This window comes from Carcharhinus amblyrhynchos, chromosome 10, assembly GCF_965287045.1.
Source record: "Carcharhinus amblyrhynchos chromosome 10, sCarAmb.v2.hapA, whole genome shotgun sequence".
NCBI classification, from domain to species: Eukaryota; Metazoa; Chordata; class Chondrichthyes; order Carcharhiniformes; family Carcharhinidae; genus Carcharhinus; species Carcharhinus amblyrhynchos.
The window spans coordinates 72,389,001-73,531,387 of record NC_137333.1 but is presented as its reverse complement, the minus strand read 5'-3'; the positions used below and the strand labels follow the sequence as shown (position 1 = coordinate 73,531,387).

Below are 1,142,387 nucleotides of genomic sequence, written 5' to 3'. Positions count from 1 at the left end.
CTGTTTGATGAGTACGAGGGAGATCATCGAGCACTGCAGGCAATGTGGTCAAAATAGAAACGTGTAACCCTTGGTGTCACGGCCAGGGTCTATGACATGAGGAATGACTGGAGAAACTAGGACTGTTCACCATGAAGAGGGGGCATGATAGAGGTAATTTTATAGAGATATTTGAGATAGAACTTCTAGGCGTTCAGAGCACCGCTACAAGAACACCTAGAAATAAGATATGAAGATAGCAGATATTAACAATTGGGAGATAGTTGTGTATGGCTCTGATCTCTGGAGGCTGACTGTTTGATGGGCATTGGAAAAGGTAAGGAGAAAGAAAAGGCTCAGCTGGGCCAAGAAGAGACCAGAGAATTGTGCACCTTCTCAGCCTAAGATCCTCCTCTACATCAAATGCAGCAGAGACTGCCATGCAGAGTGTGGCTTCAGAGTCGTATGAGATCAGATTTAACACAGAATTGACCACCACAGTGGCTGCCACAGGATGTAAGATAGTAAATTATATGGATATAGTAAACTTAGGCCAGAATTTTATTGTCTGGGGGACTAGCTAGGATAAAAAATGTTTAATTCATTTGTGGGACATGGGCGTCGCTGGCTGGCCAGCATTTATTTCCCATCTCTAGTTGCCCTTGAGAAGGTAGTGAGCTACCTTTTCAAATTGCTGCAGTCTATGTTCTGTGGGTTGACCCACGATGCAGTTAGGAAGGGAATTCCAGGATTTTGACCCAGCAACTGCAGAGGAACGTCAATATGTTTCCAAGGCAGAATGGTGAGTGGCTTGAAGGGGTACCTGCAGATGGTGGTGTTCCCATTTATCTGCTCCCTTGCCCTTCTAGATGGAAGTGGTCATGGATTTGGAAAGTGTTGTTTAAGGATCTTTGGTGAATTGCTGCAGTGCATCTTGTAGAAAGTACACATTGCTGCTACTGAGCGTCAGTGTTGGAGGGATTTAACGTCTGTAGATGAGGTGTCAACCAAGTAGGCTGCTTTGTCCTGGATGGCGTCAAGCTTCTTGAGTTTTGTTGGAGCTGCACTCATCCAGGCCAGTGGGGAGTCACACTCCTGACTTGTGCCCTGTAGATGGTGGGCAGGCTTTGGGAAGTCATGAGGTGAGTTACTTGCCACAGTATTCCTAGCCTCTAACCTGCCATTGTAGCCATTGTGTTTATGTTTAACACTTGGAATGGACTTCTGAGCAAAATAGTAAAAAGCAAAACAGCTAGATACAATTAAGAAATTACTCTATCATCTAGGCTGACATTTTCAAGGGAGTGCTGCATTGTTGAAGGTTCCGATTTACAGATGATACGTTCATCCCTCGTCTCTGTTTATTGTCTCATGACAATTTACGATCCCATGACAGTATTCAAAGATGAGGAGAGGTGTTTTCCCAAGTGCCCTGGCCAATATTTAGCCTTCACCCTGAAGTCATGAAAGGTGCTATTTAAATAAAAGCCTTTCTTTCTTTAGGGATCACAATTGTGGTGATGGATGGCTTTTCTAGACGAATGTATTAATATGAGAAGAATGGTCTTCTCCTTTTAAACTTTTGTCCTGCTATTAAAGATTAGTGTGGATGTTTTCAGGTTCTCCCAGTGTCTGCATGGGTTTCCTCTGGATGCTCTGGTTTCCTCCCACAGTCCAAAGAGGTGCAGACTGGGTTGATTAGCTATGCCAAATTGTCCCTTAGTCTCCAAAGATAGCTATGGTAAATGCATGGGGTTATGGTGTTTGGGAAAGTTGGGGGGGGAGGGGAGCTAAGTGAGATGCTGTGTTGGAGAGTTGGTGCAGACTCAATGGGCTGAATGGCCTCCATCTGCACTGTAGGGATTCAATTGTTCTTTGATTCTATGATGCTGTATGACGTGCAGAGTTGCTTTGATGCAAAAATTAGTGCCAGGCCCAAATAATAGGTAACTCATTTCTGCTAACTTGGCGTTGAGTTATATTAAAGTAGGCAGGAGTACAAAAAGCAACAATATTGGAGAGAAGTCAAGCAAGGGTGGAAGGAGATTAAATCCCATCATGGATTGGGGCCCTTAACATTAATTCAATGGAAGTCTGAGTGCCAAGCTTTAATGGTGCAAAATTAAATAAAAACTATCCTCCATTTGCTGTATTAAAATAAATAGTTTATCAAAAGGTAAATATTTGGGGTACTTCTCAGCAAAGAGCCAAATCTTCATAAACCTGAACTGAAGTGGGGGAGAATAAACAATCCATTTGGAGTGAGAACTTTTAAGACTGTCCTTAACAAACTGATTTATTTCTTTATTGCTATTTCTGATGCTGAGCACCACTTGAGAAGACCACCAATATAAATTGGAGAATAAATTCAATGCTACCTCACTAATTGTACTCATTCAGCTGTGGAAATGTAGTTACTCTTTTAATTGACCAGTAAGGAGACACAGAGTTATTGCCTCAATTCATCAACCCAATTAATAAGTATTCTAATAAAAGGGAACCCCTTTTAAAAAGGCATGACCAGTAGAATTAAACCTTAAACTTATCTGGCAGGGGAGAGTCAATAATCAGGCCTCTTAGCCCTTTGGCTAAGATGAAGCATTAGATCAAGCCCAAGATGGGGTACCAAAGTCTTTTCTTGTCTGCTTGGATTTTGTTTTTCTCTCTTGTGGGGACCATGAGTCGAATTCAATTTGAATTGGTTTTTGGAGCAAGCAAGGAGATGAATTAAGGGCTTACCAAGTCCACCCTATGTACTAGCTTTATAACTTTAAGAAAGGAATAAAATTAATTTTAAAAACAAAAGAAAACTTGTCAAATTAAGTAAGCTAATATGTCAACAATACAACACAGTCCCTCCAGTACCCACTAATTATGGAAGGCCCCAAGCCTGCTGACAGATTCTGCATTCACTTTCCCCAGGTGCAACATAGTGTCGATGTAGCCACTGATAAGACGAAGAAAGCCAAAATAACCACTTCCAAGAGCTGAGTCCAACTTGGATCTATGGATAAAAGCCTTGGCCAAGTCTGGAACAGTCTCTCTTCAATAGGTTCTCCAGTTGGCATATGCCACCGATTCCCATAGCAGGTGAAGAAAGATCAGGATATTAAATACACACTCTGAGTCTGTGAAATGTCTTAATACTTGATTTGTTAGCACTGTGCCCTGCAAAACTGTCCAGCACAGATTTCCCAGTAATACAGAGAGCCCTCAATTGGAGGTATATGTGTCTGGAGTGCAAGATCATGAAAAACGTACAGGAGTAGCACACACAGGAAACCCTTTTGCACTGAGTGGAATGGGGCAGGTGGAATTTCCGAGAGACAGCTCAAACTGTGAAGCACAGGCCTCATATTGCAGTTGAGGATCTCAAACCAATGGGAAAGTCCATCTGAGTAAACCCCTGTTTAGATAGGGGAGTTTCATATGTTTGAGACTCAATACACAAGTGTACTGAGAGCTCCGAATAGCTTTTGGCACTTGGATGATTTTGGCCCTTGGCCAGATGAAGCACCAGGATGTTTCTCTGGCAGTGTCACAGGCACCCAGTCTACCCTTTTGCCATGTAGAATATCCATAACTCCAGTTCCCTGGTATTCCTCTCCACACACCATGTATTGCCCATCAAAAGTCAACCAGATGGAGGTGTAGGTTCCTAAATAACATATCCTGTAGGATAGACACCAACCCCGACAGAAGAGAGTGCCAGATGGAGACAAACATTTTCCAGCCCCAAATCAGTAAAGTACAAGACAGGTAGCTCAATCAAGGACACATGGATGCTGAGCAGCTTAGTGAACAGTAAATTCTACCATGCAGTTGGTGGAAGAAATAGGGCACCATTGCATATCACCTTGGAGAACTTTTGATACCTGCAGTACTGAAAGTGAAATGTTGTAACCTGCCTGTAAACACCCTCCAGTGACTAACTGGAGTCCCTAAGTTGGAGATTCAGAATAGCACGAGTGGAACAGAGCTAGGAAATTTGATCTATTCTTCTTAATGGCCAATCATAATGGGAGTGGGTTGCCCCAGAAGTCATCAACCAAAATAAAATTAATCGAACATTTGTGCTGCTTTATTAAAGAAGCACAATACAAGAACCCAAATTAAAAATAGAAGAAACTTATCAAATAAAGATATTCTCTTTGTCAACAATGCACCCCAGTCCCCCCTGTGCCCATGAACCACGGAAGGCCTAATGTGTGCCTGCAGACATCACCGCCCTCTCCCCTGGATACACCCAGGTGCAGACATAGCCATGTTGAGAGGCAGTACCCAGAGCGACCAATCCCATGGACAATGCCTAACCTGGACTTGTTGATGGCTACCTTGGCAAGGCTCAAGAACAGACTCACATGGTGTTGCTCACGCAGGAATGTGGGACTATAAATTTAGAAACAGCCACTTCAAGTAATGGAACAGGAGTTGCATCCTCTCACACCCTGTGTGAATGTGGGACATAGAATCTTCCAAGTCACGGAGTCCATGAATCAATTTAAAAATCTATTGGATTCTATGCAACTTTCTGCAAGATGATCTATATAGGCAATAGGGTGAGGAACAACCCATACAGGAAACACTTCCATGCAACATCAATAACTTGTACTTATATGGGGCTTATAACTTAGTAAAACATCTTAACGAATTCCTCGGCAACAGGGTTGTAGGGCTGGAAGAGGTTACAGAGAGACTGTGGAGGATTTTGAAAACACAGCTGAAGTTTTAAAATTGAAATATTGCTGGACTGGAAGCCAATGTAGGTTACCAAGCACAGAGCTGATGGGTTAATGAAATTTGTTGCAAGTCGGATTGGAGGCAACAGACTTAGCATTAGCTCAAGTTTATGAAGAGTGGCAAGTGAAAGGCTGGCCAGGAGAGTGTTGGAATAGTCAGGTTTAGAGATAACAAAGACATGGCTGAAGCTTTCAGTAGTAGCTGAACTGAGGTTGGGCAGAGTCAGATAATGCTATAAAGGTGTCTTGATGTCTTGGTGATTGCATAGATATGTGTTTGGAAACTCATCTCAGGGTCAAGTAGGATACCAAGGTTGCAAACAGTTGCCAGGGAGACGGATGAAGTCAGTGATTAGGGAAGACTTTGTCTTCAATCTTCATAATATTTAACTGGGGGAAACTTCTGCTCATCCAGTACAGGATATTGGCCAAACAGTGTGACAAATTGAAGACAACAGAAGTCAAGAAATATGGTGGTGGAATAAAGCTGGGTCATCAGTGCATATGTGGAATCTAATGTACTTTCAGATTTGGCAGTGGACATTTTAGTCTTCCACTGAGGCGGAAGTCTAATTGGAGGAATTCAAGCACAGAGTTCTGGAAAAGATAAAGATCTGGATTTGAGATGTGTGCGCACAGGATGGTTGGGTCATGGATTATTCGATTGGATCTTTAAGGCTTTTATTTTGCTACTATTACTGTTACTTGGGATAGGAGTGCTTGGTTGCTTGTGTAAATGCATTATTAATCGAGTCATGGATATACCTACTTAGTTAGTTGTCGTGATATGACAAAAGGAGGGAATGTGATGTTGTACAAATGAAGTAATGGCATGATGGGAAAATTGGTCAAGTATTTGATACAAAGGAAAACTGATTCTGCATAACCCAAGACATGAATAAAACCAGGGGAGGCCAAATGCCTGACCTCAGTCTGTCTTGATAAGGTTGACTGGGACTACATACACAAAATAAGATAAAATCAGAGTCACAGAACCTTCTATTACATCAGAAAACAAGATATGGTCAGAGATCACGAAACCTTTCTGTTCCTTCAAAGGACAAGATAATGATATCATTGATGAGACCGAGGGGTCTCGGAGGTCACCAGATTATAATACAATTAATGATGTATTACTGCTTGGATTATTATTTGAATTCCTGAAGTCATGTAAGCTGATAAGAAAAAGGTATAACTATTGAATTGATACTTGTAGTTGGCATGGTCTTGGGATAGAATCAACAGTTTGTATGGACGGCTCTCTGTTTCCAAGATTCTGCCATATACTGCATGCAGTCTTTCGGAAATAAAGATGTTGTTTTGTTAGAACGAACCTTATTGAGTCTCCCTATCACAGTCAAGAAGCGGGAAAAATTTCCACTTCAACATCATCTCAGTCCTAAAAGGTTTACTCTTTGTCCTCAAATTATGACCCTTAGTTTTGTCTCCCTGCAATTGGGACATTCTTTCTGAATCTACCCTGTCTAATCCTGTTAGAATTTTTATCAATTTCAATGAGATTCCCTCTCATTCTTTTAAACTCCAATGAATATAATTCTAACCAATTTAGTCTCTCTTCATATGGCAGATCTGCTACCCAAGAATCAGCTTGGTAAACCTTCGCTGCAATCCTTCCATGGCAAGAATATCTTCCCTCAGATAAGGACACCAAAACTGTGCACAATACTCCAGGTGTGGCCTCACCAATGCCCTATACAGTTGCAGCAAAACATCCCTATACTCAAATATCTGACTTGATGCGGTGAATCCTGTGATTGAGTAGATTGCTTCATTGACATGTGCATTGCTGCCTGCCCCAGTGAAATTATATCCTCACTTAATTCACAATTGTCATGGAAGGCAGGGAAAATCTGGGAACAGAAATGGAAAAGCAAAATATCGTGGCTGCTGGAAATTCAAAATAAGTTGCAAATGCTGAATAGGAATGGCAGCATCTCTACAGAAACAGCATTCATAATTCAGGTCTGTGACTTTACATCAGCCCAACAAGAATTTTTTGTTTATTTCAGATTTCCACTATCGCAGTATTTTGATTTTGTAATAAGTGTTTAATTCACCAGCACCCCTCTTCCAGAAATTGGAGAAGTTCTGCTGTGCTCACGAATGGAATTTTTATTTGCCTGTTACATCTTGTTCTGCTTTATTGCCTTCTATTTGTCTTCTCCTGTTTGATTTTATATCTATGAAAACTTGCTTCCAAAGCCTTAATGACTGTTTCTGTCTCCAACTGCTGCCATGTGTAATCCAACCAACATTCCATCACCAAGTTTCAGATCTACTTCAAATTAGAAATATTTCCTAGACATGAACTGTTGTTCTTGCTGCATCCTGAGAGCCACACTCAATGGGCGGCACAGTGGCACAGTGGTTAGACCTGCTGCCTCATAGTACCAGGGACCTGGGTTCAATTCCCAGCTTGGGTCTCTGTCTGTGTGGAGTCTGCATGTTTTCCCCCTGTCTGCGTGTGTTTCCTCTGGGTGCTCCAGTTTCTCCCTGCAGTCTGAAAGATATGCTGGTTAGGTGCATTGGCCATGTTAAATCCTCTCTCAGTGTACCCAAACACATGCTGGAGTGTGCCGACTAGGGGATTTTCACAGTGACTTTATTGCTAATAAGTAGACCTAAACTTACTGTGCACTTCCACACCCAGCCCTTTCTTCAGCAGCACTCACTCACTCTATCGCAAATCTGTCCTAGTCCACATTTTCATTTCATCTTATCTGATGCTTGAACAAAAAACTTTGGGCCCTATTCTCCTCTGGCAACCCACAACCTTTCTGGCGGGCCCTGTTGGGAGAATTGCGCGTCGGCCTTTTTCTGGGATTTGTGCGTGTGTGGGGGATGCATGTGCATCTCCCAGAGCCAGAGAACAGTCAGAGACCAGACCATGCTGGAAACTGGCATAAGGTAAGTAATTTGAATTTTTTTTAATATGTTTTGCATGTGATTATCGGGAACTTACTGGACCTGATTGAATCTCCCACCCCACCAGGAGTACTTCATTCCAGCAGGGTTTAGAGTAACTCCCCATGTTTGGGGAACTAGCGGGAGACCCCAACGGAATGAGGGGGGGGGCAATCGGGGGCCCCCCCAAACGGCAGGTTGGTGGGGGTTGGTTCCCCCTGGGCATGGGCACCCTGGTAGTGCCAGCCCCTGCCCTCTGGCACTGCCCAAGGAGCAAAGTGCCCATGCCCAGGGAGCACCTTGGCCCTGCCCATCAGGTATTGGGCAGTGCGAAGGGGCAGGGGCAATCGCTGGAGGTGAGAGGTCTCCTCTGCCACTCTCCATGGGGATTGGTCAGGGCTGGAGAGAAGCCCAGCAATCGATGCGGGCTGTGGTTGGCGGGGGGGGAAGAGGGGGGAAGGTGATGATCTGCCAGGGAGTGGTTTGCTTCCCTGGGGGGAGGGGGGGTTCTGATCCCAGGGGGTTCTGCTGGGGTGAGGGGATTGTGGGGGGGGGGTCGCCATTGCTGGGGGATGGGCTGGACATTGGGGAACTCTGGGGCAGAGGAGGGTCAGGGCTGGCCCAGGAATTGTCATTAGGGCCGTGATTGGGCTGGGGGGGGAGATGGAGAGACAGCACTGCGGGGGTCCTGGGCTGGCCAGAGGTTGAGCTGGCCAGCAAACGGGGAGACTGACAGACCTGGACCACTGCGCATGGGCAGAGTTCCGGAGCTGTCAGACTCTGGTGCGATTAGGCCTCGTCCCCCTGGGTTTTTAAAGAGGTTCACAATTGTGACCTCTGCAGTGCACAGAGTGCGGAGATTCAGGTCTGAAACTGCACTGAAAACAATTGTGATCGAGAACAGTTTTATCACAAGTTCAGCACTTTTGGGAGAACCGCCCCCTTTATTTCTTCCTTTCAGAGGGGGTAGCACAGGGGTTAGTACTGCTGCCTCACAGCGCCAGGGACCTGAGTTCAATTCCAGTCTGGTCGGGGGTCACTGTCCATGTGGAGTTTGCACGTTCTCCCTGTGTCTACATGTGTTTCACCCAATTGATCCGGTTTCCTCCCACAGTCCAAAGCTGTGCTGGTTAGGTTGATTGACCGTGCTAAGTTGACCCTACTGTCAGGGGGATTAGCAGGGTAAATATGTGGGGGTATGGGAATAGGGCCTGAGTGGGATTGTGGTCAGTGCAGGCTCAAAGGGCTGAATGGCCTCCTTCTGCAATGAGGGGATCCTGGATGCCAGGATTTTCTGCTTGAATACCAATGCTCCACCAGATCCTTCTGCCCCTTCATCTCCCTGATCCCATCCTTTCTTCCAATCTCACTCCATGCTACATATTCATGATACACTCTGACCTTAAACTCTCTGATGCCGAATGAGCATAGGCCTCAGCTTCACCCTCTTATGCCCCATTCAGAATGTAAACTAGCTGTGATACATGTGGATTAGAAGCAGGAATCGGGCATTCAACCCTTTGAACATGCTCCGCCATTAAATATGATGATGGCTGATCTGATGGTAACTACCCCCATTAACCTTTCACCCCCTTGTTAATTAAGAATTTATCTAGCTCTGCCTTGAAAATATTCAAAAATGCTGCCTCCACTGCCTCTGTGAAAGAGAGTTCCAGAGACTCATGATCTTCTGAAAGAAAACCTTTCTCCACATCTTTGTCTTAAATGAGCGACTCCTTATTTGTACACAGGAACCCCAAGTTCTGGATTCTCCACCAAGAGGAAAGATCCTTCCATATCCACCCTGTCAATACTTCTCAGGCTCTTAAAGGTTTCGTTCACATCACTTCTTACTCTTGTAAACTCTCGTGGATACAAACCTAACGGGCAGATCTTTTATGAGATTTAGTCTAAGTGTCCAGCTGGCATGAAAATGGGAGAATTCCAGATTCAATTTTTTTTGGGCCAGTCTTCATTTCCAATCTTATGCACTTTGTCACTCAAAATATGGGCTTGACTGTTTCTAGCTGCTGCAGGCAGTGGGCTGGGCTTAATTCGCCAGCCAGCCTATAGAGGGAGCGAAATGCATATGTAGACCTCTGATGCTGCACATGCGCAATTGCAGGAATAGGACTCTAACAGAGAAAGAGTTGTCAGGCTCCAGCTGCTGGAGCCAGCCTGAACACAGTTCCTCACCACAATCGCGTGGGCCTATTGCGAGCTGTACAACACATGGGCATCTAGCACTTGCTACCGCCCTGCCACCCAGACCTATCATACCCTCCCCGATCCAATCCCATTGCAGAGTGGCAGTAGGTTCCCCTCCCCCCGATCTGATTTTGTTACAGAGTGGCAGTGGGCTGCCCCTCCCCACCCAATCAGGCTGCCCCCTTCAGCCCCTACCTCTTCAGATTCTTACCCCTTCAGGCCCATCCCCTGGGCCCTTACTCTATAGATCCTGCCCCCTGGCACTGTTCATGTGTGTGCAGGGCAGAGCCAAGATGCCATGCTGGTATTGCCAGGCTGGCACTGCCCAAGGGCGCCCCCACGCCCTCACCCTCAGCCTTCCTGGGGGCCTCAGTGGCCTCCAGTTCTGCCAGCGAGGCCAACATGACTGTTCCCTGCCAGTGGTGAGCAGATGTTTTCCTCACCGGAGAGAACCTGTGCCAGCGAAGCCCATAAAGGCAAGTGAACCCAGCCAACTGAGCACTGGGTTCACTAAAGACATGTAAATTGTAATTTAAATATATTTAAACAAATTAATCAGCCTCTCGCCCATTTTGATGGGCGGGGTGAGGCAGTAAAATTCCACCCAACCTTTCTTCGTAAGACGATGAGCTCATCCCTGGTATTAATCTGGTGAATTTTTTCTGAACTGTTTCTAAAGCATTGACATCTTTGCTTAGATAAAGGAACCAGTATTGTCCATAATATTTCAGATGTGGTCTCACCACTGCACTTTGCAACTGAAGCGTAACCTCCCTACTTTGGTAATCAATTCTCTTCATAATAAACGATAATATTCTATTGGTTTTCCTAATTATTTGCAGTGCCTGTATTCTAGCCTTTTGTGATTCATGCGCTAGATAGATGATTAGAATACAGGGCAAAATTATACCACTCTGCTAGTACAAAATGCTGCTATGTCCTAATATGTGGTGTTTAAGGGTATGTAACTGACTAACAAATTAGAATTCTCTAAGGACAATTACATAATATAATATATAGGTTTTTGATCTCTCAAAGAAACAAGAGATATGGGGAGCAGATGAAAAGTGAAGATGAGACTGAAGATCACTATGAATGTATCCTTGGTGGAGTAGACTTGAGAGACCACATTGTTCATTCCTGTTCCAATTACTTATGCTTTTATGTTCTGAAAAAGGAGAGGGAGAAAGACCCACTCTGAAAAGTTTAACTAACAATTAGCTGAACCCAACATAAGAGGAAGGTTCTATGTTTGACATTTGGGTATCAATTTTCATCAAGATCTGTTTTTCAGTCTGAGAAATAGCACTGCACACCTGAAGCAAGAAACCTGAGGATCAATTCTTGTCAATATTATATCTCGTTTATATATATATATATGTGCGAATGTATATATGATGTGGAGATGCCGGCGTTGGATGTGGAAGGCACGGTGAGAAGTCTCACAACATCAGGTTAAAGTCCAACAGGTTTATTTGGAATCACAAGCTTTCAGAGTGCCGCTCCTTCATCAGGTAAGTGCATTTGAGTCCCCATTGAGTCCCCATTCACCTGATGAAGGAGCGGCGCTCCAAAAGCTTGTGATACCAAATAAACCTGTTGGACTTCAACCTGGTGTTGTGAGACTTCTTGCATCTATATATATCTAATCTATATATGTGTGTGCTGCTGGTGCTGTTCACACATCTGCAGCTAACTTGCTCAATGGGAAATATCAATTTCAGTTTTTGTGCCCCGCTGTCAACAACCAACACTCTGCTGAGACAAGCCTTGTGGGATGGAGGGCTGATGGTGATGACTATGAGTCAGGAAGCACTTCTGCTCACAGAAATATTTTATAAAAATCTTATCTTTTGCTCGCAGTTTCAAGAGTCGCTGAGGAATTCGGAGCAGGGCAGGTCCAAGATCTGTTTTACTCATTTAGTATTGGGTCCTTCAACAGAGGTTATGCCCCTCATTTATATATGCAAGAAATCCACCGCATGTTTACATACCATCAGGGATGTCTAAAAAATGGGCCTGATTAGTTGAGCAGTTGGCCTTCTGATAAATTGGTATATGTTGTGTGCAATTTAAACCCAAAGAAAGATGAAGTTTCCCTGAGGACCAAGTTGATCACTCATTTGTCCTATGCCATATGATCACCACCTGGAAGTTCCCCTCAAAGCTGCATTCACCATCCTGACTTGGATCTATATCGCCATTCCTTCACAGTTGCTGGTCAATATCCTAGAACTTTCTCACAGCACTGTGGGTGTACGTACACCACACTGACTGCAGCAGTTCATAAAGGCTACCACCTACTCCAGGGCAGTTAGGGAAGGGTAGTAAATGCTGACCATGCCAGTGCCACCCACATTTCATGAATGAAAAATAAATAAATAAATAAAACAATACACATTAATTCTTTATTCTTGACTTGCACAAACGACCACATTGTTAAATAAATCCAAGTAAGATTTGCTTCACTTTGACAGTCAATTTTATAGGCACAACGAAATAAACACATAACTACAATGAAATGTTATCATTAGTTCATTATTTATGTTCTGGCATCAAAATTGGTCAAAGATGACAATTGAATGAAATGTGAGCTTCTTGTGAATGATTTTATGTATTGTATGTGGATGTTGTAGTAAGGTAAGATTAACTTGTTGTGAAATAAAAGAATAGAGAATCAAGTCTCCAGAAGGCGAGGTTCAGAAGAACCAATTGCAAGAAAAAATTGTCTCTGGGGATAATGATCTGAAGTGAAGGAATGGCAAAAATAATGAGGATCAGCCAACTTGCAAAGCTTCTGCACAGTTTGCTGGTGATCTATAGGCTAGGATACAACGTTCTTACAGCTGCAGCATGGATTTGTTTATGTGTCACTGGCTAGGAAATAATGACTTATTGCTCTTGTGCAAATTGTCTAAAGTAACACAAATTATTTACTGATTGTCATTTAGAATCATACACTGCAGAAGAGGCTCTTTAGCTCATCAAGTCTGCACCGACATGTGAAAAACACCTGATCTAACTTGGTAGCACTAAACTTGATATTACTAAAAAGAAATATGTTGCTGAAGCTTTTTTCTTGCACTCATCAGGACAACTGCAAGAATACCAAATTTCCAATGACAACAATTTATGCTACAGGAGAACTAAGCGCTAATTTGTTGTCAAGTCAACTTTGATTGACCGAGGCATTGTCAGAGCTGACGAAGAGTCATCCAGACTTGAAACATTGGCTCTGTTTCTTTCCGCAGATGCTGTCAGACCTGCTGAGATTTTCCAGCACTTTTCTGTTTTCATTTCAGATTACAGCACCTGCAATATTTTGCCTTTACATTAAAGAATCCTAGAATCATACAGTTCAGAAGAGGCCTTTCGGCCCATCGAGTCCGAATTGACATATTAGAAGCCCCTGATACTGGAATCTGAAACAAAAACAGAAAAATAATTTTGTACACCTCAATCAGGTCACCCCTCAGTTTTCTCATGTTTGGAAACAATGAAGATAAATCTTTCACGCTTCTAAACTCCTCAGCCTTTCCTTATAAGACAACTCCTTCAACACAGCCAAGTGAACTTCCTTCAGATTGCTTCAAACACTTACAACATAATTATTCCCTCCTTAAATAAGGAGACCAGAGCCATATACAGTACTCCAGATGCAGTCTCAATAAGGGCTTGTAAGGCAGCTGTTTTATTTTAGCTCATTTTATTACAAGCCATATAAGTGGCATGTATCAATTCAATAGTAAGACTTAATTAGATCATTGTAAATTCATGAAAATGGTATAAATATTGCTGAAAATTTAAAACAAAGTAATCATAGTTTATACAAATGAATAATTATTCAATTTTGCATCAAAGATGTACAATTGATGGAATGTGCACTGGAGTTCAGAAGAGTGAGAGATGATCTTATTGAAACATGTAAGATTCAGAGGGGAGTTAACAAGCCTAATGCAGGGGGAATGTTTCCCTTTCTGGGGGAGTCTGGGACTAAGGGGCATAGTTTAAAAATAAGGAGTCTCATATTAAAGACAGGAATGAAGAGGATATTTTAGAACTCTCTGCTCCTGAGAGCAATGGAGGCTGCATGGGTCTTTAACTATATTCAACACCGAATTAGATTTTTGATCAACAAGAGAGTCAAGGGTTAGGGGGAGCAGGCAGGAAAGTGAAGACCGCAATCAGATCAGTCACAATCCTATTAAATGGTGGAGCAACCTCAAGAGGTTGAATGGCCTACTTCTGCTCATATTTCTTATGATCTGTAAAAATTTATCTTCATTGTTTCCGTAACACAAGAGCTGCTTTACTTTAGCTCATTTTATTACAAACCATATAAATGGTATGTAAGAATTCAATAATAAGACTTAATTAAATCAATGTAAATTCATGAAGGCGGTATCAATATTGGTGAAAATTTAGAACAAAATAATCATAGTTTTTACAAATGAATGGCTATTCAATTTGCATCAAAGATGTACAATTGATGTGGTGTGCATAGGTAATTAAATTAATCACAAACAAATTAAATGGTATGTCACGTTCACTGTAAAGCATGCAGGTGACCTTTCAAATTATGTGAAAAACAAAGAAAAAAGTATAGGAAGACTTGCATTTATATAAAACCTTCATGACCACCCAACATCCCAGAAAGCTTTACCGCCAACAAAGTACCTTTTAAAGTGTAGTTACATGTTGAAAACACAACAACCAATTTGCACACACAAATGCCTACTAACAACAATGTGATAATGACCATAAGAACACAAGAACATAAGAACATAAGAGATAGGAGCAGGAGTAGGCCATATAGCCCTTCGAGCCTGCCCCGCCATTCAATAAGATCATGGCTGATCTGTCGTGGCTCAGTTCCACATTCCCGCCCTCTCCCCATAACCCTTAATCCCCACTCTTATCAAAAACCCATCAACCCGTGTCTTAAAAATATTTAGCGAGGTAGCCTCCACCACTTCAACGGGCAGAGAATTCCAGAGATTCACCACCCTTTGAGTGAAGAAGTTCCTCCTCAACTCCGTTCTAAACCGCCCCCCCTTTATCTTGAGGCTGTGCCCCCTAGTCCTACTATCCTTTCTGAGTGGGAAGAGTCTCTCCACCTCTATCCTATCCATCCCATTCATCATCTTATACGTCTCAATGAGATCTCCCCTCATTCTTCTAAACTCTAACGAGTACAAGCCTAGTTTATTCAGCCTCTCCTCATAGCTCAACCCCCTCAACTCCGGCATCAGCCTAGTAAACCTCCTCTGCACTCCCTCCAAGGCCAAAATATCCTTGCATAAATATAATTTGTTTCTGTGATGTTGATTGAGGGATAAATGTTGGGCAAAACAATGCGAATAACTCTTCTGTTCTTTGTTGAAATAGTGTCATGGGATCTTTCTTGTCCACCTAAAAAAATAAGAAGTCTCACAACCCCAGGTTAAAGTCCAACAAGTTCTTTTGGCAGCACAAGCTTTCAGAGTCTCGCTCCTTCTTCAGGTGAGTGACAAGTTGTGTTCACAAACAGGGCATATACAGACACAAACTCAATTTACAAGATAATGGTTGGAATGCAAGTCTTTACAGGTAATCAATTCTTAAAGATAAGATAATGTGAATGGAGAGAGGGCCAAGCACAGATTAAAGAGGTGTGTATTGTCTCCAGCCAGGATAGTTAGTGAGATTTTGCAAGCCCAGGCAAGTTGTGGGGGTTACAGATAGTGTGACAAGAACCCAAGATCCTCGTTGAGGCCGTCCTCATGTGTTTGGAACTTGGCTATCAGTTTCTGCTCAACGATTCTGTGTTGTCGTGTGTTGTGAAGGCTGCCTTGGAGAACGTTAACCCAAAGATCAGAGGCTGAATGCCCGTGATTGCTGAAATGTTTGCCAACAGGAAGAGAACACTCCTGCCTGGTGATTGTTGAGTGGTGTTCATTCATCCATTGTCATAGCATCTGCATGGTCTCCTCAATGTACCATGCTGGGGGATATCCTTTCCTGCAGCATATGCAAAACATGGACAGGTGCAACATTGGTTAAAGTCTCATCCGAAAGATTGTCTTTAATAATGCAATTCTGCCTGAGGACCACAATGGACTGTTTGCCTAGATTGCCTTATTGGTCTTGAACTCACAACCTTGTGACTCAGAGGCAAGAGTGTTATGAATCAAACCACAGCTGATACAAAATTGGTACAATAAGCAAATACTTGATTTCAGTGAAGTACAGTATGATAAATCATGCTCAAATTCAATGGTTAGGATGTGATTCATTTAGCTGAGGCACCTATACCTAATGTTTCCATTGGAGAAACTATTGAACACTTTTATAAGAGAATGCAACTCATAAGAGTTGTGCAAACTAATAGTGATGCATTTTTACATACAAACCTAGGTGCCTAACTGCTCATTCCAGCTAGAAAGACAGAGTGCCTGGGCTTGAGGTTGGTTTGCCCGGTCCTGCTGCCAAAACCAGATTTCCATCATTTTTCAATCCTGCTGGTGTCCCACTGAATTCTAATGAGAAATCTGTAGAACCTGTGAAGAATTTTAACAGTGAGTTCTTTTGAAGTGATGTTAAATCTAATAAGGCCAACTGTTTAATGGGAATGTTAACTAATATTGTTACAACTAAAGTTACATGCAGTAACTGAAAGAATATATTCACGCTAAACTCAACTAAAATAGCTAATATGAATTCATGAAAATTCAGAATTTTTGATTCAGCGTTGACAGTGCAATTAAATATTTCAATGTTGATAACATTAAGAAGTAATTTGGGGCTTTGCAAACTACAATCCTGGCAAATACTCAAGAATGCATCCAGATTCAGTTGTCACAAACTTTATTTGTTCTTTGTTTTTCAAAGTCTTCGCCCCTTCTCGTGACTGTTGTGACACCTTGGTGATGTTTGTGAGAATCCATTGCAAATTCACTTAGGAGAAAAGCAAACACAAAAACAAAACACAAAACCTGCTGCAGTCAGTTCCCTGGAGTTCTTTGTCACACAAACAGATGCAATCTCAGAGGATTTGGCCAATTGAAAGGCTGCATCACTGTCTAGAAATGATGTTTTGGGATGGTGGAAAGGTATTCCACCATTGCAGATGTGGTTTTGCTGAGAAAGATGTTGAGTAACAGATTTAGAGAAGAGGACTGGTGAATCTTCTTTACCAGGCTTCTTACTGTGTTTACCCCAGTCCAATGCCGGCATCTCCACATCATGAACCTTCTTTACACAGAGAGCTACGGGTATTGGTTGTTAAAACAGAAACTATGTCAATGGATAGGCGGATGAGGGAAAAAGGGGAAAAAGGGTTGAAGGGATGTGGGAAAATGGGATTAGAATTATTTGCTCATATGGGATGTAAATGATGACAGGTTGTGCAGAATGGCCTGTTACTATGTTGTAACAGTATTTTTATGTTTTTTTTCCCCTTACGTGCTTTCTTCACAAAAGTCTGGTAAACTACTGTGTTGAATATTGCTTTGGTAATAATATACTACTCTAAGTCAAAATTTAAAATGACTAATTTCTCCACCCTTCTCAGCAGAATAACAATGCCTGCAAATTATAATAAACTAAAGAAAACCTCAGGATTGTTAATTGTGCATTTCACTGGGTGGAAATTTAGGCTCATTAGTGCCCCTTTATGGGTACTATAGTACCCTTAGAACTCCAAAATGGCATCTGTACATATGCGCACATTGTGCGCTGAATGATGCCAAGTGTTACATTGGTAATGCCATTAGGATAAGAACATAAGAACATAAGAAATAGGAGCAGGACTAGGCCATCTAGCCCTTCGAGCCTGCCCCGCCATTCAATAAGATCATGGCTGATCTGAAGTGGATCAGTTCCACTTTCCCGCTTTCTCCCCATAACCCTTAATTCCTCTGTCTATCAGAAACCTATCTACCCGTGACTTAAATATATTTAGCGAAGTAGACTCCACCACTTCAATGGGCAGAGAATTCCAGAGATTCACCACCCTTTGAGTGAAGAAGTTCCTCCTCAACTCCGATCTAAACTGCTCCCCCCCCACTTATCTTGAGGGATATATGCAGTGAACATCAATCGGAAGTAAGCAGAGCGCATAGATCATGACCATTGGCATATATTGCTGACTTGATGCCAGCAGTTCCATTTTGGAGCTCAGCGCTCCAGTTAATATCCTTTCTTAACCTCGCATAGCTGAATGCATGTTCAGCAGCAGGAAAGACCCACTATCTCCACAAGCTTCACTTAAGGGGAGCATCAACTGCTTACAAGTTAATTGCTACTGTTCTGGAAGTGGTTTGCATTTTCTATAGTTTCTTAAAGCTGCAAAAGCCTACTAAAGGGAGTAGTGAGGCAGGTGAAGAATGTTTTGCCAAATTCAAGGTTTCTACACTAAGAGGTTGCTCCCTGACATGGGTTTGTCAGTAAAGATTTCCTCTGAAATGCAACAGGACTTAGAGAATGAATGGAGGCCAAGGAGAACAGGATAAGCTGCTTGAAGAGGGAAAAGGTGGAAAAGGAGAAGTGCTCTCAGCAGAAGACCATGATGTACAGGGAGTATAATTCTCCTACCTGATGCTCAGCAAGGGACAATGTACTTCAGTATGGATATCTTCATTGAAGGCTGCCATCTGCTGGACTGATTACTACAATGTCAGAGCACAGCAAGGGCCAAAGTATGAGTGGCTATGAAGGTGGCTGTGGCTATCAACCTTTATGTGTCTGGTTCCTTCCAGGCTGGAATTGGAGACATGCTCTTGCCAGAGAGAAGCAGATGAAGCAAGCATGCAGATTTGCAAGGATTGCAAGTTTCCCCATGGTGCTTGCACACGTGCTGCATGCATATCGATTTGTTGGTATAGCCCATCAACTCTACCCCTTATTAAAGGATTTCAGACCCTCACTATCTGCAGCAAATCATATCAGTCAATGCACGGTATTCTGGCAGCTCTCACTGTGTCTTCATTTTGCAGCAGTTACTGTGCCACCTGCATCTGAGCCACCATGGCAAACCAATAGATGCCTATTGGGCAACAATGACTTTTGTTGACAACGTCTCTGGAAAACAAATTCTCCACTGCTACCAAAGACTTTAGTTTTCAATCTGTGTGCCAAGATCAAGGCTATATTTCAACCAGCACCAGGCATGGGCAATAGGCCATTGTCCTAACAATGGTGCTGGCTATAGGTACCATTTCAAAGCTTTTTCATCTTCACCAAAGACAATCAAGATCCATTTTTTTTGTGAAAAATCACAAACAGTGAGGTCCTTCATTGCGTTAGGGTTAACAGCATAGAGATCACCTTCCAGAAATTTCAACATAGATGGGTAGGTCATGTCTCCCTCTACAGAATCCCCAAGCTGATTTTCTATAGACAATTATCTCAGGACAACCAACAAGAAGGTAGTCAATACAAATTATATAAGGACGCCCTAAAAAAAAACTTGCAAACATTTGCACAGCACATCACTTTTTTGGGGGGAAAGAACTGCAGCCAAATGGAAGCAAGCACTTAAATTTGGTTCATTATATATAACCATCCTTGCCAAATTTGCAACATCTGATGTGTCCAGAGGAAGATCAGAGGTAGTGCTGCTGCAGATGTTCTTCCAAGTAGCAACAATGATAACATGAACTATTAGTTCTCTGGGTGTCCAGGCTGATCCGAAATTGGACTCTTTAGTCATAACAGGACCACAGAAAACAATGACATCATTTACAGTTTGGACATTTTAATGAGGTGTCTCCCGTGATGCTGAAGTTATGGCTGATGATTCCAGTCTGCAATTCCTGCACACATGTATAGCGTACATACAATTAAAATGACATTGCGACAATGAAGTGTGAAAGAGCAAACCATTGGTATACTGCAACAATGCTTCTTGCCTGGACTGCCCTGGAAGAGCCCTGCAGTACTCGGCAGAATAATTATCAAAATTTAGATGGTCTACTGCATGCTGCAACAACTCATCATGATAGGAATGCCCTTACCACCAGCAAAGCGACCAGTGGCTGAAGAGCAGGCATGTGAGGAGGAGGAGGAGAAAGGAGGGTGGAAACCAAGACAACCTCTTTCTGACCTTCAGGCTACCCATGAAGAATTCAACCAACTGCATTTTGAGAAACCAAAATCACAATTCTCCTTTCAGAAAAGGCTGACAGTCCTTCTACCACTGTCCATTACAGGATTGGCTTACTGTTACAATCACAGCTCTAGTTACTACTGGACAAATCAAATTCTAGAATGAAACCTTGCTTGATATATCCTAATTTTTCTTCAAAAATTGTAGAGAATAGTTACTGAATGCATGGCATGGCACGATGGGTTAGCATTGCTGCTTTACAGTGCCAGGGACCCTGATTCAGTTCCATCCTTGGGTGACTGTCTGTGTTGAGTTTGCATTTCCCTCTGTGCCTGTCTGAGTTTCCTCCAGATGCTCCGGTTTCCTCCCACAGTCCAAAGATGTGCAGGTTAGATGGATTGACCATGCTAAGTTGCTCCTCAGTATCCCAAGTTATGTAGGTTAGGAGGATTAATGGGGTATATACCATGAAATTACAGGGATAGGACCTGGGTAAGATGCTCTGCTGGAGAGGAGACTTGACGGGCCAAATGGTTTCTTCTGCACTGTAGGGATTCTATGAAACAAACTCTCAGGAGTTTGCTTATAAACTTATAACATAAAAAGTAAAACATTTATTAAACAAGAGAAATAAACTATATCATATCAGACAAAAGTTTGGAACAACAAGAAAGTGATGCAAACTCACACAATATGCCTAAGTAAATGACTGATGTGACCAAAGCAGATTCAATGGATTTCTCAACAACCCATCCAAACACTGAGCTAACCAGTCCCACTTAAACTTTGGCTGTGTTTCTCCCATCCCACTGCACTAATTTTTTAGTGCAGCAAGCCAGGAGATTCTCATGTTGGGTGATATGTGGAATTCACGCGTTCATGCACTGCTAGTGTCTCCCAGTGCTGGATTTCCAGTGGTGTCAGATCCATGCCGGAAATCAGCGAGGAGGTGCAAAGACTATTTAAATTATTTGCATAAAATTTAAATATGATTAGCAGGCCTGGGATTGAAAACTTCAAGCTTGCTAGTATTTTTCCCCTACTACCCTCCACCACCCTGTACCCCTTCCCCCAACCCCCGCCAGAGAGGTTTACTCCAGCAGGGTTAAGAGTAGCTCCACACTAACGGGGAATTAGTGGCCCAACCCTGCTGGAGTGAAGGGGCAGGGGCAATTGGGGACCCCAGAGGGTCAGGTGACAAGGGATAGTGCCCCCTGGGCATTGGCACCCTGGCAGTACTAGCCTGTGCCTCCTAGCACTGTAAAAAGTCTGACAACACCAGGTTTTAGTCCAACCGATTTATTTGATAGTAAACTCACAAGCTTTCAAGGTTCCCCTCTTCGTCAGGTGAATGGAGAGTTCTGGCCTCGTACAGAGCATATAAAGCACAGACAGTTTAGAGATTACTGATTAGAATGCGAATCTTTACACCTAACCTGCTGTTCAAGTCCTAAAGTGGCTGACAATGTGTGTGGAAGGAGCACTGATCACAGGTTAAAGAGATGTGTATTGTCTCCAGACAGCACAGTGAGTGAGGTTTTGCAAACCCAGGCAAGTCACGGGGATCCTCCTAGCACTGCCCAAGGGATAAAGTGCCCTTGCCTGGGGGCATGTTGGCACTGCCATTAGGCATAGGAAGTGCCAAAAGGGCAGGGCAAATGGGGGCAAGACCTGGGGCGGTGCCTGATGGGTCAGGGCTTAGGGGTGATTTGTGGGGGTTGGGGAATCCTGCTGCCACTCTGCATAGGGATCAGTGGAGAAAGAAGGGAGAGCAATGACTGGAGTGGGTGGGGGGTGTTGGGGCTGGCCCAGGAATGGTCGATCAGGCCATGGGGGGATGGAGAGCTGGTGGTGTGGGTGTTGTGGGGCTGGCCAGCAATTGAGCTGGTTAGCAATCGGGAGGCCATCAGTGCAGGCCCACTGTGCACACACATGCAGTAACACGTTGGCGCATGCATGATAGCCTGCTTGGTGCACTGATTTCAGCCTCTCCAGCTGGGATTGGCCCTATCCCCTAGGTTTTAATGATATTCACGTGGGTGGCCTCTGCAGTGCACAGAGTGCAGGAGATTCTTCTCTGAGTTCCCACTGAGAAAAACAGCATGAATTATTTGTTTTCACGCGAATTCAACACTTATAATTTTTTGGGGAGAATTCTGCACTTTGTCTTTCTCATGAGAGTTTCTTATCTCCACAGTTGAAGATTGCTCCATGAAATCCTTTCCAAATGTCACACCTATTTGGACAGCTTCAGCAAAGATCCATCTCGAGGGTTTCACTCTCATTTTCCGATTATACCGAAGTTTCACCTTCCAAACAGTTTTTCAGATCTTCGTCCGTGTCAAGCAGAACACCACTGCCCCAAACTGATATCTGTGCCCTTATTGCCTGCAGCACTGAGTGCTGAAGGACAAAGCTGCTAGACTGAGTCTGCAGCACCTGGTGAGGGAACCAAAAGTTGTACGGATATGCACTCCAACTGCCATAGTCTACTGGGTTATAGACTGAATGCCAGAAAGTTGGATTAGGCTGGGTGGCTTATTTTTCAGCTGGTGCAGACATGATGGGCCAAGTGGCCTCTTTCTGTGCCAGAAACTTTCTATGATTCCATTACCATTGCTGAATTTCCACTATCAAAATCCTGGGAGGGCTGCTATTGACCAGAAATTAAATGGGGCAAGGATTCACAACACCACAGGCCTGGGTTCGATTCCAGCCTTGGGTGATTGACAGCGTGGAGTTTGCACATGCTCCCTATGCCTGTGTAGGTGCTCTGGTTTCCCCCCACAGTCCAAAGATACACAGGTTAGGTGGATTGACCGTGCTAAATTGCCCCTTAGTATGTAAAGACGTGTAGCTAAGGGAGAGAGTAACTCACCTCATACAATCATAGAATCCCTATAGTGCAGAAGAAACCATTAGGCCCATTGAGTCCTGACTCCTGATTCCCAAAAACTATCCACTATCTACGAGGCACAAGTCAGGAATATAATGTATTACTTGCCTGGATGAGCGCAGCTCCAACAACTCAAGAGCTTCCTATCTCAAGAAGGCTAATGGAATATTATTTTTTAACTACAAGAGGAATTAAACTTTAAAGTGAGGATGTTATGCTTTAGTTACACAGGGCATTGGTGGGGCTACATCTCGAATACTGCGTGCAGTTTTGGTTTTCTCACTTACAGAAGGATGTAAATATTTTATAGGTGGTTCAGAGGAGGTTTACTAGATTGGTAGCTGAAATGAGCGGATTGTCTTATGAGGAAAGATCAGGCTGGGCTTGTTTGCACTGGAGTTTGGAAGAGTGAGGAGTGACTTGACTGAAGCAAATAAGATCCTGAATGGTTTTGACAAGGTGGACCTGGAAAGAATATTTCCTCTTGCGGGTGAGTCCAGAACTAGGGGGCATGGTTTTAAAATGAGCACTTACCCTTTTAGGACAGAGACGAGGATTTTTTTTTCTCCTATGGGGTTGTGCAATTTGAGGGGATGGTCATGCCCATTTGCAATGGAAGCAATGAAAATTGAGAGGAAGAAGGAGGAAGGCAGACGCAAGAGGATACAAATGACTTTGTCCAGGAAAACTAGAGATCAGTGAAGATAATGAGCAGGCAGAAAAAATTAGGTACACGATGAAATTTACTGAGAATAGTGAGGGAGTTAGAAGTAAAAGAGATTATAAAGAGGCTGTAAACCTTCAATTCCCAAAGGCAAAGCGGAAGAAATTCATTTGTGAAGTGGTGATAGAAGATTTAGCTTGATTCATGGGAACAGGCTGCACTCTGTATGGTCCCCGCTGCCCTTCAATTACAGCAATGAAGGGAGCCGTGTGAGACACAGATAGGGGCTTCTCTGCTGCCAGGGAACTGATGGTTATTGGGCATGAATTTCTCCTCCCATGTGTTACAGATTTCCATTATGCTTTGTGAGAAAATATCTTCCTGATTTCACCTCCTTGTTCAGGATTCCCCCAGCAGGGGCAGGAAACTTGTTTCTTAGTGTCTTTACTTATTAAAACAAAACCCTTCATCATTACAAACAGCTTAGTTAGATAGATCAGCAATGAACTATTTGAATGCAAAGGAACCACAACCAATGTTTTGCAATCTGTCTTTAAAGGCTAGTATCATACTGATGAATCTGTACTGGCAATTTGTTTAACCCAGAAGCTGGCGGAGATCCAGAACCTGCTAAGTGAACGGCAGAAATCCTTAGACATGTACTTGAATGTTGTAACCTAGAGGACCTAAAAAGTAGGATTAAGCTGCATAACTCTTTTTCCGACGACAGACATGATGGGCTGAATGGTTCCTTCTGTTCCATAAATTTTCGATATTTTTATTTCCCCAGATCCAGTTATATTCTTCCTTTTAAAATATTTATTCCCGATCCCTTTTAAATGGCAGTCTGTTTGAAGTTCTATTTTTCAAAACTTCTAAACTGCCTTAGTTCTTCTGGTAATCAGTTTCTGAGCGTATTTACCCCCAAGTTTACTTCACCTCTTCTTTACTGGCTGCTCCTCTCTGGGTTTTGTTCCTACTGACCAATTTGCTGGGATTCACGACTCTACAGAAAACAGATCCTCAGATCGAACTCATTCCACATCCTCTCTGGCCATTATTTCCATCTCACTCTGCCTTTGGCTTCTCCTTTTCGCTGCTCCTTAAATCTTGGTCTTTCTCAAGTCCTAATCTCCCTCTCTTCCCTAGAAACCCTACCCATTTAGATTGTTGCTTTTAGCCCAAAACTAAAACCTAGCAGCCAGAAGTAATGCTTTCTTCCCCCTGTAGTACTCATTACGAAATAAAGCTAACTTCCTAGCATCTTGGGAAGTTAAATGTTCACAGCTTAGAAACCAACAGCCTCCCACCCATTCAGCCTGAAGTAATTACGCAGCTCGTACCGTTGGAAAACATCACTGTGCTGATGAATCACATACACTAGCTAGTGAATGGATCATTCTTCATTCAACCATTCACAAACACTTCAGCCAGTTCCTTTTCTTGTCCTTCATTTTCCCTGACCTCACCTCCCCAGGGGAAAAATACACAACAGCACAGAAATTGACCTTTCCATGCGGACTATTTTATGAGCTCCCAGACTCACCATTTTCATAGAATCCCTATAGTGCAGAAAGAGATCATTTGGTCCATTGACACTAACCCACCCAAGTTTTATCCCCCTAATCACACGTTTACCATGCTAAATGAATGTTGGACCCTTGGAGGATGAGAGGGAGGATTTAGCGGTGGGTGATGAGGAAATGGCTGAGGCTTTAAATAAGTTTTTTGCCTCGGTCTTCATGGAGGAGGACACGAATAGTTTGCCAGATATTAAAGATAGAAGGATGGTAGGAGATGAGGGCCTAAATGCGATTACTATCACTAGAGAGGTAGTGCTTGATAGACTAATGGGACTGAAGGTGGGCAAGTCCCCAGGACCGGATGGAATGCATCCCAGGGTTCTGAAAGAAATGGCACAGGTGATAATGGATGCCTTAGTAATTATTTATCAAAATTCGCTGGACTCCGGGGAAGTACCGGAAGATTGGAAAACGGCTAATGTTACGCCGCTGTTTAAAAAAGGTAGCAGACAAAAGGCAGGGAATTATAGGCCGGTTAGTTTAACGTCTGTAGTTGGAAAAATGCTAGAATCCGTCATCAAAGAAGAAATAGCGAGGCATCTAGAAAAGAATGGTTTGATCGAGCAGGCGCAGCACGGATTCATTAAGGGGAAGTCGTGTTTGACGAATTTATTGGATTTCTATGAGGATGTGACTAATGCGGTAGACAGAAGGGAACCAGTGGATGTGGTGTTTTTAGATTTCCAAAAGGCATTTGATAAGGTGCCTCACAAAAGGTTGCTACAGCAGGTTAGGGTGCACGGAGTTAGGGGTAAGGTGTTAATATGGATAAGAGGATTGGCTGTCTAATAGGAAGCAAAGAGTTGGTATAATGGGCGCTATTCTGGTTGGCAGTTGGTGACTAGTGGAGTGCCGCAGGGATCGGTGCTGGGGCCTCAACTGTTTACCATTTACATAGATGATCTGGAGGAGGGGGCTGAGTGTAAGGTGACGAAATTTGCTGATGACACAAAGATGAGTGGAAAAGCAAATTGCGTGGAGGGTGTGGAAAGTCTGCAGAGAGATCTGGATAGGCTGAGCGATTGGGCGAGGACCTGGCAGATGGAGTAAAATGTTAGCAAGTAAAAGGTTATCCACTTTGGCAGAAATAATAGTAGGAGGGATTATTATTTAAAAGGCGAAAAGCTGCAACATACTACGGTGCAGAGGGACCTGGGGGTCCTTGTGCACGAGTCGCAAAAACCCAGTCTGCAGGTGCAGCAGGTTGTCAAGAAGGCGAATGGAATATTGGCCTTTATAGCGAGGGGGATAGAGTATAAAAGTAGGGAGGTCTTGCTGCAACTGTGCAGGGTAATGGTGAGGCTGCAGCTAGAGTACTGTGTGCAGTTTTGGTCGCCGTACTTGCGGAAGGATATATTGGCCTTGGAGGGAGTGCAGAGGAGGTTCACTAGGCTGATACCAGAGATGAGGGGGTTGGCCTATGAAGAGACTGAATAGACTGGGTCTGTACTCGTTGGAGTTTAGAAGGCTGAGGGGGATGTTATAGAGACGTATAAGATAATGAAGGGGATAGATAGGGTAGAGATTCTTCCTGCTTAGAAAGGATAGCAGGACTAGAGGACACAGCCTCAAGATAAGGGGGGGGGGCAGTTTAGATCAGAGTTGAGGAGGAACTTCTTCACTCAAAGGGTGGTGAATCTCAGGAATTCTCTGCCCATTGAAGTGGTGGAGGCTACCTCGCTAAATATATTTAAGTCACGGGTAGATAGGTTTCTGATAGACAGGGGAATTAAGAGTTATGGGAAGAAAGCAGGAAAATGGAACTGATCCACTTCAGATCAGCCACAATCTTATTGAATGGCGGGGTAGGCTCAAAGGGCTAGATGGCCTACTCCTGCTCCTATTTCTTATGTTTTAATCCCTCTGACATTAAGATCAATCAACCATGGCCAATCAACCTAACCCCCCCATCTTTGGACACGAACGGGCAATTTACCATGACCAATCCACCTAATATGCATATCTTTGTGACCTCACTCTCTTCCTCACCCGGCCTCCCAATCCCCAGTCCGTCAGCTTCACACACCCTATAGCATCTCCTCCAGGTACAGAATCACAGAAACCCTACAGTCCAGAAAGAGGCCATTTGGCCCATGAAGATTGCACCAACTACAATCCCACCTAGGCTGTACCCCCTATCCCTACATATTTACCCACTAATCCCTCTAACCTATACATCGCAGGACTCTAAGGGGCAACTTCAGCATTGCCAATCAACCTAACCTGCACATCTTTGGACTGTGGGAGGAAACTGGAGTACCCAGAGGAAACCCATCCAGACACGAGGAGAACATGCAAACTCCACACAGACAGTGGCCCAAGCTGGGAATCGAACCCAGGTCCCTGGAGCTGGGAAGCAGCAGTGCTAACCACGGTGCCGCCTCCACTGTAGCACCGTTGCCCCTTCACTTTTGTGCCTGGCTGCGTTACAAATGTATCACACCCACGTGGCCTGCTGAACAACTTGTCGATGTCAATGTTCGCGCGCCACCTCTTCCGTTGCTTGGTGACGGCTCAGGCGTTCGATTCTGCGCATGCCCCTTTTCGAAAAAAAAGCGAAGAAAAAACACCAACTCCCAGAATGCTGCTGGCCCATACGCAGGCGTAGTAGCTGGGCCGCGGGCGGAAGTAGCCGGCGTGCGGAGGTCGCGAGCGTCCTGGCCATGTTGAACAGGCGGCTGCTGAACCTCTTCAAATGTATTCGAGGCCGGCGCTTAAAAACGTTCAGCAATTTCTCCACTTCATGGTCTCCGGTGGGGGCGGCCTTCAATGTCAGACCGAGGAGGAAGGCGGATTTATTTGGGAAGAACGTGGTTAGTGAAGCTTTGGGTGAAATGGGCTCGTGAGGCTGGTGCCGGTTAGACGGTTAACGCTCAGACTGGCCGGGACAAACAACAGCCATGTGCTTCACGGCAAGCTCCCAAAGACCAACGGCCAGCTAGTCACTTTGAGACGCTGTGTTGGCCAGTTTACCACCCCACAATAGCAAAGCAAAATACTGCGAAAGCTTGAATCTGAAACAAAATGCTGGAAAATCACAGCAGGTCCGACTCATCCATAATGGAAATGTTAGCCCTATTCGCTCTTCACAGATGCTGTCGGACCTGCTGAAGTTTTTCCAACATTTTCTCTTTGTGTGCTATTTAACAGTACCACTGGTACTCCTGAACCCTTAGACTATGCTTTAACTTCTTCAGGATGTGAAGATGCTGGCATTGGACTAATAAACACAGTAAGAAGTCTCACAACACCAGGTTAAACACCAGACCTGCCTGACGAAGGAACACCCAGTTCCGAAAGGCAGTGGCGTTTGCTACAAATAAACCTGTTGGTCTTTAACCTGGTGTTGTAAGACTTCTTACTATGTTAACTTCTTCAGCCAGTCTTTCAACTCAAAAGCTAATCTTTCACTAACTCTTCCAAGAACAGGCATTTTTATTGACTGTTGTTACCCTCATTGTTTGTGGTTTGCAATGCAATGAGCCAAGCTAGCAAACTATAGTTAGCTTAAAATTATGTTCATAAACATTTCAAATTTGTGCAGTTCAACATAACTGCCTCTTTTATTGTGCTAATTTACATACAATCTTGGCTGATATTTCTGTGCAGTACTGAGAAGGTGCCACATTGTGACCAAGGAATGGCTATAGCACATCTGGCCTTTACGTGCTGGCTTGCTGCAAGAGCATTTTAGTGAGCCCCACACTCCCCTGCCATTTACCTGCAATGTTTTTCTCTTCAGATAATCCAATATCCTTTTCAAAGCCACAATTGACCCTGTCGTCACTGCGTTTACAGGCAATATTCACTGGTGTCTCACTGCAAGTTTTAGAAAAAGTTTCTCCTCCTGTTACTCTTTTCTCCTTTGCCATTCACTTTAATTTGATGTCTTCCTGTTCTCGGCTGTTCTTCCAATGGGATCAGTTTCTCTGTATCAGTTCTGTCCAGATCTCCCTCAATTTTGAACACCTATCCATAGAATCATCAAATCAGACAGTGCCAAAGGAGGCCATTTGGCCCATTGAGTCTGCTCTGAAAGAGCATTTTACCCACACCCTGCCTCATATGCGTAACTTGGAGCATTTACTATGGCTAATCCACCTAGTTTAGAAACAGGAATAGGCCATTTCAGCGAAACTGATTCTGGGATGAAGGGGTTGTCTTGGGAGGAAAGATTGAGTAGCTTGGGTCTGGATCCAAAGGCGTTCAGAAGAATGAAAGATGATCTTATTGACGCACACAAGATTCTGAGGGGACTTGACAGGGTATTTTCTGAAAGAATGTTCCCCCTTGCAGGGGAATCTAGAACTAGGGAGCACAGTTTCAAACTAGAGTCTCTGATTTGAAATAGAGATGGTTTCCTCCCACAATCCGAAGATGTGCCGATTATGTCTAATGGCCATGCAGAGTAACCCCTTAGTGTCATGGGGTTATGGGATAGGGGCTGGGTGGGATTATTGTTGGTGCAAGCACGATGCACTGAATGGCCTCTTTCTGCACTATAGGGTTTCTATGATTCTTTGATCTTTAGACACGAAGGGGCAATTTAGCATGGCCAGTCCAACTAACCTGCACATATTTGGACTGTGGGAAGAAACCAGAGCACCTGGAGGAAATCTAGGTGGACATGAGGATAACATGTAAACCACACCCACCCACCCAGTCACTGAAGGCTGGAATTGAGTCCAAATCCCAGGCATTGAGATAGCAGTACCAGGTGCTGTGCCACTGTGCTGCCCATCAAATCCCCTTTTCACTATCTCTTGAGGATACTCAGCTTCCCAAATTCTACTCTTTATTCAAAATTGCAACATATTTGTATATAGCAAAAAAAAAACAAGGTCTGAACACTGATCCTTGGGAAGCCCCACAGTTTACCTTCTTTAATTTGAAAACAACCATTTACTGTTTCCTCTTAAGCTGACCTTTTATCCAACCAGGCGTAGGCCCTCCTATTCTAAGAGCCACAATTCAACCAGACACAGGCTGTCCTATTCCATGAGCCTCCATCCAACAGAACTCAGGCCTCCTATTCCAACAGCCTCAATCAGCTTATTAAGTGGTATTTTCATAGCATTCCTACAGTGCAGGAGGAGGCCATTCAGCTCATTCATAACAACCCCAGCCAGGTCCTATCCCTGCAACCCCATATATTTACTCTGCTAATTTCCTTGACACTAATGGACAATCTATCATGACCAATCTACCTAACCTGCACAAATCTGGACTGTGGGAGGAAACTGGAGCACCCGGCAGAAATCCACACAGACACGTGGAGAATGTGGAAACTCCACACAGTGACCCAAGCCCGGAATCAAACCCGGGTCCCTGGCGTTCTGAGGCAGCAATGCTAGCCACTGTGTCACCCTTAATTTGTTGAAAACTTTTCTAAAATCCATATATACAACATCCACTGCATTCCGCTTATCAGCCTTCTCTGTTACTTAAATCAATTAGCTTAGTCAAGCATGATTTGCCTTTTACAAGTCCATGCTGGATCTCAATTTATTCAAACCTTTTACCGATTGTTATTTCTAAGACCTTACCTACCATTGATCTGTAGATGCTAGGATTGTCCTTGTGTCATTTTTTTAGAAAAGTAGTATGTACAAAGGAGGGGATTGTACAACAAGACTTGGGTGTCCTTGTACACCAGTTGCTGAAGTTAAGCATGCAGGTGCAGCAGGCAATAAAAAAGGTAAATGGTATATGTTGGCCTTCATGGCAAGAGAATTTGAGTGCAGCAGCAGGAATGTCTTGCTTTAAATTTGCAGGTCCATGGCATGGCCACACGTGGAATATTGTGTTCAGTTTTAGTCTCCGTAGCTGAAGAAGGGTGTTATTGCTGTAGAGGGAGTGTAGTGAAGGTTTACCAGATTGATTTCTGGGATGGTAGGACTGACAAATAAGGAGAGATTGAATCAGTTAGGATTATACTCACTGGAGTTTAGAAGCTTGAGAAGGGATCGCATTAAAACTTATAAAATTCTAACAGGGCTAGACAGGGTAGATGCCAGAAGGATGTTCCTGTTGGTGGGAGAGCCCAGAACCAGGGGTCATGGTCAAAGGCTACAGAATGCATCTTTTAAGATTGGTTGAAGAAATTTCTCCTCATCTCAGAGTGGTGAGACTGTGTAATTCGTTACCACAAAAAGCAGTTGAGGCCAAAATGTTGTATGCTTTCAAGAAGGACTTGAATATAACTCTTAGGGGATCAAAGAATATGGAGGGGAAAGTTGGATGAGGCTATTGAGTGGATGATCAGCCATGATCATAATGAATGGTGAAATAGGCTTAAAGGGGCCAAACTGCCTACTCCTATTTTCTATGTTTCTCTTTGCAACTCCAATCCTCTGGCACCACCCTGTATCGAGGGAAGCTTGGAAGATTATCTCCTGCCCCTATCTTAATCCTCCAGCAACGTAGAAAGCAAGCCACCCAGACCAGGTGACTTACCTACCCTAAATATAGCCAGCCTTTCCAGTACCATCTCCTTCTCAATTCTCACTCAATTGCTCTATCCTGGATCATAGGTAAACAGTCAGTTTGGACACTATTTGAATTACTCAACCTTCCATAGTTGTGGCCAAAATGCTGTGTGATGCCAGGAAGAAATTGGATGTAGCTCTTGGGGCTAACATGATCAAGGAGGAAGGGGGGGGGTGGGACGCGGCATCAGGATATTGAATTTGGTGATCAGCCATGATCGAAATGAATGCTGGAGCAGGCTCAAATGGGCCAAATGACTTACTCCTGCTTCTATTTCCAATGTTTCTAACTTAATTCATTATTCATGAAGTGCTTTTGACATGTTTCTAAGGTGCTTGAAATATAACTTATAAATGCAAGCTTTCATTGTTACATCTCCTGAATGTTAATTTTTCCAACTTTTTAACATGCAATGAAAGTTTAGTCCAAAGGTTTTGTAGTCTGTGTGCTTTAACATCAATTTCCCAGTTAAACGTCAATGTACGCTAGGCTAAATTTTATGTGCCAATGTAGTCACTTTCTTTTCATAGAATCAAACAGCGCAGAAGAGACCCTTTGGCCCATTGAGTCTGCACCGACACGTTAGAAACACCTGAACTCCCACCTAATCCCATCTGTCAGCACTTGACCTATAGCCCTGAATGTTATGTTGTGAGGAGTGCACACATCCAGGTACTTTTTAAAGGATGTGAGGCAACCCGCCTCCACCTTCCCAGGCAGCACATTCCAGACCATCACCACCCTCACCTACCCTAAGTATAGCCAGCTTTTCCAGTACCATCTCCTTCTCAATTCTCTCTCTATCGCTTCATCCTGGATCATAGTGTTCAAACTGACTGTTTACCTATTTGAATTACTCAACTTTCCATAGTTGAGGCCAAAATACTGTATCATGTCAAGAAGAAATTGGATGTAGCTCTTGGGGCCAAAGTGATCAGGGGTGGGGGAGGGGAAGGTTTGGAATCAGGATATCCCTTGAACCTGTGTCCCCTTGTGACTGATCCTTCAACCAAGGGGAACAGCCGCTCTTTATTCACTCTGTCCATGTCTCTCATGATCTTGTACACCTCGATCAGGTCGCATCTCAGTCTTCTCAGCTCCAATGCAAACAACCCAAGCGGATGCAACCTCTCTTCATAACTCAAATGTTCCATCCCAAGCAGCATCCTGGTGAATCTCCTCTGTACCCCCTCCAACGCAGTCACATCCTTCCGATAATGCGATGATCAGAACTGCACACAGTACTCTAGCTGTGGCCTCATCAAAGTTTTATACAACTCCAACATGACTTCCCTGCTTTTGTAATCTATGCCTCAACTAATAAAGGCAAGTGTCCCATGTGCCTTTTTTACCATTCTACTAACCCTGCTTTCAGAGATCTGTGGACAAATGTGCCAAGGTCTTTTTGTTCCAGAGAACTTTCTAGAGTCCTACTATTCATTGAATACTTCCTTGTCAAATTACTCCTTCCAAAATGTATCACCTCACATTTTTCAGGATTAACTTCCATCTGCCACTTATATGCCCATTTGACCATTCCATCTATACCTTGTTGTAGCCCAAGACACTTTGCCTCACTGTTAACCACCCGTTCAATCTTTGTGTCATCTGCAAACTTATAAATCTTGCCCCCCACGTAGTCATCAATGTCATTTATATAAATAACGGATAAAGGCGGCCCAACACAGATCCCTGTGGCACCACACTGGCTTCCAGTTGCTAAAGCAGCCTTCTGGCATCAATCTCTGATTCTGATTACTGAGTCAATTTTGAATCCACTTACGAAGTTATTCTGTATCCCATGTGAATTTACCTCCTTTACAAGTCTCCCGTTTGGGGTCTTGTCAAAGGCTTAGCTGAGATACATATAAGCTATTTTTGGATAGTAAATATTGTAAACTTCCATTGTATGTTGCAAAATTTTAATTTTGCACACAAGAGGTACCTGTGGTTCAGTTCTTGACACTCACCTCTTGAGTTGGGTTCTAATCTCATTCCTGAGACTTGAGCACAAAACAGGTGGATGTAAAAGGTTCCATTGCACTATTTTGAAGAGGAGCAGGGGAGTTACACTGTCTCCTGTCAATGCAAGGTGGCCACCAATACCTGACACTGCAAGTGCACTGTTCATGTACGCACAGGAAAGGAGTTGAATCCTACCTTAAAACATGTGCATGTTCTCTAATCTCTTCCGTTTAAAAAAGAATCAAATGAATTAGTCTTGTTGCAGAATTAAATATGATTTTGCAAAGTATAGACAACTACTTTGCTTTGATGCACAGCTGATGATTCTTGAAAGCTTATTCTTGAATAAGCTGGATTCTTGACATCTTCTGCTGCCTATAAAGTAGGAGGCAACATATGCGCAATGCTGCCTATTGTCCCTATACAAATGGTGGCTGTGCATGCATGACCTTGGCAGCAAATGCAGCTGGGGTGTTAACCTGGTCAATCTTAATCTGTTTTTATCACATTGAAGAATAATCTGGTTAACAAATTGTGAGAACTAGCTGTGTCCAAATTGCTGCATTTCCTATATATTACAACAATTTATTTGCTCTAAAGTCCTTTGTGATGTCCTGTGATCATGAACAACATTATATAAATGCGTGCTGTGAACTGAAGTTTCCTACTTTTTCATTAAGGGTCTTTTTGGTGTACATGAACTAAGTTCCCCAGCAGGATTTCAGGTGGCTCAAGAAAATGCATTGAAAGAAACTGAGGAGTTAGTGGAGCAAGCCTGTAAAACACCACCGGGTCCTCAGATTGTGCAAATCTTTGACAGACTTTCAGACTGTCTTTGTAGAGTTGCTGATTTGGTAAGTAAACATAGTTTTTTTTAAACTCATAATATAACTTCCAACTTTGGCAACCACCAATTTTCAAGTTAAATTGGTTTTGTTTTGTTTTTGATCAAAAATGTGCTCGCATTACAATTAAAGTGAAAATTTGTTTGTAGGAGGCAAGCAAATCTGGCATTCGGGATGAGCCACTTTAGGGTTATCGATTTTGTTCTCAAGTGTGGAGGTATTACTGGTTAAGCTCATAAAACTTCAGGAGACATTGCAGCCGTCTCCTCTGATCCTGCCGACTTTGCACTTAAGCTGTTTTGCAAAATTGTATTGTCTCCTGATAAGCCATTTTGATTCTTAATTGAAATTTTGACCATATTACAATATTACTACAGCAGTGACTGCACCTTAATGGCTCTAAAGTGCTTTGAGTCATCCTGAGCTTGTGAAATGCACTTTATACAAGTACATTTTTTTTTGTATAGTCAATTCAGTTGAAAGTGGAATGATAGTGTGATTGATGGCTGCAGTCTACAGTTGTTTTATGCATATCTATGCAGTATTTGGCCTCGTTTATAGCCTTGATCCAAATTTAAACAAAACAACTGATCTGGAGGGGAAGTGAGAATGATTGCTATTGACATCAAGGTAGCATTTGACTTGCTGTGGCATCAAGAAACCCTGGTAAAGTGAGCTCTGGTAAACTTAGCACCAAAGAAGATGACAGTAATTGTTCGAAGTCAACTATCCCAGCCCTAGGGCATTGCTGCAAGTGTCCCTCAGGATTATTGACCCAACCATCCTTGGCTGCCTCATCACGATCTTTCCTCCATCGTAAGATCAGGCATGGGGATGTTTGCTGATGATTGCACAATGCGAGGTTTCATTTTTAACTCTTCACAATGTGAAGCAGTTTTTTTTATTCATTCAAGGGATGTGGGCCTACTGACTAAGTCACTGTTCATTGCATTTCCCTAATTGCCCTTGAGAAGGTGGTGGTGGTGCCTTTTTGAACTGTCACAGTGAAGTTTTAGTTCTGAGTCAGGATGGTTTGTGAGTTGGAGGGGAATTTGCAGATGATGGTGTTCCCATGGGTGGTATAGTACAAGTGTTACTTTATCAATTTTCCTCTATATTCTGTACTTGTTTAAAATGATTTTTTTATTAGCGACCACACAAGCCATTAGCTGCTGTTGGTATTGTGTTGTATTTTGTCTTGAACTGTTTGGAATAGGGATTTTGCCTGGAATTGGGACAAAGAATCTTGTATTGTCCTTTAAGTGCCCGAGTAATGCTTGTTTAATCATCATTAAGTTTCACTATTTAGATTTAGTATTTTTTATATTTTCATTGGTTTTATTGTGAGGTTAAAACGTTGATTTTATTGTTATCACATACTGGTACACAGTGAAAAATATTGTTTCTCGCATGCTGTATAGGTAAAGCATACTGTTCATAAAGAAGGAAAGGAGAGAGTGCAGAATGTAGTGTTACTGTCATAGCTAAGGTGTAGAGAAAGATCAACTTAATGCGAGGTAAGCCATTCCAAAGTCTGGCAGCAGGGAAGATGCTGTTCTTGAGTCAGTTGGTACGTGTCCTTTTTCTGATGGAAAAGAGTATGTCTGAGGTGCGTGGAATTCTTGAATGTGCTGGCTGCTTTTCTGAGGCTGTGGGAAGCGTAGACAGAAACAGTGGATGGGAGGCTGGTTTGCGTGATGGACTGGATTTCGTTCATGATCCTTTATAGTTTCTTGTGGTATTGGACAGAGCAGGAGCCATACCAAGATGTGATACAACAAGAAAGAATGCTTTCTATGGTGCATCTGTAAAAGTTGGTAGGAATTGTAGTGGACAAGCCAAATTTCCTTAGCCTCCTGAGAAAGTAAAGGCGGTGGTGGGCTTTCTTAACGGTAACATTGCCATAGAGGGTCCAGGACAGGTTGTTGGTGACCTGGACATCTAAAAACTTGAAGGTCTTGACCATTCCTCCTTCCTCCCCATTGATGTATACAGGGGTGTATCCTTCACTACGCTTCCTAAAATTGATGACTATCTCCTTCATTTTGTTGACATTGAGGGTGAGATTATTGTCATTGCATCAGTTCATCAGATTCTCTCTTTCCTATACTCTGTCCCATCATTGTTTGAGATCCAACCCACTACGGCGGTGTTATCAGCAAATTTGAAAATTAAGTTGGAGGGGAATTTTGCCAGTCATAGGTGTATGAGAAATATAGTAAGGAGCTGAGGACACAGCCTTGTGGGGCACCAGTGTTGAAGATGATCATGGAGGTATTGTTGCCTACTCTTGCTGGTTGTGGTCTGTGGGTTAGAAAGTCTAGGATCCAGTCACAGAGGGCGGAGCCGAACCCCAGGCCACAGAGTTTTGGAGGTGAGTTTCGTAGGAATGAAGACTGAGCTATAGTCAAATAGGAATCTGACATTCCTGACAGTGTCTTTGTTGTCTAAGTATTCCAGGGTTGGATGTAGGGCCAGGGGAAATGGCATCTGCTGGGACCTGTTGCGGAGATAGGCTAACTGTAGTGGATCCAGGCAATCCGGGAAATCGGAATTGATTTGCGTCATGACTGACCTTTTCGAAGCACACCATAATGATGGACGTCAGATCCCCTAGACGATAGTCATTAAGGCACGCTGCTTGGCTTTTTGTTGGTACTGGGATGGTAGTCATCTTCTTGAAGCAGATAAAAACAAAGGTTAAAGATTTTGACGAATACCCACGGCAGCTGGTCCGTGCAGGATCTGAGTGCTCGTCTGGGTATATTTTTGGTTTCTTTGTCTTCCTGTGGCAGCTTCATTTTTTTGTTTGCATAATGTTTCCCAACTAAATTCTAAATTATGGTCTACGTTTGATTTTACAATATATTGGTAGATTTTATCAGGAGTATGCAAAGGATACCTGCAAACTGGTGCAAAGGGTTGATGTTTTGTGATATGTTATTTTTGGAAATTGAACTCTCTTGCTGTGGTCTGTATACAATATGCCTTCTGTACACAGGCAGTTTGTTTTGATAATGATATTTGTTAATGCCTTACTGCAGCAGCCTGTATGTATGCGAAATTTAAACTTGCATGTTTATTGGACGTGCAAAATTATGAGCCTAATGTCTTAAGGATTAAATATTTCTAGAAAATAAGTTTTGTGACAAATTGAAATGTATCATGATCTTGTCACTTATTCCTGTATTTTTCTTATCAGGCAGATTTTATTAAGGTGGCGCATCCAGACCCTTCATTTCGAGAAGCTGCAGAGATCACATGTATGACCATAGGCACAGCGGTGGAAAAGTATGTTTTCAGAATTGACAGTGCAAGAACTATTGTGCAAATTAAATGCTACTTCATTGTAATTGCAGAAAATCAAAAGATAAACAAAGCCATTACTCCTCTCCTGAAGGCAGCACCTAAAGCTGGCCTATGTTTGGTGTGACCCTTCAATCATGTAGCTATTCTTAATAACAGAAAATGTTGGGTTATTCAATGACATGGGGCATTCAGAAATGAACGCCACTTTGTCCTTCCCTGTTGTCTGAATGTGTATTGGTGATCATTGGAACCTTCTGAGCTGCGACTCAGTCCCACACATTGATTTGACCTGTGCTCCAGGGAAAACCCAATTAATTTTTGAATGTTTATTCTTGACCAGAGATTCCTAAATTTTTTGTTGCGCTTTGGGGATTCGGCTTCTCTTTTTATATCCGAATCACCCCTTTGTCCCCCACTGTTATTCTAAGACCTATGATCCCCAAGGCAATGTGAGACAATATGACCCCATTGGCTTCAAAAACCAGGACAAATTGAGAATGTTTATCCTCCTTTCAGTGATGTAAGGATTGGATACCTTACGCAACTAACAGCTTAAATGTTCTCTACTTTCAAGTGGAAATCAGGTGCCACAGGAATGTCTTTCATAATAGCCCAAACAAGAAGAGGTGCATTGTGAGATTTAGGAAAGCTTTAGCTTATCAAAAGCAGCTCTAACACCAACTAGAAATTTGCAGAACTTCAAACACTGAAAAATAAATTAATATTGTTGTTTGTGGGACCTTGCCACCTGCAATTTAGCTACTACATTCTTCTACAAAATAGATGACAGTATTTCAAAAGCAATTTATTTGGAAGTGAAATCTTTTGAGAGATCTGAAGAGAATAAATTGGACTGTACAAATACAAAAAATACTTCCTGTTCTGAGTACCAATAGTGGAAGGCATTAGTGAAGGGGGTGTAAAGCAAAGGCCCACTAGCGGATTGGTGAGGTTATTGGGATGGGATCAGGAGGTGAAAATGTTAGCAAAATGCAAAAGCTACTGACACAGCTGCACATATCTGCCTCTGGCTTTAAGAAGGTGAACCTGTGGCTCTCTACTTTGGATAGCCTGTTCTCCTTCCACCACTGGAAAGGCTTAAATATGCTAAAAGCTTCAATTAAGTATTAAAGGACAAGTGACAGTCCAATGGATAGGTTTTATCATGGTAATGTGGATTTGTTCTTGTGCACTTATTTTGGACATCAGAAATTAAATACGGTGAGAAGAATGCAAGTGGAAATGACCTGGGAACAAAGTGGCTGTATTGTGTAATCATGTGATGAGGTACCTACCCGATCAAGTAGCAGCTATTTTATGTGTCACAAGCTGAAGCAGGAAATTGACACCAGAGACATTGAAATACCTATCATGTTGTCACCTACAGGAGTGGCAAGTACTGTAGCCTCTTGTGAGTTCAAGCAAATGCATGCCTTACGTACTAAATGTATATGTTACAGCAATCTAAATAATTTTAAAGCTATTCAAATCCTATTCTTTCCCACTGACATTTTCAAAACTTGAATATGCCATTTATTTAGTGTGTTTGCAACTGAAGCTGTTTTTAAATGCATGCAAATTACTGATGCAGTATACATTTCTTTAGATTTTGGGTGCAAGATGCGTACTTTTACTGGGACAAATCTATTACATCAGCCCTGCTTAGCTGAGCAAATTAAATATTGCTTGCTTTTTGTAAATGCTCACAAAAAGTGCCATCTTTACCAACCTTGACAGACCCATACTCGTGAGGTGTGTTTCTTCTGCAGAAATTGATTTTTGTGCCATTTGCAGAATATTTTAAGGAATTAGTTTGTTAATTCTTAATTCTGGTGCCACCTCTGTGGGATATCTACATTGATAGGCAAAGTGGGATTCACCACATATGAATCCTTTGGTTGGAAAACCTGGGCTGGAATCTTCTAGTCCTGCCGATGGCACACCCCCATCGCAGGTTTCCTGGCGACATGGGGTGCATTCAGTGGAAAATCCCATTGACACTGGTGGGAGACAGTGTGTCTCCCTACTGCGAGAAACATGCCATGGGGAGATCAGAAAATTCCCCTCATGGAGAACAATTTGCAAAATAACAGTATTTTTCCAGAGAACAGTGCTTGGAGACGTCTGAGAGCAGCAGTTTGTGTTCAAACAACTGAAGAGTTCGTATTCTTAGAGCAGTTGAAGTACTGAGTCTATTACTTCATGGAAGACCTACTAGTGAGAATATCAGATTTTAGTAGGATGTTCTCCCAGATGATGACTTCGGCAGGAACTGGTGTTATGTGAATCTGTCATCAAAAGTATCTGTGTATTAGCACAGTCGGACCTTCATAGAGAACATAGGAACTGATCTTGAAGGAGTGGCAACAACTGGTTGAGCAGTGATTGAAGCAATAGTGTCTTAATGGAAGCCTGAACCAACAATACATTGAATGCAACATACACATCTGAAATATGGCAAGTCAGTGAAGCAATCAGTAGTCTGTGTTCAAAGTTAGCCCATTGGGTGGCACTAATGTTGAATATACTTTGCATTTTTTTCTACTTTTTTTAATTACAATGTACAATATAATGTAACACTCACAGTGAGAGTCTTTTTCCTTTTTAGGCTGAACACGAATATTGAACTTTGTAATAGTTTGAAAAATTTATTGAATGATAAAGAAGCCTTGGATTCCCTGGATCCAGATACAAGGTATTTTTATAGTTTGTTCCCTGTACCCTTTCTCTGATGATCTCTGAGAAAATAAAGTAAGCTAGGGAGTTGAAAATCAATGTACTGAACAATCTATGTTATGGAAACATTACAACTTGACAGTAGACAATCTGTGGACATCTCTGGGTTATCTCAGTAGTTGCTCATTCATTCAGTCACTGGACACTCCTGTAAGTGGATCTTGCATCCCCTTGATTTAGAGTATGGCCTTTCCTGCCCAACATCTGGTTAAAAATTAGAATGGCCTAGCAATTCTAGCAGTACACTGGCTATTGGAATGCAAAGCCTTGTTCTTTGGACATGGCGTAAACTTTGAATCAATAAGTGGTCTTATTCACATGAGATTGGTTGAACAAAAAAAAAGTTTAAATAGTGAGATTTTTATTTCCCTACCTTCCTTGATGTATCAGACATCAATGCTGACAACTTTCTTTCTTAAAACTTGGATTTTTAACAAAAACGTAACCTGTCAACTCCACTCGATCACCCTCTAGCTAATTGCTATGAATTTTAGAGAATTGGCCTTAAGTAATGACTAAGTTTGAAACAGTCTGTAATCGATCCTGTTTATTTGAATAAACGGCCGCCCCCCCCCCCCCCCCCCCCCTTCCTTTTTGGGGGGCTAACCCTTTTAATTTGTCCTTAAGTTAATTTGAGTTTGTTTACTTGTTTAGCATGCAAAAGAGCAGCTCTCTGGTTAACAAGTGTGTTTGGCCACCATTAGTGATGTCATTTCCTGTTTGATACAATTGCTTTGTGGTCCTGGAGTATAAATCTGAGTCCTTTGGCTGGGAGCTTTTAGGTGTTGGTGTTTGTCCTCAGTTTGGGAACAGAAGCTCGCAGTCACAAAATGGCCTCCCAGATTTCCCAGAACTATCACCAGGATTGTGAAGCTGGCGTCAACAAGCAGATTAACCTGGAGCTCACGGCCGCCTATCTCTATCTTTCTCTGAAGTCTTTCTTTGACTGGGATGATGTCGCCCTTCACAATTTCTCCCACTTCTTCAAACATCAGTCCCAGGGGAAGCAGGAACATTTGGAGAAACTGATTAAATTCCAGAATAAATGTGGAGGCCAGATCCTCCTCCAGGATATGAAGAAACCAGAGAGGGATGAGTGGGGCAATGGTCTACAGGCAATGCAAGTTGCCCTGGATCTGGAGAAGAATGTAATCACTATTGATATTGGTGGATTGAGCCTATTAGAATTTTTCAGTATTTCAGTAAGCATAATGGCAGAGTAAATGAAAAGTCCTAAGAAACTTAGCATGGTGGAAGTATATGTGCATATTGCCATTACAATAATGCCAGTTTTCAGTAAAATGTGGGCCAATTCCTCTGCGCATTAGGATGTTAATCAGAGAGCTTGGGAAATGAAGGATTCTATCTTCCTTTTGAAGGTCTCAAACAGCTGTCTTTTGCTACCTCAAGTTGTGTGTACCATCTTAACTTTCACCATCCCACACAACATCTGTAACTGGGTACTTTGTCATATAGTTTTGCATTTATTGCATACTGATAATTTCTTAAACATTGTAATGTTAAAATTTATCCAATTGGGAAATAATGCCCTAATATTTAGCTTTTTAAAGCTGTCACTTGATAATTGAGTTACATCAAATTTATTTCGCTTTTCATATTACAGGAGAGTTGCAGAACTGTTCATGTTTGACTTTGAGATCAGTGGAATTCATCTGAATGAGGAAAAGGTACTTCTTAAAAAATAGTTATGAATGAAGCAAGCAGAGAACTTGCATCAATCAAACCACTTTCACTAGCTCAGGATGTCTGAAAAACCCTATGTAGTTGATTAAGCAATGTTTGAAATGTAGCTTGGCATCCAGTTTAGGGATACTAATGTCCTACAGGTGTCATTGATATAATGACAGTGATCTATCGCTTTTATGATGTTGACTGAGGGTCTTGATAATGGGCGAACTTTTTTGTTAGGTTATGAAGTGTTTTACTTAATGTACTTTTGTTTTATTTTTCTTTAAAGCCTTTGGCCAGTTTCCTTTTGAAAGCCACTATTGAGTCTGCTTCCGTTACAACATTATGCAGTGCACTCCAAATCCTAACCACCCATTATGTTTAAAAAAAGAAGTGTTCCTCATGTAACCTTTGGTTCTTTTGACAGTTACTTTAAATGTGTGTTTTCAGTTTATCAAACTCAGTCATTGGAAGCAGTTTAACCTTATTTACTCTATATAAACTCTATGATTTTAAACACTTGTGTGAAATCTCATCTTTGCTCTCTTTGCAGTTAGAAGAACACCACCAATGCAAACCTGTCCACTTAACCAATTCTCATCTCTGGAACCATGCTAGTCAATTTCGCCTGCACCCTCTCCACAGCCTTTATATTCTTCTTAAAATATAATGTCCAAATTGGACGCAGTACTACATTTATCATGCAAAATGCACTGCAGCTAATTTATGCAGAACAAGATCCTAGAAATACCAATAAGATAAAGAACCAACTGATCTGTCTTAGTAGTATGATCTAAGAGTGCTGTCTTGGGAATGCCCCTGCCGTCATTAAACGTGCCATTGGACTTTTACATCCACTGAGAGGGCAGGTGGGGCCTAGTTAATGTCTTGTGCTAACAATTCAGAAATATGCTGAGTGCAAGTCTTGATGTCCTCTTTTCGTTGAGTGGAGCTTGAGTCCGTGACTTGCGTCTTGGCGACAGAATTGCTATATGTGAGCCAAGACTGGCACTGTACTTTGCATAGGCAAAAAGCAGCTGTCATCCTATACCTGTGGTACCCTGGAAAAGCACCAAGATGAATGGTCACTTGATCTGTATTTGGTAGAATTGGGTGAGGAGAAATACTGGCTAAGATAACAGGAGAACTTAGTGTACAGTAATGTCAGCCTAAATATGAGCTTGGGTTGTGGTGTAATATTCAAACTTACAACATTTTGACCCAGAGGCTATCAACTGAGCAAGCAACTCGAGAGGGGCAGTGCAATGAAATGATTTTATAAGGGAGGTTGACAGAATATTGACATAATAACTGAAAGATAGACTGATGCTGGAATGAAGCTAGAAGAATGAAGGTGCATACCAGGGCATATGTTAGAAGATCCTTTTATCAAAAGAGGCCTGACCTTAATGGAGCTGCAAGAGAATTGCCTTGTGGCTTTGCTTGGGAAGGAACTTGGGCCACACTTTATAAATAAGCAAAAATTAATGCAAATCTGTTGGGAACATTTGAGTAGAGATTGTGAGGCAGCCTTGTGCAAGGTACCTTCTGATGCTGTCGTGGGACTAATCACGTGGCGATGAACAATCATCCTTTTCTGTTTCTATGGAAAAATATCTGGCTGACTTGTTTCTCTCCTGAATAACATAGTTGATGAAGATGAGGGCTGATCTGCTTTCAGGAAGTATGATGTGTTTACAGGCAGTGAGTTCCTACTCATTAAGTTTAATAAATGCTGTATCATGGAAATTTAGCTGTGATTTTCTGCAGTGTGCACCTGTGAAATCAGTTGTAATATTCTAAAATATGGCTTAAATTGTGCGGTTCTATCCCTTCCCACAATATTTACTTTCCACTCCTCCCACGTATATCTGAGAATATGTTGTGTTTTTTGTCTTTATAGCGTAGAAAGGTTGTAAACCTCAACGTTCAAATGCTGGACTTGAATAATAGTTTTCTACTGGGCACTCAACTCCCTAACAGAATTGACCGAAGTGCTATCCCAGAACACATTCATAATTATTTCTCAATACAAAACGATCATATTCGTATTAATGGCCTTCATGCAGACGCACCTGATGATTTGGTAAGTTTGGGGTGAATTGTTCCTTTTTGTGTATGTATACACTGTGTAGAGCCTCTGCTTCTTATACTTAATATATTGTTCTAGCCATTCATTGTGATTCAATTACAATAGACTTGCAGCACCCGAGTTGCATTTGTAGTAAATGGTATTTAAATAGTTTGTATATGAAAATGTCGTAAGAACTGCAGGGAAAGGAGCATGCTTGATGGACTACTGGATTATAGTTTTGGATTGTAGACCAGACTGATTATAGTCCAGTACTGTACTGGATTATAGTACTACTAATGTGCCATAGTTGAAATGTTTTATATCATTTGATGGGGCAAAAAAAGGAACAAATTGTAATAAGCAAAATGTTGCGGTTTCTGGAACCTGAAACAAGAACATTGGATGCTGGAAAAACTCAGCAGGTCTGGCAGCATCTGTAAGAGGAGAAAACAGAGTTAACGTTTTGAGTCCTTTGATTCTTCATCGGAATTGAAGAGAGGAAGAATGTGTTAGATTTTAAAGTGTGGCTGTGAGAGATTGCAACAAAATGTAGCAACTTTAAGAACGAAATTCAGGTGGCCTGGTGTGGGAGGGGGCAGGAGAGGCTGTATTGAGGTAATTCACGTCTGAGATTATTAAAAAGGAGTTTGAAGAGAAAGGACATTTCTGACGCAGAGTCAAAGGACTTGAAACACTGCTTTCTCTCCTAGTAAATGCTGCCAGATATACTGAGTTTTTCCAGCATCTTCTGCTCTTGGTACAAGTTGGACTCTTTTTAAACAAAACAGGAAGAGCTAAATGAAGGAATGACAAGAATAAGGGAAAGAATTCCATCAGAGCGTGATGTGATGCCCACCTGCTGCTCAGGAAGTGGGAACTGAATTTAATCGGGAACTGAAACTGAGCAGTAGGAAGTTGAAGAAGCTCCAAGCCGGGAGAGGAAGCAACATTTTTTAACTCCATTTGTGGGATGTGCCTATCACTGGCTAGGCCAGCATTTATTACCCAGCCCTAATTGCCCTTGAAGCTGGTGGTGAGCTGCCTCCTTCAATTGATACCCAGTGATGTAGGTAAGTGCTGTTAGGCAGTTTCAGGATTTTGACCTAGTGAAGGAGCAGCAATACTCCTTAAATTGGGATGATGTATGGCTTGGAGGGAAACTTTAGAATCATAGACCCTACAATGCAGAAAAAGGCCCTTCAGCCCATCGAGTCTGCACTGAACACAATCCCACACAGGCCCTACCCCCATATCCCTACGTATTATACCCACTAATCCCTCTAACCTACGTATCCTAAGTGGCGATTTCTTAGCATGGCCAATCAACCTAATGCGCACATCTTTGGACTGTGGGAGGAAACCGGAGTACCCGGAGGAAACCCACACAGACATGAGGAGAATGTGTAAACTCCACACAGACAGTGACCTGAGCCAGGAATCGAGCCCAGGACCCTGGAACTATGAAGCAGCAGTGCTAACCACTGTGCTACTGTGCCACCCCAACTTCCCAATGTTGGTGTTCCCATGTATTTGTTGCCCTTGTCCTTCTAGTAAGTAATGGTTGTGTATTTGGAAAGAGTCATCTAAGAAGCCTTAGTGAATTCCTGCACTGCATCTTGTGGATAGTAAACACTTGCCATTGTGTGTCAGTAGTGGAGGGTATGAATGGCACTGCATCTACAAACAATCAAATGGGCTGCTTTGTCCTGGATGGTGTTAAGGTTCTTGAATGGAGCTGCACTCATCCAGGCAAATGGAAAGTATTCCATCACACTCCTGACTTGTGCCTCATAGATGGTGGCCAGGCTTGGGAATTCAAGAGATGTGTTACTCACTGTGATTCCTAGCTTCTGGCCTGCTCTTGTAGCCTGGCTACTCCAGTTCAGTTTCTGGTCCATAGTAACACCAGGATGTTGATAGTGGGGGTGTTGGTGATGGTAATGCCATTGAATGTTAACGAATGATGCCAGACACAGAATTACATAATTTTTATAATGCTGAAAGAAGCCATTGAGCACATCAGGTCTGCACTGGCTCTCTGGAGAAGCATTTTACCTAGTCCCACTCCCCTGCCTTATCCACCTTGTCCATTCTTTGTTTTCAGATAGTAATCAAATTCCCTGTTGAATACCTCGATTGAACCTGCCTCCACCACCCTCTCAAGAAATGTGTTCCAGCCTCCAACCACCCTCTGGGTGAAAACATTTTTCAGATCACCCGTACTACTTTTGCCCATTATTTTGCATCTGTGCCCTCTAGTTCTTGATGAACCCTTGACGGGGTTTCTTCCTATTTATCCTGTCTATACCAGTCAGGGTCTTAAATATTTCAAGCAAATCTGCTCTCCATCTTCTTTTCTCCAAGGAAAACAGATCCGGCCTCCCTAATTTATCCTCATAGCTACAGTTTGTCCCTGGAATCATTCTTGTGAATTTCCCCTGTACACTCTCTCCATTGCCTTCATCATTCCTCAGGTCTTGTGCCCAGAGCGTTATACCTGAGGAATGATGAAGACAATGGAGGCCTAACATTCTGCAACTATCAGTGAAACTTCCCACTTCTGACCTTATGATGGAAGGGAGGTCATTGATGAAACAACTGAAGATAATTGGGCCTAGGATACTACCCTGATGAAATCTGGTGATGCTTTGAAACTGGGTTGATTGACCTCCCACAACAAACTTCCTTTGTGCTTGTTATGACTCCAACAAGTGAAGAGTTCTTCCCCTGATTCCCATTGATTTAAGTTATGCTTGGGCTCCTTGCTGTCACATTTGGTCAAATGCTACCATGATGTCAAGGCATTCACTCTCACCTCCAGTTCAGCGCTTTGTACATGATTGAATCGAGGTCAGGTGCTGTGTGGTCCTGGCCAAACCTAAGCTGAGTGTCAGTGAATAGTTCGTTATTAAGTGTCACTTGATAGCACTGTTTCTCATAGCTTACATCACTTTACTGCTGAATTGAATTTGTCTTGCTTTTTGTGCACAGGACATACCTGGGCAATTTTCCACATTAAGGATCATCTGGACTTGAAATGTCAGCTCTTTTCTCTTCTTGCAGAAGGTGCCAGACCTGCTGAGATTTTCCAGCATTTTCTCTTTGGTTTCATATTCCAGCATCTGCAGTAATTAGCTTTTTTCCACATTATAGCTTGGGTTGAAACAGCTTGGCCAGAGTTGCGAAAAGTCCTGGAGCACAAGTCTTCAGTACTACTGCTGGAACATTGTCAGGGCCCATAGTCTTTGCAACATCCAATACCTTCAGCTATTTCTTGGTATCACATGGAATAAATTGAGTAGGCTAAAATTGGACATCAGTGATGATGGGTACCTCTGGAGAAGGCTGAGATGAATCATCTACTTGGACATTCTGGCTGCAAATCTTTTGAAATGCTTTAGTCTTCATTTGCACTGATGCTGTGGGCTCCCCACCATTGAGGAAGGGATATTTGTAGGACACCCTCCTTCAGTGAGAGATTTAATTTTCCACCACCATTCACAGCTGGGTGTGGCAAGACTGCAGAGCTTAGATTTGATCTGTTGGTTGTGTAATTGCTTATTTTGTCTATCGCTTGCTATGTTTGCTCTTTGGCACACAATAATCCTGTATTGTAGTTTCAGGAGGTTGATGCTTCATTTTTAGATATGTCTGTTTCTGCTCTGGGCATGCCCTCCTGAACCCTTGACTGAACCAGGATTGATCCCTGGCTTGATAGTAATGGTAGAGTGGGGGGATATGCCAGGCCATGAAGTTACAGATTGTGTTGAATGCACAGTCTTGAGTTGCTAGATCTGTTTGAAGTCTCTCCCATTTAGCATGGTTATCATACCACACAACACTGGAGGTGATCTGAACCCATGGAGCTAGGTGCAGAAAGAGAGTAAGAGATCCAGATCCATACATCTAGGTGAAGAGAGAATAATCAAGACATGTATTATGATACTGTGTTGGTGTAGAGTTTTTATTTAAGTAGGGTCAGGCAGTGTGGCGAGCCAATGGGGAAGCCAGCTAAGAACATTACAAAGTGCAGGTGTAGGTCATATAGCTTGTCACATTTGCTCCACCTTTCAATATGACCATGGCTCATCTGCTTGAAGTCCCACTTTCCCACCACCACTTCCCATATTCCTTGATTCCCTGAGATTTCAAAAATTTATCTCAACCTTAAATGTGTTACATGGTGAAGCATCCACAATCCTCTGGGCTAGAGAATTTCCAAGCTTCATAGCCCTTTAAAGAACAAACAAAATTGCAGCACAGGAACAGGCCCTTCGATCCTCCAACCCTGCACCAATCATGCTGCCCAACTGAACTGAAACCCCTGTCCTTCCAGGGACCATATCCCATTATTCCCATCCTATTCATGTATTTGTCCTGACGCCCCTTAAAACTCACTATTGTATCTGCTTCCATTACCTCCCCTGCAGCGAGTTCTAAGCACCCACCAGTCTCTATGTTAAAAAATCTTGTATATCTCCTTTAAAACTTGCCCCTTGCATCTTAAACCTATGCCCCCTAGTAATTGACTCTTCCACCCTGGGGAAAAAGCTTCTGACTATCCACTCTGTCCATACTTCTCATAATCTTGTAGACTTCTATCAGGTCACCCCTCAACCTCAGTCGTTCCAGTGAGAACAAACCAAATTTCTCCAACCTCTCCTCATAGCTAAGGCCTTACATAGCTAATGCCCTCCATCTTGGTAAATCTTTTCTGTACCCTCTCCAAAGCCTCCACATCTAGTGTTATTGGGGAGTGTTTAAACTAGATTTGCAGGGGGATGGGAACCGAAGTGCCAGTGCAGATAGTGGAGCGGGGGTAAAAAGACAGGTTAGTTCAAGCAAAATCACAAATGAAAGGGTTGAGTGTGGTGGTAATAATCTTTTGAGGTGTGTCTACTTCAGTGCCAGGAGTATTGTGGGGAAGACAGATGAGCTGAAGGCGTGGATTGACATGTGGAAATATGACATTATAGCCATTAATGAAACTTGGCTACAGGAGGCACAGGACTGGCAGCTCAATGTTCCAGGGTTCCAATGTTTCAGGTGTGATAGAGGCAGAGGGATAAAAGGTGGGGGGGTGGCATTGTTGGTCAGGGAAAATGTTACAGTGGTACTCAGGCAGGATAGATGAGGGAGCTTGTCTACAGAGGCCCTATGGGTGGAGGTGAGAAACAGGAAAGGTATGACCACATTAATGGGGTTGTATTATAGGGTACCCAATCAACAGCAAGAATTGGAGGAGCAAATCAGCAGAGAGATAGCTGATAACTGCAAGAATCACAAAGTTGTGATAGGGGATTTTAATTTCCCACATAGATTGGGACTCGCATACTGTTAAAGGTTTAGACAGGGTAGAGTTTGTAAAATGTGTTCAGCAGAATTTTCTACATCAGTATATAGAGGTGCCGACTAGAGAGGATGCGACATTGGATCTCCTATTGGGAAATGAGTTAGGGCAGCTGGTGGATGTGAGTGTGAGGGAACACTTTGGATCCGGTGATCATAATGCCATTAGTTTTAACCTGATCATGGATAAGGATAGATCTGGTCCTCGGGTTGAAGTTCTGAACTGGAAAAAGGCCAAATTTGATGAAATGAGAAGGACTCTGGGAAGTGTGGATTAGCACAGGCTGTTCTCTGGTAAGGATGTAAATGGAAACTGGGAGGCCTTCAAAGGAGAAATTTTGAGAGTGCAGAGTTTGTATGTTCCTGTCAGGATTAAAGGCAAAGTAAATAGGAATAAGAAACGTTAGTTCTCGAGGGAGATTGTAACACTGCTTAAGAGGAAGAGAGAGTTGTATGTAATGTACAGGCAGCAAGGAACAGATCAGATGCTCGGAGTATAAAAAGTGCAAAAAGCTACTTGAAGAAAATCAGGAGGGCTAAAAAAAAGACATGAGGTTGCTTTGGCAGACAGAGTGAAGGAAAATCCAAAGAGCTTCTATAGGTATTTAAGGAGCAAAAGGATAGTGAGGGATAAAATTGGTCCTCTTGAAGACCAGAGTGGTAGACTATGTATGGAACCAAAAGAGGTGGGGGAGGTACTAAATGGGTTTTTTGCATCTGTACTTACTGAGGAAACGAACATGGAGCCTACAGAAATAGGGCGACAGGTAGGGAGGTCATGGAACCTTTACAGATCACAGGGGAGGAGGTGCTGGCTGTCTTGAGGCAAATTAGAGTGGGTAAATCCCCAGGACCGGACATGGTATTCCCATGGACCTTGAGGGAGGCTAATGTTGAACTTGCATGTGCCCTGGCAGACACATTTAAAATGTCAGTATTCACGGGGGAGGTGCTGGAAGATTGGAGGGTGGCTCATGTTGTTTAAAAAAGTTTCCAAAAGAAATCTGGGAAATTGTAGGCCAGTAAGTTTGATGTCAGTGGTGGGCAAGTTATTGGAAGGTGTGTTAAGAGATAGGATCTACAAATATTTGGATAGACAGGGACTTATTAGGGAGAGTCAACATGGATTTGTGTGTGGTAGGTCATGTTTGACCAATCTATTAGAGTTTTTCGAGGAGGTTACCAGGAAAGTGGATGAAGGGAAGGCGATGGATGTTGTCTACCTGGATTTCAGCAAGGCCTTTGATAAGGTCCCTCATGGGAGGTTAGTTAGGAAGGTTCAGCCACTAGGTATACATGGGGAGGTAGTAAATTGGATTAGACGCTGGTTCAGTGGAAGAAGCCAGAGAGTGGTTGTGGAGGATTGCTTCTCTGAGTGGAGGCCTGTGACTAGAGGTGTGCCGCAGTGATTGGTGTTGGGTCCATTGTTGTTTGTCATCTATATCAATGATCTGGATGATAATGTGGTAAATTTAGATCAGCAAATTTACTGATGATACAAAGATTTGGAGGTGTAGTGGACAGTGAGAAGGTTTTCAAAGCTTGCAGAGGGATTTGGACCAACTAGAAAAATGGGCTGAAAAATGGCAAATGGAATTTAACGCAGACAAATGTGAGGTATTGCACTTTGGAAGGACAAACCAAAGTAGAACGTACAGGCTAAATAGTAGGACTCTGAAGAGTGCAGCTGAACAGAGGGAACTGGGAATACAGGTACAGAATTCGCTAAAAGTGATGTCACAGGTGAATAGGGTCGTAAAGAGTGCTTGTGGTACACTGGCCTTTATAAATTGGAGTATCGAGTATAAAAGTTGGAGTGTTATGGTTAGGTTATATGAAGCATTGGTGAGGCCGAATTTAGAATATTGTGTACAGTTTTGGTCACCTTGTTAACAGGAAGGATGTAAATAAGGTTGAAACAGTGTAGAGAAGGTTTACGAGGATGTTGCTGGGACTTGAGAAGCTGAGTTACAGAGATTGAAAAGGTTAGGACTTTATTCCCTGGAGCGTAGAAGAATGAGGGGAGATTTGATAGCGGTGTGTAAGATTTTGATGGGCATAGATAGCGTGAATGCAAGCAGGCTTTTTCCACTGAGGCTAGGGGAGAAAAAAAACCAGAGGGCATGGGTTAAGGGTGAAAGGAGAAAAGTTTAAAGGGAATATTATGGGGGGCTTATTCGCGCAGAGTGGTGGGAGTGTAGAATGAGCTGCCGGATAAAGTGGTAAATGCAGGGTCACTTTTACCATTTAAGAAAAACTTGGACGGGCTCATGGATGAGAGGGGTGTGGAGGGATATGGTCCAAGTGCAGGTCAGTGGGACTAGGCAAAAAATGGTTCGGCACGGAGAAGAAGGGCCAAAGGGCCTGTTTCTGAGCTGTAATTTTCTATGGTTCTGTCTGGTAGTGTGGTGACCAGAATTGAACACTATATTCCAAGTGCAGTCTCGCTAAGGTTCTATAAAGCTGCAACATGGTTTGCCAATTTTTAAACTCAATGCCTGGCTGATGAAGGCAAGCATGCTGTATGTCTTCTTGACTACCTTCTCCACCTGCATTGTCACTTTCACCTGCACACCCAATCCCTTTGCCTATCAATCCTCTTAAGGGCTCTGCCATTTTCTGTACACTTCCTATCTGTACTAGACCTTCCAAAATGCATTATCTCACATTTGTCCAGATTAAACTCCATCTGCCATCTCTCCGCCCAAGCCTCCAACTGGTCTATATCCTGCTGTATCCTCTGATGGTTCTCACTATCTGCAAATTCATCAACCGTTGTGTTGTCCGCAAACTTATTAACCAAACCAGTTGCATTTTCCTCCGAATCATTTATATATATTGTAAACAGTGAGGAACACCACTTGTCACCACCCTCCATTCAGAAACATACCTTCCCACTGCTACTCTGTCTTCTGTGACTGAGCCAGTTCTGTATCCACCTTGCCAGCTCACCTCTGATTCCATACAACTTCGCCTTCTGCACCAGTCTGTACTTTGTCAAAGACCTTACTGAAATCTGTGTAGACAGCATCCATTGCTCCATCCTCATCAATCATCTTCATCGCTTCCTCGAAAAACTCGATCTAGTGAGACATGACCTCTACTTCACAAAACCATGCTGCCTCTCGCTAATACTTCTTTTGAAGTGGGAGTAAATCCTGTCTTGAAGAATCCTCTTCAATAATTTCCCTACTACTGACGTAATGCTCAACCAGCCTGTAATTACCTGGGTTATTCTTGCTGCCCTTCTTAAACAAAGAAACATTGGCTATTCTCCAATCCTCTGGGAACTTCCCTGTAAGAACTCTCACAATACCAGGTTAAAGTTCAACCAGTTTATTTGATGGTAAACCCACAAGCTTTTCGGGGTTTGCCCCTTCGTCAGGTGAGTGGAAAATTCTGGTCTCAAACAGAGCAAACCCTGAAAGCTTGTGGGTTTACTATCAAATAAACTGGTTGGATTTTAACCTGGTGTTGTAAGATTTCTTACTGTGTTTACCCCAGCCTAAGGCTGGCATCTCCACGTTATAACTCCCCTGTAGCCAGTGGGGATTTCTCTTGAGGCCTCAGCAGTTTCCCCCCCTTGCCTCTCAATATTTTGGGGGTATATTCCATGAGTCCCTGGGAACTTGTCTACCTTAATGTTTCTCAAGAACCCTAATGCCACCTCCTTTTTGATCTCAACATGATTCAAACTGTCTACACACCCTTTCCCAGACTCATCATCCACCAAATCCTTCTCTTTGGTGAATACTGCTGCAAAGTACTCATTTTTTACCTCACTCATTTCCTTTGGCTCCATGCATAGATTTCCTCCCCTGTCCTTCAGTGGGCCAACCCTCTCCCTGGCTACTCTCTTGCTCTTTTATATACAATATATAAAAAGCCTTCAGATTTTCATTAATCCTGCTGGCTAATGATTTTTTGCGACCCCCCCTTTTTAGCCCTCCTTACTCCTTGCTTAAGTTTCTTTCTACTTTCCTTGTATTGCACACTTGCTTTGTGTGTTCCCAGCCTCCTAGTCTTGACAAATGCTTCCTTTTTCTCTTTGACTAGGCTCACAATTACTCTCATTATCCAAGATTCCCAAAATTTGCCATACTTATCCTTCATCCTTACAGGAATGTGCTGGTCCTGAATCACTATCAACTTACACTTGAAAGCCTCCCACAGGCCAGATGTTGATTTACCCTCAAGCATCTGCCCCCAATCTACATTCTTCAGTTCCTGCCTAATATTGTTATAGTAGCCTTAACCCAGTTTAGTACCTTAACTTGGGGACTACACTTCTCTTTACCCATTAATAGCTTAAAGCTTACTAAATTGTGGTCACTGTTCCTAAACTGCTTCCCTACTGAAACGTCAACCACCTGGCTGGGCTCATTTCCCAATACCAGGTCCAGTATGGCCCCTTCCCTAGTTGGACTATCTAAATACTGTTTCAAGAAGCCCTCCTGGTTGCTCCTTACAAACTCTACCCTATCCACGCCCCAGCGCTAAGTGAGTCCCAGTTAATATAGCGGAAATTAAAATCGCCCACCACAACAACCTGTTATTGTTACACCTTGCCAAAATCTGCCTACATGCCTATTCCTCTATCTCCCATTGGCTGTTAGGCAGCCTATAATAAACCCCCAACAATGTAACTACACCCTTCCTATTCCTGAGCTTTACCCATATTACCTTGCTGTATGAGCCCTCTGAGGTATCCTCCCACAATACAGCTGTGATATTCTTCTTAACCAGTAGTGCAACTCCCCTACCTCTTTTACGTACCCCTCTATCCTGCCTGAAACATCTGTTTCCTGAAATGTTAAGCTGCCGATCCTGTCCTTCCTTAACCAAATCTCTGTAATAGTAACAACATCATAGTTCCAACTACTAATCCAAGCTCTAAGTTCATCTGCCTTACCTGGTATACTTTTTGCATTGAAACAAATGCACTTCAGGTCACCAGACCCTGTTTGCCTGCCCTTCCCCTGAGTCTTACTGGCCCTAATCTTTGGTTCCCCTTCAGTTAATTTTGAGTGAAGAAATTTCTTATCTCAATCCTAAATGATCAGTTTCTTCTGCGGTTGTGACACATGGTTCTATGTTCTTCAATTAGAGGAGTCAGCCAACCTGTTCGTTCAAACCCCTTCAGAATTTTGCATGGTTCAATGAGATCACCTCTCGTTCATCTAACATTCAGGGAACATAGATCCAATTTACTCAGTATCATCTCAGGACAACCCAGGAACCTAGTGGCCTTCCCTGTACCACCTCTTCAATGCCAGTATATCTTTCTTAAATATGAAGACCAAAACTGCCACGGTACACTAGGTACGGTCTTGCCAAATCCCTGCACAACGTAGTATGAATTCCTTATTGTCCAATCCCCTTGTAACAAAGGTCAAGGTGCATTTGCCTTCCAAAATGTTTGCTGTGCCTGCATGCCAACTCGTGTTCCTTTTAAGGGTCCACTCAAATCTCTCTAAATGTCAACATCTTGAAACTTCACACTTTTTAAAAACACATTCTTTGTTTCTGTTCTTTCTAGCAAAGTGAGTAACCTCCTAATTCCTCAAATTATACTCCACCTTCCACCTTGTTGCCCATTTGCTAGATTTATCTATGTCTTTGTAGCCTCTTATTGTTCTTATAGCTTACATTTCCGCCTAGCTTTGTATCATAAACAAACCTGGATACATTAGTCTATCTGCCCATTTATCTTTACATCCTGCTTCCTACCTGTTCATAATTCCTCTGTTCATGCTAATCTATGACACTTGCCCCTAACTTTGTGAACCCTGACTTACTTATCTGAGAGTGATGAAAATTAAGTTCACATTTCCTCTATAATTTTAAAAGTTGCTTTACAGAGCCATCCAGTGATCAGAGTCTGTATCTGCAAGCTGCTCAATTTTTTTAATAATATCTTATGAAGTTTAAAGCAGATCATTCATCCGATTAGTCTCTGCTGCCATTTATGCTCCACCAAACCCTTCTTTTGTCTAAGTGTGCTAGTGTAGCCTTCTATTTCTTTCTCCCTAATTTGTTTATCTAGCTTCCCCTTAAAGATACCTCCGCTATTAGTGGCTTAGAATGAGGGGTCAGTCATTTAGAAGTCTGATGAAAAGAATTTTCTGCACTTAAAGCTTTTATGGATCTTTGGAATTTTCTGCGCCTGACTGCTGTGGGTGCTTAGTCATCTCCACGTATGGCATCTCACAACTTGGATTAAAATTGTAAATCCTATTCAAATGCCACCTGCCACGTCATGGCCAAAATGGTTACATATAAATGCAGCTAGTATGCATGGATATTCCATAGTAGTTGTTGAGCCGGAAACTTTCAAATGGAAGAGGTTTACCAGTTTTAATATATTGATTGTTTTGAGAAAAGTATAACATTTCAGTTGGTGCATGTGTACCAAAGACAATTCTATCTGAATAAATGTACAATGGTTTCCAGGAGTCAACAAGATTGGATGTTTTAATTAGCATAGAGCCATTGAGATTTGTAGCACAAGAAGTGGCAATTCTGTAAGTAGATCTGTGCTGGATAGCACTAGTTGGATCTGTTGCCTCTCCTCCTGCATCTATCTTTCTTTCATATAGTTATTACTCTATCCTTGAAACATGCAATGGCTGCTGCCTCTGTTACTCTCTATATAAAGTATCCTGCATTCTAACAATTTTCTAGTTGATTTATTATTGTCACATGTATTAATATACAGTGAAAAGTATTGTTTCTTGCACGCTATACAGACAAAGCATACCATACATAGAAAAGAAAGAAGAGTGCAGAATGTGGTGTTACAGTCATAGCGAGGGTGTAGAAATAGATCAATTTATTACAAGGTAGGTCCATTCAAAAATCTGATAGCAGGAGAGAGGTTCTTCTCGAGTCAGTCGGTACATAACCTCAGACTTGTGTATTTCAGTAGAAATTTCTGCTAACCTCACTCCTGTAAATGCAAGTTTGTTCTTTCTTTTCTTCATTCGGTACTGATCCTGTCAAAGCCCTGCATAATTTTCATTTAGAATATTTTAACTAAAGGTTTTAATATTACATCTGCTGAGAAATGCAGCAAATCCCCAAAATCTAGTACAGTACAGAGCAATCCTTATTCCACAAAAACATACTGAAAAGACCAGTGAATAATCATACAAATGATTCCAATTATCTATCATTGCAGTTGTTATAATTAGCATCTCTTGTATGGATAAGGTGGGAGTCCTCAGGATAACAGGATAAAATCAGGAGTATAGCATCTCATGGTGCACACCACCTCTACTGGATCACATAACAGAGCATATGCAGGGCTAGAAAAGTATGGGATACCTTGTGAGATAATAGACGTGAGCCTGATCCAGCATCCCATGACCTCTAGACAATGAAAGAATAATCCATGAAAGGAGGCATATCAGGCTACCACCATTGGTACAGGCTGTGGCATAGCAGATTATGTTCTCATGTATAGGAACTAGCGAGTCAACAGGTTCACAGCACTACAAACCTCCCTCCTCTCCAACTAAATCAGCAGCACTGATCAGACTCCCCAACACTGGAAAATTTAAGCCATTTTCCTTCAAGGAAATCCTACCAACAAGAAGAATTGTCAAGACCTCCATCAACGGGGCATCTCGGGGAGAGATACAACCCTCCTACTCCTGACAAGATAAGGGAATCCCACTAAGACAGATGAAAACAAATCAATCTATCAAAAACCCATCTACTTGAATAGAAAGAGGAGGCCCCAAAAAGAGAGGAGCGTCAGGATTCTCCAGTAAATGCCAGATGTATTCATTCAGCATACGCTTTCAGAAGAAGGATACCAAGAACAGAGCAGCATAACCTTAGTATGAACTGGACAATCTCTCTCCCTCCCTCTCCCTCCCTCTCCCTCTCTCTCTCTCTCTCTCTCTCTCTCTCTCACACACACCCACGCACGCACGCACGCTATCTGCTCGACCATACTCTACAATAAGGGCCAATAAACTAAGAATACTTGCATCACTCTTGCATGTCAATTATCCCCCCCAGGTACCACAAAAGCACTATCTAGGGCCTGCTATTAACCAGTTTCAACCCATTACCCCTCATCAAAGAAACTGTAATAATTGGATAACAGGTCCACCATGCATTCCAGGGGCCAAATTATCAAATAATCTCTGCCTGCACAGCCAAATCAAAATAGAAGACCATCTTAACAAAGTTAGATATTCAAGGATTTGTTAGCTTCATCTGGACGTGCACCAAAACATAATTCTCCCACTCCAGCATCATGGGAGATGCCAATGACAGAGAGAAGAAAGGCCCAGTCTTTTCCAGGATACGTAATCTGTCTGTATGTTCTCAGGAAATAAGCAAGTATTCCTCAGTCCCATAAAAACCAAAATACAGAAGAAAAACACAACTGCAATAGTTCTGACGGGACTTTCCTCACCTACTATGAGGCTCATAAGGTCATATCAACCATCTCCATATCAAACCACCTACCCACCACTGTGGAGCTACACATCTTTAAAAAACAAAGTGAAGGGTATTAAAGTTGTACTCCCCCAGTGTAAATTTAGGGATTACAGCACATAAAAAAGGCAAACCAGATAAATACCACACAGCCCTTATGGTGGGCAATCAACTGAGCACACTCCCCAATGGAAAGAAGGAGACCCACAAAGAACTAAACCTTGACTTCCCATGTTCCATCATCAGAGCACACTGGTGGATGAACACCATCAAAAAATAAATAATCCTGGTTTTCATAGGTTGGCAGGTGACAAACACTTGTGTTCTTTTATCCTGTCAAGGATGTATGATAGAAGACAGTATTAGAAAATCAGGATTAAAATCTCAAGGGTTCAGGATTAATAACAAACTGAAGGATAATACACCATCCACAGAGCATGAAAAGGCCAAAGCTTCGACAGGAATGTCAAGCAATGCCCATAATCCATCCAGAGTTTCACTGGAGCCTCTACACTTCCACAATGCCATCGCCTCAAAGCCCCAGCAAAGGAAATTGTAGGCATTGGCTGGTGATGAAGATTTGAGAGGTCCAGCTGCTTCCAGCCCTTCTCGACGAACGCCAAGGACAAGATGATGAAAAATCAGTGGTCAGAGTCTTCGACTGACTCGAAGACCAGGCACAATGTGCTTCATCGATCTTGAGATGCCCAGTCCTCAAATTGAGATTGTGAAAACATGGCAACCAATTCTCAAATATGACCATGAATTCCCCTGGCACCCATTCAGAGACTGGGCTCACTGACGCTCCTCCTCCTTTCCCATCATCCTGAATCAGCCAAGATTTATGACAAACCATACAACGGGATTTCTAAGAACTGAAGATGAGCCGCCTTTGATTTATTATGGTCACATGTATTCACATACAGTGAAAAGTATTGTTTCTTGCGTGCTATATGCACAAAACATACCGTTTATAGAGAAGGAAACGAGAGAGTGCAGAATGTGGTGTTACAGTCATAGCTAAGGTGTAGAGGAAGATCAACTTATTGCAGGTAAATCCATTCAAAAGTCTGACAGCAGTAGAGAAGAAGCTGTTCTTGAATCGGCAGGTATGTGACCATAGACCTTTACCTTTTCCCTTAAGGAAGAAAGTGGAAGAGAGAACGTCTGGAGTGTATAGGGTCCTTAATTATGCTGGCAGCTTAGAGAAGGGAAGTGTAGGCAGAGTCAGTGGATGGGAGGTTGTTTTGCATGATGGATTGGGCTACATTCATGACCTTTTTGAAGGTCTTGAGTGAGGGAGCCATACCAAGTTATGATACAATCAAAAAGAATGCTTTCTATGGTACATCTTCACCCATAATGGCCATTGTCTTGACGTCAGCAGCATCACTGAAGCATAAGGTCTGTTCACTGAGGAAACTACTTTTCCCATTGACAGGATTCTCTTCTCCACTTCATATATTCTTTTAAGGATATCTTGCAGTTTCTCAAAATAAGCATTAAAATTTGTGCCGGGGAGCTGAGATCATTGTCCACAACTTCACCCATAATGGTGGCCATCGTCTTGACGCCAATAGCATCACTGAAGCATAGGCCCATTCACCAGCACCTACAAACTGGGCCTCACTTTGGCTGTCTCCAACAAATCAAACAAAAATTTTCCTGACTTAACTCTGCTTTCCTTTGCCAAAATCTAGCCAGGGTCTTCCAGGGTGATGGCACGGATTATATACATTAGGATTGGATAATCATGGGTTATGCATCAGGATAAAAAAACATATTAACAAATGAGTAGCACCAGAGCTTGCGAAAATGCAGTGACTTCTGCGCTTATCTTGTGAAAGCTGCTATTAAATGTCTTTATCAACTATCTCATCAGTGAATCACCTAACTAAATGCTGTATATTCCATTGTTTAAATGCTGCTTTTAATAACTACGTGCCTAGAACTGCATTCTGCATCTTAATCAATTTATCATTGCTTCCTTGCTTTGTACTCTGTCTCCATTTATAAAGCAATGTGCTATCGGTCTTTTATGCTTTAAGCTCAATTTCATCAGATTTTTTGCAACAAAATAAATAGAAAGCAGTTGAACATTTACAATACAAGAAACATTGTTAGCAAGAAATATTAATACGACTAAATTTTTGTCACAATTTTACCATTTATAACTGATGAAAGTAGAATATAATTTATATTATCACAAAAATGGCTAAACCTGTACTGTAATCCTGTGATAACACTTTTTAAAAAAACTGACACATTTACTCAGACTAAACTTGCCTACGACAGTAATTTATTGTACTGGTGAGAAGTGGAAGCAATGTCCTGTAAGCATCTTGTACTGGGATTATTGTTGTTTGCTGTATCCATCAGTGATTTGCACTAATAAATTGAAGATATGCTGTTTAAATTTGCAAATGATGCAAAATTTGAGGGTGTAGTGGAGTATTGCACTAAAATACAGGAGGATATCTGTCCAAAGATGTGCTGGTTAGGTTGATTGGCCACGTTAAATTGACCCTCCTATCAGTGATTAGTAGGATGAATATGTGGGGTTACAGGAATAGGGCCTAGGTGGGATTGTGGTTGGTGCAGACTTGATGGGCTGAATGGTCTCCTTCTGCACTGTTGGGATTCTATGAACACAAAAAATTTTGCAGAGCGACGGATAGATGGCAACTGAAATTCAATGTAGCGGTATATCTTGTCAGGCGGATCAAGGGAGAAAATTACCCTGTATTTGTTATTGCGACAAGTTCTTTTTGTTGCTCTTGGTGATTCGTTTTTTTTCCCCATATGTCTAAAGTGTTCCTGTATGTGACCTCTAGGTGCGAGAAGCTGCCTACAAGATCTTTCTGTACCCCAACCCTGAAATGTTACAGTGTTTGGACCAGCTATTGGCTTGTAGGAACCAATTGGCACATCTAGTTGGTTATGAGAGCTTTGCACACCGAGCATTAAAAGGCACAATGGCCAAGGACCCAGGTAATGCACACCATGGTTGTGGTGTTTTTATATGTAATATCAATGCTTATTATTAGTTGTAATTTTATTCTTCTTTCAGAAACCGTGATGCATTTCCTCACAAAATTGTCGGAAAAATTATCTAAAAGGTAGGCTTTGTTGGCCCCTTCGTTACTATCAACTTCAGATTTTATCTTTCCCTTTATTAGTGTTGAGCATTTTTTAACTGCATCTTTTTCAGTTTGTCCATCGTATTTTCTCAAAACCAGATATCTTGGGTAATTTGCTGATGTGCAAATTTGAAATGTAAATTTCTTGGGGGAATGTGAACACATTCAGGAAAATAACCTGTTTACAGATTAAAATATATTTGTTTACAAAATGCATTGTATGGAAAGCAGCGAATACTCTGTATACACCACACAGTGTAGGTGGACACCATCCTAAAGAGTTAAAATAACTCTTTCTGAACCTGTTTCTTTCACAGTTTGATTCAATGTGTATTGTGTTTGCATTTAGGTAATTAGACATTTTTATACAGTTTAAACCTTTTGTTAATTTTTGTATCTACCTGAGTAAATCTTAGCGATATTTAGCAAACTCTTTAGCTAACTTAAGGAACCTAGCTGCCTTATTTTTGAACTGAGTTATGCACAGGTAAATACATATATTAAATCAACACCACCACCTCATTTTTACATCCAAACTCTGTTATAACCAACTGTTCATGGTGGCTTCATCTAAAAAGATATCAGGTTTCACATGTACATTAATGATGCCCAGCTCTTAATCACCAACATCTCACTCAACTCCTCCACTGCTTCACTGATTTGTCAAGCTGCTTTTCTAATGTCCACTTTTGCTGAGAAGTGATTTCTTCCGATTTAAATATTGGGTAGACCAAAACCACTGTCTTTAATCCTCAAACTCCTGTCGATAGCCACACACACTCTGTTCTTGCTGGTACTGAACCACCTTGTCCTATTTGACTTTGACTTTGAGTTGAGTTTCTGATCCTAAATCCTTTAGATCTCTAAGATTGCATATTCCATCTCTTTAACGTTTCCTATCTCTGCCTTGTGCTTCAGTTCACCCTCTGCTAAACTCCTCATCTATGCCTTTATCTCCAGATTCTACTATTGCAATGCTCTGCTGATTGGCTTCCAAGCTTTGTAGACTTGAATTTACCCAAAACTCTCCTGTCTATATCCTAACGTATACTAAGTTCCAGTCGCTCATCATCCTTGTTTTCACTAACCTACATTGATTCTTGGTCTGATAATAGCTTGATTTTAAAATTTTTATTGCTTTCAAATCCCTTCATGATCTCTCCCAGTCCGATAATTCTGAGAGATGGGAAGCAATTTAAGGAAGCAATTCATAACAAAAATACATTTCATTGAAAAACAAATGTCTGTTGAGAAAGATCCATCCGTGACTTACTGTGGACTTGAAGTAAAACAGTATAATAGATTTAAAAAAGAGTCTTACTACCAACCTTTGCAATATTGTAAGACTGAGGATTGGGACTAATTCAGGATCCAGTGAAGGAACACAAAAAAGTTGATAAATAAAGGAGAAAAATAGAATGAGTAGAGTAGCCAGGAATATGAAAACAGATTGCCAAGCCTTTTACAAATACATGAGAAGTATGAGAAAAGCTAATGTAAATGTTGGTCCCTTTGAGGCAGAGACAAGATAGTTATCACAGGGAATGAGGAAATGGCAAAGACACTGAAAAAATACCTTGTATAGTAAGAGTGAGGACATTTTAAGGTAATCAGTCTTCATTCGTTCATGGGATGTGGGTGTCACTGGCACCAATTTGTTTCCCATTCCTAATTACTCTTGAATTGAGTGACTTAAGTTATTTCAGAGAGCATTTGAGAGTCAACCACATTGCTGTGGGTCTGGAGTCATATGTAAGCTAGATCAGATGAGGATGGTAGATTTCCAAACCCTAGAGGACATTAGTGAACCTGATGGATTTTTAGAACAATCGATGATAGTTTCATGGCCCCATACTGACACTAGTTTTATATTCCAGCTTTATTAACTGAACTCAAATTGAACCAGTTGCCATTTGGACTCGTGCTGCAGTGCAATTGCCTGGGTCTCTGGATTAATAGTCTAGTGACATTACCACTACACTGCCATCTACCTATATAATTTCGGCAGGGAAAAAGTACTGGAAAAACTGAAGAGACTAAAATCTGAAAAATTCTTGTGCCCTGATGGCCTACATCCTTGGGTTGCTGAAGAAATAGCTGCAGAGATTGTGGATGCGCTAGTTATGATATTTTAAAACTACCTAGATTCTAGAATGGGCCAGAACTTCCAATCCCCTGGGACCAATGTATCTAAGTTTATTGATGATGCAAAGCTAGATGGGAATGCAAGCTATCAGGGGAGTAAAAAGAGGCTGCAAAGAGGTTAGGTGAATGGACAACAAGATGGCAGATGGCATTTATTGTGGGGAAGGGTGAGATTTTTAGAAGGTGTGAAACTTGTAACTGTTGATGTTCAGAGGGACTTGGATGCGCTCGTACAAGGAACATAAAGCTGATAATCAGGGAGGGCAAATTGCATGTTAATCATTATTGCAAGGTGATTGGAAGTTGCGAATAAAGATGGAATGCTGCAATTATGTAAGGCTTTATGTTCTCTTACTGGGCCTTTACTGTGACATTTAGAAGAATGAGAAGTGATCTCATTCAAAATTCTTACAGGGTTCAACAGGGTAGATGCAAGAAGGGTGTTTCCCCTGGCCAGGGTATCTAGGACAAGGAACACAGTCTCAGAATAAGGGGTATCTCATTTAGGACTGAGATGAGGAGGAATTTCTTCACTCAGAGGATGTTGAATCTTTGGAATTCTGTGGCAGCTCAGTCATTGAGCATGTTCAAGACGGAGGTTGAAAAGGTTTCACGTATTTAAAAACATCAGGGATATGGGTATAGTGCAGAAAAATTGTGTTGAAGTAGAAGATCGGCCATGATCTCATTGAATGGTGGAGCAGACTTGAAGGGCTCTCATCTTATATGCTTTGGTGAGACCACACCTGGAATACTGTATATAATTTTGGCTTCACATTGGGTGGCAGTACAGTCAAGGTTCACTAGATTGTCCTGGGGCGAGAGAGGATGATCAACATACAAGATTCTGAAGGGTCTCGTGTTTTCCCTGTCTGGGGAATTTCGAACATGGTGACAGTCACAGGATAAGGGTTGGTTAGTGCAAATTGTTACGCTAACATTGACTTGTGTTCCCATGTTGTTTTGTGTGTATTTGCATTATCGTTTGGATCCACTGGTGTTTATATCAGATACCTTTTATTTTCCAGAACTGAGAGTGATTTTTGTATGATGCAAGAAATGAAGAAAAAATTAAATCCAAAATGTAGTGTAAGTATTTTTCTCATTATTCAAATCAGTTGACCTACACGATGGTGTTCCTTATTTATTCTTTTGATTGGGGAAAAGTAATAGTATAATATGCCTATAGAAGATTTTGTAATGCCAAGATACTTTTGGAACATAGGAGCTAAGTGGTTGAGAAACTGCTGGAAAACAGGTGCTTGAAGAGACTCTCAGCAGTAGTTTTTGGTGTTGCCTCACCAGCACACAGGTCAGACTGATAATTTTGTGAGGCTATTCCTAACCAGGAAACATTTCATACTAAAATCTCTTGTAATGTTGTTCATGGTGAGTTCCGTTATTCACTGTAGTTTTCTATTCTGTGAAATCTAAACAAGTAGTGCTTATTATTTCACACATGCATTTATGCCTCCAACTTTTGCATTTAGTTTTCAATCCTATTCCAATTTTAAAGCTGAAAATAGATGGAATGTTTTACTAATTGAGTAACTAAATGCCCGAATTCAGAATTTCATGCTTCGGTGGCATAACTTCAATTGATAATTATGGCAGAAATTATTTATTGACAGCTAACTGAGGTGGAAGCTGCTAACACCATTTTTCTGTTGAAAATGTATTCTTCCTCTCCCTGTATTTCTTTGTGCTTTTTGGGCTGTAGTTTGTTCCAGTGTTACTGTTTTCCACATGACAGATATTTTTGGAAGGATTACTGCCACTGGCATCCAGCATCTGTCTCTTTTATGCTCAATTTCATGCAAGAGGGTTTTTAGGTCAGTTTTTGGGAAGTTGTGGCAGGATTTTCTGTCTTTGCCATCCCTGATACCTTGTTTGCATGCACTTAACACAAAAACAAGCATGCAACATCTAATCAATCTAGCTGACAGTCAACTGAGCCAAGCTGTAGTCCTCAATTGGCTGTTGATTTTATTGATACAATCTTCAGCCAGCACTTTTTAAAGGCTGCACTCTTTAACTTTCAAGCACTCTATCATGCCACCCCCGTTTTACAGATGCTTTTGACAGTCGCTAGCCTAATTGTTATGCAAGTGAGCTCACTGGGATATTTTGCTGTTTTTAAAAAAAAAGTCAATTGACAACCATTATCATTGATGTGGAAATTCAGCACCCTGATATTTAAAAGTAGCGTGTAGATGGGGTAGGGCTTATTATGATGCGCGTTATCGTGAGTGAAAGGCCCTTTGAATTGGTTTAACTGAGATGGGGACTCTGGATTTTGGCAGCATTATGGTGAAACTTTATCAACATGAGACGATTATTTGGTCTGCCAACACTGAAACCTGAGATTTGGCAAAAGGGAATAAAATGTGGAGTTTGATTTACTGGTGATTTCCACCTTTCCTCAATATTGAGGAGACCTTATGGGTCTGACTGCATTGGGTGCAGCACATCCCAGGTCTGACAGCATTTGTAACTTAACAAGAGATTTTTATAAATGCAAGATTTGGTGATTGGTTGTTGGAATTGAGCAGTAGCCCTTGTCACTACAGGACACCACAGGACTGAGAGCTTTATGGACAGCATCTTTGTGGAGGTGGTCACTACACAGTTTAGAAGTGTGCAGGCAGAGAGGGAATGGATGATGGTCAGAAGGACAATGAGGATCAGGCAGGCAGAGCAGGAATCCCATGCATGCACCTTGCTGCCCAGCCAGTATTCCATTTTGACAACTGGTAAGACTGGTGGTTCATCTGAAATGTGCAGGTAAATCCAAGTACCATGACACCATAGGTTGCTCAACAGCACAGGAGGAGGGAAATGAAAGAACAGTTATGATGGAGAATCAGATAGGGAACAGAGAGGCATCTCTGTGGCTGTAATCATGATTCCAGGATGTGTCTCTGGTGTCATGGTCAAAGATATTTCTGGCTGCAGGACATTGAGGGGGTGGGGAAGTAAACATCAGAGGACCTGGTTCATGTTGGCAGTAGGAGGGATGAGACCCAGAAGGCAGAGTTTAGTGAGTTGAAAGAGAGATTGGAAAATGCACTTCAGAGATAAATTTCCCTGATTATTCCCAGTGATGCATGCTGGTGAATACCAAAATGGGAAGATAGCTGGAAAACTGGTGTAGAAAGGCTGGAGACACTTAGATTCCGGAGGCCATGAGATTGTTTCTGACAGAAGTGGAATCTGTACAAACTGAATGATTTGTACTTCAACAGAACTGGGACAAATGTTCTCTTGGAATTCTGCTAAGTGTTGTTAAGAAGGATTTGAATTATCTTGGCATGGGCATGAGAGCCCCAGAGTGCTTTTGAAGGGAGAGAAGTTGGAAATGAGTGCTTGGAAGGGAGAGGAAACAAAAGTTAGAAAGCAGACAATAAGGATGTTTGGCATTTTTGTTTCAATGTAAGAAATATGGGGAATGAGATAAGAGGACAAATTGAAAAGTGGAAGCATGATATTATAGTTATTACTGAGCTATGGCTGAAAGCAGAGCAAGAATAGCATCTTACAGTTGCTGGTTACAGGATTTTCAATTGAAATGGAGAAAGGATAAAAAAAACAATATTGATTGAATCAACAGTTACAGTTGGTAGGAGGGACGATCTGACAGAAGGTTTATTAAATGAAGCTGTACGGGTGGAAATGAAGAACAAAGATTAAGCAATCGTTACTAGGAATGTACTATAAAAAAAGTCAGGAAATGAGAAGAACATGTATGTAAGCTAAGCTCTAAGAGGTGCAAAAGCAATAGGGCAGCAATTGGGTGATATCTAGGATGGAATAAGTGTGAAGGGCACAGATGCAGCAACATTTTAGAAACGCATTCAGGTGAAATGTTTTTAGCCAGAATGTAGCAAGCCCAATAGAAATAGTTTTGACGAAGCTGGGCAATTGGAAAGGGAGCACATTGTCCTTACTCATTCTGTGCAGTCTGCTGTTTTGCATTGGACTTCTGTGTAAGCATCAAGGACGTGTGTTAGCAGCATGTAAAAGGCTTGCTATAATTAATAATGGCCTTGTTGTAGGATTCTTTTTGTAAAATAAATCTGTCCCAGTACAGGATAAAAGCAATGCATAATGCCAAAGGGAGCAAGGAAACTGAAATGTTATTTGAAGAATTTATCTTCAACGCAGTTTAGTTGCTGATTTGCCAATTTTGCTATTTAACTTCTGGAATGTTTTGTTCAAACCTTCTTTCAGCCTTCTACAGGTGAATTTTAACTTCTGACAAGGTGGCAGCCTGCTTTTGTCTACCTTCAGTTTTATTGCAATCTTGGGTGATATGTTAGCACCCTCTTTCTTTTTAGAGGAGAAAAGAGACTGGGAAAGAAAACGAGAGCAGAAGTGGGAAGGGGAGGGTATGCATACAGGCTGCAATAACAACATATCTTCAGGGAGCATTTCTAACTCGGTTTCACTGAGCTGCAATGTGTCAACTGCAACACTCAATCTACAATTTCAATTTTATATGGACGAAAACTTGCATTTTCACTCCAAAGAATCTAGTGTCAGAAGTTATTTTAAGGAATAGAGGATAGAAGTCATCCATCCTTTTCTTGTTACAGAGTAAAAAGCTTTCATGGATGCTGTACCACTCACTTCCTGAGTTGTGCAAATTTCTCTTGATAGAGATAAGTAAAATTTTTTTAAAAAATTATCAAAATTTTCCTGAGCCCAAAGAACTGTTCTCTTGAATACGACAAACAACATGGTGAAATTTTCATGGAAGGGTGAGCTTCTCTGAAGTGTGCAGAAAGCAAGACTAAATATGCAATTTCAAATCAGTTATATTTTTGGGGTTAGATTACAAACCTTAGGTTTTTAGCTCAATCTATTAATCACAAAGTTATTGCATCTTTATGGAGGATCTGCTTGTTCGTGTCCAGAAGCCTCCTGAAATGTTCTTAGTCTCTAATGGATTTTTATCACAATTGTAGATTTCATATTGTGTATATCGGAAAATCACTGAATATATGATAGGTGAAATACTAAGAGTCATTTCAGATTGTTTGGAGAGTTTTGAATCAATTGAATTTGAAACAATGTAGCAATCTACAAAGGAGGTAGGAAGTAGAATCCTAGAAAAAATTCAGAAAAGATGGAAATAGATGCCTAAACTAAAGGCATCAAAGAGTATGGGGAAAGCACAGGAATATGGCATTGAGATACAGGATGAGTCCTGATCATATTGAATTGTGAAACAGGCTCAAAAGACCGAAAATCCGCCTTATTCTATTTTCTAGATTTCTATGCTCAATAATGGATATATTGAGTCGTAAACTACAAACAGGATCAGAAGTTGCTTCACTCTCAAGTATGACTACTCAAGTAAACCAATTGAATCAACAAATAGTCAGTTTTTTAGGACCAACAAAGAAGGGTGAATACCATGGCTGAGGCTTGTAGCTGTAGGCCAAATTAAAAACTGAACTTGAGTTAAAGCTGCCATGTTAGATGCCTATGTTGAGCTTGCCACTTCAAATGTTACTGTTTCTCTAGTTTGTAAATGATGTACAATCATGTGCGTAGCCCATGGTTGATTAAGGCAAAAATAATAACTTCAGAGTATTCTGATGAAAGACAACTCACTGAAATGTTAACTTTATTTCTCTCTAGTTGCCTGAGCTGTTGAGAATTTCCAATATTTTCAGTTTTAATTTCAGATTTCCAGCATCTGCAGTATTTCACGATTGCAACTTTTATTTTGGTGTATTATCTAGAAACAACACAGTAAATAGGAGCAGGAGTAAGCCATTCGACCCTTCGAGGTTGCTGTGCCATCCACTATGGTCATGGCTATTCCTCCATCTCAAAACCAAGCTCCTGCACTTTCCTCTTGCCCCTTGACTCAATTAGAGTCTGAAAATCTATCAGATTCCTTCTTAAATAAACTCTGATGTGACCTTCACAGTCTTCTATGATAGAAAGCTCCGCAGGCTCACCACCCTTTGAAGAAATATTTCTTTATCTCTGCCCTATATGGCCAACCCTATATCCCAAGACTTGTCAGCTCTTGTTCTAGACCTCCCAGTCAGAGGAAACAACATCCATTCTGTCCAACCCTGTCAGAGTTTTATATGTTTTAATTAGATCCTTCTCATTCTTCTAAATTCCACTGAATGCAGGCCTAGTTGATCAATCTATCCTGGTGTGACAATCCTACCATCCCAGGAATCAGTCTGGTGAACCTTGGCTGCATCGTATGGCAAGTTTGTCCTTTCTTAGATAAAGAGACCAAAATTGCAATCAGTACTTGAGGTGTGGTCTCACCAAGGCCCTGTACAGCTGCAGTAAGTCATGCTTGCTCTTGTACTTAAATTCTCTTGCAATGAAGTCCAACATACCATTTGCCTTCCTAACTGCTTGTTGTACTTTATTGTTTTCAGTGACTGGGGTACCAAGACACCCAGATCACTTTGTACATCAACATTTTCCAATCTATCACCACTTAAATAATACTCTGCTATTCTGGTTCTCCGTCTGAAATGGATAACTTCATGTCTACCCGGCAATGTGGAAAATTGCCTAGATTCGTCCTATACGCAAGAAACAGGACAAATTCAACCCAGTCAATTACCACCACATCAGTCTACTCTCGATCGTCAGTGAAATGTTGGAAGTGGCCATTTTCAGTGCAATCAAGTGGCTGTTACTCAGCAATAACCTGCTCACGGATGCTCAGTTTGGGTTCTGCCAGGGTCACTCAGCTCTTGACCTCATTATAGTCTTCGTTCAATAATGGACAAAAGAGCTGAATGCCAGAGATGAGTGGAGGTGAAAGTGACTGCCCTTGACATGGAGGCAGCATTTGACCAAGTATGACATCAGAGTCCTAGCAAAACTGGAATCACTGCGAATTGGGGGGGAAACTCTCTGCTAGTTAGAGTTGTACCTGGCAGAAAGGAAGATGGTTGTGGTGTTTGGAAGTCAATTATTTCAGCTCCAAGATACAGAATCATAGAAACCTTACGGAGCAGAAAGAGGCCATTGGGCCCATCGAATCTGCACTGACCACAATCCCACCCAGGCCCTACCTTCATATCCCTACGTATTTACCCTCTAACTTACACATCTCAGGACACTATAAGGGGCAATTTTAGCATGGCCAATCAACCTAACCTACACATCGCTGCAGAAGTTTTTACATTTAGTGTTTGAATCCCAAGCATCTTCAGTTGCTTCATTAATGATCTTTCTTTCATCATAAGATCAAAAATAGGGCTGTTCACCGATGATTGCTCAATGATCAGTATCACTCATGATACTGAAGCAGTACATATCCAAATGCAGGAAGAATTGGACAATATCCAGGCTTGGGCTGATAAGTGGCAAGTAACATTCATACCACACAAGTGCAGGCAATGACCCCTTGACATTCAACAGCATTATCATTACTGAATCCTCTACTATCAACATCCAGGAGGTTATCATTGCCAAAAAACTGAGCCTGAACTAGCCATAGTTCAGGCTGTCAGAGCAGGACAAGGGTAGGAATCCTACTGCGAGTGACTCCCCAAAGGTGGTCCACCATATATAAAGGCACAAGTCAGGATTGTATTGGAGTACTCGCCACTTGCCTGGACGAGTGCAGCTCCAACAACACTCAAGGAGCTTGACCCCATCCAGGACAATGCCGCCCACTTGATTGTTACCCCTTCCACAATCGTTCAATCCCTCCATCACCGACACACAGTGGCAGGCATGTGTACCATCTACTAGATGCACTGCAGAAGCAGCAGATACTGGGGAACATCACCTGGAGATTCCCCTCCAAGCTTCTGACCATCCTGATTTGGAAATATATTGTTGTTCCTTCACTGTTGCTGGATCAAAATCCTGGAACTCTCTCCCTAACAGCAGCGTGGGTGTTCCTACACTTCATAACCTGTAGCAGTTCAAGAAGGTAGCTCACCATTACCTACACTAGAGCGTCTACGGGTGGGCAATAAACGCTGGTCTAGCCAGTGATGTCCACATCCTATAAGTGAGTAAAAAAGAAAATTATCCACATTATACTGCATCTGTTATGTATTTGCCTACTCATTCAATTTGTCTAAATCACACTTTGAAACCTCTTTATATCCTCCTCACCACTCTCATTCCACCAAGTTTCATGTCAGCAAACTTGGAAGTATTACTTTTGTTTCCTTATCCAAATTATTGATGTATGTTGTGATTTGCTGGGGCCTGAGCGCTGATCCTTGCGGGACCCCAATAGTCACTGCCTACAATATTGAAGAAGATCCATTTATTGCTACTGTGTTTCCTATTTGCTAACCAATTCTCAATTTGTGCCAATATATTACCCAAAGCCCCATGTGTTCCCCACCCACAAGGTTCATGATACAAGAACCTGGCTATTGTTGCATTCAGCTGAGAAACCACCTCCCCAGCAGTGCCTAATGCAGAAAACCTGCTGGATAGGGAAATGAGCCCACTGAACTCCTGTACCATCTATCTAGAGCCTTTGCTTTTTCTGGCAGTCACCAATTCACTTTCTGCAAGTGCGCTCTTTATTTGTGACGTGATCGCCTCACTGTATGTGCTATCCACGAAGATCTCTGCCTTGCAGATGCTCCACAGTGACTCCAGTCTCAACTCCAGTTCCGCAACATGGATTTCATGTAGCTGCAGCTAGGGAGACACTCCCTGCACATGTGGTCACCTTGGATATTGGAAGAATCCCTGACTTCCTCCATCGCACAAGGAGTATTCCACAAACTTGAGCTGCTCTGCCATGACTTGCACTTAAATTTACTCTTTACTTTTAGGGTACATTAAGGACAGCAGAAATACTCACCAGACCCTACTTACCATGGCTGCCACCCTTTTTTTTTCCTGAGGACGGGGAGAAAAGGAAAGCAACAGCTTGCTCCCTCTTCATCCCAGTCACCGAACTCCAACTTTTGCACTCCACTGTAGTCAAAAGGCGCACTCTGGTGCAGACAAACTACCTTATCTGTTGTCGTTGATGCAACTGAATCATCCTAACCTGATATGCATATGTTAGTCATGTTGGCTGCATTCACAAATATGAAGACCACTTTCAGTAAGATGATGTCTGTCAAGCAAACCCACCTTTTATTAAAGGATGACTTGCTATTGCTTTAAATATGCTTAACAAGTCTTGGCAACTAAAGACGAGTGCAGTATTTTCTGAAACACTAAGAAAGAAAGCAAAAGATACAGCTGCTTTACTAAGTTGGTATTGATCCATAGGATGGAGGGAATTTTAAAGCTTGTTTTGGGCTTCTATCAAAATGAGATGTTACAAAGAAAAATTATTGCCTAAATGGTTTGACATGATCGAGGTGAAGTGGAAATGAGTCAACAGCTTCAAATCTATTCTTGTTTTGCAATCAGCTTGTGTCATGGATGGTTTTCTTTTGGTGCAGACGCCACAATAAGGTACTATTGCTGACATCGGGTAAAATAAACTGTGGGAGGAGGTTTCCAGACTGAGGCTTTTAAGCATCATGGAAAGAGGAGAACACTAGACAAAAAATTGAAAATTCCTGAAAGGACAAATTTGGTGATTCTAATGAGTAAGATGGAAATCTTGATATTTGGGAGAGAAATGATGAAGAAGCAATGAGTACTTTTAACCTTGTTTTTCTATGATAAAGTATAATTGCCAGGTGTGTTGTCACACATTTTAATCTAAATAATGGTATACAATAACATACATTGTACATTGTAACAATTTGAATGATAACTTTTTAACATTGCAGGAGTTGATGCCTTGGGATCACCCTTATTATAGTGGTGTCCTCCGTGCAGAGAGGTAAGATCTGTTATTGCATCACCTCTTTATTGGCAGATATGATTTCTTATAAGTTTCGTTGCTAATTTCATTTAAATAATTTGGATTTGGGCCAGCAATGTGCTGAAATGCAAAGACACTGAAACCTTGCATGATCCTAGTGGTATGACTTGATTCTTAAATCGAAAATAGTTTATTCATTCAGTACTTATTTAATTCTGTGGGGATTAATGCAGAACTGGAGATAATTTGGTGACAAGTGTGTGGTTAATTCATGCACTTCGTGCTTGTTTGGGAGCAATAGAAATGGCTGCAGTTGTCAGGAATCTACAAGGAAAATTGAGAAAATTCTAGACACTCCAGGGGTGACTCTCCCATCCTACTGTGCTGCATTGTTGGCAAGTGTGAGGTGGTCCACTTTGGTAGGAAGAATGGTAGGAAGGACTATTACTTACGGGGCGAAAAACTGCAGCAGGCGACGGTGCAGAGGGACCTCGGGGTCCTTGTGCATGAGTCGCAAAAACCCAGCTTGCAGGTGCAGCAGGTGGTCAGGAAGGCGAATGGGATGCTGGCCTTCATAGCGAGGGGGATTGAATATAAAAGTAGGGAGGTCTTGCTGCAGCTGTATAGGGCATTGGTGAGGCCGCAGCTGGAGTACTGTGTGCAGTTTTGGGCGCCGCACCTGCGCAAGGATATTTTGGCCCTGGAGGGAGTGCAGAGGAGGTTTACTAGGCTGATACCGGAGTTGAGGGGATTGAGCTATGAGGAGAGGCTGAATAAACTAGGCTTGTACTCGTTAGAGTTTAGAAGAATGAGGGGAGATCTCATTGAGACGTATATGATGATGAATGGGATGGATAGGATAGAGGTGGAGAGACTCTTCCCGCTCAAAAAAGATAGTAGGACTAGGGGGCACAGCCTCAAGATAAAGGGGAGGCGGTTTAGAACGGAGTTGAGGAGGAACTTCTTCACTCAAAGGGTGGTGAATCTCTGGAATTCTCTGCCCATTGAAGTGGTGGAGGCTGCCTCGCTAAATATTTTTAAGACGCGGGTTGATGGGTTCTTGATAAGAGAGGGGATTAAGGGTTATGGGGAGAGGGCGGGAAAGTGGAACTGAGCCACAACAGATCAGCCATGATCTTATTGAATGGCGGGGCAGGCTCGAAGGGCTAGATGGCCTACTCCTGCTCCTATTTCTTATGTTCTTATGTTCTTATTTGTAGTGCAGCGGGCCGGGAAACTCGAGCAGAGGCCGTTTTGCGGGCTCGCAGTTGGTTGCTATGGCCTTCGCGCATCTTCCAGCGTTGGATTTCTGGTGCTGTCAGCTGCCTAATGTGTTCAGCATCTAATTTCAATATGCTTTAAATGCCATTCACGGGCCTGGGACTGAAATCTCCAGGCCCGCAACCCCCCTCTCCCCTCCCAGGACAATTTCAGTCCAGGGTTTACAGTGGCTCCCTGCTTGTAGGGAGCTAGTGGGCTAACCTTGCTGGAGTGAAGGAGGGCTATAATGGTCCCCCCAGAAGGTTGGGTGGTGGTGCCCCCTGGGCATTGCCAGCCTGGGCCCCTGGCACTGCCCATTGGGCATCAGGCAGTGCCAGGGAGATGATACCTAATGGGGGTTGGGGCCTATGGGGAGGGGGGAATCTGTTTGGATTGGAGGTCCCACTGCCACTCTGTATTTGGGCTGAGTGACAGAGGGAGGAAGACCAGTGATTGAGGCTGGCCATTGGCCACGGGAAGGTAGTGAGCCTTCTGGAGGGTTTGGCGCCAGGGGTGGGGGTGGTCAGGTCAGGGCTGGGCCTGTACCTGGACAGAGGTCATGGGGCTGGCCATCAGTCAGGAGGCCAGCAGTGTGGGGCTGCTGGTGTATGCACCAATCTGACAGATCGGCACATGCGCAGTGGCCTGCTCAGCGCTGTGCTGCCATCCTCTCCAGTGGGAATAGGCCTCACCCACTGCTTTTTGAACTGATTCACACTAGTGCACTCTGCAGTGCACAGAATGTGGGAGTTCATTTCGAAAGTCCCTCTGGGAAAACCAGAGTGATTTACTCCAGTTTTTACATGAATTCGACACTTGGAATTTGTTTAGAATTTTTTATGGGAGAATCGCCGCCTCCTTTCATTGCTTTTGGTAATTTATTCCTTTCATTCTAATTTTAAATGAAAATGTGCTTTTATTTAATCTCATTCTGCCAATCTCCAAAGTATGCGTCTTGGACAACCAGAAATATCTGAAACTCAAATGGACTGGATTTTCTTTTAGCCAGATGACTTGTTTTAAATGGCATTTTCCCAAATGTTACTGAGTTTCCACTGGCAATGGCCATTGACAGTGACATCATGGAGTAAATTTTAATTGCGGATGGGTTTCAGATAGGAAAGTTACTTTCCCAGATATGCTGACCTTTGCAGGATGCAGTTTAAGATGAGAAAAATTCATACAACAAAAAATAGTACAATGCAGAAGGAAGCCATTGATTCTATGCCAGCTTCATTAGAAACCAGGCCAGTTTGTCACATTCCCAAGTTCTTTTCCCATATGCCTGCAGTTTTTCTTTTTGTTTATTAAAGCTACTTTTGAATTTGTGTCCATCTGCCAGGCAACATATTCCAAATCTTAGTCAGAATTGCATAAAGTTTTTCCTCCTGTTGACTCTAGTTTCTTGCCAAGCACCTTTAAATCTGTGCCCTCTGGTATTTGACTCTGCAGTCATTGGAAACAGTTTTTCCTTATTAATTCTATCTTAACTTTCATGATTTTAAACATTCCCATCAAATCTCCTTTAGCTTTCAGTGCTGTAAGGAGAATACCTCCCACTTTCCCACTTTATCCATCCATGAAATCATTCCAGTTGATCACTTTCTGTACACTGTTCTCATCCTCCTTAAAGTATGGTGCCCAGAATTGGAAACTGTGCTAATTGTTGGAGTTGGACTAGTGTGTTATATAAAATCAGTATAACTTTAGTACTCTGCCTCTCTTTATAGACCCAGGATCCCATATGCTTTATTAACTGTTGAATTAACTTATCCTGGCAATTGCAAAGTTGCCTATTTTTGCAGCCTTTTTAAAATTAGTACTATTTAGATTATATTGGCTTTCTTAATTTTACTTCTCAAAATGTATCACCCCAAACATTCTCTGCATTGAATTTATTTGTACATTCCACCAGTCATCTGCACTCTGTACAGGTCTACCAGTATCTTTCAGTGTCAGCCTTGATTGATTGGCAGAGCAGACTCGATGGGCCAAATAGCCTAATTCTGTTCCTATGTCTTATGGTCTTATGGTTGCCTTGCAAGTTGTGTTGCCTGCAAATTTGAAATTGTATCCTGTGCCCCAAGTCTAAGTCATTTAATGTATATTCAAAACAGCAGTCCTACTTCTGAACCATGGGGAGCCATCACTGTGTGCCTCACTACAGTCTGAAAAATAACCATTCACCACAGCTGTTTTCTATCCTTCAGTTAATTTTGTACCAACACTGTTTCTGTACCTTTTATCCCATGAGCTTCAATTTTGTTAACAAGCTTTCAGTGTGGTACTTTATAAAACACTTCTTGAAAGCACATATACACAAAACCAACTGCACAACCTTCATCCCCATTTGTTATCCCATCACAAAGTCACATTGGTCAAATATGATTTAAATCTGTGGTAGCTCTCCATCATTAGTCCATACTTGTTCCAGAAGCTATTAGTTTCTTCACAAGTCTGTCCTACACTGATCTGGCTTGTAATTGCCAGATTTATCACTTCCCCCATTGAGTTAGAGTGTAATGTTTCCTGGCATCACTCCTGCATCTAAGGAGGATTGGGAAGATTGAAGCTAATACCTCCACAGTTGGTACCTACTTCCCTCAGCAGGCTAATTGCATCTCATTTGGGCTGGGTGATTTATCCAATTTAGTTATTGATTGCCTTTCTAGTACCTCTTCATTTTTCTCATCACGTATAAGAACTTTGCAGCAAGAGAAGAGATGTAGGGCAGATGGACACAAAGAGGAGAGATGTATGGCCTCCCCAGTTGTATAAGTTCACTGCTGAACTTTATCCTCAATTCCATTTTCCCAATGATCTCCATCTCTCATTTCCTCCATCCATTTCAAATATCTATTTATCTTAATCTTGCGTATACTCAGTGACTTAAGCATCCACAATCCATTGGGGAAGGAAATTCCACAGATTCACATCTCTCTGACCACCTGTCCTGAGACCATGCCCCTAGTTCTAGACTGTAGCTAGGGGTAACAACCTCTTAGCATTTGTCCTGTCAGTGAGATTACTTTTCAGTCTTCTGAAGTCCAGAGTGTAGTATAATTTGTGTAATCTGAGAACTTCCTAAATGGCTATATTGTTAGTAATATCTCCCTTCTTGATAAACATCATGCAAAGTACTCAGAGTACTCCAGCCATGACTTCTGCCTCAATTATTAAATCTCTGTTTTGGTCCATTGCGTCTCTGACAGCACGCTCTATTAATATTCTTGTGGAAGACGTGCAGATGCATGGAATCCTTGCAAGTTAGCTGCCATTTATTCTTGTGCTATCTCTTTGCCCATCTTATCTTTTCTTCATTTCTGTGTATCCTCTGTTTACAATCTGATTCTGTCTGTATTATCAAACTGACATCTATCATATGCCCTTTACTAATTTGAATTCATGGCCATTAGCACCATTACACTAAAAGTGTGCACTTGGAATCACAGGATCGATACAATGCAGAAGGAGCCACATGTCCTATTGTGTCTGTACTGGTTCTTTAAATGAATATTATGACTTGGTGTCAATTTCCTGCCTTTTTCCCAAACCCCTGCACATTTGTTTCTTTTCAAATAATCATCTAATGACCTCTCGAATGTCTCGATTGAACTTGCCTCAGCCACACTTCCAGGCAGTACGTTCCAGACTCCAACTACTCGCAGTGTGAAAATGCTTTTTTTTTGCATCATGTTTGCTTCTTTTGAAAATCACTTTAAATCTGTGCCCTCTTGTGCTGCATCTTTTTGAGTTGGAATGGTATCTCCCTATCTACTCTGTCCAGCCCCCTCATGAGACTGAGATGAAAGGTGTCAATGACCCCAGAAAGGTATCTATGACTGTTAAATTTGGAATACCAACTCTGGTTAAATACTGTATAAGCTCATATGAAAGTCATGTTTTTTAAATGTAGACTGAATAATTAGGGAAAAAGTAGGAGTTAATTTGTACACTAGATGAACTATTGCTTTAGTATACATAATAGTGGGAATATAAATTGCAATGAGTTGTAAGTGTACATACACCAAAAAAACCACAGAGGCAGTGATGAGTGAAACCAGATTCATAAATGCAGAAAAGAAACAACATTTAAATGAAGAGGCACAAAGTCACCACTTGTTTTCCATGCAAATATCCCTCGAGTTTGAGGTGCCATTAAATTTGCATTGCATTGATATGTTTTTTTCTGTGTATATATATATATATATATATATATATAATGTTTGACAAAAAAAACTTCTTACTATAACTTGCAGAACTGCACAACAAAACTACCACTATTTGTTTAGCAGTTGTTAACGTATTTTCCATTCTTTTCTTGATGTAAGAATATCACGATATGAAGAAATGTTTTCAATACTCTTGTTTTTCCCCCTCTTGTAGTTAGCATTAAAGACATGTCTCACAAGTGAACTCTTACTTCCTTTGTGTTAGGGTAAGGTGATTTGGGAAGGGGATTGAGAATGGCTAGAAGCTGTGCTTCATTTTGGAAGCAATTAAATTGAGTTCCTGAAAATGGAGTTATAGCAATTAAGAGAGCTGACAAGTTAGGATTAGTTTTGGAACAGGGATTCACCTGAATAATACTGTCACTTTTGCCCTCAGTGGGAGAGTTAAATACAGTACATAAAGTACATAATGATTTATGCTAACGTGATAGTACATTTATACCATCAGGTCTATGCTGGCTCCATTTAAAGCAGTCCAGTCGGTCCCATTCATCCCACTGTATTCCTCTGGTCCAACAAATTTATTTGCCTCAAGTGGTTTATCCAGTTTCCTTTTGAAATAATTGATTGTCTCCTCTTCCACCACCCTCATGGGCAGTGTGTTCCCGGTCTTTGCCAGTTGCGTTTTTAGAAAAAAATAGTTCTTCCTCTTATTTTGTCTGTTTCTCCTGCTCAAAAACTTACATCTGTGTATCCCAACCTTTGAGCTATCAGCTAATGGGAATGGCTTTTCCTTGCTTTCACTTTCTAAACTTGTAATAATAATGTACACAGCGATCAAATCTCCCCTCAATCTCCTGTGCTCCAAGGAGAACAGCTACAGTTTTTGCAAATTAACTTTGTACTAAATTCCCTCAACCCTGAACCATGCTGATAGATCACTGCATGTTTTTGAGGAACTTGAGGTAGAAGTTTGGATACGTTAACTGCAGTTAGTGCTAGATCAGTTGCTATCTTTAAATCATATATGGGCCAAAGTCTTGTGAAGTTAGGCCATAGATCAGCCATGATCTCATTGAATGGCAGCACAGGCTTGATGGGCTGAATGGCCTACTCCTGTTCCTGTCATCCATTGTTTGGTTGGTTTCTTCTTGTCAAACTTTGGTTCCATTTTACTCTGGCTAGATCCTCTATCAACCAATTTGAGGTCCAATTTAGATATTACACATAGGATTGTTCCTTACTCTTCTCCATTACTAAGCTAAACTTTATGATGCAATGAGCGCTTTTACCCAAATGTTCTCCATAGGCATCCACCTGGTCCACTTGATTCTCAGCGGTAGCTCCTTCCAAGTTAGAGATCAAATTTGTCAAAAGTTCTGCTGAACACATTTATGAAATTTCCCTCCCTTTTTTCATTTTACTCTTAACATTATCCCAGTTGATGTTTGAGTAGTTTTCTTCCCCTAACATCATCACTGTGATTTTCCTACAGATCCCTTCCCCCCTCGCTCTTTTTCTCTTATTTAGAAACCTATGGAATACACCCAGTAGTACGATCACCTGTAAGACATGAGAAATAAGAACAGGAATAGGTTATTTGGCCCCTTGACTCTGCGTCACCATACAAAAAGATCATGGCTGATCTGATATGGTCTGAGCTGCACTTTGCTTGAGACTCCCTTGTCGATCAAAAATCTGTCTACCTCAACCTCGAATGTATTCAATGGTCCAGCCTCCACTGCTTACTGGGGTATAGACCAAAGACCAGTGTTCCTCTGAGAAAAGTAAGAAGTCTGACTGCACCAGGTTAAAGTCCAACAGGCTTATTTGGAATCATGAACTTTTAGAGAGCTGCTCCCTCGTGAGGTGATCATATTCAAAGCTGCTAATTCTCGCATTAGGTGGACACCTTGGCCATATGGCTGCCATTTTGATAGATGGTGCATTTCCAACGGGGTATTGGAAGATTACTCCTGAAATTTGGCTCCCCTAGCTGCTGTTTTCTGCTCTTAAAATGCAATGCAGTAGGGACTGGTTTCTCTTTAATAATGTTATCTGCAGCATGTAGAGCTTTTAACGCCATTAAATTTACTTATCCTTCATCATGATGACTTCAACTTGTGTGCAGTTGCAGACTTGTTTTAAGAGTATTCATATACTACATATTTTGTGATGGTTTCAGACCCTCGAGGGACAACATAATCGTATGTTATTCAAAGAATGAAGAGACAAATAATAAAGCTCTCGCTCACTCATCACTTCACAAATTTAAGTTAACTTCTAAATGTTTAGAAATCTTGCACATCAAATAAATTACAGATTGTAGGTCAAATCAAATTGTTTTGTAATTATCACTTCATCTTGTAAATGTTGGAGCAATTATTTTGTTAAAACATGTTTTAAATATTCTGAAAATTTGTAAGAAAAAATATTATGGATAATTTTGAAGTAATGTTTAGTTTCAAATGAAGCGTAGTATGCGTAGTGTATTATCAACTGAACTGACTACCTTGAAGCCATTTATAAATCTAGTTTTTGTGACTAAACAATGATCCTTTGTTAAAGTCATATGAAAATTGTAATTTCACAAAAAGATAATTTGTGACCTTAAAATAAACTATCCCACCCTATGGAAAGGAAATTCTGTTTAGTGCTTACCTTGGGTATCAGAGGTGTTAACGTTGGGCAAATTCTGGGTGTGAATTGTATATCTGACACACAGACCTGATTAAAAGTAGGCATATTGGAAAGTGATGTGAATATAGCCGACCCATCTCTTATCCACATTGTTATTTTCTTTTTGCTATAAAAGGAGACATGCTGTAGAAGCTTTTCATCTTATGCTATTCAGGATAGTTACAGGAATACAAAATTTCAAAGGGAACAACAGTTTACGCATCATGAGGAAAGGGGGCTGAGACAAGTAGACTGATCAAGGCATTATCACTCACTTGCGCAAAGATTTGACCAACAGGTGAAACTGGTCATTTCATGCTGCTGTTATGTATTAGCAATTATTGTATTCTCCACAAAAATCAATAATATGGCATATGGATTTGTGCTGATATGATGCTGGATATGCAGTCTATGTTCAAAGATGGTGGATCATTTCAAACAGCATGTTCCTTTGGCTGTTTGTAACAGGCAGAGTACTGACTGTACTCAACCAGTTTGTGCTGCAAAATTCAGAACATTGTGTCCAACATTAGACATGATTTTGTGATTGACAAAAACTTGTTGAACAATCCCGAATGTGCTAAGAATTACACTAATGGCCAATTTAAAATTATCATTTGAACTCACAATCTGACTTACCAGAAGCTACATATATACAAAGCCCTGCCTCTTCAAGAATATGTCTAGATATTGTGCCTTTTTCAATTAATCAAAAGATTAGGGAGTAACTGTCCTTTGTGCGTTTTCCAAGGCAATACTTCAGATAACCGGAGTCCATTTGCCACCCAATCAGCACCCTTTTGTGATGCAGTATAAATTGATAATCTCCCTTGAAATCTGGTATTCTAGTACCTGTCCTGATGAGTGCAAGGTCTTTGACAGCATGTCTCTTTTTTTAGCAACACTCAAATTTTGTACTACCAAGCAACGATTTATTTATTGTAATCGTGCAAAATTCAGTAATATTTTGTAATCTTTCCCTTTTTCTTTACACAGCCATCCTGCTGTGGCAGTTGTAAAGAGAGTATGACATTGCTTTGATGCTGGCCACCCAGCACTCAGAGTTTCATTTAAAGTTCTTCAGTTTGGTCTTGAGCTTTAATACCGGATTTTTATGATGCTGTATGCCTAAATCTCCACACTATTTCTTGCTTTCTTTACATTCCAGCAAATGCAGAGAGGTGCTGGGCACTACTTCCATTTCGCGCACTATTGCTAGGCTCACCTGTTAGATGCCATTCATATAGTCTTCAGCTTATGAATTTGGGTACTATCATGTGGTAAAACTAATCCAAACCCCAAACCAAAAGAGAAAATGCTGGAAAATTTCAGTTGGTCTGGCAGCATTTGTAAGGAGAGAAAAGAGCTGATGTTTTGAGTCCAGATGCCCCTTTGTCAAAGCTAAAGGGCATAGAAAGTGAGAGATATTTTACTGCAAGGAAAGGTAATGAAAGATGAATCATAGCCATAGAAATCAGAGAAAAAGACTGTTAATATCTGTCCACAGAGAGAATAAAGGGCATGAATGGCCAAATGGCAGAGCAGCTGCAAGCTGTGACAGATGAAGATGTTGGGGGAGTGGGGGAAAGTTAGGAGAGGTAGAATGTAGAGAAGAGGAAGCGGTGGGTGGAGAAAAGGTAAGGGAAGGGAGAAGGAGTTGGAGGTGGGAAAGAAGAATGAAAAAAGACAATAAAGAAATAAAGGGTACAGAACAGTAAAACAAATGAAATAAAATAGAATGAAAAGAAAGGGGGCCGAGGTGGGATAGAGCAAATCATCTGAAGTTTTTGAATTCCATGTTGAGACTGGAAGGCTGTAAAGTACCTGGTCGTAAGATGAGATGCTGTTCCTCCAGTTTGCATTAAGCTTCACTGGATCATTGTTCACTGGAACATTGAGCTTCATTGCAACAACTTGGAACAATATAAATCTAATATGAAAACTTAAAAGAAATTTGGTCAATTACCAATTTATGGGTGACATGGTGGCACAGTGGTTAACACTGCTGCCTCATAGCACCAGAGATCTAGGTTCAATTCCGGCCTCAGGTTACTGTCTGTGTGTGGTTTGCACGTTCTGCCTGTGTTTGCATGGGTTTCCTACAGGTGCTTCGGTTTTCTTCCACAGTCCAAAGATGTGCAGGTTAGGTAGACTGGCCATGCTAAATTAGGCCTGGTGTCAGGGGGATTAGCAGGGTAAATATGAGGGGTTACAGGAATAGGGCCTGGGTGGGATTGTGATCGGTGCAGATTTGATGGGCTGAATGGTCTCCTTTTGCACTCTAGGGATTCTATGATTCTATTGGAACATAGAATAAAATAATTACTAATTCTCACTTTTTTGTCAATAAAATGAGAGATTGATGTGTTTTCAAGAATACTCAAAAAGCAAAAGAAATTGTGAAATATTAGAATGATATGATACAGAAGGAGGCCATTTGACCCATTGTGCCATTCAATTAGCCCCACTCTCTTGCCCTTTCCTCAGCCCTGCAAATGCTTCTGCTCCCAAATAGCTATCTAATTCCCTTTACAAAGTTATTATTGACTTTGCTTCCACCACCCTTTCAAGCAATGCATTCCAGATCATCATAACTCGCGTCATTGCTGACTCTTTTACTGATGCTCATCAATCTATGTCCTCTGGTTACTGACCTTTCTGCCGCTGGAAACAGTTCCTCCTTTTTACTTAACGTGCTCAAAAAAAACCTCATGGTTTTGAACATCCATATCAAAATGTTCCTGAACTTTCCTATGCTAAGGAGAACATTTTCTCTGGTTTCCCCGTGTATTTGATGTCCGTCACTCTGCCACCATTCTAGTAACTATCCTTTGCACCCACTGTAAGGTCTTGACATCCTTCCCAAAGTATAGTGCTCCAAATTGGGCAGGATTTTCCCAATCAAGTTCAACGTTGTCGATTCTGAGGCAGGAGAGTTCTGGTGCCAGATGAAGCCTTATTGGTGTTTTATAAAAGATTAGAATAACCTCTTTCCTTTTGTACTCCAGGGATCATGCATCACTTTCTAACAGTCTTCTCAACTGTATTATTTTTTATATTTAAGTTATTCAAGCATGAACAATATGTAGAACAATGCTCCTTCCCCCAGGAGATATATAATGGAAAAATCTGAACTGGCCTGAAATTCTGAAACCTTTGTTTCAGAAGTTGTTTGAAGGCTTGAAAAACCAATTTTTTTGTTAGAACTGCAAGGTGACTTGATTGAGGTGTTTCAATTATGAATGGATGGAACAAGAACTATTTCTAGAGGTTGTGGGTCTAAAACAATGGGGCATAGACATGAGATTAAGTCAAGAAATTCAGAACAGAGAGCGAGTATTTTATTAGACACAGCAGAGTTGTGAGGCTGTTAAATACCCCACTGAGGTTAACAGTTGAAGCAGACACTATGGGAGGAATCTTAACCTTCAAAACAGGCAGGTTTAGTTTAGATGAAATGTTAAAAATAGGAATCCCAAGTCCAACCTCCCTACTTCCAGTTTTGACAGAAGGAATGAGTGGGTTAGACCTACCCATTCTCTCTTCCTGCTGAGTTAATATCCATTTCTACGTTAGCATTTAAAAAATTAGATAGGCTAAAGGAAAATCGATAAGGGATACAGAAACAGAGGGGTCACATGGGAGTAAGGTTACTGCTCCTGGGTGATGAACATTTAAAAAGTCTCACAACATTATGTTGAAGTCCAACAGGTTTATTTGGTAGTAAATGTCACTAGCTTTCAGGGTTTGCCCCTTCGTCGGATGAACTCCCACTCACCTGACGAAGGGCAAACCCCGAAAGCTAGTTGCGTTTACTACCAAATAAACTTGTTGGACTTTAACTTGGTGTTGTGAGACTTCTTACTGTGTTTACCCCAGTCCAATGCCGGCATCTCCACATCATGGTGAACATTTAGGTTGGTTTTATTGAATGGAATGTTTTCTTGTAATTTCTGTACAATTACATGAATTCTACTTGGTCTAACTGCTACAAAACTAACATTAGAACTCAGATTATCTTCACATTTCATTGTATCTCTTGAGCACAGTCCAAATTGTTTTTGTCCACCTCAAGCAAGCAAATCTAATCCTAGGGATGGGAAAAATAAACCATTGCTTAGCCCAAAATAATCTTGCTTACCCTCGACATGTAATTACTTCGATCCTGCATATCTGTTCTCAACATGCAGAGCTCGAGGCAAAGTTTTGAATTTCATGTGGGTTAATAACAAAAAGGTGAATTATGAGAGGGATTTCTCTGATTCCCAGTCCTTTTGCCCTGTAGTATCCAGTGACACACATCTCTTGAGGTTTTAATATTCTTCTCTTTCAAGTTTTCATGCAACTATTGAAGTACTATCTTCTCTGCTGGCTGACAGGTAAAATGGGATGCAGATTTTTCTTGACAGTTGAAAAGAATAGGTTTTTTGATAGAAGATCAAGAGGTGCAGATGTCAGGTGTGTGAAAGCCATGGATTTCACGAGCAACAGTAACTAAAGTTTGCACACTCTAGGTTTTTAAAAAGACACTTCCTTTTGTTTGGTTACATAGTTTTTTAAGTGTTGGGGCTTACACGGCATCTTTGGGGGTCTTAAAATGAAAAAATGGTATATTTTTAAGCTTTTTGTGTATGTGTCTCACAGATACAACACCACTTGAATGTTAATACTACCTTGACTACTCTTTTTATGTAAAATGTATCAAAAGAATAATATTTCTTCAAAAATAGGAATGTATATATAGCTTGCAATCCGCAGTATTGTCTCTTACAGTTTGTCTTAACAAATGGTTAAGAACATAAGAACATAAGAAATAGGAGCAGGAGTAGGCCATCTGGCCCTTCGAGCCTGCCCCGCCATTCAATAAGATCATGGCTGATCTGTCGTGGCTCAGTTCCACTTTCCCGCCCTCTCCCCATAACCCTTAATCCCCTCTCTTATCAAAAACCCATCAACCCGCTTCTTAAAAATATTTAGCGAGGCAGCCTCCACCACTTCAACGGGCAGAGAATTCCAGAGATTCACCACCCTTTGAGTGAAGAAGTTCCTCCTCAACTCCGTTCTGAACTGCCCCCCCTTTATCTTGAGGCTGTGCCCCCTAGTCCTACTGTCTTTTTTGAGCGGGAAGAGTCTTTCCACCTCTATCCTATCCATCCCATTCATCATCTTATACGTCTCAATGAGATCTCCCCTCATTCTTCTAAACTCTAACGAGTACAAGCCTAGTTTATTCAGCCTCTCCTCATAGCTCAACCCCCTCAACTCCGGTATCAGCCTAGTAAACCTCCTCTGCACTCCCTCCAAGGCCAAAATATCCTTGCATAAGTACGGCGACCAAAACTGCACACAGTACTCCAGCTGCGGCCTCACCAATGCCCTATACAGCTGCAGCAAGACCTCCCTACTTTTATATTCAATCCCCCTCGCTATGAAGGCCAGCATCCCATTCGCCTTCCTGACCACCTGCTGCACCTGCAGGCTGGGTTTTTGCGACTCATGCACAAGGACCCCGAGGTCCCTCTGCACTGTCGCCTGCTGCAGTTTTTCGCCACGTAAGTAATAGTCCTTCCTACCATTCTTCCTACCAAAGTGGACCACCTCACACTTGCCAACATTAAATTCCATTTGCCATTTCCTGGCCCATTCGCCCAGCCTATCTAGATCCTTCTGCAGACTCTCCACACCCTCCGCACAATTTGCCTTTCCCCCAATCTTGGTGTCATCAGCAAATTTCGACACCCTACACTCGGTTCCCTCCTCCAGATCATCTATATAAATGGTAAATAGCTGAGGCCCCAGCACCGACCCCTGGGGCACTCCACTAGTCACCAACCGCCAATCCGAATAGCACCCATTGACCCCCACTCTCTGCCTCCTATTTGACAACCAATCCTCTATCCACGCTAACACCCTACCCCGAACTCCATGTCCTCTGACCTTCTGCAGTAACCTCTTGTGAGGTACCTTATCAAACGCCTTCTGAAAATCCAGAAAGACCACATCCACCGGCTCTCCTCTATCCACCGCCCTAGACACATCCTCATAGAACTCCAGTAAATTTGTCAGACACGACTTCCCTTTAATGAAACCGTGTTGCGTCTGCTCTATCAAGCAATTCCCTTCAAGATGCCTCGCAATTTCCTCCTTAATGACGGATTCTAACATTTTACCTACCACAGACGTTAAACTAACCGGCCTGTAATTCCCCGCCTTTTGCCTGGCACCCTTCTTAAACAACGGCGTAACATTAGCCGTTTTCCAATCCTCCGGCACTTCCCCGGAATCCAGCGATGTCTGGAAAATAACCACCAAGGCATCCACTATCACCTCCGCCATTTCTTTCAGAACCCTCGGATGCATTCCATCCGGTCCTGGGGACTTGTCCACAATCAGCCCCTCCAGTCTGTCGCGCACCACCTCTCAATGAGAGATAAAGATTGTCTAGCTCCTTTGAAACTATTAATTAAATCAAAGAATATTGGAATATGGGGGCTGTTTTTGAATCAGCGAATATTTTATAAGCTGCCAAGACAAATTCGCAGTTTTGTTTGCTAGTTTTGGGTAAATAGATGGAGTTGTCCAATTTTAAGATTTCTTAAGTGGTGCCATGCAAGTAAAATCTTGAGTTTTATTTTTGTCTAGAAGGCATGACTGAATGACTCCCTTGTCATAGTTAAGAGTGTAATTTGCAGAAAAAATAAATCCATAACAGAAAATGCTTTAAAAGGCTCTGTGTGATCTGGTTGGTCTTTAATGAAATGTTCATGATAGGAATTAGGCAAGTCACCTTAAATAGAGCTCTGAAGGGCCATCCAGACGTGAAACGTTGACTCTATTCTCTCTCCACAGATGCTGTCAGACCTGCTGAGATTTTCCAGCGTTTTCTGTTCTTTTTTGTTTGATTCCAACATTGCTATATTTTGCCTTAAATAGAGACTGTGTTTGTATGTTTTAACCCATGTGCACGTTTGGCAGTGCATCATAGAATCCTGTAGGACCAGTTTTACTGCACCCATTAATTAGGCATCCTTCCTAGAGCTAATACTGGTGAAAATCTCTAAGCTGCTTGATGTAATTTTACTAAACTTCTACTTAACAAAACTTCTCAGATTTCTTATCTGGTGGTACTTAATGATCTTTTCTACTCCTTACTGCTAAGGAGAAGAACTAAATAAATTTTATAATGGATAACTTTATTTTATATAGGTAAAGTGTCCATGTTTTTTCCTACAGTCAATTCAGTCTTTTTATAAGCAACATGGTGATGGAATTGCATGATTTTTAAGAACTTATGCCACTTAACTTACATTGTGAAAGTTAGAATAACAGAATTAAAATGGCAATGTTGACATAATATGCCACGTCGTTTGTTATACTCATGAAAGCATCCCAACATTAATCTCAACACAATGCAAGGTTAGTTGAAAACAAGTGTTAGGATCTTTGTAAAGACCTATAACTTTAAAAATAAATTTGAATTCCCAATTGTTAGCTCAAAGAATGACAACACAATTTCAAGTTTTAAAACTTTGTCTATAATAAGTGACTAAATAACACCACAGATTGAACACTCTTTTTTGGCAGCTTATACTTCAATTACAGAAAGTGACTTTCTCTTGCGTACTCATTACCCATCACTCTCCACGGAATTATAATCTGTTTAGTAAGTACTCCATTGTTGTTTCTAGCTCCCAATGGGTTTCCATATTGCTGTTTCACCAAGTGGAAACTATGACCATCTCCAAAACGTTTCCTTAATCTACCACCAATAGTTCCAATGATTCTTCTTCCCCCACATAAACACAAGACAAATCTCCCAAAATCTTTAGATGGCTGCAGAATTTGTCTCTCTGACTACAGACTCTCTCCGTCCTGCATCTGGCTGCTGTGATTCATAAAGTCAAGCAGCCTTTTCTCTTTGCTAAGCATAATAGTGTAGAGGCAATCTTACCAAAAAATTTGAGGGGCCGAACGAGCATGAAAATGGAAGAGAATCATTTTTTTAAAAACCCAAATCTTACTCCCTGTGGAAAACAAAATGCAAAACCTGTTTCTTGCCAGCAAGGGTAAGGGAGCAGGGCCTAGGCTTGCTGAAACATAGAAAATAGGAACCGGAGGAGGACATTCGGTCTTGAGCCTGCTCTGCCCGTCATTATGATCATGGCCTATCATCTAACTCAGTAACTTGATCCTGCCTTCCCACATAGCCTTTGCAATAGCACAGAATACAGATTTGTCTGTCACTGCATCCCCTAGCTACTGCTGTCTCCCTGATCCATGCATTGGCACTACCTGGCAATGCCCATCAACCAGCCAGTGGGGTGAGATAGTGGGATCACCCCCTGTGTGTCTGAGATGTCATTGAATGTAGGAAAGCCTGATCTCAAAAAAAAATGGAGTTGAGGAGGAACTTCTTCACTCAAAGGGTGGTGAATCTCTGGAATTCTCCACCCGTTGAAGTGGTGGAGGCTGCCTTGCTAAATATATTTAAGACGCGGGTTGATAGGTTTTTGATAGGCAGGGGGATTAAGGGTTATGGGGAGAAGGTGGGAAAGTGGAACTGAGCCACTTCAGATCAGCCATGATCTTATTGAATGGCGGGGCAGGCTCGAAGGGCTAGATGGCCTACTCCTGCTCCTATTTATGTTCTTATGTCTTCCTCTGCTGCCTTCTCCATGTCATCATGAAACATGTAATCTTGTAAATAAACTTGTATTTGGGTAGAAATGTTAATTAGCGATCCTTGATCTCAACTCTTTTTCATCTTCGAAGTAAATGGATTGTTTTACAACACAACTGTTTAGTCTAATACTAAAAAACACCTTTCTGGGACATTGGGAAACTCGAGTCTACTTGTTGCAAACCCAGAGATTGCTGCCATTGTCTCCAAATGCACCACCTTCTCAGTAAAACAATGCAAGTCCCCCTTTGATCTTCAACAATCAAATCATCCAGGGTTACTGGTAAATGTCTCTTCCAAAGTAAGATGGGTGCAAGAATGGCTGGTGACACATGCCTACTTATATGCTGCACCTGAATAAAAACTTTGTCGTGCATAATTCATCATTAAAAGTTTGGGAGAGAAGTAGGATCAGGATTCATCTTATCCTCAGGATATTGAATGCAGTATGTCCTTGATTGAAAATGCAAATCACTGAAGCGGATCTGAGGTTATGGTATGGTACCTGAATGGGAAAATCACCCAAGTACTCATGTTTTATGCAGAGATAAGCTAGATAAAGTCATTCAAAACTAAATCGAAAATATCAAGCCACCTTAATTCAAGTATCATGGGGATGTGGTAAATATGATGATTCAAATTATCTTTTGAATCATCTTTGCAAACATCTTTCTAAGAAAGACATTTTGTAGCTATACTGATAAGTGTGATTAAATTCACCGTAGCTTCACAATGATGTCATGGAGTTAACTCCATGAACAACTGTGCATGCACTGCGTTGACAGGAAATGCAGCTTGTTTGCTGTCAGGCAGATTGGGCACAAGTGAGGGTTTCATGTTGTGTGATCTCCACCATTTGGCTTAGACTTGCAAAATCCTACTAACTGTCCTGGCTTGAGACAATTCACACCTTTTTAACCTGTGAATATCCTTCTCTCCACTTGCACTGTCTGTACCTGTAAAGACTTGCATTCCAACCATTATCTTGCTATTGTGTCTCTTTATATATGCCATGTTTGTGAACCCACCTCTCCACACCTGATGAAGCGACAGTATTCCAAAAACTCATGATTCAAAATAAACCTGTTGGACTTTAACCTGGTGTTGTGAGACTTCTTATTGTGCCCTGTCCAAGTCGGTAGTGCCACATCATAAAATGTAATGGCTCTGAAAATTCGAGCTCAGGGGCAACATTATGTCCCCAGAAAGTTCCCAGGTGACAGGTGTAAGGATTGCCAAACTTTTGGCAGACAATTGCCCTATGCAGGGAGACATATAATGTGATTTAAATCAAACTTTGGATGGTTCTGACTGTATTATAGTGATGGTTGCAGAACAATTTTGAAAAATTAAAACCAACTTTTCTGGGTTACTATGGAACTGACTCATCTCAAGCCTCCCACAGGACTCGCCATCGGGCCTCCCAACTGTCCTCTTCAAACCCCCTCTGTGCATTATACATCCAACACCCTTGACTGCCATCCCCATTGATTAACTTCCTCTGGCCTCCCACTCCTGCCCCCCCAATTGTGCCCACTTAGTATATAAACATAGCTTCTCCCTGGCTGCTCAAAGCAGTTGGAACTTTAAATTTACCTGTGTTATGATAGCTGGTGCCATTTAAAAAAAGGGGGCACATCCTACAACTCTGGACAGTAGGTCATGAGAAACCCCTGCATCAAACAGATTTTACCTGGCCTCAGGTCAAGCAAAATAGGAGCAGCCTGATTTCCAGGTAAAGCAGTGGCAGTACAACCCAATTGCCACCCACTGAAAGTTACAGCCCATCTTGTAAACCTTATAATTGTACCACAGGTATATGTCCTACACACTTTAATATCTGGATATCTGATTTTGATTTTAAAAAATAATGATTTTAAAGTCATTAATTTTGAGAATGGATTTCACTAAACCCAGATATTTCTATAAAACTCCAATGTGCCATTCCTTTGGTTTGTCATATTTAGAACAACACTTTTATGGAAAAATCTCCGGACAGCTTTTCAACAGATCTTGTCTTGTACATCTATACAAATGAGAATGTGAAATGTAGGTTTGACATCTTAATGTAAGAATGCAGATTCTACTCAGCCATGTAAAAGACAATGTAAGTGATTGACAAGCAGTGGAGTTAGGTTAAATGCCTTCTTAATTTGAAGATGGGTTAGACGAGCAATAATCTATGAATCTGCGCTGGGTTCATTTTTGCCCTTGATGCGCATAATCAATTAGAACTCGGGCTTGGGGAGCACAATTTAAAGTTTGCTGATGACATGTAGAAATGAGGTTTTGCAGCAGTGAGGAGAACTGTGAAAAAAGCAAAAGGTCTAAGCAGATGAGCAGAATGAGTAATAAGAAATAGGAAGGCACACTTAATTTTTAAAAAGTGGTAGTTTGCATGAAGAGGTTGAAAACAAAATCCCTTGAAAGTAGGAGTGAAGGCAGATAAAGCCATAAGATGGTCAATAATATTTTAAGATTTCTAATTAGCGGACAGCACCATGGCACAGTAGTTAGCACTGCTAGCTCACGGTGCCAGGGACCCGGGTTCGATTTCAGGTTTAGGTCATTGTTTGTGTGGAGCTCGCATGTCCTCCCTGAGTCTACGTGGGTTTCCTACGGGTGCTCCCGTTTCCTCCCAGAGTTTGAGAGATGTGTTGGTTAGGTGTATTAACCCAATCAGGTGCCGGAATGTGGCGACTATGGAAATTTCACAGTAACTTCTTTGCAATGTTAATGTAAGCCTACTTGTGACTAATAAATTTTAACTTTAAATTTAGCATAGGAGTAAGAAATAGTGATAGATTTACGCAAAACAGTAAAGGACGTTAAAGGTATGCATTGCAAACGTAGCAAATCATCCAGAGTTGTATCAACAATCGGAAATGATGGCTAAGGTGAGAATCTTATAATGCTGGAGCAATTTCTAGTGCATCAGAGAGCTCAAGAAAAGCTTTCATCGAAATTTTTAAAAGTCATGATGTTTTGTTAGGATGAAGAGAGAATGGCCATTTCGTGGGATAATAAAACACAGAAGGAGGCAATTAGACCAAGGGTATTACATTTGATTTTATTTGGTGAATCTAGGCTGTAGGAGGGGAAGCAAAATTAACCAAAACTGAGGAAGAAAATAAACACAAGCGGTTGGAAAGAGATTAAAAGTTCTTAATACACAAAGGTGGTCTGAATTATGTAATCCAGAGGTGAATAAAATGGCTGCAGAGTTGGAGAGAATACAGTGAAAGTCAGTGAGAGAATTGACCAAAGAGAACCATGAAAGTTAATATTATGAGCACAGATTACCAGGACAAAATTGTTTTCACTTAGTATTAAACTTGATATGTAGTAAAGCAGGAGATCAGATATTGAAATATTAAGGGTGTAAGGTTCCTGGAAGTGTGTTAATGGAAGATAAATGGAAATGAAAATAGATACTTAAATTCATGGAAGAGAAGATATTGAAGAGATAGATCCTGAAATGGTTAATGGTAACATGAATAACGCTGAAATAAATAAAAGGAAAGTGTTAAAGATGTTAGGCTGACTCCAGGACCTGACTCGAAACATCCAAGGATCCAAAGGCAAATTGAGAAAGTGGTTGAATAAGGCCCAGAAATTATATTTCAGGGTTCAGTTCAGAGTTGATATATGCTAGAGGAGGGAGTTTAATGTATTACCCATTCTCAGAAAAAAGACTTGCTATAATTATAGACCAGTTATTTGACATCTGTAGTAGGGAGAATTTTGGAATCTTTAACTATACATGACATGACTAACTGAATGAAAGCATAATATCTAAAAAGCAGCCTGCAAGGATTTCTGAAGGGAGAATTAATTATGTTTCACAAACCTGAGGGTTCTTCTGGGAGATTATTGGTTTAGTGGGAAATCATAGCAGATTTAAAGATTGGAAATTCATTAAGATAAAAGAGCTAATGCCCCAAGGGAAGGTAACAGTGTGGCTGATATCTACAAGGTCCATAAGGGTTTCTTAATTGATATCATTAAAGAAACACGTTCAGGCTACACCAGTAGCCGCCTGTGGCACTATCTGCCGCTGTGGAATAAATGCGGTCCACATATCACTGCCTGAAGTGACTCTATAAGAACAACATTTTAGCCCATTGACTTACAAAGAACCATTGACCTCATGCTACATGGAACGCTAATGGAAAATGGTAAGGGCTTGTGAAATTAGGGTAAGGGTAGCAAATTGGATTAAAAACTATTTAAGAGGGAGGAAACCAGAGGGGAACAAATATCCTGGGGGGTAAATTTGTGAAGGTTATGCGGAGTGGTTTAAACTGATTCAGAGGGGGGGGTGGGATCCTGAGTAGAGGGGGTGAAAGTGAGGGGGGCATAGATGGGGACTGCAATGCACGGCATTGTGGGGGTGGGGCGGAGCAGGGTTTGAAATGCGTATACTTTAATGCGAGGAGTATTCGCAATAAAGTGGATGAACTTGCAGCGTGGACCAGTACCTGGGACTTTGATGTTGTGGCCATTTCAGAGACTTGGATAGAGCAGGGTCAGGAATGGATGTTGCAGGTCCCGGGGTACAAATGCTTTAGCCGGAGTAGAGAAGGAGGTAGAAGGGGGGGGGTGGGGTAGCATTATTGGTCAAGGACTGTATCACAGTGTCAGAGAGGAACTTTGATGATGACTTGTCTGTTGAGGTAGTATGGGCGGAGATTAGAAATAGGAGAGGAGAGGTCACCCTGTTGGGAGTCTTTTATAGACCTCCAAAAAGTTCTAGAGAGGTTGAGGAAAGGATTGCGGAGACGATCCTTGTTAGGAGTGAAAGTAATAGGGTAATTGTTATGGGGGACTTTAACTTTACTCATGTTGATTGGAATTGCTATAGCTCTAGCTCGTTAGAGGGGTCAGTTTTTGTTCAAAGTGTGCAGGAAGGTTTTTTGACTCAGTATGTAGATAGGCCGACTAGAGGTGAGGCTATATTGGATTTGGTGCTGGGTAATGAGCCAGACCAGGTGCTAGACTTGGAAGTTGGTGTGCATTTTGGGGATAGTGACCACAATTCGATTACGTTCACCTTAGTGATGGAAAGGGATAGGCATGAACCTCGGGTCAGTAGTTTCAGCTGGGGGAAGGGTAATTATGAGGCTATTAGGAGAGAATTAGGAAGCATTGGTTGGACTAGGAGATTACAGGGACTGGGAACGTCTGAGATGTGGAGATTTTTCAAGGAGCAGCTACTGCGGGTCTGTGATAGGTATATCCCTGTCAGGCAAGGAGGATTTGGTAGGCCCAGGGAACCGTGGTGCACTAAAAAAGTTGATTCGTTGGTTAGGAAGAAAAAGGAGGCTTATGTTCGGATGAGGCTTGAGGGCTCAGGTAGTGCATTAGAAAGTTTTAGATTGGCTAGGAGGGAGTTGAAGAGGGAGTTAAGAAGGGCTAAAAGAGGACATGAGATGACTTTGGCTGATAGGATTAAGGAGAACCCTAAGGCATTTTACAGGTATGTCAAGAACAGAAGGTTGGTTAGGGCAAGATTAGGGCCAGTTACAGACAGTAGAGGGAAGTTGTGTGTGGAACTGGAGGAGATTGGAGAGGCGTTGAACCAATATTTCTCTTCGGTGTTCACACAAGGGGACATGAATGTAGCTGAGGAGGACACTGGGGTGCAGGGGTGTAAAATAGATAGTATTGCAATTGATACGGGGGATGTGCTGGATATTCTAGAGGGTTTGAAAATAGATAAGTCCCCCTGGTCCGGATGGGATTTACCCTAGGATTCCCTGGGAGGCAAGAGAGGTGATTGCGGAGCCTCTGGCTCTGATCTTCAGGTCGTCATTGGTCTCTGGTATAGTACCGGAAGATTGGAGGACAGCAAATGTTGTCCCATTGTTTAAGAAGGGGAGCAGAGACTTCCCTGGGAATTATAGACCGGTGAGTCTTACTTCTGTGGTAGGTAAGGTTTTGGAAAGGATTATTAGAGACAGGATTTATAGTTATTTGGAGAGTAATGAATTGATTAGAGACAGTCAGCATGGTTTTGTAGCGGGTAGGTCGTGCCTTACTAACCTTATCGAGTTCTTTGAGAAAGTGACCAAAGAGGTGGATAGGGGTAAGGCAGTTGACGTGGTGTATATGGATTTTAGTAAGGCGTTTGATAAGGTTCACCATGGTAGGCTTCTGCAGAAAATGCAGATGTATGGGATTGGGGGTGATCTAGGTAATTGGATCAGGAATTGGCTAGCAGATAGGAGACAGAGGGTGGTGGTTGATGGTAAATATTCATCATGGAGTTCGGTTACGAGTGGTGTGCCTCAGGGATCTGTTTTGGGGCCACTGCTGTTTGTAATTTTTATTAATGATCTGGATGAGGGTATAGTTGGGTGGATTAGTAAGTTTGCTGATGACACCAAAGTCGGAGGTGTGGTAGAGTGTGAGGAAGGGTGTCATAGTTTGCAGGGTGACTTAGAAAGGTTGCAGAGCTGGGCCGCGAGGTGGCGGATGGAGTTTAATGTGGAGAAGTGTGAGGTAATTCATTTCGGTAGGAATAACAGATGTGTTGAGTATAGGGCTAACGGGAGGACTTTGAATAGTGTGGAGGAGCAGAGGGACCTAGGTGTATGTGTACATAGATCCCTGAAAGTTGGGAATCAAGTAGATAAGGTTGTTAAGAAGGCATACGGTGTCTTGGCGTTTATTGGTAGGGGGATTGAATTTAGGAGTCGCAGCGTCATGATGCAACTGTACACAACTCTGGTGCGGCCACACTTGGAGTATTGTGTGCAGTTCTGGTCCCCACATTACAGGAAGGATGTAGAGGCTTTGGAGAGGGTGCAGAGGAGGTTTACCAGGATGTTGCCTGGTATGGAGGGGAGATCCTATGAGGAGAGACTGAGAGATTTGGGGTTGTTTTCGCTGGAAAGAAGGCGGCTAAGAGGGGACCTTATTGAAACATATAAGATGATTAGAGGTTTAGACAGGGTGGATAGTGATAGCCTTTTTCCTAGGATGGAGAAAGCTAGCACGAGGGGGCACGGCTTTAAATTAAGGGGGGGTAGTTATAGGACTGATGTCAGGGGTAGGTTCTTTACCCAGAGGGTGGTGAGGGACTGGAATGCCCTGCCAGCTGCAGTTGTAAATGCGCCTAGTTTGGGGGCGTTTAAGAGATCTGTGGATAGGTTTATGGACGAAATGGGATTGGTTTAGATTAGTGGGTTAGTGTTGTTTTTTTTTAAAAAGCTGGTCGGCGCAACATCGTGGGCCGAAGGGCCTGTTCTGCGCTGTAATGTTCTATGAAACAAAAGTTAGGTGTTGAGGGTAATTTCTTAATGAGTAGAAGTGCATATCGTTGTCTGGCAGAGTTTTGCTCTGGGGCAGCATCACTAAGTCAGTGATTTGGATATAGGGGTAGAAAAGATCGTGTCCAAATATATGGACAATTTTGAAATACAAGGTATAGTAAACAATTATGAAGACCAAAGGAAGCTGCAAGGGAATGTTAATAAATAGAATGGATGTAAAGTGACAGAATTCAACAATGCTAGGTATAAGGTAGTGCATTTTGGTTAAAAAAAATTGAAGTAATTGTACAGTGAACAGAGGAATATTTGTCGATCTGGAACAGTGAGATTTGGAGCTTTTGCTTCAGAGCTTTAAAAGGCAGTACCTCAGTGCTCCTTCGTCTCAGGAATCAGGGGAGTGAATCTTCTCTGAACTGCTTCGCAAGTAAGGAAACCAAAATGTACACAGTACAGGGATGTGCTCTTACCAGCAACTTATCCAATTAAAGCAAAATTCCCCACCTTTATATTCCATTTTCCTTGACAATATTCCATTCACCTTCCTAGTCACTTGCCGTGCCTGCATATTAATCTTTTGTGATTTATTACCAGGACAGCCAGATCCTTCTATACCACAGAGTTTTGCAAGCTCTCTCCATTTAAATAGTGTACTATTTTAATGTTCTTCCTGCCAAAGTGGACAAGTTCACATTTTCCCACATTATACTCCATCTGCCAATTTTCATCCACTGACTTAACCTGTCTAAGTCCCTTTGTAGACACTGTCTTCCTCACAATTTGCTTTCCTACCTCCTCACAATTTGCAACCTGTGTGTTATCAGCAAACTTAGCAACTATACGTTTAGTACCTGTATCAAGTCGTTGACGTAGATTGGAAATAATTGAGGCCTCAGCCCTGATCCCTATGGCAGTCCACTGATTATTGCTTGCCAACCTTAGAATTACCCATATATCCCTATTCTCTGCTTCCTGTTAGCCAACCAATCCACTACCATGATGATAACTTTTCCCTCACCATAAGCTCTTATTGTATGGTAACCTTTGATAAGGCATCTTATCAAATGCCTTCTGGAAATCCGAATACATCCTTATCCACATTACTTGTCACTTCCACAAAGAACTCTAAGGATTTCAGAAACCATGTTGACTCTGCCTAATTGTGTTCAGATTTTCTAAGCGTCTTACCATAACCTCCTTATTAATCAATTTCAGCAATTTCTCTGTTAGTCCAACCATAGTTTCCTAGTTTATGCCTTCTTCCTTTCTGAATAGAGGAGTTATGTTTGCAATTTTCCAACCTGAATAGGATCGTTCCAGAATCAAGGGAGATTTGGAAAATTAAAATCAATGCATCTATTACCTCAGCAGCCACTTTTTTTAAGATCCTAGATTGAAGTCCATTAGGTCCTGATGACTTGTCTGCCTTTAGTTCAGTAATTTTCTCAGTATGCTTCCCCTGTTGATTGTAAAGTTTCTCTCTTTCACTGTTTTGCAGATATTTGTGGAATGTTATTTGTGTCTTCCACAGTGAAGACACACAAAACATCTGTTCAATGCTTTCATGTTTTCTTATTTCGCATTATTAATTCACCATATTCTCCCTAGAGGACCCACCTTTTTTGTATTTCTAGCCAACTTCCTCTCATGCACTAATTTCTCCCTTTTTTTTTATCCCCCCTTATTACCTTTCTAGTTTTTGTTTTGCTGCTTTTAAAATTCTATCTGATCTACTAACCTACCCTTTGCAGATTATTTTCTTTCACCCTGATGGTCTCTTTAATTTTCTTCGTTAGTCCTATATGAACCATCCTTTCACTAGAGTCTTTCTTCCTCACTGGAGTGCATCTTTGCTGAATGTTATGAAATATCTCCTTTTAGAATCAAGTCCATTATAATTCTCAATGGGGTTCTGGCATGAAACTGTGGAAACCAGGTACCTTCTCACCTTGCTATGACAACCCAGTGGGTTATTGGCCTATCACTGACTTGTGGTGCAAATTGTCTGCAGGTCTGTGGAGTCTCAATTCTTCCTCCCCCTCTCACACCAGACCCTATCTGGGTCTTTTCTTAAATTTGCTGCATTTTGTTACAATCTCTCGTAGCTGCACATTAAAATTTAATACGGTCAGTTCTGCTGAAGAGCCAGAAGGACTCGATGTTAACTCTGCTTTTTTTTCCTTACAGACCTGCTGAGTTTTTTCCAGCATCCTCTGTCCTTGTTATGTGTTTAATCTCTATAGTAGTTCTGTCTAAATCGTACAAAATTTTGCACTTATGCCTTGTTACTTGAAAGCTCGCAAAGATGGAATATAAAAGGATGGGTGTTAAAGTAAACAAAAAAAAACAGGGCAATGATAATTGTTATATCACCCATTTTCAAGATTCCTTGCGTACTTTAATTGTAGCCAGTAATGGATTCATTTCAGCAGTTTGGTCCTCATGTTGAATTTCCATTCTATGGAAAGTGAATTATGGTTACTTGTATCATATTTGGTGTATAGGAACAGTATGTGCAAGAGGTCTTATAATAGATACAAATACAATGTGAGGAAAGTGAGTAGGCTCAATGTTTTTAAAAATCAGGTTTCCTAATGCTTCCTTTTTGGTCTAATTTTCAGGTTTAACATAGAGCCTTGTCTGTATAGCCCATTTTTCTCTTTGGGGGCCTGTATGGACGGTTTGAATCTGCTTTTCACCCAGTTATTGGGTGTCTCACTATATGTAGAAGAGCCAGAGAAAGGGGAAGTTTGGTCTGATGATGTCCGAAAACTGGTGAGTTAATGTTGAAGTACTTTAACTGTAGTAAAACTCCTATTATAAATACAGGAACAGAAAATGCTGTAAAACTCAGCAGGTGTAACTTCATCTGTGAAGAGAGAATAGAGGCAACGTTTCAAGTCAGGGACGAAGGACCATCTTGATTTAGCGTTCTTTCTCCAGATGCTGTCAGATCTGCTGAGTCTTAAGCATTTTCTGTTTTTATTTCAGATTTCAGCATCCACAGTATTTCGCCTTTATCCTATTATAAATAGTTGTGGACCACCTTATTAAGATTTGAGCTCCTGTAACGATCACAAGATTTTAATGTTGGCAGACTTGTAATATGTTTATTCCTTTGAGGCCTCATGTTTAAACTTGAAGAACTTTGAAAATTAGCATTCTTAATTTTGGTTTCTTCTGTTTTATGTTATTGAGTCTCATAAATTGTACGGGCCTACGCAGACTACTGGGGAGAGTAGAGGATTATGGGCTCAGAACTAAAGGGCAGTTGAAAATAGTAGATCCTCCTTTAGAATTCAATAAAGGGATAAGTGAGTTAAGTTTGACAGGTGGTTCTTGTGCCAGCTGTCTTTATTCATGATTAGTTCCACCAAAATGAATAGATTGCCTGATCAAGTTTATGATTTAATGCTTGGTGAAACTGTTCTAATTTTAAAATACTTCAGTTTAAAAGTTTTAGTATATTTAAATTAGATACTGCAAAAAATAACCTTTGAATAGTTTGTATGTCATTAATGTCTGATGCAAAGTGATTCTTTAACATAAATTGTTTTGAAGTTGTGCTGGAATGATCAGTGTTATTCTTATTTGCTAGGCTGTGGTTGATGAAACAGATGGACTTGTTGGATACATTTACTGTGATTTCTTCCACAGATCTGACAAACCCCATCAGGTATGTTCTCACTAATATTTTGTTTCATGTATTTTATATCAAACTTTTAGATGAATTCCCAAACTGAGCCAGTGTATTTATATGGCTGGTCCAGTTTGGATTCTGGTCAGTGGTAACCCCAGGATATTAATAGTGGGAGATTCAGTGATGACAGTGCCATTGAATGTTGAAGGGCGAATGTTGGATTCTTTCTTTCGTTTGTTATTAGCCACTTATCAGCCCAAAATTGAATGTTGTCCAAGCACAGACTTTTGTATCAGAGGTGTTGTGCATGATATTGAAGACTGTGCCACATCAGTGAACATTTCCACTCCTGAACTTATGACAGTCATTGAAGCAGCTAAAGATGGTTGGGTCTTGGACACTCCCCTAAGGAACTCCTGCAGTGATGTCCAACAACAACAACCATCTTCCTTTGTGCTAGGTATGACACCTACCAGTGGAATCCAAGATAATACTACCCCTTAGGTTGGGGAAGCATTTAGCTTCGCTTTCCCTTATTGGTTCAATGCTCTTATTAACGAGCTGGCTTCAACAGACTGGTCCCAGGTCAAGAGAGCTCTTTTGTATTAGATAATTTTTTGTACAAGCAGAAGTATCTTGAGGTGCAAATTGAAGATGAGCTTGCAGCATCAGATGTGCTCAACTTGCAGTCCATTTTGTGCTTCAGCAGTTGACCAATTAGCATGTAGTTGTTTGATTTTGCTTGAGCTGGATTTAGTATACACTGCTGGTGATGGCTGCCACATCCTGCCAGGCATACTTACCGACATCTAGGAAAAGTGCAATGAAGTGCCTAAGCTAATATTCTCCAGCTATTTCAGCTCTTTTAACTTGGCCACCCATTAAAAAGAAGATTAAAATATTATATTGCACCATCATTTGCCCACAGGCTCTCTTTCATGCCTCCGCATTTGTTTTTGCCAACTAGTGGTGCATGCCTGTTACTTCTACTGGGTTTGGAAAGGATACCAAAAGTTGTGATTCTCAGATTTTTTGAAAGGGTTGCAAAATGTTTTATTCCACAGGTATTAATTTATCTCCCTGTGTAACATCCCTTCGAAACCTTGAAGAGATGTAGTCCTGGCAGATTTTCTGCCCTTCTGCTCACTTCCAATTTTAGTCGGCTCCGCGTAGGACACACAACTGCATAATATCTGACTGCACACTTTATCTGTTTAGACTGAACCCCAGAAGAAAAGTTCAAATTTAACAGTGCGCCTGTTTTCAAACCTTGCTCTACACTCTGATCTCTCTTTCGCGCAATAAAACTAATGAAGTATTTGTACATATGACAACAAATGAGTAGAAAGCTGAAATGCAGTAAAAGTTACCATCGTTTTAATTTCATGTTTTGATGAGTTGTTTGATGCAGTCAGCTAGCGAAAATATTAGCGCGGTGGCACAGTGGTTAGCACTACTCCCTCACAGTGCCAGAGACCCGGGTTTGATTCGCGGCTTGGGTCCCTGTCTGTGTGGAGTTTGCACATTATCCCCATGTCTGCGTGGGTTTCCTCTGGATGCTCTATTTTCCTCCCACAGTCTAAAGATGTGCTAGTTAGGTGCATTGGCCATGTTAAATTCTCCTCCAGTGTACCCGAGCAGGCGCCGGAATGTGGCAACTAGGAGATTTTCACAGTAACTTTATTACAGTGTGAATATAAGCCTACTTGTGACTAATAAATAAACTTAAAATGTTATGCCTTCACCTTTCATAGCAGTTGTGTAATAATTTGCAATTCTGACAGCCTGCTTATATATACGGCTAACCGTAATCATATTCCATTCTTTGTCTGTTAAATGCGGCGCTCAAATATTTCAATCATATAACCTATCAAAAAGAATGCTTTACAATGGGAATCTGAGGGCTGACTGAGCTTGCTTTATATAATGTCTAAACTCCTGCTTAGTATTTCTTTCTTGGTACGAAAGGCATTCTTTTGTTTAAACGCTAGCTATTTGATTAGTGTAAAATTAATGATTGACGTGCCACAGATATTCTGTCCATCTCCATAGAATCATAGAATCCCTATAGAGCAGAAGGAGGTCATTTAGTCCAATGAATCTACACAGACTCTCCAAAAGAACATATTACCCAGGCCAACCCTCCACTTTAACCCCATAACTCAGTGTATTTACCATGGTTAATCCACCTAACCTGCACGTCTTTGGACTGTGAAAGGTAACCGGAGCACCCAGTGGAAAACTCACAGACGTGGGGAGAATGTGCAAACTCGACACAGACAGTCAGCCGAGGCTGAAGTCGAATCTAGGACCCTGGTGCTGTGAGGCAGCAGTGTTCATCACTGTGCCATTGTCCTGTCCTATTGATCATATATTAGACATCTGGAATAGTAACTAATAGCATATTGACTTAATTGTTGGGCATGAGGCAGAGTGCTAAAATTGGCTTTTGCATAGTCGCATAAATATTAAGCCAGATTTCCGATCCTGATTGCTGACCAATGACCATCTGAAATGAGATCTGTATGAGAGTAGATTTCAGGTAAGGACACAATTGTGCTTGTTTATGATGTCCTAGTGTTCAGCCCCAGCAAGTTTTGCATATGTATGAAGGTTGATCAAATGACTGAAGTTCTTGAGTGCTGTCAGGGTACGAGAACTGTATTTCAACATGTTACTACGTTCAGGAGAGAAAGGAGAATTATAGAGGAAATTGATGTATAAAAGAACTAGATAAGTCTTTAAAAAAAAACAATTGAAAGTTAGAATTAACTCTATTGATTTTCAAACACTTGGTTAACATAGAAGACATTCCCATTGACTTACTGTGAAACTGTGATAAGATTGTGGACAGGGCTGAATTATGTAAATTGTATTATGACATTGTTATCCTAACTTTTATGCTTTAATAACTTTAGGAGCAGCAGAAAACTTCCGGTGCTTTTTCTTATTGGTCAACTTAATTCTGGTTATTTATCTCACTCAGGGCAAGCCAAGCCAAATAGAGTGGGCTTGATGACAGAAGTGTTGAAGAATTGGCCCCTATTCATGCAGAATTAACTATTATTCTGTTTTCTGTTGGTTTATCTTGCGTAGCTGTCCTGATAAATGCAAGATGAAAAGCTTTGATAACATGCCTCTCTTTTGCAATGCAATATTCAAACTCTACTACCAAATGACAAGTTAATTAGTTACAGGACATGCTTGTTGAAACTGCTGCAGAATATTGCATTGCAATTATTCAGGATCTTTCTTAGAAGTTTAAAGTGTTGATTTATAGATTCATGAATGTGTGTGATATGTTTATGGTATGGTAGCAGTTGCCATGGGGATTTATTGATGGTTCCAAAAAGCACTTTGTTGAAAAAGAAGCAGTTGTACTTACAGTTGGAAAATATTTTCATTTCAACGCAAAAGTGGAGATGAATCGTATATTTGAACATATAATTAATAATTGTGATGTGATACAAAACTCTTAGCAAATTTACAGCTGGAGTAGATTTGATCAAATTGGGACAATGAGAAAATGTCAGACAACAGAATTGTTACCAAGCGACAGTATAATTATTTGGAAATTAAGTTTATTTATTAGCAGACTCTGCAGTAATTTCCTAACCAGTTCTCAGTTACACTCAAGTAGCCATTTCATAACTTGTATTATGTATTTCAAGTATTTGGTTGCTGAGAAACCACAACACACTGAAACTTTGAAATTCCAATCAATAAACGTAGAGTGCTTTCCTTTCCAGCCAGGTTTCCAGAGACACAGCTAAATTGTCAACACTCACAACGGCTCTGCCGTATCTGATACTGATTTGTAAATTTTGCATTTCTACATGGAAATTCAAGGTCATTGGAATTATTCTAAGCGCACTTTTGTCTAGATTTTAAGTCAATATCTCTTTGTTAACGATTGCCAGAATAATTTGATTTATTATTATCACATGTATTAATTAGTATATAGTGAAAAGTGTTGTTTCACGCTAGACAGACAAAGCATATTGTACATAGAGAAGGACGGGAGAGAGTACAGAATGTAGTGTTAAAATCTTAGCTAGGATGTAGAGAAAGATCAACTTAATGCGAGGTAGGTTCATTCAAAAGTCTGGTGGCAGCAGGAAAGAAGCTGTCCTTAAGTCTGCTGGTATGTGACCTCAGACTTTTGTATCTTTTTTTCCCCATGGAAGAAGGTAGAAGAGAGTATGTCCAGGCGCAAGGGGTTCTTAATTAAAAAAAATTACTGCCAATGCTGGAACCTGAAACCAAAAGGGAAAATACTCAAAATTCTCAGCAGGTCTGGCAGCATCTGTAAGGAGAGAAAAGAGCTATTGTTTTGAGTCCAGTTGACCCTTTGTCAAAGCTGACAAAATCAACTTTGACAAAGGGTCATTTATACTCAGTGTCATTTTCTCTTTTTGGGTCCTTAATTATGCTGGCTGCTTTTCTGAGGCAGTGGGAAGTGTAGACAGTGTCAATGGGTGGAAGGCTGGTTTGAATGATGGATTGGGCTTTCTTTGTTCGTGACCCTTTATAGTTTCTTGTGGTCTTGGACAGAGCAGGAGCCATACCAAGCTGTGATACAACCAGAAAGAAGGCTTTCTGTGGTGCATCTGTAGAAGATTGGTGAGAGTTGTAGTGGAAATGCCAAATTTTGTTCTTATCTCCCATTTCCAGATATTGCTGAACCTCCCGATGATTTATTCACCTGTCTTGCTGCCTCGTATTCAAACATTTTCTATTTCATTTGAGGAATTTATAATTGCTGCATTTAAATTGTGTAAAGCAGCAGAGTTTTAGGATGAGCTAAAATTCTTTCCCTTGAACATAAGAATCAAACAAAGGTACTGTAGCATTACTGGCTGATCATGGACTGACAGCATAGTCATGACTTGAAGATTTCTCCACTCTGAACCTTCACCTTGGCCTATCTTGCTGTCAACATTGTGTATGTGCTTGTGTTGATAGTGTATGGTGTGCTTCCTTATGTTGCTGCCAGTATGCTACACATACTCTTGTAGTTTGATTGTTTCTTGCTGTAACCTCTGGGAACCAGATTTCCTGTATTGGTGGACCCATTGTCCCCTTAGACTGCATGTCTTGCAAAATTCTTGGAAAGCATGACAGCTTTGAGATGGGTGCAGAAGATCACACTTCTCACATGGTTTGCTTGGTTTCTGCATCTTGGATATTGCACGAGTGCTGTTAACTGCATCCAATGCTTGCAGGTATTGTTCAGCCTCAACGGTTTCATACTTTCTTCTGGTTTTTAACAGTGTGTCAATGTCACTGCCTTTCTTTTTCTCCAAAAAGACTTTTTGAAGATTTCGATCAATACTAAGCTGTGACTATCTCCATTATCTGTTCTGACATCTTTTGAAAAATCTCAGTCCCTGCCCTCTGTATTTTCAGTTAGCTTTTGGTCAGTTTTGCAGACGGTCTTCAAATGAATTCGCAGTTCCACCTTTCAGGATGACGAGTCAAAGTGTACTCGTATTCTAAAGCTCGGGTCTGTGGAAGCTGCTCATGTCACATTAGAACTAGAATCCCTACAGTGCAGAAGGAGAACATTTGGCACATCAAGTCTGCACTGACCACAATCCCAACCAGACCGATTCCCATAATCTCTCACATTTACCCTGCTAATCACCCTGACACTGGGTCAATTTAGCATAGCCAGTCCACCTAACCTGCCATCTTTGGACTGTGGGAGGAAACCGGAGCAACCAGAGGAAACGCATGCAAACACAGGGAGAATGTGCAGATTCCATAGACACAGTGATCCGAGGCTGGAATTGAAACCAGCCCCTGGTGCTGTGAGGCAGCAGTGCTAACCACCGTGCCACCTGCACTCCTTATTTAGGCTTGTTGACTTTGACATTTATATCAACTGTTCTCTTGGCCTGCACTTCTACTGTGATTTTAAGGCAGCTGTCAATGGTTTTGTACAGATTTAAGAGTACTGAATATAACTCAGGCCAGCCTGCATCCAGAAGGCTGTCATTTTCACCTTGCTCCTTTCACTGCCCCTGTCATGACACCTGCTGATGAATTGGTCAATTGACTTGTGGCGGTTGTCTGTAAGTCATCGGCTTCAAATGGTGTATTCTGAAGTTCACCTTTGTGCAAAGCTGATTCTGTCCCATGCTCTGCAGCTTAACAGGGTCCTTCTGATGTTCCTCAAACAAGTTGGAAGTGTTGACTCAATGCAACCCTCATTTTCAATGACTAACCTTATTTTCACTGCTTGATTATCTGGTTTTGTAATGGATAAATCTAAAAAATATAATCTACCTTTTGTTTAAACAGCCAAAATTTGGATAGGATATTTGTGGCCTTACAGTGTATGCTGGGGAATTTTCTGGTCCTCTTTTTGATGGTCCCTATCTTTATAGGTGCTCCCAATGTATGGGGCTTTTGTAATCTCGCTACTCTGGGGAGATTCAGCAATGCATTACTCTCTCCTCTCTTTTGGCTGCAGTTCAGGTTTGTGCCACACATCCCAGTTTGTGTGCTTTTTTTATCTTTTGCGTAGGAATGACAACTGAGGATGTCTCGACGACCTTGTAGATTTTCTGCCTATCTTAAAACTGGTCCTGTACAGCACAACCCTGTATCTGCCTGTTCATCATTAGCATAGTTTAAAGTTTATTTAATAGTGTCACAAGTAGGCTTACATTAACACTGCAATGAAGTTACTGTGAAAATCCCCTAGTCGCCACACTCCAAAGCCTCTTCGGGTACACTGAGGGGGAATTTAGGATGACCATTGCACCTAACCAGCAGTCTTTTGGACTGTGGGAGGAAACTGGAGCATCTGGAGGAAACCTACACAGACACGGGGAGAACATGCAAACCCCGCACAGACAGTGACCCAAGATGGGAATCAAACCCAGGTCCCTGGTGCTGTGAGGCAGCAGTGCTAACCATTGTGCTACCGTGACGCCCCAATGCCAACTAAATGTTATAAACAGATGTGGTATTTATGTATGTGAATGGGCTCCAGAGCCGTTTCCGTGCCTGCTGATATTGGCCCTAAATAGATTTGTGTGGAAATCTGTATGACCTGTGGACAGTTACCTCAAATTGTTAAATTACATCTCCCTGCTGCTTTACAGAGCTGCTGGGGGCATTGCAACTTAGGATTTTCAGCACAATTGCCCACATGGAAATTGCAGTGCCCTGCTGGCCCTCAATAGTGGCAAGCGTTGCAAAACCTGAGCCTATTGTTCAGAGGTTGCAGCCTCTTCAACATTACCTGACCCTTTACATTTTAACCAGTCATTCCGAGACTCAACTTTACTAATATCTTTCTCACCAGCCTAACATGCTCCATCGTACAGGAGCTGCAACTCACTCACTGTGCTGTTGCTCACACCCAGTAGATCTCCATTGAAATTTGACTTGCCCATCAATGTTGTCGTTATCCATTTCTGTTTACTCCCTTTCCCTAAAACATTAAATTCAGAATGTTATCCTCATTTCCACATCCCAAACATGCACCATGCTAACTCTTCAAGTCTTGAAGCCCATATTCTATTTTGACTTTTGTTTATCTTGAAGGTTAGGTAACAAAAATTGCATTGATGGTATGCACATCTTTCACTAGACAACTGTATGTACTTGAATTGAATAAATTATAACTGGCTTTTGTTTGTGGAATTGATTCATAACAAATTAATTGACTCAAGTTTGCTTCTACTTTAACTTTTTTCCAGTTGCCTATTATACCACATAGTACCAGTGTTGGAGCTGTGGACAACCTCTGCATTCTAGAACAGAAGTAATCATAAAATGATTTTAAAAACTGATACAATTAGACTGTGCTGTCAATTTTATAAATTATTATCGCCATTGTTATCTGAGTTTTTGCCACATCGACTGCGGTCAGCAACGTGTCCCATATATTGTCTTATTAGGGATAATTTCTTGATGATAGATACTATGAAGCATTCAAACAATATTGAACAAAAATTATTTTGCATTAATTTAAGGACTGTCATTTTACAATCCGGGGTGGCCGATTGCTGGAGACTGGAGAGTATCAGCTTCCTGTTGTTGTGCTGATGCTCAGTCTGCCTCATCCGACAAAGTCCTCCCCAACGCTTCTAACCCCTGGGATGATGGAGAATCTCTTCCACGAAATGGGTCATGCGATGCATTCCATGTTGGGGCGAACCAGATATCAACATATAACAGGTAGATAATTCCCGATTCAATGGAGGATTGCCCTTCTACTTTTATCACTAAAAACAAAATTTATGCAGTAGATTTGAAAATAGTAATACTTAACATCATATTAATAATGTTAGGATTTTCTGATTTTTCAGGAAAGTTTGGAAAAATGAAGCTATCTACTAAGTTCTCTTTCAGTTTTCCAATGGCCTGTTGATTGTGGAACTTCTTCTGTATATTTTTACTTCCTTTGACATATTCATGCAGGATGTTTTTATTGAATTACCTTAAACAGCTGGCCTCCTCCAGTCGTCCCCAGCATCTCAGATATCAGTCTCCAGCCAATTTGATTCACTCCACACGATATCAAGAAATGTTGGCGGCACTGGAAACTGAAAAGGCAGAGGGCCCTGGTAACATTTCAGCAATAATACTGAAGACTTGTGCTCCAGAGCTTGCCACTTCCCTAGCCAAGCTCTTCCAGTATAGTTACAACACTGGCATCTACCCAACAATGTGGAAAATTGGCCAGGTATGTCCTGTACACACAAAGCAGGACACATCCAACCAGCCAGATACTGCCCAATCAATCTACTTTCGATCATCAATAAAGTGATGGAAGGATTCATCAACAGTGCTATAAAGCAGCACCTGCTTAGCAATAACCTGCTCAGTGATGCCCAGTTTGGGTTTTGCCAGGGTCACTCAGCTCCTGACCTTGGTTCAAATAAGGACAAAAGAGCCGAATTTCAGAAGTGAAGTGAGAGTGACAACCCTTGACACCAACACTGCACTTGATTGAGTATGGTGTCAAGGAGCCCTGGCGAAACTGGAATCAATGGCTATCAGGGGGCAAACAGTCCGTTGGTTGGAGTCATACCTGGTACATAGGAAGCTGGTTGTGATTATGGAGGGTCAGACATCTCAGCTTCAGGACATCTCTGCAGGAGTCCCTCAGGGTAATGTCCTAGGCCCAACAATCTTCACCAATGACCTTCTGTCTGTCATAAGGTCAGTTCTGGGAATGTTCGCCGATGATTGCACAGTTTTCAGCACCATTCACGACTCCCCAGATACTGAAGCAGTCCGTGTTCAAATGCAACATGATCTGGACAATATCAGGCTTGGGCTGACAAGTGGCAAGTAACATTCACACCACACAAATGCCAGGCAATGACCATCACCAACAAGAGATACTCTAACCACCCCCACTTGACATTCAATGGTGTAACTATCACTGAATTCCCCCTCTGTCAACATCCTTGGGGTTACCATTGACCAGAAGCTCAACTGGACTCATCACATAAACACTGGCTACAAGGACAGCTCAGAGGCTAGGAATACTGCGGCGAGTAACTCATCTCCTTACTCCCTAAAGCCTATCCATTATCTACAAGACACAAGTCAAGAGTGTGATGGAATACTCCCTATGTGCCTGGGTGCAGCTCCAACAACACTCATGAAGCTTGACACCATCCAGGGCAAAGCAGCCTGTATGATTGGCACCACATTGCAAACATTCAATTCCCCTAGCACTGATGCTCAGTAGCAGCAGTGTGTACTTTCTACAAGATGCGCTGCAGCAATTCACCAAAGATCCTTAGACAACACCTTCCAAACCCATGACCACTTCCATCTAGAAGGGCAAGGGATCAGATAAATGGGAACACCACTATCTGCAGGTACCCCTCCGAGCCACTCGCCATTCTGCCTTGGAAATATATCGATATTCCTTTGCAGTTGCTGGGTCAAAATCCTGGAATTCCATTCCTAACGGCATTGTGGGTGAACGTACAGAACATGGACTGCAACATTTCAAAAAGGCAGCTCACTAACACAAGCTCAAGAGTAACCAGGGATGAGTAGCAAATGCTGGCCAACCAGTGACGCCCATGTCCCATGAATGAATATAAAAAGCTAGTTTATTTACTCTTCAAGCCGTAGCCTTCTCTAAGTAAACCAGAATCACAGTTGGAATTGGAACGAGCGCTCACACATAAGAACATAAGAAATAGGAGCAGGAGTAGGCCATCTAGCCCTTCGAGCCTGCCCCGCCATTCAATAAGATCATGGCTGATCTGTCGTGGCTCAGTTCCACTTTCCCGTCCTCTCCCCATAACCCTTAATCCCCTCGCTTATCAAAAACCCATCAACCCGCGTGTTAAAAATATTTAGCGAGGCAGCCTCCACCACTTCAACGGGCAGAGAATTCCAGAGATTCACCACCCTTTGAGTGAAGAAGTTCCTCCTCAACTCCGTTCTAAACCACCCCCCCTTTATCTTGAGGCTGTGCCCCCTAGTCCTACTGTCCTTTCTGAGCGGGAAGAGTCTCTCCACCTCTATCCTATCCATCCCATTCATCATCTTATATGTCTCAATGAGATCTCCCCTCATTCTTCTAAACTCTAACGAGTACAAGCCTAGTTTATTCAGCCTCTCCTCATAGCTCAACCCCCTCAACTCCGGTATCAGCCTAGTAAACCTCCTCTGCACTCCCTCCAAGGCCAAAATATCCTTGCGTAAGTGCGGCGACCAAAACTGCACACAGTACTCCAGTTGCGGCCTCACCAGTGCCCTATACAGCTGCAGCAAGACCTCCCTACTTTTATATTCAATCCCCCTCACTATGAAGGCCAGCATCCCATTAGCCTTCCTGACCGCCTGCTGCACCTGTAGGCTGGGTTTTTGCGACTCATGCACAAGGACCCTGAGGTCCCTCTGCACCGTCGCCTGCTGCAGTTTTTCGCCCCGTAAGTAATAGTCCTTCCTACCATTATTCCTACCAAAGTGGACCACCTCACACTTGCCAACATTAAATTCCATTTGCCATTTCCTGGCCCATTCGCCCAGCCTATCTAGATCCTTCTGCAGACTCTCCACACCCTCCGCGCAATTTGCCGTTCCACCAATCTTGGTGTCATCAGCAAATTTCGACACCGTACACTCGGTTCTCTCCTCCAGATCATCTGTGTAAATGGTAAATAGCTGAGGCCCCAGCACCGACCCCTGGGGTACTCCACTAGTCACCAACCGCCAATCCGAATAGCACCCATTGACCCCCACTCTCTGCCTCCTATTTGACAACCAGTCCTCTATCCACGCTAACACCCTATCCCCAACTCCATGCCCCCTTACCTTCTGCAATAACCTCTTGTGAGGTACTTTGTCAAACGCCTTCTGAAAATCAAGAAAGACCACATCCACTGGCTCTCCTCTATCCACCGCCCTAGACACATCCTCATAGAACTCCAGTAAATTTGTCAGACACGACTTCCCCTTAACGAAACCGTGCTGCGTCTGCTCTATCAAGCAATTCCCCTCAAGATGCCTCGCTATTTCCTCCTTGATGACGGATTCTAACATTTTACCTACAACAGACGTTAAACTAACCGGCCTATAATTCCCTGCCTTTTGCCTGCCACCCTTCTTAAACAACGGCGTAACATTAGCCGTTTTCCAATCTTCCGGCACTTCCCCGGAATCCAGTGACGTTTGGAAAATAACCACCAAGGCATCCACCATCAACTCCGCCGTTTCTTTCAGAACCCTTGGATGCATTCCATCCGGTCCTGGGGACTTGTCCACAATTAGTCCCTCCAGTCTGTCGAGCACCGCCTCTCTAGTTACAATAATGTCATTGAGACCCTCCTGTCCTACCATTTTTCCATCGCTAACACCCAGCAAATTATTCACGTTCTCCTCTGTGAAGACCGAAACAAAAAAGTTATTCAAGGCCTCAGCCATTTCCCCATCCCCTACCACTAAGTCCCCCCTCTCATCCTCTAAGGGTCCAACGTTCACCCTAGCCAGCCTCTTCCTTTTTATATATTTATAAAAACTCTTGCTATCCTTTTTTATATTAACATCTTTATACAAACATCTTTGCCCAAGAGGAATCTAACTATAGATTTTATCTTTCCAGAACCAAAGTATAACATTGAACCCACTCCAAACTATATCTTATTCCTAATATTTAACCCATACATATATAAATCCCTTAGAACTACCTTTGTTTTTGTAACACTTAATGTGTTCCAATAATCCAGTCATGTAAGATGTGTGTGCTTTCTCTAAGTGGTAATACACTACCTTTGTCAATAATACTTAAATCAGCTTTGTTTATAATTGCAGGCTTCATTCCAGTTGGATTTTTCAGCAATGTTTGATTATTTCATTTATTTTATGTTCTAATCTGAAAACCAAATTTCCCATGGAAGACAGTATTTTTCTTATTTTCAGGTACAAGATGTCCAACTGATTTTGCAGAAGTTCCTTCAATTTTAATGGAATACTTTGCCAGTGACTACCGTGTAGTGAAGCAGTTTGCAAGACATTACCAGACAGGACAGGTAAACACATTATTTAGTGTGACTCCTATTCCAGTGCTTCAATAATATTCCATGGAAAATAACCAAAGGAACACAAAATTGATTATCAGGCAGTGATATAATGTAAAGGTTCAAACAATCATTGTCAATCACAGCCTTGATATTATCTAAAGAAAATCATCATAAATAGCTTTTATTTTGGATGGTGGGTCTATGCATAGCATATTGTGTGGGCCCTTCTTTTCATGCACCACAGCCCCTCTCTCTGGGCCTGTGATAGTTGTTCTTTCTCTAGCCTTGTCCAGGTTGCCTGGCTCATGGAAAACCTAGAAAATCTTGGAATTTATAAAATGACTTTTTCAACACTGGCGAAGTCATGGAAATTTCCAAACAAATTCCAAAGTATTTGAAAAGTCATGGAATTTTTAAAGATGAGGATGAAACTTTCTGACTTGGCAGAACTCCAACGTTTTCTCTAATGTCTACATGTCTAATATACATATCTTCTATCTAATACCAGTACAAAGACTGGTTATGCCATAAGCACTTTTCATGGTATGCAAAATTCTACAAAGCAAGATACTGTCTTGTGAGAAATTGAGGTTATTGGATAACTGGCAGACCGTGCAAGGTTCCCATGTTCATGTAAAGCTACAAATACAAGTGCCTCAATTTGGTTAGGGGAAAGTTGTGGAATTTTATTTTGCTAAAGGTGCAGGAATCTATCTGTCTTTCTCATTCTGTTTCAGATATTAAAAATTATAATCTCTGTCTCACACGTGTACATAATTCACATTGAACTTTTCTGAGATTTTTCTTTATTCATTCATGGGATGTAGGTGTTACTGGTGCCAGTGCCCATCCCTAATTGGCCTTAAACTAAGTGGCTTGCTGACGCATTTCAGAGGCCACTTGCTCTCAGGTAGATGTCAAAAGATCCCATGACACAATTTTGAATAAAATCAGTGGAAGTATCCTTGGTCTGCTGGCCAATATTGCTTCTTCAGTCAACATCACAAAAAAGACAGATTTTCGGATCATTGTCACATTGCTATTTGTGGAATCTGATTATATACAGATTTGTCCCTGCATTTCCAACATTTGAACTGCCAACCCTTCAAACTAACTTAATTGGGCGTAAAGTGCTTTGAGCTGCCCAGTGGCCGTGAATGGTGTTATTTAAATGCCAGTCTTTTATTACATGACTGAGCCAATCTGCCTCACAGCACCAGGGACCTGGGTTTGATTCCTGGCTTGGGTAACTCTGTGCGGAGTATGTACGTTCTCCCTGTGTTTGCTTGGGTTTCCTCCAGGTGCTGCAGTTTCCTCTCACTGTGTACAAAAGACACACTAGTTAGGTGCGCTGGCCATGCTAAATTCTCCCTCGGTGTATCCAAACAGGCGTCAGACTGTGGCGACTAAGGGATTTTCACAGTAACTTCATTGCAGTGTTAATGTAAGCCTACTTATGATACTAATAAATAAACTTTAAAACTTTAAAATAGTTTGAACAATGAAACAAAAATTATGAATCATAGATGCTGTGGAAATACAAGCACTTCGTAATCGCAAAGTTGCCAGCTAGCTCATTGTTTTCTGCAAGGGAATGTTGGTACTTAAGTGGTTAATTGCTGCATGAAGTTCAGTTTGTGGTGACTTGCTTTCTGTTTTTTTTTTGCCTCCAGCCTTATTAATCATTTAATTACTGTGATGTTTCTACATAAATGTGATTCCAGAATTTTTATTGCTGATACTTGTCTTTTTTAGTAATGCTCCTTAAATCCTTTTTATCTTGTGAATGCAGGTGTTCTAGCGTAAATGTTTTTCGCATCATTGTTCTTTTCCCGCCAGTCCCAAATGTATTTTGCTATGCTGAATTTATGGTTATCTGTTTGGAGCTTACTCCCGCTCCCAGTTTTACCTCCACGGGAGGAAAAGGCTGATCATCATTTCCCAACAAAATAACCAAATTCTGTAAATTGCCATGTGGACAAATCTATTGTGTAAATCTGTAACTCACTCTGCAGCTGTGTTGTAAATATGTAAAATTTGTATTTTGCGTAAGCAAAAATTACACAAGTAACTGGCTGTAGATTTTTATTTTCTAACTGTTCAGAAATTAAATAGTTTGGTTTTCTTTTGCTGATAAGTAAACATGGATTAGAGGTTTATAGCTTGGAAACTGGCCCTTCGGCCCAACTTGTCCATGCTGTCCTTGTTTTAAAACTCCTAAGCTAGTCCCACCAGCCTGCATTTGGCCTATATCTCTCTACACGCATTCTACCCATGTAACTCTCTAAACGCTTTTTAAAAGACAGAATTGTACCCGTCTCTACTACTACCTCTGGCAGCTTGTTCCAGACACTCCCCACCCTCTGTGTGAAAAAATTGCCTCTCTGGACACCTTCTCCCATCTCTCTTTAAACCTGTGCCCTCTAGATTTAGACTCTCCTACTTTGGGAAAAGATACTGACTATCTAGCTGATCTGTGCCCCTCGCTATTTTCTAGAGCTTAGGTATAGGTATTGCTTCTTGGATTGGGTATGCACTTAATTCACATTCGTACATGGAATTGTTTTTGTGAAATTGCATTTTATTTCCCATTTTGGAATGTGGTTGTACTTTGGGAAGCCAGGAACATTATCGGTAACTTTTTTTAATGTGCCAGCTATCACAAGGCCTGATGGTGAATTCTTATAATGGCACATATGCCTACAAATTCAGTTGGGTTGTGTCAGATTGTCAGAAGGCAGGAGCGAGATTTTCTCCTGCACCAGCAAATAAATTAACTATTATTGTGGCTATTTTGAATAGCACTGGAAAATGTTTGACTATTTTGATTAGAATAGGGTGATTAGGTGATATGTATGTAGCTTAGGCTGATGATTGCTCTGTTATCTCATTGTATAGAAAATAAATGAGAATTTTCAGCACAGTCAGTTATATTACTCTAATAACTCTCTCTTTTCTGGAATCTTGAAACTGGAATTCCTTATCACTCTCAGCTTTCACTTTCTCGATTCTTAAATCCCAAGTCAGCTGTCTATTTATCCTGTTTTATACAGTTTTCAGTCTTAGGCTGGGATTTTCCAGTCCCCCCGCAGTGGATTTTGTGGCGGCAGAGGTGGTTTGCCAATGATCACTCGCATGATCTCCTAGTCCCACCAATGTCAATCAGTGGCCATTTGCATTGCTCACCGGCCATGTCGCTGGGAACCAACTACTACAGGAGTTCACCTTCAGTGGGCCTGGAATTTCCCACTGGCAGGAAGGACTGGAAAATTCCACCATTGGTATTCTGTACTACACTGCCACTTTCTCCAGGCTTCCCAGGTTTAGAAAGTTAGACATGTATTTAAATTATATCAGTTTCTTAATTTGGAGGTATAAACAACCAAAGGATTAAAATCTACTTCAGGGAAACAGGAAAATATGTTGCTGCAATAGTTTCACATGGTTGAGCAACCAGTCTGAACTATAACCAAGTGAGAATTCATAAACAATGTGGAAAAACAGACTGTACAACAAGTTTGGCTATAAAACTGAGTTGCATTTATAAGTGCCTTTAACACGGAGTTCACCTTCACAGGAAAGTTATCAAACAAAATTTGATATGGAGCCACACAGATCTTGAGTCAGGTGACAAGAAGCTTGGTCAGAGGTAGGTTTTAAGGAGCCTCGTAGAAAGAGGCAGTGTGATTTAGGAAAGGGACTTCAGAGCTTAGGATCTAAGCAACTGAAGGCATGACTGCCATTGTTGGAGAGAAGAAAAAAACTGATTTTGTGGCCAGAGTTTATGGAATGTAGATATCTAGGAAGGTTGTGAGGTGTAAGAAGTTGTAGAGGTATGGAGTGGGTGCGGTCATAGAGGAATTTTAAAGTCAAGGTGTGGCTGGACTGGGAGTCACTGTAGATCAGCAATCATGAGGGGGGTGATAGGTAAGTGGGACTTGTTTTGATTCAGAGCACAGTTGAGCTCAAGCCTATGGAAGATGCAAGGTTGCAAACAGAGGCTGGCCAAGAGCTTTGGAATTGTAAAACTAGAATTAGCAAACATCTGGATGTGGGCTTCAAAAGCAGATAAGCTGAGTCTGAGGAAGATGAGGCAGTTTTATTGAGGTGGAATTAAGCAGCTTTGACAGTGAGGATAGGAGGTCAGAAGCAGATCTGAGTCAAATAGGGGCAGAATTAGCAAGCAGTTTGGTTTTGCCTTGGACAGGAAAAGACCCATTTTATCTCATCAGCACAACAGCAACACTAATGTTACTGGAGTTTGTACTTCATTAACTAGGTTACAACATCATTTTAATTGACTATATATAACCTATCAGCTGTAATGTATAGTTCTTCTAAAGTTCCAAAAATATTTGTATCTCATTCTCTGAATTCTATGCCCTTCAACAAATTTCTATGATGAGCTGAAATAGAATAATACATTTATTTTTAAATTGCGTTCAACAAATGTGATTTTCTTTCATACATTGGTTCACAATTCAACACTAGTTGCCAATGTGTGCATTTTAGAGTTGTTTAGGTGTTGGCTTGGCAATGGCAGTATCCGCACTTTTATATTTGGGAGTCAACCAGGAAAGGTTTTAACCTTCCAGTATATTGTGCAAAGCAATCAAGAGACAGGAGTATGAATTAATAAGATAGCAATATGAATGTTTTATTTAAAAGAAAACAAGGATTAATTCTCCTAGGAGAATTGAGACGAATAAATATCGTGCATTTCTCGAATACTATTTCAGCCATTACCTCAGAATATGGTTTCCCGGCTCTGTGAATCTAAGAAGGTTTGTGCTGCTGCAGATCTGCAACTTCAGGTAGGTAAACATACAGCTGCATTATCTCTGATTAAAGCTTTCATACAAATCCTAACCTGAACTATAATGATTGAATGCCAATATTTGATTAATCAGAAAACAATCAGCACTAGTTCTCTTGGCAGAATTAAAACTTCTGCGCAAGTGTGATGAACCTTGATTTCATAAATGTTCTTTCTTTAATTCCCATGCCCAATGGCACATGAACCAGACAAAGCTCATGGTTACATCTGTTTTTGTAGCTAGCTTTTCCTGGAACAGATCAATGGCCTATTGCTAGGGCTATAGCTTGAGGGGCATTACTGCATATCAAGCAACACTAACCAAGAGACTAACCTGCTTTTACTGTCTGTTGAAGGTATATTGAAAGGATATAATTTGACCACAATTATGAATGCACCTTCTGTGGCCATCAAATCTTCAACTGGGACTTGAGCCTGGAGCTTCAGGCTCAGAGGCAGGGCTGTGAACCACTGTGCCACAAGATCTCCAGTTCTATGGACTAGCACTTCTCAATCTTGATATATTTAGAACTCTCCTTTTTATTTAAAATGATTTGGGATGTGGCTGTATTTGAAAAACCAGAAATGTTATTTATTGCCTCATTGTGCCTGTTATCGCAGTGTTAATAAACCCAATCACAGGAGGGACATTATAATGTGAATGTGATATTACTGGGGAGAGGGATAAACTTTTATTTCTCTCACCCTAGCTTCAATAAACATGATAAAATGAATTGGGGGCAATAAGCTAGTGATCTGGTATGTTGTTATGCTAGCAGACAATTGGCATCAAGTTACATATTTGTGCTTTCAGGAAAGAAATTAAATGGCAATCACGGGAGGAAAAAAAACTGTTCTCCCTGGTGGACCTACACATCACAGTTTAGATTGAAGGGCACTTTTGGAAGATGCTTAAGAGGTTACCATGTATCTACTCTCTCTCTGCAATAATGTACAACAGGGGGCACCTTAGGAACATAAGAACATGAGTAGGTCACTTAGCCCCTCAGCCTCTTCTGTCTTTCAGTGAGATTATGGCCGATCTGTGATCTAATCCTGTACAGTCACCTTTGCCCCAAATTTCTTTATCTTTAGATTGACAAAAAATTGTTGATCTTTGATTTAATATTTACAGTTTATCTACAGCACTTGGTTTGCGGGACATAAGAACATAAGAGAAATAGAAACAGGAATAGACCACATGGCACATGAAGCCTGCTATGCCATTCAATAAGATCATGGCTGATCTGATCTTTCTTTTCTGCTTTCATGCCTGCTGCCCATAACGCTTGACTCCCCTCTAATTCAAGAAAATGTTTATCTTGGCCTTGAAAATATTCAATGACTTAGCCTTCATAGCTTTGTGGGAAAGTGAATTCCAAATATTAATGACCCTTGGAGAAAAGAAATTCCTTCTCTTCTCCGTTCTAAAGAAGTGACGTCTTATGTTAAAATTTCCCCCTAGTTCTAGACTTCTCCAGGAGAGGATACGTTCTCTTACCATCTACCATGTCAAGCCCCTCAGAAACTTAACTCCAATGAGAATAGACCCCACCTGCTCAACCTTTTCCTGGGATGAAGGAACTGTCTTATGAAAATCAGCCTCGTGAACCTTCTTCTGAACTGCTTGCAATGTAAATAAGCAATTCCTTAAACAAGGAGACCAAAGCTGTATGCAGCACTCTGGGTGTGGTCTCACCAACACCATGTACTTTGTAACAAAACTTTGCAATCCTGGAATTCCCTTCCTAACAACATTGTGGGTGTTCCACAGCGGTTGAAGATGGCAGCTCACCCCCACCTTTTCCGGGGCAATTAGGGATGGGTAATAAATGGCTTCACCAGTGACGCCCAAATCCCATGAATGAATACAAAAAAATCCCCTTTGCAATAGATCCCATTGCAGTAAAAACCAAATTCCATTTCTCTTGCTAAATAATTACTTGCTGTATTTGTGTGGAAACAAGTTGTATTTCATGTACAACGATATCCAGATCCCTCTGAGCTGCAGAATTTTGTAGTCCTTCTCTAATTAGATAATATTTACTTTTCAGTTTTTCATACAGTGTGCTAAATCTCACTTTTTCCCACATTTTGCTCCAGCTCTCCAATTTTTGTCCACTCACTTGACCAATCTCTATCCCTTTTTGAACTCTTTGAGCTGGATTTTAAAAGTGGGGCCTAAAACCTGATGTCTGAATAAATCTGGATCCCAACCCCACACCCTCACTGTGCTATTCATGCAATATTTCTTTGAAATAGAAATGCCAGAATTGGGCAGGATACAAATCAAGCACTAAAAGGTTTCCTTTTAAATTAGATCTTCTATTCGGTCTTGGATCAAATCTACCATGGAAAGTACCCTTTACCAAAATCAACAACCGAGATACTGAAAGAAACCCAGGAAAAATTTTATGGCCTGCCCTATGTACCAAACACGGTAAGACTTTGTTAATATTGGATTATCTTTAAATCAGAAATGACGTATTTTGGCATGGTGGCACAGTGGTTAGCACTGTTGCTAAGTTCAATCCCTGGCTTGGGTCACAGTCTGTCTGGAGTCTGCACGTTCTCCCTGTGTCTGCAAGGGTTTCCTCTGGGTGCTCCGGTTTCCTCCCACAGTTCGAAAGACGTGCTGGCTGCATTGGCCATGCTAAGTTCTCTCTGTACTCGAATAGCCTCTGGAGTTTGGCGACTGGGGGATTTTCGCAATAACTTCATTGCAGAGTCAATGTAAGCCTACTTGTAACACTAATAAAATAAACCAAGTCTGCATTAAACTTGTATTGTGATTTTGTATGGATTGCATATAAAAGTTTAAACCTGGCATTTTTTATCTTAGCCCAAATCAGTTTGTTTTCATTTAGTCTGAAATTTGAGCTCTGATGCAGCAAAATATTCTTTTGTCAAAAATAAGCATTTTTAATCTGTTGCCTTTCTGGAGGGAAATCCCCTAAGCATTTGCATAAAGCAATTTATTTCTTAATGAAATAACGAAGTATTTTAGTGACCTTGGATGTACCTATTTATTGAGCGTGCCATTAAAACCAATACTCCTAAGTGGATGCATGCAAACTAAGATTATTTTTGAGTAGAAAAAATTCTGTTTATAGTTTTGGGGACATTTTTGAACCATAAAAGGTGGTCTTAGGTCAAGTGGTAAGTAAAAACCTAAAAAATAACCTGAAACCTAAAATGAACCCACCTTACAACCAACCGCTTCCAGTTTGAATGGAGACAGGATTTTAAGCAGGCCTTGTACCCCATATTTCTTTCTCTATCCCAGCTTTAATGCTGAATTCCTGAGCCTTGCAACATACCCCTCCTCTGCCTTGGCTTCGTAAGTGAAACTGTTAACCAACCCCATTCTTCCGCAATCATTGTCCTCTGTATACAAGGTCACTGTGCCTGTGTGTGATTGCTGACTCCCACTTTTGCATGCATGATTCTCACCACCCTCCCCCCACTCCACATGCACAAAAGCCGCTTTCCCCTGCCCCTGAAGAGGATCCAAAGTCCTGCCCCTAACGTGCATACATTTGCCGCTAATATTTTTGAGTCTGCAGGACTCGAGGTTGCTTAATTTGTTGATGTTCACAATAAATGTCAAAGTAACTAAGTCAAGATCTTCCCAAATACATTGACTTAGTGTGTCCATATGTTAAAACAATATTTTTCCATGTGATTAATTTCAGCACAGTGAAAGGTTTGGAAATTCAGTATTCTGTGACCTTGATGTACTTATTTCATGCAGAGGAAGTAAACCATTGGATATAGAGTTCCTGAATTCTCTGTTTCATATTTTACTCATTGCAGCATATTCAGTCAGCTTTTCTTAGAAACTTTGATCTCCCATTGTGAATTTGAGTTTATTCCAGAGGATGTAAAAACGTAATGGTGTAAAGCACAGACCAAACTGGGCCATCCCCTTCAGTTAGCTAAGTTTAAGTAACCTCCACAACATCTACGAGTTACCTATTTACCATCACTCCTTTCTCGAATCTCTTTTTTCTGTGATTACAGCATTCTTGTACGTATTGGATTATTTTTTGTTATCCACAAAACCACAAAATCCTTCCAGTACAGAAAGAGGCCATTCGGCCAGTCGAGTCTGTAGTGACTCCCCGAAACAGCATCCCACCCAGGCCCTTCGCTCTGCCCATCCCCATAAACCTGTGCATATACCATGATTGATCCATCTAACCTACATACCTTTGGATTCTTAGGGGCAATTTAGCATAAACAAACCACCTAACTTGCACATCTTTGGACTGCGGGAGGAAATGGAACACCCGGAGGAAACCCAAATAGACGCAGAGAACATTCAAACTTCACACTGTGACCCAAGGCCAGAATCAAACTCGGGTCCCTTGCGCTTTGAGGTAGCAGTACTAACCCTTGTTCTACCCTACTGCCCCATTCATTCCAAAAGTTAAGAGTCAACTACATTGCTGTGGATTTGGAGTCACGTAGACCAGATCCGGTAAGGGCAGAAGATTTCTTTCCCTAAAGGGACATTAATGAACTAGATGGCTTTTTACAGAACCTCTGAGCCACCAGCACTGAGACTAGCTTTTCATATTTTCAGATTTTATTAATTGAATTTGAACTCCACTAGCTGCCATGGTGGGATCTGAACCAATGCCTCCAGAGCCTCAGTATTACTAATCCAGTGACAATAAAGTATTCAGAAACTCTGCTTCCACCTACTTCAAGAAGAGAATTCCAGAGAGACTGCTGCCCAGAATATCACCTCTGTGAGTGTACTAGAGGGATGAGGGGGTGACGGGTTTCTCTCCACGACCTCTAGTGTGTGTGAAGTAGACAATAAGAACAACTACCCTTCAGATATTGGGTGCTAAAGGCATGCCTGGGGAACAGTCCTCAGAGATCGGTGATGCAGGAGGTGGCCACGGCCAGCAGGCATTTCATCAGGACCAATGACTGCTTTCTGTGGTGACCTTGCTGGGGAACATGGCTGCACCCATCGCACCCTTCTTGTTATCATTGCACTCATATGACTTCTTCCTAATAATTGATGCACACTTTTGTTCCCCTATTTAAAATACGTTGCTGTTAATTTTAACCTTTTAATAATTGAATTATATTAGGAAGTTCTATCATGTTGTATCATGGTGTGCTTGTTCATTCTATAGAAATCAATAAATAGTTGCATTCTAATGAAACATTTACAAAATGGTAAAATTGTGACAGTAAATTTAAAATACATCTTAAACATTCTGAAATGTTTCTGAAATACTGAAACAGTGATGTGATATTTGTGATACATTCGAAGTATGATAATTAAGTTATTAAATATTTTTCTTAAGATATTCATTCATTAGGTTTAGTCTTCCTTCTCTTCCCTGCTGTAATTTCAATGCATTCGGATTAATTTTTTTTAAAAGTTTATTTATTAGTGTCACAAGTAGGCTTACATTAACACTGCAATGAAGTTACTGTGAAAAATCCCCTAGTCGCCACACTCCGGTGCCTGTTTGGGTACACTGAGGGAGAATTTAGCATGGCCAGTGCACCTAACAAGCATGTCTTTTGGACTGTGGGAGGAAATTGGAGCACCCGGAGGAAACCCACACGGACAGAGACAGACTGTGATCCAAGCTGGGAATTGAACCTTAGCCCCTGGTGCTGTGAGACAGCAGTATAGTTGACAGATTTTGCTTCTGGGTGAGATATATGAAACGAAGGCTTTTACTGAAATTTAATTAGACCTGTTCTCTGTATTCAAACAGCTGTCAACTTTGCAATGTTGAGGAATGTGAATATCTAAGCACCTTTTGCTGCATTCTTTTGTAACTGATGTATTTTACTGCTGTTACATTGAATCTAGTCCACCGCATATCTAAACATTGTTTTCCCTCCAGTGTTTATTTTGGCACTACATATTTTTTCAGCATTTGTATGTGGAAGGTGCACAAGGTTCACAGTCACAAACTTTGTTTAATGCCTGGTACAGCACAGAAGCAAAGGTAATACAAAGATGCATCTGTTGCCAATAACATACAGAATGGGTAAAATATAGTGTAGGCAGATAGGTAGAAGATACCAGGCAATGAGTAGATGTGGAGTGATGAGCACTCAAAGTGACTCACTTAGTTGTATTGTTTGTTCAGTTTCACAGTGGCACAACTATTGAGGAGCCTTTATAAAGACAAAAAATATGATATTTTATAGTGATGTTGGTCCATTATATTCTTGTACCAGCAGGATTTTTTTGCCGACTTTTAAAATACATCTACAAAAACAAATTGTGCATTTCTTACTTATCAGACTGAAAACAGGGATCACAAAATTAAATCCCATAATTACAAATTGTGAATTGAATTACATGTTTAAAAGCCTGGCATGTGAGCTACACTGATAAGGCACGAGGGCATTAAGAGTCACTTGAATAATGTAGGGAATGGAGTCATTTGTAGGCTACATCAAGTAACAGTGGCATATTCCTTCCCTGGATGTCTGTTTCATTAGTTTTATGCAAATTTTATAATCATTTTATTTTGGAGCTTCCCTTAATTCTGGGGAACCACCTTGCCCCTTCTATTGGAATAATTGCATCTGTCAGTTCTCCAGTTCCTTAGCTAAGTAGGACCCACCTGCCGTTTTGATTCTCACTGACTTTATCCTATAAGCAAAAGTTACCTTTTGAATTGTAATAACCTAAGTCTGTACGGTTTGCCAGTCTCGACATGTTTACCAGAGCTTTTCGCACTAAACTGGCATTTAAAATTCAGTTTCTGTATAGAAAGCTAGAACTTTCAATCATATTAACTAAACCATTAGGCAAACTTAGCAAAATTGGTTGGGCTCTTTTCATGTCGCAACTGATATTACTCTTAAATGTGTAGCATAATCCAAACCTTATGTTGTCCAGGTCCTATTTGCACATTGGTAAGGATTGACTTATTATTTGAAGAGTTGTGAATGAAACTGATCAGCAAAAAATTGTGACTGGTCAATTCTGTTTCTGAACATAAAATGGAGAGAATGTTATTGGTGAAGCAGCTGAAGTTATTTGGTCCAAGTACATGGTGTAAGGGACTCTTATGGTTGTGATGCTTGGCTTCCAATAAGCACAACATTTCCCTTTCTGTCAAGTATGGCTCAGTCATTGGATGGTTTCTCATTGACTCCAGTTGACACCAAGTTTTACTAAGGCTTCCTGGTGTCATGCATAGTCAAATGCTGCCTTCAGCACTAGATTTACAAGATTGATGGAGCACATTATCTTTATTGGGTACAGTGCACTGAGCTGCTTCTTACTGTCACTCGGATAATTATTGTCTGTTGAACCAGTGAAATAAACTGGCTGGACACCAGCATTTATGTAAGGTTGAGTGTGAGATACTTTTGGTTGATGACATTTAAAACACTTTAGAAATGTTCAAGAACCCACTTCTTCCCATTAATTAGCTGATTATCCTCCAGGTGCTACTAAAGTGATGCATGCCAAATGTGACTGATCTTCATTGCATCTATAATCCTTTGAATGGGCATGTATGGGGTGTCAAGGAGGGGTAATATCTCTGGTGGGGGAACATGTCGCGTCCTTTCAGGGCGGTTTGTCCATCCTTTGTTCCCACCTGGCACTCAGCTCTCACCTGTGGCTCCCCGCAGCTGTTTGCATGTGACAGCAGCCACACCCCTGGCAACAGCCTCGACAAGCCGGCTAAACCAGGTGGTTTAAGTAGCCGAAGGATCTCAACCCTCAGTGAGATAGGGAGATGCCTGTCCCAGCATGTGAAGACAGAGTCTGGCGGATTGAGCGGATGGTCCAATGGAATGGAAGGTCCAACGTTCAAGAAGGCAGCCTCTGCAAGCATTGTGGAACACGAAGAGCAGGACAAGACACAGAAGACATCCTGGTCATCCACTGTGCCTAGTCCCACCTCCAGCCGTCTTGACTCTTGTCTTGCCACTAGATCTAGATGGGAATTGGGAAGAGAGAGTGAGGCTGACGCTGCGCAAATCTCCCTCACTTTAATCCAAATCAAGTGCTAGTTTCGACACCACCACCACCATCATCATCATCATCAGTGTCCTGTTCAACCCTTGAAGTCTTGTGACGGAGCAGCACGTGTGGATACACTGGGAGCTGTAGTCACGGACGTGCACGCAGGTGGCTCAGGTCTAATGGTCATTTTCCGCTGACCGAAGCAGCAGTGGAACTCGGCGTCTACCTGGAGCAGTCCTCTTCAGGAATGCACTGCTCACCTCCGTAAAATGAGGACGGGGCTAGAAAAGGTGCCCTAAACATTGCCTGCTTCGCTACACACTGGCCAGTTTACCATGACTGGCGGGGATCCCATCTTGAGGTCGAGCAAACAAAATAAAACACAAGGTGACCCTGCTCACCATTGGCACTTGGAACTTGTGCATGCTTTTGGACAACCTTACAGTAGACAGACCAGAAAGAAGAACAGCCTTAGTTGCCAGAGAGCTTGCAAGATACAACATTGACATTGCAGCCCTGAGCAAAACTCGTCTTGCCAACGTAGGTCAGTTGACTGAAACTGGAGGTGGATACACTTTTTTCTGGAGTGGTCGCAGCAGCAATGAGCGTCGTGATGCTGGGGTTGGATTCGCCGTCAGGAGTCACCTTGTTCGGAAACTTGATTGTTCACATCTTTGGGTAGACTATCGGCTTATGACATTACAGCTTCCACTACAGAACAGAAATCAAGCCACCCTAATCAGCGCCTGTGCCCCCCGCAATGAACAACCTGGACAAGATGAAAGACAAGTTCTATGAAGAATTAAAGCCCTACTATCGGCAGTGAGCAGTACCAACAAGCTGATCTTGCTTGGTGACTACAATGCAAGAGTAGAATGTGACTCTGCAACCTGGCAGGGAGTCATTGGGAGGCATGGAGTGGGCAAGTGTAACTGTAATGGCCTACTCTTAATGAAGACCGATGTGGCACACAACCTCCGCCTGCCTACCCGTAACAAGACCTCCTGGATGCACCCCTGCTCTAAGCATTGGCATCTTATCGACTATGTCATTGTCAGGAGAAAAGACCAGCAGGATGTCAGAGTGACCAAGGCCATGAGTGGTGCCGACTGCTGGACAGATCACAGGCTCATTGTCTCCAAAATGAGGCTCCATATCAGACCCAAGAGACAACAACAAGGAAGGAAGGTTATGAAAAGAATCAATGCGGCCAAGCTAAAGAACCCCGGCATAGCTTCAGCACTGGCTGAAGACTTAGAAATCAAACTTGCTGACCTACACCTCGCAGGCAGCGCAGAGGACGACTGGGGACGCTTCAGGGATGCTGAAGATGCTCGGGCTCTCTACCCGCAAGCAACGTGATTGGTTCGATGAGAATGCTGAGATACAGGCTCTACTTGTTGAAAAGCACCGTCTTCATCAGGCCTGTCAGAATGACCCATCTTCAGCTGCCAAGAAAAATGCTTTTACCAGTGCTTGCAGGACAGTCCAGAATAAACTGCGTAAAATGCAGGGTGCCTGGCTGAGCTCCAAGGCAGATGAAATACAGGGATAAGCTGACAGAAACAACTTGAAATGGTTCTATGAAGCTCTCAACACTCTCTACAGACCTCAATCTGTCAGGATATTCCCCCCCCCACCCCTCCTGAGTACAGATGGTACAACCCTCATTATAGAGAAGGCTCAGATCCCGCAGAGCTGGGCAGAACACTTTGAAGCCGTCCTCAACTGACCGTCATCTATTAATGATGAGTCAATAGACAGGATTTTCCAGGTTGATATCAACAGCGACATGGATGACCCACCAGTAGTAGCCGAAGTCACGAAAGCTGTCAGCCAGCAAGCCAGTGGCAAAGCCCCAGGGGCAGATGCCATTCCTGCAGAGATCTGTAAAGGTGCTGGTCCTGCACTTATCAAGAAGCTCACCGAGTTGTTCCAGTCCTTTGGGAAGCAAGGATCCATTCCCCAAGAACTTAAAGATGCTTCCATCGTACACCTCTACAAAAGGAAAGGCAATTGGCAAGTATGTGATAACCACCGAGAAATCTCGCTGCTCTCCATTGCAGGAAAAACCCTCGCAAGAGTCCTGCTAAATCGTCTGGTCACTCATCTGGAGCTGGGTCTGCTTCCAGAGTCACAGTGTAGCTTCCGCAAAGGCCGTGGGACTATTGACCTGATTTTTGCTGCGTGCCAATTTCAGGAGAAGTGTCAGGAGCAGAATCGCGAGCTCTACACAACTTGTTGACCTCGCGAAAGCCTTCGACAGTATAAGCCGACAAAGCCTGTGGAGGATCATGTAAAGTTCAGCTGCCCCCCCAAATTCATTCAGATGTACACCAATTCCATGATGGCCAGAGTACTGGATGGCGGAGAATCCTGTGAGGCATTCCCAGTCACCAATGGCGTCAAACAGGGCTGTGTGCTCGCACCCACTGTTCAACATGATGTTTACTGCTATGCTGAATGATACCTTCCAGGACAGTGTTGCTGGAATCAGTGTCAAGTACAGAGTGGATGAGAAGCGCTTCAACCTGAGGAGACTTCAAGCTATTACCCAAGTGAAAGAGACTGTTCTGAGAGATTTCCTCTTTGACTGCGCCCTGTATACTGGCTCAGAGCCAGAGATGCAAGTCAGTATGGACAAATTTTCCGCGGCTTGTGACAACTTCGGTCTTTTTAATGTTGATGGTGAGTCCAAAGTCATGCACCAGCCTGCTCCTCATGCACTGTACACAGGACCCATAATCACAATCAAAGGGCAGAAACTACAGGCAGTGGACCAGTTCACATATCTTGGCAGCACCCTCTGCTGGTGTCTAGCAGTGACTATTGATACAGAAGTTAACTGCAGAATAGCAAAGGCAAGTTCTGCTTTCGGTAGACTGCATTCCATTGTATAGGAACGTTGAGGAATCAGCCCAGCAACAAAACTGAAGGTCTACAGCGCCGTGGTACTCACTACCCTCCTGTATGCCTGTGAAACGTGGACTGTGTATCGAAGGCATGCAAGACAGCTCAATCATTTCCATATGATTTGTCTTCGCAGAATGTTACGTGTCTGATGGCAAGACAAAGCACCAGACGCTGACGTTCTGTCTAGAGCAAGTCTATCATCAGTCCACACGCTGCTGATGAGAGTGCAGTCCTGGTGGGCAGGTCATGTCATGCGTATGTCAGATGAGCGCATACCTAAGCAGCTCCTTTTGGGGAACACGCTGCTGGAAGATGCTCGCATGGATGGCAGAAGAAACATTTCAAAGACACACTCAAGGCCTCCTTGAAGTCGCTTGACGTTGACACGACCACTTGGCAAACGTTGGCACAAAACCCCCCCTACTTGGCGCTGCCTCATCCACAAGGGCTGTCAAGCTCACAGAGCAAGGTGTATTGCTGAAGCACAACTTAAGCGCAAGCTGCGCAAATCCAGAGCCACCAGCGCAACAACTACAGTGTCTACACAAGTCTGTCCAATATGTGCCAGGATATTCTGTGCCCAGACATTCTGTGCCTGAATTGGCCTGATCAGTCATCTCCGGACACACCACAACCAGCCTCAAAATGACTAATGATGTTGACTATGGACAAATAACAATCGTTTGATATGTAATATGCAGATTATCAAGTACAAATCACAGAATATTTAGATGGCTGTGACTATTTTTTAACTCACTTTGGTCAAAGAATTTTGATTTTCTTCATCCATAAAATCTTGCACAACGAATATCATAGTGCAATGTTCAACCGTGGACTGAGAACATAAGAACATAAGAAATAGGAGCAGGAGTAGGCCACCTAGCCATTCGAGTCTGCCCCGCCATTCAATAAGATCATGGCTGATCTGAAGTGGATCAGTTCCACTTTCCCGCTTTCTCCCCATAACCCTTAATTCCCCTGTCTATCGAAAACCTATCTACCTGGTCCTCTATCCTTTCTAAGCAGGAAGAACCTCTCTACCTCTACCCTATCCACCCCCTTCATTATCTTATACGTCTCTATAAGATCCCCCCTCATCCTTCTAAACTCCAGTGAGTACAGACCTAGTCTATTTAGTCTCTCTTCATAGTCCAACCCCCTCATCTCTGGTATCAGCCTAGTGAACCTCCTCTGCACTCCCTCTAAGGCCAATATATCCTTGCACAAGTGCGGCGACCAAAACTGCACACAGTACTCCAGCTGCGGCCTTACCAGTACCCTGTACGGTTGCAGAAAAACCTCCCTACTTTTATATTCTATCCCCCTCGCTATAAAAGCCAACATTCCATTCGCCTTCTTGATCACCTGCTGCACCTGCAGACTGGGTTTTTGCGACTTGTGCACAAGGACCCCCAGGTCCCTCTGCATCGTAGCATGCTGCAGCTTTTAGCCTTTTAAATAATAATCCCTCCTATTATTTCTGCCAAAGTGGATAACCTTTTACTTGCTAACATTATACTCCATCTGCCAGGTCCTCGCCCACTCACTCAGCCTATCCAGATCTCTCTGCAGACTTTCCACACCCTCCACGCAATTTGCTTTTCCACTCATGTGTCATCAGCAAATTTTGTCACCCTACACTCGGCCCCCTCCACCAGATCATCTATATGAATGGTAAATAGTTGAGGCCCCAGCACCGATCCCTATGGCACTCCACTAGTTGCCAACCAGAATAGCACCCATTATACCAACTCTCTGCTTCCTATTAGACAGCCAATCCTCTATCCACGCTAACACCTTACCCCCAACTCCGTGCACCCTAACCTTATGTAGCAACCTTTTATGAGGCACCTTATCAAATGCCTTTTGGCAATCATAGTAACACCACATCCACCAGTTCCCCTCTGTCTACCGCACTAGTCACATCTTCATAGAAATCCAATAAATTCGTCAAACATGACTTCCCCTTAACGAATCCGTGCTGCGTCTGCTCGATCAAACCATTCTTTTCTAGGTGCCTCGCTATTTCTTCTTTGATGACAGATTCTAGCATTTTTCCAACTACAGACGTTAAACTAACTGGCCTATAATTCCCTGCCTTTTGTCTGCGACCTTTTTTAAACAGCGGCGTGACGTTAGCTGTTTTCCAATCTTCCGGCACTTCCCCGGAGTCCAGCGAATTTTGATAAATAATCACTAAGGCATCCACTATCACCTCTGCCATTCCTTTCAGAACCCTGGGATGCATTCCATCTGGTCCTGGGGACTTGTCCACCTTCAGTCCCATTAGTCTATCAAGCACTACCTCTGTAGTAACAGGAATCACATTTAGGCCCTCAACTCCTACCATCCTTCTATCTTTAATATCCGGCAAACTATTTGTGTCCTCCTCTGTGAAAACCGAGGCAAAAAACTTATTTAAAGCCTCAATCATTTCCTCATTGCCCACTGCTAAATCCCCCCCTCTCATCTTCCAAGGGTCCAACATTCACTCAAGCCAGCCTCCTCCTCTTTATATATTTGTAAAAACTTTTACCGTCCTTTTTTATATTTAGTGCTAGTTTAGCTTCATAGTCTATCTTTCCTTTCTTTATCACCTTCTTAGTCATTCTTTGTTGATTTTTAAATCTTTCCCAATCTTCTAATTGCCCACTATTTTTAGCCACTCTGAACGCATCAGCTTTTAATTTCGATAACCACGGCTGGTTATCCCTTCTCCTACAGTCCTCCTTTACCATCGGAATATATTTCTGCTGAGTGCCGAAAAAGATCTCCTTAAAAATCCTCCACTGTTCCTCAGCCGTCCTACCAACCTATCTGCGCCCCAATCCACATTTGCCAATTCCGCTCTCATCCTATCGTACTCCCCTCTGTTCAAACAGAGGACACAGGTTTGGGACCCTACTTTCTCATCCTCCATCTGCATAAAAAATTCAACCGTACTATGATCACTCGTCCCAAGAGGATCCCTCACAAGAAGATCCCTAATTCTACCTGCCTCATTACACAACACCAGATCTAAGATAGCTCGCTCCCTCGTAGGTCCCGTCACATACCGTTCAAGGAAGCTATCCCGACAGCATTCCAAGAACTCTTCCTTAAGCCCACCACGTCCGACTTGGGTCATCCAATCAATATGCAGCTTAAAATCCCCCATAATTATCGCCATTCTGTTTCTGCACGCATCAATTATTTGCTTGTTTATAGCCCGCCCCACCTCAAAGTTATTGAAGTGGGGCAGGCCCATACACCACACCCACCAGCGTCTTCCTCCCCTTACTATTCCTTATCTCCACCCACAACGATTCCACGTTTTGCTCTTTGGAGCCTATATCTTCCCTTACTACCGCCCTGATATTATCCTTAATTAACAGAGCTACTCCACCCCCTTTTTCCTCCCGTCTATCCTTCCTAAACACCTGATACCCCTGGACATTCAGCTCCCAGTCCCTGTCACCTTGCAACCACGTTTCCGTAATGGCCACTAGATCATATCCATTTGTGCTGATCTCTGCCATCAGCTCATTCACTTTGTTCTGAATGCTTTGTGCATTCAGATAAAGTGTCTTTATTACCAGCCTTTAACTGGACCTTATTTGTAGAAACACTACTAACCTCTCTCATGCCCCCTACTCCTTTTATTACTGGGACCTCCTCAACATTTTCCTGCACCTGTACCCTCTCATTCACTTTAGATTTTGTAATTTCTCCCACCCCTGCACACCATCCCTCCCCTCTCCTGCATGTGGTTCAGGTAGTAATCCAGAGATAACCACCTTGTTGGTTCTGCTTTTTAATTTAATTCCCAGCTTTGCATACTCCCTCTGCAGATCTTTAGTTCCTACTTTGCCTATGTCATTGGCACCCACATGAACCACAATGACCGGATTCTCACCCTCCCACTTCAGGTTCCTCTGCAGCCCAGATGAGACATCCTGGACCTGAGCACCAGGCAGACAACACACCCTTCGGTAATCTTTATCATTGTCACAAAGGACAGTGTCTATGCCCCTAACTACACTATCCCCAATTACCACTACATTCCTCTTTACTTCTTTCTCTTTGACCTGTGTCTGTACCACAGTTTGCTCGTCAATCTTGCAGCCCTCGTTCTTGTCCACACTGGGAGCAAGAATCTCCAAACCAGTTGTGCAGATTCAGGGGCTGAGGCTTTTGGGTCCATCCTCCCTCCCTCCCTCCCACTGCAACCCTCCTTTTATACTTCGCGCGGTAAAAATCCCTTCCCACAAAGCCCCGTGGCCCACTTCCTGTTTAACTTTTAAAGCAGAAATACTGTTAAAAAGCCCACGAAAATCTTTACAAAGGCATTCGCTTACCTTTACTCTGTGCAACTTCCTCTCCGCTCGCTCCAACGAACAGTGAGGCAAGAGTTGAGCAATTCATTTAACTTACCACAAGATCTCTTTGATTCATTTTTCAATCAGTAACACTGAATCTTACTAGTTGACAAGTATTTGCTTAATCCATTTTTAAGCCTCGTCAAAGATTTCTGTTCCGTCTTTGCTAGCTGATAATCTGTTCCACATGTTCATCACTCTTCTTGTCTACCTTATCTAAATCTGGCATAATCTTGTACACTTCTATTAAATCTACCCTCAATCTCCAATGCTCCAAGAGGAACAATCCAGTTTTCCCTCATCCCTGGAGCCATTCAGGAAACTTCCACTGCATCATGTCTAGGACCTTCACAAAGTGTTAGCAGCATTTAATTGCAATACTCTAGCTGTGGCCTAACAAGATCTTAAGAAAGGTTCAGCATAACTTCACAGCTTTGTACTCAATACCTCTATTTATAAAGCCCAAGATCCCGAGTGCTTTGCCAATTACTCTCAGAATGTCCTGCTGCCCTCAAAGATTAATTGACATTAATCCTCAGGTACTCCATCCCTGAAAACTCTTGGGAACCATATTGTTCAGTCTGTATTGCATCTCCTTTTCCCTCTGCAAAAATGCATCGCCTCGTACTTCTTTGTATTAGATTCCATCTGCCACTTGCTTACCCATTCTGCCAGCCTATCACATTCTATTGTAGTCAACTGCTATTCTCAGTTAACCACAGCTTCAAGTTTAGTATCATTGGGAAGTTTTAAAATTTTACTCTATTCCCAATATCCAAGTCACAAATATATACAGTCTCATTTTGAGTATAGAGTCTTTACTATGTTGTTGTTTTACTGGCATCTGTTAAGGATTCTGAGCATGTGCTCACTTTGATGGTTTTACAGTCTGCATTAGGATGCTCTGTAAGCTCCTTTTTTCGTGGTTATTACTGTTCTGCTGAGTTATTGTTAAACTTCATTATTTATATAAAGTATTTTCTCTTTCTAAGTAACACATTCAACTGCCTTATTTGTGGCCTCAAGTTACCACATCTTTTTAGTGACAAGGAGAAAATGGCAAAAGAAAAACAAAGTTTTTTGCCATTCAGCGTGGCAACACGAGCAGCACCATGGCTGTGTTTGGGATGGTTGGTGAGTTCAATGAGAGAAGCAAGGACTGGGCTGAATACATGCAGAGGTAGCAGCATTTTGTTTTTAGCAAATTGATTAGAAGATGCAGTGAAGCAATGCTCTATTCTCTTGAGTGTATGTAGAGTGAAGACTTATCAGTTGATGCCATGCTACAGAAGCCAGGGGAGATTTCATTAGCAAATTTCGTTGCATTGGCCCAGAATCACCATAAAGTCCTTGGTGATTGTTCAAAGATACAAATTTCATAGCCATTTTCAAAAAGCTATGCATCTTCTAATTGGTAACTAACTCTGTGGCAGAATTATGCTAGCTTTCAGAACGAACGGTTTCTGAAGATATGTTCAGAGATTGACTGGTCTTCAACATTAACGAGGCCTGCATTCAGCATTCGTTGTTGGGGAAAGCCGCACTCATTGACTTTAAGAAAGCTATAGAAATTTTGCAGGGCATGGAAATATTTGCCAGTAATGCTAAAGATATTCAGAAAGCTAATGTTGGTGTCCAGACAAGGATGCTGCATCAAATGAAGAAAGGTTGCAAGCAAAAAGGTCAAAAGGACTAATCGCTCCTGTCCTTAAAAATGATGGTATGGTGCACACATGTAGTGACTACAGGCTCACCATTAACTAGGTTTCAAAGTTAGATGCTTATCCATTACCTACATTGGAAGATTTTGTTTTCAGCTTTTGCAGGAAGCAAGACGTTTTCAAAACTGGACATGAGCCAGGCATATCCTACTAGAGGAAGATTCAAATCAGCACGTGAGAGGAGATGACATTAAGCAGCATCGGTAGACAGTCAACTTTCTCCAGCAATATAAATAGTCTGTCTCTGCTAATGTGGTCCAGTACCTTTTTTAGATCAGTGAGGACAATGTATAGTGGTCTCCTTTGAGAGCAGCATTTCTCTTGCTGCTGTCAGATTGGAAGATCGTCTTAATTGTAGCTTTTCCAGTAGTGAAGGCACACTAGGGTTTTGAGTTTGATGCGTTGAGCCAGGATCTGCAACCTGTCAACAGGGGTAAATACTTTTCTCATGATGCTTAGTAGGAAAATGCTTCGATAATTGTTAGTCTCTATGATCACCCTTGTTCTTGGACAGGGCCATAATATTTGCATTGAGCATATCCTAGGGAACTGCCTACTACTTCAGGTAGAAAGAGAAGTTTGGCAGGGGGTGCTGGTTTCCCGAGCTTGATGAGTTCAGGCAGTATATCATCAGCACTTAGAGCTTTGCCCATAGCAAGTGAGTCAATAGCTTTGCTAAGTTCCTCCACTGTGAGTTTGTTATCCAGCTCTTCTGTGACAGTCAGGCTTTCTATTGTGTCTAGAGCTTGCTTGTTCTCCCTAGAGCACAACTCAAGATAATGCTTTAGCTATCTTTCCAACTGTTATTGCAGTCAGTGATGAAATCCTCTTCTTTTATTTTCAATTGAGCTATTCTCTTTGCTGATAGTCCCATTGCCTGGAAGGTTTCTCCATGCAAGCTCCTCGAATTCCCAGTGTCATAGGACGTCTGGATATTCTGACAAAATTGTAACCTGTAGTCATTGTGCACTGAACAGAAGAACATAAGAAATAGGAGCAGGAGTAGGCCATGTAGCCCCTCGAGCCTGCCCCGCCATTCAATAAGATCATGGCTGATCTGTCGTGTCTCAGTTCCACATTCCCGTCCTCTCCCCATAACCCTTAATCCCCTTGCCTATCAAAAACCTATCAACCCGCGTCTTAAAAATATTTAGCGAGGCAGCCTCCACCACTTCATTGGGCAGAGAATTCCAGAGATTCACCACCCTTTGAGTGAAGAAGTTCCTCCTCAACTCCGTTCTAAACCGCCCCCCCTTTATCTTGAGGCTGTGCCCTCTAGTCCTACTGTCCTTTCTGAGCGGGAAGAGTCTCTCCACCTCTATCCTATCCATCCCATTCATCATCATATACGTCTCAATGAGATCTCCCCTCATTCTTCTAAACTCTAACGAGTACAAGCCTAGTTTATCCAGCCTCTCCTCATAGCGCAACCCCCTCAACTCCGGTATCAGCCTAGTAAACCTCCTCTGCACTCCCTCCAAGGCCAAAATATCCTTGGGTAAGTGCGGCAACCAAAACTGTACACAGTACTCCAGCTGCGGCCTCACCAGTGCCCTATACAGCTGCAGCAAGACCTCCCTACTTTTATATTCAATCCCCCTCGCTATGAAGGCCTTCCTGACCACCTGCTGCACCTGTAGGCTGGGTTTTTGTGACTCATGCACAAGGACCCCAAGCTCCCTCTGCACCGTCGCCTGCTGCAGTTTTTCGCCATGTAAGTAATAGTCCTTCCTACCATTATTCCTACCAAAGTGGACCACCTCACATTTGCCTACGTTAAATTCCATTTGCCAGTTCCTGGCCCATTCGCCCAGCCTATCTGGATCCTTCTGCAGACTCTCCACACCCTCCGCACAATTTGTCGTTCCACCAATCTTGGTGTCATCAGCAAATTTCGACACCATACACGGTTCCCTCCTCTAGATCATCTATATAAATGGTAAATAGCTGAGGCCCCAGCACCGATCCCTGGGGCACTCCACTAGTCACCAACCGCCAATCCGAATAGCACCCATTGACCCCCACTCTTTGCCTCCTATTTGACAGCCAATCCTCTATCCACACTAACACCCTACCCCCAACTCCATGCCCCCTGACCTTCTGTAATAACCTCTTGTGAGGCACCTTGCCCATCGCCTTCTGAAAATCAAGAAACACCACATCCACTGGCTCTCCTTTATCCACCGCCCTAGACACATCCTCATAGAACTCCAATAAATTTGTCAGACACGACTTCCCCTTAACGAAACTGTGCTGCGTCTGCTCTATCAAACAATTCTCCTCAAGATGCCTCGCTATTTTCTCCTTGATCACGGATTCTAACATTTTACCTACAACAGACATTAAACTAACCGGCCTATAATTCCCTGCCTTTTGCCTGCCACCCTTCTTAAACAACGGCATAACGTTAGCCGTTTTCCAATTTTCTGGCACTTCCCCGGAATCCAGCGCCGTTTGGAAAATAATCACCAAGGCATCCACTATCCCCTCCGCCATTTCTTTCAGAACCCTTGGATGCATTCCATCCAGTCCTGGGGACTTGTCCACAATCACTCCCTTCAGTCTGTCGAGCACTGCCTCTCTAGTAACAATAATGTCATTCAGACCCTCCACTCCTACCATCTTTCCATCGCTAACACCCAGCAAATTATTCACGTCCTCCTCCGTGAAGACTGAAATAAAAAAGTTATTCAAGGCCTCAGCCATTTTCCCCGTCCCCCCTCTCATCCTCTAAGGGTCCAACATTCACCCTAGCCAGCCTCTTCCTTTTTATATATTTATAAAAACTCTTGCTATCCTTTTTTATATTAAGCGCTAGCCCAGCTTCATAGTTTATCCTACCCTCCTTTATCAACTTCTTTGTCATTCTTTGTTGACATTTAAATCTCTCCCAGTCCTCTTGCCCACTACTCTTAGCTACTCTAAACGCATCCGCTTTTAATTTAACACTTTACCTCCTTCGTTATCCAGGGCTAGCAGTTTGGATCTTACTTCGACTGGTTTGAACATTGAGTCTTCTTGCTCAGCTCTTGTAATTAATGAGAGCGACCTACTTGGCTTCAATGACAGGTTCCATCAGTGGTGTTGGTGTCGAACCAGTCAGCAATTTTCTGTTCTTGCGTCCCGTGTACGTTTCTGTTTTGAATGAAAAGATTTTGAAGTGTTGTATCCTAACCCTGATGCACAGGGAATGATCTACATCACAGTCACCATTGTGGTAGCTGTGTGTGTTGAGAATGTTGTTCAGTGAGTGACACCTAATGATGATCAGATCTAGCTGGTGCTAATGTTATGAACATGGATATCTCCAGGACATCTTAGGCATGATTTGTTCTGTAAGAAGGTGTTAAACAGACTTCATGAAAGCAGCAGAATTCAAGTAGCCCCATCCGCGCTCATTTAACTTTTTTATGACATGATCTTTGAGGCAGGAGGCAAGGCCTCATGGTCCACACCCAGTGTATCTCGTTCACATTCTAGTTCTTTGTTCTTTCGTCTTCCTGGGACTTGCCCCTTTTAGTTTCCCTAGTTTCTGGAACTTTCTATTCTTTAGCTTCTGGGACTTGCTTTCTGCATCTGGTATTATCCTGCTTGAATTGGCAGCTCCTGTAGAAAGCTTCTTGCTTCTCAGTTTCCAGGTTTCAGGCAAAATCACAAATGTTTCTGCTTTTCAATGTGAGCTTCTGGTTTTTAAGTAAGTGTAGTTTTTTTAAAACTAATTGCAATTGCTCTTAAACCCTTGATTACAATGCAGGCAAAATGAAATTAGAACTCAGAGTCTTGTTGGCACATGTGTTTAACGTGAAGCTGAACTTAAGTTTTACGTTTATTGCACAAATAGAGAAACACAAATTAAGCTTAAACTTAAAGTTGTATCTTATTCCTAGCATGCAAAAGACAATTAATTGCTTAAGCTATCTCTGTTTCCAAACAACACTCAATTTAAAAAAGTTTTTATTCTTGTTTAGAATTATATCAGCAATGTTAGTTATAATCAGTAAAATAATCATTACTTTTTGAATGTTAAAATACTGCCTGATATTTAAGGAAGAAAAAGAGGCATCTTGACAAGTGCTCTCTGCTTAGGAACACAGGAATTCCTAGATGAATTAAGACTATGTTTTAATTCACTTTGACGTAAGGAACATCCCTGAAGATTTTGGAAACAGTAGATCTAAAGTCACCTGATATCTCAAGCCTGCTAAACCTGTAATTTTTCGCAAACGTATCCTGTATCCAGAAGTGTTATTTTCTTAAAGAAATGTGTCTAAATTGCATTTGAATTCATCAATGCTATCTGCTTTCCCCATTCCCAAGGGATAATAGACTATTCACTCACAAAAATATTGTTTCCACAGATTAATTTTGAATTTATCCCGTTTCAAGCAAAGGCCATTAGCTCTGGTTCTGTTGCGCTAGATGAAGTGAAAATAACTTGTTAGGGTATCTTGTACTTTTGGAATCCTGCAGCCATCAATCATATCTCCTCTCATTCCTAATAATCCAATCCCTCCATCCCCTCAAATCATTCTTGTAGCTTTCTTCTGTATCTTTTCAGTGGCTACAATATCATTCTTGTACTGTGATGAAAAAGGTTTAATCTCAAATATATTTATTGGTTAGCATCACAAAATATTTTCAAATTCTGGAAATGTGGGCAAAGGCTAACAGTTTTGTTTTATTTTTAGGCATGGCAGCTCCGTTTTAGCCACCTTGTTGGATATGGTGCCAAGTATTATTCCTACCTAATGTCGAGAGCCGTAGCCTCCATGGTTTGGAAGCAATGTTTCATGAAGGATCCACTTAACAGGTTAGAAAATGAGAACGTGAAAATAATTGTGATCAATCACAAAGAAATGGGACTTTGTGTTCTGTATTATGAAGAGAAACTTTAGGAATGCAGTAACAAGGGACGCAGATTGAAAATAATTGACAAAAAGAAATCGAGGGGACATTTGGGATTTTTAAGATAAATTTTATGATCTGGAATGTACTGCCTGAAAAGTTGGTGCAAGCAGATCCAATCGTCACTATCAAAGGGAATTAGAGTTTACATGAAAACATGAAAAATGCAGGGCTATGGGCAAAGAGAAGGGAAGAGAGACGAATTGTATTCCTCTTTCAAAGAGATGACACATTGTCCAAATGGCCTCCTTTTGTGTGACATGACTCTATGCGTTAAAATGGTTTCTTAAAGAATAAATATATAATCTGAAATTTTTTAAATGTTGACTTGGATGGAAAATGTGTTGCATAAGCAGAATTTTTAAAATTTAGACTGAGTGCAGAGTGAGAGAATGCAGAAATTACTACAACAGCAAGAAACTTCCAAATTGATTGATTTAAATGCCTGATGGCATTTTAAGCATACAATAAAGAATATCTGGTGGTGTCTTTTTTAATTTCTTTTTATTCTTACAATTAATTGTCAAGTAAAGGGTAAGCTTAAGCCTGGCTGCCACATTCACAGGCCTGAATTAAACAAATTGGCTGCATTTTAGGGTCTTTGAGCCTCATTTTGCCTGGTGTAGTTGCTTTCATGTGTTTAAGAGCAAAATGTGTTTAAACCTTATAGATCATCCAAAAGTATGTTTTGACTTTGTAGCCCAACTGAGTTTTAATTTATATTATTGCACACTTAGCATTTCAAGGATGTTTTAATAGCTTTGCTTTGCAAGTAACATTATCTCTTGGAGGAGTAGCATCATTGCAATTGGTATATACCACCACCTGCAAGTCTCCCTCCAAGCCTTGCATCATCTTGACTTGGAACTATGTTGTTCTTTCTTCACAGTTGCTGGGTCAAATTCCTGGAATTTCCTTCCCAGTAGCACTATGGAAGTACCTTCACAACATGCACTTCAGTAGTTTACGAAGCGGCACCATCTTCCTAAGGGCATTTGGGACTTGGCAATAAATGTTGGCCTAGCCAATGATGTCACAACTGTGAAAATAATTCTTTAACTTCCAAAAAGCTCTTGTGTATTTATTCTTTCCCTTTTACCAACCTGTTCAATCATCTGGCCCTTTGGTTGTGAGGATAGGCTGGCAATTAATCTATGCTGTGCAAGGATAGCTTAAGAGAGGTCCTGCGATTCCTTCCGAATGCTCCTATCATTGTGGAGTAATGTCTAGCTGTCTTTAATAATTCCTCCACTGCAGGGCTCTTAAGACCGGCAATTCGGTTGAGTGACCACTACCACCAAACCACACGCGCGCATACGCGTGCACACACACACACACACACACACACACACACACACACACACACACACACACAAACAGAGTAAACCCATCTAATCTATTCCATGGTGCTCATTTTTAGACAATAATAGCTTGTATGTGCATATTATGTTTAATGTAGAAATGTCCTGAGGCATTTTACAGAGAGGGAAGAAGAACAGACAGAAATAATTAAATGAATAGATGCCAAGCAATGTGGGAGAGAGTAAAAGTTCTGCTGAATCGAAGGCATTCATAGATCTTTGCTTTATTCCATTTCTATGCTAAGGTAATTATTCCAATTCTTCAGTCAATTTGGTTAAATTGAGTGGCTACATTGGAAAATTCATATTTAAACCGGGTTATGGGTTTTACAATTATTGTTAAACAGCAAATTCTTATGCAATTTCCCAACATTGGCAATGTTTCCTTACTGAAGTGCTGATTGTAACCTATTAAAATAGACTCATTGAAATAGTTGCTTAAGAGTTAAATGGTCTCTTGTGCTGAATGATTTATGACTTTAGTTGTGATTGGAAAACCTAGGCCATTATGTTCAAGCATGCGAACAAAAAAATCTTTTCCTAGGCGATTCCTGGATTGGCGATAGTTCTCGACTTTCTTTGTCCTTCCTGGGTAGTGGAGAAAGGAGATGTTTTGTGGATGAAGGTGAAATCACCCTCTGCATGAGGGTGAACATTTTACTCTGGCATAGAGACATCTACCATAAGCAAAATCTGTAGGTTCATCAATTGGCTAGTTCTTGTTATTTGTTCATAATTTAAGTTTATTTTTCTACGTATTTGAATTACTTATTTAATAAGTTCAAAAGATTTTGTTGGTAGGTGTCTTATTCTTGATAAATGAGTAAACCAATTCTTATCTCATCATTGCATAATCTAGATTTGTTTACACCAAAATTATTTAATGGCAGTTTTGTCATTGCTTGCTGCCTTACCATAAATATTGTTTGGACAACAACATTGCATGTGCTACAAAACTTTGAGATCACGTACCAACCGACTCGAGAACAGCTTCTTCCCTGCTGCCATCAGGTTTTTGAATGGACCTACCACTAGCTGATCATTCTCTACACCCCATCTGTGACTGCAACACTATATTCTGTAACCTCCTTTCTTTCTCCTCTATGTACTCTATAGAGCACAAGAAAAAATACTTTGGGTATTTCACTTCGATTTTTTGAAATGTTATTAAACCAGCATTTGATTTGATTTGATTTATTGTCAAATGTATTGGGATACAGTGAAAAGTATTGTTTCTTGTGCAGAGGAATCAACTGTCGGCTATACTTAGACTTAACTGAGCTGAGCTGGTCGCCGTACTTACGCAAGGATATTTTGGCCTTGGAGGGAGTGCAGAGGACGTTTACTAGGCTGATACCGGAGTTGAGGGGGTTGAGCTATGAGGAGAGGCTGAATAAATTAGGCTTGTACACGTTAGAGTTTAGAAGAATGAGGGGAGATCTCATTGAGACGTATAAGATGATGAATGGGATGGATAGGATAGAGGTGGAGAGACTCTTCCCACTCAGAAAGGATAGTAGGACTAGGGGGCACAGCCTCAAGATAAAGGGGGGGGCGGTTTAGAATGGAGTTGAGGAGGAACTTCTTCACTCAAAGGGTGGTGAATCTCTGGAATTCTCTGCCCGTTGAAGTGGTGGAGGCTACCTCGCTAAATATTTTTAAGATGCGGGTTGATGGGTTTTTGATAAGAGGGGGGTTTAAGGGTTATGGGGAGAGGGCAGGAATGTGGAACTGAGCCATGACTGATCAGCCATGATCTTATTGAATGGCGGGGCAGGCTCGAAGGGCTAGATGGCCTACTCCTGCTCCTATTTCTTATGTTCTTATGTTCTTATCTTGCACGGCAATCTCATTTAAGTATAGCTCCCAGTACGTTGTGCTGTCACATTTAAAGAGTGCTTCGTTAGCAGGGCTTTCAAAACTGGAAGAGCTCCAATGGCTACGAAGAGGCCACATGAATGTTTTGAGATATGGGGGAGAAGGACACGGTCTAGCAGATTACCATTGGTGGCTGTGTTCAGCTATGAATGTCCTAAGCACTGGAATATTTACCTTTTTGTCTCTCTTTCCTCATCTATCCAAATATCACTGTGACCTGGTATTAAATTTTGCTTCATAAAACTGTTGTGAAGAGCTTTAGAATGTTTTATTATCTTAAGGGTGCTATATAAATACAAGTTGGTGTTATTTACAATCCAACAGTCCAGCTGCAAGTTAGCTAAATATTCTTAATGGAAGATCAGGAATACCCAGAGAAAAATATTTAAAATCGCCCTGCTTCCCTCCATTGCAGCTGCCATGTAATGGGTGCTAAGTATCAGTTGTATTATTGGATGGTGATACACATTTCCTGATATACAGGCCCAAGGCCCATAGCTTACTAAACTATGTGACATGGAAGTTATTCCTTTTCCCAGAGAGAGGGGTAAATACATTTTTTTTTGGTGTTTAGATGATACAACAGGCACACTGATGTCATTTGTAAACACAAATTTGACAAGGTAATGCTCACTACTTTCAGGCTAAAAGAAGTGAGCCAAGAACGGCTAATTTGTTTCAGCACTTTCCTATAATATGATAAGTGTATCATTTTAAATCTGTCGCTACAGCATTTTAAATTAGGTCCAACTCTGCTCTGGAATGGCTGATCAAAAGCAAGTTAAAAGTGCATGTGGTTTAACATTACCTCTCTCTCCTCAGAGCTGTGGGAGAACGCTATCGCAGAGAGATGCTGGCACATGGTGGTGGAAAAGTACCAATGTCCATGGTTGAAGGTAAAATAAATTGATTTTTAATTTTGCTTTCACTCCAAAATATATATCCAGGCTGCTCACCTTTGTGTATATTGTAGGGTAGCTTTTGTGAAAGGAAAAAGGAGCATGCACAGTTGTGGAAAGGCCCATTCAGAATTAACTTCCTGGCGGAGGACCTCATCTGATGTCAGAAAAGGTTTCATAAACAATTTGGTAGAGGTAGCTTTGCTGACCTGTACAGGAAGGCTAAACTTGGGTGGATCTTGTTGCCAGCAAAGACTCTGATACTGCTTCAAATGTAATATAGCATTTGAATTTGAAGACTTTGTGTACTGTTTGTGCTTCTGTTTATTGAAAAAAAACAGTTCAGAATGTCTAATGTTCTCTATTTTAACTTCTGTTCAATTTTTTGTGCTGATAACATTTTTATAGCATTGTAACATATTGAAATTTTGGCCTACTTGGTCTGTTAGACTTCATTATGACATATGTTACTGATGTTAGGTCAGGTTCAATTTTAAAAAAATACTAGCTACAAGTCCTCGAAAGGAGAGCCATCAAATTATGGACTGCCAAACAATATGGTTTCATAATAATAGGGAATTGTTATGCACATTCTATGGCAGTTTTTATTAATACAAGAATGGTTTTGATTCACTGTAGAGGTTTTCGCTAAACAAATAACGTATTTCTTCTGAACTCCCACAAAGGCTGGAACAGCGTTCTAATTCATAGCAGTATAGTTTGATTGTTAGCTGTATGAGTTTAAATAAGGACTTAAAAGGGTGAAAGAGGGCCATGAAATGTTCTTGGCAGGTGGTGTTAGGGAAAATCTCAAGACTTTTTTATGTGTATATAAGGAGGAAGAGGGTAGCTAAGGAAAGGGTAGGTCCACTCGAAGACAGTGGAGGGAATTTGTGTGTGGAGCCAGATGAGGTCTTGCTGCGGCTGTATAGGGCATTGGTGAGGCTGCAGCTGGAGTACTGTGTGCAGTTTTGGGCGCCGTACTTACGCAAGGATATTTTGGCCTTGGAGGGAGTGCAGAGGAGGTTTACTAGGCTGATGCCGGAGTTGAGGGGGTTGAGCTATGAGGAGAGGCTGAATAAACTAGGCTTGTACTCGTTAGAGTTTAGAAGAATGAGGGGAGACCTCATTGAGACGTATAAGATGATGAATGGGATGGATAGGATAGAGGTGGAGAGACTCTTCCCGCTCAGAAAGGACAGTAGGACTAGGGGGCACAGCCTCAAGATAAAGGGGGGGCACGGTTTAGAACGGAGTTGAGGAAGAACTTCTTCACTCAAAGGGTGGTGAATCTCTGGAATTCTCTGCCCGTTGAAGTGGTGGAGGCTACCTTGCTAAATATTTTTAAGACGCGGGTTGATGGGTTTTTGATAAGCGAGGGGATTAAGGGTTATGGGGAGAGGGCGGGAAAGTGGAACTGAGCCACGACAGATCAGCCATGATCTTATTGAATGGCGGGGCAGGCTCGAGGGGCCAGATGGCCTACTCCTGCTCCTATTTCTTATGTTCTTATGTTCTCCAAGACACCATCCTGACTTGGAAATATATCAAAATGATGGAACTCTCTCCCTAACAGCATTGTGGATGCATCTACTCTAGATGGACTACAGTAGTTCAAGAAGGTAGCTCACAACCATCTTCTTAAGGGTAATTAGAGAAGGCCAATAAATGCTGGCCTAACTAGTGAAGCCTTGTGTATGTGTATTCTTTCTTTATTGTAATAAATAATCTTTAATAAGAGTAATACTATGAGTTGGCTGGTTCTGTGGCCCCTTAATCTTTCCTTGGAAACTAGTGTTTCCAAACTGGGCCACCCTCATAATTAACATCAGTTGGATTTGTATCACACTGCAGGAACTCATTGAGCTCCTCTGACCACACCTTCCAACTGCTGACATCTAAAAGGACAAGGGCAGCAGAGACGTGGGAATACCACCAGGTGGAAGTTTCTCTTCACGTCACCTGGAAACATGTTGCTGTTCCTTCACTGTCACTGGGTCAGAAACCTGGAACTCCCTCCCTAACAGCATTGTGCCTGGACTTACACCTCAGAAACTGCAATAGTTCAAGAAGGAAGCTTACCACCACCTTCTGAAAGGCAGTTAAGGATGGCCAATAAATACTGGCTTAACCCATGAAGCCCACATCTCTTGAATGAATAGAAGAAATATCATTAGCTCCAAGTTTCCCTCTAGGTCACACACCGGCAAATCTTTAGCGTAAATCACCATTCCTTCAATGCCAATGGGTCAAAATCCTGGAACTCTGTCATGGGAATATCTTCAGAACATGGACTGGAAATGTTCATGAAAATGCCACATCACTATCTAGGTGCAACTAGGTATGGACACTAATAGTTTTTTTTTAGCCATAGCTAGGTCCTGGAAATGATGTACTGAGACGTTGAAGTGCCGTACAGAAAGAGGATCAACAGAGGGAGTAGGATCAAAAGTAGGACAACAAAAAGGAGTTAGGAAGAGCAAAAGTTTCATAAAAGAGGAGGCACCTTCAATATTTTATAAATGTGAGGACAGTGACAAGTTCAATATGCCAAGGGAGTTTGAAAGAATAGGCTATAATCATCAAAGGAATAACTATCAAACTGGTATGAAAGAAGTCTGAAACATGAAGTAGAGTAGAATTTGGAAGACAGAAAGTAGTTGGAGGAGATTGTGAAAGTGAGACTAGGGGTGTTGGGGGAGGCTGGAATGAGGAGGAGATTGTGAAAGTGAGACCAGGGATGCTGGAAGAGCGTAAAATGAGGGGGAAATTGTGAAAGTGAGACTGGGGGTGCTGGGGGAGGGCGGAATGAGGGGAAATTGTGGACATGACAATGGGTGCCAGGAAAAGATGAAATGAGAGAGGTTTAAAGACGAGGATGAGATGTGTGAGGAGCTGTAGGAAATCTGGGAAATTCCTATGTAAAATTTTCTTGCTAATTTGAAGAACGAATGTAAATTCTGTTTCATTCTTTAATTTTGTAATTACAGTTAATCTGAGACTGAACTATGTTACTCCTGCTTGTGACGCCCTCTGGGTAATGGACACTGAGAGATGGCTGGATGGGAAATTGCAGTTCTGGCCTTCATCAGTCAGATGTTTGACCGGCTCGCAAGGTGTAAAATAGGTCAATGGTCAAAAAAAAAGACAAACCTCAGCAATAGTTCACTGAAGTGCAAGAACAGACGGTTTGCTAGTTGGAACTGAAAACTAAATACCTCCTAGAGGCTCAGATGCAGATTGAGACAAAATAAGTCAGGTGCCAACACCATCATTTGCTCAGACATTTGTATTAGAATGTTTACAAGCTGATTGGTGCCAGGTCCTGGGAAGCCTCAAATAAGACCATAAGATATAGGAGCAGACTTAGGCCATTTGGTCCATCGGGTCTGCTCCGCCATTCAATCTTGGCTGATATGATTCTCATCCCATTCTCCTACCTTTGCAATGAGCACAGATGAATCAGCAGCATCTTTTATGATTGGATCAGACCATGTCTAGGTAATGATTGGGTTAATTTGGTCATCCTAGACTCTGCTATGAAAAGAAAAACTCCTGCTCCTATTTCTTATGTTCTTATGTGGGTGAGGTCCTTAACAAGTACTTTGCATCTGTATTCATAGAGGAGAAGGATGTGATGGATGGTGAGTGTAGAAAGGAGGATGTTGACATTCTAGGACATGTTGAGATAAAAAGGGAGGAGGTATTGGAAATTTTGAAAAACATTAGGGTGGATAAGGGTCAGATAGGGTCTATCCCATAATTCTGAAAGAAGAAGAAATTGCTGAGGCTTTGGCCAAAATCTTTGTATCCTCTTTAGCCATGGGTGAGGTAGCAGAGGATTGGAGAATAGCTAACATTGTTCCTCTGTTTAAGAAAGGCAGAAGAGATAATCTGGGAAATTACAGGCATGTGAGCCTTACATCAGTGGTGGAGAAATTATTGGAGAAGATTTTTAGGGACAGGATATACTCACATCTAGAAGGGAATAGGCTTATTAGCGATGGGGAGGTGTTTTTGTTCATGTGTCACAAACTTGATCTAATTCTTTGAGGAAGTGACAAGAAAAATTGACCAGGGCAGGGCAGTGGATGTTGTATGCGTGGACTTTAGTAAAACCTTTGATAAGGTTCCTCATGGCAGGCTGACACAAAAGATGAAGACATATAGCGCCCAAGGTGAGCTGGTAAGATGGATACAAAACTGGCTTGAGCATAGAAAGTGGAGAGCAGCAGTGGAGGGGTATTTTTTTTAACTGGAAGTCTGTGACAAGCAGTGTTCCACAAAGAGGCTGGGGCCTCTGTAATACATATTATATGATTTGGAGGAAAACGTAGGTGGTCTGATTAGTAAATTTGCAGATGATACAAAAATTGGGGGAGTAGCAGATAGGAGGATTGTCAGAGGAAACAGCAGGATATAAATTGGCTGGAGACCTGGGCCAAAAGATGGCAGGTGGAATCTTGTTGGACTTTAACCTGGTGTTGTGAGATTTCTTATTAGGGTGGAATTTAAGCCAGACAAATGGGAAGTGATGCAATTTGGAAGGTCTACTACAGAAGGAAAGTATACAGTAAATGGTAGAGCCCTTAGAAGTATTGTCATATAGAGGGATCTAAGTGTGCAGATTCACAGTTCCCTGAAGGCAACTTGAGTGGACAAAATGGACAAAAAGGCGTATGCCATGCTGGCCTTCATTGTTCGGGGTGTTGAGTATAGGAATTGAAGAATCGTTGTTGTTGCAGAAAACATTAGTTAGGCCGCATTTGAAGTATTGTGTACAATTCTGGTCACCACACTCCGGAAGGATGTAGATGCATTGGAAAGGGTGTCGAAGAGATTTACCAGGATGTTGCCTGGGTTTGTAGGGTATGGACTATGAAGAAAAGTTGAACAAACTTGGATTATTTTCATTGGCACGTCGGAGGATATGGGGGGATCTGATAGAGGTTTACGAGATTATGACAGGCTTGGATAGATTGGATAGTCAGAGTCTTTTTCCCAGGGTCGAAGGGTCAATTACTTGGGGGCGTAGGTTGAAAGTGAGAGGGGGAAGTTCAAAAATATGTAAAGGGCAAGTTTTTCTCACATAGAGGGTCATCAATGCTTGGAATGTGCTGCAGGAGAAGGAGGTGGAAACAGATTATATAACAACATTCAAGGGGCATCTGGATAGAGACATGAATAAAGGGATAGGGACCCCATAGAAGCAAGAAAATATTTGATTAGCAAGGCGTGTGTCAGCACAGACTTGGTGGGCCGAAGGATCTGTTCTTGTGCAGTACTGTTCTTTGCTTTTTGAATGCTATATATTTAAATTGTTGTAGATTGCTTTAATTACATTATTTATTAGTGTGCATTTGGGACATTTTAGTACGGTGTCTTTCCAGAGTTGTTGCACTGGAGTGAAGCATTGAAGAGGAAAATATAGGTGAAGTTAACAATGGAAACAAGGGAATCAGTGGGGTTAGAGAACAGCAACTTGATGGGGAATTGAGCATAACTGGTGTCAGTTGGAAGAGAGGAGCGCCATGGGATGGGGAAGGAATTAGGAATAAAGCAAGCAAGAAAGACTTGCATTTATATATGACTTCATAACCTTGAGACATTCAAAATTACTTCACATCCAAAGAAATACTGTTTGACACTGTTGTAATGTAAGAGACCTGGCAGCCACTTTCCACACTGCAAACCCCATAAGCAGCAATGTGATAGTCAGATCATCTGTTTTTGTGATGTCACTGAAGGAGTAACAATTGGTCAAGACTGCCCTTCTTTCAAATAGTGCCTTGGGAATCTTACATTGACCTTAGATGATATAGGGTCTTGTTTAAATATTCGATCTGTAAGCTAGTGCTTGCAACAGTACACCATTTCCTCAGTTCTGCACTGGTTTAGATTTTTGTGCTCAAGTCTTTGGAGTGGAACTTGAATCCATTGGCTTGTGACACACAATCTGAGGACTGCCAAAGATACAGGATTTTAAAATTCAAACCACTGATCCTCAAGTAAATCCTTACATAACTAACATTGCAAACTGATTTATAAATGCCGTTGCTCTGAGATCTGTTATATCAATAAAACAAGTAGCAAAGACGAAATGTGATTTCTAATTGGTAAGCTGTAATTAAGCCAAAATACTTATTGCCACAGCTTCACATTTATAACGTTTTCCTTCCAGTCCAATGCAATAATATATTTTAATTGCATTTTGGGAGGTGTAGTCTGTCAAAGTGATTTGCATATTGATAATGGTTCCTTCTTGGAATTGACTGCTTGGCTGAACCGTTAGCATACAAGCAAGGCAGTGCCCCAAGCTTCTTCAGGCTCTAAATGAAAACATGTGAGCAATTTCAGACAAAGGCGAGAACTTCATTGTTAGATTTAATGATCTGATGCATTTACTTGGGCGTTTATCATGATGGGAAACCTTTTTATATCTTGTCCTCTGTTTATTAGCAAGGTGATAGCCAAGTAATTTGAAATTATTTTGTGATTTGGTATGTGCTTGTTGCTTTACTGGCAAAGTTTTTCTAACTGATCTTTCTTTATTGGTAGATTTTGTTCTTCTGTGGTGTTATTAATGGGTAGTTTTGTTCCTGTTTGTGAGTTTCTTGTGAGTTTCTGCACATTTTATTTGAGACTATTGGTGCTTTATGTACATGATATTAGAAGCAGTCAGGTGTGTCCCACATTTTCAAATGTGATATATTGAGGTATAATAGACACCTACTAGGTGCAAATTTATTACTTTTGTCCCAGCAGATTTGTCATGTTTCTTGTGAAAAATTGGATCATACGCTGTTTTACTAGGATGCAATTGTTGCAATGTCTGCAATATTAAGGTTGTGTCTCTTTCTGATCACAGTATTCCCTTAAGTAAACACTGGCACTAAAACGTCATTAACTGTTTGTTTGGGGAACTTTAATTTTGAAATTTGCGGACAAATTGTAGCCTTTTGGATATATTCATCTGAATATTTTGGATATATTCATCTGAAAAGCACCTGATCATTTTAAATGATCAAATCTGATCATTTTAAGACTCTCTTGAGGCTGTAACTCAGAATCCAAGGTAAGATGTCTTGGTCTCTTTTTTAAGCTTATTTGCCAAGTCTGACTTGAAACTATTTGTGACTTTTGTGTTAATTGTTTGCTTTGTAGTGATATAAATGCAATTGGCATATAGATTGAAGTTGATCTATTAGATCTTTGCTTCTAATTCATTGGAGCATAGCTATCAACAGTGTCCAATGGTAGCACATTCATCTGAGTTGGGAGGCTGTGGGTTCAAGCCCCACTTCAGAGGCCTGGACAGAATTTTGCTTTTGGCCAGTGAGCAAGTCAACCTCCTAGTCAGCAGGTTATGTCGCTCAGGTTCCTAACCTCATTGTGCCTGAATGGGATATCAGGGAAGACGAGTGGGGGGAAAAGTTGGATGCCAATTATTAGTTTGTTGTGGGAATTTAATGGCCAGTTTGTTGCTATTTTCTCCACCGGTCCAATGTAATAGTGATTGCACAGACAGCCTGGAATCACGACGGAGTGGTCTACAGGGATCTAAAGCAGGTTAGGAGTCAGCATCAAAGGCACAGGCTGCAGCAAAAGAATGCAATGGTAGTAGCCCAAACTGATTAAGGTTTTTCCTGTGAAGGAGTGGGAAGAAGAAGGCTGTTGTCCCAGGGCAGCAGGATCCACCCTGTCAGTTATATGCATTCTATGGTGATGTTGAACGGTTAAAAGACCAGTGAAGGAAACATGTGCTGGTATACCCAAAGAATTGGCACTATGCTATGCAGGCAACATTCCAGTAGAGTGTAAGTGTTTTAGAAGGCTTCATCTCTCCAGGGAGGTGGTGACATCCATTTGCAGTGTTGATTGCTGGGAAGATCAGTCCCAACTGCTTGGAAAGTCATCTAATGCTTATAGCACTGAAGGTCATGGCGGCCCTCAATCTCTATGTCTTGAGATCCTTTCAAGGATCAGCAGGGGATCTCTGCAGCATCTCGCAATCTTCAGCCCATCAGTTATTAAATGAGTGGTGGACACTCGTTTAGGACAGTGGACAATTTCATTAAGTTCACCACTGATGACAAAAGCCAGGCTGTGGGAATGGGAGTTTTGAGGCTATTTTAGATTTTTGTTAACATAAGGGGCCAGCAATTGCACATATGAGGCAGTAAAACACCCACAGACCAGTCAGGGGTTTTCATGAATTGGAGGGGTTTCCACCCCTTGGACATAGAGATTGTATGTGGTGATCATACTGCATCCTGCAGGTGACTGCAAATTCCTCCAGAGAGTAGCCATGACGCCATTGTTGTTTGCATCCTCTCCTCAATGAGATGGCTGGTTTACAGGAGACTAGGATATCCCTTAAGGAAGTAACCATTGACTCCCATCGGATACTCCCCTCTGAGTTAGTAGAAAGATGCAATTGAGCCATGCCCTTCCAAAGACACCACGGAATGAAGCCTGGGTCTGCTCAAAGTGAGATTTTGCTGTGGTCGACTGATCAGATAATGCCTTTAAAGTCACACAGACTTGTGTATCTTAATCATTGTCGTTCACTGTGCGGCAGAATGCAAAGGGGAGAGGAACTTACAGGGGAGCACAAAGAGGAGTGCAAGGCATTCTCAACTGATGAGTCCAGCAGTGATTTGGAGGAGAAACATCAGGGTGGGTGTACGTGATGAGCCACATGAGGATCAGCAGTGAATGGGTGCTAGGGAGGCCCTGATAATGAGGCCTTGCAAGCTTTTCCCAGCCAGGAGAATGGAAGTGGCCTCTGTCCAGCTAATAAGGCAAATATGTAATTTATTCAAAATGCTCACATCTCGAGTCCAAGCTGCACCAACCACAAAAAGTGTCAGCATTTGCTAGATGTATGAACAGCACAGCACTCTGGCTTCTACATCTAGTAATCATCGCTGAGGGCTCTTCGGTATCTACAGTGACTTGTTTTTCATTTGGGTGCTTTACTGTGGTGCTTCCCCATCACTGCCGGTTCTGCTGGAGGCAAGTTGCTGACATTTATATATCAGATTGGCAGAGTGATAGAAAACAAGAGTAGTGGCTAATAAACTGGAGGAATGTTTGTAATGAGGTTCCCTAGAGATTGATGTTCAGAGTCTTGCTTTTCCTGATGCATATTACTGACTTAGACATTGTTGAGAGGGCACAATTTCAAAATTTGTAGATAATACAAAACACAGAGGAATTATGAGCTGTAAGGAGGATAGTGTAGAACTTCAAAAAGACTTAAAAGGGTGGAATAGCAGATGAGATTTTATGCAAAGAAGTGTGAAGTGATTCATTTTGGATAGAAGAAGGTAGACAAACTAAAATAACAGGTACAATTTTAAAGCGGGTGCAGAAACAGAGGGACCTGTGCATAAATCATTGAGGGTGGCTCGATAGGTTGAGAGAGCAATTCATAAAGGCTACAGCAATCAAAGCTTTATTAGAAAGGGCATAGAGTATAAAAGCAAGGACGTTGCATTTAACTTGAATAGAATACTGGTTTGGCCTTAGTAGGGTTATTATGTCCAGTGCTGTGAGCCATACTTCAGGAAAGACATATTCACAAGAATCATCCTAGGATGAGAAATTTCAGTTACATACATTGGAGAAGTTGGACTGTTTCCCATAACAAAGGGAAGGTTGAGAGGAAATTTGATAGAGCTTTTCAAAGTCATGAGAGTTCTGAATAGAGTGGAGGCGATCCCTAATGATATTACTATTAGACTCCTAATCCAGAAATTCGGCTAATGTTCTGGAGACCTGGATTTGAAACCTGCCACGGCAGCTATGGAATTTGAATTCAATTAAGTAAATCTGAAATTAAAAATCTACTGATGACCATGAAAACATTGTCGATTGTTGGAAGAACCCATCAGGTTCACTAATACTCTTTAATGAAGGAAGTCTGCCGTCCTTACCTAGACTGGCCTACAAGGGACTCCAGGGCCACAGCAATGTGGTTGATTCTTGACTGCCCTCGGGTGACTAGGGGTGGGCAGTCAATGCTGGCCAGCTTGGGGACAGAAGCACCCTTGATAGCTTGCACTGTTGGAGTTGATACAGACACAAGCAGAGAGGCCTCTGAACAGCTGCATGCACTTGGGTTGTCCCAAGTGCAGGCTGCCCTCCCTGTGGGTGATAAAGAACCCCAGCATGACTCCTGAGGAGTTGGGACATCTGGAAGGAGGTCAAAGTGCTTTGTCCCTATGTGGCCTACATCCTGATACTGCTCTCTAGAGTGTGTGGCCATGGGGGGCATGACCAAGCACAAATCAGGTAGGACCTGCTGGAATAAGGTGGTTACCAACCTTCCCATGGTGGCATCGAGGTACTCAAATGTTGGAGCATGACAGCAGAGAGAATACAGAGGAACTCCTCCATCATGTCCTCGTCTCTGACAAGTGACTGTCAAAGCTCTGCCTGATGATCCTCTGCCTTGTTTTGCATCTCCACCAGCAAGTCTACAACTGCTTCCAGAGGCTTATCATATGCCTGGGACCGAGCAAGTGACAGTTCTCCAGCAGTCTTCTGAGTGCCAGAGACCTGGGTTGTCCCTGCCTCTGACTGTTACAGGGATATGTCTGTTAGGTGTTCTTCAGAAAGTGATGCCAAATCGAACCTAGAACTACATCCCACCGATATGCGTGTCTCTGAACTGGTTGACGGTGCAGGTGAACTCTGTCTCTTCCTCCAACTTGGCTTCCGAAGATCAGAGAGCTGCTGGGCTTGCTAGCTGGCTATGATCTGCTGCTACCTGCAAGAGACAAAAGGACAGTTTTGAGCTGAAGCTAATTCAGAGTATGTTCTATTCACTTGAATTGCGGAATTAGGTGAAGTGATGGAGCTGATTTCTGCACTTGGTTGTTGCAGGAGACCAAGCTCTGCGTTACCACAGGAGCAATCATTATCCTTGCTAGCAAGCTCTGCAGCAGCCTATGTCAACCTGGTGAGGCCGATAACATCAGCCGTCCCTCCCTCCAACTGGATTTGCTCATACTTGTTCACAAGTTTAGTCTGTATGGAGACGAAGGTAAGATGTGATGAGGGGGGATGGAACAGCAGTTGGATGAGACGCATATTCTCTGTGTGTTGTGTGCCTTATCCAGAAGGAGATTGATTGGACCAACAAGACAGATGGGATGGTGATATGACAAAGTTGTTGAGAGAGAGTGTGAGTGTTGATAGATATGTGAGATCCGTGAAGAGATTAGCCATTTAAGTGCATGATTCCATGCTGAGAATTTGATGGTGGACAGAACTGAGAGAGGACTTATCCTGGCAAAGTGGATGAGATCATTCATCTGCTTCCTGCACTGGATGACACTTCATGGGTGGGTGACAGTTTCACTGACCTCCTGGGAAGTGGCCTTCCAGGCCAGAGTGGTGAGGTTGTGTGCTTCTTTGAGCTATCCCTTGGGGAGAGGACGTGCTGGTGGGCCCGCACTCCCCAAAACATGCTGAAAACCGATGCTGCTGCTGCCTTGAAGCTGCTAATCTTTTAGCATTGGCTTCTGGACATGTTGAAGGGCCTGGTGAAGACAGGTGGGTTGCAGAGCTTGATATGATGTTCTGCACTAGTGTTTAAATACGGTGCCGGGACCTTCAAACCCATCAGTTGAGGGTGGGTGGATGAATCAGTGATTGGCCCATCAGGAGGATCTGACCTCTGCATAATCAATGAATTCCAGGCACTGAACTTGGCACAGGATCCTGCTGTTCTGGTCAGCAGGATAGGCACTGCCAGAGCCACCTGCCACTGCACAATTTCAATGGGGAAAATTCCACCCAATGAGCTAGTTATTTTGTAATGCACAATGTATTATCAGAGTCATTTAATTATTGTGACTGGACAATATTTACACCTTTAGCATAATTCAGAGAAATGGTTATTTTCAAATATTAGATGGAGATAAGTTAGTTACATTGAATTAGAGGGAAATTATATAGTTATAGGGAGAGAGCAGAGCAACAGATTACTTCAAAATTGCTGTTAACAAAGAGCCAACATGGATACAATGGACCAACTACCACTTCCTGTGCTATAACACTTGTGTGGTTCTAATTCCTCTCTGATGTCTATTGTAAATTGGCCCTGAACAATCCTGAATCTTTGGCCTCTAGTTGAACTGCCCTTATGCATGAGGAAATATTGATACAAATTCTATCCATTAAATTCTCCCAGAGATTTCTTTTTTCGAGAAGTAATAGCCCTAGTTTGTCAAGTTGTATTTCTCAGTTCTTTATGTTTAGCCTCATTATTATTCACAGCAGTGCTTCTGGGGTTGTGGATGGCCTCAATATTTTGTAGCCTCAAAGCTATATGCAGTGCTGCAGGTGGCCTCACTGGGGCATAGTATGCATTCAATATAACCTGGGATTTGAGTTCTACTGATTTGGCAAAAAAAAGCATTATATTTGTTTGTAATTACGTTCCAGTTTTTAGACATGCTGAGTGACAGATGAATTAACACACAAGATGTAACTTATTTTATGGTTCAAATTGAAACATATTGTTTGCAATCCATTTTCCTAAGACATCGCTTTGGGTGCAAATTTGGACACCTATTGGGAGCACATTATTGCTGGAAGTGGAAAAATTGAAACAAGTCATATTTTAAAGGATAGTGTCAATTAAAGGGGAAGAGAAAAGAAAATATTTGCCAGCCTTTGGAAAGCTTCACATGATATTATGATCCGTTACTTTCCCCTGTCGCTATCTCTCCACTGAACCCCAGTTGTTGTCACTAATTCCCACCCATTGATATCTACTCTCTAGGCAACTTTGAGCCCCCCATCCTACAACTTCCTTTTTCCAGTTTTCCCCTTGTTCCTGGGGCACCTGACCCTATGCCCCAACTCTCTCCCTTGTACCCAAGTCACCTGTCTCATTCTCCTCTGATCCTTGGTTTCTTGCCACTCTCTTTTACCATTATCTCTTTCCCACCCATTGCTTGCATCTTGTTTCCTTCCCTCAATCTCCTATTTACTGTCCATTCTCTTGTTCGTTCCCCATTTTTTCACCAATTGGCCTAGTTCCCAGTCATGGCTAAGCAGGAATAAGTAGTGCTGTGGTGACATCATGAAGGTAAGATTTTCTCTTGAGTTGGTAATGGAGCAGTGGGCCTGCACTCAGGTGGGAGATTTACAACATAAAAGATCTTCCAGACACTACATCAGTGTACCATTTCTGGATACTCTTGGACAACCTGAGGGGGTTGGCATTTCTACCGGTACTTCCTCCCCCCATAAAGGCAACATGCCTGAGAGGAGTTTCTGGTCTACCTCACGAATTGCACCATTGCAACCTCAGGCCACAACAAAATGTTTTCTTAAATTCTTTAATGGGAGAAGTGGACTTCATGGCTGGACCAGCATTTATTGCCCATTCCTAATTGTCCTTGAGGGACACGTAAGAGTCCGCAACGTTGAGGGCTTTTGTGAGTCATGTGAAGGACCCAGAGAAGCATCTCCCTCCTCCACCTTACGCACCCTTAGCACCTTAAAAGGTAGTTTTAGCAAGTAATTATTATCTATAGGTTTGCTTAATTTTTGAAGATTTTCTGGAAGTTTTAGTTTGCACTTCAGAAATCACTTCAGTGAAGTGATTTTGAGCTGCTGTGTTTTCTTTTGGTGGTTTGGACTGGCCTGTTCACATTATCATCACCACAATTTGGGACAGGACCTGAGTTGCTTGAGATTTGCTGATTTACAGCCCTTGCCAATTTGAAATGACTGTTGCAATTTCAAATTCCTAATGCTGAAACAGAAAAGCTTGGTTTTGTTGTAAAACTAATGTTTACAATTGTTTAATTCTATTTGTATTCTGTTGCTATAACTCTCGATAAAGTATAGTCTTCAAGCCATGATGAACAAAATCTAAGGCTTCATAAATAAATAAGCGTGACCTTATCACTTGCCCAAGGAAATTTACAGTGAGAGTTTCAGGTTTAGAGTGGATGGTGACCCATTTCTTGACCCTGGGATCATTTGTCATTATCTACTTAAATCAGTGATCTTAAGTTGCCTAGAGCAACTAAGCGGAATATGGCAGCATTCACTATCAGCTGCTATGGCAACAATCTTCCATCTCTAAAAATTGCATGGCTTCACTGGGCATAATTTTTAACTTTGAACTTTTAACTTTTGAAAATTTTGAGACATGTTTATCCACTTAATCAACTGAGTTAAGTTCAGTTTTGTTATAATCTATTATGCAAGTTTTACTGCTAGATTTGTGGAATATTAATGCAGATTAATAGCATTGTTATTTATAATAGTTTTTAAAATGTTAACCATGGGTCCCATGGAAAAAACCTGGACTAAAATAAATTATTTAAAATTCATGTTTGATCAGGCCTCAAAATCTTGCATGACTTTTAAAAAGCTGACTAGGAGACTTCTTAGGCAGAACCTTGGGGTTGAGATGGCTTGATTTCATTCTGGTTTGATGGGTTCTGAGATGGCTGACAAGTCCAATGTGCAATTTGGAGACTGCTACCTGTGGGACAGGTGGTGCTAGAAAGATTGGAGTTGTTTGGTATTTTGTGTGTTCCCTCTGACATCTTGACCTTACCTCTGCATGTTCCTGACAAAACCTCTCAATATGTTTGGCATTGTCCCAACTGAGCCTTCTCCATTTTGGTTGGTCACTTTGGTCATAAGAATAGAAAAGCAGAATATTTTTAAACGGTGTGAAACTTAAGTGTTGATGTTCAAAGAGAATTTGATATGCTTGTATAAAGAAAGCCGAAAGTTAGGTGCAGCAAGCAATTAGGAAGGCAAATGGCATGTTGAATTTTATTGCAAAGAGTTTGGAGTACAAGAATAAAGAAGTTGTGCTACAGTTGCACAAGGTTATCTTAAGACCACATCTGGAATACTATGTGCAGTTTACATCTCCATATTTAAGAAATTTATGCATTGGCATAGTGAGAGTTCACTAGATTGGTCCCTGGCATATGGGTGTTGTCCTATGATGAAAGGCTCATTAATTTGGATTTATATTCTCTGGAGTTTAGAAGAATGGGAGGCGATCAAATTGAAATCTACAAAATTCCGATGTGGTTTGATAGTGTAAATGCTGAAAGATTGTTTCTGCTGGATGGGGAGTCTAAAACTTGGGGCACATCTCAGGATAAAAGGCCAATTATTTAGGACTGAGAAGATGAGAAAATACTTCTGTCAAAGGGTTGTAAATCTTTGGAGTTCTTTACCCAAGAGAGTTGTGGATGCTCCAGTGTTGAAATGCATTTAAGGCTGGGATAGTTTTTTGTCATGCAGGGGGTAAGGGTTGTGGGGAGTGAGTGGGAAAATGGAGTTGAAGCCAAAGATCAGCCATGATTGTATTGACTGACAGTGAATCAGGCTCAATGGGCCATATGGTCTACTCCTGATCCTCTTTATGTTTTTGTGCCGCAAGCCACAATCTCCCATGAGTTGACTCGTATGTTTGACCCTCTTCAGGGATGTTTTGAGTGCATGGCTGAAGTGTTCCCACTGTCCTCTTGAAAGTATCCAAGAGTCCCAAGTTGAGAAACTACTTCCAAGGTCTTCTATCAGCCATGTGAACTTCATGTCCCACTTTCAAAGCTGATTTTGAGCCATTAGCACTTCAGTGCTGGGCATGTTGGCAGGAGAGGACACTGCTGTTGGACCATCCTTCTTGACACCAAATTTGGAGGATCTCGCAAAGGTACAGGTTATAAGTTGCCCAAGTGTCCAAAGCGCATAGGAGTGTGGAGACCATTGCTGCCAGGTAAACCATAACCTTAGTCTCTGGTTTGAGATCCTGATCCTCAAATACCCTTTTTCTCATTCAGCCGAAGACTAATGATAAATATTTTTGTCTATGTCTGCCTCCACGAAGAGGAGGCTCCCAAATACAAAAATGGTCCACATTTACCATATATCACTGTTGACTTTAGTTGATGAGAGAGGTGTTTTGCTGCAGAAGCTGCGTAAAAGAGGACTTTAGTTTCCTTGGTTTTCAGTGAAAGGTCATTTTATCGTATGCTTCAGAGAAGGAGTCAACAATAACCTGGAGCTCAGTTTCTGACTGAGTGCATGCACTGAAGATCTATGATTGAGATTGGAATGGTTTTGGTTTTGGATTGAAGACGGCATGTGTTGAAGAATTTCCGATCTGTTCACCCCTGTGGGTAATTTGCTGAGGGTGAAGTGTGGTACTGCGGTGAGGAAAATGAAGAAGAGATTTTGTGCAATGACACAGCCTTGTTTGACCCCAGTTTTCACTGATGCATTCTGCTGGTGAGGATCACAGCTTATAGATCATTGTGGAGTAGGTGGAAATGATAAATTTTTGAAGGCAGCCAAAGTTGAGGAGGATGCTCCACAGGATTTCACAGACAAAAGCTTTTTGAGGTCAGGAAAGGCCATGTGGTGCTGTTCCTTGCATTTTTCTTGAATTTGTCATGCAGTGAAAATCATATCTATGGTGCATCTCGATGGGTGAAAGCAGCACTGTGATTCTGGAAGAAGTCAGGGAGACTCTTCTATAGTAACCACAATCATACTTGTCTCTTTTCTTGAATATAGTCATGATCACAACGTCACTGAGATTCCCCAGCAAGCACTCTTCCCAGATGAGAGACGTTAGGTTGCGCAGCTGTGCGAGGAGTATATCTCCACCATGTTTTAGAATTTCAGCAGAGGCTCTGTCTTCTCCAGGAGCTATGTTGTTTTTTGGCTGTTAAATGGCTTTTCCAGCTTTGCTCTGAACTGGGGATGAATCACCAAGTCCGCCGCCAATCAACTGTTTTTCTGTCCTGAAACAATTTGTAAAAATCCCGTATCTGCATTCAAAGTAAGAAAAGCTTGTGTTAATTTAGCACATCTCCCAGAAACATTTTAGAGAGCTTCATGTATAATAAATTACTTAGAAAATATACTGACTTTTGGTATTTAAATAAATGTGACATTCATCTGCACAAGGTTCCTTTAACGATCCCCTTTGAGACTGATAACTAAAAAATATTTTGAATTCCTAATGACTGATTCAAATGATCTCATGTTCTAAAACTTTCTGTAGTAAGCACACTAAAAGCAACATTGACCAAATATTAGTTGGCAACTAATGTACTGAACTACAGAAAAGATGTCCTTTTTGCTAACACATGTGGCATTTATATGTTACACAGAATTGCAGCCTTTACAGGAACCAGTCTGAAGATGAGAGCAACTTCAAACAGGCTTGCTTCTCCTCTCTGACTGTGTCACAACATCCATTATTCATCAGAAGTCATTTTCTTCAGTTTTCTGAGAATCCCTAACTGACTTTCATTAGCAAAATCCACTCCTGTGACTCTTCTTCCATTCCATATCAGGGCAAATTTCCCAATATCCTTAAATCTCCATCTCTTCAACCAAAGAATCCATTCCCATCACATTGCCTGATGATTGACGAAAAACATTTTTTTTCCTCTGCTACTCACAGGAGCTGCTGTTTTCCTATGCATCTTTCTCTCTCGGATACACTTTCTCGATTCAGGGTCTCTGAGTCAGTAAGTCAGGCAATGGTAAGGTCAGCTGCTTTTTCCTCTGCCTCATGGTGCTAAAAAGTGGCATCTTACTTTCAATAGGGCTTGAACTGGGTTGCTGTTCAATGACAGGTCACATGGGCTTATTGCCAGAGAAAACAAGTTAAGAACAAATGTCCCTCTCCACTACAGTACCTTGAATTAAAGGAGACAGTTTAAAACATAACCATCTTATAAAACTTCACACTTGTAACTTTCCACAATGAGGTGATTTGAACAGATTTGCAGGATGTTCATTTGAGGAAGAATGTTAGCCATGGCATCCAGATAATTTCTTTATCTTCAGTAGTTCTGAGAAACCTCTGAAGTCTATTCCAAACACTAGAACAGGCGGACCTTGATTTAATGTATAGGACAGAATGTCTAACTATTTAACACTCCCTCAGTGTTGCACCAAATTGTCATTCTAGCTGGTAAATGGCCCCTCATTGTAAACATTCTAGTGGACCAGTATTTGGGACTTATTCTTGGAGAGTCTGATCAGCATGAATGTATAGCATCAGTACTTGGTGTTAAAATTTTTCTTGGCGTCCGAGCAATTAAAATGTCTCATCACTAATGAAATTGGCGAAGGTAGAAGATTCCTTATACCTAATTGATTTCAAACTTCAGTAGAACCAGTCTGATCATCAAGGCATCTGATTGACTAATTCAAAAAACTGTCTTGGTCTCCTACAAGCCTACTAAAAACTTCAGCTGTTGAAAACTGGCTGTGTCAGTAAATTTGACAAAACAGAGTACTTTAGTGCATCATTTTTGCCTTGTTTTTTGCTACGCTTTTAGATATAGTGAGTGATTAATTGATTAAAGATGCTTTCTTTAGTTCCTTGTTGGCTAGTTCAACCTTAACCACGGAGCTCAGTCCTTTGAATTTGTCCACATTGAACTTATGTTGTTAATGATTGACTAGTTCAAATGCAAGCATCATCAAGATCTCTGTAGCGTTTTGGCTGCTTCTGCTGAGTCACCACTTCTAGCTTTCACATTAAATTACTTTACACTCTAACTGAAACTCTGGTTCATTTATGTGTACCAGGACCAAGAGCGTTCACAGCTTGGATCCCTGGTTCACCATAGCTTCATTTGCCTGAGTGAAAGATATTTCACATTAATTGTACTTATTGTTATTAATATTTCTCTAGTGCTAAGTATGTCATTTTTGGTTTATCCAGTCTCCTATTTAGTACTATAATCTTTCGAAACAAAGTTTTAAATTTAAAGTGTAGCCTGACAGACACTGATACTTTAACCTCTTACAGCATTCTAGGAATTCATAGTAAGGAGCAGCAAGTACAGATCTGAATTGAAGGTTGCAAAAATATCTATGCTTTTGGACCCTTACAGTGTAAAAGTTCTGAGGAAGATAGGTGGATTTGAATCATTAACTCTCTTTTTCCTTCCATAGATGCAGCCAGACCTATTGAGTTTTCCCACTTTGTTTTTATTTCAAATATAGTACCCTTGTTTTTTAAAAAATCTACTTTAATCTGAATCTTGACTTCATGCGAGGATTTGCTGTTTGCCACGTCAAAAAAATGTGCTTTACATCCAGTTCAGTGCTGCATGAGCCAGCACAGGTATTTATAACACATTTATTAGTTAATCCAAGTCATATATCTGCTTTCCCATATGAATGGTGAACTGCTGAAGTTGCAGCAAGTTTAAATGTAAACGGTTCACTATTTAATTGGGCTAAGTCCTGCACTTCACAGAGGAGAATGTTAGCGGCATAGTAGCTCCAGGCAAGGGCGAGTCCATTTTACTATGAGAACCTAGACTCTGATCTAATAAGGATGCAATTCAAAATGAGCCACAGTAGTCCCAATTTGTGTAATTGCTATGTTGGATCAGTTACCACAAAAGCTGCCTTTATAATTCACTGAAAAGAAAAAGAAACATCTGAAAATGCCTTGGTGCCTGGTTGAAATAACACATTGAGGAAACTGTTTCAGTTATGGAGCTGTATAATTGCTAACTAACTCTCACTAACTTAAAAGCTTTCCCTGCTGTGTTTGAGGTATGCTGTTAGTTGTGGTTAGGGAAGAGGAAACACAATATTATGATGCTGGCAAGTTTACAAATGTGAAGTATTCACTTCAAAAGCTGACTGCTGACAAACCACGTTATTATAAAGCTTTGTTCTTGTGGAATGGCACCAGTTTATTCTGTTCAGATATATCCAAAGTAGGGAACAATTTTAATTTGAATGCATAATGTTAACTACTTGGTGTTGACATTATGGATTAAGTTCTTGCTCAACCTCTGAAATGAATGAGTCCTCAATATTTATGGTCAGCTTTGGTGGTGTGATGGGTAAGCTTCTATAACAGCTTGGGTTTATGTTAATATAGTAAAGTACCCTGATGTACTTGCCTAACATGTACGTCATCAAAGCTTATATTGTAGGGGTGGCACAACCCTACAATACAAACAGCACCAGAGGCCTGTGTTCAATTCCAGCCTCGGGTCACTGTCTGTGTGGAGTATGCATGTTCTCCCTGTGTTTGCGTGGGTTCCCTCCAGGTGTTCCAGTTTCCTCCCACATTCCAAGAATGTGCAGGTTAGATTGATTGGCCATGCTAAAATTGACTCTAGTGTTAGGGGGATGAGCAGGGTTATGGGAATAAGGCCTGGGTAGGATTGTAGTGAGTACAGACTCGATGCGCTGAATGGCCTCCTTCTGTACTGTAGCTATTCGATAATTGTTCACAGGGAAAAGAGCAGTCAGCTGTGTATTTTCCAAACTGGTGTGCTTGGAAGTATGGGCAGTCTTTTATATTTGCTCACTTCACACCACCAGCAATATGCAGTGGATGGAAAATGATGGCTCTGGAATCAGACAGGTGGAAATTTAAATTAAATATTCACTTGCACCATTTTTCAATGTTTTGTTGTATGGGTATCAATTTTAAGTGACAGTGATCTAAAATGTACCTTCAGGTTTGCTAAGTATGCTGCGGTTGACAAACTTTATTTCAAGAGTAAAGTAAATAAGCTAATTCTGCAATTTGTGGTGATTCCCGTTCTCAAAATATATCAGTCAGACTTCCTTTTAAAGTTTCAGTGAATCCCAGTTCAGCTGCTTTAGTAGTCAATTTGACATACCCCTAGTTTTGAGTTTTCCGATTCTCAGATTTGAGAGTTTTGTATTTTTTTTAGCCCTATACTTGTCATTCATGTTAAGTATCTTTGTTTTAACCTTACTGATGCTTTTCACTATTTCAAAGATCAATATGAAGTTTCTCCTCAGTTTTGACTTTTCTTTGAAAATAAGTTTAATTATTTGAGATAATTTTTCATAACTTGGTACTGAATACTTTAATCACCTGGTCGTTCTTTTGAAGCCGTTCTGTTGAAATAAAGTGTCTGAAACTGCCTATCATACTCAGCAATTAGTTTCACTGTTAATATGTAAATTATACAGTAATATGTCTAATGACTTTTTCTGATGAAATTTAATAAGGTTTGGGAATTATAACACTGTGATCAATGGAAAAGAGGCTGAGGGAGTAATTAGAATGAGGTCGTTTCCACTCAGTCCCCATCAATGATTTTGTTGATGAACAAGGCTCCCTCTGGATTCTGACAAAAACCTCATTATTAAATGTAAATCAGGATCATATGGTATATGTATCAATGCATTGTCCTTTCGCACGATTATAACCTGATCAGTGAGCTGAAACCTTTCTGTATACTCATCTGAAAAGACCTTGCATGGTTTGGTTATCTTAAATATGAGGAGGTATGGGCTAATAACATAAAACCGCATTAATATTGGCATAAAATTGACCATTGCCCAGTGACTGGTAAAACTTGTATTGCTGTAGAAGGGTTAAACAGTCTAAATCATGATGGATCACAATTTCTGCTTTTTTATTTTTGTAACAAAATCTTTTTGTTAATACCTGAAATCTGTCCTCATTGTTAGTGTAGATTAAGCAAAATATTGCTGATTTTTCCTGCATATAAAAGGAAACAGACTTGCCTGTTTCTGTGCTAAGAGCTGATGATCTCATAGGTGCAGTGAATTCAGGAACTTTGGGCCACTCCTTTAAATAGACAGAAATTGCAGTGATTTTTATTTTATTCATTCACTAGACATAATTATTGTTAGCAAAAATCAGGATTTTTTTTATCCATTCCAGCTAGTGCTGAGATACCGGTTCGTGTAGTGAAGATATACTCACTGTTGTTAATTAGGGAGTTCCAACATTTTGAGTAAGAAAGGATGAAGAATGGTGATAAACTCCCCACCATCTTAACTTGAGAATCTAAGAGGTGATGATGTTTCCATGCACCTGCTGCCCTTGTTCATTTAGATAAAGTTTGCAGGTTTTGGATGCTGTTGAAGAAACTTTGGAAATTTGCTGCAGTGTATCTTGTAGATGATAAATCTATAGCTACAGTGCACCTGTAGTATGAGGAGTGAAAGTTTAAGGTGATGGATGAGGTGCCAACTGCATTGTCTTGGACAGTGTTGAGCTGTTTTGAGTGGTGTTGGAGCTGCACTCACCCAGGTAAGTGGACAGTACTCATTACCCTCCTGACTTGCACCTTGTAGATGGTGGAAAGACGTTGGGGTGTCAGATGAGTCACTTATCACAGAACACCCAGCCTTTGACCTGCTCTTGTAGATGCAGTGTTTACATGGTTGGTTTCAGTTAGATATTTCGTCACAGATGACTTTGAAGATGTTGGGGATGGGGGTTTCAACAATGGTAATAAGTGCTCATATGGAAAAATGTATACACGGAGATAATTTTGATAAGCATAAAAACCCAGAATCAATGGAAACAAATGATTATTTTAAAGAAGAATTGTCTTCCTGAAGAAGGAGTTGGCGTTTCCTATCAAAAAATTATAATTGATGTTCTTTCTCAAACTTGAATTTAACATAGTTTTTAAGGTGACTGATACCAATGTAATCAATGTAACAACTGAAAACCTTATTACTATACTTTTTAAAACTATTGATGTTGAAAAACTTTGGTTAGACCATCTGGGATGAAAATATGGTAAGTTTTTTTTCACTAAATTAGTAGTGTTTATTTAATTAGTAATTAATCAACAGCACTATAAACATTTTGGCAAGTCAAAGCTTCATATTATTATCATGAATTCCATGATGATCCATGTACTGGGAAAAAAACTTTATTTCCTTTTGTGAAATGTTGGTTGGGAAGTATTCTCAGAGGATTAACTGGTTGTGACATTAAGTACCAAGAAATGCCCATGTGCCATGGGGGCGAATGGCTAAGAAGCCGCGGAGTAAATAGAATGCTAATTGCAATGGCGTTGGGTCACCCTGTGTTTTCTGAACACTGAGAGAAAAACAAGTAAAGATGTTTCCAAGTGGAACAGTTTTCTGTTTGCCAATCTTCAAGAGAATCCTGGTGTTGAAGCAGTCTGGAGCAGAGACTGTTACTGTGGTAAACAATTAGAAAGAGCAGAGAGCTGGAGACAGGACAATAGATTGGGCAAGACTGTGGTGAACTGAGTGAGAGAGAGTTCATAAACGTGGGTCTTGTCAGTTGAAACTGTGTCCTTGGACTTGCGATAGAATATAGCTGCTGGTGAATCTGACTTACAGGCTGAAAGAATTGACTGGAAAGTGAGACCCCCTACATAACAGAGGCTAAGTTAGAAAGAACATAAGATTACATGTGGTCCCATATTTGTGCAGGAAATGGGTGCTTGTAGATGTGTGCAGCATATCTTTTGCTGATTATTGAAATAACTTTATTTGAAAAACGCTTCACCCGTAAAGTAAATGATATTGCTTTCAGTTGGCTTGTTACAGTATGTGTTGTAAAAAGTGAAATCTTGCCCAGTGGTTTTCTTTCTGTTCACATCTTGGGGAATCTTTTCGTTTTTTTAAAAGGTTATCAGTCTCCATGGGGATCATAATAAAAGCTTTTAAAGTAACCAATGATGGAGTTAGCTGCTGATAATAAGTATTTGACATGTTTTCAATTGTTTGTTGTTATATTTCATATGAAGTGGATAATGAACTTCTCAAAATGAAATTGTTTGTCTTGTCTTAGCATGTGATAAGTATGCAGTGGATATTTCCTATTTAATGGCCCACTTACTGCAAGCTATAAAGAATGAGGTACTGATAGTGTATCAGAATGACCTGACCTTATTGACCTTTCAGTAGTGCAGGCAATATAGATACACACTTGGGCCAGCTTGTTTACATTGCCTTCCTAACACTTTTGAAAAGGGCTTGCTGACAAGAATGAGATTTAAAGAATTGGTATGTTTAAAGATAGGCCTAGGGAAAATACTTCTTATTCTAAGTACTTTCCCATTTTAGAGTGAAAAGCAAGTATACAGAATGTTTGTCACGTACTTGATTTAAATATAGTAAACTTGGGTAGTGCTTCTTTCTTCCTTATAACTAGATCTTGATAATGTCAAAAGAACTATTCAAGCCATGTCAAAAGTGACAAAAGTTTATTGCTAAAAGAAAATGATTGATCAGGGATGAAATTGCACTTGAGAAGTAGAACAGAGTACAACTGAAGTTGATCTTCAAAGGAAATGATTTATATTAGAGATTATTTTAATAGGTATTATAAACAAAGTTGAGTAATTCTGTAATTATCATGTTTTATTTGCAGACATGCTTCAGAAGAAACCTTCAATGGATGACTTTGTTGATGCCTTGGTGTCAGACCTGGATTTAAACTTTGAAACATTCTTCATGGACTCTGAGTAACTTAAGATACAAGTCTGCGAGATGTTTGAATTACATCAGCATTTACATGTGTGTGCATGTGTGTGTTTGTATATATTGTGATTTATAAACATAATTCCAATTAACATATTTTGTATTGTTTGGAACCTAATTTAACTGTTTTAGTTTTCGTTTAAGTACATGTTCCTTTTGGAATACCAGTTTCTCAATTTTATTGAAAACAAAAGGTGGATGAGTGTTTTTAATATTTCTGAATTTTATTTTTTTGAAACAGGAAAACTTTGCATTCTGGATAATGCGATGTATTATTACCTTTTTGCAGATTAAAATTAGTTCACCTGTGAACATCAGTAAATGCTGGGATCACTTTATTCTGGTTATATTTGTTGCTTACTGTAATAATGTTGTTGAATGAATATTGCACGACTTCTTGCACAATCTACATTGTCACCACGGATTGATGGGGTGAATACTATGGATTCTCGGGGTCAGTATCAAACTGGATGCAAACAGATATTCTGGTTTAGGATCATCAAACAAATAAGGCTAAACAGTCTTTCCAAATCTTCAAACCCATTGACAGTCAGTCAGCAGACTAATGAGTAGAGAATGAGAGCGCTGATAGAAATTCAATGAGGTACAGCTTGGGTATCCCACATTAATTTCTCCCCAGAGAAATTGTAACAAAACATTCTATGTAATTATTTTCTCTGTAAATTCCAGTTACAACTTTGAAGTGATGTCCATTTTAACAACTTTTAATGGACATAATGAGCGTCATACAGTTCATAGTGCAGCTATAAATTAATTGTTTGAAAACTTTAACCTTTTAGATTTGGATGTACAGTTTTGTACCTCATCTAAAGTTAATAGCAGATCAGAAATATATTTTCTTTAATGCCCTTGAAGTACATCTGATTGCATGTGTTTAAACTTGTGTTTTTTCTTTCTTGATACTACATTGTCTATCTGTACCTGTATGGTATTAGTTGCTGTTTGTGTATCTTACAGTGACAGATTATGTGCATAATTTATGGCATCCCACTGATCTATCTTGCCTATTTTGTACAAATGAAAACAACTCATTCTGTTAAATTTACACCACATGCAGTTGAAGTTTATTCTAGTTTCTGGGGCAATCACTTGCTGAACAGACAGGTGAAAATGTTGCGACATTGCAGGTAGAATTTCTGCGTCTGGTTTGTTTTATTCTGCAGTACTTTTATTTCCATGTTAGGACAGTGACAACCTCTGAGATCAGGTACTGTGTCAGCATAGAGACTAGACAGACTGTTTTCTTCTCAACACAAAGAACACATTGAATGGCGAAGCAGACTTAGTGAGCCTAAAGGCCTACCTCTACTCTTGCATCTTGTGATCTGTCTGCATTTCCTTTGATTCCCTGATCCCGTGGATTGTTCAAGGCTGTGCCTTAAGCTCTAGAATTTCCCTCCCAAATTTCTCTGCTGTACTTCTCTCATCTTTAAAATTCTCCTTAAAACCTATGTCCTTTTACCAATATCTGGGGACTTCTCAAAACTGGGAGAGCTGTTCCATAGATTAGTCGAGCAACAGCCTGACAGTCATACTCCTGGAATCATACCTTACAGACAATGCTATACAATCAGAAGGGAGTTGCCCTCAATTCCACAGCATTGTCCCATAACTTCCAACCGCTGGGACGTTGTATGCAGCGGATTCCCCAAAGATGCTGTGAGAAAACCCTTCCTGAAGGTCCCAGTTAAAGATTGCACAGTAATTGTCCAGCAAGTTCAAATTTGCATTGGGCAATTATCCAGAACTGGGAACTGTCCAATACTCTAATTTAAATCACAATCTTTGCATGGTTCCAACTGTTACGGGAACAGTTAACCAGAAAAATTTAGAAGAATTAGAATCACTTCTAATTCCAGAGTAATTATAGCACTGACTCATTCCCAACCCCCACAGGACACCCCAACTGCCTTCCAGCTTCCAAACCACCCTTTACCCATCTCTACAAGTACATTGTAGCCCCTTAACTATCCTTGCTGACCAACTCCCACTGATTAACAAACTCTTCCCCACCCCCACTCCCTCATACCAGCACTGACCACCCGACCCACCCTTCCTCCCTGCACACCTGACCTATCATAGACCACTTGATCCTACCCTCCCCACCCCCACCTCTTCTCTCCCCCCCCCCCCACCTCTTCTCTCCCCCCCCCCCACCTCTTCTCTCCCCCCCCCCCCCCCAACCTCTTCTCTCTCTCCCACCCCCCCCCCCATCCCCCAATCCAGCCTGCCCACTTTACACACACTTTCTCCTGAGCTTTTCAAAGTGGCTGGACCAATAAACTGCTTTATGGCAGCCAGTGCCATAAAAAATGGCACGTGTCTTCTGCTGGACACATCTTCACTCAATTAAGAGGATTCTTGGACAGCTGCACAAACTGAGTTGAAAGATTAGACAAGAAAGGTATACCTGCACTTTAGGGTAAATAGATAGGAACAGAGCAGCAACCTGACTGTGATTACCAGTCCATGGATTTTATTACCCATTGACTCTGGACCCCATGAAGCTTCATGGTATCAAGCCAAATATGGACAAGGAAATCACCTTCGGCTGGTGAATCAGTTTTTGTTCATGTTGAAAAACTCTTGGATGGTGGCAAAGACACAGTGCTTTCTGGGTGGAGGACTTCAATGTTCATCACCAAGAATGGCCTCAGTAGCGCCACTATCGATCAAGCTGGCTGAGTCCTGAATAAAATATCTGCTGGATTTGACCGGTGATAGGTGATGAGGGAACAATAGTGAGGTAAAAAGGCCAGCACATCAGTGCAAAAGACAAGGGTGAAGTATTTGCAATCATCTTCAGCTAGAAGTGCTGGGTGGATGACCTAACTCAGCCTCCATGAGGTCCCCAACATCGTGGATGCCAGTTTTAAGCCAAATTGATTCACTCCACGTGATCTTGAGAAACAGCTAAAGGCATTGGATACTGGAATGGCTATGGGTCTTGACAATATCCTGGCAGTAATAGGGAAGACTGGTGCTCAAGATCTAGCTGCATTCCAAGCCAGTTTGTTCCAGTATAGCTAATATACTGAAATCTACACAAACTACATCCCATTTACTTGCTAAATTACGTTGCCTCCTAGGATGCCAATGCTTTGGACATTCCTATATTTAAATCCCTGTGATTCTGTCAATCCCCATATCCCATAATCTCCTCCAAATGTCCACTACTTTAAGTTCCTGACTCCTGCTGTGCCTGTATCCCAAAACTTCTGATCCCTCCCTGTCTACCTTTTTATCACTTTGTGGATTTATTTTTCTGGCTTTGCATTCATTTTCATTACACTTCTATGATAACTGCAGTTACTAGCAAGTATTTAAAGAGAGGCCACACTCGGCACGTAAAATTTTCCCCATCCCTATCTTAATGGAGAAATTTTGTTTTAAAACAATGGAATGATTTTTCAAAAATAGTAAATGTTTTTCTCCTTGTTCGCCCCCCCCAATAAAATAACTCCCAAATGTCAGTTTATTTCAGTGAAAGCATCTCCCTTCTGTGACTAGGTCACAAATTGAAGTTATATTTTAGTACTGGAGCTTGTAGTCAAAGTTGGCATTGCAAAATAATTCTGTGGAAATATGTTGTCTTTCAGGTGATAGATTTTAAGTTGTTTTTCAGACAGATGTAGAAGATCCTGCAAAGCAAAACCGAGAAGTTAACTCTGGCTAACATCCTTCAATCAATACAACCAATGCTGCTTAATTGGCCATTTATCAAACTTGCTGTTTCTGGCATCTTGTGCACACATTGGCAGGCATGTTTCCCCACAAAAGTGGTGACTACTCTTCGAGCAATTTGTTGTATATGAAGTGCTTCTGAGACATTTTAAGTGTGTAAGAGACACTACATAAATCCAAATTAATTCTTTCCCTGGTTTATATAGCAGGCATGTCTATATAAATAACAGCAAGAACACAAAACAGAATTTATTGCTCTGACAAAATCCTACAATGGTGAGGCCTGAATTGGTGATGGATTAAGTTGACTTGTTAGATGGGGATCATATTTCAAGATCTGAAACTGAAGATGGGGACAGTGGGCAAGTACGACAGTGGCATATGAAATTTCAAAATATGAATATAAGGCTGTCCAGTTTTGTACACAAGAAAGAAACGTGATTATAATATCCTAGATATTATTAGGGAGCAGTCATGCATTGCGTCCACCACCTTCTCCCACCCCCAACCCCTGTCAATTCTAAACCAAATAGTTGCTTAATAAAGAACACATCATCATGTTGCACTGAATCTAGTTGTCAAATTCCATGCAAGACCTGATGCTTATTGATTCTAGAGAAGTTTGCCAGAACTCATGATCAATTCTTTTCATCAGCCATAAGGTTTATAGTGTTGCTCAAGGATTGTGAAAATTCCAGTTGATTCTGGCCTGGAATTACCTCTGTGAACTCCAGTCCTATTCCATTTGCAACAAAAATGTGATTTTTCTGAAATTTTTGGTGTCTCTCTCTTCTCAGGGATTTTCTTACTACTGTTAAGATGCATTCTGTGTCCTATCGTCTTTGTGAACTTTATTCGCTTTCAAAAGTGCATCTTTTAAAATATTTTAAATTATTGAAAAACATCTTTTATCCTTACGATCCTTCATTGTGGCCAGATTTCTTGTACACAGATGCCTTCATAGCGCCACCCTGTCACCAGTCTGCACGTGTGTCTGTGAGTCTGCACTTCTCTGACCACTCAGGCTCACATATCCAAAAGCAGTTGTTGGTGCATGGAATGCAGCAGTCTGTGCTTCATGCAAAAAACTGGGAATCTCATGCAACCACTGTCTGAATTTCCACTAAAGTCTGGTACATCGAGAAATCCATCTGTACTGCAGTGGAAACTGAGACAGCAATCAGTATTCTGTCCATTAGGGGTTTATCTGGCAATGCTCCAATGGAGTTGTCCAACATTTCAGTGCTGGAAAGGATGGGCTCCAAGCTCTAACCAGTGCCTATGCCATGGTGGAGCTGAACTCCTCAATCCTTTTATCTGGTAATTGCGACCTATCTGGCAGGCCTGCAAAAGCACCAAGCACCTTGGTATACGTCAGCTTTTTTCTACAGCCCATCTCAATGAGGTCCTCTTCTGAGTGCTCTGTGATACAAATGGTGATCGACTTTGCTTTCTGGGAAATTTGCATACAGGGTGACGTATGCCCCAGCCTGGTTGCTCACTCACTCTCTGGTGTCTCACACAGATCCAAAATTACCTTTGATGTTCGAGTAGTGCCAGTAACTGAGCAGGTAGATATGGGTGTTAGGCCGAGTGACTGATCTCTTTTCCTCTTGCCCTTTTACTTGATGCTGCAAGTGCTCAGCACCTGGCAGTTCTGGACTCAAAGCACAAAAGCAATGGGGAAGAGCTGATAGAAGGAGGGTTGGGAGAAAAGCAGAAGGCCCACAGTGACTCCACCTGAAGTTTCCATTTCACCCTTCAGGTAAAAGTGAGGAATAAGTGAAGATGGCATATAACTGAGCAATTTATCATCATCCAAGATACCCTTGGCAAGTGCCACATATGCCTGGAATCCTTGGGATCTCCCATTTTTGATGGTCCTCCACCCATCATCTGCCTTTTTGTGGGTAGCTTTCTCTCCCACAGGAGTGAAGGCAAAATTCAGTGATTGTGATTATGTTTGGGTGATGTGTCTGCCATAACTAAATAGCTGAGGTATACTGAGGCAGTGAACTGCCCATGTGGTTGGCATTATTGCAAGGTGGGTGTGTGCATATGGTGCCCTAGAAGGATATTAGGGATGACCCTGGATGTCAGGATGCTGTCTGGTGAGTGATGCACGTATGGGGCATTGAGCATTAATGGGACCTGTATCAAGGTCATGGTGCCACGGTCTGGGTGTTCATAATGCTAACAATCTGCTCCAATTCTCTTGGCCTGATTACTTTGAGGAGCTTCTTTCTTCCTGCTGGAAATGGCTTCCTCCCTGGCCTGGACCTCTTGTTAGATTGAGTCCAGGACAGGTTGCAAAATCTGGGAGATCCCTCCTTCCCTTAGTGTGCCATTGCCTCTCCCTGAGTGGTGAAAAACCATTATCCAGCAATTTGCAGTGTCTTATTGGAACTCCCCTTTTATCCTTTTGTAAGAATTGTCGGAGCACGTGATTCAGGTCCCCTGGAATATGCAGAGGACAAGTGCACTGAAACAGAGGCCAGGGCTCTGCGAAAGCTGCTTGTGGTCCCTCTACAATCATGAAAATGAGATGGGTAGATGGATTTTCATATTTTCCATGGGCCCGGGCATGCTGTGAATTGATACCCCAAGCTCAAGTATCATACAAATTAATGTTACAACCCACTTTACAGTACCAGTGTAACACTGTCTTTTTCATTTCTGTTTCCTGTTGAAAAACATTGAAAAATGCCCAGCTTTTGTCTTTTGAAGTATCTGTCAATTGGCTCTGTAATTTTGTATAGATAATTACAGGTGCAATCCACATAGAAAACTTATAATGCAACAACAACCCTATCATTACTGTGTTTATTTTAATGTGAGTTATTATTATACAAGCCTTCAAATAAGTTAGTCTACCATTATTCCCAGCAATGGGAACACGTAAGTCAGATTGCAGTGTAATGACTAAGATTTACATGTTATGAATCAATGATTAATTAAAGGGAGGAAGAGCAAAAGCATTTTTGCATGTATAACAACATTTTATAAAGATTTATACTTTGAAGTGGTTTAGTGGCAATTTTAAAATATTCATTGGTTTAACTGCCTTGGTTCTTATGGTCCAATCTCTAATATTAACTTTTTAAAAGGTTAATTATTTTTATTCTTTCATGAGACATGATCATCACTGTCAAAGCCAGCATGTATTCCCAACCCTAACTGCCCTTGAGATGGTATTGATGAGCCACTGCCTTAAACATGTGCAGTCCATGTGAAGTACACCCACCGTACTGTTATGGAGGGAGATGCAGGATTTTTACCCAGTAACAGTGAAGGAACAATGATATACTTCCAGTTCTGGATGATGTGTGAGTTAGAGTGAAATTTGCAGGTGGTGGTATTTACCTGCTACACTTGTCAGTGTGGGAGGTGTTACTGAAGAAGCCTTGTCAAGTTGCTGCAGTGCATCTTGTAGGTGGTATGTAATGATGCAGTGGCATGCTTTTGGTGGAGGGAGAGAATGCTCAAGATTGTGGATGGGTTGCTGATCAAATGGTTTGCTTTGTCCTGGATAGTGTTGAATGTTGTTGGAGCTGCACTCATCCAGGCAAGTAGAGAGTATTCCATCACATTCCTGACTTGTGTCTTGTAGTTGATGGAAAAGTTTTTGGAAGTCAGGGGGTGAGTTACTCTCCACAGAATATCCAGCCTATGGCTTACTCTTCCAGCGGCAATATTTAAGTGGCTGAGCCCATCAAATAGCTGATTAATATTGACCTCCAAGATGTTGATGATGGAAGATTCAGAGATGATAATTCTGTGAATGTTAAAAGGAGATAGCTAGCCTGTCTTGTTGGAGATTATTACTGTCAGGCACTTGTATGGACCCAGTGATACTTGGATCTCCTAGTTAGGTGTTTAACTATCCACAACTATTCACAATTAGATGTGGCAGAGCTGCAGAGATTTCATTTGATCTGGTGGTTGCCAGATATTTTATTTGGTGTAAATGAGGTCCTGTATTGTAGCTGTACCAGATTGTCACCTAATGAATGCTCTTTTATAATTAGTGAACCATGATTGTTTCCCTGGCATACTGGTAATGGAATAGGGAGGGATATATCAGGCCATGAGGTTATAAATTGCTATTGCTAATGGCCCAAAGTACCTTCTGAATGCCAAGTTTTGGGTTGCTAGATCTGTTCTGAATCTATCCCATTTAGCAAGGTGGTTGTGTCCTCAGATAGGATGTTGTCTTTGCAAGGACTATGTGATCCAATGCTGTATTGGATCAATGTACCAGTGGCAAGTAGATTAGTAAGAATGAGATCAAGTAGAGTTTTCCTCCTTGTTGGTTCAGTCACCCTGACTGTGGATGGGTCCTTTGGGACTCTGATATCTTAGTCAGTAATATTGTTACCGAATCACTAAATAACAGATGTTGAAGCCGCCTAACCAGAGTGCACTCTGTGCTCTTGCTACTCTCAGTGCTTCTTCCAAATGGTGTCCAACACGGAGAAGTACTGATTCATCAGCTCAAGGAAAGTGGAGAGTGATAATCAGCAGGAGGTTTCCTTGCTGTGTTTGGCCTGATGCCATGTGACTTCATGCATTCCAGCATTGATGTTGAGGTCTCCCAGAGCCAATCACTCCTGACAATTTGTTACTATGCCATCACCTTTGGTTGGTCTGTCCTGCCAGTAGATCAGGACATAGGTAAGAATGGTGATAGAGGAGTTTGGGACATTGATTGAGATATGATTCTGTGAGTATAGTTGTTTGACTAACCTGTTAGGCAGAGATCTCAAGTTTGCCAAAAATCCCCAGATAACAGAGAGGAGAATTTGCAGGGTAAACTGGATTAGGTGCGCCTCTGTCATATTTGATGCCTAGGTCAATATTTGGTGTTCGGTCTGGTTACATTCTTGTTTTTTTGTCAAGGTCTGATATAACAGAATGGCCATCTAAGCCATTTCAGAGGGTAGTTAAGAGTCAACCACATTGCATTAGGTCTGGAATTATATCTAAGCCACTCATTTCATTCCCTAAAGGACATTAGTGAGCTTAATGTGGCCAGTATCTTCACTAAAGTAATAAATGGGATTTAAAAGTACATGTTTTTTCAGCTTTAGTTTATGGATCTTGTTATAATAATGGGTTTCCCAGTTTTATTTCCACTAAGTTTAATACTTAATCCAATAGTTCAATAACTGTCTCTGAATTTGCTTAAAATATAATGGCATATGAATGACAAGATCTTATTAATCAAAGATCAGTGAACAACATGGTGAGGAAGAGATAACCCATACCTTGCAAATTACCATAAGTTGCTGGGCAATTTGTACCACTCCTCCATTAAGTTTACAGCAACAGCATCTTACTCCTAATTTCCTCATGGGTGGGATTTTCCACATTCCTCGCGGCACATTTTATGGAGATGAGTTTCCCCCCCACCCCTCACCCTCTCTCCCTCCCTCCAATTGATCAGCGTCAATCCTATCCCCCTTGCAGGGAAACCTGCGGCAGGGGTTGTTGGTGGTGTCAGTGGGACCAGAAGATCCTGCTGTCAAAAATGGCCAGGAAATTCTGCCTCATGAGTCTCTTGAATTTACTGCATTTGTTCATCAGTTGCTGAAAGAGTTAATAATCATGCACAAGTTTAAAAATCACATAAGCTGCTGTAAGAGAATAAAACATCTTTATGAAAGTCTTTACAGACGAGCGCCAAGGCCTTTAGTCTGAGAGAATTCATTAAATCAGATATCTGGAACTGGAAGAATGGAGTGATATCCACAGACACAAACTGGGACATCACTGATAACTTGTAACAATGATGAATTAGGTCAGCTAACATGATTCAGACTTCATGCTGATTACTCATTGCAATTAAGCAATCATGAATTGATCGTGATTGATTTCAGTACCTGCCTTATGAATAATGTAACCTTAATAACTGTGAGTTGATAGAGATAGCTCCTATACCATGATTGGTATATATTGAAACTATGAAGCTGGGCTAGCGCTTAATATGAAAAAGGATAGCAAGAGTTTTTATAAGTATATAAAAAGGAAGAGGCTGGCTAGGGTGAACGTTGCACCCTTAGAGGATGAGAAGGGGGACTTTAGTGGTAGGGGATGGGGAAATGGCTGAGGTCTTGAATAACTTTTTTGTTTCGGTCTTCACGGAGGAGGACGTGAATAATTTGCCGGGTGTTAGCGATGGAAAGGTGGTAGGACTGGAGGGTCTCAATGACATTACTGTTACTAGAGAGGTGGTGCTCGACTGACTGGAGGGGCTGATTGTGGACAAGTCCCCAGGACTGGATGGAACGCATCCGAGGGTTCTGAAAGAAATGGCGGAGGTGATAGTGGATGCCTTGGTGGTTATTTTCCAGACGTCACTGGATTCCGGGGAAGTGCCGGAAGATTGGAAAGCGGCTAATGTTACGCCGTTGTTTAAGAAGGGTGCCAGGCAAAAGGCGGGGAATTATAGGCCGGTTAGTTTAACGTCTGTTGTAGGTAAAATGTTAGAATCCGTCATCAAAGAGGAAATAGTGAGGCATCTTGAGGGGAATTGCTTGATAGAGCAGACGCAGCACGGTTTCGTTAAGGGGAAGTCGTGTCTGACAAATTTACTGGAGTTCTATGAGGATGTGTCTAGGGTGGTGGATGTGGTCTTTCTTGATTTTCAGAAGGCGTTTGATAAGGTACCTCACAAGAGGTTATTGCAGAAGGTCAGGGGACATGGAGTTGGGGGTAGGGTGTTAGCGTGGATAGAGGATTGGTTGTCAAATAGGAGGCAGAGAGTGGGGGTCAACGGGTGCTATTCGGATTGGCAGTTGGTGACTAGTGGAGTGCCCCAGGGGTCGCTGCTGGGGCCTCAGCTATTTACCATTTATATAGATGATCTGGAGGAGGGAACCGAGTGTACGGTGTCGAAATTTGCTGATGACACCAAGATTGGTAGAACGGCAAATTGCGCGGAGGGTGTGGAGAATCTGCAGAAGGATCTAGATCGGCTGGGCGAATGGGCCAGGAACTGGCAAATGGAATTTAATGTTGGCAAGTGCGAGGTGGTCCACTTTGGTAGGAATAATGGTAGGAAGGATTATTACTTACGTGGAGAAAAACTGCAGCAGGCGACGGTGCAGAGGGACCTCGGGGTCCTTGTGCATGAGTCGCAAAAGCCCAGCTTGCAGGTGCAGCAGGTGGTCAGGAAGGCGAATGGGATGCTGGCCTTCATAGCGAGGGGGATTGAATATAAAAGTAGGGAGGTCTTGCTGCGGCAGTATAGGGCATTGGTGAGGCCGCAGCTGGAGTACTGTGTGCAGTTTTGGGCGCCGTATTTACGCAAGGATATTTTGGCCTTGGAGGGAGTGCAGAGGAGGTTTACTAGGCTGATGCTGGAGTTGAGGGGGTTGAGCTATGAGGAGAGGCTGAATAAACTAGGCTTGCACTCGTTAGAGTTTAGAAGAATGAGGGGAGACCTCATTGAGACGTATAAGATGATGAATGGGATGGATAGGATAGAGGTGGAGAGACTCTTCCCGCTCAGAAAGGACAGTAGGACTAGGGGGCACAGCCTCAAGATAAAAGGGGGGCACGGTTTAGAACGGAGTTGAGGAAGAACTTCTTCACTCAAAGGGTGGTGAATCTCTGGAATTCTCTGCCTGTTGAAGTGGTGGAGGCTACCTCGCTAAATATTTTTAAGACGCGGGTTGATGGGTTTTTGATAAGCGAGGGGATTAAGGGTTATGGGGAGAGGGCGGGAAAGTGGAACTGAGCCACGACAGATCAGCCATGATCTTTTTGAATGGCGGGGCAGGCTCGAAGGGCCAGATGGCCTACCCCTGCTCCTATTTCTTACGTTCTTATGTTCTTAATTATTGTACTGTACTACTGTAATCGAATTTGAAACTATAACTACTTGTGTATCCCTGAATTCTGGGCTCTGGCTACTTACACTCTGACCTGTGACCTTCCAGCGTCCTCACCATTGCTTGCGTTAAAACAACTGTTTAAGAGAATCTGTGACTTGGTGTGGTTACTTGAAGCATTAAGTTTTGATCAATTAAAAAGCTGACATCAAAGCCCACAAAAATTGCCCATAGAAAGGCTAGCACTGAACAGTGTACGTATTCTTTCAATGGTATGGTAATGACTATTAATCAAAGCCTCTGGTCCAGGAAATGAACAAATGTGAAGTTCATTCCTTCGGATAGTGAGTTCATATTACAAATTTTTACAAATGTAAAATTTAATATCTTTACAGTTTTTCTTCCTTTTCCTTTTCTTTTTTCCCCCTCATTGTATCTAATTCTGTGCCTGATTTTACATTGTTTTGACCCACTCTGATTCACCATGCTTCTCATTTCTTCTGTTTGTTTCTTAATTTTTTGATTTCATTGATTAAGGAGAGATTCTGTAGTTCTTGTCATTCGCTGAGATCCCAGACACCCTATTTACTCACTGTACCATTATCACCTTGCACTTGCAGCAACTTTTGAAGCAGAATAGTTTTGAGCTGAAGAGTGCAAGAACAAGTCTAACTGGCATGTCATGAGATGTTCCAGCAAACTCTGGGCATTTTGTAAATATTAATACAAACTATTGAAACATATCCACACTAGTCACTCCCACATAATCTTGTTTCTTCTTTGAGTAAAGGGAATGAATTTTTGGGTGAATCAAGATGAAACATGTCAATAATGAAGAATGGAGCATGTTTCTTTAATTAATCCCAATCTTAAGGGCAATAGCTTCTGGGCTGTGTTGAGCAAGTGCTGCATGTAGACTGGAACTCATTTTGCTCAGTCCCAGCAATATACCTCACCTCTGACTTTAGAAGATCAGAAAGTACTGCATTGGGACAACTTTTCAAAAATTATTTATTCTCAGCATATGGACTTTACTAGCAAAGTCATAGTTGCCCTGAGAAGGTGGTGTTGGGCATGCTTCTTGCACCATTGGAAGTGATTTGATGCAATTGAGTGTCATACTGGAGCATTTCAGAGGACAAACCTGGTGTGGCAAGGATGACAACTTTCCTTTCTTAAAGAACTTCAGTGAACCAGAAGGGATTATTTGACGATAGGACAACTTCAATGCTAACTTTTGATTTATCCATTGGCAAAGTTATCTGTTCGATAATGAATGGCTATTTCATCTAATGTAACTATGAAAAATGAAACCATCCATTTCCCTTGTTTCAGTATAAGATGCAAGTAACCTCATGCCATCATGATACAGATTAAAGATTCTGCCCCAAGCCTTGGATTTGATTGACGGTTACATTAGAGATCTTTTGAGTAGTAAACAAGGTAGTTAATTGGCTGATGCCCTTTTTGATGGACAACTTGCTAGAGGTCTCCAGTCATGCATTTATATTGGGTTTCAAGGGTGATGCTGTAGGCAGTGTTTCAGGAATGTAGCCATGATTCAAATAGCTGTGTTGTGCCTATGTTTAGATGTCTTGGCTGAGGAGCTCAGTCATCAGAGGCTGTGACATGCTTCACTGTGTAAGAAGTGAACTCATAATCTAAAATTGATGATCTGGAATTCTTTACCCTCTATGCTTGCGGACTGTGAGGTGGAGGGAGTGCAGTGTAATGGGCCATGAAGGCTCAGGATGGAGAGCACGTTGCCTTCCTTACGCTCCCCAGTTAAATCCAGGTTGCAAAAGGTCAAGGACAGCGTTCTCAGCTGAACACCAATATTAGAGTCATAGAGGTTTACAGCATGGAAACAGGCCCTTCGGCCCAACTTGTCCATGCCATAGCTTTTTTAACCCCTGTGCTAGTCCCAATTGTTCATGTTTGACTCATATCCCTCTGTACCCATCTTACCGATGTAACTTCTAAAGGCTTTTTAAAAGACCAAATTGTACCCGCCTCTACTACTACTTCTGACAGTAGTTCCAGAGTAGCTTGTTCCAGACACTCGCCACTCTCTGGACTCTTGTATCTCTCCACTCTCACCTTAAACCTGTGCCCTCTAGTTTTAGATTCCCCTATCTTTGACAATCTAGCTGATCCATGCCCCTCATTATTTTATGGATCTCTATAAGATCACCCCAAGCCTTCTATGCTGCAGAGATAAAAGTCCCAGTCTATCCAGCATCTCCTTATAACTCAAACCATCAAGTCCTGGTAGCATCCTAATAAATCTTTTCTGCACTGTTTCTAGTTTAATAATATCCTTTCTATAATAGGATGACCAGAACTGTGTCTTATACAATTTCAACAAGACATCTCAACTCCTGTATTCAGTGTTCTGACCAATGAAACCTAGCATGTCAAATGCATTCTTCACCATTCTGTCCACCCGTGACTCCACTTTCAAGGAGCTATGAGCTGTACCCCTAGATCTCTTTGTTCTATAACTCTTCCCAAGCTCCCACCATTAACTGAATAGATCCTGCCCCAATTTGATCTACCAAAATGCTTCACCTCACATGTATCTAAATTTAACTCCAACTGCCATTCATCAGCCCACTGCCCCAATTGATCAAGATCCCATTGCAGTCCTAGATAACCTTCTTCACTGTCCACTGTGCTACATATCTTGGTGTCATCTGCAAACTTACTAACCATGTCTCCTAAATTCTCATCCAAATCATTAATATAAATGACAAATAACAGTGGACACAGCACTAGTTCCTGAGGTACACTGCTGGTCACAGGCCTCCAGTTTGAAAGTCATCCCTATACAACCACGCTCATTTGGTTACCTCATCCTGGATCCCGTGAGATTTAACCTTATGCAACAACCTATCATGTGGTCCTTGTCGAAGGCCTTGGTAAAGTCCCATGTAGACAATAACAATGGCACTGCCCTCATCTACCTTCTTGGTTATCCCTTCAAAAAACTCAATCAAATTTGTGAGACATGATTTTCCATTCACAAAGCCTTGCTGACCCTAACCAATCTATTCTACCTGGGGGGAGGGGGGGTGTGGAGGGCAGGAGCCATGCCATGTGGGCAAGCCACCAGGTGAACCCTGCCAGGCATACCTGTAGCCTTGTGGTGGTGTGAGTTGGGGTGGGGGGAAGGGATGCTCCTCCTCAGGCAACCTATCCCCAATGAAAGGTTGCCCCTGCTGTTGGAAGACACCCCCTCCCCTTTACATAAGAACATAAGAAATAGGAGCAGGAGTAGGTCATCTAGCCCTTCGAGCCTGCCCCGCCATTCAATAAGATCATGGCTGATCTGAAGTGGCCACTTTCCTGCTTTCTCCCCATAACCCTTAATTCCCTTGTCTATCAGAAACCTATCTACCCGTGACTTAAATATATTTAGCAAGGTAGCTTCCATCATTCAATGGGCAGAGAATTCCAAAGATTCACCATCCTTTGAGAGAAGATGTTCCTCCTCAACTCTGTTCTAAACTGCCCCTCCTCCCCCATCTTGAGGCTGTGCCCTCTAGTCCTGCTGTCCTTTCTGAGCAGGAAGAATTTCTCTACCTCTATCCTATCCATCCTTTTCATTATCTTATATGTCTCTATAAGATTCCCCCTCATCCTTCTAAACTCCAACGAGTACAGACCCAGTCTATTCAGTAACATTTACATTAACATGTTTATCCCACTTTGCTATTTTATGGAGCTTCAGCAACATAGAACACTACAGCACAAACAGGCCCTTCGGCCCACGAGTTGCGCCGATCACATCAACACCTACCAATCTATAGACCTATCTATAACCCCCAATCCCATAAAACCCCATATACTCATCCAGAAGTCTTTTAAAAGACCCCAGCGAGTTCGCCTCCACCACCACTGACGGCAGCCGATTCCATTCACTCACCACCCTCTGAGTGAAAAACTTACCCCTAACATCACTTCTGTACTTTCCTCTCCGCACCTTAAATCTGTGTCCTCTCGTAGCAACCATTTCAACCCGGGGAAATAGCCTCTGAGAATCCACCCTATCTATTCCTCTCAACATTTTATAAACTTCTATCAGGTCGCCTCTCAACCTTTGTCTCTCCAGGGAAAAGAGACCCAGCTCACTCAACCTAACTTCATAAGGCATGCCTCCCAGTCCAGGCAACATCCTTGTAAATCTCCTCTGTACCCTTTCAATAGCTTCTACGTCTTTCCTATAGTGAGGCGACCAGAACTGCGCACAGTACTCCAAATGAGGCCTGACAAGGGTCTTATAAAGTTGCAGCATTACCTCCCGACTCCTAAACTCAATCCCTCGATTAATGAAGGCCAGTACACCATACGCCTTCTTGACCACCTCTTCCACCTGCGAGGCCGATTTAAGAGTCCTGTGGACCCGGACCCCAAGATCCTTCTGCTCTTCAACATTATTAAGACTCCTGCCCTTGATAGTGTACTCGTTCAGCCCGTTGGTTCTGCCAAAATGGACGACTACGCATTTATCCACGTTGAAGTCCATCTGCCACTTCTCCGCCCAGTCCTGCATCCTATTTATGTCCTGCTGCAACTTTTGCCATCCTTCCAGACCATCCACAACACCACCGACCTTCGTGTCATCAGCGAACTTACTTACCCATCCCTCCACTTCCTCATCCAGGTCATTTATGAAAATGACAAACAGCAAGGGTCTTAGAACAGATCCCTGGGGCACTCCACTGGTGACTGACCTCCATTCAGAAAAAGACCCATCCACAACCACTCTCTGCCTTCTGCAGGCAAACCAGTTCTGGATCCACAAGGCCAAAGGCCCTTGGATCCCATGCCCTCTCACCTTCTCAAGAAGTCTTGCATGGGGGACCTTATCAAACGCCTTGCTGAAGTCCATGTACAACACGTCCACGGCACTTCCTTCGTCAATGTGTTCAGTCACATTATCGAAGAACTCAACTAGGCTCGTAAGGCACGACCTGCCCTTGACAAATCCATGCTGACTATTCCTGATCATGTCAAACCTCTCCAAATGCTCGTAAATCTTGTCCCTCAGAAGCCTCTCCATCAGCTTACCAACCACTGAGGTCAGACTCACCGGTCGGTAATTTCCCGGGCTATCTCTGTTCCCTTTCTTGAAAATAGGGACTACATCCGCAATCCTCCAATCTTCCGGAACCTCTCCCGTCTCCATTGACGACGCAAAGATCATCGCCAGGGGCTCTGCAATCACTTCCCTCGCCTCCCACAGTATCCTGGGGTACATCCCATCTGGTCCCGGCGACTTATCTATCTTGATAGAATTCAAAATTTCTAACACATCCTCCACCTTAATATCCACAAACTCAATCTTTTCCATCTGCTGCAAACCTGTAGCAAAATCTCCCAGATCAGCTTCCACCGTGAATACTGAGGCAAAGTACTCATTAAGCACCTCTGCTATTTCTTCTGGTTCCACACAGACCTTTCCCCCTTCACCTTTTATAGGTCCTATCCCTTCTCTTCCCATCCTTTTACCTTTCACATATTTATAGAAAGCCTTGGGATTCTCCTTAATCTTACCCGCCAAGGTCTTCTCATGACCCCTTCCGGCTCTCCTAATTTCCCTTTTAAGCTCCTTTCTACAGTCCTTATACTCCTCAAGATCCTTAACCTCTCCTAGTTCCCTGAACCTTCTGTACACCTTCCCTTTCCTCCTGACTAGGTTCAACACAGCCTTCGTGCACCACGGTTCCCGCGATCTACCAAAACCCCCTTGTCTCATCGGAACGTTGTCATGCATAGCTCCAGACAAACATTCCTTGAATATCCACCACCTTCCTTCGGTACTTTTCCCTAAGAACGCCTCATTCCAGTTTATTTGTCCAAGTAACTTCCTGACTTCTTCGTATCTCCCCTTACTCCAAACACCTTCCTAGCCTGCCTGATCCTATCTCGTTCCAATGCAATTGTGAAGGAGATAGAATTATGGTCACCATTCCCAAGATGCTCTCCTACCAAGATCCATCACCTGCCCTGGTTCATTCGCCAGTACCAGGTCAAGTACAGCCTCTCCCCTCGTAGGCTTATCCACATACTGTGTCAGGAAACCTTCCTGAACACACCTAACAAACTCCTCCCCATCCAAACCCCTTACCCTAGGGATATTCCAGTCGATGTTTGGGAAATTGAAGTCTCCCATCACGACAATTCTGTTATTAATACATCTCTCCAGAATCTGTTCTCCTATCTGCACTTCAACTTCCCTGTCACTATTGGGCGGCCTATAGAATACACCCAGCAAAGTTTTCGACCCTTTGCTGTTCGTAACTTCCACCCACAGAGACTCTGTAGATAGTCCCTCTACGGCATCCTCTTTCACTGCAGCCATGACACTGTCCCTGATCAACAGTGCCACTCCACCACCTCTTCTGCCATCCTCCCTGTCCTTCCTGAAGCATCTGAAACCTGGCACCTGAAGTATCCAGTCCTGTCCCTGAGACATCCAAGTCTCCGTAATGGCCACCACATCACAATCCCAAGCAGCAATCCACGCCCTAAGCTCATCTACCTTATTCACTACACTCCTTGCATTAAAATATATACACTTCACCCCCTCAGTCTGGGCATTTCCCTTCTCCACCCCCTGTCTAACCTCCCTCCCATTCTGCCTGCGGTCCTCCCCTACCTGGGAGCTAACCTCCTCCGTCCCAGTTTCCCCATCACAATTCCCTCCCCCCATCCTTTCTAGTTTAAAGTCCCCCCGGTAGCCTTAGCCAGTCTTCCCACCAAGATATTAGTCCCCCTGGGATTTAAGTGCCACCCCTGGCACTTAAGTGCCACAATTCTGCCCCTGGCCATACTGCAGTACCTGCAGTGGTCACTGGGAGCAATGGTGCCTTTACTGAATAACCTCTGACTGACAGAACTTGGCAAGGTGACAATCACCCCTTCAGGGATGGGGAATCCCACCAGCATCCAGGAGACTGCATCATAGGGATTTACTTCCAATGGGGCTCTTGGAAATCAAGGAGGGGTTGCCACTGGCTTTCCAGCAGCTAGATGGGTTAACTTCACTGGGAGTATGAAAACTGAGTCTGGCATCAAGCAGCCCTAGCAAAACCGGAATCAGTGGGAACTGGGGGAAAGTCTCTGTTGTTGGAGTCATACCAGGTGCAAAAGAAGATAGTTGTAGTGGTTGGAAGTCAATCATCTCAGCTCCAGGACATCACTGCAAGAGTTTCCCAGGGTAATGTCCTAGGCCCAACCAGTTTCAGCTGCTTCACCAATGACCTTCCTTCCATCATAAGGCCAGAAGTGAGATGTTTGCAGATGATTGCACAATGTTCAGTACTATTCAGTAGCGACTCTCCAGAAAGTGAAGCAGCCCATGTCCAAATGCAGCAAGAACTGAACAATATCCAGGTTTGAACTGAATAGAACATCAGTAAGTAACATCAGTCATACAAGTGCCAGGCAATGACCATCTTTAGCCATTGTCCTTTGACATCCAATGGCATTACTATTGCTGAAGCCTTCACTTTCAACATCTGAGGGGAATGGGGGAGGGTGTTGGTGGTGGTTACCATTGACCAGAAAATGAACTAGACTAGCCATATAAATACTATGGCTACAAAAACACGTCAGGGATTCAAAATCCTGTGGCAAGTAACTCATCTCCTGACTCCCAAAGCCTAACCACAATCTACAAGGCACAAGGCAAGAGTGTGATGGAATATTCTCTTTTTGCCTGGATGAGTGCAGCAACACTCAACAAGCTCAACACCATCCATGACAAAGCAGTCTGCTTGATTGGCATCCCATCCATAAACAATCACTCCCTCCACTACCTGCACACAGTGGCAGCATTGTGTACCATCTACAAGATGCACTTGTCATGAATGTACCAGCAGATTAGAAGCCACCAACATTTCAAAAGCTATTTCACAGACAGTGGCTTTTACTTATAGACCTATTAGATTGGATGTTGTTTGGGAAGAGGAAAGTCCTAAAAAGATCTTATAAATGTACTTAGCATCAGAAGGGTAACTCCTACTTAAACTCTATGGGTGTGTTAAGTAGTCTTGGAGGTAACTGTCTTAGATCATATAGTCATTATAGTCATAAACTATGAAGCTGGGCTAGCGCTTAATATAAAAAAGGATAGCAAGAGTTTTTATAAGTATATAAAAAGGAAGAGGCTGGCTAGGGTGAACGTTGGACCCTTAGAGGATGAGAAGGGGGACTTAGTGGTAGGGGATGGGGAAATGGCTGAGGTCTTGAATAACTTTTTTGTTTCGGTCTTCACGGAGGAGGACGTAAATAATTTGCCGGGTGTTAGCGATGGAAAGGTGGTAGGACTGGAGGGTCTCAATGACATTACTGTGACTAGAGAGGCGGTGCTCGACAGACTGGAGGGACTGATTGTGGACAAGTCCCCAGGACCGGATGGAATGCATCCGAGGGTTCTGAAAGAAATGGCGGAGGTGATGGTGGATGCCTTGGTGGTTATTTTCCAGACGTTGCTGGATTCCGGGGAAGTGCCGGAAGATTGGAAAGCGGCTAATGTTACGCCATTGTTTAAGAAGGGTGCCAGGCAAAAAGCGGGGAACTATAGGCCAGTTAGTTTAACGTCTGTTGTAGGTAAAATGTTAGAATCCGTCATCAAGGAGGAAATAGCAAGGCATCTTGAGGGGAATTGCTTGATAGAGCAGACGCAGCACGGTTTCGTTAAGGGGAAGTCGTGTCTGACAAATTTATTGGAGTTCTATGAGGATGTGTCTAGGGCAGTGGATAGAGGAGAGCCGGTGGATGTGGTCTTTCTTGATTTTCAGAAGGCGTTTGACAAGGTACCTCACAAGAGGTTATTGCAGAAGGTCAGGGGACATGGAGTTGGGGGTAGGGTGTTAGCGTGGATAGAGGACTGGTTGTCAAATAGGAGGCAGAGAGTGGGGGTCAATGGGTGCTACTCGGATTGGCGGTTGGTGACTAGTGGAGTGCCTCAGGGGTCGGTGCTGGGGCCTCAGCTATTTACCGTTTATATAGATGATCTGGAGGAGGAAACCGAGTGTACGGTGTCAAAATTTGCTGATGACACCAACATTGATGGAACGGCAAATTGCGCGGAGGGTGTGGAGTCTGCAGAAGGATCTAGATCGGCTGGGCGAATGGGCCAGGAACTGGCAAATGGAATTTAATGTTGGCAAGTGCGAGGTGGTCCACTTTGGTAGGAGTAATGGTAGGAAGGACTATTACTTACGTGGCGAAAAACTGCAGCAGGCGACGGTGCAGAGGGACCTCGGGATCCTTGTGCGTGAGTCGCAAAAGCCCAGCTTGCAGGTGCAGCAGGTGGTCAGGAAGGCGAATGGGATGCTGGCCTTCATAGCGAGGGGGATTGAATATAAAAGTAGGGAGGTCTTGCTGCGGCAGTATAGGGCATTGGTGAGGCCGCAGCTGGAGTACTGTGTGCAGTTTTGGGCGCCGTACTTACGCAAGGATATTTTGGCCTTGGAGGGAGTGCAGAGGAGGTTTACTAGGCTGATGCCGGAGTTGAGGGGGTTGAGCTATGAGGAGAGGCTGAATAAACTAGGCTTGTACTCGTTAGAGTTTAGAAGAATGAGGGGAGACCTCATTGAGACGTATAAGATGATGAATGGGATGGATAGGATAGAGGTGGAGAGACTCTTCCCGCTCAGAAAGGACAGTAGGACTAGGGGGCACAGCCTCAAGATAAAGGGGGGGCACGGTTTAGAACGGAGTTGAGGAAGAACTTCTTCACTCAAAGGGTGGTGAATCTCTGGAATTCTCTGCCCGTTGAAGTGGTGGAGGCTACCTTGCTAAATATTTTTAAGACGCGGGTTGATGGGTTTTTGATAAGCGAGGGGATTAAGGGTTATGGGGAGAGGGCGGGAAAGTGGAACTGAGCCACGACAGATCAGCCATGATCTTATTGAATGGCGGGGCAGGCTCGAGGGGCCAGATGGCCTACTCCTGCTCCTATTTCTTATGTTCTTATGTTCTTATATTCTCCAAGACACCATCCTGACTTGGAAATATATCAAAATGATGGAACTCTCTCCCTAACAGCATTGTGGATGCATCTACTCTAGATGGACTACAGTAGTTCAAGAAGGTAGCTCACAACCATCTTCTTAAGGGTAATTAGAGAAGGCCAATAAATGCTGGCCTAACTAGTGAAGCCTTGTGTATGTGTATTCTTTCTTTATTGTAATAAATAATCTTTAATAAGAGTAATACTATGAGTTGGCTGGTTCTGTGGCCCCTTAATCTTTCCTTGGAAACTAGTGTTTCCAAACTGGGCCACCCTCATAATTAACATCAGTTGGATTTGTATCACACTGCAGGAACTCATTGAGCTCCTCTGACCACACCTTCCAACTGCTGACATCTAAAAGGACAAGGGCAGCAGAGACGTGGGAATACCACCAGGTGGAAGTTTCTCTTCACGTCACCTGGAAACATGTTGCTGTTCCTTCACTGTCACTGGGTCAGAAACCTGGAACTCCCTCCCTAACAGCATTGTGCCTGGACTTACACCTCAGAAACTGCAATAGTTCAAGAAGGAAGCTTACCACCACCTTCTGAAAGGCAGTTAAGGATGGCCAATAAATACTGGCTTAACCCATGAAGCCCACATCTCTTGAATGAATAGAAGAAATATCATTAGCTCCAAGTTTCCCTCTAGGTCACACACCGGCAAATCTTTAGCGTAAATCACCATTCCTTCAATGCCAATGGGTCAAAATCCTGGAACTCTGTCATGGGAATATCTTCAGAACATGGACTGGAAATGTTCATGAAAATGCCACATCACTATCTAGGTGCAACTAGGTATGGACACTAATAGTTTTTTTTTAGCCATAGCTAGGTCCTGGAAATGATGTACTGAGACGTTGAAGTGCCGTACAGAAAGAGGATCAACAGAGGGAGTAGGATCAAAAGTAGGACAACAAAAAGGAGTTAGGAAGAGCAAAAGTTTCATAAAAGAGGAGGCACCTTCAATATTTTATAAATGTGAGGACAGTGACAAGTTCAATATGCCAAGGGAGTTTGAAAGAATAGGCTATAATCATCAAAGGAATAACTATCAAACTGGTATGAAAGAAGTCTGAAACATGAAGTAGAGTAGAATTTGGAAGACAGAAAGTAGTTGGAGGAGATTGTGAAAGTGAGACTAGGGGTGTTGGGGGAGGCTGGAATGAGGAGGAGATTGTGAAAGTGAGACCAGGGATGCTGGAAGAGCGTAAAATGAGGGGGAAATTGTGAAAGTGAGACTGGGGGTGCTGGGGGAGGGCGGAATGAGGGGAAATTGTGGACATGACAATGGGTGCCAGGAAAAGATGAAATGAGAGAGGTTTAAAGACGAGGATGAGATGTGTGAGGAGCTGTAGGAAATCTGGGAAATTCCTATGTAAAATTTTCTTGCTAATTTGAAGAACGAATGTAAATTCTGTTTCATTCTTTAATTTTGTAATTACAGTTAATCTGAGACTGAACTATGTTACTCCTGCTTGTGACGCCCTCTGGGTAATGGACACTGAGAGATGGCTGGATGGGAAATTGCAGTTCTGGCCTTCATCAGTCAGATGTTTGACCGGCTCGCAAGGTGTAAAATAGGTCAATGGTCAAAAAAAAAGACAAACCTCAGCAATAGTTCACTGAAGTGCAAGAACAGACGGTTTGCTAGTTGGAACTGAAAACTAAATACCTCCTAGAGGCTCAGATGCAGATTGAGACAAAATAAGTCAGGTGCCAACACCATCATTTGCTCAGACATTTGTATTAGAATGTTTACAAGCTGATTGGTGCCAGGTCCTGGGAAGCCTCAAATAAGACCATAAGATATAGGAGCAGACTTAGGCCATTTGGTCCATCGGGTCTGCTCCGCCATTCAATCTTGGCTGATATGATTCTCATCCCATTCTCCTACCTTTGCAATGAGCACAGATGAATCAGCAGCATCTTTTATGATTGGATCAGACCATGTCTAGGTAATGATTGGGTTAATTTGGTCATCCTAGACTCTGCTATGAAAAGAAAAAATAAAAGTGGATTCCTCAGCAGTAGTGTTATATTTTTCTTCTTCCTGTGTTTATTTAATAAATAAACATCAAGGCACCAACCACACATAATGGGTTGGTTATAATACGCAGGTGCTTTGGTTAAGGATCCGAGAAGTTGGCAGCAGTATTACAAAGTTGGAGAACTTGTACAAATGCCTGAGTTGCTAGCTTCCTCAGAAGACATTGAGACCAAGTCTGAATTCACTTGGTACATTGTATCATTTCCCCTCAGGTAATATAGACAGAAAACGTAACCACACCCAGTAGAATGTGCCCACAATATCCCCCTTGTTCAACTAAATAGTTCTCATTACAAATTTCCATAACTATTTACAACTTATGAACACATTACATTGTTATGAACTAAGAAACTCATAGACTTGTCAGTCCCTGAAGCATAGTGGTGGTCTGCTTATATACCCTGCCGGCCTAAGGTTGTTGAATTTTCTCACAGTGGTCTATGGGAGTGTCATACCTGAATGCTGTTTTGAATTTTGCCTTGGATTTTATCCTGATGCAATGGAGTTGCACGATATCTGGGGGTTGGGTTCTTCCCTGATTTATCCTCTGTTCAATCTCACAGTTGCACCATTGGTTGTGAAGACATTGGCTCCAAAGAGATCCTTCTTACTTCAGCTGGTTGCCATGTACCTTCTGTGGAATGCTGAATTCAAAGCAGTTGTCCTATCTTTAAACTTGGCACCTCTTCGCCTGTTTGCCGTCACACATGTCTCTCACCCTCCCCTGTTTTTCCTCCAGCATCTGGAAGAGTGGATTATTGAAAATTGGATAGATTCATTCAGAAGTGATCGGCCAAACATGAATTCGTCCAATGGTGGAATGGTTGTATTTAAGGGTCTGAATGTGTAGCATTGCCTTATGTAGATCTTGTTTGGTTTGTCTATACTTTAGAATGAAAGATTTCACTGTACAAATCATTCTTTCAGCCCTGCTGTTAGACCTGGTATAGTGCGGATCTGTTCTCCACTTCTCACACATATCCCTATTGGCTTACCAGTAAATTGAGGACTATTATTTGAGGTTATCTCACTGGGTGCCTCAAATAAACAAAAAATGGCATTTAGAATGCATGATCCAATTGTGTTTGACATATCTTGCAATTGATGGATGGTAGAATATTTTGAAAAATAACCAGGGACAACTAAAAAATCACTTAAGTGGACTTCGAAAAGGTCAGAAGCAACCTTGGCCAAAGATGAGTAAGCACTTTGGGTGATAAAAGCAGTTCTTTGTGTTGCTTTGGCAAGTTTTTCCTACATCTTTTGCACTTCTTAACTGTGACTTCACAGCCTGCCAATCGAGACTGTCTCTTTCACTAGCCGCCTCGTGCGATCTATGTCCATGGGTGACTGATGAAATTGTTGAAGTAGGTCACAACTCAATATTGTGACTCCCTGGGATATTCCTAGCTCATCCTGATAAGTCCAAATCTTTCTCATATACTCATGAACATCCTGAATAGAGCAGGGTTCTGTGATCATTTTCCAGAGTTCCTGCAGCATCGAGTCTTTAGCTGTCTCCTCCTATATGTTGTGCAAAATTCAACAGGTTGTTGTGGAAAATGTCTTCAAGTTCAATATTGATTAGATTGTCCTATCCATCTGTTGACACATCTGTAGTCTTTGCCAGATTGGGTAATCTGCTGTGTTAGGAATGGTTTAACTGCAACCTTCTACTTCAGACCCAATTTGTATATTAATTGTTTAATATTACTCACCCGGGATGTATAAAGGAGTTATAGGTGGCACTGGGTGTTAGGAGTGTGTGTATATAAAGCTGTAAATGCGAATAAAGTGAGTTTGTGAAGAAGCTGGACTGGCATCACTTTTTATTACTGGATTACAACTGAGAAGCCTAACGTGCTGAGCACATTGGATGCAACCATCAAGTTAGCAGGTTTATACTGAATCTCAGTCATAGCCCTATATTTTTGCTTGTTGTTGTCACAGCCGTGGCAGTATGTGAGTTGATGGTTTGCTCAGATCATGTTGTGACTTGTGGTTGGTTTCTAACACCAATCTCTTGCTAAATAAGTTGGTGCAAAACTGCATTAATTTCAAACGCCAAGGCTAAATCTTTCCTCTTGCTGTTAGACTAGTTGGACTGCAACACTAGATAGGGATTTCAAAGTGAATGAAGTAAGTTTATCTTTCTAGAATATACATGCCCCTAAATCTTTTTGCTGCTGAATTCATCCAGCTTTTTCTGTTTGTATTTCAGATTTCCAGCATCTGTGGTAATTTACTTTTAGACCTTTAAGCTTTGTCAGCTGCAATAATCACCTCATATTTTTATCCATCTTTAAGTCATGTTGTAGCTTTTTGGGATTGTCCAGCAAATCCTTTAGAAATGCATCCATTGGAGTAAATATCATCACTAATTCAGCTATTTACCCTGCCAGAGAAGAGGCAATGGCCTGGTAGCATTATCACTTGACTATTAATCCAGAAACTCAGCTAAAGTTCAGGGGACAAAAACAGAAAATGCTAGAAAATCCCAGCAGGTCTGACAGCATCTTTGGGGAGAGAAGAGAGCCAATGAGTCCAGATGACCCTTTATCAGAGCTAATGTTCTGGGGACCTGGGTTTGAATCCTGCCACAGCAAATGGTGGAATTTGAATTCAATAAAAATGATCTGGAATTAAGAATCTACTAATGACCATCAAACGATTGTTGGAAAAACCCATCTGGTTCAGTAATGCCCTTTAGGGAAGGAAATCTGCCATCCTTACCTGGTCTGATCTAAATGTGATTCCAGAGCCACAGCAATGTGATGGACTCTCAACTGCCCTCAGGCAACTAATGACGGGCAGTAAATGCTGGCCAGCCAGTGGCTCCCATGTCCCATGTATGAGTAAAAGGGAAAAAGCTCTGCTTCAGAAAAATCACAATAGTCACTCTTTTCCCTGCTCTGACTCATAAAATGATTGATGGATTTATTAATGGTAAGACATAAACTCCAGGCAATGGATACACAAATTCAACGTGACTCTGAGCTGGTCTTACAAATTCATCTTTTTGCTCTAATTCTGTGAGCTCGAACATGTTGAGACTATGTAAACTTACATTTCCAATGGCTAAACAAATCTTTACTGCCTGTTTGCTTTGGATAAACCATAATTCTGCACCTTGTTTAATTAATTTAAACTCAGAGTAGGTCAGCCACCTTCCAATTTAAGCTTGGGGATTTATGGATAGTTTTGTAATGTTCCCCATACCTTTCTGCTTCACTGCTATTTAAACAAATACTCCTACTGTTTTATTCGTCAGCATTCAGATACTGTGAACACTTTAAATATACTGCAGTGTGTCTACTGCTTGTAGTTCCTTTACACACCACAGCACATCTCACTGTTGCTGCAGTAGTTGGGTAGAGTGGAGCTGTTGCTGTTGCTGTGTGTGTTTCTGAAGTTCTGCCAACAAAGCCGAGTTGTGAGAACTCACCATGATGTGGCACAACTTCAATAATGGCGCTAAAGACCTTTCCAACTTTCATCAACCCTCGATTTTGCCTGTAGTTTTTGCAATCTTAACTCGGTCCAATTTCTACTATGTTTCTCATTTCTCCTCTACCTGACATCCATTCAGCCTTTGTCCCAGCTACTTGCTGATTGTGATTGAGCATTACTATCTGTACTGAACCTCTTGAAGTGCTGTTCCCCTATTATACATGGAGCTGATCTTTCTCTTCACCCTATCTGTAACTGCAGCATTACCTTCTGCACCCTCTCCTTTCCTACTCCCCTTTGTGTACTGTGGACAGTATGTTTTTGTCTGTATAGCATGCAAAAAACAATACTTTTCACTGTATCCCAATACATGTGACAATAATAAAACATGTTTAGGGTGCAGCAGCATGGTGGCACAGCGGTTAGCACTGCTGTCTCACAGTGCCAGGGACCCAAGTTCAATTTTGGCCTTCGGTGACTGTGTGGAGTTTGCACATTCCCCCCATGTCTGTATGGGTTTCCTCCAGGTGCTCCAGTTTCCTCCCACAGTGCAAAAATGCACATAAGAGCTAAGGGCAGGAGTAGGCCATCTGGCCCTTCGAGCCTGCTCTACCGTTCAACAAAATAATGGCTGATCTTTTCATGGACTCAGCTCCACTTATCCACCTGATCACCATAACCCTTAATTCCTTTATAGTTCAAAAATTTATCAATCTTTGCCTTAAAAACATTCTAAGTGGTAGCCTCAACTGCTTCACTGGGCAGAGAATGCCACAGATTCACAACCCTTTGGGTGAAGAAGTTCCTCCTCAACTCAGTCCTAAATCTGCTGCCCCTTATTCTGAGGCTATGCCCCGTAGTTCCAGTTTCACCCGCCAGTGGAAACAACAATCCTGTTCCTATCTTATCTATTCCCTTCATAATCTTATATGTTTCTATAAGACTTTCCCTCATTCTTCTGAATTCCAATGAGTGAATCTCCTCTGCACCCGCCCCCAGTGCCAGTATATCCTTTCTCAAGTAAGGAGACCAAAACTGTACACAGTACTCCAGGTGTTGCCTCACCAGCACCTTGTACAGCTGCAACATAATCTCCCTGTTTTTAAACTCCATCCCTCTAGCAATGAAGGACAAAATTCCATTTGCCTTCTTAATTACCTTCTGCACCTTCAAACCAACTGCTTGTGATTCATGTACAAGGATACCCAGGTTTCTCTGCACAGCAACATGCTGCAGACTTTTACCATTTAAATAATAGTCCATTTTGCTGTTATTCCGACCAAAATGGATGACTTCATATTTACCAAAATTGTACTCCATCTGCCAGGCCCTTGCCCACTCACTTAGACTATCTATATCTCTTTGCAAACTTTCAGTGTCCTCTGCATACTTTGCTCTGCCACTCATTTTAGTGTCATGTGCAGGTTAGGTTGATTAGTCATAGTAAAGTTGCTCCTTGTGTTGGGTGGAATTAATCAGGTAAATATGTGGGGTTATGTGGATAGGGCCTGGGTAGGATTGTTGTTGGTGTAGGCTCAATGGGCCAAATGGCTTCCTTCTGTCCTTCAGGGATACTATAAGTCAAAACAAATCAAACCCTGCCTGTTGAACACAGATTGTGTTTTCTGATCTCTGGTTAGAGACCAGACATTTTGCACTGGTTTTAAACTTTGGAAATTTTCTGCTTACCAACTTCTCCCATCAGCACCAACAACGACATTATATATGGTACACTTGAAAATGAAATATTCTCCACTGCCGGCATCATGTTGTCTTTTCTTTCTCCTAATGTTTACTTAGTAGATAAAATCAAGGGACCAACAACCCGTAAAGGGATTGGTTAACATAAAAATATGTAGGTTCCTTTGTGAAGGATCTCAGAAGTTGGTCGCAGTATTCCATAGTTGGAGAATTTATACACGTGTCTGAGTTGGTAATTTCTTCAGGGCAAACCAAGAGTATGGGCAAGATTTTCCAGCCACGCTGGCCCCAATGCTGGAAAATCCTACCCTTTTGTGTGGTCTGTGATCCGCACACTACGATTTCCATGGGGTGGCGATGGCTTAGTGGGATTATCTCTTGACTATTAATCTAGAAACTCAGCTAATGTTCTGGTGATCCGGGTTCAAATCCCAATATAGCAGATAGTGGATTATTTGAATTCGATAAAAAAAGTCTGGAATTAAGAATCTACTGATGATCATGAAACCATTGTCGATTGTTGGAAAAAACCCATCTAGTTCACTAATGTCCTGCAGAGGGAAGAAATCTGCTATCCTTACCTGGTCTGGCCTATATGTGACTCCAGATCCATAGTAATGCCCTCAGGGATGGACAGTAAATGCTGGCCAGTAAGTGACGCCATGACACATGAATGAATATTTTTAAAAATCTGTTTCTCTCTCCGCAGATGCTGTCAGAACTGCTGGATCTTTCCAGCATTTCCTGTTTTTATTTCAGATTTCCAGAATGCACAGTGTTTTGCTTTCACTAAAGGGGAGGGAGTTATTTGACGAGAGGGGGTTTGTAATCATTCCACAGATGGACAGTCTCAGGAAAACTGGGCTGATGGAGGGACCACGCATGTATTCACTGGTTAGACCAGACAGTGATTAAAGGGAGGTCACCCTTTTCCCTAGAGTATGATTGTAATAGTGCAGCAATTTAGTATTCAAGCTTCAACATGTATCAAGGCTCACTTACACTGAACAAAATATAACCACCATCGCCAATAAAGATTAGCACTTGCTATCATTCCAGAAGAAGGGATAATGGATCTGATACACTGAATTCTAACTGAACCCAGAAGCCTGGGGTTCTGAGTCTTTCCGTTATAATTTGATGTGATCTACAACAGTTTTGAAGCATGCTAGAATTTTTATTAAAGATGGAAAAGGAAGAATAAGTTGCCTGTGATTGTAAAAAGGAAGAATTGCCTCAGTATTAAATGACAAAAACAAAAGGTACACAATATTTAAATGCACTTGCTTGAAGAAATCTTAATCGTTTGGAATATTATTGTCTTTCTTACAGAGTTAAAATGAGAAGGAGAAGCAAAATTCAAGGGAAAGTTATACCGGATGATAAATAAATGGCTTGAGATGATACACAGTACACACTCGATGCCAGAAAGTTCGTACTGACACCCATGGCCCAACTAATATGGGTCAGATTGCATTTTCCTAAAACAAAGAGTGCATTATAATGTTTTGTCCACGTATTATATGCAGTACACAGTTCTGATTCTCTAGCCATGAAAAGTCGCATGTACGTGGTCATAAAATATAAAGGCTCTTTGTTTTGTCTCTAACTGAAGTGGCCCATGAATGGAATGTGCTGCAGGTAGTAATCTACACTTCAGTCATTGTAGTTAATGTCGAGGATTAATTCACTGGAAGGTTTTGTTTCTTGGAGGCACATCATAGGAATTTCAATCTTATACACTCTCAAAGCGCCCACAACAAAGTAACAATTCTTCATATAGCAGACCATGCTGGAAGCACTTTTCGTCTGTTTGATGTTTGGGGTCAGTCTACTTGCAATAACTGAGGGCTTGTGTTTTATTTTTAAGGTTCTCACTGCTTGAGTGGCTATTGTAATATTAGCCAGCTATTGGCAGGGCTCCTGTTGGGAGTTTGAAATTTGGGTGTATGGAATGTATTTTCATTCTTGTTGCTTTTGATTAGGATTAGACATGCAGGCTGAAAAACATGATTACCCACTTGCAGTCGATATTAAATTCCTATACACTCTCCTTTATCCTGTTCTCAGATATCTGATATTAAGATAAACAGTACAGTTTAGCTACTTCTCTGAAGCTTCTCCTTGCACCCAATTTTCTCCTTTTATTGCTGAATACTAAAAGGATGTTGAATAATTGAACAATCTAACATGCTAGTATTTATTCTTAACTTTATCCAACAGCGATTGATAATGGAGAATAACATCTCTTCTTGTGTGGAGCTGCTATCATATTTACACTGGACATGTTAAGATTGGACATGAATTATTGATATTCTGGAGGGTGGGGAGTTCTCAGTTTAGTTATTCAACGGGGCAAACAAAATATAATGAATTTAATATGCTTAATTGGGCAGTTAAGAACATCAGTTGGCGTAAGGTGGATGGCGTGGTCAACATTTATCCCATGGCGAGCGGGTGAGCTAGCCATCTGTCATATTTTACATGCCTTCTTGCTAAAAACACACCTGCAGGGTTCTGTAAAAGCTTGACAGATTTGAATTCAGTAAGGGTGCCAAGAGATAAGAACTAAATGCGGGGAAATGGGGTTGAGAGATAGAACAATGAAGATGTAACTGAATCATGGAATTGCTCAATTCTTGTTCCTACGTGCCCAGTGTTAATATTGTTGGTAGATGTGCAAAGATAAAAAGGCATTTATCTCATAGATTTGGAAGCTTCCGACTCCCTTTAATTGGCAGGTGAATCTTAAATCAGGCTCCCAATTGTACTGTAGAAGGCTAATTTAAAGAAGTTACTAAAAATCCCACCTCTCCACGACAGGATATCACCATACCTGCTATCATAAAAAGGGAGTGTTTATGTGCAGGTTGTACTGGGGACACATTTCCCACCTTCGAGAGGACTGGCATCAGTGTCATTGTTCAAGTATTTTTGTGTTTTGCAGTTTTACAAAGGAATCTCCATTGCTACAGAAATGCTGGAGGAGGTGGTTGGAAAACATCTTTAAATTTCTGAGGTATCTGAACCAAATTTATCACCTCAATTGTGCTTGATACATTTAATTGATTCTTTTCCTAATAACTAGTCAAGGTTTAAACAAACTGAGAATAAAGTAAATTATATAAATTAGATTAGGCAGCATCTGTTCTTCAGGGACTCATTTCTTACAAGCCCTCACACCTCTCACATGTACCATCCATACCACCTCATGCTTTCCCCATCCTGTCCAATGGCCAGTCATGTGCCCATGCAAAACATGGCACTTTCATGCCCAATTCACCTGCTATACACGATTGAGGAAATGAGCCCTATAATGAGAGTAGGATGTGTAAAAAAACTCTTTAAAAACATTGTCATTCATTGATAAATTTGCACTTAAGAAAATCTTCTTTTGGACTTTTTGCCCACTAAAAGTGTCAGTCGCCCAGACTATTTAAAGTATCACTAGCTGCAAGCACTCAAAACTTCTTTATTTTGTCTCAATAAACATTGTGAAATCGACAGCATAGATCAGATATCTGACCTTTCAAGCAACATTTCCCTGGAGTTCAGGTGTTTCAACAGGCTAATGGACTTCTAGGCTCCCATTCAAGCCTTATTGGGCTGGGCATGGTAGCCTTGGCATTGAGAACATGAGGGGCTATAGGAGCCAGGTGAGGGCATAACCTGACATAGGGGCATGAAGCGTCAGAAGAATTGTTTGGGCAACATGTTTTAGCATGAGGAGATTTTGAACTTGCATTTGAAAACGTTCTCTCAAGTAGACTATTGTTCACAAAACCTCTGAAATACTGGTCTAATTCCATGAAAATTCTAGGAGACCAGGACATTCCTGTTCCTGCAGTCAGTCCGGCCAGGTCAGCAATGCAGGGTGTGGCTTTGCAACTCAAACTAGTCCAAAACATTGAAGAATTTCCCCAAAAAGTGAATATTCTGGGAATGGGTTAGTCATCTCAGAGTCAAGATGAAAAGCCAGTTATTAAAGGGTGCCCAAGTAATTCTGACTCAGCAAAATCCCAGTCCTTACCTCTGTTTTAAATAACATTTTTTAATCACTGGCCTGGATGGGTTCAGCTCCAACAACGCTCAAGAAGCTTGACACCATCCAGGACAAAGCAGCCTGCTTGATTGGCACCACATCTACAAAAATCCACTCGCTCCACCACCGACAAACAATGGGGCTAATGTGTATCATCTAAAAGATGCATTGGAGGAACTCACAAAGACTCCTTGGCAACACCTTCCAAACCCATGACCAGTATCTAGGACAAAAGCAGCAGACACCTGGGAACACCACCATTTGGAAACTCCTTTCCAAGCTACTCACCATCATGACTTGGAAATATATTGCCGTTCCTCCACTGGGTCAAAATCCTGGAACTCCCTCCCTAACAGCACTGTGAGTGCACCTACACCTTAGGGACAGCAGCAGTTCAAGAAGGCAGCTCACCACCCACCTTCTTGAGGGTGATTAGTGACAGCAACAAATGCAGGCCTAGCCAGTAACATCCACATGCCATAAATGAGCAATAAAAATAATTTATCCTGTGCTTATTTATCCTAGCCTGTGGGACTAAATTCCACCTTGGGCTGTATGTGCTGCAATTATATCATTGGTGGAGCACAGCCTTAGCAACTTGGCCTCAAGATCGTCTCACTTTAACCCTTTTGTTCTGTGTTGCAGCTGTGACTGGTACAACTTCTGTGTTTTATTTTCCTTTGTTTCTTCTCTTTTACAGTGGTTTATGGTTTCTTCAACAAGCAGAATATATGCTCATATAGGGCTCAAATCCTCCTTTATAATAAAACAAATGGTCACTATAATTGGATAGTCTTCCCAGCCTGTTATACAAATACCGCTGTGACTGAACATTCAATGTCGACGTTAGAAACCTTACTGTATTCGGAGAAATGAGTTTCAACTGATCCATGCTGGATTCAAATTAAGAGCTGGAGATGAAAGGCCTAAGTCAGCACACCACCCAGTCATTAATACTTTGTTAAGGAATCTGTAAACACATGAAGGCAGACATTACTCATGGACTATTCGTAACAGGTGTTAAGAACTTCAAAGAATAAGACATGCAACAGAGGAAGACATCATTTGAAGTCAAACACGTAGCCAACAATCATAGTCCCCTATTCAGAAGAGTACGTTCAAAGGTAATCCGGTTAATTATTTAGTTTGCATGACTATTCCTTTCCAGCTAGCTTTTATGTATTTCACCTACTCTCACTTAAGCTTCGAAAGATTGATGCCTTACTAAGGAATAATTTTATGGATTCCACCACATTTCAGAATTCCATGATTTAGATTAAAATCAGGAAAGACAAGCTGCTGTGTGAGGAGTTGATCTGAACACAGACACTGGGCCCAATTTTAATATGAACGTGGCTTCTGAGTGGGCGGAGGGGAGTGGGGTGACGGGAATTTGTTTGGACAAACTCCAGCAAGTCAGGATCTGCAATCGTAACTGAATTGAAATAAAGAATTTTGACATGGGATTTCACATCTCCAAGCTGCCTATCTGAATGATATGATCTGATTTACATCTTGATGGATAGCACCCAAGTAGAAATTGAAAGTGTTATGTCTGCTGGGGCATTACCCCTTTAAGGGAATGGATCATGTGACCTTGGGTATGGGGTGAGCTGTTGGAATCTATCCAGAGAAGGCAGTCTACGTTTGGAGTGTGGAGCGACTAGACCTACTAAAGAGTTGTGTTCCCTATGGCCTGCTTGTGGAATAGTTATTGAGGAGAAGCCACAGTACAACAGGATTTAATAGGAGGTGTTCACAGTTGATGCTATACCTTGAGAGAGGGCAGCAGCCAGATTCAATGGGGCATCACTGGAATTACTGCTGGCCGGAGTCAGGAATGGGATGGATATACCTTTCCCCAGGAAAGGGAGGAAGAACCCAGCAGCCCTCACAAGTCAGACGGGTGCAGGGCTGTAGTGCCAGATTTTGAAGTGCAGGAACTCTAGGAGAATGTGTTCGTCGTATCATCTCTAAATCTACTATTATGTTGTTTTCCTACGTATTAATCATTTGAGACCCCAAACTTCAGTAAAACCATGTTTTTTAAGTGAAAAATATTAGCGCCAGTAGGCATTTTATTTTAATCCACATGCTATTTGAACCATTAGTCTCTAGCATTGCATGGCACAGTAGCACAGTGGTTAGCACAGCTGCTTCACAGCGCCAGGGACCTGGGTTTGATTCCCGATTTGGGACACTGTCTGTGTGGAGTCTGCACATTCTCCTCGTGTCTGCATGAGTTTCCTCCCACATTCTGAAAGATGTGCTGGTTAGGGGCACTGACCCGAACAGGTGCTGGACTGTGGCGACTAGGGGAATTTCACAGTAATTTCTTTGCAGTGTTAATGTAAGCCTACTTGTGACTAATAAATAAATAAACTTTAGCTAGAATTTCATTATGCAACATTTAATTATTTAATTCAGACCTATTAAAAACATGAGTTATAGAAAGATTTACTTACTGCTCACTGGGGAACAGTATACAGAGGCTTTTCTTGATTCATATTAATGAAATAGACCTGGGTTTAAAGGGCACAATTTCAAAATTTGAGAATGATGCAAGACAGTTTGGTCAGAAGAATGAGAAGAAATGATATAAAGGAAATGTAGGAGCAGAGGACCCTGGATGTCTATGTGCAGACCTTATTGAAGGTGGGAGGGCAGGTTGAGAAAGCAGTTAATAAAGTATACAGAATCATGGGTTATTAACAAGGACAGAGAGTACAAACACAAGTAAGCTATGAACCTTCATAAAACACTCGTGCAGCCTCCATGGGAAGGATGTCAAGTTTTTAGAAAAGGTACAGAGAAGATATACAAGAATGATTCTGAAGATGAGAGTTATGTGGATAGATTAGCGAAGCTGGGGTTGTTCTCCTTCGAGAAGGGAAGGTTGAGAGGAGATATGTGAGACATGCTGGATAGCTTAAATGGGGAGGAACTTTTCTCATTGGCAGAAGGTCGAGAACCCTAAGATGATTAACAAAGACCCCAATGTGACATGAGGAAAAATCTCTTCATGCAACAAATGGTTATGATCTGAAATGCATTGTCTGAGTATGTGGTGGAGTCAAATTCAGTTATGGTTTTCATAAGGGCACTGAGCAATTGTCTGAAAAGAGAGTTTACAGAGCCACAGGGAAATGGTCGAGGAGTGAGACTAGCTGAGTTGTTGTTGCAGAGAACTGATACAAAGACAGAGGATGGGATTTTCCAGCCACACTAGCCCTGAAACTGGAAAATCCTGCCCGAGGTCACTGGACCTATTCACGGTCCATCCCTTGGCCACTCTGATTCCTGTGGTGGGCGGAACAGGAAAATTTACCCCAATATGTGGAATGGCCTCCTGTGTTGTAACCATTCTATGATTCGAATATAGATACATTCAAAGAACTTGATAAACTCATGAGGAGGAAAGAAGCTGGAAGTTACCCCGAAACTGTGATCAAGAATGGTGAGAGGAGGCTTGTGCGGATCATAAACACCAACATAGATAAAGTGGCCTGTTTCTGTGCTGTGACTTCCATGCAAAGCTGCCAACAGGGAATACAAACACTATACTGCATGTCACATCCTCAGACCATCAGAGCCTAGGAATTAATACTTAGTAGGCGAACGCAACAGGATGTTTGGAGATATTGATGCTACTTTATATTCTGGGAATTTTGAGCTTCAAAGAGCCTGAAACACCTGTTTATGAGAGAACGGTGCGTAGGATGTGAAAGGCCTGTGTTTATTTTACAATAGTGGAGCTGTACAGGCGGGTTTCTGCTGTTGTAGCTGCTGCACATTGACTCAGACATTCAGCAGCAGCTGGACCTGGATGTGACATTCACTCCACTATCTCAACCTGTTAACCTCCCCAGTCTCTGCATTCATAGCAAGCTCTGGATATTCTGGTCAATTCTTACTGTCTTGTCTGCACTCAAACTCCAGGAACTTGTGGTCAAACCTGCCCTTATGCCCCATGTAATAGCACAGATAGAAATCACTTGTCGTGGCCCTCGCGTTGGCTGCCTCTGGACATGCAGTCCCACATGGTTTTGACAGGATTTCCCTCCAGTACTGGTGGTTTGTCATCAATGAGCCAAATCCCCTGGCCGGTGTTACTCTTGGAAACAAGAAGCTTTTTTATTGGAAGATTAAAATCAAAACCCATTTTACAGCATGAAAATCTAGTCAGACAATTAATGGAGAGGATTCCACTGAGATTAGTGGAAAGAAAAGTCAAGTGGCAAGTAAAATGGATGACCAATTGGCAAAGGAGAGGTCAACATCCAGTGGTGAATTTTAAAGCCTTGAAGTAAGAGTTTCTGGAGAGGCACTGATGTGTGTTCCTGGTGTGTTGGGTGGTAATGGAGTAGGTGAGCAGCAGGAATGTTGTGCCCAGATCTATAAAAATCTTAAATGACTAAAGATTACTTCCGCACGAGGCAGATCACTTCTTGTAAACTATTCAAACTTCAGCCAAATTAGGGAAGCTCCAAAGACATGTAAAATTGCACCTGCAGCCAAAAGAAATTTAAGTAGCTGATGATTCCTTTAATTAATATTACTGGGTGGTCCTTTGTGCCTTATAACATTGTGCTCAGCTTATTGAGTTTTCCAAATATGGGATTTGAAAATGGCAGTGTTGGTGTCAAATTAACATTGCACATTGATTTGCTTCACTGTCTGACCGCCCTACATCCTGCAAAACATCTTTAACAGGATAATGCCCCATCGATGGTGTTCCTATGGGAACCTGTGGTTCACTTAAAGTTATTTCACTTAAAGTCACAATTTTCAGGACCACAAAGAGAGGACTTACATTTGGCTCATATAGAGTCATCAAAGTTTACAGGATGGAAACAGGCCCTTCGGCCCAACTTGTCCATGCCATCCCTAAGCGAGTTCCAATTGCCCATGTTTGGCCCATATCCCTCTATAGAGTCATATAAACGCAAATACTTAATTCTGTAATTAAAGACTAAAAGAATATCATCACATGTGATGTAGAATGTATTTTTTTCAGATACACAAGATTGTTATATTTTACCAGTATAAAGGACTGGCAGTTATGTGTTAACTGGAAAGGAGAAATCACAATTATTGTAATGTTGCAGAACAAATTTATGTGTTGCCTTTCCCTCATGCCTGTGACCAGTACATTTATGTGTAAGTGTTGCATTTTTCTTACCCATGAATTGCAGGGTCCCAGTTTAAATAATTCCAGCAGCAGTGAATTTTAAGATAAAAATTATTTTGTATCAAACACATGTCCCTAAAATTTAGAATGTGTCGTCTCACATACACTCTCATACACACAAGGATTAGATACAGGTAAAAATAAAACAGTACAGTTGTGACTTATAATAATTTCAGTCTCGTTTGTGGCAGACCTTCCTTAGATGAAGATGAATCTTTAAAGTTGAAGTGGAAGTCTGGTAAAGTGAAGGACTCTCGATAAACTGCGAGGTTTCTTGTAGTCAAATTTCCCAGGAGCTTGGTTCTCATGTGAGACAGCGAAAGGAAGGGAAGGAGTGCAGGGATAGATTGTACAAAGCTTATAACTAGAGAAACTTCCTTTCAACAGCCTCAAGAAATCATCTCCCACTGCCTGTGATCCAGGGAAATCACTAAACACAACATGGAAGTATTGAATGATGAATTGTAGATCCTGGAGAATGATCTGGAGAGGTTGTATCAACTGAATTCAAAGATATGGGCTGGGATTCTCCCAAAAAATTCGAAGTCCCCAATTCCTGTGAAAATGGAAGCAACTCCTGATGATTTTGTTTCGCGTGACTTTCAGATTGAGCATCACAGGGTGCCGTAGCAGGATTCCCTCTGAAAATCGGGGAAGGGGGGGAGTGGGGGGGCAGGGGGGGGGCAGAGGGGAGGGGCCATTCCCACTGGAGAGGCTGGCAGCGTAACGCTGAGCTGGCCACTGCATATGCACTGATCTGTCAGTGCCAACATCAGAGCATGTGCAGTAGCCCCACACTGCTGGCCTCCCAATCACTGGCCAGTCCCATGAGCCCCCAACACTGGCCTTCCAACCCTCCACCCCATGATCACTGGACTCCCATTCCTCCCTGGGCCAACCCATATGTCGCCTCCACTCCGGTCAGCCCTGATCTCCTGATCCCCTGCCTCCCTCCTCAACAACCCTTACACCCCCTGACCCTCCCCATGACAGTCCCAACCCTGCCCAACAGCCCTGACCTCCCTCCCAGACAGTTTGGTTGTACAAGGCAGATTGTTGATGAATAAGACTCCCAAATGGTAGTATTTTTGTGAAGGTGTACTGAATAAGTTTGTCTCTCAGTGGTGTAGCAGCTGTTGTCACTGCATCTGTTTTTACTCTTCATGGATTGAATCTTCAACATCAGCAGTGTCATCATAGAATCATAGAATCCCTACTGTGCAGGAGGAGGCCATTCAGCCCATCAAGTCTCCACTGACCACAATCCCACCCAGGCCCTATCCCCATGTATTTACCCTAGCTACTCCTCCTGACACTAAGGGGCAATTTAGCATGGCCAATCCACCTAAGCTGCACATCTTTGGACTGTGGGAGGTAACCGAAGCACCTGGAGGAAACCCATGCAGATACAGGGAGAACATGCAAATTCCACACAGACAGTGACCCAAGCTGGGAATTGAACCCAGGTGCCTGGTGCTATGAGGCAGCAGTGCTAACTACTGAGCCACGGTGCCGCCCTCATCATTGGGCTCTCTGCCACCCTCACAATGAATACCTTCCTAATTGGAACATTGTGAAGTACACAATTAACACCCCACAATGCTGTACAGGTCACCTTCAGACCTACCTTCACACTTCCTTTGATCATTTCAATGGTTTCCCAGCCTTTTGAAGATTCCTGCCTTGCTTTCGAGGTGTGGTGTTTAAGGTGTGACCTTCTGAGGTCATTCTTTAAGGTGTGACCTTTATCAAAGGTGTCATGTGATGAATATATTCTTGATACAAGGGCTTTCAATTATTTAGTCAGTAAAATCACTTCCAATTATGTTATAATATAGCCAGTAGTAACTGTTCATTTTCTAATTGTCCACTATATTTGCAATGATTTTATAATTTACTCAAATAATTGTCAAATCAGATTTCTATAGCGGTTACAGCATGGTAATTAATCCTTTATTGACAACTGATTGATGTCAGGCGTATAACAGAAAAGCACTTGTGTATTAATATAAAAATACAATACTGCGGATGTTGGAAATCTGAAATAAAATCAGAAAGTGCTGGAATAACTCAGCAGGTCTGACAGTGAAAAACAAAGTTAACAATTTGAGTTTGTATGACTTCTTCAGAGCATTTGTGTGTGTCTGACATGTAAATAGTCTGGGATTTGTACATATTAGTGAATGCTTTATTATTGGAAATGTAATTAGAACATTTCCAACTGGTATCTATTACTGTTTCTTCTTCCATGGGTATCATTGTCTGAGTTCATTTTTTTATTCATACGAGATGTGGGCATCATTGGCATTACCAGCATTTATTGCCCATCTTTAATTAGACTTGAGAAAGTGGTGATGAGCAACTTTCTTGAACCACTGCAGTTCCATGTGGTTAGGTATGCTCACAGTGCTGTAAGAAAGGAAATTCCAGAGTTTTGACCTAGCAAGAGTGAAGGAAGGGTTCCAAGTCAGAATGGTGAGTGGCATGGAGGGAAAATTGCAGATGGTGGTGTTTCCATGCACTTGCTACCCTTGTTGGTACAGGTCATAGATTTTGAAGGTACTCTTGAAGGAGACTTGGAGAGTTGCTGTAATGAATCTTGCAGATGGTACACGCTGCTGCCGCTGTGCGTGAGTGTTGGAGGGAGTGAAATCTTAAGGTGGTTAATTCAGTGATAATCAAGCTTTGTCCTGGATGGTTTTGAGTTTCTTATGTTTTGGACCTGCATGAATCCAGGCAAGTGGAAAGTATTCCATCACACACCAGAGTTTGAGCCTAGTAGATGGAGGACAGGCTTTGGGGAGTCAGGAGGTGAGTTAGTATCTGCAGAATTTCAAGTCTCTTGTAGCCGCTGTATTTATGTGGCTGATCCACTTCAGTTTTTGCTTAACGTGACCCGCCTGATGTTGATGATGGCGGATTCAGCGATGATAATGTCATTGAACATCAAAGGAGATGGTTAGCTTATCTCTTGTTGAAGATGGTTATTGCCTGACATATGTGTAGTGTGAACAAGCTGAGTGAGTGGGTAAATGCACGGCAGCTGCAGTATAATGTGGATAAATGTGAGATTATTCACTTTGATAGCAAAAACCAGAAGGCAGATTATTATGAAAGGCTATAAAGAGAGGGAAATATCCTCTTATACCAATCGCTGAAGGTAAGCATGCAGATGCAGAAGGCAACTGGCATGTTAGCCTTCATAGTGAGAATTGTTCCAATTATGTAGGGCCTTGGTGAGGCCACACCTGGAATATTATGTGCAGTTTTGGTCTCCTTATCTGAGGATGGATATTCTTCTTGTAGAAGGAGTGTACGGAACATTTACAAGACTGATTCCTGGGATGGCTGGACTGACCTATGAGAAGAGGTTTGAGTCAGTTAGGGTTATATTCACTAGAGTTTAGAAGAATGAGGGAGTAATTTCATAGAAACCTATAAAAATTCCAGCAGGGTTAGATAGGGTAGAAGCAGGAAGGATGTTCCCAGTGATGGGTGTTTCCAGAACTAGGGGTCGTAATCTAAGGATATGAGGTAAACCTTTTAAGACTGAGAAGAGGAGAATTTTTTTACCCAGGGAATGGTAAGCCTATGAGATTTACTACCAATCAAAGCTGTTGAGGCCAAAACATTATATATTTTCAAGAAGCAGTTGGACATAACTCCTGGGGCAAAGGGGATCAAAGGATATGAGAGGAAGGCAGGGTCAGGCTATTGAGTTGGATGATCAGTCATGATCATAGTGTGTGGTGGAGCAGGCTGAAAGGGCTGAATGGTCTACTCCTGTTCTTAGTTTCTATTTCTATGAATGTTTCTTGTCACATATCACTGCATATTGTCCAGGTGTTGCTGAATAGGCTTACAGACTGCTTCAGTAACTGAGGAATTGCGAATAGTTCTGAACGTTTTGCAATCATCAGTGAATATCCCTACTTCTAACCGTATGATGGAGTGAATGTCATTAATGAAGCGGCTGAAGATGATTGGGCCTAGGACATTACTTTGAGGAACTCCTGCGGCGTTGTCCTGGGTTTGACATGATTGCCTCCAACAATCACAGCCTTTGTGTCAGATATGATTGCATTTTCCCCTCGATTTACACTGGCTTCACTTTTACTCTGGCTCTTTGATGCCACATTCAATCAAATGCTGCCTTGATATCAAGGGCAGTGATTCTCATCTCATTGCTGGAATTGAGTTTGTATCCCAATGTTTGGAACAAGGCTGTAATGAGGTCAGAAACCAAGTGGCCCTCTTTCAACCCAAACTGAATATCAATGAACGGATTATTGCTGAGTCGGTGCTGATTTATAAAACTGTCAACAACAGCTTCCATCATTTTGCTGAAGATTGAGAGTAGACAGAGGGGGTGGTATTTGGATGGATTGGATGTACCCTGCTTTTTGTGGACAGGGAATACCTGGGAAATATTCCGCATTATTGGCAGATGCCCGTTTTGTGTTGTATTGGAGCAACTTGGCTCAGGGCTGAGTTCTGGGGCACAGTTACTTGATATCTCTGACTGAACATAACAAATGCTTCAGCCTTGCCTGTTGCAATGAATTGAAGCCACTTCTAGCTCCTGGGTTACTGTACTAGTGAGAGTCTCCCACCACCCCACCCCGACCCTCCACTGGGCCCTCTCAACAACAGCCCCCATTTGAATCTTTGACCACACTCCCTCCCCCAATTACTCTACTGATCCCCTCACTATGTTCCCGACCCCCCTCCAACTATTCTCCCACCTCTGACTACGACCCCACCTCCCCACTGGCCACCTCTGATCAATGAATTTCACCACTTTCATGATCTTCTGTCTATCCCCCCCACCCCCAACTATCCTCCTGATCCTGACTACTAATGCCACTCCAACCTTCCAACCCTCCAACAAGCCTCTTACCCCACCCCCCCATCATCATCTTCAATGCCTGAATACCATCCTGACTTCCCAGCCATTCTCTACCCCCGACTGACTGACCACCCATCTCATTGCCTCCCCTCCACCGTTCCAGTCTATATCTCTCCATCCCTGGCCCATGCTGTCCACTTACTTTGCACACTTACCTTAATGTTACCCCCCATTATGTGGCTGCTTTAGTGCAGTAGTGTTGTAACTAGGAGTTGTGTCTTCACTTCTCCCCGATGCTGCTATCCCTCACTGGAGTCCTAGGACACAATACACTGGACACTCCTGGGTTGGCAGGTCAGGTGAGACATGTGCAGCTTCTGACTGAGGGAAGTGAAAAGGAACAGAATGGCAATCTGATTGTAATGGCCACGCTATGGGGTCAGGCGGTGAGGGGGTGGTGCTCCCTGGGCATGGGCACCCTGGCAGTGCCCAAGGGGCAAAGTGTCCATGCCCAGGGGCACCTTGGCACTGGGCATCGGGCAGTGCCAAGAGATGGGGCCTAGGGGCAGGGCTTAGGGGTTAGTAAAAGGGAACGGGACTTAGGGGGCAATCGGTGGGGGTGGGGTATCCTGTTGCCATTCTGCGTTTGGATTGGTCAGGGCTGGAGGGAGGCCAGCGGTGGGTTAGAGGATGGTCTGCAGTGGGCAAGTCTATCTCTCGTGAGGGGGTCTGCCCCTTGGAGGGGGGGGGAGCTCTGCCAGGTTAGAGGGGTTGGGAGAGCCTCATCAACACTGCTGGGGAGGGCTGGAGACCGGGATGCCCCAGAATGAGAGGGGGATCTGTCCTGGCCCAACAATGGTTGTGGGGGCTGCGATCGGGCTGGGGCAGGAGGAAGCCGGAGGGGTAGCTTGCAAGGGTCTCGGGTTTGCCAGTGATTGAGCTGACCAGCAAATGGGAGGCTGACAGTCCGCAGCCTCTGCACATGCGTAGAGGTCCGGAACTGTCAGACTCTGGTGTGAATAGCGCCGCCCCCCCCCCACACCGAGCTTTGCATAATATTCATGATTGTGACCTCTGCATTGCACGATTCAAGTCTGAACTTCCACTGAGAAAGCAATCATGATTTGCACAATTTTTTCCACGAATTCAGCACTTAGAACTTTTTTGGGAGAATTACCCCCATTAACATTGTTTCTCTCTCCACAGCTGCTGCCAGGCTGGCTGGAGTTTTCCCACCATTTTCTGAGTTTGTTTTAGATCTCCAGCATCATTCGTATTTTACTTTCATTCTAAATCTCTCTGCTCAGCCACTGTTCTCATCTCCTCACTATTCATTCTTGGACGACACGGGATTTAACCAGTGGAGTTGGTGACTACGATAATGACTAGGTTAATATTGAATATTTCTCATTCTGGAACACACTATCCTTTCTGGAGGGTAGTTGTCGTTTCCTGCATTGACTACATTGGCTGCACGTGGAGGCTCTTTATGTGCTAACCTCTTTGTGCTTGGTTGGCCTTGAGTCAGAAAATGACCCATATATCCTAATGGTTCAGTTGCTAAATAAAGCACCCAGTATGATAGTAATCTTTACCACGTGAGGGATGGCACACTAGTTAGCACTGCTGCCCCAGAACAGGTTCAATTCCAGCCTTGAGTGACTGTCTGTGTGGGATTTGTATGTTCTCCCTATGTCTGCATGTGTTTACTCCGGGTGCTCTGGTTTCCTCCCACAATCCAAAGATGTGCAGGTTAATTTGATGGACATTCTAAATTGTCCCTTAGTGTCCCAAGATGTGTAGATTAGGTGGATTAGCCACGGTAAGTGTGCAGGGCTATGAGGATAGGGTGAAGGGGAGACCCTGGTAGAATGCTCTTCTGGAACTTGATGGGCTGAATGGCATCTTTCTGCATTGTAGAAATACGCTGGTTATAGGAGAATGCACTGGGCTGATCCCTGGTTCCCAGTGAATTTATAGATATTATCTCACAGGTTAGCAGTAGAACTCTAATTGAACTCCTTATCCTGGCTGAGGGAGTAGAAATCTGCTCGAGTTACCAGTCCTGAACAGCATTCCTGACATGACAAGAGTGGACTCTGGTGATTCCTATTATAATCTCAATGGTGCAATGAGGGAACCTTTTTAAAGTTAATTTAAAAGGTCCGCCTTATTCCCCATGCTAAGCTTTATTATGTAATGTTGGCTGACAGCCCAAAAATCAATTAGCTCGGGGAAACACCTGAGCCCCAAGGAAATCTTAGTTAATTGACAGCTCTGATTCTCTGATCTATGCTGTAATTTCACAATGTTTATTTACATAAGATAAAGAAGTGTCAAGTGTTTGCAGCTTCTGCTATTGATACTTTAAAGGGTATGGATAATTGGCACTCTTCTTGGGCTGCAAGGAAGAGTTTTTTAAGGAAGTGGAACTTTATCAATGAATGTCTTTTTTTGTAACGTATCCTAATGTCATGGTAGTGTTCGTTGATTCTTTATAGTGTTTGATGGGCCAATAGACATGCAAGTGCCATAGCTTGGCATGGGGGGATTAGGTATTAGCTGGGGGGGGGGGGGGGGGGGGGGGGGGGGGGGCGTATCATGGGATGGGTCATGCAAGGATAGAGGGAGGTGAATGTGGGTATACCTTGGCATGGCCTACATGTGAGGGCCATTGAGGAGAGGTGGCATGGATGGGGCATGGAGAGTTTGTGTGGGGGTGGGTGGGGGAAGGTTAGGGCTGTGAGGAGTGAGGGCTGCAGGGACTTTCTGTTCTGTTTATAACTGGGACTTGCTACACAACAGCAAGGCAGGCCTTCTAAACAGTCCTGGCCAGACTACAGTATGCATCCACAACTCCCCTCAGTGAAAATCCTGCACTTATCAGCATTTTATTCTAAAGAGAATGTGACAAGTGGGAATATTTTGGAACATAGTTAAGAGCAGAAATAGGCATCAGCCCTCCGTGTCCACTCCGCCATTCAATCAGATCATGGCTGATCTCTCCCTGGTCTCAAATCCACCTCCCCACCATATCACTTTATCCCTTTTTTAAAATCAGAAATATGTTTGCCTCTTTCTTGGAGCTCTTCACCACCCTCTGTGAGAAGTAGTTCCTCCTGATCTCAGTTTTAAATCTACCGCCTCTCAACCTGAACCTGTGATCTCTCAGTCAAGATTGCCCCATAAGAAGCATGGGGGGGAAATAGGGTTGGTTGGGGGCCATATCATGGGATGGGGTCATACAAGAATAGAGGGGGTGAATGTGGGCATACGTTGGCATGGGCAATATTTATTCTACATTTACTTTAATGAGTCCTTTTAAAATTTTATATGCCTCAGTCAGATCCCCTCTCTAGCTCCTGCCACCTGCCTTGAGGATGAAAATCTAATTCACAATCACTAAAATAAAGACTAATGGCTCAATCATTAAATACAGAGTAATTACTCAGTCACTAAAATACAGTGCACTCACCTGATGAAGGAGCAGCACTCTGAAAGCTTGTGCTACCAAATAAACCTGTTGGACTTTAACCTGGTGTTGTATGACTACTTACTGTGCCCACCCCAGTACAACACCGGCAACTCCACACCTTGCACTAAAATACAGAATAATCACTCAATCATTAAAGTGCAGAGTAATTACTCACCACTAGAATACAGTGTAAACCCTGATCACTAAAATATAGAGTGATCACTCAATCTTAAATACACTCATCATTCATCACTAGAATACAGAGTAATCACTCGAGCATTGAACAGGGAATGCAAAATGGTTTTAGATGTTAATGATTGGTGGAGTTTCAGATCTCACATTGCTGGATCTCACAGATTGTAGATAATCCTTATATTCCTTTGGAGCCTTTCTTCAATAATTTAACAAATATGCAACGATTTGCACAAATTATTGACTGCCTGGCAATTTAAGAAGGCTCAGTCTAAACCTAAAGCTTATAGCTTTTATTATTCCTCAAAACGTTCTCCTAGTGAAGTGGTTCATTCCACACTGCAGTGCACAGTGGAATCCGAGATACATTTGGCCATGAATCCACCATTTTGTGCTTTGCAGCAAATTCTGTTGCATTATTTTGAAAGCTTTGGAACTGGTGGATGATGCTTTCTCTTCTCCCCACCCCCCATGTTCCCCATCCCCTCATTCACGCTGTGATTCAGACGAGCAGTATATTTTTCTGACACTGATAAATTTCCTAGCCGTGGCTGAAAAGGCAGTTCACTGATCCTTTGCCAATGATTATCTAAAGGAAAGCTTTGAAGCAGCAGTGTGTACATATTTACCAAATCTGCTGAGTTGTAGGCTATATTCAGCAGCTGGGGACATTCAGCTACAGCACTGCAGCAATCTACAACCTTCATGAGGATTCAAAAGCATAGGTTTTCCATATATAGCAAGGTATTTTCACCTGACAGCGCAGGTGAAGACTCTGTTATTGCCTTTCCACAACTATCTTTAAATTTGTCTCCTGATTGACTGAAACCGCTGATTTGGTTTTAAGTGAATGGCCATTCACTATAACTAAGCCTGTACAGTAAGTGGCCACAACCTATTTGACCATGGGAGTCATGTCTGCTCCTTTTGACATCCACATGTACACACTCGAGCAGAGATGGTAGGACCATAAAGCCCATGATGTTTTCAAAAGGAGCACAGCACAATGTACCAATATCGGACCATACTGAGGGACTGAAAATGAATTCTCCATTTGGTGCCAGGGGTGGAAAGGCTAAGCACAAACTGAAAATAAATCATAATATTTGACTTGGAAAGCACCTTCATGTTGTTCACTCTGGCAGGCTGTGCCTGCAATGACACAAATTTGCACACCACTTTGAAAAAAACAAATACTCTACAAGTTAGATATGGGCAAGTCTGGTAGGATTGCAAGGGTGCCCAAAGGGAGCAAACAATTTGTGATAATGTTGATATGTTCAAATAAATTATCTGAAATGCAATAGCTGAATAACTGTTCAATGTTCATTACAACTTCATCATTATTAAGAGTCAATTGTAGATTTTGACCTTTTTCCATGTAGAAGCTAGTCCCTTTAACTGGCATGTGTTGGAAGGATCATATGACCTGATCATCCAAAGGGGAATGAGTGTAAGGATCTCGGGACAGAGAGCAGGCTTTTGCAGCTAGATTGATCCTGGGGCTGGGAATGAACATGTCCGCTGAAATTCTACCACCCGGCCCACCACAGAATTGGAGGGGTGAGGGGCAGGCAATGAAAATGCCAATTGACATTGGGTGGGATTATTTGGCCTTGAGTTAAACGAGGCCATAAAAACCCCCTCATCGACGGGAGCACTCTGTATATAGTTGTAACTAGTAATAAACCCATTGTCATTTGTCAGCTAACTGATTATTGCATTTATTACATTGGCGAAGAGGAAAATGACAGCAACTCAGAATACAGTGGACAATTCAAAGGAAAGTTCATTTGCAAACATTATGGTACAAGTCTCATTGAGTACGGCATACAAAAGAAGATAAAAAAGACACGCCTGTCTTCAAAAAATTAAAAGTTTTTGACGTTGCTACAGAGGACTGGACACAGAATGTGGAACAGTTGTTCCTTGCTAATGAAATAGAGGGGGAGGATAAGAAGGAACTTATGTTGCTGACTGCATGTGGGACCTAGACGTACAGCTTGATCTCAAGTTTTAACATCCCAGGATGCTCCTCACACATCCCAACATCCAGCGTTACTGCTTTGACCAACTGTGCCACAAAGTAGTGTGTTATTTGTCCAAGGAGTGAAGTAGCTGATCAGCCAATATCAAGCCAAAGTGCTGCTCCCAATGATACTGAGGGAATAGTGGAAAGTGATGAGCTGGTACCAGGAAAGAATCAGAGTGAAGAAAGTCCAATTGGGACTACTTCTACAGCCAAATCCCCATCAGTTGAATTATATTGCACCCAGAGAACATCTCCTGACAGACTGAATTTCAGATAAACTATGTTAAAAATGTTCATTATTGCTAATGTTTTAAAAGCTGTATAAGTTATCAGTGTATTTTGTAATAAGGGATTTAAAGGGGAAGAGATATAGTATCTAGCCTCTATAAGGGGTTCGCATTGGAAGCATTGAAACATAGAAACTAGAAGCTGTTGGCCATTTGGCTCTTTGAGGCTGCCCCACCATTCATTTTGATCATGGCTGATCATCAAATTCAATATCCTGGTCTCTTTTTCTCCAATATTGTTTGACCCCTTTAGTCCCAAGAGCTGTAACTAATGCCTTCTTGAAACCAAACATTTTGGCCTTAACTACATTCTGTGGTGGTGAATTCCACATTCACCACACTCTGGGTGAAATCTCTCCTCCCCTCAGTTCTAAAAGGTTTACCCCTTATCCTCAAACTATGACCCTTAGTTCTGGACTCTCCCACTATTGGAAACATTCTAACCCTGTTAGAATTTTAGAAGTTCTATCAGATCCCCTCTCACTCCTCTAAACTCCAGTGAATATAATCCTAATAGATTTAGTCTCGCCTCGTATGATAGACCTGCCATCCAAGGAATTAGCCTGGTAATCTTTTGCTGTAGTTCCTCTATAGCAAGGACATTCTTCCTCAGATAAGGACACCAAAACTGCACACAATACTCCAGTGTGGCCTCACCAACACCTTATACAATTGCAACAAAACATCTCTTATTCCTATACTCAAATCTTGCAATGAAGGCCAAGCCTTTTTTTACTGCTTACTCTATCTGCAAGCTTATTTTCAGCGACTGATGCACGAGGACGCCAAGGTCTCATTGAGCATCCACCTCTCTCAATTTACACCTATTCAAGTAATAATCTGTCTTCCTATTATTGCTACCAAAATGGACAAGTTCACATTTATCCACATTATACTGCACCTGCCATGCAGATGCCCACTCAGGCTGTCCAAATCATGCTGAAGCATCTCTGCATCCCCCTTACAGCTTAACTTCCTACCCAACTTTGTATCATCAGCAAATTTGGAGATAATACATGCAGTTCCCTCTTCCAAATTATTAATATATAATATGAACAGTTGGAATCCTAGCAGAAATCCCTGCGGAACCCCATTAGTCACTGACTGCCAAACAGAAAAAGACCTATTTATGCCAACTCCTTGCTTCCTACCTGCTAACCAGCTTTCTATCTGTCTCAAGACATTACCTGTAATCCCATGTGCTTTAACTTTACATGGTAACCTGTTACATGAGACCTTGTTGAAAGCCTTCTGAAAATCCAAATAAACCACATGCACTTGTTCGCCTTGGTCAATTCTACTAGTTACATCCTTAGAAAGATCCAATAGATTCGTTAAGCGTGACTTCCCTTTTGTAAATCCGTGCTGATTTTATCTGATTATACCACTGCTTTCCAAATGCCGTGTTATGAAATCCTTGATAATAAGCAATTTCCCCAGTACTGACATTAGGCTCACTGGTCTATTGTTCCCTATTTTGTTCCCTCCCTTTTTGAATAGCGGGTTTACATTAGCCACCCTCCATTCTGTAGGAACTATTGCACAGTCCAAAAAATTTTGGAAAATAAGCACCAATGGATCTACAATTTCCAGGGCCAATTCCTTAGGTACTCTGGGATGAAGTTTATCAGGACCTGGAGATTTATCTACCTTCAAACCCATCAATTTCCCAAATGCTGATTTCCTTCAACTTCTCACTAAAATATGTTTCTCTCAGCACTTGTGGCACATTATTCATGTCTTCCTTTGTGAAGACTGAGGCAAAGTACAAATTTAATTCCTTAGCCATTTCTTTATTTCCCATTACGAATTCTCCCGTCTCCTGTTTCTGACTGTAAGAACCTAAATTCTTTGTCAGTCTTTTCTCTTGTGACCTGATTGCCCAATGGGGAATGAGTAAAGAGACAAGAGCGCAGGCTTTTGCAGCCAGGTTGATCCTAAAGCTGAGATTGAACAGATCAATTGGAGCATTCTGTACATAGTTTTAAATTGTAATGAACCTTGTCAGCTAAGTGGTGGTCGTCAATTATTCTATTTACTACACTCCTACATCTTAAGCCCCATTTTAAAAATATCTCATACCATGTATTGCCTCAATGCTACGTCTCCCCCCTCCAATAATAGGCCTTTTGTTCTTAGAAATTGCTACATCTTGTTATAATTGCTACAGCTCTAACACACTGTCCTTCTCTTCAGTTCTGACGAAGGGTCTAAGGACTTGAAACATTAACTGTTTTTCTCTTAATAGAAGCTGCCAGACCTGCTGAGTTTTTCCAGCATCCTCAGTTCTTGTTTCAGATTTCAATATTCTTGGTGTTTTGTTTATCAAGTGACAGCTTTCTTGTCCCCATGATTCAAACTTCACTCACACCAGGGCTTGGGTGCCCCTGACTGGCCAGTATTTATTGCCCATCTCTCATTGGCCGAGGGCAGTTGAGAGTCAATCATATTGCTGTGGCTCTGGAGTCACACGTAGGCCTGACGTGGTAAGGATCCAATAGATTTCCTTCCCTTAAGGAAGTTAACCAGTTTTACGACAAATGGCAATGTTTTCGTGGTCATCATGAGACTTTTAATTCCAGATATTCTTTATTGAATTCAAATTCCACCATCTGCTTTGGTGGGATTCAAATCCAGGCACCTAGAACATGAACTGATTATCCCACAAGACCATCGTCTCCTTGTAGACTAACTTTTCAGTGTAGTGACAAGGTAGTGTCACAGTACTTGAAGTACTGGGGTGTGAAATCCATAGCTCCATCTGCCTCTATATTTGGATACCATGGTAGAAAAAGCAGGAGAATTCTCTGACCTAGTATTCATATCTCTGCCAAACAGATTGAACCGGTCACTTTACCACTTTCTGTTTGTGGAAATTTGCAGCTTGCAAACTGGTTGTTGCATTTGCCTAGTCAACAACAGCAACTGGCTTCAAAATATTATCTATCGACACCGCAAACTGCCGGTCCAAGTGGAGAGGATCTCCAAGAAGATTGCACATATCGCCACAGACATCAAGTTTTTACATTCTAATCAGTAATCTCTAAACTGTCTGTGCTTTATATGCTCTGTCTGAGGCCAGAACTCTCCATTCACCTGACGAAGGGACTAACCCCGAAAGCTTGTGAGTCTATTATCAAATAAATCAGTTGGACTAAAACCTGGTGTTGTCAGACTTTTTACTGTGTTTATGCCAGTCCAACGCCGGCATACGCACATCATGACCCACTTCAAAATATTAATCAGCAATGTAGCTGTGATCTCCTTAGACAATATTAAAATGCCTTTCTTCCTATCACCACTGTCTATCTCTAATGGAATTCTAATTGTAAGGTTGCATATCCAAAGCATCTGATTGTATCATGGGACTCCTACATGTTTCAATTACCTAAGCCTACATTTCAATACTTCTTTTGGCACCATTGATGATAAAATGTTCTACCAAATTTGGCCATTGGGGCAGTGGGTGATCATTTGGAATGAATATAAATCCAAGCTGCTTATACGAGATAACAGAGCGATATGAACTCATTGTTTAGGAAATACTGTTACTTCAATGACGCTCAAGAAGACAGAACTGCAGTAATGTGGTTTCCTGTAGTTTATTGAGTTTATAGCCATGAGTTAAAAGATATCTTGCAATCTACTCTCCTCAGATGTGCTGTTAACCAACTTTTTTTAATAAACTGTATATCAGCACCAAAGTTGAACCTTTATTATCGTCACAGTCTCTCCAACTGAAAGTTATCAAACACTGACGAGAAGTGGAACATTGTTTGATGAGCAAACATACCTTCTGGTCACTCATAGCATACATCAACATGTAGAAACTGAAATCATTCAATTCCACCTCCACATTGTTCCAATATTTAGTGCACTATCGGCTAGACCCAATCTAACTTCCCTCAGCAAGGAGAATGATAAACACATCGGTTATAGTAACAGTTTTTTGTTGACACACCTTCGCGATACAATGGCAGAGGTGGAACACAATGTAAATGGCTACCATCTTCATTTATAATTATTAATACTTAAAAAAAAATCATTCTCCGCTATGTACAGTGGCAATTTTCTAAAAAAAACACATTAAAGTGTACAACTGCATCTTCTAAAGCTTTAATAACAAAGATTTATAGTTGGATACCTAATGAATTAAAATCATTTTTGTTGAATCCCACCTCCCACAATCTTCCGCAGACAGTGTCTATGGCTACAGTTGTTAATGGTTCAAATCCACATGTAAGAGCCAGCCACAAAGAAAGCTTTATTGCACCGGTTGCTGTCTGAACCATGGATCTCTCTCGTCATTTATCTTCAGAGACCCTTTAGCAGTTTGAGCACAGTGACGTTTTGACAAGAGTTCTGCATTGCCACCTTTGCAGTCGTAAACATTCCTCCAAGAACTTTAAACAAGGTGCCAAATGTTTCATACAAAAAAAAGCAAATAGTAAATCACGAGTGGTAGAAATAAGACCGCTGCTTAAACTGGAGCATATATTCACTTGGATGTAGTTGCTGTCTGCGAAGAACGCAGGCCGATTGATGGATTGAGTTTATAGCCATGAGTTAAAAACTATTCGCCACAGTTCAGCTGGGAAAATTGTAAGATCCTGAAATGTCAGACCTCAGCAGGAAGTGTCTTTAGCTTGTGGGAGTCAACAGAGAAGGACAAAGACAAAGACGTTCCTCTGGCACCATCGAGCTATGTTCTAGACAAAATTCTGGAAACAGAAAATTACAGTCAATAGTAAGGCTCAAACCAAAAATAGGACTTCACTGGAGAAAATGAATAACCAACACCTTTATCACAACAAACCAAACTAATAAAAAAAATCCTTATTTATTCCAACACCAGTCTGACACTATTAGACTGAAATATCTTCATATGCCAGCAATTAAAAAGGAACACATTTATCATTGTTAATGCATCCACAATATAATTTTACCTGTAATGATGATTCATATTGGTAAGCCACTCTAAGTGTCTTTGACACTTCTGTGGTTACAAACTTCAACCTTCTAGATAGGGTGTGGTGGTCTAACTTCAGGATTGTGAATGAACTTCGGTAAAATTTGAATTTAACTAATTAGTTGTTTTGAATAGGAACAGTTTGTAACCGGTGAAGCAGTAACAAAATTATTTAATAGCACAGAGGAGGCTACTCGAAAAGTTGTGTCTGTGCTGGTTCTCCGAAGGAGCAATTCACTTAATGCCACTCCCCAATCTTTTCCCCATGGCCCTGCACATTCCTTTTCAGAAAATAATCCAATCCCCTCTTGAATCCTCGATTGAATCTGCTTTCACCACATTCTTAGGCAGTGCATTCCAGATCCTAATCAGTCGATGTGATAGGAACAGCTTCTCTCTATCTCCTCTGTAGGTATCGTCCATGTCAAAAACAGCTACCTAGCTCAGAGCTGTCAGGTGGACGAGATCAGACAATTGCTCACGTGGTTAATAACATGATGGCAAATAAACAACGATGACAGACCTGTTATTCATTCATGTATAATAACCTCTCTCTTCATGATTCAAATATTTTATGAATCCTTGGATTAAACAATCATTGCAAAATTCTATACTTTTATCAGATTTGAACTAGTCAATATGTGTATCAATTACGACCATTTCATATCAGCAAAAACCTGTTCAAGCTATTAAAAATGCCTCATCAAACATCAGCGTTTTCTCTGTTTAAGTGCATTCACCTTAATACTCAAAGTATTCAACGAAAGGGAAATCTTGGTTCTTTATATCACTCCTCTGTTTAGCCATCAGCTTCTGTTGATATAGTTCCCAGATGGCTGTTTTTGAATGGCTGGCTGAATTCCAAGACTCATTAACGGAATCAGCTCATCTGGGGTCTGTTTAAACAGCTTTTGATTGATTGACTTCTTTATGAGGTTATAATTTATTGTTTCTTTGATGTGGTTTTTCAAAGTATGTGTGCTTTTTGGACAAGATTATGAATTGCAAAGTGAGATAAAGTTTCTTCATCGATATGTCTGTGTCTGTATGTCTGTGTCTGTCTATTTTATAAGGTTGTAAGAGCAGTAACTTTTTCCAGTGGGAATTTATGAATGACTGTCTTCTTTCATAAATATTTCAAGGACTTGCAACGGTCATTATGTAGCTCATTAGTCCTGTATATGGTTTATACTGGGCGAATGGGCATGGAGGATGTGGAAGTAGAGGGTAGGGGGTAATTGAAGGTGTTTGGAAAGGGCATGATGGGAATGGGAAATAAAAGAGAGCATGGAAGAGGCATGGAGTATGTAAAGGGCAATGGAGGAGTATGAAGGGGCAAGGAGGGGTAAGGGGGTGTGAGGGGTGAGGCCTAGAGTAAAAATCTTTAATACAATTGGGTTGAAGCCCCAGAGATCTGATGCAAAACTGACCTGCCGGCAAACCCATGCCCCCATGACCATCTCTGAGCTGCCTCCGAAGATGGTGGGCCTAACTTCATCCTGTCTCCTCCTCCCTAACATGAAAATATGGAGAGTGGATGGGGGCTTTTAAAGGTGTCCACTGAGTTGGGTTCAACCTTCCCAAATCCTTAATGAAAATCAAGTCCTTGATGTCTATTAGTATTAGGTGAACAGGACGAGGTGTAAGATTCCAGTACCGATAAAGGAATGTTTTGAGTATTATGCCTTACCCCAGCCTCTTCATCTGGAACTTGCTCAGCATTGCTCTCCATTTGGTGTTGATCTTGATCTCCATTGGTTAATGATGGGACATCTCCTAGGTCTACTGCATCCTCGTGCTTTTCAAGCACTGCTGCAGCTCCAACAATCTCCACCGAAAGGGACTGCAGACAAACAGACTCAGGTTGATCCTCCTGCCTTGGACGTGTATCTGCAGATGGGATTATTGGGGTTTCCGACTGTGGGCTAAAGGCACTGATGGCCTCTGGTGAAGCCTCAATGTTTGATGGGTTCAGCGATTCACAAAAAGAGCCAGTGTCACTGCAGGCAGAGTCTCCCATTAGAGGCCAGGCTTCTGAGGCATCTCCACTAAAAGAGGGTGTAAACACATCGAGGAGAGAAGGCAGGATTTCTCCAGCACATTCCATGTTCCTGTGCGTGACAGAAAGCACATTAGAGTTAACACGCAGAATGATAAATGCTAATGGGACATTGTTAACCATGTGGTATACAGTGTGGTTGTGATCAACAACTCAGTGGTACCACACAAGTAACCCAATATATGCTATAATGTCACAAGTAACTAAAGGAAGAAGGTATTTACACAGTAGGTTCCCTTGATTATTGTGTAACTGACTATACATGTGCAATTATGTGAACCTCATCTCATTTACAAAAATGCCATGCTGTCAATGATTTTAGAGTTGCATCAATTGTCATGAGATACTAATATTGAGTTTAGAGTATCTTGTCAGAGGATGTTTCCTCACCGGGGTGCTACAGAATCAAAGTTATAGGGGGGATTTTACGGCCTTGTTCGAGTGAGACCAGAAATTCCCGCCCGAGGTCAACAGACATTTCCGTTGTCCACCTGTCGCCCACTCCGATTCCACGGAGGGCGGGGCAGTAGAATTCCAGTGACAGTGTCTAACACTTCTCACGCACACCCTACCTGTCTAGTTAATGCAGTATCAGGGAGTATGGGTGGGTCAGTGTACTATCCCTTCAGCTGTCGGACAGGAGTTCAAATCCAGCCCAGTCTGATGGCTGACATTGTAAGTAGGTGGTCTCCAGATGTGGTGCAAAATGAGAAATAGGAATCCAGCAACCCTCAAAACAGTCCACCTGATATTTTTGAGATTAACAAATCAGAAAGTTGGACAGACTATAAAAGAGCTGCTGATTCATTATCTCCCATTCTGCACAAGTGATGAAGATTAATTTAATCTCCTCAGATTTCTACATTAACAGATTACCAGCCTCAGTCCAGTATTAGTTAGAATAGGATAGGATGAGGACTATGAAGCCGGATGGTTCGAAAGCTCCGAAGAAGAGTCACAGGGACCTGAAACATTAACTCTTGACTTTCCTTCCATACATACTGCAGGACCTACTCAGTCTTTCCAGCGTTTTCTATTAGGCTGGCTGATGTGCTTAGTTAACACCATGCAAGGGGCTTTCATGGCATGCTTTTCAAAAGATAGGATTAAGCTGTTTTTAGCAACTCATAGAATACCCTGTTCTGCAGCATTAACATTCTAACCTTGATGCCAACAGTATCTACAAATATTAACTTCAGTACACGAGGATCAGTGTTTCATTAACATTCATTACAAGTACCTGCTACCCCTGTATGAACTTAGTGACACTTTGATAAGTGTTCTCAATGTTAAATGTGTAATATTAGTTTGAAGTCCAACTCGAGGCAGCGGGGGGTTTGGAGACAGGTACAATGCTACTTTTTGTTCATTTATTCATTCATGGGATGTGGCCTTAGTTTGAGTCAGGATGATGAGAAACCTGGAGGGAACTTGCTGATGGTATTGTCCTCTGTCCTTCGACTGCTACCCTTGTCCTTCTAGGCGGTGAAGGCCACAGGTTTAGAAGGTGCTGTCAAAGGAGCCATGGTAAGTTCCTGTAGTACATCTTGTAGAAGTGCACACTGCTGCCACTGTGCATCAGTGGCGGAGGGAGTGAATGTTTGTAGAAGGGGTAGCAATCAAGTAGGCTGCTTTATCCTGAATGGTGTCGAGTTTCTTGTGTGTTTATGAAACTGCACCCATCCAGGCAAGTGGGGAGTATTCCATCATATTTCACAGTGGTTAGCACTGCTGCTTCACAGCTCCACAGACCTGGGTTCGATTACTGGCTTGGGTCACTGTCTGTGTGGAGTTTGCACATTCTCCTCGTGTCTGTGTGAGTTTCCTCCAGGTGCTCTAGTTTCCTCCCATAGTCCAAACAAGTACAGGTTAGGTGGATTGGCCATGCTGAATTGCCCCTTAGTGTCTCGGGGAGGCCAAGATTAGAGGGAGTAACAGATAAATATGTGGGGTTATGGGGATAGGGCCTGGGTGGGATTGTTGTTGGTGCCGACTTGATGAGCCAAATGGCCTCCTTCTGCACTGTAGGGTTTCTATGATTCTTTCTATGATTTATGATTTGTGCCTTGTAAATGGTGGGCAGACTTTGGAGCAGGGGTGAGTTAATTTTCTGAAGAAATTGCAGACCTGCTCCTATAGCCATAGCATTTATATTGGTCAATGGTAAGCCTGATGATAGTGTGGGACTCAGTGATGGTAATGCCATTGAATGTCAAAGGGAGATGATTAAACTCTCTCTTGTTGGACATGGCAGTTGCCTGTCACCGGTGTGGCACTCATGTTCTTGCCACCTATCAGCCCAATGCTGAGTGTTGTGCAAGTCTTGCTGCGTATGAACATGGACAGCTTCAGTATCAGAGGAGTTGTGAGTGATGCTGAACATTGTGCAATCATTGGCAAACATCTCCATTCTTGATCTTATGATGGAACAGCTGAAGATGGTTGGGCCTATGACACTCCTCTGAAGTAGTCCTGCAGTGATGCCCTGGGACTGGAATGATTGGTCTCTTGCCAGCACAACCATCTTCCTTTGTGCCAGGCATGACGTCAACCATTAGAGAGGGTGCCCCTGATTCCCATTGACTTCAATGTTGTTACATCTCCCTGATGCCACACACAATTGATGTCAAGTACAGTGACTCTCACCTCACCTCTAGAATTCAGCTCTTTTGTCCATGGACAAAGGCTGTGGTGAGATCAGGAGCTGTGTGGCAGAACCCAAACTGAGCCTCAGTGAGCAAGTTATTGCTGAGTAAGTGCTGCTTAGTACCACAGTTAATAACCTCTTTCATCACTTTGCTGCAGAGAGTGCTGTATTTTGGAACTGCACATATACCACATCAACAGCATTACCCTCATCAACCTCCTCTGTTACCTCTTCAAAAAACTCTTGCAAGTTAATTAAATGTAACGTCTCCTTAACAAATCCATGCTGACTTTCACCTGCATTTGTCCAAGTTACCCCGAATTATTGTTCCCAGAAGTTTCCCCATTACCAATGCTAAATGAGCTGGCTTGCAGTTACTGGGCTTAACTAAAGAAGAAAGATGTAATATTTGTGATTCACCACTCCTCTGGCACCACTCCTGGTGCTCAGAAAGATTGGAAAATTACAGCTGGTGCCTCCGAGATTTCTCTTCCCTCAGTAACTGCAGGTGTTTCATCCGTTCCTTTACCTTTTAATATTCACGGATCTGGATGGAGGGTAAGAGCTCTCACTATTGTACTCCAGACTGCAGGCATCATCGAAACAACAAGATGGAACCAGGTGAACAGGTCCTAAAGGAAAGAAAATACCATCATTACAGTTATTAATGCAGAGGAAATGGACACTTTTAGCTAGATGGAGACAACATTTATCGTTAATTAGAGAAACTTAGAATATATATTTTACAATGTTACTCTCTAATCTTTACTAAATGTTTTGAGTATAAAGAATGTAAGCTAAAGTGAATTACAATTGTTGCACTTGTCACCTTATACACAGAACTGAGTTCTACTCTTAGTTTAGTTTATTTACTATTGTCACAAGTAGGCTTACATTAACACCGCAATGAAGTACTGTGAAAATCTCCAGTCGCCACATTCCGGCACCTGTTTGGATACACTAAGGGAGAATTTAGCATGGCCAATGCGTCTAACCAGCACATCTTTCAGACCATGGGAGGAAACCGGAGCACCTAGAGGAAACCCTCAGGCACGGGGAGAATGTGCACGCTCCACACAGGAATTGAACCCAGGTCACTGGCACTGTGTGGTAGCAGTGCTAACCACTGTGCCACCCACTGTGCACCGGATTTAGCAGCAATAAGCCGGTCACTGCCTGACTCTCTGACAGCACCCACCTTTTTGCAAGGGATTAATGCATTTTAAATGCATTTGAATTAACTCTTGCCTTGTAAACAGGCTGTGGGATAGTTATCAATGATCTGGAAAGCAAATGTTTAGCAACTGAAAACCATTGTGGGACGGGTTCCAGGAGGAGCAAGAATGCTTGCTCTGAACAGCCCCTCTCCCCGCAAACCTGGTCAGGTTGTCCCTCCATGACTGAAGGTTATTGGCTAGCTCAACATTGGAGCTTGCAAACTCCACACAGGTAGTCACCCGAGGCCGGAGCTGAACCCCGGGTCTCTGGCACCGTGAGGTAGGAGTGCGAAATACTGTGTAACCATGCCAACCTGTTGCAGTCCATCCAGTGTAGGTAAACCCACTGCGCTGTTAGGAAGGTATTTCCAGAATTTTATGCAGCGACAGTAAAAAAAAAAGGTGACATAGTTCCAGGTCAGGATGATGTGTGGATTGGAGTGAAATTTTCTGATGATGGTGTTCTCATGGGCCTACTGCCTGTGTTGGAGAGCTCCATCAGATGGCAGAAGAGTCGGGGTAGACAGGATATGCCCCTCTGTGTGGCACTGGCCATCATACGGTAAGCTTGTAGGCCCAGAGTGAATGTTAATGAATGAGTCAATAGATAGGTAGGGAGGGAGGGTGAGATAAGTGGGTAAGTGGCTGGGGTGGCAGGTTGGTGAGGTGGCAGGTGGGTAGAGAAGCAAGTGGATAGAGTGGGAGGTGGATGGAGTGGCAGGTTGGTGAAATGGCAAGTAGGTAGAGTGGGAAGTGGGTAGGGTGGTAAGGCAGATGGGATGTCTGGTGGGTGGTAGGTGGGTGGGGTGGTAGGGGGTGGGATGGGCTGTCGGATAGTTGGGGTGTTAGTGGGTGGAGTGTCAGGTCAGTGGGGTAGCAGATAGAGTACGTGGCAGCTGGGTTGGGGGGGTGCTAGTTGGGCTTGGATGGGATGGGTAGTCAGGTAGGCGGGAGTGTAGCCGGATGGGAGGGGTCATTGGGCCAGGGATGTAGTCAGGGGGGGTAGGGTGTAATTGGGTGGTTGAGTTAGTGTGGTTACCAGGGTGGTCAGGATGATTGGTGGGTCAGGGTGTAGTCACATGATTAGGAGGGGTTGTCTAGGTGGAGTAGTCAGAAGTCAGGGGAGTCATCGGAGGTTTGAGAGAGGCCTTTTGGGGGAGGGGGGGCAGTATCTATAGACTAAGCCTTTTCTGTTTAACATTTCCTGTCTAATTATTCAGGTAAATAGATTGGATTACTCCCAAGTCCTCGACTCTAACTCAATGTCAGAGACATTCGGAGTTCAACTTCCCCAGGTAGTTTCCATGGAGGTAAATGTTTCACTACTTCCAGGGGGTGGGGGAAGGGGGTCCTGACATCTTGGCTTGTATGCCTGCTCTCTGACAATCTGGAGACAAGAAATCTGTGCCTCTGTGTCCATTTAGTCTTCACTGCTGGTCCCAATTAGGTATTGCCAATACGGACCCTGGGATCTCTTAAAGCTATGTTGTCACATGTGGGTCGACGCTGTAGTCAGCTGTATTTTTATAAGGTCAATAAATATTCTTGGAAAATCTGATGGTTCATATTCCAACAGTTCCTTCCGTAACACACAAATCTTTGTTTGATCTCAGCAACAACACATAGTTGCTTTAAGGACAGTTATTATTACAATGTTGGGCCCATGCTGAGAGACCAGTAATTCTTTTGGCAGCGTGGGAAGTTCCAAGACAGCCTCAGGAGAAAAATATATACCCGGTTAAAATATCAGCCTGTTAATTTAATTAATATTTAATAAACTCTAGCATATTAAGATTTGATCATCTTTAAACAACTGATCCAGATGAATTGATATTCAAGCATTGTGTTCCTATTGAATCCCTCTTTGTTGTTTTCTCCCTCTCCTTCAGTTCTTTTGTGCTATGATCAAAAGGGCCAGGCAGATGGCCTACTCCCAGGACCCTGTGAAAGCCGCTTTGTGATTATTTCCTTGGAGGCACAAGAGCCTGTCTGGATGATTCAGTTCCCAATTTTCCCTCCTGCCCTGAGAAAGTGGTTTCAAGTCTCTTGCTTGGCATCTTCCCAACACCGTGGCTGAGGTCAGGAACTTCCTACTGGGGAATTATCTAGAGATGCCCACATTCTCCCAAAGATTACTCACTGCTTGTCAATACTTGTCTAGGCAGGACAATATAATGTGAAGAGAAGGCTGCAGAGAAATCATTACAACTGCAGCACATGCTATTCTGTGAATAGCTATTGTGAAGGCAGGGGTGGGAGGGTTGCACCTCCAATTCCAAGATGAAACATTGGCAGAGCCTTTGCAGTGACTTGAGCATACGCACAGGGAGACAGAGTTGAACCAGCCTGCTTCAAGTGACACATAAGATAAATTGTTTACCCAATTACTGCTTTAAAAAAAAGGCATGCATTTAATTGATCTTGTCGAGGGCATCAAATCCGTGCAATTTTTCTAGGTTTTATGTATCATGGAAAAATAAACAACTGCTGTATTTCTTTCATCGACTGGAAATGTTAACAATGCACACAAACACAATGAAAATTGTGATTTTTGCACTGCCGCTATCGACACATTCATCTCATGTTGCACATAAAAAGTGATTGTTGACTGTCTTAAACACTTAAGGGATGTACTTAGGAGAAACCACATCGTCCAACTACAATGGGAGTGTCGACAAGTCTCTTCTAATAAAGCAGTCCTCTGAGGATTCTTTCTTTCCACCTACCACAAGTCTGTGCTGGACCTTGTTGACAGTGAGCGCAGGTCCTGTGTGGACTCAGATTAATCTGCCTGTCAAAGGATGACAGTTCCGCCCCATTTAACTGAGTATCCTGTAGTCTCATTGACCCTTTGAAGAGGGAAAAGAGAGGAACAATAAAAGATGGTGTTTATGACAGACTTCAATAATGCCTACAAACTGTTTCTGTGGCCCATATGCTCCTTTTACGGCCAACATAATTTTTTGGTGGTCTCTTGATTTGTTGACTGAGGATCACTGCAATTTTTCAAACACTCAACTCTTCTTAGGTCAAGGCAAGGGAAACTGTGTTGAGAAAAAAGTTATCCAGACTACAAACCCACAGACACGAAGGCCATTTTCATCTTTAATTCAAAAAACAATGTTGCACGCCAGTTGTAACCAATGTTTCTGTAAATACTGAACACTAAAATACACTAAAAGTGAATGAGACTTGTTGGGTTATGTATGCTTCCAACACACACACTGCAATGCTATAATAAACATTAGCAGTGCTGAAAAATCAGGACTTTTTGTGAAGGACGTGACAAAAAACATTCTGGACAGCTGTGCTCATGCAACCCAGTTACTCCACATGAAACCTTAAGCATCTTTTGATGTAGATCGTTAAAAATAGTAAAGTAAATGCACCCAATTCCACAACTAATTTGCATCTTTTAATGAATTTGAAAGTCAATCCTCATTCTAAATGAAAGGAGTTAGTGAGTTGTTGCAATCCCTTCTGTACATCAATGTTCCATTACCACAGAGACTACTACACGTGGTTGATTTGAAGGGGTTGGTCACTTCACTTAAGATTTTTGTTCAGCTGTGGAGACAGTTTTAATATCATGTAATTGAAAACATTCCTTCTTCACTTTTTTTTCAAAGTTTAGGAGTCTTCCCAGTCAGGCCTGGACCCAATCAATGTGTTAAGACAGATCATCTGCCTCCCAGATCAATCAACCTTTAAAATACACAACATGTTTGTGTAGATACAATAAAACTGCTGTCTATGGGTGGTCTGCATCCTTGTGCTTGATGTCAGTGCCAGTTTATGTGCAGCTTCGAGCCTAGTTGCAGATGTTGCTTGTGCAACAGAAAGCTGTCCCATTTTATTGGGAGCAGCATTGCTAACTCGCATGGTTAAATGAGGGACTGAGGAGAGAGTTTTTAAAATGTTTTTTTGTTTACTTTATTCCAATCCAATCAAGTCAAATTAAAGCCAATTCAGAGTCCCAACAAGTTGGGACATTCCCGATCCAAGCTGACAAGACAGGGCTCTCACCTCCTATCTTGAGCTTGATCTACATGATCCAAGCTGATTGGAGAAGGCGTAGCTCCTCCTCCAAGGCTTGATCTAATTTGCATCTTAGCTAAAAGGCCGAGATGCCGCTTTAAAAAATTGCTTCAAATGAAACTGAAATGTAACCTACTGACTTCAACCAAGTGCAGCATGTCGATACTACACTTGATCTTAGCCAAAAGGCTGAGAGAGAAATGATGCACTGCTAACTACCCAGGGAAGTAGAGTTTATAAAAATTTATTCCTGTGACATGGATGTCGCTGGCTGGCCAGCATTTATTGCCCATCCCTAGTCCAGAGGGCAGTTGAGAGTCAACCACATTGTTGTGGCTCTGGATTCACATGTCGGTCAAACCAGGTAAGGACAACAGATTTCCTTCCCTAAAGGATGTTAGCAAACCAAATAGGTTTTCTGACAATCTGCAATGGTCGTCAGCAGATTCTTAATTCCAGATAAGAACATAAGAACATAAGAAATAGGAGCAGGAGTAGGCCATCTAGCCCTTCGAGCCTGCCCCGCCATTCAATAAGATCATGGCTGATCTGTTGTGGCTCAGTTCCACTTTCCCGCCCTCTCCCCATAACCCTTAATCCCCTCTCTTATCAAGAACCCATCAACCCGCTTCTTAAAAATATTTAGCGAGGCAGCCTCCACCACTTCAACGGGCAGAGAATTCCAGAGATTCACCACCCTTTGAGTGAAGAAGTTCCTCCTCAACTCCGTTCTAAACCGCCTCCCCTTTATCTTGAGGCTGTGCCCCCTAGTCCTACTGTCTTTTTTGAGCGGGAAGAGTCTCTCCACCTCTATCCTATCCATCCCATTCATCATCTTATACGTCTCAATGAGATCTCCCCTCATTCTTCTAAACTCTAACGAGTACAAGCCTAGTTTATTCAGCCTCTCCTCATAGCTCAATCCCCTCAACTCCGGTATCAGCCTAGTAAACCTCCTCTGCACTCCCTCCAGGGCCAAAATATCCTTGCGTAGGTGCGGCGCCCAAAACTGCACACAGTACTCCAGCTGCGGCCTCACCAATGCCCTATACAGCTGCAGCAAGACCTCCCTACTTTTATATTCAATCCCCCTCGCTATGAAGGCCAGCATCCCATTCGCCTTCCTGACCACCTGCTGCACCTGCAAGCTGGGTTTTTGCGACTCATGCACAAGGACCCCGAGGTCCCTCTGCACCGTCGCCTGCTGCAGTTTTTCGCCACGTAAGTAATAGTCCTTCCTACCATTCTTCCTACCAAAGTGGACCACCTCACACTTGCCAACATTAAATTCCATTTGCCAGTTCCTGGCCCATTCGCCCAGCCTATCTAGATCCTTCTGCAGACTCTCCACACCCTCCGCACAATTTGCCTTTCCCCCAATCTATTCTCTACGGAATTCAAATTCCAGCATCTGCTGTGGCGGGATTTGAACCCAGGCCCCCAGAACATTAGCGGTGTTCCTGGATCAAAAAAGCATGGATGTTAGGGAACTTGGGGAAATAAATAGTGATATCTTGAGGAGTGTACATATTACAGAGAAAGAGGTGCTGGAAGTCTTAAAGTGCACCAAGATAGATAAATCCCCAGGACCTAATGAAGTGTGTCCCAGGACATTGCGGGAGGCTAGGGAGGAAATTGCAGGTCTCTTTGCAGAGATATTTGAATCATCGATAGTCACGGGTGAGGCGCCTGAAGATTGGAAGATGGCAAATGTTGTGCCTTTGTTTAAAAAGGGCCACGGAGGGGGAACTACAGACCAGTGAGTCTCACATCTGTAGTAGGTAAGTTGTTGGAAGGTGTTTTGAGAGACAGAATTTACAGGCATTTAGTGATGCAAGGACTAATTAGGAACAATCAGCATGGCTTTGTGAATGGAGAATCATGTCTCACAAATTTGATTGAGTTTTTTGAAGGGGTAACCAAGAAAGTAGATGAGGGCGGTGCAGTTGATGTTGTCTACATGGACTTTAGCAAGGCCTTAGACAAGGTACTGCATGATAGGTTGTTGCATAAGGTTAAATCTCACGGGATCTCGACTGAGCTAGTTAAATGGATACAAAATTAGTTTCCTGACAGATGCCAGAGGGTGGTTGTAGAGGGTTGTTTTTTAAACTGGAGGCCTGTGACCAGTGGTGTGCCTCAGGGATCAGTGCTGGATCCATTATTATTTGTCATTTATATTAATGATTTGGATGAGAATATAGGAGGCATGGTCAGTAAGTTTGCAGATGACATTAAGATTGGTGGCATAGTGGACAGTGAAGAAAGTTATCTCCAAATGCAACTTGATCTTAATCAATTGAGCCAATGGGCTGAAGAATGGCAGATGGAATTTAATTTAGACAGATGCGAGGTGATGCATTTTGGTAGATTGAACCAGGGCAGGACTTATTCAGTTAATGGTAGGGCACTGGGGAGAGTTACAGAACAAAGAGATCTAGGGATACATGTTCATAGCCCCTTGAAATGGGAGCCACAGGTAGACAGAGTGGTGAAGGAGGCAATCAGCATGCTTGGTTTCATTGTCAGAACATTGAATACAGGAGTTGGGATGTCTTGTTGAAGCTGTACAAGACATTGGTAAGGCCACACTTGGAATACTGTGTCACCCTATTATAGAAAGGATATTATTAAACTAGAAAGAGTGCAGAAAAGATTTACTAGGATGCTATCAGGACTTGATGGATTGAGTTATAAGGAGAGGTTGGATAAACTGGGACATTTTTCTCTGGGGGCTGAGGTGTGGTTTTATAGAGGTCTATAAAATAATGAGGGGCACAGATCAACGAGATAGTCAATATTTTTTCCCAAAGGTAGGGGAGTCTAAAGCCAGAGGGCATAGGTTTAAGGTGAGAGGGGAGAGATACACAAGTGTCCAGAAGGGCAATTTTTTCATACAGAGGATGGCGAGTGTCTGGAACAAGCTGCCAAAGGTAGTAGTAGAGGCAGGTACAATTTTGTCTTTTAAAAAGGATTTAGATAGTTACATGGGTGTGATGGGTATAGAGGGATATGGGCCAAATGTGGACAGTTGAAATTAGCTTAGGGCGGTATGGATAATTTGGGCAGAAGAGCCTGTTTCCATGCTGTAAACCTCTATGAATCTAATTCTTGAGAAAATGTCATGCCCATTTAGAGGCTGCTATGCTGTTTCAAATCTTTTCCCTTTCCTTTCCTGCGGGTGATAATGCAGTTTGGGTGCATGAGGAGCCCTTGGCTCCTCACATGACTGCCCAGTCTCACTGGGAGAACCAAAATGGGAAATGTTCAAGCTTTATTTGATTTTAAATAAAAAGTACTGAGTTCAACCCATTTATACACAGGTCAGCTGGAGTCATGGAACATCCAACAAAACTTCTATCTCCGGCACATGTCATTTTACTAATTTTAGTACCTTCCTCTCCTTATCAGAAATATGATGTGGAGATGCCAGCCTTGGACTGGGGTAAACACAGTAAGAAGTCTCACAACACCAGGTTAAAGTCCAACAGGTTTATTTGATAGCACAAGCTTTCAGAGCGCTGCTGATGAAGAAGCAAGGCCCTGAAAGTCCATTATCAGACATAGCTCACCACCAAACAGAAAATAAACCTCCTATTTTCTTAGCCTCTACAACTTTGCCTTAATGCCAGGAAATGCATTTATCCATTGACTGTTTCGGAGACTCAGAAATATTATTGTAAAATAAAACTTACAACTGGGTTTTTTCTCCATAAATTGCTTCTTGCAGTAGATGATGCAGAGGATCAGGAGAGCCAGCAAAACCATAGCCAAAGCGCTGCATATCACAGCCGCTAATGCAGTGTCACGTGGGCTGGAGGCAGTCGATGGGATCTTCACCAGGTTTACTCTAGCGCTACCTAAACACAGGAACAAGTGAAAAAGTGAGTTAGGAATTGCCACAAGATAGAACACAGAACATAGAACAGTACAGCACAGTACAGGTCCTTCGGCCCTCGATGTTGCGCCGACCTTTGTCCGAAACCAAGATCAAGTTATCCCACTCCCTATTATTCTGCTGCGTGCTCCATGTGTCTATCCGCTTAAAAGTTCCTAAAGTGTCCGACTCCACTATCACAGCAGGCAGTCCATTCCACACCCCAACCACCCTCTGAGTAAAGAACCTACCTCTGACATCCCTCCTATATCTCACACCATGAACCTTATAGTTATGCCCCCGAGTAACAGCTACATTCACCAAGGAAATAGTCCTCTGAATGCCCACTCTGTCTATATCCCCCCACCATCTTATAAACCTCTATTAAGTCACCTCTCATCCTCCTCCGCTCTAAAGAGAAAGATCCCAATATCTTGAATCTCACACTTCAACCAGAAATCAGAACGATACCAATTTCTGTTCTGCACAATGTCCACATTGTCCACTAATACTCAGGGCCGATGGTGCTTTAATTAAGGACCCCATGCACCCCGGACATTCTCTCTTCCATCTTCTTCCTTTGGGAAAAAGGTACATAAGTAGGTCACGTAGCTACCGACTCAAGAATAGCTTCGTCTCTGCTGCCGTCAGACTTTTGAGTGGACCTACCTTGCATTGAGCTGATCTTTCTCTACAGCCTAAGTATGATTGTAAGACTACATTCTGCACTCTCTCCTTTCCTTTTCAATGAACAGTATGCTTTGTTTATATCGCATGCAAGAAACAATACTTTTCACTGTATACTAATACATCTGACAACAGTAAATCAAATCAAATCAAATTCAAAATCTTTTTCTCACTTATATGTACAGATGATGTTGTAACAACTTCAAATTTCAAACACTTTGCAGTTTGTACCTCACTATTTTAGTTGAATGGGTTTGATGAACTACACAGACATGCCTGGAATTGATTCTGCCCCAGTTTCACTGACACATCTGTGACTCAAGACCAGAGACCCCCATCCCATGCCTTGAGGAAGGTGTCAAGGATGATCGGCCACAAACTTCAAGGATACAAGCCAATCCAATCCTTTAAGGTGGAACCATGCTCTGTCTCTCTGCCTGAAGACTCCAACCCACAAGGAACATTCTTCGGACTTACAATATTTTCTTCTTGTTTTAAACATAACCGAAGTTTCACACGATGATTTGCTAGCAAATTGATGGATATACAGGCAGCAAGGTGAGATTACTCTTAGTGATATCTGCAGGAATCATGTAGGCCTGCAGGCGAGAGTGAAACAACACAATGCTAGACTCACCCTTCCCTCCCCAGCTTACACCTGGCAAATGTCCAATTTCTGGAAAACAAGCTAGATGAACTTAAAACCAGGCTCAATTTTCAAAGAGAACTGAGGGACTGCTGTGTACTTTGTTTCATGGAGACATGACTCACTCCTGCCACACCGGACAGTGTCCTACAACCAAAGGGCTTCTCAATCCACCAAATGGACTGCCGAGCGGCCTCAGGCAAGGTGGGGTCTGCCTTCTAATCAACACCTCTTGCTGCCTACACGTAGCAGCATTGGAGAGTTTCTGCTTGCAGGGCCTAGAATACCTGATGCTGAAATGCCACCCTTATTGCCTTCCGTGGGATATCACCCCTGTTATCCTGAAGGCAGTTTACATCCCACCCCAGGTAGATGTGAAGGCCACCCTGGATGAAATGTACACCACCACAAATAGCCTTGAGACAAAACATCCTGAGGTCTTGTTCATTATGTCTGGGGACTTCAATCAGGTCAAGCTCAAGAGTGTCCTACTAAGATACCACCAACATGTCTCTGGCTCTACCAGAAGCCCAAACATTCTAGACAGTGCTACACAAATAAAAAGCATGCCTCCCGCTCTATCACCCATCCACGCTTCGGCAAATCAGACCATAAGATTGTGTTCCTGGTCCCGGCTTACAAACAAAATCTCAGATGAGAGAATCCATTAAAGAAAGTCGTGCGATGTTGGTCTGAGGGATCAGATGATCTCCTATGGGGCTGCTTCAAGTCAGCAGGCTGGTTAATATTTAAAAACTCTGCGATCAACCTGAATGAGTCTGCCACTATAGTAACTGACTTCATTAGTAAGTGTGTAGAAGACTGTGCCAAAGAAGCAAAGTGTGTTTCCCAACCGGAAACCATGGATGAGCAGGGATATCGACTGCTTGCTGAAGTCCTGAGGTGTTCAAGTCAGGTGACCCTATGCTAGAAAGCTATATATGATCTACAAAGACCCATCAACAATGATAAATGAAAGTGCCAAACCAAGTTAGAGTCCCAGGCTAGCCACACGGACACTCAATGCCTATGACAAGATCTGCAAGACGTAAAAGGATAAAGGCATGTAAAATCGCTGGCACCAGTGCACCCCTCCCTGATGAGCTCAACACAGGCTATGCCCAAATTGAGCAAAAGATCAGTGAGCATATGCCCTCCACCCTGGAAGCTTTGGACGAACCTTTAGCCGAGGTCACCATTGCAGATGTCAGAGCAGCTTTCTCAAAGGCCAACCCACAGAAAGCGACTGGCCTGGAAAGGGTACCTGGATGAGCACTCAGATTCTGTGTGGGCCAGCTGGTGGGGGTATTCACAGACATCTTCAACTCTCTTTACACCAATCTGAGGTCCCTGTCTGCTTCAAGAAGATGGCCATCATCCCGGTACCAAAGAAAAGCTAGGACAGCCTTAATGACTATCGTCCGGTCATTATGAAGTACTGCAAAAGGTTAGTCATGGCACGAATCAATGCCAACCTCCCGAATTGCCTGGATCCACTACAGTTCGTCTCCCACCACAACAGGTCCACAGCAGATGCCATCTCTCTGGCCCTACACTCAACCCTGGAACACCTAGACAACCGAGACACCTATGTCAGACTCCTATTTATTGACTAAAGCTCAGTCTTCAACACCATTATTTCTAGGAAACTCAAGTCCAAACTCTGTGGCCTGGGACACTGCTCCTCCCTTTGGGACTGGATCCTGAACTTTCTAATCCATAGACTGCAATCAGTAAGGATAGACAACAACACTTACTCCATGATCATCCTCTACACCAGTGTCCCGCCAAGGCTGGGTCCTCAGCTCCTTACTTTATTTCTTACACCCTATGATTGTGTTGCCAAATTCCTCTCCAACTCGATTTTTAAGTTTGCTGATGACACCACTATAGTGGGTTGGATCCCAAACAATGATGAGACGGAGTACAGAAAAGAGATAGAGAATTTGGTCAACTGGTGCGACTATAATAATCTCTCCCTCAATGTCAACACAATGAAGGAGACTGTCATCAACTTTAGGAAGCCTATTGGAGGACATGCCCCTGTCTACATCAATGGAGACAAAGTGGAAATGATCAAGAGCTTCAAGTTTTCCGGTATCCAGGTCACCAATAACCGGTCCCGGTTCCCCCATGCCAACACTATAGTTAAGAAAGCACCCCAGCGCTTCTACTTTCTCAGAAGACAAAGGAAATTTGGCATTTCCATTACGACTCTCACTAACTTCTACAGATGCACCAAAGAAAGTATTCTTTTGATTGTATCACAGCTTGATATGGCTCCTGTTCTGTCCAAGACTGCAATAAACTACAAAGGGTCATGAATGAAGCCCAGTGCATCCCACAAACCAGCCTCACATCCACTGACTCTATCTATACTTTCCGCTACCTTGGCAAAGCAGCCAACATAATCAAGGACCCCATGCACCCTGGACATACTCTCTTCCAATTTCTTCTGTCAGGAAAAAGGTATAAAACACATATCAACTGACTCAATGACAGCTTCTTCCCTGCTGCTGTCAGACTTTTGAATGAACCTACCTTGTATTAAGTTGATCGTCCTCTACACCCCAGCTGTGACTGTAACACTGTATTCTGAACTCTCTCCTTTTCTATGAGCGGTATGCTTATAGCATGCAAGAAATAAGACTTTTCACTGTCTACTACCACAAGGGACAATAATAAATCAAATCAAATTGATGTAAGTTATGTACAAAGCCCCAACAAATTTAGTGAGGTTATGTTGAAGGAATGGTTCCCGTCAGCCTTTCACTCTGGCTGAGTAAGGGCTTGCTGGTCTCAGCCTACACATTACTCAAGTCAGGGCTGTTTCACTCTGTGTTGGGTTCCTGTTGTGCACTCACCTTCTCCACTTTGACAAGGTATAGACACAACATGTGACCCAAGGGAAAGACAGACTGCACGCTTAAAACAAGTCTGCTAATTGACTTTGAATCGACTTTCTGACATAGCGACAGGGACTTTTCGCTGGATTCGCAAACTGCTGCAGGGGAAGTTGGGAAGCGGTCTGGATTATTTTGGGATCTGCCCAGCCTCATGTTCCAGCATTTTTCTCTCCCACACACCCTGGAACCTGCTTCCATTCAGTTGGGAACAGAATTCACCAAGTGTTGGTTTGCTCATTCTCTTGTCTTGCTACACTGTGTCCACTCCTCTTTCTGCTCAGAAACTCTTCTTAAACAGGTTCCAGCACCAACTGCAGTCAGAGTGTATCTGCCTTTCAAGAGCAGGTTAGCATTAGCCTGACATAAAGTGCTGAGGTGTGCAGCCACTCTGGAGTGTGCTCACTATACTCAGTTTGATTTATCACTACATTTGCAGGCAGCCTTCATTATTACAAAAGGACACAGGCTGAACCCAGCCCCCCACCCCCCAATGCCCTCACTGAGACTCCCGATACTGGGTTTACCTAGACCCCTTGGCACAATGGAGTTGCCAGCTGCAGCTGCCACTCCTAGCTGGCACTGCTGGGATTTCAGAACTGCTGGCCATCCAACTGATTGGCCAGCAACTCTCTCAAATAGTTTCTCCTCCTGAAGAAGGGGCGCATGACTCACCTTAAAGGTCCCAGGGTTAAAATGGGGTGAGGGGAAGCCAACAGAACTGTGAGCGGGCAGCCTTATTGATGACTTTTTTTAGATGGTGGGTGTAGGGGGAGGGGGGTGCAGCACTTTGTAAAATCCAGCTCATTATCTCATTTATCACTAAAATCAAGCTGAATTTGGGAAAACGGAATTATGGGTGGCACAGTGATTAGCACTGCTGCCTTACAGCGCCAGGGACCCAGGTTCAATTCCCAGCTTGGGTCACTGTCCATGTGGAGTCTGCGCGTTCCCCCCATGCCTGCGCCAATTTCCTCTGGGTGCTCTGGTTTCCTTCCACAGACCGAAAGACGTGCTGGTTTGGTGCACTGGCCGTGCTAAATACTCCCTTAGTGTACTCAGGCACTGGAGTGTGCCAACTAGGGGATTTTCACAGTAACATAAAAGTTTATTTATTAGTCACAAGTAAAGTTTATACTAACACCGCAATGAAGTTACTGTGAAATTCTCCTAGTTGCCACACTCTCACGACTTTCAGGTAAATGCACCTAACCAGCACATCTTTCATACTGTGGGAGGAAACCGGAGCAGCCTGAGGAAACCCACCCAGATACGGGGAGAACATGCAGACTCCACACAGACAGTGCCCAAGCCAGGAATTGAACCCAGGTTCCTGGTGTGTGAGGCAGCAGTGCTAACCACTGTGCCACCGTCAATGTAAGCCTACTTATGACATTAATAAATAAACTAAATTAATGAACTAAAATGTAACATAATGTTTCATTCTACTACAAGGAATACAAGGAAAGTAGAAAGAAACTTACGCAATGAGTAAGCAGGGCTAAAAGGGGTCACGAAAAATCATTGACCAGAAGGATTAAGGAAAGTCCCAAGCTTTTTATACATATATAAAGAGGAAGTGGAGAGCCAGGGAAAGGATTGGCCCACTCAAGGACAGGGGGGGGAATCTATGCATGGACTCAGAGGAATTAAATGAGGTATTAAACGAGTACTTTGTGTCAGTATTCACCAAACAGAAGGATTTGGCGGATGATGAATCTGGGAAAGGGTCTGTAGATAGTTTGAGTCACGTTGAGATCAAAAAGGAGGTGGCATTAGGGTTCTTGAGAAACCTTAAGGTAGACAAGTCCCCAGGGCCTGATGGGATATACCCCAGAATACTGAGAGAGGCAAGGAAGAAACTGCTGGAACCTTGAGAGAAATCTTTGTATCCTCACTGGCTACAGAGGAGGTCATGATGTGGATATGCCGGCATTGGACTGGGGTAAACACAGTAAAAAGTCTGACAATACCAGGTTTAAGTCCAACCGATTTATTTGCTAGTAAACTCACTAGCTTTGTGCCACTCCTCAGAGATTAGTGCTGGGACCTTTGCTGTTTATAATATATATAAATGATTTGGAGGAAAATGGAACTGGTTTGATTAGTAAGTTTGCGGACGACACAAAGGTTGGTGGATTTGTGGATGGCAATGAGAACCATCAGAGAATATAGCAGGATATACTTCGGTTGGAGGTTTGGGCAGAGAGATGGCAAATGGAGTTTAATCTGGGCAAATGTGAGGTAATGCATTTAGGTCTACTACAGATAGGAAATACACAGTAAATGGCTGAACCCTTAAGAGTATTGCTAGACAGAGGGATCTGGGTGTACAGGTACACAGGTCACTGAAAGTGGCAACACAGGTGGAGAAGTTAGTCAAGAAGTCATAAGGCTTGCTTGTCTCCATTGGCTGGGGCATTGAGTTTAAAAATTGGCGTGTCATGTTGCAGCTTTATAGAACATTAGTTGGGCCGCACTTGGAATATAGTGTTTAATTCTGTTGCTACACTACCAGAAAGATGTGGAGATTTTGGAAAGGGTACAGAAACGATTTACCAGGATGTCCCTAGTATGGAGGGTATTAGCTATGGGGAGAGGTTGGAGAAACTTGGTTTGTTCTCACTGGAATGATGGAGGTTGAGGGGAGACCTGATAGAAGTCTACAAGATTATGAGGGGCATGGACAGAGTGGATAGTCAGAAGCTTTTCCTAGGATGGAAGAGTCAATTTCTAGGGGGCACAGGTTTAAAGGAGATGTATAAGGCAAGTTTTTTACACAGAGAATAGTGGATACCTGGAACTTGCTGCTGGGGGAGGCATTGGAAGCGGATACGATAGTGAGTTTTAAGGGGCGTCTGGACAAGTACATGAATAGGATGAGAATAGAGGGATAAGATATCTGGAAGGGAAGGGGGTTTAGTTCAATCTGTGTGCAGTTTTGGTCACCGCACTTGCGCAAGGATATTTTGGCCTTGGAGGGAGTGCAGAGGAGGTTCACTAGGCTGATACCAGAATTGAGGGGGTTGGACTATAAAGAGAGACTAAATAGACTGGGTCTGTACTCGTTGGAGTTTAGAAGGATGAGGGGGGATCTTATAGAGACATACAAGATAATGAAAGGGATGGATAGAGTAGAGGTAGAGAGATTCTTCCCGCTTAGAAAGGATAGCAGGACTAGAGGACACAGCCTCAAGATAAGGGGGGGGGGGGTGCAGTTTAGAACGGAGTTGAGGAGGAACTTCTTCACTCAAAGGGTGGTGAATCTCTGGAATTCTCTGTCCGTTGAAGTGGTGGAGGCTAAGAACATAAGAAATAGGAGCAGGAGTAGGCCATCTAGCCCTTCGAGCCTGCCCCGCCATTCAATAAGATCATGGCTGATCTGTTGTGGCTCAGTTCCACTTTCCCGCCCTCTCTCCATAACCCTTAATCCCCTCTCTTATCAAAAACCCATCAACCCACGTCTTAAAAATATTTAGCGAGGCAGCCTCCACCACTTCAACGGGCAGAGAATTCCAGAGATTCACCACCCTTTGAGTGAAGAAATTCTTCCTCAACTCCGTTCTAAACCGCCCCCCCTTTATCTTGAGGCTGTGCCCCCTAGTCCTACTGTCCTTTCTGAGCGGGAAGAGTCTCTCCACCTCTATCCTATCCATCCCATTCATCATCTTATATGTCTCAATGAGATCTCCCCTCATTCTTCTAAACTCTAATGAGTACAAGCCTAGTTTATTCAGCCTCTCCTTGTAGTTCAACCCCCTCAACTCTGGCATCGGCCCAGTAAACCTCCTCTGCACTCCCTCCAAAGCCAAAATATCCTTGGGTAAGTGCGGCGACCAAAACTGCACACAGTACTCCAGCTGCGGCCTCACCAATGCCCTACACAGCTGCAGCAAGACCTCCCTACTTTTATATTCAATCCCCCTCGCTATGAAGGCCAGCATCCCATTCGCCTTCCTGACTACCTGCTGCACCTGCAAGCTGGGTTTTTGCGACTCATGCACAAGGACCCCGAGGTCCCTCTGCACCGTCGCCTGCTGCAGTTTTTCGCCCCGTAAGTAATAGTCCTTCCTACCATTATTCCTACCAAAGTGGGCCACCTTGCACTTGCCAACATTAAATTCCATTTGCCAGTTCCTGGCCCATTCACCCAGCCTATCTAGATCCTTCTGCAGACTCTCCACACCCTCCGCACAATTTGCTGTTCCGCCAATCTTGGTGTCATCAGCAAATTTCGACACCATACACTCGGTTCCCTCCTCCAGATCATCTATATAAATGGCAAATAGCTGAGGCCCCAGCACCGACCCCTGGGGCACTTAACTAGTCACCAACCGCCAATCCGAATAGCACCCATTGACCCCCACTCTCTGCCTCCTATTAGATAGCCAATCCTCTACCCACGCTAACACCCTACCCCCAACTCCATGCCCCCTGACCTTCTGCAATAACCTCTTGTGAGGTACCTTGTCAAACGCCTTCTGAAAATCAAGAAAGACCACATCCACCGGCTCTCCTCTATCCACCGCCCTAGACACATCCTCATAGAACTCCAATAAATTCGTCAGACACGACTTCCCCTTAACGAAACCGTGCTGCGTCTGCTCTATCAAACAATTCCCCTCAAGATGCCTTGCTATTTCCTCCTTGATGACGGATTCTAACATTTTACCTACAACAGACGTTAAACTAACCGGCCTATAATCCCCTGCCTTTTGCCTGCCACTCTTCTTAAACAACGGCGTAACATTAGCCATTTTCCAATCTTCCGGCACTTCCCTGGAATCCAGCGACGTTTGGAAAATAACCACTAAGGCATCCACTATCACCTCCGCCATTTCTTTCAGAACCCTTGGATGCATTCCATCTGGTCCTGGGGACTTGTCCACAATCAGTCCCTCCAGTCTGTCGAGCACCGCCTCTCTAGTAACAATAATGTCATTGAGACCCTCCAGTCCTACCATCTTTCCTTCGCTAACACCCGGCAAATTATTCACGTCCTCCTCCGTGAAGACCGAAACAAAAAAGTTATTCAAGGCCTCAGCCATTTCCCCATCCCCTACCACTAAGTCCCCCCTCTCATCCTATAAGGGTCCAACGTTCACCCTAGCCAGCCTCTTCCTTTTTATATATTTATAAAAACTCTTGCTATCCTTTTTTATATTAAGTGCTAGCCCACCTGCATAGTTTATCCTACCCTTCTTTATCAACTTCTTTGTCAATCTTTGTTGACATTTAAACCTCTCCCAATCCTCTTCTCGCCCACTACTCTTAGCTACTCTAAATGCCTCCGCTTTTAACACTTTCCTTCACCTCCTTCGTTATCCACGGCTTATTACCTCTCCTCCTACGGTCCTTTTTGACCATCGGAATAAATTTCTGCTGAGCACCAAGAAAGATCTCCTTAAAGATCCTCCACTGCTCCTCAGCAGACCTACCTTCCAACGCGCTCCCCCAGTCAACATTCGCCAATTCTTCTCTCATCCTACCATACTCCCCTCTGTTCAAACAAAGGACGCGTGTCCGGGAACCCACTTTCTCCTCCTCCATCTGCATCAGAAACTCCACCATACAATGATCACTCTCCCCAAGAGGATCCTTCACCGCAAGGTCCCTAATTCTACCCGCCTCATTACATAACACCAGATCCAAGATAGCTCACTCCCTCGTCAGCTCCAACACACACTGTTCCAGGAAACTATCCCGGCAGCATTCCAAGAATTCCTCCTCGAGCCCACCGCGTCCAACATGGGTCGACCAATCAATATGTAGATTGAAATCCCCCACAATTATCGCCGTCCCATTCCTGCACGCCGCATTTATTTGCGCATTAACAGCCCGCCCCACCTCCAGATCATTATTTGGGGGCCTATAGACGACACCCACCAGCGTCTTCCTCCCTTTGCTGTTCCTAATCTCCACCCACAACGATTCCACTTTCTGCTCTTTGGTTCCTAAATCATCCCTTGCTACCACCCTGATGCTATCCTTAATCAGCAGAGCTACGCCCCCTCCTTTTTCCTCCAGCCTATCCTTCCGAAACACTTGATACCCCTGGACATTCAGCTCCCAGTCCCTGTCACCTTGCAGCCATGTCTCTGTAATGGCCACCAGATCATATCCATTTGTGCTGATCTGCGCCACCAGCTCATCCACTTTATTCCAAATGCTTCGTGCATTCAGATAAAGTGCCTTCATCCCAGCCTTCACCTGGACCCTATTTGCCAGAACGCCACCAACCATACTCACGCCCCCTACTCCCTTTATTATTGGGACATCCTCGGCCTCTTCCCTTACCTGTACCCTCTCCTTTACTTTAGACCCCGTAATGTCACCTACCCTCACACCCTCCCCCCCCAATTAGTTTAAAGCCCTGTCTACAGTTCTATTTACACGATTCGCCAGGACCCTGGTCCCAGCACGGCTACCTTGCTAAATATATTTAAGACGCGGGTAGATAGGTTTCTGACAGACAGGGGAATTAAGGGTTATGGGGAGAGGGCGGGAAAGTGGAACTGATCCACTTCAGATCAGCCATGATCTTATTGAATGGCGGGGCAGGCTCGAAGGGCTAGATGGCCTACTCCTGCTCCTATTTCTTATGTTCTTAATCGAGCAGTATGGACGGTGCAGGCCTGGAGGGCTGAAGGGCTTGTTCCTGTGTTATAATTTTCTTTGTTCTTTGTACATTGGAAGGTTGTAGTGGAGAACTTCATATCAAGAAACCATTCCGCTGAGTATTTGCTGTTTTTTGTTTTCTTCCGTTAGGGAGTGCAGTTTCTTGTTAATTTGATAAACAGACTGCAGGCAAGAGACACAGTGCCAAACTCAACTGTTTTCCTGTGGGCAGGGAAGCAAACCCACAGCGAGCTAGGTTTCTGATACATGCTAACCACTGTGCCAAAGCGTCGAACAGCAACAGATGAGTTATAACACTATACCATGATTACCAGTTAAAATTAAAGGCATAATTTAGGGGAAAGCAGTTAATACTAACAAATGTTGACTTTGGTGGATTGTTAGTAACATTGCAGTGTGACCTCAATTCAAAAATCTGACACAGGCATTGTTAGTAACAAGGAAGTGATTTGCAACAGTGAAGACAATGTGACCATGGTGATCACACCTGCAACCACAAAACCTGTACACAAGAGGAGTTGAAGACAGGATCGACGATAGATAATAAACCAGAACCTAAAAACCAAGTGGCCTTGTGAAATATAGAAAGAATGAATCCTGTACAACAGAACATACAATGATCTCACATTGCTTGGTGACAACTATATAGCACGCAGAACTTGAGCCGTTATCCCAAAAGCACTGCAGCTACACATAGTGCATCTCGCCCATGAAGAACATCCAGGTGTTGCTGAGATGAAACAACGATCCCACAAAATGGTCTGGGCAGCCAGCAATAACTCACGGTGAGGAAGGATTCATTAGAAACTGAGTAGCCCGTATACTCAGTAAAAAACCTGTTCAACCATGTCCCACAACTGTCTTCACGGCCAACAAAACCAGAGCAACAACTCCCAAATTAATATTCTCGGGGAACTGCAAGCAGCTCTGAGCAATTGACATTTTTTTATTTGTTGGTCAAAATCTCAGAGCAATTGGCTGGAAATCACTGCAACAAATTCCATAACCATCACCTCGGTCATTCACATTCCAGACAGGTGGTTTATAAAATGGAGTTTGCTGGAAACTATCGCCACAGACCATGGACACCTATGTCAGTCTCCTATTTATTGACTACAGCTCAGCCTTCAACACTATTATTCCCACAAAATTCATCTCCAAACTCCGTGGCCTGGGCTTCGGCACCTCCCTCTGCGACTGGATCCTGAGCTTCCTAACTCACAAACTACAAACAGCAAGGATGGGCAACATCTCCTCCATGATCATCCTCAACGCCAGTGCCCATAAGGCTGTGCTCTCAGCCCCTTACTCTACTCTTTATACACCTGACTGTGCGGCCAAATTCCCCTCCAATTCAATTTTCAAGTTTGCTGATGACACCACGATAGTGGGTCAGATCTCAAACGATGAGAAGGATCTCAAACTTTTACAGATGCACCTTAGAAAGCATTCTTTCTGGTTGTATCACAGATTGGTATGGCTCCTGCTTGGCCCAAGACCGCAAAGAACTACGAAAGGTCATGAATCCATCACGCAAAGCAGCCCCCCATCTATTGAATCTGTCTACACTTCCCACTACCTCGGAAACACCATCAGCATATTTAAGGACCCCACGCACCCCGGACATTCTCTCTTCCACCTTCTTCCATCGGGAAAAAGATATAAAAGTCTGAGGTCACCTACCAACTAACTCAAGAGCAGCTTCTTCCCCGCTGCCATCAGAGTTTTGAGTGAGTTTATTTATGAGTCATAAATAAGCTTACAACACTCCAGTGTAGTTATTGTGAAAATCCCCTAGTCATCACACTCCAACACCTGTTCGGGTACATTGAGGGAGAATTTAGCATGGCCAATGCACCTAACCAGCATGTCTTTCGGCTTGTAGGAGGCAACCGGAGCACCCAGAGGTAACTCACGCAGACACAGGGAGAACGTGCAGACTCTGGGACCCAAGCCGGGAATCAAACCCAGGTCACTGGAGCTGTGAGGCTAGCCACTGTGCCACCATGCCATCCCATGGACCTACCTCCCAGTAGACTGATCTTTCTCTATGCCCTAGCTATGACTGTAATGTTACATTCTGCACTCTCTCGTTTCCTTCTCTATGAACAGTATGCTTTGTCTGTATAGTGCATAAGGAACAATACTTTTCACTGTATGCTAATACATGTGACAATAATAAATTGAATCAAAAGGGAAACCACTTGACAGTGAGAAGACCAGTATATTTAAGAACAGTGATTATGAGAATACATTTCCTTTTCTATTTGATTACTCGGAGTCTCTTCTGCAGCCACTCCTCGCTGTAGCTTGTTCACTGTGTCTGCTAATAGATTCTGGGACGGGGGCTCACACTTTGCACCAGATTAAAATTGATATTAATAAGTTTTTCTGTTAAATGATGTCATTAAAATTTGTGGAACTAATGTGGATACATGGAGTTAAAATATATGATCTAATTGAACAGCAGAACAGGTTTGAAGGGCTGAATGGTCTGTTTCTATGAAAGCAAGCATCTGACTTTAACTTTAATTATTTTCAGGTTGGAAAACGAACATGCAAGTTTAAACAGTCTTTTCTGAAGTGTGTGCTTTATTTGCAGTTACACCCAAAATGATCCTGTCTGTGTACATACTGAATGATGACAGGTAGAATCTTGAACTAGGATGGGTAATGACTGAGGGCAGAGGTGACTCATGAGAATTCTTGCAAACTCCTTTGAAATTGTTCAAATCAAGCAGTACATAGAATAAGATGATTAATTAAGTTGTCCTGGTTCGTCTTGATTGACTTTAGACTTTTAAGTGGGTTATACACGAGTTGGTGAGAACGCCACCTTAGTGTACATGTTGAAATAAAGAGTTTGGCAGTGCTCCCCAGTTCAAATGGACAAATCTGCTTGGTCTTATGCTTCTGCCCTGTGGTGCCTTGAGCCACGAGGATGTCGGGCAAATTTTCTTTCACGGAACACATGGAAAGGCGATTTTGCTGCAAGTTTATAAATCTTAATGAACACAACTCTTAATCTCTTCTGGGGAATGGGGCAACAGCACTGCTGAACAAATGCTACTTCAGCCCTCACAGGTTTACGTGATTGAGGTGCTGCAAGGCGATAGATTTACCAGCAAAAAATGCCTAAGCTTAAGAATGCTAAATCCTACATGAACATAATCCCAGTATTCACACATCTAGCTGCATACCACCTTTGTGACAATTTCACTTGACCTTGGAGGCATTTAGTCTCGCAGACGAAAATCCTCAGAATTGCAACAAAAAGTCTGCTTAAAAGGCATGTAAAGAACGTTAATAAAAAGATACATCGATGAAGCTGCTGACTAGATCATAAAATTGAAACTGGTTGTGCTTTCTAACAGCACAGGTAGTAACTCTTCGCAGTATTGTGCTGTGTAGGTAAGTATAATAGTGTAGAAAGAATATGGGATTGTAGGTTGTGCTTTCTTCTGATTTTAACTTAGTCTTCTAAACTCTAACGAGTACAGACCCAGTCTATTCAATCTCTCTTCATAAGCTAACCCCCTCATCTCCGGTATCAGCCTGGTGAACCTTCTCTGTACTCCCTCCAAGGCCAATATATACTTTTGCAAATAAGGGGACCAAAATTGCACACAGTACTCCAGCTGCGGCCTCACCAGTGCCCTGTACAGTTGCAGCAAGACCTCCCTGCTTTTATATTCTATCCCCCTCGCTATAAAGGCCAGCATCCCATTCGCCTTCTTGATCACCTGCTGCACCTGCAGACTGGGTTTTTGCAATTCGTGCACATGGACCCCCAGGTCTCTCTGCACTGTAGCATGCTGCAGCTTTTCACCCTTTAAATAATATTCCCTCCTACTATTATTTCTACCAAAGTGGATAACCTCACATTTGCTAACGTTATACTCCATCTGCCAGGTTCTTGCCCACTCGCTCAGCCTATCCACATCTCTCTGCAGACTTTCCGCGCCTTCTACGCAATTCGCTTCTCCACTCATCTTCGTGTCATCAGCAAATTTTGTTACCCTACACTCAGCCCCCTCCTCCAGATCATCTATGTAAATGGTAAACAGTTGAGCCCCCAGCACTGATCCCTGTGGCACTCCACTAGTCACCAACTGCCAACCAGAAAAGCACCCATTGATTCCAACTCTCTGCTTCCTGTTAAATAACCAATCCTCAATCCACGCTAACACCTTACCCCCAACTCTGTGCACCCTAACCTTCTGAAGCAACCTTTTGTGAGGCACCTTATTAAACGCCTTCTGGAAATCTAAAAACACCACATCCACCAGTTCCCCTCTGTCTACCGCAGATGAAAACAGATGAAAGAAGACACTTATAGAAAAGATTATAGGTAAAGAAGATCCCAAAATTAGAGATTCACACATTCAACATTACATATACGTGCTGAACCAGGAACTTAATTTACATCACAACGCTCAATGACAAAAATGCATTTAATAGCTCACAAAATTATTTTTTTTAAATGAATTGTGCAGAAGTGGTTTCAATGATATGACAGTGAATGAATACCTTGGCTATTTATTTTTAAATGCTTCCTCCAATTTCTCTTTAAACTTTTCCATTCACCGATTAGGTTTACCAATTACAGTTCCTGAATCTCTGCCAGTGCGGCTTTGTTACAACATCCGCTGGAAGCACTTTACCCCGGATTAGTGACACAACTCACAGAGCAGAACGAAAGAACCTTCTGGATAACTAATACAAGTGAAGACCCAGCACATTGTGGCCTATCAATTTGCAGTCAGGCGAACATCACTTGTTCCAGTTACTTGTGTGTGCCTGTGCTTAGTTACTTAATGGAGCAGAGTACACAAGCATCAGCCACCAAATTACAATGTGAAAAAAATCTGCTTTCTCTACACAAAGAGCAAACATCTGTTGAGCACAAAGGCACCTTAAAGAGAATCAGGACACTTTTCCTCCATTTTGATGCCTCCCTCAACTTAGTTCATGGTGTTTGGAACTGACTGTATGATGAATTAAAGCCACTCTGCTCTTCTGTGTAGCTTCCTAGCCTTCTTTGTTTGCCATTAGTGTCCACAACTTCTTGAGTAGCATTCCATAATCCTTGATGAGGAGTTCCCACCGTTGGACTGGGGAAGGCACAGTAATAGTCTCACAACACCAGGTTAAAGTCCAACAGGTTTATTTGATAGCACGAGCTTTCGGAGCACTGCTCCTTCATCAGGTGAGTGGAAATTGTGTTCACAAACAGGGCACACATAGACAGCCTCAATTACAAGATAATGGTTGGAATGCAAGTCTTAACAGGTAATCAAGTCTTTACAGGTGCAGACAATACGAGTGGAGAGAGGGTTAAGCACAGATTAAAGAGATGTGAATTTAATTTAATGTGGAATTTAATGTTGGCAAGTGTGAGGTGGTCCACTTTGGTAGGAAGAATGGTAGGAAGGACTATTACTTACGTGGCGAAAAACTGCAGCAGGCGACGGTGCAGAGGGACCTCGGGGTCCTTGTGCATGAGTCGCAAAAACCCAGCCTGCAGGTGCAGCAGGTGGTCAGCAAGGCGAATGGGATGCTGGCCTTCATAGCGAGGGGGATTGAATATAAAAGTAGGGAGGTCTTGCTGCAGCTGTATAGGGCATTGGTGAGGCCGCAGCTGGAGTACTGTGTGCAGTTTTGGGCGCCGCACCTGCGCAAGGATATTTTGGCCTTGGAGGGAGTGCAGAGGAGGTTTACTAGGCTGATACCGGAGTTGAGGGGGTTGAGCTATGAGGAGAGGCTGAATAAACTAGGCTTGTACTCGTTAGAGTTTAGAAGAATGAGGGGAGATCTCATTGAGACGTATAAGATGATGAATGGGATGGATAGGATAGAGGTGGAAAGACTCTTCCCGCTCAAAAAAGACAGTAGGACTAGGGGGCACAGCCTCAAGATAAAGGGGGGGCAGTTCAGAACGGAGTTGAGGAGGAACTTCTTCACTCAAAGGGTGGTGAATCTCTGGAATTCTCTGCCCGTTGAAGTGGTGGAGGCTGCCTCGCTAAATATTTTTAAGAAGCGGGTTGATGGGTTTTTGATAAGAGAGGGGATTAAGGGTTATGGGGAGAGGGCGGGAAAGTGGAACTGAGCCACGACAGATCAGCCATGATCTTATTGAATGGCGGGGCAGGCTCGAAGGGCCAGATGGCCTACTCCTGCTCCTATTTCTTATGTTCTTATGTTCTTATGTCTCCAGCCAGAACAGTTAGTAAGATTTTGCAAGCCCAGGCATGACGTGGGAATTACAGATAGTGTGACATCAACCCAACATCCCGGTTGAGGCTGTCCTGTGTGGAACTTGGCTATCAGTTTCTGCTCAGCGATTCTGTATTGTTGCATGGTCTTGAAGGCTGCCTTGGAGAACACTTACCCGAAGATCAGAGACCGAATGCCCTTGACAGCTGAAGTGTTCCCTGACAAGAAGGGAAGACTCCTGCCTGGTGATTGTCGAGTGGTGTCCGTTCATCCATTGTCGTAGCATCTGCATGGTCTCCCCAGTGTACCATGCCTCGGGGCAGCCTTTCCTGCAGCGTATCAGGTAGACAATGTTACTCTTGCGACTCAGCTAATGCTGTCTACCTGATACGCTGAGGGAAAGGATGTCTCAAGGCATAGTACATTGGCGAGACCATTCAGACGCTACGACAACAGATGAATGGACACCTCTCGACAATCACCAGGCAGGAGTGTTCCCTTCCTGTCGGGGAACACTTCAGCAGTCAAGGGCATTCAGCCTCTGATCTTTGGGTAAGCATTCAAGGCACACAACAATGCAGAATCACTGAGCACAGACTGATAGCCAAGTTCTGCACACAAGAGGATGGCCTCAACTGGGATCTTGGATTCCTGTCACACTATCTGTAACCCTTACGACTTGCCTGGACTTGCAAAATCTCACTAACTGTCCTGGCTTGAGACCATTCACACTTCTTTAACCTTAGCTTAACCCTCTCTCCGCTTGCATTGTCTGCACCTGTAAAGACTTGATTACCTGTTAAGACTCGCATTCCAACCATTATCTTGTAATTGAATTTGTGTCTATACATGCCCTGTTTGTGAACCTAACTCCTACTCCCTGATGAAGGGCAGTGCTCTGAAAGCTTGTGCTACTGAATAAACCTGTTAGACTTTAACCTGGTGTTGTGAGACTACTTACTGTCCATAACCTTTACTGACAATGGCCATACAATACAAATACACAACTTAGGAGCAGGAAGCCACTTGGCCCCTCAAGCCAGCTCTGCCGTTCAACTAATCTCACATATCCTTGATAACCTTTCACCCCTTTGTTTGTCAAGAATCTATCTACCTCTGCCTTAAAAATACTCAAAGACCCTGCTTCCACTGCCGTGTGTTCCAAAGGCTCACTACCCTCTGAGAAAAGACACTTCCTCATCTTTGTCTTGAATGGGATCCTTATTTTCAAACAATGTCCCCCCCCCCACCCCCCGTTCTAGAATACAATAACTGATTGTCATATGGTTATTGAAGTGTCCTGTACAGTCTGGTTGGTAATCTGTATTTTGAGCGGTATAGGTAAATACTGTTAACCAGTGCTACAATTACTGTGCTGCAGTCACTGATTAAAAATGTATTCTAGTTTACTTTCTTTTCTCATCTTGCTGGAATAAGCTGAAAGAGCTGCTTGACTAAAGGGTTACTGATTCTTTAGTGTAATTACTTCTTTTAGTGATGATGAGTCATTTGTGACATAACGCTGGAGAAGAATCTGACCTCTCCCAACATCTATCTGTTTGCACAGGATTTGTACAATGAAATTTGCATATATAATCTTCTGCCATTTCAAGGATTTGATCAGAAATGTCATGCGTATTTAATTTTATTCTTCAGGCTAAATAGCTTTTTTTTTTAACCTTTAATGAAGTAATTTTAGCATCACATAACGTATTGACAGTTGAAATATCCACATTTTTAATTGAATTAGGAGAAAAAACATCAGTAAATAGCCGTGTAAATGTTTATGGTTTATAGTAAGTTTTAAAATATCTACTTATACAAAAGACACATTTGAAGTAATCAGATCAAGTGATGCACAGTTTTAAAAATAAATGGGTTCATGTCACCTCTATAATAACAAAAGAATTAGCTTTATTGGCAGATGCTTTTTGAATTGTTCATTTGCAGGACATGGGCATAGTGGACAAGTCCAGCACGTCTTGTGCATCTGATAGGCTGTCTAGGCCATTTCAAAGGGCAACTATGAGTCGACCAAGTTGCTGTGTATCTAGAGTCATACAGTAGGCCTGGGGTTGGGGATGGCACATTTCCTTCCCACGTGGACATTGTGGGCACAGTCTGACCTGCTGTTTAAGCCACGCTCCGGCTGCAGCCAGGTTGGTGAATTTGGCGGCCAGCCAAATCTCCGTTCATTGAGGCCCTTTGTGCGGCCTGCAAATCCTTCTACAGCACTGCATGCTGTCAGCCGATTTCCAGAGCTTGCATGGAACAGAAGCGTGGAACAGGATCAGGGGAAGGTGCAGCCACATGACAACAAAAAGGACAGAATGGGTTTTTATGGCAATCCAATAGTTGCACAGTCACAACACCAATACCAGCTTGCTTTTCCCAGACTTACTTAATTAACTGATTTTAAATTCCCCATCTGCCTTGGTGGTATTTGAACTCATATCTTAGAACATAGAACATAGAACACTACAGCACAAACAGGCCCTTCGGCCCACAAGTTGCGCCGACCACATCACCTACCAACCTACAGACCTATCTATAACCCTCAATCTCATTAAACCCCATATACTCATCCAGAAGTCTTTTAAAAGACCCCAGCGAGTTCGCCTCCACCACCACTGACGGCAGCCGATTCCATTCACTCACCACCCTCTGAGTGAAAAACTTACCCCTAACATCACTTCTGAACCTCCCTCCCCGCACCTTAAATCTGTGTCCTCTCGTAGCGACCATTTCAAACCGGGGAAATAGCCTCTGAGAGTCCACCCTATCTATCCCTCTCAACATTTTGTAAACTTCTATCAGGTCGCCTCTCAACCTTCGTCTCTCCAGGGAAAAGAGTCCCAGCTCCCTCAACCTAACTTCATAAGGCATGCCTCCCAGTCCAGGCAACATCCTTGTAAATCTCCTCTGCACCCTTTCAATAGCTTCTACATCTTTCCTATAGTGAGGCGACCAGAACTGCGCACAATACTCCAAATGAGGCCTGACAAGGGTCTTATAAAGTTCCAGCATTACCTCCCGACTCCTAAACTCAATCCCTCGATTAATGAAGGCCAGTACACCATACGCCTTCTTGACCACCTCCTCCACCTGCGAGGCCGATTTAAGAGTCCTGTGGACCCGGACCCCAAGATCCTTCTGCTCCTCAACACTACTCAGACTTCTGCCCTTAATAGTGTACTCGTTCATCCCGTTGGTTCTGCCAAAATGGACGACAACACATTTATCCGCGTTGAAGTCCATCTGCCACTTCTCCGCCCAGTCCTGCATCCTATCTATGTCCTGCTGCAACTTTTGCCATCCTTCCAGATCATCCACAACACCACCGACCTTCGTGTCATCAGCGAACTTACTTACCCATCCCTCCACTTCCTCATCCAGGTCATTTATGAAAATGACAAACAACAAGGGTCCCAGAACAGATCCTTGAGGCACTCCGCTGGTGACTGACCTCCATTCAGAAAAAGCCCCATCCACAACCACTCTCTGCCTTCTGCAGGCAAGCCAGTTCTGGATCCACAAGGCCAAAGGCCCTTGGATCCCATGCCCTCTCACCTTCTCAAGAAGTCTTGCATGGGGGACCTTATCAAACGCCTTGCTGAAGTCCATGTACACTACGTCCACGGCACTTCCTTCGTCAATGTGTTCAGTCACATTATCGAAGAACTCAACTAGGCTTGTAAGGCACGACCTGCCCTTGACAAATCCATGCTGACTATTCCTGATCATGTCAAACCTCTCCAAATGTTCGTAAATCTTGTCCCTCAGAAGCCTCTCCATCAGCTTACCAACCACTGAGGTCAGACTCACCGGTCGGTAATTTCCCGGGCTATCTCTGTTCCCTTTCTTAAAAATAGGAACTACATCCGCAATCCTCCAATCCTCTGGAACCTCTCCCGTCTCCATTGACGACGCAAAGATCATCGCCAGGGGTTCTGCAATCTCTTCCCTCGCCTCCCACAGTATCCTGGGGTACATCCCATCTGGTCCCGGCGACTTATCTACCTTGATAGAATTCAAAAGTTCCAACACATCCTCCTCCTTAATATTCACGTACTCAATCCTTTCCATCTGCTGCAAATCCATAACAAAATCTCCCAGATCGGCTTCCACCGTGAATACTGAGGCGAAGTACTCGTTAAGCACCTCCGCCATTTCTTCTGGTTCCACACAAACCTTTCCCCCCTCACCTTTTATCGGTCCTATCCCTTCTCTTCTCATCCTTTTACCTTTCACATATTTATAGAAGGCCTTGGGATTCTCCTTAATCTTACCCGCCAAGGTCTTCTCATGACCCCTTCTGGCTCTCCTAATTTCCCTTTTAAGTTCCCTCCTACAGTCCTTATACTCCTCAAGATCTTTAACATCTCCTAATTCCCTGAACCTCTTGTACACCTTCCTTTTCTTCCTGACTAGGTTCAACACATCCTTTGTGCACCACGGTTCCCTCGACCCACCAAAACCCCCTCGTCTCATCGGAACGTTGTCATTCAGAGCTCCAGACACACATTCCTTGAATATCTGCCACCTTCCTTCGGTACTTTTCCCTAAGAACGCCTCCTTCCAGTTTATTTGTCCAAGTAACTTCCTGACTTCTTCGTATCTCCCCTTACCCCAGACAAACACCTTCCTAGCCTGCCTGATCCTATCTCGTTCCAACGCAATTGTGAAGGAGATAGAATTATGGTCACCATATCCAAGATGCTCTCCTACCGAAAGATCCGTCACCTGCCCTGGTTCATTCGCCAGTACCAGGTCAAGTACAGCCTCTCCCCTCGTAGGCTTGTCCACATACTGCGTCAGGAAACCCTCCTTTGACATGTTATTCTGGGCTTCTGGTTCTTGTCCAGTAATGTAATCACTTTGCTCCCATATCTCAATGTATAATTTGCATTGATAATTTTAAAGTCGATGAAGCAACGAGCAGCTTAGGAACCACATAACAAAATAGCCTGAAATTTAACACCACTTCCAATGATTCTTTAATACCGCCAGTGATATTGGGCGGGTACCATTTTGTCTGCCTTCTACCCAGTAACAGATGTGATCCAAATTCCACAACCTAGAGTGCAAAGGAGATTTACAAGGATGTTACCTGGATTGGGTGGCATCTCTTATGAGGATAGGTTGAGAGAGCTCGGTCTTTTCTCCTTTGAGAGACGAAGGATGAGAGGGGACCTGATAGAGGTGTATAAGATGATAAGAGGTATTGATCAGGTGGACTCTCAGAGGCTTTTCCCCAGGGCTGAAATGGCTGCCACAAGAGGACACAGGTTTAAGATGCTGGGGAGTAGGTACAGAGGAGATGTCAAGGGTAAGCTTTTCACTCAGAGGGTGGTGGGTGAGTGGAATCGGCTGCCGTCGGTGGTGGTGGAGGCAAATTCGTTAGGATCTTTTAAGAGACTTCTGGATGAGTACGTGGGACTTAATAGGATTGAGGGTTTTGGGAAAGCCTATTAGGTGTGGATATGATCGGCCCAACTTGTGGGCTGAAGGGCCTGTTTGTGCTGTAGTTTTTTCTATGATTCTTTCTACTGGGATCTTCCTTCATCGTGCATACCAATGAGAATTAAAACTCCACAGCATGCAAAGATATCGAGGTTTCCTGAGTGTTGTCAACCCTTCTCCAGCACACTGGCAATTAGAAACTCACCTATTCTCTCACAGTGCCTTAGCTTGCCACCTGAATTATACATTACACATGTGATGACCGTCATTATGAGACTATTTCCTCAGGTGGATGTAACTGTTCCTAGGGGGCATAACTATGAGGTTCATGGTGGGAGATATAGGAGGGATGTCCGAGGTAGAGTCTTCACACAGAGAGTGCCCAGGGTGTGGAATACACTGCCTGCTGTGATAGTGGAGTCGGACACTTTAGGAACTTTCAAGTGGTTATTGGATAGGCACATGGAGCACACCAGAATGATAAGGAGTGAGAAAGCTTGATCTTGGGTTTAGACTTAGCTCGGCACAACAGTGAGGGCTGAAGGGCCTGTACTGTGCTGTTCTATGTCTATGTCTAATTAACTGCATTAGACTTCTGAGGAGGAATTATCACTGAATGTGCCAGCCATTATGAGTGCTGCACAACAATACTGGGTCACTCTACTGGTGGTGGACAGCCAGCAAGGATGGAAGTTGACACTGGGGTTACAGTCTCACTGGTGCCAGAAACTGTTTACAAGGAGAAACTTAAAACATGTTCGCTTGAAGCAGCCAAGGATACTGCCGAAGATGTGGGAATGGTCAGATCAATGTGGCAACATTTTATGCTGGCCAAAGAAGTGTCAATTCACATCTGAAGTTCTTACACATTTTGATTCTGCTCTATACCTGCAGTTGATTTGTGATGCACCGTCTTATGGTGCTGGAACAGTGGTCTCTCATATTGTTATATATCGGGTGAAGAAAGACCCATTGCTTTTGCATCTCAAACCCTTGAGCAAGACTGAAAGTAACTATATACAAATTGAAGGCAAAGTGTTAGAGGCTGCCTTTGGAGTAAAGAAATTCTATCGTTATTGTGTGAAAGAGAACTTATATTGTTAATGGACTATCATCCGCTAACTACCATTTTTGGACCATACATGGGAATTCCGCCACTTGCAGCAAGTAGAATGCGAAGATGGGCATTGCTTTTGTTTACACATAGTTATACCAATAAGTACTGACAATGAAGTCTACCTGGTAATGCATGTAGACTTTCAAGATTATCACTACCAAGTGGTTCATAGGTCTATCATGAACAGAACGGATTACTGCAAAGAAGTGTACCGACAACTGAACACCAAGAAACACTAGACATTTACCTGCAGATCTGGCCAAAGAACACACCCATCAACTCAATATACTGATCAAGAGTTTTGATCTGAACCTTCAGAGACCCTCCGTGCTCTCAGCCCACGTGCCCCCTGCATTGGAGATCTCTACTTCCCCCCGAAGATACACAAGTCAAACACACCCAGCCGTCCTATTGTATCGGGCAATAGGACCTCTCCGGTTACTTCGAGGATATCCTGAAACCCGTTGTACAAAGAACCCCCAACTTTTGTTGTGACACTACAGACTTCCTACAGAAACTCAACACGTATGGAGCAATTGAACCAGGAGCATTCCTCGTCACAATGGATGTCTTGATACTCTACACCAGCATCCCCATGATGATGGCGTTGTTGCAACTGCCTCAGTACTCGTCGCCAGCAACTATCAATCTCCAACGGCAATTTTACAACTCATCCGCTTCATCCTGGACCACAACGCCTTATATAACCTCACCATAACATTCCAACTCTTATACTCAATACTTTGATTTATAAAGGCCAATGTACCAAAAGCACTCTTTACGACCCTATCTACCTGTGGTGCCACTTTTAGGGAATTATGTATCTGTATTCCCAATCCCTCTGTTCTACTGCACTCTTCAGTGTCCTACCATTTACCATGTATGTTCTACCTTGGTTTGTCCTTCCAAAGTGCAATACCTCACACTTGTCTGCGTTAATCAAGTGGCCTTCGGGCACAGAAGTGGGCACGGTTCAGTCTTCCCACTCTACCTCCTCAAGATTGAGGTCCCCTGATTGGCCAGCAGCTCCTCGTTTTGCCTGTACCAGTGGGAGTGATGGCTGTGGGCGGCAATGCACTCATCTGATCATAGAGGGACTGCAGGCTGCCAGTAACTGAAACTGGGAGGGGGGGTGGGGGGCACGCGGGGGCCCTGGGGATGGGGATGGCTTTTGGCAGTCACTCTCCATGGCCTGACACCGGATCTCTCAATCAGACATAGATAGCGAGGGGCACACTCTGCGTGGTGATAGTGGTGGGAGGTGGGGGCAATGGCAGATGGTTGGGGGCACTGGCAAACCTGCCAGGCATTGCTGGGCAACCTTCTGCTGACATCTGCTGGAGGAGGAGGGGGGGTTCAGATGGATCTCTGGTTGGGGGGGGGGGGGGGGGTGGTGGTGATGGAGGATGGGGGGACCCCCAACCAGAGCCTGTGCCCTCCTCCTCCAGCAGACACCAGCGGAAGGCCAGGAAGGTGCTGCAGGCTGTCCAACGACTGCAGTACGAAGTCTCACAACACCAGCTTAAACTCCAACAGGACTTAACAACAGGACTTTAACCTGGTATTGTGAGACTTCTTACTGTGTTGACCCCATTCCAACGCCGGCATCTCCACATCAACGAGTGCAGGTCAGGAAGGATGATGGAGGGAGAGCAGCAATCCAGGTAGGTTGGGGGTGTGCTCTGCCGAGGGGCAGCCTGCCTCCTGGGGGGAACGGGGGGCTGCCTCCTTGCGGGGGTGGGGAACGGGGGGCAGATCTGCTGGGGCGGATAGCGGGAGATCTGCAAAGGGTGTTTGAGGAGGATGGGCTTCGGAGGTTCCCCTGCAGAATAGGAATAGGAATCTGCAGGTTGGTAACAGCGCAGATTCAAAACGGATCCGAAGACGGTAAAATGGAATTTGGCAGTAGAGTTGGGCGTGCGGTTCATTAAGTCGATTTAAATACATGCTAATGCATTTGAATCATTGGGCCGCATGATTGGGGCACGGATTGGAGTCGCGCCCAAATCGAGTGTCCGTAAAGGCGCGAGCTGCTCAGTTTTGGGTGCAGATTGCATTACAGGCCCAACGCCTGAATTTACTGTGATTGATTTTTGGTAAAATCAAGCCCAACGTTTTCCTCTTCTCTCCCTCAAAGGTGTGCAGCTGAGGTGGCCGTGCTAAATTGCCCCTCAGTGTCAGGGGGACTAGCTAGGATAAATGTATGGGGTTATGGGGATAGGGACTGGGTGAGATTATGGTCGATGCAGGCTTGATGGGAAGAATGGCCTCCTTCTGCACTGTAGGATTGTATGAAATGTTTGACTGGGCTGCTGAGAAATCCCATCTTTACTTCAGATTTCCAGCATGTGATTTCTTCAGCTTCTGCAATGCTTTTCATTCAACTACAGAGCAATGGCAGGCAATGAGCCTCTCTAAGTCACATACAGTAATCTTTCTCAAACATAGAAACACTAGTTTTAGCATGGTACCTCACTCTCACTAATACATTCTAACAGTGTATAATTAAAAGAAAAGTTGCAGGAATGTCCCTGAATTTCACACTTTGATTATTGGGTCTGTGCCAAGTGTTGACCTTTGTTAGTTCTCCATGTTCCTGTAATGCTCACAGTAGGTTTAACAGGCTCTTTAACTTCATAACAAATGTTAATTTTGTGTTTCTGACTCTCAGGAATGTTTTAATAACACTGCCCTGAGGATACGTTATCAAATTAGCAAGTGTTAACATTTGCTCTTGGGCGGCTTACAGCTGTTGAGAACTGGAATTTTGCATGGGTAATATCATGATAACAACAGGTCCAGCCAATAATTGTACATATACAAACACCATATTCATTTTCTAGTCATAACATTGATTATAAAGTGTGGTCTACGTTACAATGAAAACTTCTGTGTTCTGCCGAAGGGAGAGAACGAACAAGGTAAACCTTCAACCTTCGACTCCCCAGTTTGCAGAGGTCTTTCTTCAAGTTCTACAAATATATAACAACTCATATTTATATAACGTCTAACATTGTAAGCTCTCCAAGGTGCATCAGAGCAGCATTATAAATTATAAGGAGATACTAGGCGAGGTGTTCCAAGAGGTAGGCTTTAAGGAGTGTCTTAAAAGAGGAAAGGGAAGGAGTGAATTCCAGAGCTTAGGCCCCCAGGCAACAGAAGGTCTGACCTTCAGAGGTGGAGCAATTAAGTTCAGGGATGCTCAAGAGGCCAGAATCTTAGGAGTGCGGGTGCTGGGAAGGTTGTGGGACTGGAGGAGATTGCTGAGATAGGGAGGGGTGAGGTCAGAAAGAAGGACGTGAATTTTAGAATCCAGGTGTTGCTTAAGCCAGAGCCAATGTTGGTGAGAGGACACAGTGATGATAGGTGAACAGGTCTAGGTGCAAGTTAAAACAGATAGGAGGCTGCAGAGTGTGGGCGACCTGACATTTGCAGAAGGTGGAATGTAGGAGATTGGTCAGGAAAGCACTGGAATAACCAAGTCTCGATGTAACAAAGGCATGGCTAAGAGTTTCAGCAGCAGGTGAGCTGAGGCAGCTGCTGAGTTTGCAATGTGATGGAGGTGGAAACAGATGGTGCTAATGGATATGTACTTAGAGGCTCAAATATGAAAACAAGGCGAAGAGTCTGGTTCAGCATCAGACAATGGTTGGGGATCAGGATGGAGTCAGTGACCAGGTAATGGAATTTGTGGCGGGCATGGAACACAATGGCTCTGGTCACCTCAACGTGTGATGTGCAGATATCAAACACACCAATGCTGAACCCACTGTTCCCCACAGGATATAATCCTCTCATTTAACTGACATCCACTGCTTGCCTTCTCCTTGTCGTATCATTTTCTGCAAGGTTGCTAGCTTCTGGGCAGGCGAGAGGCGACAAAGGAGATAAGTGCGCATCAAAATCAAGTTAATGCTCAGCAGCCAAGTAAGCTATTCGCCATTTTATTTAAACTGGCAGATTTAGTGTGCAGGCTGATAGTCAAGTTCCGCACACATGAGGATGGCCTCAACCGGGATCTTGGGTTCACGTCACACGATCTGTAACCCCCACGACTTGCCTAGGCTTGTAAAATCTCACTAACTGTCCTGTCTGGAGACCATACACATCTCTTTAACCTGTGCTTAACCCTCTCTCCACTCACATTGCCTGTGCCTATAAGACTTGGTTACCTGTAAAGACTTGCATTCCAACCATTATTTTGTAAATTGAGTTTGTGTCTTTACATACCCTGTTTGTGAACAGAACTCCCACTCACCTGATGAAGGAGCTCCGAAAGCTAGTGGCTTTTGCTACCAAATAAACCTGTTGGACTTTAACCTGGTGTTGTGAGACTTCTTACTGAGAATATTTCTCTGCAGGTTTTTTTATTTCCAGCCTCCATACTGCGACTCAGTACATTGTCTCTATCACAACAATTGCAGAGTGGCTTCATTTTGACCCCAGCCAGGATCCCCCTAAATAATGAGATTTGAATAAGCAGCTGGGGACTATGATCATGCCCACCTGGCTGGGAAATTCTGGTAGGATGCCAATGCTGTGGGCTCAATTTTAAAAAAAGGCCCACGCATGCTCTTTCAGGTTGCTGACTTTGCAGCTTCTCCTGTGTTCAAAGACAAACACTCAGTCCTGTAAATCAGCTTGCAGCTCTGTCAGCTTCTAATAATTTAGGGAAGAGGGAGCTCCCATTGCCAGGAATCTTAACCTCACCCTCTAATGTTATTAGCCTAGTAAAGGATGTGTGGAGATTCCACACCTCACAAGACTGAAGAAGCTCAGAAACTTCCAGTGGGATTTGCTGGAGCCCAGTGGCATGGTGGCAAAATGGTTAGCACTGCTGCCTCACAGCGCCAAGGACTCGGGTTCAATTTCTGGTTTGGGTCAATGTCTGTGCAGAGTGTGCACGTTCTTCCCATGTCTGCATGGGTTTCCTCTGGGTGCTCTGCTTTCCTCACACAGGACGTGCTGGTTACAAGACTGAAAGACGTGCTGGTTGTGTGCATCAGATATGCTAAATTCTCCTCAGCCTACCCAAACAGGCTTTGGAGTGTGCCGACGAGAGGAATTTGACAGTAACTTCATTGCAGCATTAATGTAAGCCTACTTTATCCCTAAGGTGCCCTTATTAGGTCTAATCTCCTAGTTATGAATTAAATACAATCAATAATATAAAGGCTAATGGCTAAAGTGTTTGGGAGCATCTACAGCAAATTGGGGTTTTGATGTAGGACACCTAATCAATAGAATTTGGTGAATGATAAAACAGGGTTTCATCAGTATGGAGATGATTGCTCTGCCTGCAGCTTTTCACTGCATTGTGAATTCCTTCACTGCATTCTCAACACATTGTGCAATCGTTCTCTTGCTTGCCAAGATCTCGGGTAAAGCAGCTTATTCCAGATTTGCAAGGACAGCAAAAATTGTACCTTCCCATCTGATCAAGATCAATCCCTCTGCACAGACTTGAAAAAATATTAAGATTGGTGCCCATTCACGGAACAGTGGCAAACACTTCAACAAACAATATTCCTTTGGTTTTCAATTGGAAAGCAAATTCCAAAGCTATCACGATCAAAATCTCCACATTCTTGTTTATGTTTTAAGTTCAGATTGAGATATATATTGTGCGTGAGCAGTTTAAGGGAGTGGATTTGGAATGAACAAGAAAGTTATGATCACTGGTAAATTAAAAGTAGCACTACAGAGGGCAGCACAGTGGTTAGCACTGCTGCCTCACAGCGTCAGGCACCGGGGTTCGATTCCTGGCTTGGGTCACTGTCTGTGCGAAGTCTGCATGTTCTCTGTTTGTCTGTGTGGGTTTCCTCGAGGTGCTCCGGTTTCCCCTCAGTCTGAAAGATGTGCAGGTTAGGTGCATTGGCCAAGCTAAATTCTCCCTCCTGTGTACCCGAACAGGCGCAGGAGTGTGGCGACTAGGGGATTTTCACAGTAACATCATTGCAGTGTTAATGTAAGCCTACTTACGACAAATAAATAAACTTAAAACAAGCACAGAGCAGGATCTTCTGTTTTGGGCCAGAAGACTGAAGTTGGCATTGAGTTCAGGTCTGACCCTGAAACTGTGTCAGGAGCTGAAAGCCAATGTTGATTAGCCTGGATTGGCCAAATATATACCAGAGGTTGCACTCACCATCCAATTAACAGTGGTGGGGAGGCTCTCTATCAAGGAAGGAGCTGCAGCCTGTTGTTGCAGGCAAGCCCCCTTGTGAGTTGCCCAATCAGCAGATTTAGAACAGTTGACTACAAAATAGCCATGGCCGACAGACCACCATTATGGAGGGGCAACCCCCAGCTCTCATGCTGCTTGTCTCAATATTCAGTTCTCCAGTACACTGTTTTTGTTGAATATATTTTCACCTTCAAAATGCACTGCAGTAATTTGCTATGCTTACATCAAAGTGACTTCCAGGTTCATGATAGCTACCCCGGAGAAGATCAAGGGCAGTAACATATTGGGATGCCATCTCCATCAACTTCGACAACTCACATATTTTTTTCTTGACTTAGGACCTATAAACTCATTCACTGTTGCTGGGTCTAAAATCCCAGAACTCCCTTCCGAACAGCACTGTGGGTCTACCTACCACATAGGTTACTGCAGCACCGCCTCAAGGGTCATTTATGATGTGAAATATATGCTGGCCTAGGCAGCAATGCCCACACCCCGTGAAATATTCAAAAAAATAACAAAGATGCTGGGTGGCAGTTCCATTATCACGAGGAAACAATAATACAGGTGAAAAGATGGCCACCTGTCTTGTTCTCAGAATAACAAGGCATTGTCAATTCTTATGGTAAACCAGAATAAAAACTGGGATCTTTCTAATCTGTGTTATCAGTGTGATCAATAAGAAAGCATTGCCAGGTCTTTATGTGGAAAAGTATCCCCTCACCAAACTTGGTTGTGATGCCCTCAGTAGATTAATTGTCTATCAATTCTTGCTGCCTAGATTAATACATGAGGAATACCACTGAAGGGCTATGGAAACCATTCATGAATGTAAAAGGGGAGAAAGGAAGAGAACATTGGGAGGAAACATTTTTAAAAATTCAACTGATCTCACGTGTGCACAACAATAGCGACACAGTGGTTAGCATTGCTGCCTCACAGCGCCAGGGACCCGGGTTCAGTTCTGGCCTTGGGTGACTGTAGAGTTTGCACGTTTTCCCCGTGTCTGTGTTGAGTTTTCTCTGGGTGCTCTGGTTTCCTCCCACACTCCAAAAATGTGCAGGCTAGGTGGATTAACCATGCCAAATTACCCCTTATGTCAGGGGGATTAGCAGGATAAATACATAGGTGGGATTGTTGTTGGTGCAGGTTCAATGGGCCAAATGGCCTCCATCTGCACTGTAGGGATTTTATGATTCTATGAGATGGTGATATCTTAACAGATCAGGATGAAAGAGGGTGAACATTTTTCATGTTCTCAAAAACAAGAAGTAAAGGAAATCCTTCTGCAAGAAAATAAGAATTCCGTGACAGAATTTGCTTCAAGTACTTGCATCAAATATTTTGGTGAGAATTACTCAGGCTGCAAAGTACCTTATTGTGTTAAAGTACCTCATTGTGATATTGTCAGCAGATGGAGTCATTCATCAGCCCATTTCTTATTTATTTTTACACCTGGATGTGTACTTGCTCAGTCTGAAGCACACTGGCCTGACCACAAGCAAATAGCTGTCTATTGAGGATTGCCTAATAGGATAAGGATGAATTAACATTCAATGGGATTTTCCTTCCACTCCCCTTCTGATTACATTCTATTTACTCTCACGGAGCCAATGTGACAGGTCTGACAGCAAACCTATTTACCAATTCCTTCTTCCACCTTCTTCTGTCGGCAAAAAGATACAAAAGTCTGAGGTCATGCACCAGCCGACTCAAGAATGGCTTCTTCCTTGTTGCCGTCAGACTTTTGAATGAACCTACCTTGCATTAAGCTGATCTTTCTCTAAACCCTAGCTATGACTGTAAGACTACATTCTGCGTCCTCTCCTTTCCTTCTCTATGTGCAGTATGCTTTGTCTGTATAGCACACAAGAAACAATACTTTTTACTGTATACTAATACATGTGACAATAATAAATCAAATCAAATCAACAACTTAAAAAGGTAAAACCACAAGGAAACAAATTTATATCGTGGCAAAACCGGGTTTTGATTTTTACTCAATTATTCAGTTGAAAGCTTCTGGGGAGAGAAAAAAATAACCCAGCATGCTCACAGAGAGACCTTCCTGTTGATATGAGTTCAACTACTTAACATTTCAGGGGAAGAATTTCAACAAGCAGTGCTGGAAAGCAGCGAAGGAATGCTAGCAAACAATTTGTTATCTAAACATAAAACTGTCACCATTATGGAGGAAGGTTCTTGACTCCACTTTGCTGTCCTTTTACTCTGGAGCGTCTGCAACCCACCCACGCACATTTACACCGGAGCAAACTCAAGGGGGCTTTGTTTCTCGGGTCCTTGACTTATGTACACACATGAACACAATCATCAATGGAAAGCTATCATATGTCAGTCTTCATGCATCGTTGCCATCTTTTGCTTTAAAATACGGCACAGTGACGTGAAGATTTCACTGACATTTCAAACTGGGGAATAGCAAATCCACTACTTGCTGTCATTCCAGTAAGATTTCTTCTTAGGTAGAAAAATATGCTTGCGGTGCTGTGACTGTTGATTAATTTGTAAGTGCGGTCACTGTAGCTTGTGCTAACATTCATTAATCACTGTCTGCTTCTCGGGGATATTAAAGGGGCTAATGTTACATAAGCATGCTTGACTTGGCACACCTGTTATAGTCTAAGCTCAGGGTGATCACTGGATCCGCTTGCCCTTGTACACTGAGCTGCCTTCAGGAAGCCACACTCCCATACCAGATGGATGATTCTCTTTAGTTACTGGTCGATGGGGGTGATCTTGAGTCATTGCTCACCATCCATGCAGGAGCTCAAGATCCAGGAGCCACAGATCTCACCAGTGAGATTGCCATCTTGGATCTTTCCCCGCCACTGAGGTCATCAGGTCATGTCCATAATGGACATAAACATGCTTTACATGCACTTCAGTAAATTTTAGTTTCATTAATCAGACCCCCTGCCAGATATTGACCCACCCCACTGTTTATTGACAATGCGGCAATGTGATGTCACACCAGCGTGGTTTACAACAAGTTTACACAGCCATGAACCTGCCATAGGGGGTCTCCACTGGGGGCATAAAGGTTAAGTATAGCCCCTGATAGAGAGGAATCTGGCCGCGCAGTGCCCTGACAGTTGGCACCGTCAGGTTAGCACTATGTCCTTGCCAACCTGTGCCAAGGAGTAGACCCCCACTGGGAGCCTCAGGCTGAGGGGGAGGCGATTAATTTAGATTTGGTTGTCAGCAGGGAGCGGATGAAGGAGCAGGGGATGTCGGCGGGTAGCCATTGACACGGTGGATACCAACTCCAACTGGGTGGGGTGATGGGATGGGGCCAATGATCAATGGGGATAATGATCAGGGGAAGGGCCAGTGATTAGGGGGAGGAGGGGGAGAGGCTGGTACTCAGGGTGGGGGGGAGTGGGGAAGGGTTGATGATCAGGGGACAGCGGGGGTGCGGCTGGAAATGCTTCCCCTTGTTTCTTTTGTGTTGTAAGAAAACCGACCAGTTTCTCTGGAGCGAAACACACTGGTTTTCTCACTAGAAACAACATTCTGCCATTCTTTAGTAAGACATCTCCTAATATCTCAGGCCTGCTAAATCCCAAATGCAAACCCTACCCTTCACTGAATGAACTAAAACCAAAGTATCCTTTTTTAAAATGTGTTAATTTGCTCTCATTCATCCATCTTCAATTTTCTGTAATTTCTCTCTATGTTGAATGCTGTAAAATAACTGACTATTCAAATGCAATGCTACTCACCCACACATTGTTCTGATAACATTCTTAATTCTCCACATTCTTGTGTTTAATCAAATGTAGGACTAATTAATAATCAAGGCCGAATTTAAAATGATTAAGATTTCAGGAGAAATCAAACACAAACATCTTCAAGAAGCAGGGTTGGTGTTAATCCCACCCGGCCAAAGAAAACTGAATATGAGGCAGCTGAAGCTTTCCTCCTAAGGATTGCCTCGATCCCACTGACTGGATTTCACTGAAGGTTTTAGACAGGGTAAGCTGCCTGCCCTGAGATGTCTTCAAATATGCTGATCAATGTCCAATGAATCTTTAATCTCTGACTCGGGATTTTAACTCGGGTTTAATGGTGGAGGTTAAGGAGGCTTTCCCACAAGATTGAAGTGAGTTATCATCTGCCACAAGATGGGGAGCTACGTTTTTGGTTTGTTTTCTTCAGAACGAAGAAGAGGTGTTCCAGACCCTTACCAAGTAAGGCTGCGGCTTCTTCTGCCCAACATGATTGTTTAATGGAGGAAACCATAGATTCATAGAACTCCTAAAGTGCAGAAGGAAGCTAGTCGACCCATCGAGTCTGCACTGACTCTCCAACAAAACAGCTTACCCAGAACCTCTCCCATCCCATTCTGTCAACCCCTCACATTTACCCTGTTAATTCCCCTAATCTACACATCTTGGGACACTAAGAGGCAATTTAGCATGGCTAATCCACCCAACCTGAACATCTTTGGACTATGGGAGGAAACCGGAGCATCCAGAGGAAACACACGCAGACATGGGGAGAACATGCAAGCTCCACACAAATAATCACTCAAGATTGGAAGCAAACCTGGATCCCTGGCGCTGTGAGGCAGCAGGGCTAACCACTATGCCAAATGTGTTGTCAAGTTGCTCTAATCTCAATTCTTGTCAGCCACAAGACTAAATTGAGTAGTTTATTCAAAGTCACACTTGAAACACCTTCTTCAAGCACACTTTGGATATAAGTTTGTTAATCTTTCTGATGCCTGTGTGGCAGTTGTTCAGTGTGAATGAATTTGGTGGGCACTCTGCAATTATACTACAACATTCAAGGCCCATAGATATGCATCAGCTAGGACTCGCTTTTGGCCAGATCATTGCATATTTTCTTTCTCACATTGGACTAGATATAAATGACGCGGCTTGAGATTCTTTCAGATACTTGCCGATTACTATTCTCTTCATTGAGCTGGATGCAAAGGATAATCGGTAGAAATGTCCTTTATAATATTCACCTTGTATCTGTACTCCAAACTCTTTATGTACTAACCAGTATGTAGTTAACCTGACTTCTAACTTTTGTTTGCATTCTATTTGCTTGTGCCTGTCACAATGACTCCATAATTTTTTTAAAGTTGGAAAAATGAATGTAGGAAAGAACAAGTTGCATAAACAAAGCACTCTTCGTGGTCACTGAATGTCTCAAAATACTTCACAGCCAATGAAGAGTGCAGACAGGAAAGCGGGGGGGTGCAAGCAGGAATGTGGAGTTACCACCCCATTCAGATGAGCCATGACCTTATTGAATGGTGGGATAGACTTGATGGGCCAAATGGCCTTCTTCTCCCAATTCTTATGATTCTTTTGAAGGACAGTCACTGTTGCAATGTAGAGTTGGTTGAATGTAATGATAATTGTCTGGCATACCATAAAAACATAGAATCCCTACTATGCAGAAGAAGGCCATTCTACCCATCAAGTCTGCATTAACACTCTGAAAGAGTATCTTGCTGAGGCTTACTCCTCTGTCCTAACCTGTAACTCTGCACTTTCTTTTAACCATGGCTAATCTACCTAACCTATGCACCTTTGGACACAAAGGGACAATTTAGCATGGCCAATCCAACTAATCTACACATCTTTGGACACTGGAGCATCTGAAGGAAACCACACAGACACGGGGGAATGTGCAAATTTGCACAGACGATCATCTAAGGCTGGAATTGAACCTAGGTCCCTGACGCTATGAGGCAGCAGTGCTAACCAATACGCCACCATGCCGCTGACACTGTGTATCTCTTCCTGATTCTGGTATACTTTGAGAAGCGATTGGTCCAATTCCAGCTCTAAATGAATTACAACATCAGTCTGAAAGATATTGAACTCAATCCCGTTTACTTACAGTGAGGCTCGTAAGGAGGGGGAGGGTCCCCACATGGAATGCACTCCATTTCCTGAAAACCACCCAGTTTGGTCTTTCTATAAAACCTGGGAGGAAAGAAGATCTTGTCAGTTTTATTGCTCATAATTTTATGGGATCCCAGTAATGCACTCAATATTTGCCTTTCTCACAATGTGTAACACAAATCCAGGAACCACTATAGTCTCACGGCTTAGAGAGACTGCAGCTGGCTTATTCTTCATTGCAGCAGCAGCTGTAAAAACTGAAAGTCTTAGGTCTGGTGAGGGGAAAATGATGGCCAGCAGAAGAAAGTAGACCTTTCCAATCATGTAAAAAACTTTTGAATAATTTAACAGTCAAAATGAAATGAAGGAAAAATATTACACTCTTTACATAATCTTTATCTTTGGTTTGACTTTGATGTCATTTGCAGTTGGATAGCTTATCAAGACTTACCATAAGCCTGCCAGATGATTAATAAAAGTTGAGTGATGTATTAGAGATTTGATTTATTATTGTCACATTTATTGGGATACAGTGAAAGGTATTGTGTTTCGCGTGCTATACAGACAAAGCACACTGTTCATGGAATACAAAGGAGAGAAGGAAAGGAGAGGGTGCAAAATATATTATTGCAGTTTCAGATAGGGTGTAGAGACCCAAGTTAAGGTGTTAAAGATTGCAGAAGGGGAGAAAATGTTCACTAATGTTCCTTAAGGAAGGAAATCTACCATCCTTACCTGGTCTGGCCTACATGAGACTGCAGACCAACAGCAATGTGGTTCACTCTCGAATTTCTCCCAGGGATGGGCAATAAATGCTGGCCCAGCTGGCGAGGCCAATATCCCATGAATGAATTAAAAAAGTGAATAGTGAAGGGTTCAGCGATGAAGTGAAGGGAGAAGTTTGTTCCCATGTTGCTTTGTACATGTGGCTAGACGTGGACCAATGGACATATATGGCAGAAATGACACATTAACTTAGAAAATACTTCATAAAGATAATTTTGCGCACTTGACTTTAACCATCTCCATATAAATCGACTGTAGGCGATGATGTTGAAGGTAGAAACTCAACATCAAATTCTGTGCACTGTATCCCTATGTCTACATGGGTTTCCTCCGGGTGCTCCAGTTTCCTCCCACAGTTCAAAGATGTGCGGAGGTTGATTGGCCATGCTAAATTGAGCCTAGTGTCAGGGGATTAGCAGGGTAAATATAGTGTTACGGGAATAAAGCCTGGGTGGGATTGCGGTCAGTGCAATCTTGATGGACGGAGTAACCTCCTTCTGCACTGGAAGGTTTCTATGATAATAAGTGTAAATTGGTGCACTGCTAAAGGGTTTAATCTCTCAGAAAGCCAAAAGAAATGGTTTTAACTTTTTAAAACTACAGTCCTGCATGAAAATTTACCTGACATTCTAAGGTACCAAACTGGACTTTCTGAAGAACAAAAACGGTGACTGGAAGATAGTTAAATTAATAAATACTTGCTCAGTAGAATTTTTAATTCCACCCTATAACTCTTACCATCCCAAAGGCATATTGTTGGAATAAAGGGAGTTTTACCCAGGATACAGCCACGTTGTATATACATGACCTGAGAACACGAATGCCGCAACTAAATGGGAATCTAATCTGAACAATGTCCCCCAATGTCATCCAATCTCTCATCCTGACAAAAGAAAAAGACGCCTATCTGACCAGCAATCATTCTTCACCTCTGCCCTTCGACTTCCCTAACTCGTTTGTAACTTCAATAGTCTCTTTTTTTACAATGAAATTACCAGTGTGCCTCTGAACTCTACTGCCAAGCTTCTAACGCACCACCCTCCATTCTCCTCCTCTTCCCTGCAAGCCGCTGTATCGAAATCGGGATTTGTCTCAGCATCCTCCACTTCAATACATTTTTTTCAAAGCGCTCCAGGCCTCTTACCCCTCTTAACTTTCCTTTCCTCCTACGACCAAGCAGAATTTTGTGTCATCTGATCATGATTCCTATATTTCTCTCCAATTTTTTCAATCTGGGCGACACCTTGCGCCACGAGCCATGGCCTTTAACCTAGGCCTTAACGCAGTCAGTTGTCTGGCAATTGTTGAAAAAAAAGGGTCCAGATTTTAAAGATTAAGAGATTGCTTGAAAAGTTCTCTAAAGATCAGCTGGAAAAACGACCAGAAGAAAAACTGGCTGGATCACATGGAAAAATATAAACAAAATAGTTTCGCAGTTGGGAACTCTGTGATTGCTACTCATAAAACAAGCACATACCAAAAGACTTTCTTGCCTCAATTTGGGTTAATCAATGGTTTTGCTGGCAGGATGTAAAAGCAGGAAAAGCTGCGGACTGACTCATTTCATATTTGTCTGAAGTGACCAAATTTCACAGATCACAACAACAAAATTGCAGACTATTCTTTGCAAGATACAGCAACTTATCCTTTGTTTTTGGGAGGGCTCCTCCAACAACCTACTTCAGAAACTCCAAACTAGGCATCAGTTAACTCACTACTTGTTTTCCACCAACTCTTTTCAACCCTGGTGATGTGATGCCAGGTCTTTCAATTGGGATTGCCACCACCCCCTCCTCCGAATCCGGGAAAGGGATTTTGTTTTGCTGAAGTGAGACAGTTTGCTTGTTTTGTGCTCAAACACATAAAAAGTCACTCATACGTATGCCAGGGCCAGGGATATTACTTTGCTCTTTGGACAACGGTGGAACATTCTGAGTATACACCCTTGTTTACAATTCCCACTTCCTCAGTTAATTCCTCACAAAAGTAAATTGACAGAGTATTAAATTTAAGCATTTAAATAAAATGATAGACATTTGTTTTACAAATTGACCTTTCATTACCTCCTTTAAAAGCACGGTTTGTGAACAAAGGGACGGTTAGAGCGCTTGCATTAGGCTCTTCACCTCAGAGTGAGCTATAAACAGAATGGCAGGCAATAAAACTGAAAGCATGCTAACGGTTTGTAAAAATCGTCTCTAATTGTTGCAGTTGTCAGTGTTAGCCAAAGGATTAAAGCATCACACACAAAAACAAATAAAAGAAAAAGTGGCAGGTATGATTTTGAAAACCTGCGAACAGTCTACACACAAATTTAATATCATGATTAATATATGCTGATGTTAACATGTTACAATATTGTAATAAATAAATTGAATGTGGTACAGATCATGGTGAACTCTAATAAACATCAGGGTGCTGTAGACTATTGGGCAATCTTATTGCTTTATGCAGTTTAGTTGTAAATTTTAAGTTTAAGGTGCACTTTTCCCAAAATGATAGATCTGGTGACAAAGTCTATGTGAAACTTTTCGGCTTCACAGATACCGTTTCTTGCCTGATTTAACCGCACTCTGTGCAATTTCAAAGTGCTGGCTAGGATCACACAGCCAGCTGGAGGGGCGGGGCCTAAACTCACTGGCAATGCTGGGATTCTGAGATTGGTGGGCTATTTATAAAGGGCGCCCTGATCTCAAAGTCAAATTAAGATCCCCCCTTTCCTCCCGTGGAGATCGGGATCTATTCCCCAAGCATCAGGGTATCTTCCACCACAGTACCAACACTGGGGCAACCCTCCCTCCCCCACCCCATAAGCATTGGGGTTCTCCCTTCTTCCTACCCCATCACCACCATTGCACATTAAGGAACTCCCCCAGTGGAGGAGAGTAACTCGTTTATGTCCCTATTTGGTACTGCCCTGTGCAAGGGGACACCTCCAGGGTGACAGGGAGAAATGCGTAGACTTATCCCTCAACCCCCAGGCCTGCTGACAGCTCTGCCCCCTGCGGTTATGGTCATCACAACTTGTTTTTGCCAGGATCCATCAAGGGCAGACACTATAGCCCTGTAATTACAATAAAATTTATTAAACTATATGGAAATCAGGTTCATGCCCCTTGTTGCATGATTCAGGAAACATGTGAAGCGTAAAACTTCAGAAAAATGGTGATCGCTCAACGAGAGAGACAGTGGATTCTACAGCAGCAATCTTGTTAAAAAATCTCCTAACCCAAACAATATTTAATTTGCATACAGTCGCTTTAAATTTCCCACCATCAAAAACATGCTGTTGCAACAGAAAGTGGAACAGATGACCTTGAGGTGAAGGGGGAAGCTTTTGGAATAGTTCAGGTGGATTATTTTACAGGGTGCCGTCAACAATGAGTGGATTTCATTTTATAAACAACGTCCCGTGGGAACCGATAAGTGGGAATTTGCCAACGCTTTTTGAGTCAAGGGAGAATGAAATTGGGTCATCCCGGATACTTGGGAAGTGCGCAGCTCAAATCCAACGCTCCTTGAACCTACCCCGTCAAGCAGTCTCCACACACAGCGTTACTGGTGGCTGTGCAGTTGGCCTTTTGGACGCGGTTTACCAGAGCACAGTCCAAGCATGGCTTACACTTTTGAAATCCCCAGTCTTCCTTGAACCTGCTTGGCCTGCAGGTCACGCACTGTCCATCATCCCCATATCCAAATCCACATTCCTGGAAGGATTAACAAGAAATACCCACTGTTAGAGAGAAAAAGGAGCGTGAATAAGGAGAAATTACTGCGATAAAAACAAGAGGCATGGGTAATGATTACGGCAGACAGGCCTCAGTCACGAGACAATGGCAACCTTTCAGTAGATTCAAATGTCCCTTTCACTACTAATAATCTCCCTTACTGCTTTAATCAACACTTAATCATTCAGTTATTTCACAATACACAGATAATTTGAATGACAATAAGGCTTGAGGTCTCCTACAGCTACATTATTAATCGCTATGGTGGAGTTATTTTTTTTAATTAAGTCAGTCATGTGAATACCCAGGAGCACAGGGTAAATGAAATGCTTCTGCATTCATTCATTGTGCCGTTCTAAAATCTGAACACTGCACTGAGGTTCATTTGTTCCCGTGGAACAGATTATTTCTGTACCTTCAAAGACTCTGTATGAGGCTGAAAGTCTATTTGTAAATTATGGTCCTCGATTTAATTTGAGTGCTCAGAAATGTCACTTCCATTCGCCAGAGCAATGAGAAACAGCATTCAAGCACTGGAACACTGAGTATCATTTAAAAATTCCCTTGCTCCATCTCGTCCATTATTAGTAACCAATATAGAATCTCTATAATGCAAAAGGAGGCTGTTAGGCCCATCCAGTCTGCACTGATTTTCTGAAAGAGCATCTTACTCAGCCAGGCTCATCCCTGTCTTCCTATCCCCATAACCCCGTGCATGGCCAATCAAACTAACCTACTCATCTTTGGACACTAAGGGGCAATTCAGCATGGCCAATCCACTTAACCTGTACATCTTTGGGTTATGGGAGGAAACCGGAGTAGCCGGAGGAAACCCACACCAACATGGTGAGAACGTGCAAACAAGTAACTCATGACCGGAATTGAACCCTGGTCCCGTGAGGCAGCAGTGTTAACCACTGTGCCATGTTTCATCGCTGACAAAAGAATTTGCATTTTCCAGGCTCTGTGGTTTTCAATCAGACAACCAGGCCCCAGACCTTTCCTGCCAGCCAGGCCAAAATCCTAACTGCCTCTGCCTTCCACTGCTACCTAAATCTCAGGTGCTGAAGATAGCCAATTAATTGAGCCTGAATACACTTTTATACCCAAACAGTCACCTGAGGCTGGAATCGAACCCCGGTCCCTGGTGCTGTGGGGCAGCAGTGCTAACTACTCTGCTGCTGTTTCATTTGTGGAGACCATGAATTGGATTCAATTGGAATTTGAGTTTGGTTTTTGGAGCAAATGAAATGGATTCAGGTCCGCCCCAGTCTATTCTGAACATTGGTTTTGTAACTTAAGAATGAAGTAAAAAAACTTAAACTCAAAAAAACTTTGACAACATGTCTCTCTTTTCAAAAATGTTGCTTGTTTCTTTATTAAGATCATCATTTTCTGCCCTCCCAAGTCCCAAGAGAATTTTCTCATGGCAACCTCTTTGTTTTGCTTCTGCACTGCACCTGAACTCTCTGAAAATATATGTTACACCCTCAGTCCTCACATCCTCACACAACACTTAAACATTTTCCACCTGCTCCTGCAAAAGTACATTTTGTGTAGTTTTGCTTTTCTTTCTTTTATTGCAAGTGAGGCATGCCGAGTGTGACTCTGGCAGCTCCTCTAAGCTTGGTGTCTCACTGCAGCCTCCTGCAGCCTCGGAAAAGTAACCAGCATAATCAAGGATGCCACGCAACCCAGACATTCTCTCTTCCACCTTCTTCTGTCGGGAAAAAGGTACAAAAGCCTGAGGTCACGTATCGACGACTCAAGAACAGCTTCTCCCCTGCTGCTGTCGGTCTTTTGAATGCACCTACCTCGCATTAAGTTGATCCATCTCTACACCCTAGCTATGACTGTAACAATACATTCTGCACCCTCTCTTTTCCTTCTCTATGCATGGTATGCTTTGTCTGTATACAGCACAAGAAACAATACTTTTCACTGTATGTTAATACATGTGACAGTGATAAATCAAATCAAAATCAAAAGCGGCAAAGGCAAATTCATATCCTGTAGCCTATTATTTCTTTGACTGGAGCTCTGATAGAATAGTTAAACAAATGTTGACTACCTCCAAACCAATGATTGCAGGTAAGAAGCCTGGTTGCCTGGTCATCTGTCATTGTTTGGGATCCCATTTTCCAGTTGTTGCTGGAGTTTACTATTATGATATAGCCTGCCTGCTTGTAGCAGGGCATCCAGGTTTGTTTACAGGCGGCAGTGGGCTTGAAAGACACAATGCCAGCCTTAAGTTGGTGAATCAGTGCAAAAGCTGTAAATCTTGCGCTCAAAATGAATCTCAGAGACAGTCTGGGTATCATTAAGATGTGGTACAAAACCACAGTGCATTAGATTTGAATGTAGATTGAAGTGTTTGCCTTAGGAATGAAATAATTTTCCAGATGTTTGGATAATGAAATAGTTCAGTTGAGAACTTTACCATCAGGAGCCCATTAATGCAACTGTGTCAATTTGCTGCATAAAATATAATGGTTGCACTCAACTTAAAGTGATCCACTTTTAAGTTCTTTCTAGTTTTTAATGGTACATTATTTATCTTCAAGTTACTTTATTCTGTTTAATTAGTTCACTATTTGTAAAAGGAAAACACTCTGAAGTCAGAGTTTGTCAGGTTTTATTGAATCATAACAGTGACTTATTGCCTTTTAAAGCTCCACCTCATTACTGATTTAATAAAACAGACTGTTTCTTCGGTGCATTATCTCACAGTCCGACACAAAGGGACTCAGATAAACAATGTGTAAATAGATATTACCACCTCCCACACTTCCATACATGGAACATAAGACTACACATGACAGGGCCTATTAAAGACACACTGAGGCACTTTGCACAAAATTCAAATACCACAATGAAAGGAAACATCATTTTCACATATGCAGGCTAGATTCTAAATCTGAAGACATCCAAAATCAACCACTGAAACTAATGTACCTCCTCTGGTGAGGGTCACTCCTGAAAAAAAAACACATTGAGGACCATACATGTAGAAGCAGAAGTAGGCCATTCGGCCCTGCTCCACTATTCAATGCCTTATCTGATAAAGTAATCCTCAACTTTCGCCTGCCTCATCCCCATATTCCATGATTCCCTTACCGATTAAAAACCTGTCTATCTCAACCTTGAATATACTTAATGACCCAGTCTTTACAGCCCTCTGCAGAAAAGAATTTCACAGATTCACTACCCCGTGACAGAAGAAATTCCTCCTTAATGTCTGCAAATACTGACTGAAAATTACTTTTGTAAATTAAGTAACTATTGGATTTGGCAGCGTCAAATGCAGCACTAAGCCACGCAGACCCCTGGTTATTGCAGGCTCATTAATCAGTCAGTGCTGAGTTGGATGATAACCGTCAGGGCAGTATTTATAGTAGTAGAATTATCCTCAGAATCACTGGGTAAGAGGGACAAATCCTGAGGCTTCTTGTTTCTGATTACTATCCATTTTCAAAAGGCATTTGATAAGGTTCCACACAAGAGGTCACTGCACAAAATTACATCTCATACAATGGTGATAGTATATTAATATGGAATGTGGGTTGGTTAATGAGCAAAAAAAAAGAGTAGGACATTTCCAGGTTTGGCAGGCTGTAGCCAGTGAAGCCAGGTGGCGCAGTGTCACAGTGGTTAGCAATGCCGCCTCGCAGCGCCAGGGACCCGGGATCAATTCTGGCCTTGGGTGACTGTGTGAAGTTTGCATGTTCTCTCTGTCTCTGTGTGGGTTTCCTCTGGGCGCTCAAGTTTCTTCTCACAAGTCCAAAGATGTGCAGGTTAGATGGATTGGCCATGCTAAATTGTCTCCTGGTGCCCCACGATGTCTAGGTTGGGGGGATTAGCCATGGTGAATGTATGTGGTTATGGGAATAGGGCGAGTAAGATTCTCTGTCAGAAAGCCAGTGCAGACTCGATGGGCTGAACGGCCTCTTCTGTACTGCAGGGATTCGATGATCAGTACCTGGGCCTTAGCAATCTATATTAATGACTTAGATGAAAGGAATGAGCTTATGGTATTACAAATCTGCAGATGATACAAGGTAAGATGGGAAGTACACAAAGAGGCTGTAGAGGGATATAGTCGGATTAAGTGAGTGAGCAAGAGCATGAAATATAATGTGACCAAGTGTGAAGCTATCCACCTTGGTAGAAAATTAGGAAAGACAGAATATTTTCTGAACAGAGAGAAACTGGGAACATTTGCATTCAGGGGGATCTGCTGTCCTTTTACATAAATCACAGGTAATTAGCATACAGGTATGCCAAGCAATTAGGAAGGCGAGTAATGTGTTACCTTTTGTAACAAAGGGATTGGAGTATAAATTTAAAGAAGTTTTACTACCCTTATACAGGGCATTTGGCTGTGCCGCTCCTGTGGCTGGATTTAATGAGGGGGGGGTATTCAGTCTAAAAGTCAGGGAGGGTAGCTGACCCCCTGCTCCTGTTAGCAGCCCCTCAGCTAATTAATGCTGAGAAGAGGGGGTAGGGGAAGAATAGCAGCCATCTGACAGCTCCCCTGCCCTGTGTATAGCTGAGGATGGGGCAGGGTCAGACAGGTAGGCAGCGGGCTAGGAGCACACTGGATTTTACATGTTCTTCAATTTCAATGCCGTTGGCAGGAAAATGTAAATAAAATGCAGCCCCTATTGTCCTAGATGGAATGCAACAAGGGTTCATTAAACTGGTTTCTGTGATGAAGGGGTTGTCCTGTGAGGAGAGATTGAGTAGAACACTCCTATATTGCTTTGTGTTTAGAAGAGGAGATTTAATTGAAACATATAACATTTTATTGAAAGGGTCTGACAGGGTACATGCTGGAAAAATGTTTCCTCTGGTTTGTGTGTCAAGATCTTAATCATTTAGGATGCCAATAAGGAAAATTTTCTTCACACAAAGGAATGTGATTCTTTGGAATTTTCTATCCTGGGGGATGTGGATGCCCAGCTGTTGAGCATTTTTAAGACAGAGGTCCATAGATTTTTGGGTACCAAGGGAATTAAGCGACACAGGGTTAGTGAGGAGTGCTGAAATTCAAGTGAAGACCAGTCATGATCTTCCTGAATGATGGAAGTTGCGAAGGGCCAAATGGCCTACTCCTGCTCCTACTTCTTATGCTTTTACACTCTGATGTTCTGCGATATGGGCATATGTGCATATGAGAAATGATCTCTTGGGAAAGCTAAGGAACGGTAGATGTTGTAATGGAATTATGCCCTCGTAAATATCAAAGCTTAAAGAGGAAGGGACAGACTGGAGTTGAGGGTGGGGGAGGGCATAATGTGGACATAATTACTAAAATACACTAGGCACATCATCTTTAAATAAATCTGTATTTGTATTGAATCTCACCTTTCGGTCTAAAAGAGTTTTTTAGCTGGGATTGTGAAAAAGGTAATTTGGCAAGTTCCCAATTTACTTAAGTAATTTGTTTCAGGAGTCTCTTTAAGGTAAAGAAGGGTCTGCAACCTGCAGCTTTGGAACTGCATGTGGTTCCTGGCCTTGATTGAACTCATTTTGATGTTAAGTTTCAAGGTGGCACAGTGGCAAGCACTGCTGCCTCACTGCACCAGGGACCCAGGTTCGATTCCCAGCTCTGGTCACTGTCTATGTGGAGTTTGCACATTCTCTCCATGTCTGCATGGGTTTCCTCCTACAGTCCAAAGATGTGCAGGTTAGGTGGATTGGTCATGCTAAATTGCCCCTTGGTGTTGGGAGACTATTTAGCATAAATGGAGTTGTATGGATAGGCCCTGGGTAGGATTGTGGTCGGTGTAGATGCAATGGGCTGAATGGCCTCCTTCTGCACTGTACGATTCTATGAAATGGTTTGTTTAATTTTTGATTAGTATTGTACTTATGAGAAAGTATCACTCAGTTAATGACTTTTTTGTAAATGTCTTTGAAATGTGTCTGTCCAGTTCTATTGGCATTTTGGCTTATTATCTTTTGACTAAATTGACAAAAGGATTTTCTTGTTATTAAGGTTGTGACGCCTGCTCTATCCAGCTGCAGGTCCAGTTCAAAGGGGGTGAGTTTTGCTCCCTCTTGCTATGTAACTATTACATCTTGGGACGTTATCAATGATTGGGATCAGCACAAGAGATATCTGATTGGCCTCCAATCACATTTGATGCAATTCTCAGTATTAATGTTGCCTTTCAAGTGTCACATTTTCTAAGTAATTAATTGGTGATCTGATTATGTCACTGATCACAATAATGAGCACTTTGTTTAGTGGCTGACCATGAAAGATCAATACTCAAAACATTGTAAATGAGTAGATAAAGACTTGCAGACTGAGGAAGGGGCCCATTAACAGACTGTTAATTGAATGATATTTGGGGAACAAAGATTGTTTCTTCATTAAAGTGCTACTTATACACAAGAAAGATGCATTCAACTTAAATCAATTCCAGCAGGTCAAATAGGGCAGGATATAGAATCATGAACATGAACATAGGTCCACATTGAATTTATTTACATATACTCGGCCTAAAAATGGTTTTGATGTCCTATTATTTGCTGCCACAAATTCCCACAGATTCTTTTTACAAAGGAAAATAAGACTTGGTTAAGTACCTATTAAGTGACTGGTAAGTATATTTGCCAGCATCTGTTCAGGGTCACGATGCTACACCCAATGCATGCTGTTCCCATACAATCAGAAAGATGTAATGTTACTAAATTTGTGTTTCAAAACTCAAGTTCAAATCCCACCAGTTGGCAACTGACGGAATTTGAATTTAATTAACAATAAAAAGGCTAGTCTAAGTAATAATTGATTGTTGTAAGTAAAACACATTTGGTTCTACCATTAATCCCCTAAGGGGAGGAAATCTGCCATCCAGCCTGGTCTGGCCTACATGTGACTGCAGACACAAAGCAATGACTCTTAACTGACCTCTGAAATGGCCTAGCAAGCTACTGAGTTGTATCCAACTGCAACAGAAAGGATGAAAAAGAATAAAACTGGATGGAGCAGCCGAGATGGACCTACGCACCAGAAGTGACTCTGAACAAAACTCCTCACTGGCATCTGGGAACTTTACTAAAATTCAGGGAGCTGTCCCGCAGACAAGCCATACTCACAGAATCATACCTTTTAGCCAATGTACCAGATTCCTCCACAGCCATCCTTGGGCATGTCCTGAGTCACCAGAGGTGGCGGCACTGGTGTTTACAATTGTGAGTGAATGGCCCAAGGAATCCTCAACATTGAATTCAGACCCCATGAATTCTCATGGCACCAAACCAACCATAGGCTAGGGAGAACCACAACTGGCTGAGTCCTGAAGGATGTATCGGCTAGACCTTATCTGCAGCGGGTCATAGAGTCACAGAGGTAGAGAGGTTTACAGCGTGGAAACAGGCCCTTTGGCCCAACTTGTCCATGCTGCCCTTTTTTTTAACCACTAAGCTAGTTCCAATTGCCTGTGTTTGGCCCATATCCCTCTATACCCATCTTACCCATGTAATGGACTAAATGCTTTTTAAAAGACACCCATGGTGAGGGAACCAGCAAAAGGGAAAAACCTATCCTATCTTGTCCTCACCAATCTACCTATCTGCATCTGACCATGACCGTACTGTAGGAGTGACCATTGCAGTCTCTATGGAGACAAAGTCCTGTCTTCATATTGAAGATACCCTCCATTGTGCTGTGTGGCACTACCACTGTATTAAATGGAGTAGAATCAGAACAGATCTAACAGCTCAAAACTAGACATTGGAGAGGCGCTGTGGGCCATCAGCAACAACAGAGTTTATTCAATCACAATCTGTAATCTAATAGCCTGGCATATTTCTCACTTTACCATTACCATCAAGCAAGGGGGGGGGGCAAACCTGGTTCTACACTAAGAAGTGTAGAAAGGCATGCCAGGGACAACACCAATTATCAAAACAGGATGCCATCTTGGTGATGTTACAACACAGGAATACATGCACGCCAAACAGCGGAAGCAACTGTGATTGCAAGCTGAGTGATCCCACGACCCACAAATCAGGTCAAAACTCTACCGTCCTGCCACATCTTGTTATGAATGGTGGTGGACAGTTACACAATGAAGCAGAGGTATAGGCTTGACAAACAGGGCTCAAAGGGGGAGCCCAGTGTCTCAGTGCCTAAGACAAGGCCAAAGCGTTGTAATCATCTTCAGCCAAAAGTGCTGAATAAGTGATCCATCTCAGCCTTTCCTGAAGTCCCCAGCATCATAGATGCCAGTCCTCAGTCCATTTGATTCCCTCCATGTGGTATCAAGCAATGGTTAAAAGCATTGGATGTAGCAAAGTCTACGATTCCTGACAACACCCAGCGGTATTACTGAAGATCTGTGATCCTAGCCAAGCAGTTCCGGTACAACGAAAACTCTGGCATCTACCCAACAATGAGGAAAATAGCTCAGGAATATCCTGTCCACAAAAAACGGCGCTAATCAAATGCTGCTAATCAAGAAATGTTTACTCATCAATAACTGCTCATCAGTCCCTGGGCTCTACGCTTCCAGACTTCAGTACAGCGTCAGTTTAACACTGAGCGTAAGAGATAAATTCCAGAGTGAGAGTGACTACTGCCTTTGACATGGAGGCAACATTTGAACAGTTCTGGCATCAAAGAGCATTAGCGAAATGAAAGTCGATGGGAATCAAGAGGAGAGCTCTCCACTGGATGGAGTCATGCTTAGCCCAAAGGCAAATCTTGGTTGTTGGAGTCCAATTAAATTATCCCAGTCTAAGGACATAGCTGCAGAAACTCTTCAGTTGCTTTCCACCATTATAAGGTCACAACTGGGGATGTTTGCTGATGATTGCACAGCATTATGATTCCTGCTGACATACTGCGATGGCCTAATGGTATTGTCACTAGACTATTAATCCAGAAATTCACCTAATGTTCTGGGGACACAGGTTCAAATCCCACTATGGCAGATGGTGGAATCTGAATTCAATTTAAAAAATCTGGAATTAAGAATCTAATGATGACCAAGAAAGCATTGTTGATTGTTGGAAAAACCCGTCCGTTTACTGCCCTCGGGCAACTAAGGATGGGCAATAAGCGCTGGCCAGCCAGTGATGCCCATATCCTACGAATGAATAAAAGAAGTCTCACTTTAGAGTGACTGAGATCAGGTAGTGTGTTATTGCAGAGCACCACAAGTATGTGCAATCCTGTCCTCATCCAATATTAGTGTACAACTTCTAGCAGTCACTGTATAGAATCATCACAGAGTTTCTACAATGCTGAAGAGATCATACGGTCCATTGAGTCTGCACCAACTCTCTGACAGAGCATCTCACCAAGGCCCTCTCTCCTGCCCTATCTCCATGATCCCATATATTTCCCATGGCTAATTCATCTAACCTACATCTTGGGACATGAAGGGGCAATTTGGCATGGCCAATCCACTTAATTTGCACATGTTTATACTGTGGGAGGAAACCAGAGTACCTGGAGGAAACCCACACAGACAGGGGGAGAATGTGCTGACTCCACACTGAGTCACTCAAGGCCAGCATTGAACCAGGACCCTGGCATTGTGAGACAGCAGTGCTAATCAGTGTGCCACAGTGCCGAATAGGAATGAGAAGCCAGGTTGACATTTCGTCCTGCTGACTGAGGGTATCAATGGAAACCTGGTGTACCCGCCACCATCCAAATGTCTCCAGACAGGATAGCTGAACTTAGTTTCTGCCTACACAGTTCTGTTCCATAAGTGGCAGTGCATTTAGCATTTATTGATATAGTTAAAAAATGATTTTGTCATATCATTTCCTTCAGCAAGGAGAATGTGACTAGTCCTTATCTTCTGCAGTATACTCCCCTGTTGAGCTGGCCGAGTTTCAAAGCTATCTTCCCAAAATACATGAAACAGAACCAAAACAAACTTTAATTAGAACATCCCCTGCCAAAAAAAAATGATGAAGGGGCCTGTCAAGAGTCGGGCTACAAATAAGATCTCAAAACATGATGAGTTTATATCAGACAATGAGGAAAATGGGGAAGCGTTGGAGCCAAATTACTTAGACGTAAACTGCCGCAACATTAACAAGTTCATATGTCTTTGAAATGTGTGCCAATCATGAATAAAAAATAGAAATGGCTTTGCGAAGAGCCTATTTCCTGACAGTGTGTTGAAAAGAACGCAGGGTAACATTTAGATAAGAGCAAAGATCTGGATTGTGTAGAGTAACACCATCCTTCAAAACAAAATCCACAGACCCCACATTGGATTTATTCCAGTATATGACTGCGATCTGTTAAATAATAAGCAGCAATTCACTTCTCCAGACATCTCCGGACATGTTAAGATTCTCTGTTGAATGCTGGTAGATTACTTTGCGAAGACCAGATTATACATTCACTCACTTTAATCGTGGAAACTGCACATTCTGCATCATATCCCTTTTTGGCTCCAGTACACAGAATCTTTTGGCTTTCTGTCAAAAGAACTGAAAAACTAGTGCAGTATTGATTTCATGAAGTTAATTGTTTGCCGCATCATCCAGCGGGTAGGAATTAATGATCCAGTGTTTTTGGAATTTGTCCTTGCTTTGAATGGACCCACTTAGAGAAAGCAATCATCGATGTACAGGTGACAGTTGACAGAATGGGTTTAGTATCGCCAGTGCAAACAATATAAACTAAATGTCTTAGAAACACTCGATGAATGCTAAACATTGGACTTGTTGATTTTTTAACATAAAAGGAATCGCCTTTATGTATATAGCACCTTTCATGTCTTCAGGACTTTACACTTAATTAATTTTTTTTTCCCTATCACTGTTGTGACATAAGGAAATGTGACAGTGATGATAATTATAGAGTCATTAAGGTTTCCAGCATGGAAACAGGACCCTTGGCCCAATCTGTCCATGCCACCTTTTTTTTTAAACTCCTAAACTAATCCCAATTGCCCGCATTTGGCCCATATCCCTCTATACCCATTTTACCCATGTAACTGTCTAAATGACAAAATGTAACTGTGTAACTGACAAAATTGTACCTGCCTCTACTACTACCTTTGGTAGTTTGTTCCAGACACTCAGCACCCTCTGTGTGAAAAAATTGCCCCTCTCTCCCCTCTCATCTTAAACCTATGCCCTTTAGTTTTAGTCTCCCCTCCCTTTGGGATAATTGAGGCATAAATATTGCCTCGGAAGTCCCCTCCTCTTCTTTGAACTGTGTCATATAAATGGACTTAATGTGCTCCCGGAGGGCATCTTGCTGGTAGACAAGTGGTTACCAAGCCAATTGATCCTGATAATGTGCCCATAATCCTGATAATGTACCCCCATAAAACATTTGGCATGAGCAGCTGGGTGGGAGTGGGCAGCCTGATTTTTTACCTGATTGGTCGGCAGTTCCAGCAGACGGGACTTCCTCCTCAGTGAGAGATTGAGTCCCATTGTTAAGCCCGCCTGCAGTACAGTATGGCTGTGGGTCAGGCTCATATGGATAGGATCTCTCAATGTGTACATACAGGGCCTCAATTTAATATTGCATCTGAAAGATGGCACCTCCAACAGTGCGGCGCTCCCTCAGTACTGCACTGGAATGCCAGCCCAGATACTCTGCTCAAATTGGAGCAGCACATGAACCCATGACCTTCTAGTTACAGGTGAGAGTGCTAGCACACGGAAATGGTGCAGGGCAGCTCACCAGTAATCATAGATTCCCTACAGTTTACAAGGAGACCATTTGGCCCATCGTGTCTGCACTGATCCTCCAACAGAGCATCCCACCCAGGCCCTATCCCCATTTTACTCGGCTGATTCTCCCGAGCTGACACCAAGGGCCAACTTATTATGATCAAGACTGCACATTTTTAGATTGTGGGAGGAAACCGGAGCATCCGGAGGAAACCCACATATACATGGTGAGAATGTGCAAACTCTAAATAGACAGCTGGAATTGAACCCTGGTCCTTGGCACTGTGAGACAGCAGTACTAACTATGCCACCCTATGTTATTTGGACCCTATTCTAAACACCAAAGAATGACGTTATTTATTCTCCATTCCTGGGGTGCTATGGCCCCATCCTATATGAATATATGTTGTAGACCTGAAAAGCCAGTCTTCCTCTCTCCTCAGATACTGCTAATCTGCTGAGTCTTTACAGCATTTTCTGTTTTTAATTTAGATTTCTAGCACCTGCAGTATTTTTGATCTTTTTCTGTGCTGAATATTTTGATGATTATCGGTAATATCTCAGACAAATAAAATTTATGGTTTTATTATTCATTTAGAAGAGTAAATGAGATTACAAAATTATTCAACAGTGTAAGTGGGCTTTGCACCTTTGGTAAATCACATCTTTTGTAATAAATCTTTTTCACATTATGCTGAATGGATTTTTCTTCAAGTTACCATAGCAACGCACCAATACAAGTTCACAGATTTGTCAACATATCCTCCCAAATACAACAAGTCATTGGCACTCAGTGAATGCACCTTCCAATTCCAAATAATTTCTGCTGTAAAAGTGAATACATCTGACAGTAACTGCCTGAACAGAAATTTCCAGCGCTTCTGTGCTTCATCTGAATCAATGTCATAAAAGAGTTGTAAAGTCTTTTGTTTATTTATACAATAGGTTCTTTGATGTAAAAGCCAACCTTTTAAGTTCTTTTGTAAGGTGAAAAGGTATAAGAGACTCCAGGCCTCAATTTAACCCCTATTTGATTATTAAACTTGTCTCTGCTTTTGGACTGTGATTTAAAAAGATCTCATTCAGTTTCTCTTGGCTTCTTCAATGAAAGTAACTGCCAGACTGATGGACTGGGATTTGCAAGTGGCGCAAACTCCCTCCACAGTGCTGGCTAGATCTCGATTTCAGATTTCCCCACACCACCCTGAGTAATGTAACAAGGTTCCCACCCAGATAGGTCGGGAAAATCATTTAAATAAATTATAATCTCATTTAAGAGCTCTACATTGGAAGCCCACATTGGGATCTCCCATCAGCTTCTTGACAAACCTGGAACTGGCAATGACCAGCTTTGGACAGAAAGGATGCCAAACATTGGCACAGCAGTTCGAGTTAGAGAAAATAGGTGGAATTTTACTCTATGCCATGAGCTCCCCATATGATGACAGAGATAGAGACTAAGATGAAGCAGGAAAAGGAGGTGTACAACAGTTGTCATGCAAGTGAGAGCCAGACTAAATGTGGAAAGTTCATGGTGGAAGAAGGAAATAAGAGAGCTTATGAGAAAAGATTAGCAGCTAACATAAAAATGGGTGTTTTTTTTCTATAGGCATATAAATAGTTAAAAGGTAGGAAAAGGAGGATAGAGGCCAGTTAGGAACCAAACAGAGGGTCTACCCAAGGAGGTAGAGGGCTTGGCCACGATATGAAATGAATACTTTGCATCTTCATTACCAAGGAAGAAGTTGTTCCCAAAGACATTGTGAAAGATACAGGATTGTCTAAAAATCAACACAATGGAGATATTAGAAAGGTTGGCTACACTCCAAATTGATCAATCACCAAGACTGGATGAGATGGATCAGAAGAGGTTGAAGAATTAAGAGTGGAACTTGCCATAACCTTCCATGCTAGAGAATTCCAAATGTTCCACTATTGTTCAAGAAAGGATGCACGCAGAAATCTACCAACTATAGACCAGTTAGTTTAACCTCAATGATAGGACATCTAGCCTCAATGATAGGACATCTAACCTCAACGATAGAAGACCTTTTAGAAATTATCATCCAGAATAAAATGAAATCATCTGGACAACTGTTAATTAAGGAAAGCCAGAAGAGTTTTGTTAAATACAAGTTGTGTTTAATCAACCTGATTGAGCTTTCTGATGTGGTAATAGAGAGAGTTGATGAGGATAATGCAGTTGATGTGGTGTATATGGATTTCATAAAAGTGTTTGATAAAGTGCTTCATACTAGACTTGTTAACAAAGTTGAAACCCGTAGGACACAAAAGGGACAGCATGGATACAAAGCTGGCTGAGTTATAAATAGGAAACACACAGCAATGGTGACTGGCTGTTTTTTGAACTGGAGGAGAGAATGCAAGTATTTCACCAGCGCTGGATCATTGCTTTTCTTGACCTATATTAATGATTTAGACTTGGGTGTTCAGAATACAATTCTAAAATTTGCAGAAAACACAAAACTTGGAAGTATTGTGAACTGTGAGGATTAGTCATAGGCATCAAGTGGATTTACAATCTGGTGAAAGGACCAACCATGTGACAAATGAAATTTAATACAACAAAGCATAAAGTGATAGATTTTGATAAAGAGAACAAGGAGAAGCAAAATAAATAGAGTGTAATTCTAAAGGAAGTGCAGGAACAGGGGGAATGGAATGATATAATAAAAGCAAAATACTACAGATGTTGGAAATCTGAAATAATAGAAAATGCTGGAAAAACCCAACAGGCTTGGCAGCAGCTGTGGAGACAGAAACAGAGTTAACGTTTTGAGTCTGTATGACTCCCCATCACAGCTAAACAGAGAAAGAAATGTCATGGAACTTTTATTATATAAGAGGGATGGAGCAGCTGGAGAGGAGTTGAAGCTCATGGATAGGTGGGAACTCAGAGTGATAAGACAAAGGGAGCGTTAATGCTAGTGTTAAAGACCAAAGAAGGTGCTGATAGTGGCATAAAGGTCAGATAGCAGAATAAAGATTAACACTCTGTGAAAGCTCTATGAGAGCTGGGGCTACTGGTGCACAAATTGAAGGTGATAGTGAAAAAGTAGTTAAAAAAGTCAGGTGTGACCCTGTGCTTCATAAATAGAGGCAAGGAGAAAAAAAGCAAAAACATCACAATGAACTCCGACAAAAGATTTGTTTAGTCTGATATGTTGGGCCGAATAAGCTCCTCCTTGGTGCTGTAATCATTCTATGATTCTAAAACACTTGAATCAGTTTTAAGTTGTGGTTTGTTAATAGTTGCCTATCTTTCAGCCAACACAAGAGTAAGTCCTCATTCGATAAGGTAACTCATTAAGATTTGTACAAATTAATCTCTGTGCGATCACTTCACATATTTATTGAATTGGCAGCCTGTATAATGTATTCACTTTGCAAGGTTTAAACACTATTGGCCATGCATTCAGTTATAGGTAAATGGATAGAGTAGGCTGTGTAAAGTAATTGGAATCCGTCCCAATTATGTTTAAATTCTGTTTTAATGGCTGTAAAATTTGCATCTCTGCAGCAAATGCACAAGCAGGAATAGACCAGAGGAACACATCAGTGAAAGGTGTTGAAATTTGTATGAAAAATGGGTTTGTATTGCTAAACTGGCATTTTCTCTATTCTTATGGTGTGCATTATATATAATTATTATGCACACCATGGCAGGAATACCAAAATCTTAATTAGGTATACCAGTTAAACAGTGAGTTACACTTAGAAATGTGACTACTCTTCTTACAGACATGTTGCTAATATCTCACTTTCTGTCAATGTTTCGAATGAGAATGGGTGGCACAAAAATGAGACTTTTAACTAAGTCATTAAATTCTACAAAAAAGTACTAATTGAACTTTTTTTCAAAAATATGAAACTACAATCCTTATTGTTGTCTACTAAAAATATTTGGCTCCTGGGATTTTGTTATCAAGTATGCCATTTATTAAAGATTTGAGATAAAATTTCCAATAAGTAAAGGTCACATGCATGTGTTTAAAATGATTGTATGTGTTCTGCATTTAAAACATAGGCTAAGATGTATGTAAAAATAGCTCATACAGGAATAGCATACAAGTGTATTAAGCAGTTGTTATGTGAATTTGTGCTGATTGGAAATTCCATCCTTTCAAACCCAAACAATTTAAGCTGAAACCATTCGCAGTGCTTGAAAAAAGCTGAGAATCACATCATAATATTTTCCTGATATTTGATTTATACCAGGACATCTAATCTATAAGATATATTTTAAAGGAGCTAGGAACACATGCATGCTTACTCTAGGCTTGTAAATTCAGACAGTCAGCATTATTCTTTTCATCTTTACAAAACTAGGGTTGTTTTCCTCAGAGCAGAGAATGCTGAGGAGGGGACCTGATTGAGGTGTACAAAATTATGAGGGACATAGATAGGACAGACAGGAAGAAGCTTTTTCCCTCAGTAGAGGGGTCAATACCAGGGGGCATTGATTTAAGGTAAGGGGCAGGAGATTTAGAGAGAATTTGTGGGATCACAGATGGTGGTGGGAACTCATTGGGGGTGATCTTACCTTCTCGTCCTGCCCAGTCGATGGCAGTTCAAGCCAGTAAGATCGCGGAAGAGGCGGAAAATCGGGTTTGTGTCCAATTTCTTGTATATTATGACCTCACTAGCCCTGGATATTTATAGCAAGATCAGCCCGGTTCTTTAAGTGGGGAGGATGGCATTGGCCGCAGAGGCCAGTGATTGTGGAGTGGGTGGGGGGAGGGGTGGCAAGCGCTATTCAGGGGGTTAAGGTGACTGACAGATTTTCCTATGCTGTTGCATACAACAGTGATCTGCGCATGTGCGATTACGCCATCTACTGTGAGCTGCTGGCTTTTGGGCTAGCTTAGGCCCTGTCCCCTCCCTCTGCTGGCAGTAAACAGATTTAGCCTTTTTATTGTACAAAGTGACATTAGATTGGACTTGCGGCCTCATCCAAAAAACGGATCTGAAACTCTGCCATTTTCATGCTTTCGGGATTTAGAATTTTTTTGGAAAGATCACCTCCATCATCTGAAAAAGTGGCAGAGGCAGGAACCCTCAAAACATTTCAGAAGCATTGAGGTGAACACTTGAAGCACCAGAGCATAGGGACAAATTGCTGGAAAATGGAATTAGAACAGATAGGTGCTTGGTAGCCGGCACAGACAAGATGGGCCAAAAGGCCTCTTTTTGAACTGTGGAGTTTGACTTTAAAACAGAAACCTACCATACAACAAGGTAATATTGGCAATGGTAATAAATTGAAAATTAAACAGATGACTATAAAGAAGGAACTTGTTTTTATCTTGTGGCGTATCTCATCCTGGACTAATTACTTCGAAAATGTAACATTATTGTTATGTAGGTCAGTATGACAGGCAGGCAGTTCACATGCTGTAAAATCCAGCAAATATGACGAATGAATGACCTGATAAACTGTTTCGGGCGTGTTATTTAAGGATATGATGAAATCCATGTTCTTCTTCAACTAGGTTCACCCAAGCAGGCCGGACCGTGGTTTAATATCTCAACTGAAAGATAATCAGTGCTCTTTTAGTTCTGCATTACAATACCAGCTAGATAATGTACCTCATTGGGATGTCTGACTCAGTAATAAGTGCTACTAGCTGAGTTACGCTGTCATAAAAAAAGATTTTTAAAACGCCAAAATAATGCACTCTTCCCTCTGGAGATCATGCTGATTCACGCTGCTTTATGGTTAGCTCTAATAGCTACGCCAAATGGATTGTATTTCATGGTGGCATAATGGTTAGCACTGCTGTCTCACAGTGCCAGGGACCCAGGTTCGATTCCTGGCTTGGGTCACTGTCTATGCCGGGACTGCACAATCTCCCTGTGTCTGTGTGGGTTTCCTCCGGATGCTCTGGTTTCCTCCCACAATCTGAAAGATGTGCTGGCTAGGTGCATTGGCCATGCTAAGTTCTCCCTCAGTGTACCCAAACATGCCCCAGAGTGTGGTGACTAGGGGATTTTCAAAGTAACTTCACTGCAGTGTTAATGTAAGCCTACTTGTGACACTAATAAATAAACTTAAAAGAGTGTAGCTTGGCTTTGCCAACAGAAGACACAGCAGCCAATGGTGGAGTGATTAAAATCTGGGATGGGCAAGAGACCAGAACTGGGGATTGGAGTGGGAGGATTGCAGATATGTCAGAGGACATTATGGAGATAGGGATGGTTGAAAACAAGTGAATTTTAAACTTGAGCGAGCACAGGAGTGATGGGTGAATGGAACTTAGTGCACATTAGGATATGGACAGTGGCACAGTGACACAGTGGTTAGCACTGTTGCCTCACAGCTCCAGGGACCCGGGCTCAATTCCAGCCTTGGATACTGTGTGGAGTTTGCATGTTCCCTTCGTGTCCGTGTGTGTTTCCTCCAGTTTTCTCCCACATTCCAAAGATCTGTGGGTTGGGTTGATTGGTCTTGCTAAATTGCCCCTTAGTGTCAGGGGGTTTAGTAGGGTAAGTCCATGGGGTTACGAGAGTAGGGCCTGGGTGGGATTGTTGTCGGTGCAGAATCAATGGACCAATGGCCTCCTTCTGCACTGTAGGGATTTTATGGTTCTATGATTATAGATGTGGGCAGCAGCATTTTGGATGAGTTTATGTAGGATGGAAAGATGGGAGGCTGGCTGAGAACGCATTCAAATAGCCAAATCTGGAGGTAACAAAGGCACAGATGAAGGTTTCAGCAGCAGAGGGACTTAAGGAGGGGCAGCGTCAGGTGATGTTACAAAAGTGGAAGGATTTAATAGTGACACAAATGTGGTCAGCTCCTGTGAGCATCTTGGGATGTTTGAATGCATTAACAATTTATATATAATATGATTGGCGTTGAAATAGGTTCAATCATCTTAATAACTAATAGTAAGCCATGTTTAATGTGGTGGAACTTTTTCACAACGCTCCATAAAATAAATTACTTTTTGAATGCACTGACTGTTGCTAGGTAACCAAGTAGGACAGCCACTCTGCAATAACAGCATTCACAAGCAGGGGATTATACGGATATCAGTTTACTTTGCTTTTTGATGCTGTTGGTTATGTTCAAGGCATAAGACAATTCTCTTCCTGTCTTCCTAATAAACCTTGTGATCTTCACTTTCCACTGCAACTAGCAGAGCATGCAGACAGGGCTGGAGCAGGCAAAGATCTTCAGTTTCCAATCATCCAGAGGTCAGTTTCTACAGTGATGCCATACTCCTGTGCTTTAAGTTAAGTATCAGCCTAGATTATAAATTCAATCCCTGTTATGGGGCTTAAAGCCACATCCTTCTGATCCCAACTTGAAGGGTGTTCCCAAAAGGGCCATAAAGTTACAGAAGGCATCACAGCTGTCTTCATTTAACACACACACACACGCACTTTCCAGCAGCAACCAACTAAACAGTGGTCGGGAGTTGAAAATGTGGCTTTCCACTCCCTAGCCCAGGGGCACTCAGTCCAATTGCAGCGCTCCTGCTGCTACCCTAGCTAACTCGGCACACAATGCAATAATTGTAGGAAAAATACTCTTTCCGAAAAGAGTATAAAGGGAAGGCAGGGTTTGTGCTGCGAGCGCAGGAATACCAGAGGAAGACCACGAGACTGTAAATGGGAATCACTAATTTGACTACCCTTGTTTAAACTTTGTGTGTAATTTTGTCCCTCAGTTCTCGGGCCAGTGATCAAAATTCGTAATGGTCCATGAACAACAAAGGGTTAGTCGAGCACAAAGGCACAATGTGCTCAAGAACAAACACTTGAATTTCAATGGATGACATGGCATTCTCACAAACAAAAAGTCACCATTGTCCCTGACTTCTTAGCATGACCATGTAAAGCAGTTCTAATGTGGGTAGGAACAAGATGATAGAACTAAAGATAACTTGAAGCCAAAACAGTCATCAATGTCTGACAAAGTAAATAACAACTTAATCTAGTTTTTTCCAACAATAGGACTTTTAAATCACTTTTCTCTCTCTTTGCCCCCCTCCCCATTCTCATGCTAATCATTAATCAATTTTAATCAAGTTGCATTTTAAATCAGCATTGTAAACTGCTGCAAGTTAGTTTTTGATCATTTGATAACAAGTCTATTATCTACTTCAGAATCAGGGGAACATTTTAGACTCATTTTAGAAATGAGATATTTGATTTCTGCAGGGATTCAATTAGCCAATAACAAAAATGTCACGACTATATTTATCTTCATTTTCATTTCAAATACACATCCTATTTTTTGAAAGCATTAGCAAGGGGCTATCACATTCTGAGTATCCAAGAGTTAACAAACCAAATCTTTTTTTAGGAAAAAAGGATCAGAGTATGTTTTTAATATTCTTCGAAAAAAAGACCCTCTTAATCAGTTCTGGCCTTAAGCTTGGTTTTCACAGTGAATCTGGAGTCAATTCTGTTAACTTTTATTTTGAATTTGCAGCAGGAGTTGGCAGAGGCCCCAGAAGATCTAAATCAGGCTAACCCTCAAATTCCAGCATTGGGATGCCAGACCTGGAGCCTGGGTCATGCATGCACATCTTCGACAAGACTCCTGGCTCACACACTTTGAAAATACCACCTACCACCATTTCATCAGATTGCCTGACAGCACGTAGCAGCAAAATCGGAGCGAAAGCAAGCTGGATTTTGGTTCAAAACAAGTTTCTTTTCATTTTTAGCAATCATTTTAAAATTTATTCTAAGAATGTTCGGAAAAACACATTTAAAACATTAGCTTCCTTCAGTGGAAACGTTACTTTATTCTTTCTTGAATATGTCGTTTCCTTCCCCCCACCTCCATCCCACCACCCCTTCATGTAAATGGGCTTTTCCAGCAATTATTGTGAATCAGTCTAAGCCTCAGCATGCAGGGAGTTGATTTTACTACGTATGCACAAAAAGACAATGCAAAGCACAGCAGGGCTCTGGGCCTGACCTTCTTTGTATTTCCTTGTGATCTCTGAACCAGTGCCCCTTTGTGTGCCAGGACCCATAAACAAATCCAAATGACACAAACTCACTCAATTTTCAAGTCTGAGGCAGCAACTGATTCAAATTAATTGTTTCAAATGTACCCAAGGGAAGCAGCATTAACTCACAGCTTTTAGCAGTGGCTCTCGGCATGTGTTTTGTACTTTGCCAGTACTAGTCTGCAGCTCCATTCACTGAGAACTTGTGCTGGCAAGTGTATGCAAGGGAGATTCAAATTTCAGAATGAACTTGCTCAGAATACCCTGCGTCCGATTCCATTGATGCATTCTATGACTATAGGAAGCAAAGGATGAAACTGGAGAAAGAAATTCTTCAGCTCCCCATACCTTAGAGAGTTCCTGCCCTGGACCACACTGTTTGCAGGCCACACAGTTTCCAGCTTGGTCTCTGTACTCCTGCTCCCGGCAGCCCCCTGTCTCGCCGGCAGCTCCGTGAACCTAATGAAAACAGGCAGATTTTACTGAACAAATTCAGTTCCATAAGAGTCTTGTTTTTCATTGAAGTTGGATGAGAATAAAAAAGTCGGTAAGTAGTAACAGGGTAATTCAAAAAGAGTATCCCTCTCGGATTGTTTACAGGCAGTCCACAGAGTAACATTTGAAAAGCCACTGTTGACAAATAGAAATATTTACAAAATGTATACATCTACTGGCTTCCCTAAATCATGGGGGAATCAGAACAGATAAAGCCTGAAGAAAGGTCTCTTAAACTTAAAACATCAGTTCACTGATGGTAACACAGTGATTAGCATTGCTGCCTCATAGCGCCAGGGAGCTGGGTTCGATTTCTGGCTTGGTTCACTGTCTGTGCGGAATCTGCACGCTCTCCCCGTGTCTGCGTGGGTGTGCTTTGGTTTCCCACAGACCGAAAGACATGCCGGTTAAGTGCCTTGGCCATGTTAAATTCTCCCTCAGTTTACCCTGAACAGGTGCCGGAGCGTGATGACTAGGGGATTTTCACAATAACTTCACTGTAATGTTACAGTTGGCCTGCTTGTGACACTAATCAATAAACTTGAAAAACTGTTTGTTCTTTCACAGATGCTCTTGAATGTTGCTCCGCCTGGTTTGCAGGTTTCTAGCATCCAGTGTATTTTTGCTGCTAGAAGAAGTCTGACGTAGGATTAAATGCTTGAGTGAATTTTGTATCAGTTGCTATTGCAAGTTCAACAGTGGCAGTGCCACTGCAAACAAAGCCTCTGGCAAGAATGTTTGATCTGTCTCATTTGTTTGCAGGACAATGGCAGGCTGGCAGTGTGATTTTGCTGTTTTACAATCTGCTCTATCTGTATGCAGGGCTGAATTCCATGGTCTGATGCCTGTAGTGGTGTAAATGTTGGGAACATCGAACATCTCAGCAGGTTTCCAGAATGAACCATACCTGCATAACTTGGCCCTGGGAGGTAACACCATATAAGCAGTGTGATCTCCAACATCAAAATCGTCCCTGACAAAAGGCACATTATTTCTGGAACTCCCAGCATTTGGGTCATGCAAAGGCCTCAGCATGATACCAACTTATGTTTCAAATTTATTATTATTCCCTGCATATTTTTTCTCTTGAATATTATTCTGGTAACTCCTGAACCGGTTGCCTCTGGTGTTATTTAATTTAGAAATGTTAAAACAGGTATGAGAATGTGCGGTTAAAGCATAACTGCCCTTTGTTGAAATCTGAATAAAAATATAAGGGACAGGAAGTTTGAAACGGCCTTGACATTCATTTAAAAAGACAGGATAAACAAGGCCTTTTTAAATTGGCTTCACAGAAACAACATCTGTGAATTGCATTGTGATGTTACTGCAATTGCTGCATTGTGGTATATAAGGAGAGATTAACTGCAACAACCCTACAAGAATTGTAAAGAATCTACTTAGGAGTCCATTGCAGTCATTTTCTGATACGCTCCCTCTACAACATAGATATTTACTCTAATTTATGTTTTTCGCAATCTCTATTCCTGAGTAACTGTTCATTTTGCACAATTAAAAGGCTGCTAATTTTTCATGGCCCCAACTGGATTTACCAAGGCGACAACATTGTAAGCTGCAGTACGATAAAAATGGCAAGTCAGGCAGAACTGCAGACTGGTAGGTCATTTTTAGATGCATTTAAGAGAAAGCCAACTAAATACATGAGGAAAAGGGAATAGGAACATAGGTTAAGAACTTATGAGTTGCAGCAAGGTGGGAGAAGATTTGTGTGAAGCATAGGCTGTTGGACCAAACAGGCTGTTCCTGCCCTATAAATTCAGAAAATTTTATGTAATCAACTAGGTGAAACTATGAGTTGAGTTTAATTTGAAGACATAAATTGTAGCCCTAAAAGGTTTTATTGGCCACGGAGCTAGCCTGGCACCCAGTGCTTTTAGTTACAACTCAGCAAATAATATCCAAAAAGAATTGCAGAGATTTCGGCAAGGAAGAGAGTAAAATGTTTTGCCTTAAGACAAACGTAAGTAGTCTAGCATGAGTCCTAAAAGATAACTTGATTGGAAAAGCATGTTCTTACTATGCTTGGCTCTTTTCTAAAGTTCATTTATTTATTAGTCATAGTAAGTCTTACATTAACACCGCAATGAAGTTACTGTGTAATTGCCCAAGTTGCCACATTCCGGTGCCTGTCCAAGTAAATGCACCTAATCGGCACATCTTTCAAACTGTGAGAGGAAACCAGAGCACCTGGAGGAACAGGTTCACCTTCCTATTGAAACATAAAAGGAGCTAAATGTGCTGCTTGAATTATCTTTGCTCAAATTATAGTTTTAAAAGGTTATTACATTTTATTAGAATATCTGACTTATTGGTGAACATTACATTCAATTACAGACAAGTCAAGCAATTACTTGATTTACATATTTGAGAGATCCCTTATTGGGATAACAAGGTCATACCTGCATTGATACCTGCAGCTCCAAAATATAAACATGTCCCAATGCGCCTCACTGAAATGCTTTTAAACAACTGACATCAAGCCAAAGAAGAAGCTTAAAAGTGGTGACTGAAGGAGGTACATTTTAAGGAGGGTCTTAAAGGTGATGAGGGAAGTGGAAAGGCAGAGAGGTTTAAAAAAAAGAGTTCCAGAGTTTAGGATCTAAATGGCTGACAGAATGGCTGCCAATGGTGGGTTGAAGGGGGTAGAGGGCTGTGCAAGAAGGGATGAGTTCATTTAATGCAAATTTTCAAATGGTTGAAGAGTTGGAGGAGGTTTCAGAGACAGGAAAGGGAGTTAAAAATGAGGATGAGAATTTTAATCTGGGGATATGGTGGGATTAGGAGCCAATGTAGATTCCCAAATTCAAGAAGGATGGTCATCAGGACTAGATAAAATGAGATACAAAGCAATAACAACATGTATTTATAAAGCATTTTTAACATAGTATAAACACCCTAATGTTCTTCACAGGAGCATAACCAAACAGAATCTGACATAGAGCCACATCAGGAGATATGAGGGTAGGTGACTAAAAGCTCAGCATGTCTTGCGACACAATGGGTCACATCTTTGCCTCTGAGCCTGAAGCTCCAGGTTCAGGTCCCACCCAGGATATGCTGACCAAGGACTGTGCATTCATAATGTTGCCAGAAGTTTGAGCATCAACCTGCAAAATCCTTCCAACACATACCGATGGCAGACGGGAGAGATCGCTGGTCATCCATGCTTGACGTGGAGATCCCAGCGTTGGACTGGGATGCCATGCTTGATGCAGAGTGATGCCCCTCAATTTTTAAGCCTCTGATGACAGGCTAGTGACCTGTTCCAGGAAAATAAACTTGCCATGGGAACAGATGAAAATCTGCCATGTGCACCACAAGGTGCAGAAAAGAAACAAACAAACCCGAAAGCTCAAAGAGGTAAGGGGAGGGGTGGGAAAGAAGCAGATAACTAGGCAGCTAGAGGCATGGCTACTATAGTGGAGCAATTAAAATTGGGGGTGCCAAGGGATCTGAATTTGAGAAGTATGGATATCTCAAAGGGTTGTAGCGCTGGAGGAGATTACACAGAGAGGAAGAGGCAAGTTTATGGAGAGATTTGAAAACCACAGATAGAAGTATTTAAATAGTGGGAATTGCTCAACAGGGAGTCAATGCAGGTCAATGCAACACAGCTGTAAAATATTTTGTGGTACACCATCAATTCCGATGGAAATTTTTAAAAAAGAAAATGTATTTTCTAGAAATTAACAGTATTACATAGATTGCATATTTGCTTTGATCTCTTTGTGAACAAAGGATAGCACAGGACATAAAATGTTTCACTCAAAGGATGTATTTGGCTGGTGATTTAAGATGAAGACAGAAGATATTCAGATTCAGTAGAAGCATAATTACAAACAGTTCATGAGAACAAATGTGCTCTCAGGTCAGGCAAAAGCTATCATGTTGCGTACAAAGGTACAAACCTCGAAAGCCAAACACCTGATTAGAAGAACTGCTTTGTTAGTCCCCATAAGTCTGTTATGACAACGATTGAATGTAATTTCTGAATATATATATATATATATATATATATAAACTAACCTTTTCCCTGCTCCTTCTGAATAAACAAAGGCTGTAGAAAAGGTACATAACTACTCAGCACATTGAAGAGTTAACATATCAATGGGCAAAGAATATTTTGGAAGGATTACCTGCCATAATGGTATTTGGCAAAAGGAGTGCAGAATTTTTGTTTTGGAATGAATATAATGCCAATCCTTTGTAAAAATATAACAAGAAACCTTTGTGTAATATGCATTTGGAGAATTGGAGAGCAAATAGTAATATCCTATGCTTCTCACATTCTGCTTCTGCTAAGTTGCTTCTGCATCCCAGTCTGTATTCTGCCAACATTGGTCTCAATCTTTCAGTTCTCTGCATACTTGTGTCTTGGAGTATAGACACCCCGGTAGATGTCTTAAGGAACCCCTCAGGAGTCCCTGTGCAAGTCCTCTGTGGAAATTGCCCCAGAAGTTGCAACTTCCAATAGACAATTCTCCAGCATTTGGAACGTTCCAGAAAAGTCTTTCCAACTCTTAAAGGGGATTTTCACAGTAACTTCATGACAGTGTTAATGTAAGCTTACTTGTGACAGTAATAAATAAACTTAAACTTAAGTAAGACTCACTTGACCAGAATAATTACCGAGGGAATGTTAGATGGGGAGGCGGGGTGGGGAGGAAGAACTATATCTAATTCCTGGGTAACTATATCCCCAGCTCTCCTCCCCCGATCATCAAATTCCCCCCAGACTCTCCAACTTCCCCGACCCTCCGAGTCCCTTTGATGCCCCCCCAACCCTCCAGAACCCGACCTCACCACTCAGCCACTCCACCCAGCTGGCATCCTAACCAGCCTGCCACCCTACTCCCTTTGCCACCTACCAGCCCTACTCCTCACCATTCTACCCTCCCACCTCACTCACAATCACTTTCTAACGCACTGAAACGCTACTTAAATGTCCCAAAACGTTTCACTAAATGAAGAGTTACCATAAGGCGCCAGCTAGTGCCCTAAATGGGTAGGCAGGGTGGCCTGGCTTCTCCCTGCCATCCTGCACTGAGGACTCGGTTGGTCCTGTAGAAGATGCGCGGTTCTGAAATCTGACAGTATAAAAAAAGGAGCGGAATGAAATGCAATGCTCCTCGGAAAATCTCTCAGTTTGCGCTGCAACTTGCGGCAGGTTCTGATATTTGCCTTAAATCCTGGAATGATGCATTGCAATTTGCTGGAAAGTGAAGATTTTTTTTCAAGGACTGGTACAAAGACATCAAATACCAACTCCTTACCAGGCAGAACAAAACAATCAGCAGGTGTTGCAATATGTCTTTTTGTTTGTGGGACATCCCGACTCTCATTCCAGCCACACAAAGGATCTCCAGTGAGATCTACCTCGGCGTTCTCATCAATAAGCAGGGCTGGAAAGGAAAATATTTTTCAATAATTCTCGAAGAATTGTAATTTTCTTTATAGTAAAAACTACCGTTACCACAAAATACTCCGTTGGAGTGCTTAAAGAATTCCTGGCAGTACATGACATAGTTCTACACATTAATGTGCAATGCGAGCACATTGCTGCAAAATATATCCACTTTATAGCAATTATAGAATGGTAGAAATGGTCAGAATTATCTGGTACTGCGACTCACTTTCTAAAATTAAACTGCAGCAAACTTGGTCAGTCTCTGATGTAAAATTGCGAATGTATCCAGTGCTCCTAAGCAAGGATTATATCCAGACACATGTATTTCCAATATACACTGTGTTTGCCCTTTAAAAAACACACTAAAGTGCTTTTAAGGTTGATCACAAAAGCCTTTCAAGAATTCTCAAGTGCCGGACGTGCAGAATGTTGCTTTGTTATCAACTGCACAGACCTCTTGCACTTCATAGATCAGCGCTGGAAATGTCTAAACACAAACAGCTGAACCACTTACACAAACAAGAGATAATTTGAGACCCTCTTCCCCACCTCTAAAAAAAAGTGGCCAAATTCTCACAACTCTCTTTGCAACGGAGCCCGAATTGCGGCTGGATTGAGGGGGGTGGGGGGACAGAGGCTTTTCTGACTACAGTTTGTCTCAGTCACACCTTCAGGCCAAAATAATGTTCTCTGTAACCACAGACAGGGTGAGTGCATTTGAAAAGAAAACATTTGTGATGGCGTTACTGGGTTCTCTGAGTGAAGCAGTCCCTCTCCCTCTGTATCCAATAACCGGGGAATGTGCTGAGGGCGTGAATGGTTATTCAGCCCCTCTTTATTTCCAGTGAAAATCCCTACTTTCCCCCCTCCCCATATTCAAGCTCCACAATTCACTGCCCCGATATTTAATCCGCGCACACTTTCCAATTCGATCCAAAATCTGCAGAAATCAGTGTTTAACATTAGAGCGAATGAGTGAACACTTATCACCTGCCTCTCACCCTGATTCCCCGGGTGGGATCTAACTCTCCCCAGGTGGGATTTAAACTCTCCCCGGGGTTGATTCAAACTCTCCCCGGGATTTAATTAAACTCTCCCCGGGGGTTGAATCTAACTTTCCCCGGGGTGGAAGTAAAACACATTATTCTCCCCGGGTGTGTAAAGCACAAACACGTAAATGTTATTATCCCCCTTCAGTGATCACTAACAGTTACAATCACTCCCCAGCCACCAGGTACTCCATAAAAAGTTGGCAATCTGGGACAACAGAGCTACAACTCAATCCGCCGCCCATTTCCTGCAGCTTCACCTTCCCTTTACCTGCCTCTAATTCGCAATCTTCATTCTGACTTGACTTTCCCCAACTCTCACCCACCTCGTCTCTCACCCACCCCAACCTCCCCCACCCACTGCAATTCCCCTTCACCTACCTCAAACCCCCCTCATCTACCCCAACTGCCCCCCCGCCCACACCAACTCCCCCCTCACCCATCCCAACTCCCATTCACCCATCCCAACTCCCATTCACCCATCCCAACTCCCCCTCACCCATCCCAACTCCCCCTCACCCATCCCAACTCCCCTTCACCCATCCCAACTCCCCCCTCACCCATCCCAACTCCCCTTCACCCATCCCAACTCCCCCCTCACCCATCCCAACTCCCCTTCACCCACCCCAACTCCCCCCTCACCCATCCCAACTCCCCCCTCACTCACCCCAATTCCCCTTCACCCATCCCAATTCCCCTTCACCCATCCCAACTCCCCCTTCACCCATCCCAACTCCCCCTTCACCCATCCCAATTCCCCCTCACCCATCCCAACTCCCCCTTCACCCACCCCAACTCCCCCCTCACCCACCCCAACTCCCCCCTCACTCACCCCAACTCCCCCCTCACTCACCCCAACTCCCCCCTCACTCACCCCAACTCCCCCCTCACCCACCCCAACTCCCCCCTCACCCACCCCAACTCCCCCCCACCCACCCCAACTCCCCCCTCACTCATCCCAACTCCCCCCCACCCACCCCAACTCCCCCCTCACTCATCTCAACTCCCCCCCACCCACCCCAACTCCCCCCTCACCCACCCCAACTCCCCCCTCACCCACCCCAACTCCCCCCCGCCCACCCCAACTCCCCCCCCGCTCATCTCAACTCCCCCCCACCCACCCCAACTCCCCCCCACCCACCCCAACTCCCCCCTCACTCATCTCAACTCCCCCCCACCCAGCCCAACTCCCCCCTCACCCACCTGAACTCCCCCTTCACCCACCCCAAGCCCCCCCACCCACCCCAACTGCCCCCTCACCCACCCCAACTGCCCCCTCACCCACCCCAACTGCCCCCTCACCCACCCCAACTGCCCCCTCACCCACCCCAACTGCCCCCTCACCCACCCCAACTGCCCCCTCACTCATCTCAACTCCCCCCTCACTCATCTCAACTCCCCCCCACCCAGCCCAACTCCCCCCTCACTCATCTCAACTCTCTCCTCACCCAGCCCAACTCCCCCCTCACTCATCTCAACTCTCTCCTCACCCAGCCCAACTCCCCCCTCACTCATCTCAACTCTCTCCTCACCCACCCCAACTCCCCCCTCACCCACCTGAACTCCCCCTTCACCCACCCCAAGCCCCCTCACTCGCCCCAACTCCCCCCTCACTCACTCCAACTCCCCCCTCACTCACTCCAACTCCCCCCTCACCCACCCCCATCAGACCCAACTCCCCCCTCACTCACTCCAACTCCCCCTCACCCACCCCCCATCAGACCCAACCCCCCCCTCATTCACTCCAACTCCCCCTCACCCACCCCCCATCAGACCCAACCCCCCCTCACTCACTCCAACTCCCCCTCACCCACCCCCCATCAGACCCAACCCCCCCCCTCACTCACTCCAACTCCCCCTCACCCACCCCCCATCAGACCCAACTCCCCCCTCACCCATCCAGCTCAGTCAACCCCCTCACCCACCCCAACTCCCCCCTCATACACCCCAGCTCAGTGTCCGCATTCCGTCCTCCCCTTTCCCTCCAGTTCCTCTTTCTCTCTGTGTGACCGCCCCAAGCACCCTTTCCAATGCGAGTGCAGCCACTTCAAAGATTGCAACAGCCATGGGCCAGCGAGCAGCGAGAGCAGCAGCAGCAGCAGCCCTCTGGTAATCTGATCAGAGATCCCTGAGCGATCAAAGGCTGTAACACTGAACCACCAGGTACAGCAACGAGAGCCAGAGTCAGGGCACAGATCCCCCCCCCACCACCCCCAATCCACGTCGCCGTGTACCTCGAAAGTCGCTGCCTCTTTTCGGATGCAGATCCCTTTTCTTGTCCTTAGCAATCCGGGAAATGAAAGAAGAACAAGCGAGTTGTGGCAGCCTTGCTGTGCTGTGTGATGTTTAATCTGAGTGTGATCGCTCTGCAGTGCTGGGCAGTTTGAAGACTCTCTCTCTCTTTCTGTGTGTGTGTGTGAAGTGCTTCTCAGCGCCAGGGGTTACAGTCTATCCCTTTCATCTCGCTCTTCAGATCCCATGACATCATCTAAACTTCAGACTGCAAAGGGATTGGTTAGGAATGAGGCATCCTGGGGAAAGTTGGTAATAGTATAGAACAAAACTTTAATCCTCATTCAGACTGGGTTTGCACACATGCCTGCTCAAGCTCAGAACCTAATCCTGACCAGCAGTGGACAAAGACACACGCATCCGCAGCCCGATGTAATACCCCGTTTGCTGTGAAGACGTGCATCTTTGAAAATCTCCCTGAATTAATACGAACTCGCTTATTTCCAGCAATAAAATACCGACTGCAAGATTTTAATTGTCGGAAGGGGATTGCGTGAAATATTACCCTCTAATGAGCGCCATACATACAAAGTTATATGCAACCTCACACAACTGTACACAAAGGATAGTTTAAAGGCTACAAACTGGGAAATAAATCGGTAATGTTCATGCATCTTGGCATTCGCAAAATTTTTCACACAGGAATTTGACTTTGCTATGTTTTTGTTGTTTTTTTCTCTTTTTTCCGCAAAAATTTACTTTATTCATAAATCTGTGAGACCATTACAGACATTTCAAAATGACCATCACACAAAAAGCAGTGATGTTCAGGCCCTATACATAGGTCAGGCAACATTGGGAGTTGCTGCAGTACAGTAATGGAAGGGTTTCAGACATTTTACAATGGTTTTACAAGTGTTGCAAAGTTATTTTAAAGGTTGTCCACGTGGAAAAAAGATGCACTCTTGAGGTATTTCAGCACAACTGAGATGCATGTTATGTTCTCTACAAGAACATTCAGTGAGTTGGTCTGTCACCCTTTCTCCTCCTTCCAATGTTCAGTGAGTGCTGACTCTTAGCTGAAAGAGGTCTAATCGCACTCCAGTCCTTTGTTCATGTGTGAATCCTGACAGTGAATACTGGGCAGTCTATTTGATTGTAAGAAGCTTCAAAACTGAATTTTGCCATGCGGAAGGTGATCCAAATGGTGATCCAATTAAATGGTGATCCAAAATGGGAATTTTGGTGACATTGCCCTCCTGAACAGAGGAACATGAATGCTCCAGTCTGGCTTGGGTCATCTAGTTGGTCGCACCTCATCTAGTTTAAAACAGACTGGGTTTGGACCTGGCAGTTTACAGTTGTGCGTCATTTAGCTGTTCACCAGGTAAACTGTCCTGGGAATTTTGTAGTTTGAAAGCATGTTAGCAATTTTTTTTTCTATTTTGTAGCTTTCCTGAAATTTTTTTTCTGAATTCTGCGCATGCATTTGTCCCGCTCTCTTTCAAAGATATAAGTTAACTAACACATGAGATGAGTGACTTGGAGGCATCCCTAGTAACTAGATCTGGCATGTCCAGGGTCAGACAGCACCCACAGACAGAGAAACAGTCAGCTTTTCAGCTGGATCATGATGGCGCAATGGTAAGCACTGCTGTCACACAGCACCAGGAACCTAGGTTCAATTCTGGCCTCGGGTGGAGTTTACACATTGTCCCTGCATGGATTTCCTCCGGGTGCTCCAGTTTCCTCCCATACTCCAAAAATGTATAGATTAGGTTGATTGGCCATGGTAAATTGCCCCTTAGTATCGGGGAGGGGGAATAGCAGGGTAAATGTGTGGCGTTACAATGGTTTGCCCTGAGTGGGATTGTTGTTAGTGCAGGCACAATTGGCCGAATGACCTCCTTCTGTACTGTAGAAATTTGATGATTTTATGTAAATGCTGTTTCTCTCTCCACAGATACTGCCTGGCTAGCTGAATAAATCCAGCACTCTGAGAAAGGGTCATCCAGACTCAAAACATTAGTTCTGTTCTCTCTGCCCAGATGCTGTCAGTCCTGTTGAGATTTTCCAGCATTTTGTGCTTAAGTGCAGCATTTTCAGCTCTTACTTCAGATTTCCAGCACCCGCAGTATTTTGCTTTTTCAGATATGGTATTTGACAAATATTTGTAGATGGATTTTTTCCACTGTGTGGACACCTAAGATAGTTTTGACTTAACTGCCAAAGCTTGGTGAATATTCTTCACTTGTTTGCTTTGACGCAAACAAATTATTCTGTAAAAGGCTTGGTAACAAATCTTGCGCCCCTGCATTCATGTAAACTTGAAAATATCAAAGAATCACAGAGCACAGAAGGTTATTCATGCCTCTGTTGGCTCTTTGAATGTGTTATCCAATTAGACCTCCTCCACAAGCTCTTTCCTACATAGCCCTGCAAATCTTTCCTTTTCAAGTATGTATCCAAACACTTGTAAAAGTATAATGTCCATTACATTTGCCATGTGCAATGCGTATCAAGAAGTGATACCTTCTTGTAAGAATAATTGTAACAAAAACTCTGAGATGTAAAGCTACTTCTTCCCCCTCAATTTCAGACAAGTATTTGCCCCTGCCTCCCTTTGAAAGATATGAATAACTAACCATATAGTCTTTCAGGTTCATACACCAAGAAATAAACAAAAACACCTGAAGTGGAACCCGTTGTTTTCTGTGATGTTTGTTCAATTGTTTAGGGTGAACTGCAAAAACCTGATTAACTGCTTGATGTTTCTGGCTGAATGATAAATGAGTTGGCAGATTTAGAACACAAACATCTATAACACATGTGCAGGCATTGATGATTGACCCTCTTTGTGAGTGAATTGCTTTTCAGATTTCTTTTTGTTCAGATAACAGAAGTGTGAAAATAGTTGGCTCTCAATGTTTTAAGGGCACTTACTTTACAATTTATTAAGTTCCTTTTACTACACTTATAGTTTCCTCACACCAACCACCACCCATAGTTTAGAGAACAGACAAGTAACATGTTTCCAGGCCTCTTTTTGTATTCCCTCATGGGACACGGGTGTCTCTGGCTGTCATGATGTGGAGATGCCGGCGTTGGACTGGGGTAAACACAGTAAGAAGTCTCACAACACCAGGTTAAAACCCAACAGGTTTATTTGGTAGCAAAAGCCACTAGCTTTCGGACTGCTGCTCCTTCATCAGGTAAGTGGGAGTTCTTTCACAAACAGGGCATATAAAGACACAAACTCAATTTACAAAATAACGATTGCAATGCGAGTCTTTACAGGTAATCAAGTCTTTACAGGTGAACACAACGTGAGTGGAGAGAGGATTAAGCACAGGTTAAAGAAGTGTGTATTGTCTCCAGCCAGGACAGTTAGTGAGGTTTTGCAAGACCAGACAAGTCATGGGGGTTACAGATAGTGTGACATGAACCCGAGATCACTATCATGTCACACTATCTGTAGCCCCCACTACTTGCCTGTGCTTGCAAAATCTCACTAATTTCCTGGCTGGAGACAATACACACCTCTTTAACCTGTGCTTAACCCTCTCTCCACTCACATTGTCTGTACCTTTAAGACTTGATTACCTGTAAAGACTCTCATTGCAACCGTTATTTTGTAAATTGAGTTTGTGTCTTTATATGCCCTATTTGTGAACAGAACTCCCACTTACCTGACAAAGGACTAGCACTCCAAAAGCTAGTGGCTTTTGCTACCAAATAAACCTGTTGGACTTTAATCTGGTGTTGTGAGACTTCTTACTGGGTCTCTGACTGTCCAGCATTTATTGCCTATGCCCCACGAATGAATGTGAGAGTGAACCACATTGCTGTAGCTCTGGAATTACATGTAGGCCAGACTAGATAAGGACGGCAGACTCCTTCCCTGAATGACATTAGTGAACCAGATGGGTTTTTCAGACAATCGATTCATGGCCATCAGTAGATTCTTATAGATATTTTTATTCAATTCAAATTCTATTCCTGCTGTGGCAGGAATCAAACCCTGGTGCCCAGAAATTTGGCTGACTTTCTGGATTAATAGTCTAACGATAATACCCGGAGGGCTTTGCCTCAGGTACAGCTTTGAGTGCCTCCCAAAATGTCTAAAATCTCAGTTATACTGCAGTTAGTGCATCAATGCATTATGATTTATATCTCATGTAAATTTCCTTATTATTCATGGCACCAACTGTTATTACTCTAAAAATCACTGCAAATTCTTATACTTACACCACTCTAACCCATCCAAATGCAAGAAGAGGAGCAGACTTGTATTAAGGCAAGAAGAATAAGACAACATAGCAGAAGGACTGGCACACATTATCCTTCACAGCATGCCCAGAGGCAGGAAGTTTATGTTTAAAGACCCGATTGTCCGGATCTATCTTTATACATATTTACAAAGTTCTTTGCAAAGGTCTTCAACCTCCTTCCATTGCCAAAATTGCTCTGTCTGTCACTGTGATAGCAACCAGTTCCATGGGGCTGAATAATACTGGCTCTGCATTCAGAAGTTGGCAGCATTCCGCCTTCCAGATCTGCCCTTGGAACATGCCCGAGAATAAGCAAATTGCCGCCAATTATCAGCAAGGATGGGTTAGAAACCTTTGTCTTGCCCATTGAGTGCTGGAGGGCAGGATGTCAGGTCTTGGGGTTTGTAGGTTGGGATCTGGAACAATACCACAGTCAACACTTTAACAGATCCCCTGGCATGTAGGAGACTCAGCAGGCGATTAACCTTGTGGAAATAGAAGATGTGTGCAGTTTCCCGTCTTGCAACGTAGGAGCATTTCATTTTTAGTTATCCTGTGAAAACGTTGTTGTTCTTCATGGATCATGTTCTTTTTAAACTTCAGCAAGTTTAAACTTCACTTTTGGCACAGATGGCACAGTGGTTAGCACTGCTGTCTCACAGGGCCTGGAGCACAGGTTCATTTCTGGCCTTTGGTGACTGTCTTTGTGGAGTTTGCACGTCTTTCCCGTGTCTGCTTGCGTTTCCTCCATTTTCCTTCCAGAGTGTGAAAGATGTGCTGGTTAGGTGAATTTGCCATGTTAAATTGCCCCTTCATGCCATGGGGATTAGCAGGGTAAATATATGCTTATAGGGCCTGGATGGGAATGTTGTCAGTGCAGGCTCGATGGGCAGAATGGCCTTCTTCTTGACATGGAGGATATGGACAATTGTTACATGTTCCTCTACATAGATGTCTGCACTATTGAAGTGAGGGGAGAGGTGGAGTAGAAGAGCCAATCCAGTCCTTAGATTCAGTGAGGACTCACTCGGAGTACTCCTGACTGCAGCTTCTGCCAATATCTGGCAAGAGGAGTAAGCCCAGCATGACACAGGGCAGCACAGTGGTACAGTGGTTAGCACTGCTGCCTCACAACACCAGGGACCCAGGTTCAATTCCTGGCTTAGGTCACAGTTTGTGTGGAGTTTGTACATTCTCCCCATGTCTGTGTGGGTTTCCTCCAGGTGCTCCAGTTTCCTCCCACAATCCAAAGATGTGCTGGTTAGTTGCATTGGTCTTGCTAAATCCTCCCTCAGTGTACCTGAACAGGCACCGGACTGTGGCGACTAGAAGATTTTCACAGTAACCTCATTGCGGTGTTAAAGTAAGCCTGCTTGTCACTAATAAATATACTTTCCTTTATGCATGCTGTATGGGAGGAGGTGGCCAAGGTCGTCATCAGCATGGCTGTTGTCAAAAAAACTTGGTTCCAGTGCCAGAAAAGACTCAATAACCAGATGAGGTTGTCCTAGGTGACTATGGTCATTGTATGAGTTATCATAGTCCAGTGTGCTACCCATCTCACTCGTAAATGCGGAGGTAATTGAATATTACTGCTCCTCTAAGGCAGTATAACTCCACATGGTCACAGCTGCCTGAACCATGCTATTGTGCAGTTGAAGCAATAGTCTTGTTGTAGGGTGGATTTATTGCAGAATGAGCATGTGACACATGAACACAGTATCCAGGCTGACACGCATTGAGCTTGTAATAGATCGGAGGAATACCATAAAGTTGCTTTAAATTGTTGATAACTGCTCTCTGACAAATCTTTTCAGGAGGAGCAAGCTCACTGTGGCTCTGTGGTGCAAAGGATAGCTGGTGAAGCATTCGAAGGCTGTAGGTTCGAATGCCACTAGAGTTGGGTTGTAGATAAAGTTTGAAGAAATCAGGTACAGGGTTACTAATTTATGAGTGGCACGGTGGCTCGCACTGCTGCATCACAGTGCCAGGGATCCAGGTTCAATTCCTGGCCTGGGTCACTGTCTGTGTGGAGTTTGCACATTCTCCCTGTGTCTGTTATAGTTTACTCCGGGTGCTCCGGTTTCCTCCCACAGCCCAAAGATGTGCAGATGGATTGGCAATTGGCAATGCTAAATTGCCCCTAGTGTCAGGGGGACTGGCTAGGGTAGATGCATGTGTTTGTGGGGATAGGACCTAGGTGGGATTGTGGTTGGTGCAGACTTGATGGGCTGAATGGCCTCCTTCTGCACTGTAGGATTCTTTGAAAACTGGTGAGAGAGCCTGCAGAGGCAGGTGAGTTCTGAAACTGCAAGCCCTGTGTCCTTTTGAAGAGTAGGTGATGGAGCTAATGGACTCAGACTCCTCTAGGAGTATGGGTAGAGGTGAGATTGGAGGAAGGCCTGAATCTGTTGAGATGGCAAAAGATTGGGACTGAAAGGAAAGAGGAGAGGTTAAATGGAGGCATAACAGAGAGTAGTATTATGTATGTCCCTATGCACCAAGGGTGCATAAAGAATCACAGGTAGGCTTGATAGCTTGAAAACTGGGAGCTCTCTATTTAAGGTGCGCACTGATTCACAGGCAGGTCTAAGACTGTCCAACAGGATGCTACATTTGGAGGAGCTAATTGCCTAGGGGTCACCTGACCTGTACTCTTAAAGGGGCAGTCCTCACCCCAAACCCTAACATACAATATATATCACAGGTAAATATTATCCATTGTGGCTGATGAATATTTATTGGAACCCTGACAAGCTTCATCATCAGAAGTTTGACATGGGGTATGTTGTGTCTGTGGAATCTAATCACTCATGTTGGACAGTGAAACAGTTGATGAGAATCGTGTGACAGGGCTGATGTGGTGAAGTCTTTGATAATCCCCTTACTGATGGATCTCTGTTACACGAGGAGTTCTTCCTTTGAATGTTTGCTAGGATCAAGTCGGCAATTCTCTCTCCAAGGAGGAGGAAGAACCCACGAAGGATGCAGTGTCACAGCCTTTCTCAATGCCACAGCAATTCCTGGCTCTTTGGCAGGGAATATCGCATCAAACAGGGGCAATGTACAGTTTGGTGAGTGCACTCCACATTGGCTGCCACAGAGTGTGGTGGAGCAGGCCTCAGGAGGTTGGAGAAGTGTGCAAGGTGACCTGGAGACTGGCTTTGAGTTGGATGATGGGCCTCTGGAGTCAGGGATATGAGGAGGCAGTTGCTGAATGTTCAGTGCAAGGTCCGTGGAGAGTTGGCGGGTATTCCAGAAAGTTTCATGCTCTGGCCTGGGCTATGGAGGTGTCCATGCAGGTGTGTGCACTATGGTTACCCACTCTTCAGGACATCCCAAGCTTCCACTGTGGACAGGCTGGCGAATGTGCTGGAGGGACAAACCAAGCCCATTGCAGTCACAATCGTGGGATGCACTTTGACCTGCATATCACTGCCCTTGCTCTGAGCTCAGGAGCACTAAGCCAGGGTGATGTGGGGATTGGGGTCTGGGCACTGAGCCAGTTCCTGGGATCTCACTGGATGGAGGGAGGACCAAATGGATCTGGTGGTGGAAGATAAACAGCATATGCCACCATCTGGAAGCACTGCTCTGGGCACTTCTAATGGGGTCACCACTCAACCGCCATTAACACAGGCCTTGAACATTGCCACAGTGACTGATGACCCACATGCATGTCAGCAAGTGGAGTGCTGGACCTCTCAAGACCACAGCTGCACAGAGGATACCCGCTGTGGCCATTGAGACAAGGGAGGTAGTCAGCCACCTCACTCCAGTGTAGCTGCAAGTGAGGGAGTAGCGCTGCACTGGAGCTGGAGGTGAGGGAGGAGTGCTGCACTGGATTTGGAGGTGAGGGAGGAATACTGCACTGGATTTGGAGGTGAGGGAGGAGTACTGCACTGGATTTGGAGGTGAGGGAGGAGTACTGCACTGGATTTGGAGGTGAGGGAGGAGTGCTGCACTGGATTTGGAGGTGAGGGAGGAATACTGCACTGGAGCTGGAGGTGAGGGGGGAGTACTGCACTGGAGCTGGAGGCGAGGGAGAAGCACTGCACTGGAGCTGGAGGCGAGGGAGGAGTGCTGCACTGGAGCTGGAGGTGAGGGAGTAGCACTGCACTGGAGCTGGAGGCGAGGGAGGAGTGCTGCACTGGAGCTGGAGGTGAGGGAGGAGTACTGCACTGGATTTGGAGGTGAGGGAGGAGTACTGCACAGGAGCTGGAGGTGAGGGAGGAGTACTGAACTGGATTTGGAGGTGAGGGAGGAGTACTGCACTGGATTTGGAGGTGAGGGAGGAGCGCTGCACTGGAGCTGGAGGTGAGGGAGGAGTACTGCACTGGATTTGGAGGTGAGGGAGGAGTGCTGCACAGGAGCTGGAGGTGAGGGAGGAGTACTGCACTGGATTTGGAGGTAAGGGAGGAATACTGCACTGGATTTGGAGGTGAGGGAGGAGTACTGCACTGGAGCTGGAGGTGAGGGCGGAGCACTGCACTGGAGCTGGAAGTGAGGGAGGAGCGCAGCAATGGATTTGGAGGTGAGGGAGGAGTACTGCACTGGATTTGGAGGTGAGGGAGGAGTACTGCACTGGAGCTGGAGGTGCGCGAGGAGTACTGCACTGGATTTGGAGGTGAGGGAGGAGTACTGCACTGGATTTGGAGGTGAGGGAGGAGCACTGCACTGGATTTGGAGGTGAGGGAGGAGCACTGCACTGGAGCTGCAGGAGAGGGAGGAGCACCATACATCAAAAAAGAACTGGGGCTTGCTAGAGAGATACTGCAGTAATTATTGGTGACTTTAATCTTCACATTGATTGAACAAGCCAAAGTGGCAAAGGTAGTCTGGAGGAAGAGTTGATAGAGTACATTTGGGACAGGGGAGGCAGTGGCGTAGTGGAATTGTCCCTAGACTAGTGATCCAGAGACCCAGGATAATAGTCTGAGGACCCAGGTTCCAATCCCACCATGGCAAATGGTGAAATTTGAATTCCATTAAAAAAAAAGTCAGGAATTAAAGCTGTAGTGATGACCATGCAATTATTGTAAAAACCGATCTGGTGCACTCATGTCCCTTTAGGGAAGGAAATCTGCTGTCCTTTTCTGGCTTGGTCTACATGTGAGTCAATTCCGCAGCAATGTGGTTGACTCTTAATCGTTCTCAGGGATGGACAGTAAATGCTGGTCCAGCCAGCGACACCCACATGCCATGAATGAATAATAAAAGTTATTAGAGCAATATGTTGTGGAACTAACCAGGGACTGAGTCATGATGTATCTGGTCTTGTGCAATGAGAGATGATTAATTAAAGACCTCATATGAAAGGATCCTCTCCACCAGAGTGATCATGTCGTGATAGACTGTCAGTTTGAGAGTGAGAATCAACTAGTGTCTTCAACGTAAATAAAGGCAATTACTAGGGTATGAAGACAGAGTTGGCTAAGTGGACTGGGAAAACAGATTAAAAGATAGGATAATACAGAAGCAGCGGCAGACATTTAAGGAGACATTTCACATTCTCAGAAAATATATTCTATTCATCGAATCCCTGTAGTGCAGAAGGAGGCCATTCGGCTCATTGAGTCTGCACCAATAAAAATCCCACCCATGTCCTATCCCTTTAAGCCAATGAAATCCCCTTGACACTAAGGGGCAATCCCATCCAGACCTGTTCCCCATAACCCCAGCATTTACCCCACTAATCCCCCTAACCTACACATCTTGGGACAGCAAACAGCAATTTAGCATGGCCAATCCACCCAACCTGGTCATCTATCAAACTGTGGGAGGAAACTGTAGCACCCAAAGGAAACCCACACAGACACAGGGAGACCATGCAAACTCCACACAGGAGTTTGAACCCAGGTTACTGGCGCTGTGAGGCAGCAGTGCTAACCACTGTGCCACTGTGCCATCCCAATTGAGCAAGGAAGACATTACCAACGGATGCATGCTCTGTGGCCACACATTAATTAAAGATCCCAAAGGAAGTCCCACCACTTTCTTGTGTAGCCATGCCAGCTGCATTTGATCCATGCAAAACCAGCCAGTTTTCAGTTTTTATTTCAGATTTAGAGCATTCATAATATTTTACTTTTGTATTAACGGACAGAACTTCTCTACAACCCACTTAGCTTAGTAATTTTCCGTGAATGAACACAAGTCTAATGAAGAAAACACAATATTAGTGGGATTGCAGTTGTTGGCACTCTTTAGGCAAAATTTTACATTGCACCAGGGTTTCCAATCCCTGTGGCAACATGCCAAAGACAGATAAATCACTACATTGTGGAATCATATATATACCTAATAGTGATGGAGCTGCAACATGTTACTTGAATAATATTCTTGGAATAAGTTAATGTCATACCACATCATAAAATATGAATTCTAGTGGAGAAATACCAGCACAGGCAGCACAGAGTTAAGACAGATTGAATGCATCACTCTTGAAAAAATTACTTCTCTGCAGCTATGGAGAAAGTGGCCATCACCAGGAAACAACATTATCAGATATGATGGGAATCAGGAACATGAAGAAAAGAACAGGAAGATAAAAAGGAGCAGCTGAGTCTGATGATTGAGATCAAAATTGATTTGAAAAATATGTTTGCAGAATGTGGTGATGCTGGCAAGACTAGCTGCAGTGAAAGATTAGAAGGTTTTCTCCAGTATCTGCTGAAATTCTTGTGGGATGATGCTCCTACAATGGTATTAGGTGACAGGCTTCTCAAATATTAATTCAGTAGTAATGAAGGATCTACATCCAAGTAAAGATAGTGTATGGTTTGGAGGGAAACTCAGATATGTTGCCATTCCCATGATTTTGCTGCTTCTGCCTCTCTGAGATGTTAAAATGATGGAGCTAGAAGGTGCTGATAAAGTAAGGTTAGCAACCATCCTATAGATACAATCTACTGGAAGCCTGGGTTGGATATGGAGATCAGTGGTGTGTTACTGGTCAAACGGACTGTTTCGACTTAGATAATCATAGAATCTCTACAGAGCAGAAGGAGGCCATTTGGCCCATTGAATCTGCACCGACTCACCGACAGAGCATCTTACTTGGGCCTACCCGTGCCCCATTCCCTTAACCCCATGCATTTACCCCTTTAACCTACACATCTTGGGACACTAATTCCTTCAACTTACATATCTTGGGACACTAAGGGGCAATTTAGCATGGCCAATCCACTTAACCTGCATATCTTTGGAGTGTCGGAGGAAACCGGAGCCCTGGAGGAAACTCACACAGTCATGGGGAGAATGTGTAGACACCACACAGACAGTCACCCAAGACTGGAATTGAACCCGGGTCCCTAATGCTGTGAAACAGCAATGTTAACCACTGGGCACTTTATTGATCTTGCATTTTGTTGGTGCTGCACACACTCAGAAGGATTGTGAGTATTCTATCATAATAGTGGGGAGGTAATAAAGTATCAGAAAGTGAATAAGCCATCCAGCCTCTACTTTGCTCTTATACCCATGGCCACAATTTTTTTGGATGATGGAGTTTCCCTTCCCCTAACTGAGGAATCGACAGGGAACACATCCCTGCCGATATTCCTTGCCCTGCAGACATTTAATCAGATTGGCAAGCAGCTCGCTCATTCCTAAAGCTATAGAAGCTGCAGGGACCAGGACCAAGTCCACAATCAGTTCCCAGAATCTAAACCCTGGAAGTCCAGGAGCTAGGAAGCTATGGTGGTCTCAGTGCAGGATAGTGGGGGGTAGGGTGTTAGTGGAGAGGCCGTGGGGGAGGTAAGGATCATTGCCTATCAGTAAGGATTGGTAATTACACCTCCTCCATGATTATTCTCAACACCGCAAGGCTGTATTCTCAATCCCTTACTATACTGCTTATACACTTATAACTATGAGGCCAAATTCTGCTCCAAATCAATTTTCAAGTTTGTTGATGACATGATTGTACTGGACTGGATCTCAAACAATGACAAGATGGAGTACAGGAAAGAGATAGAGAATCTGGTGAACTGATTTGGTGACAATCATCTCTTCCTCAATGCCAGTAAAACAAAAGGGATAGTCATTGATTTCAGGAAGCATAGTGAAGGACATGCTCCTGTCTACATTAAAGGTGATGAGGTGGAAGTGGGTGGGAGCTTCAAGTTTCAAGATGTCCAGATCACCAACAACCTGTCTTGGTCTCTCCACGTGGACGCTATAATTAAGAAAGCCCACCAATGCTTCTACTTTCTCAAGATACTAAGGAAATTCAGCATGTCTGAGACAACTCTCACCAATTTTTACAGATGCACCATAGAAAGTGTCCTTTCTGGAAATATCACAGCTTGGTGTGGCTCCTGCTTTGAACAAGACAGCAAGAAACTACAGAGGGTTGTGAATGTAACCCATCAATCACGCAAACCAGCCTCCCATCCATTGACTCTGTTTACACTTCCCACTGTCTTGGAAAAGCATCCGGCATAATTGAGGATCCCGTGCAGCCTACACATACTCTGTTTCATCTTCTTCCATCTGGCAAAAGATACAAAAGTCTGAGATTACGTGTCAACCAACTCAAGAACAGCTTCTTCCCTGCTGCCATCAGACGTTTGAATGGACCTACCTTATATTAATTTGATCTTTCTCTACACCCTAGCTATGACTGTAACAATATATTCTGTCCCTTATCCTTTCCTTCTTCCCCAGGTGCTCTATGAATGGTGTGACATTAATAAATCAAATCAAATCAAACCTCCAAAAAGGCAGGTCCTTTTGTGGACGGGGAGTGTCGGACATTAAAAAGAAGCTGCTGATGGAATGCACCTCGCTCCCCATCAGTTCCTTCATCACCCCACCCTGCCACTTTCTGTCTGAAGCTTGAACAGGGTTACTTTTCAAGCTCCACCACAGCCCCTGATCTCCTCAATTGAAGCTGGGTGGGTAATGATCATTAAGTTGTCAATAATTGGCTGTTTTAGAATTTCAATCAGGGTGAGGGCAGACAGATTGGCCCAGGCCTCACTGTTCCGAGCATAAAATTACACTGAGTTTGGGGTGGGAATGAGCACAATGAGAAGACCATCTGAGAAATTTTACGGCCACCCCTGCTTACAACCCACCAGAGCGGGTATGAAGAATTCTGCCCCAGGCTCTCACTGTTCTCTGGAGCTGTGATTTCGACGAGTGGCTGCCTTTTGGTGAGTGTGCTGCATTGTAATTACTGTATTTTGACTTAATTCTAGTTCGAGAGGGTTTTTGTTTATTTTGGCGCTCCGTAGCGGGAGATAGGCGCGGGGGCTGCTGGGAAGGGAGCGCGGGAGTATAAAAAGAAGGCCAAGGTAGATAGCGGGCAGCGGAGTGAGGCGGGAAGCAGAGTGAGAGGTAACAGGGCTTAAGCTCACTGGGCTTGGGCGAGCGCAGGCTCGGTAACAGGAATCAATAGGATACCTTAATAGGGGGCAAACATAATGGCAGGGTCTAGGGTTACACGTGTTCACTGTGTTCGTTGTCATATGTGGACATTTCTGGAGACAGCACATCTCCCGAAAGCCCACATATGCGGGAAATGTCTAGAGGTGCAGAGATTAAGGGCCCGGGTGAGGCAGCTGGAACTGAGGCTGGAGGATATGTTTTTAGTTAGGGAAAATGAGGAAATAATGGATAGGGACAGTAACACTGAGCAGATACCAGGACCTGGGAGGAGAGATGGATGGGTTACAGTTAGGAAGAGCAAAAAGAAAAGGAGTCATAGCACTAGGACCGCCCCAGAGGAATTACCCCGGAATATTAAGGGTGGGGTGACAGCTGGGGTAGAGAAGGCAAGGGAGGGAGATCAGAATACCTCGGAGGAAGGGAAGAGTGCAGGGTGTGAGATAGTGGTGGGGGATGGGAGAGTCAAAGGGATTGACAGGCGGTTCTGTGGGCAAAAGCAGGACTCCAGGATGGTAGTCTGCCTCCCTGGAGCAGGGGTACAGGATGTTTCAGAAAGGGTAGAGGGAATTTTGAAGGGTGGAGGGACCTAGTCTGATGTGATAGTGCACGTAGGAGAGAAGGATGTAGGAACAAAGTGCAGGGGGGACATACGTAGGCAGTTCAGGGAGTTGGGGGCTAGGCTGAAATGTAGGGCCTCCAGGGTGGCGTTCTCTGGGCTGCTGCCGGTGCCTGGGGCTAGCAGGGCTAGAAATAATGAGATACTCCAACTCAATGCGTGGTTGAAGGATTGGTGTAGGGCAGAGGGTTTTAGATTCGTAGACCATTGGGAAGTCTTTATGAAAGAGGGGCAAATATATAAGAGGGATGGGGTACAGTTAACTGGGAAGGGTGTGCATATCTTAGCTGGAAGGTTAGCTGGAGTGTTTCGGCAGGGTTTAAACTAATATGGAGGGGGGGTGGGGATGTGGACGGAACTGGGATTGGGGATAGGGTAAGCCCAGAGGGTAGGAAGAAGGATCGGATTGTTTCCGAGGGTCTTCGGTGCATGTGTTTCAATGCTAGGAGTGTGACTGGCAAAACAGATGAACTGAAGGCAATAATGTTCGAAAGGAAGTTGGAAGTGGCGGCGGTGACAGAGACTTGGTTAAAGGAAGGGCAGGACTGGCAGTTGAATGTTCCCGGGTATAAGTGCTTCAGGCGTGATAGGGGTGGGTCGCTGAGAGGTGGGGGAGTGGCATTGTTAGTTAAGGATTGCATCATAGCAGTGCAGAGGGAGGGAGATATAGAGGATATAGGAATCGAGTCGCTATGGGTGGAGTTGAGGAATAGGAAGGGAGATGTTACTATGTTGGGTGTGTACTACAGACCGCCCAACAGCCCGAGGGCTGTGGAAGAAGGGATAAGCAGGGACATTCTAGATAAGTGCAGGAAGAATAGGGTGGTGGTAGTGGGAGATTTTAATCTCCCCGGGGTAGACTGGAAGGTGCCGAGATCAGAGGGTGCTGACGGGGAGGAATTTGTACAGTGTGTAATGGAAGGATCCCTGGAGCAGTATGTGGATAGCCCGACCAGAGAGGGGGCTATACTGGACTTGGTTCTGGGGAATGAGCCTGGGCAGGTGGTTGATGTTGAAGTAGGAGAGCAGGTGGCTAACAGTGACCACAACTCTGTCTGGTTTAAGATATTAATGGATAAAGATGAAGCCTGTCCTAAGGGGAGGGTGTTAAACTGGGGGAGGGCTAGATACAACCGGATTAGGCAGGATCTTAAAGATACGGACTGGGGTAAGCTGTTTGATGGCAGGTCGACGCTGGGTATGTGGGAGTCTCTCAAGGGAAAACTAAAATCTTTGCAGGAAAGGCACGTGCCGGTCAAGAGGAAGGATGGGAAGGGTAGGATTAGAGAGCCGTGGGTAACTAGGGATATTGAGGACCTGGTCAGGAGGAAGAGGGAGGCGTACATTAGATCTAGGCATTTGAGGACAGAGATAGCGTTAGAAGAATACAGAGAATGTAGGAGAGAACTTAAAAGGGGCATCAGAAAGGCAAAAAGGGGCCACGAAATGGCTTTGGCAGGTAGGATTAAAGAAAATCCTAAGGCATTTTACTCCTATGTTAGAAATAAAAGGATGGTTAGAGGGAAGATTGGTCCTCTCAGGGACAGAGGAGGGGAACTATGCTTGGAGCATGGGGGAATGGGGGAGATCCTGAACGAATACTTTGCGTCGGTATTCACGCAGGAGAGGGGCCTGATGTCTGGTGCTGTGCTTGAGGAGTTTGAGGATCCGTTGAGGGATATAGTCATCACGAGGGAAGAGGTGTTGGGACTTTTAGACAGTATAAAGACGGATAAATCTCCGGGGCCTGATGGCATCTATCCCAGGCTGTTAAGGGAGGTGAGGGATGAAATTGCTGGGCCTCTGACGCAAATCTTTGTCTCTTCTTTGGACACAGGTGAGGTCCCAGAGGATTGGCGCATTGCAAATGTAGTACCGTTGTTTAAGAAGGGTCAGAGGGATAACCCAGGGAATTATAGGCCGGTGAGCTTGACTTCAGTTATAGGCAAGCTAATGGGAGGATCCTCAAGGATAGGATGTGTGAACATCTGGAGCGCTGCAATCTGATCAGGGATACGCAGCATGGCTTCGTTACAGGGAGGTCGTGCCTTACGAATCTAGTGGAATTTTTTGAAGAGGTGACAAAAACGGTTGACGAAGGACAAGCCGTTGATGTCGTCTATATGGATTTCAGTAAGGCGTTTGACAAGGTCCCTCATGGTAGGCTGATAGAAAAGGTGAAGGCTCATGGGATACAAGGCCAGGTATGTAGATGGGTGGAGAACTGGCTTGGGAGGAGGAGACAGCGGGTAGTAGTGGAAGGCTCCTTTTCCAATTGGAGGTCTGTCACCAGTGGTGTGCCGCAGGGCTCGGTACTTGGACCTCTTCTATTTGTGGTATATATTAATGACTTGGAAGAGGGGGTAGGTGGTGTGATCAGCAAATTTGCTGATGACACTAAGATGGTTGGATTGGCGGGTACTGAGGAGCAGTGCCTGGCAATGCAACAGGACATAGACAGGCTGGTAGATTGGGCAGATAGATGGCAAATGGAATTTAATCCGGAGAAATGCGAGGTGATGCACTTTGGCCGGAATAATGTGGAGGGGAGTTATACGATAAAAGGTAGAACTATCCGGAGTATAGATACGCAGAGAGACCTGGGGATGCAAGTGCACAAGTCCCTGAAGGTGTCGGTGCAGGTGCAGAATGTGATGAGGAAAGCGTATGGTATGTTAGCCTTCATAGGAAGAGGTATAGAATATAAGAGTAGGAGTCTGATGTTGCAGTTGTATAGAACGTTGGTTAGGCCTCACTTGGAGTACTGCGTCCAGTTCTGGTCGCCGTACTACCGGAAGGATGTAGAGATCCTGGAGAGAGTGCAGAGGAGATTTACCAGGATGTTGCCTGGTATGGAAGGGCTGTCTTACGAGGAAAGATTGAATGAACTTGGGCTGTTTTCCCTTGAGAGACGTCGGCTGAGGGGGGATCTAATAGAGGTTTATGAGATTATGAAGGGGATAGATAGAGTAAATGGTGGTAAGCTTTTTCCGCTATTAGAAATGGATAGAACGAGGGGTCACGGGCTTAGGGTGAGGGGGGCTAGGTATAAGACAAATATTAGAGGGCAGTTTTTCACGCAAAGGGTAGTGGGGGTGTGGAATGCACTGCCGAGTAAGGTGGTGGAAGCAGGCACGCTAGGGTTGTTTAAGAGTCACTTAGACAGCCATATGAGCGGGCTACATATAGGGGGATATAGTAGGCCTTACTAAACATTGTAGGCTTGGGAATACGTTTTGCCTCAGGGATGTTAGTCTTTGCCTGTTTAATAATGAATTTTTTTGTCTCCACAGGCATTTAAGTCCAGCAAGGGGCATGCATGCGGCAGGTTGTAGTGGGCTGCTCTTGGACGTTGCTTCGGGAGTTGCCTATTGCTTCATTGTTTGCTGGAGCAGACGAGGAAGGAGCATCAGAGAGAAAGCTAAGACTTTACCTGTTAAAAACCTGTTTAAAATAAGTTTAAAGCACTTTGTTCTTTGTAGAACTGTTTAAAGCATTTACTTATTGTATTTACTGCTTTAAGAATTGTGAGGGAGTGATTATCAGGCAGTTGTGGCCCATCAGCTTTAAATCAGCGCCAAGTTTAAAAGGAGGCCTGGTGTAGATAGCGGGCAGCGTCGGAGCGGGCAGCGGAGTGAGAGGGAAGCAGAGTGAGCTATTAGGGCTTAATATCAAAAAGGGCTGGAAGGTAAAAAGGCCAGGTGGAAAGAACAAGGAAAAAAAAAAAAAATTTTTTTTTTCAAAACTACTACAGCAAAAAACAAGGAAAATATTTTTTTCCCACAACAAATTATATTGAATAATGGAGGGGCATGTGATGTGCGGTTCCTGTATGATGTGGGAACTGGTGGACCCCAGGGTCCTTCCCAGTGGCCATGTCTGCAGTAAGTGCAGGTTGCTGGAGGAGCTCCAGCTCAAGGTGGATGAGCTGGCCTCTGAGCTACAGACACTGAGGCTCATCAGGGGGAGAGAGGGTGTCATTGTCAATGGGGTGCAAGTGACATCCACCCCCCCTAGACTGGCTAAATCTAAGGGTCAGGAACAAAAGGGGGCTGCTGGGAGGAGGAAGGGGGGTGAGGAGCGGAGGCCTCAGCCTCTTAATCTGCATAACAGGTTTGAGGTTCTTGCTTCCAGTCTGGAAGAGGACGAGGCAGGTGAGGTTGGTGAGCAAACTGCACACGGTACAGTGATGCAGCAGGACATAGGCAAAGAGAAGGGGAAAAGGAACGTAGTAGTGATTGGAGATAGTGGGGTGAAGGGTATTGACACTGTCCTTTGTCACAATGACAACGTGCACAGAAGGGTGTGTTGTCTGCCTGGTGCTCGGGTACAGGATGTCGCAGCTGGGCTGCAGAGGAATCTGGAGTGGGAGGGTGAGAACCCAGTTGTGGTGGTACACGTGGGTGCCAGCGACGTAGGCAAAGTGCGGACTGAGGATCTGGGGAGGGAGTATGAGAAGCTGGGAATGGAATTAAAAAGTAGAACCGACAAGGTGGTCTTCTCTGGGCTACTGCCTGAACCGAGTGCAGACGGGCGTAGGGTTGACAGGATAAAGGAAGTGAATGGGTGGCTCAGAGATTGGTGTGGGAGGAATGGGATCGAATTTATGGGGCATTGGCACCAGTATTGGGGTAGGTGGGACTTGTTCGGGCGGGATGGGGTTGGTCTGAATCGTGCTGGGACCAGAGTGCTGGCGAATCGAGTAAAGAGAACTGTAGACAGGGCTTTAAACTAATTAGGGGGGGGGAGGGTGCGAGGGTAGGTGATGTTAGGAGGTCTACAGTTAAGGATAGGGTACAGGTAAGGGAAGAGGCTGAGGATGTCCCAAGTGGTGGCGTTACGGCAAATAGGGTCCAGAAGAAGGCTGGGATGAAAGCGCTTTATCTGAATGCACGAAGCATTCGGAATAAAGTGGATGAGCTGGTGGCGCAGATCGACACAAATGGATACGATCTGGTGGCCATTACAGAGATGTGGCTGCAAGGTGACAGGGACTGGGAGATGAATGTACAGGGCTATCAAGTGTTTAGGAAGGATAGGCAGGAGGAAAGAGGGGGTGGCGTAGCTCTGCTGATTAAGGACAGCATCAAGGTGGTAGCAAGGGATGATATCGGAGCCAAAGAGCAGAAAGTGGAATCGTTGTGGGTGGAGATTAGGAACAGCAAAGGGAGGAAGACGCTGGTGGGTGTCGTCTATAGGCCCCCGAATAATGATCTGGAGGTGGGGCGGGCTGTTAACGCGCAAATAAGTGCGGCGTGCAGGAATGGGACGGCAGTAGTTATGGGGGATTTCAATCTGCATATTGATTGGTCGACCCATGTTGGACGAGGTGGGCTCGAGGAGGAGTTCTTGGAATGCTGCCGGGATAGTTTCCTGGAACAGTGTGTGTTGGAGCCGACGAGGGAGCGAGCTATCTTGGATCTGGTGCTATGTAATGAGGCGGGTAGAATTAGGGACCTTGAGGTGAAGGATCCTCTTGGAGAGAGTGATCATTGTATGGTGGAGTTTCTGTTGCAGATGGAGGAGGAGAAAGTGGGTTCCCGGACACGTGTCCTTTGTTTGAATAGAGGGGAGTATGGTAGGATGAGAGAAGAATTGGCGAATGTGGACTGGGGGAGCGCGTTGGAAGGTAGGTCTGCTGAGGAGCAGTGGAGGATCTTTAAGGAGATCTTTCTTGGTGCTCAGCAGAAATTTATTCCGATGGTTAAAAAGGACAGTAGGAAGAGAGGTAATAAGCCGTGGATAACGAAGGAGGTGAAGGAAAGTGTTAAATTAAAAGCGGAGGAATTTAGAGTAGCTAAGAGCAGTGGGCGAGAAGAGGATTGGGAAAGGTTTAAATGTCAACAAAGATTGACAAAAAAGTTGATAAAGGAGGGTAGAAGAAGCTATGAAGCTGGGCTAGCACTTAATATAAAAAAGGATAGCAAGAGTTTTTATAAATATATAAAAAGGAAGAGGCTGGCTAGGGTGAACGTTGGTCCCTTAGCGGATGAGAAAGGGGAGCTAGTGGTAGGGGATGGGGATATGGCTAAGGTCTTGAATAACTTTTTTGTTTCTGTCTTCACGGAGGAGGACGTGAATAATTTGCCGGGTGTTAGCGATGGAAAGGTGGTAGGACTGGAGGGTCTTAATGACATTACTGTTACTAGAGAGGTGGTGCGCGACAGACTGGAGGGGCTGATTGTGGACAAGTCCCCAGGACCGGATGGAATGCATCCGAGGGTTCTGAAAGAAATGGCGGAGGTGATAATGGATGCCTTGGTGGTTATTTTCCAGACGTCGCTGGATTCCGGGGAAGTGCCGGAGGATTGGAAAACGGCTAATGTTACGCCGTTGTTTAAGAAGGGTGCCAGGCAAAAGGCGGGGAATTACAGGCCGGTTAGTTTAACGTCTGTGGTAGGTAAAATGTTAGAATCCGTCATTAAGGAGGAAATTGCGAGGCATCTTGAAGGGAATTGCTTGATAGGGCAGACGCAACACGGTTTCATTAAAGGGAAGTCGTGTCTGACCAATTTACTGGAGTTCTATGAGGATGTGTCTAGGGCGGTGGATAGAGGAGAGCCGGTGGATGTGGTCTTTCTGGATTTTCAGAAGGCGTTTGATAAGGTACCTCACAAGAGGTTACTGCAGAAGGTCAGAGGACATGGAGTTGGGGGTAGGGTGTTAGCGTGGATAGAGGATTGGTTGTCAAATAGGAGGCAGAGAGTGGGGGTCAATGGGTGCTATTCGGATTGGCGGTTGGTGACTAGTGGGGTGCCCCAGGGGTCGGTGCTGGGGCCTCAGCTATTTACCATTTATATAGATGATCTGGAGGAGGGAACCGAGTGTAGGGTGTCGAAATTTGCTGATGACACCAAGATTGGGGGAAAGGCAAATTGTGCGGAGGGTGTGGAGAGTCTGCAGAAGGATCTAGATAGGCTGGGCGAATGGGCCAGGAAATGGCAAATGGAATTTAATGTTGGCAAGTGTGAGGTGGTCCACTTTGGTAGGAAGAATGGTAGGAAGGACTATTACTTACGTGGCGAAAAACTGCAGCAGGCGACGGTGCAGAGGGACCTCGGGGTCCTTGTGCATGAGTCGCAAAAACCCAGCCTGCAGGTGCAGCAGGTGGTCAGGAAGGCGAATGGGATGCTGGCCTTCATAGCGAGGGGGATTGAATATAAAAGTAGGGAGGTCTTGCTGCAGCTGTATAGGGCATTGGTGAGGCCGCAGCTGGAGTACTGTGTGCAGTTTTGGGCGCCGCACCTGCGCAAGGATATTTTGGCCTTGGAGGGAGTGCAGAGGAGGTTTACTAGGCTGATACCAGAGTTGAGGGGGTTGAGCTATGAGGAGAGGCTGAATAAACTAGGCTTGTACTCGTTAGAGTTTAGAAGAATGAGGGGAGATCTCATTGAGACGTATAAGATGATGAATGGGATGGATAGGATAGAGGTGGAAAGACTCTTCCCACTCAAAAAAGACAGTAGGACTAGGGGGCACAGCCTCAAGATAAAGGGGGGGCAGTTCAGAACGGAGTTGAGGAGGAACTTCTTCACTCAAAGGGTGGTGAATCTCTGGAATTCTCTGCCCGTTGAAGTGGTGGAGGCTGCCTCGCTAAATATTTTTAAGAAGCGGGTTGATGGGTTTTTGATAAGAGAGGGGATTAAGGGTTATGGGGAGAGGGCGGGAAAGTGGAACTGAGCCACGACAGATCAGCCATGATCTTATTGAATGGCGGGGCAGGCTCGAAGGGCCAGATGGCCTACTCCTGCTCCTATTTCTTATGTTCTTATGTTCTTATGTTCTTATGTTCATGTCGTTAGTGTGCTTAAACTGGACCATCTCGAGGGCAACATGACAGCTCAGAGACTATCTCTGTTGCTGTGCAGACACATGGATTTGGGCCTGTGTCTGTGGGAGTTTGCACGTTCTCCCCGTGGTTGCGTGGGTTTCCTCCGGGTGCTCCGGTTTCCTCCCACATCCCCAAAGATGTGCTTTTAGGCTGATTGATTGGGTACTAAATTGGACCTCCCTGATCCTCGCACGTTAGGCGTAGACTAAAATCATGAATAGGTCACTGAGACAGTGGGACGGCGGCGCGGGCTCGTTGGGCCGAAGGGCCTGTTTCCCGTGCTGTGTTGTTCTTTGTTCTTTGTTCTTTGTTGATATGGTCAACAGTGCTATCAGAATTTTGATAGTGGTCAATGTGATGATGGTGGCACCATTAACAAAGAACAAACAAAGAACAAAGAACAACCCAGCACGGGAAACAGGCCCTTTGGCCCAACGAGCCCGCGCCGCCGCATCATCCTACACCTATTCTACCCTGCATGTCTACGAATGGAACCCCTAACTTAGCCAGATTCAGGGGAGAATAGTGTCAATTTGGTAAAACCAATCAGCCTAAGAGCACATCTTTGGGGTGTGGGAGGAAACCGGAGCGCCCGGAGGAAACCCACGCAACCACAGGGAGAATGCACAAACTCCCACAGACACAGGCCCAAATCCATGTATCTGCACAGCTAGCAGTGCTAGTCACCGAGCTGTTGTGGCGCCCGTCTACCGGTCCAGGATCAAGCACACACACCGACACGAAGTACTAGGCCACTCCCGGAACCTCCAAGAGCAGCCCACGCACGACCCACCGTGTGCATGCCCCTCGTTTGACAACAAGGTGGACCTCCACCTGCGGAGTGAAAAGACAAAAACGTTAATCTTACAAGTCTGCATTTCCGGTGTCTCCCGAGGCTCTGACCTTATTTAATAGCCCCTACTATAACCCTCCATCCTCGTTTCACTCATGTGTCTATCCAAGTAAACCTTAAATGAGTCCAACATTCCTGCCTCCACCACCCTACTCGGTAGCGCGTTCCATACCCCCATGACCCTCTGCGTGAAGAACCTTCCTCTCACGTCCAAGGTCAAAGGAAAATGGTTGAGCCTTCTTTTGGTGAAGATAATCATTAACTGGCATTTCTTGGTATGAAGCTTACACGCTACTTATCAGATGTTATACATTTAAGCAGTTGCACGATTGCTTTGGGAGTCATCACATGATTTGATGGTGATATCATTGGAGCTTTTCACAGGCTCTTGGTTTTAGTTTAATTTTTGTTCTGTGAAGAGAACATTTTTGCAATAACTATGGCTGGAATTCTCCCAAAAAATTCCAAGTGTTGAATTTGTGTGAAAACTGGAGTAATTCATGCTGTTTTTTTTTCAGTGGGAATTCAGAGAAGAATCTCCCACACTATGTGCACTGCAGCGGCCACCATCATGAATATCACCGTGAATATTATTACATTTCAGGGGCTGGGGGAAATTCCTGCTGGAGAGGCTGAAGTCTGCGCGCTGAGGGGGCCATCACAAATACACCCATCTGTCAGTGCAGCGATCAGCACATACACAGTGGCCCCGCGTTGACAGCCTCCTGATTGCTGGCCAGTTCAATCAATGGCCAGCCCCATGACCCCGGCAATGCCAGATCTCCACCCTCCCCATAGCCTGATCGCTGGCCCCCTGACCATTTCTGGGATAGCCCCAAACATTCCCTCCCAACTAACCACGGACTCCAGCCCCCTCATCCCGATTCCGCACCCCCATAATTCTGACCCTACCTCGCAGTCCCAACACACCCCCCCCCCCCACAGTGCTGACCCCTTCCCAACGGGTCAACCACATCCCTCAGCTTACCCCACCTCCCCAGCCCATTCCGATCACTGGCCTCCCTCCTACCCCCACTGATCCCAACTGCAGACTGGCAGTGGGAACCTCTCCCACCCCTACTGATCATCCCTAGGCACTGCCCCACCAGGTCACACCCCATTTGCCATACACCCTTACAAATGCCCTGTGCCCTCTGGGCAGTGCCAAGGTATCCCTTGGGTATGGTCTTTTGCCCCCCCACCCACCCCCGGACAGAGGCTGGGGGCCCAGGGGGCACCCCACCACCACCCACCAGTCAGGGGAGCTCGATTGCTCCCCCCCCCCCCCTCCAGCAAGGTCAGGCCACTAATTCCTCAAAAGTTGGGAGCTAATGTAAACTCTGCTGGAGTGAAATTCTCTGGTGGGGTGAAAGAGGCTAGTGGGCCTGGAGACTTCAGTCCCGAACCCACTAATTGCATTTAATTTATATTAAAATTAGAAGCAAAATACTTACCCCATCTGATTTCCGGCGCTGTGAGACACTATTGTGGTGGGAACGTATGCGTGAATCTCATGCATCGCCTGCCATGGGATTCCCCTGGCCCACTGTACTAAAAAATGAGCACAGTGGGCTGGGAGAATTGCTCCCCCACCCCCACATCTTTTCTTTTTTTTAAAACCCACAATCCCTAATATAGTTAGGATATTACGAAAAGAAAATTGGCAAGAAGGTTGGGATTTTGTTTCATTGAGAACATCCAGAGAAGATTCTAAGTAGAAGAATCATCATGGGTCCTCACATGTCGAATACAGGGAGGCTGGGGAAAAGCAACAACAGGTTTAAGTATTGAAACGCCAGTCCTGGAAGAACCAGCAATGAAAGCCCTCTGGTTTTAAATAAAGAGATTTTTCTGGTCAGAGAAGGGTGAGATTCTAGGTGAGAGTCCAGGCAGTATTGATTTGATTTGATTTGATTTATTATTGTCATATGTATTAACATACAGTGAAAAGTATTGTTTCCTGCATGCTATACGGACAAAACATACCGTTCATAGAGAAGGAAATAAGAGAGTGCAGAACGTAGTGTTACAGTCATAGCTAGGGTGAAGAGAAAGATCGATTTATTGAAGATAAGTCCATTCAAAAGTCTGACAGCAGCAGGGAAGAAGTTGCTCTTGAGTCAGAACATAAGAACATAAGAAATAGGAGCAGGAGTAGGCCATCTAGCCCCTCGAGCCTGCCCCGCCATTCAATTGGTACATGACCAGTCAGTTGGTACATGACCTCAGACTTTTGTATCTTTTTCCTGAAGGAAGAAGGTGGAAGAGAGAATGCCTGGGGTGCGTGGAGTATTTATGTTGGAACTACTTTGCTATGTGAAAATGAATTGCATTTCGTTCCAGTTTTGCTTTTGATCAAGTTTGCAGAATAGCTTGACTGAAGTTCACATTAACGTTTTTAAGTTTTTAAAGTTTGTGAAGTTACTGTGAAAATTCCCTAGCTGCCACACTCCAGAGACTGTTTGGGTATACTAAGGGTGAATTTAGTATGGCCAATCCACCTAACCAACATGTCAGCACGTCTTTCGGATTGTGGGAAGAAACCAGAAAACCTGGTTGAAAGCCAGGGAGAATGTACAAACTCTGCACAGTCACCCAAGCCAGAAATCTAACCCAGGTCCCTGATTCTGTAAGGCAGCAATGTTAATCACTGTGCCACCATGCCACCCCTGCTGGCATAACATGTACAATGTGAATGTCATTTCTATGGTTCTGCATCAATATTTCTGGGTGTGGCTCAGGTATTTTGGATTCTGCTGTTTCAAACTTATTCCAGTTGTGCAAAGTATGATATGGGTGTAATATTCTTGAACTTAATGAGTCATTGTACAGTCTTAATGTTTTTATATATGAGGCAGGACATGGGGTCAATAGCTGGAAAATTACCAGTTGAAGAAAGTGGTTGAACAGGATCAGGCATCGGATTACTATAGTAAGATGAGAAGCACAGACCGAAATTAGAAAATTAAAGAAGAAAGGTATGATTTGATGGAGGATTACGAACTGCAGAAACAATATCGCGGCTGAAAAAGAAGCACCGTCCTGTCTTATAATTGGTGTCCATTCAGAAATTAAGACCATACTGCAATGTGAATAGTGCCCAGCATTGCTACAATATAAGTGACCAAATTAATCTCCTGTAATAAATTGTATTTTAATTAAAGAATGGTGATTTTCTGCAGCAGCTTTGGTACTAGAATAGCACAGTCTCATTTCTAGCTTAACACATTCAAATGGAAGTCATTCTCTGTCATTGTGCATTTTCCCTTGTGTTTCTTTTGCATTCTCAAGCTTTCTACACCTGCTGTGTCCCCAGTAGTCACATTCACGTACACCTTTCTAAGATCCTTAGATCTGACTTTCCAGATTTGACTGTGCTATTAGACCTAGAGTAAGTTAAAGGGGTTGGATCTTCACTGCAGAGGCGGGCAGCCTGAGTCGGGAAAAGTAGCCACCTTGGGAAAAAGTGTCCCAGTGGTGTGAACGTGGAATAGAGTCGGGCCCGTTGATCCTGGGTGCAGAACGTGGATGGCCAAGGGCGTGGATGAGTGCCGAGGGAAGTTGATTAGAAGTCCCACCTTGAGTTCTCTGGGATTTTGTTCCAGCTGATTTAGAAGATTTTAAGCCCTCTAACCCTTACCTCCCATACCCATTTGCCATGTCCCCCTCCTCCCATGGCCCCTTGTACACTCCATGCTGAGATTGATTGGAGGGGGCATAGGTGTGTGAATAGACCTTTTGAACTTATGGTTCAAAGGGGTCCTGAATCCATACTATAATTTCAACTGCTCTGAGACATCATGAGCTGTAAGCCACAGAGAAGATGGCCAATTTCCATCAGAATTGCAGGATCGGGAGTGGGGGGTGGTGGGAGGTGGTGGGGGGTGGTGGAGGGGGTGGGGGTGGGGGGTGGGGGGAGGCGTTGCTATGCAGCCGGCCTAGCCTGCAGTGCAGAGTGTGGGGAATTGCTACCTATATCCTTACCCTGTGTCATCAACAATTAGGGGCACCTGAAGGTAAGTTGGGAATCCCACAGTTGGGTCCCAGCCACCATTTTTAAATGGCTCCAGAGTTATTCCAACCCCATGAAAATCGGGGTCGTTGGCCCCGATTTTAACTGTGTGTAAATTGGTAGGATTAAAAACTTGCATAGTGTTGACTCTGTCTGCGTTGCTTGCTGGGGGTGGGAGGGTCAGTGTGCCAGTGTATCTGGGAGAAACAGATCAGCTTTCAGTCAAAACCTGACACTTTGCCATACTTTTGGGAAATTCCACCCAAGATTTCTAAAGTGGAGGAGGTGGTGCTAGAATTTGTAAAGAACATTTTGTGTGATGGGAAAGATATGTAATCAGCTTAATGTTCTAGGCTTAACCAGCTTCAGCTGCTTCAAAAACTTTTCCTCCAACATTAGGGATGTTTGCCCATGATTACACAGTGTGCAGGACCATTCACAATTCCTCAGATACTGAGATAGTCCATGTCCCTGTGCAGCAAGACTTGGACAATATTTGGAATTGAGCTGATAAGTGGCAAATAACATTCACGCCACACAAGTGCCAGACAATTATTATCTCCAGTAAGAGAAAAAACATTTTCTAGACATTTTCCCTTGCCATTCAGTGGTATCACCATTGAAACCTGTCCACTATCTGCAAGGCACGTGCCAGGAGTATGATGGAATTCTCTCCACTTGCCTGGATGAATGTGCCTTCAACTAAGTCAACACCATCCAGGGCAAAGCAGCCTGCTCGATCAGCACACAATCCATGATCTTAAACATTCACTTCCTCCACAAATGACACACAGTGGCAGCAGTGCATACTATATACAAGTGCACTGCAGCAACTTGCCAAGCCTGTTTCAACAGCACCTTCCAAACCTGCATCTTCTATGTAATGTCCCAACTATGTTAGGAGTTGTGGATTTTAAGTAAATATAAAAATGCGGTTTGCACAGAATTCAAACTAACAACTAGGTTTATTCCAGGAGCTCTTTTCTGTACAGAGAACAAATTAAAACTAACAGCAGCCTGTGCAACACCCCAATGTCATCACCATCAAATTATGTGACTGGCTCTTAAAAGAATAATGCAAATATTTAAATACATAACACCTCTCCCCCTTTACTTCTGTGGTTATGACAAATTACTACAATGTTTAACATTGGATCGATTATACGTTAGACACTGTACTATTCATTAATGATTACACACAGTCAGTGAGAAAGTCAATCAGGAGGACATCTATTGCTTTTTTGTTGCATGTGATATTCTGGAATCTGGCTGTTCTTGGCCCTAGAAGTATGATTTGAAACTTCAGTAGATACTTCTCTTGGAACTAACTGCATCATTCTCATGTAGTATAGTAGCAAAGGCATAATTATCAGGCAACTCAAATTCAACTAAGTTTTCCATTGTAGTATTCACAACACTAGGGACTAAAGAAGTCCTGGAGATGAGTCAGAGAAATCATTTCAAAATAACAACAATTGGCTAGCAAGGCGTTGCCAAACTTTGGTTTGAAGCATGTAAAGAATTGGACCTATTTCCCGGCACCCGTTTCTCACTTGTAGTATAATTACACGCTAACACTTGATCTCCATGTTGAAATTAGCTTTATTTTTCCCTCATTTATCATCTAGCAACTTGAGATTATTATTGACATTCTACTGTCTCAGTAGTTTCTGGAAGTAATAACAAATCAAACATCGTTCTCAACTTTCTCTTTAAGAGGAGCAATACACGTAAACTTTAGGTAGTTGCATGTGTAGTGTTTCTATAAGATGCCTAAAAGCTATGCACACAATGTGATAATGAGCCTTGCCATTCTGTACATTTTAAAGAATGTTGCAAGAATTGTATGAGTCTTTCAACTAATCCATTGGTTGGTGGATGATAAGGTGCTGACTTTATTTTTTCAATGCTATTTACTTTGAAATAATTCCCAAACTCTTGTGAAGTAAGCTGTCAGTCATCATCACTAAAAATCTGCTCCAGTTTACCAAATCTTGCAAAACTTTTACCAAGTTTTTCAATGCATTGTTCAGTTGCAGTATATCTCATGATAACAATCCCTGGCCATTCTGAGTGTGCATCAATTATGACGAAGAACATGTAACCCTCAAACACATCAGCAAAATCTACATTTAATCACTGCCATGGTATTCTAGGCCACTCCCAAGGGTATGAAGGAGACAATAATGGTGTATTTCTTATTTGTGTACAGGATTAATACTGTCCCACATTTTCTTCAATATGAGTTTCCGGACCCAGCCACCAAAAATAACTACATGCTAATTCCTTCATCCAGACTATACCAGGATGTCCTTCATGTAATTCTTCAAGAACTTGTCCACACAAACTCGGATCACTCGGATTCCTCACAACAGACACCCACCTTGGATGGTCAACTCAACCTTTCTTGACATATATGATTCAAATCAGGATGCAGTTGAAGTAGTTCCAGCTATCATCCTTTTCAGTACTATATCCAATACCTTCCCCATCACAAAATCATTTCAGTCATGTCTCTGAACTTGGGAAACTGTCACTAGTGAGAGATAAAGAACCTAAGCAAAACTAGTTGATGGTATTTACTGAATAAATAAAGGTAATTGTGCATTATCACATAATGAATCTTTAATCCTGTTATTGCTTCTTTCCAGCCTTCTTATATTTGAAATGTGAGGACACAAAATGTTTTCTTTCCTATCTAGGATCTTTTCTCGATGTTCTCCATAAAACAAAATCCCATCCTCGTCACCAATTTTCAATTTTTTTTGTAACCTCCTAACTATATTAGTGGATGTAGGTTTTAAACAAAAAGGTGTGCGGTTTATACATGTCTATTTAAACTAACAACAATAAGGTTTATTTTTAGGAGCTTTTGCCTGCACAGATTGCAAACTGAAACTAAAACAGCAACCTCTACAACACATTAATGACATCACCATCAAATGAATGCAATCATGCAACAGTTTAAATATATAATACTCTACTACCAAGAAAAACAAGGGCAGCGTTCATATAGCAACAAGACCACCTGAAAGTACCGTTCCCAAATCAAATGCTATCCTGACTTGAAATTATATTCCTTCATGGTTGTGGGGTAGAAATTTTGGAACTCCATCCCTAATGACACTATGGCTGCGCCTACACTAAATGGCGCATAGCCATCTGTGAAGGACGTGATGTGCGGGTTATGTTGATTGGCCATGCTGAAGTTGCCCCTTGGTGGCCTGAGATGCGTAGGTTGGAGGGATTGGTGGGTGGAGTGTGTGGGGATGTGGGGGGTGGGGCCTAGGTGGGATTGTGGTCGGTGCGGACTTGATGGGCCGGATGGCCTTTTTCTGTACTGTGGGGTTTTCTATGATTTCTATGATTCTAAGCTGGCTCACCACCACCTTTGTAAGGGCAAATAGAGATGGACAACAAATGGTGGCTTTGCCAATGGCACTCACATACCATAAGATAACTTAAAAAAGAGGACTTGGAGATGTGTATCAGTGAAATTGTGTATACTTCCACTGGATGGTAATCTACCTTGCTCTCTGTATAGATGATGCTTGTAAAAATGTAATTCAAATACTGGTAAAGCAAATGGAGAAAAGAATCTGAGTGAGAAATGAAGAAGTGAAGCACTATCGCTTCCTTGCCTCCTTGTTCCCAGAATGCTGTTGAATAATACAGAAAAACTGTACTTTAAAAAGGTGGCGATGGAAATATGTCAGTTGTTCCACCGGGTGTTCCGGTTTCCTCCCACAGTCCAAAGATGTGCAGGTTAGGTGGATTAGCAGGGTAAATACGCGGGGTTATGGGGATAGGGCTTATGTAGGATGCTCTGTTGAAGAGCTAATGCAGGCTTGATGGGCCAAATGGCTGCACTATAGGGATTCTATGATTCAGTCTCTAACACCAATTTTACATGGGTTTGACAACAATGCCCTGTGGTAATGGATGTATAAGGAAGTACATATAACAACCTTGCTTGTTACACCCTCTACAGGCCACTTAGAACTGTTTAAAAGAAAATGATAAATTAGTATAAGGAAGTTCTAGGCTAAAGTGTAAAATTAGTTTCTGCAATTATTTTCCACCAGATATACTGGACTCAGTCAGGATTACCTCTGAGAAATTCCTACAGTAGGCACACAATTTGATCTAATAGTATGCTGCCAATTGTAACAGAAATGTGTTAGTTACACTTGTACCTTAAATGTGAAAGGAATTGGTTCAACTCTTCATCTCTCACACTTAAAAAGTGAAATCATATATCTTGATCAGAGCACAATGTTTGAAGAAGAAATTACACAAAAATTGGTTGATAATAATCATAGTCCAGGATAAGGGAGCAGCACGGTGGCACAGTGGTTAGCGCTGTTGCCTCATAGTGCCAGGGACCTGGGTTTGATTCCTGGGTCATTGTCTGTGTGGAGTCTGCATGTCTGCATGGGTTTCCTCCAGGAGCTTTGGTTTCCATCCACAGTCCAAAAGATGTACTGGTGAGGTGCATTTACTATGCTAATTTCTCCCTCAATGTATCTGAACAGGCGCCAGACTGTGGCAACTAGGGGGATTTTAATAGTAAGTTCATTGCAGTCTTGATGTAAGCCTCCTTGTGACACTAATAGGTAAACTTTAAAAAGATGATTGCTAATCATCCATTCAATTACTTATTGTCCATTTCTTACCTGTTGTATGAGAATAAGTTTTTAATGTGCTTATAGAGCAAAATAAATCCCTCAATATTATGTTTTGCACTTTGGCTAACTCCATTGATACCATTGATTTATGTAACGTAACTTTATTTTATAAAACAGCAACTGACAGGTGAATTATGGATAATTAGACTCTGACAAACACATCTACTGATACCACTATTGGTAGTTGTAGGAGTACATTTGGGATTTGGTAATAATTTGCATACATCGGCACAGTGCCAAGAACTATTTTTATGAAGTTTGTTTTATCTTGATTCGTCTGCAGTTTTGTTATTTATTAAACAGTTTCAGTTTGGTTTGGATTCTGAAGTATATTTACCCTCCAGGAATTGGGCTGGTGCTAGCCACGTGTTGCTACATTTTATACTGAATTGATATCACTACTGAATTAAATTTGGTATGTGTTTATCTCAGGCAGCTTCACAGGAGTGATTCATCAAGCCAACACATTGTTTCAGTCTACTCAATGTAAATGAATGCCTTAAAGTGCTTATACTTTGAAACATTAATGCTATGAATGAAATATGTTCAACAAAATGTCATAAACTCAATAAAGCGCGGATCACCACTATACAGGTACAAACATGCCTTAAAAATTGCTTACATACCTGCGCACGTAAGTAGCAGTGCTCAAAGCTCTGTAGAAAATCAGAATAGCTAACATATGTGCTCCTATTAACCTGGCCACACACATTATATCTACCTATTGGGAGAGAAGTCTACCAGTCTCTACCTGCACTGGTAATCAGATTTTGGGTGGTTTCATTGTGTGCCAAAGAATCATTATAAAGTAGCATAATTCATTGGGGAGGTACCAGTTTTTTGGAAACAGAATGGAGTCAAAACAGACACAGGCAGATTTATTAGCCTAGCCCTGAATCCCAGCAGAATAACTGAATAACTAACCAGGAGTAAATTCAAGGACTACGCATGCAGTAATAATCTTGTGAAATCAGCCATTGGACATCAGCTCTGAAAACTCTCCTGAATTTCTTTGAGCAATTAACAACCTAAGTTTCCTGTGGTGAATATTGCGTCTTTAAGCTTCCAAAAAAAGAAAACTCCTCACAACAAGCTACTGAAGAAGCTCAGGGTAAAATTGGGGAAGGGATAAAAAATTGGCTGAATGGTAGACCAGTATTTATATTTCTTAGAATAGTGCTTTTGGCATGAGGTGTGGTATTTTGGTAGGAATAACAGCAAAATGGACTATATTATTTAAATGGTAAAAAATTGCAGCATGCTTCTGTGCAGAGGGACCTGGGTGTCCTTGTGCAGGAATCACAAGGAGTGGGTTTGCAGGTGCAGTAGGTAATTAAGAAGGCAAATGGAATTTTGTCCTTCATTGCTAGAGGGATGGAGTTTAAAAACAGGGAGATTATGTTGCAGTTGTATGAGGTGCTAGTGAGGCAACACCTAGAGTACTGGGTACATTTTTGGTCTCCTTACTTGAGAAAGGATATACTGGCACTGGAGGGGGTGCAGAGGAGATTCACTAGGTTGATTCTGGAGTTGAGAGGTTTGGCTCATGAGGAGAGACTGAGTAGACTGGGACCATACTCATTGGAATTTAGAAGAATGAGGGGAGATCTTATAGAACATATAAGATTATGAAGGGAAAAGATAAGATAGAAGCAGGGAAGTTGTTTCCACTGATGGGTGAAACTAGAACTAGGGGGCATAGCCTCAAAATAAGGGGAAGCAGATTTAGGACTGAGTTGAGGAGGAACTTCTTCACACAAAGGGTTGTGAATCTGTGGAATCCCTTGCCCAGTGAAGCAATTGAGGTTACCTCATTGAATGTTTTTAAGGCAAGATAGATAAATTTTTGAACAGTAAAGGAATTAAGGGTTATGGCGGGTAAGTGGAGCTGAGTCCGCAAAAAGATCAGCCATGATCTTATTGAATGGCAGAGCAGGGCCGAGGAGCCAGATGGCCAACTCCTACTCCTGGTTCTTATGTTCTTATGTTAATAAGTGGACCACCCCCTGGATTTTGCACCAGAACCGTTACAATTCATAACTCACAAGAATGATAGGTGGAATAGCCACGTTAAAATTACCCCTTAGTGAGAGGGGGACCAGCAGGGTAAATGCATAGGCTTATGGGATATGGTCTGTGTGGGAATGTGGTCAGTGCAGACTCGATGGGCTGAATGGCCTCCTTCTGCATTGTATGATTCTATGATTGGAATTGAGAGACTCAAAGCTAAGTGATCAAATTAGCTTATGGCGATATCAAATTCAGAAGGGACATTGGAAACAAAAAAGGCACCTCCTAGATAACAGAATAAGTTACTCACAATGGCATTGAAGAGTGCTGTTGGCCAAATGTATCAAGAATGTGTTGGACACCTTCACCTAAAATGAGACGTCACTGAGGTTTGCACACAGACTCCTTACCAGAAGCCTGAATATAAAATCTCCCATCAATCAACAAGTAAATTGATCCTAATAGTGACTGGAACAGGGACCCCACCCCACTACCACTCCCCCCAGCTTCACAAAGATGTGACGAATTGCCAAGAAATAAAGCATTCTTCAACCTTTGGAATTGAATTAATTTGATTTATTATTATCACATGTATTAACATACAGTGAAAAGTATTGTTTCTTGCATGCTATGCAAAGCCTAACATTCATAGAGAAGGAAACAAGAGAGTACAGAATGTAGTGTTACAGTCATAGCTAGGATGTAGAGAAAGATCAACTTAATGCAAGGTAAGTCCATTCAAAAGTCTGACAGCAGGGAAGAAGCTGTTCTTGAGTCGGTTGGTACAGCTATTTCACCTCAGTCATGTTTTCCATCAGGCACAGCAGCTGAAGGAGAAGAGATAAAGACTCGCGCTACACTGGAAAATCCACAGGATGCAACATCAAATCAAAACACACTGGTCTCTTCATTCCATCACATCCTCCAGCAGCACAGAGTCGCTCACATTGGTGGACTTTGTTACACGTGCCGAACAGCTGGCCCTATCTGCTGAGCACTGCACAAATGGGCAGAAGGAGGTAATGGATGCAGTGACAGCTGCTGCCACATCCCCTTGAGGAAAGGCCCATCGATGCTCAGCTTCATGCAGATGGCGAGTTACTGTTAATATCAGCAAAGTAGCAGATGCTTCAGTTGCAGCATCAAATGTGTGAAAAGCTGTCAACATTCCCAGAGACTGTGCAGTTCCAGGCACAAATGATGGAGGCCCCTTTTGTAGCTCTGTATCAGTGTCATGTAAATGCACGGCATGCTCCAGTGAGAGGTGGCAACCCTCATGGAGAGAAACATGGAGTGTAGCACTGAGTGAGTGCAGACAGTGCACACGGACCTGCACTGATTCCTTCATGCATAAGGCTTGTGAAGTTATGGGTGAACATGATGCAACTGAACCATTCCAGACAACCAGAGGAGTGCATGTGAGGCTTGAAATGACAGGGGCTGGGCAGGTAATGGGGACTCCTTTCAAGGCACTTCCATAGTTGAAGAGAGGTTCACAGCCCCTTTGACAGTGACACCAATGCTGCATGTTGGCTTGAGATGATCCCTGCCGTCACCTCCTTTGCCAGTCAGAGGCTGGCAGTTGTGCATTGCAGCCAGTGCCCCCCTCTCCTCCCTGCATCTGCCCACTTGATGCCAGGTCTGTTAAATAGGCTGTGAGTGCCTTTGAATGAGTGACCCCTGTGGCAGCGTGCAGGCAAACACAATAGGGTTTGCTTTTTTGGCTTCCCGCTTGACAACTGCTCTGCCCGTCACTTGTTGAATACCAGGATAAAGCTCTGAAGTGGGCAATAATCGTGAACTTAAAGGCTTTAATTGGCAGTGAGGCAGGAAAACTTTCAATGAACCTTCATGCCCTGAACTTACTCAGGATACACTTGGAAAGGTAGCAGGGTTCCCACCATGTAAAGCACAAGTGGAGAGCATAACGTTTCTTTGCCTCAGTTTGCTCGGGGTTTCAAAAAAATTCACTGCTGTCCTTTTCCCTGGGTTTTCCATCTCCTTTAAATTGGTCATCCCCCTCATCAGGTGGCATGGCTGCAACACATGATTATATCACCAGAACATTCCGACTTTGCAGTGATAGTTTCCCTCCACCTCATTCCAAATTCAATCCTTCCTCAGGACGCGCTTGAATCAAAATGTCAGCCTTCATTATGTGCTCAAGTTGTTGGAGTGGGGAGTGAAGACAGGAATATTTAATTCCAGAGGACTACCACTAAATGAAGGCTGATACCAGAGGCCTCAAGACTTTGCCAAATTCACTGACATGCTTCAAATTGGATTTGCACCATGCCTCATACTGGAGGATTTGCAAAACATCCAATTTTCAATTAAATATTGACATAGATGGAAAAAAATACTGGTCTAATCAAAACAATGAGGCTCGCAATCAACATCTATCACGGTCTTTATAAATAGTCTGTAGTCTGGCTTTTGCCGCTGGCTCAATTTTCCTAAATCCCTTGGCACTCTTGCCTGGGAGAGTGAGAGGAAGCCTTTGAACCCTCGAAATGAGACTCTTAACTGGAATGCATCAACAAGTTCTTCTACTCCAAACATCTGGCTATCAGAGTGCTTCACTGGCAATATCCTGGAGAGTGGATGCCAGCTCTCAACAGCTGCCACCATCAGTTCTGGCACAACTGCTGCCGCTGCTGGACGCGATCCTCTCCAAGGCACAAACAGCCTGGCACTGTGCCAGATTAAAGGTCAATCCTGTCTGTTCAAACTCTGAACATTCAGTGGTGTAATTTAAAAAAATCTTTGCTTTGGTCTCTCTCACCAAAAGATAATCATACTCTAATGAAATTGTGTGGTGGTCATAGGAGACTAAAATACAGGAATAGTTACCAAATCTTAATTACTTTCAATGTCATTAGTGGCAGTGTAGACAGAACTATTCATGAAAACCTGTATGTCCACAATTTCTTTCTTTGGTTCTTATGATTATATATTTACAACTTAGTTAACATGTAATTGCACTATTACAAAATGAATTTTGTGAGGATATCATCAGATATCTAAAAGTCATCTTCAGAGGTGATGCCTATCAATCCTGAGACAGGACTGTGGCGTTAGGTAACTACATTCGTCCTTTATTGTTCATCTCAGTCTTTTTTATGAAAATAGCATTGCTATTAACAAATATGATTGTCAAATCCGCCGTTCTTTAGGTATTTCCTCTCTGGGTCAAGTGGATCTATCTCGTTGACTTGCTGCTTAAACTCTGCTAATATGACTTTATAATCAAGAGCTGTCACACCGAGAATCTGAGGTCTGTACCTATGTCCCATTGTAAATATAATTGTAAGACAACAGACTCCTCCAGTTCCTGTTAGCTGATAGAATAGGATCCCTACAGTGCAGAAGGAGGCCATTTGGCCAATAGAGCCTGCACCAAGATTGGGGGAATGGCAAATTGTGCGGAGGGTGTGGAGAGTCTGCAGAAGGATCTAGATAGGCTGGGCGAATGGGCCAGGAAATGGCAAATGGAATTTAATGTTGGCAAGTGTGAGGTGGTCCACTTTGGTAGGAAGAATGGTAGGAAGGACTATTACTTACATGGCGAAAAACTGCAGCAGGCGACGGTGCAGAGGGACCTCGGGGTCCTTGTGCATGAGTCGCAAAAACCCAGCTTGCAGGTGCAGCAGGTGGTCAGGAAGGCGAATGGGATGCTGGCCTTCATAGCGAGGGGGATTGAATATAAAAGTAGGGAGGTCTTGCTGCAGCTGTATAGGGCATTGGTGAGGCCGCAGCTGGAGTACTGTGCGCAGTTTTGGGCGCCGCACCTGCGCAAAGATATTTTGGCCTTGGAGGGAGTGCAGAGGAGGTTTACTAGGCTGATACCGGAGTTGAGGGGGTTGAGCTATGAGGAGAGGCTGGATAAACTAGGCTTGTACTCGTTGGAGTTTAGAAGAATGAGGGGAGATCTCATTGAGACATATATGATGATGAATGGGATGGATAGGATAGAGGTGGAGAGACTCTTCCCGCTCAAAAAAGACAGTAGGACTAGGGGGCACAGCCTCAAGGTAAAGGGGGGGTGGTTTAGAACAGAGTTGAGGAGGAACTTCTTCACCCAAAGGGTGGTGAATTTCTGGAATTCTCTGCCCGTTGAAGTGGTGGAGGCTGCCTCGCTAAATATTTTTAAGACGCGGGTTGATGGGTTTTTGATAAGAGAGGGGATTAAGGGTTATGGGGAGAGGGCGGGAAGGTGGAACTGAGCCACAACAGATCAGCCATGATCTTATTGAATGGCGGGGCAGGCTCGAAGGGCTAGATGGCCTACTCCTGCTCCTATTTCTTATGTTCTTATGTTCACCTATAACAAACCCACCCAGGCCATATCCTTGTAATCCCTGATTATCCACCACCATTCTTGACTTGATATTTTTTAATTCATTTTTGGGAAGTGGGTGTCGATGGCTGGGCCACCATTTATTGCCTATCTCTGGGGACAGTTAAGAATTAACCACATTGCTGTGGATCTGAAATCACATGTCGGCCAGACTGGGTAAGGATGACAGATTTCCTTTCCTAAGGACATGAGTGAACCAGATAGGTTTTTACGACAATTGACAATGGTTTCATCATCATCGTTTGACTTGAAATTCCAGACTGTTACTGAATTCAAATTTCACCATCTGCTGTAGTGGGATTTGAACCCAGGTCTCCAGAGCACTACTCTGGGTAGTCCAGTGATGATAGCACCACACCACTGCCTCCCCTTGATGAGACAATGGGAGGGATGGGACAATAGAGATTTGCTCTCAACTATTGGTTCTGGGACCACTTAGCTCTGCTTATCAATGGGAAGCATCAATCAGAAAGAGCAAGAAAAGGTAGTAGGCAAAGTTAAGGGGACAATAAAAATAATTTAATTTAAGAAGGAACAGAGGAAGTGGGGGGGAAGCAAAATTATTTTGTAAATATATAATGTCAATTTGAATTTTAAAAAACAAGCTAAATTTAAGGAGTAAAGCAATGAAAGTCTAGACTTCCTTTACATTTAAACCATTGTTGCCCCTTGGACTGTGGGAAAAGTTACACATGACTTTCCTATGTATGCTTATTTGCATGTTTATTGCTGTAAATACTCGTGTAAAATTCCTGTGGAATAAATGTAAGCAGCTGAACTTCCTGCAAATTTCTACAGAAATTCTATATTTGGTTTGCGCAATACTGCAGCAATCTCTCAAATTACTTCCCTGCATGTCTGACCAAGATTTTGATTAAACTGGGACAACACTGTGGCCACTGAAGTGATACCTGTATCAAAAGGGCAGTGGGGCAGGGATCTATCCAATGAAGAAGACAGAAATTCAGTGATCAAAACTTTCAAACTCTCCTGGAGCAGATAGAAGATTCCAGAAACAGAATTTAATCAGAAGAGTGCAGCTTCCAGCAATGGCTCAGGACTTGGGAACTGCAACGGACCTGAGCAAAATGTAAGTTGTATGTGTAAGTGGCAGACATGTATTCCAGGTGCAATCACGTGGCAGGAGTGAGCAGCAAGTGTCTACAGCCACCATCAGCTGACTCAATTCCAGGTTGGGACGGGCTATGTAAGGCCTGCCTCTGCAAATATCCAGGGGGCGATTTTCCCCCCAAAAATTCTAAGTGTTGAATTCACGTAAAAGCTGGAGTAAATCCCACTGTTTGAATCACTCCAAAAGTTGGGGAGGGTGCTATTCCCGCTGGAGAGACCAGCAACATAACACTGAGTGGCACTGTGCGTCCATCAGTTTGTCAGTGACAAGTTCGGCACATGCAAGGTAGCCCCACCCCTGCTGGCCTCCCGATCACTGGCCAGCTCAATCTCTGGTCAGCCTTGCCACCTTCACTTTGCTGGCTTACTGATTCCCCCACGGCCCGAACGTTGGGCTCCAAACATGCCTAGGCCAGCATTGATCCCCACCACCCCCAGCCTGCCTCAATGTCCCTCATCCTCTTGCAGGCCCACCCCCTCCCCGATCCCGCCCCCATTGGCAACCCTGATCACCCCACCCCCAAACCCATTCCCGCAGTTCCACCCCCCCACCCCCGACCCGCCCAGCAGGCTGACACCTCCATAACACCGATGGCCAGCCCTGGTCGCTGACCTCCCTATCTCTGTTACTCAGCCCAAGTGCAGAGTGACAGCGGGACCCCCCCATCCCCACCAATCTCCCCCCAGATGCCTGCCCCATTTCAGGTCCCACCCCCCCATTAGGTCTCTCCCCCTTGGCGCTAAATGCCACTGGAGTGAAACCCTGCTGGAGTGAACACTCCTGGCAGGGGGGAATATGCTAGCTGGCCCAGAGTTAGGGGTCCGCTAATGGGATTTAAATTGTACGGAAATGAGAATTTCCATAATTTATTCAGCTCCATGCCAATTTCTGGCGTGGAGCTGAGAGCGGCTGAAATCCGGTGCATGGAGACACGCAGAGGGGCCATGTTGTCCAGCGGGAAACCAGCGAAATGGCCCCCGCTCGAGTCTCCCGGCCCGCTGTGCTATAAAAGCAGCTGGAATGAACACCGTTCAACAATCACTAGGCAAGAGTGTTCTCTTCCTGTTGGCGAACATTTCAGCGATCACGGGCATTCAGCCTCTGATCTTCGGGTAAGCATTCTCCAAGACAGCCTTCACAACAAATGACAACGCAGAGTCACTCAGCAGAGACTGATAGCCAAGTTCCGCACACATGAGGACGGCCTCAACCGGGATCTTGGGCTCATCTCACAGTATCTGTAACCCCCATGACTTGCCTGGGCTTGCAAAATCTCACTAACTGTCCTGTCTGGAGACAACACACATCTCTTTAACCTGCGCTTAATGTTCTTTTCACTCACATTGTTTGTACCTTTAAAACTTGATTACTTGTAAAGACTCACATTCCAGCCATTATTTTGTAAATTTAGTTTGTGTCTTTTTATGCCCTGTTTGTGAACAAAATTCCCACTCACCTGTCAAAGGAGCAGCGAGCGCTCTGAAAGCTAGTGGCTTTTGCTAACAAATAAACCTGTTGGACTTTAATCTGGTATTGTGAGACTTCTTACTGCGCCTGCAAAAGCAGCACAGCAGATTGGGAGAATGCCCCCTCTCCCCAGTGTCTGTGGGCAGGTGGAAACATCAGGACAAGTGATAATACACTTGTAGTGCTGCCTGGACAATCCTTCCCCAACTCACAGTCTCCATCCCTCCCCTTGACCCTTTACACGCTCCAAGAGTTGAGCTCCCATGTTTTTTCTGCCAGTTTATGTTTTTGAACCCCCTACGGTATGTCAACCACCTCCCACTCCCCACCCACTCTCCAACCCACCTTACCCCACCACACTGCATTTTTGTGCATAGTTACTTTTTTGGACCCCATCACTCGTAGAACCATAGAAACCCTACAGTGCAGAAAGAGGCCATTTGGCACATTGAGTCTGCACCGACCACAATCCCACCCAGGCCCTACCCCCAGAACTCCCTCTTTGCAAAGGTGTCATGCCACAGATAAAGAGAGGCCTCGTGATTTAGCAATGCCTCCCTGAAAGTTCCCCCTTTTATGATATGGCAGGTGTTAAGTGCTAGGTTGCCTAAATCCCAAAGGGATTTGAACAAGCTACTACAATATTTGTTATTTTATGAGAAGGTATCTGAAGTCAGGAGAAAAATTTCAAACCATATATGAAGCTCTTAAAAACCAAATTTAGACATTTATTTAAAAAGACAGAAAAAATAAGCTTAGAAATACAAAGTTACATTTGCACAGATACAAACATACCCCAAAAGATTTCTGCTTAATTAACTCAGAGCTAAACACACCTTCTAGGCAACAATTCTCACAGATCAGGCAATGGGGCACATCAGTCAACAACAACTTGTACTTGAGTAGTCTTTTTACCATAATTATTCATCCCAAAGTTCTTCGGAGAAGCATTATAAAACAAATACTGATCCTCATAAGGAAATATAGTTCGATAGGTTAGACAACAGACAGGCATTTCACACAATTACCAGTGAGTTTATCAGCAGCATTAGGAATTTATTGTGGACCTTAGATTATATTATATGGTCAGACATTTTGTACATACCATAGGCAAATGGAATTTTGGTTCTTTTGTAAGGGGGATGGATCATTACAGTATCGAAGCCTTGTTGCAGCTTTAAAGGATATTGGGGTGACACCAAACTCAGAGTACTGAGTGCAGTTTTGCCCACCTTTCTTAAGGAGGGACAAACTTACATTGGTGGCAGTTCAGAAAAGATGCACTTGGTCTATTTCTGGAATGAGGAAACGTTTAGCAGGTTGGGCCTATCCTCATTGGCATTGAGAAGAATGAGAGATGATCCTGTTGAAACGACTAGGATCCTGAGGGGGTTTGACAGGATAAATCCCGAGAGAATGTCTCTCCTTGTAGAGGAATGTAGAACAGTTTTGAAATAATGGGCCTCCTATTTAAGACAGAAATGAGGAGGGAATTCTTTCTCCCAGAGGTTCTGTGCCTCAGCGAGCAGCAGAGGCTGGGTCATTGGAAATATTCAAAGCTGACTTAGACAGATTTTATATGGGGACAGGCAGATAAGTGGGGTCAAAGCCACATCAGTTCAGTCCTGATCCTATTTTTTAATGGTTTGATGGGATGTGGGCATCACAGGCTGGACAAACATTTATTGCGTATCCCTAATTGTCCTTGAACTGAGTGGCAGTGCCATTTCAGAGGAAAGTTAAGGGAAAACCATGTTACTGTGGATCTGGAGTCACACACAGGCCAGATCAGGTAAGGATGGCAAATTTCCTTCCCTAAAGGATAATAGTGAACCAGATGGGATAATTGACATGGTTTTATGGTTATAATTAGACTTTTTCAGTTATGGATATACATATCAGGAAAGGATTGACAGCTGGGGCTCTTTCTTTTGGAGAAAGAAGGCTGAGGCATAATCTCAGGCGTTTTTCCAACTGGCCTGTAATCCTTTATTTTCCGGTATTTCTATTTGAAAGTTACCATTTAGTCTCCTTCCATCAATCTTTCAGCAGTGCATTGCAGAACATAATACACCATTATTAAATCTCCATTTCTCTGCTAAAGTTTAAAGCTTATTTATTAGTGTCACTTACATTAACACTGCAATGAAGTTACTGTGAAAATCTGCTAATCGTCACACTCTGATGCCTGTATGTGAGTCATGATATGTGAGTCAAATGCAGAAGCATTCTATGGTCAGTGGTAAATTATGTCTGATTCAGTTTTCTGACCGCTTAGAAATAATTTTGAAGGGAACTCAACAATAATTCCTCCTGCTGAAGATACTAGAACAGAATAGGTTCATTTAATTACTCTGGTTCATTTACTATGAACTGCCTGAACACTGTGCCAAAGTGCCTTCAGATAATGGATATGTTGTAAGTTTAGCTAACCTTTTATATCCCTAATCTCCTACACTGACTGATCCTGCTCTTTTGATGGGTCTTTAATATATTAGGTTCAGTCTTGCCCCTCTACTTATTGCTTGGGAGACAACATTTCTGGACTGGAAGAAAGAACCATATTCTCTTCTTTGACAAGTGTAGTGTTATTGATTGATGCTATACAAGTAAGTGATACACTGCATTAAAATGGAATTACATGCCTTTGACGAAGCTTGGCTTCATCTGAAAAGAATAAAAGCCATTAAGTCCTACCTTGTACTTTTCAAATCAATTTGTGTGATTAATTTACAAACCCCTCATCGAGTTGGTTCACATTGTGCATGATTGGTGCTGTCTGTCCTTTGCACAAAAACACTGAGTTGATCTGAAGGTTGAATGGTTACATGCATCACCCTTTGTGACACCGAGACATACATAGAACAAGGTCCCAGATTCGAATTGCATGTGTGATGTATTAGGTGATCTTAAATGAACTAGCAGTAGGTCATTTATATCTTAGCCTGACTTCCCTGCAGTAAAATGCAGAAAAATTAGCTGAGCTTTTATTGCTATCTAGCTGTAATTTTCAATGGAAATAACAATAAGATACTTTCTGTTACAGGCAGTCAATTTACAATGTCAGGTTTATGCCTGGGTGGCAATTTTAAACTCCATATCTTATTTCCTATTGCCTCAGCCATTTATTTTTGTTCATAGGTATTTCTCAGCTGCTCCTTTTAAAGTTGTGTGGGGCCATCTGAAGCCAGAAATTTTGATTGGAAAGCTATAATACTTGGACATACAGGGTAATACTCACCTTCTGTTTGGTCCAACAATATACATTGTACTTCAACACAGAGACACAATCCCTTAGGTTTCCTTACTTACCACCAGGATGAAAAACGTGAGGAACACTTTGGTGTTGGAATCTGTGCAGTAAGTAAGACATGTTGGGCAAACCTCTGGGAGCCGGGGGAGGGGAATGTTGCTGATGAGCTTGTGACAGCTGGGTAGGGGGTGTTGTCTGATTGGGCAGCCAGGAGAGTGCAAGTGGGCATATGCATAATTTATATTGGCCCTCTACCATGGTCCTCAGAGACTCAGCCATGCTTTGGACCCTGCTACCTATGGTTACAAATTCCTGCCCCAAGCTTTCCACTGCGGTCACCACTCTTGCAGTGTTGGCTTGGGAACCATGTAATGCTGGCACTGGCTCCCATGCCTGAAGGCTGTGGGACCCCTGCAAGTGGCCCTACGGTTGCCAGAACGTTACTGACAGCACCCCACCCACCCCCGCCTCCTGCAATCCCCAGCTCTGCCTCTGCACCTCCAACAGCTTTGGGAGAACTAGTGGCTCTGCATCTGGCTGGGGGCCAGCTGTTTCATGGGATCTTAATGACCTTTAACCCGACTTTGCTGAGATGTGTAATGCTGAGGTTGTGGGCTACCTCTCAGGATCTTTGTGTGTTATTCACTTTTGCACTGATGACATAGACAGAACCACAGTAAAGGCGATAAAAAATACTGAGTTGGGTTTGGCAAGGGTCACTTACTCCATCCATTCATGCAGAGACAATCAACAACAAAAGGCATCTTTCCCGTTTAAGCTGTTAATCACCAGTATGATTTAAAATCCAGAGATTGCCTGTTGTGGCGGAATCTCAACCCTAGTGTTAGCAAACTCAAATGGTTAGCTTTGTTTCTTTAACTGTTTCTCTTCACACCTGCAGATCTTCTCTTACTTATTCAATAAAGAGAAACTGATTTTAGTGGCTGAAGGTTTGATAACCAGAGAATGCAGCTTTTAGGAAAAGCAAATTTTTGGGGAAAAGATGTGAATGCTAGAAATACTCACAGGTTTTATATTGAATGGGCATTCATTAGGTGATTAACAAAATTACCAGAGGCAACAGATTCACAGTTTCGTCCTGGCACAGAAGGAGTCCATTCTGTCCACACCCATTCAACAAGCGAGCATTACAACTTTAGTGCTAATCCTTTATTTTCCACACACTCCTGCACATTGTTTCTTTTCAAATAGTCATCTAATGCCTTCTTGAATGCCTCGATTGAACCTATCTCCACCACACACCCAAGCAGTGCATTCCTTTCCCAAATCGCTCGTGTGTTATTCTATGGTTCTATGAAAAATTAAGTGATAAAGCTCCTGCTCTTCTTGTCTGATGTAAGTATTGAATATGCTCTTGCATTTTATTAATGGCACACAAGAAGAGAACAAGTTCAAAGCTATTCTTTTAAACAGCAATAAATCAGAGCTGTCAGGGTCTAGGTTTAGAAGTTTGTATATTTTGATTAGCCAGGTAATGCACTTTTCACAACAGTCAAATTGGAGTGACTACCCAAATTCCATAGTGTTTATCATTTCTCTATCTATCACATGGGAGAGGTGCTCTATGTGACGGTGCTGAAGAAGCATCTACCTTCCGTGGTCAAGTACTAAGACGCAGAGTGGAAGTTGGTATGTGACACACATGATTTCCAGGCAGAATGTCAAGATTGGGGGAAACAATCAATTTTGGTCATTGTTATCCATGCCTGATTGCCCTCTGAGAAAGCCAGGAAGACCCATTTCTGCTAATCAGAGGCTAATGGATCCCAATGTCAAACTGGTCAAAAGCACAAAGAATTATGGAATAATGTATCACAGAAAGAGGCCATTCTGCCCATTGTGTTTTTGCCAGCTCATTCAAACAGCAACCAGTTATTCATAGAATCCCTACAGTGCAGAAGGAGGCCATTTGGCCCATCGAGTCTGCACTGACCACAATCCCACCCAGGCCCTATTCCTGCAACCCCATGCATTCACCCTGCTCATCTCCCTGACACTAGAAACAATTTAGCATGGCCAATCAACCTAACCCAAACATTTTTGGACTGTGGGAGAAAACCGGAGCACTTGGAGGAAACTCACACAGACACGGGAAGAACGTGCAAACTCCCCACAGACAGTGACCCCAGTCTTGAATCGAACCTGGGAACCTGGAGCTGTGAGGCAGTAATGCTAACCAGTGTACCACCGTGCCACCCTTAGTAAGTTAGTTCCATTCCCCAGTTCTTTCCTCACTTCCTGGCAATTTCTTTTCCCCTTCAAACATTCATCCAAATTCCTTTTGAAAGTTTTGAGGTCAGTTGCAAAGACAGAGGGGTAGTTCTTAGTAACTTCCCCTTTCCCAATGCTGATCCTTTGGGCCTTTGAATGAGTGATCCACCTCCCCCTCTCCCACCCTGAGACCCCCCCAGACAAACTCAACAGGGTTTGGCTTGTCATGCTCCCAAATGCTGGGCCCCCCTGTCCAGCATGGGCCCATACCAGGGACAAGAGAATGAGGTCCTTAACTGGATATCTATTGCACACTTAAAGGCTTAATTTTGTGGTGAGGCTGGAAAACCATCCATGTACCTTCCACCATGGACTTAATTGGAGAGGAGGCCGGAATGTGGCTGGGTCCACACTGGAGTTCCCAATAGGATTCCCAGAGGACCTGCCTTTGTCACTTCCTTCTGGCATAGGTCAACTTGTGCCAGGAATAGTGCACATGGCACTGCCCAGGTGCTTTACTTAACTGGGTGCTCCCCTCGGGATCCCCTCGATTGAATCTAGTTTTTAAATGCTTGCTGTAAACGTTGACAAGGTTTGAATATTTAGTGAGTGTGGATCATGTGGTGGGGAGGCCCATTAATAGTATTAAAATAGATTAATTGAGGTTCCTTCCCTTTGAGCGTGGGAACATTGTAACGTCACTGATCAGGGGTGGGAAAAATTAGGAAATGAAATCTTGCCGACAAGAGTCTTGCTTCCTAATTCTTGTGGGATTTTGCGCCTGCATCACCACTTACACCCATGCAAATTTTCCCCTTAGTTTTAGAAAAGAGTTTGTTTCTGAACTTCCTTTAGGAATTCACAAAAGAGTGCAAGTGTCTGGGAAGTTGTAAGGTGTGCCTTTATTAAAGTGACAACAATTCCTTGACTTGGGGGCAGCATGGTGGCACAGTGGTTAGCACTGCAGCCTCACAGCAGGGACCCGGGTTTGATTCCTGGCTTGGGTCACTGTCTGTGAGGAGTTTGCAAGTTCTTCCCCGTGTCTGGATGGACTTCCTTCAGTGCTCCGGTTTCCTCCCACAGTCCAAAGGTGTTTGGGTTTGGTGGATTGGCCATGATTAATTGCCTTGTGGTGTCAGGGTAAATGAGATTCTGGGGATAGGGAATGGGTGCGATTGTTGCCAGTGCAGGCTCAATTGGCCAGGTGGCCTCCTTCTGGATTGTAGAGTTCTATTGTTACTGGATTCTTATGGTTAATTTTTTTTTATTCATTCAGGGGAAATGGCCATCACTGGCTGGCCAGCATTTGTTGCCCATCCCTAGTTGTCAGAGTTGAGAGTCAACCACATTGCTGTGGGCCTGGAGTCACATGTGGGCCAGACTGGGTAAGGGTGGCAGATTTCCTCTCCCAAAAGACATTAGTGAACCAGATAGCTTTTTCCAACAATTGACAATGGTTTCATGGTCTTCAGTAGATCCTTAATTCCAGATTTTATTTTAAATTAAATTCAAGTCACTGTCTGCCATGGCGGGATTCGAGCCCGGGTCCCCAGAGTATTAGCTGAATTTCTGGATTAATAGTCTAGCAATAATGCCATGAGGTCATTGCCTCCCCCTAAGCTATAAGCAGTTGTGGCCATAAAGGTAATTTAATTATTTACTTTTGACCAAGCATGTTTTTGGGGTTGCTCTGTAAGACTGTTTAACAGTGTAACTTATATCTTGAGTGCTTAAGTTTTTCCTTTCTAATAAATCCTACAAGTTTTAAAGTTCTAAAGGTGTTAGTGGAATTGTAGGCTTTTGAGGTCAGTTGTTCTTCGTCCTTGTTTTCACAATAACAAAAAGGTTTATAATCAGCAAGAAGGCTTCACTCTGGATTCTGCTGTGCACAGTACTAATATCAGCCCATAAGGGGGAACAGCCCATACGAAAATCAGTCCCGTGTATACATACATCTGCTGCTTGTGACACTGGATACAAATTGGCTGCTGCCTTTTGCTATAGTAAAAGCAATCTTTGTAGTGATCTGGGATATCTTGAGGATTTGTTAAGGGTGCAACATGAATTCAAGCTTTTTCCTTCTTAGTGCAACAGTTCTTCACTTGATATCTGTCTACTATAGTCTGGGCCAACTGAATTAGATTCAGGGCCAGGCTGTAGCTAAGCTGTTCCATTATGCAGTTACCATTACACAGCAGATGTCTGTATGTTTGTTGACAGCCTAAATTTTTCATGCGCATAATTGCTGATAAACAGATCGTAAAGTTGGAAAATGCTTTCAGTTACAAAATGCCAAAGACAGACTATATTAATGGTGCCTAACTCATTTAAATCTAAATAATGGCTTCAGAATAGACTTTTCCCATTGACATGATAGTGTTAATCTTGCCCACATGCTGCTTACGATACCCTGGGATAAAGCCCACAAAGACAATGCGGGTGTCTCCATCTAGTGGATATATATAAAATTATATTTATTGTTCATTTTATTTTTCCATTGTTTCAGAATACAGAAATAACACAAAAGTGAGTCATGTTCTTTTGTTGTAGATCTTTTAAAAAACAAGTAAGCTTTCTCTCGTTCTTTTGATGACAATGGTCTCCGATTGGGAGTGATCATTGTTGCATTGAGTATTTAACCTGCAATTTACACCTTCTATTGAATACAATTTGCCTGTTAATTCATGTTTAATTTATGATGATTTTGCTTTGATAGTAGAAGTTGAAAAAAGGGGTCCATGTCAAGCTCATCTATTCATAGAAGGCTATGATCCCTCCATCACAGTTTTTAAGTTTATTTATTAGTTACAGTAGGTCTGCAGCAGGCGACGGTGCAGAGGGACCTCGGGGTCCTTGTGCATGAGTCGCAAAAACCCAGCCTGCAGGTGCAGCAGGTGGTCAGGAAGGCAAATGGGATGCTGGCCTTCATAGCGAGGGGGATTGAATATAAAAGTAGGGAGGTCTTGCTGCGGCTTTATAGGGCATTGGTGAGGCCGCAGCTGGAGTACTGTGTGCAGTTTTGGGCGCCGTATTTACGCAAGGATATTTTGGCCTTGGAGGGAGTGCAGAGGAGGTTTACTAGGCTGATGCCGGAGTTGAGGGGGTTGAGCTATGAGGAGAGGCTGAATAAACTAGGCTTGTACTCGTTAGAGTTTAGAACAATGAGGGGAGATCTCATTGAGACGTATAAGATGATGAATGGGATGGATAGGATAGAGGTGGAGAGACTCTTCCCGCTCAGAAAGGACTGTAGGACAAGGGGGCACAGCCTCAAGATAAAGGGGGGGCGGTTTAGAACGGAGTTGAGGAGGAACTTCTTCACTCAAAGGGTGGTGAATCTCTGGAATTCTCTGCCTGTTGAAGTGGTGGAGGCTACCTCGCTAAATATTTTTAAGACGCGGGTTGATGGGTTTTTGATAAGCGAAGGGATTAAGGGTTATGGGGAGAGGGCGGGAAAGTGGAACTGAGCCACGACAGATCAGCCATGATCTTATTGAATGGCAGGGCAGGCTCGAAGGGCTAGATGGCCTACTCCTGCTCCTATTTTTTATGTTCTTATGTTCTTAGGTCACAGTTACATTAACACTGCAATGAAGCTACCGTGAGAATCCCCTAGCTGTCACACTCACAGTTCAGGTACTCGGAGGGAAAATTTAGCACAGCCAGTGCACCTAACTAGCACATCTTTCAGACTGTGGGAGGAAACCAGAGCACCTGGAGAAAACCCACGCAGACATGGGGAGAACGTGCAGACTCTGCACAGACAGTGACCCATGCTGGGAATCGAATCCGGGTCCCTGGCATTGTGAGGCAGCAGTGTTAACCACTATGCCACCGTGCCCCCAAAGCAGATAATTTGAATAACTCCAGGGTTTTTCCTCCACTAGCATTCCCAGAAGAACATTCCAGAAACTGATGATATCCCATGTGAAGAAATTTCTAATATTTGTGCACAATTTGCCTTTGAACAGTTAGTGATTTGTTGAGCAGTTATTGTTTGATTTGAAGTAGTTCTCAGAATTAACATTTATTTTTCTGCTTAGCATTTTTAAACCTCCGAAATATACTCTCATTTGTCTCCTGTTGAGACCGAAGAGTCAAATGTTGCTGATGTTACACCTTATCTTTTATGATTCCCATGGAAACTAACAAAATAAAAGGAAGAAACTCATCAAATGGCCATAATGCCAGAAATTGATGGGCAAGGTTTCACTTTTTACAACTTGTACTTTACAATCAAAGCAAAATCATCAGAAATTAATCATGAATTAACAGGCAAATTGTATTCAATAGAAGCTGTAAATTGCAGATTAAATATCAATGCAACAATGATAGATCCCACAGTTTTACTGGCAGTCCTCTACAGCATATATTGGCGCTATGCTCAGCCACAGAGTCCTTCAAAACTCCGTCTTACTCAAAGTTTCAGTTCCTATTTCCATGCAGCCGCTCCTAAGCAACCAGAATCCCACGATCTTCACGAAAAGGCCAACTCTAGTCAATTAGTTCTTTCAAATTGACTGAAGTGGTGGCAGAAAGTTTATTTTTCTTTTCCCCACAGGTTAATCTGACCCTTCATTTCAATTGTCCCACACATACTCTCCTCAGCCTACCTATACTGCTCTCTTGCTGAAACCTGATCTCAGAGGGCTTTGTATTTTTCATCTGGTTTCAAGCACTTTCCGTTTTCTTCAATTGGCCCAAATTGGATCCCTGGAACAGTCGTGGCCATAATAGGCCCAGTGTCAAATGAAATAGTTGTCTGAGAAAAAAGTGTAAAAGAACACCTGGGCCATTTGAGAAGGAGACAATTGCACACAGAACCAGTGGGGCAGTTTGCCACTCATTACACCTATAAGTGATATTGCTCGGGATGAAATTAACGCTGCAGCAAGCTATCCCGAGGAAGAGTCAAGTAATGTTCCAGTGGGAACTGGAGAAGTTATCTGCACTGACTAAAACTACCTGATTGGGCAGGTTATCATTACCTCAATCAGGGAGCTCATACTCCAAGAGGCCCGCCTCATGGGTCTTGCTGAGGTCATTACAGCTTGCTTCCTCATTGTAACAATTGCATTCCTCCATTTCCTGGTATGGGTCAGCAATACTTCCCCAAAAACCTCAGAGAAGTTAAATGTTTGCCCTTGTCCTTCAGTGGAATTATTTCCACCAATTTGGATAATGTTTTGTCTTGTGTTCAGGGTTCCGGTTGGGCTCTTTAGGGTTTGTTTCTCTATGAAAGCTACTTTAGACTGCAGTTTGTAAAAAAATCCTTGTTTATTTACAGATCGCTGTACATCTCAGTAACTCTACAGAAAGCTGTTCTTCTGCTTCCCTCCACACCTCTGTTATTTATTCATGTGACATTGCATCATAGAAACATTAGCAATTACATCAGGTATTTTTGATATTAGCCTTTTATTCTGCAGATAGATGCAACTGCTCAAAAAGCTCAACACCCTTTCACCATTAGCACACCCTGCTTGCAGCATGAAGCACCTAGAGGGCGAATTCTAGCTTCAGTGCTATCATAGAATCATGGAGTTGTTATGGTGCAGAAGGAGGACATTCTGCCCATCATTTCTGCACCAGCTCTCCAAATGAACCTTATGAACTAGTGCCATTCCCCTGCCCTTTCCCGAACTCCTGCACATTGTTTCTATTCAAGTAATCATCTAATGCATTCTTGGATGTCTCGATTGAAATGCCTGCAACACATTTCCAGGCAGTGTGCTCCAGACCCGAATCTCTCGCTGTGTGAAAAAGTTTCTTTGCACATCACACGTGCTTCTTTTGCAAATCACCTCAAATCTGTGCCCTCGCATTTTTGATCTGTTTACAAGCGGGAACGGTTTCTCCCTATCTACGCTGTCTAATCCCCTCATGATTTTGAACACCTCTATCAGATCCCCTCTTAGCCTTCTCCTCTCCAAGGGGAACAGTCCTAATGTCTCCAATCTATCCTCATAACTGAAGTTTCTCATCCCTGGAACCATCCTTGTAAATCTGTTTTGTACTCTCCCCAGTGCTTTCATATCCTTCCTATATTGTGGCACCCAGAACCATACACAATACTCTAGCTGAATAGATGTCTTGTATAAGTTCAGCATAACTGCCTTACTCTATTCTTTGCCCGTATTAATAAAGCCTTGAACGCTGTCTGCTTTATTAACTGCTCTCTCCATCTGTCCTGCCACCTTCAATGATCTTTACACATACACACCCAAGTCCCTCTGCTTCTGCATCCCTTTTAAAACTTTTATCCCTTATGTTATATTAAAATGATCATGTTCTTCCTACTAAAATGCATCTTCCCACACTTCTCTACATTGAACTTCAGTACTCCCTTCCCTGGAACTTCCACTACCAATAAGAGCAAGAGAAGCAATGTTATGGGAACACCATTATCTCCAAGTGGCTGACTTTATGTCAGCCACTTTAACATATGTTAACATGTCTTCATTGTCATTGTTTCTTATTTCACTGCATGGACTGTAGCACTGTAAGAACATGGCTCACCACCATCACCTTCTCAAGGACAACCAGGGTGGGGCAGTAAATGGCAGCCTTGCCAATAAATTTCATCCTCGCAGACTACCAGGATCCATCACAGGTCGCCTATTGCTGTAACAGGTCCACAGCAGATGCCATCTCTGTGCCCCTGCACTCAACCTTGGAACACTTAGATAACAAAGACACTGATGTCAGACTTGTATTTATTGACTAAAACTCAGCCTTTAACACTATTATTCCCACGAAACACATCTCCAAATTCCGTGGTGTGGACCTTGGCACCTTCCTCTGCGACTGGATCTTGAACTTCCAAACTCACAGACCACAATCAGTAAAGATAGGCAACAACACCTCTTTCACAATCATCTCCAATACCAGTGCCCCTCAAGGCTGTGTTCTCAGCCCCCTACTATACTCCTTATACACCTATGACTGTGTGGCCAAATTCCCCTCCAATTTGATTTTCAAGTTTGCTGACAACACCACGTAGTGGGACGGATCTCAAACAATGATGAGACAGAGTACAGGAATGAGAGAGAATCTGGTGAACTGGTGCGGCAACAATAATCTCTCCCTCAATGTCAACAAAAGGAACGAGATTGTCATTGACTTCAAGAAGCGTAACGGAGAAGATGCCCCTGTCTACATCAATGAGGACAATGTAAAAAGGGTCGAGAGCTTCAAGGTTTTAGGTGTCCAGATCACCAATAACCTGTCCTGGTCCCCCCAAGCTGACACTATAGTTAAGAAACCAACCAATGCTTCTACTTTCTCAAAAGGTAAAGGAAATTTGGCATGTCAGCTACGACTCTCGCCAACTTTTAGAGATGAACTATAGAAAATATTCTTTCTGATTGCATCACAGCTTGGTATGCCTCCTGCTCTGCTCAAGACCGCAAAGAACTACAAAAGATCATGAATGTAACCCAATCCATCATGCAAACCAGCCTCCCATCCATTGACTGTGTCTACACTTCCTGCTGAAAAGCAGTTAGCGTAGTCAAGGACCCCACGCACCCTGGACATTCTCCCTTCCACCTTCTTCAGTTCGGAAAAAGATACAGAAGTCTGAGGTCATGTACCAACTGACTCAAGAACAGCTTCTTCCCTGCCGCTGTCAGACTTTTGAATGGACTTACCTTGCATTAAGTTGATCTTTTTCTACACCCTGGTTATGGCTGTAACACTACATTCTGCACTCTCTCATTTCTTTCTCTATGAATGGTGTACTTTGTCTGTATAGTGCACAAGAAACAATACTTCCCACTGTATGTTAATACATGTGACAAAAATAAGTCAAATCAAATCAGACCAAGTTCAGTTATTCACTGAACTATCAACTTGAAGCAATTTGAGGCATTTCTCTTTGTTATAGTTGTATTAGATATAATGTTTCATTATATTGCAAAGTATGCAATAACACAATCAACACTTCTTAATATTGTCTGGATATTATTGGTCTTGCGGCATTTTGTTTGGATTGTTACGTCATGGCTTGTAATTTGATTGAAAAGCTTCAACCTTCCATTCTGTGGGAAACTGAAGAATCACATCAGTAAAATGGCAGAAGTGTTTCTGAATAAAGATGAACAAAGAACGAAGAAAACTAAGCACGGGAACAGGCCCTTCAGCCCTCCAAGCCTGCACCGACCATGCTGCCTGATCTAACTAAAACCCCCTACGCTTCTGGGGACTATATCCCTCTATTCCCATCTCATTCATGTACTTGTCAAGAGGCCCCTTAAAAGTCACTACCATACCCGCTTCCACTACCTCCCCCGGCAACGAGTTCCAGGCACCCACCACTCTCTGTGTAAAAAATCTGCCTTGTACATCTCTACAAAATTTGCCCCTCGCACCTTAAGCCTATGCCCTCTAGTAGTTGACTCTTCCACCCTAGGAATAAACTTCTGACTATTCAATCTGTCCATGCCCCTCGTAATCTTGTAGACTTCTATTAGGTCTCCCCTCAACCTCTGTTGCTCCAGTGAGAACAAACCAAGTTTCTCCAATCTCTCCTCATAGCTAATGCCCTCCATACCAGGCAACATCCTGGTAAATCTTTTCTGTACCCTCTCCAAAGCCTCCACATCCTTCTGGTAGTGTGGCGAACAGAATTGAACACTATATTCCAAGTGCAGCCTCACTAAGGTTCTATAAAGCATCAAAATGACTTGTCAATTTTTAAACTCAATACCCAAGCTGATGAAGGCAAGCATCAGTACACTTTCAGTGCACTGTCAAGATGTACAGGGCAGCTTCAGTTTGTCATATCTGACCTGGGAGTGCTTGATACCAATGTTGGCTATCTGAAACATTCCACCTCTTAGCATTGATTTGTTTTATCTTGTAGTACAAGTACATAACACCTTCTCTTCCCAAAAGAAAAAGAAAATCTGTGTTAGGCTATCCAAAACAGACATCTCATTTAATTTGTGATGTATGTCTTAAATTTCTAAATTGAAGTGACTATGATATCCAGAAAAAGGCAGCATGGTGACACAGTGCTTAGCACTGCTGCCTCAAAGCACCTGGGACCTGGGCTCAATTCCAGCCTCGGTGACTGTCTGGAGTTTGCATGTTCTCCCCGTGTGCGCATGGGTTTCCTCCGGGTGCTCTTGTTTCCTCCCACAATCCAAAAATGTGCCGGTTAAGTTGATTGGCCATGCTAAATTGCCCCTTAGTGCCCCAAGATGTGTTGATTAGTGGGATTAGCAAGGTAAATGCGAGGCATTACAGGGATAAGGGTTGGGGGGATGGTTGGTGGTGCAGGCTAGATGAGCCGATTGGCCTCCTCCTGCACTGTAGGGTTTCTATGATTCTATGAAATAGAGTTAGCTTCAATCTTCCCACTCTGTTGAGGGAACAATTGTCAGAAATGAATGTTCCTGATCACCATGCATGTTGGAAATGCCTGTTTAAGGATACGTAAGAGATTTTCCTAGTCTATGCTGCAGCACACTGGATTGCCTGGACACAACTGTTCGCAAATTAGAAGGACTGCTGTGCGCACGTTGCCTGGGCCATTGAACACATTCAGCAGTTTATTGTGTAATTGTATCAGCTCTCCATCCTCTAGTCCATCTCTATAACAGTGTGGTCAAACACTCCATCAGTGAACATCTCATCATTGCTTCTGATATTGTAAATTCTCTTCTAATAACGTTGTTCTTTCTCGTTATATCAGGGCGCAGAGAAATCATATCAGATTCCTCTTGCATTTGATGAATTCTGATGTGACCTTCAGGGAATGTGTCTACAGGATCCTACAGGATTACATCACTAAGTAAAAATGTAGAAGGAACAGCTGTTGTGAAAAGCAAACTCAGCAGAATGGATTGACACAAAGCATTAACAATACCATTTACAGATTATTCTTTAATAACAGCATTATTCATATCAGTCTACAATTAAGGGTGGAATTTTCTGGTCTCGCCAGTGGTGGGATTCATGACAGGCTGCAGTGGAAAATTCAGAGTAAGGTTAAAAGTCTAATTTCCAACAGTGAGAGAACAAGTCAGAATATCCTTCCCAGTATGGCTGAGGGTGAGTCAGCATTCCCACCGATCCTGGTTGGGAATCCCATTTGCAGTATTAGCATCATGAATACTAATTAAAAATGAAACATGTTTTTCATCCTCATTACGTACCAGGCCGGCAGGTAATGAGAACAGTCTGATTCATAACTGGCGCGCAGCTCTCCAGAATCACTCTGTTTCTGAATTGAGTGCCACACTCAAAGCCCACCTGCAACTGTGCGGCTCCACATCATCAGCGATGCCAGAACTGCTGGGTAAGGGGGTGTTGAGCTCAGCATCTGATGGCAGGTGCTCTGGGTGTCTAATGGGTTGCGCATGGCAGGTGCTACAGGTTGCTCACGCTGATTGCTATGGGTATCTTTGGGGTTGCCCACATTTGATGCTGTGGGCATCTGGATGTTGCTCATGGTGGGTGTTGTGGGTGAATGGGGGTTGTTCACAATGGGTGCTGTGGGTGAATGGGGGTTGTTCACAGTGGGTGTTGTGGGTGAATGGGGGTTGTTCACAGTGGGTGTTGTGGGTGAATGGGGGTTGTTCACAGTGGGTGCTGTGGGTGAATGGGGATTGTTCACAGTGGGTGCTGTGGGTGAATGGGGGTTGTTCACAGTGGGTGCTGTGGGTGAATGGGGGTTGTTCACAGTGGGTGTTGTGGGTGAATGGGGGTTGTTCACAGTGGGTGCTGTGGGTGAATGGGGGTTGTTCACAGTGGGTGCTGTGGGTGAATGGGGGTTGTTCACAGTGGGTGTTGTGGGTGAATGGGGGTTGTTCACAGTGGGTGCTGTGGGTGAATGGGGGTTGTTCACAGTGGGTGCTGTGGGTGAATGGGGGTTGTTCACAGTGGGTGCTGTGGGTGAATGGGGGTTGTTCACAGTGGGTGCTGTGGGTGAATGGGGGTTGTTCACAGTGGGTGCTGTGGGTGAATGGGGATTGTTCACAGTGGGTGCTGTGGGTGAATGGGGATTGTTCACAGTGGGTGTTGTGGGTGAATGGGGGTTGTTCACAGTGGGTGCTGTGGGTGAATTGGGGTGCTGTGCTTCTCCATGGGAACTATAGCCCAGGCTGCATTGTGGTTCTCAGACAGAGCTGCACTGTAGTAGAAACCAGCACAGAGATTGGAGGTGGGATGTCGTTGAAAGAGACATGTGGGTGATGGGAATAGGGAAGGTTGAGTTGGGAATGATAGTAGCAGACGGACGATTAGGGGTGGGGGATTAGGAGGAGGTAAATGTAATCATGGCAAGCGGCTGAATGGCTTCATATGGCATGAGAGAGAGGATGCACATAAACTCTAGAGTAGAGAATGCGGAGGATGGTTAGTCCAGCACAGCAGGGAAGGGGTGAATGCACACTCACAATGTGGGAGAGGAGGTTTGCACAAAAGGGACGGGCTATACAGAGACTTATGGAGGGGGAGGGGAAATGATCTTGTGGACAATCCTGAAGGAACTGGGGAGTTGAGTAACAAACAGTCACAGTCCTAGAATTGAGGCCAATTCATTGAGTTGAGAGATTAAAGGCAGCATTGGTGCTTTTTGGGCCATGCTACAGGGCTCTGCTTGGCAGACATTGTGGTCCCACTTCAGGGTAAGGCAAGGCTTGGTGTACAGTGCATGGTCATTGTCGCACATCTGGTGGTCTGGGGGGCTGGCCTGGCTCGGTCCTGGACTGTGGTGGGATGGTCATGGTCAGGGGAGGTGTCTGCAATCTGTTAATGGGGAAAATGTAATAAACAGGGGGAGGGTATTGAGGTTCTCATGGGGATACGGCTCTGTAAGTGACTACGCTCAGGATGTGGATGGGTGAGGGCCACTGGGTGCACGGGGTCATCCATGAGGATGGGTTCAGGTGATTGGCAGGAAAGCCCACAATAATAACCATAGCCTCCAGAGGTAATGAGGAGGTAGGAGAATTACTGGAGGGAGGTCTAGAATGATCAGAAGGATGTGAACAGTGACAGGGAGAGGGTCAAAGTTGGTCCGGAAATAGAAGTGAAGCATCACCATCTTGTAACCTTGAATGAACGACGCAGTTCAAAAAATGAAACTGTGAAGGAATCTCCATAGGAGGGTTTTGAGGCAAACTGGGAGGAGCCCAGAGCTGGACTCTAAGACACTTTCAAGGGGCACCCTCAACCTTACTAGATTCCCAACATAGAACTCATGAACACTTTACTGAGAACTGAGAGTTGAGCCATGAAGAAATGGTGGACTGTTACACCAGGCAGCAATAGTCAGTGGACTCACGTTAGAGTGGTGAGCACTTAAATATCAAGAATGTGAGAAGGGAAGAAGCATCCAGACATTAAGGGAACTCAGTTGCCAGATAATTGCAAGATGTTCCATCATACACTGTCATGTCCATTGTCCAATTGGCATGGGTTACCCGCCAGAGGTATCCAGTCATTCCAAAAGTGCAAAGTAAGCTTATCTCGAACTCAAATCAGGCGTCGTGGGAACCACCTTTACAGAGGGTGAATATAGCATGGCTGTCCTCAAACCTCTTTCCTCCTCTATGGACTTGAGATGTCAATTCATTGGGGTGGTTTTTGAGGTACTTTTGCTCTGTGAGGGAGCACCTCAGCTACAAGGCTGGAACTGGGAAAGGCGAGTAGCACAGACACAACACAAGGGCCTTTTTCTTTTAGCGTGTACATTAATCAAAGAACAAAGAACAAAACAGCCCGGGAAACAGGCCCTTCGGCCCAATGAGCCCGCGCCGCCATTTTAACACCACCAGTCCTTTTAACCTCACCAAGCCTTTTGATCTTTGCTGTTGTCTTGCTGAGATGTTTTCTGTATGTCAGTGTTCAGTCAAGGACAACACCAAGACAAATGGAATCTTGGGCACACCAAGTGGCTTTCTGGCTGAGAGTGGGAGGTCATGGCCAATCAACCTAACCCACACATCATTGGAGTGTGGGAGGAAACTGGAAGACCAGGAGTAAATCCACGTAGACACAGAGAGAATGTGCAAGCTCCACACAAACGTTCATCCAAGGTTGGAATGGAACAGGGACAGAACCTGAGGCAGCAGTGCCAACCACCTTGCCACCATACTGAATATGGGAATAGAGTGGGAAAGTGGAGTTAAGATAGCAGATCAGCCATGATCTTACTGAGTGGCAGAGCACGTTTGAGGAGTCATGTGGCCTACTCCTTGTTCTATTTCTTAATATCACCCATTTGTTCAATTGAGGCATAGATTACAAAAGCAGGAAAGTCATGTAGGAGTTGTATAGAACTTAGGTGAGGCTACGGCTAGAGTGCTGTGTGCTGTTCCAGTCACCACATCATAGAAAGAGTGTGAACACACTGGAGGAAATGCAGAGAGGATTCACCAGAATGCTGCCTGGGATGGAACATTTAAGTTGTGAAGAGAGGTTGAATAAGCTTGGGTTGTTTTCAATGGAGCAGAGAAAGCAGAGGGGCGACCTGATCGAGATGTACAAGATTATGAGAGACATGGACACAGTGGATAAGGAGCAGCTGTTCCTCTTAGCAGAAAGGTCAATCATCAGGGGACATAGGTTCAAGGTGAGGGGCAGGAGGTTGAGGGGGAGGAGATGAAAACATTTTTTTACTGTCCCTAGCCTAGATGGATCAAACACATTGTGTCATGTCTGCCAGCTGCTGCTTGATCTTCAGTCAGCTAATTTAGCGCAGCCCAGGATTCGAACCGATGACCTTCCAAACCTGACCGTTGAGCGAACTCAAAAATGCTGCACTGAGTCATCAGGACAGATACGTTAGATATTCCAATAAACATTACTTGTTTAGCGATAATAACATTGAGAATATGTGACGAGAGTTTTGTGCAGATCATTCCGTGTATGTGGCTGTTAGTTGTCAGTATGTGGGCACTGTACAAATCCCTCTGGAACATTTTCTGTTGGTTCCTCTAGTGCAGACAGCTGGACATAATTCTAACTGTACGCTGATGGGATCAGAAAAGGCTCATTGACAAGCTTTGCAGCAGTAAGATAACAATATTGAAATGTGGCAGGAAAGCTGTGCAAGACTCATAAGCTTACTCTTCATTGAATGCAGATGATACTTGGGAATGGTCTCAGACAGGGACCTCCCTGTGGTCTGAGGTTGTACTTATGTACTAAAGAACTACTGTAGGGGGGAGTTATACAATAAATGGTAGGACCATCAAGAGTATAGAAACACAGAGGGACCTAGGTGTGCAAGTCCACACAGGCAGCACAGATGGAGAAGGCATATATTATGCTTGCCTTTATAGGAAGGGGTATAGAGTATAAAAGCTGGAGTCTGATGTTGCAGCTGTATAGAACGTTGGTTAGACCACATTTGGAGTACTACGTCCAATTCTGGTAGCCGCACTACCAGAAGGACGTGGAGGCCTTAGAGAGAGTGCAGAGAAGGTTTACCAGGATGCTGCCTGGTATGTCTTAACTATGAGGAGAGATTTGGCAAACTGGGGTTGTTTTCCCTGGAAAGATGGAGAATGAGGGGAGACCTAATAGAGGTGTATAAAATTATGAAGTGTATAGATAGGGTGAAAAGTGGGAAGATTTTTCCCAGGTCAGAGGCGACAATCATGAGGGGTCACAGGCTCAAGGTGAGAGGGGCGAGGTATAACTCAGATGTCAGAGGGACGTTTTTTACGCAGAGGGTAGTGGGGGCCTGGAATGCACTGCCAAGTAGGGTGGTGGAGGCAGACATGCTAGGGTTGTTTAAGACTAACCTGGATAGTCACATGAGCAGTCTGGAGATGGAGGGATACAAAAGAATGTTCTAGTTGAGGATCAGGAGCCTCAGGACGTTCCTGGGAATTGATAGATTCCTATCAGTCATCCAGCAAATTTCAAGGCTCACCTTGTCACTTATGGTGGAGCTTCTGGGGATCTTCCATCACTATCTGTATAGCCTGTTGTATGTCTATTTATTTTTATTGATGTCTCCTTCTACATCCACAGGCGATTCGGTCCTCTTTGTTGGCCAACAAGGGGCATACACGTGGTGGGTCGTGTGAGGGTTGCTCTTGGATGTTGCTTTGAGAGTTGCCTAGTGCTTCACGTCATTAGTGTACACTTAAACTGGACCAATTGATGGGCAACACGTCAGCTCAGTGACTATCACTGTCTGCTGTACAGTTACAAGCACCTGGGTCGGATCTCTGGCTTGGATCAATGTCTGTGGGAGTTTGCACGTTCGCCTCGTGCTTGCGTGGGTTTTCTCCAGGTGCTCCGGTTTCCTCCCACATCCCATATTTTGTCCCATATTGGCGTCAATAAATTGTCCCTGAATTGGATCTCCCTTAATACAAGTCCCTAAATTTCCACCCCCTTTATTGTGGAGTTCCACTAGAGGTAGATAAAAACATCGACAATCGATGAAAGACTTGAATAAGACACTCACTGAGTGTGTTAAAATGGGTGGCATGGGCTTGTAGGGCCGAAGGGCCTGTTTCCTGTGCTGTGCTGCTCTTTGTTCTTTGTTATGTTAGACTGGCCACTGCAGAAGGCCATGAATACCTCACGCCAGACTTGGCAGACCAGCAGCCCTGGGGCACAAGGGGCAAGATGCCACCTCACATGGAGATGATATGACCATGCATCGAGAAAGTCCTGTCATGCACAGAAATGGCATTGCCATGTACAGACGTAATCATCCTGGATTTACCTTTCCTAAGCCTGCAACTAAAAAGTGCACTGAATCACAATGGCTATTAACTGGGGGGATTTACTATCCTCATTTTCGGGAATGGTGGAAGGGGCGGGAGAATTGAGTGGGAGACCCAAAACAGCTTTTATGCTGATGGGATTTTACTGCTTGATTGTCCCTAACCCCCACCACCCTCCGATTGCTCGGTATTAAAACGAATGGATTTTAAAAAATTTAATGTTTATTTATTAGTCACAAGTATGGCGTACATTAACACTGCAATGAAGTTACTGTGAATTCCCTGAGTCTCCACAGTCTAGCGCCTGTTCAGGTCAATGCACCTTGACCACACTAACTTGTTTTTGAATATTATTGATTAATGGACTGTCTAATGTTGATGTGCTCACATACACATACACATGCACGTGTACACACACACACGCATGCACACATGAATGCATGCACACACATACATGCACTCACACACACAGGCATACACATACATGCACACAGCAATGCATACATACACACACATGCATGCACACCTACATGCACATGTACACACACATGCACATATACACACACACCCACACATGTGCATGTGCAGACATACACATGCGCCATTAAAGATTGACACAAAAGTTTGCAGCATTTGTATAAAAATAAATTTGTGTACACAGTGTTGTTCTTTTGAATAGTTACAACATCTCTCTTGGGAGGTTGCTTCGTGCTTTCTAAAAAAGCAGGAGATCAAATTTATCTGCATATACGTAGTAACAGCTGCTAAAAGGAATGGAATCTTCTATGGAGGGTCACACTACTTTTTATATATTGGATGGGTATCAAACATATCTGAAAGCATGACTAAAGAGACAGATCAGTGGACATCTTACCTGAAGAGCACAATAAAAGCAGATAATGTTGTGGAATATCAATATTTAAAACCTGATGGATGCAACTGAAATCCTTCCCAACGTTATTTTAGGGCAGCACAATGACACAGTGGTTGACAGTGCTGCCTCACAGAGCCTGGGACCTGGGTTTGATTCCTGGCTTGCGTCACTGTCTGTGCGAAGACTACACATTCTCCCCATGTCTGAGTGGGTTTCCTCCGGGTGCTGCAGTTTCCACCCACAGTCCGAAAGACGTGCTGGTTAGGTGCATTGGTCATGCTAAATTCTCCCTCAGTTTACTTGAACAGATGCCAGAGTGTGGATTTTCACAGAAACTTCATTGCAATGTTAATATAAACCTACTTATGACTAATAGATACATTTAAAAAAAACACTGCTGATGTTAACATGAAAATCTTAAATTGGTTAAAAGCTCCACTAGAATTTCAAGATTTCTAACAAACATATTTTAAGTGGTTGGAGGGGCAATGAATATCAGATAATCTCCAGGAGGTAGACTCACACTACTTGAGTATAATTTTGGTCCAGTGATAGGACAAATAATAGAAGTTGCAAATAAAAGAAATTGCCAGTTAACTCATGAGATCATCTGGGAAGTTTTTAAGTTACTCTTGACTCGTTTAAAGTTAGTTTAAACCTGAGGTAAGTGGTCCCCCAATCAACGGATCAGGTCTAACCTCTACAGTCCTGCCACATCCATGGTGCTGGATAATTAAACAACTCACTAGAGGAGGAGGCTCCACAAATATCCCCATCCTCAATTACGGGGGAGCTCAGCTCATCGATGCAAAAGATAGGGCTGAAGCATTTGCTGCAATCTTTAGCCAAAAGTGTTGGGTGGATAATCCATCTCAGCCTCCTCTAGAAGCACCCAGTATTATAGATGCCAGTCTCCCCCCAGTTCAACTCACTCCATGTGATATGAAGAAACAGCTGAAGGGACTGGGTACTGCAAATGCTACGGGCCCTGACTATCTTCCAGCAATAGTCCTGAAGGCTGGTGCTTCAGAATTTGCAATGCCCACAGCCAAGCTTTTCCAGTATAGCTACAACATTGGCATATACTCAACAAAATGAAAAATTACCCAGGTATGTCCAGTACATATAAAGCAGGACAAATCCAAGCCAGCCAACTATCGCCCCATCAGTGTGCTCTCAATCATCTGTAAAGTGATAGAAGGTTTCATCCACAGTGGCATCAAACAGCACTTACTCAGCAATAACCTGCTCACTGATGCTCAGTCTGGGTTTCGCCAGCGTCACTCAGCTCCTAACCTCATTGCAGCCTGGATTCAAACACAGACAAAAGGTCTGAACTGTAGAGGTGAAGTGAGAGTGACTGTCCTTGACATCAATGCCGTATTTCAGCAAGTATGGCATCAAGGATCCCCAGCAAACCGAACGAGGGCAAGGGAGGGAAAACTCTCCACTGGTTGGAATCATACCTAGCACTAAGGAAGATGGCTGTCGTTGTTGGAGGTCAATCATCTCAGCTCCTGGAAATCACTGCTGGAGTTCCTCAGGTTGGTGTTCAAGGTCCAACCATCTTCAGCTGCTTCATCAATTACCTTCCCTACATCATAAGGCCAGAAGTGGGGATGTTCACTGATGATTGCACAATGTTCAGCACTATTCTCAACTCCTCAGATAATAAAAGATTGCATATCCAAATGCAGCAAGACCTGGACAATATCCAACTTGGGCTGACAAGTTACAAGTAACATTTGTGCCACACAAATGCCAGACAATGACCATCTCCAACAAAAGACAATCTAACCACTGCCTCTTGACATTCAATGACATTACCATTGCTCAATCCCCCACCATCAACATTCTGGGGGTTACCATTGACCAGAAATTGATTTGGACCATTCAAAAAAATGGTCGGAGGTTAGGAATCTTGTAGCGAGTAACAACCCCCCTGACTCTCTAAAACCTATCTGCCATCTATGAAGTGCAAGTCAGGAGTGTGATGGAATATTTTCCACTTGCTCGGATGATTGCGACTCCAACAACGGTTAAGAAGCTGGACATCAAGGACAAAGCAGTCAAGTTGGTTGGCATTCCTTCCCCACACAGTCATTCCCACCACCACTGATGCACAGTAGCAGCCGTGTGTATCATCTACAAGATGTACTGCAGGAACTCACTAGGTTTCCCAGGCAGCATCTTCCAAACCCATGACTACTGCCATTTAGAAGGACGAGGCTGGCAGATGCCTGGGAACTCCACCATCCGGAAATTCCCATCCAAGTCACTCACCATCTTGACTTGGAGATATATCGATGTTCCTTCGCTGTTGCTTGGTCAAAATCCTGGAATTTCCTTCCTAACAGCACTGTGGGTGTACCCATACCAAATGGACTGCAGCAGTTCAAAAAGGCAGCTCACCAACATGTACTGAGGGGCAATTAGGGATGGGCAATGAACATTAGCAACTCCCAATAAAGTGCTGAGGGTTGCAAAAGACCTCAGAGCAAGGACAACAAAAGACTCCAGAGCGAGGGGGTAAAAATACCCCAGAGTGAAGGAAACAAAAAACCCCAGAGCCAGGGAGACAACATTCAAGCAAACCACAAGATGGGTGCAGACCACATCAGTACAATGGAATGCACAAACTGAAAATCTAGCACAAAAGAAACAGATAGCTAAGGAAACAGCAAAAGGCTTAAAAATAGAGTTTATAGAAAATAGAGCTGTTCTAAGGATAATGCTCCTATCAACATTGAACTGGAAGATTTGAAGTGCAAGATTAAAACTGAGTATATACCTTTGGAGACATGTGATAAACAGAAGTCTTCCTTGAACCAACCATGTGTTTGAGGTCTTAACAAATCTCCCTCCACAGTCATCCACATTTCAGAGGCAGCACAGAGGTCTGAGGAGGGAATACAGGTCCTCAATTCTACATTTGGCAAATCAAAGGAGGAGTTTGGAAAACTCAACCAGACGTACAGCCAGGCAAAAACAGCTGGCAGAAATGACACTAAGACAAGTTGGGACATTGAAAGACTTTCTGAAGAATCAATATGTAGCCATGGAAAAACATAAAGAGCTAAAAATGATGTTGAATAATGTTTCAGTGAAAAAGCTGCTTTGGAACTAATAGTAGCGATGAAATGATACACTGAAACCCGGAGTAATTGGCAAGATGTCAGCAAGAAAAGTAACAGTTGAAAGAACAGCTGACAGTCCTTCAAGATCAAATGCAAAAGGAGTGTGTATTACCGTTCAGCAACATGGAGAAATGAGGACCGTCTTAATCAGCAGAATGAAAGCACAGGGGAAGAAATTCAAGCAGAGTCCATTGAATTGTAGGAAAGCTCAAGACGAAGCAAGCAAGCTTCACAAAGAAAAGGAAAACCTTTACTATTCTTTCAACCAAAGTGAATAACTTTCCAATTCCCTACATTATAATCCACCTGCCACCTTTTTGCTCATTCACTTGACCTGTACATATCCCTTTGTACCCTCTCTGTGTCTTCCCCACAGCTTACTTTTCACCTAGTTTGGAAGCCATGAGCTAGCATGGAAGATGTGATGACTAAATTAGCGTACAGGGTACCCAGCCATAATGCTGTATCCAATGGTCAATGCCTCCGCTTCCATTAGGTTGGGTGGACTGGCCATGCTAAATTGCCCCTTAGAATCAGGGGGACTAGCTAGGGTAAATGCTTGGGTTATGGGAATAGAGCCTGAGTGGGATTGTGGTTGGTGCAGATTCAAGGGGCTGAATGGCCTCCTTTTGCACTGTAGGATTCTCTGATTTATTGTGGCATTAGGGTGCTTCAGTGGAAGATAAGACTGCACTTATTGTGGTTGTGGATACGAGTGTTCATCAGGGCTTGTAGGGTGTCACAGGAGTCCAACGATCAGTCCTCCAACAGATTATTATTAGAAATGTCACTGAAGTGGCTCTGCAGAGCACAAACCTGCTGCCCTCTCTCAGGGTGACAGAATTCGCCCTCCCACCACTGCCACTCTGTGGTGTGCTTGCTGTTGTTTCCCAGCCAGTAAGCCACACTGCTGACACCCACACCAAGATGATGAAGTCCAAAACTGGGCCTTCTAGCCTCAGAGCTGCTCAAGATCTCCCTCCAAGGTCATCTACAGTTTCCCCACTGAAAGTTAGCAGCCACGCTGCAACGTATGGGCTAGCACTGGGGTAGGAGCAAATGCGCATGAAAGAAGCACTAAGGAAACACACAAGGTTGAATAGTTCCATTTTGGACCTATTATTGGAAAGAAAGGAAAAATTGCATTTATATTGGGCAGGATTTTCTGGCAGTGACACTGAAGGGCATTGTTGTCAATGGATTGGAAAAATTTGGACACCCACCCCCCTCCGCAGAGATACCAGCCAGTGCCATGGCTGGAAATTCCTGATCCTCATGACCCCCAGTCACCCCAAAGCACTTTACAGCCAATGTGGTACTTTTGAAGTATGGTCGCTATTGTAAGGTAGGAAAGACAGCGGCAATTAGTGTTCAGCAAACTCCTACAAACAATGTGATACTGACCAAATAGCTTGTTTTTGTGACATTGATTGAGGGGTAAATATTGGCTAGGATGTTAGAGATAACTCCTTGTTCTTCTTCAAAATAGTGCCATGGACTATTTTATGCCTACCTGTGAGGGGGGCAATGCCTTATGTTAATGTCTCATCATAAAGATGGCACCTCTGTCAATGCAGTGCTCCCTTTGTACCACACTGAAATGCCAGCCTTGAGTTTTGTGGTGAAGAAAGTGTCGTTCGATAAATAATGATAATTGTCAGTGGTTTTTATTTCAGGATTTGACCACGAGTAAGCTGTGTATCGGTGGCACAGTTGTTAGCGCTACTGCCTCACAGCGCCAGGGACCCAGATTCGATTCCCAGCTTGGGTCACTACCTATGCAGAGTCTGTATGTTCTCCCGCTTTCCATTTGGGTTTCCTTCAGGTGTCCTGGTTTCCTTCCACAGTCCAAAAGACGTGCAGGTTAGGTGGATTGGCCTTGATAAATTCTCCCTCAATGTACTCGAACAGGCACCGGAGTGTGCAGACTAGGGGATTTTTGCAACTTTATTGCAAAGTAAGTCTACTTGTCATGCTAATAAATAAGCTTTAAAACTTTAAACTTTGATAGTACATTACAGGCGAGTGAAAGGTGGGGAATGGTGGAGCAGCCACCACCTGAAATAGCCATCTCTGGGATCCGGAGTCTGAGACAGAAAAAGCTTCTGACTATCAGACATGAAAGCTTGGTAAATTCGGGCATGAGGTGAGTAGCGCGATTTACATGCGTTTAAAGTGACTGAATGGGCTGCAAGCCCAACCTTACCGGCACTTCCTTCTTTACCACAGAGTTCGCCCATCCAGATTCGGCGCAAAACAGACATGCTCCACAAAAGTCAGATTTGGGCGCTCCAGTTAGTGAAGAGTAAGTGCCGAGTGTCCGACAGCTCTCTGCTTGAGATTGGTGGAGGGGGAAGGGGGGCTCCACTGCCACTCTGCCTGAGATCAGTGAGGGGGAAGGGGGAGGGACCCATGATCGGTCTGGGTGGCAGAGAAGGTGGGGGATAAGGGGGTGGTTTTGTAATGTTGTGGGGGTGGGGCAATGGGGGCCAGAGGGAGACATTATCTGGCCCCAGGAACAATGCGGCACAGGAGCTGCATTTAATTATTCTTATTTCTGCGCTTGCGCAGTTGGGGGTGCTGATTGGAGCTGCAGGGTTTTGGGCGCGTTAAGTCCCACCCACAGGCTTGTGCAGCATGATTCGGAATCACTGATATTTTTTCAGGCAGAGTGTGCATAGGGGGGACGCCTGAGAACGGGTTGGATCTGAAACACTCCCAGTTTCGAGTCCACCCAGCACTTAAAATCAAAATGGTAAAACAGGACGCAACGAGTCTGTATTCCATGGCCTTTAAATTTGTAATGTTTGTGCAATTTTGCTCCTCTAGACTTTGCTGTGTTGCTGTGTTGCTGATTCCAGAGACTGTAGCAAACTTGAACAAATCAACAGAATTCAAATATTCCTTAAAAATCTCTTATGTATTTCCCCTGAACCTTCTCTTTGCCAGAGTTTGAAGGAAGTTTTTTTTTAACTGTAGATGCTTCCTTCTTTTCTCCTTCTGTCAAGGTTCCCTCTTGAGGCTTGATGGTAAGGGCTGCATCTTAAAGATAGCAAGGCTGTGAAGCACATAGCAGACCTCCACAAACTTGAAGACACATTCTGATAGGTGCTGGAGGGCTCCTCCCAATAGCTCCAGATAGAGGATCTGTTGCTTTGGAATGGCGGTAATTTTTTCCACCTGATTGCTGTACAGCTCTCTTTATTAGATCTGCTGTCCTCGCCTTATTAGATATTGGGGGGGAGTCACAGGAGAGATATGGGATCACATCTCTTATCATTCAATATGTAGCTTTTGATTCTTTGTGATGGATCAGAAAAGGTGAATAGTGTGCATTTACTGAGAAAGAATCCAATGGGAATGTAATGATAGCGCTTGTGTTTCTGGTACATCTCCCTGTCAACATGTGGGCTCCTCAGAACCACAAGTGAGCAGCCAAATACATTTTACACTATTGGGATCCCTAAACAAATCCACACACCCTCTCCTGGTTAGTGCAGAGATAATCAGTACTTTGTAAACTGTGTGTGCCTCTATATGCCCTTCTCTGATCAGAACCTTCCACACATCTGACGAAGGAACAGTGTTTCTGAAAGCTTGTGGGTTTACTATCAAATAAACTGGTTGGACTTTAATCTGGTGTTGTGAGACTTTTACTGGGTTTACCCCAGTCTAATGCCAGCACCTCCACATAGTGCAGAGATAACAATGCCTGGTCTCCTTCAATGCCTCTGTCACCTCTTGGATTCAGCAATGTACCTTGCACTGTGAAGTGTTGTTAATGTTGCCTCTCTACCCAGAAAAACTCACCAATGTGAAATTTAAGACCATGGGTGACCTTCACAGTATTGACAGCATTGTCCTAATCCTGCTGTGTAGCCTTTGATAGAGTAATAGGAGGTGGCACAGTTCCCATAGAGCTGGCATCAGAGAGATAATGGGCCTGATTTTGCCACCAAATTGTGCCTATTTCCAAAGAACAAAGAAAATTATAGTACAAGAACAGGCCCTTTGACCCTCCAAGCCTACGTTGACCATGCTGCCTGACTGAACTAAAACCCCCTACCCTTCTGGGGATCATATCCCTCTATTCCCATCCTAATCATGTATTTGTCAAGGCTCCCCTTAAATGTCACTATCGTATCTGCTTCCACTACCTCCCCCAGCAGTGAGTTCCAGGCACCCACCACCCTCTGTCTACAAAACTTGCCTTGTACATCTCCTTTAAACCTTGCCGCTCTCACCTTAAAGCTACGCCCCCTAGTAATTGACTCTTCCATACTGGGAAAAAGCTTCTGACTATCAGACATGAAAGCTTGGTCAATTCAGGCATGAGGTGAGTAGCGTGACTTACATGCATTTAAAGTGACTGAATGGGCTGCAAGCCCAACCTTACTGGCACTTCCTTCTTTACCACAGAGTTTGCCCATCCAGATTCGGCACAAAACAGACATGCTACACAAAGGTCTCGACAACTTAATTCCTAAAGGTCATTGCACTGTTGGGAAACTGATTTTTGGTCTTCTGCCAAATCAAGTTCTCCCGCCCACCATCCTTTCTGCTGCCTACAGGACAGGGAGATCCTGCCCTTCATGTCGGTAATGGCCGTGATGAGAACTTGTACAGGGTATTTTAAGTGTGATTACATCAATGGTTTACGATGCAACATAGTTACCTCAGGATTTTGGCTGAAAATTGATATTACAGCGCATCTCACAATCTGATTTGTGTTGCGCAGCGTAGCATGGTTGTGACAGCTTCAATTCATTCGCTCTCCCCAGATCTTTTATTTTCCATGCACATTTTTTTTTCCATTTAAGGAATAGTTCTTCCTGGATTTTCTTGTTGTTATGTAATGCAATTTGCAGCTCTCTACCTTGTTTTGCTGCTGCCATAGGTCTGCACAATTCTCCTATTCACCTGTGGCATCTACAATATTCACCAGCATTGCATCGTTTGCAGATTTAGTCACCATGTCTGTCATTGGATTATTTATATAATGAAGCAGCAGAGATCCTAAAGCAGACTACTCTGTGATCCCACTGATAAGATTCTCTGAGGATGAGGGCAATCATCATCATTAAGGGGAGGCAATGGCATTCTGTGGCAAATAACTTGCCTCCTGACTCCACCGTCAACAAAGGATAATACGCCACCACCACCAATGCACAATAGCAATGGTCTAGTGGAATTATTGCTGGACTATTAATCCAGAAGCTCAGCTAATATTCTGGGGACCTGGTTCGAATCCCGCTATAGCTGATGGTGGCATTTGAATTCAATAAAAAAAATCTGGAATTAAGAATCAACTGATGACCATGAAACCATTGTTGATTGTCAGGAAAAACCCATTTGGTTTACTAATGTTCTTTAGGGAATAAAATCTGCTGTCCTTACTTGGTCTGGCCTACATGTGACTCCACAGCCACAGTAATGGATTGTCCTCTGAACAAAGGCAACTAGTAATGCTGGCCAGTCAGTGATGCCCATGTCCCATGAATGAAATGAATTTAAAAAATGATGACAATCACCCTACCTTCATTCTTTGGATTTTAGCCATCAACCCTTCACATGTCTATTGAAAAATATTGCCATTAATTCTGGCTTTCTAATTCCAACCTTTCCAGAGGAACCATGGCAAATTAAAGCCAAGTATATATGGCGGATTTTGACTAGTGGAGTGCCCCAGGGGTCGGTGCTGGGGCCTCAGCTTTTTACCATTTATATAGATGATCTGGAGGAGGGAACCGAGTGCAGAGTGTCGAATTTTTCTGACGCGGGTTGATGGGTTTTTGATAGGAGAGGGGATTAAGGGTTATGGGGAGAGGGCGGGAAAGTGGAACTGAGCAGCGACAGATCAGCCATGATCTTATTGAATGGCGGGGCAGGCTCGAGGGGCTGGATGGCCTACTCCTGCTCCTATTTCTTATGTTCTTATGTTCTTATATTACATCCACTCTATTATCCCTATCAAGCTCCTTTTTGAAATCGTGCAAATACAATCAGTAGCCTAGACTGACAAACCATCGCTTTCATGAATCCATACAGGTTGTTTGTGAAAATGTTACTTTTATCCAGGTGTTCCATGGTTTATGAGGGTTTCTATAGCTTAACCCACAATGGATAGCAACCTCACTGGTCTATGGATTCCTGAGTGGCTTTTGCTATTTTAAAAAACAAATAATACTAACATCAGATTTCTCCAGCTGATAGGCATCCCTCCAGCATTCACTGATTTCTTCAAGGTTCGGACCAGACTTCACTTGATATCATGGGTAATGTCAATAATCCTAAAGGGATTAAACAATCCTCTCCAGCACACAAATCCTAAAATTGAATTTCTAGTTTAAATGTAAAGATGTTTTATTTTACAATAGATGCCTTGTTCCTCGTGATATAAGTTCTTCAATGACCTTTAAAGCTGAAAATATCATTTTAATTAGAACAGCAGATACTAGTCATTTTATGGAGCAGGTAACAGATTATGTGATAGCAGCTGTAACTAAATTATTTTTGTCGGTACATTAGTCAGATATTCAATCCTTTGCATCTGTCTGCAGAGGATCCTCAGCTTAATATTGTTGAATGCAGAATTTGTTGTAATTGTGTGAAGTCCCTCAGTGACTCATTTGATGAATACCACAGGCTTCATTGCTCATTTTGTTCACAACAGAAGATCAGATTTTTTTTCTTCTTGTGCATTGGTTCGACTTCTTGTGATAACATTAAACAGGTGATAACAAATTGGCAGCCCATTTTACACGAATGCAGAATGTCAATAAGCCACCGCATCTCTCTAACCCTGAGAGTGTATCCACATGGTGCAGTTAGTGGCATCACTCTGACAACCTGTTGAGAGGCTTTTTTCATCCTGTCTTATAAATACTGTGGCTATAAGAGCAAGGCTAGGCATTCTGTGGCAAATAACTCACCTCCTGACTCCCAAAGCCTGTGTCCACCATCAACAAGGCATAATTCACTCCCTCCACCGCAGATGCACAATAGCAGCAGTGTGTATCATCTACAAGGTGCACTTCAGGAACTAACAAAAGCTGCTTAGGCAGCACATTCCAAATCCATCCCATCGAGAAGGTTAAGTAAGAAGCCTCACAACACCAGGTTAAAGTCTAACAGGTTTATTTTGGAATCACGAGGTTTCAGAGCACTGCTCCTTCGTCGGGTGAGTGACCCACTTCTCAAGGCCAATTAAGGATTGGCAATAAATGTTGGCCTAGTCAGCAATGCCAACACCCGCTAAATGAATGTTTAAAAAGTGATATCTGAACAGGAGTTTGCACATTCTCCCCGTGTATGCGTAGGTTTCCTCTGGGTGAACCAGTCTCTGCCACAGTCCGAAAGATGTGCACGTTAGGTGGAATCGCTGTGCTAAATTCTCCCTTAGTCTTGAGATGTGTAGGTTAGGGGAATTAGTGGGGTAAATATGTGAGGTTGAAGGGATAGGGCCTGGGTAAAGTGCTCTTTCAAAGAGTTGGTACAGACTCGATGGGCCGAATGACCTCCTTCTGCACTGTGGGGATTCTATGATGTCAACATGAGTGTGGGGCAGTCTTGCCCAGCCAGGTGGTTTTAACCTGCCTGTCATTTTCACATGTTGGGGAAAGTAATTGGCCCCAATTATGAGGGACATGGACAGAGTGGATAAGTAGCAGCTATTCTCCTTAGTTAAAGGGTCAGTCACAAGGGGACATAGGTTCAAGGTAAAGGGCAGGAGGGGATGTGAGGATAAACTGATTTACCCAGAGGATGGTCTGGAATGCACTGCCTGGGAGAGTGGTGGAGGGGGGATGCCTCACATCCTTTAAAACGTATTTGGATGAGTACTTGGCAGGTCACGTAAGGCTGTGGGCCAAGTGCTGGCAGATGGGATTAGGTGGAAGTTCAGGCGTTTCTAATGTGTTGGTGCAGACTCGATGGGCCGAAGGGCCTCTTCTGCACTGTATGATTCTACCCATCGATTGAATCATTGTCCAGAAACTTCGACTATGTTTTTTTTGGACAGTTTTGATTGTATCAGACACAAAGGTCATTGTTTCTCTACGTGAGCTGCCGCCTGCGCAGTGCAGGCTGGTGTATCAGCCAGAGAGAGGGCTGCTTGATGCTGCATTGGGACGGCCGCTGATGGGGCAGGAGGTGCGGCTGCGGCACTCTCAGCAAGCCTCACATCCCCTCCTGCTACAAAGCGCAGCATGTCCTCCAGGACTGTCACAGCGCCGTGTATCCCCTCCCCAAAGCAGCAGCGCTGCAGACCCGCACTCAAACAACAACACTTCACAGTCAGAGACTAAAGGAAAAGATTACAAAGAGAGAGAGAGACTGGAGCTGATAATGTAAGTACTGTCTTTAAACGCAGCATTACTGAATTGATATTTTGTGTGGTGGAAAATGTGAGTTTCGTCTTGGTCAAAATCTGTGAAATGAATCAGCAGTGAGGAACTGAAATGGATAAGGAGAGAGAGAGAGAGCAGTCTCAGTGAGGCAGCAATCCCTCCCTTCATTGTCTCCTTTCAGTCGCTATGGCTGCATCAGCAAGGATACAAAGTGGTTCAATGCTGTGGATACCCCAGGCAGTATCTCACTCCCTGCGATCACGGCAGCCTTAATGCGCAGCAGCAAACTGCAGTCATCTCGATCAAAGCATTGACATGATGTGGTGCAATATGGTTGTATCACGGAAGTAAAGATGACCTGATGGACCAGTTCAGATCATTTAGTTAGGCAAGTCTTGATCCTAAGGATGACAGGAGGTTCACGTTGGTTTTTCAAATGGTAGTGAATTATTTTGTTCCCATTATAATAAAGAAACAATGAGTAAAGCAGGCTAATTTGTAGTGCAGAGGGGGTTCGGTGTTGTCTAATGATTAAGTGTGAAACCCAAATTAGTAATGTAGTTAATTGAGCTAATCTTTATCAGGGGCAAATATTTTATTTGTTCATTTAAACTGACAAAAGTTATACTGTTTTCTCGTCCTAAACTGAAAATTACACCATTAACCTGGTGAGATTCAATCTGAAAATTGTCATTGTTTCTATTAAATACAACTAAGAAACTACAATGGAAGACTGAAACCCACTCTGACGTCCTGAACAGCTATCTATATTGCACCCTTCTTAAATTTGATTTATTATTATTACATGTATTGGGATACAGTGAAAAGTATTGGTTTTTGCACGCTACACAGACAAATCATACTGTTCATAGAATACATAAGGGAGAAGGAAAGGAGAGGGTGCAGAATGTAGTATAACGGTCATACCTAGGGTGTAGAGAAAGATCAGCTTAATATAATGTAGGTCCATTCAAAAGTCTGAGGGCAGCAGGGAAGAAGCTGTAATTGAGTTGGTTGGTATGTGATCTCAGACTTTGGCCTTTAAAATATTTATTCTCACTGATGTTTGAAAGGTCTTCAGAACAATGCTGCTAATTGTAGCAAATTTAAAACCGTAATGCCATCCACACAAAAAACATGCTGATCAGCAAATGTGAAATCCTGTATTATTTAACAGCTGCTGGACAACTGGAAAGGGTTAACATTAAAGACCCTTCCTGGACTAATTTGCCAATCTAGAATTACAATGCCTGGCCTTACTTCAAATACCGAGGGATTTGAAGGTTGTTTGCTTGTAAACCTGAGCTCAAAATCTAATTAAAAGAAGTCACAAACACCCATTGTGCAGAATCCTGTGCCCCAGGGAAATGAAGACTGTGCAGTTGGTCAGTAACCATGAACAAAAAGTGTGGCTGAATTATCCCACTTTCATCCTTTGGGTTAAAAGTCATAATTTTGAGCAACTTTTGGTTTCTGAAACATTTCATCATGATTTTGTGATATATGGTTCCGTGCTTTGCTTTGTGTGCTCTTGGTTCCTGACTGAACAAAACAACAAGGCCTATTGCTGAGGTGTAAATTGCAAGTTCCCAGTCAGCCTGACAAAGCGAATAGGAACTGAAGAGGTGGAGGGGATACTTACAAGCACCTTGTCCCTTGAAATATTAACTTGCTGATAAAGCAGGTATTTGCAAAGGTTAGCAAGCCATACTGACAGGAAAGCAATCTTAATCTTGTCATCTGACTTTGTTCCTGGTTTGTGCCTAGAGGTGAACTCTCACAGAAATGATATTTATTAATGGACGGCGCAGTGTTAGCACAGGGGTTAGTTGCTTCACAGTGCCAGTTCTGGTCTTGGGTGAGTGTCTGGTGTTTGCACGTTCTCCCTGTGTCTGTTTGGGTTTCCTCCCACAGTCCAAAGATGTGCAGGTTAGGTGGGTTGGCCATGCTAAAGATAGTATTCAAAGATGTGTAGATTAGGGGGATCAATGGGATACAGTTATGAGGAGAGGGTAGGGTGTGGGCTGGGTAAGATGCCTTGTAGGAGCACACTCAATGGGCCAAATGGCCTCTTTCTGCATTGCTGGGATTCTGTGATTAGAAATGAAAATTGAATTCAGAACTCACATCAAGGATGGGGCTTAGTCAGATGAAGGAAAGAGAGGATTTGGATGTACTTTGGGGAATGTATCAATCTTCACTATGAATTAACTTTCAATACCTGGTGATAGCCCTAACATGATGTCTATTGGCAAGCCCCCACCAAACAAACAGACATCTGTTGAACCTAAAATGCATCAAGTATGTAATTACCTGTCTACTTCACATGTATAAGTGCATCCTTGTACCATGACACTTACGTAATTGAACAGATAAGGGGGACCTCTGCAATTACTCCAGCTTCATTTTGAATATGTATTCGTAATTCCTGATAAATAATGTGCGCGCATTGGAAACAGAAGTTCCTAGAAAGCGTATCAAATGGTTGTCTTTTCAAAACTGTTGTCTTGTCAAAACTGTCATCTGCCAAAGACAGGTCAGAAGTAGCCACATGGACAATGATTGCTATGGAAATGCCTACCTACATGACAATGTTGTGCGTGAAGCCTTGCATCGGGAGTATGTATTTGTAAAGTTTACATATTAGTCTGGATCTCTACGTTTTTATTCATTCGTGTGACATGGATATTGCTGGCTGGCCAGCATTTATCGCCCACCCCTAGTTGCCCTTGAGAAGGTGATGGTGAGCTGCCTTCTTGATTTCCTGCAGTTCACCCACAATGTTCTTAGCTAGGGAATTCCAGAACGTTGATCCAGTGACTGTGAAGGAATGGGGTCATATTTCCAAGTCAGGATGAGACTTTGAAGGAAAACTTGCAGATGATGGTGTTCCCATGTATCTGCTACCCTTATCCTCGTAGATGGAAGCGGCCGTGGGTTTGGAAGGTGCTGTCTAAGGATTTTTGGTGAATTGCTGCACTGCACCTTGTAGCTAGTACATACTGTTGCTACTGAGCGTCAGTGGTGGAGGGAGTGAATGTTTGTAGATAAGGTGTCAATCAAGCGGGCTGCTTTGTCCTGGATGTTGTCAAGCTTCTTGAATGTTGTTGGAGTTGCACTCACCCAGGCAAGTGGGGAGTATTCCATCACACTCCTGACTTGTGCCTTGTAGATGGTGGACAGGCTTTGGGGAGTCAGGAGGTGAGTTACTCACCACAGTATTCCTAGCTTCTGACCTGCTCTTGTAGCCACTGTGTTTATGTGGTGAGTCCAATTGAGTTTCTGGTCAACGGTAACTCCAAGGATCTCTACTTCCTTTTGTTCCCTCACCACAAACTCTGTTGCCTAGCTACTGACTCCAGCCCTTTCTATGGCAATGTCTGAGACTGAACCAGGCTGTTCACAACCTTGTTGTATTTGACCCCGAGATGAGCTTCTGGTCACATATCCCTGTTGTCACTAAGAATGCCTGACTCCGCCTCATCTGTAATTGAATCTCTTATTCATGCCTTTGTTACCTCTAGATTTGACCATTCCAAAGCTCTCCTGCCTGGTCTCCCGTCTTCCACCCTCTCAGCTTGAGGTCATCTAAAAAATTGCTACCATTGTCCTACCCCACACCAAGTATTGTTAGCCTATCACCACTGTCCTTGCTAATCTCCATTGGTTACACCTTTTCTTTAAAATTCTCCACTTTGTTTCCTTCTAGTGATTATTCTTAGAAATTATTCAACAAACATTTAAATGCTGCGCTATTCTTGCCCTATATCTCCTTTTCTGCAAGATATGCATTTCTATATATGGCCTTAATTTCCATATGAAGACAAGAGAGCCATTTGTCATTCTGAAAGACTCATCTATTCATTTCTCATAGGCTCAGTCCAGATGAGGTAGGATCATTAGTCCATTTGGTTCAATCCTTTCACAATATGAGCTGGACTCTCTTTCCCTTACATCCAGCTGAGTTTTAAATTGGTCTAGAGTATTGCATGGGGCATCCTTCTTAGCAATCCCTTCCAATACCCTCTGTTCAGGAAAGAGTATCTGCTCATATTGGTATTTCTAAGGTTTGCTGTGGCTCAGTTGGTGGCACTCCTTCAGAAATAAGAAATATTAAGAACATAAGAAATAGGAGCAGGAGTAGGCCATCTAGCCCCTCGAGCCTGCCCTCCCATTCAATAAGATCATGGCTGATCTGAAGTGGCTCAGTTCCACTTTCCCGCTTTCTCCCCATAACCCTTAATCCCCTTGCCTACCAAAAACCTATCTACCCGTGTCTTAAATATATTTAGTGAGGTAGCCTCCACCACTTCAACGGGCAGAGAATTCCAGAGATTCACCACCCTTTGAGTGAAGAAGTTCCTCCTCAACTCTGTTCTAAACTGCTCCCCCGCCATCTTGAGGCTGTGCCCCCTAGTCCTGCTGTCCTTTCTGAGCGGGAAGAACCTCTCAACCTCTACCCTATCCATTCCCTTCATCATCTTATACGTCTCTATAAGATCCCCCCTCATCCTCCTAAACTCCAGTGAGTACAAGCCCAGTCTATTCAGCCTCTCTTAAGAACATAAGAAATAGGAGCAGGAGTAGGCCATCTAGCCCTTCGAGCCTGCCCCGCCATTCAATAAGATCATGGCTGATCTGTCGCTGCTCAGTTCCACTTTCCCGCCCTCTCCCCATAACCCTTAATCCCCTCTCTTATCAAGAACCCATCAACCCGCTTCTTAAAAATATTTAGCGAGGCAGCCTCCACCACTTCAACGGGCAGAGAATTCCAGAGATTCACCACCCTTTGAGTGAAGAAGTTCCTCCTCAACTCCGTTCTAAACCGCCTCCCCCTTATCTTGAGGCTGTGCCCCCTAGTCCTACTGTCTTTTTTGAGCGGGAAGAGTCTCTCCACCTCTATCCTATCCATCCCATTCATCATCTTATACGTCTCAATGAGATCTCCCCTCATAGTTCAACCCCCTCAACTCTGGTATCAGCCTAGTGAACCTCCTCTGCACTCCCTCCGAGGCCACAATATCCTTGCGCAAGTGCAGCGAAGCGACCAAAACTACACACAGTACTCCAGCTGCGGCCGCACCAGTGCCCTGTACAGTTCCTTCCTCTGGGCCAACAAATAGGTTGTGGGTCCAAGACCTCACCCATGGATTTAAGCACAAAACTCTAAACTGACGCTGCAGTTCTGTTGGAGGTGACACCTTTTGGATGAGATGTTAAATGCTTGAAGGTGGTTTCCAAAAATCTCATGGCACAATGTTAAAGCAAAGAGGATTCATCCCTGGTCTCCTGTCCAATATTTATCACTCAGCCAACATCACACAAGCAGATTATCTGGTTGTTCTCACTTTGCTCTTTGTTTTTCCCAAGTTACAGCAATATTCATACTTGGGCTTGGCTGGAAAGTGTTTTGAAGCATCCTGTGATCATGAAAGTTGCAAATTGTTTTTGTAATGCTGAACCTAAGTCTTTGGTTGTGTTATGCTGGTGTATCTAAGTGGCTTTTTTTTATTCATTCATGGGACATGGGTGTCACTGGCTGGCCAGCATTTATTGCCCATCCCAAGTTGGGGTCCCATGGGTAGTTGAGAGTCAACCACATTGCTGTGGCTCTGGGAGTCACATGCAGGCTAGACCAGATAAGGACAAAATATTTCCTTCCCTTAAGGATATTAGTGAATCAAGTGGGTTTTTTCTGACAGTCGCCAATGGTTTCATGGTCTTCAGTAGATTTTTAATTCCAGATTTTTTTTATTGAATTCAAAATTCCACCATCTGCTGTGGCGGGATTCAAACTAGAGTCCTTAATATAGGGGCAGCGTGGTGGCGCAGTGGTTAGCACTGATGCCTCTCAGTGCCAGGGACCCAGGTTCAATTCCAGCTTAGGGTGACTGTGTGGAATTTGCACATTCTCCCCCATCCCTGCATGGGTTTCCCCTGGGTGTTCCGGTTTCCTCCCACAGTCTAAAGATGTGCAGGTTAGGTGCATTGGCCATATTATACTGCACCTTAGTGTTCAAAGATGTGTACGTTAGGGGGATTAGCAAGGTAAATATGTGGGGTTATGGGGATAGAGGCTGGGTGGGATAGTTGTCAGTGCAGGCTGGAAGGAATGGTTTGATGGAGGCCGAATGGCCTTTTTCTGCACTGGAGGAATTCCGTGATTTTATGGTGCACCAACTAGGGCCAAATGAATCAACTAAATTTCAAGTATTGTATTTATCCGAACTCGTAACAGGGGCTCCACAAATGAGGCGGTGGCCATTTTTAGCAGTAAACAGGGAAATTCAGCTGAGGTAAAAGGGGAAACTGAAAGCTGGCACTCATCTTTATGCTAATTGCTCGAGTGTGTTGATCATTAAAATCTTCCAACATCTGTCTTCACAGGAAAATGATCAAGATTCCAGAACTCGGATCTTAAAATAGCTTAAAAAATATTAGGATGCCATCATGGATCAGTACCTCTGATAACACACACTGCAGCTCCAAAAATATTCATTTCGTGCTGACTTTCATGGATGTGATTTCAGCGCAATAACATTTTTGGTAGTAAATTCTGCAGTGGGGGCCAATTCTGTCTGCAGCTAAGATGTTAGAAATTCCATTCGCAGTGTTTTAAGTCGAAATATTAATGATGTTTGCCTGTTGCAGCATCAGCTGATGTTGGTTGAATTGCCTTTCAGTGGAAGCCTGCAACTTGACAAAATGTTCAAGAGAGATCGCTAGATTAAGAAGCGAGCTTTTAAAGGATTTCCTTCACATAAAGAAGGATTTGCCTCTGATAGCGAAGAGGCTATTAGGCCCAAGTTAATGGTGCTAAGTACCTGGTATGGAATTCTCAATGGATGGCCTCTTGTTTGCAATTGCAATGGAGGGGAAGCAGTACAGGATGCATGAATGAAAGTGCAGCAGCATATTTTGTTAAATAGGAATAGAAACGTGACAAGGCCAGCTTCTATTAAGAACATAAGAACATAAGAAGTAGGAGCAGGAGTAGGCCATCTAGCCCCTTGAGCCTGCCCCGCCATTCAATAAGATCATGGCTGATCTGTTGTGGCTCAGTTCCACATTCCCGCCCTTGCCCCATAACCCTTAATCCCTTAATTCCCTTAACCCTTAATTCTATTGCACAACCCTTTGTTGCGCTGGGAAGGTGACGATGGGACTACTTCTTAAACCACAGGAGCTGGTTAACATATTTGAATAGAATACATCTGAAACTTTTTAAAATGCTATTTTAGTATTTAGGGGTGGCACAGTGGTTATCACTGCTGCCTCACAGCTCCAGTGACCCAAGTTCAATTCCTGGCTTGGGTGACTGTGTGAAGTCTGCACGTTCTCCCTGGGTCCGCGTGGGTTTCCTCCGGGTGCTCCTGTTTCCTCCCACACTCCAAAATATGTATTGGTTAGGTGCATTGGCCATGTTAAATTCTCCTTCAGTGTACCCAAACAGGCACCGGAGTGTGGCAACTAGGGGATTTTCACAGTAACTTTCCTGCTCTGTTAATGTAAGCCTACTTGTAGCTAATTAATAAACTTCTTAACTTGATTATGCTAAGAGTCAAAAAAGGGATCTATGCAACTGTGTTACCCAGTCCATTGGTAGAAGAAATCAAACTGGTCTTAAATGTGAACATAAGCAGGAGAATGAGAGAGGGGGACAGAGAGACTTAGACCATAAGATCATAAGACATAGAAGCAGAAGAAGGCCATTCAGCCCGTTGAGTCTGCTCTCTCATTCCATGAGATCATGACAAGAGATGGACACTTGAAACACTATAGCATACAAGGCTACGGACCAAGTGTTGGAAAATGGGATTGTAGTAGATAGGTGCTTGATGGCTGGCACAGACATGACGGGCTGAAAGGCTTCTTTCTCTTCTGTAAAACTAAATGACTAATTTTGATATGGTGTCACTTTCCTTCTCCCCATAACCCTTGATTCCCCTACTGATTAAAAATCTGTCCATCTCAGACTTGAACGTACTGAATGACCTCTGTGGTAAAGAACTGCATGGATTCACGACTCACTGAGAGAAGAAATTCCTTCCCATTTCTGTCTTAAATAGGTGAGCATCAAATAAATTGGTTGGACTTTAACCTAGTGTAGTGAGACTTCTTGTGTTTACCCCAGTCCAACGCCAGCATCTCCACATCTTAAATAGGTGACCCTCCCTCTGATCCTGGATGCTCCCACAAGGAGAAACAACACCTCAGCATCTGCCCTGTCAATTCCTCTGAGAATCCTATGTGTCCCAATAAGGTCACCTCTCATACTTCTAAACTCTAAAAAATACAGGCCCAACCTATTTAACCTCTCCTCATCAGAAGATCCCTCCATACCCAGGATCAACCTTGTGAACTGCTCTGGGCGGCCTCTTTCCATAGGTAAGGGGGCTAAAACCGTTCAAACACTTGGATGTTAAGTTTGTTTATTAGTTACAAGTAGGCTTACATTGTAATGAAGTTACTGTGAAAATCCCCAAGTTGCCACACTCTGGCACCTATTCGGGTACACGGAGGGAGAATTTAGCATGGTCAATGCACCTAACCAAAAGAAGGCATAAAATACACAAGATCAACTATTTTTTTTAACCATTACTTCCTTTGTTGTATTGATTTTCGGAGGCTTCTGCACAGATTTTGGATTAGACTTCTTAAATTCATTTTAGTAATTGTGGTGTATTCTTTCATTCTGTTCTCAATGAGATTATTACGTGTTAATGATGGCTGTTATTAACAGGATTTTTGAAGATGCAGATATTCAATCCATGGCTATGTTAGCAGCTAGAGCTGCACTTTAGCTGCATACATGTCATATTAATTTATGTGCTCGCCAACAACCTCAGGAAGGAGTGATATATCTAATGCAGAGTATAATGTAATTCCCTTGTGGGACTACGCTACTCAGCCATTACATCATTGCTACACACTGCTGTCAACCATTTATATCCTGAATCTTTATGTAAACATGAACGTCTTCATTTTCTCTGATATCTACAAGGTATAATTTTCAAAACTTCAATGGATTCAGCTCTTTTGAAAATAAACTTTTACTCTGGGTGTTGGCTGAGCTGTATTTTATTGTGGAACAGGAAGCAATGGGAAGATGATGGATTGATATGGACTGTATTCTGTTTATTCATGCATGTTCTACAAAACACATCAGTTGTTGATTTATAGTCCAGTCTTATTTTGCTAGAATGCGTTCAGTCCACCTTTTGTCAAGCTAGGGGATGCATTTTGCAGCACAGTGGTTAGCATTGCTGCCTCATAGCACGAGGGGCCTGGGTCCAATTCCGAATTTGGGGTCATTGTCTGTGAGGACTCTGCACGTTCTCCACATGTCTGCAGGGGTTTTCTTTGGGGTGCTCCTGTTTCCTCCCACAATCTGAAAGACATGCTGGTTAGGTGCGTTGGCCACGCTAAATTCTCCCTCCGTTTACCCAAACAGGTGCCAGAGTGTGGCGATTGGGGGATTTTCACAGTAATTTCATTGCAGTGTTAATGTAAGTCAACTTGTGACACTAATAAAAAGAATATAGTCATTTGTGGCACAGAAGGAGAGCATTTCCAGTGTAGGATTACAGTAGCCAGTATACATTACAAAGCGTAAATGTTATGGATCCCTAATCTATTGTCATCCAGCTAGATACTGGGCAACAAAGTTACACTCTAGATCATAGGGTACACAAGGTCAGCTTGCAGGGGTGACTGGTGTTGCAGAATTGGAGAGAATGTCCAGTGCAATGCCTGAAATTTTCTAATGATGATGTTGAAACCAATTACATCTTCATTTGATGTCCATAGATGAACATTTTCCAGCAAAAATCATTAGATCACTAGACTGCAAACTGGAAGACTTGCCATTGTACACCCACAGGTACATGCAGCCTCTTAATACCTCACCCAAGTGACTACTCTTCATTTATGATCCTGTAGGGAAAGCATCAGCAAAATAAAATCAAAATTCAACTGTAGGCCATTGACACCAACCTCAAAGCTATTGGCATTCACTGTCTATTTAGCCCACATTTTAGTGATAAAGGGTGGGATATCTGGCTGATGGTTCCTCTCTCTGCCAAGTAACACTGAAGTCAGTTGCAGTGCCCCTTATGCCATCTTGGTTTAGAACCAGCTAACTCAGCACAGATGAGGAAATAAGTTTGAATTATTCTAATCATATTTTTTGGTACTGTTATTATCAATGATGAAGTTACCATTTTAGTTATCAGGAAAGAAAAGGTCTGAAGACTGACAAACAGGTTTATTTTATGTGAAGCATATTAAGAGGCCAGCCACACACTTCCCATTAGATTCTGTATCAGCTAACTTTAATGAAAAGATATGAACTTGGAAGCTGTCTCATCAACATCATTGCACAGGAAGGTAGTTTGAACCGAGAGGGTGAATTTTACTTAGGCTGCCAATACTGAGGAATTGAAGCCGAATTTGGGAAATCTATGTAAGCGGATAATGTCATTTTACAGAGCATTTTGTAATCTTAATTTTCTTGACCGAAAATGTTGCATTTGTTTACATACAAGTTCCTCAATGCCATTAACGACCCTTGGGTCACTGAGTTTTTTTTATTCATTCGTGGGCCATGTCGCTAGCTGGCCAGCATTAATTACCCATCTCTAGTTGCTGTTGGAGGGCAGTTGAGAGTCAACCACATTACTGTGGCTCTGCAGTCACATGTAGGCCAGACCAGGTAAGGATAGCAAGGGTGAGATTCTCTGCCCCCCACCCCTGCTAGCAGGAGGTGGGAATCTCCAATGACATCACCCTGTGCCAGTGGGACCAGAAAATCCCACCAATGTGAATGACTGGAGAATTCCTGCCTAGATTTCCTTCCCCCAAAGGACATTAATAAACTAGATGTTTTTTTTCCAACAATCAGCAAAGATTTCATAGTTGGTTGGTCCGTGACCTCTGAATTTGTATCCTTTTCCTGATGGAAGACTTTTCCAGATTTTTAAAAATTGAATTCAAATTCCGCCATCTGCCATGGTGGGATTTGACCCGGGTCCCTGGAACATTAGCTGAGTTTCTTGATTAATAGTTTTGTTATAATACCACTAGGCCATGACTTCCCATTTGATTCTGTATGATTACCTGCATGTAACAGAATGGTCCTTGGTTTTGGTTGTTTTAGCATTTTTTTTAACTTCTTTAATTATTTGATTACTCATAACGACAGTATACATTGTAATCATCACTGTCCGTTTGTAATTGTAGTCAGCTAATCTGTATCTTGCACTTTTTGTGGTTATTAAATCATGCAACCAGATCAGTTTTTTTAAACTCAATTCATTCCTTTTATGTTTTCTCCTCTGAACTTGTTTTCTGTGATCAAAAGGAACTGTGACTTGTGGAGTTTGTATCAAAATGTATCAGGGTATCTATCACATGTGCGTGCTGTCATTGGGATGGAACTGCTGAATGGGTTTTTTCCCTCTGTAAAGAACAAAGGGTTTGCCAACCACATTTTTCAGGAAGACAATGCCACTTTCGTGGTTTTTTTTTACTATTTAATGTGGAACAAGGAAATTGATGGAATAGACTGTGAACAATCTTTCATTGAATAGATGCATCTCGCAGCCTTCTCCAGATGCTGGGAGATTCGTTCTGGCGTGACCATGGGGGAAAAATAATCATCAGAACAGGTTTTATGCTGGTGGTAGTGACTCTCTGAAAACTGAGGATACGCTCAGTTGGAGTTATTACTCAGTGAAACAGGGATAAGGAAACCCACTGGAAGTCCGGAGCAACCGTGGATTGCTTGTTATAAGGACTGCAATTTGATGGAGAGTGCAATGTAACGTAAATGTTAAAGGGGAATGTTCCTTTATGTAGTTTAAACTGTAAGTTGTTTACAAAAGCAGGTGTTTAGCCAATAGTGATTTTAGTCACAGTACAGTAGAGGATTTAAAACATGAAATTTTGCAATCATTTTTTCAGCTAGTAATTGGACATTTGAAGATCTTTAAATGCTGTTGGTCTCCATGGAGATCGTAACAATGTACTTTATTGGCTTTAAAGCACTTTGGGATGTCCAGCGGTTGTGAAAGGTGCTAAATAAATGTAAGTTTTTAATTTTACGTGAGATATATTGCTACTGAAAGTGGAACGTTTCACCCAAGTACTTACAAGTCTGGCAGAAAACAGGTTACCTAAAGTGTGAAGCTCACTCTAATCTCAGGAGAACACCATATTAGTTAATTTATTGTCTTCTATTTCCAACCCAAGCTGTTTGAACTAATAACTTGTACTGAATTAAGGATATCTATATGGACTGATTGATCTGAATGGCTTGTTTCTGTGCTGTATGTTCCATGCAAGGCCAATGGTGCCTCGTCAGAGGGTTGAAACCACCCAGAATAATTTTCCTTTGGACTCTTACAGCCAACAGAGAGGATAGTGGAGCAGAGAGTGGGGGTCAATGGGTGCTATTCGGATTGGCGGTTGGTGACTAGTGGGGTGCCCCAGGGGTCGGTGCTGGGGCCTCAGCTATTTACCATTTATATAGATGATCTGGAGGAGGGAACCGAGTGTAGGGTGTCGAAATTTGCTGATGACACCAAGATTGGGGGAAAGGCAAATTGTGCGGAGGGTGTGGAGAGTCTGCAGAAGGATCTAGATAGGCTGGGCGAATGGGCCAGGAAATGGCAAATGGAATTTAATGTTGGCAAGTGTGAGGTGGTCCACTTTGGTAGGAAGAATGGTAGGAAGGACTATTACTTACGTGGCGAAAAACTGCAGCAGGCGACGGTGCAGAGGGACCTCGGGGTCCTTGTGCATGAGTCGCAAAAACCCAGCCTGCAGGTGCAGCAGGTGGTCAGGAAGGCGAATGGGATGCTGGCCTTCATAGCGAGGGGGATTGAATATAAAAGTAGGGAGGTCTTGCTGCAGCTGTATAGGGCATTGGTGAGGCCGCAGCTGGAGTACTGTGTGCAGTTTTGGGCGCCGCACCTGCGCAAGGATATTTTGGCCTTGGAGGGAGTGCAGAGGAGGTTTACTAGGCTGATACCGGAGTTGAGGGGGTTGAGCTATGAGGAGAGGCTGAATAAACTAGGCTTGTACTCGTTAGAGTTTAGAAGAATGAGGGGAGATCTCATTGAGACGTATAAGATGATGAATGGGATGGATAGGATAGAGGTGGAAAGACTCTTCCCGCTCAAAAAAGACAGTAGGACTAGGGGGCACAGCCTCAAGATAAAGGGGGGGCGGTTCAGAACGGAGTTGAGGAGGAACTTCTTCACTCAAAGGGTGGTGAATCTCTGGAATTCTCTGCCCGTTGAAGTGGTGGAGGCTGCCTCGCTAAATATTTTTAAGAAGCGGGTTGATGGGTTTTTGATAAGAGAGGGGATTAAGGGTTATGGGGAGAGGGCGGGAAAGTGGAACTGAGCCACGACAGATCAGCCATGATCTTATTGAATGGCGGGGCAGGCTCGAAGGGCCAGATGGCCTACTCCTGCTCCTATTTCTTATGTTCTTATGATAGAGGTGGAGAGACTCTTACCGCTCAGAAAGGACAGTAGGACTAGGGGGCACAGCCTCAAGATAAAGGGGGGGGCGGTTTAGAACGGAGTTGAGGAAGAACTTCTTCACTCAAAGGGCGGTGAATCTCTGGAATTCTCTGCCCATTGAAGTGGTGGAGGCTGCCTCGCTAAATACTTCTAAGACGCGGGTTGATGGGTTTTTGATAAGCGAGGGGATTAAGGGTTATGGGGAGAGGGTGGGAATGTGGAACTGAGCCACGACAGATCAGCCATGATCTTATTGAATGGCGGGGCAGGCTCGAAGGGCTAGATGGCCTACTCCTGCTCCTATTTCTTATGTTCTTATGTTCTTATAGTATTGTTCTGTCAGCCCAAGTTGAATCTGAACCCCTTTTCACTGGATAAATATCCCCTATTCTAACCCTTTGCACCATCGTTTCACCAGCTTCAGCTGAAGCAGTCTTTCAGACTCCAGTGTTCAAAGGTTGGTTTTCCATGCATATAGCTATGCAGCAACCATCACAGTTATTTAACAATGATTCTTAGTGCTTTTGTCCAGATTTCTGAAGGAATGCCATTATGCTTAACTTTGAAGTTAACTGCAGAATAACGATGAGATTGGCACATGACCATTGTGCAAATAATGACCGCAGTTGCATAAGCTATAGTTTATCGCCATGACATCACTTTGTTTTACTGAAAAAAAACAATCATTCAAGCCAGCCTCCCATCCACTGACTCTGTCTACATTTCCCGCTACCTTGACAAAGTAGCCAGCATAATTGAGAACCCCAAACACCCTGGACATTCTCTCTTCCACCTTCTTCCATCGGGAAAAGGATACAAAATCTGAGGTCACGAACCAACCAACCCAAGAACAGCTTCTTCCCTGCTGCTGTCGGATTTTTGAATGGACTTAACTTGCATTAAGTTGACCTTTCTCTACAGTCTAGCTATAACTAACTGTAACACTACATTCTGCACTCTCTTGTTTCCTTCTCTATGAACGGTATGCTTTGTCTATATAGCGCACAAGAAACAATACTTTTCACTATATGATAATATATGTGACAATAATAAATCAAATCAAAAAAGTAGTACAGGGACCTGCTTTCAGAACTCCTATGTATTCATCCAATAAACAAGCTGCAATATTTGAGGCTTTACAAGTTGAGCTAATAAAATACCAATTAGGAAGAGTTGTGGGATTATCAGCTCCATGAAATTAACCTTGTATTGGAATGCCCTCATTCCCAGCCAACTACAATCTGACACAATTGATTTGAGCATTTGGACTAACATGTGACATTCTAGAGCTGGGATTTCCTCAGGCTCCTTCTCGCTCCGTCTCTGCTTTCGGTGGAGGTTTGGCACAGACCCTGTTTATGCGCATAAAGGCTTTTCCACCACCCTTCTGGACAAGTTAGATTGTCGGAGTGGCAGCTTCTCTGAGGGAACCCCCCCCCCCCCCCCCCCCCCCCCGGCCCCCGCAAACATCTTTCATCTTTGAGCTCCAGGATCCAATCCATTAAGTATAAAGTTTATTTATTAGGCACAAGTGAGCTTACATTAATATTGTCAATAAGTTACTGTGAAAATCCCCTAGTTGCCACACTCTGGTGCCTCTTCAGGTACACCGAGGGAGAATTTAGCATGGCCAATACACCTAACCAGCACATCTTTTGAACTGCAGGAGGAAACCGGAGCACCTGGAGGAAACCCACCCAGACATGGGGAGAACGTGTAGACTCCGCACAGACAGTGACCCAAGCTGGGAATAAAATCCAGGTCCCTGGTGCTGTGAGGCAGCAGTGCTAACCACTGTGCCTCCGTGCCGCCCTTCAGCTGAGTCTGATGAGATGGAAGTCTCAACTCTGAGAAAGCTATGAAATAGATTTAGGCAGTCTCATTGATTTCAGTGGGGTGAAAATAGAATGAGATCTAACAATACTGTTCAGGCATATTACTGATTAGATGGTCAAACTGAAACTTATTCCATGGTCTTCTGCTTTAGGGGTAAGAGTGCTGCTGTTACCACTGGGAAAAGATGCCACTTATTATTAAGTAAAAATTATAGTTTAGTATTTATTTTCAGGGAAGAAAATAGAGAATGTACTTGCATTTATGTAGCGTCTGCCATTATCTCAGGAGACCTTATAACCAAAGAGGTACTTTCAAAATATGGTTAGAATGTTGGGAAACATGGCAAGCCTTCCTCAGCAAGCCCCAACAAACAGCAGTGAGGTCAATGACCAGATAATCTGTTTTAGCAATTACGGCTGATGAATATTTGATCTGATTTATTATTGTCACATGTATCAGTATACAGTGAAAAGTATTGTTTCTTGCACTCTATAGAGACAAAGCATACCGTTCATTCAGAAGGAAATGAGAGAGTGCAGAATGTAATGTTACAGTCATAGATAGGGTGTAGAGAAAGATCAGCTTAATATGAGGTAGGTCCATTCAAAAGTCTGACAACAGCAGGAAAGAAGCTGTTCTTGAATCGGTTGGTACGTGTCCTCAGACTTTTGTACCTTTTTCTTGACAGAAGAAGGCAGAAGAGAGTGTGTCTGGGGTGTGTGGGGTCCTTGATTATGCTGGCTGCTTTTCCGAGGCAATATGAAATATAGATAGTGTCAATGGATGGGTGGCTGGTTTGCATGATGGACTGGGCTTCGTTCACACCCTTTGTAGTTTTTGCAGGCTTGTACAGAGCAGGGGCCACACCAAGCTGTAATACAACCAGAAAGAATGCTTTCTATGGCGCATCTATAAAAGTTGGTGAAGTCATAGCTGACATGCCAAATTTCCATAGTCTTCTGAGAAAGTAGAGGCATTGGTGGGCTTTCTTAACATTGGCATGGGAGGACAAGGACAAGTTGTTGGTGATCTGGACACCTTAGAAACTTGAAGCTCTCGACCGTTCCCACTTTGTCCTCATTGACGTAGATAAGGGACTTGGCCTCCACTACACTTCCTGAAGTCAATGACTATATCTCCTCCATTTTGTTGACATTGAGGGAGAGATTATTGTCGTCGCAGCAGTTCACCAGATTCTCTATCTCATTCCTGTACTCTGTCTCATCATTGTTTGAGACCCAACCCACTGACGGTGTCGTCAGCAAACTTGAAAATCGAGTTGGAGGGGAATTTGGTCACACAGTCATTGGTGTGTAAGGGGCTGTGGGGCACTGGTGTTGGGGATGACTGTATAGGAGGTGTCATTGCCTATCCTTACTGATTGTGGTCTGTGAGTTAAGAAGTCTGGGATCCAGTTGCAGATGGGAGGAGCCGAGCCCCTCGCCACGAAGTTGGAGATGAGTTTTGATAGAATAATGATGTTGAAGGCTGAGCTGTAGTTGATAAACAGGAGTCTGACATGGGTGTTTTTGTAGGTAGATGTTCCAGGACTGAGTGTAAAGCCAGGGAGATGGTGTCCAGTGTGGACCTATTGAGGCAATCTGGGTGCCCGGAATTAATTTGTGCAATGACTAACCTTTCGAAACACTTCATAATGATGGATGTCAGAGCCACCAGATGATAGTTATTGAGGCACATTGCTTGGCTTTTCTTTGGTACTGGGATGATAGTCATCTTTCTGAAGCAGATAGGGACCCCAGATTGATGTAATGAGAAGTTAACAATGTCTGCAAATACCCCTGCCAGCTGGTCCGCATGGCCTTTGTTAAAGTGTGTTAAGGGAATCTGCCTGTGACGGTAGTTCTGATTATTTAAAATCTCATTTGAGTGTCCAGGCTTTTGAGTTATTGACACGTATATGAATATGGATGACAAATGAATTCATCAAAAATAAACTTGAAGTTTGATGTATATTGGGGTGTGAAAATTGTGTTATATTTGAGGTTGTTAAGACACTTAGCAAATCGGGGATGGCAGAAAGTATTGACCTTGTAAACTTGCCTGTACGCTCACATTGGATAGCCTATCTCTCTAACAGCACCGTGAGTATACCTACACCACAAAGACTGCAGCGGTTCAAGAAGGTGGCTCACCAACACCTTGTCAAGGGCAATTTGGATGGGCAAAAAAAGCTAGCCTTCCCATTATTGTTCACATCCTCAGGATAAAAAAAAAATCAGAGTTGGTTTGCAAATGCAGCAGGTAATTAAGAAGGCAAATGGAATTTTGTCCTTCATTGCTAGAGGGATAGAGTTTAAAAACAGTGAGGTTATATTGCAACTGTATAAGGTGCTGGTGAAGCCAAGCCACACTTGGAGTACTGTGTACAGTTTTGGTCTCCTTACTTGAGAAAGGATATACTGGCACTGGAGGGGGTGCAGAGGAGATTCATTAGGTTGATTCTGGAGTTGAGGGTTGGCTTATGAGGAGAGACTGAGTAGACTAGGGCTATACTCATTGGAATTCAGAAGAATGAGGGGAGATCTTATAGAAACAGATAAGATTATGAAGGGAATAGATAAATAGAAGCAGGGAAGTTGTTTCTGCTGGTGGGTGAAACTAGAACTAGGGGGCATGGCCTGAGAATAAGAGGAAGCAGATTTAGGACCGAGTTGAGGAGGAACTCCTTCACACAAAGGGTTGTGAATCTGTGGAATTCTCTGCCCAGTGAAGCAATTGAGGCTATCTCATTGAATGTTTTTAAGGCAAAGATACATAAAAGTTTGAACAGTGAAGGAATTAAGGATTATGGTGAGCAGGCGGGTAAGTGGAGCTGACTCCACAAAAAAATCAGCCATGATCTTATTGAATGGCGGAGCAGGCTCGAAGGGCCAGATGGACTACTCCTGCTCCTAGTTCTTATGTTCCTATGTAACAATTACTTGATAGGCAATATGAAAGGTGGCATTCCCCATGGATCTCATGGAAACGTATTAAATTCTAACATGATTAAACAGGGTAGATTCAGGAAGAGTGCTCCCAATGGTGAGGGAGTCCAGAACTAGGGGTCATAGTTTGAGGATAAGGAGTAAACCTTTGAGGAGCGAGGTGAGGAGAAATTTCTTCACCCAAAGGGTGGGGAATCTGTGGAACTCGCTACCACAGAAAATAGCTGAGGCCAAAAACGGTGTGTGATCTCAAGAAGGAATTAGATATAATTCTTAGGGCTAAAAGGATCAAGGGATATGGGAGGAAGGGGGTTCAGAATATTGAATTTGATGATCAGCCATGATCAAAATGAATGGTGGGGCAGGCTCAAAGTGCCAAATGGCCTACTCCTACTTGTATCTTGTATGTATGTTTCTGTGTACCCGGAAAATGTTGGAATAATTAAAACTGCCTCTGGTTTCTGGGTAACTATTGTGCAGACCTATCCAACCCCCCACAGGACTTTGCCACAACATACTGATCCCCAACATTTTGATTGCATTTGTCTGTACCTTTGGTTCTGATTGATTTAACTCTGTATTTTATGTTGCCATATTTTCTTAACCTCCTTGAACATTGTTAATGAGAACACGGCCAGGCCAAGAATGTTGGAATGTTTCATTTGTGCCGTGCATTTAGAATGCAGCCAATACCAACCGCACAACGCAAGTAATCTTCACTGTTTTTTGGCTTAATTCACAGCCAAGACATTGTACTTTGATTAGACTGTCAGTAAACTGCAGATTAAATGAACATAATCAGCACATTTTTGTACCGTTGTCCCACTTTATTATTCATTCAATAAATCAATAAAAAGGACAATACAAAACACCACATCTTTTATACTGAAGCAGCTAAATTTCTAAAGTGTGCTGATGCTTTTGGCAACGGGTAGATGTAATTGTGTGCTGGTTTTACAAAGAGAAAAGCAAGGATTATTTTATCCCGAGGTCAGGATTATATATTTACATTTTATGCATGACCGAGGAATAATGTATAATGGGCTTGAACAGGAAGGGCTGTAATTTCTGAGCTCCAGGGCAGTGTATCTGGGAGGTACCCCAAAGATCTGCTGGGAAACGTCATCCATCCGGAGTTTCCCAGGAAAGGACTGCATGGCAATTGTCAGGGAAGTTCAAACTGCCACTTACATTGCTAACTTTGGATGATTGCAGCTGCATTACATCAAAAGTCACCCAGATGATGTTGGAATCATTAAAACTGTCTCTAGTTTCTGGGTAACTATTGTACAGACCCATCCAACTCCACAGAGGACTTTGCCACAACACACTGATGCCCAATGGGCATCACCCTGTCCCTCCAGTACCTCCCTTGGGATTCCCCTACCCCCTCGACACCTAACTGTTGACTCCAGACCAGACTTCCGACCCTTTCACCCCCCCCCCCCCACTCCCAAACCCAACTTTCAACTTGCCCGACTCCCACCTCTGCCAAGTCCAGATCAACCTCCTTGCACTTCTCACCCCTGATCTCACAAATCCTATTTTACAGCTGCCCCTGTGAAAAAGGAAGCATGATTTACTTACCTGTAATTCCACAATCCTTGACTGTAGGTCCTGGGAGCATGCTGTACTGTACCCACATTGCATGACCTGAGACAGCCTGGATTTCCAGGTAAGTAATTTTGAGTGGAGTGACAGTTGGGATGGCACAGTGATTTAGCACTGTTGCCTGACAGCTCCGGGGGCCTGGGTTCAATTCCCGGTTTGGGTCAATGTCTGTGTGGAGTTTGCATGTTCTCCCCATGTCTGTGTGGGTTTCCTCCGGGTGCTCTGGTTTCCTCCCACAGTCCAAAGATGCGCGGGTTAGGTGCATTGACCACGCTAAATTGCCCCTTAGTGTCCTGGGATGTGCAGGTTAGATGGATTAACAGGGTAAATGTGTGGATAGGACCTGGAGTGGGATTATTTTCGGTGCAGACTTGATGATCCGAATGGCCTCCTTCTGTACTGTAGTGTTTATATAATCCGACTCCATCATAAGTCACGGCTGAAAGTATTTTCCTTAAGCCCCTGTGTGATTGACTTGAGAACTAGTTCTATATTAGAAACATCATGTACATCTAAGTTGTAAGTTTTTGAAATAAACATTAACTTTTTTTTAATGTTAAGGTTTAGATAGATTTTTAATTTTTTTTGGAATTTTCCATGTTTTTAATGCCTGTTTTTCCCTGCACCACTTTGGCAAGCAATTGGCTAACTGCCCAGCCATTGCAGCCCAGGTCACCTGCTTGTCGATTTTCTTTCTTTTCTCCCTATTAAATATTTCGGAATTTTTATCCAGTAAATCCTCTTGCACTGCAGCTGAGACTAGAAGGTCATCCAATTCTTGTACTGCACAACACAATGCACTGAATATCAGCTTACAGTGCAATCCTGTTGCCTATTGTCTGGATGTGGTTCTGTGTGCAGGTATGCTGTGTAAATTGTACTCAGTTAACTCATTTGATCTGGGAAATGTTAGAACCTTTTTTACTGGATGAAGTTCAAGAGATGAAGATAATTTGGAATATTGACCACAAAATCAGCAGAAAATAAAATACAGTAAAAATTCAATTTGCTGTCCGTTTAAGAATGACCTCTTCTCCTCAACAGATTTAATTTTTTACACAATTTTGCATGTATCATAGAATCCCTACAGTGCAAAAGGAGGCCATTCGGTCCATCGAGTCTGCACCGACCACACTTCCATCCAGGTCCTATTCCTGTAACCCTACATGTTTACTCTGCTAATCCCCCGACACTAGGGGCAGTTTGGTACGGCCAATCAACCTACATCCAATGTACTGTGAATCTACCTGGGTTCATGGTTTATGTAAGTTTGCAAATATGCACGTTGTTTGAGCACATGAGATATTTGCATTGAAATAAATTGCTGGTTAGGCAGTATGTTTTGGGGATGATTTTGAGTCTGCATTAACCCTCAGCGTAAATGGTGACATGACAGTCGGAAAACAAGAATTTCACTGGCAAGATCTCATTTCCTGATGTTTTTTCTTTCCCCCCCCACCCCTTTTGCCGGTTTCATAATGTAGGAACCTCATTTAAGAACATAAGAAATAGGAGCAGGGTTAGGCCATCTAGCCTTTCGAGCCTGCCCCGCCATTCAATAAGATCATGGCTGATCTGTTGTGGCTCAGTTCCACATTCCCGCCCTCTCCCCATAACCCTTAATCCCCTTGCCTACCAAAAACCTATCTACCCGCGTCTTAAATATATTTAGCGAGGCAGCCTCCACCACTTCAATGGGCAGAGAATTCCAGAGATTCACCACCCTTCGAGTGAAGAAGTTCCTCCTCAACTCTGTTCTAAACTGCTTCCCCCCTTATCTTGAGGCTGTGCGCTCTAGCCCTGCTGTCCTTTCTGAGCGGGAAGAATCTCTCCACCTCTACCCTATCCATCCCTTTCATCATCTTATACGTCTCAATGAGATCTCTTCTCATCCTTCTAAACTCTAACGAGTACAGACCCAGTCTATTCAGCCTCTCCTCATAGCTCAACCCCCTCAACTCCGGTATCAGCCTAGTGAACCTCCTCTGCACTCCCTCCAAGGCCAAAATATCCTTGCGTAAGTGCAGCGACCAAAACTGCACACAGTACTCCAGCTGAGGCCTCACCAGTGCCCTATACAGCTGCAGCAAGACCTCCCTACTTTTATATTCAATCCCCCTCGCTATGAAGGCCAGCATCCCATTTGCCTTCCTGACCACCTGCTGCACCTGTCGGCTGGGTTTTTGCGACTCGTGCACAAGGACCCCCAGGTCCCTCTGCACCGTAGCATGCTGCAGCTTTTCGCCCTGTAAGTAATAGTCCTTCCTACCATTATTCCTACCAAAGTGGATAACCTCACACTTGCCAACAAGAAATTAAAGGCCACTCCCCCACCCTCCCAGAAATATGTTCCTCCTTCACTTAATATTCATATCTCACCAACACGATGCCACGTCAGCAAGGTTTGTAAGTTTTTAAAAACTCAAGTAGTTGAGAATCTGCCAGGGGAGCAAAGGTATGCATCGGTCCTGGGAGGGGGAGAGGGACATTCTTATGTTCTTAGCTAAATATTTTTAAGACGCGGGTTGATGGGTTTTTGATAAGCGAGGGGATTAAGGGTTATGGGGAGAGGGCGGGAATGTGGAACTGAGCCACAACAGATCAGCCATGATCTTAGTGAATGGCGGGGCAGGCTCGAAGGGCCAGATGGCCTACTCCTGCTCCTATTTCTTCTGTTCTTATGAGTGTTCCAGCACTGTCCCCTGGCAGTGCTAGCCTGGCACTGCCAGGGCAGATCCTCTGGGAAGTCCCATTGGCTGGGGGGGATGGTACCTTTATATGGGGTGACCCAATGTTTGTGGTGGTGGGGGGAGAGTGGTTGACCCGGGGTTGTGCCTCTGTGGAATGACGGGGTTTGCACCGATATCTGTGGGGGTGCTGCCCATGTATGTGGGTCGGGGGCAGGGGGAAACTGGAGGAAGTTTATATCTAACATTGATTGGGGTGCCCTTTAAAGATGACACCCAATCCCTGTGGAGCTGGCCTTGCCAGTTCTATCAGAGCCCCGCCCCGCCAGAGTGATGGTAGAAACCGTGCCCCCAGATTCTCCGTGCACTGAGTGCCGGAGAATCCGGGGAGGATTTTTGCCTGTGCAGTTGGAGATTTATACATCGGTTTTGTCACTCCCATTCTGAGAAAAGATGGGAAGTTTCCGCCTCTGATATTTTGATTCTAATATCACCTCACGCTGGAAGTACACCGCAGTGCCATAAAATAGAAAGCACACTATAAATTATTTTGACGATTATTTGCAAGAAGCTGTGCCAAGAATTCTTTTGGCAGTGATTGTAGGCAACCATCTCCATAAATCACTTCCCCAGCCCCTCCTTTTTCATCTCTCAACATTTGTGAGGAGCTCGCAGGCTTCCCTGTCACAGAGATCAAGACCATCCAGTCAGCTGCCTCTGTTGCAAACAGTCCCCTCCCCCACGCCTGTTGAGGGATGTTGTATATGGTTCAGTAGGTCTGAAGAAGTCTTCATAATCATACATAGACTAATCATAAGCTAACAAGCCTACTGATCAAGTGTAGAAATGGGGTTAGAATAGATAGGTGCTTGACGGTTGGCACAGACACAGTGGGCTGTAGGACCTTTTCTTGTGCTGTAAAGCTCTATAATCCTATGACTATAACTCTTTATTGATTCTTAGAACTGTTTACAAATATACAATGAAGAATACAGCTAGAAGCTGCCTCCTTGCTTACTGGTACACACTGCTCTGTCCAACCCAAGACTGACTCCGGGTGTGGATCATGTGGTCTCTTACATCGTGCTGTGGGTTGTATTGTACTCAGACTCACATTAACTCTATATGTGCCAGACCCTTATACAACACCATCCCCCAAGTCTTTATCCAATGCATTTTCAAATGATTAGTTTACCTAATGTCTTACATTGCCAATATTACATCATCAGTATCCGCTTCAGATCCGTAGATTCAAAGGTTCAGGTGGTCTGGAGGCCTTATAACCCTTCCATACCTCATTTTGATGGCTGTTAGAGGAGTGGTGGGCTCTGTTGCTGCTGGTTCTCTAGGTTAGTTTGGTTTGGTTTGCAGAAAGGGGCAAGTCGGCCCATTAATCCTGCACTGACAACAATTCCACCCAGTTCCTATCCCCATAACCCCACATATTTACTTTGCTAATCTCCCTGACACTAATTGGGCATGGCTAATCAACCTAAACCACGCATCTTTGACTATGGGAAGAATCTGGAGCACTAGGAACCCATGCAGACATGGGGACAATGTTCAAACTCCACACAGACAGTGACCCAAGGCCAGAATTGAATCCGGGTTCCTGGCGCTGTGAGGCAGCAGTGCTAATCACTGTGTCGCCCTTCTGTCGTCATGTGGTAGAAGTTTCCATTTCAAAAATATTCCCTTGCTCCCACTTGTTTGTACAATTTTACCCAAATGTTTGAGATATTTCTTCTTTTCCAGTTGTTTTTGAGCTTATAATTTTTTTTCATTTATCTCAACAATCGCTTTGGTAAGTTGAGTTTTGTTTGAGTTATCCGCAGAACCTCTATATAAGTTTGACAATTCACCTGGGCACTCAGTTCTGGTTGGAATCTTTCTTCTCCTATTTCTTACATTTTTAAATTGTAGGTGCTAGTTTGAGAGCTTTCTGAATTGCAAGGTGGTGTTGCCATTCACTTGGAGATAACGGGATTTTTTTGTACGTGCAATTTTGCTGAGCTCTGCAACAGTGGCGATTGTGCTTTATTTAAAAAATAATTCTTCAACAAGTTCTCTTGCTAGGCGTTTTATTTCAAAGTCTCAAACGTGTTCTTTCCTGGCTTTTGCTTGCTCTTAGCTGAGTTTAGAAGTTGCAGTTCTCCCAGATTATTTTGTTTTGTTTTGGACCAAGCTCACACCCCATGTGTTACTCTATGGGCTTACAAATTTCTGTCCTCAGCTTCCAGGCCTTTCTTTGAAGCTTTTTTCAGGTGATTTTTCTTTTGCGCCTCTGCTCCTGGAGCTTTTCTTCAGGTCAGACTGCTTTGTTGAATTATTTTTCTCAGTCTTCCAGTATTTTGATTATCTTGGCATTTTTTGCAAGATCTTGGGTTTTTCCAATTAAATGCTAACACTTGTAAGGTGTTGGATACAATTTGGTGGGTCAGAAGTTTTTGTAATTGTGCATAACTGTATGACTTCATTGATTCCGAGAACTATTTGCACCTACATGTAAAAGGTACAGGTTAGGAGCTGTTTCCATGCTCGCTGGTACACTCGGCTCTGTCCCATACTCAACTAACATCACTGTACAGGCTGTACTGATGCCCTGATGTGAGAGGGGGATGAGAGGTGTTTTGCACTGAGGCAATACATTTATGAGATATTTTAATAATAAGAAAGGAGGGTTTTGAAATGGAAGAAGTAGGTCAAAATCTAAATGAACTTGTTCCTCACAATGGTCACCAAATCTGCATTTAGTCTTTCCTGTGTAGAGGAGATCACATTGGGAGCAGTCAATACAGTAGACCAAATTGAAGGAAGTGAAAGTGAAATGCTGCTTAACTCAAAAGGAGTGTTTGGGGCATTGAGTGGTGAGGAGGTAAAGGGGACAAGTGTTACATCTTTTGCAATTGCAAGGGTAGGTGCAGTGGGAAGAGAATGGGGAGGTGGGCATGATGGAGGAGTGGACCAGGGTATCACAGAGGGAGTGGTCCCTGTGGAATGCTGACGGAGGGATGAGGGGAAGATGTGTTTCATGGTATTGTCATGCTGGAATTGATGGAAATGGTACAAGATGATGTTTTGAATGTAAAGGATGTGGAAGGTGAGGACAAGGGGGAACCCTGTCATGGTTCTGAGAGGGAGGTGAAGGAGTGAGGGCAGACATGGAGGAAATGTACCGAATCTGGTCAAGTTCTCCATTAACTACTATGAAGGGGGCGAAACTTTGGTTAAGGGAAAGAACAGACATGTCAGAAGCACCATTTTTGAAGAAGACGTCATCATAACAGAGGCAGAGAAACTAGGAGAATGGGACAGAGCAGCGTTTAAGGAGCTGTAGTCGAGGTAGCTGCAGGAATTGTTAGGTTTATTATGAATATAGGTGGTCAGTCTATCATCAGGAATGGAGACAGAGAGGTCAAGGAAGGGAAGGGAAGTGTTGGAGATTATGTAAAGATGAGAGAGAGATGGAATTCGGAAACCTTAAGCTAACAGGATCACTAGGCGAGAGCGTGACAGGGTATCAGAAGAGTCATTGATTTAACCGAAAAAGAGTTTCGGGAGTGGATCTGAGTAGGACTGGAAGAAGGAGTGTTTCACATAACCCACAAAATGTTAGGCATATCTGGGGCCATAGCCACAACTGAGATTAGCTAAAGGAAAAATTATTTGTGATAAAATACATATAGTCAGGCAGATAGCTTGGCATCTGAGGTGGTGGTGGTGGGACGACAGTCAGTCAAGGTAAGAAAATGAGGGGCCTCAAGGGCAGTGTCAGTACTGTCCACACATGGGTCCATCTCAGAGTGTTGGCTGACGGATTCCATAGAGGGCTTTGAGTTCATCCCCAATGTTTTTCAGACAATGTCCTTTGTAATGCATAGAAAGGAGGGCCAGCTGAGCCTGTAAGTTCAGCCATGTTATCATAGAGTCCCTAGAATGCAGAAGGAGGCCATTTGATCCATCAAGCCTGCATCAACAACATTCCCATCCAGGCCCTATCCCCATAACTCCACACATTTATCCTGCTAATCCTCTGATTCTATGGGTCACTTATTATGGCCAATCGACCTAACCTGCACATCTTTGGAGTTCCTCAGAGTGACGAGTACAACACTGGACAGTAACATGAATGTTTAATTAAGAGTGAACAAAAAAACACAACATTGTTTCTTCCATAATAAAGAAATTGTCCCTAATTCCTCTGAAACCATCAATGTGTGCCACCATATTTGCCTCTCTCTGATTCAGCTAGTCTCAGTAAATAACAATGATGTACACGTGAATGAAATGAAGCCAATGTAATTGAAATATTTACAAGGGAAACTTAAGGTTGAAAAACAGCTGAGCCAACTTGGTGTTCTCAAGTCTATGTTAATCATAGAATCCCTACAGTGCAGAAGGAAACCATTCACACCATTAAGCCTGCGCCGATGACAATCCCACCCAAGCCTTATCCCCGTAACCCCAAGTATTTTACCCACTAATCCCCCGACAATGGAAGTTAGTTGGGCAGGAAAGCTCTAGGCACGATGCAGGGTCACCTTGTTTGACAAACCCACACGTAGCTGCTGCGGTGTCAACTGATGGCTGGTTTCACCAATGATGAGCTGTCCCAGCTGACGAATCACATGTGTTTTACATCTGCATCCTGGACACTTTGGAACGATGTGGGAAACAGGAAAATGAGAGAGAACATGAGTGCTGCATAGCTCTGGTTCTGATATCAGAAATGGCAAGCTATTGACTAAATCCCAGCATCTGTTCCTCTGTTTCTCTCAATTGGCTTCATTAGTATGAGTAATTATAACATTAACACTCTATCGACAAAACACAAGTTAGAATTAGAGGCTTTGTCCTTATTTTTAAAATTCAAATTAGTTGTTTTTAACAAGAAGACAGTAGAATGAGAGAAGACACTGTGTGTCTGTGTCAACCAGTCTAAAATTACCAGAGTATTGACAGATCAAAAATCAACTACATTTACAGATCAAAAATCAACCTTTATGTTTGTTCTTTCACATCCTTGGGATACCTTGACAGCTTCACCTTCAGTTTGTTATTCTGAAATGCAACCATTGTTACATTCAAGTTTGCATTACAAAGTTCCACAAAGAACAATGACCTCAATGGCCAGTTAAATTTGTTTTTCTGGTATTTGTCAACAGTTGAATATTAACTATAGCACAGGGAGGTCTCTGCTATTTTTCCATTGATGTCCATTAAATCCTGAACAAGAGGTCTTTGATACAAGGTTTAATTCACAATGAAATGATGTGGTTCTCCCTGCTCTGCATTGCCAGCCTACTGGGGGCTTAACCATGACTCTTTGGCTCCAAGGCAAGATAAATAATATCATTTCATTGTATCCATTGACGTTAAGTACATATAGGTGGAGGGCATTGATTGGATGGTTACTTGAGCGTGCATAAAGTGACATTTAATGCTACAAGAGTAGCGTAAGGTCAGGCGTTATATCCCTGTAATGTTTCACCCAGTGAATAAATCTATTCCAAGTAATGATTGGCCTTGGTTTCTTCCTTCACCATCTGGCTATTGGGAGTATTACCCTAGACTGATGTGATATAAAAGATGTCCAAGTTAATACATGGTGGCATATTATTTTTCTCATGTATATACAACTGTCTGTGATGCACAAATTGGATTCTCCCATCCCACTGTGCTGCTTTTGTAGCGCAGTGGGCTGGGAGATTCAGATAGAGGCCATTTAGCAGGCTCCCCGCTGGGTGAGTCTCCAGTTCTAGATTTCTGGCACTGTCAGTTCCGCACCAGAAATCTACTTCCACTCTGCAGAGGGATCAGTTGGGATGGATTTCACCCTAATGTCTTGAAAAAAGTGGCTAATGAGGTAGTTGATGCATTGGTTTTTATGTTCCAAAATTCCCTAGATCTGAGGAAGATTCCATTAAACTGGAAGATAGAAAATGTTACTCCTTCATTCAAAAAGGGAGGAAAACAGAAAGCAGGAAACTTCCAGTCAGTTAGCCCAACATCTGTCACAGGGAAAATGTTGGAAGTCATTATTGAGGATGTTGGAAAAATTCAAGCCAATCAGGCAGAGTCAGCATGGTTTTGTGCAAGCGAAATCACATTTAACCAATTTATTGGAGTTCTTTGAAGAAGTCATGTGTTGTGGATAAAGGGGAACTGGTGGATGTACTGTACTTAGATTTCCAGATGGCATTTGATATGGTGCTACATTACAGTTTATTGCAGAAAATAAAATCTTGTGGTGTAGGGGTGACACATAGGGCTATAAAGGGACATACATAGGTTATGTGAGTGGGCAAAAATCTGGTAAATGGAGTATAATGTGGGCAAATATGAAATTGCCCATTTGGGCAGGAAGAATAAAAATAAAGCTTATTACTTAAATGCTGAGAGATTACAAAGCTCTTGAGGTGCAGAGGGATCTGGGTGCCTTAGTGAATGAATCTCAGAAGGTTAATGTACAGGTAAAGCAATTAAAAAGAAAAGCTAACAGAATGTTTTTGCTTATTGTGAGGGGAACTGATTACAAAACTAGGGATGTTATGCTTCATTTGTACAGGTGAAAGCACATCTGGAGTATTTTGTATGGTATTGGTTACCTTATTTAAGGAAAGATATAAATGCATTAGCAGCAGTTCAAAAAAGGATTACTAGGGTGATACCAACAATGGGTAGGTTGTCTTATGAGGAACGGCTGGAGAGATTAGGTTTGTATCCATCAGAGTTTAAAAGGTTAGAGGCAACTTGATCAAAACATTTAAAATCCTGAATGGTATTGACAGAACAGGTGTGGAGAGGATGATTTCTCTTGTCACAGAATCTAGGATTATGGCTCACTGTTTAAAAATAAAAGGGTCGCTTACTTAAGACAGAAATGAGATTTTTTTCTGAGGGTCATGAGTCTTTGGAACTTTCCTCCTCAAAAGGAGGCAGAATCATTAAATATTTTTAAGGCCGAGTGAGATAGATTATTGATTAACAAGGGGGTGAAAAGTTATTGGGATACTGAGGAATGTTGAGTTACAATCAGACCAGCCAAGATCTCATTGAGTGATGGAGCAGGCTCAAGGGGTCAAATGCCTGAGTGCTACTCCTACTTATGGGGCGGGAATATCCGGCCACACACGCCCAAAACTGGGGAATCCCGCCTGAGGTCAGTCAACCTTTGCATAGTCTGCCCCTTGTCTGTACGATTCCAGTGGTGGGTGAGGTGGGAGAATTCTGGCCTATATGTCCAAATGTATGACATTGCTAAGAGCAAACCAGAGAGAAAAAAATTATTAGGGCATTCAAAAAAAAAGGTTGATGATTCCTTTTTCCCTTTAACACCCTTGCTTACTAATTATAAAAACATTAGGCATGAGGAGAAAAGACTATTGTAGCAAAATTTGCTGACAAATTGGAACACAAGTTGTGAGGAGGATACAAAAATTCTGAAAGGAATTATAGATTGAGTGAGTGGCAAACATTTGGCAGATGGAGTATAATGGGGGGAAATGTGAGGTTGTCCACTCTGGCAGGAAGAATAAAAAATAGAATATTATTTAAATGGAGATAGATAATAGAATGTCGCGGTATAGAGGGATCTGGGTGTCATTGTACATGATTTATAAAAGGTCAGCATGCAGATACAGCAAGTAATTAGAAAGACAAATTAGGAGGATGGAGTGCAAAAGTAGGGACTTTTGCTACAACTTTATAGGGCATTGGTGAGATCACACCTAGAGTGCTGAGTGGTTGCCAACCTGTTGTATGCCACGGCACATCTTTATACGATGAAAACATTTGGAGGCACACCACCTACTTTCTTCAACTTAACTGCCTTCTAGAAAAAGCGTTTTAATCTTTGAGGTTCCCTAAAAGCACATCAGGCCTCTATTAAATGCAACCTTCATTAGTCGAAGAAGTTTCGAATGAAAGCCTCATCACCAGTCGTATGTCAAATTTCAATGGTCAGGATTTTCCAGACCTCCAGCGATGTGTTTTCCAACAGCTCACCATTGGCGTGTGGAAGATCCGCTGATGTTTGCCTACTGTTGGGGAATGGGGGGAGGTCATCTTTGGTGGCACCGGAAAATCCTGCCCCATATTTTTGATTGAAAATGTGCACAATTTAGAAGTGTATCAGATATAAAATTTTGGTTGTTTTCAGTTTTTTTGAGGCTGCATTTCTCAATGTGAAAGTTCATAAATGAAGGAAACACTGAGTAACACCTTTTACTGATAACAATGTGACACCTATGCCTGCCTCTGTGAGCACTGTCTCTTCATCAGGGGAGGAACCGATGATGGGGCAAGTCGCAGCTCTTGCTCCACTGACAGATGCTCCCTCTTTTTGTTTTTTATCATAAGTCAATGTTGAGAACACCAACTCACACAGGTTGTGTGAAACGGTGGGAGTACCGATTAGTGTGATGCTTTAATCATGTAAAGATGTTCTGTGGCATACAACAGGTTGGCGACCACTCGGCACTCTAGGTGTGCTCTCACCAATGCCCTACAAAGTTGTAGCAAGACTTCCTATTTTTGCACTCCGTCCTCCTGCAGTAAAGGCCAACATTCTATTTGTCTTCCTAATTACTTGCTGTATCTGCATGCTGACCTTTTATAAATCATATACAATGACACCCAGATCCCTCTATATGCTATGGACCATTGGATATTCTTATCCCACAAGCAACCAAAATGTGTCCAGGGGCATCTTTGCAAACCTCAGTTTCAGTATACAATCCATCCTGAGCTCTGCAAATTCCTCTTGTTCTTTTAATGACAATGTCTTTGAGGATTCAAAAGAAAGTGAACTAAATGGATTATGTAACCAATCAAAGTTTTCCATACTAGTGGAAGGGCAGTAGCATTCAAATTTCTTTTGTAATGTTTTTGAGATGTGTGGGGATGAGATTGAGTATGGTTTTGCCAGCAAGATTTGCTAATCCCAGATCAACCCACTGATCCCAGTCAACCCACTTCCTATGTTTTCCTGCCAAAGAGTCAGTTTGAATTGGAACATTGAAGTGCATCTAAGGCACTCACTGTCAGCAAAGCAAAATACTGTGGATGCTGGAATTTGAAACAGAAACAGAAAATGCTGAAAAATCTCAGCAGGTCTGAAAGCATCTGTGGAGAGAGAATAGAGCCAATGTTTTGAGTCTGGATGATCATTTGTCAGACCTCTGATGAAGGATCATCCAGACTCAAAACGTTGGCTCTGTTCTCTCTCCACAGATGCTGTCGATTTTTCAGCAATTAGAATCTCCTTGTTTTTCCCCTGCATTTTAACATTGAGCTTATTCAGATGGCTGACTATCTCTGGAAGATATGCAAGATTAGTATATCGAGAATCATCACATGTTATATCTTTGTGTGGCAATTCATGCAGAGCTGGAAACTCTTTCAGTGTGTTCCAGAGCTCATAAACATGAGAGAGGACCTTTCCCTGAGACAACCATCCAGCTGTCTGTGCATGAGTAAACCCTGGTACTTGGCTTCCATCTCTTCACACAACACAGTAAACAAGCATGATTTCAAAGGACATGACTTCACATAATTCATGGTTTTCATTGTTTGGTTCAACACTGTAGTTAACTCAGGTGGCACTGTTTTGGCAACAAGAGCTTCATGGTGCAGGGTACAATAGCTGATTGGGATGTCAGGATTTCACTATGAGCTCTGCCACTGGGCAATTTTTATTCTGTCATTAGCTGAAACTGGCACATGCTCCTCCATGTGTTGATCTTGCTTTATAGAATTATAGAATCCTACAGTGCAGAAGGAGGCCATTTGTTCCATCAAGTCTGCACTGACCACAATCCCTCCCAGGCTCTTATCCATGTAAACCCATGCATTTATCCTGGCTAGTCCCCTGACACTAAGGGGTAATTTAGCATGGCCAATCCACCTAACCTGCACATCTTTGGAGTGTGGGAGGAAACCGGAGCACCCAGAGGAAATCCACGCAGACACTGGGAGAATGTGCAAACTCCACACAGACAGTGACTCAAGGCCGGAATTGAATCTGGATTCCTGGCTTGAGACGGCAGCACTAACCCCTGTGCCACTGTGCTGCCTGTTCTCTCAGGCATGCAAAGTACTGTATCTCCTTGTTGGAGAGTGAATGGTGTTTTGTATTGAAGTAGTGCTTCAGTTTGCTTTGTACCATTACACCTGCAAATTAGACATTTGGGACAGGGCAAGAAGCACAAAGGAGAGAATGTTTCCCCTCATGGAGGAAACTAGAGCTAGAGGGCACAGTTTAAACATGAACGCACTCTCGTTTAGTATAGAGCTAAGAAGGAATTTATCTAAAAAATAATTTAGTGTTTGAAATTCACTTCCTCATGAACCAGTGGTGAAGGTTGGGTCATCAAGTATATTTAATGTTGAGTTACACAGGTATTTGATAAGGAATGTAAGAATTATGGGAGTGGGGGGTAGTTAAGGCTACAGTCAGAACATCCATGATCTCACTGAATGATGGAGTAGACCCGAGGAGCGAAATGGTCTTCCACAGCTCCTATTTCTTATATTCTGAAACAAGCATCACCCCATTGCATGATGAAGAGTCTATTTATTATCCAGTTAGTGTGGGAAGGTGAGTGGTACAGTACGAGGATAAGCATGTTGGATGGCTAACGGCCAGGAAGCAGGAGATCCTGGGATGACACCTCCGGGAACATGTCCAGCCCAGGCTGGCCATGGACTTCCTTGGTTTCAGTGAAAACAAATAGTCCTAACTCTTCTTTGAACAATTCATCAAATGGAGTTCAAGAATGAGGGGGATCCCATAGAAACCAATCAAATTCTAATCAACTAGATAGGGTAGATGTAGAAAGGATGTTCCCGATGGTTTGGGTATCTGGAACTGGAGGTCAAAGTCTGAGGATGCAGGTTAGATGTTTGGGACAGAGATGAAGAGATATTTCTTCACCCAGAGATTGGTCAGTCTGTAGAATTTTTTATCAAAACATTGTGGGCGGGATTATCCGGCTGCTTCACCCCAAGACTGGAAAATCACCCCCAAGGTCAACGGACCTTTGCATGGTCCTGTTCTGTCCACTACAATTCCCATGCCCAAATCTGTTTCAAGGTTTATGAGTTGTGGGGTGAGGGAGGGGATTCCTTCCAGCTTGTGTAGTGCAGCCTGCCGGGAGACTTGAGGCTGTTTCGTTGTCTCCTTGCAGGACGTCATGGCCTCCACGATTCTCTGTCAGCTGGATTTCCGGCACCATCAGCTCCACGCTGGAAATTGGCACGAAGGTGCATAAATTATGGAATCTAATTTAAATACAATTTAAATAGCATTAGCAGTCCTGGGACAGGAATCTCTAGGCCCACTAGCCTCGCCACACCCCAACCCCCCTCCCCCAGGCCAGAAGTGGTTCACTCCAGTAGGGCTTAGTATAGCTCCCCACTTGTGGGAGCTTGTGGCCTGATCCTGCTGTGGTGATGGGGGGGGGGGGCAATCGAGGCCCCCACAGAGGGTCAGGTGCCAGGAGGGGTGCTCCCTGGGCATTGCCAGCTTGGACTGTCCAAGGGATAAAATGCCAATGCCCAGGGGGCATAATAGTACTGCCCACAAGGCAGTGCCAAAGGGGCAGGGCCTAATGTGAAGGCCTGTTGGGGCAGGGCCTCTGGAGGGGAAATCACTGGGAGTGGGTGGTCCTGCTGCCATTCTGCATTCGGGCTGAGTGGGGGGGAGGGGAGGCCAGGGCTCCTGGAGGGGGAACATCGAGGTGGGCTGCGGGCAGGGGAGTGTTGAGGCTGTTGCTGGCATGTTCAGAGGGCCAGCGATCCAGCCATGGATGGGGTTGATGGCTGGCGATGAAGTGTTCTGGGGCTGGTGAGCGATCGGGAGGCTGGTTGTGCGTGGCCACTGTGCATGTGCCAGTCTGGGCGCTGATAGATTGGTGCATGCACAGTGGCCTGCTCACCACTGTGCTGCTGGCTTCTCCAGTGGGAATAGGTCCTGCCCATGGCTTTTTAGACTGGTTTACGTAGTGTATTCTGCAGTGCACAGAGTGGGTGATTCATTTTGAAACTCCTGGTTTTTCAGTGGGATTTACTCCAGTTTTTAGACACATTTGACACTTAGAACTTTTTAGGGAGAATCCCCTCCAGATATAGCACTTGTGTTGAAGAGGTTTAAAGAATATGGGGGCAGGATCAGGTTATTGAATTGGAAGATCAGTCATGCTCTCAGTGAATGGCAGAGGAGGCTCGAAGGGCCGAATGGCCTTCCCCCTGCTCCTGTTCTCTCTGTTTCTATCAGCATTGAAGAATAATTAGTACAGCAGTTTGCAGAGAATGTTGCAGTGTATGTGACAGCAGTGGGAGCTGGAATTCTGAATTTAAGCAGGACTTGGTGGGGAGCTGTCACACTGAGGGAGAGAGAGGTGGGAAATTGGGCCCACATACACTGGTTTGCAGGACCCCAGCTTCCAGCAGGCTGAGTAATCCTTTCCCCGCTGGAGTGGAATCGAAGCAGGTTTATAATTAGTAACACATTCAGCTGAGATACGTGCATGAGTGTAGCAGGAAGTGACTGACCCCTGACTCCTAATGATTTCCTTTTTTATTTCTCTTGTAGTGCGGGACTTGGAAGGTTTCGGAAGCAGAGTGAGACCTACGAGAAAATTGTGTAGAGAAATACACTTCCCCCAACACACACACACAATGAGGAACCGAGGAAGTTGAGCTGGAAGCGCGAAAGCGGACAGAGAAGCTCTTGTGATTGCACAAGGATTTGAAAAGCGGGAGGAGGAGGAGGGGGGAATGGTTGAGAGCGGTTTGGTTTGAGCGGTGAGATCAGCGGAGTTAAGGGCTGCACATAACGGTACCTCGGGATGGCTGCAGAGACTGCCTGCCGGCTTCCCCCCGGCCGACACCCCGCGCACTGAGAGCCGCTGCGGCCCCCGGCTCCGAGCGGCACACACAGGGATGGAGAGCCGCCTGGCACCGAGGTAAGGGACAAAGCGATGGCACCTCCTGTCTGTATGCATACTATATATGTGACAGTGACCCTTCCCATTATAAACCTCACCCCGGGAAATGGAATGGGTTGTCTGATGGTCAGGAAGAAACGGCAGGATGGTTTTTATTACTGTCACCAGTACGCTTACATTAACACTGCAATGAAGTCACTGGGAAAATTCCCCCAGTCGCCACACTCCGGCGCCTGTTCAGGTACACTGAAGGAGAATTTTAACATGATCGATTCACCTAACCAGCACGTTTTTTTCATTGCAAGGAAACCCACACAAACACAGGGAGAACATGTACACACCGCACAGACAGTGATCCAAGCCGGGAATCGAACCGGGATCCCTGGCGCTATGAGGCAGCAGTGCTAACCGCTGTGTCATCAGAGGAAATCCCTCTGTGGATTTTCTCTGGGTGCCCCAGTTTCCTCCCAGTCTGAAAGGCATGCTGGTTAGGTGCATTGGTGATGATAAATTCTCCCTTAGTGTACCCGAAGAGATGTCAGAGACTAGGGGATTTCCACAGTAAATCATTGCAGTGTTACTGTAAGCCTACTTGTGACACAAAACTGTAAAGAAGAAATGGGATGGTCAGGAAGATCCTCAAGGAATGAAGTTGTTTCCTGCTGTGGGGCTGGACAGAGGGGCCTGATCAACCAGCCTCCCCTCTCTGGGCCATGCTGTAAGAAAGACATTAAGCATAGGAGATTTTGATCTTCATATAGGTTGGCCAAATCAAATTAACAAATGCAAACTGGAGGATTAATTCAATGAGTGTATTTGGGAAAGTTTCTTAGAATAATATATTCTGGAACCAGCCAGAGAACAGGCTATTTTAGGTGTCATAATGTGACAGGATTCATTCATAATCTCTCAGTAAATGAACCTTCAGGGAAGAATGATCATACAAAGCTGGAATTTCGCATTCAATTTGAGAGTGGGAATTTTGGATCTTGGAAAGTACACGGGAAACAGACAGAATTGGTTGAAGTGGACTGGTTAGGGAGGTTAAAAGTTAAGTTAGTAGAGAAGGAATGGCGTACTTTTAAGGAGGCATTTCACAACTCTCAAAGAAATATTCCATGGAGAAAGAATCAGTCAATGAGCAGGATGCATCATCCAGGGTTAACTAAGGAAGTTAACGATGGTATGGAATTTTCAATTGTTCTTGGGATTCTCTATCCCAAATAAACATTAATTCTTTGGAGGGTGAGACAGAGTAGCAATTAAAAATAGGAAACAAGGAAATGATGAAGACTTTGAACAAGTGTTTTGTAGCTACCTTCACTGTAGAAGACATAAAAACTATCCCAAGAACAGTTGAAAATCTAGAAGCAAAAATGAGGGAGGAACTTAAAGCAGTCCGGATCACCAGAGAAAAAGTAATGGGAAGACTAATAGGAATAAAGGATGACAAATATCCTGGATCTGATGACCTGCATCCTCAGATCTTTAAGTGGCTGCAGAGATATTGGATGCATTAGATATAATCTTCCAAAATTCTCTAGATTCTGAAAAGGTCCCAATAAATTGGAAAACTGAAAATGTAACTATTAAAGAAAGGGGGCAGACTGAAAGAAGGAACCATATGCTATGTGTCATTGGAAAAATGGTGGAATCCATTATTAAGCAGGTAATAGAAGGACATTTAAAAATGAATGATGCAATCAGACAGAGTCAACATGCTTTTGTGAATGGGAAATTGTGTTCAACAAATTCAGTAGAATTCGTTCAGGATGTAACAAGCAGGATGGATAAAAGGGAACCAGGAGACGTGTGTTTGGATTTCCAAAAGGTGTTCGATGAGATGCCACAGAAAAGGTTACTGCACGAGAGCTCATGGTGTTGGGGTGATGATCGAGCATGAGTAGAGGATTGACTAACTAGTGGGAAGAAGAATGGGGAAAATTGATCATTTTCAGGTTGACAATCTGAAATTAGTGGAGGGCTGCAGGGATCAGTGCTGGGGATTCATCTATTAATGATTTGTAATAATGACTGGATGAAGAGACAGTTTATATTATAACCAAATTTGGTGGTGATTGAAAGGTAGCTAGGTTTTCCTAACTGAGGGGGATACAAAGAATCTGCAAAGGGACAGACATGTGATAACTGGGCAAAAAAATGGCAGATGGAGCATAATGTGGGAAAATGTAAGGTTGTCCATTTTAGTAGGAAGAATAGAAAAGCAGTATCTTACTTTAAATGGAGAGAGATTGCCGAGTGTTGTCATACAGAGGCATTGTGGTGTCCTTGTATATGAATCAAAGGTACAAATCAGCAGGCAGGTACAGCAAGTATTTAAGAAGGCAAATAGAATGTTGGCCTATTTTTGCTAGGGTGATGGAATGTAATAGTAGGGAAGTCTTGCTGCAGCTCTACAGCACATTGTTGAGATTGCAACAATGCAGTCTGGGTCACCATACATAGGAGAGATTGTACTTGCGTTGGGAGCAGTAGTTTCACCAGGCTGATTCCTTGGATTAAGGTTTGTCTTATGATGGAAGGTTGGGCAGGTTGAGCCTATATTCAGTGGAATTTTAGAAGAATGAGGTGATTTTTTTGAAACATATAAGATCTGACGGAGTTTGACAGGGTAGTCTCCCCTCATGGGGAAACTGGAACTAGGAGGTACAGTTTGAAAATCAGGGATCTCCCATTTAAGATGGGGGTGAGGATTTTTTTTTCTAAACTTTGGAATTCTGTTCCACAGGGAGTAGTGGAGGCAGGAGTATTGAATCTATTCAAGGCTGGGTTATATTTTTGATAGTGGAGTTACAGGTTATGGGAACAGGCAGGAAAGTGGACATAAGGCCCCAATCAGATCAACAATGCTCTTACTGAATGACAGAATAGTCATTGGAGAGGTCGATGGCCTACTCATGGTACTTTTTTAATGATCTTGTGGGGCTGGCTGAGATTACAGAGATGAGGAGGAGTGAGGCCAACTATGAACTTGGAAACAAGGATGAGAACTTTGAAATGAGGAGTTGCTCAACTGTAAGCCAGCGGGCACATCAATCGTGGCTGAATGAGACGTGGCGCAAGTTAGGGCATGTGCAACAGAATTTTGGATGACCTCAAGTCTGAACACAATAAATGTGAGTTCAGACAGGAGTGCATTGCAATAGCCAAGTCTGGATGTAGCATGAATGAAAGCTTCAGCTGTGGATGAGCTGAGGTAGGATCAGAGTCAGGAGGTGTAAGGGAGGTGGAAATAGGTGGTCTTAGTGATGGCAGTTCAACTTGGGGTCAGATATGATACCAAGATTGCAAAGTGGATTTAATCACAGACATTTGTTAGGGAAAGAGATGAAGTTGGTAGGTGACTTGTGATTCACTTAGACAATTTATTGATATGGGCCTGAGCACTGCTAAGTTTTTGATGTGTTCTGGAATATATTAAGAACAGAGCTGCATCTCTGAGCCATCATAAGCATTGGAGAGGTAATCACTCTTCTTGTTTAATTTTAGAATCTGGGTGTGGTATTGAGAGAAGGCCTTACAATCTCTTGTGGGGAAAGACATTGGGGGAATTTTAACCTCAAAAATGGGTGACAATGGGCCTGTTAGGTTTTAGTGTTAAAAAGATGAATTCTGACCCAAACCCAACTCCAATTTGTCCAAGCCTGGTTTTAGCAGAGACAGAAAGATGTGCAGGAAGCCAGCCTGCCCATTGATGTGGACTGATGTTTTAAATATTTGAATGAGACTGTGAGCCTCATGGTTATTCAGGATTTGATATTTATCTGTGGGTGGCTGGGTTTCCTGAGCTGCAGAAAACCTGGCAACTAAACCCATGTGAAATACAGTGGGATCCAGGAAGAATGTGCCTTTTCACTTGCGTGTCGGACTCAGCATGCCTGCTTAAGCAACCCTTCACAATTGGGCATCGCCCAACTCCCTCTCCCTAAAACCCTGTTCCACACTATTCTGCATTCTTATAACTCAAGCTACAAGACATGGACCAATTTTACAGATACATTTTTACTACTATGGTGCACATTAATGCGCCATCCATTGCCACTCCACCCCCAATCACTCACCCATGCTCTGCTTTCCCATTCACACCCATTCATTCATCCCCGCCTCCCACTCCACTCTCCTCCTGATCTGGATATCTCCACTGTGCCTGGATATCGGAGAGCTGGAGTGGACAGTTGCATGCTCTGATTCTTAGACTTCCCACCACTCCAGCCTTGGCCTCCTTGCCTCTCTCGTCCCATTCTCTGACCTGCTCTTACCCCCGATCTGGCAATCTTGACTCCTGCAGCCGAGGAGACACCAGGCAGACAGTCCAGGGCAGGAAGGCACTTTGCAGGCTGCGGGAGCAGGAGCAACTGGGAACATGACTTCTGCATCATTGAATCACAGAAGTTGTGCTGGGCCAGTCAAGTTAGAGTTAGGCCGGTGGATGTGGCGGCTTCACACACCCAGCCAGAGCCCCAACCATCTGCATTCGTTAGAATGATTCAGATTAATCTCCCTGCCTTTACAACTGCTGCATTTTATCTGTAATTCTTTAAGCTGGGCTTTATCCACATGCATCTCACTAGCCATGGTTTGGCCAACCATGTTGGAACCATTTAGACATAGACGTAGAATCTGCAGTGCAGAAGGAGGCCATTTGGCCCATTGAGTCTGCACCAACCACAATGCCACTCAGGCCTTATCCCCATAACCCCATGCATTTACCTAAGCTAGTCTCCCTGACACTAAGGGGCAATTTAACATGGCCAATCCACCTAACTTGCACATCTTTGGACCGTGGGAGAAAACCCAAGCAGACACAGGGAGGAAGTGCGAACTCCACACAGACAGTAATCTAAGCTGGGAATCAAACCCGGGCCCTTGGCCCTTTTGAGGCAGGGGTGTTAATCACTGTGCCACCATACTGCCCATGGCATGGTGGCACAGTGGTCTGGGATTTTGAGCAATTTAGGAGTTGGTGGCCTGTAAATTCTCTTTGCAGGAAGGTATTGCCTGACTTAGGAAAGTGAGCCTGATGACTGGTTCACCATGATCCTGCAGATTACCTGCATGCACTGACTAGTAAAGGCTACTGGCAGCAGTCCAGCTGTAGCACTGTGGACCTGTACTCTAGAACGGACCATGCATCTAGCTCGGCTGTTTCAATGCAGCTACCTGACAATGTGGAAAATTCCCCGCGTATGTCATCCTGCCCACAAAAAGCAGGATAAATCCAACACTGCAGTTCCCTCCCTATCAGCCTGCTCCCAGTGAAATATAAAGTGATCAACAGGGTCGTTAACAGTGCAGTCAAGTAGCACTAATGCTCAATTTGGGTTCCACCAGAAACATTCAGTTCCACATCTCATTGCAGTCTTGTCCAAATGTGAACAGAAGTTGATTTTGAGAGATGAGGTGAGTATTGTTGATATTGACATTAAGGCAGTAATCGACCAAGTGCGGCACTGAGGAGCTCAGGTTAAACTGTACTCAATGGGGGAAGAGGAGAAAACCCTCTACTGGTTGGGGTTGTACCTAGCACAAAGGTGGTCAATTGTGGTTGTTGAAGGCCAATCATCTCAACTCCAGAACATTGGTGCTGGAATTGCTCAGGGTAGTTTTGCGGGTTCACCCATCTTCAGCTGCTCCTCAATGACATTTCTTCCATCACGAGGTCAGGAGTGAGGATGTTCACAGTATTATCCGGTGCGAGCTCCATTTACAGTTCGTCAGATAGTAAATGACACAGTCCCCGCTTGCGTCGAGTGAGATCTGGACTATGTCCAGGATCCAGCTGATAAATTGCAAGTAACTCTTGTATCACTCAAGCATCAGGCAAATGACCATCTTCAACAAGAGAGAGTGTAACTACTTCCCTTATTTACCTATGGCATTAGCGTTATTGAGTTTTCTGCCACCAGTATCCTGGAGGTCACCGTTGACCAGATGCTGAGCTGGACCAGGCACATAAGTATGCTGGCTTTGACAGCAGCTCAGATGTTGGGTGGTTTGTGGTAGGAGCTGACATGGATCCCCCAAAGGCTCACCATCACCTACCTTAGGATGCAAATTGAGTCACTAGTCCAAAAGTAAAACATAGAAAACCAATTTTTAACCCCTGGTATTTAAGGTTAGGATTTTCCCATTCCTCCCACTAGTGGGATCTTGCGGACTTGCCAAACTCCACAGGGATTTAAAACCCACCGTGGTGGAGCTGAAAAGTCCCAGCATAAATAATAAGTGTTTAACAGTCACATTTGCTATCTTCTGTGATTATGCGCACACTCATTATATACACATTCAGTTAGCTGCTGCCAGACACACAGTTCCAAATCTAAAGTGTTAATGAGTCAGTGCATACCAAAGGGTTTGTAGCGCTGACCTGAACTTTGTTGCTGTTCAGGTGAGAGCTGTACCCAGTGAAACTATTGCACTCAGTTATTGTTCAAACATCCACATGTGCCGAAAGAGCCCATAATGTCCAGAACTACTTAGCGAATCACCCTGTCTGATAACTCTTGTGTAATGAATGGGCTGTGAACAAAATATTTATGTTCAATTTCTATTGTGGGATCAGTTGTAATATTAAAGTGCAGAGAGATATCAGCATTGTTTGCATCTATTAAAAGAACATCAGTATTTGGTCTGACGATCCTTGGGTAGTGGTCATTTGCCTGGTTGCTGGAGCCCATTACAGGGTTCAAGATGGCCTCAAGGTCTGTTGGATTCAATGGACACTGATATAAAATCAGTTGATGTTTTTCATTGTGCTGGCTTAGCACGGTTGATAGCACTTGTATTGTCTGCCTATTCTCTAAAGTATTTAACAACTTCTATTGAAATGACAGCGCTAGATTTTTCCAAATTCCTGAATGAATGCATCTGTTTTACTATACTGCCCGTGCCATGCCGAGCTCCAGATATTACTGCATGTACTTTATAACCTGATTTCATTAAGTAGTCGGGCAGGTTAGGCATGTTCAGAATTCAGCAGGTATAGAATCCTACAGTGCGGAAGAAGGCCATTCAGCCCATCAAGTCTGCACCAACCACAACCCCACCCAGGCGCTATCTCCATAACCTCATGCATTTACCCAAACTAGTCCCCCATCACTAAGGGGCAATTTTAGCATAGCCAATCCACCTAACCCACACATCTTTGGACTGTGGGAGGAAACCGGAGCACCCCAAGGAATCCCACGCAGACACAGGGAGAATGTGCAAACTCCACACACACATTGATCTAAGCTGGGAATCGAACATGGATCCCTGGCGTTGTGAAGCAGCAGTGCTTACCACTGCCATCGAGCTGCCCACAATGGCCAGCAATGTATAATGTCCAGCAGCTTGAGCAAGGTGACAATGTGTTACAAAGGCAAAATACTGCAGCTTCTGGAATCTGAAGCAACCCAGAAAATGTTGCAAAATCTCAGCAGCCTGACAGCATCTGTGGAGGGAGAGCAGAGCCAGTGTTTTGGATCTAGATGACCCTTCATCAGGGATGAAGACAAGGAAAATTTGGACACGATTTGTACTGTGTGGGTGGAGGAGGCCGGGGGGAGTGTCGTAGTTAAGAATGGTATGGACAAGAAGACAAAGGAAATGTAAATGGTGATGATGAAGGCTAGGAATGGTGCTAAGAAGAGATCGGAATGTGTAAATGGAAGAACAAAGGAATGTGGCAGATCGCTGTAGTGGGGTGGTGGGGAGGAGGAGGGGTGGTAAAACAAGATGCAGAGCAAGATTTTAGAAGTGGAAAAATAAAAATAAGAATATAAAGTAATAAAATAGGATGAAACGAAGAAATGAAATAAATTAATGGAGATGGGATGGAGGAGAGGGCCATCTGCATTGCTACACTCTTCACCATTCACACATTTCCATCTCTTAATGGACACTTTTAGCACCATTTCTACATTTATCACCACCATTTACATTCCCTTTGTGCTTTTGTCTGTGCCATTCCTATTAATTACAGCATCCCCCTCCCCAACCTCCAGTATAAATCTTGTCCAATTTTCCATGTCTTCAGCTCTGATGAAGGGTCATCCCGATGTGAAACATTGGCTCTATTCTCTCTCCTCCAATGCTGTCAGACCTGCTGAGATTTCCCAGCATTTTCTGTTTTTGTTGTGACCATGTGTGACCCAGTTTTAAAGAAAGTAAACAGTCAGCCCCGTGACTTAGTTTGAAGTGAGAGCATGAGATATTCTGTAACTTGTCCTCTGGTGCTGCAGTTAGTCGATGATAAATAATGGAGTGAAGCGGGGAGAGAAAACTGGGTGCAAAGCAAGAAAATAAAACACGAGTAGATGAGAGATCAGAAAAAGGAGCAACTAAAAAAAAATGTCCATGTGTTTTTCAGTAATTAGACGGTATGTTATTTGGAAAGTTACATTACCTATTCAATGTTGTGAAAATGAATTGCTTCCATTTGACTGCAAGTATTTTAAACACCATGGGCTGGAATTGTCACTGAGTCAGTATAATCTGTTACCCTTATGGATTCTGATTCTAGGATTTCCAACACCATTCCTGGGCTTTTTGACTTTCAGGAGTGTCTTGAAATGGTTCTGCATGAGAAAACCCGGACCAGCGCTCCTGATCTGGCCAGCTCCATTGCAGAGATAGGCATGTCCTAATCCTTTACATTTTTCATGAAGTCAGGCCAGGTTTTTAAAGAATCATGGATCACAGCATCTCAGACATATTATGAGTCACAACCTTCATGAGGGGACCCCTTTGAAAGATGAGTTCAAAAGGTCATCCACATGTTCTCCCATTCCCAAATATGCCCCCCCCCCCAACTCATCTGACCCCATAACTTGGCATTGGGTGCATGAGGTGTTATGTCAAACTATGCAACTCCACCCAACCCCCATGGCCCCTCATGAAAGCTGTGGCACTTCTATACCATTGACCCATTATATACTGTATTGAATCAATGAATGCCAATAGCGACAATAAAAGCTTCTAAAAATAGTTGAGTCTTCACTTTCCATTATGTAAAACAAATCCTTTCACTGCAACCCAATAAAAGTGTCAATCAGATCATTTAAAGTAATGATAACAGTAACCACAAGCCCTTGAAATCTCTTAACCACACTAAATTAACATTGTGAAATTGACAGTAGAGATCAGAGAGCCAGAACAATCTGGGGCTCAGGTGTTTTAACAGAATAATGGATTTCTGGGCTCTCAGCAAAGCCTCATTATATATAACATAGGATCTATAAAAGCATATGGTTCATTGGATCTGTATAGTGGTTCAGTGGGCATGGAAGTGCCAAAGCTTAGCATGGGGGCCTGAGGGACTGTGTAGGGGGTGAGGAGGGCTAGTAGGCCTTTGTTTTTATTTTTACTGGAAAGAAGTCCCATAACATGAGGGGGGTCTCTTAAACAGCCTGCCTCTGTACCTGGCATCCGCTAGGGCTGCCTTTCGCCTCTTGAGTTGGCTAGCCCAACTCAGGCCTGCATCATCTGGAATTGAAGATCCCGCCTTTGTAGCACTTTCTCGGGAAGCAGGCTACGTTGGGAATTTTCCCACTTCCTGTTCTCTGCTTCGATGATGAGAATCCAGCTCCATTTGAGGGTAAAAGTGCAGAACGTTAGTGTATCATTGAAGCTGATATTTTCATGTCTTTAAACTTAACTTGTGATGCAATCAATTTGGAATGCCACTTGTAGAAACAATAATTTTTCTTTCACTGTATATTGCATATACCAGGAGTATTTTTTAATGTTTTTTTTATTCAAAGGGTGTCAAAGGTAGCTGTTCTACACGAATACATCGGGAGAAGACTGTATGAGGTTATCCCTTCTACATCTGTTCAAGATATCAAGGAGTTAATCTATGTGGAAACAGATTTCCCTGTTTCGGAACAGCGGTTACTGTACAATGGAAAAGAGGTAACCTTGACTTTGAACTGGATGTCGTGGTGGTGCAGTGACTTACTTTGTTCAATTATCTGTGCAGCCTTAAAGGAAACCTAATCCCTTTCCAACACCAATTTCTAAAACTTGACCACACAGGGACCAAGTTTTCCAGAGAAATGTTTCTTCTTCAGTAAGATCAGTAGTGAAAGTATTCTCTGCTCAGTTGATGAAGCAACATGCAAGTGGTGATCCTTGGGTTAAATCACCGCCAATCAGCTCCCCCCTACCCCCCCTTTCAAAGGGGGAGTTCTGCTTAACTCCAAGCTGATTTTGTGCTAATATCCTGTCCATAATCACAACTGTCTATTTCTATCTTGACAACATTGCCTCACTGTCCCCCCTGCTGCTGAAAGCTAGTCTACATCTCCAGCCACTCCACGCTCAGATTTTGTAATACTTGACCCTGCGGTCTCTTTGAAAACCATTCCATGTAGGCTCAACTGCTCAAAACTGCCACATTTGCTTCTTTTTCACTTCAGCCCCGGCAATCCCCTCCTGCCTCCCCACCAATGTACTAGTCGTTGACAAAGTCTCCCTATTTCGGAGACCCTGATCAGCCATGAACTCATACGAAAGTAGACTAGGCTCAAAGGACTGTGTGGATTTGTTCCTGTGTGTAACATATTTCCCCTGTTAGTTCCCTAAGGAAATAATTAAACACCAATCCAAATAATCACAGTGAATATTCATGCTTTGGAATCTGTGTTAATACATTTTGAAATTGGAGGCAGTAGTTTTCTCTGTTCTCATGGACCATTAACCACCTCTCTCTCCCATCGCCCCACCCCTCCCTACTAATACACCTATTTTTACTCCACAATTATGGTTAGAACTTGAAAATGAGGGCTCAGATTCGCAGTGGAGGAGAGAGAGAGAGAGGCTAAAGGTAAGAAGCACATAAGTAGTGGACCACTGCAGCGCTTCCCAGACTTTTTCCTGATGTCACTCCAGACTTCATGTAACCCCAGAATGAAAATTTGGGGAGGAAATGGGGGTAGCCTTCAGCCGCTGGGTGTGGGAGGTGGAGGGGATGATGGGGTGGTTGTAGCCTATACCAATACTGGGGCATTACTTTTCTTCCTGCAGTGCTTTATGTACGACACAATCTAGAATGTTTACTTATGGAATAGGGTGTACCCATCCTTTGTGCAGCTTGCAGTACACTTTATTTTGTGATTCTAGACTGTAATTCGGAAGCCTAATCCAGTATTCTTGATGCAATCATGAGAACTCTGCACATTGCTTATTTGAAACCTAGCGTTCCCACACACTTCAGCGCTGAGAATGTCTCATCAGCTGCACACTTGTAATCGAGTTGGACTGAAACACCTTCCTTTTCCCAGTTGTTTGTAGCAGGTATTGGGTGACAAAGATCTATCCGTTACACCATGCCAGCCTGTAGAAAAAAGCATGAAAAAAGCTCAGTTTGGAAACCCTGGGCCACTGGTTCAGTTGCTAATAATGAATGATCTGTTCCAGATTTGGAAGATGAAAGTCTTCTGAATTTTTATGATGTCCAAGTGGACAGACTACAAACATTAGCCATGAGATTGAGATGATCATTTGTTCTTGGCAAATGTAATTACTGCAAAGGTTAAAATAATAATTGAATGAAATATTGCTAAATTCACCCAATTTACATGCTTATAATGGGATTTTGTAGTTTGCGACATTACATTTTCTTTTCAGTTTATGACACTGGTAAAGCCCTGCAGCATTTAAATGAAGATTAATTTTTCACATCTGCATGAGTCATGGAACATGTAAGCATAACACATTGCAGCAGAGAAACAGGACTCTTAGTCCTTCAGATCTATGCCAGTGTCTTTCTCTGGATGAACCATCTAGTCTCCTCTTTGTTCATTCATTAGATGTGAGTGTCATTGTCCATCCCAAATTGCCCTTGAGAAGGTGGTGGTGAGCCTCTTTGAGCCATTGCAGTTTGTGTGGTGTAGGTACCTCCACACTGGTGTTAGGTAAGGAGTCACAGGATTTTGATCCAGTGAGAATGAAGAACAATAGATTTCCAATTTTTGGATGCTTGGAGGAGAACGCCAAGCTGATTGTCTCCCCATTATCTTGCTGTCCTTGGTTTGTATCCAGTAGATCACAGTTTGGGAAAGGTGCTGATGAAGAAGCCTTGACTGGTTACTGCAGTGCACCTTGTACGTGGTACACAGTGCAGCCATGATGTGCAATAGTAGAGGGAATGAATGTTCAAGGTTGTAGATGTTATTTCAGAAAGCCAGTTGGTGAAATGTAGAACCGGAACCAATATTCACACTTTTAGCAGCATTTATGTATCAAGTTACACGCTGCAAGAATGTACTTCCTAATCCAATTCCCATAGTTTCAGTCTGTCTCTTTATATATAGGCACAAGCCAATCCTCATTTAATGCTAACCAGATTCATACAATTCACAATTAATGTACAATTAACACTGGATGGAATATCAATCAATTGTGTTACTTTGTCTTGAATTATGTTAAGCTTTTTGAGTGTACCTAAAGCTGCACTCACCTGAGCAAGTGGCGAGTGTTGATCTCTGACCTGCTGTTGTAGCCCCAGTATTTATGTGGCTGATCCAATTATCTTTCTGGTCAGTGGTGAATTTCAGTATGTTAATAATGGGAGATTTGAATATGACAATGCCACTGAATTTTATGGGGAACTGGTTAGACTTTGTCTTTGGTCATGGTCATTGCCTGGCACTAAACTTGTGTGCTGTGAATTTATTTGACACTTAGTCAAAGAGTCATGCGATGCAGAAAAAGCCCTTTGGCACGTCATGTCAATAACTCAATGCACCGACAATAACTCCTGCTATAGGCACATTAATCCCCTCTTCCTGCACTTGTTCCATATCCTTGAATGTTATGGTATCTCAGGTACTCATCCAAAATAATTTTAAAAGATTTATGGCCTCCATTACCTTCCCAGGCAGTGTATTCCAGATTCCCACCACTCTCCTGAGTGAATTTATTTTTACTCAAAGCCCCTCTGAATCTCCTGCCCCTTACCCAAAAAGTATGCCCCCCTCATGATTGACCCCTTCAACCAAAGGGAACAGCTGCTCCCTACTCACTCTATCCATACTCCTCAATCTTACACCTTAATCATGTCCCCCCTTAGCCTTCTCTGCTGTGAAGAAAACAATCCAAGCCTAACCAGTCTTTCCTTAGAGCTCAAATCCTCCATCCCAGGCAACATCCTGGTGAATCTCCTCTGTAACCCCGCTTGTGGTATTACGTACTTCCTATAGTGAGGTGACCAGAACTGCACACAGCAGTGGTGTGACCAATGTTCTGTATAGCTCCAACATTGTCTCCTTGCTATTATACTCTATATCACGACTGATGAAAGCAAGTGTCCCATATACCTTCTTAACTATCCTATTTACATTCTCTGCTGCCTTCAGGGTTCTGTGAATAATTGGCCCAAGATCCCTCCATTCCTCTGAGCTACCCAGTGTCCTGCCATTCATTTAAATACTCCCTCATTTTGTTGCTTATCACTTATCAGCCCGAAGTCTGAATGCTGTCCAGGTCTTGCTGCGTGTTGGCATGGATTGCTGTAGTTACGAATGGAACTAAACACTGCAATCATCAGTGAACATTACTCTGACCTTATAATGAAGGGAAGGTTGTTGACAAAGCAGCTGAAGATTATTGGGCCTCAACTGCCTGAGGAACACCTGCAGCAATGTTCTGGCTATGAAATAATTGACCTCTAACAACCAGTACCATCTTCCTTTGTACTAAGTATGATTCCAAGCTGTGTAAAACATAACATACCTCACGACCCTCATTGATTTCAGTTTTAAGGGCTTCTTAATCCCACTCTTGGTCAAATGCTGCCTTGATATCAAGGGCAGTCACTCTCACCTTATCTCTGGAATTCAGCTCTTTTGCCAATGTTTGGGATAAAGCTGTGAGGTCGGAATTGATTGATGCTGACAAACACACAGTGAGCATCGGCGAGCAGTTTATTGATGAGTATGTGCCACTTAATAGCACTATTAATGACACCTTTTGTCACTGGATGACTCAGAGTAAACTGATAGTGATGATTGGGTGGGCCAGGTTTGCCCTGCTCTTTGTGGACAGGACATATCTGGGCACTTTGTCGGGTAGATGCTAGTGTTATAATTGAACCAGTGGGAGTGGTATTTAATTGGGTGAGAGAGCCCGTGTTGGGAAACCGACCACCTTCCAGCCTCTGCCTGATTTAAATCCAGAGTAGGATGGCTTGTTGATGGCCAGTCACTCCTTGCCCTTCCTTCTGACCTCTAGCCAGCGACCACCCCTCAATGAACACCTTGCCCTCCCTTACTTCTTGCCTCTGGTGCATGCATTACCAGCAGCAGCCTTCACTCCTGGCGGCACTGATGGGCATATCAAGGCTTCTGGCCTCTGATCAGCAGTTCTTGCCTGTTAGCCATTTAATTCTAGCAGGCCTTCCCCTGCAGAGACAGCAAGGGGAAGCCAGTTCTCCAGGCAGCAGGTGCGACCCTCATCGCCAACATTAAAGTCCACTCATAAGAATCTAATTCTATTGTTCTGTTAACTTGTCAAACATTTTTGTTTACCTCATTTCAGGAAATGCCTAATTACCCCACATTACAATATAGACTACACTTCCAAAACACTTAATTGGTTGCCCTTCTGCTCCTGCACTACAAGAAGACAAAGGGATTCACAACTATATTGTCTATACTTAGTTGTGTAAATTAGTCAAATGTGAGTTAGGGAGGTGAGATCAAATGAAGGAAAGGCAGTGTCAGAGGATCATGATTACTGAGCAGTGGCTGGCAGAGATGCTGCTGGGTGTTTGCGAGGAACACTAGTTCACTCTCGATCTGCTGGGAACAATAGATTTGGGCAAAATGTGGAGGAGTAAAATTGCAACAATAAAGCATTTTGATTCTCACTCAGCTCCAGGGTGCCCCATATACTTTTTGGACAGAGCTGTTTTGCACACACTTTTTTGATGGGAGGGTTGGACTGTGCCATGATTATGATGGGAGTAGTGGTCGTTCCTCATCAGATAGAAAATAAACTTAAAAATGACATATCGGGCAAAATTCTCCCCTAAAAATTCTAAGTGTCGAATTCATGTGAAAACTGGAGTAATCCACGCTGGTTTTTTCATTGGGGTTCAAATAAAAATCACGTACACTCTGAAATTTCAGGGGCCTATTCCTCCTGGAGGAGCTGAAATCAGCACGCTGAGGGGGCCACTGTGCATGTGTCAATCTGTCAGTGCATGCGCAGTGGCACTGCATTGCCAGCTTCCCGATTACTGGCCAGCTCCGCGACCCATGTAATGCTGGCCCTCTGTCCTCCCATGGCCCAAACGCTGACTTTCCAACCAACCAACCAACTTTCCCTCCCCCAAAACACACACCAGCCCTCCCCAATCTCTCCGGAACAGCCCGCATCGGACACTGATGGAAATCCAGCTCTGGGAGTTGCAAGCGGGGCACGAATTATTTGCAAATCCCGCTAATCGGCCGCCATGGGTTCTCCTGGCCTAAAACATTAGCACAGCGGGGCAGGAGAATCACGGCCACCATCTGTCATCATTCCACAGCTTTGTTTTTTAAAGTTGTCAATCTTTTAAGCAACCAAAGGATATTGGCCACAGGGCTAGGTGTCCTAGATGATTGATTTATTCCCCCTTACCTCACTCTAGCTGTGGCACACTGAACCCATTTATTCAGCCTTTTGACGGGAATCAGTCAAGTAAATGAAAAGGTTTTTTCAAAAATCAATGAACCAACAAAATTGCAGCAAGCCACAATATTCACTTTTTAGTATCAAGATTTATTTTGTGAGTGATTTACTTAGCTGGTGCCATCTTTTATTGTGGTGTCTGTATCAATACCTACAGATTTTTTTCTTCATTCATTTGTGGGAAAAGAGTGTTGCTGTCTGGCCAGCATTTATTGTCCATCCCGAGTTGCCCTTGTTCAGAGGGCAGTTAAGGGTCAACCACATTGCTATGGCTCTGAAGTCACATGTAGGCCAGAACAGCTAAAATTGGCAGATTTCTTTCCCTAAAGGACATTAGAAAACCAATTCAGCAATAGCATAATGGCACCAAGTTTGCAGATGACTCCAAGATTGGTGGCATGGTGGACAGTGAAGAAGGTTATCCAGGATTGCAAAGGAATCTTCCTCAAGTGGGCAGATGGAGTTTAATTTAGATAAATATGAGGTGATGCATTTTGGTTGATTGAACCAGGGCACGACTTACTCAGTTAATGGTAGGGCGTTGGGGAGAGTTATAGATCAAAGAGATCGAGGAGTACAGGTTCATAGCTCCTTGATAGTGGAGATACAGGTTGACAGGGTGGTGAAGAAGGCATTCAGTATTCTTGGTTTCATTGGTCATAGCATTGAATACAGGAGTTGGGATGTCTTTTTGGAGTTCTACAAGACATTAGTAAGGCCACACTTGGAATACTCTATAGAGTTCTGGTCACCTTATTATAGAAAGGATATTATTAAACTAGAAAGAATGCAGCATAGATTTACTAGGATGCTACTGGGACTTGATGGTTTGAGTTATAAGGAGAGACTGGATAGACTGGGACTTTGTTCCCTGGAGTATAGGAGGCTTATGGGTGATCTTACAGAGATCTATAAAATAATGAGGGGCGTGGATAAGATAAGGGAATCTAAAACTAGAGGGCATAGGTCTAAGGTGTGAGGGGAGAGATACAAAAGGGTCCAGAGGAGCAATTTGTTTAAACAGAGGGTGGTGAGTGTCTGGAACGAGCTGCCAGAGGTGGTAGTAGAGGCAGATACAATGTTGTCTTTTAAAAAGCATTTGGACAGTTACATGGGTAAGATTGACGTAGAGGGATATGGGCCAAATGCAGGCAATTAGTGGTAAAATTGGGCGGCATGAATATATTGAGCCAAAGGGCCTGTTTCCACGCTGTACACCTCTTTGACTGTCTGACTCTATGATGACTTGCAGAGTAGAGATCCCAACACTTTGCTCCTAATTTTATGCCCCCATTTCAACCTCAAAATAGCATGCATCTGCTTCAAGGTAATAATTTGCCCACCCTCACCGCTCCAGAATCTGAGCGAAAATATTTCAAATGCATGTTAATTGTCTTCAATTATAAGTAGTTATGGTTGAAGTCATCCAAATATATTTCATATAAGGCTGTAACATCTATGTATCTGGTCAAAAACTGTGAGATGAAACCCTATGTCACCTAACCCTCTCATATTAACAAATAGTCATTTTTGAAACCCTTCTTGTAGCCCTCCTCGTGGCGCAGTGGTTAGCACTGCTGCCTCACAGCGCCAGGGACGTGGGTTCGATTCCCAGCTTGGGTCACTTTCTGTGCCAAGTCTGCATGTTCTCCCTGTGTCTGCATGGGTTTCCTCCGGGTGCTCCAGTTTCCTCCCTCAGTCTGAAAGATGTACTGGTTAGGTGCATTGGCCATGCTAACACCAAAGCTTGCAACCTCAAACCACTGTTAGACCCAGTTCTGTGCGCTGCTCGTTTTTACATGGAAATTCGTTCATTTGCAAATGTAACAAATGTTGCTAAGAGATTGTTAAATTAAGTAATTAAATGAATAACATTCTAATACTAGGGGGCATGCACTGAAGGTGGGAAGGGGAAAGGTCATAGGAGATGTGAGGGACAAATTTTTTTACACAGTGGTAGGTGCCTGGAACTTGTTACTGGGGTGGTGGTGCAGGCTGATGCAAAAGGGACATTCAAGCGATTTTTAGATAAGCACATGAATATTCAAGGAATAGAGGGAAATGGACCAAGAAGGGATTAGTTTAATTTGGCGTCATGTTTGGCACAACATTGTGGGCTGAAGGATCTATTCCTGTGCTGTATTGTTCTATTAGTGGTGATGGCCTTTGGGAGGAATCTAGCTTTGACTGTTCATATACCCTAAAATGATAGATTTCCCTGTTCTACTTCAGACTGTATTCATGTCAGTGCAAATTGCTGCTGTACTCATACACATCCTGAAATTTGATGGAATAATTGTGATCAAGATTCACGAGCGTTTAATTTGCCAATGCTGTTGTGTCTCAATTTTAATGATTTGATTCAAACATTGGATCACTGGCATTTTATCCCGTTCTCTCCATTAGCTGTGCGACTCAGCAGAGATTGGGAGCTTGTTACAATCTGCAACCCAGGAAGTTAACTTCACTCTGCAAGCAAGAGGACTTAAGGGAGGAGGTAATCGATTTGATTTGACAGTATGTGATCCTCATTAGTGTAAGCATGGATGACTATGGTAACTTCACTTGAATGCAAGTGAATCTGTTCTGTAACAAAATAACTGTGCTAAAATCACTGCTGCAGATATGTGACCATTTACAATCGATTTTGGGTGCAGTGGGAGGATCATATTGCAGTGACTTTAAATCAAAAAATCCTCTCGCTTTCCTGAAATGCGTGGATGGTTAGAACAAAGGTTTTTTTTAGCAGTTTTTGCCCTTGATAGTTTGGAATCAGTCCATCTTATCTGCTTTCTTATTCCTTTCTTGCTGCTAAACTGCTAAAAAACCTTTGTTCTAACCATCCACGCATTTCAGGAAAGCGAGAGGATTTTTTGATTTAAAGTCACTGCAATATGATCCTCCCACTGCACCCAAAATCGATTGTAAATGGTCACATATCTGCAGCAGTGATTTTAGCACAGTTATTTTGTGGGGGGGAGAGGGGGGAATTAAAACTCCCCCTCTAATTGCCACATCTCTAATCATAAAACTTTGTATGTGCGGCAGTAAATCTTCTTTCAAAGTGAATGCTTATGTTTTGATGTGATTGAAGCAAAGACTAACAAAATCTTGTTCTGTCATTCAATGTGCTGAATCCTGTGTTTGTCTTTAACAGGCAAATTTGGACAAACAACACCACCACTTGTAGATTTCCTGAAGGATATTCTGAACAGGTATCCAGAGGGAGGACAGATTCTGAAGGTGAGCATCGTTTGAATTTGTTTGAGTCAATTAAAAGTACAGAGTTGGGCCCATCACTGTTTCAGTTTTTTTCCTTGCTCATACCTAGTAATCAGTGTTAATGGCTTTGTCTGCCTCTCAGAATGGTAGAGTACTGAGTGCTAGGGGATTAGTGGGGAGACCTCAGAGCAGAGGAAAACAAAATCAATTATAATTCTTCTACTTTCTCCCAACTCTTTACAGCACACAGATTGGTTTAATCTTAAATTCTTCCTCAGGGTACCTGAACAGTTGCTGGAGTGTGGTGACTGAAAAATATTAATCCCCTTCTAGTGTAGGCGGCAGTGGTTAGCACTACTGTCTCACAGCGCCAGAGACCCAGGTTTGATTCATGGCTTGGGTCACTGTCTGTGCAGAGTCTGCAAGTTCTCCCAGTGTCTGAGTAGGTTTCCTCCAGGTGCTCTGGTTTCCTCCCACAGTTCGAAAGACATGCTGGTTAGGTACATTGGCCATGCTAAATTATCCCTCAGTGTACCCGAACAGGTGCCGGAGTGTAACAACTCAGGGATTTTCACACTAACTTCATTGCAGTATTAATATCAGCCTACCTGTGACATCAGTAAATAAAGTTCATCGTGCCTATCAGAACGATCCATCTTCAGCTGCCAAGAAAAATGCTTTTACCAGTGCTCACAGGACAGTCCAGAATAAACTGCGTAAAATGCAGGATGCCTGGCTGAGCACCAAGGCAGATGAAATACAGGGATACGCTGACAGAAATGACTTAAAACGGTTCTATGAAGCTCTCAACACTCTCTACGGACCTCAATCTCTCGGGAGCTCCCTGCTCCTGAGTACAGATGGTACAATTCTCATAACAGAGAAGGCTCAGATCCCGCAGAGGTGGGCTGAACACTTTGAAGCCGTCCTCAACCGACCGTCATCTATTAATGATGAGGCGATAGACAGGATTCCCCAAGTTGATATCAACAGCGACATGGATGACCCACCAGTAGTAGCTGAAGTCACGAAAGCTGTCAGCCAACAAGCCAGTGGCAAAGCCCCAGGGGCAGATGCCATTCCCGCAGAGATCTGTAAAGGTGCTGGTCCTGCACTTATCAAGAAGCTCACCAAGTTGTTCCAGTCCTTTTGGAAGCAAGGATCCATTCCTCAGGAACTTAAAGATGCTTCCATCGTACACCTCTATAAGAGGAAGGGCAATCGGCAAGTATGCGATAACCACTGAGAAATCTCGCTGCTCTCTATCGCAGGAAAAACCCTCGCAAGAGTCCTGCTAAATCGTCTGGTCACTCATCTGGAACTGGGTCTGCTTCCAGAGTCACAGTGTGGCTTCCACAAAGGTTGCAGGACTGTTGACATGGTTTTTGCTGTGTGCCAATTTCAGGAGAAGTGTCAGGAGCAGAATCGTGAGCTCTACACAACTTTTGTTGACCTCGTGAAAGCCTTCGACACTGTAAGCCGACAAGGCCTGTGGAGGACCATGTCAAAGTTCGGCTGCCCCCCCAAATTCATTCAGATGGTACGCCAGTTCCGTCACGGTATAGCCAGAGTACTGGATGGCGGAGAATCCTGTGAGGCATTCCCAGTCACCAGTGGCGTCAAATAGGGCCGTGCGCTCGCACCCACTGTTCAACATGATGTTTACTGCTATGCTGAATGATACCTTCCAGGACAGTGTTGCTGGAATCAGCCTCAAGTACAGGGTGGATGGGGAGTTCATCAACCTGAGGAGACTTCAAGCTATTACCCAAGTGAAAGAGACTGTTCTGAGAGACTTCCTCTTTGCCAATGACTGCGCCCTGCATACTGGCTCAGAGCCAAAGATGCAATTCAATATGGACAAATTTTTCACAGCTTGTGACAAATTTGGACTCTCCATCAACATTAAAAAGACCGAAGTCATGCGCCAGCCTGCTCCTCATGCACTGTACACAGGACTCATAATCACAATCAAAGGGCAGAAACTACAGGCAGTGGACCAGTTCACTTATCTTGGCAGCACCCTCTCCCGAACAGTGACTATTGATACAAAAGTTAACTGCAGAATAGCAAAGGCAAGTTCTGCTTTTGGTAGACTGTGCTCCACTGTATGGGAGCATCGAGGAATCAGCCCAGCAGCAAAACTGAAGGTTTACAGCGCCGTGGTACTCACTATGCTCTTGTATGCCTGTGAAACATGGACTGTGTATCGAAGGCATGCAAGACAGCTCAATCATTTCCACATGCATCTGATGGCAAGACAAAGTACCAGACACTGAAGTTCTCTCTAGAGCAAGTTTACCAGCAGTCCACACACTGCTGATGAGAGCGCAGATCCGGTGGGCAGGTCACGTCATCCGTATGCCGGACGAGTGCATAACCAAGCAGCTCCTTTTTGGAGAACTCTCTGCTGGAAGACGCTCGCATGGAGGGCAGAAGAAACGTTTCAAAGACACACTCAAGGCCTCCCTGAAGTCGCTTGACATAGACACGACCACCTGGAAAACGCTGGCACAAAACTGCCCTACCTGGTGCTGCCTCATCCACAAAGACTATCAAGCTTATGAAGCAAAGTGCAATGCTGAAGCACAACTTAAGCATGAGCTGCGCAAATCCAGAGCCACCTGCGCAACAACTACAGTGTCTACACAAGTCTGTCCAATATGTGCCAGGACATTCCGTGCCCGGATTGGCCTGATCAGTCATCTCTCACACACTGCATCCAGCCTCAAAATGACTAATGGTGTCGAGGACCTTATCGACACCGATGGACGAATAATGTAAACCTACTTATGGCATCAATAAATACAGTTTAATCTTAGTATGTGGAGAGATTAAATATTCAGTCAGAAAGGAAATATATTTCTCACACTTTGAAAATATCTTTCTGCAAGAGACTTGCAGTTGGATGATAAATCTATGCTAAATGTGTTCCATTATATTCTGCTGGGTACTGTGCCATAAGAAATTGCAACTGTCAGCTAGGGCACTAAGTAATTAGTCAAACTATAAGTGTAATGTTGATCAAATGGATATTGACTATTCTATGTTAGTGACTTTGCAAATGCTTTTGGATGTCCTACTCAATTAACGTTGGAAAAGGTTGAAAGAATAGCAATAAGAATGTAAGGAGCAATGAGAGGCTGAACTCACTTGTCCTGGTGAAGGGATGAGGATGAAGGTTGAGCAGAGAACATAAGAAATAGGAGCAGGAGTAGGCCATCTAGCCCTTCGAGCCTGTCCCGCCATTCAATAAGATCATGGCTGATCTGTCGTGGCTCAGTTCCACATTCCCGCCCTCTCCCCATAACCCTTAATCCCCTCGCTTATCAAAAACCCATCAACCCGTGTCTTAAAAATATTTAGCGAGGTAGCCTCCACCACTTCAACAGGCAGAGAATTCCAGAGATTCACCACCCTTTGAGTGAAGAAGTTCTTCCTCAACTCCGTTCTAAACTGCCCCCCCTTTATCTTGAGGCTGTGCCCCCTAGTCCTACTGTCCTTTCTGAGCGGGAAGAGTCTCTCCACCTCTATCCTATCCATCCCATTCATCATCTTATACGTCTCAATGAGATCTCCCCTCATTCTTCTAAACTCTAACGAGTACAAGCCTAGTTTATTCAGCCTCTCCTCATAGCTCAACCCCCTCAACAGCCTAGTAAACCTCCTCTGCACTCCCTCCAAGGCCAAAATATCCTTGCGTAAGTACGGCGCCCAAAACTGCACACAGTACTCCAGCTGCAGCCTCACCAGTGCCCTATACAGCTGCAGCAAGACCTCCCTACTTTTATATTCAATCCCCCTCGCTATGAAGGCCAGCATCCCATTTGCCTTCCTGACCACCTGCTGCACCTGCAGGCTGGGTTTTTGCGACTCATGCACAAGGACCCCGAGGTCCCTCTGCGCCGTCGCCTGCTGCAGTTTTTCGCCACATAAGTAATAGTCCTTCCTACCATTATTCCTACCAAAGTGGACCACCTCGCACTTGCCAACATTAAATTCCATTTGCCATTTCCTGGCCCATTCGCCCAGCCTATCTAGATCCTTCTGTAGACTCTCCACACCCTCCGCGCAATTTGCCGTTCCACCAGTCTTGGTGTCATCAGCAAATTTCGACACCATACATTCGGTTCCCTCCTCCAGATCATCTATATAAATGGTAAAAAGCTGAGGCCCCAGCACCGACCCCTGGGGCACTCCACTAGTCACCAACCGCCAATCCGAATAGCACCCATTAAAACCTCATGTGGATTGGCAAGTGGAGGAAAAATTATTTACTAAACCAGGAGAAAAGAACTGAAGTCACCTTAGAGGTAAATTTAATTGAAAGAGTAACTATTCTTTGGTTAGAAGGGTTTGAATCACCCTAATGAAGTGCCGTCCATTGGAGTGGCCCTGCTGGATGTTAAAAATAGACAATCACCTGACACTACAGAATTTGCCTTAGAGAAAATAGTGATTGGGATGGTGTGAAGAGTGTTTCCATTACTTCATTGCAGCATCTTCTGAATTGTACCAACTGTACCAAATGGGCATCTTGTAGCGTGGTTACAAAGCTGTGAAAATTTTGAAGCCCGCTTTGGTGGCTAACAAACCCAAGATGCATTAAAATTGATTGTATTTAATATGTTCCTTCACAAATAAAACATTGGGCTGGATTCCTTGGCTTCTTCTTGGGGCTTGTTTTCGGTGGTTGGAGTTTCTAAAATATTAGGGGAGGCAGTGGACCCTTGGCATTGTCACTGGATTAGTAATCCGGAGACCCAGGCTAATGTTCTGGGGAGCCAGGTTCGAATCCCGCCATGGCAGACGGTGAAATTTCAATTCAATAAAAATTTGGAATTGGAAGTTGAACAATGACCTTGAAACAATTGTGGTTAAAAACCCACTTGGTTCACTAACACCTTTTAGTGAAGAAAATTTATCATCCTTGCCTGGTCTGGCCTACATGTGACTCCAGACCCACAGCAATGTGGTTGACATTGATGGACAATAAATGCTGCTCCAGCCAGCAACGCCCACGTCCCATGGATGAATAAAAAAAATGAAATGTGGCTAGCCCACTGCCTTCCTGCCCATCAAATTGTAGGGCAGATGAGTGCCAAAATTGGCAGCGTCCTGCCATTTGTAGAAAAATAATTAACTGTCTTGTTAACAAGCCAATTGATCTAAATATTCTGCGATCCATATCAAAATACAATTGGATTGGGCAGGCAGGTGGGAGTGCATGGGCTATTCTTTTTTAACTAAAGACAGGAAGGAAGGGAGGTATATGTCTTTCAGGGCTTGTGCTTTGTGCATTGAGGGCACTCTCCCAAGATATTACTCCACTCTTGTCACTTCCCACCTGGCCACCAAAATGCACCGTTACCTGATCCCTCCCATAGCATGAACTCTGGACTTATCCCTGGTATCCATGATCTGGTACCCACTACTGGCTCTAGTGTCATTTGGACTGAGGAGCTGAAGTGCCATTTGCACTTACAGCCGTCCAGAGCATGTGTTTAACATCAATCTGTATGGGACCATCATCTGATCTCCCCCCTCCTCCCCCACCATAAAATTCAGCCCATTGATTCCTTGTTTTCATCAAATTTTGTGTAAAGCTGGTTGCTGTCAACATTTCCATCCAGTTCTGATTTAGAAAGCTACATAAGATCAGGCTGCGTAACAAGTTCTTGTGTGGGTTCACTTGAACTGGTTGATTCAATTCATGGTTAATTTCTGAAGCCACTTGCAGCTACCCTTTGACCTGAAAGCAACCTTGAATTCAGTGTAATGTCACTATCTATTTAAGTGTCTCTCTTCCTATATCCCTGCAGTTTCTTCTGCCTTCTGTCTTTATTTTTTCCTTCCTCATGCTTCCCTGCACCACCCCCCCCCCCTTTCATTCTTTACCTGCATTCTTTTCCTCTCCTCTATCAAGCCTAAAGTTGAGATAATGGGCAGTATTAGCTTCAACAAAATGGTTGATGAGGCTGAAGATCTTGTCATCTTTAAAGGATCCTTGAGGCTTTACGGACAATTTTAGCTGCTGGGAAGCCCTTAAAAATATCCAAGCACTTTCCCATTTAATTCTGTTTCTAGGAGTTGATACAAAATGCTGAAGATGCTGGAGCTACTGAGGTGAAATTTTTATATGATGAGACAGAATATGGAACAGAGTCGCTTTGGTCAGAGATGCTGAAGGAATATCAAGGTAAGAGATCCCCACAATAGCAGTGATGGCTCCAAATTATAATCGAGGTCTTTTGCAGTAGATCCTGTCTGTGCTGATGTAAGGAGACTTGTGGACATTACAGGACAATAATCACTTATCACTGTTCTGGATTTTAATTGGGGAGTTTGGGGTTAATTTTAGATAGTCATTATAGAAAGATTGAGAATTGAATCATTCAGAAATGTTGCTTGGATAGCTGGCTAGGCTGGCACAGTAAGCACATTGACCTTTTGTACCAATGCTAACTGCTGAGTTTTGTGGTAACAATTCCAACTTGCGCTATTTACTACCCTTCTAAGTTCACTAGGAAATGAGGTTTGTGAAATATGAACTTGAGGTTACCATTTAAAGAAGTTACTCAAACTTAATGCAGCCAGATGATTGCTTATAGCCACAGGATACTGAAAGAAATAAGGGAAGAATTATTTCAGGAATGTGGGGATCACAGTCAGCCATTCAGTCTCTTGAGCCTGCTCTGTCACTTAGTGAGATCATGGCTGATCTGTATCTTAATGTCACTGACTTGCTGTAGCTCCATGTCCATTGATGTTCTCACTGAGGAAATAACTCTTCATCTCAACCTTGGAAGTTCCAATTGCCTCAGCTTCCTTAGATTTTCAGGGGAGATCATTCCAGATTCTTCTATAATATCTTTGGAAAGAATCATTACAGTGTGATTTCCCTCTTCAAATAAAGACAGTACAGATTAGTTTGTCTCAATTAAGTTGGTGATGGAGTTTATTATATGGCAAGTAACTTATTTTGAAAAATGTGAACTATTCGAAGCCAATGAGCGTTAGGTTTTTTGAGAACTGGTCAAAGAAAAGTCTATGGATTTTTTGGAATGGCCCATTTTATAGAATTCCTTGAAGAAAAAACAGGATAGATAAAGGAAATATTTTGGGTAGTTTATTTGGATTTTTTATATTAATAATATCACAGAAGACTTGTGAACATAAGAACATAAGAAATAGGAGCAGGAGTAGGCCATCCAGCCCTTCGAGCCTGCCCCGCCATTCAATAAGATCATGGCTGATCTGTCGCTGCTCAGTTCCACTTTCCCGCCCTCTCCCCATAACCCTTAATCCCCTCTCCTATCAAAAAACCATCAACCTGCGTCTTAAAAATATTTAGCGAGGCAGCCTCCACCACTTCAACGGGCAGAGAATTCCAGAGATTCACCACCCTTTGAGTGAAGAAGTTCCTCCTCAACTCCGTTCTAAACCGCCCCCCTTTTATCTTGAGGCTGTGCCCCCTAGTCCTATTGTCTTTTTTGAGCGGGAAGAGTCTTTCCACCTCTATCCTATCCATCCCATTCATCATCTTATACGTCTCAATGAGATCTCCCCTCATTCTTCTAAACTCCAACGAGTACAAGCCCAGTTTATTCAGCCTCTCCTCATAGCTCAACCCCCTCAACTCCGGTATCAGCCTAGTAAACCTCCTCTGCACTCCCTCCAAGGCCAAAATATCTTTGCGCAGGTGCGGCGCCCAAAACTGCACACAGTACTCCAGCTGCGGCCTCACCAATGCCCTATACAGCTGCAGCAAGACCTCCCTACTTTTATATTCAATCCCCCTCGCTATGAAGGCCAGCATCCCATTTGCCTTCCTGACCACCTGCTGCACCTGCAAGCTGGGTTTTTGCGACTCATGCACAAGGACCCCGAGGTCCCTCTGCACCGTCGCCTGCTGCAGTTTTTCGCCCCGTAAGTAATAGTCCTTCCTACCATTCTTCCTACCAAAGTGGACCACCTCACACTTGCCAACATTAAATTCCATTTGCCATTTCCTGGCCCATTCGCCCAGCCTATCTAGATCCTTCTGCAGACTCTCCACACCCTCCGCACAATTTGCCGTTCCCCCAATCTTGGTGTCATCAGCAAATTTCGACACCATAAACTCGGTTCCCTCCTCCAGATCATCTGTATAAATGGTAAATAGCTGAGGCCCCAGCTCCGACCCCTGGGGCACTCCACTAGTCACCATCCGCCAATCCGAATAGCACCCATTGACCCCCACTCTCTGCCTCCTATTTGACAACCACGCTAACACCCTACCCCCAACTCCATGGCCCTCGACCTTCTGCAATAACCTCTTGTGAGGCACTTTGTCAAACGCCTTCTGAAAATCTAGAAAGACCACATCCACCGGCTCTCCTCTATCCACCGCCCTAGACACATCCTCATAGAATTCCAGTAAATTTGTCAGACACGACTTCCCTTTAATGAAACCGTGCTGCGTCTGCTCTATCAAGCAATTCCCTTCAAGATGCCTCACAATTTCCTCCTTAATGACAGATTCTAACATTTTACCTACCACAGACGTTAAACTAACCGGCCTATAATTCCCCGCCTTTTGCCTGGCACCCTTCTTAAACAACGGCGTAACATTAGCCGTTTTCCAATCATCCGGCACTTCCCCGGAATCCAGCGACGTTTGGAAAATAACCACCAAGGCATCCACTATCACCTCCGCCATTTCTTTCAGAACCCTCGGATGCATTCCATCCGGTCCTGGGGACTTGTCCACAATCAGCCCCTCCAGTCTGTCGAGCACCGCCTCTCTAGTAACAGTAATGTCATTAAGACCCTCCAGTCCTACCACCTTTCCATCGCTAACACCCGGCAAATTATTCACGTCCTCCTCCGTGAAGACAGAAACAAAAAAGTTATTCAATACCTTAGCCATATCCCCATCCCCTACCACTAGGTCCCCTTTCTCATCCTCTAAAGGACCAACATTCACCCTAGCCAGCCTCTTCCTTTTTATATATTTATAAATAAAGATAATTGTGCATATCCATTGAGGGTAAGGTGACCACATTGATAATTGGAGTAAAGGAAAGTAAGTGTAGGAATCAAGGAGATTTCTCTGAATAGAAAGATTTGATGAATATTTTAAGCAGCAAACTATTTTTTCTCAGAATGGAGGAACTGAGCTTGCTGAGAAATTACATACTAAACACAAACCATTAATTGATATTTTTAGTTTGTAGTTATCATATGAAATGCAAGATCAGCTCTTGTGGTTAATGGATCTACGATCACCGGGTACAAGACAAAGATTTGTGTGAAAGGTGCCCATAAGAGGAATTTTCTAGGATGTCCCTTTGCGGGGGTCTTGGACTCAACTGAACCCAACCAATTGAGAGATCACGAAAGACAGCATGGAGTTAAAGAGCAAAAAGAAGTTTGTTGCTAATGCATGCATCAGGACAAAAGATAGTCAGAAAGCACTGGTTACTCTTTTTGATGTAACAGTACAAGTGTGTGATTGATATACTCTTCTGAACACTTTGATTTCCCGCCAGCTTGTTACCCAAACTGGAGGGTCCAATTACAATCTTGCACATTAGAGCGTTATTGTCTAAGCTAATACCTATCAGCAGGATTAGGTTGTCATTTAGTTCATTGCATCTGAAAGTTCTTCCCTCATTAGTAGGAAACCTAACTACATAAATCCGATAGGTTCGGGAATAGTGCTATCACGTGCAAATTTTAATAGGCAAGGGAATTGACTCTCCTTACCAATGTCCAGTCCCATTATCAGTTCAAGAAACTGTGCCAACCTCTTAAACCATAAGCTAATGTACTCCCGTATATTTCAAAGCCCTGATTAACTTGCAGCTGCCTGATTTAAGTTGATAAGGAGAACTGCTCTCTCTCTACTGCACTGTCTCAAAATTATTTGGTCTGTCTATTTCCCATCATGCTGAGCAGTTAGATTGCCCATTGGCTAAGGTTTACAAAACTCATGAAGAATACAGTTAAATTTCATAATACTTGGTTAAATTATGGTTATACAGATAGTATCTTTGCAAGTTGTGATGTGGAGTTGCCAGTGTTGGATTGGAGTAGGCACATTAAGTAGTCTCACAATACCAGGTTGAAGTCCAACAGGTTTATTTGGTAGCATGAGCTTTCGGAGCACTGTCCCTTCTCACCTGATCCGAAAGCTTGTGTTACCAAATAAACCTGTTGGACTTTAACCTGGTTTTGTGAGACTACTTACTTTGTATCTTGTATTAGGCATATGGCAGATTCTTATTCCATATGTATAAGACATCTTATAATCTTTACCTAAACCTAGTTTACTTGTTATAGTAAATTTAAAATGAGGGGCTTTTACACTACTCCTTCAGCGCCCAAGGTGATAAATCCTTGAAACAGAGAAACCACAAGTTGGTGTGATTCATTGCTAACACTGTTTCACCTCCAGATGTATGAATTTAGCTGCAGCAGACAATAACGTATTTTTCTGATGTAAGAATGCATAGTTTTCTCCTCCAAAGACAGTAGCATGTTGTGATGAGTTTTAACCAAAATAAAACATTGATTATTTCTCCAGGACCCGCTTTGTACTCCTACAACAATGCAGTATTCACCCCCGAGGATTGGCATGGGATTCAGGAGATAGCGAGAAGTAGGAAAAGAGACGATCCGTTGAAAGTTGGGCGATTTGGAATTGGTTTCAATTCTGTCTATCATATCACAGGTAGGTGAATTGTCCTTGGGTCTTGCAGAGTGCATGCTCTAAATGGGGCTTTGTTTTATTTGCAGCTCCTCGGTGCAAGGCTAAATTAGAATTTGTTCAGGAGTTTCTTTTTTTAGCGTGTAAGTTTTGCATTCAGCTCATCTGCGTTACACTTGTGTTAAAATGATGAATAAAGAGAATGGAAGGCAATTACTTTGTGATAGCTGCTTTGAACCTGGAGTTTGAAATATAAAAGCATGTGGCAATCTGTGAGCATTCCTCGCCAGCAGAAAGACTTGCGGTAATTGACAAAATAACTAAAGGTGACATGAGAAAAAGCATCCATGCGGCAAGGTGTTAGGATCTGGAATGCACTGCCTGAAAGTTTGGAGGATACAACAATACTGACAGCTGCACAATGCCTGCCTTATCTTCCTTGTTGACTGAAGCCATTGTTTTCGGTCCCTGTGCCAACCTTGGTTCCCTGGCAACTGACTCCACCTCTCTCCCTAATCACAGTTTGAGACTAAACCAGTCGATTCATATTGGACTCAGAGATGAACCGATCTGCCCACATATTCACAGCATTACCAAGTCTGCCTATTTCCACTTCAGTAACCTTGCCCAACTTTGGCCTTGCCTCAACTCATCGGCTGCTGAAACCCTCATCCTTGGCCTCTGTTACCCGTAAACATGAACAATCCAATGCACTCTTGGCAGCTCTCCCATGTTTTATCCTTTGTAAAGTTGAGGTCATCCAAATCTCCACTGTGCATGTCTTAACTTGCACTATGGCCAGAATGTTAGCATTGTTCAGGCTGGCAGGGTTGCCCCATCCTGCTGCAATGAATGCAGATTTGGCTGGGTGCCAGATTCTCCGATCTCACTGCAGTGGGAAGGTGCGTGAACGGTTGGTATGATTATGCCTTAAGTTTCATTCAGCTTTCACCCCTATGTTTGCTGACCTAAATAGGCTACCAATCAAGCATCATCTTGATGTAAAAAATTTGCATCCTTGTTTACAAATGCTTTCATGGTCTTGCTCTCCCTTCCTCTGTAATCTTCTCCAGCCCCACAACCCTCTAAAGTACCTGTGCTCTTCTAACTCTGACCTCTTGAACACTCTGATTTTATTTTCTCCAGCTTTGGCGGCAATGCCTTCATTGGCCGAGGTTGAAACATCTCTCCACTTCATTTAAGACATTCCTCGAAACCTTCCCCTTTACTCAGCTTTTGGTCATCTGAACTAATGGCTGGGCTTTCCAGATCCTCGTGTGGTGTTTTTTCCTGTGGCAGAGGTTGGCTTGCTATTGGCACTGGCAGGATCTCCTGGTCCTGCTGAAGCCGACGGCATTTTATGTGGCTCATCCATTTCATGACTGGGGGCACTATAAAAATACAAATTGTTGTTGTTATCAAAATGATTCTTAATGTCCAATTTTATATGACCTCAGTTGTTGAGCTCATTGCTATTGTTGTGTCAGCTTGGCGAATTCTTGCAAAATGTTACTCTGGTTTGGGCTCAGAAAAACTGACTGATTTCAAGACTCGATTCCGACGAGACAAAGGCTCCTTAGTCCCAAGAGGCCCATCTATCTATTTAGCAGCCAACCAGATACCTCAAAACATTGGCCCTGTGGTGACAGCCAGCTGCAGCATCCAGATGGGAATTAGGAAAACAAATCAACATATCCATGGAAACATGGTGTTAAGAGGCAAATAGTCACATTTAGAGTAAAATCGTGCCTCATTTTGACTTGCCTTTGTGAGTCTCTGATATTTTGAGGTCTCATGAAATCTGTTGAGTATAAACTTGGTGGCAGTCAATGTGAGATGGAATGCTTGAAATTGCCTGTAAATTTAGGGAGCTATTGTGATGATTGCTATTGCTATTGGCAGAGGATGAAGCCTGGTGAAAACCAAAGTGTGTGGGTGGGGTATGGGGGGTGTTGTGTATGCTGTGGTGGGGGTGTTTGTGTTGTGGGCATGAGGGGTTATTGGATGGGGTATGTGTGTGTGTGTGTGTGTATATGGTGTGAAAGGTGGTGGTCAGTAGAACTGGGGAGGGAGAGATTCTCCATATTGTTCCTGCCATGTTAAATTCCAGCTGACAAGGATACCTGATCCAAGCCAATGCATCGCTCTTTAAATGTGCAGCTTGGGTCCAGGTCACCCAATGGAAGGGGCAAAGATCTCACCCCTGAAAATTTTAGTCAAATATATTTGGATTTCCTCATTGCTGTTTCTCAAATTTTAAAAACTGAACAAAATCCTTAAAATGACTGAACCTGTGTCTGTCTGTGACCCTTAATTACTTATCATAGTTTAAGGGAAATCCGCAACTCATTATCTCTGAAGAGCACTAATGACTGTCCATCCACCAGTAGACAGCACTCTACAATTTCACTATACAAAGCCCTCTATGTTTAATAATCCGAGCTGGTCAGAAGGAGATTGATGGTCTGTGAAGACAAAAGACCCCACAATCTATCTTCAATTTGTAATAGCCAAGATATTTAACAGTTTTTAAATGGCAGTTGTATTCCAAATGATGGATGTGCAACCTTTGTTAGAGATCGAGTAAAGGGGTGGGGATGGTGTAACCCGGACCCGCAGCTTGCTGAACAACTTCTTGTGAGTAGAATAACTTAGCCTGTCTGCTGGCAAACAGGCCACACCAAAGCAGCTGTGGCCCAGGTAGGACATCTGGCCCCATCTGTTGTCTTTCTGCTGGAAGCTCTTTACTGTTGCCTACCAAACTGATCCATCTCTGAGTGTCTGTTCCATTGTGTGCAGTAAACAACACTGAAAAAGTGATTTATACTACAACAGTGGTCACTCCACCCCCCAATCCGACCTTTGTGAAGGGATACCTCATTGGGCTTCGTTTCTGGATTCTGGAATTCACACGAACCAATATCTGTTTTGTCTGTGGTCTCTGTAATGAAAATCTGTCTTTTCGTTATCTCTTTACTGTCTGAGTGTGGAGATGATATTGTACCCACCCTTTCACATTTTGAAGGCATGCGGTAAATTAACCCCTTGAGTTCATCAATAAGAAATTCGATCACGCAAAAACTGAGGAGTTATACGCCACTACTTATGGAAACTGATCGAAATGGGTCTGTTCATGAATGGATGGTGAAAGGAGAAATTAATGCAATTTAAAGTAATTCCCCCCTCACCCCTCCTTGCCCTGGCACCACCTTGTCCATAACACATGGTTGGAGCCTGATCTGCTCTCTCAACTCTACCAGGTTTCCCTGCCAGGCTGAGCCTGCCGTGTGACGGATTGAGGGCTTGAAGAGGCCCAGCAATTTAGGCCCTCTCCATTGTAGCAACAAGCAGAGGATTACTATGCTGTTCAGTAACTTCCCTCATCGTGCACGGGAGGTGAAACTGTGCTTCTGATCAGAGATAATGGCACCATGGACAGTAATACACAGGTTTAAGGTGCTGGGGAGCAGGTACAGAGGAGATGTCAGGTGTAAGTTTCTCACTCAGAGGGTAGTGAGTGAGTGGAATCGGTTGCTGTCGGTGGTGGTGGAGGTGAACTCGCTGGAGTCTTTTAAGAGACTTCTGGATGAGTACATGGGATTTAATGGGATTGAGTGTTATAGATAGGTCTGGTAGGTATGGATATGATCGGCACAACTTGTGGGCCGAAGGGCCTGTTTGTGTTGTAGTGTTCTATGTTCTAATAATAAAAATAGAAGATGTTGCCAGTAACTAATACCGCATGGAGTAAGAAACAGTGTTGACATTTCAAGTCAGAACTTTATTTTTGTCTTGGATTTTAGATTTTTTTGGACTTCCAGCTTCTGAGGTATTTTGATTCTGTATGTGTACATTAATGGTTGCCACAATTATTTACATACATCATCTGTAATGATTTACTAAGAAATCCTGAAGAGTATTTTTTTTCTCCACAGATGCACCATGCATATTTAGTGGGACTCAAATTGGAATATTGGATCCCCATCAATCTCTCTTTGGTTCCCATGAATCGGGTCAAAGTTGGAATCTAACAGATGATCGTGATGAGATTAATGAACACCCAGACCAATTTGCACCATACGTCGGAATCTTTGACAGCACCAAAGAAACATTTAAAGATGGCTTTTTTCCTGGTACCATCTTCAGGTTCCCTCTCCGCAAGAAACCATCCTACATAAGCAGCAATCTGTACAATAAAGATAAAGTTCTTGAGCTGTTTGAGTCATTCAAAGCCGACGCGAGTTCTCTTCTACTTTTTCTGAAGAACGTGCAGAGTGTGACTTTGTACATGCGGGAGTCCAATGGCACAGAGCGAATCCTCTTCAGAGTGACGGCCTCTGAGGGCAAAGAGCTCAAACACGAGAGGCCAAACTCCTTAAAGATCCTAAGGACTGCTGCAGATCGCTACTGCAATAATATTCCGAGCAACAACGTGACGTGTGTGACCTACCACGTAAACATTGTGACTGAAGATGTAACTTCAAAAGACGTAGAAGAAATGTCTTGGCTCGTTTGCAACAGTGTGGGTGGCCGAGGGATGTGCAATGAGCTGGACTGTTTGGCGGAAGACTTGAAGTACGTTCCGAACATTGCCATTGCCATGCCTCTCCTGCATAGTGAGGAGGTGAAAGGAGCGATACCGGAGTTTGTGGGCCGAGCGTTCTGCTTCCTCCCTCTACCTCCCGGTGAAGAAAGCAAGACTGGTCTGCCAGTGCACATCAGTGGCTTCTTTGGATTAACAGATAACAGAAGGAGTATTAAGTGGAGGGAAGTGGACCAGTGGAGAGATCCTGCTGCTCTGTGGAATGAGCTCCTTATTAATAATGTTGTTCCAAAGACTTATGCCACCCTGGTTCTAGAAGCTGTGAAACGAACGCAAGCGGAAAAAGATCAGGATTCTCCGTTAACTCCGGAGGCCATCCACAAAGTGTGGCCTGATGTCAGCAAGATCCGAGTGCACTGGAAGCCAATTTTGGAGCCTCTCTTTAAGGAACTGATTCAGCATCCCGTAATCTATTCGATGAGTAACCGTTGGGTGCAAGTTGACTTGGTTCATTTCTGTGAAATGGACAATGGCAAAGAGTGTACAGAGACTGTTCTCGACTTCCTGAATAAGGCAGGAGTACAGATAGCCCGAGTGCCTGAAAATGTCTTTAATGCTATACAGGCCTACAGCCCAGATGCCAAGAGCCTAAAGAGGGTCAGCCCTGCACTGGTACGGCAGGTGATTCGGAAATTCAGGCATCGCGGCAGCGCAGAGGAGAAACTTCAGCTTCTGGAGTACGTGCTGACTGATCACAACTTTGGAGAATTGATTGGACTGGAACTGCTTCCACTACAGAATGGCAATTTCATTTCCTTTGACTCCTCCTCAGCTGATAAGGATGCCATTTACATTACCACAGATGATCACCCCAGGTAACAATTCAGCATTGTTTCTTCTTATAATGACATAAATTGGGGATTATTGTTAACCAACATCATTGGTATTTAAATTTGCAGGGGGCGGGGTGGGTGGGATACAGAGCTGAATGGTCAGTTTTGATTTTTAGGGGAGTTAACCATACGCACTGTTTGGAAGAGAACGGCTAAAGAGGTTTGACACATGTTGCAAGAGACATCTTTGCTAATGTGTCAGGAGTACAGGATTTTGAATTCTTTCCTGAGTGCGGCAGCTGATAAACAGCAATCAATTTGTTGCAGATGAGTAAAAAGTGGCCATTTTAGTTAATAAGCTCTGAAAAGTTTAGCATGGATAATTCGCCCTGTCCAGATATCTTGCATCCCAGGTTGCTAAGGAAAGCCCGGTGGAGATAATGCAGGGTTTGCTGTAATCTCTCAACACTTGCTCTTGTGCAATGAATGAAAGACAATGGCAAAGTTGATAGTGAAATAACTGTGTGAGATGTTGAGTTTACAGGCCTGGATTCCAGGTTTGTTCCCTCTTCCGAGCTGACCTTCGCAAAGCTGTAGTGGAGCGAGTGGAAAGCTGTCCAATTGGCTATGTATGCAGTGTGCTCCTGCTCACATCTAGCTGCAAATACAATTGTATGGAGATTAGCCAAACTTATGATATCTTCTCCAAGGTTGAATGACCTGCAATCTCTCAGTCTCATGCCCACACATCAAGATTTACCATCTACATAAGAACATAAAAACTAGGAGCAGGAGTAGGCCATTTGGCCCCTTGAGCCTGTTCAATAAGATCATGACTGATCTTCTCATGGACTCAGTTCCACTTACCCACCCACTCACTGTGACCCTTAATTCCTTTACTGATCAAAAATCTATCTTTGCCTTAAAAGTAAATCAAAGAAAAAGGCTTAGTAAAGAAACTTCATTACAACACCACTTGGGCCACACAAGCACCAACCCCCCCATCTGCTTTCTATTTATACTGAGTCAGCTGACCACCACATCATTGTGCCATTGGTTACATTGTCTATTGGGTCAGTTGGTCAGCTGACCCTCAGAGCCTATTACCATTGGTTACATTAAAACACATTCCAATGTTACCATTACTTACATTATAACAATACCAAGAGCCAGAGCAAGATCTGGGGATGCGGGACAAGATTCAACCCCCAAAACGGGAGATGGTGAAATTTCGGTCAAAATCGGAAATAAAAAGTCTAATGGTGACTGTGAAACCATTTTGTGGTGAAACAGGTCGGTGTTTCGGTGCAATACACGGTTTGTTTGGCTGTGAGGCAAGGACATGATTTTGGAGGTCGGTTGCCTATACACACAAATGGGAACAGTTTGCTTAAACATGAATCCATGCTTTGACTTTTTCATTAGGTCTCTTTTCCCAGGACTGGAGGGACGATTTCTAGCTGAGAACCTGAAACCGGCCGTCCTGTCTACCCTGAGGGAAGCTGCAGAAAGCCGAGGTAAAACATTAGATACACAATTCTAGCTATTTGCAGCAACGAGAAACTGGACTGATTTGAATTCTGTTCAATAATAGGCAAGCATTTCATTTTGACTTTCTGCAGCAGAATATCCTATTAGTTTGTCATAAAGCCAGTCTGCATAATGCCCCAGTGTGGGGATCTCCTAAGAAGGCCAGGGATTCCCCTGCATTCCAAATGTGCAGTGAACTTGCTGCTTTCTGGGGATAAGTCTTACAGGCTGAAGAGTTCAAAAACTAGCGTCAGGGAGGGATGGATATTGAAATGCTCCAGCTTTTGGGGTATTCCCACTCAACTCTGGTGGTGGAGGAGCTGGAATTTAGATCGGATCAAACTATGTTTCCATTCAAGCTGTGTCAGGTCAATGGAATAAAAGCTGGATGTAGCATTCACGACAGGTGCTTCCATGTTTGTGGCCCTCAAGATGGAAGCAAAGGAACCTTCCCCAGTCCTCACTAAGTTTGTCAGTGATAGCAACAAAACCTTGAGTGAGTGAGTGAGCCCTGGCACTTCTACCTGTCCTTCATTGGCAGATTGCTGGACACAGTTACAATACCCAATAAGCGCTTGCTTCATAAAAGAATCATGATGTATCTTTACACAAAGGTGTTTTTCATGTTTTAACACCAACTTTGGCAATGCTGGGGGTTAAAGTTTACTGAAATTTTAACTTTTTTAGTGACTATGGGAAGAATTTTCCCCAAAAAATGACAACGTCAGATTCTGACTGAAGACTGGTGTGTTTCTTTCCAGAGAAATAGGCAGGTTTTTGCTCCACATCTTCAGACACCTTGTGCCTCATACTTAACCCTTGGATCCTGGTAATATTTTGGTGAATCTGTGCTGCGTTCCTGCCAAAGCCAGTGTACCCTTATTAAGGAGCAGTTTCCAGATTGTATGCAACATCGTATCGGACTAAGGCTTTGTATAATTGTAGCAAAATATTCTCCTCTTTTATATTCTACTAGTTATAAAGGTTAACGTTCTACTATGTAATAGGAGCAAGAGTAGGCCCCCAGATGCTGAAGGTGGGAGATTCAGCAATGATAATGCCATTGAATGTCGAGCCAATGGTTCAGTTCTCCCTTGTTGAAGAGGGTGATTGTCTGGCACTGAGTGACATGAATGTTACTTGCCACTTGTCAGCCTGGATATTGTCCAGGTTATGCTGCATTTGGAAATAGACTGCTGTCATGAAGCAGCTGAAGATGTTTGAGCCTGGGACACTACCCTGAGGGACTATTGCAGTGAAGTCCTGGAACTGAGATGATTGACTTCCAAGCACCATAGCCATCTTCCTTTGTACCAGGTATGACTTCAACCAGAGAAGGGTTTTACCCTGATTTCCATTGATTCCAGTTTTGCTGGACTCCTTGACGCCATGCTCGGTCAAATGCTGCCTTAATATCAGAGAAGTTTTACTCAACTAATACCAAGAACAAGTGGGTTGTCTTATGAGGAAAGACTGGACAGGCCAGGCTTCTATCTGCTGGAGTTTAGAAGAGTAAGAGACTTGATTGAAACATATAAAATCCTGAGGGGCTTGGACAGGGTGGATGCAGTAAGGATGTTTCCTCTTGTAGCAGAATCTGAAACTAGAGAGCACTGTTTAAAGATAAGGGGCCACCCATTTAAGACAGAGATGAGAAGTTTTTTCCTCTGAAGGTGGTGAGAATTTGGGTCTCTCAGTCTCAAAATGCAGTGGAGCGATGTTTTCAAGGTGGAAGGAGACAGAATCTTGATAAACAAGGGGTAAAAGGCTATTGAGTGTAGGTGGAAGGTCACAATGAGGTCAGCAATGATCTTATTTAAATGGCAGAGCAGGCTTGAAGGGCCGAGAGGCCTTTACTTCTATGCTTGTATTTTCACACATGCTAGTCTTGAAATAAATAACAACCACAGAGATAAGAAGCCGGATGTACAATGTGCTGGGATATCTGGCTATAGTCCCACACTGCCCGAATCCCAATTTGGGAGTTATTTTTACAGGATAGATGCCTCTGTTATTTCCGGTATTTCTGAAAATGTGCCATGATGGACGTGCCAGGAATTTCAGCACAGTACCTTACTAATATATTACAAGACCAATATATTCCATACAAACACACGTCAGATCATGTTTGTATATATGGATAGATCTCTGTTTATCAGTCAGTCGTGGGCATCACTTACTGGGGATTGCCTTGACACACAGGTGTGCCTGCTTCATGCAGACATACTTTGCATTGGCAGACTTTCTGCCATCCTGCTATTTTTATACCTTGTGGTGAAACTCACACTGGGAGTGAGGTGTGTGTGTGTGGGTGCGGTGGTGGGGGGGTGGGGGGAAACAGAAGAAAAATCTGTTTCCACTTCAGGGCAGAGTTTGGAATCATGAAAAGACTGGGACAGAACCACATTCCACAGCTGATTCTAGCCTGCCTGCCCCATTTATGGAGCAGCTGCCTTCTCCAGGGGCTGAAACTGCGAGCCCTGCCTGGGCTCAAACTCTTGATGGGTGATTGATTAACTTGTGTGGGGAGCACAGTTTATTTTGCAGTATGATAATGTCTGAGCGTGCACTTTCCTCAGTGAGTGTAGGTTTTAACTGGCATCTGGCAGCACTTTTGGGAAAATATTAAGCTCTGCGCTAATGTAGTGAGCGTGCCAGTGGGGATCCTGCATGTTCACTTCATGATTTAAATGCATTTGTTCTTAATGGGAATCCTGTGCTCAGTGATATTCATAACAGAAAATCTCCCTTTCACTGATGCTAACCAGAGATGCTAATGGATGCAGTGGTTTCTTTTACAAAGCCATTAACTGGCTTTAGAGTTGTATGGATTTTAAACTCCATTTACCCATACGGGTTAAGTTACACATCCATTTCAGTCACCCAGTCTAATTGCTATGAAATTTTAGCCTAATTATTTTGCTGGCATTGCGTCATTTTTTTTCTGTTTTCTTTGTTGCTCACACTCTGAGGGGCGTGGTCTACTTTCTGGAGCATTAATCTGCATTCTTCTTCCATCACTTTCTTTTCTATTAAAAATGTGAGCAATGCTTCTTGTGTAATGAGCTGGAAATTTGTCTTGCGAGGTTGGGGTGAAGTTGTTTAATTGAGAGGGTGAAGATGGATAGTTCGAGGTAAATCCCACTGGGGAAAGGCAGCTTTTCAGATATGCTATATTAAACATCACAATGTGCTTGGCTCATTTATATATCCAGTGCTATTGTGTGTAAGGTATTTAGTGATTTATTATGCTGCTGTCTAGAGTGTGGAGGGAAGCACCTTGATTGGAATCTTTTACTGTCACTGGTGGCGAGCTGGAAGGGATGTAATTAGACAGGATAGTGGTGTACCTGAATCCCGTGGCGTTCACCCCCCCTCCCCCAGAATTAAGGCCTTCCTGCCCTGCCACCAACTGAGGCCTTGAAGCAGCCAATTAATGACTACTGAAGGGCCTGGTTTTATCCCAGCGGTATGTGGGCTTGTCACCCTATGACGTGCATAACAGCTAAAACTGCATGGGCTGCTTTACCACGTATGGTAGGTGGATGGTGGAGAGGAGGGAGTTGTGGAGGCCTGATTGAGGAGCTGAACGTTGGGAAAGGAGCGGCCTGCTTGGATCCCCTTCCACCCTTCCGTGCACCTCACCCTGTGACCCTCACCCTACAACACCCCAACATTACTGACACGTGGCCTAGGTCGCTCTCTGATCCTGGACCTGTGGTGTCCAACAGCAGCAGCTGGTTCCCCACTGGCACTGCTGAGCACAAGAGCTCTTGGTAGGCAAGACTTGTAAACAAGGCTCTGGAAGCTAGGGGAATGCCCAGTGTTGGTCTGGCCACTGCCTGGTTGGCATTTGGTTCAGCAGGACTGCCTGGAAAGAGGTGGCAGGACTCTGCCACTCTCCAGCCAGCAAGCGAGACCCTCGATACCCCAGCAAGATTCTGACCAAAGATACTAAGCTATTTGTTACCCTACCATATTTCATTGGCTTAAATTCTCTTAGTCTGTAACTAAATCCCTCATTAAATTAAATTAAACCTCCCTGGGGAGGTTTAATGCCACTGGAGAGCATGCCACAATGGGAGCCAGAAAATTGTGCCCAATGAATGGGAATGCACAATCCAGGGCTTGCTTAATTCCCAATTTGTGTCCTTTTATATGGAGTTCTCCAAAAGGAGTTCCTGTTTGCAAATTGATCCAATACTTGGCAGAATGCTTTGATCCTTTGATCTTCCCATTTAATATCTGTAAAACAGATGTCACAGTCAGGCGATATGAGTTTAAATCGCTCCCCTCGTTTGACCTCAACATTTTATTTAAAGGATATGCTTGCCAATTCAGTGAGTGTTTAACTATTTATGCACAATGCATAGTTTTGTCCTCCTTACTTGAAAGAGGATACAATTGCATTCAAGGCAGTTCGGGAAAGATCTGCTCGACCCATTTTGAGGCTGAAGGGCTTGTGAGGAAAATTTGAACAGGTTGGACTTGTACCTTTTGGAGTTTAGAAGAATGAAAGGTGGGCTTATTGAAATATAGGCCGTTCATATAACGCTCCTGCTGCAGTGAGTTCAGAGAATTTGGCAGCCAGCCAAATCTTCATTCACTGCAGAGGGATGGGAAGATCCCAACTGCGGAAACAGTGGTAAGATTCTGGCCATAACATATGGACAAAATAGGAACAGGAGTAGGCCAATCGGCCTCTTGAGCCTGTTCTGCCATTCCATAAGATCATGGCTGATCTGTTAGTGTTTCAAATTCTACATTCCCATCTACCCCCAATAACCTTTGACTCCCTTGTCGAACAATAATCTCTCTATGTCTGCCTTAAAAATATTCAGGGGGTGGGAATTTCCAGCCGCACGCGCCCCAAAACCAGAAAATCCTGCCCAAGGTCAACGGACCTTTGCATAGCCCAACCCCTGCCCACTACAATTCCTGTGACTCCATTTCCACTGCCTTCCGAGCACAGCGTTCCAAAATCACGCAACACTCTAAGAGCAAAAGATTCTTTTAATCTCTGTCCTAAGGGAACAAGCCCTGATTTTAATATAGTGCCCCCTAGTTCTGGACTTACCCAGAAATCCATGTCCACCTTGTCAAGACCATTCAGGATCTTCTATACTGCAATCCATTCACCCCCACACTCCTCTACACTTCAGTGGAAACAAGCCCAGCCTGTCCAATAAAATCAAAATGATTAAAAATATAAACAAAAAATACAGCCTCAATTTAAAAATAGAAGGCTTTCTCTTAAGATTGTGATGAGGGATTTTTTCCACTTAGTGGGTCTTTAGTATGTGGAATAATGTGGAACTGTCTTCCCCCAGAGAGCAGTGAAGGCTGAGTCATTGAATGCCTTCAAGGTTGAGTTAGGCTGGTTTTTGACAAATAAGGGAGCACCGGTTATGGACAGTAAAGTGAAATTGAGCCCACGATCTGATTAGCAATGATATTTCTGAATAGCGGAGCGGGCTGAAAGTGGCGAATAGCCTACTCCTGCTCTCGCCTCCAATGTTCCTATGAATAAAGTATACACACAGGCAGGTTTACATGAACTTTTTAAAAATATGATGTTTAAAAAAAAATTACTTAATTCAGTCCACGCGAAATGGTAAAAGATGCTTCAACCTTAAGCGAAATAATAAATGTGTGTATCCACACTCACAAATAAGTTACAGAGTGGGAGGATAGATTAAGCAATATCCAGTAATGTTAAAGGGGTGTACATCTGTTGAACGCTCATGATTTAGCTGGGTTCAGGCTGAACTTGGTGGTTCTCCTGTATCAGTGTCGAGATGGTTTAAAGATGTAGATGAATAGTTTATCTGCCTTTCTGAAAATAGTAGCTGTGGGTTCGAGATCTTTTTAACATCTCTGTCTGCAATGTGACTTGTCAGCAGATTGGCTTTGAAACTTGCAAGTTGTCTGGAGAGAAAGAAAGAAGGCCACAGGGGAATCTTGCTTCTTCAATGTCTCTTAAACTTGTGCAGATCTGCAGAATAAACAGGTGCTTAAACACACAAAGGGTTAGCTGGCTTGTCACATGTCCTTTCTCTCTCCAACTGCTAATGATCTAAATATGGTCATGCCTACTGTTTCACAGTTAGAACTTGTTTGCATTATGGCTGGCTATTCCTTTTGAAACCAGAGTCCTTTGTATGAAGTGATTGGGCCCAATTCTCCCAAAAGAATTCTCTGTGCTAAATTGGCCACACTCTGTGCAATGCAGAGGTCACAATCGTGAATATCATTAAAATCTCAGGGGGTAGGGCCTATTAACATCAGAATCTGATAGTTCTGAGCCTCTGTGCGTGTGCAGTGGCCCTGATCTGTCAGCTTACAGTTTGCTGGTCAGCTTAATTTTGCTGGCCTTCCCTGGACCCCTGTGCTGCCACCCCTCAGAACACTCCCACAGCCCGATGGTGGCCCGCTGAAGCATTCCTGAGCGCACCCCCCCCCCCCACCCCCCCCGGAGCACTGCAATCTCCAGCCCCCCCCTCCCCCATAGGCATGATGACATCTTTCATGCACCCACCTCCTCCCCAGTGGGAGGTAGATCGCCCCCCCCCCCCCCCTCCCCCCCAATCGGGGAGCAGACTGCTGCCCTTCCCAAAAACAGGAGACATAACCCCCACGCCCACAATGGGAGACAGGCCCCCTCCTCACCCTCCCCAAATGGGAGGCAGATGGCCCCTCCTCACCCCCCAAAATGGGAGGCAGATGGCCCCTCCTCACCCCCCAAATGGGAGGCAGATCTGCCCGGGGGGGGGTTGGACTGCCCTAATTGCAGGCCTCCCTCCAGCCCCAACCGATCCTATCCGCAGAGTGGCAGCAGGACCCCCAACCCTGTCCCCTAAGTCTCATCCCTGAACCCCCACCCCTTTTGCACTGCCTGCTGCCTAGTGGGTGGTGCCAAGGTGCTCCTTGGGCATGGGCATTTCACCCTTTGGGCAGTGCCAGGGGGCATAGGTTGGCACTGCCAACGTGCTCATGCCCTCCAGGCACCACCCCTGTCGCACGACCCCCTCGGGTGGCCCTGATTACACCCCCTCCCCTTTCACTCCAGTGGGGTCTCCACAAGTGGGGAGCTACTTTAAAGCCAGCCAGAGTGAGGGTGGGGGATGCTATTGGACCCGGAGAATTCATTCCCAGACCCGATAATCACGTTTAAAATAGATTTAAATCACTTACCTGGTCTTCCTGTCAATTTCCAGTGCGGTCACGACTGCGCCAGCTTTCTGGCTGTGGGAAACGAGTGTGTGTCAGGAATGCACGCGCGAATCCCCTGAAATGGCCAACACGCACATCATCTCCCCACCCCCCCCCGCAGCCCGACTGCCAAAAACCGTACGCGTCAGGATGGGAGAATTGGGCCCATTATGTGTAATGCTGGTTCCTGATAGAGTCTGGATGGCCTGTGAGTGTGGCGAGGACATCCCCTTAAAGTAATTGTGTTTGGCTCTTGCAGACAGTTAAGCTTCACTTAATGGCCGAAGAATCTGGGAGGTGCAATGATGCAAATATGCAGCCATCTTTGACTGTAATTTCAAGTGGCTTTAGTCTAAGAATTCAATTGGTATTTTTCAACTAGTGAATTCATAAAACCATTTTTCATAGAGCGTGGTTTCACAAAGCAGATTTTCACCGGAATTTCTTTTTATAAGACCTTGTGGCGAAAATTTGTACTGCTGTCTTTCTGCTTACTAATTTCGACTCATTGCTTCAGAAACAGGGAGAAGACATACAAACCTAAAGGTCATTTACATGCTTTTCCGTAATAATAAGAAAGCAAAGTATTTATGTTTTCAGAGCTGCTTTAAGTTATGAACAACACTAAAGCAGTCAGGAAGATTACTGCACTGACCACTAATGAGCCTTTGTTTTTTCTCTCTGCTAATGGAGTTATTGCTGTCTTTGCAAATACTGGACAAAGATGCAAAAGACATTTGTATGTGATGGAGGTTTTTGAGGATAATAATTTCTGTGATTCATTCCCTTTCAACAGAAAATAGACTTTTCATTAAATGGCACCCTCAGTAACAGAAACCATTTGAAAATGAATTGACTTCTGGAACCTAACATTTGCTTTAACAAAGCACGCGAATCCCACTCAGCTCAGTCCAAGTTGACATCTTATGTGCTCCTGCTGGGCCGTGTTTTTCATGGAGGGTGGAGACAGGGGGTGTGCACGTAAAATAGGGCCGTTGTCTCCACCTTCTTGCCTACCCCTGAGTTCACCCCCATAATGGGGGTAAGTGCGGGGGGAGACAGGCACCGAAACCAGCATATGTAATAGATAATCATTTTTAAATAGCTAATCAAGGGTCAATCGGCCTTGTCATCAAGCGACTGACACTGATAAATACACTGACCACACCATAAAACGGGTGGTGTGGGCAGTCATGCAGGAGTGGGCTGCCCGACTTAAAACAAAATTCAAAGGGTTGGATGGAAATTGGGAATGCCGTTTTTAGAGGCTTCCTTTTGTAGATCTTGGAGGTGCCTCCCCCTCGCCGCACCACCCAAGTTGGAAAGCCCTTTTCTTTCTGAATGCCGGCACCGTTAAATTTGCTACTCCCAAACTCTCTCTGCCCAAGAGTCTGGACATCCTGGCTCTGGGACCCATTGGGCTGCCACCTTCTTCCTGGCTGCAGTCCTTTCAGTGCCCACTAATGCCCTGTTGGCAGGAACTGATGAAACAGCTCCCGAGGGCAGGACATCGTCCCCAGTGGAGGAAATGCCACACTGCGGGGCAGGCATAGAATGGGCTGACTTTGCTTAGGGATGGGGAGGTGTGCTGTCCCCCATCTCCATCGTAATATTCTAGTAGCTTCTACCACAGTATCATCCATCCGTATGTTTGTCAGGATTTCCCTCTGGCGCTAAAATCACTTGCCATCTAGGCCAAGGAGATTTGGGGGAACTTATCTATCAAATAATTGTAAAAACCCACATCTTTAATATGTCTGAGAGGAAGCTGGAATTAATAAATGATCTCAATAAAATAATGACTAAATTACTAATGAAATATGTAACTCATTTATAAATCCCACCAAGTTGGATAATTACAATAATATTGCCATTGAGGGTTAATTAGCACATAGATTGGAGGTTTGACCTGGCCTGTGACCTCTAACAGTGAATAGTCAGCATTCTACTCCTATATATATTCCATCTCATGTTTAAGCAGAGTAAGGGCAAAAATATCTTTATTCATTTAGCAACTGTGACTCTCTTTTTATTTAATTATGACCCATGACTTGCCTGTTTTTTATTTGCTGATAAAATATGGATTTCTCATATAATCAGTCATGCTGTCGCCAAAAACTGGAATGAACAGTTTTTCTCAAGAGTGTTGCTGATACTGCTGTCTGTTAATGGAACTTCTAAAGCGACTTTACCTCCGCACATCTGCTTCACTCAACAGCTGGCACCAAACACTGGATTCTGGCATCTTTTCTGTCTCACTTTTTCCAAATGCTGTCAGAGGCATGTGCTGGAGATTAATGGACTTGCTATTTTTCTGATATGCCCTATGCTTCGGAGAGAATCCAGGCAATTGTCCATCCAGCTGCCATTAAACCTCAAACCTTCTCACAGGCCAGTTACTTAATTTGTACCTGATGACGTAATGGCTTGTTTTGGCACTGGTTCGTGCAGTAATTTACATTCCTCACTTATTCTGATACTCCTCCTTTCTCATGGAGAGTGAATTCTTCGTTGCGTTCAAAGATTTAAACCTCTTTTCCATGCAACACATAGAATGTAAATGAGGCTAAGTCACACGACCTGTTTGATGCTTTGAGCATCAGTTGCTTAACAGCACTGTAGGAGTTTCTCTCCTTTATAAAACACCCTACTTATATTTCTTCTGATTTGTGAATTACAAGGCAGCAAATTGACTTGCTCCAACTGTTGTTCTGCTTAATGGGGTTAGTTTATTTGTACCCCCCACCCCCGGTTACAGATTTAACATGGGCATGGATTTGAAAAGATTACAGAAAAATTAAGATAGTTGTAGAAAATGATTACAGATTTAACAGGTTGAGAAAAGAAAATCCTCATCAAAAACAACAGCTGCTTTGTTACTTTGCTCTCAGCAAGATCAACTCTACACTGATACTGATCATCAGAATGCTCAAAAATGTTTCTTTACTCCCTGCAACTTTTCACGTCACCAATGTCTAGCTCAGTGACGCCCTTAACTGTGGTTTTTCAATCTCCACAGCAGCCAGCTTCTCTGGCTGTTAATCATTAACGCCAATGATCAGTCAGATTTCCCTTTCTCTAAAATCTCCTTTGTCACTTAATGGGGTCACCTTCTGTTGACTGCAGCACAAGCCTCTGATAGTGGGCGGCATGGTGGCACATTGGTTAGCACTGCTACCTCACAGCGCCAGGGACCCAGGTTCAATTCCAGCCTCGGTCACTGTCAGTGTGGAGTTTGCGTGTTCTCCCACCGCCCTGTGTTCGCATGGGTTTCCTCCAGGTGCTCCAAAGATGTGCGGGTTAGGCTAATAGGCCTTGCTAAATTGACCCGCGTGTCGGGGGAATTAGCAGGGTAAATGTGTGGGGTTATGGGAATAGGGTCTGGGTGGGATTGTGGTCGGTACAGATGGAGCTGAGTGGGATTCTGAGTTCAATCTTTTGTGCCCTTTTTCAGGGAATGGGGTTAGTTCACTATATTGAAACTTATCATTGTATTAACCTATGCTTCAAAGGCATGGTACCCATTTACATTCTGTGGGCTTTGTTTAAATCTTTCTTTGCATCCACTTAGACAGTTGTCCATAATCTTTTGCTTCTTTTCTTTGGAAGAAGAGTTACATTGGACTCAAGACACTGATTTTACAGCCTTGCGCGTTCTGAAACCGTAAAATCCTTTCCCACTGTCTCCCCCTTGCCTGTTCCGACTCCTGTGGCGGGCAGGACAGTAAAATTCCAGCCATTAACTCAATGTCTCTCTCCACAGACCTGAGATTCTCCAGCACCTCCTGTTTTCATTTCCAATCCCAATATCCACAGTATTTTGCTTTTATCTGACTGCCAGTCACTGCCCTGGATTTGTTTAAAATAACTTTTTTTTTGCCCACAGCACCATCTGCTGCAGAAACATGTGAAAATTGATTGATTTGTGCTTCTGCAGCCTGACATTTGCTTTAACTAATCACATGAATTCTCACTCGGCTGACTGCAAGTCTGAGCTAATGTAGCAACGAAAGCTCTCACCATAATGTTATCCGTCCATATAATGTTGTATTGTACCTGGAACATAGAACAGTACAACACAGTACAGGCCCTTCGGTCCTCGATGTTGTGCCGAGCTATGTCCAAACCCAAGATCAAGCTAACCCACTCCCTATCATTCTGGTAAATTGTAATAATTGAGTTGAGAGTTTAATCTTTGGATATTTTAAAATGAAAGAACTTTTTCCCAGTGAATTGTTCGAGTCTGGAATGTGCTGCCTGGAAGTGTGGTGGTGGCAGGTTCATTGAAACTAGAAGCAGGAGGAGGCCATTCGGCCCTCTGAACCTGCTCCACCATTCGTTATGATCATGGCTGATCACCAAATTCAATATCCTGACCCTGCCTAACCCACCCCCAAATGCTATTCTAATTTCTTCTTGAAATCACATGTTTTTGGCCTCAAATACTGCCTGTGGTAGTGAATTCCACAGATTCACCACTCTCTAGGTGAAGAAACCCTCCCCGCCCCCGCCACTGCCACCGCCGCCACCAACATCCGGAACATTCTATCTGAGTCTGCCCTGTCTAATCTTGTTAGAATTTTATAAGTTTCTATGAGATTCCCTCTCACTCTTCAACCAAGGCATTAATCAAGTGGGTAAGAGATGAAAGAATGGCTGGGGATATGTGGAAAAGACAGGAGGATAGCAGTAAGGCATGATGCTGGTTTGGAGACCCGGTATAGACACATCAGACCAAATGGTCTCCTCCTGCAGTGTAACGATTCTGTGGAAGCAGTGGATGCTGCTGTGCCTATTAAAAATTTATTTGAGGCATGGATTATTGTAATTCACACCTGTTTGTCAGAGTGTGTTCTGCTATTCAAAACAGATTGCCTTCTACTACTTGCGTTTTTCAACAGGCTATCTCTCGAAGTCAAATTGATTTGATTAATTATTTATACGCGTGTGATTACTTAAGACAATTGCATGGTATGACAAGTTAGACAACCTAAAACCTGCCCAGGCGACAAATAAAATTACTATCGACCAGTACGCTGTCAATTGCCTTCAGTTAGTATATTGCATTTGCAGTATTTCCTCGCCTGTGCAACGTTCAATCTCAGCACCCTTTCAAACTCAATTTCTGAAAATGCTGAGTCTTTAGCTCTAGCTGTTGTCTCGTTTTGTCTGATCTAATAATGAATCTGTTCTTTATTTCTGGCAGTTGTTTTTTTGGGAAGTGTGAAACTTGTTTGTGTTGGGCACTGAGACAGTTGTGAGTCTATGAAATCGAGCTTGCTCCTTTGTTCTGTATTTTTCAATTACTTTTCCAATTTGGTTCATTGAGACGATTAGGATTTTTTGACCTTATTGCTGCAAGGTGGAATTCCATAGAGACCAAAATGTGTTCTGGATGAAGTTATAAAGGGATATGAAGAACCTTCAATATTTTGTCTCAAAACAGTTTTTTTTTCCACTTTTGCTTTTGCAAAATTTGATACCTTACAGTAAATTGAGATCAGTAGCTTATACTTTTAGCCTGAGCTACACACTTGGTCGCAATCCCACTAGAAAATTAGAATTAACACCACATTGACAATGCTATGATATCCACCCTGTGGCATCCCCTACAATTCTCCCAAAAATATTCTAAGTCCCCAAAGTACAGAAAAATGAAAGTAAATCCCACCTTTTTTTTAGCTTGATCTCCAGAATGAATCTCCGACACTCGAGAGGCCAGCTGCATAGCACTGAGCAAGCCACTGCACGTGCACTGATCTGTTGGTGCAGAGATTGGCCCATGTACAGTGGCCTTGCAATGCCAGCCTCCCAGTCACTGGCCAGCCCTGCAACCCACCATTGCTGGCCTGTTGGAGCTCCCTGGGCGCAGCCCGATGTCTCTTCTCCCCACCGTTCCCCAGTCAGCCCCAATCGCAGTCCTCCCTCCCTCTGCCAGCGGTCCAATTGCAGTGTAGCAGTGGAACTCCCATTGACCCCCCCCCCCCCCCCATCGATTTCCACCCCAATATGTCCCCTGGCTCCCTCTTGCCCTGCCCCCTTGGGACGGCCCAATGCTCAGTGAGCAGTAAGGTGCCAAGGAGGAAGGCTGGCACTGCCCAAGGGCCTTCTCCTTTAACATCCTGGGGGGCCCTAAATGACCTCTGTTCCTGCCAGCGTGGTCGGGCCACCTGTTCCCTATTAGCGGGGAGCAGGAATAAATCCTGCTGGACTGAACCACTCCTGCTGGGGGGAGGGCACGGATATTGACACAGGGTTGATTACTCTGGAAACCTTGGTCACAGGGCAGCAAGCTGCAAGAATCACCCCCATGAAACCCACCATAAGAACAAGCTATCCACCCTATGCTTTAACACTACAGATGGTACAGCTCCTCTCTGACCAAAACCGCAACAAACTATAAAGGGTTGTGAACGAAGTCCATCACGCAAACCAGCCTCCCATCCATTGATTCTGTCTACGCTTTCTGCTACCTCGGCAAAGCATCCAGCATAGTCGAGGACCCCATGCATTCCGGACATTCTCTTCTCCAAATTCTGTCAGAAAAGAAATACAAAAGTCTGAGGTCACATACCAACTGACTCAAGAACAGCTTCTTCCCTGCTGCCATCAGACTTTTGAATGGAGTTGCCATATATTAAACTCATCTTTCTCTAAACCCTATCTGTAACTGCAACACTACATCCTGCGCCCTCTCCTGTACTTGTCCCCTATATACTCTATGAATGGTATGTTTTGCACAATGTTACTTGGCTCCCAGCTGAACACAGAGAAAGCCAGAGTGTGAAGAAGCCGGAAAAAGAGTGGGGCCCATACATTACAGTGATGCAGATAAAATGGTTAGATCAGATTTGTATGGTAGCCTCCTTGATGAGAACTGGCATAAGCGAGTTACAAATTGTAGCTAATTTGCCAAAAACATTGGGGCACGTGAATTCTTTTCCCATACGTACTGACACATTTGCTGGAATTCTACCGCCCCTCCCATCATGGGAATTGGAGCAGGCGAGAGGCAGACAATGGGAAGATCCATTGACTTGGATGGGATTTTATGGTTTTGGGATGAGCGAGGCTGTAAAATTCTGCCCCGTGTGATGGTATGTTCCTCACCCTGTGTGACTCGACTGTATATACATATACATATTAATCGAGAATAGGAGTGTTACTCCATGGCACGCTACTCTATAAACATCATGGGCGGGATTTTTACTGAGCAACCTGCCGCATGTTTTGCAGTGGCAGGAAGCAGCCTGCCATTGGCCAGTGGCGGGGTCTCCTTGTCCTGCTATTGTCAATGGAGTTTCTTGTTGAATGCACCCCTGCAGAGTATGTTATTTACCCTGTGTCATGAAACTTTATGAATTTTTTTTTTTAAGATGGCGCTGGAGTGTGGTGACTTCTTGTGAACTGTCCCCAGCATACCCTCCAATTCTTTTACTCTCATTCTGTGCTTTTAAAACTTAACTCTAATTCTTCTAAATTTTCTCTACCCTAGCTATGACTGTAACACTACATTCTGCACCCTCTCCTTTCCTTCCCTTTTCCCCTTTGTACTCTATGAACAATATGCTTTGTTTAGCGTGCAAGAAACAACACTTTTCACTGTATCCCAATACATGCGACAATAATAAATCAAAAGAATATATATTCCTTAACTCCTTTTATCCCTCTGTCCAATATCTGACTAATCGAAAACAGATGTGAAGCATTACAGTTTGTAACTAATTCTTTTGTATCTGGAGATCAGCTTTCCAGTTTATTCTTTGTTTAATGTTTAAGTATTTCAAAAATCCTTCATTACTTCTGATGTTCTTAACAAATTTAGTGTTCCTTATTGCTTTCTTCACCCCCTTTTGCTTACTTTGCTCATCATATTGTTCTACAAAGCCGTTTGATTTCTTGGAAAGTCAACTTGCCTCAGATCCAAGCCTTTACATCCATATTTAATCCTATTTCCCATTAAGCTGTTTTGAGTGGGTAGTAACGAATTTCAGTCATGGTATTGTGTTTTGGAATTTTCCAATAATAAAACTGACTTATTGCTAAGTAAAAGAGCACAAGAAAATCACAAGAGAATAAACGTCATGAATGTGTAATTAAGCAGCATGACTTCATAGCGCAGTGTCAACATTGCTTTAATTAATCCACTTGTCATTTTTGATCTCCTAGCCGTTAGCATGTCCCAGTGAAACCTTTTTTATTTTAATATGCTTTGCTTTCTGATCTTCCCTTATGAAATCCAGATCACTTGTAAACTGGCTTAGGAAGCAGTCCTTTGATGGCTGTCGAAATGTGAATGTCTTCCATGTCTCCCACTATAGTTTTCCTTCTGCGCTTTCCCTAACCAATGTTTGGATAATTTTAATTAATAGTAATTCAAATTTGGATTTTTTAAAAAAATAAGATACATTGCCTTTGTTCCGGTTTTGAAAATCAATGCCGGTACGCCCCTATTCAGGAAGTCTGTATTAACAGCTAATTGTTGGATTGATTGATTGAGGTTAGTCTATATCTTTGGTGTCAAACCGACACGATATATTTACTTTCTGTTGACGTTTTACAACAGTAAGTACAAAAGAATACCTTTTATACACTGTTAAATAGGATACCTACTAGGGACTGAGAGGTTTACTTGAGCAATTAGACAACAAATTCCTCTGCAGCGTTTCAAGTCCATATGCAAAATGTAATATTTTTGTTTGATTTGAATTGCAGTTCAGCAACATCTTTTGGGATGTACAGGTAGGAAAGATTGAAGTGTTGTGTTGGGGTCTGATTTCAATGCATGCTCAACATAGCGAGTGCACTAAAATGAAATGCATGCTCCCTTGCTGTGTGTATTTCCTTCTGTGATTGTGCTACACAACAAATCATTGAAGAGACCGATTAGAGGAAATCTGATTTTAACTTTAGTGTTGCTGTGACAGGTTTGTGGTTTGTGAAGTCAAAGAACGTGCTGAAGAACTCTGAAGGCTAACATTATAAACTTATTGAGATTAATCCATTTTAAGTAATACTGTCATCATTACCGTGGAAATTTGGCGTTTGCTGAAGTTGTACCACTCAGTTGTCTGGGAAACTTAGAAGGACGGAGATGTGATTGGTACTAAATTAATCACTGAAATTGTAGGTTCTTTTATTAAAAGCAGCTTTATTTGATGTGGATGATTCTTCAAACATTGCAGGTTGCTCATAGTAGAAGCTTGCAATGTCCAGATTTATGACAATATGCTCCTTATTTACTTGATAGGTAAGAGGATGTTTACACTTTCTTCTTGGAATGACAAGGAAATGGGAATAGACTAGGATGTTATGCAGTCAATGAAAATTAGCTACAATAGTACACACCTTTTTTGCATATTATTGGGAAGAATCAAGCTTGGCCTTTCAGAAATGGAGGCTCCTCAATGGATTGTGTAAGTTGCTTTTTCTCCAGGTATTATGTTACAATTTTAGGGGTTATATATTCCATGTAGCCCATTGAAAGCAAGCAAACAAACCACTTGTTTAGAATATTGGAATTGCTTGCCACCAATGAGATTGCTGGCAGGGATTCTTGGATAGTCTGGGCTATGAGCCTTAACATAATGGCGGGTAAAGTTCCCAGGTAATTATACAAAGAACAACCCAGCATGGGACAGGCCCTTCGGCCCAATGAGCCCGCGCCGCCACATCTTCCCACACCTACCCCGCCCTGTGTGTATGTGAGTGGAACCCCTAATGTAGCCAGATTCAGGGGAGAATAGTGACAATTTGGTACACCAATCAGCCTAACAGCACATCTTTGGGGTGTGGGAGGAAACCGGAGCGCCCGGAGGAAACCCACACAACCACAGGGAGAATGCGCAAACTCCCACAGACACAGGCCCTAGTCCATGTATCTGCACAGCTAGCAGTGATAGTCACTGAGCTGTTGTGGTGCCCGTCTGCTGGTCCAGGATTAAGCATACACAACGACACGAAGTACTAGGCCACTCTCGGAACCTCCAAGAGCAGCCCACGCACGACCCACCGTGTGCATGCCCCTCGTTTGACAACAAGGTGGACCGACACCTGTGGATTAAAAAGACAAAACATTAACATGTAATACTACATTTCCGGTGTTGTCCTGAGGCTCTGACCCTATTTAATACCCTCTACTATAACCCTCCATCCCTGTTTTGCTCATGTGTCTATCTAGGTAAACCTTAAACAAATCCAACGTGCCTGCCTCCACCACCCTACTCGGTAGCGCGTTCCATACCCCACGACCATCTGCATGAAAAACCTTCCTCTTGTGTCCAAATTATACTTCTCCCCCCTCACCCTTAGATCGTGACCTCTCGTAATTGTCCCCAATCTAGGGAAAAGCCTACCACTGTTGACTCTATCTATTCCCTTCATTATTTTATACACCTCTATCAGATCCCCCCTTAATCTCTGTCTTTCTAAGGAGAAGAGCCCCAGTTTCTCCAACCTTTCCTCGTAACTCAGTCCTTCCATGCCAGGCAACATCCTGGTAATTATCTCACAGTTTCGCCTCCCTCCTTCTCCAATGCCACTTCATTTGAAAGCATGCCATGTGATGGCTCATATCTGAGACAAGTGGGGCTGAAACCAAACATCAATTAAAAAATACTTAACACACTAAATGAAGGCTTTATTGCAATAATCTTGTTCATAAGATATCTTTAAGATAAAATGAAGAGGGTCGTACAACTTGTTCTGAAGTCTGCCTTGTGGGTTTGGTTATGAGAGATTAAAGGGAGCTCAGAATATTTTACTGGAAAAAAACGGGCAGCTGATTACATTTGGAGACAATGACAGTATCCAGTATCCTAACATTGGATAGACTATGGCCTGAATTTTTTCTCTGGTGCTGGCTCAACCCCTGCCATCCGTGGGGATTGGATCTGTGCCAACTCCGACAAGCCCACTGCCATTCGGCAGCACGCAGGATGTCCATTCATGTTTGGAGTGAAGTCTCGCTTTGGAGAGCTGCCAGTCAATCAATGGCCGACAGCCATCCAGCCCACGTAAGCACAGCACTGTGGTGGCCGGAGGAGGTATTGCAGTGCCATGCCTGAGCATAAGTGCAGGGGGCCAATGTGAAGGTAAGTAACAGGGATCCCATGGGGGGGGGAGGGAATGGCTACGGGATGGTGATAGGCCGGTACGGCTGGGAGGTCTGGAGGTATCTGGTCTATGAGTGAAGGGTGGCCTCAGTCGGAAAGGGTTTCTGATGAAGTCACCTTCTACCTTTCCATTTGACATTGAGGTCGTGAACCTTTTTCCCACCCTGAGTTACCCGGCACCCACCAGCCTGAAAATTGAGGCTGGATGGGAAAGGGCTCTTAAGTGGACACTTAAGGGTCTTATTTGGGAAAAGGGAGGCTGTCATGCCCCATTGTAACTTTACCTCCAGGTAGTATTCTAGAGGGAATTCTATCTATGCAGTTTCTTGCTCTCTCCCACCTCAAACTTACTGTGGGTGAAGAGTGTAAAATTAAGGTCTGAGTCTTCAAAATCCCAGGAGAGTTTTGAGAATAACAGTTATACTCTAAACTATCCATTTGTCATAGAACCATAGAAACGCTACAGTGCAGAAGAAGGCCATTCAGCCCATCAAGTTTGCACTGACAACAATCCCACCCAGACCCTATTCCTATAACCCAACATATTTGTCCTGCTAATCCCACTGACACTAAGGGACAATTTAGCATGAACAATCACCCAAACCTGCACATCTTTGGGCTGTGGAAAGAAACCTCAGCACCCAGAGGAAACCCACACAGACATGGGGTGAATGTGCAAACTCCACACAGACAGTCATTCAAGGCTGGAATTGAACCTGGGTCCCTGGCGCTGTGAGGCAGCAGTGCTAACCACTGTGCCACTGTGCTGCCCTGGATAAAAGTTCTAAGATAAAAGGGAGTTAGACGCTTAAAAATAGCTGATCAGCATCTCTAACTGGATACAAGGTTCATGTGAGTCACATTGCCATGGGAGTAGACTTTGGTGGGGGGAAAGATTTCTAAGATTTGCATGAAAACTCCCGAGGGACAGGGAGAGAGTAAAGTGAAAGGCTGCAAGTCCCTATGGTTTACCACGCTGGAATCGAGTGGTAGTTCACATTTGCGACCTAATTCGTCGGGCATTAAAACAAGGCTGAAAAATTCACACGATGAAAGAACATTTCTGGAGTTAAAAGTTTCCAGGTTGGGGAAAAGAAATAACAGAAGTAAACCCTTGAGAACTAAGAATCATTTTGGACAGATTCTGGGAGAATTAAATGTCTATTTAAAGGATAGTGTAATGTACCCATGAAGTGTGTTTTTTTTTAGTTACGCTAAATATAAAAGGAGTGGCATTCTATTCTGTGGTTTAAACTATAAGTTGCTTACAATAATAGTGTTTTGTCATTAATGCTTTTAGATCTTTGTTATAGTAAACAACTTAAGATGACATCTGACTGTGTCTTTCATCGGGCAATTAACTGCAAGTTTCACAGGGCCGCTTCCTGAAAGCTTTCACTGAGAAAGAGCATCTTGACTATTGCATTCATCATGGTAGATGCTACAACTAACTCCTAACTTACATAATAATTGCATGGATGTGCCAGAGTGACTTAAGGATCCAAAACAATAAATCACCAGGCATGAATGTCATTATAGTTCAGTGTGTGAAATGAGTGAAACCTGTGAAGTACTGGTAGTTATTGTGGGAGTGTCAATGGATTGGAAACAAATGAATGTCGTCTCAATTTTCAAGAAGGGGATTAAAAAATATGAGAAACTGCACAAGGGACACTCAGGTGGTCTAGGGGTATGGTTTTCATAAGCATTTCTCATGGGGTTAGTGTGCCAGAGGTCTCGGATTCAAGTCCCAGATGAGCCCTTTTTGGTTCTTCCTTGGAAAATTATTTTTGCACATGGAATCTTGGCATTTATTGCTAAAAGAATAGAATATAAAACTAGTGAAGTGTTGCTGCTACCGCACAAAGCGCTGGTGAGACCACACTAGAATATTGTGTACAGTTTTACTTGAGGAGGGGTGTAGTTGTATTGGAGGTGGTTTGGAGGAGGTTCACTGGATTAATTCCGGAGATGAGGAGTTTGTTTAATAAAGAGGGGTTGGGCTGTTTAGAACTATACTGCCTGGAGTTTAAGATCTAACTGAGGTGCACAAGATGATAAGGGTGATTGACAAAGTTAATGTGGAGAGGATGTTTCCTCTTTTGGGGCAATCTAGCACAAGAGGTCTCTGTGTTACGATAAAGAAGTGGCAGATTTAAAACAGCGATGAGGAGAAATAACTTCTCTCAGGGTTGTGAGTCTGTGGAATTCACTATCCCAGCGCGTGATTGATGTCGGAACATTGAGTAAATTTAAGGAAGAGTGATTTTTAGTAACTAAGAGTTTGAAGAGTTATGGAGAATGGCAGGAAAGTGAAGTGGAGGCAGAGATGAGATCAGCCATGATGGTATTGAATGGTGGAGCAGGCTCGAGGAGCTGAATGACCTACTCCTGCTCCTAGTTCTTATGTTATTATGATCTATTGGTCTTTCATTACTAACTGGTAAAGTAATGGAGTTGAACATTAGGAGCAAAGTTGAAGCTAATGTGTAAGGAAACAGCTTAGTTGAATGTCTTTTGTCACTGAGATTGAGGCTATTTGTTTTGCTACCGTTGTAGTTTGTACCTTTTCCCCCTGTCCGTCTGTCTTGTGCTCTCCAGTACTCTTCTCTGCACTGTCTCTGATTCAGTGACCTTCTCTGGTTTCCCACCTACCTCCACTCTCCATGCTCCCTCCAATCTTGCCTTGTCCCTGAGACCAACTTCCTATTTGCTTGGTCCCCATTCTGATGAAGCTGCTGACCAAATGTTACTTCCTGGCCCACATGTTAACTGATATTGAAAATGATTTTACAAACAACAGTTTATGTGGAACTCTGCTGCTTGCAGCCTATTCCACCCTTCATTCCTGCCCTTGTTGCTTCAGCATCTCTGATTCAAAATGATCATCGTTATTGTTGGATCCCTTGCTGGCTTTATTATCCTCTTTCTGTAATCTGGCTGGGGCCCACTTCCTCCTTCCTCTTCTCCCTCTCCTTCCAACTTTCTGTTCTTCCAACTCTTGTCCTTCATCCTTTCACCCCACTATTGGCAACTATGATTCCATTAGCTGGATCCATTCGCTGGAATTATCTCCTCCCCCAAACTCACCTCTTAAAACCCACCTTAGGATCAAGGAGGACATTTGGCCCATCATGTGTTCAACAATGGAAAAACATCCAGTCTAATCCCACTTTCCAGCTTCTCTGTTACAAGAAGATTTCTAACTTTTTTGATTTCTCATCTCAACTGAATCCCTCATTCCTGGTAATAAGGGGGCCTTACACACTGGACTTGAATATTCAGGGTCTTGAGATCTTGCTGGGGCCTGGTGGGCAGAGATGGAGGGTAAAGGTGGGGTGGGGGGGTTGCCAGTGATGTACTTGGGGGAGGGGTATTCTTTTCAGCCATTACATTCTTCCTGAATTGTGATGTCCGGAATTATTTGCAAAACTGCAGCTGAGGCCTAACCAGTCACTTAGAAAGTTCCAGCAGCATCTTTGCTTTTATATTCTGCTCCTCCAGTTCTAAACAAAATTAACCCGGATATTTCACCTTTTGGTTTCCATTCCTAATCTTGCCTTGCCAAAGGCGGGCAATTGGGATTAGCTTAGTGGTTAAAAACTGAGCAGCATGGACAAGTTGGGCCGAAGGGCCTGTTTCCATGCTGTAAACCTCTATGATTCTGTGACTGTATGCTTGGGGATACATTTCTGTCTGATTATGACTTTGTGAAGAACCTTGGGCTTGTGTTTCCACAGTAAAGGTGTTATATAAATGAAAGTATTGGTGGTATATGGCACTGTTACCAGGATGTATAATCCTTATGTTGCATCTCCACGACTACAACTGAGTGTAGCATTCAAACTATGGTCTGAGCAGAGTACTCGATGATTTCAGCATGGCACCTTCAGGCAGGGCTTGATATTCTGCTGTCTTTGTTGATTCCTCACTTGTGATTACTGAATATGGCCAGTGCTGAATTTACAGAGTGTATTCTATTAATCGGCAATACAAAATCTGCCTAGGTGACTGGGGGAGTTGTGGAGGGGGGGATATGAATCCTCCTCATGGGCTTCCTCAGTACTATGTACTGAGAGTTTGGATTTAATCCATGTGATCTTTAATATGAGATCAAATATTTCTCATATAATTTATGCCTCTGACAATGCAGATTAATGGATACCATCATGATGTCTTTGTAATCATTCCCCCTTGTGTTTCCATCCTTTGTTCAAACGGCATATTGGCAAGATTACGTTCTAGTTGCTATTTGACTATTTACTCATAAATATTAGTAGGAGCAAGAAACCGTGCCAGACTCCGATCACTCCCGGGATATGAATGTGACATGTTCCAAGCAGAAGGATAAGAAACAGTTGTGAAACCTACTGGTTAGCTGTGCAGTGATTAATGTGGGGCTGGATTATATGCTGAGTGTGGGCTCCCCACACTCCAGCGTAAATGTTGGGGGTAATCCAGCTTCCATTTAGCAGCTTAACTAGTGTGAGCTGGGACTTACATCCATATCCAGGAGGATGCCCTACATCGTAGAGATGCCAGTTGGAGGCTGGCAACTTGGCACTCAGGCAGTGCCAAGTAGGAGCAGTGGCTACTGCAGCAGGACAAGGAGGGGGCCTTACATATTGGACCTGAATATTCAGGGTCTTGAGATCTTGCTGAGGCCTGTTTGGCAGCAATGCAGGGTCGAGGTGGGCTTGAGGCGGAGGGTGCGGGGAGTCGGTGGTGAATTTGATGCTCTTGGCAGACAAAACTGTGGGAAGGGACCTACAATTGATGCAGAAGGTCCAAGAAGGAGGCACCCCATTTCACTGACCAGCTGTCCAGAGTTAAACTGCTGGCTATATGTTGGCCAAACCCTCTCCTGTCACCTGACATATTGGAGTGGACGTGGGTTGAAGCCCTTATTTGTGGGCATTAATTGTCCACTTATGGGCCTCAATTGGACTGTAGTGGGGTGGCTCACTCGAAACTCTCTGACTACCCCCTCCCATAAAAATGTGGGGCAAGATGGTAGGAGGTATACTGCCAATGGCACAGCACCCTAATTTATGAGTTCACTTGCCAGTTTTCCTACCTGTGGATGACCTGTGAAATTCAACGCAAGGTAACAATTGTGTAAGCTGGGGGTGGGAGGGAGAGAAAACAGCCTTTGTGTTTTATAATTGCTTTAGAAAGACAGTCAAATCTGCCCAACATCCTTTGCCTCATCAGTCACCACGCTAGCACAACATTTCTTCCAGTGGGCAATTGCTAATTCGAAACAGAATCAACTTTGTGGTTTTCTTGCTGACCAGGGCAGTTCATGTTTAAGTAATTTGGTGGAATTCTTTGAGAACATTACATGCACAGTGGACAATGGGGAACCTGTGGATATTGTGTCTGGATTTCCAGAAGGCATTTGACAAGATGCCATACCATAAGATAAAGGTGCACAGTGTTATGGGTAATGCATTAGCATGGACAGAGGATTGGTTAACTAACAGAAAGGATTGGTTAACTAACAGAAAGGATTGGTTAACTAACAGAAAGCAAAGAGTGGGAGTAAATAGGTGTTTTTCTGTTTGGCAATCAGTGACTAGTGGTGTGCCTCAGGGATCAGTAATGGGACCACAATTGTTTACAATTTACATAGGTGATTTGGAGTTGGGGACCAATTGTAGTGTGTCAAAATTCACAGATGATACTAAGATAAGTGGCAGAGTAAAAATCTCTGACTATCCTCCTCCCATAAAACTGTGCAGAAGATGCTACAAGTCTACAAAGGGATATAAATAGTCTAAGTGAGTGGGAAAGGGTCTGGCTGATGGAATACAATGTTGGTAAATGTAAGGTCATCCATAGTGGTAGGAATAACAGGAAAATGGACTATTATTTAAATGGTAAAAAATTGCAGTATTCAGCTGTGCAGAGGGATCTGGGTGTCCTTGTGCAAGAATCATAAGGAGTTGGTTTGCAGGTGCAGCAGGTAATTAAGAAGGCAAGTGGAATTTTGTCCTTCATTGCTAGAAGATGGAGTTTCAAAACAGCGAGGTTATGTTGCAGCTGTACAAGGTGCTGGTGAGGCCACACCTGGAGTACTGTGTACAGTTTTGGTCTCCTTACTTGACAACTGGAGGGAGTGCACAGAAGATTCACTAGGTTGATTCTGGAGTTGAGAGGGTTGGCTCATGAGCAGAGTCTGAGTAGACTGGGGCTATACTCATTGGAATTCACAAAAATGAGGGAAGATCTTATAGAAACATATAAGATTATGAAGGAATAAAAGCAGGAAAGTTGTTTTCACTGGTGGGTGAAACTAGAACTAGGGGTATGGCCTGAAAATAAGGGGGAGCAGATTTAGGTCTGAGTTAAGGAGGAACTTCTTCACACAAAGGTTTGTGAATCTGTGGAATTCTCTGGCCAGTGAAGCAGTTGAGGCTACCTCACTGAATGTTTTTAAGGCAAAAATAGATAAATTTTTGAACAGGAAAGTATTTAAGGGTTATGGTGAGCGGGCGGGTAATTGGAGCTGAATCCATGAAAAGATCAGCCATGATATAATTGAATGGCGGAGCAGGCTCAAGTTGTCAGTTGGCCTATTCCTGCTCCTTGTTCTTGTGTTCTTCTTCATGCTGGTGGAATTTCCAGTCCCACTGCCGTTGCATTCCCTCCCTGGGCTCTACAGCAGCAAGGGGTGCATTCAATGGGAAACACCACCAAGAATGGCAGGCCCAGAAGATTCTGCCGCCAGCCAATGGCAGGCCACATCCGCATGGAAAATCCCGCTGTAATACGTTTTCGGACAAAATGTCTTTGACCAAAGTCCCTTCACCAGAATCCCTTTATTTCAAATCTGACAACAGCATACAGAGTGCTTTCAGTTAGCAGCCTACACTAGGACCCCCAGTGGGGCTGACACTCCTGGTTAAGTATGAAGCAACAGGCTCCCTGATTGGCCCATCAATTTATCTCTTAATCAAGGAGTTCATATTCTAACAGGCCAAGCTCAATTGCCTGATTAAAGCCATTACACCCGCTCACTGCCTTAACTACTAGTAGTAATCCACATAATTTATGCAGGTAACTTTTTTTTAACCATTCGTGACCAGTTGGTTAACAAATAAAGGTGGTTACCGACAGGAGAAATGCAATAGCAATGTAAATTCTTTATAGCAGCCTCACACAGGCTTTAAAATGATTTACAAAGTCACTAAGTGGATTCCTAAGCACAAAACACGAGACTGTGTGCTACCAGTGTGATCATTGCCATCAATGCAGCAACAATGCTGAGCAAGCTTCAATGTTCGACAGCGACATGGCTGAAAAGAACAAGTGCTGGATTATCAGAGGCCAAAATCTAAATGTTGTCACAGTACGACACTGGATCTGTTACACACTCTGATTCTGGTATGTACTGCACTGTTTCAGCAATCCATGTTTTGTGAGATTTCCAACCTTTTAACCTTCTGGACAGATACAGAAAGACACCAGTCTTCTGACTCTTATAGTACAGACACCAGAGGAAGATCTACCCCCAAACAGCAGAACTTCAGAGAAAGAGACTTATTTTCTGGCAGATTCCAATCTTCAAATCCAGAGAGAGAATGAGAGGCACTTTTCTATAACAACTCCATGCAGGAACTCACTTCATTTCTCTGTGTAAGCCTAATCAAGCCCTCCTCTTTTAAAAAAAACCCTTGGGGGAAACACTAAGGAAACAGAACTGCATTAGTCCAGATTAAAAGAAACACACTAGCAATTAAAATCAATAATGCTGCTTCAATAACAACAGGGGCTGTCGGTTACAGACAAAAATACTGCACAAGAAACATGACACAAATATATTTTTTAAAGGCACAGTGACACGATAAAAGGCTAATGAGAACACTCTTGTACTCAAAATGATACTTGTAACACTACTTCCGCTTACTTCAATTTCAATCCTTCTTTAGGGCAAAAATAAACTGAAGTAATGTCTTAATTGTACAAGTCAGTCAGGAGCTTTTCAGTAGCATTGTGACCTGTGCGATACCACCGGTGAATCTTGTAACAGTGATCTGAAATCATGGGTGAAGAGGCCGATTGAGAATCTGTGTGTGAACGTTCCTCTTTCCCTGCCACAGCCAACTGAACTGGCAAACCTGGAAAAACAAGAACCACTTGCTGGTGAACCTTCACCATGTCATCTATAACAGTCATCGACTCAAACCTTTCCTGACCTTTCATAGCATAAACAAATATGGTGTCATGTCTGCAAATGACTCTTCTGTGTTGCAGTCTCACAACCAAAGATACTGGACCACTTTTTGGTTTAAAAATATTCTTGGTAACCGCCTCTGGTTCTTACCAAAGCTAACATAAATCTAATCTCCTAGTTTGAAATGTCTCTTTTTGGCCTGGTGGTCGTGTCCCTCCTTCTGCTTCTCTTGTCTCCTGTTCACTTTTGCTCTGAGATCTGTATGAAATAGATCCAGATGGTACTTTGGCTTTCTACCCATCAACAAACGAATTGGAGACAGCCCAGTTGTGCATTTTCCCAGTGGGACCACAAAATGTAGATGGTTCTTCCTTTGACACATCTGGCTAAGTCTTAACAACATCCTCAGTCACCTTTTGTGTGCTTGATCTCTTCCCAATTCAATGGAATTTTCTCTGCTGAATATATCTACTGTTGATGGCAGCCATTTCCATGCCCTGCAATATTTCCCCAAGCCACCTTAAAGGTAAATGTGGCTTCACTCAACAACGCTGGGTGCTGTTCTTGTTAACGCCACAGACCATTCTATCTCTGAGCATATCTTCTAAAACTGCTCCAAAATCAGTGTTCTGTAAGCTGCCCTATTTCTGCCATTAAGTTAGCTACCAATTGACCTGCTTCTCAAAAATGGCTATGAAATTTGAATCTTTGAACATTCACCGAGGGCTTCGGGTCATGGTGAATCTGGACCAGAGAAAACCAAACCTGCCAGTGAATTCTCCCCTGGCTTCCATAGTGCGGCATTAACTAATAAGTCTTTGCCCTACACACACTCAGGAGAACAGAGCATTCACTTCATCTTCGATTCCATTTGCTGGAATGAAATGCTGCAACCACTCCCCATGTTCATCCCAGTCCTCATTTCTCTCACTGAACTCACCAACTGTCCTGAACATAGCCATGGTGCTGCTAACTTGAAATTACATTGAATGAACACACTACGTAAGCTAACTACTCGCTCTATGCAACCCCATGTTGCCACGCTGAATATTGAAAACCTTTGTTTTTTTCTTCTTGCTGTTTTCTCCACATTGCCAGAGTGACCCCAAGGGCAATTCTCCCAGTCCATTATGTTGCTTGAGTAACACCGCGGGCCGGGAGACTTCAGTGGGGGGTGCTTTGCGGTGCTATGGCCTCCGGAAATCAGCACGGAGCTGATTACAATATGGAAATCGTGATTTCCATGTGATTAGTGGGCCCGGGACTGAATTCTCTGGGCCCACTAGAGTCTCTACCCAGGGGGTGGGGAGTCGGAATGTGAATGATGGAGGTTGTGCGGCTGGTCTGCGATCAGGAGGCTGGCAATGGGGGGACATGGCATATGTGCCAATCTTGGTGCTGATAGATCGGCACATGCGCAGTGGCTGGCTCAGCGCTATGCCGCTGATATCTCCAGTAGGAATAGGCCCTGCCCACAGATTTCCAGAGCGAATCCTGCTAAAACACTCTGTGAGAACAATCCAGAAATCACGCTTAAAAAAAACAGTGGAATTTACTTCCATTTTCCTGCACGTTGGGAACTTAGAATTTTTGTCATAGTAACTTGAGAGCAAAAACAGGAACTTCTTTATATAAATAAATAACAAAATTTAATAATATCAGTAATAACTATGAAAACAGGAGCACTAGTAAAAGAGGCCTTGCTTGCAGAACGCTATTTTGCAGATTGAGAAGCTCTCCAAAACCCGCACATGGTCAACACCCTCAACAGGTGCCAGTTCAATATTTACATAGGAGAAAGCCTTATAAGTTCAATCTGCACTCAAATTGACATACTGTAATACCTAATTCAACTTTTTCAATGGTATATTTTGGTCATACCTTACTCTATTTCAGTGCTGCTTGTATTATTTTAAGGTTACCAGTTATGTTAATTCAACTCATTTTATTTGTACAGAATTTAATCATCTTGCTGCTGTCAAATTTCCTCTTATTTTGGAATGAAATGCTCTGACAATCTTTCTTTTTCTATCCTATTTTGGGCTGATGTCCATTCTTTTGTGTTTTGTATCAACTGCAAATGACCCAAAGGGTTAGTGTAACCTTATTGGAGTCTTTCTCAAATCATTTGTTTTGTGATTCATGTGCTACCCCTTCAGTCCTTCTCATTAAAGTTTATGTAACCATCCATTCATAAAATGTGTCATTCATTTTGAGACATTTTGTACTTTCCAGTCACCCAGTTGCACTATCTTTCTTTCTAGTTTCCCTGGCTGTTTCTACGCCCTATACTGTAGGGCTAAACGTGAAGGCATTTAAAAATGCTGGGTGGTAATGGATGTGTAGCAAATGCTTCGGATGTCATTGTACCTCTATTGATTGACCCTTTATGAATATATTTTCTAAATTTATACAGCATATGGAGTCCCAAAGCAATACCTATCATCACATTGCATGATGCGATTTGGAGGTAAGAGAACATAATTCTCAGCAAACATCTGAAGCCTTTAAGTTAAGGATAACGCAGTTGGTTTCTCATAAGGTGTCTGCTTCAGTAGGCCAGGTCCGAGGGATGTGTTGTGCCCACTGTAAATGAGTGAGGTGCAGAAACCTGAATGGATCTGGCTCGTTTTCGCAGCATTTTATGATTATGTTATGAGCTAATGTAGAAGCAAGAGGTGTAGGCGGAACGCGGTAAGGAGGTAACCAGTCCTTGACCAGTATGGTGCTTTACATAAAACAAATGAGTGAGGTGCAGAACTTGTTAATTTACCTGAAGCTCTTTGCAATACATTGAAAAGAAGAAATTAGACTGAAAGCTGCCATATCACTTTGTGATTGTGTGGCCCATTTGAGACAGTTAGAATCATACAGAGCAGAAGAAGCCCTTCAGCCTATCAAGTCTGCACTAACACATTAGAAACAGTTGTACCGTACAGTTGGTGGAAAGGCTTTTGTGAGGCATTCAAGAGGATATTTGATGATTCTCTGAATGGAAACAATGTGCATGGTTATGGGGAAAAGGTAGGAAAATGGCACTAAGTCATAGGCCAAGATTTAGTGGCTTCATGACAGTGTATCTCTCTTCCCCCGCCCCCCCCCCCCCGCTGCCACTGCAGCTGCAGATATAGCAGGCCATTTAAATTGCCGTTCACTTCAATAGGACCATACTCTGGTACAAAACTCTGGTGCGGCCGCACTTGGAGTATTGTGTGCAGTTCTGGTCCCCACATTATAGGAAGGATGTGGAGGCTTTGGAGAGGGTGCAGAGGAGGTTTACCAGGATGTTGCCTGGTATGGAGGGGAGGTCCTATGAGGAGAGACTGAGGGATTTGAGGTTGTTTTCGTTAGAAAGAAGGCGGCTACGAGGGGACCTTATTGAAACATATAAGATGATTAGAGGTTTAGATAGGGTGGACAGTGATAGCCTTTTTCCTCGGATGGAGAAAGCTAACACGAGGGGGCATAGCTTTAAATTAAGGGGGGGTAGTTATAGGACGGATGTCAGGGGTAGGTTCTTTACCCAGAGGGTGGTGAGGGATTGGAATGCCCTGCCTGCTGCAGTTGTAAATGCGCCTAGTTTGGGGGCGTTTAAGAGATCAGTGGATAGGTTTATGGATGGAAAGGGTTTGGTTTAGGTTAGAGGGTCATTGTTTTTTTAACTGGTTGGCGCAACATCGTGGGCCGAAGGGCCTGTTCTGCGCTGTAGTGTTCTATGTTCTATACTATCCCACTAGGTAGGAGGGGCTTTAAAATCCTAGTCATGGTGCTCATTCAGAGAACCATGCAGATATGATGGGCCGAATGGGCTTCTTCTGCAGGGTGACAATTCTGAGAGGCAGCAGCTGAGCCACTGGGCAGGAATATCCAGCTTCTGATCTGCTCTACAGTACAAACCTGCACCAAGTCATAAAGGGGAATTTGTTTTAAATCATCAAAATATTTTAGTGAGACCAGCACATGTTGTCACTGATGCCTCATTTTCAGTAACAGCTGACAAAAAATTGGATGGACTTTAAATCAATTAAGGATCCACATCTACCAGACCTCAAAGAATTTGGAGATGTTTAAATAAATGATAACAGAGGATCTATGAAACTGCCTTTCTGTTGCAGTAAAACAACTCTGGTACTTAGACTTGAATTTTACAGCTCCTCCTCCCAAAGTAAATGGTAATTTAAATGCCCCTCCACATCCACTGGCGGGGCGGGGAGGGCAGACACACCGTAGCAAGGCAATAATGTTCTAGTCTTGGAGTAAATCTAGATGTAATTTGGGTGTGTATAAGCCTCCTTTATGCTTCAACAGTTTCTCAACAAATGACAGTGTCAGCAATTTGTTACTTTGCAAACGACACTTCATCTCAAAATACATTTGGTGGTACTCTACTGCCTCGCTTGCCATGGAATCAGAGCAGGCAAGGGACTGACAACGGAAATGTTCATTGACCTGAATGTAGCTGAACCTGGCCAGAAACCCACCTGGACCAGTCACATAAATGCTGTGGATACTGGAGCAGACCTGAGGCTGGTTATTCTTAGCAAGGGACTCACCTGATTCAGGAAAGCTTGTCCACCATCCACAAAGCACAAAGTTAGGGGTATGATAGAATTCTCTCCTCTTGCCAGCCTCCAGCATGCTTAAACAGCACGTATCCACCACCTTCAGTGTCCGTTCCTCTGGCTGTAATATGTACCATCTATAAGATAGACTGCAGCAATTCACCAAGATGTTTTTGACAGCATCTTCCATACCAGAAACCTCAGCTATGTAGAAGGACAAGGGAAGCTGGCACATGTCTATGCAGGTTCATCCCCAAGTCATCCACCCTCCTGAATGGGAAATATAATGCCTTTCCTTCTTTGACTCTGGATCAAAATCCTGGAATTCCTTTTTCGATAGCACCACGAGCGTGCCTCCACCACATGCCAACATTAATTCAAGAAGATGGCTCACTACCTGTGGGGCTGGAGGAGGCAAGGCCATGCGTGGAGAAATTGAATATAAAGGGCTAGATACGCTGAACCATTGGCCGTCAGCAGGATCTTCTGGTCCTGCCAAAGTTTGCGAGGTGGTACAGTGGTTAGCACTGCTGCTTCAGAGTGCCAGGGATCCGGGTTTGATCCCGGCTTGGGTCACTGTCTGTGCTCTCCCTGTGTGGGTTTCCTCTCACACTGCAAACATGTGTCGGTTAGGTGGATTGGCCATGCTTAGTGGGGGGAGAGTGGAGAGAGCTTGCAGCGAGCTGTGGTCTCCATCTTAGAATCGAGTTTAATATTAAACCTTGTCCAACCAGAAGCTTAAGCCATGGGGGCGAGGGTGGTCACTTACCTCATTCCTCAAAAGCTTTCTTGGAAAAAAGAAATTGCACCTTCGTGTCCAACGATGTGTAGATTAGGTGAACTGGCCATGCTAAATTTCCCCCTAGTGTCCAACTATTACCTTTTTCAGTAATACCTGAATTACCTTTTTAGTGGACAAAAATGTGTAGGTTAGGGGGATTAACGGAGAAATGTGTATGGTAGTGTGGATAGAGTGATGGTGTGGACCTGGGTAAGATACTCTGTTGGGGAGTCGGTGCAGACTCAATGGGCCAAATGGCTTACTTCTGTACTGTAGGGATTGTTATGGAAAAGTCACCACTTTGGAGTCAGACTTGGAGGTTCAAAAACAGCTTTATTTGGACAAAGCTTTGGGAGAAATGCTGACACTCTGCAGTACAGGCAGCCACCATCTCAACTACACAATGGTAGTTGAGCATCTTTTATACACTGTTAGATAATAGGCAGTACAGACATTAGCCGTTAGCACATCGACACACGTTGAGTAGACAAGTGCGGACATTGACAGCACATTGTTGTACATAGAGTAGATACATTTATGCAGTTATGTCCTGATCAATGGCTGATCTTGTTATATACATTTATGCATTTGTGTTCCCCCAACAGTGGCTGATCTCGTTATCAAACTCATTGTTCTGGGTCTGCTTTTATCTCAAGTTTAAGGTGCCTCAAGGTCTGATCTGTTTCCTGCGGTAATTTAAACACTACAGGTTTTAACCCCGTGTACTGTCTGTGCCCAAAGTCAGTGCCTCTTAATGTCTTTCCCCAGAATCCATTTTGTGCCAGGTAATCATTTTGTGTTCTGTAACTTTGATTTCACTCCAACAGGATTCTATGATAAAGATTTGAAGGAACGTTCCATTCAACTGCAAAGGGTGCTATTCTAAGAGTGGCACTGAAGATTTTTTTTTGCCTTCAGAGTTTTTTCTGTAATAAACCATTCCCCCTGTATTTTCTTCGGGAACTTGACAGGTATGTTTCGACCAGAAACAGTGTTATTATAACATTGACATTTTCTGGCTGCAAACTGCAGTGGTTCCTGGTATTTGGCTAAATTTGAGACAGCAGCGAGTTATCAGCCTGGTTAAACCTGTGCTGCATTCCTATATTCAGCTCCGATTACTGTTGTGAAAGCACCCAGTATCCTGACGTTTGTTAGCACAATAAACGCTGCACAAAGTGAAGCACTTGGATTACATCATGTTGGCATTTCTCCTTGGAAAAGTCAATTCATCTTCGAAATAGGAACTTATTACAGGCTTTCTATGCCAACCCAGAACGGATACACAAGGTTTTCTGTCAATTTGTGGAAAACCTTATTAGTTTTTGACTGCATCCGCTCAATATCCTGTAACTGACTGATGTATAATTACCAGCCCTCTCTTGTCAAAGGATTAGTCAATAAATCTGTGCTGAATCTTGGGTAGTTGATTGGAATAGACTTGCTAAACTGATGCCAGCAATCAAAGCAATTCCTTGTGTAGAATAAATGATGAATTCATTGGATGTGGCTATCTTTTTACCGCTCAGTTTGAAAAAGTCATAACACAGATGTTATTTCACTAACGTTCCCTTTGCTGAATGGGTTGACTCCTTGCCGGGGCCTGATACTGAAGCTCTGTACTGGAGCTCGGTGCTGTGACTGTCAGGTGCTCCCCATGTTCCTCACTGAGCGTTATTCAGTACTGACAGTGATCTGTCTAGTTAACAATGGAGGGCTGCAGATCTGAGTCCGATTCTGCCTTCCACTGTCTTCTGATCTGCTGGCCTCCAGTCAGAGCTGTCAGGCAGTAATTAGGAGCCGGAAGCCATGTTTAGTTTCCCTCTAACTTGCGCCAATGCAACTAATTATTCAGCCTGCTGCTGTCGTGGAGAAAAATTATATTCGGGGCAGATGGAATCCAATTCGTTTAAAGTTTTTTTAATTATTAGTCACAAGTAGGCTCACATTAACACTGCAATGAAGTTACTGTGAAAATCCCCAATTCATGTACTCAGGCCAGCTGTTACTAATATAGCAAACTGATTAGGAATCTGTTTTCTAAGTATTGAGTGTACAAAGAGATTTCTCCTTTTTCCCCTGAGAAATAAGCCTTTTTCCATTGACACTGTGACTGCCCGCAGTGACCTGCTAACACGGCATCGAGCAGTGTTCAGAGACAGCTGAGTATGTTTATTTGAATGCCTGAGCAGGACAGCACCTGGCACAATGACAGGGATTCACCGCCAGTGCTTTTATTCATTCCGCTGTGCACTTCTTCCAAACACTCGACAACAGACGATGTTCTTCTTTCTGAAGTGCTTACTGAAGTGTTACCGAACGCAAGAGCAAATTAAGTTGTTGGCTGTTGAATCTCATCACTGTCCACAAGAAATTAGTATTCAAAGTTGAGACTGCCTTGAATTCTTATTGTCTAGTAGCGGTTACTCGACAGGTTTTCTTTCAAGGGGAGAAGCCACTTTATTCTGGATTTAGGCTGTTCAATGAGACTGTACAGCTCCAAAGGTGTGTGGGTTAGGTTGTTTGGCCATGGTAAACTGCCCTTTAGTGTCTGGGGGTGGGGGGACTAGCAGGGTAAATACGAGAGGTTACGGAGATAGGGTCTGGGTGGGATTGTTGTCAATGCAGACTCAATGGGCCGAATGGTCGCCTTCATTGTAGGGATTCTATGATTCTAGTAAAAAATGGTGCTAGAAATGCTCATTGGAATTAGATGCCCTCACCATTGATGAGTTTGGGGATGGTGGGGTGGGAATTAATCACCTAATGGGAGTGTTGAGGACGGGAGCCCTCTACCATCTCCCCACTTACATCCCTATTAAGTCAGTGCCGGGAGGTCCATGGATTACTTTCACATCTTGCTGCCATTTGAGGTTCTTAAGTGGGTAATTAATGCCCACTAATGTACCTCATCCTGCTGTCACTGGTATTAATCCAGTGCTAGGCTATGACTTGCCATGTAGGGAGCAGGTCAAGCAAACCTCCGTGTGAGTGGCAATTAATATGGCGGGCCTTCCCTGAAAGAGGCATCACAGAGTTTTGCTGGCTTTCCAAGCAGTGGGTGAGATCCTGTCACCTCCATTAAATACTGCCCTATGCATTGGAGATCCACTCAAGACCTACCCTTAGGATCCTATGTTTGTGAATCCATGACAACAAATTACAGCACAATGAACTCCTGGGGGCAGGGTGAGTGCGATCTTACCAAACAAAGTGCCAAATGAGTGTGAAAACGGGAGAGAATCTTACCTATTTTTTGGGTGAACTCTGAGACGCAATTGTGTGGCACTTAAAGAATAAAAAAGAGCCCAGATGTGCACCAGAATTCTACTGCTTCGCCCACCATGGAATCAGAGTTGGCGAGGGGTGGACAATGGAAATGTCCATTGATGTTGGGCAGGAAACTCGCTCGTGCGAGTTTGTAAAATCCCACCCGTGATTCTTGCCAGGAGGGGGCTGAGCCTATTCTTGATAGGAAGCCAGCTGCTGAGCTCGAGGGGCGCCATGCGCAGGTGCCCTGGTCTCCCAGTTCACTGTGATATCAATCAGCCCCAGCCCCCTTCCTGGACACTGCCCAGCCCTGCTGTCAACTACCCAGGGGACTTCAATGGCTTTGTACCCACTGGCGTGGCCATCACATGAGGTCCCTGTTGCTGGGGACCATACGTGATCCTTGCCGGTGAAGATCTCGATCAACAAAGTCATTAAGGCAAGTGAGCCTGATTGATTCTGTGCTGGTACTCACTAATTATACTAAAATAAGCTCAGAAATATGGAAATCAGCTTCGCACCGTTTATGGGCCTGGAACTGATTTCCCTGGCAGTTCAGAGCCGGTAACATTGTGAGTAGCAAGTAACTGGGTGTGGACCACGTTTTCGCCAGCTCACCATGCCGATTGACCAGTAGGACAAGCCAGTAAGACCCCCCCCCCCACCGCTGCCAGATCTTAGCTGTTGTCATCATCTCAAAGCAGAAATTTACTCCTTACCCTTTGGGAGAGAAAGATACGTCAAAGCTCCTCCTTCTCCTTGTAGCTAGCTTCACACGAGCATGGCCAATGCCCAGGCTGCAATTTGCCCTTCTGGTCAGTGATAGTGACTGAAACAGCTTTGAAAATGTGGGGTTAGATAAGATTGGAAAGAATCAGTGAAAAAGATAATGTAACAAATAGAATCTAATTTGGGGAAATGGAGGAAGAATAGAAAAGCAATGAGTTATTTAAATGGAGAGAGATTACAGAACCCTGCCCACCCCCAGGAGGGTAAGGTGGGTGCCCCTGGGTAGTGCCAGCCTGGCCCCCTGGCACTGCCCAAGTGGAACCGTGACACTGCCCACTGGGCATCAGGCAGTGCCAAAGGACGTGGGACTAGAGGCAGCAGGGTCCATTGGGGATGGGGCCCATAGGAGACTGATCAGTGGGGCTGGGGTGGGAGTTCCCGCTGCCACTCTGCATGGGGATCGCAGGCAGAGGGAAGAAAGGGGGTGACTGTGGCTGCCAGAGGGATTTTGGGGGTGGGATGGTCAGAGAGATTGGAATGGACTGTCAGGGGGAACATTGGTGCTGGCCAGGAGAGGTCCAGGAGACCAGCAATTGGGAGTGGGGGGTGGTGGGGGTAGTCAGAAGGCCGGCAATTGGCGGTTCTGGGGCTGGCCAGTGATCGGGGTGGGGGAGGTCAGAGCGGCAGTGATGCAGTGGGGTTGCAGGGCTAGCCAGCGATCAGGAGACTGGCAGTGCAGGGCCAATGCACATGCATTGATCTTGGTTCTGACAGATCGGCCCATGTGCAGTGGCCCACTCGGTGCTATGCTGCTGGCCTCTCAGGCGTCAATAGACCTCGCTTCCCGAACCTCAGTGTGAATCTTCCCAAGGCGTTCTGCAGCGCTCAGAGTATAGGAGATGCATTTTGAAAAGCTCACTAAAAAAAACCCAGCAGGATTTACTCCAGTTTTTACACAAGTTTATTTGGGAGAATCACCCTCAGGGTGTTTTGCTACAGTTTTACAGGATATTAGCAAGACCACATCTGGAGTACTGTGAACAGTTTTACTCCTCTTATTTAAGGGGCACAATCAGGTCAGCCATGTTCTTAACAAATAGTGGGGCCAACTTGAGGGGCAATATGGCTGACTCTCCTTGATTCGTATGTTTGTATCTGAAGAAGAAACTGACTTGTAAGAGATGAACTGGAGGGAAGATTTTGAGCAAAAAGCAGAAGGAAGAGAAAATCACAGCTGGATGTCTTGAAAATTGAAGGAAGTTATTGGTGAATTATAAAAAACAGGCACAGGATTGAGAGATATGGGAAGACTATAATGAGCCAACAACTTGCCTTTGGACAGAACCATATGATGATGATGAGTGACTGGTATCCCCTGTAAGCCCTGGCTATGAATTTAAAGGGCATAGCTTTTCGAAAGTGAATTATGTGTTGCAAAACTAAATCTTGAAGAACTTTAAAGCTATTTTGGGATCACTAATTTAATTTCAGTTTAAATCCAAATGTTAACTGGTGCTCTTAATCCATAATCTTATTTAGAAGGCTTTTCTAATGGTAAAAAGAACTAAGTCATACACTACAGGACACCACTAATGTTGAAAAGACAATGTAAGTTATTGTCAGTGTTCTTTTGCTTCAAACCATCTTTTTCAGATCTTTAATTTTATGCATCGATCTGCAAATAGCCCAAGTCCCCAGCATACCAAATTGTCACTGAGTGTATCACATTTTCACAACAACTACATACTTGCAGGAAAGTTGCATCTATTTTGTTAAATGCTGCAATAATTGGAGCATCTCTTCAACTTAAGAGTATAAACAATCACTCCATGTTACCTTAGGATAACACGAACAATGCAAATCAATCAGACATTCTTACATGTCTTGATAAACTTGTTCTCCGATCAACTTTCATTGAGCATGTTATTCATTTAATTTTTAAGCTAGTCGGGTGGCCCCATTTTCACTGCTCTTTGTAGCAATTTCTAACTATAATTCATCTATCATTAATAATTTACAAACTGTATATAGCATCAGAAGTTTCTAGTCTATATACAAAAGCACACAATGATGGTAAGAGATGAATTGAGTCCGTCAGTGTTTAGCAAAATGCATTGAAATATTCTTGGGAGTATTTTGGGTGGCAGAGCCTTTTTCTCCATTGTAATAGGGGACCGGATATTATGCTCTATTGATCGAGGACACTGCCCACCCATGCTGATGTGAAATAGGGTTTCAGGCCACTGCGTCAACAATTTAATTTCATCACACCAGTCTGCGGACTTCCGGAAGATGAGCAGGCGTGGGAATCAGCAGCACATCCACCATTTTGAAAGTCCTAATTAACAAGCCATTAAGCTTCAAAACAACATAATTTTTCATTAGTTCTTGGCAATGCAAGAAGAAATGCAGTGTATCATTACATTAACAATATGGACCGGACAAAAACTTTTCCCCAAGGGGTGGCACAGTGGTTGGTACTGCTGTCCCATAATGCCAGGGATCTGCGTTCAATTCTGGCCTCGGGTGACTGTGTGGAGATTGTGCGTTGTCTGCGTGGGTTTCCTCCAGGCACTCTGATTTCTTGCCGCAGTCCAAAGACGTGCGGATTAGGTGGATTGGCCATGATAAATTGCCCCTTAGTATCAAGGATTTAGCAGAGTAAATACATGGGGTCACGGGGTAGGATGGGATTGTTGTTGGTGTAGGCTGTATGGGCCAAATGGCCTCCTCTGCATTGTAGAGATTCAATGATTCTCGGGCATCGGAAGTGAAAAGATTTGAGTGTTTAATGGTATCTATAATAAGTAGCACCGTGGTAAGATCATAGAATCCCTACAGTGCAGGAGGAGACCATTCAGCCCAATGAGCCTGCACTGATAACAATCCCATCTAGGCCCTGTAACCTCACATTTTTACCCTTCTAGTCCCCCTGACATATAGGGGTAATTTAGCAGTGCCCTGAACCTAACCCGCATGTCTTCGGAGCGTGGGAGGAAACCAGAACACCCAGAGGAAACCCACGCAGACATGGGGAGAATGTGCAAACTCTGCACAGGCAGTGACCCTTTGCTGGAACTGAACCTGGGTCGCTGGCGCTGTGAGGCAGCAGTGCTAACCACTGTGCCACCGTACCACTGTGTGATGACCGGGACCGTGGTTGAATGTACCAGCAGAATCTGCTGGGGGAAGCGGCAGCGACTATATGCTTCTTAAGCCATTTTTGTTTTGACCCTTCAATAAAAAATGACTGATTCTGAGAGCAGGTGCCTTTGCAATCCTAGCCATGACCGACTTCCTGTTTGTGGCATTACTCCTCTGCTACATGACATACCATCCTACAATGCTGATTAGCGGTGGAGCTCCCCTTTGCTCTTCTAATTGTCCTTCTTGTCGGATTGCCACTGTTTGGCCATCTGATGCATCGGCTGGAATTTTCCCAGTCTGCCCACCGTGGGAGTTGGAGTGGACGAGAGACGGAGCATGGAAAGGTCCATTTTACAGTTTTGGGATGAGTGAGGCTGTAAAATCCTGCCCATCGAATGAGTTGAGACAGCGGGTTGGGGGTGGACGGAGGTGAACTGGAGGAGGGGAGTGAGTGGAGTGCTTAGTTTCTGTCCCGTCCCTCCTGACTCTGCGGAAAAATGTAAATTTCAGCCCATAGACTGAAATTACATGTCATTAATGTGAACATCAAAGTTTTCTCTTTCCTTTTGTAGCCAAAATAAAGGTTTGTTGGATTTCTACAGAAGCTTTACATTTTATTTTTGATGTTTGTTACAGGTAATCTGCAGTCTCTAACAGCCAACTATAGCTCATCTTGAAGCCTTTTTGAAATGTTGCCTAGTGGAAATTTAGCAATAGCATTGAATAATTTTATGCATCTTTGAATGTCAAGATATGAAGTTAGTAAGTCAACACAGACATGAAACCTTCCAAAGAATAAATGAGTGAAGACTTGAGGAAAGGGAAGGGAACAACTTGCATAAAATTCTAAATATGTCATTGGTCTTAATTTTCTCCATGTTTGAGGTTTTGTTTTGTAAGTGCGTTTTGCAACTTGTCATAATTTAAAATAGCTAATGAATTGTGTTGTTAGTTTATCTCTGTCACCTTTTTGTCCCTATTTTGTATTCCTAACACTGGGATGTATTGTTCCTGTTATAAATCCAGCAACTATATAGAATCCCTACAGTGCAAAAGGAGGCCACTCGGCCCATTGAGTCTGCACCAACCACAATCCCACCCAGGCCCTATTCCCACAACTCACATATTTACCCTGTTAATCCCCCGACACTAGGGACAATTTAGCATGGCCAGTCAACCTAATCCGCACACCTTTGGACTGCGGGAGGAAACCGGAGCACCAAAAGAAAACCCACACAGACAGTGATCCAAGCCAGGAATCGAACACGGGTCCCTGGCGCTGTGAGGCAACAGTGCTAACCGCTCATCCCAAAACTGTAAAATGGACCTTTCCATGCTCCGTCTCTCGTCCACTCCAATTCCCACGGTGGGCGGACTGGGAAAATTCCAGCCGCCCAATGTTATATGTTTGACATAAATACTTTATTAGATTAATGAATTGCACCTTCTAATTTTTTTTTATTTTTACTGCCACTAACATACAGGTCGGCTGTGTACACAACTGCAATTAATGACCTCCGAGCGTTCTGCACGTCTTATTAAAGAACTGGTGAACACTTGCTGGCCGGGGAGAGAAATGATGGTGCAGTGGTCTCCAAGGAACTTACAGAGGAGACACCCACCCATGTCATGGCTGACCACAGTATGGCGCTATCTGTATCACAACTTCCCCGAAGACCTGTCCCTCTTCGAGGAATTGCCATTGATCCCCAAGATGCCTTTAGATGAAACCCAAACGACAGTGAACCTTTTACGTCTCCGAGCTCCATCCCCCATAATCATGGAATCCGACAATGAGAGCCAGCTCCCTGAGTTCCTACCAGACATAATTGAAAAACTCGGTGGGGTTGTCATTAAAGAACTAGACCCATGTTTGCAGCACCCTCTTGTGAAAAAGTACATCCATTCCCCTCTGCCCAGCACCTTGTTACAGATCCTGGATAAGGCAACTTCACAAAAGATTTTCAGTCAGGTTATGTTACTACCTCCAACACACAAAGTCGCATTGAGATCTTTCTTAGCTAGCTTGCCAGAAGTGAATGAGCGAGATAAGAAAATTCTTCAGGAGCTGATGATCTTTAACAAGGTTGAACCAGCTTCTGAAAAAAGCAGCAGAAGTTTTATTGCACTGAAAGGCAGTAAAGTCTTGCATCACACAGCAAAACTTCCACCTGACATACGGCTCTCCGTTCCGGTGGTAAGTTGCAGTGATGAAGCTTCTATTCGGCTAGTTACCTTATTAAAGATTCAACAATTGAAAAGTACGGACTGCCTAAAGATTATATTGCAAGATATTGAAAAAAGCTTTTACTCCAGTAAGGATGTCACAGATATTGTGATTTGGATTCTCATCAATTTAGCTTTCCTTAAGGATGAAAATGTTCTGTTTGTTGAATGGCTAAAGTCTTTGAAATTCATTTCTATTTCTCAGGGGAGATTGATGTCTGCTAATGAATTATTTGATCCTGAAATTGAAATGTTACAGAACTTGTTCTATGCCGACGAGAAAACATTTTTTCCACCCGACAGCTTTACCTCAACTCCAGACATCTTACATGCCCTAAGACAGATAGGCCTGAAAAACGAAGAGCAGTTAAGCGAGAAGGAAGTTGTACAAGTGGCCAAGAGAATCGAAGCGCTGCAGAGCAGTGGCAAAGTCAAGCAAGAGCTGCTAGTCAGAAAAGCGAAAACCTTGCTTACCATTCTGCATAGGCAGAAGGGTTTGCTGATTTCAGCGGAAACAAGGGCAGCGATGCAGAAGTTAAAATGGGTTCCAGTTTGCAAGAAACGTCCTCTGAATTATCCCCAATCCCTAGCTTGGAAAGGAGATGTATTAACTTTTCACAAGGCATGTGAAATGCGAGATGTGTCTGAAGCTGTGTTGTTGGGCTCTGCAGTGCCCCTTGTGGAGGACATCTCTTTGGAAGTGAGAAAATTGTTGGGTTTTTCCACGGAGCCCAGTTTGAGTAAGGTGCTAGGGCACTTGAAAAATGTTGTTGATTGGCACACCTCCAAGGACTTCAATGACGATGAATGGTACCAGTTTCAACATTTCTTGCTCGATATCTATGAGTACATGCAGGGCCACCTGACCAAAGGTAAAGAAGGATTCAAATCCTTGACGTTTCCCTGGGTTTGGACAGGCAAAGTCTTTACTGTCCCTGAACAAGTCGCGATAAAACCAATTCAAGATCTTGATCTCGAGCCTTATCTATATATCCTCCCCAAAACCATGGCAAAATATCACAAATTGTTTACATTTTTTGGAGCACTAGAAGAAATAAATAGCGAATACATCTTCAGTATTATCAAGAGTATCAAACAGCAGTGTGTTGATGAAATCAGTGAGCAGGAAAATAAGCAAAACCTACTTCTGGTTCTGAACATCTTAAGGTGGTTATACAGTAATCAGATCACGGTCAATCTTGATACTCCAATACCTGTCCATTATAGTAAAGATCCCAACAGGTTGGTGATGGAACCCATTCACAATTGTAGCTACTGTGACATTAAAGTAGATGATCTTAATGACTTGCTTGATGATTCCTTAGAACCCATCCACTTGGTACATGAGGATATCCCTATGAAAATGGCCCAAGCACTGCAAGTTCCATGCCTTAGTACCAGGCTCATTAACCCGGAGAACCTGGGCTTTGAGCAGTCTGGACAAAGAGAGCCACTCACAGTACGCATCAGGAACATTCTTGAGGAATACCCATCGGTGGCGGACATCTTTAAGGAGCTGCTGCAAAATGCAGATGACGCCGAGGCATCTGAATGCAGCTTCCTGATTGACATGCGAAGAAATGCAGATATCCGTGAAAACCTTCTCGATCCAGGCATGGCAGTGTGCCATGGACCTGCCCTGTGGTCGTTCAACAACTCCGATTTCACCGATTCAGACTTTGTAAACATAACCAGGTTAGGTGGATCGCTGAAAAGGAGTGAGGTTGACAAAGTCGGCAAATTTGGACTTGGCTTCAACTCCGTTTACCATATTACAGACATCCCGATAATATTGAGCCGTGAGTTCATGATAATGTTTGACCCAAATATTAATCATCTGGGAAAGCATATTCGTGACAAAACAAACCCCGGGATAAAGATCAATTGGAACAAGCACCAGAAGCGATTAAGGAAGTTTCCCAATCAGTTCAGGCCATTTGTGAATGTTTTTGGTTGTGACTTACCACTAACCATTGAAAAACCCTTCTGCTATTTGGGGACCCTATTCAGACTTCCTTTCAGAGTGGAGGAGGAGGCATTAGTTAGTGAAATTAGCAGTGTTTACTATAATAAAGCAGATATTTATTCTCTGGTTGATGAGTTTAGCTTGTGTGGTCACAGATTAATCCTCTTCTCTCAGAACGTAAACACCATGCTCTTAAAATATCTGAAAGCAGATGAAGCTGACCCTAGCCAGGCGCAAACCATCATTTCCATGAAGAAGACCATTTGTTCATCAAAAGCTGTCTCGACGCCGATGAACATCTTAAAGGAGGCTGCGAAACTGATGAAAACACTCGCTAGCACGAGACAACTTCCTTCTGAAGCTCCGAGGTGTGCCTGCATCGTGCAGATCGTGGTTGATGAATTTTTCCAGGTCTTCAGAAAGATTGCTGACCTTCAGTCACCGCTATTCAGAGGGCCAGAAGATGAAGCTACACCTTTCTTTGAGGCTTCGGCCAAGCCGGCTCAGAGTGGGAAGGTAAATGAAGAGGCAGCACCAAAGGTGACCGAATCCACTACATGGCTGATATGTTCGTGCATGGATACTGGAGAAGCACTAGTGTTTTCCCTGCAAGAAGGTGGGAGGAGATTAGGCCTTGTCCCTTGTGGGGCTGTTAGTGTTCTGCTATCTGAAACAGAAGACAAGAAGTGGAGCATTAAAACAAATGGGAGTGCTTATGGAGAAGTGTTCTGTTATTTGCCTTTGAGAATCAAAACTGGATTGCCAGTGCATATCAATGGCTGCTTTGCAGTTTCCTCCAATCGGAAGGAAATTTGGAAAACTGATACCAAAGGGAGGTGGAACATGATCTTTATGAGACATGTGATTGTTCAGGCATATCTAGAAGCGCTTGCTGTGCTACGTGACATGGCTGTTAATGCAGAACTGGTTGATTACAACTATTATACCCTGTGGCCTGACATTGCCTTGGTTCATGATGACTTTGCTGTGGTGTGGCAAGGCCTATATGAGGATATTGCCAAAGGAAGAGGAAACAAGCTGACAGAGGTGTTCTCGGACGGAACCTCCTGGGTTTCGATCAAAAGCATTCGGTTTTTGGATGATGCTTTGCTGCACAGGCCAGTTGTCGGGCCTCTGGCTTTCAAGATCCTTTTGAAGTTCCTCAAGAAGGCTGAGCCGCAGCCATTGTGCGCTGTGGAGCTTCCCTCTTGGGTGAGAGCTGGGTTCGAGGAGGCAGGCTGCAAAAATATATTGCTGGAGAACACGTTTTCTGAGAAGCAGTTTTTCACGGAGGCGTTTTTTCCATACATTGAAGAGATTGAGGCCGAACTACGAGATCCTTTGATGCTTTACGTTCTTGACGAGAAGGTATTGGAGCTTTCAGCGTTTCTACGCGTTACCCGTTGTGTGCCATCCTCAGGGGAGCACCAACAGTTGTCTGTCCCTTCAAGACTCATCCACCCAGAGGGTCGAGTTGCCAAGTTGTATGATGCAAGTGACGGGCGATTCCCCTCTGGAACGACGCAGGACTACTTGAACCCAGTCCGCTTGGTAAAGCTGGTGCAACTCGGCATGATTAAGGATGACATCTCTTGGGAGGATTTACTGGAACGGGCTGAGTCAGTGGCAGTGCTGAACCAAAGTGACCATGCAGCCGCTTGCCACCGTAGCAGCATCATTCTGAGTTTGATCGAAGAGAAGGTCAAGTTTCGGGATCACAGATCCAAAGACTTTGCTGAGAGATTTCAGTCGATACCTTTCCTTCCTTTTCTCAAAAAGCCTCCTGGTTTCTGTCTGCATTGGAAAGGGAACGATTATCAGCCTGAAACCATGTTTGCAGCGAAGGATGTTTATACGGCTGAGCACCAGGAGGTAGTTTGTCTTCTGCACCCCATTCTAAATGAAAATCCTCCCAGTAAAGGATGTGGTCCACTCTCTTCTGGTGTCAAAGATCTCTTTGGGTTATTAAAGAAGCCACCCATTCTTGTGGTGTTGGATCAGCTGAAGAAAGTAGCGACTTCCCTTGATGGCATTACTCTCTGCCAAGAGAGCATCACCAACGCTTGTTACAAATATCTTCACGAAGCCATGCTGAAGAATGAAGCTGCCAGGTCACAGATCAATGAGGAGCTGCAGAACTTTAATTTTGTTCTGGTTGAAAACACTTACGTGGAGTCAGCCAAGGTTGCCTTCCACCTCAATTTTGACGCAACCCCTTACCTGCACCAGCTCCCGAACAAGTACAGGAACAACTTCCGCGAGTTCTTTGAAAAGCTGGGAGTCCAGTCCTCATTCTCCGTGGAGGACTTTGCCTCCGTCCTTCAAGTTTTAAAAACGGAGTGTGCCCAGGAACCTCTCAGTGAGTCCAACTTTCAGCTGTGCCGGAGGATCATCAGCGAAGGCGTCTGGGGTCTGATCAGGGAGAAGAATCGAGATTACTGCAAGAGAAAATACGGAACTCTTCTGTTGCCAGATGGCGAGCGGTTCCTTGTTCCAGCTAAATCTCTGTGTTACAATGATTGCCCTTGGATACGAGTGAGCGATAAAAGTGTGAAATACTGCCACCCTGACATACCAAGGGAGGTAGCTGTGAAGCTTGGAGCGCTACCAAAGCGACACAAAGCTCTAGAGCGTTATGCCTCCAATATTTGCTTTGCCACCCTCGGCAGTGAATTTGGACAGAAGGAGAAGCTCACCAGTCGGATTAAGAGCATCCTCAATGCTTATCCTTCTGAGAAAGAAATGCTGAAGGAGCTGCTTCAAAATGCAGATGATGCCAAAGCCACTGAGATCTACTTTATCTTTGACCCTAGGCAGCACCCAGGAGACCGAATCTTTGACGAGAAGTGGGCACCCCTTCAAGGCCCTGCAATTTGTGTGTACAACAACCAGCCATTCACAGAAGACGATATTCGGGGGATACAGAACCTTGGGAGAGGGACGAAGGAAGGCAATCCAGGTAAGACTGGGCAGTACGGAATTGGATTCAACTCTGTGTACCATATAACGGACTGCCCAGCATTTATCTCTGACAATGACGTTCTCTGCATATTTGATCCCCATGCAAGGTATGCTCCCGGATCTACCAACGTTAGTCCGGGGCGCATGTTCAGAGACTTGGATTCTGACTTCAGAACCCAATTTACTGATGTACTGAACCCGTTTCTGGGCAACCTGTTCAAACTGGAAAATGCTACCATGTTTCGGTTTCCAGTAAGGAACGCAGAGATGGCCAAGATGTCTGAAATCTGTCAAGTTCCCGTATCGGATCAAATGGTGCAGAATCTGTTGGACAAACTGCGGAGCGATGGAGCTGAGCTTCTCATGTTTTTAAATCACATGGAGAAGATCTCCATTTGTGACATTGAGAAGACAACTGGGAACCTGAACGTTCTGTATTCTGTCAAAGCCAAGATTACAGATGGTGACAGGCTGAAGCGGAAACAGTTTCATGCATCTGTACTGGATAGTGTAAATAAAAGGAAGCAACTTAGTCAGATACCAGTTCACCAGATCACTTACACCATGGACATTGAAGATTCTGAGGGCAATCTGACAACCTGGCTGGTCTGTAACCGATCCGGCTTCCCCAATATTGAGAAAGTTTCCAAGACTGTCATTTCAGCTCATAAAAATGAAGACATCACACTCTTCCCCCGAGGGGGAGTTGCCGCCTGCATCAGCCACAATTACAAGAAGCCTTACAGAGCTTTCTGTTTTTTGCCGTTGTCGTTGGAGACGGGATTGCCGGTCCATGTAAACGGACACTTTGCGCTGGATTCAGCCAGGAGGAATCTGTGGCGCGATGACAATGGTGTCGGGGTGCGTAGTGACTGGAACAATAACCTCATGACGACGTTAATCGCCCCGGCCTATGTGGAGCTGCTGGTACAGATACGGAAGCGCTACTTTCTAGGCTCAGACCCTGCAATAACCGTCCTGCAAAATACTCCCACTCACGTTCTGAAGGATTTGATGAAGAAATTTATGACTTTCTTTGCTGCCAATAAGCCTGACATACAGCCGGATTGGTACTGCCTTGTGAGATCCGTCTACTGTTGTCTGCATGAGGACCTCAAGCGTCTTCTCCCAGTGGTACGGATACCGAATGCTGATAGCGGAGAACTGCAGCCGACAATTTTTATTAGCTGGGTGAATACCTCTGTAACAAACAGGAACAGATCCTTTTTTGACAACTTGCTCCAAGATGAACTGCAGCACATGAAGAACACGGAATACAATATCGCAGTCCGCAAAACCATTGCTGAAAATGTTTACAGGCTCAAGAATCTGCTACTTGACATAGGGTTTAACTTAGTCTACAGCTCTGATGAAACGTCCAACATTTACCACTGTTTCAAGGAATCGGGAATCCCAGTGCAGTACGTAACACCCGCTGACGTGCGCGAGTTCTTGCACTCGTTTACATCTCCCGATTCAAGCTGTCACCTCGGGAAGCTGCCAAATCGATTACACCAAACCACCTTAAAGCTCTTTCACAACCTGAAACTTCTAGTCGACTACTGCTTCAAAGATTCAGAAGAGAATGAGATCCGAGTGGAAGGGCTCCCTCTCCTCCTCACTCTAGATAACGTTCTACAAGTCTTTGATGCAAAACGCCCCAAGTTCTTGACAACCTACCATGAGTTGATTCCATCGCGTAAGGAGCTATTTATGAACACGCTTTACATGAAGTACAATAACATCCTGCTCAATTGTGGTGTTGCAAAAGCCTTTGATATCAGCAGCTTTGCTGAGTTGCTGTCGTTTGTGTTGCCAAGAGATTACAGAACAAGATCTGTCGTCAAATGGAAAGACAACTTTGGAAGTGAATCCTGGCTGAAGAACTGCTGGCATTTTATAAGTGACGCAATTTCTGTTAAGGAAGGTGAGGCAGAGATTCGACCAACATTCGAAACTATCACTGAGGTATTAAAGGACTGGGCATTGTTGCCTGGGACAAAATTCACCATTTCCAGCAACAGGATGCTGGTGCCAGAGAGTGATGTTCTAGTACCTCTGAGTTTAATGAATGTCTCCATCTACCCAAATGTCCAGAATGATAAAGTCTTCAACGTACTGATGAAAGCAGGCTGCATTCAACTGGCACTGAGCAAAATTTGCTCCAAAGAGAACATTTTAGTCTCGCAGCTGGCTTTGCACATGGCAAATGTTGAGAGCCCCGAAAGCATTCTGAAGGCCCTCGACTATATGATCCGAACGGCGACACTCAGGACGGACCACTTGTCCGACAATGACTTTGAGGTGCTTCTGACGTATTTTAACAGCAACTTGAAACAACTGACAGCCCAAGATGACATAAGGATCCTGAAGTCTCTGCCTTGCTATAAGGCCATTAGTGGTAACTATGTCAGCATTTTGAAATATGGATCGTGCTTTGTTCTGACAAAGAGCATTCCTCTAACTGGAATCGACAGATGGGCACTTTCCGCTTCCTATGCTTTTCTTGCAGACAACCCCCATCTGAAGGACCTGTTTGCTTTCCTTGGCTGCACTCCTATCGATGATCTCGAGGTATATTTGAAACACTTGCTGCCAAAGTTTGAAAACCTGTCCAGTTCAGCGAAGGTGGAACATCTGGTGCATTTGAAGAAGAAACTCACAAACCTGGACGAAGGCACACCAATCAGGGACCAGCTGTTTGAAAAACTTGAAGGCCTTGCAATTATTCCAGACTCGTCCCACCGCTTAAAGGCCACAAAGAATTTTTACGACAGAACGGAAAGTGTGTTTCAGGTTATGCTGCCGGAAAATGCCTTCATTTCTCAAGACTTTTTCCGGAAACTGGAACAAGTCGAGAAGCCCAAGAACCGTGCTGCCTTCCTCACGTCGTGGATAACATTCTTCCGAAACATCGGCCTGAAGTACACGGTCTCCCAACAACAGCTGCTGCAGTTTGCCAAAGAGATAGGGACACATTCTCAATCAGAGAACTGGTCCAAAGAAACAATACAGAACAAGGTGGATGTCCTGTTGAACCATATTTTTCAAGAAAGGACTGACCTCTTTTCTGGAAATTTTCTGAAGGATCTTTCGTTGATTCCATTCATCTATCCAGAACGTGCTCCAGCAGATCTCTTGAAGCTCCACCCCCAATTTCAGGAATTAAATGGGATTCTCCCTCTAATACGGTTCAGTGGGTCACAGGTCAGTCCCAAGTTCAAGCAATCCGATGTCATGCAATTATTGTGGACCTCGTGCCCAATTCTCCCAGAAAAGGCAATACCTTCGAGCGTCAAGGAGCAAGAAGATAGCAAACTTGGTAATCAGGAGCAAGTGGAAGAGGTTCTGGCAATGTTGAATGTCAGTCTGGACCCTCCGCCCGACAAAGTCATTAGCAACTGCAAAAACATCTGTAATATTGCATCTCCAGAAGATGACATGATTAAAACGCGAGTCAAGGTCTTGCGCAGTACTTACGAATTTCTGAATGCAGAAAAGAAAGATTTCCGTTTCCACCTTCGAGGAGTTGCCTTTGTTATGGTTGAAGACGGGTGGAAACTACTTAAACCTGAAGAGGTTGTGATAAATCTTGAGAATGAGTCAGATTTTAAACCATACCTCTACAAGCTGCCTCTAGAACTTGGCACTTTCCACCAATTGTTCAAGCTTTTGGGTACAGAAGACGTTGTTTCAACCAAACAGTATGTTGAGGTTCTTGGACGTATATTCAAAATATCTGAAGGGAAACAGTTGGAGCCAAATGAAATGCGAACTGTTAAAAGGGTTGTTTCTGGACTATTTAAGAGCCTTCAGAATGACCCGGTAAAGGTCAGAATTGATCTTGACAATGTTCGGGAATTAGGCCTTCATCTTCCAAGTAACGATGGGAGATTAGCAAAGTCAAATATACTGGTTTTTGATGATGCTCCACATTATAAGAGTCGGATGCAGGGCAATGTGGGTGTTCTAATGCTTGTGGATCTTAGCCAGTGTTACCTAGGCAAAGACCATGCCTTTCACACAAAGCTAATCATGCTGCTTCCTTCAAAATTGCGGCCGAGGCTACTTAGCGGAATCCTGGAAGAGATCCTAGATGAAGAAACGCCAAAAATATGTCAGTTTGGAGCGCTGTGTTCCCTGCAGGGCCGCCTTCAGTTGCTCCTGTCTTCGGAGCAGTTCATCACCGGCCTCATCCGGATAATGAAGCATGAAAATGACAATGCCTACCTCGCCAATGAGGAAAAGGCCAGCCGGCTCTGCAAGGCCTTGCGCGAGGGTTTGAAGGTTTCTTGTTTTGAGAAACTGCAGACCAGCCTTCGCGTGAAAGGATGCAGTCCGATCCCGCACAGCAGGAGTGAGACGCTAGCGTTCCTGAAGCGATACGGAAACGCGGTGATCCACCTATATATCCAGCATGCCGAGAGCAAGGACATCAACTTCCTTTTAGCTCTAGCAATGACCCTTAAAACTGCAACTGACAACTTGATTTTAGATACCTCCTACTTGATAGCCATGCTTGGTTGCAATGACATCTATAGAATTAATGAAAAGCTTGACAATTTAGGTGTTAAGTATGATTCCTCTACTGTACCGTCAAAACTTGAACTGCCTCTGCCAGGTACACCCATACCAGCAGAAATCCATTACTTACTCCTCATGGACCCATTGAATGTATTCTACCCAGGAGAATATGTTGGCTATCTTGTTGATGCTGAAGGTGGTGATATATATGGATCATACCAGCCAACCTATACTTACGCCATCATTGTACAAGAAGTAGAAAGGGAAGGAGATGAAAATTCCAGCTTTTTGGGAAAGTATTTCCAAATTGACATTGGCTACAGCGAGTATAAAATTGTAAGCTCTCTTGATCTCTATAAATTTTCGAGACCGGATGAAAGTTCGCAAGGAAGGGATAGCACACCAACCACGCCCACCAGCCCCACCGAATGCCTTTCACCAGGCCTCAGGCCGATTCCTCCCCATTTTCCTGGGAGGGAAAGTCACAGAGTGCCGACGTCAAAGCACCAGTCTCCACGGAAGATAAAGCTACATGCTTTGCCTGAAATCCTTCGTGAAGTCACCGCTGTGTTGGAGCAGGCGTGGCGGCTGCCTGAGCCAGAAAGGAAAAAGATCATCCGCCGGTTGTACCTGAAGTGGCATCCCGATAAAAACGCGGAGAATCTGGAGATTGCAACAGAGGTCTTTAAGCATCTGCAAAATGAAATCAACAGGCTGGAAAAGCAAGGTCTGGGAGGTTCCGAATTTGGTTCAGACAGAGCATCGAGAAGAACTTACTCCTCCTCGTCTGCTCGGTTCCAATCTGAAAAGTTTTCGTTTCAGAGATTTTATACGTCGTGGAACCAGGAAGCGACGAGCCATAAATCAGACAGGCAGCATTTCAAAGGGAGGTTTGCATCCGCTCCAGGATCATCGCACTCCTCGCGATTTTTTGTGCCTCCAACTTACAAAACGGTGGGCAATCCCATAGAGGCACGAAGGTGGCTCCGGCAAGCTCGGGCAAACTTCTCTGCGGCTAGGAATGACCTGCATAAGAATGCCAACGAGTGGGTGTGTTTCAAGTGTTACTTAGCAGCAAAACTTGCCTTGATAGCAGCTGAGTACGCGGTTAAGGGAAAGTCTGACAAAGACGTCAAGCCGGCTGCGCTTGCGCAGAAAGTGGAGGAATACAGTCAAAGTCTGGTGGGACTTGCGACTGACGTAAATACTCTGGAAGCATATGGTGTCGACGGGCTGAGGACCCGGTATCCAGATCTCCTCCCTTTTCCCCTGATTCCAAATGATAAATTCACGTCTGAAGTTGCAATGAGAGTGATGGAGTGCACCGCTCGAATCATCATCAAACTGGAAAACTTCATTCAGCAAAAACTGTAAGATCGCGCTGAGTGAGAATAACAAATACATGAACACTAACCAGGGAAAATGTACATTACATCACATTTCTATCTGCTCCCAGCATTTAATGCACACCCGAGCATTTTGTTAACTGAGGGGAGAAAAGATTAACATGATCATTTAGAGTTTGTTCCTCCTTTTACCTTTGCATTTACTTATGTTCATTTAGCTTATTAAATTATTTTTGTTTAATAAAATATTCCTGGTAATATTTAAAGGCTGAACTCAGATACCGATCTCCAGACAGAAATGTGTAATTTCCAGTAACATAAATGGACAGTGTAAGGCTGATTACATTGTATGGGTAAAGCAATTCTGTGGCATTTCCTCTACAGCACAGCACTCGATGCAGTGGTTCTGAGCCTAACATGTTTTTGAAATGGACAAAATACTTTTTCTTTTATATATGCACCAAACAATGCGAGTTAGTTTGCTTTTTGCAAGCTGTACATATGAAACTGCTGTAAGAAAGGAAAATGCAACGAAACGTGCTTTTATCATGCAAAAAGTATATGGAAAAGAATTTGATTATCTGATAAGTCACCTCAGTACAGAACAGCCCTCCTTTGGTGCAGATTGTTTTTTCACAATTGGTTCGCTGCTCCATACAATATATAAATGTAATTTCATTAGGTCAGAATGTTCAATTATAAGCCATATTACATCCTAAACAAATTGCAGTTCAGCAAAGGAAAAATATCATTTTTAGCACAGAGCTATACCACATTCAGCCCATATTAGCACTCTGATCATTTATCTGCCATTGCCAGCTGCTCTGTCTAATAATGAAACTATTTCAGTGACTTAACCCCCACATAAAACCTCCAGGTGGACATTGTATTAATCTCTGCACTATGGTATTTGAGTAGAGCTTTTCCAGTTACTGTTACTTGCCTTGGGAGAGAAGTAGTTCATTAAAAGTGATATGCCCACTTCAGGTTTCCGTTTTGAACAGAATAGTTCCATGCGGATACGCAATTGACAGAGCACGATCGAAGTAGTCTTTTCATGCATCATCCAATTGTAACCGTGGTGAAACAATGTGATGTTTGGTGTATTTTCATCGGCTGGAGCACTGCAGTCCAGGGTAAAGCTGAAACATGTCCAGCTGCTGCACTTGAGCTACTGTTCCCAATATAAATAGGGGCAATCTTACTTTACATTGTTTTAAATGCCTTAAATTATTGCAACAGGTTTATTGTAACTTGCACTAGATTAATTGAAAGATTACTTAACCGTGCTCCTTTGTGGGGGTTAGGGAGAGGGTTAAGATTTAATTTTTCCTGTAATGCTTGCAGTTGAACTCCAAGTGGCTGTTATTATGCAAACAAGATTTTGCCAAATATATACAATAGAAGTCTAAACACTACACATAATACACATTCTACAAGTATTCACAGAATGGGCTGGGTCCAAACATTGGCCCATGTATCTCACACCATAGTTTTACAGAATTAATGAAATATTAGCAACTTTATTGCAGGTTTAAAACCTGAAAATTCTATTTAATTGTGTGATAAAAACAACAAAAAACTCATTTTATACATGCAGCATCGTGCAATATTTATGTTCTTCAAAGTGTTTGAGTACTTTCCGACCCAAATTTTCCAAAAACACTTTGCTCACTAAATCAACAGTGAGGTCAAAATGGACAGATATATTTTTGACTACTTGGCATGACATTTTCATAGTCAGTTTCTGCCATTCATTCTGCAGAGAAGGTGTGTTTTAATGTATTTTCAGTTTTGATTTTATATTATTGTATTATATTAGTGAACAAATGGTAAAGGTGCTAGTCTGCATGTATATATTAATGCGTTTTGTGTATTTTGTTTATGATGTCCTCATATTTCTAGAAATTATTGAAGAGGTGGGTTAACTTGGTTGCCACTATTGTGTTTGTAATGAATGTGATAACAGGATCTGCTTTTTATTTTTTTAGTTTTATATATGAATTAGCCACTTTATTTGGCGTCCTATTTAATTGACTTGAAATGTGTTTTCACTACTGGAAACATAATGTTTAAGTTTTTATGTTCTGACTTTGAGTACTGTTCCAGCTCTTCTACTGAAAGGTGGTTAGCATTTTATTGTTTCTGTTGAAAAGACAGCTTCTCCTGTGTACCATACTCAACACATTTCCCAGCATTTCACTTTCCAAGAGCAGACATAAGGGGAGATGGAGGCATGGCGGTAATGTTACTAGACTAGTAATCCAGAGGCCTGGACCATGTTCCAGAGGCATGGGTTTGAATCTCACCACAACAGCTGATAAAATTTGAATTTGATTAATAAATCTGGATTTTGAAAGCTCAGTCATGGCGACCATTAAACTATCATGAGACTGTTGTAAAAACCCATCTGGTTCACTTATGCCCTTTAGGGAAGGAAATTTACTATCCTTAGCTGGCCTGGCCTATATGTGACTCCAGACCCACAGTAATGGGGTTCATCCTTAACTGCCCTATGATATGGCCCAGCCACTCGGTTCAAGGGGCAGTTATGCACGGGCAACAAAATTTGACGGCGATGCCCGCATCCCATGAAAGAAGGTAAAACAACATAAGCCATTCATGTTAACTCCCACTTGTGGAATCTCATGTATATTGTTTCAAGGTGTCAGCAGTCATTCCTATTGTTACATTCTCTCTGAGGAAAAGAATTCTGTTTTGTCAAGCACATTTTTTTCCTCCAAGAAAAACTGAGGCAGAGTTAGCCACCATCTCTGACTAAGCACAATGTTCTATAAAGGTGACACTTCACTGGTTTCTAAGAACACATGTAATATCTGTGCAGGTTTTCTACGCATGGCAGCATTTGAAACACAACGGGTGCTTTACACTGATAATTTGTTGTACTTTGCTCACTTTTATCCTCTGAGGTTAAGGTTTCAAAACTGCCGTCACAACTGTGTTGGTGCATACGTCAGTGACCTAAAGCAGGAATATGTGCTCATTACTCGGGATATTAAAACACAGTCAGGACTGTGTCACAGGTTAACCATTATATTTTCTTGACATTCAGCAGCAACTTCAGCACTATTTAGGTACATTGTACCATGATCACATGTAGAACATACTGTCTGAGTCGAGTTTGCTGTTGTGTATATTTGACAGAACTGTAACTGCAAGACTATGGTGTGATGTTTACCAGCAGCTGATAGACTGTACAAGCTGTTGTGATGAGAAATGCATTTTTAAAGAATGATTTTAGTAATGCTTCTGAATTCGGAGCTGCATAGCACTGTCAGCTGATGTACCAACTACAATAAAATAACTTCAGTAAACCGTTGTCTCCATTATTGTAACTTCTAGCATAATAACATTAGCATATTGCATGCTGCTTTTAACTGTCTAATAATTATGCTGCAAATCAGCCTCTTTCCTCACTTACACTGAACTAGATTTAGAAAGTTCCCTCCTATAATTCTTTCCCACTGTTGAATAGGGATAAACACCCGTCTTCAAACATCCAGGCTCAACACAATCAAAGTGCGAACATAAGAACTAGGAGCAGGAGTAGGCCATCTGGCCCCTCGAGCCTGCTCCGCCATTCAGTAACATCATGGCTCAGCTTTTTGTGGACTCAGCTCCACCTACCCACCTGCTCACCATAACCTTTAATTTCTTTACTGTTCAAAATTTATCTATCCTTGTCTTAAAAACATTCAATGAGGTAGCCTCAACCACTTCACTGGGCAGGGAATTCCACAGATTCACAACCCTTTGTGTGAAGAAGTTCCTTGTCAGCTCAGTCCTAAATCTGCTTCCCCTTATTTTGAGGCTATGCCCCCTAGTTCTAGTTTCATTCGCCAGTGGAAACAACTTCCCTGCTTCTATCTTATCTATTCCCTTCATAATCTTATATGTTTCTATAAGATCTCCCCTCATTCTCCTGAATCCCAATGAGTATGGCCCCAGTCTACTCAGTCTCTCCTCATAAGCCAACCCTCTCAATTGTGGAATCAACCTAGTGAATCTCCTCTGCACTCCCTCCAGTGCCAGTGTATCCTTTCTCAAGTAAGGAGACCAAAACTGTACACACTACTCCAGGTGTGGTTTCACCAGCACCTCATACAGCTGCAACATAACCTCGCTGTTTTTAAACTCCATCCCTCTAGCAACAAAGGACAAAATTCCATTTGCCTTTTTAATTACCTGCTGCACCTGCAAACCAACTTTGAGATTCCTACACAAGGACATCCAGATCCGTCTGCACAGCAGCACTTTGCAATTTTTTACTGTTTAAATAATGGTCCATTTTGCTGTTATTCCTACCAGAATGGATGACCTCACATTTATCAACATTGTATTCTATCTGCCAGACCCTCACCCACTCAGATTATATATATCCCTTTGCAGACTTTCAGTGTCCCCTACACACTTTGCTCTTCCACCCATCTTAGTGTCATCTGCGAATTTTGACACACTACACCTGGTCCCCAACTCCAAATCATCTATGTAAATCATAAACAATTGCGGTCCCAGAGGCACACCACTACTCACTGATTGCCAACCACTCTTTGCTTTCTGTTAGTTAACCAATCCTCTTTCCATGCTAATACATTACCCCTAACACCATGCACTTTAGTGCAGCAGTCTTTGGTGCAGCACCTTTTCAAATGCCTTCTGGAAATCCAGGTGTACCACATTCACCATTCCCCATTGTACACTGCACATGTAATGTTCTCAAAGAAGTCTACCAAATTAGTCAAAGACGACCTGCCCTTTATGAACCCATGCTGAGTCTTCCCAATGGGACAATTTATATCCAGATGTCACTGCTATTTCTTCCTTGATGATAGATTCAAGCATTTTCCCTACTACAGAAGTTAAGCTAACTGGCCTATAATTACCTGCCTTTTGTCTACCTCCTTTTTTAAACAGCGGCATCAGATTTGCTGTTTTCCAATCTGCGGGAACCACCCCAGAGTCCAGTGAACTTTGGTAAATTACCACTCGTGTTTGCTATTTCTCCCACCATCTCTTTTAGTACCCTGGGATGCATTCCATCAGGACCAGGAGACTTGACTACCTTTAGTCCCATTAACTTGCCCAATGCTACCTCTTTTGTGATAATGATAGTTTCTAGGTTCTCACCTGCTATAGCCGCCTTGTCATCAATTTTTGGCATGTTATTTGTGTCTTCCACTGTGAAGACTGACACAAAATACCTATTCAATGCCTCAGCCATTTTCTCATTTCCAGTTATTACATCCCCCTTCTCGTCATGTGGATAGACCACACATAATGTGTGGTCTATCCGCATGTATCTACAGTAAGAAGTCACACAACGCCAGGTTAAAAGCTAACAGATTTGTTTGCAATCATGAGCTTATATGAAGATACAAAGTCTGAGAGCACAAACTTTGCTGGGATACAGGACGCTGGTTATTGCTGTGAATGCTCGTGATTCCAAATAAACCTGTTAGACTTTAAACATTTTACCGTGCCCATCCCAGTCCAATGCCGACATCGCCACATCACATGTATCTAAGCTGTGTTTGTACTGGAAATAGTTTCCACCACATTGAAGGCCGGAGGGTTACCTTCATTCTATAATAATTCAAAATTGGACAGAAAGTGGAGGGTTCTACAAGTTACGCTGGGCAGAGTGAAACACTGGAATTGAAATTGCTGGGAAGTCCAGCAGGGGGCTGGTAATGATATCTGGCTTGCAGACCCACCATGAGCTAGGGAACTACAGAAGTGCCTGAAACAGAGGTGCTCTTTGTAGCATTGAGAAAAAATAATAAAACACTGTGTTGGTGCAACCATCAGTGGGAAAGGAAATCCCTCTTGACAGGATGGACTGTGGCTGTACCTGGTGCATCCCAGTGGGTCTGTGCTAGGGTGAGAGAGAGAAGGTTCCAGTGTTCCCCTTCCCTGTTGATAGATGACTGTCTCCATTTAAAGATTGGATTCTGGACCTAGTGGCACCATCAATGTTCTCCCCAGTTGGTCTATTAATAAGTGTAATAACCTATCTGTTGCAGCCAGGCATGTAGATGCTGCCTCCCTTTATGCTGATACAGCCAGTTTCTCTTTATGGAGCTGCCTTTCAATTTACCTCTCGATTAGTTTATTTAATTAACCCAAAAGAAGCGGCCGTCTTGACTCTGTTCAACAGCAGGAACATGCCAGGTGGTGAATGAGCTGTTACTTTATAATGTTGCTCCTCACTTTCCTCTGTGGGACCAGAAAAATAGTCAGCCGATTTACAATACATGCCAATGAAGTTCCCTCCAATTCTTTGGGCTTTCACATGTGTTGCAGAACCTTATTAAATACCTTCTGGAAGTCCACATAATTAACCTCCATGTACTAAATTATACTCTATATAATTTAAACTGAAGGTCTTAGGAAAAAAATTACAATTTATCTATCTTCTACTAACAAAATACTGAACAAAAAAGTCCATTGCATCTTGAATACTACTTCTGACTCTACATTCAAAGAGGTTTATCATTTTGCACTTGTCGATTTTTGATGGCACCCTCCAGGGGTTAGTTTGTCTGGCTGCTGTGCACCCCGGGGAGAGTGAATATACCACACTTGTACCAACATTTACCTTGCATGCTGTGCTCCATTGTGATTGTTTGCCTTAAGGGCGGCACAGTGTTTAACACTGCTGCCTTGCAGCTTCAGCATTAGATTCCCGGCTTGGGACACTGCCTGTACAGAGTCTGCATGTTCTCCCCGTATCTGCGTGGGGTTTCCTTCAGTTGCTCTTGTTTCCTCCCACGGTCTGAAAGGTGATTCCAGAGGTGAGGGGTTTGTCATATGAAGAGAGATTGAACAGTTTAGGCCTATACTCACTGGAATTTAGAAGAATGAGGGGCAATCAAATTGAGGTATATAAGATGATAAAAGGTATGGATAAAGTAGATGTGGGGTGGATGCTTCCTCTTGTGGGGCATTCCAGGATGAGAGGTTGTAATCTTAGAATAAAGGATAGCAAATTTAAAACAGAGTTGAGGAGAAACTACTTCTCCCAAAGGATTGTGAATCTGTGGAATTTGCTACTCCAAAGCGCAGTGGATGCTGGGACAGTGAGTAAATTTAAAGAGGAATTAGACAGATTTTTAATTGGTTGAAAGGTTGTGGGGAGAAGGCAGGAAAATGGGGATGAGGAGCATATCAGCTATGATTGAATGATGGACCAGACTTGATTTTGCCTAATTCTGCTGCTATATCTTATGAACTTACGTGCTGATTAGGTGCATTGGCCACGCTAAATTCTCCCTCAGTGTACTCAAACTGGAGCTGGAGTGTGGTAACTAGGGGATTTTCACAGTAACTTCATTGCAGTGTTAATGTCAGCCTACGTGTGTTGCTAATAAATAATTAAATTTGAACAAACGGATCTGAAGCATGTGTTGGGCTCACAATTGACATTGGTAATTTGAGATTGAACTGAAAAGGATGCCTCATGCATGATCATTTTGACACAGAGATCTGCCAATTGTAACACAGAAACATGAAAAACAGAAGTAGGCCATTCAGCCCCTCTTGCCTGCTCGGCTATTCATTATGATCATGGCTGATCAACTCAGTTCCTGATCCTCTCCTACCTGTACCCTTTGCTATGGGGGTGGGGGGAGAGGGGGAAAAGTGTAAGAAAAGTGTCACTATTCAAATTGTACTTGAAACAACTAAAAACCAGCTTACATTTTTGTTAAATGCGTGCATTTGAGAGAAATGAGTCAAGCAGTAATTGCCCACTATGAACTGCCTGAAGGTGGCGTCAATGCAGCATCTACGATGATTCACATCAAGCCAACTATTGTCTGAAGGAGAAAATCAGTCCAGAGAAAAATTTGTTTTGTGATAGTAATTTTATAAATTCAGCAGCAATAAACATTATTTTAAATAAAAGCAAAATGCTGTGGATTCAGGAAATCTGAAATAAAAAAAATGCTGCATAAACTCAGCAACTGTTTGTTTCATAGAATCCTTAGAGTGCAGAAGGAAGCCATTTGGCCCATTAAATCTGCAAGGACCCCTCAACAAAGCATTCTACCCATGCTCTAAACCAGTAACCCAGCACATTAACCTTCCCCACCCTCCTAACCTACACATCCTGGGACACTATGGGGCAATTTAACAAGGCCAATCCATTTAACCCACACATCTTTGGAGTGTGAGAGGAAACCCATGCAAACTTGGGGAGAACGTGCAAACTCCACACAAGACAGTCACCCAAGGCTGGAATCGAACCCTGGTGCCTGGCGCTGTGAGACAGAAGTGCTTACCACTGTGCCACCGTGTCTCTCATTAGCACTTTTGAAGCCCATAAACAGTCTCCTGTGCATTTCCTTGGCTTTGAATAACTGTGTAAATTGGTGTTGGGCAACAGCATGTGATTGAGTGCTGCAGAGCCCAGTGTGGCTAGCTCAAACCATGGTAGAAGTATGAAATGTGACCTATTAGTCATTTTACAGTTATATAATTCTTCCTTGATCACAGGAAATAATTGAAGCAGAGATCATTGCATTGTTTAAGATGTGAGGAGATGAACATTTGAAACACAATATAATGTTGATTGGGATTTTGCATTGTAGGCCAGTCACCTGTGTCAATACTGGCCATCAAGTTGTTCCTTGGAGAAGCATCAGAACAGGGAAAAAAAGGTACGTTTAGACATCCGGGGGGAGTGTACCATAAACAAAGGTAGGATGATTTATACTCACATTGAACTGAATATATCAAAAGACTGTTTTCACTTAGTTTGTGCTCAGTCACTTGATGAGTAGCTTTATTGTGATGTGTTGATATTGTACTGAATTGAAGGAATTGTCATTTATTTTCCAGTATATATTTTAAAACTTTCTCCCAACAGCACAGCCGATAGAAGGGGAGAATTTTTTTTAAGGTAACCTTTGTTTCAAAGTGAGAAGAAAATCAAAGCCAGTCAGAACGTATGTCCTGACCTTCCACTGTGTTCTTCTAATCACCTAGAAATCCGTGGGACATCTTGCCGATGGGCAATGGACCAGATACTGGGCAAGACGACAGCTCAGTGACTATCGCTGATTGCTGTGCAGACACATGGATTTGGGCTGGTGTCTGTGGGAGTTTGCGCATTCTCCCCATGCTTGCGTGGGTTTTCTCCGGGTGCTCCGGTTTCCCCCCACACCCCAAAGATGTGCTGTTAGGCTGATTGGAAGGAATAAATTGTCCCTAAATCAGATTCCCTCAATCTGGATGGCCATAAAACATTAGACAGGGGTCGCGGGTGGAGAGGGGGACTGGTGGTGTTGAGATGGCGGAGCAGGCTCGTTGGGCCGAAGGGCCTGTTTCCCGGGCTGATTTTGTTCTTTATTCTTTATTTTTATACTTTCATGTTATCTCCCTGAGAAGCCTGTCAATCTTCCACTGAATCTCCTATACTAAATCGGGAGACCCCTGTGGAGATTCCAGGTGACAGTAGGGGACTAGTAATTCCCGACACGGTGGCACAGTTGTTAGCACTGCTGCCTCACAGCACCAGGGACCCAGGTTTGATTCCAGCTTTGGGTGACTGTGTGAAATTTGCGCATTCTCCATGTGTTGACATGGTTTCCTCCGAGTGCTCCAGTTTCTTCCCACAGTCCAAAGATGTGCAGGTTAGGATTGGCCATGCTAAATTACCCGTTAGTGTTCCAAGATGTGTGAATTAGACAGATTAGCCATGGTAAATGTGTAGGGTTACAGGGATAGGATGGGCAGAGGGCCTGGTAAAGATATTCTGTCAGAGAATTGGTGCAGACTAGATGGGCCGAATGATGTCTTCTGCTCAGTGGGGATTCTAAATCCCTAGGCTAATGCTCTGGGGACAAGGGTTCAAATCCCACCAGAGGGGCACTTAAATTAATAAATCTAGACAATGAAGCTAGCTGCAGTAACCATGACAACTATCATCAATGATTGTAAAAGCCCATCCGGTCCATTAATGCCCCTTTAGGGAGGAAAGTCTTTATTTGGTATGGTAGACATCAAACTCCAGACCCACAGCCATGTGGTTGACTCTTAGCTACCCTCAGCAAGCCACTCAGTTCGAGGGCAATTAGGGATGGGTAACAAATGCTGGCCTTGCCACAAAATAATTAAAAGCAAATTAGCAACAAATTCAGAATTTTCCTTATGAGGTCACAAAAAAAGAATCTGCTGATTTGAGCTTGCCTGACTGGTACTCAACATTAAAGTGGTAGTTTGAATATCCAGTGCTCTATTCGAGTCAGTAGTTAGCTAAGTGGATTCTTGAGCAATCCCGCTAATGGCCTATCATCAGTTATTAATTCATTCTCGCTTCCATATAAATAGAGGTGAAAATATAAGATACACCATGTTATTGAGAGTGCTTCACTCTCTGTGAATAATATAACTCTGTGGGTGTTAGTGATTTATAGAATCATAGACCCCTACAGTGCAGAAAGAGGCCCTTCGGCCTATCGAGTCTGCACCGACCGCAATCCCACCCAGGCCCAACCCCCATATCCCTACCTATTATACCCACTAATCCCTCTAACCTACGCATCCCTGCACACTAAGGGGCAATTTCTTAGCATGGCCAATCCACCTAATGCGTACATCTTTGGACTGTGGAAGGAAACCAGAGTACCCAGAGGAAACCCACGCAGACACAAGGAGAATGTGCAAACTCCACACAGACAGTGACCCAAGCCAAGACACAAATCATTTGTTTGCTTACCATCACAACAAATGATGGAGTCCCTGCCTTGACTTTCTGCATGAAAATAGGAGGCCATTTGGCCCCTCCTTCCAAGGCAGCTATCTACAGGAACAGCTCAGTTAGTCCCATTCCCTGTACATTCCTTGTGGCTCTGTATATCTTTTCTTTTCAATGGCTTATCCACTTCCCTTTTGATATCAGCTTCCACCATGCTCTCAGGCAGCACACCTAGGTCTTAATCTCTCTCGCTGTGTAGGAAAGATTTTCCTCATGTCACTCTTGGTTCTTTTATCAGTCTTTTGTTCTCGATCTTCCCACCAATGAGAACAATTTCTCTCTATCTACTCCGTCTGGAGCCCGTGTGATTTTGAATACCTTAGTTAAGTCTCTCCTCAATCTTCTCTTCCTTAAGGAGAACAACCATGGCTTCTCCAATCTACTCATGGAACTAAAGTCTCTTATCCTTGGAACCATTCACAAATCTTCTCTGCATCTTCTCTAAAGCCTACAGGTCCTGCCTGAAGTTCAGTTTAGAGAATTGGCCACCAGTTAAAGGCCGTTTCCCACCTAGCATCAATTTCCAGGCTGATGGGAGGGGTTCAGGGCAGGGCGGATGTCTGAAGAGTACTCCTGCTCAGGCTTCTTGGGTAGCTGAAAGCTGAAAATCAGAAGAGGTAAGTTGGGAAAGGAAGAGGATGCATGGAAGGTTAGAGGTCCATCTGACTGTTAGCAGCTTGCTCATCGTGCCAGATGAATGGGAGTTGAGAAGGAATATGAGGCAAGAATTTACCATCACTTTCAATGTTCTTGGTAATGCCAGATGTGGTGGGCACCACTGCAATCTTCCCAATGTTGCTGAGAGCCATCTCGTCCATAAGATGGCCCAAGAGATCTGCTGCTCACAGATTCTGCTCTGCCACCGTCTCTTGTGTGCACCTTATCCTTTCAGAGAGAGGGAAGAATATCAATGATTTTGTAGCACTGTGTTTGGGTCTTGTGCCAACCATAGCTGAAAGGTGAAGGCATGCGGAGGCAGTGAAAGGTGGGTAGGAGGTGACAGCTTTGATAGGTGCCTGAGGATGAGATGGACTCTGTGGTTGTTAGTCCTGGTGAATCCTAAGTGCCAGGAATAGTTGATGGCTGTGTGATGATGGTGTGGTGTTTTGACCTTCTGCAGGAGGTTTTTCGCCTTCCTGTGGTACTGCTGCAAGATCCTTGGAGCCACACACTGACTTCTGATGTCCCTGGCTACCTCCATTGAATTCCACTCTAAAGATAGTCTTGTGCACCTCATTTCCCCAATGGAACCATGACATTTCTTCACCTATCCAATTCCAGCCTTATATATCCAGAGCTGCTTCTGTAACTATGGAACTCTCCCTCCATCCTTGAGTTCCATGCTTCTTGTTTACAATTGCAGCAAAACTATTCAGGTACAGCTCCCTGTAATTTAGCACTGTTTCATTTTAAGATAGGAAGACTGTCTTTAAGAACAGATGGTTAGCTGCACCAAATTCTACAAGATAATGCTATCTTGTAGAATCTATCTAGAATAATGCTATCTTGAGAACAACCATGGCTTCTCCAATTTATTCATGTAACTGAAATCTCTTATCTCTGGAACCATTCACAAGTCTTCTCTGCACCTTCTCTAAGGCCTACAGATCATTCCTAAAGTGCAGTGTCGAGAATTGGCCACCGTTGGTGTACAATTAAATAAATGCTACAATCAAATAATTGAGAGGGCCGCACCAAATCCATAAGCTGCCTACCTCCCACAGGCCAAAGCAGGTCACGAATCACAACCCCTGTGGTTTTAAATAAAAAGACCAATTCTTAATTCTGTTACTATTCTGATCCATCGCAAGTGCAGTGGAGGTATTGAAGAAGAGTTGCAAGCAGGCTGAAACATAAGGCTTAGAAGTAGGCCATTCAGCCCTTCAAGTCTGCTCTGGCTGAGATTTTGCTATAGTGGGTCCTGAATTTTACATCAAATATTGGACAAAGTGGCATTGTAAAGAAGGGAATTTCTGCCAAGCTGTCACAAGGCTAGAGTTAGGAGGGACACCCCTTGCTGTAGGAATTGGTTATGACCTGCAAGTCAGGAGGTCCGATTTTTGGTAAGGCTTGGTCCTCCCTCCTCATTTTAAAAGCTGTTGACATTTGTCACACCTCCTGAGATTGCTCGACATTCTGGTAGTTTCACTGTTTCTGATACTTGAATTTTATTCCAGATTTATTAAATCAATTGAATTTAAATTCTCCAGTTGCCATGGTCGTATTTTTATCTCCCACCTGCTGGATCATTAATCCAACCTCTGGATTATAATCGATCGATATAACCATGATGTTTACGATTATTTATTTATTTATTAGTGTTAGAAGTAGGCTTTACATTAACATCGCAATGACATTACTGTGAAAATCCCCTAGTTGCCACACTCCGGCATCTGTTTGGGTACACTGAGGAGCATTTAGTATGGCCATCTTTTGGAAGGAAACCGGAGCACCTGGAGGAAACCCACATAGACATGGGGAGAACGTGCAGATTCCACACAAGCAGTGACCCAACACGGGAATCGAACCCATGCCCATGGCACTGTGAGGCAGCAGTGCTGTCTAACCACTATGTCACCGTGCCACCCCCTCCTTAACTCTGTGATTTGGTAAGTTCCCAAATAGATTCCTGTAGCTGGGCATTTGTCAGCATTACTTAAGCAGAATAATCACTCACAGACCTCACAATATGGTATAGTCTGCATTGTGGTGTGGATTGGAATGTTTTGTGGATCACTTACGATATTTTACATTATAAGCAAATGAAACTTTCAAAGCTGAATTAAAGCCCTTAAGTTCAAAATAATCTAATAAAAATTATCTGATTATATGTACAGAAATCAAAATAATCTGAATATATGTTAAAATTAAAAGATTTACTATAGGGGTTTGTATAGGGATTTGTGATTAATTAGCAGTATGGAAATTTTCCAGTAAACTCCAGAATATATCTAAGTAGTTTGCATGTTCTCGTTAGGTGGATTGCCATGCTAAATTACCTGTTAGTGTCAGGGGGACTAGCAGGATAAATACATGGGGTTATGGGGATAGACCTTGGGTGGCATTGTTGTCGATGCAGTCTTGATGGGCCAAATGGCCTCCTTCAGCACTGTGGCAATTCTATTATTCTACATATTACTGTGAAAGGTTTGTATCTAGTAAGAAGACTCACAACACCAGGTTAAAGTCCAATGGGTTTATTTGGTAGCAAAGTCCACTTGTTTTCGGAGCGCTGCCCCTTCGTCAGGTGAGTGGGAGTTCTATTCACAAATAGGACATATAAAGACACAAACTCAATTTACAAAATAATGATTGGAATGCGAGTCTTTACAGGTAATCAAGTCTTAAAGGTACAGACAATGTAAGCGGAGAGAGCATTAAGCACAGCTTAAAGAGATGTGTTTTGTCCCAAGACAGGACAGTTATTGAGATTTTGCAAGCCCAGGCAAGTCATTATGGGGGTTACAGATAGTGTGACATGAACCCAAGATCCCAGTTGAGGCCGTCCTCATGTGTGCGGAACTTGGCTATCAGTCTCTGCTCAGAGATGAGCAGAGACTGATAGCCAAGTTCCGCGCACGAGGACAGCCTCAACCGGGATCTTGGGTTCATGTCACACTATCTGTAACCCCCATGACTTGTGTGGGCTTGCAAAATCTCACAAACTGTCCTGGCTGGAGACAATACACACCTCTTTAACCTGTTCGTAACCCACTCTCCACTCACATTGTCTGTACCTTCAAGACTTGATTACCTGTAAGGACTCGCATTCCAACCATTATTTTGTAAATTGAGTTTGTGTCTTTATATGTCCTATTTGTGAATAGAACTCCCACTCACCTGACGAAGGGACAGCGCTCCGAAAACAAGTGGATTTTGTTACCAAATAAACCCATTGGACTTTAACCTCGTGTTGTGAGACTTCTTACTGTTTTTTTTAAAACTTTATTCCAATCCAAGCAAGTCAAATTAAAGCCAATTCAGACTCCCAACAAGTTGAGACATTCCTGATCCAAGCTGATAAGACAGGGCTCTCACCTCCTGCCTTGGGCTTGATCTACATAATCCAAGCTGATTGGAGTAGGTATAGCTCCTCCTCCAAGGCTCGATCTAATTTGCATCTTAGCCAAAAGGCCCAGATGCCACTTTAAAAAATTGCTTCAAATGAAGCTGAAATGTAACCTACTGACTTCAACCAAGCGCAGCATGTTGATACTACACTTGATCTTAGCCAAGAGGCCGAGAAGCCTCTGTGTTTACCCCAGTCCAACACTGGCATCGCCACATCAAGAGTAGATTCAAGGATGTTATTGAGACATGCCACTATCTGAACAGCATTCACATTTATGTGTACCTCACCATATGAAGAAAATTTAACAGGTGGCAGAGGGGCTATAAAACTGTATCACTCCTTTGTTCAAAGAATGACCAATTTGAGACAATCTGAAAGCCAGCCAATCTCTGATTTATGTGAACTTCCAATACAAGTAAGATACGTTAAGAACATACATAAGAACATAAGAAATAGGAGCAGGAGTAGGCCATCTAGCCCTTCGAGCCTGCCCCGCCATTCAATAAGATCATGGCTGATCTGTCGTGGCTCAGTTCCACATTCCCGCCCTCTCCCCATAACCCTTAATCCCCTCGCTTATCAAGAACCCATCAACCCGCTTCTTAAAAATATTTAGCGAGGCAGCCTCCACCACTTCAACGGGCAGAGAATTCCAGAGATTCACCACCCTTTGAGTGAAGAAGTTCCTCCTCAACTCCATTCTAAACCGCCTCCCCTTTATCTTGAGGCTGTGCCCCCTAGTCCTACTGTCCTTTCTGAGCGGGAAGAGTCTCTCCACCTCTATCCTATCCATCCCATTCATCATCTTATATGTCTCAATGAGATCTCCTCTCATTCTTCTAAACTCTAACGAGTACAAGCCTAGTTTATTCAGCCTCTCCTCATAGCTCAACCCCCTCAACTCCGGTATCAGCCTAGTAAACCTCCTCTGCACTCCCTCCAAGGCCAAAATATCCTTGCGTAAGTACGGCGACCAAAACTGCACACAGTACTCCAGCTGCGGCCTCACCAATGCCCTATACAGCTGCAGCAAGACCTCCCTACTTTTATATTCAATCCTCCTCGCTATGAAGGCCAGCATCCCATTAGCCTTCCTGACATGTGGTTTAGAGCAAAATCAACATGCATTCTGCTCCAAAATAAATCTGTTACTTTTGATAACATAGAATCCTGATATTAACCAGGGTTTAATCGATATTTCACAACCTGAGCACAACTTTATTGGTCCAGCCCAGATTACGGATAGGTGGCACTTAACACCAGAGTTGCTGATCTGATGGCTTGTATCATTGCTGTGGTTGCACAGGCTTTGGTGAAGGAGTGGACAATGTGTCGCATGACCACATAGTGGCATAGGAGTCTTTGTGAGTTCATTTTTCTGGTTGTGATGTCCTGTGCAAATTTGCACATTTAAAGTAACCAGGATGATTATCTGGGACAGCAGCACAGACAGGACACATTCTCTCACTTGTAGCCGGAGTTAATGTATGACACATTTAAGTTGCTCGTAGAGTTGTACATGTATAGGGAAGTTGGCCATTTGACCAGTCATGTCTGTGCCTCTTCTTTGAAGAAGTGATGCAGTTGGTACCACTTGCCTGTTCATTTCACATAACCTGGTATTTATGTCCTTGTCATACTCTGGCCGGAATTCTCGGACCTTGCCCGTAGCAGGGATTCTTCAATCCTGCTGCTGTGAATGGAGATTTGGCCGAGTGCCAGATTTTCCCATTCTCGTTGGCAGCAGCAGTGAGGCGCGTGAGACTGGAACATTTGGCTATTATATTCAACTCCCTTTTGATGTTACAGTTGTATCCAATTTCATCACCTTCTCAGGCAGTGAATTCCGGATCATTACAACTTGCTGAACAAAAAATCCTTTTGACAATCATCTTAAACAGGCCGGCACAGTGGTTAGCACTGCTGCCCACAGTGCCGGAGACCTGAGTCTGTTTCCTGGCTTGGGTCACTGTCTATGCGGAGTTTGTATGTCCTCCCCATGTCTGGTGGGCTTCCTCTGCATGTTCCAGTTTCCTTCCACAGTTTGAAAGACGTGCTGGTTAGGTGGATTGGCATGCTAAATTCTCCGTCAGTGTACCTGAACAGGCACCGGACAGTGGCAACTAGGGGATTTTCACAGTAACTTCATTGCAGTGTTAATGTAAGCCTACTTGTGACACAAATAAATAAACTAAACTGCTGCATTTGCTGTCGAGAAAGGCAGCAAACTGAAAAGGTGCAGGAAATTGCCTGCCTCTGTTATCTCCGCTCCTTCTATTCTGCCAGCATAACTTTTATTCCTACTCACTTCTTCCAAAGTCCCTTCAAAAAGTCAATCTTCATAAATAAACTTTAAACTGAGGCTGTGAGCTGAAGTTAAGTAAAAGGAGTTGGCTTTCAGATAAGAGTTAACTAACTTCATTGCAGTGTTAATGTAAGCCTACTTGTGACACTAATGAATAAACTTTAACTTAACATGTGTCCTCTGGTCACCAACCCTGCCACTCAATAGTAGGTAATGCACCTGTAGATTAATGCATTAAAACATGACCTGTTGCAAAGTTATAGAAAATTTTAAAAAAATCACCCAAACACAAATAGGGATTGTGTACTTTTATTTTATTCATTTGAACATAGCTTTATAAAAAGACTAAGAAAGGGTACCGCAACTTTAATAGTGGTTTACATACAGATGGCAAAGCTTTGGATGTTTTATTCCACATTGTAGTTTTGTACAAAAAGCACAGCTCTTGTGGTTCAAGTGTTATTGCAGGAAAAAGAAATGTTATTGCATAGAGATCAAGCGGACACCGGCCAAAATCAACCCAGCCTCCACTCTTACTGTATCAAAATTTAATTAATACAATGTATCTTAATCATTAAAAAAAACAAATCTTACATGTTGGCTTAAGTAAGATTTAGAAGATGTGGAAGTTAGACGGATGCACTAATAGAAAATGTTGATTTATAATTCAGAGTCCATATATCTTTCCCATAAAAATGTTCAACTTTAGGAGAATCATCTGATGCAACTGTTGCTGGTACATTCCGTCGCACTCCATTACATGGGATACTTATCTATGTTGTCCATACATCAATGGCAACTGAGCCCAAGTTAGATTTTTGCTTCCACTATTTGAAATTAAAGTTTTGAATTGTGCTCTTTTCATCCATATGTTCATTGATTAGTTTCCGTTTTTTCTCTGGGGCAATAATAGGGCTTTCTTTTAACATCTCAGATTAGAAGATATACTGGTGGAAGGAAATCTTTTACCACTTTCTTTATGATGCTATGGCACTGATACTTGCAGCTGCATTTACTGGAAAAAAATGCAAATGTTTTCAAAAAACGCCTGGCTGAAAATGGCAAGTTCTCCACAGGTCGGAGAGGACACCAAGACGCTCACTGGCACACTCGACTGTACTCTTGGCAGGTGGATCCCACTCCTGCAACGGACAGGTACAGCTTTCCATCCGGACAAACGCAAACTTCATAAAGCCCCTGAGGATTTCCTGATCCACCCTGTGCCCCGTGAGGCAACTTGGGTAGTTTCACAGTCTCAGCGTCAAGCATCAGCTGCAAAAGAGGACAGAAAAATCCATTTCGTTACTTTTGCTGAACTTACTTTCAGTAAATCTTAGTTAAGTTGTTCCTTTTGATGTTGTTCTGTGTTAATATTGCGCAATTAATGGCACCATTAATGTTTATTTTTATTTATTCCAGGGACACGGGTGTTGCTTCCTGGCCAGCATTTATTGCTGATCCCTAGTTGCTCTTGGAGGGCATTTGTGAGTTAGCACTTTGCTGTAACTCTGGACTCACATGTAGGCCAGACCATGTAGTGACAGCAGATTTCCTTCCTTAAAGAACATTAGTTAAAGGACATGGGTTTTTCTGACAATCGACAATGATTATCAGGAGAGTCATAGAGGTTTACAACATGGAAACAGGCCCTTCACCCCAACTTGTTCACGCCGCCTTTTTTTTAAACCCCTAAGCTATTCCCAATTGCCCACATTTGGCCCATATCCCTCTATACCCATCTTATCCATTTAACTATCTAAATGCTTTATGGTCTATTATAGTAGATTCTTTATTCTAGATATTTTTTATTGAATTCAAATTCCACTGTCTGCTGTGGCAGGATTCGAACCTGGGTCCCCAGGACATTAGCTGAGTATCATTAGGCCATTGCCTCCCCCTAAACATCTGGACTTTCATTTTGAAGTTGTTTTGTACCAGGCCTGCTGTAGGGCGGAATTTTCCTGCCCCGCCTGCCAGGGGAATCATAGTGGGCAGGGTGGGGGAGGCCGGACCATGCAAAGGTCCAATGACCTTGGACGAGAATTTCCAGTCCTGGGGTGAGCACAGCGAGAAAATCCCGCCCGTAGAGTCAGATAACTGTGATCGACACGTTTATTGCTCACCAGCTCCCCCAGTGTCTGTGCCAAACTTCCCTCTCGCCCATCTTCCTGCTCCCCACCCTTCAAATTGTCAGTACCTCTGCAACCCTGCAATTCGAAGCTGCTCATTTCCTGAACTCAATCTCACCGTGAGGTTTGGCAGAGAGAAGCCTGCATTGCAAGAGGTGGGCAATGAAAAGTTTGGTAGAGGGAGAGTCATTAGTGAGAGGGTGAGTCAAGGAGCAGGATGTGTGCTGAGCAGGAGGATGGGTGAAAGCATTCAGCAGCGACCAGGAGATTGATAAGAGAGAGAGTTGGCGAGAGGAAGGGTCAGCCAGAGAAAGGGTCAGGGAGCACAATATGGGATGACTGGCAAGCATGACTGGTGGCAACCAGGAGGGTTGGAGAGCTGGAGAGGCAATGAGTGGGGGCAGGAGATACAGCAAGTGGGAAGGTGGGGAGAGAAGGAGAAGCAGTGAGTGGGATGGTCTCGGGGGCAGAAGAGACAGTGAGCGGGAGGGCTGAGGGGCAGGAATAGTGGTGATTCTAGGGAGAGGGGTAGCATGGTGGCACAGTGGTTAGCTCTGCTGCCTCACAAAGAACAAAGAACAAAGAACAACACACCAGGGAACTGGGTTTGACCCCCTGCTTGGGTTACTGCCTGTGTGGGATTTGCACATTCTCCTGTCAAAAGCTCATGATTCCAAATAAACCTATTGGATTTTAACCTTGTGTTGTGAGATTTCTTACTGTGGCCACAGTAATCCAGATATGGGTTATATGGGCAGCATGGTGGCACAGTGGTTAGCAGGGCTGCCTCAGAGCCAGGGACCCGGGTCCGATTTCTGGCGTGGGTCACTATCTGTGTGGAGTTTGCATGTTCTCCCCGTGTTTGCATGGGTTTCCTTCAGGTGCTCCGGTCTCTTCCCACAGTCCAAAGATGTGCGGGTTAGGTGGATTGACCATGCTAAACTGTTCATTAGTGTCAGAGGGACTAGCTAGGATAAATATGTGGGGTTATTGGGATAAGGCCTGGGTGGGATTGTTGTTCGTGCAGACTCAGTGGGGTGAATAGCCTCCTTCTGCATTGTAGGGCTCCTATGATTCTACTCTATGATTCTATAGGGTCTTACCAAAACCCTATACAACTGTAGCAAAGCATCCCTACTTTTATATTCCATTCCTGGGCATTAAGAATATTTCCACCGTCTTGTGAACTGGTTCCCTGGCCTCATCCTGCCTCTGGACTAATAACCAGGGAGTGATTGGGGTGGGGGAAGGCCTGTTAACAGAGGTTGACTGGGATTTTCCAGCTAGCCTCCAGGTTCACAGAGCAGAAGGAGGCCATTGGCCCTTTGCGCTGCACTGATAGCAATCCCACCCAGGCCCTATTTCCATAACCCCATGTATTTACTCTGCTGATGTCTCTGACACTAAAGGGCAATATAACATGGCCAATCCACTTAACCTGCACATCTTTGGACTGTGGAAGCAACCAGAGCACCCGGAGGAAACCCACGCAGACACGGGGGGAATGTGCAAACTCCACACAGACAGTCACCCAAGGCTGGAACTGAACCTGAGACCCTAGCCCTATGAGGCAGCACTGCTAACCACTGTACCACTATGCCACTGTGCTACCTACAAGTCTTTGGGATGCAGTGGCCAGTGCTCCAGGTGGACCTATAAGCCTCCCCAATGCCACGCCAATCCAACCCCCCACCCCTTGCTCCTATGTGTAAAACCTCATACCGCTATGTGGCGAAGTGAATGGATCTGATGGATTTTCTGCCTTCAAACCCATTGACAGTGTAAAATCCAGAACTATATGAAGATTGAGATCCACGATGACCACTGTACTAGCCTTATTACTTGTGCTCTCACTTTCTGAGTTAACTTTGCCTGACGCTACAACTATTATAAGAAAACCGAGACACAGCTCCCACCAAGGTTTTTGCCCCTTAGTTCCACCCAAACTGATTCCAATTCTGGTTTTACAAAGCTCAGATCATTCCTTTTTACTGCCTTTATCTCATTCTTTATGAGAAAGACTACCTCTCCTTTCCTTTTCCATTTTGCTTATCTCTGCTAAACATCATTCACCCAGGAATAGTTCCCAACATTGGTCACATTTCTGTAATGACTGTTAGATCAAAGCTATTAATTTCCATCTATTTTATTAACTATCTATTTTGATGTGAGTGTTTCACGCATTCAGATATAGTGCCTTTAATGTTAACCATTTTCTATATTTCACTGATAGAACCTTTGTCATTAATATCCTGTTATCTTCCTCTCTCTGTCCCTTACAGACCTACTCTGCTTTTATTTACCCAAACAGCCATTCCAACTGACAGCCTTGACATTTTTCTTACTGCTTTAGAATTTACTCTTTCCTGAATTATTCATTAGTTTAAAGCCCTGTCCACTGTCTCTGTTATTCATTTCTCCACAATATGGATCCCAGCCCAGTTTAAGCAGAGACTGTGCCAACAGAACAACATCCTCTTTCCCCAGTAACTGATGTCAGTGTCCCATGAATGGAAATCCCTCTCTCACACACCACTCTTTCAGCCACATAAATAACCTACTAATCTGTTTGTGTCCCAATGCCGATTTGTAAGTAATAATCCAGAGTTCTGCTTTTCATGAAGTTCTGCTTTTGAATTTTGACCTTTACACCTCAAACTCTCTCAGCAAGACCTCATTCCTAGTTCTACATATGTTGTTGGTTCCGATGTCGATCCACAACAACTGGATTGTCCTGCCCCCAGTCCACAGGTAGCAATGGTTTGCATTGCTGCCTCACAGAGCCAGGGACCCGGGTTCGATTCCCAGTTTGGGTCACTGTCTGTGTGGAGTTTGCATATTCTCCCCGTGTCTGTGTGGGTTTCCTTTGGGGGCTCCGGGTTCCTCCCACAGTCCAAAGATGTGTGGGTTAAGTGGATTGGCCATGCTAAATTGCCCCTTCGTGTCAGGGGGATTAACAGGGTAAATAATGGGGTTACAGGGATAGAGCCTGGTGCAGGCTTGATGGGCTGAATGGCCTCCTCTTGTGCTATAGGGTTCCATGATTCTAAGTTCTTCTCCAGCAGTGCAAAGAAGTTCTAACTCCAAGTACCAAGCAGGCAACACCACATTAAGAGGTCCCAGTTGGAAGCACTGCTGCCTCGCAGCACCAGGGCCCTGGGATCGATTCTCGATTTGGGTCACTGCTCTGTGTGGAGTTTGTACATTCTCTCCATGTCTGTGTAGGTTTCCTCTGCATTGTCCGGTTTTCTCCCACAGTCTGAATGATGTACTGGTTAGGTGCGTTGGCCATACTAAATTCTCCTTCAGTATACCCGTACAGGTGCCGGAGTATGACTTGTGACTTCATTACGGTGTTAACGCAAGCCCAGTTGTGACACTAATAAAATGTTCTTATCATGTGGCTATAGAGGACAGTATCTGTCCCCTTGACTCTAGTATTCCCTACCACAATCCTGCAGATAGTTTAGCGATCCATCCTGCAGACGTTTTCCTCATCCACACAGGTAGCAAGGATGTCGTGTCTTTAGATAATAAATATTGCTGAGGCTCCTCCATCATTACAGTGGGGGCCCCCTTACCTGCTGGACCTGCAAAAACTATTGCCCTAGCCTGCAAATTATAGTTGATGATATTCGCAAAATAATGCACATCATGATTATATAACTTTACTCTGGTTTCGATCTGAATGGAAATGTTGAAAGAAATGTTCTAGTGAAAGGTTACAGGCCTGAAACGTTAACTGTGTTTCGTTCTCCACAGATGCTGCCAGACCAACTCAATGTTTCCACCATTTCCAATAAAGCTATGTTACTGACTTTGTCAAGGTAACAAATAGAGGAAGCACTGGTTCACTGATATCACCATCTGAGATTCTGTATGCCCAGGCTCAGCCAGTGTTTGGTATTTCATTCTTCCAAAATAATGCCATGCAACAAAACTGTCGACTTTCTTCCCTTCTGGAAGGACGACCATCCTTCTTCATGTCTGAGTCTGGACAGGGAAGCCTCCGTTTATTGTGCTGTCACTGGTGATAATATGGGAAGGTGATGGCCTAGTGGTATTATCGCTAGACTGTTAATCCAGAAACTCAGCTAATGTTCTGGGGACCCGGATTCAATCCCACCATGGCAGATGGTGGAATTTGAATTCAGTTAAAAAAAAGAATCTACTGATGACCACGAAACCATTGTCGATTGTTCGAAAAACCCATCTGGTTCACTAATGTCTTTTAGGGGAGAAAAACTCCCGTCCTGGTCTGGTCTACATGTTACTCCAAAGCCACAGCAACGTGGTTGGCTCTTAACTGCCTTCAGGCAACTAAGATTGGGCAATAAATGGTGGCCAGGCAGTGACACCCATGTCTGACAAATTAATTAAAGAAATAGGCCATTGGGTGAGGAACCAGCATAATTGAACTCAGTGCCACGCTGTTTTCTCCAGTTGAGTAGGTTTGAGTGAGCCCATGGAAATGAGACAGTGCATCCTCCTCCCCCACTGTTCCTGCCTCATTTACACTGAGCCTTAGTCACAGCAGTCTAATTATACCAGAGTTATGGGGCACCATGATGTAAATAACACATGTGTTTGAAGGGAATGAGTTTACTCATTTGCTATTGATGCTTGATGATTGTTATTTTCTCTTGTTCCGTGGCGAACTACTTTACCATCCACCTTTTTAACCATTTAATTAGGGATGACCATTAAGTTGCTCTTTACCAAATAAGCTCCTTTGGGTTTCAAAGAACAAAGAAAATTACAGCACAGGAACAGGCCCTTCGATCCTCCAAGCCTGTACCAGTCATGCAATAGAGCTAAACCCTCTACCTTCCAAGGACCATATCCCTCTATTTCCATCCTATTCATGTATGTGTCAAGATGTCCCTTCTGACCATTCCACATTTCCTTTGATTCTTAGCAGTAGAAAGGACAGAGTGTTGATGGCCTGGTGGGGAGATGCAGGGGGGTTGGCGGGGGTTGGGGGGGTATACCTGCTCATGCCAGAGTTCTCAAGTTGATGTGGTTTGACCTGCAGTTGGTTGAGATGCAGTGGCTGTACAGGCTGTGGTTTACACAGCAGGCTGTCACTCACTTATATCACAAGCTGCTTACCAAGTTGTAATATCCCCACCATATACCAGTGCTTGTTAAAACACCTTTTACTTCCATGCTGTGGAGGCATTTCAGGCTGTGACCAGGGACATTAGTATCATTGACTAAACAGCTTGAACCGATGCACTCGGCAAATTAACAACGTGTTGGTTTCTGCAGCCAGGAATGTTGTCAGCTCAGGAAAGCAAAATGATAAGAGTGCTGATATTTTACAGAGTGGCAGGATTCCCCGAGGCCTAAGGAATCATTGGTGACACATATACTACATATGCTTCCCTCATCAATGCCCAAATACACATCAACAAGAAAGCATGCCATTCAGGCAGAGTGCTTGCGTATGCCCAGAAGCACAGAATCATGTCAGTAAATATTCACTTGTCACAATATCATAATGTTAAGGATGTCTATTGTTCCTGCACTCTTTACACAGATGGGGAAGTGACTTTTGGGGTAAAATCTGCCCTGTGCAGTGTTTGCTCATGTCACTGGTACATTTTCTCAGGACTATATCAGGGTGTACTACAATGAAGACCATTCATCTAACACTGTCACTCTGCTGTCTACACAATGGTAGGGGAATGAGAATGAAGATGGGATTTGGAAATGGAAAATGGACCTCCAAAAAATCAGCGCAGGGGCTCAGCTCCCAGCAGCCCAGCTCCTGGGGGTTCAGCTCCCGGGGGCCCAGCTCCCAGATAGATTCAGATCTCAGAGCTCCTGCTCTAAGAAGAAGAATGATGAACAAGGATCACACTAATAAAGGAGATACTGAGGACTATTGTGGACCACTAGAATCCAATGCCATAGTGCCAAATTTAACAAAGATTCGAGATAATTCAGCACTGCCGAGTGGCCTCCTTCTGCACTGTAGGGATTCTATGATTCTACCTGGAGTGAGTGGTGGCACCATAAATACCTCCCCTTAACAGAACAGCCAAGTAAGCGGAATAGAATATGGTCAAACAAGTAAGAAACAGTTTTTAATAACTGGAAACAAAACACATCAGTTAAAAGAGAAGGAAAGTTCCTCCCGGATCTAAAACCAAAATCCACATCCAGGTGCCGCTGAAATATTTCTTAATCTGATTGTGCAATCAAGAGCTGGTACTCTACATCCTGAATACATTTCCAAGTTCATTCACTTGCAGGGATACCTGGATTAGCAGCAGAGGTTATCTGTACTCACCATTCCTTCACTAGTATGAAAGACAATATCCCTCTGAGAAGAGCCTTCGATGTTTCCAGCTCTTGCTTTGATCTGAACTCCTTTTGGTGCGTCCATACTCAGAGAACGTGTCGGAGATTCCAGTCTGAGAGCAAAGCAAGGTGACATCCATAAGTCACAATGAATGTGTCAGAGACTCTTTTACCAGACAGGAAATAAAACTCTCTAATGAAATCCAAATCAGCACATTGAAGAGAGGTTTGGTCTCTTTACAATTTAACTTAAACTATGTCAACACATAAAATACCCATCGCAGTCTGTTTCAGATCTTTACTGCAACAGCCTCCCTATACTGTGACCCATAGATAACATTTACACAAGTTGAATATAATGCAATGTTATACAAAGCAAACACCAATTTTATTTGCAGAATAAAAGTTCTCTTTTGAAGTGCTGTTCTCAGAAGTGTGTTCCTATTGCTATGCAATCCCTTTGTCCTAAGGTTTGTATTGGGGGAAGCACATACTCCATCAGCACAGAGCACGAACACTTACTGTCAGAACATCATACAACACAGTCAGGCTTGAAGAGATGTCCTTCAAGTTCACTGGTAGGACAACTGTACCTCCAGAAGCTGGTGTGCAGCCTTGTGCCTGGGTTTCCTTTAGTACAGAGGATTTGAGGAGGCCAGGGCTCTCAGCAAACAATGCCCTAGAGGGCAAAGGCCAATATTATTGTCATGTCAGAGATCTTCAGGCCTGGAGACTGACAGCCAGTTAAACAGATTTGCCTCTTGTACCCTCTCCATTTTCATGTACACACTTCTGCAAGAGGACAAGAACACAAGGAATAGCAGCAGGTCCATCAAGGGTGCCCTGCCATTCAATGTGATCATGGCTTATCTATGCCTGATTATGCTGCCCTCAGCTCCTTTTTGGTGTCATGACAAGATGTTGGGCCAGAGGTGCGGCTATGTAACTGCACCAAATCCTCTTATAGGACCAGGGCAGGTCATAGAGTCATAGAGGTTTACAGCATGGAAATAGGTCCTTCGGTCCAACTTGTCCATGCCGCTCAATTTTACCACTAAGCTATTCCTAATTGCTCACATTTGGCCCATATCCCTCTGTAGCCATCTTACCCATGTAACCATCTAAATACTTTTTAAAGTACAGAATTGTACCACCTCTACTACTATCTCTGGCATTTTGTTCCAGACACTCACCATCCCCTGTGTGAAAAAGTTTCCCCTCTGGATCTTTTTGTATCTCTCCCCTCGCGCCTTAAACCTATGTCCTCCAGTTTTGGACTCCCCTACATTTGGGGAAAAATATTGACTGTCTACCTCATCTATACCTCTCATTATTTTACAGACCTTTATAAGATCACCCCTAAGCCTTCTATGCTCTAGGGAAAAAAGTCCCAGTGCGTCCAGCCTCTCCTTATAACTCAAACCATCATGTCCTGGTAGCATCCTAGTAAACCTTTTCTGCACTCTTTCTAGTTTAATAATATTTTGTCTATAATTGGGTAACCAGAACTATACACAGTATTCCAAATTACTAATGTCTTGTACAACTTCAACAAGACGTCCCAACTCCTGTTTTCAAAGTTCTGACCAATGAAACTAAGCGTGCCGAATACCTTCTTCACCACCCTGTCCACCTGTGACTCCACTTTCAAGGAGTTATGAATTTGTACTTTCCTCAACGCTCTGCCATTAACTGAATAAGTCCTGTCCTGGTTGGATCTACCAAAATGCCTCACATTTATCTAAGAACTGTGCTGAGAACTTTTGAGTGAGCTGTGCCAATTCAACGCTCGGGCAAAAGATGCACCAGTAAACCAACCACTGTAACTTTAAGATGAAGTAACAATGTATTTATGTATTTATTATATTCATATAACCCATGACTGTCTGCAATGCAGGAGGGTCAATTGTTATGGAAGGGCAGGGTATGTGTTATTGAAGGAGGTTGACATGTGTTAGACTCAACCTGAAAAGTTGCACACACCATAGCCGCTTGCAACTATTTGGACCCTCCAGCTGGGGATCTCCAGATGTTGCTTGGAAGTTGGGGCATCGGGCTGGGGTGGGTGGGTCAGCTCAACTAGACTGAAGGTGAACCCCAGTACGTGGTCCTGACAAAGCGAGGGCGCTTCAACAGATGAGAGTGTGAAGGTCAAATGCCCAGCGTGAGTGGGAAGCTGCTTATACAAGGTTCATAAGCCCCTGGAAAAGATTCTTGCATCCCCCTAATGCATGAATCCAGGGAGATAGACCCAGGCTGGACTGTCTCCCTGAAGATGGGGGTTGGAAGGGGGACGCATAAGCTTAATGATTATCAATCACAATTAAAACACATCAGACTTCATTAATATGCAAGCATAGTCTATTTTCAAAAGTGTCAGAACATTACCAATTATAGTGCACACACGTGAAATCATAATCTTTTAAACTTTTGTTCCCCACCACTTCTCAGTGCACTAAACATCCACAGCAGGGATGGCAGCAGCCTGCTGACTAGATTGCTTTATTGTTTTTGATGACTTGAACTGTCATCCTCATGGTGACCTAAGAACTGGAAAGCCCCAGCTCACTAAGGCTGCCCAGTTCTGGGGCTCCCTCTGTCGATGGTAGTCATGATGTGGAGATGCCGACGTTGGACTGGGGTAAACACAATAAGAATGCCTGATGATCCCCTGCCTCTTGCAGCATCTCCAGCATCTTGGGCAAGGCTGTCCCAAAGGTTTATTGTCTGACTCCAACGTTGTAGATGCCTCTTCCCTCACACTCCTCCAAGGTGAGCATGGTTGACCCTGCCTCCTTCTGCTGTGAAAATGTGTCTGTGCGGTGACTACCAGAATGTGAAACTCTGCCTGAACTTGTAGCCAGCGAGGTGTATGGTTCTGGGTTGGCGGAGGGTGCAGGTGATGGCTGTGATGGCTCCACAGCTGTATGTTTGTCCTCCTCCTCCTCAATGTCCTCAATCCTCTGGGCTGGAGGCACTGCTGGGCAGGACTTCATCTTCTGGCCTTCCCCTCTTCCTGCTGGCACATGTAAGTGAGAGAGTAAGTGACTGCATGAGCTGCCTTCATGTGGAGATGCTGGTGTTGGATTGGGGTAAACACAGTAAGAAATCTCACAACTCCAGGTTAAAGTCCAACAGGTTTATTTGGTAGCAAATGCCACTAGCCTTTGGAGTGCTGCTCCTTTGTCAGGTGAATGGACCCACCCCTACTCACCTGACGAAGGAGCAGTGCTCCGAAAGCTAATGGCACTTGCTACCAAATAAACCTGTCGGATTTAATCTGATGTCATGAGATTTTTTACTGAGCTGCCTTCCACATAGAAGAACGTGTGACCCTTAGGTTTCTGTCTGACTACATTATGCATGGATCCTTACTGGTTGGAGGCTGTCTGTCGACCTCCACCTGCACAGGCTCAGTCTGGTCACTCTCCTGACTGCTCCACTGTCCACTTCTTGAACTCTGTGAGATTCCTCAATTCAGGTTGCACCCCCATATCTTCTCTCTCTCTGTCTCTCTCTCTCTGTCTCTCTCTCTCTGTCTCTCTCTCTCTGTCTGTCCTGTTGTGTCCTAACTCTCCTGTGCAAAAAGAGAGGTTGGGCAATTGGATTTCTTGTATGGTTCTCATGCTTCCAGTCTCACAGCGTATGTGAGTGATGCACTGCACATTGTCCACGTGGGTTCTTGGCAGCACCCTTCGGAGTGTTGAAAACATGCAGATGGAAGGATAAGTCTCTTGGAGGTATATCGTTAGTGGTGCTTGCTGGTGCTCTTAATGCCCAATCCCTCCTCCCTCCTACTCCCCCACCCCTCACCCCCATTATCAAAAGAGCCACTGAGTTCTCTGTGTGGAAGAGTGAGGGCCACAATGACTTCTCCACTTGCACACTTGATGGACTAAAGTGTGGCTATAGAGCATCACTTTATCACATTGAGTAGCGCTTCTATTCATGTCCACTGCAGCATTCAGTGAGGTGAGTGTGAACAGTTGAGGGTTCACATACCCTGGTGGTATGGATGCAGTCATTCATTCTGGAGTTGGAGGGCAGTCCTCTGGTGGAGGCCGTGGGCATTGACCATCCTAGTCACTTCCTCCTGTGTAGGATTGGTCACACATCTCGGCCTCCACCTTCCAGCCTGAGGGTGCAGGCACGTCCTCGCCTGCACTGAGCAGCACATTGAGAAAAGCATTGCTGAATCCGGGGGCTGAAGTTCCCTGGGATCATTGGGTCATTGTGTGTTTGTGATAAAGAAGTAGATGACCAGGCACCTTTTAAATATGGTGCCCAGATATCATGGCAGGTGTCCATGTTCCAGCTTGCTCCACCATGCATGGAAAAGCCTTACTTATAATTAATGAGCTCAGCATCATTGGGCAGCATGGTGGTATACTGGTCAGCAGTGCTGCCTCATAGCACCAGCCACCAGAAGATACTCAGCAATTGCCCATCCAGTCACCGGGGAAATAAATTAAAACTATATTGGTGAAAATAAACTATTTGGGTTCAACAGTCAAAAATCGTACTTTTCCAAAATGATTTTTCAAAATGTGAACAGTAGCTTTTGCTGCCGTCTCACAGGCTTTTTCAGGAGTTTGTTATGTATTTAAATAAAATCTTCCTGCTTTAACCAGTCGTGTGAATTGTTTTGGCGCCGAGTTTGTTAACATTTGAACAGCTGGCGACAGTCGGAATATAACAAAAGGACTGCACACCACCGCAACCCCCCTCCCCCACTCACACCCCCAGGGACCACAAAATTATGGAGCCAAATTGAAATTGTGTGTGGGATTTTCCTGCTGTGCTCTCCCGAGTGCTGGAAAATCTTGCTCAAGGTCAAAGGATCTTTACATGGTCCACGTAGCGGGCAGGACAAGAAAATCCCACCCTGTGTGTTGGCTTTCATCCACAGATTAATACCGTTGTGCAACTAGAGCTTAATTACTCATAAGTTATATTTAAAACATTATTGTCCTTGTTATGTAGCAAGTTTCACTGGCAAATTGCACGCAGCAGGCTTCTAGATATAACCGTGATTATATTTTCAGATCAGACTCAGTGATATTATCTGTGGGGTATTCATTGGTCAGCATACCAGAGAGATGAGCATTGCTGCAGTGATAATAGCTCAAAACAAAGAACATTCACAGGCTCTACACTTGCGCTCACCAACAAGAAAAGGCCCCAGTCAAACAACCAATTCCTCCCACAGCTCATAGCAAGGCGGACACACAGAACTGGAAGTAGCAAGAGAGGGACAGGGTCGAATACTTCACCCATCTTTGGCCACTTAAATTAGCAGCCTCTTTATTACCATGTGCCACTTCATCTTAAATTAAATCTTTAAATAAATGAATAAAGAATCTGGAAGACAGAGGGACAGAGTGGAGGACAAAGAGGGATAATGGAAGACAGAAGTGAGAGAGGAAGAGCTAAAGGGAGAGAAATAAATGTTTCATTGTTCAATCAATATTAGCTCACAAAAATATAATCTAGGAAACATTTACAGCTTTATGGGGAAAGCGTGGAGAGTGGAGCTAATTGGTTAGATCTCTCAAAGAGACAATGAAGGCATGATGGGCCCAAATGATCTCCTGCATTGTAAGATTTGGCATATATCAGATGTCATGGTTTACAAGCCTACAGGCCAATGGAACAATAAATTGTCACATTAATATATATTCACGTTAATCCTTTTAAATTGGTGTTTTAGTGCAGTAATATCGTTTTATAGCTGTAATTATTTATAGCAGTGGATAGAGGAGAGCCGGTGGATGTGGTCTTTCTGGATTTTCAGAAGGCGTTTGACAAGGTACCTCACAAGAGGTTATTGCAGAAGGTCAGGGGACATGGAGTTGGGGGTAGGGTGTTAGCGTGGATAGAGGATTGGTTGTCAAATAGGAGGCAGAGAGTGGGGGTCAATGGGTGCTATTCGGATTGGCGGTTGGTGACTAGTGGGGTGCCCCAGGGGTCGGTGCTGGGGCCTCAGCTATTTACCATTTATATAGATGATCTGGAGGAGGGAACCGAGTGTAGGGTGTCGAAATTTGCTGATGACACCAAGATTGGGGGAAAGGCAAATTGTGCGGAGGGTGTGGAGAGTCTGCAGAAGGATCTAGATAGGCTGGGCGAATGGGCCAGGAAATGGCAAATGGAATTTAATGTTGGCAAGTGTGAGGTGGTCCACTTTGGTAGGAAGAATGGTAGGAAGGACTATTACTTAAGTGGCGAAAAACTGCAGCAGGCAACGGTGCAGAGGGACCTCAGGGTCCTTGTGCATGAGTCGCAAAAACCCAGCTTGCAGGTGCAGCAGGTGGTCAGGAAGGCGAATGGGATGCTGGCCTTCATAGCGAGGGGGATTGAATATAAAAGTAGGGAGGTCTTGCTGCAGCTGTATAGGGCATTGGTGAGGCCGCAGCTGGAGTACTGTGTGCAGTTTTGGGCGCCGCACCTGCGCAAGGATATTTTGGCCTTGGAGGGAGTGCAGAGGAGGTTTACTAGGCTGATACCGGAGTTGAGGGGGTTGAGCTATGAGGAGAGGCTGAATAAACTAGGCTTGTACTCGTTAGAGTTTAGAAGAATGAGGGGAGATCTCATTGAGACGTATAAGATGATGAATGGGATGGATAGGATAGAGGTGGAGAGACTCTTCCCGCTCAAAAAAGACAGTAGGACTAGGGGGCACAGCCTCAAGATAAAGGGGAGGAGGTTTAGAACGGAGTTGAGGAGGAACTTCTTCACTCAAAGGGTGGTGAATCTCTGGAATTCTCTGCCCGTTGAAGTGGTGGAGGCTGCCTCGCTAAATATTTTTAAGAAGCGGGTTGATGGGTTCTTGATAAGAGAGGGGATTAAGGGTTATGGGGAGAGGGTGGGAAAGTGGAACTGAGCCACGACAGATCAGCCATGATCTTATTGAATGGCGGGGCAGGCTTGAAGGGCTGGATGGCCTACTCCTGCTCCTATTTCTTATGTTCTTATGTTTAGCATTCTAAAATATAGCCGGATGTGCCATTCGCAAAGCAAGGACTGGCAAAAATGCTTTGGTTTGATTGGATATTTCAAATCAGTGGAAATAATGGTGCCATTCCGTGTGGTGATCACCAGCAACAATATACATTGAAGGGGGCACATGTCCTCACAATGATATGCACTCTAATATGCTAAACATATATTTGCACTATTTCATTGGGATGCACTATGTTAGTCTACTGATGAAGGTGTCAAACTTTGGTGCTCACAACACTGCAATCAGTAGATAGATCTGCAATATATGTTTTTTATTCATTTGTGGAACATGTCATCACTGGCTGGCCAGCATTTATTGTCCATGTTCAGAGGGCAGTTGAGAGTCAACCACTTTGCTATGGCTCTGGAGTCACATGAGGGCCAAACCAGGTAAGATTTCCTTCCCCAAAGGTCAAAAGTGAACCAGATGGGTTTTTCCAACAATCAACAATGGTTTTGCGGTCATGACTAGATTCTTAATTCCAGATTTTTCTATTGAATTCAAATTCCACATCTGCCATGGTGGGATTCGAACCCAGGTCCCCAAACCACTAGCTGGCTTCTGGATTAATAGTCTAGCGATTATACCACTAGTCCATCACCTCCCCTGCAATATATCGTACTACCGTTTCACGCTGGGCACTGTATAATTCACAGTGGAGAATACTGAATGCTCAGTTAGCGAGGTTTGTATTACATATTCCTGGGTAGCTCCCAGTGTGGACTGACTTATAAAACTGAATCCTTCATTTTCCATTTGGAAACTAAAATGTTTGTTTCTAAGAGGCTTTTTGGAGTGCACTTAAAATAATTTAAATGTGTGCAATGCGGTGCTACTTGTTGTCAACAACCGAAGGCACAATTTGTCAAAATGGCTTCAGCCAATAAATAAACAGATCAGTTTCAATGCTGTCTACCACATAGCAGCTTTGTGGGGCTTTTACATGTAGTGGGCCTGCCAAAACAGGCTTCCAAATTTGTCACCAAATTTATGGAGTGCATGAAATGAATCAAAATCATTTCTCACTCACTTCGAATTAAACACCAATTAATTCCAAACTGGATTAAAACAAGTAGCACCTCCGGCCTAACTGTTGGGGAAGATCTGCCAATAACTCCCACCCAAGTTAATCTGAAGATGGAATTTAACTCCAATTAAGACTGAAGTCAATCATAAGTCAATCAGTTAAAATGGACTGAGTTAAAAAGGCGTTTAGATAATGGGCACCATTGGATAATGAGAGACAGAGAAAGACAGAGCGAGAAAAAGAGAAGGCGGGATGGGGGAACTGCCTGGGAGTGAGAGAGAGGGCGAGAGCTACTTCCGGGAAAACTAACTTGGAATTTCATAGTGTTGTACTGCCATGGAAAATGTGTGCCTCAATCAACTCATATATCACTGTGCCCAAGAATAGCTTTACTTCTGAGCTGTTTTTACAAACACATTCATTGCTGTATTTGGAACACTGCAGGCAAATTACAACAGCGAGTTCCCACAAACATTCACAGGCTCTACACACGCTCTCACCAACAAGAAAAGGCCTCAAACAACCGGTACTGCAGATGGATCTGCAACTGACTTCATTTTATTCAGCCATGTGGTCTGAAGAGTACAGCTACCAGGAAATCAGAACCTAAAGCCAGAATTTTACTGCCCCACCTGGCATGGGAATCGGAGTGGGGGAGAGGCGGACAATGGGAAGGTCCATTGACCTTGGGCATGATTTTAATGTTTCTGGATGAGTGAGGCTATAAAAACCCACCCCAAGAAGCTGATGCCACTCTCTGACTCTACACAGGTGCTTGCCGACAGTTGCGCAGGCCAGTTAATTCTGCAATGCCTCGATCCTAAATGTTGCCACTCAGTAAAATGGAATTAATTACCACAGACATCTGCCAGCATCCACCCCCCCCAATCCTGTCATTGACCAGAGCCCTGTGTTTCATTGCAAGTCCACCTCTGCCTCTAGCATTTGCTGTATTCAGTGGCTTTAGTTGTTTCTTGCTATCACAAGGAGTGCATCAAATTGTCTGCAGGCTGGCTTCTGCAATGTTGGGAAACCACAGGAGGAGTCAGAAATGGAATCTCTCTGTCTGAAGATGTTTGCAAACTCTTCAACCTTGTCTTCTACAGTGTTGTGTTGGCCTCCACCAGCTTTGAGGGTGGGGATGTTTTTGAAGGTTCCTCCTCTAGTTGGTTATTTATTGTCCACCATCATTTATCCACCATCATTCATGATTGAATGTGGCAGGGCGATTTTTTTCCATCATTTTATAGGATGTGGACATCACAGGCTGGGCGCAGCATTTATTGCCCATCCCTAATTGGCCTCCATTTCAAAGGGCATTTGAGAGTCACTCACATTGCTGTGGCTCTGGAGTCACATGTAGGCCAGACCAAGTAAGATTTCCTTTCCTTCACATTAGTGAACCAATCGACAATGGCTTTATGTTCGCCAGATTTCACCATCTTCCGTAGGGAGATTCAAACCTTGGTCCCCTGGATTCTAGTCTGATGACAATACCCCACTATGCCACCAATCCCCTCAGTCGTAGCATGCTGCTTCTGCAGGCTAACAGGCAGAAAGTTCTTTATTGTAGCCTCACCAGGTTAGTCCTTCATTTCTTAGCTATGTCTAATATGAAAAGTGTAGAAATATTTTCTGCAAGCATTTGAATTTGACGGATATTTTTGGTTGTGTAATAACTAGCAATTTGTGTAGGGAGTATGGTCTCTTAATTATGCATTCATGTGAAAATCTATAAAAGCTAAACATTAGTGTGAATATGTATTGTATAAACTCTAGCATGCATGGTTCAATTTCAAATCAGTTATCAGATATCAAGTTGTGAAAATAATAATTTTCAAACTTAACAGTACAGTGGGCAAACTCCTTAAAATGGAAAATCTAGTTACTGGGAAAATAACTCAACAGTATTTGTTTACACAGCTGGTCAACCCAGTAAGTCAATGAAGTTTAATTAAGTCAAAGAATACATACAACTTAGTTTTTTACATTTAAATTAAAGAAAAATTCTGCGATTTGAGTGTCACTGGCTAGGCCAGCATTTGTTGCCCATCTCTCATTGCCCTTGAGAAGATGGTGGTGAGTTGCCTTCTTGATGTACTAAATTCCATCGGGTGTAGGTTCACTAACAGTGCTGTCTGGGAGGAAGTTCCAGGTTTATTGACTAAGTGGCTGTGAAGGAATGATGACATAGCTCCAAGTCAGGATGGATGTGTGGCTCGGAGGTGAACTTGTAGGTGGTGGTGTTCCCCTGCATTTGTTGCCTTTGTCCTGTGTAGAGGCTGAAGATTTGGAAGTTGCTGTCAAAGGAGGCTCAGTGAATTGTTGCAGTGTATCTTGTATATTGTACACATTTCTGCCACTGTCCACCAGTAATGGAGGGAGAGAATACATAAAATGGTGGATGAGATACCAATCATACGGACTGCTTCAACCTGGATAGTGTTAACCTCCTTGAGCTCTGCTGGAGCTATACTTATCTAGGCAAGTGGAGAATGTTTCATTACATTATTGACTTGTGTGTTGGAGATGGACAGGCTTTGGTGAGTTGTCAGATACTTGCTGCAGAATTCCCACTCATACCTGACCTGCTCTTGTTGTCACAGCAGTTATACAGTCATGCTCATGCAATATAATCTTGAAATGGTAATTTTCCTTTAAATAAAATGGAGTTGAGAGGCCAGATGACCATTTTCTGACCTGTCAATATACAAGATCCACCATTTTCACATCTGGACAAGTCTTGACAAAGTCATTAAAATGATTCCAATGGTTAATTCCTCTACTTCTTTAATTCATTAAAAAAAAACTGGTTTCATAGTCTGTTTGCAAACTCTTCAGAATCAAAAGTTGCAATCCAGAGAATGGATGTAAAAAGCTCCATTTTTTCACAATGGTATGTCAATGGGCAACATCTGGACTTCAATGTTTGACACTGTCTAACCATCGTAAAGTTTTTGTGAGGAGAATGGAGAGACGCACTCTGGTCACATGACAGAAACTGTGTTTCTGATCAGGAGACTTGAAAAGGCAAATCCTTGGCACATCTCAAGCAATGAAAGAACAAGACCCTAACTGAGAAACAGCAGTAGGCTAAGATTCTGATTGGCTTCTTTCCCGGCAGACTCTGACCAGAGCTTCACTACAAGGCTTTGATTTTTCATCCTGATTTGAGTAGAACAAGGTAAATCTACTGTTTGCCACCAATAAACAACAGTGAATCCATCTTCCTGAAACCTCCAAAAAACCTCCAGGGTCTTAAAGAAGGATTACAGGCCCACATTATTTCAAGGCTTAAACTCTTATAGAAGTCTGTAAAATAATGAGGGGCATAGATCAGCTACATAGTCAACATCTACCAAAGGTAGGAGAGTCTAAAACTAGAAGGAATACGTTTAAAGTGAGAGGAAAGATATACAAAAGGGTCTGGACGGGTAATTTTTCACACAGCGGTTGGTGAGTGTCTGGAACGGGCTGCCAGAGGCAGTAGTAAAGGCAGGTACAATTTTGTCTTTTAAAAAGCATTCAGACAGTTACATGGATAAGATGGGCATAGAGGGATATGGGCCAAATGCAGGGAATTGGGACTAGTTTAGTAGTAAAAACTGGGCGAAATGTATACGTTGGGCTGAAGGGCCTGTAACCATGCTGTAAGCCTCTATGAATCTATAACCCTAAACACATGCTACCTTTGTAATCCCAACTTTTTGTAAAGTGTGTGCGTGTGTCTCTATATGAATATCTAAGTGTGTGTGGTTGTATATAAATTTTGGTGTTGAATAATAAACATTGCGCTTTCTTTGAAACCATGCAAGAAAACCTGTTTTTTCTTGGTTCCTGATGGTTAGAGCATTCAAGAGTTAAAACGCTTTAAAAAATATCCAGTCTTCACTCGTCAAACAGTGAGGAAAGGAGAGCCATCACTGCATACATACACATGAATTAGAAGTCACAGTATTCAGCCCCTTGAGCCTGCTCCATTATTCAATAAGATTGTGGCTGATCTGATTGTAACCTCAATCTCACATCCCTGCTTACCCCAGATGACCTTTCATCCCCTTGTTAATCAAATCTCTATCTAGCTCTGCCTTAAAAATCTTCAAAGAGTGCTACCTCACAGTGCCAGGGACCTGGGTTCAATTCCAGCCTTGGGTGATTGTCTGTGTACAGTTTGTACATTCTCCCCGTGTCTGCATGGATTTCCTCTGGGTGCTCTGGTTTCCTCCCACAGTCCAAAGATATGCGGGTTAGGTGGATCGGCCCTATTAACTTGCCCCTTGGTATCCCAAGATTTGTAGGTTAGGGGGATTAGCGGGATAGATACATAGGGTTACAGGGATAGGGCCAGGATGGGATGCTCTATCAGTGGGCTGAATGGCCTCCTTTTATACTGCAGGGCTTCTATGATTCCATGAGATTCTATGAATATTGGCAAAGGCTGATAGCTGGTGGGAAATGCACCTCTCCTATGTCTGTAACAAATGGCTGGCCCAGTTGCATTTTTAAACAATGAGAACCACTCAGATGTTGATGGTGGAGGATTCAACAATGGTAATATCATTGAAAGTCAAGGGAAGATGGTTAGTTTCTCTCATGTTGGGGATGGCCATTGCCTGGTACTTTGGTAGTGCAAATATAAGTATTAAAATCTGTGCAGAATCCCTGCAAAAATACTAAGAGAATTGAAATGATAAATGATGGGCGGCATGGTGGCACAGTGGTTAGCAGGAGTTGGGATATCCTGTTGAAGTTGTACAAGACATTGGTAAGGCCACACTTGGAATACTGTGTGCAGTTCTGGTCACCCTATTACAGAAAGGATATTATTAAACTAGAAAGAGTGCAGAGGAGATTTACTAGGATGTTACTGGGACTTGATGGTTTGAGTTATAAGGAGAGACTGGATAGACGGGGACTTTTCTCTTTGGAGCGTAGAAGGCTAAGGGTTGATCTTATAGAGGTCTATAAAATAATGAGAGACATAGATCAGCTAGATAGTCAATATCTTTTCCCAAAGGTAGGGGAGTCTAAAACTAGAGGGCATAGGTTTAAGGTGAGAAGGGGGAGACACAGAAGTGGGGCAATTTTTTCACACAGAGGATGGTGAGTGTCTGGAACAAACTGCCAGAGGTAGTAGTAGAGGCAGGTACAATTTTGTTTTTTAAAAAGCATTTAGACAGTTACATGGATAAGATGGGTTTAGAGGGATATGGGCTAAATGCGGGCAATTGGGACTAGCTTCGGGGTTTAAAAAAGAGTGGCATGGACAAGTTGGGCCGAAGGGCCTGTTTGCATGCTGTAAACCTCTATGACTCTATGACTCCATAGCTCAGGAATTCACTACCACAGAATTTAGTTGAGGCCAAAATGTTGTGTGATTTCAAGAAGAAATTAGATATGGCTCTTGAGGCTCAGAGGATCAAGGGATATGGGGAGAGGGGTGATCAGGATTTGAATTTGGTGATCAGCCATAATCAAAATGAATGGTGGAGCAGGCTCGAAGGGCTGCTCGTAGTTTCAATGTTTCTAAAATAACCCTCAGGAGCAAACGCTACAACTTTGACTAAGGGGAAACAATGAGTTGCAGCAGAGTATTGTGAAGAGAAAGGACGCACAGAGAGCCGTGTATTAGGGAACAATGCCCCAAGGAGCTGTCCCAAAGGCATGGGTAAGTGAAGAGACTGAAGCTGACAGTCCCCAGATCAGAGCAGAACCTACTGGATTCCATGGTAACGGTCCCTGCACTGATGGGCTCCCAGCAGTGAAGTTCTGAAGTTTCAAAAAGAAGAGAGGTTCTCAACCTGTTTTAAAAAGAAGTTTAAACATTTTTTAAATGGTCCCTTGGACCTCACACACAGATGCTGGATCTTCCAGCAAAATTGAAAGAAAAAAGCACCTTCAAAAATGCAGTGAAAATAAAAACAGGCTCTCCAAATGGCCCGAAGCAGAAAAAATTCTCCAGAAATCAGTGAAATGAACTTCCCTCAGGCAAAGAGTCTTGAACGTTCAAAACAAAAAGAACAGCTGGGTCCCTATTCTGCTGTGTTGCCCTTAAACGGAGAATCATCACAAACCGCCACACATGGTGGCAGTGACTGGCCACATGGGTTCAGGGCCCACGTGTGATACTAATGTAGGGTTAGGAAAATCCCAGCCCGAGTGCCAGACTACGAAGAGAAGCTTGAAAAATACGGGCTAGTCAACTTGAGAGGAGGCATCAGAAGATCTCTTCCAAGTTGATGGGGGGTGGGGGGGGGGTGCGGTTGGCGGTGGTGGAGGAAAAGTGGATGGTGTATGGAATCACACAGCAGAAATGCAAAAATCAACCCAGTAGTCAGAATTTAAAATTGCAACTGATTTGCACCAATTGATCTTAACTTCTATTTTGTATCTCCAGTGGGCACGGTGTGCACCCATGTAACGTGATCTCAACTGTATTTACCATCAGGAAGGATTTGGAGACAGTTACATGAAATGTGCTTATAGCATCCACAATATAATCAGTTAATATTTGCAAAGCTATGATAGTTTGTAGTCACAATCATTAGCTAGCACGAAAATCAATTTATTTTAACTTACCACTTTGTAGGTGCACTGAGTTCCTCTTAGTGGCAAGTTGAATGAAACAGAATAAATTGTTGACTTGCACCAGAAATTTCCCTTTCCACTCTTGCTAAATGATTTAAACCTTAATCTGCTTAATTTTTAAATAGAATGACCTGATTTAAAAAATTTTCCAACTGAGGAATAATGAGATTATTCCACCAGGCATGCAAGTCATCTAATGTACTGAACGCTACTGCAAAATGCATTCCTTGACTAAGCTTCTATTGTTGGGTGACATGTCAACTGGATTGAACATCCTTTAAGCATTTCTTTGCTTTAAGTATTTATTGAACTTAATCAAACATATTATGTACTATCTTGGCTAAAATTTGATAATCTTTCCTTCAGCCTAGCTCATTCTTTCTCCTTTTAATCTTATTAAAAAATGTATTCATTTCCCTTTGTTTCAGCAGACGCTGTTGGTTAGGCTGCATCCATATCGCCAAACCTCCAGCCCCATTACTGCTTGAGTCTATACACAAGCATCACACCTCTGAGTACCATCTGCATTGTACATGTGGCCACCTTGGAGGCCTGAAAAATACTCCAGCCCAGCTCTTAGTGAATCTGGGATACAAGGCATCTCAAAGTTACTCATTTTAGTGCCTGTTTTGTCTAGAATACAGCTGTCTCAGGGACCAATTTCTACCCCATGGGAACATGTTGACCCCTTGGGTATGTTGTAAATCATAGAATCATAGAAACCCTGCAGTGCAGAAGGAGGCCATTCAGCCTATCGAGTCTGCACCAACCATAATCCTACCTAGGCCCTAACCCTATGCATTTACCTTATCTTAAAGCTGTTGTCTCCCATTTACTGCTCGTCCATACTGAAGTCTTGTACACATTTCCGGTTGTTATTGGTCTCTGCTGCACACCCATTACTCAGCAATGTCTACCTCCTAGATACAGCATAAAACTGGGAGCTATGCCACACTTCTTAGAGCTTCACAATTTAGGAACTGTTACTGCATGATGAGTATTAACTTTCTGACACTTTGGCACATGTGATTCTTCAAATTCTAACTCCACAATGATTACTGTTCTGCTTGGGAGCCTCGTGAAGCAGAGAGGCAAAGTCACATGCCCAAGTGGCTTAACTACATCCATGGTTCTACACATGTATTTATGTTGGTACAACCAGCTTTCAGGTACACAGAACCCTTCCACTGCTTTATACAACCTACAGTGCAAAAGAAGGCCGTTTGGCCCATCAAACCTGCACTCACAACAATCCCATCCAGGTCCTGTCTTATCCCCATAACTCAACATATATTTACCCTCCTAATCCTATTGACACTAAGGGGCAATTTAGCATAGCCAATCAACCTAACCTGCACATCTTTGGAGGGTGGGAGGAAACACACGCAGGCACGGGGAGATTGTGCAAACTCCACACAGTCACAGGAGGCTGGAATTGAACCCAGGTCTCTGGCACTGTGAGGCAGCAGTGTTAAATATTGTGCCACCATACCGCCCTGTGCTTGTTCCCTTCCAATACCTCCTCATCCTCAAGCTCCCTGAGGGGAAAGAGAATTCGGAAAGGAATATCTCTTCCTGCACTGTGGGTTATTTTGACTTATGGTAAGATTTCTTTCAATGGTAAAGAAAGAAGTTCAAACAATGCAAACGTGAAAAAAAAATTTAAAAGCAGCTAAACGTGACAAAAGCAAACCAAAGATAAATATTCACACAAGTAGTCTTGCACTTGTTTGCAATGCAGCTGTGCATTGTTTTAAGTAGGTACCAAGCGAGTTCATTGGTGGACTATGTAGAGCAGCCTTCAGTGGTGTACAGAGTAACATCAGCCCAATCTGTGGTCACAACACAAGGTGAACTTCTGATCTTAGTGCACGTAGCAAACATTCGCCATGTTATACCACAGTGAAATAAATTACTGTTTAACAGTAAAGAATGTTTCTTCCTAAAATCAAGACATATTTTGTGAGGCTGCCCTGATTGTATAATTGTAGAGAAATCTGCCTTCTGTTGGATTCTTTTGGACCTCTTCCAAAATTCACCCGCATTGAATTCTATTGTCCAATAATTCTGAACAGCATTACGAGGGCTATCTGTATAAATATGAGAGTCAATCTTATGATCCTAATAGTTGGACCCATTCTGGGCAATGGGGAGAGCAGTTTCCTTCTGCAGGCCATGAGAAAGGTAATGTGGTACTTTTCCATGCACCCAGTGATGGCAAAACACTTCACTGCTCAAGGTCCAGGTTAATATGACCTACACTCCATATCACCAACACTAGAGCTACTTACAACTGCACACAAACTTCACTGGGCAAAGCAAACAGGGGACTACAGTATTTGTAGCCTGAGGATCTGTGCAAACACAGACTCACAATACGGAGGATTGTCTACCATTCTGCATAGCTCTGAAGTCTCCAGGAATGAAAGGTTAATTTTGTGAGCAACCAGGGAGAACATATGGAAGTCCTGGCTTACTTATCCCAGCTGAGGTAGCTTTCTTTGCTTGCTCACAGCTTCTTGGTTCTTGGCTTTGCTAAGTTGAGCAGTGATAGCTACTGAATGAATCCTCTCCCACTGGCAGTCTCATGAAAAGTGATCAGAGGCTGTGGAGTGGATGAGACCAGGGAGGTAACGGCACAGTAATCCCCAAGAGAACTTATTCAAAGCTGCAAGTGGCAGCATTTTGTGTGTATTTTAATCTTAAATATTTATGCTGATTATATGATTTTCTGCCCCTAAGTGGATTCCAGTCTAATCTTGAATAAATTATCCAGATTTATTTCCTCTCAGTCCTGTCTCTAAAGAATGTTTCCCAGTTTTGCAGTTGAAATGAATGTGTCTGATAGTGGACAAAATCAATTACTTTGAACAATGGCACTTATGGAATATACATTATAGATTGTGTTTACTGTAAAAATACAGCAATTGTAATATTCATTGCTTTGCTATTTTGTAACCTCAATTATAATTAGGTGTTTTTTTTGAGATAATTGCTGCAATATAATAAAGCCTGCGTGATTGCAAAATTTACACAGTGCTTAGTTTATCTTTTTGTGTGAGAGAACATTAAGTCGTTTAATTTAAGTGTAATGCATTGTGATATAATTTGTCTTATTACTGTTGCATTATGTACACATTCTCCAAGCCTGATTCTCTCTGTACATTGCTGCATATTTACAAAGAACAAAGAACAAAGAACAAAGAACAACCCAGCACGGGAAACAGGCCCTTCGGCCCAACGAGCCCGCGCCGCCACATCACCCTACACCTATTCTACCCTGCATATCTACGAATGGAACCCCTAACTTAGCCAGATTCAGGGGAGAATAGTGTCAATTTGGTAAAACCAATCAGCCTAAGAGCACATCTTTGGGGTGTGGGAGGAAACCAGAGCACCTGGAGGAAACCCACGCAACCACAGGGAGAATGCGCAAACTCCCACAGACACAGGCCCAAATCCATGTATCTGCACAGCTAGCAGTGCTAGTCACCGAGCTGTTGCGGCGCCCGTCTATCGGTCCACGATCAAGCACACACACCGACACGAAGTACTAGGCCACTCCCGGAACCTCCAAGAGCAGCCCACGCACGACCCACCGTGCGCATGCCCCTCGTTTGACACGAGGTGGACCTCCACCTGCGGAATAAAAAGACAAAAACGTTAATCTTACAAGCCTGCTTTTCTGGTGTCTCCCGAGGTTCTAACCTTATTTAATAGCCCCTACCATAACCCTCCATCCTCGTTTCACTCATGTGTCTGTCTAACTGAACCTTAAACAAGTCCAACGTTCCTGCCTCCACCACCCTCCTCGGTAGCGCGTTCCATACCCCCACAACTCTCTGCGTAAAGAACCTTCCTCTCACTTCCAAATTATACCTCTCCCCCCTCACCCTTAAATCATGACCTCTCGTGTTTGTACCCAGTCTAGGGAGCAGTCTCTCACTATTAACTCTATCTATTCCCTTCAGTATCTTATATACCTCTATCATGTCCCCCCTCAACCTCCGTCTTTCCAAGGAGAAAAGTCCCAGTTTCTCCAACCTTTCCTCGTAACCCAGCCCCTCCATGCCAGGCAACATCCTGGTAAACCTCCTCTGCACCCTTTCCAGAGACTCCACATCCTTCCGGTAGTAAGGTGACCAGAACTGGACGCAGTACTCCAAATGCGGTCTAACCAACGTTCTGTACAACTGAAGCATTAGACGGCAGCTTTTATACTCTATACCCCTTCCTATAAAGGCTAACATCCCATAAGCCTTCCTAACAACCTTCTCCACTTGTGACGCAACCTTCATGGATTTGTGAACCTGCACTCCCAGGTCCCTCTGTATGTCTATACTCCTAATCTGTCTACCTTTTATCACATAGCTCCTCTCTGCATTATTCCTTCCAAAATGCATCACCTCGCATTTGTCAGGATTAAATTCCATCTGCCACCTATCTGCCCACTGCACCAATCTATCTATATCCTGTTGTATCACCTGACAATCCAGTTCAGTACCCGCCAACCCTGCCATCTTGGTGTCATCAGCAAACTTGCTGATCACACCACCTACGCTCTCTTCCAAGTCATTTATGTATACTACAAAGAGGAGAGGTCCCAGTACTGAGCCCTGCGGCACACCACTGGTCACTGGCCTCCAGCCCGACAAGGTCCCCTCCACAACTACCCTCTGTCTCCTATTACCCAGCCAGTTCTCAATCCACCTAGCTACCTGGCCTTGTATCCCATGTGCCTTAACCTTTTCTACCAGCCTACCATGAGGGACTTTGTCAAACGCCTTACTGAAATCCACATAGATGACATCAACGGCTCTCCCATCGTCAACCGTTTTTGTCACCTCCTCAAAGAATTCCACCAGATTCGTAAGGCAAGACCTCCCTCTAACAAAGCCATGTTGCGTATCCCTAATCAGATCGCAACGCTCCAAATGCTCATACATCCTACCCCTAAGTATTTTTTCCATTAATTTCCCTACCACTGATGTCAAACTCACCGGTCTATAATTTCCAGGGTTGTCCCTACTACCTTTTTTGAACAGCGGTACCACATTTGCTACCCTCCAGTCCTCTGGGACCTCACCTGTGTCCAAAGAAGAGACAAAGATTTGCGCCAGAGGCCCAGCTATTTCATCTTTCACCTCCCTAAGCAGCCTGGGATAAATACCATCAGGCCCCGGAGCTTTATCCATCCTTACGCTACCTAAAAGCCCTAGCACTTCCTCCCTCGTAATAGATATCTCCTGCAACTGATCCTCAGCTCCCTTCAAGAGACCGCACGATTCCGAACCCCTCTCCTTCGTGAATACCGACACAAAGTATTCATTCAGGAGCTCCCCCATTCCCTCCGACTCAATACATAACTCTCCACTCTTGTCCCTAAGAGGACCAATTTTCCCTCTAACTACTCTCTTGCCTCTAATATAGGAATAAAATGCCTTTGGATTTTCCTTAATCCTACCAGCCAAAGCCATTTCATGCCCTCTCTTTGCCCTTCTAATTCCCCTTTTTAGCTCCCTCCTACTCTGTCTATATTCCTCCAGCGCAGTCTCTGTACCCAGTCGTTTCGACCTAACATACGCCTCCCTCTTCTTCCTGACCAAGTCTTCAATACCCCCTGTAATCCACAGCTCTCTAATCCTACCTTTCCCATCCTTCCTCTTAACCGGAACATACCTCCCCTGCAACCATTTCATTTTGCCCTTAAAAGCCTCCCACTTGCCAACCGTGGACTTTCCAGCTAACAGTCCCTCCCAATCAGTGTCCTGCAGCTCCCTCCTAATCCTGCTATAGCTTGCCTTTCCCCAGTTCAGCACACTCCCGTTCGGCCGGCACTCGTCCCTTTCCATTTTTAACCTAAAGTAGACGGACTTGTGGTCACTCTTAGCCACATGTTCGCCTACCTCTACCTCTCCCACCTGCCCCGGCTCATTACCCAACACTAAATCCAGTATAGCCCCTCCCCTAGTCGGGCTAGTTACATACTGCTCTAGCGACCCTTCCAAAACACATCTCACAAACTCCTCTCCCTCCGTACCCCCAGCTCTAGGCCCCCTCCAATTCACTCCTGGAAGATTAAAGTCACCCACTACAACCACTCTATTCTTCCTGCACCTGTCCAAAATGCGCCTGCAAATGCCTTCCTCCACCGACCTCGGGCTGTTGGGTGGCCTATAGTACACCCCTAACAATGTGATCTCTCCCTCTTTATTCCTCAACTCCACCCACAGCGACTCAATCCCTGTCTCTTCCATATCGTCCCCCCTCTGCACTACTGTGATGTTTTCTACTGTGATACTGTGATTTGTGTTCTAATATATGGGCAAAGTATTTTTTCTGCTTTTTATTGCTCTCAGCCCACTTTGGCAGTGCAAAGTGCTGCAGAAATATTATAGTCCTCAGGCTTCTGTGCTTGATCTTAAAGATTGCATCAAGTGCCTGCCACCTCATTATTCACCCCACTATATCTCTTGGTTGTTCCACAATACGTTGGTTTATATCTTAAGATGTGTTGTTAAGTGGTAGCCTGGGAGCAGATACCTTGTTCATGACTTTGGTGATTTCAAAATAGGAAGAATATTCATAATGTCACCTGAGGAGGATTTCTAATGTGGCATGATGGCACAATGGTTAGCACTGCTGCCTCACAGCGCCAGGGACCCGGGTTCAATTCTGGCCTCAGGTCATTGTCTGTGTGGAATTTGCACATTCTCCCCGTGTCTGCATGAGTTTCCTCCTACAGTTCAAAGATGTGCAGTGATTGGCCATGCTAAATTAACCCTAGTGTCAGGGGAATTAGCAGGGTAAATATGTGGGATTACAGGAATAGGGCATGGGTGGGATTTTGATTGGTGCATGTTCAATGATGCCTCCTTCTGTACTTGTAGCATCCCTACTGTGCAAAAGGAGGCCATTTGGTCTTTTGAGTCTGCAATGACCACTGTACTGAAGAGATTCTATGTTTGCTCATAACCTTGGGAGGTTACTGAATCAGCGCAAGCTTGCTGTAAGGCAGCAACTTCCATTTCTGGTCCAATATTCACTGACAACTGATGTTGTCTTAAGAACTTCCTTATGGTCTCTTATAGGCAATATGCCTAAAAGGTCAAAAAAATCACAGAATCCTACAGTACATTCTCCAAGCCTGATTCTCCCCGTACATTGCTGCATATTTGTGTCTTAATTGATGGGCCCACTGAGTCTGCACCGATGCACGAAAGGCCCTGACCTGCCCACCTAATCCCACTTTCTAGCCCTTAACTCACAGCCTTGAATGTTATGGCTTGCCAAATACTCACCCAGGTACTTTTTAAAGGATATGAGGCATCCCATCTCCTCCACTCTCTAAGGCAGTGCATTCCAGACCATCACCACCCACGGAGTAAAAAGATTTTTCATCAAATCCCCCCTAAACCCCCCACCCCTCACTTTTAACTTGTGTCTCCTCCTTCAAATAAGGGGGACAGCTACTTCCTAACCACCCTGTCCATGCCCCTCATAATCTCGAACACCTCAATCAGGTCACCCCCTCTACTCCAGAGAAAACAACCCTAGCCTACCCAACCTCTCTTTATAACTTAAATGTTCCATCACGGGCAACATCCTGGTGAATCTCCTCTGCATCCCCTCCAGTGCATTCACATACTTCCTATAATGTGGCAAACAGAACTGCACACAGTACTCCAGCTGTGGCCTCACCAAAATTCTCTATTATTCCATCTTGACCTCCCTGCTTTTGTAATCCTTCACCTGATTGATAAAGGTGAGTGTGCCATATGGCCTTTTCATCACCCCATTAAACTGCCTTTCTGCCTTCAGAGACCTATGGACAAACACGACAAGGTCCCTTTGTTCTTCTGAACTTCCCAGTGTCAGACCTTTCATAGGATACTTCCTTGTTAAATTACTTCCTCCGAAGTTCCTCACCCCACACTTTTCAGGGTTAAATTCCATCCACCACTTATCCACCCATTTGACCATCTCATCTATATCTTCCAGTAACCCAAAGCGCTCAACCACACTGTTAACCACCCGGCCAATCTTTGTATCATCTGCAAACTTACTGATCCTACCTCACACATAGTCATCTATGCCATTTATATAAATGATGAACAATAGGAAGCCCAGCATGGGATTCCTGTGGTACGCCACTGGACACTGAAGCAGCCATCTGTCATCATTCTCTGTTTCGTGTGGCTACGCCAGTTATGAATCCACCTTATCAGCCTTCTTAAGTCTCCCATGTGGGTAAAGAATTCTTGGAACTGGAAGGGAAAACATGGCTCCTTGAGCTTGGCCAGTAGATTGGCGAGTGAACTAATCTGAACCACACGTCTAGAGCCAATGTACATACATGCACTCACTTCTTGCAAAGTCTTACTTGTTTTGCTGAAGATTGTATGGATGTCAACTTGTATTTATGTGGCCGTATTGAGTTGGGAGTGACCATTTAAAGACAAATGTATATCTGCCTAATGATCACTTCCAAACAGATCAAAACTACCAACTGGTAAATTATAGGATTGTGCAGAATATCAGAATTATCAGAGCACAGGAGGAGGTCATTTGGCCCATCATGTCTGCACCAGTTTTCCAAATGAGCATCATGACTTGTGCCATTTTTAAAAATTCATTCATGGGATGTGGCATCACTGGCTGGGCCAGCATTTGTTGTCCATCCCTAAGTACCTTAGATTGAGTAATATGATTGGCCATTTCAGAAGGCATTTTAGAGTCAAAAACACTGCTGTGGGTGTGGACTCACATGTAGGCCAGACCAAGTAAGGAAGGCAGATTTCCTTCCCTAAACGACATTAGTGAACCCAATGGGTTTTTACAACAATTGACAACCGTCAGACTTTTAATTCCAAATTTCCATTGGATTCAAATTTCGCCATCTGCCACGGTGGGATTCGAACACTGGTCCCTAGAGCATTACCTTGGATCTCTGGATTACTTATCCAGTGGCAATGCCACTCTGCCACTGCATTGCCCTGCCTTTTCCCCAAATCTTACACAAAAAATCATCAAATGCCTCAATTAAACCTGCCTCCACCATATTTCCGGGCGGCACATTGCAGACCCGTTGTGTGAAGAAGTTTATTTTCACATGACATCTTTTCACAGTGCCATTGCAGTGTAACCACTCGAATCACTGCAGCAGTCAATGGATCAATACAGGACCTCACTGTCGTCGCTGTGCAAGTGAGTTTGGGTAATGGGAGTTTAGCATCACCAATCAGGGTTAGGATTAATTCAGGATTGGAGACAGGTTTAAATTGAAGCAATGCGTCATCACAGCTGCAGTGCCAGCCACTGAACTCTAATTACAAACAGATTTCATGAGAGTTCAGGAGCCAGAAAGCACTAAGCTCACTGGTACCTGGAGGAAAATATGGGATGTTACTCAAACTAATCATCTAAATGGGTAACAGCATGCAAAACATGAATACAGCTAAGCAAATTGGCGCAGCAGTTTGGCTCACCAGTCATCTCTTGACTGATCTCAGTCAGGCACACTCTTCCACGTTCTGCGGGATGTGGAAAGCCAAACCATACAGGTGATGTCGGGTGGCGTAGCTGCTCAGAACATTCCAGAACAGCCAGCTTAGGCTCCCAGTTTTAATTCTTTCATTTACAGTTTATTGTAACAAGTAATTGGTAGGTTCTGAGAAAGATGAGACGAGAGTGGCACAGTGGTTAGCATTGCTCGCAGCACCAGGGTCCAGTGTTCGATTCCCAGCTTGGGTCACTGTCTGGGTGGAATTTGCATGTTCTTCTCATGTGTCTGTGTGTGTGTGTGTGTGTGTGTGTGTGTGTGTGTGTGTGTGTGTGTGTGTGTGTGTGTGTGTGTGTGTGTGTGTGTGTGTGTGTGTGTGTGTGCGGGTTTTCTCTGGGTACTCTGGTTTTCTCTCACACTCCAAAGATGTGTGCATTAGGTTGATTGCTCATGCTAAATTGCCCCTTAGTGTCAGGGAGAATAGCAGGGTAAATACGTGGGGGTAGGGGGATGGGGTCTAGGTGGGATTATTGTTGGTACAGGCTCGATGGGATGAAAGGCCTCCTTCTGCACCGTAGGGATTCTGTGAAGACCAACAAATTATTCAAAGTGGTATGTTGAAAAAAATGTGAAATGTCTCTTTTTATTGATCCCTGGGATGTGGATATTGATGGCAAGGTCAGCATTTATTGACCATGAAAATGTGACACTGAACAGTCTTCTTCAATCTATATAGTTCAGGTGGTGAAGATCACCAGAGTGCTGTTAAGAAGGGACCTCCAGGATTTTGACCCAACAACAGTGAAGGAACGCTGATATACTTTCAAGTCAGGCTAGTCTGTGACTTGAAAGGAAACGTGCGGGTGGCATTGTTCCCATATGTCTGCTGCCCTTGCCATTCTAAGTGGTAGAAGTGACAGGACAGGAAGGTGCTGTTGAAGGATCCTTGGCAAACTGCTACAGCGCATCTTTGATTTGTCTGCGGTCACCAACCAACTATGACTATAACACTACATTCTGCACCTTCTCCTTTCCTTCTTCCCCAGGTACTCTATGCACAGTATGCTTTGTCTGCATAATGTGCAAAAAACAATACTTTTCACTGCGTACCAATACTTGTGACAATATTAAATCAAATCAGAAGTATGTCTGAACCAAGGTTAGTCAGCTTCTCAAACATACTTCTGTCGTTATTTTGTATAAAATAAATTGTTACCTTTTTGTAATTCAATTTCCCATCGATCTTGTTCACAGTTAACTTAATAATATTCTTTTAAATTGAAATTATGTCCTATTACAAATAGGGATTCAAGATTGTAAAGTGCTGTCCATTGTACAATCTTTTAAATTTCAATCTCGAAGCATTGCTTTTAGAAATTAATTAACGTAATTAGTTTCACCCTTTGCAGGTAGAATTGATGGACAGGATGGTATCAATTTATCCAATGCACAATGCCAGGTAATGGTCCATAGATAAATTGTTGAATGCTGTTCAAGCAACTTGCTCTTTGGTATAAGTGACTGAAATGGTGGTTCATTTTGTAGATCATTGATGATATGTTTCAGTCAGGCTTTGTTTGTTGAGCTGGAGGAGTTTGATGTTATCTTTCAGTGAAGGGCAGCTTGGAATCCGTGTAAATTTATGCTACTTTCTCCTTCATCATCATTATCAGGGTCATCATTGCGAGGGTGATGTGCAAACCTTTGCTGCAGGAATGGAATGTGCATGTGCGAGAATGGTAGGCAGACATATTGAGCTGTATTTTACCATTTTAATTCTAAGTACTGGGCAGACTTGAAACTGTGAGTGTTTCAGATCCGACTTTTAGACCCATTCACATTCTGCCTGAAAAAATAGCAGCAATTCTGAATTGTGCTGCAGAGGTCTACGGATGGGGCTTATCGCACCCGAAACACTGCAGTTCCGATCGGCGCCTCCAACTGCGCACGCACAGGAAAGAAGATAGATACATGCTCCCCCACCACATTGCTCCGGGCCAGGTAATGCCTTCCCCTGGCCCGCACAGACATTGCCATACCCCCACAACATAATTGACCCCTTTATCCTCCCATCACACAGACTGATCGTGGGCCCTTCTCCCTTTCCCCTCCGATCACAAGCAAACTGACAGCAGACTCCCCCTTCCCCTCCACCGAGCACACTCAGAGTGGCAGCAGACCCCTCTTCCCACCACCTGTCACATGCAGAGTGGCAACGGACTCCCCCTCCTGCCCATCGATCACACGCAGAGTGGCAGCAGACAACCCCTTCCCCCCTACCAGTCACACCCAGACTGGCAGTGGACCCCCCTTCCCCCTACCAGTCACACACAGGCTGGCAGCGGACCCCCCTTCCCCCTACCAGTCACACACAGACTGGCAGTGGACCCCCCTTCCCCCTACCAGTCACACACAGACTGGCAGCGGACCCCCCTTCCCCCTACCAGTCACACACAGACTGGCAGCGGACCCCCCTTCCCCCTACCAGTCACACACAGACTGGCAGCGGACCCCCCTTCCCCCTACCAGTCACACGCAGAGTGACAGCGGATCCCCACTTTCCCCCAACCAGTCACATGAGGAGTGCAGCGGATCCCCCTTCCCCCCCCACCGATCACATGCAGGTTGGCAGCAGACCCACCTTCCCTCCACACTGATCACACGCAGAAAGGCAGTGGATCCCCCTGAAGTTACTGTGAAAATTCCCCTAGTCACCACACTCTATCGCTTGTTCGGATACACGGAGGGAAAATTTAGCATGGCCAATGCACCTAACCAGCACTTCATTCAAATGTACAAGGAAACCACAGCACCCAGAGGAATCCCACGCAGACATGGGGAGAATGTCCAGACTTCGCACAGATAGTGACCCAACCTGGGAATCAAAACAGGGTCCCTAGTGCTGTGATGCAGCTGCGCTAACCACTGTGCCACCTGTGAGCTACACTGTAGGCATTCAGCAGTGCGCAAAAATAGTGCTTTCCCCCTGACTTTACATTGATTTCAGTGACAAGTAACATGCACTGGGAGGCCTGAGTGGGTTGTATTATATGTTGACATTTGCTTTCAAAATTGTTATACCAGCGCTGGAGAATGTAGGTTAGATTGCAGTTTCCTGATAAGTTTTGATTGTGTTGTGATCATCACAAAGTACCAAGTCTGTCCTGACTGAGATCTGTTATTTTAAGCATACTGGACATCATTTCAGACTCTGGTGACAAGTGGTTGATGGCATTTGAAATGACAACTGAAAAAGAGCTCCCATCTATTCACCAACTCAGAATGCAAGTGAGCATTGCATTGTGCGTTGTCCAGGGTGCTTTGTGCATTGTGTGTGAGGTGAGTAATAAGTGCTGGCCTCTGTGTATCTGTTGTGTATCAGGCCTCAATCTGAGATGTTTTGTTCCATAGCTTGTGAAATCACGGGGGTGAATTTTACAGAGGCCCACCTTCTGTAGCATGCAAGAAACAATACTTTTCACTGTATACCAATACACATGTGACAAAAATAAATCAAATCAAATTCTGTCATCCCTGGTAAAAATGTGGGTGGGCACTATGCCAACTTTAAGATCCTGCAGTGGAAGTAAGCTGGAAGTGTCTTTAATGAGTTAAGTGGGGGACTTCTGCCCCTTGGGGACAGGAATCTTTGGTCCCAGTAATCGCCACTGCTGGGACTACAAGAAAGTGTGAGAAGATCTAAAAGTGAATACCGGACTTTAGTAGGCTGGGAGTGGGGGTGTCAGGCTTTAGAGGCTAGGAGGAGGCACAAACTGGGATATAATATCGGGAGAGGGGGTGACGTCTCTCCCCCTCCTGGCCATCTCGCGATGAGGTGGAAAGGTGGTGGGCTGGCCAGCCCCCCCACGCCCATCTTCAAATACACTAGCAGGGAGCTGCAAAATTCACCCCACAAAAAAGAATATGTAAAACATGAAGTTCACTTAGGTGCTATAAAATATGGTACAGATTTCACACAGACATTCAGAACTAAGAAAGCTCTTTGGATCATTTATTGACATGTCTATAATTCCCCAATGAGAAATCCATCCTTCAGCCTGCAGTCACTGTGCAGACCTCATCAAATGCATTGATCATCCCCAATTCCCTATTGCATTGCACAGCGAGCAGGGATTTGCTGAGGTTGAACGTGGACCATGAATCAGACGTACACAACTGGTATCTTGTTGCTTTATCTCCACCTATCTTAGGGCAGTTTCATAACAACCTAGAGTCATTAATATTGTGGTGGCTCCCGACATTCTGGAATATTCCACTGAAAGTGATGTCGACTATTCACTGTGCACGCTTTGGGGATGGATATAGGGAAGAAGATGAAAGAACTTCCATTTGACAATCACCATCAGAAATGGGTTATTGATTGGTAAGCGGATCAAAGTTACAGGGAAAAGGCAGGAGAATGGGATTGAGAAACTTATCAGCCATTATTGAATAGGGGAGCAGACTCGATGGGCTGAATGGCTTAATTCTAATCCTATATCTGATCATCTTTTGGTTGATGTTATCCGATTGGACAAGCCATTCATTACTTTCGTCTATTGAATGATTAGGGCAGTGGAAGAAAATTTCAATATTTACCTTAAGTTTAAATCAAAGTCACAGTTTGGGAAATACAGTTCCCAGTGGGTGCAGAAAATCGCAGCACAGTTCATTCACTTTTACTTTCTTTAGACCAGGAACTGACCCTGTGCACCTGCACAGAAGAAAAGGAGGCAAAGAAAAGTAACACAACTGGAGGTCGGTGATCTGAATTGGAGTGGTTTTGTGTTGAATGTGCTCTAGGGAGCAGAAGATGGTAGGGAGACAGGGAGAAGTTGCCAGACCAAGAAAGGGGTCCCTAACTAGGGAATGGGCTAGAAAGACATCCCAGAAGAAGGTCCCATGCAGGGACAAAGGCAGGGATCAGAAACAGATCCCAAAAGACAGTCCCAAGTAAGTGACAAGGATAGAAATCAGAAACTGGTCCTGTTAAGGAAAGGGGCAAAGTAATAGACTCGGACATAAAGGGACAACTGCAGGCAACAGGCTTGAAGCAAAATGGGCTTTGGAGAAGCCTAGAAGATCTGCAAGGGCAACCAAATATTGGTGACTCTGTGCTGTGGGCCATAAGAGCAAAGACAATCTTTGGAGCATTAGTGTTCTGTTTGGTACAGCTGAAGATCTGGACCTGTGCTTGGAAGGTAAAGCAAGAATGCACTCGGAGATCTAGAGGGAAGGAATCTTAGATGGTGAGACTGAAACTCTGGATGTGGATCCTTGTTGAAGTAGTCTGAGTAGAAACAATGTTCGGAGAAAATTCCAGAGCAAGTTCTTCAAATGAGGAGATTTTAAACCCTCGCGAGAAATACAGAAATTCAGTGAAGTAGATTGGCTCACTGTGTGACAACTGTCTGGGTGGATTGGTAAGAAATCTATAGAATTTATTTTGGTCACATCTGTCATTTACTTTGAAATGTCTGACCACATTTCACCAGTTAGTTCACAAGTGCTACATAGTTCATCTGAATATCAGAGAACAAGATAACTATGTAAATTATTCTGTCTTTCTGAATTTGTACATGTCTGTAAAGACATAGCTGGGGTATAGAAATAGTGAATATTTGAATCAGTTTCTTGCGATTGTACTCAGATCTTTCCAACCTTTCTGTCTAGTGCAAAATAGTTCATTTTCCTTGCTTAAAAAATATTTTATTCTTTGCATTAAACATTCATCAGCAGATTCTTGTGGGATTTATCAACCCAGGCAATTAAAAGCAGAGGAATTTAGAGTAGCTAAGAGCAGTGGGTGAGAAGAGGATTGGGAAAGGTTTAAATGTCAACAAAGATTGACAAAGAAGTTGATAAAGGAGGGTAGGAGAAGCTATGAAGCTGGGCTAGCACTTAATATAAAAAAGGATAGCAAGAGTTTTTATAAATATATAAAAAGGAAGAGGCTGGCTAGGGTGAACGTTGGTCCTTTAGAGGATGAGAAAGGGGAGCTAGTGGTAGGGGATGGGGATATGGCTAAGGTCTTGAATAACTTTTTTGTTTCTGTCTTCACGGAGGAGGACGTGAATAATTTGCAGGGTGTTAGCGATTGAAAGGTGGTAGGACTGGAGGGTCTTAATGACATTACTGTTACTAGAGAGGTGGTGCTCGACAGACTGGAGGGGCTGATTGTGGACAAGTCCCCAGGACCGGATGGAATGCATCCGAGGGTTCTGAAAGAAATGGCGGAGGTTATAGTGGATGCCTTGGTGGTTATTTTCCAGACGTCGCTGGATTCCGGGGAAGTGCCGGAAGATTGGAAAACGGCTAATGTTACGCCGTTGTTTAAGAAGGGTGCCAGGCAAAAGGCGGGGAATTATAGGCCGGTTAGTTTAACGTCTGTGGTAGGTAAAATGTTAGAATCCGTCATTAAGGAGGAAATTGCGAGGCATCTTGAAGGGAATTGCTTGATAGGGCAGACGCAACACGGTTTCATTAAAGGGAAGCCGTGTCTGACAAATTTACTGGAGTTCTATGAGGATGTGTCTAGGGCAGTGGATAGAGGAGAGCTGGTGGATGTGGTCTTTCTGGATTTTCAGAAGGCGTTTGACAAGGTACCTCACAAGAGGTTATTGCAGAAGGTCAGGGGACATGGAGTTGGGGGTAGGGTGTTAGCGTGGATAGAGGATTGGTTGTCAAATAGGAGGCAGAGAGTGGGGGTCAATGGGTGCTATTCGAATTGGCGGTTGGTGACTAGTGGGGTGCCCCAGGGGTCGGTGCTGGGGCCTCAGCTATTTACCATTTATATAGATGATCTGGAGGAGGGAACCGAGTGCAGGGTGTCGAAATTTGCTGATGACACCAAGATTGGGGGAAAGGCAAATTGTGCGGAGGGCGTGGAGAGTCTGCAGAAGGATCTAGATAGGCTGAGCGAATGGGCCAGGAAATGGCAAATGGAATTTAATGTTGGCAAGTGTGAGGTGGTCCACTTTGGTAGGAAGAATGGTAGGAAGGACTATTACTTACGTGGCGAAAAACTGCAGCAGGCGACGGTGCAGAGGGACCTCGGGGTCCTTGTGCATGAGTCGCAAAAACCCAGCTTGCAGGTGCAGCAGGTGGTCAGGAAGGCGAATGGGATGCTGGCCTTCATAGCGAGGGGGATTGAATATAAAAGTAGGGAGGTCTTGCTGCAGCTGTATAGGGCATTGGTGAGGCCGCAGCTGGAGTACTGTGTGCAGTTTTGGGCGCCGCACCTACGCAAAGATATTTTGGCCCTGGAGGGAGTGCAGAGGAGGTTTACTAGGCTGATACTGGAGTTGAGGGGATTGAGCTATGAGGAGAGGCTGAATAAACTAGGCTTGTACTCGTTAGAGTTTAGAAGAATGAGGGGAGATCTCATTGAGACGTATAAGATGATGAATGGGATGGATAGGATAGAGGTGGAGAGACTCTTCCTGCTCAAAAAAGACAGTAGGACTAGGGGGCACAGCCTCAAGATAAAGGGGAGGCGGTTTAGAACGGAGTTGAGGAGGAACTTCTTCACTCAAAGGGTGGTGAATCTCTGGAATTCTCTGCCCGTTGAAGTGGTGGAGGCTGCCTCGCTAAATATTTTTAAGAAGCGGGTTGATGGGTTCTTGATAAGAGAGGGGATTAAGGGTTATGGGGAGAGGGCGGAAATGTGGAGCTGAGCCACGACAGATCAGCCATGATCTTATTGAATGGCGGGGCAGGCTCGAAGGGCTAGATGGCCTACTCCTGCTCCTATTTCTTATGTTCTCACTTGAGGATCTGACTTGTCCAATATTGACATCAAAGAAAAGAACAAAGAACAAAAAAAATTACAGCACAAGAACAGGCCTTTGGCCCTCCAAGTCTGCACTGACCTGACTGAACTAAAACCCCCTACCCTTCTGTGGCCCATATCCCTCTATTCCCATCCTATTCGTGTATTTATCAAGATGCCCCTTAAAAATCACTAATGTATCCGCTTCCACTATCTCCTCTGGCACCGAGTTCCAGGTACCATCACTCTTTGTATAAGAAATCTACCTCATGCATCTCCTTTAAACCTTACCCCTCACAGCTTAAACCTGTGTCCTGTAGTAATTCCACCGTGGGAAGAAGCTTCTGACTATCCACTCCGTCCATGCCCCTCATAATCTTGTAGACTTCTATCAGGTCACCCCTCAACCTCCGTCATTCCAGTGAGAACAAACCTAGTTTCTCCAACCTCTCCCCATAGCTAATGCTCTCCATACCAAGTGACATTCTGGTAAATCTTTTCTGTACCCTCTCCAAGCCTCCACCTCCTTCTGGTGGCAACCAGATTTGAACATTGTGGGCCCGATTTTACCATTTGGAGTCTAAGGGCCGGATCCGGGTGTAATACAGTTCCGAGACCGGAGTCCTCTTTGCAGCCTGCCCATACACCTTTTGCCGGCTTCGGTCTGATCTGTGCTGTGGGCGGGGCTTAGCCAGAACGATCGGAGTTCTGAAATACATGTGCGCAGTTCAAAAAAAATCTGAAGCAGTGTGCTGGGTGGGAAGGAAAGAAAAGCAGTGAGAGCAGCTCTCTGACACATGGAAGAGTTGGCAATAATTATACCTGTTCTTGTTAAAGAAAATATTGTTCTAACAATCTGTAACGCTATTAAACTCAAAGCTTTTGTTGAAAGATTACACTTGCATCTATTTCAACTGTCTCCTTATGTCTCAGTAATGAATGTGAGATGCTTGGGTTATTTTGGGCTGATTGTGTCTACTTGCAGGGCACAAGTGAAAAATAAAATCTGCATTTCTGAGAATCTCCAACCACACAGAACACAGTACATCCGTATCGTTTTGAGTGTCTGTTCATTCCTCTTGTCACAGGGACATCTCCCCATCAACATATTGTAAAATAAATATATAACAAACCCAGTACTTGTAGCATATATCCTGAAGCAACAGTTCTTTAGAAGAAAGTTCTAGTCCCAGGAACATCTAGGATATACTTAAACAGAGTCAGAAGTTTAATATTTTAGATCAAATCAATGTAACGCTAGTTGATGCAGGAAAATTAGTTTATTAGCTTTCTAAAGTGTAACAGTATTTTGAAAAGAGATGCATTTTACTGTTAAAGGGTAGGAATTAAAACAGTCAAATGTTTCAATTCCTATCCTTAAATAGTAAAGATAATGAATGGTTTACGTGCCTGGAATGGTTTACATCCTCCCCCCCACAACCAGAGATCCATTCCCCCCCCTCTACCCCCAATCAGAGATCCAGCCTCTCCCTTCCTCCTCCCCCCGACCAGGGATTCATCCTCTCCCTCTCCTCCACCCCCAACCAGAGATCCAACCACTCCCTCCTCCCCCCGCAACTGGAGATCATAAGAACATAAGAACATAAGAAATAGGAGCAGGAGTAGGCCATCTAGCCCTTCGAGCCTGCCCCGCCATTCAATAAGATCATGGCTGATCTGTCGTGGCTCAGTTCCACATTCCCGCCCTCTCCCCATAACCCTTAATCCCCTCTCTTATCAAAAACCCATCAACCCGCGTCTTAAAAATATTTAGTGAGGCAGCCTCCACCACTTCAACGGGCAGAGAATTCCAGAGATTCACCACCCTTTGAGTGAAGAAGTTCCTCCTCAACTCCGTTCTAAAACGCCTCCCCTTTATCTTGAGGCTTTGCCCCCTAGTCCTACTGTCTTTTTTGAGCGGGAAGAGTCTCTCCACCTCTATCCTATCCATCCCATTCATCATCTTATACGTCTCAATGAGATCTCCCCTCATTCTTCTAAACTCTAACGAGTACAAGCCTAGTTTATTCAGCCTCTCCTCATAGCTCAACCCCCTCAACTCCGGCATCAGCCTAGTAAACCTCCTCTGCACTCCCTCCAAGGCCAAAATATCCTTGCGCAGGTGCGGCGCCCAAAACTGCACACAGTACTCCAGCTGCGGCCTCACCAATGCCCTATACAGCTGCAGCAAGACCTCCCTACTTTTATATTCAATCCCCTTCGCTATGAAGGCCAGCATCCCATTTGCCTTCCTGACCACCAGCTGCACCTGCAGGCTGGGTTTTTGCGACTCATGCACAAGGACCTATCTGAGCCCGCACCTCTCCTCCAGCGGATGCCAGTGGAACTGTGTGAAGCCCGGTCACTTCAGCCGTGGCTCCAAGTCTGTGGTCAGGAAGGTGCTGCGGGCTCTTAAAGGACTGAAGATGGTCAAGAAGGATGGTGGAGGGAGACCAGCGATCGAGGCAGATTGGGGGTGTGGTCTGCCAAGGAGGGCCTGCCTCCTGAGGGTGGGGTCTGATCCCAGAGTGGGGTTAGGGGTCAGCAGGGCGTGGGGGGTGGGGTGCTCTGCCGGGGCATCTGCCTTCAGGGGAGGGTGGTTGGTCACCCGGGGTGGTTCGCGGGAGGCGGGGGGTGTTGCTGCCAGGTGAGGGGGTTGGAGGGATTGCCACTGCTGGGGAGGTGTGGGCTGGATACTGGGGTGCTCTGAGAAGGGTGGTTAAGAAGGATAGTGGCCGCAGACTGACTTCACAAGGGTAGAGAGAGCTTCAGAGGTTCGGCAGAGAGACCTTTGGAGGTTGCTCTGCAGAATAGAAATCCGCTTCAGATTTTTATTTTGCAGGTTGCTCACAGCACGGGCTGCCCGATCCGGGCGCGGACTGGATCCGTGCCCAAATCGGGTGTCGGTAAAGTCGCGATTTGCTCGGATTCAGATGTAGAGTGCGTTAAAAGGCTTGACGCCTGAATTTACTGCAATTTCGTGCCCGAAAACAGGCGCAAATTGTTGGTAAAATCGGGCACTATATTCCAAGTGTGGCCTAACTAAGGTTCTATAAAGCTGCAACATGACTTGCCCATTTTTAAACTCAATGCTCTGGCTGATGAAGGCAAGCATGCCATATGCCTTCTTGATTACCTTCTCCACCTGCATTGCCACTTTCAGGGACCTGTGTACCTGAACACCCAGATCCCTTTGCCTATCAATATTCTTAAGGATTTGCCATATACTATATATTTCCTATCTGTATTACCTCACATTTTTCTGGATTAAACTCCATCTGCCATCTCTCCGCCCAAGTCTCCAACTGATCAATGTCCTGCTATATCCTCTGATGGCCCTCATTGTTACCTGCAAATCTACCAACCTTTGTATCGTATGCAAACTAACTAATCAAACCAGTTACATTTTCTTTCAAATTGTTTATATTTATTACAAACAGCAAAGGTCCCAGCACTGATCCCTGAGGAACACCACTTGTCACAGCCCTCCATTCAGAATCGCACTCTTCCACTGGTACCCTCTGTCTGCTTTGACCCAGCCAGTTTTGTATCCACCTTGCCAGCTCACCTCTGATCCCATGCGACTTCACCTTCTGCACCAGTCTGCCATGAGAGACCTTGTCAAAGGCCATTCTGAAGTCCATGTAGACAACATCCACTGCCCTACCCTCATCAATCATCGTCGTCACTTCCTCGAAAAACTCAATCAAGCTCATGAGACATGACTTCCCCTTCACAAAACCATGTTGCCTCTCACTAATACGTCCACTTATTTCCAAGTGGGAATAAATCCTGTCTCAAAGAATCCTCTCCAATAATTTCCCTACCACTGATGGAAGGCTCACCGGCCTGTAATTACCTGGATTATTCTTGCTACCCTTCTTAAGCAAAGGAACAACGCGGCTATTCTCCAATCTCTGGGACCTTCCCTGTAGCCAGTGAGGATACAAAGGTTTCTCTCAAGGCCTCAGCAATTTCCTTCCTTGCCTCTCTCAGTATTCTGGGGTATATCCCATCAGGCCTAGAAACTTGACTGCTTTAATGTTTCTGAAAAACCCCAATACCTCCTTCTTTTTGATCTCAACATCTCTCAAACTATCTATCAGCTGGGGTCATATCCCAGTCATCAAGGAGGAAATAGCGAGGCATCTTGAGGGGAATTGCTTGATAGAGCAGACGCAACACGGTTTCGTTAAAGGGAAGTTGTGTCTGACGAATTTATTGGAGTTCTATGAGGATGTGTCTAGGGCGGTGGATAGAGGAGAGCCGGTGGATGTGGTCTTTCTTGATTTTCAGAAGGCGTTTGACAAGGTACCTCACAAGAGGTTATTGCAGAAGGTCAGGGGACATGGAGTTGGGGTAGGGTGTTAGCATGGATAGAGGATTGGTTGTCAAATAGTAGGCAGAGAGTGGGGGTCAATGGGTGCTATTTGGATTGGCGGTTGGTGACTAGTGGAGTGCCCCAGGGGTCAGTGCTGGGGCCTCAGCTATTTACCATTTATATAGATGATCTGGAGGAGGGAACCGAGTGCATGGTGTCGAAATTTGCTGATGACACCAAGATTGGTGGAACGGCAAATTGTGCGGAGGGTGTGGAGAGTCTGCAGAAGGATCTAGATAGGCTGGGCGAATGGGCCAGGAAATGGCAAATGGAATTTAATGTTGGCAAGTGCGAGGTGATCCACTTTGGTAGGAATAATGGTAGGAAGGATTATTACTTACGTGGCGAAAAACTGCAGCATGCGACGATGCAGAGGGACCTCGGGGTCCTTGTGCATGAGTCGCAAAAACCCAGCTTGCAGGTGCAGCAGGTGGTCAGGAAGGCGAATGGGATGCTGGCCTTCATAGCGAGGGGGATTGAATATAAAAGTAGGGAGGTCTTGCTGCAGCTGTATAGGGCACTGGTGAGGCCGCAGCTGGAGTACTGTGTGCAGTTTTGGTCGCTGCACTTACGCAAGGATATTTTGGCCTTGGAGGGAGTGCAGAGGAGGTTTACTAGGCTGATACTGGAGTTGAGGGGGTTGAGCTATGAGGAGAGGCTGAATAAACTAGGCTTGTACTCGTTAGAGTTTAGAAGAATGAGGGGAGATCTCATTGAGACGTATAAGATGATGAATGGGTTGGATAGGATAGAGGTGGAGAGACTCTTCCTGCTCAGACAGGACATTAGGACTAGGGGGCACAGCCTCAAGATAAAGGGGGGGTGGTTTAGAATGGAGTTGAGGAGGAACTTCTTCACTCAAAGGGTGGTGAATCACTGGAATTCTCTGCCTGTTGAAGTGGTGGAGGCTGCCTCGCTAAATATTTTTAAGACGCGGGTTGATGGGTTTTTGATAAGCGAGGGGATTAAGGGTTATGGGGAGAGGGCGGGAATGTGGAACTGAGCCACGACAGATCAGCAATGATCTTATTGAATGGCGGGGCAGGCTCGAAGGGCTAGATGGCCTACTCCTGCTCCTATTTCTTATGTTCTTATGTTCTTTTATCAGCAGTCATCAGTAATACTAGTTTTAGTGCAACAAAGGGTTTCCAGGTTGACTCCGGAGATGGCAGGGTTGATGTATGAGGAGCGGTTGACTAGGTTAGGATTGTTTTTGCTGGAGTTCAGATAAATGAGGGGGGAATTTCATAGAGACTTATAAAATTCTAACAGGCTTAGATGCAGAGATGATGTTTCTGATGATGGGTGTGTCCAGAACCATGGGTCACAGTCTGAGGATTCGGAGGTAGACCATTTAGCGTGGAGATGAGGAGACATTTGTTCCCCAAAAGAGTGGTGAGCCTGTGAAATTCACTATCACAGGAAATGGTTGATGCCAAAACATTCAAGAGGAGGCTGCATATAGCACTTGGGGCAAATGGGGTCAAAGGTTATGGGGAGAAAGCATGATTAGGCTATTGAGTTGGATGATCAGCCATGATCGTAATGAATGGTGGAGCAGGCTCAAAGGGCCAAATGGTGTCCTCCTGCTCCCTATCTTCTACATTTCTATGTTACTATGTTTATACCCGGGTGATAAGTTGGAAACCCATTCTGTGATGTTCAGTGGATATCTGTGGCATTAGTCATTGTGGGGGTCGGTTTTCATTTTTGGGTGACTGAACAAGAGAATGCATTGGCCAGTCACCCATTTGTAAAGGTCCCTGAGATCGGAGGTCCCAATCTCGTTTAAATCAGGCAAGAGAGCTGTGGGACATCACACATTCCTGCTCCTCTGAAGCCCACAGAAATAACCGGACACTTACCTTTGGCAAACCTGTTGATTTCCATCACCATGTCACAGGACCTCAGCTTCCATATGAAAAGGCAGGTAATGTCTTTTTTTATTCAATTGTGGGACATGGGCATCTTTGGCTGAGCAGTATTTATTGCCTATCGCTAATTGAGAAGGTGGTGGTGAGCTGCTTTCTTGAATCGCTGCAGTCCATATGCTGTAGTATGACCCCCACTGCCATTTGGGAGGGAATTCCAGGATTTGGACTCAGTGACTGTGAAGGAACGGCGATATATTTCTAAGTCAGGATAGTGAGTGGTTTGGAAAGGAGAGGAACTTGCAGGTGTTGGTGTTCCCAGGTATCTGTTGCCCTTGCCCCTCCAGATGGAAGTGGTCGTGGGTTTGGAAAGTGCTGTCTAAGGATCTTTGGTGAATTGCTGCAGCGCATTTTATAGATAGTACACACTGCTGCTACTGGGTATTAATGGTGGAGGGAGTGGATGTTTGTGGATGTGGTGGCAATCAAGCAGGCCACTTTGTTCTGGATGGTGTCAAGCTTCTTGAGTGTTGTTGAATTTGCACCCATCCAGACCAGTGGGGAGTATGCGACCACACTCTGAAACAGGCTGGTACTTTGGATAACTGCCAGTCGGCCCCTTTTAAAATGCAGTCTGCCGCATGGCATTTTGAGGGCATTATTGCCTGCTTAATGCCAGGTGAAGGTATTCAAAATGGAATCAAATTCCATCCCGTTATGTGCACTATAGAAATGGTTTCCTATCATGGACCTTTGCAAGCTACCATATCAAATCTATTATATCTTGATGTTTTATGTTTATCTATATCTTGCAGCCTTACTGCTGAACCTTAATAGTTTTCCCTGTGTCAGCCTCTTCTCCTAATACTGCTGCAAGTCCAATGGATGATTCAGCATCAAAATATCACCACATGTTTGGAAATGATTAAGTGGTAATCACAATGTAATTGTGTTCATGTTTTGCTGTTTTATCTAATCCTATGCGGTGGCAAGCCACCTAATTTCTATTGTCTTGCCACTAATGGTAAAAGACGCCCAGAGTCGACAAAATCTGATGGAAAATTAAAATGTAATGACCATATTAACTATGATTGTGCTGTAAATAACACATCTGCCTTGTATTTTCTCAAATCAAGAAGCAGCTTAAGAGCTGGCAGGTGAAAGCAATGTTGTCATCTGCCTGCATCGAGACTTTTTAAAGATTTGATCCAAATTGCTTTTTAGAATTTCCGCCAGTTTTGCTCAATCAACGGCCAACAGCATCTTACAGCCAATCAGCGACATTATTCAAATGTGCTTTGATTAGTAAATCATTCATAAATGTTATCATCCGTCGAGAACAATTACAATACTGACAAGACTGTTACATCAAAGACTTCCATTTGAATAAAATAAAAACTAAAGCTTCAAATGAATGAATGTTCCCTGGAGTATCTGCAGCTCCAAGATCTTTGCAAGTGATTGCTTGACAATATCTAACTATTAGCATAATCATATTTACATTTTGAAGATGTGGCTGCAATATATTTCTGAAGCTCGACTGGCAATTTGTTTGTGGTGGTTGCAAACCCTCCTGCTGAACCCATGTTTAAAGTTTTAAAGTTTATTGATTAGTATCACAAGTAGGCTTACATTAACACTGCAATGAAGTTACTGTGAAAATCCCTGAGTTGCCACACTCTGGCAACTGTTTGGGTACACTGAGGGAGAATTTAGCATGGCCAATCCACCTAACCAGTATGTCTTTCAGACAGTGGCAGGAAACCAGAGCACCCGGAGGAAACCCACGCAGACAAGGGGAGAACGTGCAGACTTCGCACAGACAGTGACCCAAGCCGGGAATTGAACGCGGAGCCCTCATGCTGTGAGGCAACAGTGCTAACCACTGTGCCATATAGAGATTCAAAATTAAACTCTTGGGGATCTCTGTACTGATTCTCATCCAGTTAATTTTTTTCTTTATAAATGTCCAGATATTTACATCAAACTGGCTTTAAAAAAACAGCAAGCTATGAAGAGTTGGCGATGGATTTGAAAAAGCAAAAAGATTTCAAATAAATATCTAAATTCACAATTCCACTTCATTTGACATTGCTAAGTCTCCCGACCAGCATCTTTCAGTTTCCAAGTTATTTTAGGTAGCTCCTCGTTAGAACAGTAGACACTCACTTTAATTCAAATCTTTTGATAGTACAAGAGCACAATCGCCAAGGCAAACTTATACATTTTGGTGTCCCCAGGCCAACTTCTTCTCTCATAAGCCCAGGAGGGCTGAAGCTAATGACAGTATTCTAACTACAACAGTGGTTGAGCTAAACTAAAAATCAAGGCTTACATCTATCATAGAATCCCTACAGTGCAGAAGGCAGCCATTTGGCCCATCGAGTCTGCACCATCAACAATCCCAGCTGGGCCTAATCTCCACATATTTACCTCGCTAATCCCTCTAACTACGCATCCTGGGACATTAAGGGACAATTTAGCGTGGTTAATGCATCTAACCTGCACATCTTTGGATTGTGAGAGGAAACTGGAGCACTTGGAGGAAACACATGCAGACACAGGGAGCGTGTGCAAACTCCACACAGACAGTGACCCAAGCTGGGAATTGAACCCAGGTCCCTGGAGCTGTGAGGCAGCAGTGCTAACCACTGTGCCACTCATATAGAGCACCTTTCATGACTTTAGGAAATCTGAAATGTTTTACAGTCAATTAATTACTTTTTTGAAGTATGAGAAAGAAAGGGTTGCATTTCCTGGTGGTTGTCAGGGACCATATATTGGAACCACTTGCATGTCCTGAGCCCAAAAGAACAATCATCCAAAAGAATCTCATTGACAAAGAATCAAAAGTTTACTTCTTCACACCTTCTATTTCTCATGGTGAGAGGTCACACGGCACCAAAAGGTTTATTTGAAATCACAAGCTTTTGGAGCACAGCTTCTTCATCAAGTGTCATGTGACCTCTCATCTTGTCCACCCCAGTCCAACGCTGGCATTCCCACATCATGGCCACCATCTATTTCTCACATTACAGTCAAACCAATGGACTCCATATTCCCCTTTCTTCAAACAAAACCTTTTTTTAAACATCTACAAATAATTACAAAACAATCAAAGAGCTTCTGCTCTGATGAAGGGTCACCTGGACTTGAAACGTTGGCTCTATTCTCTCCCCACAGAGGCTGTCAGGCCTGCTGGGATTTTCCAGCATTTTCTGTTTGTGTTTCGGCTTCCAGCATCTGCAGTATTTTGTTTTTATCGAGGAACATGTTGGTTTTTCATATTACCCTTCCAGTATTTCACAGAATTTCTCGCAGCAAGCACTTCTCTTTGTAAAATAGTTAGACAATTGGTGACTTGCATCGCCATCTTATTTTGTCAGCATTTCTTTTATGCGAGCAACATCAATCCTCAACCATTTTTCACTGACACTCTTTGTCGAATGAACATAGTTGTAAAGGGGATGATTATCGGCGTAGCATTATTTGGGTGGACTTTTCTTAGAATCTCCCTTGTATAGGATTTTCTTCAGAATATTACATAAGTGCACACCCCCCCATATCGATTGCTTTTACCAGAACCAGTGTTTTTGCAGCAAAGTTGCTTTTAATTACCTTTTTTTATTTTCTTTGCTTCCCAGGCCAATATTATTCTTTCCTACCTAGAATATGATAAATCATGCTGTACTGGAACATCTAATTGGTCTGTTTCATTGTTGAATGCAAGATTCTCTTTTTGTGAGGAGTTAGCTCAAATTTTTGAGATGCAAATGGCATTTTCTAAGTCACATTGTGAGTGGTATGGTGGCATAGTAGTTAGCACTGCTGCCTTACAACGCCAGGGACCTGGGCTCAATTCTGGCCTTGGGTGACTGTGTGGAGTTTGCATGTTCTCCTCATGTCTATTTCGGTTTCCTCCGGGTGCTCTGGTTTCCTCCCACAGTAGTGGTGATGTGGAGATGCCGGTGTTGGACTGGGGTAAACACATAAGAAGTCTCACAATGCCAGGTTAAAGTCCAACAGGTTTATTTGATAGTAAACACCACAAGCTTTGAAGGAACAGCGTTCCGAAAGCTTGTGGCGTTTACTATCAGGTAAACCTGTTGGATTTTAACCTGGCATTGTGAGACTTCTTATTGTATTCTTCCCACAGTCCAAAGGTGTGCGGGTTAAGTGGATTGATTATGTTAGATTGCCTCTGGGTTTCCCAAGATGTGTAGGTTCGATGGATTAGCCATGTTAAATGAGTGGGTTTACGGAGATAGGGCAGGGGAGAGGGCCTGCTGAAGAGAGTCGGTGGAGACGTGATTTGCTGAATGGCGTGTTGATGAGCCCACAGGCAGTTGGCTCTGAGGAAACTCCCAGGTGATGTGCGGATGTTGGGGAGTCATCCCACAGGAGTTGCTGCTGCTTTCCTGTCTCAATTCTTTACTCAGAGGGTAGTAAGGGTGTGGAATGCCCTGCCTGTAGCAGTTGTGGACTCGCCAACTTTAAGGGCATTCAAATGGTCAGTGGATAGGCATATGGATAATATTGGAATAGTTTAGGTTAGAGGGTCATTTGATTGGTTCCACTGGTCGGCGCAACATCGAGGACTGAAGGGCCTGTACTGTGCTGTAATGTTCTATGTTCTATTCTCACCCCCTGTCTCTACAGGGCTGGGAAAATTATCACAAACATAACCATTGAATGCACCCTCCGGATACTAACTGACCAACTCAGGGAAAATCACTGCAGGGTTACTGTTCCTGACACAGTGAAAGGTCAAGATCCCCTCTTGATCCTAACCACTGGGGTCTCAATCTAACAGGCCAAGTCTCTTTGTTCAAGTCTGTAGAGTTGGGCCTGAGACCACAACGTTTGACTCAAAGGCTAGTATATTATAAACTGAGCCATGGCTGACACCACAGAGATAATAACAAACTCAGCCCAGGCTGGAGATCAAATCCAAATGTTAACTCCGTTTCTCTCTCCACAAATGCTGCCAGACCTGCTGAGTTTATCCAGCATTTCTGTTTTGATTTCAGATCTGTCACATTTTGGTTACATGACTATATTTCTCCAGTGGCTGTTGTCGTTATCAATGATGAATAAATTCTAACAATATGCACTGCCAGTATTTAATCCAGGTTGAGTTTGTATTTAATACTTGGCTAAGGAATTGACTTAACACATGGGAGAGAGAAAAAACGATAGTGCAGGATAAAAATCACACCCAGACACCGTTAAATGTACTATGAGAAATTGAGTCAAGTGTTGCATCCAATAAACACTCAAGTTGCTGTGGTAACATCACGGCTGCGTTTACTTATTTTATAACACAGAATGTAAGAGGAGACTCTCAATTGTCATTGCTACAATATTCTTACTCCCAACAGAGCAGTGTTCAGTTAGCAATATGCAAGTGTAATACAGGTCACTTTTGCTCATCAGAATCTCAAGGTGACAGTCACCAGCTCAAAGTCTGAGCTAGGGAAACAGCTCAAAAACCATAAATGAAGACATTTATATGATAAAGTAATTTATTTTAAAAAACGTAGCAGTCTCCTGGTGAAAGACAGGAAGGTAGAGGCAGGTCACCTAATCAAACCTTTATGACTTAAACCGCAAACTATTCAACGAAATGAAACATCAACAGCTTTGATCCTCTATCCAATGACACCATTGTTTGGCATGGTGGCACAGTAGTTAGCACTGCTGTCTCACAGCTCCAGGAACCCGGATTCAATTCCTGGTTTGGGTCACTGTCTCTGTGGAGTCTGCACGTTGTCTGCGTGGGTTTTCTCCGGGAGCTCCGGTCTCCTCCCACAGTCCGAAAGACAAGCTGGTTTGGTGCATTGACCCGAACAGGTGTCAAAGTGTGACGACTAAGGGATTTTCACAGTAACTTTACTGCAGTGTTAATGTAAGCTTATTTGTGACACTTAAAAAAAACCTGCTCCATTTTTTCACATACACTTGGAAATCTTTCTTCCAAGCAGTATTGCTTCCTAGTTGGTGATCTGGTATTAACCTGTTTTCCTTTTGACACTAATGTTTCCAAGTCAGGTTTAAAGTAATCAAATTTACTGTGTAAGCTTCTTCTAGTAAGTAGCTCTGGAGGGCTGGAATCTTTCTCCCTTTTAAAATAACAAAGGACTGGACCATTTCTGGCTCCCACCATTGCTTATCTCTCCACTGAGGCTGGAGATCGTTTGATTATTTCCAACACTTTCTCCTCTATTTCCTCACCACATCTTGTTGCAGCCAGGCCAAATGGTGGGACTCAGACCACGGACCATGGGTTCATGATGACTTCCTGCTCACCTTCAGACCTGTCCTGTGTCAGAGGATGCAGCACTTGCTCCATTAAAGAACAATACAGAACAGGAACAAGCCATCCAGCTCACCAATTATCCCTATCAGGGTCTCTCCTCTGGAGCATCAGATTGTATCTAGTACAGCAGGCCTCAATGATTAATGAGACATGAGCCAGAGAACAATGTAGAGACTGCAGGCAGATGCATGTCTCATTGTAATACATCTCAGCCTCCGTCCACAGATTCCTCACTGATCCCTCACTGATCCCTCATGATCCGTCTCTTTTGCCAGTATTCCTTGTCTCAAAGAAGCTCTTCAATGTTTCTTATGGATAGAAGATCCACGGTAACTGGGAATGCCTAAAGATGTAAGAGTTGTGACTATTCCCAGGATAACGGGTGCATACCCCTATGATCCATTGACAATGGTCACAAACATAGACTCATAGAATCCTACAGTGCAGATGGAGGCCATTCGGCCCATCAAGTCTGCACCAGCCACAATGTCACCCAGGCCCTATCTCCATAACCTCATGCATTTACCCTAGCTAGTCCCTCTGTCGCTAAGGGGCAATGTAGCAAGGCCAATTCACCTAACCCACACATCTTTGGACTGTGGGAGAAAACTGGAGCATCCGGAGGAAACCCATGCAGACTCAGGGAGAATGTGCAAACTCCACACAGACGTTGACCAAAGCCGGGAATTGAACATGGGTCCCTGGCACTGTGAGGCAGCAGCGTTAACCACTGTGTCATTGTGCCATCCCAACACAAGTTGGATGCTGATGGAATGAAAACCTTTACAATTGACAAATGGCCCTGGCTGGCCTGATGGAGATTTGATAGGTGCATGTGTACAGTTTATCACACCTTGATACTAGGGAATCCAGCAATACACACAAAGCATCTGCCTCTCTCAACCTGACTAATGTTATTGGTGGGCAAAGGAGCTGAATGAATTATTTGCCTGCTCAAACATTGCACCCATGGCTGTGATGAGCTGAGGCTAGAGACATGGTATAAAGGTCACCAACTGGTACCTGGAGTGACCCTAATACATAAATGTTCAAAGTCACCTTGAAAATGAGAGGTAGCCACCAACACAATTTGAACGGATCTCTCCAATCAGCAATTAGTTCAATTTGGAACACACTTACCTTTGAATCAAAGGTTCTGACCCATTCCAGAGACTTGGACAATGATTCTGTCTGTTAGGCTGGGATGTCAGTGATAGGGATCAAGTGAGGGTCCTGACCCTTCACTGTGTCAGGAACAGTCACCCAGCAGCGAATTGCAGTCTGTGAAGACATTAGCTCTCTGAATGCAGAAAGTTCTTTGCCTGTAGACCCTCAGTGCAGGGTGCTGTCTTCCCTCACCATAGACTGGCTGTTTTGTTGTCTATCTTGTTCTGGCCTTTGTGTGGTAACAGGTCCATTAACTGCCGGAACCGTGGTACACACCTTTCCCTGGGCAGCTGGCCTCCTCTGTCTTCTCCTCATTCCCTCCTCGTTAGAGGTGCCTCCTTCAGAATGTGTAGCAACATGAGTTATAGCAATCTCTGGTTCCTCTGCTAGAGTCCTCACCTTACAGGATAGCCCTGTCTTCAGGCCAGCTGCCCTCTCACTCACTTTTTAATTCTAATGTCAGTCTATCAAAGCTGAAGAAATAAAGTCCACTGACAGCCAACACTGTCACTTTCAACAGCACACAGTGTTTCTATGCATAGCCATGGTCCTGTTTGGCGTCCTTCTTCATTCACTCTTATGTTGCCTCCTCATATCCTTTTTAAAATTCATTCATTTACTGGATATGGGCATCGCTGGCTAGGTCAGCGTTTATTGTCCATCCCTAGTTGCCCTCGAGAAGGTGGTGAGCTGGAACTGCTGCAGTCCATGTGGTGTATGTGCACATGGTGCTGTTGGGAAGGAAATCCAGGATTTTGACCCAATGACAGTGAAGGAACAGTGATATATTTCCAAGTCAGGATGCTAAGTGATTTGGAAGGCAGATTACGGTGGTTTTCCCAGGTATCTGCTTCTGTTGCCATTCTAGATGGTAGTGGTTGTGAGTTTGGAAGTTGCTGCTTAAGGAATCTTAGTGAGTTCTCGCAGTGCATCTTGTAGATTAGACACATGCCTGTCACTTTTGATTAGTAGTGAAGGGAATAAATGTTTGTGGAAAGGGTAGCAATCGAGCAGGTTGCTTTGTCCCGGATGGTGTCAAGGTTCTTGAGTATTGTTGGAGCTGCACCCATCCAGGCAAGTGGAAAGTGTTACATTATACACCTGACTTGTGCCTCGTAGATGGTGGACATGCTTTGGGGAGTCAGAAGGTGAGTTACCTTTGACCTGCTGATATAGCTACAGTATTTACACGATTGGCCCAGTTAGATTTCTGGTCATTGATAACCTGCAGGATGTTGAAAGCCCTGGTGTAAATGCTGGGAACAGGAACATGGAGTGTTCCTGTTGCAGCGGCCGGCAGGAATATAAGAACATAAGAAATAGGAGCAGGAGTAGGCCATATAGCCCTTCGAGCCTGCCCCGCCATTCAATAAGATCATGGCTGACACAAGATTTTTCAGCCCTGCCCTTATTAATTCTGTACCCGGGTGTCTCACACCATTTCAGTGGTGGGGCAGGCCTGATGACACGTAGCCCACCGTTATATCTGGGCGTCATATCAAAAAGGCATCCACTATCATAGAGCCACAACTGAAGGAAAAAAGATGGGCCACCAGAAAATGAAAATAGATCTCTGGGGCAACAGTGAGATGGGAAGATTGATCTCCTGAGAAGGAAGGTGGATCTCCAGGAATAATCGGAGGCTGGAAGATGGGCCCCCTCCAGCACACCAAACTGGAAGGTCTCCCTGCAGATGCCCCCCACCCCCCCTCCGCCACTCCCTCCCCACCCACTGCTGTGCTGTTCCATGTCTCAGCGTGCTGGGCGGCCTCCATAGTAATCTCCAGAGAAAGACCCAGGCATTCTTCTGATGAGTCCCAACATCTCCACGCCATGTTGTACAAATGTGTTCCACGTAGATGTGTTTTCACGCTGACACCATGGTGAATTTGACATGGAATGTCAGACCTCCATCTGCGGGATGTGAAATGAGGTTTACATGGCTGTAAAATCCAGCCCAATTTCTCCACTTGACTGTAAGGCTGAAATTTTACCAGCAGGCCCGCCCTGACTCTGGGCTCAGCCTGGAGAACGGCATTCTCCTTGGGCAGGATCGTACAAACCTCGGGCATACGTGCCGGTAAAATTCTGCCCTAAGTATCTGAGGAAAGTACAATGAAACACAGAGTGGAAAAGTTAAGGTAACAAGCATTTCTAACCAATTTTATATCGAACAGGGTTCTTAATAATGCCGAACAAATTCCAACAATAGGATGAGTCATTCCTTGTTTTCGATAAGGTAGCTTCTATCAAAATGTAATAAAAATGAATGAGATTTCTATTATTTTATGCACTATCTGCTCCTGGTTATCTCTTATGAGAGTTGATAAGTATACAGTGCATTTTAATCAGGGCATGAATGAACTTTTTAAAATAACAACTGATACACAATTTTATTATCACATTTTCGATACTGCCCATAATGGAAGTCTGGTAGATATGAAACGTGTTAAGAATCGTTGTAAGCTTCTGCTGCTTTTAATTGCATTCAGCTACTCGGCTGCATGAAAATTGAGGTCCATGACACCACCATTGAAACTACCACTGCTCATCACTCTTATCAAAGCTGTCAGTTTAGGGAGAGACGCTGTTTGCCTTTTTAATTATACCAGTGTTATATTGCATTAGTGCCTTTGTGCCCAAAGTCAAATCACTGACTGCAAAGTAGAATGTCAAAATGTACACAGGCACGAGCAGAGGCACTCGATAGCAGCTATTGTCCTTGCAGATTGTTAATTGAATACTAAAGGAGCCCTCGTGTGAGCATCTGTACTGTTCAACACTCTATGTACGTGTCATGAATATTCCAGGTTACACACTGTATGCATATCACGTGTTCTCCTGGGATGGATGGTGAATTGTCCATTACGCCTGAGTAGAACGTTCCAGAGAAACAGAGCCAGCATTGCATTATTGCAGAAGTGTGAGTGTTTATTAAACCTAACAGTTGATAATGAGGATAATGGACATCACATTGTAATGAAGTCTGAATACTGGACATCATTGATATTGAAGAAGTGGCCTACCTTGAATGGTAGTTTTTAGATTAATGTCTGCGTTAGTTATAAGAATACAACTCTTTAGAATACGATTAAACCTCTCACACTTTATATTTTCTTTCTGCGACACAACTTTTATTTATTCATTTATTGGACGTGGGCATCGCTGGGCGAGGCTGTTATGTATTGCTCATCCCTAGTTGCCCTTGAGAAGGTGGTGGTGGTGAACTGCCTTCTTGAACCGTTTTTAATCCCTGAAGTATAGGCAAATCCACAGTGCTGTTAAGGAGGGAGTTCTAGGATTTTAACCCAGCGACAGTGAGGGAATGGCGATATATTTCCGAGTCAGGATGATGAGTGACTTGGCAGAAACCTTCAGGTTCCCAGATACTTCCTGCCCTTGTCCTCCCAGATGGTAGTCGTTGTGGGTTTAAAAGGTGCTTCCTCAAGAACTTTGGTGAGTTCCTGCAATACATTTTATTGATGGTACACACCAGATATCATCTTACTTTGTACTCACTGGAGGCTAGAAAGGTGAGAAGTGGTTTTATTGAAACATTAAATTCCAAAGGAGCACGACAGGGTAGACATAAGAACATAAGAAATAGGAGCAGGAGTAGGCCATCTAGCCCTTTGAGCCTGCCCCGCCATTCAATAAGATCATGGCTGATCTGTCGTGGCTCAGTTCCACATTCCCGCCCTCTCCCCATAACCCTTAATTCCCTTGTCTGTGAAAAACCTATCTACCCGTGACTTAAATATATTTAGCGAGGCAGCCTCCACCACTTCAATGGGCAGAGATTTCCAGAGATTCACCACCCTTTGAGTGAAGAAGTTCCTCCTCAACTCTGTTCTAAACTTCCCCCCCGCGCCCCCCCCCCCCCTTATCTTGAGGCTGTGCCCTCTAGTCCTGCTGTCCTTTCTGAGCGGGAAGAATCTCTCTACCTCTATCCTATCCATCCCTTTCATTATCTTATACGTCTCTATAAGATCCCCCCTCATCCTTCTAAACTCCAACGAGTACAGACCCAGTCTATTTAGTCTCTCTTCATAGTCCAACCCCCTCATCTCTGGTATCAGCCTAGTAAACCTCCTCTGCACTCCCTCCAAGGCCAAAATATCCTTGTGCAAGTGCAGCGACCAAAACTGCACACAGTACTCCAGCTGCGGCCTCACCAGTGCCCTGTACAGTTGCAGCAAGACCTCCTTGCTTTTATATTCTATCCCCCTCGCTATGAAGGCCAGCATCCCATTCGCCTTCTTGATCACCTGCTGCACCTGCAGACTGGGTTTTTGCGACTCATGCGCAAGGACTCCCAGGTCCCTCTGCACCATAGCATGCTGCAGCTTTTCTCCCTTTAAATAGTAATCCCTCCTACTATTATTTCTGCCAAAGTGGATAACCTCACACTTGCTAACATTGTACTCCATCTGCCAGGTCCTCGCCCACTTGCTCAGCCTATCCAGATCCCTCTGCAGACTTTCCACACCCTCTGCACAATTTGCTTTTCCGCTCATCTTTGTGTCATCAGCAAATTTCATCACCCTACACTCAGCCCCCTCCTCCAGATCATCTATATAAATGGTAAATAGCTGAGGGCCCAGCACCGATCCCTGCAGCACTCCACTAGTCACCAACCGCCAATCAGAATAGCACCCATTGATACCAACTCTCTGCCTCCTATTAGACAGCCCATCCTCTATCCACGCTAACACCTTACCCCCAACTCCATGCCCCCTAACCTTCTGAAGCAACCTTTTGTGCGGCACCTTATCAAACGCCTTTTGAAAATCGAGAAACACCACATCCACCGGTTCCCCTCTGTCTAGACGTTGAGAGGGTATTTCTGCTGGTGGAGGAATCCTGAACTGGAGCACAGTGTTAGCATTAGGGGTCACCAGCTTCAGACAAAGATGAAGAGGAATGCCTTTTGTCTGAAGATTATTCATCTTTGGGATATTTAACCCAGAGTGTAATAAGACTGGATCAGTGCATATATTCAAGACTGAGTTTGACAGATATTTAATCTGCAAGGAAGCTGAGGGCTGTTAGGGTTGAAGGGAGGGCGAGGGGAGGGGGAAGGGACAGGCATGAAAGTGGAGTTGTGGCCATGACCACATCTTATTGAATTGTAGATCAGGCACGAAGGGTAAGATGGCCTACTCTGACTCTTATTCCTTATGTTCCTATGTACAATATTTATACACTTTCCTATGTACAATATTTATGATTCCAGCCCGATGGCACAGTGGTTCGCATTGCTGCCCCACAGTGCCAGGGACCTGGGTTCAATTCCAGCCTCAGGTTACTGCCTGTGTAGAGTTTGCACTCTTGCCTGTGTCAGTTTCCTCCGGGTGTTCCAATTTCCTTCCAAGCTCCAAAGATGTGCAGGTTAGGCAGATTGGCCATGCTAAGCCCCAAGATGTGTGGGTTAGGTAGTTAGGCCCGGGGTTGCAGGGAATGGGGTGGAGGGGTAGGCACAGGGGTGGGTCCTGGTGGGGTGCTCTTTCAGAGAATTGGTGCACACTCGATGGGCTGAATGGCCACTTTCTGCACTGTAGAGATTCTATGAATTTCAATTTGGCTGCAATATTGACCCTGATTTTAACTATCACTGATGGCAGAAGTAAAATGAAAGTGAACTGGGGGCATACCCCTCCTCCTATCCTGCTCTCATTTTAAATTGCTGTCAGCAGAAGCACTCGCTGCAAGCGAGCAGGGTCCTCTGTAACTGTGCAGGTTGGACACAATCTCCTATTTTAGTCTGAAGCCTACACTTGGGATGAGTGATAGCGTTCCTGCTTGGCTAAACATGTTGCAGGATTAACCAGAAGATACCCAATAAACCAGGCCTAATTTTATGTTTCGATTTCCTTGTGAACAGGCACGCTTTGGTACATCAAATGATCATTTCCATGGCTTCCTGGCAGTGCCTGAGTACCCAATGGTTGGCCAGTGTTTTCTACTGACTGTGGGTGAGGGTCTGAGCTTGGAGATTAAAACAAAACCCAGAACTTAAAATTTCTCCAGGACTTGACAGGCCCCACTCACACAGACTGTTCTTGGTGGAATTCAAATCACGGTCACTGTGTCTTTCCCAAAGATTATGCAGTGATTCTCCCACCCCAGCGTGGTGGGAAAATCTCACATCTGGGCATGTGCAGGATTCGAGCATGCATTCCCGCCACGCTTGTATCTTCCAGGCCCGGATTTCCGGCACTGTCAAATCCGCACTGGAAACTGGCGGGATGACAGGTAAGTTATTTTAATTCAATTTTAATGTCATTTAAATGTGATTAATGGGACCGGAATTGAATTCTCCAGGCCCTCTAGCTTCTCCCACCTTGCCAGAGTGTTTCATTCTATTGGGGTTTACAGTGGCTCCCCACTTTCGGGGAACCATCGGGACGACCTCGCTGGAGTGAAGGGGGCAATTAGGCCCCCCAGTGGGTGGGGCATTAGGAGTTGGTGTCCCTGGGCATCGACAACCATCAGTGCCAGCCTGTGCCCCTGGTGCTGCCCAAGGGGCAACATGCTCATGCCAAGGGGCACCGACGCACTGCCCATCAGGCATGGGGAACTGCCAACAGGCTGGGGCCGAGGGGATGGGGCATATGGGGGGAAAGGCCTAAGGAGCGATCAGTGGGAATGGGGAGTCCTGCCTTCCACTTTGCATGGGAATAGGAGGGAGGCCAGTGATTGGGGGGAGGGTGGTTAGGCAGGGGAGCAGGGTCAGCTAGTGGTGTGGGGTCAGCCAGGGATGGGGTCTGCCTGCGGACGGGGAGGGGGGATTGGCATTACAGGGGAGGGAAACTGTTTGGGGGAAGGAGGCTGGAGATTGGGGCGCTCCAGGGTGAGGAACATTTGGGGCTGGCCCGGGAATGGTCAGAGGAGCCACAATCAGGATGTGGGAGGGTTGGGGAGGCAGCACTGCTGGAGCTCTGGGCTGGCCAGTGATCGAGCTAGCCAGCAAACTGTATTCTGACAGTGCAGGGCCACTGTGTATGGGTGGAGCCTCACTGGTTTCAGTCTCTCCAGTGAGAATAGGCCCCGACCCCAGAAATCTAATGATATTCACAATGATGACCTCTGCATTGCACAGAGTGTGGGAGATTCCAGTCTGAATTCCCACTGAAAAAAAAGAGTGAATTACGCCAGTTTTCCTGTGAATTTGACACTTCTTGGGGGACAGTTCCACCCTATTTCTGGTCCATTGCACGGATGCGCAATATTATTTTCAGGCTATGTGAAATTCTGGAGAAATGTCACTTCTTGGAGAAAGCAAAGACCTGGGAAAATTTTGTAAAGCTCCCTTTCTGGAAAGACCCCAGATTATGTTTATCTGGGAAGTGAAAATGGGGGTTACAAGGTCTAAAAGTAGATATTGAAAGAAATCAAGACAATTATAAGGAAATAATAAAGACTTTTCTAAATATAAGAAGTAATGGAATAGCTAAAGAGACCGAGAGTCACTAGGGGGGAATTTAGAAATCCAATTATTGATGCTACAGGTATAGCAGAGACGTAAAATCAATACTTTAGATTTATTTTTACAAATGAGAAGTGAGAATATAAATGTATTTGAATAGGCTATGGAACAATTAGTAACATAGGAAACAGAAATAGGCCATTTGGCCCATCGAGTCTGCTGCCCCATTCAGTAAGATTATGGCTGATCATCCATCTCAATGCCACTTTCCTGAGCTACATCAGGCATTATGGTGGCACAATGGTTAGCATTGCAACTCACACTGCCAGAGACCCGGGTTCAATTCCCAGGTCAGTGTATGTGCGGAGTCTGCACATTCTTCCTGTGTCTGTGTGGGTTCCCTCCAGGTCCTCCGGTTTCCTCTCACAATCCAAAAGACGTTCTGGTTAGGTGCATTGGCCATGCTAAATTCTCCCTCAGTGTACCCGAACAGGCGCCAGAGTGTGGCAACAAAGGGATTTTCACAATAACTTCATTGCCGTGTTAAAGTAAGCCTACTTGTGACACTAATAAATAAACTTTAAACTCCATATCCCTTGACGTCATTAGTAATCTAGATCTATCGACTCCTGTCTTGAACATGGTCAGTGATTGAGTTGCCACAGCCCTCTGGGGTAGAGAATTCCAAAGATGTACTATCCCGAGTGAAGGAATTCCTCCTCACCTCAGTCCTAAAAGCCCCTTGTTCTCACACTGTGTCCTTTTGCTCCATTGGAGATAACCATCACTAAGGAATTGATGCTGAAACAATGAGTGGAATGTTAGATGGATAAGTCAGTATTTACCCAGGTCCATTCAGAGACTGAGATCACAGAATCACTGATCAAATTTACTTGATCCACTGCACAGTGGCACAGTGGTTAGACATTGCTGCCTCACAATGCCAGGAACCCAGGTTCAATTCCGGCCTCAGGTGACTGTGCGGCATTTGCACATTCTCCCCATGTCTGTGTGGGTTTCCTCCAGGTGCTCTGGTTTTCTCCCACAGTCTGAAGTTGTGCAGGCTAGGTGGATTGGCCATGCTAAATTGCCCCTTACTGTCAGAGGATTAGAAGGGTAAATACGTAGGATTACAGGGATCAGGTCTGGGTGGGATTGTGGTCGGTGCAGACTTCATGGGCCAAATGGCCCCCTTCTGCACTGTAGGGATTCCATGGATTCTAAGTATGCAAATTACTCCATGGGAAGAGAGAGTAGCCAGTGTAACAGCTTATTCAAGATGGGAGAAAAGGGAAAATTGGATGCCAATGTATTCATTAGTCTAACGTCTGTTGTGAACAGATTGTTAGGGTAGGATTCTCCCATTTTGAGATGAAGGGCGGTGGTGGGGAACTCTGGTGGCTTGTCCTGTTGGCCATAATGGCGGATCAGCATTTGGAGCCTCTGCACAAGTGGATTCGCCTCTGAAACTCTTGGTGGGCTGATAGCTGATTCGTCCTTACACCCTCAACTGACAGGTTCAAAGGTCTCAGTTCCATATTTAAACACCAGTCCAGCCCACTCATATCACTCTCTCTCCAGCCCAACTGTCTTCACCAGGCTGTGCAGGATGTCAGTAACCCTGAGCAAAATAGCCTCAGGATGAAGTCTATTCCTTAATTCAGTCACCCTCGTCCCCCACACAGCTCATCACCTATGGGGTGCCCTTGGACCTATAACCACCACATTTGGAGTCTTTGTATATCCCCTTCCCATAAACAATGTGATATCCCTTGAGCTTTTCATGCTGCCCTGTCAGGGTCCAGCTCCCTCCCCTCTGTTTTCCATTGTTCGTCTTCTTCACCCACCTCATTGCCCCTCTGCCTGCCATCATGATCCTTCACCCTTCCTCCCCCTCCTTGCACAGCCCTCCTTCCACATTGTCCCCTTGTCTTCATCAGCTTCCATCCCAGCCGGACCTCACACTCCAAACCTGGTCAAACTTTATTGTGCTGGCTTCATGAGTGTAGCAGCACAGCGCTATCCATGAAGAGCAGCTCAGCATGGAGACTGAGGCAGAAGAGGTCTCTCGCGGCAGAATGGAGTACAGTGTATCAGAGGCAGCACAATACTATGCAGGAAGGCTTTGTTACGCTCACCTCAAAGTCTGTTGTGAACTGAGGGCCGCCTTGTGCACAACCCTATATCAATCGGGTTTCAGATTGACATAATTTCACATTGATGTGACACTAGATTGGAAAGCCTGGAAAGATGCTGGCATGATGTGGGTATGCCGGCGTTGGACTGGCGTAAACACAGTAAAAAGTCTGACAACACCAGGTTTTAGTCCAACCTATTTATTTGATAATATACTCGCAAGCTTTCGAGGGGTTACCCTCTTCGTCAGGTGAATGGAGAGTTCTGGCCTCAGACAGAGCATATAAAGCACAGACAGTTTAGAGATTACTGATTAAAATGCGAATCCTTACACCTAACCTGCTGTTCAAGACCTGAAGTGGCTGATAATGTGAGTGGTAGGAGCACTGATCACAGTTTAAAGAGATGTGTATTGTCTCCAGACAGTACAGTAAGTGAGGTTTTGCAAACCCAGGCAAGTCACGGGGGTTACAGATAGTGCGACATGAACCCAAGATCCCTGTTGAGACCGTCCTCATGTGTGCGGAACTTGGCTATCAGTCTCTGCTCAGCGACTCTGCGCTGTCGTGTGTTGTGAAGGCCGCCTTGGAGAATGCTTACCCGAAGGGCATGCTGGCAGGCAGCTGTTTTAATGAGCATTCATGATATGCAAATAAATATAAATGGCACTCAAGCCAGCGGGAAGACCAAGTCGCCATTAACCCACCACTGGGAGAATTGCAATGTGATATTATGCTCGCGGCTAGCCAACAGTTTAGGCTCCTGCCAGATTCTCTGCTCCTGCCTGCCACCAACCCCTCCCCAGGTGGGATGGGAGAATTCTGCCCTTGATCCAGGATGGGAGAACTCCACTCAGCAACTTCTTAATTCCTTGGTACCTGACTTCTGCTGTCTTTCCTCACAGATGCTGCCAGTTCTGTTGAGTTTTTCCAGCATCGTCTGTCCTTGTTTCACAGCATCCACAGTATTTTGTTTACCTTTTTAATCCCTCCCTTTAGATGATGCATCAGCCTCCAACACAATTGTTCTTTAGTTTTGAGCTGGAATTTTTCCATCTCATCCGTGGCTGGGATTCTCCAGTCCCGCTGCTGTGAATGGAGATTTGGCTGAGTGCCAAATTCTCTGTTCTCGCTGGCAGCAGGGGCAGGGTGAGTGGGATCGGAGAATCTTGGCTTTGGTCTTTATTCATTTTTTAAAGTTATTTTATAAGAAAGAGCTAAATTATAAATTGGTACTGTCATGAATGTACCTTGAAGATAACAGCTTAATATTTCTAATTCCTGCATCAAAAAATGCAAGGTTTGCAACATTTTGCCAAAGTGCTTCATTGAATGCTATTTACTTTTGTCAAATTTGATAACGGTTTGAAAAATCAAACACTTTGACTACTTTTCAAAATTAAACACAATTATGTATAGATGGTAGCGTGATTATTATCACATCACTTCCTAAAAAAAAGAAACAGAATAAAAAAACTTATCTCGCTACTTTGCAAATCGCTTTATCTCTACAGTACACACTTAATCCTTATTTAAATTCATAGGAAATATATACAGAATCCGTTCACCAAACAAATAGCTTATCTCATGTTGTAAGATGGCCAAGTTAAAAGAAAATAACAAGAATAATTGTTTGTGCAATTTCACAAGTACTGGAAAGTAACCTAAACACAAAATCAAAAATATCCCCCAACCACAGTAACATATCTTTTTCTTTCCCTGTACAAGTGACAGACAGAAATACGACTATGCTTAAGAATTTTTAAATGCAAATTGGTGAGGTATCTGCAAGTTGTTGATTGCCTGACACAGTGCACATTCTCATCCTATACAGAGATACTCTACTGATCTATGTCCCATGAACGTAGCCACAGGCTGGTGAGAACCAAGGTTTCAATGCAGTGCCATGGTGGTACAATGGTTAGCACTGCTGCCTCACAGCGCCTTGGACTCGGGTTCAATTCCGGCCTTGGGTGACTCTGTGGAGTTTGTACATTCTCCCTGCATCTATGTGGGTCCTCGGTTTCCTCCAATAGTTCAAAGCTGTGCTGGTTAGGTGGATTGGCCGTGCTAAATTGCCCCTTAATGTCCAAAGATGTGTAGGGGAATTAGTGGGGTAAATACATGGGGTTACTGGGATAGGGCCTGATGCAGACACGATGGGCTGAATGGCCTCAATCTGTGCTTTAGAATTCTACGAAACGCACAGAGGAGTATTGCTCAGTTTAACGGGTAAAAACACAGTTGTGCTTGTGAAGCTAGACTGCCACACCTGTTTAAGCATTCACTGTCACAGTTGAAGAGACTGGGAAGATCTACAACTCTTGGTGACAGACCCACCTACACAAGTTTATTGACCAACCAACAACAATCAACAGTATTGATTCAGTTAGTTATTAGTTATCAAAATGTAATGTAATTGAGTGGTCGCATGAGAGCGTGATGACGTGGCTACATTAGCAGTTGCGTGGTGGGAACACAGAGTTTTCCTTGGGATATCGGACAAAGCACAAGTTTTCTATGAAACGGTTGAGTTTAGGAATCAACCATCATTATTGTAAACCCTTGATACCAGTGACTTGAGGATTCAACATGTAGAATTTGTCTCTAGGTAATACTTTTATTTACAGAAACACGGGAAAACTCTAATTCGGGGTAAGCAGCTTTCAAGAGAGTGACATTTTTCAGCCACTGTCCTTCATTGCACTGGGTTCTGTATTTTTTTTACTACCTTTATCAAAACTGTTTTTTTGCCTATTTTGTAATACTTGGATCTATGAGCAAAGATAATGATCAATGAATCAAATGTAACAAACTGTGATCAGATTGAGAAGCTTTGTTAGTATCACAGACACAATAGGAAAGGTTGTGCACTTCTGGAAACATACATAACCACGAAAGAAATTGCAACACAATTGATTATAATTAGTGTTTTATAATTAGAAATACTGCCATTGCTTTTGAATAACTTCAATGTGTTTGAAAGTAGAGAATACTCACTGCCATGGTATGGGATAAAGCAAGTACAATTGGGGGTGGCATGCTGGTACAGTGGTTAGTATTGCTGTCTCACAGCGACAGGGACCCGGGTTCAACCTTGGGTGACTGTTTGTGTGGAGTTTGCATGTTGGACTTGTGTCTGTGTGGGTTTCCTCCGAGTGCTCCAATTACTCCCACAGTCCAAAGAAGTGCAGGTTGGGTAGACTGGCCATGGTAAATTGCCACTTAATGTCCCAAGAAGTGTAGATTGGGGGGATTAGTGGGGTAAATTGGTGCAGACCCGATGGGCCGAATGGCGTCTTTCTGCACTTTTTGAATTTTTAAATTGAAATATACCCAATAAATCTTTATTCTAGGGTGACAGAAGAGGCAGAAGAAGATCGGACCACATTCAGTACAATGATAACAAGTGGAAGTAACAAAATGATACAATTTGATCATGATTTATGCTTTATAAATACCTACAAAAGGGGCAATACATACTTGTCTTCACTAATCAGAAACTGACATATCTGTCTGCAAACTCTAGTTATGAACCAACAAAAAAATTGAGCTCAATTATTTGAATAAATTTGGTTGAAAAGTCCATTAAGGAATCTATGTTCTGCAAAGTTCAAATGATCCGTTGTGCTCTAATGTTGATGTGACAAGTATAACAGCAACCTGCATCGCAACTCCACTGAAATCATTCGCATGTTAACCATCATTCCACTGAACTTGCAATCTTACCTCAAAACGATGTTAACATTAAACCAAACTGAGGCCTGTGGCTAAAACAAGTGGCTCTTTGTTCTTTGTGGCTTTGTTTCCTACCTGAGCTGCTGGAATGGTTCAGCCCTGACAACAGGCGTCTCCACAGAATGTTCAAAGAGAGCACCTTCTGGCCCTGGAAAAGAAGGAAAGATGGAATGAAATGCAGTCCTGTCAAAGCAACAACACAGCAGCACCTCAAGATAAAATGAAGGACCAGGTTTTTACCTCAGTTTTATGGGTCGCAATTGGGATGGATGGAATTCTCACACTTTGAGATTAAGGGGCTGTACAGTGACACAGTAGTTAGCATAAACTCTGGACATAAACCTTTCTTCAGAATTAGTTAGCACAAACACGGATATGCTCATGTGTGTGTTAGGTTTCCAGTCTTTTATCACCTCTGGATAGAGATCAGACAGACATCTATCAAATGAAGATTGCTGCATGAGAATCATACAAACACCTATAGAGAAAGATCCATCCCCAAGCAGCAGTATCTCAGAGAAAGAGTTTTATTTCCTGGCAGATTCCAATCTCCAATTCAGAGAGAAAGGGCCACCACTTCCAAACAGCAACTAAACTTGATTTCACTGTGTAAACCTACATCCGCCCAGATCATATGATCTTACCTGTCAATCAACCTACGTAACCCTCAATCTGAAATATCCTTGGGGATAACAATAAAATAACTGCCCTGCATTAGTCCAGATTAAAACAAACATTGCAGCAATTAAAATCAGTTATGCTGCAGCAGTAACAACAGGACTACCAGATCTAGACAAAAAGGCACTGATAATAAAAATGAACTGCTGCAACAGATCTTGCACAAGAAACATGACACAAATACATTTCTTAAAGCAGTGTCAACACACAGTGTCTAAAAACCTATCTTTCTCTTTGCTAAACACTGAAAACCTGTCCAGCTAATCCTTCATAATTTGCAAGTGTATATAATGGGATCTCTGCAGTTTTGGAAAAGCCCATCTTCACTAAACTCATTAGAAAACCCTGTTGTTGTCAGATTTTGTATAATAGAGGAGTCATTTTTAGCCCTGCTCACACAGCTGTCACACTACTCACTACTGACATCAGCTAACTGAGCATCTGGTAATCAAAAGCAGACAGGGGCTTTGGTAGCCACTCCTTATGTCTATAACCTCTTCCAACCCAAGAAAGTCAGCATTTCTCTGATTCTGGCCTCTTGTGCATTTCCAATTTCTTTTGCCTTACCATTGGTAATTGTGTCTTCAGTTCTCTGGGCCTCAAACACTGGAATTCATTCCCACATCTCTATCTACCATTCTCTTCTCCTTAGAAACTACCTCTTTGACAAAACCTTTGGCCCTAAATACCTCCTTAAGTGGCATGCTGTCCAAATTTTTCATTTTGGGAGATTTTACCTTATTAAAAGCATTGCATCACTACAGATTTCTCAGAAATAATGATAAAAATGTACTTATATATGCCCTCGAGCTTATTAGACACAAGACACCTATGATCCATAAGGAATTGGGGAAACACATTGCAGATTCATTAATTACTACTCCGCATCTGGGAACAGTGTTAAGCTTCAAGAACTATACTGCTGCTCGCAGCAGAAGTAAAACTAAAACTGGAACACACAATACATACATCATTTCCCTTTTAGAGATGTATATGGACACATGTTCATCCTCCTAAAGGCATACTCCAATATTAATTTTATAAAGAACTAGTTCACCACTGACTGACAACAATCAGAGAATGATTTTACTCTGAGTTCCATCTCTGTGACTAATACGAAAGCATGTGTTTTTCTATTTCATGTAGCTGAAAACAGAGGAAAGATTTCCTCGGGTTGTTAGGTAGAAGTAACACAAAGATTTCCTCCATTCATGTTTCCCTGTAACGTCCAGAACCCATTTATGATTTTGACAGAAATGCGTAAGATAGAAAATCTTCCCATACGCTGCCGAAGACCTCAGCATTGTGTTACCAGACAAAAGTTTCTTTCTCACACAGTTACGAACGTAAAATAGAACAAGCTGTGAAAAAGACAGCGCTTTAATATTTGCTCATGTCATGTCAAGGGTGTGAGTACAATGCTGAGTTTATTTTAGGTCATAGAATACTTTAACTCAGGAATGGGCTGCAGTTTATTTTTGAGGGTTAAATATCATTAATTTTCATGAAAGAAAATGGGGAATGGAACTATGCATAGACATGATTCATCAAACAGTCTCCTTCTATGCTGTATGATTTGCTGAGAATATGAGCTGTTATTACAATTTCTTTTCCATAGACTCCCTACAGTGCAGAAAGAGGCCGTTCAGCCCATCGAGTCTGCACCAACAACAATCCCACCCAGACCCTATTCTGCAACCCCCCATATTTACTGTGCTAATCCCCTGACACAAAAGTCAATTTAGCATGGCCTATCAACCTAACCCGCACATCTTTGGACTGTGGGAGGAAACTGGAGCACCCGGAGGAAACCCACACAGACACGGGGAGAATGTGCAAACTCCACACCGACAGTGATCCGAGCCAGGAATCAAACCCGGATCCCTGGTGCTGTGAGGCAGCAGTGCTAACCACTGCACCACATGTTTTCTTGCAAACATTCCACGTGCCTGTTACTGCAGTCCTCATCATTGCTTTAAACCATGATCTGAAAACATTAGCATTTGGCAACCCTCAAAATGCGGTAGTGACATGCTCTGAGACTTGGCCCTGAGCTATATCATTCCAGAAAGTAATAAATATCAACAGATTCACAAACAATATTAAATGGTGATTAAATAAAATTTCAGTTAAGTAAGTCCACAAACAATGATTTCCAGAGTAGAAATCTGGCAGAACTTTCAAAGCGGCACTACATGAATTACAATGCTAATTTCAGCACTTGGTGCTGTCCAATTCTTACCTTTCCCAATGGCTGATATCTGCATAAGGTTTTATATCTCTGGAATCACTTCTGTTGGCTTAATGAACGGTGAACCCAACGGTAGCCGAGGTCCAATGACAGGAAATACTGGAACATTTACGCTTGTCATTAACTATTGTATTCCTTGTTGTGCATTTTTATTTCCTCCCTGTTTGTCCACTTAATTTCATTCTTCATTACTTCACTTTGCATTGAGCCTGGGGAGACTGATTATGACAGCCATCAATTGCTGAATCATACTTCTGGATCTTTCCTTCCTTCAGGGTTGAACATCATCGTTAGAATAGGTTACAAGGCCCTGTAACCTGAAAAGCAATTTCCCACCTTTTTTGTCCTTTGAGGCTCTTGCCGGGATTTGCAGCTTTGCCATTCAAATGTCAAGACTGGAAGTCCACACCTGTGGGAGGAGCTGGAAAATTCCAGCCTGAAGACTTTGTCCTTGGCTTAGGGACAAAATACTATCAGCAGCCTCATTTATAACACACATAACAAAGCTCAATTTGTTGGAAAAATAATTAATCTTCTTGTCGATCCATTCCTCACTCAGTGCATTTTGTGTGGGAAGTAATCCTCCTGTACCAGGGAGACTGTTTACTGTAGCTTCAGTTATGCCACTTATCTCAGCCCATCTCCAACTTGCTTTTTTTTATATATTGTAGAGAATGAAAGTATAACCATAAAACGTAGAGGACAGCAGCTATAGGTTACATAAATGGCTGACATCATGAATCATATAGAATCATTGAATCCTTGCAATGTAGAAGGAGGCCATTCAGCCCATCGAACCTGAACTGACAACAATTCCACCCAGGCCCTATCCCTGTACCCCCACATACTTACCCTGCTAATCCCCCTGACACTAAAGGGCAACTTAGCACGGCCAATCCACCTAACTTGCGCATCATTGGACTGTGGGAGGAAACCATAGTTCCTGGATGAAATCCATGCAAACACAGGGAGAATGTACAAACTTCACATAGACAGTCATCTGAGGCCAGAATTGAACCCGGGTCCCTGGCATTGTGAGGCAGCTATGCTAACCACTGTGGTGTTAATAATCAGTTTGATTATGTCAATAATAGAGTTTGCACAAAACTTCTTGCCATTTTAATAACTAGGATAGCCATTTGAGATTGTCGTATGAGAAATCCTAGCTGTCTCATTTAACACCTTATCATTGACAACTAGGAGCCTTCAATTGTTCAGCACTTTAAGGGGAGAAAGGATTCCCTTGAAGGGGGTACTACTTCACTGGGGATCCCCCTAGTACTTTTCAGGACCAAGACAGAAGCAGATTTAGATACAGTTGAATTGTGACCTTAGTGGAGATGTGCTAATTTATAACAAAATCTACCATGGGGACAGGAACTGGAAAGACTCAAAATACAAGTTAAGTGCAGTTAATTATTGACCACTACCAGTTATCTCTGCCCTGGAGAGCTGCCTGTGCTTATCTAGGACGATAGTGACCTTACCTTTACTGACTTGTATAGGAAATGAATTGATTTGGGATTCCGATAATATTCTGCGTAAATATTGCTTGGGTTTTGTTTCAATTACACTGCAGTTGTGAGACAAAACCCTTTGGAAAGATGGTTAGTTCAGGGACTCAGAAAGATCCCATATCTTGCCAACAGTTATTTACCAAAGCTGACATTCAATGCTTTACATGCAATTATTCAACAATCCATCCAACTGGGCTCTATGAAAGCGATGTATTACAGCTGTTAGCTGTCAACAACTACACTACACAGAAAATCTTTTGCATTTATTAAGTTTAAGTATCTTAAACCTTAATTAAAACACAGATTTATTTTTATTTTTACAATGGACATTAAATTCTGTTCTTGCAGTGGTATATCCTTGTCCTCTGTTATAATACGAGAGATTAAAGTTGCTGTAGAGCATTCAGCCACTGAGGTTCAGACAGAGAGAGACACAAAGCAGCAGAGGTCAGTTCCACTGGTTTTTGAGCCAGTACAGTTTTGTCCTCTCTTATACTTTTATAGACTCAAAGATGAGGTTGTGCTATTAAAGGGAATTTAGTGAAAAAGGTCAATGCTTCCAACTTTTATAAGTTTGCCAATTTAAATTGAAGAACCCACACTATTTCTCACCATAATCTGTGCCATAATAAGGTGGTAATCTGTCTCGACATGTACATTAAAACAAATTCTTGAATATATTTCAAAGCTTTGAGAATGGGAGGCTGGAATGTCCTCATAACTTTGATAGCAGGTGGTCACTAAACCTGAACTAACCTCTTTAATGGACTTGTAATGAACTTCAGTGAAAGTCTGGATGGTTAATTAGGACAAGGACCAAGGAAATTGCTGGTGAAAGTTCCCTTCAGCAGTCTAGCAACTTTATTTTAAGAAATGATGACCCCTTGCCCGATAAAATAAACTCCCAGTCAAATAAACTTGAGTTTGAGAAAGTCCTTCACCTACAAACCTACTTTCCTTTATTCATCTGGTTACTACATACAAATATATGCTTATCTTTTCAAAATGTCTCCCCTTTTCCCTTCTATCATAAGAACTGGATTATGGCGGGGTGGGGGGGAGGAGTTCTCCGGCCTCCCAGCCCGTGGTGGCAGGAGGTGGAGTGCTGTTCACTGGTGATGGGATTCTCTGGTCTCACTGCTGTAAATGGGAGTTCCCAGTGATATCACCCCACCCCACCGGGAAACCCGCAGTGGGGATGTGCTGTCAATAGGACCAGAGAATCCCATTGGCGTGAACGGCCAGAGAAATCCCCCCCTATGCGTTTGTATGCTTCCACAAGTGAAATTGGCTTTCTGGGACCTGGCATTGTCAGGTCAACAATGTAGCAATGTGAAGTTGCATATGGTACTATATATTGTACAATTATCAATGAACATCTCCACTTTTGACCTTATAGAGGGAAGGCCATTGATGAAGCAGCTGAAGTTAGTTAAGCTGCGGTGACAATCCTGAATAACATTTGCTGTGATATCCTGGGATTGGGATGATTTACTTCCAACAACGATAACCGGAACCCTTTGTGCCAGATAGGACTCCAGCCAGTGGAGAGTACTCCTCCTGATTCCCATTGACTTCAGGTATCTTTCGGGCTCCTTGATGCCGCACTTGATTAAATGCTGCCTTGATGACACCCTTTCCTTACCTCAGCAACAATATATTAAAGTATTTGTCTGAAGCTCTTTAGCTCTGTCCATGTATGCATCAACCTATTTATTTTAAATATTATTTTCATATAGCAGAGAGAGAGATTGTGAGCAGAATTCCCCGAAACAATGACAAAGTGTCAGTCCATTCAGAAAACCAATATGTTTCTCCCCAGAGACAGGTAGGCTTTCCAACTTGATCTTCCCACGTTTTGCCATTATTTTTAAAGACAGTGATTTTTTTGGGCTGTTGTGCCATGGCATGTTCCCCCAGAACCTAGATTGCCAGCCTGATCTCCCTTTCTTTCCTCCCCCTCCCCCACCAGAATTGAGGCATTGGGGCCAGCCAATGTGTCCCCCTCCATGCTGAACCTCTTTTATGCCCTGCCCCTTCAGGCTCTACCCCCTAGCATTCCAATTGTGGGTGTGATTAATTCTGCTGGGCTGGCCTGGAAACATAAGAACATAAGAACATAAGAAATAGGAGCAGGAGTAGGCCATCTAGCCCTTTGAGCCTGCCCCGCCATTCAATAAGATCATGGCTGATCTGTCGTTGCTCAGTTCCACTTTCCCGCCCTCTCCCCATAACCCTTAATCCCCTCTCTTAGCAAAAACCCATCAACCCGCTTCTTAAAAATATTTAGCGAGGCAGCCTCCACCACTTCAACGGGCAGAGAATTCCAGAGATTCACCACCCTTTGAGTGAAGAAGTTCCTCCTCAACTCCGTTCTAAACCGCCCCCCTTTTATCTTGAGGCTGTGCCCCCTAGTCCTACTGTCTTTTTTGAGCGGGAAGAGTCTTTCCACCTCTGTCCTATCCATCCCATTCATCATCTTATACGTCTCAATGAGATCTCCCCTCATTCTTCTAAACTCTAACGAGTACAAGCCCAGTTTATTCAGCCTCTCCTCATAGCTCAACCCCCTCAACTCCGGTATCAGCCTAGCAAACCTCCTCTGCACTCCCTCCAGGGCCAAAATATCTTTGCGCAGGTGCGGCGCCCAAAACTGCACACAGTACTCCAGCTGCGGCCTCACCAATGTCCTATACAGCTGCAGCAAGACCTCCCTACTTTTATATTCAATCCCCCTCGCTATGAAGGCCAGCATCCCATTCGCCTTCCTGACCACCTGCTGCACCTGCAAGCTGGGTTTTTGCGACTCATGCACAAGGACCCCGAGGTCCCTCTGCACCGTCGCCTGCTGCAGTTTTTTGCCCCGTAAGTAATAGTCCTTCCTACCATTCTTCCTACCAAAGTGGACCACCTCACACTTGCCAACATTAAATTCCATTTGCCATTTCCTGGCCCATCCGCCCAGCCTATCTAGATCCTTCTGCAGACTCTCCACACCCTCCGCACAATTTGCCGTCCCCAACATGGCAAACTGTTTGGCATCTGACGCAAATCCCATCCCAAGGCTTTTTCCCGACATAGTGAAATTTGCACCAGGCTCAATATGATCAGAGAATCGTCCCCTGTATACTTGTATGTTTATGATTAAATAGTTTCAAGGGCTGTATTTTTTGAGACTGTCCCTTACTGAAACAGAAACCCAAATCTCGTTTCTGGGAGGGAGAGTGTCAATTGGAGTTTCTGGCTGTGATCTCAGACTTCAGAGAAATCAGGTGCTGGCTCAGTTGCTGGGGAAATGGAAGCCAGATAAAAGATGGGACCATTACCTTAGGTTACTAGGAAAATAGAAGTTGATTGTGGAAAAGAAACAGCAGACTCTTAGGGATTAATTTCAGCCAGGGTCAAAAACAGTAGAAAGTTTTCACAAAGCAGTGTGAACTGTCCAGGCACACTGAGGAGCTGGGTGTTTCTCATGAGAGTATCAGGTTTTATTGAGTAGTCAGATGAAGATGACTCTGGGAAGCATTGGGACTGCAGTGACGGTGGACCAGACTGCGCCATTTTGATGGTAATAAGTAAAGGGCTTATTTTACATTGAGTCAATAGAAAAATTATGTTGAATGGATGCAAATGCAGCAGCAAAATATTGAGAAAACAATTTAGCAGATGGAGTGTGAGACCACCTGGAACAGCAAATCTCATTCCACACAATGTACAGGATGTGAACAGAATATTAAAAAGTTCCCTGACAATTGAGTGCTCCTCCTGAAAATGTTTGAAAAGGTTTGATTGCTAGCAAAAAACTGCTAGTCGTGCCATAGGTTCATACATACTCAAAATCGAATCAACTGTTGGATGCTGGCGAGTAGAGCTCTGTGACCCTGGCCCAGTCAGAGAATGGTGAAGGGCTGATGGGATAACCTCCATGCTGATGATACAGAGCTTGGTGGGAATGCAAACCGTGAATAGGGTGTCAAGGGCTGGATTGACCCAATGAGGTCCCCTTATGTTGAGATGCTGGTGCTGGTGGAGTGGCTCCCTGCTCTGTGTGGAAACTGCCATCTTCACAGGGGGAGCCATAGTAGCTAGAAGTTCCACGTCCCTAAGTGGGGGCTGTTGGCAGAAAACACTGCATTACTGGCAGTGTCAGGTTTCACCTCTGCTTCTAGCTGATGATCTTGCCCCCAATAACTTCAACATTAAAGCCGTACCTCAGGGTGGGGGCGGGAGGGTACCTTCACATTGAAGCACCCTTGTGATCTCTCTCCTCTCAGCATCGCCCACTCCTGCTCTTATTCCTTCAGTCCTTATGTTCATTCCGTCAGTTCATGCTGCTCAATGGGATAGTGATGTGAAACTTGCGGATACACTGTGCCCAGTGCCTGCCAACATTTTAAAAATTTCCCACGTTGAGGGAATTACTTCCAACAATTTCAATTCCTGCTCGCAAAAGATTAAGATAAGCTGAATGACAAGTACATGCAGATAGCAGCAAAAGTATTGGAATTCATTACCTCAGTGGCCACCTTTTAATAAGGATCATGAGACATTACTCCTTACTTTAAAAAAAAGCCAGCTCCTTCTTTAATATTTTCACCGTGCAATGAATTAAATAAATGAACAGAAATTGAATGTTTGAAATCTGCATTTATTGTAAATCATTGTTATGTTCAGCTCTTCCTGCCACGAGACAGCCAGAAACCTCTACAAATGTGTTGGAATAAATGATGGGTCCCCCAGTCTCCCCCCTCCACACCTCCCATTTCCTTAGGTCATAGACATAGGTCATTAATTGTTGAGAGATGCATCCATGGTATGCAATATTTGACCTAGAATCATCCCTACAGTGCAGAAAGAGGACATTTGGCCTATCGAGTCTGCACTGATAACAATCTCACCCAGGCCCTATCCCTTTAACCCGAAGTATTTATCCTGCTTATCCCCCTGATACTAAGGGGAAATTTAGCGTGGCCAAACCATCTAACCCGCACATTTTCGGAGTGTTAGAAGCAACTGGAGCACCTGGAGGAAACTCATGCAGACATGTGGAGAACATGCAAACTTCACACAGACAGTGACCCAAAGCCGGGATTGAACCCGGGTCTCCAGTGCTTAGAGGCAGCAGTGTTAACCACTGTGCCACCATGCCACAGATGTGCATTTTGCAGCATCCAGACATGCAAACATTGAGCTAAATGATTTGTTAGTTGAGTTCCACAGTAGCATCACTGTATTGATTCTTATCAGTTTAAATGGTGCATCAGACAATAACCTGAAATGCTATACTGCGAGAAGTAGGAGTTCCACAAGATATTGCATTGACATTTATTGAAGGAAGATTAACTACTGCACTTGCACAACTGCTCGCGACAGTGGAGTATGCTATCTTCTATTTAGCAGAATGAAAATCTAGCTGGAATATAAACAAGGGAATTTTTAGAAAGTAGAATAGATTTTGACAATATTAGCAAGTTAAGGAAAATAATGGGGTGACATGGTGACACAGTGGTTAGTATTGCTGCCTCACAGTGCCTAGGTTCAATTCTAGTCTTGGGTGACTGTCTGTGTGCATTGTCCTTGTGTCTGTGTGTAGGTTTCCTCCAAGTGCCCCGTTTCCTCCCACAGTCCAAAGATGTGAAGGTTAGGTGAATTGGCCATGCTAAATTGCCCCTTGGTGTCCGAGGGACAAACAGGATAAATACGTGTGGTTCTGGGGATAGGGCCTGGGTGGAATTATTGTCGGTGCAGGCTTGATGGGCTGGATGGCCTCATTTGCCCTGTAAGGATTCTATGATTCTATGAATTATTTCAGCAGATTATTATTTAAGGAATCCCTTTCCCCATATCATAACCAAGAAAGCACCTAATTTCCAGACAAAATAGTGAATATCTACACATGCCGATATCACCAAACACCAAAATGCAGCCACAAGCTTGAAAAAATGCCAAATTTTAAACTATTACATAATCTGCTTCCTTGCCATTAGTCGCATGAAGCAAATATTACTCCTTATAAACCAAAATACTGCAGATGCTGGAATTGTAACAGAAACAGAAAATGCTGGAAAATCTCAGCTGGTCTGACAGCATCTGTGGAGGGAAAATAGAGTTTCGAGTGTAGATGATACTTCATATTTTCGATTGTACTCCTGATACGGGGAGGCAATGACCTAGTGGCATTATCACTAGATTATTAATCCAGAAACACAGTTAGTGTTCTAGCGACCCAAGTCTGAATCCCACCATGGCAAATAGAGGAATTTAAATTCAGTAAAAAATATCTGGAATTAAAAATCTACTGATAACTATGAAATCATTGATGATTGTTGGAAAAACCCATTGGGATCACCAATGTCCTTAAGGGAAGGAAATCTGCTGTCCTTAACTGGCCTTGTTTCCGTGTGACTCCAGAGCCACAGCAATGTGATTGACTCTCAACTGCCCTCCAAGGGCAACTAGAGATGGGCAATAAACGCTGGTCAACCAGTGATGCCCATGTCCCATGAATGAATAAAAAAAAATGTTTTGATGCTGTCTGGCTTCCTTCACTGAGCTGAGAGCTTCAGTACTGAAAATACAGTGGGGCTGAAATACTCGTGATCTTCAACAGTAATTTGGACGAATGAGCCCACAGTGGGATGAGGTGAGATGGTCATTTGAACTGAAGCTTCTAGCAAGCTTTCATCAGTTACAGTGGGGCGATGGAAAGCTATATTCCTGCCACAGCATCTTCAATAATTGTCTCAAAGTGAAAGTATATAAAATCACAGCATTCCCAGGGAAACGATGTTTGAAATACTTCTATGTTTCCTGCCTGAGCTGTGAAATCCCGAGGTTTGAGGTTACTGCACTTTCCAAGTAATGGCACTCCGTTTTTCTCCTGTGTCCTCTGTCAATAGCCTTGTGTGAGTGCTTTCCATGTTACCTTACATGCTTAAACAACTGTTGTATCTTCTTGACTTACAGCTATGATAATTAACATGGCAAATTGATGTGATTGTATGCTGCAGCAAGATTCTATAGATCCCACAGGGGCCCAGAATATCAATACTTGAACTGCGCTGGGAAGAATTCAACTGGCCTGCGCTAGATGGAAACAAAATGTGAGTAAAATCAAAGTGAGCCATGTTTCGATTCTCTGACATTTTCTTGAAGGAAAAGTAAGGGTAAGCAGCTGCTGCAAAGTATATTAAAAATGTGGGGTCATACAATCTTTGCAGAAAAATTCAGATGATTGAGGATATTGTACAAGAAGTCACACTGCCGTCATAATGAAATACAAAACATAATTAAAGAGACTTTAAATTTGCCTTGGTTATAATCTGCAGGTGGGGAGGGCAAGGGGGTGTGATCTTACCTTTTTGCCCCACTGATGGACAGATGGGGTGAGCTGGTAAGACTGCGAGAGAGCCAAAAAACTGGGTTCATGCCCGATTTCTCACTCTTGCGATCTTACTGGCATTGGATATCTGGTGCAATCAGCCTCGCGCCTGAAAAGGGCCCGAGACTGATTGTAATATTTAAATTCAATTTAAGATATAATTTTAACAGTTACAAATGAGCCCATGACGCAATCACCCAGGTTCACTGTGCTGGTGAAGGAGTTTGCCAGTGAGGATTAGGCATGATCCCTATCAACTGGGACGAGCCACGATGGCCTCGCTGGTAGGACTGGAGGTCAGTGAGGCTCCCTTGAGAGGTCAGGGGTAGAAGGGTATCCCTTGAATGCACACTGGCAGTGCCCATTGGGGACTGGGCAGTGTCAAGGTGCAGGGCTGATGGGGACAGGGTCTACAGGGAGGGCCTAAGGCAAGGTGAGCAGAGGGATGCTGCACATTCTGTAACTGGGATCTTGAGGAGGGGAAATGCTGCGCACTCTGCAATTGGCAATCGGCCGGACTATGCAGGAGGGTGAGTGACAATCGGCTGGTCCATGGGGCAGTGGGAATCAGGTGGTCTATATAGAAGTTGGGGAGGCGATTGGCCAGCCCATGCATGTGGGGGGTGATCAGCTGCGGAGCGCAGTGATATCTGGGAGGGGGCAGTGACAGATCTGTCTGTTGTATGTTGTTGCAGAGAACAGAGAGATCTGCACATGCACAATGGCCCTCTCTGCTGCAAACTGCTGCCTTTCAGACAAGCTCAGGCCCCACCTCTTTGCCTGCTGACGGGAAACAGATTTTGCTTCAATTTTTCCTCAGTGTGTTAAAATTGGATTTTTAACCTCTCTCTATTCATACCGACCTGATTCATCATTTTCTGCTTTAGTCCTGCTTTCCCTGCAATTTTTAATTTTCATCCATACATAGTATGCTATATATATTACAATATCATTTTCCTTTTATAACTTTGTTAATGTAAAGGTATATCTTGATTCAATGCTTTAAAATGTATCTCCAAACGTCAAAATTCTGTATGCTATATAAACTGTGTTGAGAGTGATTGTAGGAAACAAGTAGATTTGATGACCCTGTTTTTAATATTTAATGTGCTGATTATGCACGTTCTGATTATGAAGTTGGAAATTTGTTCAGGTTATTTATTACTTGTTAATAATCAGCTAAGATTTATATTAAAATCCCATTTGAAACATTCAAGGTTCTGGGCAGCAATTTTTCCAGTTAATGCACATCACCTGTAGGTGGGGCTCTCTGTTTTACTGATGAGTCTTTTCAGTATATTTTTACTTGTTCTACTGGAAAATATCTCTACTATTATACCTGTAACCATGCTGATGGTGAAATGTAAAGCATATGAATTGGATAGGTTAATCACGGACTCACCATCTCACTGCAACCTTGGTCTTTATCAATAAACAACTGCTTTTCATTGCTCACTTTATTATCTGGCTGGGAGGATGTTTGGGAAAGTAAGAATATTTAAGTACCAAGTCAGAACAGGAGAACACAAATCACAGGAAGTCATTCTTCAGCCCATGGCAACAAATTCATTGGTTTACTTTTTGGATACATCTCCTGTTCTAACGTAAATTTCTCAGCACTTGTTGAAGAGGGCTGGTTGGAGACCACCCCACTACATTGAAAGGAACAGGCTCAAAGAGGGAGATTTTTCGCTCCCGTTTTCAGGGGACAGGAATGGTGGTGGGAGTGGAAAATCCTTGTGGGAGCCCCAAAATGGCTTTCACATTGGTGGGATACCCCTGATTTATTATCCCTGCGTTCCCACACGGCTCCCCCCCCCCCCCCCACCAAAATCCAATAACATAAGGGGAATCACAACTTTGAAAGCCGGGATCTCTGTCTGCACAGACTTAAATATCAAGCCTTATGCTCCCACCTCCCATCACTTCCCATCCCCCGCTGCTATTAGATTGTCCTAACAGTGTCACATTGCTGTGCTCCTCATTACAACATCACCCTGTGATGTGGGCCCAGTGAGCAGAATCTGCCTCACAGGTGAGTAAAGCCCCCAGGAGGAGAGTTTCATGCTTGGGCAGAACCCTGGCAATACTCCTGACACTGTCCCCAGGCACTGGCAGTGAGGGCAGTGCGCCATTGGGGTGGGGGGGGGGTCATTGTTTCTTGGGGGCAATTCCGTTTCCATTGGGAGTTCTGTGGTGGTGTTGAGGGGGTAAGGTTCTGTGGTGGTTGTGGTGGTGGTGGTTGGAGGGTGTGGGGAAGGAAAGAGGTTTACGTGGGGATGTATTTTCATTTTTTTCTTAAACTGGGTGCCCTTTAGAAACAGCACCTAATCTTGTAAAAGCTGCCAGCGTTACATCATGGACACCTACTTCCTCCCATCCCCCCTCCTCCGGTAGTGTGGAACAATTTTCTCACCAGGTGCTTACCCAATCTCTTTCAAAAGCTTTGACTAAATCCACCTTCACTCGCCCCTACCGGCGGGTTTTACAGATTCTAACAATTCACCACATACTACATAATTAAGGACCCCATGCACCCTAGACATTCTCTCTTCTACCTTCTTCCGTCGGTAAAGCCTAAAGGTCACGTACTGACAGGCTCAAGAACAGCTTCTTCCTTGCTGCTGTCAGACTCTTGAATGGGCCTACCTCACACTAAGCTGATCTTTCTCTACAGCCTAGCTATGACTGTAACCTACATTCTGCACTCTCTCGTTTCCTTCTCTATGAACAGCATACTTTGTCTGTATAGCATGCAAGAAACAATACTTTTCACTAGTACACGTGACAATAATAAAATCAAATCAAATCAAATTCAAAACAAAAAAGCTCTCGTTTGTAGCCAATGATTCTTTTGTCAATAACCTTCATTCAATTGACATGAACTGGCTCTCAACCCTCCCTCCGATAGACCAGTTTCTCTCTATCTACCTTTTTGTTTAAAGGAACATACTCAGGCTTCAGTTGGCATATTCTATGATATTCTAGATGTAGCCAGTCAGTGCTGGAGTTTCAATTCATTTGTGGAGAAAAGTGAAGTAAGGAATGGATTGTGTGAGACATGTAAAGAGAAAATGCAATACAAAGTTTTCTGTTACTCTTGGGTGGACAGAGTCTGAGCACGTGCGCTTGTTTGTGAGGGAGATGAGTGAAACTTCATTTATAAACTAGAATGCCATTATAGTTCCCTTAAACAGAAATCTTAATACGCCTGGCATTAATGCCTGGTTGTTCTGTAGCTATGGAGCAAACCTGCATCTAATTACTAAAATTCATGATTGAAATATTTCTAAAACCATGGCCAGAATCGTGTGCTGCTACTGGCAGCGGGAATAAAGGCCTGAGGGAGGGGAATGATGGGAATGAAGGGCATGGTGGGTAGATGGTGGAGAGCGGGAGTTTGGGTGGGATCTCACTGTTGATTGATTTGCAATAGGTCAGTGCATTTTAACATTCTCTCTGTTGATTGACAGCATTTATTAATATTCTTGCTGTTCATTAACTGTGTAAACTGGGTGGTGGAATCATAGAATCATAGAATCCTTCAGTGCAGAAGGAGGCCATTTGGCCCATCTGCACTAATCACAATCCCCACTCTGGCCCTATCCCCATAACCCCATATATTTACCCTAGCTAGTCCCCCTGACACTACGGGGCCATTTAGCATGGCCAATCAACCTAACCCGCACATCTTTGGACTGTGGGAGGAAACCGGAGCATCCGGAGGAAACCAACTCAGTCACGGGGAGAATGTGCAAACTCCACACAGACAGTGACCCAAGCCGGAATCAAACCTGCGTTCCTGAGCTGTGAGGCAGCAGTGCTAACCACTGTGCCACCGTGCTGCCCATGATGTGATGTGATGTGATGTGACTTTTTTGGTAAAGATAGCCATATGTCACTGACAAGAAGACTGTTGTCATACCTCCCTGATATGTCCTAAATGTCCTTGCATGATGGATGCAATAAGTCTCGATTTGAACCCTTTGAATGTAGTGGTTATTACACTGAGCATGTTTGACAATAGCTGCTTGAACCATTCAAGCAGGTTTAATGTTCCTTGGGTCTAGTGTCTAGTGTCACAGTTAAAGCAAAATAACCATTCCAAACCAGATTTATGAATAAAATTGTACCATTCTATCTCACATTCAAATGCTAACCCTTATGCATTCATTGCCTCTTAGAACCTGTCTTCATATGTCTTTGCCCATCTTTGTGTTACTGTACAGTGTAACAATTGTGCCTGTGACATGGTCCGTGTCAGCTTGCTGGCTTTCATTATTACAGGTGGCCTTGAAGGCTTACATTGAGCTGCTGTGTCCCAGAAGACCCTGCTTCAGTCTACACCAACTTGCCATAGGTAATAGTATTGGCTCAATAACAGAGAGGCAACAACAAGGACATTGGTGAAGTGCCAGTGGGTAGAGGAGGAATTCCACACAATCAACTCTGGGTGAAGAAATTTCTCCTCACCTTACCTCTCAGTCCTAAAAGATCTACCCTTTATCTTCAAGCTATGACCCAATTTCTGGACTCCTCCACCATCAGGAATATTCTTTCTGAATCTACCTTGTCTAACCCTGTTAGAATTTTATAAGTTTCTTTGAAATCCCCTCTCACTCTTCTAAACTCCAATGAATACAATGCTGGGAGCAGAAGGGCCAGCACCCAGGTGACTACAACATAGAGCCATCCACCCAGGTGACTACAACAGTGTCCAGCCCTACCCAATTCTCACCGACTGTGACCCCAGCACTTTCAGCTTCACAGGTTGAGAAAGATTCACCTGTCCCACAGTCAATTAAAAATGTTTTAAATGGATGTCTCCCAAATTAAAATGATGATATAATCATTGGGTGATGGGGTTGCTGGGAATCATTGCTTACCTGGGATGATTTTAGCACATTTAGCCCTACAACAGTATACCCAAAGCACCCTGAGAGAGGATATCAGGAATGTGCACCACTGACATTCCCCTGGGGCATCACCTCAGCAATCCAAGTAATTTGTTGGAGGATAGAAAGCAAGGGTAGCAGACACAAATGGGAACATCACCATCACCACCTGGAAGTACCTCTCCATCTCAATCACCATCCTGACTTGGAAATACGTTGCCATTCCTTCACTGTTAATGGGTCAACATCTAGGAACTCCCTCCCTAACAACACTACAGATGTACCTACACCACAAGGACTGCGGTTCAAGAGCTCAGCTCACCACCACATTGTTGAGGGCAAGAAAGGATGGGCAATAAATGCTGGCCTAGCCTAGCAATGCCCTCACATTGTAAGCATAGACACATAGGAAATAGGAGCAGAAGTAGGCCATTTGGCTCTTCGGGCCTGCTCTACCATTCATTATGATCATGGATGATCTTCCAACTCAGCAGTCTGATCCTGCCTTTCCCCCACTTTCTTTGATCCACTTCGCTCCAAGAGCTCTATCTAACTGTTTCTTGAAAACATACTGTTTTGTTTCAACTGTTTTCTACAGTAGTGAATTCCATAATCTTACTGCTCTCTGGGTGAAGATATTTCTCTCATTTCAGTTCTAAAACGTTTACACTGTATCCTGAGACTGTGAACCCATCATCAGAAACATCCTTCCTGTATCTACCCTGTCTGGTCCTGTTAGAATTTTCTAATCTTCTATGAGATCTCCTCTCATTCTTCGAAACTTGGGCCGAAGGACCTGTTTCCATGCTGTAAACCTGTATAATTCAGCAAATATAATCCTAAGCAATTTAATCACTCCTCACGAATCAGTCCCGCCACCCAGGAATCAGCCTGGTGAACCTTCACTGCACTCCCTCTATAGCAAGGACATCTGTCCTCAGAGAAGTCGATCAAAACTGCTCACAATATTCCAGGTGTGTGTTCACCAAGGCCCAATATAATTGCAGCAAGACATCCTTGCTCCTGGACTCAAATTCTCTCATTATGAAGAGCAACACACCATTTGCCTTCTTTACTACCTGCTGCACCAGTGTGCTTATATTAATAAAAGAAAAGACCTTGCAAACCCTTACAAACACAGGCACCCGCAGCAATGATGGCAGCAGCCTGAGCTCGTGTGGCAGTGAGCTGAATTAAATAGAAGGATGATGAGCTTGCCTGGGAACTCACTGAGATAACACTGCAACACCCACAATTTGGGCAGTTCTCCTATGGCTTTATCAGCTATAGCACACTGCATTCTGTTTGGGTCTGCAAATGTGCTCATGGAGATGGCCATCATTTTCACATTGGAAAGAATGGACTTCAGACTCTGTGCAAAACCTTGTGTCAGTCAGTGTTGGACTCGCCCATGCACCTTCACATTGACTGCAGCCTCTCAGGCAGCCTTCCCAGAACGTCAATAGCGTTTCGTTGTGCAAACCTGCCAGCCTTCTCCTGTCCCCCTTATCTGAGACCTCTGCAGCAGAAACTGTGTGCAACCTCACCAGGTGAGCTAGCACCTGCGCTGCCCTTTTCCTCCACCCCACCTCCTCCAGCTGTCAGTCATTCATTCATTCCCAATGTCTCACCATGTGCTATAGGCTACAGGCTAAAATGTGACCATGTCAGTTTGTGGCTGTGAGTACAAGAAAAAGTGACAGTCTTTCTTCATCACTGTATTCCTGCGCTTTCCCTGCTGCCTAGCCAAGTTGTTGGGTATCTGAATGGAGAATTGTACAAGGGTGGAATTGTAGCGAGGGGACAGGTAGTGGAACAAGGAGCACACACTTACCCCAGCGGTGGGTTGTAAATTATAAGTGTCTGGGATGAGAGAAGTGTGATGTAATTAATTATGAGAACACCATTATCTTCAATGGTTTCAGCCCCACCACTGGACACGGACTTAGTCATGGCTGCCCCAGTGATGGACTGCTCTGTCTTCCACATCAGGGTGAAGTTATGTCTCCCACTGGTTGCATACTGCTGTCTCTGGTTGTACAGCCACCTTATCCAGGACAAGACAGGTACATGTGTCAGTGCTGACCTAACTGTCCTGGCTGAAGAGCTGGCAGTATTTGCAGTTTGTGAGGTGAGGGTGCGAGGCCTGCAGTAGTGCTCAGAGAAGTCAGGGTATAAATGCCACGTATGAGGCCTGATTAATAGGATTGGTGGTGGCTGATTGGCTGGGCTGTGGGGGTTCCAGTTCACTGTACAGCAAGTGAAGATGCATTCACTGACCTTGTCATCTTGTGTGACGTCATTGAACTTCTTGCTGCACTGCATCTAGATCCTCAGGGCTAGGCACCTGACATTGGTGGCCATGGCTACATGGTCTCACTACCTTTGCAAAGTTTGCCTGAAGGGCCTCAACCAGATGCCATCCCTCCTGTCCAGCATCACAATAAGTTGAAGCTCGCTCTCTGCCATGTTGTTTTAATTGTGTGCTCTTCCCGGGTTAGAATCATTTGTAGAGCGACTTCTAATACTGGCTCTTTAAGAGGTCCAGGCTAGATTTCCAAGTCAGTTGATTGAAACTTGTACTAGACTGTCACGATTTCACGATATCTGCTCAGGTGTACAGTTTTGATTAAAACACAGAACCATAGAAAATAGAAGCAGGAGTATGCCATTCGGCCCATTGAGTCTGTTCCACCATTCATTTTGTTCATGGCTGATCAACATAACATAAGAACATAAGAAATAGGAGCAGGAGTAGGCCAACTAGCCCTTCGAGCCTGCCCCGCCATTCAATAAGATCATGGCTGATCTGTTGTGGCTCAGTTCCACATTCCCGCCCTCTCCCCATAACCCTTAACCCCTCTCTTATCAAAAACCTATCAACCCGCGTCTTAAAAATATTTAGTGAAGCAGCCTCCACCACTTCAACGGGCAGAGAATTCCAGAGATTCACCACCCTTTGAGTGAAGAAGTTCCTCCTCAACTCTGTTCTAAACCGCCCCCCCTTTATCTTGAGGCTATGCCCCCTAGTCCTACTATCCTTTCTGAGCGGGAAGAGTCTCTCCACCTCTATCCTATCCATCCCATTCATCATCTTATACGTCTCAATGAGATCTCCCCTCATTCTTCTAAACTCTAACGCGTACAAGCCTAATCTATTCAGCCTCTCCTCATAGCTCAACCCCCTCAACTCCGGCATCAGCCTAGTAAACATCCTCTGCACTCCCTCCAAGGCCAAAATATCCTTGCGAAAGTACGGCGCCCAAAACTGCACACAGTACTCCAGCTGCGGCCTCACCAATGCCCTATACAGCCGCAGCAAGACCTCCCTACTTTTATATTCAATCCCCCTCGCGATGAAGGCCAGCATCCCATTCGCCTTCCTGACCACCTGCTGCACCTGCAAGCTGGGTTTTTGTGACTCATGCACAAGGACCCCGAGGTCCTTCTGCACTGTCGCCTGCTGCAGTTTTTCTCCACGTAAGTAATAATCCTTCCTACCATTATTCCTACCAAAGTGGATCACCTCGCACTTGCCAACATTAAATTCCATTTGCCATTTCCTGGCCCATTTGCCCAGCCTATCTAGATCCTTCTGTAGACTCTCCCCACCCTCCGCACAATTTGCCTTTCCACCAATTTTGGTGTCATCAGCAAGTTTCGACACCCTACACTCGGTTCCCTCCTCCAGATCATCTATATAAATGGTAAATAGCTGAGGCCCCAGCACCGACCCCTGGGGTACTCCACTAGTCACCATCCGCCAATCCGAATAGCACCCATTGACCCCCACTCTCTGCCTCCTATTTGACAACCAGTCCTCTATCCACGCTAACACCCTACCCCCAACTCCATGTCCCCTGACCTTCTGCAATAACCTCTTGTGAGGTACCTTGTCAAACGCCTTCTGAAAATCAAGAAAGACCACATCCACCGGCTCTCCTCTATCCACCGCCCTAGACACATCCTCATAGAACTCCAGTAAATTTGTCAGACACGACTTCCCTTTAACGAAACCGTGCTGCGTCTGCTCTATCAAGCAGTTCCCCTCAAGATGCCTCGCTATTTCCTCCTTGATGACGGATTCTAACATTTTACCTACAACAGACGTTAAACTAACAGGCATATAATTCCCCGCCTTTTGCCTGGCACCCTTCTTAAACAACGGCGTAACATTAGCCGTTTTCCAATCTTCCGGCACTTCCCCAGAATCCAGCGACGTCTGGAAAATAACCACCAAGGCATCCACTATCACCGCCGCCATTTCTTTCAGGACCCTTAGATGCATTCCATCCGGTCCTGGGGACTTGTCCACAATCAGCCCTTCCAGTCTGTCGAGCACCACCTCTCTAGTAACAGTAATGTCATTAAGACCCTCCAGTCCTACCACCTTTCCATCTCTAACATCCTGCAAATTATTCACGTCCTCCTCCGTGAAGACCGAAACAAAAAAGTTATTCAAGACCTCAGCCATATCCCCATCCCCTACCACTAAGTCCCCCTTCTCATCCTCTAAGGGACCAACGTTCACCCGAGCCAGCCTCTTCCTTTTTATATACTTATAAAAACTCTTGCTATCCTTTTTTATATTAAGCACTAGCCCAGCTTCATAGTTTCTCCTACCTTTCTTTATCAATTTCTTTGTCAATCTTTGTTGACATTTAAACCTCTCCCAATCCTCTTCTCGCCCACTACTCTTAGCTATTCTAAACGCCTCCGCTTTTAATTTAACACTTTCCTTCACCTCCTTCGTTATCCACGGCTTATTACCTCTCCTCCTACGGTCCTTTTTGACCAACAAAATCAATATTCTGTTTCCACCTCCCCCCGATATCCCTTGATATCTTTAGCCCCAGATTTGCTGGCTGTATACCACACTCATTGAAGTTGGCAGATAATATTGGTGGCCCACAATGCTGTGTCCTCAACCCCTTACTATACTCATTATACACCTATGACTGTGTGGCCAAATTCCCCTCCAATTTGATTTTCAAGTTTGCTGACGACACCACCACAGCGGGTTGGATCTCAAACAACGATGAGACAGAGTACAGGAACGAGATAGAGAATCTGGTGAATTGGTGCCATGACAATAATCTCTCCCTCAATATCAACCAAACGAAGGAGGTTGTCATCGACTTCAGGAAGCGTAGTGGAGAACATGCCCCTGTCTACATCAATGGGGATGAAGTGGAAATGCTCGAGAGCTTCAACTTTGTAGGTGTCTAGATCACCAACAACCTATCCTGGTCCCCCCATGCTGACATTATAGTTAAGAAAGCCCACCCCTGACATCATGTACCAACAGACTCAAGAACAACTTATTCCCTGCTGCCATCAGACTTTTGAGTGGACTTAAAATATCAGCTCTTTTCTCTCCTTACCGATACTGCCAGACCTGCTGAGATTTCCCAGCATTTTTGCTTTTGGTTTCAGGTTCCAACATCCGCAGTAGATTACTTTTATCCAGTATTTCTAAAGATGGTAGGCACAATGTTATACATGAAAAAACAAGGTTCAGTTGGGTCGCTTGAGTATTTCAAGGTAGCTAGGAATGAATTAAAGAAAGGGGTTAGGAGAGCTAGGAGGGGGCATGAGAAGTCCTTGGCGGGTCGGATAAAAGAAAACCCCAAGGCTTTTTACTCTTATGTGAGAAATAAAAGAATGACCAGTGTGAGGTTAGGACCAATCAAGGATAGTAGTGGGAACTTGCGCATGGAGTCAGAAGAAATAGGTGAGGCGTTGAATGAATACTTTTCTTCAGTTTCACTATGGAGAGGGACCATGTTTTTCAGGATGAGTGCGTGATACAGGCTGATGAGATGGAGGAGGTAGATGCTGTGAGGGAAGATGTATTAGCAATTTTGAAAAACCTGAGGGTGGATAAGTCCCCTGGGCCAGATGGGATACATCCTAGGATACTTCGGGAGGCAAGGGATGAGAATGCGGAGTGTTTAGCTTTGACCTTTGGGTCTTCACTGTCCACGGGGATAGTGCCAGAGGACTAATGATAGCAAATGATGTTCCTCTTTTCAAGAAAGGAAATAGGAATGACCCTCGTAATTATAGGCCAGTTAGTCTTACTTTGGTGGTTGGTAAATTAATGGAAAAGGTTCCTGAGGGATAGGATTTATGACCATTTTGAAAGATTCATTTTAGTCCTGGATAGTCAGCATGGTTTCATGAGGGGTAAGACCTGCCTCACAAATTTGATTGAATTCTTTGAGGAGGTAACTAAGTGTGTGGACAAAGGTGGAGCAGTTGATGTCATTTACATGGATTTTAGTAAGGTGTTTGATAAGGTTCCCCATGGTAGGCTCATGAAGAAGATAAGGATATGTGGGATAGAAGGAAATTTAGCTGATTGGATAAGTAACTGGCTGCATCATAGAAGACAGAGGGTGGTGGTGGAAGGAAAATTTTCAGACTGGAGACCAGTTACCAGTGGTGTACCACAGGGATTAGTGTTGGGTCCTCTGCTATTTGTGACTTTTATCAATGACTTGGAAGAGGGGGCTGAAGGGTGGGTTAGTAAATTTGCTGATGACACCAAGATTGGTGGAGTAGTGGATGAGGTGGAGGGCTCTTGCAGGCTGCAAAGAGACATTGATAGGATGCAGAGTTGGGCCGAAAAGTAGCAGATGGAGTTTAACCCTGATAAATGTGAGGTGATTCATTTTGGTAGGACAGACTTTAATGCAGATTACAGGGTCAACGGCAAGGAATGTTGAGGAACAGAGAGATCTTGGGGTTCATATCCACAGATCTCTGAAGGTTGCCACTCAAGTGGATAGAGCCGTGAAGTAGGCTTATAGTGTGTTAGCATTTATTAACAGTGGGTTTGAGTTTAAGAGTCGTGGGGTTATGCTGCAACTATACCGGACGTTGTTGAGACCACATTTGGAATATTGTGTTCTGTTCTGGTCACCTCACTATAAGAGGGATGTAGAAGCATTGGAGAGAGTGCAGAGGAGATTTACCAGGATGCTGTCTGGTTTGGAGGGTAGGTCTTATGAGGAAAGGTTGAGGGAGCTGGGGCTTTTCTGTTTGGAGTGGAGGAGGATGAGAGGCGACTTAATAGAGGTTTATAAGATGATGAGAGGGATTGATAGAGTGGATGTGCAGAGACTATTTCCTTGGGTGAATGTAGCTGTTGCCTAGTAGGGGGGAAAACTATAAGGTTCATGGTGGGAGATATAGAAGGGATGTCTGAGGTAGATTCTTTACTCAGAGAGTGGTTGGGGTGTGGAATAGACTGCCTGCTGTGATAGTGGAGTCGGACACTTTAGGAACTTTCAAGTGGTTATTGGATAGGCACATGGAACACACCAGAATGATAGGGAGTGGGATAGCTCGATCTTGGGATTTGACATAGCTTGGCACAACATTGAGGGCCGAAGGCCCTGTACTGTGCTGTAATGTTCTATGTTCTATAAATTGGATGTATCAGTTGTGATAAAATACTTACCCAAGTTCAGTCCAAGTTCAAACTAGATTCGATTTGGATTAAACTAATGAATCAGAGCGACCTTGCAATCTCAATTCCCTTTATTTTTCTACAATTTGTTTTAATGTAGATACCATACTTTTATCTGATTCTGCACTAATTTGGACGGAATCCAAATGAACAGCCTCTGTATAAATGTTAATATTTGCACAATCTTTCAAACCTTCTGAGTTTCCTTCATTACCTGGAGACACCGCTGATGTAGAGAACACAAAGTAATAGTCTAACAAATGGATCATTCCCTTTTATTGTCTTTGTTCTTTAATTCAATTGGTGAGTTACATTACCAGAGGGAACAAATGCTTCTTGAAGAAGATTCAACCCTCTGCGATGAAGTGACTACAAGTTATCTCATTTAAGATAGCCGCGTTCACTATCCAGCAAGTTCTAACGGGAATTAAAGCTTAATTACAACCCAGATATTTGTCCAAACTATATTACTTGTTAAAATAGTATTGCTGTTCAGATGTTTTGGTGAATAATTGCTACCGGCTTGGCTGTTCACCTCCAGATCTCCTGAATCTCAGTATTAAATTGCAATCCTGCCCATCTTCAAAAGGATGAAAGAAAAATGCTGAAGATGCTGGAATCTGAAACAGAAAGAGAAAATGCTGGAAAATCTCAGCGGGTCTGACAGCATCTGTGGAGCGAGAGTAGAGCCAACGTTTCGAGTCTGGATGACTCTTCGTCTCAGCTGCAAGAGCTCCGTCAGATCTTCAAAAGGACATTGGTGAGGTGGTGAAGAAATGGATAAGAGCAACAAATAGTAAATAAATTGTTAAGAGAATTGAGGATAATTCTGGGACTTAATGCCTAAGTTCCAAGATAAGACAGGAACTGAATTCGCTTGTGTTAAAGAGTTAAGATTGAGAGACGACACCACCATGGGTCAGAGAATTTATCTTCTTTCAATTCATCTCTTTCAATGCATTTTGAACATGTTTGTTCTCATTAAAGTGAGGGATATTTGTTGTGGTGAATAGAACAACTTATGAATTTGACTTCCAAGATCAGCATCAGCCAATTTCATCTATATTGGATTCAGGAGAAAATGCACTTTTGTTCTCTTCCAAAATAGTTGGCGGTGATTCACCCATCCCATCGCAGCAGGCTGGGAGATTCTTATGTTGGCGGATTCGTGCTAGCGTTCCCACCCCGATAGCATTGCCCAACCCAAGTTTTTTGGCGCTGATGGAACCATGCTGAAAATCAACATAACAGGCATTTGCATACATTTACATACCTAACCATCTGATCCACAGTTCCAATGACAACAAGCTCTGCTCTCGTTAGTGACTCCAGACCTCTCTGGCACGGTTTACAACTGCTGTATAAAAGTTGGGAGTTGGCATGACAGCGTTGAACAGATATAAAGAGGTAAGTTTGTGGAGCTGCAGCCTCTGGAGTGCTGGGAAGGGTGGGGGCAGAACCTGGAGATTTGCTGCTCGCTGTGGGGAGCTTCCTGGAGATCTTCAGGTGCTGTGGCCTGGCCCTGTGGGGTGGGGTCGGGCCCTTAACAGCAGGTTTCAGAATGAGATGCGCACTCACCCTTGCTGCATGGAGAAGATCGTTTACTTTCTTCTGACACTATTCCCCGGATCGAGGTGTCAAGGTCCTGGCTGCCACCTCCCCCCACAATGCCTTTGTGGCATGACCCCTTAGGCGATGGTCCTGAATGGGCAACAGCAGCTGGCGCCTCTCACCTGCTGCGCCCAGCAGGCAGGCATGGTCAACCTGGTGGAGTGTCAGGGCAGGTTTCTTTCCAGCTATCTTCCTGGCATGACTGCCTGTGTGTCTATTATTGCAGCTCATATACAGATTTGGCTTGTTAGGGGAGTCATGATGTGGAGATGCACACCTGATGAAAGAACAATGTGTTCCGAAAGCTTGTGGGTTTACTATCAAATAAATTTGTTGGACTTTAACCTGGTGTTGTGAGACTTCTTACTATTGTTAGGGGAGTCCAAGTACAGTCAGTTTGGGCCAGTCATGGGTCCTTTGGTAAAAAATCTTTGTGTGAGAAATGTAAATATATAGAGGGTAGGTTCCTGGGTGCTGATTGGCTCATTCAACAAGGTACTGTGTCCATGGGGTGCAATGCTCAAGGGTCTTATACAACAGGGAGGAATGTTTGCAGGCAGGTGGTGTACATGGCTGAGCAGTGTGTGTGAACTGGGGAAGGGGGGTTGCCAGCAATGTCTGGGTCTCTGGGAGATGGGGAGGCCAGTGATGTCCATGAGGGATGGGAGGTGTGATAGGCCAGAAGTGTCTGTGGGAGGTTGAGACAAGCGATCTCAATGCTGAGGGGGTCTTTTTAATGACCTCCCAGAGATGTGTGCATGCACGGGGTCCTGCTCATCGCGCTGATTTATAGAACATAGAACAGTACAGCACAGTACAGGCCCTTCGGCCCTTGATGTGCTGAGCTTTGTCCAAATCCAAGATCAAGCTATCCCACTCCCTATCATTCTGGTGTGCTCCACCTGCCTATCCAATAGCTGCTTGAAAGTTCCTAAAGTGTCCGACTCCACTATCACAACAGGCAGTGCATTCCAAGCTCCAACCACCCTCTGAAAAAAGAATCTACCTCGGACATCCCTCCTGCATCTCCCACCATAAACCTTATAGCTATGCTCCCTAGTAACAGCTACAACGACCTGAGGAATTAGTCTCTGCACGTCCACACTACCTATCCCCCTCATCATCTTATAAACCTCTATTAAGTCGCCTCTCATCCCCCCCAGCACCAAAGAGAAAAGCCCTAGCTCCCTCAACTCTTCCTCATAAGACCTACCCTGCAAACCAGGCAGCATCTTGGTAAATCTCCTCTGCACTCTCTCCAATGCTTCCACATCTTTCTTTAGTGAGGTGGCCAGAACTGCACACAATATTCCAAATGTGGTCTCACCAAGGTCCTGTTGCAGCATAACCCCATGGCTCTTAAACTCAAACCCCCTGTTAATAAACACCAACACACTATAAGCCTTCTTCACAGCTCTATCCACCTGAGTGGCAAGCTTCAGAGATTTGTGGATAGGAACCCCAAGATCTCTCTGTTCCTCCACGTTCCTCAGAACCCTGCCATTTATCCTGTAATCTGCATTCAAGTTTGTCCTACCAAAATGAATCACCTCGCACTTATTTCACACTTGATTTCAGCCTCTTCAGTGCGAACAGGCTCTGGCCTTTGGTTTTTAATGATAATCACGTCTCTGCAGTACACAGATAGGAGATGCATTTCGGGAAACACGCTGAAAAAAACCATCGTGGTTTACTCCAGTTTTCACGCAAATTCAACACTTAGAATTTTTTTGGGAGAATTCCGGCCTATATTTTAAACGTGACACCAAACAATTTGGAAAATATTTCCATTTCCTACACAGTTCCCCTGGGGAAGTTTTAAGATCACTTGCGACATTGTTTGTTCAGAAATACTTGCATCCCAGGAGTTAAAAACTGCATTAGAATCTTTTTTTAAGGAAAGTACATGGTTATCCTTCAGAAATTTTTTTGGCATGAATGATTCCCAGACATAAACAGGAGTCATGAGCTGGTCATAAAACTACACCAGCTGTTGTAGCGAGGAGCAGAAATACTTGAAGCGGGTAGATTTAACTGGTTTGGACAGATCTTTTTCTTGTGCCTACTGCTGCCCACTTAAGCATCAAAGACAAGACAAACTTACCAAAAAGCGAGGAACCCAGAAATAAACAAAGTTACTTTTAAAATCTGCTTAGCATATGTTGATGACAATCAACAAGATTTTCCCCCTTGTTGTTGGCAATGGCAACCTATCATTCACAGAAACACAGAAACCCTACAGTGCCATTTGGTTCAGCAAGTCTGCTCCGACAACAATCCCAATTAGGTCTTACCTTTGTAACCCCACATATTTACCCCACTAATCCCTCTAATCTATGCATCCCAGGTTAGGTGCATTGAGCCAAACAGGTGCCAGAATGTGGCAACTAGGGGAATTTCATAGTAACTTCATTGCAGTGTTAATGTAAACCTTACTTGTGACTAATAAATAAACTTTTACTAAGGGGCAATTTAGCATGGCCAATGCACCTAACCCGGAGGAGGAAACAGGAGCAAACCCACGCAGACATGGAGAAAATGTGTAAATTTCACGCAGGCAGTTACCCAAGCCGGGAATTGAACCCAGGTCCCTGGAGTTGTGAATCAGCAGCGCTAACCACTGTGCCACCCGTCAATCGAACTAATACTTGTCTGGTGTGGGCTCCTTCCCCAGTCCCAGTGAGATGAGATCCTGAAGAGTCCAGTTCTGTAAAATTTCAGGGTGGAAGGAGGGGCAGCAAATTTACCAGTGGGAGAACATAAAATCCAACCCACTGTGTGCTGACCTTGAGCGAAACATTGATTCCACCCTTCCCCCTACACCCCCTCACCCCACTGCCACCACCACCACCACCACCACCACTTACAGTCCTCCTTTGGTTCCAGAGCTGGGAGTAAGCACTGAGCAAAGCCCATTATGCTGCTGCATAAAATATTGTGTGATTTCAAGAAGAAATTAGACACCTCTCTCGGGGCAAAAGGGATCAGGGGTTTGGGGGGGAGGAGGGATCGGGATATTGAAGTTGATTATCAGTCATGATCAAAATGAATGGCCATGGTGTGGAGATACCCGTGTTGGACTGGGGTGGGCACAATAAGCAGTTTCACAACACCAGGTTAAAGTCCAACAGGTTTATTTGGAATCACAAGCTTTTGGAGTGCTGCTCCTTCATCAGGTGAGTCAATTAGTCAGTCAGTCGGCTAAGATCAAGTGTAGTATGGACATGCTGTACTTGGTTGAAGTCAGTAGGTTACATTTTAGCTTCATTTGAAGCAATTTTTAAAAGCGGCATCTCGGCCTTTTGGCTAAGATACAAATTAGATCGCGCCTTGGAGGAGGAGCTACACCTACTCCAATCAGCTTGGGTCATGCAGATCAAGTCCAAGACAGGAGGTGAGAACCCTGTCTTGTCAGCTTGGATCAGGAATGTCCCAACTTGTTGAGACTCTGAATTGGACTTGTTTGGATTGAATTGGAATAAAAACAAAAAAAATTTAGTCAGTCAGTCACCTGATGAAGGAGCAGTGCTCCAAAAGCTCATGATTCCAAATAAACCTGTTGAACTTTAACCTGGCATTGTGAGACTTCTTAAAATGAATGAAGGAGCATGCTGAAAGGACCAAATAGCCTACTCCTGCAAGTTGCTTCTAACATAAGAACATAAGAAATAGGAGCAGGAGTAGGCCATCTAGCCCCTCGAGCCTGCCCCGCCATTCAATAAGATCATGGCTGATCTGAAGTGGATCAGTTCCACTTACCTACCTGCTCCCCATAACCCTTAATTCCCTTATTGATCAGAAATCTATCTACCCGTGACTTAAACATATTCAACGAGGTAGCCTCCACCACTTCAATGGGCAGAGAATTCCAGAGTTTCACTCCCTCTGAGAGAAGACGTTCCTCCTCAACTCTGATCTAAACTGACCCCCCCCCCCACTTTATTTTGAGGCTGTGCCCTCTAGTTCTGGTTTCCTTTCTAAGTGGAAAGAATCTCTCTGCCTCTACCCTATCTAGCCCCTTCACTATCTTATATGTCTCTATAAGATCACCCCTCAGCCTTCTAAACTTCTGTGTTTCTTTGAGATAGGATTAGGAGTAGGAACATGTTCTTCAGGAGCTCTGCATCTCTCAGCAACTGGTTCAGAAAAGTTGTGTGAGATTAGGTCCCTCACTCTCTGAGGGAAAAAGGGAAGGAATATTACTTCGAATGACAAACAGGAAAGGATAAACATGAGCTGCTGCCTGGTTTTTAATCACGCTAGCACTGCACATAATCTTCAACTCATTGACTTCTGCAGCGAGGGCATCCTCATAAACATGCTGTTCAAGTTTGAGTATCTGGCCTGTATAAACAGATTCCAAGCAAATAAATCAAACCAAAATTATTAACGTATATCCATTCTAGCTAATGACCTGTTACTTTGTTTTAAAGATGAGCCATGACTAAAAAAATTATTAGATTAATTAATTTGAAATAATTTAACATTAATTGCCAAGAAAAATGGATTCAAGTCAAAGTTCACAGTTCCACTTGGAAACAACTCTAACAAACTGTAGGTCTGTTGTATCACTTGGCCAACCAGACTCTGTATTGTATCTTAAAGGCAAAATACAGCGGATGCTGGAATCTGAAACAAAAACAGAAAGTGCTGGAAATCTCAGCAGGTCTGGCAGCATCTGTAAGGAGAGAAAAGTGCAGCTGTTTAGAGTCCAGATGACCCTTTGTCAAAGCTTTGGCTTTGGAGAAACATCAGCTCTTTCCCCTCCTTACAGATGCTGCCAGACCGACTGAGATTTTCCAGCATTTTTTCTTTTGGTTTCAGATTCTAGCATCCGCAGTAATTTGCTTTTATACTGATTGCTGTGGACCCAATTTTACCATCAAGTTGTGCCTGTGAAAACTCGGTAAAGTCAGGCGTGAGGCGAGTAGTGTGATCTGCGCCCACCTCCGCACTGGTTCCCACTTTACCAAGGCCTGAAAATGGTCGTGATCGGGACCGCACGCATTTAAATTGACTTAATGAGCTGCACGCCCAACCTTGGGTGGCACGGTAGCACAGTGGTTAGCACTGCTGCTTCACAGCTCCAGGGTCCTGGATTTGATTCCTGGCTCAGGTCACTGTCTGTGCGGAGTTTGCACATTCTCCTCGTGTCTGCGTGGGTTTCCTCCGGCTACTCTGGTTTCCTCCCACAGTCCAAAGATGTGTGGGTTAGGTTGATTGGCCATGCTAAGAAATTGCCCCTTCAGTGTCCTGGGATGCGTAGGTTAGAGGGATTAGTGGGTATAATATGTAGGGATGGGGTAGGGCCTGTGTGGGATTGTGTTCGGTGCAGATCGATGGGCCGAAGGGCCTCTTTCTGCGCTGTAAGGTTCTGTGATTCTTACCGGCATTTCCCCCTTTACCACCGCATTTGCCCATGCAGATTCAGTGTGAAACAGACATGCTCTATAAAGTCCAATTTGGGCGCTCCAGTTAATGAGGAGGTAGGTGCCGAGTGTCTGATGGCTCTCTGCTTGAGATCGGTGAGGGTCCGCTGCCACTCTGCCTGAGATTAGTTAGAGGGGGTGCAATCCGTCTGGGTGGCAGGGGATGGGGGGGATAAGGGGGTCAGTAATGTTGTGGGGGTGGGGCATCATCTGGCTTGGGAGCAATGTGGCAGGGGAGCCACATTCTAGTTTTTGTCTGCATTTGTGCAGTTGGAGGCACCAATAGGATCTGCAGGGTTAAGACCCACCCACAGGCTTGTGCAGTGCGATTCAGAATCACCCATATTTTTTCAGGCAGTGTGCGTATGCCTGAGAATGGGTCTAAAAGTCAGATCCGAATCACTCCCAGTTTCAAGTCCGCCCAGCACTTAGAATCAAAATAGGGCCCGGCAAAAACAAAAAGCATAACTTGTATAAATATTCAGTCAAATTGAATTTATACATCTACACTTTGTAGAGGCAATTTCTCATGGGTCTGCTTATACAGCCACTGCAATGATAAGTGTCTATTGGCCCATAATTAAGTTGAATTTGTGAACACCAGTGGGTGCGCTTCATACTAAGTAGGCACTGGTGTCAAACCAGTTGTACAACTGTAACCTCATAAGCAGCATAAACAGATACCTTGATATTGAGGAGAGGTTATTGCATATAACGTGGTAGTTTATAATCGGCTATCTTTTACCGACTATCAACTCTCTTAATTGGTGTCTTTGGTATTTGATTGACAGCCTCAGTAATGTAAGGACCTCCCTGAGTGACTGATCATTTTACAGAGCCATCACAGAGGCAGCCATGTGAAATTTAACTTTATTAATACTGACAATAACTCAGCTGTCAAGACTCCACTTCATAAGCTTTTATATTAAAAAAAAAGTACTTCACCAGCAGAGTTCCAAAGGAATAACAAATAAAATTGGTGTTTTGCACTTCTGCCTCTGACACTGTTGAACTGTCTCAAATCCCCACTGGAGCCCTCAGATGTTGAAGCAAGAAACATTGTAAAATCTGCCAAATACTCCAGTATTAAGTGCGATAGAGTAAAATCAAACAGCAATAATTCGCTTGACTGGAGGACTTGGCCACCAATCTCATTTGGGAATTAAACTGCCTATCTTCAATTACAGCCTAATGTAATCTTGAACATCATTAGTGTCTGAGCAAACCACATCACATCCATATAATATTTATCATTATACACTAGCCGCACCGTGAATATTGAAGGCTCAAATTCATTGTTGAGTGACATTCTGTTTTGGTATTTAAGGACATGGTTGATGCAAAGTGTGCCAGTGTAAATGTGACAGTATAGCTCAGCAATTGGCTTAATGATCTGGCTCCCAAAGAACCTAAAACGAGATGTATAAGTCCAATTGGATCATGTGGTCTCATGCCATGTTGTGCTTTCAACCAGAACACTATATCTGTTGTACATGTTGTGTTGGGGCAGCACGGATGGCATGGTGGTTAGCACTGTGGCCTCACAGGGCCAGGGACCTGGGTTCGATTCCCAGCTTGGGTCACTGTCTGTGCAGAATCCCCATGTTCTCACTGTGTCTGTTCCAGGTTCCTCCATAAGAAATCTCACAACACCAGGTTAAAGTCCAACAGGTTTACCTGGGAGCACAAACTTTCAGAGTGTTGCTCCTCCTTGAGGTGAGTGAGGAATTGTGTTCACAAACAGGGCATATATAGACACAAACTCAATTTACAAGATAATAGTTGGAATGCGAGTCTTTACAGGTAATCAACTCTTAAAGGTACAGACAATGTGAGTGGAAAGAGGGATAAAGAGGTGTGTATTGTCTTCAGCCAGGCCAGTTAGTGAGGTTTTGCAAGCCCAGGCAAGTCGTGGGGGTTACAGATAGTGCAACATGAACCCAAGATCCTGGTTGAGGCCGTCCTCATGTGTGTGAAACGTTGCTATCAGTCTCTGCTCAGCGACTCTGCGTTGCCGTGTGTCGTGAAGGCTGCCTTGGAGAATGCTTACCTGTAGATCAGAGGTTGAATGCCTGTGACCGCTAAAGTGTTCCCTGACTGGAAGTGAACACTCCTGTCTGGTGATTGTCGAGCGGTGTTCATTCATCTGTTGTTGTAGCGTCTGCATGTTCTCCCCAATGTACCATGCCTCGGGACATCCTTTCCTGCAGAGTATCGGGTAACAACATTGGCCGAGTCACAAGAATATGTGCTGTGTACCTGGTGGATGGTGTTCTCACATGAGATGATGGTATCCGTGTCGATGATCCGGCATGTCTTGCAGAGGTTGCTGTGGCAGGGTTGTGTGGTGTTGTGGTCGCTGTTCTCCTGAAGGCTGGGTAGTTTGCTGCGGACAATGGTCTGTTTGAAGTTGTGCGGTTGTTTGAAGGCAAGAAGTGGGGGTATGGGGATGGCCTTGGTGAGATGTTTGTCTTCATCGATGACATATTGAAGGCTCTGGAGAAGATGTCGTAGCTTCTCCACTACAGGGAAGCACTGGACGATGAAGGGTACTCTGTCCGCCGTATCCCATGTTTGTCTCCTGAGGAGGTAGATGTGAGGTTTTTCGCTGTGGCATATCGTAACTGCCAATCAATGAGTTGAGCGCTATATTTTGTTCTTTCAGCGTCTGTAGGTGTCTGTTGTGATCCTCCTCATCTGAGCAGATCCTGTGTATATAGAGAGCTTGTCCATAGGGGATGACTTCTTTAACGTGTTTAGGGTGGAAGCTGGAGAAGTGGAGCATCATGAGGTTATCCATGGGCTTGCGATACAGTGAGGTGCTGAGGTGACGGTCCTTGATGGAGATGCATGCGTCCAAGAATGCAACCGATTCTGGAGAGTAGTCCATGGTGAGTCTGATAGTGGGATGGAACTTGTTGATGTCATCATGTAATTGTTTCAATGACTGTTTGCCATGAGTCCAAAATATATGCCCTGTTTGTGAACACAACTCCCCACTTACCTGAAGAAGGAGCAACACTCCGAAAGCTTGTGCTACCAAATAAATCTGTTGGCCTTTAACCTGGTGTTGTGAGATTTCTTGCTGTGCTTACCCCAGTCCAACACTGGCATCTCCACATCATGGCTACCAGTTTCCTTCCACAGTCCAAATGATGTGCTGATTCAGTGCATTGGCCGTGCTAAATTCTCCCTCAATGTACCTGAACAGGCACTGGAGTGTGGCAACTAGGGGATTTTCACAATAACTTCATTGTAGTGTTAATGTAGTCTACTTCTGACATTAATAAATAAACCAACAAAATACCCTTAAGGAGTTGGAGTAGGCAATTCAGCCCTTCGAGCCAGCTCCGCCTGAAATGATGCAGGACAAGGAAGGTTCAGAAAGGGAAGGTAACAATACTAAGCAGTCAGAAAGAATTGTATTGGTCAACGGAAGCTTTCATTAGATAATGGATGTTCTAGTTGTGGACTCACTGGGTGCATATCCACAATATGTGGAGTGGATTAGTTAAAATGTCACCAGGATGCGATGTATATGCTTAGGGAAGGAAGTCTACCATCCTTACCTGGTCCGATGTACGTGACTCCAGACCCACAGCAATGTGGATGACTCTTAAATGCCCTCTCAAGGGAAATTAGCGATAGGCAATAAATGCAGGTTTAGCCAGTGATGCCCACATCCCAAGAAAAAGTAGAGACTACATAAATCAGGGAGATGATAGGAGCTGTCCCAGAGATCAGGTATGTCAACTGACCTCCCAAATATTGTCTATAATTTCCCTTTTCAAATGAAAGAACCCACTGAATTGAGTTGCCTTTGTGTGGTTGGTGTTTTGTGAATAGTAAGAAACACAGCTGAACTGAAATTTTGCAAAATCTGCAACATGGAACCATCCACACGCAACAGATTTCCAGTAAGTGGAAGTCTGAAGACCTAACAAGTGCATCTGTCATACTGACAGCAGTGCAGAAGTCTCTGTGTGCGTGATTCTGCAATGGTGTAAGCATCCAGTATACTGTAATTACATGTGATTCAGATGTTACATCTTGTTTCAACAGGTAGGTGTCAGCTCCAGGTAAAGTAACTGTAGATTGGGGGCATTAGGCTTGAGTCCAACTGACTCAGTAACAGCTAGTGAGAACAACTAGGTGAACGCAGGTGTGTTGCAGGGGCCAACACACTGGGCAAACAGAGAGTGGGGGGGGGGGGGGGGGGGGGGGGGGTGCGTCCAACCATATATTTGTGACAGAGCTGGGCAAAAGAGTACAGTGAACGGCAGCCTCCAACAGTTTGAGGATTGAGGAAAAAACTTAATCACCGTTGAATAATTTTTTACAACCCTAACCAGCCACCAATCGCTGATAATTCCAGGAGTATGACATAAGTTCATAGGAAAACAGCAAGGTGAGGGATGCACATGACTGGCATGTGGGCAAAGGACTACCCAAATCATTGGGCAGAAGATACAAATACAACAAGCAGTTGATGGAAGACGCAATCCAGCAGAAATCATTGACATCTGTCCAGAACCATGACCATATCCAGTGCAAACACCCAACAAAATGACATTGCAAAGAAACGGATGCCAAATCAGGGAAGTACTAAAACAAAAAACATCAAGTAACACAGCATGATCTAAGCCACTGCTCCAGCAAACCAGAATTGTGAAAATTTACAGCAAGCTTAAAACGACTTCACAGTAACCAAACCTGGGTGTTTTAGCTAATCACCATTATGCTTCAGAGATCCTGAGCTTATCACTTCATCTAACTGTGTGTTTAAACATATAACAGCTTTCTTTTGATGCAACATGGATATTTCTTATGAGGTATGTTGTGTGCACCACTAGATAGGATGTGATGTATACGCTCATGTAACCAATGGGAGGATAGAAGCAGTCCCCTGTGTTAATTTTCCAAATATTATAGAATATAGATTCATCTCTTCAAATAAATGAACCCACTCAATTAAGTTACATTAACAAGGCAATGAAGCTACTATGAAAATTCCCTAGTTGCCACAATTCAGCATCTGTCCGGGTACACTGGGTGAGAATTTAGCATGGCCAATGTGCCCTACCAGAACACTGTTCAGACTGTAGAAGAAACTGGAGCACCCACAAGAAATCCATCCAGACACGGAGAGAAGTGCAGACTCCGCACAGACAGTGACCCAAGCCGGAATCCAACCTGGGTCCCTGGCACTGTGAGGCAGCAGTGCTAGCCATTGTGCCACCATGCTGCCCCCTTACAGTTTATGTGTTGTATGATGTAGAAAGCCCCACATCTCTGAACATTAGATGCAGAAGAATGGAGGTCTGCTCCAATATGGGAAACATACATGTGTAGTGGTGCACTGTCCCCCAGTTCAGTACAACCCATAGTAAGGTTCAGTTGGCAGTATAACTGGGTCTGTAAAATGAACATTATCTTTTATCAACACCAGTCTGAGACTCAGGTTTGGAGTAAAAAGGAGAAAGCATTGATCTACCAGCTGGTTCAATAGTAGTCTGCTCCATTCCTTTGCATCATTATAATTGATTTACAAAACTAAATCTTCAATTTTCAGCCTGAAAATGAAAAATTCATTTGTACAGTGCAACTAGAAGCGAGTATCCAGGAGAGTGGTGGAAATATACATTGCTATTTTAAGTAATTATGTTCTTGAACCAAGCAGTAATGTTTTTGAAATGTTAAATGTGCAGTCGATACCTTGTCTGCATTTATGCCCAGGTATATATGAAGCTGTGGCACAGATCAATGGGTTGCTGTGGGAATTCCTCAGGGTAGCTTCCAAGGTCCAACCATCTTCAACTGTTTCATCAATAACCTTCATTCCATCATAAGGTCAGATGTGGGGATGTTCACTGATGATTGCACAACGTTCAGTACCATTTGTGAAAGCTCAGACAGCAGTGCTGTCTCACTGCACCAGGAACCCTGGTTTGATTGCTGGCTTGGGTCATTGTCTACATGGAGTTTGCACATTCTCCCTGTGTCTGCATCGGTTTCCTCCAAGCCCTCCAGTTTTCTCCCACAGTCCAAAGATGTGCCAGTTAGGTGGATTGGCCATGCTAAATTTTCCCTTAGTATCCCAAGATGTGTAGGTTAGGTGGATTGGCCTTGCTAAATTTCCCCTTCGTGCCCAAAGATGTATAGGTTAGGCGGATTGGTCATGTTAAGTTGTCCTTCGTGTCCCAAGATATGTGGATTAGTGTAGTAGATACTTGGGATTACGGGGATAGAGCCTGGGTGGGATGCTCTGTCGGAGACTTGGTGCAGACATGATGGACTGAATGGCCTCCTTTTGCACTGTAGTAGTTCTGTGATTCTATGATTTATAAATATTGGAGTTACAAGATCAGGTGAGAGGCTGGGAATCCTGCACTGAGTAATTCATCTCCTGGCTGCCCAAAGTCTGTCCAGCGTCCACAAGGTACAAGTAAGGAGTGTGCTACAATACCCTCCACTTGCCTGGATGGGTGCAGCTCCAATAACACTCAAGAATCTCAATGCCACTGAGGACAAAGCAGCCCGCCTGATTGGCACCCCATTCACCATCCCTAACATTCAGTCTCTCCACCATTGATGCACAGGGGCAGCTGTGTGTACCATCAATAAGATGCACTGGAATAACTCACCAAGGTTCTTTCAACATTACCTGCCAAACCCATGAACTCTACTACCTTTAAGGACAAGGGCAACAGATGCATGGCAACAACACCACCTGCAAGTTCCCTCCAAGTCATTCATCATCCTGACTTGAAAATATGTTACTGTTCCTTCACTGCTACTGGATCAAAATCCTGGAATTCCTTCCCTTTCAGCACTGTGGGTGTTCCTTTAGCACATGGACTGCAGCAGTTCAAGAAGGCAGCTCATTTCCACCTTCCCAAGGGCATTTAGGGATGAGCAATGAATGCTAACCTAGCCAGTGATGCCCAAATCCCATGAATGAATAAAAATAAGTATATATGTGGTTGATACAATTAAAGGCTTGGCCAATGGTAAACCCCTAAGATGATGAAGGATTGAGCAATGGTAATGCTGCTGATGAAAAGGGGAGGTGGTTAGAAGCTCTCTTGCTGAAGATGGTCATTGCCTGGCGATTGTATGGCACATGAATATTACTAACCACTTATAGTGGTTAGCACTGCCGCCTCACAGCGCCAGGGACCCGGGTTCAATTCTGGACTGTCTGTGTGGAGTTTGCATGTTCTCCCTGTGTCTGTGTGGGTTTCCTCCTGGTGCTCAGATTTCCTCCCGCGGTCCAAAGATATGTAGGTTAGTTGTATTGGCCATGCTAAATTGCCCTTTTAGTGTCTGGGGGTTTAGCAGGGTAAATGCCTGGTGTTATCAGCTCAATCCAGAATATTTTCCAGGCCTTGATGCATGTTAACTTGGACTGTTTCTGCATCTGAGGAGTTGCAAACGGTATTGAACACTCAGTAGAAGACATTACAACTTCCGACTTTACATTGCAGAAAATGTCAATGATGAACAGTTGAAGTTGTTTGGGCCTAGGACATCCTGAGAAGTTCCTGTAGTTATGTCCTAAACTGAGATGATTGACCTCCGACCACCAGAACCATCTTCATTTGTACCAGGAATGACTCCAGCCAGTGGAGAGCTTTCCCCTTTATTTCTATTGATTCCCATTGACTTCAGTCTTTCCAGGGTTCCTTGATGCCACATTTGGTCAAATGCCTCGACGGCAAGAGCTGTCACTCTCAGCTCACTCCTGGTTTTCAGTTCTTTTTTCAATATTTGGAAGAAGGCTTCAATGAGCTCTGGAGCCGAATGGTTCTGGTGGAACTCAAAATGAGCATCGGTGATCAAGTCATTCTGAGTGAGTGGCACTTGATAGCACTCTTAGCAACACCTTCCATCACTTTACTGATGATGGAGAGTGTACCAGTGGCTTGGTAATTGGCTTGATTTGATTTGGTCTGTTTTCTATGGTTAGGATAAACTGGAGCAATTTTCCACAATGCCGAGGTGATGCCAGTGTTGTAACTGTATGGGAATAGCTTGGCTAGGAGCGCAGCCAGTTCTCAAGCACAGCTTTTCCATGTACAGCCAGGATTTGTCAGGATCCACCACCGTTCCTATATCCAGTGTCTTCAGTCATTTCCTGATATCATATAGACCCATAGTGTCATAGAGGTTCACAACATGGAAACAGGCCCTTCAGCCCAACCTGTCCATGCCGCCCTTCTTTATTAACCACTTAGCTAGTCCCAATTGCCCGCATTTGGCCCACATCACTCTACACCCATCTTACCATCTTACCTTACCCCATGGAGGAATTTTCCCCAAAAAATTCGAAGTCCCCAGCGTGTGGGAAAATGGGAGTAAATCCCGTTGGTTTTTTTGGTGCGATTTCCAGAATGAACATCCGGCATTCTATGCATCACAGAGTGCCTCAGCGTGATTCATGCTCAAAATCTAGGGTGGGGGCCTATTTCTGCCTGAGAGACTGGCAGCATAGCACTGAGTGGGCCACTGTGCATGTGACAATCTGCCAGAACGGAGATCAGTGCTTCCCATTGCCAGCCTCCTATCACTGGCCGTCCCCCCTCTCTCCCTCTCCCATTCATCCCAAGTGCAGAGAGGCAGTGGGTCCTCCCCCAACCCCATCAATTGCCCCCAATAGGCCCTGCTCCAATAGGCTCCACACCTCTCTGGTCCCATCCCTTCTGCACTGTCTGGTGCCCCAGTGCCAGAGTGCCAATTACCCACAACCTTCCGAGGACCTCAATGGCCCCTCCTCCCTTTAGCAGGATTAGGCTGCTCATTCCCCGTTAGTGGGGAGCAGGAATTGATTTAGTTGCAATTTTTATGAAAACTTCAAAGAAAAATTACTTAAACCTGCTCCGTCTTTGAATACTAGGGGAAATTTACAGTAACTTCATTGTAGTGTTAATGTAAGCCTTGCTTGTGACTAATAAATAAACTTCATATTTTCCTGGCATAAGTACACGTTACATTAAAAATTCAGAACAACCAATTACAGGTCCTTAAATAGATGTTCGCAGTGTGAATGAATGATGGTCAACAGCTAATTTCCACACTTTAAACCTGTTTTATGCTGGGACATGTTCTGATGGGAATTGCAAGATATCAGCAGAAGAGGCATATTTATTTCAAAATCTAACTTCCACGTTGCATCAATGGGGGAAATTCCCGTATTAATTTAAAACTGTACACTCTTGGGCAATTATTATTCCATCTCCTGTATTTGAGGTGACTGGGAAAATTTGGAAGCCAATAACTTGTGATGATTGATACTCTGAGGCAGTTCTTTCAACCATAATTATTTCTTTTATTAATAATTGACTTGCATTCGCTTTGATTGGATTTAATGAATTGCTCTTATTCAACATAGACTCTGGTCGTCAATACTTCAATTAACAGAAAAATCTTTTCACAAAGAAAGGGTACATTTGATTAACTGCATTCAGAAGGTCGAGAAGGATTTAAGTTTAATGCAAAGCAGATTGCTTTTAATAGTCAACATGAAGTTTGCAAATGATAAAGTTTCTTCTTTTGTTTAGAGCAATTTTATTGCCTTTTACTTCTGCTTTCAGCTAATTGGGAAATAAATATGAGGCGTAGCACCTTTACGGTCAGGAGTAACTCAACTCCTAACAGCACACCCATATGCTGTGTCTTCACTTCTGCTAATTTTACACTTCATATTGTTAGGCTTATTAACTCCGTCAAGTCAATTTCATTGGTGAAAATGTTAGCAGTGTTTAATTGGGAAATTTTAAAAACACAGAAATTGACAGTGGGAGACAAAGAACCATCATTAATGTTAATCACAGTTTTACCGACTTATTCACAAAGTGTGAACCATGACCTTTTAATATTTCACAGGATAAAACTGTAGGATAAAGCAATTACCTAAATGTAAAATGTATGAATTATGCGGTTAATACGATTTAATTATAGCTGGAGTTTGCTGTAGCAAATCTTCAGTAAAAATTAATAATGAATTGAGAATATTTCTGACATTCACGGCCTGTTCTGAAAGCTTGCCGAACAGGACTGAGGGTACAGCAGCTTCACTGAAAAGAGAAGCCTGTTTTCTGATTAGTCACAGATTGTGTGCCAGCAGGGTCCACATTAAATTTGACTACCATACTTTCAGAATACAAGAACCTTAGGGAATTCTTGTCATGCAGGACCTGGCTTTGCTTTCCCAGCTACATGCTTGTTTCATCATTTACTGCCCCTTGTGTCATTGGTGGAGCAAGTTCAAGGGACTGAATGGCCTAATATATATGTTTGCATCTCATTCTGGGCTGGCTGAGGTGAACTGGGCCTTTGTCACCCATAATTATCTTGTGAACAGTGCACAAATTCATGGCTAGAATTCTGTTTCTTTTGTTGTTGATGGAAGTTGCTGTGAGCGGGAGTTATCATAGAACCCTACAGAGCAGAAGGAGGCCATTCGGCCCATCAAATCTGCACTGACCACAATCCACCCAGGTCCTATCCCCATAACCCAATGCATTTACCCTAGCTAGTCCCCCTGACACTAAGGGGCAGCTTAGCATGACCAACCCATCTCTCCCGCATATCTTTGGACTGTGGGAGGAAACCGGAACACCTGGAGGAAACCCACGCAGACGTTGGGAGAACTCCACATAGACATTGACCAAAACTGAGAACTGAATCCAGGCCCCTGAAGCTGTGAGGCAGCAATGCTAACCACTGTGCCACAGTGCCACCCCGTGTTTGTGTGGGTTTCCTTTGGGTGCTCCAGTTTCTTCTCACACTCCAAAAATGTGCAGGGTTGGGTTGATTGGCCATGCTGAATTGCCCCTCGTGTCAATGGGTTTGGCAGGATCAATGCATGTGGTTACGAGTATAGGGCCTGGGTGGGATGTGTGGGTAGAGACTTGACGGGCTGAATGGCCTCTTTCTGGGCTGGAGAGATTCTATGATATCCTGGTTGCACAAAATATATGCTATTTTCATTAAAACCATCAGTTTCTGTTGCGTTTGTGACTGTTAATTTTACAATTGAATTTAATTGAAGGATATTTGAGGGGTTTAGTTTACCTGCTGCTGATAAAGTGCCTTTTACTTCCCTGTACCAACTCTGATGAAGTTGTGAGTGGTGACAAATTGCTACAACTTACTTTCTACAATTGAGCCATGAAGCAAACATAATTTGACAACAAGCTCTAGATTTGATACACTTTCCCTGGAGCAGTTGTTAATGGATATGAGCAGAAGCACCATCACATATTCCAAATGAGTATGGTTCCCTGGATGCAGCAACGCTTGAATTTAAAATATGTAAATATCCACCGAGTAGAATGCTCTTCTGTGCTTAAACTAGACCTTTCACTCCTTGGAAAACTAATTGAATTTGACAGAGCAGGGTAACTGAGCTCAATTAACACCGGCAGAGATATGGCCATTAACTTGGGATACTTCAGCAATCTTGTCACTTTAAGTGTGTACGTTCACTCAGCTCCATCACACTGCCAGGTTCAGTAACTCCTCCACAATAACCACTTAAACTAAAACAAAAATATTTATTTAAGTAGAAAAAAAGTAACTTTCACGTCCATTCTTTCTAATGGTTGTGCATGAATTCTGAAAAGGCTTGCAATTTTTAGATTCATTTACAGGATGTGGCCGTCGCTGACTAGGCCAGCATTTATTGCCCATCCCTAGTTGCCCTTGAGAAGTTGATGGTGGGCCGCCTTCTTAGATTGATGAAGTCCTTGAAGTGTAGGTACACCCACAGAGCTATTAGGGAGGAAATTCCAGGGCGTTGACCCATCGATAATGAAGAAACGGCGATATCTTTCCACGTCAGGGTGGTGAGTGGTTCGGAGGGAACTTCCATATGGTGGTTTTACCAGGCATCAGCTGCCTTTGTTATTCTAGATGGTAGAGGTCATGGGTTTGGAAGATGCTGCCTAAAGAACCTTGGCGAGTTCTTGCTGTGCATCTCGTAGATGGTATGCACTGCTGCCACTGTTCATCGGTGATAGAGGGATTGAATGTTTGTGGAAGGGATAGCAATCAAATGGGCTGCTTTGTCTTGGATGGTGTTGAGCTACTTGAATATTATTTGAGCTGCACTCATCCATTACACTCCTGATTTGTGCCTTGGAGATAGTGGACAGACTTTGGGAGATCAGGGGGTGAGTTACTTACTGGCCTGGCCTTAGATCTGCTCAAATAGCCACAGTATTTATATCTTAGATTCATAGAATCCCTACAGCACAGAAGGCCATATGGCCAATTGAGCCTGCACTGACAGCAATCACACCCAGGCCCTAACCCCTGGCACTGTGAGGCAGCAGTGTGCCACCACCACTGTGCCACTGTGTCACTATGGCTCATCCAATTCAGTTTCTGGTCAATGGTAACTCTCAGGACAGAGGAGTATTAATTCATCAGCAGAGGGGAACGGTACATAGTAATCAGTAGGTGACCCCTTGCACATGTTTGACCCAGTGCCTTGAGACTTCATGGGGTCCAAGTCAATGTTGAAGACTTCTAGGACAACTCTCTCCTGAGCCTTGGTAGGATTCAAACCCAGGTCCCCAGATCATGAACCTGGGTCTCTGGATTATTGGTCCAGTGATAGTACAACTGCTTCACTGCCTTTCCATTGCATGCCTTGTACGAAGATTTTCTTTCAAAGATTTTCTTGTTTTTTAAGTTAGGAAGTGATATAATTAAATTAAACTCACAGAGGGTTTGTAATAACCATGAAAAACAAATAACCTTTAAGTCATATGAAACCTTCCATCTTCAAACAAAATCAGGGTTAACATATATTGTGACACCTTCCATCTAATAGGGTGATGGTTTGTGTCATGTTTGTCAACTCTGTATTAAGCATCACCTGATGTTATTCAGGACTGCTATTTTAACATGGAAGTAGCTGCTGCATCTGCTGTCCAGGAAGACAGCCAGCTGAAAAGGTGCAGGATTTGCTAGCCTCTCTTATCTCTGTTCCTTCTTCTCTACCAGCCTAATTTTCACTTCTACTCACTTCTTCCAAAATCCCTCCAACCAGTCAATCTTCAGAGTTCACGGCCGTCAGTGACTCTCCAATATCCATATTTATAATATCCAATATTTATAACTCCTGCAGATAGGTGTCCTTGTTGCAGAGGTATGAATGCCTAAAAGTTGGTGATCCAGCGGCCGGTTCCCCTAAAGGAAGGTCTTTGGTTATATGGCTATCATCTATCCGATGAATGTGGCTGAATCAATGCATTCATCATCTGCTTAACAATGAGTGCATGCTGATAGTATTAGCAAACTCCAGGCCATCTGAGTTGTTGACTTCGCCATGCCAAGAAATGCCAAGGATATGTCTGAGACAGCAAAAGTGGAAACTTCATCCTTTTCTCCTGCCTGGCATATGTTGTTTAGGTTTCACTCACATAGGGGAGTGCACTGAGCCCACAGATTTGGTAAACGTTCAGTTTGGTGTTCACAGTCAGGCTGCTGCTGTTCCACACTCTCTGACTCAGCTTGGACATAACAGCTGCAGCTTTTGCAACGCATGTGTTGATTTCGAGTGACAGATTGCTTGTGATTGTGGAGTCCAGATACGTGAAGCTATCAACAACCTCCAGCAGCACTTAATGCTGATAGATGGTGACATGGCAGCATCCTAGACAATGACTTTAGTTTTTCCAATGCTGATGGTCAAACCAAACTCCTTGTGGTGAGAGATTCTGTCCAATTGTTGACAGTATTCCTCATAATGGAATACTCAATTGGCATCATGAACGTAGAGCAACCCTCTTATGAAGATATGTTGAACCTTAACCATGAATTTCAGATGAGCAAGTCTAGACAGCTTTGCACCAGTTCTAGGATGGATATAGTAAGAAGTCTCACAATACTAGGTTAAAGTCCAACACGTTTATGTGGAATCATGAGCTTTCATAGCTCCTGCTCCTTCACCTGATGGACTTTAGCCTGGTGTTGTGAGATTTCTTACTGTGCCCACCCAAGTCCAACGCTGGCAGCTCTACACTAGTATGTATAGAGACATCCTCTGTAGATGACCTGAAAACATATGACAGCAGCAAGGAGAAGAATATACAAGGACACAATCCTGTTCACCCCCACTGCATATCTAAAGGGTTCCGATGTTGCCCTGTCATAACCCACCTAACCCACTGTAAGAGGGAAATAACAAATATGCTGTATTACAACAATTCATTAGTGAAGATATTGTGTATGGTTTATCAAGGGGACATTTATAGTGGTTAAATGATCACATCAGAAGGGACTTGGGAATCTATGTACTTTTCTAAATGGACTTCTAGAGGATTTTGAAACTGTATAATTGTTTTTGGAAAGGCTAAGTAAAATTCCATACTCAGGATAAAAGACAGCTCCAAGCTAATATGCTGATATGGCAAAGATGCACAGCATCGCTCGCTGGATATTTACATGGTTAAACAGCCAGCTAATATCAGTAAACTTCAGATGTCTTCAGGGTCTGTATCAGTAGCTTAAATAGCTGGTGACCTCTGTACTCCTCAAAGACCTGGCTTAGCAGTACAAGGCCAAGTCTGGTTGTAACAGGCACTACGGAGTGATTAGGCAGAGCCTCTGAGAGATGGGGAAGACAGGTAATGCTCAGGGTAGGAAGCATCCTGCCTTGTGAAAACTCTCAAACAGAAGAGTGTGTTTAACATTAACCTAAAACAGGCAATGTTGGAATTTACGCAGTGTACTGCCTACGTGCTTCTCAAAGTATAAATGTCCAATGCGTTGTTAGTGGGTAAAGTTCTGTGTCAGACACACTCTCTGAGGTAGTGCTCTCCCAACATGTTGGCAAATAAACGACCATTCTATATCTGAGACTCCTGAGATTATTTTGTGTAATAATCTGCTCTACAACACCATCCTGCTGTCATTGAAACAGGAGATCACATTCAGCAGCTTCAGCGAGCAGTCAGCTTTCTCCAGAAGCTTAAATAGCCACTGCTCAGAAAATGCTTTGCTGAGATCAATGAATATATATAGTGGTCTTCTTTGTTCATGGCATCCCTCTGTCACCTGTCAGACCGAGAAGGTCATGTCAGTTGTAGATCTACCTGTTCTGAATCCACACTGGGATTTGGCATAGATACATTCAGCCAGAATACACAGTTTGACAAGGGAAACATGGGTATATATTTTCCCCAGAATGCCTTGATCATTGTTGTATTTGCTGTTGTCATCCTTGTTCTTATACGGAGTCACAATCTTTGCAGCACACAGATCCTGGGACACTGCCGCCTCCCTCTGACAGAGAGGTTCATGCAGATGCTGCAGACGTGCTGATTGATGTCGGTATAGCAGTAGCACTTGAAGCTTTACCCATGGCAATGAGTCAATAGCTTTGCTGAACCCCTACTCCAGGTTTCACATCCAATTCTGCCATGGCAGGCAGGCTTTCTACAGTGTCTACATCTTCCTCAGTAACGTAATGTTCCACCTGTCTCTCTAACTGCTTATTGCAGTGGGTGATGATTTTCCCTACCTTAGTTTGCAATTGAGCCATTTTCCTTCCTCAGGGAGTTGCCTTCAAACTAGCCCCTCCCATTCCCTGTACCGAAGGAGATCTGGATATTCAGGCAAAGTGGTAACCAATAACCAGTGAAGATTTTCTTTCCAATTTCTAGTCAGGAAGTGGTATAATTAAATTAAACCATTGGGCGTTGTAATAACCATGAAAGCAACATAATTCTGAAAGACATACAAAATCCTCCAGCCTCCCCACAAACTCAGGGTTAAAACCTATATAGACAAAAAACTCATTTTCCGTTTACTACTTGAAAACACCTTTTGTTTCTGTCTTCTTGAATCATTTTTGATGTAACTTACGTTTTCACACATAACCCATGATGTATTATAAATACTCTATTTGTCAAGAACTGTAACTCATCAATCATGAGTTATCTGATCAATATCACTTCAAAAATGCATCAAATACTGTGGCTGACATATCATTTATGTAATATTCGGGGAAGGAGGGGTAAGTGGCACTTTGTCTTATATTGTAGTCATAACAACAGCAATACCTGTCTCAAAGCCAGCAGCTTGGGTTTTCAGAGATCAGGGTTGCATCTAGTGTTAACAAGAAGCAAAAGCAAAGCTTCTGATTCCAGAGCATTTGCCAGAAATCAATGAGGGTATTTTGAGAAAGTTAACCAGACCCAACTAAAAGCACAATTTTCTATTCCAGGGCATGGAAAATCTATAAAACCTACTTGAAATTAGAAAGGAGTTCTGCTGTGATGAAAGGCAAAGTGAAGCCACCAGAATAAAACAAAGTTTCATTCAGAAGAGACTTGGAATTGCAAGAACTCATGAGTTGAACTTTAATCCCAATTGTCACAAGAGATTGGCTGTGATGGGTTAAGGCTGATAATGCTACCAAGACAGACTGTTTAATGTTGAAATGTGATAATAAGCGACAGTACTACTTGTACTTTCTTCAGTAAGTTCATTGCTAAGATGTTTAAAGTGTTGTAGAAAATGATTACTGCAGTCATTTTTCATTTTATAGAGAGCTGGTGTTATAAATGTGAAGTCTTATAAAATGATTATATTTTAAACTGTCTCTTTAATTTAATGTAAATGGAGTGTTGAAGAGAGTCATATGATCTTCGATGAGCTCTGTCCGACAATAAGGAGACTGAGACCAATGAAACGCATGCCTTTGGTTGAACATCTAAAATCAAAGGCAGAGGCAGATGTTTTGGTTTTTGCCGACTTTCAGCCTCAGGGACTCTGAGCAGGTACAGAGAGAGTGAGAAAGGCAAAGAACAGCAGTAGGTGCAGAGCAAAAAGAGAATCAAGTGGAGCATAAATGCTGACATGAACTGATTGGGCTGAATGGCCTGTTTCTATGCCGTGTATTCTATGTAATTCCATGCAATAACTCTTGACACACGTGGGAAGGGATTTTATGACATTGCTTGGGCAAGGCTTGTAAAATCCTGCCCGAGACCAATGGAGAATTCCGTTCTGCGAGCCTTGCTCGCCCCAGTTCCGAGGTGGGCATGCTGGTAGGTGGCTACAGGGAAGAAAATGTCTAATTACTTTTCTATATTTTAATACATGTTTCTCACATCAATGGAGGCAGTGGAAAGCAGTGAAAACGTAACTTTTGATGCATGTTGAGTGACCTAATTTAATCACGTCAGAATAATGAACTTAATTTTTACTTCATTCTCAGATCACTGAAGCTGAGATAAATGCTGATCCTGTGCATTTTTCCTCATTACCATTTTAATTTCCACATCACAAAACACAGAGTTAAATTAACTGATTGATATTTTGTATTTAACCTTTTAATAGTGAATGCATCAACTAAAATAAGTAATTTACAATTATGCAAATTACATGTCGATTGGAGGCCAAAGCTGCAATGGAGAATTCATTGCATCAACGTGTAATACATAATGTGAAAAGCTGAGTTTGTCAGGAGACAAATGATGCCGTTGATTCATCATAATAACATGTGATGTTTTGGTAACTCAAAGTGGATTACGTAGAGTAATTTCATGAAAAGCAGCTTGTACTGGTTACTTCTAATAAACGTGGCTCCTTCTTGATATAGTCACGGAGCATATCCTTCACTAAACAGCATTTATTCGCTCTTGAACAGACTAGTGATATCATTGTGCACCCTCAGTCCGTGTGTCATTATAATATATTCCTGTTGTTACAATGTTTCCTTAGGAAATCTAGGAAAAGCTAAGATTAGTCGCCACACTGCAACATGGCCTGTAATACTTCTTTAAGTGGCATTCTTAGGCTTACTGCAGACTTAAACAATCACGATCGCAAGCTGAACACAATTTCACACAGGTTGACCTCAGAGTCACCAAGGATCCTGGCCATGCCATCTGCGGAGGAGCCACGGACAGTTGCATCCACATCACATTCTCTCGTTGAACCAAGCGCCAGCTCAGATACGGGCATGTTGGTGAGCAATGCTGTGTCGGCTCAGATGGTAGTGCAGAGTGGTGGGGGCACACCAGACCTGCATGAGGAGCTGGCGGAGATTGCCCAGACTGTCAGCTAGAGACCAGGATCAGATTGGTCTGAGGCAGGTCAGCCTCTGGAGTCATCCTGCAGGTGACAGATGTTGGATGTCCAATGGGATGTGTGGGGAGGTCCGATGGAGACTCCTGAGAATCTGTGTGTCATGGTCTCTGTCATGGAGGAGTCCATGTAGGATGTAAGCATTGCAGTGACACAGAGTTCTGAGTACACAGCCTCCTTCACTGAGAGAGTCATAACTGCCAGAAACAGAATCGGGGGTTTCAGGGATTGTGCTCAGATCTGCAGGCCCCCACACTGTCAGTAACCTCACACTGTCAGTGTGAGGGATGGATGAGGCATCTAGTCTTTTTGTTAGGTGCCCATCCATCAATGGTGAGCAGTGAGGTTCAAACCAATGTCATGTTGGTGGATGGGTTGCACGTCACACCTGTGAGCTCCTCTCAGGACAGTCCAGACAAAGGCAGCAGCTCCTCTGCCCGTGCTCGTGGCATCTAATGAGGCTGTGATGATGATGGAGTGCCTGGCCCTGGTGCTGGATGCTCCTTCCCAGGTGGTGCCTGCAAATGCTCTCCTGGCCAGAGACATCAGCCTAAGTCCCCAGGGGAGGCAGCACATCAGTCAACAGCCTGCCTCTAAAGCTGCTGTCAGTGAGGGGGCTGGGAGACACCGAGACACACATGTAGAAGCTCTATAAACACAATCACCCGTTGTCACGGGTGATATAACTTCAGCTGATATGGGTTTGATGTTCAAATTGTATAAACATGACCGCCATGTCAAGATGCCTTATGTTTCACGGTCTGAATGCGCTTTATGGTTTTTATAGATGTTGGGCATGGGAGTGGCTTATGACAGGTGGGAAGGACTGTATACCTGATTTCATAGGTCGTTCCCTGACATCAGGGTCACAGGATGGCCTCATCGGGAATATTCAATAAGGAGATGTCACTCTTCCCTCCCTTTCAAACCGTGCCATGAAAGAAAGGAAAATCAAGGCCGCCATAGTTTCCCGCCTCCCACAAGGTTCCTCACTTCTGCAGCCATTTCCTTATTCTCAGCAGCACCACCCCCACCCCACCCCCCTCCTGGCTCCTGACCAGACCCATCACTGGAGTCACCCTGGGGAGCTGCCTTCCTGTCTTCATCCTCCAGTGGGTCCCCTCTTTACAGAGCCAGATTATGTAGGATGCAGGACACAACAACAATAAGCAAGACATACTCTAGAGGACATTGCAGTGCTCCCCATGATCAGTCCAGGCAGTGGAACCTCATCTTCAGCAGCCCAATGGTTCTCTTAATTACCAGCCTTGCAAAGGTATGACTTCATTTATATCCTCTGCTTCTGCCCATGGGTGTGTCTGAGTGGCACCAAGAACCTCCTTTTTAGGAGCGAGCCTTTGTCACCCAGGAGCCAACCATCTGAATGAGCTGGAGCGATAAAAAGCCTTGGTAGCTTTGAGTATCTCAAGACGTATGCATCATAGGAGCTGCCAAGCTGCCTGACCCAGTAGCTGTGCTTTTTGATTGCAAGAAATCTGGATGTTCAGGGGATTCTTTCTGTGGATGCATGCACCCAGTTCACCTGCCAGCACCTTTAAGACCGTATGTGTACAGTCTATGGCATCTTGGACGTGAGGAACACAGCCATTGCAGCAAAGTCTCTGGCTCGCTCATCCTGGCTGGCTTCATCGGCCCAGTAATGAATAAAGTTCATGACTCATCTGAAAACAGCATCAGTAACCAGCATGATGCAGATTGGAAAACACCATGTAGAGCTCCGACTGTCACTTAGAAAGAACTGGAGACAAAAACGTTCAGGGCCACTGTTACTTATTGCCACTGGTATAGGGTGGCCATTGACACAGGTTGAGGCGATCTCTGGGTCAATCACCTGGCATATGGAGGTCACAGGCTCTTTAGAGGGGCAAAATCTCCTTCAGCATGGGATCTCCCATGTGTCCAGACAGCTACAGCATTGCCTGTAAACTCTGACTGCTGGTTAATGGTGTCTTTGTGGACCTTGAGCTTCCTGCTGGCCTTGCATTTTCTGCTGGCTGCACCATTCTTTTCCCAGGTCACTGTGGACACATGGTCTCTTCTCCTCCCTCTCCAGAGAAGATCCCTCCAGCAGAGAGACAATTCCTATTTGCTGGCTACAGAAATTGCAGGGCAGTGCTCTGAAAGGTGCACGCAGCAGAAAGCCTCCAAGAAAGTTTGTAAGCCAAAGAGTCCTCCAGAAAACACAAGAAACGCAATGAATTGTCAGAAAACCAACTCTCACCTAGACTCCTACCGACTCACATTGCCACGGCTCTGGCCAACTTTTATTCAGCTCTGGATTAAGTTTCAATTAAAAACAGGATAGCTGTCTGGCCTGCGTGCCAATGGTAAATCTTTTTAATGAACCTAATTTCCCGGTTAATTGTTAGTGGATATGTTTCCGACTCCCACAGGGGCTTGCCGACTGTATTATGGCCTGATGACACAATGAAATTGGGGTGCCTGACGTTTTCTCACAATTTTATGCAAGTTTGCGGGGAGGGGGGCGCTCTGCTGGCTGCATGCCCACTCCAATAGCATAAAAATCAGGTCCATGTGCTGCACAACGCTTTTGTCTGGTCATATCTCTGGGGAAAGCAGTGCTATAGTAGTCAATAAAAATGCTGCATAAGACCATAAGACATAGGGACAGAATTAGGTCACTTGGCCCATCGAGTCTGCTCTGCCATTCAATCATGGCTGATACTTTTCTCATCCCACACCATCTCTTGCCTTTTCCCCATAATCCCTGATCCTCTTATTAATCAAGAACCTATCTATCTCTGTCTTAAAGGCATGCAATGACCTGGTCTCCACAGCCTTCTGTGGCAAAGAGTTCCACAGATTCACCACTCTCTGACTGAAGAAATTCCTCCTCATCTCTGTTTTAAAGGATCGTCCCTTTAATCTGAGGTTGTATCCTCTGGTTCTAGTTTTTCCTACTAGTGGAAACGTCCTCTCCATGTCCACTCCATCCAGACCTCGCAATATCCTGTCAGTTTCAATAAGATCCCCCCTCACCCTTCTAAACTCCAACGAGTACAGACACAGAGTCCTCAACCTTTCCTCTTATGACAAGCTCTTCATTCCAGGGATCATTCTTGTGATCCTCCTCTGGACCCTTACCAAGACATGCAGAGGGTGAAGCAGTATTGTTACTGGCTATGGCTGGGTTACGGGTTCAGTGTGCAATAAAATCCAGCAATGTACAATGGAACTTTCAGTGCGGTCAAATTATCACAACTTTCCAAATTTGTGTACATGCAATTATCTATGTTTGACCAAACACCAGTGAAATACAATAGTAATGTTATATTGTAAGGATGATCCGACAGTTTTTAACATTAAAGCAGCAAATCACTTTTCGCAATAAGATGTTGTGGTTCATGACTTACACTAGGGGAAGGATTATCACTTTGGAGACCAGTAAACCACCTCTCGGTAATAAAACATCTGTAACCTACGTAAACATTTTTATCATTCTAGTAAGTCATTCTTGAACAAAATTATCTCAGGATGGCCCTCAAAATGTACTTAGTTCACTTCAGTACTGCATTTAAACTAACTGTTGTTGACCAGAGCATCAAAAGTTGAATGATAAATAAGGTAGGACTGTAACACAATTACATCATGTTCGCTTTATCTTAGTATCAGCAGTAACAAAATAAGATCGAATGGTGAAACTGAAATTTGTTTCAGTGGAAATGTCAGTATGGGCAATGGAGCACTTTAACTCATTTCACTTTCTGTCAACACAAAGCCCTCGTAGATTGATTATAGTTTACAGAAAAGCTCCTCAGTATCTTCTTGGTTCTCCCTAAATAAATTCTTCCTGCCATCCACTTGAAAACAAATGTGAAACTATCCTAATAATCTGATGCTGGATCCTGTCACTTAAAGGGAGGAAATCTTTGCACTAATAATCTTGGCTAGATTTGAACCAGGTCTCAGAGGTCAAGGTTCATTCAGCCTAAAGGCGACAGACCTGTATGGTGTTGGCAGTGAATGTAGTCTTTTAATTCTCCACCTTGCTGTCAGGCTGATATTCCTATCCTTGGTCTGCTGCAAAGCTCAAGTGAGGCTCTACGTAAGCTTTGAAGAATTGCACCTCTTCCTTTCAATTAGGCACTTTACAGCCTCTTGGCAGAATGCCGAGGATAGAAGTTCCTGCCTGAGAACTGAATACAAATCTCATGAAAAACATGAAACCATCGTCAAATCTCATGAAAACTCATCTGGTTCTTTGGGGAAAGAAATCTGTCATCCTTATCCAGCCTGGCCTACGTGGGTGACTCCAGACCATAATGCCCTTTAGTATGCAACCCAATTGTATCCAACCACTACAAAGTAATTTTGGGGGCACTGACACCACATCGATTGCAGTGGTTCAAGAAGGCAGCTTCCAACCATCTTCTTAATTAGGGATGGGCAATTAATGCTGGCCCAGCCAGCGATGCCCGCATCCTGTCAATGAATTTAAAACATACAACAAGGCAAGCAAGCAGTTAGGTCTTCAACTTGGCATCAGAGAGTGTCTTTTATCTGAGCTACAGTATTTGGTAGATTCAGCTTCCCTAGCACAAACACTAACCACACCAATAATAATAATAATACAATCCTGTCAGGCTGAAGAGAACATTGGCAAAAGCTACAGATTGGATGTTTCCTGTCTCATAAGGTTTTTTTTGCAGCATGTATTTTGTACCTGAAACTTTACTGGGTCACCTTGGGCAGTATGCACCAACCCACTTCACTTGGTATTCGGTTGTGAATAACCTGATGGAATTATGCTCAAGGTTATTTGCGAGGGAACATTTTCTCTCTCACTAATCACTTCTGAGAAATGCATCTTACAATTAATACAGCTTGGAGTTTGTATTGCTTACTTACAACTTGCAATCTTAAAACTCAGCAACTACATTTACTTTCTTGACGCCTGTTTGTGGCCAGCGAGCTATAGTCTAATATAAAATGGCCACGCAAAGGAAAGACACTACTATGGCCTGATAGGAAATATGGCTAACTTCAGAAGAGAAGGTTTTAACTCCAGGCAGAGAGTAAGTGGCTGCAAGAAGAAGTGATTTCTGTTTACTTGCGACAAATGTCTTTGGTTTTACAACGGCTAATAAAGTCAGTAGGATTCTGGATAACGGTTGTTTTCAAGGGATAAGTTGTAACACACATCCTTGATAATAAGTTCATTCTCATCAATCAAATGGACAGGGAACAGATACAAAATGGAGTCAAAAGACTGAGGATTACCGCCTTAAGGTCAGGCAGGCAGCAATAAACCAATTTAAATAATGTGCCTATAGTCAGTGCCTATGTGTAGAAATGCAAGTCTTCCAGACAGACTCAAAGGATTAATTGTGGAGTTTTTAAGAATAGACTAAAAGAGAAGAATAGAAGCAAGAAGAAAAGGAAACCTTAAGCTATAAGCTTGATAAAGTCTGTCCCCTGTCTATGCCCCTCCAGTACAAGTGAGTAGAGACATCCCTACGGGTCCATTAGCTAAGTACAAGTAGTTAAAATCTATGTTTGTAAACTTATTACAGTAGATTTATAGATTAATAGAAGCATTGACTTGTGATACAGAATAAGAGAATCAGTCTTGCAGTAATATTACATACTTAAAGTTTTTACATTTTCTTAGTAAATACGTGATTTGATTTAAAGATAATTTTTGTGTCTATCAATTAACTGGAGCAAGGGCCTCGGTTAACACTGTCATTTTAGCTCAGTCAAACTGATAATTGTTGCTCAATTCTACTTGTTTTTGTTGACCTTATTCCACTGCATCAAGTTCATCCTGTTTAACTTATTGAACATCCGATTAGAAAAGGAATGAGAGCAAAAAATGTGGTGCTCACTTTTGTTCAATATTCATTGTTACAATTCTGCTTTGTCTCAGCCTGCACTTGCCAGATTTGTTTACCATGATGCTGAGGTAAAAAGGTAATACTGCAGAAATGAAACTGTTCGAACAACAGAAATAGCTCTAGTGCTAGAATAGTCTTAAATTGGAACAAATATCTCATTTTAGAAATTCAAGCAGATTTCCCTTTGTTGGCAAATTCTGTCAGTCCACCTACATCCAAGCAACTTGCTATCCCTGGAGGCTAGGTGAGATGGGATATGCTAAAACCCCTCAGAAAGGTGAAGTGGTGTCTCCTAATGACAAACACTTGCATGGGATGTGGTATCAATTACACTTATTCACTCAAGAACCATTCTTCATGCATAAACTGAACAATAAATGTCGGCTATTTGACCATGAGGCATGCCAGGAACCATTTGAGATAAACACATTCCAGCCATGGTTACTGGATATTGATCAAGAATATGCACCCGAATTAATGTTGTTTTGTTCTCTTTTCCATATCTCAGGGGCGCTGATCCCAGCTGTTTTGCTTCAATCTTTACCCTGGATGAAACAAACTAACGCAACACAGCTTGGAGACCTAACCTGGAACATTCTTCTTTTGTTCAGTATTTCGTAATTTAGTGCACAAACCTATTGAGGCACCTTTCATTTTCACATTCTACTGGAGTAACTGGAGTTCAAATCACCATGTAACATGACAGGAATGTCATTCGCAATTCATTTAATCTGCATTGCCACGATTAAGAGTGCTAAGGTCAGTGAGACATTTAATTCATGTGTAGCAGTATGATAAAATCCTCTCTTTTCACCTTTAAAACAGAATCTTGGTTAATGTCATTGTGCGAAGTGAGTTCCTGCCACAAATTCAGTGAATTTAGGTGCGGGGAGCAGAAACAATTCCTTGGGAATTTTGGGCCAAAGGTTTTGCTTCATCTACTCACCACAAGAATACAAAAATTAGGAGTAGTCCATATGGCCCATTGAGCCTGATTCGCCCGCCATTCAATACTATCATGGCTCACCTGGGGCTTCAACAGCATTTTCATACAATCATAGAAACTACAGTGCAGAAGGGGACCATTTGGCCCATTGAGTCTCCACTGACAACAATCCCACCCAGGCTCTATCCCCGTAACATCATGAATTTATCCCAGCTAGTTCTCCTGACACTGAGGGGAAATTTAGCATGGTCAATCCACCTAACCCGCACATTTTTCAGACTGTGGGGGCAAACCAAACTAGCCAGAGGAAACCCACATTGATACAGGGAGAATGTGCAGACTGTACACATACGGTGACCCAAGCTGGGTCCCTGGTGCTATGAGGCAACAGTGCTAACTACTGTGCCACCGCGCTGCCCATTCCCCATATTCCTTGATTCCCTGATAGACCAAAATCTGTCCATCCCACCCTTAAATATATTCAATGATGGAGCATCGAATTGAATTGCACAGCTTCTGTGTACAGTTCTAAAACTCTCATCAGGGTTTATGGTCAGAAATTAACATTAAAACATAGCATTGAAATTGTACAATTTGTGCATCTCTCTCGTTAGGAGGTGAGGGAAGGTTACTGATGCCCTGATTTCAGTGAGGGATAGATTCTCCAACCTTGCCCACAGCTGGTATTTTCCAGTCCTGCTGCAGTGAACGGAGATTTGGCTGAACATTGAATTTTCCGTTCTCGCTGTCATTGGTGGTGGGGCGTGAATGGTCGGAGAATTCCGTTCAGAATGTGCATTAATGGAAGTAGGTGGTAAATCCCTTGCTATAAACATGCATGTGCACACACTCTTCCTTAGGACTGGATTGCCCAAGTGAACATTCGGTTTATGTTTATTTGTTAGTGTCACAAGTAGACTTACATTAACACTGCAATGAAGCTGCTATGAAAATCTCCTAGTAGCCACACTGTGGAGCACGTTTGGGTACACTGAGGGAGAATTTAGCATGGCCAATGCACCTAACCAGCACGTCTTTTGGACTGTGGGAGGAAACAGGAGCATTCAGAGGAAACCCACACAGACATGGGAAGAACGCGCAGACTCCACACAGACAGCAGTACTAACTGCTGTGCCACCGTGGAACTTCCTATTATCCATGGCTTTTACTGTGCTTACTTCATGGTGTGAGGAGTTATTCATGCTATTCGGATTGGCGGATGGTGATAGTGGAGTGCCCCAGGGGTCGGTGCTGGGGCCTCAGCTTTTTACCATTTATATAGATGATCTGGAGGAGGGAACCGAGTGTAGGGTGTCGAAATTTGCTGATTACACCAAGATTGGGGGAACGGCAAATTGTGCGGAGGGTGTGGAGAGTCTGCAGAAGGATCTAGATAGGCTGGGTGAATGGGCCAGGAAATGGCAAATGGAATTTAATGTTGGCAAGTGTGAGGTGGTCCACTTTGGTAGGAAGAATGGTAGGAAGGACTATTACTTTCGGGGCGAAAATCTGCAGCAGGCGACGGTGCAGAGGGACCTCGGGGTCCTTGTGCATGAGTCGCAAAAACCCAGCTTGCAGGTGCAGCAGGTGGTCAGGAAGGCGAATGGGATGCTGGCCTTCACAGCGAAGGGGATTGAATATAAAAGTAGGGAGGTCTTGCTGCAGCTGTATAGGGCATTGGTGAGGCCGCAGCTGGAGTACTGTGTGCATTTTTGGGTGCCGCACCTGCGCAAAGATATTTTGGCCTTGGAGGGAGTGCAGAGGAGGTTTACTAGGCTGATACCGGAGTTGAGGGGGTTGAGCTATGAGGAGAGGCTGAATAAACTGGGCTTGTACTCGTTAGAGTTTAGAAGAATGAGGGGAGATCTCATTGAGACGTATAAGATGATGAATGGGATGGATAGGATAGAGGTGGAAAGATTCTTCCCGCTCAAAAAAGACAGTAGGACTAGGGGGCACAGCCTCAAGATAAAGGGGAGGCGGTTTAGAACGGAGTTGAGGAGGAACTTCTTCACTCAAAGGGTGGTGAATCTCTGGAATTCTCTGCCCGTTGAAGTGGTGGAGGCTGCCTCGCTAAATATTTTTAAGACGCGGGTTGATGGGTTTTTGATAAGAGAGGGGATTAAGGGTTATGGGGAGAGGGCGGGAAAGTGGAACTGAGCCACAACAGATCAGCCATGATCTTATTGAATGGCGGGGCAGGCTCAAAGGGCTACTCCTGCTCCTATTTCTTATGAGTTCAGAGACTTAAGGAGCTGATTTAAATTGGGTGGCAACTACCTTGCCTTCCTGATGTGAGCAGTTTGTAACATTTGATACCTGTGACTCGAAGTCTGTCAGCGCCGACCACCACTTCGTTCTCATCTGCGGAAAACAGCATTTTGCCTGTGTTTGAGTTGACTTCAAAGTGTTTTCCATGAACTTGCACCGTGCTGGGTCCTTGAGCCAAAAGATAAACAATATCAAAATAAAAGGAGGTCGTGACATATGAAGTTTTCCTAAAGGGGAGAAAAAAAATCAATATCAAATCACCTTGTGAGAGAGTGCTTCAAAAATGTTATTGATGTATTTTAAAGCAAAGGGCAAAGCTTGAACAGCAACAGCAGAAGCTGATGTGTTTGAAAAGTTTCCCAGCTCTTCGTGTTTCTTGGATTCTCTGAACAAATAGATGAAAAGCTACAATTTTCAGTGAGGAAGACAAAAGCATTTTTGGAGCAGATGTGAAATTGCAATGAAATGATCTGGAACTCAATTTTACAATTAATTGCCTAAGGATCTACTCTTACTGCAGGATAAATAGACAAGATGGATGGAACTTCAGAAATGGAGATTCATCTTCCGCAAATATGGACAAAAGAAAAACACAAAAGCTTTTCAAAACATTTCTCTAAAATAATAATTATTCTGTGCAATAGGCAACGAAACTCAACTTTACCGTTAACATGAAACTTTACTTTGCCCTTTGTTTTTTGCAAACCATTCGATTTGTTTGTTAAAAATTATCAATGTCTGATCTGCCATGTTTGCTTTAATTGTGTGGTAGTCAGAGCTGGTATGAAGTGTTTGAGATCCACATGGGGCACCATGGATGGTGGGCTCTGGGCTGGAGTTTCAGAATCCCCATATTGTAAGTTCACAATCTCAGCCATCCAAGAAAAAATAATGGGAGAGTCCTTCAGGCTGTTACATTCACAACAGAATTAGCAGAAAGCCCTGGGGGAGAGATTGCCAGCTAACAGGGTGTGCAAGAAGCATAAAAGGAGAAGAGACAAACAAGTTCTGTACTTGCTTCTCACTGTCCATTAATGATTTATATCTGTGAAATTAGGATGGCCTGACTCGAAGCAGGATGCTGAGGTGTTCTGGACCTGGATCCCCAAGGAACAAAAAAATGAAAATGGAACAAGCTGCTGGCAAATCAGAGTGAACTGCAATTTTTGGATGAATTTGATTTTTAATAGATCTTCTGCCTCCCCTTCCCTTTAGAAGCCCTTTCTAAAGGCTTTCACATGGCAGAATATATATAATCCTACAGAATCGTAGAATCCTACAGTGCAGAAGGATGCCATTTAGCTCACTGAGCCTGCACCAACCACAATCCACCCTAGCCCTCTCCCCATAACTCCATACATTTACTCTAGCTTGTCCCCCTGTCTCTAGGGTCAATTTAGCATGGCCAATCCACCTGACCTTTGGACTGTGGGAGGAAACCAAAGATCCCGGATGAAACCCACGCAGACATGGGGAGACTGTGAAAACTCCACACACATCTTCGTTGAACTCTTCTGATTGAAACAACTGTAACTGGCTTTCCTGATGCATTGTGGTATAGTCAGCTGTCGATATAAACTAAAGATATTTTACATAATTCCTCCTAATTAGCATGGGTAATATTTAAAGACAAGCAATGTAGCCACGTGGGTATAGGTTGTTGCTTTGTTCCTAATTAAAGGTATTAACCCTTCAGAAGAGCCTGCATCTTGAAGATTCCTGGCAATTGGTGCCCATAGCGTCCACTGGGAAGGAGGTTACCAGGAGTTTGCAGATGCCAATTATGATCCGCCATGAAAACTAGAACCTCTTTGGACACTGGTGTTCACTCATGTTGGTAGAGTTGATCCTCTCTGCCTGTGGACCCGGTGTTGTGGATCTTTCCTCCTTTGAGCTGGATCTCTGTGCCCAGTAGAACAGTTTGTGGCTGAGGAGAAGGAAGCTGGTGCTGCTGCTGTAGGTGGTAGTGGTGCTGCTCCCTCCTGCTCCTCATCAGAGGGCCAAGGTAGAGCTGTGTAAACTGCTTCAATACCATGGTGAAGGTTTACAGCAGCGGCTCAGGATGAGCGAAGTCCAAAACAAGTGAACTGACTTCCAGGAAGTTGAAAATTACCTGTCATACAGTGGGAGCACACCCTCAGAAGCATCACAATGAGCAACAGCCTTTCACCTTCAGCTATTCAGTTTCACTGTTTGAAACCTTCCCAGCCTGCCGCTGTAGAAGAGTTCCCTACAATGCACTTACACTCTAGCTGACCCTAGTGAATTCCATACAGCTTGGGAAGCCCATGCGCTGGTTGGTAAAGCTGAAATGCTGGGTTAAATCCTCAGTTAATTGACTCTAGGAATAGTTTAAATTATTATCTGACAACGTCACGAAGGCTTCGATTTGCCTGGATGCTCACCTGGGATAAATCTGGAAGTGGGTGGGATGATGTCTGACTCTGACCCAATGCCATTTTTTTGGGCTTCAACATCCACCCAATTCACACCTAAATTTAAAGAAACCTTACCTGTCTGAGCCAAATGGCCCACGATCCCATTCCTGAAAGGCCTGATGGGGTGTTGTATAAGCCTTTCAGGAATAGGATCATGCCACTGTAGTATAAGGGGTACTTGGCAGAGCAATGGTTAATGTGGGACTGGAGTACAATGCTGCCTATGGTGTGATGTAGTGAGTCACATGATAATAGACTGTGTCTACTGTCTAATAGAGTCTGGAAGAAGCCAGCATGAAGACAGCAGCCTTGCATGGCAGTCCTTGGAAATGTATATCGTTATTTTGAACATACAAGCCTCCAATGCTCTTAGTGAGGCACCAAATGAACTTTTGCAACAGGGGATACAGTCATTATTCCCTCACTCAGATCCCTGACCCAAATGGGGCCTTGGTGGCTTCTGACCTGATATTCAGAAGTAAAGGACACCATTGCCTTCCTGTACATCTCCAGCTACCTGGCTCCAAAGACCTAGTGGAAGGCACCAGAATTACAGTGACTAACCCCAACCTTTAATTTAATTAGTTTGTGCCAGAGGGAATTAAATTCAAAGCTAATGTTTCAGAGAGCAAATGTTCACTCCACAGAATAGGCTCCAAATGGAAATGATGGAAGCAACGTTGATTCATTTAAATAAAACCAAGATGGATCTCTGTCAGAAAATAACATTTGGGAGTACAATATATGAAGAAGTTTGGGGCACATCGAGTAATTTGAATCATGACGTGGTAAGAGAAATGCTTGGGAGGAACAATCGTCCGAAGTGTCATTAAAGTTTATTTATTAGTCGTAAGTAGGTTTACATTCACACTGCAATGAAATTATTGTGAAAATCCATTACCGGATCTGTTGGAGGCTAATCGGCAGAGCTCAATTAGCCAACAATTTCAATATCGTAGTATCATAATCAAAGAGGTTTGCAGCATGGAAACAGGCCCTTCGGTCCAACTTGTCCATGCCTCCCAGTTTTTAACCAATATGCTAGTCTCAAATGCCCACATTTGGCCCATATCCCTCTACACCTTTCTTACCCATATAACTGTCTAAATGCTTTTTAAAATACAAAATTGTACCCACCTCTAGTTCTGCCTCTGGCAGCTAGTTCTAGACACTCACCACCTCTGTGTGAAAAAATTGCCTCTCTGGACACTTTTGTATCTCTCCCCTCTCACCTTAAATCTATGCCCCCTAGTTTTAGGCTCCCTGACTTTTGGGAAAAGATATTGACTCTCTAGCTGATCTGTGCCCCTCATTATTTTATACTATGAGATCACCCTTCAGCCTTCTACGCTCCAGAGAAAAAAGTCCCAGTCTATCCAGCCTCTCCTTGTAATTCAATCCATTAAGTCCTGGTAGTGCCATGTGACTGCCAGAATGGTAGAAGGTAAATGAGACAGAATTTGTTTTTTTTTGCCTAAAAGTTCCTATGTGCTACCGATTGACAAAACTAGCTCTCCAAACTAGCAGCTCTTCTCTTAACACTTGATAACATTACAACCAATAGATTTATCCATCCTGTCAAGCCATTTGTTTACAAACTGGAATCCACAAGGAGTGATCATTCATTGAAAGATGATAATGATAACACTGTGAAGTACAGTGTAGATGAGGAAAATTCTCAGGATGGTGGCAAAGGGTTGACCAGAGGGCAGGCCTGAGCTGAGGCTGAGACTGTCAAATCGCCTGGGCAGGAGTGTTAAGTACCCTCTCTCTTCAGCAGTGAACCCCCTTTCAGGCATGTGGTGGGGAACCAGAGAGGAAGAGTCAGTCCCTATTTCTTAGCTTGCAAAACAAAATAGTTCAGAACAGGAGCAACATGGTGGCACAGTGGTTAGCACTGCTGTCTCACAGATTCAGTGACCTGGGTTCAATTCCCACTTGGTTCATTGTTTATGTGGAGTTTGCACATCCTCCTTGTGTCTGTGTGGGTTTCCTCTGGGTGCAGATTAGGTTGATTGGCCATGCTAAATTGCTCCTTAGTGTCCTGGGATGCATAGGTTAGAGGGATCAGTGGGGTAAATATGTGGGGTTCTTGGGATAGGGCTTGGGTGGGATTGTTGTCAGCGCAGACTCGATGGGCCAAGTGGTCTCTTTCTGCGCTGTAGGGATTCTATGAGGAGAGAGGTTGGAAGCAGAAAGGACGCTGCAGAATTGTCAGACCACAGATAGGAAAGCCACATTCACAATGGAATGTATTGAAGAGCTGAGAGGGTGAAATTAGAACTTATCCCCAGGCTGAGAGCCAGTACCATTTTCCCATTGTTAATGTGTCTGCTCAGTCTGCATTTACTCATTCTGACACAGGCATCCACTCAAGCACATCAATACGGCAGCATAATGTAATGTAAGCAGTAGCTGGAAGGCAGTTCTGCAGCTAGCAGTCAAACATATGTTAAGAAAGGATCAGTATTGGTGAGAAGGAACGAACGATGTTAGCAGTGGAAGAGCTGGAACTGTTGCCTGAAGAGCCAGTTCGCATCCACTTCATCTGCATTCAGGTCACAGATCCTGCAAGCAACTAATCAGTTAAAATTGGTCATTTTAGTGGCAGAGAAAACTAACTTGACAAAATGTGTCAAATCCTGTTTAGTATCATTTCTGTGAAGTGCCTTAAAACCACTATATCAATACAATTTGTTAGTCTATAAAATGTCATCTTATTTCTCTGCACTGTGTTCCGGTCACTGCACACACCGAGTCACTTAAAGCATCGTGTGGGTCACGGACTAATATTTTCCCCCTTCGCAATTTGCCCTCTCACTAATTGTTACGATTTAGTTTTACAACCAAGCTGGACATTGATTAAAGTTGTATTAATAATTATCTCCCTCAGCATTACACGCAACCAGGATGCACGCTTTCACCTCCACAGACATGTTCCCAGACAACCGAAAAGGGGATGCTAATGATTTTTGTGACGTTATTAATTAACTCAAGCTCATGAAATTTGCTTCAGGCTTTCCCTGCATCGATGTTGTTAAATCCTCACACATTTTTGCAACATGCTTCATTAGCATTACATTCTGCCTATTACAGTTTTAATGAAACTCCTTTAGAAGTAAATAGCAGCATGACAATAGCAAAGGCTTTTAAAAATATAGCTCCAGTGAAACAGAGGTAACACTGAGCAGCAATGTATTATTTTTGACAGAAAGAAAAGCTCTGTTATGGGCTCGCATGTCTCCCAGACTATGTAATATAAAAGGGGCCAATTTTTACTCTTTGGAGTTGGGTGACATGGTGGCACAGTGGTTAGCACTGCTGCCTCACAGTGCTAGGGACCTGGGTTCAATTCCAAGCTTGGATCACTGTCTGTGTGGAGTCTGCACGTTCTCCCTGTGTCTGCGTGAGTTTCTTCTGGGTGCTCCAGTTTCCTCTCACAGTCCAAAGACGTGTGTGTTAGGTGAATTGGCCACGCTAAATTCTCCCTCGGTGTACCTGAACAGATGCTGGAGTGTGGTGACTAGGGGATTTTCACCATAACTTCATTGCAGTGTTAATGTAAGCCTACTTGTGACACTAATAAATAAACTATAAACACTTCTGAACCATTCCAAAGAAGAGACATATTGGACTTGAAACATTAACTCTGATTTATGTTGTAAAAACCCATGTGTTTCATTAGTGCCCTTTAGGGAAAGAAATCGGTCATCCTCACTTGGTCTGGCCTACATGTGACTCCAGAACCACAGCAAAGTGATTAACTCTTAAATGCCCTCTGAAATAGCCTAGCTAGCCACTCAATTCAAGGGCAAATAGGATGGACAATAAACACTAGTCTAGCCAATGACGTCCACATTCCACAAGAAAAGATGGTATGTTGGGTCCAGTGACTATACAATAACAGTGGCCATCAAAGTCGCCACTTCCGTCCTGCCTCCAAATCCTCCCAGGGTTCCAATACACATACCCATGATCTCCCAGTTGACCACACAGGTCACTGTCTAACTTGCCTTACTGGTGATAATGAGCAACAATTGGTTTTTCAGCATGGCTTGCCTGGCTTCCCAGAGATGCAGGGCCCCATCTACTGTACACATGTGGCAATCCTGCCATCTTCATGCCAACCAGGCATGCTCCCCATCAATGTTCAGCTGTCATGTAACCATACACAAAAAAAAAGCTTCCTCTGTATGTGAGTGCAGAATTCCCGGGCAATCCCAGTTCCCCGATCTCTTCGGGGAGGCTGCAGAATTTGATAACACAAATGCTTACAAAAACAAAATACTGCAGCTGGTGGAGACCAGAAATAAAAATAGATAATACTGGAAATCCTTAGCGGGGCAGGCAGCATCCGTGGAGAAAAAAATATTTTCAGGATTTTCTGGTCCTATAATAAATATTGAACCTGAAATCATTAACCAAAGTAATAGCAGATTTTCCCCTGAAGATGGCAGCACTTTTCCCGGTTATTTTAAGTTCAGCATCCAAGGTTGAATAATGGAGGAAAGTGTGAAATGTGTGAAATGAACAATGAACAAAGCCTAATAAAAACAGCATTTTCCCAGATACATATGTACATTCTGATACAGAAAGCATAAGGGAACTAGCTACAAGGAGAGATTGGACAAAGTTAGTTTGTTTTCTCTTGAACATTGGAAGTTGAGGGGGCAACCTGATGAGAAGTCTACAAAATTATGAGGCATAGATGGATTGGATAGTCAGAATCTTTTTCCCAGGGTAGAGATGTCAATTACTAGGGGACATAGGCTTGAGGTAAAAGGGGGAAAGTTTAAAGGAAATGTGAGAGGTCGTTTTTTTTACACAGATGGTGGTAAGTGCTTGGAATGCGCTGCCAGAGAAGGTGGTAGAAGCAGATATAATAGCAACATTTAAGAGGCATCTTGACAGATACATGAATAGGTAGGAAACAGAGGGATACAGATCACATAGAGACAAAAGGCCTTTAGTTTAGAAGGGGGTCATGTGTAGTTGCAGGCTTGGTGGGCTAAAGGGCCTGTTCCTGTGCTGTACTGTTCTTTGAAATAAGGGAGAACCCAATTCTGCTTCCCTACTGTATTTTTGAAAAGGAAGGGATCTGTGTTTCTAATCCCTTGAGTGTGTGATCAATTTGAATAGCCAGCAGCAAGCTTCTATGAGGTTAAATGAAGAGGATTATTTATTCCAGCATTCATCTGGAAAGTCCAATACAAGTCACTCACTCAGCACTCACACACATTGTTAAAGAAAATAGTACATTCTTACAAGTTGTAACCAAAAAAAAAATTCACGTTATCATAGAATCATACAGCCATTCGGCCCTTGAATCTGTATCAACCACAAACTCACCCATGTCCTATCCCCATAACCCCATGCATTTAACCCAACGCCTTTACCCTAGCGAGTCCCCCTGACACTAAGGGACAATTCAGCATGGAAATCCACCTAACACGCACATCTTTGCATTGTGGGAGGAAACCAGAGAGCCCGGAGGAAACCCATGGAGGCACAGGGAGAACATGCAAATACACACAATGGCCCAACCTGGGAATTGAACCTAGGTTCCTGGCACTAAGAGGCAGCAGTGCTAACCACCGTACCACTGTGTCATCCAAAATTTTAACTCCAGATTTTTATTGAATCCAAATTCCACCATCTGCCATTGTGCAGTTTGAACCCAGGTCCCTGGAGCATTACCCTGGGTCTCTGAATTACTAGGCCAGTGACAATACCACTACCTCACACTTGCTTAACTCATGTTTAACTCACCTTAGGGAAAAACATGAATTGCAGGCCTGGTGAAAGAAGTGTTTTCATTCCTAAAGGACAGTCTGGATGGATTCAGTAGCAAGAGTCGTATATTAGGATTGTCACTGGATTCCATTTGAAGAGATGGATTTTCAGTGGGTCACAAAGTTAGTTACTTGTAGTCTTCTTACCAGGAGGTCAGCTTTCTGTACTGGTGGTCTTGAAAAGGAACAAACTGGAGACCTGACGATTTTCAACTCTTCAGTTTTAAAGAATAAATGTTGCTGCTTTTGCTGCTGCTCCGTCTTGCTGCATGTTTTATGGACTAGTTTCACCTTGGTTCTGGGGTAATTATATGAAGACAGTTTTGATTAGTTGACCACAGGATCAATACTTCTATTGTCTGCCTAGAATGATTTGAAATTTAAAGCCTTTGCCACACAATGAGAGATGGATGATGGCTATTCACACTTACTTATCATCAACAGGTTTCTTAAGATTGGAGCTCAGAGACAGCAGATCCAGGAGTCCACAGATTTTGAGTTTTGGTTAAGTCCACAAGCAATAGGATGTATAAATTCCACAAATTGTTTAGTCTTGGTATGTGTACTCAAGGAAGGTGCTCCATTCACGGTGATTGAATTAGGAATTTTGCAGAGATTTGAGATGTTTCTGGGTCTATGCAGAAGTTGCAACAGTCACCTGATCCTCAGCAGCCATCATAGTAGCCCTTGAATGTTCATTTGTCAAGTGAATAAGGCAGGTCCAGAAAATGCTATATTGAATGGAGACCTATTTATAGTTATAAATCTGACAATACGTTTATGCCCCTGTAGAACTTTCCTCTTCATTTTACTGCTACTCCTTCAAGGTGCAACTCATATGGCTTCAGAAGAGATCGAGTCAGGCTGTTTGGATCTCTGTTCTGATTTCCAAATGTCCTTTGCTGATATTAGCTGCAGTTTGGAGTAAAGACGACCCTGGCAATGACTACACCAGCCGTTCAGGGAAAACCCCAGGTGTGGTAATTAGCCAGATCGAATTTATCCTGCATTTTGTGCACAGGACATACCTGGACAACTTTTCCACATTGCTGGCCAAATGCCAGTGTTATAGCTGTACTGGAACAGCTTGGACAGGTGCGCTGTTATTTCTGGAGCACATGTCTTCAGACCTAGTCCCAGAATCTTGTCAAGGCTCATTGCCTTTGCACTACCCAGGGCCTTCAGCCTTTTCGTTATATCATGTGGAATGAATCAAATTGGCTAAACGCTGACATCTGTGATACTGGGGTCCTCAGGAAGAGGTCAAGAGGGATCATCCACTCAGCACTTCTGGTTGAAAATAATTGCAAATGCTCACCCATCATGGAGGATGGGAATATTTCCAGAGTCTTCTCCTCTTGGTTGTTCAATTGTCCACCACCAGTCATGGCTGGATGTGTCATGACTGTAGAGCTTTCTGTTGGTTGTTGGATTGCTTAGCTCTACCCACTGCATGTTGCTTATGCTGTTTGGCACAGAAGTAATCCTGAGTTGTAACTTCACCAGGCTGGCATCTCACTTTTATATGTGTCTGGTGTTGCCCCTGACATGCTCTTCTGTATTATCACCAAGCTGGAGGTGTGATCCCTCCAGCTTAGTGATAATGATAGAGTGACGGATATGCTGGGCAGAGGTTACAGATTGTTGTCGAGTACAGTTTTGCTACTGTTGATGGCCCACAGTGCCTTATGAATGTTAGTTTTAAGCTGCTCAATTTATTTGATATCTATCCCAATTTCTAAGGTGGAAGGGCCACCTTAACATAATCGAGGGTATCCTCAATGTGAAGATGGGTCTTAGTCACCATAAGAACTATGCAGTGGTCACTCCTACTGATTATATCATGCACAGAAACATATCCTATAAATAGACTAGTGAGGACAATGCTAAATAGAGTTTCCCTCTTGTTGGTTTCCTCACCACCTGCTGCAGATGGATATAGCAGGACATTTAGAAAATAATGTGATCAGGCAGAGCCAACATGGTTTTGTGAAAGGGAAATGACTAACTTATTAGAGTTTTTTGGGAGAGTAACAAGCAAGGTGAAGAAAGGGGAACCTGTAGATGCGGTGTACTTGAATTTCCAACAGGTCTTCAATAAGATGTCACACCAAATGTTACTATACAAAATAAGAAATAATGGTGTAGGATGAAACATATTAGATTGGAGAGAGGATTAGTTAGTTGACAGGAAGCAGAGAATAGAGATAAATGACATGATATGATGAGTAGAGTGTCATAGGGATCAGTGCTGGGATCTCAAGTGTTTACAATCTATATCAATGTCTTGGATGAACAGACTGAATGTATGGTATGTAAATTTGTAGAAGATATACAGGTAGATAGTAAAATAGGTTGTCAAGAGGACATGAAGAGCAGGATTTTATGGCCTTGCTGGACCCAATCCTTCCCGAGGTCAACGAGCCTTCCTGTTGTCTGCTCCTCGGTTCCTATAAGTCTGTGGTGGGCAAGAATCTGGCAGAATTCTGGTGAAGAGTAATATAGATAGATAGGTTAATTAGGTGGGCAAGAATTTGGCAGGTATAACATAAGAACATAATAAGAACATAAGAAATAGGAGCAGGAGTAGGCCATCTAGCCCTTCGAGCCTGCCCCGCCATTCAATAAGATCATGGCTGATCTGTCGCTGCTCAGTTCCACTTTCCCGCCCTCTCCCCATAACCCTTAATCCCCTCTCTTATCAAAAACCCATCAACCCGCGTCTTAAAAATATTTAGCGAGGCAGCTTCCACCACTTCAATGGGCAGAGAATTCCAGAGATTCACCACCCTTTGAGTGAAGAAGTTCCTCCTCAACTCCGTTCTAAACCGCCCCCCTTTTATCTTGAGGCTGTGCCCCCTAGTCCTACTGTCTTTTTTGAGCGGAAAGAGTCTCTCCACCTCTATCCTATCCATCCCATTCATCATCTTATACGTCTCAATGAGATCTCCCCTGATTCTTCTAAACTCTAACGAGTACAAGCTTAGTTTATTCAGCCTCTCCTCACTCAACCCCCTCAACTCCGGTATCAGCCTAGTAAACCTCCTCTGCACTCCCTCCAAGGCCAAAATATCTTTGCGCAGGTGCGGCGCCCAAAACTGCACACAGTATTCCAGCTGCGGCCTCACCAATGCCCTATACAGCTGCAGCAAGACCTCCCTACTTTTATATTCAATCCCCCTCGCTATGAAGGCCAGCATCCCATTCGCCTTCCTGACCACCTGCTGCATCTGCAAGCTGGGTTTTTGCGACTCATGCACAAGGACCCCGAGGTCCCTCTGCACCGTCGCCTGCTGCAGTTTTTCGCCCCGTAAGTAATAGTCCTTCCTACCATTCTTCCTACCAAAGTGGACCACCTCATACCTGCCAACATTAAATTCCATTTGCCATTTCCTGGCCCATTCGCCCAGCCTATCTAGATCCTTCTGCAGACTCTCCACACCCTCCGCACAATTTGCCGTTCCCCCAATCTTGGTGTCATCAGCAAATTTCGACACCCTACACTCGGTTCCCTCCTCCAGATCATCTATATAAATGGTAAAAAGCTGAGGCCCCAGCACTGACCCCTGGGGCACTCCACTAGTCACCATCCGCCAATCCGAATAGCACCCGTTGACCCCCACTCTCTGCCTCCTATTTGACAACCAATCCTCTATCCACGCTAACACCCTACCCCCAACTCCATGTCCCTCGACCTTCTGCATTAACCTCTTGTGAGGTACTTTGTCAAACGCCTTCTGAAAATCCAGAAAGTCCACATCCACCGGCTCTCCTCTATCCACCGCCCTAGACACATCCTCATAGAACTCCAGTAAATTTGTCAGACACGACTTCCCTTTAATGAAACCGTGCTGCGTCTGCTCTATCAAGCAATTCCCTTCAAGATGCCTCGCAATTTCCTCCTTAATGACAGATTCTAACATTTTACCTACCACAGACGTTAAACTAACCGGCCTATAATTCCCCGCCTTTTGCCTGGCACCCTTCTTAAACAACGGCGTAACATTAGCCGTTTTCCAATCATCCGGCACTTCCCCGGAATCCAGCGACGTCTGGAAAATAACCACCAAGGCATCCACTATCACCTCCGCCATTTCTTTCAGAACCCTCGGATGCATTCCATCCGGTCCTGGGGACTTGTCCACAATCAGTCCCTCCAGTCTGTCGAGCACCGCCTCTCTAGTAACAGTAATGTCATTAAGACCCTCCAGTCCTACCACCTTTCCATCGCTAACACCCGGCAAATTATTCACGTCCTCCTCCGTGAAGACAGAAACAAAAAAGTTATTCAATACCTTAGCCATATCCCCATCCCCTACCACTAGGTCCCCTTTCTCATCCTCTAAAGGACCAACATTCACCCTAGCCAGCCTCTTCCTTTTTATATATTTATAAAAACTCTTGCTATCCTTTTTTATATTAAGCGCTAGCCCAGCTTCATAGTTTCTCCTACCCTCCTTTATCAACTTCTTTGTCAATCTTTGTTGACATTTAAACCTCTCCCAATCCTCTTCTCGCCCACTACTCTTAGCTACTCTAAATTCCTCCGCTTTTAATTTAACACTTTCCTTCACCTCCTTCGTTATCTATGGCTTATTACCTCTCCTCCTACTATCCTTTTTGACCATCGGAATAAATTTCTGCTGAGCACCAAGAAAGATCTCCTTAAAGATTCTCCACTGCTCCTCAACAGACCCTCCCTCCAACGCGCTCCCCCAGTCCACATTCGCCAATTCTTCTCTCATCCTACCATACTCCCCTCTATTCAAACAAAGGACGCGTGTCCGGGAACCCACTTTCTCCTCCTCCATCTGCACCAGAAACTCCACCATACAATGATCACTCTCCCCAAGAGGATCCTTCACCACAAGGTCCCTAATTCTACCCACCTCATTACATAGCACCAGATCCAAGATAGCTCGCTCCCTCGTCGGCTCCAACATAATGTGAGAAAATGTGAACATGTCCACTTTGGGACGAAAAGCAATATATTATTTAACTAGAGCAATCTGCTGGAATTTTACTGCCCCATTGCCCGAGGCTCGTAAGATCCCATCTGAGGCCAATGGAAAATGCCATTCCACGAGCCTCACCCGCCCCGATGGCCTTGGGTGGGACCTTACGAGCCTCGTGTGGGCGAGGTGATACAATTCCGGTCGTAGAGTCATAAAGGTTTGCAGCATGGAAACAGGCCATTCGACCCAACTTGTCAAGTTTTTACCACTAAGCTATTTCCAATTGCCCATGTTTGGCCAATATCCCTCTATACCCATCTTATCCATGTAACTGCTTAAATGCTTTTTAAGAGAGAAAATTGCTCCTAATTTGTATGTTCATATTTTGAAAAACTTAAATGTGTGGGTTTCCCTCAATGTATTTTTAAATCCACACCATGTATGACTATCTTATCTCCATGTTCCTGCCTGAAAGCAGGCCTGAGTGAAGAATTTGGCTGTGCCTCAGACGTGGAAAGCTCCAAGAAAGGCAGCAATCAGGAAACAGGTAAGTTCAGCGGTGTTGGGCAGAGAGAGAGAGAGTGGAAGTCAAGAGTGATGGCTGAATAAAATGTGGCTGGGGTGGTGGGTAGAGAATTACTTGGCTGGTTCAGAAGATATCATGGAGGAATGGAGGAGTTTGTTCAGGTGCTCAATCTCTGTTATCCTCCTATCGCGGGAAGCATTCATTTTTTCCATCGATATTACACAGTATCTTATAAATAGGTTTTTACTCTGTTTATAATATAACCCAACTGCAAAGTAAAGACGGTGAACCTCTTTGCTGGAAAGTCTGTAAATCCCTTTTCCAGAGACTGCTTTGCAGCTTCATGGGGATCGGAATATGTGGAACAAATTATCAATCTATAGTCCTGACTCCCAGTTATATGGGGTTTGTGATTACTCAGTTGGGGGGGTGATTGGGTGTTAGAAAGATATTGAGAGCTGTTGATGTTCATGGGAGAATTTGGTAAGCAGGACAGTTCCAGCAGAGATTGTGAAAGTGAAGATAGGTTTCACAGGGTTAGCTTACCACAGCCCATAAGAAGTGTCTTGAAGGTTTTACCTTATGGATCCACCCGCCCCCAATCCATCCACCTGCTGGTTTCCCCAGACCAGGGAAATCTAGATGAGAGCCCAATGAAGGCACTCGGCCTCCTTAAAGTTTTCACTGACCATCTCACTTGAGAATGGATTGTTAGCCTGTGCCACGTCCCACTTCTGTTCAAACCAGCAGGAAGTTCAAGTGGGTTGGGATCCCATTTAAAATTTTTTACATTTTACTTCCTGTTGAATTAAACTCATTTCCACGAATTATCCCGGTTCCTATAGCGACAGACAGGAGTGTTGGAACAGTTAATCCTTTTGACCTCATAAAGTGCTGGCACTGACCTATTCCTCAAGCCACCTAAGTGTGTGGAAGCATAAAGGAATGACTGGGAATCAAGCAGCAAATAATCAGGCAACACTTGTTTACTTTTGAAAGGATAAAGGAACATGGTTATGCTGAGTATAAAAATAAGTACACTTAACTCAAATCAAAATGTTGGGCACTTTATTATTTTAATAGCCCACTCATTGCTGTCTATTTGTTGTCATTAATTCTAGTCACAGCTCATTTCAATGAAGCATACATATCTGATCTATTAATTTAATATTTTCATTCTGTCTTCCTACCTATTGCCACATTTGCACAAATATTTCATGAATGTAGGCACTTTAATGTCACTTCACATCCCTCAGCATGCAGTTAAAGTGAAGCGATATGAAAAGACTCTTGAAAAGGAGTTTATTTTTCCAACTCATTAATTTTGACGATGACTTAAAAATTACTGCAATTTGTTGACCTGCAAGTCCTGTGAGAAAACCCGATTTACAAAGAGAAGCAGCAACGTACAAATAAAAGAGCAAGCAATTTCTGTCTTATTTCATAATGTTCATGTCGTTGTGTCAATAATTCCTCATCCAATTCTGTACACGTTGTGTTGCTTAGCTCTCTGACAACTGGGAGTCAGGACTCTAGATTGATAATTTGCTCCACATATTCAGATCTCCATGAAACTGCAGCAGCAGCAGCATCTGGAAAAGGGATTTGCAGACTTTCCGGCAAAGTGGTTCACCGTCTTTACTTTGCAGTTAGGTTATATTGTAATCAGAATAAGAACTTGTGTGCCTATTTATAAGCTACTGTTGACTATCAATGGAAGTATGAATGCTTCCACCTATAAGAAGATGACAGAGATTGAGCACCTTAACATAGCCACACTAGCATCTGAACAAACTCAGTTGTTTTCAACAGGATAACATGGTGACTTGGAACAGGTAGGCTCTGAAATTAAAGCAACACTGTAAAACTAAGCCCTTCTGTTGGATGCCATAAGATACATATTGGAGTACAAATGAGTTTGCCTAGTAAGAAACAATTATTTAAATCGGGTATTTCAAGCAGTAGGTAAGTATTCTGCTTCAAATAAGGGTAGTTATTTGTTAGATACGATCATTGAATCGATACAGTGCAGTAGAGGCCATTTGACCCATTGAGTCTGCATCGAATCTTTGATAGAGTATCTTAGCCAGGTCTTCTCCCCGCCCAATCCCCTAATATTTTGGAACACTTTATGGTGATTTAGCATGGCTAATCCACCTAACCTGCACTTCTCTGGACTGTCAAAGGAAACTGGAGCACCCAGAGGAAACCCATGCAGACACAGGGAGAATGTGCAAACTCCCCACAGTTAGTCACCCAAGAATTGAACCCAGGTCCCTGGAGCTGTGAGGCAGCAATGCTGACCATTGCGCCACCATGCCAGCATTTGAAGTTCATTAAGTCTCACCCTTGAGTAATTGATCAGGAAAATGCTGAAAACACTTGGTGTATTAGGCAGCATTTTCTGAGAGAGCAGACACTCATGGTTCATGACTGGAACTTCCCTCACAGATATTTCAGAATTTCAGAGACACTAAAACCCCCTGGAAAAACAGTGCAATCTCTTGAACGTAATGGATAGAAGAAACTTACAGAAATAATCCACATATTGTGTTAATATTGATTCTAAGCAAGAAATATAGCCAATGTACTGGACAAAGCATGGCTGGAGGTTACATTGATGAATGGCAGAGAAGTGAATTGGCTCCAATTTTAGTAAATTTTATGTGAATAGGTCAGCATATTTATCTGCCCCTTTCTCTCCTTCAAGAACTTTTAGTTGAAAAATGTCAGCCTGCATCAAACTTTTCCCAGATTTTCTTCATTGAAATTGAAATGTGTTGAGATGTTTGAAAGAGTATGATTAGTGGGAGTTCTGTTCAGCTTTCTTTGCTTTTTCCCTCGGTTCCCACTGGTGCTGTTTCCAACCAGTTGATGCCAGTACTCTTCTTTACCTATACCACCAAGTTCAGCTGGCACCCATCTCTCTCCACCTGCCCCCCTACCCCACATCCCGTCACTCTCTATATGCTCACTTCTCACTAAAGAAAGTTCACATACCCTGTTGCACTTTGCCCTCAATTCAAGATGGTTGCTTCCCCTCTCCTTTTCATTTTACCCTTTATTTATTGTGCCGCTTACACCTCTCATCTCTGAGTGGCAACCATTGCTTGTTGGGTAGAACCCTCGCATCTTGAATACTAAAATTAAGTGTGCAGCACTGAGGGAGCCACATGTTTCCTGAAGGGCTATCTTTGGAAGAGACATTAAACAGAGTCCCCATTCACCTAAAATGACAGGTGCAAAGGATTCGGTGGTACTATTTCAAAGAATAGTGGGAAATTGGTTCTGGGCAGTGTTTATCCCTCACACAATATCACAGAAAAAATCATTAGGTCATTATCACATTATGTTTCTGGGAATTTGCTGTGCTGCATTTCCTACACGGCAACAATGTGTCACGTCTCTAAGACATGAAAGAGATCACAAGCTTTTAAAATCAAACTTTACTTTTTCTGCTTATTTAAAAAGTGGACTTTGCTGAACCAAAAATGGCTGCAACTGTCACATGATTCACAAGTTTTCTACATCTTCCTGAAAAACAAATCTCAACTTCCATTCTTCTGGAATCGTGAAGACACATTATAATCAATGAAATCTGGGACAAGTAGGCAATCTATCTTCCCAGACTGAGCCCTATAATAAAGGAACAGCCATTGAAACTCACTATACCTGCAGAGGCACTAACAGCCACAATCTAAGGTGAACAATGGATTTTGACCAGAGGCACAGAATCTGCCTGTTAGCCTGCAACTCATTCATTAATGAGCAATGTCACATGACCTAACCATCTGGCCTTTGGAAAGTTTTACTATTACATTTTTAGACACACAACTCAGTCTGCTGTTTAACCTCCAGCCTGCACGCACAAAAGCAGGACTCCAGGCTGGCCAAGAGTCTGCATTAGGTCTAAACCTCTTAGAATCCTGTTTCTCTGGAATATTCCTGCTATTACTTGCTGCACAGTCCAAATGTCTGTGTAACAACCTCACCTTGCTCATTACCATCAACATTAAAGGAATTCTGCAGTTCCTGGTTCAGCCAGCTGAGCCTGCCTGAAGTGTAACTCCTCCACGAAGGAAACCTCACTTGACTCTGATTTTCTGAATTGAAGAAATCATGTGAACAGATATCAATATCTGTGGGTTTTCTCATTTTAAATTACTCATAGGTGTAAAAACACTTTTTACATTTCTCTTGATTATAATCTGGATTGATAAAGTAAATGTATGCCAAATGTTTACTTTTAGGGGACAATCTCAAACAAGAGGTCCCAGGTATAGGTTGAGAGGCAGTAGATTTAAAACTGAGATGAGGACAAACTACTTCTCGCAGAGGATGGTGAATTTGTAGAACTCACTGCCCCATAGCACGGTGGAGTCTGAATCATTGAATGGTTTCAAGAAGGAGATAGATATATTTCTAATAAAAGAAAGGGCTGAGGGGATATGGTGAGCAGGTGGGGAGGTGGATTTGAGACCAGGGAGAGATTAGCCATGAATGGCAGATTGAATGGCAGAGCAGGCTTGAAGGGCTGAATTTGCCTTCTTCTGCCCCTAATTCCCAAGTTCCTATGTTCCTTTCTCCTATCGCATTGTGTGTGTGTGTATTGTGTGTCCATGTGTAAAGTTGCGACCATCTCTCTGGTTTGAATGTATGAATAAATAGTACTTCTGATTTAACCCTAAAGAAAGTTTGCTGTGAGTCACTTTAAAATTGGCATCACAAACTCGATTTTAGGAAATACTCCAGAGCCTATTTTAGCAGTTAAAATACCTTTGCTTACATATAAAGTGAGAAGTCTCATAACACCAGGTTAAAGTCCAACAGATTTATTTGGTAGCATGAGCTTTCTGAGCACTGTCCCTTCATCAGGTGAATGGAGGGTTCGGTTCACAAAAGGGCATATATAAACACTGACTCAATTTCAAAATAGTGGCTGGAATGCGAACCTTAACAGATAATCAAATCTTTAAATGGAGGTGGAGAGAGGGTTAAGCACAGGTTAAAGAGGTGTGAATTGTCTCAAGCCAGGACAGTTAGTAAGATTTTGTCAGTCCAGTCAAATCGTGGGCATTACAGATAGTGTGACATGAACCCAAGATCCCTGTTGAGGCCGTCCTCATGTGTGCAAAAATTGGCTATCAGTTTCTGCTCGGCGATTTTGCATTGTTGTGTGTCCTGAAGGCTGCCTTGGAGGATGCTTACCCAAAGATTAGAGGCTTAATGTCCGTGACTGCTAAAGTGTTGTTCCCTGACTGGTAGGGAACACTTCTGACTGGTGATTGTTGCGCAGTGTCCATTCATCCGTTGTCATAGCATCTACATGGTCTCCGCAATGTACCATGCATTAGGGCATCCTTTCATGCAATGTATCAGGTAGACAGTGTTGGTCAATTCGCAGGAGTATGTACTGTGTACCTGGTGGATGGTGTTCTCATGTGAGATGATGGCATCTGTGTCGATGATCCAGCGTGTCTTGCAGAGGTTGCTGTGGCAAGGTTGTGTGGTGTCGTGGTCACTGTTCTCCTGAAGGCTGGGTAGTTTGCTGCCAACAATGGTCTGTTTGAGGTTGCGTGGTTGTTTGAAGGCAAGAAGTGGGGATGTGGGGATGGCCTTGGCGAGATGTTTGTCTTCATCGATGATATGTTGAAGGCTTTGAAGAAGATGTCATAGCTTCTCCGCTCCGGGGAATTACTGGGTGACGAAGGGTACTCTGCGTGTCCCGTGTTTGTCTTCTGAGGAGGTTGGTGCAATTTTTCACTGTGGCACGTCTGAACTGTCGATTGACCAGTCAAGCGCTGTATCCTGTTCTTACGAGGGCATCTTTCAGTGTCCGTAGATGTCTGAGCAGATCCTATGTATATGGAGGACTTGTCCATAAGGGATGGCTTCTTTAATGTGTGTAGAGTGGAAGATGGAGAAGTGGAGCATCATGAGGTTATCCATGGGCTTGCGGTACAGTGAAGCGCTGAGGTGACCATCCTTGATGGAGATGTGTGTGTCCAAGAATGCAACCGATTCCGGAGAAGAGTCCATGGTGAGTCTGATGGTGGGATGGAACTTGTTGATGTCATCATGTAGTTGTTTCAGTGATTCTTCACTGTAAGTCCAAAGGAAGAAAATGTCATTGATCTATCTAGAATATAGCATTGGTTGAAGGCCCTGTGCAGTGAAGAGGTTTTGTTCGAACCTGTGCATATTGAGATACAAATTTGGTCCCCATGGTTGTTTTGTATGTCTGGATGAAAGACTGGTTGAAGGTGAAGGCATTGTGGTCCAAGATGAAGGGGATGAATTGTAGAATTGCACCAGGAGATTGGCAGTTGTCAGCAGTGAGTACTGAGGCAGTTGCAGGACCGTGCTGTCACCGTGGGGGATACTGGTGTAGAGTGCCAAGACATCCGTTGTGATGAGGAGTGTTCCAGGTTTCACTGCTCCATGGGTGCTGACTCTTTGTAAGAAGTGCGTAGTGTCACAACAGAAGCTGGTGATTCCTTGTACGATGCATTTCAGGATGCCTTCGACATAGCCAGAGAGATTCTCATACAGGATCCCATTGCCCGATATGAGAGGATGGCTGGGTGTGTTGGCCTTGTGTATCTTTGGGATGCAGTAGAGATCTCCAATGTGGGAAGTACGTGGGATAAGAGCATGGAGGATGCTCTGAAGGTTTGGATCAAAGGTCTTGATCAGTCTGTTGAGTTGGCGGGTGTGTTCTTTGCTGGATCTGCAGGTAACTTCCTGTAATGTTCCTCCTTGTTCAGTTGTCAGTATACTCCTTTGCAGTAATCCATTCTGTTCAGTATGATGGTGGCCCCTTCTTTGTCTGCTGGTTTGATGACAATGTTGCAGTTGTCTTGACAGTGTGGACGGCCTTGCGTTGTGCTTGGGTGACATTCGGAGCTGTCTTGTGAGTGCAGCAGGTGAATCTGGCATTGACACATCTCCTGATGGCTTGAGCATACATGTCGAGTCATCTGGAGGGGTCCAAATTTGACTCTTTCCTCTTCAGTTGCTGCACCGTGGATCTCTCGGCTGGCTCATTGGTTGTCTCAATGTGTTCACTGTTGGGGTTTGCGGAAGAACTCCCGCAGCCTCATTCGTCTGATGAGTTCCTGTGTCCGCCATGAGATTGATGGGGTCTATTTTGGTGGTGGGACAGAAATTGACCCCTCGGCTGAGAGCTTTGATTTCATCTGGTTGAAGGGTGTAGCCTGATAAGTTGACAATGGACTTCCCTCCCGTGTTACTGTTTTCTACTGTGTTCCCGGGGAGGCTTGGTTGCTGCTGGTGATGATGCCAAGTTTCTCAAGTTTCCTGTTCTTGGTATGCATGTTGATGGTGTAGTTCTGTTGTTTCGTCTGCTTGGTAGTATTTCACAGCTGGTTTGTGTCTGAGCACAAGTTGAGAATATGGGTTCAATCTTGGTTTCCAGGTTGCAGTGTCTACTGGTATAGAGCTGGTTGAGGAGTGTGAGAGAGTCTCACAGTGTAGTCTGTGCTATAGGTTGACCTGAATAGCGAGGGGGATTGAATATAAAAGTAGGGAGGTCTTGCTGCAGCTGTATAGGGCATTGGTGAGGCTGCAGCTGGAGTACTGTGTGCAGTTTTGGGCGCCGCACCTGCGCAAGGATATTTTAGCCCTGGAGGGAGTGCAGAGGAGGTTTACTAGGCTGATACCGGAGTTGAGGGGATTGAGCTATGAGGAGAGGCTGAGTAAACTGGGCTTGTACTCGTTAGCGTTTAGAAGAATGAGGGGAGATCTCATTGAGACGTATAAGATGATGAATGGGATGGATAGGATAGAGGTGGAGAGACTCTTCCCGCTCAAAAAAGACAGTAGGACTAGGGGGCACAGCCTCAAGATAAAGGGGGGGCGGTTTAGAACGGAGTTGAGGAGGAACTTCTTCACTCAAAGGGTGGTGAATCTCTGGAATTCTCTGCCCGTTGAAGTGGTGGAGGCTGCCTCGCTAAATATTTTTAAGAAGCGGGTTGATGGGTTCTTGATAAGAGAGGGGATTAAGGGTTATGGGGAGAGGGCGGGAAAGTGGAACTGAGCCACGACAGATCAGCCATGATCTTATTGAATGGCGGGGCAGGCTCGAAGGGCCAGATGGCCTACTCCTGCTCCTGTTTCTTATGTTCTTATGTTCTTATGAATGGGTTTGTGATCTGAAGTCCTGTCATGATCTTGTCTGCTTTCTTGCATCTTTGTAGAAACTTAACATCTGTGTCAATAAAGTGCAATCTTCTTGGAGATCCTCTCAACTTTGAGCAGTTTGCGGTGTCAGTGGTAGCCATGATGTGGAGACGCTGGTATTGGACTGGGGTGGGCACAGTAAGAAGTCTCACAACACCAGGTTAAAGTACAACAGGTTTATTTGGCAGCACGAGCTTTCAGAATGCTGCCCCTTCATCAGATGAATGTCTTCAGACAATTCACACCTCTTTAACATGTGCTTAACCCTCTCTTCACTCGCATTGTCTGTACCTGTAAAGACTTGATTACCTGTTAAGACTTGCATTCCAACCATTATCTTGCAATTGAGTCTGTGTCTGTATATGCCCTGTTTGTGAAACAAATCCTCCATTCACCTGATGAAGGAGCAGTGCTCTGAAAGCTCATGCTATCAAATAAGTCCAGTTGGACTTTAGCCTGGTGTTCTGAGACTTCTTACTGTGCCCACCTAATCCAACGCTGACATTTCCACATCATACATATACCAAGAAAATAAAGGAGTTCAGGTTTCCTTCTCCTCTATCCGCAAGTGACTGCACATCCAAAACTTCTACATTGATTGTAAAGTGTTTTGAAACAGCCAGTGGTTAGAAGAGGCACTGTATAAATATATATATTTCTTCCTTTGTTTCCTCTGGTTCACCTTGGTTCCTCTGCCAATGCCTCCTCCAAGCTCTCAGTTAATTCCCAATGGTGCCCACTTTTCCTCACCCTCCGATTAGGTTGCAACTCTTATTCCCTACTCCCAGTTTGCTAGTTCACACCAGCCCTATCTCTGCTCCATCCTCAAACATACACTTCCACTGCTACTCCAGAGGGCAAAATGATACAGTAAATACACCCACAGGCTGGAATTTTCCTGGCAAGACTGAAGTCCCAAGGTCAGGATGAAACATGTAGCCCAAACGGGTTAGCAGTAAGGCTGGGAGTCTATTTCACTCAGTGCAGCCAATGAAGAGGGTCCTACCAGGACTGATGGCTAGTTAAGGGTGACAGTCTGGCTCACTAAGCTGCCGGCCCAACCAGACAGCTGGTAGCTCTGCAGCTTCAGCAGTGCCACAGATAGAGGTGGTGGCTGCTGAGGCAATAAGGGGAGGGAGAGGACACTTTCATATTGAGATATGCTTGCAGACAAGTTAAAGGCTAAACAGAAAATCTTCTGGAGTGGGAGCGGGTGGAGAGAGAGGGGCTGTCTTCTGTGAGCTATTGGGCCTTCAGAAAAATGTCCACCCCTCTGAAATCTCTGGCAGGCATTCTAAATGAAGCTGGTGGAATCCTCTTATGGCAGGGGACGGGGGTGTGGTTCCAACAATAGTAAAATGCCACGGAGGTTATGAAACAGTGATTAATTGGCCAATTAATTATATCAATTGGCCAAATAGCAGGTAGCATCCTGTTTCTGGATTGGTGGAAACACATAGGTTTTCCCCGCCAACACTTTCCATTGCCCCTCACTCAGTCACCCACCCACCCACTTCCCAGCCTGTCTCCAAAGGGTTGGTAAAGTTCCGGCTGAGTATTCTGTGATTAAACCTGTCAAGCATTCATTGATGGTTAGCTGGTTTGATGGGGCCCTTCATTATATAAATTAAGTTCTTTATTTACTGGTAATTTAAGTTTCGAACTCCAATTCCATTCCCTTTTGGAGCCTGAGTCATGCTACTATATAAAAGAGTAATAATGCCAGAATGGGTTGTCAGACTCCTTCTGACCACAATGTATTTAGTTAAAAGCTTTGAAAGCTCCTCACAGATTCTAGATGTCACAATTTTATGAATACCAACAAATCACACCTTTAAAAATATGCAAAAAAGAGAAAGAAATACTGTTGCTGCTTTTGTAACCTTGGGAGAACATGAAGGAATTATCATGAAGAGGGGAGAGCATTTTGAAGGAGAAAGGGGAAGAGTAGAAATCAATGAAATTGGAAGGAAAGGGTTCGCGTGGTTGGGTTGATTGGATGGTTGGTGCAATAAGTCTGTGGAGGCAGAAGTCCCTTCACCAAAATCCCTTAATTTACAACTCTAACAGCAGTACGCAGAGTACTAGCAGTCAGCAGTCTACCTCCAGAGGTGTCAGAGGAACTGACACTCCTGGTTAAATACAAGGCAAAGACTCCCTGATTGACCAATCAATTAGATCCTTAAGCAGGAAGTTCATACTCCAATAGCCAACCTCAATGGCCTGATTGAAGTTATTGTAGTTGGGTTGAGGTAGGGCGAGGATGAGGGGTATGGGTGAGTGTTCAAAAGCAGTACCTCAAGGGTGGTAATCTCTGGATCACACCCAGTGCCATGTGCTAGGAATAGTATATACAGATCAACACATGGCTGGAGAAATCGAGTAGGAAAGGCAGCCTCTATTCTGTGAGCATTAAGGCATGGGAAGCAGTTTGAGGGAAGGAGAGAATTGTTCAAGATGTTTGGTAAATTTGTAGCAGCTCTTTGAGAACATGGTGAGCTGACTGGATGGAGATGAACCAATGGATGCAGTGTGTTTGGATTTCCAAAAGGCAATTGATAAGGGACCACATAAGAGGTTGCTGCATAAGATCAGAGTGCATGGTGTTGGTGGTGATATATTAGTATGGATGGAGAACTGGCTATCCAACACAAAACACGGAGTGTGCATAATGGATCATTTTCAGATTGACAAATTGTAACCAGTGGAGTGCCACAGGGATCACTGTAAGGGCCTACACATAATCTATATTAATCACCTGGGTAAAGGGACCTAGTGAATTGTCCCCAAATTTGCTGAGGAGGACAAATTGCTCATCAGCAAATTGACAGAGGAATGAACACCAGGATAAAACTATTGGAGGAAGGAAACAAAGCGTACAGGGTACTGGTGAGGCACAGATAACACCACAATAAAGAATAGTTGAGAAATCAGAGCATTTATACAATGGGCAAATATAAAGCCATTTAAGATAGAAAACATGCATGTGAATATATGTAATAAGGAAAATAAGTTTGGTTGGAGCATTGGAAGCAGGAGTAGATAATTTAGCACAGTGGTGGGCAACCCAGGCTAGTGAATGGGCTGCACGAGTGGCCCTCCTTCAACTCAGTGGGCCGCAGGGTTGAAATCAGGCTAGTTCACTAACCATAGCCACATGGATAAGATTAAATGCTTTTAATACATGCTGAACATTTCACAATGAGGCATGGAAAATGCTAAATCATTTATATATTCATAGAACTATCAGCTTCAAATGATAAAAGCAAAAAGAAATATTTACACTTTGGAAGCAGAGGGAATGCATGGCTCTCAGTCAGTGTTGTGTTCAATCAGCAAGCACTTCACTTCACTTGGCCTTGCTTTATGTACGTATCAGTTCAGTCATACCAGACGGAAATCAGCGGAATGTGGCAACCCTGCACGTGGGCAATGGTCAACAAAATGTCTTGTGGGCAGCACACAGAACTAAGATGGGCTGCAGATTGCCCACCACTGATTTGGCACTTTGAGCCTATTCTGCCATTTAATAAAATCATAACTGACCTTTATTAACTCCAACATTCCACAATATCCCCATACCATTTAATTCCTTTAATTCCTTATTCCAGGAATCAGTCTAGTCAACTTTTTTTGCATGCCTCCCCACCCAAGACAATGATGCCTTCCCTTAGGCAAGGAGGCCAACACTATGTACAACACTGCAGGTGAGGCCTCACCAATATTCTGTACAATTGTAGAATGACTGCTTTGTGCTTATCCTTCAACTCCTCCATAACAAAAGTTACCACACTATTTGCCTTATTAATTGCTTGCTGTACTTGCATTGTTAACTTCCTGTGATCCACGTTCAAGGACACCAAGGTCCCTTTGAATGAAAATGTTCCCAGTCTCTCAATGTTCAATGATACTCTGCTTTTTTATTTGTTTGCACCAGAATGCATAACTTCACACTCTGTCAGACTGTATTCCACCTATGATAAAGTTTTCTATGATTCTATCTGTTATGTCTTTGCCCTCTCTCCCAATATGTCTATGTCCCTCTGCAGCCTCCTTGCATCATCCTCACCACTTACTTCCCAGTAAATGTGGGTATGTTACATAGTCCTCCCATCTATATCATTCAAACAGCTGAGGCTCAAGTATTGATCCCTGTGGTAATGTGCTGTTTATAGTCTGCCAACCTGGAAATGATCTGTTTGTTCCAACTATTCTGGTTTTATGTCCATTAGTAAGAACTCTCACAACACCAGTTTGAAGTCCAACAGGTTTATTTGGTAGCACAAGCCACTAGCTTTCAGAGAGCTGCCCCTTCATGTCCATTAACCAGTCATCAATCCATGCTCCCCAACCCCATGAGTTTGAGTTATAAGGAGAGGCTGGATAGACTGGGACTTTTTTCTCTGGAGCGTAGGAGGTTTAGGGGTGACCTTGTAGAGGTCTATAAAATAATGAGGACAGCTAGATAGTCAATATCTTTTCCCAAAGGTAGGGGAGTCTAAAATTAGAGGGCATAGGTTTAAGGTGAGAGGGGAGAGAAACAAAATGGTCCAGAGGGCAATCTTTTCACTGAAGGTGGTGAGTGTCTGGAACAAACTGCCAGAGGTTGTAGTAGAGGCGGGTACAAATTTGCCTTTTAAAAATCATTCAGACAGTTACATGAGTAAGATGGGTATAGAGGGATATGAGCCAAATGCGGGCAATTGGGACTAGCTTAGTGGTAAAAACTGAGCGGTATGGACAAGTTGGGCTTAAGGGCCTGTTTCCATGCTGTATACCTCTATGACTCTATGATTCCTATTATTTTTGTAATCACCTCTTGTGTGGCACTTATCAAATGTTTTTAAAAAGTCCAGATTCACTGCATCCACCAATCCCATTTTATCTACCTTACCAGCTAATTCTCAAAAGATGTTTCAGGTCAAGACGATCTTTCATCAGAACTGTTTTACTGGATTCTAGTGAAACGTCATCACGCAACATGAGGCAAAATTAGCTAAATGATACTATCTCGAAGGCAGTGCAGAAACAGTAAAAGAGGGTTGAAACAGCCGGGGAATAGAATTATTCAACTAGGTCTACCAAAGAGCTGGCACAGGCATAATGGGCCAAATGCTGTTCCATTCTGTGATTCAATGATAAAGGGAAGATGCCTGCCTCACACAGAGGCCATAAACAATAATAAGGGGCTAGTAACTGATTCCAGGGATTTTTTTGCACTACCTACTCACCAAGAATGTCTAATCACTCTCAGGGTGATTTGAATCATAGAATCCTACAGAGCAGAAGGAGGTCATTTGGCCCATCGAATCTGCACCAGCTACAATCTCACCCCCACAACCCAATGCATTTACCCTAGCTCACCCTCCTGACACTGAGGGGCAATTTAGCATGGCCAATCCACCTAACCCTCCAGGTTTCTTCCGGGTGCTCTGCTTTCCTCTCACAGTCTGAAAGACATGCTGGTTTGTGCATTGACCCGAACAGGTACCGGGCTGTGGCAACTCGGGGAATTTTATAGAAACTTCATTGCAATGTTAATGCAAGTCTTTCTTGTGACTCATAAATAAATGTAAATAACCCACACATCTTTGGACTGTGGGAAACTGAAGCACTCAGAGGAAACCCACACAGACACAGGGAGAACATGCAGATTCTGCACAGACAGTGACCCAAGCTGGGAATTGAACCCAGGTCCCTAGTGCTGTGAGGTAGCAGTACTAGCCACTGTGCTATTGTGCCACTCTTGAACTGAGATCTAAAAGCAAATACAACCTCATTGCTCCAATTCACTGATTCACAGGATCATGATCAGCAACTCTGAAGAAATGTTCAAGATGGTACAAAGATGCAAAGTATAAAGCTGTGTTCTAATTGGAGGGTTCAGATAAATTCAACTGTGTTATTAGATTTGTAACTGACAAAGACTCCTATTCATCAGCAGTCCATTTATTTTATCTAGAAAGTGCAGAAATCCAGTGAGTTTGATTAAAATGGAATTAAACCAAGTAAGGAATGTTCATCTTCCACTTCTTCAGCTCTCCGACCCACTTACTCCTCCTCAGTTTCTACTGCTCTTATCCTTCTCTGCTTCCTCCATTATATCTGTGGCACAGTGGCATAGTGGTTTACACTGCTGTCTCACAACACCAGGGACCGGTGTTCAATTCCTGACTTGGGTCACTATCTCTGTAGAGTTTGCATGTTCTCCCCATGTCTGCCTGGGTTTCCTCTAGCTGCTCTGGTTTCCTCCCAAAGTCCGAAAGACACGCTGGTTAGGTGCGTTAGACATATTAAATTCTCCCTTAGTGTACCTGAACAGGTGCCAGAGAGTTTTCACAGTAACTTCATTGCAGTGTTAATGTAAGCTTACTTGTGATGCTAATAAATAAACTAAACTAAAATCATACCCACATATTCTATAATCATCTCAGTGCCAATTGTGGTTAAACGCCTGAAACCCAGTTGGATAATAATGGCTCTTGGGAATGGTTATACTGGAGTAAGGTAGACTCTGGGCTCAATCATTTTCTCTGTCTTGCACACACTGGGAGATCAATTGGAAAGATGCTTCACTCAGGCTACTGATCCCTTTGTGTTTGCTCTCCCCGAGAGCAGCAGGAGCACTGAGCATCAGGGAGTAGCTGGCAATCAAGCAATAGTATTGGAAATTAATGCCTCCCCTCATTGTTTTAACTTCGACAAATATTTGGCAGGTGCTGGAAAGCAAGCTTTGGTAGACTGCCTAGCAGATACCGAGTTATTGCCATCTGTCCAGAAGCCGCTGACGTGAACACCTCGTAGGTTCTTGACTGAGCAACAACAAGTTCTACTTTTGATTTTGCAGCTACTGGAATAGAACCTTACAGAAACATTGTTCTTCATAGGCAGTTCTTCGGGACTGGGGATGACTTGCTTCCATTCAGGTCTGATGGGTTCTGAGGTGGCTGATTATTCTAATGCAAGAGCTGCCACAAATGGGGCATGTAGTGCTTGAAGGGTAGATGGATGGATTGTTGGGAGGGTTGTGTGCTCGCTCCAATGCCTCACCTCTGGGTGCTCCTAGTGAAATATCTCTATGTGTTTGCTGACTTCCCAAATGATCTTTTTCCATGTTGGTTGGCCAAAAGCCAGAGCCTCCCATGTATCGGTAAGGATGTCTGACCTCTTCAGGGGGTTCAGAACCATTACAATAAGTAGAACTTCACTTCAGTTAGGCATTAGGCATTTACAGCAGCATGACAAATAGCTTGCAGTCCTTTGTGTAAAACAATACACCACTACTTGAGAACTTTGTGTGAAGAGATATTGCTGTAGCAGTTGGTGATCCTGAAATATTGGGTGATGTGAATATCAATAATATTGAGCAGCTGCTGTTCATTGTATTGTGGAAGAATGGAGGAAAGATTTTGAACATGGTTATTAATATAGGGAGCAAGGATTGCTTCATTCAGTTTCTATTCCATGAACTGTTGATGATCATTACAAGCCTCAGGTGTTGGGTGAAGTTCCGTCGACTCCCTTTGTTCCTTTTGCTGCTTCTTTCCTTGCCTTTTCCATCCCTATTTTTGAAAGCCTTCCAGAGGTGGCACAGTGGCACAGTGGATAGCTCTGCTGTCTCACAGACCCAGGGACCCGGGTTCAATTCTGGCCTTAGATGACGGTCTGTGTGGAGTTTGCACATTCTCCCCGTGTCTGTGTGGACATCTTCCCAGTGCTCTGGTTCCCTCCCCCAGTCCAAAGATATGCAAGTTTGGTGGAGTGGCCATGCTAAACTGATCCTTCATACCCCAAGATGTGCAGGTTAGATTGATTAGCCAAGGTGAATGTGTTACAGGCATGGCAGAGGGCCTGGATAAGGTACTCTATCAGAGAGTCGGTCCAGACTCGATGGGTTGAATGGCCCTGCACCATAAGGATTCTATAGTTTATCAACTTGCCTTTTCTCTCCTCTTCTTTCAAGCTCCTTACCTCAGTAGCCAGCTCTCCACAACCCTTCCCCCACTACATTAAACCATATTTGTTGTTGCACTTTAATTTTTCTCTGTCCATTGAATTATTTTGTGATTCTCACCTGTTTTTTATATCTTAAATTGGAGGATGTCATGTTTACCCACGTCAACTGGATTGCCATGACATTTTATTTCCAAGTGCGATAAGCAAGTTACATTACTGACGATACACAAAGCTTGCTGGAAAGGACATTGATTTGTTACTGAAATGAGAATGATATTCCACTCATTTTACTGACATATCACTAACTCAGAACATTCAGAACCAAGTGTCATGACAACCTAAGTGGCACAAATGAACAGAAACACAATAGTCTGATAAGTGGATTTTAAAAGTGGACATATTAAATGGAGTGAACAGGAAACAATCACCTCTTATTGCAAACTTAATGCTTAATCAATTAGTAGCTAGGAGTTAAATGCCTTTGCAGTTAAGAATTTGTTTGTACCTAATGAATTTGTGTTTCACGCAGATCGACAAAAAAAATGATGCTTTAAAACGTGGGTACCTATTTTCCCAATCATTTAGCACACATTTCAAAGAACAAAGAACAAAGAAAATTAAACACAGGAATAAGCCTGCACCGACCATGCTGCCTGATTGAACTAGAACCCCTTACCCCTCCAGGGACCATATCCCTCTATTCCCATCCTATTCATATTTGCCAAGACACCCCTTAAAAGCCACTACTGTATCCACATCCACTACCTTCCCCTGCAGGAAATTCTAGGCATCTACCCCTCTCGGTGTAAAATTGCCTCGTAGATCTCCATTAAACCTTACCCCTCGCACCTTAAACCTGTGCCCCCTAGTAATTGACTCTTCCACCCTGGGAAAAAGCATCTGACTATCCACTCTGTCCATACCTCTCATAATCTTGTAGGCTTCTATCAGGTCACCCCTCAACCTCTAGTGAGAACAAACCAAGTTTCTTCAACCTCTCCTCATACCTAATGCCCTCCATACCAGGCAACATCCTGATAAATCTTTTCTGTACCCTCTCCAAAGCTTCCACATCTTACTGGTAATGTGGCGACTAGAATTGAACACTATATTCCAAGTGCAGCCTAACGAAGGTTCTATAACATGATTTGCCAATTTTTAAACTCAACGCCCCAGCCGATGAAGGCAAACATGCTGTTTGCCTTCTTGACTACCTTCTCCACTTGTGTTGCCATTTTCAGTGACCTTTGTAGCTGAACACCCAGATCCCTTTGCCTATCAATACTCTTAAGGGTTCTGCCATTTACTGTATATTTCCTCTTCTTATTAGACCTTCCAAAATGCATTACCACACACTTGTCTGGATTCAACTCCATCTGCCATCTCTCCACCCAAGTCTTCAACTGATCTATATCCTGCTGTATCCTCTGATGGTCCCCATCGCTATCCGTAAATCCACCAACCTTTGTGTCATCTGCAAACTAATCAATCCAGTTACATTTTCCTCCAAATCATTTATATAATATTTACAAATAGCAAAAGGTCCCAGCGCTGATCCCTGAGGAATGCCACTTGTCAAAGCCCTCCATTCAGAACTGCACCCTTCCACTGTTACCCTTTGTCTTCTTTGACTGAGCCAGTTTTGTAGCCACCTTGCCAGCTCACCTCTGATCCCAGTCTGCCTTGAGGACCTTGTCAAAGGCCTTACTGAAGTCCACGTAAACAACATCCACTTCCCTAACCTCATCAATCATCTTCGTCACTTCCTCAAAAAACTCGATCAAGTTAGTGAGACACGACCTCCCCTTCACAAAACCATCTTGCCTCTCACTAATTTGATTTGTTGCAGAAATGAGAATGATATTCCACTCATTTCACTGACATATCACTAACACAGAACATTTAGAACTTATTTTCAAGTGGGAATAAATTCTGTTTTGAAGAATCCTCTCCATTAATTTCTCTACCACTGATGTCAAGATGCCACTACTATCCACATCCACTATCTTCCCCTGTAGGAAGTTCTAGGCATCTACCCCTCTCTGTGTAAAATTGCCTCATACATCTCCTTTAACCCTTACCCCTCCCACCTTAAACCTGTGCCCCCTAGTAATTGACTCTTCCACCCTGGGAAAAAGCTTCTGACTATCCACTCTGTCTATGCCTCTCATAATCTTGAAGGCTTCTAACAGGTCACCCCTTAACCTCCAGAGTACTGTAAGGCTCACTGGCCTGTAATTACCTGGATTATTCTTGGTACCCTACTTAAAAAAAGGAACAACATTGGCTATTCTCCAACCCTCTGGGACCTCCCCCTGTAGCCAGTGAGGATACAAAAGATTTCTCTCAAGATTCATGCAATTTCCTCCCTTGCCTCTCTCAGTATTCTGGGGTATATCCCATCTGGCCCTGGGGACTTGCCTACCTTAATGTTTCTCAAGAACCCTAATGCCACCTCCTTTTTGATCTCAACATGGTTCAAATTATCTACACACCCTTTCCCAGACTCATCATCCACCAAATCCTTCTTTTTGGTGAATACTGTCGCAAAGTACTCATTTAATACCTCACCCATTTCCTCTGGCTCCATGCATAGATTCTCTCCCTTGTCCTTGAGCAGGCCATCCCTCTCCCTGGCTACCCTCTTGCTCTTCATATATGTATAAAACGCCTTAGGATTGTCTTTAATCCTGCTGGCCAATACTTTTATGTGACTCTGTTTAACCCTCCTTACACCTTGCTTAAGTTTCTTTCTACTTTCTTTGTATTCCACACTTGCTTTGTGTGTTCCCAGTGTCCTCGCCTTAACAAATGCTTCCTTTTTCTCTTTGACTGGGCTCACAATTTTTTCAAAGGATTGTTGAATATAAAAATATCCCCATGTACTGACTTCAATCGGGCTATTGAAGTTGACCTATTGGAGTATGAACTCCCTGATTAAGGATCCAATTGATGGGCCAATCAGGGAGTCTTTGCTTTGTACTTAACTGGGAGTGTCAGTTCCTCAGCCACCCCAGGAGATAGACTGCTAACTATGAGCACTCTGCGTACTGCTGTTAGAGTTGTAAATAAAGGGATTTTGGTGAAGAGACTTCTGCCTCGGAAGACTTATTACACTCCAGCACCAGTATTTTGTGGTGCAATCATCAATTGTTATGGCTAACTTTGTTTCACATTGGAAGCTATAAGATTAGGGGCTGGTTAGCTTAGGGGGCTAAGAGCATGGTGCCTCATTATGACGAATATGTAGGTTCCTGCACTAGCTGAGATGGTTCTTGGGGGTTGACCTCTTCACCTTCCCCGTGGCATTGCGAAATGTGGAGAGTCAAGATTGCAACCCTAGGACACCAATGATACAACATTAAGAGAGAGAAACTGTAAGATGTGCTCTTTCAAAGCTACAAAATGTCATGAATATAGCTCAATCCATCATGCAAACCAGTCTCCCATCCATTGACTGTGTCTATACTTCCCTCTGCTTCAGCAAAGCAGCCAGCATAATTAAGGACCCCATACACCTCAGACATTCTCTCTTCCACCTCCTTCTGTTGGGAAAAAGATACAAAAGTCTAAGGTCACATACCAACCGACTCAAGAACAGCATCTTCTCTGCTGCTGTTAGACTTTTGAATGGACCTACCTTGCATTAAGCTGATCTTTCTCTACGCTCTAGCTATGACTGTAACACTACATTCTGTACTCTCTTGCTTCCTTCTCTATGAACGATATGTTTTGTCTGAATAGCGCACAAGAAACCATATTTTTCACTATATACTAACACATGTGACAATAATAAATCAAGTCAAAATTAAAGCCTCAGAGAAAGCTTGCAAACCAAAATCACAGTGAGGCTGGAGGTTTTTTCACTTTTGTGTTTCTCAGCCTCTGACTTTGGACAGAACCAGAACATATTGGCTTGCCTCCATATAAATAATCTTGATATTTTATTTGTAAACACGCTGAATGAGCTGAAAATACAATTCCAGTGAAAATTAAAATGTAGTCCTTAAATCTATATTAATAATCATATAAATTTGCTTCTATTCTGAAAAGTAATTGCTTTATTGCTGTTTCTTGTGAGTCTCTTCTGGTATGTTACAGACAGGACTGGGTTTAATTTAAAACAGCTCTGATCTCTCCCTCATCACCCATCTGTAAACAAAAAGGTTGTGCCCATTTTTGACCTCCCCCTTCACAAAATGAAGGTGGTGGCATTGTAAATGGAGTCCAGGGATAATGCGCTGGGGACCCAGGTTCGACTCCCATTGCGGCAAATGGTGACATTTGAATCCGGTCAAAATCTGGAATTGGAAGTCTAATGACTATGAAACCACTGTTGTAAAAACCCACTTGGTTCACCTAATGTCCTTTAGAAAAGGAAATTTACCTTCCTTACCTGGTCTACGCTACACGTGACTCCAGATTCAATGTGGTTGACTCCCTTTGAAATGTCAATAAATACTGGCCCTGCCAGTAACGCCCACATCCCACAAAATAATTTAAAAGCCACTTCAGTTTTGGAATGATCGCTATTAATAACCCCAATGTAAACTCTGGATAGGGTAAAATCAGAGGGCTTGCTCTCACATATTCAAAACATGGGAGCGGATTCCTCAAATTTTTGCATTCAGGCAATGAAAGAGAGATAAGGGGAAGAGAAAGGTCAAGGGCATAGACCAGAGGTAAAATAAGAATCATTGTTTCATCCACACTCCAGAGTCCAGAGTCTAAAGCCAATGGTGTATTCCTTCAGTAGGCCAAAGCTGGTCCACTTTCCCAATGTTGCTGAGAGAAGCATGTAAAGATTATTTAGTCTTGCAGTAGGCACTGGTTCCAACACTCAGAGGTTCCAGTACAAAAAATGGGGGGAGTTTTCCCAAAATCTGTCAGAGTGTTAGGTTCAGACTGAAAACCAGTGTGTATCCCCCCAGATGCATAGACAAGTTTTCTCTCCAGATTTTCTGACATCCTTCTCCCATATTTTGAGTGTAAACTAACTCATTGGCAGAGTCAGGGGAGATTAGAAAGCAAAATCCCATCAGCGCAAATCCCATTTTGGGCCTCTCGCGAGATTTAGTGGCCATTATGGATTTGAGCCTGTGGCTAACATGGCTTCTGAATCATGGTCAATGGGTGGAATTCTCCCATGCCCTGTCAGTGAGTTTGTGGTAGGCAGGTTGGAAGGTAGAGTTTGGTGGAGTCCAAAAATTGGCTTTATTCCAGCACGAACATCCTATGGGGTTTTCTGTTGGTTCCCATCATTGCGGGGGGATGTCAGGAAACCTGCTGGAGGCTGGTGTGAAACTGATCTGCATCCCGTTAACGGAATGCAGATGAAGGCTCAACCAGAATGTTCCAGCCATGCCCGATTCTTCACGCTAGCGGGAAAACATGTGAATTCAGAACAGGTGCATTTTCAATGATGGGAACATGCTAACATGCCCTCACCATCACAGAATACGGTATTAAAACCCCTGGTGCAAAATGGATGAAGTCAGGATTGGAAGATATATGGGTGAATTTTACTGTCCTGCCCACCATGGGAATCAGAGCGGGCAAGGGACTGACCATGAAATGGTCCATTGACCTCGAGCAGGGTCTTCTAGTTTCGGGGTCAGCCTGGCCAGAAATCCCCATGGAACCTGATTTTACCATTTTCATTCTAAGTGCTGAATCTGGACGCAATTCAGATCCGACTTGGAAACCTGTTCTCAGGCGCTCCCATACACTCACTCCGAAAAAAAAATCGCAAGTCTGAATTGTGCTGTGGGTGGGGCTTAGCGTGCCTGAAACGATTGGAGCTCTGAACTGTGCATGCACAGTGAGGAAAAAAGTTTGAAAGTTGCGCCGCTATCACATTTCTTCCTGGGTGCAAAAAGTGGATAAAGTGGCCCGGGAGTGATGGTCCCCACAGACATCACCCACACCTCTGCAACATAACTTTCCCCCTTATCCACCCACCCCGCCCCTGTTACCCAGATCAATCATGACCTTCTGCCTCCTTTCCCCCGCACCCATCGCCCGCAGAGTGGCAGTGGACCCACACACAGAGATCCATCTGGCTTCCCTCCCAGTATATTTCACACACTCACAGCTGAATACTTTGACAGTTTCACTCACTAACTAATAGTGCACGTGCACTATTTTGGCTGTGGAATCTCTTCTCTCTGCTGCCTGTACTTGTAAAATCCACCGAGGTACATATCCAGGCCTTTACTGAAGTTGTGTAATGAAACGTATACAAATAACCATTGCTTGATTCAACAATCTTTTCAATTGTGTTTAGCAATAGCCAACTTGAAGTAAATTCTAAATGCTGCATTTCCAAGTTTAGAAGATCGTTTGGGAAATGGTCATAAAATAATTTCTACTTCTTCTGAACTTGCTGGTGTAGGAAAAAAAAATATTCATGGCAAGTGGAATATATCTAACTAGCATTTATAGCAGGGATGATCAGAATTAGAAATGTGATGGAATAGAATTAATTCCCTCCCCCACCCCAGAGAATGATCTGTCCTCCCCCCCACCAGACAACGATTTGGCCTTCCTCCCCATCCCCATCAGACAATGATTTTGCTTTCCCCCTCCCTCCTCCCCCACCAGACATACATCTGACCTGCCTCCTCCCCCCCCACCACCAAAAAATGATCAAGCCTCCCTCCCTCCCCGCCCCCCTCAACAGAGATACATCTGACCTCCCACCGACCTCCCTCCGCACCCCCATCCCGCTCCACCCAACCACCACCACCACCATCGATCTGAGTCAGAGAGCCGTTGGAAATGCTGAACTTACCTCTTCAGCAGCTGGAGTGCCTGAAACAGATCTTTGCCGAGCATGTCTGTTTCGCGCTAAATGATGCAATGGTAAAATCAGGCCTATGGTGTGGTTCCTGCCAACTGCTCCAGCAGGAAACACTTCCTGTTCCTACCCCTGCCATGGGACTTAGTCCCACATGGGAAAATTTTGCTCAGTGTAGGTGAGAGACAGGCGATTTAAACCAGAACAGAGCTCTGGTTCTGCTGTTTGTTTGATGGAAGAGGGCAGAGTGTCTTCTTTAGCTTCAGAAGACAATATTCCAGGTTCTAGCAGCTTGGGAGGGTCATGTGACATAGCTCCCACTTCTTCCCCTTGATTTGGACAAAGCACGTGTATTTCGGGTCTGGATTCTTGAGATGGTTAATGTTTCATCCATTGATTGGTTTATCAGAGGTTTCAGAATTCTTTGTCCTGTCAGATGGTTCAGTGCCATTGACCAGGGCTTTGCCTCCGAAATGTAAAGGGGCCTTTGTGCATTTCTTTACAATTTGATTTCTGCAGTCGTACGGAGCATTAGAGTTTCTTCAGAGATAACGAGGTTGCTGTGGGTTTTCTGAAGCTAGAAATTGTTTGTGTGTGAGTGTAAAGCCTTTGTCCGTTATATTTAAAACAAAATAAAGTAGCCTGTGTTATATAGATATTAATATTTTCTTTCATGTCTTCTTGACATGACAGGTATGACTTTAAATATTATTACAATGATTTCAAGTTGTACCAATTATTCAACTGCATTAATCTATTTCCTGTTTCGTGGTTCAATACTTATTTCTCCTGATATAAAGAATCCTGGCCAACTCCTGGATACTGTGATGCTCTGCTTTCTGGGAAATACTGCTAGTGCCAGCTGCTACAGCAGTGTTGAATCTGTGGCATTTACGTTAAACACCATGGGCACTGCAGCACTATTGGCAGTTGTGTTTATGCCCTACTCTGCAGCTCCAACTGTGGCTGTCATCTTGTTGAATGTCCGCTTAGTGAAGTTGACATGGGAATTGTGCTCCCTGGAGACCCTCTGTGAGTATGGACGTCCAGCACAGAGCATAGCTCCACCTCACTCCTTAGCCAGCTGCTTCTCCTCTCTCCTACCTTTCCTTGTGTTCTCCTCCCTGTTCCAGTTCAAAGGCAGATCCACCAGATAACCCACACCTTGAATGAATTGCCTCCAAAGCTGTTGAAAAACAGTCTAGCCACCAGTACGAAGTTGTTAGCAGTAACCAGAAGACACGAATGGAACACAGAAAATAGCCACTACAAATTGCCAACGTTAGGGAGCACCTTAACAGGGCAAACTAGTCCTATTCATTATTCAGGGGATGAGCCAGATACCTAGGGCCCTGCAGGGTCCTTGCTGAATGCTAGCACCATGATTTTCTGACTAAATTAATCACATGATAGGTCAGATGTTGGGGAACAAGTGTAGGATCTTTACTTAAATATTATAATTAGCAAAGTTGATACTTCAGATACACATCATGGATGCCCGCAATACAGATTGATACATTACTGCAGGTGGCACATTTCTGACATGGGAAAGTTGGCTGCATGATGCCCAACATATTGGACTGTTAGGCACTTGTCTTCTGCCTGAAAAATGAATGTACAAGATCAAATTTCTGGGTCAGTTGCTGCGCCTCAGGCTCTTCAGGTTCACTGATGACACCACTATAGTGGGTCAGATCTCAAACAACGATGAGCAGGAGTGCAGGAAAGAGATAGAGAATCTGGTGAATTGGTGCAAAGACAATAATCCCTCTCTCAATGTCAATAAAATGAAGGAGATAGTCATCAACTTCAGGAAGCGTAGTGGAGGACATGCCCCTGTTCACATCAATGGGGACAAAGTGGAAATGTTCAAGTTTCTAGGTGTCCAGATCACCAACAACCTGTCCTGGTCTGCCTATGCTGACACTATAGTTAAAAAGCCCACCAATGCTTCTTCTTTGTCAGAAAGCTAAGGAAATTGGGCATGTCCATTGCGACTCAGACCAACTTTGACAGAAGCACCATAGAAAGTACTCTTTCTGGTTGTATCACAGTTTGGTATGGTTCCAGCTTTGTCCAGCACTGCAAGAAGCTACAAAAAGTTGTGAATGTAGCCCAAATCTATCCCTCAAACCAGCCTCCCACCCATTGACTCTGTCTACACTTCCCGATGCCTTGGAAAAGCAGCCAACATGATTAAAGACTCCACGCACCCGGGACATTCTCTGTTCCATCTTCTTCTATCAGGAGAAAGATACAAAAGTCTGGGGTCACGTACCAATCGATTCAAGAACAGCTTCTTCCCTGCTGCTGTCAAACTTTTGAATGGAGCTACCTTGCACTAAGTCAATCTTTCTCTACGCCCTAATTATGACTGTCACACTGCAGCACAGAAGAAACAATACTTTTTACTGTATGTTAATACATATGACAATAATAAATCAAATCAAATATTTTCTTTGAGTAACACAACAGGAGTTCATCCAGTTCTTTCCTTTCTTGTTTTTCTCTGAAGGCTGGTCCTTGGTTCCTGATCTGCTGTTGCTTCAGCCTGAGCTGTTTTCTGGGCAGATTTTGTCAGTGGAGGCTTGTGAATGCTTTTCACTCTCAGGAGCAGGACAGATCCCACAGTCCACCTCAGCCAGAGTGGGAATTGAACCCACCCTGTCGATCTTATGCCAAGCCACACACACTAGCCACCATCTAGCCGACTGACCGAGCTGGCCCCAGCTCACCCAACATAATATCATAAATACACAAGATTGAGTTAAAGGTTGGTGTTTAGCCCTGAAGTTCTGATGAATCCTGGTAGTTAATTATCAGAACCCTTTGATTAAATCTCAACCTCATTAGTTACTCCAAAATAACTACAATACCAGGCATAAATAATGATTTACTTCATCTACCTGAATAAATTCCATGTCAAATCCATTACATATCTCTGTTCCAATTTGAAATATCTCTTAATAAATTGTGAAGTACATTATTCTGTTGAGAGTAGCCATGAAAGTTATATACAGTATCAGGAAAGATGAGTGATGGCCTGAAGAACACCTGAGAAAATGTGTTAAAAAAATATATATTTTAAAGAGAGCACTGATGATCTTGTCAACTGACCTTTAGTTTATAGGAACCTGGTGAGAACCAATCATTGATTTATCTTCTCTTAAACTCAGGTGACATTTAGAGATGCCATAATGCTTTTACCTCCAGAATTATGATTAACTGCACCTCATAAATGCACTTATCTCAATGTATTACATGGAAGTGAGTTGTGGTATAGGTTATACGATTGTTCAGGATTGATGACCAGGGTTGGTCACGCGTGATTCCAAGGATAAGCAAGGGCTCCCGGTGAAGTGACAAGGGGCACTTCTGTCCCAAGCTGTTTGAATAAAGTGGGAAGAAAGGGGCTTGCGGTGATACAGCTGTGTCACATTTCAAGAGTTTTTTGACCATTGTTTCCACAGAGAGGATTTGGAGCCGAGGATTAATGTTTGAGGTTGTGTTTCGAAGCAAAGTGCGGTCGCACAAGGTTAAAAAAGCAGTGAGCGGAAAGGTAGTTTCAATGCTAATGAGCTAAGCTCTGATGTTAATTTTCCGAAAACTGTTAACAACAACCAATTCATTAGACTGCCTCAGTAATTGATAAACACCACTTAGCAATGTCCCTGAATGAGGTGCTTGGAGAGTCAGGTTTTTTTTCAAACATAAAGCTGCGAGGCTCAGAACGTTAGAATGGAAGACTGTTGGAGGTTATGTTGTTTAAGAGAAATTTAAGATGATTCACTAATGTGGAGATAATAATCATATTATTAAGTTAGCACAATTTTACTAATTGAACCAAATGATTCTAATAACTGTCGCTCTGTGTGGTTCACTTGGCATAATCTAAAGCATATTCATGATTCATATCTTTCTTCAGCTGATGAAACATTCTCTCTATCTGGGCGATGTGTGCAAAAGATAAACATCCAGTTCAAATCACAAAGCAGCAATATTGCTACATCCACCACTTGCACCACTGTGTAGTTGGATGAGCAGTGTCATCAGCATGTCAGATGTTCCAGATGTTGCGACCAACAATACTGGCCCTAATACAAAACAGAAAACACTGGAAATCTCAGCAGATTTGAACACATCTGTGGAGAGAGTATAGAGCCAATGTTTTGTGTTAAGATGACCCCTCATCAAAGCTGGCCTTAAGATGTTCTGGATGCCTTCTCTCCTGGCTTTTTCATCCCTGACATTGAAAAGTATTGCTGAAAGCAGACATCCTTGACTGACTCCCTTGCCAAAACTGAGTGGCCTTTGTCTTGTCCCCAAGTACATGCTCCACCCTTTTGCTGGTGGCTGTACACACTCAAGGTGCGGGATTTCCCTGCCGTGTTTGCCCCAAAACCAGAAAAACCTGCCTGAAGTCAACAGACCTTTGCATGGTCTGCCCCGCAGCTGCTACGATTCCTGTGGTGAGCAGGATGGGAAAATCCCCCCCAAGAACTCCCCATGCTGGCTGAGGAGTTGAGAATGTCAATAGAATTTGACTAACTGCATAGCCGGTCACCATGTAATGTTGCTGACTTCAGAAAGGCAAAATACCAAGCGTTCTTTCACAGCATGGTTTAGCCTATAGACTACTCAACTTTGAATACATAAATGAGTGAATAATAAGTAGTGGGTGGCACAGTAGCACAGTGGATGGCACTGCTACATCACAGCTCCACGGTGCTAGGTTCGATTCCTGGCTCGGGGCACTGTCTGTGTGGACTTTGCACATTCTCCTCGTGTCTACATGGGTTTCCTCCGGGTACTCCGGTTTCCTCCCACAGCCCAAAAATGTGCAGGTTAGGTTGATTGTCTATGCTAAAATTGCCCCTTAATGTCCTGAGGTACGTATGTTAGAGGGATTAGTGGATAAACGTTTAGGGATATGGGGATAGGGCCTGGGTAGGAATGTGATCGGTGCAGATTCGATGGGCCAAAGGGCCTCCTTCTGCACTGTAGGGTTCTATGGTTCTATGGTTAAGTAAACACTTGACTTCATCTTCTCTGGATCTTAAAAACAGTAAACTTGTTTTAACAGTAAACTTGCATTAACACACACTATAGATGCAACCTTGCAATACAATCACTGATATAGCAGTACATTGTTGGCCTTCCTCACCTATGATGATGACTTCAGAATAACTACTGAGGTGGGTAAAGACTGTCTAATAGAAACACATCAGGCACGTTCCAGCTCGAACAGAATACAATCACAACTCAGCTGCCTCCACACCATCCCCCCACCCCCTCATCACAACCACCCTCCACCCCATCGCCCCTACTGATCTAATTCAATCCTTGCCTCTTAACCTGTGCAGCATGGTAGTATCATGGTTAACACTGCAGCCTCATAGTGCCAGGGATCTGGGTTCAATTCCGGCCTTGGGTGACTGTGCGGTGTCTGCACCGACTCCCCATACCTGTGTGGGTTTCCTCCAGGTGCCTCTGGTTTCCTCCCATACTCCAAAGATGTGCGGGTTAGGTTGATTGGCTTTGCAAAATTGCCCCTTAGTGTCAGGGGCAATAGCTAGGGTAAATGCATGGGGTTATGGGGATAGGAGCTGGGTGTGATTGTTGTCGCTGCAGGCTCGATGGGCTGAATGGCCTCCTTCTGCACTGTAGTGATTCTATGATTCAATGATCCTATAACAAAGGGAATCAAAAAAGTTCAAAGGCATCTTGCAGCCCAGCCAACTGAGGTGTCAAACTGTTATGAATTAACTTGCACATTCCAGAAAGTTAGTACATTTTCTGTGGCCTGAGAAAGCAGCTAGCAATAATCACATTCAAAGTGTTCGCCAACCTAAAGGAAGGTATTAAAATATATTCATTATCATATTATTACAAACATGGCCTAAACTCTCCAAATCAAACAAATGATTCCCATCTTTTATATAAGAATGTTAATAATTTGAATATCCTATCAGTCTCACGTGTGACACAACAGGGCGGGGTCTTCTTCAGAATGTGTACCCATTACTTTCCACTACAGAATTCGAAAATGTATGAATAGAGTCATTTCAGTGACAAAGGGAGTGGATGTTGAGTTTCCGTCATGTTGTGATATGATGTATAGATTTATAATTCCAACTATTTCCCTGGGTGTTAATACTGTGCCAGATTTATTCAGACACTTAAGTTCACAAGGCTGGAAAACACCACATTTCAACATATATCTCTGTAACGTGCAAGGCAACAGACAAGCCTGGCAACCTATCAAAGTCAGGTAATGATTCCTGCCATATGTTCTTGAAATTGGTGGAAATAATTGTTGGTGTGAGCCTTTCCAGTTGGAGAAGACAAGCAAATTATGCTGAATTTTAGAAACAACAGTCATCTCAATTTTACAATGCAAAGGCGATTATTTGGTTCATCACATCTACATCAAAATTTAATCCTTTTTTCCAACAAGTCTCTCACCAAAGGCCTACTTCTTTTTTGCGTCAATTACTTATCCATATTTTGCGTAAAATATGCAATTTCTGCTTCCACAATTTCTCCCATGGTAAAGCATTGCCTGCTGTAAGAACTCTGAATAAAATCACCCACACAGTCTTTATATTCTTCTTTCTCTTCCCAAGTGTCCCCTCTTCATTGATTTCTCCTATTAAGCCTCTCAAAGTCCTCTTTTCAGGTTCCTGATAGCCTTCTCTGCTGCTGTGAAAATACTATCTGTATCTCTGTGTCCTCAGCCCAGTCTACATTACTTTAATGTCCTTTCTTCACTTGGGTGCCTAAAATCAACCAAGCAATATTCTGGATTTATATAATGCTTCTGACACTGAAAATTACTCCCAAGTGTTTTGCGGACACATATGAAGAAACGAACGTTAAGCCGAAGAGAAAATTATCAACAGTGAATCATCAAAGGCTTGGTAAAGATGTTGGTATTGAGGAAGGGTTTAAAATAGAGATTTGGTGGTGGTGGGGAGGATCTTTGAGAAGGAAGATCCACAAAGTGGGGTATAGGCAACTGAAGGTATGACTGTGAATATTGGGTTGACATAGGAAGATAGAAAATAGAAGCAGAAGTAGGCCATTTATCCCTTCAAGTATGCTTCATCGTTCATTTTGCTCATGGCTGATCATTGAATTCAATATGCTGATCCTGGTTTCCCTCCATATCCCTTGAACCTGTTAGCCCCAAGAGCTATATCTAATTTCTTCTTGAAATCACACAATGTTTTGGCCTCAACTTCTTTTGGTGGTCACCACCCTCTGGGTGAAGAAAGTTCTCCTCACCTCAGTCCTAAAAGGTTTACCCTTTATCCACAAACTATAACCCCTAGTTCTGGACACCCCCACCATCGGGAACATTCTTTCTAAATTTACCCTGTCTAATCTTGTTAGAATTTTATACATTTCTATGAGATCCCCCCTCAATGCATACGGGAGGGATGGATGGAGAAGAAGCTTGAATCAGTGGAACAGAGAGTTTGGGGTGGTAAATATGGCTGGGGATGTTTCTAATTTTGAGGGACATTGACCTTGATCAACTGAAGAATATTTTCAAGAATTATAGACCTGAGACTCTTCTGGGTCACCAAGCATGGGAGTGATGGGAAAACCTGATATGGTGTGAAACAGAATATGAGAACAGACGTCTTGAGGTGGGGGTGAGGGGCCAAAGTATATGGAGGTTACATAGAAATATAGAATATAGGTGCAGGAGGAGGCCATTTGGCCCTTCGAGTCTGCTCTGCCATTCATATTGATCATGGCTGATCATCCAACTAATCCTGCTTTTTCCCCATAACTTTTGATCCCATTCATCCCAAGTGCTATATCCAGTTGTCTCTTGAATACATTCAATGTTTTAGCATCAATTACCTCCTGTGGTAATGAATTCCACAGGCTCACCACTCTCTGGGTGAAGAAATGTCTCCTCACCTCCGCCCTGAACGGTCTACCCTGAGATGGTGACCCCTACTTCTGGACTCCCCCACCATCAGAAACATCCTCCTTGTGAGACCCTGTCTTGTCCTGGTAGGATTTTATAAGTTTCTGTGAGATCCCCCCTCATTCATCTGAGCTCCAGCGAAAACAGTTCTAGCCTAGTCAATCTCAGCAACTCTGCATTGTCGTGCGTTGTGAAGGCCACCTTGTTCTCTTCCTGTTGGTGAACATTTCAGTGGTCACAGGCATTTGGCCTCTGATCTTCGGGTAAGCGTTCCCCAAGGCGGCCTTCACAACACACGACAACACAGAGTCGCTGAGCAGAGACTGATAGCCAAGTTCCACACACATGAGGACGGCCTTAACTGGGATCTTGAGTTCATGTCACACTATCTGTGACCTCCACAACTTGCCTGGGTTTGCAAAATCTCACTAACTGTCCTGGCTGGAGACAATACACATCTCTTTAACCTGTGCTTAACTCTCTCTCCACTCACATTGTCTGTATCTTTAAGACTTGATTACCTGTATAGACTTGCATTCCAACCATTATTTTGTAAATTGAGTTTGTGTCTTTATATGTCCTGTTTGTGAACTGAAATCTCATTCACCTGATGAAGGAGCAGTGCTCCAAAAGCTAGTGGCTTTTGCTACCAAATAAACCTGTTGGACATTAACCTGGTGTTGTGAGGCTTCTTACTGTGTTTACCCCAGTCCAACGCTGGCATCTCCACATCATAACTGCAACAGCACATCCTTGCTCCTGTACTCGAAACCTCTCGCAATGAAGGCCAACATGCCATTTGCCTTCTTTACCGCCTGCTGCATCTGCATGCTTACCTTCAGTGGCTGGTGCACATGGACACCAGGTCCTGCTGCACACTGCCCTCTCCCAATTTACAGCCATTAAGATAGTAACCTACCTTCTTGTTTTTGCTTCCAGTTAATAACCTCACATTTATTCAAATTATACTGCATCTGCCATTGATTTGCCCACTCACCCAACCTGTCCAGATAACTCTGAAGGATTCTGCACAGTTCACCCTCCGACCCAGCCTGGTATCATCTACAAACTTTGAGATGTTACATTTTGTTCCCTTATCCAAATCATTAACATATATTGTGAATAGCTGGGGTCCCAGCACTGATCCCTGTGGCACACCACTAGTTACTGCCTGCCAATTTAAAAAAACACCCATTAATTCCTACTATTTGTTTCCTTGGTTGAGAGAATAACTAGGAAACTACTGGCACAGTCAAGCCTGCAAGTGATAAAGATAATAATGGTGGTTTCAGTGGCAGATGGTGTGCAGTAGGCGGCAGAGGCAGGCAATGCTATTAAGATGGAAGTAAACTATTTTCCATTTAGGGAGGATACTGGGTTGAAACACAGCTTACAGTTGACCAGAGTTTTGAGGTTGCAAACTTGGTAAAGGCTGCAACATGTCGATATGGTTGATGGTGAAGAAATAGTGTATGTGGCAGGGTCCAAAGGAAATGGCTTCAGATTTCCTAGTCATCAGCTGAAGTAAGTTACGAACCGGATGTGAGACAAGCACTCAAACAGAGCGGAGACAAGGGAAGTGGGAGAGTGGTTGAGCTGGTATCCACTGGGGAAAAATTAATTTGTGTAGCATTGTTTTTAGCAGCACTACATCGATTCTCCAGAGGCAGCAAGTGCCAGGGGGCACTACCTGCAGAGCCTACCCTGGTTTCCTCATTGATATTATTGAAAATGCCACATAAAACATGCATGAAGCACTGTCTGCCCCCAGGGAATTAATGGCATCTGCATCTTAAGATCTTAAGAACAGTTTCTTCCCTGCTGTCATCAGACTTTTGAATGGTTCTATCATATCTTAAGCTGATCTTTCTCCTCACCCTATCTGTGACTGTTACATTATATTCTGCATTCTCTCCTTTCCTTCTCCACTATGATCTCTATGAACGGCATTTTTTGCCTGCATAGTGCGCAAGAAACAATACTTTTAACTGTTTCCCACTGCATGTGACAATAACAAATCAAATCATACAAAATGGAAAAGCGGCATTCAGAAAACAAATTCTCCTTATGTATCATTCTGAAAACCTATGTGCACAAAAGTTGCATCTACTTTCATTTATATGGCCATATCAAAGAAGTTATGAATATTTGTCAAATATTATTTATCTCAATCAATGTTGACTCTCATTTATTATCCATTTCTAAATGCCTAAAAATCTATAAATTTGTAGAAGCTTCAATTTGACTAATTGGGTCAGGATGAAATGTTACTATGTTACTCCAAAGATGTACGGAGGTTAGGTTGATTGGCCATGCTAAATTGCCCCTTGGAAGTGTAAATAGGTGCGATTACGGGGATAGCACCTGGGTGGGATTGTTGGCAGTGCAGGTAAGATGGGCTGTATGGCCTCCTTCTGCACTGTAGATGTGATATTACAATTTTGTTCATGAATGCTCCAAAACTGAGAGTGTTGGACAACCTTCAAAGTCTAGCTTGATGCTGACATTACCTGAGTCCCACACACACGTTTATACACACGCAGCCTGTAAGCAATGAGGCCAATTGCATTGTCCAGCTGTCATCATTTCTGGTGAATTCTGTGAGGACCATAGAATAAAATCTGAATGCTATGTATGTGTAGTGTTTGACATGACATTGTGTAATTGCAAATGTATCCAGCAAAGAGGTTAATCGTGGAGCTAATTTTGTCACTCAATGCATAACTTCCTGACAACATCCAGAAAGTGGTAAAAACAAGAAAAGTTTTCACCCCAAGGGTATGGGGAGGCAGGTCAATAAGACATTTTACAAAAAATATTTGGATGCAGATAAACCACACACAGTCATGCTACAGTATGAAATGTAAAAAAGATCACACAAAGGAACTATTGCAAAACTCCCACAACCCTGCGCAGATGATTTACAAACAATTTAATATTTTATGAAGGCAAGAGAGACAACACAACCAAATTTATTAACTCTACACAGCTGAGCTTTTCCTAAATAACCATGAGATTTTTGTCTTCTCAGTAAGTTTTTAAGTAGATGGTATTGAAAAGGTGAAGTCCAAATAAGTCAAATGTCCTTAAAAATTGCTTAAAGGTTTTAGAAGTTCATGCAATGAAATGAAATGTTAGAGCACATCTTTAAGGTCTGGTACAACTTTAACCCAAATTGTGGCCTCAACTTCAAGAGGATTTCAGAAGTATCAATGCTAAAGATTGTCCATTATTCTTTGTATCCAATTATCAACATCAAGCACTCTCATTATCAAATGCAACTCATAAAACTCAAGCTACTTTTACATCCCACGTGACCTTGGGTCCGTTGCATTGCATGGCCCTCAACATAATGTTAAAACTTTTCATTAAATTACCCTGATAATGCAGATACTTTCATTTCTCACCCCAGTCAACCATCTGATGCTGGCGACCTTGTGACCGCGAAATCGATGATGTTCTTTAAAATTGTGCTTTCACATTGCACAGAGAAGGGAAGCAGATCGAAAAACAACACTCACCCACTGTTAATCTGCCTGTCACCTGTCCCTCAGAATTACGAGCATTAACAGTCACATTCTGCGAAGAATCCACAAGCAAGGGGGAATCCTGCAAGAGGTTGTAAAGAGAAGGAATTTGCTTTGAATACTTTAGCATTTGGGGAGAAAAAAATGACTGACCAACATAGTCGCAATAGGCACAGACATTACCAAAGGATTAATTTGTGAAATGTATTGAAATGCACGGTGCATGTTACTCGCATTTGTTCCGGCAAATGGAACTTAATCCCCAAAGAGATAACGGGAGATGATTTCCACCTCCACAGCTTGGGCAATAAACTGGCTGATTTGTTCTATAACCCACCCAATTTACAATCCCGCTGAAACCAGTGAAAATGGATATCGAAAGGTTTCTATAGTGGGTGTGCAATCTACTCAAGCAGCTTACCACACAGCAGTGAGTGGGAAAATTACCCCCAGTTCACCTCATTACTTTGAACTTTCATTTTAAAATGGAAGATGTAGACCTTACCAATGTTAGGAAGAACAGGCAAAATAAATCAAGAAGTCACAATCAAGGTGATCAAAATGATATTATTAAAAAAAATTTCAAGTCCTACATATCAGATGTGTCAATTCATAGTTATGTCCTGCTGCTCCCTATGGTTGGTTGCATTGATGATATTATGTAATGGGATAATGTGAAGAAAAGGGAAAATAAAATGTTGCCAATTACAAGGTGTAGATTCAAGTTAACAATTTTCAACATTAAATTTTAATAATTTGACATTGACTTGACAGCTGTCGTTATTCAGGTATTAACAAGCATTAATGTATTTGAGGGCGGCATAGTGACACAGTGGTTAGCACTCTGCCTCACAGTGCCAGGGACCTGGGTTTGATTCCTGGCTTCAGACGCTGTCTGTGTGGAGTCAGTACATTCTCTCAGTGTCTGTGTGGGTTTCCTCCGGGTGCCCAGGTTTCCTCCTGCAGTCCAAAGATGTGCAGGTGAGGTGGATTGGCAATGCTAAATTGTCACTTAATGTTAGGGGGACTAGATAGGGTAAATGCATGGTGTTATGGGGATAAAGCCTGGATGGGATTATGGTCGATGGTGACTCAATGGGCTGAATGGCCTCCTTCTGCACTGTAGGATTCCATAAGACCATAAGACATAGGAGCAGAGTTAGGCCACTCAGCCCATCAATTCTGCTCCACCACTCAATCATGGCTGATTTTATTTCTCATCACAATTCTCTTGCTTTTTCCCCTAATCTCTGATCCTCTGATCCCCTTATCAATCAAGAACCTATCTATCTCTGTCTGAAAGACACTCAATGACCTGGCCTCCACAGCCTTCTGCAGCAAAGAGTTCCACAGATTCACCACTCTCTGGCTGAAAAGTTCCTCCTCATCTCTGTTTTAAAGGATTCCTTTAGTCTGAAGTTTTGCCCTCTGATTCTAGTTTTTCCTACTAGTGGAAACTTCCTCTCCATGTCCACTCTATCCAGGTCTTGCAGTATCCTGTAAATTTCAATAAGATCCCCCCCTCATCCTTCTAAATTCCAACAAGTACAGACCTAGAGTCCTCAACTGTTCCTCATACGACAAGCTTTTCATTCCAGGGATCATTCTCATGAACCTCCTCTGGACCTTTTCCAAGGCCAGCACATCCTTCCTTAGATAATGGGGTCCAAAACTGCTCACAATACTCCAAATAGGGTCTGCTCTGAGCCTTATACAGCCTCAGAAGTACATCCCTGCTCTTATATTCTAGCCCTTTCAACATGAATGCTAACATTGCATTTGCCTTCCATTTGCTGACTGAACCTGCACGTTAACCTGAATGAGTCCCAAGTCCCATTGTCTTTCTGATTTCCTAAGCATTTTTCTATTTAGAAAATAGTCTATGCCTCCAATCCTCCTTCCAAAGTGCATAATCTCACACTTTTCCACATTGTATTCCATCTGCCACTTCTTTGCCCACTCTCCTAGATAGTCCAAGTCCCTCTGCAGCCCCCTTCTTCCTCAATACTACCTATACCTCTACATATCTTTGTATCATCTGCAAACTTAGCAAAAGTGCCTTCAGTTTCTTCCTCCAGAAAGGTGGTGAATCTCTGGAATTCTCTGCCCGTTGAAGTGGTGGAGGCTGCCTCGCTAAATATTTTTAAGGCGCGGGTTGATGGGTTTTTGATAAGAGAGGGGATTAAGGGTTGTGGGGAGAGGGCGGGAATGTGGAACTGAGCCACGACAGATCAGCCATGATCTTATTGAATGGTGGGGCAGGCTCGAAGGGCCAGATGGCCTACTCCTGCTCCTATTTCTTATGTTCTTATGTTCTTAATGTGAATGTTGTGAAAAGTTGTGGTCCCATGAATAGATGTGTCAAACAAAAACTGAAAGTATTGGAGTGCATCAGTTGTTACCTATAAAGTGAAAAGATAGCTCAGGATATTTTGGATCTGCACCTGAACAAATTAGACATGCCAACAAAAATATCATCTGTGGGAGCCAATGGGGCCTCAATTTAACGTCTCATCCAAAAGATCTTCACTCACCGTACCCTTCCCGGTTGGTTTTTAGATGGGGAGTGGAGCTTGAAAGTGCAGGGAGGAGTTTCAGCTCACCCCGACCATAGTGATTTTTTACTGCAGTCAGCAAGGCATCGGACAGGAAGCCTGCCTTTAGTCCAAATGAGACCAGTAAATGGCTGCTGAAAGACCATTTCCCACCCAGCCTCAATCTTTAGGTTGGCAGGAGGATTGAAACTCTGTGGCAAAAACCCAGAAATAAAGGAAGTTCTATCTTGGGCAAGAAGACCACCTTCTTACTGGGGGTGGCCCCACCCCCCCCATTTATCCCCCAGTCTATCCTCAAAGACCCCAATTGCCTACTTGGAGACCCCATGCCTACTCTACCCTCCCTTACACTCCTTCCACTTCTCTGGGTCTCAGGTTACCAGGACTTTGTCTCAGGCAGCTTGTGCAGTTCCTCTTTTGGCCACTGCTGTGCTGATACTGGAAGGACTGGCAAGTGGCTGGCCAATCAGATTAACGGGCAAATCTCCAAGGTGAGAATTCTTCCTGAATGAAGAGTTTAAATCCTGCCTAATGCCAATCACAGCTTATTCGAACATAAAATGGCAGCCGGGCAATCAGGAGAAGTGGAAATTTATTCACCCATGCCTTGCCATCCTAAAATCTCATGCCCACTTGTTCCTGTCTAGCCCTCTCTCAATATTGCACTCACAGATCAACCACGTGAACAATTCAGAAGATAGGAAGCCTCAATCTGGTTACTTCATAAAATTATTACTTTATTTTTAAAAATGGACAAAGGCATTTCCCTGACATGTCGATTAACCTGAGACACATATTAGAAGAATTTCAAACCTTTGGAAACCAGCAAGGGCCTCGTTATCCTTGAAGAGACAATAATGACATGCCTGTGATTACAGAACATCCAATTTCAAAGAGATGCATCGATAGACTTCAGATTTCTAAGGCAGTGCCACTGACAACAGAGCTGGTATGTCTGCAGGGCCTAAAGGGGCACTAGGCTCTCCATGAGACCTCTCAAGATTCCAGACCATGAAAAATACATCCTAAATCCAAAAGCCAGGTGAAAAAGTGGGAGGTATGTCATTTGACTTCCCTCCAAGCTGCTAGAACCTTTAATATTGCACTGTGGAACCGAATCCAGACAGTCCACCATTTTAACACCAAACAGGTAGCGAGAGAAAGAGCTCAATCCAGGTAAATTGTCTGGCTCTCATCGACACTGTGTACCACTGGAACTTTACAAATTCTGTATTAGTACCTTCTTCCATCATCGAAATCTTCACTTCCGGAAAGATAGATCACTGAGCAACTCAGTGCCTGTTAACCTCTGAAGGAGTACACCATTGAACTGTGGATTTGAGACACTGGACTTGCATTAAAGCATAACTCTTATTTTCATTGTGAACTCTCCCCTTTTCTTTGCCTTATCCCTCTTTTATTGTTTGCGTGTAAAAGAGGAGGGCATTACGAAACCTCCTTCTCACGTTTTGTGTGTGTAAAGTGTGCAAAGCCCATCTATTTTACCTTGTCTCGGATTTGCTGTGGGGTCAAAGTGAAGGGTTGGGGAAAATACACCACCCCTTTGATTTTTTATTTATTTGTGGGACTTGGGCACCGCTGGCTGTTAAGAATAGCAGATTTTTTTCTCTGAAGGACATCAATGAATTAGGTGGATTTTTCTGACAATTGACAATGGTTTTATGGTCATCAGTAGATTCTTAATTCCAGATTTTTTTTACTGAATTCAAATTCCACCATCTGCCGTGGCGAGATTCAAACCCAAACCTGGGTGGCATGGTGACACAGTGATGATCACTGCTGCCTCACAGCATCAGGGACTCATGTTCGAACCTCAATTTGGGTCACTATCTGTGCGAAGTCCACACATTCTCCCTGGCTTCCTCTCATGTCCAAAAGATGTGCTGGTTGGGTGCACTGGCCATGCTGAGTTCTTCTTTAGTGTACCCGAACAGGCACTGGAGTGTGGCATAAAGGGATTTTCACAGTAACTTCATTGCAGTGTTAATGTAAACCTACTTGTGACACTAATAAATAAATTTTCTAGAAGACCATTAGCTGAGTTTTTGCGTTAATAGTCTAGCGACAATACCAATAAGAAATCACATCCCACGAGTAACTTATAAAGGGGGAATCAGAAATATCCTTTTGTTCCTGGACAGGGAGTTGAGGAGAAACTAGGGCTGTTGAAATTAATCTCTCTCCTGTCCATAGCACTAGATTATGCGTCGAAGCCACGGAAGTGAGGCTTGAACTAATGACTTTCTGATTCAGAGAAGAGAATGCTACCAAGGAGTCAAGACTGATTCATTTTTCTGGGAGGTCAATGGGGCCTGAGACAGACCTTCCTCTGAAGAAAAGGCTGGTTGCTTGTTCAAGACAAGAAGATGACATGGATTTCAAAAAGGAGATAGAGCAATCGTTTAACATTGACGCTAATAATTTCACTAGCTCTTTTCTGCCAGGGCTGCTCAAGATTTCAAACGTCTCATTAAAAATATATAAAGCTCCCAAATTAGAATGTGGAACAACTTTGAAGCCATGACCTCAATTCCATCTTTAAACATGTATTAAAGTGTAACTCAAAAAAATTACAACAGGGTGAGACATGGCCAACGAGTTCACTATTCTAAATTTCTTGTCATGCAAGGTTAAAGGTGGGATTCCACCCCCCACTGGCATTACCCATTGATTGCAATGGCGGGTTTTCACGCAGTATCATTCTTTGTTCTTTGTTTCCCACAACATTAATTATGCATGCATGGGAAACACTGGTGGGCAGCCTCTGATTCAGTCTCCCCACCATAAGTTTGCCATTTCCTCATTTCGGGCACCATACTAAAACAACACTCCTCTATAACTTTGTTAATCTCTGCAGCCTAAGGCAGTTACAAAGGAGAGGGATGACCTTGAAACCTAAGAAGATAGCTGTCCCCAAGTTCAGCGACACAGTGGCAGAGTGGTTAGCACTGCTGCCTCATAGTGTCAGGGACCCAGGTTTGATTCCCAGCTTGGGTCACTGTTTGTGTAGAGTCTGCACATTCTTCCTGTGTCTGTGAGGGTTTCCTCCAGGTGCTCCAGTTCCGAAAAATGTGCTGGTTTGGTGCGTTGGCCATGTTAAATTGTCCCTTAGTGTACCCAAACAGGCGCTGGAGTGTGGCAGTTCGGGGATTTTCACAGTAATTTCAATGCAGTGTTAATGTAAGCCTACCTGTGATACAAATAAATAAACTTTAAAATCATGCATTTTCTTATTAATACTCAGGTCCAACAGATATAATTGGATACATGACAGATGCAAAACATTTAAATATGTAACGGTAGATTATATTAGATATATCATGCCTTATTCATTCATGGGATATGGATGTCACTGGCAGGGCCAGCATTTATTGTCCATCCCTGAGAGCATTTAAAAGTCGACCACATTGCTGTAGCGCTGGAGTCACGTGTTGTGAAAATAGGGTATGGACAGCACATTTTCTTCCCTAAAGGGCAGTAGTGAACCAGATGGGTTTTTTACAACAATTGACAATGGTTTCATGGTCATCATTCGACTTTTAATTCCAGATTTTTTTCTTATTGAATTCTGATTTCACCATCTGCCGTGATGGGATTCAAACCTGGGTCCCCAGAGCATTAGTCTGGGTCTCTGGATTACTAGTTCACAATAATACCATAACACCACAGCCTCCCCTCTGAAAATCAGTACTGTATTTACATGCAATTTTATATAACACATAATTCTATAATTGAATAAGATCTCTAAAGCGATCAGGGTTTGGGAACTACAAGATATATCAATACTCCAATGTTTTAATTTTGATTTGATTTATTATTGTCACATGTTTGGTATACAATGAAAAGTATTGTTTCTTATGCAAACAGACAAAGCATACCATACATAGAGAAGGAAATGAGAGAGTGCAGAATGTACTGTTACTGTCACAGCTGGGATATAGAGAAAGATCAACTTAATATGAGTTAGGTCCATTCAAAAGTCTGTTCTTGAAGAAGCTGTTCTTGAGTCAGTTGGTAAGTAACCTCAGATTTTTGTATCTTTTTCCTGACGGAAGAAGGTGGAAGAGAGTTTGTCCAGGGTGCATGGGATCCTTGATGACGCTGGCTGTTTTCCTAGGAAGCGGGAAGTATAGACAGTGGCAATGGACAGGAGGCTGGTTTGAGAGATGGACTGAGCTTTGTTGATGACTCTGTAGTTTATTACAGTCTTATTAGAGTAGGAACCATTCCAAGCTGTGATACAGCCAGAAAGAATGCTTTCTATGGTGCATTTGTAAAAGTTGGTGACAGTCATAGCAAATATGCCAAATTTCCTTCGTCTCCTGAGAAGGTACAGGTGTTGGTGGGCTTTCTTAAGTATAGTTTCGGCATGGGTGGACCAGGACAGGTTGTTGGCGGTCTGAATACTTAAAAGCTTGAAGCTCTTGACCATTTCTACTTTGATGTAGACAGGGTCATGTCCTCCACTATGCTTCCTGAAGTCGATGACTGTCCCCTTCATTTTGTTGACATTGAGGGAGAGATTATTGCCGTTTACCAGATTCTCTATTTCTTTCCTGTATTCTGACTTGTCATTATCTGAGGTCTGACCCATTCAGGTGGTGTTATTAGCAAGCCTGAAAATCGAGTTGGAGGGGAACTTGGCCTCACAGTCATAGGTGTATAAAAAGTATAGTAGAGGGCTGAGAACACAGCCTTGTGGGGTACTGGTGCTGAGGGTGATCATGAAGGTGGTGTTGTTGTTATTCTTTCTGATTGTGGTCTGTGGAATGGGAAGTCTGGGATCCAATTGCGGAGGGAAGAGCCAAGCACTAGGCCATGGAGTTTGGAGATGAGTTTTGTCAGAAAACTCAGCCTTGTTGGAGGCTGAGCTGTAGAGTAAATAGGAGTCTGACATGGGTGACTTTGTAGATAAGTATTGCAAGATTGAGCATAGGGCCAAGAAGATGGCATCTGCTGCGGACCTGTTGCGGTGGTTGGTGAACAGTAATGAGCCCAGGCAATCTGGGAGGCCAGAGTTGATTTGTGTCATGACTAACCTTTCATAATGATGGATGTTTTTGATGTTTAAGGAAATCCAACAGGTTTTATCCTCCTATTTGGCTAGAGGATTATATTGAAAATTTGTCTCATTTTTATTCATAATGTTTTCCTTTTTTTATCAGTTTGACATTGTAAATTTAGTCACTTCTCTGTTTCCTTTTTCACTTTTCCTTTTCCTTTTGTCTCTTTTCTAGACAACCTGTAGATCAGATCGAAAAGGCGGCATAGTCCCTTGTGGTTGCCGTAAATATTCTCATGCTTTTCATGAATACGTTTTTGCAGGTAGGTTTTATTCAAGGTGCTGGGATATTGTTGTCACCTGGGAATAATGGAGGGAACTAAGGAACTTAAGCAATCTGGAGATGCTCACTTTATTCCCTTAAGAATGTGTAGCATGGCCAAACCTGCTGCTATTGCACAGAACTAATTATTAATGTCAGTCCCACTGCAACTTTCCCTGGTGGAGTTTTATTTGATAAAAGTTTGAAATACTTCGTCTTGTAACATACAAGTTTGTTAACAAATAAATGTGTTTCTGGGTTCTCTTTTTCAGAACTGGGGCGTGATCTTACTGGCCATTCATGCCACGCTCCTGCTGTAGTGAAGTTGGAGCATTTGGCATCCAGCCAAATCCCCATTCAATGTGGCAGGATGAGAGAATCCTACCGGTGTGAATGGCGGTAACATTCACTTACTGGTTACTGTGAACTTGAGTCAGATACCCCAGTTCATAACATAGCAAGGCAGCAAATTTCAGTTTTCATTTTCCTAAAGTAGAAATGCACAGCATCATTGAGCACCCTATCTCTTACCCAATGGAGGAATTATAAAGTACACTGCAGATTGAGACCAGCAAATGTGAATATCAACCATTCTAATTAACAGCCAATCTTTCTACACAAAACACTTGAGTCTATCAATTTTGAGTTATAGTTGTGTGTAAATAGCTCCTTGACTGGAAGCCATAGAGGTGGTTATGTGGCGGGGCTGGCAGGGGGAGGGGGGGTTTAGTTTGAAATTAAAAGGATGATTGAATGAGAGGTCGGGGTCTAGGGGAGCAGCAGGAGATAAAGGTTGCAACTGTTTCATTCTCCCTTTCTCTCTCACTGATGAGCCTGGTGAAATCTATCCAATGAGACTCACAGTTGTAAATTTGGTGTGAAATCATCATGTCACAAAAACATTACAGTGCTCACTCTGCTGTTAACTATGCCAATGTGACACATGTATGTGACAATTGTTTCGTACAAGTTAATCCTGTATGTGAAAAAATTGATTTTTCTGTGTGCTACCACTGTGCTAAGTGGGACAGATTCTGAACAGTCCTAGTAACTCAAGGCTGGGCAATCGTGAAGTGCTATGGGCTATCAGCAACAGCAGAAATGCATTAATATTTAAATACATCAATGACTTGGATGAGAATTTAGGAGGCAGAGTTAGTAAGTTTGCAGATGACACCAATATTGGTGGCAGAGTAGACAGTGAAGAAAGTTATCTAGGATTGCAATGGGATCTTGATCAATTGGACCAGTGGGCTGATGAATGGAAGATGGAGTTTAATTTAGAGGTAGAGGCCCGGTGGGGCAGCAAGAGATAAAGGCTGCAGCTGTTTAAAGAGCAACGTTAACACTGGGAGGAGAAACAAGCCTGGGTGAGTAGTCACATCAAAGAGGCTAAACAGAAAACCTTCAATTTCAGCAAGACCAGCCCGTTGAAGATTGCAACCAGGAGGGAGTGGTAGTTTATGACTGGGATGGGAGATATCAGCAGTGGGAAGCAGGAACGTTGAAGAGGGAGATGGTGGTGACTGTCACTGTTACTTCTAAAACCACCAGGCCTCCTCCACAGTGTCAGAAAAAATGGAACAACCTCAAGAGGGCAGCAGAGGAAAAATACGTGGCATCCTCTCGTAAGGATAACACAAGTTACAATCTTATACCCTAATGTTCTCAGTAAATACACAGTCCCCACAAACCAATCAGCAAAAGGTGGTCAAACATACCATACACTAAAACTAAGTGACAGATATCACCCTAAACAACTCCTGTGAATTTCTCGTTAAGTCCCTCCCCGCCGGGTGCTTGTCACGCTGTGAGCTAACCCCAGATTTTAACTTCTTCTCTCGCTATTTCTCTGCCTTGGATTGCCACGTGATTCAAGCTTCCACACAATCCCTCAGCCATGCCAACAGAACACTACTGCTTCACAGGCCATACTAAGATTTCATCAAACTTTTGATTTACCTCAAATGTTCAGCTTCTCATCGAGCCAACTTTAACTCTGGTTCCTGCAGCTGTCTCTGAGCCCTTTCCCTGCATGTTACTTTAACTTCACCCAACTGGACCTTGTTCAACTTCTTGTTTTTTGTCCCTCTGACTTAACTGTCTTCCTGACAAATACTTTTGACCCCACACAGGGGTTTTTGGATTTTCCTTTGTTCTTTTGGGAAATCTGCTGTCTGCAGTTCCCTTGTCCTATATCCAGCTTCTTCTGGCTCTAACTTATAACCAACTCAAAAGTTCTCTAGGCCCCAGGGTGACCACTGGTTGCTAAGCAACAGCCTAGCTTTTCTTTCAACATTGCTTTCACATCATAAACCTTCGTTATCTCTTTCAAATGCAGAAACACAAAATTAAACTTACTTAAAGCTATATCTTATTTCCAATATGCACAAATACAAAAATAAATTATTTAAAATGACCCTTGTTCCCTCACAGAGCAGCTCATCCACAATAGCAGAGAGCAGGAGATTACTGGAGATATGCATGAGACCATTAACATCACAGGAAGGTAAAGCCATACAGATTCCAAGCACGTGAAGAGCAGCCTCTGGCAAAGCAAAAGTTGATGAAGAGACAGTGGCAGCTGCTGGTTTGTTAGAGTCTTCAGCTGCTTATTATCATCATGGCTTGAGTTGGATGATCCACCATGATCATAGTGAATGGTAGGACAGGTTTGAAGGGCTGAATGGCCTCCTCCTGCTCCTACGTTCTATGTTTCTATGACCATCTTTACAAGAAAGATGGTGTCCTTTAAATGCAGATATTCATTAACCAGCTCACACTGTCTCAAACACTTTCCTTTGCTTCTGTTCTAGACAATTCATTGCAAAGTGATTCAGAGAAAGAGGTGTAAAGGAAGGAGCCAAAAGTGGATGTACCTTGAAACTTTTTCCCTTTCAGTCCTATTAACCAAGCAGTCATCAACCTTTCTTTCTCACTGATGAGCCTGGTGAAATCTATCCAAAGTGACTTAGTTGTAAATTTGGTGTGAAGTCATCATGCAACAAAAACATTACAACACTCACACTGCTGTTAACTATGCCAATGTCACACATGTATTGTGACAATTGTTTCTGTACAAGTTAATCCTATATGTGAAAAAATGATTTTTCCGTAGAAACTATAGCAATAACAACGACCACCGAGATAGATTCTGAACAAATCTAGTAACTCAAGGTTGGGAAACCATGAGGTGCTGTGGGCCATCAACATCAGCAGAAATATATTAATATTTAAATATATTAATGATTTAGATGAGAATTATAGGAAGCATGGTTAGTAAGTTTGCAGGTGACACCAATATTGGTGGCATAGTGGACAGTGAAGAAGGTTATCTAGGATTACAACAGGATCCTGATCAATTGGGCCAGTGGGCTGACGAGTGGCAGATGGAGTTTTAGATAAAGGTGAGGCAATTTTGGTAGATTGAATTGGGACAGGACCTACTGCGTTAATGGTAGAATGTTGGGGAGAATTTAAAACAAAGAGATCTAGGGGTACAAGTTTATAGTTCTTTGAAAGTGGAGGTGAACATGGTGGTGAAGAAGGCATTCGACATACTTGGTTTCATTGGTCAGAACATTGAATACAGGAGTTGGGACGTCCTATTGAAGTTGCACAAGACATCAGTAAGGCCACACTTGGAATACTGTGTACAGTTCTGGTTACCCTATTATAGAAAGGACTAGAACGAGTACAGAAAAGATTTACTAAGATGCTACCGGAACTTGATGGTTTGAGCACTAAGGAGAGGCTAGATAGACTGGGACTTTTCTCCCTGGAGCGTAGGAGGCTGAGGGGTAATCTTATAGAGGGCTATAAAATGATGAGGGGCAAAGATAAAGTATATAATCAACATCTTTTCCTGAAAGTAGAAGAGTCTAAAACTAGAGGGCATAGGTTTAAGGTGAGAGGGGAGAGATACAAAAGGGTCCAGAAGGGCAATTTTTTCACACAGAGAGTGGTAAGTGTCTGGAACGAGTTGCCAGAGGTAGTAATAGAGGCTGGTACGATTTTGTCTTTTAAAAAGCGTTACATGGGTAAGATTGGTATAGAGAAATATGGGCTAAATGCAGGCAATTGGGACTAGCATAATAGTAAAAACTGGGCAGCATGGACACATTGGGCTGAAGGGTCTGTTTCCATGCTGTAAACCCCTTCGACCCTATGATTACTCAACCACAATCTACAACTGCATGGCCTGGCACATTCCACCTCCGCCCTCCCCATTACTACCAGGCAGCGGATCAAGACTGGTTCAGTGAAGAGTACAGGAGGATATGCCAGGAGCAGAACCAGGCATAACAAATAATGAGGCATCAACCTGGTGAAACTTCAACACAGGACTACGTATGTGTCAGTCAGTATAAGCAGCAAGTAATAGACAGATCTAAGCAATTCCACAGCCAACAGATCAAATTTATGTTCTGTTGTCCTGCTTTATTCAACTGTGAATAGTTTTGGAAAATTAAACAACTCGACGGAGGCTCCATAAATACCCCCCTTCCTCAGCAATGGAGAAGCCCAGCACATCAGTGTAAAAGCCAGAGTTACCAAATGGATGGTTCACCTCAGCCTCCTCCAGAGGCTCCGAGCATCACAGATCTCAGTCTTCAGTCAATTTAGTTCACTCCATGTGATAGCAAGAAATGGTTGAAGGCACTGGATACTGCACATATTATGGACCCTAACAATATTCCAACAATAATACTGAAGATTTGTGCTCCAGAACCTATGGCACCCCAAGCCATTCCAATACATCCATCCAGCAATGTGGAGAATTGCCCAGGTATGTCTTGTTCACAGAAAAGACAGGACAAACCCAACCCAGCCAATTACTGCCCAATCAATCTATTCTCAATCAGTAGAGTGGTGGAAGAGATCATCAACCGTGTTATCAAGCAGCACTTACTTAGCAATAACGTGCTCAGTGATGCTCAGTTTGTGTTCTGCCAGGGCTACTCAACTTCTGAGCTCATTACTGCTTTGGTTCAAACATAGACAAAGTGCTGCACTCCAGAAGTGATGTAAGAATAACTGCCCTTGACATCAAGATGTGGAGACACCGGTGTTGGACTGGGGTGAACACAGTAAGAAGTCTCACAACACCAGGTTAAAATGCAACAGGTTTATTTGGTAGCAGAAGGCTTTTGCTACAAAATAAACCTTTTGGACTTTAATCTGGTGTGAGACTTCTTACTGCCTTGGCATTAAGGCCATATTTGACTGAATGTGGCACAAGGAGCCCTACCAAACTGGAGTTAATGGAAATAAGGGAGAAAACTCCACTGATCGGCTGAAGTCAAACCTGGCACAAAGGAGATGGTGGAGGTTGTTGGCAGCAATCGTCTTGGCTCCAGGACACCACTGTAGTGATTCCTCAGGATAGTGTCCAAGACCCAACAATCTGGCTGTTTCATCAAAGACCATCCTTCCATCGTAAGGTCTGAAGTGGGGATATTCGCTGATCACTGCACAATGTTCAGCACTATTCACAACTCTGCATACTGAAGCTGTCCATGTCCAAATGCAGAAAGACCTGGACAATGCCCAGGCTTGGGCTGACAAGCGGCAAGTAACATTCATATCACATAGGTGCCAGGCAATGAACATATTTAATAAACCAGAATCTAACCATTGCCTCTTGACATTCAATGGCATTACCATTGCTGAATTTTCCACTATGAACAAACATCCTGGGGGTTGCCATTGACCAGAAACCGAACTAGTCTAGCCATATAAATATTATATCTACAGGAGCAGATTCTAGGAGTCCTGCGGTGAGTAACTCACTTCCTGACCTTCTAAGTCCTGTCCACCATCTGCAAGGCACATGTCAGGAATAGAATGGAATACCCTCCGCTTACCTGGATAAATGCAGCTCCAACATCACTCAAGAAGCTCAACATCATCCAGGACAGAGAAGCCGATTTGATTACCACTCCACAAACATTTGGTCCCTTCACCATCAACACATAACATCTACATTGCAGGAACTCACCAAGGTGCTTTAGATAGCACCTTCTAAACCCATGACCATTATCCTCTAGAAGGAGAAGAACAGTAGACACAGGGGAACACTACCACCTGGAAATTCCTCTCCAAGCCACTAATGACCCTGACTGGGAATATATCATCATCCCTTCACTTTACTGAGTCAAATTTCTGGAACTCCCTTCCAAACATCACAGGGGCTGTCCTTATACCACATAGACTTCAGTAGTTCAAGAAGGCAACCCACCACCACTTCCTCAGGGACAATTAGGGATGGGCTTTTCCTATTAACAGAGGGGTTAATAACCAAGGCACATTTAAGGTAAAGAGAAGAAGATTTAGAGGATATTTGAGGAAATCATTTTACTTAGAGGGTGGTGGGAATCTGGAGCTCACTGCCTGAAAGGGTGGTAGAGCAAGAATCCTCACAGTGCTTAAGAAGCATTTAGATGAGCACTTGAAACACCATAGCATATAAGGCTATGAACAAAGAACTAGAAAATAGAATTAGGGTAGATAAGAGTTTTTTGGCTGGCGCAGGCATGATGGACTGAAGAGTTTCTTTCTGTGTTGTAAAACTCTTTGACTCTATGGCTATAGATGCTGGCCTAACCAGTGAAGCCCACATCCGTTGAATTAATAAAAAAGTTAGCCTCACAGTGAAATATCAATCTATCTCAAAGCATTAGGTGAGCACTTGATAAGGTTATAAAATAAAACATGGCAACAAAAATTGATAGCAGTGAAAGATAGAGCTTATAACCTGGGCAAATAATTGGGTCCTGGTATAGAACTACCCAGAGCACAGTCCCTCAATGTGCAACTGCTGTAGGCAGACCTTGCATAATATATCTCCCGGTTACACAAGTATTTTTGTGGCAATCCCAAGGGGACTGAGGTTAGATTTAAGCAGTAATTGACAGTGAAAGATTGCTGTCAATAAAATACCGCTTTTTAAAAAACAACGAATGTAGTATTACCATGGATATTTTTCACTAAAAGGTCATTAAAACCAAGCCAAAAATGGCCTAAAACAAGAATCAAAATTTCATATATTTTCATGCGGGCCTCAATCACCATTTGGAGCAGTTCTCAGATGTTGCAACCTTATTATGAAGGCGCTCCTTACTGGATTGTATTTAGAGCCTTGGTAGACCTCACACACCTTGGCTTGCAGTCTGTTAACCCCCAAGGTACTTCCCATTTTGGACGGAGAGTAAATCTCAGGCCTCTGCACCCAGTAGCATGGGAGTCACTGTTGTTCACTATAAACATTTCTAAAATTATGAGGCTGTTCCTTCAAATAGAAAGGAACACAAGGGCTCAGGTTTTGTGATAATCAGTGATGGTAAAGTACTTATAATGGCCTCAGAGGAAACTGTCCACAACAATTTGGTGATTGCTATGATCGGAGTTTCCCCTTGACCTGTAAACCTGGCACCAAGTCAGGAGAATGGCCCAGATTTTCAAGCAGTTGGGCCAAGTGGGGAAGTCTTTAACAATAGAGTCATAGATCAATACAGCTTGGAAACAGGCCCAACGAGTCCATGCCGACCACAGTGCCATCCTAGCTAGTCTCAATTGCCTGCATCTGGTCCATGTCCCTCTCATTTTTTTCCCATCCTTGTACTTTCAAATGCTTTTTAAGTGTTACTATTGTACCTACTTCAACGACTTTCTCTGGCAGCTCATTCCATATGTGGGCTATCCTCTGCATGAAGAAGTTGCCCCTGCAACCCTTTTAAATCTATCCTCTCTCACCTTAAACCTATGTGTTCTAGTTTTCAATTCCTCTTCCCTGGGAAAAGAACTACATGCATTCATCTTATCTGTGTTCCTCATGATTTTTACACACCTCAATAAAGGTAACCACTCATTCTCCTATGTTCTAAAGAATAAAGTCCTAGTTTGGCCAACCTCTCCCTATAACTCAGGCCTACCAGTCCTGGTAACATCTTTGTGAATCTTCTTTGCACTCTTTCCAGTTATCAATGTCTCTCCTATAACAGGGTAACCAAAACTGTACATTATAGTCCAAGTACGGCCTCAAAAATGACTTATACAACTGTAACAGAGGGCAGGATTTTGCAGCCTTGCTCGCCCCAAAACTGGAAAATCCCACCTGAGGTCAACAGACATTTGCATGGTCCACCTCCTGCCCACTACGATTCCCATGGCAGACGGGACGGGAAAATTCCCACCATAATATCCCAACTCCTATATACAATTTAAGGATCCCATTCCTGGTTTTTTTTTATACCAGTTTGGGATAGGTGTGCAGGTAGCCAGCCCACACATCCTCGGTTCAACTATTTCGAGCTCCATTGTGATCGTGGGCATCCAATCTGCCAGCAATTTTGAGGGAATTGGGCCTTTTCTGTGGTGGGTCAAAAGCTGTGGGCGAACCTTTGTCTTGAGTCAGGAACAAAAAATAACCATGCATTTGACATTTTCTTTGAACAACATTGCCCCCTTACCTTCTCATAAAACTGTCATTCATAAAGATCAATAACAAAGACAAGTCCCCAGGACCGGATGGAATGCATCCGAGGGTTCTGAAAGAAATGGCGGAGGTGATAGTGGATGCCTTGGTGGTTATTTTCCAGACGTCGCTGGATTCCGGGGAAGTGCCAGAAGATTGGAAAGCGGCTAATGTTACGCCGTTGTTTAAGAAGGGTGCCAGGCAAAAGGCAGGGAATTATAGGCCGGTTAGTTTAACGTCTGTTGTAGGTAAAATGTTAGAATCCGTCATCAAGGAGGAAATAGCGAGGCATCTTGAGGGGAATTGCTTGATAGAGCAGACGCAGCACGGTTTCGTTAAGGGGAAGTCGTGTCTGACAAATTTACTGGAGTTCTACGAGGATGTGTCTAGGGTGGTGGATAGAGGAGAGCCGGTGGATGTGGCCTTTCTTGATTTTCAGAAGGCGTTTGACAAGGTACCTCACAAGAGGTTACTGCAGAAGGTCAGGGGGCATGGAGTTGGGGGTAGGGTGTTAGCGTGGATAGAGGATTGGTTGTCAAATAGGAGGCAGAGAGTGGGGGTCAATGGATGCTATTTGGATTGGCGGTTGGTGACTAGTGGAGTGCCTCAGGGGTTGGTGCTGGGGCCTCAGCTATTTACCATTTATATAGATGATCTGGAGGAGGGAACCGAGTGTATGGTGTCGAAATTTGCTGATGACACCAAGATTGGTGGAACGGCAAATTGTGCGGAGGGTGTGGAGAGTCTGCAGAAGGATCTAGATAGGCTGGGCGAATGGGCCAGGAACTGGCAAATGGAATTTAATGTTGGCAAGTGCGAGGTGGTCCACTGTGGTAGGAATAATGGTAGGAAGGATTATTACTTACGCGGAGAAAAACTGCAGCAGGCGACGGTACAGAGGGACCTCGGGGTCCTTGTGCATGAGTCGCAAAAACCCAGCTTGCAGGTGCAGCAGGTGGTCAGGAAGGCGAATGGGATGCTGGCCTTCATAGCGAGGGGGATTGAATATAAAAGTAGGGAGGTCTTGCTGCGGCTATATAGGGCATTGGTGAGGCCGCAGCTGGAGTACTGTGTGCAGTTTTGGGCGCCGTACTTACGCAAGGATATTTTGGCCTTGGAGGGAGTGCAGAGGAGGTTTACTAGGATGATGCCGGAGTTGAGGGGGTTGAGCTATGAGGAGAGGCTGAATAAACTAGGCTTGTACTCGTTAGAGTTTAGAAGAATGAGGGGAAATCTCATTGAGACGTATAAGATGATGAATGGGATGGATAGGATAGAGGTGGAAAGACTCTTCCCGCTCAGAAAGGACAGTAGGACTAGGGGGCACAGCCTCAAGATAAAGGGGGGGCGGTTTAGAACGGAGTTGAGGGAGAACTTCTTCACTCAAAGGGTGGTGAATCTCTGGAATTCTCTGCCCGTTGAAGTGGTGGAGGCTACCTCGCTAAATATTTTTAAGACGCGGGTTGATGGGTTTCTGATAAGAGAGGGGATTGAGGGTTATGGGGAGAGGGCGGGAATGTGGAACTGAGCCACGACAGATCAGCCATGATCTTATTGAATGGCGGGGCAGGCTCGAAGGGCCAGATGACCTACTCGGGCTCCTATTTCTTATGTTCTTATGTTCTTAAAGAGCTATTGCCCATTTCTCACCTCTGATCTTGCATAAATAAATGTAAATGATCAAAAAAAATCCTCAAAGAAAGAATAACTCATTACAAAGTACAAAAGGTGGAAATCAAACAAATCTTGCACTACTCTCTACAGCAGTATAATCATTGCCTGCTGAGCTAAGTGGATTAGTAATTTCTGGAGCTCAGCCAAGCATTCATAATGAGGCATATGAAAAACTAACTGCATTTTTGGATGTAGTTGTCAGACGGTCTAGTTATTTTTGGCAATCAATAAACATAACAATTTTTATTGGTGTTAGTGAGGATGTTGAACTATCATAATGAGTTTAGTACACCGTTAAAAGACAAATTACATTCCATTTAACAAGATGTAACCTTTTTCACGGTTTTTACTGTGATACTAACATTGTGAGCGTGAAATTTTTCATCAGATCATGATTACAAGGAAGATTTACTTTGTGGGAACCTCTACAGTGCACCTTATAGAGGGGTAAACATTCCCTCACAGCAACTTTTGAATTCCTGTGTTCTTCTGCATATGTTTAAACTTCTGAGATCACTGTCAGCTTCACTGGAGTAATAATGGTGAATGTTTCACCTCATTACTAAATCAAAACCCAGAACATTTTAGCACTTCGGAATGAATAATCTGTAATAAATGACTCCAATATCGGTGAATTTGACGAATAAAAGGTTGCCATCAAATCTCTAGTGTTCAGGTGACAGACCTGACTATGCCCAGGGGCGTGGACCATTCAATTGCAGTAATTACAGCAGTGAATAAATATTGTGACTGGTAATTAGAACAGCAAGTTGTAACGTACACCTCTGAGACTCTTAACCTGTTTTCTATATTTCTCATTTTAAAAGTACCTTACTGATAGGCATAGACAAATTGATTCCAAAGAATGAAACATGATTTAAAATGCTGATGTCTGGGTCCTTGGCATTATGTATCAGTGTTGCTGCGAGTTGCCTGAATGTTTGACTTCTTTGCAATTATAAGTCTTTAAGCTCAAATGATGCTAGAGTTGTTGCTCAGAAGCTAACACGTTGATTTTCCAGTGCAGCGGGCCAGAGATTCTAGCAGTGGCCAATTCGTGGGATTGATAAGTAAATGGGATTGAGAGTTATAGATAGGCCTGGTAGGTATGGATATGATCGGCGCAACTTGTGAGCCAAAGGGCCTGTTTGTGCTGTAGTGTTCTATGTTCTATGATTTGCGCTGGTGTCTGGGCCTCTGCACGTCTCCCAGTCTAAATGTTTTGGTGTTGATGGATCCACACTGAAATTCAGCATGACGGACATTTGCATGTGTTTACATACCTTACCATCTGATTAGTGGGCCCGTGACTAGAATCTCCGCCCCCTTAACATGTCTCCCCCTCTCTGAAGTGATGTCACTCTGGCGGGGTTTACAACTGCTCTATAAAAGTCAGGGCCCAGCATGGCAGGGGTAAGGAGGTAAGTGCTATGGAGCTGCAGCCTCCAGAGTGCCGGAGACATTGGAGACAGGGCCTGGAAAATTGTTGCTTGCTGTGGAGAGGTTCCTGGAGAGCTTCAGGTGTGGTCCCCAGGTCTGGGAATGTTACCATTTGTGGGGTGGGGTGGGCTCCTTTACTGAGTGGCTGGTCAGGCCACTCTCTGCAGCCACTGTGCTGTTCCATCCATCTGGCTATGGGGTGTGGTGAGGGACTGGACTGAGCGCTGGGAGAGGGGGAGGGGAAAGGGCACCAAGTGCTGCTTAAAGGCTAATCAGTTCAGGCAGCTGGTGCTCCAAGCAGGGGGCGCTCAGGTTAACACAGACACTCACGCTGCACAGATCCCGCGGTGAATGGGAACCCATATTGTGATAATTCGGAGTTTACCCCCGCTGCATGTCCCTGACCTGCGACACATGCCTGGAAGAGAATGCACTAATTGCACTCATGGCAACGGCTCATGGGGGCAGAATAGCCATGACCACACAACAACCTGTACGCTCTCCCTGCCAGCCGTGTTCACAAAGCAGGCAAACTAAATCAGGTGGCGCCGAGCGCCACAGATTGTGTTGTGTTGCCAGCATCCACAGGTGGAAGTACTGGTCCCAATGAGGAATTGGGATATGGGACAGATGTGGGCAATTGGGACTAGCTGAATGGTTAAAAAACTGGGCGGCATGAACAAGTTGGGCCAAAGGCCTGTTTCCATGCTGTAAACCTTTATGACTCTACGGGCCCAATTTTACTATCAGGTTGCACCTGTTTTCGGGCGCGAAAACTTAGTAAAGTCAGCTGTGAGGCGAGTAGTGCAATCCGTGCCCTCCCCCATGCTGGTTCCTGCTTTACCGAGGGCTGAAAATGTCCGCTGTCAGGACCATGCCTGAAACAGGCACGACATCAATTTAAATACACTTGAATGCATTTACATTGACTTAATGGACTACATGCCCAACCTTACTGGCACTTCCCCCTTTACCACTGTGTTCGCCTGTCCAGATTCGGCACGAAACAGACATGGGCTGCAGATTCAGCACTCCAGCTTCTGAGGAGGTAAGTTCAGAGCTTCCTGCAACTCTCTAACTTAGATCGGTAGTGGGGAGCAGGGGAGTCAGGGTGGGCAGGGGGGATCCATTGCCACACTGCATGTGATCAGTGGAGAGGAAGTGGGGGGTCCACTGCCACTCTGCGTCTGCTTGGTGAGGGAAAAGCGGGGAGCAGCCCACAATCAGTTGGGTGGTGAGAGGTGGGGGATAAGGAGCAATGCCTGTGGGGGTCAGCGGGGAGATATTATCTGGCCCGAGAGCAATGTGGCAGGGGAGCACTTCTCTATCTTTTATTCTGCACAAGTGCAGTCGGAGGACCGATCCGAGCTGTAGTGTTTCGGGTGTGATAAACCCCACCCACAGGCTTCTGCAGCACGATTCAGAATTGCTGCCTTTTTTTCAGGCAGAGTGCGTATGGGGCGTCTGAAAACAGGTCTAAAAGTCAGATCTGAAACACTCCCAGTTTCAAGTCCGCACCGCACTTAGAATTAAGATGGTAAAATAGGGCCCTATGACTCTGTAAGCCAACCCTCTCAACTCTGGAGCAACTTAGTGAATCTCCTCTGTACTCCCTCCAGTGCCAGTATATCCTTTCTCAAGTAAGGAGACCAAAATGTACACAGTATTCCAAGTGTGGCTTCACCAGCACCTTATAGAGCTGCAACATTACCGCGCTGTTTTTAAACTCCATCCCTCTAGCAATGAAGGACAAAATTCCATTTGCCTTCTTAATTACCTGCTGCATCTGCAAACACACTTTTCGCACAAGGACACCCAGGTCCCCTCTACACAGCAACATGCTGCAATTTTTTACAATTTAAATAATAGTCCATTTTGCTATTATTCTGACCAACATTGTACTCATCGCCCACTCATTTACACTATCTATATCCCTTTGCAGAATTTCAGCATCCTCTGCACACTTTGATCTGCCACCCATCTTTGTGTCATCTGTGAATTTTGACACACTACATTCGGTCCCCAACTCCGAATCATCTATGTAAATCATAAACAATTGCGGTCCCAACACTGATCCCTGAGACACACCACTAGTCACTGATTGCAAACCAGCAAAACAGCCATTTACCCCTCACTCTTTGCTTTCTGTTAGTTAACCAATCCTCTAACCATGTTAACGCATTCCCCGTTATGCCATCCATCTTTATGTTATGCAGCAGCCTTTTGTGAAGCACCTTAGAATCATAGAATCCCTACAGTGCAGCAGGAGGCCATTTGATCCATTGAGTCTGCATCGACTACAATCCCACCCAGACTCTATTCCCATAACCCCACATATTTAATCCCCCTGACACTAGGGACAACATATCATGGCCAATCAACCTAACCCACACATCTTTGGACTGTGGCAGGGAAGTGGAGCAACCCATGCAGACACAAGGAAAATGTGCAAACTTCACACAGATAGTGATCTGAGGCCGGGATCGAACCCGAGTCCCTGGCGCTGAGAAGCAGCAGTGCTAACCACTGTGCCACCATGCTGCCCCACCTTGTCTAATGCCTTTTTGAAATCCAGATACACCACATCCACCAATTCCCACCCTTGTCCTCAAAGAATTTCAGTAAATTAATTAAACATGACCTGCCTTTCATGAACTCATGCTGTGTCTGCCCAATGGGACAATTTCTATCCAGGAGTCTGGATAACACATACTTACCTGTGTCATTTGCATTGCTGTGTTCTGTTCAGACACAGACTTGGCCATCTATCTGAAAAGCTGCCATGTTATTGAGATATACAATTGTGGTGTTGGTGAAGGGGGAGGATTTCTGCTCATTGTTTCTTTGAGTGGCAGTGGAGGTGTTTGGATACTGAACCCAGTAAAACTGCCCTCATGTTTCAAATGTCACTGCAGTGAGCGTGCTGATAGGAAGTAGTAGGTAATTAATGGAAATCTATTGGCTGTATTTAATTTGATGCATCCACCTGTTTAATGATCAATAAACCTGTCTAACAACTTGTAGCTGGAGGCACGGTCTGATAGTGTGTTTAATCTCCCATGTTTCAAAGTTCTTAAAGGGCTGCAGTGAACCATTAAAGATAGAATAGTGGTGGAGGTAGAAAAGGAAGTTAATTACTCACAATCGCAGCTGGAAAACATTTACACAACACTGCCTTGTTTCATGTTTGAAAGCTTGAGCTACATGAAAGTTTTTATTTAGGGCTGCCTGCAGCAATGTACAGGCTGCCTGGAGGAATGCTGTAAACTGGATTAACATTGTTGTCCAGGTAGCACACACTTGGCTGCAAAAATAGACATAGCTCATTGAAACAGCAGAAACCCTTGCAATTCAGGAAGGTGCAACACGTATATTTAAGAAGAGGTGGTGATGCAATGGTAGTTTCACTCAACACGTAATCCAGACACTCTTGGTGACTTGGGTTCAAATCTCTGATGATGAAATTGGAATTCAATTAAAACCTGGGGTTAAAAGTCTAAAGATGACCATGAAACCATTGTTGACTGTCATCAAAAACCATCTGGTTCATGAGTGTCTTTAGGAAAGAAAATTTGATGTCCTACCTGGTCTGACCTATATATGACTCTGCAACCACAGCATGTGGTTGACTGTTAAATGCCCTCTGAAATGGCCCAACTGGCCACTCAGTTCAAGGGCAGTTATGGATGAACTTGAAAAAAAAGCACTAATGGCAGACAGAGAGCCTCCCTGACAATCTATCAATGTAGCCCACAACAGCAGACTGGTATCAGAGAGGGCTGATGGCTTCCATTGGAATGTTGGCCCCTTAGAATCATAGAATTCCTACAGTGCAGAAGAAGGTCATTCAGCCCATCAAGGCTGCACTGACAACAATCCCACCCAGGCTCTATCCCCGTAATCACACCTACTCACCCTGCTAATTCCCCTGACTCTAAAGGTTAATTTAGCACGGTCAAAACAAACTAACCTGTGCATCTTTGGAGTGTGGGAGGAAACTGGAGCATCCAGACAAAACACACACAGACATGAGAATGTGCAAACTCCACATAGACAGTCACCTGAGGCCAGAATTGAACCTGAGTATATTTGTAGCTCACCTTGTTCCATGGATTTTTTTTTAAAGTTTAAAGTTTATCAATTAGTGTCACAAGTAGGCTTACATTAACACTGCAATGAAGTTACTGTGAAATTCCCTAATCGCCACACACTGACCCCTGTTTGGGTACACAGAGGGAGAATTTAGCATGGCCATTGCACCTAATCAGCATGTCTTTCGGACTCTGGGAGGAAATCCTGGCATCCAGAGGAAACCCACGCAGACATGGGGAGAACGTGCAGAGGCACCATGAGGCAAAGTGCTAACCACTGCGCTACCATGCTGCCCTTGTCTTAGTTGCTGCCTCCTGTAAGATTCCTCCTGTCGGGGCATGACTGAAGGTCAGGACAAAGGAGTGGTCTCAATACCTGAGAACTTTAGGAATTGACAACATTTTGCCTCTGGTAAGCACTGGCTCGTGAGATCCAAACAGATGGAAGTATTTTGGAATGAGTGACTGCGGTGTTGTGTACATTAATGGATTAAATGCCATGTTTGAAAAGTCAGAGTTTAAATTGAGACTGATTTACTTGAGAAGTGCTGTACGATTAACGCAGCAACCTTTCCAAGCTGACATTTAATCTATCAATATAAATCACCCCAGAGGTCTATTATTCTCTAATTATAATTGCAAAACTCTAAATATAAAATGGATTTTAATTGTTTCATGAATATATTAAATACGTTTCAGAGCTACCTCTCTCAGATCAAAAGACTTACACACATTGGCACGTCATTGTTCAACCTCTTTCTCAGTGTTGGTGTTTAGGTACTTGTTGGTGTTTAGGTGACAGATATACCATGCAGTTAATGACATACTATGACAAGATTTAAAAATAAGGCTATAAGATTTAACTTGCAAAATATTCAGTCAATTACTTTTTTGTTAAACAACTAGAATAAAAATCTTTTACTTTCTGATAACTAAAAGCCACATTTGTCCACAACTAAAGTTACTGAACACTTTATACATTTATTAAACACATTTTTCTTTTAAAATAATCAGTAACTGTTGTGGAAAAACATATATCAGGTACTTTATTTATTGCTGCGTTGCGTATCATATCCTGTCTAGGAAATTGTAACATGTGAAAGTATCTCATAGAATAACTGCAGTTTAAATGTTATGGGCTGGAAAATTACACCATATGCTGGTGTCATCACCAATAACTCTATGGCTAAATGTAACGTTGAATTGAACTTTATAGCGTGCACAATCACAATCGCAGATTTTTCCCCTGTTATATCCTGAATGCTGTCAAGGTATTCTTGAGGGCGGCACTGTGACACACAGGGTGGCAGGGTGGCATGGTAGCGCAGTGGTTAGCACTGTGGCCTCAACGCCAAGGACCTGGGTTTGATTCCCAGCTTGGATCACTGTCTGTGTGGAGTTTGCATGCTCCCCCCATGTTTGCTCGGGTTTCCTCGGGGTGCTAGTGTTTCCTCCCGCAGTTTGAAAGACGTGCTGGTTAGATGCATTGACCATGCTAAATTCTCCCTTAGCGTACCCGAACAGGTGCCAGAGTGTGGAGCATAAGGGATTTTCACAGTAACTTCATTGCAGTCTTACTGTAAACCTACTTGTGACACTAATAAATAAATGTTAAACTTTAAAGAAAGACATCTATGGAACAAGGTGAACTACAAATATACTTAATATTCCTGGGCTAGGAATGGGGAAAAAACCTTCTAGGTTTTGAAGCGGGTGATGGTGACATTGTGGTTATGTCACTGAACTAGCTGCTATTCTAGAGGTCTGGGTGGATGATTTGGGTGACATTGGTTCAGTCCCTGCCATGGCAGTGAGTGCAAGTTCAATTACCTGAATAAATCTGGAATATAAAACTCATCACCATAATGATGACCATGAAACTATCATCGATTGTCCTAATGACCAATCTGGTTCACTAATGCCCTTTAGGGAAGGAAATCGCCACCCTTACCTGGTCTGGCCTACAGGTGACTCCAGACTCCCAGCAATGTGGTTGATTCTTAATTACTCTTTGAAATGTTCAATTCGAGGGCAATCAAAGATGGGCAACAAATGCTGGCTTTGCCCACGAGAGAGTAAAGAAATAATACCCTATGGATGGAATTTTCATTAGCACCTTGTGAATGCTCATCAAAAGGCCAACTGACCAGAATCATGTTTCCCCCATCGGCTGGTTAGAGTGGTCTGTTTCATGATGTATATAAGTGGATGCACCAGGCAAGCTTCACTTTGTCCATAACTTGGAAATGTGTAGATGCTGCATTCACCTTCCTTTCTCACCATCAGTGATTGATATGTCAGGGGGATATTGCACAAGGTGGACATGGGAGCCATGACGTTTGGAGATGGGGAAGACGGAGGCAGGACTGTGGAGGAGGGGAGGAGACAAGGAATGATGGAGAAGGGTGAAGTGGAGGCAGGAGGCAGGACTAATGGGGATGTGGAAAGGATCAGAGCGGAGTGGTGAATGACTGTCCGAGGAGCAAGTTTAAGAGACTGTCCAAGAAACGAGGTCACGTTATCGGAGCCATTTAAGAGGGTTCTGTGTGGCATGCATATCTTGGTCCTGGTCATGGGCAAAGGATCATCTCTCTGGGAAGTGATGAACCTGCATACATTAATGTCTCATGGGGGGAGTCTCTGGTGGGATCAGTTGAATAAAGGAAATGGGGACATCAGTATTGAAGGAGAACTGAAATATTTACATGAAAAATTATGTGGTCAAAGTGGGCTGGATGGTAACAAGAGAGAAAGGTATTAAGAGGTTTAGAAGCAGTTGGAATTCAAAATTACACAGGGATGTTCTCACGTCAGTCTGACACCTACTCAATAAAGCATCATGACCACAAATATCAATCTTTCAGCCATTACTGGGTGGATGACTCAACAGAAACCACGTTCGTGAGGGCTCCATTCATCCCTTCACTAGCTCTACTCAATGCAGAATGCTGAGGCATCACCTCACTGCTGCTTCCCAATCACCATTTGTACATCATGAAGTAGTTACCATTAACATCTAGTTCATGCAGTAAGGCTTTAATGTTAGTTTGCATTGTCCTCACAGTGAGGCCCTCACCCAGGACATTGCTTTGCTGAGATGCAAATGCTAGGGACCATCTGTCCAAGATGACATTTGCATTAGATTGAAACCTTGAATGGTCATTACTAACACACTAGCAAATGGGTAATCCTTTCTTTCATGGGTACTGATGAGGCTTTAAGAGAATTGGATTTGCACCTCTTTGTGACCATAGTCCACAATGACCATTGGCACAGGTCACAAAGATCATTCATCCTTATATATCCTAAGTCAATGAGAGCCCTGCCACGCGATGAATTCCACATTGAATTGAGCACTCTGTCTTTACCAAAGGAACACTTAAAGCTTTGCTAAGCAGGTGTTTAGGAAATTGTGGGAGATAAAGAAATAGCTTCACAAAACAAACACAAATCACACACTCTTATACCTTTTGCAGTCAGGTTTAAGGTGCCTGTTGGATCCTGACTTACCTAGCTCAGCATCATGCCAGCTTTCCATTGTGATGTATGTGAGGCTCATTAAGCACTGAAAGGTTTATTGACTTACAATTTCCCCAGGGTTGCTTGGGAAATGCATACGCAGTGATCGGGTCACAATCCAAGAATTCCTAGCATTTGCAGTTTTAATTCCTTGATGCGGGTGCTGGTTTAGAGTTATTTCACAGAGAGATAATAGTATTTGTGGAGCTTTTGGTTGTCTTTTTATATTTATTTTACAGCAACTATTTATTCTTTTTTTTTGTTCTTAGATTGTAATATTGAATTCAAACTTCGGCTTCATCTTCAGTTCTATTAGCCATTCTTCATCCTTCTGCACCTGAGGAAGGTGCTGCAGCTTAGTTTTAAAATTCTTTCATATGATGTGGGCATCAGTGGCAAGGGCAGCATTTATTGCCTGTACCAAAATGCTCTTCAGGAGCTGCCTTCTTGATTCATTGGAGTCAATGTGATGTAGGTACACCCACAATGCTATTAGGGTCAAAGCTCCAGCTGTTAGTTCCAAGTAGGTTAGAAGTCTCAGCTGCTTGGTGGGTGGAAGTCGAGTTGCCTTGGTTACCTATACTGGGAAAGTTACTCCTTACTCATGAGTGACTGAGATCTGACTTCAAAACTATTTTATTTACACATTTCCATGATAAGCTACTGGGTAAGCACACCCCTCTGGAGCATAGACTATTCCATCCTGGGTAAGCACACCTTGCTGGAGCATAGACTATTCCATCCTGGGTAAGCACACCTTGCTGGAGCATAGACTATTCCATCCTGGGTAAGCACACCTTGCTGGAGCATAGACTATTCCATCCTGGGTAAGCACACCTCGCTGGAGCATAGACTATTCCATCCTGGGTAAGCACACCTCGCTGGAGCATAGACTATTCCATCCTGGGTAAGCACACCTTGCTGGAGCATAGACTATTCCATCCTGGGTAAGCACACCTCGCTGGAGCATAGACTATTCCATCCTGGGTAAGCACACCTCGCTGGAGCATAGACTATTCCATCCTGGGTAAGCACACCTTGCTGGAGCATAGACTGTTCCATCCTGGGTAAGCACACCTTGCTGGAGCATAGACTATTCCATCCTGGGTAAGCACACCTTGCTGGAGCATAGACTGTTCCATCCTGGGTAAGCACACCTTGCTGGAGCATAGACTGTTCCATCCTGGGTAAGCACACCTTGCTGGAGCATAGACTATTCCATCCTGGGTAAGCACACCTCGCTGGAGCATAGACTATTCCATCCTGGGTAAGCACACCTTGCTGGAGCATAGACTATTCCATCTTCTCAAACGAGTCTCCAGCACGACTGCTGAATTCATTTTTACAGCATGATACACACCACTATCGCCCCCTTCCAAGTATAATGTCAACTCTTTTAAATAACAATGTTAAACTATCACTTAAACAACTTATATTCCATTTTTCAAATTTCTGAAACCTACTTTACATAGGGATATAGGAATTAGGAGCAGAAGTGGGCTATTCAGCTCTTCGAGCCTGCTCTGCCATTCAATCAGGCTGATTTCTTCCTGGTCTCAAATCCACCTCCCTACCTGTTCCCCATATCTTTTTAACTCATTTTTTAAATATCAGAAATATATCTAAAACCTTCTTGAAACCATTTAATGATTTTGACTCCACTGCACTATGGGCTATTCCACAAATTCAACACCCTCGCTGAGAAGAAGTTCCTCGTCATCTCAGTTTTAAATCTACCATCTCTCAACCTATACATGTGGATTGTTACAGACTCTATCCAACTGCTACTCTTGCTCTCCCCCTTCCCCACCACACTCCCCCCAACCCCATCCCCCCAACCACACCCCACCCCAAATCACTGTTATTAAGGGCTCAATCTTTCACAGTGTCCCTGTCTGTCTGAGTGGACATTGTGGATTCCTGCTCATTTCTTCCCTGGAAAACAACAACATTGGTGTAGTGGGACAGCAGCTTTCCAGGACTGCTGACAACTGGGTTTTGGTCATCATGACAACTGAGCTTTAGGGAATGTAAAAGCTTTCCAAGGAAGGACTGACCCAAGAGAGAGGACTGCAGGACACAGGCACTTGCAGTCTCTTGAATAGAAATAGGATAGACTAGCACTTGTTTAGTAATCTTAGCACATTACAGAAAAGCTGGAGAAGATGAAGTATCTTCAAATCCAGTGAAGAATTCCACAGCTATATTATCCACTGCAGCGTTGAGGATGACGAAGGTATTCAACAACTGAGACTTGAACAAATATGGATGGCAGGAAGACAGGCTTTGAAATTCCTGCAGACGCTGCAGGAAATGAAGATATGATTTTCTGAGAATATTCCAGAAAGTATTTTCATTTTCTGTAAACAGTGGTGGCATTGCCACACTTGCTTCAACATGAGATTGCTCTGCTGTACTCAATGGGATGACTGCATCAGCATCAGAAGATAAGACAACACCATCTTCAGCAACGGATGTATCTCCAGAACTAAATCAAGACAAAATCCTTGTATTGGACTCTTCAGCTGTAGGAGCTCAGTGGGTTTGGGGGGAAATTTTCTCATCCCGCCCGCCATGAGAATCATAGCAGGTGGGGAGCAGACTATGCAAAGGTCCATTGATCTTGGACCTTTGGGATTTTCTGGTTTTTGGGTGAGCATGGCTGGAAAATCCCACTCTGGGTCTCTATATCTGCGCTGAAGGACAATGTTTCTGTTTTTTGATGTGATTGATATGTGGGCATCAATTTACTAACAGGCTTTACCGATGCTCTGGCAATGTGACCTACTATGCAATCAAACATTTTGTTCTACTTGGACAACTTTCTATGGTTAACCATTGATATATAAAGCATGTTGTGGTCAGTGGCACAAAGATACAAATTCTGCTTTTCAACTGCAGACACAGCTGATTCCTCAAGAAAAACAACAGGGACTCCATATGCTGCAGCAGTAGCTTCTAAGAATGTATTGATTGCTAGGACCTCACCTTCCAACTGATCACTCATTACTACAATGGCTTCTTTCTCATGATCTTCTTCAGAAAAGAGCCAACCTAGGTCTAGAATGTCCTCTTACATCTGGCCACCTCCTGCTGTTGTGCCTGTTTCTGAAACTTCCGGCATATCTTCAGAAAGACATGTATTACCACAAACTTCACCCAGCGTCTGGTAGATGGAATATCTGTGATGGAGAATAATCCATTGCCCAATCAATAAACCTCACCAGCTGCAGCTGAATGGAAACTAACTTTAGAAATTCTTCCATGAATGGTACCCAGCTGTCTTGCTGTAGGATTTTTTTGTTGCTTCAGAAGCCCAGATGTATACATGCAATTCTAGTCAATAAAAATACACTTTGATCGGAGACGTAAAGGGTGGAATTTTCCAACTGCGCTCGCCCCAAAATCAGAAAATCCCAATGGACGTTTGCATGGTCTGTGCTCTCCCTCACTGCTCACAATTCCCATGATGGTGGGATGGGAAAATTCCCCCAAAGGGTCTTAATAATCTTTTGTTTCTTGTGGCAGTGGGTGATAGTTATTTGACCTTTCACTCAAAATTCATACCACCAGGACCTTGGAGTCTGATGTTTGATAGCTGGGTGTGTACGGTTCTGAGCCATTCCAAATGATCAGCCAATATTGTGACACAAAATCCTGCATCAAGTTTGAAGCCAGTTTTAAAGGCCTTCAGTGATCAAAAGTGTTGGTCATGATCCTTTACTCTCCCTCAGAAATCTGTAATCTCCTTTCTTTGCTAATTTGGAATTGTTTGAATTGTCTGAATGTCATCGACTTTCACTTGATTTGTTCCTTTAAGGCATTTCTTTGAGAGAACTGCTCAAGATGTTCTGCCTTTCTGCATTGGAAATGCCTTGTGCCCCTTATGGTCAGTGAGCAGTTCAAATGATGGCCAGTTGAAATGGGCTGTTTGTATCGCATGCTCCCTTTTAAATCTTTTGCCATTCAAAAAATTGCCAAAGGAATTTTTGTGCACATTGCTCATTCTTCATTTTTCTGGGAATATTTCTGAATGATGTCTCAGGGATAGAGCATGTTGTAAACATTTACCCTGTTTTGCTGGACTCCTCCATTCAATAGAGTGTGGAGGAGCAATGAGGCACGCTAATACCTTGTACTTTGAAGTTCCAAATTCTACTCATATAGAGTACTTGCCTGCAGAAACACCATGTTAGCTCATTTGAAAAGTCTTGTACTCGTGGCAAGAATACTGAAAGGACTGGGTAGAGTGGACCTAGGGAAGATGTTTCCATTAATAGACGAGCCTGGGATCTGAGAGTGCATCGCTCAGAATGAAGGAACAACCCTTTAGAACTGAGATGAAGAGGATTTTCTTCAGCCAGAGAGTGATGAATTTATGGAATTCATTGCCACAGAAGGCTGTGGAGGCCAGGTCATTGAGTATATTTGAATCAGAGGTAGAAAGGTTCTAAGATAAGGGGAAAAGATGGGAGAATGGGGCTGGGAAACTTATCAGCCATGACTGAATGGTGGAGCAGACTCGATGGACCAGATGGCTTAATTCTGCTCTACAGCTTATGGTCTAAATGTAGTCTGGAGCTGTCTGTATTATCTGCCAATCTATGGCACTGTCAGTAATTGCATTGCCAGCAAAGCTCTCCAGAGGAGCCTAGGAGGTTAGCCCTGATGGTGCAACTTTGATTCTTACTACTCAGTTCCATAAAGCTCTGCAAGTCAATGGCTAACCCAAGAATCTGGTAGTGTAATGTTACATTTGTGGAATAGTAGGCTGGAGGTCATGACGGCGAATTTCACCATGGCCAATTGTGAAATTGAATTCAATAAATCTGATAATTTACAGATTGGAATCAAAAATATAAACATCCATGAATATGATGGCTTGTAAAAGTTCAACTCATGATTTAGCTATCCACTGAAATGGCCTATCTACCTCTTCCATCGCCGGCTGTGATTTATGATGAAGTGTGCATTCCACCAGCGACTGTTCTGGATATAAATCTGCTGCAATATTTAAATAATTTAATAATTTGGCTGCTTGTGACTTTGGCCATGATGGTGAATGTTTTGTACACAAATGAACACCGAGGATGATAAAAGAAAATTACTGCAGATGCTGGAATCTGAAACCAAAACCGTAAATGCTGGTAAACCTCAGCAGGTCTGGCAGCATCTGTAAGGAGAGAAAAGAGCTGAGTCCAGATGACCCTTTGTTAAAGCTGAGGATGATGAATTGCCTTCTGTGGCACTGCTTATAGTGGCATTTGGGAGGCCTTGCTCTGGTCCACTGGTGTTTCTCCTGCACTCCCCAACACCCCACTGACTGGTTCCTGCATGACATGGACACACATGGGCACATCCCCCATGTGCACCGGATGGCTACCCTGAGCTCCCACAGCCCAACTAGCCAATATAATTTCAGGATCCCAAATTTGAACAATAAATGTCTAGTGTCTGCATTTCCTCGGTCAAGAAAAAACAAGCATAATGTTACCAGTCGGGGCATGAACCCTGATTACGGATAATTTAAATTTCTGGAACTTTTTCTCTTGCAGAGTGTCTGGAAGTACTCCAGGGTGTTTTTGGAGGGTTTGAGAGTTCCAGGAGGACTGGGGGTGGTCAAGGGACTTGGCAACCTGTTCATACAAAGGCTGCAACAGATATGGGCACAGCAATTGTAACCTCTTCTGGTTAACCGGACAACTGGAATATGGAGCAGAAACCACAGAGAGAGTACATTTTGCACTGGTTCTGGACTTCTTCAAGTCCCTTGTCAGCAACAGAAGACAGTTTGGCACACCTGCCAATGCACCCAGTACACTGCTGTGCTGGCTCATTCTGTACACTGCCCCGTTAATATTCTCACTTGGATCTTTTGCAACAATACACTTCTGCCACGCCACCTTTGGTGAGTGGGAAAACAAGTGATCATTTTCTCTTGGAGGAGTGACTTCCTGCAGGCTGTTCTCAATTCTACGCTTATGTTGGAGTCTGTTCATTAGTAGTGTTACTGTCTCTTTCTCTGGGGCTGCGGTGGCAGAACAGGTTACGGTCACTTACAAACTACAAGTCTGATATTTATAGGCTTCTGTTGGGCAAGTGTATTAAGAATTAAGAGTGACTGAACTAAAGCAGATAGATGGGAGTTACAACACAGATTGGACGTGATCTAACTGAATGACAGAACAGGCTCAAGGGTCTGAATAGACTATGTTATGTTAATTTGTCCCTCTACTCTTTTAATGTCAGTGCTAACTCACCTAATGACTGGATTTTTCTCCCTCTCCGTCCTGTGCTTCTTGGCAGTGGGAGACGACACACTGCTCACTGGTGACAAGGGAGTTTCCCATTGAATGTACCCCTCACCACCGGGAAACCTGTGGAGATGTGCGAGGGGAGGTTTTTTTTTTACACAGAGGGTGGCAGGGGCCCAGAATGCACTGCCAAACTGGGTCTGTACTCGTTGGAGTTTAGAAGGATGAGGGGGGATCTTATAGAGACGTATAAGATAATGAAGGGGATACATAGAGGTAGAGAGATTCTTCCTGCTTAGAAAGGATAGCAGGACTAGAGGGCACAGCCTCAAGATAAGGGGGGTGGCAGTTTAGATCAGAGTTGAGGAGGAACTTCTTCACTCAAAGGGTGGTGAATCTCTGGAATTCTCTGCCCGTTGAAGTGGTGGAGGCTACCTCGCTGAATATATTTAAGTCACGGGTAGATAGGTTTCTGATAGACAAGGGAATTAAGGGTTATGGGGAGAAAGCAGGAAAGTGGAACTGATCCACTTCAGATCAGCCATGATCTTATTGAATGGTGGGGCAGGCTCGAAGGGCCAGATGGCCTACTCTTGCTCCTATTTCTTATGTTCTTATGTTTATGCTCAAATGAGGTGATTGAGGCAGACACGTTCATGATATTTAAAACTTATCTGGATAGACACATGAACAGAGGGGAATAGAGGGATACAGGCAGTTAAGACAATTTGATTGGAGCAGGCTTGGAGGGCCGAAGGACCTGTTCCTGTGCTGTACTGTTCTTTGTTGTTTTGTTTGTCTTTGGGGATGTGCCATCAATGGGATTGTAAGATCCCGCCAACATGAATGGGAGGGAGATTTCATCAAATGTTTTTTGTGAAAAAACAGAGAGAGGAATTTGATATGAACCTGGTCAACTTTTGTCGGATGAGATCATCGACTGTAATTTCTAGTCTTTTAAACCATGGAGGATTAGAAGGGTCACCTTCAACCTCTCCATTCTCTCCAATTATCATTCCGTTAATTCACATTTAATCAGGTTTACTGTTGCGTGTGTCAGTATTCCCAGCTTCGGAACCTCTGCAAAGGAAGAATTACATCATCAAATTTACTCTCGTACAAAGACAATTTGTCGCTGAGCTCCGGCAGAAAGGGGGCAATAATTGTTGGCACACTGTTGAAATGTTTAATATTTCATAAGAACATAAGAAATAGGAGCAGGAGTAGGCCATCTAGCCCTTCGAATATTTCACAAATACACATCCCTTAATAACGTCAAATATGAAATCCTTGTTTCACTGGAATTCTAAACAGGTTTCTTTGTATTCACTACATACCGTTCTGGAGCAAATTTCTTTGGCATACAGTGGGAAAAGAAACTCAGACTCTCCTTCCAGCCGAATCCCATTTTCTGTCACTCTTAGGTACCCCATTCCATCCTGCAGGCAGATAAAATGAAACACAAATCAAATATCTGGACCATGTTCCAGAAACTGATAGCAATTTCAGAATTACATCCGAGAGGAGAGCTGGCAGAAGCTCGTCATTATATATTCTGAATGTAGTTAAGTGTCTTGATGGTGCCATGGTTATTTAAATTACTGAACTCTGCAGTCACCTTTCTGTACCATTACACACCAGAATAATGAAAATCCTGTGTGGAACCACAACACTAAGAAGCAACCCACAAGAAAAGATTTACCAAACACTTCAGTCTCACGTTTCAATAGTTCTTTACTCCAGCACTTAATAATTTCTGAAACAGTAGAGCTCATTTTAACTCGGAGATGTGATGGCTAAAGAAAGTGGCAAAGTCTCCAGATCCTGGACTGTGAGGCCTGGGTGATTTAGACATAGGACCACATTTGCATACCCCACCTAGTCCAAAGAAATAATATTAGGGCGATGTTAAAAACCGGCATTCCACTTGATCCTGTGGATTCCTCACCCAGTGAGTGACTGTTTGTAAAACTGTTCATAGAACTGTAAAATCCTTATAGTGCAGAAGGAGGCCATTGAGCCCATTGAGTCTGCACCAACTCTCTGAAAGAACATATTGCTCAGGGTCACCCCGTGCCCCCACCGCCCGCATATTCTTGCAACCCCGTGCATTTACTGTGACTAATCCACCTAACCTATACATCTTTCAACACTACAGGACAATTTACCGCAGCCAATCTGCCTAACCCGCACATCTTTGGACTGTGAGAGGAAACCCATGCAGACACAGGGAGAATGTGCCAGCTCCACACAGATAGATAGCCAAGGCTGGAATTGAACTCGAGTCCCTGGCACTGTGAAATAGCAGTGCTAACCACTGTGCCACCATGCCATTTGATAGTACAGAACTTGAGACATGCTGTCAAAGATTTTCATCTTGCACTCATCAGAAAAACTGCAGGAATTCTAAATTTCAATGGGGCAATATTTTATACTCAGGAGAAAATGATGCTGATTGGTTGCCAAGTCAGCTCTGGCATGGAGAATACACCAGGAAACTACTGTTCCCATAGTTAGGTTTAATTTTAAAAAGACACAATGCCTGGACGTGTTCCTTTTGCCTGCAGAGGACAGGTCCAAGCATATCACCTACATTCTAGCAAATGTAAGTGACCTACTTTGAAACATTTCCCTGGAAGGTTTATTGTAGGGCTTCTTTCACCTTGAGGAGAATGGGCAAATATATGTCATTACACTCTTTTAATAATATTTTTACATAGCAAACTCTATCTACACAATGAGGTTACCAAAAATTTGTTTGCATGAAAATGATTTTATTTTATCTGGCAGATTTTTAGCAGTCATCGCACACTTCAGTTGAGTCACTTCTGTTATATTAAAATTCTTGGAGACTTCTACTCCAAATCACATGACACTCTTATAGAAATAGATATTACATAAATTGAACTTTTCTCAGATCAGGAAGACTTTAGAACTCAACACCTACAAAGCCACACGTGAATTATGGAGAGCTATCTCTTGAATGGGATAAAATCAGTATCCCAGTGCTTCCCTTTCCGTATCCCAATTACACCACATATCAACATTTAAACACTGACTAATTTGACATTTATAAAAAATATTTCAAGTCCACTCAAACGGTTGAACATTGTTACAGCAATCTCATAAGATTAATAAGTATGCAAATGAAGTTGTCAATGTGCCATCTGTGTTTAAAGCTATGGCCCACATTGGAAATACATTAATAAATTATGGTCAATCCATCGTGTGTTAGTAAAATCAAGGCCTTTGTTCTATGTCAATCATTCAATAGCTCCCAGCACGTTTCCTTTCAGTTCTTTACATCTGACAATCATCTCAGAGAAGAAATTGCAAAGTTAAATTTATTTTTCTTCTTCTAATTTTCTCCCCTCCTTTCATGTGGGTACTCATGCACTCAAGAGTAGAGTTCCACAGGCTCTTTCCTCTAATGTCACTGAGATTATTTCTGTGTGTGAGTGCAGACACTCTGATTGTGCAACCTGCACCCTGATACTGTTTGTACTCAGTGCCCACTCTCCTACAAAAGTACCTGGACTGATTTTTTTCCCTCCTGCAGCTCATTACCTAACAAATAATACCAGGGCTACCTCTTAAGAAAACCCACCAATACCTCGACTTTCTCAGGAGACTAAGGAAATTCAACATGCCCACTATGACTTTCACCAAATTTTAACCAATGCATCGCAGAAAGCATTCTTTCTGAATGCATTGCAGCTTGATATGGCTCCAGTTCTGACCAGGACCACAAGAAACTACAAAGGGTTGTGAAAGTAGCCCATTCCATCATTCAAACCAATTTCCCATCCATTGACTGTGTCTACACTTCTGGCTGCCTTGGGAAAGCAGCCAGCATAATCAAGGATCCCATGAACCCCGGACATTGTCTCTTCCACTTTCTTCCGCCAGGAAAAAGATACAAAAGTCTGAGATCACATACCAACTGACTCAAGAACAGCTTCTTTCTTGCTGCCATCAGACTTTTAAATGAACCTACCTTGCATTAAGTTGATCCTTCTCAATACCCTAGCTATAACTGTAACACGGCATTCTGCACTCTTTTGTTTCCTTCTCTACGTATGGCATGCTTTGGTTGTATAGCACGCAAAAGCAATATTTTTTACTGTATTTCAATACATGTGACAATAATAATCAAATCAAATTTTCCTCCGTCATGAATCAATTTGACTTAATTTCTCAATTTGGGAACCATTCCTTTAAATTGAAAAATAGTGCATTTCACTTTGCTATTTAAGAAAGTTGACAGAAGAAAACCAGGGAGTATTCCAGACAAGTTAGCCTAACATCTGTTGTTGGAAAATGACTACAGTCTATAATTAATGATACTGACCAAACACCTTGAAATGTTTCAGCTGAGCAGAGAGAGCCAGTATAAATTTGCAAGGAGTGGCTCTTGCCTAATGAACTTGATCAAACTTTTTTTGAAGAACTAACTAAAGTAGTCGCTCTTCAAAAAATGTCTATGGATGTTATTTGTATGAGCTTGGAGAAGGCCTTTCAGAAAGCTCCTCATAAGGGACTGTTTGCTTTCAATTTCAAGAGTCTCAACTTTAGTTATATATTAGCCTGGTTAAGAAATTGGCTAAGTGGCCGGAGACAGAGTTTAGGGATAATGAGCAGTATGTGACAACTGGTGTCCCGAAAGGATCTATGTCATGATCTTAACTACTCACCATATTTATTAATGACTTAGGTGATGGGATAGAAAGCCACATACCCAAGATTGTCGATGATACAAAAATCAATGGCATTGTAAATAGTGTAAACTAAGCATAACATTACAAAGTCATATTAATGGATTAAATGAATGAGCAAATGGATTATATGGAGGCAAATATGAGGTAATCCATTTTGAACTTCATAAGAATAGAAGCGAGTACATTTGAAACAGTGAGAAGTTTAATAAAAATAGTGGTGGTCCAAAGAAACAAGGGTCTCTATGTGAAGGTCAATAACATGACATGAACAGGTACAGAAAAGAATCAAAAGGCTAATGGAATGATAACTATTAGATCGAGAAGACTAGAATACAATGAAGTGGAGGTCATGTTTCAGCTATTAAAGCCCTGGTCAGATCACACCTTGATGATTGTGAACAGCTCTGGACACTACACTTTAAGATAATGCATTGGCCTTGGAGCAAATGCAGTGTAGTATTACCAGAAGGACAACTGGAGCCAAGAGTTAAATTATAAGGACAGATTATAAAAAGTAATGGTGTATTCCCAGGAATTTAGAAGGTTAAGGTGTGCTTTGATCAGAATTATCTGATTATTTGATTGGAAGATATTAAGAGAAACAAATCCGGTAGAGAGAGAGAGAGAAATTATTTCCATTGGCTGAGGAGCTTATTAGGCCCAGACCTACCAGGAGTGAAATTAAGAAACAATTCTATGCACCAGGATAGTTTAATTTTGACACTCTTCTGCAAACAGCACTTGCTATTTTTCAGGTGTTAATATTAACACAGATATCGGTAGATTATTGTGAAGCAGAAATATTAAAAGGTATGAAGCAAAAGCAGATAGTTAGTATAGATTTAGATCAGCCATGATGTCACTGAATGGCTATTTCTGAATTCTGTTATTTTCTCACCAGATATACTGAACAATCTGTGATCAGGGTAGGTCTTGCTAAGACTGGTAAGTGGAACATGCGTCCATTATTTGTACCCAGTGATTGAAACAAGCAATCCCAGGTCAAAGACAGTATAGATGAGCTGAGAATTAAATTTCTTTACATTCATCAACATTGTTGTGGAGAATTCCGTTTGAAATACTTCAATATTTTCATGGTTAAGCATTCAATTATCTTTGGAGCTTAACCTATATAGAATCACAGAATCCCTGCAGTGCAGAAAGAGGCCATCCAGCCCATTGAGTCTGTGCTGACAATAATCCCACCCAGACCCTATCCAGTAACCCCACATATTTACCCTGTCCCCTAACACTAAGGGCAATTTATTGTGGCCAATCCACTTAACCTGCACATCTTTGGAGTGTGGGAGGAAACCAGAGCATCCAGAAGAATCCCATGCAGGCACAGGGAGGACAAACTCCACACGGTCACTTGATGCCAGAATCGAACCTGAGTCCCTGGTACTGTGAGGCAGCAGTGCTAACCACTGTGCCACTGTGTCGGGGATTACTAGTCCCCTGCTGTCACCTGGAATCTCGATGTGGAGATGCCGGTGTTGGACTGGGGTAAACACAGGAAGAAGTCTCACAACACCAGGTTAAAGGCCAACCAGTTTATTTGATAGTAAACCCACAAGCTTTCGGAGTTTGCCCCTTCGTCAGGTGAGTGAAGAGTTCTGGTCTCAGACAGAGCATGTAACAGCACACACAGTTTACAGAATACTGATTAGAATGCGAATCTTCACAGCTAACCTGCTATTCAAGTCTTAAAGATGCAGACAATGTGAGTGGAGAGAGCATTAGGCATAGCTTAAAGAGATGTGTATTGTCTCCAGACAGTACAGTAAGTGAGGTTTTGCGAACCCAGGCAAGTCACGGGGGTTACAGATGGTGCGACATGAACTCAAGATCCCAGTTGAGGCCATCCTCATGTTTGCGGAACTTGGCTATCAGTCTCTGCTCAGTGACTCCGCGCTGTCATGTGTCGTGAAGGCCACCTTGGAGAATGCTTACCCGAAGGTCAGAGGCTGAATGCCCGTGACCGCTGAAGTGTTCATCAACCTGGAGAAATTGGGCAAAACTGTTCCCTTCCTGTTGTTCAAAGATTATTGACAGCGCAGAATCGCTGAGCAGAGACTGATAGCCAAATTCCGCACACGTGTGGACAGCCTCAACTGGGATCTTGGGTTCATGTCGCACTATCTGTAACTCCCATGACTTGCCTGGGTTTGCAAAACCTCACTTACTGTGCTGTCTGGAGACAATACACATCTCTTTAAGCTATGCCTAATGCTCTCTCCACTCACATTGTCTGCATCTTTAAGACTTGAATAGCAGGTTAGCTGTAAAGATTCGCATTCTAATCAGTACTCTGTAAACTGTGTGTGCTGTTACATGCTCTGTCTGAGACCAGAACTCTTCACTCACCTGACGAAGGGGCAAACCCCGAAAGTTTGTGGGTTTACTATCAAATAAACTGGTTGGACTTTAACCTGGTGTTGTGAGACTTCTTACCTGGAATCTCCACAGGGATCCTCTCGATTTAGTCTCTGGCTATTTCTTGCTTTCCGCAACCTTTTCTCTCCTAAAATGGGCAATAGCGAAACAGGCTATTTAAAGCCTCTTTAAGGCTTCATATGTTACAAGTACTTTCAATTGTATCAGGAAGAGAGTAAGACAATTGAAATATGATTTAGGTATGACAACAGTAGAGCATGAGGTTCAGGCAATTTAAACATCATAGCACGTATCATTGCTCCAGGCAATTGTTCCGAAGGATAAAAAACATAGAATATAAAAGCATCGCTTGTACTACTGCAGGCTTTATGTTTATTACCCCGAGATTTAACAATTCCAATGCTCTCTATGGCGTCTGCCATTCTCCATCAGAGAGCTGAAGGTGATTGTCCCTGACATCAAGACAGGATTTGACTGAGTATGGCAGCAATGAGCCCTAGCAAAACTAGACTCATTGGGAATCGGGGAAAACCCTCTGCTAGTTGAAGGTCAATCATCTCAGTTCCAAGACATCATTTCTGGAGTTCCTCAAGCTCAGCCTTCTTCAGCTGCTTCATCAATGACCTTCCTTCCACCGTAAGGTCAGAAGTGGGGATGTTCCCCCAATGACTGCACAAGGTTCAACACCATCTACGACTCTGCAGATATTGAAGCAGTTCATGCCCAAATGCAGAAGGATCTGGATAATCTCAAGCCTTGGGCTGACAAGTAGCAAATAACTTTTGTTATGAACAAGTGCGAGGCAATGATGATCTCCAATAAGAGAGAATCTAATCATTGCCCCTTGACATTCAATGGCCTTACCTTTACCGAATCCCCCACTATCAACATCCTCGAGGTTACCATTGACCAGAAGCTGAACTGGACTGTCATATAAATACTGTAGCTACAAGAATTGGTCAGAGGCTGGGAATCCTGCACAAGTAACTCACCAACTAATTTTCCAAAGCCTCTCCACTGTCAACATGGCAGAAGGCAGGGCCATGATGGAATAGTCTGCCTTTGCCTGGATGACTGCAGCTGAAATGACACTCAAGAAGCTCAACACTATCCAGGAGTAGCCTACTTGATCGGTACCTGTTCCACAAAAGTTCACTCCCGCTACCACCAACAAACAGCAGCAGAAGTGTATACTCTGTGCATATAAGATGCACTGTAGCAACTCTCCAAAGGTCCTTAGGCAGCATCTTCCAAACCTATGACCACAACCAACTAGAAGGACAAGAGTAGGAGATACTTGGGAAGACCACCACCTCGAGATTCCCGTCCAAGTCACTCAGCATCCTGACTTAGAAATATGTCGCTGTCCTTTCATGGTCGCTGGGTCAACATCGTGGAACTCCCACTCTAACAGCACTGTGGGTGTACCTACACTTCAGGGACAGCAGCTGTTCAAGAAGGCAGCTCACCGCTACTTTCTAGAGGGTAACCAGGGATAAGCAAAAAAGGCTGGCCTCGCCAGCAGTGCCTACACCCTGTAAATGAATTTTTAAAAGTGGGCTTTATCTTGCTCAAACATCTATTGCACGTATTCTGACCTGCATCTAAATCAGCTTGGTCTTCACCATGTTGCATTGGCTGTCCATTCTCCAATTCCTCACATTTATATTCCTCATCTTCCCCCAACAACTCCCTATACACCCCCCATATTCAGCTGTATACTACCAAAATTCTCAGAGCTGTGACAAACTCTGTACATTGCAAAAGCTTGTGCTTGTGAGTTATCCCTTTCAATTTAAAGTGAAACTAGAAAGATCTGGAACTAGATGTAATTGGAATTCCTGACTATTAGGTTATCTGACCTCATCTGAGAAGTTAAACTCCGGCTGAGGTTGCTGGGTGGATGAAAGTTTTTTTTAAAGAAGGCTAAAAAAAGTTAATAGGATGATACTGTACTTTTGTTTGTTTGTTTGTTGGTAAATAGGTAAGATGAGAAAGAGAGTTGCAAGGGTCTTTTTGATTGCAGTGAGTACTTTACCTCTTTCATCACAGAATATTAGGAGATATTTGTTGATTCAGTACAAACATGACATAAATTTATCTGTGTTGGGTGAGTATATGCAAGATTGCAATTCAAATTAGTGCATGTGGCTAAAAGAGTGTCCATTTGGCCACAAATGTGAAGAGTCAATGATCACTACTGACCAACTTTGTCCCATTCGAAAAGCAACACAACCTTCTTGTTTCACAGAGTGAGGAGTTTTTAAGTATCTTATGTTGACTTTCAAGTCTTTGATACTGTACTGGCTGGTTATTTATCACAGCTGATAATAGATTGTGCTCACACAATGTTTTCTGCTCACTGTTTAAAACCGCAAGAACCTGGCTTATTTGGAATGAAGAATCGAAGGCTTCTCTCCCTCTCTGGACACATTCAGTATCAATAATGTACTTTCAAAATGCAGAAGTTGTCTTGTAACTTATTTTAAGTCAAAGTAACCTCTGCTGAGGCAGATATCCAGTCAGTAGCTCCTCGAAAGCTAAAGGTTAATTGCAGAGTAGGCATGTAGTGATAGGTTCCCTGAATAGTATTTTTGCTTGTGCATGATCAAGGATGAACCGTGATAACATAACATTCCAGTAATTAATCCTTGTACAGTAATCCTGAAACATTTAAATTTTCATTATTACGCATTTGGTTCTGGTTCAAAGTCAGATTGACCTCCATTGATATTGTTTGTTGCTGAATTAAAAGGCAAGGCATATTTGTTCTTACTGGATATCTCACTTTACATATCAAGAATACTTACAACATGTGTATGGATCAAATAAAATTCAATTCATACAATGCAAAATTAATTTTTAACATTGTGGTTGCAGTTGTGCACTGGATTTTTAAAATCAATTTGAAATATTTTTAATGAGATTTGCCAACAAGTTTGAAGAGTAAGAAATGGGAAAAGATACCTTTTCTCAAAGGACAAGAGGAAAGTTGTCTGAAAAGTGATCATTTGACATAAGCATTGATCCCACCCAGCACAACCCAGGTGCAATTTTATGGTGGGGCGGACCATCCTTGGAAAGGAAACTCTCCCATGACCCAATTGAAACCGAGTGGTTTCATGCTGGGTTCAATGATCTTTCTTCATTTAGCTTCAAAACAATTTAGAAATATTGATAAACATTTTCTGTCTTATCTTCTGGAGGATGTTGTCTGCCATTTGTGGCTAGTCAAGAAACAGGCAGGGCATAAGCATGCAGGATGGATGGTGAGAGGGAGTGCCATCTCAGGGTTTTCCTGGTCTCACTACGACAGACCAGTTACTCAATCATGGTCACGGTAAACTGGCTCCAAGTCCACTGTTTAAAAATGACTTCATTAAGTGGCCAGTAGGGTTCCTCTCTCAGCTGAAGTTGATTGTCCAAAGTGATTAAATCTAATGGTTTGGTCCACATGCAGCTAAATACATAGGTTATGTCTGGATGTTTTATGAATGGTTTAGAACATAAGAACTAGGAGCAGAAGTAGGCTATCTGGCCCCTCGAGCCTGCTCTGCCATTCAATAAGATCATGGCCGATCTTTTCGTGGACTCAGCTCCACATATCTGCCCGCTCATCATAACACTTAATTCCTTTACTGTTCAAAAATATATCGATCCATGCTTTATAAACATTTAATGAGGTAGCCTGAACTGCTTCACTGGGCAGGGAATTCTACAGATTTTCAACCCTTTGTGTGAAGAAGTTCCTCCTCAACTCACTCCTAAATCTGCTCCTCCTTATTTTGAGGCTATGCCCCCTAGTTCTAGTTTCACCTGCCAATGGAAACAACTTCCCTGCTTCTATCTTATCTATTCCCTTCATAACCTTATATGTTTCTATAAGATGTCCCCTCATTCTCTGAATTCCAACAAGTATAGCCCCAGTCTACTCAGTGTCTCCTCATAAGCCAATCCTCTCAACTCCGGAATCAATCTAGTGAATCTCCTCTGCACCCCCTCCAATGACAATATATCCTTTCTCAAGTAAGGAGACCAAAAATGTACACTCTAGGTGTGGTCTCACCAGCACCTTATACAGCTGCAACATTACCTCGCTGTTTTTAAACTCCATCCCTCTAGCAACAAAGGACAAAATTCCATTTGCCTTCTTAATTACCTGCTGCACCTGAAAAGTAACTCCTTGTAATTCTTGCACAAGGACACACAGGTCCCTCTACACAGCAGCATGCTGCAATTTTTTACCATTTAAATAATAGTCCATTTTGCTGTTATTCCAAACAAAATGGATGACCTCACATTTACCAAAATTGCACTCTAACTGCCAGAGCCTTGCCCACTCACTTGGACTATCTATATCCCTTTGCTGATTTTCAGCATCCTCTGCACACTTTGCTCTGCCACTCGTGTTAGTGTCATCTGCAAATTTTGAACACTACACTTGGTCCCTAACTCCAAATCATCTTTGTAAATTGTAAACAATTGCGGTTCCAATACTGATCCCTGCAGCACAGCATTAGCCATTGATCGCCAACCAGAAAAACACCCATTTACCCCCACTTTTTGCTTTTTGTTAGTTAACCAATCCTCTACCCATGCTCATCCATTACCCATAACACTGTGCACCTTTATCTTATGCAGCAACCTTTGACGCGGCATCTTGTCAAATGCCTTCTGGAAATCCAGATACACCAATCCACAGATTCCCCATTGTCCACTGCACATGTAATGTTCTCAAAGAATTCCACCAAATTAGTCAAACATGACCTGCCCTTCATGAACCCATGCTGCATCTTACCAAGGGGACAATTTATACCCAGATGTCTCACTATTTCTTCCTTGATGATAGATTCAAGCATTTTCCCTACTACAGAAGTTAAGCTAACCGGCCTATAGTTTGTCTACCTCCTTTTTTAAACAGTGGTGTCACATTTGCTGTTTTCCAATCTGCGGGAACTACCCCAGAGTCCAGCGAATTTTGTTAAATTACCACTAGTGGATTTGCTATTTCCCCTGCCATCTGTTCTAGTACCCTGGGGTACATTCCAAGAGGGCCAGGAGACTTGTCTACCTTTAGCCCCATTAGCTTGCCCGACACTACCTCTTTCGTGATGATAGTTTCTAGGTCCTCACCTGCCATAGCCTTCCTGTCATCAATTTTTGGCAAGTTATCTGTGTCTTCCACTGTGAAGACCGACACAAAATACCTATTCAATTCCTCAGCCATTTTCTCATTTCCAGTTATTACATTCCTCTTCTCATCCTTTAAAGGACCAATGTTTACTTTAGCCACTCTTTTTCATTTTATATATTTATAGAGACTTTTGCTATTTGTTTTTAATATTCTGAGCTAGTTTACTCTCATAATCCATTTTACTTTTCTTTGTTGCTTTTTTCGTGGCTTTCTATTGACCGAAAAAGATTTCCCAATCCCCTAGTTTCCCACTAATCTTTGCCACTTTGTATGCATTTTCTTTCAATTTGATACCCTCCTTAAATATCCATGGCTGATTATCTCTTTCTACAGTCCTTCCTTATCACTGGTAGATACTTTTGCTGAGCTCTGTGAAAAATCGCTTTGAAAGTCCTCCACTGTTCCTCAATTGTCCCACCATAAAGATTTTGCTCCCAGCCTACATTAGCCAACACCTCCCTCATCCCTTTGTAATTTCCTTTGTTTAAGCACAAGACGCTGGTATTGGATTTTACATTCTCACCCTCCATTTGTATTTTAAATTCAACCATACTGTGATCGCTTCTTCCAAGAGGATCCCTAACTGTAAGATCATTAATTAATTATTCCTGTCTCATTATACAGGACCAGATCTTGGATAGGTTGCTCCCTCGTAGGTTCCATTTCATACTGTTCAAGGAGGCTCTCAAGCTATATTCTATGAACTCCTTTTCAAAGCTGCCTTGACCAACCTGGTTTGACCAATTGACATGTAGATTAAAATCCTCCACAATAATTGTTGTATCAGTTTTACATGCATCAATTATTTCTTTGTTTACTTCTTGCCCCACCATGATGTTATTATTTTGTGGCCTATGGCTTACGCCTATCAGTGACTTTTTCTGCTCACTCTTCGTAATTTCCACCCAAATGGATTCAATTTTTTTTTCATAGAATCTATATCATCTCTCACTACTGCCCTGATGTCATTCCTAAATATCAGGACTTAACCACCTCCCTTGCCTTCCTGTCCATCTTTTTGAACACTCTGATACCCCTGGATATTTAACTCCCAGCCATGACCATCCGCAACCATGTCTCTGTAATGGCCACCAAATCATACTCATTCACGATGATTTGCGCCATCAACTCATTTATCTTGTTTCGAATGCTACGAACATCAGATAAAGTGCCCTTATGCTAGTTTTTGTAGCTTCTTTTTGAATTCTAATACCTCCATTAATAACATCTCCTGAGTTCTCTTTCCTTTTAACTTTTTCCTGATTTTTGATGTGGTTGGAACCTTCTCCCCACATGCTAATCTGCTGCTTTGCTTTCTAATAACCGTTATACTTCCTGTAGTTTTGCTCTTCCCTTCCCCCCAACTTGCTGGTTTAAATCCTTGTAAGCAGCCACTTTATCTTTTTCTCGAGAACACTGGTCCCAGCTTGATTCCAGTGAAGACCGTCAGTGCCAGAGGCCCAGGTTCAATTCTGTGTGAAGTTTGCACTTTCTCCCCGTGTCTGCATAAGTTTCCTTCGGGTGCTCCGGTTTCCTCCCACAGTCCAAAGGTATGCATGTTAGGTGGACTGGCCTTGCTAAATTGACCCTACTGTCAGGGGGATTAGCAGTGTAAATGTGAGTGGTTACAGGAATAGGATCCGGATGGGATTATTGTCAGTACCTACACAATGGACCGAATGGCCTCTTCTATACTATAGGGATTCTATGATTTATATAGAACTTGCTCCATCACATTCAACTGTAGGGTCTGAAGAACACTGAAGAAGTGCACGTGTGAGTAAAAAACACAGAAAGCTGCCAAATTAACCTGACCAAATTAAGGAGACATGAAAAAAGCTACCTCAGTTTCAGATTTATTCGACTGAAAGTAGAGGTGTACCTAGAATCATAGAATCGCTAAAGTGCAGAAGGAGGCCATTCAGCCTATCAGGGCTGCACTGACCATAATCCCACCCAGGCCCTAACCCCACGTATTTATCTTGCTAATTCCCCTGACACTGATGCTCAGTTTTTCATGGATAATCAACTTAATCCGCACATCTTTGGACAGTGGGAGGAAATTGGAGCGCTTGGAAGAAACCCATGCAGACATGGGGAGAATGTGCAAACTCTACGCAGTCACCTAAGGCCGGGATTGAACCCGGGTTCCTGACATTGTGACGGTAAGAAGTCTCACAACACAAGTTAAAGTCCAACAGGTTTATTTGGTAGCATAAGCTTTTGGAGCGCTGCCCCTTCATCAGGTGAGTGTCCACTGTTGGACCTCACCTGATGGACTTTACCCTGGTGTTGTGAGACTTCTTACTGTGCCTACCCCAGTCCAACACTGGCATCTCCACATCCTGGCGCTGTGAGGCAGCAGTGCTAAAATAATATGCCACCGTACCTCAGTCCAGTATGCAATTTATGGACAAGGGTTATCCAATGAACCTTTGAAACCCTCCAAATTACAGACACATTTAATTACCAAACATGAAAGGTAACAGAGATATTTGTTATTCGTAATTGTATTATGTTGATGTCGGAGTATAAGCTGACAGATGAAGTCTCGAAAATACCTCCAAAATAGAGGTGGACTTAAACATGGAGTATATAAATCAACCACTGAAGTGGATATGAGTACTCGCCACCTTTGTCATTGGCTACATGGAGTGGGTGGGTCTTAAACGCTCACAAATCTTCTCAACACAGCCCGTATTTTTTGCTTGATGTCTTGCATCCAGTTATAAGGCACTGGTAAGTAAAATCCATTTGTAGGGGCTGAAAGATTGAGGTCAAGCATATATAAAACATAATTTTTGGGACCAAGTAAAATGTGGCTGTTGTATAAGCTGGGTCAACTCACAGACTCCGATCTACAGGAACACAATCTTATACAGAAAATATACTTGCGTTATAGGGGGACTGTGGAATTTTTATATCATGAGAAGGGGGCCTCAAAAGCAAAAAAGGTTCAGGTGCCTTCCAGTAACTCACATTGTAAACTTTAGCTTGCCTTTCTTTCTAATATTTACAGATCTGCAAGGATTCTAACACTTTTTTCTGCTATTTGGATTTCAAAATCTGTCATTCAACTGGAAGCAAACATCAATTTATCTTCACATTTAAAAAATTATTTGAACATCTAAACATAGAACAAAACGGCTTCGAAACAAAGTAGAAAGTGGTGCCAGCAATAATAGTGTTGATTCTGTTAACCATACTGCTTATTGGAGTATCCTTCAATTTTGCACCCTTAGAAATTTGCCCCCATCCTGTGCCTACTCCATGATTACATGCAAGTCATGATTCTCAGCAATGGAACCATCCAGCTCAGTAAAGATTGAAGTCAAACAAGGCTGGGTGCCATTGCATCAATACGCTTCTCCATCTTCCTTGCTGCAATGTTACACCACACCTCCAATATGTTACTAATGAACATGGAGACAATTTACAGAACAGGTGGGTAAGTGTTCAACCTATGTCACCATAAATCAAAAACAGAAATCACCCAGCTTCACTCACTGCGGACTGAGTGACCACTTTGTAGAACAGCCACGTTTAGTCATTTGAATTTTTCACCTTGCTCCCATGCTGAGCTGTCAGTCCTCCCTTTGCTGCAGTGCTCCAGTGAAGCTCAATGTAAACTCAAGGAACATCTTTGCACTTTTATTCATTCATGGGATGTGGGCATCACTGGCTAGGTTACCCTTTATTGCCCATTCCTAATTGCCCTTGTAAAGGTGGTGATGAGTTGCCTTTTTGAATCACAGCAGTCCCTGAGGTGTAGGTACACCCACAGTGCTGTTACAGAGGGAGTTCCAGAATCTTGATCCAGTGAAGAAACAGCGACATACTTCTAAGTTTGGATGGTGAGGGACTTGGAGGGGAATTTCCAGATGGTGGTGTTCCCAAGTGTCAGCTGTCCTTGTGTTTCTAGATGGTAAAAGTCATGGGTTTGGAAGGTGCTGATGAAGGAACCTTGGTGAGTTCCTGCATTGCACCTTCTAGATGCTGCAGGCTCTTACCACTGATTGTCAATGGTGGAGGGAGTAAAAAATGGGGTGCCAGTCAATTGGCTGCTTTGTCTTGGATTGTGTTGAGCTTCTTGAGTGTTGATGGAGATGCACTCATCCAAGCAAGGGGAGAGTATTCCATAATACTCCTGACTGGTGTCTTATAGATTGTGGAAAGACTTTGGGCAGTCAGGAGGTGAGAGATTCACCACAAGACTCCCAGTGTCTTTTTCTGGTAGCCACAATATTTATACGGCTAGTCCAATTCAGTTTCTGGTCAATGGTAACTCCCCTAGGATGTTGGTAGTGGAGAATTCAGTGATGGTAATGCCATTGAATGTCAAGGAGCCATGGTTAGATTCTCTCTTGTTGAAGATGAACATTGCCTGATACTTGTGTGGCACAAATGTTACTTGCCACTATTCAGCCCAAGCCTGGATATTGTCTGGGTCTGGCTGTATTTAGATATGGACTGCTTCATTATCTGCGGAGTTGAGAATGGTGCTGAAAATTGTGCAATCATTGAACATCCCCACTTCTGACTTTATGATGGAAGGAAGGTCTGCCCCCTCCCTCCAACCTGCTGCCATTTCCAATTAATTCCAGTTTTGTCAGGACTCCTTGATGCCACACTTCATCGAATGCTGCCTTGATGTCAAGGACAGTCACTGTCAGCTCATCTCTGCAGTTCAGCTCTCTTGTCCCTATTTGAGCCAAGTCTGTAATGAGGTCAAGATCAGAGTGGCCTTGACAGAATCCAAGCTGAGTGTCAATGAGCAGGTCACTGCTACGCAAATGTTACTTGCTGGAACTATGGATGACCACTTCCATCACTTCACTGATGATTGAAAGCAGACTGATGGAGCGATATTTAGCTGGATGGATTTTGTGTACAGGACATACCTGGGCAATTTTCCACATTGCTAGGTAGATACCAATGTTGTAGCTGTACTGGAACAGCTTGGCAAGGGGCATGGCCAGGTTCTGGTGCATGAGTTTTCAATATCTTTACTGGAAAGTTGTCAAGGTTCACAGTCTTTGCAATATTCAATGCCTTCATCTGTTTCTTAATACCACATGGAGTGAATCAAATTGGTTGAAGACTGACATTTATGGTGCTGGGGTCCTCTGGAGAAGGTCAAGAATAATTATTCATTTGGCACTGCTGGCTGAAGTTTGTTCTGAATGCTTCAGCTTTAACCTTTGCACTGATGTGCTGGGCTCCTCCATCATTGAGGATGGTGATATTGTGGAGCCTCCTTCAATAGTGAGTTGTTCAGCTGTCCACCACCATTCATGGCTGGATGTGGCAGCACTGCAGAGCTTAGATCTGATCCATTGATTGTGGAATTGCTTAGCTCTGTTTATCACTTGCTGCTTATGCTTTTTGGCACACATGTAGGCAAAAGTATGTTGCAGCTTCACCAGCTGGACACCTCACTTTTATGTTTGCCTGGTGTTGCTCCTGGCATGCCCCATTGAACCAGGGTAATCCCCTGGTTTGATAGTAATGGTAGTTGGGGATATGCCAGGCCATAATGTTACACATTGCGGTTGAATACAATTCTGCTGCTGCAGAAGTCCTACAGCTCCTCATGGATACTCAGTCTTGAGTTACTAGATCTGTTCGAAATCTATCCCATTTAGCATGGTGGTAGTGCCACACAACATGATGAAGGGCATCCTCAATGTGAAGATGCGATTTTGTCTTCACAAAGGCTGTGTGGTGGTCGCTCATATCAATAATGTCATGGACAGAAGCATCTGTGGCAGACAGGTTGGTGAGGATGAGTTCATGTATGTGTTTCCCTCTTGTTGGTTCCCTCATCACCTGCTGCAGACCCAGTCTGGCAGCTAGATACTTTAGGATTTGACCAGTTTGGTCAGTAGTGGAGCTACAGAGCCATTCTTTGTGATGGACATTGAAGACCAATTATACCCATAGTGTGTTCTGTGTCCTTGCCATGCACCAGGGCTTCCTCCAAGTGGTGTTCAACATGGGGGAATAAGGATTTGGGGTGGGGGGAGGGAATGGGGTGGGTAAAATGGCACGTGATAATCAGCAGCAGATTCTCTCGTCCATGGTTGACCTGATGCCATGTGGTCCAGAGTCAATGTCGAGGACTCCCAGGGCAACAACCTCCCGACTGTATTTCACCATGTTGCCACCTCTGCTTGGTCTGTCCTGCTGGTGGAATAGGGCATATCCAGGGATAGTGATAGTGGTTAACTCATCACCTACCTCAGAATGCATTGAAACAGAGTGGAAGCAAATCATCCTCAATCCAGGAGGACTTCCCAGGAAGAAACTAACAGAATCCTCACATAAAGGCACATATAGGATGCAAATAAAATGGAGCATGCCAGATATTTTACAACGCTCAGATAGCCTATCATAGTGCAGGTATTGATTCTACAGTGAGCTGATGGTTATTTGACCACATGCCTTTCATCTGAACACTGATGGAATAGTTTAATAATGTTTTATCCAGACAGGTATTATAATTTATAAAGCCAAACACTGATCCAAAATAACTATCATTTATATTGTAATTTACATCAATCACCGAGTGCTTGAGAATGCCAGTTTATTGGCATTCCCATTAATGATGCTGGCAAAAGGCAATTGCAAATGCAATCTCATCTATCATCAGCCCATCAATATGAAATCATTCAGGTAAATACAAATGATTCATTCTTTGCTGTTTTTCTAATGAATTGCAGCTTCTCAGTGATCATGTTCCTGTATTTTGACCTCCTCTTGGGAAATAAGGAAGGGCAGGTGACAGAAGTGTTAGTGAGAGGTCACTTTGGGACCAGTGACCATAATTCCATTAGTTTTAAGATAGCTATGGAGAATGATAGGTCTGTCCCAAAAGTGAAAATTCTAACTTGGGGCAAGGCCAATTTTGATAGTATCAGGCAGGAACTTTCAAAAGTTAATTGGGGGAGCGTGTGGGAAGGCAGTGGCATGCTTTCAAAAGTGTGTTAACCAGAGTTGCTAGAGTGCAGGGCAAGGGTGGCAGAAGTCAGGACCCCTGGATGACTCAGGATATTGAGGCCCTGGTCAAGAAGAAGAAAGAGGCACATGACATGCATAGGCAGCTGGGATCAAGTAAATCTCTTGAAGAGTATAGGGGGTATAGGAGTAGGGTTAAAAGAGAAATCAGGAGGGCAAAAAGGGGACACAAAATTGTTTTGGCAGATAAGGCATAGGAGAAGCCAAAGAGCTTCTACAAATATATAAAGGGCAAAAGAGTAATGAGAAAGAGTTAGGGCCTCTTAAGGCTCAACAAGGTAATCTATGTGTAGATCCACGAGAAATGAGTGAGATCCTGAATGAATATTTCTCATCCGTATTTACTGTTGAGAAAAGCATAGATGTTAGGGAACTTGGGGAAATAAATAATAATGTCTTGAGGCATGTACATATTACAGAGAAGGAGGTGCTGGAAGTCTTAAAGCGCATCAGGGTAGATAAATCTCCAGGACTTGATGAAGTGTATCCCAGGACATTGTGGGAGGCTAGGGAGGAAATTGCAGGTTCCCTAGCCAAGATATTTGAATCATCGATAGTCACGGGTGAGGTGCCTGAAGATTGGAGAGTGGCAAATGTTGTGCCTTTGTTTAAAAAGGTCTGCAGGGAAAAGCCTGGAAACTACAGACCAGTGAGCCTCACATTTGTGGTGAGTAAATTGTTGGAAGATATTGTGAGAGGCAAGATCTACAGGCATTTAGAGACGCAAGGACTGATTAGGAACAGTCAGCATGGCTTTGTGAGTGGAAAATCATGTCTCACAAATTTGATTGAGGTTTTTGAAGGGGTAACCAAGAAGATAGATGAGGGAGTGCAGTTGATGTTGTTTACATAGACTTTAGTAAGACCTTTGACAAGGTACCACATGGTAGGTTGTTACATAATGTTAAATCTCACGGGATTCAGGGTGAGGTATCTAAGTGGATACAAAATTGGCTTCTTGACAGAAGCCAGAGCGTGATTGTAGACAGCTGTTTTTCAATCTGGATGCATGTCTGTGATCAGCAATATGCCTCAGGGGCCCACTGTTATTTATCATTTATATTAATGATTTTGATAAGAATATAGGGGGCATGGTTAGTAAGTTTGCAGATGACATCAAGATTGGTGGCATAGTGGACAATGAAGAAAGTTATCTCCAATTGCAACGGGCTTTTGATCAATTGGGCCAGTGGGCTGGCGAATGGCAGATGGAGGTTAATTTAGATAAATGCGAGGTGATGCATTTTGGTAGATTGAACCATGGCAGGGCTTACTCAGTTAATGTAGGGCATTGAGAGAGTTACAGAACAAAGAGAGCTAGAGGTACCTGTTCATAGCTCCTTGAAAGTGGAGTCACAAGTGGACAGAGTGGTGAAGAAGGCATTTGGCATGCTTGGTTTCATCGGTCAGAACACTGAATACAGGAGTTGGGACATCTTGTTGAAGTTGTACAATACATTGGCAAGGCCACACTTGGAATACTGTGTACAATTCTATTATAGAAAGAATATTATTAAACTGGAAAGAGTGCAGAAAAGATTTACTAGATGCTACTGGGACTTGATGGATTGAGTTTTAAGGAAAATTTGAATAGAATGGGACTTTTTCTCTGGAGCACTGAAGGCTGAGGGGTGACCTTATAGAGGTCTATAAAATAATGAGGGGCATAAACAAGGTAAATAGCCAATATCTTTTCCCAAAGCTAGGGAGTCTAAAACTAGAGGGCATAGGTTTAAGGTGAGAGGGGAGAGATACAAAAGTGTCCAGAGGGGCAATATTTTCACACAGACGGTGGTGAGTGTCTGGAACAAGCTGCCAGAGATAATAGTAGAGGCCGGTACAATTTTATCTTTTAAAAAGCATTTAGATAGTTACATGGGTAAGATGTGTACAGAGGGATATTGGCCAAATGGGGGCAATTGGGATTAACTTAGGGGTTTTAAAAAAAAGGGCAGCATGGACAAGTTGGGCCGAAGGGCCCATTTCCATGCTGTAACCTCTACGACTCTATGATTCTATTTTGCACCATGCAAACTGAATGAAAGGTATTTTTAAGAAGTAGAATTAAAATGTGTCCAATCAGAATGAATGCGCCGCAGTGTAATCTACAACATAGTTATCAGCCGACCAAAGTTTGCCGTCTGTGTGAAAACACATCAACATACGGACCTGAAATTTCCTTTTAGACATCACTGCTCTCCCCCCATAACTTAGACCATAAAACCATACTTGGTTGAATGTGCGACAGAAATGAACTGAGCGGAATTCTATCCCCCCCACCACCAGCCACTCCCTCACCCTTGTCACCTGTAGTAGCAGAGACAATTCACCATTGGCCGCTGGTGGGATTTTCCAGTCCCGCCAATGGTTATGGTATCTTGTGTGGTTCGCGTCTCCTGGCGGGCGGGGAACGGTAGGTCACCTTTGCGGGACTGCAAGATCCCGCTGACAGGTAGGGCTGGAAAATCCTGCCCAATGTTTGTGCCATACCTCCAGCAGCAGAGCTGTGTGGAAATTCCAGTACGTTATGTTCCTCATATTCCACTCAAACCGAGATATCAGGCACAGGACAAGGCAACCAATGCAGCATTCCTTATCCTCCTGGTCAAGTTTGCTTTTGCTAGTTCTAGTCTTAACAATTCCAGCACCATCCTAGCTGGCCTCCCAGCTCTCCTCCTCACCCAAGTCCATCCAAAACTAATATACCCCCTGGAAACTCCTCTCAGTGAGGTTTGCATTTAGTCTGGCACACAGTGGGCAGTACAGAGTTTCCACAAAAGCAGTGTTTCATAAACAAGAGTCCTAACGTCAGGAATTTAGTGCCAATCGGAAGTCTCTGGCAGGTATTTCCCAAGTTGAGATTTAGTTTCACGTTTAGAATTTGACTCTGAACTTCAAAACTGAAGCTGCAAGCTCACTAAGATACAGAATTAACAAAACTGTCAATGAGACTGTTTCACAGCAGATAACCGGTAGGTGTGAATCATCTGCGATGAGGCAATGCTAAAGATTTGATAAAGTGCTCCCCACACAAACCTTTATAGGTGCATGGTCAAGTGACAATATAGTCAATTCAAGCAATGTGTTTTTGGCTGTAGTGAGGATATCGTAAGTCTTCATATCACTGATGCAAGTTTTACTGCTTCTTATCCAATGGCTTTTGAAAATTTAAGTATACCACATCTACTGGTTCCCCTTTATCAATTTGACTAGTTACATCCTCAAAAATTCTGTCATGATTTCCCTTTTATAAAACTGTGTTCACTTTGTCTGAACATACTTGGATTTTACAAGTGCATTTTTAACACTTTCTTGATAATAGATTCCAACATTTTCCTGAAGATCAATGTTAGAATTCTGTTTTTTCCCTTCTTCCTTTCTTGAATAGCTGTATTGCATTGGGAATCTGAACTCTTGAAAATTTTGGAAAAACTTAAACAACGCAACCATTATCTCTTCTCCCTTTTTTTAAGAACCCTAAGATGTAGGCCATTAGGTCTGAATTTGTGAGCTTTAGTTCTGTAATATTCTCCAAGATCCTATCTCTGCTGAGATGAACAAAGTTTCTCATTCTTATTAGCCTTTTAGTTACCATTTATTTCTGGTATGTAATTTTTGGGCTGGATTTTTGCCGGTTTGGCCATGGTTGGTTCACAGACACTTTTTAAGTTACCAGCTCCATCCAGTGAAGTAGGATTTTGAAAGGCCAGGAGTGCGGAATACAGAATGTGTAGATTAGCCCAGTTAAGAGGAAGTCGAAACAATGTGGGTTTATTTAGATCGCCAAGACATCCTTTTGGAAAGATAAGCTTTTCCTTTGGATAGGGTCCTGGAATTCCTTTGGAAATCATAAGCCACCCTTTGGGAAAAGTGAACATGATGAAGCACATTTTTTGCACAAAAATCATTGGAATTGTCAAGCTATCAAAGAGCTGCCCCACTATCAAGGAACTGTTAAAGATTGTCATAGGTATCCAGAGAGTGTCAAATCTATCTAGGTGCTATCAAAGGATACTAGGTGAGTGGGCAAGAGTTGGCATGAGTTGGCACTATGTTGGGTTAGCAGATATGGAGCAATGGGGGGGTCGGTAGCAGTGCACGAAGTTGGCATGGGTTTAGGAGATTGAGGGTAGGGGTGTGGCATAGGGAGCGTGGGGGAGGGGGTGAGGGCTGAAGCGATTGTTTTATTATTTTAAATTTATTTAAACACAGTGCTATAGCAGAGAGGTGGGGATTGAGGGTTGCTGACATAATGATTCCTCCTCCTGCCCAGATTTTCAAGTTTGCTGACGATACCATCACAGTGGGTCGGATCTCAAACAATGATGAGACAGAGTACAGGAACGAGATAGAGAATCTGGTGAGCTGGTGCAGCAACAATAATCTCTCCCTCAATATCAACAAAATGAAAGAAATATTCATCGACTTCAGGAAGAGTAAAGGAGAACATATCCTTGTCTACATCAACTGGGACAAAGTAAAAAGGGTCAAGAGCTTCAAGTTTTTAGGTGTCCAGATCACCAACAATCTGTCCTCGTCCCCTAATGCTGACACTATAGTTAAGAAAACCCACCAACTTTCTCAGAAGATTAAGGAAATTTGTTGGCTACAACTCTCACTAACTTTTATAGATGCACCATAGAAAGCATTCTTTTGATTGTATCACAGCTTGGCATGGCTCCTGCTCTGCCCAAGACCACAAGGAACTACAAAATGTTGTGAACGTAGCCCAATCCATCATGCAAACCAGCTTTCTATCTATTGACTCTGTCTACACTTCCTGCTGCCTCGGCAAAGCTGCCAACATAATTAAGGACCTCACATACCCCGGACATTCTCTCTTCCACCTTCTTCTGTTGGGAAAAAGATACAAAAGTCTGAGGTCATGCACCATCCGACTCAGGAACAGCTTCTTTCTGTCACTGTCAGACTTTTGAATGGACTTACCTTGCATTAAGTTGATCTTTCTCTACACCCCAGCTATGACTGTAACACTACATTCTGCACTCTTTTCTTTCCTTCTCCATGAATGGTATACTTTGTCTATATAGCACGCAAAAAACAATACTTTTCATTGTATGCTAATACATGTAGCAATAATAAATCAAATCAAATCACTGACTGCCCATGCAATGTTCATGGTGGAGACGTGAAGAAACTGAACAGGGGGATGCTCAATGTGGTAGCTTATGTACACTGGGACATTGGCTCAGTTCTGTAGATGTGTGTGACACCTAAACCTTACAAAGCCTCACTCACTATACTTACTTTGGAACAGGGTGCCCTAGAGAGCGAGTGGGTGATGTACCTTCCCATGGAGGGGGAGGGCATGAGCTGCCATAAGGGTGGGGATGTATACCTTAGCATGGGTGGAAGGGGGCATGTGGAGGACCTTTTGAACTTAGCTTTTAAAAGGTTCCCTCATGCAGACTATGGATCACAGCACCTCTGGGAAGTCAGAAACCAAGAATGATTCTTTGAAAGCCGGCCTGACTCCATGAAAATTGTGTGTGTGTGTGTGTGTGTGTGTGTGTGTGTGTGTGTTTGTGTGTGTGTGTGTGTTTGTGTGTGTGTGTTTGTGTGGGGGGTTTTGGAGGGGAAGAGGAGGGGAGGGAGGAGGGTCAAGGTCATATCTATTCCTGCAATGGAGCAGGGCAAAAGTACAGGTGTGGCTTGCACCTCGAACCAGCCTGCAACCTTGAAAAGGCACTTTCGAAACCCAGGAATGGGGTCAGCAATGGCCGCCATTTTCAAAAAGTTCTGGAATCATCCTGACTTGGTGAAAATCCAGGCCATCTACGTCAAAATCACCTCTTGGGCTAAACTTTGTAGATCATTTCCACTCACAAAGCGGCAGTTCAAAAAAAAGCACAGCAAAGTGTCAGTAGAGAACTGGAGAAAGCTCTTCTATCAAATCTGAGGACAGACTGAGGTGGAAAAAAGGAAGTGAGGGAATGCAAAACTGGATGTTTTAAGATTTCAAAGTTTATACAATGAAAAATAGGTTTCCCCCAAAGTTACCATTGCGGTAAAATATTGAGATTTGAATTTCCAGTTGTATGATCTATCTCCAGAACCATGTCACAAGCATAGTCCCCACCAGACATTGTTGGCTCACCTGATTTAAATATTATTGAGCGGCCCATAAATACAAGGGCAACAAAAACAGAAAATGCTGGAAAATCTCAGCAGGTCTGGCAGCATCTGTGGAAAGAGAATAGAGCCAATGTGTCAAGTCTGGATGACCCTTCATCAGAGCAAAGAAAATCAGGAGAGATTTCTACTATGAGGGTGGGAGGGGGAGGCTGTAATAGGACAAAGGGAATGTAAATGATGATGGAGAAAGCTGAGAAAGGTGCTAAAAGTATCCATAAAGTGATCAGAATGTGAGAATGGCATAACAGATTGGTAAAGATTGTTCAGGGACTGCCTGGGGAATGTGGCAGTTGCTCAGAAAGGAAGATGGGGGTGGGGAGTGGGGGAGGGGGGTGGGGGTGGGGGGGGAGGTGGTGAGGAGTGTCAGGGCCATGATGGAGAGCAAGAATAGAGAGGTGGAAAAATGGAAGTGAGAATGAGGGATGATAAAAATAGACAATGAGATGAAAAGAAGAAATGAAATAGAATAAATGGAAATAGGGTGAAGGTGGAGGGGAGAGTTCATGCTCTGAAGTTGTTGAACTCAGGCTGTAAAGTGCCCAATCAGGAGATGAGGTGCTGTTCCTCTAGTTTGCGTTGGGGTTCACTAGAACATTGCAAAAGGCCAAGGATGGATATATGTGCAGGAGAGCAGGGTGGTGTGTTGAAGTGACAAGTGACAGGAAGGTCTGGGTTCCGCTGGTGGATGGATTGAAGAGTTCTGCAAAGTAATCACTCAGACAGCATTTGGTCTTTCCGATGTAGAGTAGACCACATTGGGAGCAGCGAATGCAATAGCCCAGATTGAAGGAGATGCATGGGAAGTGCTGCTTTACCTGAAAGGGTTGTGTTTGGGCCCTGGGATGGTCAGCAGAGAGGTGGTAAAGGGGCAGGTGTTGCACCATCATGAGGGAATTTCCTGTTGTTTATCCATGGCACTCCCTCGTCTGATCCTCTCAAAAAGAACCTCCCTCCCTGGCCTCTCATACTCGGCCTCCCAACCCCTTCTCCCTCACTGGTTTCTGCCAGTCAGGCCCATTTAAATTTCCAAACTTGCCTTTAAGTCAGGGCACCATCTGTTTTGTTCCTCGTGGAGTGCCTGCAGTCCCAACAGTCCCCACCGCTCAAACCTGGTGCTGTCGGAATTACAGAACTGCTGGCCATTCTGATTGGCTGGCAGTGACTGTCCCAGATGGGGATGGAAGTCCCCCTCTAAAATAATTAAGGCTGCTCCCAGTTTAATATCACTACAGGACAGCCAGGTGTTGGGTAGGTGGGCTGAGAAACAACTTTTTGGTTGTGGGCAGCATGGGGAAGGTGTCAAGACACCATGTGAGGCCCTTAAGTAGACAATTAATGGTACTTAAGGACATTATCCTCTACGGTATTTTATGTGAGGCAGGAGGATGCCAATGCCACATAGAAAGTCCAGCAGTTTTAGCTGTGTGGGTTGGTGTCAGGCAAGGTGGTGGGGGGAGGGGAGGTGTGGGGTGGGGAATGCAGGGTGGATGATAGGTTGACCATCTTTTCAGTTTCACTAGGCCTACAAGGGAGCATAGGCCTCAAGTTAAACTTCCTTATGACCCTCCTCTTAACTCACCCTGCTACCCCTCCTTACCGAGACTCCTGGCCCCAGGGTATATCTGGGAATTTTGGAGTGAGCATACTTCCTGAAGTCCCAGTGGTGCCACCACCACCCCCCCTGCCTCCCTCCCCCAACCAGATCTTTCTAAGATAGCTCATCCTCCCAAGATGGCGGGGGAAGGGAAGGAGCGATTGAAGTCTTGCCCTTAAAGAATGAAATGTTGACTCCAGAGGTAAATTGCTGCAGGATGGCCATCGCGATTGTGGGGATGAGTGGGGTGGTGGTGGTGGTGGGGCCGGGTGGTAGGGGGGGTGGATGGAGGGGTCCACTCCCAGATTTTTAGCTGGAAGGGTGGGGACCTCTGCGCCCCATAAAATCAAATTTTTAAAAATGTGAGCTGCAGAGTTGTGAACAAATCATACATTTATTAATAAGACACTGTCAGCAGAAGAACAGACAACAGCCTTTGTGCACTGAGATTACAGTTTGTTCAAGTAGGAAAGAACATTAAACTTTATCCAAAGGCTGAGCATAACAAAATGCCAGTGTCATTCTCATTCAGTGTACATGCTCTGTTCTTTTCCATTTACATCCATTCTCCCTTCACACTTCACTACATGGTAAAGTCATTAGTTAAAGCAGCTCAGTAAGTTAAAGCTGTAATATACTTTTGGCATCTCCCTTCAGTCCTTATTTGCAATAGAATTTTATCATCATTTCATGCAGAAAACAAATGTAAAGCAAGCCAGTCCATTAGTGAGTTTCCCCGAGTGACATTTCCTCTTATTGCCTATCTGAGATTTCAGAATCCTTCATTATTCTTTTATTTATATTCAGCAGAGCCACAAAAGCTATTAAATATCCCCGAAAGCTTACAGATTTTTGTCAAGCTATATCTTTCACCATCACATTTGCTCTAATCCAAAATATGTCAAAGTTAAGCATGCGTACAAGCCAAGATCTGGCTCCTTATTTTTCCTTTGGTTTTTCCTTCTCCTTTCTCAGCTGAGTTCCAGTCTACAGCGCAAGAAGATAAGTTAAGCAAGGAATAAGGAAAAAGGTTATTCAACCCATCAGACCCATTATTCTATCATCCACGCAGAATCCACTCTTTCAACGTAGCCATTCTTAGCAATAAAGGCTCTGCTAAGCTTCTCCCTTTCCTGGCCCTGGCAAATCAAGCAAAACTCCAGAAGACCTTTCTAATCTCTAATTTTACGCACTGCATCATGCCTTTCTTGACATGACATATCCAAGGTCCCAGCAGCTCAGGAACTATCATGTTCAACAGAGCCTTTGATTATTTCCATCTGTACTGGGGCTGTCAAGCGAAATGAAAAAATAACAGCGATCAATCTCTTGTTTAAAAGTTTTAATCAGAGTTAATTTTCTGTTTCAGTGGCATATTGCATTGACACATTTACTGGATCACAACCTTTTTCTTGTTTATTTGTACAGGTTTTTAAAAGGTTAGAGAAGTCTCTAAGTTATGTAGTATCCTGTAAAGTAGGAAACGACCGAGGCAAGGAATTATATTACCTTGGCAGTGCCAATGGTGTACTGCCCTGGCACCATGGCACTGACACCCTGACCTGGTGCTTCGGACCCAAAGGGGGAGGTAGGTCCAGTGGGCATCTGCCCCTCTGCCACAGCCAGGCTACAGTGGAAATGTTCCCCCAAGGGTTCTGGGGGTTGGGTGGGCTCAGGCTGGGGTCAAGGGGTTGATCTTGGTGCAGGCTCATGGGATGGGGGTTCCATGGCTGGACAGCCCTTTCTAGCCCTGGCAGGCCTGAACATCACTGCTGGCATAGTAATTTCAGTAACATCTTTGTTCCTGCCTGTCAAGCGTAAATAGTTGAAATGGCCACATTACTTTAATCGCCACATCTCCTGGACAATTGGCAGGCTTTTAAATTACTGCAGCACGGATTTCCCTTTCTCTCTGTCAGAAGCTACTCTGACAAAAAGGTGTGAGTAGAAGCCCTCTGACAAAAAGGAGATGTCAATTTCACTAGGAGGGATGGCCCCCCTCTTCACATTCAGCTGTTTTAGTTGAACTCTGAGCCTTCTTAGAAAGCTGAAACCTTTGAAACCCTCTCCATTGCATTAAAAACCTTTGATCTCTTTCAATTTTATAGTGCTTTTCAATAGGCTTTAATTCACAGCTAAATGCTAAAGTTCAGGCTCCAATCAGCTCTAATTATTTACATTTCCTTTCCCGCCTGAATGCATCTCAAGTACCTCCAACTATCCCTAACTACAATGTTTATATAGACTCTAAGCCTGCTTGACTGCTGTGGCTTTTCAAAGGGAATAAGTGGCTTCACTTCCTTTTTTGCAGACCACTTATTTGAGTGGTGGTAAGGAGTGGAGGGAGGGAGAGGATGCCCCTTTTGCTGAGGGGTTGGTGCTGTATCCTGGACTCCCAGAGTTCAACACGCCAGGCCCACACTGGTCATTAACAGCACCAAAACCTGCCCAATACATTCACCACTGGAGAGATGGATGAATAGTGGGGGGAGGTGGGGAGAGGAGAGGATGGTGAATGGGCAAACAAACCCACTAATTGTATTCCAATTTGTGGGTTTGCATAATTACTGATTTGCTGCCTGCTATGGGAGGGAACCCGTTGGGGGCCGGCAGGGTAGACTGGGAGCATTGCGCCAGGTTTGGCAGCTGGCATCAAACTTAGTTTTTCATAGTATAGGAGGAGGCCATTTGGCCCATCGAGTCTGTACCGATCACAATCCCACCTAGGCCCTATTCCTACAGCCCCATGCATTTACCCTAGCTGATCCCCCTGACACTAAGGGACAATTTAGCACGGCCAATCCATCTAACCCGCATTTCTTTGGACTGTGGGAGAAAACCGGAGCACCCAGAGGAAACCCACACAGACACAAGGAGAATGTGCAAAGTCCATACAGACAGTGACCTAAGCCAGAAATTGAACACGGGTCCGTGGCACTGTGAGGCAGCAGTGCTAACCACTATGCCTCCCAATTCTCCAGGCCATCATGATTCTCACTGGGAGCTGGGAGACACAAAGAATCATCCTGAGGAGCACAAAATCTCCCTCATAATTTAAATTAAATAATGCTCACATTCAGAATCTTTGTCACTTTCACACATAGGCAGCAATCAGCTCTATACCAGTCTCAGTCTATAAATGAAGCATTGCATTTCTGCCTTTGGATAAAATCCAACTCAGTGAATTTTGTGAAGGTTTCCATTGTGTAGATTTTCTTATTGCTGCTTTCAACACATATATCAGTTTGTTATGTCACAGGATAAGCACATTGTTGCCACTGTTACCTTCCCTGTGGGCAAACTATAAAACAAAATAAGCAAATCCACTGAAAGACCCCTAAATGAAAAAAAACACCAATAATGTTCCATTTTTTGTAACTTATGCTTCAGTACAAATTAGAATCAATGTCAATTAAACATGAATTAACAGGCAAATGATACTTCAAATAAAAATGTAAATTTTACTTTAAATAGTCAATACAACCAGGATACATCTCCGTAAATATAAACATCCACATTATTCCCTGCAGAAATAAGGCACCAAGTACAGTTGCAAAGTTTTCTAATCCACCCTCAGGTCTCTCACTTTCTCGATTTGGCCCTTGAGTCACATTCACTATCAGCTCAATTCCATCTTAAAGGTGGAGAAAGGTGGCACCCAGACGGCACTCTCCTGCAGCACCTTCTTAGCTAGCTTCACAACAATCCTGATGACATGGATTCTCCAGAGACCTCTTTGTCTTGTCTCTTTAATAAACCCCATCAAACAGTTTGGTTGGCTCTGGCGAAACGGAAGCAGCACGCACCACCAACACTGTCCATTTTGTAACCCCTGCCCTAACTCTGTTTTCAGCTTTTTGTCCTGATTAACTGTATCTGACACACAGCTCCTTTTAAACCTGTCTTCTCTATTCGCTCCTCTATTTGTTTGAAATAACAGTATCTCCTTTGTCTGTCTTCTCAGTATCTGGCCACCTGACCTTTTTCGTATCTTACCTTCCTCCCTGTTGGTGATGCTTCCTGGTCAAGGGTCATCATGTCACATGGACCAGTATTTCTTATTATTTCAACAAAATTGCAATGGATCCCTTTATGACTGATGCAAACACTTAAAAGTCATTTTCAAACATTCTTAAAAGCAATTATAGATTCTTGGGCATTTTAAAGGTGCAAATTTTCCATACTATACTGCTTCCAGATGAAAGGGTATCACATTTTGTACATTGTGTACACAATGGGTGGCGTGGTGGCAGAGTGGTTAGCATTGCTGCCTCACAGCACCAAGGAGCCAGGTTTGATTCCCAGCTTGGGTTACTGTCTGTGTGGAGTCTGCACATTCTCCCCATGTCTGTGTGGGTTTTTCTCCAGGTGCTCCAGTTTCCTCGCAGTCTGAAAGACGTGCTGGCTAGGTGGATTGACCCAGACAGGTGCTAGTGTGTAGTGACTAGGGGAATTTCACAGTAATTTCATTGCAGTTTTAATGTAAGCTATACTTGTGACTAATAAATAAACTTTAAACTTCTTCCACACTAGATGAATCCAACCATTAGGCCAATTGGATGCCTGTTAATTCTATGTTCCTGTCCTTTAGTTTTACACAATGAGCAGCATGGTGGCACAGTGGTTACACGGGCACACTGCCACCTCACAGTACAAAGGACCCAGGTTCAATTCTGGCCTTGGGTGTCTTCCCATGTCTGCGTGGGTTTCCTCCAGGTGCTCTGGTTTCCTCCCACAATCCAAAGATGTGCAAGTTTGGTGGATTGGCGATGCTAAATTGCCTTTTAATGTCCAAAGATGTGTATGTTAGGAGAATTAGCGGAATAAATGTGTGCGATTTCAGGGATAGGATGGGGTCCTAGGTAAGATACACTGTCAGAGTGTTTGTGCAGACTCGATGGGCCGAATGGCCATCTTCTGCACTGTATGGATTCTATGGCCGGAATTTTACCATCCCGATTGTTTGTTGACCTCCGGCGGGATTTTACATTTTGGAATGAGCAAAACCATAAAATCCCACTCTATGGCTGGAATCTTATAAGCACGCCTGCCCCAATTCCGGGGGTGGGCGAGGCTCGGAGAACAGCATTCTCCATTGACCTAGGAATAATTCCACCCTATGTTCCCTATATACCTCTGTGCACGACCGTCAGACATTTCAATAAATTAGAGGTGCTGCATTTAATGAAAATGTTGTTGGCCCCAATGAATAATGCTCTTATCAAACTTCAGAGAAGAAGGCAACACTTAAATATATGAGATAAGGAAGCCCACATTCTCCTGTGTTCAACTTGTCCAGTTTTGTTGGCTGAAATGATGTCCTTGATCACTTGCACAGCAGATGAAAGATGGTGAATTTTCCCTTTAGGTATTGACAAAGAAAAGTGCACTTAAAAACATAGCAGCTGTATATTTGCAAAACGCAGTCTGAATTCTAAACTGCATCTCTCTAACCTGCTTTTAAATCTGAATGTCCTTAATATTGCAATAGATTTCTAAGGACAGGGAGATGGAATTACAGTACAGTAGTTGAGACTGAAGTAATGCAGCCAAATGGAACAATATTAATTTAGCGCAGAAACTAGAAATGCAAACAGAAATCTAATCATCCCACAATTACTGGGCACTGCAGAGGCTGAACCGCACTGTCGGGTAAACAGAAGGCTGGTTAAACTGAAGCTGAAATAATATTATTCCTGCACAATGAAGGAAGAAGTAATTCCGGAGAATGGTTAAAATTGTGAAAAGAAGGACAGGAGAGAATGAATAATTTGGGAGAAGCCATGCGATATCAGGCAGAGCAGAAGCAATCGAAGAAGGGAATTTGTTTATTTCAGAACAATGAAAAAATGAGTCTTTGTAGTAACAATAAAAAATGAGATCAAGTCATTTTACTGTTTACTTTGATGATATAATTCAAAGACAAGATTAATGATGTGGTCGCTGCGGGATACAATAATCCTTTCAGTCCCTAAGCTTGCCAAGATCTACACAATGTGTTTTTGGGTACATTTTTTTGCACTGAATCAGCATTTAGTTGCTGGAAATTACTTATTACTCATTTTTTTTAGAACAACATTACAATGAGGCACTCCCAGTTCAAGAGATTAGATTATAAATGTCTAAGGGGTAAATTTAAACCGATGACAGAGAGTGGAGGTTACAAATTTTAAAATCTGGAAGCGAACCCCATCTACCTCCAATGCCCCTACTTTCAGTTTGATTGCAAACAGGTTGGTAGGTGGGTGACCAACCTTTTCCCAGGAGGCGAATTCATCAAAATATCTTGATGAAGTTGCGAACTTTCGATTTAACAAGAGTACTGCTCTTAACACTTGTAAGAAGTCACACAAGTTGGACTTTAACCTGGTGTTGTGAGGCTTCTTACTGTGTTTACCCTTGTCCAACGCCGGCATCTCCACATCTTAACACGTGTGGGCAGAATTTCCTAGACCTCTGGAATCCCAGTAGCTTAAGAGAGGAGAGAAGGGCTAAATCCATCAGGTAAGTGCCATTACAGCACAGCTTGTCAGCCAGGAGGAGTAGGAGTCTTTTCCTCAGCACACAACACATGCTTCTTTTCTATAGACAGATACCCACTATCTCTCCATGATTGGACCTGTTCCTGAAATCAGACTCCCTGGGCGGGATTTCTGGCCTTGCTCACTTTGAAACTGGAAAATCTCACCTGAGGTTAATGGACCATCATTGTCTGCCCCTTCACCACTTTAATTCACAATAAATTTCCAATGTCAAACCCGCTCTCCAATCTCTAACCCCCTGCATGATCCCTCTGATGTCAGATCATCCCCCCAAAGACAAACACCACCGAGTTCTGTCTGAATTTCTGCTGCCCCCACCGCCCCCAACACCGACCCAGAATGCCCCAGACAGTTGTACGACTGCCAAAGTCCAACCCTCCCCTGCTGCTGTCCCACATCCCTTCACCATGGCCCATCTTCCCAACTTACTTGCCTCTGCCCTGTGCCCAGGCTGCCTCCCCACCTGACACTTGGACAGTCTCTCAATCTGATTGACCTCAGCTAATGTTTTGGAGATCCGGATTTGAATCCTGCCACGGCAGATGGTGGAATTTGAATTCAATAAAAATAAATCTGGAATTAAGAATCTACTGATGACCATGAAACCATTGTCAATTGTCGGAAAAGCTCATCCGGTTCACTAATGTCTTATAAAATCCCTTCATAGTTCATTCCACTTTACCTCTACAAGTCCTCCAGATCTACTTTCTTACCTGTACCTTCTGCTCTGATGCTTTCCTTTTACCTTTTGGGGGAGACGATGGCCTAGTGGTATTATCACCAGCCAATTAATCCAGAAACTCAGCTAATGTTTTGGGGACATGGATTTGAATCCCACCACGGCAGATGGTGGAGTTTGAATTCAATAAAAGATATTTTGAATTAAGAATCTACTGACAATGATGAAACCATTGTTGGAAAAACCCAACTGTTCACTGATGTCCTTTAGGGAAGGAAATCTGCCATTCTTACCTGGTCTGGCTTACATATGACTCCGGAGCCACAGCAATGTGATTGACTCACAACTACCCTTTGAAATGGTCCAGCAAGCCATTCAGTTGTATAAATCACCACCACCTTCTCAAGGACTACTCAGAACGATCATGCCCCATGAATGAATAACGAACAGAAAAAAAATTCAGCTGGAAATTCACACAATCAATTCTGTAAGCCATCAGGGATACCCGCACCCCCCCAACCGCTTCTTCTGAATTAAGGGTATTATCAGATTTTTAAGATCCCAGTTTCTCTTCCCCCTTAGCATTAACTCCCAACTGACTGTTTGTATCATACTAACAAACACAACCATCGTCCTTTGTGTTATGACTCCAATCGATAAGCTTTATGATTTGTTTTGAGCAATATTGAACTTTTATAGCCTTTCTTACACTAAAAGAAATCGTTAGAGATATATAATGGCCTGGGTAATGGCACAATAAAGTCATTGAAGGGATTTAAATAGAACTTTACTTCAGAAGCAATTATATTTTACAGTATTTTTGATTGGTTTCAATTGTGATATTTTGCAGCATAAGGCTTTATACCACATCTTATGGACACATCAGAAGTGACCCTGCTGCATCACTTTTGTAGATAGGACGGAACATGTAAACATGAGGAGGCCTTGAAGCTGTACTACCATTCAATGAGCTCGTAACTGATCTATATTAGGTAGTGGGAATCTGGAACTCACTGCCTGAAAGACAGGGACCCTCACAGCATTTAAAAAGCATTTAGATGGGCACTTGAAACACCATGGCATACAAGGCTATGCACCAAGTGCTGGAAAATGGGATTAGAATAGATAGTAAGAAGTCTCACAACACCAGGTTAAAGTCCAACCTGTTAGACTTTAACCTGATGTTGTGAGACTTCTTACTGTGCTTACCCCAATGCCGGCATCTCCAGATCATGGCTAGAACAGATAGCTGCTTGATGGCTGTTGTAGACGCTATGGGCTGAGTGGCCTATTTTTATGCTGTAAAATGATTCTATTAACTTCATCTATCTGCATAGATCAATAGATCAGAGGATGTATAAATGGACAGATACTTTGAAGCAGTTACAGGATAACGAAAAACTAAATAAGAAATAAAAGCAGGTTGCACGCAACTAGCAACATCTCTCATTTCCAATAATTCTTTTTGCTTAAAAGATTTAATTATATTTCTTTCAATCCCCAAGGCACAGCACATAACAATGTGTTATTCAACTATTGTCACCACAACCATTTACACTGTTAATAAACACAGTCTAATGGCTGTTCAGAGGATTGTACCAGGTATATGCCTTTCAAATTAGAAGCTCAATAACACTGAAGGATGCCACATGCCTTAGGTTATTCATCCTCCACCATCTGTTCCTATAATATTTACAGCTTGTTTCTTTTAATTTGCTTCTTTTCAGGAAAATTGTCTCTTGTTAAGTTAAAATGAGTTAATTTTACACACAGAATAGCCCTGTAATGCACCGTGGCCATATTTTTAAAAGGTGATGATGGTGTTATTACATTTCCCATTAATGTGCCTTTGCTTAATATTAATTGACTCCTGTATAATGTAGACATTTAGTATTGCAGTGGTATCATCAAATCCCTACTGTACATTTGGCCCATTGAGTCTGCACTGACCACAATTCCACGCAGACCCTATCCCCATAGCCTCACATATTTACCCCTGCTAATCCCCCTGACACGAAGGGGCATGGCCAATCCACCTAACCTGCACATTTTTGGAGTGTGGGAGGAAACAAGAATGTCTGGACGAAGCCCACGCAGACAAGGGAAAATGTACAAACTCCACAGTCACTCAAGGCCCTGGCGCTGCAAGGCAGCAGTGTTAACCACTGTGCCACCTAATGGAACAATGGTAAATACAGAAGTGAATTCAGAGTGAAACAGTACTGAGCTTTGATAGAGATTGGCTATGTATGAGGGCAGCCTTGGTACTTGAGAATATGAGGTTGGAAACTCAGCTTAGGATCAGCTGAAGATGAAAAGGTTTCAAACAATCTGGGTTGAATTTTACACTGGAAGCCATATGACATGACCAGCAGACAGTCTCCAGTGACTGCAAAGCTCAACGTTTCACCAAACCTTTGTGCCACTGCATTGTGGGATAGAGAGGGTAACAAAAGAGGTGGAAGTGTTGCTTTATTGATTAGGGAGAATGTCACAGCTATACAGAGGGAGGACACTTTGGTGGGATCATGCAGTGAGGCCACATGCATAGGACTCAGGAACAGGAGCAGTGCAATCATTCTGTTGGGGTTATACCACAGGCCTCCCAACAGCCAGCGTGAAGTGGAGGAATTGATATGTCAGCAGATTATGGGAAGATGTAAAATCAACAAGGTTGTTCTGATGGGCATTTTAACTTCCCTGATACAGACTGGGATTTCTTTAGTGCCAGGGGCTTGGATGGGGCAGAGTTTGTTCAGTGTTTCCAAGAGTACTTCCTGGGGCAATATGTAAATAGTTCAACTTGGGAAGTGGCTATCTTAGGCCTGGTTCTGGGAAACGAGCCTGAACAGATGATTGGACATCAATCCAAGCGGGGAACCACTTTGGGAACAGTGATCACAACTCTATAAGCTTCAACATTCTTGTAGAAAAGAATAGAAGTAGTCCCAGAGTGAAAGTACTAAACTGGGGAAAGGCTAACCCTGATAGTGTTAGTCAGGAGCAAGGGAATAAAGACTGGGGGTGGCTGTTTGAGGGTAAATCCATACTTGATATATGAGAATGTTATAAAAGTCTGTTGTTAACAATTCAGGACAAGTATGTCCCTGTAAAAATGAAGGATAAAGATGTCAAGATTCGGGAACTCTGGATAGCAAGAGAGATTGTAAGCTTAATGAAAAAAAAGGAGACATTCATAAATTTCAGGAAATTGAAAATGGATAAGGCTCTTGAGGAATACGAAGATAGCAGTAAAGAACTTTAACAGGGACTTAGGAGGACAGTGGAGGGAATTTATGTGTGGAGTCAGGTGAGGTGGGTGAGGTCCTTAACAAATACTTTGCATCAGTATTCACAAAGGAGAAGGATATGGTGGATGGTGTGTATAGAAAGGAGGATGTTGACATTCTAGGACGTGTTGAGATAAAAAGGGAGAAGGTATTAGAGGTTTTGAAAATACATTAAGATGGATAAGTCAGGTAAGGTTTATCCCAGAATACTGAGAGAGACGAGGGAACAAATTGTTGAGGCCTTGGACAAAATCTTTGTATCCAGAGAATTGGAGAGTAGCTAACATTATCTCTTGCACCCTTTTTAAACAGTGGGACAATCAGGGAAATTACAGGCCTTTGACCCTTACCTCAGTGATGGAGAAATTATTGGACAGGATGTACTCACATTTGCGAGAAAATAGGCTTATTAGTGGTAGGAAGCATGGTTTTGAGAAGGGGAGGTCGTGCCTCATAAACTTGATTGAGTTCTTTGAGGAAATGACAAAAAAATCGACTGGGGCAGGGCAGCGGATGTTGTATACATGGACTTTAGTAAAACCTTTGATCAGCTTATGGCAGGTTGATACAGAAGGTGAAGTCATATGGGATCCGAGGTGAGCTGGTAAAATGGATACAAAACTGGCTTAGGCATAGAAAACAGAGAGTAGCAGTGGAAGGGTACTTTTCTAATGGAGGCCTGTGACAAGCGGTGTTACACAAGGATCAGTATTGTGCCTTTGTTGTTTGCAATATATACAAATGATTTGGAGGAAAATGTAGGTATTCTGATCAATAAATTTGCAGATGATACATAAATTGGGGGAGTAGCGGATCGTGACGAGGATTGTCAGAGGAGACAGCAGAATATAAATTGGCTGGAGACCTGGGCCAAAAAATGGCAGATGAAATTTAACCTGAACAAATGTGAAGTGATGTGATTTGGAAGGTCGACTCCAGAAGGAAAGTATACAGTAAATGGTAGAATCCTCAGAAATATTAGCATATAGAGGGATCTAGGTGAGCAGATTCACAGTTCCCTGAAGATGGCAACTTAGATGGACAAGGTGATCAAGAGACTTATGGCATGCTGGCCTTTACTGGCCAGGGTTTTGAGTTTAAGAATTGGAAAATTATGTTGCAGCTGGTTTGCCCACGTTTGGAGTCTTGTACACAATTCTGGTCACAACACCCCTGAAGGATATTAACGCAGGAAAGGTTGCAGAAAAGATTTACCAAGATTTACCAGGAGGATATGGACTATGAAGAAAGGTTGAACAGACTTGGATTGTTTTCATTGGAATGTCGGAGGATGAATGGGGACCTGATAGAAGTTTACAAGATTATGAGAGGCTTGGATAGAATGGATAGTTAGAATCTTTTCCCCAGGGTCGAAGGATCAGTTACTCGGGGGCATGGGTTGAAAGTGAAAGGGGGAAGTTTAAAAGGAGATGCAAGGAGCAAGTTTTTAAACACAGAGGGTGATGAATGCTTGGAATGTGCTCCTGGAGGAGGTGGTAGAAGCAGATTCTATAACATTCAAGAGGCATCTGAATAGATGCACGAATAGGCAGGGAATAGAGAGATCTAGACCCTGTAGTGGCAAAAAAAATTAGATTAGAGAGGCTCTGTGTCAGCACAGACTTGGTGGGTCGAAGGGCCTATTCCTGTAATGTACTGTTCTTGTTCATTGAGAAAGGCTCCATCTTGTCATAGCCTGGTTAGCCTATAATCAACAACACACTATCATACAAATCAGTCCTCACTTTAAGGGCAGGTATCATGTTCAAAAACATGAAGATAGTATTGCAGCACTCAAGCAGAAAAAGCAAGTGATTAGATTGTTCCTGAGAATCAAGGTCATTCTCTATGTTTTAGCTGGTGACACCCACGCACAGGATACCCAACAGGGTACTGGCAACTACAGACTGCTACTTGATTGGTCCATGATAATGTTTGGCAATGTAGTCCAGTGGTTTGTCATTGGTCTCTGCAGTTTAATCAGCATGGAATCTTTCTCACTTTTACCGCCTGCCATCGGGTATCTTGGAAGAATTTACAGGCTGAAAATCAATATGTGTTTGGCCACATTATGAATGACCTTCCATGACCATCAAGTTCTGAAGGGGAATTTGAACCCAAAGTTCCCAGGCCAAATGTAAGGCTGTTTTACTTTACATTAAGATGTCCTTAGTGGCAACTTAGATGACTTAAACAATAATAGACTGGGCTATGGTTCAACAATATTGCATGGTTATTTTTAACATCACAGCCTATATCATTGAGGGAGATTTCTGAGTTGAGATTTGATCACATATTGCTTCACAGTGCAACTTTCCTGAAGACAATGCCTTGAATTTATGATGTAGCTTGATCAAAGTAATGTAATAACAAATAGTGAGAGTCATTCTTAGAAATTTTAGTCTGACTACCTTCACATTCAGTCAAGTCTACAAATTGTGTGCCATACGTGGAACGTGTAACTTGATTTATCTACCAGACAGCAACCTTCTAATCGGAGCTCAGACATAAGGAAGATGCATTTGAGCAAGTAGTGGAAAATCACTAAGAGAGTCAACAAATCAAACAAAGCGTGTCAAGATTCTGACGCACAAAATGCAATATACCAGCCTAAAAATGATCAGCTTTATTGCTACTTCTGCCTTCAAAGTTAATTTTTCACCATCTGACATTACTGACTTATCCCAACAATATTGAGGCACAGGCGTTTGGGTGCTTATATCCCATGAATGGAAACATATTTTAAAAAAAAATCAACAAGCATTAGCATGACTGAAAGGCATATATAAATACAAACATACATTCTTCAGCGCTAAAAGTAATAATATCCTGACATAACACAGACATTCACACTTAAGTCTGAAACACTATATGTAAATGTGACAGACATAAAGTGTGATTTTAAATATAAATTCTTGAATTTCTTTGCTTCCCAATGGGAGCTCTAGAAGTTGGAGTTTTTTTATTCATTTGTGGGATATGGGCTTTGCTGGCTGTCAATTATCGGCCATCCCAAGTTGCCCGAGGGCAGTTGAGAGTCAACTACATTGCAGTGGCTCTGGACTCACATGTAGGCCAGACTGGTTAAGAATGGCAGGCTTCCTTCCCTCAAGGCCATTACTGAATCAGACAGCATCATGGAGGTTTACAGCATGGAAACAGGCCTTTTGGTCCAATTTGTCCATGCTGCCCAATTTTTACCACTAGTCTAACCCCAATTGCCCGCATTTGGCACATATTCCTCTACATCCATCTTACCCATATAACTGTCAAAATGCTTCTTAAAAGACAAAATTGTACCCACCTCTACTACTGCCTCTGGCAGCTCATTCCAGACACTCAGTACCCTCTGAGTGAAAACAATTGCCTCTCTGGGCCCTTTTGTGTCCCTCTCTCTCACCTTATACCTACACCCTCTTGTTTTAGACTTCCCTACCTTTGGGAAAAGATGTTTACTTTCTACCTCATCTATGCCCCTCATTATTTTATAGTCTCTATAAGATCACTTCTAAGCCTCTTACGCTCCAGAGAAAAAAGTCCCAATGTGTCCAGCCTCTTCTTATAACTCAAACCAGCAAGTCCTGGTAGCATCATGGTAAATCTTTTCTGCACTCTTTCCAGTTTAATAATATCCTTTCTCTCAGAGGGTGACCAGAACTCTGCAATTGACAATGGTTTCATGGTCATCAGTACACTCTTAATTCCAGATATTTTTATTGAATTCAAATTCCATCATCTCCTGTGGTGGGATTCAAACCCAGATTCCCAGGACATGAGCTGATTAAAAGTCCAGCGATAATACCACTAGGCCATCGCCTCCCCTACAAAGGGCACAAGCTGCTTTCTAACATTTGAGTCAAGTCCATTCTTTCTTTTTGAGCTCACTGGGTGGGATTTTATTGCCTGGCTCATCCTGAAATCATAAAGTCCCGCCCAAGGTCAATGAACCTTTCCATGGTTCACCTCTCGTTAGCTTCTATTCTAGTAGTGGCGGGTGGGACGGTAAAATTCCAGCCACTGTTTTGATTGTAGGCATAACACAACGAAGTATGGTTATGCTCTTAGCTCATACACATGTAGAACTCATTGCATAGCGATCAGCAGAACAAGACCTGGCTGATATTTTCTTGGTGCAGCTCAGGGTGTGGAAATTGACTGTGGCACTCCTATTATTACACTTGCTGAGGCCCAGCTGATTCAGCACAATCCTCCCCCTTGTGCTTTCTCCAGTATAAACAGCACATTTAGAAGCAGCACCCTATTTTTAATAGAGCCATTTTATTCCATTTACAATTTTGAAGGTGAGTTTTCAGGTTAAGGTTTTTTTCATTTTGCTCCGTATCAGATTCCAGATCAAACTTTATTTGTGTTGAATGCTATTTTTACAAGCTGCATTAAAGTAATATGATGAGCAGCAGAGTTGGCATGGAACAGATCGTGATAGCATTACCAAGTGACATTATCATGAAATACACCAAAACTGATACAGCGGCTTGAAAATAGTTTCAGATTGCAATGGCTGATTATCTCTGGAAGCCCAGTAGTTGTCCGATTCAAATCTATGCTTGTGGCATTTAATTTTCCTGTTGTGGTAACATCCAAAAGTTAATAAGTGAGAAAACTGTGTACTCCACAAAAAAGTCCCATTCAGCCATTAGGATGCTGGAATCACAGCAGGTTATCTGTAATTTCTACAATTGTGATGCTAAATGTTGTAGAGTTTAACAATTAACCAAGTCGTACATTGAACTGGATTCCATTCACATTACAAACCAAAAGAAGGGCAGATACCATCCTTGTAATATGGTTCAAAGATTTTATTGCAACTCCCAATTGCTCTGCGATTTAGTTATAATGAAAGATGTAATAGAAATCAACTGCTGTAAAAATGTTGTATAATTCAGACTCAGTCTGTGAGCTTGTCAGGTAAATCAATAATTACATGGGTTGATAAGAAATCCTCTACTTCTAGAGTTGAAAAATAAGCATTGCTGAGTTTTGCTGCTTTATTGTAAAAGGGACAGTTATAGGCATGAATCTTCCTCACATCCATAACAATATTAACAGACTTCGCAGGCTTACCTGACGATGAACTTCCTGCAAGGGACAAAAATGGTACGCCTGTACAATCGGTGACATCCATAAGGCCAGTGATGGCTTCAGTCTTCCCTATCTTTAACGAGAAGAAATTGCAGCTCCCCCATGCCTGGCTGGAAGGCCAGTGTCGAGTGATATGTTAGTCACTAGCCAAGTGCAGCTCATTGGGAATCCAGATTCGACAAATCGCATTACCAATTAGTAAGTAAAATACAAATAACGAACACCATGGGTGGGATTTTCTACACAACTCATTTCATGGCAGTGGGAAGTGACCCGGTGGTGGGATCTTCTGGTTCCCCAGAAACCTGCAGCGAGGGTGCACCGTCGGCAGGAACACAAGATACCGCCGGTGTGAACGGCTGGAGAATTCTGACCCATCATATAACATGTGATTTCAAAACACACGTGGTCCTGCCCCATATGCAAATACACTTTAATAACATTTTTGTGCATTTGCTGCTAAACTAACAAAACAGTTCTAATCAGGTCTTCTCCTTCACCACCTTTCGAGACACATTGTTTCCTCTTCTCATCCCAAACTGAAATAACCACCTTCTCTTTCCCTCCCTTTCTGGGATCGGACACCTAAGCCCACAGACTCCCACAGCTACTCTGACTACGCTTTCTCCCAGCTTCGCTTCCTGCAAGGACTTTGTTTCATTCTTCTACAGCGCTGCTGCATCTGTTCTGACTTTTTATACTTGTTTCCAATCTCTCTCTCTCTTATTGCTCAATCAAGGATTCCCTTCCACCATGGTTGACAGATCACTGGCCACATCTATCCTATTTTCCACATTTCTGCTCTACCACATTCCCCTCCCTGAACTTTAAAAGTGTTCCGATTCTTTTCATTTTCCATCCCTCCAGCTTCCACAATCAGTTATCCTCCACCATTCCCCGCAGGATGCCACCATCAAGCATACCTTCCCCTCCCTGTTTTGGGCAGGAAACATTTTGTCAGTGGTACCTTTTTCCACAGTTCAATTATACTCAACAACCACTCCCCAAATCATGGCATCTCCCCACACCAGCACAGAAGATGCAACACTTGCCCTTCTACCTTCTCTATCCTACTGCTCAGAGCCTGAAACACCATTTTCCATTTGAAATAGTGATCCATTGGAAATGCTTTTAACTTAGCTTATGTATTTATTACTCATGATGAGGTCTTTCTCCATTGCAGGGATCAAATGCAGATTAGGTGACCACTTTGAACATCTCTATTCAATCTGCAAGCATGGCCCTGAGGTTCTGATTACCTGTCACTTTAACTCCCACTCTGGCTTTTACATCCTCAACCTCCCACACAATTCCAGTTACGCTTAACGGAAGCTTGCACCATTCCCGATTCAACGTTGAGTTCAACTATTTCAGCTCATAACAACAGTTGTCAATTTTTCAGACTGTAATTGTTGCTAATGATATTGTATTTTCTCATTTTAGCCTCTCTGGATGTACTTTTTCTTTTGTTGCCCCAAACCTTTCACCAAAATCCTCTTAGTTCAATTACTTACATCTTCCACCCTTCTTTCCCCCACTCCCTGTCTCAGTATTTGCTTTAAGCCTGTTACGTCTCAAATTTATTCCAGTTTGAGTGAAAGATCATTGACCTGAGACATTTCTCTCATCAGATGCTACCTGACCTGCTGAATAATTCCTGCAATTTCTGTTTTCATTTCAGATTTACAGCGTCTTTGCTTTCATAAGACAAAAGGGCATGAGGTGAAATTATTGTTTTTAATTGTTCGGTGTGCTTTACTTCTTGGTTATTGTTTGTTCGTTATCTATTGCAGAAGATAATGGCGGAGTTCAGATCCAGGGAAAAACCAACAACCTTGTATGGAGGGGGAAGCTGTCAATGGAATAACTGCTCCAGGCCACCAACAGAACAAGATAGCATTTACACAACTCCTCTAACAGAATCAAACATTCCACAATTCTTCCCATCAAACACAAATTGACACTGAAACATGAAAGGAGATTGTTGGCCCAATAGCCAGGTGTTTGCTCTGAAGGTTGGAGTTAAGGTGCATCCTAAAGGAAGAGAGTGAAGCATAGAGATGGACAGTTTTCATAGAATGATAGGATCCCTTTAGTGCACAAAGAGGCTATTCAGCCCATCAAGTCTACACCATCCACAATTCCACCCAGACCCCATTCCCATAACCCCACATATTTACCCTGATAATCCTCCTGACACTAAGGGGCAATTTACCATGGCTAATCCACCTAATCCTCACATCTTTGGAGTTTGGGAGGAAATTGGAACACCTGGAAGAAATCCACGCAGACACGTGGAGAATGTGCAAACTCCACACTGAGAGTGACCCAAGGCCGGAATTGAACTCGGATTCCTAGCACTGTGGGGCCGCTGTGCCAACTGCGGTGCCATTGTGCTGCCCTTGAAAGGAAGTTTTGAGAGGGAGTTCCAGAGCTTAAGCTTTAAGCAGCTAAAACCGAGGTCTCCAATGATGCAGCCATTCAAATCAGGGATGTGCAAAGATGCCAAGATTGAAGGGAGCAGATTACAGAGATAGGGAATGGCATAATATCATGGGAAGCTTTCAAAATAAGGATAAGGATTTCAGAGTTAAAGTTCAGCATGTATAAAGCTGATTGGTGAATTGGACTTAGGATGGGGACAGCAGATGATTATAAGTTAATGGAGGTGAGAGTCTGGGCATGTACGCATTGGAATAGACACGTTAAAGAAGTAAAGGCTTAGATTAGGGTTACAACAGCAGGTGTATTATTCATGCCTTTGTTACCTTTAGACTTGACGATTCCAATACACTCCTGGCTAGTCTCTCATATTCTAACTTCCATAAATATAAGGACATCCAAATCCTTGCAGTCAATATTCTTATATGCGCCCAAGTTCTGTGCACCTATCAATCTGTATTTACTCATCTAGAGCGGATCTCGTTCAATCAACACCTTAATTTTAAAATTCACATCTTTATTTTCAAATCACTCAATGGTCTCACCCCTCCCCAAATCTGTCATCTCCTCCAGCCCCACAACTTTCAAGATATCTTCTCTGCTCCAAATCTGGCATGTTGAGAACCCCCAGTTGTAATCACTCTATCACTGGCAGCAATGTTTTCAGCTGCCTCAGACCTAAGCTCTGGGACTTCCTCCCCCAGCCTCTCCAACTTTCTATCTGCTTTCCATCCTTTAAGGTGCTCCTTATGTGGCCCATTGTTCAGCATTGTTTTATAATTCCTCTGTGAAACACCTTGGGATGTGTCATTACAGCAAAGAAGTTATATCATTGCAAACTGTTGACAGCAAGTCCAACCAAGAAGAAACATTTCCAACTGGACACATCAGGATAAAAAACAAACAGCAGCCAATTTATAGTTTTTCTGCTGTAGACAAATTTAATTGCTTAATGGTCTTTCATCCTCAATGATTATATCTGCTTTCTCTCTTTTAGTTACTTTTGCCATTCTCCATACAAAAGAAGGTTTATTTACTTACAACCCGTACACGGTGGCAGAGTGGTCAGCACTGCTGCCTCACAGCTCCAGGAACCTGGATTTGATTCCTAACTTGGGTCACTGTCTGTGTGGAGTTTGCATATTCTCCCCGTGTCTGCATGGGTTTCGTCTGGGTGCTCCAGTATCCTGCCACACTCCAAAGATGTACAGGTTAAGGTTGATTGGCCATGCTAAATTGCCCCTTAATGCCCTGGGATGGTGAGTGATAGGGATTAGCGGGGTAAATATGTGGTGTGATGGGGATAGGACCTGGATGGGCCAAATGACCTCCTTTTGCACTGTAGGGTTTCCATGATTTTTATTGCAATGTTACAACAGCAAGTACCTTCAGGCTTTCTACAGCTTATCCTGTAAACATTGGCCCAGCACTGCCCATCAATACTGTTTACAAGATTGGAATTTGCAAATCTGATCAGCTCAAGGCATGATGCACTGAAGCAACAATACAATGTGTCATTTAGATGCCTATCATAGAAAGCTTGCAGAGTTTATTTTGTGAAGTAGTGTGGGGAAATTTGTTACAAGGTCTGCCAGCGGTGGTGCAAGCTCCTGATGTTGGTCTTGTAGGTGATTAAACTCAGAGAACATTTATAGATATGTACTTTGTAAGAATGGTATTTTCTCATAATAAGGTGTCTACAGGCACACTGTGTGCAATGTTTGATTTACCTGGTGGATTGCAAAAAAACATTTATGTTCATTGTGCTTTCAACTCAAAGCCATTAACAATGGGCACGAATTTGCACTCGCATCTGCCGCAAGTGTGAACAGTGATATGGGCGAGAGTCGAAAAACACTGGCGAGATGTAGGGCGAATTTCCCCATTCCACCTGCCATGGAAATGTAGCGGGCGAGGGGTGGACCATCAAAAGGGCCATTGACCTCGAGTGAGATTATCCTGTTTCGGGCTGAGCATGGCCCATCTCGTCCATCATTTCTCGATTTCCTCTGCTCCTCACTGCATGTGACGTAACAAAATTCCTGCTCAGTAAAGGAAAACCTCGCTTCAATACATTTTAATATGATTAGCTTCCCTAACGTATCTCACCCCCACCTTTAGAATTCTCCGTCATGTTGGTAAAGTTCACAATAGGTATTGCAAATGTGCAGCAGTTGAAGGGAACCTGCTGGGGCATACAAGTAAGTATAGGTCCCGGGGGTCGGGTGGGGATAGGACATGTTCGACTGCCCCTGACGTTTCCCCTCACACTACCACCTGGCACTGCCATGGGGGGGCAGTGCCATAGGCAGGTCCTCTGGTAGGGTCTATTGGGGAACGGTTTCCTTTATGTGTGGGTGGGGTGGGAGAGATTTCCCCATATCTGTGGAGGGAGGGGGGTAGTTTAAGCATAGATCCTTTTTGTGGAGCCTGTGTTGCTGGTTCCTTCAGACCCTGAACCACCACCATGATGGTGTGGGCCACGCCTCCAAGCATTTGTGCACAGAGTGCCAGGTGATATGGAGAGAAAACCGGGCTGTGACGCTGGAGAGATACACACCAGGTTTTCTCACCTCAGCCAGAGCTCTTGTGCACAGAGCGCAAATTTCCACCCAATGATAGAATCAAAATCTGAATCTGAATTTAGCATCTAAGCTGTTTTGAGGTTTTTCAAGGACTTTTGGTATTTGATGAACGTAGCACATTGCCGCAAGTATTTACTTATTGTGAATCCACTTCCACAACTCTCTGCTCATTGGAACTTTTCCACTTTGTAGATTGTTGAGCAATAAGTGTAAACATAGAAAAAAAGGCAAGCAAAGACTCAAGTTCTCAAAAACAACAATCCTTTGTTTCCAACAGCCTTTCTATACTGTGATTAATGCCTATGGAAGATTTCTCTCCCAAATTAGAAGTAACCTATTCTCCTTTAAGCGCGATGACTCCCTTAGGAAAATTGCCTGAGTGCTTGGGTTACGGCTGCTAAATATATGAGGCAATAAACTGCTCAAAATAAATTGTGACGCGAAGAAATATTAGTAATTAAAATGGAAAATGCTGGAAATGCTCAGCAGGTCTGACAGCATCCAAGGAGAGGGAAACAGAGTTCTTGGGCGATATTTTGCAGCCGCACATACCCCAAGATCGGAAATTCCCACCCGAGACTAATGGACCTTTACATGATCCACAGAATTTTCTGTTCTGCCCACCATGATGCCCACAGCATGGGGTGGGATGAGAAAATTCTGCCAAATGTTTCAGGTCAAAGACATTCCATCAGCAGTATTTTGCTCCTAAAGAACTATGAGTGATATATTCAAGGGGAAGTAAAATCTACAGGACGTACTTATTACTTATGGACTTCCCCTCCGTTTTACAGAAAAGAGTAATAGTCATAGGGAAAATGTCCTGGTTCTTACAGCAAACTGATGGATGAGGGTCTTATTCTGTCCACTTTTGCGCACTGGCTTTGTGACTCTGAGGAAGGAACAAAACAACTGCTGAATGATTCACCCGTAATAAATAAAGGAGGGAGACCAGGAGCAAGCCTTAATGCAAATCCCAATACCTTCTTAAAAACAAATCTACACAACAAATAGGTTTGATTGGCTGAATCGTTCTCTATAAATCCTGTTTTTATGCTTAATTAAATGAGCAAATGAAACAATGACATTGACCCACGATGCTAAATGTTGTTTCTATCAAGATAAATTTTCACTTCTGCGCAGGATTTGATTGAGAGAGACATTAGTAAAATCAAGAAAACCCTGCAGCAGAACCATGCTGCTGGTAAACTGTACTTTTTTTCTTGCTATTGAATTAATGTCATTGTTGGTGACCTTAGCTGCATTCCATCTGCATTAATGTAAAACCATAAATAAAATCTTATTTATATTCTACACATAAAAGGGAAATCCGCACAATAGTTAATGGCTAAATCTCACTGCAGCCTAACCATTTTTTGTTTCTTTATTGTTCCTGCATTGAGAAAAGTAGAATATATAACGGAAGTAAAACTCCCACTGGAAAGCACTGAGAACATAAGAGAGTTTGTGTATGTACATAGCTTTTAAGTTTATTTATTAGTGTCGCAAATAGGCTGACATTAACAGTGCAATGAAGTTACTGCAAAAATCCCCGAGTTGCCACATTCAAGTGCCTATTCGAGTACACTGAGGGAGAATTCAGCATGGCCAATGCACCTAACCAGCACATCTTTTAGATTGTGGGAAGAAACTGGAGCATCCAGAGGAAACCCATGCAGACACGGGGAGAACGTGCAGACTCTGCACAGACAGTGATCAAGCTGGAATTGAACCTAGGTCTCTGGTTCTGTTAGACAGCAGTGCTAACCACTGCTTAAACTGGACCAGATGCTGGGCAACACGACAGCTCAGTGACTATCACTGTTTGCTGTGCGGATACATAGATTTGGGCCAGTGTCTGTTGGAGTTTGTGCATTCTCCCCATGCTTGCGCGGGTTTTCTCCGGATGCTCCGGTTTCCTCCCACACCCCAAAGATGTGCTCTTAGGCACATTGGTGTAACAAATTGTCCCTAAATTAGTCTCCCCTCATTCTGGTTTCCAATGTGGAATGCCATAAGCCTAGACAAGGGTCATGGGTGGAGAGGGGACTCACAATGTTGAAATGACGGTGCAGGCTCGTTGGGCCGAAGGGCCTGTTTCCCATGCTGTGTTGTTCTTTGTTCTTTACCACTGTGCCACCGTGTTACCCTATATAATGCATCTGCTGTATTCACTTTGATCGAAAAGTACAGAGGGGAATCCATATTGTGGGAAGAAAATATTGTGTCACAATTACTTTCCAAAGTTCCAATTACACACGTAAAATTTCACATTTACCCGCACAAAATATCCAACAGGATATGTCATAAATGCTTCACCAACAGAATACTTGGGAGGGTTCAGTACTTTTCCAGACAAATGTGAAAAATATCCCTTTTCCTGCGTGAATGAGCTTCGCAGGCAGTATCCAGGTGCTATGGAGCACCAACCAACTGTAAAAACTGCCCTAACTTTAACACTGATCAGCAATCTCATTCAGAAAGCCTCAAATATAATGGTGGTGGCAAGTGGCAAAATGCCAAAGTCACATGTTGAATGTCTGAAATTGGGAATGAGGTATATTGTTGCAGAAGAGTGTACACTGTATCTAAGTGTGCTCTAACTGGTTAGGATGTACTTGAAGCTCATATCATTTAATAGATTTCCATCTTTAGCGCCAGACATTACACTTCACCTAATTGGAGCATGGAGAGGAAAGCCTGGTGGGGAGGATGGCAGACAGCTGACAAAGATTTCTTGTCTCTTCTTTGACTTTGAATAATGCGAAAATAATTCAGCCTCTTTCTAAAAGTTCATCTTGCTCAATCTTCCTCTCTGTGCTGGGGAGGGAGTGGGATTGTGGCATTGTCACTGATTTGATTTGATTTATTATTGTCACATGTATTAATATACAGTGAAAAGTATTGTTTCTTGCATGCTATACAAAGCATAGGGTACATAGAAAAGGAAAGGAGAGGGTGCAGGATGTACTGTTATAGTTATAGCTAGGATGTAGAGAAAGATCAACTTAGTGCAAGGTATGTCCATTCAAAAGTCTAATGGCAGCAGGGAACAAGCTGTTGTTGAGTCAGTTGATACGTGACCTCAGACTTTGAATCTTTTTCCTAGCTGAAGAAGGTAGAAGACAAAATGTCTGGGATGGGGTACTTGATTATGCTGGCTGCTTTGCTGAAGCAGCAGGAAGTGTAGATGGAATCAATGGATGGGAAGCTGGTTTACATGATGGATTGGGCTTCGTTCACAACTCTTTGTAGTTTCTTGCGGTCTCTGGTTTCCAAAATCAGGCTCGATTGTGCCTGTCTTCTTCTCCTAAAACCAGCCACAATGGCTCTAATTCCTTTTCCGATACCCCCCCTTCCTCTTAATTTAAACAATTCTAATTTCATTGAGGAATTATTCATTCTGGGACTGGTGCCAGTCTCCGTAACGGGTCACTGTCAGTTGTCTGATTCAGGTACTGGCTTCCAGGGAACAAAGCTTACTTCAATAGAGATCATTCAAGCCATTTTCCAAGAGGAGACAGCAGAGCACTGCCCTCGACAGCACGCAAACGCATTTCTAATCAAGAAAATTGGAAAGCTCCACTTACATCTGCATGTCACTAGGTCACTAGCAAGGAATGTGAATTGGATTAGAACAAATCGCTGTGACACGCTCCGAATGGATAATCAGCTTTTTAGTATGGATCACAATTACAACTGGACGTGAATTGTGTCAATATCCAAGATCCTCTGGCAGGTCATAATGATCCATTCTAACCTGTTAGCATTTTGTCACAATCTATATCAATTGCATTGCCTGACGTTATGTTTAGATGTATAATGGTGTATATACTATTTGGCCTTCTATTGGCCTTGAACACTCATCTTACTTACTCATCAAATGAATGCCAAACATACATTTTAATTCCACAAGTTTTACATGCTGGAAATCCACATGCCTCAGCTTTTGGCACATAAGCAGCATGCAAATTTGGTGCACCCATGGTGATGTCTTGGCTGAGGAGATCCCATACTGCCAACTGCCTCTGCCCCCAATGCTGGGCTGTGCAGAAACTGTGTGATGGAGCCTACCTACTCTTTCTGAAGACAGATACTGATGTAAAAGAAAGTTGCTCTCTGTTTCTCAATCCTTTCACCAATTTCTTCTTTGTTCAGACCTCTGGTGATATAGAACACACCTATCAAACCTCCTCTCAACTTTCTCCCCTCTAAGGAGAACAGTCCATGGTTGATTGCTTTAAATTGGAGCATCCAGACTGTTTATATTCCTGCATTTTTCAATGGAAGCTCAGAGCAACAGAACCAGATAATATATAAGATATTATATTATATTAAGGTCTTGACAGAGTGGGTATGCAGAGGATGATTCCTCTTGTCAGGGAATCTAGAACGTGGGGTCACTGTTTAAAATAAGGGGGTCACATTTAAAATGGAAATTTTCTCAATCAGAACATTATGAGTCTTTGGAACTCTCTTCCTGAAAAGGTGGTGGAAACAGAGTTTCTGTGGCATTCTTGATGCATTATTGGACACAAGCTCAGAGCAACTCAAACATATTTGAAACAGTCAACCTTACAATGTTGTGCAAGGTAACCTCATTGGACTTAGGTGCATTGAGCATCTCAGGAGTAATATTGTTAGCAGCTCTGTCCAGAACCATCCTATTATCCCTGGTATGTTAAATAATAACATTATATGGGATATAAAGTTTATTTATTAGTGTCACAAGCAGGCTTATATTAACACTGCAATTAAGTTACCGTGAAAATCCTCCAGTCACCACACTCCGGCACCTGTTCAGGTACACTGATGGAGAAGTTAGCATGGCCAATGCACCCAACCAGCATATCTTTTGAACTGCGGGGGGAAAGTGGAACACCTGGAGGAAACCCACACAGACCCAGGGAGAATGTGCAGACTCCACACAGACAGTCACCCAAGCTGGGAATCGAACCGGGTCCCTGGAACTGTGCTAACCACTGTGCCACTGTAGAATACAAAAGCATTTCACTTCCATTTACTGCAAGTAGATAAAGATATTTAAAAAAGACAAATTAAATTCTGCTTATTGTATCTCGAGGCACAGAATACAAAAGCCCAGGAGGTAATTTTGAACTTGTAAAAGATCTTAGCCTACAGTTGGAATATCTGGGGGCTTTTGTTCCTGCCATACTCTGGTTATCATTACCCAAATCGATACTCTGATCTGTCATTTTCCTTGAATTGACCACATCCCCCCTACCCCTCACATGATCTCTTCTGCCTATTATTTAGTTGAAAGGCTTCTCTACTGCCCTATTTATAATACTAATCAGAACACTGGCCCCAGTGTGGTTCAGGTGAAGACTATTCCAATGGTACAACACGCTCTTTCCCCAGTATTACAACCAGTGCCCTATGTTGAAATTGAAGCCCATTTCTCCCACACCCATCTTTGAGCCACGCACTCTAATTGTGCCCCTAATCATATTTACTATCAGAGGAGCCTTAGTGAGTTGCTGCAATGCATTTTGTACACTCTGCTTGTTGTCTGTGCGTTGGCGGATGTAAGAACTGTTGGTGGGATTGGGTGCCGATCAAGTTGCTGCTTGGTCCTGGAATGGAATGTCATGTGGAAAAAATGCAGGAAATAGTCCATGGTGCACATACACATAGCAGCAAAATAACCATCGGTGGGGGGGCGGGGTGACACTACAACAATGTATTCCACACCCCAGGGTTTTCTTTTAAGTTAAGTCCATTGAATGGTCAAGAAATGTGATTTATTTTTAATCCACCTTGTCAGAAAGCAAAGCTATAGGGCCCCGTTTTCCCTTTTTTTTTGCTATAAATATGCGTGGATTTGACATTCTGAAATGGCTAAATTATGCAATAGAATCACCCTAGAGATTCTCATCAAATAAGCTGACTAGACTGTGTACAGAAGCGATTAAAATTGTATTTCCAGGGCAGGCATGATTCCTCATTGTGAAAAGTATTCATAGGCTTCAGAAGAGAGAAAAAAATCCATCATCTGAAATCAGAATATCTATTAGAACTTGCTAGTGCAACACATGAATTTCAACCAACTTATCACTTAACTTTCTAAACATTATATACAATGACTGCCTGGAGCATCAAGAGAAGTGATAATGACAAGATTTGTAGCCAGTGATGCAAGTGTTCATTCCTCCTGTACTCTAAGGGAGAACAGAAAGGCAGTCTTAAAACATGATTATCACTTAGCAATCTGAACACTTGAAAATTACCTTCACAAAGGATTGCTGATTTTTATAAAATAGTCAATGCAGTATTTGAAAATACAGTCAACGCTTAACGATTTCAGATGCTTAAATCCTGACAGGTCATCTTGAAGTTTATATGTTGAGAGGAAACATGATTTAACATCAATTTAGTTTGCTTTCTATCTGATAAATGGTGACTTACTGCCTTACAGGACACTGGGTAAAAGAAGTGGGAGATTGTCTCAAAATTCAAAGATAGATGATGCTGTGCAGTATAACTGGTGCTTGAAAAGGAAAATACATGACATTTACCTTTCACATCCCCAGGACTTCCTTCAGCACTTTCAACCAACAAATTACTCTTGGAGTGTAGACACTGCTGTGTTGGAGGTAAACACAGCAGACAGTTTGTCCACTAATAGTAACTGCCTAAAAGACCAATTCTTGCTTATTCTTCGAGGGGAAGATAGAGTCATAGAGATTTATGGCATGGAAACAGGCCCTTCGGCCCAACTTGTCCATGCTACCTTTTTTTTAAAACCCCTAAGCTAGTCCCAATTGCCTGCATTTAGCTCATATCCCTCTATGCCCATCTTACTATGATCGTTGTCTGGAGGTTCCGGTGGATATGTAGGTGACTGCTGAGGCTGAACTGTGCCTGGAAGGCTCTGCTGCAAAAAGGCCGATTGGATTTTGGATGAGTTTTGGCTTGGGATTTCCTCTCCTTATGCTCTCTCTCTGCGTCTGAAATGCACCGATTTTCAAACCAGGTTGCAACATTTTTAATTGGTTATGTTAAGATGGTGGCGAACCTAGCAATCAATGTCACACATCATTATATGCACATCTTATGTGATGATTACACAGTCAATTTGATGCCAATGGATAGAACAGGAATGCTTCCAAGATTCCTTTTCATAATTAGGGAGATGAAAAACTGTGTTGGTGATTAAGGGCTTATGCTCAACACTTACCTTCAGCAAGAGGGAACCATTGCTGATACAAATGTGAACCCTGTTTTTTTCAACAATTCTTTCCCATGCCCGCTGATCTGCACCAAATCTTGTGTTGAAGTCAGCAAGAGTCACCAAGCTTGTCTGACTTTGGCACAGTAACAATCAAAGAGTACAGATCATCATAGAATTCATCCTTAATTCATCAAGATTGGCCATGGTAGGAGTGTACGCACTGATGAGAGTTGCTTGTCTGTTGTCATTCATAGGAGTTAAAGCATCAAAGAAGATCATTAAGACCTTTGGGAAGTCAAATCAACTTACTGACGAGGTGCTGCATGACAGCAAAGCACCATTCTTCTTTCCCATACTCATTTCAAAATAAGGTATAAACTGCACTGATTTCCTTGGGCTGGTCTTGCTGAGAGCAGCAATCTAGACATCTACCTAGCCAGCTCTCTAGCAACAAAATCAGTTCTTCTCTCAGGTTTGATGGCTGTGGTGTTGTCCATGAGAGTGTGCACATTCCATACTTCAAGTTGTCACCTTTACTTTTTGTTACCACATTGATGCAATTGCTGCCGGTGTCATCCTGTTGGTCAGGGAGCTGAAGCATATAAGGCACCTCTACTAGCCCTTTCTTCATTCTAGGGAGGTGAGCAGTGTGGCCTTACAAAGGGCTGCTTAATCACCTGGGGCTGCTGGGCTCCTCTTTTACCCTCTTCCAGTGAAAAATGCGCATGTGTGCAGATTCACGTCTACTGTTCCCACTGAATCCATACCTGCTGCTTTATCTCTTACCCACTGCCGCAGGACAGATGATGGATGACAGATGATAGAAAGATGATGAACATAATTTGACTGTGAATTGGATTATAATGAGGGAGGGTTGTGCATCGTCAGCCTCACAATCACTTCCTGACCTATCTTGGTCCAGTGACAAGATAAGTCTAGAAGTTGGTGATCGATCTGGAAGCAGTGGGTGAGCCAGATGTCTTATGTATCTTATTGAGTTCTACACATTCCACAACACAATACTGATCCACCTTCAAAACCGTTGGACCTTAGATTGGTTTTATCTGCTCAGACTCCAGCAAGAAAGATAGCAGGGGTGATCTTACCAAAAAGATTCCAAAAATACCAAAAAGAAGTGACAAAGGAATGTGAATATGAGACAAAATTGGGCCCATTTTTTGGGCGAGCTCTCAGGCAAGGTCTGATGCCACTCAGAGAAAGAAAATTAGGCAAAGTTTGATTCTCGTCAGTAGAGGGATGGAGTCTATTCACACCAGGAAGCCAGCTATTGACTGCTAGAGGGTGCCATTGCACATGTGTCAATCTCCCAGTGCACTAACTGTTTACAAGACTGTACGGTTAAGGCATTGGAAGAGCTTAATCTCCACACCTGGACAGCACATACCCACACCTCCGATTACTCCCATCCCCTCCACTCGCCACCACCACCCCCAATCATGGAAACCCCCATGATCTCAGCCCCTGTTCCCATCCCCATCATCAGCCAATCTCCTCCTATTCCCCACTCACCATGTGTGTTCACTGCCCCATTACCTCCCCAACCCTGGACAATCACCACACTTGTTCCCCACCCTCCCACTTGATCGCCGTCCCTGTGATCCCTGATTGGAGAATGTGCACCCCAGTGCCTCCCCTTATGCTCTGCTGGCTCCCGGCCCCTTCCCTTCCCATTCAGGGCCACCCCTTCCCTTTAGGCCCACCCCTTAGCAAGGCCCAGTGTCTGGTGGGGCACTGCCTCCTGCCCCCGGTCACCTGGGTGCCCTCAATGGCCTCCAGTCCCACCGGTGAGGTCTGGGTGAACCTGCTGTAAACCATGCTGACCTGACGTCACATCGGCACTGTGACAATACATGGCAGGGGTGGGGGGATGGTGGGGGGGCCAGGTTTAATAACTGTGTGTAATGAATTTAAATGTATATATGTAAATCTGTTTCATACCCATCAGGATTGTGAGCCTGACTGTGTCACTGGTGAGATCTGTGACTTCTGGGTTTCGCCACATCTTGAATCCCCCATCGGCAATCTCATGGACAGTAAGAGTGGCCTCAAGATCCACCCGACATAATGCAGTATCATCGGGTATCATGGTGGCTCTGTAGGTTTATGATGTTGTTAAAAAAAACTATTTTTGATTTACAAGAGATGTAGAATACAAAGTTCGAAAGATACTGATGAAAAGTTAACCAGATTATGTCGGAGTATTGTTCATGGTAATGGGCTCCAGGCTACAGGAAGCATGTTGGCAATATGAGGAAATTGGGTCCCAAACATATTTCACTGAAGCCTCCCTTTTCAATTTGATCGGTAATCACAGATTCTCCATCTAAATGATCAAGCTATATATTACTCATGATAATGCTACATTTTTAAAATTCATTCATGAAATGTGGGCATCTTTGTAGCCAGGATATATCACCCATCCCTAAAGGGCATTGAAATATAATCTTATAATGCTTTAAAAAACAAGTACTTCTTTACAGATATCAGTGCGATGAGTGTATCCACTTCTCAATGCAGGGTCTGCCTTTCCTCATGTGTTTCCCTCCCAGATAAGACAGCCAACACACTTTGAGCTTCTCCTGTGGCAGTCACACTCTCACATTATTTCACAAACCCCTGAAAAATTCCCTCTGAATTCCCCCTCTCCCAGCCCACACCTGGGGTGCACAGACACCTATTTACTAACCGCTGCTTTAGAGACAGCACAGTACAGATTCACTAGGGCACTGCCAAGGATGATGAATCTCCAATCAACGGCCCAATTCAGCATCCTGCCTAAACAAAACAGTTACTGTTGATTGTCAATGTAGGAATGAATCATGTCGGCTTCCTGGGGAGGATGCCTTCAGTTTTAAATTATATAACCTGCATCACTCACTAGCTGCATATTAATAGAAAAGTCCTTTCTGTTGATAAAGTTCAGGGCCTTCAACGTCATGTGAGCACTATCAACAGCCCCATATAAGAACAAAGAAAATTACAGCACAGGAACAGGCCCTTCGGCCCTCCAAGCCTGCACCGGCCATATACTAAAGGAAAACTGAAAGACTGCCTGTTTTTGGCCACCAATTGCAACTTGTCTGCAGTGGTTTGGTTTGAGGTGGACAGCATGGAAATTGGCTGCTCTCTTTGGTTCATGGGCCAGGATTTTCTGGCCTCGTTGTAGTGGGTGACACACCATAGTGGATTCAGCAAGGAGAGGTTGAGCAGGTTGGCTCGGCACTCATTGGAGTTTAGAAGTCTGAGCAGATACCTTATTGAAATATATCGGATTCTGAGGGGCTTGACAGGGGTAGAAACTGAGAAGATGTTTCTCTTTGTGGGGGGAATCTAGAACTGGGGGGGTGATCATGGTTGCAAAATGAGGGATCTTCCTTTTAAGATGGAGATGAGGAGGATTTTTTTCTCTGAGAGGATTCTTAGTGTTTGGGATTGTTTTCCTCAGAAAGCCGTAGAGATTAGAACATATTCATGGAACATATTCAAGACTGAGTCTGGCAGATTCTTGATTGACAAAGGAGTCAAGGCAACAATCAGATCATCTGCGATCATGTCGGAAGACAGGGCAGACTCAAGGGGCCGAATGGCTTACTGCTGCTCCCATTTCTTTTGCTCTTCTGTGCCATCAGTGATATCTCACCTTTCTTGCTTCCATATTTCTCCCTCCATCTTCTCATTCCCCTCAATGGGCAGGTGCAAGGGTATTCCAAAAGGGAAATGCTCACTTTATCAAAATTTTTCAATGTTGTTTAGCGCATTGTAAACTTCCAAAGTTTCAGCAGGCCTCAAATGTAAAATTACTTTGCAAGTTGATTGTTGCTCTCACTCTGTTAAACATCTGCAGTTCTAGAGTGAGGGACCTGGATCTTTGCTGCTCTTCTCAAACATTCTACATGTAATAGTGTGAAGTATCAATGAGGCGGCTGCTTGAATCACCAAGGTGATTCATTTAACAGACACAAAGTAAAACCATATACAGGCACAGTATCTACAGCGCAGGTCTTCATTCCTTGGGCAGGATTTTCCAGCAGTGCTCGTCCCAATGCCAGAAAACCTTGCCTGACGTCAATAGACATTTGCATGGTCCGTGTCCTGCAAACTACGACTTCTGTGGTGGACGGGATGGGAAAACTGAGTGTCCCTCGCTCCCCAGGACCTGTGTGCTTTCTCCTCATTGGCTAAGGTTTGCACACTTGCATGCCATAGGCCCTAGGCAGATCACATGACCCATGAACAATCACCTCTTAAGGGGGACACGCTAACACATCCTCTCCTCTACCCCCACCCCCCCCCAACTCTCTCAATACTATATACACATCACAGGATAATAACAGGCAACTGTTTACAGCAAGGGGGGTGATATAGTACAGTCTTTTATAATGTCAGCTTATCAAATGAATTCTCTGGTCTCTGGAAGAATGTCTCTGTCCTCCAATAGGTCCTTCCACAAATGGGGTAGTCAATAACAACAGATGATTATTTAGAAATCTCGGGAGGTGCGTAAGTGCAGACAGGCTCCCCAGATTCTCAACAATCGGTTCCCTGGTTCTGACTCTGATGAAGAAACATTAGAAGTAACCACTGGATGCTCATGTTTGGCACTTGGGGCTGGAGCCTCTCTCCTTCTCATGTGGTCTATGTGCTTCCACACCTCTCTCACTTATGGACGCTGACCTCACTCTGATTCTCCCAGCTAACCATATGGGTCCAACCCTAAAATTTCTGCCAGAAACAAGGTCATCTGTTTTGAAAGATCTGTCAACTTTAAGTTTATTTATTTATTGTTGCAAGTGGGCTTACGTTAACACTGTAATGAAGTTACTGTGAAAATCCCCTAGTCGCCGCACTCCAGCACTGGGTACACTGAGGGAGGATTTGGCATGGCCAACGCGCCTAGCCAAAATGTCTTTTGGACTGTGGGAGGAAACCGGAGCACCCGGAGGAAACTCACGCAGACACGGGGAGAACGTGTAGACTCCACACAGACAATGACCCAAACCAGGAATCAAACCTGGGTCCCTGGCACTGTGAGGCAGCAGTGCTAACCACTGTGCCACTGTGAACTTTGGCTAAAAATTCTCTTCTCTAATCAGGAGTCTATGGTTAATTGTAGCAGCGCATTGCTACCAAATTGAGATGGCTGAACTAAAGCAACAACTTCACAAATATTTGTAAATATTGAAGTTTGTGAGATACGATCCCCCCACCTCACAAAACCATGCTGCCTATCACTAATAAGCCTATTCTCTTGCAAATGTGTGTGCATCCTGTCCCTAAGAATCTTCTCCAACAATTTCCCCATCATTGACCAGATTGTCTCTTCTGTCCTTCTTAAACAGAGGAACAATGTTAGCTACTCTCCAATCATCTGGTGTCTCACCCGTGGCTACAGAGCATACAAAAGTTTTGGCCAAGGCCTCAGCAATTTCTTCCCTCGCCTCTCTCAGTATTCTGGGATAGACCCTAGCTGACCCTGGGGACTTGTCCCTGCTAATGCTTTTCAAAACTTCCAATGCCTTCTCCCTTTTTATCTCAACATGTCCTAGAATGTCAATATACTCCTTTCTATACTCACCATCCACCATATCCTTCTCTTTTGTGAATACTGCAAAGTACTTGTTAAGAACTTCATCCACCTCATCTGGCTCCACACATAAATTCTGTCTACCATCCTTGAGTGGACTTACCCTTTCCTTAGCAACCCTCTTTTTCCTTATATATGCATAAAAAGCCTTGGGATTCTCCTTATTCTCCTTAATCATGCATGCCAATGATATTTCATGGTCCCTTTTTGCCCTTCTAAGTTCCTGTTTAATTTTTTTCTGCTATTCTGTATTCCTCAAGAGCCTTATCTGTTTTAATTTCCTGAAATTTATGCGTGCTCCTTCTTCTTTTTCTCTCAGTTCACAATCTGTCATGTTATCCAGGGTTCCTGAATCTTGCCATCTTTATCCTTCATTTTTACAGGGACTTACTTGTCCTGAATTGTTAACAACTGACTTTTAAAAGATTCCCACACATCAGATGTAGATTTACCCTCAAACAGCTGCCCCAAGTCTACATTCCCGAACTCCTGTCTAATATTGTTGTAGTTGGCCTTTGCTCAGTTTAGTACTTTCACTCTGGGACTACTTCTATCATTTTCTACCTTATAGAATTGTAATCCCTTTTCCCAAAATGGTCCCCCACTGAGACATCAATCACCTGTCACCTTCCCAAATTGGGCTATCTACATATTACCTCAAGAAGCATTCTTGGACATACAGAACATTTGTCCTTTGACATTCCCTTTGACAGAACCTTTTTGGGATTGTAGCCTATTTCTTGCTAAGAATGTTTTTATTAGAATCAATTCAGTGCAAAAGGAGGCCATTCGCCCCATCGAGCCTGCATCGACAACAATCCTACCCAGGTCCTCTCCCCGAACCCCACATATTTACCGTGTTAATCCCCGTGACACGAAGGAACAATATATCATCGCCAATCAACTTAACCTGCACAGCTTTTGACTGGGGGAGGAAACTGGAGCACTTGGAGGAAACCCATCTAAACACAGGGAGAATGCGCAAACTCCACACATACAGTGACCCGAGGCCAGAAGTGAATTTGGGTCCCCGGCGCTGTGAGGCAGCAGTGCTAACTACTATGCTGCTGGGTTACAGATTATTCTTCAATCATGATCTGTTGGCTTACTTCTGCATATTGCACTAAGCAGAAAGGTTTGTGCGCTTAATTGCTACATGAATCCATGATGTCTCCATGCAGCTGCCTGATAAACAAACTCATAAAACCCCAAGCTCACATAACGCACAAACAACGCCAGTAAACTAAAGTCAGAGTAAGAGGTGTTGTTCATTAGCTGACAAAATGTGTCAGGTACATTGAGTGGGTGTACCGTGCTGACATGTGTGGAAGTGCTGTTGTCGTGGGTACCGAGGGTAAGATGTGGAATTCTATTCACGGTGCAAGGTGCTGTTGATTGGACATTTGTGCAGCTGAATGTTTTTATTTTGCAACCAACAATTCTGCGTGAATGTATTGCTGATCGGAGCATGACCTGTGTCTGAGTGTTCCAGAAACAATTACAGAAAGGGGGCTGAACAAGCAACAAGCATATGGGTAACAGTTGATTGAAAAACAAAATGGGAACAACTCTTGAAGTCAGCAATGAGGAGAAATGTCTTTTGCTCTCACAACAATTAAACAAATTGCAATTATTTATTGGGAAATGACTGCACGTATCACTAGAAGTTGAAGTAGTGATTGTAAATAGAGGGATTGATTATCCACAGCTGGGGAAGACCACATTTCCACTTGTGGAGCATCCTAAACTGACGGCCAAAAATATGAAATTCAGAAGAAACATCTTTATCCGGCAAAGGGTTAAAATGTGGAAGTTGCTTTCAGACTGGTTAAGACACATTTTGGGGAAAGCTATTTAAATACAGAAGAGAGAATGAAATTCATGGATATTGATAAGGATAAATGAAATGAGGTTGAGGAGGTTATGCAGCAGTGTTTGTACTCCTCAATAGCCTCCTCAACTCTTTCTGTGTTTGTAAATTGCAAGTAATCTCTTGGCAGTGCACATGATGGCTGGGATTTGATGGGGTAAGCACTGTAAGAAGCCTCACAACACCAGGTTAAAGTCCAACAGGTTTATTTGGTAGCACGAGCCACAAGCTTTCAGAGTGTTGCTCCTTCATCAGGTGGATGGGATTTCAGTTCACAAACAGGGCATATAAAGACACAAACTCAATTTACAAAATAATGCTTAGAATATGAGTCTTTACGGGCAATCAAATCTTAAAGGTACAGGCAATATGAGCGGAGAGAGGGCCAAGAACAGGTTAAAGAGATGTTTATTGTCTCCAGCCAGGACAGTTAATGAGATTTTACAACCCCAGGCAAGTCGTGGGGATTACAGATAATGCCACATGAACCCAAGATCCCAGTTGAGGCTCTCCTCATGTATGCGGAATTTGGCTATCAGTGTCTGCTCAGCGATTCTGCGCTGTCATGTGTAACACAGAATCTGTACTTAACCCCCTCTCCACTCATGTTGTCTGTACCTTTTAGACTTGCATTCCAACCATTATTTTGTAAATTGAGTTTGTATCTTTATATGCCCTGTTTGTGAATAGAGCTCCCACTCACCTGATGAAGGAGAAGTGCTCTGAAAGCTTGTGGCTTGTGCTACCAAATAAACCTGTTGGACTTTAACTTGGTGTTGTGAGGCTTCTTAGTGTGCCCATCCCAGTCCAATGCCGGCATCTCCACATCAGTTGATGGGGTCCCAGGGAGCGTGAAGGGAAGTGGGCTGGGATGGTCACAGGTGGGAATATCAGGTGGGATGGCAGCGGCCAGTGCCATGTCCATCACATTTTACCAATGGCAGGGAAGGTAATGGACAACCCACCTTCCCGTCCACCCTTAGGCCACTTGAGGCCCTTATGTGGCTGATTAAGGGCCTGAAACAGCTTCTGGTATTTTTTTGTTCATTCATAAGACATGGGTATTGCTGACTGGCCAGCATTTATTGCCAATCCCCAGTTGCCCTTAGAGGGTAGTTAAGAGTCAACCACATTGCCGTGGTTTTGGAGCCACATATAGGCTAGATGAGGCAAGGATGGCAGATTTCCTTCCCTAAAGGACATTAATAAACCAGATGAGTTTTTCCAACAATCAACAATGGTTTTATGGCCATCAGTAGATTCTTAGTTCCAGGTATTTTTTTGTTGAAGTCAAATTCCACCATCTGCCATGGTGGGATTCAAAACCAGGTCCCCAGAACATTAGCTGAGATTCTGAACTTAATAGACTAGTGATAAAATAATAGAGGCAATGGCCGAATGATATTATCAGTGGCAGGGGAGGATTTCTTCAGGTGGAGAGAGCCCAGATATTGGTAGCCTCTCTGCACACTCAGGGTGGGAGCAGCCCTCCTGACCAAGGACCCTATGGCACCCAGAGGGCCACCCCTGGTGGCCGGAACCAGCCCTGCAGAAAGACCCCTATTCTCCCAGTCTTCATGACTGACCCTTCCCTCCACTCGAGTGGCCTCAGCAAGGCCTAGAAAACCCACCAGCATCCCAGGGCCTCCTTCCTGAGCTGGTCCAGACCTGCTGCAGTTCCAGCAGTGGCCACTGCACCCAGTGGAGCTGCTGGGACTGAAAAGATGCTGGCCAATCAGTGGGCTGGCAGCTCATGAGGGCGGGACACCATCTCTTAAAGGGTGAAACCTTGTCTGCAGGGCAATTAAAATCCAGTCAGCGTTTCGATGACCAGCTGAGGTGGTATTGACTCCGACTTAGCAGCTGGTGAACAGGTACTCCACCACCACCTGTAAATTTGCAGCTGGGAGTCAAGAATAGTGTTTGGCTGATGTGAAATAAAAGACAGGGAATATCATTTGAGTTCCGAATCATGCATTCTGCCCTTCCTTCCATGCTCATGATTAATTCTGCCCTCCAGCCAGTGGTCATGTGTGATAATTTTACTGTAACTAGTTGGCATAAGCAGTTTCTGTGATAAATAATTCTCTTTGTTGAGGTAACAATCCATTCAACAGCTTTGGTTGACACCATCATTCACCAGAAATGAATCTCTCAGGGCAGCAATCCAATCTGAGGGCTATGGTTTGATTTGAATGGCCACAGTCACTGTGCTTTTCTTCATGTTTCTCTGTGAAGCAAGTGGCTACATTCTCTCTCTCCTCAATCAATGAAGGATTACCCAAATGCTTTGTGGAAGATTGAGAACTGGGACGTCACTCAAGTCAGTTGCTAGGTTGTAATTGGACATGTTTACAGTCAGCCAGAGGTAGGGTTGGCAGCTTCTAGTGTGGTGCATGTTCCAGTAGGGGCTACAGGATTTCATGGGTGCGTGTGTTTATGTTGAAATCCTTCGTCAATGGGAGTGCTTTGGTAGCTCTCAGCGTGGTATTCTTTGAGGAGGATGTTTTCCCTGTTAACACTGGGAGTTTCAATACGTGCTAGCGCAGTAAGGTACTTGAGCTATGTTGGTCTCAACATCCCAGAAACGATCCTCAACACTTCCTCTTTATCCACCATGTTTGAGTGGCAGCTCCCGAACCAGGCTGAGTAGCGAAAGTCTGCTGTTGGGCAGACTAGGATGAGTGAAGCAGCGCGCAGTATGTTGGCTCTGTTCGTCCGTTTGGTCGATGTCAAGTTCCATATGAGATGCATTCTCATTTTGACCTGAACTCTGACATTCTGGAGCTACTGCCAACAGATCAATGCACGGTCAAGAGCGATAACAAGATATCCTGCCATTGGGGAGTGACTGAGTAGTTGGCCATGAAACTGAATATGAAGTTCTTCTTGGACCTTTGAGTTGCTCAGGTAGAAGGGTGAAAGGACGATATTGGCAGCATTTGGCTGACGTTGCCATTTAGGAACATATATGAATGTGTTTTCTTGATATCGTGGAGTTTCTTTTAATCTGGAAAGCCAGGGACATAGTCATCGAGGTCATAGAGGTTTACAGCATGGAAACAAGTCCTTTGGCCCAATTTGTCCATACCGCCCTGTTTTTTTAAACCAGTAAGTTAATCCCAATTGCCTGCATTTGGCCCATATCTCACTACACACATCTTACCCATGTAACTGTCTAAACGCTTTTCAAAAGACAAAATTATACCCACCTCTATTATTAACTCTGGCAGCTTGTTCCAGACACTACCACCCTCTGTGTGAAAAAATTGCCCCTCTGGACATTTTTGTATCTCTCCCCTCTCACCTTAAATCTATGACCTCTAGTTTTAGACTCTCCTACCTTTGGGAAAAGATATTGACTTTCTAGCTGATCTCTGCCCCTCATTTTTTGAGACACTTCTATAAAATCACCTGTCAGCCTTCTACGCTCCAGAGAAAAAAGTTCCAGTCTATCCAGGCTCTCCTGATAATTAAAACCATCAAGTCCTGGTAGCATCCTAGTAAATCTCTTTGGCACTCTTTCTAGTTTAATACAATCCTTTCTATAATAGGGTGACCAGAACTGTACATGGTATTCCAAGTGTGGCCTTACCAATGTCTCGTACAACTTCAACAAGACATCCCAACTCCTGTATTCAATATGCCAAGTCATCAGCATATGTGTAGAGCCATGACTCCATGTGGGAGGAATGTCACTGGTATATATATTGAAGAGACCTATTGCGAGGAGTGATCCCTGTGGGAGTCCATCGTAGATTATGGGTAGGATTTGATCTCTAAGGTGCACAGCTGATTCCTAGTTCCATCACATGAAGATATGGATGACAGCAGTGAACAAAGTAATGCACATCTAGTGCCTCAAAATGTGGTGGATAACTAAAACCCCAAGTCAACGGTGGATTTCCCTGATTGCCGACCTAAAAGATTCTGGCAGGTTTGCAATGATGTCCTTACTGGCTGCACAGCATTAAAATGTTGTGTTGCAGAATTTGCAGTATTTCTTCATTGGGCGATAAGTTTAAAATAATGACTAATTTGGAAGTTCTTATAGTGCTTTAATGCCTAAATATTTGCACATAACCCTTATTCTCAAACACATTCTTATAAATATTCAGAATAGATGCTCTTTACAGACATGCTAATCTTGACAATGGAGTGGCTGCAGATATCATGGAGTAGCTGTCAACGTGTAATTTGTCCTTTTTTCATTTACATTGCATCCGCATTTTTAATTATAATTAAAATAAACATTTACTCGTGCAGATTTTTAATTGCATATACACTACTCAACTTCTTTTTATGTTTCTGATTTATGCTTCAGATCGATGCTAATTTAATGGGAAACACCAGACCATTATCAACACCTGAATTAATAATGAATTTGATGATTAAATCTTTTCCCATTTATTTGAAAGCCTCACACTCATCTAGAGCAGAATATTTTAGCTTCCTTAATTGTTTGAAACTATGGTGCTTATTCATAAAACATCATTATTCTTATAACTTGCCTCTCAGAATTCTTCCTGCCACTAGCTTATTCACTTCACAAATCATTTACTGGCTGGAATATCAGATATGCAGCATGTTGGAATGTCACTACCATTTTTCTCTAAATGGTCACTAGAAGATGCCCATTAGCTTCCAGGTTTCCCTTGGCAATGATTTTTTTCTTTATTTATTTATGGGACATGGGTGTCGTTGACTGGCTGGCCAATATTTCTTGCCCATTCCTAGTTGCCCAAGAGCTGTTCAGTGTCAACCACATTGCTGTGGCTCTGAAGTCACATGTAGGCCAGACCAGGTGGGAATGGCAGATTTCCTTGCCTAAAGAACATTAGTGAACCAGATGGGTTCTCCCAACAATCAACAACAGTTCCATGGTCATCAATAGATTCTTTAATAGTTTTTTTTATTGAATTCAAATTCCACTATCTGCCGTGGTGGGATTTGAACTTGGTCCCCAGAACATTAGCTGAATTTCTGCATTAATTATCTATTAATACCACTAGGCCATCACTTTCCTTTTATATAAGGATATTCTTTTTTCTTTCTTGGAATTTGGGAACCCCTGGGAAGACTACAGTTATTGCCAATCATTAGCTACCATGAGAAGGCAGATTAATCCTAGATTGCCTTAGCTGTGTGTCATTTCTGATTAAAGTAAGTAGAGGCCTATTTATTGAAGTGGAAAAGGCAGAGGAAGGGATGGTGCAATGTGTACTCCACCAACTTTGGCCCTTGTGAAAAGGGGAGCAGAGTGAACATATCCCAAGGATCAATGGAAAATAAAGCCGGTTCAACTGGACCAGAGGAGATTATTGTTATAATACAACCTACAAAAAAAGGCACTCCACGGGCAAAATATCCTAAATCAAAAAACTTAGCCTTTGATGCTCTGCTGATATCCATTAGAGGAGTGAACCTGCCACCCACATTGGCCCTGCTCCACATGTCACTCCAGCTTAAGACAAGGTGGCCAAATCAGTGACTTTCAACAGGCTCAAGCAGGACAATCACATGTGCCAACAACTGCTAGAGATATACCTATCATTGCTTTTCCAGGTTAACTAAGGTTCGGTCGGAATTGTGGCATTGCCAGGCATAACCTTGGGGCGGCACAGTAGCACAGTGGTTAGCACTGCTGCTTCACAGCTCCAGGGTCCTGGGTTTGATTCCCGGCTTGGGTCACTGTCTGTGTGGAGTTTGCACGTTCTCCTCGTGTCTGCGTGGGTTTCCTCTGGGTGCTCCAGTTTCCTCCCACATTCCAAAGATGTGCGGGTCAGGTTGATTAGCCATGCTAAGAAATTGTCCTTAGTGTCCAGGGATGCGTAGGATAGAGGGATTAGTGGGTATAATATGGGGGTAGGGCCTGGGTGGGATTGTGTTTGGTGTAGACTCGATGGGCCGAAGGGCCTCTTTCTGCATTGTAGGGTTCTATGGTTTAAACCCACATCCTGGGACAAATAAGCGAAAACGTCTAAGCTCCTGATGACATGTAAGGGAAGTACAGACTGAATCATGGGACATTTGAGGTTCCAGTTAGTGATGCCTCCATCTCTTAAGACAGGAGTGTTAAAAGGTGCCCAAAAGCATGTAGACCATTAGGGCCTGTAGAGAAAGCCTCACTGCACATGCAACGATTCTTCAAGGTAAGCTTGGATAAAGATGTCAATGACTGGAGTATGCATTGTGAATAAAATTAGTGAGCCACAGGGCAAAAAACCTTTTCAGAGCAGTTCAAGTCCCAAGGAGACATATGGAGATGATGCCAGGAATTGAATCTTTTAGCTATAAGAAAGGATTGGAATGACCTAGAGTTGTTTTCTTTGTCATGGGGGGGTTGAGGCAAGATTTAATTGAAGCTTATAAAATTATTGAGGGACCTATTTAGAGTAGATAAGGAGGGCCTTAGCAGACAGGTCACAAGCCAGTGGGAATAGAATTGACATGATTGACAGAAGGATTAGAGGGGATTCGAGGAGAAGGTTTTTACTCAGTGGGTGGTGGACACCTTGAACTCACTGAATGAAAGGGTAGTAGAGGCAGAAACCCTCGTTATATTTAGAAATACTTGGATATACCCAAAATTGTACCAGCCTGTACTACTACCTCTTACAGCTTGTGGCAGACACGCACCACCCTCTGTGTGAAAAAATTGCCCCTCTGGACACTTTTGTATCTCTCCCCTCTCACCTTAAACCTGTGCCCTGTAGTTTTAGACTCCCCTACCTTTGGGAAAAGATGTTGACTATCTAGCTGATCTGTGCCCCTCACTATTTTATAGGCCTCTGTAAGATCACTCCTCAGCCTTATACACTCCAAGAGAAGCGATTATTGTCCTCTGTCCCTCCCCCATTGATCCCGATTGCAGGACTACCCACACTCACCGATCAGCCCCCCAGAGGCCCCTCCCCCATCAGGCCCACCCCAATTGCCCCATCCCCTTTGTGTGGCCCCATGCCCAGTGAGCAGTGCCAAGATGCCCTCGGGCATTGGCACTTTGCCCCTAGGGCAGTGCCAGGTGGTCCAGGCTGGCATTGCCAAGGTGCCAATGCAGAGGGTGCCTGACCCTCCAGGAGGGTTTTGATTGCCTCCCCTTCACTTCAGCAGGAATGAGCCACCAGCTCCCTGCAAGTGGGGAGCTATAGTAATCCATGCTAGAGTGAAATACTCCTGGTGGGAGGAGACAGGCTAGCGGACCCAAAGATTTCAGTTCTGGCCTTCTAATTATATTTAAATTGCATTGAAACTACCATTCACATAAATCATGTGGCTCAATGCCAATTTCTGGTGCAGAGCTGATGGTGCCGGAAATCTGGAGTTGGGGCGAGTGCTTAGGGCCGGATGCCCAGTGCAAGTCGGCCAGTGCTTGAATCTCCCTGCCCGCTGTGCTAAAAAATCAGCAGGATGGTGGAATCACCCCTGTAGTTTTACATGTAGCCTGGAACTATGGACAGTGAGAGTAGAGTCTTTAATTTATTTCCATCATATAGCTGACCAACATTCTCTCCCGCTCTTACCACCTGCCATTGGTGTGTGTTGGAAGAGCTTACCAGTTGATACGCAACCTGTTTGTCTGTGTTATGAACACACCTTCCTTGGCCCTCAAGTTTTAAAATGGAACTTGGACCCAAACCTTCCGGGCAGAAAGTTCCCATCTGACCCGCCACGGGAATCGTAGTGGGCGGGAACGGAACATGCAAAGATGCATTGACCTCGGGTGGGAATATCCAGTCATGGGGTGAGCATGGCTGGAAGATCCCACGCTATGGCTCAGAGGCAGGGATGTTACCCACTGCACCACAAGACCACCTCTCATGTTAACCAGGTGTGGCTACAAAAGATGTACTTTTTTGAGCCGCACACGTGGTTCTATCAAAGGCAGTTGAGAATCTGCTGAATGATAAATGGTTAAACGGTCTATAAGATCAGCATGTTTGTAGGAAAATCAAAATCACTGCATTGTTTTGTGAAACTAAAAGTTTTGGCCTGGAGTTTCCACTGTCACTTCAATGGGAGAGCTCCTGGGGGAAATGTCTACAATGTTGTTAAGGTCATTTCTTGACAAAGTCTATTGATTTGCCACACAAGTTCCAGTGGAAGATTTGAAGAGAGCTACAGTAGAATTTTATAGTCTTTTCATCTGCACACAATCTCTGACAACAAATTTGTGGGTTGGATTTTTAACTTGTTATCACTCTGCGTAAACCCTGCATTGTGGATCTGCTATAGAATTTTTTTTTAATTCATTCGTGGGACATGGGCATCACTGGCTGGCCAACATTTATTACCCTTGAACTGAGGGTCTAGTGAGGCTATTTCAGAGAGCAATTGGGAGTCAACCACATTGCGGTGGCTCTGGAGTTGCACGTAGGCCAGTCAAGATAAGGATGGCAGATTTCCCTCTCTAAAGGACATCAGTAAACCAGATAGGTTTTTCTGACAATCAACAATGGCTTCACGGTCATCAGTAGATTCTTAAATTGATATTTTTTATTGAATTCAAATTCCAACATCTGGCGTGATGGGATTTGAACCCAGGTCCCCAGAACATTAGCTGAGTTTCTGGATCGCGACTCTGCTGATAATACCACTAGGCCACCACCTCCCCTTCGAATACACCCAGTTTTCATTTCCATCAGCCATTGGGTCTGGAACGGTGCCAAGGCTAAATCACGGTTCAGCCGATCACATATAAAAAGGCATTGCGTCAATTTTGTTGGTAACATCACCAGGACAGACAGCTGGCCTCAGGACTCTCGTGGAGTCAACAAACCTGACATGTCTGCTGAAGTGCTAAAGAAATTTCTACTGTAGATATCGCCTCTGAAGACAGTGCTTTGAACTTTCCTTCCCATTTAATAATGCATACATAACACATAGGTAAAGACTGTAGAATGCTGCCTTGCTACTCTTGGGAGGGTCCCTGAACTCTCACTGCACAGCCTGATTGCTCTGCATAGCAAACTCTCAGAGATCTGCCGCTTGGTAAAACAATCACATTCTCTTGTCTTATCTATCTTATGATTCAATTTCACTGTCATTTAATGCAGAGGATGTAACTGATTTTGAATTTATTTTCACGTTTACTTGGGCCAAAAATGATAAGATAATGATTTTTTGTGTGTCATAGTTTGCTTTTAACAATCAGGCAAATCATTAAATCTTAACACTCTGATTTCTAAAAAAAAATTCTGTTTTCATTTTGCATTGCCCATCCCTGCAGAGAGGTACAGAATGATCTTCAGCTGTTGTTCTTGTGTATTGCTGAAACCATGTTGTATATTAAGAGACCAGTGAGATGAGTCATGTCAATAAAACATTCAGTAATGTATTTTATGCAAATGAAGATCAAACACTTAATTTTAAATGTTAAATATAATTAAATCCACAGATCTTGAGTTGGAAGGTTGATTTCTCAAGGAACTGGCCCCTTAGGATTGTCTGAGCTCTGATTTTTTACCTGCTGAAACATTACTGCTTTATTTACTGCAAGGTATTAACAGTCTGTAAACCTTTCATTGTATTGCTCATAGGCATGGAGTGCAGTTTTTAATATTTACCTGAAGTCCAAAACAGCACATGATCCAATTTGCCCATCAGAATATATCAGATGACTGACTATTACAGAGAAGATGGGGGATGGGGTTTCTCCTTTCACAATTCATCTATATCCATAAACAGAAATGTGTTTTTATTTGTTCTCCTTTTGTAAATGATGTGGAGATGCCGGCGTTGGACTGGGGCAGGCACAAGTAACCTATGGGCACAACACCAGGTTAAAGTCCAACAGGTTTATTTGGTAGCATGAGCTTTTGGAGTGCTGTTCCTTCATCAGGTGAGTGGAGAATTGGGTTCACAAACAGGGTGCACATAGGCACAGTCTCAATTGCAGGATAATGGATGGAATGCAAACCTTTATAGGTAGACAAGTCTTCACGGGCACAGACAATGCGAGTGAAGAGAGGGATAATCACAGGTTAAAGAGGTGTGAATTATCTCAAGCCAGGACAGTTAGTAGGATATTGCAAACCCAGGTCAAATGATGGGGGTTACATGTTGTGAGGGTAGCCTAAACCGGGATCTTGGATTCATGTCACACTACATGTAGCCCCCACCACTTTGTCTAACTTTCTTTGAAGTTGGGTTGTGCAGTCCACAGGTCATTAGTGGCTCCTTAGAGATAACAAGGTGTGAGTTTCCCTGAAACTGCAGCATGGCTTCGTTTGTTGAGGGGTTACAGGCAGGCATAGGTTCCGCCATTTTAAGGATCTTGTTCAGTTTTAAAATTTAAGAAATAGCAGTGAGGGTATTTATATCTATTTTAGAAATAAATATGCAAGATGAGGTTTAGTCCCTTATTCTAAACTAAACCAAAATGATTATTAATCTTGTTCAGACTGAAAATATCCGTAGAATTTAATAAGCATTTTAGGAAACACAAAGGCATGTGAATGCTTGCAGATCATGCTTTAAAATCTTTTATTTCCAGCCACTGAGTTTGTTTTTCTCCATCTTTCACACAGATTTGCTTGGTTTGAAAGAGATTTTCGTTTATTTCTCCTCAAAAGTTTCCTTTTCCCACTTCAGTCATTTGGGTAATTATTTATTATTTGTTTTAGTCTCTGTTGCTGTGAAGACCTTGTCATTCTTGTGAAGGCTATTGTTGGAGTAATACATTCCAGTGAGTTTTCTCCCCAGTGTCAAGTTAATGTTTTAAAGTTTAATTATTAGTGTCACAAGTAGGCTTACATTAACACTGCAATGAAGTTACAGTGAAAATCCCCCAGTCAACACACTCCAGTGCCTGTTTGGGTGCACTGAGGGAGAGTTCAGCATGGCCAATGCACCTAATCAGCATGTCTTTCAGGGTGTGGGAGGAAACTGGAGTCCCCGGAGAAAACCTACATGGACACGTAGTTTTCCTTACAGCTAAAAGATTCAATTCCTGCCAACTTCTCTGTATGTCTCCTTCAGTCTTGAACTGCTCTGAAAAAGTTTTTTGCCCTGTGACTCACTAAAGTTACTCACAAATCTTGAAGATTTTTGAAGTTTAAAATTTTATAGTTTAAAGTTTAACGGGCAAGATCTTCTGGCTGTTCATATCGGTGAGATCTTTCAGTCTTGCCAATGATGTCCTCTGCCATGGGTTTCCTGATGTGGGGTGGTTACAATGGGAAATCCCACTGATAGCAGTGGGACTGGATGATCCAGCTACCAGCCAATGGCAGGCTACCTCCTGATGCCAAGAAACAGGCGATGGGGAGGCCAGAGAATCTTGCCCAACAACTGAGTAGGTTGTTATTCATTACAATCTGGGCCTGGCTGACTGACTGATTCATGTCACAATGCCTGAGATCAGCATAAAAACACCTTCAAAGCTAGTTGTCACAAAAATGTGCACCTTAGGTTGATTGGCCATGCTAAATTGCTCCTTAGTGTTAGGGTGGTACCAGGGGGAATTAGGACTATGTGGGTTTATGGGGATAGGGCCAGGGTGGGTTTGTTGCTGATGCAGGCTTGATGGGCCTTGTGTTCTCCTTCAGCACAGTAGGTATCCTATGATTCTAACTCTGGTATGGTAACTCCACAACAGCAAACTGACTCCTACTAGTTGCGTCATCTCTCCCTCTTCCCCTGTTTCTTTTGCCATTCTTTATAGCAGCTGGAAATCCCAGTTCCAAATGCAATCACAAATTTCGGTACCAGAAAAACAGGCTGAGCCCCAGGAAACATCTAATATTAAATAACCAAATTAGGGTAAGGTTGGCAAGTTTTCAGGATTATATCAGTTTTATGTATCGTACTACACAAAATCCCACCCTTTTCCAGTTTGCTGGCTCAATGGCAAAACCCCCCCACTAAATTTCTCATGCATTTCCTACCTCCCAACTTTCCCAGGCCAAAGTTCAGCAGCCTTGGAAAGCAGACATGAGATGGCGATATTCGATTGACTCAAGCCCATTCCTCTCCATGCAGACACCAATAAACACCAGACCAACATGCCTTGCATTGCCAACCATTCCTGGCCCTCCAGTTACCTCCTTATCTTTCCCACCTGAATAGCTACCTTCATCTTATTGCCATTTTTTACCTATCCCCACAAAGCCACACTGTGCTCCCATCCTCTCCAAATATTCGATTTCTCTCACAGTCCTGGTTCACTATTCTGTCTCCTTGAAGGAAAAGTGAGCAAAGGTTGCAAGGACCATCCGTTCATCATCACTCAGTCTGCTGGGGAGCTGATGGTATTCGAGCTCAGTGTTGTGGCAGAGATACCTACTCACTGGATCTCCCAGATACCCAGAGACGGAATTAATTATCACATAGTCACCTGGTACATGATACTCACATCGACTTGATGGCACCAGCAATTGAAAAATTAGCTGCACAATGATTTACACCAGCTCAGAAACACAAACTTTACTTGGGCCCCTAAGACAGTTAATCACCGAGTCACACATATTACAAGTGAACAAGAGCAGGATGTGAGCCCCGCTGGTGAGACTCCAGCATATGATGCCCGTCCTTGATCTGAGTGTGCCATTTCAGAGGTGTATTTTAGAGTCAACCAGATTGAATTCAAATTCCACCAGGTGCCATGGTCAGATTTCAACCTTTGTCTGCAGACCATTAGCTTTGGCTTCCAGTGACATTGCCATTAAACCACTATCTCCCTTTGTAGGAACAACACCCACCTGGAATATTGTGAACAGATTTTATCCTCTCATCTAAGGAAAGATAGATTAACATTGGAGGTAGCCCAGAGAAAGTTCATGACATTAATTCTGGGAGAAGTTAAGTAGGTAGGGTGGCACAGTGGCACAGCGGTTAGCACTGCTGTCGCACAGCACCGGGGAGCCTGGTTCGATTCCTGGCTTTGGTTACTGTCTATGTGGAGTTTGCATGTTCTCCCCATGTCTGTGTAGTTTTCCTCTGGGTGCTCTGGTTTCCTCTGGACAGCCCAAAGATGTGTAGGTTAGATTGATTGGCCATGCTAAATTATTCCTTAATGTCCCAAGATGTGTAGGTTAGGGAAATTAGCAGGATAAATGCGGGATACATACGGGGATAGGTCCTCAGGGTAAGATGCTCTCTCAGAGAGCCAATGGGGCTCAAAGGGCTGAATGGTCTCTTTCTGCACTGTAGGGATTCTATGATTAGGATGGGCCTGTACTCATTAGAGTATAGAAGAATGAGGGGCTACCTTATTGAGACATTTAGGATTACTGAGGGGTTGTTTCCCCTTTTTTGGAGAATTTAGAACCAGATGGCATATTCTCAGAATAAGGGGTCCCCCATTTGAGGCAGAGATGGTGAGGAATTTCTTCTTTCAGAGGGTATTGAATCTATGGAATTCTTTGCCACAGAGGGCTGTAGGGGCTGGGTCATTAAGTATGTTCAAGGCTGAGAGAGAGAAATTTGTAATCAGTAAAGGAATCAACGCTTATGGGAATAAGACAGGTAAGTAGAGTTGAGGATTATCGTTTTAGATCAGTCATGATCACATTGACTGGCAGAGCAGGCTCACTGGGCCGAATGGCCTCCACCTGCTCCTATTACGTATGGCCTTACGCAGCAGGATTTTATGGCTTCACTCAAGTGAGACTGGAAATTCCCACCTGAGGTCAACGGATATTTCCATTGTCCGCCCCTTGTCTGCTCCGATTCCGTGGCAGGTGGGAGGTAGAATTTCGGCAATGATTTGAGTCAGCTTCTTTCAACAGAATGGAAGCAAGGCTCACTTTGCCCGTTCAGCACCTTGCTGAAATGTAGCAAAGTGCTCTCCAGCTCTTGGTTAGTAGGGAAGTGACGGTAGACCATGAACTGGTAGATAGATAAAGGGAGCATGGAATTAGGGACTCCATTCAAAGTGTTCCCACTCTTTTGTCCTTGCTCCGACTTCCACCCATCCAATCAGTGTCCTAATGCTCACTCCTCTCACAATCACCATGTCAGCCTTCACACAGATGCAGATGGGACAATCTTTGATGAGGCCCTTGTGGATTCCAAAGCCTAGATGAAAAGCTCAGCTGTCAGAGTAAGGGGATGAGCAGCTCTGCTGAAGCTACAGAGGTAGCGCCCCATAAAAACAATGCAAAAAGGAAGAGAAACTCTTAGATGTTTCACAAGGGGAACCACTTGCAGGTTTAGAGATCTGGGGCGGCACAAGGGCACAGTGATTAGCACTGCTGCCTCACAGTGCCAGGGACCAGGGTTCGATTCCCAATTTGGGTCACTGTCTATGTGGAATCTGCATGTCCTCCCCATGTCTGTGTGGGTTTCCTCCGGGTGCTCCCATTTCTTCCCACAGTCCAAAAGATGTGCTGGTTAGGTGCATTGACCATGCTCAAGTCTCCCTCAGCATACTCTAATAGGTGCTGGCGTGTGGCGATGAGGGGATTTTCATACAACTTCATTGCAGTATTGATGTAAGTTGAATAGAAATGAGCAACGGGTGTCAATAAAATGGGGGGATGGTTCACTGAGAATGAGTCATGTTAGGAGGAAGCCCAAGCAGACACAGGAAGAAATGTGAATTCCACATAGACAGTGACCCAAAGTCGGAATTGAACTTGGGTCCCTGGCGCTGTGAGGCAGTAGAGCTAACAACTATGCCACCATTTTGTTGCAATCTCTCACAGCTACACTTTAAAATCAAACATGTTTGCCCCTCCTCCTTCAGTTTTGACAAAGAGCCAAAGGACTTGAAACGTTGACTCCGCTTTCTCTCCTTGCAGATGCTGCCAGACCTGTTGAGTTTTTCCAGCAGTCTCTATTCTTGTCCCCACTTCTTACTATATGGTAAAGGCTTATTTTGTATGTTGAATGCTTGTAGTTGAAATAGCCACTCAGTCGCAGTCAATCTTATCCCCTGATGAATGAGATGGTGGAAGTGAAGAAGGAAAATAACGGCCAAAGACAATGTGAAGAAATGATTGGAGTGATTCCCTTGGTCATTCTTGTGATATTTACTGTCAGTGATAGCTGTGTAACTAAGTGAGGAACTTAAGTATTTTCCTGTTCATTATTCATCAGTCTTTGGGCAACTTTGGGCAACTTTGAATCAATTATATATTTGATAATTTTAGACATACGTGCTTATTTAAGCCCATTTATGATTTATTTTACAGACAATATGTGCCATTTCTTGTGACCTCATATCTCTGAGCTTATTATCAGCCATATCTTTTAAAAGATTGATATGACTAACGCTATCTAGATACAAGGTTTGAAAGTGTACATATTTCTTCCATTTGACAATGCCCTCTTTTGGGAACATAAGAACAAAGATCAAAGAAGGGTTCAGCACAGGAACAGGCCTTCAGCCCACCATGTCTGTGCCAACACAGTTGCCTTTCTAATGTAACATTTTCTTGCCTCTACATGGTCCATATCCCTCTATTCCCTGCCTAATTATGTATCTATCCAGATGCCTCTTGAACATTGTTATAGAATCTGTTTCCAACACCCTCTCCGGCAGCACGTTCCAGGCATTCACCGCCTTCTGTGTGAAAAACTTTCCCCTTACATCTCTTCGAAACTTTCCTCGTCTTTCTCTTAGCGTTGGCCTTTTTTCTGTTGAAGTGAAATCAGTGCAGAATAACAATACGATGATCATTCTCAATTTCCCTGCAGCATATAGCTACTGTCTATAGGATTGGGTAAGATGAGGAGTCCACTGTCTGGAGAACTTCAAGTGAACACAACATTCTCTAGACTGCTTCAATGAAGTGATATGCTGTAACAGAGTAACACCTCCCTGTTAAATCATTAACAATGTTCATATCACTACTTAGCAAATTTCCATCAGCCAAGAGTCACAGTTTTATATGAAAACAGCACAGTGATAACACTAGTGGCTTGTGCTCCTTCACAGCTTCTCTACTGAAAGAACATAAATCGTGGTGAGCTTTCCTTTCCCAGTTTTCTATTTTCTGGATTGAAAGTGACTCATACTGGAATGCTGGTTGCAGAATTAAAAACAGAAAATGCTGGAATAATTCAGCAGGTCTGGCAGCATCTACAGAGAGAGAAACAGAGTTCACGTTTCGAGACTGTATTTCTCTTCTTGTTTCTCTTACCATGATGTGGAGATGCCTGCATTGGACTGAGGTGAACACAATAAGAAGTCGCACATCACCAGGTTAAAGTCCAACAGATTTATTTGGAATCATGAGCTTTCGGAGCATTGCTTCTTCACCTGATGGAGATGAAGGAGTTGTAGAAGCAACGTTCTGAAAGCTCGTGATTCCAAATAAACCTGTTGGACTTTAACCTGTGAGACTTCTTATCGTTTCTCTTGCCAGAGCTGCTGCCAGAACTGTTAAGTTTTACCAGCATTTTCTGTTTTTATTTCAGATTTCCAGGACCAACTGTATTTTTTATTAATATTGGTTAGAAATTATTACTATTTTTTATTTATTAGCATCACTAGCAGAATTATATTAACACTGCAATGAAATTACTGTGAAAATCCCCCAGTTGCCACACTCCGGTGCCTGTTCGGGTACACTGAGGGAGAACCAATGCACCTAACTGGCACATCTTTCAGACCGCAGGAGGAAACCGGAGCACCCAGAGGAAATCCATGCAGACACAGAAAGAACATGCAGGTTCCATATAAACAGTGATCCAAGCCAGGAATTGAACCCGGGTCCCTGGTGCTGTGAAGCAACGTGCTAACCAATGTGCCATGATGCTGCTAGCCCTCTAATATCCTCCTCATGTGATTGTTGTGAGTCTATTCATGTATGGTGAATGGGTAACAATACTGAGCCCAATCTTAATCTGGCTTCTTATTGGTATAGGCTGATTTTGCATTGGGTTTATTTGGTATGACTTCTGCTTTTTTTGTGCGTGTAAGTGAATGCAGCAGACACAAATTTGTGAGCCTGGCTTGAGCTGTGCTGGTGTATCGGTTTTGTTGCTTTTTAGATACCTCCTGAGAGTGGTCTTGGATCAACCAAAATATGCAAAAGAATGTTCTTGTGCCATGCATACAGTAACACAGTAATATCTAACCAGTGATCCTTAAAGAGGCAGTTACAGACCATAAAGAAATGGAAAAAGGAAATATTTTATTTCCACCCCTGTGGAGTTGCCTCTCTTATTCAAATGAGGTCCTGAGGTCTCAGCTGGATGAGCCTCTGGTCTAAGGTTTCGAGGATGGGCTTTGTAGCATGTCACCTAATTAGAGCGAGAAAGAGACCTAAATGAATTTCCACATCAATGATTGCAGTATGAAAACATTCATATACTTGTGTAGGATAATTTTGCTTTCTCTTTCCACTCAGGAGCTTGGATATGATCTACTTTGCATTTCCCAATGTGACTTTCTTAAAAGATAAACAATTAAAGTTGATCCAATGTTTACGTTAGCATACAGACCAAGAAGATCCCAACTTTGTGCTGAGCTAACTGATCACAGCCTAGCCATTAATCCGTAACAAGTTATTAAAATGGCAGCCTACCTCAGTGCTACAACCCTCCGAGTCAGGAGGTCATGGGTTCATTGGCCTTCTAAAGGATTTAAATACGTAAATCCAGATTGACACTTCTTTGCAGTACTGAGGAAATGCTGTTTTGTCAAAAGGGCCATCTTCTCAATGAGACACTGGGGAAGAAATCTTTTCCAATTATATTACTGATGAATACCTTGAGGACTGTGCGGGGCTAGTCTGTGGTACTGTGTGCCCTGGTGAATCAATATGCGTGGCGTGATATGAAAACCAATTTCTCTCCCCTATCTGTTTGTCAAACTTGATGTAAAAGATTTCAGTTAAGCCATTGTCAACTGGCAAGACTAAACACAGATGAACTAATTTTTTATGTCATTTGCAGGTTGTGGAACCCTGTTTTGCATGAATTAGCTGCTACGTTTGTGTATGGAATAAAGTCAACTGCATTTTAAAAGTAATTCAATGGCTAGCAGGCACTTTCATAGAATCCCTACAGTGCAGAAAGAGACCATTCAGCTCTTTGAGCCTGCATCAACCACAATCCCACCCAGGCCCTATTTCCGCAATCACACACACCTGCCCTGCTAATCTACTGATGCTAGTCAATTTAGCATGGCCAATCAACCTAACCTATAAGGTTATTAAGAAGGCGTGCGGTGTGTTAGCTTTCATTGGTAGAGAGATTGAATTTCGGAGCTGTGAGATCATGTTGCAACTGTACAAAACTCTGGTGCGGCCGCACTTGGAGTATTGTGTACAGTTCTGGTCGCCGCATTATAAGAAAGATGTGGAAGCATTGGAAACGGTGCAGAGGAGGTTTACCAGGACGTTGCCTGGTATGGTGGGAAGGTCTTATGAGGAAAGGCTGAGGGACTTGAGGTTGTTTTCGTTAGAGAGAAGAAGGTTAAGAGGTGACCTAATTGAGGCATACAAGATGATCAGAGGATTAAACAGGGTGGACAGTGAGAGCCTTTTTCCTCGGATGGTGATGGCTAACACGAGGAGACACAGCTTTAAATTGAGGGGTGATAATTATAGGATGGATATCAGAGGTAGGTTCTTTACTCAGAGGGTGGTAAGGGTGTGGAATGCCCTGCCTGCAGCAGTTGTGGACTCGCCAACTTTAAGGGCATTCAAATAGTCATTGGATAGGCATACGGATAATATTGGAATAGTTTAGGTTAGAGGGTCATTAGATTGGTTCCACTGGTCGGTGCAACATCGAGGGCCAAAGGGCCTGTACTGCGCTGTAATGTTCTATGTTCTATGTTCTAGCCGCACATCTTTGGACAGGAAACTGGAGCACCCAGAGGAAATCCATGCAGACAGAGGGAGAATGTGCAACCTCCACACAGTCATCCAAGGTCAGAATTGAACCCAGGTTCCTGGTGTTGTGAGGCAGCAATGCTAACCACTGTACCACCATGCCGCCCCCTTTGTTAAACTTTAAGGCAGCTCTCTTGAAAGAAAAGTTGATTTCTCCTTAGTTTGCTGCAATTCTGTTGGTACTTAGAAGGAAAGCCTGAGGGATTAATGTGTCTGACCAATGGCATGCCAGAGTATGGTCCTTTTGAAAGCAGGAAGGAAAGTGATCAAGTGATGGAACATTTGGAGGAATTCCCGAGGTTCAAACAATGGTTGAATGAGTGATCATGGAGAATGGAAATGGTGAGCCCATCGCAGCATTTCAATGCGAGGGTGAGGATCTTGAAGTACGTTTGTTGGATGGAAACCAATAGAGTTTGGTAAGAAGAAGAACTAAAGTTCCCCTCAATTTTTGCTGACTGCTATCTAGTATCTGGATATTGGATGATGGAAGACAAATCACATTCATGGTAACACACTAACATGCACGCTTGATGTTACAGACAGGGTAGGAATTGCTACTCCCTGCAAAAGAATTCTATGCAGTGTCTCTCCCTTCACCCCAGCACTGATTTGTGTTTCCAGTTTCAGAGACTGCTTTTACGGTTATTGTAAATTTTACACAGGGGCACCAGTGAGAAGGATGTAGAAGACCAAATCTGCAGGGAAATTAGCGATGCAAGTGTTAGAGAGTAGTTATAATGGGGTATTATAATTACCCAAATGTAGACCGGGAAACTGTCATTAATGTAAAGGGTGGAGAGAGGCAAACATTCTTAGACTGTATTCAGGAGAATTTCCTACATCAGTATGTGTCCAGTGCAACAAGAAAGGATACATTGTTGGACATGGTTCTTGGAAAAGAGGTAGGCAAAATATATCAAGTGTCATTGGAGGAGACAGTGATCTTTGTATCATAAGGTTTAGAATGATGATAGAGAGGAAAATGGGCAATCCAAAATAAGAATAATCAACTGGGTGAGAGCTGACTTCAATGTGGCAGGAATGGAAGCAGGCCAGTTTGGCTGGAATGGAAGGTTGGCAGAAGAAAATGTAACTAAACATCTATTTTCAAAGCAGAATAACCAGCTCAGCTCTGACAAAGGGTTCCAGACTTGAAATGTTGGCTCTATTCTTTCTCCGCAGATGATGTCAGACCTGCTGAGATTTTCCAGCGTTTTCTCTTTCTGTTTCAGATTCCAGCATTCACAGTATTTTGTTTTTAATCAGGAATTTCTACGCCAGCAGTTGCATCAGGATTTGCCAGCTGCAAGTTGCATGAAAGCTGAACTAATTCTGGCCTCCTTCTGCATATCAGTGGGTCTCTGTATTATTGATCATGGTGAGACAGAGAACACAATGGGGTAAATTTTCTGGTCCTGCCTACCGCAGAAAGCATTGTGGATAGGACAGGAAATTTGACAGGCTATTGAAAGATCCGTTGACCTCGGGCAGGAATTTCGAGTCTTGGGCAAGCAGAACTGGAAAATCTGATATTTCGTAATATAGACTGGATAATTCCAAACACTCTCAACCTTCTTCTCCTTCCAGCAGAAAACAATTCTTCCTTTCAATTGCAGGATTTTCCTGTTGCTTTTCCCAGTAAACCCTAGCTTTGATTCAGTTTCCTCTTTCACCACCTTCAAAGGCTTTTCTCTTACATGTATTCTCCCACCAAGTAATTTGCTCAAAATTCACCGAAAAGAGACATACTGGTTGCAATTTTACAACCTCGCTTGAACCAAAACCATAAAATTCCATCCAAGGTCAAAGGACCTCTCTATGGCCCGCCCCTCACTCTGACTCCCATGGTGGGCAGGAAGGTAAAATTCTGGCTGCTATCTTTAAAGTAAAGTTTATTTATTAGTGTCACAAGTAGGCTTCCATTAACACTTCAATGAAGTTATTGTGGAAATCCCCTAGTCGCCACACTCCTGTGCCTGTTTGAGTACACTGAGGGAGAATTTAGCATGGCCAATGCAACTAACCAGCACGTCTTTCGGACTGTGGGAGGAAACCGGGGCACCCGGAGGAAACCCACGCAGACGTGGGGAGAACATGCAGACTCCGCACAGTCAGTAAACCAAGCCAGGAATTGAACTTGGGCCCCTGGCACTGTGAGACAGCAGTGCTAACCACTGTGCCACCATCATATAAACGTCTAAAGAAATCAGTTATTTCTTTGGCTGATTTCTTCTTAAAGTTGAACTCGTAATCTGTGCAGACAGGGAGGAAAATTAAAGGTGTGCACTATTCATGAGATGAAAACTAATCTCATACCATGTGGGTAAAATACCAAGTGATTTTGTATAGCCTTAGTTTTGAAGCTTAATGAAAAAAGCTTACTGTTGTAGAATTTGAACCTGGAGCAATGAGAACAGCACGGTTTTCGAGGTCAGTGGGTTTTGGTTAGTATAGCCTGACCTCCCGGCTGGTTGCTGCAACTCTTCCCTGCTCAGTAATGTGACTTGCCTCGTGTGGAGTTGTCCCTGGCAATGTCACCAAAGAGAGTCAGGTTAGGATTTTACAGCCCTGTCACGGTGTGTCCTCCCCACTGGCGGCTGACTAGAACCAACTTAATTGTCATTTACTTCAGTGGGACCGATGGGTAGGAGGAGCCATGAATTCTGAACCTTGGGGGCAGCAGGATGATGTGACCCATCAGTGGGTTAAAGTAATGCAAGGACAGCAACACGGAGTTTCCAAACAAAGCTGGAATAGAGCCTAGAGTCTGCGTTTCTGTGAAAATATCAGACAGATTCACTGAGAAAAAATAATTAAATATCAGGTGAGGAAAGTCCTGTGGTCTGGCTGACACAGGAGGCAAATAACCAATTCCAGCCTCTTGAACATCCCCGACTTTAATCGATTGACCTTAGCGGTCATGCCTTCAGCTGCCTAGGCTCGAAGTTCTTGCATTTCCTTCTTAATCCTTTCTGTCTTCCTACCTATCTCTTGATATCAATTACCTCCTTGATCAAGCTTCTATTTTCTGTCCTAATTCCCCCTTACACTGGTCAGTGACAAAGTTTATTTGAAAACTCTCCTGTAAAACACCTTGGGACTATATTAAAGGAGCTACGTGAATGCCAGGTGGGCTGTTGTAGCATTGACTGGGAAAGAAAGAATGAAATAATTTGCTGTTCTATTGCACCTTTTACTACCTGAGGATATCCCAAAGCTCTTATACCATTGGGAGAATTGTAGTCACTGTTATAACATGGGGAAATACAGCAGCCAATTTCAGCACAGCAGGACCTCACATACAGCACTGAGCTAATGGCCAAATGGTCTGATTTAGTGGTGTCGCCTGACAGATATCTGCTGGCCAGAAAATTCCCCTGCTCTCCCTTAATATAATGCTATAGGATATTTCATGACCACCTGAGAAAGCAGACTGACTTGTTCAATCCAAAGCATGATGTGGAGTTGCAGGTGTTGGCCTGGGGTAGGCACAGTAAGTAATCTCACAGCAACAGATTAAAGTGCAACAGGTTTATTTGGTAGCATGAGCTTTTGGAGTGCTGCCCCTTCGTCAGGTGTTATGAGACTATTTACTGTCCAATCCAAAGCATGGCAACAACTATAGTGCTATGCTGCAGACAGATATCGGCTGGCCTAGACTGTGTGTTGCAGTGGCAGGATTGAGACTTCACAGTTCTTATATTTCTGACATAAGGAACAAATTCTGGCTGAGATTAAAACAATTCTTACTGTAATAATAGTGCAGTCATACTTGTGCAGAAGATTGATAGCATTATTACAATTATCTGGTAAAGACAATATCCTCCTTGTGAAATATGTTGTTCTATTTGGTTACAGCAGGGTATTCCTTGCACCTTACCAAATTGGGTTTACAAATACCATGTTGGGAGGTTATTGGCTTTGTAGAGAAAGTCAAAGTTGCAAATGACGGTAGGCATTCTCAAAAATTCACCTCTTCCAGGTTTTAGAATCATTTTTGCTATTTGCATCACCCAGTGTAGCTGAGGCATACTCATAAAATACAGGAGCAGAATTAGGCCATTCAGCCCACCCAGTCCGCTCCGCCATTCAATCTTAGCTCTTCATCCCCATTTTACTGCCTTCTCCCCATAACCCTTCAACCCATTACCAATTAAAAATCCATCTGTTATGAAACCAAGGAACTGAACATTGGAGCTAAAATACGTTGGCATTTTGTAAAAGAGGGATGGATTTTCAGATGCTGTAGTCAGTTTTGCTTAGTAAAATATCTCTTATCCATTCCTAACTGAACGTTACGCGGGGACTGTAAAGTAACTCATTTTGGAAATAAAAAGATATACAGCTTAAATGGGAAAATAAAGATTACATAAGGTCGAAAAGATGATGATCTTAAGTGCGCAGATTCACATGGGATTAAAGATTGCCTAGTAAATGTACCCCACCAAGATTGACTCTTGATGTTGTATTTAGAGAAATAGAACAGAAAAGTGAGGATGTAATATTGAATTCATGCAGAGACACGGGCTGTGAGCTTACCGGCCATTCACACCCTGCTGCTGCTGCAAGGAGGGAGAATTTGGTTCTCAGCCAAATCCCCGTTCACTGCAGCAGGACCAGAGAATCCCACTGGCGAGAACGGGCGGAATTTTCCAGCCATGTTTTTCAACTGATTGTGTACAGCTTTGGGAGACTCCCTCATAGAAAGGATGTAAACACAACAGAAGAGGTTCACTGCAGGTTACTGAGATGTCATCAAAGTTGATGGAGGGATGGTCAGAATGCTTTCCATTGATGCTGCGATGATTAAAGGTTTATCTGGTAGAGGTCTACAATATTATGAAGGTTACAATGAGATGAACATGCCCTTATTCTAGTTGTCCTATCATCCTGTAATTCAGAAACAAAGGGATCGAAGCAAGATCTAAAATTGCAAAAAGCACTTTACTGCCAAATTCCTGAGGCCTGCTTGCTGTGATTTCTGAGTGGACCATGATTTATTCTATGGTCCCTCGACCAAGAGATAGGCAGAGAGTGAGCCTTGTTATGCCACACCAGGTAAATGACTGGACTGGGGAATGGCCAGAGCTATCATCCCTTAAAGGAGCTGCAGGAATTAGATCTGGCAAGAAGGAACATCACTTCACCGAGCGTGTTTTATACTTCAGGCTGAGCAGAATTCCCCCCTCTTTGACAATCCGCACCTCCCATCTGTAATTCACTGATATATTTCTGATAGAAAAATCAGGTTAAAGGATAAAGGGAAAAGGTGGGGAGGTAGATTTGAAACCAGGAAGAGGTCAGCCATGATCTGATTGAATGGCGGAGGAGGCTCGTAGGGCTGAATTTGCTGACTCCTGCTTCTAATTCCCATGTTCCTATATTCTCCCGCCCATCACCCCACCCCCCCTCTACAAATCAATTCAATCCCACCCCTTTAACACGACTCAGCAGGCCCGTGCTGTACGGCTGATCCGATCTTCCAAAATGGAGAGTTGTCTATCAGCACGCAGATTGGATGGACAGCTAACCAATTAGGCTCAAATGAGGCTGGACCTTCAAAGCCAGGGATCATTGGTCAACAGTGCCAGGTAAGTGATGCAGTGGCAAAAGTAATTAAAGGGAAATAAATTTCACTTGGCTATTTTCAATGTGGAATTCCCTGTCACAAATCATTGTCAAGCAAAGACCACAATATTATTGGGGGCGGCATGGTGGCACAGTGGTTAGCACTGCTGCCTCACAGTGCCAGGGATCTGGGTTCGATTATGACCTCGGGTCATTGTCTGTGTGGAGTTCTCCCCATGCCTGCATGGGTTTCCTCTGGGTGTTGCAGTTTCCTCCCACAGTCCAAAGATGTGCGGGTTAGGTTGATTGACGATGCTAAATTAACCCTAGTGTCGGGGGATTAGCAGGGTAAATATGAAGGATTACGGGAATAGGGCCAAGGTGCGATTGTTGTCGGTGCAGACTTGATGGGCTGAATGGTCTCCTTCTGCATTGTCGGGACTCTATGATTATTGTAAAAAACTGAACAGCCGACTTGAAAAATTTTTAAAAATCTAAAAGACGTGGGAAGCAAAATAGTAAGATTGATCAAGGTAGCTGAAGCAGACAAAAAATACAAGTTGGGAGAAACTATGCTAGTGTTTGGTGACTTTGCTGCTTTCCAATGGGAAGTATCTGTAGATGAAATGGATTTTGAGATCTTCCCTGATGATAAAATTAACAGACAAACTTTGCTGCAGCTAATTCTTTCAAATGACCCAACAAAGGATATTTGGATGTTTACAAAGCAGCTGTCAAATTCAGAAATTGGTGCATTAGTAAGCATTTTCAGGGATTGGGGGTCTGAGTATCACCTCGGTTTGGAAAGGAAATCGGCTAAACAAGGCCATGGCAGCTACTTGAAAAGCGTTCAGCAAAGCCTTTGCAATTTCTGTTATATAAGCAATAATCTCATTAAGATAAGTAAGATACCACAATAAGATTAATCGCCATGCCAGGTGTAATAGTTCCTGCCTGATCCCACAACATATTCATTTCAATTCTGTTCAGTTAGAAAAAAAGCATTTGCTCAGCTTGGGTACTGTTTCTTGGTCATTGCTGTTCATCTAGAAAACTAAATTTGTAACTTGGAAGGAAAAATTGTTGCTAAGCTTGGTGTTTCCCTGGGTTTGGGGGCTGGATTACCAACTGCTTGGGACACCAGAAAGTGGCATAAATCCACACGAGTTGTGGTTGCTTGCCAAGAAAATCAGCCCATGTAAGGGCCGGTAATGGGGCGGCACAGCAAGAGAAAGGTAATATTTTCCAGTGAGGCCTTAAATTCCACTGCAACTATAACCCCCACCCCCCAGGGCAAAATGGTGTGTTACCTATTGACCCCCAGTCTAGCCGTTCATAGGATAATAATTCATGTAATAGTAGTAGAAGAAAGAAAAGTAACAGTAGAAACATGCTACTGTTTATTGCACAGGCCTAGTAGTAATGATTACAGTCATCAGGGCCTGATATATGTATGCTAAAAAATGTTCCCAATAGCTTCAGTAAGAAGCCTCCCAACACCAGGTTAAAGTCCAACAGGTTCATTTGGTAGCAAATAAACTTGTTAGACTTTAACCTGGTGTTGTGAGACTTCTTACCCCAGTCCAACGCTGGCATCTCCGCATCATGCCCAGTAGCTTTAGAATTGTATGCTTGTCGCTTGTGGTGGAAATAGCAACTGGCTATCCAGAAACTCGAGGATAAATGAATGTCCTGGGAGTATCTTGACTGCGCAGCAGTATTTCAAACTGAAGAACCCCAAAGGCGCTGAGGAGTCCAGCCCTTTGTTACAGTCAATCTTTGAATGGGTCAAAAATTTGGCTGTGAAGTGCGCTCCTGCTGAAGTAACAATTCTGCTGACTTATTTATTGTATATTGAATCATGTATATAAGACATCCAGAAGAACTTGTGAATGACGCTCAAGAACACTTTTACATCCCAGCACACGCCACCTTACATTTACATGAATAACCTCTAACAGTCAATAATATCTCTCTTCATCTATTATTATCACCCCTGTTCTGCGTATCATATGCTTTCTGTGGTGTATAAATGGGTAATTAATGTGTCTGAAGCTGCAGTAAATTCCAGTACTCAGACGGATGACGATTGTGATTTGAGCAATTGACATTTCCAGTCACCCTTGTACTCCAGTCAGGTAACTTATTAATCTAATCAGTTGCAAAAATGAGAAGCCATCAGGGAGGATCAAACCCCTCGGGATGAAAAAAAATGAGGAAATTTGGAGGCAAAGGATGAAAAGCAGAAGGTGATAGAGCCATGAGCAATGAAAAGGGAACAAGAGAAAGGTAAAAATGGATGAAAAATCTCTATTCAGCTATTTAACAAGGCCTTTTCAATAAGCATGTTAAAATAAAGTCAAATGAATGCTAGAAAATATGAATGGCACTCACTGCAGAAAACCACATCACTTTGAGAATCCAGATCGTTAATGCAAAATTCACAACCAGGATGATGAGAAGCAGCAGCACAAATAAATAAAGGCAGCGCTTCCTCCAGCCATAGATCCCAATCTTGTAGACATATTGGTTCTCTGGCCTCTGTAGGCTACAGCCTTGCGTTGTCAGGTATTGTTCCCGTACCATCTGCTGGGAAAGGGAGAGAAGGGAAATTAGTAACGTCCCATACATAAGCAGGCAACCATAGTTCATTTTCAACAGTTCCTGTGGATTGCAAAGTGGTTACATCCAGGGTTAAAATATGGTCTGCAAGATGCAGAATGGTGCATGCTGCCCAATGTTCTGTTTTATACGAAAGGTCATCACGCAGACAGATCCATCAGTGTCAGGAAATTGGCAAAATAACTTCTTAATAAAAGGCAACTCAATTGCAGGTGACTCTCAGGAAGAAAAGAACACCCATAATGTATAATGCATCAGGCACAGAGTTCCCCGGGCACTCCATTAATAAAAGCTTTGAGCTACATTGGGAGATTAACATTTCCTTGGCATGGTCCATTTATCAACACCAACAGCGGGCAACATCTGTTTCCATGCTTCTCGACGCAGAAGCAAATCAAGTGTCAGGAAGCAATTTTGCAAGCCCCAGAATTACATTCCAGACAGTTGAGTCCCAGCATACCTCATCCCCACCCCCATCCATCTGCAAAAGCTGCCACATTTTCCCCTCTGCTCTTTTTGCAACAAAATTCACTGCCTGAGAACTTCATTGAATGAAAGCAGGGCTCTAAGTAAGGTCTCTTTATAGTTTTGCACCACAAGGGAATAATGGTTTACTGTGCTCAGCACATAAAATTTGACAAACATGATTAAATCTCCTCACTATTACATCTGAATTATTCCAACCTGCTAAACAACTTAATTGCCAGATTTTGTGCTGCTCAGATCCATGGGCTCCCCTCAGTAAACTCCAACTGTGTTCACCTCCATTCTGTCTCCATATTCTCTCAGGGCGATTTGCTAGGAAATTTCAACCTAATGAGAAAATCAACCGACTCCAATCAATCCAGACTTGGATTTCCTACCATTTCGGGGCTGAGTTTTCACTTTGAGGTGAAGGTGGATTTGGAGGGGAGGATAAGGGGACAGGACAGCAATTTAGCACTGCCAGCCAGTCTCCCAGCCTCCCAGCCAGATCGCCAGCCTCCCAGCCAGACAGCCAGATTGCCAGCCTCCCAGCCAGATCGCCAGCCTCCCAGCCAGACAGCCAGATCGCCAGCCTCCCAGCCAGACAGCCTCCCAGCTTCCCAGCCAGATCGCCAGCCTCCCAGCCAGACCGCCAGAGTCTCAGCCTCCCAGCCAGCCATCAGCCTCTCAGCCAGCCAGTTCCCACCTCCAGCCTTTTCTCAGGGGGTGGCCTCTGGTGGGAGCTGAGGATGACTCACACAACAGTGACGCATTGCCAACTGGGCTAACAGAGGCACAAATTGAGAGCAGCCTTCAAAGACCATTTGGAAAATCCTGATCAGACTGCAGCCTGTAGAAATATGGGTGGTCTCCTGGTAGCAGGCCTATAGTGCTGGGGTGGGAGGTAGAGTTTTTTTTTCCATAGATGCCATCCAAAAGATGTGCTGATTAGGTGAATTGGCCATGCTAAATTCTCCCTCAGTGTACCCAAACAGGTGCCGGAATGTGGCGACAAGGGGATAAGAACATAAGAACATAAGAAATAGGAGCAGGAGTAGGCCATCTAGCCCTTCGAGCCTGCCCCGCCATTCAATAAGATCATGGCTGATCTGAAGTGGCTCAGTTCCACTTTCCCGCTTTCTCCCCATAACCCTTAATCCCCTTGCCTACCAAAAACCTATCCACCCGCATCTTAAATATATTTAACGAGGCAGCCTCCACCAGTTCAACGGGCAGAGAATTCCAGAGATTCACCACCCTTTGAGTGAAGAAGTTCCTCCTCAACTCCGTTCTAAACCGCCCCCCCTTTATCTTGAGGCTGTGCCCTCTAGTCCTGCTGTCCTTTCTGAGCGGGAAGAATCTCTCCACCTCTACCCTATCCATCCCATTCATCATCTTATACGTCTCAATGAGATCTCCCCTCATTCTTCTAAACTCTAACGAGTACAAGCCTAGTTTATTCAGCCTCTCCTCATAGTTCAACCCCCTCAATTCCAGTATCAGCCTAGTAAACCTCCTCTGCACTCCCTCCAAGGCCAAAATATCCTTGCATCCTTGTGAAAAGTTATTTTCACAGTAACTTTATTGCAATGATAATGTAAGCCTACTTGTGATATTAATAAATAAAACTTAAAAAAGAAACGAAAAACTTCAAACCTTGTAAAGCACCCAACATGGGCTGCACAGTCAGACCATCGTATGAAGGGACTCCCCTGCCAAAGATGGCCAGATTTAGGGCCACAGTATATTCTGAATGATTCACAAGTTTTCAGATGATTCTGTCAGTCTCCCATCTACAGTGACAGTGTCCATCAGGGGTGGTCCGCCACCTTGAACCTCGGGGCTCCCAGTGATTTTCCTAGCTATGGAGCCCACCCACTCTCCTTAACTGTACAAAACTGCCAGAGGCAGCCTCTTAATTGGCCCTGCAACTAAAATTCAGCACAATGTTACTGGCTGCCACAGTTTGTATTACCCTTTAATCTAAATAAAATTGATGTTAAGTATTGATGAGGTTTAAGACATTAAATACTCAGTGCTTTATATCTGGTTTACTGCTTTTTTAAAAAAAAAATGCTGTTTATTTTGGGTTGTAGGATAATCGTTTCCCCCTCTCACCCAGAAATTCAGCAGAACTTTCAGCTTCAGCGGGGTCCCCACTGGAAGGGAAATTGTTTGGGACACAGCAGAAGGCCACATGTGATAGTCATCACTGGCTGCTTGGACGTAGATAGACACTGGAGCATCTGTCACTGTCTTGGGAGACAAGATTGGAATTATACCATCCCACCGCCATGGGAATTGGAGTGGGTGACGGGTGGACAATGGGAAGGTTCATTAACCTCGGATTGGGATTTTCCAGTCTCAGGTCAAGCAAGACCGTAAAATCTCACCCACAAGAAACATTAGGATTGCCCCATTCTCTGCAAGGCAGGGAATATGAGAACCCTCCCCTGCAACAATGACAAACCACTGAAAATTCCCAAGGCATTTGAAATGTCAGTCTCATCCAAACACACCACAACAAATGATGTTTTTATGTCCCATCTGGAGATCGTGGCAGTTATCAGTTTCCACACAGCAACAGATCTGCACATGATTGCCGTTGCAGATGTGATTCCTATACATACCAAAAAAATCGTCAAATTGCATACTAACCGTTTCACTAGTATCAGCAAACTGAAAGCTGTTACATGCAAACTGTATGTAGACCCCAACTTACAGTTAGTTGTGCATCAACACTGATGAATACTGCTTCAAAGAACACAGAAAAGTGCAGCATAGGAACAGGTCCTTCGGCCCTCCAAGCCTGTGCCGATCATGGTACCCTAACTAAACTAAAAAAAATCTTGTGTCTTACTCGGTCCATGGTCTATTCCCTCCCTATTCATGTACCCACCCAGATGCCTCTTAAATGTTGCTAATGTGCCTGCTTCCACCACCTCCTCTGGCAGCACGGTCCAGGTATCCACCACTCTACGTGAAAAACTTCCCTCCCGCACATCTCCCTTAAACTTTCCCCTTCGCACCTTGAACCTGTGTCCCCTTGTAATTGACACTTCTATCCTGGGAAAAAGCCTCTGACTATCCTCCCTGTCTATGCCTCTCATAATTTTGTAGACCTCTCCACTCAGCTTCTGTATTCCCATTGAAAACAATCCTAGTTTATTCAAACTCTCACCATAGTGAACACCCTTGAGACCAGGCAACTTCTGATGAGCCTTCTGGGCACTTTCTCCAAAGCTTCCACATTCTTCTATTAATATGGTAACGAGAACTGCACATAATACTCCAAAAGCAGCCGAACCAAGGTTCTTTATAGCTACAACATGATTTTCCAATTCTTATACACAAGAGTACAAAGGAACGGACTGAGAAGAAAATTTACGGTGGAATTTTACTGTCCCATTTGCCAAGGGAATCATGCAGAGGTCCGTTGACCTCGGGCGGGATTTTGTGACCTTGGGACGAGCGCAGCTAGGAACTCCCACCCTCAATATCTATTCGACCTGGATATTATTGAGAAAGTTGGAGATGAGCCGACTCCTTGAGTCTCACCCATACAAGTCATCAAGAAACCTAAAAGGGAAAACCAGAAAATAAACTGTTTCAAATGCTGCCACTCTACCAAGCCAGACAATGAGAAAGATATTTGACAGCAACAATCGATGAGACCAAACAGAATGTGTAAGGTACTAAACATGATCTTAAGTGGTAATTGTATGCAGGAAACTATTGTCAATTGTTGTAAAAATCCATCTGGTTCACTGATACCCTTTAGAGAAAGAAATCTGCCATTTGTACCTGTGATTCCAGATCCACAGCAATGTGGTTGACTCTTAACTGCCCCTTCAAAGTCAATTACGAATGGGCAGTAAGTTCTGGCCAGGGATGGGAAATAAGTGCTAGCCCCGCAAACAAAAACCCCCTCCATCAAGACGAGTTCACAGAAAAATTGAGATACTATGTAATATTCCTCACCTGCATTGGACTCTTCTGATCAAAGAGGCTTAACTGTGGAGTCAGTTCAGCACCTGAGGTACTTCAGCACATGATTCATTCAGTACTTCAAGGGCTTGCAGACATGCTTTGCAGACATTCTGAACAACAGTGATAATATTCTCAGCTACAGTCACACTGAAGGTGAACTCACCTGCCTGCATGCACACAACATCTTAGAAAATACAATCTCACCTTGAACAAAGTCGTGCTTGTTCAATGAAATCCCAATCAAATCTTTCAGCCGTGTGTATAGCGGTGAAAGAGTATCACCAAATACACAGGAAATTGAAACCATTTTCCACTGTAAATTCTGTAGATCCTGCAAACGTGCAGGAAGTCCAGAGTCTTCTGGGGCTCATCAAATACTGTAGCTGCCTTAGTCTGGACCTTATTAAATTATCTGTTCCTCCCTGCATGATGTGACAAATTAGATCACCAAATGGGATAAGAGAGGGGATTAAGGGTTATGGGGAGAGGGCGGGAAAGTGGAACTGAGCTACAACAGATCAGCCATGATCTTATTGATTGGCGGGGCAGGCTCGAAGGGCCAGATGGCCTACTCCTGCTCCTATTTCTTATGTTCTTATGTTCTTATGAATGGAGTAAATCACACAAACAGGCTGCACACCAGGTGCAACTACCATCAGCAAGTTACACAAATGCCTATTTTGACCATGAGAAAATGGCCCAGCTAGAAACATAGCTAACTGTGGATGTTTACCCGATTGGCTTAAATGCAATTCTCATGTCGAAAGACAAGACAAAGAACAATTGTTGCGATGGCAAACCAATCACTAACATCCTCAGCGCAAATTTATTCGCAAACAGTGAGTGAAGTATTCTCAGTCACAGGGGGTATGGTGCGGAGAGGGGGTTAATTTAAACAGCCCTGATTTCTCCTCTTTCTGCAAACATCAAGGTGGTTCTTGATTTTTGATTTCACATTTTTTAAATGTTTTCCCAAACCTCAAATCTGGAGTGTACCAATCCTCAATGAATAACTTGCGCAGCGAACTTAAGGTAAGATAAAATAAAAGGGGGTAGTTTATTTCACACAGACACAGAACATGGAGAGGGGTTTCACAACATCTATCCCCCTTTTGCACACATACAATACAGACAGGGATAAGGAAAAGGAAGGAGGTTCAGGGTCTGATCACAATAAAATACAATTTAGGCTTTTACTTGTGTCCCGAGTCCAGCATCAAAAGTCTGATGGAATGTACTATTCCAGAGGGGAGGTTGACTGTTGCAGGGTGATCTGCCATTCCAGGAGTGAGACTTCCACCAGGGGAGAAGGCATGCAGAATGAATTAGTCTTGGAGGCACAAGTTCTAATGCTCTAGTAATTTGTAGTTTTGATGAGGGCCAGAGTTCTTTCTGCTGCCAGTTTGATGCTAAGATGGTACTTATTATCTTCAGTATCCAACAACTGCATTGTCATTCCACACTCATTGAGGGATTATGCTGCCAACATAGCACAGAAAAGTCATCAGGAAATTGTCAAAATCAGTCAACTCCTTTAGGGAAAAGGCATGGTTCCCTGGAACTGGCTGCACATAAAACATAAAATTAGTCTTAAAATCTTCATGATCCTCTCAAGATGACTGAACTGTCTCCAGGACCATGGGGTGAAATTAGCATTGATTTCAGACTTGCCCGCTGGTGAACACTTGTTTGTTGTTACTAACAACCACAGCAGATTCCCAGTCATAGGAATAAAAGAAGAATCATAAGAACTAGGAGCAGGACTAGGCAATTCAACCCCTCGAGCCACTATTCAATATGATCATGGCTGATCTCATCTCAGACCTTTCTCCACATAACATTAACATCAATGAAAGCAGCCACCCCAAAACTTGACTCATCATTGCCTTGTTTGGAATCCTTCAAAGAGTGTAAAGTGACAATGGGCCCTCACTCACAGCAATGCATTCAGTAAATTTGCAAACTATGTAGTTTTCACTTGTTGAAGACCACACCCCATTGTCCAAGAGCTAATGAAAAAGTTGAGAAATCAGGCAGGGTTGTCAGACACCATCAACAGATGGCAATAAACACTGGAGAAGTCCTGTCATGCTTTGGCTGATGTCATTGCCAGCTCACCGAGGTGACCGAGATGGCACCCTTGGTCCAGGGCTTTGTGCCTAATCTGTCCTGCACTCCATCGCACTAAGCATATGCGGCTAGACAAGTTGGAGGCTGGCACTTTGACCTCACTGAAAGTGCCATTTCTCCTCATGGAGTCAGACATAGGCCCTTGAGCTGCCAAAGCGAGAAGTCTGGATGACTCCGAGAGTGTTTAGCTGCTCCAGTCCTCTCTGCTAGTGATCCTATCAGCTCCAGCTCCGCAGGCCAAGGCAGGTGTATCTGCAGGAGACCCAAAGCAGGCATCAGCCATTCAGAGGACAGCCACCAAGCTAATCATAGACAATAGGGCATAGCAGCCAGTCGAATGTCATCACCTCTGCTGTGGATGTTAGGGATGCATCAAGATAGGGTAAGAAAAATTAAGAAATGCTAGGAGCATGAAGGTGGTTTGGGTGTTCACAATCTCTACACGATTTCTACACATATAAATATAATTTGTTTCAGTTAACGTCTCATCTAGATTATGCCTCTTCTAGCTGATGATATGGTTGCAGTCAATCAGGTTTCACAGTTGCAGGGGGTTGAAAAGTTTACCCTTGAATGTCATCTGTGGGCCTGAGGATTAAATTTGCAAACTCTCTTCTCTGGTGAGCTGTGGTCTGGTATTGTAAGAGAGGTGTAGCGATGAATTGCTAGAAAGATACTTGAAAGGTCTCCTTGAAGCCTTAAAATATTAACCCTAATAACTGGGAGGACATGGCCACCAGCAAACCATAATGGCAGCACATTAGTCAGGTCAGGGGCAGCACAGTGGCACAGTGCTTAGCACTGCTGCCTCAGTGGTAGGGACCCGGGTTTGATTCTCAGATTGGGTCACAGTCTGTGTGGGGTTTGCATGTTCTCCCTGTGTCTGCGGGGGCTCCCTCCAGGTGCTCTGGTTTCCTTCAACAGTCCAAAGATGTGTGCGTCATGTGGATTGGCCGTGCTAAATTGCCCCTTGGTGTCAGGGGGACTAGGATAAATGCATGGGGTTACGAGGATAGGACTTGGGTGGAATTGTGGTCAGTGCAGATTTGATGGGCTGACTGGTCTCTTTCTGTACTGTAGGATTCTATGATTCAGTTTGAATGAACTTGAGGCTGAGAAGTTGTGAGTTGTGGTTGCCAGACAGCTGGCACACAAGACAACACATCCACTGGTCACATCTGGTTTTCATGGTACGTGCAGCCATGTCTATGGGTTCAAGATTGGGCTCTTGTCGCATCAGTGCATCCATAATAACAGAGGCTTTGCCATCAATTCGGCAGAAGGCTCCTTCCTCCTGTAATACACCGAAGCATAAAGCTTTTCTACGCATGATGTACCCTGAACATATCCTGGCTTTATGAGTTAGGCTCAGAATGCAGCAGTTTGCATTTATTTTCCAAGGTTTAATTTTCTTATTGTTATAGGTAAAAGTTAAATATAGAGCTGGTACCTGAGCTTATCTAAATATGAATAAGATTGGAAATAGGTTCAGAGTCTGCTTATTTTAAAAAGTCAAACAGAATGAAAGCTAAGCCAGATTTCCAGCTCGTTATTGAACTGGAGAAGGGATTTGGCTGAGCATTGATGCAGGTGTCATTTGCTCATCCTTACTGTGCAAAGGGAAACATTCCAACAACCCAACAGTCAACTTGTGCCAGATCCATCTGTGGATTGGATTCTTTTGTGATTTAATTACTGAATCTCTAATTAACACATGCAGTTGATGATCAGAACAATAAATTCAAATACTATTGGATTGTGGTTTTGTTAGAACCTCATCATTTACACAAGAAACAAAAAGCAAAACTTGACATCAAGAACAAATTGGCCCTCTCTTGAGTGACTTTTAATATCATAGAATAGAATCATAGAATCCAACAGTGCAGAAGGAGACCATTCGGCCCATCGAGTCTGCACTGACCACAATCCCATCCAGGCCCCATCCCATAATCCATGCATATACCCAGCTAGTGTCTTTGACACTAAGGGGCAATTTGGCATGGCCAATCCATCAGTACGTCTTTGGACTGTTGTTATCAGTTATTATGTTCATAGCATACTATTTGCTCTGACTATATTTTAGTTGAGACATCTTTTCCCAAACTCCCTTGTATCCCCACGTGCCTTCCATGCTCTCTCATACCCCCCATGGCCCTGCAGGCCTCCCTGTATCCTCCAACACCACTCATCCAGTATCTAATACAGACAAATTTCAGGAGCCATACAATAGCAAGGACAAGTCTTTAAAATGGAAGTGGAAAAAATTAAATTGTGAACAATCTAATAGAGTTGTCACTGGAATATACAAGCATTCATCTTGAAAAGAACACTTTGAAAAAAATTAAATCTCCTTGAGTGGTCCTTCAGTTGTACAAAGAAGAGATATTCACAGTACATCAAAGATAATCCTTCAATAACCCTTTACAACTGTCAATCAAGCTATGTACACGATCCCTTGCTGAATTAAGTGTTTCATCACTGTTTGATATTCAGCCAAATATTCACAATGAGCTCAGCTCTCAAAACAAACCATTACAGCTCCAGACAATGGAAGCTTTTGAAACTGAAAGAAGGGGTGGCTGAATCCTTTGCTAAGCTATACCAGATGGTAAGATAAGGCAGTCCACAAAGACCAACAGACATCTCTCTCCAGCCAATTGTTTATTTGTAGCTTGAGAGGCAACACTCTACAAATGTGGGGAAAGGCGTGGAGGCAGCCCCCCCAAGAACTATCACAGTCAGTATTGAACACATGCCATTGGCATCATTTTGCAAGGTGTCTCCACCATTTGGTCAACCGAGCTAACCAATCCACGCATTTGTTTTTCTACTTAAAGCACAGTAAGAAGTCTCACAACACCAGATTAAAGTCCAACGGGTTTATTTGGTAGCACAAGCTTTCAGAGCAGTGCACTCCAAAAGCTCATGCTACCAAATAAACCTGTTGGGCTTTAACATGGTGTTATGAGACATTTACTGTGCCTACCCCAGTCCAATGCTGGCATCTCCATATCCCAGTTAAAGCAGTTGGACATTTAATTTATTTTAGATCATGACGCTAGAGCTCTCAAGCACGATGTATTTATAGTTTTGAATGCACAGTAGCACTTTTTCATATTTTTCTCTCCACAAGCAATGTCAGGTCTGCTGAATACTTCCAGCATTTGTCTTTATTCATTACCTTGTTTCCCTGGTTTCTCTTTCCAAAATATTTTCATCTTTTCACTGTCTTAAGGGTTTTTTCTTTGGAAGTAGTTGCACAGTTTATTCATGGATTTACTCATTGAGACCTTGCAAATCGTTTATCAGTACAGCACGGCACAACCGTTTGCAATGAATCAGACCAGATAAAAATGTCAGCCAAACTCAGCTCCAAAGAAGAGTCAAATTGGACTGGAAAAGTTAACCCTGTTTCTCTCCCCACAGATGCTTCCAGAACCTGCTGAGTTTTTCGAGCACTTTCTGATCTTATTTCACAAGGAGGAAGACTGACTCTATGTTAATGTAAAGGAATCTCAGCAAAAGAAAATTTTGCAGAAATCTGCCTTCATGAACATCACTGACAAATGAGCTTCACTCCATCAATGATTTATATGTGATATGAAAGGTTTGAAATTAATTCCTTAATCGCATCAAGTGTCTCACACATTAATGGCAAGGTGTAATTAATAATTTGACACAACAGTTGGAACAAATAAGTTATTTGCAACTTCTTGCTCAAGTATTTCTGCCTGCTGTGTGGCAACCTTCATAGCTGTTACAATGACAGAAAATTAGTGTCCAATTTACATGGGCCAATTGAAAATGTTTTCCTTTGAACTATTTTTATTGATACCATTTCAAAACTCGAGTTGCAAAATAGTAATTACCACAATAATGAGTTAGCAGGTCAGCTATTGAAACAGACAGCATAAATTCGTCCAAGAGGTAATTAGATGCGTTCCTGGAGAGGGGAGATTGACAGATACGGTAAAAAAAAGTGAGTAGGTAGTGTTGAGCTCCATCAAAAAGATGTACGCTTGTCACAGCTAAGGGCCTTTTATTGTCCCAGAAATTCTTGTTACATCTTCTATGTTATATTCTTCCACCTTTGAATGGTTCTCAGAATTGAAAGACTATTTTGTTTTGATATTTTGTGCTTCATTTAGCTGACAAAAAAAATTAAGTGAACAAAATTGACAAGGTTAGATAAGAGCTAACGAGCAATTACAGCAACTGACACCAATATTAATGAAAATACCTGGCGTTGGTCCCTTGCATGTTATGGTAGGTCATAGATGTTAATTGACAAAATGCACCCTTGAAAATGCATTAAATTTGGTAAGCCATTCCATTGTTTTGCTATGGGGCTTGCCAAAATATTTCCTTCACTGTAGTAAATCCTAGGTGGCAGAAGTCCCTTCACCAAAATCCCTTTAGTTACAAGTCTGACAACAGCATACAAAGTGCTTTCAGTTAGCAATCTGTCCCAGGAATCCCAGAGGGACTGACATTCCTGGATAAGTACAAAGCAAGAGGCACCTGATTGGCCCATTAATTTAATCAGAGACATCTTTTTGTGTTCAACCAAATAAAAGAAATCAAATTAACTTCAGGACAACTCAAAAGGGGCAGCTCCCTAAAAGGAGGGGAACCGCCCGGAACAAAAGACAAAGTGGAAAGGAAACTTAAAACATCAAATTAAAATGTGATTAAAGGGGTCAATAATACACCCCAGTCCCTGTGGCCCTTAATTAGACAGTTTATAGCCTTACAGGTGCACCTCAATTGCTTGGTCAAAATCATTACATTAACCTTTTAGTCAAAGTATTCAGCTTGAGGAGTGCCATTTTATTATATTGTAGCTAGTTATTGCATGGGCTAATATATCACAAATCATGTCAATTTCAGATTGCAATTTCAAAAATTAAACTGGATTTGTGGGAAGACAGAATTAGAGACTTGTAATTTGGTAATATTGTTTCTTTGCCAGGCATTTTAAGTTTATTTACTGGTGTCACAGTAGACCTTCCATTAAGACTTCAATGAAGTTACTGTGAAAATCCCCCAGTCACCACACTCTGGCACCTGGCTGGGTACACTGAGGGAGAATTTAGTATCTTTGGACTATGGGAGGAAACTGGAGCACCCGGAGGAAACCCACGGAGAGAACATGTAGATTCTGCACAGTCAGTAACTAAGTCAGAAATCAAACCCAGATCCCAAGCATTGTGTGGCAGTAGTGGGCTAATCACTGTGCCACCGTGCCACCCTGTAATGAAGGAAATTACAATGGAACAATGTATCAGAATGATATTATGGACTGCAAATTCTATTACTAGTGGAATAAATACAATAAAGGAAAATGTCTGAAATTCTTTCATGGAAGCACTTTTTGTACTTATTGTGGCAGATTTTGCATAATTTAATGACTGGAACATATTCTGCAAATCACATCCTAAGTTAAATAAAATTTATTTATTTTTTTTATGTCACAGCTAGAAATGTCCTCTTTTAATGTATTTATATTTTAGAAAAAACTTGTCAAATGGTGATCAGAAAGTCTTATCATCACATTATAACATTTACCACTGACATTAAAATACATTGTGGGGAACTTGGATGAGGCCAGGAACACCTTTGGATGAGGGAGCAGGAAGCTTCTCAATGTTAGAGCCTGGTTCATTATTTAATCTATTTTCAGAGAATAGATATTCGTCTCTTGGGTCCTCATCAGATTTACTGTCACGTTCTGATATGTAGGAAATGTGTAGAAATTAGAAACAGTAGCATTATTGCTACTTTGTGTGCTGATATTATGATTTGAAAATCTTTTGTGGAAATATTCATGCTGTAAGGCTTATATGCAATCATTAAGGTTAGTCAGATTTCAGTTTTAAATATAAACGTGGTTTTCTCTATCCTGGAATGTTGAAAGACTTTTAAAACCATTTAGATCATCTGGGATTCATTACAAAACCACTCTACTTTATAATGAAGATTAAAAGCTAAAAAGTGTGGTATGTTTCGGAATACTCTGATTATATTAGCCCAAGGACCTGGGAGACTGAAATTGAGTGGATTTCTTTCCAAATATGTCCTCTGAAATACTGACTTCCCAGATTCTGCTACTTTGAAAGCAACTAGTCACAGACTCTGGAAAATCTTCTCTGTATATCAATCAGGTACCCTGTGGCACTGAGAAAGATGCATTAGATTTTGAGAAGGGAACCAGAATTTTAAATCTATCTATTGCCAATTAATTCTGAACACCAAAACCATTCTTTCCAAGCATTTGGGGCTACGTGTAACGTAAATGATTGCACTTCTGTTAAATTTCTGATATTTGCAGCTACATTAACCTGAAGACATTCAAAGAATGAAATCTGTCTGTCACTTTCCCTTCTTACTTATGCATTAAGTCAGGTAATGTCATTTAATCAGGCATTCTTGATTCATTCACCTTCCCATACACCACAGCCCAACCATCAATCCTTAGAGGGGAAATTCTGCACACGTTCTGGTCTCCAGAAGTGACACTCCAAAATAAATCACCTACCTCCCCTAATCAATGAGTCAAAGTACTGCACTCTATCAACAGAGATGAGTTGGAGGGCCAGCCTGAAGTAGATCTTTTTCAGCATCAACCAACAATAGCTTGGGGCCTTGGTTGAGAAGAAGAAGGAGGCATATAGCATGCATAGGCAGCTGGGATCAAGTGGATCCCTTGAAGAGTATAGAGGGTGTAGAAGTAATGTTAAGAGAGAAATCAGGAGGCAAAAAGGGGAGACAAGATTGCTCTGGCAGCTAAGGCAAGGAGAATCCAAAGAACGTCTACAAATTCATGAAGGCCAAAAAAGAAAACAGGGAGAGAGTAGGGTCTCTTAAGGATCAATAAGGTCATCTATGTACGGATCCACAAGAGAGGGTAAGATCCTAAGTGAATATTTCACATCAGTATTTACTATTGAGAAAAGCATGGAAGTTAGGGAACTTGGGGAAATTAATAGTGATGTCTTTAGGAGTGTACATATTATAGAGAAGAAGGTGCTAGAAGTCTTAAAACGCATCAAAGGTAGATAAATCCCCGGGGCCTGATGAAATGTATCCCAGGACATTGTGGGAGGCTAGGGAGGAAATTACCGGTCCTTTAGCAGAGATATTTGAATCATCGACAACCACAGGTGCCTGAAGATTGGAGGGTGGCAAATGTTGTGTCTTTGTTTAAGAAGGGCTGCATGGAAAAGCCTGGGAACTACAAGCCAGTGAGCCTCACATCCGCAGTAACCATTGTTAGAGGGTATTCTGAGAGACAGGGTCTACAAACATTTAAAGAGGCAAGGATTGACTAAGGACAGTCAGCATGACTTTGTAAGTGGAAAATCATGTCTCATGAATTTGATTGAGTTTTTTGAAGGGGCAACAAAGAAGGTAGATGAGGGCAATGCAGTCAATGTTGTCTACATGGAATTTAGCAAGGCCTTTGACAAAGTTCCGATGGAAGGCTGTTGCATAAGGTTAAATCTCATGGGATCCAGGGTGAGGTAGCCAATTGGATACAAAATTGGCTTGATGACAAAAGCCAGAGGGTGGTTGTAGAGAGTTGATTTTCAAACTGGAGGCAGTGTATCTCAGGGATTGGTGCTGGGGCCACTGTTAGTTGTCATTTGTATTAATGATTTGGATGAGAATATAGGAGGCATGGTTAATAAGTTTGCAGATGACACTAAGGTTGGTGGCATAGTGGACAGTGAAGAAGATTATCTAGGATTTCAACAGGATCTTGATCAGTTGGACCAGTGAGTTGATGGATGGCAGGTGGAATTTAATTTAGATAAATGCAAGGTGATGCATTTTGGTAGATTAAACCAGGGCAGGACTTACTCATTATTGGTAGGGCATTGTGGAGAGTTATAGAACAAAGAGATCTAGGAGTACAGGTTCATAGCTCTTTGATAGTGGAGTCACAGGTGGACAGGGTGGTGAAGAAGTCATTCAGCATTCTTGGTCTCATTCATCAGAACACTGAAAATAGGAGTTGGGACATCTTGTTGAAGTTGTACATGACATTGATAATGCCGCACTTGGAATGATGGGTACAGTTCAAGTGACCCTATTATAGAAAGGATATGATTAAAATAGAAAGAGTGCAGAAAAGATTTACTAGGATGCTACCAGGACTTGATGGTTTGAGTTATAAGGAGAGGCTGGATAGACTGGGACCTTTTTTCTCTGGAACGCAGAAGACTTAGGGGTGATGTTATAGAGGTCTATAAAATAATGAGGGGCACAGATCAGCTAGATAGTCAATATCTTTTCCCAAAGGTATGGGAGTCGAAAACTAGAGGGCACAGGTTTAAGGTAAGAGGAGAGAGATACAAAAGTGTCCAGAAGGACAATTTTTTCACACAGAGGGTGCTGAGTGTCTGGAATGGCTGCCAGAGATAGTAATGGAGGAGGGTACAATGTTGTCTTTTAAGAAGTGTTTAGACAGTTACATGGATAAGATAGGTATAAAGGGATATGGCCTTCCCGCCACCCCCACACCTCAGTGATTCCAGGGCGGATGTGCTGGTAAAATTGCGGCCTGTGAATCTATTCAGCAACTGAATGAGTCAATGCTTTCTTGCATCATCTATCTGTTTCGTACCCATTGCAACTCTGTCTTTATCATGAGATACAGTTGTTTGGTTGCAGGGTGAATCACAGTGCATGTGAGGAAGAGTAAATTGAATTTTATTGTTTAAAGAAGATCTGGTCCTGTCCTCAATCTGGTATGTTTCTCAGTGGAGTATGTAGAAGTGGAACTTGCGGATAATGAAGCTGCCAGACAGACGGATAGCTCATGATTTTCCTCAGCCGCATGGATTCAGACATCAAAGGTGGAAATAGAAGGAAGGTCAACCATGTGAAATGCACTGAAGGAACTGGGGAAATACCGTGGAGAAATAGAGGGAGTCAGAAAATGCAGAAAGATGAGAACAATATGAGACAGAGATTACATTCAGAGAGGTATATGAAAACAACACAGATTTTACCATTGCGTTGCACTCGTTTTCAGGCACGAAAACTTGGTAAAGTCAGGTGTGAGGCAAGTAGCGTGATCTGCACTCACGCAGATTGCCACTTTCCTAGGCCCAAGATGTGCGCCACGTCAATTTAAATGCATTTGCATGCATTTAATGGGGGGAAGGGAGGAGGGAGGCCATATCATTCTCTGGCGGTGGGGGGAGGAGGAGGAGGCCAGATCGTTCTCTGGTGGGGGGGGTGGGCGGGGGTGGGGTAGGGTCAATCGTTCTCTGGTATGGGGGGAAGAGGGGGGAGGCACCATTTGTTCCCTGGTGAGGGAGGATGGAGAGAGGTGGAGGAGGAGGGAGGCCCGATCATTCTCTGGTGGGGGGAGGAGAAGGAGGCCAGATCGTAATCTGGGGGAGTGGGGGGGGGGAGTGGTGGCAGGATGGGGGGTGTGTAGTGCAGGAGCCGATAAGAGTCTGCTGCCACTCTGTGGGTGATTGGTGGAAGGGGAAGTGGGGCAGGGGATCATGATCAGTCTGGGTAACGGAGGGGTGGGTGGGTAAGAGGGACGGTTATGTTGTGGGGGTGGGGCGATGTCTGTGGGGGCCATTGCTCCCGGGCCACTTTATCTGCTTTTAAGGCCTGAGAACGATGTTTTTTTTTACTGCGCATGTGCAGTTGAAGGCTCTGATTGGAGTAGCAGTGTTTCAGGCGTGAAAAGCCCCACCCACAGCGTGATTCAGATTCATGACCTTTCTCTTTCAGGATCAGTGTGAGTGGGAATGCCTGAGTCCAGGGACAACAAATCGAATCTGAATCATGCCCAAATTCAGCACTTAGAATCAAAATGGTAAAGTAGGGCCCAAGGAGACAAAAAAAATCAAGCTAAGTCAGAGAACGGAAGACAAGGACAATTAGAAAATAGATCAAAGTGAGTTGGAATATGTGAACCAGAGTTTTTATTTTTGTCTTTGAACAGCACCACTCGAGATCAGCGGTTGACAATGAAAGTAGATGCTGCACTGATCTCATTTATAAAATCACACCCCATTCCATTTTAAGTTAATTGGAGTCTATGACATCAATTCATTCACTGACAGTTCCTGCGACTAAATCAAGTTAAGTACACAGAGAGATTCAGTTATGTTGAATTTATGAAATACTGCGTTGAAATGATGCGGCGGCCTTCAGAAGTCAATGGTGCGTATCAATGTGTAGAAATGGATGTAATATTAATTACTATAATATTCTGTTCATGGGCACAATTTTAACAGTGAGCATGTTTCAGGCAGATAGAGCCCGGGGCCTGGTATTTTAACACTAGAGACTCACTTAAATGTGTTGATCCTATTCTTACCTGGAAGGGATGTGAGCCAGGAAAGGTCAGACATTCCTTCACCACTCACTAATTTGCAGGTTCAAGTGACAGGGAGCTGTTTATGGGCGGGGTTTCATTGAATGGGTGAGTAGATTGAGGGCAGGGTATCTCTGGCTGGACATATTCTGGAAGGTGCTATCACAAGGGAATGATAATGGTTTTGCGGTAATTCAGAGTCCCAGCCGAATGCTCTGGGTTCAAATCCTACCAAGGCAGCCGACATGCAACTTCACACCCACAGTAATGAGGCTGGATAGGTTGGGGTTATTTTCCTTGGAACAAAGAAGATTGAGGGATGACCTGCAAGAGGTGGACAAAATTATGAGGGGAAGAGATAGAATGGACAGGGTAAAATTATTTACTTTGGTGGAGAATTCTAGAACCAGGGAACATAGATTCACGGTGAGTGGCAGTATGTGTAGAGGGGAGATGAGGAAGAATTTATTAATCCAAAGGACGTCTGGAATTTGCTGCCGAGTTAATGGTGGAGTAGGGAGCCTAATTTTTAAAAAAATACCTGGATCTGTACCTTAACTGCTATAGGGCTATGAGCCGGCTGCAGGAATGTGGGATTAGAAAGAACCTGGATGTCCTCAGCCTGGTATGGGCAGGATGGGCCGAATGGCTTGCTTCTGTCCCGTTACCTTTCTGTGGTTCTATGGTTCTATGTTCTGAAGATGGCTTCAGAACAGTGATCTTCGAATAGTGCAGGAGAATATTTTGTAGGTGGAAAATGGGGGAAGAGTGTGGCATCACAGTTCTACAGCTGGTCTCAGTGTAGGGAAAAGTACACCACTTAGTTTCTCAACAGCCACTGTCCAAGCACACATTCAAGGAAAGTTACGTGGATGAGGTGCCCATGAAAATGAAGCACTGCCTTCAGGAAAGAAAATTGGTTTAAGAGAAAAGGAATCTGTGCCATGAGGTCAATAGCATTAATTATCATCATTGATCTTTCACACTGTACCTCATCATGTGTCACCTTAAATGTGTAGACTGTCAGAATCCTCGCCCAGCCTCAGAACAGCCCAGAAAAATGGACATCAAGCACTCCCAAAGCCTCCACATTATTTATTTAGAACATGAAGTAAATAGATAATGAATACACAGGAGCAATTTCAGGCATGTCTTCAATAATACTGAGAAAGCCTCTTGCCATAATGGGAATTTTCCTACAGCAGCCGATGCCACAAATATTCAATTCAAACACAGAAACATTGGGCACTGGGGAAGGATAGAACAGCTGTTACTGTGCAAACAACGTCAAGCTTCAGTTTTTATTTTTGGTTTTAATTAACCTTCGTCTACATTTTAAAATGTTGGCATCACCAAAGTACTGATTGTTCTGTTGGACATCCCTTGGTTACCAGACCAGCCAAGCGCGAGACAACACCAGATGATAATGGGCCTTTAATACACAACATTAGCTTCCAATATTGAGTTGCATTATAACAGAATTTTTTCAATAACTGTAAACTGAAGCACAATTTTTTTCTCAATTGCAATGGGTTTACCAGACATGACAGGCACTGCAAAGAGGTGTTTCAAAATACATTAAATTATGGACATCACGGCAGCACAGCGGTTGGCACAGTTGCCTCACAGCGCCAGGGACCCGGGTTCAATTCCTGGCTTGGGTCACTGTCCGTGCAGAGTCTGCCCACTCTCCCCTTGCATGCATGGATTTCTTCCGGGTGCTCTGCTTTCCTCCCACACACTGAAAGACATGTTGGTTAGGTGCATTGGCCATGCTAAAAATCTCTCTCAGTGTACCTGAGTGTGGCAACTAGGGTATTTTCACAGTAACATCATTGCAGTGTTAATGCGAGCCTACTTGTGACACTAATAAATAAACCTTAAAAAAGACAAGCTTTGGATGAGTGTCCTTGCAGTTTCCCCTTATATTGGTTTCCCAAAACGGGGTTAGTGTACTGATAATCCAATTGTTGTCATTTTTAAACGGCTCTCCTCCAGAGTGGTCAGATGTTTCCCTTGTCAACTAACAGGCATCTTGATATGCCAAATGGGGTTTGTTTAAAATCGGCAGCGCCACAGGAAACCAATTGCCGGTCTCTAGGTCCCTGAATTTGATGCAGAAAGTTCCATGCTTCATCTTGGATTCTCCTGACACCAAAGAGATCCCATTTACCAAACAGTTATAAAAGCAAATGTAACAGTTAATTTGTGTTCCAAGATTCCACAATCTCCAAGTGAATGGGCAGAAGTTTCCCATCCTGCCCGTCGTAGGAATCGTAGTGAGCAGGATAGAAAATTCAGTGGACTATTTTAAGGTCCATTGACCTCGGGAGGGAAGTTCCAGTTTTAGGGTAGGATTTTCCAACTGCACACACCCCATCTGTTTTATTTGTGTGATTTTGCTCATCGAATGCAGGCATCAGTGGAAAGGCCAAAATTTGCTCCCCATCTCCAATTGCTATTGAGCTGAATGGCTTGCCAAACCATTTCTGAGCCAACCACATTGCTGCCCCTCTGGAGTCACATGTAGGTCAGACCAGATAATGACAGCAGATTTCCTCCCGTAAAGGACATTAGTGAACCAGGTGTTTTTTTTGAAATTAAAACAATCAATGCTAGTTTCATGGTCACCATCACTGAGACTAGCTTTCAATTCCAGAGTTATTGATTAATGAGATCTCCACTTTGAATATAGTCAATGACTGAGCCTCCATGACCTTTTTGAGTAGACAATTCCAAAGATTCACCACTCTCTGAGTGAAGAAATTCCTCCACGTCTCCATTCAAAATGGCCATAACCTTTCTGAGACTGTGTCCCCCAGTTGTAAACCCCTCCCAGTCAGGGGAAACAAATTTCCTGCATTGACTCTGTCAAACCCTATAAGAATTTTGTATATTTCATTGAGATCACCTCTCATTCCTCTGGAGAATAGTGGCCCAGTCTCTTTAATTTCCTCTCATAGGACAGCCCCATCATCCCAAGGGTCATTTCTTGCATTCTCTCTATGGCAAGTATATCCTTACTTAGGTAGAAGATGTAACCTGCACTCAATACCCTGGGTACAGTCTAACAAGATTTTATACTATTGTGCAAGACTTCTTTACTCGTGTATTCAAATCCTCTTGCAATAAAGGCCAATATACCATTTGCCTTCCACATTACTTGCTGCACTAGCATGTTAGCTTTCCATGACTTATGAACAAGGACACCAAGGTGCCTTCAGCATTTTCCAGTTTCTCACCAGTTAAGGAATACTCTGCATTTCTGTTTGTTCTACCAAAGTGGATAACTTCACATTTGTCCACCTTATACTCCATCACCATGTTCTTGTTCACTTACTTAACCTGCCTAAATACCCTCTCTGCATTCTCCTCACAACTCAGATCCCACTTAGATTTGCATAATCAGCAAGCTTTGAAATATTACATTTGGTCCTCATATTGAGGTTGTGAATAGCTGGGGCCCAAGCACTAAATCTTACCCCACTGGTCATGATCTGCCAAACTGAAAAGGACCAACTTACCCCTATTCTCTGGGAAGAATTTTCCCGTCCACCCGCCATGGGAATCGTAGCGGGCAGGGGAGGGTGGGGTACGGTGGTGGAATGGACCATGCAAATGTCCGTGGACCTCAGGCAGGATTTTCCGGCCTTGGGGAGAGTGTGGCTGGAAAATCTTGCCCTCTGTTTTCTGTCCAGTAACTAATTTTCAAGTCATGTCAGTATATTACCTGCAATCCTATTTGCTCTAATGTGACTTATTCCTGTGTGGGACCTCATCAATAGCCTTCTGAAAATCCAAATACACCACATCCACTGGCTTCCCCTTTTCTATTCTGCAACTGACATGCTCAAAAAACTGTAACGGGTTTGTCTAATATAAATTCATTTTGATAAATCTATGTTGACTGCTCAATATTACCATTATTTTTGAAGTGTCCATTTATCATATCCTGTATATTAGATTTTAGCATTTTCGCGACGACTAGTGGCAGGCTTACAGATCTGTAGTTCCCCATATTGTCTCTCCCTCCTTTCTCAAATAGTGTGATTAACATTAGCAACCTTACAATCTCCAGGAACTATTCCAGAATCTATTAAATTTGGGAAGGTGACTATCAACACATCCACTATATCTACAGCCACCTCTTTCAATACCCTGGGATGAAGATCACTGTCTGTTGTGGATTTATCAACTTTTAGTCTTATTAATTCCTCCAGAACCACTTCTTTACTATACACAGCATTGACTTTAATTATAAAGTACTTTAAAAAAAACCTTATACATAGGGAGGAGGCACTCATTTTAAATGTTTCAATTATGAGCAATATTTGGCTGATCCATCTTGGGTCTGAATCAGAAGAAACTCAAATACATCATTGAAAATACTATTAGCATTTACTCTGTCAATCAAGCACACTGACTTTTCACTTTACTATTTCTTACTTATCATTGTCTGCCCAATACTGACACTGAATTTGGATATAACATTGCAAACCTTGTGAGCTACGTTTTTAAAATGAGTTTAGTATTGATATTTCAATTAGCCTTTTCCTGTCAATGGGTTTTGCTGACTTTCTGATGGCAGCAGTCTGCTTTGTCTGGCATTTCTGAGGCATACCTACAATTGGTCAAATCTCTGGAGTGCTGCCAATAGATGATTGCACAGGGGCATGATCAGGCTGCCGGGATTGTTGAGCTTATTCAGAGTGTAGCTGCGTTATAGCCAAGCGTTGAGAACCATTAATACTAACTACTTTCTGCACACGATGCCTTTTGTGTCAAGCTAATTTCATGAAACCCAAAAAATCATCTTAGGATAAGGGGCAGCAAATTTAAAACAGAGTTGAGAAGAAACTATTTCTCCCAAAGAGTTGTGAATCTGTGGAATTTGCTACCCTAAAGTGTAGTGGATGTTGGGACAGTGAGTAACTTTAAGGAGGAGGTTAGACAGATTTTTAATTGGTAATGGGTGATGGGGAGAAGGCAGGAAAGTGGGGATGAGGAGCATATCAGCCATGATCGAATGGTGGAGTGGACTCGATGGGCTGAATGGCCGAATTCTGCTCCTCTTATGATTTTATGAACTTATTCCTGCCGGCTGGTACAATACAGATATCAACTTCACATTCTACAAAAAACAAGGGTTAATTTCTGCATGGTTTTCTTTTATGCAACCAGCCCTCTAACTCAGCAATTCACAATCTCTGCAGTAACTGCAATACATAAGAACGATTGTAGCTTATGACTAAATTTAAAAATATACCACAGCAGCGGCAGTTATATATGGTGTTAACATTGGGCTTTAGAGCTAGATCTGACAGTTCTCCTTGCTGATTACTTGTAATCCCCAAGTAAAAGCTTAGAAGTTTCCAAATCAGCTTGGAGTCATTTTGTGCAGAGCTTACCTGGACTTGATACCAAGCTCTTTATAATTCCCTTTTTCTGTTCCTCTCTCCCACTTAAGTTGTCTGCAGTATTTGAATTTCTCACACATGGAAACAGACATGTCTATTCTAAGCCACTTAAAATAACCAGAATTTAATTCTCTCACTTTCTCCTGTTAAAAAATTTTCAATCTCCAGGAGATACCTATCTTTTGGGAACCTTGTACCAGATTGAGTTAGAATTGCCTACGTGTGATTTTCCTTATCCCTGTAGTCTTCAAACCGTAACACACGTGCTCATGAGCTGTTTCAAACTATGGGCTATTTTTGATAGTTATTATGACAAATTTAGGGATGTCCATTTATTGTTTTCTTCCTTAAGGTAGGTCCGATCTTAATCCTTACACATGAGATTCTTGAACTATTCACAATGGGCTTGCTGTTGCTTTTCTTTTGATTTTTATCTGCAGAATATCTCTGTGATGGTTTTGACTAAGGCTAAGGAAGCTCACAATCCATTACATTAGCCCATATCAACTTGACCCAAATATTCCACATTGTCAAACCAGTATTCAGAACTGATGCTGGGCCTGTCTGAAAGAGGGCGCAAAACCGAGCCTACACACACACACACACACACACACACACACACACACACACACACACACACACACACACACACACACACACACACACACACACACACACACACACACACACACACAGAGAATGGAGGTAATAAAGTTCTTGTCCCTATGCTGGAGAGCCAGCAAAAGTCCCATACTACTTCAGATGCCAATCAATCACATAACTGGGCCCCCCCGTATGCTTTCCCTGATACCTAGGACCCCGGGGGTGGGAGTCTCACCTGCCAAGAGCTGCCAGTCAATCAGAGGCCACAGGTCTTCAATGTTTTGCAGCCTCACTGGACAGGCCTGTCAACCCATGCATCAGGCACAGATGAGTAATTACAGAGGTGGGGCGCAGGGGTTGAGGGTGGTGGGGAGAGTGTTACAGGGTAATTGGGGGATATGGGAGGGTGGGGGGGGGGGGAAAGAGGTGTTGACAGCAAGAATAGAAGTGGCTCTTAATGGGCCCTGATGTTGGGTCCCTCAATCAGAGACCAAGTGCCCGACCAAAATGGCAGCCAGGTATGTCCTTTTCAAATTTTAAATTCAAAATTTAATGGGTTAAAAGCTTTATAACAAACTAATCTCAACCATCTATAAGGAAAAGCACAGTAATCTGAGCTCGACAGATTCTCTCAAGTTGACAAACTTTTTAGCTGTTGACCCCGAGAGTGTTGGTTACATCATTCACCCTATCTGTCATCTGTTTCTCCACAACTTCTCCTGTGTGGGAGATAGCCTGGAATGAAGAGCAGGCTAATCTCCATCCTTCCCCTTTCTGAAGCTGCATCTGTGGAACAAGGTGTTTGCAGATGGTGCTGCCCCATATGTTCAGCAAAGTTCCAGCCAAAAGCACATTCCTCTCATCTCTATCACTGCCATGGATATGTGACTCAGGCCAAAATTACTGATTCAACAAGTGCAAGAAGAGGTGGGAGTTAAACCATATTGTGCACCATTCTCACCGAGAGAATGCTAGCATCCGTAAATCAACTTGACTTTCCAGTCTCTTTCCTTCCACATTGCAAGTCAGTTCCGTCCCCAGCAGTTTGAGGATTCGGATTCAGTCACAATATCTGGAGATTAAACACTGGTATCAGTTAAAGTGACCATGAAATTGTTGGGCAGTCGTATAAACCCAACCACCTCATTAACAGCAATGTGACCGACTCTGAACCATCCTCAGAAGTAGCCTAACAATTGACTCAGTTGTACCTAACCATGGCAAAGAATACCACTAGGAATCCAGTAAGGTTGAGCTTGTAGGGATGTGAAAAGGGCTACTGAGGCTTGTGGACAGGAATGGTTAGGCCTGGAAGGGACTGGGTCAGGTCTCAGGGCAAGAGGGCGTTGGGTCTTGATGGGGGGTGTTAAGCCTCTTTGGAGACAGGGGGACGAGGGTGACAGGGATAGTTGGGCCTTTGGTTTGGTCTGGCTGGTCTTGCATGTGGGATGGGTCTGAGATTCAGGCCCACCAATGTAGGGGATAGGGGGGTACTGGAAAGGTGGATAAGTCCTGTGTGTGGCAGAGTCAAGGGGTGGGGCTCTCCCATTGTAAAAGGATAATCAGGGGATGAGGGGAGTTCCGCTTGGTTCTGTATAATTGTTACCCTGAAGTTAGAAGTGGTTTCAATCCTTCTTAAATTTTCTGGGTAACTATTGGTGTCACCCAGTTGGGACATCTGAAGTTTGTTCTTTAAATCGTATTTGCAGCTGGTACAATTGCTGTGCAAATCTTGCCTGGGAACTTTGGAAGGGGATTTCCTAGCACATCTATGGTATAAACATCCCCTTCCCCGAGTATGATGCTGGGGAGCCCAGAAGATGTAGCCCAACTTAGAACTACAGTGACTTAACAATGATGGTGCAGGCTGATCTGCCAATTTTCCTGAAGGGTCATCCAGACTCAAAACGTTGGCTCTATTCTCGCCCCATAGAAGCTGTCAGGTCTGCTGAGGTTTTCCAGAATTTTCTGTTTTTGTGCTGCTAATTTTAATGCTGGTCTGTAATTTCAAACTAGACTGCAATTGAACTAAACCCGGCCTAATCTCAGGGCAACATTCTGTATACTTTGTATACTGTATACTTTGGAGGGAGTGCAGAGGAGGTTTACTAGGCTGATTCCGGAGTTGAGGGGGTTGAGCTATGAGGAGAGGCTGAATAAACCAGGCTTGTACTCGTTAGAGTTTAGAAGAATGAGGGGAGATCTCATTGAGACGTATAAGATGATGAATGGGATGGATAGGATAGAGGTGGAAAGACTCTTCCCGCTCAAAAAAGACAGTAGGACTAGGGGGCACAGCCTCAAGATAAAAGGGGGGAGGTTTAGAACGGAGTTGAGGAGGAACTTCTTCACTCAAAGGGTGGTGAATCTCTGGAATTCTCTGCCCGTTGAAGTGGTGGAGGCTGCCTCGCTAAATATTTTTAAGACGCGGGTTGATGGGTTTTTGATAGGAGAGGGGATTAAGGGTTATGGGGAGAGGGCGGGAAAGTGGAACTGAGCAGCGACAGATCAGCCATGATCTTATTGAATGGCGGGGCAGGCTCGAAGGGCTGGATGGCCTACTCCTGCTCCTATTTCTTATGTTCTTATGTTCTTACTTTACCAGTCCTGAGTTTTAATAAGAATGATCATTTTTTATTTCAAGGAGAAAGAGCTTGTATTCACAATTAAATGAAGATCATCTGACTCAGGTAAAGATAATTCTCCTTGCTGGCACACTCAGTTGATTTGGCAGTGGAAATGAATACTGAAATCCCTGAGCAACTTTTATATCAAGCGCTGAATCAGGCTAAAAGCTGTCAGGTGAATATGAGTTTTCACAGATGAATTATCAATCCGCAAGATGAGAATAAATGGACTTCCTCGTTTGTAAAACAACAATCTTTGCCAACGATGCACTTGACAGGCAGGTGATAACTTTAGATGCCGCTGACCTTCTTTTCAAATTGAATCTAAAGACAGTTCTTAGTGAGACGTGCATTGCCTAAGTCGCTGCAAGTCGCTGCTCTGGACTCTCAAGTCTCTCTGATGAATTATTTCCTGGTTTTCATGTTAACTCTACTTACACTTGGCTGTTCAGTGTTTGCACGTTCTCCCTGTGTCTGTGTGGATTTCCTCCGGGTGCTCTGGTTTTCTCCCACACCCCAAAGATGTGCAGGTTAGGCTGATCGGCCATACTCAATTGCCCCTTAGTTCCAGGGGAATTAGCAAGGTAAATATGTGGGGTTACAGGGATACGGTGTGGGTGAGATTGTGTCGGTGCAGACCAAATGGCCTCTTTCTGCACTGTGGAGATCCTATGATGCTATATGCTGTCCCAGAGTTATTTCCATACATTAACCACTCTGTGTAAAGAACATCCTGATATCAGTTCTGAATCTGCAGGGAAATGTCTCTTTGTTCCTCATTAACAGATTTGTCACAACAGAAAAGTTTTGTTGCCGGAGAAGTAGCGGGAATAAATATTCAAGATTGCACAGAAGGAGCATTTTGATTTGATGGCAGTATTGGATCGTAATTGCTGGTGAAAAAAGATGAACATTAATTAACACTTTCTCACTTCATTGCCATGTTCCATGTATCTGGGAGATCTGACCACGGAATTTGCTGGTCTTGCTCTGCACAGTAGCAATTTCCCCAGAAGACGCTGAATATTAGTGTAAATGCATTATGATAGTCCTACTGAGATTGAGCTTTCAATTACTGATTGAAACTGTTCAAATTAAGTGATGGTTCTAGTACTCATTACACCCAGAGACTGCTGTGCACTCACATGCTATGGTCATTGCAGAGGGGTGGCATGGTGGCACAATGGTTAGCGCTGCTGCCTCATAGTACCAGGGGCCTGGGTTCAATTCCCAGCTTGGATGATTGTGCAGAGTCTGCATGTTCTTCCTGTGACCATGTAAGCTTCCTCCCAGTGCTCCAGTTTCCTCCTACAGGCTGAAAGACGCGCTGGTTAAGTGCATTTGCCGTGCTAAATTCTCCCTCAGTGTACCCGAACAGGTGTTAGAATGTGGTGACCAGGGGCTTTTCACAGTAACTTCATTACAGTATTAATGTAAGCCTACTTGTGACACTAATAAATAAAATTAAATTTAAAAATGCAGCCTACCCAGTTTCCTGGTTCAGTGCAATGTGGCCAATGCAAAAACTGTCACTTGATAATTTACATTTATTTTTAACCACCTATTTTATGTTGACTCAATTGTTTTATTTTCAGAAGTATTTTCCAATGAGTTTCCCATTATAATCTCTCCTTATAAGAGGCTTTGTGCGCACATACATTTACCACCCACTGGTCCTGGCCTAATAGTAAATACATGTTGGAACTTGTTAGACAAGGAATACATTCTTCCGAAAAGTACTCATATTGTAACATGCACTTATATATTCATTTTCCAGAACAGTGTTTGATTCAATGACTGCAGTGTTCCTTAGCCACAAATGCCCTTTGTGAATAGTTATGGAGCTAAACGAAAAGTAGAAAAAGTAGAAGTTGATCTGCAGCGTGTGAAGGATGGTGATGCATTGCAATTTTCTTTCATTGTCCTGTTTACAGTTATAAACACAGACAGGTTCAGTTCTGGCCCTGTCTCTTTGGAGTTTGCACATTCTCCATGTGTCTGCGTGGGTTTCCTTTGGGTGCTCAGGTTTCCTTCCACAGTCTGAAAATGTTAAGTGGATTGGCAATGCTAAATTGCCCCTTAATGTTCGGGGGATTTGCAGGGTATATATGTGGGGATTCGGCGATACAGCCTGAGTAGGATTGTTGTCAGTGCAGGTTTGATGGGTCAAATGGCCTCTTTCTGCATTGTAGGGATCCTATGATTCCACAATATAGTTATTAGCTGGAATTTTACTGGCCTGCCAGCCACTGGAATCCGAGTGGGCGAGGGCTGGACCATGGGAAGATCCTTTAGCTGTGGGCAGGATTGTATGGTTGCAGGACAAGCGAGGATGTAAAATCCCGCCAGTAAGTGCTTTGGGATTCCCTTGCAGGAGGTTTGGGAGTAATGCAATCATTGTGCTTGCAGTCTAATTACAGAGTCATTGTGGAGCATTCCTTTTCAGTCACTGTGATAAGCATTTGTTCAACCACAGGAAAAAAATTACTCAGAAGTGTCAGAAAACAAAATCATCCTGTGGTCATTCCTTCTACAGAGCAGCTAAAATTTCCGGACATAACAAATCTCACACCCACATAGCACAGCAACAAAGTAGTACCTCGTACATGCTGGCTCAGGTCTTCAACTTTCCAAAAGTCAATTCCACTTGTCTCACGTCATTTTCAGTCTTAACAGTAAGTGACATAATACAGGAATGTGGCCATGCAGAGTTTAGCTCTCACGTAAAACATATAAAAAATCCTATAATGCCACATTGACAACTATGAAAGGCAATGGTTAAATCCATCAAATCCAAGTTAAGTTTAAAACAGTAACAATAAATTTGCAATCCTAAGCTATTTAGAATCAAATTCTTTGCCTCTTTCCAACACCATAATAATAAGTTGATCAAATCTCCTTGGTTAATGATCTTCAAAACTGCACACTATTGTCGCAAAGTGTTGGAATTCTTTTCCTTCCTGCAATGGAATTGGAGCGGGCGAGGGGCAGACAATTGAAATGTGTGTTGACCTCGGGTGGGATTTTCCAGTCTCGGGTTGAGCAAGACTGTAAATCCCGCCCACAATGTTGTTTTACAGCTGCTTAGGCGGAGATGGAATGTAATTCGAGGGACCTGCTCTCACAACCTGACTTTGTCCAAATGATATTGGTGTCTGTTGTTACAACTGTCTCTGACAAAGTTTTGGGAGTTGGCTTGGTGAATGTGTTTGCATTACATCCGTCCTGTGAGATTGCCACGTACGCTCCCACTAATCAGCAGGCTGACACAGGGGCATATACTTTCCTACAATGCAATTAAAGAGTATGGATATTTTGAAAGGTGATTAGGCCTTTCCTTTCAAGTGTGTAGTACTTTAGAATTTGTGGTACTGGACAGTCCACCCAGAGGTCTTGAATCCGCAGGTCACAAAGTTAAGTTGTGAGATTGAATTTAATAAATCTAGTAGCTTGTGGACTCGCACCAGAAAGAAAAATGACTCTGATCACTGTTAGATCATCATAAAACATTGACTGGCTCACTATTAACCTTCAGGGAAGGAGACTTGCTTCTCATACCCAGTCTAACCTGCATGTGACTCTAGTTCCACATTCTTTGATTGACTTAATACCTTCAGGGTAACTGACACAACTAATAAATGTGGCCTTTCCTGCAATGGCCAAGATCAAGTATGTATTTTAAAAGCTCCTTGTTGATCTGTGGAAGAAGGGGATGTTTATGTATCAATTTTCCATAGGTTGGGGATAAATAACCTGCTGGCTGTTGGCTGCAAGCACTGGTATTTGTGTTACACACCTGTCAGCATTATCAGCTTCTTACTGCTATATGCATCTGATTCTCTGAAACCCCGTGAAGGAGGTAGTTCTCGCTAACCACAACTGCTGATTTTACCCTAAATTTGAAATTTTGGAATCCAATGAGAAGTTAGAATTTATCCGATGCTTCACTCTGATAGAGGGTGGTTTGAGACTTCCTCCAGCCAGAGATTCCATTATCCTGGAAGCATTTATTCAAATTTCCTTTGAAAGCTATTATCGAATCTGTGCACCCCCCACCCACCCCCACCCCCCAACCCTTTCAGGCACTGCAACCCTAATCATAAAAACTCATTTGGAGCCCACCTTTCTTAGGACTAGCAGATGCCCCCTGTGATTAGCTGGAAGAATCCTGATGCACTGAAACTTAATCACACCTAAAGGGAGATTCTTCTTAAACGCTGAGGTTGTTCGCAGCTGTAGTATTCAATTATGTTGTGGGCTGTGGATTTTACACAAAAAGAAATAGATGTGGTTTGCACACATTGGTTCAAGATAGCAACAACAGGTTTATTTAGGAGCTCTTGTCTGTACAGAGTAGGGAATGAAACTAAAGTAGGAGCCTGTGAAACACGTCAATGACATCACCATCAAATCATGTGACCAGCTCTTAAAGCAACCATGCGACCACTTAAATGTATAACAGCAGGTCAGCCAATAACAGGTGACATTGTTCAATCACTGCTTCTGCAGTGAGGATCAAATAGCAAATGGAGAATATCTCTGGGTATAAGTGGTGTGGCCTGCATGTTTGGTGCGAACACACTGCTCGAGCTATCTCTAGATGTGAAGGGATCATCCTGTCCTCAATTGGCCCTGCTCATCCAATTCATCTAGCATAATTGGGGCAACCATCCAAAAAGGACTTGCATCTGGCTAACACAGGAAAAACAGACAAATGCTGGAAAATCTCAGCACGTCTGACAGCATCTGTGGAGAGAGAATAGAGCTAATGTTTCAAGTCCAGATGGCCCTTTGTCAGAGGTCTGATAAAGAGTCATCAGATCTCAAAGCATTAGCCTTACTCTCTCTCCACAGATGCTGTCAGATCTGCTGAGATTTTCCAGCATTTTTCTGTTTTTGTTTCAGATTCCAGCATCCACAGTATTTTGCATTTATCCTTTCATCTGGCTAATCTTGTCAGCTGAAATGTTTGCTCGAGCAGTAACTGAGATCATGAAAGTGAGGTTTAGAAAACCAAATGCTTCTGCAAAAGTATGCACGATGTTCAATACTTCAGTACAGAAATGCTCCATGCCAAAAAGCAGTGACTGAAACAGCAACTTGGTTCAAGAATTACTCCAGTGTAAGCCAAGCTTATCTCTCAGTCATGCGCCCAAGCCTTTCATCATTGAGACACTAACTGTTAGCAAACAGTCATAAAATGTACACTTAAAGTGTTGAATCAAACGTCCGCAACACATGAAGTGTCTCCCAAAATATCCTAATTGGTTCAAACTTTCCTAAAGTCACTAATTTATTTTCTAAGCTTATCTCTTATAATTACAGAACAAAGTTTCTAATGCAAAATCAATGATAAATATGGAACAATACACATGGGGAGACTAGTACAACACCAACTGCCAAAATCGTGCACAGCATGGAGACAGCAACGAACCTGAGAAATTCGGCAGACAGGCAAAATTTAATGGATAAATCACTGTGGATATAGATTAAATCCCAAGGTTCCTCATTACTCACCCACTATTTGAAGGCTGCAGATTGTTATCCAGAAATACTAAAGACCCCATTTTCAATTCAACAATATCATTGCATCTTGGTGATGCTGTTAGTAATACTTTCTTATATAGCTTTTCCCTTCCTCTTTCCACTTGAGTCCATTGGCCATCCATATGTACAAGCTGGTGTGATTAACGGAAAAGCTGACCTTGCTCTTTACAATGGTTGCTCTTTGAACTGGCTGTAATTTATTGCCACCTGGGTGCAAGATGCTTGAGAACGCCCAGTAGTAAATTCTTCCATCAACAATCAAGTAAGCCTATAGTTAATTGTAATCTCCCCAGCTCGGCCAATTCCTTTCTGATCTGTACAACCCAGGAGCTGAAACTTTTCCTCTGGGCCACCAGAGAACGAGATTCTGTACTTTCAATAGGCACCTGATGCAAACCAGATTTCTGCAGTCCTGAAAAACATAACATTTACACCACTATTTTCCTCACATCATGTCTAGGTCATTGTGGAATGATTGATAGGGTCTGATTACTATGATTGTTCAACAACTCCATTCTCACCAGATTTCAAGGCTATCGGGATGGTAAAAGGCAAACTGGATGGTTTTTAGTCTTTGCTTGCTTAACAATTTCTACATCGTTATAAATGGGCAGAATGGTGGTTAGCACTGCTGCCTCACACGCCAGAGACCCAGGTTCAATTGTTGGGTCACTGTCTGTTTGGAGTTTGCACTTCCCTGGCCAAGATATTTGAATCATTGATAGACATGGGTGAGGTGCCTGAGTGGCAAATGTTGTGCCTTTGTTTAAAAAGGGCTGCAGGGAAAAGCCTAGGGACCATAGGCCAGTGAGCCTCAAATCTATGGTGGGTAAATTGTTGGAAGGTATTTTGAGAGAGAGGATCTACAGGTATTCAGAGATGCAAGGACTGATTAGAGACAGTCAGCATGGCTTTGAGAGTGGAAAATCATGTCTCACAAATTTGATTGATTTTTTTTGAAGGGGTAACCAAGAAGGTAGATGAGCACAGTGCAGTTGATGGTGTCTACATGGACTTTAGCAAGGCCTTTGACAAGGTACCTCATGGTAGATTGTTGCATACGGTTAAATCTCATGGGATCCAGAGTGAGATATTTAAATGGATACAAAATTAGTTTCTTGACAGAAGCCAGAGGGTGGTTGTAGAGAGTTGTTTTTCAAACTGGAGGCCTGTGACCAACGGTGTGCCTCAGGGATCAGTGCTGGGCCCTCTGTTATTTGTCATTTATATTAATGATTTGAATGAGAATATAGGAGGCATGGTTAGTAAGTTTGCAGATGACACCAAGATTGGTGGCATAGTTCACAGTGAAGAAAGTTATCTCCAATTGCAATGGGATCTTGATCAATTGGGCCAGTGGGCTGATGAATGCAGATGGAGTTTAACTTAGACAAATGGGAGGTAATGCATTTTGGTAGATTGAACCAGGGTAGGACCTATTCAATTAATGGTAGGGTGTTGGGGAGAGTTACAGAACAAAGAGATCTAGGGATACATGTTCATAGGCTCCTTGAAAGTGGAGTCACAGGTGGACAGAGTGGTGAAGAAGGCATTCAGCAGGCTTGGTTTCATCAGTCAGAACATTGAATATAGGAGTTGGGATGTCTTGTTGAAGTTGTACAAGACATTGGTAAGGCCACATTTGGAATACTGTGTGCAATTCTGGTCACCCTATTATAGAAAGGATATTTTTAAACTAGAAAGAGTACAGAACAGATTTACTAGGATGCTACCAGGTCTTGATGGATTGAGTTATAAGGAGAGGCTGAATAGACTGGGCTTTTTCCTCTGGAGCATAGGAGGCTGAGGGATGACCTTATAGAGGTCTATAAAATAATGAGTGGCATTGACAAGATAGATAGTCAATGTCTTTTTCCAAGGGTAAAACTAGAGGGCATAGGTTTAAGGTGAGAGGGGAGAGATACAAAAGTATCCACAGGGGCAATTTTTTCTCACAGAAAATGGTGAGTGTTTGGAACAAGCTGCCAAAGATAGTAGTAGAAGTGGGTACAATTTTATCTTTTAAAAGGCATTTAGATAGTTACATGGGTACAATGGGTATAGAGGAATATGGGCTAAATGAGGGCAATTGGAATTAGCTTAGGCGTTTTTAAAAAAAGGCAGGATGGACAAGTTGGGCCGAAGGACCTGTTTCCATGCCGTAAACCTCTATGATTTTCTGACTCTATGACTCTATGCACATTCTCCCATGTCTGTGTGGGTTCCCTCTGGGTGCTCTTTTCTCCCACACTCCAAAGATGTGCTGGTTAGGTGGATTGCCCCTGATAAATTGCCCGAGTGGCGCAAGATGTTTACGTTGGGGGGATATGAAGCATTACATGGATAGGGCCTGGGTAGGATACTGTCTTGGAGAGTCAGTGCAGATTTCATGAGCCAAATGGCCTCCTTCTGCACTGTAGGGATACTGTAAATGAGATGCAAAAAACTGTGAATATCATATACAAGATTTGGAAGGTTGGTAACATCAGCAATAAACATTGTAATCTTCACAAGATCCCTCACGAGACTACATGCACATGCACCCACACAAGTCGATCAGACTCTATCCATTTTGAAGAGAGAAGCAAAACTCTGAGTGAGAGTAGCTAGGTCAGAACTGAGCAATTAAAGGAGGGAGAACGTATTCACTGGAGATATGGACAACTTCACGTAATAGGTTCTGTTCTCACTACTGCTTGCTCGCTTACCATTTAACCATTTACTAGTCCACCGAGATGCCAGAATTCCATGATTTCAGAACAGTGGAACAAAAAAAATCAAATTGCAAATACCCTTAAAGTGATCAGAAAATTTGCCTTGATCTTTGGCAGCAATTCAGAAATTATTACCATTACTTCTAATCAATTGTTAGCATTCTTCAAATCTACATTTGAAATTTCAGCAGCAAACAACGTTAGAGACACAGTGGTGTCACACAGAGGAAAATGATATATGAAACAGAGAGAGGGAGAGAGAGCAGGAACCATGTGAGAGTCCAGGCTAAGACAGGCAAGAAAGGAGCTGTGAGAGATTGCATCTTTTCCCAGTAATCTTTAACCCCCGTCCCGATCAAGAATCTATCTGTCTCTGTCTTACATACACTCAATGACCTAGCTTCCACAACCTTCTTTGGCAATGAATTCCACATATTCACTGCCCTCCAGCTGAAGAAATTCCTCCTCATCCTGGTTCTTGAGGGTTGTCCCTTTATTTTGAGGGTATGCCCTCAGATCCTTGACTTTCCTACTAATGGAAACATTAGGGAATTTGAGTTGCTATTCTTGTCCCTCTTTGTTCCACACTCCTGAGAATTCATCAGATACCATACTGCCACATTTCTATCAGTGCCTTCAGCTCGTATGCTTTATTTGCTCTTCTCCTTTCATTGTATATACCCTTGAGCACTGCCAAGCCACCTTTTTATCTTTCATCTCCTCTTTCCTCCAGACTCACTCACTGTTTTCTGGCTTCCGTTACCATTCCTGATCTTGCTCCATCTGAATCTACCCTCAGGTTCCCACTCCCCTGCCAAACTGGTTTAAACACTCCACAACAGCGCTAGCAAACCTTCCAGTAACAATATTAGTCTTGACCCCACTGAGATGCAAATTGTCCTGTCGGTACCAGTTACACCTTCTCAAAGCTGGTGTCAAAGCCCCAGGAATCTGAATCTCTCCCTCCTACACCATATTTCACTGGATTGTCAAAATATAACTGATGTTACACTTATTTTTGAGACCATGAAAGGAAACCAATAAATTTAAAAGTGATGATGCTTTAAATGGTCTATAAAACAATCTGGAAAGGATATTAAAACACTCCAGTTAGCTAGAATGTGGGTGGCATGGTGGCACAGTGATTAGCACTGCTGTCTCATATAATCAATCCCTAGCTTGGGTCATTGTCTGTGCGGAGTCTGCACTCTCTCCATGTGTCTGCTCCAGGTGCTCTGGTTTCTTCCCACAGTCCAAAAGATGTGCTGATTAGGCACATTGGCTAAATTCCCCCTCAGTGTACCCGGACAGGTGCTGGAGTATGGCAGCTAGAGGATTTTCACAGTAACTTCACTGCACCATTAATGTAAGCCTACTTATGAACCTAATAAATGAACAAAAAAAAAGTTTATTTTTACTGAAGCCATGTCCCTCAGACTCTACCCTATGTACCTCGATTTATTCTAGGTAGGTTTCTCTCAATTCACACTTTCATGTTTTATTCAGTGTTATTTTTAATTATGTCATGCACTTATCATTTGTGATCCTTGAAGGTTACTTGTACCTTTTGCTTTATATTTAGACTGAAGCGCGGTAACTGCTTTCTGTGACACCCAAGGATAATGGTAAAGTCATAACTATCTCAACAGCAGGCCTTCTTGAGGGTTTGCCAAATGTGTCTAACTATCATAAACAACAACCTCTCTAATGAGGATGAGAAAAGAAATATGGAGACAACTAATTAAGAGTGATTAGAAAGCCGTTTTGAAATAGTAAAGAAGCTGTTTTCCAAAAGCCAAGGTGACATTATTCTAGTTTCTCAAATTGCACTTGGTCTAAATTATCATCAGCTACAAGGCTATGGCATCTAGACTGCAGATTTAGTGTCACCCTTTGATCTTTATGAAGCAGGTTCAGTGCCCATCTCAGTGAAACAGCCAGTGTAAGCCAGAAGTCAAGTCCCGATTAGATCCCTGAAGTAAAGGGTATAACCCACTTCTTACCTGTAGCCTTAACATGGTTGTGCTTTTCATTTTCAATGTAACGCCGGAATGATTTGGACCTAGCGGATTTCTTTTAATTTTCAAAAGCTTATTTTTCAATAATTTAAAATTCACATGAGGCAAAAATCCCTGCCTTACCTATCGAAAGGTTAGAAGTTCACTGCCTGGAGAACAGAGTTCTGTCCACAAGATAAGTGCGAGCAGCATGCATTTCCACTAAGCTCAATGCAAGACACAGTTGATAGTATACCTTAGGCCTGCTGTCTGTAAAATGTAGCATCAGTTTCTGACTGGCATCTGTTCCGAGTAGGCAGAACATTACTTGCACTAATGTTCCTGCACTGATGGAGAGTACATAATAAATATCGTTTACTTTTAATATCCTAAATATAGCTCTCATTGTGAGGTGACAGAACAAAGCAACAAAAAAAAAGATGAAACCTTTTATAGTTACAAATAAAATTATATCTCATAGGGAGCAATGATTTTAGAGATTTCACAGTAGCAACACAAAAAATATTGAATCTTTCATTTCTGTTATATTTATTTTCTGAAAAAGACTATGGAGTTCCATCCTAACATATGTAAAAAGAAATCAAGGTTTGAACTTGTGTCCTGCTTTTCACAACATCTCTTAGCACTTTACAGCTAATGAAGTGTAACCATTGTTGTGCTATCAGAAATCTGGCTGCCAATTTGCACACAGCAAACTCCCACAAACAATGGCCAAATGTTAGGAACATAGGAATAGGAGTAGGCCATTTGGCCCCTTCAGCCTTCTCCAGCATTCAAACAGATCATGGCTAATCATCTACCTCTGCACCACTTTTCCCCACTATCCCCATATCCCTTGACGCCATTACTATCCAGAAATCTATTCATCTCTGCCTTGAACATACTCAATGAATGGGCTTCCACAACCCTCTGTCCACCTAAGAGAGCTGCCAGAGCCTCAGTTTAACATCTTGTCAAAATAACATCACCTCTGGCAGTGTAGTGCTCCCTCGGAATGGCACCGCATGGAATGTCAATCTACATTTTTGTTTTTGCATCCTGGAGATTTACTTAAACCGACAACCTTCTGACTCAAAGTCAGGGAGCCGCACAACTGGATCAAAGTTGACACCTATGATGTATTATCGTGCAGTTTCTTTTCAGATACTGATTAATATCTTTCATAACTTAGAATAATGGTGGTGTGTATAATAAGCTGGATCTAAGTTCCTGTGCACTGAGTGGGCTTGGTAGCACATGGTGAACCAGGAAGTAAGTGCAAAGTGCCTGTCAGTGACTTTTTAATTGGCAAGAGTGTGCAGTCGAGTATGCCCTTCAAAAATGGGAGCCCAGCTAGAGCTGAAAGCCAGAGCTCCTGCTCATTCTGACCAGTATAACCTGCAGCAAAGTTAACAAAATTGACAAATATACCATCAGTCACCTGTGTAATGATTTTATGGGTTGCTGGCTGTGAAATTCTGTTGGTGCCTCCAGCAGATCCCTGGAAGGAAGCAGTGACAGAAGAGTTGAGGGCAGTGGTGACACTGACAATCTCTTGTAATACGTGTGTGCCTAGTCCAGTTGCAACAGAAACAGAAGATGCTGACACGAGACATTGGCTCTGTTTTCTCTCCACAAACACTGTCAGAACTGCTGAGATTTTCCGGCATTTTCTGTTTTTGTTTTAGATTCCAGCATCCGCATTATTTTGCTTTTATCCCAGTTGCAACAGGTCTCGTTCCAGCAGGATTCAAATGTCTGCCAGTGCCTTATGTGAAACCCTGAGCCTCCTGTGACAGTAATGTATGGACTTACTGAGGAAGCTCAACCCGGAGACCACAGAGAGAAGTTTTCATTTATCTGGCCATCAAGGGAATGAATTGGTCAGATAGTCAGGGGAAACGTCCAATTCAGAACTCCCCAACAAACAGTGGAGTTTTAACTCAGCAGCTCTTCCCTGACATCACCATTAGATACCCACTTGGAAGCAAGCCTGAGTGAAAGATTGAGGCCAGAACACCCTGTCCTGACATTGTGTTGGCCAGACGGGGAAAGACCAGGTGGGTCCTGCATGACAAAGAGCCATCCCCATTCCCTTTGCCAGCATCTTTGAATGGCACAGGAAATAGGGCTGGTTATGGGCCTGCATAGAGCAGTGCCAACCTTGCTCGTTTCATTGTAGGTGAGAATTTTAGAACCTCCACAATTTCTGAAGAAGATGTGATTCATGCCAGCTCAAATGTGTTGTAAGGCATTCTAGTCTGGAATCAGGACCCTTTTGACAGGTAAATTCAAAAAGTTGTTGACAACTTTACATATCATAACACAATGCTATATGATACGGCAAATGTGTTTTTAATGCAGCGATTGATGATAGACCTTTGCCCTTATAAGATGTGTGACCATTAAATTGATCAGCATTATGAATGTGGAAAAGTGTTCAGATACATTCGAGTAGATTATCCAATGGATAAAGTGCTCATCTGCATTGAATAAAAGTGATATTCAGATTTGAGTGTATCTGTTGACCCTGTGATTCAATCTTTTCTTTGATTGAAAGGTCAGATACTGTTCGACTGCTTTTAAGCTTGAACAGATGCTCAGCTCTTTGTTTGGCAAGGCAGACATATATTCCACTAATTTAAGTCTTGAACAGATAACTGAGGCATTTCAATGAATGCAAAAGCTTTAATGTATTCAGTTCTAAAGATTTATTGATACAGTTATACAACAGAATCATATTATGAAGGCTTGACTGATTTCCAAATACCACAAATGCGTTAAGTTAGGCAGGGGTAGTTGATACAGCTGAAAATGGAACTGTGAATATGCTTATCTTGAAAGTTTGAAATAGGATAATGGTTTACACAAGAACAAATACAACAAATCAGATCAGTCAGGGCTCCAATTTCCTGTCAGCCCTCTCGTCAATTGAAAATTGATCTAACTCAGCTTTGAATACATGGCTTTTGAATTAGTGTTTATTTATTTTGACAAGAGCATCTCAAATGCATACCTATGCTATAATAGAGCTTAAGAGTTCTGTACATTGTTGATACTGGGAAAGGCATGGTTGAGGAGGTTTGGTGCTGCTATGGATTCATCAATGAAGTCCACAGCAGCAGATAGGCTTCTGCCACCATGAGGATTTTGACCTGGGGAAATGGGTGATTGGAGGGGGTCAACTGGTGTGGCTTGACTGGAGTTGAGGCTCACTTGGAGGTAGGGGGGTGGGGCTCGCTCAGATATGGGGGGGTAGGGATCTCTCAGATTTGGGGGCTGGGGCTCGATCAGACATGGGAGGTGCAGCTCTCTCCAAGGTGGGGGGTGTGGCTTGCTCAGAGTTGGAGGGTGGGGCTTGCTCGGAGGCAGGGGTGGGGCTTGATCAGAGATGGGGGTGGGGCTCGCTTGGAGGTGGAGAATGGGGCTCGCTCGGACGTGGAGGGTGGGCTTGCTCAGAGGTGGGAGGTGGGGCTCACTCAGAGGTGGGAGCTGGGAATTAGGATGTTGATCAGTATGCTCAAACCAGGATCTGGTCAGACCTTGTTAATCTGAGAATGAAGGGGCTCAAGAACTGCAGATAAGTTTAAAAAGTAGATTGACAATGTGGCTCCAGCTGGAGCAGTCGGCTGCCATTCACCTTTCTGTCTGAGATACTGGCAGAAATGGATGCGCTGGAGGGTTCGGGTCTCTGCTCATCCCTTTCTCCTGTCAAATGGCTGGCTTATGCAGAGAAGACGATTGTCTCTCCTGCCCCTTCTGGCGCTGGAGCACCTACAGATCCTGTAACTGCTGCTCATCATCTTGGTCTTCGTTTGAGGTCCAAAGTGAATCTGCAAAAACAGCTCCCACGCTGACCTGTTGGATGCTAGCTCCAAACGCAAGATCAGATGCACAAACTCTCAAAGACTTGAAGATAACCTTTAAAGTGGCAGAAGTTGTGTCTCAGCACTGAGAGCAAAGCCAATCACACAATCAGGCTAGATAGCAGATGTGAGGTTTCACTACTCATTGGCAGCTTTCCTTGTCCTGACATTAGCCTCCTAAATTACTACTATCTTCTTACATTTCTTTCATCGATGAGTTCCAAGATGTCTGAGACACATGTCATGGCACAGTGGTTAGCACTGCTGCCTCACAGTGCAAGGGATTCAATTCCCAGCTCTGGTCACTGTCTGTGCAGAGTCTGCACATTCTCCCCATGGGTTTCCTCCCACAGTCCAAGAGATGTGCTGGTTCAGTGCATTGGCCATGCTAAATTCTCCCTCAGTGTACCCGAACAGGCACTGGAGTGTGGCGATTGGGGATTTTCGCTTCATAGAAGTGTTAATGTCGGCCTACTTGTGACACTGATAAATAAACTTTAAACTTTAATAAACATATTGAAACTAACAACCTGTCTCTCCTCAGGGATTTCCTCGCCTAATGTGCTGCAGTTAAATGCAGAAGCCAGTGCTGGTGGGGGTAGGGGAGGGATGGCACTGGGGTTCTGGTGATGGTGGTTGGAGTCAATTTCCCAACACGCTGTCAATTCAACTCCCCAACCGCTTCCAAACTCACTCTTGCTGGTTAAAATTCAATTCAGTATCTGTAATTCACAGGATGGCATAATCTTCTGCTCCAGCCAGCCTATTCCCAAGTGTGTAGTCCAGGGAGGTAAAATTAGCCAAAGTAATACTCTATTTTTATACAATAACTTATCCTCATAGCATTGTGGAATATTTTTATGGCAGGTTATTTTAATTCTGAGTAGGGTGGCCTATCTCTAATTGATAGCCCAGCCAGCCTCCAAGATGTCCTTGCGGTTAGATGGCTGGAACTTCATCACCCCGCCCACGACGAGAATCGGAGCGGGTGAGGGGCGGACAATGGAAAGATCCATTGGCATCAGTGAGAGATTTTACACTTTTGGGATGAGTGAGGTCATAGAATCATAGAATCCCTGCAGTGCAGGAAGAGGGCATTCGGCCCATCGAGTCTGCACTGACCACAATCCCACCCAGCCCCTATTGCTGTAGCCCCACACATTTGCTCAGCTAGTCCCCCTGACACTAAGGGGCAATTTAGCATGGCCAATCCACCTAGCCCGCACATCTTTGGAGTTTGGGGGGAAACCGGAGCACCCAGAGATACAAGGAAAATATGCAAACTCCACACAGACAGTGCCCAGGCCGGGAATCGAACCTAGGTCCCTGGAGCTGTGAGGCAGCAGTGCTAACTGTTGTGCCACGATGCTGCCCCAAAGTGCCCATAATGCTGGATATGATGAGGAATGTATTGTACTGGTCACAGATTGGGTTTAGACTGATGCAGCTGTGGAGTCTTCAGCACAAACAAATGAGAAAGGCAGCCCTTGGGGGTTTGCAGGAGGTTTCAGTAGTGAATACAGTATAATGTGTTTGATAAAATTCAGAGTGTTGAGTTCAAAAGCTTCTACTGAATCTAACCACTCCCTCCTTTTCTTGGAGAATATTATTTTCTTCCGTTGCCTTGGATTTGACTCTTATGCAAAGTGTTAATTGCTGACTAACGGGGAGCGACAGGTCACCTCTTCTAATTCATCTGTATTGTTCTATAACTCGTTACTGAGCGATGATTGGGAGCACCAGTGGGAGAACACATCCTCTGTTCATTCACTGTCACAAACTCAGAAACGTGTTCTTTCTGCTCGCTTTGAGATTTCACTGTGAAGAGAGGATTTTGTGTTTCCCAGATCGACTTGTTCTCTGATTTTTACCTATTTACTTGGGGCAAAGGCCACACTGTCCCCAGAGGTCACCAAAAGGGACTGAAGAATTTGGAGAATTGTAAATGTGAATTCACATCAAATGGCAAGGCATGGATTCACCCCTCAAACTGTCAGGAGTTCTGCTTTTGATTAACTAGAGACGTTTGAGAACTGTGTTATTCGGGTTCCAGGTTTCAGTCACCCATAGAGATGCTGAGTGCAGGAAGGGTTCTCCTTATGGTCTGGAATTTCAAACTCAAAGTTGATCAGATCGGGGCTGTAAACCTGTAAATTATGTCTGGGTTCTACTTTTTCTGGACAGTCCTAATTCTGCACGGCAGGGTGCTGCTAAAATTCACCCCACCATCGTCTTTTGCAGAAGAATAAATCCTATGATTATTTTACAGGAAGTGCACTTGGCACACAAGTATAGGAATTTTCCAGTCCCGCCATGGCAATAACGGGCAGGAGGGACCATGCATAGGTCTATTGACCTCAGGAGGGATTTTCCGGTTTCAGGGTGAGTGCAGCCGGACAATCCCCCCATGGAGTTTTGTCTGGCCAGGCTACCTCATTCTTAAAGTTAGAAAGCCAATGCACAGAGTGGACTGGGCGAGCCCTTAATACATCTCCTTCCTTGATCCAAAAACCAATTCAAATTCAAATTGAATTCACTTCATGGTCCCCACAAAAGAAACAAACAAGATCCAAGCTGACAAGAAAAGGCATTGCGCCTGAACTTGGGTTTGACCTGATGCTTGATCTTAACCAAAGGATAAGGAGAAGACTAGAATCCCTACATGGCAATCTTTGGATGGCACTGGATTTTCTCATCCTGCGGGTAGGATCATAGAATCTCCACAGTGCAGAAGGAGGCCATTCAGCCCATTGAATCTGCATCCAGGCCCTATCCCTGTAACCCCATGCATTTACCCTTGCTAGTCCCCCTAACACGAAGGGGCAATTTAGCATGACCAATCCACCTAACACACACATCTTTGGACCATGGGAGGAAACTAGACCACTCAGAGAATCCACACAGACATGGGGTGAATGTGCAAACTCCACATAGACAGTGACCCAAGGCTGGAATCAAACCCAGGTATGAGGCAGCAGTGTTAACCACTGTGCCACCCCACTGAATCAATTCTAACATTCAGCCCCTTCCTTCTACACTCAGGCATTTGTTTAAGATATTGTGTGATTCTGGTCATTTACATTGATTTAAATTTAAATATTCTGCTTTGTCTACAAATGATACTTAAAACAGCTTCGCTGCTGCCCATGATTCAGAATCAATGCTTGTACTCATGCCCACTCTAAACTTTAGCATTCATGAGCATTCTAACAACATTAAATGGGTGAAAGCTGATATTTCTTAAAATTCTTCTCAATAATTTTAAGAAGTTGAAACAGGACAATTGTAGATCAATTATAGAGGTTCCCTCAGAAGATGATCAGGTTAGGTGGACTGGCTTTGCTAAATTGCCCTTATTGTCCCAAGATGTCTGGGTTACATAGATTACAGTAAGAAGTCTCACAACACCAGGTTAAAGTCCAACAGGTTTATTTGGTAGCAAAAGCTATAAGCTTTTGGAGTGCTGCTCCTTCATCAGTTGAGTGATAGATAGATTATCCAAGGTACGTGCGCTGGGTTATGGAGATAAGATGGGAGGAGAGGGCCTGGATAAGGTACTCTGTTGGAAAGCCAATGCAGACTTGATGGGTTGAATGGCCTCCTTCTGGTGAGAAATTAACTGTAACATTTGCAGATGACTGCTTAAATTACATTAGTTCATAAATTAACGCCTATTGTAAGCAGTGGACGGAGATAAGACATATGAACACACGTGGAACCCATCTATTAACATTACTGACACTAATTTCCAGGTAGATGTGTTGTACAAAGGGGCTCAATGAAACAGGGTGATATATACATTTGCTCTCCAAATGTAAGTTCAGGTTCTAAATGCAAGCAGTGGAATCGCAATGCCAACCATGATCGAGTGTTGACTGGGGCATGCTGTTGGGAATTTGTAACTTGGGCCCTTTTAGTTTAGTCCCACAGAATCAAATTTCCCACCAGAATGTATAACTGAACATCCAGATTTCCACATATTACAAACGGCAACTGATCAGCAGAACAGAGAAAGTGAGGAAACTGCATTAATAGATGAAAATGTCCTGACGTGAATAATATTCTGGAATCCCATGATCTCATCATTCTAATTTCTTCTGTGATGTTATCATACCAGGCTGGTTGGGCTCTGGTTCCCTATTCGTGGCTTTCTCTATCTCTTATCGATTCTCTATCTTGGTAGATTTTGTCAAGACCTAAATAGTTAAGTATGCTAACTTTCCCCCCAGTTTATACAGAGTATAGGTTTAACATTGATGTTTTAACAGCAGTAAATAGGCACTTAGTTGAACTTATATTATAAACCAGGCCAGTGTTTCAGATCAGAACAGCGGAAAATCCATCTTCTATAACTTTAGAGTTAACAGTTAAAGATGAATCATTTAATCAATGTACAGAGACAGCAATGTAATGGAGATCTGTTGAGACTGACGTAAACCACGTACCCAGGTTCACTAATATGCTTCCACCCAAGGTGAATTCTTCCAATTGTAAACTCAGATGCACAGAAACCAGTAATCTCAGAACAGACCATAACAATTGCTGAGGTGTTAACTAAGCCAAGCAGTCCTTAGTTATGTGTGCATCTTTACTAATTCTCATTTTCTGTTTCGTGCAACACTTTTCAACGTAAGTATAATGAAATACTGGGCTGAATGGTGCTAGAAAAATAACTCAGAGCATATGATGTATATCACTACCAATGAGAAAATCAGCTAACAGGTTCAGGGCATGGAGAGGTAAGCTGTGAGTTGTAAATTACCATAAGTCATCAGGCAATTGATGCTGCTCTCTGTTTGCCTCACAAATGGCAGCTTTCCACTTAACCTCTCCGTTATTTTTCAGAACTACGCACAAACTGACTGTTAAGCTTGTTGCAGAAAGTTAGTGCTCATACATGTCAGCTCATATAACAGTGTGATATTATTAACACAAAGTCAAACATCCACGCTGTTTCAGAAGGGGAACCATTTGAACTATTGTGTTGCATTCCTGCATGTAGTAAGTTCTTAAAAGATTTCACCCATTCAGATTTAGAATTTTAACACGTTTTTCTTGCTTTTTTGTCTCTTTTTCTCAGCAGCATGATGGCCAGGGCTGGCACCATAACAAGAACATTGAAGAGTTGTTCAGTGATAGGCCTGGACCTCCAGGTATGTCTGCCATCTCAGTCTGGCCTTATCTGAGATCTCGGTCTGGCCCTGGCGAAGGGGTTGGAGGGTGGGCTTGTTGTTCAGGGTAGTGCCATAGCCTCGGACAGGGCAAGTTATGACATGTGGCTTCCAATCTGGAAAGGAGGCTAAGCCCTTTCATTGACCGGCAACTCAGATTTAAATGTGTTGGGCTATGGGTTCGGTGTAGGCTTCTCCTGTTGTCTGTTAACTCTGAGTGGACACAAGATAAGATGAGCATTAATTTCCCAATTAAAGGGCTCAATTGGACCTCCGATGGGATGCCTCCTCATTACTCATTAAATTGTGACATTTGAGACCAGGATAAGATTAGCCATGATCATGTTGCCAAAACACTGAATATATTCAAGGGGCGGCAAGATAAAGCACTTGAGGTGAATGGAATCAAAGGTTACAGGGAGAAAGCAGGATTAGGCTATTGAGTTGGACGATCAGCCATGAGCGTGATGAATGGCGGAGCAGATTCAAAGGGGCAAATGGCTTCCTCTTACTTCAATCTTCTATGTTTCTGTTTCCAGCCTGAGGATGGCCCATAAAATCCAACTCCAGTGTTCAGTGTCAATTACCTTTTATCTTTCTCTCTGGTCATTTCCCCATGATAGACAGAATAGCAAAACGCTGTTGTGTTTAAGTCAAGCTTCAAGCCTCAAAAAGGGGAAAGGACAGTGATTCTAATTTACTGCTACACCTAGCCTGTAATGTAAGAGACTAGGATTTTGCGGAGTTGGAAATACTCTGCAGTCCTTTAAAAATGGCAGGCATTACCAGAAGTCAGAATTCCCATCCCAATTTCCAACAGATCAATTTTTGCTTGTTGGGAAAAGGCATGATTTTCATAGCAAGAAAACCCTAACACAGCAGGGCCATTTCAACCCAGTTACCAATTCAGACAGACCCCAATGTGGCTGTTGCAAAGCCTTTGTCCACAGTGTGGGTGTCACAAAATGATGAAATAGATCTAATGTTCTGAAAAAACAGCTAACGTCTATATAGCTGTCATGATCTGAAGTTTGTTTAAATAATCCATTTTTAAAATGTGAAAAAACAGGCAGCAGCTGTCACCTAAAGGTTAAAATAAAGACTTTTCTGGACTGCTTTGATTAACAGGCCATCTGCTATAGGTTAGGAAAAAACAGTAGTGTCTGGTTGTGCACTTTCAATTGTTCTTTGTTGACATTTCCCCAAGGATGATTAGAATCATAGAATCCCTACAGTGTAGGAGGAGGCCATTCAGTCCATCGAGTCTGCACTGATTCTCCAACAGAGCACACCACCGAGCTCCTGGAGCCCCATATATATATCCTACTGACTCCCCCTAGCCTATACATCTTTGGACACTAAGGGGCTAGTTAGCTTGGCTTAACCTGCACATCTTTCGTGTGTGGGAGGAAACTGGAGCACCAGGAGAAAACCCACGGAGACACAGGAAGAATGTACAAACTCCACACAGATACCTAAGGTCAGAATTGAACACAGACCCCTGGTGCTGTGAGGCAGCAGTGCTGTCCTTTATTATGTCATTATGAATGGTTGAGTTTCAAATGCAACCATTACCTTAGCAGAGGTTCTGAACTCACAGTCTGATTGTAAGTTTACAGACATAATTAAAGGATTAGCTGTCTTTGATGTGTGGTCCAAATAGATGTTTGTATGTTTTTGTAAGAGATTAGGCAGCATGTTGGCACAGTGGTTATCACTGCTGCTTGACAGTGCCAGGGACCTGGATTCAATTTCACCTTGGGTGACTATCTTTGCAGAGTTTGCACATTCTCCCCATGTCTGCACGGGTTTCCTCTGGGCGCTCCGGGTGGGTTAGGAAGATTGGCAATACTAAAAATTGCCCATGGTGTCAGGGGGGCAAGCAGGATAAATACATAGGGTTGCCAGGTGGGATAGTTGTCGTTGCAGGCTCAATGGGCTAGAATGGTCACTTTCTGCACTGTAGGGATTCTATGATTAAGAGCATGTCCACTCTGCCATTTTGGCAGTAGCATGTCCAGGATGCCAAGAAACAAAATTATTAATCCAATTCCAATGGTTGGTGTTGATTCAGTGATGAAGATGCAATGTTCTTCAAGTATGCTCCTCAGAACTGAGTGTTGCAGATGATAATGGTAGAATGGTTGAGTCAATCTGAGATTATTGAATAGAAACAGCAATAGGTGATGGGAAACCTATTTAACTGTGCTGTACTTGTTGAAAAACCTCATTAGAACAGTGACAGAGGGTCACAGTGCTTGATTAATTATATGCAAATAAAACTGTTTTCTTCCCTTTGAGCGGCTCAGAATTTGTAAGCTGAGGTGCTGGCTGAGAATCATTTTCAAAAGGTCTAAGCAACAACCCCATTCTGGATTCTGTAAACCAACACTTTTCCGCTTGATCACGCAGGCTTTGAAATTACGCTGTTGGGTGCTGATTTAATGTATTCCCTTCCCCATTATTTTACAGCAGACATTAACCATTTAGTGTAAACCTCTGTTTAAAACTGCAGGGAGAGGGATTACAAGCAGCTGCGCTAAGTGTCTGAATTTTGGTATCCTACAGCGCAACTTCGAGGCCATAGGAAGTGAATGGCTGCCTTCACATGCAAATGGATGTCAAATGGCTGTGCACACAGGATTTCTTCTCCTGGTACCAGGTAGAGATCAGGGACAAACTGTCCCAAGTAAGCCTGGCATTGGTTTCAATACTTCCATCACCTCAATTGCAAAATCATGTTAAGAGTTGCATTGTGAAAGCATCATTTGGGAAAAATGCCTTTACTTTGTTATTTTGATCATAGTAAGACCATAAGGTATTGGAGCAGAATTAGGCCATTTGGTCCATTGAGTCTTCTCCACCATTCAATCATGGCTGATAAGTTTCTCAACCCCTTCTCCTGCCTTTTCCCCACAACCTTTGATCCCCTTATCAAAGAAGAACCTATCTATCTTTGTCTTAAATACATTCAACGACCTGGCCTCCATAGCCTTTTGTGGCAATGAATGATGCCAAACTATTGCCCTTAACATACCTGCCTTTGACATTCAAATGAAAACTAGCTAAAATAATAACCTGCAGATGTTCTAATGATTAGAAAGAAATAGGGCAATCCTGGGGCACTACTGTTCCAACCCTCTTAAAGTTAATACTTTAACACCCCAGCTTCTCTGGGCACTGTGGTTTCACACACAAAAAACAAAGAACAGTATAGAACAGGAACAGGTCCTTCAGCCCTCCAAGCCTGCACCGATCATGTTTACCTATCTAAACCAACCATTTATATCCCTCTATTCCGTGTTTGTTCATTTGTCTATCAAGCTAATTGTTAAATGTTGCTAATGTATCTGCCTCAACCAACTTTCTTGACAGTGAATTCCAGGCCGTCACCACCCTCTTTGTAAAAAAGCTCCCCTCTGCACACCCCTGCTGACCCTTTCCTCCCTTATTTTGATTTTGTGTCCCCTTGTAATTGTCATTTCTGCCCTGTGAAAAAGCTTCCAACTGTTTACTCTATCCATACCGCTCATAATTTTATAAACTTCTATCAGGTCGCCCCTCAGCCTTCGTCTTTCCAGGGAGACCAATCCCAGTTTATTCATTCTCTTCATCGCGAATACCCTCCATATCAGGCAACATCCTGATAAACCTTTTCTGTACTTTCTCCAAAGCCTCCACATCCTTCTGGTAGTCTGGTGACCAGAATTGGACACAGCACTCCAAATGTGGCCCAACCAACATAATTTGCCAACTTTTATATTCGATGCCTCATCCAATGAAGGCAAGCATGCCATATGCTTTCTTCACCAATTCTTCCATCTGTGCTACCATTAAGGATCTGTGGACCTGTACTCTCTGATCTCAGAATACACCCAGCCGCAGTGCTGGGTGTATTCTGCTTGTATTATCTAAACTGGAGCACTAAGAAGCTCAGGTACTTTGTCCATTTGGAGCACACTTGTATCAGAGTTTCATTACCAAGTGAGCTACAAATAACAAACTTATATTCATCTAGTGCTTTTTGCATGGTCAAATATCTCAAGGTGCTTCACATGCTGGAGCCAGGTGTTGATGCCCAAACAGCTGCATCACAAAACAAAATAAGTCCTTGGTGTTGTTTGTATTATCTTTGCCACGACTCTTTAAAAAAATCTTTCATGTTCTCTCTCCTGAAGGTGCTGCTTGTCATTCACACTGCTGTTCTTCACACTTGAATCCACTGGCTCCGCATGACCAAGCTGAGCATGATCATGTCCTTCCTCATATTGGGCAGGTAATCATAGAATCCCCACAGTACAGGAGGAGGCCATTTGGCCCATCAGGTCTGTACCACCCACAAACCCACTTAGGCCCCATTCCCATTTATCCTGCTAATCCCTTTGACATCTGGGTCAATTTCACATGGCCAATCAACCTAACCCACACATCTTTGGAGGGTGGGAGGAAACCCACAGAGACAAGGGAAGAATGTGAAGACTCCATTTAGATAGTGGCCCAAGGCCACAATTGAATCTGAGACCCTGGTACTGTGAGGCAAAATTGCTAACCATTGTGCCACTGTGCCACCCATACTTACCTGGCCTCTGACTTTCCAACTGCAGATGTCAATTTTTACCACACTTTTGATTTTATTTGCTGCTTTGACCATTAAATTCATGTTTAATATCAAAATGTAATTTGACACTGAGATTCCACTGGAAAGGAAAGCAAAGTCACATATTAGCACGTGATATATATTCCAGCAACGTGAGGGTAAGAGACATTTGGTCTGGATATCAGCTCCTTATATATGTAGCATGGAATATAGTTAAAATTCTGGCATTGGCAGTTGTCTATAAAGCATGCTTATTTGAAACAGATTTTACAATCTGACTCTAGCCTCTGCAATAATTTCACAGCTATCGGAAAACATTGTATATGACGAGGATCTTCCCAGTTTCATAGCTAGCCTGATCCTAATCTGCTGATCTACACAATCAACCAATTGGTGCTTATAAAATTCTAAAATAGGATTCATTTAAAATAGCATTCAACAAGCATTCTAAAATTGACTGGGGCGGGGCTGCAAGATTATGTTTCTATTTCTAAATGCCCAAGAGTCTGTTGTACACTAATGGTTCAATATCTATTGCAGCTAATGGCCCCGCAGTATAAAATGACACATATATTTTACCCCATAAAAACATAAACAAGTGCATGAAAAATAGCACTGTTAAATTTGTGACTTTAAAAAAAGATTTCTCAGGATGCTAATGTCACTGGTGAGGTTGGCATTTATTGTCATCCAACCTGTAAGAAGGTGGTGAAGGGTCTGTCGTGTTATAATGAAATAATACCTCAGGCTTATTTACTGTACAAGACACAAGGCACCAATCGCTCGCACTGGCTCTTATTGATCTCAGCTTCTTACTTCCACACTTTCGAAAGAAACAAATGCAAATTTTCAGTCTGCGATGTCGGGATTTGAATTCACATTCATTGCATTATTAGTCCACTAACAAAATCACAATGCTCTATGCACAGACTCCCATGTTTACAGTCATACTGATATATTACCCAACAGCTGCTGGATCCAGTCTTTTAACAAAATAGGTGCACAGTGGCTGCCAAATGCATCTCATATCAAGGACATATGGAACAAAGTTCACAAAAGCACATGAGGTCTGCTTATTTAAGCAATTGTCCCAGTGCAGTGGGATACAGTGACACGTATCATTTCTTGCGCGCTATACAGACAAAAACATAGGCTGGAGTTCTCCCGTCCCGCCCACCATGGGAATTGTAGCGGGCGGGTGACGGATAATGAACAGGTCCATCGACCTCGGGTGGGATTCTCCGGTTTTGGGGCGAATGCAGCCGGACAATTCCACCCATACTGTTCAAAGAGTACATAAGGGAGAAGGGTGCAGAATGTAATGTCACAGTCATTGTTGGATGAAGAGAAAGATCAGTTTAATATATAATAGGTCCATTCAAGAGTTTGATGGCCACAGGGAAGAAGCTGTTCTTGAGTTAGCTGGTACGTAATCTCAGACCTTTGTATCTTTTTCCCAATGGAAGAAGGTGGAAGAGAGTATATCCGGGTTGTGTGGAGTCCTTGATTATACTGGCTGCTTTTCCGAGGCAGCAGGAAATATAGATAAAGGCAATGAATGGGAGACTGATTTGCATGATGGACTGGACTACGTTCACAATGCTTTGTAGTTCGTTGTGGTCTTGATCAGGGCAGGAGCCATACCAAGGTGTGATACATCCAGAAAGAATGCTTTCTATGGTGCATTTGTCAAAATTGGAGAGAGTTGTAGCGAACATGCCGAATTTTCTTAGTCTCTGAGAAAATAGATGTGTAGGTGGGTTTTCTTAACTATGGCATTGACATGGAGGAACTAAGACAGATTGTTGGTGATTTGAATACCTAGGAACTTGAAGCTCTCAACCGTTTCCACCTCATCATCATTGATGTAGAGATGGGCATGCCCTCCACTATGTTTCCTGAAGTCGATGTCTTTCTCCTTTGTTTTATTGACATTAAGGGAGGCGCTATTGTCATCACACCATTTCACCAGACTCTCAATCTGTTTCCTGTACTCCACCTTGACATTGTTTCAGATCTGACCCACTACAATGGCATCATCAGCCAATGTGAAAATGGAGTTTGAGTGGAATTTGGCCATACAGTTGTAGGTGTACAAGCATAGTAAGGACTGAGATCATGGCCTTGTGAGGCACCGGTGTTCAGAATAATCATGGAAGAGCTGTCATTACCTATTGTTACTGATTGTGGTCGTGGGTAAGGAAGACTAGGATCCAGTCGCAGAGGGAGGAGCCGAGCCCTAAGCCACGAAGTTTGGAAATGAGTTTCATGGGGATAAAGGCTGAGTTGTATTTGATAAATAGGAGTCTGACATAGGTGTCTTTGTTATCTTGACGTTCTAGGGTTGAGTGCAGGGCCAGGGAGATGGCGTCTGCTGCGGACCTGTTGTGGTGATAGGTGAACTGCCGTGGATTTAGGCATACTGGGAGGCTGGAATTGATTTGTACCATGACTAACCTTGCAAAGCACTTCATAATGATGGATGGCTGAGATACCAGGCGGGAGTCATTAAGGCATGCTGTCTGGCTTTTCTTTGATACAGGGCTGATGGTCGTTTTCTTGAAGCAGATAGGGACCTCAGATTGGTGTAAGGAGAGGTTAACAATGTCTGCATATACTGCCAGGCGGTCTGTGCAGATTCTGAGTGCTCATCCAGGTACCCCTATTTGGGCCAGTCACTATCCGAGGGTTAACTTTCAAGAAGGCCAATCTGACATCTGCAATGGTGACTTCAGATACAGGTTCATCCAAGACTTCCAGGGTGGATGACATCCTCTTGTTGATCTCTTGCTTAAAACGTTATAGAATGCATCAAGGTCATCGGGGATGAGTGTCTTGTTGCTGGCGAATCAACACATCTTCACCTTGTAACCTGTTACGTCAGGTAGACCTTGCCAAAAATCAGTGGGTGTCCACGTGGCTAGCCTGGGCCTCTTAGCTTGATCAGGTACTGTCTCATGGCATCTTTGATGGTGTTCTATACATTGTATCTAGATATCTTTTATTGGTCAGGTCGCCTGACTTGAATGTCTCAGACCTGGACTTCAGCAAGCAGTGGATGTCTCTGTTCATCCATGGTTTCTGGTTGGGAAACACACGGGTTTGCTTTTTTTGGCACATAGTCTATGCACTTACTAATGAAGTCTTTAACTGTAGCTGTCTACTCAATCAGGTTGGTCGCTGAATTCTTAAACATTGACCAGTCCACTGACTCGTAGTCATCCTGTAGGAGATCATCCAATAAATTTGATATCTCCATTTGATGAAAATCTAGACTGGAGTTAGCTCCATACCTGTACCTGCTACTGTAAATATGTACATAGTTATGAGTTGTTAATAAAGACTTGCTGTTAACAAACTCTAGGCTAAGAAGCCTAATTCATGGTGTCAAAAGCAGGATTCATCTTAGTGACAGTGGTGGGATCAAAAGCTTCATTCTCACAAGAATGTTAACAAATCAGGAAAAAGGACAGCTTCAATGGATTCTGTAACAAACCTAACTCTCGCCTGAAGCTACAGACACTGAGAAAACTCACCAAAAAAAAAAGCTTCAGAGACAGGAGAGCCTGGAAGCAAACAAGAAAAGCTGCAAAGTTTACTCAAGCAGACAACTCCACTGCATCCCTGTTGGAAGTCCAGTTTCAGCAAGCAGACCTCACAGCTTGCAAGGGTATGAAATATGTATAAATTCTAGGCCGGCTTGTCCTGAGAAATCTTTATTAAGTAATTCAGTCAGAAGTGCCACTTGAAAGCAACCAGTTGGGAATCCCAATCCCAGAATCCAAGTCTCAACATGTAGCTCCTGGTCTAGCAAAAAAAAAAGCATTAATAATTCATTTTGTCCATTCTGGTTACCTCACAACATCCAAGTTACAAAACAAACCCACATTTCTTTTCCATGAGTCCTGACTTCTAACGCAATACCGCAAAGTGAATTAAGTTAACAGCAGTTGACCTACACTGCCATTGTGGTCCCTTCTTCTTCAGGTGGAAACACATTGCTGCCATTTTGAAAAACCCACGAAAACCAGCAAAGGCAAGAAGATCCTTTGTTCAGTGGTAACTAGTGATTCACTTTGGAAGCCTATAAACTCTGAAAGCTATACCCACACTTTTATGAATCGTCAAAAATGGATTGCAATTTCACATTTGCAATTCTACAAGATTCACCCCACAGCCCAGACCAGTCAGAGAATGGGGGCCTTTGGAGGACACAATTTTCAAGATGCAACATTGTTCCAGGCTTCAGAAGAAAGCTAAGAGTTGCCTTACTGATGACGACAAGGCAATCCAGTGAGCTAGACTGCCTGAGCTACATGAAGAACGCAGAACAATCTTGAGGAGCAAGAACAATTCATGGGGCAAAAACCAACACTCAGTCCATCCCTATCAAATTGCAAAAATCACAGGTGCTACGCCTGTCAGAGAAACAACCCCTGAACGGGTCCAGCAGGGCAACTCTATCAGTGCTGTAGTGAGAAGCACCGTCATGGGAAAGATCAGTAGCCTGCAGGAGCAATCCACTGCTTCCACTGTAACACAGTAAAAAGTCTGACAACACCAGGTTTTAGTCCAACCTATTTATTTGATAATAGACTCACAAGCCTAAACTGTCTGTGCTTTATATGCTCTGTCTGAGGCCAGAACTCTCCATTCACCTGACGAAGGGGCTAACCCCGAAAGCTTGTGAGTCTATTATCAAATAAATAGGTTGGACTAAAACCTGGTGTTGTCAGACTTTTTACTATGTTTACGCCAGTCCAACGCCAGCATACCCACATCATGTCCACTGTAACACACAGGGACACTTCAGTGAATTGTTAAAGTCAAACCCCAGCACTGCACTGACATTCCAAATGACATCCACAATGTCAAAATAGAAAGTCCAGAAGTTGCACAGCCATTCTTCTTCAGTGAGATCAAAGAATATGACTCTTCCTTTTGGATGCTGACTTCCTGGTTATCAGCCATCTAACACATTTTAAATAGACTAAGTGCTGACACCTTAGTCCTGTCAGAGGAATCTTGGCTGAAAGACCTCCAACTCTAAAAAGACACTTGACATTGCAGGAGGATTCTGTCTTTCAGTAAAGGGCAGCCCACAGGCCATTCTGGAGTACAAGGTGTAGCCAAACAGGCCATCTAAAATGGCGTTTTGTAAAGCACTCTGGGACAACTGGGCAAGAAACTAAACCGACAGGCTGCAGTTTAAAGACAAACAGGCTGCAACCCTGATGAGTGAATACACAGGATATGGGCCATCTCCAGGATGAAAGAGACTTTCTGGTCACACTGGGTTGTGTGCCAGACGTAAAGGCACTGTGAATCCTTATTTAGGAGGAAGGTATGTGCCTACAACACCTACAGGCATGGCCGCCAGGGACACACCCAGAGATCGGTGTGGTAGCACCTGATTGGACTCTTATCGATCAGGGTGATCAAGTCCTGATCGATTGATTGGCAATGGCCAAAAAAAGGGCGTGAAACCAAACGGGGTATAAAGGGTGCTGCACAACCAGGAATTTCTCTCTCTCTCTCTGACCCCACGAACAAGGTACAACGACAGAGAGCCATCACACCTGAGAAGGGAGGAGAGAAAGAAGATCAGAGCCAGGGTACCACACCAGACTAAAGGACCAGACTACGCAGACAACTACCGAGACCAGTGCAGAGATAAAGGCCACTATCTGTTTGGGGACTTGTCAGTCACGCAAATTTAAGTCAAGGTCTTGTATTGTACTTGGATTCTAGTATTTTCTGTAAGATAACTTATTGTTGGTCAGATGGGTGATTATTGATTGTGTGGGTTTAAATAAATATTGTTTGTACTAATAAGATGTCTACTCAAAGTTATTTGTCCATCGTATAAGGGTTAAAACAGGCTGATTTTTACAACATTTGGCGTCCCTGGGTGGGCATCGATAAGAAGTAACTTTGTTGCTCCGATATCCAACCCCGCAGACTTTATATTGAATCGTTATTTAAAACTCAGAGCCAACAGGTGTGAACTCCTTATTGGACAAATAACTGCTTTCGGGAAATTGTTTATTGTGCATGTATTGTTACTAACAAGGAGGATAGGGTAAACTCTGTAGGTTTGTATTAGAACCCAGAGGGATTAGGACTGGAACATAGCGTAAAGCCGTACCCGCAATCCGATCGCCTCCCTACCTCTTGTCATTAAATATAGAGTGGCAGGAAACAGTATGGAGGCAGAGAAGTGTCCCATATGGAAAAAAAAGATCAGGGAATATATTAAGAAGAAAGGGTGGCCCCTATGGGCAGAATCTTGTGCCAATACTGAGACGGGACCTGGATCCCTAGGGCAGAAGTATTGGGATGATCTAAGGAAAGTTCAGGGAAAACAGGCAAACAAATATGAGAAACAGATTGCTTCGGACAGCTGCTAGGTACAGAAAAGGAGTTAAACACAGTTCGTAAGGAACTGGAGGAATCAAAACAGGCACAGGTGGAAAAGGAGGAGGAGATTAAGAAACTAAAGGAACAGCAGCAGGAGAGGATAGAACAGATAAAAGCTGAAAAGGACAGACAGATAGATGAATTAAGGCGAACTAACCAGGCAAATTTATTACATTTGGGCAATTTCCAAACCCAGTATGAGAGAGCCTACCAAGACGCCCAGCATGCTGTCTTGGCCAGAGATGAAGCTGAGCAGGCAGTAGCATGATTGGAAGCTAAGTGCACTGATCTGCAGGCTGCTATAAAAGCTCTACATCAAGCCAGTAAAGAACAGAGACAGGCAACTGCTGACCACTCCAAATGCCAACGAAAAATCTCAAGGCTGGAATCCCTATTATCAGTTCAAAATGGATTTATGTGTGCCTTCGGGACAGAAGAGGAAAAGGGGATAGAGAGTGCAGACTGGGGAGAGTTAAAGGAGAATGCTAGACTTTATGTTATGCAAACCGAGGGTTGGGGTCCACCACCATCTTTCCCAGGGGAGGTCATACCCACGGCACCCCCAGATTTACCTCCAGTACCGATGTACCCTGTGACGACTGAACGTCGGACAGGAGGGGGTCAGGACCCAGCTGTTACATACACGACTCCATTTACAGTGGCACAATTGGCTGAGATTGCAAATAAAATCACAACTTTTGAGCCATCAGCTGACCCGTACAGTTTCTTTGAGGATGTTAGGCAGCAAAAGATAATGCATGGGCTAGATGAGAGAGAGGAGGTGAAGCTGATAGTCAGGTGCTTAAGCAAGTCTGTACGGTCTGCCCTGCCAGCCCCTCAAAATGTTGGGGAAGGAACATTAAACGAAATTAAGGAAGCGATATTGACTGCGATAGGATTTAATAAAGGGGATCCTGTAGATGGGTTAAATAAATGCAGACAGAGAGGGGAACATCCGACTGCCTTTGCCAGTCGTTTGTGGATGCACTTCACAGGAGTATATGGGGAATTAGATCGGACTAGATTAAATGAAGCTGATTCATCCAAATGGGCTAGGACATTAGTGTCGCATGCTACAGAGGAAGGTAAGAAAGCCTGTGCTAATTTTGACCCTGCAGAAACCACACACAATGAAGCGTGGGTTCTCCGACGCTTAGCTCGAATCTGGGAACAGGAAGTTCTGGGAGCCCCAACGTCACGGTCAGGAAGGGAGGCAAAAATGCTTCCGATGAGGGCTAATCAGGGTCCAGTATGGAGAAACAAAGGAAGAGGGAATCACCAATACCAGAGAAGTACAGGTCTACCTTACACAGCAGCCCCAGGGAGAGATAGAGGGACATGTTTTAATTGTGGGCAGTCGGGACACTTTGCCCGAGATTGTAGGGCACCAAATTTCAGAAGGCCAGCAAACCCTGCACACCCATACAACCCTGCTGATCGCTGACACAGGGGACCACGAGGCCACACAGAACATAGGCCCAACCCCCGACACCGAGAACGATATAGAGCTGAGCCCAGAGGCCCACGCCCACAAGTACAGTGTTACACCTGTGGGCAACCCAACCATTTTGCCCGGGACTGTAGGGCACCACCCAACTACCCCACACGACCATCTCAGAGGTTCCGACGATGGACCCCAACCCATGTCCCTCGCAGGACCGGCCCGACAAGCAGCTACAACCTCCACCCAGTATCCCCAGGACCAACAGATACACCCACGGTCCCCGCTCCAATTTACAGAGCTTCAGGAATAAAACCATGGCCCGGGCACCCCAACGAAAAGGATGGGGAACCCACAAACCTTACCCCCTACGGCACCCCTGGTACCAGGACTCCCAGAACCGTTTGACCCGGCGCTCACTACCACGGATGGTACCTGGCAGCCAAAGCCTGCCCACAAGTTCAGGAAGAACCAGGACATCACAGTCCAGAATGTAAATAGCTTTATCCGGCCACTCCACGCATCACCCAATTGACATTTTATTTTCACGCTCTGCAAATTCCTCACCCCACTCAACCCCATTAAACACTGATTGCCAACCAACCCTTCGTATGGCACTATTGGGCCTTTATTATTCATTTACTTATTTCTTTGTTTTTTTTGGAAAAAGTTGGGGGGGGGGGGGAGTCATACAACATTCTTGTAATGAAATTGGAAAGAAATCAGATATTAATAAGAATTAACAGGTGCTACCTTGATCTCCCCTAGAATGAACAACATACTTCTCTGCTATGTGGGATTCCTCGTCTCAGACCGAACCACAGACACCACCTCAACCAAAGACCAGAAGAGCGGCCTACGATACCCTGGATATATGTGGTTCATCCCACCAGAAGCAGGCAAATGTGAGGATGGCATCCTATGGGTACACCCCGATAAGAGTATCACCGATGGATGTAATATCCAAGGAGTGGTGTACAGGAAAGATAATAGGATCTCTGATTACTGCTTCCTAAGGACGACCCTCACTAGTGACTGATGGGTATACACTAACCATGGGTGCATGGAGCTAGCCTGTCTAGCCTATGGTCCAGAAAAGGGCTGGAATTAGGAAAGAAGGTTATTCAGAACGAGTATAACTGCTATGAAATTAAGAATGGGTTAAGACCAATTGTTGACACACCCATCTCCACTTGTCCTGAAACCACTCCAGGGCCCCAAAATGGGTTGATACTAAAACACACAGGGAAAATCTTGTATGACAACATCCACCACAAATCAGTACCTGTGGTGGTGGATATTGCTGGGACCCAACTGCCAGAGTGGTGCTCTCCCCAGCTTAAGAGATTATACCTCCACTTAACTCGCAGACTGTTAGGACAGAAGGTAGGAATGGATGAGAGACAAGAAAGATCTAAGAGGGAGTTAGTCAATGACATGGCCACAGCATATGGGGCAGGGGTCGCAACTATCAACGCCCTTGATTTAGCTGACCTGGACAATAAACTTAGGGTTTTGACCCAACAGGTTAAACAGACACTAAGTTCTATCAATGATGACAATCAGCAAGATGCTGAAGGGGAACTGATTGGGAATGCAGCCAACAGTCACATGGTAGCTGTATTAGAAGGACATGCCAAGACAATCAATCAAATTATTAGGGAAAAAATAGAGGATGACGACCGACAACAGAACCGGACTTTATGTAGTGCATTTGGACAGTGGATGATAGAACAGCTAAGGGAAAACATTGAGCAGGTACGTAGTGGACAGGTTCCATCTTGGATTAGTGACGAACAGATGGAACATCTATTTACGGGTAAGAAATACCCCGGGTTATCTGGTTGCCAGATGCGACAGTTGACCAAAGTCTGGTTCAACGACGACTGCAAAGGGACTCCAGGGAAAGCCCTGGGAATGATATTAGGGCTCCCCATAATCATTGACGACCAGGTTGGACTGAGGGTCTTTGAAGTGGAAAATATAGGAACTACCCATGAGGATATCTGGATAGGGTATGATGGCACTTTACCATACGCAGTGGAAAAAGAAGGGAGACTCATAGGCACTACTCTGGACAGATGTCAGCAAACTGATGAAATAATTGCATGTCCGTACCCAGTTTATTTAAATGAGCATGCACTGTGTGGCTTCAGAACAAACACTAGTCTAAATTGCTCAGTAGAAGCTCGTAACCTGGACATAGACATAACCCAAGTAGCTTACAAAGGAGCAGGGAGATACTATCTTACCACCTCCCTGAAACAATATCAGTATGGCACAACCCATTGTAACATTACTAACACTACATTCTGCATCAAACCAGACATACCAGCCAGAGTGGGCCTCATTCAACTAATAGACATTCATAAGAGGGAGAGGATAGATGTGAACGCCACTGACGAGCTCCGACAGACTCTAGGGGAGTACCATGAGAAATATGATACAAGCTTAAACCTCCTGCCGGAGGAATTGAACCTGATTCGGGCAAAATTGGCTACAGCCCACAGAACATTCACCAAAGTAGTACAGCAGACCCAAGAGATAAAAAAGAGGATTAAGGAAATCAAAGTCACCACTTGGTGGGATGACCTTTGGAACTGGGGCTCAAACATCCAAATCCATCCATTTGTTCGCTTAATGTCACACCTGGCTGTAGTACTAATTTTGTTCACCCTAGTATATCTGATCATCCTCACAGTCCAATTCAGCCGATGGAAAAAGAGGATGACCCGGAGGCAGAATGTAGGATTCGCCCTTGAATCATGGCCTCCTCTAATTCAGTAGAACAATGTTTACAGGAAGGCTGCCATTTTACCATTTATATTAATGAGCCATTAGAAATTCTACTACCAAAATGTGTCTCAGATATGCGAATACTTTATTCTAATGTTTGTTTAAATGTTGGTTTATAATTAATTTATTTGTTTGGTGTTTGGAATATCTGATTGCCTGTATTTGTGGGTAACTAGCTTATTGTAATAATGGGGTTTAGAATATGTGGCTGTTTGTATTTGTATTGTAGACTGTTGTTGTCTGTAGCTTCTGGAAAATGTTGTAGGGATGCATTATTACTGTACATGTCAATACCTGGGCCTTGCTTGACTGTTGAGTGACTGGGGAATTCCTGACAGATATTGGTCCTGAGTTTGTGATCCATCATGCTTCGCATTCAGGATCAAAGGGGGGAATGTAGCCAAACAGGCCATCTAAAATGGCGTTTTGTAAAGCACTCTGGGACAACTGGGCAAGAAACTAAACCGACAGGCTGCAGTTTAAAGACAGACAAACAGGCTGCAACCCTGATGAGTGAATACACAGGATATGGGCCATCTCCAGGATGAAAGAGACTTTCTGATCACACTGGGTTGTGTCCCAGACGTAAAGGCACCGTGAATCCTTATTTAGGAGGAAGGTACGTGACCTATGTGCCTACAACACCTACAGGCATGGCCGCCAGGGACACACCCAGAGATCGGTGTGGTAGCACCTGATTGGACTCTTATCGATCAGGGTGATCAAGTCCTGATCGATTGATTGGCAATGGCCAAAAAAAGGGCGTGAAACCAAACGGGGTATAAAGGGTGCTGCACAACCAGGAATCTCTCTCTCTCTCTGACCCCACGAACAAGGTACAACGACAGGGAACCATCACACCTGAGAAGGGAGGAGAGAAAGAAGATCAGAGCCAGGGTACCACACCAGACCAAAGGACCAGACTACGCAGACAACTACCGAGACCAGTGCAGAGATAAAGGCCACTATCTGTTTGGGGACTTGTCAGTCACGCAAATTTAAGTCAAGGTCTTGTATTGTACTTGGATTCTAGTATTTTCTGTAAGATAACTTATTGTTGGTCGGGTGGGTGATTATTGATTGTGTGGGTTTAAATAAATATTGTTTGTACTAATAAGATGTCTACTCAAAGTTATTTGTCCATCGTATAAGGGTTAAAACAGGCTGATTTTTACAACAAAGGGCACAATGATCCCAGCAACTCTCTTTGTGGTTCACAACCAGAACGACTCTCTGTTAAGCTGCAATACCAGCATTGAGCTTAACCTCCTGCAATGGATTTGTGGAGTTAACCAGCAAAGGCCTGGCTCCAAGTTCAGACAACAGTTCCCCAAGCTCTTCATGGGCCTGGGCTGCTTTAAAAATATTGACCAGGTCACGCTCAGGAGTGACACCAAACCAGCATGCCTCTGCACTTTGGGAAAATGCCCCCGTCATAGAGGAGGTACAGTGAGACCTGGATGACATGGTGAACACGGGAGTCATTTCTCCAGTCAAGCAATCTATCACAAAGTGCTTGGGGATGATTCTGGTCTGGAAATCTTCTCGCCTCTGCCAGCATTCTGTGCACATTCACCCCATACGGTGTAGGTACACCCACTGTTAGGGAGGAAGGGAGTTCCAGCATTGTGACCCAGTGACAGTGAAGGGACGGTGATATATTTCCAAGTCAGGATGGTGAGTGATTCGGAGGAGAGTTTGCAGGTGATGATGCTTCCTTGCATCAGTTCCCTTTGATCTTCAAGGTTTACACAGAGTTATTTAAAATTTTCAGTGCAGAAACAGGTTATTTTGTTAACTAGTCAATGTCGGTGTTCTATTCCATATAAGCTTTCTCTGCCTTAATTTATCTCAACTCATCAACATATCCTTCTATTCATTTCTCTGTCATGTGCTTATGTAGATTACCCTTAAACGAATCTATGCAGTTAGCCAAAACCATTCCATGTAATAGCTGTAGAATAAGGAGTTAACTCTAATAAGGGCATACTGAGCACGTCCAAAAGAAGCTGTCTCACAGTAATGTCACTCACTGAGAGAGAATGGCCAGACTTTTACCCCCTGCCCACCACGGGAATCAGAACGGGCAAAGGGTGGACAGTGGGAAGGCCCATTGACCTCGGGCAGGACTTCATGGTTTTGGGACAAGCTAAATTCCGCCCATCATCTGAGTGGTAACTTAAGAGGGCAGCTCTCGCTCTACACATGTCTTTGCAAATAGTTAGCATGTAAATAAATATATTTTAAACAGCGGTCATTGCCTTCAGCTAAATTTCTCCCAGAATAAATCCTGTGATAAACCCGTCGTAACAGAATAGTCAGATCAAAATTTCCCTTTGGAGGTCAAGAAAATGAGTGAAAGAATGTTGAAAATCTGAAGTAATGTAGCAGTGTCCCTTTAAGTGGGTGCTCGCTAAGGGCCACACGGTCAGGTCAGACACAATGGAGTGTCAAGGCAGGAAGCTGAGCCAATGGAATGTGATGGTGGGTATCCTGGGCTGAGTGAGGACCTGCAATTGGAGCCAGGGAAGGGTATTATAGAGTTACATCGCTTTTCTGTCTGATCCTGGAAATATAGTTACTTATTCGTTGACAACAAAACCTTTTGTTCTTTAGCCTGATCGAGTTGCCCTCGTTTTATTACAAGTAGAAAATCCAGAAATCAGTAGCACATTATTAAAATCTGTAGGCCAAAAATACTAATATTTTGGACAGGATTTTCCGGCCAGGCTCGCCCTGAGACTGGAGAACCCCGCCCGACGTCAACGCACCATTGCATGGTCCTGTCCCACCTACTCTGATTCCCGCAGTGGGCGGGATGGGAAAATTCCACCCTTCAGGTAAAATCCTTCATCAAGACTTTGCCGAAATTGCTGATCAACACAATTTGCAGCATGTTGTGTTTGACAGATATGATCATTTTTAAGTCTATCATGCAGAAAATTGAAAATTGTGGTTATTAATATGCTATCCATTTACATACATTCAGATACAATATTGACTTTGATAAGCTGTAGTATTGCTCTCAATACAACTGTTTCATAAATCCAGAACAACTGAATCTCTCTGAGCACTTCATCTGACCTAACAGCAGGCTGTCAGTAAATAAATTATAGAAATAAAATACAATTAATTTATAAATGTAGAATGGCATTTAAATGTACAAATGAAGCAGGGGAGATATATATATTTGTTCTATTAGAGATATTGATCTGAGCATATAAAAGGAATTAAAATGAACTAAAAGTCAAACAGGAATGTTCACTGATATATACTCCCTACTGTGTCACCAGTAGGGATTTTCCATTTTATTTGTGTACCAGAATTTGAAAGAATGCAGAGTTAAATCAATTGTTTAGCACAAAACAAACCATTTGACTTATCTAATTTATGCTGGTGATTATTCTACAAAACCAGTATCTGTCTCACCACCCTTATTCTAACATCACCGGTATATTCCTGCTATTCCTTTCTCTCTCATGTTCATCAAGTCTCTGTCTGAAATGTGTGGCATGGTGGCACAGTGGTTAGCACTACTGCTTCATAGTGCCAGGGATCAGGGTTCAATTCCAGCCTTGAGTAACTGTCCGTGTGGAGTTTGCATGTTCTCACTGGGTGCTCCGGTTTCTTCCACACTCCAGGAATGTGCGAGTTAGGTGGATTGGCCATGCTAAATTGCCCCTTGGTGTCAGGGGGCTAGCAGGGTAAATACATGGAGTTATGGAGATAGGGCCTGGGTGGGATTGTTGTCAGTGCAGGTTTGATGGGCCAAATGGCCTCCTTCAGCACTGCAGGGATTCTATGAATCTATAATGATTTTCCTCAATATCATAGCCACTCTTTAGATAGGTTCCCGAAATCTCTGGTCTCACATGCCCCACCCCCGCTGCCAGTGAGAATGGAGAATTTAGTGCTCGGCCAAATCTCCATTCACAGCAGCGGGACTGGATAATCCCAGCCACGGCTGAGCCCTGGTGAATTCCAGCCCGAGTCTTACACCAATTGTAATGGCTGTAGAAATCTGCTATACCTTATCCCTCTGTACCTGAATTCCCATAATGCAAAACTAACCTCTTTGATAAGAGTTGAATTTTGTGAAATTCTCCTCACACACATGTTTCTGATATCAATTCCCAGTGTCAATATTTGTTTCAATTAATTAGTAACAAAGTGCATTTTAAAATGGCATTGCTAATGAACATATTACATTTAATAAATAATATGGAATAGTCTAATTTAAATCCAGAAGCTTTGATCCAAATTTGGTTCTTGACTAACAAGATCAAATGATCAATTTGATGAAATATTATTCATTAATAATGTATTGCAGCATTAATATAGGTCCAAGGCTGATACCTTTCATAACATCTGTAAAACAGAAATGTGTTGGATAACTTTACATATTTCCAAAGTGCTTTGTATACTGATGCTTACTTGGGGAGTAATTGGTATTTGGAAAGTTATTTTTTTCCTCTTCAATATTTGTACACGTGTGCAACTGAGTCAAAATTAAATAAATCAACAATGATGCATATGTTCAGTCATTAATATAATTCATCCTGTCACCAGGGAAATTAAAAATGGGTATTAAATGGCAGATGCTGCAAATTCAAACTTCAAGGAACAAAAGGCAACCGCATCAGGGGTGGCACAGTGGTTAGCACTGCAGCCTCACAATGCCAGGGACCCAGGTTCAATTCCAGCCTTGAGTGACTGTGCAGAGTTTGCAAATTCTCCCCACGGGTTTTGTCCCACACTCCAAAGATGCTAAATTGCCCCTTCGTGTCGAGGGGCTAATAGGGTAACTATGTGTGGTTATGGGGATAGGACCCGGGTGGGATCATTGTTATTGTAAACTCGATGGACAGAATGGTCTCCTTCTGCACTGTCGGGATTCTAAGTAAGTGACATTGTTCAGGTGCACAGACTGGAGGTGATATGGGGAAATAGGGCTGTTGGTTCAGAAATCTGACATTATTCCTCTACTTCTCAGCTTACCCCAGGTGGGTTTATCATCCATATGTAAAGGCGATGGTCTAGTGGTATTATCGCTAGATTATTAATCTAGAATCTCAGCTCATGTTTTGGGGACCTGGTTTCGAATCCTTCTTCGGCAGATGGTGGAATTTGGATTCAATAAAAAAAATCTGGAATTAAGAATCTACTGGTGACCATGAAACCATTGCCGATTGTCGGAAAAATCCATCTAGTTCGCTCATGGCCTTTAGGGAAGGAAATCTGGCCTCATGTGACTCCAGAGCCAGGTCAATGTGGTTGACTGTCATACAACCTTGGGATGGGGAATAAATGCTGGCTAGCCATTGACACCCATATGCCACAAATGAATAAAAAAAAGGAAATCTACATGGAGCGGTCAGGTAAGCAAAGTATTGATATTCTGAGTTAAAACAGGATTCAACCCAGAATTTTAGCTTTAACAGCCAATGGTCAGGCTTCCAAAGCTGTGGAATTCACCAGGGCCAATCTGGCAGATGCAGAATTGGGAGTGCTTCTTCCATGGAAATGATAGGATGGGAAAGCCTATGGGGCCTGAAACTAAAGATCTGCAGTCCTGCCCAGGTGAGAGATTGCTGCCCACAGCAGTTATTCTGAGATGATGCTCTGAGTGCTTGATAAAGGGGTGACCAACATCTTGGAGGCCAGTTGACCAGCCTTGGACTTGCCACATTTAGGCTGCACTTTGACTGGTCAGCCTTTAACGCAGCATCAGAGGAGCGTACACAACATTGATGAGGAACAGAACAAACAGTTGGAGCAATATCAGCAGCAGTTTCCCATCCCCTCCCTCCAGAAACAAAAGTTGGGCAGGTTAGATTTGTATCGACCAAAGATTGCAGATCAAAACTTGATAAAGTGGATGTGGAAAGGATGTTTCCTCTTGTCAGAGAACCTAGAATTAGGAGTCATTTCACTGTTTAAAGATAAGGGGCCACTGATTTAAGATGCAGATGAGAATTTCTTTCTCTCAGAGGATTGGGAGTCTTTGGAACTCTCTTCCTCAAAAGGCAGTGGAAGTAGAATATTTTTAAGGCAGAAGTGGATAGATTCTTGATTAACAAGGGGGGTGAAAGGTTATCAGAGTAGGTGGGAATGTGGGGTCAAATTTGCAATCAGGACAGCCATAATCTTACTGAATGGTGGATCAGCCTTAAAGGGCCAAGTGGCCTACTCCTGCACATAATTCACAAGTTTCTAAACTGGAAATAAATCCAACTCTTGGTTCCCACCTCCATGGCAAATATACAGCTCAAAATGTTAGAACTTTTGAAAGTCAGACTTTTAAAATACCAACATTTATCGGTGTCCATGTATTTATGGAGTTTCTGAAAGTTAGAGACAACACCATCACTGCCAAACTGTGGATGATGCCATCCCAGAGAGTCATCAGTGGACAAAATTTTTGGCTAGCATCAAGCGATTTAGTTGAAGCTGTTGCTGCATTGAGAAGATTTGTAAAATTGTTATATTGTGGGATTGTGCTTTTACTTGAAGGTGAAGAAGGTTAATGGTATGTTAATTATATTGTTAACATCCACAAAGGAAGGGCATTGTTCAATAAAGCACTTAGAACACATGAAAAGAGAGACTTTTAGAGACTTCCACTGGTGTGCTTGAGGCCTTCTGCAACCGGTGGGGACACAGGGACTGGGGTGCATCACTGGCTCTCAAACGCCTCATTTTAATTCAATTTGATAAGGTTCATTTAAATATTTTCTTTAGCTACAGTGTCCCTCAGGGGCTATCAATTGGTTTAATTCACTTTTTTCAATCAGTTAATTTGGCCTTTTGTTTATTTGATAAGCTCAAAAGAGTACAAAGGGAGACTGGTACAGGAGATCTTGTGGCACATGTGTAGCATCACTTCTTCTGAGCCAGAATTTTCAGGTTTGAGTCCTACTCCAGAACTTGATTATGAAGGAAAGTGCATTCATAATGTAGCCAGTTAGACAAAGTGAAACTGCTGGGATACTAGAGAAGACAGATGTATGTAATGCTGGATTCTGTAAATAAACCAGCTACCAGGAAGAGAATTTTTGTGCAGTTTCATATTTTACCAACCGAATTGAGATCGAGATACCATGGTAGCAGAGAATGGTTGCCTAAAGGTGAAGATTTGGAATAATTTTTCTGACAGAAGATTGTAATCAGAGTTATTTTTGGGATGAATGGCTAATCTGAACTGTCAGGGTAGGATTTCTCACTGAAGATCTCTAAACCTCAACCTTAAATGGAAAAATGCAGTAGGTATGTGAATGTGGGTTATGTCCTTGCCAAAGGAAAAACAAATTCTGACTTGTACACTTGGCACTGTTGCTTCCTAACTAAAGTAAGAACCAGAGCAAAGTATTTTGTGAGGGAGGGATCCATTAATTGGATACTGAGGAATGTTTGGAATTTCCTTTAAGTTGTATGGATAAAATGTATAAGAAAGATGATCTATCAAATGTCTTCAATACATGGACAGGCTTTGGCAGATTTGTAAAGGCAGATGGCTATTCCATGGAGGAATACATATATCATGGACTGTAATAGATTATATAAAAGGTTTTAGAAATTCAATCTGGAAATTTCTTGTTCAGCATGTGCGTTCAAATTGTTGGACTGTGCTAAAGTGTTGCGCATGGAAAGACTCTTCATCTTAACTGGAGTTAGATTCTCAGAGGGAGACACAGTTTTGGATTAGATGTCTTATGCTGTAAAAGAAATCCCAAGAAAAGCAGTCATTTTCAGCAGTGTCACAGGAGATGCAAGAGTCAATGATTTTCAAATCATTCAGTACAACAGGATAATAACAACACAAAAGAAGTGAAGATAGAGAAATTTTCAGCAGATCTGACAGATGACAGGATTGGAGTAAGAATAAAAGCAAATTGTTTTAAAGTCACACCAACAATTTGCTCATCCCTCTTGTCACAGATTAAAAATATTACTAAAGGATGCAGGAATGATTGATGAGTACACAAAGCTCGCTGAAGAGATTCATGAAAAATGTGATCAAGTATCAGGGACACCATGATGGCCTATCGTAAGACTCCTTTAGGGATGAAACTTTACTGAAGTAGAAGCCATTCATTTAAAGGTGTGGGGCAGGAACAAACATTTTCATCCTGCATTCCATAGACGTGGTAACCAGATTCAGTGTGTCTACAATAAAAAAGAATGATTGCAGATCAAATCATGGAAAAAGTGAAAGGAACCAGATTGGATACGCCAGCTAAGTTCCTGACAGAGGATGATGGGAGGTGGGGAAGGGGGCGGTTGGAATTTACCAATGTCGAGTTTAGAAATATGAACTTTGTAGTTATAAACACTGCATCGGAAAGCCGTTTCAGTAATGGGAGTCTGTAAAATAAATGATATGGTGATCGATGAGATGCTCCATAAGATCTTAGCTGACCAACTAAGTTACAACTAACATCTATCCTGGTGAACAATCCATGTAAAGAATTTGCTTCATATTGCTGGAGGACTATAATCCGTATCAGTTGATTTATGGGAGGAATCCGAATAAAATCTCATTTAGACTTGAAATTTTGGCTCTATTTTCTCTCCACAGATGCTGTCAGGCCTGCTGAGATTTCCCAGCAATTTCTGTGTTTATTTCAGATTCCAGCATCCACAGTATTTTCCTTTTACCAAAACGTATTCTGTGCGGTATGGTGCCCTGCCCTAGAACAGCAGGACGAAACTCTACCTATTCAGCACACTCAAATGCCCTACATGCAGGGAGAAGAGCATTCATCAAGGCAGAGGTCTCAGGAAAAAAGTAGCAACTTTACAGCATCCTATAAGACCATCTGAGGGAAACTTTAATAATGGGGATTTAATATAGTATAAAAGACAGGGTCAGAGAAAGATGATCGGGTGTTATAGGAGAGCAATGGTTCTTCAACATGACAGTCCCACTATTAAGGCACATTCATTGTGTTTAAAAAATTGCAGGATCTGAGTAATTGATAGAAGGCGACGAGCCACCCTATGGGCCTGATTTTACTATTTTCATTCTCAGTGCTGCATCTGGCCGTAATTCAGATCCGATTTGGAAACCTGCTTTCAGCGCTGCCATTAGCACTTCACCTGAAACAAACATCACTGGCCTGAATCGTGCTGTGGACGGGGCTAAGCGCACCCAAAATGATCAGAGCTCTCAACTACGCATGTGCAGTTAGACAAAAAATTGAAAAAGTGCGCCAGTGTCAGATTGCTCCCAGGCCACAGAAAGTGGAGAAAGCGCCCGGGAGCGAAAAGCGGGAGCGATGGTCCCCACGGACATCACTGTCCCCCTTATCCACCCACCCCCGCTACCCACACTGATTGTGACCCCCTGCCCCTTCCCCCCCACTGATCGCCTCCAGAGTGGCAACGGTTCCTCCCTGACCCCCTCCCACCAACACCGCCCCCCCCCAACCCCACCGCAGAGAACAATCTGGCCTCACTCCCTGCTCCCCCCACCAAGAATGGTCTGGCCTCATTGTTCCTTTGGGGGGGTCAATCTGGCCTCACTCGCACCCCCCCCGCCCCCACTCCTTCCCCCTCACCAGAGATACACCTGACCCTCCTCCTCCTCCCCCCAACCAGGCAACAATCTGACCTCACTTCCCTCTCCCCCAATCCAGAAATAATCTGACCCGCCTCCACCCCCACCCCACCCCCAATCTGAGACAGAGAGCTGTTGGAAGTTCTGAATTCACTCTTCAGTGACTGGAGCATCCGATTCAGACTTTTATTCAGCAGGTTCATTTCGGCGCAATTCCAGATTGGCAAATGCAGCGGTAAAGGGGGAAATACTGATAAAGTTGGGTGGGCAGTTGATTTATTTGGTTGAAATACATCTAAATGCATTTAAATTGCAGTTGCGCTCGTTTCGGGTGCAAAGCAGATCGTGGCCATTCTTGGGTCTCGGTAAAATGGCCATCTGTGCGAATGCGGGCACGGATCATGGTAATGGCCTCACACCCGACTATACCACGTTTTCTTACCTAAAAACAGGCACAACGCAATGGTAAAATAGGACACTATATGTCACACATTCAGATGCTTGACGGTTATGAGGACCAAAATATAGTAGATGAAGGGACAGGATGACGCTAACCAAGGTGATAATGATGCACAGAACAGGGCTATTGTAACAAAAGGACTGAAGTCAGTGGTAGGCTAATGTATAACAGAGAATCATGGAATCCCTTAGGGAGCGAGGGTGTTTGATGTTGGGGGCGATGTTGGAAGTGAGGGTGGGTGAGGTCAGGGGTGAGGATGGTCAGGGGTGATGTTGGGTGGGGGTGTGGACAGTGTCTTGGAGTGAGGATGGGAGCTGGGGACTGTCTGGGGATTAGGTTTGGGAGGAAGTTGTGGGAGGAGGTTGGGGTAGCGAGGGAGTCGGAATCATTATTTGGTTCTATAAATGTCAATTTTATAATGAATCAAATCACAGAAAAACTAAGGGCCCTATTTTACTACTTTGGTTCTAAGCTCTGGGCAGATTTGAAACTGGGAGTGTTTCAGGTGCCTCCACATACACTGACTGAAAAAATATCAGCAATTCTGAATCAAGCAGCAGAAGCCTGTGAGTGGGACTTAACGCGCCCGAAACCCTGCAACTCCGATCAGCGCCTCCAACTCCGCATGCACAAAAAAATGCAGCTCCCCTGCCACATCACTCCCAAGCCGGATAATGCCTCCTCCTGGCCCCCACAGACATTGCCCCAGCCATACAACATTACTGATCCTCTTATCCCCCCACCCCCTCCATCACCCAGATGAATCGCAGCTCCCACCCCCTTCCCCCATCAATCACAGGCAAAGTGGGAGCGGACCCCCCCCTTTCCTCCTCACTGATCACAGGCAGAGTGGCAGCAGAACCCCCCACCCCCACCGTTCTCAAGCAGAGAGCCGTCGGACACTCGGCACTTACCTCCTCACTAACTGGAGCGCCCGAATTGGACTTTTGTAGAACATGTCTGTTTCATGCCGAATCGGGATACACAAATGCAGTGGCAAAGGGGAAGTGCAGGTAAAGTTTTGCACAATCCCAATCGTGACCACTTTCGGGCCTTGATAAAGGGGGGATTGGTGCGGAGGCAGGTGTGGATCGCACTACTCACCTCACACCCGACTTTACCAAGTTTTCGCAACCGAAAACGGGTGCAACTTGACAGTAAAATCGGGCCCCAAGTGTTTTCTGTAATTTCACCAAACGTAAAGACAGAATTTTTTTAAAGTTGGAAAGTGAATAGTAACAACTTGAAGTGCAAGACTTTAAGGATTAGTTTGATCTTTCAACCACATTTAAACTGGAGATGAACAATTCCCAGAAGCTAATTATTTTGCAGACTACTGTTCAGCCACAGACTGAGTCATTCTTCTGAATTTGCTCTGACGATTGAACCAAGAAGTTGGAATTTGCGAAAGTTGCCAGCGCTGTCTGCTTTTCACAACTTCTATTTGCAAAAAAAAGTTACAAAGTGAGCCAAACTGGATAAACCACAGGAACAGAAATCAGAACGAAGGATGAGGAAAAAGCACGTGGATGGCATTGGTGTCCCTGTTTCACATTTACTGTGGCCTCAAACAGTGACGTGGATGCAAAAACCCACCAGTCAGGAATCGAGATTCTCGCCTGCGAGATCACGTTTCCCAATTTTCCCCACTCCTCACCAGTGAGGCATTGAAGTACCTGCCCAGAAACGGCAGGAACCTCATTTCAATAAATTTTTATACATTTATTGATTATTAAAGGGCTTTCCAGCCACATGATTCCCCCCCTCTTCCCCACCACCCCCCCCAACAACACCCCCCCCAACCTCCCAAAACCTGGCTTAAACATTCACACCTGGCAAGGCTTACACTACAGCAGCTATTTCAGAATGGGGACCTGTCAAGGGGAACCCGCCAGAGCCCCCCCAAGGTCCGCATAGCACCTGGAGGAAGAGGGACATGGCTTAATGATGCCTCGAAGGCCAGTATCAACAAGTGCCAGGTGTAGTGCCAAGGGAGCACTATAAGGTTCCCCTTGTGTGTGTTGGGGGGATGGGGAGTGGGGAAGAGCTGAGGCATGTGAGGAAGGAGAGTGCTCCTAATACTGGGGAATTGCGGTGATGATGGGGGCACTGGGGGGGACAGGGTGGAAAGAGGAGAGTGGTAGGGGGAGGGAAGGAAAGGGTGCCCCCGATACAGCGGTGATTTGGGTTGGGGGGCTGGAAAAAGAGTGCCCAATACTACCGCGATGCTTGAGGTGGGAGGTCATCCTGATGCTTTTAGTGGGAATCTTTTGTATCTGTGGGGAGTGGGGGTTGGGAGATGGAGTATATTTTCAGCACTGATAGGGTTGTCATTTTAAGATGGTGCCCCAATCTGAGTGGAGCTGATCTTGACAGAAAATCTGGCCTGAAAACTCGGCAGTGCACCTAGAGAGATGCATGTTGGTTTTCAGTCAGAGCCTGACACACTGACAAGTCCTGATAAAATTCTTCCCACTGCTCTGGAGTCATTATCACTATCATTAATTCACTATCGAAAATTCATTCATATAAATCACTCAAGCAGCAATATTGAAAACAATTTCTGCACCCAATACCATGGGAGCAATTTTCCCGGGAATTGTAGCAGGCTGGGATGGGCAGGGCGAGGGGGACGATGCAAAGGTTCATTGACCTCGGGCGAGATTTTCTGGTCTCGGGCGAGTATGGCCAGAAAATCCGGCCCCATATCTCCTCTCATGGTTTCTCAAACTTTGTGAAACCCCTTTTCATTTGTTCTGATTGGCTTGGCAAACTGTCATGCAGAAGTAATGTGTTAACTGAGCAATGATAATGGACAGTGAGGGATTGGGGGGGGTTGGGTGGTGGGGAATGCTACAACAATTAGAATGGTATAACAGTCCAAAATGAGCATCAAGAATACAAATGTCCATGATTAGATGCCTGAATGTAATTTCCCTTTTTTAAGCAGCTAAGGAAATTTAATTACCTAATATACACACGTACAGTACAGTGCCAAGTATAAAACAATTTGTATGTGTCTTTAGGTGGTGGGAGGAGGATGTAGCTAGTCAACAGGGTGTTTAAGTCAATGCCCTTATATTTATTGCACACATTTTCCCTCTGCAATGTTACATAAGAGCATAAGAGCTAGAAGCAGGAGTAAGCCCTTGGCCCCTTGAGCCTGCTCTGCCATTCAGTAAGATCATGGCTCACCTTTTTGTGGACTCAGCTCCACTTACCCCTCACTCACCATAACCCTTAGTTCCTTTACTGTTCAAAAATTTATCTACCCTTGCCTTAACAACATTCAATGAGGTAACCTCAACTGTTTCACTGGGATTCTACAGATTCACAACCCTTTGTGTGAAGAAGTTCCTCCTCAGTCCTAAATCTGCTTCCCCTTATTTTGAGGCTATGCCCCCTAGTTCTAGTTTCACCTGCCAGTGGAAACAACTTCCCTGCTTCTATTTTATCCATTCCCTTCACAATCTTATCTGTTTCTATAAGATCTCCCCCTCATTCTTCTGCATTCCAATGAGTATAGCCCCAGTCTACTCAGTCTCTCCTCATAAGCCAACCCTCAACTCCAGAATCAACCTAGTGAATCTCCTCTGCACCCCCTCCAGTGCCTGTGTATCCTTTCTCAATTAAGGAGACCAGAACGGTACACAGTACTCCAAGTGTGGTCTCACAAGTACTTTTACAGCTGCAACATAATCTCCCTGTTTTTAAACTCCATCCCTCTAGCAATGAAGGACAAAATTCCATTTGCCTTCTTAATTACCTACTGCATGTGCAAATCAACTCCTTGAGATTCCTGCACAAGGACACACAGGTCCCTCTACACAGCAGTATGCTGCAATTTTTTTACCATTTAAAAAGTAGTCCATTTTGCTGTTATTCCTACCAAAATGGATGACCTCATATTTATCAACACTGTACTCCATCTGCCAGACCTTCACCCACTCAGATCATCTGTATCCCTTTGCAGACTTTCAGCATCCTCCGCACACTTTGCTCTGCCAACCATCTTAATGTCATCTGCGAATTTTGACACCCTACACTTGGTCCCCAACTCCAAATCATCCAAGTAAATCGTAAACAATTGAGGTCCTAATACTGATCCCTGAGGCACACCACTAGTCACTGATTACCAACGGAGAAAAATACCCTTTACCCCAACTCTTTGCTTTCTGTTAGTTAACCAATCCTCTATCTATGCTAAATACATTATCAGTAATGCCATACACCTTCATCTTATGTAGCAGTCTTTTGTGTGCAATTTGTCAAATGCCTTCTGGAAATCCAGATATACCACATCCACAGATTCCACATTACCCACTGCATCTGTGATGTTCTCAAAGAATTCCACAAAATTAGTCAAATGTGACCTTCCCTTCATGAACCCATGCTGTATCTTCCCAATGGGACAACTTATGTCCAGATGTCTTGTTATTTCTTCCTTGATGATAGATTCAAACATTTTCCCTACAATAGAAGTTAAGCTAACCAGCCTATAATTACCTGCCTTACAATCTGGTCTGAATGTTACAAGTGCTTTGGGATTGACCAGAAAAGGTTCTTGTGAGCATCCCGATTGGAGAAGAAGTTTCACAGGGTGGGGTGCAAGGCAAAGAAAATGAACCTCATTCTCCATTTTTCAATCTTTCAAACTCAGGAAGTTCCCAAGCAGCTTTAATTGGAATCATTTTTTAAAATTTATATAACTGGACTATTTAATGGAAGAAAGAATAAAAACAATCCAGTGTTTCATCTTTCTGCCTAACACCATCGTAAAAGCATTGAGTGACTAACAGGAGTTGCAATCCCACCTGATGCTATTACTGGGCAGTCAGGTCCCAGAGCGGAACCTCAGCTCAATAGATCCTAACTTTTATTGTTTTGTTTAAAGTTGTGGATGAGCAATCACAGAAATGCTGATCGAAATTGCAACAAAAGACTAAGACCTTTATTAAACAAGAAAAGATGAACGATAATACAGGGCACATTGGTTGTCAGGCTAGATAAGGTTACAGTGAACAAGGGGAAAGAAACCATTAAAGTATTTCAAAACAAGGACGTGAATTTAAAAATTGAGCTGTTGTGGGACGCAGAGCCAATGTAGGTCAACGAGCACAGAGCTGATTGGTGAATGGAATATGTGCATGTTTGGATATGCAAGATGAGAGGTGGTGACAGGCTGCAATAGTCAAATCTAGGAGGTAGCAAAGGCATGGAGGAGGGGCTCAGCGTTAGATAAACTGAACCAAGAGTGCAGGTAGTAATGTTACAGAGGTTAAAGTGGGCGGTACTGGTGATGGAGTTGTCATGGAATTGGAAGCTCGTGTCGAGAGCAAAGAGGACATCACAATTGCAAAGATTCTGGTTTCAGCCGAAGACTGTGGCTGAAGCGAGGAGTGGAAACTGCTTGCTACCTGGGACTAAAGTTGTATCCAAATCTCAGGACATGTTAATTTTTAGCAATTTTCATCAAACACATTGCAGTTCTGGGTTAAGAATTAATCTAATTCTGGATTAAGAATTGATTTAGGCCTGTTATAGCCCTGAATTTCATGTTAGACCATAAGACCATAAGAGATAGGAGCAGAATTAGGCCACTCAGCCCATTGAATCTGCTCGAATATCATGGCTGATATTTTTCTCATCCCCATTCTCCTGCCTTTTCCCATAACCCCTGATTCCCTTATTAATCAAGAACCTATCTCTGTCTTAAAGACATTCAATGACCTGGCCTCCAAGCCTTCTGCGACAATGAGTTCCACAGATTCACTACTCTCTGGCTGAAAAAATTCCTCTTCATCTCTGTTTTAAAGGATCATCCCTTTAGTCTGAGGTTGTGCCCTCTGGTTCTAGTTTTTCCTACTAGTGGAAACTTCCTCTTCATGTCCACTCGATTCAGGCCTCACAATATCCTGTAAGTTTCAAAAAGATCCCCCTCATCCTTCTAAACTCCAACGAATACGGACCCAGAGTCCTCAACCGTTCCTCATCCAACAAGTTCTTTCCAGGGATTATTCTTGTATCCCTCCTCTGGACCTTTTCTAAGGCCAGCACATCCTTCCTTAGATATGGGGCCCAAAACTGTTCACAATACTCCAAATGCTGCAAGGCAGGGTACTTTCAATGCAATACGCCAAATAATTCATTGGAATAGCCCTTGGTCCTCCTCTGAATAACTGGGGAAGGTTTGACAGTAAGATCACTACTCCACCAATAGCCCGTCCGAATGTATCACATGATCAACTGGCCTAGGTTAAGCCTCAGGAGAGATAGGATTTCTGAGGTAGACAATATGCAACTCCTGTGGCGTCGGGGAAGCATTGTTGTTGGCTTCACAGGAAGGCAGTTTTTACCTAATAACCTTTACAAAATTTGCCTTCCGTTGGCTGCTGCCGTAGAATCCCAAATGAGCAGGAAAAAATTAGTGATCATCTTGATTAGGAATAGTTGTGGGGTACTGAGCCATTCACTCTCCAGCTGATTCTGCTGCTGTGATCCATACATCACTAATGGTTTCAGAGAAAATTCGCAATCGCAAAATATATGAGCCAATTTGCTGCAGTGACACTATAATCTACTGCAATAGATGAGGGCGATTAAATAAATATTTCCATTATGTAAGAAGAAACTTTGGTTCTAATGCATTTCTCTTGTTACCCTTGCTGAATGGGTACAGAACTTAATTTTAATAGGTAGGCAATTTCAAAGTTTCCTCCTTTCATTCCGCACGCCTGCGCTCTCACACACAGTTCCAGATTATTGTTTAATCAATTTTGAAATTAATCAATTGTATACTTGATAACATGTATTCAAACTTGTGTGGCGGCATGGTGGCACAGTAGTTGGCACTGCAACCCCAGGGATCTGGCTTCAATTCCACTCTTGGTCTCTGTCTGTGTGGAGTTTGCACATTCTCCCTGCGTCTGCATGGTTTTACTCCAGATGCTCCAGTTTCTTCCCACAGTCCAAAGATGTGCAGGTTAGGGTGGATTGACCATGCTAAATTGCCCCTTAATATCAGGAGATTAGCAGGGTAAGTATGTGGGGTTATGGGGATAAGGCCTGGGTGGGATTGTTTTCAGTGCAGGCTTGATGGGCTGAACCGGCCTCCTTCTATTCTGTAGAGATTTTATGGTTCTATGATAAGGTCTCCAAGGGTCAGCATTCAGGCTGGATCACTCTCCCGCATTTTGGACTTTCATTTCACGATTCTCTATATTCTGCAGTTTGTTTGGGAGCCAGATTTAATCATCATTTTTTTCCCCCAAGAACACTTATGTTTCCACCCCATCCCCGCATTCTCCAAACTGATTAATCGCAAAAACCCAGCTTGCAGGTGCAGCAGGTGGTCAGGAAGGCGAATGGGATGCTGGCCTTCATAGCGAGGGGGATTGAATATAAAAGTAGGGAGGTCTTGCTGCAGCTGTATAGGGCATTGGTGAGGCCGCAGCTGGAGTACTGTGTGCAGTTTTGGGCGCCGCACCTGCGCAAGGATATTTTGGCCCTGGAGGGAGTGCAGAGGAGGTTTACTAGGCTGATACCGGAGTTGAGGGGATTGAGCTATGAGGAGAGGCTGAATAAACTAGGCTTGTACTCGTTAGAGTTTAGAAGAATGAGGGGAGATCTCATTGAGACGTATAAGATGATGAATGGGATGGATAGGATAGAGGTGGAGAGACTCTTCCCGCTCAAAAAAGACAGTAGGACTAGGGGGCACAGCCTCAAGATAAAGGGGAGGCGGTTTAGAACGGAGTTGAGGAGGAACTTCTTCACTCAAAGGGTGGTGAATCTCTGGAATTCTCTGCCCGTTGAAGTGGTGGAGGCTGCCTCGCTAAATATTTTTAAGAAGCGGATTGATGGGTTTTTGATAAGAGAAGGGATTAAGGGTTATGGGGAGAGGGCGGGAAAGTGGAACTGAGCCACGACAGATCAGCCATGATCTTATTGAATGGCGGGGCAGGCTCGAAGGGCTAGATGGCCTACTCCTGCTCCTATTTCTTATGTTCTTATGTTCTTATGTTCTTATATCCAGACTGGAGAAACTGAATAAGAATTTGGAAATATATGAGAAGCCCTTTTTAAAATGATGATGACCTTCAAGAAGTCTGGACTCCTTCTGAGGAATTCAGACCAGAGTTCACAGCCTGAGGACTCAGGGTAGACCATTCAGGATGGAGATGAGGAGACATTTCTTCACTCAAAGAATGGTGAGTCTGTGGAATTCATTACCCCAGGAAGTAGTTGATGCCGAAACAGTGAACGTATTCAAGAGGCTGCTAGATATAGTACTTGGGGTGAATGGGATCAAAGGTTAAGTGGAGAAATCAGCATTAGGCTTTTGAGTTGGACAATCAGCCATCATCATAATGAATGGCAGAACAGGCTCAAAGGGCCAAAAGGCCTCCTGCTGCTCCTATCTTCTATGTTTCTAAGAATGTGTTTGAGTTCAAATTGGCTGTTGGCAATGAATTTTGTGACAGAGGTCCATTTCAGAGCTGCCCCTATCTCTCTACAAAGCCTATCTTCATAAATAACCGATGCACAAAATAACTTTGGAATGATATAATCAATAAGCAGCAACTTTCTCAGCATAAGTCTCTTAAAGCAGGAAATTTCTGCTACGAAGTGCAAAAGTTTCATCGGCAGTTTTCTTCAAAGTCCGTGGTGACTGCCCTTGTTTCATTGCTGACTGTAAAATCCAAACCCAAATGTCATTTAGAGAAGGGACCTTGCTATCCTTACCTGCTCTAACCTACCTGTGACTCCAGCCCTTCACCGATCTAAAATATCCCCTAAAGTGGTCTTGCAACTCATTTAAGACCACTCAAAAGAGAAATGAGGATTAGACCAGATGAACCTCTGACCATGTTTTTAAAGTTTTATACTTATTTATCAGCATCATAAGTAGGCTTACATTAACACTGCAATGAAGTTACTGTAAAAATCCCCTGGATATCACACTCTGGCGCCTGTTCCAGTACACAGAGGGAGAATTTAGCATGTCCAATTCACCAGCACATCTTTCAGACTGTGGGAGGAAACCCATGCAGACACGGGGAGAGTGTGCAGACTTCGCAGAGACAGTGACCCAAGCTGGGAATTGAACCCGGATCCCTGGCATTGTGAGGCAGCAATGCCATTGTGCCATCTGTGTCTTTGCTAACCAGAGCAGAATCTCCTCAATTAACATTTGTGGATTGATGCCAAAGTTAGAAGATTTCCCACAAACTGTGTGAGCAATCAGTTGATTTTTTTTCACTCTCAATCTTAGATCTCCCTGGTTGATATCACTCACAATCGAGACTGATAGATGCAACAGCCTGCAAGAAACAGTTGTGTGCACTGGACACACAAAAGGCTGTGGGCCTGACTACTTCCTGGCTGCATTAGGGTACGATTCTACTTAAAAACAAACCATGTCCTGTCTAAGATGTAACAGCACAGTTACAACACTTGCATCTATCTGAAAAGATGGGCCAGGTATGCATTGCCCACAAAGCGCAAGACAAGTTCAGTTCTGCCTGTAGTCCACCATAACTGAACAACAAGGAACACTACGGACAGTTACCCGCAAATCCGACCAAAGAACACACCCATCAACTCAACAGATTGATAAAGGCATTTGATCTGGACCTTCGGAGCACCCTCTGTGCTCTCATCCCACATACTCCCTACGTTGGAGATCTCTACTGTCTCCCGAAGATACACAAGGCAAACACGCCCAGCCATCCCACTGTATCAGACAATGGGACCCTGTGCGAGAACCTCTCCGGCTATGTCGAGGACATCATGAAACCCATTGTACAAAGAACCCCCAGCTTTTGTTGTGACACTACGGACTTCCTACAGATATCAGTACATATGGAGCAGTTGAATCTCCTTGTCACAATGGATGTCTCGACACTCTACACCAGCATCCCCCATGATGATGGCATTGCTACAACTGCCTCAGTACTCAACACCGACAACTGCCAATCTCCAGATGCAATTTTATAACTCATCTACTTCATCCAGGACCACAACATTACACCTTCAACGACTAGTTCTTCATTCAGACACATGGAACAGCCAGGGGGACCAAGTTCACACCTCAATATGCCAACATCTTTATGCACAGGTTCGAACAAGACCTCTTCACGGCACAGGACCTTTAACCGATAGATACATCAATGACATTTTCTTTCTTTGGACTCGTGGTGAACAATCACTGAAACAACTATATGATGACATCAAGTTCCATCCCATCATCAGACTCACCATGGACTACTCTCTGGAATCAGTTGCATCCTTGAACACAAGCAGCTCCATCAAGGACCATCACCTCAGCACTTCACTGTACCACAAGCCCACGGATAACCTCATGGTGCTTCATTTCTCCAGTTCACCCCAAACATGTTAAAGATGCCATCCCCTATGGACAAGCCCTCTGTATACACAGGATCTGCTCAGATGAGGAGGATCACATCAGACACCTCCAGATGTCCTTATAAGAACAGGATATGGCACTTCACTCGTCCACTCGACAGTTCCGACATTCCACAGTGAAAAACCGCACTGAACCCGTCAGAAAACAAACACAGGACACGGAGGAAAGAGTACCCTTCATTGTCCAGTACTTCCTCGGAGTTTTTCCTCCAGAGCCTTCAACATATCATTGATGAAGACGAACATCTCGCCAAGGCCATCCCCACACCCCCACTTATTGCCTTCAAACAACCACACAACCTCAAACAGACCATTATCCGTAGCAAACTACCCAGCTTTCAGGAGAACAGTGATCACAATACCACACAACCCTGCCACAGCAACCTCTGCAAGACATGCTGGATCATCAACAATGTATGCCATCATCTCATGTGAGAACACTATCTGTCAGTACACAGTACATACACTTGCAACTTGGCCAATGTTGTCTACCTGATACGTTGCAGGAAAGGATGTCCCGAGGCATGGTACACTGGGGAGACCATGCAGACGCTACAATAATGGATGAATGAACACCGCTCGATAATCACCAGGCAAGAATGTTCTTTACCTGTTGGGGAACACTTCAGCTGTCACGAGCATTCGGCCTCTGATCTTCGGGTAAGCGTTCTCCAAGCCAGTTTTCATGACATACGACAATGCAGAGTCGCTGAGCCGAGACTGATAGCCAAGTTCCGCACACATGAAGATGGCCTCAACTGGGATCTTGGGTTCATGTCACACTATCTGTAACCCCCGTGATCTGCCTGGACTTGCAAAATCTCACTAACTGTCCTGGCTGGAGACCATACACATCTCTTTAACCTGTGCTTAACCCTCTCTCACTCATTTTGTCTGTACCTTTAAGACTTGATTACCTGTAAAGACTCGCATTCCAATCATTATTTTGTAAATTGAGTTTGTGTCTTTACATGCCTTGTTTGTGAACTGAAATTTCATGCACCTAATGGAGGAACAGCACTCCGAAAGCTAGTGGCTTGTGCTACCAAAAGAAGCTGTTGGACTTTAACCTGGCGTCATGAGACTTCTTACTGTGTTCACCCAAGTCCAATGTTTATCTCCACATCATGTCCATCATAAGGACAGAAGTGGGGGATGTTCTCTGATGATTGCTTAATAACCGGTTCTATTCAATCTCACATAAAATAATCTGTACTCGCATCCAGCAAGCCCTGTGAATCCAGCTTGTCATCGATAAATGGCAAATAACATTCACAAGGGTCGGCTCCAAAAGCAGGAGTATAAATTTTCCTCTTGACATTCGATGACATTATCATTACGAGGCCCCCTACATCAACATTCCAGCAGTGGCCATTAACCAGCTCACTAGCCACATGTCTATGACAGCAGGTTAGATGGATGTTATTCTGTAACATGTGGCTCCTCTCCTGACTCCTCACAGTCTCTGCAACAGTGAGCACACAAGTCTAGGTTGTGAATGAATATTCCCTTCTTGCCTGAATGAGCGCAGGGACAAAGAACTTCAGTTACAAAGATACTTCAGAGAAACAGGATGGAGAACTGGAGAAGATTGGTATAAGGTGGACGGCAACAGCAGTAACATAAAAACATAGAAGCAAGGAACAAGAGACAGCCATTCGGCCCTTCGACCGCGCTCCGCCGTTCATCATGATCATGACTGATCATCCAACTCAATAGCCTAATCCTGCTTTCTCCCCATAACCTTTGATCCATTCACCCTGAGTGCCATATCTAGTTGCCTCTTGAATACATTCAATGCTTTGGCATCAACTATTTCCTGTGGTAATTAATTCCACAGGCTCACCACTCGGTGGGTGAATAAATGTCTCCTCATCTCCATCCTAAATGGTCTGCCCTGAATCCTCAGACTGTGACCCCCTAGTTCTAGGCCCCTTCACCATCTAGAACACGCTTCCTGCATCTAACCTGTCTAGGCCTGTTAGATTTTTATAAGTCGCTGAGATCCCACCTCATTCAACTGAACTCCAGTGAAAACAATCCTAACCAAGTCAAGCTCTCCTCATACATCAGTCCCGCCATCCCCAGAATCAGCCTGGTAAACCTTTGCTGCACTCCCTCGAGAGCAAGGACATCTTCCTCAGAAAAGGAGACCCAAAACTGTACACATTAATCTAGGTGTGGCCTCACCATGGCCAAGAACCCGGGTTCGATTCCCGGCTAATTGTGGCCTCACCAAGGCCCTGTATAATTGCAACAACAACTCCCTGCTCCTGTCCTCAAAACCTCTCACAATGAAGGCCAACATACCATTGTGAGAGAAAACATTTTTATGCAGTGAATGTTTTGGTCTTTCGGGTATCGATTGCACTCCGAGTGTTGTGGTGGCAGATTCAATAAAGAGAAAAAAATATGCAGGGCTGAGGGGAAAGGACAATGGTATTAACTGAGTTCCTCATGCAGAGAACTAGCATGAACACAATAGTTTGGGTGGTCTTCTACTGTGCTGGCAGCTGTATGAACAAAAGAAGTTTGAAAGTATGGCCATACACCTGTTTATTCCAGATGGCCTCATTATGAATGTTTTGTTTTTTATTCATTGGATGTGGCCAATTAATTGAGCCAACATTTGTTGCCCATTTCACTGCGATGCCTTTTCTGAGGGCATTATAAGATGTGGAGATGCCGGTGTTGGACTGGGATAAACACAGTAAGAAGTCTCACAACACCAGGTTAAAGTCCAACAGGTTTATTTGATAGTAAATGCCACAAGCTTTCGGAACGCTGTTCCTTTGTCACCTGACGAAGGAACAGCGTTTCGAAAGCTTGTGGTGTTTACTATCAAATAAACCTGTTGGACTTTAACGTGGTGTTGTGAGACTTCTTAGGGTATTTTAAGAGTCAGCCATGATCTGAAGTCACATGTAGGCCAGGAAAAGGGTTGGAGATTTCCTCCCCTAAAGTACATTAGTGGTTTTTACAACAATCATTTCATGGTCACCATTTGAATTTTAATTCCAGACTTTTATTGAATTCTAATCTTACCGTCTGCCATGGTGGGATTTGAACCAAGATCCCAAGAGGATTATCTCTAGATTACTAGTCCAGTGACAACATCACTATCTCCTACTGGCTGAAATTCAAGAATGGATAATGGATGAACACAGCTTGGAGCGGAATGTTAGCTTTGTTGATGTTTTATAAAGTTCAACAATTGTTTTTTTGCTCTGATTTTCCAATCCCTGTCCGTTTATTTGGATAGGCATACGAGGATTACAGCTTTTATCATTAGTGCTATGAATGGGAGGGGGGAGACAGTTAGCTTAAATGGCTTGCAGCAAAACACGACGGGATCGATTTCTATTCCAAATGAGGTAGACTTGGGATTTGCCTCCTTATCCTGCCCAATAGTGGAAGGTAATAGCAAAGCTACAGGCACAAGCTGTCAATAAATACAACGATGATGAAGCATCAGCAGATAATGATCCTAGGATTTGCCTTCAGGCACAGCAGGACACATTGTACTATGATACGAATAGCTGTGGTTGATTGACATTATTGTGAGGTAGTAAGATGAACAGTTTTGCTGAAAGGAAATGTTCAAAGCTTCTTTCATTACTGTGTCAGTTTTAAAGACTTGCCAGACTTGTCAATGGCTCATTGGTTATGTACCTACCAGGAGATTGAGTATGGGAGGTACATAGGGAGGCATGATGGCAGCATTGTAGGATGTAGGAGGCATGAGGGTATGGAGGAGATATGAGGAGACAATGAGGAAGGTGAAGGGTGAGGGCTATGGGGCTTAAGAATGTAGAGGCCTGGGACCATATCTAAAGGAACTGAGGCAGGCCTTCTAACCAGCCCACCTTGGCAGCTGCCCTCTCCCATCACTGTCTCAGACCTGCCGAGGATGGGAGGAGATACAAACCTTACCAGTTCTCGTTTCACAGGGCCAGAAACACTGTGGGAGTTGGAAGAGATGATGAGTTCTGAATGTCATGTCTTTCGATGCAGAGGGGAAACTCCCTCTAAAAAATGATGTAAAGTTTTGTCAGGATGAAGTGGGGCAAACTCTTTCCAAAGACCAGGCTGTTCGTGAAGAAAGATGGAATTGACATTTATGTAGTGTCTTTCATGACCTCAGGATGACTGAAATGCTATAAAGCAATTCAGTATTTTTGTAGTATGAGCTTTGACGAAGGGTCATTTGCACTGAAACGTTAGCTCTTTTCTCTCTTTACAGATGCTGCCTGACCTGCATTTTTTCTTTTGGTTTGAGTAGTTTTGAATTGTAGTGCTTTTAGTAATGGAGGAAATGTGGTAGCTAATTCACTCAGTGCAAGGTGCCACAAACAATGTGATCGTGAACAGACCATGTGTTTTTGTGATATGATTTGCAGGATAAATAGAGACTGTGGCACTGGAGAGAACGCCCCAGCTCATCTTCAAGTTAGTACTGCACAATTATATATACGTACATAAGAAGGCAGACACAACCACAGCTTAATGTATCATGTGGGAAAGCACAATTCTGCCTGAGAATCACATATGAGTGCTAGCCTCGTGCTCAAGTCTCTTCTGACTAAGGAGTAAGAATGTTATATACTGAGAAACAGCTGAAAGGATCATCATATAGAATTAGTATTGGGTGGCACAGTGGTTAGCACTGCTGCCTCACAGTGCCAGGAACGCACGTTCAATTCTCAGCTTGGGTGATTGTCTGTGTGGAGTTTGCACATTCTGCCCTTGTCTGCATGGATTCCCTCCAGGTGCTCCAGTTTCCTCCCACAGTCCAAAGGTGTGTGGGTTAGGACGTGCTAAATTGCCCTTTTGTGTCAGGGGGACTAGCTAGGGTAAATGCATGGGGTTATGGGGATGGGGCCTGTGTGGGATTGTGGTCGGTGTGGACTTGATGGGCCAAATTGCCTCCTCCTGCATTGTAGGATTCTATCACTGGTGAGAGAGGTTAAGGGAAACATTTGTACATAGGGCTGTTCTTGGAACACTTTACTGCAGGAAATGTTGCCAGCAAAGACCATTGGAAACCTTAAAGGAAAATAGATTTTGCCAGCTCCAACAAAGAATTGGCACTGTCAAATGATCTAAGTGGACCCTTCATCCACTGAACCTCTATAGTTTATGATTCAAGGTCAATGTTTACTTCTTATATACTAAAGGCGGTCTTTCCTGAACTCTATTGTTGTGTGTTTCTGCTCCTATGTCTAGAGAGAAGTTGAAGACTCCTCTACACATTTTAAAGGACAGTAAGGATTTTTCCTGGTGTTCAAATCAACCCTCTGCCCTTCCATTGAAGAAAATCGGACAAATTGTCCATGCATCTCATTGCAGTTTGTGGGATCTTGCTATTGGCAAATGACTTTCACATTGCTCAAAGTAATAACTGTTACTGTATTTTAAAGTCATTAATTGGCTGGAATGATACACCATCTCACTGTAACCTTGACCCATTTTTCTGGAACACGTTAATTACACTTGGCAGGATTCCTGCTATCACATGTCAGCCCACTGCTACAACAGAGGGAAATTGAAAGGTGTTGCAGCCAGGACACTGCTGCAGGATCAAAAGACCACTCTTGTAGCACTTGAAAGTGGCAAAAGTAACAGTGTTTGAAGGTCCTGATAGATTACAAAACAGAGAAAGCCCAATGCGCAACGTTCTCCCATTTTCTGCAGCTATTCCGATTTAAGGGAGAATCTCAAGGATGTAAGTCCAAGTCTTTATTTTCTGCACCCACACTGATCAGGCATGTTAATGCAAAATGCATTATGTAGTGACTTCAATTCTGAGTCTGGTGTGAGTGAATGCCAGGAACTCATGCCCATCTGTGCAAAACAGTTGGCAACCAGTGTTCCCTTCAATATTTATTGTGCACAGCCAACTTTTTTGCATGCTTGGATCCTTCAAATGATTCTGTGTGGCTGCCACAAGCACCATCGAGTTTGGAACAAGGTCTGTACAGTACCTTAATTTGCTTTTTTGTTCCTATTTTTTAAGGGCGACATAATGGATGGAATTCTGAGCCCACATCCACCGCGACCTTAAATGGCGACATGCGCAAAATCCTGCGAGAGTCAGGAAATAAGGTTCTTGCCAGCGGGATCTCGTTTCCTAATTTTCCACATCCTTAACTGGTGGCATACATAGGTATCCACCCTTATGGGTGGGAACCCCATTTAAATGCACTTTAGTATATTTTAATATTATAAACAGACCTCCCTGCTACATGATCTCCCTCAAAGAATACATATCATGTCATATCCCATGATGTCATATCGCATTGGCAAGGTTTGAAGCAGCTTTATAAGAATGGGGATTCAGTCAACCTGGCAGTGCCCACCTGGCAATGCCAACCTAAGTAGTTTGACAACACCAGGTTCTTACTGTGTTTACCCCAGTCCAACACTGGCATCTCCACATCAATGCCAACCTATGCCAAGGGCCAATGCCAGTGGCCTTCTGGGAAGCTCCACTGAGGGGGTCTGGGGGCTGTGGGGTATCTCTTATATGTGGTTGGGGATGGTGGATTTGCCTGTGAAGGAAAGAGTGTGTGTGAAACTGCCGTGGTGGTGGTGGGGGCACAGGCGGGGGGGGTGAAGAGAGCCCCCTGTACTTGTGTGGTGATGGACGGGAGGAGATGGTCGTTACTCTGATGCTTGTGCAGGCATTTGGGCATGGTGGGAGGAGTTTAATTCCAGCTCCGATTGGGACACCCTTTAAAGCTAGCACCCTGATTTCTGTGGAGCCGGCCTTGCTGTTCTATCAGTCACTGTCCTGCCAGCCAGACAGTGTAAACCATGCACCCTAATGTTCTGTGCACTGGGTACCACAAAACCTGATCTGAAACCTCAGCTGTGCATCTGGAGAGACACAAACTGGATTTCAGCCAGAGCCTGACAAATTCTGGCAAAATTCTGCCCCATGGAAATATAAGAAAGTGGTCCAGAAAAAAAAGTTCAGGTCCTATGAATTATGTTGAAGATAATCTATTTTTATACTACACTGAAACTTTGTTTCAAAGGCATTTTCTCAACATGTTTCTGAATATCTTGAAATATGGGAATAACAGAATAAAATCATAGAACAGTTACTACAGAGGGAGGCAAGTCAGCCCATTGTGTTCAAGCCCTCACCCTGCAAGACAATCAGCTCGCCTCACTCTCCCACCTCTTCCCCAAGCTCTGCATTATTTTCATCTTCAGATCATTATTAAATTCTCTTTTGAAAGCCACAATTGAATCTGCTTCCATCACACTCAAATGTAGTGCATTCCAGATCCCAACACCCACTGCTCAAAAATGGTTTTCTTCATATAGCCTTTGATTCTTTTGCCAATTAGCTTAAACCCAAGTCATATGGTTCTTGAACCTTGCTCCAACACGTAAGTAACTCCCTATCTACTCTGTTCAGTCCTCTCATGATTTTGATCGAATTCTCCTTCCAACCTCCCCCAAGTTGTGAGAATAGTCACAGCCCCAGTCTGTCCAACCTATAACATCCTTTCGGGAAGGAAATCTGCCATCCTTACCTGTCTCGCCTCCATTTGACCCTAGAGACACAGCAATGTGTTTGACTCTCAAATGCACTCCAAAGTAATGAAGGATGGGCAATAAATGCTGACCAGCAAGTGATACCCATGTCCCACAAATGAATAAAACAAAATCTATTCGAGTAATTGAAGTTCCTCATGCCCGGAAGCATTCTTGTGAATGCTTTCTGCATGCTCTCTTAAGCCTGCACATCCTTCTCAGGGTGGCATGGTCGCACAGTGGTTAGCACCGCTGCCTCACATCACCAGGGACCTGAGTTCAATTCTGGCCTCGGGTGACTGTGTGGAGTCTACATGCTCTCCCCATGTCTGCGTGGGTTTCCTCTGGCTGCTCCAGTTTCTTCCCACAGTCCAAAGCTGTGCGAGTTAGGTTGATTGGCCTAAATTGCCCCTTAGTGTCCAGGGGACTAGCAAGGTAAATGAGTAGAGTTATAGGAACAGGGCCTGGGTGGGATTGTGGTCAGTGCAGACTCGATGGGCCAAATGACCTCCTTCTGCTCTGTAGGGATTCGATGATTCTATGAGTAAAGTGTCCGCTATGTTCCAGTCATGTTAAGACCAATCTTTTACAAAGGTTCACCATAATTTTCTTGATTTTGTGCTCCATTTGTAAAACACAGCAAAACAGAGACTACATTAATTGCTTTCTCTGCCTGCCTTCAAAGATTTGGACACTTGTATCCCCCAGATCTCTGTCCCTGCACCCTCTATAAAATTGAATCCTTGGTACTTATTCACCTCTCCTTCTTCCTTCCTAAATGTATCACCAGACATTTCTCTGTGTTAAATGTCATTTGCTGCGTTGCCATGGTATTGTGGCTAATACAGCCATCATGCAAAATCCCTGGCTTGCAGATCAAATGTTTGTATCTAAAAGACTGCCTTTGTAATGGGAGATAAGCATCAACAATGAAGGATGATGATGGCAGTAGCTGATATTAAGAATATTGCTGTGGTTCAAACCTGTCATTGTATTGCATAGTTCTTTCCCATTGTTAGTTGGGATAAAAGTGCTATGCTGCTATGATGCTAACTTCAGGCTTTTTCTGCGCTTATGAGAAAACAATACAATCAAGGCCATCTTTCATTACTTTACACCAGAGGTGCTGGGCAGAACTCCTCAGGGCCTAACTCACTTGGCTAGTTCTGCCAATCTTGTGCCAAAACTCTGACAAGAGACCAGCAGAATCCTCTAAGAAACAGCAGGCAGCCAATTGTGCCAGGTTGCTGAAATTTCTGAACATGTTCTCTCTCCTTTGTAAGGATAATAATGGCGAGAGTATGGAGTGCAAGGGGACTGGCCTCCCCACACTGAGTTCTTACAATTGTGGGCAAGTCAGAAGGCAAGACCAATAAGCCAGTTGTAGTCAATGGAATTATGTGCACCTGGATCATGAAGGTACACAGGTAATGATAGAAAGTACAGTGAATCTTCAAAGAACAAAAGAACAAAGAAAATTGCAGCACAGGATCAGGCCCTTCGGCCCTCCAAGCCTGCACTGACCATGCTGTCCGACTGAACTAAAACCCCCTACTCTTCCAGGGACCATATCACTCTATTCGAATGTCAAGAAGCCCTTTAAAAGTTACCATCATATCTGCTTCCTTTACCTTAAGTGTATGAGCATCAACTGTTGAGGATGTTAAAGGAGCCCTATGTCAAAATGGTTGCACTGAACTGAGTGAAAAATATCCGATTTAGGAGAATATTTTGGATTCTTGAACCAACTTTTAGCAGATTCCAGTTTGTTATCTTGTATGTTTAAAGCTATGTCCTTTAGGAGTTCAGGGTAACATTGATCTGCATCATCACCTCCTCTCAAGCACTTTGAACTACTCTCCAACAAGATTTTAGCTAGGTGTCAAAGAGTGTTATGGTACTGAGATGCATTTACTGCCAACAGGACAGCAAAGTTTGTTTTTCAGAACCTCGGAGGCTCTTGATGCTACTCTTTCAATCTGTATTAATAGACCAAGGCATCACAAAGAGAGACCAGTCCCTTCAAGGTGCTGAAAGAGATGGGGAAGGGAAGATGTGTTTGGTGGTGACAACAAACTGAAAATGGTGAAAATAGTGGTGGTTGATCAATGAATGTGGAAACTGGTGGGATGAGAGGTGAGGGCGAGGAAAATTAAATGATGGGTACGAGGTGAAGGAGTGAGGGCAGAAATGCAGGAAATAACATGGACATTGTCAAGGGTAGTTAATTCGACACTGCCAACCAAGGTGGAGGAGAATCTTTCGTTATGAAGAAAAAGACGTGGGTTCGGGTGATTGGCCATGCTACATTTGCCCGAGATCTGTAGGTTTAGGGGATTAATGGGGTAAATATGTGGGTTATGGGGTAAGCCTGGGAAAGAGTCTGTGCTGACGCGATGGGCTGGACAGCAACTTTCTGCACTGTAGCGATTCTATGATATTGCTATGTAATGCATGCACCTACAAATAATTCTCCCTTTAAGACCCAGGTACAGGCTTTTAAAAGTATTCTGCCCAAAATGTCAAGAGTTCCCAGCGTGGCTAGTTATGCTGGAAGCAAGCTTACTTAATATTCATGTTAATGTTAATATATGCTAATGTTAATGCACTTTCTGACACTACCAGTGTGGTTGCAAGATCCATGAGCATGCAATTCCTTTAGAGAAACTTAAGGAACTAAATGCTCACAAATCCCCAGGAACCGCTGGCCTATATTCTTGGGTTCTCAAAGGTGCTGTGGAGAAAACAGCTACTCCAATCCTAATTCTCCAAACTCTCCTAGATTGGAAGTTAGAAAATGAAACAACACTATTTAAGAAAGGAGGTAGATAGAAAACAGGAAAATAGGAGTTGCTTGATTTTAGTCATCAGGAAAATGTTGGAAACCATCCTTGAAGAAGTCCAAACCATTACTCAGAAAATTATAGCATTTTCAGAATTCCATGGTTTTATGAAAAAAATCACGTTTGATGAAATCATTAGATTTTTTGAGGCGGTTAGGTGAGGGACAGCTAGTAAATGTATTATGTTGGATTTCTAAAATCACTGAATAAACTGTTTTGGCAGTTGAACCCTCACCCCAGATATAGGCATCACTCACTATTAACGGACCTTGTGCACAATGAGTGGCACGTTGGCACAATGGTTAGTATTGCTGCCTCACAGTGCCAGGGACCCGTGCTCGATTCCCGGTTTGGGTCACTACCTGTGCGGAGTCTTCACATTCTGCCCATGTCTGCGTGGGTTTCCTCCTGGTGCTCTGGTTTCCTCCGACAGTCTGAAAGACGTGCTGGTTAGGTGCATTGGTGGTGCTAAATTTTCCCTCAGTGTACCCGAACAGGCCCAGAGTGTGGCAACTGGAGGATTTTCACAGTAACTTCATCACAGTGTTAATGTAAGCCTACTTGTGACACAAATAAATAAACTTAAAAGCTTTAAAAAATTTTACAAGGACTTAGTTAATTTCTAAGAACATTTGATCTGTAAGCATTTTAAAAGGCTATGGTACTTGCAGTGAGCACACTTTGGAGCCAACTGATCCATGAGGGTTTAATACCAATGATGTCAACTGAATGGTTAGTGTTCGCAATTGACCTGCTTTCTACAGCTGCACGCAAATAAATGCTTGCAATTGATGTGACTTCCAGTCAGTTCCTTCACTTGATTACTTTCAGATATCAAATGATGACTTAAAAAATGACTTCTGAACACAGTTTAATACAGTTGCATGCAGAATTCTGTCAAAGTTTTCAGGTAGGGGTTTCAAGCTTTTCCTGTACTCAACTTTAACTGTTATCAGCACTTGTCACGCAATATACACTGTTTTTTTAATCCTAATGACATTGCAATGCCATGTACAAAAGTTAAAATTTCCTAAAACTGTGTTTTACTTTGAACGGGCATGTCAGAAATCACAGAATCCCTACAATGCAGAAGGAGACCATCCAGCCCATCAAGTCTGTACTGACAACAATCCCAGCCAGGCCCTACTCCTTATATATTTACCTTGTGAATCCCCCGATACTAAGGGACAGTTTACCATGGCCAATCCTGCTAACCTGCGCATCTTGGGACACTATCGGACAATTAAGCCGGGCCAAACTACCTAGTCTGCCCATCTTTGGATGTGGGAGGACTGTGCGAGCATCCGGAGGAAACCCACACAGACATGGGGAGATCATTCAAACTCCACAAAGATAGGTGCCCAATGCCAGAATCGAACCCAGGTCCCTGGCGCTGTGAGGTGGCAGTGCTAACCACTGCCACTGTGCCGCCAAATCCTTCATAACCAACATTGAAACGAATGGTAATTTTAGCCACCATATTGTCATAGAAAATATTAAGAAACAAACTGCCATTAAGGGAAATATTATCTTCCTATTGAGCTTAAGTGAAGACAATAAATACAATTTTTATTACCTGCTATGTTTCCATTAAACATTTGACACTCCTGCTCGAGTCACTCAAAACTGCTTCAATGACTTGTACCATAAAATTCATTTAATCACAACTTCATTTTTAAATATTTAAAATCATTTTTTATTGTCTAATTACATTCCCCAGCACTGCATTTTCATTCGAAAGTAATTTATAGCTTGTTTTTTGCAATTTGGTATAAGTCCTTAGTAAGTAGACAATAAAACAAATGCTAGCTTTGGAACAGAACCAAGTCTGTTATTTATAATGCATTCAAAATTCATTAAGGTCAGTTGTAGGTTGCAGTCTATTTGATATACATCTGTGAATTACTCTTACCACAGAAAAAAAGTAATATAAACTAATGGGAGCTGGCTGGAAATAATTGAAATATACTGCATGAAATGTGGTGCAACAATAATCTTACAGGTAAGGTTTTATATCTCACACAGAGTAAAGTCAAAGACAGTACCACAAATTGAACTTATACAAGTTTTAAGCATATCCTAATTCCCCACCTTATTTCAGAAAGCTGCCCGATTCAACCTTACATCAAAATTTCTGATATATTCAGGCAATGCAGTGGCATGATCTTTGCAGATAAGTTTTATAGTTCTTACAATTGTCTGTCAAGGGTGAACATTACACAGAACTCATTGTAAATTGATAAGAAATGTAAAATGTAGCAGCACATGGGACCTAATCGCAAGTGGGTGAGTGTTACACAAGCAGACAGGTTTACCAGATGAGGGACCATATATGGAAGCCTGAGGATTGTAGAAGATCGCTCTGCAGGGGCAGGGTGGGTTGATCTGTCATCTTTTCCTTCCACGGACTCGTTTACTGCTTTTAGATTCCTGGCCAAGAATATGTACAAGCCGAAAGCAGCTCTGGTCTAATTAGGGTGCAGCTCACACAGCAACCTGCTTGGAAGTCCTGTACTCTGTCACTGCAGCCATTGCGACAAATGCTCTTTTTAATTACCCAAGCCTGTGGCAAAACTGTAATGTACACAATGGGTACTTAAGAATGTCCTGCTGTATTAAATTTTTAAATCTTTACACATTCCCTAAAGGTGGAGGTGGAGACCTTATTTTGCTTAATCTTGTCATTCAGAAGACAGGAGAGGCACAGCAGAGGTAACTCATTACCTTTTCCACCATTCCAAAATCCAAATGACAATTTTCAAGATATTAGAATGCTATTTGTGGTAAAATCCACTTCCTCTGGAATACTTTAAATGATCAGACTAATACCTATACAGGCAATTCCTCCCCTTCTGAATATTTGTTTTATGTTCAGTTACACAGTATTCTTAAAATTAAAATGAGGGCAGTGATATAGAAGGCTTCTTTACTTTTTCACTCCTTGATGGAGTACAGGCCATGGACAAATTCACTGCATCTAACACTGTTTTGTGCCGAACTCTCCAGTTACTGTCACGTACAGCCTTCCGCTCCCATCTCCTTTGCTGCCTCCCGCATCCATATGTTTCTTGGTCTGCATTAAGGGCCTCAATTGGTCTCCCCCTTCCCCACCACTGCCAAAATTCCATAACCTTGGAAAGTGGGCAGTGCAGTGGCACAGCGGTTAGCACTGCTGCCTCACAGTGCCAGGGACCCGGGTTCAATCAGCCCTGGGTCACCCACCCCCTGCCTTCGCTTACTGTTTTGTACCCCACTCCTCTCACCCCGAAGCCCATCCCTCGAGGGTTAGTAAAATTCAGGCTCATGTGTGTAAGTCTCAAGGCTGCTGAGGGTCATGAACTTCCAGATAAGTCAAGCATTTTAAGTATTATTCACAATACCATAGCTAGATCACATTTCTTTTGTCAAAACATACTCAAATTGAATTCCAGTGAGAGGTCTCTCCCTATTATGCAGTATGATTTTGGGCAGATGGTGGTTCAGTGTTATTGTCACTGGACTAGGAATCCAGAAGACCCAAGGTAAAGCTCTGGGGACCGAGGTTTGAATCCCACCATGGCAGATGATGAAATTTGAATTCAATAAAAATCTGGGATTAAAAGTCTAATGATGACCATGAAACCATTGACAATTGTTGTAAAATCCCATCTAGTTCAATAGTGTCTTTTAGGGAAGGAAATCTGCCATCCTTGTCCTGTTTGGCCTCCATGTGACTCCAGATCCACAGCAATGTGGTTGACCCTTAAAAAACCACTCAGTTTGAGGGATGGGTAACAAATGCTGGATTTGCCTGTGATGTCCACATCCCATGAAAGGATAAAGAAATTTCACAGCTCCACCTGTTTCCAAGAACTTGTCTGTCAGCATTCCAGGGAATGATCCAGAGAATTCCTGTAGAATTCCTACCCAACACTTGCTTCTTAGGTTTTGTTCCAACCATCATATTTGTCCATCACTGGATAACAGTTTCCATGAGATTTTAGTAAGTTGTCCCCAAGGTTTTGGTCACCTGTCCCAATCCCTTCATATGTGGCTTGGTATCCACATTTTAGACCCGCTGTGCTCCTGTGGAGAAACCTGGAGTGTTTGACTGCATGAAAGGTGTTATGTAAATGCAAACTGTTGTTGTATTCTCTAATGGATGTTGGTGGAAAGCAGGAAAGAAAATGCAGTCATGAAGAACGTACTTTTGGGTTTGTCATCATACCCCGCCTCTTCACTCTCACTCTTTTTGCTTGTCAGGTATCAGAGCCTTGGTGGAGTCTGAAATGATGAGACCCCTGTCTTAGGTTGTCTTAAACTTGTGGTTGGAACCATTAAAATTAAAAGGGTTAACTGCATCATAGTGCAACATGGTGGCACAGTGGTTAGCACTGCTGCCTCACAGCGCCAGGGACCTGGGTTCAAACAGCCTTGGGTCTCTGTCTGTGTGGAGTTTGCATGTTCTCCCTGTGCCTGCGTGGGTTTCTTCCAGGGCTTTGGTTTCCTCCCACATTCCAAAGATGTGCGGGTTAGGTGGATTGGCCATGCTAAATTGCCCCTTACTTTCAGGGTAAATTAGCAGGTTAAATATATGGGTTTACAGGGATAGGGCCCAGGTGGGATTGTTGTTGGTGATAGGCTGAATGGCCTCTTCTGCACTTTGGGGATTCTATGACTCTGTGAATTGTGGAGAGAGAATTTTCATTTTCTTCCAGCGGCACTGTAGCACTGCTGCTTCACAGAGCCAGGGACCTGGGTTCAATTCCTGGCTTGAGTCACTGTGTGGAGTTTGCACATTCTCCCCATGTGTGTGTGGATTTCCTCCTGGTGGTCCGGTTTCCTCCCACAGTCTGAAAGACGCGCTGGTTAGATGCATTGATCTAAACAGTTGCTGGTCTGTAGCGACCAGGGGATTTTCACAATAACTTCATTGCAGTGTTAATGTAACCTTACTTGTGACACTAACTTTAACTTGCTCTTATTCAAGTGCAATGAATTTCAGAATGGTGGGGGGGGGGGGGGGCGGGGGGGAGAGGAGGAGGTGGTAGCTGGTGGGGGGTGGTGTAGTGGTGGGTGTCTGATAAAGGAATATCTTTCGGTCTATACTTTAACTGTGGGCAGTTTTGTCTGGCTCCCATTACTGGTCTCGTCAGGAATGATGGACACACAGGAGCAGCCATGAAGTTAATTCTGTTGTTTAAACATTTCTTCATGCACCAGGAGAGGCTAAACTTTCTCCAGGTCCCAAGGAGAAGCCCTGGCTTGCCTTTCTCAATGAGATTGCTTATTTCTCCATCAGATCACTGATTCTCAGTGACGGTTACTGCTCCTGGGTGAACTCAGGAAGAAGGCCTACCTTACTAAAATAAAAGCAGACACTTTTACTATTTTCCATGCCAGGGGTAAATGTTTATCAGAGTAAATATTGCAGCAGCGCCTTTTCATCATGCTGTTTCTTGCCTTCCAGCTAAAATGGATGGATTTTTCCATCTGGAACGAGCCTCATGGCAGTGAGGGAACTTGGAGTGTTTCCCGTTGCAGAGGCCGGGAGGAAATCACGATGTACCTCCTAGCCCAAATTTATGCACCTGGAGGTTTATGGCTGAATTCCGTGGTAGGGCTGGCATGACAGTCATGTCTGGGCGCCATCTTGAAAAGCTGTGCAACGCCACTGACCAACCATTGAGGAAAGAAGATAGACTTCTTCAGAAGGAAGATGGGTCTCCCGGAACACTCTGAGGGGCTGGAAGATAGATTTGTGGGATGCAAGTCAGTTTTATTCTGGCCTCCAGCATGTTTCCTGATCCACCATGGCCAGCGCCAGCAGAAGATCCTGTGGGAAATTCATGCTGGCATGAAACCAATTCCTGGACTCTTGCTGAATTCTATCACCCATGCCCACCTCTGCCACCTCCCCCCCCTGCCCCCACCCAAGTCCACCATTGAACCCACTGGTGAGGTCATGGGAGAAATCCATCCAATACCTGTCAACAGCCTGTAAAGCAGGAAACTTCCCTCAGAGTTAGCATCTCTGATAGAATGATTATAAACAATCAGCTGAACCTTTTGTGCCCCTGCCCAGTATATGGAGGTAAGCTCTCCCCCATAATGCCAAAATCAGCTGCCCACCCAACATATTTAAATAAATAAATAATAAATAGCCCAAAGATGTGCGGGTTTGGTGGATTGGCCATACTAAATCGCCCCTTAGTGTCAGGGGGACTAGTTGGGGTAAATGCATGGGGTTATGGGGATAGAGCCTGGTGGGATTTTGGTCAGTGCAGAATCGATGGGCTGAATGGCCTCCTTCTGCACTGTAGGATTCTATGATTCCCTAATTAAGGGTCAGCTCGGCTTATAATCAAGTAGGGATTCTATGATCCTAGAAGGCCCACCCAGCCCTTGTTGATCTGTCAGCAGTGCTTTACGGCTATGCTGTGAGTTAGTGCGCAGCATGTCAGCTCCACAGCAAAGTTTCTGGGTTAGCATGCTGTCTGCTCCTCTCCCCTCCCCTTTGTCTAGCACTCATGTCTAGTCCTGGAATTAACAAATACGCTGCCTCCATCAAAAAAAGTCATCATTTGATTAATTCCGGATCAAAAATTATTGGAGTTTAAGATAGACAAATTAGAGCAAATGTTCCCCAGCACTGTTAGGCTGCTGGAAGTACAATGGGACAGCGTTTCTGCCCAGCAGCTTGGCAAACTGTATACCAGATTACTCTGCCAATTTTCTAATTAAAACTTGCTCCCATGAACTCTTTACAACAGTAAACAACAGAGACATTATTGGATCTCATTGGATGTGTTTATTTTGGTGTCAAACAGGAATATAGAAGTCCAGTTTAGGGCTTGGCATCTGGGCCTGGGAAATGTTTATATTGTTGTACAATGGTTATATGTTAAAGTGGTCACCTCACTACACAGCGATGCATTGGTTTATAATACATACCAGAAAGGTATCATTGGTGTCAACCTGAACTGGGCGGTAAGCCCTTGGATATGCTGATAAGTGGTCCAACATCTGTTCCAGGCTATTTGAATAAATTGATCGACAATTAGATTGGCACTTGATCTGTGCAATTGTTGACTAGTGTTTGCAGCTCTACAGTGGCCTGGACAGTGGTCCTTAAAGGGACCTCTGGAGGCCACTGAAGGAGAGGTAAGGTTTTGTCTTTAAACCTTTCTCTGTGGAGTCAGTGAGGTGTTCCATGTGCATCTACAGCCATGCCACTGATCAATGACAGCCCAATTTTGGTCACTACCTCCCCACCCCAATTGCTGTACTGCTCCTATCCAAAGGCCTAACAAGTCAAGCTGGGAACCTACCTGTTCCAGTGCAGGTATTGTTTCCTACACCTGTCTAGCAATTTTCAAAGACAGTTGCCAGGATTTTCCAGCCACACCCCAGAACCAGAAAATCCCACCCGAAGGTCAGCGGACCTTACCTCGCCCACTACAATTCCTGTGGCAAACAGAATGGGAAAATTCACCCCTATATGTCTGGTTTCAATTTAGCAGTTTCCTTCATAATTTTAATACAGTCAAGCCAGCAACTTTGGTACAGTCTCTACTGTTTGTGCAGGTGCCTTTCGTCTGCTATTGTCGGTGGTGTGTGTATGCTGGAAATTAAAAGTGTTGTTCCTGATAAAGCTGCTGGTGATATTCTACAGTAGTTATTAGGGATGTCACAGCATTCTTTTGCTGAACTTTCTAAACCAGTGGACAGCAAGCAGGAAAGCACAACGTCTCAAAAGATGCAAATGTTACTTGAAGGGAAAAATCCACTTGATTTGTGCTCACAATGCATGGCACATAATGCACAGGTGAAATCTGTCTTCCACAAGAAGGAAACTTAATCCCCCAGCTCTCCATTGTTCTAGCCCCCAATAAAAATGGGTTTGTGTCATACACTTGGAGCCCGTAAACAGGATTGAGGTTTATTGTTAAATGGACCAGGATGGTTCAGGCAGATGTTGCTTGAGGTTGAATTGAACGAGTGTTCATTTCAGATATTCTTTATGGTAAGTTTGTAGTCACTTTAAATTGACCCAAGCGTGGCTTACAAATGAACACTGGAGACAAAGTTGACTGCAATGACTAAATAAGTAATCAATTCAGGAACTGTCAGATTGGAGCTATTCAGTTTGACCTTTGGTCTTTCACCTTTGTGAGCAGAAATTACAGGTCACATACACTGGGTAGCAATGACTCATTGTTGGTGGTGAGGTGGCTATTAACAGCAGCTAGTCATATCTGAATGAAGCAGGAGCAGCTGCTGTAATTACCCAAACCAATTGGTATGTTTATCACTTTAAGCACCACCCAACTCACTTCTATGGGGAAATAAGTCAGTTGCTGAAAATCTGCACCCTAATTCACACTGGGATTCTCTGTTGCCAGGAGTGGAAAAGCGAATTGTCGAAAGTCTGCAGAGAGATCTGGATAGGCTGAGTGAGTGGGCGAGGACCTGGCAGATGGAGTATAACTTTAGCAAATGTGAGGTTATCCACTTTGGAAGAAATAATAGTAGAATGGAATGTTATTTAAATGGTGAAAAGCTGCAGCATGCTACTGTGCAGAGGGACCTGGGGGTCCTTGTGCACGAATTGCAAAAACCCAGTCTGCAGGTGCAGCAGGTGATCAAGAAGGCGAATGGAATGCTGGCCTTTATAGCGAGGGGGATAGAATATAAAAGCAAGGAGGTCTTGCTGCAACTGTAAGGGCACTGGTGAGGCCGCAACTGGAGTACTGTGTGCAATTTTGGTCCCCTTATTTGCAAAAAGATATAGTGGCCTTGGAGGGACTGCAGAGAAGGTTCACCAGGCTGATGCCGGAGTTGAGGGGGTTAGCTTACGAGGAGAGATTAAATAGACTGGGCCTGTACTCTTTGGAGTTTAGAAGGCTGAGGGGGGATTTTATAGACACTTACAAGATAATGAAGATGCTAGATAGGGTAAAGGTAGAGAGATTCTTTCCACTTAGGAAGGAAACCAGAACAAGAGGGCACAGCCTCAAAAAAACCTGGGTGGGGGGGCAGTTTAGAATGGAGTTAAAGAGAAACTTCTTCTCTCAGAGGGTGGTGAATCTCTGGAATTCTCTGCCCATTGCAGTGGTGGAAGCTACCTCGTTGAATATATTTAAGTCACGGGTAGATAGGTTTCTGATATATAAGGGAATTAAGGGTTATGGGGAGCAGGCGGGAAAGTGGAACTGATCCACTTCAGATCAGCCATGATCTTATTGAATGGTGGGGCAGGCTCGAAGGGCGAGATGGCCCACTCCTGCTCCTATTTCTTATGTTCTTATGATGAGGAGGTGCTGCCATTGAACTGGGGCAAACACAGTAAGAAGTCTCACAACACCAGTTAAAGTCCAACAGGTTTATTTAGTAGTGAACACCAGTAGCTTTCGGGGTTTGCCCCTTTGTCAGGTGAATGGGAACCTACACCTCTCAATCTACACCTGTGACCTCTTGTTCTGGATCTATTATTGCTGGCGACACAAATTAGCTTAATTACTGCTTTTTCCTGAGTGCACTCAAGCACAATAATATCCTTTTGATAACTGGTGACCAGAAATATAGGCATTATTCCAGATGGGTTCTGACCAATTCTTTACGCAGCAGAAATACCTTCCAATTGGAAGGCTTGTCATGGTGAATGAGCCATCTAAGATGCTGTGCTTTTCGCCACTCAGTAAGACAGAGAAGCTCTGTTAGATGTCTACTTTTCTGGATGATTGTTTTGGAAAGCTTTGAAAATCTTCCTGCAATGCAGCAGCACTGGCTGCATTCTCCAGTAGACATGTTACAGAGTGATAGGGAGTTGAAAAACTATAGCTTATATTGTACAATAAAATCCAAGAGAATTGGAATACAAACTAAACATAGATGTCATACTTTGTCACTCCTCTCCATACTGTACAATGCTATTTTTAATAACTGGAAATACATAAGCTGCCTCTATATAAAAACATACAAGGGTAAATATTTTTTATTCAACTTCCTCCTTAGGAAGGCAGAAGCTTTTTCAATTTGATTATCTTTTGAGTAACTTGAAGACAAGCAGCATTTTAAAAGCCATCAAAATGCAGAACGAAAGCTACTTTAATGCACTAACATGTTTTCTTTAACTGTGCTTGACCATTTTACAACAGCTATTATTGTAGTTTGATAACAAAGAACAGAAGTTGGATTCATTAGGACTGAAATCGACTTGTGCCTGCTTTTCTGCATTGGTGGCCCCACTGTTAAATTTGTGGGGACCATTTATTCAGTATGGTAGGCATTAGGCTACTTAAATATATTAATGAGGGGGACTTGTGTCCCTGAAATTTTAAAATTTGTTTCCAATCTATAAGCCACTTGGGATTTTTCAATGACCTCCAAGGCTGCCAACAAAAGGTAAGCATTAGGTGCATTTCTTAAATTACTTTTTTTGTGCAGCAGGAATATTATTTCCCTTGCTCCCACATGCAAATGTATACAAGCTCATGTACGCATGTGCACACAAATGCACGACATGTGCATGTGTTTTCTGGTTCCCACAAGCTAGAGACAATCACATATAGACTCAAAATGCTGGAGTTTCTTTGAGTTTATTTCTTACCGCTAATATAGCTGGTAAGTGATGTTGTCTCACTGGCTAATGATGTCGTACAATTTGTCATTGATGTCATCTCGCTAATTCATGAAGTTGTACTATTTGTTATTGGTGCTGTCTCGCTAGTTAGTGAGATTGTACTGTTTGTTATTGGTGTTATCTTGCTAGTTAGTAAGGTTGTACTATTTGTTATTGGTGTTGTCTTGCTAGTTAGTGAGGTTGTACTGTTTGTCACTGGTGCTGTCTCACTAATTGGTGAGTTTGTACTGTTTGTTATTGGTGTTGTCTCATTAGTTAGTGAAGTTGTACTGTTATTGACGTTGTCTCGCTAGTTAGTGACGTTGTTCTGTTTGTTATTGGTTCTGTCTCACTAGTTAGTAAGTTTGTACTGTTTGCTATCAGTGTTGTCTTTTAGTTAGTGATGTTGTTGATTATTTTTTTCATCTTTTCCAGTTGAGGTGTTGGTTGAATATTATTAGGGAAACTTCAAAGTATTTTATGAAGTTAGCCTAGACCCCAGCTTTTTTTGACTTTGGCATTAGTGTGAGCTTAAAGTATTGTACTCCAGGTGTGAGTCTATTAACCCATTGGGTAGCCTTTATTAAAACAGACTTTATTTAAAAGCACAGATAAAATAAAAAAAAATTAGCATAACTTTTATCAATTAAAATATATAAACATGCCAAAATATAATTCTTAACAGCTATCTATCTCCATACTCCAATTTAAGCAATATCCCTACTTCAGATCCAATTAGCACCAGAAACAGATACTGTCACATGAATGCTAGATTTCCAGCATTTTAATCCCTCTGCACAGAGACACAGAAAGGCACCCACCTTCTAACTCCTAGACAGCAGTTTCCAGAGAAAGATCTATATTCCAGCAATAGAACTTCAGAGAAAGAGATCTATTTTCTGGCAGATCCATCTCCAAATCCAAAGGGCCAGAACTCCCAAACAGCAACTGAACTTGGTTTCTCTCTGTAAGCCTAGCACTGCCCAGTCACATGATCTTCCTTGTTAATCAACTTAATCAAACCCCACTCTGAGAAACCCCAGGGGAAAACAATTAAATAACAATACTGCATTAGTCCAGATTAAAATGAACATTTTAGAAATTAAGGTCAATTATGTTACAGTAACAACATGGGCTGCCAGGTACAAGCAAAGCAGCGCCAATAATAAAATTACCTGCCATAACAAACCTTGAATGAAGAATATGACACAAAAATGTTTCTTAAAGACACAATATCATCACAATATAGACTCTGTTCTTTCTCATTTTCTCACTTGCTTCAGTCTGACCTTCAAGTCTCAGCTTCACCAACTACTGTTGCTGGATTCCAGGTTTTGATGATTGGATCTTATATACAGTTTGTCTTTTCAATAACTCCAGCAGTGATTCTGCATATTTGTGGAAGTGTTGTCCTCTTTCTACCTGTTTATCTATGAATTGTTGTCTTGTTTACTTCTAGTCACTAGGAGGGAATATCTTGTTTGGCAGAGTTATCTTAGAATCATAGAATCCCTATAGTGCTGAAGGAGGCCATGCGGCCCATCTTATTTTGTATTTCCATCCATTAGCTCTGCAAGCAATTCTGTGTTAGCCTTGAGAGGTGTAAATCCGGGTGACAAAAATACAAAGCTTGGATCTTTGTTCATCTATCGGTCCTTGCTGAGAGCTCTCTTGACCGTCTGGACGTGTCTTTCTGTGAACCTACGTTACTTAGGTAACGTGGTGGTGATGCTGAACCCATTCTGTTCAGCAAAGTTTAAAACTTCTCCAGAGGTGGGTTAGGTTCCATTTTCACATATTCTTTTAGAAATCTGTTGCTCAACAAATGGAACTCGTACTGAGATAATTGTTGAGGAAAACAAATCAATTCTGGATTAGTGCCAAAGAGAGAGAGACAGTAGAAAAAAAGTGAGATGTGCAAAAACAAAATGGCTGCTGCATCAGGAATGAGTGCGCAGTGCCCGGCCCAGGGTGAACTGGGAGGTCTATGATGTCAAAGGGAACCCTGAGAAATTGAAACAAAAATGTGGATTAACACTCAGTAGTTTTCTAAAAGGCTCCAGTAAAGAGGAAAGAGGCAGGACAGGAAGTGTTGAGTTTGTTTAATAGCTGTGATTTTAGTGAAGGTGACAGCAGGAGCCAATCAAATGTTTTTGAAAGATGAAGTATAAATCTCCCACCAAAATTAAATCATCAGATTTCCCAGTGTGAATTTCAGATCCTGAGCCATGGATCAGGTGAGCCAGTTGACAAGATTGAAAAATGCAGCCAGGAAATTTAAGGACACAGAATGACAGCAGCTCATCCAGGGCTCTGCCCCACCGCAGTGTACAAAAAGGTTTTAATTAGAAAGGACAAGCTGACAATATCACAAGCTGCGGGCATATGGCCTGGGCACATAAAGCCACCAGTAGACAGATGAAGACATTGATTAGCCAGATGACAAGCTATCAGTTAAATTCAGAGAAAGGCAGTCAGGTTGATGCAGGGAAATAGCAAAAAAGGAACGTCCACCAGACAGAGAGAAAGATGTGCCAGACCACACGAGTTCGCGGACAGAAGAGAATGTCCTGCGTGTGGATCAAAACTGCAGAGCTGTGGAAAGCCCAAACACTAGGAAAACATGTGCAAAACAAAGGAAGAATTACCAGAGGTAGAGTAACAGAACGAATAAGAAGGGAGAGAAACCAAAACATCCTTACCCTGAAAGATGACAACGAGTTTGAGGATACAATAGACATTGGAGCAAAAAAGCTGCATAAAACACCTGGATGTGACAGTTCCCCGAGAAAGAAAATTCACACAATCATTCAGATCAGGAAGATGACACAAAATAAGCCTATCACCAGAAATGTACAGGTTTCAAGATGAAAAATTAGAAACAGGGAATAAAGTTGCTGACCTGGGAAGATTGAAGGCTGAGCAGAATATAAAGTGATACATTGAAAATGAACATCTGGAAAGGAATGTGCAAGTTGTACACTTAACAGAGCAGTGCAGCCAAGAGGGAGATCCTGAACCTTGGGTCAGAACTTCAACTGCACCTGTTACAAAGTGAAGAATGAGAGTGCCGAGTTCAGACAGTAAATTAGTAAATTAGTGATGCAGATTAACAAAATCGCAATCAGAGAATCATTTACCGGCAACCCATACCAAGTTGCGAGAAATGCTGGAGTGTTCAGAAGGGGAAGCATGAAACAGAGCAGACACAGCAGGAAACTGAGAAACTGGTGGAAGACCATAGAGCGGTCGGAAGAGAAACAAGATCATAATGCAGACTCTGAGGAGAAGTTTACTGTCTGGCCCAGGGCCCACCACAGTTTTCTTTCAGAGGAAGAGGCACTAAACTTTAACAACAGTCAAGTGATACTCTGTATATTGTCTCTGAGGCAAAAAAAGCTACAAAAGATATTAACTTTAGTTGAAAGCAATAGTTGTTCATTTTTTATAATAGGTAACGTAAAAAAGTTACTGGAGCCCTGCCAGTGGGAGTGGGATCAATGGCAGATGGCTGTGGGGGGAAGGTGGAGAAAGGATTTAACAAGAGGCTGAACAATTGGTTTCGCACTGGCATTAGCCTGACCTGGCATGGCAGGTCAGGAATCCTGCTGGAGGCCGGCTTGAAACTGATTAGTATCCTGCTAATGAGATGGAAATTTAAGGCCTAAATGGAATCTTGCCTTCATGTCCTATTCTCCACAATGCCAGCGGGAAAATATGCCGGTCCAGAATACGCCTGCACCAATGTGCCGTGTGAAAGTTGGGACTTACCCGAAGAACGCCTGGGGCTGTCTTTGAATTTTTGGATGGAGGCCTCCAGAAACCTTGGAACGCACAGCAATAGCTGGGGGAGCATCTATCCAGCTTCAGTGTCTTCGAGAAGGTCCATCTTCCAGCCCTCTTTCATCAGGAAGTCCGTCCTCTTTCTTCAGGAAGTTCATCTTATTTCTTCAATGGTGGGTCAGTAATGTCGGGGACCTTTTAAATGTGACACCCAGATATCATGGGGGGACGAATCCTCTCAGGTCTCACCCACCATGGAAGACAGTGTAAAGCTTCCAGATGCATCATTAATTATGCCAGGAAAGGAAGATATGATGGGGTATCCTGTCGGCCTCTGCAGTGGAAAACACTCACCCATCCCACTCTCACCATAGGACTTAGTTCCAGATGGGAGAATTCCGGCCAATGATTAGAAAAATATATTGTTATATCAATGCAAAATAATTTAGGAGAGTATATCATCATGCGTACATATGTATGGTCAGAGTGCCACACTACTCAACACTGCTGTACAGTCTGTTTGCCAATGCTACAATATAATGATACATGGTGAGATCTGAGAAATACATTGGACAGCAGCTCCTGTATCTGTGCAGAATATGTGATCAACCCAAACTTCTGTGCTGCGCAGGACGTAACAAGCCTTGGAATAAAGTTGCCTCGTGGAATTTTAGCTGCCTGCGGACATACAAGAGGTGCCAGCAGCATGTCCTGGATATGTAAATGAAGATCGAGGCCTAATTTCAGGAAAATCTCAATACTCTTTGTTCAAGGCTATTTTCCTGCTGTATCAGTTGCTGGTCAGGCCGCCTAGGGTAAAATGTTTTAGTTAGCTGCCATCACAAAGATGTTACTGTGCTTGAGTGCGCAATGAAGAAGATTTCTACTCCCAATGTGTTCAATCCACACAATGATTGCTATATTGGCTTTATCTTCACCGTGCTATTGCAATACTGCGGCACTAGCTGTGCATTCATGAGCACATTGTGACAACAGTATCCTATTTGAGATGCTGTGATAATACTACTATTATTTACTGTTATATAGTGGAGAGTAGTTTGGGGCTGGAGTTGACAGTGCAGAGTTATACGGCATTGCCAGGTCAGGCAGGTTGAGTGGGCTCATGGTCTCATGCCCAGCTTCGCTGACTGTACTACAGTGCTGAAGTAGAATCGATATGACAGTTAGTTAGTAGCTTCAAGATCACACTGCAGCCAGGACAACACCGAAATGGTTTGAAACTATTGATAATCTCACCTACTTGTCAAGATGAAACACACCACCGGCTCAGCAAACCCATGTATTATTTATTCAATCTATCCCACCATCAATTACTGCAGCTTGAAGTTCATTTTGGAGGAGTTCCCATCTCCCCAAAGAATGTCATTAATACCACAATGAAGTATCGTGGGTCTGATAAATGCTATTTAAAAATATTTATCAGTACATCCCTCTCTCCAGAAGTGGATTTATAATGGAGTCACTTGCATTCTGTCAAATTCGGTTTAATCCAAAAAAAAGCCTTGCGATGATCAATATTATGGTAATGGACCTCGAATGTCCTCAATAAATTCAGAATAAAACATGAAGTGCTTGTTTTTTGATTTGAGGCGAGATAAATATGACTCAGCTCAAGTGGAGAAGATTTGAATAACCTGGAATACATAGAACTTAAAACTGAGCAAATAAAATATAGACACCAACAATAAAACAAACACATGGGGGAATCCAGAACCAAGGGTCATTGTTTGTGGATAAGGGGTAAATCTTTTAGAACTGAGGTGTGGAGAAATTTCTTCACTCAGAGGATTGTGAATGTGTGAAATTCCCTACCATAGAAAGTAGCAAAGACTAAAATGTTGTCTGATTTGAAGAAGAAATTAGATATAGCCCTTGGGGCCAAATGGATCAAGGGATACAATGGGAAGGGGGGAAGACAGTATTGGATTTGATGATCAGCCATGATCAAAATGAATGGCGGAGCAGGCTCGAAGGGCCAAATGGCCTACTTCTGCTTCTAGTTTCAATGTTCCTATATTAAGGCAAATGTTGCTGGAATGGGGCATACAAATGGATTAGCCAAGAGAGGAGAGAGCGGTGATGAGTATGGATGGTCTTTCAAGAGTTGAAAATTTGATAATGTGCCACACAATCGACTTGCTAGCAAAGTTGAAGCCTTGGGAGTGAAGAGGCTTTGGCAGCATGGATACGAAATTGTCTGAGCAGCAGCAAGCAGAGAATGGTGGTGAAGGTTGATTTTGGAGGGAAATTGTGCCGTGATGTCCACCAGGGCTTGGTGTTGGAATGATTTCACTGTTAGATACATATTAATGACCTGGAGCTCAGCATACCGGGCATAATTTTAAAGTTTCAGGATGATATAAAACTCAGACATGCAGTTCTCACACTGAGGAAGATAATCACAGCCTTCAGGAGGACAATAGACTGTTTGGTGAAATGATTGGGCACATGACAGACACAATTTAATGTAGAGAAGTGTTCATTTGGCAGGAAGAATGAACAGAGGTACTATAAACAAAACATAGGGTACACAATGCTTAGCACTGCTGCTTCACAGCACCAGGGACCTGGGTTCAATTCTGGCTTCTGGTGACTCATAATCATGGAGGCATAGAGGTTTACAGCATGGAAACAGGCCCTTTGGCCCAACCTGTCCATCCCACCCAATTTTTAACCATTAAGCTTGATCCCACTTGTCTGCATTTGGCCCACATCCCTCGATACCATCTTACCCACTGTCTAAATGCTTTTTAAGGGACAAAATTGTACACACCTCTACTACTACCCCTAGCAGCTCCTATTGGAAGACTTTCTTGCTTGGATTCATATTTACTCACAGGACTGATAGTCAGATTCAATGACATTTTTATTATCCCCTACAACTCTTCGAGATGACAAAGCCCAAGCCATTTGCATAGTGTATAATTTATATGCCTCATTTATTCCATCAATAAAGTTTATTAATGCTTTAATGTTTATTTATTAGTGTCACAAGTAGGCTAACACCGCTGTGAAGTTACTATGAAATTTCTCTTGTCGCCACACTCTGGCACCTATTTGGGTATACAGAGGGAGAATTTAGCATGGTTAATGCACCTAACCAGCTCATCTGTCAGACTGTGGGAGTAAATTGGAGCATCGGGAGGAATCCCACGCAGACATGGAGAGAATGTGCGGATCCACACAGACAGAGACCAAAGCCAAGAATTGTACTTGGGTCCCTGGCGCTCTGAGGCAGCAGTGCTCACCACTATACCACCAAGCTGCCCACTGTACTTGTGGACAATGGTGCATCTACAATCAATCACATGTCTCAAATGGCAAACTGCATGTCTGAGGTTCTGATACAGTCATGAACGCTTTTGATGCTTAATGATTGTATTTGGTGCCTAGTGATCTCTGCTGTCCAGCAATTGTGTCTGGAATGCTTTTGATCACTGATGATCTGAGCACTTTGGAATGTTAACGATCACTTCCACCGAGCTTTGGTGGCTTTTGAGAGCTTTGAATCCTGAAGTAGAGGAATAGCGTGATGTTAAAAGATGTTAATTCAGTACATAAATGATCACAGAAGTTACTGTGGTCAGTACTCCTTCCAAATTATACTGTGATGCCAAGTGATGTACTAATTGATTCTGAGAGAGCTTCCAAAAGCGGTCTACAATCTTCCAGAACAAGAAGTGGGCACTTGTGGGTGAAGCCAGCAAGGAAAATCTTTCCCATTACTATTGTGATGCAGGCCTGGGCTTCACGACTTCATGAGAGGCCAAGATGGAACCTACATTGACAAGAAATGTCCATTCACAGGTACCAAGTCAATCCGGGGGCAGGTCCTGATAGGTGAAGGTGTAGTGGACAATTGTTATTCACAGAAACTACTTGTCAGGAAGCACAACCTCATTGAGAAGCAATGTAAGAACAGGGTCTGCCCTATCACGCTGCTTCAGGGATGTACAGAATGGGGGCAGTATCACTGTGGGGGAATGTCGGCCTCTCAGCACATCTGCGTGTTTCAATATCCTCAAGTTCACTAAAGCCATAGGAGCCAAGAGATAGTTGCAGAAATTTTGAATATTACTGTGAAGTAAATCAGCCACAATACAGCCTTTGTGAACAGAGGAAAATGTCAAAAGATTCTGTAGGGGGTTAACGATTATTATGTCACTGAAGAGGATACTTACACTGTTCAGTACAAGCCCTAACTTTCTGTGGTGAACAATTCTTAGGAAATAATGGGGAGATTAGGGATGAGATGCCATTTGTGTGAAAGTAAATTGACCAGCAAGTGCTTGAGGTCCAGAAATGAATATCTCTTCATCTGCTGAATTGCTGCTGCTTTGTACATTCATAAAGGTGTGCATGGCGAATGTGCCATTATTTTCCCAAAACGTTTTGGCCCAAAGTGAATGTATCCACAATGGAACTGAATTTTGGTATTTGTACTATTTATTTTTTTCAAGAAATATTGAGTTAATGAGTTACTTTAGATTAACATTTCTATGTATGATAAACAACAAAAAAGCCAACTTATGCACATTTGCAGCACTGCCCGTTCATTAAGTAGATAAGTTTATTTATTTAAGTTTATTTATTAGTGTGACAAGTAGGCTTATATTAACACTGCAATGAAATTACTGTGAAAATCCCCTAGTCGCCACACTCCGGCACCTGTTCAGGTACACGGAGGGGGAATTTAGCATGGTCAATGTATCTAACCATTGCATCTTTTGGACTGTGGGAGGAAACCAGAGCACACGAAGGAAACCCATGCAGAACATGGGAAGAACATGCAAACTCCACACAGACAGTGACTCAAGCCCACAGAAGCCCAAGTCCAAGCTCTGGCTTGCCCGCAGAAGGCAAAGAGTGGTTATAGATGGGTCACATTCTGCTTGGTGATCAGTCACCAGTGGAGTGCCCCAGGGATCTGTTCTGGGACCCTTACTCTTCGTGATTTTTATAAATGACCTAGATGAGGAAGTGGAGGGATGGGTTGGTAAGTTTGCTGATGACACAAAGGTCAGAGATGTTGTGAATAGTGTGGAGGGATGTCAGAAGTTGCAGCGAGACATTGATAGGATGCAAGACTGGGCGGAGAAGTGGCAGATGGAGTTCAACCCAGATAAGTGTGAAGTGGTTCATTTTGGCAGGTCAAATAGTATGCAGAATATAATATTAATGGTAGGACTCTTGGCAGTGTGGAAGATCAGAAGGATCTTGGGGTCCGAGTTCATAGGACGCTCAAAGCAGCTGCTCAGGTTGAGGCTGTGGTTAAGAAGGTGTATGGTGTACTGGCCTTCATCAGTCGAGGATTTGAGTTTAGGAGTCGGAAGATAATGTTGCAGCTATATAGGACCCTAGTCAGACCCCACTTAGTGTACTGTGCTCAGTTCTGGTCACCTCATTACAGGAAGGATGTGGAAGCCACAGAAAGGGAGCAGAGGAGATTTACAAGGAAGTTGCCTAGATTGGGGAGCATGCCTTATGAGGATAGGTTGAGTGAGCTCGGCCTTTTCTCCTTGTATAGATGAAGGATGAGGGGTGACCTGATACAGGTTTATAAGATGTTGAGAGGTATTGACGAGTGGATAGTCAGAGGCTTTTTCCCAGGGCTGAAATGATTGCCACAAGAGGACACAGGTTTAAGGTGCTGGGGAGTAGGTACAGAGGAGATGTCAGGAGTAAGTTTTTCACCTAGAGAGTGGTGGGTGCGTGGAATGGGCTGCCAGCAACAGTGATGGAGGCAGATTCAATAGGGTCTTTTAAGAGAGTTTTAGGTAAGTACATGGAACTTAGCAAGCTAGAGGCTTAGAGGTAAGCCTAGTAATCTCTAAGGTAGGGACATGTTTGGCACAACTTTGTGGGCTGAAGGGCCTGTATTGTGCTGTAATTTTCTATGTTCTATGTTCTAAGCCAGGAATTGAACCCAGGTCTCTGGGGCTGGGAGGCAGCAGTGTTAACCACTATGCCAAACAAAAGATAAAAAAAACTACAAAAGGTTTATACAGGAAAAATCAGATTTGCTAAATGTATTGTGCTATCTCAAGGTGAATGTTTAGCAGGTGAATTTGGTCTGCTTAGCGTTATACAATCCAGAACAATTCACAACTGCATCAGAATTCTGTATGAGTGAGGCCTTCACTGCAGTAAACTAATCCTACTGAATGGGAAATATTTTGCAGTATTGAAATTCAGATTTGTAATTATTTGGCATTGACTGCAGGCATGGTGAAAAGCAATTTTTAAAAGCGCCAGAGAGGTCAGCTTCCTAAAGTTGCATAGGGTATGTTTGGGCTTGTGTTCTTTCAGGTTCGAACACGAAGAATGATGTTACACAATTATGTTCCTACATTGTAACTGAGGTTACAATGCTTGGAAGCTGAGAAGTTACGGGTCATTAAAAGCAAAGGATTTTTTTTCTACAGTTGAAACATTTGATATTCCACAAATATAAAATCCATTTTTATGGGCCAGAGAGGTTGTCCTTCAATAATTATGGATTTAGGATGCCCAGAAAAAAAGTTACACATCACTCACAAGACGCACTTTATCTAGCATTGGAAGTGTTATGAGGCCAGGGCAAAGCTATGAAGAAACAGCTGAAGAAATGTCCCCTCGGAGTATGTGCCGTGAGGGCATAGTCATGCGTGAACAAATGTTCAGTCAGTTATTGTTCTGTAATTGTAGTGTAAGCCTTGGCGCTCTCTGTAAATTGAAAGGGTCATTGTTTGTCTTGAATTAAATGGATTCCCCTTGTCTTTGAGTGCGAATGAAAGCACGGCTGAAACGTTATAAAATCACAGAATCCCTACAGTGCAGAAAGAGATCATTTGAGTCTCCATCGACAGCAATCTCACCCAGACCCTATCCCCATCGCCCCATGTATTTATCCTGCTAATCTCTTTAACACTAAGGGGCAATTCGGCACAGCCAATCAAACTAACCCATACATCTTTGGACTGTGGGAGGAAACCGGAGCAGTTGGAGGAAACCCATGCAGTCACAGGGAGAACATGCAAACTCTACACTGACAGTCACCCAAGACTGGAATTGAACCTGGGTCCCTGGCACTGTGAGGCAGCAATGCTAGCCACTGTGCCACCATGCTGCTCAAACCTAACAAACAAGGCTGGAGCCTTGCTTGGTGCCATTGGTGACGGGAAAGACATTTGATGAAAACCTCTTTGCATCAGTCTGGCCATCATGCCATCATGAAACAAACAAATGACACTCATCATCTGAACACTTTGGCCTGACAATAATTCTGAAGAAGAGAAAGATCTTGCATCGATCCATTCTTGGGTGCGGACTCCTGGGCCCCACAGCCATTATCAATAATGCTTGTCGCCGTTTACTACAGATATTGTGTTATTTTGGGAGTACGCCCTCTAAATAACATTACAGTGGACGACAAAATCAACCATCTTCTGGCAAAAGCAAGTTCAGTGTTTGGCAAGCTCACTCATAGGGCACGATCTTACCGACCACTGCCGCTGGAAGCGAGGAAGGGGAATTTGGTGTTCAGCCCAAATTTCCGTCCACTGCAGCAGGACTGGAAAATCCTGCTGGCATGAATGGCCAGAAAATTCCGTCCATAGAATTCAGCATGAGCATGGAGTTTGTCTGTCTGAGCAAAGATCAGTGTATCAGACAATGATTCTTACAGCACCTCTTTAAGGCTATGAGATTTGAATAACCTACCAAAACCACATAAAGCAACAGGAAGCATTCCAGCTTCACTGTCTAATATCTATTTGCAACATCAAGTTATGGGGTACAACCCCAACACCAAGGTTCTTGCAAAGTGCTGCATACCTGGCATCACAAGCATGGTGATCAGAGCTCTGCTTCACTGGGTAGGTCACGTAGTTTGCACAGAGGGTTTCCATGTACCAAATGTAATACTCCACAACCAGCTGAACGCTGGGACCCACATCATAGAACATCCAAAACTTATACATAAAGGCAATCTGAAAGCCAACCACTCAGCTTGCACGCTGTATCACAATGTATGGGAAAAAGAAACTTTGGACAAAGATATGCGGGTTAGGTGGATGCTAAATTGCTCCTTAGTGTCAAGGGGACCAGCTACAGTAAATGCATAGGGTTATGGGGGATAGGTCCTGGGAGGGGATTGTGGTCAGTGCAAACTCGATGGGCTGAATGGCCTTTTTCTGCACTGTAGGATCTTATGATCCTATGGTCCTATGATTCGAGAACCCTAATGGAGAGATCTCTGTCATCCAGTGACTTCAACGTCTGAGTCAAATGCCTTCCAGAAAAGGGAGTGTGGCTCAAAACCAATTCCTCCATCCATCCCTCTAACATTGAATTTGTCTTCAGTACGTACAAGTGGTTACACCAATCGAAACTTGGCCTAATGTCACACATGAGACAACATCAAACTGGACTGTAAACCGTTCTTTTGTTTTTACTGAACAGCAGCAGCCAACGGGAACTCATCTGAAAGAGGCTGATGTTTTAGTTAACTGGTTTTGATGGGTCTTTCCTGCTGCTGAACATGAGGTTAAGAGAGGGTGTTAGCTGGAACATCAAGCTCCAAAATAATACAAGTGGTCCAACTGTCGTTACACACTGGCTGATCCCATGGTATGCTGACTGTATATTCGCAGCCCACACTCCCAGCTCGATATCCCACTACTCGGAATGGCTCAGGCACTGTCTGCACCAGAAATGTGCATATGTGACCTGGATGCTATTTTGACCAGAGAGAGCACTAAAGTGCCATAATTATACAATGCTTCCGAACTTTGCAGCGTGAAGTTCTACATGAAGGAGAGCAAGTTAGGGAGTAAGTCAGCTGAACTGAAGATTCCAGAAGTTGACTCACAGAATCCCTACAATGCAGAAGGAGGCCATTCAGTCCATCAAGTCTGCACCAAACACAATCCCACCGAGACTCAAGTCCCGTAACCTCACGTATTTAACCCAGCTATTTCCCCTGACAGTGAGGGGCAGTTTAGCATGGCCAATCCACCTAGCCTGCACATCTTTGGACTGTGGGAGGAAACCACAGCACCCAGAGCAAACTCACGCAGACAGGGGGAGAGCATGCAGCTTCCGCACAGACAGTGACCCAAGCCGGGTGATTGAAGCCGGGTCCCCGGAGCTGTGAGTCAGCAGTGCTAACCGTTGTGCCACCGTGCCACCTCGAGTTGTATAGCCTAAAGATGCAGGGAAAACTCATAAATCAGTGAAAGTCTTTAAACATTGGTCTGAAATAGGAGTGAGAAAATATATAAATAGAAAGGATAAATAGAACAAAATCTTCATGATCCTTTGCTAATGTCATATTTAAACGTAGAACTATCTCTGAGTAAACAGAATCTCAAATAGTTAATCGCAAGCAATCTGTGTTTTTGAATGAATTATACTTTGTACATGGGGAATGATTTATTGTAGTCTAATGTGCAATTAATCTTATTTTCTATTGCAGTGCGGTATTTAAAATGACTTCACCTGAAGAAATAGTAATAAAGTTGTTTTAATAAAAAGCAATGGGAAATGACCTTCAAAGTTGCCAGTCAAGGTCAGGTCAATGAAGGTACAGATGCCTTACTCTTACACCTACTACTGGCAAAAACTCTTTCTGTGCTAATCCTACCCTTCCTTTACATGACTACCCCATTCTGCACGACAGCTTGGGAAATGGGAGCTAAGGAAGCAGTATTTTTGCTCTCTGATACCCTGCCCCTTGCTGAATTACTATCAATGGCAGAAAATACATAACCTAAAAATACACCCAAACTGATCATCTATAAGTTTCTAAACATATCTTGGCTCATCGTGATTACGCATTCATTATGGATAGCACGGTGGCACAGTGGTTAGCACTACTGCCTCATAGCACCAGGGTCCCAGGTTCAATTCCTGGCTTGGAACACCGTCTGTGTGTAGTCTACACGTTCTCCCCCCGTTTGTGTGGGTTTCCACTAGCTGCTCCGGTTTCCTCCCGCAGTCTGAAAGATAGGCCGGTCAGGTGCATTGGCCAAGCTAAATTCTCCCTCAGTGTACCTGAATAGGTGGCAGTGTGTGGCAAGTAGGGGATTTTTACAGTAACTTCATTGCAGTGTTAATGTAAGCCTACTGGTGACACTAATAAATAAACTTAATGATGCTAGCTTTAGGGTAAAGAGTCATAACTTTCTGTATTTACTCTGGTTCAAAAGTTAAACTCAGAATTTTAGACGTACCAAGAAACAAAATCAATTTTGTAAAGTTTCCATTGTAATTTTTTAAGTGTTTATAAAAGATTCTCCTTACTGAGCCCTGAACTGTATTTTCTGTTTTTAATGCATTATCAAGTCTTTATATGTCATGTAACTTCCCTGGCTGTAAATTTGACAATATGCCTTGCCTGAAGAGCATGAATGATGGTTAAATGGGCTGGTACTTCTGCTTCTCACACTGAAAAAGGAATAAATGTTCCGAGTTCAGCGCCCTTCTTGGACCCTGCTTGTTTCAGCTGATTTCCTCGGATGTTTATGTCCGTGTGAATGTTAACGAGGTTAGGGCAGGAGACATGTGGAATTCTGCAGGGTAGTCTGGCAATGGATGTTATTTTGGCTTCAAGCTTAGGTAGTGGCCCTCAGGAAATTCTCGGACAAGTTGTATAATGATGGATACCCAGATGATCACAAATTTCCAAATAAAGGGTAACTATGTGTGAGAGACTTTTATTTTTAGTTTATGAGTAATAGTTATGTGGTGTTCTGTAGAAGCCAAGTATGAGCCATTAGCACTGTGAGAACAAAATTAAAACCACACTTTAATGTTCCATCATAAAAAGGTTATATTTTAATTTTCCTTATGAAGAGTCTAAATTACATTAATTTATTGAAACAACGCTGAATATACTGAGCAGTGCTGGAGGGGAACAGTGTAGAATGTAATATGGGTGACTTAAGAATGGATCCTCTCCATGCTTTTAATAAATGATAGGCTGCCTTACAGCAATGATACATCATAGAACTGCCTGGCCAAAAGAAAAGCAGAGTTTCCAAAGTACACAGAGCTTACAGTAACATTTCTAATCCAAAAATGGTGATAACAGCCAGAGCCTTTCTGCCATCACAGCCCTAAAAATGAATGAAGCTAAAGAGGATGGATAAACTCGGATTGGTTTCACTGGAAAGACAGAGGCTGTGGCGGTTTTTTTGAGGGGGGGGGGGGACACCTGGTGGAGGCTACTCTCTGTATGAAATCAGATGGATGTCTACAAAATGATGAGAGGCATAGAAAGGGTAGATGGTCAGAGGCTTTCTCCCAGAGTGGAAAGATCAACTACAGAGGGGACAGGTTCGAGGTGAGAGGGGGAAAGTTTAAGGGTGGTGTGCAGGGAAGGTTTTTCACACAGAGGGTGATGAGTGCCTGGAATGTACTGACAGTGGAGGCGATGGAAACTAGCACGTTAGCAATGTTCAACTTATATCTTGATAGACACATTAAAGGGGAACAAACAGAGGGATAAGAACTGCATGTGGGCAATAAGTAGTGGATCTAAATAAAGATTAGGAATTGCTGCAATGATGGGCTTGATGGGCTGAAAGGCCTGTTCCTGTACTGTGTTGTTCTTTGTTCTTTAAAGCACTATGAAATGCTGCTACTATTAGGTAGCATGCCTGAGTCATAGAAAAATAATCAAACTTCCCTCCAACACCAACCACCCAAAATACCTCACTGCTTCCCCCCTCTCCCCTTCTCCCTACTCCAGCCACCATCCAGTCTCTTCCCCTCCCCTGCTGCGGGTGATATTTTACCCTGGGGTTAATTTATACTTGGATGTCCATCACCACCAAAGGCTGAGCTAAGTAGCCACATTCCTTTCGATGTTAACTGTCACCAGCCAACTGAATTTTGGGAGGTCACTGTGTTTGAAACTCATCCTAATTTCATTTAAGATCAGCACACAAGCATCTTCCCACAGGAGTCACTTGATAGTGAACAGGAGGAGGAATTTGAAATGATTTACTTTCCTTCTCCTTAATCCAAAAACTTTGAAGGTAACTGTGTTTCCATTGCTTGCAGCAGAGTGAGATAAGCTAAATCAGAATGGGATAGGAAACAGGTCCATGTCTCTCAGTGCCATATAGTTCAACAAAATTATCAAATTCAAACACAGGGCCAGGTATGGAGTTTTCATTGCACCTGCTTTTATTTGGTGTGAATACCATGGGAAAGACTGTTTTAATCTGTGCAAACAACATGATTAAACTCATGGAGTACGTTTTTTAACACTTTCCATTAGAGGGCCACGCAATCACACAATGGGTCCCCTGCTGTAGCATTTCCCTTGAATTCCTTCCTAACTCCCTCAGCTAGGAGTTTTGAAGTCATGTCCAGGACTGGCTGGTGAGGCTTGAGGATCAAGTTCCACAGTCTCAGGCCTCTTGTCTCTGTGCACGCAGGCTGTGCACGTAAGTCATTATAATAACACCAGGAAGCAGCTTTAAAGGACCAGTGCTTTATTGCACAAAATGAAGTAAAACAAAACCACGCGCCTGTGGTGAGCACAAATAGGTCCCAAGTGGGACAATGCTATAATGGACCCACTCAGGGGCTTGCTTTATACAGGGCTCAGTACACCAGCTTTACCTGGTGAGTTAATTACCAAACCCCAGGGAGTTCATATTCAACAAGTTCAGAGAGAGGTCAATCAGTGATTCCCCATGCAATCCTGGGGGAGTTATCACTACCAGATACACTCACATTCTAAGATAGTCAATACCTACTTCTTGCATTCTGGCAAACTAGGTTGTTCATCCCGGGCACTTGTTCAGTGTATTGGAGCACACAGCTATTTATATTGTTACACCTCCTCCCACTTCCCTCGCCAAGGCATCTCAGTTGAAACTAATGGAATATGAAATGAAGTATTAAAACTTTCTATTACAACCAATCTTGGCACTCCATATTTCACAGGTCTGTGTCGACCCCTCCTCAATATTGGAGATCAACTTGTGTCAGTTCTTGATGCAGAGGGATAATCTATTTGAGTATAAAATTCCCATGCTGTAAGTTTTTGCGTGTTTGTTCAGTAGATTAGTGACACTGTTCATATGCTTAGTAATAATGTCAGCCTGGCTGCCTCATCAGAACCTGCATGTCTACTCAATATCAAAATGAATTCTAGGAAGGCAATGGAAAATTACTTTAATCAAATTTCTCACACCTGTCTGAACTTTCCAAGAGAGATATGCATGTACATTTAGTTTCTCATGACCCTAAGACATCTTAAATTGCTTTACTGCCAATTTAGTACTTTTGAATTCCAATCATGCTAGAATGTAAAAAGGTGGCAGTCAATTTGCAGAGTAAGGTCCAAAAAGTGCAATTAAATGAAGTATTAAATTATTTGTATTTTAGATGTTGTTCAAGGGATAACTGTCACTCCCTGTTTCTCTTCAATTGCAGCCATGGGATTTTTCATGTTTACTTGAAAGAGCAGATGGGGCCTCAGCTTAATGTCCATTCAAGGGACAGAACTTGAGTACAAGAGTTGGAAAATCATGTGACAGCTATGTAAAACCTTAGTTAGGCCGCATTTAGAGTACTGCATGCAGTTCTGGTCACCACACTACCAGAAGGACATGGAAACTTTGGACAGAGTGCAAAGAAGTTTAACTAGGATGTTGCCTGGTCTCAAATTGAGTATCAGGAGAGATTGCATAAACTAGGATTGTTTTCACTGGAAAAACGGACGTTGAGGGAGACCTAATAAAGGTTTACTAAATTGTGAAAGGCATAGACATGATGGATGGTCAGGGGCTTTTCCCAAGGTGGACGTGTCAATTACAAGGGGGCACAAGTTCCGAGTGAGAGGAAAAAGTTTAAGAGAGATGTGTGAGGGAAGTTTTTCATGCAGACAGTGGTAGGTATCTGGAACGTGCTGCCAGAGGAGATGGTGGAAACAGGCACATTAGCAAAATTTAAGAGGCAACTGGATGGGTACAGGAATAGGGAGGGAATAGAGGGATATGGACCAGGTCAAGGCTTCTTTTAGTTTAGTTGGGGCATCATGATCGGCATGGGCGTGGCAGTTCAAAAAGCTTGTTTCTTTGTTTTTTGTTCTTTGTTCACTTTGCTTGACATTGTAGCACTCCCTCAGCTGTACATAGAAGTCACAGGTTAGATTCTCTACTGGAGCAGGGTTTGAACTTACTACCTTCTGACTCAGAGGCAGGAGTGTTCACGCTTAGACAAGGCACACGCACAACTTCAATTTCTTCCAAACAATTTCAATTCCAACATGCCTCAATTTTAACCCTCTGCATGGGAAGGGTTAAGATTGCGTTGAATCCAAGTGGACCCTGAGGTTACTCAGTTCATGTCTGACACCATGTCTCCCTTGCTGCCTTTGCTGCTGACTGAGATACCCACAATGGACAGGCAGGGGCTTACTTTAAATCATGTGACAATACTGTGCCTTTTAGAAATGTATTTTAATTATGTTTCTCTGCAAGTTTTTCGAGCAGGTCCTAGTATTGTGCTGACACTGAGATGTCTGTAACTGGTGTCCTCTAATTGTTCTGAAGCAGTACAACTGATATCATGTTGATTTTAATCTGACCTAATGCAGGGTCCTGGGGTTTTTAATGATCCCTTGGGATTGCTAAGTGGAGCTTGATTGACAGTTTGTGTCATGTAGCTAGAAACAGCTATGCTTCAGAGAAAAGTCTGGTTTTAGTTTCATTTTCTCACCTTGTGCCAGGACCTGGTGGGGGAAGGCAGCATGTTTCTGTCTGTCTGTCTCTCTCTCCAGAGAGAACATTTTTGGAATGTTCTAGGATTAGAAGCCTCAGAGATTTAATCCAACACTGAAAAGGGCCAATTCGCAGCAGATATTAAAAAGCTGCAAAATCCAGCATCACCGTGAGCCTATTTGCTTTTTGTGCCAAGTTTAAAGTGGGTTGTATATCTCTGTGATCGCGTTTAACTTGTGACAATATAGATAGCTAGCTGTTAAGGTTTATACTGTAGCTTGTATAATTCTTGTAATTGGTAAAAGTTATGCTAAATCTTTTTATTACATTTTAACTGTGTTCTTAAATAGACTTTGTTCAATAAAAGCTTCCTAGTGGATCACTTGAATCATACCTGAAGTGAAACACCTTATGCTCACTCACACCAAATTTAAATGTAAAAAACTTATGATCCAGGCTAACTTCATAAAGCACCTTGGATCTTGTGTCTGCTTGGGTCTTAACAATTGAAAAGCCATGGTCCATTGGTGCTGTGCTGTTGTCATGTCATTGAGGTATGTACTGTACAGAAAAAGCAGGATAAATCCAATCTAGCCAATTACTGCTCCATTAGCCTACCCTTGATCATTAGTAAAATGATGGAAGGCGCCATCAACAGCACTTACATAACAATAATCTGCTCACTGGGAATAAGTTTGGGTTCCATTAGGGTCACTCAGCTCCTAACCTCATTGCAGTCTTGGGTCAAGAATGGATAGAAGAGTTGAAATCCAGAGATGAGATGAGAGTGATTGCCCTTGAAATCAAGGCCACATTTGACCACGTATGATATCAATCAGCTATGGCAAAATTGGAGTCAATGGGAATTGGGGGCAAAGTTTTTGCTGGTTGGAGTCATACTTGGCATATAGGAAGATGGTTGTGGTTGTTGGAGATCAATTATCTCAGTTTCAGGACATCACTGCAGGAGTTCCTCAGGATAGTGTCCGAATCCCAACTATCTTCAGCTGCTTCATCAATGACCTTTCTTTCATTGTAAAGTCAAAAGTGGGAATGTTTGCTGATGACTGCACAATGTTCAGTATCATTCACAACTCAGATCCTGAAGATGTTAATATCCAAATGCAACAGAAATGAACACTACCCAAGCTTGGGCTGACAAGTGGCAAGTAACTTTCATGCCACACAAATGCTGGGCAATGACCATCTCCAAGATGAGAGAATCTAACTCTCGCCCTTCACATTTAATGGCATTACAATCACTGAATTCCCCACTATCAACTTCCTGAGTGTTACCATTGAACAGAAACTCCATTGGACTAGCCATATAAATACTGTGACTATAAGTGCAGTTCAGAGGCTACGAGTCCTGTGGCAAGTAATTCACCTGACTTTCAGAATCCTGTCTACCATAGGGCAGCACAGTGTTAAGCACTGCTGCCTCACAGCACTAGGGATCCGGGTTTGATACTGGCCTTGGGCGACTTTCTGTCTGGAGTTTGCACATTCTCGCTATGTCTGTGTGGCTTTTCTTTGGGTGTGCTGGTTTTCTCCCACAGTCTCAAGGTGTGCAGGTTAGGGGGATTAGTGAGGTAAATATGTGGGGTTCTGGGATTAGACTGTGGGTAAGATGCACCTTTGGAGAGTTGGTTCAGACTTGATGGGTCGAATTGCCTCTTTCTGCACTATAGAGATTCAGTGGTTCTATAATCTACAAGGCACAAGTCGGAAGTGTGACAAAATTTTCTCCTTTTGCCTGGATGAGTGCAGTTCCAACAACATTCAAGAAGCTCAACACAATCTAAGACAGAGCAGCCACTTGATTAACATCACTGCTACAAACATTCACTCTCTCCACCAACGATGAACTTGTACCATCAACAAGATGCACTGTAGGAACTCACCAGGGCTCCTTCAACAGTAACTTCCAACCTCACAACTACTACCATCTGGAAGGATAAGGGTAGCGGATACACGACAACACCACCACCTGGAAGTTCCTCTCCAAGCCACTCATCATCCTGACTTGGAAATATATCACTGTTCCCTCAGAGTTGCTGGGTCAAAATCCTGGCACTCTTTCACTAACATCACTGTGAGTGTACGTATGGTACATGTGTTGCAGCGATGTGTTGTACGTATGGTACTTGTGTTGTAGCGATGTGTTGTATGTATGGTACATGTGTTGCCCTCAAGGGCACTTAGGGCTGGGTAATGAATTCTGGTCTTGTGAGTGAAGCCAACATCCCTTGAATAAACAAAAAAAGAAGTTCCATCTGTGAAGTTTTGAGTTCAGTTATGACACATTCACAAGGCTTCAGCTCAGGCCCTTCCAAGACGCTGAATGAGATTGATGCAGGTCACTATCATGCCTGCTGCTCTTATATGTCAGGTAACTTAGATGTCAGATGCAAATCCAGTGGCTGGATTAAAAAATTTGAAATTCTGGGTGCCTGGTCCGTTGTCTCCCCCAGGGCCTAGGTGAGATTGTAACTAGTACAGGCCCCACTTGATTGGCCATGCTAAATTGACCCTTAGTGACACAGCAGGCTAACAGGGTAAATAATGGGGTTATGATGATAGGGCCTGAGTGACATTGTTGTTAGCACAGGCTTGATGGGCTGAATGGCCTCCTTCTACACACTACAGATTCTCCTATCAATTTTACATTTGGATGCTACTCTCTCTATTCAGGTTCTGTCCTCTAGAGTGGGTCCAGAGTTAAAATTCAGCCCATAGCACAATAAGTCAGGCTGAACAAGTCATCAGCAACTGAAATCAATACAGGATAGGTGGGTAGCTCAATCGATAGTGCTCTGAACCAGGAGGTTCCAAGTTCAAGTTCCCCTCCAGGACTTGAGCCCAAAAACCAATGCTGATGTTTTAGTGCAGTATCGAGGGAGCACTGCCAATGTAAATGTGATCTCTGCTTCAGTTATCAACCCCACAGCCTCTCAAACCTTTGCGTAAAAGGCATCCCCTTTTCTCTGCATTAAATTGCTCAAATTGAATCAGATCAGTGTTCCCTTTGTTTAAATATCTTGCCCGCTGCAAACAGTCTGCTTCTGTTTTCATCCTCCTACCCCTTTACATTTTTAAACACCTTTCTTAAATTGCACCTTCATATCCCAATGAAAATAATCCTAATTTTCCAATTCTTTCTGATTGCTATTTTTGCAAACTGGGCAGAATCCTAGTGAATCAGTACAGGTCCCTTCAGATTTCTTCAACATATTCCGTATGGTGTGGAGTCAGTACTCCAGTGTGGTATTTCTAAGGATTTATGTGGATTCATCATTACAGCTCACCTTTAATATCCTATACCTCGAGCCATAAAACCCAATATTGCATTAGTTTTCTTTACGGCCTTATCCATCTAAGACACTGAACCTGAATCCCCAAATCCCTTAGCTCATCCACATCACCTAGTTTTCCACCCATTCAATATCTGATTGCATTATTTTGAAGCTAAATATATCATCTTGCTTGAGTTCCAGATTCACTTTTTTGTTGATACCAACATCTTAATAACAAATTTCAGTCCTTTGCATCTTTTTTACTTTGCATCCCATTTTACAGGGTGGCTCAGTGGCATAGTGGTTAGCACCAGGAACCTGGGTTCATTTCCAGCCTCAGGTGACTGTGTGGAGTTTGCATGTTCTCCCTGTGTCTGTGTGGGTTTCCTCCGGGTGCTCTAGTTTCCATCCACAGTCTAAAAATGTGCATATTGGGTTGATTGGCCATGCTAAATTGACCCTTAGTGACAGAGCAGGCTAACAGAGTAAATACATGGGGTTACAATGATAGGGACTGGGTGGGATTGTTGTTAGCACAGGCTTGACGGGCTGAATGGCCGCTTTATGCACGCTACAGATTCTCGTATCAATTTTACATTTGGATGCTACTCTCTATTCAGGTACTGTCCTCATGCAAACTCTGGTGGTGTCGGCGCTGGAAGGCAGCAGTGGTGCAATTCCTGTGTAACTGCCAGGTTTGTACCTTCACATTTTCAGACCCCTTATATAGTGTTTCGCAGTGCACAATGCATAGAATAACACTGCATTGCTTCACAGGCAACGTGATGTACACTTTCACCGTAATCTTGGTGACCATAGTCTTTTCTGAAAAGGTGTTGACAACAAATGCAATACTTCCACTATATTATAGAAATCATTTCCTTAAAAGCCAGATTGATTAACAGGGCAAAACTATTGGCTGTATATCAATTATTAATAAAACTGTTATTGTACCAGATTGAAAGTCACATTCAGAAAGAGTTTAGCCTGGGTGTTTTAAGGTTCCACAAACCCGACTCAGGAGAAAACATCCCGGAAGGTTGGATTTTCATTTTGGAGTGTGGGATTCTCTGGGAGACAGACCTGGTACCCAAGAATGAGTGCACAGATTGCGGGTTGCAGAGGTGGGATGGGCAGAAGGCCTGCCTTTGTGCTCTGGCACTGTGTCCGAGGTTTCAAAAAACAAAACAAATAACAGCCCTTTAGGCGTATTAATGCCTACTTTTAACATTTCCAAAGACCTCCCTCAAAGCACACTTGACGTTCCTCAAACATATCCTTGGACTACATCTAAAGGTATACTCCATCTCTGAAAAAGGGTAGCCCACTTCTCCAAAAGACTCCACAAAGTTCAGATCGGTCTTACCAGGTCTAACCCGCACACATGTTTCACACACCCGAGACAGCAAAATTAGACGTGGGTAGAGGCAGCTGCAGATTTTTATGAGCAGCTGCCTCTACAAAATGCATGTGGGCAAATCCTGACCCAGACCCATTCCCACCCCTGTGGGAAGAATGTTCAGCAGTGGCAGGACTTCCGGTTTCTGACCACTTCCTTTGTTTTCATGTTGACAGAGAACCTCTCTGTAATTGTAGGAATCAAAGGCCTATTTTCACTCTGAATACTGGACATCCTTCAATAACTTTCCCAATTGTGACATTTTACTTATTGTGACATCCATTAAATTGATTTTGGGTACAATCCCAACAAATGTTGTAAAGTACAAAAGTATACTAGCATTTATTCATTTACTGTATTCTTAGCATAAACATAGAAACATAGTTGAAACATAGAAGATAGGAGCGGGAGGAAGCCATTTGGCCCTTCGAGCCTGTTCCGCCATTCATTACAATCATGGCTGATCATCCAACTCAATAGCCTAATCATGCTTTTTCTCCATAACCTTTGATCTCATTCGCCCAAAGTGCTATATCCAGCCGCCTCTTGAATATATTCAATGTTTTGGCATCAACTACTTCCTGTGGTAATAAATTCCACAGGCTCACCTCTCTTTGGGTGAAGAAATGTCTCCTCACCTCCGTTCTAAATGGTCTACTTTGAAACCTCAGACTGTGACCCCTGGTTCTGGATTCCCCCACTATTGGAAATATCCTCCCTGCATCTGCCCTGTCTAGCCCTGAATTTTATAAGTCTCTATGAGATCCCCCCATCATTCGTCCGAACTCCGGTGAGAACAATCCTAACCTAGTCAGTCTCTCCTCATACATCTGCCTCGCCATCCCCAGAATCAGCCTGATAAACATCCACTGCACTCCCTTGAGATCAAGAACATCCTTCCTCAGAAAAGGAGATCAAAACTGCACACAATATTCTAGGTGTGGCCTCACCAATGCCTTGTATAATTGCAATTCCTGCTCCTGTATTCAAAACCTCTCGCAATGAAGGCCAACATGCCATTTGCCTTCTTTACTGCCTGCTGCACCTGCACGCTTATATTCAGTGACTGTCTATAAAATAATGAGCGGCACAGAGCAGCTAGATACTCAATATCTTTTCCCAAGGTAGTGGAATCTAAAATTTGAGGGCATAGGTTTAAGGTGAGAGGGGGGTGATACAAAGTGATCAGAAGGGCAATTTTTTCACACAGAGGGTGGTGAGTGTCTGGAACAAGCTGCCAGAGGTAGTGGTAGAGGCAGGTACAATTTTGTCTTTTAAAAAGCATTTAGATAGTTACATGGGTACATGGGTATAGAGGGATATGGACCAAATGTGGGCAAGTGGGATTAGCTTAGGGGTTTAAAAAAATGGGTAGCATGGACAAATTGGGCCTAAGGGTCTGTTTCCATGCTGTAAACCTCTATGACTTCCAGTCTGTCCAGGTTCATTGATGGAAAGATATCTGTGATCTACCACACAAGCTCAACTTAGCACAGTAAAAAAAGGCTGTGACATTATTGTGCCTTCATGCATGACTGTAAGACCATGACTGCATCTCTTCTGATCCAATATGGCAAAAAGTGTTTTCTTGAATAACATGAATAAACTTCAAGAAGTATTGAGCATTAATTTATGAGACCTATGAAGTACGTGGCATAATTTATCCATTAGTATAAAAATATAACAGAACCTACATAGCAATGTGCCTCATTTGGCTAACTTTCTTGCACAACCATTTTCTATCCGTTTTCATTCAATGCCTCGGGTAAAGTTTGTATGACTCAAGCAGTTATTGTATCAGGTAAGGCATATCTCATCATACACACTGATCCCCATTTCAGCAACTTAATAATGTCGAGCATCACGTGGCTGTGAAGGATCTGAAAGGGAAGCTATTGCAAAAAGGTGAAAGAGTGCCTCCATGAAAAGGTAAACCTATCCAAAGCTTTAAATAAGGCTGGCATACTTGTGTGAACATCCCAGCAAAACATTTGGTACAAAGCAAGTCAGTTCTTGAGCGAATGTGTGCAATGTCAGGGCTGCAAAATTTTTTAGGAAAAATAGGCTTTTCATTAAGATTGACTTTGAATTACAATCTCCAGCAATTTCACCACTAACGCACCAGAATTTACTTGGGAGTAAATAAACTTCATTAAATAAGTGACCCATTAATTTACTTGAGAAACAATGAGGTTTTAGCCGTGTTAGCCTCCCGCAGTCAACTGGAATGATATTGAAGAAATTGCCATACAAATTGTTGTTTCTGACACATCATAGCTGGAGCCATTCATTTGTCCGTAATACTCTTTGCTGTTCCACACGTGTCCATTTATTTGTCTTTCACAATGTGAGGTAATATTATACATGCTGAAAATCTAAGCAGCTACTTAGATTTTTGTGAGCCTCTGTGACAGGTATTTGCCTTGCTCCAGCTTCCCACTTACACACTAGAAAGTTTGCCAGCAGTGACTCTTTGGGCTGACATGGTCGGGAGCAGAGCAGGAGTTGTGGGGCATTGTGGATCAAGCTGCTCAAGAGGTCATAGCTATCATTCTTTGAGGATAAGGAGTAAGCCTTTTTGAACTGTGATGAGGAGAAATTTCCTCACCCAGAGGGTGGCGAATGTGTGGAATTCACTACCACAGAACGTAGTCGAGGTCAAAACATCGTCTGATTTCAAGAAGGAATTAGATATAGCTCTCAGGGCTATAGGGCTGAAGGGATACGGGGGGAAGGGGGGATCAGGATATTGAATTTGATGATCAGCCATGATCAAAATGAATGGCAGAGTTGGGTCGAAGGGCCAAATGGTCTACTCCTGCTTCCAGTTTCTATGTTTCTATATTTCTACAGTAAGAAGTCGCACAATGCCAGGTTAAAGTGCAACAGGTTTACCATAGAATCCCTACAGTACAGAGAGAGGCCATTCAGCCCATTGAGTCTGCACCGACCACAATCCCACCCAGGAACTACCCCCATATCCCCACATATTACCCACTAATCCCTCTAACCTAAGCATCACAGGACACTAAGGGCAATTTTTTAACAAGGCCAATCAGCCTATCATGAGCTTTTAGAGCCCTGCTCCTTCATCAGGTGAGGTGTGTTGCTCCACATCACTCACCTGATGAAGCAGCAGCACTCTAAAAGCCCAGCATCTCTATATTTCAATAAGAGGGACTCTGTGCCCTCTTGCCTGGTACCCCTACTCCTACATTTACTGAGAGAGGTGAGATACGTCGCTTTGGCAAATGTTGCCTTTCTCCTAATGATGCTGCGCGGCAGTTCCCAGAGGTGTCACCTTGACACGTGAGCGCCTGACTTATAAAATCTACCCATGTTTTATTTACTAGCTTGATTGAATGCGATACCTACCATATAAGAATGAAAACAGTGCAACTTGACATCTGGGCCACACGGACTGCAAACTGATTGAGGAGACAAAATACATATATAAAACCTTCTGCATGCAAACACTTCTCCTCAGCTATCCTATCTGCTTCCAAGTGTGAAAGGTAGATTTCTGATAATATACCACGAAAGCTGTGGTCAGTGGGTTTACCAAGAAAATATGATTAATTTTTATTTTAAAATCACATCCGCAAAACACGCATATTTTGAATTTTTGATTGTGCTTTTGATTTATTGAATATTCTTAAAAACAAAAGAAGTATAATTGGGTGGCACAATGACACAATGGTTAGCACTGCTGCCTCACAGTGCCAGGGACCAGGGTTTGATTTCAGCCTCGGGTCACTGTCTGCGTGGAGTTTGCAAGTTCTCCCCGTGTCTGCATGGGTTGATTCTGGGTGCTCTGGCTTCCTCCCATTCTCCATGGATGTGCTGGTTAGGTGGATTGGTCATGCTAAATTAACCCTTAGTGTCCCAAGATGTGTAGGTTAGGGGCATTAGTGGAGTAAACGCGTGAGATTATGGGGAGGGCATGGGTCTGAGTAAGATGCTCTGAGTTGGTGCAGGCTTGATGGGCTGAATGGCCTCTTTCTGCACTGTAGGGATTCTGTGATCACTTTACACTGTTGTCGTTCTGAGGTTTTCTGAGCAAAACGCAACCCGTGTGCATTTCCCGCACATAATTTGTTGATTTTGTGTTGCAAATTTTTCCCAGATGAGCTTCATTACTTATTTACTATCATCATTCATGTTAATTAATAAATTATAACGTACTGAAATTAGTTTTGGCATTGTTACTCAGTTGCAAATTACCTGTTAGAATGAGGGCACAATTCGATCTTTCTCAAACAGGCTTCTGGGTGATAATTTACTGGATTTGCAGATATTTCATGTTATTAAAATGATCAAAACAATTTTCCTGTACAAATTAAAATGTTAAAAAATAAAATGCTGCAGTCGTTGTAATTTCATTATGAAAAGTGGACTGTAATTTTCGCTGCTATTAATAATGAAAATCTGTTTTCTCAATTTCTACTTAAATATTTAGAATTATTTATTTTTTCTGTCAACTGTTTCATGTTGTACTGAAGTCAAACAAATCTGTTCATACAGCCAAAAACACTGGCCCTTTTAAAATGTCGCATCCTTTCTATTGGAGATCAATCTCAGTTTGACCTTGCGAGATTGGACATCATTGAAACACAACGAGGGCCATAGGCTTCCTGTCCATTGGGTTCAATCATGGTAAAATGAATATTGCCCTCTTGACTCTCTAGATGTTCTAAAAAGAAGTTAACCTTCCAACTCCAGTCCTTATCAAACAAGAGTGTTAAGAACCAGGATAATGGTTTTCATTGTGAATGCATCTATTTTATTAAATGTTCTTACAAACAAAGGCATCTTGCTCGGCTTGGATATCCTTGGGGACATGTGCCCTCCCGACTACATAAATATGTTCACAGCTAAGGGCCACTGTGAACCTGGTTGTATTGGTTTGATTACTGACATGAAACAGTTCAGGATACTCAGAGGGCATGAATAGCTTCATTACTGTAATATTAACTCCATACAAATAAAACATATACAAAGGTCTATCTCCTCTCCCTAGCCTCCCTTCTGAATATTCTTCTTCTATTCCTCCTATTTAGAATCATACAATCATAGAATCTCTACAGTGCAGAAGGAGGCCATTCAGCCCATGAAGTCTGCATTGACTCACACCCCAGTTTACCCAGTACCCCATATACTTACCCTGCTAATCCCACTAACCAATATATCTTGGGACACTAAGGGACAGTTTAGCATGGCCAATCCACCTAACCTGTACATCTTTGTATTATTTTTACTTCTTGGCCTTGATTTTACCTCCCTAACGGTAGGTGTGAATATGAGAAGGGTGGTAAGTGAAATCCTGTGGGCACACTCATTCCCAATCTGTCTGAACATTTCTCGGAGGGTGTGAATGGCTCACCCTGTTGTCTCCAGTATTTTACCCATGGCAGGGGGGGGAGGCCCATGCCTAGTAAGCAAGTCAGTCAGCTTTAGCTTTGTGTGCTGCTGTAAGACAAGAACTGAAGTCAAAAGATTAACTTCTTTTCAGATGTATCTGGAGAGTCAAGAGGGCAATATCCATTTTACCGTGATTGAACCCAATGGACAGGAAGCCTATGGCTCTCATTGTGTCTCAATGGTGTCCAAACTGAGATTGATATTCAATAGAAAGGATGCAACATTTTATAAGGGCCAATGTTTTTGGCGGTATGAGCAGATTTGATTGACTCCAGCGCAACATGAAACAGTTGACAGGAAAAGTAAATTGTTCTGAATGTTTAAGTAAAAATTGAGAAGACAGATTTTCATTATTAATATTAATTACAATTAAAGGTGGGGGGAATCTCCTGTGGGAACTCTCTGGAATGATCAGAGGCACCCCTTCACAGTCAGCTCCCTGATTAATCTTCCCTCTCAGCCTCTAGAATTCAGCCCCTCACTGAGACCCTCCCACCCCAATACTTACCTTGGCTGACTACAGTCCCAGCACTGTCCACCGTGTCCATTTGGCACTGCTGGGACTATAGAACTGCCGGTCACAGTGGCACAGCAGTTAGCACTGCTGCCTCACAGTTCCAGAGACCCAAGCTCAATTCCAGCCTTGGGTCACTTGGGAGCCTGCACATTCTCCAAGTTTCTGCATGGGTTTTCTTCCAGCTGCTCTGGTTTTCTACCACAGTCGAAAGATGTGTGGGTTAGGTGGGTTGGCCATGCTAAGTTGCCCTTAGTGTCCCAAGTTGTGTAGGTTAGAATAATTAGTCATGGTAAAGTGTGTGGGCTTACTGGGGCAGGACAGGGGAGAGGATCTGAATAAGATACTCTTACAGAGAGTAAGCTAAGTAAGAGAGTAAATAAGAGAGTTGGTGCAGGCTCAATGGGCCAAATGGCCTCTTTCTGTACTGCAGTGATTGTGTGTTAATATAAATTGCAGAACAGGAGATGGGATCAGAGGTGAACTCCCCCACTTAGTTAGGGAAGTGGGGACTACTGAGGCACATAAAATTCAGCATATAATGATGTCTAATGAGTATTTCTATTTTTATTATTCCTTCTATTACTTTGGGTCCTGGCATCTGTTGTAAATTTCACCTTCCGATTGATTCTGGAGACTTTACTGTCATCATCCCAAGTGTCAACACTGCAAAGATTTACATTATTGTCATATTGTTGGGGCAATAAGTTCATGCTTTGGCATATTTAAAACAAACTGAGCTGTGCACTCCAGAATGAGTTATCTCATTGATGGTGCGGGCACCGCTATGTTGTACAGGCAACTTATCCATGGGACAGGGAGGGGGGGAGGTCAATGCTAATTGCAGCTTCACCTGCGTTGGCAATAGCATCAGTCAGTGCAAAATGCATTGTTATTAATCAGTTTAAGATCAACTTTGTGTTTCCGCAAGGGTTGCTTCATGTTCTCAGTGGCAAATAATTCTCAGGTTGGAGTTGAAGGATGACCTTTCCGAAAAGGCATTCGTGGTTGGCAGTTATAATGAATAAGGGAACAGAGCACATTTCTATTTAAGGCAGGTCAGATAAATTAAGCATGTTGTTCATTACTTCGTCTTCTTCAGCCATGTGCTCCAGTTTTGCATATCCTACTCAGTATGTTTTTCTATCTGAACCCCTGAGCTACCACAAAGCAGGCAATAAATTACCACAATGCGCAGGGAATGTCATTCTTCGAGGATGGACTGACTGACAGTGAGGAATCTCACTCTGCCCACCAGCACAGACTCAGAAAAATTACCCCATTCTTGCAACAGTGACGCAGTCAAAATATCACAGAGAGGCTTGCATTTAAATGCAGCAACGTTCACAAGCCTAGGATATTCCAGAGCACTTCCCAGCCAATAATGTACCCTTTGAAGAGCGGTTCTGGTTGCAGCACAGGACATGCAGCAGCAAGTCTCAATGCCAAAGCGTTCCACAAACAACAATGAGACGGCAATGACCAGATCATCTATTTTTCCGATGATGGTCGTGGGTTAAATATTGGCTAGGGCTCCGAGCAGAATTCTCCTGCTCTTCATAAAACTCCTGTCATGGGATTTTTTACAACCACCAGAGAAGGCATCTCCTGTAATAATAATATCTCGGAACCTCAGAAAAATGTACTTTAGCAAATAACTCATCCACAGATCCTGCACATTGAGAAATCCTGGGTGGTTTTGTCATGGGATTATATCCAATACAAATCCGTGGGCGGAATGCTCCGGCCACGCTGGTCTAAAAGCCGGAAATTCTCACCCAACTGTCAATGGGGTTTCACATTGTCCGCAACCTGCCCGCTAAAATTTCAGTTGTGGGTGGGATGGGAGAATTCTGGCCTACGTTTGTAAAATTGGCTTCATATTGTCAATAGGTGGCACAGTGGTTAGCGCTGCTGCCTCACAGTGCCAGGAACCTGGGTTTGATTCCTGGCTGGAGTCACTGTCTGTGCAGAGTCTACATGTTCTCTCCATGTCTGCTTGGGTTTCCTTCAGGTGCTCCAGTTTCCTTGCACAGTCTGAAAGATGTGCTGGTTAGATGCATTGGCCATGCTAAATTCTCCCTCAGTGTACCTAAATAGGCACCAGGGTGTGGCAACTAGGGGATTTTCAGTAAATTCATTGCATTGTTAATGTAAGCCTAGTTGTGACAATAATCAATAAAATAAATAATATACATTTGCTGATGGGCGTATTGATACTGTAATTATGTATGCTGTAGTATAATACAGAATCCAGCATGAGCATGGGAGGCTTACAGTACAGGGGATATTTTAGGATTGGTTTTGGATTGAGTTCTTCCTTGGCTGCTGAGTACCAATGGTAGAATTCTATTATTGAATAGAATCAAATTGGTCCTCCTTTGGCAGAGGCACTTGTGAAATGGAAATTGTGCAGAATGCATAGCACACAGCTGATCTCTCTCTGCCCATTTGAAAGCCCCTGCCAATGTTGAATTTTACCCTGCATGCCAGTTGTGCCAGAGTGGAGATTCAATGCAACAGGGGAATGCATCGTCCTGACACTGTGTATGTCAAGTGAAATTGCTAAACATGACAGTAAGCCTGGGCAAACATGAGTGGGCATCAGAAGGGAAGTCAATGCAGTTTGTAGACTTTGTATCCTCTCTGATTCTTTCTCAAAATGGCCGCTTTTGAGCTCGAGACAATGGGCGGAATTTTACCAGCTTGCCTCACGCATCAGTGGGCTGCCTACAGTTCTCTCTCTGTCTGTCAGACCCCTGCTACTGATGATGGGCATGATTTTTTTTCCCAAAATGGCTGCATTTGAGCTAGAGACAGTGGGCAGAATTTTACCAGCATGCCACATGCATCAATGGGCCATCTCTCTCTGTCTGTCAGAGCCCTGCTACAGACAATGCGCATGTGCAACATCAGAGGTCTGCACATGCGCAACACCTTCCCCTGCAGGCTGTCTGGCAAGTTAAGCCCCACCCACAGCCTCACTGGCAACAAAGATAGAATGCATAAGATTTGTCGTGAGAAAATGGATCAGGAACTCTCCCATTTTCAGACTAATTAGACACTTGGAAGAAATCTCATAAAATTCCACCAAGTATGCAGGAGCTTGTAACTTTGGGCATGTGTGGTAGGTAGTGTTGCATTTGTTAACAGATTTTGGTAATTCAGCCACCTTAATCAAAGAATGTGAGTTAAACTCCCACCATGAAAGTTTGAAAACTTGAATTTAATTTTTTTAAAAATCTAGAAATAAAAAGCTGGTATAAAGTGATCATAAAGCTGTCTCATATATTCAAAATCTAACCAGCTCACTTATATCCTTTGGAGAAGGAAACCTGTATCCCCCACCATTTCTAGCCTATAGGTCACTTACTACAGTCTCACAACAACGAACCTGACCCTAAACTACTCCCTGAAGTGACCAGACAAACCTTTTAGTTATACCAAACCTCTTTTAGCCTTTCAAGAATGTCCCCCCAACCTTCCCAAAGTCACTAAGATGGGCAAGATTTGAGAGTCTTGTCAGCATTGTTGATATTCTGAGAAAGAAAGAAAAATATCTCCTTGGTTATTCAACCCACTGATGAATAATACTGTTTTAATAATTCTGTTTTGTGCCAGCGTCTAAAATCAGGGCACTGTAATAGATTCTTAATGTGGATTTTTCAATGTATTCACATTCACGTTCCTTTAAGTCAGAGAATTTTTTTTATTCCTTCACAGGATGTGGGCATTACTGGCTAAGCCAATATTTATTTCCTATTCCTAATTGCCCATGAGAAGGTGGAGACAAGTAGGTGAGGCTTCTCTTTACTTGTGATGATCTTGGAGCGTGATGAATTTTTAACTGCGTACCAGTATGTCTTTTTTGTTCAGCTTGTTGCCATGGTCACTTTCATCAAAAATATATTCAGTTCAATAGTATTGATGTTTTCTCTTTTTTTGTTTCAACATGTCAATCAACTTGCTTGATCTTGCACTCAGGATTTGCGTTCTGTCCGTTTTACTTTTCACATGTTTGGTCTTTGTTGAAAGGTCATTAATCTGAAATATTGGGGGGTTTTGGTGGGGGGCGGGGGGAGTGGAGGAAGGTGGGGATGGTGGGGTGGGGAGGGGTGGTGTTGGGTAGATGGCCTTCACCTGGGAGCAAAGTTCACGTGGAGCCAACACACTCCATATCGATGTGGCTTGCAGTCGTAAAACATTGCAGGGCAGTTAACCAAGGCCCAGGTGAGGCCTCCGCCCTTCACTGGGGAGGAAGCCCCAACTTCTGAAACTGCTGGACAATCCAACTGGCCCCGACAGCTCCATCAGTCCGTGCAGTGCCAACAGCACATCAGTTGCTGCCAGGGAAGTAAGGAGAGGGGAGACGTGATAGAAGTCTATAAAATTATGAGAGGCATAGATAGAGTTGACAATCAAAACCTTTATCCCAGAGTTGAAATATCTAATACTCGAGGGCATGCACTTAAGGTGAGAGGGGGAAGTTCAAAGGAGATGTAAGGGGCAAGTTATTTACATAGAACAGTAGGTGCCTGGAATGCACTGCTGGGGATGGTGGTGGAGGCAAATATGATAGGGGCATTTAAGGGGCTTTTAGATAAGCACATGAATATGCAAGAATTAGAGGGATATGGAATCAGGGCAGGCAGAAGGGATTAGTTTAATTTGACCTCATGTTCAGCACAACATTGTGGGCCAAAGGGCCTATACTGTTTTATGTTCTAAGGCCCATGGTCTCCTCAGAGCAGGTAAGGTCAGAGTAGGGAAGGAGAGTTTGGACAGATCAGGAAGGGTATTGGGGGGAGGATTTAAGACAGAGGGTGAATAGGAAGTTGGGGGGTCCATGTTAAGTGGGGCCCCACTGAACAGCAAATGGCAGCTCCCAAAGATTGAACCACCGAATGAATCTTCCTTCCCACCCTTGAAAGAATTGTTTTAAAAAGTTGAACAGCCCACTCCTGCCCGACTAGTGGCCACATTTTAGATTTTATGGCACAGGTGGGATTTGGAGCTGGAGGTGAATGTCTCGCCAAATCCAACCCCAGCGGTTCCAGGAAGCTGGATAATATGACAATGCGCCAATTCACAACAAGATGGGTTTGTGCGTCTTCTTCAATTCACAACAAGGTGGGTTTCCAAACTGCAATTCTTCAGAAAAGTGGTCTGTCCACCCGATAGGTCATCAAGGGCAGATGTCTGGGCACCGAGCCGACAGGAAGGAGGTCATGACCGCTAATTTAATAGGACACCTGGCACAAGAGTAGGGGCTTCTCTGAAGGAAGAAGATTTTGGTGCAGTGTGTACAGTTGAGTTTGAATTCTTAAATCCTTTTGATTCATTTCACAGAGGATCAGAATTAAAGTACTTTGTCAGGGAAGACACAGTCATGGTATGCCTTCTAAGCATAATCTGACTGGGCAAATGTGGTAAAAGCAATAACTGAATTGAATAATTCATTGAAAATTGGATTGTGGTGGGGCTCCTAATTCACCCCACTCTTCCTATTATTGCTGTCCATTCTCAAGACCTTGGGATCGTAACCCAGTGTCCTCGAACCAAATAGTACATTTCCACGGGTGCAAAAGGCTCCCATTTCAAGAACAAATTATTCAGCCCTCAGTTTGTAAATTCCCAATCACAATCACATCCTGGTTTTGAATTTGACATAAACAGCAGCACAACAAGGGAGGATGTTGTCAAAGCTGTGCTGTGCCAAGTCAGCACAAAGGAATTTGATGCAATTCAAGCAGTATATTAAAATAGTACTTAAAGTACAACCTCTTTGTTTGGCTAATTATCTTTGTGCTGGCTTGTTATACTGAACAATGTTAATAGGTATGTTGTTGCTGATTACAATATTACGCTTATTTCACCTGATGTATTGAAATGTGCTATCTCAGTTTTTCAATATAATTCTTTTCAGCAATGTATTTGGATCCTCAGCTGCCTGATGCTTCAGGAAGGAAGGGAAGCGACTCTGGCTCATTTGTAATGGCAAAACCAAAAAGTTAGTGTTCTGCAAGAATCCAGCATGAAATGGACATCCTGCCTGGAAGATGTGCATAACTAAAGATGCCAGTTTGAGTTTTGTCAAAACCGTGCCTTGAGCCTCAACTGCATAGACTTTATTAATAGGGTCAGAGAGTACAAGAGCAAGGAGGCTATGCTGTACTTACATGAGGAGATGTTGGTGTTGGACTGGGGTGAGCACAGTAAGAAGTTTCACAGCACGCAGGTTAAAGTCCAACAAGTTTATTTGGAATCATGAGCTTTCGGAGCGCTGCTCCTTTATCAGATCAGTCTCCACTCACCTGACAGAGGAGCAGTGCTCCGAAAGCTCGTGATTCCAAATAAACTTGTTGGACTTTAAAGTCATGGTGTGAGACTTCTTACTGAATTTAAACAAGGCACTATATTGAATACCTTTTGGAAGGCCATATACAGCACATCAACAGCATTGCCCTTAGCAGTCTGATAACTGCTCAAAAAACATCTGCAAGTTAGTGAAACATAGTTTTCCCTTAAGAAGCTCATGGAGTATTGTGTGTGGTGCTGGACACCAAACTACAAGAAGGATGTTATCACACTAGAGAGAATGCAGAAAAGGTTTACATGAATGATTCTAGGGATGAGAAACTTCAGTTATGAGGATAGATTGGAGAGCCTGGGACTGTTCTCCTTGGAGACAAGAAGGGTAAGAGGAGATTTGATAGAAATGTTTAGTATCATGAGGCGGCTGGACAAGCAGATAGGGAGTGACTGGTGCTGTTCATAAAAGGATCAAGAATGAGAGAGAGCACAGATTTAAAGCAATTTGTAAAAGATGCAAATGTGGTGTGAGAAAAATCATTTCCACCACACTGAGTAGTTTGGCTTTGGGATGTACCACCTGGAAGTGTGGTGGAAGCAGGTTCAATTGAGGCATTCAAATGAGATGATTATTTGAATGGAAACAATGTGTAGGATTACAGGGGAAGACAGGAAGATGGCACCAAGTCATGATGCTCATTTAGAGAGCCAGTGCAAACACAATGGGCCAAATAGCCTCCTCTGTGCCATAACAATTCTGTGATTCAGTAAATTTGTATAAAGACAGTAAACTGCAAATGTCTGGAGGTATCTGACACAGGTCACTGTTCAGGACTCATGAAAATCAGCTGGTCTACAGGTAAACCCTGACACATGCTCCATCCAGTTTATGCGAATTTGAGAAACAGTGCTTCAGAACAGATATTAGGAGCATGTTTTTCCATTTTGGGTAAGACCCTGACACTGGGATCAAAGGGAGGTCCTCATGTCGTACTTTGTAGGGTGCAGTGATTCAACATTGATATTCGTTGGGTTAACCAATTGCTGACCAGGGGGGCATACTTGCTGTCCAATTAATGATGGTGGGCTCATGAGGCTGTCAGACCAATAGGTGAGAAAAAATAATTTCCTAAAGGCCACAGTGACCTGGTTGTCATTGTGGAGGACTAAACACTACACAAGATGGCCAGCCACTGCAGTTATACCCCACTGTCTATAAATGGAATGGTGGGGAGGCAACGGTGGAATGAAATGTGGTTCTCCTACACCTTCAAGCTACAAGATGCCTTGGTTAACTGGCCAGGTTTTAGCTGCTGTGTGGAACCAGAAAATCCTAATGGGTGCTGGGGAAGAGGCGGGGCAAATCTGGTTTTTTAATGACCTCATTTGGCTACCAACAGCTTGTTGATGGGCACTCGTTTCAGTCCTGACCCGCTTTTCCCAAAAATGGGCACCAAGGAAGTAGCACTGTGATCAGCAGGATGAAAGTACAGGTCTGGCTGCCTCACTTCCTGCCCCCATTAGCCTCTGAAAATTAGCAGAATCAAGGAGCTTAATGACTGTTTCATCTGGACACATAACTTACAGAATTACAGAATTGTTACAGCACAGAAAGAGACCATTCAGCCCATCGTATCTGCACCAACTCCCCACATGAGCTGCTCACCTCGTACAATTCCCGCAACTTATCCTCATAACCCCACACATTCCTCCTTTTCTGGTAACAGTGTAATTCCCTTTTGAATGCTACTGCCCCACTTATTCCGTGAGCTACAGTTTTGTTCATAAGTCTGTTGTGTGGCACTATACCGAATACCTTTCGGAAGTCCATATACAGCACATCAACAGTGTTACCCTTAGCACTTTGTCAACTGCTCAAAAAACTCCAGTAAGTTAGTAAAACATAATTTTCCCTTAAGAAATCATGTTGGCTTCCTTTAATGAACCTGCAATTATCTATGTGATTATTAACTTTCTCCTAAATGCAGCTCACTCATTGGGAATGGAATAGGTGAGTGGTTAAAAGATCATCTTGCAACCAGAGATCAGCTTGAAGGTCAATAATTTTATCAAATGTTTCACACCATTTCCTTCAGAACTTAGGGGACTGAATTTTTGTTAAGTCACAGAGGGTCTCTAGCGTAAGCAAAATTACCCTGCAGGTTTGATTCCCTGAATCTCATCGCTGAAGCCGGCACCAACAATTATTGCCAGAAGACGGGGGAACAGGTTTGCACATCCATAGTTCACAGAGGAAATGTAGCTGCCTTCAAATGGATCCAATTTTCACTTTTGCATAGTCCAAAACATGACTTATGGGTATTACACATTTCAAGAGCAGCTCCCAAGCTGTCAGCATTATTTGAAGGAATTGTGGTACCTTTATGAAGAGGTCCAGAGATACGTTTGAGAGGGGTAGGGTGCAATTTGCAAGAAGTAAGGTGGTCTTTGGTGAAGGAAGCTGTTCTTTGGGAGAGGTCAAATGCTCTTTGGGATTGTTTAAAGCAGGCAGGAATTAGTGTGAATTGTAGATTAACTGTCAAATTGTCAAGGGAACTCTCTACCTGTCAAGGCATTTACATCATTTAACTTTAGTTTTTTTTAAACAGTAGTTTGCAGTTTAGAAAAAGGGTTTGTTATTTCACACTGTTTTTTGGCATAAGCCTGAGGTCATCATTATAGGACTTGTGCTGCATGGCTGATTCTGGAACCTAGGTATTATCACAGTGAAGTGCCTGTCAGTTCATAATTTGATTGACAAATCCAAGTGGTTATAAATCTTTGATGTGTGGCTATGAATACAACTGCTTGTTTATGTAAGAAATTAAGCATTTGAATGTAATATGGGTGACTAGTTAAAGATAAGAATGAGAATGGTAGAACTGAACATTGACAAATGAGGAGGCATCAGCGAGCACAGAGACATTGGGCGAACAGGAATTGGTGTAAGCTCTATGTCTAATTTCTCTGAAGAGCATAGACTGTTACATTGGGAACAAGCAATGTCCAAATGCGCAATGTTGGGCAGAAATGAGGTGTTTAGGGTGCTGGTCAGGCAGCAAATGTAGCTATGATAATTCCAGCATGGAGCTCAGGCAGTTTTATCTCCAAGGCCTCATTTAAGTTTGATGGACAGGCTACTGTCTCAATCATGTGTAATGGGTTCAATTCCAGCCTCGAGTCACTGTCTCTGTGGAGTTTGCATGTGCTCCCCTTGTCTGCGTGGGTTTCCTCTGGATGCTCCGGTTTCCTCCCACAGTTCAAAGATGTGCAGATTAGGTTAATTAGCCAAACCAAATTGTCCCTTAGTGTTAGGGGATTACCTGGGTAAATATGTGGGGTTACAGGGAAAGGGCCTGGGTGAAATTGTGGTCAGTGCAGACTCAATGGCAGAATGGCCTCCTTCTGCACTGCAGGGATTCAGTGATTCTATGAAAGGAAAACAGACTGGACTTAAAATTGACTAATGTTTTTGCGCTTGAGCTAATGTTTGGAAAAGCCACAGAAACCTCATGTACATGTTTCGAAAATGCTACTGAAATGGACCGTGGAGGAAAGGCTAGTTAGCTGAAAACAATCTTTCATGGTCAGTTACTCCACCATGGTAAATCTGTGAGGGCCAAGTCTCTCAGAAAGTCATGCTCAAAATGTCACTCAGCATTTTCTCATCTGGAAGTGTCTCCTGCACATTTCCAACATTTTCTGCTTTCTGCTCCTGATGTCTGGGATTTGCAGTTGATTTTATACAGTCCAGCTAGGTATCTGTGTTGTAAGTTTACTGGAATGTAATCCAGCATTCTTCAATAAAAGACTGCGCTTCATTACATCACCATAAGATGAAATAACATACACTGGAACAACTAAAAGCTCAGCAGAGAGGCAGAAGCACTTATAAATTCAACTGTTATGACCTACCCAGAGAAATATTGTATAAAGTAATCGTTATATGTATTCTACAAGGAAATAATTAAACAGATAGATCTGATAATGCTGCTTTATGGCCAAATAAATCAAATTCATTTTTATACATCTCTTGTATTGACACTTACTTTATTATGTGCAGTATATGTGCATCATAAATTATTTAAAGGACATTTTAATCGTGAATTATACATAAGATTTTGTACTGTCAGCAGAGAGGTACAAGAGTTCTTTTACAGATTTAGACTGATAAGTGTAAGAAAGCCATAACTGTAACAGATTTTTACAATAATGAAGCAATGAGATTCATGCACCCATAACGGTGGTGACAGCTTCGTCCAATTTCATGGGAGGAAATCCATTTACTTTTCCCCTTGTCCCAATTTTATTGAGGGGCTGGTTCATGTTGGAGTGCTGGCAATATCTCTGATACCTCACCCTGGACACCTCGGGGGTGATCTTACCACTGCGGCTGCACCGGCTGATGGGCGGGCCCGTAAGATTGAGCAAGAGCCAAGAAGTCAGGTTCGCGCCCGATTTCTTGCCTCTCGCGATCTTACCAGCACCAGATATCCGGCGAGATCAGCTTCACACCCAGAATGGGCACCAGGCTGAATATATCATTTAGATTTATTGTAATACTAATTGAAATGTAATTAGCGAGCCCAGGAGAAAATCATCCAGGCTCACTTCCCTGTGCTGGGGAAGGTTCTCACTGGCGAGGGTCATGTATGATCCCCCATCAATGGGGACCAGGCATGATGGCCTCACTGGTAGAACCAGAGACTATTGAGATCCCCAGGAGGTTGGGGATAACCCTGGCAGTGTCAGTCTGGCACCCTGGCACTGTCCACTAGGCACCCTTGTACTGCCAACCTGTCACCCTGGCAGTGCCCATCAGACACTGGGTATTGCCAACGAGATAGGGCCTGAGGGGGTGGGGCCTAATGGGAGGAGGGACAGATTGTGGGTCAGGCCATTCAATGCGGGGGGTACTGCTGCGCACACTGCACAGTGATCATTGGGGGAGAGGGGCTGCTGCACACACTGCAGAGCAATTGGTGGATGCAGAACGAGGGTGGCGATTGTTCTGGGCAGGGGATTTGCAAACGGCCACTGAGCTCCACAGAAGCGTGGGGAGGTTCGGGGGTGGGGGTGGGGGGGGAGGTGGTGGTGTTGGGCCATGGAGGCTAACCGGTTATAGTGGCAGAGGCAGTGACAGGTATCTACTGGTCTCAGCATTGAGGTCCATCGGATGAATTTTATTTTACCAGCCCTCTGGGGGGACTGGGAGGTGGGAGGCCTCCTAAAATGGGAAGATGGGAGGCCCACTGACCAGAGGCAGGTGGCAGATTAAACCAATTAATTGGCTAATTAATGAGCATTTCCGATACCCACTGGTATTTCACTGTTGGAATGGACCTCCACCACAAGGAGAGACTGCCAGGCAAACTGTGATGGCCTTGCAGCTGATTCCTGCATGTGGAGTAGGCTTTCTTGTTGGCCACACTATGGTCATAAGAACATAAGAAATAGGAGCAGGAGTAGGCCATCTAGCCCTTCGAGCCTGCCCCGCCATTCAATAAGATCATGGCTGATCTGTCGTGTCTCAGTTCCACATTCCCGCCCTCTCCCCATAACCCTTAATCCCCTCGCTTGTCAAAAACCCATCAACCCGTGTCTTAAATATATTTAGCGAGGCAGTCTCCACCACTTCAACGGGCAGAGAATTCCAGAGATTCACTACCCTTTGAGTGAAGAAGTTCTTCCTCAACTCCGTTCTAAACCGCCCCCCCCCCTTTATCTTGAGGCTGTGCCCCCTAGTCCTACTGTCCTTTCTGAGCGGGAAGAGCCTCTCCTCCTCTATCCTATCCATCCCATTCATCATCTTATACGTCTCAATGAGATCTCCCCTCATTCTGCTAAACTCTAACGAGTACAAGCCTAGTTTATTCAGCCTCTCCTCATAGCTCAACCCCCTCAACTCCAGTATCAGCCTAGTAAACCTCCTCTGCACTCCCTCCAAGGCCAAAGTATCCTTGCGTAAGTGCGGCGACCAAAACTGCACACAGTACTCCAGCTGCGGCCTCACCAGTGCCCTATACAGTTGCAGCAAGACCTCCCTACTTTTATATTCAATCTCCCTCGCTATGAAGGCCAGCATCCCATTCGCCTTCCTGACCACCTGCTGCACCTGCAGGCTGGGTTTTTGCAACTCATGCACAAGGACCCCAACGTCCCTCTGCACCGTCGCCTGTTGCAGTTTTTCGCCACGTAAGTAATAATCCTTCCTACCATTATTCCTACCAAAGTGGACAACTTCACACTTGCTAACATTAAATTCCATTTGCCATTTCCTGGCCCATTCGCCCAGCCTATCTAGATCCTTCTGCAGACTCTCCACACCCTCCGCACAATTTGCCGTTCCACCAATCTTGGTGTCATCAGCAAATTTCGACACCCTACACTCGGTTCCCTCCTCCAGATCACAGATCCACAGACAGACACCACCCCCCCCAACCCCCACCGAAAGCAGCAATAGCCATTTCTGCCCCTGAGAATTCGCCCATCTGACTGGTGTTGCCTGACTAGCCCCAGCACATTAGATGATGAAAACTCAACCTGGCGCTGCCAAAGCTGCTGAGTGACTCGCCTTGTGTGGGGCCCCAGCAGTTCTGAAAGGCCGCTGCCCTCAATTGGATCCCAATCCCAGAGATGGCCATTAATTAGGGGGGTGGTGGCGGCGGGGGAAGCTTGAGATCTTCCAGGTTCAGGCAGCGGGACAACCCTGGGATGCGGAAAACATTCCAACAAACGAGTTTGAATACTGAACGGAACAGGAGATGCCATCGTGATGAGAGGCAGATTAAAAACGAATTGAGTGAACCAGAGAGTTCAAATTTCAATTAAATGTCCTGTTCGTTTTGTTGATATTAACATTCACGATTACTAATGTCGCTGCTGATCACTGGAACAGAACTTAAACAATTGTGAATCAATGGATGAATCAGCTGATGGAACCATAGGCATTTGAACAAATCAATATGGGGTGCATCACTAAAAACTACTGAATCAAGAGAGTGACAGCCATCAGCAAATCAATATATGACTGGATTCCAATGATCATCAAACCTATAGAACAACAGACAGTAATGGATTGGTAAATCATCAAGCAGCAGGTGTCAAAACAGTTATAAATGAGAAAAAAAAGCAATGAACTGTAATGGTTAATAAATTAATAAAACTGCAGGATCCACTAAATGGACACAGCAGCAAACACCGGCAAATGTTTAAATTAGAGCAGCAGCGGGCAGTAGAAATCAATAATATCCTAGTGTAGAGAGCACCAGAAAATGAATAAATAAATTTAGGCAGACGAGTCAATTAAATTAATACAGGATTAGGCACCAAAAAAATCAATACTTGACAAAGCCAATGAATGAATACATTCACGCCACACTGGGTAACAGTGTAGAAAAACTCAAATTAATGGACAAGCAAGCTCCAATAAACTAACTAAACAAAAAGGTGAAGAAGTGGGAATGTATTTGAATCAGATACCATCTGCCGGCAGGTTTTGGGTCGGGCTTGGCTTGGGCTCAGAGCTGGGAGGAGAGCAAGAAGCAAATAGGGCTGAGGTAAGGCCCAGCAGGACAGGGACCTGGGGGGTGAACAGGGTCCTGAGGCAGAGCAAGGTTGGGAGTGATTCTGGAACCGCTGCAAATGAGGGCCAAAGTCGCTGTCAGGAAGACCAGGAGTGCAGAAGTCAAGCTTTGTAGAAGAGCAATGGGGACAGAATCGTGGGTTTTGACTCCAGGCCGAAGGATAGTGGGGCTGGAGGGCAGGGAAGTGAGACCAGAAAAAGGAGGAAGAGGAATCCCAGGAGTGAGCAGGGTCAGACATGCAGGGAGCTGTGATGAAAAGTGGAAACTGGGGCTTGAATGGTATAGAATACAACCAGAGGTACACGATTTTGAGTGTAGGTACCAATGTATACAGTCAGAGACCAGGAGATCTGCTGGTTATAACAGTGTCATCTCTTGTTGTGTGTAGACTTTCAGACTAATTTGCTGGAATTTTTCCAAGCCAGGCAGGGAAGGTAATATAGCATTGGCCCTGGATGCAGCAAGACAATCTGGCCAAGAAGAACAGAGCAAGATGAGGAATGGACACAGAGGACAGCAAAAAGATGGATAAAATAGACAACTAATACAAGTAATATTAAAACAAAATGGCAGTCAGACCTGCATGATTTAGCATGGGGTAGCAATGGCAAGGGCTGCGGAACACTAACCTTACTTATCTGCATGATAAATGCAAGCCATTACATTTTTGTACAGTATTACAAAAATATTTCTAAATTATGGCAATTGGTAACAAACATGTCAAAAGGAAAAGCATTTTAATACATTATTGATAATTCATGTTCTGCTAATTACGTTGACTCCATATTTCTAAGTTAATTGCAGTTGCGGTAATTAATTCCCACCTGCATCAAAATACCATTCATAGAGATATGCTGCCTATGTTGGATTTCAGTATTAATGCATTATTTTCAATTGGACAATGCAAATTGTATTGGATAACAGTAAGTACAACACACTCAAAATTTATGTCTCAGAACTATAATTGCATCACGATGCAAGAATGTAGCCCTTCCGAGGCAAATTAACAAATTTGAATCGTAACTGTCGCTGCTACAATTTTTTTTCAGAAACACGCTTAAGAAGCTTATTCTGACAAGTATCCAGCAGACTGTGAACAACATTTAACTCAATAATGCGTCACGGTTAGTATTGGACTGATAACAAAAGTCATTGCTCTGGTTTGTTCTGATATCATTTGCATTTGTTATCTACATGGAAAGGTCTTGGACCAGTAAAGTCAAGACCCTTGTGAAAGAAGGAAAAATAACTGGGAATGTTGACCACACTATCTTGCACTGGAACTTGCATTGTAAATCTGTGTAGCAAAGCACTCATAGAATCCCTACTGTGCAGAAGGAGGCCTTTCAGCCCATCGAGTCTGCGCCAACCCTCCGATGGAGGATCCCACCCAGGCACTTTCCCGTGACCCCACGTATTTACCGTGCTAATCCCCCTAATCTATACATCTTGGGACACTAAGGGGTAGTTTAGCATGGCCAATCCACCTAACCTGCACATCTTTGGACTATGGGAGGAAAGTGGAGCACCCAGAGAAAACCCACACACACAGGGAGAATGTACAGACTCCACACGGACAGTCATCCGAGGCCAGAATTGAACTCGGGTCCCTGGCGCTTTGAGACATCAGTGCTAATCAGTGCGCCACTGTGACACCCTCAGGTCAAGAATCGTGACACAGTACACCATATCAAGAAATTAGGAGTTTTCCTACAATGCAAATATAACTGTCCCTTTTGCAAACAGATTAGTCAATATCTGGCAAATTCTTCTTTCTTTGGGTGTTTGGGTCACATCCCAAGCTTGGATCCCAAAGTTGTTCCCACAATTGCCGTGGTATTTGATAGGATTTTCACTTCACATTCTTCCTCTTCCATGCACTGCTTTATGGCATGGGTATACATTGGGGATTTAATGTATTTCATAGAAACTGTTCAATCTTCATTTTTAGAAAGGGTAGAGAATCTACCCTTCCGTCTCCTGGGAATTCCCATATAATTTTGATTTTGAACTGATTTATTATTGTCACATGTATTAGTAAACAGTAAAAAGTATTGTTTCTTTTGCGCTATACTGACAAAGCATACCGTTCATAGAGAAGGAAAGGAGAGAGTGCAGAATGTAGTGTTACAGTCACAGCTAGAGTGTAGAGAAAGATCAACTTAATGCAAGGTAGGTCCATTCAAAAGTCTGATGGCAGCAGAGAAGAAATTGTTCTTGAGTTGGTTGGTACGTGATCTCAGACTTTTGTATCTTTTTCCACATGGAAGAAGATGGAAGAGAGAATGTCTAGGGTGCTTGACAGCCTTGATTATGCTGGCTGCTTTGCTGCAAGACTATTCCTATATAAGCTCTTGCCTGTTTCACAGAATTTTAGAATGGTTACAGTGTCAAATGAGGCTCTTTGGCCCATTGCTTCTGTGCCAGCTCTCCGTGAGAGCAACTGCTAAGTGAATTTAAACTCTTCCCAATAACTCTTGCGAACAATTACCACTCATACCAGCCAAACTCTGGCCAGAAGTGCTGAGAGGTTTTGAGAATAGGATGCATCTTCAAGCCGTTTTCAGGTCAAAAAGTTGAAAGTTTTTGAAGTTTTAAATTTATTTACTAGTGTCACAGGATGGCTCACAATAACACTGCAGTGAAGTTACTGTGAAAATCCCCTAGTCGCCAAACTCTGGCATCTGTTTGGGTACACTGAGGGAGAATTTAGCATGTCCAATGCACCTAAGCAGCACTTCTTTCGGACCCTTTGGAGCGACTGCAGAAGATTGACAAATTACTTCCTGCAATTTATTTTCCCAAAATAATGAATAACATTGGATAAGTCCAGGGAGCTAACACAAGAATCAAACCCAAAGTTGATCATCCTGTCCTGAATTATTCAGAAGTGGGCAAGCCAGAGGCAAATACACACAATATTGATTTGTTGCTAGTAGATGTCAATAGCAGCAGTAAATAAATATTGATTGATCTCCATCTTATTGCCTGTGTGTAAGGAAATTGAGAGGATTTGAAAACAACTCTTATCTCTCAATAGAAACATCAGCAAATTAGCCAGCACATTGATGTTTTATTTGTTTCGGTGAATGGGTGTATTGAAAATTTACAGCTGCATTAAGATTTTACTTGGACTAACTTTAGCTCTGGCTTGAAGAATCTGATCAAACCTTTGGCTTGGCATGATTATAAAATAACTGGCAGCCCCCTGTCTATATTTCGCCCAGTACTTCCAACTGAAGGACACATGCAGAACACTTTCAGCATGTAAGGTTCACATAGGTCACAGTTTGAGGAAATAAAATCTCAATCCATCCACTGTCACAGACAACATGAAGAAAAGTGGCAGGCATAGCATAGCATTGGGGCAGCACGGTAGCACAGGGGGTGGCATGGCAGCACAGTGGTTAGCACTGCTGCCTCACAGCTCCAGAGACCTAGGTTTGATTCCCAGGTTGGGTCACTGTGGAGTGGAGTTTGCATTTTCTCCGTGTGTACGTGGGTTTTCTCTGGGTGCTCCGGTTTCCTCCCGCAGTCCAAAGACGTGCGGGTTAGGTTGATTGGCCATGCTAAATTGTCTCTTACTATCCCGGGATGTATTGCTTGGAGGGATTCATGAGATAAATATGTGGGGTTATGGAGGTTGAGCCCGATGTGGGATGTTGGTGTAGAATTGATGGAGCTGAATGGCGTCATCCTGCACTGTAGAGTTTCTATGACTTCTATGATAATAACTTTTGAGACATAAACAAGCAATTCAACAATGGGGAAAACAATTTGCGATCAAAGCAACAATCTGCACTCTAATAATGTGTTAAATTTAGAAAAATGTCCTGAGATCCCTCTTAATATCACGAGGAAAGAATAGACAGTGAGACAAACGAGGAGAAATTGTTCAGTGTGACCGAAAGTTCTTTCAAGTAGTTAACAATATCTGAATTTCTCTGAGCTTGCAATCTTTGGTGGGGTCAGCACTGGAGATCTCCAGTGGGCAGATCCTGGTATTCATGCAGGGTTCAGACACGTGCATAATTTAGGCCTTGAACTGTGTTCAGAAATTCTCTTCCTTATTTGCATAACCTTTTAGAATCATGGATCAGTCCTGTTTTCATGATGGTTCTCATTAGAAGCATTGAATTTCTTTATAACCCACTAACCGGGGTGGGGAGATTTCACATATGTACCAAAAACTGCATACTTGTTCATGAAGAATGGATTTATGGTTCCATTACACACAACATACGGAACAAATGTACCTCCAAGTGCTCTTGGAGTACAGTGCAATTTTTCAGAATCATTCATTAGATAGCAGAAGGAACAAATGTGCCAGAGTACAAAGAAACTCCACACAGATCTATCTGTAATGCATTTAAAAATGTTTCATCTCATGTACACCATTTGCTACACTTTCCATTTGTTATCACATTTTTGCTATAAAATTTTATTGATTGTCTACAAGTAAAACAGCAGCACTCCCAATGCCACAGGATATTAGCTTGTAACCTATTTTACAAAAATACTAGCTAGGTAGCAGAATCTAAATTTAGGGTTGACATGATGAACAAAGTATTTGAGATTCACTATTTTGTTGAAGGGTGTTATCTGAACCTCTTAGCTAGATTGCTCTTGGGGTTATGCTCCCGCCATGTGTATTTTTCTATAGTTCTTCGAATTCAGAACAATCCCATCCTATGTACGTGCTGCCAATGCTTAAGGAAATGTATGTACCGATATATTCTGCACTGTCCACAGGTTTAATTTTTTTAAATTAATTCATGGGAATAGATATTGCTGGCTGGCGAACATTTATTACTCCATCTCTAGTTGCCCTTGGAGGGCAGTTGAGAATCAATTGCTGTGGCTCTGGAGTCACATGTAGGCCAGACTAGGTAAGGATGGCAATGGGAATGTCTGCTGCTTAAATCTAGTGAACAATTACGTGCTCACTTTGCTTGGGTGTAACAGAGTCAGAAAGTCAAATTAATTTTCAAGTTCACTGCATGAAAACATTCATGGAATAACCTGGGTCCAATAAGTTAGCATTTTCTTTCTTTAAACAAATTCACATTCCATTGGTTCTTATCCAAAATGAGAAAACGAAATTGCATTTAAAGGTCAATTTCTTTTTTTTTAAATTCCAAGCTCTTTCCATTGCTAGAATTTGCTAAAAGATTTGGCAGCACAGCAATAACAGATAGAAATGATTCTACTCAGCATAACCTCAGGCTGTCACAGTGTACAAATTCCCTCATTTTTTATATTGAAACTATCCACCGTTAACTTTGGGGAATGTAAATCTATATTTCCACATTAGAATAACATTCAGGACATTGTAGATTTATCAATTTTTTTTCCACTCCGTACAGTATGCTATATAGCAAAAATCACAATTTAATTATTGGGTTGAAGCCATCAGTTGGCTTTTAAAAGGCTGAAGAGGCATTCCAGTGACCTGAAACAGCAGTTTCTAAAATGGTTGAACATTTACATAACTGTACCTTACACATTGCCAAACAATTAAAATGAAATCAGCCTGTGCGGAAGTACCAGTCAAAGGTAATCACCTTAGAGAAACGTGAATGACCATCTCTCCTGACCCATTCATACAATATCCAGACAGCAGCCCCGTATTCAACTGCAGAGGGAATAAACCATGAGCTATCATCACTTTGGACAGCTGAAAAGGGATCCCATTCACCCATAATGTAATACGTCTAAACCAGGAACCTAGTATTAACTTGCTACAACTATATTTGGATAACTGGTTTGGTGTTTGAGAGGGGATCATGTGATTTGCCAACAAATTCTCTTTTGGTGTTTGAGAAACTAATTTTCTCCGGGTCACTGAAGATAAGGAAAAGAAACACCCAAGAAGGAAATCGTGGAATAGGGCAATCTCTCTCCCTCCCTCTATTCAGCCTGCAAGCTTGAACCCTGTCTATTGTTTTGACCATCTGCAGCAGCAGGGAGTGTTTTAAGAATCAATATAGCAGCTGCTGACTCCAGAAGGAAACAAGTAAATCGTTTATCAACATCCTTTAATCATCTCAACACCAAATCCAGAGGGACCATCGAGACTAGCCTGAAACCATCCAGGTCTTTTCACAGTAACTTCATTGCAGTGTTGATGTAAGCCTACTTGTGTCCAATAAATAAACTTTACTTTGAGGTCACCAATCTACAATCTGGATAGCACCAACTTTTATTGGACTTAAAATAAACGCTTGATATATCCTCCCACTTTGTAACTTGTTATGTGTGTGCTTGTGTGAAGCCTTGAAAGTTTATGTATGAAAGTTGGCCTGTTTTTATAATTTCCATTTTGACAGGGTGTTAATTTCCTATTTTCCTTTTTAATAACTTACAGGGAAACCTGTCTGAGAGTGCCTTTTAGAATCACAGCACACAAACAGTTAAATATTTACTGAATGGGGCGAGCATTTCCTTTTGTGGGAAAAGAGGGGAGCCATTCCTCCCACTCTCATCTGACTGTGACAACACTAAAATACAATATTTCACACCTTAAGAGTTTTAAAGACTAATATAATACGAATGGCTGCCTCACATTTCACCTCCAGACCATGATTGGAACTGGCCTGATTCAGTTGCAAATTCCTGAGATTGTTCCAATTGGATTGAGTTGTAAAAAAGGCAAGCTTCAGTAAGAACACAAAACAAAAGATGTAAAACTAAATTGTCAATGTTACCTAGCTAGATGATATACTTCATGTAACCATCCCATTGCTGCTGGGTATTTAGAATGAGGGTGCGAATTTTTAGAAAAGGGCTGAAGTTCTCCAGTCTTGCATACCCTGCCACCCACTGCTGCCAGCGAGAATGGAGAACTTGGCGCTCAGCCAATTCTCCATTCACAGCAGCGGAACCGGAGAATCCCAGCAGGACTGCAGAACTCCAGTTGCAGAACCGGAGAGTCTCAGCTGCGGGACTGGAGAATCCCAGCAGCGGGACTGGAGAATCCCAGCAGCGGGACTGAAGAATCCCAGCAGCGGGACTGAAGAATCCCAGCAGCGGGACCGGAGAAGCACAGCTGTGTGACTGGAGAACCCCAGCTATGCAACTGGAGAGCCCCAGCTGTGCGACTGGAGAAGCCCAGCTGCGGGTGAGGTCGGAGAATTCCAGAGGTGGCTTAAATGATCCTTGGGACAACCTTTGGGAAAAGAATTTTTTTTTTAATTTCTGCTGTTAGCTACATTTGTGAATCTTGGTTTCCCAAACCTGACAAAATTGGCATTGCACTTGTGTTGCAGACACACTTACACCAACAGAACAGGCAGACCTTGGTGAGTTTTGCCAGCTAAAGCTATGGCTGATTCCATTATAGAATCAGAGTACACAACACATGGGGCCTGATTTTACCATCGTGTTGCACCTGTTTTTGGGTGCAGAAACTTGATAAAGTCAGGCTTGAGGCAAGTAGTGCGATCCGTGCCTGTTTCTGCACTGGTTCCCCTTTTACCAAGGCCCGAAAATGGCCTTGCATGTATTTAAACTGACTTAATGGGCTGCACGCCCAACCTTACCGACAAGTTCCCCTTTATCACTGTGTTCGCACATCCGGAATCGGCGCGAAACAGACATGCTCCATATAAGTCCGATTCGGGCCCCCCATTAGTGAGGATTAATGAGGAGGTAAATGTCAAATGTCTGATGTCTCTCTGATTGTGATCAGTTGGGGGGGGGGCGGAGGAAGGTGGGCCTTTTGACTCTCTGCTTGAGATCATGGGGGAAGAGGGGGGTCTGCTGCTACTCTGCCTGAGATCAGTGGGGGGGGGGGGTCTGCTGCCACTCTGCCTGAGATCAGTGGGGGAGGGGTCTGCTGCCACTCTGCCTGAGACCAGTGGGGGGGGGGGGGTCTGCTGCCACTCTACCTGAGATCAGTGGGGGGGGGGGTCTGCTGCCACTCTACCTGAGATCAGTGGGGGGGGGTGGTCTGCTGCCACTCTGCCTGAGATCAGCGGGGGGGGTGGTCTGCTGCCACTCTGCCTGAGATCAGTGGGGGGGGGGGTCTGCTGCCACTCTGCCTGAGACCAGTGGGGGGGGGTCTGCTGCCACTCTGCCTGAGATCAGTGGTGGGGGGGGGGTCTGCTGCCACTCTGCCTGAGATCAGTGGGGGGGGGGTCTGCTGCCACTCTGCCTGAGATCAGTGGGGGGGGGGGGTCTGCTGCCACTCTGCCTGAGATCAGTGGGGGGGGGGTCTGCTGCCACTCTGCCTGAGATCAGTGGTGGGGGGGGGTCTGCTGCCACTCTGCCTGAGATCAGTGGTGGGGGGGGGTCTGCTGCCACTCTGCCTGAGATCAGTGGTGGGGGGGGGTCTGCTGCCACTCTGCCTGAGATCAGTGGTGGGGGGGGGTCTGCTGCCACTCTGCCTGAGATCAGTGGCGGGGGGGGGGGGGGTCTGCTGCCACTCTGCCTGAGATCAGTGGGGGGGGGGGTCTGCTGCCACTCTGCCTGAGATCAGTGGGGGGGGGGGGGGGTCTGCTGCTACTCTGCCTGAGATCAGTAGGGGGGGGGTCTGCTGCCACTCTGCCTGAGATCAGTGGTGGGGGGGGGGTCTGCTGCCACTCTGCCTGAGATCAGTGGGGGGGGGGTCTGCTGCCACTCTGCCTGAGATCAGTGGGGGGGGGGGGTCTGCTGCCACTCTGCCTGAGATCAGTGGGGGGGGGGTCTGCTGCCACTCTGCCTGAGATCAGTGGGGGGGGGGGGTCTGCTGCCACTCTGCCTGAGATCAGTGGGGGGGGGGTCTGCTGCCACTCTGCCTGAGATCAGTGGGGGGGGGGGGGTCTGCTGCCACTCTGCCTGAGATCAGTGGGGGGGGGGTCTGCTGCCACTCTGCCTGAGATCAGTGCGGGGGGGGGGGGGGTCTGCTGCCACTCTGCCTGAGATCAGTGCTGGGGGGGGGGGGTCTGCTGCCACTCTGCCTGAGATCAGTGCGGGGGGGGGGGGGTCTGCTGCCACTCTGCCTGAGATCAGTGCGGGGGGGGGGGTCTGCTGCCACTCTGCCTGAGATCAGTGCGGGGGGGGGGGGGTCTGCTGCTACTCTGCCTGAGATCAGTGGGGGGAAAGGGGGGACGGGTCTGTGATTGGTCTGTGTGGTGGGGGTGGGGGGATAAGGGGGTCAATAATGTTGTGGGCATGGGGCAATGTATGTGGGAGCCAAGGGGAGGCACTATCCAATCCGGGAGGGATGTGGCAGGGGAGCAGCATTCTACCACTTTCTTTTCTGCACGTGTGTAACTGGAGGCGCCAATCGGAGCTGCAGGATGTTGGGCACTTCAACCCTGCCCACAGGCTTGTACAGCACTACTCAGACTCGCTGCTATTCTTTCAGGCAGAGTGTGTATGGGGGTGCCTAAGAACGGATCTGAAAGTCGGACCTGAAATCCTCGCAGTTTCAAGTCCACTGAGCACGTGGAATCAAATTGGTAAAATAGGGCCCGTGATGTATTCAGCAACAGAAGCCCAGTAAACTGAAACCATACCCCACACGTTTCTATGTGGAATCATTCCAAATTATTAGTTTATCAAATCACAACCACCAGTGGAAGCACCAAAGCATTTCACACGGATAAGCTTCATAGAAGGTGTTATCGATGAACTAAGTGTACTGCGCTGGTGAAAGGAAAGCTGGAATTCAGCTAAAGTTGTGAACAGATGGTGTTTGAGTAAATGAGCAGGGAAATGGGGCAAAATAAAAAGTGAAAAATCTAGTAGAATACATAGCAGATGCATCAGCATCTGTAGAAGGAAAGATCATCTCATTTCTGTGCTCCCAGGATGAGGTTAATTTTATCAACATCGCGTTGTTCCTGACAGCCTAACTGGAAGTGGACTCCATCTCTGCTCTCACGTGATTAGAATTGAAATTTAATGTGCCAATGGAGTGTGTGAGACACGTGTGCGTCAGCAATGTAGGATGCTCACTGGTAGAAACTGCCATCAGCTGACCATGTTGCACTTATGGGTGGGCTATTAAAGAGCCTCCGGTTCAAACAGGGAGTTTCTGCATCATTTCCCGGATCTGCATAGTGTGAGATTCCTCTGAGTTTTACCCAAAGACTCCATCAGATCTGCGCCAGTATCCTCTGGGCCTATGAGCATTTCCGCCCTGTCCCCGCCAGGAGTGGTTCTCTATGATGGGCTTTATAATTACTCCCCACTAACCCTTCCACTAAATGAGAACAGGCATCCTCACCTCGCTGGTGAGGGAGTGCCCCTTGGGAAATGCCAACCTGGCACCCTGGCACTGCCCACTGGGCACACTGACATTGCCCACTGGGCAGTGCCAAGAGGTTGGAGCTAGGCAGGGAATACGGCGGAGGGGCTACTGGAGCAGCAATCAGCAGTGGGGGTGACCTGCTAGAGGGACTAGTGGCAGAAGGAAGGAGGAGGGTGATCAGAGCTGACCATTGGGAGGAATTGGGGTTCAGGCCTAGTTATAGGGTTGGGGGTGCTTGGGGCTGGTGATTGGGGGGCAGGGTAGATCAGGGCTGGCCCAGGGGAAGATCAGGGCTGGCCTGGGGACTTGGGGGACAGAAGGGGGCTGGCCTGAGGTAGAGCCCAGTAGGACAGCAATCAGGGAATGGGAGAGGGATCGTGAAGGCCAGTGATCCGGAGGCTGGTGATAGGGCGGGCAGTGTGTCTGCAGCCATCTCCCCACTGGCAAATTGGCACATGTGCAGTGGCCTGCTCAGCACTAAGCCAACACCATACTCTGCGACCTCCAAATGTGGGAATTAATCAGCTCATTGGATCTTCCTGTCCCCACCTAATGTTACTATTAGACACAGGCCACAGAATCCTTGAGAAGGGCATGAACAGGGGGATAAAACTTGGAGCCCCAGCTCTCTCTGCTTATGCACCTTCTTCAACGGCTTTGACTGGCAGCCAAGCAGCACAGCATCTCCAGCTCCTCGTATTTCATGGTGAACATCATCAGGCCGACCAGACCCAGAAAACCACTCCCAGTGAGACGACCAAAGACCAGATCCAGCCCTAGACAAGAGGAGAAGCCCAAATCGATGATCCTGAAACATCAGGAAATGCTCAAAAACTGAGGAAGAGCCTGTCCCAGCCTTACTGAATAGATATTACCAATCTTTCCAGATAAACAGTTCAAATACAGTGATAGGGACCTATGAATAGGGTGTAGCAAATCCTTGGAAGAACATGTCAGAAGAAGAAAGATAGTGTCGATTTGAGATTATTTCCTTTAAGGTTGAAGATTGTTTGCTGAAGAGTCCTGTGAAGAGATTGAATATTGTTTTTCCTTAACAAATTGATCAATAAAGTTGTGTTGGACCTTCACCTGACTCTTAACCTCTAGGTCTTCTGCACAGTGCGTGTTAAAAAGTGTTCCTGAAAACTGGTGAATATTAGTCAGGATCCATTTACCCACTGCCTTTCACTTTGCAACATTAATATGGTAGTTTGATCTGTGTTTTTGATTAGATTTTACAGTTCTGAAGCAGGCACAAAAAGTATTAGCACAAGAAGGATGCTCTCTTTTTGGAGTCTTGCTCACCTGTGGCATAACCACAGTATCCGAGCTTTCCACCAGGGCCACATCCACTGACTGGCTGGAAAGTACTGCACAAATTTATTTATTTAAAACTTTTGTTTATCCAGGACATCTCCTTGGAATTGAACAGTCGGTTTCTGTGAAGTGAAAATAAACTATGTTGGAAATGCAGAACAGGCCAGTATCTGAGAGGGGAAGACAGGTTCAGGAAGTGTGTGAGTCCTTTCCATTTCTTACAGGGCTTACAGGAATAAATTTTAAATCTACATGGCTGTCAGCATATTCTATTCCATACGTATAGTGCACAATTAAAATGCTGAACTGATATAAAAGTCCAGCAATATTATAAAACAAGATGAGTTAAAGGCAGGACTGTTTAGTACGTTCTAATATGCTCCCAGTTATTTAAATCAAAATTGTTATTTCATTCTTGTTTCAAAGTAAACGTAGAAACAAAAGAAATTTGACATGTCAGCAACAACTCTCACCAATCTTTACAGATGCACCATAGAAAGCATTCTTTCTGGTTGTATCACAGCTTGGTATGGCCCCTGCTCTGACCAAGACCACGAGAAACTAAAGGGTTGTGAATGAAGCTCAGTCCATCCCCAAACTGGCCTCCCATGCACTGACTCTGTCTACACTTCCTACTGCCTCGGAAAGGGAGCCAGCATAACAAGGCACCCGCACACATCCCCACCCCCCCACCTTCCCGCCCCCCCGAACATACTGTTTTCCATCGGGATAAAGATGCAAAAGTCTAAGATCATGTACCAACCAACTCAAAAACAGTTTCTTCTCTGCTGCCATCAGATTTTTGAATGGGTTTACTGGTCAGGATTTTATGCCTTCGCTCCTCCCAAAGCTGTAAAATCCCACCTGAAGTCAACAGACATTTAGACATTTCCATTGTCCATCCTTTGTCCATTCCAATTCTGTGGCGGGCAGGACAGTAAAATTCCAGCCACCATATATTAAGCTGATCTTTCTCGACACCCTATCTGTGATTGCAACACTACATTCTGCACCTTCACCTTTCCTTCTCCCCTATGTACCCTATGAACGGTATGCTTTGTCTCCATAGCACGCAAGAAACAATACTTTTCACTGTATCCCAATACATGCGACAATAATAAATCAAATCAAACGTCATCAGAGGGCACCTCCATTCAGGTTGGGGTCATTCCAAGGCTGTTACAGTACATGGTTATACAGAGAGTGGCACCCTAAGAACCGGCAAGCCAGACAGGACAGGGGAACACGAGTTTAGGGTGGGGTCCAATTGTTCCAGCATTCTGTCCCATTTAGACTGGTCCATTAAAATCTGGCCTGTAGGGGTTGGTGAGAGCAAATTTTGCACGCCCCCTTCAATGTGAAGAGGGCACCACTGAGAATGTTCCCAGGTTTTCTCTGACATACATTAGGTTTCACACAAATCCTCGTCAGACGCAGGGTCATCCAGACTCCAAACGTTGGCTCTATTCTCTCCCCACAAGTGCTGTTGGATTTGTTGAGATTTTCCAGCATTTTCTGTTCAGAAAATCAGGTTGAATCATCTGATGGAAGGGCTTGTTTGGTCAGAATTGGGTAGAATGATCTCACGGAGAAGATGTGTTTGAAAAGGCTTGGGATGGTTGACGGATAGAGGCCACAGAGAATTCTGGAATTGCTTCCCACGACCGGTGAATAACAAGGACAGTAGAATCATCATCAAGTGAAAAATCCTAACCCAGCTTCACACATTTAAAACTGTTTAGTAAACATAAGGTTTGAACTTGAAGTTTCAAAATATACATTCATTAAATGATAAGGATTCATTTAAACCTATTCTGAAAGCACCCAGTGGCCTGCACTATCTGACTGACAGTCCTATTAAATGCAATAGTGAAGTGAGGGACTGGCAGTGGAAAGATGATTTAGGACTTGGGAGATCACAGTGATTTTTATCTAAATTAAAGACTGTATGCACTGGTGCTCGATCTGGCTCCTCCTCCAGCTGGAATTCACACGTGGTGCTTGTTGTGTTCTGCTCCGAGGATATTTTAAGCCTGGCAAAGAATCAGTAGAGAAATGTACTCACATGGTGAGCCAGCCAGGCTTCACATTCTGACCCTGTAGACTGATGCCATTAAGCTGCTGCTGAGTTTGCTTCAGTCCACACTCCCCTTAGAACATTTGCTCATTTCTTCACAAACAAATGTCACATTCCTGCACTGCAAATCATTAAAGATAATCGGTGCCTACACATTCCAATTTTAAAATTCATTACTCACTCAAATATATATATTTTTCTTCCTATGGGTAAGATTCAATCCCCCTTTGTTTGCAAATGATTGTGACACTGGTTTCAGGCAGATGAATTAATAAGAATTCAGGCCAAATTGCAAACAATCAGATTGTTGGAGAAATTTTTCTCACATGCTTGTGAGGGGGTGAGCAGGGGAGGAAACAGAGTGAGACTAACTATGAAAGACAAGCATTCCTAAGTAGCACATACACCATTATTGATGACGTGAAGGCGCTCCATATACTAAGGGTGCAACTTTACCGTCCCATCCACCACAGGAATTGTAGCGTGCAGGGCAGACCTTGCAAAGATCCGTTGACCTCACTTGGGAATTTCCAGCCTTGGGGCAAATGCAGCTGGAAAATCTTGTCCTAAGTGTTTATATGTCTAAGACTGTCCTCTAGAACTTGCTCAATGATATCATTTCGTAGAATTCATAATAATTCCTACGGTGCAGAAGGAAGCCATTTGGCCCATGGAGTCTGCACTGACTCTCTGACAGAGTATTTTACCCAGGCCCTATCCCTGTAACTCCACATATTTATTCCACTAATGCCCCTAACCTACGCATCTTGGGACACTAAGGGGCAATTCAGCATGGCCAATCAATCTAACCTAGACTGTGGGAGGAAACCGAAGCACTCAGAGGAAACTCACAGACACGGGGAGAATGTGCAAACTCCACACAGACTGTCACCAAAAGCTAGAATTGAACCCAGGAGCCTGGTGCACTGAGGTAGCTGTGCTAACGACTGTGCCACCGTGCCCGTCCTTCACAAATTTACTTTCCTCTCTGCTGTCAGAGTCCAGAGCGAACACTGCTTTTTAATTGGGAAAGTGAATTGTTGGAGACACACCCTTCATACATTTCTTCAGCAAGTTTTCTATAAACAAGTCATTCAACAGTCAGCCCCTAAGTTTGTTCCTTTCTAATCTATCTTTGGAAACAAATGTTAAATGTAGCATAGAGATGTCCGGGGAGCTATAAATCGAGATCAGAACTTTTTACTGACTTTATTTATGAGTGTTAACTTTAACCATTTTACTACAGTTTGGCTAACCTTTCACTCATTTTATATCATTCATTGCTTCACTGAACGGGTGCAGGCTGAAATATGTTCCCCATGACTACAATATATAATAACTCAATACATAAACAAGGATGCAGATTGATTAGTTCCAAGGGTTTCAGTGCTGACATGTCTAGACATCAATTGGTTGTGACAACTTGCATGGTTCTATCATATATTATACAAAAAAACTTCACTAAAACTTCTGTGTGTCTCCGCATGAGTAACAATCACCCCTCAAACTGGAAGCCTGTCAAAAATAGAAGAGTGCTGGTTACAGCTTTGTATGGTAACAAAAATTGCCACTCCTGTCAATTAAAAGATAGTGTACAAATAATAGCATTTTATTATAAGTACAGTGACAGATATATTAAAGGAAAAGGTTAACGAGTAAGTTGCACTGTTTCCTACCCTTGTGCTGGGCTTGTTTTTCTGTTCAGAGCTCCCTGAATTGCTATGCTTCACACTGCTGTTCAGTGCTGAGACTTGTATCAGACATCCAACAGCTGCAGGTCATAAATTTAGGTCCGTCGTGCTTCAAACTAATCGCGTGGGTACCAGACACCCATTGCCTTTTATATATTCCCTGCCTAGTGTTCCTGTTCTTTGCTTAACATTCAAAATATTTACTACAATTTCAAAATGTGATTAGCTGGTAGTTTGCAAACCTCCAGATCTGATTATAATAAATACTTGGCGAGTGGCTCTTGATCTGCATGCAAGGTTTCTTAACAAAATATGTACAATGCTGCCCTTCAAACTCTTGAAATTCAGACGCTTCCACAACTCAATAACACAAATGAAATTTGAAGTAACACTTCACTTGAGTGTGAGAACAAGTTTTGTCTCAGCAACAAGACAATTTATCCTTTCCAGTCAATAGTGTTGCAGTTTAGCCATGAAGGAATGCTGGGGGGAGGCAAAGTAACTTTATATTTCAGATGTTTATGCTAAGGTACGAGATCAGAAACCCCAAAGTATGTTATCAAGCCCAAATGGACCCCAACAGTTTTTCTATTTTGGCATTAGTGTGAGGATAATGTATTTTACTCCAGGCGTGATTCTGTTGACCTCACTAGGTTTCTTTTCATAGATCATCATCATAGAATCCTACAGTGCAGGAGGAAGCCATTCGGCCCATCAGGTCTGCACCGATCACAATCCCACTCAGATTATATCCCCATAACCCCATGCATTTACCCAGCTAGTCTCCCTGACACTGAGGGGCTGTTTAGTATGGCCAATTCACCTAATCCGTACTGGGGGGCGGGGGGTGGGGGGGGGACTGGAGCATCCGGAGGAAACCCACGAAGGCACAGGGAGAATGTGCAAACTCCACACAGACAGTGACCCAAGCTGGGAATCGGACCCAGGTCCCTGGTACTGCAAGGCAGCAGTGCTAACCACTGTGCCACCGTGCTGTCCCTATCAAAACAAACTTAATTTAACAATACAGTTTAACTATAATGAATGAATTACCTTAGCTTTTACCAATTGAAATACTTCAACATGACAATTCTTAGCTGCTAAACTATCTCTATGCATTCCAATTCAAGCAATATCCCTCTTATAGACTTAAACTCTTTTTCGATATCAGTAAACACAAGGTTTAAACATTTGGGCTTGCTAACAATCCTAGAGCCTTTTGAACATCTCTGGAGAGAGAGAATCAAAGAGACACCCGTCTTCTGAAAGCCCCAAACAACAGCCTCCAGAAAGAGAGGGAGAGAAAGAGACACATACCTCTCGCTTCTTTCAGAGCCAGGTAGTAACCTGCTCTTGATTTTAAAAAACAATGTCTCTCCTGTAAGCTTAGTTCCACCCATTAACACACGACTGTCTCTGTCAATCAACCTAACCAAAACCCGGGAGGAAATCCATGCAGACAAAGGGAGAACTTCCAAATTCCTCACAACCAATGACCCAAGGCCAGAATTGAACCCGGGTCCCTGGAGCTGTGAGGCAGCAGTGCTAACCACTGTGCCATCGTACTGTCCATTCAATCCATTAGATTCTATTTTCATCCAAACCAGAAATTTTATTTTTAACTCTTTCCTGAGATATTGGCATCACTGGACGGCCAACATTTCAACCCCATACTGGATGTTGCTTTTGTTTTGGAACGGATGTCGGTGGTTAAGAGTTAAAATGAGAACATGGACACTCTTAGAAAAGGAAAATTCTGCAGAGAATGTAATCACCTCACAGAGGATCTTTCATGAAGCCATTTCAATGGTGAGCAAAATTAAAGAGTTTCTGCTGAGCCAATGCATCATCACCTCATTAGCATATTTGCCCATTAGCAAATTTGACATTTCAGTTACGACTCTCACCAACTTTTATAGATGCACCGTAGAAAGCATTCCTTCTGATTGTACCACAGCTTCAAAGCAAACGGCCTCTCGAAGGAATCAGTTTGGTGGATCTTTCCTTGTTGAATTTTTTTGATTCTTTCATGGGACATGGGTGTCACTGGCTACCCAAGACCGCAAGAAACAAAAGGTCGTGAATATAGCTCAATCCATCACACAAATCAGACTCCCACCCATTGATTCTGTCTATACTTCCCACTGCCTTGGAAAAGCAGCCAGCATAATTAAGGACTCCACACATCCCGGACATTCTCTCTTCCACCTTCTTCTGTCAGGAAAAAGATACAAAAGTCTGATACCACGTACCAACCGACTCAAGAATAGCTTCTTCCCTGCTGCTGTCAGACTTTTGAATGGATCTCCCTTGCATTAAGTTGACGTTTTGCTGCACGCTAGATATGACTGTAATGACTACATTCTGCACTGTCTCCTTTCTTTCTCTATGTACAGTATGCTTTGTCTGCATAGCGCGCAAGAAACAATACTTTTCACTGTATATTAATATTTGTGACAATAATAAATCAAATCACATCTATGAATGGTATACTTTGTTTATATAGCACGCAAGAAATAATACTTATCATTGTATACTTATACAAGTGACGATAGTAAATCAAATCAAATCAACATCAACATCAACCATGTTTTACTTCCTCAGGATACCAGCAAATCTGAACTCAGATGGGTAGTGAGAAACTTTGGCCTTCTGCATGCTTGAGTTGACTGAAGGGTAAGCCAGCACTCAATCTACACTGGCACAAAAAAAAGTGAGACTAAGGATCTTATCCATGAGAAAAATAAAGAGCAGATGCTAAAAGAGTTGGCAGCACTCAAACTAGAAATGCCACCCAGCCCAGGTGTGATGGAGCTTAGGTCATTGAGAAGGGTAAGGGTGATGATAGCGTGGGCCATGGCCACAATCCTCTTTTGATTTGAGATTCGTGTCAGAGCACAGGAGGGCTGCCAAAAACTTGGCAATGATAGACCATCAACTGAGCATAATAATCCTCTTAGTCAAATTGAAGCCCGTGGGATTTTAGTGACTACCAGGATAGAGAATTGGCTAACAGAGAGCAAAGAGAAGTGATGCAGACTCGATGTGCCAAATGGCCTCTTCTGTACTGTTGGAATTTTATGATGCTATGATATAAAACTCAGAAATCTAGTAAACAGTGGATAGGGTAGCAGGTAGATATAAAGTTGTAAAATGGACAGATGACATTTAGCGTGGTTAATTCGCAAGTGCCTCATTTTGGTTCAAAGAATTAGGAGCGGCAATCTAAATGGCACAATTCACAAGGGCCTGCAGAAACAAAAAGAGCTGGCAGTGTTTGTACACGGATCTCTGCAGGTGGCAGTACAAGTTCTGAAGGCTGTTTAAACAAAAGCCAGGTATACTGGTTGTGTAGATACAGTCACAGGATACAAAGCAAGAACGCTGTGCTAAATCTCTGGCCTCTGCTGGAATATTTGAACAGTTCTCAGCACCACACTTGGGAAGATGGCTAGACCTTAGAAAGGGTGCAGAAAGGGCTTTGTTAGAATCGTACCAGCGATGAGGGCCTTCAGTTATGTGGAGGCTCGAAGACCTGGGTCGTTTCCCTCAGAGCAGAGAAGATTAAAATGAAATTTAATAAGATATTCAAAATCATGCTAGGTTTTGATAGGGTAAATAAGGTGACACTGAAAAGTCAGTGACAGATCAAATCAAATTGATAAAATAACCAGAGAGCTACCTGAGGCAGTGTTTCTTTACACAGCACGTTATAATGACCTGAAATGTACTATTTGAAAGGGGAGGGGGAGCGAAATCATAAATCATTTTCAAAAGGGAATCAGAAAATACTTGAAGGAGAAATGTTCTACGTCTATGGGAAAAGAAAAGGAATGCAAGGGAAGGGGGCAACGCATGAAATATAGGCCAAATGACCTCCGACTCTGCTGGATCAATCTAAGATCTTATGATTCTATCTGCTGATGTAAATGTGCTTACTTAACTTATTCTGAAGCATTTTAATAGAATTAATCTTAAAAATTCAATGTTTATCAATAAAAACATTTGATGTGATTTGATTTAATTTGAATTATTATTGTCACACGTATTAGTATACAATGAAAAGTATTGCTTCTTGTGTGCTATACAGACAAAGCATACTAATATATAGGGAAGGACATGAGAGAGCAGAATGTAGTGTTACAGTCATAGCTAGAGTGTGCAGAAAGATCCACATAATGCAAAGTAGGTTCATTCAAAAGTCTGATGGCAGCAGCGACGAAGCTGTTCTTGGGTTGGTTGGTACATGATCTTAGACTTTTGTATCTTTCTCCTGACAGAAGAAGGTGGAAGAGAGAATATCCAGAGTGCATGGGGTCCTTAATTATGCTGACTGTTCTGCCGAGGCATTGGGAAGTGTAGACAGAGTCAATAGATGGGAGGCTGGTTCGCGTGATGGATTGGGCTACATTCACGACCTTTTAGAGTTCCTTGCAGTCTTGAGCAGAGCAGGAAACATACCAAGCTGTGATACAACCAGAAAGAATGCTTTCTATGGTGCATCTGTATAAGTTGGTTTGAATTCTAATTCATTTGAATTCTATGTAATTTACGGACGAGGGGAATTCTCCATTTTGAGAGTAAGTGTGGTGGTGGGCAGCTCCGGTGGTGTCCTCCTTCCTGCCCTAGTAGTGGACCCAGATTCTGTTCTTGGAACCTCATTATTTATGCACAGGTGACTTCCCCTCTGAAACTCCTGGCAGCCTTGAAGCTGATTCGTCCACCAGCCCTCAGTTAACAGGTCGAAAGGTCCAGGCGCTACATGTAAACACTAGTCCAGCACATTTGTATCACTCTCTCCTGTTCATCTGTGTCACTCAGTCTGTTTATCTGATGTTGGTCTGTGTCACTCAGTCTCTTTTGGTGTGTGTTACTTGGTCCCTGTTGGTCTCTCGGTATCTGTCACTCGGTATCTGTTGGTCTGTTGCACTTAATCTCTGTCGGCCTGTGTCGCTCGGTCTCTGTCGGCCTGTGTCGCTCGGTCTCTGTCGGCCTGTGTCGCTCGGTCTCTTGTCGGCCTGTGTGGTTCAATCAGCTTGCTGCAGTCTGTGTAGATCTGTATGTCTGCTGCTGCTCTCTGTGGACCAGTACATTTCAATTACACTGATAACAATGGAGGGAGTTTGACAAATCATTTTCCATTCGTGCCCTTTACTCTGCATGGATCAGAGCCAAGGACCTAATTCCAACACTTGCAATCTAATAACATTTAACAGTTGAAAATTTCCTTGCCTGTCACACCGTTTCTTCACAGCTTATATATTTAATTATGGTTCTATGTTACTCAAGGCTTTTATTATAAACCAGGAAAATCATTTTCCGATTACTAGGCATAGCATTGTATTGGATAAGTAAAGATGACGGCTCTCATTCCAATTAATTAGAGGGAAAAGATGTCACCAGATGATTTTGTTTGACACTCTAATTAAAAAAGTATAATATTTAACAGTTATATATGGCAGAATAGAATTGAAGCCATCTTTCAGTAAATGTAACCTCCCTTGTCATGACCCAAGATGTAGTGATGGTTTATAGGTTCTTCTCTGGCTTTACCTTAAATCTAATTTCACCAGAGGGATCTCAATGTCAGAAACAAAATGTCCTTTTCTTCCAGTCAATGGGTTTACATAGTACATCATAGAATCATTTAATCCTACAGTGCAGAAGGAGGCCAGTTGGCCCATCAAGCCTGCGCCAACCACAGTTCCACCCAAGCCTATCATCATAACCCCACACATTTATCCTAGCTGGTCCCCCTGACACCAAAGGGCAATTTAGCATGGCCAATCCGCCCAATTGTTTGACCATTTCAAACTGTTTGAGGCATTCTGTTTTTAGTGGAGCTGTTCCAATATCAGCAATGTTAATTATTTTTGCCATTTGTGTAGATTAATTCAAAATTCAATAAAGGTGAGCATTTGTCCGTCATTTACTGGGTCAACACCTTCTTCCTTTTGCTTTGTTTTCACTCTTTGTTTCCCTCCCCATACTTTCTCTGTTCTTCCTGTGAAGGTGATGACTCCACGGGACTGCAGGTTCATATCTTCGGGCTCCCACCTGCTGTGATGCCCAAATGTTGATGTTTATTGTGAGTCAAAGCAGTGGCTTGAGGCAAATGAAGACAAGACCGCCCCACTCCCCCAAACCCACATGTCTGTTCACTTGTCACTTAGTAATAGTCAGAAGCAAGTTGTTAGTGAGGTTTTACATTTACCATGCTTTTGAGTCTTACTGAACCATGATGAGGGTATAAGAAGCTTCAGATAGTAGGTATAGTTATATGGAGTTACAGAGGTTTATAGCATGGAAACAGGCCCTTTGGCCCAACTTGTCCATGCCACTCAGTTTTTACCATTAAGCTAGTCCCAATTGCCTGCGTTTGGCTCACATCCCTCGATACTAATCTTACCCATGTAACTGTCTAAATGCTTTTTAAAGGACAAAATTGTACCCTTTACTTTCAAACAATTTATTAGGAACAATTTGCCCTAGCCCTAACCTTCAGGGTAATGCCTGGACAGAGACGGGCCAGCTCTCCTGAAACCTCTCAGTCACCTAACTACTGATGTCACAGTTATATCATTAATATCATCCTGGTCTCATTAACATACTCATTAACCCATTATTCTCCATCTCCCTCCAAGCATAATCTCAAACTGTTACATTCTTTTGTTGAACAATTTATATTACACTTTCCAACATGTGAAAATTTCCTGTACGGTTTATAGTTTCTATCCAATGCCTACCCTTCGCACCCGCTCTTCCTCCCCCAACCCTCTCCAAGTCACCTTCACCCGAGTCTTCAATGTCCAGCAGTATCCTCGGCTCTGCTGGAGGATGTTGTGGACATGTGCATTCACTTGATCTTTTTTCTGGAAGACAAACACATTGGCAGAGTGGGATGGCAATTCCTGATGACTGCTGGCTGTGACCTTTACAATGGCTTCAGCATACAGATTGTGACACCCATGTAATAAAAGATTTATTCAAGAGAGAAAACTTCAGGGCTTGGACAATCCCACTCTCTTGAAAAGGAAGAGGAGAAATTGATATTCTGGTTAGAATTTTATGAGAGAAATTCTAAGTGTCCAGTGAGTGTGAGAATGGGAGAGGTGCAGATCCATTCTTTGGGCAAGTTTTTACTCCCAATCGTGTGCACATAGGGCATGAAAAAATGGGCTAGACTGTTTCTAGCTATCAGAGGCAGCCCTGGCCAGCCTGATCAGACAGCAGAAAGAGCTATTGTGCATGTGCAAACCTCTGTGGCTACACATGTGTAATTCTAACCATTGAGACCAAACAGAGACAGAGAGAGAGAGAGGTTTCAGGCCTCTCCTGCTACAGCCTTTCTCAATATAGCAGCCGCCGCGCCCCCCCCCCCCCCACACAATTGCAGGGTCTTGGGCCAATCGTGAGCCTTACACAGCCCAAACATATATAGCCCCCAACACTATCCTGACTGATCACACCTTTGCCACTAATGGTCTCTGGCAGAGTGTGCAGTGGGCTCCCCCTGCCCCCCATCAATCGCATGACGCCCATCTCCCATGAATGAATAAAAAAAGAATAAATATAATGGATACATCCACCTTATTCCATGAACTATACCCGCAGGAACCATTACCACTAGGAAAGTAGTAGAGGAGTTAATTAAATTCTATACCAGAAATGACTTACCAAGGAGATAAAATCTGACCCTTGTTCTGATTGTATGCCAGGACCGTTCAAAGAGATCATTATAGGTTGGAGATCAAACAATACAAAGCATCAGTTGATTATCCAGAGTCCCAAAGAGCACTGGAGGTGGAGGAGGTGGGACCAGGCTTTGATAAGCATGACAAGAGCTTATAACCAAGATTATATTCATGACTGGGACAAAGTGATTCCATTTTTATTGTTTGTGATGAGGGATGCACGAAATGAACGAACCAAATTTTGTTCTTTCGAATTTGTCTTTGGGCGTGAGGTTGAAGGACATTGAAATTAATTTGTGAAAAGTTACTAATTACCTAGTCAGAGATTACACATTTAGACTATGGCTGGAATCTTTCACTATTAACCCCGGTGGGATTTTCCCATCCCGCTGCAGTGAACGGAGATTTGGCTAGCAGACAAATTCTCCGCTCTCGCTAATGTGGGAGCGTGGTGTGAATGGGTGGTAAGATCACCGCTAAGTGGGGCTATGAGGTGGTGACTAAACACTTAAAGACAAACCAGCAAGGAATGAAAGCCAGGGCTGATAGGAGAGCCCAAACTCATAATTTTAGAAGAGAGAGAACGCTCATCTTATTAAATAGTTTTTTTTTATTTAATTTTATCTATTATTGTCACATCTATTAGTATACAGTGAAAAGTATTGTTTCTTCTGCTATACAGGCAAAGCATACCATTCATAGAGAAGGAAAGGAAAGAGTACAGAATATAGTGTCACAGTCATAGCTAGGATGTAGAGAAAGATCAACTTAATGCAGGTAGGTCCATTTGTCAGGCAAATCTTTGAAAGCTAGATTCAGCGGGCTGTATCACACTGAAAGGGAACTGAGCGAAGTAGGGTATCTGGTACGTACTCCAAACAGGTGCAAATTGCACAGTGTGTGTAGTGTGAACATATTAAAGAGGTAGAGGAGATTAGAATATGCATGTGGTCTCGTTGGTAACAAAGCAAGGGAAAGACAAGGTGGGAAATTATGATAGTGACTTCCCTAAAATTCATTGGGGCTATGAGGAAGTAGTGAATATTGAAACCAATGGCTATGTAATCTCTCAGATAAGAGCCAGAGTGAACCAACAGTGTTACTGCAGTCCTATAGGAGTAAACTAGATAGAATGGGGTTAGCAAAACATGATGTAGATGTGGAAGGCACTGTTCCAATCAAACAACATCAAGATTGGTTGAGTCCAGCTAGGCAAAGACATCATTGAGGCTTTTTGTCATCCCTCTTGGTCATGCTGGGCTTGGAGCGGGGACTGGGCTGGGAGCCGGGGCTGGGCTGGGAGCCGGGGCTGGCCTGGGAGCCGGATACTTACAGCCATTCTGGCTCGGTGGCTCAGGGAGATAGGGCAGGAGGGACCTGGAACCAGCCACAGTTGCCTGGAGCAGGATGGATAGGGGCATGAAAACCAGGGACAGCATCGACAATGGATGGCCCACGCATTTTTTGCTGCCTGGGTTGCTGGAATTGGCCTTCTGAAATCTCACTAGGAAGCTGCAATATCACACCTTCCTATCTGTTGCCAGTGCACACTGTGTTCCAAGCCCCAGGGTTTTAATGGGGGATTGAGTAAAATATGACTCTAACTTAGACCCACACTCTACCAATCAGATTCCGATATTGCTCTGCATTGCCTGCTGCTAGGCTCAAGAAATACAAATGAGTCTATCAGCAAATTCAGAGCAATCAGGCTCTGATTGGTGCTCCCACAGCAACCCTTATTGGTGAAGGCTCTGTGCCAAGGCACAGTGTGTTTCATGGTGAGCCCTCCTCTGGAGCCAAAAGGTGGAAGATATCAACCATCTGGCACTTGGCACTAACCTCTGTTGCTGCGGTCCCCGTCACCCCACCCTTCTCCCTCCTGTCACTAGTACCTTGCACCTGCTCCAGCCATCTAGCTGAGTAAGCCCTGACACATGCACGCCATGTTTGGTCATTTTTCAGACTGGTGTGAACTCAGGCTGGTGGGCTGAGTAACCAGCTGGAGGCAGGGGGGATGTTACAATTTCAACACAGTGGTCATTCGAATCCCACCAATGGTACATGAATCGGCTTTGCCACAAGCTTAGGCAGGAATGGCAACCCATCATGAATGTTGAGACCACAAGTTCCACCACATTTTTCCACTGCCGGGGAACCTATTTTTTCTCCATCCTGCCTTATTGTTCACCACGGCCCACCTGGAACCCTGCTGCTGACTGGAGGGAATAATTCCACCCCACATGTCTCACACAATCCCCTCACTGCGGCACTGATCTTAGTTGCTGCAAAGACAATTTTCTTTGTCTCCTGCTCATCACTTGTGGGCTGCTGATCAGTGGCCTCAGTTCTCAGTGATTCCAGTATCCTTCAACGCTGCCACCATGTTTCGATGTCGTTACCGAGTGTGTGTGAAGTTTTATCATCAAATGCTTTCTTGTCTTTCCAAGCCTGGAGGAGGCTTTGCTTCCCTATGGCATATTTGAGGTAGTTGGATGTAGTTTATTAAGAACTATTTAAAAATACCCTAGAGTGTTTGGTACACAACGTTCTGAGTCTAGATCTCTTGGAATCTCTCGGTCATCTGTCTACGGATGTCAAAGTTCCATCATTAGTATCATCATGGTCTCATTAACATATCCATTACGCTACAAGAGGACAGCATGGTCAGCATGGACTAATTGGGCTGAAGGGCCTGTTTCCGTGCTGTATTGCTCTAGGGCTCTATGACTCTAAAAGCCCTGACTGATATTCTCCTCACTGGCCTAGGAGTGCTGATATTACAGTGTTCTGATACTAATCCAGATGGAGATTTGCTAATTCAGAACAGGCTGACAATCCCATCGAGGACTGTACCGATCTGTGCACAGAAGGTTGGCCACACCTAATCATTTAACATCTGGTTAAAATTGTTTCTTCCTTTTGTTTCCCATACACAAGTTAGGTTACCTACCAAAACCTCTGGAAGGCCCTGCATACATTAGCTAAAGAATAGGATGGTATTGTCTGCATAGATTTTCAACTGTCAATGTTACTCTTTCATTGTCTAATAGGAGATTCACAAATGATTCTTTAGACAGTTCCTCTCTTGCTCATCGATTGCCCACTCAGTTCAGATGTATTTTCTGTTCAATGAAGATCTAAATTATCAATCAACATAGCAAACACATCAAATTTACCCTTCTTGATCCAACATATTAATAGACTTGCATGAGACTTTCTAAGAGTAAAAAAGTATGATGGCTGAGGGAAGTGGTTCACTCAAATAGAGGTTCAATAGGTAAAAAGGTAAAGTTGCCATAGTCCCAGATGACCATATGCAGTGATTTAACCTGAAAATCACCACGCCTCAGGCGAGGGGTAAGATTGAGAAGATGGGGCTTTTATGAATACCCTCAGCCAGTACGGGATTTGAACTTGCGCTGTTGGCATTGCTCTGCATCATGAACCAGTTGTCAACCAACTGAACTAACCAACTCCTGCCTCCAATAACATAATGGAAACTCTTGCAACAGAATGCAGAAACAGAAAGTTTCAAGCCAAACTGCAGCGTAAGAGAAGGGAGTAGAGGGGTCCAAAATGAGTGGTAAATGATACTTATATGGAGGGTAAACACTGCATGTGTCAAAAGGACTGTTTCGGTGCTGTAGAGTGTAACTGGTGTAAATGATTTGTAAATTGAGAAGAAAGTGCCATGATTTTGCTCAAGTATTCCCAAATTAGGGAGTTTGGGGTAAGAAGTTATCTTATCACACAACAGCTTCAGCACCCAATGTTTTTCTCATAGCCTTCAGTCTTTTCTTTTTTGAAAATGGGATCTTGTCTCTTGAACTCATTTACATTGTTTGCTTTGCTGTCCTTCCCTGGTAACTTAGACAACATATCTATTATCTTCTGAATAAAACATATCTTAAATCTTCATCTGTAAATGAATATGGATTTTTGAACTCTTAACCACAGTAAATAAGTTCTTAGAACAATTCATAGAATCCCTACAGTCCAGAAGCAGGCAATTCTACCCATCAAGTCTGAACCCACTCTCTGACAAAAACATCTTACCCTCTCCCCATATATTTACCCCACTAATCCCCCTAAACTAGGGGCACAAATGGACAATTTAGCATGGCCAATCAACATAAACTACATGTTTAAAGTTTATTTAATAGTGTCACAAGTGAGTTTCCATTAACACTGCAATGAAGTTACTGTGAAAATCCCCTAGTCGCCTCACTCTGGCGCCTGTTCAGGTACACTGAGGAAGAATTTAGCATGGTCAGTGCACCTAACCAGCACATCTTTCAGGCTGTGGGAGGAAACCAGAGCACCTGGAGGTAATCCACGCAGACATGGGGAGAATGTGCAGATTCAGCATAGACAGTCACCCAAGGCCGGAATTGAACCCGGGTCCCTGACGCTGTGAGGTGGCAGTGTTAACCTCTGTGCCACCGTGCCACCCTAAATTCTGCCAGCTTCCCTCATAATCTAGAAAATTCAATGAAATCACCTCAAAGTTTATTTCTTTACCCTAAGATAACAAACTAACTTCCTTAACTTCTCACAACTTGAATTCCTGATACTTGTGATCATCAGCACTGCTCATACACGATAAACAATCTTCATTTGAATAAGTACTTCAGATAAGGACTAACCAAGCCTTATACAACAATGTTATAACCTCTCCTGCTTTGTATTCTATCCCTGGCTAATTGTAACGACAGCAGCTAAACCATGTGCTTATGTTTTCATAGATATATCCATTATGACCTAACAATATTTTCCTGGAGCAAGCTATCAAATGATCCTTTTAACACATGTTCCCGCTTGTGTTTCCACACTAATTACTTTATGTATCTCTTCAGCGAATTGCATGCTCCATCTATTAGTCCATTTACCAAATAAATCTGAACATGGTTGGATTTTTCTTTATTGTTTGCTCTGTTTTCTAATTTGTCCAGAATCAATCCCGGTGTATTCTGTTCACAAACCTGTCCTCAGCCTGAAATGTAGAGCACCTCTCTATTTTTATTTTTAAATCACCATGAACTTCATTCCCTAGTCAGTGAGTCTTTACTTGGGCCATTATTAGCAACCGTGGAACCGAATAAGCTTCTCAGAATAATTCCTAAGGCTTTGCATACAATTAAAGTTCAGGTTATTTCCCTATATTATCCAGGAGTATCATTCGATCATCTTATTGGCATAATGAAAGTTATAGTCCCCTCTTTCCAATCTACAGGAGTTCTTTTAGCATTTAACAAAGTTATAAATATAGAAGTTCAAACTTTGCTTCCTTCAGTACATATGTCTGCATTGTCTTTGCACCAACTACTCAATCTATTTAACAACGTTGAACCTCTGTATAACTGTATATCATGCCCAAAGCTTGTTGTGGCAGGCCGTTGAACAACATTCACTGTGACGTTTAACCGTGCCTGTTTAATGTTGACGATCTTTTGCCTTTCAAGTTACTGAATGTGGGAGATCGTATCAATGTGGCGCCCTCTATAGGGACCTGGGTGACCAGCGAGAGGCACCGTGAATGCTGGAATGAGCAATACAGGATCTATCATCTAGTATGGTGAAATCAGCATCAATCCAGACACCGAAACAGAAGTAAAACAAGGGAAAGAAACATTGGATTCAGAGAGAGGAAAAAAGGGTGAAAGAAAGAAAGAAACAAAATTAAATCTCAAACAACAGTTAAAGGTTGAAGGATTGAGGCGGAATTTTCTGGCCACGCTCGCCCCAAGTCCAGAAAAACCCACCCGAGGTCAAAGGACCTTTGCATGGTCCGTGTCCCGCCCGCTACAATTCCTATGGTGGGCGGGATGGGAAAATCCCACCCCTATTTGTATTAGTTAATTTGCAGTGCGAGAGAGGGTGACCGTCTGTAATAGATATTAGCCTGTCAATAAAGGAATAGCTTGACTTAAAAGAATGTGACTTGTCTCTGCGTGGTGGTTTAACTTTGTATTTACCAATCAAGTACAGGAATGGGAAGCCGGACAGCAAGATGCCGTGTCCACCCAGCTAATAGAGTGGGGAATTCTTCAAAGCAGATTTTCTATTGCAGCTTTTAATTTGACATCTATCAGTGGCAGAAGTCATTGTGTCACTTGCGCATAAATAATGATGAGGGTGAGTGTTCTTATCCTTTGTAAAGACGTTCGTTCACTGGTTTAAGGAAAGCACAACTCATTTATTTACAGCTTAAATCTATACAGAGACTTTCAGCCTGGAAGCTGCAATCAGCTCCCGAGATGACCCTGAATATGGAGGCCTGCATTTACCAGGGCGATCCTATCCCACTCCCCAGTTGGTTTCCTGAGCCAGGTGAGCCTTACTCTGCACATTTATCCTTAAAAGGACAATCACCACAGCCTTGCTCTGGTTTGGTCACAACTATTAGATCAATATTAATCTTTTATTATTCGCATACTATCTTAAAGTTAATTTATTAGTCACAAGTCGGCTTGCATTCACACTGTAATAATGTTACTGTGATAATCCCTTAGTCGCCACACTCTAGCACCTGTTTGGCTACGCTGAGGGAGAATTTAACACGACCAGTGCACCTAACCTGCACTTCTTTGGACTGTGGGAGGAAACCGGAGCACTCAAAGGAAACCCACACAGACACAGGGAGAATGTATAAACTCCACACAGACAGTGGCCCAAGCCAGGAATCGAACCCAGATCCCTGGCGCTGTGAGGCAGCTATCCATTGTGCTGTCTCGTTTGCTGTTCTTGGCAACCTGATTTCTGACTTGGATAACTTCCTCAGTTAAAAACGGTCATGGAAACACCTCTACATTTCTTTGTCCTTGAGTTCCAGCTATTATTTGTAAGTAACCTTTTATTTACAGTGTTCATATTTGCAAAATGTGTAGCATCATTAGAGACATTCTAAAGCAATTTCATATTCAATAGTTGTTTTTGAATCTCAATCCCTTCCTTTGCACACATTTGCTTATCATTATATTTTACCTGGTGCCTATTAGGTTGCTGGCATGTTTTAAAATTCACCTGATTACTGTGAGTATTATTCTCCATTCATACTAAATCACAGTGACACCTGTCCCCCATTAATCTATTTCAAAGTGAATAAAATTAATTTTGATCGCAGCTTGGGGAACAATTATGTTCCAATTAACTTTACAAAATTACTTATTATTCTGTAGAAGTCTTTTAAATTTCACTCTGAAGGAATTGGAGGCAATCTTTGTGGCTGGGATGGAATTGTGGAATTTTTTGGGGGCTGGAAACATTAGCTGGCACGTTGAACTAACAGGGGCAATAGGGAGGTGGACAGAGTGACATGGCCAATGGTGCTCAGATACAAGATAATGTTACAGTGTAGCAGAACAAGACATGTGAGAGTGACTGGTGAAAGGGAGAGCATTAAGGGTGAACTTAACGTATGGGGAACACTGAGGGAGTTCAGGAAAACTGCACTGAGTGAAATGACAGAATCACTGAGGTGTTTGAAAACACTGGAGTACGGTTTTGAAAATAGTCACAATACAACATCCCTGGTGGTTTAGTGGTTAGAATTTGGCACTCTGACCACCACAATATGAGTTCAATTCCTAATCACACTGTGTTCAACTTATCAATCAACCCATAGCGGGCGACACAGTGGCACTGCTGCCTCACAGTGCCAGGGATCCGGGTTCAATTCTGGCCTTGGCTGACTGTCTGTGTGGAGTTTGCACATTCTCCACGTCTGTGTGGATTTCCTCCAGGTGCTCCGGTTTCCTCCCACAGTCCAAAGATGTGCAGACTCGGTGGGTTGTCCATGCCAAATTGCCCCTTAGTGTCCCAAGATGTGTAGGTTAGTGGAGTGGCATGGTGCCCCGGAGGCTTGTGGCCTCTGGTAACGGGCTGGTGACCCAGTCTGGGGAAAAAGCTCACTACAGGAACAGTTGAAAGTCTGCCTTGTGCACCACTAGGTGCAGGAAGCAACACAAGCAATACCCAAGTGATGAGAAACCTGCACAAGGCAATGTTCAGCCACAGATACAAAGAATAGCCCAAAGATGTGTAGGTTAGGTTGATTAGCTATGCTAAAATTGCCCCTTAGAATCTTAAAATGTGTAGGTTAGAGGGATTAGTGGGTAAATATGTAGGGACATGGGCCTGGGCCTGGGTGGGATTGTGGTCAATGCAGACTCGATGGGCCGAATGGATTGTAAGCACTGTAGGGCTTCTATGATTCGAAGAATACTGTGTGTACTTCTTGCTGCACAACATAAGAATATTAACACCTAGATATCTCACTGAGCGAAGGGAACAGTCAAGTGTGACAGCTCAGTGCTGAGAGGTAGCTTCCTTGTTTAACAAACTGAAATTAAAGAAAATTAAAGGACTGAAGTCTGGGGCCCAGCTCTGTTAGTTATTAAAGGATAAACAATAATCGTCAATTAAATCATTTAATCAGGTGGTGGGTCAGACTTAGCCACTTGACCTGAATAAATCCATTTGGAAAGGTATGGTCTTCCCATTCTGCTGCCAATTGATAAGTGTGAAGTTAATGCTTGTTTAAGGGACTAATCCTGCCACCACTGATACTCACCCAGTGGCAGCGAGGGCAGGGGCAGTCACCATGCAGGAAGTCAAAACAGTAAACCCTGTCATGTTCGCTTAGGCTCCCATGTTGTGGGGGTGGGAGTATGGGAGAGGGCACAGTAATGGGATGGGCACAGAGTGGGGAGGCATGGCAGTGGAGGAGGCACGGCAGTGGGGGGACACATAAGTGGAGGATATGGGAGTGATGGGGTATTGCAGTGGGGGGGGCATGGGAGTAGGGGGGCATGGCAGTGAGGGGGCACCGCAGTGAGCAGACATGTCAGTGAGAGGGCATGGCAGTGGGGCAGATGGCAATGGAAGGCATGGCACTGGGGGGGCATGGCAGTGAGACAGGACGGCAGTGAGGGGGACGGCAGTGAGGGGGCACGGCAGTGAGGGGGCACGGCAGTGAGGGGGCACGGCAGTGAGGGGGCATGGCAGTGAGGGGGCGGCAGTGGGGTGGAGGCACATCAGTAGGGGCACAGTAGTGCGGTCAGTCAGGCAAAGGCATTCAGTGCCTGATGACGGCACCCAGCACTGGGAAGAGAAGGAAAAGGCTTGGCTGGTAGCTCTCTGAGGGAAAGACCATGTTGCCTCTGTTAAGTACTGCCTTCAGAACTAATCCAGTCTCCGACTGAACAGCTCTCATTTGCCAAAATATTCTTGCTGCTCTCTGCCAGTGAAATTCTGAAGAATGTTTCAGAATGATATTAACCAGGTTTCCTTTAATTTGCTACGTCATTTATAATAGTGAGGATTATCCTGATTGAAATAGGGCCATTAAAAATACAACATTGCCGGTAATAGGCTGGATCCTGTTGCAGTATAACTGGAATGCTAAATTGGGAGTGGAAGCCCCATCACATGACCCCCTTCAGAATTCCATTGAGCACAGTCTCCTGCAAGAAGGTGCAGCCAGTTCATTCTGACCATGGAAGCTATACAAATCCATCAGAAGGGCCCTGTCCAAAATATCCTGTTTTCTCACTTAGAATCATAGAATTCTTACAGTTCAGAAGAAGGCTATTCAGCCCATCGAGTCTGCACCAATCATAATCCCACCCAGGCCCTATTCCCCTGCAATCAACCTAATTTTGGATTATGGGAGGGAACCGAAGCAATTCCACGCAGATATGGGGAGAATGTGCAAACTCCACATAGACAGTGACCCGAGGCTGGATCCCAGTGTCCCTGGTTCTATGAGGCAGCAGTGCTAACCATTGTGCTGCCCTAGTATGTGAGCCCTTGTCATATGTTAGCCATTCTTAGCAAGTTCAGGAGACGACGGCCATTATTTTCCCAACAAATGGGTGCTATATGCCCAACAGTAAGGAGGTTAAAAAATCAGTGATCTCACCAGACAATGTGACAAGGTAGGGAACCTCACTCATAACTCTCAATGCTTCAACTGTCTACCCTTGCCTCTACGCTATTTCCTTGGAAATTTCCCATAGTTTCTCATTAGGTAGTGGGGAAGACTTTGTTGTATCTCTGTACAATTGTCCCTGGTGTGACAGCATGTTTAATGCTATTGTACATATCATCAGTGCAAGATTTATCCATACTGAAGGCTGAATGCCCGCTTGCCAATGTTCAGTATTTATTGCCTTCTATTCTTTTGGGAGAAAACTATAACTCTGAAAGGAGAGGAGTTGTCAAAGACATGAGTTGGAATTTTCTGGCCATTTATGTCCTGCCACCGCCACCAGTGAGATTGAGCATTTGGCGCTCAGTTAAATCTCGGTTCACTGCAGCGGGACTGGAGAATCCCAGCTGCAGGCAAGATTGGAGAATCCAGTCCATGATCAGTTGCAAGGAAACTTGCCTGTATGAATTTGTAGAGAAATGGGATGGGATTTTTCGCCCACTCTGAGGAAGGTGGTGTGCACCTGCTGGTGGCAGGATCTTATGGTCCATAGGGTTTCCCGTCGAACACACCACTCACTGCTGGGAACCTCGCAGTGGGAGTACGTAGTCAGTGAGATTGTAGGATACCACTGCGCAAACTGGAGTTATGACACAAAAATAAATCCCAAACTGTATGGGAGCAATTTTACCGCCCGCTCATGCCACGGTCCCGCTGCAGCAAAATCGAATAATTTGGCGGGAAGCCACTTATCCGTTCACTGCCATGGGATGGGAAAATCCTGCTGGCGTGAACGGCTGGAAAATTCAGTCTATGAATGAAAATGCTCTTCTTCTTACTATTTTTAAAATACACTCTCTGCTGAACCAAAAGAGATGGCTGCTACAAGTCACACGACCTACAGAAGTTACAAAAACAAAATAATCCTCCTCTTATCATCATGGAATCTCTCACACAATTGTAAAAAAATTATAATAACAAAATCAGGGGACTCACAGATCAAAACTCATTATGCCTGAAAAGCTATAAACGTAAGAGATTGCATTCGACTTCAGGAAGCGTAAAGGAGAACATGCTCCTGTCTTCATCAATGGGGATGAAGTAGAAAGGGTCAAGAGCTTCAAGTTTTTAGGTGTTCAGTTCACCAACAACTTGTCCTGGTTCCCCCATGCTGACACTATAGTTACGAAAGCCCACCGACGCCTCTACTTTCTCAGAAGACTAAGGAAATTTGGCATGTCAGCTATGACACTTACCAATTTTTACAGATGCACCATAGAAAGCAATCTTTCTGGTTGTATCACAGCTTGGTATGGCTCCTGCTCTGTCCAAGACTGCAAGGAACTACAAAAGGTCATGAATGTAGCCCAATACATCACACAAACCAGCCTTCCATCCATTGATGCTGTCTACACTTCCCGCTGCCTTGGCAAAGCAACCAGCATAATTAAGGACCCCACGCACTCAGGACAGCCTCTCTTCCACCTTCGAAAGTCAGGAAAAATATACAAAAGCCTGAGGTCATGTACCAACCAACATAAGAACAGTTTCTTCCCTGCTGCTGTCAGACTTTTGAAATAGATTTACCTTGCATTAAGTTGATCTTTTTCTATACCCTAGCTATGACTGTAACACTACACTCTATACTCTCTCACTTCCTTCTCTATGAATGGTGTATCTTGTCTAAAAAGCATGAAGAAACAATACTTTTCACTGCATTTTAATACATGTGATAATAATAAATCAAATCAAATCAAATCTCACAACTGGAACTATCTAGGTTCAATTCAAAAGGGATCGCTGAGGGGATAATGTATGTAGTTTCCATCTTGAGAGGTTGACCTCTCGATGGAGTCAGAGGGTCTGCTGGACAAACACTTCCCAACACAAGACTCTCAATATGGGTAGTAACTCTTTTACAAACTAATGATTGGAACTGGTCTGAAATCAAAGCCAGTTCCAAACTTGTGCCTTGTAGATAATGGACAGGCTTTGGGGAACCAGAAGGTGTGTTTAATTTTAAAATAATTGAAGAAAAGAATTACAGTATTCTTCTACATTAAAAAAAACCTGTGCTGAATTACATTCTGAGCATAGCTAAGCCTTGTTACATGTCTACAGTATATCCCAGATTTGTTTTTATTAATTATATCCCATTACAATATTGCTTATCCCGAAGCTCTGAATTAACCACACTGAGATCATGACACTTGGAGGCATACATGTCTTAATTAGAATTTACTCAAGGGCATTTTGTGCAGTTACGCAAAGAAACAAGCATTGTAGCCACTTTACAGCTCAAACTACCTGTCAGGAATTTGCTACATGATGATTGAATTTATTGGAAATAATCCCAACATAATCATTGAAGTCAGGTGCACCTGTTGTCCAAGAGCTGTCAGTAACATTTTACATACTAAAGACTTTACTTTCAAGGTATTAACACCAGCTCAAGTGTTGTTGTTTTTTAAAATAGTCAAGCTTCGAGGCGGTATGGTGGCACAGTGGTTAGCACTGCTAATTTACAGCGCGAGGGAACCAGGTTTGTTTCAAGCCTCGGGTGACTGTCTGTGCGGAGTCTGCATGTTCTCCCCGTGTTTGTGTGGGTTTCCCCTGAATGCTCCTTTTCCCTCCATGCTGTAGGATTAGCCGTGGGAGATGAATGGGATTTCAGGGATAGGGCCTGGGTAAAATGTTCTTTCAGAGACTGTAGACTTGATGGGCCAAATGGCCTCCTTCTGCACTGCAGGGATTCTAAAAGCATTGCACTTACAGAAATCCTCTGCACAACGACAAGCATTCTTTGTGGGAGTATAAAGTTGATGCAGTTTAAACTTTCGTTTGCAGGTTTCCATGATATATTTAAAACATTTATTATGAAAACCACTCAAAGTGCAGTCAACATTCCAGACGCAGTACACTGCTGGTTAGACATAACCTGGGAGATTCAGCTGAAGTGAAAATTTAGAATGGTCAACGCACTCATTACAGATAACAGGACGTACACAGGACAAGTGACGTACGGTGAATGAATATTTTTGCCTTCTATTTATAGAATCATAGAATCCTTACAGTGGAAAGAAGGCCATTTGGCCCATCAAGTTTGCATGAACCGGAATCCAACCAGGCTCTATCCCCATAACCCTATTTATTACTAACTACTAACCCCCGACACTAAAAGGCAATTTAGCATGGCCAAACAACCTAACCCGCGCATCTTTGGAGTGTGGGAGGAAACTGGAGCACCCGGAGGAAACCCACACTGATACAGGGAGAATGTGCAAACCCCACACAGACAGTAACCCAAGTCAAGAATTGTACCCAGTTCCCTGGCGCCATGAGGCAGCAGTGCTAACCACTGTGTCACTATGCTGGTAGAGATAGGCTTCCAGGATTTTTACTGTTATTTTGGGGATTACTCCACACTAGCCTTTTGGAAAATGGTTTATAATGGTCAACTCAGAAAAAATGCTTTACATGTGTGGGAGTCTGATGTTTTTACAAGCATCTGGCAGATACAGATTCTACAATCCTTGCATTCTTTTTTCAATGCCACAGTTAATGGGCAGTTTTATGTTCCCTCACCAGCTGATTTGTAGTGGGAATGAGAATGTGGAACTGTTCAGGTGACCTTCCCACTAGGATCGCACTGGCCCCGATCACTCTGCAATTTTCCCATGGAATGGGTGGGGCCTTGGCAGGCCTGCTCTTACCCCCTGTTGCGGTCCTTAAGTGGCCAACTATTCACTACTTAAAGGGCCGTTTCATGCCCAGCCTCATCTTTAAGGATACGGGACGGGTTCAGAGGCATGGAGGAAGCTTAAAAAGTGACCCGACACAGGTGGAAATGGAGGAGAGGGAGGGCCTGAATCAACAACCGCTTTTCAACATCGGGCATCATCGAAAGATCTGAACCGTGCGAGTGCTCCCTACCCCCATGGCCTCTCCACTAACACCCGCACTCCCCCCCCACCCAAATTCCCAGGCCTCTCCTACCCCGTTTCCATCCTGAGAACCCCACACTTACTCGGTCATTGTCTCCGGGCCCTCAGACACTGAGTACTTCTTGCAGTTCCAGTCCTGTCCACTGTGGCTTCTGGTGCTGCTGAGACTAGAGAACTGCTGGCCAATCAGATTGCCTGGCAGCTTCCTGAGGCAGGGTCTCCCAACCAATCAGATTGCCTGGCAGCTCTCTGAGGCAGAACGTCCCAGCCAATCAGATTGCCTGGTAGCTCCCTGAGGCAGGACGTCCCAGCCAATCAGATTGCCTGGCAGCTCCCTGAGGCAGGACGTCCCCTTCCTGATTAAGGGTGGAAGTCCCACCTCCACTCAATTCATACTCATTGGAACATTAAATAACTGCCAGGCAATCAATGTCAGCAATATGCGTTTGCTGCCATCTCCTTGGATGATGGGAAGGGAAACCGTGGGATTCTAAAATTCCTGGTTTTGAATTAAATATGAACTTACGCAATCAGAGCAATAGTAGACCACTCAGCTCCTCGAACCTGCCCCACTATTCAATAAAATCATGGCTGATCCATTTGTGTTCCGAATTCCACATTCCCATCTACCCTCCCCCCCTCCCCAACTCCCGATAACCTTTGATTCCCTAACTGAACAAGAATCTAACTACCTCAACTTTAGAATTATTCAATGGCCACACCTCCACTGCCTCCGAGGCACGGTTCTAAAATTACATAACTCTCTGAGAGAAAAATAAATCCTCATCTTTGTCCTAAAAGTGCAAGCCCTAATTTTAAAACGATGCTCTCTAGTTCTGGATTCACCCACAAGAGGAAACATCATTTCCACATTGTCAAAATCATTCAGGATCTTTTAGACTTTAATCAAGTCAGCCCTCATTCTTCGAAACTCCAGTGGAAACAAGCCAAGTCTGTTCAACCTTTCCCTATAAGACTACCCATTTGTTTAAGGTATCGATCTCTGAACTGCCTCCTACACATTTACATCCTTCCTTAAACAAGGAGACCATGACTGCACACAGTATTTGAGATGTGGTCTCACCAATGACCTGTATAACTGATGCATAACATCCTTACTTTTACGTTTAATTTGTCTCATAATAAAAGACAGCATTTCTTTAGCCTTCTTAATTACTTGCTGTACCCGTATGCTAACCTTTTGTAACTCATGCATGAGAACACTTAAATTGCTCAGCGGCTCAGAATGCTGAGGTCGTTTCCGTTTAAGTAATACTCTGCTTTTTTAAAATTCTCCCTGCCAAGTGTATGATTTCACATTTTCCCACATTATATCCAATCTGCCATATCTTTGCCCACTCACTCAACTTATCTGAATCTATCTGTAACCTCCTTATATCCTCTTTATGACATACTTTCCTTCCTATCTTTGTATCATTTGCAAATTTAATTACCATGCCTTCACTCCCTCATCTCAGTCACTGATATAAATTTTAAGAAGTTGGGGCCCCAGCACAGGCCCCTGTGGGACTCCATTCATCATATCCTGACAATCAGAAAAATACCCATTTATGCCAACTCTGTTTTCTACCAGCTAATCTTGTATCCAGGCTAATAGGTTGGCCCAACACCATAAGCTTTTATTTTCCACAATAACCTTTGTTGCAAAGTTGGGGTTGTGAAGTGTGTTCCCTTTAATAAAAACTGGTTTTGTGTTCGGTGCTTGGATGTTTAAAATGCAGACACACAGGGTACACAGAGTACAACATTTGTAACAAGGACCAAGCACCAGGGTTACCTTAGTGACAGACTTTGCAGGTTTTTGAATTTTAACAGCCTATCAGTTTAAAGAAGGCACTCAGCTATCAGGAGCCTATCAAATTTGAATTTGGCTGTTGTTGACAATATCAGACAATATCCGGTGTAGGAAAGTTGATTAGATCAGGGTTACAAAGTGGAACTCAACTGCCTGCCTTCAGTTCAGCTCAGCTCAATTGAAGAGTTGCCACCTCTAAACACCTAGAGAGGACAAGAGTGGCTCCCTACTAGCTTAAAATATCTCTTAAGAGAATTCTCCATCTATCAAAGAAAGAGTACAAAAATCAGAAAGAGCCTCCAGACATTGGAATTGACAGAAGAACTCCAAAGGTTTTCCAAAGCCAAGACACCTGGTTATATATATATTTTTTGAGAGTGACTAAATTCCTTTGTTATTACCTATTGGGTAATGAATGGACCTTGTATTTATTTGAACAGCAGTCCAGTTGAACCTTACTTTAATTGATATATTACTTGTTTAGTTAAAGTTCCCAGTTGGTTAAATAAATAACTTCTTAATTGTTTACCTGTAGCAAGTGTCAGATAGTTCTATTAATGGAGTCTTGGGGAACTTGGCATGGCTTCTAAAAAAGAGATCAACGTCTGCATCATAACACCTTTGATATGACACCCTATCAAATACCTTTTTGAAATCCAAGTACAGTACATCTACAGGCTCCCCTTTATCCACAGTTCATGTTACTCCTCCGAAGAACTCTAATACATTGATTGAGCTTGACTTCCCTTTCACAGCTCCACCAGTTTACTCAGAATTGTTTGCCTCATGATTGTAATTTCATCAAAATTCTCTCTCCCCTGGCAGTGCCAATCTGTGTCAGGGGAAAGTCAGTAAAAAGTCTGACAACACCAGGTTTTAGTCCAACCTATTTATTTGATAATATTCTCACTAGCTTTCGAGGGGACAGCCTCTTCGTCAGGTGAATGGAGAGTTCTGGCCTCAGACAGAGCATATAAAGCACAGACAGTTTAGAGATCTCTAAACTGTCTGTGCTTTATATGCTCTGTCTGAGGCCAGAACTCTCCATTCACCTGACGAAGAGGCTGTCCCCTCGAAAGCTAGTGAGAATATTATCAAATAAATAGGTTGGACTAAAACCTGGTGTTGTCAGACTTTTTACTGTGTTTACGCCAGTCCAACGCCGGCATACCCACATCAGGGGAAAGTGCCAGGGATGGGTCCTAATGGAAGCCTCATAGGGAAAGGGGAGAGATTAATTTATTTGTGGTGATGGTGGGGGGGAGAGCAGACATGGGAACTGGGGATGCCAAGGAGGCTGTTTGAGTTGGAGGGGGGGGAGGTGGAGGTTGGGGGAAGAGTGGAGATGTTCAGGGTGAAGAGGGAATAATGCTAGCGCTGACTGTTTGCGGGGTTGAGGGGGGTGCGGGGGATGTGAAATAAACTGGATGGGGAGTTGAGAGAAAGGGGTATGATGTTCAGGAGGTGGGAAGGTGGTGTTGGCTCTGATCATAGGCTTGTGGAGTGGAAGTTGGGGGAGAGGTGCCAGCTCTGATTAGGGGGTGATGCTGTGGCTCTGAATGCGGAGGAGTGAAGGGGAACACCTGAGACCTCTGTGGTGGGGTGGAGTGTTGGGGGGAGGTTATTTTTTGGTCTAATCAGGGCACTTTTTAAACATCCACCCTATCTTATGGCAGTCAGGCTTTATAATTGTGTTTAGGCCTCACCCCTTGACATGACAGTCTGAAACATGCCTACCTGTTTTTCTGTAACAAAATGTCATAGGATCTGGAGAGAAAACTGGCCTGCTTTTCTGGAAAGGAACACACGGGTTTTCAGTCAGCCCCTGACACTATTTTTTGGTAAGATTGTCCCTTACATCTTGCAGATTGGGTGTACTCCGTTGAGACACTAAGGAGATGTTGGTGTGGAAGTAGCAGACTGCTTTCAGACAAAGGCCCAGTGATGTCTTTTTGCTATAGTTGAGGAAGGCTATGAAATTAAGCTCAACTTATCAGGTTCCTTCTCTTCCTCTGTTGTTATCAGTTGTTCACTCTTCCTTTGCTTGGTGACCCTTCTCAAACCACGGATGATATACCTATTCCTGTACCCATTACAGAATGAATTAATGATACTGTGCGATTTACGATTCATGGGTACTATTGATGTTTGTTGGAATGCTGACTGCAAGACATATCTTCAAAGAGGGCTTGCATATTTAATAGCGTTCCACAGTGGTGCACTGGAATGAATGACTACAAAAAAAATTGATAGGATTATCCCTAAGCTTAAGGAGGACTCTCCAATCTTGCCTCAGGATGTTGAGAATGCTTAGTTCAAATTGATTCACTAATCTGCAATAATTACCTTTCTTCTCATTCAAGCTTCCTCCCTCTTATCATGCACTGCCCTATCCTGGAAGAGGTTGGAAGTTTGTGAGTGAATGAATACATCATGTTGTGGCTTTGCACTGTTGTGGGCTCACAATCCAAATGGTAATGCAACAAGTAACCTAAGTGAAGTGTGCCGCCCTGCAGTATGAGGAGGCACACAAAGACTAGGAAATGCTGATTTGAGCGGGACTTCACATGCAGCCTGTTACAAGCCGACAGAGTGAACATAAACACCTACATTGTGTGTAATTTGTCATTTACTTACCATGAATTGGGGCTACTCGTGCTTTGACAAATTTCCATAGGTTTTTTTCCTTCACCTAACACCATAATCCTTTAGACATGTGACACATTGAATTCTCTTCACGACTTGAATAAACTAGGATTGTTTTCACTGGAAAGACGGATGCTGAGGGGAGACCTGATATAGGTTTACAAAATTGCAGGAGACGTAGACAGGGTGGACAATCAGAGGATTTTTCCCGGGTGGAAGTGTCAGTTATGAGGGGGCACAGATTCAAGGTGAGGAGGGGAAAGTTCAAGGGAGATGAGGGGATACGTTTTTCACACAGAGAGTGGTGGATGCCTGGAATACGCTGCCAGAGGAGGTGTGGAAGCAGGCACATTAGCAACATTTAAGAGGCATCTAGATGGGTACATGAATAGGGAGGGAATAGAGGGATACGGACTGAGTAAGGGTTTTTTTAGTTTAATTAGCGCATCATGATCAGCACAGGATTGGAGGGCTGTACTTTTCTTTGTTCTTTGTGGCAATTAAAGTCAGCCCAGTTCACCCGACAAACTGGGCTGTCCCCCTTTGCGGCATCTTCTCACAGAAACCCAATGAATTCACATTTAACTCACATTCGGGACAACTTCTAACAATTCCAAAGGGCACCTTACCTCTTCCACAGGCATCCCTGGACCTCCCCAAAAGAATACCCTACTTATCCAAAGAACTCTGCTAACTTTAGACTTTCTCCTAATAGGTCTAAAGTGCACAATTCTTGTTTGGGATGTCCCACTGCTGAAAATTGACCTGACTGAAGTGAAGTCAGCTTCATTTTAACATGTGCAGCTGTCTCTGTGAACTACGGATATGCAAACTACAAGCCACTGCCATAATTGTACCCTACCCCCAACCCCCCGGCAAAAATGGCAGCTGCTGTTGGAGGTGGTTCTTTCGGAATTGGACCGCTGGTGCCATGTTGGGTGAGTTGGAGACCCACTCAGTATTTACAAAAAATCAGGCTTATGTTTCGAATATTCCCACTCCACTTTTCTGCCCAGGCCTAATCAAATATTCTCTTGAAACCGGGGGCTGCACCTGCCCATCTCCCTGCACCTTTCTCCCTCCTCACATCACAAAATCATTCCCAAATTAATTTATTTCACTATTGCAGCTAATCACTGCACCATAATTCCCACAGGAATCTTCATCTGTGAACTCGCTTTGAACAATGAATGAAGTTACTGTGAAATTCCCCCAGTCGCCACACTCCAGCGCCTGTTCGGGTACACTGAGGGAGAATTTAGCATTGTCAATGCACCTAACCAGCATGTCTTTCTGACTGTAGGTGGAAACTGGAGCATCAGGAGAAAACCCACACAGACAAGGGGAGAACATGCAAACGCCAGACAGACGGTGACCCAAGCAAGCCGAGAATCGAACCCAGGTTCCTGCACTGTGAGGCAGCTGTGCTAATCATCATGCCATTGTTCCACCAGCTAACACATGTTTTTGCTGGACTGCTAAAGGGCGAACTTCTTGCTTTACCTTCCATTGAATGTATTGTCTCAAGTTGCCTCACCACAGAGCTTATCATGCAGAAGGGAGGAGTTTAAATACTGCCTCTCTCGCTCCTACCTTCTACTTACTCGATTGTTACTGACAGTGGGCTACTATTTCAACTTTTTGTTTGAATATTACTTAGGTATGCTCAACAAAGAGTTACAATGATAATGGTGAAACCTGTAGTTAATTCATGCAAACACTGAGGTAAAGTGCTGAGCTCCAACATGCCAGCTTTGCACAAAACAGAAACAGCTAACAGAAATTCTGCAATGTGTTTCAAACTATTAACTATTGGAAAATCATATCAAGCAAACTCCAAAGTTTCAAAATATGTCCACTCTGATAATAGTGCTTGCATTTTTAAACACATTTCAAACACATAGGTATCATCAGGTCAAAATTTCAGTGGATACAAATGTTGAAATCTTCTGGGCTCCATGCTGTTTAGAAAAGGAATAGCTGTAATTCTTCTTCATCCTGACTCTGACGGGCTCCAGTGATCTCTTTAATTCTCCCAAAAACATAAACATAAGAACATAAACATAAGAAATAGGAGCAGGAGTAGGCCAACTAGCCCTTCGAGCCTGCCCCGCCATTCAATAAGATCATGGCTGATCTGTCGCTGCTCAGTTCCACATTCCCGCCCTCTCTCCATAACCCTTAATCCCCTCTCTTATCAAAAACCCATCAACCCGCGTCTTAAAAATATTTAGCGAGGTAGCCTCCGCCACTTCAACGGGCAGAGAATTCCAGAGATTCACCACCCTTTGAGTGAAGAAGTTCCTCCTCAACTCCGTTCTAAACCGTCTCCCCTTTATCTTGAGGCTGTGCCCCCTAGTCCTACTGTCCTTTCTGAGCAGGAAGAGTCTCTCCACCTCTATCCTATCCATCCCATTCATCATCTTATACGTCTCAATGAGATCTCTCCTCATTCTTCTAAACTCTAATGAGTACAAGCCTAATTTATTCAGCCTCTCCTCATAGCTCAACCCCCTCAACTCCGGCATCAGCCTAGTAAACCTCCTCTGCACTCCCTCCAGGGCCAAAATATCCTTGCGTAAGTACGGTGCCCAAAACTGCACACAGTACTCCAGCTGCGGCCTCACCAATGCCCTATACAGCTGCAGCAAGACCTCCCTACTTTTATATTCAATCCCCCTCGCTATGAAGGCCAGCATCCCATTCGCCTTCCTGACCACCTGCTGCACCTGCAAGCTGGGTTTTTGCGACTCATGCACAAGGACCCCGAGGTCCCTCTGCACCATCGCCTGCTGCATCCATGTAAGTGATGTCCCCAGTGAGATTCCCGCTGGGTGGTTTGCTGCAATTGAGTTTGTAATTCACCCAGACTTCAAAATATTTCTGGAGCCTGGGGAGATTCTCACTCAATTCACCCACACTTTGAATTTTTTCTTTGGAGTGGAGACCTAGAGTTGCCAGTAAAGCTGTCTCCTCAGAGATCATCTCCCGACAACCCTACACCTCCCCCCTCTTCCTATTTGCAAGCTAAGATCATCTCTCCCCCACCCCTTGCTGGTATCAGCAACATCCCCTCCTCCTCCACCAACCCTGTCCTCCCCCGCCCCATCCCTGCCCTCCCCCACCCTGCAAATGAATGCAATGAGTGACACCAGCTATGGGGTCACCAAAGGCCCCTGCCTTTAAGGACCCTCAATGTCCCCCCCCCCTTTAACATTGCCAACCTGGCACTCTGGCAGTTCCAACGCAGCAGCCAGGTTGGCACTGCCAGTGTGCCAGACAGCATTGCTAGGGCACCACCCAGCCATTTCCCTGACCACCCAGGAGCTTCAATGGCCTCTGAGCCCCCTGGTGTGGCCATCATGATTGGTCTCCATTTGTGGAGACCAATAGTAACTGGCACTGGGCTCCCGTTGTACCTGAGGGCCGGAGAACTGCAGGAGCTAGGAGAATCCAGCCTCAAATCCCCCTCCCGCACATTTAAATACGCCAAGAGGGCATGAACTGGAGCGTGAGGGGGTGCCGAGGGATTCTTGCCAGCGCTAACTGTGCCTGGCCCCTCTTCTTACTTCAGCCAGGCTGTTGAGATTGGCCTATTGGAGTATGAACTCCCTGATTAAGAATCCAATTGATGGGCCAATCGGGGAGTCTTTGTTTTGCACTTGACTGGGAGTGTCAGTTCCTCTGACACCCCCCAGAGGTAGACTGCTGACTGCTAGCACTCTGTGTACTGCTGTTAGAGTAAATAAAGGGTGCTTGGTGAAAGGACTTCTGCCTCTGCAGACTTATTACACACCTCCCCCCACCACCACCACAATCCTCCAGCCCTAGCGCTCATGCGCAAGTCGCGCTAGGGCCAGAGAATTGCACCCCATGATTTGGCAGTTGTGCGTTTGAAAAAGCTGAGTGCAATATACAAGGCACCTGTTGTGGTTAATCATGATTTGGTTAAGAAACTGAAACAAGAAACAACTGAATTTATGCCATGCACAGGTGACAGGCATAATGTTGAATTCAGGTGGCACCCTGGACACTCCAACCAATATGGCATGTGCTGCACTTGTAACATGAGTTGAACATTCACATATCATATGTCTCCTTTGACCTGCCAGCACCCACAAAGGGGGATTGCACAAATGAACCTCTCGCCTGCCATTTTAAATATAAATTCTTGCCAAACGAATTTCAATGCTAGAAAAGGGAAAGAAATCGGGGTTCTTACTCCTGAGAACCATTCAGTATGTCCCCGTAATGTGGCTATTAGATCAAGGAAGGATATTGTTTGTTTGGTGGTCCTTGTGTTTTAACAGCATGTCACAATTCACTCTCTATGTTCGCACAAGGGGGATGACCCCTGAGGTCAGGCCGTATGTGATTGTTAATGCGTGGGGCCTAGCCCATTCAGGAAAGGGAAGGAGAACAATGTAAATCTACATTTTGAAGCACAAAAATCCAAATGGAATGCAGATGCAGCAGACCTGGTAAAAAGCCAAGACTTAGATTGAAGTTTAATGGGGTCCAGCAATGGACCTTGACAAGTTTAATAGGACTGTTATAAAGCATTAGAATTTATAGCAGACGAGGCGATAGAAGCCATGCATGGCTGATCAGCAAGAACAAACCAATCAAGAGTTGCCAGTAAGTGAGTAGAAACCAATAACCATAGTGTAGCTATCTAATTAAGACATATCGATGTGAGTTCTTTCTGAGTCCCTGAAGGCACCAGGTCACCAGTTCATTGGTTGTCTTAAAGTTCCAACACATTATTGTTCCACAAATTGTTTTTCAAGAAGTGAAACAACTTCAGTGAACGTGTTCAGCCCAGCCCTTGGCTTCTCCAGAGATGTTTCCACTTCGAGTTGCCACATGATCAAATTCAGCCCGGCTTTGACTTTCCCATGTTACGTTGATGACCGCACATTTTTCATTGTAACAAATAATCAAGGCATAACTGATCAATCAGAAACTGTATTCTACCAGCAGCCCTCAACTAAGAGTTCCCTGGAATAAGCACATTGAAAGAGGGTACATTTGCCGGAATTTTACCAGCACACCCGCCCCAGAATGAGACTCGCAGAACGGCATTCTCCACTGGCCTCCAGCGGGATCTTACCAGCTCAGGCGTGTGAGGCGGTAAAATTCTGGCAACCGTCTCTGTGCCAAATTATCCTCAATATAGGGAGATTTTTAAAAAGCATAAAAGTGCATAATTATCCAAAGGAAAGGATTGTTTGAAATATAAAATGTTTTGGAGAGATATATGTCTGTGTTGGAGGTGCTTTCTTAAGATAGTTACTGTGAGCTACTGATATCTATGGGACTACCTCAGCAAAGTGTTAGGTGGCAAGGGAGTAGGATTAACTTTAAAGGAAGAAAGATCAGTGCCAGGTAGTTGAACTGGTACAGCAAGCTGACATAGCAATACATTGTGCCATGGAATGATACAGCTTGAATGCATAAGAGCAATTTCCATCATGGTGAATTCTCAAATTTTGGTTGGTTTGGTCAGAGTGACCGGAGTGGAAAGCTAGGGTGGAATTTTACAAAGCCCCTGATGGCGGGCTCAATGGTGGGCACGGGCTCAATGGTGGGCATGGGGGAAGAACATGACAGGATGTCCAGAAGTTGGTTTCATGCCAACGTGAATTTACAGTGGAATCTTCCTGTGGTGCCTGCCGGGAGCAGGTCAGAAAACCAGCCAGAGGAAGAATCTCATTTGCATCCCGTTAATGAGATGCAGATGAAGGCCTGATTCCTCATGGTAGATTCGCCATGGTGTTGGTGTTTGTACAACATGGCATGCAGGTGTTGGGATTCACCTGAACAGTGCCTGGAGCTGCCTTCAGAGTTCAGGATGGAAGCTGCCTACAGCCCTGGACCCTGGGACACCACAGCACTGGGTCAGGGGAGTATCTGCAGGTGGACTTTCCAGTTTATTGTTCTGGGGGGGGTCCATCTTCCAGCTCCAAAATGTTCTTAGAGATCCATCTTTTTTCTCAGGAGGTCCACATTCCGATCTCAGAGTGCTCCCTGAGATCTATCTTCATTCTTTTTCAATGGTGGGTCAGTGATGTTGGGTGTCTTTTCAATCTGGCTCCTGGACTTGATCGTGGCCTGTGAACCATCGAGGCTGGGCCTGCCACTGAATATGGCGTGAAATACCTCAGTGAGTAATTATCAAGGTTGGGGCTGCAAGATTTGAGATAGCAACTCATCCAGCTTCTTGATTTGGACATAGTTCATGTCATGAATGGGGAAACAGGACCCAAAAATGATAAAATAAATGGGGCAGAGGCAACATAAATAAAATCTCTCACTGTTTTTATTTAACCCAGCAACAAATGAAAATTTAACCTGCATCCTCCACTTGCATTGCCCCACTGCTGCCTCCTGAAAAGGCTATAAGGAACAGGATTAGGCCACTCTGCCATCAAGTCTGCTTTACCATTTAGTTATGTCCTATTTTTCTCTCATCCCCATTCTCCTGCCTTTTCCCCTAATCCCCTGATTAACCAAGAACCTATCTATCTCTGCCTTAAAGACAACCAACAACCTGGCCTTCTTCTGTGGCAAAGAATTCCACTGTGGATAATGTGGATAACTTTGAGGTTCATTGGCAGTTTTTCATTTTGTTAAACTGTTATCAGGTAAGTTTGGAGTGCAGCTAAATGGCAAAGTAAAACAATTAGCTTCATTATTAAAGATTATATACATCAGAAAGTCAGTTGATCGCATAATACGTTAATCAGATTTTATTTCGCAAAGCTTTATTAAAGCGTTTTTACATGGTTTCCAGTGACCATAAACAGGCATCTAACGACACTTTAATGAGAATTTAACTGCACAGTAACTACATTTTATCTCTGTAATTACACAGTTGAAACAATGTCATTAATATGCTAAAGAGCAATAGATGAGTAATGCAGCTGATCTAAACACCATGATTATTTAGTTGTTAAATGCAATAACTTGTTGTATTATGTTAGCATATTAGTGGTGAGTGCTGCTATGGTAAAATATGTTCTCAGTGTAAGCTATTTATAGGGATATAGGAACAGGAGTAGGTCATTTAGCCCTGAGCATGTTTCACCATTCAATGAGGTCATGCCGATTTGCAGTCTAACTCCATGTACCTGTCTTATTTGTCCCATATCCCTTCATACCTTTGAATAGTCAGAACCCATCGATCATAATTTTGAGTTAAGCGATTTAATTTAAACCACCCAGAACATGTTTGTTTTTACTTGCATGTGATTTAGATGAGCAGGTGATTCAAATTCGAAGTGGGGAGGTGATGCTGCAGTGATATTGTCATTGGATTGGTAATCCAGAGTCTCCAGGTTAATGTTCTGGAGAACTGGGTTCTAATCCCACCCTGACCAATGGTGAAATTTGAATTCAACTTTTAAGGATGGATCTGGAATTAAAAGTCTAGGTCAGAATGGTGGTACAGTGGTTAGCACTGCTGCCTCACAGTGTCAGGGACCCGGGTTTAATTCCAGCCTTGGGTGACTGTGTGGAGTTTGCATGTACTCCCCGTGTCTGCGTGGGTTTCCTCCGGGTGCGCCTGTTTCCTCCCACACTCCAAAAATACGAGGGTTAGGTTGATTGAACATGCAAAATTGTCCCTTAGTGTCAGGGGGATTAGCAGGATAAATAGGTAGGGTTACAGGGATATAACCTGGGAAGGATTGTGGTCAGTGCAGGCTTGATGGGCTGAATGGCCTCCTCCTGCATTGTAGGGATTCTAAGGAATAGTGCGTCTTTGAATTGAGAAGTAGACCATGCCTAAACTGCATTGAAGTTACTGTGCCTCTCACAGTAACTTCATTGCAGTATTAATGTAAGCTTACTTGTGACTAATAAATAAATTTTATTTATTTTGACCAGGAGTTAAATTTTTGTTGCTTCATTCTTGATTAAGAAACAACTGTGGTGCATAGAGGAAGGGAAACCACAGCAGCAGTGAATCAGTCAGCCTAAAGCTGAAAGGAGACTCACAGTTTTAATAAACAACACTCATGTGCCAGAAATTTTGTCAGTTCCTCATGCTCAGTGGTTCTAATTTCAGTGATGTGGAAATGCCAGTGTTGGACTGAGCTGGCCACAGTAAGAAGTCTCACAACACCTGCTTAAAGTCCAATATGTTCATTTGGTGTCACGAGCTTTTGGAGCACTGCTTCTTCATCAGGTGAATGAAACATTTTATTAAAGCATTTTTACGCGGCTTCCAGTGGCCATAAATGAGCACCTGATGAAGGGGCAGTGCTCTGAAAACTCATGATACCAAATAAACCTGCTGGACTTCAACCTGGTTTTGTGAGACTTCTCACTACAATTTCAATGCAAGATCAACAACATTCCCCACAGATCCGCAAATGGGTTTCTGACAACTTTCCGACAAAACTTGCACTGGCCAGTTCAGACAACTGCTGAAGGAATACTGTGAGATCATTCCTAACTAACGCAGAACAGTACCTATAAACCAATCGTAATCCTGAACCAAACAGCAACAAGGAACAGTACCTGTAAACCAATTGTAATCCTGAACCAAACAGCAACAAGGAACAGTACCTGTAAACCAATTGTAATCCTGAACCAAACAGCGACAAGGAACAGTACCTGTAAACCAATCGTAATCCTGAACCAAACAGCGACAAGGAACAGTACCTGTAAACCAATCGTAATCCTGAACCAAACAGCAACAAGGTTTGTGTTAATGCCTTTCATTACGCAGAATGATTGGACAAACTTGGCCTTTGCAAGTTGAAAGCAGACACCTGAGGTGATGTTAGAAAAGTATACCAGCTAATGAAAGATATGTAAAAGGTAGTTGTAATAATTCTTCACCACTGTTATGTTGGCCATGAAGGAGAAAGGGGACCATCAATAGATCTCCCCGTGGGCTTTGTGGAGTGTGAACTCCCCTACTGAGTGATTGGGGACTCGGTCAATGGGAAACAAGCTGTAGGAGCTTAAAACACATTGCAATTAATCTGGACTCTTATTTGATAGGTCCCTGGGCTTGGACATGTGTTCTGTAAGCTGCAGATGTGGCATTTTTCCATTTTATGAATAAAAGGTTAGGGCGATGGAAGACTGGCCTTGGCAAGATTACTACAATTATTCAAGGGAAAAACAACATGTTTATTTACAGGAAAAAGCTATACGGAGATTTGCAACCTCATGGTTGCAGCCAGCTCCTGAGAAGGTTCCAGAACAGAAACCGAAGCTCACCAGGATGATCCCCCACCTTGCTCCATGATTGGTTGCACAAGTCATATGACCCTTACTCTGCAGATGGATCCTTAAAGAGACAATTGCCACACTAGTCTAAAACATAACTTTACAGGTTGAGAGGATGAAGCACAGAATAATTTACAGTATGTACACTTAGAAAAATCAATTGGATGCTGCAGTGGGTGAACGATCTTCCTTACCCATAAATATCTTCACCATCTTATCAAAACACAGCAATGACTGTGTTTAAAAAGAAAGGACAGTGGTTAAAATTTAAGAGAATTAAATGTTTTTTTTCAGGAAACATTGCAGGAGTCCTGGAAAAGAATTATTCTGCACAAATCCATGGAACATTACTCTTTGAAAAGTTTGTGTTCAGGTGCTGAAAGCAGGTGGTGAGCCCACTCCAATGGGCCAAAGAAAGCTGGGTAATATCTTACCGGTGGCCAACCAAGGACAATGGCCCCCTTCCCCCACCCACCTCATGAGTTACTGGCCCAATTAGAAAGCTGACAGCTTCAACAGCACCATGACTAGCAGAGGCCATTGGGGAGATGATGGCCGAGTGGTATTATTGCTAGACTATTAATCCAGAAACTCAGCTAATGTTCTGGGGACCCGGGTTCAAATCCCACCACGGTAGATGGTGGAATTTGAACTCAATAAAAGATATCTGGAATTAAGAATCTGCTGATGACCATGAAACCATTGTCGATTGTTGTAAAGACCCATCTGGTTCGCTAATGTCCTTTAGGGAAGGAAATCTGCTGTCCTTAACTGGTCTGGACTACATGTAATTCCAAATCCACAGCAGTGTGGTTGACTTTCAACTGCCTTCTGAACAAGGGCAACTAGGGCTGGGCAATAAATGCTGGCTGGCCAGTGACACCTAGGACCCACTAATAAATAAAAAAAGGCTGCGTGATCATGGGGAGGGTTCCCAAGAGGCAAGATACCCTCTAAGAGTGGTACATTTAGCTGCAAGGGTGGGGTTATGGTGCACCAGCAGGGCTGTTACTGCAGATGGGATACCCATAAGGAGGACTCTACCCCATGGCTCCCCCACCCAGAACTCACCAAGTGTTTACTCTGACAGTCTCCACTCAGGGTGGAGTGCCCTCCCAATGCAAACAAAATGCCAGGAGCCCTCAGTTGAGTTGGGCTCAACTGGCCACCCAGTGAGCAGCTACATAGACCAATTCTTGATGCTGCCAATATGGCATAGTAATGGGAAGATATCAGGCTTCCATCCCAATGGTTTCCCTGCCATATTGCCAGTTGTCCTGTTTCCCATTCCACCATGGGCTGGCAAAGTTCAGCCTCTGGAGTTCATTGTGAAATCTCCTGGGGGATCCATTCATTTAGTAACTAATTTAAAGGCAGCAGTGACTCGATTGAGATTGTAACATCCACTTTGTTTACCAATTATCTTCTGAGAACATTGCCAATCATTATATGTACAAGCTCCTAGAGAATAAGATAGAATGTTTATTCTTTGACAAATTCACCAAAATAAGCATTGCAGATGAATATTGTTACATTAATTGGAGTTTAATACATATGTGAATTAAATATTTCACTTGCACATAAGCTGTAAATTCAGAACACAACATTTTCCCATAATTTACCATGCATTCACACCACAAGGCTAACAACATTGTAAATTGGTTTTGGCCACATACTGACACTAAGGATGGAGTTCACCAGTCCTTCACACCCTGCTATCATTGCCAGCGAGAATGGAGAATTTGACACTCAGCCAAATCTCTATTCACTGCAGCAGGACTGGACAGTTCCAGCTACGGGCGAATGTTCAGCCCTAAGTCTGGAGGTGCCGGTTTTCATTTGTTTGGACTGTCTTAAGACCCTCATGGATGTCAAATGTTAATCCAACTCAATTTTCTGACTTCAGCTCATTCGCACAATTAACATTGCAAACTCAAATGGGTCAAAAGATTGCACAACTGAAGAAAGGTGTCTCAATGAAATGTTAAGAGGATTGTTATAATATTGATGGGAGGTGGAAAATTGAGATAGATTCTGGATAGCATTAAAATGTATTTCAAAGGGTGGAGACACAGGGATTTAAGAGGTCAAGATGCGGGGAAAGGGGCCTATTAGTGCAGGTATTAGACTGCAGACAAACAACAGCACAGTCTAAGCATTTGGGTCTATAATTACTGTTACTACCCATATACACGTCAAACTCTATGTTGTATAGAAGCCGCGGGGTTTTTACATCAGTTTGGGATTTGCAATTATGCTGCCCAAACCTTGAAAAGATTGGTTCTGATGATCGTTCCCAGTTAGGTATGACAGGATTCACAGAAATGGTTAGTTGCCATGTGCACCCTAATAAGCAATACTTGGCTCCTGCTCGCCTGGCATGCTGTTTTTCATGAAGCACCAACCTTGAGAACTGCAACTTAACGCCTCAGAATAAATAAAGGAATTCCATGAAAATTAGATGCATTGGGACTTTAGAAGTGGAATCTATCTCCTTGAGCGAGTTTCAATCTATTTCATCCCATATATAATTGGGCTCTGTCTTCAGATTCAGCTGCATGTGAATATAACTACATTGCTTTGTAGCAATGCTGCAGTTCCAGTGTGGATACATTCTTTAACAATAACTTGCATTTGTAGTGAATTTCATGTAGTGCAACATTTCAAGACACTTCATGTCAGTTTGATCAAACAACAAATGACACTAAACCACATAGAGATATGAAGAGAGATCATAGAACCACAGGACAAAATCTTGAGCCCACGTTTGTCATCTGCAAGGTTGCCAGCAGGGGCTCAACATCCGGGAATAGCAGACCTCACCGGCGAGAATGCGACTTCAGATCTCCCTCACCCCACGCCAGCAGTGTCATCAGGTTCACCCCCATTATGATTTACATGGGTTTCCATTCATTTCAATATCATTAACTCAGCACCCCACCGTATTTTCATCCCTTGCCACATCTTCAAACCGTGCCAACTGTTTACAACAGGTTCACACAGACTTGAACCTCGGGTCAGCGAGGTCTCCTCTGGGCCGCAAAGGATATATAGCCCTAGGTGACGAGGGACATGGTCAGACAGTGACCTGGCAATATCTGCTGGCACTGCCTTTCGGCACAGGCTGGCAATGCCAGCCTGTACCATTAGAAGGACCCCAGTGGGAGTCTCATGGTGGGGGAGTGAAATTCGTGCAGTTGTGGTCGTGGGACAGGAACAGTCTGACGAGCAGAGGATACCAGCGATGGTCATTTGGGAGTGGGGAAGACAGAAGGAGTCAATGATCACAAGGGACGGGTCGAGAGAGTGAATGAGTTGAGGCAGGGACAGAGTGAGGTGTTCATACAGAGTAACAGCAAAGATTTTTTCTCGGGTCCCTGACCCTATAAATTAGCACAGAGAGGATACCCGATCCTCTACACTGGTAGAGAATCCCACCCTCCCACCTCCTCTAACCTAATTATAAGTGTGTGGGAAGTTTTTTTTATATATTTTTTTCTCTCTGCTGGTAATTGTTTCAGGGATGGCAGTTCAGGCAGTAAGCTGCATCTCCTGTGGGATGTATGTGGTGAGGGACGCCAGTAGTGTTTCTGGTGATTTTACATGTAGGAAGTGTGTTCGATTGCAGCTTCTGGAGGAGCGTGTTAAGGAGCTGGAGTTGGAATTGGAGGATCTCCGCATAATTCGGGAGGCGGAGGCGGACATCGATAGGAGTTATAAGGAGATAGTCACTCCTAGAAATGAGTCTTGGGTAAATGCCAGGAAGTGGGGAAAGAAGCAATTGGGGGGACAATCCCCTAGGGCTGTTCCCCTCCAAAATAGGTTTTCGGTCCTGGAGGCTACAGTTGAGGAGGAATCAACTGGAGATAGCCAAAGGGAGCAGGTCTCTGGGGGTGAGTCTATTGTGAAAGCTCAGGTGGTTAGGGGATGTAAAAGATTGGGCCTAGTGATTGGGGACTCCACAGTTAGGGGAACAGATAGGAGAGTCGGAAGTAATGGTAGGGACTCAGGGCTGGTGTGTTGCCTCCCAGGGGCTGGGGTCCGGGATGTATCGGAGAGGGTATTCAGGACTCTTAGGGGAGAGGGAGATCAACCCCAGGTCATAGTTCATGTGGGGACGCATGACATAGGGAGGTTAAGGGAAGGGGATATTAAGCAGAAATTTATGGAATTGGGGTGGAAACTAAAGGCCAAGTCAGAAAGAGTGGTTATCTCCGGACTCTTGCCTGTGCCACGGGATAGTTTAGAGCGGAATAGGGAGAGGGAAAGTTTGAACTTGTGGCTGAGGGGATGGTGCAGGAGGGAGGGGTTCAGGTACTTGAGCAATTGGGGCTCATTCTGGGGAAGGTGGGACCTCTATAAGAGTGATGGTCTGCACCTGAATCAGAGGGGAACCAATATCCTGGGGGGTAAATTTGCAAAGGCTATGCAGGGAGGTTTAAACTGATTCGGAGGGGGGGTGGGATCCTGAGTAGAGGGGGTGAAAGTGAGGGGGGCATAGATGGGGACTGCAATGCACGGCATCGTGGGGGTGGGGCGGAGCAGGGTTTGAAATGCGTATACTTTAATGCGAGGAGTATTCGCAATAAAGTGGATGAACTTACAGCGTGGATCAGTACCTGGGACTTTGATGTTGTGGCCATTTCAGAGACATGGATAGAGCAGGGTCAGGAATGGTTGTTGCAGGTTCCGGGGTTCAAATGCTTTAGTCAGAGTAGAGAAGGAGGTAGAAGGGGGGGAGGGGTAGCTTTATTGGTCAGGGATTGTATCACAGTGTCAGAGAGGAAGTTTGATGAGGACTTGTCTGTTGAGGTAGTATGGGCAGAGATTAGAAATAGGAGAGGAGAGGTCACCCTGTTGGGAGTCTTTTATAGACCTCCTAAAAGTTCGAGAGAGGTTGAGGAAAGGATTGCGGAGACGATCCTGGTTAGGAGTGAAAGTAATAGGGTAATTGTTATGGGGGACTTTAACTTTGCTAATATTGATTGGAATTGCTATAGCTCTAGCTCGTTAGAGGGGTCAGTTTTTGTACAAAGCATACAGGAAGGTTTTTTGACTCAGTATGTAGATAGGCCAACTAGAGGTGAGGCTATATTGGATTTGGTGATGGGAAATGAGCCAGACCAGGTGCTAGACTTGGAAGTTGGTGTGCATTTTGGTGATAGTGACCACAATTCGGTTACGTTCACCTTAGTGATGGAAAGGGATAGGCATGAACCTCGGGTCAGTAGTTTTAGCTGGGGGAAGGGTAATTATGAGGCTATTAGGAGAGAATTAGGAAGCATAGGTTGGACTAGGAGACTACAGGGACTAGGAACGTCCGAAATGCGGAGTTTTTTCAAGGAGCAGCTACTGCGAGTCCTTGATAGGTACGTCCCTGTCAGGCAAGGAGGAATTGGTCGAGCTAGGGAACCGTGGTGCACTAAAAAAGTTGATTCGCTGGTTGAAAAGAAAAAGGAGGCTTATGTTCGGATGAGACTTGAGGGCTCAGGTAGTGCACTAGAAAGCTTTAGATTGGCTAGGAGGGAGTTGAAGAGTGAGTTAAGAAGGGCTAAAAGAGGACATGAGAAGACTTTGGCTGATAGGATTAAGGAGAATCCTAAGGTGTTCTATAAGTATGTTAAGAACAGAAGGTTGGTTAGGGCAAGATTAGGACCAGTTACAGACGGCAGAGGGAAGTTGTGTGTGGAACCGGAAGAGATTGGAGAGGCATTGAACCAATATTTCTCTTCGGTGTTCACGCAGGGGGACATAAACGTGGCTGAGGAGAACACTGGGTTACAAGGTGTAAACTAGACAGTATTGCAGTTGATAAGGGGGATGTGCTGGATATTCTTGAGGGTTTGAAAATAGATAAGTCCCCTGGGCCGGACGGGATTTGCCCTAGGATTCTCTGGGAGGCAAGAGAGGCGATTGCAGAGCCTCTGGCTCTGATCTTCAGGTCGTCGTTGGCCTCAGGTATAGTGCCGGAAGATTGGAGGATAGCGAATGTTGTCCCATTGTTTAAGGGGAACAGAGACTTCCCCGGGAATTATAGACCGGTGAGTCTTACTTCTGTTGTGGGTAAGGTTTTAGAAAAAATTATTAGGGATAGGATTTTTAGTTATTTGGAGAGTAATGAATTGATTGGAGATAGTCAGCATGGTTTTGTAGCAGGTAGGTTGTGCCTTACTAACCTTATTGAGTTTTTTGAGAAAGTGACCAAAGAGGTGGATGGAGGTAAGGCAGTTGACGTGGTGTATTTGGACTTTAGTAAGGCGTTTGATAAAGTTCACCATGGAAGGCTTTTGCAGAAAATGCAGATATATGGGATTGAGGGTAATCTAGGAAATTGGATCAGGGATTGGCTAGCAGATAGGAGACAGAGGGTGGTGGTTGATGGTAAGTATTCGTCATGGAGTTCAGTTACGAGTGGTGTGCCTCAGGGATCTGTTTTGGGGCCACTGCTGTTTGTAATTTTTACTAATGATCTGGATGAGGGTATAGTTGGGTGGATTGGTAAATTTGCTGATGACACCAAAGTCAGAGGTGTGGTAGATAGTGAGGAAGGGTGTCATAGTTTGCAGGGAGACTTGGACAGGTTGCAGAGCTGGGCCGAGAGGTGGCGGATGGAGTTTAATGCGGAGAAGTGTGAGGTAATTCACTTTGGTAGGAATAACAGATGTGTCGAGTATAGGGCTAACGGGAGGACTCTGAATAGTGTGGATGAACAGAGAGATCTAGGTGTATGTGTACATAGATCCCTGAAAGTTGGGAATCAAGTAGATAAGGTTGTTAAGAAGGCATACGTGTCTTGGCGTTTATTGGTAGGGGGATTGAATTTAGGAGTCGCAGCGTCATGTTGCAACTGTACACAACTCTGGTGCGGCCGCACTTGGAGTATTGTGTGCAGTTCTGGTCCCCACATTACAGGAAGGATGTGGAGGCTTTGGAGAGGGTGCAGAGGAGGTTTACCAGGATGTTGCCTGGTATGGAGGGGAAGTCCTATGAGGAGAGACTGAGGGATTTGGGGTTGTTTTCGTTAGAAAGAAGGCGGCTAAGAGGGGATCTTATTGAAACATAAAAGATGATTAGAGGTTTAGATAGGGTGGACAGTGATAGCCTTTTTCCTCGGATGGAGAAAGCTAGCACGAGGGGGCATGGCTTTAAATTAAGGGGGGGTAGTTATAGGACGGATGTCAGGGGTAGGTTCTTTACCCAGAGGGTGGTGAGGGATTGGAATGCCCTGCCTGCTGCAGTTGTAAATGCGCCTAGTTTGGGGGCATTTAAGAGATCCGTGGATAGGTTTATGGATGGAAAGGGATTGGTTTAGGTTAGAGGGTCATTGTTTTTTAACTGGTCGGCGCAACATCGTGGGCCGAAGGGCCTGTCCTGCGCTGTAATGTTCTATGTTCTATAAGTGGTTGGGAGGCAAAAATGACCCCAAAGTTGTAAGCAGTCAGGTTCAACCTCAGACAGTTGCCAGGAAGATAGATGTGGTCAATGGCATCTTTAGGTAAGCCAAGTAAATGCTGTTTCCCCTTGAAGACCCTGGTACACCAGCTCACATGAAATAACAACATTTATCATGTAACTTGAGAATGATATCGTAAAGATGAGAATCCCCTGTAAATTGAGGTGAATACAAATCAATGTGGAGCCTACTTGCTTCAGGGGCCTCATGCCCCATTCATCAAAGTGTGTCTCACAATTTGTGCAGATGTTCTTCATAAACAACAACAATATAACATGATTAAAGGGTAGACAAAAACATGAACAATGCAAAAATGATAAAATATCCTTTCTCAGGAACTTATTATTATAAGTGTCACAATCAGGCTTATATCAACACTGCAGTGAAGTTACTGTGAAAATCCCCTAGTCACCACACTGCAGCACCTGTTCGGGTACACTGAGGGAGAATTCAGCATGGCCAGTACACCTAACCAGCACGTCTTTCAGATTGTGGGAGAAAACCCACGCAGATACGGGGACAACGTACAGACTCCGCACAGACAGTGACCCAAGCTGGGAATTGAACCCAGGTCTCTGGCTCTGTGAGACAGCAGTGGTAATCACTGCGCCACTCTGGTGAATCTCTATGCAATGAAACAAGGAGCAGTGATCAATCTGAAGTGATAAATCCATACTGCAGGGCTGATAGGCAAGTGTGGATATAAACAAGACATTTGACTCACACAAAGTGGTAAGAAGAAGATGTGACTACTCACCTTCTTTGATCTTCTTCAAAAGGAGTCTATCAACCTGGAGTGCATCTTCTACCTTTTCTTTAATCAGCAATGAGATTAAGCGTCCTCAGTATTCCAATCCTACATAAATGAATGAGCAACTTTCTTAAAATATTAGCACTTTGGATTAAAGAGATAAACAGGGCAAAGATCTGTTTGACAATTATCTCTGCCTGAGGTTGTATAAAGACAATCACAGCAACTTTTACAATGGTTCTTCCCAGAAGAGAATAACTGGAGATATATCACAGGGTCTGTTGGGATTTTTAAGTAAAATGAATTGGGGCTTCAGATGGGTCTTAAAATGATGACCTGCATTCTGACAAAAGTTTCTGCCTGAAAATTAACTTACCGTTGTCTTTCAGCTACTGGGCAATCTAAAGTGCAGTTCTGACATTTATCTCTTTTTATTTCGAAAGATGTATTGGAATATTTGAGTGCACCTAGTCATTGTTGGATAATTCAGTATTCCTCCAATGTCAAAACTATTAATAACTGTCAGAACTGCTTTGAGAGGAGTTTAATCCTGGGGATGAATATGAATGTGAAATTTATCTAGGGCAGCAATTATAATTGTTTCCAATTGTCATGTCACAAAACATCTTTCTCTTGTAAATAATGATTTCGAGGACTCATAGAAACTTAGAAGAGAGGAGCAGGAGGAGGCCATCTAGCCCTTGGAGCCTGCTCCGCAATTCATTACAATTATTGCTGATCATCCAACTCAAAAGCCTAATTCTGCTTTCTCCCCATAACTTTTGACTTCATTCACCCCAAATGCTATATCTAGCTGCCTCTTGAATGCATTCAATGTTTTGGCATCAACTACATCCTGTGGTAGTGAATTCCACAGGCTCACCACTCTTTGGGTGAAGAAATGTCTCCTCATTTCTGTCCTAAATGGTCTACCCTGAATCCTCAGACTGTGACCCCTGGGTCTGGACTCTCCTACCATTTTGAATATCCTCTCTGCATCTGCCCCATCTAGTCCTGTAGTTTCCATTGGAGTAGGAGTCAGCCATTCAGCCCGTCGAGCCTAGTCTGTCATTCTATACGATCATCATTGATCAGACAGCTCAATACCTTTTATTAACACGATCTCATAACCCATCACATTTTTAGAGATGAGGATGGGGCTGGATTTTTAAAGAGTTACAGGGTTGGGGCCCCTGATGCTGGAAGAAATTTAAACATGGAGTCTCAAAATCCTGAAGGCACCCTTTTGAATTTTGAAAGGGCAAGAGGGTGGGGGGGTTGAGTATGGGAGTGGGAAACATTATCAGTGCCAGTAAAAGGCCCCTCACCCACCTCAGGAAGATTATTAAGGGTCATGTCCATTTGGGATTGTAATTTTTATATATTTTTTCAGTGAACCTGGACAGTCTTGTGTCTGTTTGTGCTCAGCTGTCAAGCTGGCCACTGGGCCCAGATAAACTGCTTTGTAGTAGGTTCCATATCTACCCTGTGGGGCCAATGAGCACTGACATGAGCACTGCTGTTACTCATATATCATAGAATCCCTATAGTGTAGAATGAAGCCAAATCTTACTCAGGCCCTATCCCTGTAATCCCATCCCCATAACCATTCGTATTTACCCCACTAATTCCCCTAACCTATATATACCTTGGGATACTAAGGGGGAAATTTAGCATGGCCAATCCACCTAACTCACACATCTTTGGGAGGAAACTGCAGCACCCGGAGGAAACCCACGCAGACACGGGGAGAATGTGCAGTCTCCACACAGACAGTGACCCGAGGCTAGAAATAAACCCTGGTCCCTCAGGCTGTGAGGCAGCAGTGCTAACCACTGTGCCACCATGCTGCCCGCTGTGTTCCACCTCAAGAAGCTGCCTGCTTTAATCGGCAACGATACATAATGGCTGGCACCTGTCTCTCGGAGGAGCTCAGTGCCTCTGACTGGATGCTGAGCTAGCTTCCTGGCCAATAGGTCAATCATATTTAAACACTGCACCAGTAGGAAGGGATTTTCCGGCCTCACTCACCCCAAAATTGGAAAATTCCACCCGAGGTCCACGGACCTTTCCATAGTCCGCACCTTCACCTGCCATGATTCCTGTGGCAGGTGGGGCATGGAAATTCGGCCCAAGGTTAAGTTCGGACCCAAACATTTTTCAGTTGTCTATTTTCCAACACTGTATTAAACACCCAGCACCTTATCTGAGATATAACTTCCTGCTATCGACATACTTTTATACTGATACTGACAAAGAGCATTCCAGGTTCAAAAAATATTCACTAGAATTCCCCATAATGCTTTGTCGTTATTTTATTTTGAAACTGCATCCCAACAACGAACACCCTCGCTGGGAGCATTTGTTAGCCGAGATCTTCATAAAAAGATCTACGTGCTGCCGCTGGTGTGAAAACTGTTGTGTTTCCCATTGGCACTGGCAGCACTAACCAGGTGGCATTCAACCACTCCTTGGCTGCAAACAAATCCCCAGCATGAAACATACCGGCAAACCCAGCTTCACAGAAATCACAGCACCGATCTCAAAATACAGTGCCAAACCCCCCCTCTCTGCCTGCCAATCACATGACAACACCCCCCCAAGCCCTTCGCAATAGAGAGACAACCTTCTCCCAACTACCCCCCCCCCCCACCACCCCCAGAATGTTTGGGTCACCTGACCCCACAGCAAGGAGGCATGAGGGTGACACCCCCCATCCCTCCACCCAATAGAGGTCTCATCCCCTCCCCACCTCACAACAAGAGAAACACTCTGATATAAGGGCAGCATAAGACTCACATTCTTCAGGCCCCCCCTTCAGGCTCCCCCGTTAGCCCTCTTCAAGCCCTACCCCCTTCAGTTCTCTCCTTGGTACTGCCAACCTGCCCTCCAGTGTGTCACTGCAGGATTTCACTGCCAGGGAGACTCCAAGGCCCCCAGTCTGAGCCCCAGCCCCCTCCCCTCCCAACCCCTGGGTCTCTTGAGCAACCCTCCCTCTGTTCCAAAGGACTCAGACTCCCCTTGTGTGGTCTTAACATCTGTCCAGTGAAATAAATGGAGGTCACTGGAAGATCTTCACTGAGAACCCATTGGAGGTTATCTGAGGATAATCTAAAATGAGTTATGCCAGCTTCTTCTATGGCTGAAAACAGCTTCCAGTACAGGCATGAAGTTGAAAAAGACCCACTCTGTAAAAAAAAAGCAATCGAACTGTACACCTGGTCTTTCTAGGAAGGTACTCAGATCAAAGACAAAGCCTGCTTAAAACAGAAATGCAATCAGAAATTGTAACAGCTTAAAGAGGAAGGGCTTCAGGCTTAATGAAACATGAACTGATTGTATCAATGATAAACTGTTTAATCTGATCTCAAGCTATCAGTCAGAAAAGCTTTTAGCAGCTAATGGACCATCAGTTTCTTGTGTCAACAAACCTCAGCTAATCCTTTTTTGAGAGGCTCTGGGGCTGTCAATGCACACAGTACTAAAGCTTTCAGAGCAGCTGGGGCTTATTCAAGCTCGAATGGGGAATCCCCATGTGAAATTCAAAGCTCCTGTCAATCACAGTGCTTTGCAACATTTCCAAAGCTCCCAGGGCTTATGTGAGAAAGCAAGGGAATCTGTTTAGTCAAACAGATCTCCTGTCAATCAAAGTACTTCAAAGAGGTGTGCTAACATTTGCGGCTCCTGAAATCAATGAAAGGCAATTGCCACTTCAGAATGGAGTACTGTTGTGCTGTCAAAAGAAATATCTGGTGAAATGATTCCAGGTATACAGGGGACATGATTTTAAAGTGGCCAGGCCTCTTCAAAGGTTTTACAGAACACAAACAATCATAAAGATTTTAACCAGAAAGTTGCTTGAAATCACCATCCTAAAAATGTTTTCATTGTTTCCCAGGGCACGAAGGAGAAGTCCAGCCACGAACCCAAGCTCCCCCCAACTCCAAGTCCCTTAAGTGACCCCCCCCCCACCCCTACATGCATGCAACCCCCTCCCCTCCCCGCCCCCCGCCGCAGACAGGCAGTGACAAAGGGACAGTGGGCACAGATGGAGGTAGTAATTACCTTCTTGCCTCCCCTCAGAATCCCTGGAGCCTGGTCTCCACTTGTCAGGATCAGGAGAGATTGGCACCGACTGGTCTTCCCTCTAGCTGGGGGCAGGAGTGAACTGGAAGGCTGAGTATCCCCCGGAGAGAGTCTCAAACACGGGAATTATATTTAAATGTATTAAAATCAGCAGTGATCAAGTTCTCACCCACTCTGGGCTGGAATCTGATTGGGGTGGGCACAGTGGACCAGGAGACTGAAAGTGGGTTTGTTGCCCAGGGAGATTAGGCCCTCTTGTCCTGTGCAAAGGGCCGTGAGTATACCTGGCTGGGGCTAGAGGACCTGGAGAATCGTTATTGCCACAATCTTTCACCAACCGTCTATTGAAATCATTAGAATTCTGATGCAGAGATTGGAGAATGACAGATAAATATGCACAATATATTCCTAATTCATATTGCCTGGACTTTGTACAGGGGAATGGCAATGACCAAATTCGATTAAGGCCCATCAACATGTTAGAGACAAAGCTGACTGCGTCAAATTAATAACAGCCTATTTTCTAAAGTGATAAGACAAGGTGATAAGGTGGAATACAATGCCTTTGCAATGTTGGAGTGATAATAATTTACATTCATTTTAATCACAAAGTGAAATACAGCCAATTAAGCTATAAAGATGCTGGGATTAGCACTGAATAAAGCAATATAATCGACGGTATTTACATAGAGAATAACACGCTTCAAATGTATTACTGTCTTGCAGAATCCCAGACATTTTTTCCAAGCCCAGAAATTACTATTAGTCACATCAGTGTCCGGACACATAACAGGTTGTTCTAATGTTCCTTTGCTATTTTAATGAAAGCATTAATCTTTTAATTTAAATAATTTAATGCTTCCCTTAAAATAGAGGACAAGGCAATGTCACGAGAAGGTGTGAAGTGTTTGCAAGTTTATGTTGTCACAAGTAATTTCTTCTTTAATCTTCTAATTGTTACTATTTTTGTGCTTCTCTGTTTCAGTCTCCTTTTGCTTGGACCAGTTTCTCCTTATTTAATTCCACACAATTGCCGGACAACTGCAAACATGCACTGTTATTGGTGTTTCTCAGTCATTTCTATTATAAAGTTCATTCTCTACTCATAGAATCATATAATCCTTACAGTGCAGAAGGCAGTCATTTAGCCCATGAAGTCTGCACTGACGCCCTGACAGAGCATTTTACCCAGGCCCTATCCTCTGCCCTATTCCTGTAATCCTGCACATTCACCATGGCTGGTTCATCTAACATACACATATTGGGACATCAAGCGACAATTGAGTGTGGCCAATCCACCTTACCTGCACATCTTTGGACTGTGGGAGGAAACCGGAACACCCGGAGGAAACCCATGCAGTTGCAGGGAGAATGTGCAAACTCCACACAGTCACCCGAGGTTGGAATCAAACCCGGGTCCCCGGTGCTGTGAGGCAGCAGTGCTAACCACTGTGCCATCATGCTGCCCTAAAATTGGAAGTTCCCGGCAGGGAATTGGACCCTATTGTCCTGCATGACAGGTAGGGATTTCAACCACTATACTGATGAGGAACAGCTACTCATTGGAGGAGGAGGTGAGCCAAACTTGAAATGGACCAATGTCATCAATTTGAGGCCTGGGTCATTTTCAAATCGCAGGGAACAGCTGCCCGACTCAAAGAGATGTGAAACCCAATTGGTTAGCAACTGAAAGCCAGAGGTGTAGATAAACCCCTCCCAAAAAATACCTATAAATCTCAGTTTAGAAAATTTCAAATGACCTAACCTCAAATGCTTTTGGGAGATAGTTCCAGATTCTGACAACCCTTCAACACCTCTGGAAGGTGTAGCACTAACCTTAAGGTTCTCTTCCTTCATTTTGGATGCCCCACTGAGGAAATACTGATTGCCATTTTCCAGTTCCCACCTATGCTGGGAGTGATGGAAAATTTGGAGAGGCAGCCAAAAGCCCAGACTTTGGGCGAGAATTTCTGGGACTGGAAAATCCCAACCATTGGCTCCCTGAGTTAAAATTTCCCCTCTGTGGCCGATGTGTGGTGTTGCATAGGAAATGGACGTATTAGTGGGTTTCTGCACCTGATTGTCCACCTCCTGCCTCATTAAATAACCATCAACTGGAAACACATCATCGCACTGGCACATGGTCTCTGATTTATCACCCCGCTGCGACAACAATAGGTTATTATGTGGGGGACCACATTTAAACTGCACCTGCACATACATCTTTCAATATCTGAAGCCCAGGACTTCTGCGATACAGAGATAGCCCACAAAGGGAAGAAGCACACAGTCCCAAAATTTACCGATGCTTTATTAAAACATCTACTTGGTGCAGTAAAGGCCTGTCAAGAACTTGTGTACTCCCACCACAGCCCAAGGAATCCAACTGGCTTGGGAGGAGGTGTCTGATGATTAGTGACACTCCACAGAGGTGATCAGCCTTGAGAGGCAATTAAATGGTAAGGTGGAAATTCTGACCCCTATTAAATCCTTTAATCATTTTAAACACTTCAGTTATATCACACTTTAATCTTACATACCGAAGGGAGTACACATCCAGAGCAGAATTTAATGTCCTCCCCCAACACAAGTTTGGAGACTGGGGGGGAGGGACATTTAATCAGGGGGGAAGATGCCAGGTGGGGACAGGGCCACCTTCTTACTTCTGTCCCAATTAACCCCAGGACAGGAAAGTTCATGGATAGCCTTCCTGACCCTTCATCAATTGAAGCTTATCAGAAGACAATTATTGCCCACTTAAGGGCCTTATCAGAGGCAGGTGGGGTAACTGCAGAGTAAAAGCCCAAAACACTAATGAGCACCCCTGTTTGAGTGGGTGGGGAGGTGGTTGGGGCGAGCTCCATTCAGAGGTACTCTGTACCTCATCAAGGGACTTGGTATCACTGAAGTGTGGAAGTCCACTGGAGGCCACCCTCTGCCCTTGCTACCAGCCCTGTCTCTCCTGCAACCTTCACCACATGATCTGTGGCCAGGGTCCCTTGGAAATTCTCAGCTTTTCCCTTGGGTGGGGGGTCCTGCTGACCCTGATGACAATGGACAGCTGCCAGCTGCTGATTGGTTGGCAGCTCTCTGTTTCCAGCCCTGGGGTCCTTGATCATGGGGAAAGACTGCTGCTGACCACTTAAGTGCCTGAACGGCAATTAGTTTGATGGGCCTTCCCCGATGGAGGCAATGCCAGACTCTCTCCAGCTCCAGCCAGTGGGCCAATCCCTTGCTTTAAATATCGCCCCTATTGCATGTAATTTGTCCTCATTAATTAACCCTTTCAGGTGAATCTGTGCTGCACTCCATGTTTCCTGAGATGCAGTGTATAGAATTGAGTGCCCCAAATGTAGTCTAACGATACAGCTGTAGCTCAATTTTCACCTTTTGTGATCCAGCCCACTTGATGTAAAGGACAACATTCCATCAGCTTTTCTAATGTTTTTATATCTGTTCACTAGTTTTAAGTGATTTCTGTGCATGGACCTTTACATTTCACAGTTCCTGGCTTTTCACCATTCAAAAAATTTGAATTTATCATTCTTGGATCGAAGGTGGATAGCCTCACCCAGAGTTCCATCTGCCACAGTTATGCCTGTTCGCTGCAGGATAGATTGGGAGTAGCAGTACTAGGGGAGGGCTGAAGTATTGGAAGTTGGATGATGAGAGGCCAGCGTAATATTAGAGTCTTAATTCAGGAAGTGGTGAATGGGCGTTTCAGTGGCAGATGGGCTGAGGTGTTGATAGAGGTGGGAGTAGGCGGTCCTTGGGATGGTGACAATATAGGGATTGGACACTCAGCTTAGGGTTGATGAGGTTGAATGCAATCTACTGGAGCTAGATACAGTTAGTGTGGGAGGGGATGAAGTCTGATATGAGGGTGCAGTGTTTGTGGCAGAGACAAGAACAATGATATTCAGATAGAGTAAATTATGGCACACTCAAGATTCTATTTCAAATAGTTGGATAGTAGTGGTAGTATCGGGGTTGAAGTAGAATCATAGAATCCCCACAGTGCAGAATGAGGCCATTCAGTCCATCAAGCCTGCACTGACAACAATCCCTAACCCCTTAACCCCATATATTTACACTCCTAATCCCCCTGACACTAAGAGGCAACTTAGCATGGCCAATCAACCTAACCCGCACATAGCACCCAGAGAAAACCCATGCAGACACGGGGAGAATGGGCAAACTCCACACAGTCACTCAAAGCCAGTATCGAACCTGGGTCCCTGATGTGGTGAGGCAGCACTGGTAACTACTGGATTAGTGTGTCACCCAAAGGTGGCAGAGTGGTAGATCGAGGGTCAGCATGCATGTGCAATTTGACATGTCTCCAGATGACCTTGCTAAGGGGCAGTATTTAACTGAGGATGAGGGGGAAGACTAAGAATTTGCCTTTAAGGCATTTCTGTGGTGTCAATGTTTGATTTGGGAGAAAACTCATTGCTAGTGGTGTTTCTGCTAGCCTATCTGTAACCCTACTGTGACCTTGGGTCACCAGCACAAAGCAAGGACTGTACCTCTATTATTCAGTTCCATGCTAGGTAGTTCAATAAAAAACTGGAAAAAGATTTTATTTTAATTGTTCCATGAACAAACTAGAGCTTAAGTAATGATTAATTGATGATAAAGAGGTCTTCACAGCTTTACAATGTCTTATTCTTATTCAATGCCTCCGATGTTGCCTCCTTACATATGTTCAGTCTCGTAAATAAGATTTGCATTTTACTGGGGGGGTCACCCGTAACTTGCAAGATAGCATAGGGACAAAAAATGATCTTTACGATGCTGCAGGAAGTAAGCACTGCAGCTATGACTGCAGAAAGTCTGTCCTTGGCCACAAGGAGTATCCATCATGTTCGGCATTAATAAATTGAGTTGTGTCACAGCAAGCACAGTTTCACATGATGCTTTCAGTATAGCAAATTGCTGTCACACAATTTTTACTGCACTGAGCCCTTTCCCCAGCAAAAAAAAATGAAGTGGTTAAAACATAGTAAGCGACGGAAAGTTGTCTCGATTTGTCAATTTGCAGAACATTATGCATTCTGTGACATAGCCTGCTGCTGCTGTTTAAAATCTGAGAAGGGAGGCAGCTGTGGTTCAGTTGGTGTGATTCTCTCCTCCAATCCAAAGGCTGTGGGGCTCAGGTACAAAAAACAAGCAAGGCTGACAACCCAGTGCAGTGCTGCCGCTTTGTCAGAGGAGCTGTCCTTCAGGTGAGTCGTTAATCAGAGGAGCCACGTGGCCTCTCAGCTGGATGCATACAATCCTACAGCACTACTTCAATGAAGAGTAGGAGAGTTATCGCCAATAGCCTGGTTAATTTTTATCCCTCAGTTGACATTCCCCAGACAGATTGTCTGGTCACCTACTGTTGGTGGGAGCTTTGTTGTGCATTTTCCACATTGAAAAAGTGGCTATACTTAGAGTCGTAGAGTCAGTGAGGTTTACAGCATGGAAACATGCCCTTCAGTCCAACTTGTTCATGCCACCCATTTTTTAACCACTAAACTAGTCCCAACTGCACGTGTTTGGACCATATCCCTCTATACCCATCCTACCCATGTAACTGTCTAAATGCTTTTTAAAAGACAAAATTGTTACAGAGCTGGGCTGAGAGGTGGCGGATGGAGTTTAATGCGGAGAAGTGTGAGGTAATTCACTTTGGTAGGAATAACAGATGTGTCGAGTATAGGGCTAACGGGAGGACTTTGAATAATGTGGATGAGCAGAGGGATCTAGGTGTATGTGTACATAGATCCCTGAAAGTTGGGAATCAAGTAGATAAGGTTGTTAAGAAGGCATACGGTGTCTTGGCGTTTATTGGTAGGGGGATTGAATTTAGGAGTCGCAGCGTTATGTTGCAACTGTACACAACTCTGATGCGGCTGCACTTGGAGTACTGTGTGCAGTTCTGGTCCCCACATTACAGGAAGGATGTGGAGGCTTTAGAGAGGGTGCAGAGGAGGTTTACCAGGATGTTGCCTGGTATGGAGGGGAGGTCCTATGAGGAGAGGCTGAGGGATTTGGGGTTGTTTTCGCTGGAAAGAAGGCGGCTAAGAGGGGATCTTATTGAAACATATAAGATGATTAGAGGTTTAGATAGGGTGGATAGTGATAGCCTTTTTCCTCTGATGGAGAACATAAGAACATAAGAACATAAGAAATAGGAGCAGGAGTAGGCCATCTAGCCCTTCGAGCCTGCCCCGCCATTCAATAAGATCATGGCTGATCTGTCGTGGCTCAGTTCCACTTTCCCGCCCTCTCCCCATAACCCTTAATCCCCTCTTTTATCAAGAACCCATCAACCCGCTTCTTAAAAATATTTAGCGAGGCAGCCTCCACCACTTCAACGGGCAGAGAATTCCAGAGATTCACCACCCTTTGAGTGAAGAAGTTCCTCCTCAACTCCGTTCTAAACCGCCTCCCCTTTATCTTGAGGCTGTGCCCCCTAGTCCTACTGTCTTTTTTGAGCGGGAAGAGTCTCTCCACCTCTATCCTATCCATCCCATTCATCATCTTATACGTCTCAATGAGATCTCCCCTCATTCTTCTAAACTCTAACGAGTACAAGCCTAGTTTATTCAGCCTCTCCTCATAGCTCAACCCCCTCAACTCCGGTATCAGCCTAGTAAACCTCCTCTGCACTCCCTCCAGGGCCAAAATATCCTTGCGCAGGTGCGGCGCCCAAAACTGCACACAGTACTCCAGCTGCGGCCTCACCAATGCCCTATACAGCTGCAGCAAGACCTCCCTACTTTTATATTCAATCCCCCTCGCTATGAAGGCCAGCATGCCATTCGCCTTCCTGACCACCTGCTGCACCTGCAAGCTGGGTTTTTGCGACTCATGCACAAGGACCCCGAGGTCCCTCTGCACCGTCGCCTGCTGCAGTTTTTCGCCACGTAAGTAATAGTCCTTCCTACCATTCTTCCTACCAAAGTGGACCACCTCACACTTGCCAACATTAAATTCCATTTGCCATTTCCTGGCCCATTCGCCCAGCCTATCTAGATCCTTCTGCAGACTCTCCACACCCTCCGCACAATTTGCCTTTCCCCCAATCTTGGTGTCATCAGCAAATTTCGACACCCTGCACTCGGTTCCCTCCTCCAGATCATCTATATAAATGGTAAATAGCTGAGGCCCCAGCACCGACCCCTGGGGCACCCCACTAGTCACCAACCGCCAATCCGAATAGCACCCATTGACCCCCACTCTCTGCCTCCTATTTGACAACCAATCCTCTATCCACGCTAACACCCTACCCCCAACTCCATGTCCCCTGACCTTCTGCAATAACCTCTTGTGAGGTACCTTGTCAAACGCCTTCTGAAAATCCAGAAAGACCACATCCACCGGCTCTCCTCTATCCACTGCCCCAGACACATCCTCATAGAACTCCAGTAAATTTGTCAGACACGACTTCCCTTTAATGAAACCGTGTTGCGTCTGCCCTATCAAGCAATTCCCTTCAAGATGCCTCGCAATTTCCTCCTTAATGACGGATTCCAACATTTTACCTACCACAGACGTTAAACTAACCGGCCTATAATTCCCCGCCTTTTGCCTGGCACCCTTCTTAAACAACGGCGTAACATTAGCCGTTTTCCAATCTTCCGGCACTTCCCCGGAATCCAGCGACGTCTGGAAAATAACCACCAAGGCATCCACTATAACCTCCGCCATTTCTTTCAGAACCCTCGGATGCATTCCATCCGGTCCTGGGGACTTGTCCACAATCAGCCCCTCCAGTCTGTCGAGCACCACCTCTCTAGTAACACAAAGGGGCATGGCTTTAAATTAAGGGGGGGTAGTTATAGGACGGATGTCAGGGGTAGGTTCTTTACCCAGAGGGTGGTGAGGGATTGGAATGCCCTGCCTGCTGCGGTTGTAAATGCGCCTAGTTTGGGGGCGTTTAAGAGATCCGTGGATAGGTTTATGGACGAAAAGGGATTGGTTTAGGTTAGTGGGTCATTGTTTTGTAACTGGTCGGCGCAACATCGTGGGCCGAAGGGCCTGTTCTGCGCTGTAATGTTCTATGTTCTATGTTCTATGTACCCACCTCTACTACCTCTGGCAGCTCGTTCCAGACACTCACCACCCTCTGCGTGAAAAAAATTGAGCCTCTGGACCCTTTTGTATCTCTCCCCTCTCACCTTAAACCTATGCCCTCTAGTGTTAGACTCCCCTGCCTTTGGGAAAGATGTTGACTGTCTAACTGATTGTGGCCAAACGGGCCATCTAAAATGGCGATTTGTAAAGCACTCTGGGACAATTGGGCAAGAACTAAAATGACAGGCTATAGACTAAAAGACAGAGATAAACAAGCTGCAGCCCAGATGAGTGAATACACAGGATATGGGTCATCTCCAAGACAAAAGAGACTTTCTGATCAAACTGGGTTATTTACCAGACATAGGGGCACAATAACCCCTTATTTGGGAGGGAGGTGTGTGTCCTACGTAACCCCAGCACCTGCAGACATGGCCATTGGAGACACACCCAGAGATTGATGTGGCAGCACCCAATTGGACTTTATTGATCAGGGTGATCAAATCTTGATCAATTGATTGGTAATGGCAAAGGGACTGCGAAACCCAATGGGATATAAAGGGTACTGCACAGCCAAGAATCTCTCTCTCTCTCCCTGACCCCACGAATGATCTACAACACCAGTGACCATCGCCAGCAACAACCAGCACGAGGAGAGTCACTACACCTGAGAAGGAAGACCAGAGCTACAGAGCCAGATCAGACTAAAGGACCAGACTACGCAGAGGATGACTGAGACCAGTGCACAAAGGCCAATATCTGCTTGGGTACTTGCCAGTCACACAAAGTTAAGTCAAGGTCTTGTATTGGACTTGAACTCTCATATTTTTTGTAAGATAACTTATTGTTGGTTGGGTGGGTGATTATTGATTGTATGTCTTAAATAAATATTGGTTGTACTAACAAGATGTCTATTCTCAGTTATTTGTCCACTGTATAAGGATTAAAACAGACTGTGCGGCAGACACAACATGATCTATGCCCCCCCCCCATTATTTTATGGACCTCTATAAGATCATCCCTAAGTCTCTTATGCTCCAGGGAAAAGAGTCTCCATCTATCCAACCTCTCCTTACAACTTGCAAAGTACTTGTCTGTCTGGAGAGCAAGTTGGTAGTAGGAAAAGGTGCTACATAAATGAAAGTCTGTTTCCTTTCTTGAAAGTAAGCTCTTGTGTCGCAATCCTCCAGAGTAGCATGGCTCCAATCTTCCTGAAATTGGTTGCATTTTCCTTGTATTACTTGTTCTGCAATATAATAACTGGTAATTTCACAAGGCAGTACAATAATTATATATAAAAAAGGAAAGATTTTCTCAAATTTCAGTGTATGCAACAGAAGCTGAGACTTTTATAAAGGTGAAGTCAGTGCAGACTTTTCTTTGTCCTGTGGTGGCAAATAAGAACTATCAAAGCTTTGGTGCTCTGTGCGACCACCTCATACTCTCCCATTGCTAGGGCGCAATTTCCCCATTTTCTGTGTCAGCTCAGGTAGGAAAAGCAGCCCACTGGCTACACATATATTTTGACAAACAGTCAAAACAAATCAAGGAGGTGGTCCCATGACATCCTGCTGATAGGGAGGGGGCAATATTACTTTTCAAAAGATTAAATAAAGTGCCCCAGTGCAAAAAATAAAACTGGAGAAAAACACAGATCCCCACGGAAAGAGGACCCACCACCACAGATTTCTGCCAGGGTACCACCCGGGCATGACCCTGTCCCCACAAGGGGCTGCACTTAGCTATGTGCCCTCGGCAGGTTCTGTTCACCAGTTCCCCATTGTTTAAAGCCTTTTGCCAAGCCCTGCCAATGTGACCTCACGCCAGCAGTGGGGTAACTTTCCAATGTGGGGGGATGTTAATCTCCTCCATTGGTGGAAGAGTGCTCTGCTAATCTTATGTGAGTATATTATAATGGAGCTGTTCCCATCATTGCTTGGAGGCAATCCCGTTGTGTCACTGGCATGGGGTGGGGACAATCGAACGGGGGAATCCTGCCAACATAAATGCCCCTTTAGGATTCCTGCTCGATTTTCTGCTCCCTCCCCCATTCCTGCCTGACACAAACAGGCCGGAAAATAAACCCCCCGGGCTTGATGACGGGTGTGGGGTGGGGGCTTAAAAATGACTTGTTATTCCCATTGTTCTGGATTTCAGACAGTCTCCCACTGAAATTATTTTGGGAAATTAAGAAACCCCCCAAAGGGTTTTCCAGGTTAATATTCCTTGAGGGCAAAAATTAACTAAAAGTCAAACCAGCATTGTTTACTGTTCTACCTGAATGGACACTTGGAAAATGGGCAGGCTACAGGCATTGTGATAACACCTTCCGGCCCATTGGTAGCTCAGGCAGCATGTGGCGTGATTCGAAAATACCGATGATTCACCATTACAAAGAACAACAAAGAACGAAAAACAACACAGCACAGGAAACAGGCCCTTCGCTCCAACGAGCCCACGCCACCATTTTAACATTATGAGTCCCCTCGCCACCCATGACCGTTGTCTACGCTTATGGCATTCCACATTGAGGGAAGACTAATTTAGGGACAATTTATTGCACCGATCAGCCTAAAAGCACATCTTTGGGGTGTGGGTGGAAACCGGAGCACCCAGAGAAAACCCATGCAAGCATGGGGAGAATGCGCAAACTCCCACAGATACTGGCCCAAATCCATGTGTCTGCACAGCAAACAGTGATAATCACTGAGCTATAGTGTTGCCCAGCATCTGGTCCAGTTTAAGCGTATACTAACGACGTGAAGCACTAGGCTACTCTCGAAACATCCAAGAACAGCCCTCGCATGACCCACTACATGTATGTCCCTCGTTGGACAACAAGGCGGACCGAAGCACCTGTGGATTAAAAGAGCTTTCACTGAGCCTGATTTGGAAACAGGGCAGCGAGAGGCAACTTAATTTGCGTTTGGCACAAAACTGAGTACCAATAGATGGTTGGGAGGGACTGTGAGAGCGACTGCAGTGTTTAATCTGTTTGTAACTGTCTTATTCTTTGACAGGTTGTGGGCGTCACTGGCAAGACCAGCACTTGTTGCCCATCACTGATTCCCCTTGAAATAAGTGTCTTGCTAGGATATTTCAGAGGGCAGTTAAGAATCAACCACTGTTGCTGTGGATCTGGAGTCACATGTAGGCCAGACCAGGTGAGGACAGCAGATTTCCACTGTGTAATAAGCCTGTGGAGGCCGAATTCCCTTCGCCAAAATCCCTTTATTTACAAACTCTAACAGCAGTACACAGAGTACTAGCAGTGAATAGTCTACCTCTGGAGGGGTGTCAGAGGAACTGACACTCCCAGTTAAATACAAGGCAAATTGGCCCATCAATTGGATCCTTAATCAGGAAGTTCATACTCCAATAGGCCAACTTCAGTTGAAGTTGTTACATTCCTCTAAAGGGCTTTAGTGAACTGGATGGTGAGGTGAACCCAGACGAGCATTAGCCTGGACATCTGGATTACTTGTCCAGTGATAATGATTTGATTTGATTAGATTTATTATTGTCACATGTACTGGGATACAATGCAAAGTATTGTTTCTTGTGTACTATATAGACAAAGCATACTGTTCATAGAGTATATAGGTGAGAAAGAAAGGAGAGGGTCCAGAATGAAGTGTTCCAGTCATAGCTAGGGTGTAGGGAAAGATCAGCTTAATGTAAGGTAGGTCCATTCAAAAGTCTGATGGCAGCAGGGAAGATGCTGTTCTTGAGTTATATGCCACCAACTCCCCCAGTTAAAGGGAAACATGTCTTTCTGGAGAAATTGAAAGGTTATCTTAAAGCACAGCAGCCTCAGGTGAATAAACAGGGAGAAGGGCTCAGATTTACCTGTGGATAGTTTATGGGCTGTAGTCAGAGCCTGAAAAGAACAACTCTTGGGGATAAGGACAAGCAGCTTGTTTGTGTCATGTGGAGAGAAGTGGAAGGAGCATCAAGAACAAAACAGCAATTATTCGGCAGTATCAATCGCATGTGCACACCTGGAGGTGGTTTCCATTATAGTTCAGGTTCCAGTTTGACTCCACGGGTGGAACTTTCCCATCCCGCTCACCATGGGAATTGTGGCAGGCGGGACACGGACCATGCAAGGGTTCATTGGCCTTGGGCAAGATTTTCTGACCTTGAGGCAAGTGTGGCTGGAAAACCCCGCCCCACACATCTGCAATGCATTGTGGGAGGCTTCTCATAGCTCAGGGCACCATTAGAAAAGTGACAGTTCAGGAAATGTCTGCAGTAACAAAGACAGTAAGAAGAGGCACTGAAGGCATTGGTGACTCTCAGTGTGAAAGCACTGATCTTTCAATGAAGGACAAGAGGTTTGGCTTGAACAATACCATATCCAGGACTTCGCTTCATTGCAAACAGAAACGTGAGAGCAATTGTTTCAAGTTTCCCTTCTGGGATTTGAACAACTTGACATTTACCATCAGTTATGCCTTTAACATGTCCCAGGAGCCACCCACACAATTCTCAATCCACTGATTTCACATTTGGAAGCTCACCAAAGAGGTTAAGTTCAAAGCCAGCATTACAGAAGTTACATTGGGATTCCCAGATCTTGCTGTCTGGTGTGCCGATTGTTGCAATGCCATGCTTGTTGTAGTCATACTATCATTATGGAATTTTAAGTGAGAAGTTTATTGATAGTAAAGTGTCTGGCATCAAAATTAAGTTACACAAGTTGGACTTTCCAACGGGCACCTGGTATCCAGGCCAAAAGGAGATCCTGGGCCCTCATTTCCAAGAACCGAGACAGGTAATGCAAACTTCCAAGAGCTAGGTACCTCACTACCTCCCCCAAACCTGCAATCCTGTGGCCAGGCTCCTGATGCTGCAGGCTGAGTCAGAGGACTGGCAACACCAGAGCCTTGCCAACCTCGCTGAGAGAGGCGGGTGCTGCTGGCAGAGGTTGTAGACTGTGCAGGTGCCTCAATATAAGGTTCGTCCTTGACGGTCACCAATAAGGGCAACCCTGAAAACAGGAACATAAAGGTGATGCAGAAACCCAGGATTGGATGTGGCTGTAAATGTGGCCTTTCAGCAAGGCAGCCCGTCCTTTGGACCTAGAGCCTCTGGTTCTGACCAACCCCAGACCTGCCACAGGGAATGCTGCCTCCATTGAGCCAGTGGTCTCCGTGTGTGTGGACATGAATGGTACTTGAGGGTATATGGGTGACATGGCGACGTGAGGAGGCAAAGTGTAGCATGGGAGGGGGGGAGAGGTGCCACCCTTACACTGGCATGCATTCTCCCTGCCCCCTCAGATCATCCATGCCATCTTTATAACTCCACATGCCCTCCATAGCCACCCACCCAGTATACACTAAGTATGGTCCTCAGATTCCAAGCAGTATCAATGGAAAACATTTCATATTTCTTGGGGAAAAATAAGCCTCTCACGAGCTAATTGATTCTGGTTCATTGTTTAATTAGAGCTAAAGGCTGCAATAAGGATTTCTCAGACAAAGAGTGAGAAAAAATGTGAGACTCAAGGGTCTACAAGAAATGTAATTGAATAGGCAAGCAGCATTTGGAAGCCTCATTTTAAGTGCTGGAATGAGTCTGATGGATCTCTGCAGCGCTTATCAAAAAAAGCCTCTAAAGTCATTCTAACTTGTTGCATGTTAAAAACAATATCACAGTGAAGGAAGGTTTGCTGCTTCCAGAGATGAAAGGAGGTGATGATGTGAACATTGGGAAAGGAACTCCATCCCACTGCATGAGGAGGATGCAAAGGAAAAGAAGTGGCAGCAACTATATCCGGAGGAAGGAGAGGACACTTACAGCCTGGTTCTATCAATGAATAGCACTTAACACACTACACTAGTCTGTTTTCCTCTTGACTCCCACCTTTGTTGTGAAAGAGCTTTAACCAGGGCATCGTGGTGGCACATTGGTTAGCAATGCTGCCTCACAGCGCTATGGACCTGGGTTTGATTCCCAGCTTAGATCACTATCTGTGTGGAGTCTGTACATCTTCCCGTGCCTGCGTGGGTTTCCCCCAGGTGTTTCGGTTTCCTCCCACAGTCTGAATGACGTGCTGGTTAGGTGCATTGGACATGCTAAATTCTCCCTCAGTGTACCCGAACAGGTGTCAGAATGTGGCAGCTAAGGGATTTCCACAGTAACTTCATTGCAGCCTTAATGAAAGCCTACTTGTGCACTAATAAACTTTAAACATGCAGGTTATGTTGGTTTTCCATGCTAAATTGCTAACACTAATAAATAAACTTAAAAAATCTCGAAAAGACAGAAATTGCCATTTTCCTTCCCAACATCTGTAAAGTTGCAAGCATGGAAATAAATTCTGAATTTCATAGTCAGATCATGTTTAATTTCTAGAGTAACATTCAACACAAGGTATTTTAAAATCCACACACCATCCCTTATGTTTACTTCTCACCACTGTGTTTATATGTTTTGCGGTGTCTCTGGGAATTCTTGTGAGGAGAATTATTGCAAAGTTGTGAGGAAGGAACAGTGGATTAGAAGGTAGAATTAAGATGCCTGACACAAAACGTATAAACACAGTGCTGAAAAGTAAACATAAGAGGTAGCGTCTGTATTTTAAAATATCTTGTGTTGAACGTGTCCAGTGTTGTCCTTATTGTTGACCATCAAGTATGAACCTCATATTGAGTCCACAACCTGTGCCAGCAGCACCCACTTCTCTCAGTGAGGCCTACAAGACTCTGGAAGTGACTAAGCCTGTAGCATTGGGAGTCTGGCCACAGGATTGCGGGTTTGGGAAAGGCAGTGAGGAACCTGGCTCCTGGAAGCTTACATCATCAGTCTCGCTGCCTGGAAGTGAGGGCCCAGGACATTGGGTCTGACACTGGGTCTTGGCTCTGACATCAGATGCCCATAGGAAAGTCCAACCTGTGTAATTTAATTTTGATGCCAGACACTTTACTATCAATAAACCTCTCACTTAAAATTGCATAATGACAACACAACTGCAACAAGCATGGCATTGCAACAATCGGTACACCAGATAGCAAGATCAGGGAAATTCAATGTAACTTCTATAATGCTGGTTTTGAACTTAACCTCTTTGGTGAGCTTCCAAATGTGAAATCAGTGGATTGAGAATTGTATGGGTGGTTCCTGGGACGTGTTAAAGGCATAACTGATGGTAAATGTCAAGCTGTTCACATCACAGAAGGGAAACTTGAAACAATTGCTCTTACCTTCCAGCTTGCAACTTACGTAACATAAAGAGAGTTTTGAAATTCAGAAATGATGTCCACGACTGTTTGTGATGGTTTTATAGTAAAGTAATTTTTATTAAGAATTAAGAAAAAACAATGAAATAAAATTGAATTACACTTAAATAAGACAATTTCACACAGTACCAATACTTTAAAACAGGTCCAAACAGTCTTATTTTAAGTTCCTTCACAGAGAGCTCTCCCCCTCTGTTCAGCAAAGCCATATAGATTTTAAGATCTATTGGCGTCCAGTAACTTTTAAAACAGAACGCCTTTAATTCCTGCTCGGGTGTGTCCTCTGAGGGTAACAGCAGTTGGCTTTTCAGATCTTGTTTCATTCACGTCCTGCTGGGAGTTTGATCAGCGATTCCTGCTGTCTGCTCAGATCTAAAGCAGTTCCCTTCATAAGTTTCAGTGTCTCTTTAAAACCATACTTTCTCTTTGATCGCTCCATTGTCTCTTCAGAACAGCCCTCTCCCCAGAATTGATTAACTCCATCTCTTTACCTTAGTTTCCAGAATTTAAAAGAAAAGTAAATTCACTCTGTCCACATTTTACCTATGACGCATTTCTTTCATGCCTTGCATATCTTCTCCTTTGAATCACAACAACCCATTCAAATCTACTCCAGTTCTGTCAGCACCTTTACAAAATTACCTAAGGTAATCATCTGTTTGAAGTCCTGTTGCCCAATAATGTACCAAACCCCCAGTTTAGATCCACACAGTCCCTTTGCTTTAATTACCACTCACATACCCCAACAGTTTAAAAATAAGACCAGAATATTACTGACAGAAAAATATTCAAATTTCTTGGGTTTTCCGAACGGAATTTTCTTGCCAGGTGGGACTCGGTTCCACTGAATTGCCTTCATGCGTTGGCAGTGCTCAGGTTCCTGACCCTATCTGTCGTTAATGTGTGCACTTAACAAGCTCCTGGGAGGTCATTAGCCATGAACTCTATCAAATTAAGCAGCATTGACATTGGTTTCACAATTTGTAATCCCATTGCACCTTTGTGTGCGGCTGCATCAATCTGTGTGTAGATCCTCGGTACGCTCACAGCAAGTGCCACTGCTTTTTGAGGTTCTACCTGTCCCAAGTGTTGCGGAGGATGGGTCTGGCCACACTGCTGTGGAACGCTCCAAGTAGTTGGACCATACCGCAGCACCTGTCCTTCGTGGAGAAATTTTTCTGGAAACACACCTTTGACCACGTGCAATTAAGCAGTGGTAAGCACGTAATGTCCTTGAAGCCCTGAGAGAAAAGGAGATGGCGGATCCTGTCGGATGATTCCCTGAGCAGGCTGTCAGTGTCATCTGGCAGAATGCCTCATCACCATAACTCACAAACAAGCACCAAGACCTGGCTTGGCTGGTGGTGAGAAGGGCACACCCCGTCAGATCCTTTATGCATGCTCGAAGTCTCAACATCACTGCACGCTGCCCTTGAAGCGGCTGTGGGGCTGATGAAACGGTCGCACACCTCCTTGTGGAATGTGCCTTTGCAAAGAAGATCTGGAGTGAGATGCAGTGGTACTTGTCGAGGTTCGTCCTGAGCATCTCGGTGACACAGGACTCTGTGCTCTACGGGCTGTTTCCGGGGACGCACACTGAGACAAGTATCAACTGCTGCTGGAAGGTCATCAACTCGGTGAAGGACGCACTTTGGTCTGCCCGAAACTTGCTGATCTTCTAGTTGAAAGATCTGTCCTCGACCGAGTGTTGCAGACTGGCACATTCCAAGGTCCTGGACTACGTGCTGAGGGATGCCCTCAAGCTTGGGGCAGCTTGGGGAAAGACACAATGGGGAAAGGCCGCACCGTAAAGCCTTTCAACCGAGGCAGACTGAGGGCCCAGTAACTGTAGAATACCCTTGGCCTGCGTAACTGTGTGCTAAACTGAAAAACAACAGCATAAAGTAAAATCTGACGTATGCATATAATTCAAATACTGAAATGTAATGAATGTAATGTTGTGTAAATAAGCATTGTATAGTACCGTAAAAATGACTTTTTTTTGCACTGCTTGTAATTATTGTTGTTTTGCAATGGCTTATTTGAGAGTTTTTTTTATGAATAAAGTATATTTTTGAAATTAAAAAAAAAACATTGTAATCCCGTTGTGCAAGACGTTGCTCTGAATTAAAGAGGCACGCCTGTTGCCAGCGTTAGCTGATATAGGTGAAATATGCTTTCCTTTGGAAACCTAGAAACAGTTTTGACTGGAGTTACAGAAGAGCTTTGAAAGTGATATTTGTTGCCTGGTAGCTGGATTTGAATTGTACTTGCACCTGACAGCCTGACAGAACTTCTTCCCTGCAGTCACAGTCAGAGGTTTGGACTGCCAGCAATAGTAATCCCCATGGACACACAATTATAATAGAAGAAGCAGGAGAATCAGTGCGTGCTGTAGGAGAGACAGGCAGCATTTCAGAAGACAGTGCCAGACAGGATATTATCCTCCAAAAGATCTGCAGGCTCGGGAAATCTTTACCGAGGAATCAGTTTTCAATAATTGCATCGGGCTCATAGTAGAGCTATGCCAGTTATTAAAGAATGAGGCCCACAGTCACATTTATCTGAAAAGAAAAATAACTTGCATTTATATTGCACTTTTCATGGGCAGCACGGTGGCACAGTGGTTAGTACAGAGCCAGGGACCTGGGTTTGATTCCCGGCTTGGGTTACTGTCTGTGCAGAATTTGCACATTCTCTCCGTGTCTGTGTGAGTTTCCTCCAGAGCTCCAGTTTCCTCCCACAGTCCAAAGATGTGCAGGTTAGGTGGATTGGTCATGCTAAATTGTCCCTAAATGTTAGGGGGACTAGCTAGGGTAAATGCATGGGGTTATGAGGATAGGGTCTGGGAGGGATTGTGGTTGGTGCAGACTCGATGGGCCGAATGGCCTCCTTCTGCAGTGTAGGATTCTAAGGTTCAAAGTGTTTTCCAGGTCAATGAAGTATTTTTGAGATGTAGTAATGTGAGAAATGTGCCCAGACAGTTCAGCCTGTGGCTGTGAAAGTGATGCCTGCACTCAATGTTTATGCCACAGGCTCATTTTCAATACCGCAGGTGATCTGCAAATCCTTTGAGAAGTCAGACCATCACCTCCATCTCAGGGTGACTAGAAATGGCCAATAAATGTATTAGGAGCGAGTACGTGGATATGGGTTGGAGAAACAACAACAATACCAAAGGGGATAGTGAATATACTTTCATGTTAATGCAAAGTGGTTTCAGCAAGTGGTCCAACATAATTCTATTAGGATTTCACGTTATCCTAGAATGTACTAAAGCTAAGCAGTGAAAGAACCCCCTCAGTCACCCATCTCGCAAGCTATGGGCTGGGTCCCACATAGATCTGAATTCCAGGCTATGGCTGTATTGTCTGATGTGAATGTTAGTTAATTTTCCTCTTTGAATATGTATCTGTTTTCTTCTTCCTTGTTAACTAAGACACCAAGGACATTTCAAGGGAAATCTGTCAGCATCAGGGTCAGGTCTTAAAATTAGAGTGAGGGGACTGCTGCTTCTGAAGTGAAACAAAATCTTCAAACACACCACAGTCAAAGTCATAAACAGCTCCACGGACCCCGGATTATACTTGGGCAATACAAGAGGCCAAGGAGGTCACTTCAACCTAATCCCCCACCCGCAGGGAACTGGAGGCAGCAGACTGGTCGCCCACTTAACACTCAATTCAACTTTCCAATGAAGTCATGATCCTGCCCAGCGGAATGAGTTAAACCAGGTACATTTTCAAAATGCAGTCTTTCATAGTAACCTCATTGCAGTGCTCATGTAAGCCTACTTGTGACACAAACAAATAAACTAAACTAAACAATAAATGATCAAGTGTTTTTGTGAAAGTAAGTTGAAACTGAATGCAACGCAAATAGAATTGTGTGTATCTGTCATGGATAAAACCTATGTGTTAAAGTCATTAAAAAGATACAGAAGTCTGAGATCACGTGCCAGCTGATTCAAGAACAGGTTCTTCCCTGCTGCCATCAGGCTTTTGAATGGACCCACCATATATGAAGCTGATCTTCCTCTACAGTTTATTTATTAGCCACAAGTAAGGCTTACATTAACACAGCAATGATGTTACTGTGAAATTTCCCTAGTTGTCACACTCTGGCACTTGCTCATGTCAATGCACCAGCATGTTTTTCAGGCTGAGGAAAGCACAGCACCGAGAGGAGAAGATTCAAGCTCCATACAGACAGTGACCCAAGCTGGGAATTGAACCCAGGTCCTTGATGCTGTGAGGCAGCAGTGTTAACCAATGTGCCACTGTGCCACTCCCACTTACACCCTAGCTGTGACTGTAACACAATATTATGCACTCTCCACTTTCCTTCTCCCCTATGTATTCTATGAACGGTATGTTTTGTCTGTATAGCGTGCAAGAAACAATACTTTTCACTTATCCCAATACACGTGACAATAATAAATCAAAATTAAAAATATCAAATTTAAGCCCAAAATAGTTTGAAATGTCAACCTCTCTAAAATTTCTTTTATTGTAACAGAAAGAGGATTGGATCACAGTTTAAATCCCACTGTTAGGTTCACTCAGCATGCGTATATTTATGCATCTATATACACATAAATTACATGAAAAAGCTTACACAACTTTTAGTTATTGACTTATTGAAGAAGATGTAATTCAACAGTCAGCAGTCAGTCAGCCCTGGAAGGCTATTTTGTCATAGAGAGGGGTGGAGCTTAAGAAAGTTTGAGGGTTTTGGTTTATCTGCGTGATTGCTGGGGTAGTGAGCGTTCTGTAGCAAGGGAAAATGGCACACCAAAATGATACTGTTGTTAGCAGGCTCCAAACAACAAAGGTGTTACTGTTATCTAGCACTGTGTAGTTGGGGTTAAGGGGAAATCCTAGGAGCTGTTTAACACTCAGGAGAAGCGCTGAGATAGTGGCAGAAGGTCACTGGCTCTATGCTGAAAAGGGATAGGAAGCAGCTGTGTGAGCCATTTATAGCTTTGTGTAGCTGGACAGATTGGAGTTCGGTGTAATCCAGGAGCCAGCCCAGTGAAGTTATTGGACACAACACACCAGTCAAGATTAAACCCATGTTTTATGAGGGTTTATCATAACCTGGTGAGGTGAGGTGGGAGGGGGGTGCTTTCACCAATGGCAAAATTTTAGCTAGTGTGAAAAACTATCCCTAATGGGGGCCCTAATAACTTGAGCTGTACCCATTGCAAACATACCTCATGATCCTCATCAGAAACCCACCACTCAGGCCCAACAATGTCACTATAAATATTCCACCACCAGAAGGGTATCAGAATAGGCCATCAGCAGACTGAGGATTCCTTCCAGATTCCTCCAGAGACAGTCTGTTTCCAAATCCAAGGAGATCAGGGAATTTGGATTTCTACAGGAGAAAAGCATCATGACAACTGTCTGGAAATAATAGACACCTTGTATAAAGATCATTTAATGACTGCACACCAGCAGCACACTGATGGAGTCAAAGTCCTTGCAGTTGACCAACACTCCTGAGTGGTTTAGGTTGCTCAGTTTGTCATGATAGTGTCCATCACCTCTGGGAAGCCAGTCTGTGCTGCAAAACCAAGTGCTTGCTCATCCAGACCAGCATCATTGACTACAAGTTTGACATAAATGTGCCAAATAACGCATCAGTCACCTTTCTCACGCATTTGTAGGCTGGTGATTGGGAGATTCTGGATATTTCTACAGAAGGGGCCTGGAAGAATGCAAAGGCAAGAGATGTGAGGGCACTGGTGAGTTTGACGGCCATTGGCAATAGATGGTTACCAGGTTCAGCAGGCAGCAGGGTTTTCTCTAGGAGGCTCCAGTCATTTGTTATCTGGCGTGATATCCTGAGCCACCTGAGAGACTGGCATTCAGAGTTGTCAAAGAAACTGATTGCCTGCCTGAAAACTCTGTTCTGCGGATAGTACCTCATGAGAAATGGCAGCACCCCTGCCACCACTCTGCTTCTTCCCTCTCTGCTATGCAGCTATGGGCCAATAAATAGCAAGCTGCTGTGGTCACCTTGGTCCTTGTATGGTCCAATCTAAGGCCGTATAAGCTGCACTCGTTTTGAGGGTCCAAAGCATAGAAAGTAACCTATAAATCGTAGAACCTGTCCACACAACTAGTGCAAATGGACCCTTTCTATCAACAAGTAAGAAAGCAGCTATAAGTATGGAGTATTTATTTGCATCCTATAGTGAGATTGCTTCAACACCCTGAATCGCCCCTGTGCCCTTGACTTGGTTTCATTGGTGAGTTTGAGCAAGACCATGACAGTATTCTGAAAACAGTGTGTCAATCTGTCTAATTGAGTGACTAGCTTATGGAAATTGATATCGTGCCTGTCCTGGGAGAGCTAACAAGCAAACTGATGTATGCCGTCCAGTCGACAGGCCAAAGGTGGCTTCCCAAGGCCCTGTCAAATTCATTGGTTTTAACCCCGTCCCCCCAACCCCGCCGCCCGCACCCACTCCCCCCTTCCCCACACATGCACAACCTCAAGGACAATCCAAACCCACATGCTCTTACACATTAAAATACAGCCCATCGTTACAAAACAAGTACATTACTCTCACTGATTTGTTTTTGTGAGCAATGAAATGCATTATAGACAGGAAAGATGGTCGGATAATTCTCCTTTTTTCCATTGCTGGACTGACAAAAGACAGGGTCTTTTTTCAAGAAAAGTCTTTTAACCCCTTGAGTGCTATGACACTGTGAGCGACAGGCTTTCTTGCAAATTTTAAAAAAAACACTGTGGGTGGGATTTTACAGCCTCGCTCATCTGGAAACCATAAAATCCCGCCCGAGGTCAATAGGCCTTTCCACGGTCCACCCCCAGCCACTACGATTCCCGTGGCAGACAGGTCAGGAAAATCCCGCCCCTTGTCTCCCACACCCGAGCTGCTCTCAGATATGTGTCAAAAATGTCCATTATTACAATCTGGTTTTCTATCAGGTGACCATAGTATCTGTTTTTCCTTGTCCACACAAATGACAACTTGAGCATTGACATAGAATTGGTTTTGACTTTCACCCATTTGCTTGTAATAGAATGAGTTTCTTCCCACAACGATACAATGGAATTCCATTCTGCTGGCAAGGAGTCTACAAGCCCATTGTAAATTGGCTTCTACAGTTACTTGGACAATGACAGCCATTAAATTCACAGGAAGGACCTGTTGCATTTTAATGCATTCTCAACAGAATGTCTCAAAACGATCATTTCTATTGTAATGTCCTGTCCGGAGAGGACAGCGCTAGGAACTTCCAATCTTCAGAAGTTCCATGAATATTAGCAAAGCAAAATGAGGTCACCTGACCTCTCAATTCTATTTCATTTCAAAGTAGATTGTCCATTCTTCATTTTGTTTCAAAAATAAGGTGTCCTTTTCCCATACATCTATGCAGGTAACTATGTGAGTCTGTCAAATGGGAGATATGTTAGAATTATATACTACATTTTACATGAGCAATGCCTGGCAAGGTCAGTTAGTGAACTTTACATGAATATATATTCATGCCTTTCTGCTGTTTTTAGATTAATGCAGAATAGTTCTGCTTACTATTTTTTTACTGAAGGGGCAGCCTCATGTTATGACATTTTGCAGATTCTGAGAGCATTGAGACTTGAAAAATTACACTTCATCAATACCACAATCATGATTACAGAATCAAAGGTTCAATAAGCACTAGCATAGATCATAAGGTTCAACAGGCAATATTAATTTAACTCAGCCTATTTTTAGAAAACCTGTCATTTCTCTTCCTAATAAACTTTTATCCCCACTAATCATTTTCCTCAGAACTTGGCAAGAGATTTGAAAGGTTGCCACTGGGGAATAAAAAACACTCAGATGTGTCTCTCAGCTGTGGCTTTGTATTTTTAATAATTTATAACCAAAACATTCTGATCTTCCAGCTTCACATTTTACAATCATTGTCTTCATCATTCATTAATACTGAAACAGCAAAGATTGAAATGTTTATGCTCTAATCATTATTGGGAATGTCACTGCACACTGGGTAAGCAGTTGGCATATGCAAAGATCAAAAAACAACTCGCGTGTGAAATAACGCTTGGTAATTGACAACGGGACTGGCTCTTTTCTGAATGCATTTATTTTTAGTCACATTTTAGCTACAACACTCACCTCTTCAGATCTCCACCCATTATCTGCAGCTACATTCTTCCTGCATTCTTAAACGTGACAGTCTGGGTCGCACAAATCCTTCCCATTCAATATCTTCACTGACTGATTGGCAGCAAATGCATTGAACACAGAAGTTTCTTCCTGCTCCTCACCCTGGCCCAGTGAAGTTCATTCTTGATCTCCCATCCTCTAGTGTCTTAATGAGAATCAACCACATTGCTATGTCTCTGGAGTCACATGGAGGCCATACCAGGTAAGGATGGCAGAGTTCCTTCCCCAAGCATACCCAGGATGTCATTATGAAATTTTGGACTAGTCACTGTGATCTTGGTTCATGCATTCACATGCTTCCCTCAGAAGAAGCACTTAGTTTCACTTTGATCCTTAATGTTATCATAGAATCATTGAATCCTTACGGTGTAGGAGGCCATTCGGTCCATCAAGCCTGCACCGACAACAATCCCACCCAGGCCCTATGCCCTGCATCAATCTCCTGGAACAATTAGGGTGTGATTTTGATTTGATTTGACTTATTATTGTCACATGCATTGGTATACAGTGAGTAGTATTGTTTCTTGCGCACTCTACAGTCAAAGCATACCGTACATAGAGAAGGAAAGGAGAGTGCAGAATGTACTGGTACAGTCATAGCTAGGGTGCAGAGAATGATCAACTTAATGCAAGGTAGGTCCATTCAAAAATCTGATGGCAGCAGGGAAGAAGTTATTCTTGAGGCAGTTGGTACTTGTCCTCAGACTTTTGTGTCTTTTTCCAACAGAAGAATTTGGAAAAGAGTATGTCCATGGTGCATGGAGTCCTTAATTGTGCTGGTTGCTTTTCTGAGACAGCGGGAAGTGTATTCAGTGTCAATGAGTGGAAGGCTGGTTTGCGTGATAGACTGGGCTTCGTTCATGACCCTTTGTTGTTTATTATGGTATTGGGCAGAGCAGAAGCCATACCAAGCTGTGATACAACCAGAAAGAATGCCTTCTATGGGGCATCTGTAAAAGTTGTAGTGGACATGCTGAATTTCCTTAGTCTTCTGAGAAAGTAGAAGCGTTGGTGGGCTTTCTTAACTATAGCATCAGCATAGAGGGACGAGGGAAGGTTGTTGGTGATCTGGACACCTAAAAACTTGAAGCCCTCGACCATTTTTACTTCATTCCTGTTGATGTATACAGGGGCGTGTCCTCCACAAAACTTCCTGAAGTCGATGACTATCTCTTTCGTTTTGAAAGAGAATCATCAGATTCTCTTTTCTGTATTCTGCCTCCTCTCCATGTAGTACAATGTGGTTCTCCTCACTAGTTATTGATTCCAGTTGAGGGTCAAAATGAAACTAAATGCTTCTTCTGAGGGAAGCATGTGAATGCATGAACCAAGATCACAGTGGCTAGTCCAAAATTTCATAATGACACCCTGGGTATGCCTGGGGAAGCATAGGACGGAAATCTGCCTTCCTTCCCTGGTCTGGCCTACATGTGACTCCAGAGACACAGCAATGTGATTGACTCTCAACTGCCCTCCGAAATGGCCTAGCGAGCCACTCAGTTGCAAGAAGGCAGCTCATCGCCACCTTCTCAAGGGCAACTCGGGATGGACAATAAATGCTGGCCAGTCAATGATGCCCATATCCCATGAATTGAATACCTACCTGTTCTCTTCAAAGGTGTATGCTATGAGAGTGAACAACACTCGAGAACTGAAGTGAAAACGAAAGTTACCCCTTTTGTGGGTAAGATGGCTCATTAGCAAGCACACACCCATAGAAGAAACTGAATGACGGCTATTTGCTAATGCTCTGTCACTCTGGCGACAGAATCATCAGAACTCAGCACTGAATTATAGATATTTCACTTTAATGTAAAAAAAATCACCACATCTGTCACTAAGGAGACATTCTTTGTTTACTTGAAGTATGATAGTCACCATCTGACATTTTTAGTGGACTTGTTATGATCGCAGTTGATGATACTACTGGATGGGAAGATCCCAGAATGGAACCCTGGCTCAAAAGATTATGAAGAGGGTTTTCTGGCCATACTCACCCAAGGCTGGAAAATCCTGCCCCAGGTCAATGGACCTCTGCATGGTCCTGTCCCGTTTGCTTCATTTCCCATGGTGGGCAGGATTGGAAAATTCCACCCCATAACTTTTATATTTTTATTTTAGGAAAACAGGACTGCCAATTAACTTTTAATAAAATTATTAAACATGAAAAGTTTGACTACAATACAACACTCCTTCACCCCCAATCATCTTCACAAATGTATGTAGATTTTAAGAATGAAACAAGTCATGAAACATATTTAATGCTACAACTTTCTCAGGAAACACACAGTTATTGTAACCCAACAGCCAAACTGCGGTCAAACAACACCCGGGTCGATATCATCCAATTGGACTTTTGTGGATTTCTCTGTAAATTCCCCTCAAGTGTTTATCACATCAGGGTTTCCAAACTTTACTCTCAAAAGACACATTTTACAATCCTCTTACAAATGATGTTTTCCCCCATCTTTTTTAAGCAAGGATCCACCTCCAGGATTTCCAACACTCCTCTCAGCATTCCTTTGTCTTGAACATTTCAGCTTCCTTACACAATCGGTATTCAACTTACTTACTCAATTGGTGCTCCATCCCCAAGCAAATACTATTGCTCTATATACTAAAATAAGGACTCCAACCTTATGTTTGCTTCAGACATCTGGCTATTCCCTCACCAATTGCGCCCAGTCTGTCCTTTCCAGTTCTGCCTTTAACTTCAGTGAACCGTATCCTATTCAAATTCCAGTTTTTGTTTCTGTTTTTACTTCAATCTTCCTGGAAACTTTTTGACATTCTCTAGCTTCTAGAACTAACTGTCCTTCAGTTTCTGAGGCATGTGTTTTTGCCCATTATTCCATTGTTCTGCACCTGCTTCTGCCAGAGTTGAGGCAGCTGCTCTCCCTCTAGCTGTCAAACTCCTTTCAAACAAATCAAACTAAAAACACCAGCCTTTTCCCTAAAGTTGCTATGCAACAGTTCATTCTTTCTCCAAGTTCTTGTTTACTTTCCAACCTGTAAACTTTTTAAGCACCACAGAGAAACAGTTTGAATTTAAACCAATCCCTATACACGTGAACACATCTGTTTAAAATAAATCTAACTCGAGTTTACCCTTTCTTCACACAAAACGTTAAATTGCACTCACTTAACATATTTCTAACATTCAATACTATAAACTTAGATCACTTAAATAAAAGCAAATTACTGCGGATGCTGGAATCTTTGAGCTTTGACAAAGGGCTGTCTGGACTCGAAGCGTCAGCTCTTTTCTCTCCTTGTAGATGCTGGGATTTTCCAGCGTTTTCTCTTTTGGGTATAGATCATTAAAACTACTTTTACTTCCTGATAATCTCATCAGCAAAAGTTCCAGACTAACTCAATACTTGGTTACAATCAAGCAAGTTTAAATAATATTGGAGATGTTCAACTTACAGGGAAGAAGCTAAGATAGTCATAGATTAAAGCAGGAAATTGGCCGATAATACAAACCAAGGCCCCTGAGATTGTGCAAGACACAATCTTGCTGGATATGTCAGGATTCTGCCCAATGTGTCCTCCAGTGCTAACCATGCCAATGGGGGATAGTAGGAACGCAGTTCAACATGGGCAACATGGATGTATCCAAAGAAATTCTGATGTCTATCCACCAATGTGAGAAGAGGACCTTTCTCAGAGCACAGGCCTTATCTGTGCCTAAGGATCATCCACGTGTAAGGTGACCAATATTTAATTGACAAAAACAGCTATGGCCTGGGTCCCAATGGCATGACCCACTTTCATTTGACTGGTGATTGCTGTGTCTCAATTCACTTGGCAAATCAGACATTAGAGATTGGCCACGCTAACTAAGCCAGGCTACTAGGAACTCCCAGGAAGGCAAGTCTCTCCACCTGACTTCAACATTCTTCAATTCAACATTTATTTTGAAAGAGGCAAACAAAGGTTTACCCATTACAAATTAATTTGAAATCTAAAAACATCTCAGACTCTGAACAGACTCCAAACATTTCAGACTCCAAACCACATTTTGAGTAGGAGGGAAGGTGGAGGTTCAACCAGTCTCCTGCTGGAGTTATGGAAACCAACCCAACTGTTCCTCCAAAGATTCTCAAGCTCCAAATTTTCAGTTTTTTTATGACCACGTGGATTAGGAACAGGAATAGGCCACTTGGCTCTTCGAGCCTGTTCTGCCGATGAGTAAGAACGCGGCTGATTGAACTTAATCTCAACTCCACATTAAAATACAAGCAAAATATTGCAAGTGCTGGAAATCTGAAATGAAAACAGAAAATGCCAGGAAAAAAACCCAGCAGATCTGGCAGCAGCTGTAGAGAGAGAAACAGAGTTAACCCGTTGGGTCTGCATGAGTCTTCATCAGAGTTAAAAAGGGAGGGAGAGCATGATGTATGAGAGTGTGGAACAACTGGTGCAAAGTGAGAGCCTGGAGCGATTGCAACATAGATGTATAGAGCATAAATCAGAGGAAGCATTATTGACAGTGTGAAGGGCTATTGAAGGTACTGATAGTGGAACGAAGGTAAGAAAGCAGAATGTGTTACTAGAACAAATATCAGTACTCAGTGAAAGCAAAACTTAAGAACAAGTGACAGATGGCTTAGTGGCAGAGGTCATCCAAAACATTTTTGTCCCAAAGCAAATCCCTCATCACCCCCTTTCTTCCTTCACTCTCTTGAGGAAGAGGGTTCCAAAGATTCACAACCATCTGATAATTAGAATTTCTCCTCATCTCTGTCTTATATGGGCGACCCTTTATTTTAAAACAATGAACCCCTAATTCTAGATTCTCCCACAAGAAGAAACAACCTCTCCACATCGACCCTGTCAACACCCCTTAACATCTTAGCTCTTGAAGCTAAAACACAGTGGCCGGCAAATATTGATAACTTTGTGATCAAATACAAATACATAAATGTTTCAGGACAAGATGATTCCACCAATTGCTTCTGCTGGAATACAGCGATGAGCAACATTCTTGTCAGTTTATGAATGTACCTTCACACATCAGCCAGGGGCTCACATAGCCAATGCAAACTATCATTACCAAAAGGACGCCAACCCCTCTAGTCCCACAAGACATTGTAATGCCTTTCAACTTTCTGAACAATTTACCTGCGACAGCACAATAAATTGAATATTAGACTAATAGAGGCCCACTATTAACAAAAACTAAACATATGATACATCATGGATGGTGAAATGAGAGAGCTTCAGAGGAAATGAAGCCTTATCAGCTCAGGAAAAATGAGCTTAGTTATGAGAATTTGTCATCCTTTGGGGAACAAGAGTTATCGTCCCCATACGAGGAAGAGAGAAATTGCTTGAGGAATTGCACAGTGCCCATTCAGATGTGTCAAAGATGAAAATGCCAATGACAAGTTATATCTGGTGGCCTCACATCAACATTGATGAAAAAAGAGCTGTCAAACAATGTGACCAGTTCCAGTTCCAGTCAAAACTACAAACTACAACCCCCGGCACCTGTGGGAATGGACAGGTTGGCTGTGAGTAAGAGCTCACATTGCTTACGTTGGCCCATTTATGGGCACAATGTTCCTTTTGTTACTGGGTACCCATTCAAAATGGATGGAGCATCTGAAATGAGGTCCATAACTTCACGCACCACACTCAAGAAGTTGCGCCAATGTTTCCCAACCATGGTGTATCACAAGTACTTGTCTCTCACAATGGGACAGGGTTCATAACTGCTACATTCCATAGGTTCATGGCTTTCAATGGAATAAAACACATCCGTATGGCATGTTATCACCCTTCATCAAATGGGCTGGCTGAGTGCGCTGTGCAAATGTTCAAGGCCAGTATGAAGAAGCAAACACCTGCTTCATTGGAAACCTTTTTGAACCAGCCCACAGGTTACTACTGCAACAGCTAATGAGTTGATGTTTAAGGATCAGCTTGAGCCTGGTAGTTCCGAATTTAGTGAGGAGACTGGAGGCAAGGTGGAGTTGTCAGAAAAGGAACCATGATTCATCAAAAGTAGAAAGAGCATTGGAAATAGGTGATCCAGTCTTTGTGAAAGATTTTTGAAGCAGAACAAATAGGGTCTCAGGAGTTGTGATGGCCAAAACTGTTCTACTATCTTATGAGGTGAAAGCCTAGGACAAGTTTGTGAATAAACAGGTAGATAGTTTGTGGAGACGGGAGCCTTTCAAGAGCCAGTGTTCGTGCCTGGTCCAATTGTGCCAGCAAGTGGTGTTAATGATCAGTATATTTTCATGGTTTGAATGTCCCTCAAATAGCTCCACTGGCCCCCACAGCTTTTAAGCATGCTCCTGAGTTGCCTTCATTTCACAGTAACTTCATTGCAGTGTTAATGTAAGCCGAGTTGTAACAATAATAAATAAACTTAAAACTTGAATTTATTATACAATACATTAATAACTTATACAATTTCCAAAACATTAGCAATAATGGACATTTTTAAAACAGTTTGTTAGATAGTTAAATACTGTGAATAAGGAGCTTAAAGGGGGAGGGATGTAGTACCTTGCCACGATGTACATCAGGACGGTCAAGTGATGGTCATGTGGGTAGCAAGGTGGCACAGTGGTTAGCACTGTTGCCTCACAGCATCAAGGACTCATGTTCGATTCCTGGCATGGGTCACTGTCTGTGTGGAGTTTGCACATTGTTCCTCTGAATGCTCTGGTTTCTTCCACAGTCCAAAGATGTGCAGGTTAGGTGGATTGGCCATGCTAAATTGCCCCTTAGTGTCAGGGGGACTAGATGGGGTAAATATGTGGGGTTATGGGGATAGGGCCTGGGTGGGAGCGTGGTTGGTGCAGACTGGATGGGCTGAATGGTCTCCTGCTGCACTGTAAGGATTCTATGATTCTTTGATCCTATCGCCAAATGGGAAATGAGCGCAGGAATCTTGGGGCAGAGCGCGGGGTTTTGCAGCTGGAAGAGATCCCAGAGCTGGAAGTGTTAACAACCTGGAAGTACTCTGCTTGTCAATAAACCATTCCAGTTCATTATTCCAACCATTTGTCATCAATCCTTGCAATTACTGCACCAATGATTTCCAAAATGGTGAAACCAGGTTATAATCATTTCATTTGAATAATCAGTTAACCAAACGTTTGCTTCCACATTAACTTACCACAAGTCATAACAACTTCAAACACAATCAGACGGGAGGTCATTCCAATCTGATTCTGATTTGATATGCTGTCCGACAGGTGAGATGATAGTCTCGCAAACACAATGTGAAGTCTATGGAAAGGGCTGTGCTTTCCTGTCACTGTACAGAGTAATCTCTCTACCCGAAGCAAAGTAGCACACGACAACCCTCTGTTCAGACAGAACAGCAGTCAAAGTGACAGGATAGAGTAAGTGTTCCTCATTATTTACTTTGGTTGATCACACCACATAGGCAATTAACCATCACATTTATTCACTGAAACTTTCATTAAAATTAATGACTGAGTCACAAAATGAATGAGCTGGGAGCTTGCATGATCCTCCGTGCTTCATAAATACAGTTTAATTTGGTAATTTAATTTCCTGGACATGGCTACACATCTGCTGTGCATATGCTCACTTTAAAAATTAGATTCCAAAACTTACCAATTTCACAACAATTATCAACCTCAGTTCTTTACTACAACAGCTATTAGATCTCCTTAACAATCCAAAAAATCTTCCCTGCCATCTCGTATATTGCTATTCAGCAAAATTGTTAATTAATGGATATAAAATTATTTGTTTCTAACACTTGAATCTCCGAGTAGTGAACACACAACAGAGATTAGGTGTTGTGATTGGATCAAATAAATTCAGTGGCAGGATCACAGTAAATCAGTTTGCTGACTTTAGTTGAGTTATGAGCATCACGCTGCAGCCCCAGGAGCAATTTGTCAACCTCAGATTGGTTTGAGGGTCCGGTGGTGGGGCGGGCAAGTCAGTTAGCTCAGATGTCAGAAAGTGTATCAGGAGAGTGTAGCAGTGAGTGGGTATTGGTGGCATGGTGGTGCAGCGGTTAGCACTGCTGCCTCACAGCGCCAGGGACCGGGGTTCAATTCCGGCCTCAGGTCATTGTCTGTGTGGAGTTTGCATATTCTCCCCATGTCTGCGTGGGTTTCCTCTGGGTGCTCCAGTTTCCTCCTACATTCCGAAGATGTGTGGATCAGGTGGATTGGCCATGCTAAATTGCCCTTTAGTGTCAGGGGACTAGCTAGGGTAAATGCATGGGGTTATGGGGACAGGGCCTAGGTGGGAGTGTGGTTGGTGCAGATTTGATGGACAGAATGGCCTCCTTCTGCACTGTAGGATTCTATGGACGGCGGGGGGCAGGAGGGTTCCATACTGAGGCTGTGGAAACACCTCAGTAAGAGAGGCTCTGTATTTATATACAGACAGAGAGTGATTTTGAGCCCAAGTTGGAATCCTTCGGGATTGCCGACTTGGGTGGAAAGTCCAGAGAGAATCAGGAAGCATAATTCTCTGTGGAGAGATCGCACTTCCTGATTTCCCACACCCACAAAGGATGAGAAGCTCATTTTAATAAATTTGAATTGATTTTAATATAATTAGCCAGCCCCACCCCTCCCCCCCCCATACAGTCCCCCTCACTGACTATTCAAACCTCGTTAATGTGACCTCAAGTTTACAACAGGTTTTGAAAAATGAGATTCAGTCAAAGGGATCACCCCAGGGGTGTAAAGGTAAGTATAGGCCTGAGGGGAACAGGGACATATCTGGATTCTGCTAACCTGAGCCATGGGGCAGGGAGGAGGGAAATTGAACTTCATTTCTGATCAGGTGCTCTTTAGAGATTGTACATACTCCTTTCTCTATGGAGCCAGCCTTATCGGCTAAATACAATACCCACCCCGCCACCCCCCCAACACACACACAGACACACACACACACAGAGGTGAATTTACAATGAAACACACTGTGCCGAGGTACAGGCCCCAGTAATTGGGTGGGGAAGGGTGGCCTGTGCTGGCCGGTGTCTGTCGGGGCACCAATCAGAGTCCGATAGTTCTTCATTTGCTGATAGGCTCTTTTGTATTTGTTGAACCTATCAGCAGGCAATGCAGAGTGACATCAGACTCTGATTGGTCAAAGTGGGAAAACATATTCACAGTCAATGTGGTGGCTTCATTCTTGGTCAATCTTTCCCCAATAGCGCTTTGTAATAGCAGTCGTGTCATTGGTACTGAAATCAATATGAAAGACCTATTGAAAACATTATTGCTATTGAAATCCGGGATGGCATGGTGACACAGAAGTTAGCACTGCTGCCTCACAAAACACCAGGGACCGGGGTTCAATTCCTGGCTCGAGTCACTGTCTGTGTGGAGTTTGCACATTCTCCCTCTGTTTGCATGCATAGTCCAAAAGACATGCTGGTTAGGTACATTGGCCATGCTAAATTCTCCGTCAGTGTAACCGAACAGGTGCTGCTGGAGTGTGGCAATTCGGAGATTTTCACAGTACCTTCATTGCAGTGTGAATGTAAGCCTACTTGTGACTTATATATAAACTTTATTTTAACTTTACTTTATCCGAAGAAATTATTTAGACGGGGTTTTGTGTTTTAAAAAAAAATTAAGAAATTCCGCCGAGCTAAGCCCCGGACGAGGAACTGGCAGTGGAATAGTGGGTGCAGTGTGTCCCACGTGGCCCCCTGCAGACTCCGGACATTCCCCTGGTAAAGAGCCTGCCACATGAGGAGCATGGGGTCCTACAGGTAGAAAGCTGTTGGTTGAAGTGTTTGCCAGTGAACGAAGGGCCAATTCTCCACATGATGTGTAAGTAAATGTGCCGCCTGCTCTTACCACCCAGGGTTCCCACTGTCAAATTGCCCCCAACACCAAAATCCACTTCCAAAATCCTCCCAAGACATCAGGGCCAGAGAATCCGAACACTCCCTGGAAATCGGCTGCTCCCCAGGTGCCGGGACCGTAATCTGGCAATCTAGGAAATATTAATTAGCCAACAGTTACAAGGAATAAGTAAGGATGGCAATCAGATATCTGCTTTGGAGCAGCTTCATGGCCACTGCTGCCTTTGCTTCCCTCCCCTCTTTCTCCCCCACTTCTTCCCAGTGTCTTTTCTGCTGTCTTTCTTGCCTTGCTTGTGTGCTTGTGCTTGTGTGTGTGTGTGTGTGTGTCTGTGTCTGTGTCTGTGTGTGTGTGAAAGCTCCTCACAGCTGTGTTTACAACAGCTTAGAGGCACCAAACTGCCTCGAACACCAACACAGCAGGAAACAGATTTCATTCTGGCGGCTGCCATCTGAATTAACACAGCATGAAAACCTGCACATAGACCTCACGATAAAAACTGTGTGTGAACGTGTGTGAGACAGAGATTGAAGGAGGTGTGATTGACTGAGTGTGTGTGAAGGACAGAGATTGAAAAGAGTGTGTGAGTGACTGAGTGTGTGTATGTATGTGTTTGTGGGCATGCATGCCAGTGGGAGAGAGACTGCAGCCAGAGTGAGGTTCAGCCAGATTGAGGGTATCAGAAATTTAGAGCTGAGTGGGAATTCGGTGCTGAGGGGAAAGAGATGCTCATCATTGGGAGGAGTGGAGAGGTGGGCCTGCGAGGGAGACTTGAGAGCAAGTCATAGAATCATAGAACCCTGCAGTGCAGAAAGAGGCCCTTCGGCCCATCGAGTCTGCACCGACCACAATCTCACCCAGGGCCTACCCCCACATCCCTGCATATTTTACCCACTAATCCCTCGAACCTAAGCATCTCACTAAGGGGCAATTTTAGCATGGCCAATCAGCCTAACCCGCACATCTTTGGACTGCATGTGAGAAGTAAAAAGAAATCGAACCGTCATGTCACAGTCAGCAGGTAAGTGATTGGCTGATGACTGCTAAGTAGTTTTTTGTTTCTTTTTTCTTATTTATTTTCCTCTTGGCATTATAGTTGTTGTTGTGAAATTAACTTAAGGATTAAGTCCTGGCAGGAGATTGCAGACCCATGTCATGCTCCTTCTGTATGATGTGGGAATTCAGGGATCGTTTGGGTGTCCCTGTCCCCTTCATGTGCCGGAAGTGTGTCCAACTGCCACTCTTGTTAGACTGCTTGACAGCTCTGGAGCTGCAGATGGATTAACTTTGGAGCATCCGCGATGCTGAGGAAGTCATGGATAGCACATTCAGTGAGTTGGTCACACCACAGATAAACATTACTGAGGAACATAGAGAATGGGTGACCACCAGATAAAGGATGAATAGGAAGGCAGTGCAGGGGTCCCCTGCAGTCATCTCCCTCTAAACAGATATACCGTTTTGGATACTGTTGGGGGAGATGGCTCGCCAGGAGAAGGAAGCAGCCAGGTTGATGGCACTGTGGTTGCACAGGAGGGCAGAAAAAAGAGTGGAAGAGTATAGTGACAAGAGATTAAATTGTAAGGGGAATAGACAGGCATTTCTAATGACGGTATGTTGCCTCCCTGAAGCAAGAGTCAAGGATGTCTCGGAATAACTGCAGGACATTCTGGAGGGGTAGGGTAAACAGTCAGCTGTCGGGGTGCATATACCAACGATGTAGGTGAAAAATGGGATGAGGTCCTACAAGGTGAATTTAGGGAGTTAGGAGTTAAACTAAAAAGTAGGGCCTCAAATGTACTAATCTCTGGATTGCTACCAGTGCCATGTGCTAGTCAGAGTAGGAAGGTCACGATAGCTAAGTTGAATATTTGGCTTGAGGTAAGGTGCAAGAGGGAAGGATTCAAATTCCTGGGACATTGGAACCGGTTCCGAGGGAGGGACCAATACAAATCGAACGGTCTACAACAGGGCAGAGCTGGAACCAATGTCCCAGGCGAGTGTTTGTTAGTGCTGTTTGGGAGGGTTTAAACTAATGTGGCAGCGGGATGGGAGCTGATGCAGGAAGTCAGAGGAAAGTAAAGTGGAGACAGAAACAAAAGGCATTGCTGATTAACGCAATAGTAAGGAATGACATTAGGCTGGATGAAGTGGAATCTATATGGGTGGAGTTGCATAACACTAAAGGACAAACAATGTTAGTGGGAGTTGTGTACAGACCACCAAACAGTAAGTGAAGTTGGGAAAGACATCAAGCAGGAAATTAGGGATGCGTGCAGTAAGGATACAGCAATTATCATGGGTGACTTCAATCTGCATATTGATTGAGCTCACCGCGCTGGTAACAATGCAATGGAGGAGGATTTCCTGGAATGATCATATTGAATGGTCATGCAGGCTCGAAGGGCCAAATGGCCTACTCCTGCACCTATTGTCTATGTAACAGTGATTGAGAAATGTGTGTGAGGAACAGAGATCGAAGAGAATGTGTGTGGACAGGTCAGTGTTCGATTCGAAGTCTGCAGTGATACTATTGAATTCAGAGAGAGAGAGCAGCAATAGTAACAACAGATACACTTCCCCCTGACTGTCTGTACTTTGAGTGTGTGTTTACTTTGAAAGTGTGATTCATTGAGCCCTGGTCTGTTACAGAGGGCACCCAGATCTGGCTGGAGAGAGCATTCAGTCTTTAATGGGGGGATCCTGTAGTGCTTTCTCTCTGATGCTTTTCTGTGAGGGTGTGATCAGGTTGTACCCACACTGCTGTTGGAACTGTTTGCATCTGCTGTGTTGGGAGGTGCAATGAGCTGCTGGCTGCTCCTGCTGCTTCTGGCCAGCACTCTGTCCATCATGGGAACCTGGACTGTGTAAGCAGCTTCTCACCCTGACCTAGCTCCCTTCTACTGGAACCCAGTCACTCTCACTCACTACTCTCTCTCCACCACCCCATACTGCTTATACTTTCTAAGACTAAATTAAATCTACCCCTCTCTGGTTGTATTTTCATAGTTTCCTAACCTTCCCCCCTCCCCCACCCCCTCTCTCAGAAACTCCATTCGAGACTGATTTCTGCTTGTTACTTACTCACCTCACTCAAACTAAGTCCTCTCGTCTCAGAGAGCAGGACCTCTGTGGAATCACCAACTTCCATTTATTCCCCCTTCGCAATGACTTTATAGATTTTAATATTCCAAACAGTGTTAATGTACTACGTTATGCTGTTAAATTTGAGATTGAAAGTTATGTATTCAGTTGGTTGTTGCTGTGAGGGAGATGGAGGGAATAGATGTGTATGTGCATGAGTGTGGTGTGGGAGAGTTTGAGTGTGGGAGAGTTTGAGTGTGTGTGAGGGAGAGTTTGAGTGAGGGTGAGGGAGAGTTTGAGTGAGGGTGAGGGAGAGTTTGAGTGAGGGTGAGGGAGAGTTTGAGTGAGGGTGAGGGAGAGTTTGAGTGAGGGTGAGGGAGAGTTTGAGTGAGGGTGAGGGAGAGTTTGAGTGAGGGTGAGGGAGAGTTTGAGTGAGGGTGAGGGAGAGTTTGAGTGAGGGTGAGGGAGAGTTTGAGTGAGGGTGAGGGAGAGTTTGAGTGAGGGTGAGGGAGAGTTTGAGTGAGGGTGAGGGAGAGTTTGAGTGAGGGTGAGGGAGAGTTTGAGTGAGGGTGAGGGAGAGTTTGAGTGAGGGTGAGGGAGAGTTTGAGTGAGGGTGAGGGAGAGTTTGAGTGAGGGTGAGGGAGAGTTTGAGTGAGGGTGAGGGAGAGTTTGAGTGAGGGTGAGGGAGAGTTTGAGTGAGGGTGAGGGAGAGTTTGAGTGAGGGTGAGGGAGAGTTTGAGTGAGGGTGAGGGAGAGTTTGAGTGTGGGTGAGGGAGAGTTTGAATGAAGGTAAGGAAGAGTTTAAGTGTGGGAGAGTTTGAGTGTGAGTGTGGGAGAGTTTGAGTGTGAGTGTGGGAGAGTTTGAGTGTGAGTGTGGGAGAGTTTAAGTGTGTGTGAGGGAGAGTTTGAGTGTGTGTGAGGGAGAGTTTGAGTGTGTGTGAGGGAGAGTTTGAGTGTGTGTGAGGGAGAGTTTGAGTGCAGGAGAGTTTGAATGTGTGTGAAGGAAAGTTTGGGTATGATTGAGGTTGAGTTTGAGTGTGGCTATGGGAGAATTTGAGTGTATGTGAGAGAGAGTTTGAGTGTGCGTGTGAAGGAGAATTTGAGTGTGGGAGAGGGAGAGTTTGAGTGTGGGTGTGGGAGAGTTTTAGTGTGGGTGTGGGAGAGTTTGAGTGTGGGTGTGGGAGAGTTTGAGTGTGGGTGTGGGAGAGTTTGAGTGTGGGTGTGGGAGAGTTTGAGTGTGGGTGTGGGAGAGTTTGAGTGTGGGTGTGGGAGAGTTTGAGTGTGGGTGTGGGAGAGTTTGAGTGTGGATGTAGGAGGGTTTGGGCCTGATTTTACCATTTGGAGTCTAAGGGCCGGATCCGGGTGTAATACAGTTCCGAGACCGGAATCCTCTTTGCAGCCTGCCCATACACTTTTTGCCGGCTCCAGTCTGATCCACGCTGTGGGCGGGGCTTAGCCAGAATGATCGGAGCTCTGAACAGCGCGTGCACAGTTCGAAAAAAATCTGAAGCAGTGTGCCGGGTGGGAAAGAAAGAAAAGCAGAGAGAGCAGCTCTCTGACACATGGAAGAGTTGGCAATAATTATACCTGCTCTTGTTAAAGAAAATATTGTTCTAACAATCTGTAACGCTATTAAACTCAAAGCTTTTGTTGAAAGATTACACTTGCATCTATTTCAACTGTCTCCTTATGTCTCAGTAATGAATGTGAGATGCTTGGGTTATTTTGGGCTGATTGTGTCTACTTGCAGGGCACAAGTGAAAAATAAAATCTGCATTTCTGAGAATCTCCAACCACACAGAACACAGTACATCCGTATCGTTTTGAGTGTCTGTTCATTCCTGTTGTCACAGGGACATCTCCCCATCAACATATTGTAAAATAAATATATAACAAACCCAGTACTTGTAGCATATATCCTGAAGCAACAGTTCTTTAGAAGAAAGTTCTAGTCCCAGGAACATCTAGGATATACTTAAACAGTGTCAGAAGTTTAATATTTTAGATCAAATCAATGTAATGCTAGTTTATGCAGGAAAATTAGTTTATTAGCTTTCTAAAGTGTAACAGTATTTCGAAAAGAGATGCATTTTACTGTTAAAGGGTAGGAATTAAAACAGTCAAATGTTTCAATTCCTATCCTTAAATAGTAAAGATAATGAATGGTTTACGTCCTCCCCCAACCAACCAGAAAGCCATCCTCCCCTCCAACCAGAGATCCATCCTCCCCTCCTCCCCCACCCAACCAGAGATCCATCCTCTCCTCCAACCAGAGATCCATCCTCCCCCTCCGCCCCCTCAACCAGAGATCCATCCTCCCCCTCCTCCCCCTCAACCAGAGATCCATCCTCCCCCTCCTCAACCAGAGATCCATCCTCCCCCTACCTCCAACCAGAGATCCATCCTCCCCCTACCTCCAACCAGAGATCCATCCTCCCCCTCCTCAACCAGAGATCCATCCTCCCCCTCCTCAACCAGAGATCCATCCTCCCCCTACCTCCAACCAGAGATTCATCCTCCCCCTACCTCCAACCAGAGATCCATCCTCCCCCTCTCCCAGAGATCCATCCTCCCCCTCTCCCCCTCAACCAGAGATCCATCCTCCCCCTCCTCAACCAGAGATCCATCCTCCCCCTACCTCCAACCAGAGATCCATCCTCCCCCTCTCCTCCTCAACCAGAGATCCATCCTCCCCCTCCTCAACCAGAGATCCATCCTCCCCCTACCTCCAACCAGAGATCCATCCTCCCCCTACCTCCAACCAGAGATTCATCCTCCCCCTACCTCCAACCAGAGATCCATCCTCCCCCTACCTCCAACCAGAGATCCATCCTCCCCCTACCTCCAACCAGAGATCCATCCTCCCCCTACCTCCAACCAGAGATTCATCCTCCCCCTACCTCCAACCAGAGATCCATCCTCCCCCTCTCCCCCTCAACCAGAGATCCATCCTCCCCCTCTCCCCCTCAACCAGAGATCCATCCACCCCCCTCCTCCCCCTCAACCAGAGATCCATCCTCCCCCTCTCCCCCTACCTCAACCAGAGATCCATCCTCCCCCTCCTCCCCCTCAACCAGAGATCCATCCTCCCCCTCCTCCTCCTCAACCAGAGATCCATCCTCCTCCCCCTCAACCAGAGATCCATCCTCCCCCTCCTCCCCCTCAACCAGAAATCCATCCTCCCCCTCCTCCCCTCCAACCAGAGATCCATCCTCCCCCTCCTCCCCCTCAACCAGAGATCCATCCTCCCCCTCCTCCCCTCCAACCAGAGATCCATCCTCCCCCTCCTCCTCCTCAACCAGAAATCCATCCTCCCCCTCCTCCTCCTCAACCAGAGACCCATCCTCTCCCTACCTCCAACCAGAGATCCATCCACCCCCCTCCTCCCCCTCAACCAGAAATCCATCCACCCCCCTCCTCCCCCTCAACCAGAGATCCATCCACCCCCCTCCTCCCCCTCAACCAGAGATCCATCCTCCCCCTCCTCCCCCTCAACCAGAGATCCATCCACCCCCTCCTCCCCCTCAACCAGAAAGCCACCCTCCCCTCCAACCAGAGATCCATCCTCCCCCTCAACCAGAGATCCATCCTCCCCCTCCTCCCCCTCAACCAGAGATCCATCCTCCCCCTCCTCCCCCTCAACCAGAAAGCCACCCTCCCCTCCAACCAGAGATCCACCCACCCCCCTCCTCTCCCTCCACCAGAGATCCATCCTCCCCCTCAACCAGAGATCCATCCTCCCCCTCCTCCCCCTCAACCAGAGATCCATCCTCCCCCTCCGCCCCCTCAACCAGAGATCCATCCTCCCCCTCCGCCCCCTCAACCAGAGATCCATCCTCCCCCTACCTCCAACCAGAGATCCATCCTCCCCCTACCTCCAACCAGAGATCCATCCTCCCCCTACCTCCAACCAGAGATCCATCCTCCCCCTACCTCCAACCAGAGATCCATCCTCCCCCTACCTCCAACCAGAGATCCATCCTCCCCCTCCTCAACCAGAGATCCATCCTCCCCCTACCTCCAACCAGAGATCCATCCACCCCCCTTCTCCCCCTCAACCAGAGATCCATCCTCCCCCTCCTCCCCGAGATCCATCCTCCCCCTCCTCCCCCTCAACCAGAGATTCATCCTCCCCCTCCTCCCCTTCAACCAGAGATCCATCCTACCCCCCTCCTCCCCCTCAACCAGAGATCCATCCTACCCCCCTCCTCCCCCTCAACCAGAGATCCATCCTCCCCCTCCTCCCCCTCAATCAGAAATCCATCCTCCCCTCCAACCAGAGATCCATCCTCCCCCTCTCCCCCTACCTCAACCAGAGATCCATCCTACCCCCCTTCTCCCCCTCAACCAGAGATCCATCCTACCCCTCCTCCCCCTCAATCAGAAATCCATCCTCCCCCTCCTCCCCTTCAACCAGAGATCCATCCTCCCCCTACCTCCAACCAGAGATCCATCCTCCCCCTCTCCCCCTACCTCAACCAGAGATCCATCCTACCCCCCTTCTCCCCCTCAACCAGAGATCCATCCTACCCCACTTCTCCCCCTCAACCAGAGATCCATCCTCCCCCTCTCCCCCTACCTCAACCAGAGATCCATCCTACCCCCCTTCTCCCCCTCAACCAGAGATCCATCCTACCCCACTTCTCCCCCTCAACCAGAGATCCATCCTCCCCCTCTCCCCCTCAACCAGAGATCCATCCTCCCCCTCTCCCCCTACCTCAACCAGAGATCCATCCTACCCCTCCTCCCCCTCAACCAGAGATCCATCCTCCCCCTCCTCCCCTTCAACCAGAGATCCATCCTCCCCCTACCTCCAACCAGAGATCCATCCTCCCCCTCTCCCCCTACCTCAACCAGAGATCCATCCTACCCCCCTTCTCCCCCTCAACCAGAGATCCATCCTACCCCACTTCTCCCCCTCAACCAGAGATCCATCCTCCCCCTCTCCCCCTACCTCAACCAGAGATCCATCCTACCCCCCTTCTCCCCCTCAACCAGAGATCCATCCTACCCCACTTCTCCCCCTCAACCAGAGATCCATCCTCCCCCTCTCCCCCTCAACCAGAGATCCATCCTCCCCCTCTCCCCCTACCTCAACCAGAGATCCATCCTACCCCTCCTCCCCCTCAACCAGAGATCCATCCTCCCCCTCCTCCCCCTCAATCAGAAATCCATCCTCCCCTCCAACCAGAGATCCATCCTCCCCCTCTCCCCCTACCTCAACCAGAGATCCATCCTACCCCCCTTCTCCCCCTCAACCAGAGATCCATCCTACCCCTCCTCCCCCTCAATCAGAAATTCATCCTCCCCCTCCTCCCCTTCAACCAGAGATCCATCCTCCCCCTACCTCCAACCAGAGATCCATCCTCCCCCTACCTCCAACCAGAGATCCATCCTACCCCACTTCTCCCCCTCAAAAAGAGATCCATCCTACCCCCTCCTCCCCCTCAACCAGAGATCCATCCTCCCCCTCCTCCCCCTCAATCAGAAATCCATCCTCGCCCCCAACCAGAGATCCATCTGAGCCCACCACCACCCCCACCCCCCCGGCGCTCGCCAATGGAACTATGTGAAGCCCGGTCACTTCAGCCGTGGCTCCAAGTCTGTGGCCAGGAAGGTACTGCAATTTCTCAAAGGACTGAAGATGGTCAAGAGGGATGGCGGGGGGAGACCAGCGATTGAGTCAGGTTGGGGGTGTGGTCTGCTGAGGGGGAGGGGGGGGGGCCTGCCTCCCAGGGGGGTCTGATGCCGGGGGGGTGGTCAGCAGGTGATGGGCTGCTCTGCCAGGGGGGATCTGCTTCCCGGGGAGGGTGGTTGGTCTGCCGGGGTGGTTAGCGGGGGCGCCTGCCAGGTGAGGGGGGTGGAGGGATTGCCACTGCTGGGAGGACGTGGGCTCGAAATCGAGGCGCTGTGGGAAGGATGGTCGAGAAGGGTGGTGGTCGCAGACTGACTTCACAAGGGCAGAGAGAGCTTCGGAGGTTCCCCTGCAGAATAGAAATCCGCTTCAGATTTTTATTTTGCAGGTCGCTTAGAGCACGGATCTGGTAAAGTGGGATTTGGTGGTAGAGTTGGGCGCGCTAATGTATTTAAATCGTCGGGCCACCCAATTCGGGTGCAGACCGGATCCGTGCCCGAATCGGGAGTCAGTAAAGTCGCAATTTGCTCGGATTTGAGTGAAGATCGCGTTAAAGGCCCAACGCCCAAATTTACCATGATTTTGTGCCAGAACACAGGCGCAAATGTTTGGTAAAATTGGGCCCTTTGAGTTGGATGTGGGAGAGTTTGAGCGTGGGAGAGTTTGAGCGTGGGAGAGTTTGAGCGTGGGAGAGTTTGAGCGTGGGAGAGTTTGAGCGTGGGAGAGTTTGAGCGTGGGAGAGTTTGAGCGTGGGAGAGTTTGAGCGTGGGAGAGTTTGAGCGTGGGAGAGTTTGAGCGTGGGAGAGTTTGAGCGTGGGAGAGTTTGAGCGTGGGAGAGTTTGAGCGTGGGAGAGTTTGAGCGTGGGAGAGTTTGAGCGTGGGAGAGTTTGAGCGTGGGAGAGTTTGAGCGTGGGAGAGTTTGAGCGTGGGAGAGTTTGAGCGTGGGAGAGTTTGAGCGTGTGTACGGGTGAGTTTGAGTGTGTGTGTGTTAGAGTGTGTGAATGATTGTGAGTGTGCACAAAAGCTTATTTGAAATGTAAATATTAGTGGGAGGAAGGATGTGACAACATGGGGATGTGGGGGGAGCCCCAGGAAAGAAGGTGAGAGTGGGGCCCACAAAGTGTAAATCCACCCTGCCAGAGTGACAGCATAAACCACTTACCCAATTTTGTTACTCAGACAGATTCAAGATTTCAGGCAGAGGCTTTCCATCCTGTCCTCCACAAGAATCATAGCAGACGGGACATGAACGACGTGAAGATCCGTTAACCTCAGACAAGATTTTCCAGCCTTTGGACAAGCCCAGATAGAAAATCCCACCCCTAGAGTGAAATCTGGGCCTTGCAGCTAGAGAGCAACATGCTAGTTTTCATTCAGAGTCTGACACTATGAAACAATAAGGGAAAATCCTGTCCAGACAGTCTTATCCTGTTTCAGGAATGCGCCCTGGTGTCCACAGGAGAGCGTTTTGGAATATAGTGAGCAGCATTATATGCAGTAGTGAACCTGACCCCACTGCCCCCTGGATTTAACCTTGGCATCTATAGGCATCTATTTGTGCCTATAAAATGCCAAAGAACAGTCCAACCTCTGGGCTGAAATATTGGTGTCACAATTAAAGAATGATGTTGAAAGTGGGTTTACCAAACTCAGGATAAGCTGGACAATTGAAGTGTTGTTGCTCAGCCTACAATATCTCTGTAATAGGTTAAGGGGTAGTTAGCCTTGGCGGCAGCACTAGACAAGAAACAATGCATCGGCCACTATTTATCGACCCCACTTGAAACTGAGTCCCTTTGAATTTAATCAAATATAAGGCAGGAATTATTACAGGAAATTCATGCCAACATCAAATTTTCTACCCCTATATCTGTAGCTATTACTGCTCCTTCACATCCTGGAAGATGATCTCGTTCAGCTGGCGGTTTATTAAATGGGCTTTGATCTGCTGTTTTATCTGACTGTATTAACAATCCAGCCCTGTTGGATTATTTATTTGGTCCTTCCCAATGGGCCTGTGATAGAATCCATTCAAACTTCAGAACACCATTAACAACGTTATCAGGCCATTCTTCATCAAGCTTTAACTGTCAAGTATAAAACTGAAGAGAGGCTTCAGTCAACCGTATCTCAATGATCAAACACAATGACTGGATGTTGTAATCTACATAAACAATTTGAGAAGCGCATAAATCCAGGGAATAAAATTAGCTCATTTTAAAATTGTTCCAAGAAAATTCATCACAATAAAACATCATTTACGATTTCCGCTTGGGGCAATTTCTTACCTAAAATCCATGTGAGTTCTCAGGAAGAATAATAGAAATTGCCATTTGTATGCACAAACTTTATGTTTTGCTATTGCAATTTATGTTTCCTGGGTGAATTAAAAACTGTTGAATCATACATTGCACTAGAAATTAAGCTCTCAGAATAAAGGGACAGATTTTAACTGTATCTTTTAAAATTCTATCCCAAGCTCTTCAACACTTTGTCAAATTGAATTGAGCTGCCAATCCTGTAGCTTCTCCATTACAAGGAGCATGGGCAGAATAATATGCTCCTAAATCTGGAGACTTTTATCAACTGTGATTGTTGCGTGGCGTTCCTAATGTCATCACGCCAGTTTGGTATAATACAGCAAACAGTCAAGTTTAAAAGTCAGAACCCTACCCATCTTGCAGAAATGTTGATTAATACTGTATTTAAGATCATTAATGACTGTACTGTCTGTCTCAATAACAGTGTGGAAATATAATGTGCTTTTAGAGTCAGATTTACATCATGTTTTATTCGTGATTGTTAAGGGACAGCTTGTTGGGGCGGTTTTAAAAGCTGCAGCTGAGTGTTGAGTCTCAGCTTAATAGCTAGTAGGCCTGTTACTACTGGGAGTATTTATAGAATAGAATCTCTACAGCACAGAAGGAGGCGTCTGGCCCATGGAATCTGTACCGACTCTCCAAAAGAGCATCTTACACAGGCCCACCCCTCCTGCCCTATCCCAGTGACCTCACGCATTTACCATGGCTGATCCACTGAACATGCACATCTTTTACTCTAAGGGGTAATTTAGCATAGCCAATGCAGTTGTCCTGCACATCTTTGGTCACTAAGAGGCAATTTAGCATGGCCAATCCACATAACTTGCACAAGTTTAGACCATGAGAGGAAACCAGAGCACCTGGAGGAAACTCATACAGGCACAGGGAGAACGTACAATCTTCACACAGACAGTCACCCAAGGCCGGAATTGAACCCAGGACCCTCACACTGTGAGGCAGCAGTGCTAACCACTGCGCCGCCGTGCCTCATTATTTGAATAAACAGGCTATCCAGTTGAAAATCATGTGAGTTATCTGAAGCAGCCACATTGTGTGTTTATGTTCTTTCTGTCTGTGGAGAATAAGGCCCTGTGTATTCATATATGTAGCTTCCAGGTCATGGACTGGGGTGGGCACAGTAAGAAGTCTCACAACACCAGGTTAAAGTCCAAAAGGCTTATTTGGCATCATGACCTGTCAGAGCGCTGCTCCTTCAACACTGGCCCGATGAAGGAACAGCGCCCTGAAAGCTCGTGATTCCAAATAAACCTGTTGTACTTTAACCTGGTGTTGTGAGACTTCTTACTGTTTCTGACAAACGACAATGGTTTCATGGGCATCAGTCAATTCTTAATTCCAAGTTTTTTTTATTGAATTCAAATTCCACCATCTGCAGTAACGGGATTCGAGCTTTACATTAGAGATGCTCTATAAATGTAAGTTATCTCTTTCAGTTACATGTCTATAATCAAAAAACATAAATTAGTCAGTATCAAGTACCCGGATACCAAGTTACAGTGAATTTAGGCCAATACATTTTACTTAAGATTAATCACACGTTATGCTGGTGAATGGTTAAATGAAAACTAATCTGTTAAATTCAAGCAGCCAGAGAAGTCCTCTTCAACCTGAGGAGTGTGTTGCTTTGTGAGAGCTCTTTGCAAGATTGGAAAAGTTGTTGAAAATCTCCAGCAGAACCTTGGCAAGAAAAACAATCCACTTGAGAAATCTCACTGAGAAAGAGAGCAGCAGACATTATCAGAGCCCAGGAAATTGCCACCAGTGAGAAAGAAAGATCATGCGGTTGGATATTTATTCAAACTGTGAATTAAAATGACAGGCATAGGGAATGACCTGAACTACTCAGGAAATAAATTGATGGAAGAGAAAGGAGGTAGGAGGAAAAGAATATAAAGCATGTGGAATCCAGATCGCCAGCCCATCTTCCAGAGAGTGAGCTCCTTTCAGCCTGAGCAGTGGTTCCATTCAGAAATGATTTCACACTGCGGATTTTATTTTCAACTCAAAGTTATTCAAGAAAAGAAAGGTTCCAGTTATGGTTCTTTCATGCAGAAAATAAATCCTGCAGTTGCAAGTGTACCTTTTCACAATTACACTGCTCTCCTTACTCACATGTTTTCTCAGAACTCTTTCCCTACCGGATGAATGTCTAAAGTTCTGTTGTCGGACAAGTGTCTTGGTGAGCCTAGACTCTTGCAGTGAAGCCATGTCAATACTCGACCGATTAGGTTCCATGTTGATCACAACTGTTTCATACGCGTTATCGATCAATGCACATGGTCCTGATGTTCCAGCTCACCAATGGAAGAGCTGGCATCTTCTTACTTCTCGTTTGTGTGCCTGGTGCAATATAAGGTGGCACAGTAACACAGTGCTGCTTCACAGCGCCAAGTACCCAGGTTCAATTCCAGCCTTGAGTCATTGTCTGTGTGGAGGTTGTACATTCTCCCCATGTCTGCATGGGTTTCCTCTGGGTGCTCCTGTTTTCGCCCACAGTTTGAAAGATGTGCTGGTCAGGTCCATTTGCCATGCTAAATTCTCCCTCACTGTACTCAAACAGGTGCTGGAGTGTGGCAACTAGAGGATTTTCATATAGCTTCCGTGCAGTGTTAATGTAAGCTTACTTGTGACACTCAAATAGATAAATAAATTAATGGATTCTGCCCCCTTGTTGAGCAGAGAATCCAAGAACCCATTAAATCAGATGGACTGTGCTGGGTCAGTACCTTACTGGTCAGGGGTTGGGGTTGCTCGACTTCAGGTGGGTGGTGGTGACTGAACAGTGGGACATGATGGTCCTTTCCACTGTTGGAAACAGCCCATAGCACCTGTTTCTACACCAGTCGAGTTGGTCTTATCACTGCTGTCTCTGGCATTGTGTTAACTCTCTGCAGTGATACTGGACTGTCCTCTCCAGATTGCAAACCTTGAAAAAATTTAGAGAGACCTTGGGCTTCCCAAACATAGGGATCCTCCTGTCAACCATCTCAGTTGTGTCCAAAGGGATACAAAACACAATTTTCGCCACCAGCTTGGACATGTGTTGCTGGAGGGATGACATTTTTAGACATCAATCCACCAGATGTTTTGTCAAGTTTACTTACTTAATGATCAACTGTCTCAAGGTATCTACAAAGCAGTGGAACTATTCACCCAATGCAGGAAGTTTGGTTCATGAGTATCTGGGTCTACATGCTGGAGGGCCTGCACACTGCATGTCTAGGGATCAAAACTCTTCCACATTGCCCTCAAGTTTCAGTATGAAGCTGCAAGGAAAGCCAGTTTCCATGTGTCGCCAGGAGGAAGCACAATAGAGGAGTTTTTTTTTTATTCATTTATGGGACACGGGCGTCATTGACTGGCCAGCATTTATGCCCATCCGTAGTTGCCTTAGGAGGGCAGTTGCAAGTCAACCACATTGCTGTGGCTCTGGAATACACATGTGGGCTCGACCAAGTAAGGACAGCAGATTTCCTTCCCTAAAGGACATTAATGAACTAGATGGGTTTTTCTGGCAATTGACAAAAGTTCAATATATTCTTAATTCCAGATTTTTATTTGCCAACAGAGAAGCTGTGCATTGACCATTGGCTCTCTTTTTGGCATTAAAGCTAGCCAGGGTATAGAATGAAAATGAGAAACAAACTAGCATATCAACGCAGAATGCATGCTCACTCTTCACCCACACACGAGACACATCTCAGTGGTCAGTTACACCCAATACAGATATTTAAAATTATGAAAGGATCAAGTGGATATTGAGAGATTGGGTGGGATTTTATAGCCTCGACCAACCCAAGACTGGAAAATCTTGCCTGAAGTCAACGGACATTTCCATTGTCTGCCCTTCGCCCACTCCGATTCAGTGGCCAGAGGGGCAGCAGAATTCTGGCGAATGTTTCCACTTGTGGGAAAGAGGGTAACTCGAGGCCATCATCATAAAAAATCAGCAAGAAATCCAGTGAGGAATTCAGGAGAAACCTCTTTACTCAAAGCATGGGAGAATGTGTAATTTAGTATCATAGGGAATGGTTGAAGCAAATAGTGTAGCTGCATTTAACGGGAATCTAAGGGAGAAAGGAGTAAAAGCTTTATTTGAGGAAAGATGGGAGGAGAACCAAGTGGATAATAAACACCAATATAGACTGGCTGGGCAAATGGCCAGTTCCTATGCAATAAATCCGAAGTGATCTGGGATAAGATCATCTGGCCATTTATGATAGCAGGATTTTCCGATCTTGCTGATGAGCCTCAGGGTAGCACACTGGTTAGCACTGCTGTTTTACAGCAACAGGGACCCAGGTTCAATTCCTGGCTTGGATCACTGTCTATGTGGAGTTTGCATGTTCTCCCCATGTCTGCATGGGTTTCCTCCCACATTCTGAAACATGTGCTTGCTAGGTGCATTGACTTGAACAGGCACCAGACTGTGGCAACTAGGGGAATTTCACAGTAACTTCATTGCAGTGCTAATGTAAGTCTTACTTGAGACGAACAGATTAACTTTACTTTAACTTTTCGGTTTCCCGACAGCGGAAGGGTGGATTCAATGGGAAATTCTATTGACTGGACCAGAAGGTCCCACTGCTGGCCAACAGTGGGTCACCTCCCACTGTTGAGAAACAATAGCATGAGGAGGACAAAGAATGCTGACCCCTATTTAATCTGATGTAATAACACACTCAGTCAAATGATGCCTTGATGCCATGGATAATCAATCCCACCTTCCCTCTTTAATTTAGTAATTCTGTCCATGTTTTTGCCAAGGCCAACATATATTTTGGAACCAAGTGCACCTGGCAAAACCCAAACTGAGCATCACTGAGCAGGTTTATGCTGAGTAAGTCTGTTTGATAGCACTATCAACAACACTTTCCATTTGCTGATGATTGAAGGTAGGTCGAAGGGATAGTACTTGGCCAGATTGGGTATATCCTGCTATTTGTGAACAGGGCATATCTGGATAATCTTCCACATTGTTGGGTAGATAGCTATTCTGGAACAGCTTGTGGAGGGTCATGAGTAGTTCTGAAGCACATGAGTTCAGCACGACAGCCAAGCTAAGCTGGCTGGTTGGAAAATATATTCAACTGATCGGAAGTAGCTTTTTATTGATTGATAGTGCAAGTATGGAACCAAAATGACAGCAAATCCACACACAAGCATCACATTTAATAACTTGACATGAAATGGCACTTAGCACCAAGCAACAAGAAAAATGGAGCAATTATTGTTCGCATTAATGATCCCATAATTATCACATAACAATTAGTTTGCTTCTAAAGATCAGTCAGTTGGTAGATAGAGGGATGTACAGATTAAACAACTGATGCGAAGGCACAAGAATATAGAACAGTGAAACTTTAGAAAGTAATTTGTAACTTTCAATTATTAATCATTTTAAATAGATGGGTGTTGTATTGTTATGAAAAGTTTATACTTCTGGCAATACATCCCGTTTGGAAAGGATTAATCAATCAAATACTTGAAAATTCATTATTGTAAAAATAAGGAACAGAAACGTAATTCACAATGTCTTCTATTTCTTCTTATGACAGGAAAAGTTTGATGGGTAAAGCATCCTTATTAAAATGCATTGACAGTACACCACAGAGTTTCAATCATACTGCAGCCTCAATGGTTACATCCCCAGTCAATACAGTGTGCTAATGGATGTTGACCACTGAATGCAATGGGGGTGCACATGATATAAACTCTCTGAGGTTGTGACAAGACAGCATTTGTATCGGGAATTCAGTGCCAACAAAGCACTGCTCAGTGATCACATGCTTTCCCTGCTTTAATTAGCCTACAAACTCAAGTCAGAGAAAGGGATATGAGGACATGAGGGTGTGATTGAGCAAACTGTAGATTGAGTGAATTTGATTCAGGTAGGAATTCAGTGCAAAGGATCAAGGAGGTGCTCCTTTATCTACATTATAATAGTTGGTGAGTTTCCTTCCTTGCCTCCAAGCTCGGTGAGTGCATCTTTCTGTTACTTTAACTGTGTAAGCTACTAACTAATTGACTAATGAAATAAATGAAGGTTCGGCAGAAATGACAGGACTAGTGGTGTGCTGTGATTTCAACAAGGGGAAATCAGCAAAATGCACTGGAATCCCGGACAAGCACGTCCACAGGAAGGACGTGCACCTTAGAGTGAATTTGGCTCTGTGTTGCTGAGCTGGAGTCTGACTTTGCGGGATGTCAGGAAAGGCGAGAGTTGCCTGGGTGTTCTGTTTCAGGGGGCAAGGAAACAAATTTTGGGAGAGGCGTTAAATCAAAGAGTTGAGAGAAGCAAAAGATATTAAAATGGGAAAGGATAAACAGACTGTGATGGAAAGGTACAGAGAATGCATGTCTAAGAGCAAATCAGCAGAAAAAAAAGGAGTTACAAAAATTATGAAAGGATGAATCCAAAGGCTCTCAGTCTCTGAATATGTAAAGCATTCGAGCGGGAATTGATGAACTGCGATTACAAGTGGAAATTAATATAATCTGATCGCAATTACAGAGACATGGCTGCAGGGTAACATAGGGAGGACCCGAATATTGAAGCATACATGACTTTTAGTAAGGACAGGAAGCTAGGGAAAAAAAGGTGGTGTGTTGACTGTTAATTAATGTTGGTTGTTGGTATGACCAAAATAGAGAGACATGACCTAAGTTCAGGAAACCAGGATGTAGAAATGGTTTGGGTAGAGAATTAGAAATCCCAATCATATTTCAAACTGCAAAGTTCAGTTAAACTGGAGAACAGAAACTAAAACTCATGTGCTGCAGGTTCTAAACCTTTCATTTGCGTCATAGGCAATCATGGTGCCACAATATCACACGGCTGGTGAAATGATGATAAACTTTGAACTCTGTGTGGTATTGAACATTGGCGGTTTCAGCCCAGTGCTCTGAAACCCAGGGAAACAAAGTTTGACCACTGAGGTACAGACACCCCACAGGATTCTGAGTAGACTGATGGAAAACTCTGAGCAACCTTTTCACCTCTGTGCACAAACTTCCAGATCTCTGCTACTGCTGCAAGAAAACAAATGCTGGGGTTTGAATTTGTGAAAATCAACTTTCTAAATGCACTCTGAATCCACTGTGTTGACTGCCAGCTAACAACACCATGACATGCAGTCCAGGCAGGTTACAAACTCCAGAAGTAATTCACACTATCAGTTTGTAAGTCAAATTCTCCCATGAAGGCACGACCCACATGTGAGATTTTATGGGAGAGCACATTCCAAATTTTGATGACAACTGTTGCATCCTCTTATTCCAACACTCAAATAACATTCCTATTCTTTCATGAGCGATTTCAATGTCTAATCAGGTGATTTGGTTCTTCCCAATTCAAAAACAGTTTAAACAATCTGACACAGGAGGTCATTTTCACCTAAGCCAGCCCTGTGCAAAGCTAATAGAATCACCAGTTATACACTTGCCTGATTTTCCATTGCATTGGCTTCATTAGCAAGTAAGATTGCATGTGATGTAAAACAGGCAGCCAATCTGATCCCGTCTGGTTCCTGTGGGTATGTTAGGTTAAAATTACTCCGACAGCATCTTTGAAATTCAATTTTCAATCAGGCAGATCATATCTGAGAGAATTCGCAGTTTACCATCATTATATTTCAGTTGGTGAAATAAGTTTGCGACAAATTAATTGTGACAGAGTGGGTAGAAAGCTACTTTGTATTCTTGGTGTTCTGTAAGTTCCTTCAACATTCGAGCCTTGACAACCCTGCAAGCATAGGACTAAAACAATGTCTACGTTGTATGACATACGTTGCATTTGTGAGCCTTTGTGCTAGATAGGTTTCTTGGCTTCAGCAGCAACGAACTCTCATAGAATCCCTACAGTACAGAAAAAGACCATTTGGCCCATCAAGCCTGCACCGACAACAATCCCACCCAGGCCCTATCCCCAAGTATTCACCCTGCTAATCCTCCTGACACTGAGGGGTAATTTAGCATGGCCAATCAAGCTAACTGGCGCATCTTTGGAGTGTGGGAGGAAACAAGAGCAGTTGGAGGAAACACACACAGACACAGGGAGAACATGCTGACTCCATACAGACAGTGACCTACAGGCAGAATTGAACACGGGTCTCTGGCACTGTGAGGCAGCAGTGCTAACAGTGTTATGAAGAAGTTTACCTGGCCAACATCTGGATAAATGTAACAAGTTTCAAGAGTAGAACACGGAATCTGGACTATATTATTTAGTTTACTGGAATATATCAAATGTCATGTGCCTATCTGACCATCTGAATGACAAAGCAACAGGCAATTTATTTAACAATAAACTGGTCATTAACAGTATTCAATTCAGTTTAGAGCAAACACAATCTTTACTATTGTCCTCAGAATGTAAAATCAATAAAGATTCATCTCTTACTTTTAACGTTGGACCGTGAATTACAATTCCTGGCTGTTTATCTGGCAAGAAAATGCTGCAGAAGTCTGAAAAATCCTCGAACGATGCTGCCTTCAGACTTACTGGTGAACTGAGGGCAAGTAACCAAATATAAATTAAGAACTGGAAACGTCTAGCCACACTACTCTCCTTCATAGCAGCACCAATAATCTTTGGCTCTGCTCCTTTCTAAATCCAGGCAGTCAATTAAAACCACCACCCTAAAAATAGCCCCGATATGTTAATCAGCTGTTTGTGGCTTCATTCATTTATCTAGGCCAAGTGTTTTCAATTATCTATTATAAATGTCCCATTATAAGGCAGAAATCAGGCAATGCAGACCAATGACATACTGAAGTATGCATGATTCCACATTTTCCCTGAGGTTTGAAAACTATTCAGACCATGCAATTTTGAGAAGCAGCCAGAGGCAGTTAATTTTAATCCTAAGTGTGCCATATCCAGGAAGAAGGAATCCAATAAATAATCTTACATTAACAAAAATGCATCATTTTGTCACATCTGTATGTGTTCTGCTTTGTTAATTCTGTCAAGCATGGGCGGCTTATCCTTCCCTAGGTGAAGCTTCTGCGCAATTTGCTTAAATATTTTCCTCCAAACGTTGCTGCATTCCAGTTTCCCGTAAAAGCTGTAAAATTAATGTGGGTCTGAAGTCAGGCTCAATTCAGATGCACAATTTAGCACAGTTAATATTGAAAGTAAGACTTCATATTGGCCAAATGGCTACTTGTACAATTCTAGTCTGCAGTTGCCAAAGACAAAATGATCATCTTTTTAAGAGGTAAGTAATGTTAGGGGACAGCATGGTGGCACTGTGGTTCGCACTGCTGCCTCACAGCACCAGGGACCCAGATTCAATTCCAGCCTCGGGTGACTGTCTGTGTGGAGTTTGCATGTTCTCCCTGTATCTGTGTGGGTTTCCTTCGCGTGCTCTGGTTTCCTCTAAAGATGTGCGGGTTGGGTGGATTGATCGTGTTAAATTGACCCTTAGGGCCTGATTTTACCATTTTCATTCTAAGTGCCGATTCTGGCTGTAGCTCAGATCCGACTTAGAAATCCGCTTTCAGATGCCCCCATACGCTGTCCAGTCCCATTCGCGCTGTGGGCGGGGCTTCGTGCTGCCGGAACGATCGGAGCTCTGAAATGCGCATGTGCAGTTAGGAAAAAACTGGAAAAAGCGCAGCCGTGTCAGATCGATCCCGAGGCGGGGGAAGCAGCCCAGGAGCGAAAAGCGGGAGTGAGGGTCTATCTCGGAGGGGAGGGGGGCGCATGGGGAGGGGGTTGGGGGGAGGAGGAGGGCGGCAGGTAAGACGTATCTTGGGGGTGTCAGATGGATCTCTGGGAGGGGAAGATGGATCTCTGGTGGGGGGGGGGGGGTCAGCTGCCACTCTGGAGGCGATCGGTGGGGTGGCGGATGGAGGGGGGGAGGGGTGGCGATGGGTCTGAGTAGTGGGGGGGTTGATAAGGGGGGCAGTGATGTGTGTGGGTAGTGGGGACGGGTGGATAAGGGGGACACACACACACATCACTGCCCCCCTTATCCACCCCACCACTACCCAGACAGATCGCCACCCCTGCCCCCTTTTACCCCCCCACCGATTGCCCGCAGAGTGGCAGCGGACCCCCCTGCTCCCCCACCAGAGATCTATCTGTCCCCTCCCCCCCCACCACCAGACAACGATCAGCCCTCCCCCCCCACCAGACACCGATCAGCCCTCCCCCCCCACCACCAGACACCGATCAGCCCTGCCCCCCCCCCCACCAGACACCGATCAGCCCTCCCCCGCCACCACCAGACACCGATCAGCCCTCCCCCCCACCACCAGACAACAATCAGCCCTCCCCCCCACCACCAGATAATGATCAGCCCTCCCCCCCCCCACCAGACAATGATCAGCCCTCCCCCCCACCACCAGACACCGATCAGCCCTCCCCCCCACCACCAGACAACAATCAGCCCTCCCCCCCACCACCAGACAACAATCAGCCCTCCCCCCCCACCACCAGACAACAATCAGCCCTCCCCCCCACCACCAGATAATGATCAGCCCTCCCCCCCCCCACCAGACAATGATCAGCCCTCCCCCCCACCACCAGACACCGATCAGCCCTCCCCCCCACCACCAGACAACAATCAGCCCTCCCCCCCACCACCAGACACCGATCAGCCCTCCCCCCCCACCACCAGACAACAATCAGCCCTCCCCCCCACCACCAGATAATGATCAGCCCTCCCCCCCCCACCAGACAATGATCAGCCCTCCCCCCCACCACCAGACACCGATCAGCCCTCCCCCCCACCACCAGACAACAATCAGCCCTCCCCCCCACCACCAGACACCGATCAGCCCTCCCCCCCCACCACCAGACACCGATCAGCCCTCCCCCCCACCACCAGACACCGATCAGCTCTCCCCCCCCACCACCAGACACCGATCAGCCCTCCCCCCCCACCACCAGACACCAATCAGCCCTCCCCCCCCACCACCAGACACCGATCAGCCCTCCCCCCCACCACCAGACACCGATCAGCCCTCCCCCCCCACCACCAGACACCGATCAGCCCTCCCCCCCCAACCACCAGACACCGATCAGCCCTCCCCCCCCACCACCAGACACCGATCAGCCCTCCCCCCCCCACCACCAGACACCGATCAGCTCTCCCCCCCCACCACCAGACACCGATCAGCCCTCCCCCCCCACCACCAGACACCGATCAGCCCTCGCCCCCACCACCAGACACCGATCAGCCCTCCCCCCCCACCACCAGACACCGATCAGCCCTCCCCCCCCACCACCAGACACCGATCAGCCCTCCCCCCCCACCACCAGACACCGATCAGCCCTCCCCCCCCACCACCAGACACCGATCAGCCCTCCCCCCCCCCCCCACCAGACACCGATCAGCCCTCCCCCCCACCACCAGATAATGATCAGCCCTCCCCCCCCCCACCAGACAACGATCAGCCCTCCCCCCCCACCACCAGACACCGATCAGCCCTCCCCCCCACCACCAGACAACGATCAGCCCTCCCCCCCCACCAGACACCGATCAGCCCTCCCCCCCCACCACCAGACACCGATCAGCCCTGCCCCCCCCCCACCAGACACCGATCAGCCCTCCCCCCCCACCACCAGACAACAATCAGCCCTCCCCCCCACCACCAGATAATGATCAGCCCTCCCCCCCCCCCACCAGACAATGATCAGCCCTCCCCCCCACCACCAGACACCGATCAGCCCTCCCCCCCACCACCAGACAACAATCAGCCCTCCCCCCCACCACCAGACACCGATCAGCCCTCCCCCCCCACCACCAGACAACAATCAGCCCTCCCCCCCACCACCAGATAATGATCAGCCCTCCCCCCCCCCACCAGACAATGATCAGCCCTCCCCCCCACCACCAGACACCGATCAGCCCTCCCCCCCACCACCAGACAACAATCAGCCCTCCCCCCCACCACCAGACACCGATCAGCCCTCCCCCCCACCACCAGACACCGATCAGCCCTCCCCCCCACCACCAGACACCGATCAGCTCTCCCCCCCCACCACCAGACACCGATCAGCCCTCCCCCCCCACCACCAGACACCGATCAGCCCTCCCCCCCCACCACCAGACACCGATCAGCCCTCCCCCCCACCACCAGACACCGATCAGCCCTCCCCCCCCACCACCAGACACCGATCAGCCCTCCCCCCCCAACCACCAGACACCGATCAGCCCTCCCCCCCCACCACCAGACACCGATCAGCCCTCCCCCCCCCACCACCAGACACCGATCAGCTCTCCCCCCCCACCACCAGACACCGATCAGCCCTCCCCCCCACCACCAGACACCGATCAGCCCTCGCCCCCACCACCAGACACCGATCAGCCCTCCCCCCCCACCACCAGACACCGATCAGCCCTCCCCCCCCACCACCAGACACCGATCAGCCCTCCCCCCCCACCACCAGACACCGATCAGCCCTCCCCCCCCACCACCAGACACCGATCAGCCCTCCCCCCCCCCCCCACCAGACACCGATCAGCCCTCCCCCCCACCACCAGATAATGATCAGCCCTCCCCCCCCCCCACCAGACAACGATCAGCCCTCCCCCCCCACCACCAGACACCGATCAGCCCTCCCCCCCACCACCAGACAATGATCAGCTCTCCCCCACCCGACCAGAGATACATTCTGTCTGAGCATTCCCCTGTTCAGACGGAATTTCACATTGGCCCGAAGCCTAGGCCTTCCCCCCCACTCCGGGTTGGGCGCCCCACTGCATGAACCGCCTCGTGGAAATGTCCTCCGTGCCCTTTTCCGCCACGCGGAGGTGTTTCCTGTACGGGCTGCTGCTTCACACCTTCCACTGCCACACCCTCGCCTGTCGCCCGGATACACCTTGGCGGGCCTTCTTGCTGCCGGGCAGCGGCGGTCACCTCTACGGAGGGATCTCCCCCAGTTACATCGGGGACCTGGGAGGGAGGCTGCTGCACGCAGCGGTGCCGTACAACCGTAGGTTTTTCTGGTACACGGGCTCCCAAGACTGCTCTTTCTGTGGCCCCGTGGAGTCCGTGGACCATGTCTATGTTTTATGTTATGGATTGAGCACCCTTTTTGGTTTTCTCAAACACCTTTTAGTGATGTTTTGTTTGCACTTCAGTCCCATGCTCCTAATCTACGGGCAGCTGGTGCGGAGAGGGGCGTATCGAGACGCCGACCTCCTCATGAACCTGCTCCTGGGCCTGGCGAGACGTGCCATCAATAGGTGCAGGCATCGGGCGATCGACGGGGCTGTCCATCCCGACTGCCTGCCCCTCTACTGCGGCTATGTTCGCGGCCAGGTGTCCCCGGAGAGGGAGCATGTGGCGTCCACGGGTGCAGTTGATGCCTTCCGCACCCACTGGGCACCGCAGGGGCTGGGGTGTGTTATAGACCCTGATAATCACATTTTGATTTAATGTTTTAAGTTTCCTTTGGTTTCTTTTTGGGCCATCCTCCCTTCCTTTTTGGGGGACTGCTCCTTTTAATTTGTCCCTAAGTTAATTTGAGTTTGTTTACTTGTTAGGTATGCAAAAGAGGTACATCTGACCCGCCTCTTCCTCTCCCCCCTCCAACCAGAGAACGATCTGACCTCACTTCCCTCCTCCCCCTCCAACCAGAGAACGATCTGACCTGCCTCTACCCTCACCCCCAACACTGATCTGAGTCAGAGAATCGTTGGAAGAGGCTGGTCACCTGACTTAGACTTTTATTCAGCAGGTCCCTAAAAGCACAGTTCTGGATACGTAAACGCAGTGATAAAAGGGGAAATGCTGATAGAGTTGGGAGGGCAGTTCATTAATTCAATTTAAATGCATGCAAATGCATATAAATCATCGTTGCACCCGATTTGGGCGCGGAACAGATCCCCGCCCATTCGTGGGTCTCAGTAAAGTGACAATATGCGTGGACGTGGGTGCAGATCGCGATAAAGGCCTCACATCTGACTTTGCCACCATTTCGAGCCCCAAAATGGGCGCAAATTGTTGGTAAAATGGGCCATTAGTGCCAGGGGAATGAGCAGGATGAATATGTGGGATTGTTGTCAGTGCAGGCTCGATAGGCCAAATGGCCTCCCTCTACACTGGAGGGATTCTATGATTCTATGAATGTTAAATCAGATTCTAGCAAACAAAAAGAAGAAATGACAGTCGAACCAAAACACATCTTCTGGCTCGTTAGCTGTGGTTTGACTGTCAATATTACCCTCGCCCTTGTGTTGTCTCATCAGTTCTCCAGTGGGCTTACAGATGATATAAGGAATCGAAAAGTGGAGTGGATATCCTGCTATCATAGAAAACAGTAATAAAATAAGGGAGCAAATATTACTGGCTTTGCTCGATAAGTGAACTCCATGTCAATCAGTCATGGGTTAGTGCTGATTTTGATTGGAAACACTGATATATTTAAATATCTGCATGCACGTGCATACATACAGAACAAGACATACAGGACTTTTATGCATCTTTCTCTGAACTATCAATTTGAGGTTGTTAACATATGGATTGGCAGGAGCAAAAACTTTAAATGCAATTTTTATGTTGATCGCAAACATACCCATGAATTTTACAGTACATCAGGAAATAGAAGTCGATGTCCTCCAAGCTAATAAAGGTTACCTGCTCCAGCTCACTCCAGGGGTAAAAACAATACAAGGTTTGTGTACGTCTCCGTCACCCCTTGATATTTTGATTTAAGAAAACAATTACTTAAGAAATTGCACCAAGCGCTTCTTCCCTGAAGCTCTGCATTCATTGATTTTGTTAATGAAAGAGTGAAGTCGGTACAGCAGGTTGACAGAGCCAAAAGGGTCTCCTCAGTGCCTATCTGAGTGCTTTATTTTTCATATCAAATAAATAGCAATCTAAAATTGCTCTGACCATCCCCGGGCTGCATTTCATTTGCCTCCAGAAAGCACTCATGAGAGAAGCTGGGACTGAGTAACAGAGTGAACCAATATATTACCCTTTTACAATTCTGCTCAGTGCATAATACTGCCCAACTGAAGGGCTGAAATTGGCTCTAATTATCCAGAATACAATTATTTTGGTATTGACCCGAATGGATACTTGCCAATCATAGTACAAAGTCCGAGAGTCTCCATCTTATTTATGCGACTCAAGGAAACAGGACTCAGCTTTGAGTCGCCATCCCTGTAAGACGTGGATTGCAGAATCAATAGAGGGAAATAAATCAGCTACCAACATCCTTCAAAGTAAGTCACGCATTATTATTCAGACCTGTAAAATTTCAAACTTATAATGTTTTAAAATCTTACACCTATATAACCTCTGTCAATGTTTCGCATTACAAATCCAATCTCCAGTTACCCGGTTTAGTTTATTTTTATTACTGTCACAAGTAGGCTTGCATTAACACGGCAATGAAATGACTATAAAAATCCCCTAGTCGCCACGCTCTGGCTCCTGTTTGGGTACACTGAGGGAGAATTTAGCATGGCCAATGCACCTAACCAGCACGTCTTTTGGACTGTGGGAGGAAACCAGAACTCCTGGAGGAAACCCAAGAGGACACAGGGAAATCGCACAGACGCCACACAGACAGTTACCTAAGCTGGAAATTGATCCTGGGTCCCTGCCGTTGTGAGGCAGCAGTGCTGACCACTGTGCCACTGTGACAGTGGTGTGGGAGGAAGCAGTGTGGTGGTGGTGTTGGAGGGGGTGGAGGATCTCCTAGTAGCTTGCTCCTGAGCCTGGCCAAGATGACCATTGTAAAAAGTTTGACAACACCAGGTTTTAGTCCAACCGATTTATTTGATAGTAAACGCACAAACTTTCGGGTTAGTCCCTTCGTCAGGTGAATGGAGAGTTCTGGCCTCAGGTCTGAGGTTTGACTAAAACCTGGTGTTGTCAGACTTTTTACTGTGTTTACCCCAGTCCAACACCTGCACATCCACAGGATGACCATCAACAGGTCCACACAGTTAATGTTGCTGGATGCGTAGTCTAGAAGTCGACTAACACTTCAAGGATATGAGTTCAAATCCCAACTCAGAAACTGGTGTGGGAGGATGGGGGTGGTGGGAGGGGATTTAAGTTCAGTCAACTATATAAGCTTGGAATAAAAAATTGCTCTTAATACTGATGATCAAAAAATTACCAGAATGATATGAAATCCCATCTGGATCCTGCACATTCTTCAGAGGAAGAAATCTGCTATTTGCAGACTCCTAGAATTGTGATTGAGTGAATTGGATCATGAAAATGGATAGATGCAGAACAGATTTGACAGTAGGGTATCAGCAGTCAAAGATTTCTTAAAACTTGGTACATAGAACCACAAAATCCTGACAGTGTAGGAGAAGGCCATTGAGCCCATCAGATCCACACCAACTCTCCAACAGTGCATTTTACCCAGGTCCACCCATCTCCTTAACCCCATGTTTTAACCGCGCTAATCCCCATAATTTACACATCCTGAGACACTAATGGGCAGTTTAGCATGGCCAATCCACCTAACCTGCACATCTTTGGACTGTGGGAGGAAACTGGAGCATTGGGAGGAAACACACGCAGTCAGGGGGAGAATGTGCAAACTCCACATAGCCAGTCACCCAAGGCTGGAATTGAACCCGGGTCCTGATGCTCTGAGGCAGGAATGCTTACCACTGTGCCACTGCGCCGCCCCTGTTAAGCAATTTCCCCCGTTTAAGCAGATTCGACAAGTATACATCAGAATAGAAAGTCAAATAAGTTTATATTATGGTATAAAGCATTGGTCAAACTACATCTGGACTGGTGTGTACGGCTGGAATCTTCTAGTTGTAGAAAGGTTAGCGTTGTGTGAAGATTCATTGTTGACATCTCAAGGTCCTTTATATTGTTACAGAATGTTCAGGTGCAGCTCCCATAGCCCTCGAGTTCCTGATGTGCAATTTTCTCCAAGGCAGCATGGACTTTGGCATGAAGTAGGTCAGCTTCCTCTAGTGGCCTTCATATCATTACAGTGTACTCACCCCAGGAGCAAGAAAAATAAGTCATTGTGACTGGCTAGAATGTAAGATTTGTAAAATAGTGGCAATGGTGTGGACTGTGTATGCACAACATTTCCTCAGGATTCCCAGTTGTTTTGACCAGCTTTTGCAGCCACATTTGCCATACATTCCACCCCATGGTAAATCAGAAATAATTGCCGGGCAAATTAATTGAATGTTTATAAGGAGAGATAAAGGAAAGTGGCTAGCATTAATGCCACTCTATCTTGACAGAATTATTGATCTGGATTTTGTTGTGAACAGTGAAGGAAGGTGATTGTCATTTGTTCACTTGTCCACAGACTTCCTTTGTAGTTTTATACAAATCACCTCCAACAAACATCCAAAAAGCACAGTGCCTGTCTGGAACCTGAGTGAACAGAGAGATAAGTGTATCACCTTAATCAATCCAGTTGAAGAACCGTAAATGAACAGTGCAGATTCTGAACCAGAATGTGTCAGAGTATTAAATTCAATATCAAATCAACTAATGAAACACAATGAAGAGACTGAAAAAGAATAGGTTCAGGGAGAGAGATAAAAGAGACAGAAAAAAATAATACTTTTTTCTTATGTTTCTAACATCAGATAAAAACTGAAGGAATAAGTTTCAACACTGTAAAAATGAATTTTCAGTGCCAGAGAGGTTGATTGTTAGTAATTAAGGTGTACCATGTCATTAAAATGATACTTAAACTGGAATGGACAAACCCTAATATATGTTTGGCCAATTTAGTACATATTGATGAAATTAATACAGGAACCTTACACCGCTGAATATATTCGAATGATGCATCAAATGGTGATTTTGCCAGTTCAAATCAGTTCCTGAAGAACATTGCAACTTGGACAGCAACTAGCAGATTTTCAATTTTAAATGCAAATGTGCAATTGGCAGAACTGTAGTCCAATTTGCACATAAATAATGACAAGTACTGACAGCATCACTGTTACTTCCACAGCAAAATCCGTTCATTGACTTTGTTGCCCTCCCCCTCCCTGCCCTGTAAAATCATTTACATCATAGTGAATAGGGAAATGGTGGCATAGTGGTGTGTTTACCAGATTAATCATAGAATCCTACAGTGCAGGAAGAGGTCATTTGGGTCCATCGAGTCTGCACCAATCATAATCCCACCTTGCCCCTACCCCCATATCCCTACATGTTACCCTCTAATCCCTCTAAGCTATGCATCCCAGGACACTAAGGGGCAATTTAGAATGGCCAATCAACCTTGCTTGCACATCTTTGGACTGTGGAAGGAAACCAGGGCATCCGGAGGAAACCTATACAGACACAAGGAGAATGTGCAAATTCCACATAGACAGTGATTGGAGCCGGGATTCAACCCAGGTCTCTGGAGCTGTGAAGCAACAGTGCTAACCACTGTGCTACCTGAAATGGGTAGGTCATTTTCTGAGGAAAGAATGGACATAAGCTGTAGTTTAGAAGAGTAAGAAGTGATTTGATTGAAGATTGTGCGGTGTCTTGACAGGTTGGATGTAGGTAGGGTGTTTCCTTGTGTCAGAGAATCTTGAACTAGGAGCTCATGTAAAACAAATAGGAAGTGAAATTTACTCGATCAGAGAGTCATGAGTCTTTGGAATTCTCTTCCTGAAAGCAGTGGAGGCAGAGTTTTTGAATATTTTTAAAGCAGAGTGGATAGATTTTTGGTAAGCAAGTGCAGCGATAGGTTATTGGGGTTAGGCGGGATGTGGATTTGAGATTATTAGCAGATCAGACATGATTTTATTAAATGACGGAGCAAGTTTGAAGGGCTGAGTGGCCTACTCCTGCTCCTTGTCCATGTGTTTGTATGTTCGTATGTCACTGGACTACTCTGATGTGGAGATTGCCAGCGTTGGACTGGGGTAAAACAGAAAGAAATCCCACAACACCAGTTTGAAGTCCAAACAGGTGAACTGTTTGGACTTTAAACTGGTGTTGTGGGATTTCTTACTGGATTACTATTCCAGAGACCCAGACTAAATCCTACAATGGCAGCCAGTGGAATTTGAATTTAGTTAATAAATTTGGAATATAAAGCTTAGGTGACCATGACAACTCTCATCAATTGTCATAAAAAGCCATCTGATTCACCCATGCCCTTTAGGGAAGGAAATCTGCCATCCTTACCTGGTCAGGCCTACATGTGACTCCAGAACCACAGCAATGCGGTTAATTCTAAACTGCCCTCAAATCAAATCAAGGGCAACTTCCAGATAGGCAACAAATACTGGCCTTGCCTGACGCACCCACAGTATAATGAAAATGAATGGTACAATGACACAGGTTAAACTGAAGGACATGACAAAGTCAGCCACTTCAATAGCTTTATTAGCTTAATATACTACAAACAGAGTCCATTATTGTTATTTAACATCAGTTCCTCCCTGCTGATTGATTCATTTCCCTATTTTAATCACTTTTGCAGCATTCCAAATATCTATCTAGGTGCAGTCAATAGAATGTTTTATTGCTGGTGACACACTGCAGAGGGCAACTAACTGAATCTGTCACTGCTCTCCAGCAAGTAATTCATTGTTTCAAGATGTTGCAGGGATTCATTGTTATTTCATAGTTTTAATTCATTTTCAGTTATTTAAACTTGGGTTAATAATGATGGACTGGGCATTCTGTTTCAACATTTTTAATTTTCACGATAAACCCAAATTCAGCCATATTGAACAAAAGTTTGTACTATTAACTGTGTCAAGGAATATTTTTAAAGCAATCAAAAACATTTATTACATTCTAAAACACTGCCCGATTGCGCTGGTTCATGACAGAAGTTAGATATGGTGGTATGGAAATGGATTTGAGGGGAAGATTTAGCACAATAGACAGCCAGATGGTGGATTGCACCCAAAGAGCAGACTCTGCAGCTTGAATTCTCCGAGCTCGCCTGCACTGGGATTCTCTGGCCCCGCTGCTGTGAATGGAGAATTGGCTGAGTACCAAATTGTCTGTTCTCACAGGCAGTGATAACGAGATGTGCAGGACAGGAGAATTTCACTCTACCACTTTACATACATTGCAACTTTTCACAAGAAATCTCTCAGTCAGGATCCCACTGTCCTGAACTAAATTTGAAGTGTGCATAATCACTAAGGGCAGAATTACCCCTTGCGGAGTCCTGTGGCAGGAGCAGGAGCAGGGAGAGTTTCCTGCTGCAGAGGCTGCTGGGAATTTGCACGGTACTGTACGACCCTGGTCTCATTGATTATGCAGTCCAGTGTTTCCCTGCAAAAGGGTGAAATTTTACAACCTCTCCCGCTAGCAGGATTTTCCACTTCCGTCAAAGTCAAAGGGATTATGAATGTCTTGCCACAATTTCCAGCCCTGCCTCCACGGTGGCGGGGCTGTAAATTTCTACCCTAAACGTCAAGTCGGAACCGCTTCAATCCCTAAGGAATAATAACAATCCTTAAGATTGGGCAGAGATGCTGTGCCCTATGCATTTTTAAACACTGATTTTTTTTATGAATAATAAATTTAGTATATTTTTCTTGTCACCGCTACTTAAAGAGAACTCAGAAACTGGGCAGAAAATGTACAAAATAAATATTTTTCATTGGTTGAGTCTTTGTGCCTTCTGCTGAGTTTGACAGAATGGACTTAAAAAATAAGCCTTTGCAATTTTCTCCTGATCTAGTAGCACATTTATTTAAACATTTTTGGACTCGTTACCAATCTCTGCAGGTGTAATTATTATTGGGTTTTCTTATTTTAGCAGATGAGAGTCGGTTATTTGTACCTGGGGAGAACACTGTTTTAAAAACATGGAAACATACAAGATAGGAGCAGGAGGAAGCCATTTCATCCTTTGAGCCTGCTCCGTCATTCTTTACGATCATGCTTTTTCCCCATAACCTTTGATCCCATTTGCCCCAAATGCTATATCCAGACACCTCTTGAATAGTTATTATCTTATTTCCTTCAGTCCTGTATATGACAGTCTCATTAAAATTATTTACCTCTAAGCATGGACGAAACTATGCTGCAAAAAATAATCTTGTATCAAAAACTTTCCTGACTGCAAAATCTAGCAGAAGCTAAGATACATGTCAACATAGCACCATCTTTATCTATACCACAGTGACTTACATAGACAGGCTCCTCAAGCTATTTGCGATAGTCCCTAATAACCTTTCATGCTGATGAACAAAGAGAGGTGAAGAAATGTTCACATCACAACAGTTAACAGGCTTGTAGTAAGCTAAAAATAAATTTCTTAACCCCAGAATTTCGACATACTACAAAAGGGAGCTAAATGTTTCTTACTGAACCACATCAACAATGTGTAAGTTATGTACAGCACTACAATCACCCTTTCCTGCCAGAATTTATAACAATTTGTTACTCTTGGTAAGCGGACAACACTGGCAAGGAAATGTTGACGGTTATCCCTGTTTGCCCTGATAATCTTCGATTCTAACTTATGTTATTGTCACGTATTGGGATGCAGTGAAAAGTATTGTTCCATGCGCACTATATAGACAAAAGATATCATTCATAGAGTACACAGGGAAGTAGAAAAGGAGAAGGTGCAGAATATAGTGTTGCAGTCACAGATCGGGTGAGAAGAAAGATAGGCTTAACATATGGTAGGTCCATTCAAAAGTCTGATGGCAACAGGGAAGAAGCTGTTCTTGAGACTGTTGGTACGTGTCCTCAGACTTTATACCAACGGAAGAAGGTGGAAGAGAGTATATCCGGGGTGCATGGGGCCCTTGATTATCCTGGCTTGTTTTCTGAGGCTTAGGGTGGGAACTGCGTGATTGAGGCTGAAGCAACCACCAAGCCCCCATGTTCGAATGAGGACTGGGAGTTTTTAACTCATGTATGGATGTAGGCCATATGAGATAGAGGTACGAGATCCCTTTCTCTAAACTAAAGGATATTAATGAACCAGTTGAGGTTTTGTGATAATATGGCATTGTTTGTGGTCATATTTCTGGTACTAACCTACAAATGATCAGATTAATCATTTCAGTTTCATTGTTTGTTGTGGTGGGATGTGAATTTACAATGTTTGGGTTGCTAGCCCAGTACTATTAGCGTAATCAGAACAGGTAAGTCAACCTGAATTACAACACCTTTTGTACTGACAATTATTATTTTACAGTTGTTTGCTAGCACAAGACTTGAGTATTGCTGAAACAAGAAGTGTGTCAAAGCTTTTCATCTTGCACTCAACAGAATATTTCATGAGGCTACCATTAACAGAATATTGTTGTCAATGCAAAAAGATGCTTTGTCTATTACACACATGAGTGATGCGGTATATGAATTTCAGTGCTAATGTGATGCTGGGTCTGTAGACCATACGTCCCAAAGACTGACAAATCATATCAAACAGTATGTCCCTTCCACTATTCTCAACGGGCAGGTACAGACTGTACCCAACTAGCCTATGCTTGAAAAACACAAAACACAATGTTCAGTACTAGGGGTGTGATTTTCCTATCCTGCCCACCATGGGAATTATAATGGGCAATGGAGAGGGGTGGGGAGAGGGTGGTTGTGAATCATGCAAAGGTCCATTGACAGGTGGGATTTTCCAGTTTTGGGGAAAGTGCAGCCAGAAACTTTAATCCATGATATGATTCTGCGGATGGACAACATTTGCTAAATAATCCTCAGTGTTATATGCTCACGGCCAATTTATGATGATCAGTTGAGCTCGCAGTGTGGTGTATTTGCATATACTGGAAACTACAGGGCCTTGTTCTTTACAGACAGAAAGAACAGGTACAAACATTGTGCCTGTTTCAGATAAACAGTATAAGTGACAGCCATTGACCAGTCGGGATCAAACTGCTGGTTTAAATTTCAAATAAAGCTTCGCAGTTAACTCTCAGTTACCTGTTACATTCTCCATGGCAACGCCTCTACTTGCCAACCTATCAGCGCTTTCTTCTCACATTGTATAAATTGATGTTTTCCCCTTATACTGGTATTCGTACAAAGAGTGCGAGATGGGGCCTGATGAGTACGAGACAAAAGCTTCAGCAGGACTCTTAGTTTTTTCAGCAATTATTATTTTGTCCATAATTACACGGTATGTTTATATTTGTGTCATATATATAAAAGTGAACAACGTTGTTAATTTATGCAAAGCACTACATTTGGAGACACCTTTCCCCAAAACACACCTCTGCACGATCCCATAAAACCAGTGGAAGACAGTGTGCTCGATGTGCATCTAACTCTGATTTACATCAAGTTACTCATTTCACCCATTTATAGAGAACTAAGTATTAATGAAAGTGTGCTTTTCTTGCATAAAAGTCAATTATTTTACCCTAGTAACTTCATGATCTATCTGTGACATATGCCATCCAAAGCCTTGAGACCCAGAAGGTGGCCACTCCTAGCTTTTGCTCATCATAACTGTACCCAGTCACTAGGAGATGCACAAGAGCAGCCCAACATAATTGTGTAGCAGCGTAATTGATCTGAATTGCTAAAATGCTTGGTTTAATCTGGACTAATACACGGTTGTTATTTTGTTGCTTTTCCCTGGGGTATTTCAGAGTGGGGCTTCATTAAGTTTGGACAGGCAAAGTCATGTAACTGGATGAGGCTTGTCTCACAGGGAGAATCCCAGTTCAGTTGCTGCTTGGAACGTGTATAGAGAAGTAGCTCTTTCTCTTTCTAAAGTTTGTAGACCGCGATCTGCTAGAAAGTAGACCTCTTTCTTGGAGGTTCTGTTATTTGAGAATAAATCCTCTGGAAACCGCTGTATGGGAGTCAGAAGACAGGTGTCTTTCTGTATCTGTCTGGAGGGGGTTGAAAGGCTGGAAATCTAGCATCCACGTGAGCATATCTGTTTTTGGTACTAATTGGTTCTGAAGTACGATTTATGACTATGGAGATATTACTTAAGTTGGAACTACAGAGATGTAGAGCTGGTAAAAAGTCATGTTTAAATATTTTAGTTGATAAAAATTATGCCAATTCTTTTTGTTCCGACTATTTCTAAAATAAAGTTTGTTTTAATAAAAGCTTCCTAGTGGATTAATAGACTCACACCGAGAGTGAAACATCTTATGCTTGCACTAATGCCAAAATCAAATCAAGTTGGGGTCTAGGCTAACTTCACAAAATACCTGGGAGTTTTTAATCTTGTCCCTAACACCAAGTTGTAACATAAGCACGTAGAAATTTTGTATGAAGTTGTTCTTTTTATTGATCCAAACATACTTCTCAAATATTGTTCTGTAAAAATACCCAAATATTACATTATCCAGCAACATGACAGCAATACTGAGGAAAGTGGATGCTGCACTAGTTTGATTGTTTTCACTTGAAGCATGCTGACAGCAGTGTCCTGGTGAGTCTTATAACTAAAGTGGTGAAGAGGGCTTTAAACTAAATAGTTGGGGCAAAGGATCCAGTGAAGGAAGGATGTTATAAAGTAAGGAGAGAGGATGAAACAAGGGAGAAACGTAGCAATATGGATAATGAAAATCAGAGAATGTCAGTAAAGGACAGAGAGTACAAACTTAAAAGTATGCCAACCGATATGAAATTGTGAGAAATAGTAAAAAGACAACTAAAGGCTCTTTGTCTGAATATACATAACATTCGTTACAGAGCAGATGAATTGGTAGCTCAAATAGAAATAAATCTGTATGATCTGATAGCCATTATAGAGGCATAGCTGCAACACTGGGGCCTGATATCCAATGGGACTTCACATTTCAGAAAGTTAGGAGAAGATGGTGAGATAACTCTGTTAATTAGGGATGATATTAGTACAATAATGAGAGGTGATCTTAGTTCTATAAATGACGATGTAGAATCACTTTGAATAGAGATAAGAAATAGTAAAGGTAAGAAGTTACTTGTCAGATTTGTTTATTGGTCCCCTAATAATAACTTTGCTCTAGGACAGGATATATAGAAAGAAGTAATGGGGGCTTATGACAGAGTTATGGTGACATTCATGGGTGACATTAACCTACATATAGATTGGATGAATCAGAATAGAAGATATGTTTTTGGGGCCCTTCCTTAGAGAAGGACATTCTACAGCCAACCAGCAGGCAGACTCTTTTAGACTGGGAGATGTGAAATGAGACAGGATTGATAACATCATAGTGATAGAAGGATCCTTTAGGTAACAGTGATCATAACATGCTTACATTTCACATTCAGTGTGAGGAAGAGGAATAGTCGAAGTGTTTTAAATAAAGGCAGTTATAAGGACATGAAGACACAGCTGGATAAAGTGAACTGGGAAATTAGGCTAAGCATAGGTTAGTAGAGATACAGTGGAAGACATGGATGGAGGTATTTCATAAGACTCAACAAAGATATATTCCAGTGAGAAAGGAAGACTTCAGGAGAAGTTCTTATGTTCTTATGTTCTTAGGAGAAGGATCCACCACCCATGGCTAACTAAGAAAGTTAAAGATAGTATCAAATTGAAAGAAAAAGCATAAAATTCCACAAAGGTTAGTGGCGGGTCAGAAGATTGGACAGAATAGAACAAACAGCTAAAAATTGAGGGAGGAATTAGAATATAATAAAAATCTAGCTAGAAATATAGTAAACCTCCTCTGCACTCCCTCCAAGGCCAAAATATCCTTGCGTAAGTGCAGCGACCAAAACTGCACACAGTACTCCAGCTGCGGCCTCACCAATGCCCTATACAGCCACAGCAAGACCTCCCTACTTTTATATTCAATCCCCCTCGCTATGAAGGCCAGCATCCCATTAGCCTTCCTGACCACCTGCTGCACCTGCAGGCTGGGTTTTTGCGACTCATGCACAAGGACCCCGAGGTCCCTCTGCACCGTCGCCTGCTGCAGTTTTTTGCCACATAAGTAATAGTCCTTCCTGCCATTATTCCTACCAAAGTGGACCACCTCACATTTGCCAACATTAAATTCCATTTGCCACTTCCTGGCCCATTCGGCCAGCCTATCTAGATCCTTCTGCAGACTCTCCACACCCTCCGCGCATTTTGCCATTCCACCAATCTTGGTGTCATCAGCAAATTTCGACACCATACACTCGGTTCCCTCCTCCAGATCATCTATATAAATGGTGAATAGCTGAGGCCCCAGCACCGACCCCTGGGGCACTCCACTAGTTACCAACCGCCAATCCGAATAGCACCCATTAACCCCCACTCTCTGCCTCCTATTTGACAGCCAATCCTCTATCCACACTAACACCCTACCCCCAACTCCATGCCCCCTTACCTTCTGCAATAACCTCTTGTGAGGTACCTTGTCAAACGCCTTCTGAAAATCAAGAAAGACCACATCCACTGGCTCTCCTCTATCCACCGCCCTAGACACATCCTCATAGAACTCCAATAAATTTGTCAGACACGACTTCCCCTTAACGAAACTGTGCTGCGTCTGCTCTATCAAGCAATTCCCCTCAAGATGCCTTGCTATTTCCTCCTTGATGACTGATTCTAACATTTTACCTACAACAGACGTTAAACTAACTGGCCTATAATTCCCCGCCTTTTGCCTGGCACCCTTCTTAAACAACGGCGTAACATTAGCCGTTTTCCAATCTTCCAGTACTTCCCCGGAATCCAGCGACGTTTGGAAAATAACCACCAAGGCATCCACTATCACCTCCGCCATTTCTTTCAGAACCCTTGGATGCATTCCATCCGGTCCTGGGGACTTGTCCACAATCAGTCCCTCCAGTCTGTCGAGCACCGCCTCTCTAGTAACAATAATGTCATTGAGACCCTCTAGTCCTCCCACCTTTCCATCGCTAACACCCGGCAAATTATTCACGTCCTCCTCCGTGAAGACCGAAACAAAAAAGTTATTCAAGACCGCAGCCATTTCTCCATCCCCTACCACTAAGTCCCCCCTCTCATCCTCTAAGGGTCCAACGTTCACCCTAGCCAGCCTCTACCGGAGTTGAGGGGGTTGAGCTATGAGGAGAGGCTGAATAAACTAGGCTTGTACTCGTTAGAGTTTAGAAGAATGAGGGGAGATCTCATTGAGACATATAAGATAATGAATGGGATGGATAGCATAGAGGTGGAGAGGCTCTTCCCGCTCAGAAAGGACAGTAGGACTAGGGGGCACAGCCTCAAGATAAAGGGGGGGCGGTTTAGAACGGAGTTAAGGAAGAACTTCTTCACTCAAAGGGTGGTGAATCTCTGGAATTCTCTGCCCATTGAAGTGGTGGAGGCTGCCTCGCTAAATATTTTTAAGACGCGGGTTGATGGGTTTTTGATAAGCGAGGGGATTAAGGGTTATGGAGAGAGGGCGGGAATGTGGAACTGAGCCACGACAGATCAGCCATGATCTTATTGAATGGTGGGCAGGCTCGAAGGGCGAGATGGCCCACTCCTGCTCCTATTTCTTATGTTTTTATGTTCTTATATAAAAACAGATACTGTAGTGAGTGCTTTACAGGTATTTGAAAAAGAAAACAAGTAATTAAAGCGAGTATTGGTTCCCTAGAGAATGAGAATAGGAAACTAATAATAAGAAATAAAGAAATGGTGGAGGAATTGATCAGATATTTTGTATGTTTCTCTCTCTCTCCCTTCCTTGTAGAAGACACAAGTAACGTCCAAGAAATACTTGTAAATCAAGAGGTGAAAGGGAGGGATGAATTTAAAACAATTACAGTCACCAGGGAAAGCATACTGAGAAAATTATTCAAACTAAAAAGTGACAAATCCCTAGTTCCTAATGGATTTCATCTGAGGGACATAAAAGAAGTGACTGCTGAGATAGTAGATACATTGGTTTTAATTTTCCAAAACTCTCTAGATTTTGGAAACGTCACTTTAATTCAGAAAGTAGCAAATGTTATTGGAGGCAGACGGAAAGCAGGAAACTGCAGGCCAGTTCGCTTAACATGTGTCACAGAGCAAATGCTGGAATCTATTATTAAGGAGGTTACAGCAGGGTGATTAGAATACTTAGTGTAATCATATAGAGTCAACATAGTTTTTTGAAAGGGAAATCATATTTGACTACTTTATTATAATTATAATAAGCAACATGGATAAAGGGGAACCTTTGGTGTATTTGGATTTTCAAAAGGCATCTGACAAGATGTTACATAAAAGGTTACTCTACAAACTGAGAGAACATAAGAACATAAGAAATAGGAGCAGGAGTAGGCCATCTAGTCCCTTGAGCCTTCTCCGCCATTCAACAAGATCATGGCTCATCTGATAGTGGGTTCACTTCCACTTACTCGCCTGCTCCCCATAACCCTTAATTCCCTTATTGGTTAAAAATCTATCTATCTGTGACTTAAACACATTTAACGAGGTAGCCTCTACTGCTTCAATGGGCAAAGAATTCCAAAGATTCACTAACCTCAGGGAGAAGAAGTTCCTCCTCCACTCTGTTCTAAAGTGACTCCCCCGTATTTTGAGGATATGCCCCCAGTTCTTGTTTCCATTGTAAGTGGAAACAACCTCGCTGCTTCTACCCGGTCTAGCCCCTTCACTATCTTATATGTCTCTATAAGATCCCCCCTCAACTTTCTAAACTCCAATGAGTACAGGCCCAGTCTACTCAATCTCTCCTCATAAGCTAACCCCCTCATCTCTGAAATCAACCTGGTGAACCTTCTCTGTACCTCCTCCAAAGCTAATATATCCTTTCTTAAATAAGAGGACCAAAATTGTACACAGTACTCTAGGTGTGGCCTCACCAGTACCTTGTACAATTGCAGCATGACCTCCCTGCTTTTATATTCCATCCCTCTCGCAATGAAGGCCAAAATTCCATTTGCCTTCTTGATCTCCTGCTGCACCTGCAGACTGAGTTTTTGTAATTCATGCACAAGGACCCCCAGGTCTCTCTGCACAGTAGCATGTTGTAATTTTTCACCGTTTAAATAATAGTCCATTTTACTATTATTCCTTCCAAAGTGATAACCTCACAGTTACCAATGTTATACTCCATTTGCTAGATCTTTGCCCACTCACTTAGCCTATCCAAATCTCTCTGCAGACTTTGTGTCCTCCACGCAATTTGCTTTCCCACTCATCTTTGTGTCATCCGCAAATTTTATTACCCTACACTCAGTCCCCTCCTCCAGATCGTCTATGTATATGTAAATAGTTGAGGCCCCAGCACCGATCCCTGCAGCACGCCACTGGTCACTGATTGCTAACCTGAAAAGCACCCATTGATTCCAACTCTATGCTTTCTGTTAGATAGCCAATCCTCAATCCACTCTAACACTTTACCTCCAACTCTGTGTACCTTTATTTTATGCAGCGACCTTTAGTGAGGCACCTTATCGAATGCCTTTTGGAAATCTAAATACACCACATCCACCGGTTCCCCTCTGTCTACTGCACTCATTATATCCTCATAAAATTCCGTAAATTAGTCAAACATAACTTTCCCTTCATGAATCCATGCAGCATCTGCTTGACTGAACCATTCTTTTCCAGGTGTTCTGCTATCTCTTCCTTAATGATAGATTCCAGCATTTTCCCTACTACGGATGTTAACCTAACCAGCCTGTAATTACCTGCCTTTTGTCTACCTCCTTTTTTAAACAGTGGTGTTACATTAGCTGTTTTCCAATCAGCTGGCACCTCCCCAGAGTCCAGCGAATTTTGATAAATTACATCTAATGCATCTGCTATTACTTCTGCCATTTCTTTTAGTACTGTGGGATGCATTCCATCTGGACCAGGGGAGTTGTCTACCTTTAGTCCCATTAGCCTACTCAGCACTACCTCTTTATTAGTAGCCATCGTTTTAAGGTCCTTGCCCCCTACAGTCCCATGACCGTTAATTATCGGTATGCTGTTTGTGTCTTCCACTGTGAAGACCAACACAAAAAACTTGTTTAAGGCCTCGGCCATTTCATCAGTGCCCATTATTAAATCCCCCTTCTCATCTTCTAAGGGACCAACATTTACTTTGGCCAGTCTTTTCCGTTTTATATATTTGGAAAAACTTTTACTATCCGTTTTTATATTTTGTGCTAGTTTACTTTCATAATCTATCTTTCCTTTCTTTATTGCTTTCTTAGTAGTTCTTTGATTTTTTTAAAGCTTTCCCAATCTTGTAGTTCCTCACTAATTTTTTTCACTCTGTATGCATTGGTTTTTAATTTGATACTCTCCTTTATTTCCCTAATCATCCATGGCTGGTTATCCCTTTTCTTATATTCCTTCTTTTTCACTGGAATGTATTTTTGCTGAAAACTGAGAAAAATCTTTTTAAAAATCCTCCACTGTTCCTCAGCTGTCTGTGTCCCCAGTCTACATTAGCCAACTATGCCCTCATCCCATTGTAATCCCCCTTGTTCAATTAGAGGGCACTGGTTTGGGACCCTACTTTCTCACCCTCCATCTGTATTAGAAATTCAACCATATTGTGATCACTCATTCCAAGAGGATCCCTCACTAGGAGATCGTTAATTTTACCTGTCTCATTACACAGGACCAGATCCAAGATAGCTTGCTCCCTTGTAGGTTCTGTAACATACTGTTCAAGGAAACTATCTCGACAGCATTCTAAGAACTCTTCCTCAAGTCCACCACGTCTGACTTGAGTTGACCAATCAATATGGAGGTTAAAATCCCCCATGAGTATTGCTGTTCCATTTTTACATGCATCTGTTATTTGTTTGTTTATAGCCTGCCCCACCTCAAAGTTATTATTTGGGGGCCTGTGGACCACACCGACCAGTGACTATCTCCCCTTAGTATTCCTTATCTCCACATTGATTCCACATTTTGCTCCTTAGAGCCTATATCGTCTCTCACTACCGCCCTGATGTTATCCTTAATTAACAGAGCTACCCCACCTCCTTTTCCTTCCTGTCTATCCTTCTGAAATATCTGATACCCCTGCATATTTAGTTCCCAGTCCTGGTCACCCTGCAACCATGTCTCTGTAATGGCCATGAGATCATACCCATTTGTACTGATTTATGCTGTCAACTCATTCACTTTGTTTCGAACGCTACGTTCATTCAGGTAAAGTGTCTTTAAGTTAGTCTTTCTTAAGCGAGCTCATGATGTAGGGGCTAACATATTAGCATAGATATAGTATTGGTTAGCTAATAGAAAACAGAAGGTAGGGCTAAATGGGTCATTTTTGGGTTGGCAAGATGTAACAAGTGGAGTGCTACAGGGATCAGTGCTGGTGCAATCAATATTGATTACTTGGATGAAAGGATCAAATCTACAGTTGCTAAATTCGCTCATGGCACAAATGTAAAGTTATGTGGAGGAAATTCATCTGTAAAGATACATGAATAGGTTAAGTGAGTGGGCAAAAATGTGACAGATAGTGTATAATATGGGAAAATGTGAACTTGTCCTTTGACAAGAAGAATGGAAAAGCAGCATATGAGAGAAATGGAGAAAGATTGCAGAATTCTGCAGCACAGAGGTATCCTGGTACAAGAATCACAAAACGTTAGTTTGCTAGTACAGCGACTGATTAGGAAGGCCAATGGGAGATTATAGTCAATTATTGCAAAGGGAATAGAATATAAATGTAGGAAAGTCTTGTCACAGTTGTATAGGGCAGTGGTAAGACCACATCTGGAGTACTATGTGGAGTTTTGGTCTTCTTATTTAAGACAATAAATAATTGCATTGGAGGTGACACAGAAAAGTCTCACTCAATTGATTCCTTGGATGAAGGGACTATCCTGTGAGGAAAAATTGGTTAGGCAGAGCCTGTATCCATTGGAGTTTAGAAGAGCAAGAGATGATCTTATTTAAACATGTAAGTTCCTGAGGGGACTTGGCAGGGTGGATACCAAAAGGACTTATGGGAAAGGCTAGAACTAGAGGACACAAATTAATAATAAAGGTCTTCCTTAATTTGGAGATAAATATAAATTTTTTCTCACGAAGAGTTGTTAGTCTGTAGAATTCTCTTCCCCAGAAAGCAGAGATTCATTGAATATTTTTAAGAACAAAGACCAGTGCAGCACAGGAACAGATCAGTCAGCCCACCAATTCTGTGCCAACACAGATACCTCTCTAATATTTACTTGCCCCCACATGGTCCATATTCCCTGCTCATTCATGTATCCTTCCAGATACCTCCTGAACGTTGTTAGAGAATCTGCTTCCCCATCTCCTCCGGCAGTGCTTTCCAGGCATTTATGACCCTCTGTGTGAAAAACTTGCCCCTTACATCTCTTTTAAACTTTCCCCCTCTCACTTTCAACCTATGTCCCTGAGTAATTGATCTTTCGGCCCTGGGAAAAAGACTCTGACTATCCACTCTATCCAAGCCTATCATAATCTTGTAAATCACTGTCAGGTCCCCTTTTATCCTTCAACACGCCAATGAAATCAATCTAAGTTTGTTCAACCTTTCTTCATGGTCCATGCCATCCAAACTAGGCAGCATCCTGGTAAATCTCTTCTGCATCCTTTCCAAGACATCAACATCCTTCCAGTACTGTGGCAACCAGAATTGTACACAATGTTCCAAATGTGGCCTAACTAAAGTCTTATACAGCTGCTACATGATTTTCCAATTCCTATACTCAATGCCCAGACTGATGAAGGTGATATATACCCTCTTAACACCTTGTCGCCGTTTTCAGGGAACTGTGGATCTGCATGCCTAGATCCCTTACTTCGCTCTATCTGTGAAACCTCCCCCAGATCTACGATCATACAAAGTCTCAGTGTTTTGGCTTCTTACACATCTCTAATCTTATCGTTCACAGACCTTCAGCTGCCATAGCTGTACTGTATACTTTCCTTCTGCAGCAGACTTTATGAATTGCATCACTTCATATTTGTCCGGGTTAAAGCTGAGTTAGATAGGTTCTGGAGTGACAAGGGAGTCAAAAAGATATAGGGGTTAGATTGGGAAGTAGAGACCACAATTGGATCAACCACGATCTTCTCAAATAGCGGAACAGTCTCGAGAGGTTGATGGCCTACCCCTGCTCCTAACTTGTATGTTCATACAATGAGCTAGAAATTGCTACTTCTGCATCTGCCGTTAGTTAGTGCTGTGTCTGCATTTCAGCTTGAAAATGGTTTTCCCACAAAGTTGCTGAAAATGTGAATCAGTAACAACGAGTGAGAGTAACAAAGCACTGGGGCTTCACTCAACATAGAAACCTTCACGGCATCTGTTTATCCAGTGAAATTTAAAGATTCGCCAATATACACAGGGGGGACTGAGAAGGAGGGAGAATTTGAGATGGTAAAATCAAGCGGGTGAATTCAACAGGATGAATTTGAGAAGGTGAATTTGAGAGCGTGAAGTCGAGAGGGTGAAGTCGAGAGGGTGATGTCGAGAGGGTGAAGTCGAGAGGGTGAAGTCGAGAGGGTGAAGTTGAGAGGATGAATTCGAGAAGGTGAATTCGAGAGGGTGAATTCGAGAGGGTGAAATCGAGAGGCTGAATTCAAGAGCGTGAAATCAAGACGGTGAAATCAAGAAGGCAAAATCAGTGTCAAATCAGATACGGAAAAAGAAACAAAGAATGGGAAGGAAAATGGAATTGAGAAAGAAGAGAGAAACTGAAAGGAAAAGTATGAAAATCTCCCCAAATATTCAAAGCCCGATAGAATGAGACTGCACAATTTGTAATAGTTTAAATTTCTCTGTCAGAGGAGTTGATCAGATTGTCTGCAACGTCAGTGTTATATTTGGTCTTGAAATGAGATCCTGACTACTTATCTGCACCATCATCGAGACTACTAATTCCACCTCTGTGACCTCTGTAACATCATCAGGTTATATCTTTATCCCAACTCATCTGCGGCTGAAACTTCATTCATACCAGTGTTACCTCTCCGGACTTGTCAATTCCAATGCTCTCTTGGCTGACTTCATGGGTGGGAGTTTCCAGCTGCGCTCACCCCAAGATCCCCCGCCCAAGGTCAACAGACCTTTGCATGGCCAAACCCCTCTCCCCCACCCCCACCTGAGTTTTCCATCACGAGTTTTCAAAGCTCCTTCATCAGGTGAGTGGGAAGGATAAAGGAGCAGTGGTCCGAAAGCTTGTCATTCCAAATAAACGCGTTGGATGTTAACCTGGTGTTGTGAGACTTCTTACTGTGTCCACCCCAGTCCAAAACCGGCATCTCCACCAAATTGAATCCAGTTTAGATCAGGTCCCCACAAGAGAGACAAATAAGAGCCAAGCTGACAAGTTAAGGCATTGCACCCCAACTTGGGCTTGATCCAATGCTTCACTTTAGCCAAAAGGCCAAGAAGCGAAAAATAATTGGAACACGAAGTGCAGGGTATTATTTTTGTGACGGTAACTGTAAAGTGGTGTAGCAACTCCTGAATTTTCACATTTAACCATGATCTGCCCTGCTCCTGATGTTATTGCAACCTTTATCCATAAGTAATAGTGGGGGTTAGTAGCCTTATTATTATGTTGACAGTAAGTTCTGACCCAATATTTTCATTTCATGTTCCACTAGAACATAATTATTTTCAATACATGTAGTCAAAAATAGGGAAAATCTTTAAAATATTAATAGCAGTCAAACTGAATTTTTAAACAAATTTCTTCAGGCATCCTAATATTTCTGAAATGTTCAATGAGAATGTAATATTGTTTCTTTTCATGAACCTGAATTATTCAAACGTATTAGGCAGAAAGCAGGATAAGATTTTAAATTATGTGGTTAGCCTAATGTGTCTATTTTGCATTAGCACAAAAGCATTTTCACCTCTCCATATTAAATGCTATTTTCTTGATGCAGAACATTTTTTTCCATGATGCCAGAACTTAATTTTGAAAGGAACAGGATGTTCACATTGTAAAGTGCCTTTGCTTTAAATTCATGCATTCAGCAAGGGAAAAACACTGGCCAATTATCACTTTGCACCCAATTCCAGAGCAGTATCTCTTAAACTAGGCATGGCATAGGTCAGATGAAATGTACGACTCCATTTTCACATCCTTATAGTATACCTTAACTCCAACCTCAAATGTCAACTCACCACTTTTCCAATGCAAAATTAACCATTATCTACCCGTTTGGCTCCTTTAATAAAGACTCATGAATCCGTCCCAATTACCAGGTCCAATAGAAAATACATGGTGCTGCAGCTCAACAGGAAACTGGTTTGAAATTCAGCTTTTTAATAGCAATAAAAATCTGCTGCATTACCCTTCAATCCAGATTAGATTTTAATCCAAGAATATACTGACACATTTTTTAGCCTGTTTTTAACTCTTGATATTTGGGGCAGAATTTTCCCAAAAAAATGACTGAGGTTGGATTCTCTGACCTCGCCCGCAGCTGGGATTCTCCGGTCCTGCTCCAGTGAACGGAGATTTGGCTGAGCGCCAAATTCTGGATTCTCGCTTGCAGCAGCAAAAGGGCGTGAATGGCCGGAGGATTCCGGGCTAAGTCATTAGGGGTGAGAAGACTGGTGCTGGCACGCATCAGATTGTAATCTACCCACACTGAGTCATTTTGTGGGAGAAGGGTTGAGTTTTACACCAGTTCTGATAAGGGTGAGGCTAAACACACTGGCAAGCCCAGTTCCAGAGATGGGCACCATTTTTAAAGGGCACCCTAATCTCAATGTGAAATTGAAGACCGCCTCCCTCCCATCACAGACATCTGGACCACCCCCTCTCATTGAAGGGATGTCAGGATGCCATGTTGGCACTGCCAAGTTGGCAATGCCAGGGTACCAGGCATGATCCCAACCACTGGGGGGCCTCAATGGCCTCTGAACCTCTTGGTGTGGATATCACATCTGGTCTCCTTTTGTGGAGACTAATGGTGATTCTCGCCAGGTTCCTGCTGCAGTCAAGGGTCAGAGGATCCCAGGAGCAGAGAGAATCTGGCCTCAAACAGACAAAGCACATTTAAATATTTAGAGCCTGAAAAGTAGTGATGGCTTTTGAGTATTTTTGAGTGTTTTCAGAGATATTCATTGAAGGAATTTTTTTCAAGTGCACTCAGATATAAAGGAACTTTACTCACATGAATGAATATTCATTCCAAATTACAGAGTTTGAAATCAGATCAGCACTGAATGCTTATGAACTTGATAAACACTGACGAAGAGCATATCATGGGTAGCATGGTGGTACAATGGTTAGCACTGCTGCCTCACAATGACCCAGGTTCAATTCTGGCCTTGGGTGAATGTGTGGAGTTTGCACATTCTCCCCGTGTCTGTGTGGGTTTCTTCCGTGTGCTCCGATTTTCTCCCACACTCCAAACATGTGCAGGTTAGCTGAACTGGCCGTGCTAAATTGCCCCTTAGGTGTGCAGATTAAATGGGTGAGAAACATGTGGGGTTACGGGTGAGAGAGAGAACCAGGGTAAGTTACTCTCTCAGAGAGTTGGGGCAGACTTGATGGGCCGACTGGCCTCTTCTGCACAGTGGGGATTCTATGACTTTTTTTGGTGGGGTTAGACTCACATAAATGACAGCATATAAATAAGCCATTTTATACACAGCAATTCTACCATTGCAAACTTTTAAACTGGGACTACTTTCATTCTGGGCATGATCCCCCTTGTTCCGCTCCACTCCTCACGTAGCACAGTGGGGCAGGAAATGTCAGCCGGTGTGTGTGTGTGTGTGTGTGTGTGTGTGTGTGGCGGGGGGTGGGGGGGGGGGGGTGGAGGGGGGGGTTGGGGGAGTGGGGGAGTGGGGGGCCGTGGAGGGGGGGCGCAGGGTGGTGGTGGTGGAGACCAGTGACGTGAGGGTTAGGGCTGGCCATTGGGTGGGGGGGGGGGGGGTGGGCTTGCCAGGGAACACATGGGAAGCCCCCCTTGGACAGTGCGCATGTGTAGTGGCCCGCTCAGCATGCTGATGCTGGCCTCTTGGGCAGAGTTAGCTCCCCTCTCCCCCGCCCCGCCCACCGCTCACTGACGCAAATCCCCAGCGAACTCTGTACAGCACAGAGTGCCGGAAATCCATTCAACTAAGCGTGTCCCCAAAAATAGGCGAGAAATCGCTTTGTCATCCAGACTCGAAACATTTTCTCCATTCTCTCTCCACAGACGCTGTCAGATCGGCTGAGATTTCCCAACATTTTCTGTTTTAGTTTCAGATTCCAGCATCCGCAGGTCCGCAGTAATTTGCTTTAATTTTTATTTTAGGGTTGGCTGACCAAAGTTTATCTGTGCCCTTTCAGCACCTAAGCTTGCCCTTTTACTGACTATTTTCTGGTTTGTTCTTTCCACTATTGCCAGCTCTTATTCACTAGTACTGAGGACTGACCCTGTGCAGGCTCCTCCAACTCATTCCCAACACTACTGAGGGTGCTGATATCTACGTTGGTGCTCAGAAAGGATGGAGTAAATGATGCTGCATCTTTACAATGGTGGTTCCCCCTCCCTTTCAGAGGGTCAGAACAAAGACATTGGATGAATCTGATGAAGGGGAATGGGACACGCCTCATTTAGTAATAGAAAGGTTATGCAATAGTAAATGAATGGGAGTACCATGCAGCCACATTGCCGGCAAGTGTGATTGCTTGAGGAAGGAGAAAATATATGAAAATAGACACCCTGCTATCCCTCCAGCCTCACAATTCTGATGCTTCTCCTATTGCCTGACACAAATTTCTAGGTGTCCAGATAACCAACAACCTGTCTTGGTCCCTCCACATTGATGCTACAGTTAAGAAAGCCCACCAATGCCTCTACTTTCTCAGAAGGCTAAGAAAATCTGGCATGTCCGCTACGACTCTCACCAATTTTTACAGATGCACCATCGAAAGCATCCTTTCCGGTTGTATCACAGCTTGGTATGGCTCCTGCTCTGTCCAAGACTGCAAGAAATTACAAAGGGTCGTGAATGTAGCCCAGTCCATCACGCAAACCAACCTCCTATCCATTAACTCCTTCTACATTTCCTGCTGCCTCAGAAAAGCAATCAGCATAATCAAGGACCCCATGCTCCCCAGACATTCTCTCTTCCACCTTCTTATGCCAGGAAAAAGATACAAAAATCTGAGGTCACATACCAACGACTCACGAACAGCTTCTTCCCTGCTTTTGAACGTTTCTACCTCGCACTGAGTTGATCTTTGTCTACACGCTATCTGTCTGACTGCCGCATTGCATTCTGCACCCTCTCCTTCCTTTCTCCCCTATGTACTCTATGAATTGTATGTTTTATTTGTATAGGGTGCAAGAAACAATACTTTTCCCTGTACCCCTATATATGTGACAATAATAAATCAAATCTGATCAAAGTATCTCCAACATTTGCTCTTCCATTCTTAAGTGAAGGCTTTATAGAGGTTCCCCCAGATCCAGTGCTCTCCCTTATGTCATCAAGCAGCTTGGTCTGCAGGAAAAGTCGGTATCAGTTAGTGCGCACGTTATGTAAAAAATTGTGCACGGATGTGAGGTAGTTTCATATGGAGCACATGCTGAGAGGGACAAGCAGCAAGATGATCAGTGATGATGTGCAGTTAAGTAATGCAATTTTTTAAAATTCGTTTATGGGATGTGGGTGTCACTGGCTGGGCCTGTATTTATTGCCCATCCCTGAGGGCATTTAAGAGCCAACCACACATTGCTGTGGGTCTGAAGTCACATGTAGACCAGGCCAGCTAAGGGTGGCAGATTTCCTTCCCACAAGGGCATTAGTGAACCAGATGGGTTTTTACAGCAGTCGACAATGGTTTCATGGTCACCATTTCTTAATTCCAGATTTTTTATTGAATTCAAATTTCATCATCTGTCATGATTGGATTTGAACCTAGGTCCCTGGAGCATTACGCTGGGTCTCTGAATAACTAGCCCAGTGACAATCCACGTCACTGCCTCCCCGTATGCGAAATAGAAGAGGAGTTACTCATAAAGTGAAGTGTTTTCCAATTATTACCAGGGAAAAGCAGAATGCTGATTGTGCTTGAGGGCTCAGCACAAGTGTGATTAATGTGATTAAAGGGATTACTATTATGTCTGTGTGTGATTAGAATGAGGAGAATTGGGTACTTACCATTTGTGATTGGAGTAGAAACACATAGAACAAGGGAGGAAATTGCTTGTTGCAAAGTCTCATACTGACAAAAAGAGAAACCAGATCATTGTTCTCACCTTTGCTCTCTGGCTAAGGGAACTGCTCTCATGTGTTGGGGATGAAACTTCACAGTCACCTCCTTCCAGACCTGCTCGTGTTTCCATGGGGCAAAAATAAACTGTCTTGAACTTTGAGCCAAAACCAAGATCATCATTGTTGTTTCATCACTGAATCTAAGAGCTCCTCCAGGAGACTTCTACCACAGCAAGTTCCAAAACTAGCACCATTGTTCGTCCAGTTTAATGCTTTAAGAGGTACAATCTCACTCCAGGATTTCAATGGGTGAGCACTGAAATAAAAGCAAAATGTTGCTGGAAATCTGAAATAAAAGCAGAAAATACTGGAAAAACTTAGCAGCTTGGCAGCATCTGTGGAGAGAGAGAAACAGTTAAGAGTTCCAATAAAGAGTCATGCGCATTCGAAACGTTAACTGTTTTTCTCTCCACAGATACTGAGTTTATCCAGTATTTTCTGTTTTGTTTACGTGGGTAGTGTAGTTTCATTTCAGCTTAGTATTGAAAGACTACTGCATTATTGGATGTACTGCCTTTTGGAAGAAGTGGTAAATTGTGAAAAAAAGAGTCCATGCCACGATTTGAAGACGAGAAGTGGAGGTTTCTTCACATTCTGATAATTCATCACTCAACCAAAGACAGATTAATTGCCTATTCATCTTATTCCACCACTTTGCTGCGTGTAAGTTAGCTGCTGTGTATGCCTACATAACAGTAGCTGCACGTCAAAGGTAATTTATTGACCATGAAGTGATTTGGGTTGTCCCGAGGCTGTGAAAGGCACTATATAAATGCCAGTTCTCTCTCCACTATGTGCTTAGACCATGAAAATTAACAACAGTCCAAACGCCCAAACTCACATTTTCACTGGAGAAGGTGGAGACTATTTTTCTAAATAATGACACACAGCTGCCTTTCCGTGGCATCAGTTAACTCTCGGGCTAATTGTTTGTTTTTGTTTCGATTCTTCGGTTCGAACCAAGAGTAAAAAGAGCCCTCATTTCTTTCACATAGAGACAAATCAGAACTGTTGACTAGAAATAGACATTAATCTGTGGATGCTACAGGCAAATCAGCAGCAAAGCAAAACTATCAGGTTCGATCTTACCGGACATAACGGTGTTGACCAGGATCTTATCACCGTTCAGGCTGGCAGGATTTTCCCATTCCTCTGCAGGAGAATTTGTCGGCCAGCCAAATCTCCACTCACTGCAGCAGAATGGGAAAATCCCACCAGCGTGAATGGTGATAAGATTCTGACCAACCCGGTTATCATCTCGGAATGACCCAAAGTGCTTCCTAGCCAATGAAGTGCCTTTGAAGCCGTTTTAGCTGAGGAAAGAAACTGCACACAATATTTCAGGTGTGGTCTCACCAAGGCCCCATATAACTGCGACAAGACATCCCCACTCCTGTACTCAAATCCTCTCACTATGAAAGCTAACATACCATTTCCTTTCTTCACTGCCTGCTGCACCTGCTTGCTTACTTTCAGCGACAGGTGTTCCAGGGTCCCCAGGTCTCATTGCACTTTCCCTTTCTCAATCTACAACAATTCAGATAATATAAAAGCAAAATATTGCAGATGCTGGAATCTGAAACAAAAACAGAAACAGCTGGAAAATCTCAGCAGCTCTGACGAAGGGTCATCCAGACTTAAAACGTTGGCTCTGTTCTCTCCCCACACATGCTGTCAGACCTGCTGAGATTTTCCAGCATTTTCTGTTTTCATTCAGATAATAATCTGCCTTCCTGTTTTTGCTACCAAAATGCATAACCTCACATTCACCCAAATTGTACTGAATCTGCCATGCATTTGCCCAGTCACCCAACTTGTTCAAATCACAATGAAGCATCTCTACATCTTCTTCACATCTCATTCTCCCACCTAGCTTTGTGTTGTCTGCAGATTTGAGGTAGTACATTTAGTTCCCTCATCTAAATTTATTCCTATATTAGAGGCAAGAGAGTAGTTAGAGGGAAAATTGGTCCTCTTAGGGACAAGAGTGGAGAGTTATGTATTGAGCCGGAGGGAATGGGGGAGCTCCTGAATGAATACTTTGCGTCGGTATTCTCGAAGGAGAGGGGTTCGGAATCGTGCGGTCTCTTGGAGGGAGCGGAGGATCAGTTGCAGGAGATATCTATTACGAAGGAGGAAGTGCTAGGGCTTTTAGATAGCGTAAGGACGGATAAAGCTCCGGGGCCTGATGGTATTTATCCCAGGCTGCTTAGGGAGGTGAAAGATGAAATTGCTGGGCCTCTGGCGCAAATCTTTGTCTCTTCTTTGGACACAGGTGAGGTCCCAGAGGACTGGAGGGTAGCAAATGTGGTACCGCTGTTCAAAAAAGGTAGTAGGGATAACCCTGGAAATTATAGACCGGTGAGTTTGACATCGGTGGTAGGGAAATTAATGGAAAAAATACTTAGGGGTAGGATGTATGAGCATTTGGAGCGTTGCGATCTGATTAGGGATACGCAACATGGCTTTGTTAGGGGGAGGTCTTGCCTTACGAATCTGGTGGAATTCTTTGAGGAGGTGACAAAAACGCTTGACGATGGGAGAGCCGTTGATGTCATCTATATGGATTTCAGTAAGGCGTTTGACAAAGTCCCTCATGGTAGGCTGGTAGAAAAGGTTAAGACGCATGGGATACAAGGCCAGGTAGCTAGGTGGATTGAGAACTGGCTGGGTAATAGGAGACAGAGGGTAGTTGTGGAGGGGACCTTGTCGGGCTGGAGGCCAGTGACCAGTGGTGTGCCGCAGGGCTCAGTACTGGGACCTCTCCTCTTTGTAGTATACATAAATGACTTGGAAGAGAGTGTAGGTGGTGTGATCAGCAAGTTTGCTGATGACACCAAGATGGCAGGGTTGGCGGGTACTGAACTGGATTGTCAGGTGATACAACAGGATATAGATAGGTTGGTGCATTGGGCAGATAGGTGGCAGATGGAATTTAATCCTGACAAATGCGAGGTGATGCATTTTGGAAGGAATAATGCAGAGTGGAGCTATGTGATAAAAGGTAGACAGATTAGGAGTATAGACGTACAGAGGGACCTGGGAGTGCAGGTTCACAAATCCATGAAGGTTGCGTCACAGGTGGAGAAGGTTGTTAGGAAGTCGTATGGAATGTTAGCCTTTATAGGAAGGGGTATAGAGTTTAAAAGCTGCCGTCTAATGCTTCAGTTGTATAGAACGTTGGTTAGACCGCATTTGGAGTACTGCGTCCAGTTCTGGTCACCTTACTACTGGAAGGACGTGGAGTCTCTGGAAAGGGTGCAGAGGAGGTTTACCAGGATGTTGCCTGGCATGGAGGGGCTGGGTTACGAGGAAAGGTTAGAGAAACTGGGACTTTTCTCCTTGGAAAGACGGAGATTGAGGGGGGACATGATAGAGGTATATAAGATACTGAAGGGAATAGATAGAGTTAATAGTGAGAGACTGCTCCCTAGACTGGGTACAAATACGAGAGGTCATGATTTAAGGGTGAGGGGGGAGAGGTATAATTTGGATATGAGAGGAAGGTTCTTTACGCAGAGAGTTGTGGGGGTATGGAACGCGCTACCGAGTAGGGTGGTGGAGGCAGGAACGTTGGACTCGTTTAAGGTTCAGTAAGATAGACACATGAGTGAAACGAGGATGGAGGGTTATGGTAGGGGCTATTAAATAAGGTTAGAACCTCGGGAGACACCGGAAAAGCAGGCTTGTAAGATTAACGTTTTTGTCTTTTTATTCTGCAGGTGGAGGTCCACCTCGTTGTCAAACGAGGGGCATGCACACGGTGGGTCGTGCGTGGGCTGCTCTTGGAAGTTCCGGGAGTGGCCTAGTACTTCGTGTCGGTGTGTGTGCTTGATCGTGGACCGGTAGACGGGCGCCGCAACAGCTCGGTGACTAGCACTGCTAGCTGTGCAGATACATGGATTTGGGCCTGTGTCTGTGGGAGTTTGTGCATTCTCCCTGTGGTTGCGTGGGTTTCCTCCGGGCACTCCGGTTTCCTCCCACACCCCAAAGATGTGCTCTTAGGCTGATTGGTTTTACCAAATTGACACTATTCTCCCCTGAATCTGGCTAAGTTAGGGGTTCCATTCGTAGACACGCACGGTAGAATAGGTGTAGGGTGATGCGGCGGCGCGGGCTCGTTGGGCCGAAGCGCCTGTTTCCCGTGCTGGGTTGTTCTTTGTTCTTTGTTCTAAGTCATGAATACATATTGTGAATAGATTTGATTTGATTTATTATTGTCTCATCTGTTAGTATACAGTAAAAAGTATTGTTTCTTACATGCTCAATAAACAAGAATAGCTGGGGTCCTAGCACTGATCCCTGCAGTATCCCACTGGTCAATGCCTGACACTTAGAAAAATACCTGTTTATTCCTACTCTTTGTTTCCTCTCTGTCAACCAGTTTTCGACCTATCTCAATACAGTACTCCTCATCCTGTGCACTTTAATTTTATTTGCTAATCTCTGATGTGGGACCTTGTGAAAGCCTTCTGAAAGTCCAGAAAGTCTTTACATTTGATATTTTCTTTAACTTTTTTACTTAACCACATATGATGGGCTGTCCCATTGGAATTTTTCATTCTCATTGAAATGTGTCTATTCTATGTATTCTGAAATATTTCTTTAAATGTCTCCACTGCATCTTTTTTGACCTGTCACTTAACCTTGTTTGTCAGTTTACTTTAGCTAGCTCCACTTTCATATTTTCATAGTTGCCCTTATTTAAGCTTACAACACTAGTCTTGGACCGACACTTCCCCTGCCCCCTCAAATTGGATGTAAAATTCAATCATATTCAATCAGTGCCCCACAAACTGGAACCCACTTCTCATTATTTCTCTCACTCCTCGGACCTAATCTTGCTGTCTCCTGAATTATTCTGACTAAGTCACCTTCCCTAGACTCCTTTGAGCAATGGTTTTGAACAGCAAATGCACAACAAAAAAGAATTCCACCTGTTGTTGTGAATTTGTTTTTTACTGTTTAAATCTGACACTGTGTTGAACAATTTGTTTGGGCCTGATTTATCAATTCCATTCTTTATCATCATACAATTAAAAATGACAACTGCTTCCACTTTTCGAAGAAAAATAATAGCCTCACTGGATTGATTAAAATTTCAGAGACGTGATGGACGGGATTTTTCCACTCCACTGCGTTAATCGAGTAGCATAGTGAGGCGAGAAATATGAGAGTGGTGGAAAATTGAGCTCAATTGTGTGGGGTGGGCGTGAATGGTTGACAGTTCTCCCATTAAACAATGCGCATTTGTACACAGTATACTGAGAAATCAGCGCACGTGTACAATAGCACCCATAGCAGTCCACAGCCGGCTTTCCAGCATGAGTAGGCTTTGCCCACTCCTCTTACTGATGGAAATCACATTATTGCACAGAGTGCCTTAAACGCATGCAACTTACCTCACTGGAAAAACAGGTGAGAAAACAGGAGGTTTTCTTGCTCATTCAACACTTAGAATTTTCCTGATGTATGTTTGACTGTGTTGAATTGAGCTAAGTCCAGTCAATTCAAACACTGATTTTGCCCTTCCTAAGCTGGGGATCATTTTTTAATGTATAATTACTGATGATAATTGGGCAACAATGAATTATGTGTCAGCTTTGGTTCAATGGAGAGCATCTTCTTCATCTGAGTCAGAAGTTTGTAAAGGGACTTGAACACACATCTCAGGCAATACTCCAAGTGTAGTACTGAGGGAGTGCTACACTGTCAGCAGAACAGTCTTTTGGATGAAATGTCAAACTGAAGCTCTACCCTTTCAAGTGAAGGGCAGATTTTGAGAAAGATCATGGAAGTCCTTCCTGGTGTCCTTGTCCAATATTTGTCCTTTAGCTAAATCACGAAAACAGGTGAACTGGTCATGATCACATCACTGTTTGTGGGATCTTGTGTGCAATTTGGCTGCTGTGTTTCCTGTGTTACAATATTGACTACACAGCAAGAAGTACTTCATTGGCTTTGTGATACCCTGAGGACATGAAAGGTGTGATAGAAATGTAAGGCTTTCTTTCCAAAGAGGGTTGCACGAATAATGACAACATTTCAGAATTGTTGAAGTTGTACAAGACATTGGCAAGGCCACACTTGCTCTACTTTGTATAGTTCTGGTCACCCAATTATAGAAAGGATATTACTAAACTAGTAAGAGTGCAGAAAAGATTTACTAGGATGTTACTGGGACTTGATGGTTTGTGTTATAAGGAGACACTGGATAGACTGGGACCTTTTCCCCTGGAGCGTAGGAGACTTAGGTGTGATCTTATAGAGGCCTATAAAATAATGAGGGGCACAGGTAAGATAGATAGTCAACATCTTTTCCCAAAAGAAGGGGAGTCTAAAACTAGAGCGCATATGTTTAAGCTAAGAGGGGAGAGATACAAAAGGATCCAGAGGGGCAATTTGGTGAGTATCTGGAACGAGCTGCCAGAGGTAGCAGTAGAAGCAGGTACAATTTTGTCTTTTGAAAAGCATTTGGGCAGTTACATGGGTAAGATGGGTATAGAGGGATATGGGCCAATTGGGACTAACTTATTGGTAAAAACTGGGCAGCATGGACAAATTGGTCTGAAAGGCCTGTTTACATGCTGTAAACCTCTATGACCTCTACGGCTCTATGCAGTCTCCAGCAATGGAATTTCTGGAAAAATGTATGTCAATAGTGCAGTTTGACAGTCAGTTTAACCTGGATAGGGGGGAAGAGTTGAGAGACAATAATGCATTTGTGCAAATGTGGGTTAATTAAGGAAATCTGGCATTGATCTGATATAGGCAGATTGTTTTTAATAAACTTGCTTGAGTTTTTTTTGATGAATTAATGGTTACAAATAAGAAGTTTAGAGTGCAAAATTTGGGTATTTGCAGTAAAATGGGGAATGAATGAGGTCACGAAACAAGCTCTGCATTCTGTCCAATGTGTCTGGGAGGTTCTTATGTGGACAACCTCCCACCCATTGACTCTGTCTACACTTCCCACTACCACAGAAAAGCAGCCAGCATAATTAAGGGCCCCACACACCACAGGCATGCTCTCTGCCCCTTCTTCTGTCAGGAAAAAGATACAAGAGTCTGAGATCACATACCAACTGACTCAAGAACAGCTTCTTCCCTGCTGCCATTAGATTTTTGAATGGATCAACCTCGCACTAAGTTGATCTTTCTCTACACCCTAGCTATGACTTTAACACTAAATTCTGAACTCTCTCCTTTTCTTCTCTATGAACATTATGCTTTGTCTGTATAGTGCACAAGAAACAATACTTTTCACTGTATACTAATACATGTGACAATAATAAATCACATCAAATCAAATCAAAAAGGAGCCCAAATCTAAGGTTTTGCTGTGAAGTGGAAGATGTTCACAGCTGCGGATTCTGGCAAATATATTTGTGCAGACTGTGTAGATTATTGCCAAGTTTCACAAAGTAGTGTTAGGAATGACAGCTTTTGTAAACAGTTATACTTTAAACTGCCTCTTTAATTCTAAACTATAATGGAGTTGAGGATCTAGGGGATGTCCAATTGGCATTTCTTCCTGGAATCATGGCCCATATGATTAACATTGGCAATGGAGATGGTTTTGCAAATTCAAGAGTCCATGACAACTCATTGTAGTACTGGATTACAGGCTTTCCTGAGATGTCACTGAGCCTAGAAGTCGGAGGATTCATCTCATTTGGCCTGCAGGAAAGGAATCTTGCAACTTACACTGTGGAAGTCAGTTCTGGGATCAGATGTTACCCAATGGAAAAGGAAAAAAAGTAACAGTCATCAGGTGTTGAGAATAACTTTGGACTGCTTCAAGGAGAAAGTATCCACTTCAGGGATAGTGTAAATTATAAAGGTGACATAGAATTTCTGATCATTATAAAATGTTAACTGGGGAAACCTTCTACTGTTTAAAGTATAAGTTGCCTACTGAATAACGTTTAGTCAATGTTGCTTTTAGTTTGTTTGTCACGGCAAGTCTTGAAAGATCCTTGTGTGATTCTTTTTGTCAGTCATCAGAAAATCAAATATAACGTGAACATAGAACATAGAACAGTACAGCACAGTACAGGCCCTTCAGCCCTCAATGTTGTGCCGAGCTATGTCCAAACCCAAGATCAAGCTATCCCACTCCCTATCATTCTGGTGTGTTCCATATGCCTACCCAATAACCGCTTGAAAGTTCCTAAAGTGCCCAACTCCACTATCACAGCAGGCAGTGCATTCCACACCCCAATCACTCTCTGAGTAAAGAATCTACCTCGTTCATCCCTCCTATATCTCCCACCATGAACCTTAAAGTTATGCCCCCTAGTAACAGCTACATCCACCTGAAGAAATAACCTCTGCACATCCACTTATCTACCCCCCTCATCATCTTACAAACCTCTATTAAGTCGCCTCTCACCCTCCCCCACTCCAAAGAGAAAAGCCCCAGCTCCCTCAACCTTTCCTCATAAGACCTACCCTCCAAACCAGGCAGCATCCTGGTAAATCTCCTCGGCACTCTCTCCAATGCTTTACAGAGATCTCTACAGGGATCATAATATAACAGATGATACATTAGGGTAATGTGGTTGATGTAATGATGTACACGGACTTCCAAAAGGCATTGATAATGTCTGTCACAACTGACTGATGAGGAAAGTTATAGAACATGGTATTAAAGGGACAATGCAATGTTGATGGAGAATTGACTTTCTGACGATAAGGAAGCATAAAGTAATGATGAATGAAAACAGAAAATGTTGGAGAAACTCAGCAGATCTGACAGCATCTGTGGAGAGAGAATAGAGCCAGTGTTTTGAGTCGGGATGACTCTTCATCAGAGCTGAGTGAGGGGGGCTCGTCAGTTTACTGATGTGACAAAGATTGACATTGGGACTCCCCAGTGCCATAACCTCATTCTTCATGTTATATATTCAAGCCTAGTTATAGATGATATGAAACTGGTGAGTATTATGAACTGGGACATGGATAGTGTTAATCTTCCAAAGACATGGACAAGTTGATGGAATGGATGAGCAGGTGGCAGATGAAATTTAATGCCAACATGCCACAGAATGATAGATGTGTTACAGCACAGAAAGAGACCATATTCCCCGTTGCCACTTAGTGTCCCTCCCAGCGGCCCTGCAAGCTTCTCTGGATAATGCTCCAATTCCCTTTTGCAAGCTGTGATTGAATCTGCCTTTAACACACCCTCAGGCAGTGCATCTCAGACCCTAATCCCTTGCTGCGTAAAAAAAAATTTCCTCATGTTACCATCGTCTCTTTCACCAATTACCGTAAATCAGTGTCCTCTGATTCTCCAATCTCCCACCAATGGCGATAGTCTCTGCTGCCCCGGCCACTCGGATTTTGAATACCGCTATCATGCGGTGGATGCGGAAGGATTGCTCCCATTGGTGAAAAGATGGGGCTCCAGTGGATACAGTTTAAGGTGCTTGGCCAAAGAAACAACAGATACGAGGAAAAACTTTTTTCCGCAGTTGGCAGTAGGATCTGGAATGCACTGTCTGGCGGTGCAACGGAGACAAATTCTTTCGAAAGGGAATTGGATCACTGAGTGAAGAGGAAAATCTTGCAGGGTTCAGAGGGGAAAGGTAAGCGGGTTGGCACCTGTGAATTGGTCGAGCAGAGAGCTAATACAGACACGATGGGCCAATGAACATCGTCCTCGGCTGAAACTGTTCTGACAATACAGTTAATGGTAATGATATGATTTGAGGACATTGCATGCGCCAGTTAAAAGCTGCCCCCAATTCTTCCTGAATATTTTTCCCTGACATTGAAAAGCATTGTCATCAACTAAATAAAGGGAAGGTCGGTTGCTGAGACAGTGTCAGTCTGGGGCAAGGATTTCGGGGGCAAAATTAGGATCTGTGGTTCAACCAACCCGTTTCCCCAATGTACTGGAAGAGGCTCGTCCCATATTAGAATGAGGGACACCTAAAGAGGTGCCAGTTAGTTCATTTGATCCCCAAGAATTCAATATGAAAGAGTTAGACCTGATACTTAAGCATCTGCCAGCACATGTCCGATGCAGGTTACAGTGACACCAGTACAGGCATGCTGAAAACTGGATAAAGTGGCTATTGTAAACCACCTTTCAGTAATTGTTACCAACCGCTTTTATATGTCACATCGCTCACAGCTGTATCAAACTGCAGAACAGTTTGGTTTGGAGACAATCTGAAATGATAATCCTTTGAGAGGTACCTGAAATCAATCGCAATACTGGTGCATGAGACAAACAATCAAACAAATCAAAGGAATGGCCTTCACTCCAGGAGTAAACTGCTTACTTACTGCCAGCTTGGACATAGTTAAAAGGGACTCGCGTACCTGGGTCCCACCAGCAAAGGTATTTCCCGATTCGTACAACAGGGCACATAATAGCGTTCCGATCTTTAACCCAAAGTTATTGTAACAAACATCGCAAAAAGGTCAAACCAGGTTAGAATGGTTATCCTTAATCTCTGAAGGTAAGCCAATAAAGAATATCTAAAGGTATTGACAACAAAATTTGGATCATTTACCAATTGTCACCACAGGATTGCTGCTTATGTTAAACAGATTTGTTTAAGAAGCAGAAGTGGGGTCCAAACACGGACTGGAAGCTTCCCAGTCTCACTGTCTCACACCGTTTAATCTTGCTTCAAACTCATATACTGATAGCATTGCTCCTGAACTTGCTTGCCTGTTGGGATGTGGCAGCTTTTGAACCGCATCCCACGGCAAAATAAAAAGCCAGTAAATAGATAGCAGTCGCTGCTGAACAGACCTGAATGAGGTGAGAAATGAATTTCTGTGCACAGTGTTCCGTCGGGTGCAGCGATTATGTTGAAATTCTGTCTCTCTTTAATTCTTTTCTCTCTGCCTGCTGAACAGGTACCGGTGTGGTGTGTTCGGAGTGGCTCCAAATTCTGTCTGGCGTTAGAAATAGAACAGAACTATGAAAAGGACATGACAGAGACCAGCCCCCACCCCGCCGGGTCTCCCACCGGCTGGGTAAACTCGTTAACAGGGAGAAGTGCGGGAGACACATGTGGCGGCTACTTGTTCTAAAGGATGCATGTACAGCATTACCCAACACACGTGAAGTAGAGCTGATCTCTTTTTTACAAAATGCCAAAATGCTAGCGGCGAATGGTCAAATCCTCTGTTTCCAAGGTACGTTCCTCTGAGACTCAGAAGCGGATTATGTGGAAATTCCTCTCAACTATAAATCCGCAACGGGAATCCCACCGGGCTCCCTGACTATTTAAAAGTTGCCTAAATATCTTTGCCTGCTCCTGCCTCTAAAATCAGCCACAGTGTGCACAAAGATATTTGTTTTGCAATGATAGAATTGGCAAAGTGTGACCAGCATGTCAGAATACTTCTGGAGGGGGTTATCTTGGATAGTTTAAAAAACATGGTGTGTGGCTGTTCGTTGCTCAGAAAACCTGGACAATAATGAGTCTAATTAATAAGAAATGCAACATGGCAAATACCAATTAAAATGAAACTTACCTGAACCCTTTGCGAGAATCTAGTCCTGTATCAATGACGGGGTAAGTCACCAATAACGGAGTACTCCGCAACAGTGTTATACAGTAACAAATTCTGACAAGTTCATTTTCATCATCATCTTACCACGCCTTTTTTTTTACATGCTAACACCCGGCCTACCTAGCGGCAGATACACTCATTTCTGCCCAAGCATGCCAAGATTAATACCTCGCAACATCCCTCCCAAATTACATTTGCCAGTCAGCTCCCTTTTTAATATAAAAAATACACATTTATAACACTTCTTCTACACGTGGCCATCACAATTTTTTTAAAATCTTTAGCTTTTTTGTGTGTGATTGAATCCAGTGTGTGACACAGAGCAGGGCGAAACGTGATTGAATTCAGATTATTGGCACACAGCAGCGGTAACAAATAAATACCTGACTCGGGGGAAAGGCTCCCCCACTCCGGGCTTGGCAACGCCTGCGCTCACTTTGCACTCTGGTCTCTGTAGTTCATTACCGAGCCTCCTGCTGGAGCGGGGAGAATCACACCAGCACTGTTGAGTGTGGTAGCTCAGAGTTCCCCTGGATGCACTGCCCTCCCACACCAGCTCCTGGAGACGCCGCTGTTGCCCGAGGTTGGGAGCCCAGGCGCTGTGTGTTCCTGTCTCCTCCTTCAGCCTCTTGACTAGCGGCATCTGAAGGAAAGCCTGGAAAAGGCAGTGAGGAAGCACGCCAACAGGAACGCCCTCAGAAATGCCAAGCATTAAAAAACACACTGACTCATTTTGCCTTTAAAATTCTACTTTTGAGATGCGTTGTTACATTATTTTAAGTCCCGAAAATAGTCGCACATCTGATCACAGTGGCCCGCTGACAGTTCTTCAATGAAGTTGCCTTCGCGGTCACTGCTAGTCTTCCCCCTCACCCCCAGAAAGAGTTTTTCTATTCACTTTAAACTAACAGGGGCTGACTGATATTTTACTCCAACGGCCGCACACTCCGAGAAATGCTGCCTTTTATTTGTTACTTACCCATCATTAAAATTGTGGGTGAGAGATGGAACAGACCTCATTCGAGCAGTGCAACACTGAGAAAACTCATAGGTGCCAACTGGTTTTAGAGGGACAGTCTTGGTCTCCTCAGAGGCACCCAGAAACTGCCCTTTCTGAGTGAATGGATGCTCACATGATAAGCTGCCTGAAGATGAAGGTGCGAGGAAAGCCAGCTGACACGGTGCCGTGTGGCTGTAACATAATTGTTGTTAGGGTGTAAGTTACAGTTCGCTAAGTCTGAAGAAGTCTCCCTAATCGTACCTCAGTCAACTGCGAGACTTAAAAGCACAATACAGCAGATGCTGGAGCTCTGAAATAACAACAGTAAGTGCTGGAAAGGCTCTTCCTTTCAAAGAAGTGTCATATTGGACTCCACAGATGCTGCCAGATCTGCTGAACTTTTCCAGCACATTGTTTATAACTGTATGTCTTTATTGACTCTGAAACTATTTGCAGTTATATAGTAAAGGGTACAAGCTAGACATTGTCTCCATACAGGCTGGTACACACTGCTCAGTCCCACAGGAGACTGACTCTGGGTGCCCATCATGTGCTCTCTCACATCACTGTATGGGCAGTACTGTACTGTGTCCCACATTGACTTATGGAGGGAATTTTCTCATCCCACCTGCCACTGTAATTGTAGCGGGTTGGGGGGGGGGGGGGAGGGCGGAGGCAGACCACGCAAAAGTCCATTGACCTTGGGCAGGATTTTCCGGTTTTGGGGCAAGCACAGTTTGAAAATCCTGTCCTACATGTGCCAGACCCTTACACCACAGTATGGACTTGAAGTTGAATTCTTTCCTTTTGAAACAGATTGATGAAGTGAGCATGGGTACAGATGTAAGCTATGATCTCCTAGACCTTGGGAATCCTTACGCTCTGCACAATTGCTTTATCCTGCCATGCTGCTGTCAATTGTGTTTGAGAAAATGGATGAACAGGTTTTCTGCAGCAAGCAAACAACCGGTGACTTGATTCATTTGTCTGTGTGCGACTAATTGACTGATGCTAGTGATGTGCCAAGTGTCATCCTGGAATGGTCCAGTGTCTGCCAGCTGACAACTCATTGCAGTTTTCTGTTTGAGTGTTTAGTCTACCTCCTGTGCTTTTCACTTTGAGTAAACACAAGGTAGTTGCCTGCAGAGAATAGATTTCTGTATTGTATAGGTGATATAGTGCAATGCAAGAACAGCACTAGATTTCTCTCTCTATCAGCTCTGGAAACTTGCCCACATCTACAATTTTGTAAGTACATTTCACTGATAAGTACATTTTTGCATTTCTAATCCCTTCAATTCCTTCATGGCTAACTAAAGTTTTAAACTTTATTTATTTGTGTCACAAATAGGCTTACTTTATCACTGCAATGAAATTACTGTGAAAATCCCTAGTCGCCACACTCCAGCACCAGTTTAGGTACACTGAGGTAGAATTTAGCATGGCCAATGCACCTAACCAGCACATCTTTTGGACTGTGGGAGGAAACCAGAGCTCCCGGAGGAAACCCACACAGATGCAGGGAATGTGCAGACTCCGTACAAACAATGACCGAAGCCAGGAATTGAACTTGGGTCCCTGGCATTGTGAGGCAGCAGTACTAACCACTGTACTACTGTGCCACCCCATTAGACGAATATTTGAATTTAGCTATGGGATATGGGCATCAGTGGCTAGGTCAGCATTTATTGCCCATCCCTAGTTGCTCTTGAGGAGGAGGTAGTGAACTGTCTTCTTGAACTGCTGCAGTCCCTGAGGTGTAAGTACACCCACAGTAAACTTAGGGTGTTCCAGGATCTTAACCCAGTGACGGTGAAGGGACAGTGATATAATTTTGAGTTAGCATGGTGAGTGACTTGGTGGGACACCTCCAGGTGCTGCTATTCCCAAGCATTTGTTGCTCCTGTCCTTCCAGATAGTAGTGGTCATGGGTTTACAAAGTGCTACCTAAGGAAACTAGGTAAGTTCTTGCAATGCTTCTTATAGATGATACACACAGCCACCACTGTTCATCAGTGGTGGAGGGAATGAATATTTGTGGATGGGGTGCCAATAAATTGGGATGCTTTGTCCTGGATGGTGTCAAGTTTCTTGAATACTGTTGGAGCTACACTTATCCAGGCAAGTGGAAAGTATTCCATCACATTCCTGACTTGTATCTTGTAGATGGTGAACAGGCTTTGGAAAATCAGGAGGTGAGTCACTCACCACAGGATTCCTGGCCTTTGACCTGATCTGGTAGCCACAGTATTTATATAGCTAGTCCAGTTCACTCTCTGATCAATGGTAACCTCCAGGATGTTGATTGTAAGGGATTCAGTGATTGTAATGCCATTAAATGTCAAGGGACAATTGTCTGACACTCTCTTGTTGGAGATGGTCGTTGCATTGTCTGGCATTTGTGTGGCACAAATGTTACTTGTCAAACATCAACTAAAGCCTGGATATTGACCAGGTCTTACTGCATTTGAATATGGACTGCTGCAGTACAGGAAGGGTTGTAAATGTTGCTGAACATTGTGCAATCATCAGTGAACATCCCTACCTCTGACCTTATCATGGAAGGAAGGTCTTTGATGAAGCAGCTGATGATGATTGGGCCAAGGATATTATCCTGAGCAGCTCCTGCAATGATGTCCTGGAACTGAAATAATTGACATCAAACAACCAAAACCAACTTGCATTGTGCCTTGTATGACTCCAAGGACTTTCCCTTGATTCCCATTGGCTCTGGTTTTGCAAAGGCTCCTTGATGTCATACTCGGTCAAATGTTGCCTTAATGTCAAGGGCTATCACTCTCACCTCACCTCTGGAGGTCAGCTCTATTGTCTATATGTTAACTGCCTCAAACCTTAACAAAGATAAATTGCTTATCCAAATTTTAACATTCTATATAATGGTTAATTGATCCCTTTACTTAAATATGTTACACAGTAATCACTCATGTTAGAGTCACATATTTCCTTGCATAGTCATTCCTCACAGATGTTAAGACAGCTGGAGTGGAACATCGTTCATTTCTATTTACTTATAGTTGGCAGTGTACAGGTCTACCTCTCTACCTCTACCTGGGCAGTCTGTTGATACATTAAAAGCTATGACTTATACAGTCCACCTTGACTGTTAACTCTTAATGCACCATGTCCAACAGTGATCTATGTCCACCACTATCCCAGCAACCACATGCAAACAAAACTCAAATAAAATCCCAAAGGTCAACACTGGTATTCCTCCTCTACCATCTTAGAAGTGCCTCAAAACAAAAGAATAGATAAATGAAATAGAGACATAGAAACTAGAAGCAGGAGTAGACCATTCAGCCCTTCGAGCCTGCTCTGCTATTCATTTTGATCATGGGTGATCATCGAATTCAATATCCTGATCCCCTCCCTGCCCCCCATATCCCTTGATTCCTGTAGTCCCGAGACCTATATTTAATTTCTTCTTGAAATCACACAAGGTTTTGGCCTCAACGACTTTCTGTGGTAGTGAATTCCACACATTCACAACTCTCTGGGTGAAGAAATTTTTCCCCACCTCAGTTCTAAAAGCTTCACCCTTTATCCTCAAATTATGACCCCTAGTTCTGGACTCCCAGAATGTTGTTGAACAGTGGGTGGCAGGAGACTGGCAATGATGGTGTTAAATAAAAGCGAATGGAAGGGAAGGAATTTCTTTTGAATGCGCTGAACCTTCTTGCTGTGGTCCTTCTTTTCAGTTAGTGTCTCTGTTGCCCTTTCTTCACAGGAGGCTGACCTTTCTTCGGGGCAGCCCCCCATTTCTCTGCTGTGAAGGGAATAAAGAGGAGGATAATGAAAGTCAGCAGGGAAGGCAAGCAGTTAACCCCCCACTCCAGAGAAAATGTGCACAACAGCAACCTTTACAAGATGCCACATAAATGTGAGCACATCTCATAAGGGACACATTCAGCTGAATCATTGGTTTTCTTCCTGCTATATCATCCCTGCTTTTATGTTTCTTGTTTTAACATACATCTAATCATTCAAAACTGACATCCCTCTCCACTATCCAAAAACAATGGCTGTAAGTTTAGAAATATTATGTATCTGTTTCCCTCAGGCTTTTCTGCACAAATTAACAGCTGTAACAATTCTTCAATCAACATAAACAGCTGTGTGTTCCTACCGCCATGGGAGACCTTTAATTTCCCCTCAACACTCCCACAGTGACAAACAGGAGCTCTTGAGGTGATGGGCTGCTTCATTACAGCAAGTATTTCTTAGGACAGAAGGGTCCTCGTGTAGCGGAAGCTGAATCCTATCTGCTTTGGTGATGCCTGTGGCTGATTTCTCCCATTGGTGTAGGCTTCTGAGGGAGACTGCAGGGAAGTACACATTGGACTGAGAGACAGCAAAAACTGGAAGCCAACATTTCCACCCAGCCATGACCGCACAACTTAAAACCTAGCCATCGTTCCCAGGACTTGTCATTGACCTCACCTCCTACGCAGAACATAGAATCCCTACAGTGCAAAAGGAGGCCATTCAGCCCATTGAGTCTGCACCGACAACAATCCTACCCAAGCCCTATCCCCATAACTCCACATATTTACCCTGCTGATCGCTCTCACCAATGCATCCTAGGACACTAAGGGACAATTTAGCATGGCCAATCAACCTAATCCACACATCTTTGAATTGTGGGAGGAAACCAGAGCACCCAGAGGAAACCTACGCAGACATGGGGAGAATGTACAAACTCCACACAGACAGTGACACAAGCCAGGAATCAAACTTAGGTCCATGGAGTTGTGAGGCAACAGTACTAACCACTGTGTCACCATGCCACCCACAGCAATCTTCCCCCTACAACTTCCAACCTAATAGTCTCCCAGCCTCAAATAGACACTTCCATGAGCTCCTCCCAAAGAAAGATAACCCCATCATTTCAGCCTGTTCCTGCCCCATGGAATTGATTTCTTCTGACCTCAGTTCTATTTATTCTTCATTTCTCCAGGTCTGCTCACACCTACACCTGTGACTGTATTTAAAGTTTATTTATTTATTATTAATGTCATGAATAGGCCTACCTTAACACTGCAATGAAATTACTGTGAAAATCCCCTAGTTGTCACACTCCAGTGCCTATTTGGGTACACTGAAGGAGAATTTAGCATATCCACAGCATTTAGCCAGTGCCTCTTTCAGACTGTGGGAGAAAATCAGAGCACCAGAAGGAAACCCATGCAGACACAGGGAGGATGTGTAGACTCCGCACAGTGACCCAAGGTGGAAGTAAACCCTGGGCCCCTAGTGTTTTGAGACAGCAGTGCTGACCACAGGGCCACCATGATTCTTCCGATAGGCTACACCAGTTTAACAGTTTCCTCATCCTTTTCATTATGGACATCCAACATACCACTCTTGGTACCGGATTTTCCGGTTTCAGGGTGAGTGCAGCCGGAAAATCCCGCCCAGTTACTGACATCAGGACAGCCATGATCCTTAGCACTAATCAAACTAGATTCAGTTTATCTTCCATCAATATTTTTCTTCACAAAGACCATAATCTTTCCTCTTATACACCAGCATCAATCATCCCTGTGGATGATCCCTAAATTAAAAGAGAATATTCATTGGACAGACAGTGAACATGGAGTAATAGAGTAATACAGCATGGAAACAGGCCCTTCAGCCCAACTGGTCCATGCTGACCATGGTGTCTTACCAGCTAGTCCAAATGCCCACATTTGGCCCATATTCCTCTAATCCTTTCCCGTCCACCTGCTTATCCAAATGCTTTTTAAATGTTGCTATTGTACCTGCCTCAACCACTTTCTCTGGAAGCTCATTTCATATACACCACCACCCTCTGTGTGAAGAAGTTGCCCCTCAGGTTCCTTTTAAATCTTTCCCCTCTCACCTTAAACCTATGCTCTCAAAGCCCCAACCCTGGGAAAAATACTATGTGTCTTCACCCTATCCATACCCCTCATGATTTTATAGACCTCAATAAGGTAATCGCTTATACTCCTATATACAGGTCTAACGCTACATCCCCTTGGCTTCTTTTCCTCCTTGCTGGCAAAATGATGACTTCTTTTGTTTCATTTTAAGAAGCATATTTAACAAATTTCCTTATTTTAGTTTGTTAATAATGATTATCGAACGGCTCAATGTGACTGATAGATGTAATTAATTGCTTATTTATAAGTTCATATTTTAAAACTAACATTGACATTTTAATGTCGTTTGAAATTACCTAATAAATTAACAGCATTAGTCTGTCTTCCATGTCCAAAATGTACCTAGGCCGACATGCAAGCTGACATGTCGATGAATTGAAATTAAGACCGGAACGTTGATTACTTAATCAGTTCCCTGTGACACTTATTCAAATAATCAATATGCTATTAGCAAAATATCAGCCAGACTAGTCAGTCTCCTTGTGAGAACACAGAAAAATCAAAGTTGTTGAACATACTTCAGTCAGTAATGTATAGCTTTCAACATAATTCCCAATCTGACTCAATTCTTCCATTTCCTAAACTGTACTAAAATGGAATAGGTTCTAAACCCAATTGCATATTAAATGGAGAATGTTATCTTACATAACATTATCCTTATTTCAAATAAAAGAGCTCATTTTTTGTGCATGGACAGATTCCTCTTGATGTATGTTGCCATTGGTGTGTCCAATTATTCTAGTTATTAAATTTTTTTACCATCTAAGCAAATGAATACACTCATTAAAATAAGGTCCTGACTTGGAAATATATCACCGTCCCTTTGCAGTGGCTGGGTCAAAATCCTGGAATTCCTTCCCTAGCAGTATTGTGGGTCAACCCACAGCACATGGACTGCAGCAATTCAAGAAGGCAGCTCACCACCACCTTCTCAAGGGCAACTAGAGACGGGAAATAAATGCTGGCCAGCCAGCGACGCCCATGTCCCACAAATTAATAAAAAAAGGTAGCATAGAAACTAGAAGTACGTGTGGGCCAGTCAGCCCTTCGAGCCTGCTCCACTGTCCGTTTTGATCATGTTTGATCTTCGAATTCAATATCCTGATCCCACCTTCCCCCTATATCCCTTGACCTCTTTAGTCCCACGAGTTATGTTTAATTCCTTCTTGAAATCGCAAAATGTGGTAAAATGAGAAATTATTTATTCTATTTTGTCCTGAGATGCACACTCTTGGGTGGGATTGTTGTCAGTGCAGACTTGATGGGCCAAATGGCCTCCTTCTACAACTGTAGGGATTCTATGATTCTACAGAAATATGTTTATGTTACAAATTGCATCACAGGCTAAATAATATCACCAGCAGATGTTGTAAATTTTCTTCAATTTCATCCAAAAGATTTTCTTTCAGTGTGCAGTATCCATCCAAGTGCTGTATATACATGTACCTGAGGGCTTGCTACAAAACTTCTGCCAAAGTTACAGCAGTTGAGCAGGAAAATTTCTGAAGAATCCTTCATTGGAAAATATCATTTCTAAGATCTCATCTGTTTTCTAGCTGTAACGGATATGGAACATGAAATATAATTTTTTTTACGTTGAATTACATGGAATGTACAAGATGGAAATGGGCCATTAACTCCGGCTAATTTATATTTGTGTTCATCTTGTACATTAACAGTGGTTTCTAGCAAATATTTCATTGGTTAAAAAGTCACTGCAAGGGACCTGAAACATGAAACAATGTTCTTTACATTGGGTTATGTAGTGTTTGGAAAGTCAGACATACCTTGACATTGAAAGCGGAAGTTGGGAACTTCAACTCCTGCTAGATCTTGTTATGTTGGCCACAGGGGATCATCAATAGATGTCTCTGGACCCTGCTGAGTATGAGGTCCCTGATTAGACAAGTGGAAGCTTGCTCAAGAGGGAAGGAGCAGGGGTGGGGGAGGGGGTGATGGGGGTGAGGCTTAAAAGCAGCTGGTTCCACTCAACCCAGTAAGAAATCTTACAACACCAGGTTAAAGTCCAACAAGTTTATTTGGTCACAAATGCCACAAGCTTTCGGAGCACTTACTGCTCCTTCGTCAGGTGAGTGGGAGATCTTTTCGCAAACAGGGCACATAAAGGCACAAACTCAATTTACAGAATAATGATTGAAATGCGAGTCTTTACAGCTAATCAAGTCTTGAAGATACAGAAAATATAAGTGGAGAGACCGTTAAGCACAAGTTAAAGAGATGTGTATTGTCTCCAGACAGGACAGTTAGTGAGATTTTGCAAGTCCAAGCAAGTCATGGGCATTACAGACAGTGTGACATGAACCCAAAATCCCAGTTGAGGTTGTGCTCATGTGTGCAGAAGTTGGCTATCAGTCTTTGCTCAGCAAATCTGCACTGTTATGTGTCGTGAAGACTGCCTTAGAGAACTTGGAGAACCACTCAACCCAGCAGTCAATAGACTTGGGGCTTATTTGCACTCTGTGAATAGAATTTGACTATCACTGTAAATAAATGGCTTATTGGAGATGGAAAACTGGCCTTGGTGAGATTATTGTAGACCTCGAGAGCTTTTGTCCATGTGCAGACCGGGTCAGATGACTGGGAGCACAGTGTCTTTGGGGAACCAGTGTCCTAGTTAGAGGATAGGGAGAGATCCCAAAAGGAAGAGACCCAGAGAGGGAACAGTTTCCAATTAAGTTATCTGCCAATGGGAAATATGTGACTTCAGATTAATGGCTGCAGGTGTGACCTTATGAAAATATTGAAGTGATGAATGTAAGCAAGAACATGAGTTTCAGGCTTTTTTTGGGGGTGAGTTTGAAAAGGCAATCTTATGGCACTTTGTGCAAAAAAGAGCCAGGAAGCGTTTCGCACCAGTGACGAGGTGGGGGGAGGGGTGCGGGGGGTGGGGGTGCAATGGATTCTAAGCTTGCTGGGGAGTCAGCTGCTGAATTCTGCACAGTGAGAGGTCTCCTGCTGATCCTCCACCCACTCCACACACATCACGACCCCCTCCCACAGGCATTGAGACCCTCCCCAGTGCTGATCAGCCCCTGTGCCAGTCTCCCACCTGCCCCATGGACATCACCACCATCCACCCCGGCAGAGTTTCCTTGCCTCTCATCCCAATCGCCACCCCTTTTGCAGAATCCCTTTCCATCCGTCCCTCTCCAATTGCCACCCATTCTGCATAGTGCCCTCTCCCCCCATCCCGCCGGTCACCTCCCCCCAGCAAGGTCCCCCATCATCAGACAGAGTTCCCCTCATCCCACCCCCCATCATAGCTCCAACCCCTAAAGTCCGCTCCCACTCAGGCCTCACCCCCTTGACACTGCCCTGGCATAGTTACATTGCCCAAGCGGGCACTGCCAGGATGCCAAGTGGCCAGTGCCAAACTGCCTGGTGGACACTGCCATGATGCCAGATAAGCACTGTCAGCTGGGATTCTCGCTGGGAAGAACCTCGGCAAATCATTAATATTTAAATCCACTTCACCGGCAAAATAAGGCCAGTACAATCGGGGGAGGCGAAAAGCCAGGCGCATTTCTGATTTTTCGTTTCCCACCTGAACTTATCATCTTGCTTCATCACAAGGGTAGGACAAGGCAAGATCGTGACTTGCATATAAGTGACATGCAGCAGACGAATTAGTCAACTTGCCAGGGACAGGGTGAGTAGCAGCTGCTTGTTCCACGCTGGGAGTATCGCTCAACAAGGTGACAAATAAGATTGGGTGGAGTCAGTCAAAAGAGCACAAGACGGGAGACTGACCAAAGTAGGGAGTGAGTCCAGCAGTGGGGGAGGAAGTGTGGGCAAGGAAGGAGTCTGAGGTAGAGAGAGTGTCTGGAGCTGGGGGGGGTCTCATGGGGGAGGTCATGGAATCCAAAAGAACAGATAGCATTCATAAGGAGGGGTCACAGTTAGAGTGGGCAATGGGGACTGTAATTGGTGTGGGCTCAGAGGGAAGAGAAGGCATGTGAAGTCTGGCTGAGGCATGGAGAGAAGGAGTGGGTGCAGGGACATGTGGAGGAGGGTAGGGCCTGGCATCGTGGATGTGGGGCTCTTGTGATTTTTAAAACTTTGTTCATGGGATGTGAGTGTCATTGGCAAGGCCAGCATTTATTACCCATCCCTAATTGCCCTTGAGAAATGAGAAAGTGGTGGTGAGCTGCTTTCTTGAACCACTGCAGTTTAGGAGCAACCACAGTGATAGGGAGTGTGTTCCAGGATTTTGACCCAGAGACAGAAAAGAGATATATTTTCAAGTCAGGATGGTGAGTGGCTTGGATGAGTGTTCCTGGATCTCTGCTGCCCTTGTCCTTCCAGATGGTAACAGTTTTGGGTTTGAAAGGTGCTGCTGAAGGAGCCTTGGTGAGGCTGAATAGGTTATCCCTTATTCTTAGACTGTGACCCCTAGTTCTGGACTTCCCTTAATATTGGGAATATTCTTCCTGCATCTAGCCCGTCCAGCCCCATCAGGATTTTATATGTTTCTATGAGATCCCCTCTCATTCTTCTAAAATCCAGTGAATACAATCCCAGCTGATCCAATCTTTCTTCATATGTCAGTCCTGTCATTCCAGGTATCGGTCTGGTGAAGTTTCACTGGACTCCTACAATAACAAGAATATCCTTCCTCAGACCAGGAGACCAAAACTGCACACAATACTCAAAGTGTAGCTTCATCAAGGCTCTGTATAACTGCAGCAAGACATCCTTACTCCTATACTCAAATCAGTCAGAGGTCATGGAACTCAAAAGAACAGATAGCATTCATAAGAGGAGGGGTCACAGTCAGAGTGGACATGGGGTGGGTCTCTAATTGGTGCAGGCTCAGAGAGAAGGCATGTGAAGGATGATGGTTATAGGGTCAAGGGCAGTACGAGGAAGTCCAAGGGTAACAGAACAAAAGGAATGGTTATATTGTCATGGGTGAAGTGGCACAGTGAGTCTGAAATGTGATGTGCAGCATGTTTGTGGACACCAGTGAGACATGCAAAGACTCGGCTGCATTTTTGAAAGTGTTGTGGTGAGTTGCTGAATTTGACAGGGAGCGTTTCTGTTTCCTGGCAGAGAATTTGGTGAAATGTCCACATGGAGACTGCACTAGTTATGGGGGTGTAGTTGCAATGCCCCTCAGTCAGCAACATGAGAAGCAAATGAAGTCAAGGCTGAAAAGAGGAGAAACTCTGCACAGAAGGGGGTGGAGCATGCTTCACAGAAGGTCTGACTCTCCACATTTTGATAGAGAGAAGACCAGAGGTACTTGAGACTGCTGAAGGATGAAAGAGTCATGGCAGATTTCTGGACACCTAGATCAGACGAGAATGAAGTTCTTGCATTGGGCACAGAGTAGCTTTTTAAAAACTATTATTTGATGGGATGTGGGCATTGCTGGCAAGGCCAGCATTTATTGCTGATCACTGATTGCCCTTGAGGAGATGGTGAACAACTGTTTTTGTGGATCTCGGCAATCCACATTTCTGTAATTGTTTAGTATAACTGAGTGACTTGTTAGATTTCTACAGCCTGGAGTCACATGTAGGTAGAGTTGCCAACCATCCATTTATGGCCCGGTATGTCCAGCAGTTGAAGATTAAGCTCCAAGACACTGCTGTGTGCAATCCTGGAGAAAATTCACTGGGACATCAAAAAGGGATTTTTCCTCGTCACTTTGTTTGAACGTTTCTGTTTTTCAGATATAAAAGATATTGGCTAACAGCAAACATCATCCAGTTGGATAATGAGTCTTTTTGTTTTCCAATTGCTGTAGCAAGGAAAATGGTCAAAAGATAGTTGCGTTAGCTGAATAATGGCTGGAGCAGTAGGGGCAAGTCATTGATGAAACCTCCTAGATCACATTTAATTGCAGTTGGCAGTACTACAAATAGGCCTAATGCAGGTAAAGATGGCAGATTTCCTTCCCTAAAGTGAACCAGATGGCTTTCATGATCACTATTACTGAGATTAGCTTTCAATTCCAGATTCATTAATTAATTGAATTGAATTTAAATTCCACCAGGTTCCACGGTGGGATTTGAACCCGTGTCCCGAGAGTTTTAGCCCAAGCTTCTGGATTACCTCTCAGTATGTCACCATTCCCCACATTAAGGGAGTGGAAGCCCTTCACATGAGTGTGGTTCACAGAGATTCTGTGAGTGAAGCAAAGTTGACAGGATTTGGCTGGCTTCATCTGTGTCAAACAGAACAGTTAAAGGCCTTAGCGAACAAGGCATCAATGACCAGGTCGATGCACATCGGGAAATCCTAAAGATGTCACTGGCAGATCACTGGAAGGGACCAGATGTAAAGAAATTGAGGGCTATGGTTAACTGCTATGAAAGCCTGGGCCTGAGCCACCATTAAATTACAGTGAGTTTGGGGATAATTGGTGTGAATTGGCACAAACATAATCTACTGTGAATAAGCATGTTTTTTACATCAGCTCCTTCCATCTCCAATTTATTTGTGGCAGATTTTCTCACTGCCAGCATATTAACGTGGAGCCTCCCCTGCAATTAAGTGGGCTGGGCAGCCATCACGCCAGCCCATGATCGGCACAGGCTTGGAGGGCCAAAGGATCCTGTGCTGTACTTTCCTTTGTTCTTTGTTCACTAGACCATTCTAATTTTCCACCAGTGACATATGACAAGTCAGTCAGTTTGATCTCCACAGATTAATCATGCATGTATCATAGGCCTTTTTGCAAAGGACAGGGCATTCATCACTTTTCCTGCAGAAGCCAGGCATTGACTCAACAGAGTTACGTGACATGGTACCCAAGAATTTAGAGCAAATGGCAATCTGAGCAGTCGCTACCTGTTAACTACATATTCCTGCAGTGCGCTGTCCTTTATCCAGGCAAGGTAGGTCAGGAGTCTGATCCAACAATAGCTTTCACCTTTAAGTTTCACGGGCATGATTATCATTGGGAAAGCACACTTCTACAAACCCTCTCTCCCTCGGGTCATGATAGTCTCCATGGTGCAGCTTTCCAGAGTTCCTCTGCTAACATCACTTGCTCTTGTTCAGCTGTGCAATTCTCCTCAAATCGGTGCTATTTGAATGAGCTCAGTAAATGCAATCTCACAGATATGTATAACTGAGTTGTTGTTTGCAATGTGAATGAAACAATATAAAATAGAAAAGAATCCTTACTGTGCAGAAGGAGGCCATTTGGCCCATCAAGCCTGCACAGACAACAATCCCGCTCAGGCCTTATCTTTGTAACCCCATGTATTAGTCCTAACACTAAGGGGCAATTTAGCCATGGCCAATCAACCTAACCTGCACAACTTTGCAGTATGATGTGGAGGGACCTTGTTTCGGTCCACCGAGAATGACAGAATGTCAACTCCCAGAGTTTTCATTGAGTGAGGTGTTTGTGTGTTTGTGACTGAGCGACTAGCTGAACATGGTGATTGTTACTAGGCCAAAGAGCTTGGTTATTCACTTATTGTTCGTTCCTTTATGGTTGGCATTAAACTTAACCAGTATGTACAGAATAGGAGTCACACGGCTTATTGTGAACAGTCAGTTTTTTCTATTTGGCGGATAATGTTTGAACGGGGTAAAAATGTTTAAACCCCTGAAAGTAGTGTGCATATCTTGGAGATGCTAAAAGCTGGGTGTTTTCCCAGAAGTGACCAAACTGTGAATTGTGGTGTTATTGTTCAGTTGAAGGGAAACTCTGGAAAGCTGCTCCATGGAGACTATCATGACCCGAGGGAGAGAGGGTTTGTAGAAGTATGCTTTCCCGATGATAATTATGTCCATGAAACTTAAAGGTAAAAGCTATTGTTGGATCAGACTCCTGACCTACCCTGCTTGGATAAAGGACAGCGCACTGCAGGAATATATGGCTATATTGTGCCGCATTTGTGCAATGAGTATTGCAATGCTTGTGCTTGCAATACTTTGTTGTAATGACTATATAAAGTGGAATTTGCCTTCATTGTGAAGTATAACTTGCCCATTAATTCATGTGTAATTTACATTGATTCAGATTGGTGTTCAAGTAAAAGTTGCAAAAATGTAAAATCTTGTTGGTAATTTCTTCTTTGGCAGGGGCATTTAATAAATTTGCTCATTTTGAATTACAGTTCTCCCTGAGGGGATCATAACTCATTTCTTGCGCGAGTTAGGACTTGTTCTGTTAAATTCGGAGCTAAGCAAGCAGAAATCTAGTCTTGAAATGCAACGTGAAGTAGTATCTGCATTGTGACAATCACACACCTAATCTGTAGACTGATGTTCTCAATGTTGCACCAGAATGTGTGTCATTCATAATAAGGCTATGGATGTGATGCACTGTAGGAGTAGCAAGGTTGTGTTGCAGGCTTGTCAAGTGTTTAATGTGTAATGTATCAGAAGGAAATACTTTGTGGCACTATCATGCAGTCTTATCATAACACATTTCTGTTCTGCGGTTTCTATTCCAGTTTCTTCGGGTTCTGTTCCAACTGGAGAACCTGGCTGCCACCTTCTGTTAGACATGCACACAGTTATCCTCTGAGGAGGATTTGCCAGTGTGTTAAACAACAGCCCACTTTGCACGATGAAAGCAAATCGCTGTGGATGCTGGAAATCTGAATGACTGAAGATGCTGGAAAACCTCAGCCAGTCCAGCAGCATCTGTGGAGAAAAAACAGAGTTAACATTCAAGAGAGCAGTATATTGTATATATCTAAATGGATAGGATGACAAAGGTACAGTGGGCATTGGGATTTACCTCCATTCCTGGAATTCCTATAGAATGGCATGGTGGTGCAGTGGTTAGCATTGCTGCCTCATAGCATCAGGACCTGGTTTGAGTCACTGTCTGTGTGAAATTTGCATATTTTGAGATAGACAATTTTTTAATCAGTAATGGAATCGAGGGTTATGATCATGGGGATAAGGCAGGAAAGTGAAGTTTAGGATTATCACATCAGAGTAGCCATGATCTTATTGAATGGGCGAATAGACTGAATGGGCTGAATGGCCTACCTTACAGAAGTTACAGTGCAGAAGGAGGCCATTTGGCTCATCAAGCCTGCACTGACAACAATCCTACCCAGGTCCTGTCCTATTCCCGTAACCTCACACATTTACCTCACTAATCCCCCTGACACTAAGGGATAGTTTAGCATGGCCAATCAACCTAACCCGCACATCTTTGGACTGTGGGAGGAAACTGGAGCACCCAGAAGAAACCCATGCAAATGCAGGGAGAATGTGCAAACTCCACACAGGCAGTCATCTGAGGCCGGAATTGAATCCAGGTCCCTGGCTCTGTGAGGCAGCAGTGCTAACACTGTGCCATTGTGCCACCCACTGATGCCGGGTGAAATCTTACCAAATAATAGCCATGATGTGGAGGTGCCAGTGTTGGACTGGGGTGGGCACAATAAGAAGTCCTTCAACACCAGGTTAAAGCCCAACAGGTTTATTTGGTAGCATGACCTTTCAGAGCCAGTTCATCAGATGAGTGGAGGATTGGGTTCACAAGCAGGGCATATATAGACACAATCTCAATTACAAGATAATGGTTGAATATGAATCTTAACAGTTAATCAAGTCTTTACAGGTGCAGACAATGTGAGGGGAAAGAGGGTTAAGCACAGGTTAAAGAGATATGTGTTGTCTCCAGCCAGGACAGTTAGTGAGATTTTACAAGACCAGGCACGTCGTGGGGTTACAGATAGTGTGACATCGACCCAAGATCCCAGTTAGGCCGTCCTCAAGCGTGCAGAACTTGGCGATTCTGTGTTGTCTTGTGTCTTGAAGGCCCGAAGCTCGGAGGCTGAATGCCCTTGACTGCTGAAGTGTTCCCCTACAGGAAGAGAACACTCCGCCTGATGATTGTCATAGCGTCTGCAATGTACCATGCCTCAGGGCATCCTTTCATTCCAACCATTATCTTGTAATTGAGCCTCTGTCTATATATGCCTGTTTGTGAACCCAATCCTCCACTCACCTGATGAAAGGGAGTGCTCCGAAAGCTTGTGCTACCAAATAATCTTATTGGACTTTAACTTAGTGTTGTGAGCCTTCTTACTGTGCCAAATAACAGCAGCGTTGGTTCTGGTGTGAAAAACAGAATGATTCCCACAAATGGTGCCGATGTGTTCTTGGACTGAATTTTATGCCGCATTACTAATCACACCCTAGTATCACACCCCAGCACCATATCCTAGTATCACACCCAATATCACACCCTAGTATCACACCCAATATCACACCCTAGTATCACACCCTAGTATCACACCCTAGTAACACACCTTAGTATCACACCCTAGTATCACACCCTAGTATCATATCCTAACATCACACCCTAGTATCACACTATAGTATCACACACTCGTATCACACCCTAGTATCACACTATACTATCACACACTCGTATCACACCCTAGTATCACACTATACTATCACACACTCGTATCACACCCTAGTATCACACTATAGTATCACACACTCGTATCACACCCTAGTATCACACTATAGTATCACACACTAATATCATATCCTAACATCACACCCTAGAATCACACCCTAGTATCACACTATAGTATCACACCCTAGTATCACACCCTAGTATCACACTATAGTATCACACACTAGTATCACACTATAGTATCACACACTAGTATCATATCCTAATATCACACCCTAGTATCACACTATAGTATCACACCATAGTATCACACCCTAGTATCACACTATAGTATCACACACTAGTATCACACTATAGTATCACACACTAGTATCATATCCTAACATCACACCCTAGTATCACACTATAGTATCACACCCTAGTATCACACTATAGTATCACAAACTAGTATCATATCCTAATATCACACCCTAGTATCACACCTGAGTATCACACACTAGTATCACACCCTGGTATCACACCCTGGTATCACACCCTATCTGTGGCGTGTTGCCTCTGATTCTCCTGCTCTGCAGCAGCTTAACTGTTGCAAGCACTGGGGAGCTCCATGTAAATGGTTCCCCAGCACTTGTTCCACAATGACTGCAGGAGATGGCAGGCAAGGAGGCAGTAGCATGCTGTTCGAAGAGGGCCCTCAGAAGGATGCAGGATGGAGTGGAAAGGCGGGCCGTGCTTTACCCCCTCAGTCCTTCCAGCAGGGTCACCACCCCCACCTGGGATGCAGTGGCAGCCCTGGTCACTGCAAGCGCACTCCAGAAGAGAATGGGGTGTCGGAAGAAGATAAATGATCTTACCTCAGCCAGGATAAGTGGACCACTCCCTGTCTGCCACTGGACCCCCTCACACCCCCAACACTTGCTTTCCCTGCCACCTTGACTTTTGCCAACACCAGGCACCAGCTTCCTCCTCCCCTGCCTCCCACAATCACCATGTTCCCCCAGTAGCTGATATGCTCTTACACTCTAGCTCCCACCCAAGCTCTATGTCTATTACACATCATCATAAATATCAACACTTCCACCAACACTCTCTCCATCTCTGTCATTGCAGGACAGACCTGACCACAAACAAGCCTGAGCGGGCACAGCCAGCTGGAGCCATGCCTGAGCCAAGAACCTTCACATGTTTTGAGGATTGTGTCTTTGAGCTGGCTGGGGCAGACGATGAGTGTACCTGGGCTGTTGGTGAAGTGGGAGCAGCAGAGAAACATGAGAATCCTCAACATGCATGCTGAAGTTCCTCAAGTCTGAAGTGAGTAATCAATGTTCCTCCGTATTAAAGTTAACATTTATTTATTAGTCACAAGTAGGCTTACATTAACACTGCAATGAAGCTACTGTGAAAATCCGCTAGTCGCCATAGTCCAGCACCTGTTCAGGTACATTGAGGGTCAATTCAGCATGGCCAATGCATCTAACCAGCATGGCTTTGGAGTGTGGGAGGAAACTAGAGCATCTGGAGGAAACCCATGCAGACATGGGGGGAGCGTGCAGACTCCACAGAGACAGTGAGGAATCAAACTGATACCGGAGATGAGGGGGTTGGACTATGAAGAGAGACTAAATAGGCTAGGTCTGTACTCGTTGGAGTTTAGAAGGATGAGGGGGGATCTTATAGAGACGTATAGAATAATGAAGGGGATGGATAGGGTAGAGGTAGAGAGATTCTTCCCGCATAGAAAGGGTAGCAGGACTAGAGGGCACAGCCTCAAGATAAAGGGGGGGCAGTTTAGAACGGAGTTGAGGAGGAACTTCTTCACTCAAAGGGTGGTGAATCTCTGGAATTCTCTGCCCGTTGAAGTGGTGGAGGCTGCCTTGCTAAATATTTTTAAGACGCGGTTTGATGGGTTTTTGATAAGAGAGGGGATTAAAGGTTATGGGGAGAGGGCGGGAAAGTGGAACTGAGCCACGACAGATCAGCCATGATCTTATTGAATGGCGGGGCAGGCTCGAAGGGCTAGATGGCCTACCCCTGCTCCTATTTCTTATGCTCTTATGTTCTTAAACCCGGGTTCCTGGCACTGTGAGGTAGCAGTGCTAATCACTGTGCCACTGTGCCGCCTCTGTAATGCACTGATGCCATTCTGTTCTCTTGCAGGCTGGCCAGTGGAACAGGCCAGACCATCTTTGCGGCCCCCTGGACCCATCGGACTCCAGCAGCTCAGAGGGGGATGCTTGAACCCCGCTGTTGATGATGTGTTACAGCTGTCTCCCACACCTGGCACCAGCGCAGATACTCAGACCTTGGTGAGTTCACTAAGTAGACAGGCTTCTGGGTCACTCACTGGTGAACACCTCACAGCTAAAGATCCACAGCAGGGCAGAGACAGGGACATCCCAGGGAACCGGCACTCGGAGGGATACTGAACTCCAGGACTCTGCTGAGCCCCTTGTTGATGATGTGTCCCTGGGCCTGGTCATTCCTCAGCTGCTGGAGCTGCTAAGACAGAGTCACAAATATCAGGATGGGATGACAGCAGCCCTCCTCGGGATGCAAGGCCGATTGGAGGAATCCCATTGCCTTCTATCCGAGGAGATGATGCCGTCACTGCAGTGCGCCAAGGCCCACACTGCGAGGGTGGCATCCACAGTGGAGACCTTGGCGCAGGACATGTACTGCATGATGGGAGATGCCTGCTTATGGTGGGAATTCAGGAGTGTCAGTGACAGACACAATGGGGTGCGGAATCTCCAGCTGACCCTGGAGAAGGATAGTGCCCCCCTCAACCCGGGAACCTGAAAGGGAAAGGATCGACAGGAGTATAGGGGACCTTGGGCATCTCCAGCCTATCTGACACTCTCGTTCCAGTGAACGACACACCTCCAGCCCTGACACCGAGGAGGGAAGCAGTCAACATCCGCGCTGCCCGAAAGCAGACCTGGACGTTCAAGGTCCTCTCCTCTGAGGGGACATCAGCCAAGGTCATCTCAGGCAAAACAGCATGGAAGTCAACAAGTCACCTCAACATCAGCTGTGGACCCTGAGGACACATCTAGACATAGTGTGAGGGTCAGGGGTCAGGAAGATTAAGAAAGGTACTTAATGGGGACAGGAGAACATAGGCACTAGTGTAGATAGGTCACATTTTGTTCTGAAGGTTTGGCATTAAATTTCACTGTGTTCACCCACAGAACCTCCACACATGCTGCCAAGCTTGGGGAAGCAGTATGCTCACAAGGCGCCTCATCACTGTGGAGTGTGAGAATGGCAGTGCTGTGTCCCTCCCACACTGACGCTGCAGTAAGGAAGCACTGCTGCTGGCATGTCCTTCTTCCCCTGAGCCCATCTCCCAATCCCCATCCATGGAAGAGTGGACCCCCTCTATCAAAGCACACCTCTCTCTAATCTCTTACCACTGTTTTTAAGAGGCCAAGGGCAGTCGAGGCGCTGTCACGCTGCCCACCTCGGCTGTAAGATGGTTGAGAACACCAGGGCCCCTGATGTGGGAGGGGACTTCATTTCTGAGCCCAATGATGAGCCCACTCGATGGCAAGACAGGTTAAGCTCTCTGTCTGACAGGAGTCAGACATGTCTCTGAGGATGAGAAGAGCATTGCTCTGTCCTCAATACAAATCGTCATCATTCTCCCACCGAGTCCAGACAATAGTTTCAATGTCTGCCCACGATGCTTGGTAACATCATGGGAGAACATGTGCCAGCGGCAGATAACTGCTTCCATGTTAGTGGGAGAGTGAGTCACTTCTAGTCCTGCTCATCCCCAAAGTGGGATGTTATGAGGCCATCCCTAGCCCATCAGCCCACTCAGGCCCTGACCACTGCCTGGAGTTCTTCAGCTTCCTCCTCTGTGTGATCACCCTCACTGCTCTCCTCGACATCCCCCTCATCTGAAGGGATGTGGCACTCCTCCATGTCCTTCCATCCAGGTGGTCTCCCCTCTGCAGTGTCAAGTTGTGGAGAACACAACAGATTACAACAATGTGGGAGTCTCTCTGGGGGCTATATTGTTGTTCACCCTCCGACCAGGCCTGGCTCCTGAATCGCATTTTCTGCAGGCCAATCGCCTGTTTGACTAGCATTGGCATGTAACAAGTCTGCTGGTGTTTGTGGCCTCTGCACTGACAGCATCAGCCACCTCCTGAGTGGGTACCCCCTGTCCCCAAGGTGGCATCCCTTCCCTCCAGTGTCAGCTGGGATCTAAGAGCGCTCCAAGGTGTAACTGTCATGGACGCTCCCTGGGAAACGGATACATACCCACATGAAGCATCACAGATGAGCTGCACATTTAGCAAGGAATAT

The 1,142,387-nt window shown here is 43.6% G+C and overlaps 4 protein-coding genes, 1 non-coding gene and 1 pseudogene across 11 annotated transcripts; 3 read left to right on the top strand and 3 right to left on the bottom strand.

The window, feature by feature from the left end:
* Nucleotides 1–27,724: 27,724 nt before the first annotated feature.
* mipepa (mitochondrial intermediate peptidase a) lies at nucleotides 27,725–169,687 on the top strand. Its single transcript, XM_080197342.1, has 19 exons — nucleotides 27,725–27,894; nucleotides 34,216–34,389; nucleotides 37,583–37,671; nucleotides 40,298–40,384; nucleotides 42,050–42,113; nucleotides 44,018–44,200; nucleotides 60,826–60,982; nucleotides 61,062–61,110; nucleotides 64,305–64,365; nucleotides 73,038–73,090; nucleotides 99,759–99,912; nucleotides 100,736–100,813; nucleotides 108,769–108,973; nucleotides 113,189–113,298; nucleotides 118,029–118,103; nucleotides 120,426–120,545; nucleotides 139,761–139,882; nucleotides 144,039–144,112; nucleotides 168,321–169,687. Exons 1-19 carry the CDS (start codon nucleotides 27,745–27,747, stop codon nucleotides 168,416–168,418), a joined length of 2,103 nt encoding a protein of 700 aa, XP_080053468.1. The 5' UTR covers nucleotides 27,725–27,744; the 3' UTR covers nucleotides 168,419–169,687.
* A 51,167-nt stretch (nucleotides 169,688–220,854) lies between these two features.
* LOC145349060 (tumor necrosis factor receptor superfamily member 19-like) lies at nucleotides 220,855–306,474 on the bottom strand. The gene is made up of 10 exons (XM_080197341.1): nucleotides 306,202–306,474; nucleotides 302,785–302,913; nucleotides 297,344–297,454; nucleotides 276,136–276,314; nucleotides 271,817–271,902; nucleotides 235,894–236,058; nucleotides 230,887–231,009; nucleotides 227,473–227,575; nucleotides 223,928–224,348; nucleotides 220,855–221,989 (listed from the first exon to the last, which is right to left on the bottom strand). The coding sequence occupies exons 2-10, from the start codon at nucleotides 302,851–302,853 to the stop codon at nucleotides 221,978–221,980; spliced, it is 1,269 nt and encodes a 422-aa protein (XP_080053467.1). The 5' UTR covers nucleotides 302,854–302,913; nucleotides 306,202–306,474; the 3' UTR covers nucleotides 220,855–221,977.
* LOC145349604 (U2 spliceosomal RNA) lies at nucleotides 232,201–232,400 on the bottom strand. Its single transcript, XR_013888116.1, has one exon. It is a non-coding gene; the product is annotated as a U2 spliceosomal RNA (small nuclear RNA).
* A 73,773-nt stretch (nucleotides 306,475–380,247) lies between the features above and the next one.
* On the top strand, nucleotides 380,248–507,767 carry sacs (sacsin molecular chaperone). 3 transcript variants are annotated; one of them, XM_080197338.1, is made up of 11 exons: nucleotides 380,248–380,380; nucleotides 415,590–415,962; nucleotides 425,709–425,859; nucleotides 434,029–434,119; nucleotides 434,780–434,865; nucleotides 440,932–441,043; nucleotides 445,415–445,561; nucleotides 449,473–450,955; nucleotides 452,339–452,430; nucleotides 481,365–481,418; nucleotides 492,922–507,767. In XM_080197338.1, exons 2-11 carry the CDS (start codon nucleotides 415,940–415,942, stop codon nucleotides 504,486–504,488), a joined length of 13,806 nt encoding a protein of 4,601 aa, XP_080053464.1. In that variant the 5' UTR covers nucleotides 380,248–380,380; nucleotides 415,590–415,939; the 3' UTR covers nucleotides 504,489–507,767. The 3 variants fall into 3 exon arrangements, with proteins under 3 accessions (XP_080053464.1, XP_080053465.1, XP_080053466.1); XM_080197339.1 differs by lacking the exon at nucleotides 481,365–481,418 and adding an exon at nucleotides 468,371–468,397; XM_080197340.1 differs by lacking the exon at nucleotides 481,365–481,418.
* Nucleotides 507,768–521,912: 14,145 nt separating this feature from the next.
* Nucleotides 521,913–1,121,339, bottom strand: sgcg (sarcoglycan, gamma). Of its 5 annotated transcripts, none has more exons than XM_080197918.1 (10): nucleotides 1,120,727–1,120,762; nucleotides 1,119,996–1,120,141; nucleotides 1,021,726–1,021,824; nucleotides 818,064–818,258; nucleotides 730,261–730,362; nucleotides 695,564–695,651; nucleotides 647,478–647,597; nucleotides 589,062–589,134; nucleotides 530,045–530,168; nucleotides 521,913–522,889 (listed from the first exon to the last, which is right to left on the bottom strand). In XM_080197918.1, the coding sequence occupies exons 4-10, from the start codon at nucleotides 818,253–818,255 to the stop codon at nucleotides 522,716–522,718; spliced, it is 873 nt and encodes a 290-aa protein (XP_080054044.1). In that variant the 5' UTR covers nucleotides 818,256–818,258; nucleotides 1,021,726–1,021,824; nucleotides 1,119,996–1,120,141; nucleotides 1,120,727–1,120,762; the 3' UTR covers nucleotides 521,913–522,715. The 5 variants fall into 5 exon arrangements, with proteins under 5 accessions (XP_080054044.1, XP_080054046.1, XP_080054045.1 ...); XM_080197920.1 differs by having other exon boundaries at nucleotides 818,064–818,255; XM_080197919.1 differs by lacking the exons at nucleotides 1,119,996–1,120,141; nucleotides 1,120,727–1,120,762 and adding an exon at nucleotides 1,121,149–1,121,339.
* Nucleotides 922,090–927,721, top strand: LOC145349303 (small ribosomal subunit protein uS17 pseudogene; annotated as a pseudogene).
* Nucleotides 1,121,340–1,142,387: the final 21,048 nt, after the last annotated feature.

Coding starts and splice junctions, on each gene's coding strand:
- mipepa (XM_080197342.1), top strand. CDS start 27,745: ATGTTGAACAGGCGGCTGCTGAACCTCTTCAAATGTATTCGAGGCCGG. Junction 40,385..42,049: donor TCCCTGGATCCAGATACAAG/GTATTTTTATAG, acceptor TTCATATTACAG/GAGAGTTGCAGAACTGTTCA. Junction 64,366..73,037: donor AATTAAATCCAAAATGTAGT/GTAAGTATTTTT, acceptor TTAACATTGCAG/GAGTTGATGCCTTGGGATCA.
- LOC145349060 (XM_080197341.1), bottom strand. CDS start 302,853: ATGAGAGTCGGGATGTCCCACAAACAAAAAGACATATTGCAACACCTG. Junction 297,455..302,784: donor TGATTGTTTTGTTCTGCCTG/GTAAGGAGTTGG, acceptor TGTTTTCATTAG/GTTCACGGAGCTGCCGGCGA. Junction 224,349..227,472: donor AGATCCGTGAATATTAAAAG/GTAAAGGAACGG, acceptor TGTCACGCACAG/GAACATGGAATGTGCTGGAG.
- sacs (XM_080197338.1), top strand. CDS start 415,940: ATGGAGAGCCGCCTGGCACCGAG. Junction 415,963..425,708: donor GAGAGCCGCCTGGCACCGAG/GTAAGGGACAAA, acceptor TTTTATTCAAAG/GGTGTCAAAGGTAGCTGTTC. Junction 452,431..481,364: donor GGAAGCTGCAGAAAGCCGAG/GTAAAACATTAG, acceptor AAATTTATACAG/CATATGGAGTCCCAAAGCAA.
- sgcg (XM_080197919.1), bottom strand. CDS start 818,255: ATGGTACGGGAACAATACCTGACAACGCAAGGCTGTAGCCTACAGAGG. Junction 695,652..730,260: donor AAGAAATTTGCTCCAGAACG/GTATGTAGTGAA, acceptor AACCTCTTGCAG/GATTCCCCCTTGCTTGTGGA. Junction 647,598..695,563: donor GACAGGCAGATTAACAGTGG/GTGAGTGTTGTT, acceptor TTTTGGCTCAAG/GACCCAGCACGGTGCAAGTT.